Source organism: Taudactylus pleione, unplaced genomic scaffold (assembly GCF_031769625.1).
Source record: "Taudactylus pleione unplaced genomic scaffold, aTauple2 ptg000347l, whole genome shotgun sequence".
In the NCBI taxonomy this organism is placed as follows: Eukaryota; Metazoa; Chordata; class Amphibia; order Anura; family Myobatrachidae; genus Taudactylus; species Taudactylus pleione.
Window position 1 is genome coordinate 2,541,804 of NW_028284748.1, and position 1,153,433 is coordinate 3,695,236.

The 1,153,433-nt window shown below is 44.0% G+C and overlaps 2 protein-coding genes, 1 long non-coding RNA gene and 4 pseudogenes across 10 annotated transcripts in view; 3 read left to right on the plus strand and 4 right to left on the minus strand.

Annotated features, from left to right (window-relative positions):
* Positions 1-30,340: 30,340 nt before the first annotated feature.
* Positions 30,341-588,442, minus strand: ADGRL3 (adhesion G protein-coupled receptor L3). Of its 7 annotated transcripts, none has more exons than XM_088444091.1 (20): positions 587,659-588,442; positions 485,944-486,009; positions 450,367-450,666; positions 427,692-427,795; positions 425,243-425,428; positions 413,315-413,353; positions 375,930-376,113; positions 360,312-360,434; positions 313,824-314,032; positions 266,861-267,034; positions 260,703-260,912; positions 246,141-246,361; positions 217,798-217,864; positions 216,787-216,878; positions 188,042-188,210; positions 180,383-180,508; positions 172,657-172,753; positions 111,229-111,357; positions 85,901-85,918; positions 30,341-32,962 (listed from the first exon to the last, which is right to left on the minus strand). In XM_088444091.1, exons 1-20 carry the CDS (start codon positions 588,440-588,442, stop codon positions 32,163-32,165), a joined length of 4,098 nt encoding a protein of 1,365 aa, XP_088300217.1. In that variant the 3' UTR covers positions 30,341-32,162. The 7 variants fall into 7 exon arrangements, with proteins under 7 accessions (XP_088300217.1, XP_088300219.1, XP_088300218.1 ...); XM_088444098.1 differs by having other exon boundaries at positions 32,811-32,962; positions 85,867-85,918; XM_088444093.1 differs by lacking the exon at positions 111,229-111,357.
* LOC148508757 (5S ribosomal RNA) lies at positions 210,659-210,777 on the minus strand (annotated as a pseudogene).
* LOC148508758 (5S ribosomal RNA) lies at positions 213,343-213,461 on the plus strand (annotated as a pseudogene).
* Positions 498,921-502,139, plus strand: LOC148508759 (uncharacterized). The gene is made up of 3 exons (XR_015869552.1): positions 498,921-499,048; positions 499,126-499,189; positions 502,031-502,139. It is a non-coding gene; the product is annotated as an uncharacterized LOC148508759 (long non-coding RNA).
* A 27,286-nt stretch (positions 588,443-615,728) lies between the features above and the next one.
* On the minus strand, positions 615,729-615,847 carry LOC148508760 (5S ribosomal RNA; annotated as a pseudogene).
* A 4,711-nt stretch (positions 615,848-620,558) lies between these two features.
* Positions 620,559-620,677, plus strand: LOC148508761 (5S ribosomal RNA; annotated as a pseudogene).
* Positions 620,678-684,620: 63,943 nt separating this feature from the next.
* LOC148508762 (adhesion G protein-coupled receptor L3-like) overlaps positions 684,621-1,153,433 on the minus strand; it is a 568,558-nt gene continuing 99,745 nt past the window's right edge. Inside the window, exons 2-5 of one of the 2 annotated variants that reach the window (XM_088444099.1) lie at positions 965,397-965,624; positions 825,538-825,751; positions 802,078-802,187; positions 684,621-684,701 (exon numbers count right to left, since the gene is read on the minus strand). In XM_088444099.1, the coding sequence (XP_088300225.1) occupies positions 684,661-684,701; positions 802,078-802,187; positions 825,538-825,751; positions 965,397-965,451 (420 nt within the window). In that variant the 5' untranslated portion in view covers positions 965,452-965,624 and the 3' untranslated portion in view covers positions 684,621-684,660. Of the gene's footprint in view, positions 684,702-770,063; positions 771,674-802,077; positions 802,188-825,537; positions 825,752-965,396; positions 965,625-1,153,433 lie in introns of those variants that run through there. The other variant, XM_088444100.1, reaches the window with a different exon arrangement.

A 1,153,433-nucleotide genomic window follows, 5' to 3' on the forward strand; every position in this document is an offset into this window, starting at 1 on the left:
AGTGCGGGTGTGTCTGTGTCAGTGTGTGTGTATATGTGTCAGCGTGTGTGCATCTGTGTCAGTGTGGTGGATCTGTGTCACCGTGGATGCATCTGTGTCAGCATGTGTGTATATGTGTCAGCGCGGGAAAGTCTGTGTCAGCGTGTGTATATGTGTCAGTGTGTGTGTATATGTGTCAGTGTGTCTGTATATGTGTCAAATTGTGTATATATGTGTCAGCGCGGGAAAGTCTGTCAGCGTGTGTGTATATGTGTCAGTGTGGGTGCATCTGTGTTAGCCGGTGTTTATCTGATTCAGCGTGTGTGCGTCTGTGTCAGCGTGGGTGCATCTGTGTCAGCATGTGTATGTATATGTCAGAGTGTGTGCATATGTCAGCCTGGGTGCATCTGTGTCAGCATGAGGGCGTATATGTCAGCGTGTGTATCTATGTCTGTGTCCATCAAATACACATGGTATTTATAGATCCCCTTCAGTATTTGTACCTGGGAGTGATGTGCAGTGACGGTGGAAGTACAGTACCATGCCTATACAATCCACAAAAAGAAGAAATTTGTTCGCTCGCCACAGGTTTTTATTCCCCCACTATGGCTACGTGGATATTAGGGAATTACGTTGGACAGTAATTGATGACATCAGAGTACAAATACCGACAGATGATGTGGAGAGGGGGGGGCAGATGATGGCGTGACTGAGAGACGATGCAGGAGGGGGAAGCAATGGTGTGCTAACAGACGACTCAGGGGGAGATGGTATGGCTGAGAGACACAGGGGGCAGGAAGTTACACAAGGGGCACACATCTGGATGAACCGCTGTTGTATGATGATGACCTTATTAATATTCCTACACAAACAGGCATCTTCTGGATGATGTGACCTACATGAATAGTGAATACCGACTGAAGACGCCGTCTTCCCAGGGAAAATACATTTCTGCAGAGGTTCCACATTGTGAGAAACCACCATATAGGTAAGGTGCATATGGAAAGGAATGTTCCCAGAGTGACGAGAAATGGGTGGCATGTCATGTTTGCACGCCCCATTTAAAGTGACCACGCCCCTTCTGTTACTTGACCGTGCCCATTTTTTTGGCGCACAAATATTTTTGCCTTGTCAATGTGTTTGTGTGTGTTTGTGGGGTGGGGGGGGCGCCATTCTTCTTCTTGCCCAGGGCTATGAAGACCCTAGTTACACCACTGCTATGGGGGTATTACTACTGTATATGGGCACTACTACAGGGGCATTACTATGTGCATATATATGTGTGTGTATATATTAGGAGTGAGCGGGTTCGGATTTCTGAAATCCGAACCCCCCCGAGCCCCCCCGATCCGAGTCCGATCCGAATCAGGCTCGACTTTTCCCGCCTGACTCGGATCTGAAATCGAGGCAAAACGTCATCATCCCGCCTTCCGAGTCTCGCGGGTTTTGGATCCTATATAAGGTACCCACGTCGGCGCCATTTTCTCACTCGGCTGTGGACAGTGAAGAGGGAGGGTGGGAGTTAGGGCTGTGTAGTGTAGTGTAGTGTAGTGTAGTGCTGCTGTTGTCCACTACTTCAAAGTCCATAGGGGCTGGCTGTGTTGTGCTGTGCTGCTGTTGTTAATAGGGGCTGTGTCCACTACTTCAAAGTCCATAGGGGCTGGCTGGACTGTGTTGTGCAGTCAGTTCTCCATAGGGGCTGTGTCCACTCCAAAGTCCTGTGCAGTGTCCCAGTCCTAAAGGAGTGCTGCAGTGTTGTCCAGGGGGTGCTCTGTCCATCAGGGGTGCTCCCCCCAAGTGCTAAAAAAATAATATATTTTCTGTGTTTGTGAATTGTGTGCGCAGTAGCCGCACGTGCATCAACAAAGTAGTGCCAAGCGTGCGCCTGTGTCATAAGTAAAGGGCCGGCTGGCTTGACCGTTAAGGGTGCTGTAACCCCCGAAAGTACACTCCAGTCCAAACCAAAAAAAAAATTATTTTCTGTGTTTGTGAATTGTGTGCGCAGTAGCCGCACGTGCATCAACAAAGTAGTGCCAAGCGTGCGCCTGTGTCATAAGTAAAGGGCCGGCTGGCTTGACCGTTAAGGGTGCTGTAACCCCCGAAAGTACACTCCAGTCCAAACCAAAAAAAAAATTATTTTCTGTGTTTGTGAATTGTGTGCGCAGTAGCCGCACGTGCATCAACAAAGTAGTGCCAAGCGTGCGCCTGTGTCATAAGTAAAGGGCCGGCTGGCTTGACCGTTAAGGGTGCTGTAACCCCCGAAAGTACACTCCAGTCCAAACCAAAAAAAAAATTATTTTCTGTGTTTGTGAATTGTGTGCGCAGTAGCCGCACGTGCATCAACAAAGTAGTGCCAAGCGTGCGCCTGTGTCATAAGTAAAGGGCCGGCTGGCTTGACCGTTAAGGGTGCTGTAACCCCCGAAAGTACACTCCAGTCCAAACCAAAAAAAAAATTATTTTCTGTGTTTGTGAATTGTGTGCGCAGTAGCCGCACGTGCATCAACAAAGTAGTGCCAAGCGTGCGCCTGTGTCATAAGTAAAGGGCCGGCTGGCTTGACCGTTAAGGGTGCTGTAACCCCCGAAAGTACACTCCAGTCCAAACCAAAAAAAAAATTATTTTCTGTGTTTGTGAATTGTGTGCGCAGTAGCCACACGTGCATCAACAAAGTAGTGCCAAGCGTGCGCCTGTGTCATAAGTAAAGGGCCGGCTGGCTTGACCGTTAAGGGTGCTGTAACCCCCGAAAGTACACTCCAGTCCAAACCAAAAAAAAAATTATTTTCTGTGTTTGTGAATTGTGTGCGCAGTCGCCGCACGTGCATCAACAAAGTAGTGCCAAGTGTGCGCCTGTGTCATAAGTAAAGGGCCGGCTGGCTTGACCGTTAAGGGTGCTGTAACCCCCGAAAGTACACTCCAGTCCAAACCAAAAAAAAAATTATTTTCTGTGTTTGTGAATTGTGTGCGCAGTAGCCGCACGTGCATCAACAAAGTAGTGCCAAGCGTGCGCCTGTGTCATAAGTAAAGGGCCGGCTGGCTTGACCGTTAAGGGTGCTGTAACCCCCGAAAGTACACTCCAGTCCAAACCAAAAAAAAAATTATTTTCTGTGTTTGTGAATTGTGTGCGCAGTAGCCGCACGTGCATCAACAAAGTAGTGCCAAGCGTGCGCCTGTGTCATAAGTAAAGGGCCGGCTGGCTTGACCGTTAAGGGTGCTGTAACCCCCGAAAGTACACTCCAGTCCAAACCAAAAAAAAAATTATTTTCTGTGTTTGTGAATTGTGTGCGCAGTAGCCGCACGTGCATCAACAAAGTAGTGCCAAGCGTGCGCCTGTGTCATAAGTAAAGGGCCGGCTGGCTTGACCGTTAAGGGTGCTGTAACCCCCGAAAGTACACTCCAGTCCAAACCAAAAAAAAAATTATTTTCTGTGTTTGTGAATTGTGTGCGCAGTAGCCGCACGTGCATCAACAAAGTAGTGCCAAGCGTGCGCCTGTGTCATAAGTAAAGGGCCGGCTGGCTTGACCGTTAAGGGTGCTGTAACCCCCGAAAGTACACTCCAGTCCAAACCAAAAAAAAAATTATTTTCTGTGTTTGTGAATTGTGTGCGCAGTAGCCGCACGTGCATCAACAAAGTAGTGCCAAGCGTGCGCCTGTGTCATAAGTAAAGGGCCGGCTGGCTTGACCGTTAAGGGTTCTGTAACCCCCGAAAGTACACTCCAGTCCAAACCAAAAAAAAAATTATTTTCTGTGTTTGTGAATTGTGTGCGCAGTAGCCGCACGTGCATCAACAAAGTAGTGCCAAGCGTGCGCCTGTGTCATAAGTAAAGGGCCGGCTGGCTTGACCGTTAAGGGTGCTGTAACCCCCGAAAGTACACTCCAGTCCAAACCCAAAAAAAAATTATTTTCTGTGTTTGTGAATTGTGTGCGCAGTAGCCGCACGTGCATCAACAAAGTAGTGCCAAGCGTGCGCCTGTGTCATAAGTAAAGGGCCGGCTGGCTTGACCGTTAAAGGGTGCTGTAACCCCCGAAAGTACACTCCAGTCCAAACCAAAAAAAAATTATTTTCTGTGTTTGTGAATTGTGTGCGCAGTAGCCGCACGTGCATCAACAAAGTAGTGCCAAGCGTGCGCCTGTGTCATAAGTAAAGGGCCGGCTGGCTTGACCGTTAAAGGGTGCTGTAACCCCCGAAAGTACACTCCAGTCCAAACCAAAAAAAAATTATTTTCTGTGTTTGTGAATTGTGTGCGCAGTAGCCGCACGTGCATCAACAAAGTAGTGCCAAGCGTGCGCCTGTGTCATAAGTAAAGGGCCGGCTGGCTTGACCGTTAAAGGGTGCTGTAACCCACAAAGTACACTCCAGTCCAAACCCAAAAAAAATTATTTTCTGTGTTTGTGAATTGTGTGCGCAGTAGCCGCACGTGCATCAACAAAGTAGTGCCAAGCGTGCGCCTGTGTCATAAGTAAAGGGCCGGCTGGCTTGACCGTTAAAGGGTGCTGTAACCCCCGAAAGTACACTCCAGTCCAAACCAAAAAAAAATTATTTTCTGTGTTTGTGAATTGTGTGCGCAGTAGCCGCACGTGCATCAACAAAGTAGTGCCAAGCGTGCGCCTGTGTCATAAGTAAAGGGCCGGCTGGCTTGACCGTTAAAGGGTGCTGTAACCCCCGAAAGTACACTCCAGTCCAAACCAAAAAAAAAATATTTTCTGTGTTTGTGAATTGTGTGCGCAGTAGCCGCACGTGCATCAACAAAGTAGTGCCAAGCGTGCGCCTGTGTCATAAGTAAAGGGCCGGCTGGCTTGACCGTTAAAGGGTGCTGTAACCCACAAAGTACACTCCAGTCCAAACCAAAAAAAAAATTATTTTCTGTGTTTAGCCGCACGTATATATCAAATCGATATAACATAAATGGAGGACCAAACTTTCTCCGATAAAAATAAAATAGAGAAAGATCAAGAACCACTTCCTCCTAGTGCTGAAGCTGCTGCCACTAGTCATGACATAGACGATAACATGCCATCAACGTCGTCTGCCAAGGCCGATGCCCAATGTCATAGTAGAGGGCACATACAATCCCAAATGGCAAAGTTCAGGAAAATGACCTTGAAAAAGACATTTAAATCAGCTGAAGAGAAATGTAAACTTGCCAATATGCCATTTACGACACGGAGTGGCAAGGAACGGCTAAGGTCGATCCCTAGTATGTTCATGACTAGTGGTTCAGCTTCACATGACGATGGAAGCCCTCCTCCCACTAAAAAAATCAAAAGAGTTAAGCTGGCAAAAGCACAGCGAAGAACTGTGCTTTCTAAGAAGATATCACAAATCCCCAAGGAGAGTCCAAGTGTGGTGGTGGTTGCGATGCCTGACCTTCCCAGCACTGGACGGGAAGAGGTGGCTCTTTCCACCATTTGCACGCCCCCTGCAAGTGCTGAAAGGAGCACCCACAGTCCACTTGCTGATATGCAAATTGAAGATGTCACTGTTGAAGTACAACAGGATGAGGATACTGGTGTAGCTGGCGCTGAGGAGGAAGTTGGCGAGGAGGATTCTGATGGTGATGTGGTTTGTTTAAATCAGGCTCCGGGGGAGACAGTTGTTGTCCGTGGGATGAAAAAGCCCATCACGGTCATGCCTGGGCAGAAGACCAAACATTCCACCTCTTTGGTCTGGCAATATTTCTATCCAAATCCGGACAACAACTGTCTTGACATATGTACCATATGTAAAGGTGAAATAAGTAGGGGTAGGGACGTCAACCACCTAGGAACATCCTCCCTTATACGGCACCTGCAGCGCGTTCATAAAAAGTTACTGTCAAGTTCAGAAACTTTGGCTAAGACCGTAAGCAGTCCAGGGACACCTAAATCCCGTTGTCCTGTTGTATCCAAGCGCCTGCAAACCACACCGTCAACTCCCTCCTCGTCAATTTCCTCCTTAGTCAGGATCGGAAGTAGTCCTGCAGGCCATGTCACTGGCATGACTGACTCTCCTATCCGGGATTCCTCTGGAGGATCCTGCATTGCTACGCCTACTGCTGCCGCTGCTGCTGTTGCTGCTGCTGGGAGTCGTTCATCATCCCAGAGAGGAAGTAGGAACACCACTACTTTTACTAAACAATTGACCCTCCAACAGTCCTTAGCGAGGAGGATGAAGTACGACAGCAGTCATCCTGAAGCAAAACGTATAACTGAGGCCTTGACTGCTATGTTGGTGTTAGACGTGCGTCCGGTATCCGCCATTAGTGCAGTGGGATTTAGACAATTGATGGAGGTAGTGTGTCCCCGGTTCCAAATCCCGTCTAGATTCCACTTCACTAGGCAGGCGATACCGAGACTGTACAGAAACGTCAGAAAAAGTGTCCTCAGTGTCCTGAAAAATGCCGTTGTACACAATGTCCACTTAACCACGGACATGTGGACAAGTGGAACAGGGCAGACTAAGGACTATATGACTGTGACAGCCCACTGGGTAGATGTATCACCTTACGCAGCAACAGCAGCAGCGTCACCAGTAGCAGCATCTCAGAAATGCCAGCTCGTTACAAGGCAGGCTACGCTGTGTATCACCGGTTTCAGTAAGAGGCACACCGCCGACAACCTCTTAGAGAAACTGAGGGAAATCATCGCCCAGTGGCTTACCCCACTTAGACTCTCCTGGGGATTTGTGATATCTGACAACGCCACCAATATTGTGCGGGCATTACATATGGGCAAATTCCAGCACGTCCCATGTTTTGCTCACACAATAAACTTGGTGGTGCAGAATTTTCTGAAAAGCGACAGGGGCGTGCAGGAGACGCTTTGGGTGGCCCGAAAAATTTCTGGCCACTTTCGCCATTCAGCGACTGCGTGCTGAAGACTGGAGCGCCAGCAAACACTCTTGAACCTGCCCCGCCATCACCTGAAGCAAGAGGTTGTGACGTGGTGGAACTCAACCCTCTATATGCTTCAGAGGATGGAGGAGCAGCAAAAGGCCATACAAGCCTATACATCCACCTATGACATAGGCAAAGGAGGGGGTATGCACCTGACTCAAGCGCAGTGGAGAATGATTTCCGTGTTGTGCAAGGTTCTCCAGCCCTTCGAACTTGCCACACGTGAAGTCAGTTCAGACACTGCCAGCTTGAGTCAGGTCATTCCCCTCATCAGGCTTTTGCAGAAGCAGCTGGAGAAAGTGAAGGAGGAGCTAAGACGGAGCGATTCCGCTCGGCATGTGGGACTTGTGGATGAAGCCCTTCATTCGCTTTGCCAGGATTCCAGGGTGGTCAATCTGTTGAAATCAGACCACTACGTTTTGGCCACCGTGCTCGATCCTAGGTTTAAAGCCTATGTGGTGTCTCTCTTTCCGGCCGACACAAGCCTGCAGAGGTGCAAAGACCTGCTGGTGAACACACTGTCAGCTGAAGCGGAACGTGACACGTCAACGGCTCCTTCTTCATTTTCTCCTGCAACTGGGGCTGCCAGGAAAAAACTTAGGTATCCTAAGCAACCCGCTGGCGGTGATGCAGGGCAGGCAGGACCAAGTTTGGACATCTGGTCCGGACTGAAGGACCTGGCAACAATTTCTGACATGTCTACTGTCACTACATATGATACTGTCACCATTGACAGAATGGTGGAGGATTACATCGGTGACAGCATCCAAGTAGGCATGTCAGGCAGTCCATACCTGTACTGGCAGGAAAAAGAGGCAATTTGGAGGCCCCTGTACAAACTGGCTCTATTTTACCTGAGTTGCCCCCCCTCCAGTGTGTACTCCGAAAGAGTGTTTAGTGCAGCCGGGAACCTTGTCAGCAAAAGGCGTAGGAGGTTGCTTCCACAGAATGTGGAGAAGATGATGTTCATCAAAATGAATTATCAGCTCTTCCAGGGAGACCAGCCTCCAGAAGGTACAGAGGGACCTGTGGTGGTGGATTCAAGTGGGGACGAGTTAATACTTTGTGAGGATGAGGATGTACACACTGAAGAGGGTGAGGAATCGGTGGATGAGGAGGATGAGGATGACATCTTGCCTCCATAGAGCCAGTTTGTGCAGGGACACATTAATTGCCAGCTTGTTTTGTGGGGGCCCAAACGAACCAATCATTTCAGCCACAGTTGTGTGGCAGACCCTGGCACTGAAATGATTGGTTTGTTAAAGTGTGCATGTCCTGTTTATACAACATAAGGGTGGGTGGGAGGGCCCAAGGACAATTCCATCTTGCACCTCTTTTTTTTCTTTGCATTATGTACAGTTTGGGGCCTAGTTTTTCAAACTGCCATCCTGTCTGCCACTGCAGTTTCACGCCTAGATGGGTCACGTGTTTGTGCCGCCCACTCGTGTCGCTTAGCATAGTCATCCAGCTACCTCGGTGCAACGTTTTGGACATAAAAACACTATTGTGAGGTGTGAGGTGTTCAGAATAGACTGGAAATGAGTGGAAATTAAGGTTATTGAGGTTAATAATAGCATAGGAGCAGAAAAACCTACAAATTCTGTGATTTTAGCTGTTTTTATGCTTTTTTTAAAAAAAATACAGATCCAAAACACAAAACCCAGAACCCAAAACACGGAAGGGTGGTTTTGGCAAAACCAACCCAGATCCAAAACACGAAGAAAGATCCAGATCCAAAACCAAAACACAAAACACGAAAAGTGGCCGGTGCACACCCCTAGTATATATATATATATATATATATATATATATATATATATTTATAGAAGAAGAGAAAAGTGCGGCACTCGTGGCATACGGAAAAAATTACAAAGAGCGGTGGTTGTTTTCAACGTTTCAGTTCACTTAGAACTTTTTTCAAGATAACAATTTTAATAATACAGACATACCTTGAATACAAGAAGCCCAAATCCATTGACATAGTATGGGCACACAAGTGTGTGATTGAGATCACATGATTAATTGATGGTTGCTAGTAGGTGATTTTATATCAATATTGCTGAAAGTTGTTCAATTTTGATCTACATTGATCTTCCTGTTTATTTAAATTGTTTGTGCTTATGTAGATGTTACTACGTGTTTCCGTGGAGATGGTGTCACTGATGGAGTCGTCACTAACCCGCGCAGGAGCGTGATGACGTCATCCATTGGCGCCGCCGGACGGGTGTGCAGTCCCAGTTCCGGGGGAGCGGCGTTACACGAGGTGTGGCTTCTTGTATTTAAGGTATGTCTGTATTATTAAAATTGTTATCTTGAAAAAAGTTCTAAGTGAACTGAAACGTTGAAAACAACCACCGCTCTTTGGCATTTTTTCCGTATGCCACGAGTGCCGCACTTTTCTCTTCTGCAATTGACTTGTCGTGAGGGCACCGGCAGCAGCTAACTCCATGTCTTTTGGAGTGCCAGTCCATACCATATATATATTGTCAAAACCGGATAATTGGCGAAGACAGAATCTGTTTGCAATTGGAATCTGCGCAATGCTATCTTGTAAAGGGCGTCAAGACTCCATCTTAGAAATAAAATCTCACAGCACTATATTGTAAAAAAAAGGTACATAGTCAGCCTTCCTCAAACACAGGCAGACAGTGTTTAACACAAACACTATCTTATTAGCATTTGGAACCCTATACAAAGCCCATCTTCAACCCAAAACAGGCAGAATAAACAGGGAGGCTCCGACAGCACAGCTGGAAGCCTCCTTCCTGTATGAGGATTAAATTCACTGTATAAACACATTTTGCAATTGCAGTTTAAAAACATCAGAAAAATACATGTGTGCTTGTGTGTGTATATGTGTATATATATATATATATATATATATATATATATATATATATGTGTGTACATGTGGCCCATCATGCATGGACTTACGTGTATAATATCACACACAGACTTATATTTGAAAAGTAGCAAAATTCCCTGCAACTCATACACACAATGTTAAACAGAACACAGTCAGCTTTTTAGTGATCCTTCCCAAAATCATACTGGCATGGCCACACACACACATAGATGCCCTTCCAGCTTAGTGCTGCTCGCTGAGTGCCCCACCGACCCTCAGACGCACAACGCAATTCAGTGCTGTTTTCCCCGCATACATACATTTAAAAGCAATGGTCCCATAACGCAAAAAGGATAATTATTACTTGGTTTAAAACTAGGGATGTGCAGGCTCGGTTCTACTCGGTTCCGTTCGGTTCTTTTTACCGGATCTTATTGGGTTTCAGCTGTCACGAGTTTTGGATAGCCAATAAGATTCGGTAAAAAGAACCGAACGGAACCGAGTAGAACCGAGCCTGCACATCCTTTAAACGCAATGTCAGTATATAAAGAAATGAATGTTTTCTGTAACTATGGCTTAGTAAATGACAATTGGACTGTGTTTGGAAAAGTACTGATCTACTCTGTTTCCACAGCGTTCCGGTGACATCAATATGAAGATCAGAACATGCGGCTATGAAATCTGAAATTTAGAGAAAATAACTATTTGAAATGTTGTTTGCCATAGCAGCTTAGATTTGCATGTGGGGGATACAAAAGGAGGTTGGAGACCTTTTGTATCCATTTGGAATTGTTCAATAAATGCCCTGTAACAGATTACTAACCTTTACCAAAAGACAATAACATGGTGTAGGCTTGTTTACATTTTTGTCCTAAGGACTGGTTATTCCAGTCTAATCAATAGAGCTAGCTAACTGGGAACAGTAGTTCAGGTAACCAAAAGGATACTCCCTTTCTGATGACCTCACAGGTAAAAGGGGGCGGGAACATAGCATGCACATCCTGAGAACACACAGCCAGCAGAGGCACTTGCAGATTTTGGAAGGAAGAGAGAGGTTTGCTCCCTCACAAGACAACGGAAAAATGGGTCTCAGTTCCTCTGGGTTATAGCTAAGTATAAATTGTGCAATATTTAGCCTATTTGGGTGTCTGTAACTATGTTTGGTGTTAATCTGTCATTAGCTTAGCATGGTGTGTGGTTTGTAGTTTTCTAAGGATATTCATGAGTCTGTGTACAGTGGATGATATGTTATCTAACCTGTACTCTTCATCTACACTGTAGGGTACAATAGTCTGTTATCAGCATGCAGGAAAGGGATTGATTATGGAGTTTTTGTAATATTTGTAAATGATTGATGCAGGTTGATTGAGATCCCATGTGTTCTGTGTTAGGGCCTTCCCATGTGTTCTGTGTTAGGGCCTTGCCATGTGCTTGAACAATATCTCTGCTTGGGAGATATAGGCTTGGTATGTGTTGTGTACTCATGAATGTAATCATAGGGTGGTATCAGTTATATATTATGGAAATTGAATTAATAACAGCTTTGGATGGTCAAGTAATTGCCGTGTGGGTCAGATAGGTATATTGTCTGTAGTTTATTAGAGATGGCTACTTCCATGTGGGGTGAACAAAGGAAATTATAATTCTACCCAGTTATGGTGTTGTATGGGTCAGATAGGTATATTGTCTTTATTATAATTGTGATCATTTATGGATGTATGATTTACAGAGTTACAACTTAATGTGAGTTTTCAAATTGGAGTTTGCCTAGGGATCATGAGGCTTGCAAACAAAGGAAGAGCATGTGTTTCAGCCCTTCCTCCTCCCCACGGTCTAGTGGGTACTGGATGAGGTCTGTTGTAGGATGGTATTGTTGTATATTGGAATCAGCTTGTGTTGTACATGTTGAAATATTAAATGGTGCAGTGTTTGCCTGATGTGTTGGCATATGATATCCAGCTTGCATATTTAATTAACTATGGCATTATGGGAGATTTCAATGAGGTAGCTTCATAATGGAGTTTGTTTGTAGACCATGCGGTTTGGACAATAGGGCAGGAAGCATTCCTAACCCCCCCCTCACACACAAACACAAACACACACACACACACCATCACCAGCCATCTTGAACATGTGCTCCCAGCAGACATTGATATCTCTCTCATTGTATTTTGATGTGTCTCTTTTTCACTTTCTTTCTCTCTCTCTCTCTCTCTCTCTCTCTCTCTGTCTCTCTGTCTCATATTGCTCATTGTATTTTGATCTTTAATAACCGTTTCATGTATTTTAACTGTACCTTATGACCTAATGTTTGTACAATTTATTTGCGCTCATTATTAGATCATAGCGTTGTAACATCTGTACTTTTACCTGAATAATAATCTTTAGCGCTTTGGACCGCTATTCAACTGTCTCAGTATTCCATTAATGGTATAATCAAACACAGCGCTAATTAGCGACATCTTGTGGTTTCAGAAGGTATAGGCAGGTTTTCTCTTAGAGGTTCTAGGCAGGTCAATCTTAGAGGTTTATAGGCAGGAATGTATTAAAAGGTTTATTGACAAATTCAACAATATATATATATATATATATATATAATGTATGTATGTGTGTAGGGGTAGGGGGCAGCAGTCAAAATTTTGCCTAGTGCACCAAATTGGCAATGGCCGGCTCTGGGCACAGATGTCCTTCCTTGACAGTCTGGGGTCTAAATTACACACTCTGCAACCTTATATAATGTATTACCCTCAGTACTCTGAGGGTCCTGTTAGAAATTACCAACAGCATAGCAGAGGCCTACCATTTCTGCAAAGCAACCCCTCCAATCCACCTCATGCTACTCCACATGGCACAGTGCATAGTTATCCAGATGGCACAGGGAATAGTAATCCACATGTCACTGTACATAGCATTCCACATGCCAGTACCAGTCCAGAGGGAACCCACATGTCAGTGTGCATAATAGTCCAGACAGCACAGGAAAAATTAATCAATATGGCACTGTGCATACTTATGCAAGTGGCATGGGGATTAACACACCAAATGGCACAGTGCATAGTTACTCAGATGGCACTAATCAAAACAGTCCACTTTGCACTATAGTCAGCACTGCCTACAGACAGTTGTAGACTTGTTTGATGTTTTTCATGTTTGCTGTCCAGTTTATATTTCTTTTTTTTGTCAATCTTCTATATCCTGCACTTAATAGGCCTTGCAAGAGCTCTGGGCAATGTGTGGGTGGCCTTTAACTCAGCTACGTGTATATATATATGGTGTGTACATTATTTAAAATGTACACACATTATGCCTTCTATTTGGTGAATTTGTGTACATAGCCAAATAATAATTTATGTTTTGTTTCCTACTTTTGTAGTAGTTCATTTGTATACTGTGGCCGCCATATTACCAAATATATATATGTGTCAGTTCAAAGGGTGGCCCTGAAACACAGTTATAATAGTTGGGGTGCCTCCTCTATTATATTTTAGACTGCCTGACAGCACAACCTATTTTTCTATTCTCTGTATACACATTTACATTGTTGAATGCATAAAGGTTATGTTGTTAAAGGCTAATGCATATTTGTCCAATAATAAAAGAAGCACTTTAAACGTAAACATTTTATACTGAAGGTGTTACATGTGAGGTAACATGTACATAACATGAGCCTAACAAATAAAACAAAACTTTGCTTGCAACAGAACCCTTGTGTCCCCTACTGTGTCATAGTAGGTAAGTTACCAGTGAGGGTGTTACGGATGACCTCAGCACTGGCACTAGTTGTTTCCCCCTCGTAGGCTGCTGCTTCTACCGGAATATCAGACAGGTCACAGTCCACCACATTCCACTCTGGTAAAAAGTGTTCTTTGTTGAGCTCACAGATGTTGTGCAGAATGCAGCAAGCAGCAACCACATCTAGTACCAGGGTGAGGGCAATATCATTGCACTTAAGTAGACAACCCCAACGCCCCTTCAGTCTGCCAAAGGCATTTTCCACCACCATCCTGGCCGAGCTGACAGTGTGGGTGAAATGAACTTGTTCCAGAGACAGTGGGAGATGTTGAGTGAAGCCCTTGATGAGCCATCACCTCAAAGGGTACGCAGCATCTCCAATAATGTAGATCGGGATCTTGACCCCATCTATAAATTTGGATTTCTGTAAAGGTAAACAAAAAACTTTAAATATAGTATAGGTGGCAATCTGTTTATCACACCTGGCCAACATGTGGCTCTCCAGCTGTTGTCAAACTACACACATGAGCATGCCTTGACATAGTTTTAGCTTTTCCAAAATTGAAAACTGTGGTAGTTTCACAAAAGCTGGATAGCCACAGGTTCCCCAGGCCTGCTCTATATGGTGGCAGAGTATAATCTGTGGCAGGGTATGCTGGGAGTTAGGGCAACTCTGTACCAAAATTGCAATATATTGCATTTTGATTGTACTGTAAAAAACACAAGAAAACAAAAGAGAACAGTTTACCTCTCTAGGGAACAGCCTTCCATCTTGCCTCTCCTCCGCAATCTCAAACAAGTTGGAATTGGCAAGTACACATGAGTCATGAGCATGCCCAGGCCAGCCGATATATACATCTGTGAAACTAATTGGTACACATATTAGCTGTGGTTAATAAATGCACATTATGGGCCCAGAATATCTCTCACTTTAGAACATAACATACTACTTACCAATACTTATGGTCCACTACAGCGTGCAGGATGATGGAGTGCAAGCCTTTACGGTTGTGGTAATCTGCTGGGTTCTCTGTGGGGGCAATAATGGGTAGGTGGGTCCCATCTATGGCCCCACCGCACTGGGGATATCCACGTCACAGGAATGCATTTATCGTGTCATCCAACCGATCACCTTGCGGTAAGGGAATGAAGCGGTGGTAAAGGGTCTCCAACAATGCCTGTCACTTCCTGCTCTAGCACACACACCGTTGAAATGCCAACACCATACAAACAAGAGATGATACGATATTCCCCCAGGGTTGCGTACCACCACAACACAATCCCCAGTCTCCTGCATGGCTCGATGGTCTTGTGGTAGTTGGTTCTTTCCCTGGTGAGTGCTGGGGTGAGAACTTCCAGCAGGTAGTTGAAGGTACCATGCAACATACGAAAGTGCACATCCACTGCTCTGGCGCAAAAGCTTCCACAGTCGCCCAGAAAGCTTCTCCATGCCTGCAGTCTCTGGTCCACAATGAGCGATTTGTCGCACTGGTAAGCCTCAGTATGGGCATAATACTGCCCAAAATCAGGGCTCTCCTCCTCCGCAAATACCTGTGTCGAATAGAAGCCCTCTCAACCAGAAATTGCTCCCTTCTCCTCCTGGCATAAAACTGTGCCAGGTAGCACAGTGTAAGCACCTGCATCAGGCTTTCATTTGCTGTGTAAAACAGCAAAAAACAGCAATAACTGTAGAACTCTGGGCTACTGTGTAGTAACTCATCAGCCAAGGTTAATGCAATGCAGTGAGCAGTCACCACCCACTTTTCATGACCTCATCTCTGTGTGCCATAAAAGCAGTCCATTTATTATGACACACAGTATATTGCAGGGCTGATCTGGGTTCTGGGTGAAAGGGTTCGACCCAGGAATTTCCCGTGTCTAATGTGCTGTGTGAAAGGGGGTTAGGAGCAAATTCCTGGGTCCTTCCCGGGTTGAAAGATATGGGAAAAACACAGGTTTTTGGGATTTTTCTGTATGAAAGTGGTATTACTAGTGGTTTTGATTGCAATATATCATTCAGCATCTCATCTTCTAATAATATGTGCCAATGCTTTCTCAAAACCATCTGGAGTTGTGGGGTATCCAGACTATATTCTGTAATGAATCTCACAAGGTTTTTAATACCTGTTTGTTTTGATTTGTTTCCATTCACTTGCAGAAGTGTTGTTCTCTCTAGTTCTTAGGCCTTCTTGAGTGTCTGTTCTATTTTGATTTTGTCATAATCCTTGTTAATGAACTGTTCTTTCATATCCGTTGCTTGTCTTTCAAAATCTGTCAGTCTAGAAAATTTTCTTCTTATTCTTCTAAATTGACTCATGGGAATATTTCCTAACCAATTCAGATGATGCCTACTGTTGGAGGAAATATAGCTGTTGACATCAACTGGTTTCTGATACATCATTGTATTGATTTAATTTCCTTCTATGAAGATGGTGATGTCGACAGAGTTTACTTTAATTTTACTGAAGACAGTAGTGAAGACAAGATTCTGTTTATTACTGTTGAGATATTGGATGAAGTATTGTAGTGTTTCTTCATTACCCATCCATATGAAGAAGACATAATCAATGAAGTGCTTCCAGAGGATCAAATTTGCCCCAAAGTTATGCTGGGTTCAGATGGTATCGATTTCCCACTTACTCATTAGCATAGCTTGGGGAAAATTTAGTCCCCATCGCTGTCCTGGTAGTTTGCCTGTAGAATCTGTTGTTGAACCACACATAGTATTGTTGGAGTATATGTTGTAATCCTTGTTCTATGAACATTGCTTTCTCCTTCTTCATGCTACTATCCTTCTCCAGGAAGTATCTTGTTGCTTCCAGCCCCTGTTCGTGGTTTATCACTTTGTACAGTGATGTTACATTGCTTGTACACAGCCAGTTGTTGTCACAACTCTTGGACGGAATGTGGATGCGGCCCGTATTTAGGGAATTGGCTAGACCTATACCTGAGGCACGGAGTCTAATGTGCCAGCAGTATTCACCAGGGACCCTCGCAAGAAAGTATGGGCTTGGCTGCATCCGACACACAGGTCGCAGCCCTCAGGTTAGGTTCCCCTATACAGGTACTGGTGGACACAGGATGAGGTGCAGAAGAATAAACGTAGTCGACAGGCCGGGTCAGAACCAAACGGATGAGATGGTACCAAGGATCAGATGTAAATGGGTCACAGGAATCAGCCGAGGTCAGAACCAGATATTAGGAGCAGTACAAGATCAGACAAAATCGGAGTCACAACAAGCCAAGGTCAGGATAACAGGTAAGTGCAATGAACACTGGAGTATGGAATGGAGCCTGTACTCTGGCACCTGTCTGGTGCCAGAGGCTTCCTCTTATAGAGAAAGTTCAAATCTCGCGCCAAACGTGACTTCATGTTTGGTCGCCTGTGCCTTTAAATATTTCTCAGGGCGGCGCACGTGCTCCTAGGAGGGCTGCGGCTGCCTGCAATCCAAGCCGGCATGCGGGGGACCCAGGGGAGACATCATGGCAGCGGGCACCAGGAATTTGCCACCCGCTGCCCGCCACAGACTCCAGTGCTGCCGGACCTGGTAAGTGGAAGCCGGGGTATGGTCCACTGTGACATTATCCCCCCTTCTAGGGGTGGGCACTGAACACCCCACAAATTGTTTGTTGGTAAACTGCTGAGGTGCATGAATGTCAGAGGCCTTGACCCAGCAACATTCCTCAGGACCATAGCCCCTCCAATCTACTAGAAACTTAACAGCTCCTCTAGAAACCTTAGAGTCCAGAATTTGTTTCACTTCATATTCTTCTTGATGGTCTACCGGATTCGCAGGAGGGCTGCAATGAGTTGAGAAACGATTGAGCACCAAGGGTTTGAGAGGAGAAACGTGAAACACATTTGGTATTCTTAGAGTGTTTGGAAGTTTTAAACGATATGCCACTGGGTTGATCACCTGTAAGATCTGAAAAGGACCAATGAATCTGGGAGCAAATTTAATTGTCAGAACCCTTAACCTCAGATGTTTGGTTGACAGCCAGACTTTATCACCAGGAGCTAGCACCGGACCCCTCCTCCTTCTCCTTTCTGCAAACAGCTTGTACCTTGAAGATATTCTACACAAATTCCTCTTTACCATCTTCCAGACCCTAAAGAATCGATTCACTGTACCACGTATGGCTGGGAGTAATACTGGCTGAAGGCCTGGTAACTCGGGTAACACTGGAGGAAGATCATACTGAACAAAGAATGGAGAATGTCCCGATGCCTCATGGTATATGTTATTGTGGGCAAATTCAGTCCAAGGTAGAGACCCAGTCATCTTGATTGGCTGATACATACCTCCTAATGAATTTTTCCAATTCTTGGTTTACTCGTTCAGTCTGGCCATTATTCTGGGGATGATAGGCTGAAGAAAATCTCAGATTGATGCCACCTGCATAATGCTTTCCAGAACTTAGAGGTGAACTATACCCCTCAGTCTGAAACAATGTCCTTAGGAAACCCGTGTAACCTAAAGATTCCTTGAACAAAAATCTCTGCCAACTTCGGTGCTGAGGGTAGACCTTTCAAAAGAATAACATGAGCAGCCTTGGAGAATCTATCCACCATACCAGAATTGTGTTGAACCCTTGGCATGAAGGCAGATCAGTCGCAAAGTCCATGGAAATGTGAGTCCAAGGGCAATCATGCACTGGTAGTGGCAACAGGGAACCCGATAGAGAGTGCTGTGGAATCTTATGCTGAGCACAAATATGACAGGCTGCCATGAAGTCCTTTACATCCTGACGGATCGTCAGCCACCAGTACCACCTGAGGATCAGTTCCAAAGTCTTTTTGATGCCTGCATGCCTGCTGAAACATGATGAATGTGCCCACTGAAGTAGTTTAGTCCGAAGTTCTGAGGCTATGAATGTTTTCCCTAGTGGAATCTTCACTCTCTTGGTGGCTGCTAAGAAACAGGCAGGGTTTAGGATGGCCTTATCCTCCTTTACTTCTTCCATTTCAGCAGAACTAAATGCTCGAGACAGGGCATCGGCCTTGATGTTCTTATTACCTGGCCGGTAAATAATCACTAGATTAAATCGATTGAAGAACAACAACCATCTGGACTGATGATGATTTAAAGAGTGAGCTGTCCTGAGGTACGTCAAATTCTTATGATTGGTGTAGACTGTTACAGGGAATTTGGCTCCTTCTAACAAGTATTGCCATTCTTGTAGACCCAGTTTGATGGCAAGTAGTTCCTTGTCACCTACAGCATAATTCCTCTCCGATGTAGAGAACTTTCGGGAGAAGAACTCACAGGAGTACCACTTATTTCCTTTGTCTCTCTGTGACAGGACTGCCCCAACCCCAACCGTGGAAGTGTCCATCTCCAGAAAAAATGGTTGGTCACAATCAGGTTGTCTCAAGATGGGTGCTGAAAGGAAGTGCTGCTTTAAATGGACAAAGGCTTCCTATGCCTCAGTTGACCATTCGCGAGAATCCTGATCCTTCCTGGTAAGAGCAGTGATGGGAGCAGCGATGGAAGAGTAGTTCCTGAAGAATTGGCGGTAGAAGTTGCAAAAGCCCAGGAAGCATTGTATTGCTTTCAATCCAATGAGGCGGGACCAGTTGACAATAGCTGCAAGCTTTTCTGGGTCTATTTGAAGGCAGGAACCCAAAATTATGTATCCCAGAAATGTCAGTTCATTTTGTTCAAAAGAGCATTTCTCAAGTTTGCAGAAAAGCTGATTAGCTCAGAGACGAGACAGCACCTCACAAACATGTTGACAATGACTTGCTATATCTTCAGAGAATATTAGGATATCATCCAAATACACCACTATGAATTTATACAACAGATCCCGGAAAATATGATTCATGTGTTTATGAAATACAGCTGGGGCCTTGCTTAATCCGAAAGGCATAACTAAGTATTCGTAGTGGCCATCTCGAGAGTCAAAGGCCGTTTTCCACTCGTCTCCAGATAGGACTCTGATTATATTGTAGGCCCCGCGAAGATCTAGCTTAATGGAAATCTTTGTCCCCTTAATTCGATCAAAGAGTTCTGAAATCAGGGGTAGCGGGAACCGATCCTTGATGGTAATTGCATTCAGGCCCCGGTAATCAATGTATGGTCTCAAACCCTCAATACCTAACTCTTGGACCTTTTTAGCCATGATGGAATTGCCATCGGCACCTCAATCCAAAAAGGCTTTGACTTCTTCACAGGAATCTCCCACGACCAGGGTTACATTGATGGAAAACCGGGAAGTAACTTGATTTTTTGAGGTGTATTTCAATGAACCTAAACTGACCACTCCTCGATCATTTAGGCCTTCTCATTACCCGGACACTTTGGACAGCCAGAGAGGAGGTGGCCTGATTCACCACAGTACAAACAAAGGGGGTCATTATTATTATTATCCTTTATTTATATGGCGCCACAAAGGTTCCGCAGCGCCTTACACAGTAAATAAATGAGCACACAAGAAAAACAGTTAATAGTAATACAAAACAATGCAGGACAAGGACAAGGTTATAAACTCAGCTGCAAAACACAAGCAGCAGGACATGAGCAACCAGGTGTTAGGTGCCATTGTGGGGAGTTAGGAGTAAATGATACTATAAGTAGGGGGAGGAGAAGCATGTGAGGGATGAGGGCCCTGCTCGTGAGAGCTTACATTCTAAAGGGGAAGGGCATACAGACAGGTGCGACACAGATGGGGTAGATAGTGAGGAATTAGCATGGAGCAGTGGGTTAGGATATGTGCTGCGGAATGTGTGTGTAGAAGATGACCTGATGTTATGTAAAAATTAAGTCCTTCATACATCTATCTCTATGACAGAAAATAGATTGTACATCTCTCATGTAAATAACACAAACAAAGTAAAGTAGTAGCACTTTAATTGTTGTGTGTTACATTTTAGCATCTATATACAGCCTGACAAGAAATGCAGCTATTATGGGACTGTCCCGCCATCCTAATACAGTAGTGACTACTTTAGTCCCAGCTGCAGGATGCTATGCCATGCTCCTGTGAGTGGGTACATCTCACATGCTAGACCCACTCACAAATGGGTGCAGCCATACATGATGTGGCCCCACAGGATGTTGCAGTACCCGGGTCCAGAATTTCTCTTGGCAGCCCTGGAGGTGACAGACAGAACCAGGAGGGAATGGGGCTTAGTAGTGGGGTAGCAGGACCATGGAGGGAGGTGGTTGAGAGTGGAGGGATCTAGAGGTGGGGGAAAGAAGCAGAGGGTTGGAAGCAGACTGATGAGAGAAAAAAAGGGGGAACAGCAAGTGGAGGAGACAAGAGGGGGAGGAAAGAGATGGATAAAGTAGACAATTATGTGGACATAGAATATGGGGGTTGTGTGAAGTAAGGGTGTTCATGCTGTGGACAAGGTAATAATTGAGATGTAAACTGGAGTGGAGGCTGTGAGATATAGAGACAGTGTGGATTAAAGTTGTTAAATGTCCAAAAATACATGTAAAGAACAATGCTGCTAATGTATGAGCGCAGCTCCAAAAGTGATATATAAAGAGGGGTGTGTGAGTAGTGAGTGCAGGAATTAGTTATTAAACAAATGATTAAAGTGGATAGATGTGATGCAATTGGAAAAGGCAATAAAAATTGAATGAGGACAAAATTACAATGTACAGAGCTGATCCAGTCCGAAGTGTTCTGATCAACAAAGATCAATCAACAAGAGCAGTACACAGATAGGGCAGTATTTGCAGTGACAAAGCAGTGAGTGCAATAAGTAGTTGCCTGGATATGCATACAGCAGAAGATGTTGATTTTGTTCATTCACATAAGTATGTTGCTTGTTGTTGTTTAGAAAGTGTTCTGGTTTTGAGTTTCTTTTCCCTCAGTTTTCCTCCAGTGTAACTCTGACTTAGTTATCAAATTGTATTTACACTTATAATCTGAACTCTTTGAATCTTAACACAGACTATGGCAGCCACCGGCTATGCAGCCTGAGTGAGCAGTAATATCTAAAGTTACAAACATGTGTCTCTGTGCTCACTGATTGGGACCCCACCCCAAAAGCTCAACACACACTAAATTGGGATGCAATAAAGTCTAAGATAAACAGTTTGTGAGAAGGGGGAGGCCAACACAGATTCACAATACACTCCTAACTTCCTTTAGATAAATTGCTCTTAGTATAGCACTAGTTGTAATTTACCCAGTATAAATTTTCAAAACTGTGCTGAGGCAATCACTAAAACAGCATCTGATGAGAGCAGTAGTTGTAACTTACCTGTGGAATGCAGAGAAGAAGTCACATCAGTCTTTGCATGGTGCGCATATGACTAATAAGATCTGCGGCGTAACTCTGACTTAGTTATCAAATTGTAATTACACTTATAATCTGAACACTTTGAATCTTAACACAGACTATGGCAGCCACCGGCTATGCAGCCTGAGTGAGCAGACCCACTTGCAAGCGGCAGTACGCTCGCAAGTGGGTCGATGTTCCCCACTGTGCATGCGCACGACAGAGGGAGCTCCGTCGTGCGCATGTGCGAGACCCGGACTGCGACAGCCAAGCTGTCGCTCCGGGTCTCGCACCAAAGGGGGCGTGCTGTCGATTTTGATGGGCGTACCGGGGGCGTGCCGGGGGCATGCCTGCCAGACAGAGGTGTTCCCATGGGAACGCCTACCGTTTGAAGCCGGCCCCAATGACATCACTAGTGATGTCAGTGGGAGTGATTTTGGCTCTGATAGAGCCAAAATCACTCCAGGGCTTGTGGCAGGGAGACCCTACCGCAGGGTCTCCGTCGCAAGTCCGATGGTCGCGATGGTCAAGACCATCGCAACCATCTTTTTGGACGCTCGTATATGCTGTGGGTGGTGACCCACAGTTATACGAGCGTCCAGGAGGACGCTCCATTTTAATGGAGGAGGGCCCTGATTCAGAGCGAGCGCTCTGGTCAGAGCGTCCGGCTCTGAATCAGGCCCAAAGTTTATTCTTTATTCTTGTGCATGGGTTCTTCTGGTGACTCAATAGGTACCGTGAATCGTGGAGCCAGCTTAAAAGTGAAGCGACGAGATTGTTCCTTTTCTCATGCTCTCTCTTTGTGACGAAGGTCTACTCGGATACACAAGGAGATCAAGTCGTCCAAGGACGTTGGCAATTCCCTGGATGCAAGGATATCTTTAATTTGATCTGACAGTCCCTGCATAAATGTGGCAACCAAGGCTTCATTGTTTCACCCTAATTCTGAAGCAAGGGTTTGGAACTGTATGGCATACTGTCCCGCAGATTGATTCCCCTGCTTCAGTTGCAAGATAGCCGACCCTGCGGAGGATACTCATCCAGGTTCATCAAAGACCTTCCGAAAGGCTCTCAGGAACTCTCATTTATTTTCCACAATGGAGAGGCCCAAGCCAATGTTTGACCTGACAATAGCGAGATTATGTAAGCCACTTTAGTTCTGTCTGAAGAGAAATTTGCTGCCTGGACTTCGAGATGGTTCGAGCACTGGTTCAGGAAACCACGACAGCCTGTCAGTTCTCCATCATACTTTGTTGGATTCGGAATCCGTATTGGTGTGGAAGCCCCTGCGTCTGGTGCCATAGTAGATGGACCTGGTTGTACCGAAGCTGCTTGAGCGACACCGACTTGCTGCATCAGTGTCTGCAAACACTGCATAATCTGAGCCTGGTCTTGTTCTTGCTTCTTGACTCTAGCAAGTAGGTTTTCGAGCAGGTCTCGTGGTGATGGATTACCAGTAGCATCCATGTTGTCGGCCAGAGTATACTCTCGGACAGAATGTGGATGCAGCCCGTATTTAGGGAATTGGCTAGACCTATACCTGAGGCGCGGAGTCTAATGTGCCGGCAGTATTCACCAGGTACCCTTGCAAGAAGGTATGGGCTTGGCTGCGTCTGACACACAGGTCACGACCCTCAGGTTAGGTTCCCCTATACAGGTACTGGTGGACACAGGATCAGGTGCAGAAGAATAAAGGTAGTCAACAGGCTGGGTCAGAGCCAAATGGACAAGACGGTACCAGGGAGCAGACGTAAATGGGTGACAGGAATCAGCCGAGGTCAGAACCAGATATCAGGAGCAGTACAAGGTCAGACAAAATCGGATTCACAACAAGCCAAAGTCAGGATCAGGATAACAGGTAAGTGCAATGAACGCTGGAGTATGGAATGGAGCCTATACTCTGGCACCTGTCTGGTGCCAGAGGCTTCCTCCTATAGAGGAAGTTCAAATCTCGCGCCAAATGTGACTTCACGGTGGGCGCGCCTGTGCCTTTAAATATTTTTTCAGGGCGGCGCGCGTGCTCCTAGGAGGGCTGCGGCTGCCTGCAATCCAAGCCGGCATGCGGGGGACCCAGGGGAGACATCATGGCAGCGGGCGCCGGGAACTTCCCACCCGTTGCCCACCGCAGACTCCAGTGCTGCCGGACGTGGTAAGTGGAAGCCTGTGACAGTTGTCCTCTTTCCATTTGATATTTTGTATATTGAGTAGTATATCAGTAGTTTCCCTTAATATGATTGTTGTTCCTTGACGTATGTTTATAGGTATTGATCAATATAGAATGACAAATTGGAGGTTAGGGAGTTAATTACCGAAATAATGGGTCTGCCCGGGGGGATTTGTGCTGTGTTTATGGACCTTAAGTAAATAATAAAATGCTGGTATTACTGTTTTTTTGTTGTCCAAATAATCAAAATCATATTTCGAGAAGATTCCTTTATTTTGTCCCTCCTCCAGGGTCTTAATGTGCCTAATAAAGGGTCCCAGGCACTATAGTCCTTTTATGCCTTAGAAGCGGATGTGGTCTTTGTACAGGAGGCCCATTTTAAATTGGGTGCCACTACAAATGTTTTTAACTACACTTATCCCCATGTATACTCTAGTGATAATCCAGTGGGGAAGACAAAAGGAGTAGTGATCCTTTTTTCTAAGAGACTCTCGGTTTCTGGTGTGGCGGGGCCTTCTTCTAAAGGGGAAACTGTTTAACCAAGATTTTACATTTGTCAACCTCTATGCCTCAATCAGGGTCAGCTGGCATTTTTCAGGAAGACTTTGGACCTAGTTGATTCACTTCAACAAGGGATATTGGTGCTGGGTGAAGACCTTTACCACTTAACTGATGATATATTTTTCTAAAAACTGCTCCAAAATTGTTGGTTTTTTTTAATGAGTGAATTAGGTCAGGAACATTTATTTTAACTTATCCAAAATGATTTCATAGAAAAAAAAAAGATGATTTTTTTTGTTTTTTTTAAAGATTTGTAAAATGAAAATCGGCTTTCAAACATCAGAACATCGGAAACATTGCGACTTTCAATTGGAGACCGATTTCAGGCACCAGGTACACTAGAGTTGGTGGGGGGGATGTTAATTTACTTTTTCTCAGCCGCAGCTAATCTTTGCAGCCTCTTGGTGGGGGGTCCTGCTTTGCTGACTGATCAGCAGTGATTGGCAGCATAGCAGACACTGTAGGAGAGGGTGCAGGCAAGTAGAGGGACTGGAAAGGTCCCTCTGAGAGCAGCAGCTGTGGGAAGATTCTCTTCCTGCAGCCACCCTCAAGACTGGTCGAAAAAGATAAAGAACTGCCTGGTGTGGTCAGAAAATTACAACCATGCTAGGCAAGTGGTTAATTGGATACTGGAAACAGCAGTTGACTCCTCTAATAATGCCCCCAGGGCCTCTGTCAACCGCCGTCTCCAAACACCCTACTGACCACGACTATACCCCTTCTTTCCCCCCACTCCAAACATAGACATTTGCATCTGGTGCATGACTCCTGTACTATTTCTGTCCCTTACACCTCTCCCAGATAGTGGACTTGGCGCTTGAATGAGTCTTTACTCCAAGACCCAATTTGTAAGGCTCAATTAGAAGCTGCATTGCCTGATTATTTTGAACTTAATGATACCACTGTGGGAAGCACATAAATGTCTCATTAGAGGGAAGTGTATCCAACTGGGGACCCTTGCTAAACTGCAAAAGGTAGCACAAACGTCAGCTCTATTAGATAATCTAGCTGTGCTTCAAGCTTGACACAAGCGTTCACTGTCTCTGGCAATGCAAGCAGAATTGGTTGTGACGAGACAGGCACCTAGTAAACTAAACTTAGACAAGTCTAAATTGTCCCTCTGTAAATGCAAAGGTAAATTTTTACTGGGACAACAAACCAGATAAATTATTAGCTCATACGCTTCACCAAAAGCAGACATTAACCTTTATTCCTAACCTGAAAGATGATAATCGCTCACTTCCTCATCTTTCAGCAGATATAGCTAATATTTTCCATATATTTTAATCTCTGATACGTAAGTGCAAGCTAGACTTATACACGACTATTTAGTCCATGGATTATCCCAGTCTACCAGAGGAGATAGCGGCCTCCCTAGAGAGCCTGTTTACCCTGATTGAGCAAGAAGCTGATATTGCATCCTCTCTGTTGTGTAAGAGTCCTGTGCCTGATGGCTTCATCACTGCCTAAAAGTTTACAGACAAACTGGCCCCACTCCTATTACAAACCTTGAAACCAAATATCTGACGCGCACCCCTGGTTCCAATGATATTTTGAGGCACACATCACTTTCATTCTAAAATAAGGTAAGGACCCTACACAATGTTCTGGTTACTGTCTGATATCCCTGTTGAATATTGATGTACAGTTGCTGGCGAAAATTATTGCTACCTGCCTTCAACCACTTCTGCCTGATATTATCCACCAAGACCAGGTGCTATTTGCCAAAGGCCAGGGACAATACCACCAAAGTTCTCAATCTCATTCATCATGTCATCATGCCCACAGTTCTTCTATCCCGCAAACAAAAAGTATGGTGGTCACTCACATCAGTTTAATGACATTGCACAGGTGCTTGTAAAGGGCGGGGTTTATACTGAACTACAGAAAAATAGGGGTTTTGCCCTCCAGCACACTGCAGCAATATCAACAAAAATACTTGAATCCTGCATAATAATAGAAATTTAGAGATACAGTATTAGTTACATACATTTGCTAATATATGAATAAGTGCCGGGCCAATGTCAAGGCTCCTCTATAACGGCATCCCTAACATTATGGGGTTCACGTCTGAGGCGCAGGGAACCCCAAAAGAATCTAGCCAAGGACCATCCCCAGGGCATCACACGAAAAAGGGAAAAAAGGTGATAGTGAAGTGTAAAGTATAGATGTGTAAAGATAAATCAATGTGTTAATGTAATGAAAAAGAATTAACATTACATAAATAATAGACAAACAAATATAAAAGTGATGAAAAAATATCTATGTGAATCAAGTGGTGATGCCCTGAAAAAGGCCCACCCAGAGCAACTCCGGGGGCCCTACGCCCAAACACTCACCCCAAAATAATTGTTGCTACCTAATAGGAGCACCCACTCTGGGTCATATAATTACAAATTAATGTACTGCATGATAGAGAGCTGACTCACCTAGGAGGTACCCCAGAAACCTCCAAATGGCACTATACAGATCAGCACATACTCCCAATGCTGGCTCCCTTCATGCCTCACAGAACTGCAAACAAAAAGTATGGTGGTCGCTCACATCAGCTTAATGACATTGCACAGGTGCTTGTAAAGGGTGGGCTTTATACTGAACTACAGGGAAAAAAAAGGGATTTTCCCTCCAGCACACTGCAGCAATATCAACAAAAATACTTGAATCCTGCATAATAATAGAAATTTAGAGATACAGTATTAGTTACATACATTTGCTAATATATGAATAAGTGCCGGGCCAATGTCAAGGCTCCTCTATAACGGCATCCCTAACATTATGGGGTTCACGTCTGAGGCGCAGGGAACCCCAAAAGATTCTAGCCAAGGACCATCCCCAGGGCATCACACGAAAAAGGGAAAAAAGGTGATAGTGAAGTGTAAAGTATAGATGTGTAAAGATAAATCAATAAGTGTTAATATAATGAGAAAGAGTTAAAATTACATAAATAATAGACAAACAAATATAAAAGTGATGAAGAAATATGTATGTGAATGAAGTCAAAACCAGATATCAGATGCAGTACCAGAGGTCAGGCGAAATCAGGGTCACAAACGGAGCCAAGGTCAGGAACAGGTAACAGAATATCACAGGAACGCTGGAGTATGGTAAATGAGCCTATACTCTGGCACTGGCGTGCTCCCAGAGTCTCCCTTAAATAAGCAGGGCTACCCCAGTCACTTCCTGTGACGTTGCTTAAGGGCATGTGTATGGTCCTTTAAATTTCCAGCAGGTCAGCGCGTGTGCCCGTAGGGAGCCATGCCCGCTTGTATCTGTCAGGGGAAGGAGAGGCAGAGGTCAGCATGGAACGCTGGTGATGCACCACCCGCTGCCCCTCCTCAGACCAGTGCCGCCTGACCCGGTAAGTGAGTGCCGGAGTCCGGCACGCTGTGACACCCGCTCCGTCTCGGTCAGCTGGTGGAGAATGATACAGTTGTTCCCTTCTCCACTCTTCAAGAAAGATGGAGTCTGGCAAGTAGTGAGGTATGGCGATACTTACAAGCGAAACATTTTATACAAACACATCTCAGAGAGACTTCACTCTCTAGAGTCCTTACTCCCTTTTAATCTCTATGCACCTCCTCATTAGTGCCTTGACACAGTTTCGGATGTATAACAACTGCTGGCTGAAGTCCAGTTTAGTTTTCTCCCCAATTTTACCACAGTGTGGCAGAGGGAACTGGGACTCACCATCTCTGACAGTTTCTCCATGATCGAGATGCACTTTAAAATTCTCACTAGATAGTATGGGTGCCCAAGTGTTTTGTGTAAAATGTTCCCGGGTCTCCCCAACTCCTGTTGGCGCTGTGGAGATACACCAGGGTCCCCTTTCCATATTTGCTGGAGTTGTCCTAAGCTTCGGGAACTCTGAAATATGATTATTCAGATCACCAATGTTGTGGTTGGAGAGTGGGCGTCATCTAATCCTGGTTCCTGGTTGCTTAACCTAATAGACTTACCTATCTCTAGATATGAGCAGTCTCTACTAAAACATTTTGTAAACGCAGCAAAAGCCATAATTCCAGTTTATTGGAGGACCTTCTTGTTTTCGCAGAATAGATATGTATATTGATACGGATGATTTATCTCTTTCCAGGCGGGACAGACAGCAAGAGTTTACCACTACATAGTTCGCCTGGCTGGAATACAAGGAATCTTCTGAATATCGGGATCATCTGTCCAAGTAGAATAAGGGTACACTACTTATTTCTTTACTTTAGTGCTACATTTTGTTTATATAGATTTGTTTGTAATTTTTCAATCCAACCTTTCTCTCATTCCTCCCCTTGGCCCTCCCTCCCTTGGAATGCTTTCCTTACAATCCCCTATTTTTCCAGCCTTGTTCTCTCTCTTGATTTTTTTTTCTTTGGATGTTATACCTGAAACACACATTCATATTGTGAGTGTATTTAATTTGTTTTTCATTGTGGTCATTGGGCCTGATTAAGCAGTGGTTGCAATAATTATGCTGATTGTAATTTCCTCACCCAGGAGCAATTGTTTGCGATCACACAGAAACACCATAACAACAGCACAGTGATTGACAGGCAGGCAGCATTTAAGGGACGTAAAACGGTGGAGTTGTAGACTTACACAGGTATGACAGATCATTTGTAGGGTGTGCATAAATTAGCCTTTGTGATCCTTCGCGTTACAGGACAGCTATCAGCGTGACTGGCGTGCTGCTGCATTTGAGACAGGTAAGACTTAAAGCTGGTACCAACCTCATTAGTGGGGTGCCGGCATCGGCAATTGCATACACACTTGCCGATGCCAGGAGTGACAGCGCAAGAGCGTTGGCCATGCTACATTCAGCAGCATGGCCCTCACTTGCAGACCTGACAGGCGATGTCACTGACGATGCACGGGAGCATGCATCGTCAGTGACTTTGAGGGTACACACTAGACAGTGTGCCCTGACATATCATCTAGTGTGTACCGGCATTACCCAGAAGCCTATACAGGGAGCAGTACACATCTGAAGAAGGTTTTGATGAAGATCAAGGGCCATATTCAATTAGTTGCCGTTAATTACCACAGGTTAAATGATCTGCCGGGACTATTCAATTATAACACACAGCAGCCTACGATCTACATTTAACATGGATTTCAGTTTGAGCCTGAGGAGGCTCAAATAGAAATATGCATTAAATGCCCTGATCGCGGCTGCCACGAATGTGAAAACCCATAGATCCGGAAACTTATCCCACATCTATGGGTAAATGCAAATTAGCGGGTAATTTACCACGCTAGGAAAAGGGGCTGTAAATTAATAGCACCGGGTGTTCAACACCAAGGCTACCAACCTTTACTGTATATTATTGACTCCGGTCCCAAATATGAACTTTGGAACAGCTATACACCAACATGCATGAAAGCTATTATGGACATTTTTTCGATGGTCCAATCCCTAATTAAGACTATTTTATCTATAATTTCCCTTATTTTGCTATTTACTTGAATACTATGTTATATTATTATAGTCATAAAATGGTGTTACAACGTATGCAACTATCTTCTTTATTCAAGAATTGTCTATATATATATATCCATAAACGGCTCAAATTGTAGCCAAAGAGGGCACTCACTGCAATGTTCAAATTGTTAATCAATCAGTTTTAATTAAAAAAGTTTAGATATCACCATAGTTGTTGTCGACGTTTCGACCCCAAGGGGTCATTTCAAGATGATTCACCAAGGGGGTCTTGATAATGACCCCTTGGGGTCGAAACGTTGACAACAACTATGGTGATATCTATATATACATCTATCTATCTATCTATCTATCTATCTATCTATCTATCTATCTATCTATATATATATATTTCCCTAGGGAATAGACCAGACTGTATAGCAAAGTACAAGAATTATTATTTTCTACAAAAATAAATGCATTATTCTATGTATACAGTAAAACATGCATGTAACCTAATTGTTATTTCATTGTTTATTGGTTGGCATACAAGTTTCACCCTTACAACAGTTATTAAGAATAGTCATTCAAATATGAGATTATACAAAATGTATAATACATTTTTAAAAAAGGAATAAACTATTGTCTGTGCTGCTATTAACCTCATGGAAGTCAAATTATTTTTAACTAAAAAATGTAGTGAGAATACATTTCTCAAACATAATTTATAAATATTAGTACCACTGGGTCCACCTTGATTTATACACACTATTGTATATAGATTGCTGCATAGCAATATTAACTGTCATTATTTTACTTTCAATTACATATTGATTGTCTGTTCTTGTCCTCAATTTATGTAAATATGTATATATTAAGTACAATAAACATCTCATTTGCAAAATGAAGAAAAAAATAGCAAAGCTTCTAAGCTGCTGTCCAATTTTATAGAATGAGTTATTAGTCATTTGTGTAGCAGTAAAGCCTTTGTCTCATTTCAGTTTCCTTAGTTACACAGGATAATGAATTTAACACACATGAGGAATTTTGATGCAGCTTTAAATTTATCTGATGTCTTTATTCTGTTACGTATATACAAATTTCTGAAAGAAACAAAAATTTTTTTATATGTACCACTATTCTTTTTTTTCCGTTTTTTCCCTCGTTAATCTATAGATAATAACTGCAATGCAGATACACCATTTAAATGCATAAGATTGTCACCATGTTAGAAGAATAAAACTTTTCATCTGTCAACTGTGCATTGGATAATATTGAATTTTTTATGTGTTTTAACGCTAACATACAGAAGAAAGCAATAATCAGAAATGAAACAATGTTTTACTGTAAGTTTTCATTTAAAATCAATGTGTTCCTTTTTTATTAATAAGTGAACATTTTCCTTATAAAATCTAAAGGTAAATGGCAAACATAGGTCATTGCTTCTTGCTTGAGACAAAACTTGAACAGAATAAAATGTATATTATTTTTCACTACATTAACAGGGACGCAAATTTCAGAGAAACAAAAAGCATACATTATGTGCAATGCTAGTATCTGTACAGTACATAAAATATTTAAATTTTCTGCCATTAGTTTTTTTGATTTTGTTTGTATAGTTGGTTAATACAGCAAAACACAAATATATGAAATTAGCATATGATTTTAAAATCCTTTTAATATGTAGATTGCGTTTTTGTTACTTTAGGATTCTTTTTCTTATTTCCACAAAGGATCATTTTGTAACCTACAAACACAATCAAAATATATAATTAAATTTATACTGTAGCAAATAATCATGTTTTTAGCACTCCAATTGTGGATTTTCAATATTCAAATTTTACAGGCGCATGGATCTAATTTCTATGAGCACCATAGTAAGTGCATGCTGAATTTAGCATGCAATAATGTTTTTGACTTCAATGGCACAGTACTGGTATATGTCAGCTTGCAATCCAAGAGTAAAGCATTGTCTGGCACTACAATCTGTTGATTTTAACAGCTGGTATTGCATGCCAAATTGCAGTACCCACCAGTGCTTAATGAAACTGGGCCATAACCCTTTAAATCAGTGCTGTCCAAGCCAGCTGTTGGACAGTCCTTTTTCAATTAACAGCATAATTAAAGAAGGCCACAAAGAGTGCCGTTAACTAACTTTCTATGTTCATTAACATAATGAAGTCTTTTTGGGATAAAAACCGGAAACAAAACTGAGAGCATTACATTGGTATCCCGTACACAGGACTAAAAATGCCAGTTTAAAAAATGTCTTACAGCATAAAGATTTAGGAGCACACACAATATTATTTATTAAAGTAAATCATAAAACAGTTTGTTAACATTACTTTCTCCCTTTTATGTTCTATAGACTTGTGACGAGGTGAGCTGGTTCTTTGCAATTTTCTTCAGTTGGAGTTCCTTCTTTGCTTGGTGGCACTATGAATCCATCACTGCTTCCCCGTCCTAATGGATAGTAAGTGTGAAGCTGATGTATATTGTTTCGGGTGCCCAAGTTTGGCATGCTTTTATAGTATAAATCATCAGTATCCCTAGTTTTGACTGGCGAGGAATCGGTCTGAGTACTAGTGGTAACGCTTCCTGTGACAGCTATGCCGGTTAATGTAGGCATGCTGGTGTAGAAAGAATCTCTGTTAGGTGATTGCATTGCTTCAGTGTGCTCATTAGTTAGCAAGGGAAAAAAACTTTCACTGTTGTCTGGTGGAACCTTTTTCCTGCTAAAGTGGAGAGGCTGGTGGCTCTCTGTAGGATAGACTCGTGAGGGCAGCAATGGAGCATCAGACTCCTCGTGTACAAGTTCTAAACCCATGATCTCATCATTAGCAAAAGATGTGGCATCATCAAGAACAATTACATCATCCTCCTTTATATTGTTAATATTATTTATCAACTTATTCACCAGATTCCTATTTTGTTCACATGAGCGTTCGTGGTTGTTCATGTAAGAAGGAATATAGTTAGAAGTAAGCTCCTTCAAAATCTTTTTTTCTAAGGCAGTCTCCTTGTGGTTAAAACCACGGTCAATTATTTTCACACAGTCACTAAGATATTCCCCTCTTGCAATGCTATAGTTGTTCTCATGGTTACCATTCAGTGGTAGAGTATCCATGACACTTGTATCCCTGGCATTGTTCAGAAGTCCCTCTGGAAAAGATTACAAACAAAACTTACAATTAGAACATATCAAAGAGGTCACAGACATATTACTAATAAGTTCAGTATAGAAGACTGCAATTGTGGCTTTTCTTTTTTTTTCTTTTAAAGCAGACCGGTCACCAATGATCAACATGAAATAAAACACAGTGTTTGGTAAAGAAATGGTTATGATTTCATGCGTTTCATATAAACTATTATAGATAATTTAAATAGCTATCATGTTGGTAATGAATATTCCAAAAACAGAACTACCCACAGTGCACAGAAGCCCTGAATAAAAATAAACCTCAACTCTCATTAAAGACATGGCAGAGAGCAGTTTATACATTATTTATGAGTGTGTGTTCACTAAAAAGTAATGGTGCTGCTCCATTACCATTCCATGCTGTGTATTCAACACTTCCCTTTTTTCTACATGCTGTTGTCTGCCACTAACTTGAGGGCACATAGAGGTCAGCCTGCAAGACACAAGACTGCAGGAGTAAACTAGGAGAGGACTAATACACAAATGTGAATGAAAAAGAGCATAAGATATAGTATGCACAGAAAAGTAATTCTAGGGCAGCTGCAGTGTGAGATAGCATCTTTCTTTAGTAAGTTGAAAGGGTTGGAAGATGAAACCTAGGGGATGTAGTGGAAGTGAATAAGAATCATAGAAGGATAATAATTGAAGCCATATTGGTATAATTGATAGAAATAATGGGGGCAATAGTGACTAAGCAAAGGAGTAATTCAAAAAAGTTTGAATATATTGGTGTTCTTACATGCAATGGGCAGCTGAGAACCTGTTAGCAAGACTCAAATGACGGTATGCATCAAGCATTGCACTTTGTATGCGATGCATCCCGCCAGTAATCGCAAGCATAGCAGCATTTAGTAATGTCATCTGCTTGTAAAATTGCGGCTAAAATCACAAAGGACAGCTCTCCCGATAAGTACTTTGCGATATAAAGACTTCCGGATTTATGACTCGAGAGCCCTTCTGCGCGTCATGCGTGAGCTGCAGGGGACCCTGGGAGGGATCCTATTGGATACCTCTCTGGGAAAGCTCAGAAAAGCCCATAGGCTTCTACTAAGCAATGTCATCTATAGATGGCATTGCCTACCAGGGAATGCGGTCAAACCTCCGAAGATTGCATTTTTGGAGGGTTGACTGCATTTTTGGTATTGATGGATCCCGTCCAAATTTTTTTCATCATGCCTCACTGTTTTGTCAATAGCTTAATCTACAATTCTATTTATACAGTACTTAATTTGTTGTGTAATTAACTATAACTATTTGTTGTTTGTGCACTTATACTGCTGGCTGCCATTGGGGATATGATGGGCTTTCTATAAGTATATTTAGTGTTCACTCTAGTTGCAGGGTGCTGATCAGTGAGGACGGCATATTCACATTTTGAAGGACACAAAATTAGACATGATGTATCAGTAGCTGTATAGCGATACAACATGTATAAAATTTTAGCCTTCAAAATTTAAATATGCCCTCCTCACTGATCAGCACCCAGAACCTAGAGTGAAAACTATAAATTTATGATGGCACCAGAGCAGGTGAGGTTCATGCCATAATTTTATACATGTAACAAATATTATTATTCAAAGAGATTTCTTTCTGTGACTGTTTGCCTCAGACAGTGTTCACTTTCTAAGGTAGGCATATATGCAGGTACTAAGAAAAAATTGCTGCTTCCTATGGTAACTAATGAGATTTTATCATATTACACATGAAAACAAATATATATGCTAATTTATTTTGGGATGTAGTTATAACCCCGACACCTGTCAGAATCCCGGCCTCGGCATCCCGTTCGCTGGCATCCCAACGGTAAGTACTGGGGTTAGGGGGAGGGTTAGGGTTAGGCATTAAGGCAGTGGGGAGGGTTAGGGAAAGGGGGAGGGTTAGGATACTGACCGACAGGTGTTGGTATCCTAACCCTGTCGGGATGCCAGCGTCGGGATTCTGACCGCCAGGATCCCGAGTGCTGGCATCCCTTAACCAACCCTTTTTTTTTGTCACACCGGTGTCCACCATTCTGCACTGAACATAAACAGTATGACCTGTTCTATGCTCATATTGCACAAGATGTCAGAATGTAATAGTGCAGCTATCATACATAGCCAATGGGACTATTCATAGCCATAGCATTAGTCAATTTAAACAGGCAATGTTAATATAGTATTTGATAATAATTGGTGACAGGTCCTCTTTAATGTAATGCTATATTTGTCAGTACATACTGTAGGTCAGAGAATAAAAAAGTGAAGAACAACTAAGGAGTCTTATTATTATAATAATAATAATAATAATAATAATAATAATAATAATAATAATAATAAATAATAATTTATTGTAAAAAACAATTAAAACTAGATGAGATATGAACACATTGTATAAAATTACATTTAAAGAGAAAGTTATTGAATTTTATGTATACATTTTTTTTCTTTCAGACTGAGCAGCCAGGGATGCGCTAAACCATGCCAGTCTAACACAGTCCACTCAATAATAAACCTAAGTGGCATGATTCCATATAAATGGCTAGATCGATCTGTTGTGTGATCTGGGCTAATTGTGTTTTCATCAATTCTTTTTCCACTGAAGATCAGTGCTTAAAAATTTAGTTTTGGGTGGAGTTTTTAATCACTTAAAATAAAATATTTACAGTTTAAAATACTGTATAATATTTTATTTTCCTCGATTGGAAATCCCAAAGCTACCAATGTCCTACAGTACAGCTAAGATCACCTCTCCTATTACGGTATGTGGATAGAAGATTGACAATATAAATGTCGTTAGTCAACAGCACCTGATGGTCGTCATGCAATAGATCGATAGGTACAAAAGTTTGAAAGTGCAAAAGGTTGACAGGTTTAAAAGATCAACAGGTTTAACTGGTTAACACAAAAATGGTTGATACATTTTGTTTATGGTTTTTCAACATTTTTAATAGGAATAGGCACTTGAGGGAGGATTAGGCTGTTGTAGAGGATGGTTAGGGTTAGGCACTAGGAGTAGGGTTAGGATTAGGGTTACATTTAAAAATAATAATAATTTGACCATTTTTGTGTGTTGACCATTTGAACCTTTCAACTTTTTTACCCTGTTGACCTACTGCACTGTCAACCTTTTATGCCTGTCGACCTATTGCAGGTTGACCACCTGGTGTCGACCTATTGACTTTCGACCTTTACATTTTCAATCTTTTATACCACACCCCCTATTGCAGTGTTTTATTTTTCCAACTAAGGTCAGTGAATGGACAAAACTTTATTAGAGAATTATTGGGCCCTCCAAATCTAGGTAATGCCACTGAATTTAAGCATAATTTTGTATGTTTACTTACCTTAACTTAGTGAACATCACCTAAATGTAATTATTTTGTTTATTTGGAATGCTTCTTCAATAAAAGGGAGAAATGGCATTTACCTTGAGCTCATCAGGATACACCAATAGATGTTCTGGTAAAGGAACCTGTGTAAAAGAGGCCCTAAAAATATCTGTGTTTAATTCCCCTAGACAATAATTGTGATGGGGCTGGTAGTGTCTTATCTCAAGTAAATGCTTGTATAATTTGTTACTAGTTTTTCTCCTGGTTGACGAAAAACCCAAAACAAATATTAACCATAATCTTATTGGACAACTCCACCCTTAGTTCACCTTTGTTAATCAAATATGCCACCAAAATATTGCAAACTTTTCAGTTTCCCGAAATTGAGAACTGGCTTGTACTGCAGGACTAAGGACCTCATTCAGAGTCGGTCGAAGCGGCCGCACGGTCGTATAGGAAAAGGGGCCGGATATGCAAATGATGCACACGCATGTTGCGTCCCTAAGGTCGGATCGTTAGCTGGCCGACCAAGGGGTGGATGTGGTCGGATCGCTAAAAATACGCCCACTTCTCGTACGCATAACACATCATCTCTGGCTACATAAGGATTAATCGCGAGCATCGTATGCCATCGGACTGGTCGTATAGCTAAAGGTTGACCTGACCCTCTCCTAAGCTCTATGATCATGTCAGTGTAAAACCTCCCCTGTCACGTGTGCCATGACACTACTTTGTTAATTATGCACTCCCTTAAAACTCCGTTCGCATAATGAGGCACGCCTGCATTCGGATCTCCACACCCCCGTTTTCAAGCACCTTCCCATGTTACCACCCACAAACACCGCAATCTGTCAATCAAACTACCAACCTGGCGGTGTTCAAGGAAAGAGAAATTTCTGATTGTAGCCGCTAGTTTGCGCACGCGCATTGCGAACTGTACGCATGTGCAGATCAGCGAACATCGGCTGCCTACGACCGTGCGATCGCTTCGACCGACTCTGAATGAAGTCCTAAGTCAATTATAGATATAAAATATACTGTAGCTCTATCAAAGCTGTTCAGATTCAGAGTTATACATTGGGGGCAAAATCTATTAATGTAGGCTCCACTAAAGCGGTGTTGTCCGTTATTCTAATAGTTTTAATCATAATTCTTTAAAGTGTTAACCTTGTTCCAAGTCCAAAATCTAACCCAAGACCTACCCCTACAACTAACTTAGGAGGGAGACTTGCATTACTGGGCCCAACAGTAACATATGGGGAAGGACCTGGCAATTCCAGTTCACTACCACCTTTGCAGAGGGGGTGGCTAATATGGGGCCAGGAGGTCAATGGAACCCAAGCAATGCTGGACTACCCTTTCGATGCTTCTCTCTGCTCAAATTCAGTGTATAGAAAAATGTAATAACAATTTTTTTAAACTGACATCACATTGATATTTGTATACATCAGTCCCTGAGGCACCAACTAGGAGTAGGGGGATGATAGTAATATATTTTTTGTAAGTGGTAAAGCAACATTAAGGTTTTAATTCATTTCTATATACTTATTTAGTTTTGTATAACAACAAGGGAGAAAATAAGGTCACAAAAAGGTTTAAATTTAGTTACTTTTAATATGTGTTTAAAGTTACTTGAAAAAGTAAAATAAAATAAAAAAACTACCTACACTTTCCAATTAAATATTTACCAGTAAATATTTATCAGCTAGCTATGGCCATCAACAGATCTCCCATTAATGGTCTCCATTGATGGCGCCATTGGTGGTTTACATCAGTGTCAGGAAACCATAGATGGAAAACTATCAATGGTTTACAACATATTTGGCCATCAGTGGAGGAGGCTGGAGGCAGGACTTAGTGGGTGACATGTCATTTAGAGAAGATGACGAGGAGTCACAATAGAGTTAAGCTCAGTGAGTCTGGCAATGGGGATGATTAATAATACCATTGCCAGGCTCTCTGTCATCAATGATGAAGACCCATCAGATCTCCGCTACTGATGGTAAAACCATCAACCATAGATGGCAAACCAACAATGGATTTTAACCATTCATGGTTGAAGACCATTGCTAATATCAGCATCTTGTCTAAGGTGGCTAAATGAATGGGTTAGTAATGAGCAGAGTAAAACAACTTAGATGACTAAAGTTTATTTTAATTGTTAACTGGACCACTTTCATTGAGTGTCATGACTTCTTTCTTCCCCTATTTCCTTCATTTAGATTTCCCTGGCAGCTGCTCCTCTCTGCAGCTGCCGGGTATACACTGGGGGACTGAAGGCTGCTGGATATAAATATCCCCAGTGGCTGTTCCTCTCTGCAGCCGCCAGGTGTGGAGTCCTGCCATGCAGCCTTATTAGCTGCGATTGGCTGCGTGGCAGACACTGGGGCAGGGTGCAGGGATGCAGAGGGCACAATAGGTCCCCATGCAATTGGCGGCTGCTGGAAGATTATCTTTCGGGAGCTGCCCAGTGGACATTTCGGACTATTCACATTATTTGCAACCATGTCAGTGAACCTACAGCCTGATGTGGTCGCAAATGATGCGTCCATGCCAGGCAAGTCGTTAATGCTAATGTAGAAACTAAATGGTCTCATGGACAAGGCCCTATACCCAAAGCCTGAAGTGGGTGACACTTCATGCAATGTCATAGTTTTATTAAATTACTAAGAGAAGAGAAGAGAAGACACACTGTCAAAGTCCTGATTTATAAAACTAATCAGATATGAGGGCAATGAAACACACACATGTTCAGAGTTATGGGGGTAAATTTACTAAAGTGAGAGTTTTTAGAAGTGAGTTTTAGAAGAGATGTTGCCCATAGCAACCAGATTCTAGCTATTATATTCTAGAAGGTGCTAATTAAATGTTAAGTAGTATCTGATTGGCAGCTATGGGCAACATCTCTTATAAAACTCACTTCTACAAACTCTCACTTTAGTAAATTTACGCCATAGGCTGTAACTTGAGCAAAATGAGCTTAGGTCTATTGAGCTATTGAGGCAAACACACAGGATGTGTATGGCTCTGCATGGGGCACAAAACTGCTATTTTTACACGCCTTGTTTTTACACCCATTTTTCAAACACCAACCTCATTAATGATCTATAGAGAGCATTGGGTGAGACAAAATATATGATACACAAGAAACTAAAACTAATGTTCACCAAATTTGGGATACACAAGGATAACAAAGAATTGTCATTGTAGTAGTTAATGTGCTGAAAAAAATATTGCATTTTGTATATTTCTAGGTCCTAGTAATACCCAACTACATATTTTAATATTGTATCCAAGCTATAGAATGCCATCAATCAACATAATTGTACCTACTGTAATTTAGGAGTTGTATTGCCATTTATATTAATCACAAGATGTGAATATTTCAGAATAACATAACACAACATTCATTCTGGAAACTCTTAATCTCTTAGTTTAATTTATTGTTGGCTTTCTGCTGTGGTTCTAAAAATTAAAAAAAATATATAAAAGATGTTTTTCTCATTCATTTTATTGCAATTACTTTGAATCACAAGCTAGAACTCTCCTATATATCACCATCTCAAATTCTTGCCCCCAATATCCATTTACTTTTTTGCCCGTATGGCTAATCCTTTATGTATGAGGAATTTCCTAGGACACACAACTCCATGTTTCCTGAGATAGAGAAAACGTTTAAGAAAATTTGTTAAAGTTATTTGTGGTCAGATTTTCAGAAAACTGCTATAGAATACATTTAAGTTCTGGACAGACTCCTAACCTCTAATACCTCTACTCACTGAAGGAAGACTTGGAACCACATCTGAAACTATTTCATTAATTATTTGCCAGTTTTAAAAGACTTTACTATTTATCTTCTTCCCACCATGATCCTATTTTCTTCAAAGAGGATTTACAACATCTTCCATTAGATATTGACTTGGATGTACAAAATTGGGCACAATTTTTAGCCAAGTTCTGGAAAGATTTCTGGGTGTTCAGGGTCCCAGTTTGCCCTTCTGCTCCACGGGAGGTTTCTGTCCTCCCAGAGCTCGCCTTAGGACACCTGCGTTACGGATTGAAACTATAATCTTCTATTATCCACAATCGAGCAGCCAATTTAAATGAGTCCATTAAGTTCTTGAGCAATTTCTGAGGTCTTATCTGAACAAATTACTTCTATGAGCTGAGTTTATCATCAATAACCACATTCAATACAGTTTTCATCACTGTATATGAAACTCATGCACGACTTTCAAGTCAAATTCCTTCCACTTCTTGTGAATACCACTAAAACAGTCTAGATTTCTAACAAGAAAATCATATTTAAAGTACATTCTGTTTAATTTGCCCCATTTTTCATTGGCCCTTGTGAAGTAACTGCACTAGTCAATTATGTCTACTAATGCTGTCAATTACCTTCTTTATCTTACTGTATACACTGTATATAAAATTGTTTTTTTGTTTGTTAGTCTGTCTATCCAGTTATGTATTTGGACACCCCTGCACCAATTGGGATGAAACCGACACCAGGTGGTCCAGTTGCATCCTGGCGAGGTTTAAGGGTGTTCAGGGTCCCAGTCGGACCTTGGTGTATGCCGGGCAGAACTTTGATCCAGGGAGCCTGTTCTGAAACTTCCACTGGATAGATTTGAACAAAAACTTCAGAGTGGTAACATTGGATCCCAGAATACATACTAGGGGGTTTAGGTCCCGGTCCGACCTCCTGTTGGTGTATGCTGGTATGACCTGGGGATGCTGGGAAGAACTTTGACTCTAGGAGTCAGTTCTGGGCCTTCCACTGGATGGATTTGGATGAAAATTTCAGAGAGGGGTGGCAATTGGGCTGGGATGCCTAATGGAGTGGTTGGGGTCCTAGTCAGACCTCACTGCTGAGTGCGCCGGGCAGAACTTTGACCCGGGAGCCTGTTCTGGGCCTTCCACTGGATGGGTTTGGACAACATCACATAATAAAACATAATAACTTGAATATTTAAACCCAAACAGCGCCGGGTACTTCAGCTAGTAATAAATATCTAATGTTTTCCATGCAGCCTTGTTAAAATCTCTAAAACTTAATTATTTTTTTTAAACTGCCTCCCAAAGTCTTTCTTGAGGACAATCAGTGATAATTACAACTAGTCACAGATTCTAAAATTTCTTTGGACATGTAATTTATGTAAGAAATTAAAGGGACATGATCATGAAGAGATCTCTTGGGTGAAAGCATCCAATATTTATGTTCCTTTTTCTAAAAACATTAATTTAACCCATCCTCGCAAACACAATAGTGGACCCTGTATAAAAAGCTGCTGCCTATTTATTTAGGATAGTTCTGGCAGCTGTGGCTTGTGGGTTCTGAAGTCCATCACTCTCTTGCAGGTATCCTGTTGAATATTCTGGGCCTAAAGTTTAGCCAGCAACAGTTGCATTGTAGGTCATGTCTGATTGAAAAGTTAACAAAACCATATCTAATGCTATGGCTATAGCTCTTACAGGGTAAAATTTAATCTTCTTGGATGAGTGGGAAACAGATTATCACCAGCTGACTGTTATATAAGCTATACCCCATTAACATAGCTTCTGTAACCAGAAGATTTTGCTATAAGGCAAAATTAATCTGTTAAAGATGATGACATACATACTCCAGAATTATTTACTTACTGTATTGTGGTCATTACCAATCCCTGTTTTAAGACCACAGTTGAATCATTTGGAAAAAGTGGTTAAAGAGTGTTTTAGAGTAAATTTGGGAAAGACTTACAAAACATCTGCCTGGGTCAAGAAGGATCTGTGGATTTGGTTCCCGATTATTAAGATGCAGGTGCATAACTACCGTAGGTGCAGGAAATGCGGTTGCTATGGGCCTGCCTCCCCCTGCACCCAGCTCACCTTAGCAGCATTTCAAGGAGAGAACCCGCTGATGATCCATTCTGCAAATTACTTTTAAGTTACAAGCACACTGCAGCCAATGAATAGGAAACAGTGTGCTGCACGGGCCAGTTCATCAGCACTGCGGGCCCCTCTCCTCTTATACGTCTCTCACTAAGAGAAGCTGGGAGAAGGCGTGGCTATGATGACATTCCTGGATTACGGACATGCCTCCTCCAAGCTTCAGTGAGGAGAGATGGAGCGACACGCCGGGCTTAGGTGATAAGTAATGCGGAGCTGGAGGGTGGTGGGGAGAGGGAGCAGAGGGGGCATAGATAGACCCAGGGGCATAGGGAGTGAAGCTCTGGCAGAGCACGAGCTCCTGGCGCCGAAAAGGTGAAAGGGCGCTGCTGCTCGACTTACTGTTACTAACTTAAATGTGACTCCAGTCCTGCGGAACCACCGACAGGAAATCGTGAAACCATGCCCCCTTGCATTGACGCGTCACTGCCTCTCTACTTAAGTCGCCGGGAGGTGGGGCTTAAGTCCGGGGGAATTGGAGGTGAAGCTTAAGTCCAGGGGCAGACCTTAAGCCCATAGACGCAGCCTAATGGAGCGTACACACGGTCAGATTTGTCAGACTTGTCAGATTTGTCAGATGAACGATTGAACGATTAAACGATTTGAACGATTTGAACGATTTTACCAAAGTTTTGAACGATTGAACGATTTTTGACTGCATTAAAATGAATGGAATCGTCCAAGTCTGACTGCAAACACATCAGATATCAGAAATCGTTATCTGACCATCGGGAACGCGCATCGTTGATCGTCCATCGTTCAGGCATGTCAGATATGAACGATTTTCCTTCAGATATGAACGACTGAACGATTTTTAAATCGTTATCGTTCATATCTGAAGGAAAAATCTGATCGTGTGTATGCACCATAAGTACTGCACATGAACGGAGAGAGGATCTGTGGATGTGCCGGTGCCCACTATCAATATAAAGAAAGAAAAGAGGTGTGTGTTGCTACATGTAATTGTTGTTTGTTGTATATATATATATATATATATACATACATATATATATATATATAAATATGCATATATATATATTATATATATATATGCAATTTCTATCTTTTTAGTAATAAATTGATTAGATATTTTATATTTATCTTAAATTATCTTAAATTTATTTTATTTCTTTATGGCTCATATACTACATTTTGCACTTTGCACTTTCAAATGATATATACTGTATATATCATTTGAAAGTGCAATTGATAAATAGTGACCGGCGTGTTTAAAACATGTATATGTATATGTTTTAAACACGCCGGTCGCTATTTATCGATTTCACTATTTATCAATCTCACTTTTTGCATATATATATATAAATAAACAGTATATACACCCCACTGTCTTTGGGCCTGATTCATTTCGGATCACAACTGAGATTGCACATGCAGGCGGCTGATTGTTGCATACTGCGCATGCTTATGTTAAAACATAAGCATGCGCAGTCGCTATTTATAAGACACGCTGGTCGCTGATAATACATATATACAGTCAGGTGCATAAATATTGGGACATTGACAGAATTTTCATATTTTGGCCTCTAGTCACCACCACAATGGCTTTGAAATGAAACAAACAAGATGTGCTTTAACTACAGACTTTCAGATTTATTTTGAGGGTAATTACATCCAAATCAGGTGAACGGTGTAGGAATTACAACGGTTTCTATATGTGCCTACCATTTTTTAAGGGGCCAAAAGTAATGGGACAAACTAAACAATCCTAAATCTAACTTTCACTTTTTAATATTTTGTTGCAAATCCTTTGCAGGCAATTACAGCCTGAAGTCTGGAACGCATAGACATCACCAGACACTGGGTTTCATCCCTGGTGATGCTCTGCCAGGCCTCTACTGCAAATGTCTTCAGTTCCTGCTTGTTCTTGTGGCATTTTCCCTTCAGTTTTGTCTTCATCAAGTGAAATGCATGCTCAATTGGATTCAGGTCAGGGGATTGACTTGGCCATTGCATAACATTCCACTTTTTAGCCTTAAAAAACTCTTTGGTTGCTTTTGCAGTATGCTTCGGGTCATTATCCATCTGCACTGTGAAGCGCCGTCCAATGAGTTCTGAAGCATTTGACTGAATATGAGCATATAATATTGCCCGAGACACTTCAGAATTCTTTCTGCTGCTGTTGTCAGCAGTCACATCATCAATAAATACAAGGGAACCAGTTCCATTGGCAGCCATACATGCCCACACCATGACACTACCACCACCATGCTTCACTGATGAGGTGGTATGTTTTGGATCATGAGCAGTTCCTTTCCTTCTCCATACTCTTCTCTTCCCATCACTCTAGCACAAGTTGATCTTTGTCTCCTCTGTCCATAGGATGTTGTTCCAGAACTGTAATGGCTTTTTTAGATGTTGTTTGGCAAACGCTAATCTGGTCTTCCTGTTTTTGTGGCTCACCAATGGTTTACATCTTGTGGTGAACCCTCTATATTCACTCTTGTGAAGTCTTCTCTTGATTGTTGACTTTGACACATATACACCTACCTCCTGGAGAGTGTTCTTGATTTGGCCAACTGTTGTGAAGGAGTTTTCTTCACCAGGGAAATAATTCTTCTGTCATCCACCACAGTTGTTTTCCGTGGTCTTCCGGGTCTTTTGGTGTTGCTGAGCTCTCCTGTGCGTTCTTTCTTTTTAAGAATGTTCCAAACAGTTGATTTGGCCACACCTAATGTTTTTGCTATCTCTCTGATGGGTCTGTTTTGATTTTTCAGCCTAATGATGGCTTGCTTCACTGATAGTGACAGCTCTTTGGATCTCATATTGAGAGTCGACAGCAACTGATTCCAAATGCAAATGTCACACCTAGAATCAACTCCAGACCTTTTACCTGCTTAATTGATAATGAAATAACGAGGGAATAGCCCACACCTGTCCATGAAATAGCTTTTGAGTTGATAGTCCCATTACTTTTGGCCCCTTAAAAAGTGGGAGGCACATATAGAAACCGTTGTAATTCCTACACCGTTCACCTGATTTGGATGTAATTAACCTCAAATTAAATCTGAAAGTCTGCAGTTAAAGCACATCTTGTTTGTTTCATTTCAAAGCCATTGTGGTGGTGAATACAGGCCAAAATATGAAAATTCTGTCAATATCCCAATATTTATGCACCTGACTGTATGTATTTTTATATATACCTCACTGTCTTTGGGCCTGATTCATTAGGGATCACAACTGCGATTATGCATGCAGGCGGCCGATTGTTGCATACTGCGCATGCTTATGTAAACGCAGACATCACGCAGACACATCGCAGAGTGATTGACAGGAAGTGACTGCTTGGGGGTGGTCGGCGAAATGCAGGTGTGCCCGTGAGTTTGAACGCCATTACAGGGGTGTGCATAAATTATCTGCTGTGATGGCATACACAGCTTGAGATCTCACTGCGAAGATCAGCAATGTCTGAGTAAGGTCTGACCTTGTGCAAGTGTGCGTGAGGCTCCGATGTTACAGAATGTTATCGATGTTTTTGCAGACTTGAGGAAGTTGGCGTCCTTATGTTGTGCTGTGACAGCATAGTGACTGCAGACATTAGCATATTTTTGCAGTGAGACCATGCGTAATCGCAGCATTTTTTTCCCTTTCTTATGCTCACGTGTGCCCACATGTTGGCCACGCCCCCAATTCAGTACAGGTGAGGGGGGCACTGAAACATACCCTTGCTCCAGGCAACATGGCTCCTAGCTACACCTAGGAGGCGCTGCGGAAATTTTGCTATGGGGTCCCAATACCTCTGGTTATGCCCCTGTTGAGACGTATTACACGTTGCTCAGGTTGGGACAGATGATCTAGTAACTTATATCCGATGGATACAATTAGATAACTAGCAAATAACATGGTGGTGATTGGCTAAATATTGTGACTTATTGCGGCTGTCATTAGCAACATCTGTGTCCTATAGCAGAGGTTCCCAAACTTTTTTGAATCACGGCGCCCTATAGTATCAGCATTGTTTTCACGGCGCCCCTAAGCTAAACGTTTGTTGTTGAGAAATTCAGAATTTTTTTTTGTAAAGATGTAAAGTGAAGTAAATTGTGCTTACCTGTCATCCTTAGGTGCAGTTATGTGGTGGTGGACAGGTTTGCACTTGTGTTTGTCCACGTATTTACGTTACATTGACCATGAATAATTTGATTTGGTGCTGGACCACAAACCTGAGGCACCCCTGCAAGTGTCCCAAGGCACCCCAGGGTGCCATGGCGCACAGTTTGGGAACCACTGTCCTATAGTTTACCCTGATATCAAGTACATTTTAAACTTGTTGGATCACAGTAAAGGTCCACTAAAAACTGATATGTATTTACATGCACTAAGATGCATTCCATTTTCCCAACATATGGAGGAATGTTTCAGAGCATACTGTATCTTGCATTTGTATGCACAGTGCACATGCTCCTAAACTATGGGATATCAAGTTTGCATGATACAGAGTTCACCACATAGGCAAAAGCGTGTCGATAGAACTGCAGGCTATGCAAAGTTGGATGTACTGTAAGTATAAGTACTCCGGTTTCCAGGCGTATGTTTTGGATTTAGGATTGGGAAATACAAGTACAAATGCATACAACACTGCATATGGTTAAATATACAGTATGTATTTTTACATGCATACAATGCTGGAGCAGATATTCCAGGTTTCCAGCCCACTTTTGTAGATGTGTTGCAAATCAGGCAAGACTCATGGACTCTGAAGTGCAGCAGAATACCTTTACTTAGTTTCACATCAGGAACAGAACTAACCAACAAACAGGAAACTCCCTCTCAGCATTCTGTAGCTCCAGAGAAAGTCTCCTCCTGCAGGGTCCAAGCAGGATACATATCTACATCCCTCCTTTCAGGAAGATGGTGGAAAAGGGGTAACACAATAGAAGGAGAATAACAAAGAGGAAGATGGGTGGGGTAGTATATATATATATATATATATATATACACACACACTACTGTTCAAAAGTTTGGGGTCACCCAGACAATTTAGACTTTTACATGAAGACTGGCTTTTATTTATCGCACGAGTTGCAAAATGATTAGAACATATAGTCAAGATATTTGCAAGGTTAGAAATAATTATTTTTATTTATTTTGATTATTATTATTATTATTATTATTGATTATTTTATTATTTGAAATAATAATTTTGTCCTTTAGACTTTGCTTTCGTCAAACAATGCTCCTTTTGCAGTAATTACAGCATTGCAGACCTTTGGCATTCTAGCTGTTAATTTGTTGAGGTAATCTGAAGAAATGTCACCCCACGCTTCCTGAAGCACCTCCCACAAGTTGGATTGGCTTGATGGGCACTTCTTGCGTACTATACGGTCAAGCTGCTCCCACAGCTCAATGTGGTTGAGATCTGGTGACTGCGCTGGCCACTCCATTATAGACAGAATACCAGCTGCCTGTTTCTTCCCTAAATAGTTCTTGCATAATTTGGTGGTGTGCTTTGGGTCATTGTCCTGTTGGAGGTGGAAACTGGCTACAATCAAGCGCTGTCCACAGGGTATGGCATGTCATTGCAAAATGGAGTGATAGCCTTCCTTATTCAAAATCCCTTTTACCTTGTACAAATCTCCCACTTTACCAGCACTAAAGCAGCCCCAGACCATCACATTACCTCCACCATGCTTGACAGATGGTGTCAGGCATTCTTCCAGCATCTTTTCACTTGTTCTGCAGCTCACAAATGTTCTTCTGTGTGATCCAAACATCTCAAATTTCGATTCATCTGTCCATAACACTTTTTTTTCCAATCTTCCTCTGTCCAATGTCTGTGTTCTTTTGCCCATATTAATCTTTTCCTTTTATTGGCCAGTCTCAGATATGGATTTTTCTTTGCCACTCTGCCTAGATGGCCAGCATCCCGGAGTCGCCTCTTCACTATAGACTATAGCTCAAAGGAAGGCCAGTTTTATAGCTTCTCTAATGAGCAAACCCTTTGTCAGCTGTGCTAACATAATTCCACAAGGGTTTTCAAGGGTTTTCTAATCATCCATTAGTCTTCTAACGCGCTTAGCAAACACAATGTACCATTAGAACACTGGAGTGATGGTTGCTGGAAATTGGCCTCTATACACCTAAGTAGATATTCCTTTAAAAACCAGATGTTTACAGGTAGTATAGTCATTTACCACATTAAAAAAATATAGAGTGTATTTCTGATTAATTTAATGTTCATTGAAAAAAACAGTGCTTTTATTTCAAAAATAAGGAAATTTGTAAGTGACCCCAAACTTTTGAATGGTAGTGTATATATATATATACACACCATATGGAACAACAACCCCTTCGGAGCGAACCTAGTGTCCTATATGCGGTATATCGATGACATCTTTTTCATTTGGAGGGGGGTAGGGAACTTTTAGACAAGTTTGTTTTATATCTGAATGATAATGGGCCATTATTAAAAATTATTCTAAAGAGCATAAAACCATTGAAAAAATTGTCAGAAAGCATTGGGGACTATTGAAGAAAGATCCAGTAATTAGTCCACATCTCCCTCCGAATCCAATCCATATATATAGAAGGGCAACAAACCTAAATTAGTATCCAGCACCCTAAAAAAAACAGTGGATCAGATCCCGCATATAAAAACAACAGGGTTTCACAGGTGTGGTAACTGTGTGGCATGCAAAAATATTAAATATATAGGAAAGACTAAATTTGAGAAGATTTTGATTAATGGAATTGAAGTAGAAATTAAAGATTTCATTACATGTCACTCAAAAAATGTGATTTATGCCATTCAATGTTCCTGCAAGAAAACCTACATCGGGAGAACATCCAGGCCACTCAAAATTCGATTGAGTGAACACCTTAGGAATGTGAGGCTAAAGTGAGGCTTGAATTCTTAAGTGAATTGTGAGTTTGAAACAGAAGCAGGTGAGTTAGAATACAGAAAAAGGTTAGTTATTTAACACAAACAGTAACACATATTTCCGATACCATTTACTGTACATCTGAGACAGTGTTTGGCCTAGTGCAGTGCAGGGGATGTAATGTATTTGTGTTGCAGGAAGAATGCTGGAAACTCAGCTGCTGTCCAATCTGTAAGCAAAGAGAAAGCAAAACTGCATGCCAGAGGGACACAGACACCACCCACAAGCTGTGAAACTGCAAAATGCTGGAAGGTACAGCTAATATAGGCAATACAGAACAGGAAGATATGGGGTCTTCCACTGACTATAAAAAAAGGAATAGGAACAGGAAAATTACATCTTCAAAAAGGACTACACTTCTCTTGGGAGATTTCTTTATTAGAGGAGTACATCTGGGAAACACTGCTGAAGTAGAGAGACAAGTAAGGTGTTTACCTGGAGCCACAGCCCCAAGGGATAAAGAGTGTATGCTGAGAATTGTGAAGGCAGCAAGAAAAGATGGAGAGGTGGATGTCATTGTCCACCTAGGGACAAATGACCTGGCCAATGCAGAAGTCATGACAGTAAAAGATGAACTCAGGAAGTTAGGGACTGCTCTAAAGCAGGTGGCAACCACTGTAACTTTTCCAGAAGTATTGCGCATACACAGAGGGGAGATAGAAATCATTGCATCAGAAACTTCAATGTTTGGCTACAGAAATGGTGTTATGAGAAGGGATTTGAATTGACAGTCCATAGCCATGCCATCTGGCAAGATAGAAGCTTATACAAATATGATGGCCTGCACCCATCTTCAAAGGAACTAGAATAGAGTGAACAGTTTGAAAGTTTTACCAATAACTATTTAAACTAGAAGAGGGGGACAGTGAATCAAACAAGAAAAAATGAATTTGCTCCCCCAATAAAGAGGTATTATTTCTGCTGGCAAATGGAACATGAAGGATATCCACAGCCACAGAAGATAATTCAAAACAAAGCCAAATAAACATAGGCAGATAGATGAACATACCTAGGAACAGGAGAAATAAGCAAACAAATAAAACTATAATAGCAATGTGTGCAAATGCTAGGAGCTTAGGAAATACAATTCCTGAACTAACTGCAATAATGACAAGGGATGATCTGGATATTGTGGCTATTACGGAGTCATGGTGCAATGAAAATCATGACTGGGACATAGCTATACCGGGATATACTTTTTTTAGGAGAGACAGAATAGGAAGAATAGGATGAGGAGTAGCAATGTATGTCAAGGAAAGCATAAATACTACGTTAATACATAGTGTTGAAGAGAAAACTGAGGGCCTAATTCAGACCCGCTCACGAGCGCTGAGCGCTCGCAAACGGGTCGATGTTGGCCCAGTGCACATGAGCACGAGGGAGCCGGCTCCGTCATGCGCATGTGTGAGACCCGGATAGCGACGGCCAAGCCGCCGCTCCGGTTCTCGCTACAAAGGGGGCGTGCTGTCGATGGTGAGTGACAGCACACCCCCTTTGGTGGGCGTGCCGGGGGTGTGGCTGCCCAGACGGAGGCGTTCCCATGGGAACACCTACCATCTGGGGCCGGCCCCACTGACATCACAAGGGATGTCAGTGGGAGTGCTCTCGGCTCTGATAGAGCCGAAAGCACTCCAGAGCTTGCGGCAACGAGACCCTACCACAAGGGTCTCGTCGCAAGCCTGACGGTCGCGATGGTCTTGACCATCGCGACCATCTTTTTGGCCGCTCGCTATAGCTGTGGGTCACCCACAGCTATGCAAGCGGCCAGGAGGCCGCTCTAAAAAAGAGAAGGACGGCCCTGATTCAGAGCGAGCGCTGTGTCAGTGCGTCCGGCTCTGAATCAGGGCCTGAGTCCCTTTGGGTGACTATAGAAACAGGGGAAAAAGCTATTATTCGTATTGGGGTGATCTATAGACCACCAGGTCAGGAAGAGGAACTGGACAATAAACTATTGCAGGACATCACTAAAATGGCATTAAAAGGAGAGGTTATAATCATGGGAGATTTTAATCTACCCGATATAAACTGGGAGGTGTCTGTGGCAAGTTCCACTAGAAGTAGGGACATCCTGAATTCATTGCACCAGCAATTGGTGAGGAAGCCAACTCAGAAAGATACAATATTAGACTTGATACTTACAAACAGAGACAGAATATCTGATGTAAAAGTGGATGAAAACCTGGGATCCAGTGATCATCATACAGTATGGTTCAGAATACAGACAGATACTGACTCACCCCATACAAAAATAAAGGTGTTAGATTTTAGGAAGGCTGATTTTGCAAGGATGGGAAGACGTGTAAGCAAATCTTTGGCAGGGTGGAGGAACTTGAAAGGAGTGCAGGAGAGGTGGGAACATTTTAAAAGTGCAATATTAAAGGCAACAGACCTTTGTATTAATAGGGTTAGGAAAATCACAAGGAAAAGGAAGCCAGTGTGGTTTGGGAAAGAGGTAGCAAGTATTGTGAATGCAAAAGAGATGGCCTTTAGGAAATACAAGCAGACGCAAAATAATGAAGACAAAGAGGAGTATCTTGTAAAACAGAAGGAGGCTAAGAAAGTAGTCAGATGTGCAAAGGCAAAAGCTGAGGAGAAAATGGCAAACAGTCAGTGGGTAAAGGGGGCAAAACTTTTTTTTAAGTATACTGTATAAGCAAAAGGAGAAAAACAAAAGGTGGAATAAAAAGACTAAAGACAGAAAGAGGGAGTCTTGTTGAGGGAGACAATGTAATAGCTGATCATCTTAATAATTACTTTTGTTCAGTATTCACTACTTAGAGAGGGAAAGGGGCCACAGTTAATTTGCAGGTGTGATCAGAAAAATGAGGTAGGAACAAGCACATTTACAGAGGAGAAGATCCTAACTGAACTCTCAAAGCTGAAAGTGGATAAATCAATGGGGCCTGATGGGATACATCCAATGACACTAAAAGAGCTTGAATGGTGGTAACACCATTAACAGAATTATTCAACCAGTCACTAGCTATTGGAGTAATTCCAGAGGACTGGGAAAAAGCACACGTTGTCCCACTGCACAAAAGTGGAAGCAAAGAAGAGGCAAGCAACTACCGACCAGTGAGCCTTACATCAGCAGTTGGGAAATTGATGGAAACATTCTTAAAAGAAAGAGTCGTAGATTATCTCAAATCCAGCAATTTGCAGGATCCCAAACAGCATGGATTTACTGGGGGGAGATCATGTCAAGCAAATCTTATTGATTTTTTATCTGGGTGATAGATAAATGGGGGCAATATATATAGCTTATCTAAACTTTAGTAAGGCTTTTGACACTGTTCCACATATCACAGACTGCTAAATAAAATGGAAAGCATGGGATTGGATACAAAGATAGTTGAATGGATAATATCATGGCTGCAGGATAGGAAACAGAGAGTTGTAGTAAACGGAGTGCAGTCTCAAGAGGGATATGTTACCAGTGGAGTACCTCAGGGATCTGTACTTGGCCCAGTGCTTTTCAATGTCTTTATTTGTGACATTGCAAATGGTATTGAAGGGAAACTATGCTTTTTTGCAGATGACACAAAGGTATGCAACAGGGTAGACACACCAGGAAGGGTAAAACAAATGATTGATGATCTAGGTAGACTACAGGAATGGTCAAGAACGTGTTTAATGCCAAAAAAATGCAAGATCATGCACTTGGGTCTCAAAAATCCAAAGGCTAAATATAGTATTAATGGCACTATACTGGAAACTACTGAAGAGGAAAGGGATCTAGGAGTCACTATTTCAGGTGACTTAAAGACAAGCAAACATTGTAACAAAGCAATAAGGAAGGCAAGTCAGATGCTTTTTTGAATAGGGAGAGGAATCAATAGTAGAAAGAAAGAAGTGATAATACCACTGTATAGGTCAGTGGTATGTCCTCATCTTGAATACTGTGTTCAGTTCTGGAGGCCATATCTCCAGAAGGATATTAATATATTAGAGACTGTACAAAGAAGGGCAACTAAAATGGTGCAAGGTCTACATCACAAAACATACCAGGAAACCCTAAAAGATCTTAATATGTATAGTTTGGAGCAGAGAAGGGAAAGGGGGGATATGATAGAAATGTTCAAATATATAAAGGGTTTTAACAAGATAAAGGAAGGAGACATTCTTCAAAGAAAGAGAAGTATTAGAATAAGAGGACATGTTCTGAAACTGGAGGGAGGTAGGCTCAGGGGAAATTTGAGGAAAAACTACTTCACAGAAAGGGTAGTGGACAAGTGGAATAGCCTCCCTTCAGAGGTGGTACAGGCTAAGACAGTAGAGCAATTTAAACATGCATGGGATAGACATAAGGATATCCTTAAGAAGAAGTAAGAATCAATAAGAGTTGAGGTAACAATATGTTTAAAAATGGGGTAGACTAGATGGGCCAAGTGGTTCTTATCTGCCGTCAAATTCTATGTTTCTATGTGAGAAAGGGAGTTGAAACACATGCCCTTTCTTCACACTTTAGGGAATGACATGATTGCTCAAGTGCACATATTGAGGGCTTCTATGGGATTCGACAAATTAAAGATAATAAAAGGTGTAATAGTACATCTAAACTTTTAGCTCAAACAGAGATGAAATGTATTTATCTGTACAAAACCTTGATTCCAACGGGTCTAAATAAGGACTTCAAATTGAAATGGTTTGAGCAATATGTATAAAGGATATTATTTGTGATATGAAGGATGGAACATAACAGCTGTTTGTATTTCAGTTCTTTTAGACCAATAAAAACATGGATTAATATGTTACTCGATAGAATATCTATACATGGACTAAGGTGGGATAGTACCCATGAAGAGACATAGGAGCTCATTCAGAGTCGGTCGTGAGCGCTGAGTGCTCACGACCGACTCGATGTCGCCCCACAGCGCATGCGCGCGACGGAGCCGGCTCCGTCGTGCGCATGCGCGAGACCCGGCTAACGACTGGTGATCCTTCATTAGGGGTCTCGTCGTAGACGGGTCGAGCTGTCGATGTTGAGTGACAGCTCGCCCCATTTTCTGGGTGGGGCTGGGGCGTGCCTGGCCAAACGGAGGCATTCCAGTAGGAAAGCTTGCCGTTTGGGGGCGGCTCCACTGACATCATCAGTGATGTCAGTGGGGAGCTTCCTGCTCGATCAGAGCAGTAAGCTCCCTGGGGCTTAAGGTTGACGAGACCCTAGCTTAGGGTCTCGTCATAAGCCCCGATGGTCGCGATGGTCTTGACCATCGCGACCATCACCCTTGTCGGTCGTTAGAGCTGTGGGTGTTAACCCACAGCCTAACGACCGTCATGGAGGGGGCCGTTTCAGAACGACCGCTTGCATCCTACGACCGCCTCTTAATGAGGCCCATAATCCCATCTCGAATTACCGACCAAGGAAGAGAAATAAGGTCCACAGTGTGGACTTCTGGCCCTGGATGACATTAAGGCCCTCATTCAGAGCCGTACGCTCTGAGCAGAGTGCACGCTCTGAATGAGGGCCGCCCTCCATAAAAATGGAGCGTCCTCCTGAACGCTCGTATAGCTGTGGGTCACCACCCACAGCCTATACGAGTGTGCAGTTTGATGGCCCCGATGGTCGTGACCATCGCGACCATCTAAACTGCAAGCCGGAGCCTGCGGTTGAGGTTTTCAACCGCAAGCCCCGGAGTGATTTTGTCTCTATCAGAGCCAAAATCGCTCCCACTGACATCACTAGTGATGTCAGTGGGCCGGCTTCTGACGGGAGGCGTTCCCGTGGGAACGCCCCCGTCAGGGAGGCACGCCCCCGGCACGCCCACCAAAGGGGGCGTGCTGTCAATCAACATCGACAGCACGCCCCCTTTGATCAGACACAACGAGCGAAGGACTTTCCTTCGCTCGTCGCGTCTGGCGCATGCGCACGACGGAGCTCCCTCCGTCGTGTGCATGCTCAGTGCAGACCATCGACCCACTTGCGAGCGGACAGCCGCTTGCGAGTGGGTCTGAATCAGGGCCTAAGACCTCTATGTGGGTCACGCAAATATGAAAATGAGAGACCTTTCATGTTAGGTCATTTGTGTATGTTGTGTATTGTGTATGTTTTTGTATATGGTATGAATATGTCAGGAATATGTGCCTTTCATTCAGTTGAATGAGGTGATACCCACCTTTTTTATAATATATTTAAGTAGGGCATTTGTACTCATATATTATATAAGATACAATTAATAGCCAGGACAGCATGTTTCATTTCGATTTATTATACAAGTGCCAGTGCAGAGTCACGTGATTGTTCCAGGAAGTACAGATGGAATGCATGTGACCCGTACAGCAGTCTCCACCAAGCTGCAATGTGCTATTATCAGGAGGGGAAACAGAAGTCATGTGACCTTCAATGAGGCCATGTGTTGCTCTTCGGAAATGTATGTGGAATGCTGGTGACCCGCACATTTCCGTATTCAGCCACGATCCCGTTTATACGTGTATTGGGAGTACAACTACGATAAAAAAGTGCCAGAGGAATGAAAGGCACTAGGTCCCAATGATATATGTGATTAAGGTGGAAGAAATTTGTTTTAGAAATATCCTCTCGGCGTGATTGATGTTTGTATAAAAAAACCAAGAGATATGGTAAGAACTTACAGTGCTATCTCTGTTTCTACGAAGTTCATAGGGTCCACAGGGTTGACCTTGGGGTATAGCTGGATCTGAATCCATGGGCACCACGCAGTTAAAGCTTTTGCTGCTCCCAGGATGCACTGGGTCCCTACTCTATACCCAGCCCCCGGGCCACAGGCACCTCAGTTGGTAAGTAGCCAAGGCCAGAGGAGGAAAAAACAGAGAGGAGGAAGACTGGAACACCCAAGAACCATACTCACAGAAAGGGAGACAGAAAACCGGTGACCAGCCACAGAGCCCATACGAAGCAGGCGCCCTGTGGACCCTATGGACTCCGTAGACACAGAGATAACAAAGGTAAGTTCTTAACATATCTCTTCTTTTCTACTTCAGAGTCCATAGGGGGTCAACAGGGTTGACCTTGGGGATGTCCCAAAGCAGTTCAACTAAGGGGATGCTCCTGTGCTGAAAGGAGCATCCGGCGCCTGGAGGATGCATCCTGAGAAAGCATAGAACCTCAGAAAGGTCTGGATGGAAGACCACATGGCCGCTTAACACAGCTGAACAGCTGAGGTACCACAACTAACAACCCAAGAGGGACCCACAGAAAGAGCCTTAACAGGGGTTGGAACAGGCAAACCCTTCTCTGCATAAGCCTCACAAATAACCAAAAATGAAGCCAACAGGCCAAAGTTTGTTTGCCAGCAGCCCAACCCCTCATGTGAAAACCAAAGAGGATGAACAAGGAATCCGACTTCTGAATGGAACTAGTCTGGTCCACATAAACTTTGAGAGCACGGACCACATCTAAGGAAGCCTCACCAGCCAAGATATCAGGTGACTGAAATGCCAGCACAACAATTTCCTGATTAATATGGAACTTAGAAACCACTTTAGGTAGAAAACCCTGGCGAGTGCGAAGCACCGCCCTGTTCTGGTGAAAAATCAGAAAAGGTGGACGACAGGAAAGCGGCCCCAATTCTGACACCCTTCTGGCCGAAGCAATTGCCAGGAGAAAAACAGCCTTAACCGTCAACCACTTGAGGTCCACCGACTCAACAGGTTCAAATGGTGGACCCTGTAAGGCCCAAAGCACCACCGCCAAATCTGAAGGAACCACTGGGGGAACAAAGGGAGGCTGAATCCTGAGAACACCCTGGAAAAAGGTGCGGACATCTGGTAGAGTAGCTATCCTAACGCTGGAACCACACAGATAGTGCACACACATGAACTTTCAAAGAAGCTAGGTGTAAGCCTAGGTCCAAACCAGACTGAAGGAATGCCAAAACTCTAGAAACACGAAACGCCTTAGGATCGCCATCTGAAATGGTATTCAGTCGGGAAGCCAGCGGACCTATTCCAAACAGCCGGCTTCCTGACTGTCACATCCCAGCAAGTGTCTAAAGACAGGCGTCAATATGCCGACGCCTGTCATTAGACATACGCCAGGAGACCAATGCCCAGCATCTCGATCGAAGGGACGCCGGGCGCCAAGTGCGGATAGCCATGCGGTGGGGAGGGTTAGGTTTAGGGTTCCTGGGGGGGACTTAGGGTTAGGCACCCCCACAGGAGGTTAGGTTTAGGCTAGGGGAAGGGGGGTTAGAGTTCTGCACCCCCGGGGGACGTAGTTTTAGGAGCAGGGAAAGGGGGTTAGGGTTAGGCGCTGGGGTGAAGGTTAGGGTTAGGCACCCCTAAGGGAGGGTTAGGAGTGGGAATTAGGCTAGTCAATACTTACCTTAGGGACGATCTGGATTTTCACCCATGTCGGGCAGCCGCTGTCGAGATTCCAACTGACAGACATGCGTCCGGTGGTAAATCATACCGATTCCACTGAAATGTCCATTTCACTGACAGGGATTTGACAAGGCTTACGCCGGCAACTCTTATCCTGGACCCGTACATGGGCAGCTTGTGATTGTGATGGGAGACCATGAGGTCCACCTCCGGCAGTCCCCACCTGTCCACGAATAGTTGAAATGCCTCTGGGTGAAGCGACCATTCCCCGGGATGCACGTTGTGACGGCTGAGGAAGTCTGCCTCCAAATTGAGGACTCCTGGAATAAAGACTGCCGAGATGGCCGGAAGGTGGCACTCCGCCCAAGACAGGATGCGTGACATCTCTGACATCGCTGCTCAACTGCGAGTCCCCCCTTGATGGTTGATGCACACCACTGTGGTGGCGTTGTCGGACTGAACTTGCACAGTCCTTCCTTGAAAAGTGTGACCAGACAACTGGAAGGCCCTGTACACGGCCCAAAGTTCCAGAATGTTGATGGGAAGAACCACTTCTTCTGCCATTCAACAGCCCTGAAGTGAAAGTGGACCCATCACTGCACCCCAGCCCCGGACACTGGCATCTGTTATGAGCAGAACCCGGGATCCAAAAGGGGCAACCCTTGTTAAGATGTGACGTCTGAAGCCACCAAGCAAGCGACAGGCACACCTCCGGAGACAACACCAGCATCTGAGTCCTGATCCGGTGTGGTAACCCATTCCATTTGGATACAATCAGCCCCCGCAGGGGCCTGGAATGAAACTGGGCATACTCCACCATGTCGAATGCAGACACCATGGACCCCAGAACCCTCATTGCCGAGTGAACTGACACCTGGGAACTCTTCAGACAACTGCTCATTCATAGTTGTAGGGAGGAAAGCTTTTCTGGAGTCAGAAAGATCCTTTGCTGACGAGAGTCCAGAAGGGCTCCCAAATGAACCATCCTTTGTGATGGAATCATGGAGGACTTTTGCCAGTTATCAGTCACCTGTGCGCTTGCAGACAAGTGATTGTCAGGTGCAGATGTTGTGGAAGTACCTCTGGAAATCCTGCCAGCAATAGGAGGTCATCCAGATACAGCAGAAGCCGTATTCCTTGGCTGCGCAGATGGGCAGCCAGGACAGCCATAATTTTGGCGAACACCCTTGGAGCCGTGGAAAGGCGTAAGGGCAGAGCCTGAAATTGGAAGTGAAGCTGGCATATAGCAAAGCTCAGATACCGGTGGTGTGAAGGTGCTATAGGAACATGGAGGTAAGCATCCTGGATGTACAAGGAGACCATATAATCTCCCAGTTCCATAGCCAGAATTATGGAATGCAAAGTTTCCATCCTGAATTTGGGCACTCTGAGGAACTTGTTCAGTGACTTCAGGTTGAGGATAGGCCGATGAGACCCATTGGGTTTCGGAACCAGAAACAGGGAAGAGTAGTAACCCGTCCCACGTTGAGAAAGCGGAATGGGAACAATGACCCCTGCTTTCAGCAAGGACTCTATGGCTCCCTGAATCTGCAAGGCCTTGGTCTTGTCCTGAGAAAAACTCATGCAGAAGAACTGTTGGGGGGTCTGTTACGAAAGTAAAGGGCATACCCCTGAGAGACCACTTCTCATACCCAAGCATCTGTTGTGGTATTGCACCAGCACTGGGTGAATTGAAGAAGTTGGCCTCCCACACTGGGGTCTCCCAGAGAGAGGCCGGTCCCATCAGGCTAAAGGCTTATCCTCTGGCTTGGAAGCAGGGCGTCTAGTGCTCCAGGCCTGCTTCTTTGGTTTAGGGGCAGCCTTGTTTGACGACTGCCTTGGGAAGGACTGACCCTTGGACTTCCCCTTAGTATGAAAGGACCGAAAGGCCGATGTCCTAGCCTTAGAAGGCACAGCTGCTGATGGCAGAAACGCAGACTTAGACTTTGCCAGGTATCAACAATTTTGTCCAGGTCTGGGCCGAACAAAATCTCCCCATTAAAGGGCAGAGGTACACAGGGGGACTGGTCCACACGCTGCCTGAGAGATCTGCCAGGGAAGATGGCCGCCGGAGACCTCAGAGGAGGAGTGTCCGCAGGAGGAATGCAGCTCAGCATTGCCAGACCCGAGCGGAAAGGCGCGCTGAGGGGAGGAGCTTCTAGACAGGGACGGCTACCTCCCCTGGCTAGCAATTAACCCCGGGATGCCGGCTCCCGCCGCCGCCGCAATGTATCCCTGGTGGTCTAGTGGACCCACGGGGCATTCCTCCTGAGAGGGGGGCCGCTGCCACTGCTAGCGCCTCCGGTCTGTTCCCAGAGACCGGAGGCAGAAGGCTGCATGCAAACGCGGGTCACCGCAAGCGGTGACTCACGACTTACCTGCTAAGCAGCCCCCCTGCACTAAGGGTGATCCGACTCCGGCTGGGCATCAACTAAAACTGAGGTGCCTGTGGCTCGGGGGGTGGGGTATAGAGGAAAATGGACCCAGGGAGCAGCAAAAGCTTTGACTGCGTGGTGCCCGTGGATCCAGATCCAGCTATACCCCAAGGTCAACCCTGTGGACCCCCTATGGACCCTGAAGTAGAAAAATAAAATGTATGATGTAATTTCCCGTAAAGCTATGATTAGTGGGCCGTTCTGTTAAATACCTGGCCCTTTCCACATAGTCCTCACTTATCTTGATAAAGGCTCCAAATGAGCCGAAACCGGTCGACCCTGAAACACTGTGAGGACTCTTTTTGACTTTCTGCTTATCCATGCAGACATTGAGGTAATTCACCATCCTTTTTTAATTTTAAACGGTCCGGGTTCCTTTTTTTATATAATTAGGTGGTGTACCCAGTCTGCATGGGAATTGTTTTTTTTATCAATCAGGATTTTTTAATTGATAGCTTTGTTTTATGTATTTGTTATTGTGGATTTTTTGCTGAGTATATAAATAAACCTTTTTTGGATTTTTTCAGAGTGTATCAATATGGATTTGCCTGTCTTTAACCACTTGCCGGCTGGTATGGAGTCCAATTGGACATAAAGAAACCCAGACTGGAGGATTTCTACACTTGTTGCTATGAGTGTGGTACGCTTAATACTATATATTCTCCACTCCTGCCTATAAAGAAACCTTTGTATATTTTCACTTACCACGGCTAAAGTGAGTTTGGGTACTCCTGTTTCCGCACATATTTACTGCAGTGAATGGTTTACATGGTTGAAAAGATACCTATATATTTACCAGCAAGTTGTTCCAGTGTGAGTTCAGTATGCCTGAATTACCAGTGGAAAGCAATTAGTGATCAGAATTGAAGAAATTAAGTACTGATTGTATCAAACAATTCCACCCATTGTGTGTATTTTTTACCTTTCTTTATGCACCTGGATACCATCACGGTTAAACCAGGGAGAAAACGAAAATTCACAATTACTTAGAAAGGGATGTATTGCATTTCTTATATTCCTTTTTTTATCTTTGTTTATTGATTCACAGAATTTTGTGTCACACCATTTAGTAGCACTTTGCCTTGTGTATCCTCATCTTCTAATTAGTATTGTTCTCATTTGTTATCTTGGGATTGGTGAATCCCAGTAGATTTGGAATACTTACTAAAGCTGCACATTTTGAAGGTTCATCCTGAGTAACTTTATAGAAAACATTATTCGAATGCACAGATTTCCTGAATCTGAAATTATTTATCCGTTATCCTTTTGGTTTAATACATGGCACAATGTTATTAGATTAAGGGGTCTATTTACTAAACAGTGTTAGGAGACAGAGGGCCTGATTCAGACCAGGACGCTATTTGTGGACGGTCGTTCCAAAAAAAGGGGCCAGTTATTTCAATTGAGCACTCGTTCTTTGCGTTTTGTTGACGCCTCTATGTCTGAGCGAGCAAACGAAAAATGCGCTCGCTATTTTGTAAAGACGCCCCTTTTCCGTTCGCATCACACGTCATCTCCGGTATTTATTAGATTAATCGAGTACATCGAAAGGCATCTGAACTGCTCGCAGTGCTTGTGGTAGGATTTTCTTCCCGCTATCACTGCGAGCAGTTCAGGCTAAAAGACAACCAAGTGACGTGGTCGATGAGTTAACCATCACACAATCCTTATGTGATGGTAAACGTAACTGAGGGTGGAACATACAGATACATAAAGAAAACCATGATTTGGAATGGTAAGAGTACATGACAGTATTTAAAATATATCTATCAGCTCACATTTCACTACCTTGAGTATTGTTTGCAAATAGTGGTCACATCTGTACAACTAATGGTGCATACACACGGGACGATCGACAACAATAACGATATCGTTGTACGATCTCCCGGGTGTGCTGGATGATCGATATTGATCATCCAGCACACCACCTGCTCACCAAAGACTATAGGGATCCGCAATCAAAGCACACTGGTCCCTATAGTAACCTGATCGATATCGACTAGGTTGGCCTGCATGCACGGTCGATGGACGATATCGATATCGGCCATACTTGCCTGTGCATCGCAGTTCATTGAGCACCAAAAAATTAACAATATGAACGATAGCGATATGATCGATATCATTCATATCGTCCATTTAATTGTACCATGTATACGCACCTTTAGTGGTAAATTAATTATCTATTAGCGCTGCATTCTACTTTGTGGATATAACATTACAGATACGCAATAAAAAAGCATATCTTTATGAAGATCCTCAAAAGGTCTCCATATACTGTTTGATGAAAAGTGCATTTCATAACGAAAAGTTAAAAAGCTTATCTACTGTTCAATGCAAGTCTATCAGTAACCTGGGTGTCTGTGACCTGGAGAAAAGCATTTCATAAGGGAACAAATACATAAAACACTACACTTACCTATAAAGACAAATGAATCACACAGGTGAATTAGAATGACAGTAGCCGAAGTGTCCTCACTAATGTTGGCGTCATTCAGACGTCAGGGAGCATGTCTTACGGCCTGGTCACTACCTAAACTAGGAAGTTCAGATACAAAATCTTTTCAATCAAATGTAAGTAATGTCCATGGTAAATAGACCAACCTACACTTTGCAGTTGATGATTTTGACAGTGATAGCTTTCACCAGCAGTGAGGGCTTGGTAAGTAGTGAGCAGTGGTACAGGCCGAAACAGCTTTCCTTTGAGAAATGAGTAGCTGGTATGCCGTACCCCCTACCACCTTACTGCTAGCATCATTAGAGCCGTTGTCAAGTGAGTCAGTGCTCAATGGCGAGACAGATTCCAGGTTGTTAGTGACCCCAGAGTAACGAGAAACAAAAGGTGCGTCACATGGACACGCCCCTCATGGCATGTGACCACGTAAAGCTACTTACACCACTAGCAGTGAGAAACACTATCTCAACCAAACAAACACATGTGTTCCATTGATTATTTCACCCATTGATATATATGTACAGACCTGGCAGTGAGGCATGGTATAAAGTAATCAACAAACACGAATAGACAAATATGATATGAGCCACTCACAGACAGGGCTGGGCAACAGAAATCATGGGGCCCTGTACAGACTTTTTTTAGGGGCCCCCCATCTCCGGTTCCCAGGTACAGGGGGAGGGGTTTAGCAGTAACAAGTTGATTTTAAGGCTTATACCAACCAACTGAGCGAACATCCGGGTCGATAGAGAGAGAGAGAAAAAGAAATAAAAGAAGCAACAACTGACCTTTCAGTTCTTCTGCTGAGACATAGGGAACTTCTCCTGGCCGACGCAGCAGGGCAAAGCCAGAGGCTGCATCCAGGAAATGGCTTTTGTGCCGGGGCCGGTCACTAGAGTGTGACGACAGGCCCCCGGCAACAGCAGTGTGAGAGAGTAGGTAAGAGGAGGGGACGGAGCAGACGGGAGGAGACGCGAGGGGAGGAGGGCGATCAGACCGCCTCCTCATTCTGTGCTACGGCCCACGGCAGTGTACTATAATGAGTCAGTTAGACTCATTTTTAGTACTACTGTCAGTGCCGCTGCGGCCACCCTCATTACCGTGGGCCCCGGGCTGCACCGCCGGACTTTCCATGACTGATGCAGTGTGTGCGCTGCAGGCATGTTCGGGCCCCATCTGTCTGTGATGGACCATGCAGTGGCGGGGCCTGAACATGCCTGCGGTGCACCCTGCATCCCTGCAGCAGTGGAGCAGGTTTGTTTGTGGGCCCCTAGGATCTTGGGGCCCGGTACGGCTGTGCCCCTAGCCCCCCCCTGTTGCCAGGCCTGCTCGTAGGACCAGTAAATCTGGATCCTGCAGGATTACTACTACTACTACTAGAATAAATAGGATTAGGAAATGTGGAATGTCTTTTTGTATGGTAAAAGCCAGAGGAGGGCTGGGCCGGGGGACAGGGTGCCATGTGCCCCTCGGGCCGCAGCGCCATGTGGGCCGCAGGCAGTCTGTGTCTCTGTGACACAGCTGCACCACACGTGTAGCGCTGACCGGAGTTCGGTCAGCGCTACACAGTGACTGACAAACACATAGCCGCCGGCGTCGGCAGCTGTGTGTTTGTTTTAAGTAGCAGCCAATGAGAGTCTGTCAGACTCTCACTAACTGCTGCTGCGCCAAATGCCGGAGCCACTCCATCTTCTGGCTCTGCAGTGGGTAACGGGAGAGACGTCATGATGTCTCTCCCATGATGCAGAGCGGGCCAACCTGGGAGGACAGACGGAGGAGCGGCTGGCGGTGGCGGGAATTCAGGTAAGTGTTATTTTGTTTTTTTTTTATTACGTGTGTGAGGGGCACTACTGGGGGAACTACAAGGGGGAGACCACTAATGGGGACCCTACAAGAGGGGAGACCACTACTGGGGGTACTACAAGGGGGGGACTACTACTTGGGTCAATACAAGGGGGGGAGACTACTACTGGGGTCACTACAAGGGGGGGACCACTACTGGCAGCACTGCAAGGGGGAGACCACTACTGGGGGCACTTCAAGAGGGGCACTACAACTGGGGGGACTACTACTAGGGGCACTACAAGGGGAGGGGAGTACTACTAGGGGCACTGCATAGGGGGGAGTGGACTACCACTGGGGGCACTGCATCGGGGGAGACTACAACTGGGGCCACTATTTAAGGGGCACTGCATAAGGGTTACCACTATTGGGGGTACCACTACTGGGGGCACTATATAGGGGGCTTACTACTGGGGGCACAAGGGGCATTGCACAGGGGGGACCACTACTGGGGGCACTATATAAGGGGCTTACTACTGGGGGCACAAGGGGCACTGCATAGGGGGGACCACTACTGGGGACACTGTATAAGGGGCACTGCATAGGGGGATCACTACCGGGGGCACTACTGGAGGCCTGCATAAGGGGGTCCTCTCCTGGGGCACAGGGGGGAACTGCATATGCCCCATATCTTTATTTTTACTTTACATTAATCCCATATGGACCTGCCTCCTCCCTGGAACACTTGAAGGGGGGGCGCCGTAGCACGAACATGCTCCAGGCACCCTGGCTACACGCTACTCCTCTGCCAGGGCCGCCTGCATGCATTTGCCCCCAGGCTAAAAGTTGCCAGCCAGCCCCTGGTAAAAGTATAGGAAAGAAGTCTATAAAAATATATAAAATAATAAAATGTTGCCAAACCCCATTTTACGTCATACAGTGGTAATAATAATCAATGTAAAAGTTGTTCCATAAAAGGTTCAGGAACAGATGGAAGACCAGGAAGTTATGATGTGTATGAAATTGGCCTACATTAATCAATCTTCTGAAATAATCACTAGGTAGGCTATGGACAAATAGTGCTTGTCCTTTATAAACTGAAGCAGCTGGAAGGGGGATAAAGTATGATGTTATTTTTTTGTTTTTATATATATAGAAATTTTAATTTGAAAAACAGTCCTTGCCTAGTTTTAAAACCAGTGCGATTGAAAACAAAGGTTTGCCGTTACAGTGAGTTTCCTCTGGTCAACTGCAGAAAATTGAAAAGTTTTTAAATTGTAAAGGCCAACGATACATCACATAAAGTAGTGTGACATTTTGGGAAAAATTTAAAAAATACTATTAAGATATGTTGGTGATCACTATAACAACTGTGCTGTTATGTCCGGTGCCTTACTGGTTTATGTTTAGTATGTTTCTTATTTGTTTATCAAGTACTTTGTATGTACTGTTTAAGTGCAATTTTTATTTGGCTGATTTAAGCTGATGCTCAGCTGTTGCTATTAAACAAAGAAACTTACTGAAATGTTCCTACTTTATTACTAAGCTCATTAGAAGCAGTTATTTTAAAACTTTTTTTTTATTGCCTCAATTGATGTTTATAACTAAATTGTCTTGATTGCCAATCTCTTCTTGTTGGTTTCTAACTACCCTCATTCAGACCTGGTTGCAAGCACTGAGCGCTCGCAACCGGGTCGATGTTGAGGCCCTGCGCACGCACAGCGGCTGCACTGCACGTACGCAAGCCCCAGAGCGAGAGAGAAATTCTCTTGCTCCGGAGCTCACTACAAAAGGGGTGGCTGTCGATGTTGATTGATCCTTAAGGAACGCCTGCCATTTTGTGGGCGGCTGCATTGACATCAGCAGTGATGTCAGTGGGAGCTTCCTGCTCGATCAGAACAGGAAGCTCCCTGGGGTTTGCGGTTGCCGAGACCCAACCTTAGAGTCTCGTCGCAAGCCCCGATGGTCGCGATGGTCTTGACCATCACGACCATCAACCTGGTCGGTTGCTAAAGCTGTGGGTGTTAACCCACAGCTTAGCTAGCGACCAGGAGACCGCACTTGAAATGTGAAGCGGCCGCCCTCATCCAGAGAGAGCGCTCGCTTCTTGCGACCACCTCTGAATGAGGGCCATAGTCTTGGCCTCCTTCATGTGTGCACTATTTTGTCACTTATTAAATTTACTGGTTAATTATGCTAAATTGCATGTGTGGTCAACAGAAAAACATATTTATGCCTTTACAGTAAGTACTCGTATCACTAACAGGTGCCTGAGGACTGATGATGATATAAGACTGGGATTGGCACAGCACACGTATACCCCTTTCACATCGGAATGTGGGATTTTGTCCACATGTCTATCCCAGGTGCAACCCAGCTGAGACCCCTTTCAGACTGGCGGCCCAACCCGGCACTAATGCCAGGTCGATGGTGTCACCGCTATCACATGCTGAGCCAACGTTTGGTGATGAGATCATCTCCAAGTGCCGGCTCTTCCTATGCAGTGAACGTGTTACCTGTTCACACTGCAACGCGAGCCAGGTTGAACACATGTTCAACCCTTCTCTTGACCAGGGTTAAAATGCCAGCTTATTTCAACCTGGCCCTTTCACACTGCACAGTAATCTGGGTTGCTGCGCGTTCATGCCAATAACCTGGGTTATTGCTTGTAGTGTGAAAGAGGTATCACAGAGAGGTTTTTATCTATCGACCTGTTGTGATTGTTATTTTTAATGTGCCAATGATAGAAAATAGTAAATTTTGCAGAAAACTGATGCATAACAGAACCTTTTATTCAATAAGAGCTGGCACCTAGTTGAAGCTTGTCAGGGCATAAAGCACAAAAAATGCCCTGGGGCCAAAGGGGTATAATGCAAAAAAACTAACTCCCAAAACAGATGGGGGTGGCAGGTTAAGCCCTTGGGCCATCAACACTATATGATTTTATGAACATAGTGCCCCTAGCTGTTCAAAGTGTAAAGCCAGTTATAGGGCCACGATAACACGATTGAATGTAAATTGCGTCATCAGACCTCCATGCCGAGTGAAGTGGGCAGAGTGGGGGAGACTGCTTCCCCTGAAATTAGTTTTTTCCAAGGTGAAAAGTTACTTTGCTTTACTTCAACTTCTGAAACAGCCTCTTAGAGAACAGAATAGCACTCACATTTATGCTGTAGTCAGGACTCCTCTTAACTTCAGTGCTCAAGTTTCTGGGGTTCAAAAATACTAACTTGTCTAGATGATGGAATTAAGATAGTAAGATTGGAAAATACATCTATGTGAGAACAAAAAAATAGTGAGCAATCTGCTCCATCAAGTCTGGAGGATGCACCTGGCAATCCCAAGAAAAATGTCAGCAGCATAATATGTGAAGAGTAGGGGTTGAACCTGATTAGTAACAGTAATTGCAGTAATATAATATCTTGATTACATAAGTATTTGGTCAGGATGGGAAAACAATACATTTTAAGCTATTTCAGGTTGCATAATTCTCAATTAAATGAAAAGTTAATTTGCCTCTGGATAAGCATACTTTTCTTTTTCATGAGGCACCTAGTCAAAAGAATTACAGTCAAAGATACTGGGCAGGATGTACTAAATTCCAGAGACAGTGCTCCAAGCACTCGCTAAATGGCTAGAGAGGTCTCTGCTGTCTCTCTTGATTAAGTAGTATCAATCATAAATGGTAAATCTGTGCTTCTAAAGTGTAGGAAATGCTAAAGAGTGAATGGGGGTATATAGACCAGGTTATGTGATAGGTCAAACGACCAGGATCAACCAAGAAAAATATTAGGAAACAATCAGAAAAGCAATATGTCCAATAGATTCAAAAAATAAAAAAGTTTATATTGTGGTGTATAACACTATACTTTATTGAGAGACACAATGCTCCATACAGTGCTTTCTAAAAGCATGAAGAAAGGGTATGTATATTATATATATGGGAAAAAGGTCACTGAGTTGTGCCAGACTGGTCTCATGAAAGGTCAAAGTTAGTAGTGTAGTGACCAGGGAAGTAAAAATAATGGGATAGAGGGGTGGGCAAAATAAGAGTCAATGTTCGGGAGGAGGGCATCCTACGCCTCCCATTGCTAGTATGAAAAAAAAAAGGCCCCCAAAAATACAAGTCCTGGTGAGGCCTCACTAGAAGGTGCACGGTGTCTTACTAGATGTCCTCTTCTTCTCGTTCAGCCTGGTATGCAGAAAAAGACCATATTCCGGTGTGTTCGGGCTGTAAACACACCGGCGTGGTCTCCACAGGTACCCAAGAATTCCGGCGCCGCGTTCTTGTGAGAATTTGCAGTTCGGAGACTAGAGACCCTCCCAGGTCTCTAGTCTCCGAACTGCGAATTCTCACAAGATTGCACTCCGTGCACTTGACTCGGCCGGCAGGGTTAGGAGTCCAATGTATGTATAAAAAGCAGGGAGTGTTGGCTGCAAGGAATATCTCCTACAAGTCTCGGCCGTTCTGGGCCTTCCTCAGGGAGTGCTGTATCGGCCATGTTGGTAGTGGCAGGGGTTTATATTATCATAGAAGTGATTACGTCATCAGATTTGTTTAGTCGTCTCCATGGTGATGAGTGTGCATGCAGGAATGAGCAGTCATTAACCCATGCATGTGGTTTGCATTCCTGCTTAGAGCACAGAAGCATAACCAGTCTGTGTCAATAATAGTCCAACAATGGGATAGTTAACGCTCTAAAAAATGCAGATATGAAAATTAACCAGATTTAAATGATTCCCAATTAGCTCCGCTGTGATATATAAAAGAATTTAGAGAAAAAAGAGAGGGGAAGGGGGAACAAGGACGAGTCAGAACCAGATAAGGGGAAAAAATATATACAGTATAATGTTGAAAGGCTGGCCAGAGGGAATGTGTAGGCAGAGAAATGGTAATGACCGATTTGACCTCATTGTCTAAGTTAAGACCCTGTGGTGAAAAAGTATTAAGGGTATAAATCCATTTTAACTCCTCCTTATCAATTTTCTTGTTGAGATCCCCCCCTCTCCAATATTTGCCCACTAATTTTATACCTGTAAATTCGAGACCCTTTGGATCCTGGTCCTTGAAATGACAAGACAGGCTATGTGTCTCCAAACCTCTTTTAATGTTCCTTATGTACTCCTACCTACAGTATGTACTGTCGCCAGCAGGGGCATGTTAAGAGATAAATCACTCCTATGCTGTTACAGGTCATTTGTTCGGATAACCTGTATGTCTTTCCTGTCTGGTTAGATACAAAAGTACAACATTTCTTTGCAGTGCTTGTTTTTGTTTACAATACATACATGTACTGCAATAGTAGAAACCTTTGTTTGGTGTGAATCCTGTTAATGTGGACTGTGTTAAACCTGTGTCCTTAATGTAACTATGTACTAGTTCCTTCTTCAGCTCAGGTGCTTTTTTGAAGATGATATTGGGTTTCTCAGGGAGTATGACATTGAGGGTCTCATCCTCATGTGGGATCAGCAGCGGCTCCAGGCACGGGCAAGCCGGTCCGTCGCCCGGACTTAAGGGTCTCATTCAGACCCGCTCGCAAGCGCTGTACGCTAGGTCTTGCACCAAATGGGGCATGCTGTCGATGGTGAGTGACAGCACGCCCCCTTTGGTGGGCGTGCCAGGGGCGTGGCTGCCCAGATGGAGGCGTTCCCATGGGAACGCCTACCGTCTGGGTCCGGCCCCACTGACATCACTAGTGATGTCAGTGGGAGTGATTTTGTCTCTGATAGAGCCAAAATCACTCCAGGGCTTGCGGCAGCGAGACCCTACCGCAAGGGTCTCGTCGCAAGCCCGACGGTCGAGATGGTCTTGACCATCGCGACCATCATCATGGACGCTCGCATAAGCTGTGGGTGGTAACCCACAGCTATGCGAGCATCCAAAAGGCCGCTTCAAATTTAACTAGGATGGCCCTGATTCAGAGCAAGCGCTCTGGTCAGAGCGTCCGGCTCTGAATCAGGCCCTAATATCAGTGCTCAGCTGCCTAATGCTGATGCACACGCTGCAGGATGGAACACAAGTCCCGGCTCACTGTCAGTGAAGACTGAACTACCGCATTTCATTTCGGCATACGGCCCTTACGGGATATGAGAGATGGACGGAAAGAAGCTACACCGGTAGGTTAAGACAGGGAGAGTGGTCCTCAGATATATATGGGACTCTTACAGTTACTCTGCAAAGAGCTATAAGCATTAACATACACAGTCAACCTTCTATCTTTCTATGATTTTTATTCTGATTCACTTTTATTATAATTTTTTATGGTTATTCTTATTTTTCTTTTCATGTCAATTGGTTTAATTTATTTTGATATTTTTGTTACATACTTGTGCCGGTGGTTTCTTAATCATTTTTTACATTCATTCTTATTGCATTGATACTATATATACAGTCACATATATAACGCTTTCTCTTTCATTCTTGATTACCAGCAGGCTTGTTCTGCATATTAAGAAAGCAGCTTATATAAAAGAAAACGAGCGCGTGTGTTACAACCTGGGTTTTTGCTACAATTCTGCCAAGAAAATATTACTCAACCAACTAGGGTGATGCTCACTGCTGGAAAGGATGTAAATATTCAAATCGACTGCTTTATGGTATGTCTTAGTGCAGATGTGTTCTTCCTCAATATAGATGGTTATGCCAAGGAAATTGACCCTCTCCTTACTGTACTCTGTTGTAAAAATTACATTACTATTGTTGGTGTTGATGTAAGTGAGGAACTTTTGAAGTCTGAAGTTATCCCCTTGCCATATGAAGATGATGCCATCTATATATCTCCGCCATAGGACCAGGTTTTCCCGAAACTCATGCTCAGACCAGATGCTATTGTCTTCCCATCTAGTATTAAAGAGGTTTTTATAGCTTTGGGATGTACTAAGCATCGCATTCACAATGCTGTACTTTCTGCCACTTACCGAGTACATACTTGCGATAATATCGCCGGTATGTACCTCTAAAATTGCAAAGGACAGCTCTTCCATTAAGAGCAGTCCATTGCAATAGAGGGACTTCTGGATTTATGACCCAGAAGTCCCTCTGGCATTCTTTTTCGTATGCACAGAATGACGCGCATGCTGCCTGGCACACTGGGAGGTATACGACTGGATCCCTCTCAGTGCATGACGCGGAATGAAGCCCATAATCTTCTATTGGATAACGCCACTGGGTCGAAGCTCCGCATTGCATTCTGGAGCTTAGTACATATGAGAAATATGGTCAAATCCCCGAAAATTGCATTTTGGGAGGGTTGACCACATTTTTGCCCTTAGCACATCCTGCCCACAGTATGACTATGCAACACAATAGGCCTTAGGGAAAATAAAAATGTCCCATGTAGGAAAGGAGCAAAGCCAAATAAGCATTAAAGCTCATTATATAGGTTTCCTAGTCTAGGATCTCTGGAATTATGTTATTTGCCAGTGGTCCCCCTATAGTAAGGCTGTCAGAGCAGTTATATCTTCTGACTTTTATCCATTCTCTTTCTCAAATTAATATTATTATTTTTGTTTGTTTATATGGCGCCACAAGTGTTCCACAGCTCCTTAGAAAGTACATAAACAAAAAAGTGACTTACAGTACAATACAATACAATGCAGGACAAGGACATGGATAATATACATTGCTACATTGGTGACCATAACACCCAAATAAAGCAACAGAGTATAAGCAACCAAGTGTTAGGTTAAGAAGTAGATGAAAATAAAGTAAGGAGAAGCATAAGAGGGTAAAGGGCCCTGCTCGCAAGAGCTTACATTCTAAAGATATATATTTTACATATATATATATTTATGTGAGAGAGCTCACACTTAACGGAGGTCTTCCTGATCTAAAGGGCTTTCACCATATAGACCTCATGGAGATCCCATCTGAAACATAAGTTTACCCATTCAGCGCTGGATCTCACAATTCTTTTCCTTTCTAATGTATGCCAATATAGGCCTTTGTATAATAATTTTAGATTGTAATTGTTAATTCAACATCGTCTAGTGTGTGAGCTTTTTTCCATATATTTTTTTGATATTAAAGTAGTGCATTCTGCATATGACATATTTTGGGCAATCATAGTGTGCCCTCTTGGGTGGAATGCTGTATCAAAATCTACAATGATATCAGCATTATTTCCAAAGTTTCAGATCTTTGCACAGATGTCAGGTAGGTCTCTAATTCTGCTATTTTTTCACCAACCTCTGCTATTTACTTTTTTAAGACAGCTATAGAGTACATGCCACTTTCATTTTGTTTGACAATGTGGAAGTTATTTATTGCCTGTAGAGAATTAGGGTTAATTAATATATCTGTTAAAGCAATTGGCTGTCTTAGCGTTATCATTTCTTCTCCAGAATTAGCATCCGCAAAATAGTTTTTTATTTCAGGTCACACATGCGTTAAAGATTATCTCAACATATATTACATCCTCAGGTTGAACATGCAGTCACAAACTTCAAATTGCTTCCAATGATGCATATTTAAAAAATGGATAAATGGACACAATAGTGTAATATATGTATGTCTAGATTGTATTGATGATAGTGGATAAGTCCCAGCAGATCTCCGGATAGCAAAGTACCACCATAAGCTTAATAACACCCAGTTGTGATGAAATGATAGCCACACTATGTAAGATTACTTATATGTGTGCATATAAGTAATCTTATATATGAATATAGCAGATGGCAAACTCAAAGGTTTGTTTGGATCTTATGGTGCAATATTTAAATGCAACCCATGATTTTTATTCAAAAGTAAAATACACTAGGAGAAGTATCTGTGCTACTAGGAAGGTATATGTAACATAGTCCACTCAGGTGGGCAGTTGAAACCTGGGAATGGAAATGGACAAATGGATGAAACACTGCACCCCATAATTAATACTCCCCCAATGCGTTTCAATGCTACGTGGCGTCTTTTTCAAGGTGACTGTATACCTAATAACAAGGCTCACTCTCACGTTTTAGACATATAAACACCGGCATCTTCTTCAGAGTGAGCATATGGGGGCGGGGGAGGCGGGGGAATTCAATTAGCCCGATAATTTATCAGGGGTGAAAAAAGGTGGTAGCCCGGGGCTGTAATGCCTGGGGCTATTCAATTGCATCCCTCTTTTCTCGCCCGATAAACTGTTATCTAGCATTAGCATAAAGAATCAGTGAAAAGCTCCCACTTTAGGGCTAATTGGATAGCCAGAAAATTACTGCTGCTAGTTGAATTCCCCCCTATACCTCATTCCACTGTGTCAAACAGCATACATAGATGTCCTGTAGGCTGTTTGACACACTGGAATGAGGTATATATGGGGTATATATGGTGCTTATGGTGGTACTTTGTCATGTGGAGATCTGTTGGGACTTATCCACTATCATTTATACCATCTAGACATACGGGTGGTGTTGCATATTTATGCCAGTATTACACTATTGTATCCATTTATAATTTTTTTACATATGCATCATTGGATGACATCATTGAAAGTGATTTGGAATTTGTGACTGCATGTTCACCCTGGGGACATAATAGTATGTTGGGACATATCTTTATCGCATGTGTGACCTATCCTTTGTTTCATATTGTCTATTTGTGAGTTGGTAACTCGCTTGATTTGGTCCTTGCTGCTTTGGAGTTCAGTGCCATAAGTTTAGTTATTGTTATTTATTGTATTTCAAGATTTTTTGATGCCATCTTGGGATGTTGTACACCTGACTGAATATTGTCTGAATTTCTGAACTATTGGCTAGATTTGAAGCTAGTGTATCTCTGGTCTTTCCTCATAATCTGATGTTTGTTGGTTGTAATGTGCTTGTTTATAGATGCTCCTCTTACATGTTTATAATCCTCATGCCTGCCCAGCCCCTTCACCCTCACATATTATTGTTTTATCATCTGTGTATCTGACGTATGCATAGGGCAGACCTGCAAGCATCTCGCAATAGGTACATCTCAGCATATGGGCATAAATAACTATTTTTCGTGTGACTTTTATAGGTACAAATTTTGTCTAATATTCATTCAAATCAGCATCTGGCTGAAAGTCTTCAAAATGTTGTACTGAAGGACAGATGTGTGGTTCTGACGGGAAGATATCTCATACTTATATAAAGCTATCTATTTTAGGCATTTTTGAGCTGTGCTCGCAGCAAGACAAACACAGCACCTAACACACAGGTTTATTTAAAAAAAATATTGTACAGACGTTATTCTTCATCCAATGATATGTCAAGATCGCAAAAAATTAGAACAAGCATCACTAATTGTATGACATCTGTTTAGATATTACAGTCCCTGTTACAGCGTTCTCCATACAGTGAATGCAGTCCAAAGGTGATCAAAGGTGAGATTTTATCAAAAGTAACAGTTGCAACATATTAAACATATATAAAATTAATTTTATAAAAATAATTTTCTCTACATGAAGCACTCACAGCCCAAAAAGGTACTGATCACTGTATCGCAATAAAACACAAAGTTAAGTGGTTCTTCATTCAGCAGATACAACCTTTGCTGTAAATACCCCTGATAAAGTTGATGACAAACAATAAATGGCAACCTCCAACTCTGTGTTTTGACTAAGCTATTCCCAGATTTGGGTGGAAATTGGTAACTCTCCATTCTTTTGGATTGGAGAGGACACCTGGGTTCACAAGTTAATAGTCAATAAGTCAAACAGTCAATAAGTTGTTTCCCCAGAATAAAACACTTTTTTTTCAAAATGGACATATATTATTCTAAAAAAATTATCAGAGCCTACAAATCTTGAGGTGCATACACCAATAAGTCACCAGAATCTTTTGTGCTTTTGTACCTGACCTGTAGCAGTTACAAAAGATGTGCTCCATAAGAAATCATACATGCGTCTTTCTTCAGGTCTGTATGAGCCACGTTTGCATTAAACCTTTTTTACTGTACTGGATTTTCTTCTACTGTACTATATCTATGTTAGAGCCCTATCTTCCCCTTCTCCACCTCTCCTGACACAATTGGTAGAACTAAATGGACAGAACACTAAATGAGGCAGTTAGAAGCAGTTTACAGGGTGCCATGAGAGGAGGGGGAGGTACTGATTACCCAGGCTCGGGCTTGTTGGAGGTAGTGGCGTCCCTATCTGTCTTTGCACCTGATGTGGGCAGCAGCGGGGAGCTTGTACTGCGCACGGCGGTGCAGCGCACCGGCAAATAAGGGGGCATGATATCGCGGGTGGGGGCATGGCCTCACGGGTTGGGGCGTGGCCTCGCAACTCGAACACCTGGTTTTTGTCACATAATGCAGCACCCGGGGAGGGGGAGCCAGCACTTTGGTGTCACCTCTCGGCTGGTGACACCTGGGTGTGGCCCGCACCCCCCTTGCGACGGCAGTGGTTGGAGGGACCTTACAGGTGCTCGGGTCAGTTGCTGAGGGGGACAAAGTCCCCCTTTGCAGTGCTGATGAGGGAGACGTATGTACCCATTTGCAGTGCTGTTGAGAGGGACAAATGTTCCCTTTGTAGCTGGTGCTGCAACTTTATAGACCTGTGCATAGTATTTTATTTATTTTTTTACCAGATGATCACACCTTTTGGATTTTCCAATGCCCCCTGTACCCAGACCTCGTTCAGCTCCAGCGGCCCTAGTAGTTTACAAGTTACTGGAATCAAACTAGTAACAGACAGATCAGGCATAAGGCTGACAGAAATCCAGTGCAAAATCAAGTTAACAAACTGAGATCTGGTCTTGTATCCGGTAAGATCTTGGGCAAAATTTACTAAGCAGCGGCTTCTAATCCCTGGCGGTTTGGTGGCGGTTTGACGGCGTGTTCTATTCTGTTCTAAACCCTGGGGGTTTGGTGGCGGTTTAGCAGCGGTTTCTAAATGACAGCCCTGTTCTATTCTATTCTAAAATGTGTTTTGACTGCAGTTTTGCCGGGGAATTGGCCTTAGTAAATCTGTATATAACAAAACCGCCGCCAAACCGCAGTCAAAACACATTTTAGAATAGAATAGAACAGGGCTGTCATTTAGAATCAGCTGCAAAACCGCCACCAAACCCCCGGTGTTTAGAACAGAATAGAACCCACCGTCAAACCGCCACCAAACCGCCGGGGTTTAGAACCCACCGCTTAGTAAATTTTGCCCCTTATCTAGTAATAATCAAATTTCAGGAGCAGGCACCAGACAAAAGAAAAATCCAGTTAACAATCTGAGGTCATTGGCAGACATCGATAAAAACAAAAAAAAGTATAAGTGCTAGATGAGGTGTCTTGACTCGAGTATTGGTATTGCCAAATTGACCCCCTCCAGCCAATGATTTCATTGTTGGAATGTCCAATTTATAGCTATAGCCTATGTCATAGTTCATCTCAATGGAAAAAAACTGCAAATAGAAGTCACAAGGGTGAAGTATTTTTTATCACATAGGTTGAATGGCTCCATATCTCACGTTGGAGGCATCAGTCTTAACAAAAGACAGATCTAAATTAGGATTGCACAATAGAACCAGAAAGGCCTTTGTAGACCAAGTTGCCAGATCTGTCTCTTTTCTTGCCATAGCAGTGAGAGACGTGCCGCATAGGCTGATAGCTAGGTGCACATTATTTGAAGTGCATAGTATCAGCGTTATACCGGCATTATTAGTTATATCTTCAGATGACACTGAATGTGATTTGACTCTGCCTTTCTACAGGTAATTTACACTGCTGCAGATTATTGCAAATAAATATTGCTTTGAAAAAATATATAAAAATATATACATAGGTAATCAACACTGTTGTAGATCATTGCAACTAAATTCTGCTTTGCAAAAATATACAGTATGCATAAGTAATCAACACTGCAGACCATTGCAACTAAATACTGCTTTAAAAAAAAAAATGCATATTGTAGGTAATCAACACTGCTGCAGATTATTGCAACTAAGTTCTACTTTGAAAAAATACAGATGTGTCCTGGCTCATCTTACATCTATATAGATTGTAGTGTGAAAAACTAGTCGCATTTCATATGCCTGCGGCTGGTTGCATGGTGGCGTACTCAGTCGCAGTTTGATGTATATGCATAGTTAATCACATTTTCAACATTGCTTTAGGTATCAGACATCCAGTATTGGCCAAAATTGCCTTCTGACATATTAATGTAGATTAATTGGCAAGTCTACTATCTAGAGACTAGATCTGTGTAAAGGCATGCATTTATTTTAATCCTTAGATATATGGGGGTAAATCTAATAAATAAGTTGCAAATTTGTAATAAATGTGAGTTTAGCGCTAAACTTGCATTTTTCGCTCACTCGCAAATGTAATGTAGTAAAATAGTAAAATTTGCAATTATCTTGCTTTACTATAACTCGCAAAAAACATCTTGCATCCAGATGTTTTCCTATTCTCTAGATAGAACTCAGGCAATATAATAGAGTGCGAGTGCACAACTCGCACATATTAGTGCCTGAGAAATCGCAAAAACAATAGACCAGCTTCAGGATAGCAAGTTTACCCTGAGCAGGTCAGAGTAACACAGAAACATGCACATATCCATGAGATACGTGCATGTTTCTGTGTGTACATATAAAAACACTTTAAAACTATAAACAAAGACTTGCACCCCCTCCCCAGAAGTATAACCAGCTCCGGGCTCTGTACAGCCTGTCCTGGTTCTAAAAATACAGGGGCAAAAATGCGTAGGGGGTCCCTGTATATTAATTACCAGCACATCTGAGCCGGTCCTGGTTGTTGAAAAACAGGGGACAAAACGAGTATGGTCCCCTGTAATTTCCATAACCAGCAAAAGACTCTTTCTAGTGGGGGGGTAATGCCACAGCCGGGGAAACATTACCCTTGACTGCTTTCCGCCCAGGCCAGGGATCCCTCGGGAGGTGGGGACCCCCCAATAAAGGGGTCCCCCTCTCCAGGGCACCCTAGGCCTAGACTGATAGCCTGGGGCTATCCCCAGCACTCCTGGCCGGTGGGTGCTGGGTTGATAGTGTAGTGTTGTGTCAAGACCATTGCGACCATCGGGCTTGCGACGAGACCCTGCGGTAGGGTCTCGCTGCCGCAAGCCAAGGAGTGCTTTTGGCTCTATCATGGGAGCGCCTCTATCATGGGAATGCCATGGGAACGCCTCCGTCTGGGCAGCCACGCCCCCGGTACGCCCACCAAAGGGGGCGTGCTGTCAATCACCATTGACAGCACGCCCCCTTTGGTGCGAGACCCATAACGACGGCTTGGCCGTCGTTATTCGGGTCTCGTGCATGTGCACGACAGAGCCGCCTCCATCGTGCGCATGTGCACTTGGGCACCATCGACCCGCTTGCGAGCGCTTAGCGCTCGCGAGCGGGTCAGAATCAGGTCCAGAGTGCGGATCACTTTTGACTCACCCTCATACTTTAATATTTATTTTCTGCACCAATAAAATCTCCACTAAATAATTCCACTAAATAAGAATCTATTGCCATTGTGCATACACATTTACCAACACTGTACTTCCACTTGTGTTTCTGCAAATTTACTGTACTGTCTCTATCTCACACAGCCTCTATTCCTACATACAGTTTTCCTCCCCCTATTTACCTCATCCACACCATGACCATCTTTTCTACAACTTCCCCTCACTCAATGTCTATCTAATCCTTTATTCTACCCCGTTTCCACCTCTATCCTTGCCCCATAGTATACTCCACCTACTACCCCTCTCCCCTCCTGTGTGTCCCTTCAATCCCTCTGCTTCCCTCCCTCACCTCTCCCATTCTTCCATTTTCATTCACTCCTACCCTGTCATGGTCCTACTACCCAAACACTAAGCCCTCTCTCCTCTCCCTGTCACCTTACCTCACCTCCATCCTCATCACACTAAACTCCCACCCCGCCCACCACTTGCAGTTTCCCTTTCTAGCTCAGGAGCCCGCACCATCACTACATTCTCTTCATCTCTGTCCTCCAAATTAATCTCACCTCACAACTACAGCAGCCCTGATAATCTCATTCACATCTCTCCCACTAACTCGGTGCCCTCTGGAATGCCAGATCTGTCTGTAACAAACTGGTCCCTAACCTTTTCATCTCCAACTCCCTGAATCTCCTAGCCATTACTGAAACCTGTATTTTCCCCTGGCACCACTACTCCCACAGCTCTCTCTTCCCCCAGGGATCACCATGGTTTTGGTGTTTGGATCCTTCTATTATGCGGTTCTCCTACCAACTCATAATGTCAGAACAGTCCTTTTCGTTCTATTCATTCAAGGTTCATTCTATACGCCTCTTTCCAAACCTGTTCACCATGGAGTAGCTGTCATTTATTGTCCCCATGGTATGAATTCATTGACAACTTTGCTTCCTGGCTCCCCCACTTCAAGCATACTGTACATGTACTGCACCATGCATATACACCTTCATGGACAATACGAGAGCGGACAGTTTGCTCTGTGCATTGCTGGATGGGTCTGTCCTTGAGATTGGCATTTCTGGGCTGCAACTGGACAGTTACCATGTGCATGCAAAGAACAGATTCATATCAAGGGAGTGTCATGGAAGTGTGAAGCCTGACTTCTGTGCTTGTTTGAGGCATGCAGACAGAGATAGAATGCCTGTTTCAGATTTGAAAATAAATTAGGTGAAAGTGGCAAAACTAATTATGACTGTTGCGTACAGAAAAACAGAGGGCGGAGTGATACATACTCATGAATATGGCTGGATACTCGCATACGATACGGATGTACTGTATACTCGCAGTAGCCTAAGGTAGTGGATCTGGCAACTGTAGACGTAAGCATACTGTATGCCAGATTCAGGCCCTATGAGTGCTCTGGTTTGAAATTCAGATATACTTCTGTCACTGAGTTCTGCCTCATGGACAGAATCTACTTTAGACCTTAACGGAATGTGAGGGAACAGTAAAAAAAAAAAAAGATAAACAGTCCAAGTGCCAACCAGGCCGTCCTAGGCCTCAAGTTTAGAGGGACCCAAGGTTTAAGGGCACAAAATGGGCTACAGTGCTGCCAGCCAGGTAACCCTCCCGGCCCGGATGAAAAGGATGCTGGCCTGAATATGCCCCGGTATCTAACGCCGCTACTGGGAATCTTCTGCTGTCGCCAGGTGATGTGACTCTCCCCTCCTTACAATGCACTGAGCTGCCTGATTCCCACTGTGGATGTGTGAGAGGAGGGAAGCCATGTATGCATGCACACTCCCGTTTGCTGCTGGGATGTAGAACCAGGAGATGGTGAGCAGGCGGCTGGCCCTCTGATCTCAGGCCATGTCCTTTCCCTGCTCCTCCAGGTTGCAGAGGCTCAGAATGCCGGTGCTACATCAGTGTCTTTTCCTCTGACCCGGACTGCTGTCCGCTTTTTTCCTCACACTCGACCTTCCCAGCTGCCGGTACTAACTATGGGGTCTGACAAACACACACTTGTTGCTACATATATTAGCACAGGCAGGGGAGGGATGTGTGGTTGTTTGGGTCGAGGGTGGTGGTGCGTGGAGGTGACCCCCCCAGAGATATCAGTGTGTCGGGCCCCAAGATTTCTGTTGCCAGCCCTGGTGCCACCACTTTCCTGTTTTATGATGTTGTAAGTCCAAAATAGAGGTGTTATATATAGAGAGTAGCAGTCTCTTACCCCATGAACTTTGACTCTTTTTTACTCAGATAAGCTGACATCCACTTTTTATGCATTTATTTATTTACCCATTTCCCTTATTGAATTGTGGATAATTGTATTATCTTATCATGTGATCATCCTCTATGCATTTAATTTTTTATCTCTACAGAATAAATTATATATATGTTATATTTCATTATTGCATTATATCTTTTTATCACTGATTTATCACATATTTATGCTATATGTGACTTATTAGCTTATTTATTATTCGTACTAGAACTTTTTTTCAAACTGGTCGCCTATCTGTCAATCATAGTACTATATATATATATATATATATATATATATTCAGGTATACATCCTTGATGTGTATCAGGCTTTGTATGTACTCTTTAGCAGATATTTTCATTTGAGTGATTTGCATGTCCAGAAGTTATTGGTGTTTGCGCCCTCTCTCTGAGTTTTTACTTTATATCTTCTCACAGAAGGACAAAGTATATTCTCATTTTTAGATCTAAGAAATAAAAATTACCTTCCCTTTCCTTTATATGATGCTCGCAGAAGAAAATGTGTATCTGTAACTTTATGATAGCCTTTTAAATATTAATAAAATCACTTTAATTCACTTTTCCAGATACAGTAAATGGAGATTTTTTTTGGTAAAAACAAATAAAATTGCAACAAAGACGCTATGTTTAAAATCAAGAGAATAGATCCACCGTAATGTGGAAATAAGTGAAAACACTAATATCTAGATTTTTTATGAATCAATAAACCCCAAATGGGGAGAATATATTATTTGTAATTATATTTACAGATTTATTTATTTATTTATTAACAGTTTCTTATATAGCGCAGCATATTCCGTTGCGCTTTACAATTGGAAACATTGATAGAACAAAACAGGGTAATAACAGACAGACATAGAGGTAAGAGGGCCCTGCTTGCAAGCTTACAATCTATAGGGAAATAGGCGTTGATACACAAGGATAGGTGCTATATATATTGCAATTTGGTCTGGCCAGAATGCAGAGTTTCTTGGTGGGCTGCATGATCCAGTCACACAGGAATGTCGGCAAAATGTCAGGAGTATGTGAAAAAAGACAATATGTGAGGTTATGTGTGGACTGTGAGAGGGGATGTGATAAGACATGGAAGCTATGAAGGTTATGTGGTCGGTTCTGGAATCTGATAAGCTTGTCTGAAGAGGTGAGTTTTCAGGGAACGCTTGAAGGATTGAAGAGTAGAGGTAAGTCTTATTGTGTGTGGTAAGGCATTCCATAGAGTGGGTGCAGCCCGAAGAAAGTCCTGTAACCGTAAATGGGAGCAAGTAATGCGTGGGGATGAGAGACGCAGTTCTTGTGCTGAGCGGAGAGGTCGGGTTGGGAGATATTTTGAGATGAGTGAAGAGATGTATGTTGGTGTAATTCGGTTAATGGCCTTATGTGTAAGTAACAGTATTTTGTATTGAATACGGTAGAAAACCGGCAACCAATGGAGGGACTGACAGAGCGGGGCAGCAGACGATGAACATTTGGCAAGGAAGATAAGCCTCGCAGCTGCATTCATAATGGATTGTAATGGCGATAGCCTGTTTTTGGGAAGACCAGTAAGGAGACTATTGCAATAGTCAATGCGGGAAATAATGAGTGCATGGATTAGAGTTTTTGCAGTGTCTTGTGTGAGATATGGTCGAATTTTGTATATGTTTTTTAGATGTATGTAACATGATTTTGAGACAGATTGAATGTGGGGAACAAAGGACAATTCAGAATCAAGGATGACACCAAGGCAGCGAGCTTGTGGGGTGGGGTGGATTGTTGAGTTACCAACAGTGATAAAGAGATCAGATTGGTAACTGTTATTGGCCGGTGGAAATATAATTAATTCTGTTTTAGAAATATTAAGTTTCAGGTAGCGAGATGACATCCAAGATGAAATGGCAGAAATACATTCAGTGACACGGACCAACACAGATGGTGATAAATCTGGAGAGGATAGGTAGATTTGAGTATCATCCGCATACAGATGGTACTGAAATCCAAAAGAGCGGATTAGTTTGCCAAGAGAGGTGGTATAGATTGAGAATAGCAAAGGACCTAAGACAGAGCCTTGCGGTACTCCAACTGATAGAGGTAGCGAAGAGGAGGCAGAATCAGAAAAACGAACAGAAAAAGAGCGATCAGATAGGTAGGAAGAGAACCAAGAAAGGGCTGTGTCCTTAAGACCTAGGGATTGTAATGTTTGTACGAGAAGAGAGTGGTCAACAGTGTCAAAAGCAGCAGAGAGATCTAGAAGAATTAGAAGTGAGTAATGGCCTTTAGCCTTGGCAGTGACCAAATCATTTACTACCTTAGTCAGTGCTGTCTCTGTGGAGTGCTGGGAACGGAAGCCAGAATGAAGTGGGTCCAATAAGTTGTGGGTGTTAAGAAAGTGTGCGAGGCGGGTGTAGACAAGTCTCTCCAGTAGCTTGGAGGGGCATGGGAGCTGGGAGATAGGATGGTAATTAGAGAGAGTGTTAGGGTCAGAATTTTTTTTTTTCAGAATGGGAGCAATCACTGCATGCTTGAACAGTGATGGAAAGATGCCAGTAGAAAGAGAGAGATTACAGATTTTAGTTAGGGTTGGGATGAGCACAGGAGACAGAGCTTTACTCATTTGTGAGGGTATAGGATCTAGAGGAGAGGTAATAGAGTAGGAGGATGAGAAGAGTGTAGATACTTCATCTTCATTTGTAGGGTCAAATGAAGAGAATGTGCCAGAGGGTTCAGGTAGGGAATTGAGTAGGTCACTAGCTGAGGAAGAGAATAACATTTAATTTCGGATATTATCAATCTTGTCCTTGAAATAGGAAGCAAGATCTTGTGCACAGATAGTAGCAGGTGGCTTGTTGATAAGTTGTAATTTGAAATAAAGTGTAAAGCACACTATTTTGATACCTCTTTCACTATCTAGTTATTATTTAGAATAAGATTTTTTCTGCATTTCCATATGGGAAAATAAATTTAAGTGGTCTTATCAACATCTACTGTGCTCCTGCAATACCAAAATGCCCAAATCCATCACCTACACTACAGTATCACTGCACAGGGTATATTTGCTAAAGGTGGATTTTAGTTGATTTGGGGTTTTTGGTGTATTTGTAGGTGATTTTGCAAATTGGGAATTTACTAAAGGCAAAATCAACTATAAAACTGATTCACAACTATGGGGTATATTTACTAAAGGTCAATTTTTTAGTCAATTTTTATGTTGTATTTATTCAACTAAAATAGACTCAAAATCAACTGTCTAAATAACTGTCCAAATCTCTAATTTACCAGCATTCGATTTTGAATTATTATTTTATTTATTACCAGTTATTTATATAGCACACACATATTCTGCAGCGCTTTACAGAGAATATTTGGCTATTCACATCAGTTCCTGCCCCAGTGGAGCTTACAATCTATATTCTCTATCACATGTGCACACATACACACTAGGGTTAATTTGTGTTGGGAGCCAATTAACCTACCAGTATATTTTTGGAGTGTGGGAGGAAACCAGAGTACCCGGAGGAAACCCACGCAAGCACAGGAAAAATATACAAACTCCGCACGCACAGCACAGGGAGAATATACAAAATGACCTCAGTGCTGTGAAGTAGTAATGCTAGCCATTACACCGCCTGGGCTGCCCTGTTTGAATCAAATTGATCCCTCTTCTCCACCTCTCTATCCTCTCTTTCCATACTCCTGGCAGCCTCCATAACAAATAGAAAAATAAACAAAGTACACAAAACTTAAACACACACATTCCCCAGTCACACATACAGAAACACTGACAAAGACTAAATGAAAAAAATTTGACAAAAAATAAGGCAAACTTCAAAATGATAATAACAATTCAATTGACAGGACAAAACTCTCAGAAATCACTATTTAAGCACCTATATGAAATTACCACTTTTTTACTAAACAGTCCTCCAACCTCTCTCCTCCACAAAACACCCTTTCAATTTACTTAGGTGTGTGTCAGACTTTTTATAATGTGTTTCTGTGAGTTACAGTGCATGTAGTATGTTTTGGCCAATAGAGTACATAAGGAAGTGTTTGTTGATTTTGTAGGTGATTTTGAAGTGCACATTTCTTATGCTCTTAAAAATCGACCCACATCGCATTAGATTTTGAAATCGATTTCAAACTTCAATATTAGTACTTTAAAGATTTGGCCAGTGTTTTATACAGTAATTTTCAAGTCGATTAAAATCGACATAAAAATCTATTAAAAAATCACCATTTATCTATTTATTTGACACTGGAATGTCTGACCTCAAGTTGCATCCACTTATTTGTTTAGACTGTTATAAGTGAAAACCACAAGATATTTATCTGGTGTTCACAAATTTATTGTGGAAGCAGTCTTAACATTAATATAAACCAGTTTTAGTTTGATTTCCTTCTCAGTGAAATATATACAGTAATAAATATTATAAGAAAAGTATGAAATCAACACATTTATGTCCACTATTTTGCAGACTTCTAGAATAAATTACTGTATTTAATTTTAGATTTAATGTTTCTTTCTTTTAGCTTTATAAAATGTATTTCTGTAACATAGTTTAATTATAATATATATATATATATATATATAGTGAAAGAATGACGAGTTACTTATTAATTTACACTGCATAAAGTGTCCATCTAACTGTGTTCAAATATCATAATTATTTTCTTATATAAATTAGATAACATAAAAATACCATCTTTCACAAAGCGCAAGAAACATAATTTGAACAACTATAATGTTGGTTTTTTCACTGCCCACACAATAATCATAGAATGATATTATTAAATATTTTATATTAATATTCCATTTTAAAACAATCTACTGTTCATGAAAAGAAACATGAAATTAATTATTATATTAGGACCAGTAACAAAACATAATTTTCTTTAACTTACTTTAATCTGTGCTGTATGTTTTGGCACCCCTTATTTTCTAAAGCCATAAGTTGAGGAAAGTTAATGGATAGCTCACTACTCATACTTCTAAAAAACTAAATCTACTATTATATTAAAAATAATATTTCATCAGGGACCATAACATTAGGATGCCATATAATACAGCAGCGATTCAAGAAAAAGAATATTAATTATAAGTGTTACTAGTCCTTTAATTATTTATTGCTATAAATATATTATAAATTGATCTAAAAAATTACATTTGATATGCAATATTTAGTTTTACTCCCATACTTGTCTCTCTGTAGGGCTCTAAGCGACAGCATGAAGAAAAGGAAAGAAAAAACAAAAAGTAAGCTTACTGCAACAGTTGAAACATGAAAAAAGAACATGAGTAGGTTGATGATATACTGGAAAAGAAATTAAACTAATATTTTCAATTTAAATTTTCAAATAACGACTGCCACACTTTGCATTTGCTAAAGCATATGTAAAAAAAAAATCCAGTTTTCTATTTATGCCTTAAATATGTAGATATTAGTCATAATTACACAAAGTTATTTTATTATTGTTATTATTAGTAAAAGTAGCAGAAGTAGTAGTAGCACTAGTTGTAGTAATAATATTTAAACTAATATACTTACTGGTATAACGTCTTGACAAATTGCCAAGTTAACGGTACATTTACTTTATTTTAATACATGAATATATACAATCTAATCATGCCTTTTGTGCATTTAAACTTCAACATACATATTGAAAAAGAGGTTAAAAAGTAGAAAATATGAAATAGTAAATGCTGTAGAGGCATAAAAAGTGTGAAGATACAGGAAAGATGGAAAAGTAGGGGGACAAAAAAGGAAATATCAAGCAGGAGAAGAAAGAAGAATGACGAGGTAGAAGCCGAGTAGAAAAAGAAAGAGGAAAAAATTTAAATAGAAAAGTAGTAGGAAACAAACTAAAAGAAGGTAGAGAAGCGTAAAAGAAGGAATGAAGGAGGTAAAAGAAAAAAAGAAGAGATGGTGGTGAAGAGAAGGAACAGGATAGGAATGAGGAGACAGATAAAAACAAGCCATTAATGACTAATCTATTTAAATACCAAAAACACAAATACTAGTACATTATTATTGACCTTTTCTTTTCATGTGATATATTGTATTTGCTCTTAATTATAAAAAGAACAAACTTTTAGCAGTTAATGTACTTATATAAATTTGAATTAACTTTTTTGGATTAAAACTTAGTTGTGAAAAAAACTGGAACTTCAATAAGTCTATCTTCCTCAAAGTAAATAGTTCCCAGATATTAACCATACAATTGTATTTCTTATTCAAAGTACACAAATAGGCCTCATTTACAAACTGGAAAAAATGCATTTCTGCTACGCATTTTCATTGCACAAATATGCCTATTAATCCATTTGGAGCAAACATAGTTGCACATCTGAATTCCCCTGGCACTACTTGAGGGATTGCAGGTCAAGATGGAAATGCACATGGTAGAACAAGTAGCAAGTTCAATGTATGAATCTTGTGTGATATACTGTAGATGTGCTTTTGGTACCAGTTTCCCTGCACCAATCTGACAGAAACCTCTCACAACTTTGTGCTGTTGGGGAACTCTCGTGCTTTCACAATCAAACTCTCAGTCAGTGGCTTCCTACTGGCTCCATCTGCATACGCAAAGACCTCCCACAAGATCTGCACACTCATGTGCTGATGTGATGATCTGATTCTGATAATTTGATGATCTGATTGTGATGATTCTTAAACAGGTTGCTCCATTCCTGCTCATTTCAAAATTAATCACATGAGCAGGTGCTGAAGATAGAACACAATTAAGGTGCCCAAACTCTAGTCAAATCACCTTAAAAAGACACTAAAAAGTCCAGCCTATAATCAGGTTCGACCTATTCATTAATTTTAAACTTTTAATTTTCTGTTATAAAATACTGCTTGCTTCATTTATTTCATAAACTGAATATGAGAGTGAGGAGACATGAAGACTTTATGAAATGTAGATATTTTATAACGTACTTAGAAATCTGTTTCTCATATACTGTAGGGCTTGATTATAAATCGCACACTATATTAGATGTCAAACGGAATTGTACACAATTTATTTTACTGCACATGTATCTCAGTCACACTGCGCATGCATCCCAATTGTGTTCATAACGAGGCACAGTTGCGATTTCAGACACATGCTCGGAGAATGTATTCTGTGTGACTGGGAGGTGGCCATTCAGACACATGGAGATGGTCCATCTTATGAGTATTTTATGGGAGTGTAGTGAGCTTGTCGCTGTAGTGTATATATACACAGCCACTTAGTCGCTCACATAGAAGCCCATTTTCAGATGGAAATCTGCACCTGCCATAGGACTGACACAAGTTTAGATGATGCAATTGTTGATGCGTCTAAAGATGCACCAAGCTGTTTTTCAGCATCTACGGATGCTGAAAATGGGTGTCTCATTGCTTGCATATTCGGACGTATGAATGTACACCAGGCTTTGTAGCGGAATTTGCATAAAGTCACAGCCGTGTGACCAGCAAATGATACAGACATGAACCTAGCTGTGTCAGAATCATAATCAGACCCATAGAGTGCCCCTGAAATGGACAAAAGGCACAAATTGAAAGAATAGGCAAAGGGGCGATTTCTGCCACCTTAGTGTAAAAATCAAGTATTTCGTAATCGGATAAAGATTCTGTGACCCCCCACAAGCCATTAATTCTCAGTTTAATATATCATGCTGCAAAAAACTGTATTCAACAAGAAATGATCTGATCTATCCATCTCCATCAGGAGATGCAATATTATGCCCCGCCACACAGACATTGTCATCTCGGCATGTAGCTTTCCATAACCAAGCAGCAAAATAGAACTTAAAATAATGTTAGATTTTAAATACACATTGTAATCTTTCCTTGACAGTTAAAACAGATCTGTTTATGTTGGGAAGTTATATGGTATTAACCGTACAATCTTGTCACTTGGCAAGAGCACCAAGCAACAGGATCATAGACCAATTTGACGACAAACTTAATTTGCAAACTGAATGAAATGCAGACACTTGGTGCCCATGCAGAGCAGCCGGATTTACTTGAGCTAACAAGGGTCTTGTTAGTGTTGTCAGAGGATGAACACAAAGGCTGGTCAATAAAGAAAGAAAATCTATAAACATTTTATATGGAAGTAAAATGGCTACCTGTCAAGACTCTAGTCTTGTACAGATGGGGACGTTCCTCATGTATAAAGTAATCACATACTATATCACAATTTTTTTTACTTTAAATCAAATAATACTGAAGAGGAATTTCAGATAAAGTCATTAATCAACTGTGTATCCAATGATGTCAAATACATGGTGAAAAGTCACTTTCAGTAATCAACTCAGCCAATAAAAATAAGATTTTTAGAATATTGAAAGAACATCATAAACAATATAGCAACTAGATTTTAGGTTATTTAGGTTATATTCTAAAATAAAAGTATCTGGGACTGTATTGAACTTATTCCATCCCATTGAAGGGGTGGGGATAGGTTCAATCATTTATGGAATTTATGTGCTGAATACACCAGCTCTAATGAAATGTTGAATATTGATATATAAAATTTGAGCTAAGGAGAAAGGAAGGGAACATCTAAATATCATTAATTAACAAATACATAATTAAACAATAAATGTATAATTGTTTTTGGCTAGTTGAATTTCAGGTAATTAAAAATGAATAGATGATTTGATATATTACAAAATAAAATAAAAAATAGAAATATGACAATTTTGCAATCTAGAGAAGAAGAAAAATAATCATGATTGGAATGTATGTTTTACCTATTATACTTATATGAAAAATGTTTACATCAATGTTGGGTTGTGAATACTTTGATTCTACAACCACAAGAGCCAGGATTATCCCCAAAGAGAGTAAAGACCCCTCTTTCTCAATTGAGGCTACTGTTCAATCCCTTTATTGAATGTAAACTTCATTTTTTTTAAAGTCCATGCCAACAGATTCCCTGTTTAATTAATCCAAACCAGGTGGACTTTAACCCAAGTATTCTATGCAAGATCACACAAAGCTGTAGAAGGGGTTATTGCTGCTAAGTAGATATACCTCTGTGTGTGCTGTAGGGGAAGTCCCTAGAGCTCTCACATACTGCTGAGTCAATCTCAGATTCAACACAAGGGGTCAGAATAGCATGTGCTGAGCTCTGATTGGAGCCATCACTGTTTTTCACATCGATGTCATGAAACCATCAATGGTTTCACCCATTGATTATATCTCTGCTCATGCTGCAAAGTGTCTGGCAAATAATCAGGGAAGGAGCGGGGCCCCCTTTATGCTGGTTAAAAGAAAAAACACCTCTGACAATGATGGTGGATTTATTTTACACCATTGACGGCAAAACCATCAACTATCTGTGTAAACCATCGATGGTTGCTAACCATTAATGGTCGATGGCCACCTCTCCTATATAAAGTAATGTATACAATATACTGCTGTACTAATGTGATATAATAATGCACTAATAAGGATGACTGATGTTAACATTATTGTGTCAGTAAGGATGCCAGAGAAGAAAAATGTGCTGTATTATTAAAATAAAGATTTTTTTTATTGATAATTTCATTGTTATGTTTTATATCTTTTATGTAAGCCCATATCCAGGAAGCCCAAGTCAAGCAGAAGGAGCTACAATATACACAGCTTTTCAATCCACAATTACAGCCATCATCATTAGTATCAGCCCCATGCTAGGTGCAAGAAATCCATTTGAAGCAGGCATACCTTCCTCATACGCATGACTCAGAATAGCACTGAACTCTAGCTACGCACTTACACTCCCTGAAAGGTGGAACATCTCTGTGCTATCGCACTGTCCCTGTCCAGTTTGCACCCCGATACGCCCATTTCGTATAAAGTGAGATCCGGAAAAGAAATGTCCGACTCAGAATCAGCAGGGGTACACAAAAATGCATACATTTATTTTCTAGATTTCTTGGCTAATAATCGGTATTTAATTACATGTCAAATATTGATTTAAAACATTTTTTTTAGCTAACATTTATAAACTTGAAGTATTTGATCCTGGAGACAATTTGTGAAAGTTGACCATATTTCTGAAGTAGTGATACTGAAGGCTTTTGGCTCAATTTATCAATATTAATTAGTGTAGAGCAATAATTAACATAATGAATTGCATTATATCATTGTCATACATTATGAATTACCACTGTAATTTCTTAGCAAGATATGATATGATGTATCAGACAACTCTAAATAAACATAATCATTTGTTAAAAAAATATATTCTCAAAAGCGTACTATATTTCTGAGTAACAAAGAAACAAAATGTCTTTCTCAGCCATATGTGTATCTCGACTCTCATCTGGACTTCTTCCCTGACAACTGCGGTGCAGAGAGTGACGAGCACGGTGAGCGATTCCATCAAGACATCTAAGCAATGGAAGGAAGATATCAGGGTAGTTGGAACGTTTCTTTGCTTGCTGAGTACTGTTGCCCAGAAGAGGAGTACAAGCGACAAGCAAAGAGAAAGAGCTCTTATGAATAGGCCACTACTTCAGATAGTACTTTCGGTTGCTGTATGTTAATTTGTTTTGTGTTCTTATTTACGATTGACTGAATTAAAACAACTGTTATTTATGTTGACTCAAGAAAATATAAATATAAATATTTTAAAATTGCTTTTCACTATGACTACATAACTGAAGAACATATAGCACAAGTAGTGTAGCTCAAAAGCTAGAACTAATAAAAACCTTCTGACGTCATAATTATTTTTCTTGACCTCAAATTGGTAAAATATGACTATTTTCAGAAAGAAAACAAATTAAAAATATTTCTTTGTAGTACGGTGCGGTGGACACATATGCATAAAAAAAGATCTAAAAAGCAGCAAGTTATGATAACATATAGTCATATCACAACCCAAGCTGCATCCAGCTCTGCACCACTTGTGCTTACAACCAGACTTACACCCAACCGGGTCATAAGCCCAAGAAAACTTTCTGAATATATGTTTTAATGGTGAAAGACGTATTTACTGTTAGGTTTGATATATAAGAAAAATCCTCTATAATACTGCACACAAGCCACAAGCAGAGCACCACAAGGAAGCAGTGGTACCACAGAGAATGGCAAAAGGAAAATGTACTGTGTATTAATTAGGGATGTGCGCCGACCCCCGTGTTTTGGTTTTGGATCTGGATCTACCCTGGTTTTGGATCTGGATTGGTTTTGCCAAAATCTCACCTCCGTGTTTTGTTTTCGGGTTTTGGATTTGGATCTGGATTTAAAAAAAAAAAAAAAAAAAAACAGCTAAAATCACATAAAATTGGCCTTTTTGTGTCCCTACAGTATTAATAACCTCAATAACATTTATTTCCACTCGTTTCCAGTCAATTTTGACCACCTCACAGCTCACAATATTAATTTTTTCATCTAGTTAAAGGTTAAAAGGTAGCATCCAACTTGCTGGCTCAAAACTGATTGATATAATTATTAATAGAGTTGAGGACTGTGCAAAGATGATGGTTGGGATACCATTGAGGATTGAAGAATTGATAGTTGGTGCAGCCCCTGGCTGTAAAATTGATAATAAATTAATTAAAAAGCAATTCATTGGTGCAGCCCAGGGCTGAATAATTAATAATAATTTAATTTAAAAAGTAAAAAACAATTCATTGGGTGCAGCCCCTGGCTGAATAATAAAAAGAAATTCATTGGTGCAGCCCCTGGCTGTAAAATTGATAATTAATTAAAAAACAAATCATTGGTTCCTAAATCAACTATAACAATAATTTAAAATGTCAGGCAGCAATGCCCCAACCAGCATATAATGGAAAGGAAAAAGGTGCAAGATGGAATAGTCCTTGGGCCTTCACACCCACCCTTATGTTGTATACGAAAAAGGACAATCAGTTTAACAAACCAATCATTTCAGCGACAAGGACTGCTAATTTTGGCTGAAATTATTGGTTTGTTTGGACCCCCATAAAACAAGCTGCCAATGTGCACTAGACATGGAAATGAAAATGATCCCATGCACAAACTTGCTTTACATTACAAGTTGTCCTCGTCCTCCCCATCAGTGTGTACATCCTCTTCTTCACACAATATTAATTCATCCTTGCTGGAATCCACCATAGGCACCTCTGTAATTTTTTTATGTAATTGTTGGTAGAGGTCTTCCTCGTGGAATTTGTAATTAATTTGAATGAACATCATCTTTTCCACATTTTGCGGAAGTAACCTCCTACGCCGATCACTGACAAGGTTGCCAGCTGCACTGAAAACTCTTTCGAAGTACACACTGGAGGGAGGGCATCTTAAGTAATGCAAAGCCAGTTTGTGTATGTAACTGCCAGTACTGAAAGGGACTGTCTGACATGCCTATTAGGATGTTATCTCTGAAATACTCCCTCCACCATTCTGTGAATGGAGACCGTATCACACATAGTCACTGTAGAAGACATGTCACTAGTAGGCAGTTCTCTCAGGAACCGACCAGATGTAATTTTTTGGTGAACGATCTGCATGACCAGCAGGCATTCTGTAAGGAAAATTTAGTTTTTTCCTAGCAGCTGCAGAAACTGAAGGAGATGATGGCGTTTCACATGCGGCTGCAGTTGACAATTTTTTTACCAATAGCTCTTTGCATAGTTTTAGATTTCGGTCTGTTGGAAAAAACTCACAGGGTAGGACTTAAACCTAGGATCCAGAATTGTCGCCAAAATATATTTTTCAGATTTCAATAGATTGACGACTCTTGGATCCTGGTGAAGTAAATCAAGGGCTTGATCCACCAGTCAAACATACCTTGTGCAATCGCTCCATTTCAGTTCCTCCTTCAGTTTCTCCAGCTGTGGTTGAGTAAGGTGCATTCTCCCTCCATGGCCTATGTCATAGGCCATTGTATAGCCCTGGATGGCCTTTTGCTGTTCCTCCATCCGCTGAAGCATATAGAGGGTAGAATTCCACCGAGTTACTACCTCTTCTTCAGCTGATGGCAGGGCAAATTTAGCAGTACCTGCTTGTCATGCAATCTTCAACAAGCGGTTGTCTAAAATGTCTGCATATTTTGTGGGCCACCGAGAGCATCTCCTGCGCGCCCCTGTCATTTTAAAAAAAAATTTGCACCACCAAATTAATTGTGTGAGCAAAACATAGGACATGTTGGAATTCACCCACATTTAATGCTCTCACAAAATTGGTGGCATTGTCCAAAATCACAAATCCTGAGGAGAGTCCAAGTGGGGTAAGCCATTTAGCAATGATTTCCCTGTGTTTTTCTAAGAGGTTCTCAGCGGTATGCCTCTTAGTGAAACCAGTTATACAAAGAGTAGCCTGCCTCTGTATCAGCTGTCTTTTGGTAGATGTTGCTGCTGCTGTTGTAGGCAATACATCTACCCACTGGGCTGTCACAGTCATGTAATCCTTAGTTTGCCCTATCCCACTTGTCCACATATCAGTGGTCAAGTGGACAGTGGGTACAATGGCATTTCTGAAGACATTAATAAGGGTTTTATTTAATGTCCTTGTAGAGACTTGGAATTAATGTTCTAGTGAAGTGGAATCTAGAAGGGATCTAGTAGCGAGGACACAGGACCTCAATTAACTGTTGAAAACCCACTGCAGTAATGGCGGATACTGAACGCACATCTAATACCAGCATAGCTGTTATGACGTCAGTAATCCGCTGTGCAACTGGGTGATTGCTGTCATACTTGTTTGCCCTTGCAAACGATTGTTTGACTTTTAATTTTTTTGGGAGGATACACTACAAGTAGTCTTCCTCCTGGTCCCCTTCTGGGATGAAGATCCACTCACAGCAACTGCAGCAGCAACAGGTGTAATCATCAAGGATCCTTCTGAGGAATCACGGATAGGAGAGAAGTCAATCATGCTTCGAATAACATTGGATGCAGCAGGACTACTCCCGATGACGAATGAGGATGTTGATGATGCAGGTGTTAGTGGTGGAGATTGAAGGCGCTTGGATCCCACAGAGAGGGAGCAGGTAGGTGACACTGAACTTGTTACGTTTTGAGTTTTGGAACTTGGCGACATACACTTTGATATTTGATGAATGCGCTCCAAGTGACATAACAAGGAGGAGGTTCCTAGGTGGTTTAGGTCCCTCCCTCTACTCACTCTTGCTTGGCAATGTTTACATATGGCTTGACAACTGTTGTCCGGATTGGGGTGGAAATAATTCCACACGTGAGAAGTGGATTTTTTTGTCTTTTGCCCCGGCATGCCAACAATGGGCTTTTGCTTTTTCAATCCATGGGCAACAACTGTTGCCTTACTTATACAAAGGACATCCTCAGCATCAACATCCTCATCACCAACATCTTCATCATCCTTAGCGCCTTCAGCTACCAAAATATCCTCCTCCTCCAAGTGCAATTCCACAGAAGCATCCTCACTGACTTCCCTTCCCCACATTTACAGAGGGCACACAAATGTTGGACTTGGAGGATCCTCCAGTACACTAGTATTTAGGTCTGGCTCACACATGGCAACCGCGGATACACTTTCACTCTCCACGGGGAAATGTGATTTCGATTTCACAGGGCACACAGTTGGTTCTTCCGGAGCTGTCTTACTGTTCTTAACAACTTTACATTTTTTAATGGTACCACCACTACTACTACAAGCAGAAGGGCTATCAGAATCAGAACCAGCAGTCAACATAAATAAAGGCCAAGGCCTTATCCTTTCCTTGCCACTTCTTCTAGTGAATGGCGTATTGCCAATTTTTTGTTTATCTAAAGTCAACTTGCCGTTTGATTTTTTTTTCTTTACTACAGTAAAAGTAGCTTTACCATATCCATGGCGTGACTTAAGTCCTGGGGCATGGGCCTTCATAGAGGTCAAGGATTATCATGATGACTGCTTGCGGCAGCTATAACATGTGGTTCTTGGCCTTGCTCTCCTGTCATGTGACAGCCCTCCAAAATTTCTGTGGTCTTGAAGCAGTGTCACAAGCACCAATAGTTTAGCCAAGGTTCGGTTACAAAATTCACACATGTGCAGTTGTGTGTACACAGAAAAAAAATACACAAAAGACACAATTTTTTTTTTTTCGGGTCCAGAACTTGGGCCCAGAGCACAGATTGATGATGACTGGAGTTGGGCAGCACTAGGTTACAACTTGCGTTGCTGCTGTATCTTGTGCAGCTAAGCCTAACGCACACACAGAAAATAAATAGACAAAAGACACTATTTTTTTTGTGTTTTTTTTTTCGGGTCCATAACATGGGCCCAGAGCACAGATTGATGACGACTGGAGCCGGTCAGCACTGGGTTGCGTTGTTGTATCTTGTGCGGCTAAGCCTAACACGCACACACACACAGAAAATAAATAGACAAAAGACACAATTTTTTTTGTTTTTTCTTTTCGGGTCCAGAACTTTGGCCCAGAGCACAGATTGATGACAACTGGAGTCGGGCAGCACTAGGTTGCGTTGCTGTATCTTTTGCGGCTAAGCCTAACACACACACACACACAGAAAATAAATAGACAAAAGACACTATTTTTTTTGTTTTTTCTTTTCGGGTCCAGAACTTGGGCCCAGATAGTCACAGCAGACAGCACAGCACCAGCCCAGATGGATCAGCACCAGCCCAGATGGACGCAGCAGACAGCACATTACCAGCCCAGATGGATCAGCAACAGCACCACCCCAGATGGACACAGCAGACAGCACAGCAGTGACAGCACCAGATGGATCAGCAATCACCAGCCCAGGACACAGCAGACAGCACAGCACAGCACCAGCACTACCCACCCTCCCTGTTCAGTCTCCAAAGCCGGAGTGAAATGGCGGAGGCCACGTGGTACCTTATATACATAGAGACGAAAGCTCGCGAGCCGCGAGATTTCGTCTGTATGGTTTTGCCTCGGTTTGAGATTCGGGGCTGGCGGGGGAACCAAACGCACGTTCGGTTCTCGCCCCGGATCTCAAAATTCGGGTGGGTTCGGATCTCTGAGATCCGAACCCAATCATCTCTAGTATTAATGTGTTCCTTTGGATTTAAAGCTACAGACCTGCAAATTATAGAGCACAGCTTATTGTTATATTAGATTCATAAATATATCACTAACAAACTCCTGGAACACAGCTGGGGCATTGTACAACAAACCTCCAAGTAACAATCATAATTTCATAACAATAATGAAGTGGCAATTTAGATTTATTTGTGGAATACATTAGCAAAATCTGCTATTTTTCCAGGGTAGTCTTTAAGCACATCCATTAGAGGGTAATAAACATATAGGCTACAACAATAAGAGATGCAGAGCTTGAAGTTTAGTAAAATCTGCTCCTGGTGTAGATTTTCTACAATCAGATTAAGTTCAAGGTGCACAGAAACTGTATTTACTAATCCCTGGCACAATAATTTGTCTAAATTGCCAACAATAGCAAAGAAGGGGATAAAGGACTCACAGAAAAAAGGCATTACTTTGCAAATTATATGTGCACAAAGGGTCTTGTAGCTCTGGAATCTAGGAATATCGAACTTGTTTGTACTATATTTGAAGACTTCCATACGGTAGATTGGTGCATTCTGCTTTTCATAAAATCGTCTTTTAAATATTGTGACAAAAATCTCTGCTAATTGGCATTTTTGACATGTTGGTAATAATTATATTATGCTCTATGGGGGAGTTTTACTAAAGCTTCTAAAAATGAAAAGTGGTGGTGTTACCTATAGCAACCAATCAGAATCTAGCTATCATCTCTCTATTGCATCCTAGAAAATGATAGACAGAATAGGATTGGTTGCTATAGGCGACACCTCCACTTGTCTGTTTTAGAAATCTACCTCTACATGCCCTTTTTCTTCCCAGTAAAGACAGAGGTCTGAAGAACAGCGTTAAAGTTGCTCTATGGTGCAAAATGTACAAATTTCTTTTTGCTTTGGCTACACACTGGTAGAGGCTTGAAGAGGTCATAAAAAAATAATAAGTGGAGGATGAATAAACGTATGGATGTTGTCTAATTCTGATTCTCTGGCCTAATTTTTTGGCCAATTTAGTCCTCCAAAGTCTCTGGAGCCGACTCACTGACATGTTTTAGAAATCACAGTGTGTAGTTCCTCAAAAGACAAAGGGCCTCATTAAGACCCGGTCGCAAGCGCCGATGCGCTCGCAACCGGGTCGTTGGTTAGCTCTACGCACGCGCACAGTGCGCGCGCAAACCCCGGAGCGAGAGAGAAACTCTCTCGCTCCGGAGCTCTCTACTAAAGGGTTGGCTGTCGATGTTAATTGACAGCTCGCCCCGTTTTGTAGGCAGGCCAGGGGGGTGGTTTCAAAAACTGAGGCGTTCCTTAAGGAATGCCTACCGTTTTGTGGGCGGCCGCACTGACATCATCAGTGATGTCAGTGGGGAGCTTCCTGCTCGATCAGAGCAGGAAGCTCCCTGGGGATTGCGGTTGCTGAGACCCAACCTTAGGGTCTCGTCGCAAGCCCCGATGGTGTTCACCATCGCGACCATCAACCTGGTTGGTCCCTAAGCTGTGGGTTGAAACCCACAGCTTAGCTAGCGACCAGGAGGCCGCACTATAAAAAAGGAAGCGGCCGCCCTCATTCAGAGAGAGCGATCGCTTCTTGCGACAGCCTCTGAATGAGGGCCAAAGATTTGTCAAGGTTATTATAGGTGATTGGCTGGTATCCACACTCCCTCTCTGGATTGTACACCACACTCCCTCTCTGGATTGTAAACCAGAGGCATGACTCATATGTAAGAGCCACACATCTGCAAGTCCAAAGAGATTCATTTTAGGTACTGCAGATGTGACAGGTTGAGGCAGCTTGTGAAACATTCTCCTGTGCAGCTATTAGGATATTGGGGATTTTAACCAGGTCAGATTCCATAATATACCCTGTATATGTCAGGACTGCTAGCATAAACTCCCCAAGACTACCATAGTGCTACCATAGTGGATACCATAGTGGATCCACCTGAAAACCCTTCAGTTAAGCTATCTGTAACTTTCAGGATTTCTATCAACACTGAGGAGGTTTATGGTATACAGAGGATGGTGTCAGATAAAACAGATCAAAGCAGATGTGTGGTACCTAAATGTAAAGCAAAACAATGGTCAAGTAGAGGACAGATGTTAGGGTTGGCCAGCATCCAAGCAGAATGTCAGGAAGGTCTATAGCTCTAATGGAAAGTACACCCAAACTTTACTTCGACAAAGACAACAGAAAAAAAGCATAATTTAAATATACTGTATGAATCCAAGATAGGCAGTGACAGAGAATGGTTGTACCAGCCAAGAATATGACTGCTGCTGACAGGAACAGTCCAGTAAGAAATATATATATGAAATAAAATGAAGTATATATGAAATAAGTGAAACAAAACGGAAATGCTAAAAGTCTACATTTCAATTTCCTTTTCTGCTGTGTAACATGGCCTCGGAACACTATAGATGTTGATGTGTATTTTTCAGATTACACTGGCCATTCACTAGGGGAAAGTTTATGTTCACTATGTGAATCAACCTCAATGATCTGTGGATCCCCATTGGTCCACCTATCATGAAGGGGAGAAGCATTCTTGATAATCTCTTAAAGATAGTAAATGTGTATATACAATACTGTGCAAAAGTTTTAAGCAGGTGTGGAAAAAAATGCTGCAAAGTAAGAATGCTTTCAAAAATAGTAGTGTTAATAGTTTATTTTTTATCACTTAACAAAATGCAAAGTGAATGAACAGAAGAGGATTTTAAATCAAATCAATATTTGGTGTGACCACCCTTTGCCTTCAAAACAGCATCAATTCTTCAAGGTACACTTGCACAAAGTCAGGGATTCTGTAGGATTATAGTCAGGTGTATGATTAACCAATTATACCAAACAGGTGATAATGATCATTATTTTTATATATAGGTTGAAACACAGCCATTAACTGAAATAGAAACAGCTGTGTAGGAGGCTTAAAACTGGATGAGGAGCAGCCAAAATCTGCTACAAAGGTGAGATTGTGGAAGAGAGTTTCATGTCACAGGTCATACACCATGGCAAGACTGAGCACAGCAACAAGACACAAGGTAGTTATACTGCATCAGCAAGGTCTCTCCCAGGCAAAGATTTCAAAGCAGACTGGGGTTTCAAGATGTGCTTTTGAAGAAGCACAAAAAAATGGGTGATGTTGAGGACCATAGACGCAGTGGACGGCCAAAGAAACTTATTGCATCAGATGAAAGACACATCATGCTTAATTGTCTTCAAAATCAGAAGATGTCCAGCAGTGCCATCAGCTCAGAACTGTCAGAAACCAGTGGGACCCAGGTACACCCATCTACTGTTCGGAGAAATCTGTCCAGAAGTGATCTTCATGGAAGAACTTTGTCCAAAAAGCCATACCTTTGACGTGGAAACAAGGCCAAGTGACTCAACTATGCTTGAAAACATAGGAACTGGGGTGCAGAAAAATGTCAGTAGGTGCTCTGGACTGATGAGTCAAAATTTGAAATATTTGGCTGTAACTGAAGGCAGTTTGTTTGGGGAAGGGCTGGAGAGCGGTACAATAATGAGTGTCTGCAGAAAATCAAATCAATATTTAGAGAGCGGTACAATTATGAGAGTCTGCAGGCAACAGTGAAGCATGTTGGATGTTCCTTGCAAGTTTGGGGTTGCATTTCAGCAATGGAGTTGGGGATTTGGTCAGGATTAATGGTGTCATCAATGCTGAGAAATACAGGCAGGTACTTATCCATCATGCAATATCATCAGGGAGGCGTCTGATTGGTCCAAATCTATTCTGCAGTAGGACAACGACCCCAAACATACAGCCAATGTTATTAACAACTATCTTCAGTGTAAAGAAGAACAAGCAGTCCTGGAAGTGATGATATGGCCCCCGCAGAGCCCTAATCTCAATATCATCGAGTCTGTCTGGGATTACTTGAAGAGACAGAACGATTTGAGTAAGCCTACATCCACAGAAGATCTGTGGTTAGTTGAACAACCTCCCTGCAAAGTTCCTTCAAAAACTGTGTGCAACTGTACCTAGAAGAATTGATAATGTTTTGGAGGCAAAGGGTGGTTACACCAAATATTGATTTGATTTAGATTTCTCTTCTATTCATTCACTTTGCATTTTGTTAATTATTAAACATAAACTATTAATAAACACTTTTATTTTTGAAAGCACTCTTACTTTGCAGCATATTTTCCACACCTGCCTAAAACATTTGTACAGTACTGCACCTTTAAGCCTGGTTCTGGCAAATGATCATTGGAGCATATCTTTAGATTTTAAAAAGACTAAATAAGAAGATGCTTTCTTGGAGCTCAACTCCTTTTGTAGTTATGGAGGATTACTGCCCAGGCTTGGCCCTTCCTAGTGCAGTTTTCAGTGTTGGATTTTCTATTGGTGTGGAGCAGGTATGGGGTGAAACTTAGACTTACTATAAAATTTGTTAAGGGGCCCATCAGTTTCTAGTTATGATCCTGTAAGATATATATTAGAGATGTGCACTGACCCTCGTGTTTTGGGTTTGGATCTGGATTCATCTTTGTGTTTTGGTTTTGCAAAACCACCCTCAAGTGTTTTGGATCTGGATTTTAAAAAAATTACAAAAAGTTTTTAAAAACAGCTAAGATCATGTAACTTTTGCAATCCAAAACCCAAAATTTCTATTTAAAATCTGAATTCCAACCACTTGAAGATCAAAACCGCGACTCAGATTTATCCAGATCTCCTCAGGAGATTAGAACCGCGACTCGGATCTGTCCGGATTCACATAATTCAAGTGGCTTTGGATTTCTAGAGAACCAAACCGCACATCTTTAACATACGCCTTCCATGAGGAAGGCGTATGTCACGCCGAAACAGCTGTAGGACCTGAGGCTGAGTGTGTGCACTGAGGATGACAGATTGATTTTTCACATAACCACCCTGGCATATGCTAAGTATTATTTTCTGATTGTCATGCCTCCACATGGTGATATGGTGCAAACATCGCTCACATGCACTGTACAATGTTGCTGCTTTTTTCATATTTGGATTTAGTGTTTATTATTGGATGTGCTGGTTCTCTTTTTTTGTACTACATTATCTTTTATGTACTAGGCACTCCCTAACACTTTTTATACAAGAGTACAACTGGGAACTTGAACTTCTATATATATATATACACTATATATATATTTATATATAAAACAAAAGACATGTGAAGAACCGCACACACTTCATAGATAAAATATTGGGTGCAAGGTCATAATATAAATGGATGTGTATAAATCTTCTCCACTATTCAGAAAGGAATCAACCAGCATTCCAAATATTAAATTACAAAAATAGAAAAACTTAATGAGCCATAAGGTCATCATAAAAAAGCCAAAGTGTTTATGACAATGTATAGCATCAGACATGAGGCCATGCAATCAGAAGCCATGAGTCTGAAACCCATGTGATATGTGCCATGCCATATATATATATATATATATTAGGGGTGTGCACCGGCCACTTTTCATGTTTTGTGTTTTGGATCTGGATCTTTCTTCGTGTTTTGGATCTGGATTGGTTTTGCCAAAACCACCCTTCCGTGTTTTGGGTTCTGGGTTTTGTGTTTTGGATCTGTATTTTTTTGAAAAAAAGCATAAAAACAGCTAAAATCACAGAATTTGTAGGGTTTTCTGCTCCTATGCTATTATTAACCTCAATAACCTTAATTTCCACTCATTTCCAGTCTATTCTGAACACCTCACACCTCACAATAGTGTTTTTATGTCCAAAAGGTTGCACCGAGGTAGCTGGATGACTATGCTAAGCGACACGAGTGGGCGGCACAAACACGTGACCCATCTAGGCGTGATACTGCAGTGGCAGACAGGATGGCAGTTTGAAAAACTAGGCCCCAAACTGTACATAATACAAAGAAAAAAAAGAGGTGCAAGATGGAATTGTCCTTGGGCCCTCCCACCCACCCTTATGTTGTATAAACAGGACATGCACACTTTAACAAACCAATCATTTCAGCGCCAGGGTCTGCCACACACGACTGTGGCTGAAATGATTGGTTCGTTTGGGCCCCCACAAAACAAGCTGGCAATTAATCTGTCCCTGCACAAACTGGCTCTACGGAGGCAAGACGTCATCCTCATCCTCCTCATCCACCAATTCCTCACCCTCTTCAGTGTGTACATCCTCATCTTCACAAAGTATTAACTCGTCCCCACTTGAATCCACCACCACAGGTCCCTCTGTACGTTCTGGAGGCTGGTCTCCCTGGAAGAGCTGATAATTCATTTTGATGAACATCATCTTCTCCACATTCTGTGGAAGCAACCTCCTACACCTCCTGACAAGGTTCCCGGCTGCACTAAACACTCTTTCGGAGTACACACTGGAGGGGAGGCAACTCAGGTAAAATAGAGCCAGTTTGTACAGGGGCCTCCAAATTGCCTCTTTTTCCTGCCAGTACAGGTATGGACTGTCTGACATGCCTACTTGGATGCTGTCACCGATGTAATCCTCCACCATTCTGTCAATGGTGACAGTATCATATGCAGTGACAGTAGACATGTCAGAAATTGTTGCCAGGTCCTTCAGTCCGGACCAGATGTCCAAACTTGGTCCTGCCTGCCCTGCATCACCGCCAGCGGGTTGCTTAGGATACCTAAGTTTTTTCCTGGCAGCCCCAGTTGCGGGAGAAAATGAAGAAGGAGCTTCAGCTGACAGTGTGTTCACCAGCAGGTGTTTGCACCTCTGCAGGCTTGTGTCGGCCGGAAAGAGAGACACCACATAGGCTTTAAACCTAGGATCGAGCACGGTGGCCAAAATGTAGTGGTCTGATTTCAACAGATTGACCACCCTGGAATCCTGGCAAAGCGAATGAAGGGCTTCATCCACAAGTCCCACATGCCGAGCGGAATCGCTCCGTCTTAGCTCCTCCTTCACTTTCTCCAGCTGCTTCTGCAAAAGCCTGATGAGGGGAATGACCTGACTCAAGCTGGCAGTGTCTGAACTGACTTCACGTGTGGCAAGTTCGAAGGGCTGGAGAACCTTGCACAACACGGAAATCATTCTCCACTGCGCTTGAGTCAGGTGCATACCCCCTCCTTTGCCTATGTCATAGGTGGATGTATAGGCTTGAATGGCCTTTTGCTGCTCCTCCATCCTCTGAAGCATATAGAGGGTTGAGTTCCACCGCATCACAACCTCTTGCTTCAGGTGATGGCGGGGCAGGTTCAAGAGTGTTTGCTGGCGCTCCAGTCTTCGGCACGCAGTCGCTGAATGGCGAAAGTGGGCAGAAATTTTTCGGGCTACCCAAAGCGTCTCCTGCACGCCCCTGTCGCTTTTCAGAAAATTCTGCACCACCTAGTTTATTGTGTGAGCAAAACATGGGACGTGCTGGAATTTGCCCAGATGTAATGCCCGCACAATATTGGTGGCGTTGTCAGATATCACAAATCCCCAGGAGAGTCTAAGTGGGGTAAGCCACTGGGCGATGATTTCCCTCAGTTTCTCTAAGAGGTTGTCGGCGGTGTGCCTCTTACTGAAACCGGTGATACACAGCGTAGCCTGCCTTGTAACGAGCTGGCATTTCTTTGGGGGTTACAGCACCCTTTAACGGTCAAGCCAGCCGGCCCTTTACTTATGACACAGGCGCACGCTTGGCACTACTTTGTTGAGGCACGTGCTGCTACTGCGCACACAATTCACAAACACAGAAAATATATATTTTTTTTGGTTTGGACTGGAGTGTACTTTGGGGGTTACAGCACCCTTTAATGGTCAAGCCAGCCGGCCCTTTACTTATGACACTGGCGCACGCTTGGCACTACTTTGTTGATGCACGTGCGACTACTGCGCACACAATTCACAAACACAGAAAATATTTTTTTTTTTGGTTTGGACTGGAGTGTACTTTGGGGGTTACAGCACCCTTTAACGGTCAAGCCAGTCGGCCCTTTACTTATGACACAGGCGCACGCTTGGCACTACTTTGTTGATGCACGTGCGGCTACTGTGCACACAATTCACAAACACAGAAAATATATATTTTTTTGGTTTGGAGTGTACTTTGGGAGTTACAGCACCCTTTAACGGTCAAGCCAGCCGGCCCTTTACTTATGACACAGGCGCACGCTTGGCACTACTTTGTTGATGCACGTGCGGCTACTGCGCACACAATTCACAAACACAGAAAATATTTTTTTTTTGGTTTGGACTGGAGTGTACTTTGGGGGTTACAGCACCCTTTAACGGTCAAGCCAGCCGGCCCTTTACTTATGACACAGGCGCACGCTTGGCACTACTTTGTTGATGCACGTGCGGCTACTGCGCACACAATTCACAAACACAGAAAATAATTTTTTTTTGGGTTTGGACTGGAGTGTACTTTGGGGGTTACAGCACCCTTTAACGGTCAAGCCAGCCGGCCCTTTACTTATGACACAGGCGCACGCTTGGCACTACTTTGTTGCTGCACGTGCGGCTACTGTGCACACAATTCACAAACACAGAAAATTATTTTTTTTTTGGTTTGGGCTGGAGTGTACTTTGGGGGTTACAGCACCCTTTAACGGTCAAGCCAGCCGGCCCTTTACTTATGACACAGGCGCACGCTTGGCACTACTTTGTTGATGCACGTGCGGCTACTGCGCACACAATTCACAAACACAGAAAATATATTTTTTTTTGGTTTGGACTGGAGTGTACTTTGGGGGTTACAGCACCCTTTAACGGTCAAGCCAGCCGGCCCTTTACTTATGACACAGGCGCACGCTTGGCACTACTTTGTTGATGCACGTGCGGCTACTGCGCACACAATTCACAAACAGAAAATAATTTTTTTTTTGGTTTGGACTGGAGTGTACTTTGGGGGTTACAGCACCCTTTAACGGTCAAGCCAGCCGGCCCTTTACTTATGACACAGGCGCACGCTTGGCACTACTTTGTTGATGCACCTGCGGCTACTGCGCACACAATTCACAAACACACAAAAAATATAATATTTTTAGCACTTGGGGGGAGCACCCCTGATGGACAGAGCACCCCCTGGACAACACTACAGCACCCCTTTAGGACTGGGACACTGCACAGGACTTTGGAGTGGACACAGCCCCTATGGAGAACTGACTGCACAACACAGTCCAGCCAGCCCCTATGGACTTTGAAGTAGTGGACACAGCCCCTATTAACAACAGCAGCACAGCACAACACAGCCAGCCCCTATGGACTTTGAAGTAGTGGACAACAGCAGCACAGCGCAGCACAGCACAACACTACTCTGCACTACACTACACTACACAGCCCAGCCAGCCCTAACTCCCACCCTCCCTCTTCACTGTCCACAGCCGAGTGAGAAAATGGCGCCGACGCGGGTACCTTATATAGGTTCCAAAACCTGCGAGACTCGGAAGGCGGGATGATGACGTTTTGCCTCGATTTCAGATCCGAGTCAGGCGGGAAAAGTCGAGACTGACTCGGATCTGCCTCGGATCGGGGGGGCTCGGGGGGGTTCGGATTTCAGAAATCCGAACCCGCTCACCCCTAATATATATATATACACAAGATACTACTTTAATGAGACTATTATTGATTAGTGTAACAGCATGCCTCCACAGCTGCGGTGCTTCATGAAGGCATAGAATAAACAAATTCCAAGGCACACTGGAACCTTTTAACATTTTTCTGTCCGCACCCTCCAGATGTGTGCAGAAATAAGAGTTAACACCTGTCTTAGCCTGTCGCAGGTTGATTGCTGGTCTCTAATTGAATGGCTCAATAAATTGTGTTTGATGACCGTGATGCAATGAGAAGAGGAAATTCCTGTGCCTAAAATTAAGTAAAGAAATTAGAGATGAAATATAGTACATTGGACAAAATGCTGTAAAATATGTTACTCCAAATAATTTACTAATTGAAATCCATAGGAGGTCATTTACGACTTATTACAAAATCCTCTTTGGTGCCATCACATGCATCGATTTGTACTGGTGTGTCTGGATTTCTGCCAACATGCATACATTTGCAGAGGAAGATGGTGGTTTTCAAAGAGAAGCAAAAGTGTTGACCAATCAATTGTAGGTGTTGCGTGGAGCAAGGGGGTTTTTTGCATTGCCTAAATTATGCTTAGTTATGTGGACTAGTAATAAACGGGTTGGGGATGAAATGCCAACGGTCGGGAGGCTGTCTGACTAAATCCCGATGCCGCAAGCCTGAACGCTGAAGATCCCGACTGGGGCTGGTAAGTACCCTAACCATCCCCTCTCCCAACCCTAACCCTCCCTTAGTGGTGCCTAACTCTAACCTCCCCCTGGTGGTGCCTAACCCTAATCTCCCCCTGGAGGTGCCTAAACCTAACCCCTCTCCCTGCACCCTAAACCTAACCCTCCCGGGGTGGTGCCTAACCCTAACCTCCCCCCTGGGGTGCCTAAACCTATCCCTCCCAGGGTGGTGCCTAACCCAAAGTCTAAGCGTTAACTCTGCCTGGCTTACCTTCATTCAGAAAGCCGTCTGTCTAGATTCCGGCGTCGGGATATTGATGATCGTCGAGATTTCGATGCCTGTCTTTAGTCCCGTGTTGGTATTTAGACGCTGGGATTTAGTCAGACGGCTTTCCGGACATCTGCATTTTGACTGTATCCCGTAATAAAGTAAACCCAGATTCAATTTTGGGTAGCAAGATTATTAAAATGTTCTTTACTTTGCAGGATGCTGCACAGCCATTTTTACTAGGCAAAAACAATTATCTGAAAAGATGAGAGCTGGTTTAGAGCAGGTCTCGTTCCTTACTAATTGAATAAAAAACTGTTACATCATCAAGAATTTAGCAGGTTTCTCTGTTTATTATGTTTTGGGGCACTCAATGTTCCTTTATAAAGGAATAAAAAATACCGAAATTGTGATAGTGTGCTTTTTTTACTCAACACCATTGTTTTAAGCATTAGCTGCCATAGTGTAGCATGAAGACACATAATGATACTTAAAGAGCACTGGCTGGAGGGGCATGACCTCGACGGGCATGGAATAGGGTGTTCTCCAGCCTGAATCTCAAGTTTCTCTATCCTGCTGCCCATTGAAGATTCCAGTTCTAGCCGCTGTATCTGTGGAGGTCCTGGGGTGTCCTGCCTTGTCTCTACAATCTGGTGCTGGCTCCTCTGGTCCCGCAAGTATCTCCTGGCCTTGGCATCTCCCCGGAGCAGGTCCGCCAATCCTGGCTTGCATGGATGGCTCTCCTTCTCCTTACCTGGTGTCACCTGCTGCAGGCGTCTCTGCTGCAGCACCTCCTACTTCACGGTGTGCTGACCCTGCTGCTGCTCCTTCGGCGATGATTGTGCTGGATCCTCCTCTCTACTCCCTGCCACCCTCCATATTGGAAGCGCCTCCGTGCCAGCTGCTGAGTGTCGGCGCTGGCCATAGTCACTCCCTTCTCTCCTCTCTGCAAAACAGGTGATGGTGAGTGCTCCATTAGTGGGACAGCAGTATTTGGGGAGGGAAGACCCTGCTCAGCATTTGACCTCCACCTGCGACTGCTTCCATTAACCTGTGAGTGTCCATTCTCTATTCAGTGACTGTGTAACCTCCTGGGCTTGCTATTTTGATATTAGGGAGTGTTAGCCTGCTGCTCAGTGCCTACCTGCACAGCTTCCTTACCTACAATTATACTTACCTCTGAGCTGTGCTGTGGTGGAAGATACAGTGTACACGGGTTCTTTGCAAGCCTAATCCACTTTACCTGAGCCTCCTGTGGTCACGATGGAGCAACTCCTTCAGGCCATCATTGATTCGGAGCAAAGGCTGTAGATTCGGGTGGTGGAGCTACATACTGATTTATTTTTTATCCATCAAGATTTGTACCACGATAATATCCGCCTAGCTGGTTTGTCTGAGACAGCAGAAGGGTCTACTCCTGAGCTGTCCCTGGAATCCTGTTTGACACCTGCTTTTAGTAAAGACTCCTGCACCCCTCAGTTTGCTGTTGCACGAGCTCACTGTCTGTCTACAGTATGTAGCCTTTTCTCCTGGAAATTCTACAGAGAACTTTTATTGCAAAAATTCCATATTACAAGGATCCTGATGCTGTTCCTGCCTTGCCAGAATTAAGTGCCTATTGCAATTTAGTGGTCAGGAGGTGACGGTCTTTCCAGATGCTTCTGTGATGATCCAACAATAGTACAGAGACACCCACGTGATTTCCAACACCCCGCCTTAATCATATTTTCTGTTTGTTCCTGGGTGATCTCGGGGGGCTACTCTATTTTTTCCAACTCTCATCAGGATGAAGCAGCATGGCTAGACCTGTATATCTTGGAGCAAGATGACCCTCCTCTCAATGAACGATTTTACTGTATTTGAGTTACCACCTACAGTATATGCTTTTTATTTTGTTTTTCACTTGTTTTAATCATATTCTGTTACTGTATGTGCATATGTTTTTGAATTCTATTTGACGGTTTTATTACTGTTATATCCTGTCTATGCACTTTGTATCTTCCATCGACATTCATTTGTTTTAAGGGCTTGCTCAAATATTTTATCCTTCATGTTTTTTTGCTTTATTTTTGTCTGTTTCAGATTCTTTAACCGATTAGAAGGATTTTGTTTATTTCTGGAGTATCTTAGTTGGCCCATCTATCTTGGGCTGGATGTTTCATGGCCTTAGGGTTCACAACAGTTTAGATTGGGGAGTGGGGAGTTAGGTAGTTTAGTGTAGTTGGTGGGGGGGGGGTCAGTTTGGGGATTCAGGTATGCTGTAAGTTGGGGGTGTGGTCATATAGGGTGGGGATTGGGCGTTCTTAAAGTTGCTGTCCATACTTTAGAGACGTTGGCTATTGTGTTTTTTAAGTACTCTTGTTTTCTATTGCTCTGGTTCTTGTCTACTCTATTACGTGAGCCATGTTGATGTCTGTGTGGCCTAGTCTAGTCTAGTACAGAGGCCTTATTTAGATTATCTCTATTTTTGATAAAAGCTATAATGATCCTCTTTCCAGGCTGGTGCTTCTCTTTATTCAGTACTTACCTCTACTGTTATTTTGATTTTCTATTATGGGTGCCTTAAAGGCGCCTTCATGCACTCATCTCGTTGATATTATCCTCCAAGGTTTTTCTTTTGTACATGTGGACTACCTGTATGTTCTAAGCTATTACTTGCATGATTTTGATTATCTGTGATATGGTTACCTCAGTCTCTCCTTAATTTTATAAAAATTCCTTTGATATGTTTTCTGCCTGTCTTGCTAGGTCACTGAATATGATACAATTTATATATTACCTTTCTACATGATCTCTGATATTTCATATTTAATGTTCTCTTTTTCATTTTTATTGCTGTGTTTATGCCAGACCATATAGTTTTTTTGAAAATACACACTTGTCCTGTCTTAAGTTTATTCTGTAGTTCTGGGAGTAAATTTTTAAAACTCCAAAAATAAACACAATTTTTTTTTAAAAAATTGAGCAGTGTGAAAAAGCACAAAAGTGCCACATGTACTAAAGATAGCACCTATGTCTTTTCACTTTCATTAGTAATTTAATTAATAAATTATGATAAAACAAGTAGTATTTTAGAAGGAAGATTAAAAATTTATATTATTTGGGGCATCATTCTGGCAGAGAAGTTATCAGTGCCTCACAGCACTGTATGTTTTCCTTGTGTTTGCAAGAGTTTATTCTAGGTACTCCTGCTTCCTCTCTCAAGTTCAAAAGCATACTAGTAGGTTAACTGGCTTATGACAAAAATGCACCCTTGTGTGTACAGTATGTAAAAAATGTAGGCAGTAAGCTGAAAATGTAAATGTCCTAGAATAGCAACTAAGTGCGCACAAGATACAAGATTGTTGCCTCACCTTTTGCAATATATGTAAAGTGTCTTGATGCCTATTTGGATGGTGCTCTACAAAGAATTATTATTAATGAAAGGGGTGGCTCTAAAGTGTCTAAAGTGGACTTTAGTTGAGAATTTACTCTTTTGCATAGTGAACCTCTTCAGATTTTTTTTGACATCCCCACCAAACTGGGTGCACGTCTAGTTTATGAAGTTGTCGCTAAAACATACTTGCCTACTCTCCCGGCAAGAAAATCAGGTGGCGATCCCGGCTCCTCGGAGGAGTGGGCAAGTTTCCTGGCCGGCACCACCCTCCCGCACCCCCTTGCCATTCGCTATCCCCCGCCATTTGCTCTGCCCTGTGTTTGGTTGTCCGTGGGAGCTGATGACATGATTCGCACTGAATTGCATCATTGTGGCCCCGCCCCAGGCTGCCAAATGCCTGTAATCTCTCAGGGGCGAGATTGCAAAAATGCGATCGCGCAGTCCCGCCCCCAAATTCACATCATGCCCCCCTGCTCTTACAATCTGGCTGCCTTCTCCCGGTAGAAGCTCTCAGATTGTCAGCAACCCTGCTCTAAAAGCAGATGTGCACCCTGTAGTGCCTTGGATGGACTATATAGGCACACTGATGCAAAACCAAAGCAACTGCAGTGTGCATCCAGTACATGTTGTAAATGAGGTCCACAGAGTGCATGAGCAGTCATAATATATACATAATGATTACTGCATTTTAGGAAATAATAAAGCGGTGATTTTTTAAAATATTTAAGAGAAACTCCAGCACACCTTGTAATTTGTATATGCTTACAGAAGGGTTGTTATTGACAGCCAATTCCCCGAGCAATGTATTATAAGGATTGTTAGTGCCACGAGGACGAAGCAGAGCATTGGTAATTAGATGGTTAGCCATAGCTCCTGGAATAGCCCAATAAAAAAATAATTAAGTCAAGAATGGTCAATTAAGAATCTATATTTTAAAAACTCAAAACATGTCAACATCAGTGAATGATAACCATATCAATCAATATAAAAGGGCAGTTGATATTTGAAATAAAAAAAAATTAATGTAGCCTGGTAATTAACATAGGATAAAACATCAAATATAATATTTTTGTAGAACAGATACTATAATATGTTCTGATTAGCCATGCAGCCCCAATTTAAATTCCTATGGTCTGTCAGTCCAATCTGTAAACTGTATAGATAATGCATTATGCTAGAGGGGTAAATAAATAAATGATATGGATACATGAAGTAAATAAAAGATTTATAAAAACAATCTCAGTATAGTTTCTCATTTATACAGTATATAGCATTAAAATGGAAATAACATAACCCACAGACCCATAATGTGCTGTCCATAAATTTAAATAAATTTGCCTCATAGGATGAGGGGATAGAAAACAGATACAGTAAATAGCACAGTATTATCTTACTACAATTGTCAAAAGGTGAGATTGTGCGATTTACACTATCAAAGGCAGTGTTTGGAAACATAATACAGTATTGTGCTGTTTACAATAGCTATTTAAGAGATCATTATGTATCAAAAAACAGAATCAGCCTGAACATCGTCATTTATCATACTGTTACAAGAGTGTTATGTGTGAAAACTGAGTATGAGAAGTGCTGAGTGACCCATGATGAGTATGAATTATGTGTAATTTGATGAAAGACTAGTGATGGATGATAGGTGACAAGGTACAAGTGATAAGTTATAAGGAGCCTACATAAGGCATCTTCACTTAGTGACATGTTTTCATCCCATCCATGGTTTCTTCTGCATCTGTATGGGCTCGCATGGTCACAAATTCTCATGAACTTATCAATGCAGCCATTCGTTTCAGAACATGCCTTTGTAACCAGGTGCAAATCCTCTATAAAAGATCAGGCCTGACATTCAAACATTTACTGATAAGTAAATACATACTTCTTATTTTCCATTGTCTGAATATAAGAAACATGTTTTTCAGGTTTTATTTTATTTACTTTAATTGTTAAACTTGAGGGCTGACATTTTTTTTTAGGCAAATGGGATAACATTTTTTGGACAGGTTATCTCTAATAATATAGACTTATGCTGGAATCTATGGGTTTTTCAATGTGTGAAACTCCAGGGGCTGCATGTAACGCAGATTTTCCCTGCAACTCCTGAGACTGCGAGAAAACATCAGCGTTGACTAGGTCCAGGCTGTCAAATAGCTATGCCCCGTGGACTCTCAGTTACAACATTTCCATGTTTTGTAACTGGCTGTTCCTTGTCTGTTTGATTGCTGTCTCACAGGTAAATGCGGGGGAGGGATTCCAGTTGCCCGGAAATGCCTAGTGGTTATAAGCTCAAATCATGATCACAATACAATTTGATTGCAGCTGTGGCCACAACATCCTGTATAGGGAATGTTCCGTAGCTGCTGCGCATGCCCAGCAGCAGCAGCAGTTTCTCCTACCAAGTCTGCTGTGTATGTGGATCTGATCATTCAATTGGTACACTGGACCAGAGAACTGCTGCCAGCAAGATGAAGTCTTAACATGAGGGGGTATATTTAGTAAAGGTCGGTTTTGGTTGATTTTGTGTTTTTGTTCTATTTGTAGTCGAGTTTCATTCATTTCAACAAATTGGAGATTTACTAAAGGGAAAATGACATGTAAAGTCGATTATAAAACCAATCGTCGACCAAAAAAGAAAATCAACCAAACATTGGTACTTTTACGTAGATGACTACAGGATTCCCGGAACACTATCTCGGTTTGAAAAGTGAACAAAAATAGAAAAGAACAACAACAGACAAACCACCCAAACTATAGACCTGCCTAACAAAGGGAAATTTGGGAGAAACACTGCACAGATCACTATGATCTGTGTAGGCTTCTTAGGTTTAAAAACACAGAAAGTGTTAAAAACATTTTTTTTTTTTTAACCCTTCAGTCTGGTACAGGATAAAAAAAATGTCATTTTCCATTAACCAGCACCAGGCCGAACCAGCCGGGTGGTAATGCCATAGCAGGGGGACACATAGTATGGGGTCCCCCTGCCAAATCATTAACTAGCCCCAAACTGATTAGCTGGAAATCCTCAGAAAGTGGGTACCTCAAAAATAAAATGGTGTCCCCACTCTTGAGTATTTACAAGTCCTGGGCTGCTATTCCTTGCAACCCTGATGTACATGCCAGCAGGGTTAATGGTGTAAAATGATAATATTGTTCTTTACAGTGGAACTACATGTCCCAGTAAGCCTGTCCCGGCATGGTGGCACTTGGAGAACCACAAGTGCCAGCATGCCCAGGGACCATCTGCATCTATAGTCCCACTGTAGAGAAAATATAAAAAAATACAGGACTGATTTAATCCTTTATTACACCCACTCGCATTCACACATTATAGTCACCTACTTCTTGGCGGTGAACGGACCCCTTGTCCAGTAGAAATTCGGTCTTGGTAAAATAAAAAACACCTTGTCCCGGGCCCATGGATACACTGTACTGTCTATACAGTACAGCACCTGAATCACAGTCCCCACACTGTGTGTCCCTCTGCTATGGCATTACCACTCAACTGGTTCAGCCTGGTGCTGGTTAATGGAAAATAAACATTAACCACACTGGTTTTTCCTCTGATTTTCCATGGCCAGTCCAGCCTGAAAGGTCCAGGGCTGGTTATGGTTTTAGAGGGGACCCCTTGCCGTTTAAATTTGATTTTAACAGTTTTTGTTCTTTTAACCCTAAGAAGCCTGCACAGATCCCTATGCACTAGTGCTTCTTTTTTATATTTGTTTGTATAGTAGTTGTGTATTAGGTTGTATTTGCTGTACATTTTGAACTTAAAGATCAAAACTAACTGCATTTACTGTACAGCTGCAAACTCTGAGTGACATAGACATCCATTTTTAAATCAAATTCAAAACCGACTGTTAGTAAATATGCAGTTTGAACAACCAAATATGGTGTGGATTACAGTTGGCTTTGAAATCGACAAAATAATCAACCTTCAGTAAATAATGTCTGCTTAGGAAGCACTAAAACTGGTTATATTATGTATGTACTGTATATTTATTAAGGGATATTTAACCTTTTCCTGACCACTTGTGTTTTCTTTCTGAGATAAATGTTTAATTCAGAAAGTTTGTTTTTTAAACTATTTTACTTACATCCTACACTATAGATCACCTGTAGTTAGAGATGTGCACAGACCCTCATATTTTGGTTTTGGTTCTAATTCACTGTTATGTTTTGGTTTTGCAAAAACCACTCTAATGCATTTGCTTTTGATTTTGGAGCAGGATTTTTTAAAACAATGGATAAAACATACAATTATGTCATTTGGGCCAGTTTTGTTCCTACGGTATTATTAACCTCAATAACAGTCATATCCAGTCAATTTTGATCACCTCACAGCTCATAATATTGTTCACCAATATTGGCCAAAGGCTGACTGGCTAAACTAAGCAACAGACCAGTGGCACAAACACACGGTAGTTTAAAAGAATACAGCACATCTATGAAACATTGTATCACAGCAGTGGCAGACAGGATGGCAGTTTAGTAAACTATATGACCCCAGAGAAAGTATGTTTTCTTTAATCAAGAACTAGATCAGAGGCCGAGGGCAGTACAAGGAAATGAAGGTGGAGTATGTAGTGGAAGGCAGGTAAAGCATTGGTTGATTGAATAAGAAAATTTAAATTGAGACCATGGTCTTGCAAGATCTTTTTTTAGCAACTGAGAAGAGAAAAGCCCATAAAAGAATACACTGTTGTTAATATAGCCAAGGATTCCTGACAAGGGTTGCAAGAGAAGCTGGTCATACTACCCCCCTTCCCCATCCCTGCTTCCTAATTGGGTAACAACCCCTGTAGTACATTTGTGAGATGCACCAGAGAGTTTGAGTATAAGGGGAACTATCTCAGAGGCCTGAGTCAGTACAGGGAAATGGATGTGGAGTATATAGTGGAAGGCAGGTAAAAAAGAATGATCGATTGATTTATTTTAAAATATGTAAATTAAGATGTGGCAAATAATTCTAAATATGCTCAATAATTTTGTTAATTTTTTTCATATTTTGTGAGGCACCACATTATTTCTGGTTAAAATTGTGTTTTGTATTAGAGCAATATCCAATAAAAATGTTTGTCTATGCAAAAAAGACTGTCACCAATGCCCCCAAACAGCCCATAATGAAAAGAAAAGTGGTCCATGATGGAATTGCCCTTGCAAATGTTGAATATTAAAATGGTCATGCACAGTTTAACAAACCAAGCAGTTTAGTGACAGGGAGTGCCACTTTTGTGGATGAAGTGCTTGGTTTGTTTGGGCCCCCACAAAACAAGCTACCAATAGGCTTAATCTAGCTAAAAGTTTTGTTAATCATGTCTACATCTCACCCTCATCAGTGTTGTTAATATTATGATCAAACAATATTAGCTCATCCCCACTCGAATCCACTATTACATTAGTCAAAAATAAGCTTCCAATGGGTTTAAAGTGATAACAGCATTGTTAATCATCTCTACACTGGTAAGATGTCATTATCATTCTCATCCTCCTTACCCTCATCAGTGTTAACATCATCATGCAATATTAGCTCATACCAACTAGAAGTCTCTGTCCTCAAATTTGAGTTTTTCCACATTTTGAGGAAGTAGACTCCTGTTGAAAACAGAATTAAACTATTGTTTTTTTACAGTGGAACTACAGGTGCCAGCAGGAAGTCGGCATCCGTACCCCCATTGTAAAACAAAGTTAAAAAACCACAAGACACACACACCGTAGTAAGTAAAAATGTATTACAAACAGTATATACCACACAAACACATACTTTCATACTTACATCATAATGACGTTATATTTTTTAACATACAAGTTTTATATTACACTCACCTGACACACTTTCTTAACTTATTGGACCCACTTCAGTAAAGCTTTCATTCCCAACACTCCACAGAGACGGCACTGACTAAGGAAGTGAATGATCTGGTTGCTGCTAACTCTAAAGGCGATTACTCACTTCTTACTCTTCGCAATCTCTATGCTGCTTTTGACACTGTTGACCACTCTCATACAAACACTACAATCCCTAGGTCTTCAGGAAACAGCCTTTTCTTGGTTCTCAACCTACCTATCTAATTGCTTTTACACTGTTTTGTTTTTCTGATTCTGCCTCCTCTTCGCTACCTCTATCATTTGGAGAACCACACGGCTCAGTTTTAGGTCAGTTTTAGGTCCTCTGCTTTTCTCAATGTATATGACCTCTCTAGACAAACTAATTAGCTCTTTCAGTTTTCAGTATCATAGATGATACTTAAATCTACCTATCCTCCCCAGATTTGTCACCATCTGCACTGGTCCGTTTCACTGAATGTCTTTCTGACATTTTATCTTGGATGGCATCTCGCCACCTCAAACTTAACATATCCAAAACAGAACTAATTATATTTCCACCGGCCAATAATAGTTACCAACAAATCTCTATCACTGTTGATAACTCGACAATCAACCCCACCACACCCCACAAGCCCACTTCCTTGGTGTCATCCTTGACTCTGAACTGTCCTTTGTTCCCCACATTCCATCTGTCTCAAAATCATGTTACATACATCTAAAAAACTATCCAAAATTCAACCATATCTTACACAAGACACTGCAAACACTCACATTGACTATTGCAATAGTGTCCTTACTGGTCTGCCCAAAACCAGACTCTTGCCACTACAATCAATTTTGAATGCAGTTGTGAGGCTGATTTTCCTCGCCAAATGTTCAATGTCTGCTGATCTGCTCTGTCAGTCCTCTTTTGGTTGCCAGTTCATTTAATATAAAATAATTTTGCATAGACCTAAAGCTATTAACCAAACCACACTAACATACATCTTTTTACTTATCACAAAATATCTCCCAGCCCGACATCTCCGCTCAGCACAAGACCTGCATCTCTCATGCACATTCATTATTTGTTCCCTTGCATGGTTACAGGACTTTTTTTCGGGCTGCACCCACTCTGTAGAATACCCTCCCATGTACAATAAGACTTTGTACTAGTCTCCAAACCTTCAAGCATTCCCTGAAAACTCACCTCTTCCGACAAGCTTATAACATTCTAGAGCCACCCACATAGCTTAGCATCATCCCTAAATACATTCCTTTTGAAAGGCCACACATAACCTCACATATTTTCTCTATCTTCATATTCCTGTATAACAGGATCATACAGCCCACCAAGAACCTCTGCAATCTGGCTGGACCAATTTGCAATATGTAGCACCTATCCTTGTGTATCAATTCTTATTTCCCTATAGATTGTAAGCTTGCGAGCAGGGCCCTCTTACCTTTATGTCTGTCTGTTACTACTCAGTTTTGTTCTATTAATGTTGTTTCCAATTGTAAAGGGCAATGGAATATGCTGCGCTATATAAGAAACCGTTAATAAATAAATAAATAAATACATATTATTAAAAAAATTTAACAGTACCTGAACACACACCAAACTATCTCACAGCGCCCTTAGTATAAGTTTTTTTTAATGCCTTGTAGATTGTTGCAGTCAGACCACAGCTCACAGTGCCCCTGCCTTTAACAGTGCTCCTAATCATTTTAAAAAATTTTGTATATACAAAGTGTCCCTATAGCCACTACCTCTCCTTCCGATCTCCAGTGTGAAAAGGCATCCGATCTCGAGGGAGGGACTTTAATATGCAATCCAAAACACATGAGATGCCAGGAAGATGAAGTTTTGCCTTATTTTGAGATCAAACAAGACAGGAAGACACGAGCCCCAGTTTAACTTATAACTCCTAAATTCGGGTGTGTTTGGATTCCATGAATCCAAATATTAATTATTAATACTGTATTGCATACACTATCCAGTGTGTACATATTTGTCCAGGGCCCATGCTAAGTTCTTCTGACGCTCCTCTAGACTTCCAGACTTGCTGGGTAGCTGACTTGGATTGAGGAATGGTGCACACATCCAGGAAAAAGGAAACCCACTTAGCTCAGGTGGGCTGGCCCTACTGCTGTATCTAATGGCTTACTGTGATCGCTGGCCTTGTATTTGTCTGATGTACTACATATACTGAACTTTGTATGAGGCAAATTATTGCTTATTGTGTGCTAATAACAGTATGTCCTCTTTATGCAAGGGCCACACAAGCATTTGCAAACCCCCCATCTAAAAATCCTGTGTTTGCTGCTGTGCCTAACTTGCCTTTAATTTAAACTTCCAAATTGGATTCTGATTTTTAATTCATTGACTGATTCTTGAGAACCTTAGCTGTGTACTTAACTTTTCTCTTGGATTTTAAATCGGTTTCCTGTTCGCCAGTTGTATTTGTAATTATGCGATTTAAAAGGGGGATTGAACTGCGCTCAAATGTAATGGCGGGAGGCGTGTTCCAGTGTGCTGTGGTGGTGGTGAGTGTGTGGGGGTAGATAAATGGGGGGGTTTGGGGTTGGTGTTGGGAGGATGGTACGTGGGATGGTGTTGGCTTCTATAATGTGTATGTGGGTGGGGGTGGGTAATGGTTCGGTGGAGTGCTGCACCTTTGTGCGGGAGTACCGTGTCCTGCACTGGTTAGATTTGTGCTAAGGGGGGGGGGGTTAAGGAGCGCTCTGCCTTGGTGTTATGGTATGGGTGATGGGTGTGGTGAAGTGAAAAGGGAGGAGATGAGAAGAAGGGGGGGAGGAGATGTAAAGTGTATGGATGGATGAAATGAAAAAAGCCAGGCAGAAAGGGTTGGGTGCCAAATCTTTTATTGGAGAAGTCACAGTGCTGCTCCTGATGGGTCCCGGGCAGTGCGGGGGTGTGGGAGGCGTGAGACTCCGGGTGGGGAAGTTGGTGGACCCTTTCAGGGGCTCCTTGACGTGCGGTCAGTGACCAGCACGTATCCCCTGCTGGACCTATGGTCTACAGTCTGTGGAGTCTCACTGAGTGGGTAATGGAGCTGGGTGAATGGGGCACCAGGGCAGCGTCCCGCGTGGTGAGGGTACAGTCTCGGAGTACTTACCTACTGGTAGGATTTTTGGTAGGTGGTGTGGCGACGTTGCGGCCGTCTGGTAAGATGATGCTTGCAATGGTGGTAAGTTGTGGTGGTAATAATGTGCTGCAGGTGTGTGTGGATGAGGAGTGGCTGCTGTAATAATGTGCTGCAGGTGTGTAGGGATGGGGAGTGGCTGCTGTAATAATGTGCTGCAGGTGTGTAGGGATGGGGAGTGGCTGCTGTAATAATGTGCTGCAGGTGTGTAGGGACGGAGAGGCTGCTGTAATAATGTACTGCAGGTGTGTAGGGATGGGGGGTAACTGCGGTGTTGTGTGGGATAAAGTACAGCCAAAGGGAATGGGGGGCTTGGTGGGTGTGTAAGTAGATAGGCATGTTATTGTGTTGGGTCATGTGCTGCACCAGCGGGACGGGGTTCCCTGGTGAGTGACGTAACGTGATTGACGTGGGCGATTTGTGTGCAGGCGTATTTGTAATTATACTGTGCTTTAATTGTCTGTCAGTTCTCTATCACATAATAGAAACCATAGAAGCCTGACTGTATTGCAAGCAAGACAAGTTTTGAGAAGATAATCAGTGTGATCGCATTTTGCAGGAATCCAAAGCCATAGCTTTTCCTACAGACATTGGGCTAAGTCTTTATTGAGGTTCTTTACAGATTACAGTGAAATGAGACCAAGCAATAAAATGCTATCTACTTCTGGTATACTCTATATGTAGTTGGGGATGAAAAAAAAAAACAATCTTGTGTGTCTAACAAAAAAACAGAAAAATTTGGAAAAAAAAAAGGTTAGTTTTAAAACTTGACATGTGATGGGCCTGGGTGATACGGAGGTATAGAGAGGAGTGCCAAAATTGAAGAGACATGGCCACACCCCCTAAAAAAACTTAATGAAAAATACTGCAAAGGGGAGTATTTGTCCCCATCAACAGCTGGACTGGGCCCGTGTCTGGCCCTTGAACAAGCCAGGGCCTGGTAAATTAGTACCCATCCCCCCTTCCCCTGTCAGCACCCCTGAATGTCATCAAACTGGCAGTGTAATTAGGGGAAGAATTATGCGAGAACACAGCATGTGTACTGAAGTCAAAGTTTGAAATGAACCTTTTTTTAATCATAATTATTTTCATTCTCCACCAGCAGTGGCGGGCTGAGCCGGGGGGCAGGGTGCCATGTGCCCCCCGGGCCGCAGCGTCATGCGGGCCGTGGGCAGTCTGTGTCACTGTGACACAGACTGCACCGCTTGTGTAGCGCTGACCGGACGGAGTTCGGTCAGCGCTACACAAGTGACAAACAGACTCTCATCTGTCAGACTCTCATTAGCTGCTGCTGTGCCCACTGCGGGAGCCGCTCCATCTTCCGGCTCCCGCAGTGGGTAATGGGAGAGACGTCATATGACGTCTCTCCCATACTGCAGAGCGGCCCGGCCTGGGAGGACAGACGGAGGAGCAGATGGTGGCAGCGGGAGCGGGGATTCAGGTATTTTTTTTTTTTTTTTTTTTTTAATATTACGTGTGTCTACTGAGCGGGGGGGGTCTGGCACTACTGGGGGTACTATAAAGGTGGAGACTACTACTACTGGGGGCACTACAAGGGGGGGACTACTACTACTGGGGGCACTACAAGGGGGGGACTACTACTACTGTGGGCACTACAAGGGGGAGGGGACTACTACTACTGGGGACTACTACTACTGGGGGCACTACAAGGGGGGTGGGGGGACTACTACTACTGGGGACTACTACTACTGGGGACACTACAAGGGGGGGACTACTACTGGGGGCACTACAAGGGGGAGGACTACTACTACTGGGGGCACTACAAGGTGGGGACTACTACTGGGGGCACTACAAAGGGGGGGACCACTACAACTGGGGGCACTACAAAGGGGGGTGGACTACTACTACTGGGGGCACAACAAAGGGGGGGACTACTACTACTGGGGTCACTACAAGGGGGGGACTACTACTAGGGGCACTACATAGGGGGAGGGGACTACCACTGGGGGCATTGCATTGAGGGACCACTGCTGGGGGCTCTATATAAAGGGCAATACTGGGGGTACTGCATAGGGGGGAGACTACAACTGGGGCCACTATTTAAGGGGCATTGCATAAGGGTTACCACTATTGGGGGCACTGCATGGGGGGTGGACTGCTACTGGGGGCACTATATAAGGGGCACTGCATAGGGGTACCACTATTAGGGGCACTATATAAGGGGCTTACTACTGGGGGGACAAGGGGCACTGCACAGGGGGCACCACTACTGGGGGCACTATATAAGGGGCTTACTACTGGGGGCACAAGGGGCACTGCATAGGGGGATCACTACTGGGGGCACTACTGGAGGCCTGCATAAGGGTGTTCTCTCCTGTGGCACACGGGGGCACTGCATATGGGCACTACGACAGAGGGCTGCCCCTAATCTTTATTTTTACCTTACATTAATCCCATATGGACCCGCCTCCTCCCTGGAACACTTGAGGGGGGGGCGCCATAGCACGCACATTCTTCGGGCACCCTGGCTACACGCTACTCCTCTGCCAGGGCCGCCTGCATGCATTTGCCCCCCAGGCTAAAAGTTGCCAGCCAGCCCCTGTCCACCAGCATGCCATCAACTATTAATTATCTGGTTATGGACTAGCAGCCTGTGGCACTAGTTTCAGAAGGTCTCATATATAAATAAGGGGATGCATATGGAGCAGGTCACTTTTCTTTGATGGCTGGCTTAAGAATATACATTTTACACTGTGAAAATATAATTTTACACCGTAAATATATTCCATTCTATGGCCTTTGTGCTTCTATTTGAAAATCAGGAGTGAAATATGGTACACAGAAGTTTGATCACACATCACTTATTCTGACTTATTAGTGAATTTTTTTCATACTTACTCATCCATAATAACAAGGCAGTCACCACTTGTCCTGCAATATTTGTCCATCATAATGCCTCACATAATGCTCATTCTTCACACATCAATTATCACCAGTTTATCACTCACAAGTTGTGAATGAAATTTGTTTTAACTTGTCAGCTAGTAATGTTTCAATCAGACAAATGATGTCCGGCTTGATCAGGTGGTCAAATCTAACAATGTCAGTATTTCGAGACTATCGTTTAAATAGACAAATTAATTAAAATACACTAATAAATAAGCAAGATGAAAATGTAATCTGCATATTAGATATATCAGAATCAGTCTTGCTCACAGCATCATGTAACATGTAACTGTAGTTACTATGGTGGTCACATAACACTATGAACACTATGGTGGTCACATAACACTGTTTAGAATTATATATTAAAAGTAGTCTGAAGAAACAAACACAGGAAATGATGATTATAAAAATTTTTCTTATAGCTTGTCATAGTAAATCATGTGAAAAATACCCCTAATATTTAGTAGGGTTTCTACTTAAACAAAGACATAGATATAGCATCAGTGTTTATTTTAGGAATGTCAAACTAAATATATGTATAAATTTACCTCTTAAACAAAAATAATCAAGTTTTCATGTGTACCTTTAAAGATGTAGATATGTTATTTAAATTGCAATAACAATGCAATGTATATAAGCCATTGAAATACATCTATTTATACTTTCTAGTATGTTCTGGTATAAATTAAATCTGCTGGTTTAATATGGATCTGCATATGCATAATTTGCCTACCCGCCGGAAAATCGGGTGCCGCTCACGTCCGGCTCCCCCGCGGTTACAATAACATCCCCCGCAGCAGCATTGTGAAGAGGGGGCGGGGCTACAATGATGCAATCGTGCGAGCACGCCTTTGCTCCGCTCTCCCACATAATGTCCCTCGACATGCGCCCTTTATGCCGTGCCACGCCTCCCATCGTAGACGACTGGCTTCCCCCTCTCAGAATGCTAGCCCTGGATGTCGGTAAGTATGTGTATATGTTATCTATAAAATATAAGAATCTTTGATCACATGTCCTGAGATGGACATGTGCAGTGGGAGCAACCCACGCAGCCCTTCCAGCCAATGGCTGCAGCAGGATAAAGTGCAGGTGTCAGGGAGCAAAGGAGAAAGACCAGGTCCAATATACTAGTAAATATTAAAGTAATGTTTATTTATTCTAATGCTATCAGTTTTAAATATTATTATTTCTTAATAAAAATAATGACAATTAACTAACCATATTGATGTCTCATAGGTATTAGCATTATTACTACCATGACATACAAGGTTTTAATAAAAAGAAGGTAATTGAAGAAGGGAGTGCTTTCTTTTTATATATACCCACAATGTATTGTGAATATTATTATCAGTGGAAATGTGATTATTATCATCAGTGGAAATTGAATTCACATAAGCTTTATATATTGTTAAAGATATATGAGTATATGTATATATACAATTTTTTATATGTTACACCATGAGGTGGCTATTTGCTAATTTCAAGTGTCCTTAGTAAGGTGAGGACAGATGGGAGGTTGTTTGCGACAACACTTTGTACAGTATGTGAGAAGAGAAGAACAGGGTAAATTGGCTCCTAGAGCATTAAGAGCATTTGCCAACTGAAACAATGATTTTAGATTAAGGAAAACTAGTGGAAGGCGGAAAAAATCCATACATTTGTTCTTTAAATATTTTAATGTAAGGTAAAATGAGGACATGGCAGAGATAGCAGCAGAAAGACCATTAGTGACATTGAGGTAAAAAATAGGGTAATGTATAAAAATGGGGATGCGGATAAAATACAGACAGAGTGGATTCCAGCGGTCAAAATCCCTGCACCGGCATCCGGACCACCGGAATTCTGAACGTAAGTAGTAGGGTTAGGGGAAGGGTTAGCATTTGGATTTGCGTTAGGCACTAGGGGGGTAAGGGTTAAGTTTAGGGTGTGGAAAGGTTGAGGTTAGGTTTAGGTACTGGGGGGGAGGTTAGGGTTAGGCACCGGGGAGGGAGGGTTAGGGAGAGGCTTAGGCTACCAACCGAGAAAGTGTTGGAATTCTAATCCTGTCGGGATGCTGGCATCGGGATTATGACCGCTGGCATCCTGAACGCCGGCATCCCATATCCATCCCATAAAAATGTTATAATAACGCTAAACAGCTAGTAAATTTGAGAACCATATATTGGAAAGTTGGGGGCGATTAAAGCACCAGTTATTGGGCTCACCCAACTGAAAGAGGAAAAAAAAGTATATCAGTCAAAAGGGATAATAATTAAATGACTAAAGAGGTAAATTATGAGTGACAGTTGGGGATCCGAGTCCCGAAACAGTTATTTGCATTGGGCTTGGATCCCAAAATGAGGCAAAATGTCATCTTCCAGGTGTCAGATCTCACGTCTTTTGGATTGCATATAAAAGTCCCTAACTCGTGTTCAGGTGCCATTTGATGCAGGAGATCCGACAGAGAGGGTGTGGGCAGACAGGGCTCCCTGAAATTTTGTAAAAAAAGATAGTAAAAAAAAAAAAAAGTGTGGCTACTGGTTACTTAGCAGCAGCAGCCACAGTGCACAAAGTGTGCACCTAAAGCCAGTGGCACTGTGTCTGTCATTCATTTATAAAACACTATTAGGGATTCAGGGAGCATTATGGTCAAGCCAGGGGCACTGTGTGTATTTAGAAAATAATGCCATTAGCATTGTGTCTTTTTTTGAAGGGGCACTCTGTTTAATAAAAAAAAAAAAGCCATTTAGGAGCAGTGTATTGTGTGATCTTGTGGTCATTAGTTGAAAAAAACACAAAAATAAACTTTAGTTTTTTTGTAAAACTTGTGTGTGTGCACTGTCCAGGCAGACTAGGATGTGGTACGGTATTAAACAATAATGTTCAGTAGCTGTCAGTCGCAGTGTGAAGTTGTCATTAATATCAGTGCTGTCAGTCGCAGTGTGAAGTTGTCTTTTTTTTTTTTTTTTAAACACCTTATTTTTATAAAACTTGTGTGTGTTCAAGCAGGCCAGGCAGTGGTACTGTGTTAAACAATAATGCTCAGTAGGTGCCAGGCAACTGCATTAACATTAGATCTGTCAGTCGCAGTGTGAAGTTGTCTTTTTTCACTGTTCAGGCAGGCCAGGCAGTGGTACTGTGGGTATACAATCGGGAAGCTGGCTGCCTTAATACCGGCAGCCGGCTTCCCGACTGTCATATCCCGGCGAGGGTGAAATGCCGGGTATCTATATCTAGATGCCTGACATTTCCCCAATGCCAGGAGACAGGCGCCCGGCATCCCGATTGAAGGGATGCCAGGCGCCGCGAGCGGACAGCCACAGGGGGGAGGGTTAGGTTTAGGGCACCCGGGGGGGACTTAGGGTTAGGCACCCCCCCGGGAGGGTTAGGCTAGGGGGAGGGAAGGTTAGGGTTAGGCACCCCCCCAGGGGACTTAGGTTTAGGCAGCGGGGAAGAGGGGGGGTTAGGGTTAGGCACTTAGAGGGGGGAGGCTAGGGTTAGACACCCCTAAGGAGGGTTAGGGGGGTTAGGTTAGTAGATACTTTCCTCAGGACGATCGGGATTTCCAGCGCTGTCGGGCTTCCGCTGCCGGGCTCTGCTGGTTTATCGGGCTGCCGCTGCTGGGATTCGAACTCCCGGCCATGCGGCAGCCTGGATATCATACTGATTCCGTACTGTGTTATACAATAACGCTTAGTAGGTGCCGTGCCACTGTAATAATATCAGCGCTGTCAGTCGCAGTGTGAAGTTGTCATTAATATCAGTGCTGTCAGTTGCAGTGTGAAGTTGTCTTATTAAAAAAAACAAAAACAAAACAACAATTTATTTTTAGAAAACTTGTGTGTGTTCAAGCAGGCCAGGCAGTGGTACTGTGTTAAACAACGCTCAGTAGGTGCCGTGCTACAGAGTCAGCACTGTCAGTTGCAGTATGAAGTTGTCGTTTTTAAAAAAGAAAAAAAAAGAAAAAAACTTATTTGTATTTTTATAAAACTTGTGTGTATTCAAGCAGGCCAGGCAGTGGTACTGTGTTAAGCAATAATGCTCAGTAGGTGCCATGCCACCATGTTAATAATATAAGCGCTGTGAGTCGATATGGATCACAATCGGTTGATAGAAGAGCAGGAGCAGCAATCAAGTACTAGTGCTGCAACTGCTGCAGGTCATGATGATACTAGTCCTTCAACATCTACTAAAACCAGTGCTCAGGGACATAGAAAGTTTAAGAAATTGCACCTGAAATCAAAACAATATTTCACAATATTAAAGAAAAAAAATGAACTCTAATATTAAAGGGAACATTTACTGCTGTAAAACATTAAATTGCCAGCATGCAATATGCCACATACAGTGGCAAAGAAAGGCTCAGGCCTTTATTGCGAGTGGTGGTTCTAGGACTGCTGTCAGTCAGGCATCTTCTTCTGTAACCACACATGATGATGCAACACCTCACTCAGAGTCTAGGGGATAATATTACTAAGAACTGTGTATTGTCTGAGATTGCCTGAGTTTAAACATACACAGCATCACTGAAACACAGGACACTTTTGATAGCTGAAACACTCATATTTACCAAGAAGCGTGTTTTGCTGAATTGTGTTTTTTGATGGTGCATGTCAGACCTGGCCAAAAGGTAGATCGCGATCTACCGGTAGCTCACATTGCATCCACCAGTAGATCGCGACCAACTGAAGTAAAATAAACTTGAAACGGCTTCTGGAGCCTCAGAAGCCCAGCTCCCAGTAGAGTAGCATGCGGGTGATGTCATGACATCGCCCATGCACTGCAAGGAGCCTGCCACTGCTGCTGTCCGCCTGCCTGGCCCCACAGAGCATGCAGTCCCACCAACACATAGGCTTCTCACAGCGCCAAGCATATCCCCAGACTGTTAGCAACAAACTTTCTGCAAGAGTTGGAGCCGCTCCTGGAGATAGTGTGTGGGAAGTAATTGTGTTGTATTTGATGCTGCCAGGGCACAGCCTCCTCCTGCTGTGGTACCATACCATCCCAAGCACAGGCTCCCCTGTCCACACACCAACACTGAGTAACTGACTGATTTATTTATTTTTTAAATAAGACAACCCCTTATATTATTAATCAGTGGAGATAACTACAGTTTATTACAAGTTTGTGGAATGGGGGGAATGTAAGAAATTGCAAATTTGTGTCAACTTTGTACACCTCAAAATGAATGGATATATTTTTTGTTATGTTTTATTTTTTGTGCTTGTCGTTTTTGTTTAACACTACTGTATTTTATGTACTGTAATACGCCTTTCAGACTTGTTGAGAATCCCGGGAATTTGGCCTGCCTCAGCCAAATTCCCGGGTAGCCGCGTCTGTCTGAACGGTACCTACCCGGGAACACCTTCCCGGGTAGCCGCCCCTGCAATCGACCAGGGTTTTTCCCGGGACTTAAGTCCCGGGAAATTACCCAGCTTCTGTCTGAATGGTGCTACCCGGGAATTTACTCCCAGGCTTCACCAAACAGCTCCTGATTGGCCGGACGCTGCTGCCTGTTGATGAGATCATCAGCAACAGCCGGACAGTGGAGGGCAGACGCCATATAAACGCTAAACATAGCGCTAAGAAGCCAGTGCAGTGCTACAAGGCGGATTTAGGTGCCGCAACAGTTGCAGAGAGGCCCGCAACACTGCGAGGTGAACTTGTACCAGGTGTTTGGAGAGTGGTACCAGGCGTGTAAACATATTTAGCATCTAATGTTATTATTTATGTCATAGTGTTATACTATGTAAATTACTGTTTTTTATTACCTTATTAAAAGAGCTTGTTTCTTATTACATATGGCATCTATTTTAAAATACTGAAAACATTATTACCTTACAAGAGAGTTATTTTTTATTCATTTTCTTATTTATTTATTATTTTTTATCTAAATTTTCGGAGTTTTCTTTAGTGCGGTAATCTTTATTTTTTCTGTAACACAAACAAAAATCCGGAGAATACCACTCTGCGCTCACCCAAGATATAGAATTTACTTATCTTCAATATGAAGTCCTGATCTTGGGACCTCAAATCCTTTTTATATTGGACACTTTATATGATAGGTGTGGGATGTATGTTCCAATGTTGATGAATATGTGGGAACATAAAACATAGAAAACAATCTAGTGCAGACGTATAAGAATTCACTTGAGTACACAATAATTCACATATAGGGGTGTATATGATCTACCCCAAATTAATACATATATAGTCCATTCAGGTATATGCTCTCCATATGTCCATATTAAAATGGAAAAAAAGGCACATTTAAAAACCAAAGAGACAAAATTTCCAAAAAAATAAAAGTGTTTTAATTGGATATATCCAAATGAAGGAGTTCCAAATAACTTTAAAAATACAACAATGCTTCACAGCTGAAATATCCACAAAAGGTGAAGATGGCTTCCTACCAGAATACAGTGGTTTTTTGTGCGTATAAGAGTGATCTCACTGCCCGCAGTAATGCACCCAAATATTCGATGGAAATGGCACCGTCCTCCTCTGGTCTGGTCAGGATAGCTGTTCAACACCAATACCGCCAACGCGTTTCGATCAGTACTCTGATCTTCCTCAAGGCTTGGATGTCTGCCACTCTTCCCATGGGTATTTATACCCAGTGGGATAAAATGCACCTAATTACTGGGAGGAGCCATCCTCACTTACAAAATACACATGTTTACAAATATTGCATAAAAAACTCTCTAACATAAAAAATATCTTCCTGAACAAATGACCATGCCATCGTTTCTTTAATAACATAAAAAACATAGATTTTATAGTCTTTATTTGTAAATAAAATTATATACATAAATTTCCGGCTATTACTTCCGGTTCGGCCAATAAATATGTCCCCACAAAACTTAACCATAATGGTTCCTCCTGCCATTAATCTGATCCTATACCTCCGTGTAGCCTGCGTTGCCCCAAGGGCATCACCATCCGGTCCCGCATCTGCATCCGGTTCGGACACAAAATGCGTCCCCGCGATGCTTCTACACCAGAGTTCCCCCCTGGCACTGCCTCAATGGGGGACTTCGGCTACACATCCGTAACGTGACGGACATCATCTTCCGGTCCCGCATCTGGGCGGGCCGAGAAAGATGTCCCCGCGATGTTTCCATACCAGGGTTCCCCTTCCATAGATTTATTAATAGGGGACAAAAAATAGTGTTGTGCATTGAACTCTAACCCGGATGTTATTCCGGTACTATTCCCGTTACATGCACTTCACAGTTACCTACCCAATTATTTTAAGTAGATAATTGGGTAGGTAACTGTGAAGTGCATGTAACGGGAATAGTACCGGAATAACATCCGGGTTAGAGTTCAATGCACAACACTATTTTTTGTCCCCTATTAATAAATCTATGGAAGGGGAACCCTGGTATGGAAACATCGCGGGGACATCTTTCTCGGCCCGCCCAGATGCGGGACCGGAAGATGATGTCCGTCACGTTACGGATGTGTAGCCGAAGTCCCCCATTGAGGCAGTGCCAGGGGGGAACTCTGGTGTAGAAGCATCGCGGGGACGCATTTTGTGTCCGAACCGGATGCAGATGCGGGACCGGATGGTGATGCCCTTGGGGCAACGCAGGCTACACGGAGGTATAGGATCAGATTAATGGCAGGAGGAACCATTATGGTTAAGTTTTGTGGGGACATATTTATTGGCCGAACCGGAAGTAATAGCCGGAAATTTATGTATATAACTTTATTTACAAATAAAGACTATAAAATCTATGTTTTTTATGTTATTAAAGAAACGATGGCATGGTCATTTGTTCAGGAAGATATTTTTTATGTTAGAGAGTTTTTTATGCAATATTTGTAAACATGTGTATTTTGTAAGTGAGGATGGCTCCTCCCAGTAATTAGGTGCATTTTATCCCACTGGGTATAAATACCCATGGGAAGAGTGGCAGACATCCAAGCCTTGAGGAAGATCAGAGTACTGATCGAAACGCGTTGGCGGTATTGGTGTTGAACAGCTATCCTGACCAGACCAGAGGAGGACGGTGCCATTTCCATCGAATATTTGGGTGCATTACTGCGGGCAGTGAGATCACTCTTATACGCACAAAAAACCACTGTATTCTGGTAGGAAGCCATCTTCACCTTTTGTGGATATTTCAGCTGTGAAGCATTGTTGTATTTTTAAAGTTATTTGGAACTCCTTCATTTGGATATATCCAATTAAAACACTTTTATTTTTTTGGAAATTTTGTCTCTTTGGTTTTTAAATGTGCCTTTTTTTCCATTTTAATATGGACATATGGAGAGCATATACCTGAATGGACTATATATGTATTAATTTGGGGTAGATCATATACACCCCTATATGTGAATTATTGTGTACTCAAGTGAATTCTTATACGTCTGCACTAGATTGTTTTCTATGTTTTATGTTCCCACATATTCATCAACATTGGAACATACATCCCACACCTATCATATAAAGTGTCCAATATAAAAAGGATTTGAGGTCCCAAGATCAGGACTTCATATTGAAGATAAGTAAATTCTATATCTTGGGTGAGCGCAGAGTGGTATTCTCCGGATTTTTGTTTGTGTTAATGTAATTTTGGTGAGGATAACACCAAGGAGATTTACCCTTTAGCAGCCTTTGTAGCGCAATTGTTGGCAGATATCACCTTCTACATTCTTTATTTTTTCTGTGTACAGGTGGTTGGTGATCATGGCACATTGGAAGGACGAGGAGGTCCGTGAGCTCTTACATGTGAGGGGAGAGGAGGAAATAAAAGCTCAAATCACAGGCACTGTTAAAGATGCCATGATCTATTGCAATATTGCCAAAATCCTGGCCAGCCGGGATATTGTGAAGACACAGCAGCAAGTCCTTAATAAGCTAAAGAGCCTAAAGAATCAATACACAAAGGTCCAGGACCACAATCGTAATTGCAGTGGTGTGGGAATGATGGAGTGGGGCTTATACGATTTATGCACTTTGGCTTTTGGGCATACAGCACTATGCAATCCCATTGCTCTATCTTCTTCAAGTGATGCTAGCAAACTGTCTGCAACAACGACATGCACGCCTTCAACAACTCCTGAGAGCAGCCAGCAGAGCCCGGCATTATCGCAGGTCCTATTTGATGACCCAGATGAGGACTCATCTAATACCATCATCATTGAACCAAGCACTAGCACAGATGTGATCTCCCCAATGCAAAGGCAAGATTCTGAGTCTGAGCCACAGACCCAGGGAGACAAGCCCACCCTACACGGTAACAGTAAGTTTAAATCAAATAACTTATGTTCTGCTGTATTAATCTATGTAATGTTGTCATTAAATTTCTAGTATATAGTAGAAACCGTATTGTTTCTGCGTTTATCTTGTAGTGGAGGATAGGCAGCGCATGCAAAGAGACGTGCTGCTTTTTGAAGTTGGACCATTTATTGTTTTGTGTTTCAAATATTTTTTACATATGTTGCTCAATGTTTTCTCTCTTTTACTTTCAGTTTTCACAGTACCAACATGTAAAAAGAAGAAGAGCAAAATTGATGCTGCTACCAAAGCCATGACAAATATTCTTTGTGAACAACTACGCGACCACCTAGATTCAGAATGGCAGACACAAGAGGATGCCAGACTGCAGTGGTTCATGGCCAATGAGAGAGAAATGCAGAGTAATTCGCTAAAGGAAATGATGGCTATGCAGGAAAGGCTTAGTCACGATAACCGCAAATTTTTTACTCAAATCTTGAGCACAATCCACTACAAACCAAAACATGTTCCACCACCCACCCATTTTGGGCAACAAGCTAATTATCCAAACTCATTTGGGGAACCATCCCAGTGTGTGCAGCAACCTCAGTCTCCCACCTCATTTGAGCATACATCACAGTATGGCCAGCACGCTAATTTGCCCACACCATTTGGGCAAACTACATACAAGTATGCGCAACAAGTAAAGTCCCTCCCAGCATTTAACCAAACATCCCAGTATGCGCAACAAGTAAAGTCCCCCACAGCATTTTGCCAAACTACATCCCATATATCCAAGCATCCGCAAACACCTCAGTCATGCTCAACATTTACAAATTGTACATTAGATAATGTACTCGAAGGTCAATTTAAAGATACTTTGCCAGCTAATACTCTGTCACAGGAACGTATTCCAGACAAAAACCCAGAGTTTACAGTTTACAGAAAAATTTAACTGTGGTGATCAAAAATATCTAGTGATGTTAACTAGACATATCCCATATGATGATTTTGAAAATGTTATGGTTACTGCTTTTGTCATAGGATATTGAGTTGGTGTAAACAAGGATCTACCAAAAAATTCTGGTCCTATTTGTTTTATTTTAAACGCTTGTTTAATGCCTCACAGCTATATGCGCACTTAATGTTCTGAAGTAAATGTGCACTTTACTTTTATTTATTTTTATACTATTGTTTGGTTTTGAATTGTGTTGAATTTTGTAAGAAATATGGAAGTAAGGCTTTCAAACTTCGTATGCAAAACAAAGGCCTTTATTAAAATAAAAGATTTTTTGAACCTTTCAAATATTAAGTCTTTGTATTTATTACAATAACAATAACTCCCAGTCCCTCTATACCACACCCCCACCTTTGCATGACCTCATTAATGTGTGCCAGCATAACGTCCACTTATAATGACAAAACTCTGTTTTTCTGTGTAAAACTCTGAAAAACCCTGCTCTTGTCTGAAAGGGGTCTACCTGGGAATTTCCCGGGTATAAGCTGTAGTGTGAAAGGGGGGTCAAATACCTGGGATTTTGCACTGGAGAAATTCCCGGGTCTGAGCAGGAAATTTCCCAGGTTGTATATCTGAAAGGGGTATAAGTATTTATGCACGGTTGTGATTTCTTATAGATTTACATCTGCAAAAATATGCAGTCATCATCTCTAATGCCAGCGATCCCATAACCAACTGCGATTGCCTTTGTACAGTTAGGAGATTTCGCAGTAACAAAAATAAATTTCTCAACAGCGCAAGCTTCGGCATAGTGTCCACCTTTGAATAAGGCCCATTGACTCTGAAAGATCACCATTAAGTACAGTAAGTGAACAAAAAGTAGATCACAGGTCACAAAAGTCCGGCCACCCCTGGTGTATGTGATTGTTTTATCCCCATGTTGTCTGTGTTCCCTGTAGACAAACATTCCTGAACATGCAACATGCACATATCTGTGTATTTTGTCTAGCTACAAAAGTTTTTAAAATTAAAAAAACTGCATGGGGTCTCCCCTCCAGAGCATAACCAGCACCTCTTTGAGCTGGCACTGGTTCACAAAATATGGGGGACAAAAAAAGCCCTGATGCTGGTAGTAAAAATACGGGGAAAATATAGTGTGGGGTTTCCCAATATTTTTGATGCCACAGCCAGGGGACCCTTTCACCAAGTCCCCCAGCCAAAACATTAACACTCCAAACTAGTCAGCCCAGGCCAAGGATCCTAGGGGAGGTGGGGACCCCCCCAGTAAAGTGGTCCCCCCTCTCCTGAGCAGCCCATGCCTGGGCTGAAGCCCGGGGCTCTTCCCTGCACCCCTGGGAAGTGGGTGCAGGGATAATAGTAATAATAATAGTGTAATATTGTTTTTTACAGTGGGACTACAGGTCCCAGCCTGCCTGCCCTTTGGCACTTGGAGAACTACAAGTGCCAGCAGGCTAGCAGCACCGACACCCCCACTGTGAAATTTTTTTTAAAATAAAGACAGGACACACACCAAAGGTTGTATTCTTTCATTTAAACATGCACTCACCCACTTATACTCACCCGCACACTAAATACTTACCTTGATCCCGATGCTGATCTGTCCTCATCTGCAGTAGAATCCTACTATATGGCAGAAAAACAAATACAAAAACATACTCACCTAACCCTTGGTGCAGGTTGGTGCTTTTCTCCAGTAGAGTCCCCGGTCATTAAAAATAAAAAACGCAGTTTCCCACCAGTGACTTCAATGTTGAGAACTGTTAAGTTACTAAAGGTCACCTAGCGGATCCCACCATTGAAGTCAATTGTGGGAACTGCTCATTGCCTGAGAGAGGTGGAGGCTCGCCTCTCTCGGCCAATGAATGCTCAGCCCATGAATTTCTATGGGAAATGCCATGGCTGAGCCCTCATTCGCAAGGTACCGACCTTAGAAGATGGTACAAGTCTGTGGCACAGGTAATAGGGTTCTTTTTTTTAAGACGTGGATGCCTACATGGACTGAAGATGACCGGAACCAAGTGGTAGGTGAGTATGGATTTTTTTTACAGTTGCCGTGGATGCTATTGGAAAAAGTGAGAATGCGTGAATGTGAGTGTGCATGTATGTTTTAATAAAATTATACTGTCATTGTATGTGTGTCTTGTGGTTGACTATTTCTTTAACAAAAGGACTACAAGTCACAGCGGGCACTTAATGCTAGGCCTTTGGCCGTGGGACCTGGTGAAAGGGTGTCATGGACGCAGCTTTTACATCCCCCACTAGAAAGAGCCTGGTGCTGGTTGTGGAGAATACGGGGCACCCCTCTCATTTTGTCCCCCATATTTCCACAACCAGGATCAACTCACTGAGCCTAGTGCTGGTTGATGAAAATACAGGTGACCCCCTATGTCATTTCCCCACCCATATTTTCACAACCGTTACCAGGCTCTGGTCGTGCATATTTTCTCCTGCATTTTCACAACCTTATGCATTTTTTCCTCTGTAATTCAAGAGCCAGGACAGGCTCAACAGAGGCCGGGGCTGGTTATGCTTGTGTGGGGGGGGGTTTGTAAGGTGCATGTCTTTCAGTTTAACTATTTACTTGCTTTTGCCAATACAGAAGCCTTCATGGATCACACAGATCTGTGAAAGCTTATGTCTAACACACACCTGCTCAGACTAGACTCACTTGCCTGAGGCAGGTCTATTTTTTGCCGTGTTTTGCTGCACAGATATTGTGCATCTTTTCATTTGTAACCGTGTTTTGCCATTGCGAGCTGTGAGAATGCCAGAAACATACGAATTAGCATTATTATTTACTGCTAAACTCTGACATTTTTAGAACTCTGACCTTATTACATTCCGCCCTAAGTGGAAGATGTAATCAAAAGCGATTTGAGAAAATTTAAGTTTTTGACGCAGGATTTAAGTTTTTAAAGGCAAAGCTGCTGTAAATCATTAAATATCAACCTGGGACAGAGATTAGGAGGAATAGCCCCCCTGCCCACAGCAAATAAATACTTGCCAACTTTAAAACTTCTGTAGCTGGCCACTGTGGTTTGGTGGACATATTGCATAACCCACTCCACAATGCAATGCCATGAATTGCGATATTGTGTAGAGTTGACAGGGTTATGATGACACATTTTGCTGAGCATTAAGCCCAGTGTCCTGGCCATTTTACTAGAAAATGGTGAGGATGCGGGAGTGTTCGTCACACTTCGAAGAGTCCGTGGGACACTGCGAAGAAACTTGAGTCTCCCGGGAAGCATGAGCAGAATGTGAAACACCTGGAAAAGGTGATGCATAAAGATTGTGATGTAAAGGCTTGCCTACACAAAAATTAAGTAAGTTTAATTAAGTTTAAGTAATTATAATATATCTAGCCTTCCGGGAAAACTGTTCTAATACAGAGACTGATGTTTTCAACAGAGGCGTAGGGCTCTGTTCTAAAATGCAGGTGTAAGTAAGAATTATGAAAAATTGCAATTTCCAATGCATATACTCAGTGTAAAATGCAAAGTGACATGTGATGACCCGTATACAATGCAAAGCCATATCTGGTGAACAGTATATTATACAAAGCCCCCTTGTAAAGATCAACATGCAATATAGAGTTAATTCTACAGCAACAGCAACATGGCCATGAGTATCCATAGTAGTAATAGTGGCCAGTATCATAAAAAAAATAATAGTAATAATATTCAGAGTTTTGTACAAAGTTGATATTTACGGAGTTGAGCGATTATCGTAAACTGTGCATGCGTCGAGGTACATTTCAGTCATCACTCATAGCGAATAATTGCTAGAGATGTGTGCGAACTCCTGTGTTTTGGCTTTGCCAAAACTATGCTCAAAGGTTTTGGTTTTGGCAAAACCACCCTCAAGTGTTTTGGTTTTGGATTTCTTTAAAAATAAAAACAGCTAAAATCATGTAATTTGGACATGTTTTTGTTCCTGCAGTATTATTAACCTCAATATCACCAATTTCCAGTTACCACCTCACAGCTCACAATATTGTTTTTAGATTTCACCCATATTGGACAAAGGCTGCAGCGAGCTGACTGGCTAAACTAAGTGACAGATCACCGGTACAAACACAAGGTAGTTTAAAAAAGAATATAACACATCTAGCTAAAATAGTGTGGCATTGCAGTGGCAGACAGGATGGCAGTTTTAGAGTAAATAGAGGTTGTAGTATTAGTGGAAGCCAGGTAAAGGATTGATTGATTAATTGATTACAGAATATAACTATTAAGAAAAAAATATGTGATACATGGAACAAAGTATTAAAAAACAAGAATCCAAATGAGATTGATTAATTGCAGAATATAACTATACATTAATAAAAAATAATAAATGGAATAAACCATTAAAAAACAAGAAAACAAATGAGGGTGATTAATTGAATAATTGATTGATTAGTGTTCATAATTTAACTATAAAAAAATAAATTGGAGAAATGGAAAACACTACCAAAAAACAAGCATCTAAAAGATACTGTACCTACTTTTCAGCTCTCTCCTTTGGTAGAAGCCCAGAGCATAGATGCTGCTGACGTGAGGTGCAGTAGTGCCCAGCACTACGTGTCACTAGGCCCTCACAGGTCGATTTTGAGGGGTGGCGGGACCAAAATTATGTGATTTCCATAGAAACCCATCATGTGGGCCCCGCCACCTTCCCGTTTACCCATCATTCGTGCCATTATCCTCCTCATAGTGACTTTGTTACCGCTTACTCTTCCATGGGTGCGGAGAACTGCCCGCATACTCGGGTGTCTCCCGCAAAATACCAATGAGATTGATTCCACAGTATTTAAGACAGTGTAACAGCCTAGTCAATATGTATAATTCATTATTGATTATATGATTTGATGATACTAGTCTGTATCTGCTGAGATGGTGCAGGAAATGAGGCCTATATGCCTGAATGAGAAGCTGGTGATGGATGGCACTGCAAGATACAAAGAAACATGAATTCCCAAATAAAGTACAATAATATACAGTACACTGCCTATCAAATAACACAATCTTGGCAAAGCCCACAATGAAAAGTGGTGCATGATGGAAATGTCCTTGGGCCCTCCCACTCACCATTATGCTGTTTAATAAAAAGGACATACACAGTTTAACAAACCAAGCACTTTAGAGACAGGTACTGCCATGTTTCTGTTTGATGTGCTTGGTTTGTTTGGGCCCCCACAAAACAAGCAACCAATGGGCTTAAGACAGCTAGTAACATTGTTAATCATGCCTACATCCTTACCCACACTCTCACCCTCATCAGAGTTGTTAATATCATCATCACACAATATTAGCTCATCCTCACTCAAATCCACCTGTACTTTGTTGTAGTTGGTAGCAATGGTCTTCCTTATAGAATTTGTAGTTCAATTTTTGAACATCAGTTTTTCCACATTTTTAGGAAGTAGCCTCCTATGACAATCACAAGGCTGTGCTAAACACTTTTTCCAAGTACACATTGAAGGGTGGGCAGATTAAGTAAAGCAAAGCTAGTTTGTACAAGGGTCTCCAAATTACCCTTTTCCAGTATTCAAAGGTACTGGGTGACATGATAATTTGTCATTAAAATAAACCTCCACCATTCTAATGATGCTTACTGTATCAGATTGAGTCATGGTAGAGGTATCAATAATTTTGGGTAATTCTTTTAAGCCTGACCAGATGTCATAATTGTGTTTCATTCTGGTGTGCTGAGTTGACTCATTCTTATCACCAGTGGGTCTCTTGGGAAAGGTCAGTTTTTTCCTGGCAGCAGCATTTACAGGTTAAACAGATGCTGGAGAAGTGGTCATGTCATGCGCCACTTGATCTGACAACTTGCAAGCAAGGAGCTCTTTGCATCTCTGTGTCAGTTGGAAAGAAAGATTTAAACCTAGGATCAAGCAAGGTTGCCAAATTTTCTGATGCAATTGCAGTATATTCCAAAACTTTGCTCCTGGTGAAGGAAATAAAGAACTTGATCTACAAGTACAACAAACTTAGTGGAATTGTTTTGTTACATCTCATCCTTCAGTTTATCTACCTGATTTTCCAGTAGTTTAACTAATTGAATCACCTGACTCAGGCTGGCAGTGTCTAAACTCACTTCATTGGTTACTATTTCAAATAGTTTCAGTATCTTGCATAATACTGAGAGTATTCTCCACTGTGCTGGGGTAAGGTACATTCCCCCTCCTTATCCTACAGTATGTCAAGGCTTGTAGTGTAGGTTTGGATGGCTTTTTGCTGTTCCTCTAGTTGCTGAAGTATATAAAGGGTGGAATTACACCTGGTTACTACATCTTGATTCAGTTACTAAAATGGCAAATTGAACTGTTCTTGCAGCTGCTGCAGTCTTTTACATATGTTTGCTGAATGCTGAAAATGCCCAGAAATGTTATGGGCCACAGACAGCATGTCCTGCATGCACTTGTCATTTTTTTAAAGAAATTCTGAATCACCAAGTTTATTGCATGTGTAAAACATGGTACGTGTTCAAATTCATCCAGTTGTAATGCTTTTATAATGTTACTTGTGTTATTGGAAATGACAAATCCTGCGGAGAGTCTCAGAGGAGTAAACCATTTTGCGATCAAATCCCTGAGTTTTTCCAACAGGATGACACTGGTATACCTCTTAGTGAAGCTGTTGATACGGAGAGTAGTGTGTCTGTGAATGAGCTTGCATTTTGTGTTACAAACTGCTGCTACTACTGGTGAAGTTGATACATCCACCCATGGGCTGTTACAGTCATGTAAGCTTTTGTTTGACCAGTACCGTTTGTCCACATTTCTGTAGTTAAGTGGATGCTTGGCACAGTGGCATTTTCTAGTCCAAGAACTATTTTTCTTTTAACTTCCTGTTACAGGCAAGGAGTTGCTTTTCTGGTAAAATAGAATGAAGAAGGAACTGGTAGCTGAGACACAGGACCTCAATTAACTATCAAAACCACCAGATGCATTGATGGTGGATATGGAACCCAGATCTAAGGCTAACATAGCCGTCATGGCTTCAGAGATCTGTTTTACAACTGGATGGCTGCTTTCATGCTTGCATCCTCTTGCAAATGATTGTGTCACAGTCAATTCTTCTTGGAAATCCTGGATAGGGGAGGAGTCAGCTAGTCTTCGCAAGTTGGATGCAGGAGGACTACCTCTGATTATTAATGATAATGTAGATGTTGGCTGTGGAGATTGCATGTGCTAGGATCTATCCATGATGATGGCAGCCAATGCTGGAGTGCTTGTTATTATTTGACAGGATTTTGGAGATTTTAACAAATAATTTGCATGAAATAGCTGCAAATGACATAACAGGGAGGATGTTCCTAGATAGTTAATGTACTTTGGCTTCAGAAATGGTACAGCTGGCTTGACAAGTGTTGTCTGGATTTGGGTAAAAATAATTCGGCCCAAAAGAGGTGGCTTTTTGGTCTTATTTTTGGTCTTATTGCCAGGCATGACAATGGCCTTATTCTTACCATGGGCAAGAACTGCTGTCACTGGTGTCTGACTTATTTTGGCACAAAGTCCTCCTCCTGAATTTTATTAACTATTATTTACAGTTGAAGCTCTAGTATTGGGTTGCTGCTCCTGCTCTTCTATCAACTGATCCATGATTGGGTTTTATTTTTGACACAGGCAAAGAAATAATTTATTTACACTTGAGAATTGTTTTGGGGTGCAAGATGGAGGGACACCACTGCACACACCGTCGCTTACACTGGAAGGATAACACACTATGCACATTTCTTTGCACTGTATTTTTTATACACAAACAGTATTGGCAATTGTATTCACTCACTTGGAGGGAAAGGTCTTTGTGAGAATTGTTTTGGTGTGCAGATGATGGGGGGACACCTCCGCACACAGAACAGCATTATATGCCTTGTCAATCGTCTGAACACACACTTCTTGAACTACACAATATAATTTTTACATTCAATTAGAAAAGACTGCAGGGTTTTCTTTGCAATTTGTTTTATATATAACCGGGAAAAACTCAAAACAAAGAGGTCTTCTTAGGGTACAGCAGTCTCAGTCACAGTAGAGGATTTTTTGGATAGATAAACAATATAAATATCCCATATGCAATAAAAAATGGCTCTGGCATCTCAGTACACGTGGCAATTCTGCGCGACCATAGAGTCTTTGTACAGTCACTTGGATTTGTGAAGTCGTCGTTGGGCATCTCAATGCTATTCCTGGCAGCTGCAACATTTTTCACACGGCTGCTTCATACAAATTCGCAGTTGTGGTGGCATTGGCGTATAACTCTGACACAAGCCCACAGTCCAGAAACCTTGTTTAAGTCAGGCGTAATTACTAATTACATCCAACTGGGTCACAAGCACAAGAAACATTTTTTTTTTTTTTTTTTTTATAGATTCTAAAAGCCTCTATAAGTCAGCAGGTATAATCTTCCTTCTTGTGTGCCAATGAAATCAGCAAAACAATAAATGATAAAGTAAATCAACAATATCAAACAATTTAGGAATGAGCAATGAAGACAGCATCTCCAGAGGTGAGTCATCAATCAGTTAACAGATGCTGCTAAATAGTGTTTGTGACCGTTTTAATCATCATCGTCATCATCATCATCATCATCATCAGTGTGTACAGTATTTTCATCAACCCTCATGCACCAGCAAGTGATGCAGCTACTGACATGCATTTATGTATTCCCATGTGAGTCTGACTCAGTCCAACATTATACGACCATGCCCTTACTGTACTCGGACTGCATTTGCACATCCTTCGCTACCAAGATCACCTTTACAAGTGTAAGGATGTGAAAGTATTAAATCTGCATATGGACATAGGAGTACACTTTTGTGTGTTGGCTTACACAGTACACAATTGTGTATTTTATGCTAAGCAAATTCAGCTAGTGTTCTTTTCAGTGCTGAGTTCTCAGTAGTCAGAACTGGATACCTGGTGGTGCCACAGCAGAAGTGACCACTAGGAAGGAATGATCTATGATGCAAAGAAAGCTTTATGCAGAGCTGGCAACCAGCATGAAGGAGGGGAGTGCATAACTTATATCTACCATCGGAAGGGTACTCAGCACTGACAGCCAGGGTTGTCTTAACAGCAGTGTGGGCCCTGGACAAAGCAATGGACTGGGGCCCCTACCCACCCATTCACGGGAAAAAAATTTAAATGGTCAATGAAATAAACCCTCCTGCATGCCCATCAGACCTCCCACACATGCAGAGAGACTGTCTGACTGAGGTGAGGTGAGTACTCGTCAACAGGGTGGAGGTTAGATCAGAATACAGTGCACCGGCGGCCGGCTTATAAAAATATCACAAATTTACCAACTGGCCGCAGCTGCAGGGGCGCGGGTTGGTGGGCCCCTACAAGCTTTGGGCCCTTGGGCAACTGCCCAACAAGCCCAATGGAAGAGATGGCCCTACTGACAGCTACTAATGCTTTCAGGATTTTTGTGAAATGACTGCTAGCAAATTAAGTGGGAAAAAGTGTTGAAGTGACTAAACTACCACAATTATTATTATCATACTTGCCTACTTTGCCGAAATGTCTGGTAGCCAAATTTAAGAAAGCTCGTCCGGACACTGGGAGAGTAAGCCAACTTTATGAAAGAGGAAGTGGGCGGTCCAAATGTTCAATTATACAGTTTGTGCTGAATAGCGTCAAGGTCACCTCCTGGTGCACAGAGCAGTAAATCACATCATTGTACAAATGGGGGCAGGGCTTTAATTCATGGTGCTACATTACCTGCACCTGTCAACAGGATTTCGTTGATCAATTCATTCAAATTCAGCAACTATGTGTCAGGGTTCGGCCTAGAATCGTTACTCACCCCTGCACCAGCTTCCCCTGACTTTTCGTGCGGTCAGACGTCATGTGCGGTGGTGGGTGATGCACTGAGGATTTTGCCTTACATGCTCTTGGACTTTCTTGTGCAGCTCTGAGTCTTGGTTTCTGAGGTTGCCGTCATGGGCGCTGCCATGATAGTCTCTCTCATCTGACTGTTCCTTCAAACAATGGTAGAGTGGTCTCGGTCAGCTGACACTGATCTCCTATGAACTGCTACCTTTGGGTATATTTAACTAGGCTCTCAACACCAGGAAGTTGCATGTGCAACGTTGTCACTACTGGTGTATGCTTGTTGTCATTCCGTTCCAGGTTCCTGTTCCTTGCTCTCAAGTTGTTTCTAAATACCATCTCGGTACCACTCTCCGGTGTGTCTGGATTTGCACGTTGTGTACTGAGGACCTGATTCAGACCAGCTCGCTAGATGCGTTCGCACGCTAGATGCGTATGCAAATTCAGCAAGGCATGCGATGCATGGCAAGGCATTAGCACACCCACTATGTCTTAGCGTGCGATCACATTGTGTATGCAGATGCCCACCAGCCTGTCTTAAGATGCCCACTTGCGCATGTCATGTCCAGGAAGTGTATTCAACCATCTGTAACATCGAGTAACATCAGATGCGATCGTAGCACTTGTGGTTGACCATACCCTGCTGCAAGCACTGCACGTGAATACTACCAATAGACGTGTACAAAGGCGCTGCCTTTTAATTATGTACGCCTCTGAAACAGCGTTAAGATGCTCAGGCACACCTGCGTTCGCACCTCCACTCTGTGTGGTTCACACACGCACATTGCGATGCGTATGCATGTGTAGAATGCAAACAATCGGCTGGCTGTGTACGAACGCATCCTAGCAAGTGGATCTGAATCAGGCCCTCAGTACACACTACCAAGAACAACCACTGACCCACTCTCCAGTGCGTCTGGATTTGCATGATGTGTACTCAGTACAGACTACCGAGTACAATTACTGACTCACCCTCCGGTGCGTCTGGATTCTCACGATGTGTACTCAGTACACACTATCGAGTACAATTACTGACTCACTCTCCAGTGCGTCTGGATTCGCACAATGTACTCAATGCACCTTCATCCTAGTAATATCTCTGAGTCCACCTCCTGTACCAACGGTGCTCCAGTATCCGCACTCCGTGAAGTCAGCGCTCTCCCAGTCAGCTCAATCACCACCTTCCTCCAGTGCCGGCAGAGCGTCCTACTCCTCTGTGGATCTTTCCTCTGGTCTCCCATTGTACCACTTAAGGAAGCAATTCAATTTGTGCCTACTCTGTACCTGTAGGTATAGAAACCGTACTTCCAGTGGGCCATAGCAGTATACCTTTCTCCATTTCCCACTCGCATCGGATACCTGATCAAAGGACCACGACCTGCTTGCTGGGAGCAGCTGAAACCCATTGGTCAATGTCCAATACTTGTGGATGAGGAGAACGTTCATCCAGGCCCCTCGCCTTCGATTTCTCCCTCAAACTGGGACCACAGCTTTCAGCACCTCAGTAGCTGATTCCACGAGATCAGGTGGGACACTATGGTTATTACTGTTGTCTACTTCTGGGAGCAAACTGGACAGGTAGTGAGCAGTTAGCAGAGCTGACTGAAAAAGGGGAACCAGAGTTAATAGCTAGCAAAGCACTATCATTAATGTTGACAGCTGAACATAAGGCCTAATTCAGACCCGCTCGCGAGCGTAGGACGCTCGCAAGCGGGTCGATGGTGCCCTAATGCGCATGTGCACAACGGAGGGAGCTCCGTCGTGCGCATGCACGAGACCCGGAGAGCGACAGCCAAGCTGTCGCTCCGGGTCTCGCACTAAAGGGGGCGTGCTGTCGATGGTGACTGACAGCACGCCCCCTTTGGTGGGCGTTCTGGGGGCGTGATTGCCAGATGGAGGCGTTCCCATGGGAACGCCTACCGTCTGGGTCCGGCCCCACTGATATCAGTAGTAATGTCAGTGGGAGTGATTTTGGCTCTGGGGCTTGCGGCAACGAGACCCTACCACAAGGGTCTCATCACAAGCCCGATGGTCGCGATGGTCTTGACCATCGCGACCATCTTCCTGGCCGCTCGCTATAGCTGTGGGTGCGAGCGGCCAGGAGACCGTTCTAAAAAAAAAAGACCGGCCCTGATTCAGAGCGATAGTAAAACCTAGGGATCTGCACCGGACCATTTTTGCAGGATTTGGATTTGGCTCTGATTTGTCGTCCAGCTTTGGATTTGCTTGTATACACAGTAGGTTATGGCCAGCAGAGTCACAGTACTTTTATATGCAGTGGGCTAAGGCCCAAGGAATCACAGTGCTTGTATACACAGTGGGGTATGGCCAACAGAGTCACAGTAATTGTAAACACAGTGGGCTACGGACCAAGGAGTCACGGTGCTTGTATACACAGTGGGGTACAGCTAAAAAAAATGTTTTTTTTTTTAACTTTTTCAGCTTTTTTAAAAAATATTAATTTACTTTTATTTACACTGGAGCAGATGGGCATGAGTACAGCGCAGCATCCATCAGCATGCATTGTACACACTGCCACTTGTGGGTCTGGACACAGCCACTTTAAACAGCAGAGTATAGTGCAGCACACGTCAGCGTGCAGTGTGCCCCATACAGTCACTTTACCAGCACAACCTCTTGTAAGTCTGGACACAGCCACTTTAATGAGCAGAGCAGTGCGCAGCGTGCGTGTGAAATGGAACAGAGTCCCGGTCGTGGCGCCTTATATAGAAACCAACTCTTGCAAGAATCCGATGTGGGGAGGATGATGTTCGGCCTTGAAGTGGGATGTGAGTCAGACGGGTGGACTCGGATCCGCTGTGCCAGCTCATTTCTAGTTTTACGGATACCCATGCTTCAGCACAGAATGATGGTTATTAATTAAGCCCCCAATGCTGTTTTCAATTCAGATTGTACCAATCTGTTTATTTTCTACTGACTTCTCTCATTAACAAGGCATTCTACCCACAGAGCCGACGCTCACTAGATGTGTTTTTTTAGAATCTATATGAAATACCAACAGCTGAATAGCCGCCAGTTCTCATGCATATGCCGGAAGCCCGAAGGGAGGATATGCCGACAGCGGCAGGTAAGTGCTCTAACCCTCCCCTCTTCCCTCCCTAACTATCCCATAGGGCTGCCTAACCCTAACCTCCCCCCAGTGGTGCCTAACCCTAAATCCCCCGCGGGGATCCCTAAACCTAACCCCTCTTCCTGCTCCCTAAACCTAACCCTCCCCAGGGGTTGCCTAACCCTAACCTCTCCCCGGGGTGCCTAACCCTAACCCCCCTTCCCCTAGCCTAACCCTTAATCCCCCCGGGGGTGTCTAAACCTAACCTCCCCCCCCGCAGCTGCAAGCTATATCTCCCTGACTTGCCTTGTTTGGGATGCTGGGCATCGGGATTTCGGCGTGGGTCTAAAGATAGGTGTCGGTATTTCAACGCCTAACTTTAGTCCCAGGTTGCCGACGTCTATCTTTAGCCCTGGGTTGGCCTTCCGCTGTCGGGAATCCAATAGCCGGCATTCCTTTGACGCTGTAACTAGTCTAGCTAATATTAGAATATCTTAAATTTTTTAGCCTTCTGGCAGGGTATCATAAACTTGATCAATTCAGTTTTAAGACTTGATGTTCCTTTCTCTCCCAGGTTCTTCCTTCTCTTGTCATGGGTACGTGGTGATACATGCCACCAAAACAAATTCAACATATTGTGTTGGGTACCACTTGCTAGATAGTGGCTTTTTGGAAACAGCCTGTCCCTGCTACATTGCCTTGGTCATTGTACTTTATCTGTCCTTCACTCTTTCATGCCCACTTTCAATGTCAGATTACATGCATATAAGGTCATGGGGACTCAATAAATCACTGATGACCTTTCCCTGATTCCCCTACCCCCCTACCTCCAATCCATCAAACCCCTTACTTAAATTTATTTTTCTAATTTCTTCTTTCTCTACACCTACTTTGCATTTAATTAACCCATTGTTTATCCACTGTGTTGAAATATTATTATATCTTACTGTTACAGGAGGAATTTCTCATCCTTTCAGATGAGTTAGGTAACATACACTACACAGGAGCCATCTAGGTCTTTTGGGATTTAATAATCCCAAAAAGTTAGGATCAACAAAAGAAGTGAGGCTATTGAATCTCACATAGAGACACAAACCTGAGTATTTAGAGAAGATTGAAAGGCTGCATTATTACAAGGCTTAGTATATTTAGGGAATATTATATCCCCCCAATCCTTCTCTATCTCTCAATGGTCTCTATATAGGTTCATCTATATTTCTCCACCTTTAGTAGTACTCCTCTAATAAGAATAGGACATTGTGTTATACACGTGACTGTCTATGGAACATGGTCACCATAAAGTAATTACATAATACCACTTTCAGACAGAAGCCGGGACTTTTTCTCAGGTTGTTGAACACAGGTTGGACACAGGTTTGACATGGGTTATAGCACCTAACCCCCTTTCACACTGCAGCTTATACCCGGGTTATTCCAAGGTTGACCTCTTTCACACTGAACCCATGTCAGCCCTGCAAAATGTAAGAGTCACTAGAAGTGGACGTTTTGTTACAGGCTTACAAAGATGAGTCATGAAAAGTGGGTGTCAGCGCTCCTGATCGACAATGAGATACTTTTACGCACCCTTTCAGACAGCAAGAAACTGGGTCGAACCCAAAAATAACCCTGGTGGCGACCAGGGTCTAAGACTAGGCATCTTCAACCCGGGTTAACCCTCTTATACACCTTTCACACCAAAATCCCAGGTCCGACCTGGGATTTTGAACACGGGTCAGTCCCAGATGAGATCCGGGTCAGACCCTGTTTACACTGCATCTTCGATCTGGGTTATTCCTGGGTATGCCCCATTCACACTAAACCTGGCTTTGCCCTGTTAAACTTGTGAGGTCATAAAAAGTGGGTGGTGACAGCTCCACAGCCACCAATCAGCTCATTTTAGGCATGACAAGGGTTGGATAACCTGGGTCGGACTGTTCACACTGCACTGTGAACTGGGTCATTCCTGTGTCCAACCCTACTCTCTACCTTGGATTCCCGGGTCACTCGACACAAGCTATTTTTCAGGGAACCTTTCACACTGAGCAGCGACCCATTTCACCAGTGTGAAAGGGATATAACACAGAAATAGAACCCAGGTTCACCCGTCTTTCCCTGGCAAATTCCTATTTATTTATTTATTACCAGTTATTTATATAGCACACACATATTCCGCAGCGCTTTACAGAGAATATTTGGCCATTCACATCAGTCCCTGCCCCAGTGGAGCTTACACTCTATATTCCCTATCACATGCACATACACACTAGGATTAAGTTTTTCATTAGGAGCCAATTAACCTACCAGTATATTTTTGGAGTGTGGGAGGAAACCGGAGCACCCGGAGGAAACCCACGCAAGCACAGGGAGAATATACAAACTCCACACAGTTAGGGCCGTAGTGGGTATCGAACCCACAACCTCAGTGCTGTGAGGCAGTAATGCTAACCATTACACCACCTGTGCTGCCATTCCTTTATCCTTTTCTTTGTTTGTAAGGGGTATTATTAGTATGGATGTGCGCCGGACCATTTTTGCTGGATTGCGATTTGGCTCTAATTCGTTGTCCAATTTTGGATTTGCCAAACTGCGGTGACTGGCTTTGGATTTGGAATTGGATTTTTTACAAAAATTTACAAAAAAAGGTAAAATCACATTTTTTCTTCCTAGAGTATTATTAACCTCAATAACATTAATTTCCAGTCATTTACAGTCAATTTAGACCACCTCACAGCTTATAATATTGTTTTCACCATTATTGGCCAAAGGTTGCAGTGAGCTGACTGGTTACTAAGCGACAGAGCAGAGGCACAGACACCACAGTTTAAAGCACATCTATGAACATTGCCACACAGCAGTGGCAGAAATGAAAGGTAGTGCAAGATGGAATGGTCCTTGGGCCCTCCCACCCACCCAGTGGGGTATGGCCAGCAGAGTCACAGTATTTGTTTACACAGTGGGCTATGGCCCAAGGCGTCACAGTGCACAATCTTATTCACATTATACCGCACATAGTGCCCCTGATTCACATTATACCATAAAGTAGTGTATGTTATTTATGTTACGACACACAGTAGTGCCCCTTTTAAACAATGCCCACACTAGTGCCCATTTACACAATGTCCACATTAGTGACCCTTATACACAAAGCCTACAGTAGTAATGTCCCTTATACAATGCCCACAGCAATAGTCTCCCTTACACAATGCCCTCAGCAGTGATGTCCCTTACACAATGCCCTCAGTAGTAGTGCCCCCTATGCAGTGCCACCAGTAGTATGCCCCCATTAGTAGTGCCCCTAGTAGTATGCCCCCAGTAGTAGTGTCCCTAGTAGTATTAGTAGTAAGCCCCCAGTAGTAGTGCCCCTAGTAGTATGCCCCCAGTAGTAGTGTCCCTAGTAGTATGCCCCCAGTAGTAGTGTCTATAGTAGTAGTGTCCCTAGTAGTATGCCCCCAGTAGTATGCCCCCAGTAGTAGTGTCCCTAGCAGTATATCCCCAATAGTAGTGCCCCCAGTAGTATGCCTCCAGTAGTAGTGACCCTAGTAGTAGGCCCCCAGTAGTTGTGTCCCTAGTAGTATGCAACCATTAGTAGTGCCCACAGTAGTATGCCCCTAGTAGCATGCCCCAGTAGAAGTGCCCCTAGTAGTTCTGCCCCCATTAGTAGTGCCCCCAGTAGTAGTGCCCCTAGTATGCCCCCACTAGTAGTGCCCCCAATAGTATGCCCCCACTAGTAGTGCCCCTAGTTTGACCCTAGCAGTATGCCCCCATTACAAATGCCCCTAGTAGCATGCCCCCATTAGAAGTGCCCCCAGTAGTTGTGCCCCCATTAGTTGAGCCCCTAGTAACATGCTCCCATTACTAGTGCCCCCAGTAGTATGTCTCCACTAGTAGTGCCCCCAGTAGTATGCCCCCAGTAGTGGTGCCCCCAGTAGTATGCCCCCATTACAAGTGCCCCTAGTAGTATGCCCCATTACAAGTGCCCCCAGTAGTTGTGCCCCTAGTAGTATGCCCCCATTAGTAGTGCCCCCAGTAGCGCCACCTCACACAGAAAAAATAAAAAACCTTACCTGAATCCCCGCTCCTGCTGTGACCACAGCCGTCCGCTCCTCTCTGAACTATGGGATAGACGTCATGATGTCTCTCCCATCACCCGCAGCAGGGGGAGACGGAAGGTGGAGCTCATGAGTGAGCTCCAGTCGGCTCCCTCCGGGGACGCAGCAGCCAATGAGAGTCTGTCTGACTCTCATTGTCTGCTATAACAAACACACCGCTGGCTGCTGTGTTTGTGTTTCTGTGTAGGGCAGACCGCTATCCCTGCATTCTGCCCTACACTAGTGGGGCAATGACTTGTAGGGCCCTGACGTCAGAATCTGAAGTCAGGAGGCCGCAGTTAGGCCTGGAAGTGGGATCCAAGTGAGTCAGGCTCCGAACATCGGGGATCCGAGTCCACAGAATCCGAACCGCTCATCTCTAATTATTAATATTTGTGAATAGATTTGTGGTACTGTTTTTAATGTAGCTTTATTCTGACAGGTGTGCTATGCAATTATTGAGGTACTGTGCTTAATGTATCTTTTTCTTTGATGTTGTGTTCAGGGCCAGATTAAACATGGGTTATATGGGACTACAGCCCCAGGCCTCCACATAAGAATAGACTGGCCACATGGTTGGCCAAAAAATATTAAAATTGTATTTCTACTTTCCTCACAAAATTATGCAACTTTTCTACTTTTACTTATTAAACAATATTTGCAGGATCCCAGGAATCCTTAATACTTGTGAGTACCTCTTGAAAGCAGCTACTTTCAGGGGGTGCCCTGAAAATATTAAGGAACCTGGAATTTAACATGGAGGGATAGCATAACATATTACTCTCCTTCTAGCTCTTTGCCGTGACGGGCTCTTATTGGAGCCCGTGTCCTGGCAAGAGCATATTACTACATTCCTGTGAAAATGTCCATTTCGCATTGCGAATTAGGCAAAAAAATGTATCGCATCCGCATTAAAAATGCAGATTGTGATAAATTGGACCCAGGGCCGGCGCTAGGCTTTGTTGCGCCCAGCGTCGTCCTGTGTTGCCGCCCTTCCCTCCTCCGCTCCCTCCCTTTGAGCTTACTTATTCACTAGAGAATGTAGCCTGAAAGCGCGATTGCATCACCGCCCCCACTTCACAATGCCGATATTAATGGCATTGTGAAGCAGGGGGTGGGACAACGATGACGCATCACCGCCCCCCCCCGCTGCCGGGCTTTATACTGTAACCGCAGGGGGAGGGGACCGGGAGGCTTGCCTGCCTTTCTGGGGGGCAGAGAGCGGCACCCGATTTTCGGGAGGCTCCCGCGGCCGAATAGGAAGGTAGGTAAGTATTGTCTGAGGTTAAATATAGAGATTGATGTTATGCATTCTAATTTAATATAGATTATGGAGTGGAGTGTGTGTCTGAAATATATTACAAGTCTTAGTGTGTGATTATTGTAAAAAACTGTCTGCATTGCGAATATTCAACATGTCAGAAAATATAATATAACATAAGACACTCTCCCACAATGCAATAAACCTAATATGACCATGTGTATTTTGGTGTTTGGCTATGTTTACATGTAGAATCATATGGGATTATAAATTGCTGATATTGGGATATGGGATTATTAATGGCTGATATTGGGATATGGGATTATAAATGGCTGATATTGGGATATGGGATTATAAATGACTGATATTGGGATATGGGATTATAAATGGCTGATATTGGGATATGGGATTATAAATGACTGAATTGCTGATATTAGGAACTATAGTTGTATGCTGAATATTTCAAGCAGAGGAGATCTTGCACTTAGTACAACTTCTTAAAAACTAGTCTAAACTAAAGCAGGACATATAAGTGTTTTGCTTGTCCCTAGGTATTTATTACATATTATATGGGTGATCAATTATTATATGCTTAGGAATGAACTTGGTGTTTCAAAGAACATTAATACTCAAATCATTCATGGTGAAATCAAAGACATATCTTATTTAATGAATAAAAAATAGTAAAAGAAAAAGAAAAAAAGGGCTAAAACTTTTTGCTGTGCAACTGTATTGCCACTGTATGTCTATAATACGCAACTGTATTGCCACTGTATGTCTATAATACGGTTGGGCTTGTCAGCAGTCAAATAATGTTAGAATAGTAAGTGGTGGTAGGGCCTTAAGCAGAGGAGTAGCTAGGGTGGTTCCAGTGGAGCATGAGTTCCAGGCGCCAAAATGGACAGAGGGCGCCATCCAGGGTTTCAGAATTCATGGGGCGCTACTCGGTATGATGGCTGCTTGTTAGTTTTATCTCCTATTTGTTTGCTCTATATCATAAATAAGTTATGGATCTGAGATCTGAGAGCCATTTCTACATTTCATGCTCCCTCAAGATACCCATATTGCCTCCCCTCCGGCCCTCCCTCCTCTGTGATCATCTTCTGTCACCCCCTCCTTTCCTGTCAGATTGATTACATTCACTTCTCACCTCTTTAATTCCCTCCCCTCTCTACCCTGTGATTGGATGTTTGCCCCTCCCCTCTCCTTTCTTATTGGCTTCTGTCACCACTTCTCTCCTTTTTAATGCACAATAATACACAATGGTATGTCTCCGGCGCACTGTTGCTAAGATGTAAATATCTGGAGTGACATACTAAAAAACTGACACAGATGTATAAAATGACACAATAACAATAAATGCAATAGTAAAGTATAATATAATTGTTCAAATAGGTAGATAGTTCCTCCAAAGCAAAAAGTAAAGTCACTAGTGGAACCATTGTAATTGATCACTTTCTTCAGCCACACGCTGCCTCTCTGAGATCCTATATTTGTTATACTACACAATTCATTAAACTAGTGGAGGGGATACCTTGGAAATCTAATTATATATTTGTGACTTGTGATGTGCACGCTCTGTATACCAACATTCCCCATGTTAAGGGAGTAAAAGCAACTGATTGGTATTTGAGCCGTGATAACGGGATCTCGGAGGGACAGTGTAAATTTATTTTGTCATCTATACTGTTTATTTTAAGTCACAATTATTTTTTGTTTGATCACTGTCACTATTTACAGACACGTGGCACGGCGATGGGGACCAGATTCGCGTCGAGCTTCGAGAATCTATACATGAGCCGCCTTGAGGACGAGCTTGTGTGGGGAGTTCGCCGCGAATCTGGTCCTCTTCTGCCGATATATTGATGATTTGTTTATAATTTGGGATGGGGATGTTTCTTCTATCACGGATTTCATTAGCTATTTGAATAACAACACTTTTGGTTTATTATTCACTTGAATAACAACACTTTTGGTTTATTATTCACGCACGTGTGCCACTCTTCACATATCAATTTCTTGGATATTACATTGGAAGTAATAGAGAATAAAACCTTGGTTTCTACATATAGACCATATATAGACCATATAGACCACTAGTAATCATAAAAAGAAATGGCATAATAACATCCCTAAGAGCCAGTTCTATAGAATTCGTAGAAATTGTACGTCAGAAAATAAATTTCATGAGCATGCAGTTGAACTGATGAGAGATTTCTCTATGAAAGAATATCCACAAACAGTTTTGGATGAAGCGTTTGACTTCTCCAAATCTCTAGATAGAGCATCCATTTTGGGTACAAATGATAAGGAAGGAACAAATAAGAAAAATAAGAAAAACATAAAGACAAATTCTAAAACTGTGGGACCAACTTTCATTTCCAAATATAATGCAGCCGCAAACAAAATATGTGGAATCATGAGAAACAATCAAAATCTATTGTTAACAGATCCACTTTTGAAGACAATCCTTGAACACAAACCCTCAATAGTGTTTAATGTTTTAAATGTAATCACAATAAATGTATTACTTGTTCTCACATTCTTAATAAAACTAAATATGTGTTGGTTTCGGTAGCACTGACTAAATTTGAGATTCGGTCGTTTATTAACTGTAACTCACAATTTGTGATATATCTGTTAATATGCCCATGCAATTTATATTATATTGGTCGCACCATCAGGCCACTTAAACAAAGATTTCTTGAGCATAGACGGAACATTATAAAGAAATGTGTCAATCATACCAAGACACTCTTTGGAACATCACTCTAGCAACCCCAGTGGTCTTAAGGTGGTGGGGGTAGAACAGATCCCACAGATGCCGAGGGGCGGCAAACAAGAGGCCGCATGGAAACAAGAGGGGCGGCAAACAAGAGGCCTATGCAAACAAGAGGCCGCATGGATACTTAAAATGCAGACATTAAGTCTACAGGGCCTCAATCAGACAATAGATCTTGAATTCATCTAAATTTATGTTCCACTATCTTTGCTATGTATATTTTTGTGATACTTTTGCAACTGTTGTTGTTTACTTTAGATATACTTGTTTTTTGAACTCTCTAGGGCTAATACACATAAACATATATACTCTCTCTTTTCATTAATGCTTTTTATGTATTATAAAACAGAGTAATAGTTAGGTATCTATTCTCTTGTTGTCTTTTGAAAAAATTTATCTCTATATATATATATATATATATATATATATACATACGGTACTTTTGTCTAATATAATAATTAAATATCTCTCAGCCCAGATTCAACTGTTGGGTATTACATATATATGTACTTTTATACATATATATTCTTAAACTGATTAGATTTATCTGTGTATCTGGATTCTTCTGTTCTATATAAAAGGTTTGTGAGTAAATAATAATAAATGCAAAATGGGAGATCTTTAAAGATATTTTGAGGATCTTTTGAATTTTTTTTTTCTTTTTTATTGTTTGCCTTCTCTCCCTTTAATGGTATGATCTATTTAGTGGGTTCCCCACCTCTACATCTATATACTATCACTATAGCTTTTGCGTAGATACTAACATTCATTTATCTTGTATCAAATGGGTGTAGTTTATTTGGCATTACTTTTTTAGTACTGTAGTATAACACGTCTAAATCATCTAATTTATTATTATCTTGTTATCTAGTTACCATATGGCACAATTGGGAATTGACACATATGTATATATATTATTTAAATTTATGTGTGGCTTTTCTAGCGCATACTCATTTATGTATGCATGTCTAGTTATATATATGAATGTTTTTATATATATTTTATATTTTTTATTTTTATTTTTTCAGTGTATTTCTTATTCACTATTTTTAAGACAATAAGATCAATAATAATATATTATGTGCTTTCTGCCGGAACCTTTGATGTTAATAGCGGATAAGGAATGAGTAACATATTGCACGTTATTCTGAACCTGTGAATTACTTAAGTACCGACAGGTGATTGAGCCTGAGTAGATGCTACTTAAACCCCATTGTGGACATAGAGCATCTATCCTGCCTTTTGATAAAGCCGCTGCTAGCGGTGAAACACGTTAAGGGAACACGCTTGTTCTACTTGTGTACTCCCACATCCCCGGAACTATTGCCCACTGTCCCATGGAGACTGCTCACACACAGCATCCCCAGAGCCATTGCCCGCTGTCCCGTGGAGACTGCTCACACATTACACAATGAGCCCTGCACAGCCGGACAGCTGATCCATCTAACGTGATCTATCACGTTCAGTGTGGTGCAGGGATTCCTCTCCACACTGCACCATTATTTGGCTGTGAGGACATGGCTTAAATCAGTGCAGCACGGGTACACCTACAGCAATGGATGACGGGTCCTAAAACTGACCGCAGGATCACTTTCCAGCTGGTAGGAATAGCGATCCCGCTGTGCTGCCGGAGGATACATCATTCGCAGAAGTTACAGCTCTGTTCACCTCAAGAGGTGTTGTGGGTATGTGCATCATATGTGGACATTGCATTAGTAATTCATAGCCACCATTTTTTGGGCAAATTCACACAGCAGAGCCAATAGTCGTAACAACAACTTCTTGGTCTACAAACATCTATACCTCATTAAGGACAATTACAACGGTTCCACTAGTGACTTTACTTTTTGCTTAGGAGGAACTATCTAGCTATTTTAACAATTATATTATACTTTATTATTGCATTTACTGTTATTGTGTCATTTTATACATTTGTGTCAGTGTTTTAGTATGTCACTCCAGATATTTACATCTTAGCAACAGTGCGCTGGAGACATACCATTTTGTATTATTGTGTATTAAAAAGTGATTTATTAATTACAATTTTTGATTTCATGTGTGTTTGTGCAGCGCTGTCCACCTAATCTCTTCTAATTTTTACTGTTGGATAGATTGGCATTATTCCCAGGTGTCAAGCGGCAGCCTACACCACATATATATATTTCACCGGATTAGTGACTGTTTGGCGCCTGATATATTAATCCAACCACCTCCCTCCTGTCCTTTTCCTATTGGCTTCTATCACCACCCCTCTCTGATCTACTCTTTGCCCCTCCTCCCTCCTTTCTTATTGGCTTCTGTGACCACCCCTCCCTGCTCCTTTTCTTATTGGCTTCTGTCACCTCCCCTCTCTGATCAGCTCTTTGCCCTTCCCCTCTCCTTTCTTATTGGTTTCTGTTACCTCCCCTCTCTGATCGGTTCTTTGCCCTTCCCCTCTCCTTTCTTATTGGCTTCTGTCACCTCCCCTCTCTGATTGGCTCTTTGCCCTTCCCCTCTCCTTTCTTATTTGCTTCTCTCACCACCCCTCTCCACTCCTTTTCTTATTGGCTTCTGTCACCTCCCCTCTCTGATTGGCACTTTCCTCTCTGATCCCCTCCCTCCTTTTCTCCTCATTCATTCATTGTGCTTCAATGGACTTAAAAGTGGCACATCTGAGGTACAATCCTAAACTTAAATTTTAAGGTATGAGTTTAAAAAAAGTCACTGCTTTGCTATTTATAGTAATGAGGGTGATACTGCCACTGTTTGCTCTTTTGATTTTCTCTTCACTTCAGTATTCCCCCGCAGGCTGGCCATACCTCACTGGCACAGTTCAGTACAGGGAAAGGGGGTGGGGCAGGGGGGCGCTATGACATGCACTTTCTCCAGGCGCAATGGTTCCACTCTACTCCTCTGGCCGTAAAGTGTGGCGACAGTCTAGTGGGACAGTCCCATTTTTCCGGCACTTTCCTGCTTGTCCACCCGCAGGCCGAAGTGTCTCGTGAGCGGTCGGGAGGTTGGGGACATGCACCGCCGCAGCTCTGCTTTGCTAAGCTGAGTGCAATGGTCCTAGTGAGGCTGAATGGATGCTGCGTGCATGCATGCAGCATCCATTCAGTGGGGGCAGCCCAGCTACTGATGGCGTGCTGGGCTCGCCACCAGCATGATGTAAAATGGGAGGTGTGCCATACGGGAATGCCCCCAAATAACGTCATATAGAGGGCGTGGTCTATGGATATTAGACCACACACCCTTTTTGGCCACATGTGTAGAGGATAACAGGCACTAACCAATACTGAAATAGGGCACTGCTCCACCTGGAGCTGGCCCTGGCATTATGCCACACAGTATGGGCCCCCCTTACCTATCTGTTACTAAAGGGTGGACTGGGCCTAATGCCCAGACACTCACCAGGAGCTCAGGCTATTGCCTGCATACCTTAGAATACAAAGTGACTGGGGAATAGTCACTTAAAACTTCTGGCATGGGCCCTCTGCCCACCTATCATACCCCACAGGCCTGAGGCCTGATTGAAACCCACAGGCCTAATGCCCAATACCTAGTGGTCTAGGGAGGGGGGGGTAAACCCAACAAATTCTTCTCTTCATGCAGCCGCTGCTCGGCGGCGTCTGACGTCAGATGGTGCAAGCGGGTGGAGTTATGACACGATGAGCCATGATTGGCTCAATGTAGCTGCTTCTGACTGAATGTCGGTTCGCAAACCGTGATTGGGTCATGGCTAGATTTAAACTGGCACTGCACCCGCATCTCAGGTGCTGCCCCAAATACAGATCACGGGGATGGGCTGTTCCACCCACAGAGCATCCTGCGCTCTATGCAGCGGCATTGACCCTGTTGAATACTATTTAGCAACTTAATGAGAACTTACAAATATCTTAAAATTAAGTATGTGCGACCTTTATTTACAATTCTTTTAATTAAATTAATATAAGGAATTTTTAACAAGAGAAATGAATTATATTTCCTGGTTATGCCTTTGCAAATGGTTTATTAATTAGTAATTGATTATAAACAGCTATGAAATCAATATTTATTTCACTATTATATAATAAAGTGCTAGAGAATATATAGAGAAATAACACGACACTTAACATATTATTTGCAATACCACAAAAAAATGTGGTTTACTCCTTATAATAAAGTCTTCTAAAAATACTTTTGTGGCCTTACTGTGCTAAAACAAAATACTATAGATTACCATTTATGTTGTACATAAAATCAGGTTATAAAGCACTGACAAAAAAGATATTGATAATTTTAAGAAAAATCACTCTTTTTTTTCTGCCTCGTTCATGTAGCACAAGTACAGTATTTCCATCTAATGCTGTTATGTATTTTATGTACTGCTTTTCACGAAATGGAAATTTCCTTTATCTTATGGTCCAGGACAGCTTTAAATAAGCAACAAATACCTTTTATAACAGAAATAATTAGAGTTATGGTAAAACTTACCTTCGTTAACTCTCTTTCTTCGAAGTCAATAGGGTCCACAGGGAGACCTTGGGGTGCAGATGATGGTTGAGGACTGGGCACCGAACAGTTAAAACTTTTCTCCCTGGATGCAACGGTCCTTCCCCCTATACCCCACCTCCGAGCCAGAGGCACTTCAGTTCGTGACAAGCCTAGGGTCGGAGGTGGAGAAGAGAGAAGGAAGACTGGTACAAACAAGAATCACATTCTCACAAAGAAGAAGACAGGAAACAGAGCCCATAGAAGCCAGATGAGTCAGAGCAGGTACACTGTGGACCCTATGGACTTCGAAGAAAGAGTTAATGAAGGTAAGTTTTACCATAACTTTTACCATTACTCTGATTTCCTTCTTCGTGGTCCATAGGCCTCCACAGGGAGACTTTGGGGATGTCCCAAAGCAGTTTTTCAAGGGTGGGGGCGCTCCTGAGCTGAGAGGAGAATTCAGCATCCAAATGAAGCATCCTGAGAGGCAAATGAATCGAAGGCATAAAAACTAAGAAATGTGTGAACAGAAGACCACGTGGCCTCTTTACAAAGCTGTTCAGCTGAGGCACCATGGCGAGCTGCCCACGAGGGACCCACAGAGCGGGCGGAATGAGCAGTAACAGTAGACGGTACAGGAAGGCCATCCTGCGTGTAAGCCTGTGAAATCCATAGAGCACAAATAGGGAGTCACTGAGAGCACGGACCACATCGAAGAAGGCCTCACCTAACGAGAGGTCTGGTGATTGGAAGGCTGGGACTATGATTTCCTCATTAATATGGAAACGAGTAGCCACTTTGGGAAGGAAACCAGGGTGAGTCCGAAGAACAGCCCTGTCCTGATGGAAGATTAGAAATGGGGAGCAACAGGAGAGTGCCCCTAAATCTGATACCCTTTGGGCGGACGCCATAGCCAGAAGAAAAAGTGTCTTCGTTGTGAGCCATTTGAGATCTACAGATTCCAAAGGTTCAAACAGAGTGCCCTGTAAGGCCTGAAGAACCACTGACAAATCCCAGGGAGCCACAGTGTCATGCTTGCCACTGGAGTATTGAAAGCATAGGTCCGAGGTTGTAGGGCCTGAATATATGATCTCCTCATCCACAGGAGTTGGACCTTGACGAGACCTGATTAAAGGTACGGAGTCTAACCTGCTGAGAGGTGTTCTCCAGTGACCCCACCAATCGGGATATGGGTTTAAGCTGCACCCAGCAGGCAGGTTGCGGTCCTTTAATCAGGTATCCAAACCCATGGGAATAGAGACTCACACAGACTGTGGCCCGAGGAATATGCCTCAGAAGAGGCACTACCGAAGCAAGAGATGATACTTGATGTACCCACAGGTTGAGATGTTTAGCACTCTGTTGCAATGGAAGATGGTATATTACACACCGTTGTACTGAAAGACGGCACCTGGCATGGTACACTGGCAGAGGTGTTAGGGATGCACAGTTTCTCCGAGAGATGGCACTTGTGGATGCACACAGGCAGAGGTGATATGATGCCCTGTTGCCCTGAGAAGTGGCACGGAGTTGCACACAGGCAGAGGTGGTATGATGCACTGTTGCAGTGGGAAGTGGCACGGAGTTGCACACAGGCAGAGGTGGTATGACGCACTGTTACACTGAGAAGTGGCACAGCAAAGACTCAGAGGTAGTCGCAAGGGAACCTGGAACGAGGACACGAGTAGCATAAACTAGAAATGACAAACGTTGTTCAGGCAACTTCCTGGTGTTCTGGGGCCGGGTTATATACCCAGGGGTAGCAGTTGATAGGAGGACAGCGTCAGCTGACCCAGACCATACTACCATTGGTTGGAGGTACTGTCACGTGAGAAGGACTATCATGGCGGCGTCCATGACGGGAACCACAATACCCAAGCCACAGGGCCACTCATAGAAGTCCACCAGCACCTAAGACAGAATCCTCAGCATGTCACCCGCCGCTGCACCTGACTTCTGACCGCGCGAGAAGTATGGGGAAGCCGGCGCAGAGGTGAGCAACGGACGATCCTAGGCTGAACCCTGACAGTACCCCCCCTTTTCAGGGTGGACTCCGGACACCCACAAGGTTTATCAGGAAACTTCCTATGAAAAGTTCGAAACAAGTTGAGAAGCATGAACATCGGAAGCTTTGATCCATGCTCGTTCTTCGGGTCCATACCCATTCCAGTCAATGAGGTTCTGAAGGCAATTAAATCGATGACGAGAGTCAAGAATTTTTCAATCTCAAATTCGACACCTTCATGAGTCTGTACTTGAGGCGTCTTAGGAGATGAATGTTGAATATTGGTTCAGAATTAAAGGATGCAAGAGAGAAATACGAAAAGTATTCGAAATCTTCAGTTGAGGTGGAAGTTCCAGTTTATACACCACAGGATTAATTATCTTGAGAATGCAGTATGGGCCAATAATCAGCAGGGCAAATTTCATACTGGGTACTTTTAAGCAAATGTTCTTGGATGACAACCATTTTTGCCAGAACCATTGTTGAGTTGAAATATACTGAAATGACTAAGATAATTAATATAGAAACATGTGAGGATTGTGTCATTAAAAGTTGTAAAGAAAAAAAAAGGGTTACTGATAACTTTAACTTGACAAAACCACTAGTAATTGTGTTATTTCCATATGTAAGTGGACACATTCCATTTTGTTTCAATCAGATAGTTTATAAAAAATGAAGCAGACTACACCTCAGATTTGAATGACTGCAGGAATGTTTACTAGTCCAATACAAGTAGAAAATGTTGAGTCAGAATATTGTAATAAAATCTTTACTGTGTACAAACCTTAAGTTCCTTGCTGTACTGAACAATGTAAGGAAGATTTTAAAAGAGCTGAATGTATAATATGTACAATAGATTTTTACAATGAGGGATTTGATTATACACTGCTAGGGATTAGTTCCAATAGTGTTCCAAATAGTGAGACAGATCATATAGTTCAGACATATTAGGAATAATAGTTAATACTATGGTATTAGGATTTTATGTTATTTTCTTGTTATCAAATCTTTAATTTATATGTGGAAAGTATGTCTACAAATGTTTGCCAATTAATTCTGAATATATTTTCTATTTAGGCAAACTGATACTACAATTTTATGTTATAACTCATAATAATTTGTGATAAGTTCTTTTGCAGGATGCCAGTTCTAGAAGAGACATTGGGCCTGATTCAGACCCGGACGCTATTTGCGGACGCTCGTTCTTAAAAAGGGGCCCGGATATTTAAATTGAGCGCTCGCCTCTATGTCTGAGCGAACATCCGAAAAATGCGCTCGCTATTTTGTAAAGACGCCCCTTTGCCGTTCGCATCACACGTCATCTCCGTTATTTATTAGATTAATCGGGAACATCGAAAGGCATCTCAACTGCTCGCAGTGCTTGTGGTAGGATTTACTTCTCGCTATCACTGCGAGCAGTTCAGGCTAAAAGACAACCAAGTGACGTGGTCGATGACACTCCTTTACTAATTATGCACTCCCATTAAACACCGTTTTGACCGTTAGGCACGCCTGCGTTCGGATCTCCACTCCCCCGTTTTCAAGCACCTTCCCCTGTTACCACCCACAAACGGTACATTCTGTCAATCAAATTAGCAGCCCCTCGTTGTTTTACGAGCACACGATTTCCGACCGCAATGACTGGTTTGCGCATGCGCATTGCGAACCATATGCATGCGCAGTTGTGCGAACATCGCTCAGAGCGAACGAGCGGCCGCATATGAGCGGCTCTGAATCAGGCCCATTGTTCAAGTGAATAAAACTAAATTTCCCTGATTGATATTTCAGTGAAACATCGTGCTGGTACAACCTTTGCTAACATCCTTACGTATGATAATTGGGGATATTTGGATAATCAACAAGAGATTATTGATATGGCTGAGTTTTATGGACAAATTTATTGACAATGAGCCTGAACTTTATGATACGATAAGGCATTCAGATATGTTGGACATTTATTAAAAATATTCCGGAATGAACTGTTACTACAGCACCGCCCATAATTGATTGATATATTGTACAGACTGGAGGATATTGTTGAACTTTTTATACAAATCTTGGAATTCACTGTTGAAATGATTTGACCAATATACTACAGATGAAGAAGCCATTATTACTAATTACATAAATGAGGCTTATACTATACAAAAATAATTTCTACGAGAACATTATGATAAAAATTCTGAAAATGATTTATGATTAGAACCTAGTTTTTGATTTTCAGGTTTAGAAAAGTATTTTCAAACATATTTTATGTACAGACAAAGTTTATTCTTGAAATCTTAATCCTGATTCTTCTTATTCTATAAATTTGGCCTATGCTGAATTCAGATGGGTTCTTTAAAAATTAAAACATACAAGAGATGGATATGAGATATAGCACATGTAAAAATGTGCTTATCTAAGGGTGGACTGTGGAAAACTAATTTACATATGCTTTATAATGAATATCATTCAATAATGAATATCATTCAAAATGGCCTTTGCACAGCCATTTTGCTTTGTACACATTTAAATAGAGAAATTAGATGAGATATCTTTAAGGGCAACTCCCTATGAAGTTGTTTATCTGCAGAATGGGCTTGACAATTTATGTATAATTTTGTGCTAGAGAAATTCAGTGGCCAAATATAGTTATGCAGAACAATGATCATCTCATAAAGGAATCTACTTTCTACTTGACTGCCAAGCACAGGAAGGGCTAACAAGAACAAACTTTGTCTATCTGATGATGTCAGTGGGTGTACAGGGGGCGTATTACCTGAAAACTGTAATAGAAGGTATAAATACTCTGTAATGATGTTTATCGTTGTTATTGATGCATCAACCCTGGGGGATATGTGCTCCCAGTTAAGGGCTAGATCTATTTATTTAATTAATTAATAACATGACAAATTCTTAAGTATACTGGATTAGAATCTATATTATTCTTATGCAACAGTGAAACAGGTAAAAGGTAAAACACCTATCTCCCACCCTTAAAAGAGGAACAGCAAGACGTTTTTGATCCGCAAACTTCTTACAACTACTTGAGGCCTTCTTCAACGAGGAATGAATATCTTTCCATAAATCTGCAAATGAGGCTACCAGATTAGTCACAGCTGGTACTTCCACGGATGGTAACTCTTGGAAATCAGGCACTCGAGGATGTCTACCATTGACCATAAAAAATGGTGTGGAGCCAGAAGATGCATGATACCTAAAGTTGTGAGAAAACTCAGCCCAAGGCAACAGATCAACCAAGTCATCTTGTGAGGAGGACACAAATAGGGGTATTCAATATGAAACGTTAACTTCACTGCCGAAGTTAACGTTTCATATCGGAGTTTTTACCTGCATTAAAGTATCGGGCGCGCTCCCGCTTCTCCCCATATGCAATATAAAATTAACGAAAACGGGAACCTCCGAAGTTGGATTTGCGTAAAGTTATGAATTTTTCCTTAAAAAAATTGTAAGACCTCCCTAAAGTTGTAAAAACATGGGGGATCACTATGGGTACCCCTGTTTTAGCCTTTAAATGAAAGTCGGGGATTTAAATAGCCGCAGCAGGTGTTTTTTTCCCGACATTGAAGAAGTGTTGCAGAAGAGCACTTAGGTTATTTTTTCGTTTTTTTAAGTGGTCCCATCAAATTTGGGGTACATGAAAATGGGTACTAGCATATTTTTAAGTCCCTAAAGTAAGTATTTACAAATTCTGCATTTGTGCACCTGCCGCTATAAATCTATTCTTCAAAACACCTGCCGCATACTTGCAGAATAGCCCTGAACCTATTTCCCTATTGTTAAACAATTTTTTCCCATTTTTTTTTTTCACCCCAATTTTTAATTTAATTTTTTTAAACTTTTTTTGACACAGTTCTTTTTTAAATGTCATTCCCAGGGGTGCAGGCTATTTTTTTTAAGCCTGCCCCCCTAAACCCCAATTCTGCACTTTTTTTCAACACCTATTCAATGGTGAAAAGTTATCCTCGTTTTTTATCACAGACTTTTCAAAACTGCGAAAAGTCTCTGAAATTGAATACAGTGTAAAACTAAAACCTGCGATAATTACGTCATACCTCCCATATTAACGCAAAAACGGACTTATCGCTCCCATATTGAATACCCCTGTAAGAGTCTAATAAAGGTCTCCAACTCTTGGTTCACCCTCTCGGCTACGAACTGTACCCCTCGATCGGAGACAATTTCCTTGGGTAAGCCATGTAGTCTAAAGACATCCCGGATAAAAAATGTTGCCAATTGTGGAGCAGAAGGGAGACCGACAAGAGGGACAAAGTGAGTCATCTTCGAGAAGCGATCCACAATCACCCAAATATTACTATGGCCTTGGGACAGAGGCAACTCCCTAATAAAGTCCATCGACAAATGAGTCCAGGGAGCGACTGGAATTGGTAAAGGACGTAATGGACCAACAACTTTATTGCGGGATACCTTGTGCTGGACACATTTAACACACGACAAAATAAAGTCTCGAACGTCTCTTCTCATGGTAGGCCACCAGTAAGTTTGTTGTAAAAACTTGGTGTCTTGAGGATACCAGAGTGTCCAGCAAAGAGTGAGGCATGAGCCCAAGTTAGTAAACTCCTACGCAGTTGTGGAGCAACAAAGATCAGGTGAGGGAGTCAGTGGCTGGGTGGGTGCAAAGACAAGAGGATCAAGGGATGGATTAGCTTGGGATTAATCCTCCTCCTCCTGAGTGGTCAGAAAGGAACAAGAAAAAGCGTCAGTTTTTGGGCGAAACTGAAGTTTAAAATCAAATCTGGCAAAAAGAGTGGCCAACAAGCCTGTCTGGCATTTAAACGATGAGCAGTTTGTAAGTATTCCAGGTTTTTATGGTCTGTGATGATGGCAATAGGGAATCTAGCCCCTTCCAGAAGATATTGCCACTCTTCAAGTGCTAAGTGCATCACCAGTGACTCCTGGTAACCAATAGTATAATTCCTCTCCGCCTGGGAACATTTTCGTGAGAAAAACCCACATGGATGGTTTTTCCCATCCTCAGCTGTTTGAAACAGCACTGCTTCCACTCCTATTGATGACGCATCCACCTCCAGAGTGAAAGGTTGGTGAAGCTGAGGTTGGTGAAGAATTGGAGCGGTACAGAAAGCTGTTTTCAAGTTTTGGAATGATTGAACTGCTGAGGAAGCCAATGGCAAGGATTAGCTCCTTTCCTTGTGAGTTCTGTGATGGGCGCAACCAGCGAAAAGAAATTATAAATAAATCTTCTGTAATAATTGGAAAATCCTAAAAATCATTGGGTATTCTTCAAGGAGTTAGGTTGAGGCCAATTTTGAATAGCACTCAGCTTGTCCGGATCCATCTCCAAGGATTTTCCAGAGATAATATGTCCCAAGAATGGCACAGAAGATTGTTCAAAGAGGCACTTGGAAAGTTTTCCGTATAGATTTACGATGACACTGGTGTGATTGTAAATCTTCCGAAAAAATCAAAATGTTGTCTAGGTAGACCATGACATACTTATAAAGAACAACTCTGAAAATCTTGTTTACATAACTTTGGAAAACTGCAGGAGCATTACTCAACCCAAAGGGCATCATCAAGTATTCAAAGTGACCGTCTTGATTATTATACGCGGTTTTCCACTCATCCCCAGCCTTGATATGGATTAAATTGTAAGCTCCACGGAGATCCAGCTTTGTGAAGATGCGAGCCCCACGAACCTTGTCAAAGAGTTCTGAGATGAGCGGGAGAGGATACCGGTTCTTGACAGTGATTTGATTAAGGTCACGATAATCTATGCAGGGCCTGAGACCTCCATCCTTCTTTTGTGCAAAGAAAGAACCAGCCCCAGAAGGTGAAGAGGATGATCTGATTAATCCTTTGGCCAAATTCTCTTTAATATATTTGGACATTGCCACAGTCTCCAGAACGGAACGAGGGTAGACTCGACCATGGGGTGGCAGTTTCCCAGGAATATTTTCTATGTGACAGTCTCCAGGACGATGAGGAGGTCATTTGTTTGCAGCCTGTTCGCAAAAGACATGAGCGAAGTCCTTGCAAGGCTCGGGCAGGCAGAGAGCTGAGGAAATTTTCAATTGATCTGGAACAGGAAGTTTGGAAGAAACTTGCTGAGTACACACAGGAAGTATGCGGGACAAACATCAGTGAAGGCAATTCGGACCCAGGCAAGAATTTCCATATTAGACCAATTTAATGTGGGATTATGTTGTTTCAACCAAGGTAAACATAAAACGAGACCGTAGGAGGAGCTAGGTAGGACTAAAAACTCCCAACATTTCCTGATGGAGACATCCAACACAGAGGGACACTGGAGCGGTAACAGAGGAAATAGACTCCCCTAGAATGATTTTGCTGTCTATTCCGAATAACTGGAATGCCTAACAATTGTACCAAGGGCTCAGAAATATCATTTCCAACAGCACCGGAATCCACCAAGGCTTTAAGATCTTTGTCCTGGACTTATGGAAAAGGGATACTCATAAAAGACTATCCATAAACTGGGATAGTTTGATCACCACCCCTAACTGAATGCTCCTGACTTCAGTTAAGGTCTTTCCCGCAAGGAGAGGACAATTCTTGAGCATGTGTTTTGGAGCAGCACAATACAGGAAAAGCTTGTTCTGAAAGCGCCAATTCTGTTCAGATGAAGTCAGCCGAGATTTATTGACTTGCATGGGCTCCACGCTGTTGGCAACAGGAGAAGAAGAGCTGGCACTCGGAAATGGCCAGTCCTGGAAGCAATTTCCTCGTCCTCTACTCGTCCATCATTCTCTGTGATGTAGGTCAATCTTAATACAAAGAGATGTTAAATCGGCGAAGGACTCTGGATGATCTCGAGAGGCTAGTTCGACCTCATATTTTCGGAAAGTCCATGGAGGAATGCTGCTTTCAGAGCTTCCTGGTTTCACTTTAATTCTGAGGTAATGGTTTGGAATTGGACTACATATTGTCTGATGGTGTGAGTCCCCTGACGGACACGAAGGAGATCAGAAGAGGCTGAGGCAGAATGACCTGGTTCATAAAAAATCCTTTTAAATGAGGAAATGAAACTTTCATAGTTAGCCACCAGAGGGTAAACTCGCTCCCATAGCAAAGAGACCCAGTTCAATGCTGTTCCTGTCAACAGGGAGATAACATATGCCACTTTAGACCTGGAGGTAGGGAAGTTCTGGGGCAGACAATCAATTTGTATCTCACATTGATTGATGAACCCTTTGCACCGTCTCACTTGTCACATGAGAAGGACTGTCATGGTGGTGCCCATGAAGGGAACCACAATATCCAAGACACAGGGCCGCTCATAGAAGTCCACCAGCACCTAAGGCAGAATCCTCAGCGCGTCACCCTCCGCCGCAACTGGCGCCTGACCATGAGAGAAGTCAGGGGAAGCCAGCGCAGAGGTGAGCAATGGCCAATACTAGGCTGAACCCTGACACACAAGAGGGACAAAGGGAGATTGTATTCGAAGGAAAACTTAAAGGAAGGTGTGGACATCCAGCAGTGAAGCAGTTGGACAGAGCAGAGACGTGTACCTTCAGCGAAGTACAGTAAGGTGGAGTCCAAGATCCACTCCAGCTTGGAGGAAGGCCAGGACTCTAGAGACCCAAAACACATGAGGGTCATAGCTTGGTCATAGACCATTTCCCGGCATGCACTTCATGACAGCTGAGGAAGTCCACTTCCCAGTTTAGAACTCCCAGAATGAACACTGCAGAGATGGCTGAGAGGTGACCTTTGGCCCATGTGAGAATGCGTGACACTTCTATCATTGCTGACCGACTTTGAGTGCCTCCCTGGTGACTGATGTAGGCCACTGCTGTGGCGTTGTCAGACTGTACTTGTACAGGCTTGCCCTGTAGAATGTCTTGAGCCAAAGTGAGGGCTTTGTAGATGGCTTGGAGTTCCAATACTTTGATTGGCAAGGTCAACTCAGCTGATGTCCAATGCTCGCGGCCATTTTCCCGGTGACCAGCGCATACTCTATAGACTCTGGGCACACTCTTGTGCCCAGAGTCTATAACTCTGGCGTGGCCGAGCATAGCTCAGTGCAGTGCCGGCCGCCGGACAGAGAGGAAGGGGCCCATGTCGGAGACTGCACACGGGCCCCCTCCTCTCTAGAAATGCCCCTGCCTGAAGGGGACTCTGTATTAGAGAGATCAGCATCTTCTGCCTCCTCAGATGACACCTCAGAATCTGAGAGCTGTGTAGACTGTGAAGATAACACAGAACGCTTAGTAATTTTACTGGGTAAGGGCTTCTCACCTTGCAACATAATTTGTAGAGGTAGCCGCCAGACTTTGTACTGAGTTAGAGAGTATGTCTACCCATGGAGATAGCATAGGAGATACCTGTATTGCTTGTACCTGTTGTGGAAACCCCATAGGGGGAATTACAGCCGGGACTGCTAGGCGGTCCACAATAGTGGCCAGCACCTGAGAAAAGGAAGCCATGGGGGGCTCCTGAGCCGGGGCGGGGGGTCTGATGGGCCTGTAGGGGTATTACATTTAGCACATAGCCCAGCCTGTATTAAATTCTCCTAATTTAAGCCTGCATCACATAATTTGCATGAGAGCAGTATGGGTGCCGCTGCTTACTTGCTACTACTAGTATAGTACACAATATGGCACTGAGTAATATGCAACCACTAGGTTTGTGATTTCCAAGTGGGAATGCACTATACTGATCGTGTCTTGGGCAAGCTGCAGGAGGGCACAGCACAAAATATGGCAATGTGCGGTAAATAACTGTATGTGACAAGCTTCACACATACAAGAAATGTGAGGTTCAGAAAACCCTGAATACACCTGTATATTAGGGCAAAGATGAGAAAAAAAGGGAAAGATATATACTGACAGTATAGAGAGAATATACAGACAGACAGCGCTAGCATAAGTCGCATACAATGCAGAAATACATATAACTGCAAAATGGCACTACTACTCAGTCCTTAATGGCTGGTAGGTTATAGTGCTACATAACCTGTCTCCAGGGAGAGGTATGTAGGGGGACCGGACCCTGCGTTTCCCTGAGAGAGCTGTGGCTGAGCCTGTAGAAGATGGCCACCGGAGACCTCTGAGGGAGTGTGGTTTGAGGAGGAGAGCAGCTCAGAGAAGCTAGACCTCAGAGGAATGGCGCCCTGAGCTGAGAGGAGGGGCCACTGTAATAGGGAAAGCTGACCTCCCCATGCTGATTGTTAACCACTGGGATGCTGGATTCCCACTCCATATGTACCTTGGTGGTCTAGTGGATCACGTGGTCGGAGCCAGTGTTTACCCTCAGCACCTCCGGTCTGTCCCCTGAGACTGGAGGTAAAGGTGCACATCCACTAGGCAATATTAATGAGCGATTGAACGATAACAACATCGTTATCGTTCAATTGCTCATTAATTGTGCACAAATCATGCACTAAAATGTCAGAAACGATCAGTGAAGCGCACTCCCACTGTTCGTTTCCGACATCAGTCATCACTGGAACATGCCGGTCAATCTGCCAATAACGACAGTTGACCATGTTCAGGGATGAGGGAGGGTGCCTACACTGAACGACAAATCGTTCAGTGTAGGCACTACAGGGGATGGGGAACGACTGTACGATTACAATGTTGTAATCGTACTGTCGTCACCGCATCGCTTAGTGGATGTACACCTTAAGACTGCCCCCATCTGCGGGCCACTGCAAGCGGTTACCAGCCTTACCTATCCCCATATAAACTGAGCTACAGTCTGGGTCTGTCCGTAGGGCCGGCTAGCAAGGTCCCCGGGATGCCCACCGAGAGCACCAGGCGGAGCTGGCCTTGCGACGCCCGGAGGAATGATGGAGCGGCAGCACAGACATCCGGCGGACAGTCTGCTGATGCCCGCTCAGAAGAATAAATGTAAAATAAAGAAAATCATAAATATAAAAACTTTTGGGCTGCTGAAGCAGCCCACTGTTATAATGGTGACTGTTATAATCGACGAAACTGAAGTGCCTCTGGCTCGGGGGCAAGGTATAGGGGGGAAGGACCGTTGCATTCTGGGAGCAAAGCTTTAACTGTTCGGTGCCCGGTCCTCAACCACCACCTACACCCCAAGGTCTCCCTGTGGAGCCCTATGGACCCTGAAGAAGAAACAATACAATTAGATAATATGTAGCTTAAATATTGTATATTGTAATAATATATCATAAATGATTTTTTTGTATTTCATAATGTAAGAGTAGAATTTACAAGAAAATATATGAAAATATCATGCATTTGTATACCTATGGCATGCCAAAAATTCACCTGGAATAAATGTGATGACTATAAAAGAAAACTATAATGCAAGCAGAAAATGACACAGAAAGAAAATAGTGACGGGGTAAGCAACATGTGGTGTTTCTGCACCAACATGTTGTACTTAAAGGATCCTACACTTGCGGATAGCTTGGAATTTCCCATAATCTCCTAGCGCTGAAATAACACATCACACTACTCACTTACAAACTACAGCTACAGTATGAAGGGATGTCCTAGAGAGTTAAGATATACAGGAAGGCATGACAGACCAAACAGATAATAAACATTGTTCTTGTTTATGATTAGTTCATCATAAACATACAGATGATTCTGTTTACAAGGGTACAGTAATCCCTAGTCTTAGTTCTAGTCGTGCTTACCAAGTGATAGATTTATTAACCTTATTAGTTAACCTTTATTAATATAGCACCAACATATTACACAGTACTTTACAGAGAATGTTTATCATTCACATCAGTCAGACCAATAATATACAAACAACATTCATAAATTATGGTCATTTCATCATAACCATACTAAGGATTTATCCCTAGTCTTAAATTCCTTGAGGCTGTTCTTACCATGTGATAGATTTACTGCACCAAAACACATCTGGCAAATATATACCTAAGTCCTAAATATGAGGACTGTTTCTCAAACATGCTATCAGGCCCTAACAACAATTTGCATTTTGTGACTTTCTGCAGTAGGGCACATGTGGATAGAGTAATAATCTGCATGCGCACATGTTGAAATATTTTTTCAAATATGCACAGTGAGGCATGATGACAAGTTTGAGAACTACTTTACTAATCCATAGGTCTACAGAATATTGGGCCTGATTTAGATGCGGATGCTAAGCATTCGCAGCTGCGATTTTGTACGCAGCTGTCATGTGAAAATGTACTAATGCTACAGCTGCCTGGAAATGTAATGAGATGCCTATCGGTGGCCTTGCAGATCTAAGAAATTGTGTATTTGTGGTCGCAAATCCTTTGATAATCGACCATCTGAGTAGCCTTATGGTAATGGCTGCAGGAACAGACGCTGGCTCCATATTTACTGCATATGTGATCAAAGATGTAGCCAAAGACACGCCCTGAAAACAGTCACGCCACGCCCGCGTTTTTGCTGCCACTTCTTGTTACCTCCCACAAAATGGCCCCTATCTGTCAATCACTAGCGAATAAATCTTCAGTACAATCGTAGTCACATTTGATTGCAATTCTTTTGTGGCACATGCGTAGTGCGGCTAAGACACATGCAGTCCACCAATAATCGCTGAACTGCATAAATATCAGCATTGCATCCACATCTGAATCAGGCCCATTGAGACAAAATCATTCTTTATTTGAAAGGTGCAGAAAAATCGATACAGTAACTGCATTTTTGGCCAACTGTATCATATTATAATGAATCATAGTCTTTGCAATAAAATGCCCTCTTACCTTAGGTCAGTAATTCACTTGTTCTTCCCTGATGACAACTGACAGTTGAAGGCTGTAATAGTACCATTATCCTACCATGCAAACCAGATGTGAAGAGCATTGTCTGACTAACAGTTTATAATAGGCATTTGTTTAATCTTGCTCACATCTCTTCTCTTGTTTTATACGTTTCCATTTATTATAGAATCTTCTTGAAAGTGCTGGTTGTGCTCATAATAAGTCTTTTGCATCGGTAGCTATTTAGAAGTTTAGCATTTCTATTTCCATTATGATTATATTGTATAGGCAATATTTTGCATTATCAACAAGCATACTTTATAAGAGGGGGCAATTCAATTAGCCCCAATTATTTATCGGGGGTGACAAAAGGTGGTAGCCTTGGGCTTTAACACCTGTGACTATTTAATTACAGCCTTTTTCTCTCGCCCGATAAATTATCTGCTATCGGGAGTTAACACATAGAATCTAGGAAAAGTTCCCGGACTTACTGTATGTGTTAAGCCGCTGTGTGCGCCCGATATCATGTGTATATATATATATTTAAAAGAAATACACTTCAAGTGCAGTGCTGCGGGCTGACTTCAGGGCTAATTGTATAGCCCTGGGGGATCAATTATCCTGCACCGGCTTATTGAATTACCCCCTTTATTAGCCAAAAAAGTTTGAAAATACACTTTTTACATTATATTTCATTATTTACTTTTAATTTGTACGGTATGTATAGCATTCTTCGTTGTCTTTATTAAGATTGGATGATAGTTGGTAAATAAAATGAGAGAGGAAGAGAAAGAGAGAACGGAAAAGAGAGAAGAGAGAGAGAGAGAGAGAGAGAGAGAGAGAGAGAGAGAGAGAGAGAGATAAAGAAAGAAAGAGAGGCCACACACTATTAAGTCAGTAAGCATTGATACTTATAATTACCTCTGTTGAGAGAAGCTGAACTGTTTATTTCTCCAGTAATAAAGGAAGACTCAGACTGCTTTCTAACTGTGTCATTCCACATTCTACGGATTCGACTCTAAAAGGAAAATGAAAGTCAGTTGTATGTGTGTCCAACGTAAATAGACGCAAAGCTGATAGCACGTTTATGAATTAACATTTGTACTTAAATTATAAATATCTGGCGCATCCATGACATCTTGCGGTCACTACTCTCGCTAGTAACCTGTTCTCAGTTGATAACACAGTGTGGGGGAGAACTATGAAACATTCTAAAAATAAAAATTGAGATTTTGCCCATAGCAACCAACTGAATTCTACTGTAAAGTACCAATCACTTTCTAGACTGTGCTAGATAAATAACTAGATCCTGATTATTTACTATGAGCAACACCTGACTTAGAAAAAAGATGGGTTCTGCAAGAGCGTGGAGAGTCCAGTGATGTCTGCTGCACCTTTCTCACTGCTTCAGGGACCCAGTGATGAGCATTAACACTTAAGGTACGTGCACATACACACTAACAATATTTTGCACATATCTTCAGATCATCTACATGTAGTAAGATCTGGCAATCTTGTACACGACTCGCGACATATCGTTCAGTGTTTAGGCACGAACATAATGTCGTTCCGACCCGCACGGTTCCGACGTCACTTGACAGGCATTTCCCTGTTGACACAGATGCATGCACAGATCAGTGAGATCCGTGCATGCATCTGTGTATTAAAAAATGCATGTCAAGTGTAAAATAAAAAAAACAATGTACCCCCCCCCTCACCCTCCCCAAGCACAACCAGCCCTGGACTTTTCAGAGGCAGTCCTGGTTGCCAAAATACAAGGGAAAAAAGATGTAGGGGTCCCCTGTATGTAGCACAACCAGCACCGGGCTCAGTGAGTTGGTCCTGGTTTTGGAAATACAGGGGACAAAAAAGAGTAGGGGTCCCCTGTACTTTCTATAACCAGCACTGCACTCTTTCTAATGGGGGGGGGGGGGGGTAATGCCACAGCCAGGGGAACCCTTTCACCGGGTCCTGTCTTTTGTCCCCTGTATTTTCACAACCAGGACTGGCTCTCAAAAGTCCGGTGCTGGTTGTGCTTTTAGGAGGAGACACTTTAATATATTTTTAAACAGATGCATGCATGGATCTCACTGATCTGTGCATGCATCTGTGTCTAGATAGTACAGGCCATTATTTAAATTTGGGCACACATCTATATCATGCACGATCTAACGAATGGGAAATCGTTAACAGTGCACTGTATGTCCATTTTGCTCCATATCGTGTCCTGGAGTGCCGGAGAGCTGCCGAGCAGAGTTCAAGAGAAATCACTGACGACATTGCATCGTTTGAGAGTCATCTAGTGTGTAGGCACCTTTAATCCCCACCCACTCCTCTAATGTCTGGTTCCAGACAATGCACTCAATTTATACATTGTTACTCTATTAGAGGGACAGTTACCTGGTACAGCAGGAACATAGATGAACATGGGTGCTTGGATTGTTTCTATAGAACTACATCAAGATTCGCCCTCCTACCAATTAAAACTAGTGGTTGGGTTAACAGATCTAATGATTTCTTGTGTAAAAAAAAAAACATTTAAAAAATAGCATATTGCAAACTAAAAATATGGTAAAAAAATAAAAGAGTAACCAATACTTAAGTCACCCCAGTGGTAATAACTTCATTGAACCTTTCTTTTACAATAGCATGTATTTGGCCTTTACTAGAACTAATACAGCTTTCATTGAGTTTTAGCAGCTGGCTGATGTGTACGGGGATCCCATATCATATATAGAGTGCATTAACATGGTATATGTAGAATCACCATCACGTGCTTCCCTCTGTGGTGGCTGGCCACATCCCTTAAGCATGGGCCTCTACCGCTGCAATTCCTCCAGTGTGCCCGTCCTGTCCTAGTGCAAGGTAAGCAACATTTTAGGACTTGGTTATACTTTGGATATTTCAAAATTGAATTTTTATTAAAGTGAATGAAATAAACATATACTATGATTCTTGTAAAGGTTTTGTTCACTAAGGGCTCTATTTATTAACATTATTTTTACTAAAATAAAGTAAAAAAGGGTGTTTTCAAACCCTTTTCACATTATTTTAGTTTCACCTAAAGTTACTAAAGGGTAATTGGAGTAGAATTCGTAAAATTCTACCCAACCCCTAAGGATCACTTATTTTTAGTAAGCAGATCGCATTTCCCATAATTGTAATGGGAAATGTGATCAGGCCAAAGTTACTAAAAATAAATTGTGAAAAAATACCGGGGAAAGCTCTGATACTAACGCCACCTGGAGGTCTCCCCCAGTTACCGGATTCCTGTTCTGCTCTGACGGGGAGAGCAGAGCCCGGAGCCGGCCCCAGTGATCAGCTGTGTGGTTTAAACAGACCACACGCTGATACACTGCAAAAAAAATAATAACTTACCCGAGTCCAGGGACCGGAGATCGGGGCTCCGGTCAGTCGGTCTCCCATGCTGCACTGCGGCCCGGTCGTCACCTGACAGGGTCCCAGTGCAGTATGGGATGTCAGCTGATCGGAGTACATGGAGGACATTACCTGAGCCCGGATCATGCAGGTAATTGTAATTAAGGGAGAGGGAGGGCGGCGGGGGTCCGTGATCGTGGGGCAGGGCTTGGAGACGGGGCTTAGCGCCAGGGAGGTAGCAACGGCAGCTGGTCGGCGCATGCGAGGGGCACTTGTCACAGTATTTTTTGCGAAAATACTGTGACTAGTGTGCTGAGGGGATTCGCAGGGACAGAGCTTTCTCGCAAGCTCTGTCCCTGCAAGGGATTTGTAGTAAATCCCTGTGATATTACCTAAATTCACAATGCGAATTCACTCGGTAATATCACACTACAATCTGCATTACAAATGCGGATTGTAGTAAATAGAGCCCTAAGTGATAAAAAAAAAAGTTGCAGCACTAGTTGACTCCAATAAAGTTGAATGAACAAGAAGGGAGTGATGAGGTTAAAGCTGGTGACAATGACACATATGGATATGTCGCCAATACCTATCTCTGTAACAATTATGGGGATTTGACATATTTTCTACATTTCCTACAACTGAAAATGTGGCCAAATAAACAGTAATCCTTTTTGACAGGTATTTTGCATCTTTTATTTCTTATCTCTAATTTCTGCCTTAGAAGTGTTATATTCTCTTCATGTAAACCTGGGTTTAGAATTGTATATTTTGAGATTATTTTCAATAATGTCCTTAGTCTGTTTTTTCCTGAAACCACATCAGTGGTGTGACAACCAAATAGCGCATCCTGAAAGCAGAATACATGAAAGCTGAGCAGTTGGTACCTCAACCTATCGCAGTGGCCACATCAATTTTGAAAATACAAACCATTTAATGTTTGGGTTTGAAAAAATGCATAGAAAGTAAAAAAAAATAAACTAAAGGTATAAAGGTAGAGTGACCATATTTTAAATGTGCCAATTTCCAAGTTGTACCCAGCCAGCTCAAAAGAGGCATACTTTATTGACCAGTGATTGTATGTTTCCTGTGGATCTGTACCTAGTATTACAGGCCTGGACAAATCACATTTGCAGTGTTGACTAGAAATGTGCCCTGGTAACAAGAGTATATCCCCCTTCTGTGTTCCCTACTTCTATGCGCTGAACATAGCTGTGAATGAAAATCTGCTCTCCAATTATTTTGCCAAGGACAATTAGACAATTAGAGCTGGTTACTGATCCCAGGCAAACATTCTGAACTCTGTACTGTTATTGTTGTAAGAGACATGCAGAATTTCACAGCAGTGTGACTCTGGTAAGAGTAACAGCAAAGTACAGCATATTATAAAACTGTGGGCCTGATTCAGACCCGCTTGCAGAGCCGCCCTAGCCAAATTAGTGCCCTAGGCAAGATTTTGGGTGGTGCCCCCCCTGGGATCCTGAAAAAGCGTTTAGCCTCACAGAAGGGGCGTGGGCTCACTGTGCTGTCGCCCCTCTTCCCATTGTGCTGCACTCCCAGCACACCACACCCAGCACAGCACCCATCACAGCACTCTTCTCCCAGCACAGGTAACAGCAACCCTCATCCAGCACAGCACCCTTCACCCCTGTCCCAGCACAAGTCACAGCAACCCTCACCCAGCACAGCACCCCTCTCCCAGCACAGCACCCTTCACCCCTGTCCCAGCACAGTAACTGTGCTAACCACTAGCCGTCGTCCAGGTGCCCCATCCCCGCAAACCGCCGCTGGCTATTCTGCCGCTGCCCGCTCACTGTTTGCTGCTGCCAGGGACGATAGGATCTGTCAGCTGAGCTCCGATCATCAGTAGTAGCTTCCATAGTCTCTGCCCAGCAGGAAGCAGGTGCCCGGCCGTGCCTGCCCCAAAGCTCTGCAGCCGTAGGCGGCCTTGGGTGCCCTTAGGCATTCCAAATGCCCTAGGCATTTGCTTAGTTTGTCTATGCCTAGGGCCGGCTCTGCCTGCTCGCAAGTGCACAGCGCTCACAAGCGGGTCGATGTTTGCCCCCTGCGTATGCGCCGCCTCCGGCGTGCGCATGCGCGAGCCCCTGCGAGTGACTGAAGTTCAGTCGCTCCGGGCTCACTACATGATGGGGCGGCTGCCGATGGTGAGTGACAGCTTGCCCCATTTTATAGGCAGGGGGGGGGGAGTTAGGAACGCCTGCCGTTTGTGGGTGGCCCTACTGACATCACCAGTGATGTCAGTAGTGGACTTCCTGCTCTATTAGAGCAGGAAGTCCACTCGGGCTTGCGGGAATCGCGACCCTACCACAGGGTCTCGTCGGCAGCCCGATGGTCGCGATAATCGGGACCATCTCCAGGCCGCCCCCACAAGCTGTGGGTGAGTAGGCTAAAAAAAAAAACACGCCCATCAGACCTGCGAGCGGTAGCGAGCGGGTCTGAATCAGGCCCTGTGCCCGCACAAATGCAGCTAGGGTTGGCTGATGGGACACACACCAGAGGTGACAAAGAGGGAGGATGGTGAGAGCTGGAGACATGATACAGAGCATCAATCCGGAAGCTGAAGGTGGGAATGGTAAAATTAATGAAAATCGTGTAAACTGGGGAGCGGGTGAAAAGGGAAGGAGTCAGCTACGTATAGTTAGTTATCCCTTTCCAGGAGCTGATTACTGTCTCCCCTATGATGGCCATGGCTCCTCAATCAAAGCCACTGTGGGATCTGCCTGGGAGACTGCTGCCTCCTCTCCTCCCCCCCCTATGGATTTGCAGCCGGGCAGAGGGGCTCACAACGCCTTCCTCCCCAGCAAGCAGTTATTTTTTTGTGGGCGTGAAGAGTGATCTGAAGAACCCTTTCTGGAAAAAAAATCTCTATTGTCAACTCAGGACACAAGGTTGCCAACATTCTGGCTGCCCCTTCCGGGAGGGTGCAGCAGATCGGCAAAATAAGGGGGTGTGGCTGGCATTGGGCCACATGATCACGTCATTTTGGCCCCACCCCGCCACACAATGCCGAGATTACAGGCATTGTGAAGCAGGGGGCGATTCACGTATCATGGGCCACACCGACGGCAGGGGGGGCCTCTCATAACCGTGGCAGGGGGGAGGGGGTCAGCGGCTGCTGGGGAAGACTTGCCTGCCTTTCTGGGGGAGCGGTACCCAATATTCGGGAGGCTCCCTGCTGAATCGAGAGGATAGGCAAGTAGGTTCAAGACAGCGTTAGCATCATTGACTTTGCTATGCATAAACTAACATCCTCAAAATCAACATATTTATTGGTTTTACTGTTTGTTAATTCAGGATTAAACTCACTGACAGCCTCCTCTTTACCACATGTAACTGTGGGCCTGATTCAGAGCCGGACGCTCTGACCAGAGCGCTCGCTCTGAATCAGGGCCCTCCTACCTAAATTTGGAGCAGCCTCTTGGACTCTCGCATAGTAGGCGTTCCCATGGGAATGCCTCCGTCTGGCAGGTACGCCCCGGCACGCCCGCCAAAGGGGGCGTGCTGTCACTCACCATCGACAGCACGCCCCCTTTGGTGCGAGACCCCGAGCGACGGCTACCCCGTCGCTCGCCTGGGTCTCGCGCATGCGCACGACGGAGCTCCCTCCGTCATGTGCATGCGCATTTGGGTACCATCGACCCGCTTGCGAGCGTCCTGCGCTCGCGAGCGGGTCTGAATGAGACCCTGTGATCCCTCTGCTGACTTCATGATCCTGCTGCCTATTCTACAGCAAGCTGTCTATAGTCAGGGCCGGCTCCAGGGGTCGGAGCACCCTGTGCCGGCTCTCTACAGTGCGCCCTAACATCGCGCGCGGCGAAGCCACGCGCAACTGAAAATTAGGGTGTGGCCTAATTACCATAGACCATTCCCCCTACGTGACGTTGTTTGGGGACGTGCATGAGGCTTGGGGGAGCCTCACTAGCTGGGCTTCCCCCAGTCCTCTCCCGTCACTGCATGCGCGCAGCATCCATTCATTCTCCGGGGTCCGGCACCCCGGGTCTCCAACCTCCCGATTTGACCACTCGCGGGCCACTTCGGCCCACAGGTGGAACAGCGGGACAGTAGTGTCCCGCTGAAATCGGTATTTTGGAGAGGAATGCGCCTTCTATGGGTGGCGCCCCTGTTCAACCGCACTGGTCGAACACCTCTAGAGCCGTGCCCTCAGTGCTTCCTACTGCTTATTTAAATTCAGAATTTATGATTACACAGATGAACAACCTGGTTACATCATGTACAGCTTGAGTCACACTGCTCCAGATGTGCATGCATGTGTAATTTATTTAAGCTACATTTGATACTTATCTAAACTGAAATCACTATTACTTAAATAAAACTAATTAATGAAGTCTGAGAATAGCAATAGAGTATTAATACTGTTGTATAAAGGATTAATAAACTGCGTGCTACTAATACTAAAAAAGAAATGAGTACAAGCAGAAATCACAAAATTTTTACAACAACTTACTACAAATAAAAATGGAAATCAATACCTTTTTATGCTGTATCCTTGTGATAAACTAAGCCCTTATCAGAACAGTTGCATAGCAATAAAAAATACAAATATTGTTTTCCATAAAATGCATGTTAAAATAAGTCCTCCCTCTGCAGCTAGTGCATCATCTGTTTGTTAGCAGCTTTTCCATATGTATTTTCTGAAGCTGGGTACACACTAAACGACTGTGTACCTAGCGATGCGACCCACGACCCCAGCGCCGCCGGGCCGACAAATCAGGCGGTCCATACACACTGGACGATCCGGTGTCCGATATGCCAGCACTCGCATATCAGGCGATTGTTAGCTGCATCGCCTGATTTTACTGCATGTACAAAAGATCATGTGATTCGGCTGACGACCCCACGGGAGCGAGCACTACACAATGTAGTGCATGCACACTGCACAATATGAACAATTTAAAGTTCCGATGCGAATAAAACGGCCAAATCGCAATATTGTGTAGTGTGTAGGGGCCTTTAGTCTTTTTACACAGTAAATACTCTTCGAGTAAACGTTTTCTGGATGCCTCCAAAATAGCTTTCTTGCTGTTCTAGTCCCTAGAATTTGTAATCATTGAATTTCTTACAAAACTATACTCAATTTATAGGTATTAGTAAAATCAAATGATGTAATTTATTAAGGAGAAACTAGTAAAATATAAAAAACATGCTGAGTACATAAAACGTGATATTTACCCGTGAGCCAGAGGAATATAAAAACATGCTGAGTGCATATCACTAACGTGCTATTTACCTGTGAGCCAGAGGAATACCTCCCAGGAGCTTGGGAACTAGATGTTTTGGTTGTACCGATTGAGTTCTCCATACTTTTCCCACTACAGCAATGAGTTCGTAAACATTTACCATACTCTTTACGCACCTAAAAATAGTATAGAATATTTTTATTAACTATTCACATGCACTTTATAAAGTTTCCAATGACAATTATACATGACTTTAACCATGACCGTATAGTTTGGCGAACTTCTTTGAGAGGACATACAGTAAATATGTATATGTGTGCCTGACTCTCCAAAATGTTAAGTATATAATACACAATCTAACATTTTATATACTGCTAGTGCAAGATAAAACTTTTTTATAGGATGCTTAGGGTCTGATTCTGAGTAAGACAGATTTCTGTGCTCGGGCACAAGCGGTGAGTTTATGCATACATCACATGCACAGATGCAAAGTAACTCATTTTTGCGAATCGCTGTCCTATACTGAGCCAGACAGAACTTGACTGGGGCTGTCTTTCCATGAAATAGGGTACTTTGGGGTATGAAATGGAAAGTGACAATACGATCACATATAATTGTCCTGACTTGTGGGAGTGTTGGAAGTAGTATTAAGAGGTAGTCATGGAGTAAGAGGGAGCTGCTGCCATCTCCGCCTAGGGCAGCGGTCACTACAGGGCACCACTGAGCCACCTGATAAAAAAATGAAGGCTGACTCTCAAACAGAAATCCATCTTTTACTTGATGCTGGTAGCGGCCACGGGCTACAGAACTTAGCAGCAGCATCTAGCCCTGTCACCCCGCACACTACACCACCAGGCAAGTTATTAGTGTTGGTCCCAGGGCTGGCTAGTGGTGGCTACTACAGCAGCACTGACACTCTAGGCACATGACTGATGTGCACTGTGATGTAGACAGCCAGCACTTTCCTAGTCAGTGGCGGTAACTCCATCCCTCCCTTCCAATTTGGTTGCAATTTTTTCTTACAAACGGCTGGCAGACACTTAGGGGTATATTAACTAAAGTGCAGGTTTTAAGAAGTGGAGATGTTGGGACTTGTAGTGCAACTGCAGCTTGAGAGCTCCTGACATGTCCCAGTTAGTGATTATATATATAATCCTGTACAGCACTACTATCTGTGCGCACTAGTATGCTTTCTGTACAGTATGACAAACACTAGGTTGCTGTCTCTGCAGTATGGCGGTCATTGGGATGAAGAATGTGATTGATGGTGCTCACTGCAATGATGTCTGCATTTTCTGGTGGTCACTTATCTAAAGAAGGATCCCCTATCTAAAGAAGGCAGCATTAGGTGTATGCACCAGGACAGCACAGTCAGGTATTATCACAATTGTCTTTCAGCAACATGACGGGCCTGCAGGGAAGCAAGGGCGCTGTTGTTTAGCTTTATCTAGATCAGCTTGAAACCTTGCACTGGCCCTGGGTGAGAGGGAGGGGAGACTACAAGGAAACACATGTTTGTGTGCTCCAGTAAATTTGGCTGTGTGTGTGTCTCTATGTGTGAGCCTCCTTGTTTATGTGTGTCTATATCAGGAACAGGCTGATAGGCTTATTACCCCAATTACTTTGGAAGAAGTTACTGCTGGTATTAAAAATTTAAAGACGTTAAAAGCTCCTGGCTTTTCTGGGGAATTTTTTAAAATACTACAAAATAATATTTGCCCACCTCTAGTTTCCTTCTATAATTCTATTCTTACGAATAATTATATCCCTACACATTTTAATTCTGCTACTATTAAGGTACTTCCTAAGCCGGGTCGTGACCTGCTACTTCCGGCATTTTATAGGCCTATATCATTGCTAGACACAGATTATAAATTGCTCATGAAAATAATCTCTGATAGAGTGAAATTAATTTTGCCTCATACTATTGCCCCAGACCAGACAGGTTTTATCTGGGGACACCATTCTACTATAAATATACGCAAGGTGATTTCTGTGATACAGTCGACTGCCCTGACTTCTGATAGTTTACCCAAGTCTATTATTTCAATGGACGCTGAAAAGGCGTTTGACCTTGTCACGTGGGATCACCTTTACTGCACCTTATCTAAATTTGGTTTCCCTAGTCAATTTATATCTCTTCTGTCAACATTTTATTCTTCCCCAGTCACCCAGGTATCTAGCGACGGTTATTTTTCTTCTTCATTTTGTGTTCAAAGAGGTACTCGGCAGGGGTGTCCCCTATCTCCCCTTCTATTTGCTATGGCGCTGGAACCACTTGCAATCCACTGATTTCAAAGGTATTTCTATGGGATCTTCTGAACTTAAATTGTCCTTATTTGCAGACGACATGCTCCTGTTCATATCTGACCCCGTTTCTTCCATCCCGGCAATAATTACATTGTTATCTAGTTTTGGCTCATTTGCAGGGTACAAAATGAACCTCCATAAATCTGAACTGATGCCTATCGCCAAAATCTCCCCTACTGATTTGCAACATTCGGCTTATAGTCATTTTCGCATTTCTCCTACCCAATTCAAGTACCTTGGTATTAACATCCTAGTATCTTTACCATCATTATATCATTTAAATTACACACCTATTATATCACAATTAACCAAACTGTTAAATGCCTGGAAAATGCTGCCCCTTTCTCTTTTGGGTAGACTAGCTCTCATTAAAAGTGTAGCTTTCCCTAAGTTGTCCTACCCGATTCAAATGCTGCCTATTTGTTTAGGTTTATCAGATGTGAAGATCATTACCAAATTGTTTACTTCATTTTTATGGAAAAGAGGTCATCCTCGTATTGCAGTGGCTAAATTACAGTTGCCCAGAGTGAAAGGGGGTTTAGGACTGCCTGATATTCTTACGTTCATGAGGGCTGTACATTTTAGATACATTAGCGATTGGTTATTGTGTAGAGACACCTATACACACCCAACAACTGAGTTAGCCATGTTTGCACCGTATTCGGCGGCCGAACTACTTCATTCACCTAAGCGTCTTATTCATGCTTATATTCTCAACAATGTTTTATTTCGTGACACTTATGCAACTTGGCGCACTATATGTCTGAAACTTAAAAGGCCATATACAAGTTCTAAATATGTCCCGTTTGTAGGTAACCCGCTATTTCCCCCAGGGTTAGATAATTCTTTGTTCCTCCAGTGAAAGGATAAGGGAATTGCTATGGTGTAGGATGTATTTGATCCTGGCGGAATTGTCCTGCCTTTTAATGTCTTGCACATAATACAAATTGTATACCTCATAGGCAATTTTTTATGTATCTCCAAATAGTTCATTTTGCTAGCTCTATTATGTCACAAATCCTATCTCTAAATTCCAGGATTTACTACATAACCTATTGTCAGTTACAATACTTCATCCATACAAAACTAAATATCTTACGCTGGATCTTGTTGGCAATTCATATGATAGAGTATGGAAACAGACAGTAGCGTCGTGGGGTAGAGACATACCATCTGTAACCACAGCCGATGACTTGCTTACACACTATGACACAACCCTGAGATTTTTGTGTTGCTCCTGGCTCCATATCAAGACTATTAATAGAGTGTATATATCACAAGCTCGCAGGAGATCCATGGTGTTGAGGAGTCAGGTAACTGTCTCAAATGTAGACGTCCAAACGCAACCTTTTTTCACAATCTATGGTTGTGTCCTAAAATTTTCTAAAATTTTGGGGAAAGGTAGTAGTTTTTATTAATAATATTTTTAATCTACAACTTAGAAGTGATCCTTTGGCACTTTTGTGTGCCAATTTTAAGAATTGGGACCTTGGTGTGGATGAAAAATCTATAATCCCTCTCCTAACAGTTATTGTAACCATAGCCAAAAAAGTGATATTATGTAGTTGGACCACCTCTACTCCCCCATTTCTAGGCTCAGTAAAGTCACTATTGCTCACCACCTTATATTATGACAGGCAAGCTGTATTTCCAGCATTAGAGACTGGGGAAGTCTCCTTTTATAACAAATAGGGAGCCTATATTGAGTCGCTCGACTCCTACACACAGTCGAAAGTGTTAAAAGTATTCGAGACCACATCTTGGTATTTGTATAGAAGTGTGACCTGAGGATGATGCCTGTTTGGTTATTTAATGTATTTTGTTGTGTTAATATGATTAGCAGGGGTTGATTCCAACCATGTTCGGATTTGTCTCATTCTTGATCACAGAGACAATTCATTCTCAATTATCATATGATTGAATATCCTCTATTCCCACTTGTTATGTCCCCCCCCTTTTCTTTTTATTTTCCCCCCTTTCTTTATCTCATTAGATTTTATTTGTATTATTATGTTATTACTATTGTATTTGGATTGTAATGCAGGTTACGGTATTGTGTACTTAAATTTCTGAATATGTGGTCAAATATCTGACTTTGAACTTTAGATTCATTTTCTATTCCGGTTACGGTATATGTTTTGTATATGTGCATAATATTTATGGTACTTTTATACCATTGTTTTGAAATTTGTAATTTTGAAAACCTTTTTCTATATACTGCTGTAAAGTATAATGTTTTATTTGAAATAATAAACAGATTTAAAAAAAATAAATAAAAAAATAAGAGCATTGGTGCCACCAGCCACAACTGAAAGGTGCGCGCAAAAAACCCATTTATGTACTCGTTGGGAAGGGGCAAACCACGCAGTCGTACCCCAAATGCAAATTACACCACACATTGGTGCCCCTTCGTCACATTACCCCGTCAACAAAAACAAAACAGGTATGGACTCGTTGGGAAGGGGCAAACCACACAATCGTACCCCATATGCAAATTACACCACATATTGGTGACCCTTCGTCACATTATACCGCACAGTGGTGCACCTTCATCGCATTACCCCGCAAAAAAAAAAAACAGATGTGGACTCGCTGGGAAGGGGCAAACCACACAATCATACCCCAAATGCAAATTACACCACACATTGGGGCCCCTTCATCAAATTATACCGCACAGTGGTGCACTTTTGTCACATTACCCTGCACAGCCCCTTATTCATGTTACGTTGTACAATGGAGCCCCATATTTATGTTACATCACACAGTAGTGCCCCATATTCATGTTACGTCTCACAGAGGAGATCCATATTCCTGTTATTTTACACAGTAGTGCCCCTTATTCACGTTATGCCTTGCAGTATTAGTGTCCCTTCTACATTATATCAAAACAGTAATGCCCCAGAACACATTATGCCCAAACAGTAATTCCCCAGAACACATTATGCCCAAACAGTAATGCCCCAATAACACTTTATGCCCAAACAGTAATGCCCCATAACACATTATACGAAACTGTAATGCCACAGAACACATTATACCCAAACAGTAATGCCCCATAACACATTATGCCAAAACAGTAATGACCTCATAATACATTATGCCCAAACAGTAATGCCCCATAACATTGTGCCAAAAAAGTAATGCCCCATAACATTATGCCCAAATAGTAATGCCCCCATAACATTATGTCCAAATAGTGATGCCCCCATAACACATTATGGCCAAACAGTAATGTCCCCATAACACATTATGGTCAAATAGTAATGTCCCCATAACATTATTCCCAAATAGTAATGCCCCCATAACATTAGGCCCAAATAGTAATGCCCCCATAACATTATGCCCTAATAATAATGCCCCCATAACATTATGCCCTAATAGTAATGACCCCCCCAGCAACTCACCTCTCTCCAGGGAGACTACTTCCGAACCGAGTGCTGCTGGCTGCCCAGCCTCCTATGCGCACCGCTGGTCTCCTTATGACCATGACAATGCCGCCTCGTCCTCAGCTCCTCGCGCCAGTGTGAACCTGTTAATACAGTACTTCCGGACAGCCCTGCACGCCAGGCCACATAAGGTGCCTGGACTCTGGCCATCCCCTGAGATTCCCCCCGCTGCACTATCATGCCCTGCTGCCGGGGAGTGATGTCACTACGCGGCCGCGTCATAACGACATTCCACAATGACGCGGCCGCAATGACTAGCTGACTGAGCAGCTTAGTGCAGTGTCGCCCAGGGGGCAGAGCTGCCGGGCATGCCTACGGACATCGTCCCTTCTGGCATTTGCCAGAATTGCCAGATGGCCAGTCCGCTCTGTATGTGTGTTTGTGTATTTATATTCCCTATATATGGGTGTCTCTGTGTGACCTTTACTAAAGGATGGAAAGTCTTTTGGAGCAATTTTTGTTTTTGCTGGATGGTCCTGAAGGGACATGACTTCTTAAGTATTTAACCCTTTAATGCATGACTTAAGATAACCTAATGCAATATTTATTTATTTTTTTGTCTTCAAGGTTTATAAAAACACAAAAAACTGTGAAACGAAAAAAGGTATACACGTATCCACTTGAGTGGACAACATGCATCCATAACATAAAAAATTTCCCTATTAACATGGAACAGTATTTTAACCGTGAAAGTTCTTTTTTCCAAAAAGGTAAAAAGAAAAAAAAGTGTCTGGTATGTTTCCAATTTGTTCTGATCATGTTGCTACAGTATTTTTTTTCCAGTCCAGGCTTTAAGGATATCCATGCTGGAGCACAGGTGACTTAATTAGTACCACAGTAAATCTGATTTAAGCATGGGTATCCTTAAAACCCGGACTGTAATAGCGGAGTTTGGAAAAATCTGTAGTGTTTCTACTAGTTTGTAAATAAGTGTTCTGCATTATACACAAGAGAGTGCCCAGAGGCAGGGTCCCAGAGGCAGCTGCCAACCCAGCTGTGTCAAAGTTCTAATGTCTGGGCCTTTGATTGGTTGGTTATACTTGTAAGTTGGGGAGTTGGGTCTTGCTGTGTGAGCACCTATCATCTGGGTGTTAATGAAGAAATGTTATTCAACCAGCTCCAGTTGTCAGCCTGAGTGACATATTTAGCAAATTATTTTGCAGGAAATTGCCCAAAAACAGCCATTTTCAGGGGAGATCCGCAAAATGTAAGTATCTCAGTGAGGTATAAAGAGGTGACTGCAGCAGATTTAGGAAATATTGGAAGCTCTCTTTCTAATCACAAGCCGGACATTCAGTCCCAGGGGGAAGTTTGTTCCCTGGGACTGCCAGTCTGGATGGCCATTAGCAGAAGCACTTCCAAAGTGAAGCTGCTTCAGCTGCTAGAACGCTAGCCGATGCAGTCACTAGAAGCCATGTTTTGTGCGCATGGACTTATGTTTTTCCTTCCCCCATAGAGTTTTTTGCGTAAGCACAATAGAAAAAATGTAATCCAGCCAGTTTTGGTTGGCGTGTGCTTCGGCACGGGTCAGCCCCTAAGACTGAAAATGGTAGGAACCGCTGCTGGTCATTAACATCTTCGTGTGCCGGTCCATACACATAAAATCACGAAAAATATAATGTACAGAGATGTGCAAGATTACAACAGTAACTGAACATTGTACATTATAGATTTGTTGCGCTTTGGCTGGAATAAATTCAATAATGCAAGCTAATATATTCATTATATAAAGTATTTGACACTTAAGCCTTTGATTTTTGTTTTTTTGAGGAACATGCCAGACACCTGCATGGATAATGAAAGATGTCCCAATTCTCATGCACCTGGATGCAGTTTTATGGTTAAAATGACTGGTATTTAAAAAAAAAAAAAAATCTATCTGGACCTTAGTGATATATTTTGCATTCTGTACAATAGGAAAATATGACAAAACAACAAATATGATCGATTTACCTTCTTTTGCAGTACACAGTGGAAAATGAATATGAACATTCCCTGAAGACAATTAAAAATAGTGAACAGATATGCCATGATGACTGTACTTTCATTAATATACATAAGTCCAAAAGCCCAGGTCAGTCCCAACAGGCAGAGAAGTGCTATTGCACCTATAACCCAAGATCTGTAAAAACAACAACCAAAAATGCATTGTGGTCAGTATTTGTTTCATCATACTAGACATCTGTATTTTCATATGAGTCTACTAAAATAAAATAAAAAATTGTAATTCAAACAAACAGAATGCATTTGAGATAGGATACATTTCTTAGTTTTAGTTAAATCTAAAAACAACACAATAAACAACATTTTCGCAAATAATAAGAATAACTGTGAATTAACCAACTTGAAAAATGAAGAATACTTCATGTATTATCTGGTTATGTGCACAAATACATCCTAAATGCCACTCGTGTCTGTGCTTTGGTTTTTTGACTGATTGCTAACAGCTATTATGACAAATTGTAATCATCAAGGCACTTTTATGAACTGCAAAAAAAATATGTACCTGCACTGCTTATTAGTTTGTGCAAAAGTCTGTACGTTTGCCCTCCTATTGCATTTTAAGGCACCCACCATTTCTCAGTCCTGCAGCAATGCACCTAGTTTCACCCTGGATTTTTGTATATAGCCGCAGTTACTCACTGGACCGACCTAGTCGCGTCTAATTGAATTTACCTCTAACAGTTATTGAATAGGATTATAGAAAATAAACATGTAAACATGACATGATGGGGATTGTAGAGTGCAAGACAATATTGGATGTGAACAGTGGCATCACTAGGGGGGGTGCAGGGCGCACTGTGTGACACCAATTGAGGGGGTGACACCAAAATAGCAGAGCTTCGGTGTCACCCCCTCGGATGGTGTCACCGAACAGCGCTGAAGCGGTAATGAATGATGCACAAATGCGTGTGTTATCCACACTGTGCTGCGAGAGGCTATGGCCCATCACATCGGAACATTCACCGGGGAAGCCCGTCCCACCATTCGATGAAAGTCTTCTAATGTCCATCCCTAGTAAGGAGTACCATGAGGCTGCTGCATATTTGCTTACTCTCCTGGAAGGTGCGGGAGGCTCCCGATTTCTTGGGTAGCGTCCAAGCAAGTTCCTATAATGGTAATGTCTGCACCACTGAAAGAGTGGCCGGATCTCCAGCACCTTGAACACTCCATAGTGAAGTGGGCAGGATGGGGCAACATTACCGGGAATCACCAGTCCATAGGGAGGGGCGGATCACATCATTATAGCTCCGCACCCTCCCCACAGACCCACGATTCACAGCATTTTGCTGTAAAGTAATGACGTGACAGTCCATCCCCGTCCCCTAGAGTGGCTGACTGCTTCTCCCCTAAGGGCTTCTCCCAGAGAGGAGACTTTCAAAGTTGGCAAGTATGGGCTGCAGCTGATCATCAAAGAATCAGGAGTGGGCTCCTCCAATTACAGCTCAGCACATGCTCCTCTGACCCCTCTGCAGAGGCTCCCTCTGACCCCTCTGCAGAGGCTCATGGGATTTAGTAATGCATTGCAGTGTGCCCCGGACCTCTGCATTTAGCTGCTGGGCCCCATTAACCTTTGAGGCTCCGCCAGCCTGGTCAATGCATGCTGTGGTGGTCAGTATGCTGTAGCGGCATTATCATATTATTACACAGCATTATTGCATGAATAGCAATTCTGAATCAGACCCATTGGTAGGTGTCTAAAAATGTCTGGAACTCTCAAACCACCCATAAGTTTTGAGGATGTTATGAGATAAACATTTTTTTTAAAAACTAGTCAGTGCTGTTGATAATTATTCAAAATTTGAGCCACTGTAGAATAAGTGGAAGGACCTGTATAATATATAAAATAGGCTACAGAATGTTCATTTTTAAGTTACACCTAATTAAGGTTGAAGCATCTTCCTGTATTCAGTCTGTGCTGTATCTCTTGGTCTCCCTGGATGTCTGCAGTTTGAAAGTAAAATGATCATTCACATAAGCACAAATCAGCACAAAGCATTCTCTGACCTTGTAAGAGGAAGCAAATAACCTATCCACTTGTGTAATTGTGTTAGATCACAGTAATGACAAGGACATTGTCATGATGTAAAGAGGTGAATAGAGGCAAGTGTTGGGGGACAGAGGGCCTGATTCAGGTTCGCACACAATGCCAATATTTGTGCAGTTTGTGATTGCAGGCCATTGCGTATGAGAGAAAGCCGCACTGCGCACACGCATCAATTATTCTGCAATCACGAAGGACTCACTCGCAAATTGAATGACAGGTAGTCAGCGTTTGGGGGAGGTAACTGGGGGTGGTTACAAAAATGCATGCGTGTCAGACCATTTAAACACTGTTTTCAGGGCGTGCATCAAAAAGCCACTGCATTCTTGCTTACAGCAAGAGAGTCCTCTGCGTGTCTTGAGATCTGCTGGGCCTGCAGCATCTTAGATTTACTCAGGAGGCTCATGGCTGCCTGATCTGTGTTCGATGTTTATGGTTTTGTGTGTTAGCGGCTTTCAGTGGGCGTCTCTAAGCAATGGTTAATATATTTTTGCAATTGCAATCCGTGAGACATCGCAGCTGCGATGGTATTTGTGTGCTGATCTGAATCAGGCCCAGAGTGAGAACATAGATGCAGAGCATGGGAGTAACTACCATAGGTGCAATGTGTGCAACTGCTGTGGGGCCCATCTTCCTTGTCAAAGTTATATGTGTTCTATACATTTTTCACCACTGAGTTGTACATAGGGGCCCTTGCTAACTTTTGCTATGGGACCTTCAAATACACAGTAACGCCGCTGATGCAGAGTCCTTAACAGTAGTGATGCAAAAAAACCTGTGGTATCGAACACACCTCTGTAAAACAAAGCTCAAACATTGAACATGTTTTCTTTTCTTTTTTTGTCACATAAGACAATTTGTCACTAATGAATAATGCTCTTGATAATTTCCTTATGTTACTTTAACAGATTATTTAAGATACTGTGCTATGTTTTTGTATATTTATTTTATACTAGCTGACGTACCCGGGTTTAAATCTTCAAGTTATTAAGTTTTATTATGTGATGTCATCCAAATCCATCCAGTGGAAGGCCCGGAACAAGCTCTCTGGGTCAAAGTTCTGCCCAGCGCACTCCACCGTGAGGTCCGACCGGGACCTCAACCACTCCATTAGGCATCCCAGACCAATTGCCACAACTCTGTAAGGTTTTAGAACAGGTTCCCCGGGTTAAAGTTCTGGCCAGTGTACACCAACGGGAGGTCCGACATGGATCCTAACCCCTATAAAACCTGTCCAGGATCCAGGACCTTGCATTGGTTTCATCTCAATCGGTGCAGGGTGTCCGAATGCATAACTGGACAAACAAACAAACAGACCAATTAATTTTATATATAAGATTTATTGCTCTGTAGTCTAATACTGTAGCTTACTTTTTTGATACACAGGGCTCTATTTATTAACATTATTTTTACTAACATAGTGAAAACATTATTTCCGTATCAAGTAAATTTACTAAAGGGCAATTGGAGTAGACTTCGTAAAATTTTCTCCAAAGCCCTAATTATCACATATTTTTAGTTAGCAGATCGCATTTCCCATAATTGTAATGGGAAATGTGATCTGGCAAAAATTACAAAAAATATATTGTGAAAAAATACCGGGGAAAGCCCTGTGATAATAACGCCACCTGGAGATGGCATTATCCAGGGTTTCCCCCGGTTCCCCAAACCCTGCTCAGCGCTCGTGAGCGGGTCTGAATCTGGCCCTCAGTTGGAAATATTACACTACAATCTGCATTTTAGATGCAGATTGTAGTAAATAGGGCTCTAAATAGCTACGTAAGATTTGGCAGCTTTACCTTGAGAGATGTGGAAGATATTAGCCAACAAACAAACTTCTTTGATATATTTAGTAGAAGTATTAGAAATGGGATGTAGTCAGCTGCTGAATCTCAACAAGGGAGTTAAGATAGGCATCGAAATATAGGTGCCTATCTTAATCCTGACGCCGGAACACAGATGGACGGCTGCCCAAACGAGGTAAGTCCGGGGCGTCCTTTGTGTTAACCATGGGGGGGGGAGGGGGAGTTAGGTTTAGGTTTAGGTTAGATAGCGGGGCTAAAGTTAGGTTTTTGGGGGAGGTTAGACACCCCTAGGGGGGGTTAGGGTTAGGCACTAAGGGGGAGAGATAGGGTTAAGCACGAGGGGGGGTGGGTTAGGTTTAGGCACAAATGGGGAGGGTTAGGGTGCGGGGTGAGGGGGGTTTGAGTTAGGCTACAAGAAGGGAGGGTTAGGGGGAGAAGAGGGTGGGTAAGTATACTTACCCGACCCCTGTCGGGATGCCAACCATCGGAATTCCGCTGTCGGTATTGTGACAGGAGGCATTCCGACAGCCGGCATCACATGCTGATTCCTTATAATTCGATTCCTTTGTAAATTATGGACATTTTGGGCATTTATCAGGAACAAATCTAGTGCAAATTAGCTCCTGGGCAAACTATGCAAATTTTCTTTTTGCATGCAGGGAAAATATTACCTGCTTATCCATTTAGCGAATAGAGTCTGAGCTTTATTTTTCTATAGAGATTGAATGTGCCAAGTCTAAAGCTGTACATATATTTTACGTTTGCAGCACTGCAGCACAACATGAATATGCTATGTCTTGGCATCCCCCTGCCATTTTTTTTGTGATTTCTCTACTGTGCATACAGTATCAGCAGCCTCAGCAGGGAGGTAAGTATAGTAGTCTATGGCTGTAGGGTGCTGATCTGAAGACATGTTATACAGTATAAGTAGTACTATAGCATTACTTCAGTACAGGGGATGACTTATTAGATTTCTGCAATATTTTACTTGACATTTGCATCTTATTTTATAAATGTCCCCACTGTGTTCAAAGCAGAACCCATCAGTTGAGAAATGGTCTCACAATGGGGTCTATTCATTATCACTTAATTTCTACAAAAGCAGGTGAAAATTAACATTTTCACCTACGTTTGTAAAAATTAAGGATCGCGGCTATTCATTATGACAGTAATGCAGGAGATACCACAGATATCTCCTGCTTACCTTTCAACCGAGATCTGTCCCGCTGTCCCCCACCTAAATATATATCCATTAGATTCCCATCCCTACTTTTTAGAATTCATTATGTGTCTGTAGAGTTTGTTCACCCCATGGAACACATATCTATTTAGCCAAGTGTTTCCTAAGTGTATCCGCTAAGTGACCGCAGGCATCCACAAGCTTCAGTAAGTATCTACACTTATTACAGTGATTTTATCTTAAGAGCTCTCCGTGTATTATCATGCATCATTTTATGTGGCTATATTAATAGTGTTGGAAAGTTCTGGAAATCTCACAACTTTATGTTTAGTTCTTCTTTCCACTCAGCAGTAGCTGCCCGGTCCAGAGACAGTCTTATAAAATATATGCAAATACAAATAACAAAAGGGGATACCACACAAAGATCCTACTGGTAAATCCTATCCTAAAGGGATGTTGTCACCATATCAGTTGGACTGCTGTACCCTTCAATCCTCTACTGCAAGGTTGGGACCAAGGGCCTGATTCAGAGTTGGGAATAGAGAGATATCTCCCTCAACTGATCATCTTGGTGAAACCATGCTGCACTGCAGGTGGGGCAGATTTAAAATGTGCAGAGAGATTTAGGTTTGGGAGGGAGGTGTCCAAACTGACATCTAAATTGTAGAGTAATAATAAAGCTGTGCAGTATTTGTGGGCTACATGTAAAAGCAGCCAGTATTTACCCTACATGCAAAAAAAAAAAAAATTATTTACACCCCTTGCATTGCAACATGGTTTGTCCAGATACACAGTTAAGTGCTATCTCTATTCCCAACTCTGAATCAGGCCCCAAGTCCAATGTCATCCTGCATTTGGTGGATACCAAGGGCGTTTCTAGAGAGGAGGGAGCCCATGTGCAGTCTCCGACACGGGCCCCTGTCCTCTCCACCCGGCAGCGCACTGAGCTGTGTGCGGCCAGCGCCAGAGTTATAGACTCTGGGCACTTGATGAACATGTGTGATTCATTTCTTCCCTTGTTTTGCAAAAGACAGACCTCTTTTTCTTACAGCAACATAATAGCTTCAACACATATATTATTGCATATATTAATGTTTAATGTCAGGGGGGAGACATAAGCACATGGAGCAAGTAATTATCTAAAGATATAGATAACAAGAAAATATTAAAGATATATGGGAATCTGTAGTTTAACAAAGAAATGTATTGGTGGAACATTTCCACAGTTTTTCAGACACAAAAATAGACACACAGGAGGCCTGTTGATGTGAATAAATGAAGTAATCACAGTGATCCATTCCCTCTAAATCGCAGTTTAGGAGAGGTTACCCCAGGTGCTGTTGGCTGTACTGTAGCTAACTCATTAATTTTTTCTGAATAATGCCAAACTGCAGTACTATGTTTAAACTGACATGTTTTCCATTTATGATAAACAAGTTGTGGCAGTTAACTTGAATACATTTAAATCTATAGATCTGATTAAATGTAAGAATAGTAAAACACCACACAACATTTCCAAAGTACATACTGTATATCTCATTACAGCAAGACACAATAATGAATACAGTGCTAGCGTCAGGGGATGACATGTTGTTTTAACATCTATTTCCAACTGTGCCTGGCACCCTGCTTTCACCACAATAACAATGTGCATACTGACAGAAAAATAAATTGTCACTTCAAAGTTCTTGCATTTTGGACCACTTCCTTTATTAATTACCACTTTCCTATTTTCTCTGAAAAAATAGATTGTTGTAGCGTTATGTTAAAAAGGTCATGAAAAGCGTATAAACAGACTGTCTTTATATGATTTATTTAGTAACATTTATTTATATGAATTCAGCATACTCCAAAGTGCTTTACACCTGTGAAAATACACAGTAATAAAACAAGACTTGTGCCAAAAGGTAAGAGGTTACAAGTGAAATCTGTCCGCAAATTACAGAAACTCACCATCCAGTTTGAGCTCAAAGTCTCCAAATTTAATACCCATTGAGTTTGGGATTGACTGACAAATTTCTCAGTCTATTCTAGTGATTTGTGGTGGATGTGAAAGGACAAACCTGCTGGAAACTCGTCAGAAAATTGTTCTGATCAAAGTCATTGCTCACACAACATGTACATATTTTGAGCTATCTGTCTACGCAGAACATGATAAATAGCCACATTAAACATATGTTTTACTTTGTCACTAATTAATATCAATTAAGGGCCCCCAAAAATAATAAATATATTGATGAGCCATAATTATTTAAATAATGTATTATTGGGGCAATAATATTAATAATTTATATTTTAATTTATGCAAACAATACTATTGTAATGCTAATTCTGGCCACATTAATTAAGAAGGCTGCACATGGGTCCCCTCCACCCCTGATGGACTTCTATCATTTATTAAATAATATTGACTCAATTAACAAAACATACTATTGTACACATTTTTAAAAATATAATTTTTCAACATAATTGCCAGCACTAATTAATTAAATAATGTGGCTCCAGGACAGATAGCACAAAATGCATGCATTTTGACCAATCTTGCCGGCCATGGGCACCTTTTTTTTTGCGTTGTAGTTGTCTGGTGCATTTCTGGTGAGATTACAACCTGCAGGCTATTACAGATGTGTCCTCATACATCTAGCCTCCTCGCGCGTTAAACAGCCCTTCTAATCGCACCATGCCGTGGCGTGACTCGGTAGCGCCGAGCGTCTTTTGTGCAGCTTTTTACCTTTAAATGTGTCTAATTTATGCAGTGCTGCGAATAACTAGCACAAGCAGCTTAACATGATATGCAGCATGCCTATGTTCTCTGTGCGTCTGCGGGTGAATCTGCATGCGAAATGCTACGTTACAGTGTTACAGCCACTGACACTACAATGTAGCATTTCACATACAGATACACCCGCAGACACACACAGAACATTTAATCAGCAGAAGCTGCTTGTGCTAGCTAGTCGCATCACTGTGTGAATAAGACGCATTTGAAGGTAAAAAGTTGGACGAAAGACACTCAACGCGACCGAGTCAGACGGTCTCCCGCATTATGTATGGTGCGACTTGTAGCGCATGGAGGATAGATGTATGTGGAGTTGTGGACACATCTGTACTTCTATTGTAAGCTATTAAACTAGTTGCATGCTGTTACAAAATTTGTATAGTTAAGATTTAAAAAAAAAATCGGTACGGTAACTAATATTTAGTTGAGATTGATTCTGACTTGTTTCTGATGACTTTGCAACTAGTAATAATTTATTATATACAGAACCAGAAACATTTTTCAAAATCGATGGGCCATGTTGGCCAGCTTACAATCTATAAGAAAATAGCATTTTAGGGGCGTGGTTTGGGAGGCCATTGAAGCAGTCACATTCTTCAAGGGCTCCTGGAAGTTCCTGGGTCCTTTTATACCCTCACCGATCTCCAGAAATCACCCCCGGAGAGGAGTAATCCCGTGGACAACCTGGGCGGTATCTCTGGACCTTACCCAGGTGACCTGTGGCCTATTTGGATTCGGGGCCTAACCGCAGCACCCGATCCCCGGACTCGAGTAGCAGCCCGGTCCCACGACCCACTCCCTGCTAGGCCTGACTGCTGTGGATGCCGCACTATACTACTGGGGACACTGAGGTTGACTCCCCTCTGGCACCTACATTCGGTGGCGCTGACCCTTCCGGACGGTTCTCCCTCAGGACCTTCTGGCGGCGCCCGATTACTGGCCTGCGGAGTTCGCGCTGTACTCCTGGGGATATGGAGACGGGATTCTCCCTGATACTTGCCTCCTGTGACGCTGCTCAAGACCTTCGGGCGGCTCCCGATCACAGGCAGCGCATTCCAGCTCTCGCGGAGGTCCTCAGGACGCGGTGACGGGATTCCCCAGACGCTTGCCTCCTAGGCTGGGCTCTCCTCTGGCCCTTCTGCTTTAGGTTAGGGACTCCATGTGGACACTGGACCTCCTGGAGCTCTTCCTGCATGTCCCACCATTAGCCACACTCCTCCACTATCAGAATTGATACGTGCCCCCTCCTGGGATTAATCTCCTGTGGATCTCAGGTACTGTAAAAACCCATTCAAATTTGGGGCCCCCTGAACATCCAGATATCTGGCCCTGTCTAATTTTACAACTTAATGGGCAGGCCATATACCCCTGATTGAAGTTTAATATATCACACTCTCCTTCACCCTGAGAAGTACTGCCATCTTTATATAGAGTGTCTGCCTCAAGTTGCGGTCTAGCTACTGACTTTCCAATTTATCTCCCTGGAGTGGAAGCAGGATTGCCGTTTGGAGAGTTTGCACTCATCTCTACTGGGGTTATTATAATTTACTGCAGAGACATTATTTATTTATTTTTTTCTGGACAGTTGATTATCTCCTGCTCCTTATATCCATGATATGATGTGACCTACTTCCTGCCTCCTCACCTGGAGCTTGTTGCATGACCAACTGGGACTTCCTTATCCTCATATTTCCTCATCTTCTTATTAATTAAAATATTATGAGTAGATCAAGCACCAGAGCCAATAAAGGGTAATCACAGGATATTGCACACCATTTTTCCCGACGTGACAAGCAACCTTCTGCCTCCTCGTCTGTTTTTGGTACTCCGCCTACAATGATGGAATCTGGATCAGTTCCTTCCACCAAGGATGATATTCAATCTCTGCAGGCAATGATTTTAGACCTAAAATCTACCTTCACATCGGCCCTCCAATCAGCTATTGATGAACTCAAATCTGATTTAGCAGCCATAGATACACGCACCTCCACCTTGGAATAAACATCAGTAATTGCAAGAAATGGTCGGGCATGATATGGACTATCTGCATAGGGAATTGAATTTCCTTAGAGATAAAGTAGAAGACCTTGAGAATCGGGAAAGGAGGAATAACTTGCGCATTCGCAATGTACCCGAATCTATTAATGCTCGTGACTTGGACTCCTATCTCAAGAAACTATTTATAGTATTGGTACCTTCCCTAACAAAGGACATCATTCACATAGAAAGAGCCCATCTGGCATTGCGTACTAAACCCACCCTCCTCGTGATGTGATTCTTAAATTCCTATCTTTCAAGACTAAAAATCAAATTACAATGGCTACAAGATCGGCTACCTCGACCCTATTCGAAGGCTCTCAGTTACAGATATTCCAGGACCTGGCACCCTCAACTATTGCAAAAAGGAGAGACCTTCGTAAGGTCACTACTGTTCTCCGAGAAAATGGTTACCAGTACCGTTGGGGATTCCCCTTTCGCCTCTCAGTGGACATTGATGGATGTTTTCATACTATACGGTCATTAGAAGAGGGGATGCAGATGCTTCGCAAGCTTCGCCTTACATCACCTTCGAGCTCATCCACTGATAGACCTGACATCGCTCCTCCTACCTGATTTGTCCTTGGCCCTGGTTTGATATATATATTTTTGTGTATGTTTTGATATTATTAGATGTTTCAATAATTTTGCTAATGTTGATTATGTTTAAATAATGTGCCTACAATCTGTGGTTTAGGTATTTTTTCTTCCTTAGGTCTCAATATTCTGTGTTTCAGGGAACACTTTGTTATTTTGGGATATGCTGTGGGTGGGAATCAGCAGGTTCTCCACCAACCACTCCACCCCCCAATTTTAGGGATCATTGTGATTTAATCTCTTAAGGAATTTAAATTTGAGTCCATAGTTAATATATTTTGAATCCCACCAGTAAGCTCTTGTTGCTGTAGAGCTCAATATTATTGATAGTCCACCTGGAATATTAAGTGTTTCTTGTCACTTATTATTCTCACATATTTTTTTCCCCCCTTTTCTCTTCTCTTTTTTTTGTTTTTTCCCTCTTAATTTAATTTAACTTCTTTTACACATAGGAGGCAGTCTGTATTAATTGTTCTGTGTAGATATTTTTTGTATTATTTACTATTATGCCTCTCACATGTCTATCTATTAATGCTAAGGGTTTAAACACCCCCCAGAAATGGTCACACCTTCATAGAAACTGCATGGAGATGTGGTTTTTCTACAAGAAACCCATTTAAAAAAAAACTCACACTCATCATTGTCATCCAGGGTTTTCCCTACTGTATATTATTCTAATCACATATCTAAACGCAATGGGGTAGCAATTCTCCTTCGTGGCTACCTCCCTTTCCAACTAATAGATGTAAAACACGACAGTGATGGTAGATATGTTATGATTCGGGGCAGGATCGGACACGAGGAGGTTACGTTGGCCAACTATATGCTCCTAATACTGGTCAGGCCAAATTTTTTCGCAATTTTTTTCATTAACTTTTTTTATATAGAAGAGGTAAGACTTTAGTTGGCGGTGATTTTAACTCTGTTCTCTACCCACTTTTAGATAAATCAGGTCTCCCCTCGGGTGGAACTACGGCTCAAAATTCTTCTGCTTTACACAAGTGTATGAACAAGGCTGATTTGTTTGATGTTTGGCACTCCCTTAACCCCACCACTCGAGACTATACTTTTTACTCCAATCCTCATGATGCTTACTCTCGTATAGATCTGTTTTTGTGCTGTGCGTCTTTATCACAGACTGCTTATCGTTCCTCTATTGTCCCGAATTCATGGTCTGATCACTCTATTTTAGTGGCAGTTTTTGATCTCCTGGAATTCACAAGGGGTAAACCTTCCTGGAGACTAAATGAAACTTTGCTGAAAATCCCTCAGTTCCAGGAAATGGTTAAATCCAAACTTCTGGATTATTTCGTTTTAAATGTCCCTGGGGAATGTAATATGTCTACCATTTGGGAGGCTCATAAAGCTGTTATACGAGGAGACATAATTCAGTTTGCTTCGCGTAGGAAAAGAGAACAAGACCAACGTCTTAACTCTCTCACCAATACTGTCACGAATTTGGATAGGATTCACAAATGCACCCTTTCTAAGAGAGTTCTGTCTCAATTTTCTAAGGCCCGGGCTGAATTGCAATCTATACAGTCCAAGAAGGTTGAACGTTCTCTGAGATGGGTTAATCAGAAGTTCTTTGACAAGGGTAATAAAGCTCACACTTTACTTGCTAACAAACTTCGTGCCAAAAGGGCCTCCCAAACTATCTCTTTTATTAGATATCCCTCTGATAACATAACCTACGACCCCAAACAAATCAATAATATTCAATTATATTGTCTATTGTATTTGTTTCAAACTCTCCCAGTAGCAGTTCCCAATTCAGTCCTTATCCTCCTAGATACTCTGCAACAGGTTTATATGGGCCAGACACAAACCCCGCCTTCGTAGATCAATACTAGCTAAGGGTGTAGTCTCGGGTGGGCTAGGTCTTCCTGTGTTTCAAGATTACTATGTGGCATGCCAACTCAATCATATTGTTTCATGGCACTGCACCAGGACTTAAAAAATGGGTGGACATAGAAAATAATTTTCTCACAGGAGGAACTCTTGGCTCCATAATATGGCTTCCCAAACAATGCAGACCAGTCTCGGTGCTTTCGGTCCCAACTATTAACTTTATTTTTTGGTTATGGGATAGGCTTTGTGCTACCCAGAATTTAGCCTCTTACTCCTCCCCTTTGACCCCAATTTGGAACCATCCCCTGTTTACAATGGAGTGTGATGTCACGGTTGCGGCTGTGTTGCGTAATCGTGGTATTGATTGTTTCACACATATTAAAGGTCCGTTTGCCCCTTCCTCGTTTTCAGATTTTCAGGATCAGTATGGCCTACCCTCCTTGTGTCGTTTCCAGTACCTCCAAGTCCTTAGTTTTATCCGTTCTCAAATTAAATCTTCCTCAATTCGTACTCCTACCCCGTTTGAACGTCTATGTCTTCATTCAGTTAACCGGAAGGGTAACATCCCATTGATTTATCACTCGGTTTTACTTCCTGACCCCCCTTCTCGCGAACCTCATGAACTAGCTTGGGAAAATGACTTATCTTTGTCTATGGAAGATGAGCAGTGGGAAGAAATCAGAATGCGTACTGCCAAGGCCTCTATTAATGTATCAGTTAGAGAAACTTGTTACAAAGTTTACTCCCGTTGGTACTTGGTACCAACTAAGCTCCATGCTATTTTCCCAGCCACATCTAAGTTGTGCTGGAGGTCATGTGGGAGGGAGGGTACTTTTTTCCACACATGGTGGACTTGTCCCGTGATAACCTCTTTTTGGGACCAGGTTCGTTCATTAATTTGTTATGTTCTTGGAATTGATGTGCTATTAGAGCCTGTAGTAGCTCTGTTAAATGTTCCTACACCTGGGATCTCCAAATCTCAAGATAAATTAATCATGCACATCTGTAACGCAGCCAAGTCTTTAATAGCCAAATTTTGGAAAAATCACAGTCCTCCACTATCTGCCTTGGAGGCAAATATTAATTATATAGCTTCCATGGAGTACATCACCAGTTTGCAAAATAATGGGGTTGTTAAGTTTCAGAAGATATGGTCTCCATGGTTCCAATCTCAATCTCTACCTACACCCGGTCTTTACTGACTCTTCAATTTCCCCCAGTATTTTTTATCTATCTAGGCACTACCACCATTTATTCTTTTTTTTTCTTTTCTCTTTCTATTTTTTAATTTCTATAGTATAATTACTTATATTTGATATTTTGTTAATGTAATATGATATTTGAGATTGTCTTATTTATTTATATTGCAAAAAATTCTGTTGTATTTTTGGGATGATTCCCAATGTTTCTGTCATCAATAATGTTTGTTTACTTTATCTTTCAATAAAAATGTAAAGATTAAAAAAAAAGAAAATAGCATTTTAATACATGATAACCTCATGCATTACATATAGTGGGACTATATCGTATTTGGTCAAATACAACTAGCTAGTTGAACTGGCATAGTTTGGGTTGATAAACAGTTGAACGCAAATTGGCTGTAACTGCTCTGGCATTGTGTACATGGAACCAAATGTGTACATTCACCGGTACGCTGAGTTGTGCACTACTATCCCCACGCTTGGTTTCTTAGTCGTCATTATCATCTTGTGCACACTTGCACCAATCCTATCTTTGGTGCTAAAGATATGTCTGAAAAATACACTTATGAACAACTCTGTATAGCAATTGGAAAATTGTGCAAAGTAATAGCCATGGTAATGATTCTCTCATATTATATGCAATGCAATGGAAGATGGAAAAGGACAGTAAACTGAGTATTAGCACAAACTGCATGGGTGCAGTCACATAGATGTGTACTACTCAGCATATAGACAAATTCCTGCCATAGTTCTGTGCACACTGTGTGAGTGTAATTGCGGCCAACTTTTTTCCAACTCTGAATCTGCCTAAAAATGTTAAATAAAAAAAAACATTTTCCATAACTTTTCATTGTATTAAATTTTTAACCAGGGAGCACTTAGTCCACTAAAATAATTTTTTCAGCCTATTATTATTTTAAGTTGTCTTGCTACAGTAGAAGCACCTATCCATCTGCTTCTCCAAATAGCCACCATCACTATCTGTGTGCACTTATTACAGCACTATTCCTGGTGCAAAAGATCCATTTCAAATCAGACGGATCTCTAGGTACACACCACTGAATATGGCCGCAGTTCTGCCTAAACGCCCTCAACACACCCTCACTTATATTAACTTACATGTAAAGATGCCATTGCTATCCAGTTGCATCCAGTCAGCTGCAAGTGGAGATGTGACTGAGATGTGAATGACTTTGAATTGCCCACAGATGTGTGCACTTGGCTATGGAGCATGCACAGTGCTAAAAAACCCATCCACAAAACCCATCCACTGAATTGGCCCCCTAGCCAGTCTTTACTTTCATGATGCACTTTAAGCACAACCTTTTTTTTTACATTTTACTATGCTACATAAGGATTAATCTATAGGTGCCCCCCCCCCCCAACAAAAATGAGTAATTTACTAAAGTACACAAAGCAGTTTAAAAAAATATATATTCTTGACTAAGCCAACACTAAACAAATTATGAAATGTGTGCTGGTCACTAAAATATTAAATTGTTAAAAAAGTGTAAAGAGAAAAGTGGTGTGAGCATGGAAAATGGCTCCTATGAACGCCTATGTACCGATATATATCTAGTAATATACTAGTGCAACAATACAAATTTGATAGAGTCCTAAAAAGGATACTTTATTAAAATGTAGCTAAAAGTGAAATAATGGATACAAAAATGTATTACCAAAATATAGAAATTCTTATAAATAATTACAGTACACAGTAGAACTCAGTGTGGCCTGTATATAAAGATAGTTAACATATGTATCAACAAGTATGTATAAAAATTACATTAAGATCCAGTAAAATGATACTAAAAGGAAGCCAGCAATGTGAACCTTAATAATGTGAAAGGGCATATCCAGATTTTATAACAACCATCAGTATTTGGCCCTGGTTTAGTTAATCACAGTTCATACCTGCCAGTAATTAGGGCAGTGTAAAAGATTGAGGTACCTTATGATGATCTTCGGCGGCAATTGCCGCTCCTCTTATGTCCGTAGTAAACTTTGCCAGCAAACGTCCAGCTGGTTTTAATTTACTGGTAAGTGGTGGTATAGCTCTCCTTCGCTTAGCAGTGAATATCCCTGGCCTTCCTTGATGTCCCTTCTTCTCCGGAATGATAGTCCCAGTGTAACTGGTCCTGACTTTAGGTGGGTGTAGGGTAATTCCTGTCTGCGGGTCAGCAGCTTGTAAGCGGTTACCATATGAAAGGTGTCTACCAGTGATTCTGGCAGCACGGCCTTTTGCTTCTACAGCATCAAAGCCTCTCATGCGTTTCACCCCACATGGAAGCTTCCTCAGAGATGGTGGGTGTTATCAGAGGAATGGGTATGAAGTCCCAGTGGCTGAATAGCCGCCGATTCATATCCCAACACTGGCAGCCTGAAGGGAGAATATCCCGACAGGGCAGGTAAGTAGGCCATCACTACCCCTCTCCCCCTAACCCTCCCTTAGTGGTGCCTAACCCTAACCTCCTCCCTAGTGCCTAACCCTAACCTCTCCCTGGGGGTGCCTAACCCTAAAATCCCCTTACCACACCCTAAACCTAACCCTCCCGGGGGAATGCCTAACCCAAACCTCCCCCCGGAGTGCCTAACCCTAACCCTCCCCCTAGGGGTGCCTAATGTTAACCTCCCTCCCCAAACCTAACCCCGCTAGGCTAGCTAAATCTAACCCTACACCCCCATTCCCCGTGGCTAACGCTAAGTGCGCTCCGGACTTACCTTGCTTGGGCTGGCGTCCTTCGGCGTTTCGGCATCGAGATTAAGATAGGCGATGGTATTTTGACGCTTATCTTAAGTCCCGTGTCGGGAAATCAGATTCCCGGTTTAAACAACCCAGGTGTACATACTTCTTGCCCTTTTTTTATATAATGTGGGAAGACTAGATAGTCAGAACCTTCATATATATATATATATATATATATATATATATGTGGATGTCCTTCCTACTGGTATATAAACCCTGATCCTGCTGGCTAAATATATAAACTTTAATAAGCATAGTAGGATGAACATGGCAAAAATATTCTGTTGTACAACTTGATACCTTTAGTGAGAGAGATATACATAATGTGGCTAACCTTCTACCCAGTACCTTTATACGGATTATACATATGAAGTATCCATACAATAAGTAGTACAAAAAGAGAACATGAGAATAAAATAATGCAAAATGAAAAATACAAAATGAAATATATGAATATAGAGAGGTGAACTGTTTTGCTAAAAATTTAGTATAAAAATGATACTCATTACATAAGTGTTCATATAAAAAATATTCAATGAAAACATACTCAATAAAAAAACAAATATATAATGAAACACCAATGATCCGGCACTCACTGTATAATAATGAAGCTTCCTTGCTCCGGTGCCCTTCTTACAGGGAACAGCATCCCCACCATATACGATACACAGAGGTGGCACTCGGGAGTCTTCTAGGAAATATAGCAAATAATTTTATTGCTGATACATCGATGTTTCGGGACAATACGTCCCTTCCTCAGGATGCAAAAGACAGAATGACATATACAAACAAACAACAAGATTAAATAGCTTACCGTTCTGGACGCGCGTTGCTCCATTTGCTCGTCGCGCCGGGGGTCAGACCGGAACTAGGTCAGCAAGACTCGCCGGAAACATCCTGCGTGTCACGTACCCACATGGTCACCAGCGGCGCTACGGCTGCCGGAGGTAACAAGCAGCCCAACGGTTGTCATGGTGATGAAATAAACAAGATACAAAAATGAACACTTAATGAAAACAAGCAATAATAAAAAATGTGCAAAACATAATACTGACTTAATTATGCGGAAAACTTTAAACTGTGCTCATGTCCATAACAAACAGTGGGTGTGTTAAAAAAACTGTTACTTAATAAATGGATAATGCACTGATGCATGTGCTTAAATGTGATACAATGTGTCATAAAAATATGTGAAATACAAAAATCAATGGGCATGCTACTGACATCATATTATTAATTCTTAAATCCTAGATATGTGCATCAATGAACCTCACTACTGTCAGGAAAAAAACAAAATGCAGGAAGACCTCTGAAAGGGAGGAAGACCTAATCTTCAATTTATCTTCAGCCAGTCTTACACCTGCAGAAGTAAGCGTTCTTAGTAAAGGTTTCTCTTTTATCCCTACGAAGGGACTCGATGATTTTCAATGGAAGGTGGACAACTACAAATTCCAGAGAACGCTTAAATTAAAGGAATATTTTAGCAAGAATTCAGCAGAAAAAGTAGATGTCGCAGGGCCATTCTCTCTTCAAAAGATAGGGACTAGATCGACATTTGAACCGATCTCCCACAATGCCTCCATTAAGACTTTTCATCGTATGGTTGAATCTTTGCCGTGCAAAATAGATACCCCTTTTTTCCAGTCTAACTTGTCACAAGATGAACAAGCTGCCCTTAAAGCATTGGGTCAACGACAAGACATTATTATAAGGGGTGCTGACAAGGGGGGATCCATCGTCATTATGGACATTGCTTATTATAGAGATGAATGTCTAAGAATATTAAGTGATGTAAATACCTACTGTACCTTGCCTAGAGACCCTACTAACGAATAAAAACAAAGTTTAGATGCTTTGCTACATCTAGCTGAGAAAGAGGGCCACATTTCAGGCTTTTTGTGTAAAAAATTGATTACTGAGTTTCCCATTGTACCGCTGTTTTATGCTATCCCTAAAATTCACAAAGACCCACAAAGGCCTCCTGGTAGACCTATCATCTCAGCCAGGGGGTCCTTGTGTGAATCTATTGCCACTTTTGTTGACATGTATTTACAGCCTTGTATACAGGACACTTTTTCATACTTAAAAGATTCAACGGCACTATTACGACGTTTAGCGTTAATTGATATACTTCCATCTGATGTCATTATGGTCACCTTAGATGTGACTAGTTTGTATACGTGCATCCCGCATGAGGCCGGTATTCGTGCTGTCGAAAGGCTATTGGTTAATAATTCCAAATTTGAGGGTCCCGATTTACAATTTTTCTTGTCTCTCTTGGAATTTACCTTGAATTATAATTATTTTCTATTTGATGGCGTTTTCTATAGACAAAGGATGGGATGCACTATGGGTTCTGCTGCGGCCCCGTCCTTTGCCAACGCGTACATGTGGGAGGTAGAGAAGAATTTGTTTTTTGATGATGCTGCCATTTCTCAATGCATGTATCTTTACTATTGATACATAGACGATTTATTAATCTTCTGGCGTGGAGATGTCAACATTTTATGGGGCATCATAGATCGCCAAAATGCATCATCGAGTCCCATCAAATTTACATCTCATTCCAGCGTTAATGAGATTCATTTTCTTGATGTTAACATTAAAATCGTGAATGGACGGATTCAAACTTCTCTGTACGTCAAACCCACTAATAGGAATAATCTTTTACGGAACGATAGTTTCCATCCTCGTAATACTGTATATGGCTTACCTTATTCCCAATACATTAGAGTATGCAGAATCACCAGTGACAGGGAGGAAACAATTAAACAATTGGAGATCATGACTAACAAATTTCTTGACAGGGGTTACCCGAGGAAAGTTTTGCAGAGGGCACAAACCAAAGCCCTTTCTTTAAACAGAGAAGACCTATTACAATCGAGGGTTAAAAAGGGTCTTAAACATAGGGTGCCCTGGAGTAATAAATTTAATGTCACAAGTAAATGTGTATCAGCTCAAGTTAAGCAGCTATGGCCTTTGGTCACTACTGACCCAGAAATATCTCTGCTGCATAACACGAAGATAATGCCCAGCTACACATGCAGTCGTAATATTAAAGACATTGTTACAAAATCTGACATTACACCATTCAAGACTCAAGTAAAAAATTTTCTTAGCCATAAAACAGGCTGTTTCAAATGTCTTGGATGCACTACCTGCAGTTTTACGCAGGTAGGTAATTTTGTATCACATCCCTATTCAGGGAAGAAATTTAGTATCAACTGGCCATTGTCTTGTAATTTATGTTTTGTGGTGTACATTCTGTCTTGCCCATGTGGCTTGCACTACGTGGGCAAGACAGAACGTCAGTTTAAAGAGAGGATGGCACAGCATCGGGCTGCTATTAGAGCTGCCCTCTCTTTGGGCTCTAGTGAGCAGCCTGTTGCCAGACATTTCGCCCTGATGAGACGGCATTGCGACAGTTCGATATAAAATAATTGATCAGGTGCCAATTTCATTGAGGGAAGGCAACAGAGCCAAAAGGCTTTTGCAACTTGAATCCTCCTGGATCCACAGGTTGGACATATTGGCACCACGTGGGCTCAATGAGCCTAAATTGTTTCTTGTAGTCACAGATGGTTCCATAGTTTCTATTGCAGTTTTTTATTACTATGATATTCATTACTATCTCTTATTTTTAGTTAGATAATATATTGTGACATTAGTTTGTCAACATAATGGGATTTGTTTGAGAGGTGTGGTCTGCAGCTTAAAAAGCATAATATGTTTCTACGAAGGGGACTTTATAGATTACTCTTATTACATATTTCTGAGTCTTATATCTTGTGTGGTATTAGAATGTTCTGTAATTAGATATTTATTTTTCTATATCTAGTTCACACTGATTATATTTTATATATTATATTTTATTAATAGTTGCAGTAATATAGGTCAGGTTTTTTCCTGACAGTAGTGAGGTTCATTGATGCACATATCTAGAATTTAAGAATTAATAATATGATGTCAGTAGCATGCCCATTGATTTTTGTATTTCACATATTTTTATGACACATTGTATCACATTTAAGCACATGCATCAGTGCATTATCCATTTATTAAGTAACAGTTTTTTTTAACACACCCAATGTTTGTTATGGACATGAGCACAGTTTAAAGTTTTCCGCATAATTAAGTCAGTATTATGTTTTGCACATTTTTTATTATTGCTTGCTTTCATTAAGTGTTCATTTTTGTATCATGTATATGTCATCACCATGACAACCGTTGGGCTGCTTGTTACCTCCGGCAGCCGTAGCGCCGCTGGTGACCATGTGGGTACGTGACACGCAGGATGTTTCCGGCGAGTCTTGCTGACCTAGTTCCGGTCTGAACCCCGGCGCGACGAGCAAATGGAGCAAAACGCGTCCAGAACGGTAAGCTATTTAATCTTGTTGTTTGTTTGTATATGTCATTCTGTCTTTTGCATCTAGAGGAAGGGACGTATTGTCCTGAAACGTCGATGTATCAGCAATAAAATTATTTGCTATATTTCCTAGAAGACTCTCGAGTGCCACCTCTGTGTATGGTATATATATATATATATATATAATGGATGATTGCAGTGCCAAGTAGGTTTCTGTATGCCTGTATACTTTCTGTCATAATGTTAATAGTTGTACCAAGGTATAATTACTAAAACGCACTCCCCAATGTGTATGGGTGTCAGCTCTATCAGCGGGATTGTGGTGGTGGCAATCCACCAAATAAATTTCAGGTAAAGTGTGGGGCTGACAATGAGTGCCTCTCGTGTTTAAATAACAATCAAAAGTTCTGAGTAAATAAATACATAAAAAGTATACATATGTATAACCAAATAAATAACCATTTCAAATTTGTGCAACAGTTTCAACAACAATGAGGTGCTTATGTTGAATAAAAGTGCATAATGCCTATGTAAACTTAAATGTACTGCCTATTAAGACAAAAGTGCTAAGTGTGCCTATTATTAGGTTTCAACAAAGTGCAAATGTGCAAAGTGCAAAGAATTGCAATATCTGCATAGAATTAAGAGACTATTTCATTAATAAATAATATATACAGATGTGCACGAATAAAATTATATTTAATTAGATAAATAAATAAAGCGCAATACATAAGAAAAAATCATTGATAAAAAAGCTACAGACTGAATTACAATTCATAGAAAAAAATATATGCAAATGGATAAAAAATGGATAAGGATCAAACGCTTATCTTAAAAGGATGTTCAAAAGATCATGTAGGTAAGTGGATAGAGCCCTCCAACGCATTTCGTCTACTTCAGGACTTTATCAAAGGGATGTAGCTCTAGTGGGGTATTCCAGCTTATAAACCACACTAATAGGGACAAATTGGCGCTCATTAGCCCTCATTGTGACATCACTTCCTCTATGTAGTGATAGTATACTCCTTATAACTGGTGAAAAGTGGTAAACCTTTAAAGCCTAACAAGGGGCTTATATCCTTGGGTTGAATCGTTAGTGTTAACTAATATAATTAGTTCGGCAAATACTAATTAAATAAAGTCTTTTTTTCCCCTGTCGGGTGTCACTTCCGCCCTTTGCCGAAGTGCTTCCCGTCCGTCACTTCTGCCCTCACTGTACATAACGGACGTCATTTTCCGCCCTGCACCGAATGGCCTCTGGATGTATCGCCTCCGCCCTCTTCGTGTATGTGTCAGGTCCGGGTTCCCACAATCTTTAGCAGGTTTACGTCACTTCTGCATGCTTTCTCCAATGTTGCTTGCGCATCATCTTCTCCATCTTCAGGCAGTCCCCGCTGTGCGCATGCTCACTATGCCATTAGAGCAGAGAGGGCCATATTTAAGTTCCTATACAGTATAACATCTATCCAGTACTTCGGGCAACTTTAGTGAGATTTTCAATGCACATGATGTATCCATCTTAATAAAATAACACATAGGAATAAAAATTATTTTTTTTCCCATTAATTTTATTTATTATGTCCTGTTGTTATTATATAATGGAAACCACTGTTAGTACAATATTCTTATTGTATATTAAAAGATACATAGCATGACCAAAAATGGGTCTGACCCTCTAGACCATATTATAGACTTTATTACTTGTTTATGACAAAAGCATTTTTAATAATAAAAAGTGAAATATTATTTTATCAGCTAAAAGATGTTTAGTGAATTCCCATGGAAATTAACGAAGCCAGTAATGAATTCCAATGTTCACAGCAAACAGAAATTATATAGGAAAAATAGAGAAAATATAAAAAAATATAATAGTCAAGAATGGATCTCTTTTATAGTAAAACTTTAAAAGATCCTTATATAACGTGAGGGTCTGGATGGTATATACAGTGCACAGCCATTACCAGTCTAAAATACCTGGTCTTCCCAGGAGGTCTCCCATCCCAGTACTGGCCAGGCCCAACAATGCGTAATTTCCAGGATCAGATGAGATTGGGTATTAAGAGGGTGGTATGACAGTAGACAAATGTTCTGTGCACTATATTCCCCAATATTTCAAACGTCCTAAGAAAGATAATTAAAAATGGAGTCATAGAATTGATTAAGGTTATAAAAACGGAGCTATTTCATAGCTGTCATTAAACCCTAATGTAGCCAATGTTCTCAATTCAAAAATCCAGTACATCTCTCATTGTGATAGTTTATTAGCCAAGTCTCCTCTCTCCCCTAATTTAACTTGTTCAATAGGATTGAAAGTTAGATCCTTGGGGTTGGAATTGTGATATAATGAGAAGTGTTGTGATACAGCATGTCCCTATAATTTATTCTTTATATACCTTACGTGTTCTTGGATACGTAATTTCAGAGGTCTTTTTGTCTTCTCAACATATTTGGTTATGCAAGTACACTCCAGAAGGTATAAAGATAGATGTAGAGTTGCAATATATATGTTGCTTTATTTTGTATTCTTTGAAATTGTTTGAGTTTTTACAAGTTCTCATTTGTGGATGTAAATATCTACATATGTTGCATTTCCCACATTTATAACTCCCTATGCGTTTCTGTATGGGGTGAATCCTTTGGGCATTGGTGTTTCACATAATGCTTGGGGCTAGGGAGTCCTTGAGACATCTGGCCTTTCTGTATGCCCTGAAGGTTTTGGTGGGAGTATCTCTTTAAGAATTGGGTCCATGAGTAGGATGTGCCAATGTTTTGTCAATGTGTTCTTAATCCTTCTCTCCTGGTTGTTATATGTGGTAATGAAAGGGACCGACTTGTCTCTTTGGGTGTCCTTTTCTTTATATCTCAATAGCTCAGATCTTTCCACCTGTTCAGTCTTATTCGTCGCTTCTGATAGAAGTTCCTTTGGATAATCTCTCTCCAGAAATCTGTCAGTATATAGCTGTATTGTTCTTTTGCTGTTTCTGTTTTACTACAGTTATGCTTGATCCATTGAAATTGCAAGTGCGGTATGTTGTCCTTCCATCTTTATAAGTGGCCGCTTCTATAGTGTAAGTTGGTGTCAACCTTTTTTTTTATAAAGTTTTTGGTGATGATTTTATCTCCCTCATGTGTTAGTACTAAATCAAGAAATTCAATGGACCGATCACTGGTACTACATGTGAACTTGAGGTTCATATTATTGTCCATAATATGAGAGAACAATGCAAAGGACTCCTCCGAACCATCCCATATTATTATAATGTCATCTATGTATCTCTTATACAAAATAATGTTCTCTTTTAATTGATTATTCTTATGTACATGTTTTCTCTACCAGCTTCCCATGAAAAGGTTAGCAAAGCTGGGTGCAAAGGTTGTCCTCATTGCAGTACCACATATTTCATGATAAAATTGGTTGATATATTTCTATACAAATATGTGAAAGAACTTGAATCTTATTTGAAGGATACTACAGGTATACTACAAATCGTGGAAACTATAAAATGGAGTAGATCCTACATGTGGGTGACCATAGCTGTACAGTCACTTTATACTTGCATCGAGCAGTACCAGTGATCAGTCCATCAGATTTCTTGATTTAGTACTAATACATGAGGGAGATAAAATCATCACCAAAAACTTTATAAAAAAGGTTGACACCAACAGTTACTTACACTATAGAAGCGGCCACTTGAAAAGATGGAAGGACAACATACTGTACCGCACTCGCAATTTCAATAGATCAAACGTAACTGTAGTAAAACAGAAACAGCGAAAGAACAAATACAGCTATATACTGACAGATTTCTGGAGAAAGATTATCCAAAGGAACTTCTATCAGAAGCGGCGAATAAGATGGAACAGGTGGAAAGATCTGAGCTATTGAGATATAAAGAGAAGGACACCCATAGAGACAAGTCGGTCCCTTTCATTACCACATATAACGACCAGGAGAGAAGGACTAAGAACACATTGACAAAACATTGGCACGTCCTACTCATGGACCCAATTCTTAAAGAGATACTCCCACCAAAACCTTCAGGGCATACAGAAAGGCCAGATGTCTCAAGGACTCCCTAGCCCCAAGCATGATGTGAAACACCAATGCCCAAAGGATTCACCCCATACAGAAATGCATAGGGAATTATAAATGTGGGAAATTCAACGTATGTAGATATTTACATCCATAAAGGAGAACTTTTAAAAACTCGGATATTTCCAAAGAATACAAAATAAAGCAACATATGAAATGCAACTCTACATCTATCATATACCTTCTGGAGTATACTTACGGAATCAAATATTTTGGGAAGACAAAAGGACCTCTGAAATTATGTATCCAAGAACATGTAAGGAATATAAAAAATAAATTATAGGGACATGCTGTATCGCAACACTTCTCATTATATCACAATTCCAACCCCAAGGATCTAACTTTCAAACTTATTGAACAAGTTACATTAGTGGAACTGTCACAACAAGAGATGTACTGGATTTTTGAATTGAGAACATTGGCTACATTAGGGTTTAATGACAGCTATGAAATAGCTCAGTTTTTATGACCTTAATTTTGTCTCTGACTCCATTTTTTTATGATCTTTCTTAGGACGTTTGGAGTATTGGGGAATATAGTGCACAGGAGATTTGTCTACTGTCATACCACCCTCAAAATACCCAATCTCGTCTGACCTTGGAAGTTAAGCATTGTTGGGCCTGGCCAGTACTGGGATGGGAGACCTCCTGGGAAGACCGGGTACTGTAGACTGGAAATGGCTGTGTACTGTATATACCATCCAGACCCTCACATCATATAAGGATCGTGTTTAATAGAGTTTTACTAAAAAGAGATCCATTCATGACTATTACATTTTTTTTTATATTTTCTCTAATTTTTCTCTATTATTTTCAGGTTGCTGTGAACATTGGAATTCATTACTGGCTTCTTTAATTTCCATAGAAATTCACTAAACATCTTTTAGCTGATAAAATTTTATTACCCTTTTTATTATTTAAAATGCTTTTGTCATAAACAAGTAATAAAGTCTATGATATGGTCTAGAGGAGGCAGACCCATTTTTGGTCATGCTATGTATCATTTAATATACAATAAGAATATTATACTAACAGTGGTTTCCATTATATAATAACAACAGGAAATAATAAATTATATTAATGGAAAAAAAAATCATTTTTATTCCTATATGTTTTTTTATTAAGAAGGATACATCATGTGCATTGAAAAAGTCTCACTAAAGTTGCCCGAAGTACTGGATAGATGTTGTACTGTGTGGGAACTTCAATATTGGCCTTTGCTTCTAATGGCACAGTGAGCATGCGCACAGTGGGGACTGCCTGAAGATGGAGAAGATGATGCGGAAGCAGCATTTGATAAGGACGGGCGGAAGTGACGTAAACCCGATAAGGTTTGTGGGAACCCGGACCTGCCACATACACGAAGAGGGCGGAGGCAATACATCTGCAGGCCATTTGGTGCAGGGTGGAAATGACGCCTGTTATGTACAGTGAGGGCGGAAGTGACGGACGGGAAAGCACGTCGGCGAAGGGTGGAAGTGACGCCCGACAGGGAAAAAAAGACTTTAATTAGTATTTGCCGAAGTAATTATATTAGTTAACGCTAGCGATTCAACCCAAGGACATAAGCCTATAGTCAGGCTTTAAGGGTTTACTACTTTTCACCAATTATAAGGAGTATATTATCACTACATACAGAAAGTGCTGTCACAATGAGGGCTAATGAGCACCAATTTGTCCCTATTAGTGTGGTTTATAAGCTGGTACGCCCCACTAGAGCTACATCTCATTGATTAATGTAGGCCATACACGGGGCGACACCTTGGTACGTTTTCAAATTCAGCCTGATGAATTGCATACTGCTGTGAATGGTAAAAAATGCATCTTACAAGATGCTTTGTTTACCTATTTAACAGCATGACGGATCACAGATCTTATGGTTTTTCCATAAGATCTATGATGCCGATGTACAACGGCGGGGACGCGCATCTCCGTCTTACTGCATGCCAAACCACACACGATATGCACGACTGATCGTTGCGATCGATCAAAATTGTGCACATCGTATAAAATATCTCACCGTGTATGGCCGGCATAAGTCCTGAAGTAGACGAAACGCGCAGGGGGGCTCTATCCACTTACCTTCATGAACCTTTGAACATCCTTTAAAGATAAGCATTTGATCATTATGCTGTGTCCTCATTTTTTATCCATTTGCATATATCTTTTTTCTATGAATTGTAATTCAGCCTGTAGCTTTTTTATCAATTGTGACACAGTCAGGATAGGGGTCCCTCTCCTGGGGTAGATGGACTCCCTCTTTACACACACAGCAGGCGTAGAAACAGGATACAAGTCTGGGGTTCTCATACAAACTGGTCGGCGCCAGTCTTTTTTGTGTCAAATGAATATAAACATAAACAAAACATAAACATAAGTCCTAGCCTGGCTGGGCACTAGCTACACAGCAGATTCCCTCTCTATAATAATAGTAGGGCCTATTGCCCTCACCATCAACAAAACACGTGCACAGTACTTACAAGGAAAGTAACCAAGTGTCTCTGAATTGGCTAGTCTGCCTGCTCTCCCAGGTATGAGATACTCAGCCACAAACAAACCCAGCTTATATTAGCCATTTCCAGCTGCAAGCCCTAATGAGCCTGTTACCAGGCTGAAAGGCCCAAAACCTGGAGTGGCCTGTGGATGGAGCCCTCCCTAACCTCACATCCACACCCCCAGGACCCAAACCAGCTTTTCTCTAAAGCCGACATTTCTAGTCTGTTTTTCCCAAACAGACCTCCTGGGGGTTTCAGAACGCATATGACAGGAACCTAGGCCATACACAGATTCCACACTTCTCCAGTGCTTCTATCACACAATGAATTGTTCTTATGTATATTTATATCTTAAATATAATTTTTATTCTGGCACATCTGTATATATTATTTATTAATTTTATTAGTCTCTTGATTCTATGCAGATATTGCAAGTCTTTGCACTTTGTTGAAACCTAATAATAGGCAGTAATTTTAAATTTACATAGGCATTATGCACTTTTATTCATCATAAACTCCTCATTGTTGTTGTGGAAATTGTTGCACAAAGTGTTTTTTTTTATTAAATTTGCAAAAATCGCATAAAAACTTTTTACACGTTGTCATTATGGGGTATTGTGTGTAGAATTTTGAGGACAAAAAAGAATTTTTTCCATTTTGGAATAAGGCTGTAACATAACAAATTGTGGAAAAAGTGAAGTGTTGTGAATACTTTCCGGATGCACTGTGTGTGTGTGTATATATATATATATATATATATATATATATATATATATATATATACACTAAATATTAAATACCATTGATCAGGAATTTGCTACACAATCCACTTTGCGGAAAAGGTGGAGAAGTCCTTTTAAATGTACTATGGGCCTGATTCAGAGCAGGACGCTATTTGCGCTCGCTCGTCCAGAAAAAGGGTCTGGCTATTTAAATTAACCGTTCGCTCTTTGCGGTCTGTTCACGCCTCTATGTCTGAACGAACGAACAAAACATGCGAACGTAATTTTGAAAAAAACGCCCCCTGGCCGCTCGCATCATACGTCATGTCCGCTCTTTATTAGATTAATCTAGTACATCGGACGGCATATGAACTGCTCGCAGTGCTTGTGGTTGGTTTTTCCTACCACAATCATGCCAGCAGTTCTGACTATAAAACAACCAAGTGACGTGGTCGATGACGCTGCTTTAGTAATTATGCACACCCATAAAACGCCCGTTTTGACCGTTTGGCATGCCTGCGTTCGGATCTCCACTCCCCGTTTTCAAGCACCTTCCCCTGTTACCACCCACGCCTCACTCTGTCACTCAAAATAGCAGGCATTCGCTATTTAGCGAGCAGACGATTTTCGGCCGCAATGACTGGTTCGCGCATGCGTATTAACATCCATACGCATGCGCAGTTGGGCGAACATCTGTGGGAACGAACGAGCGGCTGCTTACGAGCGGCTCTGAATCAGGCCCTATGGCCACAATTTGCCATATAAAACATAAACAACTTACTTGATATTGTCGAGGCAGCCGGTGTCTGGCTTCAATATGGCTGTATGATGAAACATTTTAAATAGAGCAATGCCAAGAAAAATTACATTAAGCTGAAAAACAAAAGAGATTTTTACATAGTAGGACTGGGAATACTTAATTCCACTTGTGAAACATACAAAACTTCATTTGTTTCATCTTAAGTACTCCGTTCTGTTGCTTGTGGTCTCTGTGCAATCTATTTTGTGGCTTAAACTAGGCCCATGCTGTGCAATAATCGGGCCTAACAGATGATTATCAGCTGCTTGGTCCAATGATTGCACAGTTTGTACACTTTACCCAGGATTGATTATTGTTTAAAAACCTGTCGGATCTGCTTATCTGATCTGGCCAGCTACAAGACAATTGTTAGTCCCTATGAAAATGTATTGTGCACAGTTTATAGTGTGTACATGATCTGTCAGACATAGTTTATTAAAAAAATCACCTTTGCTGATCTTTAGGATATAAATTGTTCACATAGAAACAGATAATTCAGCAGTTTGTACACTAGAAATATGATGGTATAATGATAGTTTCACCTCTTATGGATTGTGAGTAAAATCTTTCAGGTGTGTACCTAGCTTTTGTCCTTCAGTTTCTGTCTTGTTCCTATGAACATATATGGTAAGATAGTATTGGTCTTTATTGGTAATCCTATTTAATAGATTTTAATACAGTTTGCTGTCATATTTTATTGATGCACCCAATACTCCCATTCCCCATTCTTGATCTTTGTTACTGAAGACACCGCAGCAGGTAATAGCATATATTTGATATCTAGTCTACGATGTATATATTTTCTATTGTATAATAATATATAGGACAACAGAGCTTTATATTAAAGCTATATGCAAATTAGTGCATGCTAAAACTATTTGCAGAAAATAAAATCATGCTGTGAAAATATTTTAGCAGATAACTGTTATACATTAATTCTCTGCCTCTCTATTTAACTGAAGGTAGTAAGAATTAGGAGAGAAAAAAAATTACCATTATTATCAAAGTTGCTGGTCCTATAAAGCTCCAAATAAAATATGTATCATGTCGAAGCCAACACCTGTAAAAATAACACAGCAATTTTATTAAAGAATTACTAATTTATTAATCATTTACCATGTTATTTAAGTATTCAAGTAGTTATTTTGTGGTATGTAAGTGTTGCAAAACAACTGAAGTGGGTGATGCCTTAATCAAATATACTGTAGATATCAGGTATTGAATGTACATACAAGGGTTGTTTATTTCATAACATGCTAAAAGTAGCACATGCCTTTTGCAACAAACCGCAGTCAAACATTATTTTATGCATTGTTTATCTAAGTTGGACTAGACCTATCTAATTTGAAATGGAATTAGCGGTAAAAATCTAAGTAATGGAGTTGCTTATCTCCCAAATTGTTGAAAAGATGCTGATCCACTGCATGCTTAGCTTTTTTAATATTTAGATTGGTAAGCGAATGTGAGAAGAAGAATCAGAGTGAAACTTGAGAATCAATCTATCCATTTGAGCATGTTCAGAACCCAAACAACTATGTTTTGTGTGTATCTATGCTCTAACAACAACCACATCTGCATTACTGTAACTATAGAAAATAATTCTGCTGCATGAATGCTTCCTCAAAAAAAAACACAGAAAATATATTAAAGTAAATTCCCTACAAAATCACAATTTAACAAATGCCAGGCACAGCAGGGGCAAAGGCAGGATTTTTATAGGGGGGTTTCCATATGGTTGATTTCCGGAAAAAAAAAACATACATAAGAAAAAGCAGACAAAAACAAATTCCCCAGCACTCTGCACATAGGCCAATACGATTTGTATCCTATATAATAATAGTAATTGAAGAGGTCTCAGTATAAAGCCATTACATAGCGTCTCTGCATTTTAGTGGTCCTAATGCTAATGGGTCATACATTTATGCTTTGCTACATGATAATAGCTTATACATTTACAGTATATATTTCTAAATTGAGAGCTAACCAGGTGAGTTTGCTCTCATTTAGATAGACTGTATATAAATGTATGTGCTATTATCATGTGGCATAAGAAAATGGTTTGGGTATGAGTCAGAATACCGACAGCAGCATCCCGACAGTGGTAGATAAGTATACTACCACTAACCCTAACCCCTACCCAGTGTCGGGCTGGGGCATGGAGGGCCCACAGGGGAATGCAATAGCATGAGCCCGCTTAAGGGTGTGACCAAAAATTAGGTAGGCATAGCCATCATTGGAGGGGCGTGGTCATCCCAAATTATTATTATTAGTATTATTTTTTCAATAATTGGTGCTGCATTTTATTAAAATAGTGTTACCCTTTCATTAAAATATTAATTTGTGCCCTCTTATTAATATAGTAATAAAATAGCGATAAAATGTGGTTTTTAAATATAAAGGGCTTGATCCAATAAGGTGCAAGTTACTCGCATCCGCAAGTAAGTGCAGCTGTATGCCGCCTTTACGGTGCCTCTGGACTCACACATTTCTGTGCGCAGCCACATAGGGTTGTGTACAAAATTATTAGAAAATATCAGCGCACTGAGTATAGATGATGGCACGTGGGATTGGCGAGCTGCTGTGTATGATAGCTGACTCTATCAACATAAATTCAAAATAAGTAGATATACACTGCGCTCATCTTAAATGATGCATGTCCAGAGTGAAAAAAATTCCAATAAACAAACTTTACTTGAACATGAAAAAGCCTCTGAATATGTACACACACATGCAAATGACATATACATTAGAAACTATTGTATACAGTTGTTTGACCTGCATGCACGTATGCCATATAATAATAATAATAATAATATATGTGAGTCAGGATCAAAACTCTTGATTGATTAACATAACACAAAATAAAACAAAATAAATAGATTAATGCTGATAAACACAGGCTGATTGTCTGGGGGTAAGGAGTACATTTGTGTATTCCTTTAGAGTCAATATTGTCACCAGAAGATGAGATGAGATTGCGGTTTCCCGCTAATCTCGATAGCTATCAAGATGTGATGGTGTAGTTGTAGTCTGGTATACCTTCCCGGAGTAAGGAGTGCGGTGTGCCTGCTGACAGGAGGTGGACTCTCAGGGACTGAGTTCTTCCACCGATTGCAGGTAATGGCCGTATGTCTGATTCACCAGATGATCATCCGCTCCTGCACCAAGGTGGAGATCTGCTGTCTGCGGTGGGGGTGTGCAGTTGTGGCTTGCCGATCCAGACGCCGCGCGCCCCCTCCGGTACGAGGTTCACTTACCACCTTGGATCCGTCAGCTCACCGTTCCTTTCTCCTCGCCGGCGTGCGTCTTCCTGGAGTCTGCTTCTGACCATGACTTCTGGCTACGATCACGTGGTTGCGGCTGTAATGTTTCTGTGCTGTGGATGATGTAAAAGGTGCAGGTCTCCTGGAGCCAATGTCACAATGGTTTGGAATGTTCCCCAATGCGTTTCAGCTTTTGAAAAGCCTTCTTCTGGGACTAGTGTATAGTCCTGTATACTTCTTTTTTGGTTTATAAAGGGGAACTCTCTTTGCTGATAGGTGCTGCATTAATTTATTCAATGTGATTGGTTGTTCTATCCCTATGTTGTCATAGGAAACCAAACCTGTCAGTCAATTCGTAGGCACAAGTCTCATTTAGACTGACTGGCTTTAGTCTTATATCAGAGAGATAAATACTTCATATGAAATGTGATATATAGGACATAAATTGAAATTTAGAAAAAATTAATAAATAAATAAATATATAATAGAACATGCTGACATATGTTCAGGTGAAACCTGAATGTTCTTTGAATAATAAATTATAATTTATACATTGGGGTCAATAATCAGTGATGACCACAATATTGTGAAGAAGGAGGGCATTTTTACTGGACAAATGTGTTCAATGTCTATGTTATTTAATTACATGTGTTTATTTCTTGCAGATTATGGCTTTTACTTCATTGTCCAGATTATGTCCTCGTGGAGCAAATGTTTTCAATTCATACATCCACTTAAGTTCTGCTGTATTTATTTTGTGATTGAAATCTCCCCCCCTCCAATTCGGTGCCACTTCCTCTATACCTACAAATCTAAGTGAACTAGGGTCACTGTTGTGGTGTGTCTTGAAATGTTGAGAGAGGTTGTGTTCTTCTACTCATCTTTTTATGTGTCTAATGTGTTCGCTCATACAAGCTTTCAATGGTCTGATAGTTCTGCCTATATATTGTTTATGGCATTCGCACTCTAGCATGTAGATTACCCCTTTGCTGTTACACGTCAACCTATTTTTTATATTGTATGTTTTCCCAGTATTGCTGGATTTGAACATAATAGTAGGTTTGGTGCTTCTAATATTGGCATTGGTGCCACAATAGAAAAAAACATTATTTGGTGTGTTATTGTCAATAGTGGTTTGTTTCAGTGGTTTGGGAGGGATATGATTGTGAACTATCTTCTGCCTCAAATCTGGTGCTTTTCTATATGCTACTGCAGATCTAGATGGTATACATCCTGCTAGTGATTCATCTTCTAGTAAGACAGGCCATCTTTTCTTCAAAATGTGTTGTAATTCTTTTGCTAGAGTACTGTTTTATGAATTGAAGCTCTTGTCTGTCTCTACCTTTTTCTCTTCCTTTGTAACCTAAAGGTTGTCTCTTGCTCTACACTCTGCCTCTTTAAGTGCTTGCTCCACTGATGCGCCCTGTCATATTTTTTCTCTATAAATTGTGTGGTTAAATCTTTTCCTTGTGTTTTGAAGTCTTCTAATTTTGAGCAGTTTCTCCTCAGTCTGAGGAACTGTCCTTTAGGGATTATTTTAAGCCAGTTTAGGTGATGCCAGCAGGTAGACAGGATATAGCTGTTGACATCTACTATCTTCTTAAATGTGTTTGTGTGTATTACGTTATCTTCTACAAATATGTTCAGATCTAACAATTCAACCTGTTTTTTTACTGAAATTGGCGTTGTACTTTCATCTCCTCACCAAATGAAGAGCACATCATCAATATAACTTTTCCAGAGTACGAGATTTACCCCAAGCTTATGGTTACACCAGATATTATGGTCCTCCCACCAACTCATAAAGAGGTTGGCATAGCTTGGGGCAAATCCCATACCCATAGTGGTGCCCTTGGTTTGGATGTAGAATTGGTCATTAAACCAAACATAATTATGTTTAAGAATAAAATGAATGCTGTTAAGGATGATTTGGCGCTGTGTTTCTGTTGTTGAATTGTCTTTTCCAAGTGGTATTTGATGCTATTGATCACTTGTCCATGATCTATAATGGAATATAGAGATGTAATGTCTGTAGTTACTAACCATAGTTGGTTATCCCACTGAACATCTTGCAGGATGTTGAGAATGTGTGTTGTGTCTCTTAAATATGCAGTTTGCTTAGTGACATAGGGTTGTAGTAATGTGTCCAAGAATTCTGAAAGATTTGAAGTAAGGGATCCTATGCCAGATATTATGGGTCTTCCTGGGGGTTTAAGTGGATTTTTGTGGACTTTAGGTAAATAATAAAAGACTGGAATGATTGGATGTTGATTATCTATAAACTTGTGTTCCTGATTGGTGAGTACCCCTTCACGGATTCCTGTATACTTCTTTGTTGGTTTATAAAGGGGAGCTCTCTTTGCTGATAGGTGCTGCATTAATTGATTCAATGTGATTGGTTGTTCTGTCCCTGTTGTCATAGGAAACCAAATCTGTCAGTCAATTCATAGGCACAAGTCTCAATTAAACTGACATAGGCTTTAGTCTTATATCAGAGAGATAAATACTTAGCGTTCCCGCTAGGCTGTTTTAGCGGGGCGCGGCGCCCTGCCCTCCTTCTGGAGGGCAAAAAGCACCCTGCCCTCCAGGAGGAGGGCAAAAAGCGCCCTGCCCTCACAGCCTGCGGGTGCCGTTCTCACCCGCGGGACGCAGTGTCCCGCGGTTGGACAAACATGCGGTGACCCGGTCACCGCCAGAGAAAAGGCGCATGCGCCCGGCATCTATTCTCCCTTTCTGCAGCGCTTGGGGGCTGCCCGGCATGTCCGTAAGCGCCGGGCACGCCCCCAAGTATGACGAAAAGGGGACGCGTCTTATAGACACGCCCCCTTTTCACGACCACGCCCCCTCTTCGGGTGCGCGCACAAGGTTGCCCTCTATAGCTCCGGCGCACTGCCTGCCGCCGGAGCTAGAGTGAACACTAAATACTTCATATGTACTGTGTACAATAGTTTCTAATTTATGTCATTTGCATGTGTATGTACATATTCAGAGGCTTTTTCATGTTCAAGTAAAGTTTGTTTATTGGAATTTTTTTCACTCTGGACATGCATCATTTAAGCTGAGCGCAGTGTATATCTACTTATTTTGTGTACAAAATTGTGTGAGTCCTGATGGGATCGGGCCATGAGGGGGGTGAATTGCCGGGCCGTTGCCGGTGTTTTTATGCGGTTACAACAGCAATTCACCCCTTCGCACCTAATTGGATTGAGCCCTCAATGTGTTGCCAACAGCATAATAAATGTAAGGTCTTCAATAGTATATGTAGCTATATAATCTGTGCCACCTTTATTATATATTAATAATAATTTTCCCCCATATTTTCAGAATCATTTTGATTTCTCCCTTCAGCTGGGTACTCACTTAATGACGTGTGCACCCAGTGATGCGACCAGCGCCCCCCCTTCCCCGTCGACAGGCCGACATACCGGGCCGCTGGTGCCCGATATGTCGCCCCTTGTCACATCACGCTGCATGGGGTCGTCAGCCGCATCATCAGGTTGACTTGACAATGCGGCTGACAACTCCATGGGAACATGCACCACACGATGTTCACCTACTTAGATACAAAGCAATCGCAGAGTGAGTGGTGTCAGTTCAGCGTTTGGGGGTGGTGACAGGGGGGTGGTCGGAGAAATGCAGGCATGCCTGTTCATTTGAACGCCATTACTTGGGTGTGCAAAAATTAGCCACTGCAAATGGCTTATGTTACTTTATGCTCCTGAGGTATACGCTGGATTGCTAAGTATTATAGATGTGCGAAAGCGGTAGTGGGCATCTCTATGCTGGCTTTGGGTGTCTTTATAATAGACCGGTGTGTGTAATCTCAGCTGCGATTACAATAGCAATGCGTAATGAATCAGGACCTGTGTCCTCCGCTTCTCCTACCAGGCTCCGACTGACAGAACCAAGCATGCGCAGGACAGAATTAGTATCTGTGTTAAGCAATCTCTTTATCATTTTAAATAATTTTTATAATAAAGGGGTAAAGATTTAATTTTCTGTTAAATGTCTGCATTTGCAGTTACACAAAGCCCATTAAGCAGGAAGATACATATTTGTCCACATACACTGCTATCCTCAAATTGCACCAAAAGCTATTTTTAGGGCGCCATGTACTTTGCTATAATTTTTAGCCATGCCAAAACACTAATCCTAAGTGCCTAGTACACTATAAGCAAACTAAGACGCATAATTACGTAAAAACTAGCACAATGAAGGAAAAAGTAGCAAAGTTGATGTAAAAGTACAGAATGCTAGTTAAACAGACAAAAGATAGGTCAGATATGAGTGACATGCACAATGCCTTATTGTGCATGTCTTATTTAACCTGCTGTGACTTTATACTCATTTCTTTGCAACCAAAAAAAAATTCATCCTAACTGCCTAATACTCTAATTCTGAACAAAAACACAAAAGTAAAGGAAAAAGCTGGAAAAAGTTGCCAAATTGCAGTACAGGTATCACACCAAGGGATAAATTTACTAAAGTGAGTTTTTAGAAGTGAGTTTTAAAAGTGATATTGCCCATAGCAACCAATCAGATTCTAGCTATTATCTTCTAGAAGGTGCTAGTTAAATGTTAAGTAAAATCTGATTGGTTGCTATTGGCAACATCACCTTTAAAACTCACTTCTAAAAACTCTCACTTTAGTAAATTTACCCCCAAGTGTCACTTGCCATTTGGATCTGTATAACTGTATTTTGAAAAGAGCAAATATCTGCTCTAATGCTGCATCAACAAATGGTTTTCACAGTACGCTAATTGTGCAAAGAAACAGGCTGGATATATCTACAGGCTCAGCAGGTTCACAAGTTATCAGTCATTACTCATTGATTTTGATTTACATTTTCCTGACTTTTGATTACACACCAGGATGCTACAGGACTGAACACAGCCCAATCATTTATTGCTTATTAATATGCTGCAGATAGCCCTGATGAAGCCCACAAAACGTGGGAAATCGAGTTGGCATAGCAACTGCCAGGAGTGAAGCTCAATGCTCGTATCCCGGAAGTGAGAAACAAACGGCCGCCAAAGACACAGATGGAACCATGCACGGGGCAGAAGGATAGCGTCGATCCACACACCAACCAGTGAATTACTCGCTTGGATCACCCTAATGGAAGGAGCAGTACTCACATACCCGGACCACCGAGAGGTTAGAAGAAGGGACTAACGTCACATGGGCAGGTTTACCGGTAAGCTAAAGGAACTAGACAGTGCTATACTGTTATCTCAAATCTTTTTATTCTGTACAGAGATTCACTACCGATCGCAACTGCGATTACACACGCAATTGGGCGATTATTGCATACTGCGCATGCATCGCAGTGCACATATACGAGCCGGCCACCGCAATCGGGACTGCGATCACAGAGACTACGCAGACCCATCACAGAGTGATTGACAGGAAGTGCCAATTGTGGGTGGTGGCAGGGTGGTGGTCGGCGAAACACAGGAGTGCGAGGGCGTTTGAACACCGTTACAGGGACGTGCATAAATTAGCCACTGCGATGCCCTATGCAGCCTGAGTACTCACAGCGTGTGATGAAGTTAGCAATTCCTGAGTAAGGTCAGAGCTTGTGCAAGTGTGCGTGAGGCTACAATGGTACTCGATGTTACAGATGGTTTCGCAGCCTTACTAAACATTACGGATGTGTGTAATGGAGCATACACACGGTCAGATTTGTCAGATCTGTCAGATGAACGATTTGAGCGATTTTACCAAAGATTTGAACGATTTGAACGATTGAACGATTTTTGACTGCATTAAAATGAATGGAATCGTCCAAGTCTGACTGCAAACACATCAGAAGTCAGATATCGTTATCTGACCATCGGGAACACACATTGTTCATCGTCCATCGTTCAGGCATGTCAGATATGTCAGATTTTCCTTCAGATATGAACAATTGAACGATTTTTTAAATCGTTATCGTTCAGATCTGAAGAAAAATCCGACCGTGTGTATGCACCAAAAGGTAAAGTGGGCGTCCTTAGGTTGTGCTGCAATGGCATAGCGATCGCAATTGATTAGCATACTATCGCAGTGAGACTGCGTGTGTAATCACTACTGCAATCATATTTGCGATCCGTAATGAATCAAGCCCTATATGCATATTATCCTGGGGTACCTAAACTTGGGAAATTTTAAGGTGACAAGCATTGAACAAGTTATCTTGCTTCCTTTTAAAGAGCTGTTAACATTAGTTCTGCTATCGGAACTCATTTTGTATGCTATTCACAGTACATTGAAACAATATAACATTGTAGCATCATAACAAGTGTGTCCTTTTTATATGTGTAGCATTGCGTGTTTTGATTGAATTTATACATATGTATCTCTTTTTAAATAGTCTGAAAAAAAAAATAGATTTTTATTACATTGTTTATACCCTTTTATGATCCACACATAGATTACTGATACCAACGCACTATTTGCACCAAGACTATTTTTTTATCTAATATGCTGCAGCAGCTGATTCCCCTCTACAACATTCACCACATACAACCCAGCTGCCATCATCATTTGTCAAAGACCCCCACATGCACCAAGCAAATAAACAAGGTCTGCTGCCATTATTTATTAACCCACCCCCCAGACACACACCACAGTAAACACAGGCTGCTGCCATAATTTGTTAAACCTCCCCTACACACACACGCACACAAGCACCGCAGCACATAATCAGAGACTGCTGACATCATCTATTGAGCCCCCCTTCCAGCCAAACACACACACACATGCACCACAGCAAATAAACACATGCTGCTGCCATCATTTATTAACCCCCCCAACACATGCACTACAACAAATAAACACATGCTGCTGCCATGATTTATTACTCCTCTCCACACACACATGCACCACAGCACATAAACACAGACTGCTGACATTATTTATTAACCCCCGCCCCACACACACACACATGCACCACAGCACATAAACACAGACTGCTGACATTATTTATTAACCCCCGCCCCACACACACACACATGCACCCCGCCCCACACACACACACATGCACCACAGCACATAAACACAGACTGCTGACATTATTTATTAACCCCCGCCCCACACACACACACATGCACCACAGCACATAAACACAGACTGCTGACATTATTTATTAACCCCCGCCCCACACACACACACATGCACCACAGCACATAAACACAGACTGCTGACATTATTTATTAACCCCCGCCCCACACACACACACATGCACCACAGCAAATAAACCAGGCTCCTGTCATCATTTATTAAAGATTCCCCTAGCACACTGATACAGCTACCATTTCAGAGCTCCCCAGATTAAGCCATCGCTATGGATATAAGGAGCTGCTGATACTCATTCGGAGCACCTTCCGTCTCACATAAAAGAAATATATCAGTCAACTGCGGCAATGGATCGACTGGCGGGCCGGGCGGGGGGCCTGGGGGGAGTACTAGGTACTCAGGAAACCCCCACGGCATGCACCTATGCACAGGATATATCAGAGATATTAGACAAACTAAGGCAAGATACAGGATTAGTCACAATGGAGTCTGCATCTGGAGCAATTTGCAAAGTACTAAGCATAGGTTTTCAAAGCTTGGTCCTGGAAGCTAACATCGTCTTCAGATGGCATTAGCTGCTGTAACCCTATAAATGCATTGTCACTGTAAAATGATCTTCTGATCCCTCTCCGCATCCTCCATACTCCTTCCTGGATGGCGACTGTATTATGACACAGAGTATGTGTGACCTTTTGGCTATGCTTGGGCAGTGTTAGAATAATATTATTAATAGTTACTTATAGAGCGTAGAATGTTTACAATTGGAAACAGACATACTTGCCTGCTCTCTCGGAAGGTGTGGGAGACTCCTGATTTTTCAGGAATTCCCCAGCACCCCAAGAACAGTGGCCAGATCTCCCAGATCCCAACTACTTCCTAGTGAAATGGCAATGATGGGGAGATAATACTGGGAATTGGCGGTCCATATGGAGGCGGGGCTAAAACAATGCAAATATCATTATACCAACAGACCTGCAATTCATGCTATTTTTATTTATTCGGGGACAACTTCACCACCTAAAGTGGTGTGCTGTATCTCCTCTCCGGGCTTCTACTGGAGATGAGAGTTTAAAAGTCGGTAAGTATGCCAGAGAGGGATCCTAAGGATCCTTCTCCAAAAATGAGTGCAAACTTGTAGCTAAGCTAAACTTTTAAACTTGGTACATTCAACAATATATTATTAAATATATAAGTGCCTATCTCTGTTTGTACTAATTAGCATTTTTTTCCATATTTTATTTTTATATTACTGATTGCTAATATGACTCACACTTGTTTTATCCATTTAGAAAAATAATACATACCCACTTTTACTATCAGTTTCCAGTGTTCTCCCCAGTGTTCTCCAGCCGTGTGGGGGCCTTTGCACTAATAAAATGTTTTAAATCCTGTCCTTATAATTATTTAAACTTGAAATAACAATTTATATATTAATTTTCCTCTTCTTCTTAGAGGCCCAGTCGTCTGCAGATTTTTCGTAATCAAAGTCTGTAGGATCTGGTCCCTCTTGTGAAATCAGCATCAGGTTATTTAGTGTGCTCTGCTTCATGCGATTCCTTAAGCAGCTCAACAGATATTGGGCCTGATTCAGACCTGCTCGCGAGCAGATAACGCTCGCAAGCGGGTCGATGGTGGGGTACTGTGCATGCGTGGCGCGCGCCATTCGCATACGCAAGCCCCGAAGCGAGAGAGAATTTCTCTAGCTCCAGGGCTCACTACAAAAGGGGCAGCTGTCGATGTTGATCGACAGCTCGCCCTGTTTTGTAGGCAGGGAGGGGGGGGGGGGTGGCTAAACAAACGGAGGCGTTCCCGAAGGAACGCCTGACGTTTGTGGGAGGCACCACTGACATCACCAGTGATGTCAGTGGAGAGCTTCCTGCTCTGTTAGAGCAGGAAGCTCTCTGGGGCTTGCGACAGACGAGACCCTACCACATCGCAACCATCACCTGACCGCTCGCAAAAGGCCCACTGTCCCCACATGCTGGCACCATAGAATACATTTTTTAAACAGCCCTCAGAAACTGTCCCCACTTGCAGGCTACATAGAATATATTTTTTATACAGCTCCACAGATACTGGACCCACTTTCAGTCTCCAACACAGAGAGTGGACGCAGGTCTACTCTCTTTAATCAGTTCAGGCGACTGTTCCCGGCTTAACAGTGCGCCTGTGCTTTTATACAGGGGGAGGGACCTTTGCCCTCCAGTCTGACACCGCCACTGCACTGTAATGGACAATGTCCCCCCATCCCCTGTGGGAGGTGCCGCATCCCCTGCCCAGCACCTCCCCCTGCCCCAATGCACCTTGTACTGGAACCCTCACGAACGTGTCCTTATTGCCGGTGGACATGGAGCCTCAGATGTGAAGAACATGTGACATCAGTGCTCAGCATCACATCTGGCATCCGTGTCCATGGTAACAAGGACACATTAAGGGTGACCGGGTGACAGGGGATGCGGCGCACTGGGGCGGGGGGGGGGTGCTGGCAGGGCAGGGGAAACGGCACTGGGGCAGGGGGAAGGTCCAGGGCGGTAGTGGTGCATTGGGGCAGTGAGGAGTGCCGGACAGGGGACACAGCACACGGCCCTGGGGCAGGTAGAAGTACCGGGCGGTCCTACTTGACCTCTAGCATCTGTCAGGGAAGCACCGGGAATGCTGGTGCTGCCGGAAGAAGATGCAGAAAGCTGCATCTTCTGCCATGAAACACCTAAAACAATGAGCATGAGACCCCTGACAACAAGCATGAAACGCCTGGCAACGAGCAAGTAACCTCTGACAACGAGCATGGAAATCCATAGCATGAAACCCCTGGAACGAGTATGGAACCCAGAGCATAAAACCCCTGACAATGAGCAAGAGACCCTTGACAACGAGCAGGTCATTTAAAAGTAATTATTGCCCTTATTGTGGGGCATAAAATGGTGTCAGGGGCATAACTGTACAGCATGTGGCATAATATGTAATGGACATTACAGTGTGTGGTATAATGTGTAATGGGAATTATGGTGTGTGGCATAATGTGTAATGGGCATTATGGTATGTAGCATAATGTGTAATGGGCATTACGGTGTGTGGATTAATGTGTAATGGGCATTATGGTGTGTGCCATAATGTGTAATGGGCATTACAGTTTGTGGCATAATGTGTAAGGGGCATTACGGTGTGTGGCATAATATGTAAGGGGCATTATGGTGTGTGGCATAATGTGTAAGGGGCATTAAGGTGTGGCATAATGTGTAAGGGGCATTACAGTGTTTGGCATATTGTGTAGCATAATGTGCTAGGTCATCACTATAAGGTGAGAATTTTTAACTGTTCACACTGTGAGTCAAATTGCCTAAAAACGGCCCTGTATTAGTTTTACCAAACTGCCATGGAGAGATATGTGAGGGGCACCAGAAACTTTTTTGGCAGGGGGAGAAAAATGTATAGTTACGCCACTGAGTCAGTCAGAACTAGGTTGGTGATGTATATTCTTCTTCCCTGCTCCTTAAGAAAACCATATAAGTTTTAACCATACTGTGCAGATTCAGTAAGTCTGCTTCCTTGACTTGGTTTCCATAGCAGTTGCTTAACATTTGTAGCTGCTCCTTGCTGAATGCCAATGGCATAGTTCAGTAGTGGGTTTATTATGCACTCTGATTTTATATATATATATAGAGAGAGAGAGAGAGAGAGTGAGCGAGAGAGAGAGAGAGAGAGAGGATATTTGTTCATACACAAATGTCCATTGCTTTCCAATACTGTAGTCCAGTCCCAAATAAGATTAATCCTAGATTTAGTGCAGCTTCACCCAGCATATCCGTAACCGCGAGCAACAAATTCAGTTTATGTAAAGGAAAAGGAGAGAGCACATACAGTTAGGTGCATAAATATTGGGACATTGACAGAATTTTCATATTTTGGCCTGTATTCACCACCACAATGGCTTTGAAATGAAACAAACAAGATGTGCTTTAACTGCAGACTTTCAGATTTAATTTGAGGGTAATTACATCCAAATCATGTGAACGGTGTAGGAATTACAACGGTTTCTATATGTGCCTCCCACTTTTTAAGGGGCCAAAAGTAATGGGACAAACTAAACAATCCTAAATCTAACTTTCACTTTTTAATACTTTGATGCAAATCCTATGCAGGCAATAACAGCCTGAAGTCTGGAACGCATAGACATCACCAGACATTGGGTTTCATCCCTGGTGATGCTCTGCCAGGCCTCTACTGCAAATGTCTTCAGTTCCTGCTTGTTCTTGAGGCATTTTCCTTCAGTTTTGTCTTCATCAAGTGAAATGCATGCTCAATTGGATTCAGGTCAGGGGACTGACTTGGCCATTGCATAACATTCCACTTTTTAGCCTTAAAAAACTCTTTGGTTGCTATTAGTAGTATGCTTCGGGTCATTGTCCATCTGCACTGTGAAGCGCGTCCAATGAGTTCTGAAGCATTGGACTAAATATGAGCATATAATATTGCCTGAAATATTGCCTAATATTGCCTTACACTTCAGAATTCATTCTGCTGCTTTTGTCAGCAGTCACATCAACAATAAATACAAGGGAACCAGTTCAATTGGCAGCCATACATGCCCATGCCATGTCATGCTTCACTGATGAGGTGGTATGTTTTGGATCATGAGCAGTTCCTTTCCTTCTCCATACTCTTAGCTTCCCATCACTCTGGTACAAGTTGATCTTTGTTTCATCTGTCCATAGGATGCTGTTTCAGAACTGTAATGGCTTTTTTAGATGTTGTTTGGCAAACTCTAATCTGGTCTTCCTGTTTTTGTGGCTCAATAATGGTTTACATCTTGTGGTGAACCCTCTATATTCACTCTTGTGAAGTCTTCTCTTGATTGTTGACTTTGACACATATACACCTACCTCCTGGAGAGTGTTTTTGATTTGGCCAACTGTTGTGAAGGGGTTTTTCTTCACCAGGGAAATAATTCTTCTGTCATCCACCACAGTTGTTTTCTGTGGTCTTCCGGATTTTTTGGTGTTGCTGAGCTCTCCAAACAGTTGATTTGGCCACACCTAATGTTTTTGCTATCTCTCTGATGGGTTTGTTTTGATTTTTCAGCCTAATGATGGCTTGCTTCACTGATAGTGACAGCTCTTTGGATCTCATATTGAGAGTCGACAGCAACTGATTCCAAATGCAAGTGTCACACCTAGAATCACCTTTAGACCTTTTACCTGCTTAATTGATAATGAAATAGCGAGGAAATAGCCCACACCTGTCCATGAAATAGCTTTTGAGTTGATAGTCCCATTACTTTTGGCCCCTTAAAAAGTGGGAGGCACATATAGAAACCATTGTAATTCCTACACCGTTCACCTGATTTGGATGTAATTACCTTCAAATTAAATATGAAGGTCTGCAGTTAAAGCACATCTTGTTTGTTTCATTTCAAAGCCATTGTAGTGGTGAATAGAGGCAAAAATATGAAAATTCTGTCAATGTCCCAATATTTATGCACCTGACTGTATAAGTAATTTTTAAAAGCACTTTACTTAATGAACAAAGCTCACATACATTTCAGAGCAGAATAATCAGCATATAAACTCCACGATTCGCCGGCGTCTCCACGACATACAGCGTCCACCATGGGGCTGACAGTATCACACTGCCGCACGGATGTCCAGCAGGAAACCAGCTTCTGACGTCCTCCGTAAACTAAGCCACGTAGCTTATGTTACGTCCCCGCTTATCCCCGTATACAATTCCAAAGGACACGAAAACGCATCCCGGCGAAACTTAAACAGACGAAAAGTGCTGTCGGATATGGAGAAATCAGCCTGACACACCCAAAAGATGCACGGACATGGGGGATCACTATGGATACCCCCGGTTAGCCCTGCCAGAGGTATTTGGGGTGCTTAAATGCTCTCAATTCGTGCTATTTTGCGTCTTTGCACAAGTGGTGAAGAATAACATTTTGCAGTTTTTTTGGGACAAATGAATAGTCCCAGCAAATTAGTTAAAGTGTTAAAAATTGTTAAAGTGAGGTCTTAAAGAGCATTAAAAACGCACCTTCAACAAGAACCTGCAATCAAAAATACACGTCCCCCATACTTGCAGACCCCCCCCAAGTCTATTTCGCTAGTTTTTAAGTTTGTACCCCAACTTTGAACTTTTTCACCCCCTTTTTCAAAGTCATTTTTTGGGGTGTTCTTTAAATCTTTTTTGGAATTTTTTGATGCTGTCTACCTTTGAGGACCTGTCCTAAGGGTGCAGGGTGGTTTCCCCACCTTTGCACCCAAAAAACGCAATTCTGCACTTTTTTCCGCCAGCTAACCTTTTCTGCTGGGTACATTGCATTGCGTTTTCGCATCGGCAAAAAGTCACAAAAATTGAATACGGGTGAAATGACATCACCGGCGAAACGTTTTTGCAAATAGCGGCTTTTCGCCGCTAATTGAATACGGGCCTATGGCTCCTAACACTTGGCTGCTTTGCTCTGTTGCTTATCTGGGTGTTATGGTACCTAATGTAGCAATGTATATTATCCTTGTCCTCATTCTGTATTGTATTATTATTATTATTATTATCCTTTATTTATATGGCGCCACAAAGGTTCCGCAGCGCCTTACACAGTACATAAATGAGCACACAAGAAAAACAGTTAATAGTAATACAAAACAATGCAGGACAAGGACAAGGTTATAAACTCAGCTGCAAAACACAAGCAGCAGGACATGAGCAACCAGGTGGTAGGTGCCATTGTAGGGAGTTAGGAGTAAATTATACTATAAGTAGGGGGAGGAGAAGCACGTGAGGATGAGGGCCCTGCTCGTGAGAGCTTACATTCTAAAGGGGAAGGGCAGACAGACAGGGGCGACACATTGTACTGTAAGTTACTGGTCAACCTATTTGTTTATGTACTTTGTAAGGCGCTGCGGAACACTTGTGGCACCATATAAATAAATTATGATAATAATAACAAAGAGAGAGAGACTGTCTCACAGATAGGCAGCACTCCCCGGGTTTTAAAATATAGCAGACTTAGGAGCTCATTCAGACCCGCTCGCAAGTTGCGGTCGCTCGCTTGCAAAAAGAGGCCGGATATTTAAATGAAGTGCTTGCACTGCGTCATGTAAGGACGCCCACTATGTTTTAGCGAGCTATGGCAAAGTGTGCCCGCAAGTGTCTAAAGACGCTCCCTTGCCACTCGCAACACACGTCATCTCCGGGAAATGTAGGATTAATCGTGACCATCGAGAGCCATAGGAGCTGCCCGCAGTCCCTGGGGTTGCCTTAACCTGCCACAAGCACAGCGATCAGTGCTGGCTGAATACATGCAGGTGACGTGTACAATGACGCTACTTTGCTAATTATGCACGCCCTTTAAACAGCGTTTTGGCGGCCTGACACGCCTGCATTTGCACATCCACTCCCCCCTTCACAAGCACCTTCCCCTGTTACCACCCACAAACGGCGCTATCTGTCACTCAAAGCAGCGACCTGATAGTGGCTTACAAGCAACCAAAATCAGATCGCAACGAATGGCTTGTGCACGCGCACTGCAAATTATACACATGTGCAGATGGGCGAAAAATCACTCAGAGCAAGCGCTCGCGCCTTAGCGAGCGGGTCTGAATCAGGTTCTTAGTCCAGATTATCATAAACGTTTCAGTTGTTTAATACATCTTTTTTCAAGGATACAAGTAAAACAGCAAGTTGGACCCACCTGACTTCTTAAAAACGGGGCATAATGATGTCATCCGTCATCCCAGCGCTAGGCCATTCATGCTGGTGTGAAAAAACACTCCCGTCACCAAGTCAACAGAAAATAACTTTTTCAGCACATTGGTAAATGCTTCATAAAGGTAAGTTTTCTGTTTTATTTGTATCCTTGAAGAAAGATGTATCAAACATCTGAAATGTTCCTGATAATCTGGTCTAAGGGCTTGATTCAGATATGGACGGAATTGCAGAGCCGCACACAAGCATCTTTGCAATCTGTACATCTTAATGCAAATGCACAAGGAGGTGTCAGAAACCTCTTGCTACATTTGTAAGAGTATATATATGGTCACGATGGTTATTATTTATAATTTATTTATTACCAGTTATTTATATAGTGCACACATATTCCGCAGCGCTTTTTTACAGAGAATATTTGGCCATTCACATCAGTCCCTGCCCCAGTGGAGCTTACAATCTACTGTATATTCCCTATCACATGCACTCACACATACACACTAGGGGTAATTTTGTTGGCAGCCAATTAACCTGAATTATTAGAAAGAGAAAAAGGGGTTGATGCTAATGGGCGCACAAGTCAAGTATATTACGAGATAAAATTTTACTTTTAATGATTATTACCTTAATACGAATATCCCCAATGAGGGAAAATATACAGTGAAATATAAAGTTAAAAAGTTGATATCAATACAAGACACACATGTAAATTAAAAAGAAAGGGGAGCAGATCCACTGATATGTTGTTGTGCGATATCTACTGATAACAGAGCATATATTGTGTTGGGAGGAATCTTTAAACACAATGGAATACTATTATTGATTAATTCCTCTCCACTGTGGATGCTATAATACATATGCGGCAAAGCAATTTATCATTAACCATGGACTATTGTTGTAATAATATCAAACCATGGCTCTGGTATTAATAGACATAACGTAAGTATGATATCCACTATAATAGGTGTGCCACAAAGAGGGTATCTGAGCACCACTTCAGATTTATCGTGGTAATTACCACTTACACCTTTGGCAGATGCCAATATCTCAGGGTGTTGTATCTCACATCATAAAAGTATCTCTTATTATATAATTATCATAATCCTTCAATTGAAGTGATACCTATATTTTGGTATTCAAGTAGTTATTTCCCATACATCAGCAATTCACTGCTGTTAATTATATTAATTAATTATATGATAGAGTGCAGGTATTTATTCCCCCTTTTTTTCCTTTTTTCCATGATAAAGAGCCAATTAACCTACCAGTATATTTTTGGAGTGTGGGAGGAAACCGGAGTACCTGGAGGAAACCCACGCAAGCACAGGGAGAATATACAAACTCCACACAGTTAGGGCCATAGTGGGAGTGGAATCCATGACATCCGTGCTGTTAAGCAGTAATGCTAACCATTACACCATGTGTGCTGGCCATAACGATGATTGTTCCTTTAGTCAGGCTATGAGCTGACTGGGTGCTGGTCACTTCAGAGGACAGGAATCTGCATCCGCCGACGCAGACCCTGGCCTCGTCCCTCTGAGAACGATGACCAGCCATGCCCCTGCTTCACCTCCCAAACACTGCAGTATGTCAATAATGCTGTGGCTTGGGGGGGTCGGCAAGCGTAATCGCAGGACGTATTCTGTACATGTGCAGAAAGGGGTTCTGCACAGACATTCATCATTGGATGAAAGTGCATCTCTGAGTCAGGCCCTAAGTCTGCTATGTTTATAATTTTTCTAAATTCGACTCATAAAGAGGTGAAAAGGGCTCAAGGTTTTCCTCTCCTGTGCAGGGTCCTACCGGACTGTCTCATTGTGGCTGCAGCACAGTTCAGAATTCAAACACCAACTGTCAAGTGCTGCTAAACATCACTGGCAGTTGGTGTGGCTCCCCTATTTGAATAGTGAGGGAGGGGAATGTGTTTCAACAGCAGAGAGAGGGGAATGTGTTACTATAGGTGTGAGGGAGTGGAATGTCTTACTATAGCAGTGATGCATTACTATAGAGGTGAAGGATTAATGTGTTACTGGAGTGATGAGATGGAAATTAAAACAGTAAGTATCTAAGGTCTACCTGGGTGAAACCGGGTACATCAGCTAGTATATACAGTATATATTGTGACAAGAATCACATAGACCGGGTAAAATCCATCAGTAGCTTTTATTGTTCACCACAGGCAGGTACACAGAATATGGCAGTTTCACAGGCGACATGTCACACTAAGTCTTCCGCTACAGCAAGATTTCTTCAGTGGACTCGCAGGTCCAGTAACCCTAACACTAGTCACCCTCGGGCCTATAAGCTGAGTGACTATTTCACCGTCAGGCTCAGTTTCCCCAGTGTCTCTGCCAGGGGCGTAACTAGACCTAGGGGGGCCCCATAGCAAAATTTTCATGGGCCCCCCCTTAGTTCCATCTACTGTAAAATAAAAGTATGAGGGGGGACTGGTAGTAAGAGGGAGAAGTATGGCAGTATGGGGGGGAGTCTGGAAGCATAGAAGGTGCAGTGTGAGTAGCAGCAAGAAAGGGGGTGTCTGGTAATAGGGAGAGGTTAAGACAGATAGCAGGGATAGATGTCTGTGTTACTTAAGACAGGAGGGGAAGGAGGAGTGTTCTGAAATTAGGGAGGGAGGGAGGGAAGGGGATGTCTGGAAGCAGGGTGAGGGGGCTAGTGCAGGGTCTCTGGAAGCAGGGTAGAGGTAGGTGGGTGGAATGATGTATGAAGGTAGTGAGGGTGTGTGTGGGGGGGTTCTGTTTAGGGGCAGGGGGTGAGGAGGTGTCTGGAGGAGGGACACACACATACACTGTTCCTCACAGTAAGGGTTATCACAGACTGTAAGCATTACACTGACCTTGTCTGTATGAATAACGCTGGGGGGGTCTCCTTGCTTTGTTGCCTGGGAAAATGGGAGTGATGCGAGGTACCCCGGGGGCAGGTGAGGGGCACTGCCTCAGTCCCTGCACTTTGCTTAGGGGAGAATCACGTTGTCAGCCGCAGCCCTGGAACAGTAGAGGGCGGAGCGGCGGATCCTTCCTGCTGCTCCGCCTCTGTATCGGCATCATTGTGTGGCTGCAGCAGAAGACGGGCTGGGCGGCTGAGCTCTGGGGCCCGTGCTACGGAATCAGGTAAGTAGAAGGGTGGGCAGAGGGGCCACAGTAGACTGCGTCACTGCACCTCCCAGTCCCAGAGCCTGGAGAAAACTGAGATTTGTGAGATGATGATGTCATCATCTCGCGAGACTAGAAGCTCCGCAGCAGGAAAAAGTAAGGAGGAAGTAAAGTGCCAGTGCTGGAGACCCGGCACCAAAAGAGTAAAAAAAAAAAAAACTTGGGAGGGTGCAGGGGGTTTCTTGCTTTGCTGGCGGGCCCCCTAAGCCACTGGGCCCCATAGCAAGTGCACCCCTTGCACCCTCCATAGTTACGCCACTGGTCTCTGCAGTTCTTAAAGCAGCTTCCCACAGGTGTCTGTAATCAGCTGCCTTTTTAGGCACTGATTGAGGCAACACCTGAACTGGACATAACAAAATCCTAATGCCTTGCCAAACCTGGGAGATCTGGATATTCCAGATTTACTTCATGTGGAATTATGCTGACCCTGTCACAATATATATATATATATATATGAGAAGAACGAGTCCGCACATCCATAATATTCCATAGAAAACATAATTGTATTGTTCATAGAAGAAAGGTGCATATTCAAGCAATGTCAAGGTAAGGGAGGGGCTTGTACATCAAATAGTAGCAGTAAAGCATCCTGAAGCAGTACTCATCGCAAGCAGACCCTCCGGTGTATCCCGCCCGACGACAGCCGTTTCGGTGTAACACCTACATCATGGGCATATCACACAAAAACAAACCAGCAGTCCTATATACACACAACAATCAGCGCAAACGTCCTCACCTGTACAATCACCTGTGGCGGCGAACCGCAAATCCACAGTATCAAACACATGTCGGACATACCGGAAGTGACGATCCGGGACCGGATCTAGTCACTCATAACTATGGCAACACGGCCACTCCTCCAATGGTAGCCGGTAACCACAGCAACCAGCAACCAGTAAATAGAGCATCTATTGTACTCTAAATGCACATAAATCTGAACACCCCGTACCGAATGGGACATCAGACAAGGTACATAATATGACAACAATTAACCAAAGTACCATATTAGGTTACTCCGACATAGCGATATACATATCAGGGAGGTAAGAGATATTTGCACTGAGAGTGGATGTAAATAGACTGAAAAACAATGGATACCAATCAAGAAAAAACAATATAGTGAACTACCTAAAATACAAGAAAAGCAAAAAACACATACAGTGAGACCACCATAGGCCATTCATAGAAAGCAACTTAGTGACAGACCCTCATTAAGTCCATGTGGGGTAATGGTATTGAGCCGATTAATCCAAAAGCACTGTCGTTGTAATAACAACTTGTTCCGGTCTCCCTCCTTAATGGGGCAATATGATCGATAGGAAAAAATATAAAGTCTCTCATAGTATGTCCAAAGGCTGCGAAATGTCTCGCCACTGGTGGCATATTAGTATCGACAACCCGTAAGGCCTTTTTAATCGAAGATCGATGTAATGCTATCCTTTCTTTCAAGAGTCTTATAGTCTTTCCAACATAAAGCAGCGTACATGGGCACTTGATAAGGTAAATTACATAACGGCTATCGCAGTTCAAATAATGTCCAATTTCATATACGATATTGGTCCTTGGATCCATGAACTGTGCTCCAATTTGGAGAAACGGGCAATTCACACAACCATGACATTTATATGCACCTTTCTTGCGTTGCAACCAAGTGTTGGTCTTATTAGCTCCAATGTCAGTTTTAGCCACCACATCTTTGATATTGTTACTTCTCTTGTAACAAAATAAAGGTTTTTCTTTTCAGAGGTGGCCTATATTACCATCTGCTTGAATGATGTGCCAATGCTGTAACACTGTTTTGCGGATGTGATTAGACGCAATGGAATAGGTAGATGTAAAAACCATACGTGAAGCCTGGTCACCCCGATCACTGCTAACTAGTGCTTCATTCTGCGTAAGAGTTGAACAATATGTTATAGCTTCATGAATCTCGTTCTCTGAATAGCCCCTCTCATTAAACCTCTTGCCCATTTGTTGTAATGCTGGAAGAACTACATTAGCATCGGAAGTAATCCGTACGACTCTCAAAAGTTGTGATAGAGGAAGGCCATGTTTAAGCGGTGGAAGATGAAAGCTATCTGCTTGTAGCAATGTGTTCTTATCAGTAGGCTTTCTATACGATCTAGTGGCCAGTAGATCACCAGATTTGTAGACACAAACATCAAGAAAATTAATGGTGGTCTCACTGTAAGAAAGAGTAAATCTAATGCTCGTATTAAGTGCATTCAGGAGATCAATGAACTCTGTCAGGAGACCCACACCACCAGTCCACACTAAAAATAGGTCGTCGATGTATCGCACAAAAAAATGTATATATCGAGAAAATTTATCATTAGCAAATATATGTTGGTTCTCGTACATATGCATGTATAAATTAGCGAATGCTGGGGCCATATTAGACCCCATAGCAGTACCTTTTAACTGCAAAAAGAACAAATTCTCGAATAGAAAATAGTTCTTCCGTAGGACTATTTCCATAAGAAGTAGTAAAAATTCGATATTCGGACCTTCATAGTGTGGACTACACGAAGTTAGGCTCCTCACAGCATCCAGACCATCTCTATGCTCGATGTTGGTATATAAGCTAGTGATATCAAGAGTGACGAGTAAACTGGAACCAGGGAGTGTACCCAACACCCTAAGTTTATCAATAAAATCAGTGGTATCCCTGATATAGTACTTGGTGTGTTTAACCACTGGTTGGAGCCAGAAATCAATATATTGTGACAGCGGTTGGCACAAAGACCCACATGATGAAATTATAGGCCTACCAGGAGGCCTAACAAGCGTCTTGTGCACCTTAGGCAATGCATAAATGAAAGGTATTTTAGGATGTGTCTGCGTGAGAAAATGAGCTGTAGGTTCATCTATCCAATTGTTGGACGGACCAAGTGTAATCACTGCATCAATTTCTTTTTTGTAAGCATATGTAGGATCATAAGTAAGTGCCTTATAACAGTCAGTATCCAATAACTGGCGCATAATCTCTTACACATAATCATCCTTGTTCAACAATACAATGCCACCCCCCTTATCAGAAGGGCGAATCCTGGTGTCAGTATTATCCCTAAGAGCATTAATGGCCAAATCCTCATCTCTAGAGAGATTACAATATAAAACTTTTTGTTTGTCCATAAAAGAAAGAGTGTCACGTTTAACTAAATTAATAAACGTCTCTATCGATGGATTGGTCCCTGGAGGATCAAACGTGCTCCTGGGTTTAAACTTTCCAGTGGTATTAGTAGATTGTGGGTGTTTACAGAAAAAAATCTTTCAATTTAAGCAATGGAAATTATATAGCTCAACACCGAAATTAAAAGAATCCTGTCTAAAGGTCCTCACAAAGGATAGACCCCTAGACAAGACACTCAACTCGGCGAGAGTTGGGTCATAGGAGGATAAATTAAAAATAACTACTTCCTCCTGCCCCTTTGATTTGGGTTTCTGCTGTTTGCGATGTCTGACCCCTCCCCTTCTACAGGGTGTTTGCCTTTTGGGCCTTTGTATTTGGGGCGGATTGCATCTCCCTTTAAAAAAGGCATTTGTGTATGTTGGTGATCATCAGAGAATGACCTATCAGCTCTACTTCTACGAAATCTATTGCCACCCCTAAAGCTGGGTTTAAATTCACCGCCCTGAATCCAGTTATAAACTCGCAACTCCCTATAGTCATCCTTAAACCGTTTATATTTACTTTTTTTGAAAACAAGAAGATCAGCATAAAACTGATCAACACTCGTCTCAAACTTGGTTAACCAATCAGTTGTTCTATGAACAATACTATTATGTTTTCTATGGAATATTATGGATGTGCGGACTCGTTCTTCTCCTGTCAGTAACATATTATGTGCTTGCACTCCTTGACGCTGCTCTTTCAGTGAGTGCTGCTGGTCTCATGTGTATTGCTATATATATATATATATATATATATATATTATTATGGGCACGGTCATGCCCATATATTGAGGCTGAATCGAATTAACAGAATTGTCCCATAGAGACTTCCTGAGATGGGGCATGGTGTTTGAGAGGCTACATCTCAAAAGCTATTGGACGTACTGAGCTGAAATTTGACATGCAGGTAGAACTGTCGCTCGGTGCTGCATGCCAAATTTCAGGCGAGAAAATAAAAAAATAGCAATTGGGAACAATCTAAAGTTTAAACTGTAATTTTTTTTCCACTTCCTCTTTGGTCAAAACTGCCACTTTTCTGTTTTAATCTATGGAGGATTTTTGCGAAGGTATAACTCAGGGAAGAGAACGAATTAAGACTTGGGTTTGTTTTGTTAGGTAGCTCTTGTTCCAGTGTAGGGCCTCTTGGGGTTCAGATTATTGGCAAAGTTACAGTTTTTGTAAAAAATGGCCAAAATATGACCCTTTTTAAAGATAGGGAGCTTCAACTTACTGCGCATGATCAGTAGGTGGCCTCCTGCAGGTGGTGTACAATGGCTTCACTTGGGTGCACTAACATGGCTGCTTCTGAGCGTTAGCGGCGGTGAGACCTGGCAGAGGTGCTGGTGATAGCGGCAGTAGAACCCGGCGGAGGTAGCGGCCATTAGTGGCACCCGGCAGAGGTGCAGCCATTAGCGGCGTCAGGACTCGGTGGAGGTAGCGGGCATTGGCGGAACCCGGCAGATGTAGCGGGCATGGCGGCAGACCTGGATCCGAGAGGGTCCAATCCCTGCCAGCCATTCTGCCGAGTTAGTCAGCGGTGCCATTTTCAGCGGCATTTTTTATTTTAAGATGGCCGCCGCGAGCCGTCATCGCCCCGCCCCCTTGGCTGGCTTATATAAGCCAGCGGGAGGCAGCAGCTGGCAGTCCGTTGGTGGGGAAGGCGCATTGAAAAGCTGCTGAAGATTGAAGATGCTTGGAAGCCCTGTGGAGGCGGCGGCCATGAAACAGAGCTTAAAGGCTGCTGCTCCCCCCAGGTGAAGACGCCGGAAGCTCTGGAGAGGCGCTGGCCTCCCAGGTGAAGACGCCGGCAGCCCTGGGTGGGCGGCGGCCATGAAAAAGAGCTTAAAATCTGCTTAAAGGTGCCGTCCCCCAGGTGAATATGCAGTATAATAAACTTTTCTTAAAATATTAAAGTGTATTGTGTATATTTTAATATTTATTTTGCAGGTGAACTACAGGTATCCGCGGCCCCATAATAATCCACATGCTGGTACTTGTGGTTCTCCAAGTATCAGCATGCGGGGGAGGCTTGCTGGGACCTGTAGTTCTCCTGCAAAAGACAATATTTTTACTTCGATTTTTACACTACACATTCTACACAATCAGGGCCGGCCCTAGGAATAGGCATTATAGGCAAATGCCATACGGGCAACAGGAATGCCTAGGGGCATCCCAAGCCTAGGGCCAGATGTAGATTTTTGGCAACACGAGCCAGTCAGGACTCTGCAGCAGCAGCAGGACACTTCTCACACAGGCAGGAAGTGTTTACTTTCACTTTCGCTGAGGCAGCTGCTACAGAAAGCAGAGGAGGACGGAAGGGGATCTAGCTGTGCAGAGGAAAGGCAGGCAACACCCGCGGAACTACTACTAGACCCTGCCCCACCACACAGCATAAAGGTAAGAGCTGGATGAGGGGAGGCAGACACATATGGGGAGTGGGAGCTGATGACACTGCTATGGGAGGGGGAGACAGAGACATACGGGGTGTAGGGGCTCAGGGAGCTGATAATAGTTACTGCTATGGGGGAATGGGAGACAGATAAATATGGGGAGAGGGGGCTGATGATATTGCTATGTGAGGGTGGGATCAAGACAAATGGGGAGTAGGTGGGGTGTGGGTGTATGCCTGTGCTGTGAGTGATGGGTGCTGACTGTGCCGTGCTGGGTGAGTAGTGCTGTGCTGGCTGAGGGGTGATGGGTGCTTTGCTGTGATCTGTTCTGTGCTGGCTGAGGGGTGCTGGATGATGGGTACTGTACTGGGTGAGGTGTGATATGAGTGCTGTACTGTAATCTGTGCTAGTTGTGCTAAATACAGGGGACCTCTACGTCTTTTGTCCCCCTGTATTTTGACAACCAGGGCTGGCTCTGAAAACACTGATGCTGGTTGTGCAAAATTCAGGGGACCACTATGTCGTTTGTCCCCTGTATTTTCACACACAGGACCAGCTGTGAAAAGTCTGGGTCTGGTTGTGCTTTAGGAGAGGGGGGGGGGGGCACGCCATTTAAAAAAAATAAATTCACTTCTTTTAATTTATTTAACACAGGTGCATGGATGGATCTCACTGATCCGTCCGTGCATCTGTGTCTTAATGATTTTTTTTCTCATAAGCATGCCACACAGATCTCATTGATCTGTGCGTGCATCTCTGAATAATTTTTTTACACAGATGCCTACATCACGGATCTCACTGATCCGTGCATGTAGTCAGCTATCTTTAGATCTTGCATGACAGTTCAAGATCTCCGCTGCTGCCCCTGTGCACTGCCCGACACCCCCGCTGCTGCCCCTGTGCACTGCACCGCTGCTGCCACCGCCCCGCATGCCTGCTGCCTGGCTCCGCAACCGTCTCTCCCTCTGCACCCCCGAAACACCTCCTGTGTGCTGTCCTCTCCACCACCAGCAACCAATTAGATTCTAGCTATTAACTGCTAGATAACTGTGAAGTAGAAGCTGACTGGTTGCTATGGGCAACTTCTCCACTAAAAAATTGCACTTTAGTACATATACCTCTCTGAATGTAACAATTACCTAAATTGTTCTGAAGCATTTTTTTGCTGTTATTTCTCACAGTGGTCTTCCATAGTTTGCTGGTTATCACTATGTGGCCAATTTGCAGAATATCCCCCTGAAAACATAATTTTAAGAGGGTACCCATGAATATTAAGGATCATCTGAATGTAGCTAAAGGACCCCCGTTTTTGTTTGCGAAAGCAGCTCGGATAGGTTTCTATGGGACTTCTTAAATGCCCAATTTACCAAGTTCTGGAATGCTTCATATTCCAGCGCTTGGACCCAGTAGCTAACACCATCTACAGATGAAAGCCATTGTAGCCTGTTAGCTACATTCCACACTTTTTTCAGATGAGAGGCCATCGGGTGCTGTAGAAAATGTTGCAGATTCTCCCTCATACATTGAATAGGTGATTCTTAATATTTGTGGGTATCTCCCGAAAACCCCCACAAATATTGGATAATTAGGTCCCTGTGTCTGAACATGCGTCTTCATACAGTACAGAAAACTTTTTATAGAGAATTACATTTAGTATGTAAACCAGGAGAAGAGATGCTGTGTTCTTTGATAGGGATGTAGTTATGAGGTCTCAATCCCAACAGCGGAATCCCAGCAAGGAATTTAACATAGGTGTCAAAATACCGACGCCTATGTTAAGCCCAACGCAGGAATGCAGAGGGCGCCAACCCGAACGAAGGTAAGTCTGGGGCGCCCTTAACGTTAGCCGCGGGAGGGTTAGAATTAGGGACTCTAAGGGGGTTAGGTTTGGGGGGGGATTAGGGTTAGGCACCCCTAGGGGGGGAGGGTTAGGGTTTGGCACCACCGGGGGAGGTTAGGTTTAGGCAACCCCCACCCGGGAAGGTTACGTTTAGGTGCGGGGAGGGGGGGTTAGGTTTAGGCACCCCTGGGGGGAGGTTAGGCTTAGGCACTAGGGGGGCAGTTTAGGGTTAGGCACCACTAAGGGAGGGTTAGGGTTAGAGGGGGGACAAGGGAGGGTTAGGATACTTACCTGCCCCAGCCGGGATCTCCTCCTGTCGGGCATCCACTATCGGGATTTGGAATGGCAGCTTAACAGCCGCCTGCATTTCAATCCCATTCCCTTTGACAGACATAAAGTAAACTAGTCAGGATTGGTTACATTTTTCTTTTAAATGTGTTTTGCACTACGGCACAGTTACAGTACACACAAACAGATAAACACACACGCAGGCTCTCTTATCTCAGGTTTTCTGTAAAAACATGATATTGTCAGCAATAAAATCTTTGTGTTTTTTCAAATCTACAGAAGGACTGGAATCTGGAAATTAGGAGCTGTTGGGGATTTACATATTTTACTATTTATTTGCATGTAGTGTAAATCAAGTCAAAGGCATTTGCATTTTCTATTCCAGAGTAAAAGTTGGAAGTACTAATAGAAATTAAATATGTATAAAAGGTTTGCTGACACACTTACACTTTTTCTGTTCCATAACTTTTATAATCTACTGCTGCAGATACAGATACAATAAGAGCAGGCATTCCATAGCCCACCAGGTAGAAGTATTTCCGTTTTGAATTTTCACTCTCAAAGACTTCGACCAGCATGATATAAAGCTGAACTCCTTCGAGGAACATCCAGGTAAATGCCGCCAAGAAGAAAAAATGAAGAAGTGCAGCAAAGACAGCACATGCAATCTAGAATTAAAATAAAAATAATAAAAGTTAAAGCAGCAATGTTTGTTTTTATAACAATTACAATTCATATAATGAAATTTTCACATACGGTAAAAGCATATACTGTGTATATATATATAACAATCTGCAGATGGTATATGGCGCTAGTCCTCCTAATCACAATGACAGTTGACAGTTTGTTTATAATCCACATGTAACAGTCTCCAGTCCTGGAAACACACACAGTGTATGGCACTTCCCCTGATTTGGAGGTGGCAGCTATTCTCCAAATAACTGATGTTCCGTCAGTTGATAGTAAATTGTAAATCGCTTATCTGAAGGGGAACTTCAGGCGAACACCCTGAAGGGGAACTTGAATAGATATTGTGGGTTCTTAGACAACTTCCCCTTCAGATAAGCGTGAATTGTTTTTTTCTAATGTACGGGCATTTTATTTCTGTGTATAATAATAAATTGATGTGTAAACTTTATTACACTATTGCTTATCCTCTATTCTTCGCTTGTTTTTCAAATTGAGTATACTGTGGAAACACGTGAAAACGGACCAGTGGATGAAAATATCTCAGCTGTCACTTGCCAGAGAGATTCAGCTCTAAAGGACCACCCCTATATGCGATAACGCCATTGGTTTTTACCACCTTTATAGGTACATACATACCCTACAGGGTGACCGTTAATTGGTGGTGGAGAATCTCATATATATTATTGCACTAGGAGGCGCTTCTTTTCTCATTTTTTTCAGAATATATATATGTATTTATAAAAAGGCACCTTGTATTTTAGGTTTAATGTTCATTAAAAGGGTCAGTAACTATTGAATTGATTGTTCAATCTAATTTTGAACGGATCAGCATGTGTAACATTCTGTTTTTTTCAGTGAATAGTTAAAAGTAAAAACTTTTGTGAGGGGGAAAATCAACATCTATACACTAATGCATACTTGCGTACTTTTGAAAAAGCATTTATGGAAAATTGTGAAAGCACCACCTATGAGCGAGGCTGTAAAGTGTACTGCTACATCTGAGAGGCGTGACATAAAATTTACTTACATCCAAATGTAAATGAGCCTGAAAGCAGTTAGTAAGATCTATGTGTTGATGAAAACACACTGATACTTTTCAGAAAATGCATATAGCCATAGAGATCATTGTGCCTTATAACCAATGCAGTGGAATTATACTAATGATCCCATTTGATCAGTGCCAGATTAAGGTCCACATGGGCTTGGAGCTGAAATTGAGAAAGGGCCTATTGTATTCCACCATGAGGGTGTGACCAGCAGAGTGTGCGTGTGGCTAGTGATGTGGTGGGAGGTATAAACACACACGTATATGGGCCCTCCACTGAAATAGGCCCACAGGATCTACAGGGTTGCTGAAGACAAGAAAAAAATAATTTCTTAATACAGCCTGGCTGCTGCCGGCCGCCCAATACCCGCCTTCTGAAAGCTCAACTCCCTGAGTCATCGCCTGCCCGCCCCACCGGCGGCCCAAGTATCGGCGCTGGGAATATTTCCAGAAGTGCAGTGGGAGGCTTCACAAAGTTCTTAAGAACTCCCTGCGCTGCAAAGATGGTTTCTCGGCTCCTCCTCCCCCTCCGCGCCGCACCATCACACCCCTGACCCGACAGTAGCTGAGCTAAGCTCAGTCAGCTCCGTGAAGGCGACCAGGTGATGGTTACTGAGGTTGCCTAGCATCTGCTACTGATCGGGGAAGAGATGCTGCTGCTGATCGGGGATGGGCTGCAACTGCTGAGCCTTATCGGGAACATGGTGTCCGTAACCTGTAGCTTGAGCTCATAAGGAGTGGAGAATATCTTATTCAGAGGCAGACTGCTACTCACTGCATGTGTGTATTCCAATGAGCACACAATTCTGTGAATAGGGGGTAGCGGCAGCAGCGGTGGTGCAGAGCAGTAGCAGGGGTGCAGTGCAAAGGGGGCATCAGCGGGCGACAGAGGGCTCACTGGTAGTGCGCATGCACCTGAGAAAATAGAATAAATCAGTCACAGATGCACGAACGCAGCAGTGAGATCCACCTACGCATCTATGTTAAAAATTTAATGTGTAAACTAAAGGTGCCCACCTCCCCAAAACACAACCAGCACTGGGCTTTTAACAGCTAGTCCTGGTTGTGTTTAAATACAGAGGAAAAATGACATAGGGGTCCCCTATACTTAAGCACAACCAGCACTGGGCTAGTCAGAACCAGCCCTGGTTGGCAAAATACATGAACAAATGACGTAGGGGTCCCCCGTATTAAGCGCAACCAGAACTGGGCTCTGAGCTCTGGAAATACAGGGGGAAAAATGCGTAGGGTCCCCCTGTATTTACCAGAACCAGTACCAGACTGTTTCTAACGGTGGGGTGATGCCACAGCCAAGGGAGCCCTTTCAACGGGCCCCCCAGCTGAAGCATCACCCCTGACCACTAGTCAGCCCAGGCCGGGGATCCCTGGGGTGCTGGAGACCCCCCCCAATAAAGGGGTCCCCCTCTTCAGGGCACCCCAGGCCCAGGCTGATAGCCCAGGGCTATCCCCGGCACCCCTGGAGCGGTGGGTGCAGGGTTGATTGTGTAAAGTGTGGCCTGCTGGTACCTGTAGTTCCACAGCAAAAGCAATATTAAAAACCACTGAACACACACACCATAGAAAAGTAAAATTTTATTAAAACATACATGCATACACACTATCTCACATACTCATCTATGTATCCCGGTAGCCAATCATTCCTCTTCTCCAGTAGGTAATCCTATTATTTTTATTGTTATTATTATCCTTTATTCATATGGCGCAACAAAGGTTCCGCAGCGCCTTACATAGTACATAAATGAGCACACAAGAAAAACAGTTAAGAGTAATACAAAACAATGCAGGACAAGGACATGGTTTATACACATAGCTGCATAACACAAGCAGCAGGGCCTCAGCAACCAAATGTTGGGTGCCAATTGGGGAGTTAGGAGTAAATTATACTATAAGTAGGGATAGGCGAAGCACGTGAGGGACCAGGGCCCTGCTTGTGAAAGCTTACATTCTAAAGGGGAGGGGCAGCCAGACAGGGGTGACACAGATGGGGTAGATAGTGAGGGAGGAGCATGGAGAATGTCAGAAAAAAGTGACAGTTGGAAATTTAGATTACTCCCAAATACTCATTTTTTATGTTTATGCCCTAAAATTTGGCATGCAGCACCGAGTGACAGTTCTACCCGTCCGTGCCAAATTTCAGCTCAGTACCTCCAATAGCTTTTGAGGTATAGCCCCTTAAACAGCATGCCCCCCTCTCCAGAATTCTCTATGGGATAATAGCAGTTTTTTTAGATGCAGCCTTAATATAAGGGCACGACCGTGCCTTTATAATATACACATATAAGTGTGTGTGTATACCCACCACCACATCACTAGCCACACCCACACTGTGCTGGTGGCACACATTAGGCCCTTTCTCAATTTCAGCTCCAGGCCCATGTGGACCTTAATCTGGCACTGGGAGTGGAGGCTAAACATTGGCAATTTACAGAGGCAAAAGAAGTGAGGATTGCTACATAACAGTAAACACTATATAAAAAAAGCCCTTGATTTATGTGCAAACCAATATCTTTATGTTTTTGCCCCTTTAACCTGCTCCTAAAGCCCCCTGCCAATTTTTGTTATATACAGTACTGCCACTAGAGTTTCAAATCCACTAAAACACAAAACACAACCACTAGCAAACCATAAAAAAGTAATAGTTAATACAGATGTACGCGGACCCCGTATTTTAGTTCTAATTCATTATCGTGTTTTGGTTTTGGCATAATCACCCTCAAGTGTTTTGGTTCATATTTGGTTTTGGTTCGGTTTTGGATTCCTTTAAAACCAATAAAAAAAAGTTAAAATCATGTAATTTGGACCTGTTTACATGCAATCCAAAACTCGAGTTAAGTTTTTAAATCCGTGTTCAGAATTATCAGCAGACCCGAGCTGGGACTCTGGGAGAGAGCCGGACGCTATTTGCGGACGCTCGTTCAGAAAAAGGGGCTGGCTATTTAAATTGAGCGCTCGCTCTTTGCGGTCTGTTGACGCCTCTATGTCTGAGCGAGGATCCGAAACATGCGCTCGCTATTTTGTAAAGACGCCCCTTGGCTGTTTGCATCATACGTCATCTCCGCTATTTATTTGATTAATCGAGTACATCGAAAGGCGTATGAATTGCTCGCTATTCTTTTGGTAGCATTTTCCTACCGCAATCATGCGAGCAGTTCAGGCTAAAAGACAACCAAGTGACGAGGTCCATGACGCTGCTTTGTTAATTATGCACACCCTTAAAACGCCTGTTATGACCGTTTGGCAGGCCGGCGTTCGGATCTCCACTCCCCGTTTTTAAGCACCTTCTCCTGTTACCACCCACAAACGCCTCATTCTGTCACTCAAATTAGCAGGCACTCGCTATTTTGCGAGCACACGATTTCCGACCGCACTGACTGGTTGGCGCATGCGCATTACAATCCATACGCATGCGCAGATGTGCGAACATCGCTCGGAGCGAACGAGCGGCCGCTTACGAGCGGCTCTGAATCAGGCCCTCTGTTCTACATGCAACCACAAAGTCATTCCGAACTGGGACTCCATTCAACTCGTAACTCCTAAATTTGGGTGTGTTAGTTTTCAGGAAAACCGAACCGCACATCTCTAATAGTTAACAGTGGTAATAATAGAACTTAAGCATAAATTTGTAGCACTCATGCCTGCTAAAAACATAGGGCCTGATTCAGACCCACTCGCAAGTGGCTATCCGCTCGCAAGTGGGTCGATGGTGTGCACTGAGCATGCGCACGACGGAGGGAGCTCCGTCGTGCGCATGCGCCAGACGCGCCGAGCGAAGGAAAGTCCTTCGCTCGTTGTGTCTGATCAAAGGGGGCGTGCTGTCGATGTTGAATCAACATCGACAGCACGCCCCCTTTGGTAGGCGTGCCGGGGGCGTGCCTCCCTGACGGGGGCGTTCCCACGGGAACGCCTCCCGTCAGAAGCCGGCCCACTGACATCACTAGTGATGTCAGAGGGAGTGATTTTGGCTCTGATAGAGCCAAAATCACTCCGGAGCTTGCGGTTGAAAACCTCAACCGCAGGCTCCGGCTCGCAGTTTCGATGGTCGCGATGGTCAAGACCATCGCGGCCATCAAACTGCACGCTCGTATAGCCTGTGGGTGGTGACCCACAGCTATACGAGCGTCCAGGAGGACCCTCCATTTACATGGAGGGCGGCCCTCATTCAGAGCGTGCGCTCTGCTCAGAGCGTACGGCTCTGAATGAGGGCCATAGTCTCACATTGATTTCAGTACATTTGTAGTACAGATGTATTATTAAAAACAATCTATGTATTCATATATAGATGGAAACATTTAACTTAAAGCAGAGAGAGGTTGGTTAAATATGTTTAAAGATGGATAGCAAAAATCGGTGTGCCAAGTCTTAGTACATTGTATTCTGTGATAATAAATGCAGTCATAATTATGCCAGGACTCAAAACACATTTTGTGCATCAATAATGATAGTGACTCCTAGCAAATATCTATACTTATAATACTTACAGAGACATTTTTTTGGAGAACTCCTTGGAACTGTGGACCTGATTCAGCAAGGAACGTAGTTGCCAATACGCACGCAATCAGCCCATTGTTGCGTGCTGCGCATGCATATGGATCGCAATGCACCCCCATTGCAGATTGATTGACAGGAAGTGCCCTTTGTGGGTGGTGATGGGGGGTGGCCGGCGAAACGCAGGCGTGCCAGTGCATTTGAACGCCGTTTCATACTTGTGCATAATTTATCCACTGCGATGCCTTACGCAGCCTGAGGACTCATAGCGTGCGTGGAAGTTAGCAATTCCTGAGTAAGGTCAGAGCTTGTGCAAGTGTGTGAGACTGCGATGGTAATTTCTGAAAAAAGTTACTGTGGTACTCTTCATTTCTTAAACATGAACACTATTTTTAGTGTTGTTTTTTATGTATACCTGCAGAATAGAGCTGTATCTGATCGCTACATGCGCTGACCAACGGTACTACTCATGTGCCAGGCACCCATGAGCAATGTGACCACTACAACAGAGGATCCCTCTGTAACCTCTACTGACTTACCAGGATGTCCCAAAAGGATATGCTCTTTCATAGATATCCTTGGAATTTACCAATAGATCACCCTTGTGGAACATCCTAATTATGTATGCATCCACATATTAATAGGTAAAACTTTAGGACAAAAATGATATACTGTACATTATTTAAAACAAATTTACTGAAGTGATATGGCACAGAGGCAGAGAAAATGTTTCACTACAATGCTATTACTGCAAGAAAGAACATAATTTATATATAGTCAAATAACAACCTGACATACATGGTTTGGTGAAAAAATATGGTTATTTTATCATAAATTTAGATACTTAGCTTACATGCTTACATATTATGGCAGAAATGTTATATGACAAAAATATAAATATTTAATCACAATGTATGACAAAAGAAATAACATTTGCATCAGATGTAACTGGCCATCTTAATATCTCCATATATCCTTACATATATCAAAGGTATGCAGTCGGGAAGCCGGCGGACCTAATCCCGACAGCTGGCTTCCCAACTATCATATCCAAGCAAGGGTCTAAAGACAGGCGTTGATATGCCGACGCCTGTCATTAGACATACGCAAGGAGCTTTACGCCCAGCCTCCCGATCGAAGTGATGCCGGGCGCCAAGCGCGGATAACTGCAGGGGGGGGGAGGGTTAAGTTTAGGGTTCCCGGGGGGGACTTAGGGTTAGGCACCGCCCCCCCGAGGTTAGGTTTAGGCGGCGGGGAAGGGTGGTTTAGGCACCCCCTGGGGGACTTAGGTTTAGGTGGCAGGGAAGGGGGACTTAGGTTTAGGCACTTAGAGGGGGGATTAGGGTTAGGCACTGGGGGGGAAGGTTAGGGTTAAGGGGTAGAAATAGGTTAGTATATACTTACCTTGGACAATCGGGATTTCCTCCTCTGCCAGGATGCCGCTGTCTGGATTCCAACCGCCGGGCATGGGTCCGGCGGTAAATCATACCGATTCCATATCAAAATATCCAATGCACCACCATATAACCTCAATTGCCACAGCATAGCTAGAATATAACCAGAAAGCCTACATGCCCATATAACCCAAATATGTTCATAAAGCCTCACATGCTTATATAGCCAAAATGCCCACTTATGGTGGGTACTGTAGATTGTTTTCATGATTTCCTTCAGAACACTTTTATGACCATGGAACAGACCTTCATCTTTTTCTGCGTTACTCCTTTTTAGTAGTATTACTAACAGATTATTTTCAATAGATTCTCAGCTGCTGGCACCATAGCAGATGCATTATCAAAGGTAAGAATTACTAATGTATGTACAATGTGCTATTAGGGTGGCTGAACAAATAACCAGTGATATGAATATATATACAGTATATACACACACACACACACATACATACATATATATGTATATATATATATATATATATATATATTCCATACACAAAAAACCTTACATTTTACATGTCCCATTAAGGCTTCATAGACATTATCTGAAATTTCACAAAACCTACTGAATTTGTTCCACTCAAACTAAAAAAAGCAATGAAATTACAATCATTAAGGCAGACGTCTTAATGGACGTGTTCCTTGCGCAATACAGATATGGTATGCCATCACACCCTGTGGTTTACTGCAGATTCAGCACTCTCACAGAATGAGATTGCTGTCACTCACAAAATGGTGGAGCTGCTAATTCACAGAATTGTGTGCTTATTGGAATACACACATGCAGCCTATGCAACTGAGGTCTGAGCAGTTATGTGGCTCCCACAACCCACTCAGTGCCCACAATCATCCCATTCAGTCACCACAACAATCGTGCTAGTCTGCGTTCCCTCATCCTCATCAATCTGTTTTCCCACAGCTGCACCGCCCTGCATCCGTGCCGTCTCCACAGCCAAGTTGCTGTCTTTCTCTCATCGGTGGCACTCTTTCTTCCTCTATCTGCACTACTCTGGTCCCTCCAACCGTGCAACTCTTGTCTCTCCCCCACCACCCGCACCACTCTGTTTTCCTCCCCATCTACGCCAATCTGTCTTCCCCAATCTCTACTGCTGTGTGGTCTCCGAACTGTGCTAGTCCGTGTTCTCTCATCTGAACCAATCTGTCTTTCTCTACCCACACTGCCCTGCATCGGTGCCACTCTGTTTCCTTCTGCACCACTGCCTTCCCCTAAGCCACGCTGCTCTGTCTTCCTTTCCTCTGTTGCACCCTTCCGCCATCTGCACCACTGTCCCCCCAACTGTGCAACTCTGTCTCCTCCCCCCACCCGCACTACTCTGTCTTCCTGCCCATCCACACTAATCTTCCCCAATCCTTACTTACTCCTATTTCGGTTAGTTTGTATTCCCTTATCTGCACCACTCTGTCTTTACCCATCTGCAGTGCTCTGTCTTCCCATGTTCATGCCACTCTCTACCCCCATCCACGTCGCTGTCCCCCCCTTCCGGACCACTCTTTTCCACCCATCTGCATTACTTTGTTCCTTTACCCTATCCGCACCACGGTTTTTCACCCATCTGCATCACTTTGGCTACCCCCCACTCCTATGTACTGCTTAACCTTCCCTCCTCTACAAGCCTTTTTGTCTCACCTATCCACACTGCTGTCTCCTCTCCCCATCCACACCACTTTTATCCCATCTGCACAGCTGTATTTTCTGCTTAGACCTCAGTTGCATAGACTGCATGTGTGTATTCCAATGATCACACAGTTCTGTGAATTAGCAGCTCCATCATTTATAGGGGGGGTCCTTAACTCCCCAGGGATCCCCGGCCTGGGCTGACTAGCGGTCATGGGTGATGCTTTGGCTGGGGGGCCCGGTGAGAGGGCTCCCCTGGTTGTGACATCACCCCCTCCACTAGAAAGGGTCCGGTGCTGGTTCTTGTAAATACAGGGGGACCCTACGCATTTTTCCCCCTGTATTTCCAGGACCAGCTCAGAGCCCAGTGCTGGTTGCGCTAAATACAGGGGACCCCTACATCATTTGTCCCTCGTATTCTGGCAACGAGGACTGGCTCCGAAAAGCCTGGTGCTGGTTGTGCTTCATACTGGGGACCCCTACATTATTTATCCCCTGTATTTAGAACAACCAGTACTGGCTTTCCAAAGCCCGGTGCTGGTTATTGTTTTTGGGGAGTGGGCCACGTCAATTTATTTTTACACCATTTTTTTTCATTACACACAGAAGCACAGACGGGTCTCACTGACCCGTCCCTGCTTCTGTGTTTGTTTTTTTAAAACATAGATGCAGGTATTATGGATATTCCAGATCCGAGCCTGCATCTGTGTGCTGCTACCTCCGCTGGGTCCTAACGCCTGCCCCACCGCCGCCTGCACTGCCACTGCACTGCAAACGCTAATGCAGCTAACACCCGCTAACCCCTACCCCCTCTCCCCCGCATCCCGGCAGCAGCAAACGCCGGCTTCCTTTCCCCCGTACCCGGCCCCCGCTACCACCCGCAAAATCTTGCTGCACCCAAGTGAAGCCACAGTGACTGCACCTGCTGGAGGCACCTACGAGGCTGTGCAACAAGTTGAAAAGTCCTATCTATTCAATGGCGCATTCTTGAGGTAATAATTTAAAAATGGTAACTTTCTAATTTACCTGAACCCCAAAAGCACATACTCTGGCACAATAGCTACATAATAAAACAAACCCCAAGTCTAAATTCACCTCCCAGCCTGAGTTATGCTTTCCCAAAAATCCCCCATAGACAACAGCAGAAAAGTGGTCCTATTTGAGAATGTCAGAAAAATGTGACAGTTGGAACTTTAGATTACTATCAAGTCATAATTTTTTATGCTTTTGCCCTGAAATTTGGCATGCAGCACCAAGCGACAGTTCTACCTGCCCAGGCCATATTTCAGCTCCGTACCTCCAATAACTTTTGAGGTGTAGCCCCTTAAACACCATACCCCCCAACTCCATAATTGTCTATGGGATAATTACAGTTTATTACATGTAGCCTTAATATAAGGACACGACTGTGCCCTTATAATTAAAAAAACAATAATTAAAAAACCCCTGTGTTAAAAAAAATGGTGTGGTCCCTCCCCAAAAACAACAACCAGCACCGGGCTTTGGAAAGCCAGTACTGGTTGTGCTAAATACAGGAGACAAATGACGTAGGGGTCCCCCATATTTAAGCACAACCAGCACCGGGCTAGTCAGAACCAGCTCTGGTTGCCAAAATACAGGGTAAAAATAACGTAGGGGTCTCCCATAAGTTGCACAACCAGCACTGGGCTCTGATCCAGTCCTGGTTCTGGAAATACAGGGGAAAAAATGAGTAGGGTTCCCCTGTATTATCCAGAACCAGCACCGGACTATTTCTAACCCCCTACAGCCAGGGGACCCCCAGCTGCAGCATCAAACCTGACCGCTAGTCAGTCCAGGCCAGGGATCCCTGGGGAGCTGTCTCCAGGACCCCTCTCCAGGACACCCCAGGCCTAGGCTGATAGCCCGGGGCTATCCCCAGCACCCCTGGGCGGTGGGTGCCAGGTTGATTGTGTGATGTGGTGCATTTTAAAGAATATTTTCTTCTATGTCCCAGAATGCCTCCCAGCATGCTGGTACTTGGAAAACCACAAGAACCAGCAAGTGGGGAATTTTGGGCCCACTGGTGCCTGTAGTGCACTTGTTAAAAAATATTAAAATGAACCTAACACCATTTTTTTTTTTAAATAAAATTTATTTTATCTGCACTATCACCTGGGGAGCAGCGGCCTTTAAGCTCTTTTTCATGGCCGCCGCCACCCCAGCACTTCTGGGTCTTCGCCAGGCGGGTGACAACCTGCCAGGGCTTCAGCGTCTTCACCAGGAGGGCGGCAACCCGTGTCAGCTCTTTTTTGTGGCCGCTGCCCACTAGGACTTCCGTTGTCTTCATCTGGTGGGCGCAAACCCACCAGGGCTTCGGCATCTTCGTCTGAGGGGTGTCTACATGGCTACCACCTCCCCAGGGCTTCTGTTGCCCTCTTCACTTAGTGGGTGGCAGCCTGTGTCAGCTCTTTTTGCATGGCCACTGCCCACTAGGACTTCCGGGTCTTTGTCTGGCAGGCGCCAACCCGCCAGGGTTTTGGTGTTTTCACCTGTGGGTTGGCGACAGCCTGTGTTAGCTCTTTTTCATAGCTGCCACCCTCTAGGATTTCTGGCATCTTTGCTTGGCGAGCGTCAACCTGCCAGGGCTCCGGCGTTTTCGGCTGGTGGGCGCCAACCCACGAGGGCTTTGGCGTTTTCGCCTGGCGGGGTAGTGGCAACACCAGTGGTGCGGAGCAGTGGTGTAGTGCAAAGGGGCCATATAGGAGGCAGGGGCAGAGAAGAGGGGGATGTAGGGGTATAGAGGGGGTAACGGAGGTAGGGGTACAGAGTAGAAATGGCCATAGAGGAGGCAGGAGTACAGATGAGAGGAGGGTGCAGGGATATAGAGTGAGTAGTGGGGGCAGGGGCACATAGCAGAGGGTACAAAGAGACAGGGGAACAGAGAAGAGGGGCATGCAGGGGTATAGAGGAGGTAGTGGGGGAAGGGGGAAAGAGCAGAAGGGTGTGGCAGGGTCTAGAGGAGGTAGTGAGGGCTTGAGCACATAGGAGAGGCAGGGTCACAGAAGAGAGGGTAGTAGGGGCAGGAGCAAAGAAGGGAGGTAACACAGAGGATGCTTGGGCACAGAAGAGGGGGTGCAGGGGTATAGTAGAGGTAGGGGGGCTGGGGCAAAGAGGAGAGTAGGGGCCATAGAAGTGGCAGTAGCACAGATGAGAGGGGGGTGCAGGGGTATAGAGGAGGTAGAGGGGGCAGGGGAACAAAGGAAATGGGGGTGCAGGGATATAGAGGAGAGAGTTGTACAGAACAGGAGGTAGTGGGTGCAGGGACACATATGAGAGGGGGTCAGAGGAGGCAGGAACAGAGGGGTCATCAGGGCAGCGGCACAAAGGAGAGGCGGGTTCAGGGGTATAATGGAGGTAGTGGTGGCAGGGGCAAAGAGGAGAGGCTACAGGGGTATAGAGGAGGTTGTGGTGGCAGGGGCAAAGAGGAGAGGGGGCCATAGAGGAGCAGGAGCACAGGGGAGAGGGGGTGCAGGGGAGTAAGGGCAGGGGCACAGAGGAGAGGGTGGCATAGACACAGTGGCACAGAGGAGAGTGGGGTGCAGAGAAGTAGACAGTAAGGGCAGGGGCAAAGAGGAGAGGGGGCCATGAGGGGGCCATAGAGGAGCAGGGGCACAGAGGAAAGGGGGGGTGCAGAGGAGTAGCCAGTAAGGGCAGGGGCACAGAGGAGGTAGTTGGGGCAGGGACACAGATGAGAAAGGGGCATAGAGGAGGAGGGGTAGTAGGGGTATAGTGGAGGGAGTGGGGGCAGGGACAAAGAGGAGAGGGGCCACAGTGGAGGCTGGGGGACAGAGGAGAGGGGGGTGCCAAGGTTTAGAGGAGGCACAAAGGAGAGGGGGGTGCAGAGGTATAGAGGAGGTAGGGGGGCAGGGGCACAGGATAGGGTACATAGAGGAAGCATGGGCACAGGGGGCACAGGAGAGGGGGCATATAGGAGGCAGAAGCACAGAGGGAGGAGGTTGCAGAGGTATACTGGAGGTAGTGGGGGCATAGTTGCAGGGGTATAGTGGAGGTAGTGGGGGCATAGAGGAGGCTGGCTGACAGAGGAGAGAGGGTGCCAATGTTTAGAGGAGGTAGAGGGGCATGGGCAAAGGATAGGGTACATAGAGGAAGCAGGGGCACAGAGAAGAAGGGGTTGCAGCGGTATAGAATAGGTAGTGGGGGCAGTGGCACAGAGGAGAGGTGGCAATAGAGAAGGCAGGGGCACAGATGAGTTGGGGGTGCAGAGGTATAGAGGAGGTAGTGGGGTCAGTGGCACAGGGGAGGCAGAAGCACAGAGGAGAGGGGGGTACCCAAGGGAGGAGGTGGTGGGTTCATGGGCACAGAGGCGGCAGTGTGGGCAGGGGCACAGAGTAAAGGGGAATGCAGGGGTCAGTGGGGGCAGGCACACAGAGGAAAGAGAGGCATAGAGAAGGCAGAGGCACATCTCTATGTACCTCCTACAGGTACAGACATATAACTATAATGATATATACACCCACCCACCGTTGTTACACAGATACTAGCCAGAGACAGAGCCCTCCCTGGGGCCGGGACACCTAAGCATTCCCCTATCCTGGAGCCCCCTCTCACACCCTCCCCGGTGGCCTCAGAGAGAGCTTGGGATGGCGGCAGTAGCAGGCCAGCCTGTGCTTCGGCTGGTGCTGTTACCGTACTCCGAGGCTTTGCGGGCCCATGTGTGGGCGCTCCAGGAGTCGGGTGGCCGGGACACGCTGCTACTGTGTGAGCATCCGGCTGTGTACATGGTGAGGATCCAGCAGGGCCTATAAGAGGTAGTGGGGGCAGGGGGCAAAGAGGATGCAGGGGTATATAGGGGGTAGTTGGGGCAGGGTTATAGTAGAGATGGGGCTGGTCCGGGGCCATGATCCCAGGACTACAGTATAACCTGGTGACCGCCAGCTGCGGCTTTGGGAAAGATGCCAGGACATCGCTCTCTGACTGGCTGCACATCCTGTTACTCAGCTGCTGCTGCCCTACTTACTGGACAGAGCCAATCCCCTGCTGGAAGGCACTTACTTAGGCTGCGCAACAAGTTGAAAAGTCCTATCTATTCAATGGCGCATTCTTGAGGTAATAGTTTAATAACGGTAACTTTCTAATTTTCCTGAAACCCAAAAGCACGTACCCTGGCACAATATTTACCTAATAAAATAAATTCCAATTCCAAATTCGCCCCCTACCCTGAGTTATGCCTTCCCAAAAATCCCCCATAGACAATAGCAGAAAAGTGGTCCTAATTGAGAATGTCAGAAAAATGTGACAGTTGGAACTTTAGATTACTCCCAAATCCTAATTTTTTATGTTCTTGCCCTGAAATTTGGCATGCAGCACCGAGCGACAGTTCTACCTGCCCAGGCCATATTTCAGCTCTGTACCTCCAATAGCTTTTTAGGTGTAGCCCCTTAAACACCATGCCCCCCACTCCAGAATTCTCTATGGGAGAATTGCAGTTTTCTACATGCAGCCTTAATGACTGTGCCCTTATAATATATATATATATATATATATATATATATATATATATATTTATTTTATTGTTTACATTGTTGCTAGTATGGTTACAAAACTACAGTTGTTCATTTAAAACTTGAGTAAAATCCATAGATATTCTACTATGTATAGTACATTTATGGAAAAAAAATTATAACAGAAAAACTTACTGGTTGATCAGTACGGTTGATTCCAATTAGAAAAAGTAGTTCTGCTACAAACAAACTAATGCAAAGATTCTTATGAATTGTGTTACGGTCACTTTGTAGACCACGGAAAAAACAGAATGTAAATATACATATCAGTAGGCAAACGAGTGATAGAAGGATTCCAACCCAGGTAATCACATCTAGAAGAAGGTCATGGACGACATCAGCGTGCTATAAAATAAAAAGTAAAAAAAGTTATATATATTACTTGCTTTGCATTCTCTAATTAATGGTTCTACATTATGTACATATAAAAATTTTACATTTAGAAATTGAACCTAAAGGAGAAATTACCACAGCTCATAGGTATCACATACAGTCAGGTCCATAAATATTGGGACATTGACAGAATTTTCATATTTTGGCCTCTATTCACCACCACAATGGCTTTGAAATGAAACAAACAAGAAGTAATTTAACTGCAGACTTTCAGATTTAATTTGAGGGTAATTACATCCAAAACAGGTGAACGGTGTAGGAATTACAACGGTTTCTATATGTGCCTCCCACTTTTTAAGGGGCCAAAAGTAATGGGACAAACTAAACAATCCTAAATATAACTTTCACTTTTTAATACTTTGTTGCAAATCCTTTGCAGGCAATTACAGCCTGAAGTCTGGAACGCATAGACATCACCAGACGCTGGGTTTCATCCCTGGTGATGCTCTGCCAGACCTCTAATGCAAATGTCTTCAGTTCCTGCTTGTTTTTGGGGCATTTTCCCTTCAGTTTTGTCTTCATCAAGTGAAATGCATGCTCAATCGGATTCAGGTCAGGGGATTGACTTGGCCATTGAATAACATTCCACTTTTTAGCCTTAAAAAACTCTTTGGTTGCTTTTGCAGTATGCTTCGGGTCATTGTCCATCTGCACTGTGAAGCGCCGTCCAATGAGTTCTGAAGCATTTGACTGAATATGAGCATATAATATTGCCCGAAACACTTCAGAAATCATTCTGCTGCTTTTGTCAGCAGTCACATCATCAATAAATACAAGGGAACCAGTTCCATTGGCAGCCATACATGCCCACGCCATGACACTACCACCACCATGCTTCAATGATGAGGTGGTATGTTTTGGATCATGAGCACTTCCTTTCCTTCTCCATACGCTTCTCTTCCCATCACTCTGGTACAAGTTGATCTTTGTCTCATCTGTCCATAGGATGTTGTTCCAGAACTGTAATGGCTTTTTTAGATGTTGTTTGGCAAACTCTAATCTGGTCTTCCTGGTTTTGTGGCTCACCAATGGTTTGCATCTTAAGGTGAACCCTCTATATTCACTCTTGTGAAGTCTTCTCTTGATTGTTGACTTTGACACATATACACCTACCTCCTGGAGAGTGTTCTTGATTTGGCCAACTGTTGTGAAGGGGTTTTTCTTCACCAGGGAAATAATTCTTTTGTCATCCACCACAGTTGTTTTCCGTGGTCTTCCGGGTCTTTTGGTGTTGCTGAGCTCTCCGGTGCGTTCTTTCTTTTTAAGAATGTTCCAAACAGTTGATTTGGCCACACCTAATGTTTTTGCTATCTCTCTGATGGGTTTGTTTTGATTTTTCAGCCTAATGATGGCTTGCTTCACTGATAGTGACAGCTCTTTGGATCTCATATTGAGAGTCAACAGCAACTGATTCCAAATGCAAATGTCACACCTAGAATCAACTCCAGACCTTTTACCTGCTTAATTGATAATGAAATAACAAGGGAATAGCCCACACCTGTCAATGAAATAGCTTTTGAGTTGATAGTCCCATTACTTTTGGCCCCTTAAAAAGTGGGAGGCACATATTGAAACTGTTGTAATTCCTACACCGTTCACCCGATTTGGATGTAATTACCCTCAAATTAAATCTGAAAGCACATCTTATTTGTTTCATTTCAAAACCATTGTGGTGGTGAATAGAGGCCAAAATCTGAAAATTCTGTCAATGTCCCAATATTTATGGACCTGACTGTATATACAGTAGCCACATAAACTAGTTGTTGTTAAATATGCTTTTGAAATGTTAAGCCTTTGGACCTGATTCAGAGCCGTTCGCTAAGGCGCGATCATTAGCTGGCAGGCGATTGTTGCTCAGTGCGCATGCGTATAAGTCGCAGTGCGCGTGCGCAAGCCAGTCTCAGCGATGGGGAATGGTGCACTCATAGTACACAGACTGCCCGCTAATTTGAGTGACAGATAGTGCCGTTTGTGGGTGGTAACAGGGGAAGGTGCTTGTAAATGGGGGAGTGGTGTTGCGGACGCAGGAGTGTCAGGCCAACAAACGCTGTTTAAAGGGCGTGCATAATTAGCAAAGTAGCATCATTGTACATGTCACCTGCATGTATTTCAGCCAACACTGATCGCAGTGCTTGCGGCGGGGTAAGGCTACCTCAAGGGCTGCGAGCAGCTCCGATGGCTCTCGATGTTACCGATTAATTCAACAATTCCAGGAGATGACTTGTGTTGCGAAGGGAAAGGGGCGTCTTTATACACTAGCGAGTGCTCAGTGCCGTAGCTCACTAAGACATAGTGGGCGTCCTTATGCCACACAGTGCGAGTGTGGAATTTGAATATCCAGACCCTTGTTTTTAGTGAGCGGCCGCATCTTGCGAGCAGGTCTGAATGAGCTACTTTGTTTTTACATTGACTGCCAGGTCTTATGGGTAAATTCATGTAGATGCGAGTTTGCAAAAGTGAACCTGCATCATAAAAGTTACGTTCATTGTTGCAATACATGCATCCACGAAATGTGTTATTCAATTACAAAAGGTGATCCGTGGGACTCGCTCCAAAGTTGTGTGACATTTCTACAAAAAATGACCTGGTAGAAGTACATGATAAAGTGAGGAAATCTTATTAGACCATCAAAAAAGTAGCAACTATATATTGTCACTATAGCAGGCTGATAGTGACAATAAGGAAAGAATTAGAGGTTCTTAAAAGGTTTTAAATGGCTGATTTTTGCATCTTTATATTAATGGTGAAAAAGATTGTAGCAAGCAAGTGTTTTTCGGCAAGTTAAAGTCTATACAGTATTTTGGGGTACAGGAAAAATATGTTTAATGTGATTTTCCAGTGTTTTATACAAGTTTGCAAAATGTTGACATAAAACAATTTTAATTCTCATGTACAAGTTCTAATAACCCTTCTCCCATCAATACCTCCACATACTGTACATGTCCCACATCATTTAACCCACTATTAAGCTTTTTAGAGAAATTCATTGAAAAATTGTCATCTTTGTTGGCCAAATCTTCCTGTTTAAAAAACCTCTTAGTATATTATTATTAATGGACGGGGCGGGCTGAAGTTTTTAACCTTAAAATAAATAATTACCATTTTTATCTGCTTGGGAGCGTGCACACAATTTAATATAAATTTGGTAGGAAAATGCAAATTTGGAATTGAATTGCAAATGCAATCTGAGGTGCAAATTGCAGTACCCAGTACCCTTGCAGTACCCAACCTAATTTAATTGACCCCCTCCCCCCGAGTGTTATGTTATTATTATTTGTTTCTTTCTTTTTTTAATTTTACCAATTTTTGAAAAATAAACTTTGAAGACTTTTTCTTTCATGACACAAATTTCTTTACATCATTGTGCAAGAGTAAGTTTATCTCGAGACTTTAAACAAATTAAATTACTTTTAAAATAAGTTTTGACTTTGGGTGCTACGATTCGTAGGCGTTGTAAGAGAGAATGACATCATGACGTACGGCACTGCCCGGAGCGTCCTCAATATGCTCTGACTACGCTCTGGTAGTACAGACTGCAGGGTGTATGCCTGGAGAGTTCAAAGAATGCTCTAGGCGACAATGCAGCAGTGATACACTGTAGGATGCAGGGCCGGCACCAGGGGACAGAGCACCCTGTGCTGGTTCTCTACAGTGCGCACGGCTAAGACCGAAAATGGGGGGCATAGACTACGCCCCCTACGTGACGTTATTTGGAAGCGTGTCTGCATGGCACGCCTCCAAATAATGTCAGGCTAGGGGGAAACTCACTAACTGGGCTTCCCCCAGGGGCTAGGGGGAGACTCACTAGCTGGGCTGCTTGCGCACAGCATCCATTCAAACTCCGGGGTCCAGCACCGCCGCACAGCTGCGGCGGTGCCCAACCTCTCGTTTTGACCACCCGTGGGCCACTTCGGGCCACGGGTGGAACAGCGGGACAGTACTGTCCCTCAGAAATCGGGATGTTGGAGAGAGCTGCACCCTCTATGGGTGGAGCCCCTGTTAGACCGCACTGGTCGAACACCCCTAGAGCCGGTCTTGGTAGGATGCCATTCCAGGCACCCTTCTAGCCAGATGCAGGAGCCGTGAGGCAGCAATGGTGCCATCCCCAGGTCCCTGTTCCCTGTGCAATGGCACTGCTCGCACACCCCTTGCTATGGCCCTGCTAAGATTCAGTGCTTTCATAAACAGATACGTGCCCAGTAATATGTGGTGAAATAAATGGTAAACTTTGAGGTGACTTTTTCAAGCTTTGATATAGCATAGCAAGGTTCTTGCTAAAATACAGCTGTGTGTGTAAGGTTTTGCGCAGTGCCTTATTGTTTTACAGTGTGTGTTAGATAATCTCATATATATTCTGCTATATTACCACTGTTACTTTATTAACTGCTGTTTACCAATTAACCCAGCATCCTAGTTAAGGTCTCTCTGTGTAGCCTAACAGTCACTTTCACATCCGTTGCAATCCTACTGGGATCATCCCAAGATTCCCCCACCCCAAAAGGCTATATCAATACCAAACTGTCAGTCCCCATATACACTCGCCTCTCTTAGATCCATACAGTTAGTCAGGAACAGGTGAAAGCGCTGTGACATCACAAATGCATATTAAGGGTTGAACTGGGTAGTTTTACTGCAGCTGGATGGCCAACCCGCCTTGTCAACATTATGGGTTGGCATTGTTCCAAGAAGAATCTCAGGAGTTCACCAGACACCAAAATGGCATGGGTCATGGGGGAAAACTACAAGTTCTGTAACTGTATTCCAACTCCTCTGTTTAAACCACCCAATAATAGCATCCTTCAGTTGAACACACACTCCGGGATGTCACCTTTGCCCATGGGAAAATAGCAGCTTTTAAGATGGAAAAAAGGGGACCACACCTCATACACTGCACCTATTTTATTTAATACTTACCTCTCTTGAGTCTCGTGTTGGCAGCGGCAGTGCTGCACAAATCTCCAGGAAAATGACATAGCAGACATTTCCTGGCAATTTGCGCATAGAATAATCGGCAGGAAAATGTCCGCCACGCCATTCTCTCAGGGACCTGCGCAATCACAGTAGACACTGGTATAGTGCCAGAGTTTATTCTGTGGAGGAGGAGGTCCGGGTAGAGACTGCACATGGGCCCCTTCCTCTCAATACGCCCCTGTGTGTGACTGTTAGAAAGGAGAGCTCGGATCCAGTTCTACTATACCATCACCATAGGGCGATGCCAGTGAATTGGTGAGTCTAGTGTAACCCCTACCACATTGCTAGAGGGTTTAATTAGCCAAAGTGGCTGGGAATAGCAAGAACCAGAACATCTCATGAACATCCACAGAGCAATACTGCATTTACATCCTGCTAAATAATTTCCAGAGAATTCAGGAGCCAGGATTCATGCTGTCAGCGTTAAAGTAGTAAACACAATGTAGGGTGGTGAAGAGGGCCCTAGGGGAGTCTGCAGCATATCTGCATTTGTTATATATATTTGTATACCTGTATAATCTGGTTACTGTGTTACATAATCTCCATGTGTACTCTGTAATAAAAATACAATTGTATACTTGCTTTTGTCCCTACCTGCGTGATCTATGAATCAATAAAATATATCTGGTGCCAGCAATATAATGTTCATTTGTCTTTGTCAAGCTGGGCCGAGCTATGACTGCATGCAAAGTGGATAGATAGATAGATAGATAGATAGATAGATAGATAGATAGATAGATATTTCCTATTTGCAACATACAGTTCTGAGTCAGTTATCATTTTGCATATACAGTATATTTTAAAATCCACACATGATGAGTATTTATACCATAGACTATGCCCAAAGTTTTGTTGCTGTATAATCCAGTTTATTAACGTACTGTACTCTGTATTATGTATAAAACTCTCTAGCAGAGTCTATAACTTACCTTAATTGCAACATGAGCCATGAGCACTGCAAAGTTGGTTAAGTGATTACAAGAACATTTTGAATGTGTTTTGTTAGTTGTCAATAGTCTACAGCCTTGCGTTGACCAATGACCCGACAAGTTGGTTTTTGAATAACTCCAGAAAGAACAGTTAGGATTGAAATAGTCTTCAGACTGTTGAAAAAAAAATGTTTTGATTATTATTTAGACTTATAAAAATTATGCATATAATAATAATAATAGTAATAATAATAATAAAGTACACAATTTGTACCACTTACCACATAAAGTACAGCTGTTTGCAATATTATTGAACCTGTTTTAAAAGTTATAGCTGACATTGGGTGGCTCAGGAAGCACCAGGAGTTTTCCCAGTGGTCCGCACTGGGCATCACCAGGAGTTTTCCCAGTGGTCCGCACTGTTTTGGGGCCACTGAAAACAATGCCCAGACATTGATACCCCATTGACCACCCACCTGACAGCTGTGCTGCAGAGATACAAGAGGAGGGCACAGATCAGCCTTCTCCCTACTGCTCTGATCTTGGCGCTTAAGAGACTTAACTGTGTTGTCTCCCCCTATCCCATCTGTCCCTCCTCCCTGTCAGTATTAAAGGGACTGGAGGGCACTGACTCTGAGTGGGTGGAGCTGCATCTTGTGCCATAGGCTGGTTTTCCTGGAAGTTAGGAACTGAAGAAAATTATAGGGTAATTTTTTTGTGTGTTTTACAGTTAATGCAGCAAATGGGGAAGGGAAATTTATGACTTCCATTGTATAATCAGTTAGGTTGCACATAATGGATTATCTTCAACCAGACCAGGTTCATGATGGAAATATGTATGTACAGGCTTGATGATGTAGCAGTGTTTCTGTACACACCAGTGCATGCCCCGAGACTACAAATAGCCCAGTTACTTAACCAATTGAGTGGTTTTATTAAAGGTAAATCAGGTACTGTTTTACACACTGGTAGATGGAGCAGAGCTGGGGTGTCATACAGCTCACCAGTCATTGAGTGTATGCAGGTAGCGGGTAGCAGTGCAGGATCACTGGAAAGCGTTTACGTCGCAGGTCTCTCTGGAGTTAAGTGGAAGACTGCTTTCTCCCAAAGTGGCACTCTAACACAGTGACTAGATGGCACCATGCCTGCACAGTACTTAGGTTGGCACCCATCCTAGAACAGAAAATTAAGCCTCCTCGGTGGAGTAACATGGAGTCTGCGCAGTAGCTCACTCCACCTTCAACAGTTCGCAGGGTTAATATGTATTATCCTGATGTCCTGCTTGTTACTATTACTGAATTGTGCAGTGATATGTAGGGGAAATATGCATTGTCTTGGGTGCAGGGACATACAGTGTCTGGGGCTCAGTGTGATGGGACAGGAGTATGTGCAGAGACAGGGCTGTATGCAGTGACAAGGGTACAATGATAGAGGTGTATGCACTTCATAGTAACACAAATTCTCTGCCATCTGTTTGCTCTTCTAGGGACTGTTAAAAATGTGTCATCCTGCTGGAACCCAGAAATTAAATGTTTGAACAAACTAAATCATGTCTAAGGTTTCCCCATCGGTATCATTTCCACAATCCCTCACTCCGAACAAAAACCAGTTTTGTATCTATAATCATTGCAAGACGTGCAGTGCACACAGGCCCCTGAGTCCAGAGGGGATCACACCGTACACCCTGCACCCATGTAATTTAATACTCTTCTATCCGTAGTCCCACGTCGGCAACTGCAGCGCTGCATAAATCACTAGGAAACTGGCATGGTGATTATTTCCTCAGCAATCTGCTCATGTGCAGTACAAAACTCTCCAAGAAAATTGTCTCTGCACCATTTTCAAGGAGATCTGCGCATGCACAGTAGACTTTGGTACAGCACCAGAATCTACTCGGTTGTGCCACCGGCTAAAAGGAGGGGGTCCAGATGGAGACTTTACACAGGCCACCTCCTTACTTAATACGCCCCTGACAGCAACTATGTTTATTATAGCCTTTGATTTGAACCCTGACTGTCAATTAACAGGATAAGGAGGCTGAAATATATTCATACTGAACACCTTTACACATTGAAACTGTTTAAGAATCCCACAACAATCCTAGGTGGATCAGCCCTTGTTTTTGGTCTTCTCATTTGGCAGTCGATGGAATGGTGTCTGTGCTATATGGCAGAGGATGGTTCAAGGCGCTGCTTTTACTGGAAGTTAAGACTTGGAGAAAATTATAGGGTATATGTTTGTGTGTTTTACAGTTAATGCAACAAATGGGAGAGGGGAATTTATAACATCTGTTGTATAATCGGTTAAGTTGTATATAAATGATTGTCTTCTACCTGGTTCATGTTGGAAGTACTTGGATGGTGTCTATGCTGCATGGCAGTCACTTGATTGTTGCAAGGAAGTCACTGGAATGCTGCATGGTGGTCGGGGTGTTAAGCACTCACTGGGATGTTGTCTGTACAGAATGTGAGTCAATGGTATGGTCCCTGTGCTGTATAGTTGTCACTGGGCATGCTGGGATGTGTAGTTTTACAACATCTGGGGAGGGGGGTACTTATTGCCCACCCCTAGACTAGAGCCAATTGTTTACTATTTCTGTCTACATATGTGTTGGGCAACTACAGTTTCTTTGGTTCAAACTTATGGGAGGCTACTTTTAGAGTTCTTACCAGTGCCACTTTAAATTCCCAATCTGTCCTGAGCCACATATAAAACTAATTACAGTAATAACCATTTTTACATACTATAGTAGTATTCAAACATAAGATCTAAATAAACAGAAGATGAACTGCTTTTCAGTTTCATTGGGGTCTTAGGGGTTTCCAATGTGCAAAAATACTAGATTTTTAGGTCTTATCAGAGGGGTTGTCAGCTTGTACATTCAATAGAAGCTGTGTGTATGTCTTACAGGAAACAAGCCAAGGGATATGCAGCAGTATGCACTGTAAAGCAATGTAATAGAAAGTTGTAAACTGAATAACATGAAACAAATCTATACTAGTCCAATTGTATCGCTTAGGAAGCAGAACCTATAAAAATATGTGTGAGACGTGTAGGATATTGATATACACAGAATATAAATTCGTACTGTTACCTAATATCCCTTTTCCTGAATCCTACCAGAGAGCATATTGGAGTACGTGCAAGGCCAGACTTTTGCTAGAGTTAAATGGAGAATCCTTACATAAAAATTACCTCTCTCTAATGGACCAGACAATCTCTGAATAAGCTTGTATAATGACCGCTAAGGTGCAGCACTCTGGGAACAATTTACCAATAAGGCACTTTTGTCCAGGAATGATGATGTTCGTCCATGTAAGATGACGTTTAGCCTCTTTCTGAGTTCCGTTTTTTTGGAGGGAAAAATCCGAACTCAACGTGCAAACTCGAACCTATCCAAGCCTGCACATCCCTACTTATTACCCATATTAATTTACAGACACTAGTTTTTGACTTCAACAAGGTGACTGAATATAGTGGGATTAAAATTATAATATATCTGTCCTAATGTGGTAAACATAATCCATTGCAAGATGTAGGATATCTGTGATTTCCTAGAGAATCAAATACTGTGCGAAACATAAGGATATTAGAACACACTGTGCAGGTTTTATCAGTGGGTCTATACTGCTACCTACAGTCATTATATACTCTTATACCTGCTAATAGAATCTTGAACTTGATATGTTTCTATCAATAATGTAATATTTTCCATAAATGTGACAAATATAATCTGTCACAAGACATAGGATATCCATGAAATCTTAGAGAATTAAATACTGTGCAGGAATAAAAGAGTATTACTAACACAGAGATTTTGCCACCTAATGACACACTCCACAACCTGCTAACAACATAGTGAACTAGATATATTCTTATATAACTGCATATAACATATGTGTATCAATAAATGGAGATTGAGACTACCTAAAACATACAGGAGAGTACAAAATAGGGAGGAGTGATCTAAGCAGTATATTGAATCTGCTAATTTTAGTAGATTAAAAAAACACTCACAAATATATATATATATATATATATATATATATAGCCAAAAGAAGTTTGAACGGCACTCCGGGGCTGGTAATCAATCACAATACACCTTTTGAATAGTAGTCAACGTTTCAGAGCCTGTGTGCTCTTTTATCAAGACAATATCACACTGAAAAATAGACAAATAACATATATATATATACATACCATAATCAACTTCACCCGAGTGCTCGTGCAACGCCGTCCCGATGACGTCATGGGCGCGCTCTACGCCGGTGGTCGGTGACTCACAGGGAGGCGTTCAATAGTGACGTGTACCATCACCATGGAAACTAAAGAAACAGCATAGTAGAGGAGAACAGGCATAAATGACTGTCATTACGTGGCACTGTAGAGCAACACAAAGCATGTCTGACACAGAATGTACACACTGGGAGACTAGGGGAAATGCATGGTACACAAAATGTAATATAGTAACACCGCTAACGATGAAGGTAAAGCACTAACATCAGGGGAGACATAGCTATGAAGTAGCATAGTGTACAAGCTAACTGAGAGCAGGAATGCACTAAAATGGATCCAAAATGCTAAACTGTGTGTGTAACTGGATTAAACTGCAGCATAAAGAAGGGAAGCCTAATACTGCACAAACAGAGAGAGTATAATGAAACTCATGGGTCAATTATAGGAAACAATTTAAAGATAGCGTTTCGTTCAGGCCCCATGGTTGTACAGTTTGTAGTGTATGGATCCAGTAGGCTTCTTTTTGGAGTAACATCCGTTCCCTGTTGCCACCCCTCAAATTAGGGGGGACACAGTCTATCATCTTGTACTTGATCGTAGCAACGCTGTGGTGAAAGTCCCTGAAATATTTGGCAACCGGTTGGTCAGATCCTCTTCCATCGATGGCAGCCCTGATGTTGGATCGATGTAAAGCCATTCTCTCTTTTAGTTGTCTTGTGGTTTTACCCACATAGAGTAAGTCGCTAGGGCATCTAATGATATAGACTACATACCGACTTGAACATGTCAGCGGGTATTTGACAAAAAACCTTTTCCCCGATCTGGGATGAGAAAATGTATTACCCGTTTCAATGAAGCTGCAAGTGATGCAGCCAATGCATTTGTAGTTACCTGCGGGACGGGTCAAAAAGTGAGCTGCAGATGCCTTAGTATGTGAACTCACATCATTGTGTACAACAATGTCCTTAATATTTTTGCCTCTTTTATAAGAGGATAGATAGTGGAACCATGTAAAGTCGGTAATTTCAGATCATTCGCAATGATAGGCCATACTTCTTTGGCTGAACGTATAAAGTGTCTGCTGGCAGAAGTGAATTCCTGGGTCCAGACGACTTTGTTAGCGATGGTTTTGGGTCCAGTGTTAGTTAACGCTTGTTCTCTAGAAATAGCAAGGACTTTGTTTTTGGCTCCGTTCAAGGTCTTATAGTGATATCCACGCTTCAAAAGCTTGACCGCCATATTGTCAATTTGTTTAATGGCATCCGTTCGGTCACTACAGATTCTGAAGATTCTACAAAATTGTGAGTATGGGAGTCCATATTTTAAAGGTGCCGGATGATGACTGGCTGCTTGTAATGTGGTATTGCGGTCCGTAGGTTTAAAGAACATCGTTGTTTCAAGTTCATGACGTTCATTTTGATTAATAGTGATGTCTAGATAATGCACTGAACTATAACTGCATTCGAAGGTAAATTTTATTGGATGCTGTTTATTGTATAAATCCATCATCAACTGAAGGAATCTTTCTGTAGGTCCAGACCATAGCAGAAAAATGTCATCTATGTATCTGGAGAAGCCACTGATATATTGGGAAATGTCTGGATCCAACAGGAAGAATTCTTCTTCCACCCCAAACATGAAGATATTGGCGAAACTACCACACAAGAGCCCATGGCGCACCCTGTTCGCTGGGTATAGATCTTGTTATCAAATAAGAAATAGTTCCTGGTGAGGGTATATTCCAATAATTTCATGAAAAAGGTGGGGTCCGGACCCTTATAGAGGGGATGTTGAGAGATAAAATTATACATCGCTTGGATACCTTCTTTATGGGGGATGCTTCTGTACAAGCTGCAGACGTCGATGGTACACATCAGAAGACGAGTGGGTAAGGGAGACAAATCCTGTAGTCTGTGAATAAATGTAGTGGTGTCCTTAAGATATGACTGTTTCGAATTAAGAAGTGGTTGAAGATAGATATCTAAGAATTGTGAAATCCCATAATATAAGGAATCTCTAGCGGCTATAATTGGCCTTCCTGGCGGGGAGATAGCGTTCTTGTGTAATTTAGGGATCGTATAGAATACTGGTATTTTTGGCGTGTCTTGTTTAAGAGTATCCCGAATTTGGGCTGTGATGATTTTATCCTCTAATGCTTGTTCAAGAAATCCACTTATCTCAATTTGGAATTTTTTGGTGGGGTCCTCTTGCATCAGTTCATAAACAATATTGTCCGATAATTGTCTATAACATTCCGCTGTGTATGATGTTAGATCTTGTATCACTATGCCACCACCTTTGTCCACCGGGTGGATTATAATATCCTTGTATTTACCTAGTTGCTGTAGGGCTTGTGATTCACTTTGGGTTAGATTACTTTGTCTCGCTGAAGTAGGTGAACTGTATTTAGATATCACATTGTCCATGTGATTCGTGAAGCATTTTATACTCAAATTGGACGATGGAGGAATGAACGTGGATTTCTTGCGGACTGGCATCAGAGGAGCACCGGGATTATCAGATCCAAAGAATTCTTTGAGTTTTAATCTCCGATCCAGTTTGCACAAATCATTTTGTTTTGAAACAGATTTGGTGAACATGTGGGGACGAATGACAAGCCTTTATTGAGAACCTTGTTCTCATCTTTAGTCAAGATCCGTTTGGACAACCTTGGGGCCTGAACGAAACGCTATCTTTAAATTGTTTCCTATAATTGACCCATGAGTTTCATTATACTCTCTCTGTTTGTGCATTATTAGGCTTCCCTTCTTTATGCTGCAGTTTAATCCAGTTACACACACAGTTTAGCATTTTGGATCCATTTTAGTGCATTACTGCTCTCAGTTAGCTTGTACACTATGCTACTTCATAGCTATGTCTCCCCTAATGTTAGTGCTTTACCTTCATCGTTAGCGGTGTTACTATATTACATTTTGTGTACCATGCATTTCCACTAGTCTCCCAGTGTGTACATTCTGTGTCAGACATGCTTTGTGTTGCTCTACAGTGCCACGTAATGACAGTCATTTATGCCTGTTCTCCTCTACTATGCTGTTTCTTCAGTTTCCATGGTGATGGTGCACGTCACTATTGAACGCCTCCCTGTGAGTCACCGACCGCCGGCATAGAGCGCGCCCATGACGTCACCGGGACTCCATCGGGACGGCGTTGCACGAGCACTCGGGTGAAGTTGATTATGGTATGTATATATATATGTTATTTGTCTATTTTTCAGTGTGATATTGTCTTGATAAAAGAGCACACAGGCTCTGAAACGTTGACTACTACTCAAAAGGTGTATTGTGATTGATTACCAGCCCCCTATGAGAGTACCTCAGGACAGGCACCCGGGCTAGTTTTTTTACCAGATTATTTGGAGTGCCGGACTACTAATATCTTATATATATATATATATATATATATATATATATATATATTGTAACACGACTGGATTAGGGGTACTTCTCCTGGGGTATATGGACTCCCTCTTCACACACACAGTAGCCGGAAAAATAGTACACCAGTCTGGGGTCTCGTACTAGCTGGTCAGTACCAGTCTTTATTGTGCAACATAAAAGGAAAAACAAAACATAAAAGTAAACGCTAGCCCGCCTGGGCGCTAACTAGACAAGAGGTTCTCTCTCTAAAGAAACAGTGGGGCCTACTGCCTCCACCATCAACACAAGCATATGCACAAGACTTACTGGTAGTTTTCAGCAAGTGTCTGCTTGCTCTCCCAGGTATGACACACTAGCTTACAGTCACACACAGCCTATATCAGCCAGTTCCAGGTGCAGACCCTGAGCCTGCTAACAGGCCAAAAAGGCCAAAACCTGGAGTGGCCTGTGGATGGAGCCCTCCCTCTCCTCACATCCACACCCCCAAGACCCAAACCGGCTTTTCAAAATTCAATTCTGCTTCACTGCAGACTTTTTCCTGGGGGTTTTTAGAACACATAGGTCAAAAACCTAGGACAAATGTATCTACCACTGACCACTTTACCAGTGTCCCTATCACAATATATATATATATATATTCCATAGACAAAAAACCTTACGGTTTCACATGTCCCATTAAGGCTGCTTAGACAAGATCTTAAATTTCACAAAACCTATTGAATTTCTGCCACTCAAACTCCAAAAAGCAATTAAATTACGATCATTAAGGCTGACACCTTAATGGACATGTTCCTTGCGTAATACAGATATGGTATGCCATGACACCATGTGGTCAATTGCAGATTCAGCACTCTCACAGAGTGAGATTGCTGTCACTCACAAAATGGTGGAGCTGCTAATTCACAGAATTGTGTGCTCATTGGAATACACACATGCAGTCTATGCAACTGAGGTCTGAGCAGTTCATACAGCTACGCAGATGGGATAAGAGTATGGTGGATGGGGGAACAGGGGCAGAACTATGGGAGCAATGGAGGCGCCTGCCGTCAGATGCCAGCATTGAAGAGGCACCTCCTCCATTGCATACAATCTATTCACCCCGCTTAATGCTATTTTATATTAGTGTTTTTGTGCATATAAGCTAGATAGAAAGATAGATATGCACAATTAATATTTTCCCTTTTTTTTAGGGTGGGCACCAAATTAATACTTGCCTCCGGGCATCAGGGATGAACTTACGCCACTGTAGGGGAAGAAGACAGAACGGTGTGGATGGGGCAGACAGAATGGCGTGTAAAGGGGAAGATTAGGCAGTACAGATGGGGCAGGCCAAAGTGATGCAGATTGGTGGAAAACTGTGCACATGGGGGGGAGACAGAGTGGCACGGTTTGTGGGAACAGAGCAACATAAATGGGGGTACACAGTGACATGGATGCGGGAAGACAGAGCAGCGCAGATGGGTAAAGCCAGATTGGTGTGGATGAGGAATACAGACTAGTATAATGGGAGAACACACAACAGAAGGGATCGGGGAAGAACAATTGGTGCAAATGGGTGGGAAGACAGAGTGGTATTGGTGGGAGGGGAAAGACAGTGTGGAATGGTTGGGGGGACAGAGTGGTGCAGATGGAGGAATAAAGTGTGGCAGAGATAAGGGAAGACAGAGTGACGTGGCTGGGGGCAAAGCAGTGGTGCAGATGGAAGGAAACAGTGGCACGCTTGCAAGAAGACAGTAAGGTGCACATGGGGAAAGACATATTGGTGTGGATGAGAGCATGCAAACTAGCAGAGTTGGGAGAACACACAGCTGTAGAGATTGGGGAAGTTATAGTGGCATGGAGGTCAAAGATAGTGTACATGCATAGACAAGAGTACGTTAGTTTTAGCAATTAGGGAGCTGAATGTCTATAATGAATGAGATGGATGTATGAAATGAAATGGATGTTGGAGCCCAGTGGGATTGTTGTGGTGAATGAAAGGAAAGATTGTGGGCACTGAGTGGGATGTGTTTGCCACATAATTATTCAGACCTCAGTTGCATAGACTGCATGTGTGTATTCCAATGAGCACACAATTCTGTGAATTAGCAGCTCCACCATTTTGTGAGTGACAGCAATCTCACTCTGTGAGAGTGCTGAATCTGTAGTTAACCACATGGTGTCATGGCATACCATATCTGTATTACGCAAGGAACATGTCCATTAAGGCGTCAGCCTTAATGTTCGTAATTTCATTGCTTTTTGGAGTTTGAGTGGCTGAAATTTAATAGGTTTTGTGAAATAAAAGATCTTGTCTAAGCAGCCTTAATGGGACATGTGAAACCGTGAGGTTTTTTGTCTATGGAATTTCATAGCTTCGGGACCCGGCGCCTGAGCGGGTGTCGGCGGCGGGCCTGGATCCGAGAGGATCCAGTCCCTGCCTGCCATTCTGCCGAGTACGGCAGTGGAGCCGTGATTGGCTCACGGCGGCCATCTTTGAATTTCAAAAATGGCGCTGGGCGCCATTTTTGAAGCGGGTGCCACTGCCGTACTCAGCAGAATGTCGGGCAGGGACTGGATCTTCTCGGATCCAGGCCCACAGCCAATGCCCACACTGCCACTGGGTCCCGCCAACACCCGCGCTGCCGCAGCCATCAGCACGCGCGACCCACCGCCGACACCCGCGCCGCTGAAACACCCGCTGCTGGCACCCGTGTCCCCTCCGCTGCTACCATTGCTATGTTCCAGCGCCGCTATCACCTGCAAACGACGGCCATCTTTGTGCACCCAAGTGAAGCCACATTGATTACACCTGCTGGAGGCTCCTACTGAGGCTGCGCAACAAGTTGAAAAGTCCTATCTGTATAATGGCGCATTCATGAGGTAAAAGTTTAAAAACTCTAACTTTCTAATTTACCTGAACCCCAAAAGCATGTACCCTGGCACAATATCTACCTTATAAAACAAACCCCAAGTCTAAATTCGCCCCCTACCCTGAGTTATGCTTTCCCCCCAAAAAAACATAGACAACAGCAGAAAGTGGACTTAATTGAGAATGTCAGAAAAATGTGACAGTTGGAGCTTTAGATTATTCCCAAATCCCGGCCATGCCAAATTTCAGCTCAGTACCTTCTATAGCTTTTGAGGTGTAGCCCCTTAAACACCATGCCTCCCCCTCCGGAATTGTCTATGGGAGAATTGCAGCTTTTTACACGCAGCCTTAATATAAAGGCACGACTGTGCCCTTATAATAATTGTGGGAGTGTACACTACTTCTCAGACAGAGAAGATCTATATATTATATAAATATACATATTCCACAGACATCTATTGATTATTTGTCCCTTTTTCATGACCGATAGATATTTTCAGATTGGTCGCCTGCATTCAAGATCCGGTCTGTATTCAAGATACAGTAAAAAGGTCGACAATGTCTAGATATTGTAGACACCAGATGTTAGACAGTCAATAGGTCGCTAGGGACAAAAGATCAACACACTAAATGTTGATATGTAAGAAAGTCTACAGGTGCAAATGGTTGAGTGTCAAAAGGTTGACGCAAAAATGGTTGACACATCGTTGTTTTTTGTTTTCTAACCCTTGGTGCCTAACCCTAACCCTCCCTCCTGGTGCCTAACCCTAACTGTCGGGGTAGATGCCTGACCCTAACTGTTCCTTCTAGTGCCTAACCCTAACCCTCCAGGAGGTGCCTAACACTAACCCTCCCTCCTGGTGCCTAACCCTAGCCATCGGGGTAAGTGCCTATAGTGTATCGAACGTTTGTCCCTATCGACCTATTGAATGTGTAACATCTGGGCTCTATCTAGACATTGTTGACCTTTTTACTGTAGATTTATAGACCAGATCCCGTATGCGACGACCAATCTGAAAATATCGATTGGGCGGGCATGCTGGATCGTCCAGCATGCCCATTCCAGCCAATATTCTCAAAGTGAAAGTCAGCCACATAGGGCAGTGTTTGCCCAGCTGCGGACGACCGACAGACATTATCCCTGTTTCTTCACAGGGAAGGAACAGGGAATGTCTCCTCCCTTGGGGATGAGCACAGATATTGAGGCCAATACACTGTGAGATATCTCACAGTGTTTGCCCGTTATATCTGCTGGGTGTCAGGATACCAGATAAAATGTCTGTTGGTCTGACAGGCATTTATTGGGCAGTGTATGTCAGCATTAGATATGGAGAAGAGAGGAAGCATATTTCATTTATCATTCTAGACAAAGAAATTAATGTCTAAGGTACTGTACATCATACCTCTCATCCTTTTTAACTTTACCAATTTTGTCGGGACAGTTCCAATTTGAGGGCTCTGTTCTGTCACATTATTTTATGAGGTATAACCCATTCACAGCAGTGAAATTGTGACTTTGGGGTAAGGTGGTGAAGGGACAAGCCTAGCAGTAGGGGATTTAACCTTGAGGCTGCAAGGCTGCAACCCCCCAATAAAATCCACCACCCTAAGTGAGTGCAGTGGCTTCACAATCGAAGCACTCTCTGCTAGTCACGGACTGGACAGGCAGCCACAGAGAGAGGTGCTTTCTCCCCTGGGACTGCCAGTCCAGATTGTGATTAGCAGAGCACTTCTACTGGGAAGCCACTCCCCTGATAACTCGCCTGGCCTGTCTGGCTTTTAGGTGCTGGATAGGAAACCTTGCAGTCCCTAGAAAGTGGTTTATTTTTTTCTGTGCATGCGTTAATCATGCACGCATACTTCAGTTCCACCTTCTCTGACAATATAGGTCCTGCCACTATAGCCTAGTCTTTTTCATAGTTATGAGTCAATGCCATGCCACATTGAGTCCTTAATATTGAATCCACAAGAATAATGAGCTCAGAAAGAATAATAATAGGCCCCTTAAACTCTTGCTAAGAAACTGCACATGCTTATGATTATTGGAACCGTTCTTTTGCTATGTGTTTGATCACCTCTAACGGGGTGCATAGATCAATCAGATTATCTATTCTCATTGGTTCCCCAAAGGATGTAGAAAACTGGGAAATAGTTCCCTCTGTTTTTCTACTGGAAGATAGAATATAGTTTTTGGTCAGTGCTTTTAAGATACTGGGCTACAATTACCATTAGCTGCTACTTTAGGAGGTATCCCTAACTCCTTAATGATAATGAAGTATGTAGTTAGGTATGAGGGTAAAAAGAAGGAAGGTATGGGGAGAAGTGGGAAGGGAAGACTAGGGGGAGGGAATCAGAGCGCTCTATGGTAATTAATGTAATGTATTTAAGGTGGATGTGGATGAATAATCAGTGTCATGGATTATTAGATATCTCATTGGATGTTGTTTAAATATGTATATGTAGAGAATTGGATCTTCTGAAAAAGATCTGGTAGGCCAAAACTATAGGGAGGTTGTTGCTTAATAGTGTCTTAATGGATAGTTCATATATTCCAAAATACAAACTGGTGGGCAAAAACTTTAGACTGAAACTTGATCAGATGCTGTTTCCTGTGACCAGTTATGGTCAGATGGTACGTAATTGTTCCTTATACTGATGGGGAAAAACTTTCGGCCAGGTGTTGGATGTAGTTTCCATAAGACTTAGCATAAGCTCCTCGGCATCTCTAAATATACTTGGTTAGGATTCTTGTAATAGTGATTAGTGTGATGTCCCCATATGTGCAAACCTCAAGGATAACAAAACTCAGTATCAAAGTGATACTTTAGTGCAGCTGGTAAATAGAGATTTTGTTTACTTACCCTATGTTGCTGTTGATCGTTCTCCTTCCTGTCAGTCTGTCTCCATGGTTCTAGATGTGTGCAAGTGAGGGGGCTGGATATTGCTAATAATAGTATACACTGGGCTCTGGTACTAAGCTCCTCCGCTATCCCGCTACTGCAACCTATATCCAGGCTCTTTTCTAGCCTCACACTTAGGGCATCGCATTACCTACCTCCAGCAGACAGTTTATGAGGAAATATCTATCCTCCGCTGTCACTCTGAAGCCGCAGCAGCAGAGTCAGGAAAATTGCTGGGCGGAATCCAATATGGCGCCGGACGCTGAAGCTGTAACAGGGACGCCTGCTGCCAAGAAATCCACAGCAGCACAAGATCCCTCTGCCCTGCAGCAGACACGCAGCTCCTCTGAGGTACCCATTACATATAATGTGGTTGAGACCATAAAAACCACTATGGCTTTTCTGTTGTTTGTGGATAAAATAGACTACTTAGAAAACCGGTCGAGCCAGAATAATGTTCGTCTAGTGGGACTTCCTGAAACTATTAAGGGCCCTGCATTAGGCAATATTGTACGCAATACACTGCCTGCACTTCTAGGGATTTAATCAGAGTGTACTGATCTAGTGATTGAGAGAGTACATAGAGTGGGACAACCGCCTGCCTCTCCTACGGAATGTCCAAGAGTTACCCTCTTTCGATGCCTCAATTACCTCCATAATCAAGCTTTTTTAACAGCTTCTAGAAGACATCAATCTGTCTTGTGGGAGGGGAAAAAGCTTCACATCTTTCAAGATTACTCAGCAGAATTATCTTGGGCCTGCAAAGCCTTCTCTCCTCTGTGTACTCAGCTAATTGAAGATAAATGCAAGTTTGCGCTCATTTACCCGGCTAGACCGCATATTTAATGGCTCCTCTTACAAAGATTTCACCAATCCCGATGATGCAGCTGCCTTTATTCGTGAAGAGAATGATGCTAACATGCTGGATATTTCAGATGCCCGAGTGCATCAGAATACTTTTCATACTACTTGCTTACACTCTTCAGAAGTATTATTCTAATATTGATGATTCTCATCGTTTTTGATTCTAGAATCCATTGTTTTTACAGATGTTAAATGTTTTATATGTTTATTTTTTCTCTGTTACTAATGAATCGGTCACGGTTATACTAATATTATGTCATAAGACCATATATTCAGTGTTTCCTTCTACATGCTTTTATATATGTGAGCTTTCTGTTTCTCTAAACAAGAATGATATTATGGAGATTTCTCTCCTATGGAATTTATCTTCCCTGCTCTCATTGTCCCCGGAATGAAGTTGATGCCCTAGCACTCTTTATTTAATATGCGGTGGCGAGCTCGGCTCGGCCTTTCTGATACTATTGTATTATACATTCTAAATGCTTATGTTCCTGAAGTCTATAATCTACATGTTTCTGACTGATGTCAGCTATATGTATAGTTGTTCTAAATTTTATAATTTTTCTTACTACCCCAGTTTGTCTGTCATGCTTCCCTTGTGTTTCCTCCCACGTGGAGTTATTATTTTAGTAAAATGTTCCCTGCCATTCACCCTTATATCCACTGATGCAGATCCAGAAGGAAGATATGTCATCATTGAATAACACTGAATTTGTTATATGTAATGTTTATGCCCCTAATCTGTATAAGAAATCTGTTTTCCGTCTCATACTCACCAAGATATTAATATTTCCTTTAGATTCACTGTTGGTATGTGGAGATCTACAGTAAATCTAGTTTCCAATATTTCCCTAGATCGCTCTCAGCCTACAGCTTCAAGACTTAACCTCCCTTAACTAGGGGTACCCATGTTTGCCTCCAAATTGCAGCTTATAGATGCCTGGAGAGCGATTAATCCCACAGAAAAAGAATACACGTGCCTCTCAGCAGAAATCACACCTTATCAAGGATAGATTATATTTTGCTATCTCAATCCTTATTCCTGAGAGTATCCGTTACTAATATTGAACCTATTGCCCTTTCCGACCATGCCCTAGTCTGGGTAGTATGCCAGACGACTGTTGATAGGGGCCCTAAAATCCAATGGAGATTTCCCTTTCACCTGTCCCAATCAATCCCTTTTCATAATAAATTAGAGTCAGCCTGGATGGACTACAAACACACCAACCTTTCCCATGCGGAGTCTGATCCCTCTTTGTTTTGGCAAATTGCGAAATCAGTTATTCGTGGAAACATAATTTCATATGTCTCAGCAGAGAACAAAAAAAATGCCACTTCCTATATAGATGTACAGAATAAGCTTACTGAAGCTTATCATAACTATAAATGCAATCCAAACTCCCCCTCCAAATTGGTTTATAAAACTGCAAAAAACATTTTGATTAATTTATTCGTAGTAAAAGAGACCGATATCTCTTTTCAATTAATTACAAGTTCCATAAATTTGGAATTAAACCTGGTAAATGACTATCCAACTTCTTTCAGAGTACTAGACAACCGATGGTGGTACAACCACTACGAACCAGTACTGGAACCCTCACCACTTCCAGCAGCTAGATCACTGATATAATGAAGAACTTTTATGCAAACTTATACTCTAGTGATTCTACTACCACCGAACTCCACCTCATCTCTGGCTTCAGAGAATCTTCAGGATCAATGGAATGATCTTCAGATTCCACAGGTGTCAGAAGAATTAACTAATACACTTATTGCTCCTATCACCCTTGAAGAAGTTACTAGAGTTGTGAAACATCTAAAACCATCCAAAACTTTTGGCCCGGATGGATTAAATAGTGATTTCTATAAGATATTACTACCTAGAATAGGAGATACCTTAGTCTCTTTCTATAACCACATCATTACATCTAAAACTATTCCATTATACCTTTAATTCTGCGATCATAAAAGTTATCCCTAAACCAGGCAAAGACCTGTGTCTCTTCCCGGCTCCTACAGGCCTATCTCGTTACTCAATCTAGATTATAAGATTTTAACTAAAATCTATGCGGATTGTTTAAAATGTATCTTGCTTCAGATCATACACACCAACCAGACCGGTTTCATTCTAGGTAAACACTCGGTGGTCAACATTCGGAGTGTCTTATCAGCTATACAACACATACATTCTACTAAATCCTCATCACCATGGATGATAATTTATTTCATTGTAGAAAAGACTTTTGACCTTGTTAAATGGAATCACCTTTTCTTAACCCTGATCAAATTTCCCCATTGCCTTCATAGGAATTTTACAAACCTTATATACCCACTTTCACAAGTGTCGTGTAATAATTTCTTATCTTTTATCTTTTGAAATAAAAATGGGTATGAGACAGGGTTATCCTCTTTCCCCCCTTCTCTTTGCAATCGCCATAGAACCCCTTGCCATTGCACTTCGTAGCTCCCCGTTGGTGGAGGGAATCTCAGTTAGAAATATTTCACTAAAACTTGCATTGTTTGCAGATGATATGATATTGTTTCTTTCAAACCCTAGTGAATCACTTCCAGCTGTCATGGATTTTATTTTGACTTTTGGTTTATTCTCAGGGTATAAGGTCAATCTAGATAAGTCTGAGATTCTCCCCATTATTGGTGCTGCTGAATATTTTAATTCCCCACCAGTAGCACAGTTTCTGACAAAAATCTCTTCCAGACTTACATATTTAGGTATCAATATTATGTCGGATTTAACCCAGCTATATGAGGTAAATTTCACACCCATTATTTCTAAAATTACCTACTTACTGGACACTTGGAAGACTCTCACACTTTCTTTGTTAGGCAGACTGGCAGTACTTAAAAGTATAGTATTCCCCCAAATTTTTTATTGTATGCAAATGTTACCTATTAGTATCTGTAAAACAGATATAAAACAATTAAAGTGCTCTTTTTTTACGCTTTGTATGGCAGGGCAAAAGACCTTGCGTAGCTCTGGATAAAATCAAAACAACACAATGTAAAGGAGGCCTTGGTCTCCCGGATTTAGGTGTATACTCTATATCGATATTTTTCAGATAGATTAGTGACTGGCTGTTGGAAAGTAATTGTTACACGGATAAATCTCTAGACTTAGCGGTGCTCTCCCCTTATTCTCCTAGTTCTCTATTACACACCAAACAGAATGGGATTCCTCCCTATATCCTAGAGAACATTATCTTTCATGATACCGACATAGCTTGGTTATCTGTTAATAAAAGTCTGAAAAGTAACCATCTTCATTCTCCTTATGTGCCTCTTTGGGGTAACCCAGCCTTTCCCCCCTCTCTCTCTAATAATAATTACATTCGTTGGAAAGAAAAAGGACTATCGCCGATAGCAAAAGTCTTTTACCCGGTGGTCATATATTGTCCTTTACAGAGCTACAACAAAAGGTATCAACAAATTTCTATATGTATCTACAAACAAGGCATTACATCTCTTCTCTTCCTTCAATATCGTATGAAGCCACAGAACTCAACCCCCTTTATACACACTTAAAAAACTATTAATACACTTCCACACAAAGTAAATATGTTGTACCCTTATCTTTCTGATAACCTTGCTGCACCTCAATGGTCCTCTCTTTTTATTGCTTGGAAAGTAGATATTCATACTTTAACCTCTTTATGAGATCTGACTACACATTATGATACCCCTCTCAGATATTTGTAAACAGCATATCTACAAGAAGTTCATATACACACAATACACAGAGCCTATATCTCCCCTGCCCAACGTAAACACAAGGTATTATTAGAAAAAGTTATTTGTCCTAAATTCCATACAACTAATGACACATTTATACACGATGTGGGAATGCGGTAAAATTAGAAAATTCTGGAACAAAATAATTAATTTTATTAATATGATATTTTCTCTTCATCTACAACCTGATATACTTGCTTGTCTATGTGTTAATTTTAAATTCTGGGATTTGGGCCTAGGCAAAAGTATAAAAATTCCAAGAAAATAATCTTGATCCACTGGATCACTAGATCCTCCCCCACCCTAAATGAGGTCAAGCAAAAAATGCTCCAATTATTGTACTTTGATAGACGCTCATCCAAACCAGATCTGGATAAAGGGGTAGAAAAGTTTTATAAAAAGTGGGATCCCTATTTTAACATCTTAGATGAATCAACTCAGTCTCATATTATTAAATTATTCAAAAATACTGAATGGTACCGGCTAAAGAGTATTGCTTCTTCCTCCTGATCCAGGATACAGTGTGGAGTATAGAATGTCTGATTCCCCTAGTTTGGACATGGGTGACCATGCATAATTTCACTTTCATTTCTTATGTTTATGTCAAGAAATAAAGGTATATTTCACAATCTTCATAGAAGTCTTTATTCGACCATCATGCTATGTACTGAACTCCCGCATCCTCTCCCTTCCCAGTGTCTTACCCTTGTACTTTTACTTATATGTTTACTTAAATTTTATTTTGCCTTATTCTAGGTACTTATTACATACTCTGTCTATATCACTAAATACAAAGAGTAATGTCTATTCACATGTTTTTTCCATTTTTTGATCATCCTTTTTGTGCCTGCTTTGGAAGCCATTGCATTATGTTTCATTGGTGAATAGTATTATTATTTTTATTATTATTGTATATTCTTTTCCCACTTTATATTTACACTATTATGGGTGTACTAATCTATGCAAACATAATGCAATGTAATGTGATACTATTTTTGTTTTATATATTCAAAATCCAATAAAATTTTGATAAAAAAAAAATAATAGTATACACTGCTTATAAAACAAATATACTTTATTTTGCAATATAAAGCAAACAACAGTTTGAAAACTTATAAGGTAAAAAGTCAATGTCCTGTGTGGGCAATCCCAATGCGTTTCGTCCCATGTAGGGACTTTTTCAAGGGCAAAATCTATCTACTGGAAGAGCTAAAGCTGAGTATCCACTAGATGATATAATGACTGATTGAACGATAATGATATAGTTCAATCGTTCATAATATCGTCCAGTGGATATGCCGTCAACGACCAGCAACGCGCACTCCCGCTGGTCGTTGACGACGACGCTCATCGCCCGAACTTACTGTCCAACCTGACGATATTGTCAGGTTATGCGGGTTCGGGGATGAGGGAGGGTGCCGGCACTGAATGATATCGTGAATGATATCAATCAATGTGTGTGCTCAATGTCGTTAAGGACATTGAGCACACCACTGCCGGGGACACACTACACAATATCGCTCATGGAGCGATATCGTGTAGTGGATATGCGGCATTAGACTAATTTTCCATTTTTTTGGGATTCCTATGCTATTTGTTTAATTAAATTCTTTAACTTTAATATACTTGGAGCTATACTATATTCTACTCATTTAACTTCTCTTATACTCCCTTTCACTTGCTGCATTTGTTTATTGCTACCATCTTTATCCATCCTTCTGACTGTTGCTGAATCAGTTTCTACTTCCCTCTATTTTAACTTTGTGAGAGAGGTGTTCTGCTTAACTGCAAATAATGGCTACCTGAATGGTACACAGGCTCTCTGAGTGTTGCTCGAACCCGGCAGTGCCTCCACCCAAACCTGTATTAACCTTCCACCAGGGACTGGCTTTGGAAAATCCTGTTCTCTGGTGAAAGTTCTTTAGAGAAAGACAATGGGTAAAATTTACTAAGCAGCGGTTTGACGGCGATGTCTATTCTATTCTAAACCCCGACGGTTTGGTGGCGGGTTCTATTCTGTTCTAAACCCCGGGGGTTTGGTGGCAGTTTTGCAGCAGTTTCTAAATGACAGCCTTGTTCTATTCTATTCTAAAATGTGTTTTGATGGCAGTTTTGCAGCGGTTTTGGCCTTAGTAAATATGCAGATAGCAATACCGCCGCCAAACCACAGTCAAAACACATTTTAGAATAGAATAGAACAGGGCTGTAATTTAGAAACCGCTGTTTAACTGCCACCAAACCCCCAGGTTTTAGAACAGAGAAGAACCCGCCACCAAACCGCCGGGCTTTAGAATAGAATAGAACCCGCCGTCAAACCGCCGCTTAGTAAATTTTGCCCAAAGCATAATACACACTTACAATGTGTTGGAGAAAGCAGTAATATACACTGAAGTGCCAAACGTCATGGGAAAACAGTATGTAAATGGTAGTTAGTGTCATCGTACTGTGACGTGTTGGAAATGCTCAGACCTGCACCAGTTGTAATCTGACATCTCATGAGTAAGTTTGAACACCAACTAGGCTGCTCATGGCAATGCTACGTAAATTCTCAGAGTTTGAACGGGACATGATAGTGGGTGCCCGACGGACGGGATATTCCATTTCCAAAATTGTGTGGACATTCAACATTCCTTGATCTATGATGACACGTGTGTACCAAGAATACCTCATGGAAGGCATTACCACAAACTGTGGACAGCGCAATGGCTGACCATGGATGCTTAATGATCGTGACTAGCAGCATCTAGCCAGAATTGTCCATGGTAACAGACAAGTGGCACTGGCTCAAATCACATCCACATTCAATGAGGTGGTACCAGATGTATATCCAGCAGGTCAGTGCAGCGTTCTTTAGCTTCCATGGGATATGGGAGCAGAAGACCCATCATGGTGCCCCTGTTAACACAATGACACCAGACATCCGGGCTTGTGACATCACTAACAGGACCCTGGAGGATTGGCAACATGTGGTGTTGTCTGATGAGTCATGGTTACAGTTGTTTTGGGCTGATGATAGAGTTCGGGTGTGGTGCAGACTCCATGGAGCCATTGAGCTTAGTTATCAACAAAGCATGTGCAGGCTGGTGATGGTTCCATAATGGTGTGGGGTGTGTTCTCATGGCATGGGTTGGGTCCGCCTGAATAAATCATTGACTGGTAACTGCTACATTCATGGCCTTCATGTACCCCCGAAATTATGGAATATTCCAGAAGGATAATGCACCATGTCATTAGTCCAAAGTTATCCAGACTTGGTTCGAGAAGCATTCTGGAGAGTTCTGACGAATGGTGTGGCCACTATGTTCGCCCGACATGAATCCAAATGAGCATTTATGGGATGTGGTGGAGAGGTCCATTCTCACTAAAGATCTTGCACTTGCAAATGTCAGGGAACTGCGGGAAGCTATCCAGATGGCATGGGCATCTCTGCAGAGGTCTTTCGTCCACTTTTAAAATCAATGCCACATCAAGTTGCTGCGCTTTGCCAGGCTAGAGGGAGTCCAACAGGATACAAGGCATCTATCCAATTACTTTTGGCACTTCAGTGTATATTTTATTACACTGGAACACTTCTTGATAACTCTTGAAGGGAAGAATTATTGTTATTGAAGTTCAAGCAGGAAACACGAGTTCTCTAAACAATAATAATAACATTTACATTATCATACCCAAGTTAATGATATAGATACCTATGTTTTTTTACAATAGTTAAGTAACAACACTAACAATATGCTACTTCACTTATGACTGCTGTGATAGAAGCACTGGAGAAGTGTGGAATGGCTTCTATGTATGGCCTAGGTTCCTGTCATATGTGTTCTGAAACCCCCAGGAGAAGTCTGTTTGGGAAAAACAGACTAGAAATGTCGGCTTTAGAGAAAAGCTGGTTTGGGTCCTTGGGGTGTGGATGTGAGGAGAGGGAGGGCTCCATCCACAGGCCACTCCAGGTTTTGGGCCTTTCAACCTGGTAACAGGCTCATTAGGGCTTGCAGCTGGAAATGGCTAATATAAGCTGGGTTTGTTTGTGGCTGAGTGTCTCACACCAGGGAGAGCAGGCAGACTAGCCTGTTCAGAGACACTTGGTTACTTTCCTTGTCAGTACTGTGCACATGTTTTGTTGATGGTGAGGGCAATAGGCCCTACCATTATTATAGAGAGGGAATCTGTTGTGTAGCTAGTGCCCCGCCAGGCTAGGACTTATGTTTATGTTTTGTTTATATTCATTTGGCACAATAAAGGCTGGCGCCGACCAGTTTGTTCGAGAACCCCAGACTTGTATCCTGTTTCTACGGCTGCTGTGTGTGTAAAGAGGGAGTCCATCTACCCCAGGAGAGGGACCCACTACCCTGACTGTGTCACATTTGGTGGAGAATGCCGGCAATCACACACTGAAATTGCAGCAAGGAAATATTTTTGTTTAAAATTTAAAGGGACAGACACCAATTCGTCAGTGTGGATATAAAGTTGTGTCCTTTGAAGTCCATAGAGGTGGCGTCCGCAGATGCTTAGGGAAGCTAGATTCTGCTTCCAACCTACACCCCAGGACAAAATGGAGGACATTGTTAAAGCCTTGTTCCAAGCTACGGCAGCTCAGCAGGAAACAAACAAAATTCAGCAAGAAGCTACCAGGGCTCAGCAGGAAGCTACCAGAGCTCAGCAGGAATCCACCCAGGTGCAACTATTGGCCTTGGAGGCAGCCCAGAGGCAACAACAAGTCACCTTCGAGGAAACCCGCCAGGCCACAGCGGAAAACAGCCGGGCCATAAAAGAGGTGGTACAACAGCTTGTAGTCCGGTCTGGAGATGCTTCCCCTGCTCTTCTAACTAACACTCACACCATACAGGCCAGTCACTTTCTGCAAAAGATGACCCAGAGTGATGATGTGGAGGCATACCTTATGGCCTTTGAAAGAACTGCCGAAAGAGAGACATGGCCTAAAGAGCAGTGGGCAAGTCTTGTGGCACCTTTTCTGTCTGGAGAACCACAAAAGGCATACTATGATTTATGCCTGGATGATGCCAAGGACTATGCAAAGTTAAAATAAATGGGAGATCCTAACCCGCTTGGGAGTCATCTAATTTGTTAGGGCCCAACGAGTCCACCGCTGGGAGTTCCAAATGGAAAAACCTCCACGCTCACAGATGCATGACCTCATCCATCTAACCACAAAATGGCTGCAGCCCGAGACGCTGACAGGACCACAGATTGTGGAAAGAGTCATGATGGACCGGTATCTGCGATCGCTACCTGCGTCTCTGCGCTGGGCGGTGGAGTTTACTCAAGCCTGGGGGTGTGGAACCTGGAGACGGGCCAGCCAGGCCAGGAAGGTTCCTACCCCATAAAAGACGAGATAACAGTGTGATTCAGTGTTTTCGATGTGGTGGTTTCGGCCATATTGCGGCTAATTGTTCACTTACCTCTGAACCTATGCAATGTGATACTGCTCATGTCAACCGCAGGATGTCTTTCTTTGCACAACCAGCCTGTACTGCTGACCGGCAGGTTGAGCACATGTGTATACTCAGTGTAGAAGGCAACCGAGTAGAGCAGGGGCTCCCAACCACGGTCCTGAAGGCACACTAACAGTCCAGGTTTTAGGGATAGCCATACTAGAGCACAAGTGACTTAATTAGTACCTCAGTTATTTTGATTTAACCATCTGTGCACAATCATGGATATCACTAAAACCAGGACTGTTAGTGTGCCTTGAGGACCGAGGTTGGGAAACACTGGAGTAGAGGCTCTGTTAGATTCTGGTAGCCTGGTTACACTTATGAAAGCTGATAGATAATGGATAATACGCTCAAAGTATGGTGCAATAGAAACAGTGTATAACCCAAATGTTGAAAACTATTTATTGGGATAGGTGTAAATACCAGATAAAAATGGGATCTGTAGGTAGTCACAGTGCTACCCTAATCCCACTGAATCTACAAAAGGGCATATGAAAATGAATGGGGGAAAAGGGATTGGGTGAAACAATAGAAAAATGGGGGGGAAAGTTATTTAGAATTAGTCCAAGTTCACCTTCCTAACCGGAAGGTTATAAAGTGTCCAGGGGTATGAGAGCAATTGCAAAATACAATAACAGGAAAATATTATTGATAATAAAGGTAAAAAATAATAATGTCTGCAGTAATGCTGTAAACGAGTCTGGGGGTGTTGAGCTCTGGAGGGGCGGCGTCCCTTGCCCTTTGGTCCGACAACTTACCCTAATCTTCTGCTCCCTTCTCCGTTGCTCCTGCGAGATGGATGGTAAGCCGCTGAGGATCTTTTATTGGATTACACCAGTAGCGGTAGGGAGGCCTGAGTCTCACGATCCCGTGGGGTCACGGGATCCTCCGCCGTCCACTGCCTCTCACAGGTCACTCAACTCCCTTCAGGAGGAGTCTGGTCCGTGGTGATGTAGTCCGGGTGTGTGCCTCGTTACGCCCTATGCGGTCGGATGTACAGTGCCTCGTGCAGGAGACCGGATACGGAAGTGGAGGCGTGGGGTATGCTGGGAAACATAGTCCAATGTGTCCAACGCGTAGTGCCGGTAATGGCCTTCAGGGACGTATGCAGGTATCTAATGGAAGGTACTTTAAATAACGTCACCCATGATATCGTAATGGCACCTGAGCGTGTATCTGCATTGGGTTTAATTATATCGAGTATGTAATGTATCCCATAGAAATTGTCTATATTCTGGGATATTAATAGATGAAGTCTGCCACTACATATGCATTATGCATAATCAAGTCCTGACCAAAGTTATATAACATATGCAGTCTCCTATTGAATCTATTGCATAGCTCATTACTAGCATTGTCACACATAAATAATGTGCATAAAAACCAGGTGTGTAATTGAGCACTAAAACTACTTATGTAGTGGTTCTAAGATAATCAACCAATTAATGTTGGATGCTCTGTTAATTAACATAACCACTACTACTGCGTCTGGTCTTATGATGTTATAATGGATTTTACCTCATTATTGACGTTGAAGCCTAATGGGCTCTGTGTTTTAAGTGTAAAGAACCATTTTAGCTCTTCTTTTTTTAATCTTACTTCTAGATCACCCCCACTCCAATTTGGTGTAAGGGTTTTTATGCCTATTAGTCTTAGACCCACAGGGTTACTGTTGTGTGCCACCTTGAAATGGTTTGACAAATTATGTGTGATCAAACCATTTGGATATTCCTTACATGTTCAGCACTTCTTATGTGTAGTTTCCTAGTGGTTCTCCCTACGTACTGGAGACCACATGGACATTCCACTAAGTAAATGACCATGCTTGTGTCACATGTGATGTGCTCCCCAATATTGAATTGTTTATTGGTTATTGCTGATGTAAAAGAAGTTATACGTTTGTTGGTTATGGGGCTCATTCTGCAGATTTTGCAATCTCCGCAGTGGAAAAAAACCCCTTGAGGTCTCTGATTAGTTAATGTTTTTTGTATCTGTACTTTCGGTGGAATGTAATTCTTGTTGAGGGTATGGTTAAGGTCAGGTGCCTTATGGAACACCAGGTTCGGTTTGCTTGGAAGGAAATTTTTAAGTTGTACATCTTGTTGAAGGACATGCCAGTGTTTCTGCAGTATTTTCCTCAGTGGATTAGCCCCTCTGCTAAATTGGGTGACCATACAGGTTTTATACTTGTTATATAAATTTGCCTTATGTTTAGTCTCTTTTGGAGCCAATAATGGTTCTCTATTTAATGTAAGTGCTTGCTGGAAAGCGTTTTCTACCAGTGTGGGATCATAGGGCCTGATTCAGAGCCGGACGCTATTTGCGGACGCTCGTTCAGAAAAAGGGGCTGGCTATATAAATTGAGTGCTCGCTCTTTGCGGTCTGTTGACGCCTCTATGTCTGAGCGAGCGAACGAAACATGCGCTCGCTATTTTGTAAAGACGCCCCCTGGCCGCTCGCATCATACGTCATCTCCGCTATTTATTAGATTAATCGAGTACATCAAACAGAGTATGAACTGCTCGCAATTCTTGTGGTAGCATTTTCCTACCGCAATCATGCGAGCAGTTCAGGCTAAAAGACAACCAAGTGACGTGGTCGATGACGCTGCTTTGTTAATTATGCACACCCTTAAAACGCCCGTTTTGACCGTTTGGCACGCCTGCGTTCGGATCTCCACTCCCCGTTTTCAAGCACCTTCCCCTGTTACCACCCACATCCGCCTCCTCCTGTCACTCAAAATAGCAGGCATTCGCTATTTAGCGAGCACCTGATTTTCGGCCGCACTGACTGGTTGGCGCATGCGCATTACGACCCATACGCATGCGCAGATGTGCGAACATCGCTCGGAGTGAATGAGCAGCCGCTTACAAGTGGCTCTGAATCAGGCCCATAGTCTTTAGCTAGAAGTTGGTCCCTCATTTTGCTCCCCTGTTCTTTATAGTCGGACTCTTGGGTACAATTGCATCTGACCCGAGTGAATTGAACTAATGGAATGTTGACTATCCAATTGGGGTGGTGTCTGCTAGATGATAGATTATAGCTATTAACATCGACTATTTTTTGATAACTTTTTGTTTGTAAGACATTATTTTGGATAAAGATGGTAATATCCAAAAAATTTACTTGGCTGCGGCTGTATTCTGCCATGAAGATCAGATTGAGGTTATTCAAATTTATGTAGGCTATAAGATCCTGTAGGGACAATTCGTCCCCTTTCCAGATAAAAATTACATCATCAATGTAACCCCGCCAGAGGACCAAATTCGCGTCAAGCCCGTGTTGAGACCAGATGGTATTGTCTTCCCATGTACTCATGAAGAGATTTGCATAGCTTGGCGCGCATTTGGTCCCCATAGTGGTGCCACTCGTCTGTCTGTAAAATTGATTGTCAAATCAGAGATAGTTGTGTTGAAGTATAAACTGAATAGTTGTGATGAGGAAATCTCTTTGGTCTTTGTGTAGTTTTGTGTCCATTGTTAGGACGTGTTCTATGGCCTGTAAACCCTGATTATGGTCTATGACCGTATAGAGTGATGTTACATCACATGTGCACAACCAGTAGTCTGGTTGCCAATCTATCTGTGTTAGAGTTCTTAGTATATCTGATGTGTCTTGTATGTGGAATTTTTGATGTTTAACATAGGGTTGGAGATAGCTATCTATATATTGTGAGAGATTTGATGTCAGAGAATTGATGCCAGATACAATAGGCCTACCCGGTGGTTTTGATGCATTTTTATGTAATTTGGGCAAGTAATAGAAGAGCGGTATTACTGGGTGATTGATGTTCAGAAATTGGTATTCAGATTTGGTTAGTATGCCCCTATCATAGCCTGCTCCCAAGAGTGATGTAAGTTAAGTGTGGTAATCTTCGGTTAGGTCTTTACTGAGTCTCTCATAGGTGTTTCTGTCACCCAATATTCTGTAGCATTCTGTAATGTAATCGGCTTTGTCCAATAGGGATCACGTGATCCTCCGCCGTCCACTGCCTCTCACAGGCCGCTCAACTCCCTTCAGGAGGAGACTGGTCCATGGTGATGTAGTCCTAGTGCATTCCTCGTTACGCCCCGTGTGCCCAGATGTACAGCGCCTTGTGCAGGAGACCGGATATGGAAATGGAGACGTGGGGTATGCTGGGAAACATAGTCCAATGTGTCCAACGCATAACGGACGTAATGGCCTTCTTCAGGGACGTATGCAGGTATCTAATGGGAGGTGCTTTAAATAGTGTCACCCATGATGACGTAATGGCACCTGAGCGTGTATCTGCATTTGGTTTAATTATATCGAGTATGTCCTGTATCGCATAAAAATTGTCTATATTCTGGGATATTAATAGATGAAGTCTGCCACTACATATGCATTATGCATAATCAAGTCCTGACCAAAGTTATATAACATATGCAGTCTCCTATTGCATGGCTCAATTACTAGCATTGTCAAATAATGTGCATAAAAACCAGGTGTGTAATTGAGCACTAAAACTACTTATGTAGTGGTTCTAAGATACAGGGCTTAATGTATGATGCAGTATTGGGGAGAGGCTTCGCTCACTTTTGGAAGTTGTGGAAAAGCAGATTTTGCACAGTGGTAAATCACCTTTACTCGTTTGAGAGGGTTACTGATGTAGTAGCAGGGTCAGAGATATTCCCTTTTTCTAGTATGATTGAACTAGAGAATGCAGAGCATGATGGTGGCTCGCCAAGTGGTGTGCCTCCCACTGAGGTGGGGAGTGTTATTGACCGCCTGCCTGATCTTGAGGTCAGGAGAGAGGTCTTTGCTGTGGAGCAGTTGAATGACCCTACTCTGGTAAAAGCCAGGGAGAATGTCAAGATGATTAATGGTAAACCCATAGACCCCGATAGTCCTTTGTCATATCCTCACATGGCAGTATGTCAGGATTTGTTGTATCAGGTGACTAAGAAGGGGGAAGATATTGTGGAATAATTAATAGTTCCCAAAGCATACAAAAGAACAGTAATAGATCTGGCCCATGGTCATATAATGGCAGGCCTCCAAGGGGTAGAGAAAAGTACTGAGTGAATTGTGCAGAGGTTTTTTTGGCCCGGGGTCCATAAAGAGGTATCTGACTATTGTGCATCCTGCTCTGAATGTCAGTATCATGCTCCAAGGCCACATTTCAAAAGTCCCCTCGTTCCGTTACCCATTATTGAGGTTCCTTTTGAAAGAATAGCTATGGATTTGGTTGGCCATTAATGAAATGAATTAGTCCATGTATTTAGCAAGTTGGGAATACCTAAGGAGATTCCGACTGAGCAAGGTATCCCATTTATGTCAAAAATCATGAAGGAGTTATACCGCCTGTTTAAAATTGACCAATTAAGAACCTCTGTGTACCATCCCCAGGCCGATGGGTTAGTGGAGAGGTTTAATAAAACTTTAAAACACATGCTAAGGAAAGTCTTGGACAAAGATGGTAGAGATTGGGATTACTTGTTACCTTATTTGCTGTTGGCCATAAGAGAGGTTCCCCTTTTGATTTGTTGTACGGGAGACATCCAAGGGGGTTACTTGACATTGCCAAGGAGACATGGGAGGGGCAGTCCAGTCCATATAAAACAGTTATTGAGCATGTTTCTCAAATGCAAGAAAGAATTTCTGCTGTGGTGCTGATAGTAACAGGCCCAACAGGCACAGCAGCGGGTATACAACCGCAATGCTCGCTTACGCAACTTTGCTCCTGGGGACAAAGTGTTGGTGTTGGTTCCCACAGTAGAAAGTAAACTTCTGGCTAAATGGCAAGGACCCTTTGAAATCTTAGAAAAAGTGGGGCAGGTCAATTATAAAGTTTACCAGCCGGGGAAAAGAAAGCCAGAACAGATATACCATGTAAACCTTATAAAACCCTGCAAGGATAGAGCAGCACTGTCAGCCATCCGAGCCCCTCCAGTAAACCCAGGGTACCCGAAGTGACAGTGGCAAAAAACCCTGTCAGCCAGTCAGCAGCAGGAAGTTAAGGAATTTCTGATCAGAAATAGGGTGCTGTTTTCTGACCTACCAGGGAAAACCACGGTCATCAAACATGACATAATCACTGACCCAGGGGTTAAGGTGAACCTAAAACCCCATAGGTTACCAGAAGCCCAAAGAGAATCAGTGTCAAAGGAAATTAAAAAAATGTTAGAGTTGGGTGTAATTGAAGAATCGAATAGTGAGAGTCAAGTCCCATTTTGCTCATTCCAAAACCTGACGGGAGTGTGCGGTTCTGCAATGACTTCCAGAAATTGAACAGTGTGTCAAAGTTAGATGCCTACCCTATGCCTAGGGTGGACGAACTAATTGAAAGGCTGGGGACAGCCAGATATTTAACTACTCTTGACTTAACCAAAGGGTATTGGCAAGTGCCAATAACTGTGAATGCCAAAGAAAAGACCGCTTTTTCTGCAGCAGAAGGGTTGTTTCAATACAAAATGTTGCCCTTTGGGCTACATGGGGCACCTGCTACCTTTCAGAGAATGATGGATAGGATTCTAAGGCCCCATAGACAGTATGCTGGTGCTTATCTGGATGATGTGGTCATTCATAGTCCTGATTGGCAGTCTCACTTGCCCAGAGTACAAGCAGTGTTGGACTCCATCTATAAGGCAGGTTTGACAGCCAACCCAAGAATGAGGCCAAAAAAGTGTTGTCTGGGGATGGAAGAAGTAAAACATCTTGGGTACACCATTGACAGAGGTTTGATAAAGCCACAGCTCAATAAGATTGAGAAAATCCAAAATTGGCCACGACCCCTGAATAAAAAGCAGGTGAAGCCTTCTTGGCGATCACTGGGTATTATAGGAGGTTTATACCCAATTTGCCACCACTGCAGTCCCACTGACTGACCTTACCAAAGGCAAACAGAAAGTCATGGTGGAATGGGGTCCTGAAGCAGAGAAGGCTTTCCAGGAGTTAAAAAAAGCGTCATGTACCCAACCAGTTCTGATGACCCCTGATTTTGACAGAGAGTTTGTCGTATAAACTGATGCATCAGATGTAGGCATCAGAGTGGTCGTGTCCCAGCAAAGAGGGTGTAGAACACCCGATTTTCTTCTCAAACCGGAAATTAAATGTACATGAAAGAAACTATGCTACGGTCGAGAAAGAAGCATTGGCCATAAAGGCACTACTTGGTGGGAAGAAAGTTCAGATTCATCACTGACCATGCCCCTCTGAAGTGGATGTCAGAAAACAAGGACAGTAATGCGAGAATATCGAGATGGTTCTTGGCATTACAAACCGTTAAATTTACGGTAGAACATAGGCCAGGAAGCCAGCTGACCAATGCAGTTGTTCCGTCCCACAGGTCGAAACAAAGGGGGGGATATGTGATAGAAGCACTGGAGAAGTGTGGAATGGCTTCTATGTATGTCCTAGGTTCCTGTCATATGTGTTCTGAAACCTCAGGAAAGTCTTTGTGTTAGGAGCTTTTTGGGTTATTAGCTTCACAGGAGGCTGCTTTTAGTGCTGTGAAGCTGATCATTACAGGGAGACACTGGGGAGAGGACAGCCTTTCGTGTCTCTGGAAGAGAATCAGGTTGATAAAAAGCAGGTAAACTAAACCTGGAAAAACCTTCTTATACTTTGTTTATTAGCGAGCTAGGATCACTTCTGCATAGCTAATGCAAGACAGCAAGGTGTTTATTTCTGTTTATTTTTGTTTATATTGCCTAATAAAACTGGTGGAGACCAGTTGCACCAGACCAGTGGACTTTGTGTGATTTCTCAGCTGCTGCGCAATGCCATCTACCCCAGGAGATGGTATCAGTTCCCCAACCTTGCTACAAAATATATATATAGTCCACCACACAGCACTGCAGTATTATCAAATTAAAAAGAAAGTGTTTACTTCAACGTTTCTGGGCTATCAAGCCCCATCTTCAGGAAAACATAGATAAAGAACAGCTTACCTTATATCCCCACCATCAGTATAATCATGACTGTCACAACAGAACCGGGTGCACAAGACCGGGGGGAGAGGGCGGGGTGACACGCCATGACCACGCGTCAGCTTCGACCCAGGGCGGTTGCCATGGTAACCTAAGACGCTTCCCTGTCTACTAACTGCCTAAAAAATATGTGTAGAAAAGAAAGAATGACTATAATAATAAAAATCACAATTGTTAACATATAAAGATAATAGAGCACATCGCACATGCAGTATGAAAATGGCAACAGTCGGTACATACTGATACAAAATGCATTAGGAAACTCACCACAAAATGGACAACTACTAAATTTCATTGAGACTATAACAATAATCAGGTTTGTAGAGTTAACCAGTGAAAAGCTACATTCAATTAACCCTCGAGGTGCTACAGTGTTAAGTCTAAATATCCAAGAGGCTTCCAGTCTGATGAGAGTCTTTATGTGGTCACCACCTCTGATATGCACCAGAACATGATCGATAATTTTATACCTGAGGGAGGCTAGCTGGTGTTTACTCTCCCAAAAGTGTGCTGCCACAAGTTGGTCCATAGATTTTCCACTAAGTGACGGTTTTATAGCTGCCCTATGAAGGGCCATCCACTCCTTAAACTTACATGATGTCATACCTACGTAGTAGAGGCCACAGGGGCAGGTGATAATGTATACCACATGTGTGGTATTGCAGGAAAGAACATGATTGATGTTGTAGATTTTGCATGTGTGTGGATGCTGAAAGGTTGTTCTCATTTGTAAATAGCGATAGGTGACACATACTGGGCACCTATAGCATGCAGGTTTCTTACTGGTACCAAAGAAATCGTTAAGCAAATAATTTGTGATGTCAGTTCTCACTAGGAAGTCCCTAAGGTTCCTACCTCTTCTATAGCAAGCTATCGTTCTGGACTTAAGGAAAGTTGGCAGATCTTTGTCGTTTGCTACAATGGGCCACAATGCCTTTGATGCTTGAGGGATGACTAAACTGTTTGTATCATATGTAGTAATCCAGGGAAATACATTGTTTTCAATTGTCTCACAGGGTTTAAGTAGACGCGATCTATCCATCATGAGTACTTTATTTTTGGTTGTAATAAGCTCCTTCTTAGTATATCCCCTTCTCAAATTTTTTTATACAATTTTTATCAAATTCTTCTGGTAAGCGCTCCAGGTTACTCGTAATTCGGGTAATTCTTAGCATTTAAACCGAAAAATGGTGATGCGCTAATCAAAAGGGTAATGTTCCCAATATGGCAGAAACAGAATTTCAGGACACCATCTGTTTAAATTAATACATTTTGCATTATAAATATTGATGTATACAAATTTATAATATAAAATGTATTAATTTAAATAGATGGTGTCCTGAAATTCTGTTTCTGCCATATTGGGAACATTACCCTTTTGATTAGCGCATCAGCATTTTTCGGTTTAATTTATTGTTGTTGATGTGAGCCCTCACAAGCTCTCTGGGTGTACTGCTGCTTTACTAATTTAACTATTATTAGCGCCAGGTATAGGGGGATAGTGGTTAATTCTTAGAATTTGTGAGAAGGGTAACCCATGTTTCAGAGGAGGTGGATGATGACTGTTGGACTGTAACAAAGTGGTTCGATCGGTTGGTTTACAGAACACAGATGTGCATAATACATTATTCTGTAGCTCAATTGCCACATCCAAATATTTGATGTTATGTTTACTCCATCTGAATGTAAATTTAATGGTGGAGTCTGATTCATTAATTTTTGTGATGATCTGTTCAAAGTAGGTTTCCCCTCCATTCCATAAACTGAATAAATCATCTATATACCTGGTATATAGAATGATGTGTTGACTAATTTCACTCGAATCAAAAAATAATTATTTTTCTTGTGAGAACATGAAGATGTTAGCATAGGTTGGAGAAACTGCCGATCCCATTGCACACCCGGATTTCTGGATAAAATACTCACAATCGAATAGAAAAAAATTTCTTGTGAGGATCATCTATAATAACTGAATAAAAAATTATGATCAAACGAAAAACTATCACCCAATTGTTCAAGGAATTTGCGTGTAGCTGTCAATCCCAAATTATGCGGGATACACGTATATAAGTCCTTGACGTCTTGGGCGCACATGATGGTGCTGTCCGTGACGTTAGTAATGTTATTTAGTAATTTCAAGAACGTAGTGGAGTCCCTCAATTAAGTTGGTTGCTTGGCTACATGCGGCTGTATCGGGAAGTCCAAGAACTGTGAAATAGGCTGATACAATGAGCCCCTGGTGGATATGATCGCTCGACCAGGGGGGGGGGTTGTTGATGTATTTATGTACTTTTGGTACCGTGTACATAACTGGGGTGATAGGACATGGTTGTTGTATCGCTTCAAATATCTTCTGATCCAGTATATTGTTATTATGGGCTTCCTGTAGCAATTGTGCAAGTTTGGCTTGCAATGTTAAAGTCGGGTTTGATGATAGTTTGTCATACATTTTCTTATCACTCAGTTGCTGCAAGACTTCATTCCTGTAATACTCAATGTAAGCCGGGCGCAGACAGCCGTGGGGGGGAGGGTTACGTTAGGGGTTCCCGGGGGGGACTTAGGGTTAGGCACCTCTCGGGAAGGGTTAGGGTCAGGCTAGGGGAAGGGGGGATTAGGGATTGGCACTCCCGGGGGGAGGTTAGCATTAGGCACCCCCCCCCCCCCTGGAGACTTAGAGTTAGGCTGCGGGGAGGGGGGGGTTAGGTTTAGGCACTTAGAGGGGAATTATGGTTAGGCACTTGGGGGGGAGGTTAGGATTAGGCACCCCTAAAGGAGGCTTAGGGTTAGAGGGGTTAGAAAGGTTAGCGATACAGGTACTTACCTTAATTTACGATCAGGATTTTCACCCTTGCCGGGCTGCCGCTGTCGGAATTTGAACCGCCAGCCGGAATCATATGGATTCCCTCACCGTACCACCTGTCTCTGCTCAGCCTATCTCAGGTAACCAAGGGGTATTTATCCCAGCTGCTGACTCTACCTAATTGCCTGTAAAATGTCTAACCTCAGTTCCTACTGAGTGAGCTATACTGAGCTCCTGTTGCTTACTTGTATCCAGTTTGTGCAGTTTTGCTTCCTTCTGCTTTAAGGGTTCCCTGCAAGTGATCTACACCTGGGCAGCTAATCCCACTAGTTGCACAGAGAATACCTACCTGTTCCAGTTATCCGAACCTACTACTCACCTGTGTATACCATTCCCACTACATGGTGAATGTTCCTGCTACATTTGATGCTGTTCCTGGTATCATCACCTACTACCCATTCCGTGTTTTGATTGTATCCGGTTCTGCTACCATCTGAGTGCTCCTGGATCCTGGACTACAGCGACAACCCAGTTTCAGCCTGGTGAATATGTTGTCAAGATCTACCACTCCAGCATTACGGTTACAGTAAGAAGAGTGTTTTATTATATATCTACAGTATTTATCCAGTATCAGCCTGGTCAATCTACTGCCACACTCTCCTCTAATTGCACATAACAACTTGTCTTCAACACCGACGTCCCTGGTGGTCTAGTGGGTACGATCCAACATCTCTCCGCCGAGACCCGGGTTCGACTCCCGGTCAGGGAAGTGTTCTTCACTACATGCCAGGAGGGCTCCTTAGGCCTTCCAGCTTTCTGTACATGCCTCCAGACACCAACACAGATGAATATCAGACACCGGGTTTACAAACAAATACTAGTCAACAATACCCATCAAAATCTTTCAAGGGCTGAATATCAAGCCTTGACTAATCTGAGCAAGGATAAAAGCATAATAATACGCCCTGCCGATATGTGTGGGGGTATTGTTCTACAGAACATTGAGGATTAACAACATAATAACAACAGAAGACAGAAGACATTTGAAGCGTTACAACCATGTCCTATCACCCCAGTTACGTACAAGGTACCAAAAGTACATAAAGACATCAACAATCCCCCTGGTCGGCTGATCATATCCACCAGGGGCTCATTGTATCAGCCTATTTCACAGTTCTTGGACTTCCTGATACAGCCGCATGTAGCCAAGCAACTCCACTACATTCTTGGAATTACTAAATAACATTATAAACATTACGGACAGAAACCATCATGGGCGCCCTAGACGTCAAGGACTTATATACGTGTATACGGCATAATTTGGGATTGACAGCTAAATGCCAATTCCTTGAACAATTGAGTGATAGTTTTTCATTTGATCATAATTTGTTTATTCAGTTATTAGAGATGATCCTCCCAATAATTTTTTTTCTATTCGATGGTGAGTATTTTATCCAGAAATCTGGTGTGCAATGGGATCGTCAGTTTCTCCATCCTATGCTAACATCTTCATGTTCTCACAAGAAAAATTATTATTTTTTGTTTTGACTGAAATTAGTCAACACATCATTCTATACACCAGGTATATAGATGATTTATTCAGTTTATGGAATGGAGGGGAAACCTACTTTGAACAGATCATGACAAAAATTAATGAATCAGACTCCCCCATTAAATTTATATTCAGATGGAGTAAACATAACATCAAATATTTGGATGTGGCAATTGAGCTACAGAATTAGATATTATCCACATCTGTGTTCTGTAAACCAATCGATCAAACCACTTTGTTACAGTCCACCAGTCATCATCCACCTCCTCTGAAACATGGGTTACCCTTCTCACAAATGCTAAGAAATGCCCGAATTACGAGTAAACCCGGAGCACTTACCAGAAGAATTTGATAAAAATGTACAAAAATTTCGAGAAGGGGATATACTAAGAAGGAGCTTATTACTACCAAAAATAAAGTACTCACGATGGATAGATCGAGTCTACTTAAAACCCGTGAGACAATTGAAAACAATGTATTTCCCTGGATTACTACATATGATACAAACAGTTTAGTCATCCCTCAAGCATCAAAGGCATTGTGGCCCACTGTAGCAAACAACAAAGATCTGCCAACTTTCCTTAAGTCCAGAACGATAGCTTGCTATAGAAGAGGTAGGAACCTTAGGGACTTCCTAGTGAGAACTGACATCACAAATTATTTTCTTAACGATTCCTTTGGTACCAGTAAGAAACCTGCATGCTATAGGTGCCCAGTATGTGTCACCTATCGCTATTTACAAATGAGAACAACCTTTCAGCATCCACACACGGGCAAAATCTACAACATGTGGCCTATACTATGTAGGTATGACATCATGTAAGTTTAAGGAGTGGATGGCCCTTAATAGATCAGCTATAAAACCGTCACTTAGTGGAAAATCTATGGACCAACTTGTGGCAGCACACTTTCAGGAGAGTAAACACCAGCTAGCCTCCCTCAGGTATAAAATTATCGACCATATTCTGGCACATATCAGAGGTGGTGACCGCATAAAGACTCTCATCAGACTGGAAGCCTCTTGGATATTTAGACTTAACATTGTAGCACCTTGATGGTTAAATGAACGTATTTCATGGAATACGTTAATGTAATATCTTTTGATGGGTTACTAACTCTCCAAACCTGATTCTTGTTATATTCTCAATTAAATGTAGTAGTTGTCCATTTTTTGGTAAGTTTCCTGATGCATTTTGTTTAAACACGTAGGGTACCAGTATGTACCGACTGTTGCCATTTTCACACTGCATGTGCGATGTGCTCTCTATTGTATTATCTTTATATGTTAACAATGGTGCTTTTTATTATTATAGGCATTCGTCTTCTTTCTTTTCTACATACATTTTTTAGGCAGTTAGTAGCCGTGGAAGCGACTTAGGTTACCTGTCACGGCTGGACGTGGGCTTGAACCCAGGGTGGAGTCAGAATGTGGTTGAGGGGACGCTGACTGGTACTGGAACGCAGCCGGTCTCAGTGGGGTGTGACTCATGAAGGAGACGTGAAGGCGGGATGACACGTAAGGCGAGATACAGCTTGTGGAGACGCTCACTGAACGCAATCTGGATCTGACGGGTCGAGCAGGAGGTGCGAATCAGGAGATGGACTGTGATTAGAAGCTGACCGGTACCAGGCAGAGTGGTGACGGGCAAGGATACTCTGGAACTGCGGCACGTAAGGTAAAGGAGCACAGGTAACTAGCTCACAGCATACGCTGTGAAAACATTGCACTGGCAACCAAAGGGTTTCTAGACAGCCCTTTAGTACTCACCGGTAGTGCAGGATTGGCTGCTAGCACACAGAACCAGGCTCCAAGATGGCCACGCTCAGAGAAAACTCACCCCCTCTCTCCTGCCTCCAGAAGGATGGATTCCACCTCCGGCATCCTACAGCAGCCAGCGCCGTTCTTCAGGGACCCGCACCGCCGCCGGACGACCCACGCCAGAGCGTCCGGAGAGGTAAGGAGCGCGATCCAGGCTGCCTTTCAGAGCCGGGCGTGACATTACCATGGCATTGGCCGGGGGTTGAGGTTGACGTGTCATCATATCGCTCCACCCCCCCTCCACCCCTGGTCTCGTGCACCCGGTTCTGCTCTCACAGTCACGATTATACTGATGGTGGGGATATAAGGTAAACTGCTGATTTCTGTTCTTTATCTATGTTTTCCTGAAGACGGGGCTTGAAACATTGAAGTAAACACTTTCTTGAATTTGATAATACTGCAGTGCCGTGTGGTGTTTTGCCTTGCTAGGCATTTCATGGACTACATGTACCTAATATTCCAAGGGCACGCAGGTCTATTTGCTTCATTATAGGGGAGTGCGAAACATATTGCATTTATTTATATATATATATATATATATATATATATGAGGGATGTGCAGGCTCGGATTTACTCGGATTTACTCGGTTCTTATCGTCACTTTACCGCAAATTCGGATTTATTATATTGGCTATCCAAAACACATGATAGGCGATAGCCAATAAAATGCCGTTTTGAGATCAGAGTAAATCCGAGCCTGCACATCCCTAATATATATATGTGTTTGTGTGTGTGTATATATATATATATATATATATATCTATATATATATATATATATATATAAAAAAAAGATTTCTGCGATTGCACATATTCAAAAACTGCACTGTACAATGATCAATAAGCTCACTTGAGCCCAGCAAAGAGGAACAAAAACCAAAATTGGTTATAAAGTACTTGTTAATTTAAAATTACACCAGGTCCTGGATATTCAAAGACCGTAGCTCACCACAAAGAAATTACTGGATACCAGGTCCATAGACCTGTTAGTATAAGAAGAAAGGAGAGCGCTCCATAGTGCAGATAAACATGGTTTTATTTGGACACAAAATTGCTGAGTACATACGTCGGCGCTATAGTGCCGCCCGTACCTTAGAACAAACTGTGTGGGCTGGTTACCACGTGATGTGTAAAAATATATATACTCCACCGGATTTATTAAGGCGCTGTCCTGGAAGACCGCCGGGCTCACACACACCACTGCTGTACACTGCTAGGCAGGCCGCTGCCAGTCGGACTATGTTCGGCTTGGATGCGCCTGGAGATAACCGGGGATTACTACAATGCACATCACAGGAGCCCCGCCTTAACGCGTTTCGTCATGGACTTCGTCAGAGGGCTGGGCTCTGTGACGTGGAAAGCTCATCATAAAGGCTTCAATGGCCAATCAATATGGGGGTGTGTGCGCTCAAACCTGGACCTTGCCAATCGCTTTTTATTTAAAAATACTAAGTAAAAAATTCTAGAAATACATGCATTCTTAAATCATTTATGCGACAAGTAAATTATACTTGTCCCTTAATAAAAACAAGTTACTTTTGGATATCATCATTTGGAACGAGCTACATGATATCAGCAAGCTCCGATTCCTAATCCAATATACTATGGCGCTGCAGAATTCACTATATACAGCACTATTCATGTACTTATTATGCATACAATTTAAATCATTATATTCATATTTCATATATGTGAAAAACTTATTCAAAATCAATACATTGTAACAGTCCAATATCCTAATGTTGGATTATATATATCTAGTAAAATTCAGTATGATTAAAAATCAATGTGATTAAAACCTCATTACTCCTGTCATGATTTCTACATATGGAAACTTCATAGATTTAACAGCTGTAGCTTCATTACCCATGTCAAGATTTTAAAGGAAGGGACCTTCGAATAGGCAGGTGATATCTAACAGTCTCTTATAAAGGGGGTAATTTCTATCCCCTCATTTAGACCGTTCGGTGTTAGAGTGTCTAAGGCCAAAATCCAATGGGTTTCCCTTTTCATTAGATAGCTATTTGGATCACCATTATAATCCTTGCTGTTTATTCTTTCAATGCCCTTGAATTTCAACAGTTCAGGATTACTTTTGTGGCACTCCTGAAAATGTCTCGGAAGACTATGATTTGTTACCTTATTTTTTATATTACAGGTATGTCCAAGAATTCGTATTTTTAAAACTCTTTTAGTTTTACCAATGTATCTGAGATCACAAGGGCAAGTGATCATATATACAACATATATGGAATTACAATTGATAAAGCTTTTTATAGGGTGCATATGAATCGAATCTTTACCACAAAAAGTGCTTGTTCCCCGTTCTGCTAACTTGCAGGCCTTACAGTTGCCACATGTGAAAAAACCTTTAATATCTCCAAGAAAGTTCTTACTAAATCCATCTGGTTTAATGAGCGGATATAATTTACTTTTAGATACATATGATTTTATGTTCTTGGCTCTTTTATAAACCATACTAGGACCATTTGGTAAATGTTTAGCAAGTATTGGATCTACTTTTAAAATACGCCATTGGAAGGAGAACCAACAAGTATGTATCTAGATGAGCTGAAAACTCTATTGAAGAATGGTTTAAACGATAAATGTATTACCCTGCAAGAATACAATTACCTGTTGAATGAAACTCCAAGAATTGCGACGTTCTACCAAATCCCTTAGATTCATAAAAATAACACCAAACCCAAACACCAAAATTATATCCACTCATTAAACCAGATGGATCTAGTAAGAACTTTCTTGGAGATATTAAAGGTTTTTTCACATGTGGCAACTGTAAGGTCTGCAAGTTAGCAGAACAGGGTACAAGCACTTTTTGTGGTAAAGATTCGATTCATATGCACCCTATTAAAAGCTTTATCAATTGTAATTCCATGTATGTTACCGTATATACTCGAGTATAAGCCGACCCGAATATAAGCCGAGGTACCTACTTTTACCACAAAAAACTGGGAAAACTTATTGACTCGAGTATAAGCCTAGTGTGGGAAATAGCAGCAGCTGGTAGTGCCCCCAGTAGTAATTTCCCCTGGTTGTGCCCCCAGTAGTAATCCCTCCTGGTAGTGCCCCCAGTGGTAATCCCCCCTTTCAGTGCCACCAGTAGTAATCCCCCCCTAGTAGTACCCCCAGTGGTAATCCCCCATTTTAGTGCCCCCTGTAGTAATCCCCCACTGGTAGTGCCCCCAGTGGTAATCCCCCCTGGTAGTGCCCCCTGTAGTAATCCCCCCCTGGTAGTTCCCCCAGTGGTAATCCCCCCTTTTAGTGCCCCCTGTAGTAATCCCCCCCCTTAGTAATCCCCCCCTGGTAGTGCCCCCTGTAGTAATCCCCCCCTGGTAGTTCCCCCAGTGGTAATCCCCCCTTTTAGTGCCCCCTGGTAGTGCTCCCTGTAGTAATCGCCCCCTGGTAGTGCCCCCTGTAGTTCCCCCCCCAGTAGAGAGAGACGTGACAAGAATAAAAAAAAAAAAACACTTACCTGAAACTCCCGCTCCTGGTCCCACCGCTGTCCGCTCCTCCGGCCGCTTTGCATGGGAGAGACGTCGTCATGACGACGTGTCTCCCATCACCCACTGCGGGAGCCGGAAGATGGCTCCCGCAGTGGGAGCAGCAGCAGCCGCTGAGAGTCTGACACTCTCAGCGGCTGCTGATTACACCAAACACGCAACTGCCGGCTCCGGCGGCTGTGTGTTTGGCAGTGTGTAGCGCTGACCGAACTCCGTCCGGTCAGCGCTACACTTGACTCGAGTATAAGCCGAGGGGGTACTTTTTCAGCACATTTTTTGTGCTGAAAAACTCGGCTTATACTCGAGTATATACGGTATATATATGATCACTTGCCCTTGTGGTCTCAGATACATCGGTAAAACTAAAAGAGTTTTAAAAATATGAATTCTTGAACATACCCGTAATATATAAAAAATAAAGTAACAAATCATAGTGTTCCGAGACATTTTCAGGAGTGCCACAAAAGTAATCCTGAACTGTTGAAATTCAAATTATAAACAGCAAGGATTATAATGGTGATCCAAATAGCTATCTAATGAAAAGGGAAACCCATTGGATTTTGGCCTTAGACACTCTAACACCGAACGGTCTACATGAGGGGTTAGAAATTACCCCCTTTATAAGAGACTGTTAGATATCACCTGCCTATTCGAAGGTCCCTTCCTTTAAAATCTTGACAGGAGTAATGAAGCTACAGCCGTTAAGTCTATGAAGTTTCCATATGTAGAAATCATGACAGGAGTAATGAGGTTTTAATCACATTGATTTTTAATCATACTGAATTTTACTAGATATATATAATCCAACATTAGGATATTGGACTGTTACAATGTATTGATTTTGAATAAGTTTTTTACATATATGAATATAATGATTTAAATTGCATGCATAATAAGTACATGAATAGTGCTGTATATAGTGAATTCTGCAGCGCCATAGTATATTGGATTAGGAATCGGAGCTTGCTGATATCATGTAGCTCGTTCCAAATGATGATATCCAAAAGTAACTTGTTTTTATTAAGGGACAAGTATAATTTACTTGTCGCATAAATGATTTAAGAATGCATGTATTTCTAGAATTTTTAACTTAGTGTTTTTAAGTAAAAAGTGATTGGCAAGGTCCAGGTTTGAGCGCACACACCCCCATATTGATTGGCCTTTGAAGCCTTTATGATGAGCTTTCCACGTCACAGAGCCCAGCCCTCTGATGAAGTCCATGACGAAATGCGTTAGAGCGGGGCTCCTGTGACGTCCATTGTAGTAATCCCCGGCTATCCTCAGGCGCATCCAAGCCGAACGTAGTCCGACTGGCAGCGGCCTGCCTAGCAGTGTCCAGCAGCGGGGTGTGTGAGTCCGGCGGTCTTCCAGGACAGCGCCTGAATAAATCCGGTGGAGTATATATATTTTTACACATCATGTGGTAACCAGCCCACACAGTTTGTTCTAAGGTACGGGCGGCACTATAGCACCGACGTGTGCACTCAGCAATTTTGTGTCCAAATAAAACCATGTTCTAACTAATTACCGAAGGAATTCATCATTCCTCCTCTCCATAACTATCTATTCCGAAAGCTGTCATTTTTGCGATGACAGCTTTTCAGGAAATAGACAGTTATCCCTATCTACACTAACTTACCGCAGTTGGAATCCGTGCTGCGCATGCGCTGTTACATTCGTAAAACCAGCGCATGCGCAGCACTACCTACAGCTGCCGTCATTTTCTATCCCCCCCCAACCCCCCATCCCCGCACTTACCTGTTAGCTGCAGCACCTCCAGCTTCGGTGGCTGGTCTGACACGTGTTCTCCCAGCTGATCACAGTAGTTTAGAAAAAAAAAAAAGTGTTTTTTTTTTCTAAACTTTATTGTGTTCTGCTGGGAGAACACTTGTCAGACCAGCCTCCGGAGCCAGAGGACGGACCAGAGCGCTGGAGGGAGACGCCAGGGGACCTGACCACGCTGACACTGGTAAGTGTTACCTGCTATTCGCCACCTCACAGTGGCGGATAGTAACTCAATCAAATTCCGAAAATACATAATTTTTGGAATTTAATGAATAGCATAATTTCCATATCCCCATAAGAATGTATGGGGAGTGTGGAAATTAACGCAGGGGTACTTAACCAGGAGATATCAGTGATATCTTCTATGCTATGTGTGTTCATGAATACTAAAATAATGTTAATTAAGGAAAATGGCGTTAAAAACGTAATTTTAGTGTTGATGAATAGGCCCCCTATGTATGCTATGTAGAATGGATTGCTAGATTTACATAATATCATGGTGAGAGGTGGAAGCGCATCACATGAGACCGGCATTAGAAGAACACTATTGATAGGCTAGACAATGGAATAGGACTCCTATAAAATGGCGCCAAGTGATCTAACTAACCACAACTACTGACAAAAGTCGTTCTGATAAAACGCGCTTGGGCACGTGGTCCGGTGACATTATCACATTAAGGAGAAATCAGGAAGCGGGACCAACAACTTGCCGGGAAGACGAAGGGAGCCTAACACCACTCTCTACGAGACGGAGCGAGGTTCAGACACCCATGGCCCGACAGGCAATCTAGACATGCTGATGTTTTAATACCGTTACGAACTATTACTAAATGTTTTAATACTACATAGTGCCTCCCTCAACTATCTTTGCATATATACAGTATATATATATATATACACATATACATATATATATATATATATATATATATTTCTTTTGACCTTGATGATGGAGCAATAAATAGAGCCGAAATATTGGTGGTATCCCTGTGTCAAGCCGTTTTTCTTGATCAGAGAGCCGCCTAGCTGGAGTTTGTATTTATATATTATATATATATATATATATATACAGTCAGGTCCATAAATATTGGGACATTGACAGAATTTTCTGATTTTGGCCTCTATTCACCACCACAATGGTTTTGAAATGAAACAAACAAGATGTTCTTTAACTGCAGACTTTTAGATTTAATTTGAGGGTAATTACATCCAAATTAGGTGAACGGTGTAGGAATTACAACGGTTTCTATATGTGCCTCCCACTTTTTAAGGGGCTAAAAGTAATGGGACTATCAACTCAAAAGCTATTTCATGGACAGGTGTGGGCTATTCCCTCGTTATTTCATTATCAATTAAGCAGGTAAAAGGTCTGGAGTTGATTCTAGGTGTGACATTTGCATTTGGAATCAGTTGCTGTCGACTCTCAATATGAGATCCAAAGAGCTGTCACTATCAGTGAAGCAAGCCATCATTAGGCTGAAAAATCAAAACAAACCCATCAGAGAGATAGCAAAAAGATTAGGTGTGGCCAAATCAACTGTTTGGAACATTCTTAAAAAGAAAGAACGCACCGGAGAGCTCAGCAACACCAAAAGACCCGGAAGACCATGGAAAACAACTGTGGTGGATGACAGAAAAATTATTTCCCTGGTGAAGAAAAACCCCTTCACAACAGTTGGCTAAATCAAGAACACTCTCCAGGAGGTAGATGTATATGTGTCAAAGTCAACAATCAAGAGAAGACTTCACAAGAGTGAATATAGAGGGTTCACCACAAGATGCAAACCATTGGTGAGCCACAAAAACAGGAAGACCAGATTAGAGTTTGCCAAACAACATCTAATAAAGCCATTACAGTTCTGGAACAACATCCTATTGACAGGTGAGACAAAGATCAACTTGTACCAGAGTGATGGGAAGAGAAGAGAAGGAAAGGAACTGCTCATGATCCAAAACATACCACCTCATCAGTGAAGCATGGTGGTGGTAGTGTCATGGTGTGGGCATGTATGGCTGCCAATGAAACTGGTTCCCTTGTATTTATTGATGATGTGACTGCTGACAAAAGCAGCAGAATGAATTCTGAAGTGTTTCGGGCAATATTATATGCTCATATTCAGTCAAATGCTTCAGAACTCATTGGACAGCGCTTCACAGTGCAGATGGACAATGACCCGAAGCATACTGCAAAAGCAACCAAAGAGTTTTTTAAGGCTAAAAAGTGGAAAGTTATGCAATTGCCAAGTCAATCCCCTGACCTGAATCAGATTGAGCATGCATTTCACTTGATGAAGACAAAACTGAAGGGAAAATGCCCCAAGAACAAGCAGGAACTGAAGACATTTGCAGTAGAGGCCTGGCAGAGCATCACCAGTGATGAAACCCAGCGTCTGGTTATGTCTACGCGTTCCAGACTTCAGGCTGTAATTGCCTGCAAAGGATTTGCAACAAAGTATTAAAAAGTGAAAGTTAGATTTAGGATTGTTTAGCTTGTCCCATTACTTTTGGCCCCTTAAAAAGTGGGAGGCACATATAGAAACCGTTGTAATTCCTACACCGTTCACCTGATTTGGATGTAATTACACTCAAATTAAATCTGAAAGTCTGCAGTTAAATCACATCTTTTTGTTTCATTTCAAAGCCATTGTGGTGGTGAATAGAGGACAAAATATGAAAATTCTGTCAATGTCCCAATATTTATGGACCTGACTGTATATACATACACACAGGTGTTACAATCATCAGTAACATTTTGCACCTAATAGTTGAAAGTTTAAATCAGGCCTTGCACAACTCTTCTTGCTTCATGGCAAAGCATTCTATACACTTTTTTTCCTACACATTGGAGAAAGTTTGTGTTCTGTTTGCTCATCTTACTACAGAAAGTTAAAAACTACACAGGGGGATTTTCACAGTTCCCCACTTTTGCAGTCTACTTAATCCGGTAGTGCATTGGCATATTTATAAGTGGTGCAGAGTGTTTGATGCACATGATCCTGGGTGCACACAATGCAAAGCCCTTGCGGCTGGTGCTGAAGAAATCTCTGGGAAAATGGTGTCAACCCAATAGAGAAATCCCCAAGAAAATGGAAAATTTCCCTAGAAATATGCTGTGGCACAGGGTCATATTGGGCATATGCGAGGGGGTTACTTGTAGACTGCACACAGGAACCCTCCTCTAATAAAATGTGTTTAGTGTCAGGGCCGAATTAAGGTTTGTTTGGGACCCGGGACAACTAAGTTGTGGGGACCCAACCCAATAAAATTGACACCCCACAGTGCCCTATCATCTGTATACCCTGCAGTGCCCCCCCCAAATAAGCCCCCATTTGCTACACAGTATTACCAGTTGACCCCTATGGCATGTCAGGCTCCGCTTGACACCTTTGGACTTTTCTGTGTCACAGTGCATACAGCGAAAGCATCTCCCAAGTGAGTCCACTCATCTGCTGTGCATGCAGAACACAGAGCCGTCCAGGAACGCGTGCACCTGGTCTCGGCTATTGTAGGGTCATACTGACCCTGTGTGGGGTCCCCTATGTGTGAGGGGACCCCAAGGTCACTGCCCATGTTGCCCCTCCTCACCATGGTTACTGCCATAGAGGGGGAGGTGAGGTGGCAGGCCTCCAATATCCAGGTCCAAAAGTTGCCTTTTAGTACATAAATATCTAATACTTTTGTAAGTAGAACTCTCAGTAAATGTTCTTGTATTCAGTTATTTATTAACTGCAGGACTGCATTGTTCTATTGTCTTTGCGAGGATAAAATTAACCAATCTCTTTCATTTTTAGAGTTTGAAAAAGTAACGTCCCTGAAATCATCCTCTCCTTCATCCCACCTCAATCACAAACATACGCATATAAACTTCTCTTTATAAAAAAAACAACAATATGTCAATATTAATGAATAGGGGATGGGGTGGAAGGAGAATGCAGCAACTTAAGCATGTTTTTATATTGTAATTAAAGAGAAGCTTATTTTTTCTTTTCTTTTTTAGCAATGTTAGGAATGCAGACATTATCAAAGATACATCAAATAAAATTACATGAACTTTTTTCTCTTATACAATGTAAAAGTGCAACTCACCTCAATATGTTTAACAGTGAACATCACTGGTTCAGTTAAATACACCTTGCTACTTGATTCTTTATAGACTGCTGCAGTGATAACAGGTGAATTTACAACAACTGTATGATTTGTTGTCAGCGCCTCCATTCCTAGTTTTATGCTGGCATTCTCCGTGGACAAGTAGCGACCCAGGTTATTGTACAAGACAAAGGCAACTCTGATCTCACCTATAAGATAAAAATCAGAGAACATACCATAAAACAATGTAATATGTTTGTAATATATTTGTTACATGCCTGTATGTGAAAATAAGCCAAATCCTCTAATGTTCTATTTGTCTGTAATTAATTTTGTAACATCTATTTCCATTGTCATTGTATTCAACAGAAGTCCTGAATTACTATAACTTTTCCAATAAAGCCTTTAACTTATTGAGTCATAATAAAAACGATTGTCACTTGGGTTCATTGAGGTGCTCAGGCTACTGAGACTGTTTATATGAAATGCCAGAAGTCTGGGCAGGGCCGACCTAATTTTCTTTGGTAAGTGAATATAGATTTTGGTGCCCCTTAGTGGCGTTAACATTATTATACACAGATAAAGTTAAAGTACTATGGGGCCTAATTATTAAGGTGTTTTTTCATAAGATTATGCAGAAACTACAGTTTCTGAATAGTTTTTTGCATCACCGCTATGTACTAACAGCCTAATGCAGATTTCACAGAAATCTTCTGAAAAAGGGTAACTCTACCACTGCAGATCGCAGTCCTCTTTAATATCAATTGGGACTGCAGTATGACACCTCTCCAAAAAGTGTAGCATAGAATTTAACTTTTCTCAAGAAATTAAAGCCTTCTCACTCACATCTCCTTCAGTGCATTCAACACACAATAATATTTTTTAAGTGTAGTACAGTAGGGTTGGAGTAGGACCCCTCGTTGAATTCAGTCTCCTTATCAACGCATACCATGTTCAAAAGCAGATCTGAATGTATACAGCATAGCAGTAGAAATCACTCACTCATGTGATTGTGCAGATGAGAATGGGGCAATGTCTAGATGTGAAGTGGGGAATCAGGGGTGTAGCTATATTGGGTGCATTTGTTTCAGCTCACCGCACTGGCCGTACAATTAGAACTTACAGCAGGTGATCTGATGATCAAAGGCAGTTCTCCTGCAGTGCTCTGTCCTCTGGTGACTTTATGTCATCATGGTGGGCAGAGCTACATGGGATGGGCAGGGCTGCCAAGAGAAATCTTGGGCGCCGGTACAGCAACTTCCCGGGCCCCCCTGGAGGTTGTGTGGCCACAGAATATTGGGAGCGTGACTGCGCTCAGTTACATCTCATGATCTGTGCTCTGCTGGAGGATCCCAAGACCCCTTTTATTGTGTGTGCTGGGAGACCTGGGCTGGCCAGCTGTAGTCATCCATGTCTGGCCATACAGACACATCTACACAGAGGGCAGCAGCAGCCCACTACACATAGAAGCAGCCACTGATCCAGACCCAGGGAGACAAAGAGCTATTTCACACCTGCCAGTTTTCGCCGACCAGCAAAAAAACAGGTGTTATTTGTTTCGCCGTGTAGTATTTTTAATAATGCATGAAAACAGATGGGTTCTTAGAGATGGCACGGTCACTGTGTAACAGCCGGGAATATCTACTGACAGGGACTGCTGTCGTGCAGTGTCCGTGCCGTCACTGCAAGTCAGTGAAGCACAATTCCAATGTTTACTTCAACACACACCGGCTTTTTTTTAACATGTACCCGCCCACAACTCCACCTGCTGCTACTGCGCATGCCTACTACATTAAAAAAAACAATGGCGCTGATTGTCAGAAAAAAAACGTCCGTCTTTGGTCAAAACTGGCAGGTGTGAAATAGCCCATAGGAAGATGCTGGGAGCATGCAGTTGGAATTGGGGGGCTTGCTCTTTGTTTCCTCTCTTTCTCGAGTCCACAGTCTTTGGCTGCTGCTTTACAGTGGTTGCTCCTCCACGTGAGCTGGATCTCCGGCAGGGCCGGATTTCCCATTAGGCAATCTAGGCGCTTGCCTAGGGCCCGGCAGGACCCAAGGAGCCCGTGGATGGGCTCCTTCATCCCAAGAAATCCCAGAGGAGCACTGTGCGAGTTCCCAGTCAATACACTGTTTTTCCTATATAGTAATCTGCTACACAAACCTCCCTCTGGGGGTGCCTAATGCTAACCCCCCCTCCCCATAGCCTAACCGTAATCCCCCCGGGGGGTGCCAAACCTTAACCTCCCCCCGGGGGTTACTAAACCTAATCCCCCCATTCAGGGGCGGATAGGTCGTTGAAGTCAGTGGGAAAATTCCCGATGGGCCGATGAGCTTGTGGGGCCGCCTGTCAGCTGCTGATTTCTTTTTTTGTTGTTGCATGCATTGCCATTATGCTGCCGGCCTGGACTGCGTTAAATGACAGGCGGCCGGCTAAAGTATTGAGACCAGGCTGACAACTCAGTCAGCCGGCGGGGCTGAGGGGCCGGGCTGATCGTCGAGGTGGGTGGAGCTAAGGGGACCAGCAGACAGTGAGTATAAAGTCTCAGTCAGTCAGCTGGCTGGGATGAGAGAGGCCCCCGGGCTGACTGATGAGTGCCAGATGGGAGCTGAGGGTGGGAGGGAGCAGTAAAGGAAGGTACAGCATGTACCAGTGCACAGATCTGACATAGGGGCTGCTGGTGCTTAAGATCGCAGCTGAATCCTGCTTCTCACTCACAGACACGTCTCTGCCTGTGAGTCAGAAGCAGTTTGGGGCTGGGATCATCAGCACCAGCAGCCCCTTTGTCAGTTTTGCTCATTAAATCCAGCCAGGTTTTAGATGAGGGCATTGAGGGTGTGTGCTCCCCTACCCCACTCTTGCAGGACACGTCAGGTTGTCCAGAGTCTGGACTAGATTAATTACACTTTCTCCCTCTCATGAAGCCTGATGTTGCTCCAACCCCCTAGGTCCCCTACATCTCATTCCTTCTCCTCCTCCCCTTGCTTCCCCTGACTAGTCTTGACAGTAGCACCTCAGGTGTACCTTTACTGCTACCCTCTCCATGGGTGCCTCTAAACCCCAATCAAAGTGTGCCTCTGCCCCCTTTATCTGCTGTGCCTCTGCCCCTCCCCCTTCTATGCCTCATTCCATTTTCCCATCAATGCCTTTGCCACATTCTCCATCTGTCCACCTCTATCTGTGCCCCTGCTGTGCCTCTGCCCCCTTTGTCATCTGTACCTCTGCCATCACCTCCATTTGTCCCTCTGCTTCTTTCCCCATCAGTACCTCTGCTACCTCATCATGTGTGCATAGTCCACCCCCAAGGCCGTGTACAGCGCCACATAATTCATCTAAAGGATGAAAGGTAAGCACAATTTCCTGTTAATAATAATTTTCTATTTCTAATAGTCAGATCACCATATACAGAAAAGATCTATTAAAGTTCAAAAAAGAGAAACTCGTCAAAGTTGAAGCAGATTACGAACAACATCGTGTTTATCAATGGCTATCAGGTTGTGGACGACAGGAAATTAAATGACCCTTCTTTAGGAGACGGTACACTAAGCAATTTGGTGATATAGAATCCTCGCAAGATTCCAACAGTAGGTTGAGCGATGTGGAACCTTCTACCAGTAAGCAAAGGGTCCCTTTAGGATCATCGACCCGTTCAAAAACCATCGTAAACACAGTAAATTCAACAGAAGAGGGTGCCAAAACCGGCGGACGTGCACATGGAAGAAGACCTCCTCTTTCCAAAAAGAAATAATTTTCAATCTATCTTCTCACCAGGGGTTTATCTAGGGATCCAAGCGCCCATGGCAATATAATGTACTGGCGCCCCCCTATCCCCTTATGCAGTGCCCACAGTAGTAATCCCCCTGTAGTAATATCCCCTGCTGCATTGCCCCCAGTAGTAGCCCCCCTTATACAGTGCCCCCAGTAGTAATCACCCCCTATGCTGCATTGCCCCCAGTAGTAGTCCCCCCTATACAGTGCCAACAGTAGTAGACCCCAGTAGTAGTCCCCTATACAGTGCCCCCAGTAATAGTACCCAGTAGTAGTCCCCTATACAGTGCCCCCAGTAATAGTACCCAGTAGTAGTGCCCACAGTAATAGTACCCAGTTGTAGTTCCCACTATACAGTGCCCCCAGTAGTAGTCCCCCCTACACAGTGCCCCCAGTAGTAGTCCCCCCTATACATTGCCCCCAGTAGTAGCCCCCCTAAACAGTGTCCCCGGTAGTAGTCCCCTATACAGTGCCCCCAGTAGTGGCTACCCCTATACAGTGCTCCCAGTAGTGGCCAACCCTCATAAATTGCCCCAGTAGTGGCCACCCCCATAAATTGCCCCCAGTAGTGACCACCCCAATACAGTAGCGGGCACTCCCCCATAAAGTGCCCCAGTAGCGGACACGCCCTATTTCAGTGCCCCCCCCTGTAGTGCCAGGATTACACACACACACAAAAGCATAAAAAAAAAAATCCACTTTCCTGGTCCCCGCTCCTGACGCGACCGCCAGTGTCCGAGTCCCAGCCCGCTCTTCTCCTGCATGGGAGAGACGTCATGACGTATGACGTCTCTCCCGTCACATGCTGCAGGGGGAGCCGGAACACGGAGCTCATGAGTGAGCTCCAGCCAGCTCCCTCCGCGGATGACGCAGCAGCTAATGAGTCTGACTCTCATTAGCTGGCTGCTATTACAAACACACAGCCGCCGCTGGCGGCTGTCTGTTTGTAAACTGTGTAGGGCAGACCCCTCTCACTGCGGTCTGTCCTACACTTGTGGGGCCGAGGGACTTGTCCACCCCTTGGCTACTGGTGGCAATGCCGGGCGGTGCCCCCCCTTTGGTCAGCGCCCCTGGCGAGTGCCATCCTGGCCAATGGGTAGATACGCCCCTGCTTCTCACAGGTTATCATTTAGCGAGAGGAGCCTGCTTATGAAAGGACTTTCATTTATTCCTAGTATGTCCTTTAATGACTTTCAGTAGCAGATTGAAAAATATCAGTTTCAGAGACAATTGAAAATTAAAGAATTTTTTGGCAAGTCTGAAAATTTGTCAGTGTCCAAATCTTGCTCTATCCCACCACAGTTATGCAAGATTCAACCGCGTTCAACGTTTGAACCAATATCAACTAACGCTAGTATCAAAACTTTTGTCCATCTATTACAAGATGACATTTCCAATATTGTTAAAACATCAAAGCCTCATCACCTTAATCTTAATACAGAAGAACGGAGAGCGCTTAAAGATCTGTCCAATAATTCTGATTTGATCATATGACCTGCAGAAAAGGGAGGCGCTATTGTGTTACAGGATCGAGATGATTACAGACGTGAAGCTATGCGCCAATTAAATGGCACGTCTGTTTATTAGAAGTTGCAAGGTGATCCTTCGGGTATCTTTAAACATGAACTGAAATCTATTTTGGATACAGCGCTTGACCATCAGATCATTGATAGATATCTACATAAGGCTTTGTTGGCAGAATTTCCCCTAGTGCCCTTGTTTTATACCTTGCCTAAGGTGCACAAAGGGGTGCACCCTCCTCCTGGTCGCCCCATTATTGCGGCCCGAGGTGCATTGGCTCAGCCAATATCTATCTTCTTGGACACAATTTAAAGCCTTTAGTACAAGGACATCAGAATTGTCTGCTTGACACTACGTCCTTTCTTAATAAGTTTCAAAGGCTTGTACATATCCCTGTGGACTCGTGGTTATTCTGTGCGGATGTGACCAGTTTATATACTGTAATTCCACATGGGGCGGGCATGAGAGCTACTAGGACATTGCTAACTGCTAGTGGTCTATATGATGCTGCATTTATTCATTGTCTTCTACTACTTCAATTTATTTTAACTAAGGCCCTCATTCAGAGCCGTACGCTCTGAGCAGAGCGCACGCTCTGAATGAGGGCCGGGCTCCATGAAAATAGAGCGTCCTCCTGGACGCTCGTATAGCTGTGGGTCACCACCCACAGGCTATACGAGCGTGCATTTTGATGGCCGCGATGGTCGTGACCATCGCGACCATCGAAATTGCGAGCCGGAGCCTGCGGTTGAGGTTTTCAACCGCAAGCTCCGGAGTGATTTTGGCTCTATCAGAGCCAAAATCACTCCCACTGACATCACTAGTGATGTCAGTGGGCCGGCTTTTGACGGGAGGCGTTCCCGTGGGAACGCCCCCGTCAGGGAGGCACACCCCCGACACGCCTACCAAAGGGGGCGTGCTGTCAATCAACATTGACAGCACGCCCCCTTTGATCGGACACAACGAGCGAAGGACTTTCCTTCACTCGTCGCGTCTGGCGCATGCGCACGACGGAGCTCCCTCCGTCGTGCGCATGCTCAGTCCATAACATCGACCCACTTGCGAGCGGACAGCCGCTCGCGAGTGGGTCTGAATCAGGCCCTAAGAATTTCTTTTTCTTTGATGGTACATTTTATAGACAGATCAATTGATGTGCCATGGGTTCTGCCATGGCCCTTAGCTATGCCAATGCATATATGTTAATGTGGAACAAATGTTGTTTTTTGACGATCCCTTGATATCATCCAAGATTGCATTATATATTCTAGGTATATAGACAATATTTTTATTGTCTGGAACGATATATAGACACTGGGCCTGATTCAGACCCACTCGCGAGCGGCTGTCCGCTTGCAAGTGGGTCGATGTTATGCACTGAGCATGCGCACGACGGAGGGAGCTCCGTCGTGCGCATGCGCCAGACGCGACGAGCGAAGGAAAGTCCTTCGCTCGTTGTGTCCGATCGAAGGGGGCGTGCTGTCAATGTTGATTGACAGCACGCCCCCTTTGGTGGGCGTGCCGGGGGCGTGCCTCCCTGACGGGGGCGTTCCCACGGGAACGCCTCCCGTCAGAAGCCGGCCCACTGACATCACTAGTGATGTCAGTGGGAGTGATTTTGGCTCTGATAGAGCCAAAATCACTCCGGAGCTTGCGGTTGAAAACCTTAACCGCAGGCTCCGGCTCGCAATTTCGATTCGACCATCGCGGCCATCAAAAAGCACGCTCGTATAGCCTGTGGGTGGTGACCCACAGCTATACGAGCGTCCAGGAGGACGCTCCATGAAAATGGACCCCGGCCCTCATTCAGAGCGTGCGCTCTGCTCAGAGTGTACGGCTCTGAATGAGGGCCACTATGTTTTCTGATTTTAACGATGTACATAATGCCAGTGACTGCCCGGTCAAGCTGACTGTTCGGCTTAGCCAAACCCAAATTGATTTTCCCGATATTCTGATCAAGAGGGATGGCACTAGATTACTGACATCTGTATATTATAAGGATACTGACCGTAACACTTTATTACTGGGTCAGAGTTGCCATCCATTTAATTGAAGAAGGGTTTGCCATATTCCCAAATGATCAGAATTAGAAGGATCAATTCGGATCTTGATATGGCTAATTGCCAAATTGATCTATTTATCGATACATTTATTGATAGGGGTTATCTCAGGGATTTGTTGGTTCAGACCAAAGATAAAGTTATGAGTCTTGAGAGGGAGTCATTGCTTAATAAGAAGGTGACTAATAATTCTGACACTATGTTTCCTTGGGTCAATCAGTATAATGTGATGTCACCGGTTATTAAGAATGTGGTAAAACAACATTGGCCCATTATTTCATCTGATCCTTCATTGGGTTTATCAACTACTCGCTTGATGCCATGTTTTTCACATGGCAGTAATCTTTGTGACCTCCTGGTTAAATCCGATATTACTTGTAAACAGAAACATGATAGTTTCTCTGCATTTTTCCAGGTGAACAAAAAATTGGGCTGTTTTCGTTGTAGTTGTGTCACCTGTCAATATTTGATTAAGGGAGACACGTTCTGCAAAAAATATTCTATTCGGCTCCAACTCACGTGTAACAGCACTTACATCATTTACCAGATTATTTGACCTTGTGGATTTTCATATATTGAGAAGACACAATGGAAGTTTAAAGAATGGATGGCTACCCACCATTATTCCATTAGGGCAGCTCTCCTTAGTGGCTGCAGCAACCAACCTGTCGCTCGCCACTTTGTGGAAGCCAAACACAATTTGGCTAGTTTAAAATATAGGATGATAGATCACGTTCCCTCGCCAATGAGGGGTAGTAATCGTGATCTATTGATTTTACACTGTGAAACTCATTGGATCCATCGCCTAGATGTGATGGCACCTAGGGGTCTAAATGAGTCTATTTGTTTCTCTGTGTTTGATTCTTAAAGTAATATGTTGTCATCTAGATGTTCTGTGATTTGCTCTCTTATGTTATGTTCCTGTTTTGTTGTTGTGTATAGTTCCTATGGTAATGGCTCACTTGTTGTCAGCACAGTGCGCAGCTGAGTCTGTGCGGGATGACGTCATCAGTCGTGGCCGGAGGGGTGTGCGGTCCCGTCTCCGGCGCAAGGTGTGCACTCGGGTGATGCTGGTATTTAAGGTAGGATATTTTTGTACTTCTGTATCCTTATATACTTGTGTATTTGTCTTATTCATGGAGCTGAGTGCCGCACCTTCCAATTCCTATATATATATCAATAAATGTATTTACATCCTTTAGAATGTAAGCTCCTATGAGCAGGGCCCTCTACCCTCTTGTGCTTCTCCTTACTCTACCTTCATCTACTTCTTACTCTCTACCAGGGCACCTGACACTTGGTTGCTTTGCATTGTTGCTTATCTGGATGTTATGGTCGCGAATGTAGCATATTATCCATGTCCTGTATTGTATTGTATTGTATTGTACTATACTGTACTGTAAGTCACTGTTAATCAACCTATTTGTTTATGTACTTTGTAAGGCGCTGCGGAACACTTGTGGTGCCATATAAATAAACGATAATAATAAATTATATATAGATATATAGATATACATATATATATTATTTATGTGTCTATATGGTAAGGGGGAGGGTGAGGGATGCTGGTGTCAGGATTGTTTGATAAAGGAAACTCACATTTTTATCCTGCCCCACAATTTCTGTTACCTTTTATTAATGATCGCTTTTGCAATGCGATCAGGGCATGTCAGTACTGCCCATGATTGCATTGCAAAATGCAATAATAACGGCCGGATTTATTAACCGGCACATGCAGGGACACAGGCTCCGGCTTGCTCCCTGGGCTGCTGCATTGCCGGGGGTGGGTTCCCAGGGATCCCTCTGCCGGCTGATTATGCGTTATGTAGCCATAGGCTACAGCGGCTAACATCATCTCTAGATGGCGTTAGCTGCGGGGGCCAATATCGGGAATACATTGCATTCTGGATATTATTACATCTGGCAGCATAATATCCCCCATAGAAACCTATGGGGGATGCGTCTGCCTGCGGGACTGGAGGGATCACAGCAGGGATCGCAGCTGCAGTCCCTCCTTGATACATTCAGGGGATACTTAACATTTGAGGTAAACCTCCGAAAACTAGTGTTACCACATATTCAATGACAAATGGCCTGATGTATGATCTGGTTGAACCTCTGTTGCATGTTCATGACATTGGCTTTATTCTTACACAAACAGGCGGCTTCCAGACCATGTGATCTTCTGCATGAACAGTGAATACCAACTCAAGACACTACCTGTAGAGAAAGGATCAATTTCTTCTGAGGTTCTCCATTGCAGAGAAATTGTATAGGTAAGAAAATACTCATTCACATGCTTGTTGTGCCTATTCACTGCAAAGAGGGTCTGTGGGCATGACCCAGCATGACGAAAATGGGGGGGGCCTGCGGGCATGACACACTCCTTTCAACAAGGCCCCACTGTCATGGCTGCCGACACTTGAGACTCCTGGAGGGAGGCAGGCCTACTAGGCACAATAAACTGGGGTGGTCTTAGGAATGACCTTTCCATGAAACTCAGTAGCACAGGATAAAAGTAAAACAAAATTTGTTCACATAAGAATTCTAAACAGCAAGGTCCCAAATAAAGTCTCAAACGGCACAGAGGTTCACATATGCAATAATATGTATAGGAGAAAATCCCCTAATATATATAAGTAGTCTTAGTATATAAGAACTAACGTGGTAGGGAACCCCGAGTCCAGAAAGAGGCTGACACCTCAGGATGACATTAAGGACCTTTGCCAGGGTAGAACCCTGTAGTAATGGAAATCCGGAGCAGAGCGTACCCTGCAGAATAGTATAGTTCCGGGACAGGGCTGTGCCCTGCGGTGCAGTGAGAGCCTTGTGGAGTAGTGAAGTCGGAGCAGGGTTAAGCCTTGTAAGATGATGAGATTCCAGGACAGGAATCTCATCGTGGCTAGAGTTCGGAGCGGGGTTGAGCCCCGTGATGCAGAGAGGATTGTAGCAGGGTTGAGCCCTGTGATGCAGAGAAGATTGTAGTGGGGTTGAGCCCCGGGATGCGGAGAAGATTGCAGCAGGGTTGAGCCCTGTGGTGTGGCTAGAGTATGGAGCGTGGTTGAGCCCTGTGATGCGGAGAAGATTGTAGCAGGGTTGAGCCCTGTGGTGTGGCTAGAGTACGGAGCGGGGTTGAGCCCCATGATGCGGAGATGACACTGTAACGGTGCAGTTGACAACTGTAACAAGGATGAGTTCAATATCCACAGGAACGAAAAGACAACAGGTAAAGTGCAGCAAAATGATGAAAACACAATGATGGAGCAAGAAGCAATACTTAGACAATAGGAATGCTGGACACTGCAGTGCACAAGATAACTGGCATCAGAAGTTCATCTGGAATATAACAAAGTCCACAGCAATCCACAGGCAGAGCAGGGATCTGGCAGGAGTCCAAGAAAAGCAACGTTGCACAGACACTGAGGCCCTCATTCAGAGCCGTACGCTGTGAGCAGAGTGCACGCTCTGAATGAGGGCCGTCCTCCATAACTATGGAGCGTCCTCCTGGACGCTCGTATAGCTGTGGGTCACCACCCACAGCCTATACGAGCGTGCAGTTTGATGGCCGCGATGGTCTTGACCATCGCGACCATCGAAACTGCGAGCCAGAGCCTGCGGTTGAGGTTTTCAACCGCAAGGCCCGGAGTGATTTTGGCTCTATCAGAGCCAAAATCACTCCCACTGACATCACTAGTGATGTCAGTGGGCCGGCTTCTGACGTGAGGCGTTCCCTTGGGAACGCCCCCGTCAGGGAGGCACGCCCCCGGCACGCCCATCAAAGGGGGCGTGCTGTCAATCAACATCGACAGCACGCCCCCTTTGATCAGACACAACGAGCGAAGGAAAGTCCTTCGCTCGTCGCATCTGGCGCATGCGCACGACGGAGCTCCCTCCATCGTGCGCATGCTCAGTGCAGAACATCGACCCACTTGCGAGCGGACAGCCGCTTGCAAGTGGGTCTGAATCAGGCCCTGAGACACAGTTAGTAGCAGGCTTTATACTAGAGGTCTGTGATCCATAGGAAGATTCAGAATATGTGACCCAAATTGAATCAGGTTTGACTCTGAAATAATGAGCAATCTAGGAATCCCACAACCTGACGACACCTGGGAAACAGATGATCACTTTAACACTCTATCCCCTGAATGAGAAGCATGCCAGCAATCAGGATAGCTCCTCCAATGACCACAATGGAACTTTGGCAAAAGTAGTCTATCTTTATGTACTGAAATTTTCGCAGTCCTGACACCCACCCACTTTTTTGTGTGCGCTCTCAGTGTTTTTTCCAGGGACACTTTACATTCCCAATCCATCCCTGCTCCCATCCCTGGGGACAGAGCTGTACTTACCAGTGTCTGGACGTTCGGCATTCCTTCAGGATATCGACGTCTGCATTTCTTCCAGCAGCAAGATGCTGTCGGTAGTATTTCAGCGACCGGCATTTTAACTGCATCCCTCCCATATCTGACTGTCTGTCTATCCGATAACTCTAGCTAAATTATACCAGCAGGCATTTTGAATAAAAGGTATAGCAAACAAACCTAACTTAAGCACAAAAGAGATCTGAGGTCTTCCTATTGGTCATCACAAATTATTTAATTTTATCGTCAGAATGGCATAGTAATTACAAAATACAAGTCACAAAAATTAGATTTGTTTTCACTATTATTTACTTTGTAACATAGGGGCCTATGTATCAATCTGTTACATAAAATTATGCAGAAAAATTTTATTTATAGTTTCTATGTAATAAAAGCACAACGCAGGACGTTTCACAGAAAGCTCCGGCAAAGTGCTAATTAGCGCTGCAGATCACAGTCCCCATTATTATCAATCTTCAGATGGTGTAAACTGCTGTAAGCCTATGGAGGCTCCAGGGGCAGGAGGGATATCCCCCAGCTGGCACCAAAACCTGACACTGTGAGCTTTCACTTCTGCAAGTTGCCGGGGATATAACGCGCAGGGACATCGGTTAATGCAACGGGATGTAGTCATGTGATGGCCGCCGGTCTCAATCCCGACAGCAGAATGCTGTCTAAGGATATATGATAGGCATTGAAATACCGAGGCACCCTCCTGGAAGGGTTAGGCTTAGGGAGCGGTAAGGGGGGTTATGGTTAGGCACCCCCGGGGCGTAGGTTAGGGTTAGGCTCTATGGGGGGAGGTTAGGGTAAGGCACCACTAAGGGAGAGTTAGGGTTTGGGGGGGGGGGGACAGGGGAGGTTAGGGTACTTACCTGCCTCTGTCGGGATCTTGAACCTGTCGGGGATCCTCTGTCAGGATTTGGCTAAACAGCTGCCGCCATTTCAATCCCATTCCACCGCAACTACTGTCCCTGCATGTTCCCCTTTGTACATAGTGAGAATATTTTCATTAAAAAGCTTTAAAAAGTTGAATATAAGGAGGAAAACCAAAAAAGAATATGTAAGGGGCATGAATCAGGAACTAATATATAGTGCTATGGATGAGGGAGAAGGGCCCCAAACTGGTATCTTGCCTAGGGCCCCATGAGGTCTAAATCCGGCCCTGGTCTCTGCCATTCACAGCGGATGACATTTCCACCAGCTATTGGAGGGGGAGACAGGACAGGATCCTATGGTCTGCAGTGCATCTCACCTGTCATTGGTTGCAGAGCGCATCACCTAGGACCCTATCATTTTGAGAAAGTAATGTATGATGGTCGGTTTTTCCTACAGCTGATGGGCTGTGCGATGTTGTCCAATGTGGCCCCATCGTACGCAAATATATTTATGTTTTCTGTTGAGATTTTTTTCTCCAATATAGATATAGCGAGATGGGTGGAATTCTATACACATTATATTGACGATCTCCTGATCTTCCGGAGAGGGCCCAAGGAGGATCTTGTTGATTATTATTAATAAGCATAATGCTAGTATCAGTCCTGTGAAATTAACATACAGTATGAGTAATGTTTTAATAAATTACCTTGATGTTGCTATTTCTATCAATGAAAGGATAGTAAGTACTAGCCTTTTTTCTAAGGAATCAGACAGAAACAATTTGTTACATTGTGGTGTCCACGCACTTTGAAACGAGGTCTTCCGTATTCTCAATTACTTCGTATCGGACGGATTACATCGGATAATGAAGTAGCAGAGAGCCAAACGGATTCGATGATAGCTAAATTTATAGAGAGAGGCTATTCCCCAGATGATCTTGCACATTCCAACAAAAAGTAATGGGAATTAATAGAGACGACCTGCTAAGGAGACTCCGGCTATTTTACCTTGGGTCAACCATTACAATCAAGCTAGTGCCAAAACTAACTCTGTATCGAAACAATTGTGGCATCTTATTCAGTCTGACAATGAGCTAAATTTGACTAATACTAAGTTAATGCCATGTTATACACGTGGACGGAATTTGAGGGATATTCTGGTAAAGACTTGACATTACCCTAATTGAGAAAGGGAGAATAGATAGGGGTAGTGTTAAAAGGGGTTGTGTCAGGTGCACCTGTGTGACCTGCCGCTATTTAATACCTGGAGATGCCTTTTGTCATCCTCTCTCTGGTAAGATATATAACATCAGATATACGCTTACTTTTAATACCCCTTATGTGGTATATCAGATTATATGCCCATGCGGTCTATCCTACATTGGGAAGACCGAAAGACCTTTTAAAGAGAGGATGGTTGCACAGGGCAGTAGCGATCAACCAGTCGCTAGGCATTTCGCTACTATACCACATATCCTAGCATCATTCTGCTATCATATGATTGACCACATCCCAGTGTCATTGAGGGGAGGAAATTGTGCATTAAAATTGATCCAATGTGAGGCCAGGTGGATACGTCGATTGGGGACCCTTGCACCCAAGGGGCTCAATGAGCACCAAGGCCTACAATGCCTCATGTGAACATATATATGTTTTTATGCTTTGAGCATTAGATAATCTGTGCATAGTTTTCTGACTGACAAATAGTTCTGTACCTTTGGACTATATAGGAACAGTGCTGTAGTACCGTTATATGTTAGGTGTTAATATGCTATATCAATTAGAGATACTTGTTTATAATTAGTCTAGATAGTTTTTATTGGTTTGCTATACTGTAACTTGTCTATATTTTATCCCAGGGCTAGCACGTTGGTGTTATATGGTTACTATGGTGATGGGGACTGTCGTCACCTCTGTCGGATCTTGATGATGGATGGATGACATAACTGGCATGTGCCGACGGCCGGGTGTGCAGTCCCGCTCCGTGGTAGTACGCGCCTTCACTGGGTGATAAAGGTAAGCTATGATCTGATTGTTTTTATATCCTGATGAAAATGTGAATAAAACATTGAAACATCGACCTTATAGCGCAACTTAGAGCTGGAGTTTGACTGTAGTGCCACACCGATGACTCACAAAATCGAATTTCTGGCAGAGTTATATATATATATATATATATATATATATATATATATATATACTGTATATAGGCAGAGGATGGCGGCACTCACAAGAAATGTCATATAAAAAAACGGGTCAGGAGACATAATTTATAACTCTACGTTTCAGCGTATTTCAACTTTCGTCAGGAGTTCTTTTTATATGATATTTCTTGTGAGTTCCGCCATACTCTACACCAAAACATACAACTACTGTATAGTAAAATTGAATTATATACTGTTATTGTTGTCATGGTGCGGGCTGCTGAGGGGGTTTCCAGGCAACCAGAACCCCCTTGCGTTTGTCTATGCCACATGCCACTGCTGCGTCTTGTGAGTGTCGACCATCCCCTGCCTATTTATATAAACAGAAGGGACAGGACGGCACTCAGGGCTTAAACATCCATAAACAGAAAGCAGATACTGTACTTCAACTGCACAGTGAGTTGTCAACGTATCAGAGCGTTGCTCTTTTATCAAGACGTATCTTGATAAAAGAGCAACGCTCTGAAACGTTGACAACTCACTGTGAAGTATCTGGTTTCATTTTATGGATGTTTAAGCCCTGAGTGCCGTCCTGTCCCTTCCGTTTTTGCATTACCATTGGGGAAAGGCACCTGGCACCTGGCAACGCTGCTGATTGTACTATGTAGTGCCGAGTACAGAGAACTTCTACATTATAATATATATATATATATATATATATATATATATATACACACACACACACACTCAACAAACCAGGGTCCGGTACTTCTTTTTGATATAAACTCTGCTGTGTGCCCTCACAAAATCGAATTTCTAGCAGTCATCGGTGCGGCACTACAGTCAAACTTCAGCTCTAAGTCACGTTATAAAGGTCTCCGATGGTGGGAGGACTGCCCATGTGCAGGATGTGTACTGCGCATGTGCAGCCCTCCATCTGCAAGTTCACTTTCAGAGCCTCCCAGCCGCAGCCTGATTGACAGACAGTGGGTTTGTGAAGCGGAGCAGGGGCATTCCTGGGCAGCATTCCTGGAAATGGGGGCATGTCGCCCCTATTTTCCAGGAGGGATGAGGCCAGGGTCTGCAAGCCACCAGAATCCAGTCAGGCTGCGGTAAGCTTCAGCTACAGCAGCCTGGCCAAGGGGACAACAATCGCGACGGTGGTGATCACAGGCTGCGAACTCGGTAGCAGCGATGGGATCACGCAGATGCAGCAAGGAGGTAATGTGACACCTCCTTCGGTATTTGCATTTTAAATGGATGGAATTACACAACCACTTGTTTGCGGCTCTGCAATTCCGTCGATATCTGAATCAGGCCCTGAATGCTGTAAGACTCTGCCTGTGTCAAAATAAACTGTTAAATGTTGTGTACCCTTGCATATAATGTCCTGTATTCCACTATATACAGATCTATATCATTAATGAACCATGTTACAAAGTTAGCCATGAGATACATTCACATTGATCTATCTGTCTCTGGTTAGTATGGGGTCAGTTTGTGGAGTGATGAAAAAGTCCATATAATACAAAAATTTAGCTAAGACTCTCCAGGACATATACTGCTATATGCCACAGGGTATACAAGTCCAATCTAATGACTGGACACTTTCAGCTATGAATATATAGCAACTACAGTTCGTTCAGCAGCATCTACTGTACTAAATGTACTGTATACTATATGCTGGACAGCGCTATTCCTGTAGAACCTGCTGCTGTTTTCTTACTCACTGCTCTCTTTCAGCTTGAGAAATTATTTCAGCAGTACAGTATTACCAGTTGTTGGGAAGTACCTGGCAGAGGGGGAAATGGCAGAGCAGTTGTGGAGTGCTTACCCAGTCACAGTATGCAGCATATGTGAAAGCCGCATGCTGCCGCACTGCAGCCGGTGCCAGGGTCTCGTTAGCGCTACACAAGAACCCAGAAGTACAGCTCCTCTGGATGACGTGCCTTTCACCTTGGCTCCTAAACAGGGGCGTAACTAGAACTTTTTGGGCCCCATAGCAACATTTTTAAGGGCCCCCCGTAACTTAGGTCTTACACAATAACCACAGTAGTTCCCCTAAAACATTAAATGCCCACTGTAATGGTGCCCCTTATGCAATGCCCACTGTAATGGTGCCCCTTACGCAGTGCCCCCAGTAGTGAGCCCCCTGTAGTTGCCCCCAGTAGTGAGCCCCCTGTAATGCCCCCAGTAGAGAGCCCCTTGTAATTGCCCCCAGTAGTGAGCCACCTGTAATGCCCCCAATAGTGAGTCCCTTGTAGCTGCCCCCAGTAGTGAGCCCTGTGTAGCTGCCCCCAGTAGTGAGCCCCCTGTAGTGATCCCCTGTAGCTGCCCCCAGTAGTGACCTCCTGTAGCTGCCCCCAGTAGTGACCTCCTGTAGCTGCCCCCAGTAGTGAGCCCCTGTAGCTGCCCCCAGTAGTGAGACCCCAGTAACTGCCCCAGTAGTGAGCCCCCTGTAGTGACCCCCTGTAGCTTCCCCCAGTAGTGAGCCCTCTGTAGTTGCCCCCAGTAGTGAGCCCCCTGTAATGCCCCCAGTAGTGAGCCCCTGTAGCTGCCCCCAGTAGTGAGCCCCTGTAGCTGCCCCCAGTAGTGAGCCCCCAGTAGCGACCCCCTGTAGCTGCCCCCAGTAGTGAGACCCCAGTAGTGACCCCCTGTAGCTTCCCCCAATAGTGAGCCCCCTGTAGTAAGCCCCCTGTAATGCCCCCAGTAGCTGCCCCCTGTAGTGAGCCCTCTGTAATGCTCCCAGTAGTGAGATCCCAGTAACTTCCCCCCACGCGCGCGGGCGCGTGCGCGTGCGCAAACACAAAACAAAAAAAAAAACTTACCTTATCCCTGCTCCTGTGAAGCCGCCGACCGCCCCGTCGCTCGCTCCTCGGCACTATGAGAGTGACGTCATGACGTCACTCCCATAGTGCACTGCGGGACCCGGAAGACAGAGCTCATTCCTGAGCTCCGTCCCCGGCGTCTGCTCCTCGGCACTATGGGAGTGACATCATGACGTCACTCCCATAGTGCATTGCGGGACCCGGAAGACGGAGTGAGCTCCGTCCTCCGGCTGCCGCCGGGGGTTTGAGTGGGAGTCGGGCGTCCGCTGGTAATACAATCTCAGCGGGCGCCCGGCATATGGAAAGTGCAGGGGGTGCGATCGCTGGGCCGGCGGGCCCCTTAAGCCGCCGGGCCCCATAGCAACCGCACCCCCTGCACCCTCCATAGTTACGCCACTGTTCCTAAAGCAGCTCTGCCTCCCAGTCAGTACAAGTGATGGGAATCTAGTTAATTTTGGTGATTAGTTCACTCAAAAGATTAGTTCATGTAGTTCATTTAGGTCATTACATCACTAGCTCTGAAACACTGCTGAGAGAAGTGATTGGAAACAGAACTAGTCTATTACCAATACAGTAGGCATTTCTACTACTACTAGCTCATTGGATGAGATAAGTCTTGTTCAAATGATCACATATGTTTATGTCTAATCTTGTAATATTTTAAAACAGAAATCACTCATACAACAAACTACTGTAGTAGTGACATGACTATCTCTGCAATGTTAATTAGTTTTGAGAAAGACCCAAATTTACAATATTGTGACGTGTCACTTTTATTGCTTTTTAAACACAGTGATTGGAAAAAAAAAAACCTTTACCCCAATTTTTTAATTTAACTGCACACATTTACGTCACTGAATGCACACCATGGCTAGATGGAAAATGGGGTGGATGGGACTACAGCTCCAGGCCTCCACATATAAATAGGCCCATCATCATTACTGCATTATGACACACAGGCCCTGATTCAGAGCTGGACGCTCTGACAGTGCGCTCGCTCTGAATCAGGGCGGGGGTATTTTTTTTTTTAGAACGGCCTCCTGGCCGCTCGCATAGCTGTGGGTGACCACCCACAGCTATAGCGAGCACCCAGGAAGATGGTCGCGATGGTCAAGACCATCGCGACCATCGGGCTTGCGATGAGACCCTTGTGGTAGGGTCTCGTTGCCGCAATCCCCAGAGAGATTTTGGCTCTAACAGAGCCGAACTCTCTCCCACTGACATCACTCATGATGTCAGTGGGGCCACCCCCAAACGGAGGCGTTCCCATGTATATGCCAGCTTCTGTCATTTATCTAGCACACTCTATAAAATGACAGCAGCTGAATGGTTGCTATGGGCAACTTTTCTACATATCACCCTATGTATTGTGGAATAAACAGTTCTACAGTATATAGCATGCAGAACTCAGCACTGTGGGTCTGATTCAGCAAGGATCACTATTCTGCTAATACGCACGCAACGCAGTTGCTAATATCTGTGGTGATATGCAATACTTTGCATTTGCATTGCGATCGCAGCCTAACGTATGGATGCTCACTTCCCCTTACTCACATCAGTATACTTCAGCAACATAGCAAAATAATTGGTAACATCAACTAACATTGGACACTTGCTCAGTACTTACTCAGACATTGCTAACTTCCATGCACGCTATGAGACCTCACACTGTGTATGGCATCGCAATGGATAATTTATGCACGACCCTGCACTGGCACGTCCCAAACGGTGCTTCCTGTCAATCACTCTGCGAGGGGTCTGCATAGCCTCTGCGATCGCAGTCCCGATCACAATAGCTAGTTTGCGCACACATGCAAAGAACGCAACAATCAGCCGATTGCATGCATATTAGCAACTGATATCCTTGCTGAATCAGGCCCTGTCTCTTGAGCTGATGGGGAATGTATCATGTGACTTGTGAACTACTGGCCTAAATGAACTACTGAACTATATGCAAGGAGTCATCATGACAATTTAGTTCAATCAGAGGACCTGATTCAGACCCACTCGCTAAGATGCGTTTGCTCGTAGTTGCCGATGGTTCGCATTCTGGCCGTGCAAACGCATCACAGTGCGCGTGTGCGAACAACCGCAAGAGATCGAGAAGCGTTCGCTCACAACGTATCGACTGCCCACGAGAGTGAGTGACAGGAGAAGCCGTTTGTGGGTGGTGACAGGGGCTGGCTGCTAGAAACGGGGGAGTGGAGAAGCGAAAGCAGGCGTGTCTGAGCATCTCAACACCGTTTCAGAGGCGTGCATAATTAAGAGGCAGCATCATAGTACACGTCACTTGGTTGAATATTACACTGAAGCGCTCGCAGTGCTTGTGGCAGGGTATGGTCAACCACAAGTGCTGCGATTGCATCCGATGGTACTCGATGACGTGTGCAAGTGGGCATCTTAAAACATGCTGGTGGGCATCAGCATACACAACGCGATAACACGCCAGGACATAGTAGGCATGCTAATGCCTTGCCGTGCGATCGCCTGCTTTGCTGAATTTGCATACGCATCGAGCGAGCGAATGCATCTAGAGAGCAGGGTCTGAATCAGGTCCTAAGTCCTCACAATGTCAGAGCACATCAGTCCTGTGGTAATTTAGAAATACTGACTCTTGCCTAATGGAGCTGCTGTGCTCTCTCTCACTGTGTCTAACTCCTCCCACTTGTTTTAGTTTCTGATAAACTAATCTTTGCCAGTGTTGTGAACTATATGTACTAGTTCACTTTGAAGATTAGTTTATTTTGAACTACTTATTCGTGAACTACCCATCACTACAGTACATTCTTCTGGGAGACGGAGCAGCAGTGACAAGCCTCCTCTAAACAGCGGCACAGCTGTGTGCCTGTCAGAGGTGTCTGTTCAGTGCGGGCAGGCAGGGGACCAAAGAGAGAGACGGTGACTCACTGCATCCACTTAAGTCGGCGGCATCCACTTAAGTTGTGCGCTTGATGCAGCCGCGTACCCAGCATAACTGTAGGGCCAGCGCTGAGTCTAGGGAAATGATTTGCTCAAAAACACTGGAAGGAGATGTGACTCTAAATACCCAGATACAGGGGCATTAATGCTTTATAGAGTGGATATTTTACCTCATTGGTTAAAATCTCAACCAAGCATACTTCCTGGAGTTAAGCAGGGGGCTTGCTAACTATGGATGAGGGGAGCTGGTGACAGTCCTACTACTGAGCAAAAGAATACAAATAATAGAATACAGATAACGTGTACTGGCGTTAGTTCCTATGGGGTCTATTCATGAAGATGTGCATTATAGAATTGTTACTTATCACTATAGATCGCATCACTTCGATGGGATGTATAGTTTTGATAAGTAGCAATTCATGTACACTTACCTGTGTACATGAATGGCTACTTATTTCCATGATCCAGTTTTCTGCTCTTCTTCTCCGTCTTCATAGGGGTTTTTTTCTTCATTTTTCTGCGCATGTGCCAGTGTCTGCGTGGATGCTGGACTGCGCCGGGTTGGTGGTGGCAGGGGAAGGGACAGAGGAACACAAGAGGGAAGCAAGCAGTCAGGATGGAGGTGGTCCAGCATATGCTGGGTCACCTTACTTAGCGGCAGCGGCAGAGAAGAAACGGGGTGGCAGCGGGGCAGCACTCAGACCCGGATGGAGGTGAACCGGCATATGCATATGCCTGGTCACCATACTTAGCGGCAGCAAAGGAAGGAACAGGAGCAGCAGGCAGTTAGCATGGAGGTGATACGGCATATGCCGGGACACCTTACAATAGTGGGGCAGGAGTAGGAAGGGTGCACTTGGTCAGCGGGGGCAGTCAGCAGGAGATGAGCTGTGATATGCATAAGCATAAACCCTGGGCTCCTCTGATTGGCTGCTGGCAGCAAAGGGGGTGCAGACAACAGGCAGAAGGCAGAAAGACAGCTGTCTTCGCTGCTCTTCTCCCCTAACAGCACTGCTTATGCTATCCTGAGATTGCAGCTGTCACAATAAGAGAGGTGTGCACTCCTCCCAAAACGAATGTAAAAAGAAAGTTAAGATTGCGCACTCAAAACATTCATAGCAGAAAAGTTCATACAGATGAAGATATTTTAAATACACTTTATTAAAAACAGTATTAGTTTCAAAAGTGCTGACAGAAAAATAGCATCAAACTATATATAATTATAACATTCAACAGTGTCAGGGATACACCAGCATTCCAACTCTACAATATATCGGCAGACAGTCTGAGATTGTATAGAAACAATAAATAAATAAATTACTACTAAACTGTCATTCAGGAAGTACCGTTTATGTATGTCATCCGGACTTTGCTTTTTTTTGTTTTAGGAAGATGTGGATGACTACATGGAGATGAGGACATGAACAGGGATTGTAGGTGAGTATTGGTGCGTGTAATAAAGTTCTAGTGTGTGTCTTGTGTTTATTTTAATATTTATTTTGCAGGCGAACTAGAGGCACCAGTGGGCATTTAATGCGGTTGTTACTTGTGGTTCTCCAAGTATCAGCATGCAGGGGAGGTTTGCTGGGACCTCTAGTTCTCCTGTAAAAGACAATGTTACCAGCCCAGGCCTGGGGTGCCCTGGTGAGGGGGAACCCCTTTATTGGGGGGTCCCCACCTCCCCAGGGATCCCCGGATGGGCTGACTAGCGATCAGGTATAATGCTTTGGCCCGGGCGACCCGGTGAAAGCGTACCCCGGCTGTGGCATTACACCCCCGCTAAAAAAAAAAGAGTCCAGTGCTGGTTTTGGAAAATACAGGGGACCCCTACATCTTTTGTTCTCTGTATTTACAACCTTTGTACATACAGAAGCATCTGTGTAATTCAGGCTGGTCTATTATTTTGGGGATTTGAAGTTTGATTTTGTGTTCCTTTTGCAAATTGAATATTAGTACAGTAAATCAGAGATTTGTATTTGGTCTATCTAAAAGTACCGATGTTTTGCAGATGTTCAATTTGAGTGGGATTCGGTTTTATGTTCGATTTGACATTTGATTTTGTCCTTAGTAAATCTCCAAAGGCAAAATCGAATAAAAAGCAAATGCAAATCGAATGCCAAATCATACAAAACTCAAAATCGAACATTAGTAATTATACCCCATAGACTATGTAACTGAAATCTAGGTCCATAGTTCATCTTTATACCTTTTAATTTAATTCAAAATAGTTTGCGTTGTATTACTTCATGTCTATTTTATCTTCTTGTCTGAAGCATTTTGACTACTTTATGTCATGTTAAATAACCTTTGAAAAACTTTGTTGTGTTTTTAAATGTATTCATGTGCTAGGGATCTATAGAGGTCCAGGTCCTCCCTATGTACTGCCCCCAGTAGTGGTCCCCCCAGTGCAGTGCCCCTTGTAGTAAGCCCCTTATATAGTGCCCCCAGTAGTAGTCCCCACTAGAGGTCCCCCCTCCCGATGCAGTGCGCCAGTAGTAGTTCCCCCCCAGTAGAGATCCCCCTTCCAGATGCAGTGGCCCCAGTAGTCCCCCCCTATGCAGTGCCGCCAGTAGAGGTACCTCCTATGCAGTGCCCATTATATAGTGCCCCCAGTAGTACCCCCCTATGCAGTGCCCACAGTAGTGCTCCCCTGTATGCAGGCCCCCAGGCCCTATCCAGTGCTCCTTATACAGTGCTCCCTGTAGTGGTCCAGGTCCTCCCTATGTAGTGCCCCCTGTAGTGGTTCCCTCAGTGCAGTGCCCCTAGTAGTAAGCCCCTGATATAGTGCCACCAGTAGTAGTCCCCAGTAGAGGTCCCCCCTCCCGATGCAGTGCCCCCAGTAGTAGTCCCCCCCAGTAGTAGTCCCCAGTAGTGGTCCCCCCTCCCGATGCAGTGCCCCCAGTAGTAGTCCCCCCCAGTAGTGGCCCCAGTAGAGGTACCCCCTCCAGATGCAGTGCCCCCAGTAGTAGCCCCCCCTCCGATGCAATGCAGAACAATACAAGTAAAAAAAAAAAAAACTCACCGGAATCCCCGCTCCGGCTACTGCCCCTGCTGCCGTCCACACGTCAGTCCGCCCGGGCTGGCGCGCTCTGCATTATGGGAGAGACATCATGACGTCTCTCCCATTACCCACTGCAGGAGCCGGAAGGCGGAGCTCATAAGTGAGCTCCAGCCCGGCTCTTGCAGAGGGCACAGCAGCCAGTGAGAGTCTGTCTGACTCTCAGTAGCTCCCGGTTAACACACACATCGCCGCTGCGCTGGCGGCGATGTGTGTGTAAAAATGCCTCCCACCCTCCGCTTGGCGCTACTGGGTAAGCACTCAGGGGGAGGGAAGGAGCTTGACTGTGCAGAAGAGGATGGTGCTGGGCGCAGGAAAGCCTAGCACCGATCCTATGTAAATGTGTAATGCTGACCGCACTCACTGCGGTCGGGACTACACTGGCTAACTAGGACAGGCCGGTCCTACGGCGCCCACGGCACACGCCCTGCTCGACCCCAATTAGTTACGCCACTGTTCATCATGGCTCCTCTACATAAGTATCTCTTCCAAAAAACTGTATTTCTGCGGGGGCCCGCTCCTACCCCCTTCTGCTGCACTGTAAAAGTGTGTGCCCTCCTGCTCTGCCTACTTACTCCGCGGCCGGCACACACATCCCTTTGAAATAAAAAGTGTTACAGGTGCGGCCGGTGCCCGCTCTGACAACACGCTGCGGCCGCCCACCTCTACCCCCAGAGGCTGCCTGGCTGGGCCAGAGGACAAGGTGCCGCTAACAGTCTGCAGCCGGATGCTGCACACACGTGCAGGACCCGGCATTTGCAGAGAAGCTGAGTCAAGAGAGGAGGCTGATGCTGAGCACTGTGAGCAGCACTGGGGTGGGGGCGGGGCTCGGCTGCCTGTGATGACTCCACGTACATGTAAGCCAGTGATCTGAGGAGTCTGAAGTAAGCTGAGCTGTCTGCTTCAGACTCCTCTGTTCACTGGCTAAGAGAGCAGATGAGTCATCCTTAAGCTCCGCCCCCTACCCCAGTATGTGCCGTGTTCAGCTACTCCAGGGACCCGGCTGCCAGCAGGCATGATGACAGCACAGCAGGCTCTGCATGCAGAGGAGCCAACTGCCAGGGAGCAGGACAGAGGGGTACCCTCAGCTTGTCAAGCGCTGTATCCTCACTTGCTTTTGGGTGGTAGCTTGACTTCACCGTTTACTTGACTCCCAGCAGACTTAACTTGACCACCAAAGAAGCCGCTATAAAATATATGCCATCATAAAATATATTGTCTTGTCCTTTCATATATCTGTACGCATGTGCTTCCCCCTATATGTTCTGCATTGTGCCCCCTATATGTTCTGCCTCGCCTTCTCTGTATCCCAATTCCCTACCACAGTCCGGTCCTGCCAGGTCAGTCTATTTCCAGCGGATTCAAACCTGCAGTGTTTTCAATCTTGCTGCCTCCAGCCTGCATACTTGCTGTGCCTGTGTTCACCTGTTTGCTGTGTTGTTACAGTCATGCTACGGCCCTCAAGGCCGCTCGGTCCTGTTGCAGAAGCACACGGCCCTCAAGGCCACTCCGTTTTGTTCCTATCACGTTTCAGCCCTCAAGGCAGCATCTTGTTCTTCCAGTTGCCCTCGAGGCCGTTCTGTCCTGTTCCATTCTCACATCGGCCCTCAAGGCCACTCCATCTACTGTAGTTCCAGTCTCAACTCGGCTTGTTTAAGTCACGCCACGGCCCTCAAGGCTGCACCGTCCTGTTCTAATTGCACATCGGCTCTCAAGGCCGCTTCATCTAGTTCTAAAAAACTGCCCATTGCAAAGTTGGCTTTCTGTGGCATCTCAAGTCTTCAGTTTTTTTAAAAAAGGATTTCTCATTGGCGCCTATTCTGTGACAGCTGGATACTTTCTCTCCCTTTTTCCTTTAAGTAGATGCATGTCACAAGCCGTGGCTTCCTCTCACTGGCAATGCACTGGATTCTGCTCTGTTGTGTCACGACCCTGTCTAGTTTTCACCCTTTTGCCTGTGGACTTACCCCTGCCAGCTGTCTCATGGATCTGTGTTTGTAATTTGCCTGGGAGATCATTCTGGGAATGCATTCCTTTCCACAGTGATTATTCACCTGGGCCTCCTCTGTCTCTGAGCACTGCTGGCCTTGATTGGAGTCGCAGACATGGTTCTGACTCTCAGTAATGCAGAGAAGATATCTCCCTCTGCATGTTGTGCTCTCCACCACTCAGAGTGCTACTACCAGACCACCTGTCCGTATCCACCAATTGCTGCCAGACCCAGGGTATAAACATCCTCCTCTGATAGCATTCTTGGCCTGAATATCTCGTTACTTCCCATGGTGTACAGAGGGGGTCATTCAGACCCGCTCGCGAGCAGCAGTACGCTTGCAAGCGGGTCGATGTTCCCCACTGTGCATGCGCACGATGAAGGGAGCTCCGTCGTGCGCATGCGCGAGACCCGGGGAGCGACGGGCTTTCCATCGCTCCGGGTCTCGCACCAAAGGGGGCATGCTGTCGATGTTGATTGACAGCACACCCCCTTTGGTGGGCATGCCTGCCAGACGGAGGCGTTCCCATGGGAACGCCTACCGTCTGAAGCCGGCCCCACTGACATCACTAGTGATGTCAGTGGGAGTGATTTTGGCTCTGATAAAGCCAAAATCACTCTAGGGCTTGTGGCAGGGAGACCCTACCGCAGGGTCTCCGTCACAAGTCCGATGGTCGCGATGGTCAAGACCATCGCCACCATCTTTTTGGCCGCTCGCATATGCTGTGGGTGGTCACCCACAGCTATACGAGCGGCCAGGAGGCCGCTCCATTTTCATGGAGTAGGGCCCTGATTCAGAGCGAGCGCTCTGGTCAGAGCGTTCAGCTCTGAATCAGGCCCAGAGTGTGCTATTTCTGTCTCTCCATGTGCAAATGTATCCCAGGCTCCTGCTGGCAGTAACCCCTGCTGCATCTGGAAAACCTGCTGGTTCCTAGACCAGTTCAGTCTGAAATCCTGCTAACAGCAATACCTGGCAATCCAGAAATCCTGCTTACAGCAATACCTGGCAATCCAGAAATCCTGCTTACAGCATTACCTGGCAAATCCAGAAGTCCTGCTTACAGCAATACCTGGAGCATCCCGAAATCCTGCTAGTTCCCAGGCCAGTGCAACTCGTGTATTTCAGCATCAGCTATAAGTGAGTTCCTGCGCTCCTGACCTTGTGTTCTGCTGCTTGCCCTACTCCTGGTTTGTCCCTGGCTCCCTGCAAACCTGCACCATGTTACCCTGCATTGCTTCCTGCTGTGGATCAACTCCTGCTCCTTCTACCTACCCACTCCCTCCCTGAACCTAAAATTCCCAAACCTACCCATTTCTTCCTGTACCTGTTATTCCCAATTACTCAATCCAGCCTGCACCCGAGTTCCAGCCTTTGTCACAGCATTTCCGGATTACCCTGTTTAGCCCTCGTCTCAGCATTACCTGATTTCCCTTCAGCCATTGTCACGTTATTCCAGTCCAGAGTCAAGTTCCAAGTTCTTCAGTTCAATCCACGTTATTCCAGTCCAGAGTCAAGTTTCAAGTTCATTAGTTCAACTCAGCAAGTCTTCCTGCCGGTCCCAGTCCGGTTCCTCCAAGATGTTGATCGACAGCTTGCCCCGTTTTGTAGGCGTGGCGGGGGGAGGGGGGGTGGCTTCACAAACGGAGATGTTCCCATGCGAATGCCTGCCGTTTGTGGGCGGCCCCACTGACATCACCAGTGATGTCAGTGGGAGAGCTTCCGGCTCTATTAGAGCCAGAAGCTCTCTGGGGCTTGCGGCCACGAGACCCTACCACAAGGGTCTCGTCGCAAGCCTGATGGTCGCGATGGTCTTGACCATCGCGACCATCACCCTGGTTGCTCGCAATAACTGTGGGTGGTCACCCACAGCTATGTGAGCAGCCAGGAGGCCGCACCAAAAAAAAAAAAACACAATCCTTGCAGATATGGTAATGCAGCAGGAGGCATCATGCGTAATCTGCGTAACATCGGCTGGTTGTGGTGACCCATGGGGTCCAGCAGCCGGCCGACGCAGTTTAGAGGAAGAGGCCAGGAAATCTCCATCAGCCGCTGGAGATCCTGGCTTCTTCCCTCCCCCGCAATGGCGGCGACATGCCTCCATTTCGGGAAACTGAGGGCATCGCCATCCCCTCCCCGCCCACAAACGGCACAGACTGTCAATCACTGCTAGTCTGCTGCCAGTCTGCGCCTGTGCAGAATGGGGCCTGCGCAGATTCCCGAACATCTGCTGAATCACGCCCTCAGTACCTACAGTTTCTCAGATCTTGGCGTCAAATTTAGCTTAATACTAGTTTATCAAGGGACAAGTCAGAGGGCAGACATTCCGCACTGAAGCTCAAATCTCCTTGCAGAGTTAACATTAGTCTTGGCACCTCTGAATGGCCAGCTCTATACTAGGGGTGTGCACCGGCCACTTTTCGTGTTTTGGTTTTGGATCTGGATCTTTCTTCGTGTTTTGGATCTGGATTGGTTTTGCCAAAACCACCCTTCCGTGTTTTGGGTTCTGGGTTTTGTGTTTTGGATCTGGATTTTTTCTTAAAAAATAAAAAAAACGCTAAAATCACATAAAATGGGCCTTTTTTTGTTCCTACGCTATTAATAACCCCAATAACATTAATTTCCACTCATTTCCATTCTATTCTGAACACCTCACACCTCACAATATTGTTTTTAGGCCAAAAGGTTGCACTGAGGTAGCTGGATGACTATGCTAAGCGACACAAGTGGGCGGCACAAACACATGGCCCATCTAGGAGTGGCACTGCAGTGGCAGACAGGAAGCCAATCAGCGTTATGGTGCCCATTTGCATGTAGCACGAACCAGGGAGATCTGTGCTACCTGCATCTGTGTGATTGGCACAGAGCAATGACAGGTCCGTGAGACCCGTCTGTGCTGCTGTGGTAAAAAAAAAAAAAAAAAACCTGTGTAAAAAAAGAAAAAAATGGCGTGCACCCCCCCAAAAAAGAGCAACCAGCCCTGGGCATTAGTAACCCAGTGCTGGGTGTGCTTAAATACAGGGGACAAACGACGTAGGGGTCCCCTGTACTTAAGCACAACAAGCACCGGGCTAGTCAGAACCAGCGCTGGTTGCCAAAATACGGGGGACAAACGATGTAGGGGTCCCCCGTATTCTGCGCAACCAGCTCTGGGCTCTGATCCGGTCCTGGTTCTGGAAATACAGGGGACAAAAAATTAGTAGGGTTCCCCTGTATGTTCCAGAACCAGCACTGGACTTTTTCTAGCGGGGGGCTGATGCCACAGCCAGGGGAGCCCTTTCACCGGGCCCCCCAGCCGCAGCATCAGCCCTGACCGCTAGTCAGCCCAGGCCGGGGATCCCTGGAGAGCTGGGGACCCCCCCAATAAAGGGGTCACCCTCTCCAGGGTACCCCAGGCCCAGGCTGATAGCCCGGGGCTATCCCCGCCACCCCTGGTGGCGGTGGGTGGCGGGTTGATTGTGTGGTGTGGTGTAAATAAAGAATATCAAACATTGTCTTTACAAGTAGAACTGCAAGTCCCAGCTAGCCTGCCCCGCAAGGTTATTAAAGTTTACCCTGCGATTCCCACCATTGACTACAATGGAGGGAGCCGTTCATTGGCTGAGAGACGGGAGATGACCTCTCTCAGCCAATGAACGCTTAGCAGCGGGGTTTCCATGGTGATACCCCGCCGCTAAGCTCTCATTCGGGAAGTACCGTTCTATAGAACGGTACTAAGTTCGTGGATCAGGTTTTCATTTTTTTTTCATCAGCCCCCCGCTAGAAAAAGTCCAGTGCTGGTTCTGGAACATACAGGGGAACCCTACTCATTTTTTTCCCCTACGTCGTTTGTCCCCCGTATTTTGGCAACCAGCTCTGGTTCTGACTAGCCCGGTGCTAGTTGTGCTTAAGTACAGGGGACCCCTACGTCGTTTGTCCCCTGTATTTAAGCACACCCAGCACTGGGTCACTAATGCCCGGGGCTGGTTGCTCTTTTTTGGGGGGGGGGGGCACGCTATTTTTTTCTTTTTTTACACAGGTTTTTTTTGTACCACAGCAGCACAGACGGGTCTCACGGACCCGTCAGTGCTCTGTGTCAATGACACAGATGCAAGTAGCACGGATCTCCTGGTCCGTGCGTGCATCTGTGTCATTGAAATACACAGCAGCACAGACGGGTCTCATTGACCCATCTGTGCTCTGTGTCACTGTCAATCACACAGATGCATGTAGCACGGATCTCACGAGTCCGTGCTACATGCAAATGAGCACCATAATGCTGATTGGCTGAGAGCCATGACAGACGGCTCTGTCAGCCAATCAGCACTTTGCCCATTAAAGGCAAAGGCATTTTTTTTTAAATGGCCACTCGAGGCAAAACCTCGAGATCCGACAGCAGATCTCGAGGTTTTGCCTCGGGAGAGGGATCCGGGGCAGACAGGGAGATCCGAGCTTTGGCTCGGATCGCCCCGGATCCCCGAAGTTCGGGTGGGTTCGGTTCTCAGGGAACCGAACATGGTCATCCCTACTCTATACATTATAAAATACTTTATGATAGGGTAATACATGAGATAGCTAGTGCAGTGATCCCTTGATAATTGTTTTATTAATAGCTAAAATACCTGTGTGTTGTGATTTCATGGGTAACCAACTGTTTGCCTAAAGGCCCCCACACATGGAGCGATATAGCAGCCAATCCGACTGATTGGAATGATATCGGAGCTATATTGGAGCTATATCGTTCCGTGTGTGGGCATGATATTGTCCAATGCACACTCCCGTGTGCATGCACAAGACATCTGGAGAAGCGATGAACAATCCCATGCAGGTCTATGAGGGGGAGCAACGGCGGCATATCGGGCGGGCAGCACCAGATCGCTCCTTGTGTGGGGAACGTCCGATTTGTCGGACATCGGATCGTGGATTGCATGGCTGGGTACACATCGTACCGTGTGTACCCAGCTTAAGTGATTTCATACACGCTAGGGGTGCTACACTGATACATAAGAAATAGTCTGTGATGATCTGTTGCTACCTGAAACACAATAAACAAGTAAGAAACTATATAAATAAATCTTTGCATATCAACAAAAGTTGTGTTTAGGTGTTTGGTTCTTGTTCACTATGTTGGTTCCCTTCTGGAGCACAAGTGTAGGACATTATTCATTGATACATAAGGCTGCCTCTAAGCAACCTAACCAGCAGGCAGGGGCGTACTTACCAATTGGCCAGGATGGCACTCGCCAGGGGCCAGCCAAAGGGGGGCGCCATCCGGCAGTGCCACCAGCAGCCAAGGGGTAAAATCAGGCCGGGACTAGCGGCAGCGCAGCCGGTGCCTTGCACCGCACCCACCGCTAGTGCCCCGGGCCCCACAAGTGTAGGGCAGACTGCAGTGACAGCGGTCTGCCCTACACAGTTACAAACACAGCCACCAGCAGATTACTACTGGGGGCAATGCAGCATAGGGGGGGTTACTACTGGGGGCAATGCATAGGGGGAACTACTACTGGGGGCACTGGGTGCACTGTATAGGGGGGGCGACTACTACTGGGGGTACTGCATAGGGGGGTGGCCGCTACTGGGGGCACTGTATAGGGGGGACTACTACTGGGGGCACTGCATAGGGGGGACTACTACTGGGGGCACTGCCTGAAATTATGAGGGGAGGGAGGCGCCAGTCCATTACACTGCCAGGAGCGCTCGGATCCCTAGATACACCCCTGCCAGCAGGTGCAGTAAAATAGATTTACAGTACTGCCGTCCCGTTAGCATTTACGTCCCAAGTTGCGGGAACTGGGAGGGAATGTCTGCTGTGAGCCGGTGCTACATGCAGCAGAGGAAGGGTTGTGGGTGTGGCAAGGGTGTGTTAGGAGGAGGGGAAGAAGACATGAGGAAACTTTGCATTACAGAAATGCTAAGCTACCCAGTATAGATGCACTTACTCCCACTGAGAAAGTATGGCCACAACCACTATAATGCAACCATGCCTAGGTGTGCAAATTTAAAATTTCATAATGTTGCGCAGTACTGTATGATCGACCTGTGTTATTGACTAGGTTCAGTTTTCATGGACAATAATATAAATATAATCAACATCCCTCTTAGCTTTCCTGTTCCATTTTTTTGTGTTGTTGAATGTTACCATTTGTTTAGAATTGTGCTTTCTATAACAATAGTGAGAATAACATCAGGAGCTCTAAACTTAGACTGATTTATAGGCCCATGATTGTACTCTAGTTTTAGACTGTGTAGATGGTTCCATAGGGATTCATTGGTTACAGGTCACACAATGAGCCAAATGTACTAGGGTGCGAGTTCTTTTAAAGTGCAAGTATAGCGCTATACTTTTTTAGACTCACCCAATGTAATAGGATGCGAGAACATGCAAACTCACGTGTTACTCCCATTTCCACAAAACTCGCAATGCCAAAACTCGCATCCAGATGTTTTCCCATGGAAAACATACAACTTAGCCAATGTAATAGAGTGGGATTTTTTAACTTGCACAAAATTACTTACCTAAAACTCGCAAAATAATAGACCTGCTTCAGGTTAGCGAGTACAGCCTGAGCAGGTGCAAGTTAGACAGAAGCATGCTTCTGTCAAACTTGCACCTGCTCAGGCTATACAGTACTCGCTAACTTCAATTGTGGGAATGCACTTTAGTAACCTAGCGGTTCAATCATTGAAGTCAATGGTGGGAACCGCTCATTAGCTGAGAGGCAGAGGCTCGCCTCTCTCAGCAAATGAACATTAAGCCAACGGGAAATAAAGCACATGCAGAGTCATTCTCGAAGTACCATCCTTAGAGGACGGTATTATGGGCCTGATTCAGCAACGATCACAATTGCATCTACGTACACAGATCGAGCGATTGTTAGTCATTGCGCATTCACCTCACTGCGCGTGCGCAGCGATTGCACTGCGATTACGCACACAGGAAGGGAATCCACTGCAGAGTGAGTGACAGGCCGTGAGCATTTGGGGGTGGTGACGGGGGAGTGGTTGGAGAAATGCAGACGTGTCTGTCCTTTTGAACGCCGTTGTATGGGCGTGCAAAACTGTAAATTAGCCACTGTGTTTGCATACAGAGCTTGAGAGGCCACTGCGAGCGACGAGACTTGCAATATCTGTGACCGGTTGCCCTGCTGTAATTGTGCATGATGGGCTGATGTGCTTTGATGTTACCAATATAGGCAGGACTGTAATGTATTACGGATGTGAGAAAGCAATAGTGGGCGTCTCTATGCTGGCCGAGCTGTGGCATATATTAGCATATTTTCGCAGCTGCATTGCGTGCGATTACACAGCTGCGATCGCAGTTGCGATCCGTGCTGTATCAGGCCCTATGTCCGGTGGCCTGTGTTTTTCATGTTTTTATTTTAAGAAGATTGTGGATGCCTACATGGAACGAAGAGGACCAGAACCAAGAGGTAGGTGAGGATAATTTTTTTTTTACAGGTTGTCAAAGCCGGATGGTTGGCTGAGACTTAAATTGTAAAATCAAAATCTGCACAACGCCATTTTGCGAATGGCTACACGACACCAATTTGCGAATGGCTACACAGCGCTATTTTGCGTTCCCCACACAGTATCAGTAATATACGGCGCTATGTTGTTATTTAGTGTATAGCGTTTCCCACGCAATAGAACACTGTTAAAAGTCCTGACAAAAAACAATACGTACATTTATTACTACATATAATATGAACAACCCAGCAAAGCACGTACCATGGTGTACTTCACAAACACGTAGACGCACAACGCATACTAGCGTCTTTTCCTAATATCCCCACACCGACACATTACATACACAAAAAGGTTCCCTAGCATTAAGGTTAATATTAAAGGTTTTATACGTTATCAAGTCTATTGTGAAATACATATATTTGGTATATAAGGTTTAGTACATGATAAGCAGACCATGTTTGGTGCCATTCTAAACCACTGTTTATTTGCAGATTTCCGGTTTCATCGGCAAGGAAATCGCAACATGCGTCAGCGAATTATGGATCATAGAGAGATAGGCATTGAAATGTACTCTGTAATGTAATGTTTATTAGCCAGTTTAGACTTGTTCTTCGGCGGGAAAACTCACACAAAGAGCTGTTGGAAGGCTGAACTATTACAATACAAACTGACCTATGAACTGTAACGTAACAGAAGAACCAGGAAGAAGAACCAATGGGATTATGCCAACTCGTTCTATTGTATTGCTTTTCTCTGCAAGGGTCCATATGCAAGCACTCTAGGGCCCTCTTTCAGAGGCGCTCGCAAAATGAGAGCGGTCGCTCTGAATGTGGGCGGCCGCTTCTCTTTTGAAGTGCGGTCTCCTGGCCGCTAGCTAAGGTGTGGGTTACCACCCACAGCTTTAGCGACCGACCAGGTTGATGGTCGTGATGGTTAAGACCATTGCGACCATCGGGGCTTGTGACGAGACCCTAAGGTTGGGTCTTGACAACCGCAAGCCCCAGGGAGCTTCCTGCTCTGATCGAGCAGGAAGCTCCCCACTGACATCACTGCTGATGTCAGTGCGGCCACCCACAAAACGGCAAGCGTTAAGGAACGCCCCCGTTTGTGAAACCACTCCCCTGCCACGCCTACAAAACGGGCCGAGCTGTCGATCACCATCGACAGCCGCCCCTTTTGTAGTGAGCTCCGGAGCTAGAGAATTTCTCTCTTGCTCCGGGGCTTGCGCATGCGCAGTGCAGCCGCTGCGCGTGCGCAGGGCCTAAACATCGACCCGCTTGCGAGGGGGTCTGAATGAGGTCCTAGATCTGGTAGTTAGTCATCTTTCTTTTTCTAGTGCCCCCAGCAGTGGTCTCCCCTGTGCAGTGCCCCCAGTAGTGATCCCCCCCTATGCAGTGCCTCTTATACAGTGCCCCCAGTAGAAGCCCCTGCCTATGCAGTGCCGCCAGTAGTGGTCCCTATTTGGTGCCCCCAGTAGTAGTCCACCAATGCAGTGCCCCCAGTAGTGCCCCTTATATAGTGTCCTCAGAAGTGGTCCCTCTATGCAGTGTCCGCTATAGTGGTCCCCCCCTGTGCAGTGCCACAGTAGTGCCCCTTTTATAGTGCCCGCAGTAGTAGTCCCCCTATGCAGTGCCCCTTATATAGTGCCCCCAGTAGTGCCCCTTATATAGTGCCCACAGTAGTAGTCCCCCTATTCAGTGCCCCCTATGCAGTGCCCCTGACATTTATAGGTCAGAAACACACAAAAAAAAACCACACACAATACTTACCTGATTCCCTGCACCTGCCACGCCCGCTGCTGTCCGCTCCTCCCGGCCCGCTCTGCACTATGGTATAGAGATGTCACGACGTCTCTCCCATCACCCACTGCGGGAGCTGGAAGGCGGAGCTCATGAATGAGCTTCAGCCTGGCTCCGGCAGTGGGAGCAGAAGCCAATGAGCGAGTCTGACTCTCATTGGCTGCGTGTTATACTGTGTAGTGTGGACCGCAATCCATGTGGTCCACACTACACTGACTTCAGACCAGTATCCTGCCCGACCCCCCCCCCCCTAGATATGCCACTGGAGTGCAGGTGAGTGTGAGTGAGTGCGTGAGTGTATGTGTAATAAAAGATTAAAACCATCAGTGTGTGTGTCCTGTCTCTTTTTTATATTTCTTTTGCAGGTAAACTACCAGCGATCCCCGCATGCTGATACTTGTGGTTCTCCTAAAGGACAATGTTGCTTTATCTCTTTTTTTACACAGTGAAAACAGCACCCACCACCCGGGGGTGCTGAGGATAGCCCCGAGCTATCAGCCCAGGCCTAGGGTGCTCAGGAGACAGGGTCCCCTTTATTGGGGGTGCCCCCACCTCCCCAGGGATCCCAGTCCTGGGCTGATTAGTTTGGGGTGATGAATGCTGTGGCCGGGGGACTCCATGAATTGGGTCCCACGGCTGCGGCATTACACCCCCACTAGAAAAAGTCCGGTGATAGTTGTGGCTAATACAGGGCACCCCTACTCATTTTGTCCCCCGTATTTCCACAACCAGGACCAGCTCACAGAGCCTGGCGCTAGTTGTTGAAAATACAGGAGACCCCCTACGTCTTTTCTCCCCGTATTTTCACAACCAGAACTGGCTCAAAAAATCACACACAGTCATACAATAACAAAATGGTAGAGTAGCCTTAGTTTGAAAATAAAATGTTTTCAAATTATACTTTGTTTTCTCTTTATTTTATTTATATTATAAAAAAGTCTAGGAATATTAGATATATTGGCCAAGTTCATAGTCAATGCAGGACAAACAGATCTTTTTCAACCATATTATAATCTAAAACAAAGTATTATACATTCAGCCTTAGTATACAGTATGATAAAAAGTAAATATTCATTGAAAAAAAGAGAGGTAGATAAAGAAGATGAATATCCAGGTCTGAAATTAATTATACAGTATTTTTCTCTTTTACTGCCGACTTCCTAGTAGTCAAATCAGACATAAAACATTGGTTGAAACTCCAAATCACTTATGCTGATATGAAGCTGAAGAAACTGAGAACTTTACTTATGTTATGTTTGATAGTTTTATTTAATCTAGTCCCTAGCCTTCCATTATTCATTGGAGATAGGCTATCATACCCAATCAAATGTATAAAAATTATTACTGTTCTTGTCTCTACCATTCCTATAACTTACTAAGAGTTACTGCAGCATTACCGTTTGGGCAAGAAAACTGATACACAATAGTAATCTAGCGCTAGAATGATGTCAGGAGAATACAGTTCTTTACAACAGAGATTAAAAGAAATAAGCACAAAGCTAGGCTATGAATACCAGACAGAAACAAAATAACGTGATTATGGAGTAGCGCTTGAGCTTTAGTACAGTATATCTCCGTGCATGGCTGTAACTAAGGTGGTGCGACATGTGCCACAGCACAGGGCAGGGATCGCAGTTCAGTGGCACTTGTCAATTTTCTGTTTATAAATATTTTCACTTGTACTGTAGCTTCCTCTTCTTTTATCCCCATCAGCTGCAGGTGTACATATTCTCATACATTTACAGGAGCTTCCTGCCTGTCTATCTCAGAGATGCTGGGTTCATGTCCTAGGAATGACTACTAAAAAATGTGTGACTTAAAATAAAAGTGCATGAATGTGGTATAAGAGTATTGGTGTTTTCTTTTTCTTAAAGTATAGGAGGTAAATTTACTAAGAATCGAATCTGGGAGAGTTTGCTCTCAACTTTTCAACTTAATTAGCTTCACCTAAACTCGGGTGATATGAAGCTCCTGAGACTCGCAAATTTACAAAGAAGTGAGCTTAGCTGAGAGTGAGATGGCCAATGGTGAAGCAGAACGATATTTCTCTCCCGAGTAGCAGGTTTTGCAGGAGATTTCTTCCCCGAGTAGCAGGTTTTGCAGGAGATGACTCAACCAAGATTGCAGTGTCTTCTCTCTGCAAAACTCTCCTAAGCAAGCAGCCTGCACATATCAGTGAGATATGTGTAAGCTGCTTGTGTTGTACCTGTAAAAAAACGGGTTAAAAGTTTTAAAAAAAAATTACATAGGGCCCCCCCTAAAGCTTAACCAGCCCTGGACTTGCCAGCCTGTCCTGATTTCTAAAATGATGAGAAACAAAGGCCCTGATTCAGAGCCGGATGCTCTGACCAGAGCGCTCGCTCTGAATCAGGGCCCACCTCCATTAATATGGAGCGTCCTCCTGGACGCTCGTATAGCTGTGGGTCACCACCCACAGCATATACGAGCGTGCAGGATGATGGTCGTGATGGTCTTGACCATCGCGACCATCTAAACTGCGAGCAAAAGCCTGCGGTTGAGTTTTTCAACCGCAAGGCCAGGAGTGATCAGAGCCAAAATCACTCCCACTGACATCACTAGTGATGTCAGTGGGGCCGGCTTCAGATGGTAGGCGTTCCCTTGGGAACGCCTCCGTCTGGCAGGCATGCCCCCGGCACGCCCACCAAAGGGGGCGTGCTGTCAGTCAACATCGACAGCACGCCCCCTTTGATGAGACACTCCGAGCGAAGGAAAGTCCTTCGCTCATCGCGTCTCGCGCATGCGCACGACGGAGCTCCCTCCGTCGTGCGCATGCGCAGTGCAGACCATCGACTCACTTGCGAGCGGACAGCCGCTCGCGAGTGGGTCTGAATGAGGGCCAAAATGTGTAGGGTTCCACCGTAATTTAGAAACCAACACCAGGCTGCAGGGCCAGTCCTGGTTTTAAATATAGGGGGGAAAAAATTGCGTAGGGTCCTCCCTATATTTAAAACCAGCACCAGACCCAAAATGGCCACACAAAAGGCAATTCCAAAATAAAGTCCATAGAGAGATAGGTCCATGGAGCAACTGTAACTGGTGAGGGCCGTAATGGACCAACCGTCATCCTGCGAGACACTTTGTGCTGAGCACATTTCACACAAGACAAAATAAACTCTCAGATGTTTTCCTTCATAGTTTGCCACCAGTATGATCGTTGAAGGAATTTGTAGGTCTTAAAGATTCTGGAATGGCCAGCGAAAAGGGAAGTGTGAGCCCACGTTAATAATTTCTTCCACATATGAGGGGCTACAAAAATCCTTCCAGGTGGTGGAGACAGAATTTGAGTAGGAGCAAAAACAATGGGGTCCAGTAATCGGCCAAAGTTGACGTCGATCCTCCTCCAGTGTAGTCATAAAAGAGGGAGACAGGGGGCGTCTGCCTTTTTGTTTAAGATCCCGGGAAAAAATTGGAATTTTAGCTCAAATCTTGAAAAAAAAAAAGAGACCAGCGAGCCTGCCTGGCATTTAAACAGCGAGCCATCTGGAGGAATATTAGATTTTTATGGTCCGTGATAACAGTGACTAGAAAGTTAGCTCCCTCCAAAAGATGTTGCCATTCCTCTAGTGCCAAGCACATTGCCAGTAACTCTTGGTCTCCAATCACATAATTTTTTCTGCAGGAGAGAATTTACGCATAAAGAACCCACATGGATGGGTCTTTCCATCATCATCATCGGCAGTCTGAGACAGTACTGCCCCTACTCCAACTGAAGAGGCATCAACCTCCACTGTAAACGGTCTAGCCAGCTGTGGTTTGTGGAGGATTGGTAATGTAGAGAACGCAATCTTTAATTTTTGGAATGCCTGTACAGCTGGATCCGACCAAATGGAATGATAAGCTCCTTTCTTCGTGAGGGCCGTGATGGTTGAAACTAGCTTGAAGAAATTTGGTATAAACCTCCTGTAGTAGTTTGAGAACCCAAGAAATCACTGGGTGGCTTTTAGTGAACAGGGCTGAGGCCATTCAGAGATGGCTTTTAATTTGTCAGGATCCATCTGAAGAGATTTCCCAAAATGATATGACCCAAGAATGGCACCGAGGTTTGCTCAAAGAGGCATTTAGATAGTTTCTCGAAAAGACAGTGGTCCTGGAAACGTGACAACACTTCTCGTACATGGAGGCGATGGGTTTGTAGGTTTTCAGAAAAAAATTGAATATCGTCTAAGTAGACAACTGAATTTGTAGAGAATATCCGGGAAAATCTCATTCACATAGCCTTGGAACACAGCTGGTGCGTTGCAGAGCCCAAAAGGCATAACAAGATATTCAAAATGACCATCTCTTGTATTAAAGGCGGTTTTTCATTCGTCCCCGGCCTTGATACGAATTACATTGTAGGCCCCGCGAAGTTCCAGTTTAGTGAAGAAATGAGCACCTCGGACCTTATCAAAAAGTTCAGAGATTAGTGGCAGGGGATACCAGTTTTTGATGGTAATTAGGTTGAGTCCATGGTAATCAATGCAGGGTCTGAGTCCTCCACCCTTTTTAGCCACAAAGAAAAAACCCGCACCAGCAGGTGATGTAGATGGCTGGATGAACCCCTTGGCCAAATTTACTTTAATGTATTCAGCCATGGCGGCTGTTTCTGGAACCGAGAGAGGGTAAATACGGCCTCTAGGAGGCATTTTTTCTGGGAGAAGTTCGATACTGCATTCCCAAGCGCGATGCAGGGGTAGTTTGTCCGCAGTTTGCTCAAAGAACACATCTGCAAAATCCTGGTAGGTCCCGGGTAGACGAGGATCAGAAGAATTCTCCAGATCTCTTGGGGTAGAAGAGGCTAGAGTGGACTGGATGGTAACAACTGTTCAGAGAGCTCCTGTAGGTACTGAGCCACTTGGTGCTGTTCTGCCTCCTGGTTGTCCACACGTGATGCGAGGTCTTGAAGGGCCCCCTGTAGCCTGGCATCCTGCAGCTTCCATTTGGCCTGAACAAACGGTCACACTTGTTACCGGAGTATTGAAGGCTGAGGTCTGGGGTTGTGGGAGAAATCATAGGTGAGGGGCCTGGATATATGATCTCCTCATCCACGGGTCTTGGACGTTGGCGAGACCTGGTCAATGGTGCGGGAGGTGCTCTCAAATGACCCCTCCAAGCGAGATATGGGTTTCGCTGCGCCCCATAGGCAGGTCATGATCCTTTGACCAGGTATCCAAGATCCATGAGAATAGAGACTCACAGTATCAGTGGTCCAGGGAAAATGTCTAACCAGAGGCACAGTAGCAGTGATGGGCAGACGCACCTATGTGCTGGGAGATGGCACTTGAAACAGTATACAGACAGTAGTATACTGATGCACTTCTGCACTGGAGGATGGCACTTGAACAGTAAACAGGCAGTGGTGTACTGATGCACTTTTGCGCTGGAGGATGGTACTCGAAACAGTACACAGGCAGTGGTGTACTGATGCACTTTTGCGCTGGAGGATGGCACTTGAAACAGTACACAGGCAGTGGTGTACTGATGCACTATTGTGCTGAAAGATGGTACTTGAAGTTGCACTCAGGCAGAGGTGTTGATCGCACTGTAGCTCCAGAGGATACTGGTAAGGATACACAGGCGGAGATGTTAAATGCACTGTTTGCTCAAGATGACACTGGTAAGTTGCACACAGGCAGAGTTGGAAAGACGCACTGTTGCACTAAGAAAACACTGGGGGCTCAAATGAAGAAAATGAAGGAACCTGGAACGAGGACTCAACTAGTAACACTAAAGGCGACAAATGTTGTTCAGGCAATTTCCTGGAGTTCCGCAGCCGGATATATACCCATAGATAGCAGCTAATAGGAAGACTGCGTTACCTGACCAAGGCTATGCTACCATTGGTAGAGATACTGGGCCTCATTCAGAGGCGGTCGGAGGATGCAAGCGGTCGCTCAGAAACTGGGCGGCCACTGGCATCCTGACCGCCCGCCTCTGTTGCGGTCGTTAGGCTGTGGGTTAACACCCACAGCTCTAACGACCGCTCGGGTGATGGTCGCGACCATCGGGGCTTACGACGAGACCCTAGGGTAGGGTCTCACTTGTCGTAAGCCCCGGAGAGCTTCTGGCTCTGTCAGAGCCGGAAGCTCTCCACTGACATCACTAGTGATGTCAGTGGGGCCTCCCCCAAACGGCAGGTGTTCCCATGGGAACGCCTCCGTTTGGCCTGCCACCCCCCGGCCCACCTTCCAAACGGGGCGAGCTGTCAATCAACATCGACAGCTCGCCCCCTTTTTAAAGAGACCTGCTACGACCAGCACTGTCGGTCGTAGCGGGTCTCACGCATGCGCACGAGGGAGCCGGCTCCCTCGTGCGCATGTGCACTGGCAAAACATCGAGGCGGCCGTGCGGTCATAGACCGCACGGCCGCCTCTGAATAAGGTCCATTGTCACATGAGAGAGGACTGTCATGGTGGTGCCCAAATCTCCAAACCACAGGGCCTCCAATGAAATCCCATAGCACCTAAGGCGGATACTCAGCGCGTCCCCCGCCGCCACACCAGACATCTGACCACACGAGAAGTCAGGGGAAGCCGGCACGGAGGTAAGAGAAGGCCGATCCTAGGCTGAACCCTGACATCCTGGCTCAAACAATCTAAGTTAATTTATGCCTCTCAAATCCCCTCTTCAGCCTCCCACACTTGTTCCAACCCAAACCAACCCTCAGGTGTGAGAGTAGTGTAGACTAAAGTTCTAGTGAAATTTCAGGGCACAGTACAGTATATAAGCAGCACTGCACACCGAAGAAGTCAGCTTGTTCACTTTCTTAAAGAAACTTGTTATGGAGCGCAACAGAAGCAACTGGAAAGCCATGATCTTCTCCGACTACAAGAGTGGTCTTCGACAGCAGGAGAGTTTTAACCAACTGCGAGCTGCTTTTAGGAAGGAAGCTCTGTCCCAAACCATTGTATTTGAATGGTTTGCAGAAATTCGGAGCGGGATATGGTCCCAGGAAGATGTGGAGCGCTATGAGCCGACCTGTGTCCACCATCACTGATGACAACATTGCTACTGTGCAATCAATAGTTGAGGTGGATGCCAGAGGTACCATGGCTCAGTTAGGGGAGAAGATAGGCATCTCATCAGGACACAGAAGAAGGGTTCAAGGATGCAGGCATAATAATAGCAGGATACCAGGACACAGGAACAGACGGTGAGCAGGGAACTGTACATGGTACAGTGACCACATGACAAGCTCAATAAAATCAGGAACTAGGGAATATCACTGGCCAGCAGGAACTGACCAGAATCCCTAATGACATACCAATCACAGGAGTCATCCGGCTGGAGTCAGGTAACGAGGTATTCCAAACAGGTGAGATGCTGCACATAGCAGCTAGTATCCTAGTAGCTAGGTAACAGTCATAATACAGGCAGGAATGAGCCGCAGTGATCACACATAACATCACTGCAACCATTGGATTTACACTGTAACTGGCAGTGACACCTGGAAAACAGTAGTACAAAGGGACCGGTACCCCATAATCATCATACGGGACAAATCAGATTTGTCACGCCCCTTCCCCATGTAGCCATGTCCTTTTTTTGGGGGTGCACGTCTTATGTCCCTATTTGAAAATTAGGGGTATGGGGGGCACCAATGCTTTTTCTTGCCCAGGGCACCAAAAAGTCGAGTTACACCTCTGTCTGTGTGCACTGTCTATATCTATAATGGGTGCAGGGTGTGCTGTGCAAACGGGCATCTGAGTCAAGGAGGGTCCCCACCCCACAGCCAGCACCCATTGAAACAACTTACCTTGCAGCTGTAGTTGAAGAAATCACTACAGTAGGTGAATGGAGCAGATGCCATTTTCCTGGAGATATGCACATGTGCCATGAGGGGATCAAAACGATATTGCACACAGGCCCTCTCCTTCAATAAAACTCCTTTGTCTACCTCATAGAGTCAGAGTACATACATTTTTTTATATATATATGTTGGAGTACAAAACAGTAGTGGGCAATAGAAGTTTTAATACAGGTATATATATTTGGCTGTATATACACATGACATTTAATGCAGATGATACAATAATATAAAAATGCATGAGGGTTCATGTACAGTAGATATAGTTTGCTGTTTGACACAATCTTCTCTCTAAATCCATGTGTGTTTGTGCAAACATCACTAAACTATGAACCTGAACTTCTAGATGACCCTTGGGGGTAAATTTACTAAAATTCGAGTTTGGTCGAGATTGTAATTACGGTGAGTTTAGGCATTTTTTTCAACTCGCAAATTTACTAAAGATAAACTCGGGTGAGATGTCTCTCTCTTCACTATAAAACTCGGGTGAGATGGCAAACCCGAATAAACTCACCATGGGCCAAACTCTGAAGTACTTTTCATGAAAAATATACAAATCGTGAATTTACTAAGAAACGACATACCATAACAATCTCGCAACTAAATAGAACTTTCAAATAGACCACCTCCTGAGCTGCGAGTTTGTCAGACACATACACAGATCAGTGTGATTTGTGTATGCTTCTGCATGTAAACTTTATCTAAAGGGTTAAATGTGAAAAACAAATGATGTAGGGTTCCCCCCAAAAATCCTAACCAGCTCCGGACTGCTCAGCCAGTTCTGGTTCCTAAATATCCTGGGGGGGAAATGTGAGGGATTGCCCAGTATTTTAGGTACCAGCACCTGGCTGCTGTATATAATAAAGTTGTACTTTCTACGGTGTGTGTGTCTGTTGTGGTTTGTCAACTATTTTTTTTTACAGTGTGAGTACGGGTGCCAGCCGCCAGCTGGCAATTGCCTGCCCTTTGGCACTTGTGGAACTGCAAGTGCCAGCTGGTGGCCGGCACCCGCACTCTCACTGTAAAAAAAATATACACCTACCTCACTCACACATACTTACCTGCTGCCTGACGATTGGTCCACTTCTCCACGTTGAAATCCAATTGGAGTATCTGTGAAAAAAGATCCTATACTCACCTCCGTCCTGGCGCCAGTCTCCGTAGCATCCCTGGGTCTTGGCAAAAAATAACAATTTTTGTGGGGGTATGGGTGCCGGCTGCCTGCTGTCACTTGTAGTTCCACAAGTGCCAAAGGGCAGGCATGCTGGCACCTGTAGTTCCAAGGTAAAAATCAATAGTTTCTTACTATCTACACTACTTTTACCCACGAACCCAATATTCCAGAGGTGCGGGGAAGAGCCCCGGGATTCAGACTAAGCCTGGGGTGCTCGAAACAAGGGGGGCCCACCTCCCCTGAGATCCCTGGCTTGGGCTGACCGGCTTGGGGTGTTATTGCTTTGGTCGGGGAGACCCGGTGATAGGGTCTACTGGCTATGGCATTACACCCCGGTCGGATTTGAGTTTGGTGCTGGTTTTAAAAATAGGGGGACCCATACACTATTTTTTTAACCCTCTTTTTAAAACCAGGACTGGTCAGCAGCCAAGTGTTGGTTCCTAAAATATGGGGGAACCCTACTCGTGTTTTTCCCCATATTTTTAGGAACCAGGACTGTCTGAGCAGTCTGGGGTTGGTTATCCTTTTTTGGGGGGGGACCCTACGTTTTTTTTTTATATTAACCCTTTTAAACAGGTAGAACACACAAGCTGCCTTCACATATCTCACTGATACAGTATATGCAGACTGCTTGTTCGAGAGGGTTATGGAGCGTACACACGGTCAGATTTGTCAGACTTGTCAGATTTGTCAGATGAACGATTGAACGATTAAACGATCTGAACGATTTGAACGATTTGACCAAAGTTTTGAACGATTTGAACGATTTGAACGATTGAACGATTTTTGACTGCATTAAAATGAATGGAATCGTCCAAGTCTGACTGCAAACCCATCAGATGTCAGATATCGTTATCTGACAAACGGGAACGCGCATCGTTGATCGTCCATCGTTCAGGCATGTCAGATATGAACGATTTTCCTTCAGATATGAACGACTGAACGATTTTTAAATCGTTATCGTTCATATCTGAAGGAAAAATCTGATCGTGTGTATGCACCATTATAGGCAGAAAAAAGATACTTGCAACTCGGGTGAGAAGTATCATTATAAACTTGCTACTCGGGTGAGAAATCTTGATCTGCTTCATCATCGGCCAACTCAATCACAGCTAAACTCACTTCTTAGTAAATTTGTGAGATTCAGAAGCATCAAATCACCTGAGTTTCGGCAATGCAAATCGAGTAGAAATAAAAACAAACTCGATCAGACTCGATTCTTAGTAAATTTACCCCTTAGAGTATATACAGTAGCTGTTTTTAGTCAATAGAGGGCAGATATTTTTTGCATACTGTAAAAGAATAACATAAGATGCATATTTGGTTTATGGTGTTTTGGGGTGATCAGCCACATAAAAAGTAATTTAGCAATTCATATAAATTTCTGTTTAGACAAAGTACAAATAACAAGCTTGCCCTGTCACCATAGCTTCAACTGAAAGCTGAAAGTACTAAAACAAACCGCTGTGACTTATTCAAGTACAGTATGTCATGAAAAATGACATGAAACATTCTAGAAAATGTATTTTGTTAAATAAAAATGTTATTAATACCATTTTTTGTGACATCACATTTGACTAATTTTCTAAACATGAGTAAATAGAAATAAAATATATGTATATTTTTATTCTTCAAAACTAAAACAATAATTTTACCACTAGTCCTCTAGCAGTGCAAAGCTTCAGTCAGAAATCCTGATGGACTAACTATGTGTGCCTTTTTCATCTGTACAAACTTATACTGGCAAAAGTTCACAGTTTTCTCTGTCTATATCGCTGTCTATCAAAGAGAATAGGAGCTTGAGGCAGGGGCATTTCTAGAGAGGATGGGGCCGTGTGCAGTCTCCAACACGGGCTCCCTCCTCTCTGTCCGGCAGTGAACTGAGCTGTGCGCGGCCAGCGCCGGAGTTATAGACTCTGGGCACTAGAGTGCGACCAGAGTCTATACAGTATGCGCAGGTCACCAGGAAAATGGCCACGGTGGCCATTTTCCCTGTACTGCACATGCGCAAACGATGGGAAAATGGCCATTTTCCGGTCGGTTTTACAGCGCCAGACCCCCGCTCCGACATGGGACTCTGGAGAGGTAAGTAATACTATGGGTGCAGGGTGTGCGGTGCGGGGCTCCCCTAGACCCAGGGGCCAGTGTGCCCCACACACCCTGCACCCATTATAGATACGCCCCTGGCTTGAGGAGAGGCATCAGAAGTACCGGAATTTACTTATGGAGGAAACAGTAAAGTTTGTTACAACATAGTAAGAACATACTATTCACATATAAATGTGTACATATTGCATTAGTTGGGAACAAATGTACACAATGGGGGGAATTCAATTCAGTGAGATGTAGAATAGGAGGGAGGGAGGGAGGGAGCTCCCGCAGCTATTCCATACAACGCGCTGTTTGGGTGGGCAAAGGATTTCTTCTCGCACCCCCCTGGGGATGCGAGGAGAAATCTTACAAAAGTGCTGGGCACGCAGCTGTTTGCTGGTTTAGCGCAGCGCTAACAGCCGCGTGTCTGGCACTTTAGTCAGAGAATGCCAGTTACCGCACCTAAAAATCCAGGTTAAGTCAAGAGAACCGGCATTCTCTGACTTTCCTGCTTCCCGACAAGGCACACAGCGCATTGAATTGAATAGCTGTGGAAGCGCCCTCCCGCGGCTATTCATCATCGTGCTGAATTGAATTCCCCCCCATAATGTATTATTGTAGAACAAATTTTGTATACAGTTTATTTACCATTGCGTCCATTTTGTCTAAGTGTATTCGAAGAGAGTTGAATAGAGCTACCATGTCCTATATTCTGTGGGAATTTTAGGTCTTCCAAACTCACATCCGTGCTTAGTCTGGCAACTTCAAGTTCTATTGATGAAACAGAAACCATTTTTAAAATACAAATACAATTCAAAGAACTAAAATGTACATTTAATGAGACAACATTGCAATGATATATATAATAATACTTGTTGATTTCGATTGCGATGAAAGTGACCAATGCCAGGGATAGCAGCAACACTAATCATGTTCCATGGCTCTGCAAGAGTATGGTACCACCATGTCGCAATTCACAGAGAACTATATCATCAGGTGGTCAAAAAACTATTTGGAAGCTGCTAAATACAAAAAGCAGAGAACTGCAGTTCCTCTCTAAACATTATGGGCCAAATAAAAAAAGGAGTAATAATGGAGCAATTTACACCTACACTAGAGCAAATAATGTTGCCAAGCAAGAGGTGCATATTTATTTATATATTGCATGCTAAGAAAATACTGGTTGTTTATGCATGTAGCGCTGGCCAGCTTTGCTTTTATCCTCCTGCAGTCCATCATAAATTTGCCAAGGTGCAAATGGCCTCCTCTTTTTGTCCCTTTTTGTTCTATGCATGTCTCTTATGCTTGTCTATTTAAATTAGCTCTGCACTGCTGTAGACAGGACCAATTTCAGTGTTGGCAAAATCTTCAAAAATATCTGTTGCAGACTAGAAGCATAACATTATACATACAGGATATTAATGATTTATTGCTGCCCTCTTGTGACAAAAATGAGCAGCTTTACTATAACAATAGGAAGATGGCTTCAGCATGTACTGTAGCCAACAATAAAAAACAACAATGAATTAAAATTACAAAATTCATTACATTCACTATCATAATTACAAATCTAGTATAAGACAGTTTTGAAAATGTGCTGATATCCATTCTTCAAAGTACCAATCATATTTCTTTTATTTTTTATTTTTAATAAATCAATGCATTTAGAATTAAAAAAAATAATAATAATAATAATCTGCCAAAGTTCAGAAAAGTCAATCACTTCCAGTATTGGTAACTGCTCATTTGGTAAAAGTATGTCTCCTCTATCTACATTTTTGATGTCAGCACTACAGAGCGCTTATGTATATTGGATCAAAGCCGCCCAGTATAAGATTAGCATACTAGATGGGCGTAATAGCTGCTCTACTGGTTTGACTTGTTCTCGGACAGTAGCTGAATCTTTTTCACCATTAATTTTCCTAGAAAAAATATTTTAAAAAGTCCTCTATAATTGCAACCTGCCAACTGACCTTGGTAGAAATAGATATTAATTATATATGTCTGATTTTATAAACTTGTAAAACTGTATGACATTTAATTTGCAATGTAAGAATTTTGGTTTCTTTACTTATACTGTAATTTTAGGCTTTTGTCAGAATGGGCTTCAAAATACTAGTGCAGTGGTTCTCAAACTCTTTCCTCGGGACCTGTGTCACCCTCGTGACACAGGTCACGTTTTCCAGGTCACCCAGCAGGTGCATAGGTGTATTCATTACTCATTGACATATTTTAAAAGATCCACATGTGGAGCTAATAATTTTACTTGTGATTCTGTGAGGACACCATGCCCTGTTTGGGGTCCTGAGGACCGAGTTTGAGAACCTGTGCACTAGTGTATTGCAACTAGTTAAACAGTAATTAATACATGCCTTTCTGCTCCAAAAATATTCATTATGGAGTTGAAAAACTTTCATTTGCATTTGTAAAATCTATTGGGACAGGAACCCATAATTTACAATAAAAAGATTATGATTTAGTGTTAACTGTTCTGCATCAGCAGCAGTTGCCAGAGAAACTGAAGGAGGAGCCGTCATTTTGTTATGTGCCACTTGATCTGACAACTTGCTCACCAGATGCTCTTTGCATCTATTAAGATCTGTGAAACTGATACAGCAAGGAATATAGTTGCTAATACGCACACAATCGGTCAAATAATTTGCACTGCACATGCATCACAGTGCGTGTGCGCAAACTATAAAACTTGCGATCCGAACTGCGCAGACCCAGAGCAAAGTGATTGACAGGAAGTGCCATTTGTGGGTGGTGACGGGGGTGGTCGGGCGAATGCAGGCATGCAAGTGCGTTGCAACGCCGTTGCAGGGGTGTGCATAAATTATCCACTTTGTGGCCATACGCAGCCTGAGGCCTTATAGCGTACACTGAAGTTAGCAATTCCTGAGTAAGGTCTGACCTGCCTTAACTGTGCGTATGGTTCCAATGTTACCAATTATTTTGCTACGTTGCACAAGTATACGGATGTGAGTAAGGGGAAGTGGGCGTCCTTATGTTAGGCTGTGATCGCAATGTGGTTGCAAACATTTGCATTTCACCACTGATATTAGCAATTGCGTAGTGTGCATATTAGCAAAATAGCGATCCTTGTTGAATCTGGCCCTGTTTCAGTTGGAAAGAAAGACATGACGTACGACTTAAACCTAGGATCAAGCACTATCGACAAAATGTAGTGATCCAATTTCAAAATGTTGACAACCCTTGGATCTTGAAAAAAGAGGGGAAAGGAAAAGAGGGACAAGAATTTTCACTGCACTGACCCTGAGTAGATCTTGATCAATAGAGTATAGTTGGAATGCTAAAGCCACCTCTAATAAAATAATATAGTATAATTATACCATTAGTAATGTAGGGTGGTGGTGCTACCCAGAGTAACATGTGGGTATGAGAAAAACAGGGGGGCAAAAACCTATAACCAAAAAACTCTATAGGGGTGCACTCTATTTAGCCAAATAGAGTGTTACGATCCTAATTGGACATTACCATACAAGGCTATAATTTTTTACATATCCATTGAATACAAATTTCTAACATCTTTGACCTGGTGTTTTTTATATCATTGTCATACATGTTTCATGTTGTTTTGTCTACTACATGTTTTTTCTATATTTCGCCAAACATATCTGGGTTACCATAACCTAGACTATTCTACTCACCCTTATCACGTCTTTTGTCAGGTATCTTTAGATCTGTGTAAGTCCTTTGTAAACGTTATTTAATATTAATAAAAGCTAAGTTTTATCTTTATTATTTGGCTAAATAGAGTGCACCCCTATAGTTTTTTGGTTATAGGTTTTTGCAAACCATTAACCCTTGGATCTTGGTGAAGTGAATAAAGGACTTGAGGCCTGATTCAGCAATGCACGCAAGTGCACTGCTGAATTGCACTGCTGAATGCAGCTTCCTGATTATCGGGAATCTGCCAGTGCGCAGGACCCATTCTGCAAGTGTGCAATCGCACGCAAGCCATTGAATGCCTCTGCCTGATTGACAGGCAGAGATATTTAAGGGACGGTGTGGGGGCGGCCGGCGTTCCCGGAAACAGGGGTGTGTACGCCCTATTTTCTGGGAGTGGCCAGCCCAGAGACTGCGTGGATGTATGCAGTCTTCCGGGTTCGCGAGCAGGCCAGCCTGAGTAAGCTGAGGTTTACTAAGCTGTCCGGCCGTCCACCATCGTAATCGACCATCGATGGTCGTGATGTTGATCCCAGCCTGCGACCTGTCGCAGTGCTGTGACTGCAATTAGTGTCATACACTATTGAAAGGATCGCAATTGCAAAACTGCCTGCCTGCAGCTTTACAATTCCATTCCTTTATGAATCAGGCTCTTGATCAGAATCGCTTTATTTCATCTCTTCCTTTAGTTTCTCAAAATGCTTTCCAAATTTCTAATTAGTGGATTCACCTGACTCAAGCTGGCTGTGTCTGAACTCACTTTGCAGGTGACTACTTTTCGAACCTTGCACAACACGTAAAGTATTCTTCACTGCACTGGACTAAAGTACATCCCTCCTCCGCTCCTTATGTCATGTCTTGTTGTGTAGGTTTGGATTGCTTGTTGCTGTTCCTCCATTTGCTGAAGCATATAAAGGGTGCAATTCCACCTTATTTCTACCTCTTGCTTCAGTTGGTGGCATAGCAAATTGAACTTTTCTTGCAGGTTCTGCAATCTTCTACATGCAGTTGCTGAATGGCGAAAAGATCCCAAAATTTTTGAGGCCTAAGATAGCATCTCCTGCACGCACCTGTCATTTTTAAAAAATTCTCCACCATCAAGATGATTGTGTGAGCAAAACATAGGACGTGTTCAAATTCACCCAGCTGTAATACTCTCCCAATATTTGTAGCATTATCAGAAAAGGCAAATCCTGAGGAGAGTCCAAGTGGGGTAAGCCATTTTGTTAATTTTTCTAACAGGTTTACATCGGTATGCTTCTTAGTGGAGCCAGAGATACAGAGAGTCAGTGGCGTAACTTCATCTCAGTTGCCCGGAGGCAAGATAAATGTTGATGCCCCCCCCCCTCCCCTCCACAAGTTTAAAACAAATTTAAGCTTGACATGGCTTTGTAAACACACCTAGCATGCAAAATGATACATAGTTGAAAGTCAAGGAAGAGTGAAACAAATTACGATTTATTATCAGATAAATTAACACCTCACCAACTATATTTAAACTAACGGGTATTCAATATGGGTGCGATAACATCGTTTTTGCGTTAATATCGGAGCTATGATGTCATTATCGCAGGTTTTCGTTTTACACTGTATTCAATATCAAAGACTTAACGCAGTTTTGAAAAGTCTTTGATAAAAAACGAGGATAACTTTTCACCACTGAATAGGTGTCGAAAAAAAGTGCAGAATTGGGGTTTAGGGGTGCAGGCTTAAAAAAAATAGCCTGCACCCCTGGGACTGACATTTAAAAAAGAACTGTGTCAAAAAAAGTTTTAAAAAAAAAATAGGACACCCCAAAAAATGAATTTAAAAATTGGGGTGAAAAAAAAAAAAAATGGAAAAAAATTGTTTAACAGTAGGGAAATAGGTTCAGGGCTATTCTGCAAGTATGCGGCAGGTGTTTTGAAGAATAGAATTATAGCGGCAGGTGCACAAATGCAGAATTTTTAAAAACTTACTTTAGGGACATCAAAATATGCTAGTACCCATTTTCATGTACCCCAAATTTGATAGGACCACTTAAAAAAACGAAAAAAATAACCTAAGTGCTCTTCTGCATCACTTCTTTAATGTCGGGAAAAAAACACCTGCTGCGGCTATTTAAATCCCCGACTTTCAATTAAAGGCTAAAACGGGGGTACCCATAGTGATCCCCCATGTTTTTACAACTTTAGGGGAGTCTTACAATTATTTTAAGGAAAAATTCGTAACTTTACGCAAATCCAACTTCGGAGTTTCCCGTTTTCGTTAATTTTATATTGAATACGGGGATAAGCGGGAGCGCGCACCATACTTTAACGCAGGAAAACACTCTGATATGAAACGTTAACTTCGACAGTGAAGTTAACGTTTCATATTGAATACCCCTCTAAGTGCATTGAACATAGTGATTATATGATCACTTTTTTTTATGAACGAATTGAGTCAGTTTAAAGTCCTCACAACACAAACAAAATATAAATAAACCAGCAGTTTAGAGTTGCTCAGAAAGGTTTTTGACGGGCCTTTGATTCTGCAAAACTGTCAATTAGCTCTTCAGTGTCCACACTGTTCAACCGTTAGTTTTCTATTGATAAAATTGCAAGGGAGCTCAATCGAGTTTCGGACATCGTGCTGCGCAGGTATGTTTTAATGAGTTTCAACTTGGAGAAGCTTCTTTCTGCTGATGCAACTGTGACAGGAAGCGTTAAATACAACAGGCTTGCGGTGATCACTTCTGATAAACTGCTGGCCAATTCCGGATGATTGATCAACAGGAACTCTGCTAATTCTTTGACAGAATTAATGTTACCAAGTTTTACACTGAGTGTCAATTTAAATAGCACTAACTGGTCGGCAAGTTCATCAGAAATATCATCAGAATACTGATTGGTGAGAAACTTCGAGAGCCTGATCAGTTCCTCAACGCTCATCTCAAGAATGATCTTTGGCTGTATGCACATAAACAGTTTGTAAATCTTCTGCATTGCCTGAAAACGGGTTTCCATTTGATTAATGGTGATGTCGATAAGTGCATTAAAAACTTACACTTGAAAGCGTTTCTCAGCAGACTGTAGTCTAGAATCCCTTGAGAGATCATCATGGAAACTTTTGACTTGGCGAATCCGTTTTGATGGAAAGAACATGCATTCTATCCCCCAACTACTTGCTAACTCCTTTACCAAGGACACCGTAGTTTCCCAGTTGTTGCGTAATTCCAACATATCCTGCACAAATGACTGCAGTAGCACAACAGGAGTGTTAAGATCACTTGACTGTGACTGCATTGATTTGGATATAATATCCAGTGGTCCAAGAACCTTTGACAGGACAATCACTGTTACAATTGAAGAAAAACTCTCAAAATATTTCTTAAGTGATGTTGCTTCGCATTTTTCCTCACCATTCTTCCCGGTGAATGACAAGATGGTAAGCAGCTTCATGACATCCACAAATCGAGTCCGAAGAGCTAGTAAGGCTTGATTCCTGGATGACCAGCGAGTAGGGCAAAGTCGCTTGAGAGTAACTGAGCCTTCCATTTGTACACGATTCCACCTACTGATAGCACTGAAGATGTATAGTCTTTCAAGCAGATCAAAAAATTGCCTTAAATCCTGTACATGCTTCACTGCATCATTGATGACAAGATTTAAAGCATGAGCACAACAATGAATATACTGAGCTTTTGGTGCCTTCTGTTTCATCAGAGTCTGGACTCCACCATATGCCCCGCTCATGTTGGCTGCCCCATCATATCCTTGCCCTCTTAACTTCCGCAGTTCTGTGATGTTTTCAATTTCTTCCAGTATGACTGCTGCCAGATCATCTGCTTTTTTACTTTTAACTTCACTGTATCCCACAAAAGATTCATTAATTCTTAGAGTGACAGGTATGCCGTCATCATTCTTCTCAATTGTGACATAACGAAATATCTTGCTCAATTGGTCTGTCTTTGAAATGTCCATTGTTGTGTCCATAATCACAGAGACAAATTGAGCAGGTGCTATTTCATCTATGATTTGCTGCTTCACACGATTGGCAAGAATGTCAACGATCTCATTTTGGATAGACCCACTTAAATATTTTGTGGACTTACTCAGTAGATTTTCAAGTACTGGATCATATCTAGCTATCAGATGAATAAATTCAAGAAAGTTTCCACGTGAGCCAAGCACAGGCTTATCCTCATCATAATCCTGCTCTCGATGACCATGAAATGCTAGATTGCATCTGGAAAGCGTAATGATGACATTTACAATACAATCCAGTACAAGACGCCAGTATTTCCGATTTTCATATATTTGCTTGTCGGCCAAGAGATCCACAGTGGCATCAGTTTTCCACATGTTGTATACCTGACAAGCTTCTGAATGTGCTGAAGAATTCTCATGTCTCTCTATGCTGCGTGGCAGATTTTTCCAATCATTTGTTCCCTCAGTCCACGCTTTATTCTGTGTTGTACTAAAGAGCCAACATGGGGTGCAGTAGCATTTGTCAGCAATTGGACTATATGAGAGCCATATTCTTTGTAAACTTAAGCCAGACTTTGTGCGGCGTGTGTAAAAGTGTTCGCTGAAACTGCGACCTTTGCAAGAGCCCTCTTTCTGTTTTGGGTAAGGGCCCTTTGGCTGATACAAGCCACTTTGAACAAATTTCTTTTCAAAAGAATTCAGAGTTTTTGCTCCAAAATGAGCTGTGTCAGCAGTCGGTGGTAAACTCTCTACTGTTGTAGTATATTCACAGTCTCTTTCTGTTTCAGGAAATGTTTCAGCATCATTCTGTTCTTCAGGTGCTACTGCAAACCCTTCAAGTAGTTGTTCTGAAGTAGACTCATCAGTATCTTTCTGAATCTCTCCCGCATTCTGCTCTTTCTGACACTCTTCAGTTTCTTCTGAAGATGCACCAGTGTCCAAAGTTTTTTGAGATGGGTTACTGAAATAAGTACTAAGTTTTGGAATCTTTTGCAATAGTTCACTTTCTGAAGCTTGCTTACGTTTCTTAATTGTCATTCGTGCAGCACCACTGCGTTTTCCTTTACCAGGATTTGCAGACATGGTCCAAGTTTTGGAATATCCAACTGCTTTACTCAAATACAAATGTAGTGCTAATTGTAATAAGTGGAGAACAATCAGGTGACAGAAATTACTATAATGTACAAGTATCCCATAACACTGCGCAAAAGTGAAAATGTTTCCAATATGAAAATAGTTACTTCTAATTGGTTTCAGGATGGGAAGAACGAATATGACATTTAAAACTCTGTTAGCCCATTTATGATGATGTAGGGGTATATTGTTAAATACTAGGGAATTACATTAAGTGAAGGTTATGAATGATGTTCATTTAATTTTTTTAAGTTTTGTGGTTTTAATTTAGGTTAAAAGCAGTGTGCGAAAATCGGCCAGCTACGAGCGCACGCAGCCTAGCGAACGGGTCTGAATCAGGCCCCTAGAGTTTCAAGGGCCAACAGCCTCCCCTAAATTAACACATCCCTACTCTTAGGATTGTATTCAAGCAGCTCATGGCGCTCCAGAAAAAGGCATAGAGCATTTCTTAAGGGGAGCGAATACTAAAGTATGTGGTGTACTGTTGGCTGTGGTATGGTAGAGTAATAGTACACACTAGCCCTCCCAAATCAAAAGGCCCAATACTTAACCAGTGGTGACGTTTATTTAGTTGTAATGTGGATGTGTAGCCATACTCCATATTAAGACTGTAACAGACTCTCAGCATGGAGCTGGAGTGGAGCATACAGTCACCAGACGTGATTGTATGGGGGTAGTGGTGCAGGATACAAGCAGGTATGATAGCTGTGGACTGCAGTATATTGCGGGGTCTCACTGAGCTAAGTGGTCACGCCCGTGTCCCACCGTGGCGCTCTGACACAGAATACAAGATGGCACCACACATGTGCAGAATACAAAATGACAGCCATCTTTGTCATAGATTGAAGCCTCCCCGTAGGAGCAAACATGGAGAGTGCGCTGTAGCACTCCCCAAGCTTCAACAGATAATTGGATCCAGATAATGAGAATAAATATTATAACACTAGGAGTAATGGCTACGAATGAGTTCATAGTATGTGTGTTTGTTCATGGGGTGTTTGCTAAATAATTGATAGGGTAGATCAGGGGTTCCCAACCACGGTCCTCAAGGCACACTAACAGTCCAAGTTATAAGGATAGCCATAGTTGTATTAATTAGTACCTTAGGTATTTTGATTTAACCATCTCTGCTTAAGCATGGATGTCACTAAAATCAGGACTGTTAGTGTGCCTTGAGGATCGAGGTTGGGAATCACTGGGGTAGATGGACTGTTAATTCAAAGATATAGTGTAATTATTTTACATTTTTCAGCTAAATACAGTAACAGTTATTGGCTGCATTTACTCCACCCATACCATTGTTTCGTATCCCCTAACCCACAAAGTACACAAATCCTTTTAACCCATTTATATTTGCCACATTTCACTGCCACAGGAATACAAATTTTTTTTCCTCAACCATCAACCTCCACATACTTTTTGTCACCTGCCCGATGGTAAGGGCTATGCACAAACGATATTGTGCATACACACTTACCAATATGCCTGCTGACATGTCTGGCCACAGGAACTGGTAGCAACGTGATTGTCCACGGTTCCTGGGCCTGCATATATATGGGTTGGTCGGCAGTACAGACAGCCATACATAGACAGATGCATTTTGTGAAATATCATTTGTCAGCTGACGACATATCACATAGTGTGTACCTATAACCACAGTAGTGTGACCGTAACCATGGCAAAAAGACTCCTGCTTACCGTCACCTACGGCTATGCAGGATCTTAATCCCCAGTGAAGCTGATTTTGCTTTTGCACGGCTCCTCTGTCGGGCTATAATTCTTACTTGACTGGTGTCAATTCCAAAGCTCTGTCTGTACATGGATGATGATTTAAGTTAAATACAGTAAGTTATTGGTTATATTTTTATCACTGCATTTACTGTCTACTCCACCCTTACCATATTTTCGTTTCCCCCATCCCAACAGAAATACACATCTTTTTATCTTTGAATATTTGAGGTAAATTCCCCGAATGTATTACGGTCCCTCCAGTCCCGCTGGCAGACACACCCCCTGCGATGCTGCCAAATGGTCCAATATCCGGAATGCGATGCATTCCCAATATTGGCCCCTGCAGCTAACGCCATCTGAAGAAGACGTTAGCCTCTGTAGCCTATGGGCTACATTGCGCACTATTAGTCGGCGGAGAGATACGCCGGAACCCTCCCCGGCTACAGTGGATATCCATGTGCAGTCCACAGAACTGCGCATGCGCACCACCCCCTGCACTGGCCCGCCACTCTCTGGAGACATTGCAGTGACGGGATCCTTTCGGAGTCAGTGTCCCTGCATGTCCCGGATGATACATTCGGCTGATAGGATCGCTTTTTGCAATATAGTCAAGGGCGTTACTGGCATGCCCTGATCGCATTGCAAAAGCGATTATTAATAAATGGGCCCCTATGACACGATGCAAGATTTTCCCAATTACAAATGTAGCACTGAAAGATTATAAATGTCTCACTTTACTTTCTTCAAAATCACTGCTCCCACCTTTTATTTGACAAATAATATCTTTATGATATATATATATATATATATATATATATATATGTGTGTGTAGTACAGGTGGAGGTGTATCTGATTTATTTTAAAGACAGTATAACCTTGCTCTAAATTTAAATGCATCATGAATTTGGGGGGCTACGGGGGTGGGGTAGGTGCTGGGGGGGTGATATATTTAAAGAGTATATATCTTATCACTATGTCATGTAAGGGGGAGGGTGTTATATTTATAGAGCATATGTTTTATTATCATTGTAATGTTAGGGGGGGGAGTATATTTAAAGAGTATATGTTTTATCACTCTGGCATGTACAATGATTCAACATGGCAGAGTGATAAAATATATGCTTTATAAATATACCATCCCCACCCTCCCTCAGCACACCCCTCCCCCCCTAACATGGCAGAGTGATAAAATATATGATCCTTAAATATACGCCCCCACCCCCCCTAACATGGCAGTGATAAAATATATGCTTTATAAATATATCATCCCCCGCTCCCTCAACACACCCCTCCCCCCCCTAACATGGCAGTGACAAAATATATGCATATATGCATAGTAAATATATCATCCCCCCCTCCCTCAGCACACCCCTCCCCCCCTAACATGGCAGAGTGACAAAATATATGCATAGTAAATATATCATACCCCCCCTCCCTCAAGTGGAACGGCCGGGACCCTGGAGACAATGGAGCCAGATGCCCCCTTCAGGGCTGGGCACCCGGCGGCAACTGACTCCATTGTCTCCGGGAGTTCCGCCACTGCAGAGAGTAGACTACCTGTGAATGAGCTGGCGTTTTGTGTTACCTACTGCTGCTGCTGAAGGCGATACACCCACTCAGTGGGTTGTCACAGTCATGTAATTTGTAATTTGCCCTGTACCGCTTGTCCACATATCTGTGGTTAAGTGGACAGTGGGTACTAAGGCATTTTTGCAAGCTAAGAATTAGGGGTTTTTTTACGTCCTGATACAAGCGAGGAATTGCTTTTCTGTTAAGATGGAACCGAGCTGGAATGTAGTAGCGGGGACACAGGACCTCACTTACAGTATCTGTCTAAAACCAGATGCATTAATGGCATATATTGGACGCAGATCTAATACTAGCATAGCCATCATGGGTTCAGTGATACGCTGGGCAACTGGTTGGAAACTGTCATACTTGCTGCCTCTTGGTCCTCTTCTGGGATGAAGATCCACCCCCAGCAAAAGCAGCAGCAACAGGCCTAGTGCTCAAGGATTCTTCTGAGGAATTCTTTATAGGGGAGGACTCAGTTAGCCTTAGCAAATTGGATGCAGTAATACCTCCGATCATTAATGAGATTGATGATGAAGGTGTTGGCGGTGGAGATTGCTATTGCTGAGATCTAGCTGACACTGGAGTGCTTGCTGTAATTACTTTAGCATAATTTTCAGATTTTGCAAAAACATTTTTGTAATGAACTTGCTGTAAATGACGTAACAGGGGTGAGGTTACCAGATGGTTAACATCCCTACCTCTACTTACTTTGGCTTTACAAATGTTACAGATGGCTTGACAACTGTTGTCAGGATTTTGGTAAAAATAATTCCACACACTTAAGAGATGGAATTTTGGGTTTATGCCCAGGCATGACAATGGCCTTCTTATCATGGGCAAGAACTGCTTTCAGTTGTGCCTCGCTTACACAAACAACATCCTCATCCTCAATAATGGGGTCAGCTACACAAATATTCTGTTATCCTGTTGCACTTCCTCAGTAGCAAACGTAATTTCTGTGTAAGCATCTTTACTTGTGCTGCTCATCCTCATATTTGCAGAGGGTACAGAAATGGAGTACAGTATCAGAGAGGTCAGGCTCACACACAGCCCTCTTGGACACCTTTAGATTCTCCTCAGAGATTTTTGACATTTCTGAACACACAGTTTATTCTTCTGCTTTTCTTCAGCACTGATTTTCCGGTTTTCATTTTTTGACACCTCTTCTAGACTCTGAGTGAGAAGGTCTTGCTTTACACACATCTGACGGATAATCAATCAACCACTTCCTGGACTTCTCTACTTAATACATGGAAAACAGATATTCCTTCCTTAACCATATTACCTGACCTTCTTACCCATTTCGATTCTGCTCTTAAGTATTTACAATCAACCTATCTACAGGAAGTTCATAGGGCTTACATATCCCCAGCACAACGAAGGCACGTGATACTCAGAATCTTTCATTGTATATGGGGATGTAGAAAAGTGAAAAAGTTTGGTGTAAAGAAGTTCAGTTTCTAAATAATATGTTCTCCCTTCAGCTAACACCCAACCCGTTAGCATGTATTTGTGGTGACTTTAAATTATGGAATTTTGGCCCGGATAAAGCAAGTATAATCCGTCTTTTGACTGCTTTTATAACTGTTGTTAAGAAAGTTATTCTTTTGCACTGGACCAGTAAAACTTCTCCATCACTTTCTGAGATTAAGTACAAAATGTTACAACTCCTCTACTATGATCGGCGCTCAACCATACCTGATATTAACAAAGGAGTGGAGAAATGTTATCAGAAATGGGAACCCTTTATTAACACCTTAAAAATATTATCTCAAGACCACATTATTAAGATTTTCAAAAATACTGATTGGTATCTCTTTAGACATATTTAATCTTCTGTTTAAGCAGCTGAGATCAAACCCTCTTCCTACTCCTGTACACATGCCTTTTATACTTCCCTACTTACGGTCGCTATGTATTATATTCTTATTCTAGTTTGAGACAAGCTAAATATTTATTAATTTTTCTCCAATGTCCCTTCTCTTTTCTTCCCTCTTCCCGGTTTCTGCAGTTTGTCATTTTAGATACAGTATGGTGGATTTATTTTTCTGTATTTGTGAAATACTGTGATACCATAACAAGAATTTACATATTGTTATCTTTCTTTCAAATGGTAAATTTGCCATTCATTTCTCTGTGGACTAATGTATGGGATTTTTTCTCTTGTGGTATTTATCCTTCCATTATCACTGTAATTCATTTTATAAAAAACAATACATTTTGTTTAAAAAAATATATATTGCAATAAAATTGTTCTTCACAGAGGGCTACAGGTCCCTGCAATCCTACCTTGCAGCAATTGTAGAACCACAAGTGCCAGCAAGCCGCCGACACCCGTACCCCCACTGTGAAGAAAATAATTTAAAAAAGACATGACACACACCGACTGTTTTAACACTTTATTACACATTGGGTTGAGCCAGGTGCTAGGTACTGGAAATGTGGTGGAAGTCAGTCCAAATACGACTGAACTCACACACTTGCAAACACGATTCCATGCACCATCGAAAAACACGATTCAGTCAAACACAATTCTTAGTAAATTTGTGTATTTGATTGGATAAAACTCACTCGTGTCCCTGCGATGCACAGTGTTTTTCAAAATCGGACAGACACGATTCTTAGTAAATATACCTCTTAGGGGAAAATTCTATTTTTTGGGGGCATCTTAAGTAATGTGCATCTATCACAGCAATTCAATTGTTGCTCTAATCAGATGCCCATTAGCCGCAGCAGTCACATTTTTTCTCGCAGCCTCCGGAGGTGTGAAAAAAATGTGTGAAAAGTCCTTAGTTTATACACCCACATGGTAGTTTGGACGCCCAAACCAGGATTTTAGCTGAGGTTAGCCACTTTTCTCATCTAAACCCCATCCTTTTTGGCTTGTAAGACACTAATGGGCATCTTAACGGATCGATAATTGAATTGCTCCAATGGACACCCATTAGTTAGATGCCCAGTGTTAACAATTGAATTTCCCCTTTAGAGTGTAATTACTGCATATCCTACTTATTGTAATTTTTAAAGTATTACTGTCAACGAATCTACTATAGTTTCACATGAGCATTTTCAGCTCTATATCTATATAATAAGCGAGAAAGTGCGTGTCTATCTGTTTGTCCTTTATGCATGGCCAGAGTTTTGGACCTAGCTCCAAAGTGTAGTTTAACCAGGATTAGGGTTTTTCCTGGGGTTGAACTTCATCAGGGCCACACACTGTCACACAATCATATGAAACTGAGACACTCTTAAATTACACTCAGTCTGGGGCTGGCTTCATACACACACTGTCATACTCTGACAGACTCATGAGCAGCTCAGCACTCGATACATTCAGACTGTGGCAGACTGTCAGTGATTGAAAGTCTGCTGCCGTTTCTTGGCTGGGCAGCGAAGACCTCTGTTTCCCTAAACAGAGGCATGTCACCATCGTTAGAGGGCAGTGTACAGGCCAGGATCTCCGTCAGCTGCAGTGGCCGGCTTGCATGACTCCATGGGCAGTCGAAAGGATCGCAGATGATCCCTTGTTGTGTCCTTGGATGCAGCTCGGATCAGAAATGCATGAAGGAGGCATGACACCACCGGCTGCATTACCATATTACAGCTATTGAAGCTGATAACATGTTAGCAGCTGTGATAGCATTTCCGTCCGCAGCTGTATCACCCCCTCTGTTCTGCAGTGATTTCTGAAACTCAAGTGATTTTGGAAGCTATACTGAGTTCTGTTCTGCAAGACATTCTGCTCCTCATATACCCCATTCCAAACGTTATGAGAATACGCCTGCCTGCACTGTCATTTACTCCTAATTTGCATAGTTATCCAGGTTATAGACGAGGACAATGTAAAAAAACGAAGGCTGCCAGTGTACTTCAGAGTCCAGTCTTCAACCCGGGCAACGCCGGGTATCCCAACTAGTAAACAATAAATGGAAAGAGTAAAATTACCTACTGAATGCCACCATTTTGTACAGCTATGTGATCTATTATCATGTTCCTGTTAAAACACTTACACAAATATGTTTTTATTAAAATGTAACCAATCAAAACATTTTGTTTTTGTTCATGTACAAGAAAATGTTCCACATGCCAAAATGTTAGACAAGTTTGTGGTGAAAAGGTGCATACTTTGTTAAACTACTTGTGATTATCTGTAGCATTACTAAATTAAACCTTTTCAGTTACTTACGAATATTGTCTGTGTTCTCTCTCACAATGTCTGTTTTCAGGAGATTATCAGCCAACACAAAAGCTCCTTCTTCCACTGTGTCAAGAAGCATGGTGGCTGCTCGCAGCTGGTCCCTTTCAGTCAGGTCTTGCCATGCATTCTGAGCTTGTGGCTGAAGAAGGTTGTTAACGGTTTCAACCATTGCCTGCAAAACAGAAAATAGAATGAATAGGGGTATCTAAGCAGTCTGGATGAACACCTAGGAATCAACAGTTACATGCCAACATTGCATACTGCTTTATAGGAGCTTAAAAGTTTCCTGATTGATACTTAGCTTAGTATAATATTTCAAATCTTTTGTTAGTATAAATGGAATTATGCTGCACAACCTTTATTGCTGATGGATTCAAATTGACAATTTTTTTTTCAATTCTACATATAATGTATATTAGTGCATTTTTCCCATATTTTATTTTATTCATTTGTTGGATGCAGATTTTGAAACAATCAGAATATTGAAACGTTAACTACACACAATGGGTCACTTTACCTGGTAAAATATCATTAGGAAAGCACAATGGTTCTGGGTTAGCTTCATTAAAACTTTTTCAATGGATAACTCAACTGTAAACTGAAACTTCCATTTTTAAATACTACCACTTTGTGCTTTTTTTGGTTGGATTTTTCAAAACTTCAAAATGAAACCTAATGTTACTAAACTTGAGTCTGACCAGGGCTTTTATTGTATAGGTAGCATATTGGCCACCAAAGTTGTATGCTCTGTATGTAACATACTGCATTTGACTTTAATTCAGGATAATATATGCAATTCTGAATATTTTTTTTTTTATTTGTGGGGGGGGACTTACAGTTATGAATAGTTTTTAATTACCCCTAAAAGTATCCATTACAAATCTTGGTTAGAAAACAAACATGAATCAATTTTACATGTTTCAATTATTTATCTTATAAAAAAAATGTAGGGATGTGCATGAACCCTCAAGTGTTTTGGATTTGGATTTATACATTTTTTTTGTCAAAAACAGCTAAAATCATGTAATTTGGGCCTGTTTTTGTTCCTCAATAACAGTCAATTTTGACCACTCCACAGCTCACATTTTTTTCACCCATATTGGCCAAAGGCTGCGGAGAGCATACTGGCTAAACTAATACCCCTTTTCCACCAAAATTCTGGGTCTGACCCGGGGTTGGAACAGGGTTCCTATCCGGATCAGACCCGGAATTTAGACGGCGCCGACTCGGGATATTCCCGAGTCGGCGCCGCTCACACCGCAGTGCATAGACCCGGCGTGAAAGTGGACGCTTGGAGATGACATCATCTCCAAGCGCCACTGAAGCTGGACCAATCGGTCGGCATGCGGCTCACTCCAGGTCATCAAGACCCAGAGTGCGCCGCACACACAGCAGGGTTTCACGGGCTACGCCCGGGTTAAACCCTGCTATTTACCTGGGCTGGATTGCCGGGTCACTCGACCCGGCGATCCAACCCTCACCCCTTTTACACCAAGGAGCTGCCCGGGTTAACCCTGCAATAACCCGGGTTTTAGCTCTGGTGTAAAAGGGGTATTAGCGACAGAACAAACACATGGCAATATAAAAAAAGACAGGCAGGATGGCAGTTTAATATATACTATACAATGCTTTAGAGAGTTTTCACTTATACCCCTTTTACACCAGAGCTAAAACCCGGGTTTTTGAAGGTTTAACCCGGGCAGCTCTCTGGTATAAAAGGGGAGAGAGTTGGATCGCCGGGTCGAGTGACCCGGCAATCCAACCCAGGTAACTAGCAGGGTTTAACACAGGCGTAGCCCGTGAAACCCTGCTGTGAGAACAGCGCAATCCGGGTCACGATGACCTGGAGTGCACTGCTAGCCGGCCGATTGGTCCGGCTTCAGTGGCACTTGGAGAGGACGTCATCTCCAAGCGACCACTTTCACTCCACAAAAGCCGGGTCTATGCAGACCCAACTGCGGTGTGAGCAGTGCTGACTCGGGAATATCCCGAGTCGGCACGTGCAAAATTCCAGGTCTGATCCAGATAGGAACTTTGTTCCAACTCCGGGTCAGACCCAGAATTTAGGTGGAAAAGGGGTATAAATAATACTAGAACTGGATCAGAGGCAAGGCCAGCACAGGTAAATAGAGGTGGAGCACCATTTAGTGGAAATAATGAATTGATTAAGTGACTGATTGATTGATCAATTGATTGATTAATAGATTAGTGTTAATAATTTAACTATAAAAAAAGTAAATCAGAGAAATGGAAAGTACTGTTATAAAAAACAAGCATCCAAAATCCCAATGAGGTTGATTGACAGATTGATTAATTGTATGATTCATTTATTACAGAATATAACTATAACTAAAAAAAAAATTATAAAAGGAAAAAAATCCTGAAAATACAAGACTCCAAATGAAATTGATTTATGTTAATTATTTAACTATAAAAAAGAGTAAATCAGAGAATTGGAAAGCACTGTTACAAAACAAGCATCCAAAATACCCATGAGGTTGGTTGATTAATTGATTTATTGTATGATTAATTGATTACAGAATATAACTATAAATAATAAAATGATAAATGGACAAACCATTAAAAAACAAGACTCCAAATGAGATTAATTGATTAAGTAGAGCTAATAATTTAACTATAAAAAAAGTAAATCGGAGAAATGAAAAAGAAAATATTAAAACAAATATCCAAAATTCCAATGAGATTGATTCCTCAGGATTTAAGGCAGAGTAACAGTCTATTAAAATGTTATACTTCATTATTAATTATATAATTTGATGTTAATAGTCAGAAGCTACAGGAAACGAGGCCTATATATGCCTGGATGAGAAGTTGGTGACGGATGGCATTGCAAGTTACAAAAGAACATGAACGCCCCAGTAAAGTACAGTAAAACACACTGCCTGTTAAACACACACAATTTAGGCAAAGCCCATAATGAAGAGTGGTGTACGTTGGAATTGTCCTTTTGCCCTCCCACCCATCCTTATGTTGTATATTAAAAAGGACATGTACAGTTTAACAAACCGAGCACTTCAGCGACAAGCACTGACATGTTTGTGGCTGAAGTGCTTGGTTTGTTTGGGCCCTCACAAAACAAGCTACCAATAGGCTTAAAGCAGCAAACAGTGTTGTTCGTCATATCTACAGTTGTAAGATGTCATTATCATCCTCATCTTCTACCTAATCAGTATTGTTAATATCATCATCATACAATATTAGCTCATCCCCACTGGAATCCATCATTACATAAGTCTCTGTACTTTGATGTCATTGGCGGCAAAGGTCTTCCTCACAAAATTTGAAGTTAATTTTTGGAACATCAGTTTTTCCATATTTTTAGGAAGTAGCCTCCTACGCCGTTGCTCACAAGGTTCCTGGCTGTGCTAAACACTCTTTCCAAGTACACACTGGAGGGTGGGCAGCTTAAGTAAAGCAAAGCTAGTTTTTACAAGGGGCTCCAAATTACCTTTTTTTCCTCCCAGTTTTCAAAGGGACTGTTTGACATGCTAAATTATACATTATCATCAAAATAATCCTCCACCATTTTATTGATGTTTACTGTATCAGACTAAGTCATGGTAGAGGTGTCAATGATTTTAGGCAATTATTCTGACCAGATGTTATAATGGTGAGCAGAGTTGACTCATCCTCATCACGTATCTTGGGAAAGGTCAGTTTTTTTCCTGGCAGCAGTAATTGCAATAGAAATTAATGCAGGAGACGTCATTGTGTCGTCTTTGTTCGAATTGTTTTGGAATGCAGATGATGGGGGACACCTCCGCACACACTCTGTCATTTACACTGGAAGGATAACACACTATCATACACGCCTACACTCCCGAAAGTCGCGGGAGGATCCTGTTTTTTCGGGTAAACCCCCGCACTCCCAGCAGTGTAGGCACTTCTCTCGCATCCTGCCCACTTCCTAGTGAAGTGGGCAGAATGGTGATAAACTTACCTAAGATCCATGGTCTGTCGTTAGGGGCGGGACTTAAAGAGGCATAATCGTGACACAATTGGTCCGCCCCTGCCCCCATCACTGCCTGACTGCTGCCTCTCCCCAGGCTTCTCACGGGGAGGGCAGAGTAAAAGTCGGCATGTATGCACACTGACATTTTTTGGCATGAATGGCTATGTTTTTTAGACACAGACAACACTGAGAATTGTTTTTATGCACTTGGAAATGTCATGCTCTGGACTATTAAAACCACTTTCTTACTTCTAATAGCGATTACGCACACAGTCTAACTGCGAAGATATGCTAATGTCTGCGATCGCTATGTCATCGCAGAACAATATAAGGAGGCCCACCTTATCTTGCACACATCTGTAATACTTTGCAAATCTGCGACAACATCGGTAACATTGAGTACAATAGCAGCCTCACGCACACACTTGCACAAGCTCTGACCTTACTCAGAAATTTCTAACCTCATTATACGCAGTAAAAGCCCAAGCTGCGTATGGCAACGCAATGGCAAATTTATGCAGTAAAGGCGCACCGATCGCGTTTCACCGATCACCGCCCCCATCACTACACCCAAACAATACTTCCAGTCAATCACTCTGTGATGGGTCTGCGTAGCACTGCGATCACAGTCCCGATCACAATTGACACTTCGATCAAATGCACTGCGATGCATACGCATGAGCAGACCACAACAATCGCCCGATTGCATGCGGAATCACAGTTGCGATCGCTGCTGAATAAGGCCCCTAGTCCGTTATATCCAGTTCCTATATCTGGTAAACAAGTCTCCTATGCCATCTTGCACACCAGTCTGATTTTACCACTGAGACTTGTTCTTACATCCACCATCGGTTCCAGCCAATACCTCCAACCATCGGTCTCACCCAATGCTTCCAATATTGTACTCTAGGCCTGATTCAGACCCATTCAATAAGATGCGTTCGCTCTTAGTGAGCCGATATTTGGAATCTGCGCATGCGCATAAGTCGCAGTGCACGTGCGCGAACCTGTCCATGCAATTGCGAAGCATGGACACAGACACCTCGCCAGAATGAGTGACAGGATGAGCCGTTTGTGGTGGTGACAGGGGTTGGTGAGGGAAACAGGGGTGTGGTGGTGCGAACGCAGGCGTGTCTGTGTGTCTTAACACCATTTCAGAGGCATGCATAATTAAGATGCAGCATCATAATACACGTAACATGGCTGAATTACACACTGAAGCACTCGTAGTGCTTGCGGTAGGGTATGGTCAGCCACGAGTGCCGAAGGTACTCGATGTTACCGACTGTTACATACACTTCCTGGAGATGACGTGCATCACTAAGGCACCAAGTGGGCATCTTAAGACAGGCTGGTGGGCATCTATATACACACCTCGATCGCACACCAAGACATAGTGGGCGTGCTAATGCCTTGTGTGATCGCAGGATTTGCATACTTTGGCATCTGACGTCTGCGAGCGAACGCATCTAGCGAGCTGGTCTGAATCAGGCCCTCTTATCAATTAAGTTCCTCAATTCATCAACATCAGTTCCAACCGATCAAGTTCATCAATTCTTTAACATCAGACTCATATAAATTAAGTTCTTCAATTCATCAACATCGGTCCCAACCGATCAAGTTCATCAATTCAGGACTCATATCCATTAAATTCTTCAATTCTTCAACATCGGTCTCAAACCAATCAAGTTCATAAATTCTTCACCATCAGAATGAAATCCATCAAGTTCTTCAAATCGTCAACATCGGTCTCAAACCATCATCATCTGTCCCAATGCTGTTTAATAAAGACATTCTATTTCTGTCTTCGCAGTATCCACTGCCATATCTCTGTCTTCCCTTCAGCATCCCACGCTTGTTCCTACCCAAACCAAACCTCAGTCGTGATAGGAAAAATAGGTCTTTGTGAGAATTGTCGTGGTGTGCAGATGATTAAGGGAAACCACTGTACACATCGTCACTTACACAGGAAGGGTTGTGTATGATATCCCGATGGCTGAAAAGCTGCCAGCTCAAATACCAACGCCGGAGGCCCGACTGTTGAAAATCCAGACTACGGCTGGTAAGTACCCTAACCCTCCCCCTCTCCCCCCCTAACCCTCCCTTGGTGGTGCCTAACCCTAACCTCTCCCGTTGGTGACTAAACCTAACCCCCCCTTCCCACACCGTAAACCAAACCCTCCTGGGACGGTGCCTAACCCTAAAGGGGGTGCCTAACCCTAACCTCCTTTCCCCGCAGCATAACCCTCCCTGGGGGATGCCTAAGCCTAATCTCCCCCGGGGGTACCTAAACATAACCCCCCCATTCCCGAGCTAACACTAAAGGTAAGCTGGATATTTACCTGTGGGATGCCGGAGTCGGGATCTACGTCCTATTTGGGATATTGACGGCCGGCATCCTGTCTACATCCCCACAGGAAGGTTAACACATTATGCAAATGATTTTGCACTAATAGCTTTGTTTTTCAGACACAGACAACACTGGCAATTGTTTTCACGCACTTGGAAGAACAAGTCTTTGTAAGAATTGTTTTAGGCTGCAGATGATGGGGGACACTACCATACACATCGTCGCTTACACTGGAAGGATAACACACTCTGCTATTTTTTTTTTGCACTAATGGCTTTGTTTTTTAGACACAGACAACACTGGCAATTGTTTTCACTTACACAACATGGGATGCAGTGAGGATCCCAACAAGCGGATTTGAAATCACGATCGGTGAGACAACACCAGCACCGAAATTCAGACATGATTCGGGATGCCGACGCCGGGATCCCGGCAGACGGCGTCCCAATCGTAAAGACATCGGGGAACGGTATGTATCAGCCGTGGGTGGAGGGGGAAAGCTTTGGTTTAGGCGCCCCGGGGGAGTTAGCATTAGGCACTGTAGATGTGTTGTATATCAGATAAGACTCATGTACTCAGGAGTGCAGTATAACACATTTAATTCAAATAACATCAGTAACTGAACTGAGCACAAACAGGAACTCCCTCCCAACATGCATAGCGCCATGGAATCTCATCCTGCTGGGTCCTAGCAGGATATATATCTGCATCCCTCCCTTCATAAAGATGATAGAGAAGAGGTAACACAATAAAAAGAGAATAACAAACGGAGAGAGAAGGGGTGTGGAAGTTTATGTGACATAATCCCGGAATCGGGAATTGGGCCTGCATACGCGTCCTGACCTGGTGGTATACATGTTCGGAATGGGAGCCTGGTCATTGCAAGGGATATCTGTTGGTGCCGTTGAGTCAGATGGCATTTCATTATCATTTGAGGAAGCCACAGGTTCTGACAACCCCGGGCTTGGTGTGATGTGAGAGGGGTTTGTGCCGTCCACTGTTACATTGGGCGCAGTAATAGTCTCTACATGTACACTCAGGAGGTGGCGACGATTACGCTCATACATGTCTCCACCTGCATAGCTGTTGGGCCGGTCGGCTTCCTTTAGAACAGTAGCAAGTTTGGCATATCCTCGAGTGGCCTGTAGTCGAACAGCTTGTCCTGGGACTAACTGAGGGAGAGCGTGTGCTGTAGGGTCATAATTCCTTTTATTAGACATATGCTTAACAGCCAGTGCTGCCTGCACTTGTGTCTGTAATTGAGGCTGTAATTGTTGATTGGTAATTGGGATTTGGGTTCTGGTGCGACATGATAACAACCGTTGGGCAGGGGATGGAAATCCATCTCGCAGTATGTTACGTAAGTTAAGGAGTGCCAGACAAATGTCGGTCTGGTCTCGCGTGCATTTCTCTAGCAGATGCTTGGCGGAACGAACAGCTCTTTCTGCGAGTCCATTGGATTGGGGATATAGTGGACTGCTGGTGATGTGTGTGAAATCCCAAGTACAAACAAACAACTTGAACTCATTGCTCGTTAACTGTGTGGCATTGTCTGTAATGAGTTTCTGAGGTATTCCATGTGTGGCAAAGTGCTGTTTGAGCTTGGTAATTATGGTGGTGCTAGCAACAGTGGTTAAGTGATCGATTTCAAACCATCCTGAGCAAGAGTCTACAAGAACCAGGTACTCCTTACCCCTCCATACAAAAACATCAGCAGCAGTGACAGACCAGGGAAGGTCTGGTATGTCATGCGGATGCAGTGGCTCTTTTGGCTGGTGTACATGAAGGGCCGCACAACGGCTGCAAACAGAGACCTCCTTCTCTAGATCATGAAACATGGTAGACCAATAGAGCAGTTCCCTGGCCCTGGGCTACATGGACTCCAGACCAGGGTGGCCTTGGTGCAATTGCTTGTGAAGTACTTTTGCAATGTGTAGGGTATAACAAATCTCTGACCTCGCAAAACAATCCCATCTGATAGTGATAACTCATCTCGCATGGCAAAGAATGGGTGTAAGACTTGGGGTAGCTCCCTGGAAGACTGTGGCCAGCCTCGCAGGATAACCTGAGAGAGGTGTTGACATAACTCATCCACCAAAGATTCTGTACGCAGCTCCTCCATTTGGGCAGAGGACAGGAATTGCACAGTCATTATGTCATAGTCATCATCAACCTGCAGTGGAGTAGGATGGGGTAGGAATGCTCTGGAGAGGGCATCAGCTACGAACATTTCTTTGCCACGCTTGTAGACGACATCTACGTGGTACCTCTGTAGTTTGAGCATCATCCTTTGAATACGGGCAGATGCATTGTGCAGGGGATTTCGCAGGATGGTTACGAGCGTTTGGTGGTCAGTTTCGACGGTGACCGGCCGCCCGTAGATGAAATCATGGAATTTGTGGCAAGCAAACACCAACAGATCTTTTTCGATCTGCGCGTAACGTGATTCTGTGTCCTTCAGAGCCCTGGATTCAAAAGCAATTGGTCCATTGTTCTGGAGGCAAACTGCACCCAGCCCGTGCTGTGAGGCATCAGCTGAGATCACCACCGGTAAGTGTACATTGAAGTATTGCAGAATAGGAGGGCTGGCGAGTATACATTTAAGTTTTGACACCGCGGCCTGGTGCTTTTCCAACCAACACCACTCCGTATCTTGGTGCAGAAGATGCCGCAGGGGTGTAGTGCTCTCACTGTAAGTGGGGATGAATTTTGACAGGTAGTTAGTCATCCCTAGGAAGCGTTGGAGGCTAAGTTTGTCCACAGGCAAAGGCATGTGCTGGATGGCTGCCGTTTTGTCAGGGTCTGGTTTAACACCATTAGTGAGGAGGTGACCCACGTATGGGACTTCAGCCACTCTGAATCTGCACTTATCTGGGTTGAGCTTTAAGTTGATAGCACGTATTCTGTCCAATACCGGCATAGATGCTCATCATGCTCTTGCATAGTACGGCCCCAGACGAGGATGTCGACGGCTATAATCTCACAGGGGTATCCAGCAAACAGTTGTTCCATACACCGTTGAAACACTTCACTGCCAGTAGTCAATCCATATGGCATGCGTAGAAAGACATATCTCCCAGCTGGTGTCATAAAAGCAGTGAGGAGTGACGATTCTTTGTCTAATGGGATTTGCCAAAACCCACATTTGGCGTCTAATGTGCTAAAGATCTTAGCTTCTGGCATGTCAGCAATGACTTGTTCTACTGTTCTCACGGGTGGCGGGGTCTTAGCAGCAGGGTCTATGCAAATCCTGACAGTCCCATCTTTTTTTATAGCAGCAACCATTGCAGATACCCACTGGGTCGCTTCTTCAATAGGGGCTATGACACCAAGCGCAGTCATGCGCTCTAACTCAGCTAGGACCTCATCCTTCATGGCGATTGGAACCCTCCGGGGTGCACACACTGTAGGGATGACAGATTAATCTAAACGCATGTGGTATATGTGGTATAAATCCTTGAAGTCGCAGAACTCTGGGGTGTCTTGCTGTATCATGTGTACTTCGGGCCCCAAATGTATCAACCCAAGGCACACGCTGTCAGGCAGTCCAAGCAATGGCCTAACGTCACTATCTACTATGTGGAATAGCAACAGTGCCCACAGTCTTGATAATATGACCCCCATATGCAACTAAGTTTACAGTGTCTGTGTGATCTATTGTTGCTTGCGGGCTGGTTTTGTGTAGCAGAGTTTTGGACATCACGTTGCATTTGGCACCAGTGTCAATTTTGATCTTCGATGTATTGCCACTCTTTTTATCACATAGGTTAGTTAAAATCTCTCCTTGGTTTGCAATTAAATAGACACTTTTACAATATACTGTCTCATCGGTATGCGCTATTGACTTCGTGTCCACATGGTTGACTTTATGCATCTGTCTGTCTACCTGTGTTACCTGTGGTTCACTGTGTGTCACGGTTTGTCTGGATCTGCAACACTTTGCAAAGTGGTTAAGCTTATTGCAGTGGTTGCAGGGTTTGTTAAAAGCAGGAAACATCTCCCGTGCAAATGCATGGCGTCCCCCACAGTTGTAGCATGGCCTGTATTACGTTTGTGTGCGCTGTACACTGTATATTTCAGCCTCCCTCCGTAACTCTTTTGTGCCCTGTTCTGATTGCTCATGCAGCATGCAGATGTGAATTGCGGAGTTTAAGGTTAGATCCTTTTCTCATAGTAAGTGTGCACGTATTGCATCACTACCGGTACCACATACGATATGGTCTCTGATGAGCTCATCTGTTATTGCTCCAAAGTTACATTTGTTTGCCAATAGTTTTAGGGTGGACACGTATGACTGTATATTTTCCCCAGTGTTTCGGTTTGTGGAGTTGAATATGTGTCTGTCCATTATGACATTTATTACAGGCATACAAATCTCATCAAACTTTGCAATTAATACATCTGGGTATTCTTTGTTTTCCCCTTCTGCATATGTGAATGTGTCTGCCTTTAGTGACTGTCTCTGCACCAGCCAGATTAAGCAATGTGTATGCTTGTACCTGCTTTGATTTTTCGGACAGTCCAGCCATGCGGTACACAGCCCATTCTCTCCTGAACTGCACCCATCTGTCAGCGATAGTTTCATCAAACACGAGGGGGTCGATGCGGCGGAGTCCTTGAGCCATGGTATCCTGCTTCTGTCACCATGTAGATGTGTTGTATATCATATAAGACTCATGGACTCAGGAGTGCAGCTTAACACATTTACTTCAAATAACATCAGTAACTGAACTGAGCACAAACAGGAACTCCCTCCCAGCATGCATAGCGCCATGGAAAGTCTCATCCTGCTGGGTCCTAGCAGGATACCTATCTACTGGCACTAAGGGGGGAGGGTTAGGTACTAAGAAGGGATGGTTAAGTTTAGGCACTTACCGGGAGGGCTAGGGATAGGATGCGGGGTAGGGAGGGTTTGTATAAGGGTACAGGAATGGCGGGTTAGGGTTAAGTGGTAAATATATCCTGTCGGGATTTGAACCATCGGGATGCCGCTGTCAGTGTATTGACAGCCAGCATTCCGTCCATTGGGATTCCCACGAAACAGTAAGAATAAAATACAATCAACAGCATCACGCAGACAGTAGCCTGTTTGCACTGCAGTGTGTGAGTGTGCAGTGTGTGTGACAAACACACGTACTCTACACTGACAAATGACAATGATATCTGCAGTCACACTTCCCAGGTACCTACTCCTGTCTCCAGCTCTACCTACTATTAAACTCTAAAATCTAAACCTAAACTTAACTAACTCCTAATGGCTTCCTGATGGCTTGCTAATGGAGTTTTTTTAAGTGTCTAACAGTGCTACAGCCCACAGACCCACACCCTCTCTCTACACTCTCCTGTCCTTCATGAGGAACAAACTTTTATATGCAATCCAAAACACGCGAGATCCGACGCTGGAGAGATGCGTTTTTCCTCATTTTGGGATCTTGAGACAGGACTCAGAATAACTTGGAAACCCAAAGTTTAGGTGTGTTTGGTTTCCAAGGAGACCAAACTGCTCAACTCTAATAAATATGGAAAAATTCAAGTAATCACCATTAATTGTCCTACTTATAGTCCACTGCATACATAAGGCAATCAAAAGATAAGACAGTGCCCCTGCGTATGTCGGGGAAGATGTCGATGCCCTGTCAGGCCCAATCCACCATAAAGGCCGGTGGCTGGAACCTTTGTACACACTGCCCCACCCCCTTCCATGCAAAAATACTGGAAAATGAATATTAGCTTTAGTTAAATTAATATTTTTCATATTCTAGCACTCTTAGCACTCAATTTTTGTAACTTTCTTAATAGCAGGGAATTGCGGTGAGGTCAATGGATGGGGAGGCACTGGCTAGTACCAGAGCCAGATTTACACACACATATATATAACATGCCCAACTTGCACAGATCCCCCCACAAAAATCGATTCCCCATAGCACAGATCACCCTCACACATATCTCCCATTAGCACAGAAGATCCCCCTTGCACAAAAGATTTTCCTCATGCACACATAGATATACCCCTAGCAGCGTACCCTCCTCACCTTTTTCTCATTTGTGCATTTCCTCTGTCTGCATATGCCAATTTCCTTCCCTCCTCAGTGCCGCTTCTGAGCTCCGATGCCTAAATACTTCCTGGACTGGTCACCTAATCGTCAGAGGTGTCCATCAGAGCTCAAGGTAGGCCCCCTCACTGTGAGGCATGCCTCCTTTAGCTCTTTTTCTCTGTGTTTTATTGGCTGCTTCATGGCCCACACCCCAGCTCCAGGCAGCATTGAACTATCAGAGGTGAAGATGAGCTCTTACTGCCTCATCTCTCGTCTCTCCCTGTATTTCCAAAGAGTCATAGGCAAACGCAGGGGGTGGGGTTCCGGTTGCTTGGAAACCCCCCCTCCCCAGCCCACACCATGACAATAGAAAATATACTATAATAGAATTTTACTAGTGCTGCATGTTCTTCTCAGTATACAAATAAAATAATTAGCACCTCCTCTGGATCTTTTAACACGTGTCAGTCAGTAATACATACACCTGTGCTCAAATTAGGAGATCTGGAAAACATGCACAGTTAGGAGTGCACTGATATAGACCATCAATAGGGCTAATTATTAATACCAAATAATAATACACTATCCAGTGCATAACAGACTCCCCCAGACTCCCGGACTTGCTCCAATGCTCTGGAATGGTGCCCACATCTGAAATAAAAACATTCAGCTCAGGCAGGATGGCCCTACTTCCGCATATAATGACTTACTGTGATCGCTGGTCTTGTATACACTTGAATTATGACACACAATACACTTTGTATGACGCATATTAAAGCTGCTTAAGTGCTAGTTACGCCCTCTTCATGAACTGGCCACACTTGCTCTAAAATCAAGCATTTGGAAACCCCCCCTCTAGAAATCCTGCGTTTGCCACTGAGAGTGCTGCAATTTTGGTGAGTTTTGCCTATAAAAACGATCAGAATAATACAAAGAAGATATGTATAAGTTTATAAATGTTATGAGTATTATTCTAATAATTTTTATAGTCGAAACTGTGCAGTCTGACAGGGAGTATGACAGGCTCTGCCTCCCCTGACTGCACATCTCTGCTTAATAGTGTAGTATATTTAGTAAAATAATTTTAATTACAATTATCACAAAGCTATGAATTGAAACTCTGTTGACACATCTACCCTATTCATACAATAATACTGCTCTAATACATTTTTTATGAGTTGCAGGCTTTTACTGCATACCATAAAAAATCTAATTTGACGCGCTGGCACAATGTAGCTAGTATAAGGGGCAGACAATCCCTTCAATAATCAAAGGGTAGAATAAGAAAAAGAATACCAGCGCTAAAAATATGCAAAAATTAATCAACCAAAATACATTTATTCAGTATAAAAATGATGCACAATGTGCAAGGTAAATATTTAAAGTGCTAGTAGCATTAATGACATGAAATAAAAGTCAGAGTAAAAATCCAAAAAGTGGAAAAACACACTCTGTTTCTGAGTATTCAAACCGGACCTAGGAGTCTCTACACTGTATCCAAAGATTACAAATTAATTTTGAGCAGCAAGGAATTACCATGTTGTGGACAAAGAAGAGTTCAACACAGTCCTTAGCATCCAAAGAGCAATTAAAAAGGCTGTGTATAGTCCACCTGGAGCTTTCTCAATGCCATAGTCAGTCCCAGGGAGTTTTAGTAAAAGTTCAAATGGAAGTCCAGTTAGTCACAGGGGTCCAGAAGTATCGCATCAACGCGTTTTGCTGCACCCAGCTCCATCAGGAGTGTGTTTGTATTGAGTGACTGGCTGGTCACTTAAATACCAATAGTTAATTAGTCAAGTAGTTGCACTTGTGGTTGAGTGAATCAAACAAAAACAAAAAAACAAATCAATTAAAACTCATATCTAGACAATCTTACCTATTCCCAGAGTTAGGAATATACACAAAAAAGGAAATAAAGTAAGATATTGATAGAGATATTTACTCACAGTGGCTAAACATCAGGCCTCGGTGGTCAGCGTTCCGATCATGTGACACAGCTAGGTCACATGACGAAGTGCCAGCCAATCATGGGCCGGAAAAGGTAAACAATGATGTACTGTAACTCAAGGTATCGCGTCTCCCTGTCTGATATTCCAGTTACGTGGCTCAGTCAGGTGATGTGATACAAGACCACCCAGTAGGCCCTGGACAACCGATTTAGTATGTAAAGCTGGCCACACATCTAAAGATTATCTGTCCAACCAACCAACTAGTTGGCTAGTTGGAATGAAAATCTGGTAACATATAGGAGTAAATTTGCCCATCCACTAGCAGACATGAAAACGACTGCACGATTACGACATTGCAATCGTGCAGTCGTTTGTCAGTCTGTGATGACCCTGTTCAGTGCAGGCTCATCAATCATCTGCAAACATGCTCAACCTGACTTTATCGTTATCGTTCAATCGCTCAACTTAATCTAGTGGATAGGCACCTTAACTGATGATCAGCAATTTGCTCCTAAATGCCAGAAAACAGATGAAAATGGTCGTTCAGACAAGTTTGTTAAATGTTTGATCTAAACAATTTGTTCAAACAACAGTTTTTGTCCATTTTCCAGCATTTGGGAGCAAATTGTTGATTGTCATTTGCTTTCATACCTTACCAGATTTTCATTCCAACCAATCAACTAGTTGGCTGGTTGGAGAGATAATCTTTAGGTGTATGGCCATTTTAAGAGGTATGGGAAAGCTTTTCCTTACAGCCAAATAACTACCCATAATCTATGATATTAAAATCTATATTATGGAAAGGACAATTGACCATAGCTAACAAGTGTAATAAAACACTGATCAGGATCATAAAGAGACCACAATGACAATATGAGATTATATGATTTATGTTGTTGTTGGATTGGTCAGACCAGCAGGCCAGACAACACAGTGATCTTTACAGTATTCGTTTTATCACAGAATTCTAATATTCACTGGTCATATCTGGCTGACCAGAAATCTACAGCAAAAATTAATGAAGATGTTCAGCCACCGTGAGTAAATATCTCTATAAATATCTTACTTAATATCCTTTTTGTATATATTCCTCACTCTGGGAATAGGTAAGATTGCCTATATATAATTTTTAATTGATTTGATGGATGGTTTTTTGTTTTTGTTTGATTCAATCAACCACAAGTGCAACTACTTGACCAATTAAAAATTGGTATTTAAGTGACCACTAGTTACTCATACAAACGCACTCCTGATGAAGCTGGATGCCACCTTACTCAGCAAAACGTATAACTCTGGACCCCTGTGACTAACTGGACTTCCATATGGACTTTAACTAAAACTCCCTGAGACTGACTGAAAGCTCCAGGTGGACTATATACAGCCTATTTAATTGCTCTTCGGATTCTAAGGACTGTGTTGAAATCTTCTTTGTCCACCACATGGTAATTCATTGCTGCTAAAAATTAATTTGTCATCTTTGGATACAGTGGAGAGAATCCTAGATCCGGTTAGAATACACACAAATAGAGTTGTGTGTTTATTTCCATTTTTGGATTTTTACTCTGACTTTTAGTTCATTACATTAATGCTACTAGCACTTTAAATATTTACCTTTGAAACCGTCCATCTTTTAGCATAGTTTTAGCGCTGGTATTCTTGTTCTTATTTTACTGTATACCATTTGTTAATAATGCTTGTTCTGAACACAAGGTGGTATATTTACTAAAATTAGTGTTTTTAGAAATGGAGATGTTGCCCACAGCAACCAATCAGATTCTACTTAACATTTAACTAGCACCTTCTAGAAGATAATAGCTAGAATCAGATTAGTTGCTTTGGGCAACACCTACACTCATAGCCACGGCTGGCCATCTGGCAGTTGTGGCAAATGCCAGGAGGACCTGACGGTCTGATGGGCAGGACAGCTGTGTGAAGGCCCGGAGAAGCAATTCCTCCTCCTGGTGCTCTGATCAGCCGGAATGCTTAAACAGGGTATGCAACTGGGCTATGCCCCATGACTCAAGGCACACCCCTGTGATGCTTGGCCACACACCCTTTTCCACATCTGTCTTTTAAATAAACTAAGCAACATCAATTAAATAAAAAAATTGTAAATAACTGCCCTGTACATTTTGCAGTGTTGAAAATCAGTCCTACCAAATGTATTGGTTTAAGTATGTCAGAGACATAATGGTGGCATATATTTAAGGAAGATGGGAGACCTGCACTACAATTTTATGGGTTATGTAAGGGGTTCGGTGCTTGCTGCAGATCTCTATATGGGAACCCAGCCCAATCTTAAGCAAAATTATATTGGTGTAGGTCAGCGCTACACCTAAATGATATGCAGATACTTATGTATAGAGATAGGTATTTTATTGGTTAAGATGGAGGCACAAGGCCTCTTTTACCAGTATAAGTATGGTGCACAATTACAAATACAGTATTGACGGAGTATTGGTTGCAATGATGCAAATAGCTTGTGCAGCAATCAAGAAATGTTTGCACTAGCCCTGGTGGGGTTGGAATACATGTTACAAATGTCTTGCACACAATGTAGGTCCGGTATACAGCACCAGTGTAGTGGATCCGACCGGTCTGTATATGTGTCCTTTTTACGCCGGGTGTGTCAGTATGTGTCTGGTGGGGCGGTGTCCTGTACTCCCCAGGTGCACATACTTACCCTCGGCGTCCTTTAGTGTTCACCTCCAGGTGAGCTGTGTCCTTTTATCCGTCCTCGTCATGGTCTCCGGTCTTCTGCTCTGCTATGGGTGGGATGCAGCGTCTTCACCGGCGTCCTGCGAGGACTTCCAGGTTACTGTGCTCTCGCGAGAGCGTGCAGTACCCCAGGCTCAGCAGATGCTCGCGGTGGCTCGACCCGGCACCACGAGGGACCCGGTTAGTGTGGGTGATGAATTGGTGTTTTTCCAACGCATATCGGCTAATAAGCCTTCCTCAGGGAATGGTGTGCACCATCTTGTGTGTGGATTTTTTTATAGGCTGATCTGCAGCATATATACTGGCATATTTTGAAAGAAGACGAGACTCTAGCAGACCTTATACCAGAAAGACCACAAGTAATATATAAGAAAGCCCCTGACTTGAAACAGAAATTTGTTAAAAACCACATAAAAGACAAACCTTTGAGACAAACGACCCTAGACAACACAAACATTAGGAAAGGTTTCTATTTTTGTGGTACATGTAAGAACTGCAAAGAGGGACAAATGACAACAAAAAGAGTAGAACAATTTATGTCCAACACTACCAAGTTGACATATAAAATAAAACAGCATATTAGTTATAACAGTGCAGGGGCCATATACCTGATTGAATGCCCCAGTGGTCTCTAAAACAGTGGACGGGCAAAACGCAACCTGAAAACACGTATATCTGAACATCACTGCAACATCAAAAAAGGGCTTGAAACACATAGCCTATCCTTACGCTTTAAGGAAACACATAATCATGACCCCAAAGGGATGAGAAAAATTGGTATAACCTGCATTGAGAGGAACTGGAGAGGAGGGGATTTTGATGGAATACTGAACAGGGAAGAATTAAAGTGGATTTACACTTTAACCAATAATATACCTATCTCTATACATAAGTATCTGCATATCATTCAGTTGTAGCGCTGATCTCCACCAATATAATTTATAATGGTGGCATATATGCAGGGCTGCCATCAGAAATTACAGGGCCCGTGACTGTCACCCCCCCCAGCCCCCACACTTATCTTTATTACCTTCCTCCTTTTTCTGTTCAGCCCTCCTGGCTGCCGCTGCTCCATCTTCAGTCCACCCATGGCACGGCTCCTCTCTCATTTAGTGACGTAGGAGGGCGGCTAGTGAGAAGTGACTTACGTGTCACTTCACTTCTATTGTGTGGCGGGGGGGCTAGTAGCGGGCAGCAGGTGGGCTAGTAGTGGGCAACGGAGGGGCTAGTAGCAAGTGACAAAGGGACATGGGTAGGAGTAAGCAGGTCTCCAGAGCTTCCGGGCCCAGAACTCCAGTCCCAGCAGTCCCCATCTCATGGCGACCCTACATACAGATGTAGCCAGCCTCATCGTTGCCGTGATGCGCCTGCACGTGTGCCCGCATTGCTGCATAGCACATCAATCACCAGGCTGCGAGCACTCGCAACCAGCAATTACCTGAAGTCTATGGTGTGCGTGTACTTATGCATGCACATGCCATAGTCGTGGGCACGCTAGCCGCGCCATCCATGCCTAGTCGCACCATATTTCATCATCTGGGACTACCTTTTTCACAATATGTATCAAGATTTCTCAAAAAAGCAGTACATGACAATCAACATCTAAGCTGGACACAGACCTTAAGATTATGCTTAAAACCATCCAACTAGGATGGATTTAACGAATTTGTCTGACGACTGTTTTCATCTGTTTCCCAGTGTTTAGGAGCAAATGGTCAATTGTCATTTGCTCCCATACATTAACAGATTTTCATTCTAGCCAGCCAACTAGTTTTATGGTCAGAAATGATTGCCTGATTCAGAAGTGCACGCAAAGCTGATGTTTGCGGATCTGAACATTTTTTTTCATACAGTCGCACTGCGCATGCACTAAGTTAGATTACAGATGGCAGTCGCAGTGGTGAAGACTAGGACACAGTATGACTGACAGTCAGGGAGCGTTTCTGGGAGGTTAAGGGTGGAGGTTGGCGAGACAAACGCAGGCATGTTGAGACCGTTTTGGGCGTGTTATTACGAATTTGTATGCAGTGGTAAAGGCTCCAGTGACTTACTTGCAATGGACATTCTGAGCGACCATTGTCTTGCTCAACGGCATTTACATATTATGGAACATCATCTGTATATGGAATCACAGCCACAACAGGATTTGTGTGCACCTCAAATCTTATCACTTGGGTCATACATCCAACTTATTAGTATTTGGTCACACAGGATCAGATCTCATTTAGAACCAGTAGCAGATTTTACCTAGAGGCTGCAGCACCCCCCAGTAAAATCTGCCACTTCAGTGAGCCAGTTGCAGTCCGTGACTGCAGAGGCTACTGTAGGACTAGCAGTGGCTTCCCAAAGGAAGATGTTTTCTCCCCCTCGGACTGTCTGGCTGGGCTGCAATTAACAAAGAGCGTGCTGCCAGTGGGAAGCTGCTCCTCTGCTTATCGGGCAGTCCTACCTGGCTTCTATGGGTTGCGGCCAATGCAGTCCCTAGAAGCCGATGTTATATGCATGCACGGCATCACCACCGCTTGTGTGCATGCACCGGTCTCGGCACCAGCCAGATCCATGGCGCAGGCACCGGGACTCAGACACCCAGTGAGGGAATACAGTGTCCACTCCTGAGAGGCTAGGAGCCGCTGCTGGTTAGAATTGAAGGTAGAATTAGAGTTTGAACTAGGATTAGGGATAGACAAGGGTTTGGGCTTATACTAAGTATAAGACGGGATACAGTCAATATACCGACAGGCGGGAAGCCGTCCGTCGGAATCCCGCTGTCTTAGTACCAACACAGAACTAAAGACAGGCATCTTAATCCAGACACCTATCTCTAGCCCAATGACGGAATTGTGACAGGACGGCTTCCCGAACGAAGTTAAGCGGGGAAACTTAGTTGTTAGCCGCTGGAAATGGGGGGGGGGGTGGTTTATGCACCCCCATGGAGACTTAGGGTTAGGCACCCCTAGGGAGAGTTAGGGTTAGGCTAGGGGAAGTGGGGGTTAGGCACCACTGGGGTGAGGTTAGGGTTATACAGCCACCGGGATTTCATACCCAACCGTATAAGACAATGTCCATCTTAGTATAGCGTTCCCACTAGGCTGTTTTAGCGGGGCGCGGCGCCCTGCCCTCCTTCTGGAGGGCAAAAAGCACCCTGCCCTCCAGAAGGAGGGCAAAAAGCGCCCTGCCCTCACAGCCTGCGGGTGCCGTCTTCACCCGCGGGTCGCAGTGCCCCGTGGGTGGAGAAATTTGCGGTGACCCGGTCACCGCCGGAGAATAGACGCCGGGCGCATGCGCCCGGCATCTATTCTCACTGTCTGCAGCGTTTGGGAGCTGCCCGGCGTGTCTGTATGACTCGTAGACACGCCACCCTTTTCATGGCCACGCCCCCTTTTCGGGTGCGCGCGCACCTAAGGCGCGCGCACAAAGTTGCCCTCTCTAGCTCCGGCGCCCTGCCTGCTATTAGTATAAATGAAACTTACACCCAAGAGGGAAATTGTGCAAATAGAGAATGTTGTATAACTTGTTTAGTTTGCAAGAAAACAGATCTGATAAAAAAAAAATCTGTTTTCAGGGAGGGTCAGTAGAAGACTTCTCACCATCACATTATCTGATGTCAGCAGTTTGAAATACACAGCATAAAATAAATATTTACTCTTAGGATTTCTAATGCTATTTTGTGTATCGAGTATGAATGAGGCATCAAGAACCACAATTAGTTGAATTTTTACTTTACTTCAAAAAAATATCCCAGAAGGATAAAGGCAAGGACTAATGCACAAAAGAAAAACAGTGTGTAAACTCTTATCCTTGCTGGTTCATTAGCTTATAGCAAATCAATGGCAAAGAGCTGTTTTATGTCCATTCACCTCAACTAAGCAACAATTAAAGTCCTTGAAATTTAAGTAATTGTATTCTTTCACCAATTCCATTTTCTCACCTAAACACTAGTTCTGACAGAGTATTTTCAGAAATACAATTGAACAATTCAATAACCACTTGCCTCAGCCATGTACTCCAGCACTTCTGAGGTCTCCAGCGTAAGTGCGGCTTGCCTGTCCTACTCTGCCCACCAATGAACAGCAGTGATGTGCGGTCAGGTGAGGCAGATCCTTTCCTATCATACTTAGGTATACTCCAGAGTTTTGACTCTAAAAATGATAAGAAAAAATGTAAGAAAATATTATAAATATCTTCTTTGTTTTATTCTAATAATTTTATAGTCAAAACTCTGGGGAAAAAAAAAGTGTATTGCAGGTGAGGTAGTGGCTCCCCTGTCTACTTTTTCCGCACATCCCTGATCAAAACACACCAAATTTCCAGCACTGTATACTGCTGTACCTTTGTATAATGCCCTCGGGTTCATATATGCATTTGGAAAAAGGCTGGGTCAGGTGTGCTTTCTGGATGTGTGGGGTCGGGATGTGCGTAAGGAAATTTGGTGTTTGTGTGGAAATAAGAGACATACAAGGTGGTATGGGGCCAAAGCGTTTATTGCAGAGGCACAATGCTGCTACGGATCGGTCCCAGGGGGAGTTATAGGGGTGTGGAGTGGGGCGATTGGTGGCTGGCTCGGGGGAAGTTTGGTGGACCCTTTCAGGGAGCTCCTTACCGTGCGGTTCAAGACCGAAATGTCTTCCCTGCTGGACCTTTGGTCTACAGTCTTGGTAGCTGTTGGATGGATGGTGTGATTGCTCAGGCGTGTGATTCACTGTGGCAGCGTCCAGCACAGTGTGGCATGCGTGCAGATCTAAACCGCGGCCATCTGAATGCACCGCCCTCCGGAAGTCATCGGACCAGGTGATGCATTGTACCACTATGTAATAATGCCACTATGAAATAATGCCAAATGCTTAATAACTGTGTCAACTACATTTCCCATAATTCTTAGATCTAACTGTCAAGCCATTGGCTAAGAGTAAGATCACATGGAGGATTCCACATAAACGGACCTCCAAGGAGTGTCTCCTAGGTAACCGGAGTACACAAAACGGATGGCGCTGGACGCGGTCATGTGATCTAGTGCACGTGATTATGTGGGCCAATGATGACAGACGTGGTCACGTGTTTTGGAACACGTGAAAATGGGAGCCAATGAGAAAACAAAAACACAATCTCCTTAACAGGGAGACACACAGACTGAACTTGACCCTATTCCGGAGTCATGTGACACAATGTGTACATCACGTGACCGGGAATAGCAGTAAACAAAAGGAGAAGGTAAAAACTTTCTATATGATTTGATTTAATATTTATTTAAATTGTTCTTCTTATGAATAGATACAATTAATCCTGTATATAGGTCTGCATCCTAAATATTTTTAGAATGTTTATATTAATACATAAATAGATTAGATGGATGATTGTTTTCAGGTGCAAACGAGAAGTACTAATTAGAAAGGTATTTAAAGACCGGCTAGGACAATTTATCACCACCTTTGAAAAAGCTGCCATATCTAGACAGCGAAACGTGTTATTTGACCCAGCCTCTGCCCAAAAGTGACTTTGTTAATTGCAAAATACAACAGCCTGCACCAGCTTAGCGGATTCACCACAAGGACTCCGCTTTTGGGACTTTTCTATTGTTCATACTTTGGACATACCCATCGTACATCTTGAGGACTCCAAATGCCGCACATGGACTTTATGCTAATAGGAACATTCATCTATCGGTGAAAGGACATGGTAATTATATATCCATTGGCCAGTCCCCCTTTCTCTCAATATGAGAGTGGTGTTTATTGCAACTTGATCAGTGTTCATTTTGCATCCCGAATTATCTATAGGAACAGGCATAATTGTATAGACAATCACAAGGGTGAGGCATATGCTCGTTTATATATTATTGTTTTTATGCAATTACTTTTTGTTTAAAATTGTCTTTATATATTTATTTTTCAATATATTTGTGCATTTTCATCCATCATAGTGCTACTTTATTTAATTTCTGCTTTTATGTGTATGTTATGGTGCATACCCATGGTCAGATTTAGCTGGTTGATATAGACAATAACGATATCGATATATCGTTATCGCCCAGGTTGGCCTGCATGCACGGGCAAAGTTCGTAATTGACTATCCATGCCTGCGCATCGACAATCGTTTTTGGGCCCTTCCTACCCCGAAACGATGGTGGATGCGCGGGCACGGATAGTCAATATCGACTATCGCCTATGCATGCAGGCCAACCTGGTCGATATTGAAAAGGTTAGCCTGGTTACTATACGTTATAATTTGACTACCCCTTTTTTTATGTAGCTGCTTGGAACAACTGAACATCTCAGCGCCTGTAAAAAAACATTCTTGATGTGCTCAATAACAGCTACAGGTGTTTCTGCACCGGTATCTCTATTGCTCCTTGTGATAATGGTGCCAGTAGTAGCAAAGAGCTTTGAAGAGGTCAAAGTCAAATGAGGGTGAAGGCAGTTTGCTGCATGTAATGCTCTCAGCACTGCAGGATTTTATATGCAATCTTTAAAGCTCCAAACACCACAAAGGCAGCAGGATTGTCCTGAAACTCTGGGCCTGATTCAGACCCAGTCGCTTAGCTGCGCTTGCTCGCTAGGGGGCGATTATCACACATCTGCGCATGCGTGAAAGTATGCATGCGCAAACCAGTCACTGCGGCCGGGAATCGTAGTACACAAACTGGACGCTACTTTGAGTGACAGCGCCGTTTCTGGGTGGTGACAGGGGAAGGTGCTTGTAAATGGGGGAGTGGATGTGCGAACGCAGGCTTGTCTGGGTATCAAAACGGAGTTTAATGGGTGTGCATAATTAGCAAAGTAGCATCATTGAACACATCATTTGGTTGTATTTTAGCCTGAACTGATCGCAGGGTTTGCAGTGGGGTAGGGGCTACCAGAAGTGCTGCGAGCAGCTCCGATGGGTCTCGATGTTACTGATTAATCATACACTTCCTGGAGATGACGTGGACTAAGAGAGAAAGGTGGGCAGCTTTATACTTCTGCGTACGCTCACTGCCGTCGCTCTCTAAGATATAGAGGGCATCCTAAAGCCAGACATTGTGATCGCAGGATTTGCATACCTGGACCCTTTTGGCAGCGAGCGAGCACAGCTTAGCGACCATGTCTGAATCAGGCCATCTGTACGCAGTGTCCGAAGTGTGCTTAACATTCCCAGTTGTTCTGTGTGCAGCCCCCTCGTGCTCCACGCTGATGGCCTCTGTTTCTTTCATTAGGGACAGAAACAGCTCTTCATGAGCTTTATTCATTCGTGAACTGGAGATGAGCTTGAAACCGAACCCACCCAAGTTTCAGCTATCCGACGGGACCAAGTACCAACTCGGTTATCTTCGTAGGGTTCGGATCCAAAAGCGAGGCAAAACGCCATCTTCCCGGCATCAGATCTCGCAGCTTTTGGATTGCATATAAAAGTTCCTCCCTCGTGTTCGGGCACCATTTCATGCTGGAGAGCCGACGGATATGTTGTAACTAGGCAGGCAAGGCTCTCTGAGTTGTGAATTGTATAAAAAGATAAAATTTAAAATGTGATAAGATGTTTAGCAGTAGCTAATAAGCCTGCAAAGGCAGGGGCACTGTGCCACTCTGTGGACTTAGGAAGGGAGCATTGTGTTCAAAGGCAGTGGGCACTGTGTCTGTGTGTAATAAAAAAAATGCCATTAGGAGCACAGTGTGTGTACTTTTTGTCATTTAGTAATTTGTTAAAAAAAGGAAAAAAAACTTTTTTGGTAAAACTTTTGTGTTTGTGATTTTTTTTTCTGAGTCAGGCATTGCCATGGTGTTAAACTTTTTTTTTAATTTTTTTTATTTGTGTTTCTTTAGACAGGCCAGGCAGTGGTCCTGTGTTTAACAACAATAATGTTCACTAAGTGCTGTGACTCCGCGTTAAATATCTGAGCAGTGAGTTGCAGTTTTGTGGTCATTTGTAGTAAAATAGAGAAAAAACAAACACTGGCAGAAGGACTGTGCTTAACAACCAATCAGATTCTAGCTTATTTTCTAGAAGGTGCTAGATAAATGATAAGTAGAATCTGATTGGTTGCTATGGGCAACATCTCTTCTAAAACTCACTTCTAAAAACTCTCACTTCAGTAAATTTACCCCTTTAGTGTCTTTAGCTGTGGTACTACACGTCCCAACAAGCCTCCCCTGCATGCTGGTACTTGGAGAACCACAAGTACCAGCATGCGGGGCAATACAGGCCCGCAGGTACCTGTAGTTCCACAGCCAAAGAAATGAAGATAAGACATACCGTGAAAGTACAATTTTAATTAAACACACATGCACACTCACACTAACTTGACACACATACTCACCTAGTATCCCTGAAGCCATCATGTCCCTGGAATCCACAGGGGTACCTGTAATAAAAAATCCATACTCACCTCTCCTATGCGATGTTCATGTCCTCTTCGGTCCCTGTAGGCTTCCAGGGGGCTATAAAAAAAAAAAAACGCAAAAACCCGAAACCATGCCGAACAGGAGGAAATACCTTTCCTCCGCGCAAATGACTGGGGCACACGTATACATAGTAATTGCAGGTGCCGGCAGCCAATCAGTGTGCGGCTCCGTCGGAGCTGCTCGCTGATTGGCTGTGTGCGGTCAGCCTGTCTCCTCCATAGACTTCAATGGTGTGAAATCTCCATTGAAATCTATGGTGGGAACCGCTACATTGTTTCCAATGATGTAACTACAAGGTTCACCTCAAGTAATGTAGCGGTTCCCACCATAGACTTCAATGGAGATTTCACACCATTGACCGTGTGTTCCCAAGTGATTTGTGTGCCCCAGTCATTCGCGCGGAGGAAAGGTATGTGTAAAACACATACCTTTCCTCCTGTACGGCATGGTTTCGTTTTTTTTTAAAAAAAACGACCTGGATGCATAGGAGAGGTGAGTATGGATTTTTTATTACAGGTACCCCTATGGACTTTTACTGGAGAAGGGGACACGATGGCTCTTCAGGGATACTAGTTGAGTATATGTGTCAGTTAGTGTACTACAGGTACCAGCGGGCCCGTAATGCCCCACGTTGTTACTTGTGGTTCTCCATGTACCAGCATGCAGGGGAGGCTTGCTGTGACGTGTAGTACCACAGCAAAAGACAATATTTATAGTTCTATTTTTCACAACACATTTACACTATAAACCCAACACCCACCGGCCAGGGGTGCCAGGGATAGCCCCAGGCTATCAGCCCAGGCCTGGGGTGCCCCGGAGAGTAGGACCCCTTTATTGGGGGGGGGTCCCCACCTTGCCAGGCCACCTCGCCAGGGATCCCCGGCCTTTACTGACTAGCAATCATGGGTAATGCTTAGGCTGGGGAACCCAGGAAAAGGGTTTCCCTGGCTGTGGCATAACTCCCTGTTAGAAAGAGTCCAGTGCTGGTTATGGAAATTACAGGGGACCCCTTACTCATTTTGTCCCCTGTTTTTCCACAACCAGGACCGGATCAGAAAAGCCCTGTGCTGGTACTTAAAATACAGGGGCTCCCTATGCATTTTGGCCACTGTATCTTAAAAACCAACACAGGCTGTATAGAGCCTGAATCTGGTTGTGTTTCTGGGGAGGGGGTGCACGTTCTTTTCTTTAAAATAAAAAAGTATTTTCATATGTACACACAGATACATGCATGTATCTCATGGATATGTGCATGTTTCTGTGTTACTCTGACCTGCTCAGGATAAACTCGCTATCCTGAAGCTGGTCTATTGTTTTGCGATTTCTCAGGCAGTAATATGTGCGAATAAAGTACTCACATTCTATTACACTGCCCGAGTTCTATCTAGAGAATGGGAAAACATCTGGATGCGAGATGTTTTTTGCGAGTTATAGTAAAGCCCGGAAAATGCGAGTTTTACTATAGTCGCACCCTATTACATTTGCGAGTGAGTAAAAAATGCGAGTTTAGAACTAAACTCGCATTTTTTACAAATTTGCAACCTATTACATTTGGCCCTATACTCTACTGGTATGGATTTACATTACTGCTGCGGGACATAGGACCTCATTCAGAGTCGGTCGTTGCGGCCGCTCGGTCGTACGCAATCGATGTTCGCTAAACTGTGCATGCCTAAAATTCGCAATGCGCGTGCGCAAACTAGCTATTACGATCAGAAATTGCTCTCTCCTTGAACAGCCAGGTCGTTAGTTTGAGTGACAGAATGAGCCGTTTGTGGGTGGTAACAGGGGAAGGTGCTTGTGAACGGGGGTGTGGAGATCCGAACGCTGGCGTGCCTGACTATGCGAGGGGAGTTTAATGGGAGTGCATAATTAACAAAGTAGTGTCTTGGCACATGTGACATGGGTGGTAATTACACTGAAGAGATCGTAGTGCTTAAGTGATGGTATGGTCAACCTTTACCTCTGCGAACAGCTCCGATGGATCCCGATTAATCCTTATATCCCCGGAGATGACGTGTGCTGCGATCGAGAACGGGGCGTGTATTTAGTCTTACGACCGCTTCTTACCCTCGGTCATTCAGCTAACGTACCCATCTTAGCGACGCAACTTACAATCGCATCATTTGCATATCCGGCCCCTTTCCCCTACGATGGAGCAGCCGCAACGACCGACTCTGAATGAGGTCCATAGTTCATATTGGTTATTTGACCCAATATCTGTCTATTCTGGAGATGCACTATTCTTGTTTTCAAGTCTTTTACCGGTTATGTCCTGTACTACCCTTCTTTTCTGAGCTATGTCTGGGGTGATTGAGGGACTCCGTCTGCTCGGCTGGAATCTCTGTGGTTTGAATAATAAAATTAAATGCTCTTTGTATTGACTCAGATCAAGAAATATCAAGTGGATATTCTATGCAAAACTCATTTGGTTGGTGGTAGGGTGATGGCCCTTAAAAAAACCTAGATTTGGTTGGATGAATCACTTCAATTTCACAAAGCTAGAAGTGTCTCAATTTTAATTAAGAAGTCTCTTAACTTTCATCGTGAACAAAGTCAGGTTTATTCCCATGGTAGAAGTATTATCTTAAGAGCAACTCCTCTTGTTCAAACCCAGGTATTGTATGCGATGAATTTAAAGCTTGTCAGGGGGACTCATCAGGGGGAATTGGTATGATTTACCGCTGGACCCATGCCCAGCGGTTGGAATCCCGACAGCGGCATCCCGGCAGAGGAGGAAATCCCGATCGTCCTAAGTATTTACTAACCTATTTCTACCCCCTAACCCTAACCATCCCTTAGGGGTGCCTAACCCTAACCTTCCTCCCCCAGTTCCTAAACTTAACTGTTGCTATATGCGCCCGGTGTCCCTTCGATTGGGGAGGCCGGGCGCCGGTCTCCTGGCATCAGTAAAATGACAGGCGTCTAGATTTAGACGCCTGTGTTTTAACCCTCTCCGGGATTAAGCAGTCGGGAACCCGGCTGTCGGGATTAGGTCCGCCGGCTTCCCGACTGCATACCCATCAGGGTTGTCCTCTCTCCACAGCCCTATTTACTATTGCTATAGAGTCCCTTGCATATCTTTTGTGATCTGCTCCTAATATACGTGGCCTTAGGGCTGGGGTTGTGGAGGATGTTATAGCCTTGTATGCAGATGACATGCTATTATTTCTAGAAGATGAAAATGCCTCATTGGATACAGGGCCTGATTCAGACTCGGTCGCAAGCGCTGTGCGCTTGCAACCGGGTCGATGGTGGCCCAGAGCGCATGCGCACGACGGAGCCGGCTCTGTCATGCGCAAGACCCGGATAGCGACGGGCAATCCATCGCTCTGGGTCTCGTACCAAAGGGGGCGTGCTGTCGATGTTGAGTGACAGCATGCCCCCTTTGGTGGGCGGGCCAGGGGGGGTGGCTGGCCAGACGGAGGCGTTCGCCTACCGTCTGGGGCCGGCCCCACTGACATCACAAGTGATGTCAGTGGGAGAGCTTTCAGCTCTGTTAGAGCCGAAAGCTCTCAGGGGCTTGCGTCAACGAGACCCTACCACAAGGGTCTCGTCGCAAGCCCGATGGTCACCCACAGCTATGCGAGCAGCCAGGAGGCCGTTCAGAAAAAATAAATGCCCGGCCCTGATTCAGAGCGAGTGCTCTGTCAGAGCGTCCGGCTCTGAATCAGGGCCACAGTCTTACACATAGTAAATACTTTTGGGGGGGTTTTGGGCTTATTAATTGGGACAATTCCAATATATTTGCCATTTTTGGTAATCTCCCAGCAACTACTCAATCCTCCAGCCCACTACAATGGACTTTAAAGTTTAAGTACCTGGGAGGGTGGATTAAGCCTCAAGCAGCAGTTTATGTGTCTCAAAATATAGACTCCAATATTTCTAACTTTAAGGCGAGGGCTCACACATGGAAGAAACTGTCCCATACCATTGTGTGACGTATTTATCTATTTAAAGTGTCAGTTCAACCCAAATATTTGTACCTTCTGCAACACTCCCCAGTATACAGTATATTCCAAAAAAAGGTATTGAAAGTATTTTGCCCTTTAAATGGGGAGATAGGCCAGCCCGTGTATCTATGAAAACTTTGTATAGGTCCAAGGTTTCGGACGGCTTGGGTCTTCCAAATCTCTGTTTGTATTATATGTCCTCCCAATTGGTTCATTTATCTAGTTGCGTTTCTGGTGCTGGGAATCACACTCTGATTGGTTTACTAACCGAGCGGGTGTGGTCCTCTCTTTCCCCCTTGCAAATTTCTACTTTCTGGTCTGTCTGTATCTGGTCCTCCTTTATTATGACAAGCCCTTTTGGTGTGGCGCTATGCTCATACCTTGTTTGATTGGTCTGACCATGATGAAGATTATCCCTTGGTTTAATAATTTGCCTGAACTACTAAAAATGTAATCTGCCAATGTCTGGATAGTGAAAGAGATTTCTTCCCTGGGTCAATTATATAGTGAGGGTTTTTTTAATCCTTTTTACAACTGCAGAGTGGATTTGGTTTTCCAAATACAGCTTCCTTCAGATACTTACAGATACTTACAGCTGAGACATGCAATACAAGCTTAATTTAGTAACTCCTGTCTCTCATTATCACCCTCTCCGGTTAAATCATTGCTTTAGTGCCATTTTAAGTTGATGGCACAGTCCTTTTATGAACAGAGTGTCCAAGATCCAAAAGAACAACAATTTTGGTCCTAGTCTCAATGCCAGTTTTATGTCAGGCTTGTTAGACTCTCTTAAACTTAAGTGGGAAGTTGACTTAGGTTCCATATCTGACGAGCAGTGGTTGCAGATTTTGGGCTCTGTTAAGTTTACTACTCCGTGTGTTCATTGTCAGCAAATTTTTCTTTATGTCCAGCATAGGATATATCGTACTCCTCTCTCCTTACAACGGGCCAGTCTGGTAGTATTTTCCTTTTTCGTGTAAAGTATGGGATGATATTAGGGTAACTGCTCCATCTCTCCCTCTACTGGACCCTAGGATATGTTTGTTTGGTCTAGACCTAGAAGAAACACTTGCTAATACTTTATCAATACACTCTATTCCTTACTACGATGACAAAAGTCATAGTGGCTAGTATCTGGTTTGCATCAGACCCTCCTGATATTTTTAAATGGAGAGCTTTGGTTAATGATGTTGCTAACCGCAAACGATATCTATCCAAAAGTCGTAATTGTATGCTTAAGTATTATAAGAAATGGGATAGATGGTGCTGATACAGATTGGGCAAAGAAACTGAAGCCATATTGGTCCTGTAGGGCAGTGGGATAATACGGATTACTCTGATATTACCACTTTTGTTCTTTATATTTGTTTAAATGTATTCTAGTATATTACAGTACTGTAATGCTTACATATTTAATTTTAGTGTACTGTATATGCTAACCCTGTTATACGTGTTAATGCTCAATTTAATATTACTTTTTTGTCATGATTTATGTGTGAATTTGCTATGATGACGTATTTGTTTGTATAAAAATTATATGTATGTGTGTGTTTTCAAAAAAACGAGAGAGAGAGAGAGAGAGAGACAGACAGACCTACCTTTAGCTCCAAATTCCTAGTATTGTGCATGCGCAGAAGCCAGGCTCGGGGAAGAAATAAAGGGAAAATATATGCATGTGCAGCTGGAGTATAACTAGAAGCATATTACAGCCAGTGATCAGCACAGAGCAGGCTTCCTGCTGGAACTCCACTCCGGACTTAAAATCCCACACGGAGAGGAGTTTTCTCCCCTGAGACAGCCAACAGCATATGGGATTGTGAGATTAGAAGGTAGGGCTTCCAAAAGGACACCACTACACTGCCAACAATTGCAGGGCAGATCTACACAGGGAGACTGTCTCCTGCTCCATGATGTGCTAACGCCGGTGAGTGGGGGAGTGGTTCCGGAGCTAGGACCAGAGCTCACTGGAGACTCGCAGTGGCCGATTTTTACGGAGGAGCTGCAGTCCCGCAGCCTAATCCACCACTGCTTACCACACACTTTTTATCTGTCATTGATGATGCAGGCTGCTTCCTCTTCCAGTTTTTATTGTTGACAGTGCTACGGCTGTCTCAAGAGTGGTGTGGAAGAATGTCTCCAGTCTGTCAGTGGTGCTGCATTGCAGGCAACAGCTGTACAGCGGAGCGGACTGTGGTACTGCGTGCTGCAGCAGCTGTGCTTGCAGCCAGACTGTGCCGCAAGTTTGTTCCTGAACGGTTTGAATCCTCCAAGCTCCTGAGTCTTCCTAGGTGGCCGTGGCCACAGGGAGGCATGGATAGAAGGACCGGCGTGATTACACTGGCGCACATAATGACGCGGTGTCATTCACTAATATAGTATACGCAGCAGCACGGACCAGGTGATAGGGTTAACCGGGAAGGGGAGATCCTGACTGGCTTGATTGGTTTGTTTTGCCTAGTGGTGCCGGACAGACGGCGCAGTCAAATTCATCTGCTGCAGCCTATTTTGTGCTCCTCTGAACCTCGGGACCCCCCTGAACTTCGGACCCGGTACGGGTGTATACATAGTACCCCCCTGTCGCCAAGCCTGTGAGGATGATTCTAACGTATCAGTACTACTGGCTCATCATGCCCTTCATCAAACTACTGCACATACTGCTCATGTAGCAGTTATATTTTCAGATGTATTTTGTTTGCACCACTTCTAAGACCTGATATATTGACTTCATAATGTCCATAAATGTATGCCTAAAAATTATAGCTCTGTGAAAGACCTTGATATTCATGAGTTTCATTTGTCAATTGAACTGCCCCCAAGGGTAGTCAGTCCATATTTTCATGTATTTGGCTCATATCTACAGGGCCGCCATCAGGGGGGGACTGTGGGGACTACAGTCCCGGGCCCGGGCACTCCAACAGAGAAGGGGGGCCCGGCCAACTCCAACCACCCGCCCGCCGCTACTGCCGATGCAATCTAAAGGGGCCTCCTGTCCTACGCCCCCAACCTGCCGCTGCTGCTGCTTCAGCAGCCGATGCTTGGATCTGTGAACTGGGAATGCTGGCCTCTGAAGCACGAATGCTTCAGAGGCCAGCGTTCCCAGTGATGCCCTGCGCGGGTGACGTCATGACGTCACCCACGATGTGAGGAGCGAGCCTGCCCTGCGCACCATCAGATCGACTCAGAGGCAGCGGCGGTGCGGCAGCAGGAGCGTGGTGAGGTAAGTACTGGGCTGGGGGCCTGCTTATGGGGCGAAACCACAGGGGGCACTACATAAGGGGCACTACTTTAGTCAGCACTGCATAATGTGCACTATTTTAGGGGGTACTGCATAAGGGGCACTACTTTAGGTTGCACTGCATAAGGGGCATTACTTTAGTGGGCACTGCATAAGGGGTACTGCATAAGGGGCACTACTTTAGGTGGCCCTGCATAAGGGGCATTACTTTAGTGGGCACTGCTTAAGGGGTACTACTTTAGGGGGCCCTGCATAAGGGGCACTGCATAAGGGGCACTACTTTAGTGGGCACTGCATAAGGGGCACTACTTTAGTGGGCGCTGTATAAGGGACACTACTTTAGGGGGCACTGCATACAACCGGCAGCAGCAAACCAGGCACATATGATGCATGTGCAGTTGCATATTGATATACAGGGCCATAAGGAGTGGTTTGCGGCCGCACAGGGCGGGATCAGCTGGGGTGGTACTAGCCGTACCCGCCATTCACTGCAGTCCGCGCCCTCTTCCGGCTTACAGTTTCTGTACTGTATGGGGGGGGCCCTGCCTATTTTGTCAGTCCCGGGCCCCACAATTTCTGATGGCAGCCCTGCATATCTATAAAACACTTCTTTGGCTCATTTTCTCTTTATTACCATAACATACTGTAGCAAGCAATATTTTGCCTGGGCATGGTATTAGTATGGTATCACGCAATTGAAAAACAAATTTTCCAAAGTTTACTGAACTCCAGCTGATTGTGAAGGACTTTTAGATTAACCAAGTAGAATGTAACATTAAAAAGTAGGTAGAAGGGTCATATTGCAATGTACCAAATGTGCCCAGAACATATGAGATATAGAATATATACTGTAATATTTAGGCCACTGATAAAGAACCAACAGTCAGTGGACAGGCCACTTACAAGTCATAATCACAAAAAAATATAATCCACACAGTTTCCTCTAGAACAATCTCGAAAGAATCATTGACTTACAGTAATACCCCTTTCAGACATACAGCAAAAACCTAGGTTTTTGGTCGTGAACGTGCATCAACCCGGGTTTTTGCTATGTGTGAACAGAAACGACCCGGATCGAAGTCCCAGGCCAATGACCATGCTTTATACCAGGCTTTTTCTGGGGTGCAACCCAGGAAGCCTCTAGTGTGAATGCATCCAACCCAGGTTTATAGACCTGGGTTTTTAGAAAACCTTCTCAGTGCCTGCTCCATGCACCTGCTGATATCAACTGCAGTCATCCAGACCACATGAGTGGGGAGCAAACAAATTTAAGTGTGTATTATTTTTTGCTTAACTTTTTTATGTGAAAATGTTGTCTTTGTATAGACCGCAACTTTCTAGAGGCTATATTCATCATTTCTTATATTTTAATGTAAACATTTATTGGTTTTCAATAAAAAAAAATATTAGAAATAAACAATCTTTGTGGTACTTACTCTAAAAATGCAAATTTTTATATTATGTCATTACAGTGAACAAAAAAAAAAAATATGTATCCCCTTTAAATCCACACCAAATTCCAGGGCAGACCCAGGTTTAGTTTGAACATATCCGACCCTGGAATTTCCCGAGTCTCAGGTGTAGTGTGAAACCTGGGTTTTTGCTGAGGTGAAAAACCCGAGTCTGAGCAGGGAAAATTCCTGGGTCATATGTCCGAAAGTGGTATAAGTGGTATTTCGCAATAAACAAAATTATCTACTTTGTTTTTCTCCCCTCCAGGAGAGTTCCTGGAGAGGAGATGCTGCTGGTCATTTTAGGTAGCAGGGCGGACTGAACGCATCATTCTGATACCATGGCACAATGCTACGAATTACAGTATCAGAGGAGGGAGGGACATGGTGACGCTATTTGTCCCATCCATATGTACACTGTAAGCTGAATACAAACTAAGGTGTAAAAATATGAAGCAGCGAAAATCAGGTTTTTTATCAATTCTTTGGGTGATTTGGATTACGCAAATTAATGAAAGGGAGAACTTTTTGCAAACCACTGGAAGAGAACAGTTTTCAAAACTGCAAATCGCCATCCCGATTTTTACACATTGTGGGGCTGAATCTGAGTTGGGAACAAAGCCAAAAACGCAAGTAATAATAATAATAATAATAAAGTTGTTTTATGTAGCACTTTTTCCTAAAGGACTCAAAGTGCTTTACATTTGCCTTTACAGCACAAAATACAAAACAAGCTTAACAAGGGACATAGGGCCTGATTCAGAGCCGGACGCTCTGACCAGAGCGCTCGCTCTGAATCAGGGCCCTCCTTCATGAAAATGGAGCGTCCTCCTGTACGCTCGTATAGCTGTGGGTAACCACCCACAGCATATACGAGCGTCTAAAAAGATGGTCGCGATGGTCTTGACCATCGCGACCATCGGACTTGCGACGGAGACTCTGCGGTAGGGTCTCCCTGCCACAAGCCCTGGAGTGATTTTGGCTCTATCAGAGCCAAAATCACTCCCACTGACATCACTAGTGATGTCAGTGGGGCCGGCTTCAGTGCCTGCCGCCTCCGTCTGGCAGGCACGCTCCAGGCACGCCCACCAAAGGGGGCGTGCTGTCAATCAACATCGACAGCACTCCCCCTTTGGTGCGAGACCCAGAGCGATGGGAAGCCCGTCGCTCCCCCGGTCTCGCGCACGATGGAGCTCCCTCCGTTGTGCACATGCGCAGTGGGGAACATCGACCCACTTGCGAGCGTACTGCCGCTCACGAGTGGGTCTGAATGACCCCCATAGTGAAATGATTGGGTGAATAGCTGAGTCTTGAGTCTATTTTTGAAGGCTTTTAGACTGGAGGCCTCTCGAACTGTGCGGGTAAGTGAGATCCATAGTAACTGCACCTTGGAACAGGTGGAGCAGATTTAAAGTGTGCAGAGAGATTTAGATTTGAAAAGACTGGGTCTGATTCAGAGATGGACGGAACTGCACAGCCGCACACAAGCGGCTGTGTAACTCCATCCATTAAAATGGAAATGCAGATAGTGGCGTCACACACCTCCTTGCTGCATCTGCGTGATCCCAGCGGTGCGACCGAGGTCGCAGCCTGGGATCACCATCGGAACAATCATGACCATCGGTCGTGATTGTTCTCCCTGTGGTCAAGCTAGGCTGGCTTCGTCCCTCCCGGAAAGCGTGTTACCCGTTTACGGAAATGCTGCCCAGTAATGCCACCGCTCTGCCTCCCAACTGCTGCAGCCTGTCAATCTGGCTGCGGCTGGGAGGCTCTGTGAGCGAACTTGCAGACAAAGGGCTGCACATGAGCAGTACACAGTAGCATGTGTAGTCCTCACACCATTAGAGATGTGCGCTAACCATCGGGTTAGCTTAAATCTCTGAACCAGGCCCTCAGTACGGATTCGCAATTGCGATCGCAGCTGCGAATTTGCACGGAACGCAGCTGCTGAAATATGCTAATACTTGCCAAAGCTTAGCAGGCATCAAGATGCCCACTACTGCTTTCTCATATCCATCCACTGTCACTCTTCTGTGTAAACATCGATACCATCAACGCACATCGACCACTCATGCAGCATTTACAACAGGTCTGACCTTCCGCAGACACTGCAAGTCTCTTCACACGCAGAGAGCTCTCATGCTGCATATGCAATCGCAGTGGCTAATTTATGCACACTCAAGCAACGGCGTTCAAATGGATAGGCACGCCTGCATTTTTCCGACCACTCCCCTGTCACCAGACCCAAACGCTAACAGCCTGTCACTCACTCTGCGATGGATTCTTCTGTGCGTCCATAATTGCAGTGCAGTCACAGTGCACACACAAGGCCTGATTCAGACCCAGACGCTATTTGCGGACGCTCGTTCTTAAAAAGGGGCCAGATATTTAAATTGAGCGCTCGCTCTTTGCGATCGGTACTGAATCAGGCCCAGTGTGTCCAAGCTCAAACCTAAATAGCAGTGTAAAAAGTTTTATGTATTTGCACCCCTTGCATTGCAGCATGGGTTGTTCCGGATGCAAAGTTACTTGCTTTTTTTGCTTTGTTCACCACGGGGGATACCTGTCACGACAGCTGCTTCAAAAACCAGCTGTCTCACGATTAGCAGTCCTGTCGCCGACTTCTGTACATGAGTGACCTCAGGTCACGCATGCACAAAGCCGCCGAGAAGGCTGTGAGGAGGCGGTGGAGGGATCCTCACGTATCCGTCTACGCATCCCCGGAACTCCTTCCCATAGGAAGGAGCTGGGCTATGAGAACAAGCATCATCTGAACTTTACATTTTCTGAGTTTGTGGGCCATTTTAGTGTTGATGATTAGGCCTCTCAGCTCCTATAGTTATACACAGCATGAAATATTATTTTGTAAACTGCAGGAAAACCTAATGGGAAAAAAACACCAGAAAAAAAAGGTCATAGTGAGACAGGTAATTTGAGATACTTTGCTGGTCCTGATGTGTAATATATATATATATATATATATATATATATATATATATATATATAAAATCACAGAAGCTCTACACTTATCATATATATTATAGACACTCCAAGCTGTGTTTTCTATTCTTTATAAACAGAGAATGTTAGTTTCAATTGTTGCTACATTTGTTAAGCTGACCAACTGCGCCAAGTTAGTCAATCCTACTTTATCACTCAGAATTATGGCATGAATACATTTCAGTGGGTGATGCGTCCCCTGACTCACTTCCCCAAGGAAACTTCAATGCATCCCTAATGTTTGCTCTCATTGAGATTCCACAACTCATGTGAGAGAAGTAACCTTACTAAGTATACATATATGAACACATATAGATGTCAAATTATTAAAATTTACCTGTACATATGCTCTGCATGAACGTTCTCTTTTCTGGAGCTGGAAAGAAATTGATAAAGTTTAAGTTAGAGTTAAAAGAAAAAAATGACATAGCTCATATGCACAGTTATATGGAAAGTTGTTTTAAGCTATTATTAAATATAATGCAAAAACAGAATCAAGGACACAACAAATTTAACAGCTATTTATACTAGAGATGAGCTGGTTCGGATTCCAGAGATCCGAACCCACCCGAATTTAGCAGAACCGAGTCGGATCCAAGCAGGCTCGGAGTTTCCCGCCTGACTCAGCTCTGGAAACCGAGGCAAAACCATAGTCATAAATCTTGTGGTTTGCAAGCTTTCGTCTCTATGATCAATGTAGTATATAAGGGACCAAGCGACGGACGCCATTTCACTCCGGCTGCGGAGACTGAACAGGGAGGGTGGGTAGTGTAGGGCTGGGAGAGATGCTGGTGCTGTCTGCTGTGTCCTGGGCTGGTGCTCATCCATTCTGGCTGGGCTGGTGCTGTCACTGTGCTGTCTGCTGTGTCCATCTGGGCTGTTGCTGATCCATCTGGGCTGTCTGTGCTGTCAGCTGTGTCCTAGGCTGGTGCTGTTGATCCATTCTGGGCTGGTGCTTTGCTACCTGCTGTGTCCATCTGGGCTGGTGCAGAAGTGCAGATACATCTGGGCTGGTGCTGTGTCCATCTGGGCCCAAGTTCTGGACTCAAAAAGAAAAAAATAAATCAATGTGTCTTTTATATTGTGTGTGTGTGTGTGTGCGTGTGTTAGGCTTAACCGCAGTACCGCACAAGATCCAGCCAGCAACACAAGTTGCAACCTAGTGCTGCCCGACTCCGGTCGTGCTAAAAAAGAAAAAAATCAATAAAAGTGTTATTTATAATTTTCTGTGTGTGTGCGTGTTAGGCTTAACCGCAGTACCGCACAAGATCTAGCCAGCAACGCAAGTTGCAAGCTAGTGCTGCCTGTCTCCAGTCGTGCTAAAAAAAAAAAAAAAAGTAATTTGTCTTTTTTTCTAATAATTGTCTGTGTCTGTGCGTTTTAGGCTTAGCCGCACAAGATCTAGCAAATCGGCAACGCAACCTAGTGCTGCCCGACTCCAGTCGTGATCAATCTGTGCTCTGGGCCCAAGTTCTGGAGCTGAAACAATATAAAAATCAATTGTCTTTTTTTTTCATCTTTTACTGTCTGTGTGTGGGTGTGCGTATTAGGCTTAACCGCACTAGAGCCAGCTGTCATGACCAGGGTTTCTCGGCATGGTGGTCAATGGGTAATACCTGGTGATTCAGTTGTCCAATCCTGGTGGGTCACGTGCTCTCTCCGGTCAGTCATGGTACGGCACTTGGTATTTAGGAAGATCCAGAGCCTCCTTTCATTGAAAGTGCAGCGTGTTTCTCAGCGACAGCTGAGAGAGAGTTCCTGAGCTCATTACCTGCCTCATTGGAAACGCTACCTATCCTGTTTACCTTACCTGCTCCAACCGCTGGACTTCCCTGCACCCTCCATTTGCCTTCCTCCTGCCTGAGTACCTGAGTGTGCTGTCATCCAGCACCTTGCCTCCACTTACACTCTGCTGGATCACATCTCCTCTGCCTGCATATCATTTCAGCTCACCATACCTGCATACTGGACTGTTTCCTGCCTGTCACTATCTGGACATTCTCCCATTTGCTTCACTACAGTTCCCAAGTGCACTTCAGTGCTTAGCCTGGATTTTTACTTTTGCCATATTCATGTCTACTAAACCACTCATTAAAAGTTCCACATTTTCATTTAAATCTGCTTCTGTGTCTGCTCCTATCACCACCCCGGGTCCACAACAAAACCAGGACCTCACACCAGCCAGCCACGCAAGTTGCAACCTAGTGCTGCCCCACTCCAGTCGTGATCAATCACTGCTCTGGGCCCAAGTTCTTGAGCATAAAATTTTTTAAATCAATTGTCTTTTTTTGTCTAATATTTTTGTGTGTTCACGACTGCACGTGTGTGAATTTTGTAACAGCACCTTGGCTACACTATTGGTGCTTGTGACACTGCTTCAAAACCGCAGAAAATATGGAGGGCTGTCACATGACAGGAGAGCAAGGCCAAGAACCACATGTTGTAGCTGCTACCAGCAGTGCAAGGCCGTCAACTTCCTCGTCCTCTATAAAGGCCCATGCCCTAGGGTTTAAGTCACACCATCGATATGGTAAAGCTACTTGTACTGAAGTTAAGAAAAATAAATTGAAAGGAAATTTGCCTTTAGATAAACAAAAAATTGGCAATATGCCCTTCACTACATGAAGTAACAAGGAAAGGATAAGGCCTTGGCCTTTCTTTAGGAAGACTGCTGGTTCTGATTCTGATAGCCCTTCGGAAAAAACAACTGTGTGCCCTGAGAAATTGAAATCAAAAATCCCTGAGGAGAGTGCAAGTGTGTCCGCGGTTGCCATGTGTGAGCCAGACCTACATACTAGTGTACTGGAGGATCCTCCAAGTTCCAACATTTGTGTGCCCTCTGTGTGGGGAAGGGCAGTCAACATCTTGCAGACGTAGTCAGTGAGGATGTTTCTGTGGCGTTGCACATAGCGGAGGAGGATATTTTGGTAGTTGAAGGTGCTAAGGATGATGAGGATGTTGATGCCGAGGATGTCCTTTGTGTAAGTAAGGCAACAGCTGTTGCCCATGGATTGAAAAAGCCAAAGCCCATTGTTGTCATGCCGGGGCAAAAGACAAAAAAATCCACTTCTGACGTGTGGAATTATTTCCACCCAAATCCGGACAACAGTTATCATGCCATATGTAACCATTGCAAAGCAAGAGTAAGTAGAGGGAGTGACCTAAACCACATAGGAACCTCCTCCTTGTTACGTCACTTGGAGCGCATTCATCAAATATCAAAGTGCATGTCGCCAAGTTCCAAAACTCAAAACATAGCAAGTCCAGTGTCACCTACCTGTTCCCTCTCTGTGGGATCCAAGCGCCTTCGATCACCAACACCTGCATCATCATCAACATCCTCATTCGTGATCAGAAGTGATTTAAAAAACAATTGACTATTAAACAGTCCTTTGATAGAGGAATTAAGTATAACAGCTGTCACCCAGTTTCACAGCGGATCACTGACGCCATGACGGCTGTGCTAGGATTAGATGGTGAAATAATAAAAAATTAGTATGATAGTGTGGAGGAAGTGCAAAAGGAGGATGAGGGGGAAATTTGTGTCCTATCTCACGCTAATGTGGATGTTTGATGATAAGGATGTGGTTTGCGTAAATCAGCCACCAGTGGCAGCAGTTCTTGCTAATGATAAAAGCCAGAAAAGCAACGTCTTGGGTGTGGAATTATTTTAATCTAAATTCTGACAACAGTTGTGAAGGCATCTGTTCCATTTGTAAAGCTAAAAAGTTAGCAGAGGAAGGGACGTTAACCATCTAGGCACCTCCTCCCTGTTACGTCATTTGCAGCGAGTTCATGCAATTTGTTTAACAAAATTATAATTTGTAAATTAATAACAAGCCTGTCCAGTACCAGCAGTTTGGACCAGCACATGCAATCTCCACCACTAACACCCCCATCATCAACCTCCTCCTTGATAATTGAAGGTAGTCCTTCCAAAAAATGTTTTGTGGGGGCCCAAACAAACCAAGGAGTTCAGCCAGGAAAGTGTCAGTCCTAGTGTCTAAAGTGCTTGGTTTGTTAAACTCCTAATGTCCTTTTTAATATCCCACATAAGAGTGGGTGGGAGGGACAATTCCATCTTGCACCTCTTTCCTTTACATTTGGCACAATTTGGGGCATTGCCGACTGACATTATTATAGTTTATTAAACTGCCATCCTGTCTGCAACTGCTGTGTGGCAATGTTTCATAGATGTCCTATATTTTTTTAAATTGCCGTGTGTTTGTGCCGCTGCTCTGTTGCTTACTCTAGCCAGCCAGCTCGCTGCAACCTTTCGCCTGTATTGGTGAAAAATAGTGAAATCAATATTGTGGGGTGGTTAAAAATGCATGGAAATGCCTGAAAATGATTGCTATTAAGGTTAATAATACTGTAGGAACAAAAACAGGCCAAAATTATGTGGTTTTAGCTGTTTATATAATTTTTTGGAAAAATACAGAACCAAAACCAAAACCTAAAAACAAAACACCAAGGAAAAAAAATCCAAAACCAGATTCAGATCCAAAACCAGGGGAGATTCAGATCCAAAACCGAAACACAGGGGTCGGCGCACATCTCTAATTTATACATATTCTCAAAATGCCATCTTCAGCTGAGTGGAGTTCAATAACCTGAGATAGAATCTTTAATTTTACGATGAAATAAAAATGTAAAGTTCTACAAATACTGTAGACCAGTGGTTCCCAAACTGTGTGCCGTGGCATCCTGGGGTGCCTTGGGACACTTGCAGGGATGCCTCAGGTTTGTGGTCCAGCACCAAATCAAATTATTCATGGTCAATGTAATGTAAATATGTGGACAAACAGAAGTGCAAACCTGTCCACCACCACATAACTGCACCTAAGGATGACAGTCAAGCACAATTTACTTCACTTTACATCTGTACTACATATTTTTCTGAATTTCTCAACAACAAACATTTAGCTTAGGGGCGCCGTGAAAACATTGCTGATACTATAGGGCACCGTGATTCAAAAAAGTTTGGGAACCTCTGCTGTAGACAGTAAATTGCTCATAAAAACTTGTGGGAAATTTACTAAAGTGCAATTTTACAAAACAGTACAGTACATTGTTTTGAGATAGGAAACCTTACTAAAGGCCAAACCCCACCGACAGTGGTGTTACTACAGAGGGTGCAAGGGGTGCACTTCCTATGGGGCCCGGTGGCTTAGGGGGCCTGCTGGCCCAGCAAGCAACCCAACGCGGGCGGGGATGGGGGGAAGCCACTCACAGACACTGGGGGAGATGTATTAAGTTCTGGAAAGTGATAAATTGAAAAGTGGTAAACTACCAACCATCAGCTCCTAACTGTCACTTTACAGACAGTGGGTGAGATGCATGAAGCTCAGAAGCGGTATCAGCGCACATTATGTGCGCTGATACCGCTTCTCCCCGATGTATGATCGGGGTTTGGGCGGTAAGTTATAGGGGCGCTATGCGCCCCTGTCATTATCGGTGCTGCTATAGACAAGATAGTAGCGCCAATAGCCTGGGCCATGTATGAACTGGCAGATCGCTTGACCATTCGGTCCGCTGCAGCTGTCGCTATCGACAGCTACAGCCTGGCGCTGCGCTATCCAAAGGCTGCGTGCGGTGATCTCGCGATACTTGCGAGGGCCTGCACATGCTCAGTGGAGCCGGCCGGAACTGACACACAGTGCATCAGCACTAGGCTGATGTGCTGTGGTCTCTAGCAGGTAGCGCCAGAGGGGGGAGTTAACAGTCCCCCTCTCTGGCTGGGGGCGGGGCTTAATTATTCTCCATGAATTGCATCATTTAACCCCCTATTTAAATTTAGTCCAATCGCGGCAATTTTCCGCGTAGGGGGCAGGGCTTAATGAGGTGACCCATCAGGCCCCGCCCCCGTCACAGCCCATCTGCTTGTTCTCCCAAGGGCTTTTCCCGGGGAGGACAATCATAAGGTAGGCAACTACGCTATAATACATCTACCCCTGTGTTTGAAAAATTACAGATAGGAGCTGATTGGCTGGTAGTTTATCACTCACCAATTTATCACTTTCCAGAGCTTAATGTCACGTACATCTGCCTGACTGTTCACCCGTCCCCCGATGCGCCGCGTAAGAGATTCTTGTGGTCTTGCGAGATGATATCATCATCTAGTGATTCTCTCCCCTCCGGGCTGCAGCCAGAGCCCGGGTGAGGATCGTGTGGTGCAGCAGCAGTAAGCAAGAAGCAACATCTAAACAGTGAGTGACTGTAAGAAAAACTGTGGTGCTGCAGCCTGCTCAGTCTTTCTAAATATAATATGCCCATTAGTGTTATATATATATTTAACACAGTAAAATATAACTGTGTGTATATATATAGATATAGATATATATATCTATATGTAAAAAAATATGTATTAGTATTAAATATATTATGCACAGTAACATATCTGTGTGTGTGTGTGTGTATATGTGTGTATATATATATATATATATATATACATACACATATATATATACACACACCGTATATACTCGAGTATAAGTCGACCCGAATAAAAGCCGAGGTACCTAATTTTACCACAAAAAAATGGGAAAACTTATTGACTCGAGTATAAGCCTAGGATGGGAAATGCAGCAGCTACTGGTAGTAATCCCTCCCCTGGTACTGCCCCCAGTAGTAATACCCCTCTAGTAGTGCCCCCAGTAGCAATATCCCCCCTGGTACTGTCCCAGTAGTAATCCCCCCCTGGTACTGCCCCCAGTAGCAATATCCCCCCTGGTAGTGCCCCAGTATTAATCCCCCCCTGGTACTGCCCCCAGTAGTAATATTCCCCCTGGTAGTGCCCCCAGTAGTAATACCCCCCCTGGTAGTGCCCCAGTAGTAATACCCCCCCCTGGTAGTGCCCCCAGTAGCAATATCCCCCCCTGGTAGTGCCCCCAGTATTAATCCCCCCTGGTAGTGCCCCCAGTAGTAAATTTCCCCCCCTGGTACTGCCCCCAGTAGTAGCCCCCCCAGTAGAGAGAGATGTAATAGAAAAACAAAAAAACACTTACCTGAAACCCCGCCCCTGGTCCCGCCGCTGCTACTGGCTCCTCCGGCCGCTTTGCATTATGTCATGACGACGTCTCTCCCATTACCCACTGCGGGAGCAGGAAGATGGCTCCTGCAGTGGGAGCAGCAGTAGCCGATGAGAGTCTGACAGACTCTCATCAGCTGCTGATTACAACTAACAAACACAGCTGCCGTTGCCGGCGGCTGTGTGTTTGGGAGTGTGTAGTGCTGACCGAACTATATATATATATATATATATATATATATATATATATAATGTGCGTGTGTGTTATGTATTGTGGTGAGAGAGGATTCTGGAGGAATCAGCGCGTTCTGCATTAGCAGTGGAGGGGGGGAATTCCAGGTTTTCACATTTACACAGACCCAGCTGGAATAATCACTGGAGCACAAGAAGGGTTTAAAGCTCTCACACACCTGATGCTGAGTAGCAACCAGGAAATAGGGACACTGGTCCTCATTCAGAGTCTCTCGTTAGAGCACGCTCGCAGGGAGCGATAATCGCACATCTGTGCATGTGTATAAATCGCAGTGCACGTGTGCAAGTAATTCGTTGCGATCTGATTTTGCAAGCTCGCAAGCCACTTTCAGGTCACTGCTTTGAGTGACAGATTGCGCCGTTTGTGGGTGGTAACAGGGGAATGTGCTTGTGAACGGGGGAGTGGTTGTGCGAACGCAGGCGTGTCTGACTGTCAGAACGGCGTTTAATGGGTGTGCATAATTAGCAAAGTAGCGTCATTGCACACATGACTGTTTTTTAGCCTGAATTGCTCACAGTGCTTGGGGTAGGTTAGGTCAACCCCAAGCGCTGCGAGCAGCTCCGTTGGCCCTTGATGTTCACGATTAATCAGACTCTTCCCAGAGATGTGTGCGCTGCGAGTGACAGGTGGGAGGTTTTAAAGTCCAGCATACGCTAACTGCCGTTGCTCACTAAGACATAGAGGGCGTCCTTACAGTGCAAAGAGCGATCGCTTGATTTGCATACACGACCGATCGCATCTTGCGAGAGACTCTGAATGAGGGCCACAGTGTTGTAGTGCCAGGGTCCAAGGACTATGCTGGGAGAGCATGCCCAAATTGCAGCTACAAGTCACTGCTGACTGATTAGCACAAGGAGTGCTGGGACTTTTGTTTGTTTGTTTATTTTATGTTATGTTCCTGTATGTGTGCAGGCCTAAACTCACGTATGCTAAAGTGCAGTGTCTGGTGCCAATAAAAGACACTGCTTTACCGAGTACCTGCCTGTCTGGATTCCTCATTTCTATACCCCGTGTTACAATATGTATATACCTATATACCTTATGTACAGTATATACATCTGATATATATGTATTAGTATTATATAAATTATATTATACACAGTGACATATATATTATTGGTATTAAAACCAAAAATGTCGGCCGCACCTACCTTCGACTGTGTGCTGTTTTAAACGTATATAAGCCCTCTGAGTGTCGCCCGTTTCTCCATTGTTGTGTATGTGTGTGTGTGTGTATATGTATATGTGTATATATATATATATATATATATACACATATACATACACACACACATAATTTTGAATTTACGGCGATAGTCTTTTTTAACCGAGGTCTTATAAGATTGCCTTGTAGATGATATTAGTCATTTTCCCTCCACACGAAAATATTTAGTTTTGACGTGACACGCAAAAAGGGCCACGTAAAGTTGTCCATGAAAAAACTGTCTCCGCTTAGGCCAACTCCAGCCCCGCTAAGTGTCTGTTTCTCTTTGTAATTTATTGTCATGTCAAAGCAGACACTTACTGGGAATTGGACTTGTTTGGACTGTTTTGTATCAGTAAACAGGAGTTAAATCAATTTTTCTGGAGAAACCGGATAATACGTATCAATCTCTACATGGTATAAAATAGTATCAATCTCTACTGTATATGGTATAAAATAAAGTCCATCATTGTGCTATATCTTTAATGGTTTAGGCAGTGTAAGCCAAGAAAGCATGAGTTGGGGGGCCCCCTTAACAATTTGCCCACAAAGTTCTAGTTACGCCCCTGCCCACATAAAGCATGTTTACCAACCGTATGATTTTCTACAGTCATCCCAATGTTTTCAAATACTGTTATTTATGAAGCCACAAGGTTTTTTACTGATGTGCACTGACCCCGTGTTTTGGTTTTGGTTTGGATCTGGATTCATCTTCATGTTTTGGTTTTAGTTATTAGTTTTGCAAAAACACCATCAAAATCATGTAATTTTGCAATCCAAAACCCGAAACTTTGATTTAAAATCTGAATTCCGAACCGCAGGAAGATCAGAACCACAACTTGGATCTATACGGATTTATGAAAATCGGGTGGATTCTGATTTCTGGAGAACCGAACCGCACATCTCTAGTTTTTAGATACGGGTGTGGTTAGGGGCAGTATAAGAGAGGAGACAGCAATGGCATATAAATAATGGGTGCAGGGTGTGTGGTGTACAAGGGCCCCTGGGTCCAGGGGGGCCCACACCACACACCCTGCACCCATATATAGTTATACTTACCTCTCCAGGCCGGCGCTGCAAAATTGCCATTTTCCTGGTGATTTCTGCGGCTCTGGCCAATGCGGACACTGGAGAGATAAGTAGAATTATACGAGTGCAGGTTGTGTGGTGTGGGGCCCCCTGTGCACTGCATACCCTACTGCAGAAAGGAAAGGATCTAGGAAAGGCGGAAGACCGGGGGTAAAATCCCAGGTTGAACACCAAGAAATATAAGTATGCCACACCCTGTGAGAAGTAAGTGCTGAAGAAGACTACCGAGCCTGCAGCATGGTCCGAATGACCCTCCTTTAGAATCTTTTTGCTCTTAGGATGGAGGTCTCAAGAGCCACCCCAGCAAAGTGAGACGGGCCAGATCCGAATGGAAGCAGGGGCCCTGAGACAGAAGATCTGGCCGCAGTAGAAGACGCAGAGGGGCATCTATGGAGAGGCCCAGGAGATCTGCATACCATGTTCTTAGAGGCCAATCTGGAGCCACCAGGATCAGAGTGCCTCCCTCCAACTTGAACCTGCAGAGGACTTGAGGAAGCATCAAGATCGGAGGGAAGACGTAAACCAGAGGGAAGGTCCAAAAAACCGCTAGTGCATTCACCAGGAGAGCTTCTGGATCCATGGTGCGGTAGCAATATATCGGAAGTTGATGGTGGTGGCTAGACACCTTCATGTCGATGTCCGACAGACCTCCGCGACGGACTAACTGCTGGAAGACTTCCGGACGTAGCATCCACTCACCTGCATAGACGTCCTGATGACTTAAGAAGTCTGCTTCCCAATCCTGAACGCCCGGGATGAAGACTGCGGACAGTCCTGGAAGTTGACGTTCCGCCCAACAAAGAATTCTGCTGACTTCTTGCATGGCTCCAGGACGGCAAGTGTCGCCCAGATGATTTATGTAGGCCACCGTGGTTGCGTTGTCCAACTGTATCTTCACCAGATGTCCCTGAAGGAGGTGGTGTGCTGGCACAGAGCCCTGTACTCGGTATGAAGTTCTACGATGTAGATGGAAAGCTGGCTCTCCTGACGTGTTCAACGCCCCTGGAAGGTTAGCTGACAAGTTACTGCCCCCGAAGTCTTGCATCGGTGGTGAAAAGGACCTAGTCTTGGATCCAAAAGGAGCATCCCCTGTCCAGATGTGATCCAGGGCCATAGCTAGGGTAGTGCAGTCCGCGCCATCGCACAGGTCACCACAGGTCAGGGGGTGCTGTTTGGGCCTGTTAAATTTCTGTTTATTATTCTCACTTGTAGCTTCCTCTTATTTCATCCCCAGCATCTCCCGGCCTCTCCTATCTCTTCCCTGGCCTTGCCCCATGAGGCCATTCTCCTTTTTTGGGTGCATTATGTCCCTTTGAAAAATGAGGGGGGCGCCAATGCTCTTTCTGGCACAGGGCACCAAAAAGTCTAGCTACGGCTCTAACTGGAACCACCATAGTAGGGACAGACGTACCTCCGGGGAACAATTCGAGTCTGAGTCTTGAGGTTCTGGCATGTCTCGATCCAACGCTTCCGAATGATTCCAGGGAGGCCAGGGGTGAAACTGACCGTACTCCACCATTTCGGAAGTTGAAACCAATGACTCCAGAATCTGCATGCACGAGTGTATGGACACTCAAAGCTGACAGAAACAGGTGCGAATTCTGGCTTGTAAGTTTGTTCAGAGGGAGGAGACTCTCTGCTAGAGGTTGTGCGAAGAGCAAGTCGTCCAGGCACAGTAAAATTCTGATGCCCTTGCGGCGCAGCTGCTGCCCTGACTGCCATGACCTTTGTGAACACACGAGGAGTCATAGACAATTAGTGGTTGTGGTTGGTTTGGATAGCAAACCTGAGAAAATGCTGGTAACTGGCTCATATAGGGATATGCAAATAAGCATCCTGCATATCTAAGGATGCCATAAAGTCCCCCCAGTTCCAATGCTAGAATGAAGAACCGAAGGGACTACATACGGAAGAAAATTGTTTAGGTGTTTAATATTATGAATGGTCAAAAGGTAAACTACTGTTTAAACTGGGGCTCTAATCCACGACCCGTCCTGCGCATGTGCAAAAACGTCCTTTGTGATCACACGCAGTGCCCCCAAGCCGCAGCATGATTGACATGCTGCGCCCAATTGGGGGTTGTGTATCGCCCCAATGTTCCGGGAGTGCCTAGACCAGGGTCTGCGTCATTCCATTTGCCTTCAAATCTAAATCTTTGGTACAAATTAAAAAATTTATTTATGATAACTCCTTTCTGTAGCTTTTGAGCCCAGACAAAGGGGTTATCACCGCATTTTCCTATTTAAAATAGGGATACCACTGATTTCTGATTTACACCAGTCAATCAGGCTAAAGAGGCTTCACAGGATTCCCTCCAAGTCATGTCTCCCTGCACACTGTGTGGACTCCTTGCCGGCATCCCAAGGAGGGGAAAAGCACCACCTAGTACCAGAGTTTTAACCAGACTTCCAAGAGGATACATTTAATTTAAAAAAATCACCTAATCACCTAATTACAGCAATATTTATGTTGCTTTTTGTGGTGCCATTGCAATTATTAATAAATAGACCCCTAATTCATACAGGCTCTGATTCAGAAGACATACAGTACATATTGCTGCTTGGAGTGAACAAGCCTACATTGTCTGAATGTCCCCTGTAAAAACCACAAAGTCAAGGTATGGGCTCATGTTCTAAACCCAGAAATTATAATTTTCAATTTCACATACATTTTTATATCTAGAAATTACCTTATTTAAGCTTCGTGCTGCACTATCTTTTCCACCTGGAGTCAAATTTCTCAGCTGAACATCCAGCAAATCCACCAGTTGATCCATAGCACGAACAGAATATGTAATGTCTCCAGCATTTAAGTGACCTCTTGTATGCTCTGAAAGCTCTCTTGCAATATTTGCAGCTGTTTCTAGTGATTTCAACTAAGAAGAAAGGAAAATTCTGTCAATGAAAATGTGTGAGTTAAAATAATATTTTGAATCCTCCGTTCAGCATGAAAAATAGTTCCCATACAGCATGTAGAAATGCACCCCTTTTCAAACAGCATAATATTGAATAAGGCAAATATGTATATCATTCATATAGTACTCTGGATGCCAGCCACATAGTAGTACAACATTATAGGGGAGATGTACTAAGCTCTATCACTTTCCAGGCAGTGTTTGAAAAATGACAGTTAGGAGCTCATTGGTTGGTAGTTTATCACTTTCCAATTTATCTCTTTCCAGAGCTTAGTACATCTGTTCCATAACTCACAAATGTGATGATTTTGCCTGGACAGTTGCAAATTGCACATGTGGAAAGGGACAGAGGGCCTGATTCAGACCCGCTCGCAAGCGGGTCGATGGAGGGCTCTGCACATGCGCAGCGGCCGCACTGCGCGTGCGCAAGCCCCACAGTGAGAAATTCTCTCGCTCCGTGGCTCACTACAAAAGGGGCGGCTGTCGATGTTGAACGACAGCTCGCCCCATTTTGTAGGCGTGGCGGGGGGGTGGCTTCACAAACGGAGGCGTTCCCAAGCAAACGCCTGCTGTTTGTGGGCAGCCCCGCTGACATCGCCAGTGATGTCAGTGGGAGAGCTTCCGGCTCTATTAGAGCCGGAAGCTCTCTGGGGCTTGCGGCCACGAGACCCTACCACAAGGGTCTCATCGCAAGCTCCGATGATCGTGATGGTCTTCACCATCGCGACCATCATCCTGGCCGCTCGCAATAGCTGTGGGTGGTCACCAAAAAAAAAAAAACCCTGATTCAGAGCGAGCGCCAATTAAAAGTGGGCACTGTGCTGATAATCTTGGTGCGCTTATTTTGTCCTTATTCTACATATCTCATTGATAAGAGGTATCCAATATGTTAAATTTATTAGAAGTATACATTGCCTTTATTATGATAAATTAGCTCCACATCTAATATATAATACAGCCTCACCTATTATACAGTAGTAGTAAAAAATGCAGCTCAGAAACCAGAGTACTTTGCAGCCACAAATGCCTACCTCTTATGTTCCGTCTCATTCAATAGCACCAAAGAGGGACACAATTTTCTATTTTAGGGTCTGGAGGGAACTGCAGCAAGGAATGTGGATTGTATGCAATGCCGATATTTACGGATTTGAGCAATTATTAGTAAACCGCTCATGCATCTAATTCGCACTGTGCATGCCTCAAGGTCCATTCTGCAGGAAAATAGACTCACTCAGGGATGTGATAAACAAAGAATCTGCAACTGACAGGGGCATAGCGAGGATGAAGCAATTGTAGCTTATGCTCCAGACATCTACTCTTGCCAGGGGAGCCGGCCGGGTCGCATTCTTTATCTTCTTCTGGGCACCACTGATCACAGGTGATTGTTTCCCAATTCCCGGCAGTACATAGAAGGGACGTCCCCATTGGTGTCCGGTATTCACTGACCACTAGCCTCCACTGCTCCATCTCAACTCCTCATGCTCAGTCACTCCTCCTTCTGCTCTGTTCTTCCTGGCTCGATCTCCCTAGCCTAGGAGTCGGCAAAATAAGGCAAGCAGGACAGATACAATCCACGAGGCAGTCCTGCCCAGCCAGCTGCCTCCTACCACTGCACAATGACAAGTGACCCGACCAGCCGATTGTCATCATGCTACCTCTGAACCTCAGCTGCCGCCCAGAACCTCAGCTGCCGCCCAGAACAGCTGCACGCAGCCAGGTGCACCTGTATGCTTTCGGCTACACACTCACAGACAGTTCCGTGGTGACTATCCCCACTAACAAACTGCCGGCAGTTGCGCACAGCCACATGCATATGCACGCTAAGGATGGGCCAACACACAACTGGTTTCAGAAGAAAGGCCCTCAAAACATCAAATGTAAATTCAGTAAACTACACTCTCTGGGTGCCACAAGCCTAGGAGTCACAAGTGCATTTGTGTCAATTTGAAAAACACCAAAACATGAAATTGGTCTAAAGCAAATTTCATCCATCATTGCATATATGTACTGCACTGTCAATAAGTATAACTGGTTCACAATATTTGTGATGGTTGCCCTGTTACCAAGTGTCATGCAAAGACATCTTATCGACCAGCCAATTAGGCCTCTAATAAGGTAGTATATATTTTTGGTTATTCATTTGGCATTATTTTATATACAATTGTAGCTTTGCACTCAGATTCCTGTTGTTGTTTCATAAATGTTCTACTGTATAAATTTTCACCTTCTGCCCGATATGACTGATCCATGGAGAAGAGCAATTGCTTAAATCAGGTCCTTGTGGATTCCATATTCCATCAGGAGTGATGCAAGTGTAGGTTGCCACACCTGCAAGAAAACAGCAAACTGTGAGTAACAATGTTAACACTGGATCAGTAGCAGACATACTAAATGCAACTAATGCAACAAAGAACCAAGTATAGTTAGTCACAAATAACATGTATATCAATTAATAGCTTAACCATTTATAATCCACAGTCAATCGCATTTTATTTATTTGCACCTTTTTAGTAACAGTTTCAAAAACTCACATAAAAACTTGTCAAATATTATAAATGTATTATTATGGCATTGGTAAACACATTAGTATAGAGGTATCAAACTAAGAGGTCTGCCATTTGGAAGACTCTATTAGCATGTATGGCATGACGCATTGGCATGGTCAATAAATGGGCATAATTTGCCTGATGTGGCCACGGCTTTATCCACACATTGAAATGTATGGAAAATTGGCAATTCACCATGACAATTATTCAATGCATTACCCATTCTCATTGCCAATATACTAATCTGGTGCTGTATCTATCTTACTGTTGCTGTACTGCACATGGCTTGACAATCTGTTTGAATTCATATTTCCTATTTCGGAATCCTATATTCCACCATTATAAACATCTCTGACTGTTGCATAAATCCTGGGAACAACTGAGAACCGGTATGCACTAAATAGCTTTCAGGAAGGGGAACGGGGCTAAAGGTAAAGAATACGTAAGCCTGGTCACGTGTTCACTGACAGGTATTGGGCCCAGACATATTTCATGGGCCTAGAATGTAATAACATGGGCATTGGGCCTGATTCAGAGCCTGACGCTCTGACCAGAGCGCTCGCTCTGAATCAGGGCCCTCCTCCATGAAAATGGAGCGTCCTCCTGGACGCTCGTATAGCTGTGGGTGACCACCCACAGCTATAGCGAGCGTCCATGATGATGGTCGCGATGGTCAAGACCATCGCGACCATCGGGCTTGCGACGGAGACTCTGCGGTAGGGTCTCGCTGCCGCAAGCCCTGGAGTGATTTTGGCTCTATCAGAGCCAAAATCACTCCCACTGACATCACTAGTAATGTCAGTGGGGCCGGCTTCAGACGGTAGGCGTTCAATGGGAACACCTCCGCCTGGCCGCCACGCCCCCGGCACGCCCACCAAAGGGGGCGTGCTGTCAATCAACATCGACAGCACGCCCCCTTTGGTGCGAGACCCGGAGCGACAGCTTGGCTGTCGCAGTCCGGGTCTCGCGCATGTGCACGACGGAGCTCCCTCCGTCGTGCGCATGCGCAGTGGGGCAACATCGACCCGTTTGCGAGCATCCTTTGCTCACGAACGGGTCTGAATGACCCCCATTGTCCAGTGCAAACTCTGGTACACCAACTTTGGAGTCTTTTTTGAATCAATGAGACCCTACATGCCTGTATAAATTTAGCTTAGTATACTTTTAGTTGAAAAAGGAGGGGGATTTATCCCCTTATTGTTCCTCAGCACACTGAATAGTACTTGCAACAATATATGAAGACTATATGGTAATAGAAATTCAGAGTTATTAGTTGCATGCATTTGCAAATACATGGAAAGCTGCTAGGCCTCGTTACGGCTTCTCTGTCACTAGCAGTCCCTAACTTTAGGAGATTCACGTCCGGGGCGCAGTGCACCCCGAAAAACGTCCAGCCCAGGACCCCCCAGGGCATCACACGAAAAATGGAAAAAGAGTGACAGTGCAGTGTAAAGTATAGATGTGTAAGACTAATTAATGAGTGTTGAAATAAGGGGTTAAAATATATGTGAAATATTACATAAAAAAATACAAAAATAATATGCATGAAGGAGCCAGCATTGGTAGGGCATGCTGGTTCTAGTAGTGCTAGTTGGAGTTCCCAGGGGTGACTCCCAGGTAAGCTGGCTCTCAATGTGGATGCATTTATGTATGTGCCTTTATCAGGAGGCCTTACATTTGACAAAATATATATGTGCCTTTATCATGAGGCCTTATAATTGGTATATTTTACATTTGGGGTGAGCGTTTGGGCGTAAGGCCCCCGGGGCTGGTCTGGCTGGGCACCCTCATGGCATCACCACTTAATACACATAGTTGCTTTTTACATCACATATTATGTTTGTATTTTTACAAAGCAGCCTAGCAGCTTTCCATGTATTTGCAAATGCATGCAACTAATATCTCTGAATTTCTATTACCATATAGTCTTCATATATTGTTGCAAGTACTATTCAGTGTGCTGGGGAACAATAGGGGGTTAAATCCCCCTCCTTTTTCTACTTAGTATGACCCCTCCCTTTCATGCACCGGATTAGTGCTGCTAGATTGATTGAGCAGCTGCCATTTTTGTTTATACTTTTAGTTGCTAAGGGAAGAGATATCAAGTAACAGTAGCAGCCTAGAGAGCTCTTCAGCCACGCAGGGCTGCGTATGCACTTGCAGTGGCTAATTTATGCACGCTCATGAAACGGCATTCAAACGCCCAGGCACGTCTGCGTTTCCAAAACAACGCCCCCGTCAACACCCCAAATGGTCACTTCCTGTCAATCGATCTGCAATGGGCCTCCATGGTCGCTGCGGCATCGCACAGCTTGCATACGCAATGGCAAACAATAGCTCAGTCTGCGTGCGAATTGCAATACCGTCGACCTCTGAATGACCAGCTACAGATAGAAGCACGGGACTGGACACAGAAGATCCAGCCACAAGGAAGATACAGAAGATCATTGATAGAAGATCTGCATATCAAGCTCACCAAGGCCCATATGAGGGAACTGGGATTACAATTCCTCCGTCCCACTGCAGCCTGCAAAGGACCCGTGGAGTCCACGAAAGCGGAGGGAAGACATACGACAGAATGAATTCCTGCTGGACCAGCAAGTTGTCTACATGAAGGGCTCCCGGAACTCTGGTACTGGAGCAGTACCTCAGTAGTCTGTGTTCGTGCCGAGATGCCACCAAGGCAATGTCTGGCTACCATCAGTGAAGAACTAGGATCTGAAAGGCGTCTGGACAAAGCCTTGATTTGCCTGGGCAGATGCCCAGGTGGCCGAAGAAGCTCTCTTCCCGGACTCTGCGAAGGAAGACTACCGACAGAGAAGGGGAATGAAACACTGCCCAGATGAGAACGCGACTCTCCTGATGGTTTATGTAGACGATGGCAGTCGTGTTATCAGATTGAACTTGGACCGGACTAGGCTGTAGGAGCAGAAGCGCCAGGCAGAGAGCTCTGACAATTGTTCAGAGATCCAGAAAGTTGAACGGCACCCGGCTCACGGAAGTTGTTGACTGAAGGTTGTTCCCCGTGTGGAATCCCAAAGAGGGCAACCCCTGTCTACAGTGTGCAAGAAAAGGGGAAGTGCAATGAATGTGACCTCACTCCACAATAAGTGGGGCTTTACAGGCAAGGGATTTACTAAACTGTCAGAAGAAACTTAGAAATAAACTGTACGGGGGCGTGTCCTGATCGGCAGGCTGAGAAGACGTGCCTCGCCTCAGCTCCTGCAAAATACCCACATTGGGGGCTTTTTTGGGGGGATTCCCCACCCTCAACCCCAATATGGGGGTTCATCACTAATTAACCCACTCTGCTGGCATCTACTTGCGAGCGCCGGAGGGCTCCAATGACTTGCTACAAGGCGCGGCCTACCTGTGGCAAGAAGCCGGGGCCTCAATTAGTGGCTCTGACCGGTCTCACATCCAGCGACTATCGCTGGACCGCCGCAACCCTGCAGCCTACCCCTCACCAGGTGACACTGGCGCCGCTGCCTCCCACCTCCTGATGCCCTTGAGGAGCCGGGATTGGGACTGCCGACGGAGGTTCAATCGGGTGATTACACCCGGCCGCCATCTTTGATTGGGCTCCTGACACGGCGCCCCCCGCTCTCACTCCTCCTCCTATATAGGGTAAACTCACCTGCACCTCCGGAGCCTTGCCCGGTCTTTCTGCCGACTGTGGCTGTGTCCTGGGCGGCCGACGGAGACCCGACCTCTCTTCCTGCGGTGCGCTGGGGATGCTCACTCTACATCCTGCAGAGCTGTGGAAAGTCAGCTGACCAGCTCTTGAGCCCCCTGGACTTGCACCGTTGCAACCCTCCTGGGACAGTGTGGTGGGGATCCCACTCCACCTCTCTCTTGTCGTTCTATTTGGAGGAGGTGGGGTGCTGCCATAGCTCCCTTGTCACTTGCCTCAGTTTATTACTATGTGTATGGCTCTGGCTCCCCCCTGTGGCAACCTGCTGTAATTACACGCATGCAAAAGTGACACCAAGCTCCTCTCCCAGGTCTGTGCTGAAATGACATCTTCGGCAATACCCAAGTCTATATCTTTCAACTCAAATTTCCTCATGTAGACCCTCTTCGGATATGTCCATGTGTGTGGCCTTAATAACCTCTGCGTAACACAAATACACTTCTGATCCTGAGCTTACATCCTTTATGAAAAAATTTCTAATTTCCTCTTCGATGACCCCTACTGGCCCTACTCAAGCCCCCCGAGATGATACCCCCGGTGGAAATTCCCCTGACTCAGACTGCTCTATCACTCGTTCCACCAGCTACCGCAAACGCAAATCATCAATCAACTCTAAAACATCTAAGATGAAACCTGCTGATATTGCTGCTATTTTGGGTCCTCTGAAAAACTTGCAGGAATCAAAGAAGCTATTGAGTCTACTTTATCTCAACTAACCCAACATTCTACTCGTCTAGACGAAATGGAGCAGAGGGTATCAACATTAAAAGACGACCGGAGCACTGTCCAACAAACCATTGAATCTCAACATAAGGACATTGCTATCCTCACCGACAAACTGGATGACCTACAGAACCGTAGCAGGCGCAACAACCTACGGGTCATAGGCATCCCAGAATCAATAAAGGGTCACGAATCATTAGATCTCCTTTCTAATTGGATTCCGGAACTAGCTATGGACTTAAAGGGGGTACCACTGGCCATTGAGAGGGCACATAGAATTGGGCCAGATCGCAAAAACACCTCTGATCGCCCGCGTCCTGTTATAATGAAAATTTTAAATTACGCAGATAAAACTAAACTCCTGGATCATTACCGTAAAACAGCCAGTCTATCATACAAGGGGAAACGTCTCCTCATGTTCCAAGACTTTTCTGTTCACGTCACTAACAAACGCAGAGACTTTGCCCCGATATGCAAGCATCTATTCGATAATAACGTCAAGTTCTCTCTGCTATACCTGGCCAGGTTGCGGGTGTTTGAGGGAGGAAAACCACTCTTCTTCGAAGATCCAGCTGCAGCAAAAGCTCATTTTTTGTGTCCTGACACTTGACTGACCTGCATTTAAATCTTCTTGCATTTCACTTTGCCTGTCTTACTTTTGAATATAGGCCACACTGTGGATATATAGATTAACCACATATGTACACGAAATACCACTTTTTTTTTTCTTTACACAATTTTTTTATGTTTATTGTTTTGTTACATGTTGAGATATTTTGTGCTTGTCTGTGCCTGGAGGTCAGATCTTCCAGGGGCTTGCCTTTCCTCTCGTGCTGGGATAGGAAGGGACCCCTTTATGTTCTTGAATCTATTTTTTTGCCGTTTCCAGCTGTGGGAGTAGGTTAACATGAGCAAACCTTCCCCATCTCAACCATCTGTAGAGAGAGATGTTAAACTTCTACCATTTAATATAATATCATGGAACGTTGAAGGACTTAATAGTCCTATCAAGCGTAAGAAGGTGATTACACATCTTGGTCGTATGTCTCCACATATAATTTTTCTCCAGGAAACCCACTGGATCGATGATCCCAGAAATTCACTGAGGGCCAGGTGGATCGGGGATTGTATCTCCGCTCCGTATGGTAACAAAACCAGGGGTGTGGCCATTTTACTCAGTAAAAATCTACAATACTCCATTTGCAGGAAATACTTAGATCCCGATGGGAGATATATTTTATTAGATATCAAGATTGATGACGTAGTCTATACTCTACTTAATGTATATGCTCCGAATACCTCTAATCAAATTTTTTTTGCAGCGCTTTTGCAGAAGGTTCTTTCCTGGGGCAGCCAAAATCTTATATTGGGGGGTGACTTGAATACAGTTGTCGATCCATCCTTGGACAGATCTGGGGTGAGTACACAAGTCCCTGATCACTCCTATTCTCTTCTTTCTTCCTTTTGCACACAATTAGATTTACTAGACCCGTGGCGTGTGCTTCACCCACTCCAAAGAGACTACTCTTTTTATTCTCACCCACACTCCACCCACTCTCGTATTGACTATTTATTTATATCCAAACATTTGTTCCATAAAGTCACTAATACATCCATTAAGAACATTATTATATCGGATCATGCCCTGATAGTTATGACTATCCAACTAGCTCTGCCCCGACACTTCTCCAAGTGCTGGCGTTTTCCTGCATACCTTAATAAATCCCAAGATTTTTTTCTATTTCTTAAACACACATGGCTGACCTATGTTAATGACAATTCACCACATATAGCGGACACGCCGCTATTTTGGGGGCTTCCAAAGCCGTCCTTAGGGGACATATCATCTCATATCTCCATTCCAAACGTAAACACTTCACCACCCGTCTGCAAGAGCTAAGCTCTGCACTCACAGCAGCTTATCGGACCTACAAACGGTCTGATAATCCTATACACAGGGAAGCATACCTCTCTGCTAGACAGATATATGACACGTTTCTCACTGAACAAGCCCAAACCAAACATGACTATCAGAGAAATAAATTCCATAGATGGGGAAACAAATCAGGGAAGTTATTGGCCAATCTTATTGAAGGCCCACATACTAAGACCTAGGTGAACGCCATAAAAAAATCTAATGCTATCCTTACCACTCCGACTGATATCTGCGCTGAGTTTGCAAACTTTTACAAATCACTATACACCAGGGGCCCAGATGACATCAGCCAGGGACACTCCTTCTTGAAAGAATTGTCTTCCTGAATTGTCTCGGGAAGCGAGGGAATCCCTTGATGATCCCATCACAGAAAAAGAGGTAATTGACACCATTAAATCCCTCCCAAATAACAAAAGCCCTGTCCCTGATGGCTTTGGAGCAGAGTTTTATAAGACACTCCGGGAGGAACTAACCCCAACGTTGACTAAACTCTATAACCACATCCTCACTACTAAAGAGACCCCTCTCAGATTCAATGAAGCTACAATTATTGTATTAGCGAAACCTGGCAAAGACCCAGCCCTGGTGGGCTCGTACCGCCCCATCTCCTTGTTGAACGAGGATTTTAAAATTCTAACTAAATTGATGGCTAATCGTCTACAGACGTACCTGCCCCAACTAATTTCCCCTGCACAACTTGGTTTTGTTAAGAATAGGCAATCGGTACAAGGAATACGAACTGCTATAGCCGCAATAACATGTGCACAAAGCTATGGATAACATACTCGTTAATTTAGATGCAGAAAAAGCATTCGATAAAATAGTATGGTCCCATCTTGAAAGAGTATTGCACCATCAACGCTTTGGTATAGCTTTCTGTAATTTAATAAAAACCCTCTACGATACACCCACTGCCCACATAGTGGTAAATAATGTGACCTCTCCTCCATTTCACCTTGAAAGGGGCACTAGACAGGGGTGCCCTCTCTCGCCCCTCCTCTTTAACCTGGCCTTAGAGCCCTTTATTCGATATATTATACAACTGCCTGGATTTGCTGGCATTAGAATTGGCAACCAAGAGATACGTGTCACAGCATTTGCAGACGACCTCCTCATATTTACGTCCAACCCCAGACAATCCATCCCTCTTTTAATTAGGGCCATAAATAGGTTCTCCTCCTTTGCAGGCTTTTCCATTAATTTTGAGAAATCAGAAGCTTTGGCCATATTTGGACAGGTGGAGAGGGGATGGGGTGATACATTTCCTTTTCAGTGGGCAAACAATCACCTTGTTTATTTAGGGGTGGCAATTCCATCTCATTTGACCCATTTATATATCCTAAACATTGATCCAATTATTCGCAAAATAAAAACCGAACTTAGTTTGTGGCAAAATCTACCTATTAACCTGTTAGGACGCTGTAATTTATTTAAAATGGCTTGTTTCCCAAAACTGCTATATATCCTACAGATGACTCCTCTTATACTTACAAAATCAGATCTATCTTTACTCAATGCCACCGTGTCTAAATTTATCTGGAATAATAAAAGACCTAGAATTAGCCAAAAAAACCTGTCTCAAACCATACTAAGGGGGGTGTGAACCTACCGAATATTAGACAGTATAATTTAGCTTGTCTTCTACACTTCGCTATAGATTGGATCACTGGAAACAATATATACACAGATGTTGGATTAGAGTCCCAGTTATGTGCTCCTCTATCCCTTAGCTATTTACTACATATACGGGTGTCAAGATTGCAATCACTTAATCTCAATAACCCTCTTATCACATCAACCATTCAGGCATGGCAATCCTATAGAAAATAACTTAAACTCCAACAATTCCACTCTCTAGTACTCCCTTTTATTGGCAATCTGGACTTTCAGAAGGGAGAGGCATCATTGCCCTTTTCCGCCTGGCTCTCTTCTGGAATCTTAAATTTACGTACGCTCTTAAACGACTCACACCTCCCCCTCACCTTTAATGAAGCCATGGAAAAATATGGACTTAGACCCCAACACAAATTCTATTATTACCAAGCTATCCATTATCTACGTTCTATCCTTTCCCAATTAAATGAGCAGGACTATGCGAACCCTTTAGACTCTCTCACACACACAACTACATATTCCAGCTCAACAATATATACACGTATACGCACAGAAATAGATCCGGAGACTGAACTTTTAGAGTTGGATAAGTGGTCCTCCCAGATTCCCTCTATGTCTCCGGGTTTAATTTTGGAGACATTTCAAATTAACTTAAAACTCATTCCTGCTAGCTCCTACCAAGCGATGGCATATAAATTACTACATAGGGCATATTTGTCACCCAAAAAACGCCACTTGATGGGTATATCGGACGAGTCAACATGCACCAAATGCTCAATTGAAGACGCAGATATCATGCATTGCCTTTGGGAATGCCGACACATAAGGAAGTTTTGGAACGAGTTACATCATTATGGATCTGGGGTGCTGGGCATACCTTTTCGGTGTACTGCGTCATGGGCTATATTTGGCCATCTAGCTGACCAACCCGAAATTCCCAAATTTGATAAAAAACTTAATAGTAATTCTATCCGCAGTGGGTCGGAAGGCCATATTACAGCAATGGATCCATGACTCACCACCAACTGTTTGTATGGCCACTTCTAGACTACTCTTTTTATTCAATATGGATTGGCTGGAAGCATCTTTACATAAGGAAACTTTAACCCCTGCGCTTTTCCAGTGCTGGGGTAAATATATTCAAACACTAGCCCCTTCAACTAAACTAGCAATACAATGGTGCTTTCAATTCACTTCGTGGTACTCCTATCAATTATTAGATAACCAAACTCCTATCACCACCTAAATTGTCCGTCTTCCTATATCACGGCCAAACATCTGTATTTTCCTCTCTCTCTCTCTCTCTATTTGTAATTTTATCTTTTATCCCATGGATGGATCGACGACCTAGGGTGTAGATGAGCACAGGTTAAGGTTGAAGTTGTTATATTTCTATTTCAACATTATCTAATAGAGATGATTATAAATGTCTAAATCTCTATATTATAGTAACGATTAGTTAAATATATAAAATTCTGGAAAATATTGGTATGTTTATATACACTGATTGTGAAAGGCCTCCAGTTGATTTACTTTATATTGACAAAGCTGTATTTGTTAAGAGGTCTGCAATGCCTTGCCTTTTTTTGTGTATTTTCATTTTAATATACCTCAATAAAAATATGTTGGAAAAAAAATAAAAAAAATAAACTGTACTTCTGAACACAAATTGCACACAGAAACATTCAATGCTGTATAAATGGGCAGTTAATGCTCAACAATCCAAACCCCAGTCGGTAGGAAGGAGTGTAGTGTATAACCTGACCACAGAGGAATAGGTATACAGGGCGACAGGAGCCCTTTACTGCTCTCCAGAGACTGACTGAAGCTGGCACCATTTAAAATGGCTGCTCAGTGTCTCAGTTGGGAGAGAAGAGAGGAGGGAGAATCCCTGTGGCATGGCTGTTGCAGTGAGGGAGCGTGCCATGGGAGTGGGGGAGGGGCTGAATGGGGAGAGACTACCTCATCCTAGCTGAACCATATCCCCCAGGGCAATGGCTGCTTCTAATGAAGCGCCCCATTGCCTGTGTCTTGGTAGTCTAGTGTAGGTGCCAGGCGGCCTGGGCAACCCCTATCAGCACCACCGTTGGTCTCTCACACGGGTGGTAACAGCCACTGCAGCATGGCACCCTGTAATCAGGGAGCTGCCCTTACCTTAGAGCACCGTCTGTGCTCCCTTCAATAGCATCTGGGTCCCCCCAGTGTGCTGGGAGACCGATCAAGGTCACTGACCCGCTCGCCAGTGCCACGGCCGCCGAGGGTCGGTGGAGCGGCAGTGTGGGTGTCCGATAGGTTTTTCTGTCGCTGCCCGCTCATAGATTTAAATTTTTGTTTACTTTATCTATTTTTTTCTAACATGTGCCCTGCAGGGCACCAAACTGAATTGGCCTGCCTGAGGATCTGGGCGGGGTATAGGGAGGGAGGAGCCGAGGCTGTGGGTGAAGAAGTTGAACTAGTTGGTGCCCAGACTTCTCCTTATCCACCCTATACCCATGGCCTAAGCCTGTGTCCCCTGTGGAAGTGTGAAAAGAAAATGAGGTTTTCAGCTCAGCACCAGTTCTTCTGACTCATTTTGTTCCCCAATGCCCCTTCATTGTAGAGGTGGATATCCTAGAGGCTAGAGTGAGAACAGATCCAACGTATAGTTGGTACCATAGACGTAACATCTCCCTTGTATTACCTTTCTACATTCCTTTAGACTTGTAAATGATTTGCGGAGTAGTACACCTGATGTGAATGGTCAAATATTCTCTGTAAAGCGCTGCAGAATATTGTGCGCTATATAAATGACTGGTAATATACATTTTTCTGTAGGTGCATAGTGTAACACCATCTGACCAGCAATTTCTAATTGGCTTCAAATTGTTGTTATTTTGTTTTACTTTATTATTTTTATACCAGCAATAGCATGCAAAACATTTGTTCTATATGCTATATTGGGATTCGGGACACTGAGCACAACGTCCAAACCTGTTATTACAATATATGGTATCTCAGGTAATGAAGCATTGCACTCTGTTGTACAATTATTCATTCACCAAGTACTACAATTGAATAAAAATTGTTATGCAAAGCAGGAGTAATTAGCAACCAATGTATCTAATTTAGGCACAAAAGATACATGTTTTCAGTGACATTTAATTATAGAATATGTGTAGTATGTGGTCAATACATTTGATTTAAGAAGCTACAAAATATAGGCAGCCCCCTCTCTGTATTCAGGACATCTGTTTCTGTGGATGATTCTTTGGCAAAGGTATCTTGGATAGTTTATAACAGATGTGTCCACATATGGTACACCTATACTGAAATCACTTTATATAGTCCAAAACACCACTAGTGGATTGTAATTGCTATAGGGACCCAGTTATCAATAATCGCGATATTAGTGCCCAAAATCGACCAAGCAGTATTTCGGGAGAAAAAAATAAAACTACGTAGTGTGTATACATAGCAGATTCTCCTTTAAGCAAATTTCCCAGCATCCTCCACTCACCTGAAGATTGTTGCCATGGAGACAAGATTGAGAGGTCTATTTGTATGCAGGGGGAAGCTTAGTTGCCAATTCTGCAGAATATGGCTTTACAATTTTTAAATTCATTTTTCTTTGCCTGTGCTTTATAGTTCACAGTCCTCTATATGGTGAATCTCCACCATATCAGAGTTGGTGCATAATTCAAATCCCCAAAGTAAAATGTGTGCTTTTCCATAGAGCAAGAAATCTCCCTAACAATATGACATCTTTCGCTGGGTAAATTGAGCATGTTTGAATTCAGCAAACCTAAATTGCAGTGTAAAAATAAAGCTGTCCAGCATTTGTGGGCTACGGGCCTGATTCAGAGCCGCTCGCTAGATGCGATCACTCGCACGATGTGTATGCAAATTGCGTAAGCAGTGCTGCTGCACAGAAATGCATTAGCACGCCTCGTATTTCTTAGAGAACAAACCAAGTGTATGCAGACACCCACCAGGTTGTTTTAAGACTCCCACTTGTGCACGTAAATGTCCAGGAACTGTATGCAACCATCGGTACATCGGATGCTATCGCAGCGCTTGAGGTTGACCATACCCTGCCACAAGCACTTCAGTGTAAAAACAAGCCAGGTGACGTGTACTATGATGCTGTCTTATAATTATGCACACCTCTAAAACGCCATTGAGATGCTCAGGCATGCCTGCGTTTGCACCTCCACTCCCCCGTTTTTAATGGCCAGCCCCTGTTACTACCTACAATCGGCTTCCCCTGTCACTCACTCTGCTGGGCTGTCTATGTGCAGCGAGCAAATGCATTGTGAACTTTCGCTAAGGTATGCACATGAGCACTGCAATGCATATGCATGCAGACAATGCATACCATCGAGAGTATGCATCTTAGCGAGCAGGTCTGAATCAGGCCCTACATGCAAAAGCAGCCAGTATTTACCCCACAAATGAAAAAAAAAAGTATGTATGTATTTGCACCCCTTGCATTGCAGCATGGTTTGTCCAGGTACAGAGTTACTTGCTATTTCTTAAGGCGCACATCCACATGCCGACTAGGGAAAGACAGTACGATTACGGCATCGTAATCGTACCGTCGTTCCCCATCCCTGCAAATCGTTCAGTGTAGGCATCCTCCATCATCCCCGAACATGGCCAATCTGTCGTTATCGGCATGTTCAGGCGATGATTGATGTCGGAAACGACTAGCGGGAGCGCGCATCGCTGGTCGTTTCTGACATTATAGCATACCTCCCAACATCTGAAGAGCAAGGGGCGTGACCTATATGAAAGGAACGTGGCCTAGCGCATACGCACAGCATCTATTCTCGCTCTGCGTACATGCTGCTCTGCTATGCAGAGCAGCGGTGTATGCTTCCCTCAACTTCCCCCCCATTGCGGGACACTGCGGCCCGCGTGTGGGACAGTCCCAAAAAAACGGGATTGTCCCGCTGGATGTTGGGACAGTTGGGAGGTATGATTATAGTGCACGATTAATGAGCGACTGCACAATTACGATGTCGTAATTGTGCAATCATTACTATCGCCTAGTGGATGCTCCCCTTTACTCTATTCCCAACTCTGAATCAGACCCAGGGCCGTAGAGAGCAGGGCCCTGGTAAAGGAGGGGGCATGGCCTAATCACGGAAGGCATGGCCACACCCCACGCCATGCCCCCCCCCCCACAGCCATAGGAGAATGCTCCGGCGGCTACAGCAGCCGCGAGCAGTCTCACACTGCAGCCCAGCACAAGCTGTGTGCTGAGCTGCTGTGAGGGAGGGGGGGGGCGACGCCAGACTCTAGCAAGCCTGGGCCCCTGGTAAACTGTACCCGCTAACCCCCCTCTCGGCGCCCATGATCAGACCCACCTGGCAGTGTCAGTTACCACAGCTGGTCAGAGGCTGCAGTACAGGGATCGATCCAATGGGGACAAACTCAGAAAAAAGACTGTAGTTCCGAAGGTCTACAGTTCTGTGAAATCTCCTGCAATAGGCTATTATTACATAGCTGAGATACATAAATAATGTAGAAACTGGAGTTTCTGCATAAGTTTATGAATAATGGGTTTGATAAATATGCCCCACAGTCTGATTACATAATAGCTGCTACATGTATATTGGCAAGATATTGGTATTTTGTATTCCCGCTAATTTAGAGATCATTGGATTTGTGTACACCTCCGATGGTTATTGATAGGTACATGTGCAGGATCTGTATTGCGCATGTGCCAATCAGTGTCTACAAGATTGCTTGCAACGCCCCCTAGTCGCAGCATGATTGACAAGCTGCAGCCATTTGGAGGCAGAGACAGCTACGTGGTCCATTTTACAAAACACTGGTGTGTTGTCCCCGTTTTGTAGGCGTGCAGAGGTCAGATTTCCTGTGTTGGCCTTCCTACACAGATTTCCTGGCCCCGGGAAAAGAGATCCGGCAGCCAGTCTGAGTAAGCTTAAGCGTATTAGCTGTATTGCACAGCTGCTGTGTACAATGACACAATATTGTACAACTTTGAATCAGGCTTTACATTGATTATTGCGCGCTAAAGGTTCTTATGATTTTGACAACATTACAATATTAATCTGAAAAACAGAACAATGGTATTTAATAATGATAATCAATTATGAAAATACATAGCAGTGTCATGCAGTATAAGATGCAACCATAGCACTGTGGTTTCAAAAAGTGCTCTTTTGGGCATGCATTTTAGAGAGGGAATTAAATCTAAACCCGTAACTAGTGTTTCATACAAGCGAAATTGACAACATTTTAATTTATAGTAGGAGTATATAACTCTGTGTGTAAATATGCATATGCCTACAATATGTAATATTTGGTAAAGATAATAATGAGGCTGTCACCCCTTAAACAATAATAATAATATGCAGGGCTATTTTAGAAAAAAAAGGTTCAGGAACTGTGGGTGGAGCTACTGGAGGTGGTGCTACAGAAAAACAATGCTATATATACAGGTTGAGTCTCCCATATCCAAAATGCTTGGGACCAACGGTATTTTGGATATCGGAATATTCCGTATTTTGGAATATTTGTATACCATATTGAAATGTCTTAGGAACAGAATGCATTTATGAATTATATACACCTTCTACACACAGCCTGAAGGTAATTTTATACAATATTTTCAATAATTTTGTGGCTCAAACAGTTTGTGAACATACATGAAATTCATTTATGTTTCATATACACCTTATACACACAGCCTATAGGTCATGTTATACTTTATTTTTAATAATTTGTGCCTTAATAAAGTTTGTGTACATTGAACCATCAAAAATTTCACTATCTCAGTCATGCTAAAAATATTCTGTATTTCGGAATATTTGGATATGGGAGACTCAACCTATATATACCGTGTATACTAGAGTATAAGCCGACCCGAATATAAGCCGAGGTACCTACTTTTACCCCGAGTATAAGCCTAGTGTGGGAAATGGCAGCAGCTGGTAGTGCCCCCAGTAGTAATTCCCCCTGGTTGTGCCCCCAGTAGTAATCCCTCCTGGTAGTGCACCCAGTGGTAATCCCCCCTTTCAGTGCCTCCAGCAGTAATCCCCCCCTGGTAGTACCCCCAGTGGTGATCCACCCTTTTAGTGCCCCCTGTAGTAATCCCCCCCTGGTAGTGCCCCCTGTAGTAATCCTCCCCTGGTAGTTCCCCCAGTGGTAATCCCCCCTTTTAGTGCCCCTGGTAGTGCCCCCTGTAGTAATCCTCCCCTGGTAGTTCCCCCAGTGGTAATCCCCCCTTTTAGTGCCCCTGGTAGTGCCCCCTGTAGTAATTGTCCCCTGGTAGTGCCCCCAGTGGTGATCCCCCCTTTTAGTGCCCCCTGTAGTAATCCCCCCCTGGTAGTGCCCCCTGTAGTAATCCTCCCTGGTAGTTCCCCCAGTGGTAATCCCCCCTTTTAGTGCCCCTGGTAGTGCCCCCTGTAGTAATAGCCCCCTGGTAGTGCCCCCTGTAGTCCCCCCCCCCCCAGTAGAGAGAGATGTGATCAGAATAAAAAAAAAGAAATCACTTACCTGAAACTCCCGCTCCTGGTCCCGCCGCTATCCGCTCCTCCGGCCGCTTTGCATGGCATGACGACGTGTCTCCCATTACCCACTGCGGGAGCCAGAAGATGGCTCCCGCAGTGGGAGCAGCAGCAGCTGGAGACTCTCAGTGGCTGCTGATTACAGCAAACACGCAGCTGCCGGCTCCGGCGGCTGTGTGTTTGTGCTGTGTAGCGCTGACCGAACTCCGTCCGGTCAGCGCTACACTTCACTCGAGTATAAGCCGAGGGGGTACTTTTTCAGCACAAAAAATGTGCTGAAAAAGTCGGCTTATACTCGAGTATATATATATATATATATATATCTATATCTATATATATCTATATATATATATATATAGTATTTAGAAAAGAAGGCACTCAAAAGAGGGCCTTTAAAATAAAACTTAACTTATGGAAAATAAATTTTTTACGTCATAGTTAATGAGAGGTTCAGGAACTGAGTTCCTGTTAAAAAATAGCACTGAGAATATGTATGTACAAATGATAATAGCCCCTGGACCCTATCTTGACCAGTGCCATAACATAGCTCTGAAGCGCCCTGTGCCATCCCAGTCTCCTAAGCGCATGTCGTCATGATGTTTTGCAGATTGTCCGGGCCGCCAGCATCGGGAAATGTATCACTTCCCGGCGCGTCCTGATGATAGTTCCACTCTCATGCCCCAGACCAGGGTGTTTTTTGCATAAAAGATGGCACAGTCAAAGATGGCACAGTCACATGCCAGTTCTGAGCTGCTTACTTTTGTCTTGGGGTCTGGCACACTAGCAAGCTTCTTTCCTTACAGGACTGGGTGGTACTTACACTGCTGCCTGCTCTTATATAGCTGCAGATGCTCAATATGGTTGATCACTTAACCACTTCCATGGCATGTTTACATTGTTTGCGACCATGCCAGGCTGTGCGTTACCTAACATGGTCACAAACAGTACAATCAGTCAGAAATGCCCACTGGGCAGCTGATGGAAGATAATCTTCCAGTAGTCGTCAATGGCAGAGGGACCTCCCGGCCCCTCTGCATCCTCACTCAGTGTCTGCCGTGCTACCAATCACTGCTGATCAGGCTCCATGGCAAGAGCCCCACCCGGTTGCTGGAGAGAGGAGCAGCCACTGGGGAAATGTAAATGAAGCAGCCCTCAGACCCCCAGTGTATACCTGGCAGCTGCCTAAGGTCGTCGGCACCTTAAGGGTGGCACTCACTGCGTCTCCCTAACAAGAAAATTAAGCCTGTTTTTTTTTTTCAGCGCCCCTTCTACGGCTCGGGGGTGAGGGATCAGCAACTTCTGTGCACATCGCACCCAGCCGCTCACCGCTGCTACAGTTGTGGAACAGCAGCCAGACAAGTTTGCTCCACAGCAAGGGTGGGCTGGGCCGGGGGTAGGGTTTTTGAGCGACGCTGGAAGATAGCACACAATGAACCAATAAGTTCCAACTTCCCACAGTAAATTGCACGCACGTGGCCCCGCCCCTGTGTATACCTCTTTGCTCCCTATAAGTGAAACTGAGAGAGTTTCACCTTAGCAAAGCTGCGGACCCCTCCTGGCTCTGCTGTGCTGAGTTCAGATTCAATTCTGCAGCCTTTCCTCTTCAGATGCCAGTATCGCCCCTGCTGTGACTCAGCAAGGCCTTCCTTCCTTTAACCGACCGCCGATGATTGTGTCTGAGTAGCTGTGATGGAGCGGAGAGGAGAGAGTGCAGAACTGTAAGGAAACTAAAGGGGTGGCATATAGGGAAAGGGGGATATGATTAATGAAGGGGAGAACATGCAACCTGTGGGAGAGGTGAGGGGGGGTTGGCAAAATATGGTTGTTACTAAATGTTACTAAGAGGGAGGGGGTGTCTGATAATTACTGATGGGGGCTGAGCAGCATGATATTGAACAGATGGGAAGGGGGCTACTACACAAAAAAAATCAAGAGGAGGGGGATGATATGTCTGTCTGTGCCCCCTCCATGTCTGTCTGTGCCCCCTCCATATCTCTATGTGCCTCTTCCATGCCTGTCTGTGCTCCCTCCATGCCTGTATATGCCCCCTCCATGCCCATCTGTGCCCCTTCCATGCCTGTCTGTGCCCGCTCCATGTCTCTATGTGCCTCCTCCATGTCTTTATGTGCCTCCACCATGCCTGTCTGTGCTCCCCATGGCTGTCTGTACCTCCATGTCTTTATGTGCCCACTCCATGTCTACCTGTGCCCCCTCCATATATTTTTTTAATGATTTGGAAGTGCTCTTCACCTACCCCATCAGTGAATATTATTAATATGCTCCAGACAATCATCTCCCCTCCTACTGATTTTCTTGTTTATTAAGTTATTTAGCTGCTACAGACTCTCCATGGATTCATTCTGTAGCTAGCAGCTTTACTGAAGGGGGGCACGCTAGCCTGAAGCTATGCCTAGGGTGCCAAGAAACTTTGAACCAGCCCTGGCCCCCGAGGAAATGCAGTCGTGATGTAGCGATGATCCACTCATGATCCACTCATCAATGTTCTGATATATCGTGGCCTATATGTTGAAAACCGATATTAATGTTATGCGTTTCAAACACTTTTTTTTTTTATTATTTATAAAATTGTGTTGGATAAGTTAGAAATAGATGTCCTTGACCTAATTCAATCATAAAAACCTGACAATTTCTGAGCGACTTTTGGAAAAAATAATAGCCAGTTAAGTGGTTAAAGGTGAGGTCACTTTACCACACATGTCGGTAGCACCACTTCCTTTGCTCCTGGTTGGCTATGTAATCATGTTCTGTTCAGTGTAAAAGTGCTAGAGCATTAATCTAGCTATCCATTGGGGATGTAGTTAGGAAGCCAGCGGACGAAATGCCGGACTTAGGTTTAGGCTAGGGAAGGGGGGGTTAGAGTCAGGCGCCACCGGGGGAGGTTAGGTTTAGGCGCCCCCCCGGGATGGTTAGGTTTAGGATGCAGAGGGGGGGGGTTAGGTTTAGGCACCACTGGGGGGAGGTTAGGGTTAGGTACTAGGGGGGGAGGTTAGGGTTAGGCACCCCTAAGAGAGAGTTAGGGTTAGGGGGGGGGTAGAGGGTTAGCAGTAGCCTTACATTCCCCAACGGGATCTTCAGCTGCCCTCCTTCCGGCGTCGGTATTTCATCCGCCGGTCTTAGGTCCAGCGGTGTTTCATACAGATTCCATCCATTGTGCCTTTACATCTCTTTCACTCCCATTTATTACAGCCCTGGGAATACAACTAGGGAAACCTGAAATGCAGTTGTACTTAGGAATACTAGACTAGTTAACAGAGAGAGCTGGACAACAGCATACAAAGCCAGACAATGGCTGAAAACACAAATATAGTCCTTGGATGCAAATATCAAAACATAATATTACCACTGAATAAGTCAGGGCCAAAACTAAGATGAGCAAGTAGTTCCACTGTCCAGGGCATAGACTAGAGTCTAGGGGGTGTCTCCCTCGCTTCCTAGAGGCACCTACATTTGGCTTGCAGGTTGCCTGGTCAGCTTACTTGCTTTCAAAATCACTCAGAGTGTCGTGAAGACAAATAATCAGCTACTTAATTGTTCCGGTAGTCCTGTCCACTTGGCGTGACATCATGATGTGCATCTCCCAGCTATGGCCCTGGTATAAATCATTATTTGAACCACATCTTGAATTTGCCCCATCACTGTAGGAGGCACAAATACAGTAGTAGGAGAATGCAAAGGTGCTCAGAGGTGGGCGACATTATTACAAATATAATGGAGGGGCGAGGGCTGACTGGCAATCAGAATAGACGTGCTTCCTTACAGCTCCCTAAAATACCCCGCAAAACAGCCTGTTCCCGCTGACCCCTGCTGATACAAAGGGTCCTCTCCTCACATTTACCCGCACGGGGCCCCACTGACCTCCTGGCTGGAACCCAGGAGTGACTTACACCTCCGGGACCTTCACGGCCTCCAGAAGCCCCGGCCTCGATATTGGCGCCCGGGCCGACATTTCCGTGATCACCGCCGATATTGGCGCCCACAACCACCGTACCCTATCAGGACCCTCACTGCCAGGCTGGAGACGTGGGATAGGCAGTCTATACCACTAGGGGACCCCTGGAAAGACCCGTGACCGAAGCCACGAATCGCGGGAGGACGCCATTTTGGTTCCTCTCTCGTCCCCTGCATCACTGCATCAGCTTCTCCACTACTGCATAGGAGGTAACAGCAGACACTCTGCCATTTCCTGGTCTCTCCAGCCCTGTGTATGACACAAGATAAAGGTAGTAAACCATTGGCTGTTTTAAACACTCTGGGCCGAAACTAGGATTTTTGTCACCAGGGGCAAGACAGTAATTTGCCCCCCCCACCCATCATAAGATGGCCTTTTCTGACATAAATTTAATATTCATCCATCTATAAATATATATATATATAAATATGGATATAGATTTATATTTATATGTAGATAGATATACATACATATCTATATATATATATATACATAGATAGATCTCATGTATATATATTATATATATATATATATATATATATACACACACACACACACACACACATATATATATATACACACACACACATATATATACACACACATATACATATATATATATAAATAGAACGCTAGGTCCCCTGTCCAAACAAGTTTGTATGTAAATATAGATCTATTGATATCTCTAGGATAGAGGTGACAGGGACTAAACAAAGTGGACACGAACAGGATAGAGATGACAGAACAATTTTAGCCTGCCTCTTGATGCAGAGAGTGTAGCTTCCACTCTCCAGCCACCTGCTACAAGTGCTGGCATCAGTCACAGGGACACAGCCACTGAGCTACGGTAATTTGTCCTAACATGCGGCTCCACTGATTCTCTCCCTCACCACTCTCAACTGCGGGGACTCTGGTTAGTGCCGCTGCACAAGGTCCCATTCCTCTAACAGCTCCTTCAGGACTCCCAACGGTCGGGTGCTGTGCTCAGCCCCAACACGTGCAGGATCTCCTTCCCGCCGAACCCTAGTGCCAGGTAGTGATGGGTAGTTCACGAATGATCAGTTCAAAATGAACTGATCTTCAAAATGAACTAGTTCACTCAGCTCACAGCTCTGGCAAAGAACAGTTCATCAGGATCTAAAACAAGTGGGAGGAGTTAGACAGAGTGAGTGACAGAGAGAGCACAGCAGCTCCATTAGGCATGAGTCAGTACTGCTAAACGACCACAGGTGGCACTGCTATGTGTGTGACTGTGCAGCTAATTGAACTAGATTCAGGCATTCTAGTTCACTAGTTCGAATAGGTCAGTGACTCAGTGACTCATGTGGAGCTGATTGAAATATATTGTCATGATGACTCATTGAGTAGTTCAAAAGTCACATGATACATTCCCCATTAGCTCTCTCACATACAGTTATGAGTCAGTACTGCTAAACGACCACAGGTGGCACTGCTGTGATCAGACATATGCATTGTATAGATCTGATGTCAGGATTGTCAGGATTCATTCTCCTAGTATATAAATTCACAAGATACACTCCTAATCAGCTTAAGACACAGTGCTGAGTGCTGCATGCTACTGTATATACTGTACTTCCGTTTACTCTACAAGACATAGGGGGAGATGTAGCAAACTTTCAAGAGAGATAGACTATGCATAACTTCTTTACTTTATCTCTCTCTCTAAGGTTTGATACATCTTCCTCCTTTCTTTACTGTACTGAGCTCAATTTTATAGATGTGATGTATAAAACATTCTAAAGAGGACAGGTAAAGAACTTGTCCATATTGAGACCATCCCCTATTTTTATGTGGAGGCTGTAATCCCACCCGCCCTATTGTTAATCTACAGTAGCTCTGGTGTGCATTAAGTGACATTAATGGGTGCAATTAAAATATGAGGCAAAGTTTTTTTCCTTGTAATTACTGTATTTTAAAAGAAAAAAAAAGTGACACGTTACAATACTCTGAATTTGGGTCTCTCTCACTTGTATATTATGGAAATAAAAAATATAACAACAATTAAATTAACATTGCAGAGCTAAACATGTCACTACTACTAGTAGTTTGTTATATATTGCTTTTTTTAAATATTAAAAGATCAGACATATTAAACATAGCTGACCATTTGAACAAGACTATAACTCACCTAATGAGCTAGTAGTTGAAATCCCTACTGTTTGTGTAATAGACTAGTTCTAGGTTTCCAATCACTTCTCTCAGCAGTGTTTCAGAGTCAGTGATGTAAAGACCTAAATGAACTACATGAACTGATCCTTTGAACTATTCTTTTCAGTGAACTAGATCATAATGAACTGTTCACCAAAATGATCTACATTTCCCATCACTAGTGCCAGGCTCCCGTTAGTACCAACAGGGAGAGAAGGCTCCCCTATACTAGTCACTTGAGTGAGTCCCTGCCACAAGACGCTCTGCTGGCTTAACTGAGCTGCTGGAAGGGACAAACACCTTCTGGCTGGGGTGAACTTGCAGAAGTCCATAAACGGCACTAAAACTGAGTGCCATGGGGACAAAATGTATATACTGTAATAAGGATAGCGACCTTGCCCTCTTGTACATAAATAATGGCATGCAAGGGTAATTCAATACATATATATTTATACTAGGTGACTCTTAATGTGATAATATATTTACATATATAAAAGTACTTAGCATGAGGTACTCCCAGCTTCTCGGGTACCACACACTGTGCACATGACTTCTACAAAATGCCAGAAATATAAATAGCAGGGACAGTGGTTACTGCGACAGCTGTCCCTGCAAGTTTCAGTTAGTACATAGCAGGCTATTTTCATTAACAATATAATTATCTGCCTCGAAACAAATACTTAATAATCGCAGCATTTCCGTGATTATAAATACATAGGTAAAGACTTACCGACTGTACCTAAAGGACATGGCTGTTTTGCTGTTTGTCCCTGTCGAGTCTTGAACCACATTATGTCACGGGCTTCTACAGCCTCACAACTCTCAGTGCCAACCACTGGCAATTGTGATGAAACCGCTGTAGTAACATCGGCAGGAATTTCAATTGTTGGAGGTAATGTAGATGTGTTCCTGTGGGTTAATATGGTTGCAGAAGTTGTTTTCCCTGTGGTCGTGGTAGTAATCCAATGTATTGTAGTTGTAGTAGTAGCTGTTGTACTAGCTACATTATATTGTCTGGATGGATAAAACTCTAAAACAAAGGAAAACAGCAAATAAGAATTATTGATAGCAAGATACAGAAGCCCAATAAATGTTCTGAAATGAATAGAAGGCTGTAATACTCTTAACAGCAAACCAGGACATGTGAATTATAGCTGATCCTCAGCTCAATGGACACTTTAAATGGTGAAGGGCCAGAGAGTTTTTGCAATGCATTTACAACAGGAATAACATATTTTATTTCTTAGTCTACCAAACAGTGTTCTCCCCACGCTTTATTTGTTGGGCACTCCAGCCTGCAAAAATCCCCCCCCCCCCCCCGCTTGGCACTGAGAACTAGCGGTGGTGCAGCCGGAGCATTGCACAGGGACAGGGGCGGGTTGGGTAAAAAAAACAGCCCGGGAAATTTCTGTAAGCAGCCCTAATGGGGGTGGAGTCTATTGAGGGGTGGGGACTGTTGAGGGGTGGAGTCTGGTAACGGGGCAGGATCAAGAGCTTTGCCAGAAAAGTAACTGCCATTGTTATATATATATATATATATACACACACACACACATACATATACACTGTATATACACACACACAGCTGGACGGGGAGTGGAGGCCCGGGGGAGGGTGAGTCACTGAACGGTTGGCTGGGCACCACTAAAGGGACTGGCCCATACTATATATACAGGCTAACTCACGCAAGCTGGTCTTGGTAGAATGGCAGCAATCAGGTCAGCGCCGGGTCCTGTGTGTGCAGGGCAGGAGCCGGAGAGGGGGCGGGCCGCTGAAGGAGCGGAGCAGTCTGTGGTAACTGACGGGCTCAGCAAAGGCTTATGGGCAGGGCCGACAACAGAAGTCTTGGGGCCCATTACACGGATATCTATGGGGCAAAAACGGAACCCACACATCTCTCCCAATACATATATCACCTGATATAAGACACTGTAATTGTGCGATCTATCTCGATCTAAGAAATGGACACATATATACAGATATAAGCTACATGCATATATATACACACACTGTATATATTTATTTTTTTATTATTTTTATCTATCTCTATACAGCAGTAGAGAAGGTCTGGTGCCCTTGGAGAGTCTTCCCCTACGTGTGTGTGTGTGTGTGTGTGTATGTATATATATATATATATATATATATATATATATATATATATATATATATATATACACACACACACACATATACATACACACACACACACAGATGTATAGATGGATGTAGGCTGCATGCATCTAAATCTATCGATATGCACATCTATATCCATACATATTATATATATATAGATATATGTATAGATGTGTGTATCGATAGATTTAGATGCATGCAGCCTACATCCATCTATGTGTGTGTATATATATATATATATATATATATATATACACACACACAAATAAATGTATTGTCAGATGGTCAAAGGCAGCACACAACAAGCTTAAATGCCAAATATGAGTTGCAAGATCAATAAAAAAATCTAAATAAAAACTCACCAGTCAAATACTTATAGGTAGGATCAGCATTTAAAATATCATAGATGAAAAATCTATGATATTTTCAGTGCTGAGCCTTCTTGTCAGTATTTCATGGGTGAGTGTAATATATATATATATATATATATATATATAAAACAAAAGACTGCAGCGCCAATTGGGTACAAGTCCCTCTATGTAATATTTCATCAATTGTGTGTCTTTTATCTCACACTAAAAGTTATAATAATGTAAAACAGTTATCATGCACCCCCAAAAACATATGAGTGTCAGCTCAACCAGCAAAATAATGTACCAGTGGTGATCTGTTACATATACAAACGAATAAAAAATAAAAGGAGCTGGCATAGAGCGCCTACCGTGCTTATATAACTTATTATAAAGTACTAACAAACTTAGGGCCTGATTCAGACCCACTCGCGAGCGGCTGTCCGCTCGCAAGTGGGTCGATGTTATGGACTGAGCATGCGCACGACGGAGGGAGCTCCGTCGTGCGCATGCGCCAGACGCGACGAGCGAAGTAAAGTCCTTCGCTCGTTGTGTCCGATCAAAGGGGGCGTGCTGTCAATGTTGATTGACAGCACGCCCCCTTTGGTAGGCGTTCCGGGGGCGTGCCTCCCTGACGGGGGCGTTCCCACGGGAATGCCTCCCATCAAAAGCCGGCCCACTGACATCACTAGTGATGTCAGTGGGAGTGATTTTGGCTCTGATAGAGCCAAAATCACTCCGGAGCTTGCGGTTGAAAACCTCAACCGCAGGCTCCGGCTCGCAATTTCGATGGTCGCGATGGTCACGACCATCGCGGCCATCAACCTGCACGCTCGTATAGCCTGTGGGTGGTGACCCACAGCTATACGAGCGTCCAGGAGGACGCTCCATTTTCATGGAGCCCGGCCCTCATTCAGAGCGTGCGCTCTGCTCAGATCGTACGGCTCTGAATGAGGGCCTTAGTATTCATAAAATATAAAGTGGTTTTGTGCAATTAAAGTGCTAATGCAAGGATGGCAATATTAAATTACCATTATCCTCAAATACATATGAAATTATTGGTATATATTGTGTGACTTATAAAATGAAAACGGTCTGTATGACTAAAGTGCTACTGCAAAGATCCTTCAAGAATCAGTGACTGAATTAATAACCATAATATTCCACAGAGATGTGCAACAATGCATAAATAATTTAAAGTGCAAATTAATGAAAGTGCAAAAAATTCATTTAAAATTACATAACTTATTTTAATCAGACACAACATTATTATATTTTATGAATACTAAGTTTGTTAGTACTTTATAATAAGTTATATAAGCACGGTAGGCGCTCTATGCCAGCTCCTTTTAAAATATATATCTATATATATATCTCTATCTATCTATCTATCTATCTTGCTCCATAGAACAAAAATAGGCGGCACTCCTCCGGACTTGGTGAAACAAGAAAGTGGTTTTAATCCAACATAAACCTTATTATTAGGTTTATGTTGGATTAAAACCACTTTCTTGTTTCACCAAGTCCGAAGGAGTGCCGCCTATTTTTGTTCTATTGAGCAAGAGACATGCTATATACAAACCTTTAGGCAGGCACCCCGGCGTTTTACCCATACATCGAGTGCCCGTCTACATGCTTCTATATATATATATATATATGTGTGCCCGGCATCGTTCCTCACCACTTACTGTCCTCCCTGCTCCTCAGTGTATAGACGTTGGCTGCAGCTGCAGGCCAGGAATACAGGGAGTGCCGACAGGCGCAGAGACATCGTGACGCTCAACTCGCTGCATTGCGGGCTTGCGGCCACACTCAGAACGGTTGACGTGGCCGCAGGGGGTCCCGATGGGGGCCGGATCGGATGGGTAATAAGTTTTTTTTTCTTCCTTAATTACATGCACCATGGCCAGATAGGCGGCCTGCAGGGTGGGGATAAATTGACTTACTATTAGCCGCTGTCCTCCGTCATACGCTATTTATGCCCCTGAGCCCTCGGGGACCATCAGATGCTCGGCGCCCGGCACATGTGTATCCCTTGTACACCTCTGTCGCCGGGCCTGCTTATGGGAGGAGCTGCTGCTGGGCATGCACAACAGCTCCCCTGTCCCCAGTCTGGGGGCACTGCATAAGGGACACTATTTAAGCCTGGGGGTACTGCATAAGGGGCCAGTCTAGGGGCACTATATAAGTGTTATGTTCTGGGTTGTTTGTGGACCCGGGGTGGTTGCAGGAGCGATCACAAAAGCGGGTTTGAATAAAAAACTAGTTTTTTTTAATAAGTGCTTGAGTAGACATAAAATATGGCAGTAAATAAAAGTCCAGGAATATATAAATGTGCACAAGAGTTCTGTGGTGGGAGTAATGGGTTAATGTCCAAGTAGAAACAATTAGAGCTGTCCAGGTGTGCAGGTAGTGAGACTGAAAATAATCAAGCAGGTATGCAGGTAGTGATGCAGGAAATAATAAGCCAGGTATGCAGGTAGTGAACTAAGGCAAATGAGCAGGATGTCAGCAGGCTCAGGCACTCAGGTATGGGCAAGGGTGATGGAGGAAGCGGGGTAGTCCAGCGGAAGCTAGGAGCTGACAGGCAGACTTGCAGACAACGAATTCACAGGAACACGATAAGCACAGAGAACTCCCTCTCAGCTAGGCTGAGATACACGTTGCACTGGCAAAGAAGGAAGGCACTGACCCTTCCTAAATACCCCATGTCGTGCTGTTACTGGCCGGAGGGAACATGTGACTCATCAGGATTGGCCAGCCGCATCACATGGCCAGAAGGCAAGATGGCGGCGCCCATGCCAAATGGAACGGAGACGCTGCCAGGCCTTACCAGCGCAGAGTGACAACAGGCCTGCACAACAACGTGCGCAGCCAAAGCCCCCCGCCAGACACCATCTCCGCCACCAGACAGCCCGCGCCACAACGACCTCACAGGTAACACTCGCCTAGCGCCATGCTGAAATACCCTGGCTGTGACAGTAAGCCTGGGGGCACTACATAAGGGACCACTCTGGGGGCACTACATTGGGGTACTACTTCAGCCTGGGGGCACTGCATAAGGGCAAAGCTAAACTACAGGGGGCACTGTATAAAGGGGAAAACTACAGGGGGCAGTGTATAAAGGGCACAAATATAGGGGGCACTGCATAAAGGGCACTTTTGACTGACAGCCAGTGGGGGAGCAGCCTGAGACCTGTCGGGCTGGATTGGTAAGGGAGATACCCCTTTTCCCAGCGCGCATAATTGCGAAGGCCCCCACTCAGCTACTTTTTGATGCCACCCGGCTGGAAAAAATTTCTGGGAAGAACACTGCCCAAGCACATTTATATCCACAGACAGGGCTTCCTCTGGGTAACACGGAACAAATCAATTTAATTTCATAGGCTTTGCAATAGGAAATATTATTACTTTGCCAATATCTTCCCAGAAAAGAAAAATACAAAAAAGGAGAGTTATGGTAAATCTTACTTTGGTTAACTCTCTTTCTCCAAAGTCCACAGGGAGACATTGGGGTGTAAGTGGGACCTGGAGGACCGGACACCAACAGGATGATCCGATCCTTTCCCCTATATCGCGCCCACAGCCTGAGGGCACTTCAGTTTTGTTTAAAAGCCCAAGGCAGGAGCAGGATAGGAGAGAAGGTAGACTGGTACACTGAGGAATCACATTCTCACACAGTGAAGGAAACAAGTGACCAGGGGTAAATTTACTAAAGTTCGATTTGTGATTCATTTTTATGAATCGCTGAAATCTCCTGACATCGAATTGAACTCGAACAGCAAAATCCCTCAGTAAATCGCAAATTGGAATGGAGTTTGCTTTCGATTTTGTTCGATTCTTGGTTCATGTTAAGAAGGGATTTGCTATTCGATTTGGCATATTCATGTCCAAATCGAACAGCAAATCCCACATCAAAACGAAGTGAAAATCCCCAAAACCTCAAGAACCAGCATGTGGGGCATTATTTAGGGGGGACCCCACGTCTTTTTTTAAAAAACATTAACTCTTTACAAGCTAGTTACACTAAGATGCATGCATGCATCTCACTGATGAATGCATGTACAGTATCTGTGTCATATCGAACTGCTCATGCTGAAAACAAATGCATGAAGGTCTTCAATTCATTGGGGATTTCCTGTTCGAGTTTGAGTTCATTTTTCACTCGAATAGAAATATCGAATGTTAGTAAATGAAGGGATCCAATTGTTCTCTATGTGAAAACATCAATGTTTTTCAGAAATTCGATTTCATTTAAAATTCATCTTTTTGTTCGATTTGACATTCGATTTGGGCTTTAGTAAATATTTTCATAAAAAAATCGAACCAACATCGAACTGAAATCGAACACAAAATCAAACACATAACAAAAAAAGAACTTTAGGAAATTTACCCCCAGGAGAAGAAAACCCATAGGAGTGGACCCTATGGACTTCAAAAAAAGAGAGTTAACCAAGATAAGTTTTACCATAACTCTCCTTTTCTTCTTCAGGGTTCATAGGGCCCCACAGGGAGACATTGGGGATGTCACAAAGCAGTTGTCAAGGGCAAAACGCTCCTGAGCTGATAGAATGCTTCCTTCAGGTGTAGGGTTCTCCTAAGAGGCTTATGTATCAAAGACATAAAACCTAAGAAAGGTGTGGACAGAAGTCCAAGTGGCCGCCTTGCATAGCTGTTCAGCTGAGGGGTCACGCCGGGCTGCCCACGAGGGACCCACACAGCGAGTAGAATATGCAGATACTGAAGCTGGCCCAGGAATGCCAGTCTGCGTGCAAGCCTGTTAGATAGTCATGTGAATCCATCTGGCCAGAGTCCATTTGTTAGCAGGTCATCCCTTCTTAAGGAATCCGTATAGGACGAAGAGGGAGTCCGATTCCCTGATGGAAGTAGTGCGGGTCCATGTAGATCCTCAGAGTATGGACCACATGCAAAGAGGCCTCACCAGCCGAGAGGTCTGGTGAATTAAATGCTGGAACCACAATTTCCTCATTCAGGTGAAAGCGAAAAACCACCTTGGGAAGGAAACCTGGGCGTGTTCGAAGAACAGCCCTGTCTTGATGAAAAATTAAAAAGGAGGAGCGACATGAAAGCGCCCATAAATACGATACCCTACGGGCAGATGCTATAGCCAGAAGAAACAGACTCTTCGCAGTGAGCCACTTGACATCCACTGATTCCAGGGGTTCAAATGGAGGTTCCTGAAGTGCTTGGAGCACCACTGACAAATCCCACGGAGCCACAGGAGGGACAAAAGGAGGTTGTATACATAGAACACCTTGCATGAAGGTGTGGACATCCGGTATAATAGCAATTCTGCACTGAAATCGGATAGACAAAGCAGAGACCAGCACTTTCAGGGATGCTAGGCGGAGGCCTAGATCCAGTCCAGCCTGAAGAAAGACAAGAATTTGCAAAATCTTAAAAGACTTGAGGGTCATAGTTTCTTGGAGCACACCATTGGAAATATGCATGCCATATTCTGTGGTAAATCATGGCTGAGGCCAGATTACAAGTTCTGAGCATGGTCTGGACCACAGAGCTGGAGAAACCCTTAGCCGTTAGGAGGGATGTCTCAAGAGCCAAGCCGTTAAAGACAGACGGGTAGAGGAAGTTGAAGACAACGTCTATGAAAAGCCTTTGAAGATCGGAGTACCAATGATGTCTGGGCCAAGCTGGAGCTAGTACCTGGACTGTGCCCCCCTCCTGTCTGAACTTTCAAAGTACTCGAGGAAGTAGGGATATTGTAGGGAAGAGATATGCCAAATGGAAGTTCCATTTCAACGACAATGCGTCTATGAAGGCTGCGTCGGGGTTTTTTGTTCTGACTCCATATATTGGAAGTTTGTTGTTGTGTCTGGAGGCCATAAGATCCACCTCCAGAAGACCCCATTTGTCCACCAGAAGTTGAAAGAGACCACTACCCTGCATGCACGTCGTGACAGGTGAAGAAATCTGCTTCCCAATTGAGAATCAATGGGATAAACACTGCGGAGATGGCTGGAAGATTGCATTTGGCCCATGTGAGAATGCGGGACAGTTCTGTCATTGCTGACTGACTTCGAGTGCCCCCTTGGTGACTGAGGTAGGCCACAGCCATGGCGTTGTCAGACTGTACTTGTAGTGGCCTGTTTTTCAGATTGTTATGAGCTAGGAGGGGGTACATTTAGTAAGCTTCAATTTGGTCCCGATTTGTCCTGTTTTTCAACTCGGATAGGATTGATCCAAAAAAGCAGTTGTTTTCACTTAAAAAATTGGGAATTTACCAAAACTCCCGGTTTTGACAGGATCGTTTTGATTGATGGTGTATTTGGCTGATCCTGTCTGTTTTGAAGTCCCGATTTAACTGCCCGAATTTCTATCCCGAACAAGCAGGCTGCACATATAAGTGAAATATGTGCAGACTGCTTGTTTATTTTTTTTAATATTGTAAGGGTTAAATTCTTTTAAAAAAATGATGTGGAGTCCTCCCCTAAAAAGCCTAACCAGCCCCGGACTTGTCAGCCTGTCCTGTACCTAAAATTACGGGGAACAAAATGAGTAGGGTTCCACCGTAATTTAGGTACCAGCACCAGGCTGCAGGACCAGTCTTGGTTTTAAATATAGGGGGAAAAAAATGCATATGGTTCCCCCTATATTTTAAATCGGCTCCAGACCCAAACCGGCCGGGCTGTAATGCCCTTTCACCGGGGCTCCATGGCTAAAGCATTCTCAGCCCAAGCCGGGGATCTCAGGGGAGGTGGGGACCCTCGAGAAAAAGGGTCCCCCCTCTCCCTTAAACCCAGGCTTGCCTGCTGCCCGATGTTCACGTCCCCTTGTCAACATAAAGTATCCATGGATGTACCTACAAAAAATTTCAAATACTCACCATTTGTCCCACGATATTCTCCGCAGAAATCCATTATGGACTGTGACGATTAATCGCAAGAATAATCGCCAGAAATAATATTTTGTGAACTATGAAGTCCTTTAATTGAAGTGTGTGTGTCTAGAAGGGCTGTGGTATTACCCCACCTATTTTGAAGATAGGTATTCAAGCAAGAGGGGTTGATAATGATCTATGGGCCTGATTCAGACCCACTCGCAAGCGGCTGTCCGCTCGCAAGTGGGTCGATGGTGTGCACTGCGCATGCGCACGATGGCGGGAGCTCCGTCATGCGCATGCGCCAGACGCGACGAGCGAAGGACTTTCCTTCGCTCGTTGTGTCTGATCAAAGGGGGCGTGCTGTCGATGTTGATTGACAGCACGCCCCCTTTGGTGGGCGTGCCGGGGGCGTGCCTCCCAGACGGGGGCATTCCCAAGGGAACGCCTACCATCAGAAGCCGGCCCACTGACATCACTAGTGATGTCAGTGGGAGTGATTTTGGCTCTGATAGAGCCAAAATCACTCCGGGCCTTGCAGTTGAGAAACTCAACCGCAGGCTCCGGCTCGTAGTGGCGATGGTCGCGATGGTCAAGACCATCGCGGCCATCAACCTGCACGCTCGTATAGGCTGTGGGTGGTGACCCACAGCTATACGAGCATCCAGGAGGACGCTCCATAATTATGGAGGACGGCCCTCATTCAGAGCGTGCGTTCTGCTCAGAGCGTCCGGCTCTGAATGAGGGCCTATGTCCTGTGATTTGAGGAGTGTTATATAACTGTGTGTCCTTTAGTTCTACAGACTGTATAAACATGGTATGTCCATTGCTATTTGGTGTGCAGGTCAGAAAGGGCTGGAATTAGCAAGTGAATGGCTTTCAGGTAACAAAATGATGTATATCCCTCACAGTGTGAGGTCATGTGTGAACAAGTAGCTCTGTCCCTTTTTATGACCCCTGAAGTCAGTGTCCTAGATCATAATCCCAGAACCAGACCTCCTGTTACTTCAGTGGCCTACTTCTAAAGACTCTTGTTATGCTATAGAGGCAAAGATAAGGATTCTGGTATTTACTATAGATCTAGAAGGGGGAAGTTGAAGAGTGAGTTATATCACTTATCTTTAAAGCAGGGACCCTGCTAGTTTGGCCAGGTAACCCTGTATTGGAAATCTATTAATCTCAAACCCTGCTGACCTGATTGGGAGACCCTGTTAAGTATGAACAAAGAAGTAGGGATGTATAAAAAGAGAATACCATCCAACATTCAATGTTCACTCCTTGGGGTTCAGACAGTCAGGTCTGGGAGTGCATCAGGATATTCCTGTGGGTGAGATCCCCCACCCCATCAGCAGTGCTAAGAACATTAGTGTAAGTGTCTTAGGGACTCTGAATTATTTGTCTCTTTTATTGTGTAAGAGAATATTTGCATTATAATCTGTTTTTCATTTTATTAATATTTTTGTAACTAAGCCTTGAAAATATTTTTTGGATTAAACACATTTAATCTAGCATATTCTCCGTGATTCTTATTGAACTTGCGTGCCTGGATAGGCCCATGCTACATATTTGTGTGTCACTTGAATGTGATTTATTATTACTCTGTTGGGAGATCGCAGACCTCCGGAGAACAGTCTGCGTGGTGGCAGAAGAACCGTGTATTTTGGTAAGTGACCGCGGTGCGCCGGCATCCTAACCAGCTGATCCAGATTGTTGTATCTGCGAGTCAGCCCGGGTTCATGACAAATTCACTGTAAGTACATGCTGAAGCATGTAGTTACAGTACGCGAATGATAGCTCATGGGAATGAGCTGTCATTACTCCCGGGCTGCGAGCCAATGAGCGGCGGCTTTACATTAGCGCCCGCCCATTGGCTGGGACCCATTCACAGTGCATGAAAGACTTTCTTTAACCGATAATATGCAGATGGATAAGAGCTTATACAGACAGATATATGCCAACTAAAGGAGAGATATCTCCCTCTTTTCCATCAGGACATTTGCTGATGCACTAAGCTATATCTGGAATGATTATTTGCATGTCACAAGTGATTTAAATTTAATTGCTACCAGTGCTATTTTATACAATTACTGTGTGTTTTAGATACGTGTTTTTTGTTTTATTATGTCTATTTTTTACTTCTATCTAGGTTGTAGGTTGTGAATAAATTTGTTTTCTAGAATTAGAGGAGCCTTGATCGTTGATTCATTTCAAACAAGCGATATATATGAGATATTATATTTTATAGCGCAGTCCTAATCTGTAGTTTTTTGTGATTGGCAACACTGCCTAAACTGAGGACCATCGGCCCTAGAAGGAGTGCTGGCCGGTTACTGCGCCCCACCCGCAGAGGCTTGCCTCCGTGGTGAGGAGAGCCCAGTCCAGGATCCAAAAGGGACGACCCTTTTTCAAATGGTAAGTCTGTAGCCACCAGGCTAGGGACAGGCGAACCTCTGGGGGGAGGCTCATCGTCTGGGATTTGAGCAAATGGTGGAGCCCGTTCCACCTGAAGAGGATCAGGTGTTGTAGGGGCTGGAGTGAAACTGGGTGAACTCCACCATTTCGAAAGTGGACACCATTGATCCCAAGGCCTGCATTGCAGAGTAACTTGACTCTGCGATTGTGAAGCAGTCTGCATAGACTGTGCTGTAGTGCTGAAATCTTGTCTGCTGTTAGGAAGATTGTCTGAACTCGAGAGTCCAGGAAGGCTACCAAATGTACCATCCTTTGAGAGGGTGTCAGGGAAGACTTTTTCCAGTTGATCAGCCAACCATGCATCTGTAGATAGGCAATGGTTACCTGCAGATGATGGTGAAGAGTCTCTGGGGAGCTGGCCAACAGCAAGAGATCGTCCATTTATGGGAGCAGTCTGATCCCTTGATAATGAAGAGAGGCCGCCATAACTGCCATGATCTTGGTAAAGACCTGAGGGGCTGTTGAGAGGCCAAAAATTGCTGCAGTGTAGCAAACCAGAGATATTGTTGATGAGAAGGCGCTATAGGTACATGTAGGTAAGCGTCCTGAATGTCTAGGGATACCATAAAATCTCCAGGCTCCATAGCTAGGATTATAGAATGGAGGGTTTCCATACGAAACCTGGACACCCTGATAAACTTGTTCAGAGATTTGAGGTTGAGGAGAGGCCGATGAGACCCATTGGGCTTCTGAATTAAGAAAAGGGTAGAATAATAGCCCTTGCCCCTTTGTGAGGAGGGGACCCGTTTTATTACCCCTGAATTCAGTAAGGACTGAATGGCTTTTTGGAGCAGCAGGGCCTCAGGAAGGAGAGGGTGTATCTGTGGGAAACCACTTCTCTTACCCAGGCATCTGACATGGTTTGATGCCAAACCTTGGCAAATTGAAGAAGTCGGCCTCCCACCCTGGGAGCTCCCAGGGAGAGGCCCGCCTCATCAGGCTGCAGGCTTGTCCTCAGACGTCTAGTAGCACAGGCTTGTTTGGTCCTAAGCTTAGAGGCCTTGCCTGATGTCTGCTGCCGTGGAAAGGACTGACGCTTGGCTTTGCCTTGAGGGCGAAAGGATCAAAAGGATGACGTCCTAGGTTTTGTATTATATGCAGAAGCTGGAACGCCAAAGCAGTACAATTTATCTAATTCTGGACCAAAGAGGATGTCCCCCGAATAAGGCAGAGACTCCAGAGCTCGTTTTGAGTCTGAATCTGGTTTCCATAAATGGAGCCAAACAATACGGCGGGCCACTACTGAAGAGGCAGATATCCTGGAGGCCAGAAGTGCCATATCCATAGCTGCTTCACCTAAGTAGGAGACTGCATCCCTAATGTGAGATACGTAGAATAGTTGTTCCCTTGAAGCATGAGGGGGAAATGTCTCTTCTAGGGCCTCTGCCCAACTCAATGGCTTTCGCCACAAAGGTAGTAGCCCTAGCAGGACGAGTAATCGCTACTGTAAGAGAGTAAATGGATTTATGACAAGCTTCTATACGTCTATCTGTAGTCTCCTTCAAGGAGGTTGCAGTATGAATGGGTAATGTAGCATTTTTAACCAGATGTGTTACATGAGAATCCACTGCTGGGGGAACTTCCCATTTAGTACAATCAGTAGCTGGAATAAAGTAAAAAGGAACTGAACCATTTTGGAATTTGAAACCTTTTGCCAGGCATATTCCATGCTTCACTCGTGATCAGATAGCTAGGCTGATTGAGGGAACTTTGGTAAAACTACCTATCGTCATTTTAAAACGTGCATTCTTTTTCTTAGGAGCGGGTTCATGCTCTTCTATTTGTAAAATAGCTTTTACAGCTCTCACAAGAGCAGGTATATTTAGTTTAGAGGGTGGCTCCTCTTCTCCTGAGATGGAGTCAGAGAGAGAGAGGTCTGTATCTTCTGCCTCCCCAGATGATATATCAGAATCAGATAACTGAGTGGACTGGGAAGATAACAGCACATTTAGTAGGTAAAGACTTTTCCTTTTGCAGTATTTGCTGAAAAACTGTAGAGGTATAAGCCAAACTCTGTACTGAGGTAGACTGTACGTCTACCCATGGGGGAGGCAAAGGATTTTGCAGGGAGTACCTGCTGTGGCCATCCCACAGGGGGAGCCACCATGGGGACTGCTATGTGGTCCGCAAGTTTTGCCAGCATCTGTGAAAAGGCAGCCCAGGGTGGGTCCTGAGAGAGAGACACAGGGCTGAGGGGCCTGGGGCTGTGTAACAATTAGTTCAAAGACCATCCTGAATGAGGTCCTCTGGGGCTAAGCCCGCTGAGTAGGACTTACAGGACAACAGAGTAGGGGCAGCAGCCTTAGGCTGCTTGTTATTCTTTCCTCTGCCAGACATAGTCACAACAATAATAGAAAACACAGTATGATACAGTGCAGTGAACACCTTGCAGTATGTGTAATATGGCACAAAGCAGTGTGCAACCGCACTATATAGTATGTGATAGCCCTCACAATTACATAGAAAATGTGAGATACAATGAACCCTCTATACTTTAGTATGTCAGAGTATAGTTGAAAAAAGGGACAGGTATAAACTGACAGTGTAGAAAATAGAGATTAGCGCTAGCACAAGTCACATACAAATGCAGAAAAAAACCCATCACATGTCTGCAATGGGCACTAAAACCAACTACACAGACCGCAGTGGCTGGTAAGGATATAGCTGCTTGCATAAAATGGCTGCCACACATCTCTGAGGGGGCAAAGGGTGAGGGAGGAGCAGCTCAGGGCACACGAAGACCGCAGTGGCTGGTAAGGATATAGCTGCTTGCATAAAATGGCTGCCACACATCTCTGAGGGGGCAAAGGGTGAGGGAGGAGCAGCTCAGGGCACACGAAGACCGCAGTGGAATGGGGCCCTGAGCTGGGGGAGGTGCTGCAGGGAGAGCGCCTTATCCCCTGGCTGACGTTAACCACCGGGTCCCCTGTCCTTTATAATATGCCTGCCAGAGTTCAGCCTAGGATCGGCCATTACTCACCGCTGTGCCAGCTTTCCCTGACTGCTCGTGCGGTTAGACATCGGGTGCGGCAGCGGGTAACGCACTGAGGATTCTGCCTTAGGTGCTAGGGGATTTCCATGGACGGTCCTGTGTCTTGGAGATTGTGGTTTCCGTCACGAGCGTCACCATGACAGTCCTTCTCGTGACAGTATCTCTACCAATGGTAGCATGGTCTTGGTCAGCTGACGCTGTCCTCCTATCAACTGCTACCTATGAGTATATATTCGGCCTCAGAACTACAGGAAGTTGCCTGAACGTTTGTCATTTCTAGTGAATTCTAGTCGTATCCTCATTCCAGGTTCCCTTGTGACTACCCTTGAGTCCTTGCAAGTGCTACTTCTCAGTGCAACAGTTCATCATACCATTTCTGCCTGTGTGCAACTCCATTCCACTTCTCAGTGCAACAGTGCGTCATACCATCTCTGCCTGTGTGCAACTCTGCCACCACTGCCTGTGGGCAACTCCAAGTCCATTCATCAGCACAACAGAGCATCTGAACACCCCTGCCAGTGGGTATAATACCATCTCCTGGTGAAACAGTGTGGTTACCATCTCAACCTGTGGGTACCTTAAGTACCATCTCCTGGCGCAGTAGTGTCTCTTTAGAAACACATTCCTCGGGCCTGATCAAAGGACCGCGACCTGCTTGCTGTGTGCAGCTAAAACCCATATCCTGATTGGTGGGGTCACTGGTGAACACCTCTCAGCAGGTTAGACTCCGCACCTTTGATCAGGTCTCGTCAACATCCAATTTCTGTGGATGAAGAGATCATATATTCAGGCCCCTCGTCCCCGATTTCTTCCACAACCTCGGACCTCTGCTTTCAATACTCCAGTGGCAAGCATGACAATGCCTCTGCACCAGTATATTTATGCCCCTGTGGTCTAGTGGAGTCGTGGGCGAACCAGTGTCCACATCAGCACCTCCGGTCTGTCTCCTGAGACCGGAGGCAAGACTGCACCAAGATGCGGGTCCCCGCGAAAGGGGTTCCGCTTAACCTGTGCCTTGGATTCCAGGCTGCAGTCTGGGGTCCGTGGAGCCTGCTAGCTAGTCCCCTTCGGAGCCCTGCCGAGAGTACGTAGCACAAACTCAGTGTCACGGTGCCGCAGAGGGGTGATGGAAGGTAAAAAGTAAATTAAATCATAAAAGTAAAGCTTGGGCTGCTTAATGCAGCCCACTGTTATAATGGTGGTCCAGCTCCTGCCGGACACCAATGAAACTGAAGTGCCCTCAGGCTGTGGGCGGGGTATAGGGGGAAGGACTGGAGTATCCTGGGATTGAAAAGCTTTGCTGTTGGTGTCCGGCCCTCCAGGTCCCACCTACACCTCAATGTCTCCCTGTGGAGCCCTATGGATCCTGAAGAAGAAAATACACATTTCTCTATTTTTTCCCATCACATTCATGCAATCCAAGAAACCCAACACAATTTTTCCGGAAGAGAAAATAAAAACATTAAAAAGTTTTATTTTACTTTGCATAGTAATTCATGTCTTCTCTATGCTAATGAAATATTTCAAGATACAATTTCATCTAGTTAGTAGATTACATGTCAGAATACTAGCGTTCCCGCTAGGCTGTTTTAGCGGGGCGCGGCGCCCTGCCCTCCTTCTGGAGGGCAAAAAGCACCCTGCCCTCCAGGAGGAGGGCAAAAAGCGCCCTACCCTCACAGCCTACGGGAGCCGTTCTCACCCGCGGGACGCAGTGTCCCGCGGGTGGAGAAACATGCGGTGACCCGGTCACTGCCGGAGAATAGACGCCGGGCGCATGCGCCTGGGTCTATTATCCCTTTCTGCAGCGCTTGGGGGCTGCCCGGCATGTCCGTAAGCGCCGCGCACGCCCCCAAGTATGACGAAAAGGGGATGCGTCGTATAGACACGCCCCCTTTTCATGACCACGCCCCCTTTTCGGGCATGCGCGCACTAGATTGCCTTCTCTGGCTCCGGCGCCCTGCCTGCCGCCGGAGCTAGAGGGGACACTAGAATACTGTATATGGTAAAGTATTTTGACTTTTGAAATGGGGCCAATGCATATTCTGGAGAAATTGCTTGCTTGCACCTAAATGCGTACATAGGGCTGATTCAAAGTTGGGAGTAGAGGGCCTGATTCAGCTTGGATCGCATTTGTTAATACACACGCAATCGGCCGATTGCTGCGTACTGCGCATGCATTACAGTGTGCGAACCGGCCACTGCAATCGGACTGCGATCGTAGTGACTTACTCAGACCCATCGCAGAGTGATTGACAGGATGTGCCATTTGTGGGAGGTGAAGGGGGGGTCGGCTAAACGCAGGCATGCCAGTGCGTTTGAACGCCGTTGCAGGTGCGTGCATAAATTATCCACTGCGATGCCCTACGCAGCCCGAAGCCTGATAGCGTGCGATGAAGTTAGCAATTTCTGAGTAAGTTTGTGCAAGAGTGCGTGAGGTTGCGATGGTACTCAATTGTACCAATGTTTTTGCAGTTTTGCTAAACATTACGGATGTGTGTAAGGTAAGGTGGGCTTCCTTATGTAGTGCTGCGGCGGCATAGCGATCACAATAAATTAGCATGCTATCGCAGTTGAACTGTGTTCGTAATCGCTGTGTTCGTAATTCACAGTTGCGTTCTGTAGTGAATCAGACCCAGAGTAAAGAAGACCGAGTATCTGTGGATCTTTGTCAAAACTATATTGCACTGCAGGCAGGGCCGGTGCATGGCTGCTAGACACCCTAGGCAAAACTTCAGCCTGCCCCCCCAGTACTCATTTAGCCCCTCAGGTTTTATATACAGCGTGTGTATATATGTGTATATATATATATACACATATACATACATACATACATACATACAATCAGGTGCATAAATATTGGGACATTGACAGAATTTTCATATTTTGCCCTCTATTCACCACCACAATGGCTTTGAAATGAAACAAACAAGATGTGCTTTAACTGCAGACTTTCAGAATTAATTTGAGGGTAATTACATCCAAATCAGGTGAATGGTGTAGGAATTACAACGGTTTCTATATGTGCCTCCCACTTTTTAAGGGGCCAAAAGTAATGGGACAAACTAAACAATCCTAAATCTAACTTTCACTTTTTAATACTTTGTTGCAATTCCTTTGCAGGCAATTACAGCCTGAAGTCTGGAACGCATAGACATCACCAGACGCTGGGTTTCATCCCTGGTGATGCTCTGCCAGGCCTCTACTGTAAATGTCTTCAGTTCCTGCTTTTTCTTGGGGCATTTTCCCTTCAGTTTTGTCTTTATCAAGTGAAATGCATGCTCAATCGGATTCAGGTCAGGGGATTGACTTGGCCATTGAATAACATTCCACCTTTTAGCCTTAAAAATACTCTTTGGTTGCTTTTGCAGTATGCTTCGGGTCATTGTCCATCTGCACTGTGAAGCGCCGTCCAATGAATTCTGAAGCATTTGACTGAATATGAGCATATAATATTGCCCGAAACACTTCAGAATTCATTATGCTGCCTTTGTCAGCAGTCACATCATCAATAAATAAAAGGGAATCAGTTCCATTGGCAGCCATACATGCCCACGCCATGACACTACCACCACCATGCTTCACTGATGAGGTGGTGTGTTTTGGATCATGAGCAGTTCCTTTCCTTCTCCATACTCTTCTCTTCCCATCACTCTGGTACAAGTTGATCTTTGTCTCATCTGTCAATAGGATGTTGTTCCAGAACTGTAATGGCTTTTTTAGATGTTGTTTGGCAAACTCTAATCTGGTCTTCCTGTTTTTGTGGCTCACCATCTTGTGGTGAACCCTCTATATTCACTCTTGTGAAGTCTTCTCTTGATTGTTGACTTTGACACATATACATCTACCTCCTAGAGAGTGTTCTTGATTTGGCTAACTGTTGTGAAGGGGTTTTTCTTCACCAGGGAAATAATTCTTCTGTCATCCACCACAGTTGTTTTCCGAGGTCTTCCGGGTCTTTTGGTGTTGCTGAGCTCTCCGGTGCGTTCTTTCTTTTTAAGACTGTTCCAAACAGTTGATTTGGCCACACCTAATGTTTTTGCTATCTCTCTGATGGGTTTGTTTTGATTTTTCAGCCTAATGATGGCTTGCTTCACTGATAGTGACAGCTCTTTGGATCTCATATTGAGAGTCGACAGCAACTGATTCCAAATGCAAATGTCACACCTAGAATCAACTCCAGACCTTGTACCTGCTTAATTGATAATGAAACAACGAGGGAATAGCCCACACCTGTCCATGAAATAGCTTTTGAGTTGATAGTCCCATTACTTTTGGCCCCTTAAAAAGTAGGAGGCACATATAGAAACCTTTGTAATTCCTACACCGTTCACCTGATTTGGATGTAATTACCCTCAAATTAAATCTAAAAGTCTGCAATTAAAGCACATCTTGTTTGCTTCATTTCAAAGCCATTGTGGTGGTGAATAGAGGCCAAAATATGAAAATTCTGTCAATGTCCCAATATTTATGCACCTTACTGTGTGTGTTTGTGTGTGTGTATATATATATATATATATATATATATATATATATATATATATATATATATACATACACACACACACGCACACACATCTATCTATACATACATATAGTACACAGAGACAAACAGGAGACACTCAGACTGCGGATTCGTGAAGCAATATCACACAGGGCATTGAATCACAGTTCGATGCCCAGATACACTACAATACCGCAGCTACATGGAAGAAAATAACATTTTAAAAATTACTGCAAGAGTCAGGATGCTGGGGTAGCCTGAGGTGCTGAGACTTTTGTGGTTCTCCTGCAATAGGAGGTCTGGGGCCCCAGTTTGTATGCTGCACTCTGTACCCCCATCCCCTCCCCACACACAACCTCCCCCTGCAACGTCCCTGCCATGACTTCCAGTGGCCACTGACCAGCGGTATAAATAATACATACCCCCCCCATTTAATGCATAACACAGTTCTAGTTAGGGCTGCTGGGTCGCACTCACCGTCTCCCTTCATCCTCGCAGGTGAGGTAAATGGGCGAGCAGAGGTGAGGTGCCGCTGTCTGGTGCAGGGGCTCAGGTTTCAATGTGGGCCGGGCAGTAGTAGTGGCTGGCTGGGCTCCCATGCCTTCAGCAAGCTGATGGGTCCTAGTGCTTGGCGGCGGCAACATTCTTTCTTTAATACAGGCCAGGCTGCGTGGATCACTTTGGTGATCCCATCTGCAACATGTGCAGCCCCCACCTGGGGACTGGGGCACATCCAAGCTAGCCCGCCGAGTGGGAACTTTTCCCGTGGAGGGGCGCATAAGAAAAATCAACAGGAACTCTTGAAGCCGCTACACTCGGATAGACTGGAGGCGGAGCAGCAGCTGGTCCGGCGCCAGTGACACAGTGATGTCACCGGACCCAGCTGCCGCCGTTTATCGGCTCTCGCTGTATGTGTGTGGGGGAAAGGGGATTGAAGCAGGTGTAGTGGGGCGCCCACCGCTGAGGTTTAACTGGGTATCTCAGCCGGCAGGATTGGCTTCCGAGAGATGGAGGCCATCTCCAAGGCATCCTCAGCAGGCCACCCCTCAGGTCCCGGCGCCCCTAATGGAAGCGCCGGCCCTGACTGCAGGTTGGGTAGATTTAAAATGTGCAGATTTAGATTTGGGAGGGGTGTGTCCAAACAGAAATCTAAATTGCAGTGTAAAATAAAGCTGTCGAGCATTTGTGGGCTACATGCAAAAGCAGCCGGTCGCATCCCAGCAGCACTGAAAATCCTGATCGTCGAAAGGTAAGTACTCACTAACCTATTTTACTCCCTAACACTCCCCTAGGGTTCCTGGGGGGACTTAGGGCTAGGCCCCCCCCCCCGGGAGGTTAGGTTTAAGCTAGGGGAAGGGGGGTTTAGGGTCAGGCACCCCCAGGGGGAGGTTAGGGTTAGGCACCCCCCCCTGGGGAACTTAGGTTTAGGCAGCAGGAAAGGAGGGGTTAGGTTTAGGCACTTAGAGGGAGGATTAGGGCTAGGCACTTAGAAGGGAGGTTAGGGTTAGGCACCCCTAAGGGAGGGTTAGGTTTAAGGTGCGGGGGGGGTTAAGTTTAGGCACTTACGAGGGAGGGTTATGGTTAGGCAACCCTAAAGGAGGATTAGGAGGGGGGGGAGTTAGGAATACTTAACTTACCTCCACTGTCGGGATCTTGTGCATCGGGCTGCCGGCGTTGGGAATTGAACCGCCGGGCTGACATCCGGCGGTCAAACATACCTATTCCATTCACAGCTGCGTTCTGTAGGTATTCACAGCTGCATGTGCAATAGCAATCCTTGCTGAATCAGGCCTAGCATTCCCAATAGGCTGTTTTAGCGGGCGCCGCACCCTGCCCTATTTCTAAAGAGCAAAAAGCAGCCTGCCCTCCGGCGCGGTGCTCCACTGAAACAGCCTGTAGGTGCCATCCCCAACCGCAGGTTGCAGTGTCCCGTGGGTGAGGAAAACTGCGGTGTAGTTGCGCCCAGCATCCATTCACATTGACAGCAACACTTGGGGGCAGCCCGGCATGTCCGTATGTGACGGGCACGCCCCCAAGACTGACTAAAAGGGGACGCTTCTTGAAGACACGCTTCCTTTTCCTTAACCTCGTTCTTTTTGGCACTCGCAGATGTGCCCTCTCTCTAGGTCTGGCGCTGGACTTAGAGTGAACACTAAGGGCCTGATTCAGCACGGATAACGTGGCTGTGTTCGCACGCAGCTGGCCGATGTTCGCATTCTGGGCATGCTTCACAGTGAGCGTGCGCGAACCGGACGATGCGATCAAGAGCGATTGCAGTGAGCAAGCAGAGTCTTCACAGAGTAATTGACATGAAGTGACCGTTTTGGGGTGGAGAGGGGGGGTGGTCGAAGGAACGTAGGCGTGCCTGTGCATTTGGACGCCATTACAGGGGCGTGCATAATTAAGCCCCTGCAATTGTATTTGCTGGCAGAGGTCTAGATGGTGTCAGGAAGTTTAGCAGTTTGTGAGGTAGGGTCAGGTCAACCACAACTGTGCGAATGGTTCTGATGTTACTCAATGTTACCGATGTCTTCGCTGACTTGCGGATTCATGTCATGGGAAGTGGACAGGCTTTATACAGTGATGGGCGTCTTGGTATAGTGCTGTGGTTGCCATGCGATTGCATGCATTAGCATATTTTTGCAGCCGTGCGATCCATGCTGTATCAGGCCCTAAGGCCCTCTATTCCCAACTCTGAATCAGGCCTATAGAACGTAAATCCTGCATGAGGAGTTGTAAACATCTCTACAGCCCATAGCCATCATCATTATCAGTCTGCCATATCACTATCCTTGGTGCAAAAGATCCACCTGTAAGCAGGCATATTTTTATGAACATGCAACTCTGCATACAGTAGCTCACAATTACATTGCATAGTGCATGACCATGCAATAAGTCACTGTCTGATATGTGACCATTTTCTGTAAAAGTTAGCGAAATATTAAAAAAATTTTATTTACAAATGTAATACCCGGCAGCGCCGGGGTTAAGCTCCGCCCCCTCAATTAAGCCCAGTCTCCCAGCACTGCCGCAATTAAGCCCCGGCTCCCATCATCATCCATCAAACATTCGGGAGGGCAGGGGAAAGCAGACTGCACAGGGGGCGTGGCATCGTGGGTGTTAAAGGGGGTAAAAGCGAACGCGTCCTGGCTGTGGCTGCAGCCTGTGACGTCGGGGTCTGAGACTATAAAGACTCTGGTTCCTGGCGTCCTCATGGAGAACGAGGTCGGCCATCTTTAGCTTGGAATGCAGGACAGAAGGAGGGAGGTCCCGCGGTGCTGTGGCATGCAAGGGGGGGTGCATGGTGGCTGCCATAAGACAAGTATGCTCAAGGGGAATACCCCTATAAGACAGTAAGGGGCCCCCTGCAAGAAGCCCCTGGGTACAGGCAAAAGGGGGAGTTGCCCCGAGCACAGAGCTGCAAATGAAGGAAAGCCCATGTAAAGTAAAGGTTATAGTAGCCCCACTTGAGAAGGGGAAGCCTCTACACAAGAAGGGACCCCTGGCAGAAATATAAGAGTTGTGCTTTGATACTAAAGAGAGACCCTATGCGGAAGACAACAGGGGGAGTGCTGTGTGGCATGACTGCAGTGAGGCAGGAGTGTGCAGTGGAAAGAGCTCCTGTACAGTGTGACCCCTGCAGCAGACCAGTGAAGAAGCTCCTGTGAAGAGACACCAGTGTGTGAGTGTCTGCATGATGCTGGATCTCTGGTTGATAGCCCATGGAGAAATGCCCCATAGTGAGGGAGGGGTCAGTGCAAGATGGCAGTGTGGCTGGAGGGGAGTCCTATGGAAGAATCCTTTGTAACCATGTGATGACGTAGAGAAGCCCAGCAGTGAAAGGGTTAATGGTCTGCAAGTTGCCAGCACGTCAGATGAAAAAGTCCCTGGATAATGGGATGTGTACTAGAGGCATACTTGCCGACAATCTGGCTGCTCCTTCCGGGAGGGAGCAGCCAGATCGGCAGAACAGGGGGCGTGGCCGGCAAAAGGGGCCGGTCCAAAGGAGCTGAGGTCTGTTTGCGGGCGTGACAGGGGGTGGGGCCACGCGATCGCGTTATTTTAGCCCCGCCCCCGCTACACAATGCAGAAAAAAGGCATTGCGAAGCAGGGGGCGGGGCCAAAATGACACGAATCGCGTCAGCGGCCCCCCGCTGCGCGGGTTAATCAGGTAATAGGGAGGGGGGATCGGCGGCAGGCGGGAGGCTTGCCTGCCTTTCCAGGGGGGGCGGGAGCTGCACCCGTTTATCGGGAGGCTCCCGCCCGAATCGGGAGAGTAGGCAACCCTGACTAGAGGCAGAGTCCTGGGATGAACAGGACATTAGTATGCCTGAAGAAGGTGTATGCGGGGTGATGGAAGGAGAGAGGGTCCCTGTGTAATGGGGATGTGCCACACGTTAGGAGTCTCCCGTGAGGATTGAGACGAGTGCGATTAACTTCGAATCTGAAGTCCCCTGTATGCTTTGTGATGTATTTGTTGGACTGACTTATGGTAGAACTACTGAGCCCAGCAACACCGGGTATGTGCTACCATTTCATTGTGGTGTCACTTGTGTAAGACTGTGCTGGACGTGTCCGTTTGGAGTGGAAAGTAATTAACCAAGCTCAAAATACAGCATTTACCATCTGATGCAAGTATTGGGCTGGAGGAAGTTGGCGAAGTAGATCTTGTAACCGTTACTCTTACTGTGTTGGAGGATATGGAGGAGTGTAAATAAAGTTTTTCTGTTGTTGCATCATGAGATGGTCTGGCGCCCAACATTTCTTTATTGCACTGCACCTGTTGTCCACACGTGTTCCCTCCATCAGGTACTTTGTGCTAAGCATCCGTGTATTCGGGGGCCCTGCTGGTCATGGACGCCACACCCAGGCCATAGCCGGAACAAAGGAGAGTCACCAAGAAGGGGGGAGAGACAGTACATTCAGGTACTCCGAGTAAGTCTACCATTGTACCAGTTGTATTTCACACAAACAACAATTGCAAAATTTAGTAGCATTTATAAGACAGATCATTCTGGCATACAGATATGTCCTCAATTAACTATCTATTCGGACATAACTTAAGCTAAATACACATTAAAGATGTGTACTCAGCGATGCGATGGGCGACCCCCTCGCTGATGGGCCGACCTATTGGGCAGCAGGTACACATTAGACGATCCAGTGCCCGACCACCTGTTATGTCGGCCCCTGCCGCATCCCGCAGCATGGGGCCATCAGTCGCATCGTCAGATTGAACTGCACGTAGAGACGACCTGACGATGCGGCTGACGACCAAACGGAAGAGCAGACCAGTGTTTCCCAAACTGTGTGCCACGGCACCCTGGGGTGCCGCAGCACCCTTACAGGGGTGCCGCCCGAGTCCATCTATCATGGGCGTTTCATATTTTTTTTCAGGCTATAGGGAGAACAATGAATTCTCCCTAGCCAGTCTCTGTAGCAATGCGGTTCTCCTGATTTTGAGAGAACAGCATATGGAAAGGGCTGGGTGGGGCCGGGATACAGAGCAGCAGGCAGCACAGGTCTTCCTTATTGCTGCTCTATGCTAGTGACACTCAGGGTCAGTGGAGCATGAGCTGAGCCCTAATTGGTGGAGCTCAGGAAATGCTCCTCTGACACCAACAGAGAGGTACAGCATGTAGGAAGTAGCTGCTGGCTCCACATCAAGCAAGGTGATAGAGGCACCACAGTCTGCCTGTAAGTATATGGGACCCTGATATATGTATGTTTGTGTATATGTTTGACTCTGCTTGTGTGTATGTATGCATGTCATGTGGCCCTGCCTATGTGTATGCATGTGTCTGTGTGACCCTGCCTGTATGTGTGCATATATGTCTGTGTGCCCCAGCCTGTGTGTATGACCATGCCTGTGTGTTTGATTGTTTGTATGTATGTGTGACCCTGCCTGTGTGTATGTATGTGTGTGACCCTGCCTGTATGTGTGTATGTATATTTGACCCGGTCTGTATATGTATGTATGAGTCTATGTGTGACCCTTGGCTTAGGGGTGCCACAAAAAAAATAAGGGTGCCACGCACAGAGAAAGTTTGGGAACCACTGCATTAGACAATTTTGGCGATATGTCCGTCCGATCCGACATATATGGCCGCAATATCATCAAAATCGTCTAATGTGTACCCAGCTTAAGAACGGCATAGAGTAAAACATATGCGGCTGGTGGAATAGATGAATGAAGGCACATCCGGACATAACATATAGGGATGAAAAAGTAGTAACAACAAATTTTTTTTCTGCAATATTCCTTATAGCTGCAATTTATGAAAAAAATCTCACCAAGGCAGCTGAGTGTCCGAGCATTGACCTAGATTGGCAAGGGTGTAGCCAGAACTTTGTGGGCCACACAGCAAAAGTTTAAAATGGCCCCAACCCTAATGCTTCTAAAGAGACACTTTTCTCTACAGCAGTTGTTCATTTTATGCCCCATAGTAATGCTCTAATTAATTGTATTATGTATAGTAGTATCCTAATTGTTATGCCCCATAGTAGTGCAGTAGTTCATTTTATGTCCATAGTTGTGGAATAGATCATTGGATGCATCATAGTAGTGCCCTAGTTCACAATATGCCACATAGTAGTGCTGCCAGTACACATTATGCCATGCAGTGCCCCCAAATCACATTATGCCACTGTCCCCAGTAAATGTTATGCCTGTGTAGTGTCCTCAGTTCATAAAGCCACAGTGTAGTGCTTGCAGTTCACATTATGCCACATTGTAAGCCCAGTTAAATTTATGTCGCATTGCAGTGTACCCATTTCACATTATTCCTGCTACTAGTTTTTGCTATTGTTCCTATGAACCTGTTCCTGACTGTTCCTTATTGTACATTTACAGCTTTGCTCCTGCACATCTCCAGTCTCATTCAAACTCCTACCACTGCCTACTAGCTCCGTACGGGGAACCCAAACAGAATACTGTGACCTGCGTGTCAGGCGCCGTGAAGTCCAAACTTCCTTGCGGGGGTTGCGGGTTAAAACCCCCAAAACGTTAGACTCTGCGCCTCTGTTTTGGGTATTAGTCAATCCCCTAGTATGGATCAGCATCCACACTTACTACCCCTGAGATTGCGACACGCCCCATTTAGGCCAGGCAATGGGTCGGCACTAGGGGTGTGCACCGGCCACTTTTCGTGTTTTGTGTTTTGTTTTTGGATCTGGATCTTTCTTCGTGTTTTGGATCTGGATTGGTTTTGCCAAAACCACCCTTCCGTGTTTTGGGTTCTGGGTTTTGTGTTTTGGATCTGTATTTTTTTTTAAAAAAGCATAAAAACAGCTAAAATCACAGAATTTGTAGGTTTTTCTGCTCCTATGCTATTATTAACCTCAATAACCTTAATTTCCACTCATTTCCAGTCTATTCTGAACACCTCACACCTCACAATAGTGTTTTTATGTCCAAAACGTTGCACCGAGGTAGCTGGATGACTATGCTAAGCGACACGAGTGGGCGGCACAAACATGTGACCCATCTAGGCGTGAAACTGCAGTGGCAGACAGGATGGCAGTTTGAAAAACTAGGTCCCAAACTGTACATAATGCAAAGAAAAAAAAGAGGTGCAAGATGGAATTGTCCTTGGGCCCTCCCACCCACCCTTATGTTGTATAAACAGGACATGCACACTTTAACAAACCAATCATTTCAGCGCCAGGGTCTGCCACACAACTGTGGCTGAAATGATTGGTTCGTTTGGGCCCCCACAAAACAAGCTGGCAATTAATGTGTCCCTGCACAAACTGGCTCTATGGAGGCAAGATGTCATCCTCATCCTCCTCATCCACCGATTCCTCACCCTCTTCAGTGTGTACATCCTCATCCTCACAAAGTATTAACTCATCCCCACTTGAATCCACCACCACAGGTCCCTCTGTACCTTCTGGAGGCTGGTCTCCCTGGAAGAGCTGATAATTCATTTTGATGAACATCATCTTCTCCACATTCTGTGGAAGCAACCTCCTACGCCTTTCGCTGACAAGGTTCCCGGCTGCACTAAACACTCTTTCGGAGTACACACTGGAGGGGGGGCAACTCAGGTAAAATAGAGCCAGTTTGTACAGGGGCCTCCAAATTGCCTCTTTTTCCTGCCAGTACAGGTATGGACTGTCTGCCATGCCTACTTGGATGCTGTCACCGATGTAATCCTCCACCATTCTGTCAATGGTGACAGTATCATATGCAGTGACAGTAGACATGTCAGAAATTGTTGCCAGGTCCTTCAGTCCGGACCAGATGTCCAAACTTGGTCCTGCCTGCCCTGCATCACCGCCAGCGGGTTGCTTAGGATACCTAAGTTTTTTCCTGGCAGCCCCAGTTGCAGGAGAAAATGAACAAGGAGCCGTTGACGTGTCACGTTCCGCTTCAGCTGACAGTGTGTTCACCAGCAGGTCTTTGCACCTCTGCAGGCTTGTGTCGGCCGGAAAGAGAGACACCACATAGGCTTTAAACCTAGGATCGAGCACGGTGGCCAAAACGTAGTGGTCTGATTTCAACAGATTGACCACCCTGGAATCCTGGCAAAGCGAATGAAGGGCTTCATCCACAAGTCCCACATGCCGAGCGGAATCGCTCCGTCTTAGCTCCTCCTTCACTTTCTCCAGCTGCTTCTGCAAAAGCCTGATGAGGGGAATGACCTGACTCAAGCTGGCAGTGTCTGAACTGACTTCACGTGTGGCAAGTTCGAAGGGCTGGAGAACCTTGCACAACACGGAAATCATTCTCCACTGCGCTTGAGTCAGGTGCATACCCCCTCCTTTGCCTATGTCATAGGTGGATGTATAGGCTTGTATGGCCTTTTGCTGCTCCTCCATCCTCTGAAGCATATAGAGGGTTGAGTTCCACCGCGTCACAACCTCTTGCTTCAGGTGATGGCGGGGCAGGTTCAAGAGTGTTTGCTGGCGCTCCAGTCTTCGGCACGCAGTCGCTGAATGGCGAAAGTGGCCAGAAATTTTTCGGGCCACCCAAAGCGTCTCCTGCACGCCCCTGTCGCTTTTCAGAAAATTCTGCACCACCAAGTTTATTGTGTGAGCAAAACATGGGACGTGCTGGAATTTGCCCAGATGTAATGCCCGCACAATATTGGTGGCGTTGTCAGATATCACAAATCCCCAGGAGAGTCTAAGTGGGGTAAGCCACTGGGCGATGATTTCCCTCAGTTTCTCTAAGAGGTTGTCGGCGGTGTGCCTCTTACTGAAACCGGTGATACACAGCGTAGCCTGCCTTGGAACGAGCTGGCATTTCTGAGATGCTGCTACTGGTGACGCTGCTGCTGTTGCTGCGTAAGGTGATACATCTACCCAGTGGGCTGTCACAGTCATATAGTCCTTAGTCTGCCCTGTTCCACTTGTCCACATGTCCGTGGTTAAGTGGACATTGTGTACAACGGCATTTTTCAGGACACTGAGGACACTTTTTCTGACGTTTCTGTACAGTCTCGGTATCGCCTGCCTAGTGAAGTGGAATCTAGACGGGATTTGGAACCGGGGACACACTACCTCCATCAATTGTCTAAATCCCACTGCACTAATGGCGGATACCGGACGCACGTCTAACACCAACATAGCAGTCAAGGCCTCAGTTATACGTTTTGCTTCAGGATGACTGCTGTCGTACTTCATCCTCCTCGCTAAGGACTGTTGGAGGGTCAATTGTTTAGTAAAAGTAGTGGTGTTCCTACTTCCTCTCTGGGATGATGAACGACTCCCAGCAGCAGCAACAGCAGCAGCGGCAGCAGTAGGCGTAGCAATGCAGGATCCTCCAGAGGAATCCCGGATAGGAGAGTCAGTCATGCCAGTGACATGGCCTGCAGGACTACTTCCGATCCTGACTAAGGAGGAAATTGACGAGGAGGGAGTTGACGGTGTGGTTTGCAGGCGCTTGGATACAACAGGACAACGGGATTTAGGTGTCCCTGGACTGCTTACGGTCTTAGCCAAAGTTTCTGAACTTGACAGTAACTTTTTATGAACGCGCTGCAGGTGCCGTATAAGGGAGGATGTTCCTAGGTGGTTGACGTCCCTACCCCTACTTATTTCACCTTTACATATGGTACATATGGCAAGACAGTTGTTGTCCGGATTTGGATAGAAATATTGCCAGACCAAAGAGGTGGAATGTTTGGTCTTCTGCCCAGGCATGACCGTGATGGGCTTTTTCATCCCACGGACAACAACTGTCTCCCCCGGAGCCTGATTTAAACAAACCACATCACCATCAGAATCCTCCTCGCCAACTTCCTCCTCAGCGCCAGCTACACCAGTATCCTCATCCTGTTGTACTTCAACAGTGACATCTTCAATTTGCATATCAGCAAGTGGACTGTGGGTGCTCCTTTCAGCACTTGCAGGGGGCGTGCAAATGGTGGAAAGAGCCACCTCTTCCCGTCCAGTGCTGGGAAGGTCAGGCATCGCAACCACCACCACACTTGGACTCTCCTTGGGGATTTGTGATATCTTCTTAGAAAGCACAGTTCTTCGCTGTGCTTTTGCCAGCTTAACTCTTTTGATTTTTTTAGTGGGAGGAGGGCTTCCATCGTCATGTGAAGCTGAACCACTAGTCATGAACATACTAGGGATCGACCTTAGCCGTTCCTTGCCACTCCGTGTCGTAAATGGCATATTGGCAAGTTTACGTTTCTCTTCAGCTGATTTAAATGTCTTTTTCAAGGTCATTTTCCTGAACTTTGCCATTTGGGATTGTATGTGCCCTCTACTATGACATTGGGCATCGGCCTTGGCAGATGACGTTGATGGCATGTTATCGTCTATGTCATGACTAGTGGCAGCAGCTTCAGCACTAGGAGGAAGTGGTTCTTGATCTTTCTCTATTTTATTTTTATCGGAGAAAGTTTGGTCCTCCATTTATGTTATATCGATTTGATATATACGTGCGGCTAAACACAGAAAATAATTTTTTTTTTGGTTTGGACTGGAGTGTACTTTGTGGGTTACAGCACCCTTTAACAGTCAAGCCAGCCGGCCCTTTACTTATGACACAGGCGCACGCTTGGCACTACTTTGTTGATGCACGTGCGGCTACTGCGCACACAATTCACAAACACAGAAAATAATTTTTTTTTGGTTTGGACTGGAGTGTACTTTCGAGGGTTACAGCACCCTTTAACGGTCAAGCCAGCCGGCCCTTTACTTATGACACAGGCGCACGCTTGGCACTACTTTGTTGATGCACGTGCGGCTACTGCGCACACAATTCACAAACACAGAAAATAATTTTTTTTTGGTTTGGACTGGAGTGTACTTTCGGGGGTTACAGCACCCTTAACGGTCAAGCCAGCCGGCCCTTTACTTATGACACAGGCGCACGCTTGGCACTACTTTGTTGATGCACGTGCGGCTACTGCGCACACAATTCACAAACACAGAAAATAATTTTTTTTTTGGTTTGGACTGGAGTGTACTTTCGGGGGTTACAGCACCCTTAACGGTCAAGCCAGCCAGCCCTTTACTTATGACACAGGCGCACGCTTGGCACTACTTTGTTGATGCACGTGCGGCTACTGCGCACACAATTCACAAACACAGAAAATAATTTTTTTGGGGTTTGGACTGGAGTGTACTTTCGGGGGTTACAGCACCCTTAACGGTCAAGCCAGCCGGCCCTTTACTTATGACACAGGTGCACGCTTGGCACTACTTTGTTGATGCACGTGCGGCTACTGCGCACACAATTCACAAACACAGAAAATAATTTTTTTTTGGTTTGGACTGGAGTGTACTTTCGGGGGTTACAGCACCCTTTAACGGTCAAGCCAGCCGGCCCTTTACTTATGACACAGGCGCACGCTTGGCACTACTTTGTTGATGCACGTGCGGCTACTGCGCACACAATTCACAAACACAGAAAATAATTTTTTTTTTGGTTTGGACTGGAGTGTACTTTCGGGGGTTACAGCACCCTTAACGGTCAAGCCAGCCGGCCCTTTACTTATGACACAGGCGCACGCTTGGCACTACTTTGTTGATGCACGTGCGGCTACTGCGCACACAATTCACAAACACAGAAAATAATTATTTTTTTGGTTTGGACTGGAGTGTACTTTCGGGGGTTACAGCACCCTTAACGGTCAAGCCAGCCGGCCCTTTACTTATGACACAGGCGCACGCTTGGCACTACTTTGTTGATGCACGTGCGGCTACTGCGCACACAATTCACAAACACAGAAAATAATTTTTTTTTTGGTTTGGACTGGAGTGTACTTTCGGGGGTTACAGCACCCTTAACGGTCAAGCCAGCCGGCCCTTTACTTATGACACAGGCGCACGCTTGGCACTACTTTGTTGATGCACGTGCGGCTACTGCGCACACAATTCACAAACACAGAAAATAATTTTTTTTTTGGTTTGGACTGGAGTGTACTTTCGGGGGTTACAGCACCCTTAACGGTCAAGCCAGCCGGCCCTTTACTTATGACACAGGCGCACGCTTGGCACTACTTTGTTGATGCACGTGCGGCTACTGCGCACACAATTCACAAACACAGAAAATAATTTTTTTTTTGGTTTGGACTGGAGTGTACTTTCGGGGGTTACAGCACCCTTAACGGTCAAGCCAGCCGGCCCTTTACTTATGACACAGGCGCACGCTTGGCACTACTTTGTTGATGCACGTGCGGCTACTGCGCACACAATTCACAAACACAGAAAATAATTTTTTTTTTGGTTTGGACTGGAGTGTACTTTCGGGGGTTACAGCACCTTTAACGGTCAAGCCAGCCGGCCCTTTACTTATGACACAGGCGCACGCTTGGCACTACTTTGTTGATGCACGTGCGGCTACTGCGCACACAATTCACAAACACAGAAAATATATTATTTTTTTAGCACTTGGGGGGAGCACCCCTGATGGACAGAGCACCCCCTGGACAACACTGCAGCACTCCTTTAGGACTGGGACACTGCACAGGACTTTGGAGTGGACACAGCCCCTATGGAGAACTGACTGCACAACACAGTCCAGCCAGCCCCTATGGACTTTGAAGTAGTGGACACAGCCCCTATTAACAACAGCAGCACAGCACAACACAGCCAGCCCCTATGGACTTTGAAGTAGTGGACAACAGCAGCACTACACTACACTACACAGCCCTAACTCCCACCCTCCCTCTTCACTGTCCACAGCCGAGTGAGAAAATGGCGCCGACGTGGGTACCTTATATAGGATCCAAAACCCGCGAGACTCGGAAGGCGGGATGATGACGTTTTGCCTCGATTTCAGATCCGAGTCAGGCGGGAAAAGTCGAGCCTGATTCGGATCGGACTCGGATCGGGGGGGCTCGGGGGGGTTCGGATTTCAGAAATCCGAACCCGCTCACCCCTAGTCGGCACCCAATTGCTTAGCAGGCACTTCTGGTAACTTAATAAACAACTATATGATCTATGTCTGGGGGCCCTTACCCTCTGCGCCCCATTGCAATGGAACCACCCTGCACCCACAACAGCTACTCGCCGATATGCGCGTGTGAGCTAGCTAGCTGATTCGTGCATGCAAATTGAAACAGTTTCTGGACAAATATCTTTAAACATTGAAAAAGCATTTTCTCTATGATTTTCATCTGCTGGTCCTGTGGGTAAATCAGTACTCAGACTGGGAAGAAGGACAGTTATGTAATTTCACCAGAGTTGTTGACATTTTTTACCTGTATGATAAATTAGTGAATTAAATGTTTTGTGGGGAAATGTAATAAAAATGCAGAGTTATCAAAACCGCCAACAAAATCAGATGGACGGAGATTTGGTGGGTGCAAATTGCAGCAGCTGGTGATATTCGGGGATAACTGTCGATTTTCTAAACCCTTGAATTGCATGTGGTTTAGGGGACACTGACATTTGTACCGAAGCAAACTTCACTTCTCTTCATTAAGCAGTGCTCTATTATATATTGTAAATTATATACTATATGTGGGTACTGTTCTTTATTATTAAAATTAAAATATAATTTATTTTCTCTGGTACACACCCTTGCCAGAGGTACGAGAAAGGTTCCAAAGCTACTTTGTATTGGCCCAGCATCCTTAGGTGTACAGGTCCCAGTGTTCAGAAACCCAGGGAGAAGTAGTACTGATTCTAAAGGTGGGTACACACGGTATGATGTAGGTAATGATCCAATCTCGTAAACGATTTCCCTTGAACTCTCCCCGGCAGCTCCAGGACACGATGTGCAGCAAAAGCTGCACGAGCTAATGATTTGCAAATCTTCATATCGTGCATGATAGTAAACAGATTCTTGCACGGAGCAGGGAGATCAAGCATCTGTCAAAAATGCACGCATGGATCAGTGCCTGCCCCCCCCCCCCCCCCCCCCCCCACAATGCACAACCAGCTCTGGGCTTTTCACACCCGGTCCTGGTTGTGCTAAATACAGAGGACAAACAATGTAGGGGTCCTCTGTATTTAAATTTTAGCACAACCAGCATTGGGCTCTGTGCTGTTCCTGGTTATGAAAATACAGGGGACAAAAAGCATAGGGGTACTCTGTATTTTCCATAACCAGCACTGAACTTTTTCTAGCGGGGGAGTAATGCCACAGCCAGGGGAACCCTTTTACCGGGTCCCCCGGGCCAAAGCATTACCCCAGACCATTAGTCAGCCAAGGCCGGTGATCCCTGGGGAGTTGGGGACCCCCTCAATAAAGAGGTCCCCCTCTTCAGGGCACCCCAAGCCTTGACTGAAAGGTCAAAATGAAGGGTCAATTTTTTTTATTGGCATAGCTTGTTTGTTGGTTAGTTATTTTATATTACTTACAGTATGCCTTTTGAACAAAAAAAAAAGCAGCAGAGCCAATAAAAAATATGAATTATGTCTGTATTAATTAAGGTCTTTGCAGGGGAATTACCAAGACAGCCTGCTTTTTGTTTTTTTGGGTGTTTGTACTGAATGATTTGTATGCATATGGAAGTGTTTTTCTTTAATAAACATAGTAACAGACAAATTATCTTTATATTACTACATAGCCACATAATTTTTTCAAGTGGTTTACATTTGAACTTGCATCATGCTCTTTGTCTAGCGCAGGTTTATAGCCTAAATACTAATCTGTGCATGTACAGGGACTAACTCAAAATTGTATGCAAGTCAATTTTGAGGACGAATCTTGTTCCTTAATGGAATGTATGCATTTACAGGCGATTCTGAGTCATGCCCATTTAAGTTGCAACTCCACTTGCGGCTGCAATAGGTGGTAACAGGGCATTTGCGCGTAGATTGCGTGAGAGCTTGCAGAGTTGTGCATACGCAGTGATCTTCCAGCTGATAATGATGATGGCTATATGAACTAGCACATTCACAGGGTCGGTGTGATAGCATGCAACTCTGCTTGTATATCCTTGTTTAGTTCCGTTAACGCAGTGCGATCAAAACTGCGCAGTGCGAGTAACACTGAACCGGACCCACACAGTGTACCTGATACTTCTACTTTCTCATGGAAATATTGGCTGCAGAGATGTAAATATAAATACTGCGATGCAAAATTAAATACTGCAGTTGTAATAAAATAGAATAAGTCTATGTAGTAACAGATAGTGTGATGTGGTCACAGATGTTGAGGTATATATCACAAGTACTTCAGAATGAGCCTGTAATGCGTTAGTTTGTTTAGTGCTGACTTATGAAGCAAGAATATACAAAGCTTAACATTTCAAAATCTTAATAATGAACCTGTATTAACATAAGGCAAAATATAAATATACAGTAACTCCGCATAGTTTTAATTAGAAATTTGATTTTCAGGTTTAGATTCACTTTATGTTTCATTTAACAGCATATACAGTAACACCTTTGTATTCCTGTTTTGGTTAATGCCAATTTTAAAAAGATAATCCCAAAATTAATCATTCTTGTTCTATAAAGCAAATTAAATGAAAAAGGCCTATTGGTAACTAATGTATGGGAAATAACCATGTTTAGGAACATGGTCAAATCAATGGTTATCAGAAGCCTTTTGAGTTAAGGTGGGTATCCACTAGCCGATTAAAATAAGCAACTGAATGATAACAATATCGTTAAATCGTTCATTAATCGTTCACAATTTGGGCATGAAACTGTCAAAAACGACAAGCAGAGCGCACTCCCGCTGGTCATCATCGCCTGAAAATGCTGGTCAATCTGCCGATAACTACAGATTGACCATGTTCAGGGATGAGGGAGGGTGCCTGCACTGAACGAACATATCGTTCAGTGTAGGCACTGCAGGGGAAGAGGAACGACTGTACGATTACAAAGTTGTAATCGTACTGTCGTTCCACTATCTGCTAGTGGATACGCACCCTACAAATTTCCAGATTTGTCAAAGACCAAACTGACAGAAGATCACAGCAAAATAACCACGTATTCTGTTTATTTTTGCATTTTCTTAATACAAATTGTTGGATACATTAAGCTGATTTTAGAAATGGCTGGAAAACCTGCCATAAATCCTGGCAAAATATAAGAGTTCATTCTGGCAGGCAAAATTGCTCAAATCAAATTCAATGGCCTATTCGGACACAGGAAGCCTACAAAAATTTTTAATAAAACTTATCCCGTATTTAAACGCATATGAGTTAATTTATATTGACAGATTATTTATAATAGAAACCAAGGGCTTTATTTTGGGTAGCATCTGTACTCTATTATTATTCTAATATACGAGTATATAAGACATAACTTCCGTACAGGGGAGGGAGCATAAGACATGGGAAAGAAGGGGGTTTGGGTGTAGAGACAGAGGGCAGAATTTATGAAGCTTCCCGGCAGGTTGCAGGTACATATTTAAAACGGCACCTGGAGTCAGTGTAAAGCCCAGCGTGCTTTACACTGGCTCCGAGTGCCGTTTACAATATTCGCCTGCAACCCGCCAGGAAGCAGCAGCTTCCAGAAGCTGCTGCTTCGTAAATTCTGCCCAGATACTGCCAGCACAGTAGACAAGTGAGGTATGTGAGGTAAAATCCAGAAACCTTTAGTTCTGTATAGAGAGAAAGGAATATAAAACTTACCTCTAGATGAGGATCTTTCTATATTAGAATCAATATGATTGGAAGGAACATTATAAGAAATGTGACCTGAAAATAAAAAAGGCACAATATTAGTTAATTCTTATATTTTTGTTTCTAATAAGGCTACTTTAACAGCCGTTTTACAACTTTATAGATAGAAAATATTAGGGGTGTGCACCGGCCACTTTTCGTGTTTTGGTTTTGGATCTGGATCTTTCTTCGTGTTTTGGATCTGGATTGGTTTTGCCAAAACCACCCTTCCGTGTTTTGGGTTCTGGGTTTTGTGTTTTGGATCTGTATTTTTTTGAAAAAAAGCATAAAAACAGCTAAAATCACAGAATTTGTAGGTTTTTCTGCTCCTATGCTATTATTAACCTCAATAACCTTAATTTCCACTCATTTCCAGTCTATTCTGAACACCTCACACCTCACAATAGTGTTTTTATGTCCAAAAGGTTGCACCGAGGTAGCTGGATGACTATGCTAAGCGACACGAGTGGGCGGCACAAACACGTGACCCATCTAGGAGTGACACTGCAGTGGCAGGCAGGATGGCAGTTAGAAAAACTAGGCCCCAAACTGTACATAATGCAAAGAAAAAAAGAGGTGCAAGATGGAATTGTCCTTGGGCCCTCCCACCCACCCTTATGTTGTATAAACAGGACATGCACACTTTAACAAATCAATCATTTCAGCGCCAGGGTCTGCCACACAACTGTGGCTGAAATGATTGGTTCGTTTGGGCCCCCACAAAACAAGCTGGCAATTAATGTGTCCCTGCACAAACTGGCTCTACGGAGGCAAGATGTCATCCTCATCCTCCTCATCCACCGATTCCTCACCCTCTTCAGTGTGTACATCCTCATCCTCACAAAGTATTAACTCGTCCCCACTTGAATCCACCACCACAGGTCCCTCTGTACCTTCTGGAGGCTGGTCTCCCTGGAAGAGCTGATAATTCATTTTGATGAACATCATCTTCTCCACATTCTGTGGAAGCAACCTCCTACGCCTTTCGCTGACAAGGTTCCCGGCTGCACTAAACACTCTTTCGGAGTACACACTGGAGGGGGGGCAACTCAGGTAAAATAGAGCCAGTTTGTACAGGGGCCTCCAAATTGCCTCTTTTTCCTGCCAGTACAGGTATGGACTGTCTGACATGCCTACTTGGATGCTGTCACCGATGTAATCCTCCACCATTCTGTCAATGGTGACAGTATCATATGCAGTGACAGTAGACATGTCAGAAATTGTTGCCAGGTCCTTCAGTCCGGACCAGATGTCCAAACTTGGTCCTGCCTGCCCTGCATCACCGCCAGCGGGTTGCTTAGGATACCTAAGTTTTTTCCTGGCAGCCCCAGTTGCGGGAGAAAATGAAGAAGGAGCCGTTGACGTGTCACGTTCCGCTTCAGCTGACAGTGTGTTCACCAGCAGGTCTTTGCACCTCTGCAGGCTTGTGTCGGCCGGAAAGAGAGACACCACATAGGCTTTAAACCTAGGATCGAGCACGGTGGCCAAAATGTAGTGGTCTGATTTCAACAGATTGACCACCCTGGAATCCTGGCAAAGCGAATGAAGGGCTTCATCCACAAGTCCCACATGCCGAGCGGAATCGCTCCGTCTTAGCTCCTCCTTCACTTTCTCCAGCTGCTTCTGCAAAAGCCTGATGAGGGGAATGACCTGACTCAAGCTGGCAGTGTCTGAACTGACTTCACGTGTGGCAAGTTCGAAGGGCTGAAGAACCTTGCACAACACGGAAATCATTCTCCACTGCGCTTGAGTCAGGTGCATACCCCCTCCTTTGCCTATGTCATAGGTGGATGTATAGGCTTGTATGGCCTTTTGCTGCTCCTCCATCCTCTGAAGCATATAGAGGGTTGAGTTCCACCGCGTCACAACCTCTTGCTTCAGGTGATGGCGGGGCAGGTTCAAGAGTGTTTGCTGGCGCTCCAGTCTTCGGCACGCAGTCGCTGAATGGCGAAAGTGGCCAGAAATTTTTCGGGCCACCCAAAGCGTCTCCTGCACACCCCTGTCGCTTTTCAGAAAATTCTGCACCACCAAGTTTATTGTGTGAGCAAAACATGGGACGTGCTGGAATTTGCCCAGATGTAATGCCCGCACAATATTGGTGGCGTTGTCAGATATCACAAATCCCCAGGAGAGTCTAAGTGGGGTAAGCCACTGGGCGATGATTTCCCTCAGTTTCTCTAAGAGGTTGTCGGCGGTGTGCCTCTTACTGAAACCGGTGATACACAGCGTAGCCTGCCTTGTAACGAGCTGGCGTTTCTGAGATGCTGCTACTGGTGACGCTGCTGCTGTTGCTGCGTAAGGTGATACATCTACCCAGTGGGCTGTCACAGTCATATAGTCCTTAGTCTGCCCTGTTCCACTTGTCCACATGTCCGTGGTTAAGTGGACATTGTGTACAACGGCATTTTTCAGGACACTGAGGACACTTTCTGACGTTTCTGTACAGTCTCGGTATCGCCTGCCTAGTGAAGTGGAATCTAGACGGGATTTGGAACCGGGGACACACTACCTCCATCAATTGTCTAAATCCCACTGCACTAATGGCGGATACCGGACGCACGTCTAACACCAACATAGCAGTCAAGGCCTCAGTTATACGTTTTGCTTCAGGATGACTGCTGTCGTACTTCATCCTCCTCGCTAAGGACTGTTGGAGGGTCAATTGTTTAGTAAAAGTAGTGGTGTTCCTACTTCCTCTCTGGGATGATGAACGACTCCCAGCAGCAGCAGCAACAGCAGCAGCGGCAGCAGTAGGCGTAGCAATGCAGGATCCTCCGGAGGAATCCCGGATAGGAGAGTCAGTCATGCCAGTGATATGGCCTGCAGGACTACTTCCGATCCTGACTAAGGAGGAAATTGACGAGGAGGGAGTTGACGGTGTGGTTTGCAGGCGCTTGGATACAACAGGACAACGGGATTTAGGTGTCCCTGGACTGCTTACGGTCTGAGCCAAAGTTTCTGAACTTGACAGTAACTTTTTATGAACGCGCTGCAGGTGCCGTATAAGGGAGGATGTTCCTAGGTGGTTGACGTCCCTACCCCTACTTATTTCACCTTTACATATGGTACATATGGCAAGACAGTTGTTGTCCGGATTTGGATAGAAATATTGCCAGACCAAAGAGGTGGAATGTTTGGTCTTCTGCCCAGGCATGACCGTGATGGGCTTTTTCATCCCACGGACAACAACTGTCTCCCCCGGAGCCTGATTTAAACAAACCACATCACCATCAGAATCCTCCTCGCCAACTTCCTCCTCAGCGCCAGCTACACCAGTATCCTCATCCTGTTGTACTTCAACAGTGACATCTTCAATTTGCATATCAGCAAGTGGACTGTGGGTGCTCCTTTCAGCACTTGCAGGGGGCGTGCAAATGGTGGAAAGAGCCACCTCTTCCCGTCCAGTGCTGGGAAGGTCAGGCATCGCAACCACCACCACACTTGGACTCTCTTTGGGGATTTGTGATATCTTCTTAGAAAGCACAGTTCTTCGCTGTGCTTTTGCCAGCTTAACTCTTTTGATTTTTTTAGTGGGAGGAGTGCTTCCATCGTCATGTGAAGCTGAACCACTAGTCATGAACATACTAGGGATCGACCTTAGCCGTTCCTTGCCACTCCGTGTCGTAAATGGCATATTGGCAAGTTTACGTTTCTCTTCAGCTGATTTAAATGTCTTTTTCAAGGTCATTTTCCTGAACTTTGCCATTTGGGATTGTATGTGCCCTCTACTATGACATTGGGCATCGGCCTTGGCAGACGACGTTGATGGCATGTTATCGTCTATGTCATGACTAGTGGCAGCAGCTTCAGCACTAGGAGGAAGTGGTTCTTGATCTTTCTCTATTTTATTTTTATCGGAGAAAGTTTGGTCCTCCATTTATGTTATATCGATTTGATATATACGTGCGGCTAAACACAGAAAATAAATTTTTTTTTGGTTCGGACTGGAGTGTACTTTGTGGGTTACAGCACCCTTTAACGGTCAAGCCAGCCGGCCCTTTACTTATGACACAGGCGCACTCTTGGCACTACTTTGTTGATGCACGTGCGGCTACTGCGCACACAATTCACAAACACAGAAAATAATTTTTTTTTGGTTTGGACTGGAGTGTACTTTGGGGGTTACAGCACCCTTTAACGGTCAAGCCAGCCGGCCCTTTACTTATGACACAGGCGCACGCTTGGCACTACTTTGTTGATGCACGTGCGGCTACTGCGCACACAATTCACAAACACAGAAAATAATTTTTTTTTGGTTTGGACTGGAGTGTACTTTCGGGGGTTACAGCACCCTTTAACGGTCAAGCCAGCCGGCCCTTTACTTATGACACAGGCGCACGCTTGGCACTACTTTGTTGATGCACGTGCGGCTACTGCGCACACAATTCACAAACACAGAAAATAATTTTTTTTTAGGTTTGGACTGGAGTGTACTTTCGGGGGTTACAGCACCCTTAACGGTCAAGCCAGCCGGCCCTTTACTTATGACACAGGCGCACGCTTGGCACTACTTTGTTGATGCACGTGCGGCTACTGCGCACACAATTCACAAACACAGAAAATAATTTTTTTTTTGGTTTGGACTGGAGTGTACTTTCGGGGGTTACAGCACCCTTAACGGTCAAGCCAGCCGGCCCTTTACTTATGACACAGGCGCACGCTTGGCACTACTTTGTTGATGCACGTGCGGCTACTGCGCACACAATTCACAAACACAGAAAATAATTTTTTTTTTGGTTTGGACTGGAGTGTACTTTCGGGGGTTACAGCACCCTTAACGGTCAAGCCAGCCGGCCCTTTACTTATGACACAGGCGAACGCTTGACACTACTTTGTTGATGCACGTGCGGCTACTGCGCACACAATTCACAAACACAGAAAATAATTTTTTTTTGGTTTGGACTGGAGTGTACTTTCAGGGGTTACAGCACCCTTTAACGGTCAAGCCAGCCGGCCCTTTACTTATGACACAGGCGCACGCTTGGCACTACTTTGTTGATGCACGTGCGGCTACTGCGCACACAATTCACAAACACAGAAAATAATTTTTTTTTGGTTTGGACTGGAGTGTACTTTCGGGGGTTACAGCACCCTTTAACGGTCAAGCCAGCCGGCCCTTTACTTATGACACAGGGGCACTCTTGGCACTACTTTGTTGATGCACGTGCGGCTACTGCGCACACAATTCACAAACACAGAAAATAATTTTTTTTTAGGTTTGGACTGGAGTGTACTTTCGGGGGTTACAGCACCCTTAACGGTCAAGCCAGCCGGCCCTTTACTTATGACACAGGCGCACGCTTGGCACTACTTTGTTGATGCACGTGCGGCTACTGCGCACACAATTCACAAACACAGAAAATAATTTTTTTTTGGTTTGGACTGGAGTGTACTTTCGGGGGTTACAGCACCCTTTAACGGTCAAGCCAGCCGGCCCTTTACTTATGACACAGGCGCACGCTTGGCACTACTTTGTTGATGCACGTGCGGCTACTGCGCACACAATTCACAAACACAGAAAATAATTTTTTTTTAGGTTTGGACTGGAGTGTACTTTCGGGGGTTACAGCACCCTTAACGGTCAAGCCAGCCGGCCCTTTACTTATGACACAGGCGCACGCTTGGCACTACTTTGTTGATGCACGTGCGGCTACTGCGCACACAATTCACAAACACAGAAAATAATTTTTTTTTTGGTTTGGACTGGAGTGTACTTTCGGGGGTTACAGCACCCTTAACGGTCAAGCCAGCCGGCCCTTTACTTATGACACAGGCGCACGCTTGGCACTACTTTGTTGATGCACGTGCGGCTACTGCGCACACAATTCACAAACACAGAAAATATATTATTTTTTTAGCACTTGGGGGGAGCACCCCTGATGGACAGAGCACCCCCTGGACAACACTACAGCACCCCTTTAGGACTGGGACACTGCACAGGACTTTGGAACTGACTGCACAACACAGTCCAGCCAGCCCCTATGGACTTTGAAGTAGTGGACACAGCCCCTATTAACAACAGCAGCACAGCACAACACAGCCAGCCCCTATGGACTTTGAAGTAGTGGACAACAGCAGCACTACACTACACTACACTACACAGCACTAACTCCCACCCTCCCTCTTCACTGTCCACAGCCGAGTGAGAAAATGGCGCCGACGCGGGTACCTTATATAGGATCCAAAACCCGCGAGACTCGGAAGGCGGGATGATGACGTTTTGCCTCGATGTCAGATCCGAGTCAGGCGGGAAAAGTCGAGCCTGACTCGGATCGGACTCGGATCGGGGGGGCTCGGGGGGGTTCGGATTTCAGAAATCCGAACCCGCTCACCCCTAGAAAATATACATATGTATAAACATTTTAGAAGTTTATGATCTGCACTCTAAAATTTATTAAGGGCTTGATTTAGCATGGGCATTGCAGGGGCGTGTTCGCCCCGTTTTCCGGGAGTGGCCAGTCCAGAGACTGCGTGGACGTACGCAGCGCCAGCATTCTGGGCTCGCAAGCCGGCCAGCCCGAGTAAGCTGAGGTTTACTCAGCTGTCCAGCCACACGGCGCCGTCCACCATCGCGACCATCAACCACCGATGGTCACAATGGTGATCGTACGCGTCCGAAAAAGTGGCGTGGCTTCCGAGAAGGGGGCGGAGCCAACTGAAAACGGGGCGGGGCCTCTCGGCTTCCCCCCGTTTTCGTCACTATAGGGGGCGTGCCCAGCACTCTCAGAGATGCTGGGCAGCCCCCCAGGCTCTCCCTACGCTAGTGAACAGATGCCGTGCGATGCGCACGGCATCTGTTCACCTTCTGCACACCCGCTGCTCTGCTAGGCAGAGCAGCGGGTGTGCTCTCCTCAACTTCCCCCCCACCGCGGGACACTGAGGCCCGCGGGCGGGACAGTCCCAGAAAAACGGGACTGTCCCGCTGTAAGCGGGACAGTTGGGAGGTATGTGTTTCCAAATATTTTGCTATGTTGCTAAAGTATACGGATGTGAGTAAGGGGAAGTGGGCATCCTTATGTTAGGCTGCGACTGCAATGCGAATTTGCATTTCACCGCTGATATTAGCAACTGTGTTGCATGCGTATAAGCTGAATAGCGATCTTTGCTGAATCAGGCCCTATGTCAATAGTGACTATGAAGATACCATAATGCTGGTGCTATTTTAACAATGCAGGCATTATAATTTATAACTTTTATTTTATTTTTGTTTATAACTTTAGCAGCATGTTTATAGTAATAATGCCAAGGTAAAAATGTTCTAAGTATCATTACAACCGTATCAGTATGCTTGTGCCAGCATTCTGATGTCGATCTAGTCACTGTTGACATAGGGCCTGATTCAGCATGGAACGCAAAGGAGAGAACGCACGCAATTGGTCGGTTAATTCGCACTGCGCATGCGTATGCATCGCACTGATCGTGCGCGAACTAGCCAGTGCGATCGGGTTATGGTACGCAGACTACACGCAGTCCCTTCCGATATTGATTCACAGGAAGTGACGATTGTGGGTGGTGATGGGGGGAGGTCAGGCGAACTCAGGCGTTATAATGCCATTTAGGGGCATGGATAATTAAGCAGTGCGGCGGCATACACAGCCATATAGTAAGCTGTACACAGGAAGCAACCAAAATCCTGCAGCAGGTCAGGTAAACCACTATTGTTCTGTATGAGTCCGATGGTTCTTGATGTTACCGATGTTTACGCTATCTTGCGTACTGATCAGGCTGTGCGTAAAGGGAGATGGGCGGCTTAATATGGGGCTGGGTGTCTGGATCTTGTGTTGTGGTCTCCGTGCGTATGCATTGATTGGCATATACTCGCAGGGGAAGGGTGCGTGCGTCTCCTAGCGTGTGTTCCTTGCTGAATCAGGCCCATAGTAACTAATGTACTGTTCATCCATTATACAGTATTTTACCTTTTATCCCATTCTCCTTCCTAGACTTCTAGTCATTGTAACAATTTTATATTTTCTAAATTTATGTTCACTTAAACTTCAATATATCCATACTCTTAGTTACATAATCACATATTTATAAATACAGGATATTCAAATTTGGCAACCACTCTGCATGCACATGGTGCAGAATAGCAAGTAACTAGCTTTACGCCCGCAACACACCCATAAAATGGTTTGCTTGCGTGTGTACATGTTGTCATCCAGTGACGCCCATTCAGCAGTCACACATAAATGGCGGAGATGCGTCCAACTCTGAATCTCCTGTATGTTCACAAAGATGCATATGCAGCCTGGAAAGCATGCACAGTTCTCTAATAGATGCTAGCTGCAGCACTTTCGGATTTCTGGGCCTGATTCAGACCCGCTCGCAATCGCTATACGCTCGCAAGCAGGTCGATGGTGGCCCAGTGCGCATTCGCACGAAGGAGCCGGCTCCGTCGTGCGCATGCGCGAGACCAGGATAGCAACGGGCAAACCGTCGCTCCGGGTCTCGTACCAAAGGTGGCCTGCTGTCGATGTTGAGTGACAGCATGTCCCCTTTGGTGGGCGGGCCGGGGCGTGGCTGCCCAGATGGAGGCGTTCCCATGGGAACGCCTACCTTCTGGGGCCGGCCCCACTGACATCACAAGTGATGTCAGTGGGAGTGCTCTCGGCTCTGTTAGAGCCGAAAGCACTCTGGGGCTTGCGGCAATGAGACCCTACCACAAGGGTCTCGTCGCAAGCCCGATGGTCACAATGGTCTTGACCATCGCGACCATCTTCCTGGCCGCTCGCTATAGCTGTGGGTGGTCACCCACAGCTATGCGAGCGGCCAGGAGGCCGCTCTAAAAAACAAGAAGGCCGGCCCTGATTCAGAGTGAGCGCTCTGTCAGAGCGTCCGGCTCCGAATCAGGGCCACTGCCCACAGTTGACAAATGTGTCAGACTATGGGCCTGATTCAGACCTGCTCGCAAGCGGGTCGTTGGTGGTCCAGTGTGCACGCGCGAGCCCCGGAGCGAGCGTAAAAAGCACTCGCTCTGGCACTCGCATCCAAAAGGGGCAGCTGTCGATGTTGATTGACAGCTGCCCCGTTCGGAAGGCGGGGCGGGGGGGTGGCTGAGCAAACGGAGGCGCCTCCGTTTGTGGGCGGCCCTACTGACATCACTAGTGATGTCAGTAGGTGGACTTCCTACTCTAATAGTGCAGGAAGTCCACTGGGGCTTGTGGCAACGAGACCCTACCGCAAGGGTCTCGTCGCAAGCCCGATGGTCGCGATGGTCTTGACCATCTCGACTATCATCATGGCCGCTTGCATAAGCTGTGGGTTGTAACCCACAGCTATGCGAGTGGCCAAGAGGCCGCAACAAAAAAAAAAAAACACACGCCCTGATTCAGAGCGAGCGCTCGCTTTTTGCGAGCGGCTCTGAATCAGGCCCTGTATTTTATATGAGAGGAAATTCAGTTTATTTTTGTAAGAATTAACTAAACCTCTCTCAAGTAGCAGAACGAGTGAGGAGTATTGTATTGGGGTATCAGATGCATACAGAAGTGGGAGCCTGGCTCTTCCTGTAAAAGTAGAGACTTCAGGCCAGAATGTATAGATTTGCAGGTAAATAAAAATGCAGATAATAATTTTATTTAAATAGCACTTTTCTCCCAATAGTTCTTAATGTGCCTTAGATTTGCAGTTTAAAATACACATAATACAAAATAAACATAGAAAGGATTAACAGACTACAGAAAAGTGAGGCAAGCAGAGCCGGATTTAGACCTCATGGGGCCCTAGGCAAGATACCGGTTTAGGGGCCCCCTCTTTCAAACAATCCATAGCACTATACTTTCATTCCTAATTCATGCTGCTGTACAGCACCCTGGTGCGCCATGGCCTTGAAACGTTGGCTATGTATGTATAAAATAAATACACTTGATTTTTGCTAAGCTTTTCAGAGTTTGGCCCCACTGATTGCCCCCTCTATAGCTCTTACTGCCAGTCCATATCACACTGACTCACTGCTCTCTCACAGCAATCACTCATTCACACTGACCTCCATCCCAGCTCACTTGTTTCCCCCCATAGCACATTGACCCCCCCATAGCACACACTGACCCAGTTACTGCCCACCTCACAACACCACATACTGCCCCCTCACAGCACCACATACTCCCCCCTTCACTTCCTGTCTCAGCACAGAACCCCTCTCCCCTCTCAGCAACCCTTTCCCCTCACAACACCCCTCTCTACTCACAGCATAGACCCCTTTCACCTCTAAGCACCCCTCTCTACTCACAGCACAAACCCCCTCCCCCTCACAGCAGAACCCTCTCCCCTCACAGCACAGAAGCCCTGTCTCCTCACAGCAGACCCCACTCAGCACAGTCCCTCTCCCCTCAGCATCCCTCCCTCCTCACGTGATGACATCACGTCGCATAACTGAGCAGGGCCAAGCCTCCTGAAAGCGCAGGGAGTGGGGGTCCAAGTGAGTGACTCACTGGAGCTCTACACATACCCTGTCTAATGATAGAGCTGGGCCAGGCCTGCAACTCTGCTTCCTCCCGTGCTGTTACTATCAGACTCAGAACTGGATTAAGGGGGCACTTAATGCGGCTGGCGGTTACATACTGATTCCTATTCAAGCACTAGAGAGAGAATTATAGTACAATTAGTTGGTGAATATTGATATTATTTATATATATATATATATATATATCATCATATATATATATATATATATCATATAGGTATTCTGTAGAAAGGAAGAGGCTGCACTCCACAGACTTTTAAAATAGTATAAATCTGTATTAATAGTTACCAATATTTCAATACCTCTATGGGTCTTTTCCTCAGGGTATAGATTTACACTAATTTAATTTAAAAGTATGTGGAGTGATGTTCTTTCTATCTACAGGATACCTATATGCTTCTACTAAAGTAGGAGGGCACTCCGGCATACTGTTTATTTTCCAGAGTGCCAAACTTCACACATTGGCAGGGATGTACTAAATGGAACAATGCGGTAAAACCCCAGAAACGGGGGTTTTACCTCATTTTCCATATGTACTAAGCACATCGTCCTAGTGGGTAACGGCAATAAAATGACAATAAAACATGATCATATCACCATAAACCGATAGTATATGCTCCCTCTCATATTTAGCCATAAATAAATTGGGTATGACGTTTTATTGACGACATCTTCCTAATCTGGCGTGGTTCCATCGAAGCTTTTGAATCGATGGTGGCTAATCTAAATTCAATGAATTCTTCGATCCGATTTACCTATGACATCAATGCCAGAACAATCAACTTTTTGGATGTATCCATCAGTTATATCGATGGGAAATTATTCACTACCCTTTTTAGGAAATTACAGATAGAAACTTGGCTTTGTTGCCATCTAGTCACCATCCTACAGCTCTAAAAGAAAATCTACCATTGTCGCAGTATTTACGCGTCATACGAATTAACTCTACAGAGGCATGTAGAGAAGTTCAACTAGAAGAGATGATGAGAAGATTTCTGGAGCGGGGTTACCAACAGTCTTCCCTAATCAGATGTCTGAAGAAAGCAAAACTTATGTCCTTGACTGAACCTAGTGATGTCAGTACTATCACCGAGAAGGAGTCTCGTCTTATATACACTACTACCTATGATGGCAACGCTCAGACAACGCAAAAATCGCTTAAAAAGTTTTGGCCTATTATTAAAAGTGACCAAACGCTACTTTTTCATAAGATGGCACCACCCATGATGGCATATAGAAGGGGGCCAAATCTACATCACATATATTAATGAGACCTACGACATATCCGGACAAGGAGAGTGATGTATCAGACATTATGTTGAAAAGGCCTGGTAGCTACTCTTGTGGCAGTTGTGTCGCCTGTGCCTCTACGATCCCTCACCCACACTCGGGTCGGAAGATAAAAATTAAATACAAATTACACTGTGCACTTGACTATTTAATATACATTTTAATATGCCCTTGTGGTCTATATTATGTAGGCCTCACGGCCAGAAGATTCAGAGACCGCATTGCCAATCACAGAGCGTCTATATGAGCAGCTCTGTCGACTGGCGCAAGTGACAAGCCAGTGGCTAGACACTTTCTGCAACAAGCACATCCGGCAGCATCGTTAAGATGCAAATTAATTGATTGGATCCCGCCAAAGCAGGGCACGGATAGACTTGTGGCATTAAAAAGGCGTGAAAGCTTTTGGATACATGAGTTAAACACGGTTATGCCAAGGGGACTGAATGATTGTAACCCACTGAATGTATTCTTATAGTCATTGAGGTAGAGAGACATATGTTGGTTATTCCGCATTATGTTTACTCATTGTCTAATTCTTTAAAACCAGTTTCTTTGATTCTGAATTTGTATGTTGCAACAGACGTAGTATTTGAGCCGTGTGTATTAATAGATACACTAGATAATATAGGTCTATATACGCTATTCCTATAAAAAAAAAATATATTTTTTTTAATATTTTTCTACGTATATTGTGTAGTGTTGTCTTTGCATGTATGTAAGTTTTGTGCTAATTAGGGTGTTCAATTTACTATCCACGTAGATATTTACATTATCTATTATATTTGTGTATAGCATCTATTGCGATTTTGCCATTGTTCTGTCTTCAATATACTATGCGGGGTTGTACCTACATATGTATATGGTGTTTTGCTAAATTTAAGCACACTGAATTGATGTTATGCTCTGCTGCAGCAATATAGCACCGGCAGATGGCTTTTATTGTTGTTATTATTTTTTGTATTTTTATTTATTTTCTACTATGGTGGTGTATTAGTATGTAGATATGGCCCTACCAGGCTCCCATAATATGATACCCAGGTAACCAAGTGTGGCTGACTGTAATGTGGAGGCATTAGGCAACTCCTCCGTCCACTTCCGGTTTCACATGCATATACATTCTCAGTTTGGCACCTGCAGGTTCCCATAATTGGTAACCTAGGCAACCCTAACCAGCGTGTGTCTCAAGCATGTACGTGGAAGTGCTTTGCTTCTTTAGCCGGAAACAGGATACCAGTGAGCATACAGCATGCACCTGAAGGTGGACTGACATGCGGCACACTGAATGGATGAACCACTTATGACTGTGGACCAGCCCTGAGCCATGAGGTGAGCTAGATTCCACACACATCGTGGTGTGAACGGTGCCCTCATGTTTGACTATAACTTAGTTATGTTTTCTTCAGGTTTAGGACCTTGAGGGGTTGTGTTGAACCAGGTGCTTTGCACACAGCGCTATTGACAATTGAGGTATTTTTATATAGTGATTTATGAATTCCAGGTGGTCATCACTAAGGTGTGTGTGCGTCATTAATGGTCATCCTATATTCCTTAGTCTGATTCTATGGTCACACAGTTTCCCTGGTGAAGGTGTCCCGTTAGTACCGTGTACATTAAGCAGCACTCTATATAACACTACTTGGGGTATTCAATATGAAACGTTAACCTCGCCGTCGAATATTTCGCCGCACATCGGAGCTTTTGCCGGCGAAAAAGTATCGTGCGCGCTCCCACTTAGCCCCATATTCAATATGAAATCGTCGAAAACGGCACCGTGCGATACTTGGATCGGCAAAAACAAATGGGAATTTTTTTGGAAATAATTGTAGGACCCCCCCTAAAGATGTCCAGACCTCGGGGTTCACTATGGGTTTTTGCCTGCAGAAGAAAGTCGGGGTTTTTAAATAGCCGTGGCAGGTGTTTTTTTCCCGACTTTAAAAAAGTGATACAGAAGAGCATTTAGCTTTTTTTTTTTCGTTTTTAAAAGTGGTCCCATCAAATTTGGGGTACATGAAAATGGGTACTAGCATATTTTTAAGTCCCTAAAGTTATTTTTTAAAAATTCTGCAAAAATGCACCTGCTGCTACTTTGCGCAATGAAAAAAACACCTGCCACATACTTGGGGACCCCACCAGAATTAATTTAGTTAGTTTGGCATTTTTTTTTCCTTTTTGTATATTTTCATAACAATTTTTTTTTTTTTAGGGTGTCCCGATTTTTTTTTTTTTTTTATAACAATTTTTTTTGAACATTTCCTTTTAAAGGGACATTCCCAAAAGTACAGGCTATTTTTTATAAGCCTGCACCCCCATACCCCAATTCTGCACTTTTTTTCACTTGCTGTAGTGAATTGAAAAATTATCCCTGTTTTTTAAAAAATGACCCCATTAAGGAATAAAAACGGGAATTTTCGGGAAATATGCCTGGGACCCCTCTAAAGATGTCCAGACATGGGGGATCACTATGGGTACCCCTGTTTTTGCCTGCAAAATAAAGTCGGGTTTTTAAATAGCTTTGCCAGGTCTTTTTCCCTGCCGCGGCTATTAGAAACCCCGACTTCCTTCAGGAGATAAAAATGGGGGTACCCATAGTGATCCCCCATGTCTACACATCTTTAGGGGGGTCCCTAGAATATTCCCCGAAAATTCCCATTTTTGTTGAAACTATAAAAAAAAGTAGCAGAAATTTACAAGAAAAATGACATAAGTTCCCACCCCAAAAGCCAAACCAGCCCCAGGATTGCCAGCCAGTGGTGGTTTCTAAAAATACGGGAAACAAAATGTGAAGGGTTCCACCGTATTTTAGAAACCAAAACCAGGCTGCAGGGACTAGTGCTGGTTTTAAATATAGGGGACAAAAAAAGACGTGGGGTACCCCCTATATTTAAGACCAGCACCAGACCCAACCGACCGTGGTGTAATGCCACAGCCCGGAGACCCAATCACCGGAGCTCCAGGTCCAAAGCATTACACCCCAAGTTGGTCAGCGCAAGCCGGTGATCTCGGGGGAGTCGGGGACCCCCCAAAAAAGGGTCCCCCCTCTCCCGAGCACCACAGGCTTACGCTGAAGCCTGGGGCTCATCCCCATACCCCTGGAGCGGTGGGTATGGGGGTAATAGGGGGGCCAAATAATGTCACACTATTGTACTTTACAGTGGAACTACAAGTGCCAGCATGCCTGCCATTTTGCTCTTGTGGAACTACAAGTGCCAGAAGACATGTGGCACCTGTAATTTCACTGTAAAATAAATAGTTAAAAAAAGACAAAACACACACACCGTGTCCAGTATAAGTTTATTACACACACCTACCCATTCACACATACTTACCTATACCCAGATGTTCGGTCCCCTTGTCCACGTAGAATATCCAAAAAACATGGCCCTGCAAGAAAGATTTCATACTCACCTACATCCAGCGCTGGTCTCCGCAGTAATCCATGGGTGTTTAAAAACAAAAAACGAGTTACCCGATCCACGGAACACAGCTATCTGTATGTGTGTTGCCACACATACAGATAGCTCCCGAATGCCAGCTATCGGCACTTCACGAGGCATTGCAGTCCAGAGAGCCAATCAGCGGCCGCGCTGACTGTAGAGCGGCTGCTGATTGACAGTTCCCATGTGGTGGGAGCCAATCAGCAGGCGCTCTACAGTCAGCACTGCCACTGATTGGCTCACGGGACTGCAATGCCCCGTGCAAATTTGGGGTACTTGAAAATGGGGGTCAGCATATTTTAAAGTTGCTAAAGTGACTTGAAAAAATTGTGAAAAACCCACCTGCCGCAAGCAGCTGCAATGAAAAAAAACACCTGGGGCATACTTGGGGAACCCAGAGTCAAGTTTGCTATTTTTTAACTTTGTCCCCCAACATTTTTTTTTTTTGGTCCCCAAATTCAAAGTGCTTTTTTTGGGGTGTCCCGATTTTTTTTTTTTTTTTGACACAGATCGTTTCAAGGGTCATTCTGAAGGGTGCAGGCTATTTTTTTTAAGCCTGCACCCCTAAACCCCAATTCTGCACTTTTTTTCGCCACCTATTCAGTGGTGAAAAGTTATCCCCGTTTTTTTCAAAGACTTTTCGAACATGCGAAAAGTCTTTGAAATTAAATACGGTGTAAAACCAAAACCTCCGAAAATGACGTCATTGGTGCGAAAACATCGTAAAAACTGAGTTTTCGCTCCATATTGAATACCCCTATATATGTGTTATATATAGGTGATTTATTGTTAGTCATCACATATAAGTAGTGACTTATATTTCTTTGTAGGGAAGCCTGATAGACATGTCAATGTGTTTTCCTTTTTTTCACAGATTATGTCTCTGTATTATGTGTATTTATAAATTATTGGATGAGGTCTTGAAAAAGGTTCAAATTGGAACCGAAACGTCGACCAGAATTTGATGCACCCAAGCAAGTGTAAAGCCCATGTATGAATAAAACTGTTTAAAGTATTCAAGTGGCGAGTGCCTCCTTCCTTTGGTGGAAATTCAGGAATATATTATATATATATATATATATATACACACACATATACACACACGTATATTTATAAACACGTATATATTATATAGATATATGTATGTAAAGACATATATATATATATATATATCTGTGTATATATGAATACACACACGTACGTATATATATATATATATATATATATATATACACACACATATATATATATATATATATATATATATATATATATATATATATATATGAAATTTGGCATGCAGCACCGAGTAACAGTTCTACCTGTCCATGCCAAATTTCAGCTTGGTACCTCCTATAACTTTTGAGGTGTAGCCCCTCCAGAATTCTCTATGGAGAATTCAGTTTTTTTTATATAGACACAGGTATATTACTTGTCTTCTTACATCTCCTTTGTCAGCTGCCTTTTTGGTAGTATGATGGAAGCTATGTTTGGTGACTGTCTTGCCTTTAAAAGCCATAAGTTAGTTGGCAGGTGAGCTTTAAACCAGTTAACATTTTTTTCAGTTTAAACTCTGTGATAGCAGCTACCAGGTTTCCATAAGTATGACAATGTAGGACCTGCAGAGAAATGGGGTCCTGTGATGTAGGCTGCAGGCTTAAATGCATTGATCAATCCATGAACCAAAACCCCATTATTTATGTATTATGGTGAGTGATTTAACAATGGTGAGTGCTGAGTTTTCGGTTTTTATTTATTTAAGCAATGTGGTCACAAGTAGAGATGAGCGGGTTCGGATCTCTGAGATCCGAACCCACCCGAACTTAGCGATTCGAGCCGAGATCCGACTCGGCTGGGGTTTTCCCGCCTGACTCGGATCTCAAAATGAGGCAATACGTCATCATCCAGCTGTCGGATTCTCGCAGGTTTTGGATTGTATAAAAGGTCCGGCGATTGCCGCCATTTTCATTCCTGCTGTGGAGAGTGAAGAGGAAGGAGGGGGCTGTGGTTGCTGTGTATAGGGGCTGGCTACTGTTGTCACTTGTCAGGGACTGGCTGCTTAATGTCCGTAGGGGCTGGCTGTTGTCCTATCCATAGAGGCTGGTTGTTGTCCACAGGGGCTGGATAGCTGTAGTCCTGTCCATAGGGGCTGGCTGTTGTCCATAGGGGCTGGCTGGCGGTGCTGCTGTGTTGTCCAGGGGGTGCTCTGTCCATCAGAGGTGCTCTTCACCCCCAGTGTGAAAAAATAAGGGTTTTTTTGTGTGTATGTGTGCGCACGTAGGCCACACTTATCAGCAATGTAACTGCGCAGGGGTGCTGCCTGTGTCATTTATCAAGGGTCTGCTGCCGTGCTCTGCCCAAGTTAAAAAAAATAAAAAATATATATTTTTTCTGTGTGTTTGTGTGTGTGTGCGTTAGCCACACTTATCAGCAACATAGTTGAGCAGGATTGCTGCATCTGTCGTTTATCAAGGGGCTGCTGCTTCATTCAGGGGTGCTCTCCCCCAAGTGCAAAAAAATAAAAAATACTTTTTTTTCTGTGTGTGTGTTAGCCATACTTATTATCAGCAACGTAGCTGTGCAGGGGTGCGACCTGTGTCATTTATCAAGGGGCTGCTGCCTCGTTCAGGGGTGCTCTCCCCCAGTATTAAAAATATTATTTTTTTGTGTGGTTATGTGCGTTACCCGCAACTTAGCTGCGCTATAATCGCTTGGTGACACTGCTGCAAGATCGCAGTGAGTATGGAGGATAGTCACATGACAGGAGAGCAGGATCCACAAACCAGTCTTGTTGCTGCCGGCAGCAGTCATGATGACGATGCAAGGCCGTCAACGTCATCTATGAAGGCCGATGCACCAGGGCTTAAGTCAGGCCATGTAAAATCAACTTTTACCCTGTTAAAGAAAAAAAAATCTAAAGCTAAGTTAGCTTTAGAGAAACAAGAAATTGGCAATATGCCATTCACTACACAAAGTGGCAAGGAAAGGATAAGGCCTTGGCCTTTATTTATGATTGGTGGTTCTAGTTGTGATGATTTAAGCCCTACTGCTTGTAGGAAAGGTACAAAAAAATTAAAAATTGTTAAGATGAGTAAGACACCGGAACCAACTGTCACAGATCGCCGATGAGAGTCCAAGTGTGTCCACAGTTGCCATGTGTGAGCCTGACCTTTCTAATACTGTACTCGAAGAGGATCCTCCTTCCGCCATTTGTGTGCCCACTGAAAATGTGGGGATGAGCAGCACAAGTCAACATGCTGACGTAGAAATCGAGGATGCTTCTGTGGAATTGCACCAGGAGGATGAGGAGGATATGTACGTAGTTGGCGATAACAAGGATGATGAGGATGATGATGAGGATGTTGATGCCGAGGAGGTTTGTGTAAAATCTGTAAATCAGGCAACAGTTGTTGTCCATAGTGGGAAAAATCCCATTGTTGCCATGCCTGGGCAAAAGACCAAAAAATCCACTTCTCATGTGTGGAATTATTTCCACCCAAATCCAGACAACCTTTGCCAAGCTATTTATAACCGTTGCCATGTAACAGTGAGTAGAGGTAAGGACTTTAACCATCTATGAACCTCCTCCCTGTTATGTCACTTGCAGCGCATTCATTAAATTGGAAAGAGTATTTCAAATTCTGAAACTTTGGGGACTAAAAAACAAACAACAATCAGTCCAGTATCACCTAGCTGCTCCCTTCTATCTGGATCCAAGCGCCTGCAATATCCACCACCAACACCTGCATCATCATCATCAACAGCCTCATTTGTGATCGGAAGTAATCCTGCATCCAATTTCATAAGCATGACTGACTCCTCTCCTATCCATGATTCCTCAGAAGGATCCTTGAGTAATTTAAAAAAGAAAGTGACTATTAAACAGTCATTTGATAGAGGAAGTAAGTATAACAGCTGTCACCCAGTTTCACAGTGGATCACTGACGCCATGACGGCTGTGCTAGTATTAGATGGTGAAATAATAGAAAATTAGGATGATAGTGTGGAAGAAGTGCAAAGGGAGGATGAGGCGGAAATGTGTGTCCTATCTGATGCTAATGAGGATGTTGATGATGAGGATTTTGTTTGCGTAAATCAGCCACCAGTGGCAGCAGTTCTTGCTAATGATAAAAGCCAGAAAGGCAACGTCTTGGGTGTGGAATTATTTTAATCTAAATTCTGACAACAGTTGTGAAGGCATCTGTTCCATTTGTAAAGCCAAAGTTAGCAGAGGAAGGGACATTAACCATCTAGGCACCTCCTCCCTGTTACGTCATTTGCAGCGAGTTCATGCAATTTGTTTAACAAAATTATAATAATTTGTAAATTAATAACAAGCCTGTCCAGTATCAGCTACCAGCAGTCTGGACCAACACATGCAATCTCCACCACTAACACCCTCAACAACCTCCTCCTTAATAATTGAAGGTAGTCCTTCCAAGAAATGTTTTGTGGGGGCCCATACAAACCAAGGAGTTCAGCCACGAAAGTGACAGTCCTAGTCGCTAAAGTGCTTGGTTTGTTAAACTCCAAATGTCCGTTTTAATATCCCACATAAGAGTGGGTAGGAGGGACAATTCCATCTTGCACCTGTTTCCTTTACATTTTGCACAATTTGAGGCGTTCCTGACTGACATTTTTATAGTTTATTAAACTGCCATCCTGTCTGCAACTGCTGTGTGGCAATGTTTCATAGATGTCCTATATTTTTTTAAACTGCCGTGTGTTTGTGCCGCTGCTCTGTTGCTTACTCTAGCCAGCCAGCTCGCTGCAACCTTTGGCCTATATTGGTGAAAAATAGTGAAATCAATATTGTGAGCTGTGAGGTGGTTAAAAATGCATGGAAATGTCTGAAAATTATTGTTATTAAGGTTAATAATACTGTAGGAACAAAAACAGGCCCAAATTATGTGGTTTTAGCTGTTTATATAATTTTTTGGAAAAAATACAGGTCCAAAACCTAAAAACAAAACTCCAAGGAAAAAGATCCAAATCCAAAACACAAGGAGGCACAGATACAAAACCAAAACACGGGGGTCAGCGCACATCTCTAGTCACAAGCCACTTGCAACCCAGGCCTGGAAATGGCGAGTGCAGGTTTGCACCCCAAATCTGGAAGTGGCGAGTGCAGTCGATTTCCGAATATATATATATATATATATATATATATAGACAGGTACATTACTTGTCTTCTTACATCTCCTGGTGTCAGAGACAGCAGCAACAACAGCAGAAGTACAGGGTCAGGTCACTGTTGCGATTCGTGGGACTTTGAAGAGTTGTAGAACCAAATGCTTGGAGAGGCGGGGCTTAACTGTGGATCGCGGGGGGTGGCTTCGTTAAAAGAAAAATACATTTTGTTAATCGGGGGGGGTGTTTCTGGGTACTCAGAAACCCCCCTGCGTGCGCTACTGCTGTTTGGTATATCAGCCACGGAAATGGTCCCTGTACTCTATATTAGTCATAAGAACGGTCAATGTATTGTATATAGGTCATGAGAATGGTCTCTGTGTATTGTATGCAGTGGCGGGCTGTGCCAGGTGGCAGGGTGCCATCTGCCACCTGGGCCGGTATAATTTCAGTATTATGGGGCCGGCCAATACGTCAATTGTGATCTACCAGTAGCTCCCGACCGACTTGCTGCAGTAACTGGAATGCTGGTCTCTGAAGTGATCAGAGACTAAAGAAGCCTCTGATCATTTTAGAGTCCAGCGTTCCCAGTAATGCAGTGTGCGATTGACATCATGACGTCTCCTGCCATGTGAAGAGCCTGTCCTGCTGGATCTAATTAGATCCAGTCAGCGGATGTCTACACGGGAGCGCTGACCAACGTGAAGAGAGGTAAGTACAGCAGAGGGAGGGGGCACAGCATAAAGGGCATTACTGGGGGAACAGCATAACGGGCACTACAAGGGGCATACCTGGTGGAACAGCATAAAGGGCACTACTTGGGTACTGTATAAGGGGCACTACATAAAGAGCACTACTGAGGGCACTGTATAAGGGTGTATTACATAAAGGACACTACTGGGGGTATTGCATAAAGGGCACTACTGGGGAGACTGTATAAGGGGCACTGCTTAAAGGGCACTACTATGGGCACTACATAAAGGACACTATTGGGGGAACTCCATAAAGGGCACTACTGAGGATACTGTATAAGGGGCTCTACTGGGGGCACTGCATAAAGGGCACTTCTGGGGGCACTGCATAAGGGGCACTACTGGGGCACTGCATGAGAAGTACTACTGAGGGCACTGCATAAGGGTCTCTAATACAGGGGGCATTGCATAATGGCCACAACAACAGGGGCATTGCATAAGGGGCTCTAAAACAGAAGGCATTGCAAAATGGGCTCAAATACAGGGGGCATTGTATAATGGGCACAACTACAAGGGGCATTGCATAATGAGCACTACTACTGGGGGAATTGCATAAGGGGCATTGATTACTGGGGGAATAGCATAAGGAGCACTACTGGGGTACTGTATAAGGAGCACTACTGGGGGCACTGCATAAGGGGCACTGCATGAGGGGCACTTCTGGGGGCATTGTGTATAAGAGAAACTACTGTGTGTCGTAACGTGATGAGGGGAAAAAGACCAAGATGGGATTGGAGAAAAAGAAATAGCGGAGGGAGAAGAAATGGAGAAGAAATATCGGGAAGTGAAAGATGAGAAAGGAAAAGTGGAGAGGAGAAACATGGGTGAAAGAGAGAGAGAGAAGAAAGAGATATTTTAAAAATTAAAAAGCCAGGCAACGCCGGACATTGAATCTAGTGTGTGTGTGTGTATATATATATATATATATATATATATATATATACACACACAAATTTTATAGTTTGGCACTCACAGTTACCACGTGATCAACTTCTGCCGGTGCCCTCACAAGCGAGTAGGTATAGGAAGGAGAAGGTGCGGCACACGAGGCATATTTAGACAAAAACTCCAAATACAGGCTCCATGTGTCAACGTTTCAGTTTTTATAAACTGTCATCAGAATACAGACAATAACAAGAGATATGGTAAGAACTTACCTTTGGTTATCTCTGTTCTACGAAGTCCATAGGGTCCACAGGGTTGACCTTGGGGTATAGCTTGGATCTGGATCCACGGGCACCATACAGTTAAAGCTTTAGCTCCCAGGATGCACTTGGGTCCTCCTCTATACCCCGCCCCCGAGCCACAGGCACCTCAGTTGGTAAGTAGCCTAGGCCGAAGGAGGAGACTAAACAGAGAGAAGGAAGACTGGAACACACAAGAACCCATACTCACAGAAATGGGAGACGGAAACACCGGTGACCAGTACCACAGCCCATTTGAAGCCAGGTGCATCAGGGCAGGCGCCCTGTGGACCCTATGGACTTCGTAGAAACAGAGATAGCCAAAGGTAAGTTCTTACCATATCTCTTGTTTTCTACTTCAGGGTCCATAGGGGGTCCACAGGGTTGACCTTGGGGATGTCCCAAAGCAGTTCAACTAAGGGCGGGGACGCTCCTGAGCAGAAAGGAGAATCCTGCGCCCGAAGGATGCATCCTGAGAGGCAAAGGTGTCAAACGCATAAAACCTCAAAAATGTCTGAATTGAAGACCAAGTGGCTGCTTTGCACAGCTGAACAGCGGAGGCACCACGTCTAGCAGCCCAAGAATGGCCTACAGACCGAGTGGAATGAGCCTTAACCGAGGCTGGAACAGGCAAACGTTCCTGTATATAAGCCTCCCTAGTAACAGAACAAAGCCAACAGGCTAAAGTTTGTTTGTTGGCAGGCCAACCCCTCTTATGGAAACCCAAGAGGATGAACAACGAATCGGACTTCCTAACAGAGGCCGTCTGTTCAACATAAATTCTGAGAGCCCGGACCACGTCCGGCGAAGCCTCGCCAGCCGGAAGACCCGGAGCCTGAAAAGCTGGTACCACAAGTTCCTGATTTATGTGGAACTTAGAAACCACTTTAGGCAAAAACTCAGGACGGGTGCGAAGCACAGCCCTGTCCTGATGAAAAATCAGGAAGGGGGGGCTACAGGAAAGTGCCCCCAACTCGGATACCCTCCTGGCCGAAGCAAGAGCCAGGAGAAACACAGTCTTAAGTGTTAACCACTTGAGGTCAACCGACTCAAGAGGCTCAAAAGGAGGTCCCTGCAGGACCCGAAGAATCACCGCCAAGTCCCACGGAGCCACTGGAGGCACAAAGGGAGGCTGGATCCTCAGCACACCTTGGAACAAGGTGTGAACGTCAGGCAGTGAGGCAATCCTTCGTTGGAACCACACTGACAGGGCCGATACATGAACTTTTAGGGAAGCAAGCCGTAAGCCCAGGTCAAGACCTGACTGCAGAAATTCGAAGATCCTAGAAACTCTGAACACCAGAAGGTCATAGCTTCTAGACTCGCACCATTGAAAGTAAGTGTGCCACACTCTGTGGTAAATCCGTGCAGAGGCAGGTTTACATGCCCTAAGCATGGTACTGTTGACAGAGCCTGAAAAGCCCCGGGACCTTAAGACGGCTGTCTCAAGAGCCATGACGTCAAAGACAGTCGACCCAGATCCGGGTAAAGGCAGGGACCCTGAGACAGCAGATCCCGACGTTGAAGCAGAAGGTACGGAGCGTCTACAGACAGGCCCCTGTTCTGAGTACCCGAGGGAGCAGGGAGATTGGAGGAAACAGATACGCTAGGTGAAACGACCATTTCACTGACAACGCATCCACTAGGCTTGCGCCCGCGTCCCTTGTCCTTGAGCCATATATGGGCAACTTGTAATTGTGACGAGAGGCCATCAGGTCCAATTCCGGCAGTCCCCACTTGTCCACGAGAAGTTGAAACACCTCTGGTTGAAGCAACCATTCCCCGGGATGCACGTCGTGACGGCTGAGGAAGTCTGCCTCCCAATTGAGGACTCCCGGGATGAAGACTGCCGATATTGCTGGGCACTCCGCCCAAGTCAGGATTTGGGACACTTCCGACATCGCAGCTCAACTGCAAGTTCCTCCCTGGTGATTTATGTATGCCACCGTGGTGGCGTTTTCTGATCGCACCTGAATTGCTCTTCCGAGAACGGTGCCTGACGCCAGAAGAGCACGGTACACTGCCCGTAGCTCTAGAATGTTTATGGGAAGTACGGCCTCCTCCGCCGACCAACGGCCCTGAAGAGACAACGAGCCGGTCACCGCTCCTCAACCCCGGAGACTGGCATCTGTCGTGAGGTGATCTGACTGCAGCCACCACGCCAAGGACCGGCGCACTTCCGGGGACAATACCAGCATCTGGGATCGGATCCGGCAGGACAACCCGTTCCATTCCACAAGAATCTGCCCCTGCAGGGGTCTGGAATGGAACTGGGTGAACTCCACCATGTCGAATGCCGACACCATGGACCCCAGGACTCATTGCCGAATGTATTGACACCCTGTCACTGCTTAGGCAACCGTGTATCCTCAGTTGTAGGGAGGATACCTTTTCCAGAGTCAAGAAAATCCTTTGTTGACTGGAGTCCAGAAGTGCTCCCAGATGGACCATCCATTGAGATGGGATCAGAGACGACTTCTTCCAATTTATTAACCACCCATGTGCTTGAAGACAAGCAATTGTCAGGTGTAGATGATGAAGAAGCACCTCCGGGGAACTCGCCAGCAGCAGCAGATCGTCCAGGTACGGCAGCAGCCGTATACCCTGACCCCGAAGGTGGGCAGCCATGACTGCCCTCACCTTGGTGAAAACCCTCGGAGCCGTGGAAAGAACGAAAGGCAACGCCCGAAATTGGTAGTGATGGTTTAGGATAGCAAACCTCAGGTACCGCTAATGTGCCGGTGACATGGGCACATGGAGATAGGCGTCCTGGATAACGAGGGAGACCATGAAGTCCCCTGGTTCCATCGCCAGGATGATGGCCCGCCATGTTTCCATCCTGAACCTGGGAACTCTGAGGTACTTGTTCAGAGACCTTAAATTCAGAATAGGGCCATGAGACCCATTGGGTCTCTGCACCAGAAACAGAGATGCGAAGCTTTGGACTCGTCCAGCGAAGGACTCGTGCAAAAAAAATTGGTGGGGCGGCCTGCACCGAAATGACAGGGCGTACCCCTGAGAGACTACTTCTCGAACACGAGCATCTGTGGTGGTACTGAACCAACACTGGGCGAATCTGAGAAGTCGGCCTCCCACTCTGGGGTCCCCCAGGGAGAGGCCCGTCTCGTCAGGCAGCAGGTTTATCCTCCTGTTTGGAAGAGGGGCGCCAAGCATTCCATATGCTTCTTGGGTTTGGATGAGGCAGATGCAGCCACAGCCGAAACTCTAGAGGTTAACATGCTTGCGTCCAATGACGCTTCCACAATATAGGAAGCGGCATCCCTCATTTGTGCCACTAATGCTCTCTGAACATCCGGAACATCGTCTGTAAGAGAATCCTCCAAGGCATTGGCCCAGTTCTCAATGGCTTTAGCCACCCAGGAAATGGCCATGGACGGGTGCGCCACCGCTCCGGAGAGCGAGTAAATGGACTTCAAACAAATCTCCACTTTCCTGTCCGTTGGATCCTTTAAAGAGGAAATAGACGGCAATGGTAGCGTAGCGGTTTTAACCAAGCGAGTGACATGTGAATCCACCACCGGTGGAGTCTCCCATTTCCTGCATTGATCCTCAGGAAAGGGATAATGAGAAGCCAACCTTTTCTGCGGTTGGAATCTCTTGCTGGGTAATTGCCAGGCCGCCGCCATATGATCCGCCAACTGATCGGACAGAGGGAACACATTAGAAGTAACCTTTGCTTTCTTGAAGTCAGGAAACCGACTTAGGGACCGGTGCCTCCTCTTCTATATTGAGAATAGCCCGCACTGCCCTAACTAATGCTGGAACATTAATGGAGGACCTAGGCTCAACCTCCTGTCCCACAGCACCCAAATCAGAATCCTCATGGACCTCTCCATCATCTGAAGAGGGATCCGATTCTGATACCTGCGCAGTGAGTAAACCCACAACAGGCCGCTAGGTCGCCTTCTGTGGCACATCACCCTGCAAAAATGACGAGGATATAGGCCACCAAACTCTGTACCGAGTTGGAGAGAACATCCACCCAAGGCGGAGGAGCCGACTGAGGGAAGCTCTGAAAAGGCACTACAGACTGTTGTGATACAGGGGGAGGCTGGACATACACAGGCAGCCCCGAATACCGTCTCACAGTCTGGGCCCCGGAGGGAGACCGCAATACCTGCAGAATATCCGGGGAATGGGAGATAGAGTGCTGGGACAATGCCCCAGAAGGGGTCACTGTAGGGATCGACATCTGCAATAGATGTCAGCACTTGTGAAAACATCGCCCAAGGGGGGTCATGCTGCATAGGGGGTATAGAGGGACCTGGTGCCAGCTGGCACTGCCCGCAAAGACCATCCTGAGATAAATCCCCCCCATTAACACCAGCAGAACAGCGTCTGAAGGAAAGCAACACAGGAGCCCCGGAGTGCTCAGTCTCCTCATCAGACATGATACAGTAAGTATGCAATAAATACTTATCAGCAGAGGACATACGGTGTTAACACCCCCGCACTCACCAGCATGCAACGCAAACAGGCCCAAAAATATGGTACTGTGTAGCACACCACAGTATGTGACTGACCTCACAAATACATGATTTATAAAAGTAAGGTTAATAGAAAACGCCCCTCCCCCACACACCTTCGGGCTGTAGGAGAAGCAAAGGGATAGACATAAGCTGACAGCAAGTAGAGAATAAGTACAGACAGCAGCACTAGCAAAGTCACATACAATGCAGGAAGATTGTACTTACTGCACCAATCGCTACCCTCAACCACCCAGATTCAGTGTCTGGGGGGAGTTAAAGCGCCGTGTACACTGTCCTTTTGGTGGTGAGAGGTACACAGGGGGACCTGACCATGCACCTGCCTGGGAGCCTGCGTTAGTCGGAGAGCTCTGAGGAGGAGTGGCCAGCAGAGGAGCAGCTCAGCGACGCCAGTACACATGAGAAAAGGCGCGCTGAGCTGAGGGGAGGAGCCGCTAAACCAGGGAAGGCTGCCTCCCCTGGCTAGTATTTAACCCCAGGGATGCCGGTTCCCCTCCGGAACTTATACCCTGGTGGTCCAGCGGAGCGCGGGGTATGCCTGCATGAGGGGGAGCCCGCCGCCGCTACTAGCGCCGCCGATCTGTCCCCAGAGACCGGCGGCAACTGACTGCATTTATCCCCACGAGCGGCACTAAGAGCGCTGCTCGCGGCTTACCTGTTCCCCGTAGAGTCCGGCAGCAGTCAGAGGGAGGACCCGGAGTCATGCTAGAACTAACTCCGGGGTCCCGCTGCGATCGCCAGATCAGTACTGGCGTCGCAGCGCCAGCGGGGTGTTGAAGCGGCAGCATGGACGTCCAGAAGGACAGTCCTATGCTGCCGCATTAAGTGTAAAGCAATAGAGAAAAAAATAAAAAACTTTTCTTCTATAAAAATAAAGCCTAGGGGCTGCTCCTGCAGCCCCACTGCACAGTGCAACCGACTTCGGCCGGCACCAAACTGAAATTGAGGTGCCTGTGGCTCGGGGGCGGGGTATAGAGGAGGACCCAAGTGCATCCTGGGAGCTAAAGCTTTAACTGTATGGTGCCCGTGGATCCAGATCCAAGCTATACCCCAAGGTCAACCCTGTGGACCCCCTATGGACCCTGAAGTAGAAATACATGTGACATAACTTATATACATCTCACCGTAAGTGACCCATCCCCCGGAGCTCGGGACTTCCCTCCCGGCCGCTGGCCAGTGTTGATGACGTCATCGGGCTATTTGAGTGCCTCCCTTGTGAGGGCAGTCCCGAGCTCCGGGGGATGGGTCATTTACGGTGAGATGTATCTAAGGTATGTCACATGTATACTGTCTGTATCCTGATGACAGCTCACACCTTGATAAAGGGGCCGAAGAGCTCCGAAACATTGGATAGCTTTTTGTGACATCTTTCAGTATATTTGACATCAGTCTCCGAGTGCCGCAGTTTCTTTTGTGCTGTTATATATATATATATATATATATATATATATATATATATATATATAATACAATCTGGAAAGCAGCACTCCTCTAATGTGCAGATATAGCAGAAAAACTTTTTTATAGTTACGGTCCGGTGCCCTCCGTGCTGTGCACAATAAGTGCGGCTGTATGCAGAAATCTAATGTGGCGGCACTCATGGAATGAGACACAACAAGGAAAGGGTTTCCAACGTTTCAATGCTCCCTGACGAAAATGCAGCAATAGAGCATTGAAACGTTGGAAACCTTTTCCTTGTCGTGTCTCATTCGATGAGTGCTGACGCATTAGATTTCTATATATATCCATTCCGCACTGTGCGGACTTAAAGTCCATGAAACAATTTCTGGAAGATCAGGGTATGGATTTACCATTGTTTATGTCATTACTGGAATTAACCTTGAAAAACAATTACTTCATCTTTAATGGTCAATTCTTCAGACAAGTGTCGGGGTGTGCAATGGGGAGTAATGTATCCCCGTTTTACGCAAATGTATTTATGTTTGCTGTGGAAAGAAACATGTTTTGGAATAACCCGAGTGTGGCCAATTCGATATTAATGTATGTACGATACATAGATGATTTGTTCATCTTATGGACAGGAGAAAAACTGCTTTTGAAAATCACATATTAATTCATCTAATTCTCCAATTAAACTGACATACCAGACCAGCACTAATTCCATCAATTATTTAGATGTTGTTTCAATTACCGTACACAAGAAAAGATCTACACCAAGGTGTATACGAAATCCAGCGATAGAAGCACACTGCTTTTGGCAACTAGCCATCATCCAAAACCTCTCATTAAAGGATTACCCCGTTCAAAGATATTACGAGTGGCCCTTATTACAAGTGATGTGGCGATACTTTCTTCTAAACTTGATAAGATTGTGAATAAATTTGTGACACGAGGATATAATCTATGTTTATTACAGCAACAAAAACTAGAGGTGCTAAATATTCCTAGAAGCACACTTTTGGATTCTATTAATAAAAATAAACAGGACATTATTCCTTGGAAATTACAATTTAACACCTCTAGCCCTGTGGTCCAGAGAGCGTCCAGGGCATTATGGCCATTGGTAGCTACAGATAAAAGTCTACCTTGCTTCAATAAGAAAAAAACAATGGCGTGCTTCATGAGAGGAAAAAGCATTAGAGACACCATGGTCCATACTGATATCACTGGATTTGAGTATTCGACCAATCCAGTAAAGTCTAATTTTTTAAAGAAAGGACCAGGTTGCTACAAGTGCCTCAATTGCACAACATGCAGACGTATGATAACAGGACCTACGTTTACCCATCCTCAATCAGGGGCTAACATCCACATTAAACATGTACTCACGTGTACAAATACCCATGTAGTGTACATTATAATCTGTCCGTGTGGCCAATATTATGTGGGTAAAACCTCTAGAACATTTCGGGAATGTATGGCACTACATTGATCTGCTATAAGTTCAGCTTTAATGGGCAAACCATCTGACCAACCGGTGGCAAGTCATTTCTTTGAAGCTAGTCATAGTTTAGCAGCATTTAAACACATGATTATTGATTGTATTCCCAAATCCATTAGAGGTGGGGACCGAGATGGACATTTATTGAAACGCGAGGCACAGTGGATCCATCGGTTAAATACCATCAATCCAAATGGACTAAATGAAAAAAATACCATGGAATGTACTGTTCTAAGCCCCTCTTCTTTAAATACTTGTTCAACTTCAGTAATAGTTCTATAGGATTAAGATAATATCAGATGTTGTAACATTAATATATGTATTTTTGTTTCTCTGATGTGAGTGATCCACATATCCTCGATTCAGTGTTGCAGATCTATCTAATACGATAGGTGGAATATGAGGTTCTGTGATTCATGTTTTATTATTACTTTTTAGTATGAGTGGGGCCGGTGAGACAACACATGTACCCGGCATCGCGTTACTATGGTGACGGTGGGCGCGGAGTCAGTGACATCATTGGCAAGAGATGGCTTTGGGTGGCACCTTGTGCGGATGACCGGACGCGTTCCTGCCCCTGGTCCCACTCTACTGTGGATCATTTAGTATATAAGGTAAGATTCACTGTGTTTATGTTTTTCTGCCTGTATTTCCTTGAAAAAAGAGCCTGGTGGCTCTGAAACGTCGGAAACGACTTAATACAGATTTGTCAATATTTAAATCTTCGAGTGCCACTGCATTATTATATTCTACTATATATATGTATAGGATAACAACACTGGCGGCACTCAGGGATTTGAAAAAAGGGACAACACACCAGTTGAAGACAGTCAAGTCAAGTTGATATTTCAATACAAAAGTATTTTCATCACGACTTGACTTGACTGTCTTCAATGGGTGTGTTGTCCCTTTTTTCAAATCCCTGAATGAATATGCGTTCTATTTTATTTTTTCTGTGAGGGCCATTGCATTTGATTTGTTTTTCCTGTAGGGGACAATGTGTTTTATTTTTTTCCTGTTTCGAAGCCGGATGGTTGGCTGAGACCTAAATTGTAAACTTAAAATCTGAACAATGCCATTATGTGTTGCCTGTGACGACGTCATCTTGCGTCGTCAGCATGAAACCATTGCGATGCGATGCTAATATGCTATTATTAGCATTGTGCGACTACATTGCTACCGCATATTGTAAAAAGTCCTACCATACCCCAAACGCACATTAAATCATACATATAATATACAAGACTCACAGCACACAGTTGCGCTGTTTAGCAAAGCACTCTACACATAAAACACACCACGCATATTAGCGACTATACGCAATATCCCCACACTGACACATTGCATACTTACACAGAAAAGCATTAAGGATAATATTAAAGGTTTTATACATTATCAGATCTATTGTGAAATGCAGGTATTTGATATCTAGGGTTTAGTACACGATAAGCAGATCGTGTTTGGTGCTATTCTAAACCACTGTTTATTTGCAGATTTCCGGTTCCATCGGCAAGGAGATCGCAACATGCGTCTGCGAATTATGGATCACAGATCATAGAGAGACAGGCGTTGAAATGTACTCTGTAATTTAATGTTTATTAGCCAGTTTAGACTTGTTCTTCAGCGGGAAAATGCACACAAAGAGCTGTTGGAGGGCTGAACTATTACAATACAAACTGACCTATGAACTGTATCGTAACAGAAGAACCAGGAAGAAGAACCAATGAGATTATGCCAACTCGTTCTATTGTATTGCCTATCTCTGCAAGGGTACATATGCAAGCACTCCAGATCTGGTAGTTAGTCATTTTTCTTTTTCTGTTGACGGAGGTTTCATAGTTGATGCAGAGAAATCTGGATCCAGAGCGTATGGGTATGTATCGACTGTACCTTGTATTCTGTATAACTTTTGCGCTAATTGTATTATAGATCAAGGCGTGTAACTATATGCTTTTTATGTGAATAATAACTTTTGTGCTTTGGAACCACACTAACGCAATGTTAAACAGCGACTTTATGGTATAAAGGTTAGATAGGAATTCATACCTGGGAGGGCTATTGTGCTTTACATGCAACCTCTAGTCGGGGTTAACAACACCAGGGCCACTTGCTTGTTTAGCCCCCAGGCTGAAAGTTGCCAGCCAGCCCCTGGTTGTATGTTGGTCACTATAATCGTTCATGCATTATATATCCATCACTAGAGTGCAGTGTTCATTTTGTAGGGGTTACTAAAATGGTCTCTTTTTTTGTTAGATGGGGCTTGTAGGTGTATTTGTTTATAACTCTTAGACATAACAATTTTTTATATATTATATATTTAAAGCACACCCACATTAGACAAACTACAGAGGTTATTATCACGTGTGTGGTAGAAAAGACACTTACTTGTGTCTGTCCCCCCAGACTAACAGTTGCCTGCATGCCCCTGGATATGTGGCAGGAATGGGGATCCTTAGTTAACAGCCTTGGTACATTTTCAACCTCTTTTAAGTCACAAAGTATCTCAGGATATTTTCTGATGACAGGAGAGTAGATGCTTTCATAAACCCCCATGACTGTACATGACGCAGGACCATGATAACAGAAGAATTAACACTTTTAACTTGTGAAGAAAATATAGTTCTGAACTCTTTTGGACAACCTTAAATAGATTTTATTTTTATTGTGTGTGCTCCAAAATATGTTTTCAGGACTGTTGAACCATACAGTACATTGTTTCTTACTAGAAGCAAAATAAGAAGTTCAACATACAGTATGTGCAGAAAACAAATAAAGCGATTAAAATGCACGAATGCAAAGACTTGGCTTATGAGCTGTTCATAGCCTCACTCATTAAATATTTCTTTCAGTTACTGTCAATTACTGATCACTATAATTTTAATACACAGATACTAATCCCACATTATTGCCCAATAAGCAATAAATATCACTGTGTGAAGCACTATATACTAATCCCCTTTCCTAGGTTTTACCACTTTTCTCCCTATGATAAATAGACTCCTCGGGAGTGCGGGAAATCCTTCTATACTATACTCTATACTATGAGAAAATCAATAGGTCAGAAATATTGTACAGAGTTAGGGGTTGTGGCTAGAATTAAAATATTAATGAACTCTTTTCAGTGAATATCCAAAAATAAAAAGGCGGAGATATAGCAGGGTATAAACTATAATTGTACAAACAATCTAATATTTCATGCTTAATAATGAGAAACTCTGGATTTGTTTATTTCTTATTTTGTACATATGCATGGTTTTGTGATAACACCACACAGGAATGCCCGGGAGAGCCCTTAATACCTAATATGCCAACATAGGCTATAATGTATTTCCTCATCAGATCAGTATAGAGTATAAGTAAGTATAAATATCACCATTATTAATACTCACATGCACAGTTACATTCTAGTAATGGACTTAATTAATCTATTAATACTACCCCGAAGCATCATTATATGGAAAGCAGACAGAATGGTACCAAACCCCAGCTATCACACAATTAACAAGTGCTTATTTATTCACACCCACAAATTAAACATTAAAATTGTCAAGTTGTTACAATCAGCATTCACTGCTTTCAGTTTAGTATGCTTTCATCTAATTTGCGTTATTTTACATTTATTTTTATATTAACTTTTTATTTTGAATTTAGTAATTATTTTCATACTAAATTAAATTGCCATATGTTTGATGCAATTTATCCACCATCACTGCTGAGCATATTTTGGCATTACAGATTGCCATTTCATTAATCAAGTGTGTATAAACTGTTTAACAACCAAACCGTCAGGGAGACGGCAATATTTCAACAATATACCACACAGTAGGTACTAGCCCTACGGCAAACACTGGTGGCGGTACAACTGCACAAAAGGCGCAGCCGCTGGTCGCGAGATGCCAGCATTTGGCTAGCCACCCCCATTACATCCCAGGACGTCCACTGCAATAGCATCTCACAGGGACCAAATTAGTTCTGTAGTAACCATCTGGACGCATGCGCAGACTTAAAACATTGGTCACTTGCTTCCGAAATTGACACTGCTTTAGGACCACAGTTGTCTATTTATGAAAACACAGCAAAATAAATTGTTTTCTATTGCCGATTATCGCAGCAATACAAAATGTATTACCACAATTTACCAATAAAAACTCACCAGGACAGCAAAGTGGCAATACTGGCTAGCAGCGATAAGAGCACTCTTAATCATACTTGCCGATATCCTGGCTGCCCCTTCAGGGAGGGAGCAGCCAGGTCGGCTTAGCATGGGGGACGGGGATGGCAAAAGGGGGCATGGCCGGGACAATATGTGCCGTTTAGGGGGCTAGGGGCGGGGCCACACATTTGCATCATTTTGGCCCCGCCCGCTACACAATGCCAATATTTATGGCATTGTGGAGCTGGGGGCAGGGTCATGATGACGCGATTCAGCTAGAATCGTGTCATCAGCCTCCAAGCTGCGATTGTTTGGGTAGGTATTGCAGGGGGGGGGGGGACTGGAGGGGCCAGGAGACATGCCTACTTTTCTGGGGGGCCGGGAGCCGCACCAGATTTTCGGGAGGCTCCCGAACAAATCGGGAGAGTAGGCATGTATGCTCTTAATATATTACCAGTCACAGTCCCCTCTGCATATGCACAATCTGGTTTTGCCAGTCAACACATGCACACAACATTGGGCTTACATTAGCAGAAAAAAAAGTAAGATTATTAGAAATTAGAGAAGTACTACAAATGGAATTTATATATACAGTACTGTGCAACAGCCATTTCAACTGAGCCTAGTCGGCTTTCATCAGGGGCTTAAGCTTTGGGTAAGAGGTGAGTGTGTTTATAGATAGATAGATAGATAGATAGATAGATAGATAGATAGATAGATAGATACTGTAGATAGATAGATACATTTTTAAAAAAGTAGCACTCACCACGTTTACCATTTAGTAAAATATCAAAAGGACAGATTTAATAGCCATAGAAAAAAGCATATTTCAATTTCCATGTCCAGAAGATATTATTACTGTGGCATCTTTGTACAGGCATTGCGGCATAATGATTGTTTTCACACAACAGTACTTATCAACTTCATCTACAGTATGTTTCGTTCCAGTATCGGACCGTGTCCAACATACAGCATATCCACATGCCAGCCAGAGTAAAAAAGGACAAATAACCACTCAACTGTTGTCTGCCTATATCGCCTATAACGCGTACAGCTGCTCACCCATCCAGTATCAGTGTGTGATCCAGCCGGAGCGCAGACCTGAGCAATCCAGTCCCTCACTGATGACTTCATTAACCCGGGAATAAGTACTGCCTCTCCTTTGCTTAGAAACAGTGTGTGTGCGTGCCACCCGGAGCGCACACATGATCAAGTTCCGCTGTGATGACATCCATTGCTAGGCAACCTCACAGTGCATCCCTTTCAATGTTCTGCATATACTTGGCCACTATTAATATCTTAATCAGCCAGAGTTTACAATTACAAATCGTGATCATAGGACATACTGTAGGCAAAACAATCCAGTGAACAATACATTTAAAAACATGATTCCTTCCAAATACCCTTATTCAAATTTCACCTAATAACCAATAGACAAACCAAGATTGCAAGAGAATACAAATATGTAAACACATACAAAAAAAGTGAAAAAAACCCCATTTGAAATAACTATTCATTCAATCCTGTGGGGAAATTGTTGCCAGTGAAAAAATCTATTGTGATTCTTTATGTACCAGAATTTTTTTACGGTCACCACCCCTTTCTATTTTTGACACATGGTCAGTCACCATACTTAAGCATGGATGCTTGATGTTTCTCCGGGTGGAAAAGACATGCCACCAGTTTGTCACTCTGGCCACTGCATATAGCTTGCCTTATTGTTGATTGGTGGTTGGCCATTCTGTCCCTAAATGGTCTGGAAGTTTTTCCCACATACATCAACCCACTGGGCACACGAGAATATATAGATGACAAAACTCGATGTAAATGTAAGCCAATGTTTAATTGGTATTCTTCTGTCTGTATGTGGGTGTGCAAAATATTTTCTAGATAGCATGCTGTTACATGTTGTGCATCCTGTGCAACTAAAGCATCCAGCATTGACACTGAAGTTCAACTGTTGTGTTTGAGCCTAATGAGGACATATTTTGTTCCTTAACCCAGGATTTAAAGTTTTTTTATTCCTTCACATATATTGTATTGAAATTTTATATTTGGGAAGGTCTAGTATAATTGGATCTGTTCAGCTATTTTTTCCTTTGTGTTGTTGATTATTGTATGTTTTGTGTGACTTACTTGATTTGAAGACGTCACAAAGTGCTTCAAGGTTCTTAGGTGAAATCAAGTGGCCCTCACTGATGAGGATGCGGATAGAGGGCCTGATTCAGAGCCGAACACTCTAACCAGAGCGCTCGCTCTGAATCAGGGCCCTCCTCCCTAAAAATGGAGCGGCCTCTTGGACGCTCGCATAGCTGTGGGTTACCACCCACAGCTTATGCGAGTGTCCATGATGATGGTCAAGACCATCGCGACCATCAGGCTTGCGACGAGACCCTGCGGTAGGGTCTCGCTGCCGCAATTCCAGGAGTGATTTTGGCTCTATCAGAGCCAAAATCACTCCCACTGACATCACTACTGATGTCAGTGGGGCAGGACTCAGACGGTAGGCGTTCCCATGGGAACGCCTCCGTCTGGCAGCCACACCCCCAGCACGCCCACCAAAGGGGGCGTGCTGTCAGTCACCATCGACAGCACGCCCCTTTGGTGCGAGACCCCGAGCGACGTATTCCTCGTCGCTCGCCAGGTCTCGCGCATGCGCACGACGGAGCTCCCTCCGTCGTGCGCATTCGGCCAACATCGACCCGCTTGCGAGCGTCCTTTGCTCGCGAGCGGGTCTGAATCTGGCCCAGAGTGCTGTATGAACAAGAGGAGTTTGGACAACTCCCAACTGAATCAGCTCTTGACCTGTATCATAAATTGTTGCGTTTAATTAAAAAAAGAGGTTGATTTAGTCCTTCACGGACAATTTCTGTAAAACTATTACTGACAGAGGAAAATCCTGAGGGTTTTCGTGTGCACAATGTGCCTAAAATAGGAAGCACTAACCTGGAATTTTGTAGCAAATGATGCGGAATCTTAAATAAGTGCTCCATGGATTTGCTTCTGTTGGTAGTCGAAGAAGTAGGGGTAGAATAAAAAAAAAACAGGCAGATTTGGATGACTTCCGTTCATCCTCACTTAGGGCTGTATTGAGAGGCGGCCGTTCGGTCTACGACCGCACGGCCGCCTCGATGTTTGTCTAGTGCGCATGCGCACGAGGGAGCAGGCTCCCTCGTGCGCATGCGTGAGACCCGCTACGACCGACAGCGCTGGTCGTAGCGGGTCTCTTTCCAAAGGGGGCGAGCTGTCGATGTTTATTGACAGCTTGCCCCATTTGGAAGGCGGGCCGGGGGGTGGCAGCCCAAACGGAGATGTTCCCATGTGAACGCCTACCGTTTGGGGGAGGCCCCACTGACATCACTAGTGATGTCAGTGGAGAGCTTCCGGCTCTGACAGAGCCAGAAGCTCTCCGGGGCTTACGACAAGTGAGACCCTAACCTAGGGTCTCGTCGTAAGCCCCGATGGTCGCGATGGTCTCTGACCATCGCGACCATCACCCGAGCGGTCATTAGAGTTGTGGGTGTTAACCCAAAGCCTAACGACCGCAACAGAGGCGGGCGGTCAGGATGCAAGTGGCCGCCCAGTTTCTGAGCGACCGCTTGCATCCTCCGACAGCCTCTGAATGAGGCCCTTAATACCTAACTGATGATAAATCAGAAAAATGGATAGAGAAATTGGGAATAGGTATTGACTGCTACAAAAAGGATCTTGGTGCATTTAATAGAAATAAGTTAGAAATTGTACATCAGGACTATTAAAACCATACGGTTTGTAGATGGTTAACAGGAGAGAAATCCCAATTTCCCAGACAGCCATTAAATTAAACAGAAGACGACCAGTGTATACTGTGGGTTCTTTCTATTCTTCTTCTGACATTGAGACAAGTGAGATATTATCCCCTAGTCATACATGCCAGTGAAGTGGGCAGAATTAGGAGAATTTCCGCGGCGTTCGCAGGTGTCCGTGCAGGGGGCGGGGCTTAATGATGCAATTCACCATTTGGCTCCGCCCCTATTTAAATTTACGCCGATCGCGGGCATTTTACCGTGATGGGGCCTGGCTTAATGACACGATTTGTCAGGCCCCACCCCTGTCGCCACCCACCTGCCTCTCCTCCCAGGGCTTCTCCCGGAAAAGAGACAGCAAAGGTAGGCAACTATGCCCCTACATTGATTAATAATGTGTTTAATCTTTCAATTTATAAATTAACAGAAAATTAGGTTTCGGTTTTGGCACTTGGCATGACATTTGTTCCTACATTTACCAGAACTGAGTTTCAGATTGATCACTATCAGGTAGGGCGGAAATTGAGGCTTAAATAATTTTTTCATGGTAAATCTGATCCCAACAGTAAAGAGCTGGGGTTGGTATTAGAAATTCGAAGTACGTTTGAGTCGTAGTCAGTAAATCCTAGTGTCAAGACTTTTTAAGAATGTTTGATAATGATTATGGCACTTTGACACATGATCATCAGGTACACTACAATTTGAATAAACATCAAGGCCTAGCATTTAAATCCCTTCGCACTAATGACAACATAGTGATAAGGGTAGCAGACGGTGCAGTTGTGGTTTTAGATTATGCTGATTATAATGCTGACATCTAACAACAATTAAGTTGTACTGATACTTATATGAGATTGGATCACAGGAGCTGATTCAGAGCCGCTCGCTAGATGCGATCGCTCGCACGATGTGTATGCAAATTGTGTAGGCAGTGGTATCGCACAGCAGCACGCCCAGAATTTCTTAGAGAGCGATCACATAGTGTATTCAGACACCCACTAGCCTGTCTTAAGACGCCCACTTGTGCATGTCATGTTCAGGAATTGTAAGCAACCGTCGGTACATTGGGTAACATCGGATGTGATCGCAGCGCTTGAGGTTGACCATACCCTGCCGCAAGCACTGTGAGCACTTCAGTGTGAAAACAAGTCAGGTGACGTGTACTATGATGCTGTCTTTTAATTATGCACACCTCTAAAACACCGTTTAGATGCTCAGGCACGCCTGCGTTTGCACCTCCACTCCCCCTTTTATAATGGCCAGCCCCTGTTACCACCTACTAACGGCTTCCCCTGTCACTCACTCTGCTGGGCTGTCTATGCGCAGTGAGCAAACGCATTGAGAACTTTCGCTAAGATATGCACACGTGCACTGCCCGGCAGCAGCGAGCATTTGCATCTTAGCGGGTGGGTCTGAATGAGCTCCACAATCCGATAAAATCAAGAGCAAGGTAGATGTTTTACTGGATATGGGAGTAGCACAGAGGTGGCTTGTTGAGTCTTTTGGAAGATTGTCTAAGGTGGAACATCCGGGTTGCCCCATCCTTTATATTATCCCAAAGATTCATAAGACACTTGAACATCCACCTGGCAGACCGATAGTATCTGCTAAAATTTTGGTTCTGCAACCCATAGCCCAGTACATTGTGTTTATTTTACAGCCATTGGTAATCAAGTCTGGGATTTACATAAGGGATACCCCAGATTTTCTAACAAAGTTGAAAAACATAGGGACTATTCCACCTGGTGTCCTTTTAGTTACAATAGATGTCTCTTCGCTCTACACAGTTATACTGCACAAGGAAGGCATTGAGGCAGTTAGAGAAGCTCATTTGCTGGATGAATTTGTTGGTCCACCAATAAATTATGTATGTGAACTAACTGATACAGTGTTGAATAACAATCATTTTCTATATGGCAGCTCCCACTATGTGCAGAATGCTGGTACTGCTATGGGCTCAAATTTGGCTCTGGCGTATGCCAGTTTGTATATGACGAAGTATGAGGCCACCCATATATATCCCAAATATGGTCCCAGCATTATTATAGATTCATAGATGATGTGTTTCTGTTGTGGACTAGCATGGAAGAAGCCTTTATAATGATGTTGAGTGAGCTGAATCAATTAGATAGCCCTATCAGATTTATAGGGAATATACAGGCTGAATACTGTAGATCCAATTTCTAGATGTGACAGTGTTCTGTAAAGAAGTTACTTTGGGGTTACAACTTTGTACCGAAAAAACACAGATAGGAACACACTTTTATATGCCACAAGTAACCACCCCAATGCACTAAAGCAGGGGGGGCCAACCCGCAGCACTCGAGCCGCATGAGGCTCTTTTCAGTTTCCGATGTGGCTCCAGGCTCGGCAGACCCCCACTAGTGCTGAGAATGCTGGTCTCTGAAGCTATCAGAGACTAAAGAAGCTTCTGATCGCTTCAGAGGCCAGCGTTCCCAGTAATGCAGTGCGCGGGTGACCGCATGCCTGCTGGATCCAGTTAGATCCAGCGGGCAGCGGAAGCGACAGCAGCAACGGCGGGACTCGGGAGGCCTGATGGCATGGAGTGGTGCCAGCATGAAGACAGGTAAGTTTCTTCATAGGGGTGTGGGTGGGGAGGGGGAGCTTGTACTCGGGGCACTACCTTAGGGGGCACGAATACAGGGAGCATTGCAGAAGGGGCATAACTACTGGGGACATTGCTTAATGGGCACAACGACAGGGGGCATTGCAAAAGTAGCACAACTACTGGCAGACATTGCATAATGGGCACAGCGATGAGGCATTGCATAAAGGCCACAACTACTGGGGGCATTGCTTTATGGGCACAACTATGGGGGCACTGCATATGGGGCACAACTACAGGGGGCACAGCATAATGGGCACTGGCTTTCTCAATGTATTTTATGTGGTTCTGGATTTCAATATGCATTTTATTTGGATGTGTATTTTAAATGTATTTTATGTGAATCTGGTTTGTTTCTGTGTATTTTATGTGAACGTGGCTATTTCAATGTTTTCTATATATCTCTGGCTTTTTCTTTCACTTCAACAGTGAAAAATTATGTTGGGAACTTTATGTAAATTGTGTATTTTCAATGTGCTGGGCCAGCGTGACTAAAAACGGGGTTGTGACACAAGATCATGCTCCTGCGAATGTCATACCAAAGGCGTGTGCACAAAAATGGGGCGTGACCTTGTGACAGCTAGGCTGCCCATGCGATCGGCTCTTCAACTTGACTACAGATATTTTTTAGCTCTTTGCCTCTAATTGGTTAGCCATCCCTGCACTAAAGCATGGTTTGCCTATATCCCAATTTCTCCGGGTAATATGTAATAATACAGATAGCACCATAACCGAGACACAATTGCAAGAGATGTCCATGAGATTTAAAGAAAGAGGATATTCCTCAGGTGTGATTAAAAAATGTTTGATGAGGGCGAGCTATATCTTTCCACACCCACGAGATCCATGGACAATAGGCTGATGATTAGCACAAAATAGGACACCAAAGGCCAAATATTTTTCAAGAGCCCTACGGAAAAACTGCCAAATTATTACTTCTGATACCAGCTTGAAAACAATAAGGAAGCAACCGCTTATCTCTTGCAGGAGGGGCCCTAATCGGAAACAGCTGCTGATGAGACAGAGCTGTAACTAGACTTTTTGGTGCCCTGTGCCAGAGAGAGCATTGGCGCCCCCCCCTCCCCCTATTTTTCAAATAGGGACATAAGATGTACAACCAAAAAAGGGCCATGGCCTCATAGAGAAGGGCCTGGGAAGAGATAGGGGTGGCCAGGAGATGCTTGGGATAAAAGAGGAGTAAGCTACAAGTGAGAATGATAATAAACAAAAAATTTACAGGCCTGTACAGCACCCCTTGCCCTGCGGTGCCCTGTGCCATGGCACAGATCGTACCACCCTAGTTACGGTCCTGGATGAGACCCACATTGAATTTCCAAAAATATGGTACATTACTGCGGCATAAAAATGCTGGATGCTTTCGTTGCACAGTATGCACAACATGTAACAGCATAAGGCAAGCTATATGCAGTGGCCAGAGTGACAAACCGATGGCATGTCATTTCCACCAGAAGAAACGTCAAGTGAACATGCTTAAGTGTATGGTGATTGACCATGTGCCAAAAATAGAAAGGGGTGGTGACTGGTGACCATGAAAAATGACAGAAAGAATCACAATGGATTTTTTCATTGGACACAATTTCCCCTACGGCGATTGAATGAATACAATAATTTCACTTTTTTTTTTCTTTTTCTCTTTTTTTGTATGTGTTTATTTGTATTTTTTTCTTGATTTGTCTATTGGTTATTAGGTGAAATTTGAATAAGGGTATTTGGAAGGAATCATGTTTTTAAATGTATTGTTCACTTGATCGTTTTGCCTACAGTATGTCCTATGATCACGATTTGTAATTGTAAACTCTGGCTGATTAAGATATGATTAGTGGCCAAGTATATACAGTACATTGAAAGGCATGCACTGTGAGGTTGCCTAGCAATGGATGTCATCACAGCGGAACTTGATCATGTGTGCGCTCCGGGTGACACGCACACATGATCAACATCCATTGCTAGGCAACCTTACAGTGCATACCTTTCAATGTACTGTATATACTTGGCCACTTATCATATCTTAATCAGCCAGAGTTTCTAAGCAAAGGAGAGGCACTACTTGTTGCTGGGTTAATGAAGTCATCAGTGAGGGACTGGATTGCATCTCCCAGCACGCAGCGCTGCTAAAATAATTTTCGTTCTGTGTTTTCTTTTCCTATGGGGGCGTGTCTATGCCTCCAATGATTAGGCCACGCCCCCTGTCACCCGGGCCCTGTGGGTGACCAGCTGCATGCGCTATAGACGAAATAGGCAGACAACAGTTGAGTGGTTATTTGTCCTTTTTTGCTCTGGATGGCATGTGCATATGGTTTATGTTGGACACATCTTCAGGGGGGGGCTGGAGGTGCGCGTCCACCGGGTACCAGATTATTGAGGTGCCGATTTCCGGTGCCAAAATTATGGGCGGGTGGCATGAGCGGTCACCCCCGTGGCCACCAAATCTGCTATACACATCCACGGAAGGGCCAGCGCAAACCTGCACTAAAGGGAGACACCAGACTGGAGAGGCGATCTCCCTGTAGCTGCTGCCGAGTCCATTGATGCTGCAGACTGCCGCTGCGCCTGTTAAGCTGTATTACATGCAGCGGCAGCCTGCTGCAGAGAAGTGCGGCTGAGCCTGTCTGAGAGGCTCTTCGCACAGTCCTACCCCATGCTGTTTTAACTTCCCCCTCCCTTCCTTCCTCACCTATCCTTTGCTTCCCGCTCCTCCGCTGCGCTGCACTTGAACAGTGACACTCCTTCCCCGTTGGAAGCCTAGCTGTAAGGGCCTTGACATTAAGCGCATATCAGCGGGAGTCAGAGTGCCAGTGACTGCAGAGGTGCTGAGTGGATAGCGGGTGGCAGCCAGGCAACGGGACTCCAGAGAAGATGCAGCAAGCTGCACCCAGTGGCTCTCAGGGCCTAATACAGACCCGCTCGCGAGCGCATGACGCTCGCAAGCGGGTCGATGGTGCCCTAATGCGCATGCGCACGACGGAGGGAGCTCCGTCGTGCACATGCGCGAGACCCGCATAGCGACAGCCAAGAGGAGAACGCCTACCGTCTGAGTCCTGCCCCACTGACATCAGTAGTGATGTCAGTGGAAGTGCTTTTGGCTCTGATAGAGCCAAAAGCACTCCTGGGCTTGCGGCAGCGAGACCCTACCGCAGGGTCTCGTCACAAGCCCGATGGTCACGATGGTCTTATATATATATATGAGATCTATCTATGTATATATATATATATATAGATATGTATATCTATATACAGTCAGGTCCATAAATATTGGGACATTGACAGAATTTTCATATTTTGTCCTCTATTCATCACCACAATGGCTTTGAAATGAAACAAACAAGATGTGATTTAACTGCAGACTTTCAGATTTAATTTGAGGGTAATTACATCCAAATCAGGTGAACGGTGTAGGAATTACAACGGTTTCTATATGTGCCTCCCACTTTTTAAGGGGCCAAAAGTAATGGGACAAACTAAACAATCCTAAATCTAACTTTCACTTTTTAATACTTTGTTGCAAATCCTTTGCAGGCAATTACAGCCTGAAGTCTGGAACGCATAGACATCACCAGACGCTGGGTTTCATCCCTGGTGATGCTCTGCCAGGCCTCTACTGCAAATGTCTTCAGTTCCTGCTTGTTCTTGGGGCATTTTCCCTTCAGTTTTGTCTTCATCAAGTGAAATGCATGCTCAATCGGATTCAGGTCAGGGGATTGACTAGGCCATTGTATAACATTCCACTTTTTAGCTTTTTAAAAAAGTCTTTGGTTGCTTTTGCAGTATGCTTCGGGTCATTGTCCATCTGCACTGTGAAGCGCCGTCCAATGAGTTCTGAAGCATTTGACTGAATATGAGCATATAATATTGCCTGAAACACTTCAGAATTCATTCTGCTGCTTTTGTCAGCAGTCACATCATCAATAAATACAAGGGAACCAGTTCAATTGGCAGCCATACATGCCCACGCCATGACACTACCATCACCATGCTTCACTGATGAGGGTATGTTTTGGATCATGAGCAGTTACTTTCCTTCTCCGTACTCTTCTCTTCCCATCACTCTGGTACATGTTGATCTTTGTCTCATCTGTCCATAGGATGTTGTTCCAGAACTGTAATGGCTTTTTTAGATTTTGTTTGGCAAACTCTAATCTGGTCTTCCTGTTTTTGTGGCTCACCAATGGTTTGCATCTTGTGGTGAACCCTCTATATTCGCTCTTGTGAAGTCTTCTCTTGATTGTTGACTTTGACACATATACATCTACCTCCTGGAGAGTGTTCTTGATTTGGCCAACTGTTGTGAAGGGGTTTTTCTTCACCAGGGAAATAATTCTTCTGTCATCCACCACAGTTGTTTTCCGTGGTCTTCCGGGTCTTTTGGTGTTGCTGAGCTCTCCGGTGCATTCTTTCTTTTTGAGAATGTTCCAAACAGTTGATTTGGCCACACCTAATATTTTTGCTATCTCTCTGATGGGTTTGTTTTGATTTTTCAGCCTAATGACGGCTTGCTTCACTGATAGTGACAGCTCTTTGGATCTCATATTGAGAGTCGACATCAACTGATTCCAAATGCAAATGTCACACCTAGAATCAACTCCAGACCTTTTACCTGCTTAATTGATAATGAAATAACGAGGGAATAGCCCACACCTGTCCATGAAATAGCTTTTGAGTTGATAGTCCCATTACTTTTGGCCCCTTAAAAAGTGGGAGGCACATATTGAAACCGTTGTAATTCCTACACCGTTCACCAAATTTGGATGTAATTACCCTCAAATTAAATCTGAAAGTCTGCAGTTAAAGCACATCTTGTTTGTTTCATTTCAAAACCATTGTGGTGGTGAATAGAGGCCAAAATCTGAAAATTCTGTCAATGTCCCAATATTTATGGACCTGACTGTATATATAGATATGTATATCTATATATATATATATATAGATATGTATGTATATCTATCTATATATAAATATATATCTATATCCATATATATATATATATATATTTTTTTTTTTTTATATATATATATATTTATAGATGGATGAATATTAAATTTATGTCAGAAAAGGCCATCTTATGATGGGCGGGGGGGGAGCACCAAATTACTGTCTTGCCCCTGGTGACAAAAATCCTAGTTTCGGCCCTGACATCTTGATAACGATCCGATACTAGACCGAAACATACTGTAGATGAAATTGATAAGTACTGTTGTGTGAAAACAATAATTATGCCGCAATGCCTATACAAAGATACCACAGTCCTACTGGAAACATATAGAACACATTCAGGAGCGGCTCTAGGCATGGGCAAGCCGGGCCGTCGCCCAGAGCGCCACTGTATCCGGCGGGCGCAAGAAATGCATACCCTCCCTCCTGGCGCTATTGAGAAGCTCAGGGGGAGGGAGCGGAGGAGGGAAGGGGCGGCAACACAGCCTGGCGCAGGGCGCAGTAAAGCCTAGCGCCGGCCCTGAACACATTCCCAGGTATAGATATATGCTCTAAAAAAGTGATCATCCCACTTAAATAAAAAAGATACAGCCATCTTCCCACTGGAAATATATAGAACACTTTCCCAGGTATTGAAATATGCACTTAAAACGTGATCATCCCACGTAATTTAAAATTGATCATTATACACTTTACAGAGCAGAATATATTAGTAAAGTGTACTATATCACACTATGCAATGTTATATGTACATATTTTATAATATATAATAAATTATGGATAATGCACTTTTTAATGCAAATAATACGCATATTAAAAATCATTTAGGTGGTCTGACATATATAATTTGATATAATATGTGTATTTTAGTGTGTAACACTTGAAATGAAGGTAAAAAACTGCCATCTAGTGTCTTGGAGGTGAACTGCATGCAATCATCCTGATCATCCCTTTTTGTGATCATCCATTTGGTAAAACCCGTAATAATATCTTCTGGACATGGAAATTTAAATATGCTTTATTCTATGGCTATTAAAACTGTCCTTTTGATATTTTACTAAATGGTAAACGTGGTGAGTGCTACTTTTTTAAAAATGTATCTATCTATCTACAGTATCTATCTATCTATCTATCTATCTATCTATCTATCTATCTATCTATAAACACACTCACCTCTTACCCAAAGCTTAAGTCCCTGATGAAAGCCGACTAGGCTCAGTTGAAATGGCTGTTGCACAGTACTGTATATATAAATTCCATTTGTAGTACTTCTCTAATTTCTAATAATCTTACTTTTTTTTCTGCTAATGTAAGTCCAATGCTGTGTGCATGTGTTGACTGGCAAAATCAGATTGCGCATATGCAGAGGGGACTGTAACTGGTAATATATTAAGAGTGCTCTTGTTGCTAGTAGCCAGTATTGCCACTTTGCTGTCCTGGTAAATTTTTATTGGTAAATTGTAGTAATACATTTTCTATTGCTGCAATAATCGGCAATAGAAAATAATTTATTTTGCTATTTTTTCATAAATTTCGTGTTCCTGTGTGTATTCAGGCGTATGCAATCTGTTAGAGTCTGTGTATGTTGTGGACTCAGGAGCAGTATAATGAATAATAAGATAAACTAAAGTCCAGTCATAAACAAACTGATATATGTACAGATGTGTCCACATACACCTTTCCTAAAATCGAGCTGTCACCAAATTTGCCATGCCTTTGAATCTGTGTATTATCCAGACCTTGTGATTTTTCTAACATCTTGCTACTTTAATCTGATACTGTATATGAATACTTTTGCAGGAAAAGAAAAATTGGGATCTATGATGGCCCAATGCTGACAGACCTCTGCGTACAGCCAATGCCAGTCTCCACACACCAGCTCCCCCGACAGGAGCCCTCACCAGAATGGACTGCAAACCTCCACGCTGCAAAACCCTGGTCGTGACAAGTACCCCCCTCCTTACGGGTGGCCTCAGGACTCCTTCCAGGCTTTTCGGGATGAGCCAAGTGGAATTTGCTGATGAGTTTAGGAGCGTGGATGTCCTCAGATCTGGTCCAACAATGCTCTTCCGGGCCATAGCCTCTCCAAACAAGCAGGTATTGCAAATGACCATGACGGATACGAGAATCCAGAATCTGAGACACCTCAAATTCAACCCCTTTTTCAGTTTGGATCCTGGGGGCACCAAGGAGAACACTGAGAAATGTATTAAGAATTAATGGCTTGAGGAGAGATATATGAAATTAATTAGGAATCTTCAAATAAGACGGAAGCTGAAGATGATAGGGGACTGGATTGATTATCTCTGTAATCTGTATGTATAATGAGTATAATCCCATAAAACGGGGGCGAACTTCATAGATGGTTCCCTGAGGTGAAGATTGCAGGTAGAAAGCCATACTTGATCCCTGACCCACATCTGAGGAACTTTTCTTCATTTCCTATTAGCCTGGTCCTTGTACCGCAGGGAGGTTTTCACAAGAGCAGCTCGCACCTGAGCCCAAACTGAAGCAAAGTTCTGTACATTCAGAACTCAGGGACCCTAGGATGAAGACCATACACAATGAAGAAAGGAGTTTGATTAGTAGAAGAATGGTATGATGCGTTGTGCGCAAATTCGGCCCAGGGAAGGGATTCAGACCAGTTGTCCTGGGATGAGGACATAAAGATTCTCAAGAAAGTCTTGAGGTCCTGGTTCACCCTCTCGGTGGATCCATTACTTTGAGGTTGATAGGCTGTGCAAAAGTTACGTTTCACTTGCAGGACAGAGCAGAAGGCCCTCCAGAATATTGCCACAAATTGGACACCCCGGTCTGAGATTTCTGAAGGGAAACCATGAAGGCGAAATATATGGTGGACAAAAAAGTGAGCCAAATCAGGTGCTAAGGGTAACTTCTGTAGTGGAATGTAATGGACCATCTTGGATAAACGATCCACTACAACCCAGATGGTGGTATATCCATTAGAATTTGGCAGGTCTGTCACAAAATCCATGGACACCAATTCACCGGCTGAAGACTGTCAAGAAGACTTATGCTGGGCATACTGGGTACAAGATGAGATAAACTTGGTTACCTCGGTTTTCATCGATGGCCACCAGTAGGATCTCTTTAGGAACTCCAAGGTCTTATGAATGCCTGTATGACCAGCAAAACGAGATGAGTGGGCCCACTTCAGCAACTGTTTCCTCAACTCTGGGGCCACAAAGGTCTTGCAGTTGTATAGTGGCGAACACCTTTGACTCAAGCATGGGTGTATTCCGCAGTGTTTCTATCAGTGGACAGTGACCGTGGCAAGGCGTCGGCCTTCTGATTGAGAGTCCCAGAGCGATACAACAAGGTAAAATGAAAATGGGCAAAAAATATTGTTCATCGGGCCAGACGAGGACTTACACATTGAATTTTTTTCAGAAAAAGAAGATTCCTGTGGTCTGTAAAAACGGTAAAAGGGAATTTAGTGCCCCTCTAGGAGGTACCGCCATTCCTCTAAGGCCAGTTTGACAGCTAATAGCTCCTGTTCGCCTATGGCATAATTTCTTTCGGCAGGGGAGAATTTCTTTGAGTAGAAACCACACGGGTGAATCCGGTTATCCTCAAAGCGCTGGGACAAGACAGCTCCCACTGCCTCAGACGAAGTATCCACTTAGAGTAAAAAGGGCCTATTGGTACCCGGTTGTCTTAAAACTGGAGCTGTTATAAAGGCTTGTTTGAGAAATTGAAAAGCTGTCTCTGCCTCAGAATGCCACAGAGCAGGGTTGGTACCTTTACAAGTTAGGGCTGTGATGGGAGCCATAAAAGAGCAGAATCCCTTGATAAAATGCCGATAGTAATTGGAGAAACCAAGAAGTCTCTGGATGGCTTTCAAAGACATGGGACGGGGCCAATCCAGTATTGCTTTTTTTGGGGTCCATTTCTAAACCCGATCCTGAAATTATATATCCAAGAAATGGAATACTTGGTACACCAAACACAAATTTCTCCAATATACAAAACAGTTGGTTCTTCCTCAGACGAGACAAGACTTCTTTGACATGATTATGGTGTTCCTCAGGAGAAGATGAAAAACTCAACTGAGACATATAAGAGATCCCTAAAGATCTTGTTGACAAATCCTTGAAAACAGGTGCGTTACACAGCCCGAATGGCATGACCAAGTATTCAGAATGACCGTCCCTTGTGTTGAATGTTGTTTTCCACTTGTCACCTGCTCGGGGACGGATGAGGTTGTATGCACCTTTGAGATCTAATTTAGAAAATATAGTGGATCCCTTGACTCTGTCAAATAATTTGATGATCAATGGTAGAGGCTATCTGTTTTTGTACTGTAATATCATTCAGGCCTCTATAATCTATACACGGCTTCAGGCCTCCATCTTTTTTAGAAACAAAGAAGAATCCCGCTCCAGCAGGTGATGTGGATGGTCGGATAAATCCCTTTTTAAAGTTCTCTTGGATGTATTCCGACATGGCGTCAGTTTCTGGTAGGGACAGCAGATAGGTCCGACCATGGGGAGGCATCTTCCCAGGCAACAAGTCGATAGGACAATCCCATTCTCTATGAGGAGGTAGATGTTAGCTTGTTTTTTTCGGAGAAAACATCAGTAAATGATTAATATTCTTTAGGTATAGATAGGGCCTCTGATGTCTGAATTTTTCTCACAGGTCAAATCTTCGGAAGGCAAGACCCCCATTCCTCACTCCATGACAGAACCTGCATAGTGTTCCAATCAATTCTGGGATTGTGTTTACGCAGCCATGGGTATCTGAGTATAATCTCATGGGAAGCCTTGGGTATGATTAAGAATGTTCAACATGGAGGACTCCAATATGAACTAGAATAGATTGGGTTCTTTTAGTCACAGTTCCATTAGAAATAGGTGTACAATCGATAGAGGTCAAGGAGATAGCAGGATCCAAGGTGATGCATGGAATTTGTAATTTATCTGCCAAACAAGAGGACATGAAATTTTCTGCTGCCCCATAATCCAGGAGGGCAGATACGAATGCAGGACTAGACTTAGGGGTAAATTTATCAAAGCTCGATTTGCAGGTCGATTTGAAGAGTGATTTAGCTCTTCTCAAACCGACTCAAATCGAATGTGGCAACTAAAGTTTATCTTGCGGTTCCCACCATTGAGTTCAATGGAAGGAGCTGTTCATTGGCTGAGAGGCGGTGTCTGACCTCTCTCAGCCAATGAACGCTCAAACCCGGACCTTCAAAGGAGGAAGCCGCGTCTGTGCGCTTCATTTGGGAAGGAATATTCATCCTGGTTAGGATGAATATTGCTTAGTACAATGGTCGGGTTGTTATTTTAACAACACCTTGGATGCCTACTGGACAAGGGGACCACTGGAGGTAATATAGGTGAGTATGTGTGAGTGTGTATGTATGTATGTAGGGCAGCACAGACGGTGTAATGGTTAGCGTTACTGCCTCACAGCACTGAGGTCATGGGTTCGATTCCCACTACAGCCCTAACTGTGCGGAGTTTGTATATTCTCCCTGTGCTTGCGTGGGTTTCCTCCGGGTACTCCGGTTTCCTCCCACACTCCAAAAATATACTGGTAGGTTAATTGGCTCTCCTCAAAAATTGACCATAGTGTGTATGTTTGTGAGCATGTGGTAGAAAATATAGATTGTAAGCTCCACTGGGGCAGGGACAGATGTGAATGGTAAGATATTCTCTGTAAAGCGCTGCGGAATATGTGTGCGCTATATAAATAACTGGTAATAAATAAATGTCTTAAACTTATACTGTGTAAAGTGTGTGTGTGTTTCTTTCAACATTTCTTTACAGGTGAACAACAGGTCCCAGTGGGTCCTTAATTCCCCACATTCTGGTACTTGTGGTTCTCCAAGTACCAGCATGCGGGGGAAGCTTGCTGGGACCTGCAGTTCTACTGTAAAGACAATATTTATATTCTTCTATTTTTACACTACACTAACACAATCAACCCGCTACCCACCGCCCAGGGGTGGGGGGGATAGCCCCGGGCTTTCAGCCGGGGCTAGGGGTGCCTTGGAGGGGTCTCCAACTCCCCAGGGATCCCTTTCCTGGGCTGACTAGCGGTCAGGGTTGATGCTGCGGCTGGGGGGCCCAGTGATAGGGCTCCCCTGGCTGTGGCATCAGTCCCCCTTTAGAAAGGGTCCAGGGCTGGTCCTGTGAATTACAGTGAGACCCTACGCAAATTTTTCCCTGTAATTCCAGAACCAGCCATGCTTCCCTTAACCCAGTGCTGGTTGTACTGAGTACAGGGAGACCCTACGTAATTTTTTCCCTGTATTTAGTCAACCAGACCTGGGTTTGAACAGTCCAGGGCTGGTTCTGTTTTGGGGGCCTCACGTCAATTTTTTTTTAACTTTTAACTGTTTAATTACTTTTTACAGTCAGATACATGAAGGAATTTCACTGATGTCTGCATGGTTCTGTGACAATCCGACCTGCTCATGCTCAAATCGAAAGCTATTCATTTGGTGATTTGAAGTTCGATTTGAAGTCCGATTTTAAGGTCGATTTCAAATCGAATGATAGTAAATAAGGGTTTTGTGTGTTGGGCTATGTAAAAGTACCAATGTTTTTCCTATGGTGGATTTGAGGCCTATTTGACTAAAAATTTTATTTTACATTCGATTTGGCCTTTAGTAAATACCCTTAAGCAAAATCGAATACAAATCGAATGAAAGTCGCACCTCAAATCACTCAAAATGCAAAATCGACCTTTGATAAATTTACCCCTTAATGTCTAGCGCTATGGACAATTTTGTTTTGGGGACAGAAGTATTACTCCTAACTGAGTGTCCCCAGGACTAGTTATGAATGGGCATTTCCTGACTTGCTGGTACAGAAAGCCACCAGGTGATCCGTGTCTCCACAAGATATAGACAAAGATTCTTTTGAATGTGTCTCTGTCGTTCTTCTTTAGAAAGATGGGTATAATTAACCTGCATGGGTTCTTCATCTGTAAGAGAGGGAGGAGAACAGGTAGGAGAAGGTTGAGGATGAGGCCTAAAACAATCAGTTCTGTGCTTCTCAGCTTGGCACTCTCTAAAGCGTATATCAACCTTGTTGCAGAGGGAAATTAGATCATTAAGACTAGAGGGTAAATCACGAGTGGCTATGTCATCCTTTATACGATCCGATATTCCGTGCCAGAAGGCCGATGTTAGGGCTTCTTCGTTCCATCTGAGCTCTGATGCCAACGTCTGGAACTGAATGACGTACTGACTGACAGGACAGATACCTTGTTTCAGATTCATAATACTGAATGAAGCAGAAGTGGTTCTTCCAGGCTCATCAAAAATCCTCCTGAATGATGTTAAAAATTCGGAATAATTATCCAGTAGTGGATCTGATCGCTCCCAGAGCGGAGAAACTCAATCTAAGGCTGAGCCGGACAACAGTGACACAATATAGGCCACTTAGGTTTTAGGAGTAGGGAAATTGGAGGGTTGTAAAGTAAAATGTACATCACACTGGTTGAGAAATCCACGAAACAGTTTAGGATTGCCATCAAACTTGCCAGGTGTAGGTAAATACAAATGAGCAGGAGCTCCAGAGGCAGATACCACAGAAGTGAAGGCGGGAGTAACTGCAGGCACACTTGGAGAAGTTAGTGTAGCTTGTAAAGTATCCTGACGGAGTGCCATTTCTTGCACATACTGTGCTAATTGCTGTTGCATGGTTCTCAGTCCTTCCAGGCGAGAAGCCATGCCGTGAATTAAATCTGTTCTGGACTTCTGTCCAGTAGCCGAATCCATTGGGGCAGTGCAAACTGTCAGAGTCTGTGTTTGTTGTGCACCTGGGGTGGAACAGGAGCAGACACCAGAACAGGTTTAAACTGAAAGGTGGGTTATTTAATGTTAATGTTCGTAGACATGAATAATAAGATAAACTAAAGTCCAGTCATAAACAAACTGATATATGTAGCTGAAGGAAACTGTAGTGAATGGTAGTAAACGAATGTCCAGATCAGTGACAGAGATGAATCCAGATAGACTGTGAGAGTGAAGTGGATATCCTGGTTTGCTGAATAGTGGCTCAAGGGGATATCCGGTAATGCTGTGAAATGTTGTGAGGATGGCTGCGCAGGAATGGGTTAACTGAGGAGAATGGTTCAGGCAGGAGTGGGTCTGGTGGAAGGTGCAGGGCTGATCTCCAGCAGAGAACAAGGCAAGGCAGAGTGGTGCAGGCAATGCAGGGAGCCAGAGGCCAACAAGGAGCTAGGGCTAGCACTGGAGCACAAGTCTAGGGTACAGGAGTGCAGAGAACTCACTCTCACAGCTACTCTATGAGCACGTTGCACTAGCAACTACAGGGAACTCCAAACACCCTTAAGTACCCAGTAGCGGAACGTGATAGGCCATAGAGAGCAGGTGACCTACAGACGATTGGCCTGCTATGTCACATGACCAAAGACAACATGGTGGCGCCCAGACACCTGTGACACAGAGACGCCGCTAGACTTACCCTTGCCAGGATGGCCCAATGCTGGCAGACCTCTGAGTACAGCCAATGCCAGTCTCCATGTGGCAGCTCCCCCGACAGAAGGACCGCGCCACAGCGCTCTTACCGGTAAGGACCACAAACCTCCATGCCGCGAAACCCTGGTCATGACACTCACGCATGCTAAGGTGCAGTGTTTGCTGCCATTAAAAAGACACTGCTTTACCAAGAACCTCATTTCAATACCCCGTGTTACAATATATATTAGGGGTGTGCACAGGCCACTTTTCGTGTTTTGGTTTTGGATCTGGATTGGTTTTGCCAAAACCACCCTTCCGGGTTTTGTGCTTTTGTGCGCCGACCCTCATGTTTTGGTTTTGGATCTGGATCTCCCCTGGTTTTGGATCTGAATCTGGTTTTGAATTTTTTTCCTTGGTGTTTTTTTTTTCGTGTTTTGGCTTTGGATCTGGATTTTTTTCTTAAAAAATAAAAAAAACAGCTAAAATCACATAAAATGTGCCTTTTTTTGTTCCTACAGTATTAATAACCTCAATAACATTTATTTCCACTCATTTCCAGTCAATTTTGGTTACCTCACAGCTCACAATATTGATTTTTTTCATCTAGTTAAAGGGCCAAAAGGTTGCATCCAGCTTGCTCGCTCAAAACTGATTGATATAATTATTAATAGAGTTGAGGATTGAAGGCATGGGCCTTCAAAGAGGACAAGGAAGTTGACGGCCTTACATTATCATGATGACTGCTGGCGACAGCTACAACATGTGGTTCTTGGCCTTGCTCTCCTGTCATGTGACAGCCCTCCATATTTTCTGCAGTCTTGAAGCAGTGTCACAAGCACCAATAGTGTAGCCAAGGTGCAGTTACAAACTTCACACACGTGCAGTCGTGCGCACACAGAAAAAAATATATACAAAAGACACTTCTTTTTTTTTTCGGGTCCAGAACTTGGGCCCAGAGCACAGACTGGTGATGACTGGAATCGTGCAGTAATAGGTTGTGTTGCTGTATCTTGTGTGGCTAAGCCTAACACGCACACACACACACACAGAAAATAAATAGACAAAAGACACTATTTTGGGGAGATTCTGGTCCAGAACTTGGGCCCAGAGCACAGATTGATGACGACTGGAGTCGGGCAGCATTAGGTTGCGTTGCCAACTTGCTAGATCTTGTGCAGCTAAGACTAACACGCACAGACACAAAGACAATTATTAGAAAAAAAAACAATTGATTTTTATTTTTTTTCAGCTCCAGAACTTGGGCCCAGAGCACAGATTGACCATGACTGGAGTCGGGCAGCACTAGGTTGCAACTTGTGCTGCTGGCTAGATCTTGTGCGGTACTGTGGTTAAGCCTAACACGCACGCACACACACACACAGAAAAATATAAAAGACACTTTGATTGATTTTTTTTTTTACTCTATATTTTTTTTTTATTTTGAGTCCAGAACTTGGGCCCAGATGGACACAACACCAGCCCAGATGTATCTGCAGTTCTGCACCAGCCCAGATGGACCCAACAGACAGCAAAGCACCAGCCCAGAATGGATCAACAGCACCAGCCCGGGACATAGCAGACAGCACCAGCACCTCTCCCAGCCCTACACTACCCACCCTCCATGTTCAGTCTCCACAGCCGGAGTGAAATGGCATCCTTTGCGTGGTCCCTTATATACTACATTGATCATAAAGACGAAAGTGGGCGGCACAAACACGTGGCCCTTCTAAAAGTGGCACTGCAGTGGCAGACAGGATGGCAGCTTAAAAAAACTATGCCTCAAAGAGTACATTACTGCAAAGAAAAAAAAGAGGTGCAAGATGTAATTGTCCTTGGGCCCTCCTACCCACCCTTATGTTGTATAAACAAGGCATGCACACTTTAACAAACTAATTATTTCAGCTCCAGGGTCTGCCACACGACTGTGGCTGAAATTATTTGTTTGTTTGGGCCTCCACAAAACAAGCTGGCAATGAATCTGTCCCTGCACAAACTGGCTCTACAGAGGCAATATGTCGTCCTCATCCACCGATTCCTCACCCTCTTCAGTGTTGTGTACATCCTCATCCTCACAGAGGGCTCTATTTATTATCATTATTTTTACTAAAATAAAGTGAAAAGGGGTGTTTTCACACCCTTTTCACATTATTTTAGTTTCACCTAAAATTACTACAGGGCAATTGGAGTAGAATTCGTAAAATTCTACTCCAACCCCTAAGTATCACTTATTTTTAGTAATCAGATAGCATTTCCCATAATTGTAATGGGAAATGCAATCTGTGTGCAAGTTACTAAAAATAAATTGTGAAAAAAATACCTGGGGAGGCCCTGTGATAATAACGCCACCTGGATGTGGCGTTATCCAGGGTCTCCCCCGGTTACAAGACACCTGCTCCGCAGGCCCCAGTGATCAGCTGTGTGGTCTAAACATACCACACACTGATACACTGCAAAACAAAACAAAAAAAATAGTAAAAAAAAAAATTAACTTACTTGAGTCCAGGGACCAGAGTTCGGGGCTCCGGTGATGTCCTCCCTCCGGTCAGCTGGTCTCCCATACTGCACTGTGGCCCGGTCATCAGGTGACTGGGTCCCAGTGCAGTATGGGATGTCAGCTGACTGGAGCCATGGAGGACATCATCGGAGCCCGGATCATGCAGATAAGTGCAATTAAGGCAGGGGGGGTCGCGGGGGGCTTCCGCGATTGCGGGGGCAGGGCTTAGTGCCGGGTGGTAGCAGCGGCAGCCGGTCGGCGCATGCATGGGCACTTGTCACTGTATTTTTGGCGAAAATACCATGATAAGGCTGCGGAGGAGATTTGCAGGGACAGAGCTTTATCGCAAGCTCTGGGACTGATTCAGACCTGCTCGCGAGTGTTGAGCGCTCGCAAGCGGGCCGATGCTGCCCAAGTGCGCATGCGCATGACGGAGGACGCTCCGTCGTGCGCATGCGCGAGACCCAAATAACGACGGCCATGACGTTATGGGTCTCGCACCAAAGGGGGCGTGCTGTCGATGTTGATTGATGGCACGCCCCCTTTGGTGGACGTGCCGGGGGCGGGGCTGCCCAGACGGAGGCGTACCCATGGGAACGCCTACCGTCTGGGGCCAGCCCCACTGACATCACTAGTGATGTCAGTGGGAGTGCTTTTGGCTCTGATAGAGCCAAAAGCACTCCAGGGCTTGTGGCAGCGAGACCCTACCGCAGGGTCTCGTCGCAAGCCCGATGGTCGCGATGGTCAAGAGACCATCATTTTGGCCGCTCGCTATAGCTGTGGGTGGTCACAGAGTATTAATTTGTCCCCGTTGGAATCCACCACCACAGGTCCCTCTATACTTTCTGGAGGCTGGAAGAATTGATAATTAATTTTGATGAACATCATCTTCTCCACATTTTGTGGAAGTAACCTCCTACGCCTTTCGCTGAAAAGGTTCCCGGCTGCACTAAAAACTCTTTCAGAGTACACACTGGAGGGAGGGGGCAACTTAGGTAAAATAGAGCCAGTTTGTACAGGGGCCTCCAAATTGCCTCTTTCCTGCCAGTACAGGTACAGACTGTCTGACATGCCTACTTGGATACTGTCACCGATGTAATCCTCCACCATTCTGTCTGGTGACAGCATCATATGCAGTGACAGTAGACATGTCAGGAATTGTTGGCAGGTCCTTCAGTCCAGACCAGATGTCCAAACTTGGTCCTGCCTGCCCTGCATCACCGCCAGCGGGTTGGTTAGGATATATAAATTGTTTCCTGGCAGCCCCAGTTGCGGGAGAAAATACAGAAGGAGGTGTTGCCATGTCACGTTCCACTTCAGCTGACAGTGTTTTCACCAGCAGGTCTTTGCACCCCTGCAGGCTTGTGTCCTTTGGAAAGAGAGACAACACATAGGTTTTAATCCTAGGGTCGAGCACGGAGGCCAAAATGTAGTAGTCTGATTGCAACAGACTGACCACCCTCGAATCCCGGGAAGTGAATGAAGGGCTTCATCCACAAGTCCCACAACCCGAGCAGAATCGCTCCGTCTTAGCTCCTCCTTCACTGCCTCTGCAAAAGCCTGATGAGGGGAATAACCTGACTCAAGTTGGCAGTGTCTGAACTGACTTCACGTGTGGCAAGTTTGAAGGGCTGCACAACACAGAAATCATTCTCCACTGCGCTTGAGTCAGATGCATGCCCCCTCCTTTGCCTACAGTATGTCTTATGTGGATGTATAGGCAGGCCTGCTGAGAGCTGCGGCGGGCCCGGGTAATAGGGGGCGTGGCCTAATCGTGGGAGGCGTGGCCACGCCCCCTTCCCGAAAAAAAAAAGATTTGCAGCGCCGCTTAGTGGCGCTGCGTGCTGGGGAGGGGGGCGCTCTGGGCCCCCAGCCCTGCTCAAAGCCAGGGGGGGCGCGATCAGTGTGATCGCTCCCCCCACAGGCATAGGAGACTGCTGTGGCTGCTGCTCAGCAGCCATGAGCAGACTCCACTGCAGCTCAGCACACGCTGTGTGCTGGGCTGCTGTGAGGGAGGGGGAGCGGCGCCGGACCCGGGCCCCGGTATTCTGTACCCGCCCCCCCCCTCTCGGCGCCCCTGTGTATAGGCTTGACGCATGTCTAACATATACACAACATAGCTGTCAAGGCCTCAGTTATCCGCTTTTCAACAGGATGACTGCTGTCGTACTTCATCCTCCTCGCTAAGGACTGTTGGAGGGTCAGTTGTTAGTAAAAGTAGTGGTGTTCCTACTTCCTCTCTGAGATGATGAACAACTTCAGTAGCAACAGCAGCAGCAGTAGGCATAGCAATGCAGGATCCTCCGGAGGAATCCCGGATAGGAGAGGAGTCAGTCATGCCAGTGACATAGCCTGCAGGACTACTCCAATCCTGACTGAGGAGGAAATTGACTAGGAGAGAGTTGACAGTGGGCCTGATTCAGAGCCGGACGCTATTTGCGGACGCTCGTTCAGAAAAAGGGTCTGGCTATTTAAATTAAGCGCTCGCTCTTTGCGGTCTGTTGACGCCTCTATGTCTGAACGAGCGAACGAAACATGCGCTCGCTATTTTTAAAAAAACGCCCCCGGGTCGCTCGCATCATACATCATCTCTGCTATTAATTTGATTAATCGAGTACATCTAAAGGCGTATGAACTGCTCGCAGTGCTTGTGGTTGGATTTTCCTATCGCAATCATGGGAGCAGTTCAGGCTAAAAGACAACCAAGTGACGTGGTCGATGACGCTGCTTTGTTAATTATGCACACCCTTAAAACGCCCGTTTTGACCGTTTGGCACGCCTGCGTTCGGATCTCCACTCCCTGTTTTCAAGCACCTTCCCCTGTTACCACCCACAAATGCCTCATCCTGTCACTCAAATTAGCAGGCATTCGCTATTTTGCGAGCACACGATTTCCAACCGCACTGACTGGTTGGCGCATGCGCCTTACAACCCATACGCATGCGCAGATGTGCGAACATCTTTTGGAGCGAACGAGCGGCCGCTTACGAGCGGCTCTGAATCAGGCCCAGTGTGGTTTGCAGGCGCTTGGATACAACAGAACAAAGGGATTTAGGTGTCCCTGGACTGCTAACAGTCTTAGCCACAGTTTCTGAACTTGACGGTAACTTTTTATGAACGCACTGCAGGTGACGTATAAGGGAGGATGTTCCTAGGTGGTTAATGTCCTTACTCCTACTTATTACACCTTTACATATGCTACATATGGCAAGACAGTTGTCCGGATTTGGATAGTAATATTTCCAGACCAAAGAGGTGGAATGTTTGGTCTTCTGCCCAGGCATGACAATGATGGGCTTTTTCATCCCACGGACAACAACTGTCTCCCCCGGTGCCAGATTTAAACAAACCACATCACCATCAGAATCCTTCTCGTCAACTTCCTCCTCAGCGCCAGCTTCACTAATATCCTCATCCTGTTGTACTTCAACAGTGACATCTTCAGTTTGAATATCAGCAACTGCATTGTGGGTGCTCCTTCCAGCACTTGCAGAGGGCGTGCAAATTGTGGAAGGAGCCACCTCTTCCTGTCCAGTGTTGGGAAGGTCAGGCATCGCAACCGCCGGCGCCGACACACTTGGACTCTCCTTGGGGATTTGTGATATCTTCTTAGAACGCAGAGTTCTTTGCTGTGCTTTTGCCAGCTTAACTCTTCATTTTTCTGGGAGGAGGAGGGCTTCCATTGTCATGTGAAGCTGAACCACTAGTCATGAACATAGGCCTTAGCCGTTCCTTGCCACTCCGTGACGTAAATGGCATATTGGCAAGTTTATGTTTCTCCTCAGATGATTTCAAATTATTTTTTAAGGCCATTTTAATGAACTTTGGCTTTTTGGATTTTACATGGCCTCTACTATGACATTGGGAATCGGCCTTGGCAGACGACGTTGATGGCATTTCATTGTCTATGTCATGTCTAGTGGGAGCAGCTTCAGCATTAGGAGGAAGTGGTTCTTGATATTTCCCTATTTTATTTCAAATTTTTGTCCTCCATTATTTTTATGGAGTGAATGACCCCTGTAAAAATTATTTGTATGAGCGTACCCCTACAGCAGACAGGGCAGCCCCTGTAAAAATTATTTGTATGAGCGTACCCCTACAGCAGACAGGACAGCCCCTGTAAAAATTATTTGTATGAGCTTACCCCTACAGCAGACAGGGCACCCCCTGTAAAAATTATTTGTATGTACGTACCCCTACAGCAGACAGGGCAGCCCCTGAAAAAATTATTTGTATGAGCGTACCCCTACAGCAGCCCCTGGACAACACAGCACTAGTGCCAGCCCCTATGGATAGGACAACAGCCAGCCAATATATGGACAAGGACAACAGTAGCCAGCCAGCCACTATGTATATTTATATGGACAACAGTAGCCAGCCAGCCCAGCTTTCACACTGGGGGTGGGTGAAGAGAGTACTCCTGAAGGAGAGAGCACCCCCTGGACAACATAGCACTACAGCAAGCCAGCCACCCCTATGGCCAGGACAACAGCCAGCCCCTATATGGATAAGAACAACAGTAGCCAACCAGCCCATATGTATTGTATATGGACAACAGTAGCCAGCCAGCCAGCCATACAGCCCCTGTGATCAGCGTCAGCAACAGCTCCCTTCCTCTTCACAGTAGCCAGCCAGCAGTACTTTATTATTTTTTTATTATAACTGTCTACTGTCTAACACACTGAGGCCCTGATTCAGAGCCAGACGCTCTGACAGAGCGCTTGCTCTGAATCAGAGCCGGCCTTCTTGTTTTTTAGAGCGCCCTCCTGGCAGCTTGCATAGCTGTGGGTGACCACCCACAGCTATAGCGAGTGACCAGGAAGATGGGCGCGATGGTCAAGACCATCGCGACCATCGGGCTTGCGACGAGACCCTTGTGGTAGGGTCTCGTTGCCGCAAGCCCCAGAGAGCTTTCGGCTCTAACAGAGCCGAAAGCTCTCCCACTGACCTCACTTGTGACGTCAGTGGGGTCGGCCCCAGACGGTAGGCGTTCCCATTGGAATGCCTCCGTCTGGGCAGCCACTCCCCCGGCCCACCCACCAAAGTGGGCGTGCTGTCACTCAACATCGACAGCCAGGGTGGGAAGACACAGAATGTGTGTTGATTGCTATGTAGGGAGAAGAAACTTCAGCTGGAGGAATGAGGGCAGTGTTAAGCACAGACCCTATGGGGGAACAGGGGAACACGCAGTGTGGGAACTGGAGGGGGGAGCAGAAAAATCTAATTTATTAAAACCCATTGCCTCCCATGTCATCCACTGTCTCTCCCTTGAAACGCATTGCACCCTCTGTCTTTCTCATCTACTACCTCCCCGTCACCCACTGGTTCTTCCTGTTACCCACTGTGTCCTATGTCACCCTTAGCCCCCCACTACCTCTCCAGTCACTCACTGTCTTCCCTGCCCCCCTTTGCTGCTAATTACCACCTCCTGTCACTCACTGCCATCCTCTGCTTCTCCCTACCACCAACACCCTCTGCCTCCCTGTCACCCACTGCTTCTCCCTATTACTCACTGCCTCCTATGTCACCTATTGCCTCCCCAGTCACTCTCTGCCTTTCCATGCCATGATCTGCCTCCCCCTATCACCCTCTGTCTCTCCCTGTCATCCAGTCACTCCCTGCCACCCTCTGTCTCTCCCTGTCACCCTCTCCCTCCCCATGTGAACCACTCATTCTCCCTGTTACCCACTGTCTCCTATGTCACCCTTTGCCTCCCCAGTCACCCACTGTCTTTCCTGACACCCTATGCTGCTCCTTGCCACCCACTGCTTCACTCTTTCACCCATTTCCTCCCCCTGTCACCCACTGCTTCTTGCTGATACCCACTGCCTCCCCCTCACCCACTGCCATCCTTTGCTTCTCCCTGCCACCCACTGCCTCTGCGTCACCTGACACCCTCCGCCTACCCCCTGTCACCCACTGCTTCTCCCTATTACCTACTGCCTCCTATGTCACCTATTGCCTCCCCAGTCACCCTTTGCCTTTTCATGGTATCCTCTGCCACCATCACCCACTGTTTCTCCGTGTTATCCGCTGCCTCCTACGTCATCCTTTGCCTTCCCAGTCACCCACTGTCTCCCCAATCACTCTCTGCCTCACCTTGCAGGGACAGGGGCTTCGAAAGGAGCTCGTCCCTGCAATGTCTAAATGAAATGATCGCATTACGCAGTGGCATAAGTTCATACCAGATGCCCGGAGGCAAGTTATTTTTGTGCCCCCCTAAAACAAAAGGGAAAATAAATGTGGTGCATATCTATCTATCTATCTATCTATCTATCTATCTATCTATCTATCTATCTATCTATCTATCTATCACTTATGCACAAAAACACTAATATAGAATAGCCTTAAGTGGGATCACTATATTGTGGGCAATAGAGGCGCCTCCATTGTCTCCCATAGTTCTGCCCCTGCATTAGCAGATACCTCACTTCAGTTTCCATAGTCTACTGCGTCTCCATAGTGCTACTGTGCATGAGAGGTCTGCTGACCACGCATGTGTGGCAGTCATTCTGCAGTAACTTGCTGGGGTCCTGTAATAATTTTTATTGTTAGACGGGGTCCCAGAGCAAAAAAGTTTGAGAACCCCTGCTCTATTACACTGGCAGAGTTGTATCCACACAAAGGCAAAACATCTGGATGCGAGTTTTGCATTGCAAGTTCCGGTGGTGTGAGAGACTTGAGAGTTTGCATGTTCTCGCACCCTATTGCATAGGGTGAGTTCTAAAAAGCACTATACTTGCATATTTGCCAAACTTGGACCCTATTACATTTGGCCCTATAACCGCAGCGGCAGATAACTTATCGCTTTTTGACATAAATCCCACATCTATTTCTATGGACCCTATTCATTTTATTGATTTGGACCCTATTGTATTGATGTACAACAACACCTGGGAGATACTCTCAGTTTTACTGAGGAACAAGCCACAGTGATCTTATTTAAAGAGGCAATCGGCACAACTGAAACACAACCATCAGCTGAAGAAGTTGTTCACCTTATGTTGAAATTAAGAGAAAAGGAAACAGATTATTTACTACATAGGACTTCGTTATCCAATTATTACCAAGCCAAAATGTTACCCAAGGGGTTTAAAGTAAAGAACAATCCTAACATCGGCCGCAACAATCCCGATTTTTGCTGTAAATGGATAGCGGTTTTAAATAAATGTAGTTCAGACCTCATGCTATTGGAAATAGATGAAACAGGTAACATCTTGCAACAAACATCTCTGTAAATTCAAACAAACATTAAACCATCCTAGAGGATAGAAAACATCAGGCACTATGGGATAAACTGGAACACCAATGCGAAAACTAAAAAAAGGATCTGCAAAAATTAATAAAAAACATACATCTATCCTTCATGCGCTACAAGTCACGCTACACATAACACAGGAGCTCTGTATGTCTCGGTAATGCTGAGCGTCTTTCGTGCAAGTTTTCACCTTCAAATGTGTCTTATTCACAGTTATGTGAAAAGCTAGCACAAGCAGCTACTGCTGATTACAATGATTTGCAGCATGCCTATATTCTGTGTGTGTCTGCTGGCAGGGGCATCTCTTCCATTGGGCTTGTTGGGCAGTTGCCCAAGGGCCCAAAGCTTGTAAGGGCCCACCAACCCGCCACCTTGCAGCTGCGGCCAGTTGGTAAATTTGTGATATTTTTATAAGCCAGCTCCGGTGCACTGTATTCTGATATAACATCCCCCACCCCATCCCCCCCCTCCCCTCAATCCCAGTTTCACTTCATCCGCCGGCTTCAGACCAGTCAGACAGAGTCTCTCTGCATGTGTGTGAGGTCTGATGGGCATGCAGGAGGGTTTAATTTTATTGGCCATTTAATTTTTTTTCCCATGAATGGGTGGGTAAGGGCCCCAGTGCATTGTTTTGCCCAGGGCCCACACTGCTGTTAAGACAACCCTGTCTGCTGGTGTATCTGCATGTGACATGCAATGTTACAGTGTCAGTGACTGTAACACTGTAACGTAGCATTTCGCATGCAGATACACCCGCAGTAGCACAGAGAACATAGACATGCTGCTTATCATTTTAATCAGCAGAAGCTGCTTGAGCTAGATATTCGCATCACTGTGTGAATAAGATGCATTGAAGGTAAAAAGCCGCACAAAAAGATGCTCTGCGCTACAGAGCCACGGCGTGGCGCGATTAGAAGGGCTGTTTAACGCGCATGGAGGCTACATGTATGAGGACACATCTGTATACTGTTAGCTTAATGTACTGGAAATAATATCATAAAGATATAACACCAGAAGCCGTAAATTCTGGCGTGACAGGAGAAATAAACAACAAAAAAACAACACCTTTTTTGGATAGTGATTTCAAGGTTAAAGTTTCAGATGATTCCCAGACTCCCAAAGCCATCCCTTTAGGCATGATAACCCGGGCAAAATCAGACTTGCCCGGACCAAGACATGGGGGCCAAACAGAAACAATTTTCAAAGCCTCCAGTCAACAAAAAGAGGAGTTAATTTTCAATCTCTCTTCTAAAATACTAACAGGAATAGACAAGTGTTAAACAAAGGGTTATCTTCAGTACCCACCAATTATCATGATGATTTCAGTCACTGGAAAGTAGACGTGCACGAGTTGGGCAGATCACTCAGACTAAAAGAATATTTTTAATATGGTTCTGATAATAAATTCCATGCTTGCCTACTTTTGAAAAAGCTTTTCAGGGAGATTGTAAAAGCAACACTTATGAGCGCGGCGGTAAAGTGTAGTGCTACATCTGAGAGATGTGCCATAAAATTGGCTTACATCCAAATGTAAATGAGCCCCAAAGCAGTTAGTAAGGTCTACTTGTTGTTGAAAACACACTGATACTTTTCAGTAAATAAAATACATGTAGCCATAGGGATCATAGGGCCTGATTCAGACCCGCTCGAGAGCGCATAGCGCTCGCAAGCGGGTCGATGGTGGGGTACTGCACATGCGCGGTGCGCAAGCTCTGGAGCGAGAGGGAAATTCTCTTGCTCCGGGACTCACTACAAAAGGGGCGGATGTCGCCCCGTTTTGTAGACGGGGCGGGGGGGTGGCTACTCAAATGGAGGCCTGCCATTTGTGGGAGGCACCACTGACATCACCAGTGATGTCAGTGGAGAGTTCCTGCTCTGTTAGAGCAGGAAGCTCTCTGGGGCTTGCGACGGACGAGACCCTACCCCAAGGATCTCGTCGCAAGCCCCGATGGTCATGACCATCGCGACCATCACCTGGCCGCCCGCAAAGGAGACCGCAACAAAAAAACCCCCAAAACGTCCTGTTTCAGAGCGAGTGCTCTTAAAGAGCGTCCGGCTCTGAATCAGGCCCACAGGGCCTGATTCAGAGCCGGACGCTCTGACCAGAGCGCTCGCTCTGAATCAGGGCCCTCCTACCTAACATTGGAGCGGCCTCTTGGATGCTCGCATAGCTGTGGGTTACCACCCACAGCTTATGCGAGCGTCCATGATGATGGATGATGATGGTCCATGATGATGGTCGCGATGGTCAAGACCATTGCGACCATCGGGCTTGCGACGAGACCCTGCGGTAGGGTCTCGCTGCCGCAAGCCCTGGAGTGATTTTGGCTCTATCAGAGCCAAAATCACTCCCACTGACATCACTAGATGACAGTTCCAGAGGTGGGGAGCAGTGTGGGCAAAATCTTGGAGGCGGGAGTGGGAGGAAGTAATCAGCTGGCATGAAAGGCGGCGTGCATTAGTTGAACGAAGAGAGCGGAGAGGAGAGAGAAGGGAGATGAGATCAGAGATGTATATGGGGGAAGATTGGGTGAGGGCTTTGTAAGTGAGGGTGAGAACCTTAAATTGGGTTCTAAAAGGGAAGGGGAGCCAGTGGAGGGCTTGTAGGAGAGGGGAGGCAGATGTAGAGCGTTTAGAGAGGAAGATAAGCTGTGCAGCAGCATTAAGGATAGACTGGAGAAGAGAGAGATGGGATTTGGGGAGGCCAGATAGGAGGAGGTTACAGTAGTCCAATCTGGAGATGACTAGTGAGTGTATGAGGGTTTTTGTAGCATCCTGGGTGAGATCGGGTCTGATCTTAGAAATATTTTTGAGATGGAAACGACAGGACTGTGAAAGGTTCTGGATATGTGGTTTGAAGGAGAGGGATGAGTCCAGGATAACTCCAAGATAGCGCACTTTGTGGCTAGATGAGATAGTTATACCATCAATTGATAAAGAAATAGTGGGAAGTGAGGTTATGTGGGAGGGTGGGAAGACGATCAGCTCTGTCTTAGACATATTAAGTTTAAGAAATCGCTGGGACATCCAGGAAGAGATGGCAGAGAGACAGTTGGAGATACGAGTCAGAAGAGAGGGGGAGAGATCAGGGGAGGAAATGTAGATTTGAGTATCATCAGCATAGAGATGATAATGGAGGTCAAAAGAGCTGATGAGTTCACCTAGAGAGGAAGTATAGAGGGAGAATAGAAGAGGTCCAAGAACAGAACCTTGAGGAACACCTACTGTAAGAGGCTGTGGGGGGGAAGAGGAGTCATGAGAGGAAACTGAGAAAGATCGGTCAGAGAGGTAGGATGACAGCCAGGAGAGGGCAGTGTCACTTAGACCAAGCGAGTGAAGGATATGCAGCAGGAGAGGGTGGTCCACAGTGTCAAAAGCAGCAGAGAGATCAAGGAGAATGAGAAGAGAGTAGTGGCCCTTGGATTTGGCAGCAAGGAGGTCATTGCTGACTTTTGTGAGGGCAGTTTCAGTGGAGTGGAGAGAACGTAAGCCGGACTGAAAAGGATCAAGCAGGGAGTGGGAGGAAAGAAAAGTGGTAAGGCATTTGTAGACAATCCGCTCAAGGAGTTTGGAGGCAAAAGGGAGGAGAGAGACGGGTCGGTAGTTAGAAAGAAGGTTAGGATCAAGGGTAGGTTTTTTAAGAATGGGGGAGACAAGGGCATACTTGAATGCAGAAGGAACAGTGCCTGATGAGAGGGAGAGGTTAATGAGGTGGGCAAGATGGCAGCAGGCAGAAAGAGAGAGGAAGCGGAGGAGGTGGGAAAGGATAGGATCAAGGGGGAGGTGGAAGGGGGGGAGGACCGGATGAGGGCCATGACTTCCTCTCCAGATACAGGGGAGAAGGATGTTAGAGTAGGTAAAGTTGATTGGGAGGGGTGGTCTGGGAAAGGAGGAGTTGGAGAGCTGGGGGACTGGTTGGATATGATATCCTGACGTATGGAATCAATTTTAGATGTAAAGTAGGTAGCAAAGTCAAGGGCAGAGAGCAAGGAGGGGAGACGAGGAGGGGGTGGGCGAAGGAGGGAGTTGAAAGTGGTGAAGAGACGCTGGGGATTAGAGGACTGAGAGGAGATGAGGATCTTGAAATATGACTGTTTAGAGAGGGAGAGAGCAGCACTATAGGATGAGAGCATAAATTTGAAATGAAGAAAATCTGCCTTAGAGCGTGATCTTCTCCACTGTCGCTCGGCGGTTCGTGAACACTTTTACAGGTATCTGGTGCATTTGGAATGCCAGGGTTGAGGAGTAGATCTGCGAGTGTGAGTAGTGATCGCCGAAGCGTTATTAGTGTCCTGCCCCGTTACCACACACAAACGGCCTCTCCTGTCACTCATTACCCTGGGCTGCCTTTGCTGGGCGAGCGAGAGGGTTGCGATCGCAGTGTGTAGTTCGCTCACGCGCAGAACAAAGCGTGTACATGCGCGTACGCAGAACATTGGGTCGCTTGCAAACGCACAGCGCGAGCGAGCGGCTCTGAATCAGACCCTTAAAACAGACACACCCCATTGTACCAGTGTTATACACTGTACCAAAAATACACAAGTACTCACAAAATCCCCCCCCCCGGCACACCCATCATATCTGCCCAGGGGTCTATGTTACAGCCAATATCTCAGTTTCTGGATTCTTTAATTCAGCCATATATTATGTCACAACCTACATTTTTGAAGGATACAACTATTATTGATATAAAATTGTTGATTAAACTTAATTCATTCAGACAGCTACCTTCAAACACTAAATTGAATTACGTACCTTGTGATATAAAGTTCTAGATTAAATCTCGAGACTCTGGTGTGATACCTATTTATTTTAATATATGTTTTTTTTTAATATATGGTTATTTAACTGTTGATTTAACTTATTTGTTTGTATGCCAAATAATGGAGTGTATTGCGTATTAATTTAATGTCAAATATATGCATAGATCTAAGGAATAATAAGATAACACATATGTTTTTTAATTAATGAACCAAACTGTAATTTGAGCCGCAATCTGATTGGTTATCAGAAGTATATTAGAAGATTTAAGTGTTAGCTCTTTTATCCACCCTCTGAGAAAACTGTCATACCACTTGGACGGAGAAACACATCAGGGCAAACATATCTGAAATGTCACCACACTGGATATTGTGATATCCACTGGGACTACCGCATCCTTACTAAGTTCATGGGACACTCTGAAGACCTGTGCCAAGAGATTACAGCATGCCTATGATAAGGAGTTGGAGGTAGAGTATTTTCTTCTTCCGGGTCCATAGGGATCCACAGGGATACCATGGGGTGTAGGTGGTGGATAAGGACTGGACACTAAACAGTTAAGCTTTCAACTGTCAGGATGCAACGGTTCCTCTCCCCTAAACCCCACCCCTGAGCCTGAGGCAAATCAGTTTGTTTGGTGTCCAGCAGGAGCTCGTATCACCTTTATAACAGTGGGCTGGCTTATGCAGTCCAAAGCTTTATTTTTATGATTTCTACATTTATTTATCTTTATTACTGAATGCGCAGCATCAGACTGTCCTTAGGACATCTGTGCTGCCACTCCATCACCCCTCCGGGCGCCGCAACTCCAAAGCATCGCTTGGTACTTTCGGCGGGGCTCCCGGGGACCTTGCTAGTCAGCCCCGAGGAGGACCCTAGACTGCAACTTGTATGCAGGGGACAGGTAAGGTGAGTTACCGCTTGCAGCAGCCCGCAGCTGGGCAGTCTTACCTGCGGTCTCGGGACAAACCGGAGATGCTGAGAGTGAACACTGGCCTCGACTGCGTGATCCACTAGACCACCAGGGTACATATGGTGTGGGAATCCAGCGCCTGGTGGTCAAAAATCAGCCAGGGGATGGTCAGCTTTCCTTATTACAGCGGCCCCTGCCCCAGCTCAAGGTGCAATTCCACCGCAGTGCGGACGCTCTGAGCTGCTCTACTCGGACCCCGCCACCCTCAGAGGTCTCCAGCTGTCATTTTCTGCAGGCTCAGCCACAGCTCTCTCTGGATAACGCTGGGTCCGGTCACCCTACATACCTCCCCCAGGAGTCAGATTATGTAGCGTTATAGCCTACCAAATATTGTGTCTGAGTAGTTGAATGTAGCGCCCTTTTGTAGTTAGAGTTTTTCTGCATAGTAGGTGACTTTTGGTAGCGGTGTCTGTCTGTATGATTTTTCTAATCTGTCAGCCTATGCCTTTCTCTTTCCTCTCACTATAACCAGGGCCGACTCTTGGGGTGTTCGACCAGTGCGTTTGAACAGGGGCACCACCCATAGAGGGAGCACCCCTCCCCAACATCCCGATTTCAGCGGGACAGCAATGTCCTGCTGTTCCACCCGCGGGCCGAAGTGGCCTGTGGGTGGTCTAGTTGGGAGGATGTGTACCCCCACCGCCGCAGCTGTGCAGCGGTGCCAGACCTCGGAGTCTGAATGGATGTTGCGCACATTCAGTGCCGGGAGAGGGCTGGGGGAAGCCCAGCTAGTGATGAAGTGCTGGGCTCCCCCCAGCCTGACGTTACACGGGAGGCGTGCCATGCGGGCATGCCCCCAAATAACGTAATTTAGGGGGCGCGACCTATGATAATTAGGTCACGCCCCCATTTCCAGACACGCGCGCAACTAGAGGGGGCGACCATTACCCGGGCGGCACAGGGCGCCGCTACCCCTGGACCTGGCCCTGACTATAACCCTATCATACTGGTGTATTCAGGGTCTACTATACTTCACTTTTACTGAATGTGAAGGCTGTCACATACTGTTTAGTTGCACTCTACACAGTACCATATTCTGTGCTGTGCTCTCCTGCAGCTTATGTAAACATCGCACGTGGCTGCCGCAGGTGGCTTTTTAAAACCGCTACAAAAACGCCTGCGCCAGCCATGTGCGATGTTTAAAACACTTGGCGCATCTTTACGTCCCTCCGAAATACCAGCCCCAATACATTAAATGCATTTTTCCCAGAAAAAAAAAAATATGACCGAAATTTCAGCAGTCGTTTATCGCCAATGTACGCAATTTACAATTATTTTTTTAGCTAAAGTATCATTAGCGGGGCTGTCCAAAGAGTTCTGTAAGAAATCCACACATTTTTACACAAAATTAGGGATTTTGCACATTTCCCCCCTTTTTTAAAATGGAGAAAAATTTTCTCAATTTTTACATGAAAAATCAGCGATAAATTATCACCGATGCGATAATATCGCCTAAAAATCTGCGATATTATCGCTGGTGTGATAATAACGCTGCTACTTGAATACGGCCCTATGTCTAACAAAGGCAAAAGCAGCAAGCAAGCGACTGCACTTACATTGCTCTCATGCAAATTCTGTGCAGCAAGCTTGAATGAGGATGTTGTCCAGGACAGACTATGCCCCTGATTCAGACCCGCTCGCAGCCGCTGGCCGCTCGTTGGGTCTGTGGGCATTTTTTTTTGTCTCCAGGCCGCTCGCAAAGCTGTGGGTGAGCACCCACAGCTTGTGCGAGCGGGCTGGAGACCGTCATGATTTTCGCGCTTGCGATGAGACCCTGGGGTAGGGTCTAGCTGCCGCAAGACCTAGTGGACTTCCTGCTCTAATAGAGCAGGAAGTCCACTACTGACATCACTAGTGATATCAGTAAGCCCTCCTACAAACGCCAGGTGTTCCTAAGGGAACGTCTGCGTTTGTCTGGCCACCCCCACTACCCTCCCACAAAATGGGGCGAGCTGTCAATCAACATCGACAGCCGCCCGGCCTGGTTGCGAGCCCCGGCGCATGCGCAGGGCTATAACATCGAGCCACTTGCGTGCGCTCTGCGAATCAGGCCCTATGTACAATGTGTTATATTACACCAGGTACGTCTTCTGCCCTTGCCCAGGAGCCTCCTTGGGTGTCACTAAACGACAAACAGTGGCTTCAGCAGAGTTTCCTCTCTCTGATCAGCTAGCCAAACACATGGTAGCAGCTTGGCAGATGCCTGATTAGAGGTTTCAGCTCCAAAAATGCCTGACCTATTGTTACCTTTTTCCTGCAGCTCATTGCGCAAAATGGGAGGTCCCCCCAGCAGCAGATTCCCATGTTACGTGATTGATTAAAAGCTCCACATTACCTATCCCTACAGCTTCCTCATTAAAGCACCCTACGAATAGAATAATTGAAACTGGCCTTAGAATCATTACCTTACACTGGTGAGATCCTGTTTGGCCCAAATCTAGGCAAGATTATAACCACTTTGGAAGCATCAGAAACTGCTTTTCTGCCCTCAGCAACTACTGCAAAGCCCCGGACAACGTCCTTCAGGTCCTTTCATCCCTAGGGAATGCCTAAGGGCCAGTACTTTCCTTGGCAATTTGGCTTCCACAAGGGGTGCCAAGCCCAGGACCAAGCAGACCTGGGCCACTCGATGTCCTGCTTCCAAATCTGAGGAAAAACCTTCAGCCTGATGGGGCAGGCCTCACCCATGGGGGACCCTAGAGAAGGAGGCTGACTTCTTCAATGTGCCCAGTGCTGGCATCAAACCACCACAGACACTTGGGTACAAGAAGTGGACTCTCACAAGTGCGCACTCTCATTCCTAAGACAGCCACCCCACCAGTTTTTTGACACAGGCCCTCCATCAGACCTGAGCAGGGTCCTGCTTATCCAGAAAGCTATTCAGTCCTTGCTGCAGGTGGGTGTAATAGTTCCAGTTCCGCTATCACAGAGAGGGAACAGTTATTATTCTACCCTGTTTCTTGTGCAAAAATCAACCGGCCTATCCTCAACCTCAAATCCCTGAACAAATTCATCAGGGTGCCAAGATTTCAGATGAAAACCCTCCACTCTATTGTACTAGCTATGGAGCCAGGGGTCTTTATTGTATCTCTGAATACTCAGGACACTAACCTACATGTACCTATAACGCCTTCTCATCAGCAATATTTGTGGTTTGCTGTACTACAGCAACATTTCCAATGTTAGGCTCTGCCCTTTGGACTTTCTACAACTCAACGGGTTTTTATCAAAATGATGGCGGTCATGGCAGCCCACCTGCATTGTCAGGGAGTCAGGCTGCTACCATACCTGGATGACCTCTTGCTCTTAGCAAGCTCCCCAGAGGTTCTTCAATGCCATCTTCAGATAACCATTGCATTCCTACAGAGACACGGCTGGCTAGTCAACTGGAAAAAGTTCTCCCTGACCCTTCTCAAAGGATGGTCCATCTGGGGGTTCTTTGGAATTCTTAAGCTCACAGAATCTTCCTGACAATAGACAAGATCTCAACACTTCAACAACGAGTGCACAGATTACTGTCGCCGAGTCTCATTTCACTCAGCAATGCAGATTCTGGGATCCATGGTATTAACCTTCGACATACAACACCTAATCCCTTCCAGATGGAACGTGTTGCCCCATCGGATCAGATCCCAGACAATGATTCTCTCTCCAGAGGTTCATCTGTCCCTCTCCTAGTGGATACAGACGTCCAACCTAACCAAGGGTCACCCCTTTTGGATCCCGGAGTGGGTACTCCTTACAACGGACGCAAGCCTCCGGGGCTGTGGTGCAGAGACCGGTCGACACTCCTTTCAGGGCCGTTGGACTTTGGTCGAGTTGACCCTGCCAATCAATGTATTGGAACTCCAAGCCACTACAGAGCCCTCACTTTGGCTCAGGACATTCTTCAGGACAAGCCTGTACAAGGGCAGTCCAACAAAACCACAGCAGTGGCCTACTGTACATCAATCACCAAGGAAACACTGAAAGTCAGTAAGCAATGGTAGAAGTGTCATGCATTCTCGCAGGGACTGAAGGTCACCTCCCAGCCACCTCCGCGGTGTTCATTCCGGGAGTTCTCAACTGGGAAGCGGACTTCCTCAGCCGTTGCGACATGAATGCCGGGAAATGGTCTCTCCACCCAGAGGTCTTTCAACTCCTAGTGAACAAGTGGGGCCTGCCAGAGGTGAACCACATGGCCTCCCGACACAATCGCAAGCTGTCCAGAACAAGGGACACCGAAGCAGCCTTCATAGACGCCTTGTCGGTGAAGTGGACCTTCCATCTGGCATACCTATTCCCTCCAGTCTCCCTTCTTCCTTGAGTCCTTCGGAAGTTCAAGACGGAGGCACTATCCTGCTGGTGGCTCCGGCCTGGCCCAGACGATATTGGTACGCTGATCTTCACAACCTCTCCATAGAATCTTCTCTCCTACTTCCTCAACGTCCAGACCTGTTGTCTCAAGGTCCATGTCTACATCCGGACCTGGCCCTTCTGTTATGATCCTCGGACAGGAGTAGCTTCAGACCAAAAGCTGTGGGGAACACTGAATTAAATAGTCCTTGAAGGAAGAAGATAGAATGTCCCAGTTGCGGCCCTGAGGACCTAGTTGCAGCCTTGCGGGCTGGTGTATACTTGGCAGTGGTGCGGTCTAGGGACCGAGTAGCAGACTTTTGGGCTGGTATTTACTTGGCTATGGTGCGGTCTTGGGACCGAGAAGCAGCCTTGCAGGCTGGTATGTACTTGGCTATGGTGTGGTCCAGAGACTGAGTAGCAGCCTTGCGGGCTGGTATACACTTGGCTATGGAGCGGTCTAGGAACCGAGTAGCAGCCTTGTGGGCTGGTATATACTTGGCAATGGTGCGGTCTAGGGACCGAGTAGCAGTTTTGCAGGCTGGTATACACTTGGCGATGGTGCGGCCTAGGGACTGAGTAGCAGCCTTGTGGGCTGGTTTAAAAGTCCACACAGGCGCCTCTTTGCTGCTGAGACTGCTGGGATGAAATTTGCAGATGGTGAACACAAACGCAAAAACGTGGCTGAGAACATTGGGATGATATCTGATGCTTGCTGAAATCCTCAGAGCAGGAGCATGACAGGCAGTGCTGTGATGTAACAGCCAGCAGGACCACAGCACTGGAGTACAGCTGAGAATGCTGAGTCAAAACCACGAGGAGACTTGAGACCAGACACAGGCATACAATGGAGTCAGAATCCCCACACAGGAACCGGAGGCACCTACTGGACGCTATTACCGGCATCAGTGCTGAGGACCAGCAGGAGGGAAAAAAGAAGAGGAACCAATCTGGGCAGAGCTGACGGAGAAGCAGGATGGCAAGTACACAGCAGGCTGTCCTCTCAGCAACAACCCCACGAGAGCCACCCAGAGCGTGCCATCCGATTAGGTGTAGCAGGAGCAGAAACAAGGTAAGCGGGGGGCGTGGCTTAGCTGTTAGTCAGGGCAGACGTGCCTTTTTGGAGCTGTGGCACTATACCACCGAAAGTGCCCTTCTACTATGCCCCTTTTCAACCCCACTGACCCAAAGTGCTGGGTGGTGACCCTGGACTGTCGTGGGTACCTGGGGCTGTGATATCCTGCTCCTCTTATTCCGGGATTGTGCCTGCTCAGCATGGCGGCCTCTCAGACAGCGCCCGGCCGCGGACTATTGTACGGCCCCACAGCGGAGTCCCTCCTCCCATACGATCGCGAGAGCGCAGCGTGACCTCACCGCTGCTACAGGCGAGCTCCGGCATCCATCTGCAGGACGGCGGCAGCCCTGCTTATCTGACCCATGGCTCCTGCTCAGTGCAGCTTCCTTCTCCTCAGCCGCTGGGTGGTCGCGCCGTCATCAGCTGGACCTGGGACGTGCTTGCTGCGGCTCCTGTCCTACTGCCTTCTGTGTGGTGGACCTGCGGCAGTGATACATGCCCGTTGGGAGACCCCCATGACCAGCAAGGCCAGTCATCTAGGACCTTGCTAGGTGCCTCTTGAGCCCAGGATTACAGCTGCATACACTGCATACTGATAAGCAGCCTGCCACACTCTCCCTGTGCAGTACCTTCTCCAACCCATACATTTTTTCATTTCCTGGAGCACAGCTGTAGCTTCTGGACAGTACAACCTGGACAGTACCTACCAATTTGTCCCATTTTTAGGGTTCACTCTTTTTGCTGGACACTGTATCCCTGCCTCGGCACTCTTATTGATACTTACATTATTTTTTTTATTTTTCTCTATATATTTCCCTGTAATAATGCCTTGCTAACTCCCAAGTGTCGCTTCCTGAGCTTCTTTCTCCTAGCAAGTCTACCCTTTATCAGTTGTATTATTGGAACACACCATTGTTCTTTTTACGCTATGAATAAAACCCAGCCCAGAGGTAAAAAAGGGGCCCAGGCCGAAATCACACATCATTTCAGCAAACAGGATAAATTGGGACTCACCAATTCTCAATCTGTCTCTCCCCGCCACTCCACTGATCCCAACATGGACCAAGAAGAAGCACCGGCTACTAAGAAAGATATCTCTGATCTCCGGACTCTACTTGTGTCCCTTAACAACACCCTTACTACTGAACTACACAAGATGGTAGGCGAATTGAAGCAGGATATCTCTGCTCTTGATAAACGTACTACAGCATTAGAAGCGACCTCATCCCAGCATTCTAACTTCCAATCTGAAACATGCAGGGACTTGGAATACCTTAGTCGTGAACTGGATATCCTGAAGGAAAAGAATGAGGACCTTGAGAATAGAGAAAGGCGCAATAATCTCCGCATCCGGAATATATCAGAATCAATCGAACCTACAAATCTCTAATCTTATCTCACTCGTCTTTTTGTGTCATTGGTGCCTTCTCTGTCCCCTTCAGATATAGGCATTGAGCGTGCACATCGTGCCCTACGCCTTAAACCTAAAGAATCCGAGCCTCCCAGAGATGTGGTCCTACGTTTCCTATCCTTTTGTACTAAGGAACAAATTCTATCTGTGAGTCGTAATGCTGCTTCCATATCCTTTGAAGGATCAAAGCTTCAAATTTTTCAAGATCTCGCCCCTATTACTATAGCCAAACGGAGGGATCTCAGGGAAGTTACTCTCGCCCTCCGAGAACATGGCTACAAATATCGCTGGGGATTACCTTTTCGTCTTTTTGTAGAGATTAGAGGCCGCCAACATGTTATCCGATCCCCAGACGAGGGTAAAGAACTGCTCCATCAGTTGAACCTGCGCTCTGCTCCTCCAGGTCCTTTGATTGTTGGAGATGACGACCCAATTACCTGAACAGTTTTGATACATACATATCTTATTAAGTTATATTGATGCTTATGAGGCTTGGTGGCCCCGCCACTGTATGCGCCTCCCCCTTTAGCTGTTTGGTGTTTGCTATATGCCCCTGTACATCTGGGACTCCCTCGTTTGGGTACCAGTTGTTCAACCTTTACATTTACATGTGTTATATTATTATATGACTGTTCGATGTTGTTTAATATGGTTGTACTTGCTATATTCTGATTTATCTGAGGGCTCTGGAAGCGTCTCACTATATCTTGGTTTCTTTTCTTTATCTGTCCACACCTCCACTTAATTTTTAGGGTGTTTCTATACTGTTTCTGATAAACATTTTCTACTGTTACCCATGTGGGTTTAATTTTCTCACTCCCTACCCTGAGCCCCACTTCCTTACGGGTGCTCTAACAGTGTGGCCGGTCTCCCTCCTTGGGGGGTCCTCGCACACATTCCCTGTTCCCTTTTTTTTTTCCTCTTTTCTTTTTATTTTTCTTTTCCCTATTATTTTTCTCATTATTTCTCTTCAGTCTGTACCTCCTTCCCTCTTTGTATTTAACATGACGATTTCTGTTTTGACGCTGAACGCTAAGGGCCTCAATACTCCACAGAAGCGCTCTATGTTGTTTTCTTATGTCCACTCCCATTCTGCTGACATTGTTTTTTTGCAGGAGACACATTTTAAGCAAGCGGGCCATCCCTCGTTGTCCTCACGGCGGTTCCCAACCGCTTACTATTCGAACCATAGGTCCAAACGTTGCGGGGTGGCAATCCTTATTCGCAATTCTGTTCCTTTTACGCTGCTTGACTCGCGCCACGATGAGAATGGTCGTTTCCTCATGCTAAAAGGTCAGCTCAGTGGAAGGGACATCACCCTTGCAACAGTGTATGCTCCAAACTCAGGTCAGTCTGCTTTTTTCCGTAGTTTTTTCTTAGAACTCCATAATTTCCGCTAAGGGGAGGTTATATTAGGAGGTGACTTCAACACAATTCTTTCACATACCCTAGAATGCTCAGGTAGCTCCCCTTACACTTCCTGCTCTGCTAGCTCCAAGACCTTGGGGAAACAAATGGTCGAGGCCGGTCTGTTTGACTCCTGGAGGGCTCTCTATCCCACAGCCAGGGATTATACCTTTTACTCCCGCCCCCATAACTCCTACTCTAGGATCGATATGCTCCTTTGCTGTGTCTCTTTGACTAACTCTCTTGTAGATTCGACCATTTATGCTAACCCTTGGTCTGACCACTCTGCGTTAGTAATTCGATTAGACCTGACATCATCATGCTTGGGAGGGCGCTTCTGGAGGCTTAATGAGACACTCCTGAAACTACCAGATTTCCAGGCAATGTTAACCACAAAATTGAAAGACTATTTTGAGACTAATTCTACCCCTGATGTGTCGGTGGGGACGGTGTGGGAGGCGCATAAAGCAGTAATTAGGGGGGAAATTATTAAATATGCTTCTCAGCGTAAAAAGCTCAACTTGCTGCGGTGTCGGTTTTGAACGGTCGGATTCAACACTTGGAAGCGGAACATAAACGCACTCATTCTGCTTCGATACTGCGACAACTTGATAAGGCCAATTGCGAGCTGCACAATCTCCTAGCTGAAAAAACAGCAAAAAGTCTTCACTGGCTTGGGCAAAAATGTTATGATAAAGGCAACAAAGCGGACACCCTATTAGCTAACAAACTGAGAGCTAAACGTGCCGCTCAAGTGATAGTTTCTTTAAAAGATAATTCAGGTAGATTGTCTTTTGATCCTAAAGTTATCAATCAGACATTCAAAGCTTACTATGAGGCATTATATAATCTGCCCACATCCTCTGATCCTTCTGTATCTGCATGGCATTGTAAGGAATACCTTGCTTCATGTAATCTTCCATCCATTAGCTCCCACACGGCGCTTCATCTTGGTCGGGATATTTTTCGATAGATGAAGTCACTAAGGCTCTTAAATCCCAAAAGCCTTCGAAGGCCCCGGGCCCAGATGGCTTCCCAATGATTTATTACAAATCTTTTGGTGCCACCTTAATCTCTCACCTAACAAATCTATTTAACTCTATTTTAGAGGGATCTTTTTTCCACCCTGAATCTACTAAATCCAAACTTATTGTTATTCCTAAGCCCAACAAGGACCATAACTTGTGCTCTAATTTTAGACCCATTTCCCTTTTGAATATGGACATCAAATTATTCGCTAAAGTCTTGGCGAATAGACTCAATGAGATTTTGCCTGTATTAATTGATTCGGATCAAGTAGGTTTTATACCCCACCGCCAGGGACTGGACAATACTCGTAGAACTATTGATCTCTTATATACAGTAGCAATCGCTCTCAGTTACACTCGGTGATTCTGGCAATTGACGCTGAGAAAGCATTTGACCGGGTTTCCTGGTCGTTTTTGTTCTATACCTTAGAAGCGTTTGGCTTCGGTGATCGTTTTCTACATGTTGTCCGGTCTCTATATCAAAATCCACTCTCTATGATTTCATCTAATGGTATTTGTTCAGAAGTATTCAGGTTGGGGAATGGGACTAGGCAGGGATGCCCTCTCTCGCCTCTGCTGTTTGCACTTTGTATAGAACCATTCGCTGCACGCATTAGATCTAACTCTAATATTACTGGAGTGTCCTTGGGGTGTCACCAATATAAGATATCATTATTTGCTGACGATGTGCTTCTCACGCTGTCCAACCCGACTGTCTCCCTCCCATCCTTGTTTCAGGAAGTGCACCAATTTGGATAAAAGTGACATATTTTCCTGCAATGTGATCAATAGCAACTTAGAACCCTATTCAAGTCACTGCAGATTTGCTTATTTATGTGAACTGCATGTGACCATGTGGGTACATTTTCCTCATCAGTACTCCTAGAGGGTATATTTACTAAAGTGCAGGTTTTTAGAAGTGGAAATGTTGCCCATAGCAACCAATCAGATTCTACTTATCATTTATCTAGCACCTTCTAGAAGATAATAGCTAGAATCTGATTGGTTTCTATGCTTCTAAAAACCCGCAGTTAAATAAATATACCCCCTAACCAGGCTTGCCTACCCTCCTGGTATTAGCGGAAGGCTCACGATTTTTAATGTAGCCTCCTGCTGCCCCGCAAACTATAACTTAAGTCCTGGGTTTCTGATCATGGAAACGCCGGGGGCGCGGCCATGTACAGGGATGTCATGACGCTTGACGTCTTGTTGTTACTTAAAGGCCAGCCATCGTGGGGTTGTGGGTAGTGGTGGCTGGCCTATCTTACAGTTCTCTTCACAGTGCTGTGCACACATACTGGTCACTATGGGTAAGGGAGTCAGGAGTGCACTCAGCACAGTAATTAGGGAGGACAGATGGAGGAGGAGCCGACGCCTGACACTGTTAGTATTTCACTTACTGTAGCTCTTGCAAAATGTATTGATGTTAATGCCGTGGGGGAGATCTGTTCATGTGAATGTGTGTGGAAGAGATCTATTACTGTGAATGTGGGGTGGAGGATCTATTAATGTGAATGTGGGGTGGGGGATCTCTTAATGGGAATTTTGCATGGGGGATCTATTAATGTGAATGTGGAGTGGGGATCTATTAATGTGAATGTGGAGTGGGGATCTATTAATGTGAATGTGCGGTGGAGGATCTATTAATGTGAATGTGGGGTGGGGGATCTCTTAATGGGAATTTTGGGTGGGGGATCTATTAATGTGAATGTGGAGTGGGGCTCTATTAATGTGAATGTGGGGTGGGGGATCTATTAATGTGAATGTGGGGTGGGGGATCTATTAATGTGAATTTTGGGTGGGGGGGTCTATTAATGTGAGGTGAGGGGATCTGTTAATGTGAATGTGGTGTTAGGGGATCTGTCCCATTCTTCAGGGTCCATGCAGAATGTTCACAGCCACACTGGGTCTTAAATAAATGATTTACTTCATAAATGGAAGATATATACCAAAACAGAAAAGAAATGGCCAGAAGTGTATATGTTATAGTGGGAATACAAAAATTATTATAAAAACATTTACTTTGACCACATTTCCTTTTGCAAGGCCCCCTTATGCCCCTGTGTCTATATGGAAATTTATTGACAACAATTTGCCTCCATTGTGAACAATGTTACGTGCCAAGTGTTTCTTTAATTATGGCGCCCTAGAGTATCAGCATTTTTTTCGTGCCTATATATCATTCTCAGGCTCAGGTATGTGGTGGTGGACAGGGCTGCGCTTCTGTTTGTCTATAACATTGGCCATAAATAATTTCATTTGGTCCGGGACACACCCACAGTGGCAATATATATGCCCATAGGTGGAGCTAGACACGCCCTTTGGGCAGAGCTGACCATGCCCCCTCGACGGCGTGCAACGCATTCTAGTGCCATCTATAATCTCCCTGAAACTAGTTTTCAAAAGAAGGCAAGTATGCCCCTAACATCTTCTGATTATAAGCCCCCAAAGGCCATGCTAATATAGGACATTGAACGCATTGTAAGTCATAGAGATCTCCAAAATACAGATTAGATCACAGATCAGTGTGTAAAAGGAGAGGACTACCAAACCACAATACAAATTATGACTCAGGACGTGCATGGCAGATATTAAGTATCCCCCAGATGTACGATGGAGGGCTTGTAGCAGATATCTCCAATATCTGTTGCAATCCATCCATTGCTGACAGTAGCCGCAACACCCATTTCTATGGAGGTTGCAAAGCTGTAAGATTTATCAAGCTTTTGGAGTTTGGCCACCACAGGTAAAGACATCTGAAGCCGCTGTAGCTTATAGGCTACACTTATCAAAGTTTACTGGTAGCGCAGTAGTTCTCAAACTCGGTCCTCAGGATCCCACACAGTTCACGTTTTCCAGGTCACCCAGCAGATGCACAGGTGTATTCATTACTCACTGACACATTTTAAAGGATCCACATTTAGAGCTAATTATTTCACTTCTGTGAGGAGACATGGAAAACATGGCTGTTTGGAGTCCTGAGGACCAAGTTTGAGAACCTGTGTGGTAGAGGGTTCCTCCGGAACCCTCACCGGCAATGGCCGCCGCACATGCATGGTCAGTAGACTGCACATGCGCAGGGGTCCTGACAGAGAAGCAGTCACTTTACTCCAAACACATCACAGGAATGGGATCCTTTCAGAGCCCCTGTCCTTGTTTGTGCTATTTAATACATTTGTACATTAGTAAATTTTTTGGGGTACTAATATCGTGCTCAGATCTTATTGCATATGTGATTATTGATAACTGGGCCTTGTAAACATACATTTTAGCACTGGATATAGACTCCATCATGCAGAAACTTGGGGGCACCAATGCTTTTTTTTTGCACAGGGTACCAAACTGTCTAGTTATGGATCTGGCAGCATTATACACAGCTCTGCTATAGATGTCTGCACTACATTTCTTTGTGGGGCCACACAAAAGTTTTGTAGCTCTGCATTGATCTGAGGTGCAATTCTCACCTCTGGGCTGTAGATCCTCTTGTAGATTTATGGTTGCAGTGTTGGTGTCACAAACCATGCTAGAGACCTCCGGCTGAGACCCCTGCATCTCCCCATGCGCTTACCTAAGTGTTCTCGCTTTGCTTGACTCAGGAGCTGCCGGGAATTTCCTCACTTTGAACTTCGTTCACAGACATCGCATATCCACCGAGTGGCTACCACAACCAGTGTCTTTAACTGCTATAGATGATAGTCGAATCATCGGTGGGAGAATTACTCATTGCACCCAACCTTTGAAGCTCAAACTTGGGGCGCTTAACCTGGAAACCATGTCCTTCCTTGTCATTCCTAAAGCCTCTCATGAAATGATTCTGGGCCTCCCATGGATTCAAAGACATAATCCTCGTATCGATTGGACAGCCTTGCAAATTGTCTCCTGGAGTCCATTTTGTTTTCAGAACTGTCTTCCTCAAATTTTTCCTATACAAAACTCCTGTGTGAAATCTCTAGAAGGTATTCCTGTGACCAATCAAGACTTCTGTGATGTCTTCAGTAAACAAGGAGCTGACACTCTCCCTCCACATCGTGAATGGGACTGTCCTATTGACTTGGTGCCAGGGAAAACTCTGCCACGTGGACGAGTCTATCCCCTCTCGTTGCCAGAGACCCAAGCTATGTCCGAGTATATAGCAGAGAACTTGGAGAAAGGGTTTATTCATTCCTCCAGCTCACCCGCCGGAGCAGGTTTCTTTTTCATAAAAAAGAAAGACGGTGGCCTTTGTCCCTGCATTGACTATAATGGACTCAACGACATTACTATCAAGAATCGTTATCCACTTCCACTCATTACAGAACTGTTCAATAGAGTGAAAGGTGCTTCTGTGTTTACCAAACTTGACTTAAGGAGTGTGTATAATCTAATCCGTATATGTGAAGCAGATGAATGGAAGACTGCATTCAATACCAGGGACGGGCACTATGAATATCTAGTGATGCCCTTCGGCCTTAGCAATGCCCCGGCAGTCTTCCAACATTTCGTTAATGATATCTTCCAAGACCTTTTATACAAGTTATTCGTAGTTTACTTGGATGATATTTTAATCTTCTCCCCAGACCTTCAGACGCATCGATCCCAAGTCAAGGAAGTTTTGCTTCACTTAAGGAAAAACCTGCTTTTCTGTAAGTTTGAGAAATACACCTTCAAGACCTCAACCATTCCCTTCCGGTTCTCCAGAACCGGTCTACAAATGGATCCACAGAAGTTGCAAGCTGTTCTCGACTGGTCTTTGCCTGCCACCTTGAAATCCATTCAGTGGTTCTTAGGATTTGCCAACTACTACCGCAAGTTCATCAAGGTGTTCTCCTCATTGGTTGCTCCTATTACAGTTCTCACTTGAAAAGGTGCTTACCCCGGTGTATGGTCTCCTGAGGCTATTTCGGCTTTCCACCAGCTTTCATCTCTGCACCAGTTTTGAAACAGCCTGAGGTGACCTGTCCCTTCATCCTTGAAGCAGATGCCACTATGGAAGGGGTGGGAGCTGTTCTCTTGCAACGATCCAATGATGGCAAGTTACACCCATACTGCTTCTTCTCTTGAAGATTCCTACCTGCCGGGAGGAATTATCCCATTGGAGACCAAGAACTCCTGGCGATTAAGCTGGCGCTAGAGGAATGGCGTTATTTGCTTGAAGGGGCCTCGTATCCTATTTCAGTCTTCACTGACCATAAAAATCTGTTTTACCTACAGACAGCCCGATGTTTAAATTCCAGACAGGCCAGATGCGCGCTGTTTTTCTTACGATTCGATTTTAAACTTTCCTACCGTCCTGGTCCTCAGAATACTAAGGCTCATGCCTTATCTTGCTCCCTGGATTCTGAACAGGGAAATATACAAGAACCTCCTCCTTCAATTCTACATCCGTTGACTGTTCCTCGACAGCCCTGGTCCCATTTATCCATGGACTTTATTACAGACTTGCCCCCATCACAAGGCCAGAATACCATATGGGTAATTGTCGACAGATTCTCTAAGATGTCTAATTTCATGCCTTTAACAGGTTTGCCTTCAGCGTCCCAGCTTGCACAGCTCTTCATTAAGGAAATTTTCTGTTTGCACTGTGTGCCTCAAGATATTACCTCCGACAGAGGAGTCCAGTTCGTGGCTCAGTTTTGGAGGTCCCTGTGTTCAGCCCTGCAAGTGAAACTTAAATACTCTACGGCCTATCACCCTCAGACCAACGGGCAGACAGAGAGGGTGAACCAAGACCTTGAACAGTTCCTGCATCTCTTCATTTCATCTTCACAAGACGATTGGTTGGAACTACTTCCTTGGGCCGAGTTTGCTCATAATGATCGCTATCACTCCTCCACTGAGAACACACCCTTTTATATTGCGTATGGTCAACATCCTCGCCTACCTGAGTTCCCACTGGTTCCGACTATTGATGTACCAGCTGTTAAAGATACCCTCCAGCATCTGACGGCTATCTGGGACAAGGTCCATTCTTCATTGTTGAAGGCCTCCATATGCTACAAAAAGTTTGCTGACCGTAAGAGATGAGCCGCCCGAAGTTCCAACCTAGGGGCAGAGTATGGTTGTCTACCCGAAATCTTAGACTTCGCATCCCGTCTATGAAGTTCGCTCCTCGATTCATCGGTCCATTTTCAGCGGAAAAGGTTATCAACCCAGTGGCGGTTAAGTATAAAGTTACCTCCTGTCTTAAAAATCCCTAATTCGTTCCACGTGTCTCTCCTGAAACCTTTAGTTTTCAATAAATTTCAAAGAGCTCTCCCTAAGACACCTAGTATCCACACTCAGCGTGGACAGGAATTCGAGATCCAAAAGATTCTGGATTCCCGCTACCGCTATGGACGACTCCAATACCTCATTGACTGGAAGGGCTATGGCCCAGAAGAAAGAACTTGGATTTTCACTACTGACGTCCATGCCCCTGCTCTTCTGAAAGCCTTCCACATCAAGTTTCCTCACAAGCCTAGGAAGTGTCCGGAGTCCACTTTTAAAAGGGGGGGTACTGTCACAAACCGTGATAGAAACCTCCGGCTGAGATCCCTGCATCTCCCCATGCGCTTATGTCATTGCGCCTTGCTGAGTCGCCGGCCGCTCCTGTCAGTGGAATCCAGAGTGGGGCCTATGCCTGAAGGTGGTTTCCTGCATCCCCGCTGTTGCCTAGGTGTCCCCGTCACACTTCCATGCACTTCCTGCACTTCAGTGTGTCAGACCTCCGGATCATGGGCGTGGCCATCTTGGATCAAGTCAGGTGGTCCAGATCCATCCAGTCAGCAGCACTCTCCAGTTGCTCCAGCCAATCAGCATCCGACCAGGGGTATAAAAACCCTTCCCTGACTCTGTCTCATTGCCAGTACAATAGTGCTCTTTGCTACAGCAAGACCTATGTTCCTGAGCTCTGCTGGTTTCCTTTCCAGTTTGCCTGCCCCAAGTTTCTGTATACTCCAGTCGGGAGTATTCCTGCTTCCAGCCCAGCACACTCCATCCCGAAGTGCTATTCAAAGTGCTCACCCAATCCAGCATACTCCATCCCGGAGTCAGACTAAAGTTCTCACTCCATTCCAGCGTACTCCACCCAAGAGTCACATTCAAGTATCCAATTATTATTCAGTAAACCTCAGCCCGGACTCTGGGCCTGATTCAGACCCAGTCGCAAGCACTGAGCGCTCGCAACCGGGTCGATGGTGGCCCAGAGCGCATGCGCACGACTGAGCCGGCTCCGTCATGCGCATACGCGAGACCCGGATAGCGACAGGCAATCCGTCGCTCCGGGTCTCGCACCAAAGGGGGCGTGCTGTCGATGTTGAGTGACAGCACGCCCCCTTTGGTGGGTGGATCGGGGGGTGGCTGTCCAGATGGAGGCGTTCCCATGGGAACGCCTACCATTTGGGGGCAGCCCCACTGACATCACAAGTGATGTCAGTGGGAGAGCTTTCAGGTCTGTTTGAGCCGAAAGCTCTCTGGGGCTTGCGGCCACAAAACCCTACCACAAGGGTCTCGTCGCAAGCCCGATGGTCGCGATGGTCTTGACACGTTACTTCGTGTACTCCAGAGACTTTTGTGTTATAGTTTTATTCAGTATCTTGTTTGCGCATCTCTGCATAGAGGACATTATTCTACATCTCATATTAAAGTCCTCATTCAGCTGTATGACCAAGAATTACATTAAACCATCTAAATTTCAACTACCCACTGGTCTAGGTGTCTCTGTTCATCAACCCAGTTCGGGTTCACCAATCCCAATTACCTGAGCCATGACCTTTGGGTCTGACTGCAGATGTAGAGCCTACAGGATATGTGGACAGTATCCCCAGGTACTGGATAACTGGCCTCCTCCTTCTTAGTTACGGCCAAGTACTAGAATGAGGCATTCTTACTCATAACAGTACTGTCAGGTTGCGGCCTAGGATCGGTCATTGCTCACCTCAGCGCCGGCTTCCCATGACCTCTCGGGCAGTCAGACACCAGCTGCGGTGGCGAGTGACCCACTGAGGATTATTCCTGGGGTCTGCTTGGATATCCATGTGTTGCTCCGTGATTTGGTTTCTGCGGTTACCATCATGGAAGCAGCAATGACAGTCTACATCTTCTGATTGGCCCTTTATCCAATGGTAGCATTGGTTGCTGTCAGCTGACATCATCCTCCAATGGATCGCTACCTTAGAGTATTTAGCCGGGCTCTGGACAACAGGAGGTTGTCTGTACAACTTTGCTACTTCCAGTGATTACTTGCTGTTGCAGCGTTCCAGGTTCCACTCCTTTCTTCTAGTGTTAGTCCACTGTGTGTGTACTCAGTACGTCATCCGATTACTATCTCCTAAGTGCCATTCTCCTGTGCCAGTCCTGTGTCTGGATCCACAGTGTGTGTACTCAGTACGTCACCTGAGTACTGACTCTTAGTGCCATTCTCCTGTACCAGTCCAGTGTCTGGATCAACAGTGTGTTGACTCAATACATCACACGAGTACTGACTCCTAATGCCATTCTCCTGTGCTTTCCCTGCGATTGTGTTCTTCCGTTTCCCACTTGTATCGGATACCTGACTAAAGGGCCGCGACCTGCTTGCTGGGTGCAACTTAAACCCAAATCCCTCTTGGAGGGGTCACTGGTGAACACCTCTCAGTAGGTTAGACTCCGCGCCTTTGGTCAGGTCTAGCCAACATCTGGAACATGTGGATGAGGAAGACATATATCCAGGACCCTCGTCTCTGGTTCTTTCCCCTACCTGGGACCCCAACTTCCAATCCTTCAGCGAAAGATCTCCTTAGCCCAAACGTGACAAGTACTGCTGATAATGCTGCCGGCTGTGGGCCTCTACATTTCAGAGGGCCCTGGTGCAATGCATCAGCTGCACAGTCACTAGTTCCAACACTGAGCCTGCATATTCAAAGACTTTGGGCCCAATTCAGAGTCATGCGTAAAGTGATTGCATCTGCAATTTTTTCCACTGTACATCCGAGGGCATTGGAGGCATACATAATGTACTCACCTCTGCAAATTTTGCAGGCTGTTTGGAGTCACGTTCACACATAGAATAATTGTGCCTTGGTCGTGGAGATGACATTTCAAGCTATTCAGATTTGACATCTGGCTAATTTCAGACAAGAACCAAGCAGTGTCGGGCTGGGGCATGAAGGGCCCACGAGGGGAATGCAGTGGTATGGGCCCATGCTTAAGGGGTGTCATCAGTCAGAGAGGGTGTGGCCAGTGGTGTAACTGGGGTATTTGGAGCATAGGGCAAGTAAAAAAATGAAGGCCCCCAAATAGGTGGGTGTGGTCACATACCACAAGAGGTGTGACTACAGAAAAATGGGGGCATGGAAACATGACATACCATCGTTTCTCATCACTCTGGGAACATTCCTTTTCATTCCATATGCACCTTAATGCCCCGAGTAGTAGTGCCCCTCTTGCAATGCCCACTGTAGTAGTGCCTCTTATGCAATGTCCCCAGTAGTAGTGCCCTTTATGCAGTGCCCCCTGTAGTAGTGTCCCTATACAGTGCCCCCAGTAGTACCACTTATACAGTGCACCCAGTAATGCCCCTTATATAGTGCCCCCAGTAGTAGTCCCCCTCCCAGCAGTGCCAGAAAAGACACACACATTAAAAAAACCCACTTCCCTGAATTCCCGCTCCTGCTCCCACTCCTGCTGCCATCAGCTCCTCCGTCCTCCCGGGCCGGCCCGCTCTTCATTATGTGGGAGCCTGAGGATGGAGCTCATGGGTGAGCTCCAGCCCGGCTCTGGCAATGGGCGCAGCAGTCAATGAGAGTCTGTCTGACTCTCATTGGCTGCCAAAACAAACACACTGCCGCCGGGTAATATGAGTGTACTAGCCGATGGCGGTGTTTGTAACTGTGTAGTGCAGACCGCACTGCGTACGGTCCACACTACACTGACCACAAGTGTCCTAGACTGCGGCCGGTGGTACCCCCCTGCTCCGCCGGTCCAATGGTACCCAGGGCACGAGCCCTCTCGACCCCCCCTAGTTACACCACTGGGTGTGGCCAGTTACCACAGAGGCATTAGGAAGGACATGGTCTGGACCCCTTATAAATATGTATAGTAAATACGGATAGTGCATGCATGATAATGTACCAGACAATAGTAATGCACTGTAGTGAATACACCATAGTCCTGGTAATGCAGTATAATGTAACATATTTATGATAATTAAGCATATGATGGAGGTCCTGTCTACATATACCAAAGTAATGCACTATATATGTGATAGGGAACCTTAGTACTGACCATCTAAAGTCCAAAACGCAATGAGAACTGCATTATGTCTAGTAAAAGGCGAATTATATGCCATTTTAAAAACAATTCAACGATCTAAGCTATTGGACATAGTTGTAGGTTAGTAAATAAATGCGGAGTTACAATGCCATTCCAATCACTGGCAGGAACTGTAATCATTATGCTAAAGCTTACAGCCAACAAAAGAAGGGGACAGGTGTGTATCATGACCACCCACTTTGATTGGCAATCTTGGTGTAGTTTCTAAGAAAGTGAACCAAGCACCATGTTCATCAGTGGTCCTGCTCCACCAGGTAACTGACCTTCTAATGTATTATTTGAGTGCACAGTCTGGAACCTGAGCACTCAGAAAAAGGGTCACACAGGCGATTTCCACTATACTCACGTGGGCCAGTTAAACTCTGGATCCAAGGATAGGGCAGGTACAAAAGTGTGCTAATAATGATGATGGCTGCTCTCACAAGTGGGCATAGGAGTGGAAAGGCTTTATAGATTTGGTCAACTCTGAATATCAGAGTACATGCATCCGCATTTATTTTTAAGCACGCATACGCTTTTCATGCATCTCTGAATCAGACTATGGGGAATATACAATTGGGCATAAGGTTTAGCGAGGAAAAAAACTCGTGATCCTCGCGCCCAAGTTAGGAATACTGCGGGTATGCACGCTCCCGATACCCGCGGCATCCAAATAAAAAAATGTGGTCGCGGGGTTTTCAGCTCTGACCCCACGGCGCGTAAAAAAAAAAAATCCTCACTTACCTGCCTGAGGGTCTCCTGTGGTCTCCGCAACTCCCGGTGGCCTTCCCTCTATCTTTTTACTGGACTGCAGGGAGTCCCGGGCTCTCCTGGGAGGCTCCAGGGGCTGGTGGGAGCTGGCAAGGGCTGCTGGTAGATGTAGTTCTCCCAGCGCCCATTCCACACGGACACTAGGTGGGCACACTGGCAGTGGAGTTCACACACACTCATACTAGGGGTGTGCACCGGCCACTTTTCGTGTTTTGTGTTTTGGTTTTGGATCTGGATCTTTCTTCGTGTTTTGGATCTGGATTGGTTTTGCCAAAACCACCCTTCCGTGTTTTGGGTTCTGGGTTTTGTGTTTTGGATTTGTATTTTTTTTTAAAAAAGCATAAAAACAGCTAAAATCACAGAATTTGTAGGTTTTTCTGCTCCTATGCTATTATTAACCTCAATAACCTTAATTTCCACTCATTTCCAGTCTATTCTGAACACCTCACACCTCACAATAGTGTTTTTATGTCCAAAAGGTTGCACCGAGGTAGCTGGATGACTATGCTAAGCGACACGAGTGAGCGGCACAAACACGTGACCCATCTAGGCGTGATACTGCAGTGGCAGACAGGATGGCAGTTTGAAAAACTAGGCCCCAAACTGTACATAATGCAAAGAAAAAAAAGAGGTGCAAGATGGAATTGTCCTTGGGCCCTCCCACCCACCCTTATGTTGTATAAACAGGACATGCACACTTTAACAAACCAATCATTTCAGCGCCAGGGTCTGCCACACAACTGTGGCTGAAATGATTGGTTCGGTTGGGCCCCCACTAAACAAGCTGGCAATTAATGTGTCCCTGCACAAACTGGCTCTACGGAGGCAAGATGTCATCCTCATCCTCCTCATCCACCGATTCCTCACCCTCTTCAGTGTGTACATCCTCATCCTCACAAAGTATTAACTCGTCCCCACTTGAATCCACCACCACAGGTCCCTCTGTACGTTCTGGAGGCTGGTCTCCCTGGAAGAGCTGATAATTCATTTTGATGAACATCATCTTCTCCACATTCTGTGGAAGCAACCTCCTACGCCTTTCGCTGACAAGGTTCCCGGCTGCACTAAACACTCTTTCGGAGTACACACTGGAGGGGGGGCAACTCAGGTAAAATATAGCCAGTTTGTACAGGGGCCTCCAAATTGCCTCTTTTTCCTGCCAGTACAGGTATGGACTGTCTGACATGCCTACTTGGATGCTGTCACCGATGTAATCCTCCACCATTCTGTCAATGGTGACAGTATCATATGCAGTGACAGTAGACATGTCAGAAATTGTTGCCAGGTCCTTCAGTCTGGACCAGATGTCCAAACTTGGTCCTGCCTGCCCTGCATCACCGCCAGCGGGTTGCTTAGGATACCTAAGTTTTTTCCTGGCAGCCCCAGTTGCGGGAGAAAATGAAGAAGGAGCTGTTGACGTGTCACGTTCCGCTTCAGCTGACAGTGTGTTCACCAGCAGGTCTTTGCACCTCTGCAGGCTTGTGTCGGCCGGAAAGAGAGACACCACATAGGCTTTAAACCTAGGATCGAGCACGGTGGCCAAAATGTAGTGGTCTGATTTCAACAGATTGACCACCCTGGAATCCTGGCAAAGCGAATGAAGGGCTTCATCCACAAGTCCCACATGCCGAGCGGAATCGCTCCGTCTTAGCTCCTCCTTCACTTTCTCCAGCTGCTTCTGCAAAAGCCTGATGAGGGGAATGACCTGACTCAAGCTGGCAGTGTCTGAACTGACTTCACGTGTGGCAAGTTCGAAGGGCTGGAGAACCTTGCACAACACGGAAATCATTCTCCACTGCGCTTGAGTCAGGTGCATACCCCCTCCTTTGCCTATGTCATAGGTGGATGTATAGGCTTGAATGGCCTGTTGCTGCTCCTCCATCCTCTGAAGCATATAGAGGGTTGAGTTCCACTGCGTCACAACCTCTTGCTTCAGGTGATGGCAGGGCAGGTTCAAGAGTGTTTGCTGGCGCTCCAGTCTTCGGCACGCAGTCGCTGAATGGCGAAAGTGGCCAGAAATTTTTCGGGCCACCCAAAGCATCTCCTGCACGCCCCTGTCGCTTTTCAGAAAATTCTGCACCACCAAGTTTATTGTGTGAGCAAAACATGGGACGTGCTGGAATTTGCCCAGATGTAATGCCCGCACAATATTGGTGGCGTTGTCAGATATCACAAATCCCCAGGAGAGTCTAAGTGGGGTAAGCCACTGGGCGATGATTTCCCTCAGTTTCTCTAAGAGGTTGTCGGCGGTGTGCCTCTTACTGAAACCGGTGATACACAGCGTAGCCTGCCTTGGAACGAGCTGGCGTTTCTGAGATGCTGCGACTGGTGACACTGCTGCTGTTGCTGCGTAAGGTGATACATCTACCCAGTGGGCTGTCACAGTCATATAGTCCTTAGTCTGCCCTGTTCCACTTGTCCACATGTCCGTGGTTAAGTGGACATTGGGTACAACGGCATTTTTCAGGACACTGAGGACACTTTTTCTGACGTTTCTGTACAGTCTCAGTATCGCCTGCCTAGTGAAGTGGAATCTAGACAGGATTTGGAACCGGGGACACACTACCTCCATCAATTGTCTAAATCCCACTGCACTAATGGCGGATACCGGACGCATGTCTAACACCAACATAGCAGTCAAGGCCTCAGTTATACGTTTTGCTTCAGGATGACTGCTGTCGTACTTCATCCTCCTCGCTAAGAACTGTTGGAGGGTCAATTGTTTAGTAAAAGTAGTGGTGTTCCTACTTCCTCTCTGGGATGATGAACGACTCCCAGCAGCAGCAGCGGCAGCAGGAGGCGTAGCACTGCAGGATCCTCGGAGGAATCCCGGATAGGAGAGTCAGTCATGCCAGTGACATGGCCTGCAGGACTACTTCCGATCCTGACTAAGGAGGAAATTGACGAGGAGGGAGTTGACGGTGTGGTTTGCAGGCGCTTGGATACAACAGGACAATGGGATTTAGGTGTCCCTGGACTGCTTACGGTCTTAGCCAAAGTTTCTGAACTTGACAGTAACTTATTACGAACGCACTGCAGGTGCCGTATAAGGGAGGATGTTCCTAGGTGGTTAACGTCCCTACCCCTACTTATTCCACCTTTACATAAGGTACATATGGCAAGACAGTTGTCTGGATTTGGATAGAAATATTGCCAGACCAAAGAGGTGGAATGTTTGGTCTTCTGCCCAGACATGACCGTGATGGGCTTTTTCATCCCACGGACAACAACTGTCTCCCCCGGAGCCTGATTTAAACAAACCACATCACCATCAGAATCCTCCTCGCCAACTTCCTCCTCAGCGCCAGCTACACCAGTATCCTCATCCTGTTGTACTTCAACAGTGACATCTTCAATTTGCATATCAGCAAGTGGACTGTGGGTGCTCCTTTCAGCACTTGCAGGGGGCGTGCAAATGGTGGAAAGAGCCACCTCTTCCCGTCCAGTGCTGGGAAGGTCAGGCATCGCAACCACCACCACACTTGGACTCTCCTTGGGGATTTGTGATATCTTCTTAGAAAGCACAGTTCTTCGCTGTGCTTTTGCCAGCTTAACTCTTTTGATTTTTTTAGTGGGAGGAGGGCTTCCATCGTCATGTGAAGCTGAACCACTAGTCATGAACATACTATGGATCGACCTTAGCCGTTCCTTGCCACTCCGTGTCGTAAATGGCATATTGGCAAGTTTACGTTTCTCTTCAGCTGATTTAAATGTTTTTTTCAAGGTCATTTTCCTGAACTTTGTCATTTGGGATTGTATGTGCCCTCTATTATGACATTGGGCATCGGCCTTGGCAGACGACGTTGATGGCATGTTATCGTCTATGTCATGACTAGTGGCAGCAGCTTCAGCACTAGGAGGAAGTGTTTCTTGATCTTTCTCTATTTTATTTTTATCGGAGAAAGTTTGGTCCTCCATTTATGTTATATCGATTTGATATATACGTGCGGCTAAACACAGAAAATATTTTTTTATTTTTGCTGGAGAGTAGTGCACTTTGTGGGTTACACCAGCCTTTAAGAAATGAGCCAGCCGGCTCTTTACTTATGGGACACAGGCGCACGCTTGGCGCTGCTCCTTTGTTGATGCACGTGCGGCTACTGCGCACACAATTCACAAACACAGAAAATAATTTTTTTTTTGGTTTGGACTGGAGTGTACTTTGGGGGTTACAGCACCCTTTAATGGTCAAGCCAGCCGGCCCTTTACTTATGACACAGGCGCACGCTTGGCACTACTTTGTTGATGCACGTGCGGCTACTGCGCACACAATTCACAAACACAGAAAATTATAATTTTTTTGGTTTGGACTGGAGTGTACTTTGGGGGTTACAGCACCCTTTAACGGTCAAGCCAGCCGGCCCTTTACTTATGACACAGGCACACGCTTGGCACTACTTTGTTGATGCACGTGCGGCTACTGCGCACAAAATTCACAAACACAGAAAATATATATTTTTTTGGTTTGGACTGGAGTGTACTTTGGGGGTTACAGCACCCTTTAACGGTCAAGCCAGCCGGCCCTTTACTTTTGACACAGGCGCACGCTTGGCACTACTTTGTTGATGCACGTGCGGCTACTGCGTACACAATTCACAAACACAGAAAATAATTTTTTTTTTGGTTTGGACTGGAGTGTACTTTGGGGGTTACAGCACCCTTTAACGGTCAAGCCAGCCGGCCCTTTACTTATGACATAGGCGCACGCTTGGCACTACTTTGTTGATGCACGTGCGGCTACTGCGCACACAATTCACAAACACACAAAATAATTTTTTTTTTGGTTTGGACTGGAGTGTACTTTGGGGGTTACAGCACCCTTTAACGGTCAAGCCAGCCGGCCCTTTACTTATGACACAGGCGCACGCTTGGCACTACTTTGTTGATGCACGTGCGGCTACTGCGCACACAATTCACAAACACACAAAAAATATTATTTTTTTAGCACTTGGGGGGAGCACCCCTGATGGACAGAGCACCCCCTGGACAACACTACAGCACCCCTTTAGGACTGGGACACTGCACAGGACTTTGGAGTGGACACAGCCCCTATGGAGAACTGACTGCACAACACAGTCCAGCCAGCCCCTATGGACTTTGAAGTAGTGGACACAGCCCCTATTAACAACAGCAGCACAGCACAACACAGCCAGCCCCTATGGACTTTGAAGTAGTGGACAACAGCAGCACAGCGCAGCACAGCACAACACTACTCTGCACTACACTACACTACACTACACAGCCCAGCCAGCCCTAACTCCCACCCTCCCTCTTCACTGTCCACAGCCAAGTGAGAAAATGGCGCCGACGCGGGTACCTTATATAGGATCCAAAACCCGCGAGACTCGGAAGGCGGGATGATGAAGTTTTGCCTCGATTTCAGAATCCGAGTCAGGCGGGAAAAGTCGAGCCTGACTCGGATCGGACTCGGATCGGGGGGGCTCGGGGGGGTTCGGATTTCAGAAATCCGAACCCGCTCACCCCTAGTACACACTAGATGATATGTCACCCGATCCTGCTGACCAGGCTGACATATCGTTCACATCGGCCAGTGTGTACCCACTATGCAAGACCCTGCGCACTCCCACGGGTCGTCCGTCGGGGTCGTTCTGTCGGCCTGCATGTAGGGCCGATGGAATGATCCAGATGCCAAAGCTGGCATAGTGGATGGAGCCGGTGCCTGACATATCGGGCGTTCGGTCACTGCATCGTGCAGTATGTATCGACCGCCTGATATATATTGCGTGGTCAGGCGTCGCATCGTTGGGTACACACATCGGCAAGTGTGTACCCAGCTGTAGTCTGGCAAGGGAATGAGGTATGAAAAGAGGGAGGAGGTAAAAATGTGGAGGCTGGTGGAGAGGGACAAAAGCAATATAGGCAGATAATAAGGCTGTGCACAAACTAAAATATTTAGGTTAATGAAGGGGGGAATAAAGGAAGTTAGGCAGGTAGAGAGTGAGGACAAAGAAACACCCCCATAAATTTGGCTTTTTTATTGGGATTTTTATGATTGGTTTGGGCTTGTTCTTTACTTATTGGTTGCTTATTTTTCATTTCAGAGTTGGCAACACTAGCCGTGACAGGTGGGTAGTATGAGGAGCCGGTGTCCGGAGCATAGAGGCTGAGACAGAAGAAGGAGTGAGATAGGTAAGTTAAGTGTATGTGTGTGTCTGTGTCCTTTCTCCCAGACCCGGGCCAGGCCATTTTGATGGATGTGTAGTCCATTTCATACAATGGATACAGTTGATGGGACTGAGGGAGAAGGGGTGGGGGCCCTGCCTTTTTTGTCAGTCCCGGCCCCATCATTTCTGATGGCAGCACTGCCAGTCCATGTATAGATGTGTCCATCTGTATCTAGGAGGTGAGTACATTTTAACTGCAATGTAATGGTGTGCTGGGCATATATGCTCAGGGCCGCCATCAGGGGGGGGACTGCCGGACCTCCTGTCCCGGGCCCGGAGAGAGAGGGGGCCTGGGTGGCAACGGCTAGGAAGAGTACTTCGGCATTTGAACTACTATGGAGCCTCGCGGAATGGCAGCCATTCAGGAGAAATCACTCCTGATTGGCTTGCTTTTCCGCGAGCGGTGATTGGCTCGCGGCCAGCTCAATAGTATTCAGCTGGCCACGAGCCAATAACAGCTTGCGGAACAGCAGCCAATCAGAAGCGGCTGTTCCTGATTGGCTGCCGTTATGCAAGCTGTGATTGGCTCCCGACCGGCTCCATAGTTCTAATGCAGCAACGCAGAAGCTCTTTTCCTCCGCCTGCTGCCCGGTGCATTACTAGCCGCTGTCACCCTGGCCCCTTCCTCAGGTACTTTTATAATCGTGTTAACCCTGTCTTGTGCCCCCACTCGAGTACAGCTAGCCTTCCCTAAGCCCTCTCCTTCCAAGCTATCCTTTCTTCCCTGCCCACCCCCCAGTCCAGCCATCCTTCCTTCCCTGCCCACTCAACCTCCCAGTGCAGCCAGCCTTCCTTCCCTGCCCACCATCCCAGTGCAGCCAGCCTTCCTTCCCTGCCCACCCCTCAGTGCAGCCAGCCTACCTTCCCTGCCCACCCCCCCAGTGCAGCCAGCCTTCCTTCCGCAGCCAGCCTTCCTTCCCTGCCCACCCCCTCCAGTGCAGCCAGCCTTCCTTCCTTGCCCACAGCCCTAGTGCAGCCAGCCTTTCTCCCTGCCTACCCCCCAGTGCAGCCAGCCTTCCTTCCCTGCCTACCCCCCCAGTGCAGCCAGCCTTCCTTCCCTGCCCACCCCCTCCAGTGCAGCCAGCCTTCCTTCCTTGCCCACCCCCCCAGTCCAGCCAGCCTTCCTTCCCTGCCAACCCCCCCAGTCCAGCCAGCCTTCCTTCCCTGCTCATCGCCCAGTGCAGCCAGCCTTCCTTACCTGCCCACCCCCTCCATTGCATCCGGCCTTCCTTCCCTGCCCACCCCCCAGTGCAGCCAGCCTTCCTTCCCTGCCCACCCCCCCAGTCCAGCCAGCCTTCCTTCCCTGCCAACCCCCCCAGTCCAGCCAGCCTTCGTTCCCTGCTCATCCCCCCAGTGCAGCCAGCCTTCCTTCCCTGCCCACCCACCCCCAGTGCAGCCAGCCTTCCTTCCCTGCCTACCCCCAGTCCAGCCAGCATTCATTCCCTACCTCCACCCCCAGCAAGCCATCCTTCCCTGCCTACACCCCAAGTCCAGCAAGCCATCCTTCCCTGCCTACCCCCCAGTCCAGCAAGCAATCAATCCTTCCCTGCCCACCCCCCCAGTCCAGCAAGCCAGCCTTCCCTGCCTACCCTCCCCAGTTCTGCCAGCCTTACTTGCTCTCCCTCCCCCTTCTAGTCCAGCCAACCAGCCAGTCTTCCCTATCCTAGTCCAGCCAGTCTTCCCTGCGGCACCTCTATGTCTAGCCAGCCTTCTCCGCCCTGCCTCTCCCCTAGTCCGACCGGCCTTCCCTGCCCTTTGCCCCCCCCAGACCAAATCAGCCTTCCCTGCCCTTTGCCACCCCAATCCACTCTTCCCAGCCAAGTGCCCCCGCTTTTTTAGCCTTCCCCGCCCTGTGCCCCCATTAATATCCAGTGTTCTCTACCATGTGCCCCCGCTCCACCATGTCTAGCCATCCCTGATTTACACACCAATTGATGCACCACCCCCCGAAGTAGCTCCACCCACATTATACACAACTCCACCCAAGTCTACCCTATACCCCGGGGGGCCCTGCCTATTTTGTCAGTACCGGGCCCCAAAATTTCTGATGGCAGCCCTGTATATGCTAGTGTAGGGACCTGCAGAAAAACAAGGGGTCCCTTGACGCTGGGCTGCAGGCTTAAATGCTTTGATCAAATCATGACAAAATCCCCTTGGTTTTATTTGCTACACATATAGATTTGCAGTATATTATTGTTAGCGCCGATAGCAAAAAAGTTTTACTGTTTTGTATACAGTTTAGGAGGCATTCATCATGCCTCCTCACCTAAACTACCACTTCCGAAAAACTGCTGTTTCTATGAAGCCAATTTTTCAAAAGTGATAGACTTTTCTCGGCTCCTGTTCAGTATCACTGACTGTCTTCAAGCTGCGCATGCGCAGCTTAAGACAGGCTGCAAAGAGAGCCCCCGCCTATCTGCCCTCCCTCCAATTAACCCTGCCAGGTTCTGTCATCCCCACCCCCGTCCTTGTAAAAGATGCCCTGCTGGAGACTGTGCCCCTCCAGACCTGCTGAACCGAGTAGGTCCCCCGCCGCCCCTGCTGTGTGGAGGACATACTCAGCAGAGATGCCCGCCCTCGCCCTTCCCCCGTCACACCAGCAGTCTGAACTACGCTGACCGCCACTGCTGTGCCCTCTTTGCCTGGGCTCACAAGAAGACTGTCCTGGGAGCTTGGAGAGAGCTGCTGCAAGTAAGAGGACACAGCAGGGAGGGATCTTTTCAGATCCCTCTGCTGTATCGGATGCTGTACGCCACCTCAGAGTGGCATATAGTATCACTGTCAAGTTCTGAAAAAAAAGCTTTTCGGAACTTGATGAATTTCATAATTTCCACATCCCCATACTAAAGTATGGGGACTGTGGATATTATCGATGCACAATTGTAACCAGGAGATATCAGTGATAACTCCTGCGTTACATGTTTGATGAATGGGGCTGATACTTAATTTCCACAAAAATAGGTGAAAATCTTAATTTTCACCTACTTTTGTAGAAATTAAGTGTTGATGAATAGACCCCATAATCTTTGTATGTTCTGCTATCCAAATACTTATCCTTCAACATCTTTGTAATGGAAGCAAGAGTGTGTCTGACTAAATAGATGGTGTGCTCACTGCTGACTGCTGAGTCTCCCACAACTCCTGCTCCTCACATCTGCTGTGCTACAGTGCTGTTGCCCCATCTTCCTCCCGGGAACATGCTGACTGCCTGAGAGGAGGTGTAGCTTATTTGTAATTGGTCGACTCTGCTGCTTGTGAATGAGTGAGTGCGAGTCTAAACAAACGTCACGTTAAGGGTTTTAGCAATTAGAGAGGAGTGCAGTGCTAATTTGTAGATACGGAAGAAGCAAGGACTGCATTGAGTGGCCTGAGGCTAGCAGGATTTTCATTTTGTCTGCCCTGCACATTGCAGTAGTGAGGTGCGGTGAGGTCAATGGTTGGGGAGGCACACATGGAGATGGGTCTGAGTGCTGGGAGCTTGTCTCACCCCCTACACACTGTAACTCAGCCCTGATTACACTTCAGTGTCCATTGATTCCCCCACAGTACCTGCATCAATGTGTCTTCTCTTGCTGCTGCTGACATCTCTGATCTCTAAACATTGCAGTGCACTTCCTGCTCACATGACACATCCAAGGTGCCCCATACTCAGAGGCATGCCTCTATTAGCTCTCTTTCTGGGCAGCTTACTGCCCGCGGTGTGGCACCACCCCCGGCTCTGAAAGCAGTGTCTGACTATACAGAAGCGAGGCTGAGCTGTTGCTGCCTCATCTCCTGTGTGCCTGCAGTCCCAGGGAGCTCCACAAAGCGGGTGAGTGTTAATTATAAAAATTATTACAAATAAACAAAGATGTGTATAAGTTGTAAATATCTTTTTTGTATTACTCTAATCATTTTTATATAAAATCTCAGGAGTATGACTCCCCTGACTGCATGTCCCTTCATTGCAGTAATAAACTAGTGCTCCATTGAGTAAACTAACCAGCACAGGATGGGGGGTTGTGACAGAATGGAGTCTGCAGTCCGACCTTACTAGTCACTGCTAGTCCTGACTGGCCACATAAAGTATCAAACAGGCAGCCCATAGAATTAATGATCTGGCCCTTGTCATTGGGTGGTCCTGTGCACACCCGGACCATCCCTTACTTTCACCTATGATGTCACCCCAACCAGAAGATGGCCCCCAGTGATCTAATGTAGCAGCCATGGGGTTGCTGACTTTCATGCTGTTGGCAATGCCTCATGGGATTTGTAGTTTATCTGTTACTGGGGCTTTGCCCTTATAGCCCCCTCCTAGATCTGCCACTAAATCTCCCTGGGGCTGGGCTGGGTTGGTGCAACACAGAGATTACATAATCATTCTCCGCCCACCATGGAGGTGACACTGGGGAGAATAATAATAATAATAATAATAATAATAATAATAATATGTGGTACAAGAAAATAGCCACAACTCTCCTGCATACTGATGAATATATGAGTGGCTCTGTGCCCATGGAGGTGTATTGAATTACAGTCTGATAATTTACTGGAAATGTGTGCTCCACTAAAATGCATGTGTGTTGTATTACAGGAGGTGTGTACTGCAGGGGATCTGTGCCCAATGATGTGTGCTGCATTACGGGGGGTGCATGAAAAATTGCATGAACCTGGTGGAAGGGAGAGAGTTAGAGGTCATTTAAGAGTCTAGAAAATAGTACAGTAAAGTGCAGCTCATTTTAATGCATAGTCATGCTTATGGTAAAACATAAAACGTTAGTGAGTTTATGAGTTAAAGAGCATTAATATAAAGTGAATTTCTAACTAATGACCTAATTCAGACGCAAAACAGGCACAAGTGCAGATGGCAACGGCAGCCAGATTTACTACTTTCTGGTAAAACAGGCTTTATGTCGCAATGCTCTGCATCTGTAGTCATCATCAATAGTATATCAGTACTTACACTGGTCCAAGCTTTGTCATAAGCATATCTCTTATAGCTGCACACCGATGACACTCTCAGGAGACAGATGTATTCTGTAAGTTTGCAAGCTGGCATCCCAGTTGAAACCCATGAATGCATATTTCATGGACAGAGCAAATCGACAGCACACGGAGCCTCTATCAACTTGCATATGCATGCGCAATTTGCCAAAAATCCCAAGATGTGTTTGCATTTGGAATTGCATCCGGCTCAAACTCTAAGCAAATGGGTCTAGTCATAAAGTAACAAACCACATCAACCAGGTTAAAGTAAGAACAACAACAACCAGGTTAAAGTAAGAACAACAACAACCAGGTTAAAGTAAGAACAACAACAACCAGGTTAAAGTTCTTGAGAAAACCTCATCCAGGCCTCACTCTAAAATGTAAGCATGAAAAGCCTGCACAGATGCATTCATCATTAGCTATCATGCTATTGAACTGACAGTCACTTGCAGTGAGATATATATATATATAATATATATATATATATATATATATATATATATAATTTTTTTTTATTACAACCAAAGAAGTGCAAAAGATAGGGTCTAATCCAAAGTTGATGAACATGGGTACACTCACCAGACAAGATGACAAGGGTCCATGTTAGGACCAATACATTGATGCCTATACCTTGCTAGATGGAATTTACTGAATAAAATATTGCCTTCTTTAAGTCTGTTGATGCACCCATTTTGTTCAACTTTCAATATATAACACATTTTTTTGTACATTCATATACTCACACTGACAACCACAATAGTGAAATTTGCTATTTGACTTGAAAGCTGTGATACCAAGTCATATATATGGGCTATTGAACTCTCTGCGATGTTGCGCAGCAATGTTTGGTTGCGCACATCATCAACACATATGGTAGCCCAACATTGCTAAATTTGCTATGTAACACTATATGGTGTGTGCGAATATTGGTGATTTTGCCACTTTTCTGACTTTGCATACATCGTCGAGAATTGAAATCTCCCAATGATGTTAAGAAGACTAATCTGGCAAACTGTTTGCATATTTGAATTTATAATTTATATGTTTTTATGAATTTTTTTACACATCAGAATCAAATTAATATGATTATGAGATCTAATACAATGTACAAAAGGTTAATTATAACAAACATACCTGATTTGCTGTCCAGGATTCCAAAATCCAAAGAGTATTTTACCACATGATAATTGTTCCAAACATAGAGTAAATTATCCCGAGGATTATAATCCACAGCGGCAATATACTGGTATGAGTTTGGGAATGGTATGTCTACATAAGCATCACTATTTTGATCAGTATTATATATATAGTCAATTTTATTTCCAGTTGCTTCATTGTCATCATCTTCATAAACAGATTTGATCACATACAATATTCCACAAATCATGAAGGCATTTGACGCAGATCGTTTATCGTATGCTGTATCCCAGGTTCCTTCAATCCTCAAAGTGTAAGGGTTCAGTTGGCTAATAACTATTTTTCCATTATTTTGTTCTGTTGCATAGATGACCCACAGTCCATTTTCATCAACTGCAAGATCAATATCTGATTTACCACCCCACCGATAAGGAGAGGTGTCATGATAATTGGCACTTGCAATAATGGCCTCTCCACTTTTAATTCGTGTCCTAAGATCAAATTTGACAATATTTCTGGTACGCTCTTTATTAAAAAACAATGCACCATCATACACAACGAATCCTGTACCATCTACCCTATGAGGAAGCTTATATGTTGTAGTTGGACGCCCAGCAATGAAGTCATCTTTGGAAGAGTACTCTGTTAAGGTATCAGTTCTATAAGGAGTCCACGGCATATAGTAGATTTTATCAGATGCTTGTAAAGGATCTTTGCACCAGGCTCCAGACTGGTGGTCAGACTCAAATAAATGTTCACTCTGGTAAACTCCCATTAGCATTCCAGGACAAAGAAACACTGTAATGCAAACATAAAATAATTTCATTTATATAATGCTATAAATGCACATGTCTGCATAATGGTAGCTTTAAAAATTAACATAACTGCATGGTACAGTACTTGACATTCATAAAGTAGAATTGACTCAAACATTTTCAAAGTTACAGGTTGAAAGAGAGAAGAGGAAGATTAGTATGCTCAGGGAGGAGCAACACCACAAACAAATAGGTTAGCTAATAGAAATAAAATACAATCATTAACTGATACACCATCACTTTTAATAAAAACAAAATAGTTCGGGGTAAATTTACTAAGAATCGTGTCAGGTCTGAGATGAAATACGATTGTCATTGCATGGACATGGGAGTTTTTTTCCACTCAAACACTGAAATTTACTAAGAATCATTTTCCATTGAATCGTGTTTGCCGAAGGTGTACTGTATGCAATCGTGTTTGATCGTGTGCGAGTTCAGTCATATTGGACTGAACTGAATAGACCTGGCTGTCTGCAGTGTGTTTAGCAGAAACAGTGGCGTAACTAGGGCAGGGCCGCCAGGGCTTGTGCTCTGGGTGCCGTGGGAGCTTGTGCCCCGGGTGCTGTGGGACTGGTGGCAGGGTGGGGGGGGTTGCGCGTCTCTACCATAGTACCGAGTGGGAGGATAGAGGAGCAGACAGCGGCGGGCGCGGCAGGAGCAGAGATTTAGGTAAGTCAAGTCAGTGTTATGTGTGTGTGTGTTATGCACTACTGGCTGGGGGCACTACAGAAGGCACTGTATAAGGGGCACTACGGAAGGCACTGTATAAGGGGCACAGCATAGGGGGGATCACTATGAGGGGCACTGTATCAGGGGCACGATTGGGGGCCTTCATAAGGGGGACCACAACTGGGGGCACTGTATAAGGGGCACAGCATAGGGGGATCACTACTGGGGGCATTGCATAGGGTAGATCACTACTGGGGGCCTGCATAAAGAGGACCATTACTGGGGGTACTGTATAAGGGGCACTACTGGGAGCTTGCATAAGAGGGACCATTACTGGGGGCACTGCATGGGACTGTATAAGGGTCACTGTATAAGGGTTCACTACTGGAGGCACTGTATAAAGGGCACTACTGGGGGCACTGTAAAAGGGTGCACTACTGGGGCACTGTATAAAGGGTGCTACTACATTTGGGCACTGCTACTGGAGACATTGCATAAGGGGCACTCCTACAGTGGGCACTGCAAAAGGGGCACTACTACTTGGGGAATAAAAGTGCATATGGAATGGAAAGGAATGTTCACAGACATGTTGGCACGCCCCATTTTTCAGTGGCCAAGCCCCTTCTGGTAGGTGACCATGCCCATTTCCAGCGCACGCACATAGGGGGGGGGGCTCCATTTATCACCTTACCCAGGGCTCCAAATACCCTAGTTATGCCACTGAGCAGAAGTCTGCATACAGTAAATCAATGAGATATGTGCAGACTTCTGTGTGTAACTGTAATGAAATGGTTAAACCTTAAGAAAAAAAAATTACATGAGGTCTCCTCTCCCTAAGTATAACCAGCACCGGGATCTTTGAGCTGGTGGTGGTTTAGGAAATACGGGGAAAAGAAAATGAGTGGGAGTCTCCCATATTTCCATGAACCAGCACCAGGCTCTTTGAGCCAGTCCGGGTTCAGAAATTACAGGAAAAATATGTGTAGGGGTCCCCTGTATTTCCATGAACCAGTATCGGGCTCAACTAGCCGGGGGTAATGCCACAGCCAGGGGACACACTTGATGGGGTCCCCCAGCCAAAGCATTAACCAGCCCCAGGGGCGGATTGGGATGGAAAACCAGCCCGGGAAATTTCTGGAAGCAGCCCTAATGGGGTGTGGTCTGTTGAATGGGGTGTGGTCTGTTGAGGGGGCGGGGCCTGTTAAGGGGCGTGGGATACTCCCTCTCCCCAGAAGCAAGCGTCTTTTTCAAAATTGAAACTGCAAATGTTTGTTTTCCTGAAATATGGTATATTTATGGGTTTCCCCATGTATGGTGCGTCAGTGGAGTAAACTGTACTCAAACTTTACCTGTAGCTGTTTTGATCTACATATATATATATATGTATATATATATATATATATATATATCATAAAAGCTGGGTCTGGCACTCCCTGTAACACAGTAACTTGACCGGGTGCCCTCACAGAAAATATGGTGCAGTCATACATGAGTGCGGCACTCCTGGTACAGACAGAGGCTTCAAAGCAGCATGACAGTCAACGTTTTTTAGCATTTATTACAGTTTTTTCATTAGGGCTACTGAACATCCGGTTGAAAAAGCTGTAATAAATGCTTTGATATTGTCCTGATAAAAGAGCCTTTGAGCTCTGAAACGTTGACCATTAGACACCGTTTTCTCTGCAGCTCTTTATGAGTCGTGGAGTGCCATCTCCTGCCTTGCATTGTATATATATATATATATATATATATATAATCCAAAGAGAGGTCCGGCACTCTTAATAGCAGAAAACAACACATCCCATATATATATATATGTACACAGAAGCAGAGAAACACACACATGCATATACACATACATATATATATATATATATATATATATATATACATACACACGCACACATATATTCATTGATATATATATATATATATATATATATACACACACACACACACACATACTCATTCACACATTATATATATATATATATATATATATAAACATAAGCACACACACACAAATATGTGTGTATATTATATGTAGCAAACTGACGGCACTGAGAGACTTGTATAAAGATTAAAATACTGCCTTTATTGTCCTACGTTTTGGGGGTCAGCCCGTCGTCAGGGAACGGCGACAGGCTGACCCCTGAAACGTAGGACAATAAAGGCAGTATTTTAATCTTTATACAAGTCTCTCAGTGCCGCCAGTTTGCAAAATGTTATTGGGTTACCGACCCATGGAAGGCGTGTGTGTGTATGTGTATGTTATATAGCTACCTGCCGAAGTGGGGCCTGAGTGACTCCAATCATTTTATGATATATATATAGATATATATTTTATATGTATCATCATGTCATGGCTGTCACTGTCATGCACATTTTAGCTTACAATATAGGATAATCTTATATTGTAAGCTAAAATGTGCATGACAGTGGCAGCCATGACATGATGATGATACATATAAAATATATAGCACATAGAAATATAATTTACATATTACTTCCCCCCGACCCTGCAATATTTAACTGTAAGGTGGTCCAATTCATTAAGAGCAATCAGCAATACATACTTTGTAGTGCCGCAGTTTCTGAGCCAGCCGCGGTCACTCGAGTCTTGCAGGCTGCAGCTGCCCTTATCGGCTCCTACATTTGTGACCACTGGAGGCGGAGCCGTGAGCTGCCTGTCACTCACGAGCTCCGCAATGGCCAATGGGAGGAGCTCCCGTGGCCATTTTACATTCTTCTGACGCTTCTCCTGGATGAGCTTCTGCGCATGCGCACAGAAGCTCATTACCGCTGCCCGCTCCGATCGCTGCAGCGGCCCTCACAGAGCCGCCTGTCAGTGTTAAGCGGCCCAGCGGAGGGGAGAGGGGACCGGCCAAGCGGGAAATCTCCTGCTTTCCCGACGGCCCAATCCGCCCCTGACCAGCCCCCAACTAGTCAGTCTAGCCTGGAGATATCTCAGGATGTGGGGACCACCCCAATAAAGGGGTGCCCCTTCCCAAGTATACCCCAGGCCTAGACTGAAGCTCAGGGCTATTCAATGCACCCCTGGGCAGTGAGTGCGGGGTTGATGGGCATAAAAATTAGATTTGAACTAATATTGTCCTTTACAGTAGCACTACAGGTCCCAGTAACCCTGCTCCGCTTGGAGGACCACAAGTATCAGCAGGCCTGCTGGTACTTATAGTCCCCCAGTAAAGGAAATAGTAAAATAAGTACAGTACACCCGCACCAAATGTTTTTTTTTTTTATTACAGATTCACTCACTCACTCTTTCACCTGCACTCAAATCCAGTGTTAGCCAATATACACAAATTATATATCCAAAATGTCTCTCTCATCATAGTTTTTCAAAGAGTCTCCATCTTTACCTGTAATACTAGTGTGTTTGATACAGATTAAACTAAGATTTTGCTCAGGACTAGGATCTACTAAGGAGCGGATGGTACTACAGCCCCAAACCTTTACATACAAAAAGGTCCATGAACATGACAGCATGATGATGATACAGGGCCTGATTCAGAGCCGGACGCTATTTTGCGCTCGCTCGTTCAGAAAAAGGGGCTGGCTATTTAAATTGAGCGTTCGCTCTTTGCGGTCTGTTGACGCCTCTATGTCTGAGCGAGCATCCGAAACATGCGCCGCTATTTTGTAAAAACGCCCCTTGGCCGTTCGCATCATACGTCATCTCCGCTATTTATTAGATTAATCGAGTACATCGAAAGGCGTATGAACTGCTCGCTATTCTTGTGGTAGCATTTTCCTACCGCAATCATGCGAGCAGTTCAGGCTAAAAGACAACCAAGTGACGTGGTCGATGACGCTGCTTTGTTAATTATGCACACCCTTAAAACGCCCGTTTTTGACCGTTCGGATCTCCACTCCCTATTTTCAAGCACCTTCCCCTGTTTCCACCCACAAACGCGTCATTCTGTCACTCAAATTAGCAGGCCCTCGCTGTTTTGTGAGCGCACAATTTCCGACCGCAATGACTGGTTGGCACATGCGCATTATGACCAATACGCATGCGCAGATGTGCGAACATCGCTCGGAGCGAACGAGCGGCCGCTTACGAGCGGCTCTGAATCAGGCCCACAGTACGTTCAGGTTCCACATTAACAAAGGTGCGGGTGGAGCTACAGCTCCAGGCCTCCCCATCAAAATAGGCCCACAGGATCTGCGGTAGATAGGAAAAATATTTCCTGTTACAGCAGCCTGCCCTGCCGTCCTACTAAGGCCCATCCACCCCCGCCCCATCTCCAGACCGTCCACAGTTCAATTACTGGTCATACAGCCAGCCCGCAGCACAGTGAGTGGAAGGCTTCACTAGCCCGCCCCTCCCTGCTCTGCGCCGCGGTTACTATGGAGCAGCGGAGAAGCACACTATCACGCTGCGCCGAAGGCAGACTTCATCCTCCAACAGGTGCCGCCTCACACTGCCCAAGCAGAGCTTTAATAAGCCTGCACTCAGAGGCGGATTTCCCACAAGGCAATACAGGTGGCCGCCTAGGGCCCGGGAGCTCCTAGGGGGCCCGCATGAAACTGCCACCAGCATTACAGCATTACAATCAGTGTTTTATTTTATATAAAAGGGCCCACAGGAAGAAGTAAAGCATGACCAGCGGTGGCGGCACCGAGGGACAGTGGTGAGCTGAGCCTGGGAGTTATGTCATGTGTGGAATCTGCCAGCGCCCGGCCGCGGCGTGTTTGTGACAGCCGGATGCAGACATGACTCTCCCCGATCGTCCCGCCCCCTCCCTTCTCTCACACTACTAGCTGCCCGGCCACACAAAGCCACTGCCTCACTTCACTGCTCCCACCTGACCTGCTGCCTTTCGTTCTGTAACTCATTGCTGATAACTCTGACAGGGGCCCGCAGCGCTGATGGTCCCTGCTGCGAACGGCTCCTTAGTCACATCACAGGCACACTTCAGTCTGTGACTTGGAAGTCGTTTTCTGCACGGGAGCATCAGCACTGCGACTTCCTGTCAGACTTTATCAGCCCTATCCCTCCTCTCCCGCTTGGCTTAGACAGAGAAGGAATGGAGCGTGCGCGCCTGACAGACAGGCAGTGTTCAAAGTCAGGGAACCGAGGGTTCACAGTAGGGTATCTTTCTGGGGCTGGAGTGGGGAGAATGTGTGTTTTGTGAGGCAATCTGCTACTATTATACCAGTGCCGAAGAAAGGGATAAGGGTGTGTACGGTGAGGGGAACAGGATGCACAGGATTGGTAAAGTTGGTGGGGACAGAGGAAGGGGGTAAATGGATGATAGAGGTGATAGGAATGTGGGAGGATTGAAGGAAATGAAGCAAGCACATGGTAAAGGGAATGAGTGTTGTAAAGAATAGTGAATAAGGCCCTCATTAATTAATGATCGCATTTGCAATGCATCATGGCATGTCAGTACCTCCCATGACTGCATTGCAAAATGTGATCATAGCGCCCCGATGCAGGGACATGGGCTCCGAAAAGGAGCATGTCCCTTCAATATCCCCGGAGAGCAGCCGGCCAGCGCCAGGGCTACTGCGCATGAGCAGTCACGCTGACTGCACATGTGCGGCGGCAATAAACTCTCCGCCAACTTTTTATGCGCAGTGTAGCCCATAAGCTGCAACAGCTAATGACGCCATCTTCAGATGGCAGCTGCGGGGGCCAAAATCCAGAATGCATTGCCTATGGGGGATGCGGCTGCCGCATGAGTGGAGGGATCACAGCAGGTATGGGAGGAATACATCCAGGGGAAACTTAATATTTGAGGTAAACCCCCCAAAACAATGATAAATGGGCCCCTAAGAGTGAAAGGAATGAGGTGGGAAGACTTCAGGTAAAGAGGAGCTGGATAGGGAATGTAGGTAAAGAGGAGCTGGATAGGTAATGTAGGTAAAGAGGAGCTGGATAGGTAATGTAGGTAAAGAGGAGCTGGATAGGGAATGTAGGTAAAGAGGGAGGAGGTAATATAAAGAGGCAGGTGTAAAGGGAGGATAAAGCACTATAGGCAGAAATAGAGTGCTGAAGGAAATGAGGCAGTTATAGAGACATAGGGTAACAAGTAGGAGGTGTGGATTTAGGGAGTTCAAAATATTGAGGTAAGGAAAGGAAGAGTAAAGGAAATCAGGCAGGTAAAGAACATAAAACAAAGACCCCCACAATGGCTCCCACTACCTGCGACTGACACGGGACAGTCAAATGGGGTGAGATGCTGTAGGCTGAACTGACTGTTACTAGAATATACGATCAGATATACAGTTTATAAAATATATGATTATATACAGACAGAGAGAGAGAGGGCCCAAACGACTATCTTGCCTAGGGCCCCATGAGACCTAAATCCGCCTCTGCCTGCACTGCTGAGACAGCACTGCAGACATCAGTGCACACGCAGCACCTGAACTGCCGAACAGCAGTGACTCTTACAGTACCAACAACAACCCCTAGGACCCTCATCTCCACAGTATCAAACCCTGATCTCCCGTTACTGCCAGCACCCCCCCTTCCCATTCCCCACACTTACCTGTTCCTGTCTGCTTACCTTTTCTCACCACATCCTACGTTATTGGTGCCTATTCATTATATTCACAAATTTGACACCCTGGTTGGAATCCCCCTGACATAAGCTAGATATCAGGGCTATCAACCCCAATTTGTTGAGGAATCAGCTGAAAAAAATATTTCCACCTCCAGTCATACCTACTATAGTATACTATTCCTGCTATTATTCAGCTGTGCTTAAATTAATACTTGAATAAAATCTGTTTGTATACATTTCATTTGCCACTGTACATGTATATTCTATTATTAGCTATTGTGTCTTCCACAACACACATCCATTTGCCAGCCACCACCAGCATCAGTTGTCTAGCCATCACAATTTGGCCTTTGTCAAAGTCGCTCAGAGCCTTACGCTTACCCATTTTTCCTGCTTCCAACATCAGTTGCTGCCTAATATATATAATATTTTATTATATATATATATATATATATATATATATACTGTATACCCAACCCCTCTACTGCCTCTCAGCCCCCCATGCACTCTAATACTTACCCTGTTCCCACGGCTGGGTGCTCCTAGGCTAGGTCTGTCCTGTCTCCCGATGCACATGCATGTCGATTCAGTACAAATGGCGTCATTGACCGTCTGGACTTCCCGCTTCACTTTTGGAAGTGGGAGACTGAGGGCGTCTCTGGCAGGCCCCTTAGGAAAGGGCCATAGGTATTTATATATTAATTGTGGCACTCACTAACTTTTTTTTTAGTTCTCATTATGGTGTCTAGATCTGGTTTCTTCTCAGTATAGTTATTAATAGGGTAAGGTCTCATTTTTATATAGAGAGATTAAACATTTTAAGTGACCCCTATACTCTTTAGTAACAAGGTTTCACATTTACATAATCACTGAGGGGGAGATGTACTAAGCTCTGGAAAGTAATACATTGGAAAGTGACAAAGTCACTCAGCACCTAACTCACTTTACAGCCTGTGTTTGAAAAATGACAGTTAGGAGCTGATTGGTTGGTAGTTTATCACTTTCCAATTGATCACTTTCCAGAGCTTAGTACATCTGTCCCTAAGTGTAATTTTTTCTTGTCAGATTATTGTCACATTAACATGTGGTGTTTCCCTTTTGTTCATAGTTGAACACATTACACTATTAATAATATACCCCCTGTGCAGACCACAACCCCACAGCACTAGTCACGCTTCACTACTGACATCTCTATGGCGCCAATCACCCCCCTCTCCTGCACACAATAGGCCCTTCATAAATTTCAGCTGCAGGCCCATGTGGACCTTTATCTGGCCCTGAGTACATTTATAGATTTTGCACAAATCCATAAATTGTTATGGAAATAATGAACAAAGAAGTAGGACCCTATATTTTTTTAAATAATGGTTTCCTGTGACAGGGCACTCCCCTCCAAATTAGTGACTCAGAATCATCATATATCCCACAGAGTCTCATCACTTGAGGCTGGCACCTCCGAATGCCTTTATTTGAAGAGAGAAGAGTGACGGTCTCCAACTCACAGGACCACAGTATTCATGTTGATATTCATAAATCATAAGTGTTAAGATTGTATTTCTACTTTCTTCATAAAAGTATGCAATTTTTCTACTTATACATATCATAGAGACATTGAGGCTGATAGTGCAGGGGTGTAAACACACACATGGCACTGGCCACAACCATAAATCACTAGTTACACAGTACACCTCCATTTATTACTGGCTTTCACACTTTAAAAGATCCACAGGTGGTACTAATTACTTCAATTGTGATGAGGAGATTGGTAAAACGTGCAATATTAAGGTTCCCTAAAGGGGCATACACACTAGACGATTAACGATATTGAGCACACACACTGAACGATATCATGCATGATATCATTCAGTGCAGGGCACCCTCCCTCATCCCCGAGCATGCAACAGCCTGACTATATCGTCAGGTTGGCCTGCATGTTCGGGTGATGAATGACAAAGGCCAACAACCAACGATCTGCGGGATCGCGCATCATTGGTCGTTATCGTTCATCGTTTTTGCATACAATTTGGCCAATATAGTGAACGATAACGGTATCGTTATAGTTCAGTCGTCCAGAATATCGGCAAGTGTGTACTTGTGTAAGACCAAATTTAAGAAACACTCGTGTATAGGATAGGCTGTAGTCCAAAAACTGAACTTTCTGTATCAAACATATTTATCTCAAATGTAAATAACATAAGTGGTCAAGAAAAGGTTTAACATTAGTATAGTAAGTAGTATACATAAATAATATAACCAGTAAAAGGCAGAACTGAACTTTCTAAGCATGCATTTTCCCACCTCACGCCTCTTTTGCTAGCAGGTGCTCTAATGTCTCTCCAGTCGCTGATTGAGCGCTCAGATAGATCCCAACACACAGCAGTTTTAGGGCCGGATTCAATTAGCGCCGAGAACGGCGATATGCGAAGGTTTTCGCTTCATTTGCCTGTATTCAGGCGAAGTTTTCCCCTACTTACACAATGCACGCTCCTGCTTATCGCTCTATTCAATTGCAAATCAGGCTAAAATGCATATGTGCGAATGCAGCGAATAGGACAGTTTTTTTTAGGGGGGAAATCAGTCTGTACCCCCTAAAAAGCCTAACTTACCCGGGGAATCAATGTAGAAGTGTATTAATAGACCTAATAAATGTATAATAGCTTCTTAAATTGAGTCATAGGGCTGTTATTTGCATATTTGTGGAAAAATTATAAAAAGCTATTTCTTTTGGGAAAAATAATTATTGTAGTTAAATTTGTGGTTCATTTAAATGGGTACTAGCATATTTTTGTGTCTATAAAGTGCATTATAAAAAAGTTTTAAAAGTACACTTGCAGCAGCGTCCTGCAATCCTAAAAACACCTGTCTTTACAGCCCCCCAAAATACCCAAACCAATACTTTATGCCCGTTTTCCAACAGTTTTTACATTTTCGCAACAAAATTGACATGTGGTTTTTAGATAAGAAAATGTTTTTGCCTAATTAGTCATTAGGGGGGTGTCCAAAGGGTTCTGAACCAAGGGCCTGATTCAGAGCCGGACGCTATTTGCGCTCGCTCGTCCAGAAAAAGGGGCTGGCTATGTAAATTAACCGTTCACTCTTTGCGGTCTGTTCACGCCTCTATGTCTGAACGAGCGAACAAAACATGCGAACGTAATTTTGAAAAAAACGCCCCCTGGCCGCTCGCATCATACGTCATGTCCGCTATTTATTAGATTAATCGAGTACATCGGACGGCGTATGAACTGCTCGCTATTCTTGTGGTTGGTTTTTCCTACCACAATCATTCGAGCAGTTCTGACTATAAAACAACCAAGTGACGTGGTCGATGACGCTGCTTTAGTAATTATGCACACCCTTAAAACGCCCGTTTTGACCGTTTGGCATGCCTGCGTTCGTATCTCCACTCCCCGTTTTCAAGCACCTTCCCCTGTTACCACCCACAAACGCCTCACCCTGTCACTCAAAATAGCAGGCATTCGCTATTTAGCGAGCACACGTTTTTCGGCCGCACTGACTGGTTCGCGTATGCGTATTAAAATCCGTACGCATGCGCAGTTGTGCGAACATCGGTCGGAACGAACGAGCGGCCGCTTACGAGCGGCTCTGAATCAGGCCCCAAGTCCCCACATTTTTAGGCAAAATAGGGATTTTTCACATCTCTTCTACTGCCTTTGGGTGGAGAAACTTTTTTGCCTGTATTGGCCAATGGACCTTTCGCATATGCGAAAACGTTCCGGAATTAAATAGGGTGATAAACTGGAATGTGGTCAAAACATCGCATCAGCAAGTGCTTTTCGCCAATCACAGCTTTTCTCCTCAAATTGAATACGGGCCTTAGTAGGAGAAGCTACTGCCACTGGGCATATCCAGCAGCTCCGTTCTGTTCCTTATACTGCATGTTGTGGGCGAGGTTCTAGTAAAATCATATTACAGTATATATTACTGCTATTTTGATTATTATACGAACCACTGGCCAGACCAGCGGGTTTCCAGGCAACTGAAACCTCCCCCCGCATTTTCCAATGCGCCCCCCTTCTTGCACTCTATTTCTATTTCTCCAGCACAGACTGTTTGTGACGAAACTAGTTGGGCGCGACCATTGGGACTCCAGACATTGTAATGTTACTTGCCATTTACAGTGGCAGGAGACTTGGTTGAGTGATTGCAAGCTGCTATTAAGGCCGAAGGTATCTGAGTAGGATGCAGAGTCAGTAGTCTGTAATTTACCCGCTGAACCTTACTGTAATGTACGTGAGCATTGAAATATAGTAATATATATACGCACACACACACATATTCCATAGATAAAAAAACGGTTTCACATGTCCCATTAAGGCTTCTTAGACATGATCTGAAATTTCACAAAACCTATTGATTTTCTGCCACTCAAACTTCAAAAAGCAATTAAATTACGATCATTAAGACTGACGCCTTAATGGACGTATTCCTTGCGTAATTTAGTTATGGTATGCCATGACACCATGTGGTTAACTGCAGATTCAGCACTCTGTGTATTCCAATGAGCACACAATTCTGTGAATTAGCAGCTCCACCAGTTTGTCTGGTGCAACTGGTCTCCACCAGTTTTATTAGGTAAACAAACTAAATAAACAGAAATAAACACCTTGCCGTCTGGCACTAACTATACAGAAGTGATCCTAGCTCACTAATAAACAAAGTTCTAGAAGGGGTTATCAGGTTTAATTTACCTGCTTTCATCAACCTGTTTCTCATACAGAGACACAAAAGTCTGTCCTATCCCCAGGCAGTGTCTATCCCTAATGATCAGCCTCACAGCACTAACAAAAAGCCACACAGCTGAAAACCTTAATTAACCTCCTGTGAAGCTAATAACACAAAAAGCTCCTAACAAACAGCTTCCTGAGGTTTCAAAAGACATAGGTCAGGAATCTAGGGCAAATATACCTGCCTTTCACTATGATGCCAGTGACCTTGTCACATATCCCCCTCCCCTGTTTCGACCCAGGGGGCGGAACACTTGCAGCCCCCCAACAAAAGATGCAGGACAACGCATCTGCATTCGCCAGCTGGGACCCAAGCCAATGTTCCACAGTAAATGTAAATTCCTGCAAAGCTAAAAACCATCTTGTTACCCTGGCATTTTGGCCTCGCTTTACTGACATCCACTTTAATGTGGCATGATCCGTTACGAGCTTAAACCATCTGTCCAATAGGTAATACCTCAAAGTGTGCAATGCCCACTTAATGGCCAATGCCTCTTTTTCAACAACAGCGTCCCTTTTTTCATGGTCATTGAGTTTTCTGCTCAAATAAACAATGGGGTGCTCCTCCCCATCTCTACTTTGGGACAACACTGCTCCTACGTCTACCTCTGAGGCATCCGTCTGAACCACAAACTCTTGAGAAAAGTCTGGTGTTATCAACACCGATTGTGAACACAAAGCCACTTTCAATGCCTGAAATGCTTCTTCAGCCTCAGGGCCCCATTTCACCAAGTTAGACTGTTTCCCTTTTGTAAGGTCTGTTAGTGGCACCACTGTAAAATTTTGGATAAACCGTCTGTAGTACCCAGTGATCCCTAAAAAAGCTCTAACTTGTTTCTTGTTTACGGGACGGGGCAAGTTTTGTATGGCTTCAATTTTGTTTGACTGGGGCTTAGTCAAGCCTCTCCCTATGGTGCACCCCAAGTATTGAACCTCTTCCATAGCAAGGCAACATTTCTTAGGGTTGGCTGTTAGGCCAGCCTTCCTAATTGAGTCCAGTGCCGCCTGTACTCTGACTAAGTGAGATTCCCAGTCTGGACTATGGATTACCACATCGCTGCATACTCTCTGTGGGGTTTCAAAATTCTATCCATTGTACATTGGAAGGTTGCTGGGGCCCCTTGCAACCCAAAAGGCAACATCCTATACTAGAATAGCCCTTCTGGAACAGAAAAGGCTGTTTTTTCTTTCGCACTATCAGTTAATGGTAATTGCCAATAACCGTTTGTCAGGTCCAGTGTGGTGAGATATCTGGCTGTCCCTAGCCTCTCTATCAACTCATCCACACATGACATGGGATACGCATCAAATTTGGAAACTGCATTTAACTTACGAAAATCGTTACAGAAGCGTAGGCTGCCATCAGGCTTCGGAATCAGAACTATGGGACTGGACCACTCACTATTAGACTCCTCGATGACACCAAGTTCTAGCATATTCTTAACCTCTTTAGAGAAAGCCTCATGCTGTGCTTCAGGAACTCTATATGACTTTAGATTGACTTTAACCCCTGGCTCTGTAATGATATCATGCTTTATTATGGCCGTGCGGCCGGGTAGTGCTGAAAACAAATCTCTATTCCTAATAAGCAACTCCTTAGCCTCATTCTTTTGAGTGGATGATAGGGTTTCAGACATTTTTACTTCTGGAACCAAAGGGACTGACATTGCTGGTGGGATTGGTTCAGCTAACAGCGCTAACCTATCTTTCCAGGGTTTGATAAGGTTAACATGGTAAATTTGTTCAGGCTTCCTCTAGCCTGGTTGGTATACTTTATAGTTAACCTATTTTTACCATTTTACCAAGTATAAGTTCAATGGGACAATCCCAGGGACGATGCGGTGGTAGTTCGTCTGCCGCCTGCTCAGAAAAGACATCAGCAAATTCATGATAAGGCTGCGGGAGAGAAGGTAGAACATCTATTTTCACTTCAGCCAATCGTACCACAGGAATCAAACAATTTAATTTGCATTTGGGACTCCAAGAAAGAATTTGAGAACAAGTCCAATCAATATGAGGGTTATGAAGAGTTAACCATGGTAAACCAAGAACTATATCATACATAGAAATAGGTAATACCAAAAACTCTAAACTTTCTTCATACAAAGCTCCTACCCTCAACTTCACAGACTTTGTTTGATGTGTAACATATCCATTAGAAATTCTAGTCCCATTTACTGCAGAAAGGGAAAAAGAACGGGTTCATTTGACAACAGGAATGTTCAACTTTTGAACCAAAGACAATGAAATAAAATTGCCAGTTGCTCCAGAATCTAGCAATGCAGAAAACTCCTGACATGAAGAACCAAAGTCAGGAATGCTCACAGAAATTAAAAAATCTTTTTTGGGGGAAACTTTAGAGAATACCCCTAGTTTGACTTCCCCTCCATCAACTAGGGATGACCGTTTCCCGGCCTTATTGGACATTTAGCCAAAAAATGTTCTGAGGATGCACAATACAAACACAGATTAGAACGCTTTCTACGTTGCTTCTCCACTTCAGACAATTTGACTTTATTAATTTGCATAGGCTCATCAGATGTACCATGGACAGAGCAAGACTGGGGAAGAGAATTTTTAGAACAATCAGTGCGATTCCTCCGAACCCCTCGTTCTCGCATACGCAGATCAATTTTAATAGTCAATGAAATTAACTCATCCAAACTCTTAGAAAGATCCCGAGTCACCAACTCATCTTTAAGTCTCTCAGAGAGACCATTCCAATATGCTGCTCTTAATGCCTCATTGTTCCACTTAAGTTCTGCGGCTATAGTTTGAAAAACGAACCACATACTGACCAACTGGAGCTGCTCCCTGCTTTACTCGTAAAATGTCCACAGATGCAGCCACTGATCTTCCAGGTTCGTCAAATATCCTTTTAAAAGTAGAAACAAAAGCTTGGTAATTAGACATTAAGCCATAAATTCTCTCCCATAAAGGAGAGGCCCACTCAAGAGCAGCACCAGACAATAATGACATAATATAAGCCACTTTGACATGAGGGGTGGTAAAACTCTGAGGTAACAATTCAAAATTAATCTCACATTGGTTGAGAAATCCTCTACATGTTTTTGGACTACCATCATAAGAGGTGGGAGTCAGTAGGCGTAAATGAGAAGCAGAAACCCCTGATGTACTTGTAACAGGAATTTTAAGTTTATCAAGACGTGTAGAAAGATCCTGTAGATATTGCAAAACTTCAACTTGAGTATTTTCCTGTACTTTCAAACGGGCGGTCAAACCCTGAAGCACCTGTACCCCAGTAGCCTGTTCCAGATCCGGATTAATTTTTAGGTCTGTGCAAACTGTCATGGCTGCCGACACTTGAGACTCCTGGAGGGAGGCAGGCCTACTAGGCACAATAAACTGGGGTGGTCTTAGGAATGACCTTTCCATAAAACTCAGTAGCACAGGATAAAAGTAAAATAGAATTTATTCACAAAAGAACAATAATCCGCAAGGTCTCATATAAAGTCTCAAACAGCACAGAGATTCATATATGCAATCATAAGTATACGAGAGAATCCCCAAATATATATGCAGTCTTTAACATATAAGAACTAACATGGTAGGGGACCCCGAGTCCAGAATGAGGCTAACACCTCAGGATGACATTGAGGACCTTTGCCAGGGTAGAACTCTGTAGTAATGGAAATCCGGATGCAGAGAGGATTGTAGTGGGGTTGAGCCCCGTGATGCGGAGAAGACTGTAGCGGGGTTGAGCCCCGTGATGCACAGGAGATTGTAGCGGGGTTGAGCCCCGTGATGCGCAGGAGATTGTAGCGGGGTTGAGCCCCGTGATGCGGAGAAGATTGTAGCGGGGTTGAGCCCTGTGTTATGGAGAAGATTGTAGCAGGGTTGGGCCCTGTGGTGTGGCTAGGGTTCGGAGCAGGGTTGAGCCCTGTGATGCAGAGATGACACTGTAACGGTGCAGTTGACAACTATAACAAGGATGAGTTCAATATCCACAGGAATGGAAAGACAACAGGTAAAGTAAATAGTGCAGCAAAATGGTGAAACTGCAGTAATGGAGCAATAAGCAATACTTAGGCAATAGGAATGCTGGGCCCTGTAGTGCAGCGGGTGACTGACATCAGAAGTTCATCTGGAATATAACAAAGTCCACAGCAATCCACAGGCACAGCGGGATCTGGCAGGAGTCCAAGAAAAGACCTGAAAGCAATGTTGCACAGACACTGAGACACAGTTAGTAATAGGCTTTATACTAGAGGTCTGTGATCCATAGGAAGTTTCAGAACATGTGACCCAAATTCAATCAGGCTTGAAATAATGAGCAATCTAGGAATCCCACACCTGGGAAACAGATGATCACTTTAACACTCTATCCCCTGAATGAGAAGCATGCCAGCAAGCAGGATAGCTCCTCTAACGACCATAATGGAACTTTGGCAAAAGTACTCTATCTTTATGTACTGAAATAGTCGCAGTCCTGACAATCACTGAATTCATACAAAAACTGATAAAGTACCTGTCAAACATAGGACACAAAGCTCACAGGGTGTTGCTACTTCCACAAATGCCACCTGGTAAATAGCAAGGCTAGTAGATCCGTGGATATGGCAGCGCATGCATAGCCTACAATATACAAATATATCAGACACTCATAATGATAAAAAGCTTAAACAGCAGTGCGTGGCACAGCAAATGAAAGGCTGCCAAAACAACAGAGGGTAAGCCAACAAAGTAAACTTACCACCAAAGGATCATCGGACAGCCTGCATGTGTAGAGTGTGTGTACCATACACACACTAGAAAGGTCAATGAGCACAAACAGCTGCGGTCATCTGGACTTAAAACCCAGCAAGTCGGATCATCCCTCATAGCACCCGGCAACTAAAGGCGCAACAGGAAGAGGAAGTGCGTCATCTAATGGGAGGCTGGCGTTCCACCATGTCCAGGCTAGCCAATGCTTGCGTGTCAGCTGACTAATGAAATGTACAAACAAGCACAGCTGAATAACTGGCATACTTCAATATATCAGACATATTGTGAACTGAACTTATAAAGTATTTTCAGCTATATGAAGCCGTAATAAAAACATTTTTGTTTGATACACCTTTGGAGTGCCCTTGTCCTGATATTCTGGACTGTGCATTTAATATATATATATATATATATATATATATATATATATACATACATACATATACAGTGCATCCGGAAAGTATTCACAACGCTTCACTTTTTCCACATTTTGTTATGCTACAGCATTATTCCAAAATGGAATAAGTTCATTTTTGTCCTCAAAATTTTACACACAATACCCCATAATGACACATGTAAAAAGAAATCACACATACATAATTATTCACAACTTTTGCTAAATACTTTGTTGATGCACCTTTGGCAGCAATTACAGCCTCAAGTCTTTTTGAATATGATGCCACAAGCTTGGCACACCTATCTTTGGGCAGTTTCACCCATTCCTCTTTGCAGCACCTCTCAAGCTCCATAAGGTTGGATGGGAAGCGTCGGTGCACAGCCATTTTCAGATCTCTCCAGAGATGTTCAATTGAATCCAAGTCTGGGCTCTGATTGGGCCACTCAAGGACATTCACAGAGTTGTCATGAAGCCACTCCTTTGATATCTTGGCTGTGTGCTTTGGGTCGTTGTCCTGCTGAAAGATGAACCATTGCCCCAGTCTGAGGTCAAGAGCGCTCTGGAGCAGGTTTTCATCCAGGATGCCTCGGTACATTGCTGCATTCATCTTTCTCTCTATCCTGACTAGTCTCCCAGTTCCTGCCACTGAAAAACATCCCCACAGCATGATGCTGCCACCACAATGCTTCACTATAGGGATGGTATTGGCCTGGTGATGAGCAGTGCCTTGTTTGCTCCAAACATAATGCCTGGCATTCATGCCAAAGAGTTCAATCTTTGTCTCATCAGACCAGAGAGTCCTTCAGGTGTATTTTGGCAAACTCCAGGTGGGCTGTCATGTGCTTTTTACTAAGGAGTAGCTTCCGCCTGGCCACTCAAATATACAGGTCTGATTGGTGGATTGCTGCAGGTTGTCAAGGTTCTCCTCTCTCCACAGAGGAATGCTGTAGCTCTGACAGAGTGACCATCGGGTTCTTGGTCACCTTCCTGACTAAGGCCTTTCTCCCCAGATCACTCAGTTTAGACGGCCGGCCAACTCTAGGAAAAGGTCCTGGTGGTTCCGAACTTCTTCCATTTATGGATGATGGAGGCCACTGTGCTCATTGGGACCTTCAAAAGTTTCAGATATTGTTCTGTACCCTTCCCCAGATTGGTGCCTCGAGACAATCCTATCTCGGAGGTCTACAGACAATTCCTTGGACTTCAGACTTGGTTTGCGCTCTGACATGCACTGTCAAGTGTGGGACCTTATATAGACAGGTGTATGGCTTTCAAAATCATGTCCAATCAACTGATTTTACCACAGGTGGACTCCAATTAAGCTGTAGGAACATCTCAAGGATGATCATTGGAAACAGGATGCACCTGAGCTCAATTTTGAGCTTCATGGCAAAGGCTGTTAATACTTATGTATATGGGATTTTTCTATTAAATTTACAAAAATCTCAAAAAAACTTTTTACACGTTGTCATTATGGAGTATTGTGTGTAGAATTTTGAGGATAAAAAAGAATCTATTCCATTTTGGAATAAGGCTGTAACATGACAAAATGTGGAAAAAGTGAAGCGTTGTGAATACTTTCCGGATGCACTGTATGTTTGTGTATGTATATATATATATATATATATATAAAAACAAAAAGTAAATGCTAGCGCACAAATTTAGAATTCCTTATGTGAATAATGTCAAGCAATATAAATAGTGATGAGACGTTGTGAAGAACACTTCCTGGTAGTAACAGGTGGCTGCAATTTCTCAATAATCCATGTGGCAAACGGGAAACAAAGTGCTGAAAAATAATAATGAGAGGTGCGCCTAATAGTGTAGTATTTAAAATAATTGAACTTGTGATCAAATTAAGTAATGTGCGTACCAAATATTAAAGGCTTATCTAATGTCCAGATGGTACATGCAATGGTCAGATTAACCCAAACCGCCAACACTTCCAAGGTTTTCCAGGGGGACTCTTTCTGTAATTCATTAAAGTTTGGGCTGAATCACACTGGAGAAGGCTCTGTGCAGGGAGAACGAGTGAGGTAATGTGTGCTTTAGGAAGCAGGGTAATGAGGCGTGGTCTCTTGTAAGCAGGAGGCCTTGCGCAGCTGTTCTAGGAGAAGCAGCCAGAGCAACTGTGTGCAGTGCACTGTTAGGATCACTTAGCAAGGACCACGGACATGCTGATTCCAGAACTGCTCTTTGTATACGGATGGACCGCACACATTGTTAGTGGAAAAAAGAGAACAGAACCCGTGTGTAATTCAGCCCAAACTTTAAGATATTACAGAAAGAGTTCCCCTGGAAAACCTTGGAAGTGTTGTTGGTTCGGGTTAATCTGACCATTGCAAGTACCATCTGGACATCAGATAAGCCTTTAATTGTTTTATATTTGGTACGCACATTACTTTGAGCACAAGTGCAATTATTTTAAATACTACACTATTAGGCGCACCTCTCATTATTATTTTTAATATACATATATATATATATATATAGATAGATAGATAGATAGATAGATATCCAAGAAGGCGGCACCCAGAGACTTCCAATCAAGATGAAAAAAACTTCAGTTTATTGGGTCGACGTTCCGGATCTCGAACCTCTTTTTTCAAGACACTGACATACAATGAAACATTATACACATACACACTTAAATACCTAATACCACAACACGATATCCCCTCCCCACAAATCCAGGACGCGAGCCATGCTTCCGGTAACCCACGTGGATGCGCTGCAAGATGACGTATCCCCATGGACGTAACTAGAAAGCGCCGCCTGGCGTCCGCACCAATGCAGGAGTCCGTGAAGAATGTTGGCATGGCAACCCCAAACAAAGCGAGAGCCAATGTCAATAAACCACGGGCCCACAATAAGTGATGTGACAATATAAAATATCAAGTGACACAGTAGCCTAATGTTGTGATCTATGTTCGTAATATACTGTACATCAAAGATAAAAATACAACATAATTATAATGACCAAAACAGACAGAAGAAAACACTAATAATGAATAGAATATAGAATTAGACAAAGCAATATCATATACATATAAGAATAACTGATAAATCTGAAAATTAAAAGTGTAAACATGCCAGGAGCTGCCCCATATAATGTAAAGACAGATATTGGAAAACGCACTCAATATATGAACAAACAAACTGTAATGACAAAAGCAACACATGTTGCTTTTGTTGGGTGATGTTGGGCCATGCGCTCTTTGAACTGCCTCTCTGTCTTGCCCACGTAGTGTAACCCACATGGGCGAGACAGAATGTACACAACAAATCTGGAGCTGCAAGTCAAAGCATGATAGATCTTGAATTTCTTGCCAGAATATGAATGCAGAAAGGTGTCACCCGTAAACATGAAGCGACAAGTAAGGCACCCAATGCACTTAAAACAACCGAATTTTCACTGCAAGAAATGGGTGGGAGCAACACGTGAAAAACCTGTGATATCAGTCTTTACTAAATTATCACTCAAGTTGATCCACCTAAATTCCTTTATGCTTTTGGAGTTATCTGGATTTTTTATTGCTATTACATAGCACTACAAAGTGCGTTTTTTCTGTGCTTTTTTGGACCAGGCCTTGGTTGATACTGTGGATTTATTACATCCAATGTTGTTCATTTTAGTGGATTTTTTTGTGTGCCAGGATGTACACGACAGATACAGAAGCTACTGAGCATGCGTTGCAGTTACTGCAATTTGGTACAGGAGAGACATTTAGTTTCTCTGATATTGAGGCTGAAACAATTTTACTTAAAGAGAAACTTTCTGATTATAGCAGTTCCTCATCGGTATCAGAATTGTACAGAGACTTATTTAAACTTAAGAAAAGAGAACTGGACTTTCTCTATCACGCCATCACTCTTTCTGATTATTACAAGGAAAAACACATTCCACGTGGTTTGTGCATTCATAATATGCCAACTATTAGTAGACACAGCATTCCATTTTACAAAAAATGGATATGTATATTAAACAAGTGCTCAATGGACCTAGGGTCTCATTCAGAGGCGGTCGGAGGATGCAAGCGGTCGCTCAGAAACTGGGTGGCCACTTGCATCCTGACCGCCCGCCTCTGTTGCGGTCGTTAGGCTGTGGGTTAACACCCACAGCTCTAACGACCGCTCAGGTGATGGTCGCGATGGTCAGAGACCATCGCGACCTTCGGGACTTACGATGAGACCCTAGGGTAGGGTCTCACTTGTCGAAAGCCCCGGAGAGCTTCTGGCTCTGTCAGAGCCGGAAGCTCTCCACTGACATCACTAGTGATGTCAGTGGGGCCTCCTCCAAATGGCAGGCATTCCCATGGGAACGCCTCCGTTTGGGCTGCCACCCCCCCGGCCCGCCTTCCAAACGGGGCGAGCAGTCAATCAACATCGACAGCTCGCCCCCTTTGGAAAGAGACCCGCTACGACCGGCGCTGTCGGTCGTAGCGGGTCTCACGCATGCGCACGAGGGAGCCGGCTCCCTCATGCGCATGCGCACTGGCAAAACATCGAGGTGGCCGTGCGGTCGTAGACCGTATGGCCGCCTCTGAATAAGGTCCCTAATCTTGTTAGTTATAGAGGAAGCCACCCATGAACTAAATCTTACACGGGATATGATCAAGGATTTTGAGGCTACTCATTTAGAATCCTTTGTTGAAGATAGTAGCAACAACTGGCTTGACAAAATTAAACAACAGGTTGAGCAATACCACCGTGATTTGATTCAATATAAAAAACAAAAACGAGACAGGGTTCAACAAGATTGTGATCAGCACAAAGTATACGGCTGGCTGAATAGTGGTAACAGGTTTAATTCAGCATCTTTTCCAAAGAGACGGAGACCAATCTCCACACAAATAGATAATTCTAGCACTTCTGCAAGTGAAAATGAGAGTTGGAGTGCTCCGTCTACCTCTAGAGGAAATAAACCAATCCCTTTAGGGGTCGACACCAGAGCCTGGCCAGCAGGTACCAGACCCAACCCATGAGAAGGGGTGGGCAGACCAAGAGGCAGAACCAAACCTCAGAGGGGAAGAAAGATGTGATTTTCAACTTATCATCTACTCCACTAAGTGATCCTGAAATTTCATTTCTCAGCAAGGGACTTTCATTCGTCCCCACGAATCAGCACGATGAGTTTCAGTGAAAAATGTACTCATTTAAGCTACAATGCACTTAAGCAAAAGAAGGCATATAATAATACGTGGAGCTGATAAGGGGGGCTCCATTGTTGTTATAGACTTACTTAATTACCAGGAGGAATGTACTAGGTTATTATCTGATACTCTAACCTATGGTTTGTTATCTTCAGATCCCACTTGGGCTTTTAAAAAAGAATTAGATGAAATATTAACAGAAGCTGTGTCTATGGTAGTATTGTCTGATGAAGTGGCGCAGTCATTAAGTGTGGAATTTCCGGTGGTACCGGTGTTTTACACTATTCCTAAAATTTGCAAAAATGCACAGAGTCCCCCGAGCAGACCCATAATCTCTGCCCGTGGGTCTCTGTGCCAACCTACTGCATTTGACACTGTAGATCACCCTCTCCTCCAGCAAATCCTTCACTCTCTTGGTTTATGTGGCACTGCCCTCTCCTGGCTGTCCTTCTACCTCTGATCGTTCCTTCTCTGTCTCCTCTAATGACTCCTCTTTCCACTAACAGTAGGAATTCCCCAAGGCTCTGTTCTTGGACCTCTTCTTTTCTCCCTATATGCGTCCTCATTAGGTGAACTCATAAACTCTTTGAACGCCAATATCATCTCTATGCTGATGATACTCAAATTTACCTTTCCACCCCTGAGCTCTCCCCCTCACTCCTCACCCATATCTCTAGCTGTCTCTCTGCTGTCTCTTCAAGGATGTCCCAGCGCTTTCTTAAACTTAACATGTCTAAGACTGAGCTGATCATCTTCCCATCCTCTTCCACTACCTCACTTCCCATAATTTAATTATCTATTGATGATGGCACAACTAACTCCTCTAGCCCCAAAGTGCGGTCTTGGAGTTATCCTAGACTCCTCCCTCTCCTTTAAACCACACATTCAGCACCTCTCGCAGTCCTGCCGTTTCCACCTAAAAATTATCTCCAGGATTAGACCCTTCCTCACCCAGGACGCCACTAAAACCCTCATCCACTCGATGGTCATCTCCTGATTGGACTACTGTAACCTTCTCCTAGCTGGCCTCCCAGTTTCTCACCTTTCTCCACTACAGTCGGTTCTCAGTGCTGCTGCTTGGCTCATCTTCCTCTCCAGACGTTCTACATCTGCTTCCCCTCTCCTTCAAGCCCTACACTGGCTCCCCTTCCCCTTCAGATGCCAATTCAAGGTTCTTACACTTGCCTACAAAGCTCTCACCAAATCCTCTCCCACATACATTTCTGACCTTCTCTCCCTTCACACTCCCGCCCGCCCACTTCGCTCAACAAATGCATGCCGCCTCTCTTACCAACTGATTACTTCCTCCCACTCCTGCATCGAAGATTTTGCCCATGCTGCTCCCTACCTTTGGAATTCTCTCCCTCTTCCTATCAGACTCTCCACCTCTCTACAAATATTCAAATGCGCTCTCAAGACCCACTACTTCATCAAGGCCTTCCAGCTCTCCTCCTAACCCACTTCATTCTCTTTCCTCCCTATCTTCCCCTTCTGTGTCACGCCTGTCTGTCTGCCCCTCCCCTTTAGAATGTAAAACTCTTTCGAACAGGGACCTCTTCCCTCATTTTTTTTACTCCTTACTCCCCATAAGGGCACCTAACACTTGACTGCCAACTCCCTGCTGCTTATTGTGAGTGCTTTAATCGCTATTGCAGCGATGTATGTAAGTCGTGTCCTTGTCCTGCAATGTAATATACTGTAAGTTACTTGTTTCTTGTTCACTTACTAGTTTTAAGTACTATGTAAGGTGCTGCGGAACACTTGTGGCACCATTTAAATAAAGGGTAATAATAATAATAATAATGCCATTTACTTTGATGTTTTGCTCCAGCCATGCATCCAGAATCTTCATACATATTTAAAGGATACGTCATCATTGTTGCAGAAGTTATCAGCCATCACACAATTACCCAATAATTGTTCCTTTGCAATGTAGATGTCACAAGTCTATACACCTGTATCCCACATGTGGAGGGACTTGCGGCAGTGAGAAATTTGATCACTGACAATGTGTTATACATGGGACCTAATGTCAGTGTGTTTATGAGATTGTTGGAGTATACTCTCACACACAACTTTTCTATATGATGGGCGGTTCTTCTTACAATTGGCTGGATGTACGATGGGGTCCTGTGTGGCCCCATCGTATGCGAATGCTTACATGTATGGAGTTTAAAAATGTTTGTTCTTCACTAATCCTGACATCTATCAACACATCTATTTATATCTACGTTACATAGATGATATTCTTCTTTTTTGGACTGGTTCAGAGCAATTGTTGCATGATTTCATGTTGGCACAATTCCTCTGATGTACCGGCCAAACTAACTTATACCATCAATACGAATGAGGTTACAGTTTTAGATGTCCGCATCACATGCAGGTTGGGCCTATTGCAGACATCATTATATGCTAAGCCGACTGATTGTAACACTTTACTCAGACACAACAGTTTCCATCCTGTTTCTACATTAAAGAGCTTACCATACTCATAGATGCTCAGGGTATGTAGAATATCTAGCGATCCTAAAGATAGATTGGAGCAACTCGATTTGATGATAAAAAAATTTGTTGACAGAGGATATGCTCTGAATGGATGAAAAAGGCTCTATCTGCTGAAAGGAGTGATTTGTTGAAATCAGTTAGTAAATCTGCTGATCCAAATACAATCAACTTGAGTGATTATTTAGTAAAGACCAATATTACAGGTTTTTCACATATTGCTCCCACCCATTTTTTGCAGCAAAAATTTGGTTGTTTTAAGTGCAATGGGTGCCTTACTTGTTGCTACATGGTTAGGGACGACACCTTTCTGCATCCATATTCCGGCAAGAAATTCAACATCTATCATGCTTTGACTAACATCTCCAGATTTGTTGTGTACCTTCTGGCTTGCCCATGTGGGTTACACTATGTGGGCAAGACGGAGGGGCAGTTCAAGGAGCGCATGGCCCAACATCGCTCGGTGATTAGAGTGGCGATCTCCTCAGGTGGTAGTGAGCAACTGGTGGCTCACCACTTTGCTCTGGCTCATCACTGTTGGTAAAATCTAACAGTGGGCCATTGTGCCATTTTTTGGGTGTTCTTTCTGATGAGAGGGTCTTTTGGATGTTATTGCCCAACTTTCAAAAATACATTATTTAATTTTCAAAGAACGTTCAATTATTTGAGACTGGTGTCTATAATCTAAAGACATTTGGGTTTTATGCGCCCTCTAAGTATTAATTGTGTATTGTAATTTGTGTTCCCAATAACACGGGATCTTTTGAGGTGCAGCAACTCTTATTTCCATTTTAGCGCAAGATAAGGGCATTTTTTGTATATATATATATATATATATATATATATTATTACACAAAAGAAGTGTCGGCGCCAACTTGGAATTAGTACAGAGGATAAATAGTGTATAAAATATATATATATATATGTACTCCCTTAGTATAATAGGGTGTCAGCTATGCCCAATGTAAAAGGACTTGTGGGGTAGCCCTTACAAGTGAAATGTTATAAGTGTATAGGTGATGAGCGACTGACGTATATCTGTGCAATAATTAATAAAATGTGCAATTCAACCAACAAAACATGATACACAGAGTATATATGTATGAAAAAAATATATCACAATTTAATAATAATAAAATATACACACAAAATAGACATATATAGAGATATTGCTTAGATAGGCACAAAGTGTACTATTAACGTGTCCACAGTGTGCAAAAAGTGCTAATAAATATTCTAAAAGTACAATTCAATATAAAAAGCGAGCAGAATATATATACTTGAATATTTAAAACATTTTAAACCAGTATCACAGAGGAATTAATAAAGAGTAAAAACAATTATAAAAAACAAGTTAAAAAGTTTCAGACTCGTTTCTTAAAAAAGGAAGTTTAGAGTAAAAGTGCAAAGCTTATCTGTAAAGGTTCATTTCAGGCAATGGTGGCTTATCCCAAAGCGTTTCATCCATTTGGGGACTTCATCAAGGGGTGCTAGTGAACAGGGTTTGCCACTTTTTATACTCTTTGATACAGGATTCTAATTGTCTCATTAGGGCCAACTTTTTGCATCACTTCCGGTTGGTTACTTCCGGAAGTGCGCTCTTAGCATGAGGCAATTAAAACATATTTAATAACACATGGATATATCGTGAAACAACCTTGGTGGACTGTCCATAAATCTAATATATGATCCTGTATATTGTTAGGTGACTCAATGCCCCCGATTGTGCAAAGAAGTCTGCCAGTCTCCGTTCCTACTTCCGCCCAGTTGCTGATGTCACATCCTTTCTACCATTCAATAAGTATGTCTTCATTCATGATATAGCATCCGCCATTTTGTAGAAGTCTATACGCGGCTGTAGTCTTAGTACAATTCGGCTCATCTCGGCAGGTACTTCAGGCTATCTCCAGCTCCCATCCTCTTCCGGCCGTAACACCTGATCTGTTCCCCGCCTGGCACTTTGATTGGCGCTCGCAGGTCTCCTTCCTGTTGTTCATATTCCAGTTGTCATAGTAACCGGGATGCCATCGTCACGTAAACAGATGATAATTCAAAGGGGGACAGATTAGTGAATCTATTCATAAAAGATATGCATAGGGAGCGGGCCCTGGCTAATAGCACAAATCAAGAACATGCTGAAGTATAATTGGATTCTGTATATTATTGTAATAAGAGGATAATATGAGAAATAGCAACATTTATATTTTGGAGCATCATGATTTTGTTAAAAAATGTATATATAAAAATATATTCATATAGTTGATAATAGTTGTTCAAGGACCAGGATGAAAGACTTTTTCTTTTTTATGTGGAATAGATGAAGTAAAAAATAAAAAATAAATAAATGAAATAGGGTCAATATGGTGAAATAAAGTCAATATTCCATAATGCAGATTAGTCAGCAGAGGGATCTTCATTCTTATTTATTTTTTTTTTTTCTAATATTCCATAGATCTTCAGCTTGTATGTGGCCCATAGTCCTTAAGATGGACTGAGTGGCTAATGTACGCCCTGCTGTGGATATTAAACTACAACACTGAGTATTCCCAGGTGGTCTCCCATCCAAGTACTGACCCAGCCCAATTGTGCTTAGCTGCCAAGATCAGACAAGATTGGGCGTTAGTACAATGGTAAGGTTGTAGGTACTAGAACCAATATCCACAGCTACCAACTCATCCAACATAGGAAAGGGGCAATTTCATAACTTTCGTTAAACCCATTTGGAGCCATTGTGTTAAGTTGGAAGATCCAAAACAATTCCCTCCGCGAAAGTTTGTTGCTAAGATCTCCACCTCGTTCTCCCAAAGTCACATGTTCAATTGCTTTAAAGGTGAGTTCTTCAGGGTTAGAAGCATGATGCGTAGTAAAGTGTCTAGAGACCGCATGTCCTTCTACTTTATTCTTTATGTTGCGAATATGCTCTTGAATCCTTATTTTTAGGGGTCTTTTTGTTTTCCCTATGTATTTTAGACCGCATTTACATTCTAATAAGTATATGATTGATGTAGAATTGCAGTTCATAATATTCTTAATTTTAAATTCTTTTGAATCATTGTAGTTACAAAAGACTTTTCTACGTGGATGAAGATATCTGCATATGTTACAATGGCCACATTTATAGCATCCTTGACAGGGGGGCAGAATATCATTCCTTGTGTGGTTAATGTCTCTGATCATACTTGGCGCCAGGGTATCTTTAATGCTTTTACCTTTTTTGAAAAGGACAGTGGGTTTAGGGGGTAGGATGTCCTTGAGTACTGAATCCATAAGTAGGATGTTCCAATGTTTTTGTAAACATCTCTTGATCTTGTTCTCGTGTCCGTTATATGTAGTGACAAAAGGTAAAAAGTTTTCTTTATTGGTACTCTTCTTGTAATTCAGTAACTCAGCTCTCTTGAGTCCTTCTGTTTTTTCAGCTGCCTTAGTCAAAATTTCTACTGGATATTCTTTCTTCTTGAATCTTTCAGTATAGAGATTAATCTGTTCCTTGCAATCACTTTCTCTAGTGCAATTCCGCTTTATTCTGTGGAATTGGGAATATGGATTATTGTTCTTCCATTTCTTTAGATGTCCACTCTTGTAGTGTAGATAACTATTGGTATCTACCTCCTTGATGTATGTTTTGGTGATAACTCTCCCGTCCTCTTGATTCAAAACTAAGTCCAGAAATTCAATCGAAGTGTCGCTAAAATGGGATGTAAATTTAAAATTAATTTCATTCCTCTCAATATAAATTAAAAACTGTTTAAAATCCTCCTCCGATCCATTCCAGATTATAAGAATATCATCAATATACCTCTTGTACATAATAATTCTATTCTTGTAAGGACTGTGTGTATCATGTTTTGTTGGTTGAATTGCACATTTTATTAATTATTGCACAGATATACGTCAGTCGCTCATCACCTATACACTTATAACATTTCACTTGTAAGGGCTACCCCACAAGTCCTTTTACATTGGGCATAGCTGACACCCTATTATACTAAGGGAGTACGTATATATATATATATATATATATATATATATATATATTTTATACACTATTTATCCTCTGTACTAATTCCAAGTTGGCGCCGACACTTCTTTTGTGTAATAATAAATCTGCTTTTGGGTTATTGTGCTTCGGCAGCCTCCCTGGATAAGAGCCTTATAATATACAGAAATGTTCAGAATTAATGAACGAGCAAATAGGAGGCATGATTTATGTCAGAGGATTTTTAATGAAAGTAGTAATGTCCCCCTCCCAGAATTCCAAACACAGAATTTGGATAATACATTTTGGGATATGGAAAAACTTTTAACTAAAGAAATCAAAGCCTGGTGGGACATCAAAGGTTTGGAACATTATATATCAGTTGATAGGATACCAAGAGGTCTTAGAATCCAAAAAAATCCAACTTTTGGACTAGATAAGACAAGTTTTATTGAGAAATGGGACAAAATATTACATAAATGTTCTATTGAACTAATGCAGCTGATTATTTGTGAGAAAAAAGATATTATGATCCAACTTGAACAAGAAATCAAAATTAAAGAAGCAACCATGGAGGAATATAAAATGGAGGAGAACTATAAAGAGAATGAGAAAGTTCTCATTAAGAAGTTAGAGAAAATAGAAGAGCAGGTCATTAAAGGCAAGGAGAAAAAATTCCTAAGAGACAAACAGGATTATGCCACGAACAAAATCAAACAATGGAGTAGATTTACTACTACCAATCAGACACGACGAAAAGACTGGAATAAAGAGGAACAACCTTGGAAACAAATGCCACGAAGAAACCAGCCTGATCCCAGGGATGAAGACACAAGACCAGTAGCTAGATTTAAGACGGATACAAGGAATAGATTTTCAACACTTCAAAGATTCAACTCCACTAGTGATACTGAGTATTCTTTTTTATCACCTGGCCTGACCACAACTTACGACCCAGGGAACCACAATCTAAGAGAAACAACTACAACAGCATCACCGCTAAAAAGACGAACAAGAAACGGAGAGGAAAATGGGGCAATGGGAGGAAGAACATTCAAAAGGAGGACCCTCCAATAGATCTCAAAAGCATTGGTATCTTTAACCTTTCCACACATACACTTACTAAGCCAGAAATGTAATTACTAAGCAAAGGACTTAATTACGCACCTACCTCAAGTATGAACAAATTTGAAATATTCATAGATTTAAATAAGTATCTGAGAAAACTCACTTTAAAAAGACATTGGATTAGGAAAGAGACGGCACCCATAAAAAACTTTGAATCTATGTCGAAGTCTGGACTAAAAGGAAAGTCAACCTACTATCCTTTGGAATCTAAGAGTAGCCACATAGAAATTTTCTATGAAAAGGTCAAAAGAGAGCTATGTGATTCAGATATTACGAAGGTATCTAAACAGAACCTTAGTAACAAAGAAAAACATGCTCTTAAAGAATTACAGGCAAATAAGGAAATAATTATTAAACAAGCTGACAAAGGGGGGGATTAGTTATCATGGAAAGACAAGCTTATCTAAAAGAGGCCAGCAGACTGCTGGGGGACAAGATCTCATATGCCATCTTGCAACAAGATCCCTTGGAACAATACACAGAGGAACTTAGAGTACTCCTTTTGCGGGGTCTCCGTGAGGGAACCCTATGCAAAGAGGAATATCAGTACTTGATGACAACTAGTCCCACCACCCCCATTTTTTATTTTCTACCCAAAATCCATAAATCCCTGATAGATCCACCAGGAAGACCCATCATAGCAGGTATAGATTCACTAACGTCCCATCTCTCAGAGTACGTGGATGTATTCCTGCAGAAATACGTGGTACAACTAGAGTCTTACTTAAAGGACACCACAAATCTTCTACAACATCTAGAAAAGATTGAATGGAAAGACACATATAAATGGATCACCATTGATGTACAAGTCTTATATACTTGCATTGAGCACACTAAAGGTGTCAATGCATGTAGACTAATCATGGAAGAAGATGTACTAATGGATGCTATACACCGCAAGTTTTTATGTGATCTTATGACTTTTATACTCAATCATAATTATTTTAAATTTTTAGATGTGTTTTACCGTCAAATTTGTGGCACTGCAATGGGTACTGTTTTTGCACCAAGCTTCGCCAATATTTTTATGGGGCAGTGGGAACAAGAATACATCTATACCAATAATCCTTACAAGAATAGAATTATTATGTACAAGAGGTATATTGATGATATTCTTATAATCTGGAATGGATCGGAGGAGGATTTTAAACAGTTTTTAATTTATATTGAGAGGAATGAAATGAATTTGAAATTTACATCCCATTTTAGCGACACTTTGATTGAATTTCTGGACTTAGTTTTGAATCAAGAGGACGGGAGAGTTATCACCAAAACATACATCAAGGAGGTAGATACAAATAGTTATCTACACTACAAGAGTGGACATCTAAAGAAATGGAAGAACAATATTCCATATTCCCAATTCCACAGAATAAAGCGGAACTGCACTAGAGAAAGTGATTGCAAGGAACAGATTAATCTCTATACTGAAAGATTCAAGAAGAAAGAATATCCAGTAGAAATTTTGACTAAGGCAGCTGAAAAAAACAGAAGGACTCAAGAGAGCTGAGTTACTGAATTACAAGAAGAGTACCAATAAAGAAAACTTTTTACCTTTTGTCACTACATATAACGGACACGAGAACAAGATCAAGAGATGTTTACAAAAACATTGGAACATCCTACTTATGGATTCAGTACTCAAGGACATCCTACCCCCTAAACCCACTGTCCTTTTCAAAAAAGGTAAAAGCCTTAAAGATACCCTGGCGCCAAGTATGATCAGAGACATTAACCACACAAGGAATGATCTTCTGCCCCCCTGTCAAGGATGCTATAAATGTGGCCGTTGTAACATATGCAGATATCTTCATCCACGTAGAAAAGTCTTTTGTAACTACAATGATTCAAAAGAATTTAAAATTAAGAATTTTATGAACTGCAATTCTACATCAATCATATACTTATTAGAATGTAAATGCGGTCTAAAATACATAGGGAAAACAAAAAGACCCCTAAAAATAAGGATTCAAGAGCATATTCGCAACATAAAGAATAAAGTAGAAGGACATGCGGTCTCTAGACACTTTACTACGCATCATGCTTCTAACCCTGAAGAACTCACCTTTAAAGCAATTGAACATGTGACTTTGGGAGAACGAGGTGGAGATCTTAGCAACAAACTTTCGCGGAGTGAAATGTTTTGGATCTTCCAACTTAACACAATGGCTCCAAATGGGTTTAACGAAAGTTATGAAATTGCCCCTTTCCTATGATGGATGAGTTGGTAGCTGTGGATATTGATTCTAGTACCTACAACTTTACCATTGTACTAATGCTCAATCTTGTCTGATCTTGGCAGCTAAGCACAATTGGGCTGGGTCAGTACTTGGATGGGAGACCACCTGGGAATACTCAGTGTTGTAGTTTAATATCCATAGTAGGGCGTACATTAGCCACTCAGTCCATCTTAAGGACTATGGGCCACATACGAGCTGAAGATCTATGGAATATTAGAAAATAAATAAATAAATAAGAATGAAGATCCCTCTGCTGACTAATCTGCATTATGGAATATTGACTTTATTTCACCATATTGACCCTATTTCATTTATTTATTTTTTATTTTTTACTTCATCTATTCCACATAAAAAAGAAAAAGTCTTTCATCCTGGTCCTTGAACAACTATTATCAACTATATGAATATATTTTTATATATACATTTTTTAACAAAATCATGATGCTCCAAAATATAAATGTTGCTATTTCTCATATTATCCTCTTATTACAATAATATACAAAATCCAATTATACTTCAGCATGTTCTTGATTTGTGCTATTAGCCAGGGCCCGCTCCCTATGCATATCTTTTATGAATAGATTCACTAATCTGTCCCCCTTTGAATTATCATCTGTTTACGTGAAGATGGCATCCCGGTTACTATGACAACCGGAAAAAAGTGCCAGGCGGGGAACAGATCCGGTGTTACGGCCGGAAGAGGATGGGAGCTGGAGATAGCCTGAAGTACCTGCCGAGATGAGCCGAATTGTACTAAGACTACAGCCGCGTATAGACTTCTACAAAATGGCGGATGCTACATCACGAATGAAGACATACTTATTGAATGGTAGAAAGGATGTGACATCAGCAACTGGGCGGAAGTAGGAACGGAGACTGGCAGACTTCTTTGCACGATCCGGGGCATTGAGTCACCTAACAATATACAGGATCATATATTAGATTTATGGACAGTCCACCAAGGTTGTTTCACGATATATCCATGTGTTATTAAATATGTTTTAATTGCCTCATGCTAAGAGCGCACTTCCGGAAGTAACCAACCGGAAGTGATGCAAAAAGTTGGCCCTAATGAGACAATTAGAATCCTGTCTCAAAGAGTATAAAAAGTGGCAAACCCTGTTCACTAGCACCCCTTGATGAAGTCCCCAAATGGATGAAACGCGTTGGGTTAAGCCACCATTGCCTGAAATGAACCATTACAGATATGCTTTGCACTTTTACTCTAAACTTCCTTTTTTAAGAAACGAGTCTGAAACTTTTTAACTTGTTTTTTATAATTGTTTTTACTCTTTATTAATTCCTCTGTGATACTGGTTTAAAATGTTTTAAATATTCAAGTATATATATTCTGCTCGCTTTTTATATTGAATTGTACTTTTAGAATATTTATTAGCACTTTTTGCACACTGTGGACACGTTAATAGTACACTTTGTGCCTATCTAAGCAGTATCTCTATATATGTCTATTTTGTGTGTATATTTTATTATTATTAAATTGTGATATATTTTTTTCATACATATATACTGTGTGTATCATGTTTTGTTGGTTGAATTGCACATTTTATTAATTATTGCACAGATATACGTCAGTCGCTCATCACCTATACACTTATAACATATATATATATATAGTGACAAGGTCACTGGCATCATAGTGGAAGGCAGGAATATTTGCACTAGATTCCTGACCTATGTCCTTTGAAACCTCAGGAAGGTGTTTGTGTTATGAGCTTTTTGGTTATTAGCTTCACAGGAGGCTAATTAAGGTTTTCAGCTGTGTGGCTGTTTTTAATGCTGTGATGCTGATCATTACAGAGACAATGCCTGGGGAGAGGACAGTATTTTGTGTCTCTGTGGGAGACACAACCTGGATAAAGCCTTCTTATACTTTGTTTATTAGTGAGCTAGGATCACTCCTGTATAGTTAGCGCCAGACGGCAAGGTGTTTATTTCTGTTTATTTTTGTTTGTTTGCCTAATAAAACTGGCAAAGACCAGTTGCACCAGACCAGTTGACTTCGTGTGATTTCTCAGTTGCTGCCCAGTGCCATCTACCCCAGGAGATGGTAACAGTTCCCTGACCTTGCTACAATATATATATATATATATATATATACATATACAGATGTCCACATACGCCTTTCCCAAAATCGAGCCGTATGGCCAAAACTGCCATGCCTTTGAACCTGCGAATTAGCCACACCTTGTGATAGTAAGCGCCAGACGACAAGGTGTTTATTTCTGTTTATTTTTGATTGTTTGCCTAATAAAACTGGCAGAGACCAGTTGCACCAGACCAGTGGACTTTTTGTGATTACTCAGCTGCTGCTCAGTGCCATTTTCTCCAGGAGATGGTAACAGTTTCCCGACCTTGCTACATGTGGTGGAGAATGTGGGCAATTGTGGTCTGCACATAGGTGAAGACAGCAGCGGCTTTGAGAGTTCTGCAGAAAGGGAGCTGTGGTGCCTCACACATAGAAGCAAGTCCAGATGGTGCTCTGCCTGCAGAGTTGTGGAATCTGGTTCAGTTAAAGGGCCAGACATTCCTTTTTGCTGGAAACCAGTACTGAACACTACAAAGGCTACAAAGTTGCTGGAAAAACCCAACAATATGGAGGCTATTGTCAAGGCCTTGCTACAAGCAACAGCAGTACAACAAGAAGCCTCTAGGGTACAGCAACTGGAGATTGAGGAGATACGGTGGCAACATCAACTGGATTTTGAGGAGGTGCGGCAGCAACAGCATGATGACCGAGAGGTCCTAAAAGAGGTGGTGCAGTATCTTGCAGCACGGCCTGGAAATGCTTCCCCAATCATTCAAAATGGCTCCATAAGGGCAAGCCATTTCCTTCAAAAATTGACAGACTGATGGTGTGGAGGCGTACTTGACTGCCTTTGAGAGGACGGCTGAGTGGGAGAGTTGGCCCAAGGATCAGTGGGCTGGATTGCTGGCCCCCTTTCTCTTGCTGGGTGTACTACATGGACAAACCTCCCCACTCACAAATGCACAACCTAATTCACCTGACCAAAAAATGGTTACAACCAAAGACACTAACTGGACCACAAATGGTTGAAAGAGTTGTCATGGACCATTACTTGAGGTCCCTGCCCATGGCTTTACGCAAGTGGGTGAGCCACGGGGATCCTAAGACAGCTGACCAGATAGTGGAGATGGTGGAAAGGTATCTGGTGACTGAGGAACTGCTGGCTACACCTCAGCGGCCCCTAGATCCACGATAGTGCACTTCAGTGAAATCCGGTAAGACTGATCCATGGAAAAAGGGTCCTGGGCGGTTAAGAGAACTTAAAACTGAGAGACCATGAGTGCTCGGTTTAAAGATGGATCAGTGGGGCCAGAAAGGTCTCACATGCCTAAAAGACTTGACAGATATGTGATTAAATGTTTTGGGTGTGGTATGCAAGGACATGTTTTTTGCTAATTGTCCAGTTGTTCAAGAACCTATGCAATGTGATGCTGTCTTTGAACGTCGCAGAATGTCTTTCTTTGCCAGGTTAGCCTGTACTGTTATGCCTTCAACTGAGTCAAAAAACCAAATGTGTGAGGTTGTTATGGGAGGTAACCGGGAAAAAGCATTGTTGGACTCAGGAAGTGTAATCACCCTTGTGAAAGATGGTTTGGTAAATGCTTTAAAGGGCCCATGAACAACTGTTGGTGTAACTTGCATACACGGTGACACCTGTTATTATAATAATGCTGAAGTGAATATTGAGACCCCTTGTGGTTCAGCTGTGGTTAATGTGGGAATGATCCCTTCCTTGGTACATGATGTTATAATAGGGAGAGACTTTTCCCATTTTTGGAAATTGTGGAAGTCCCGTGTGGTTGCAGAGGCGAACAGTATAGAACCAGTAGATCATCCTGGTGATACGCTGGCCACGGGTGTGACCCCGGAACCGTCAGATGCTCTCCCTGTTGCTTGTATTGCTGGGGAAGTGGTAGATGATGAGGAACAAAGTGAGGTACCTCCTCCAGAGGTGATAGACAGGGCGGAAAGAATACCTCCCCTTGAAGTGAGAAAGGATTTGTTTGCATCTGAACAGTTAAAGTACTCCACCTTGATAAGAGCCAGAGAAAATGTGAAAGTTGTTAATGGGAACCTGTTAGACCCAGATAGCAAGCTTACATTTTCACACATGGCCCTTAAAAATGTGCTCTTGTATCAAGTGACAAAAAGGGGGCAGGATGTGGTAGAACAGCTTGTTGTTCCCCAGACGTATAGAAGAATTGTATTGGACCTTGCTCATGGTCATATCACCGCAGGACACCTAGGGACTTTTGGCCTGGGGTGTATAAAGATGTGTCTGATTTCTGTTCTTCCTGCCCTGAGTTTCAGTATCATGCACCTAGACCCCATTTCAAGAGTCCTCTAGTGTCCATGCCTGTTATAGAGGTCCCGTTGAACGGATAGCCATGGATTTAGTTGGGCCCTTGTTAAAGTCTACTCGGGGACATCAGTATATTCTCGTAATAGTGGATTATGCTACTCGATATCCTGAGGCAATCCCTTTGCGTAATATGTTAACCAAGGGTACAGCTAGAGAGCTGGTGCATGTTTTCAGCAAGGTGGGAATACCAAAAGAAATTTTAACTGACCAAGCTTTATGTCTAGAATTATGAAGGATTTGTGCAAATTGTTTAAAGTTATTCACTTGAGAACCTCCGTTTACCATCCTCAAACGGATGGTTTGGTCGAGAGGTTCAATAAAACTTTAAAAAGTATGCTAAAAAAGGTTGTTGACAAGGATTTTCCCATCCATTCCCAGGCTGGTCAGATTTATCTTGGAAATGAACAGGAGATTATTATTAATATTTGTCAAAATGCTGTAGAGTTAACTGGGATTATTTGTTGCCATATTTGATGATGTCTGTTAGAGAAGTACCACAGTCTTCCACAGGATTCTCTCCTTTTGATCTGTTGTATGGAAGACATCCCAGAGGGTTGCTAGATGTTGCTATAAAAGTGTAATTGAACATGTCTCTCAGATGCAAGATAGGATTGTGGCTGTGGTGCCCATTGTCAAAGAACATATGGAGCAGGCCCTACAAGCCCAACAGAGAGTGTATAACCAGAATGCCTGGGTATGTACATTTTCCCCTGGGGACAGAGTGCTTGTTTTGATACCCACAATGGAAAGCAAGTTTTTGGCTAAATGGCTAGGTCCATATGAAATTAGGGAGAAAATGGGTGAGGTTAACTATAAAGTATAACAACCAGGCTAGAGGAAGCCTGAACAAATTTATCATGTTAACCTTATCAAACCCTGGAAAGATAGGTTAGCGCTGTTAGCTGAACCAAGCCCACCAGTAGCGTCAGTCCCTTTGGTTCCGGAAGTGAAAGCATCCGAAACCCTGTCAGCCGGTCAAAAGAATGAGGATAAGGAGTTGCTTATTAGGAACAGAGATTTGTTTTCAGCACTGCCCGGCCGCACGGCCATAATAAAGCATGATATCATTACAGAGCCAGGAGTTAAGGTCAATCAAAAGTCATATAGAATTCCTGAAGCACAGCGTGCGGCTGTCTCAAAAGAGGTTAAGAATATGCTAGAACTTGGTGTCATCGAGGAGTCTAATAGTGAGTGGTCCAGTCCCATAGTTCTTGGGCAGATGGTTTAAGCTCGTAACGGATCATGCCCCATTAAAATGGATGTCCATAATGTGAGGCCAAAATGCCAGGGTAACGAGATGGTTTTTAGCTTTGCAGGTATTTACATTTACTGTGGAACATAGGCCTGGGTCCCAACTGGCTAATGTATTGTCCTGCATCTTTTGTTTGGGGGCTGCAAGTGTTCCGCCCCCTGGGTCAAAACAGGGGAGGGGGATATGTGACAAGGTCACTGGCATCATAGTGGAAGGCAGGTATTATGCCCTAGATTCCTGACCTATGTCCTTTGAAACCTCAGGAAGGTGTTTGTGTTAGGAGCTTTTTGGTTATTAGCTTCGCAGGAGGCTAATTAAGGTTTTCAGCTGTGTGGCTGTTTTTAATGCTGTGACGCTGATCATTACAGAGACAATGCCTGGGGAGAGGACAGTCTTTTGTGTCTCTGTGGGAGACACAACCTGGATAATTGTGCCATCTACCCCAGGAGATGGTAACAGTTCCCTGACCTTGCTACAATATATATATATATATATATATATATATATATATATATATATACATATACAGATGTGTCCACATACACCTTTCCCAAAATCGAGCCGTATGGCCAAAACTGCCATGCCTTTGAATTTGCGAATTAGCCACACCTTGTGATTTTTCTTAAAATTTGCTACTTTAATCTGATACTTTATACGAATACTTTTGCAGGAAAAAAAAATTGGGGATCTATATCATTGCTACTCGTCATGGTGCATCTTAGCCATATGAAGCAAAAAAGGAAAGGTGTATGAGGACACATCTGTATATACAGTACCAGTCAAAAGTTTGGACACACCTTCTCATTAAATGGTTTTTGTTTATTTAAATTATTTTCAACATAGTAGTTTAATACTGAAGACTTATGCGCAATCATTCCTATAAAAAGACATAGAAAGTGTAATGAATATTTAATTTTATTAACTTTATCGTCTAAGATATATTTTAAATTATGGTATCAATCCCCCTCATTTACTTAGAAAATATCTCTTCCAAATCTCTAATTGATAATAATAGTTGGTAGATATTCATTATTCCACCAATTAAGAATAGAGTTATCCCACATACAGTCAGGTGCATAAATATTGGGACATTGACAGAATTTTCATATTTTGGCCTCTATTCACCACCACAATGGCTTTTAAAAGAAACAAACAAGATGTGCTTTAACTGGAGACTTTCAGATTTAATTTGAGGGTAATTACATCCAAATCAGGTGAACGGTGTAGGAATTACAACAGTTTCTATATGTGCCTCCCACTTTTTAAGGGGCCAAAAGTAATGGGATTGTCAACTCAAAAGCTATTTCATGGACAGGTGTGGGCTATTCCCTCGTTATTTCATTATCAATTAAGCAGGTAAAAGGTCTGGACTTGATTCTAGGTGTGACATTTGCATTTGGAATCAGTTGTTGTCGACTCTCAATATGAGATCCAAAGAGCTGTCACTATCAGTGAAGCAAGCCATCCTTAGACTGAAAAATCAAAACAAACCCATCAGAGAGATAGCAAAAACATTAGGTGTGGCCAAATCAACTGTTTGGAACATTCTTAAAAAGAAAGAACGCACCAGAGAGATCAGCAACACCAAAATAACCCGGAAGACCATGGAAAACAACTGTGGTGGATGACAGAAGAATTATTTCTCTGGTGAAGAAAAACCCCTTCACAACAGTTAGCCAAATCAAGAACACTCTCCAGGAGGTAGGTGTATATGTGTCAAAGTCAACAATCAAGAGAATACTTCACAAGAGTGAATATAGAGGGTTCACCACAAGATGTAAACCATTATTGAGCCACAAAAACAGGAAGACCAGATTAGAGTTTGCCAAACAACATCTAAAAAAGCCATTACAGTTCTGGAACAACATCCTATGGACAGATGAGACAAAGATCAACTTGTACCAGAGTGATGGGAAGAGTAGAGTATGGAGAAGGAAAGGAACTGCTCATGATCCAAAACACACCACCTCATCAGTGAAGCATGGTGGTGGTAGTGTCATGGCGTGGGCATGTCTGGCTGCCAATGGAACTGGTTCCCTTGTATTTATTGATGATGTGACTACTGACAAAAGCAGCAGAATGAATTCTGAAGTGTTTCGGGCAATATTATATGTTCATATTCAGTCAAATGCTTCAGAACTCATTGGACGGCGCTTCACAGTGCAGATGGACAATGACCCGAAGCATGCTGCAAAAGCAACCAAAGAGTTTTTTAAGGCTAAAAAGTGGAAAGTTATGCAATGGCCAAGTCAATCCCCTGACCTGAATCCGATTGAGCATGCATTTCACTTGATGAAGACAAAACTGAAGGGAAAATGCCCCAAGAACAAGCAGGAACTGAAGACATTTGCAGTAGAGGCCTGGCAGAGCATCACCAGGGATGAAACCCAGCGTCTGGTGATGTCTATGCGTTCCAGACTTCAGGCTGTAATTGCCTGCAAAGGATTTGCAACAAAGTATTAAAAAGTGAAAGTTAGATTTAGGATTGTTTAGTTTGTCCCATTACTTTTGGCCCCTTAAAAAGTGGGAGGCACACATAGAAACCGTTGTAATTCCTACACCGTTCACCTGATTTGGATGTAATTACCCTCAAATTAAATCTGAAAGTCTGCAGTTAAATCACATCTTGCTTGTTTCATTTCAAAGCCATTGTGGTGGTGAATAGGGGCCAAAATATGAAAATTCTGTCAATGTCCCAATATTTATGTACCTGACTGTATATTAACTCTGAAAGGGTGTAAAAGTGTCAATATGAGCATATAAATATCATAACATCATAACACCTATTCAATCCATAAAATAATGTCTCAACAATAGCTCTATTTGGACATAGTAGTAATAAAAGTAGAGATTCATATAAAAATGGCATAGCATTAATACCAATTAGTATAACAGAGTAGGAATGCACAGACTATTATTGCCTTACAAATCCAACTGACAATAGTTACAAGCCTCTAATTAGCACATGGGTTAACCCACAACAGAATCAAAACGTTGTAAATTTTACCCAAAGTACACAATTAAATGAACATTCATATTGTGACTAACTGTATCCTATATAGGGAGACTCAGAGCAAAAAACACATATAAGCTATAAATGTCCTAAAGCAAAATTACTTACATCCACTCCTTCAGATAACAGCTACTGTTTGACTGGCTTGAAGCACTGCACATGAACCAACTGAACAGTTAATGACTTTTTATATCCCTTCCCAGGAAGTGATGTCATAGCATCATTAAAGGCAACCAGTCTATATGGGCTTCAGAATGAATTTACAGATGTCAACCCATTAGCTTCTAATTGTATTTAAATATAAGACCAGTGGAAAAAAAAGGTAAAGCCTAGCAGTGAAGCTACAAAACGGGGTTAATTATTTTATTACCCAGTGGGCTCCGGGGTGTCATATCACCTGATGGTCATAACAATGTGCGCGCTCCACCAATCGATGTTCAGCGCTAACCTGCATCTGCGTTCCAATATGTGGAATGCATCTGGAAATGAGTAGCCTCACCTGTCTAATGTAAAATTATGCATGCTCCACCTAACGGCATTGAGCGCTAGCTCGGGTAACTTTCTCCCTGGCTTCCACCTTCCGCTGTATGGAAAGCACCCGTAAGTCAACAAGGGGTCGGCCATCATGTTTAACAGGGCTTGTTTTCCACCTAGTGGAACGCAAACCGCGTGACACGCTGATGTGTATAAATCTATTTAATGTAAGGGGACTACATGCTCCTTCTAGTGATGTGGACATGGGTGGCTCATCCCTAGCCTCAATATTCCAGAATAGGGAGCACAATCCGGAAGTTAACAAAATTTCAGTTGTTAAGGTTACCAGGGCTTGCGTTCCACCTATTGGAACGCAAACCATGGACAACGATATATAGCGATAGTGGTGTTCAATAAATATTCTCTGGGGTATAAATGAGTGATGAAATAAAAAATAAATAAATGAAGTCCTTTAAAAAGTGCATTAATGTACACATCCTATTAAATTATAAATAATAAATTGGTGAATCCCAGCCTTTTATTAAAGTAGTGAAGCCTACTAGTGCATAGTGAATAAATATATGATGCTGGTCATAAAATTAAAATAAATTAATACCCATTGCTTAAAAAATACTAAATGATAAACAATAAATACATATAAATATATTAACAAATATTACAAAATGGTGTTCATGAATGGTAATGTGTAGTGTAAACTTCTTAATATACCCCCTATAATGGTGTATACCACTTAAATGTATGAGACTCATTATCTAAGATCACAGTTTTACAAAGAGACATGAGTTAAACATAGCAAATAAGGCAGAATAACCAATCCTATACCTATTTAATGGCATCACTTTATGTGATGTTCAAAAGGTCATGTCTCCCCCGGACTGTCGCTAATACTCAAAGAGATAACATATTGGGGTCTTTAATAATGCTGGCACTAAATGAACTACATCTGCAAATACCTAATATGGGAATAGAATAAAAGCATCATGTATCACTCATTCAAAAAAGATGCAATGTCTATATTTTCATTAAGACCCTTTTGGAAAAGGGTGTTTAATGAGTAGATCCAAAAGGATTCCCTCTTAGACAATTCTAATTCCCTATTACTTCCCATAGGATCAAATTTAATATGCTCTATTGCTGTGAACATAAGACTTCTAATGTCTGACCCGTGTTCTTCTTGGAAATGTCTTGGTAGACTGTGGGTGCAGATTTTGTTTCTAATGTTTCTAAGATGTTCTTGGATGCGGATCTTAAGGCATCTTTTTGTTTTTCCTACATATACTTTTCCACACCCACACATGATGTTATAAACAACAAAGTCTGTATCACAGGTTATTCTATCTTTAATCATATATTTTTTACCCTTATCATCTACCCAATGAAAGAGTAATCTGTCCATGTGTTTACAGCAAATGCACTTTCTGCATGGGAAACATCCCATTTTTGATGACAAAAAACCATGATTATTAGGATTAGTTTGTTGACTGTTCTTAGATCTAAGTTTACTAGGTGCCAGAATATTCTTTATATTTATAGCCTGTTTAAAAACAAGTTTAGGCTTTTGTGGATGTGTCGGGCCCAGAATAGGATCATTCAATAGGATATTCCAGTGCCTACCCAGTATATTTCTAATTGACTTTTTCTCTCTATTGAACTGTGTTATAAATGGTCAAGAATTAGAAAACCTATAATCTGCGGTCTTGATTTTCTCTTCTAGGAACTCATCTCTATTTAGATTCAGGTCTTTAGCAGCTGCTCTTTCAACTTAATCTTCCTTATAGCTGCTCTCAGTAAATCTATCAGTTATCATTTTTGATTGTTGCTGAGACTGGACCATGTTGTTACAATTTTTTCGAAGTCTTAAGAATTGCGCATATGGCACATTTTTAATCCAGGCTGGGAAATGGCAACTAGAACCTGGGATGTATCTGTTCGCATCGACATCCTTAAAATGGGTTATTGTACTTATTATTTGATCAGACTCACTTTCCAAAACTATGTCCAAATAGTCTATACATTTATCACTATGTTTATAAGTGAAAAGGAGATTGTATTCATTGTCGTTAATATAAGCTATACATTCTTTAACACTATCTGGATCACCCTCCCAAATGAGGATAAGATTGTCGATATATCAGCAAAACAGTTTGATGTTATTTTTTTCAAACTTTGTAATTGAAGATATACTGATCCTCCCACTGTCCCATTAACAAATTGGCATATGAAGGTGCAAATTTTGTACCCATAGCGGTACCTTGTTTTTGTATGAAAAATTCATTTTCAAAGACAAAGAAATTATGTTCTAAAACAAATCTTATGCCATCCAGAATGAACTCTTTTTCAGCAACAGTCATACTCAAGGAACTAGACAAAATTTTATTACCTGCCTCTAACCCTTTGCTGTAAACACATGGACAGATTACCCTTTCATTGGGTAGATGATACCAGTAAAAAATATAGAATTAAAGATAGAATAACCTGTGATACAGACTTTGTTGTTTATAAGATCATGTGTGGGTGTGGAAAAGTATATGTAGGAAAAACAAAAAGATGCCTTAAGATCCGCATCCAAGAACATCTTAGAAACATTAGAAACAAAATCTGCACCCACAGTCTACCAAGACATTTCCAAGAAGAACACAGGTCAGACACTAGAAGTCTTACGTTCACAGCAATAGAGCATATTAAATTTGATCCTATGGGAAGTAATAGGGAATTAGAATTGTCTAAGAGGGAATCCTTTTGGATCTACTCATTAGACACCCTTTTCCCAAAGGGTCTTAATGAAAATATAGACATTGTATCTTTTTTGAATGAGTGATACAATATTCCCATATTAGGTATTTGCAGACTTAGTTCATTTAGTGCCCGCATTATTAAAGACCCCAATATGTTATCTTTTTGAGTTTTAGCGACAGTGCGGGGGAGACACGACCTTTTGAACATCCCGTATAGTGATGCCATTAAATAGGTATAGGATTGGTTATTCTGCCTTATTGGCTATGTTTAACTCATGTCTCTTTGTAAAACTGTGATCTTAGATAATGAGTCTCATTAGAGTGGTATACACCATTATAGGGGGTATATTAAGAAGTTTACACTACACATTACCATTCATGAACACCATTTTGTAATATTAGTTAATATATTTATATGTATTTATTGTTTATCATTTAGTATTTTTTAAGCAATGGGTATTAATTTTTTATTTTATGACCAGCATCATATATTTATTCACTATGCACTAGTAGGCTTCACTACTTTTATAAAAGGCTGGTATTCACCAGTTTATTATTTATAATTTAGTAGTATGTGTACACTAATGATGCACTTTTTAAAGTACTTCATTTATTTATTTTTTATTTCATCACTCATTTATACCCCAGAGAATATTTATTGAACACCACTATCGCTATATATCGTTGTCCATGGTTTGCATTCCAATAGGTGGAACGGAAGCCCTGGTAACCTTAACAACTGAATTTTTGTTAACTTCCAGATTGTGCTCCCTATTCTGGAATATTGAGGCTAGGGATGAGCCACCCATGTCCACATCACTAGAAGGAGCATGTAGTCCCCTTACATTAAATAGATTTATACACATCAGCGTGTCCTGCGGTTTGCGTTCCACTAGGTGGAAAACAAGCCCTGTTAAACATGATGGCCGACCCCTTGTTGACTTCCGGGTGCTTTCCATACAGCGGAAGCCAGGGAGAAAGTTACCTGAGCTAGTGCTCAATGCCGTTAGGTGGAGCATGCATAATTTTACATTAGACAGGTGAGACTACTAATTTCCAGATGCGTTCCACATATTGGAACGCGGATGCAGGTTAGCGTTGAACAGCGATTGGTGGAGCGCACACATTGTTATGACCATCAGGTGATATGACACCCCGGAGCCCACTGGGTAATAAAATAATTAACCCCGTTTTGTAGCTTCACTGCTAGGCTTTACCTTTTTTTTCCACTGGTCTTATATTTAAATACAATTAGAAGCTAATGAGTTGACATCTGTTAATTCATTCTGAAGCCCATATAGACTGATCAGTTGCTTTTAATGATGCTATGACATCACTTCCTGGAAAGGGATATCAAAAGTCATTAGCTGTTCAGTTGGTTCATGTGCAGTGCTTCTAGCCAGTCAAACAGTAGCTGTTATCTGAAGGAGTGGATGTAAGTAATTTTGCTTTAGGACATTTATAGCTTATATGTGTTTTTTGCTGTGAGACTCCCTATATAGGATACAGTTAGTCACAATATGAATGTTCATTTAATTATGTACTTTGGGTAAAATTTACAACATTTTGATTCTGTTGTGGGCTAACTCATGTGCTAATTAGAGGCTTGTAACTATTGTCAGTTGGATTTGTAAGGCAATAATAGTCTGTGCATTCCTACTCTGTTATACTAAGTGGTATTAATACTATGCCATTTTTATATGAATCTCTACTTGTTATCACTACTATGTCCAAATAGAGCTATTGTTGAGACATTATTTTATGGATTGAATAAGTGTTATGATGTTATGATATTTATATGCTCATATTGCCACTTTTACGCCCTTTCAGAGTTAATATATGTGGGATAACTAACAGTTATTCTTAACTGGTGGAATAATGAATATCTACCAACTATTATTATCAATTAGAGATTTGGAAGAGATATTTTATAAATAAATGAGGGGGATTGATACCATAATTTAAAATATATCTTAGACGATAAAGTTAATAAATTTAAATATTCATTACACAATCTATATATTTTTATAGGCATGATTGCGCATAAATGCATACCATCTATGGAGTAATAATCTTTTTATTGAACTGAGGGTGCTCATTTATCTTGTCTCCCATAAGCTGATATGAAATAATCTGACCATTGTGCTGTAATTCTCTCTGGTTATATAACTAGTGCTGTTGGTTCAGTGCTATGATGGTATGTATAGAAGTTGTCCTTATATATACTCCCCTGAAATTGGCTATTGGTAATTTCTTAGCCAATAATGATAAAATTATTGGATATTTTTATTTTTAAAACAGTTTTTGTTTGTACCCTTTACCCATATACACCCATTTGTTCTGTTTTAAAGATGTGCCCCGATGAAGTTCTGTTTAGGGACGAAACTCGTTGGGTTTCCATCTATGTTATGAATTAGCAATTGATGTAAGCAACTTTATACAAATATTACTGTTTTTATTAAATAAAACATTATTTTATTGTATTCCTGAGGAAATTTTATTTATTACTGATAGTGGCCATTTGGCCCTCTTTGTTTGGCTTGGACGCTGCTAAATATGTTTATATTACTACAAGGTTTAGTTGGAAGACAGGTTTTGATGTGTATGTCTGTGAGTGTTTTGAGAGACTCCGCATGCTAACACAATATGCCTGTGACAAATAATTAAAAATGTAGCACAGTCTGAATGCAAGGTTGGGAATCATTGTCAGAGGCCTGCAGATCATTAACAATTGAATACCTTTTTGTTCGGTGCTGTTTTGGTTCATAGGAACTGACACCTATACTCTAATTAAGTGGAGAAAAGCCTGTTGCAAGCTACCAGACAGGGTGGCAATGGCAAACAGCTGGGGGTCTCCCCCTGCTTAGAAATAAACCTTTATTTACAACTTAGAATTTGGTTCAGGCAATGTCTAAATATTAAAATATGTCACAAATTGATAATATATATATTAATCCATCACAAATACACTGAAGTACATAACACACACACACACAGATTTACATGCATACACATACGCACGCACCTTTGAAGTGCGCATGAACCCACACATACGCGAAACGCAAACTAGCAAAACTACACAATATTCTCAAACTTACATATACAAAAACTTATAAAAAGGTTCCTTCACATTAAACGTGATATTAGAGGTTTTATTAGTGAATAATTATATTGTGAAATGTATGTATATGATATTTAAGGTATAGAAGCTAGTAGACATATCATGTTTGGTACCATTCTAACCCCTTTTTATTTGCAGATCTTTGGTTCTATCGGCAAGGAGATCGCAGCAGGCATTCGCAAGATATGAATTATAGGTTAGAATGTATCTCTGTATGTAGTGTTTTTTATTAGTTCTTCGGAGGGAAACCTACACAAAGAAGCAGTTGGAAAGCTGATCCATAACTCTGATGACACCATATGAACTAACCAATGAACGGAGTGACCTGAAGCAAGAACCTATGAGCATCTGTTATTCCGTTCCTTTGTTGCCTCTGAAACCTGTACCAAATATATGCTTGTGAGCTGGGGCAGTAGTCAGTAATTTCCTCCATATCTTTGGGTGATGGTGACTGCAGATTCAGGATTGAAATACTGCATACTGGGCCAGTGCGCAAGCGTATGAATCAGTTTGTACCTTTGTATTCACTTGCTTTTTACGCTGATTGTGTTAGATCTAAGCGTGTAACTTTCTTTTTATTGCAATATAACTTTTTGTGCGTTGGAACCACAATTGGATTCGAAGAAATTATTTCTTACTTGTAGCGTTAAATAGCGACATTTTGGGTATATAGATATAGGGGTATTCATAGGGTGTATTCTGGTGTGAGGTTTTCTTTCAGTGAAACTACAAAGAACAGTCGTATACCTTGAGAACGGAGTATACATTTCCTCTAATGTCATTTTGAACCATAAAGACCAAAAAGGACTCAATAATATATTCCTGAGAGGAAAAGAATCTACCATCTGTTTTCTTCATCTTGGACTGTTCATTCGAGTATTCAGATTGCTACCTATATGAACTATACCACATCTGGTTTTATATATTTTTACATTTTATAAGTGTTTGTGAGTGCCCTTTTCCTTCTTTTTTTATATATATATATATATATATATATATATATAGATACATTCCGTCTGGCACTCTCCCACAAACAGAGCAAAGTGCCTGCATTCCCATGGTAGTAATAATACAAAATGTCCATGAACAGGCAAGTCACCACACGGCACTGCAGAACTTCAAATGCTGCAGATGTTTATTCAACGTTTCTGGGCTATCAAACCCCGTCGTCAGGAATACATAGATAAAAAAAATGAAGCGACAGCTTACCTTATATCCCCACCGCAAATGTGATCCTAATTTGGGCAGTCCAGACAGGTGCACGAGACCGGAGGGAGTGTGTGGCGTGCCGGGATGACGCAACAGCCTCAATCCCCAGTGGTTACCATGGAAACCTAAGACGCTTGCCCGGCTCTAAACTGCCTGAAATAGATGTGTGAAACAAAAGTGAAAATGTAACTAATGAACCAGATAAAAATTGAGAACAATAGCCTAAAAATACCAATAATAATGACAATAAAGAAAAAAACAAAGGATGAGATAGATAAACAGCATCGCATTCTGTAATCCAATGAAAATGGATAAACAGCATAGCTTAATATAAGATAGTGAAAATAACAATAGAAAAAAGTTAATCATAAATGAAATGGATCAATATGCAGCAGAGGAAAAAAGAATAACGATCGTAATACAATAAAAAATGTTTATTTTGCCACGGTGTCAAGTCTAAAGATCCAGGAAGCCTCCAATCTAGTTAAAGCCTTAATGTGATCTCCCCCCCTAAAGCGTACTGGGACATGATCGATTATTTTATATCTTTGAGAGGCTAATTGATGTTTATTGTCACGAAAGTGTACTGCCACAGGTTGCTCCATAGGTTTTCCACTGAGTGCAGCTTTTATAGCTGACCTGTGTAGGGCCATTCTCTCTTTAAATTACATTGATGTCATGCCGACATAATATAAACCACAAGGACAAGTAATGATGTAGATAACGTGTAGTGTTGCAAGAAAGAACATGTTGGATCTTATATGTCTTGCCCGTGTGGGGATGTTGAAAAGTTAATCCAGTTTGTAGATAACTACAAGTGACACAAGCTGGACACTTATAGCATCCAAATGGTTTGTTGGTACTTGGGGGGTGGGGGTCATTCAGCCTATAGTTTGTAATATCCGTTTTCACTAAGAAATCTCTAAGATTTTTGCCTCTTTTATAGCAAGTCATAGTTCTGGAATTGTGAAAAGTTGGTAAATCCTTGCCATTTGATATAATCGGCCACAGCAGCTGGGGGGATGACTGCACTATTTGTATCGTATGTAGTGATCCAAGGGAAGACATTTTGTTTAATTTTATCAAAAGGATGGAATAGACTGTCTATTCATCCCAAGGACCCTATTTTTATTGCTGATTATTTCTTTTTTCGTATATCCCCATTCCATAAATTTATATACAACTTTGTCTAATTCCTTGGGTAGACACTCTGGATTGCTTGTGATTCTTACTATCCTTAACATTTGTGAATAGGGTAATCCACGTTTTAATGGGGGCGGATGATGACTATTAGATTGTAATAATGTGTTCCTGTCAGTTGGTTTGCAGAAAACCGATGTGGATAATGTTCGTTCCTTCAGCTCAATTGCTACATCCAAAAGTCGATATTTTCCTTACTCCATCTATGTGTAAACTTAAAAGGTGAGTCAGATTCACTGATTGATGTCATCATCTGTTCAAAATTGGTAATACCTCCAATCCATAAAATGAACAGATAGGCCCTCATTCAGAGCCGTACGCTCTGAGCAGAGCGCACGCTCTGAATGAGGGCCGGGCTCCATTTTCATGGAGCGTCCTCCTGGACGCTCGTATAGCTGTGGGTCACCACCCACAGGCTATATGAGCATGCTTTGTGATGGCCGCGATGGTCGAGACCATCGCGACCATCGAAATTGCGAGCCGGAGCCTGCGGTTGAGGTTTTCAACCGCAAGCTCCGAAGTGATTTTGGCTCTATCAGAGCCAAAATCACTCCCACTGACATCACTAGTGATGTCAGTGGGCCGGCTTCTGACGGGAGGCGTTCCCGTGGGAATGCCCCCGTCAGGGAGGCACGCCCCCGGCACGCCCACCAAAGGGGGCGTGCTATCAATCAACATTGACAGCACGCCCCCTTTGATCGGACACAACGAGCGAAGGACTTTCCTTCGCTCGTCGCGTCTGGCGCATGCGCACGACGGAGCTCCCTCCGTCGTGCGCATGCTCAGTCCATAACATCGACCCACTTGCGAGCGGACAGCCGCTCGCGAGTGGGTCTGAATCAGGCCCATAATCTATATATCTTGTATATAAGATGATATGTTGACTAGTATTGCTAAAGAACAGTGCTTTTTCTTGTGCAAACATAAAAATGTTAGCGTAGGAGGGAGAGACCGCGGATCCCATTGCACATCCTGATTTTTTAATAAAGTGTTCACCATCGAATAGAAAAAATATCCTCGTAAGGATCATCTCCAATAATTGGCTATGGTTGAACAAAAAATCATCTCCCACTTGTTCAAGGAATAGACGTACTGCTGCTAGACCCAGATTATGCGGAATACAAGTGTATAAATCCTTGACATTCAAGGCACACATGATGGTGTCATCAGTGATATTAGTAATATTGTTAATTAATTCCAAGAACATAGATGTGTCTCTCAGGTAGGTAGGTTGTCTGGCAACATGTGGCTGTATCAAGGATTTATACATTTGTATTCCACATAATCTGGTTCTAGCAGCAGTACGTCTATTCCTTGAACAACTGGGAGATGATTTTTTGTTTAACCACAGCCTGTTCATCCAATTATTGGAGATGATCCTTACGAGGAATTTTTTTCTATTCGATGGTGAGAACTTTATTCAAAAATCAGGATGTGCAATGGGATCCGAGGTTTCTCCCTCCTATGCTAACATCTTTATGTTTGCACAAGAAAAAGTACTATTCTTTGACTCTAGCAATTCTAGTCAACATATCTTATATACAAGACATATAGATGATCTGTTCATCTTATGGAATGGAGGTATTACCAATTTTGAACAGATGATAACATCAATCAATTAATCTGACTTGCCTATTAAGTTTACATACAGATGGAGTAAGGAAAACATCAAATTTTGGATGTAGCAATTGAGCTGAAGAAACGGACATGGGCCCTGATTCAGAGGTGCTCGCTATTTGCGAGCACTCGCTCTGAATCAGGGCTGGCCGTTTTTTTTTTGGCCTGGCCTCCAGGCCGCTCACTATGCTGTGGGTGACCACCCACAGCTTTAGCGGGCGGCCTGGTGATGGTCGTGATTATCACGACCATTGGGCTTGCGACGAGACCCTTGTGATAGGGTCTGATCCACCGCAAGCCCCAGTGAACTTCCTGCTCTAATAGAGCAGGAAGTTCACTACTGACATCACTGGTGATGTTAGTCGAGCTGCCCACAAATGGCAGGCGTTCCTTCAGGAACGCCTCCATTTGTCCATGCACCCCCCTTGCACGCCTACCGTCTTGTAGTGAGTCCCGCAGCAAGTGAAAATTCACTCGCTATGGGGCTCGCGCACGCGCAGTGTGCACTGCCTGGCCATCGACCTGCTTGCGAGCATTATGCGCTCGCGAGCAGGTCTGAATCAGGCCCATTATCCACATCGGTTTTCTGCAAACCAACTGATAGGAACACATTATTACGATCTAATAGTCATCATCCGCCCCCATTAAAACGTGGATTACCCTATTCACAAATGTTAAGGATAGCAAGAATCACAAGCAATCCAGAGTGTCTACCCAAGGAATTAGACAAAGTTGTATATAAATTTAGGGAACAGGGATATATGAAAAAAGAATTAATCAGCAATAAAAATAGGGTCCTTGGGATGAATAGACATAGTCTATTCTAACCTTGTGATAAAATTAAACAAAATGTCTTCCCTTGGATCACTATATACAATACAAATAGTGCAGTCATCCCCCAAGCTGCTAAAGCACTGCAGCCGATTATATCAAATGACAAGGATTTACCAACTTTTCACAACTCCAGAACCATGACTTGCTATAAAAGAGGCAAAAATCTTAGAGATTCCTTAGTGAAAACGGATATTACAAACTATAGGCTGAATGACCCCCTCAGTACCAACAAACGATTTGGATGCTATAAGTGTCCAGTGTGTGTCACTTGTGGTTATCTACAAACTGGATCAACTTTTCAACATCCCCACACGGGCAAGAAGTATAAGATCCAACATGTTCTTTCTTGCAACACTACACATGTTATATACATCATTACTTGTCCGTGTGGTTTATATATATGTCGGCATGACATCAAGGAAATTTAAAGAGAGAATGGCCCTACACAGTTCTGCTATAAAAGCTGCACTCAGTGGAAAACCTATGGAGCAACCTGTGGCAGTACACTTTCGGGACAATAAACATCAATTAGCCTCTCTTGGATGTAAAATAATCGACCATGTCCCAGTACGCTTTAGGGGGGGAGATCGCATTAAAGCATTGACTAGATTGGATGCTTCCTGGATCTTTAGACTTGACACCGTGGCACCCAGGGGGTTAAATAACGCATTTTATGGAGTACGTTATTGTAACATTTTTTATTGTATTACGATCGTTATTCTTTTTTCCCTGCTGCATATTGATTCATTTAATTTATGATTAACTTTTTTCTATTGTTATTTTCATTATCTTATATTAAGCTATGCTGTTTATCCATTTCCATTTTCATTTTTTTACAGAATGCGATGCTGATTATCTATGTCATCCTTTGTTTTTTTCTTTATTGACACTATTATTGGTATTTTTGGGCCATTGATCTCAATTTTTATTTGGTTCATTAGTTACATTTTCACTTTTGTTTCACACATCTATTTCAGGCAGTTTAGAGCCGGGCAAGCGTCTTAGGTTCCCATGGTAACCACCGGGGATTGAGGTTGTTGCTTCATCCCGGCGCACCACACACGCCCTCCGGTCTCGTGCACCCGGCTGGACTGCCCGAATTAGGATCACATCTGTGGTGGGGATATAAGGTAAGCTGTCGCTTCATTTTTTTATCTATGTATTCCTGACGACGGGGCTTGATAGCCCAGAAATATTGAATAAACATCTGCATCATTTGAAGTCCTGCAGTGCCGTGTGGTGACTTGCCTGTTAGGCAGTTCATGGACATTTTATATATATACATATATATATATATATATATATATATATATATCATACCAGGGTCCGGCACTCCTCCTTAGTGAATACTTTGCTGTGTGCCTTCACAGAATGGGGTTACAAGTAATCAGAAGGTGCGGCACTACAGTCAGAATCCAGTTCAAAAGTCGCATTTATAAGGTCAATGTTTTAATTACATTTTCATCAGGACATGGAGTAAAACAAAGCACAGCTTACCTTTATCCCCAAGTGAAGACGAGTACTAACACAGGGTGGGACTGCACACCCGGCTGCCGGCACACGCTACTGATGTCATCCAACCATCAACCAGGTCCGACAATGGTGACATCAGTCCCCATCACTATGGTAACATAAAAACACCAATGTGCAAACCCTGAGATAAAATACAATATCATTACAACATCACCACCAATGAACAAAAAAACAAATTCCTATGTAAATGCAGCATATAGTTAACAAACAGCGCTGTACAAAACCTAATCTGACATAATACTAAGCAAATAATATAATATAATAAAAAAACTACACTCAGTTTGTCTAAATGCTCTGCATACACAAAAAGAGTACAATTATATAAGATATTGCAGGCCATGGTGCTTACTGTGGGCCTGACAGAGCGCTTGCTCTGAATCAGGGCCGGCCTTCTGTTTTTTTAGAGCGGCCAGGAAGATGGTTGCGATGGTCAAGACCATCGCGACCATCGGGCTTGCGACGTACCCTTGTGGTAGGGTCTTGTTGCTGCAAGCCCTAGAGTGCTTTCGGCTCAAACAGAGCCGAAAGCACTCCCACTGACATCACTTGTGATGTCAGTGGGGCCGGCCCCAGACGGTAGGCGTTCCCATGGGAACGCCTCCGTCTGGGCAGCCATACCCCCAGCCCGCCCACGAAAGGGGGCGTGCTGTCACTCAACATCGACAGCATGCCCCCTTTGGTACGAGACCCGGAACGACGGTTTGCCCGTCGCTATCCGGGTCTCGCGCATGCGCACTGGGCCACCATCGACCTGCTTGCGAGTGCTCAGCGCTCGCGAGCGGGTCTGAATAAGGCCCTGAGCCCTGAGCCCCTTGGGTGCAAGGGTCCCCAACCTGAGCCAGGTGAGTACACCATTTGGGGACCCTTGCACTCAAGGGCCTCAATGAGCACCATGGCCTGCAATGTTTTATGTAATTGTACTCTTTTTGTGTATGCAGAGCATTGAGACTAACTGAGTATAGCTTTTTTATTATATTTTTTATTATATTATATTATTAGCTTAGTATTATGTCAGATTAGATTTTGTACAGCGCTGTCTGTTAACTATATGCTGCATTTACATAGGAAATTTGTTTTTTTGTTCATTGGTGGTGATGTTGTAATGATATTGTATTTTATCTCAGGGTTTGCACATTGGTGTTATTATGTTACCATGGTGATGGGGACTGACATCACCTCTGTCGGACCTGGTTGATGTTTGGATGACGTCAGTAGCGTGTGCCGGCGGCCAGGTGTGCAGTCCCACCCCATGTTAGTACGCGTTTTCACTTGGGGATAAAGGTAAGCTGTGTTTTGTATTACTCCATGTCCTGATGAAAATGTAATTAAAATATTGAAATTTTGACCTTATAAATGCAACTTTTGAATTGGATTCTGACTGTAGTGCTGCACCTTCCGATTACTTTATTATAGCTTCCTTGCTATAATGGACCTGATGTGGACTTGATCCTTGAACTCTTCTCCCTCATACTTACTAATAATTTCTTCATGTTTGATGGAAAGTTTTATTTGTAACTAGTTGGCTGTGCGATTAGGTCCAGTGTGGCCCCATCGTATGCCAAAATGTTTATGTTTGAGGTTGAGAGGGATATATTTTTTCAGATCCCTCTATCAGTAATAATATTGTATATTATGGATGCTATATAGATGATCTGATCATCTTCTGGCGACGAAGTGAGGCAGAATTTATTCATCTAATTGATAAACACAATGTGACCGACCATCCGGTCAAAATCACCTACAATGTTAGTGTAACATCAGCAAATGTTTTGGATGTTAACATCACACTAGAAAATGGCTCTATAAAGACATCATTATATACGAAGCCTACAGATTGTAACAACATCTTGCACATGCAAAGTTTTCATCCCTATCCATTAAAGAAGGGACTTACCTTCTCGCAGTTGCTACGTATTACATGAGATCCAGCTATGGCTATAGCCCAGATGGATGCAATGATAGCTAAATTTCATGATAGGGATTATGACATGAATCTATTAAATAAAGCTAAAGCTAATGTTGTAAAACTGGATAGAAACACTCTTCTTTCCAAACAGAATAAAAGTATTAAACCTAGATCGCTACCGTGTGGGTTACACAGTTTAATACTGCGAGTACACATATTAACTACACTTCTAAAAAGCTATGGCCAATTATCCAATCGGATCCCATACTTAAACTACAGGAGATTAAACTAATGGCTAGCTATAAGAGAGGCCGTAATTTACATGATTATTTGGTTAAACCGAATGTTACGAGACCAAAGAGCCCCAATGTCAGCCATTTCCCTATGGTAAAGAAAGGCTGCATTAAATGCACTTGTACAAACATGCAGTTTTATGATTCCTGGTGATTAATTTTTCCATCCTTTATCGGGGAAGAAATACATTATTAACCACAAACTGACGTGTAACACCAAATAACGGTTTACCAAATTATATGCCCATGTGGCCTATTTTATATAGGTAAAACTGAGCGTACTTTCAAGGAGCGTATGGCAGCACATAGATCCGCCATATGGGCTGCACTACTCAGTGGTGATAGTGATCAGCCCGTAGCTCGACACTTTTGCCTAGCTCCTCATCCCTTGTCAGCTTTACACTATCGTATCATAGATCACGTCCCTATTTTTATTAGAGGTGGTGATCGAGCCCTCAAACTACTCCAATTAGAGAGCCAGTGGATCTATAGATTGGTTATCCTTGTACCCAAGGGACTCAACAAACACCTGGGCCTCCACTACTTCCTGTGAAGGGTAGTTCATCTATTCAATCGGCCACCACAACTTTACCACTAGATTTGTGGGTTTATTCATACATTGTGATTGATACGTTATGCGACTTGCATTTTGTAGACTTTGAGGTAGTTAGTCTGGTAATTTTAATGTTGCACCTGCCATTACATGTATACCAGTATTACCTTACACTTAATATATTATATATAGTAATCTAGTTTATACAGTACTAATGTGTATTTTCTAGCTGTCACTTTAGCTCTGTACTATAGTATATAGCAATTTAGTCATGATGTAGGAGACTCATAGAGGAGTCCTGTTTGCAACTGATGTTAGTAACTTGTATGATGGTGGATTTTCGAGTTTTCATCTAAGTTACTATTATATATGTATTTCATTCAATATGCTATTTAGTTAGGAGGTCCTGTCTAACAGATCTTGTAATACTATGCTTGCTCAGCTTATAGTACATCTATTTGTTTATGATTGTTGCATCTAGACTCCATGGTGACGGGCACTGAACTGTCAGAGTGATGATGTCACTCAGTATGTGCCGCCGGCTCGAGTGAGCGGTCCCACTTCCGGTCATGATGTCCTCATTGAAGTATGGGGGATGTTATTTAAGGTAGGATTGTCATTGTTTAATTTTAGCCTGATGACAGTGCCGGTGTAACAGAAGCACTAAAACGTTGCTGTACATATTGCACCAGTAAAGTCGGATATAAGTACCACTAGTGCCGCGTCCTGTGGATAAGTGTATGTGTGCATATATACTGTATCATCCTAAACAGTAGGTGTAATACGAACCACACAGTGGTCCAGAGGTCTATTAAGAAGAAATGGCCGATTTTGACAACTGATCAGTCATTTAAGAAACTTAGGAGAGCACCACCACTTCTAAGTATAAGTAGAGGTCCTAAGTTGAAGGACCTTCTATTACGTCCGAATATGCAAGAAAAGGATAAGCCTGAGGATAACTGGCTGACCCAGAAAAACAGGTGCTACAAATACCTTGGATGTACCACGTGTAGCTCTATGTTGACTGGTAGATATTTTTGTCATCCACATAGTGGAAAGAAGATTTTCCTCCAGAAACGGTTGACTTGCCAATTAGACGATGTTATATACTACCTCACCTGCCCTTGCGGTTTAATGTATGTGGGCAAAACGGTGAGGACTTTCCACGAATGGATGAACAACATCAGTCGTCAATCCGTTTGGTTTATTCCACTGGAACATCTGACAAACCCGTGGCAGTACATTTTCTAAAGAATGGACACCAAATTTCCACACTAAGGTGTATGGTAATCGATTGGATCCCTCCCCTGGCTAGGGGTGGTGATCGAGAGTTGACTTTACTGAGATGTGATACACCGCTTGGAGACAATCTCACCTAAGGGCTTAAATTAATGTAATTCGCTATCTATGTTTATTTAAGGAGTTGTGTTAGACAGATGGCTCCCATGGTGTATAGATTCGGCACTTGAATAGCGAGTTAATTTTTAAAAAAAATGTCCTTGTACTAATTAAGAATGTTAGTGGTAACCTGAATCCATTATATATTCTGTTTTGCCATGTGTATATTGTAATTTAGTGTATCGATGGTAGTATGTTGTGATGGATGTGTATAGAGAGGTCTTTTATACCTAACGGATAGATTAATGTTGTCATAGTGACCAGTACTAGAGATGCAGTTTGCGCTTTAGTATTAGTTTGTTCATTGTGCGTTCCACTGGCCTGTGCATGTCATGATGCGGGCGGGACCTATGACATAATTACGGGGACTTTCTCTCCGGCGGCATGAATACCTCCAATGAACGATTACCGTTATGATAAGCGGCCCCGTATTGTCTGTTAGTAGATGGTTAAGTTTCTCCCCCTACACATATACAGTCAGCCCTATAGTTAAATTAAGCCTGTATGAGGTCATGTCCTGTAGCGTCCCACGTGTATTGGTTTGGGACATAAGTGTAAGGTATAAATAGCCTCTTTGATACACATTCTCAGTTTGTTGTTGGTGGTGGATTGTTATAATCCAGTCTTGACAAAGGCTTATCTTGAAGCCAAAACGTCGACATAGTTATGGAATAAATGAAAACTTTTAAATTTTTTTTCTCTACTTACAATATTGAGAAGTCTGGTAAGTGCTCTCTTTACACCTACTAGTATATATATATATATATATTATAGTATAAATACATATACACACACATATATGATAAAAAATTATAATAGCAGTTACTTACCTGACCTGAAAGAGACTTTCCACATTTTTCAGGTGGACCACTTAAAGAGGAGGACTTGGAGTGTGGGGGTGGGGTAGATCGGGGGTACCACAAGGGGGGGCAGGTGTACCGCAGGGGGGTGGGCGGGGTTGCCGCGAGAGAAGGGGGGTCGGAAGTGCCACAAGGGGGTGTCTCCGCGTGTCACAGTATGACTGGTGTTTTAACTTGGGGGAAGGAAGGGTGACGGTGGGACGGGCTACTGCTGGACTGCTGCTGTATGATCCTGTCAACACCAGCACAGCAGTTTAAAAAGTAGGTGTTACAGACTCATTTTCCTCGGGGCCCCCCTAAACCTCTGGGCCCAGTACTGGTATCCCCTCTGTCCCCCCCTGTCGCCGGACCTGCCAATCAGCAGATACAGTGTGATCTGTGAATGCTTCTATGTGTTATAGTGTAAAGAAAGTTTTAAAAAAGCCTAATATTAATTGTGACAAATGTGTTGCAACATCTCAAAATAATCAGCCTGTATGCCAAAATACCTTGGTAAGCAAAAATGGTGTTAATTTAGCACACATACAGTATGTAAGTACCAACTGTGTGTTATGCAAACAATCATATACAGTATGTACTGTAAGTACAGTATTAGGTATATCTTTACTACTTGTCTAAACACAGCCCCATCAATATAGTCTGCCTGCATCCAATTTAAAGGTGTAACTTTTTTCTTTTTCATTATTTTGGGTTCAAAAGTATGACTACAATAGTGTAACAAATACCTTTACTAAACAAAGTTTACAGCCATTAATCAGACAAAAATGTTGTTCAATGTTTTAATGTAAGCTCTTTGTTTTTTTCGATTCAACATTACACACAAACATTTTTGATAAAGCTAAATATTAAAGAATGAAACATTTATGATATCAGTACTGAACTAAACAGAAACATTTGAGTATTTTCCAAACAGCACACATTACTGTATATAAAGTGTGAAAATTTAGAAACACATTTAGACGTGCGCCTGTGAGCAGATACGCTCACTGCGTACGCGACCATGGTGCGATTGCATGGTGCGATTGCAGTGCACGCCATAGCATACTGTAGCGTATGCAGGCTCAGCGAATCGCATGACGCGATGTGTGCGCACGTTTGTGGCACGATTAGCCACAATGTAACTGGATGCATCTGTAGGTCCATGAACTTATCACGGATCTTATGTGTTTTCACCCAAAGTATCCTATTTTTTAGGATTAAATAATTGGATGAGAAAAAAAACATCAGCGAAAAACGGAGACAATCACCGCTAATTGGATACCCCCCCATAGGATCCGTGATAAGTTCACGGACCTGTGTGTTTTCACATTTTCGGGGGACGCCGGTGTTGGGAGGACTTCGGGGCTAATTGGATACCGCCCTTAGAAGGGCCATCTGCTGTGTCTGAAACTTGCTTGACAACATTGTTTGCCAGTCTGACATGTCTGGATGTGGAGGAGCAGTAGGGGCTAGTAGTGATGGCATTGAGAGTGGGGGTGACTGGCATTGTAGGCATTATAGAAAGCATGTTAAGTGCTACCATCTCCTCTTCTGTCACCAGACCTTCCAAATCCGATATGTATTCCATTGCTTCCACGGGATTGACATCAGAAACTATGATAGAGAAGTTGGTAAGTATTGTTTGCTTAATCTCCACACCAAGATCCACAATTTGCTAACTTCTGCCTTAAGGTGCCTACACACTAGGCGACTCGCAAAAGATGCAATGTTGTCAACAATTTCTCTTGAACTCCCCCAGCAACTCCCCTGCACTCCCAGACACACAATATCTTGCATAAACTGTCCAATCTGACCAATGACCTTAATCTCGTTAACGAGATTGGCAGATTTTGCCTGCTGCAGTCAAAATCTGAAGATGCAATGTACGACCCGCGGGGACTCGCATCGGCATCGTTATCGTGAGTAGACACTCACGATTTGGACATATTTTACACGTTGTCCAAAATCTGATGCGTTGAAATCAGGCGAATCGTGCAAAATATCGTCTAGTGTGTACGCACCTTTACAATCAGTGACTTCAATCAGCCTTTTGTAGATAAAGAACAGCACTGTTGGCAAAGTTACCCTACAATTTAACTACCACTATATACAGTTTATAGGCGATGGGTACAGGATGCCGGCGCTCGGGATCCCAGCGGTCAAAATCCAGACACCGACATCCAGATAAGGTTAGAATACCAACACTTGTCAGTCAGTGTTTAACCCTCCTCCTCTCCCTACCCTAACCCTTCCTCCCTGGTGCCTGACCATAATCTCTCCCCTAGGGCTTAAATCTAACCTCCCCGCACCCTAAACCTAACCCTCCCCCCTATTGAACCTAACCCTCCCCCCTATTGCCTAACCCTAACGATAACCCTCCCCCCAACCCCACCGCTTACCTTCAGGATTCCAGCGGCTGGGATGCCAGCCTCAGGATTCTGACAAGTGTCGTGATTCCGGGGCCGGCATTCTGAGCACCTGAATCCCCATGGTCGGGATATTGATCGCATCCCATTTATAGAGCAGGGGAGATCAATAGACAGTCCTCCAGCTGCTGTGGGACTGCACATCCTGGCATAAGCTGCCGTACTGTAGTGTTGCTATCAGGCCATGCGTAATCTGTTGCAGGGCATGCTGGGATGTGCTATTCAAGCACAACTGGCATGACAATTTTTGAAAACCTCTGGTCTACACTCATGAATTTAAACCATGTAAGTGTTGCTACTTTGATTTTAAAGTTTGCCGCTATTCACTTCTGAACTGGACAAACATGCTAATGTATCTTGTTTTAAACTTAATAGTGTGCTATTATATATACCTTAATTTTGCAATGTGCATTGTTAATGTGAATGTTGTAATTTCACAGCAGGGCCGTAACTAGCTACTCAAAGTTGCGGCGCTGTTTCACAGACTCATGTTCCAGATGTGGTGACATTGGACCACCACTCTCAACATATCTGGACAATTCAAGATCCCTTCTAGTGAAAACATCAGCTTGCGTTTGCCGCCGTCTAGCAGGAGGCACAGAGGATGGACCTAGAATCCAAGAATGTGTTTAATCTCCTAAAAACATTTCTTGGATGCAGGGCAAAGACTTGCATTTATTTACCAGCCTGAACAGAGGCCCTGATTCAGAGCCGGACGCTCTGACAAGAGCGCTCGCTCTGAATCAGGGCCATCCTACCTATTATTGCAGCGGCCTCCTGGCCGCTCGCATAGCTGTGGGTGACCACCCACAGCTTATGCGAGTGGCCAAAAAGATGGTCGTGATGGTCAAGACCATCGGGCTTGCGACGAGACCCTGAGGTAGGGTCTCGCTGCCGCAAGCCCAGGAGTGCTTTTGGCTCTATCAGAGCCAAAAGCACTCCCACTGACATCACTGTGGAGGCTCGGTTTTACTCGGATTTACTCGGTTCTTATCGCCACTTTACCGCAAATTCGGATTTATTCTATTGGCTATCCAAAACACATGATAGGCGATAGCCAATAAAAAGATCCGAGTAAATCCAAGTAAAACCGAACCCGCTCACCCCTCACTAGTGATGTCAGTGGGGCCGGCCCCAGACGGTAGGCTTTCCCATGGGAACGCCTCCGTCTGGGCAGCTACGCCCACCAAAGGGGGCGTGCTGTCAATCACCATCGACAGCACGCCCTCTTTGGTACGAGACCCATAACGACGGCTTGGCCATCGTTATTCGTGTCTCGCGCATGCGCACGACGGAGCCGCCTCCGTCATGCGCACTTGGGCACCATCGACCCGCTTGCGAGCGCTCAGCACTCGCGAGTGGATCAGAATCAGGCCCAGAATCCTCAGTGTCTTCTTGGGGTCTAATGCATTTTGGAGATGCTGCGGCTTGTGCTGTGAACAAGCTTGATAAATGTCATCAGGAATAAATCTGCATTGCCATAATACAAAACGTGTTTTCTTTATAAATAAACGGAACAATTTTTGAATGTAAACATTTTTTTGTGTACTGTATTTAGTGAAGTTTAAAAAAAAATTAAATACGTAACATGGCGCAGGGTTTTGGTTTTTAACAAAACAAATTGGTCCCGGCAATACTACACTTCAAAATAATTGAACAAACAAATATTGTACAACTGTATACCACAATTAAATAAGTGCAAGTACACTTTAAAGCAGTGCTGGCCAATAGGTGGTCCTCCAGCTGCTAAGGGACTACACATGGCCTGCCACAGTTTTCACATGCTCTGATAGCAGGACTGTGGTGGTGTATGCTGGGATGTGTAGTCCCACAGCAGCTACAGTTTTGATTGATGAAATGGTTTGATTGATGAAATGGTTTGATTTAATGGTTGAAACACAATACTTTGCAGTAGATTGTGATTGCTTATTGTACACAGTAGTTTATATACAAAAAACCAAGTTACAACAGTAATTTGCTTAACATGGACACTTACCAGGCCACTTGGGAGCATCCGTGTCCCGGATGTTTAACTGCTGTTTACCTGTATACCTTGAGCAGCTCTTCACACTGAAGGTAGTCAGCCTCTGCCTGTCTGCCGTGATGACTTGGCCTCCCTTGCTATAATGGCCTTGACTCGGCTCTTTATGTCTGAAAATATTTTTCTTACATACATCCTCACACCACCTAATATGCCCCACTGAGTTGACGGTAGCGACACCAGATGCTCAAATTTGTTTTTTTGTTTGCGTCATGTCAAGATGCGCGCAGCTTGAGGACCATACAGCTGGGTGTGGTGACCTCTTGCACCAATGCAACATTCACACCAAATGTAAACTTTACATTACAGCCATTTTTCTCCTCTGGCTGGTCATGTCATCGCTATCCCCAAGAATGGGATCCTGACCTCCCATTTCCTCTGCCTCACTCTCCACCTGCCCTGACACTGCCCTGGACATTCTCTCCACCTCAGAAACCATACACAAAATACAGATGAAAAACAAACAAACAAACACAAAACTCCTTCTCCACCACACCACTTCACAAACAACACACCCCCACAGACACATAAATAAACAGCGACTGGGCCAAAAAAAATTGACAGACAGAAAACTTAGACAGACTAATAATAAACAATACAACAAAGCAGATAAGACTACTTCATACTTACCGACTTTTAGACTGCCCCCTCCTAAGTCGGCTCTCTCATCACAGCAGGTGGGCAGTGCGGGGGATGTGGTGGCTCAGTTGCACCATTGTGACCCCCCCGCTGTACAGAGCCGATAATACAGACAATGTAAAGTGGGGGGGGCAGGGTATGATGACGCAATTCAGCGCAAATCGTGTGGGCAGGCAAAGGGGGAGTGCGGGCGGCAAAGGGGGGGGGGGTGCGGCCGATTTCAGGTGAATTGCCTAGTCAATGGGGTGGTCGGAAACGCAACCTATTTTTCGGGAGGCTCCCTACCATTTCGGGGGAGTAGGTAAGTATGGACTGTTTAGCAGCAATATTGATGCAAGCTTGTTCTTAAATCTCACACTGTAATTGCTTGCGAATTGTAGTGTGCGAGTGTCTTAGAAATGTGAGTAAAGCTGGCCACACACTAGACTATTTTCTGCACGATTTCGATGCATAGGAATGATAATTTGTTCAAATTCGTGCAAATCATGCAGTTTCCACGAGCAATAACAATCTGATGCGTGGTCCCGTGGGTCGTATCGTATCTTCAGATTTTCCCTACTGCAGAGGTGATCTGTCATCTCGTTAGCGACAGATTGTGGAAATCGTACGATATATATATCGTTAGGTGGTTGAACACTTTTTGCACAATATCATTTATCCAGGACTGCCGCGGAGCTGCCGGGGAGTTCAAGGGAAATCGTTAACTTGCATCGTTTGCAAGTCGTTTAGTGTGTGGCCAGCTTAAATGTGAGTTAGAAGGTGCATATGTAATTTGCATGTGACACCATGAGAGATTCCCGCAATCACAGCCCACGAAAATCATGCAAATAACAGATCACATTACATTACATAGTGGGAGTTTGCTTTAAAATCAATCTACCCATTGGTCATTAAAGTCACACAAATCATTGCCACTAAATAAATACCACTTCAACATTTTTAAGACTGATACTGTAGGTTTTGAGAAGGAGACAGGAATAGGAAAGAGTACTGTAGTTAAGCAGAATAGTATTTGAAGTGCGGTAAGTGGTATTTTTCTGATGACTGATTGAATTGTCATTGTGTCTTTGTCTTTGTTTTTCTGATTATTTTACAAATTTTTTGGTCCTTGTGTCATATTTGTCTGTTGTGTTGTCCTGTGTTATTTGTGATTGTAAGGTGTGTGCTAGTAATGTTAGTATTGTCTTTTTTTTCTAAGTGTTCTGTGTTTGTAAGTCCTTTCTGTGTTTACACAATGGCTTGTAGGAAGAGGTTTGGGGAGGAAGTGAGCAGGAGGAGGTAGTGGGTGAAGATGAGAAGGAGGTAGGGGTGCAGCCTGCAGTGTGTGCCCCTGATAAAACCAAAACAGGGCACATTGTGCACTGGTGCATGCAATTGTGCCAGTGCATGACAGGCTGCTAGGTAGTTATGCACACCGCACTTCTATTGCCCACAAGAAGGCTTTATGGCAGGGTGTTGGTGAGGTAATAAATGCTGTGAGCTCCTGCAGCGGGTGTGTGTAAAATTGTAAAAATAAATAAAAAAAGTTTTAATGATGTCAAGCACGTGAGTGGCACAACAGGGGGTTGGCAACCTGTCTGCATTAAGCACACAGCATTTTAGGAGGCGCTAAAGCAAATTATACTTCTAGAAATTCTTCCAGGAACCCATAGTGAGGACACTGACCATCCTGCCAGTCAAGCCACACCTGGTGAGTTAAAACATTTTTTTTTATGTTATAAGATTGTAAACCCTGAATTAATGATGCACTTACTGTTCATTTTGTTACTTATTGCTCCAAAATGTCCACAAAACAATACATATTTTTTTTTAACCAAACCACCATGAGTGAGATCAACCATAGCAATGAACTGTCATTCAGCATGTGGACAATGTTGTTTTTCAATAAAAAATTAATAATTTTAATACATTTATTGTAAACAAAAGGAAGGTCTTTGTAACATGTGTTTTTCTTTTTCCTTCCTCAAAAGGCGACGTACCCAATATCATGATGATGGTTAAGAAGCTGGTGAATCTAAAAGAAAAATAAAAAAATAAAATAAGCTAGTGCAATTAGTCCATGGTTTGTTTGTTCCAAAAAAAACACCCAGATTGTAACGGTAAATTAAATTAGACACATTAACAATGTTTTTGCTAAATACATTTAGCTAAGTGTGCTAAGTAAACTTTGTTTAAAAAAAAAAAACTGATTTGTTAACTTTGAACTGCAGCCACCTCTACCCTCCTTCATTGTTCCAAAAACCATGCTAAAATGGTGTCAAATATATTGCCTTTATGTAGTTAGTACTCTGACCACAAGCATGGTTATCTTGAAAACATGTTTTCTAAAGGGAACCAGATTAATAGGTACAATGTTGTTTTCTTAAAATTTGTAACAAATATACTTACATGTACTTTCCTTGTTTTAGGTCCTTGTCATCAAATACAACCAAGACCAACACCAAATTGTCATGATGACTTGGGCGGACAGGAGCACATTACTCTCACAGTAGTTGATACAATTGAATCTACAGAGGAGGGATTACAAGAGAATATTTTGGAGGCAGAGCAGCCCCAGGCCACACCCACACCTACACCCAGGGGCGTCAGAATGATTTTATGTTGAGGGGGCAATATAAAATCGTTCTACCGCCTGCCCCCTCCCCTCCCCTTCCATCTCCCCTCCCTCCCTCCCTCCCTCACTCTTACCTGCACGCACGATGCGTAGCCAACCCAGGGACTCCGATTCACTGCACTGGCGGCCACAGACGGTCAGGGGCTGTGCTTTATAATAGGCTGCACAGCCACTGCACCGCAGGGTGAAGGAGGAGGTGTAATGTGCTGTGTTTTAAAGACCGCACATGACAACTCTTCCTCCGTGTGGTGCAGGGGCCGTGCAGCCTATTGCAAAACCCCTGACCACCCGCAGCTGCTGCTCCTATGAAATCTTTTGGGGGGGACCCTCCCGCCCTGTTTCGGCGCCCATGCCTACACCCATACCAACAGTGGAGCAGATAGCTGACTCCCTGCAAACATTCCGAGACACGCAGGTGATATTAATGGAAGTGCAAACTTACCAAATTGAACATTATTACTACACAGAATTGCAAATGTAATCACACTAATAGAGTAGCCCAAGATACTCGCACCAGAATGGCTACAAATCTGGATCATCGTCTTATGGACATAAAAAACACTATTTATTGTTATCTCATGGACATAAATAATGCTATTAATTCACATCTGTTGGTCTTTTCACAATAAAGCCCAACAGAGGCACTGGCCAACCAACAAAGAAAGCATGTGGGCCAAACCAAAACCATTTGTGCTTGTGGTTCCTCCACAGCTATAGCAGCCAAACTGCCACACCACCAACCTCCGCAACCAACACTCCCCCAAGGCGCAATGGTAGAACATGTGATGGTGCACATAACTGGCTAGGAAGGGACACATATACAGTAGCACCCAAAAAAACAAGAAAGTGATTGTTCTACAATGCTGTGCTAAACATTTTGATGTAATTTGGTGTGTAAAGTAAAAATGTTACAAAACATTTGTGTCTGTTATCTTTCACACAGTCAGATGAGGACATGTGTGTATATATAGTAAACTAAGCTAACATGTGTACATTTTAAAGTTGCTACAAAATACATTACAAATGTGTTTTTTTAGCCAAAATTTTCAAAAATAAAACAAATTTGTTATCTGCCACTATTTTAAGTACTTACCAGAAACATTTCCAAAGTTACATGCCAGCACCTCACATGGATAGATGTTAATTCCCTCTATAATGTTAAAAGTTAAACAAATTACTTTACAACTCTGTGTAAATATCAACAATTTCAGGCTAACATTAACACAAACTTACATGTGAAGTACTGGCGTATGATCCTCTCACGAACCTCATTACCGCCTTCTGTATTGACCACGTCCACAGATGTTGATGGGTCACTTGGCTCCTCAACATATATGACTGTATGACCCCCAGATCAGATGTATCCTGGTGATGTCATGTAGCATACAGCACGCTGAAATGATGTCACCCTCCTTCTTAGGCTAATAGAGCAGGACCCCCGAAAACAATCATAACAGCAGAACCTACAGATGTGTCTACATACATCTTTCCTCCATGCACTACAAGTCACGTTACATATAATGCGCGAGTGCCATGTGACTTGATAGCGTTGAGTGTCCTTTCATGTGACTTTTCCTTTAAAATGCAGCTAATTCACAAAGCAATGTGAATAGGAAGCACACGCAGCTAATGCTGATTAAAATGATATGCGGCATGCCTATATTTTGTATGAGACTGCAGGTGTATCTGCATGCGAAATGCTACGTTATAGTTTCAAGAGCCCAAATGTATGCCAAATAACTTTCCTTGTGGTGATGTGAGCATCATTATATTTGTGCTGGGCCAAGCCACGTGGTCTCGACAGAAGCTTGTTTTAGGCCCTGGAGGCACAAAATAACACACACCCGCTACAGAAGTAATTGTTATTGTGAACCCCAACTACTACATACCTAGGAGCCAGCCTTCCAGCATCAGTCCAGTTTCAAACCTCTGACTGGCAAAGGATATACAGTAGGCTTCATTACAAGATCCTGGAAAACCTGTAAGCACACTGAAAATTCTGGGGTGACTATAACAGACCAGCTGCACATAGAGGGAGTGATAGTGATGCCTATTGACATAGACTTGACCTCTCTAGTGCCGTGATCTGAGCCCAATGTGAGTATAATCTATGGCTCCCAGGACATTTGGGAAACCTAAAGCTGGGTACACACTAAATGATTGTGTACCCAGGAATGCGACCCCCACGATCCCAGCGCCGATGGGTGGTCCATACACACTGGGTGATCCAGTGCCCGACATGCCGGCCCCCGCCGTATAGCACTGCATGGGATCGTCAGCCACATCGCCTGATCTTCCTGCATGTACAAAAGATCAGGCAATGCGGCTGAGGTCCCCACGGGAGCGTGCACTATATGATGTAGTGCATACACACTGCACGATATTGTCGATTTGTCATTCCGATGTGTCGGAATCAGCCAAACCGTTAGCAAAATTGTGTAGTGTGTAGGGGCTTTAAGAGCCTATAGAAGGCTAACTTCAGATCCTGCCAGTCAACCTCACGACTGGGGAATGAGATGTATGTACACTAGGGGTGTGCACCGGCCACTTTTCGTGTTTTGTGTTTTGGTTTTGGATCTGGATCTTTCTTCGTGTTTTGGATCTGGATTGGTTTTGCCAAAACCACCCTTCCGTGTTTTGGGTTCTGGGTTTTGTGTTTTGGATCTGTATTTTTTTGAAAAAAAGCATAATAACAGCTAAAATCACAGAATTTGTAGGTTTTTCTGCTCCTATGCTATTATTAACCTCAATAACCTTAATTTCCACTCATTTCCAGTCTATTCTGAACACCTCACACCTCACAATAGTGTTTTTATGTCCAAAAGGTTGCACCGAGGTAGCTGGATGACTATGCTAAGCGACACGAGTGGGCGGCACAAACACGTGACCCATCTAGGCGTGAAACTGCAGTGGCAGACAGGATGGCAGTTTGAAAAACTAGGCCCCAAACTGTACATAATGCAAAGAAAAAAAAGAGGTGCAAGATGGAATTGTCCTTGGGCCCTCCCACCCACCCTTATGTTGTATAAACAGGACATGCACACTTTAACAAACCAATCATTTCAGCGCCAGGGTCTGCCACACAACTGTGGGTGAAATGATTGGTTCGTTTGGGCCCCCACAAAACAAGCTGGCAATTAATGTGTCCCTGCACAAACTGGCTCTACGGAGGCAAGATGTCATCCTCATCCTCCTCATCCACCGATTCCTCACCCTCTTCAGTGTTGTGTACATCCTCATCCTCACAAAGTATTAACTCGTCCCCACTTGAATCCACCACCACAGGTCCCTCTGTACCTTCTGGAGGCTGGTCTCCCTGGAAGAGCTGATAATTCATTTTGATGAACATCATCTTCTCCACATTCTGTGGAAGCAACCTCCTACGCCTTTCGCTGACAAGGTTCCCGGCTGCACTAAACACTCTTTCGGAGTACACACTGGAGGGGGGGCAACTCAGGTAAAATAGAGCCAGTTTGTACAGGGGCCTCCAAATTGCCTCTTTTTCCAGCCAGTACAGGTATGGACTGTCTGACATGCCTACTTGGATGCTGTCACCGATGTAATCCTCCACCATTCTGTCAATGGTGACAGTATCATATGCAGTGACAGTAGACATGTCAGAAATTGTTGCCAGGTCCTTCAGTCCGGACCAGATGTCCAAACTTGGTCCTGCCTGCCCTGCATCACCGCCAGTGGGTTGCTTAGGATACCTAAGTTTTTTCCTGGCAGCCCCAGTTGCGGGAGAAAATGAAGAAGGAGCCGTTGACGTGTCACGTTCCGCTTCAGCTGACAGTGTGTTCACCAGCAGGTCTTTGCACCTCTGCAGGCTTGTGTCGGCCGGAAAGAGAGACACCACATAGGCTTTAAACCTAGGATCGAGCACGGTGGCCAAAATGTAGTGGTCTGATTTCAACAGATTGACCACCCTGGAATCCTGGCAAAGCGAATGAAGGGCTTCATCCACAAGTCCCACATGCCGAGCGGAATCGCTCCGTCTTAGCTCCTCCTTCACTTTCTCCAGCTGCTTCTGCAAAAGCCTGATGAGGGGAATGACCTGACTCAAGCTGGCAGTGTCTGAACTGACTTCACGTGTGGCAAGTTCGAAGGGCTGGAGAACCTTGCACAACACGGAAATCATTCTCCACTGCGCTTGAGTCCGGTGCATACCCCCTCCTTTGCCTATGTCATAGGTGGATGTATAGGCTTGTATGGCCTTTTGCTGCTCCTCCATCCTCTGAAGCATATAGAGGGTTGAGTTCCACCGCGTCACAACCTCTTGCTTCAGGTGATGGCGGGGCAGGTTCAAGAGTGTTTGTTGGCGCTCCAGTCTTCGGCACGCAGTCGCTGAATGGCGAAAGTGGCCAGAAATTTTTCGGGCCACCCAAAGCGTCTCCTGCACGCCCCTGTCGCTTTTCAGAAAATTCTGCACCACCAAGTTTATTGTGTGAGCAAAACATGGGACGTGCTGGAATTTTGCCCAGATGTAATGCCCGCACAATATTGGTGGCATTGTCAGATATCACAAATCCCCAGGAGAGTCTAAGTGGGGTAAGCCACTGGGCGATGATTTCCCTCAGTTTCTCTAAGAGGTTGTCGGCGGTGTGCCTCTTACTGAAACCGGTGATACACAGCGTAGCCTGCCTTGTAACGAGCTGGCGTTTCTGAGATGCTGCTACTGGTGACGCTGCTGCTGTTGCTGCGTAAGGTGATACATCTACCCAGTGGGCTGTCACAGTCATATAGTCCTTAGTCTGCCCTGTTCCACTTGTCCACATGTCCGTGGTTAAGTGGACATTGTGTACAACGGCATTTTTCAGGACACTGAGGACACTTTTTCTGACGTTTCTGTACAGTCTCGGTATCGCCTGCCTAGTGAAGTGGAATCTAGACGGGATTTGGAACCGGGGACACACTACCTCCATCAATTGTCTAAATCCCACTGCACTAATGGCGGATACCGGACGCACGTCTAACACCAACATAGCAGTCAAGGCCTCAGTTATACGTTTTGCTTCAGGATGACTGCTGTCGTACTTCATCCTCCTCGCTAAGGACTGTTGGAGGGTCAATTGTTTAGTAAAAGTAGTGGTGTTCCTACTTCCTCTCTGGGATGATGAACGACTCCCAGCAGCAGCAACAGCAGCAGCGGCAGCAGTAGGCGTAGCAATGCAGGATCCTCCGGAGGAATCCCGGATAGGAGAGTCAGTCATGCCAGTGACATGGCCTGCAGGACTACTTCCGATCCTGACTAAGGAGGAAATTGACGAGGAGGGAGTTGACGGTGTGGTTTGCAGGCGCTTGGATACAACAGGACAACGGCATTTAGGTGTCCCTGGACTGCTTACGGTCTTAGCCAAAGTTTCTGAACTTGACAGTAACTTTTTATGAACGCGCTGCAGGTGCCGTATAAGGGAGGATGTTCCTAGGTGGTTGACGTCCCTACCCCTACTTATTTCACCTTTACATATGGTACATATGGCAAGACAGTTGTTGTCCGGATTTGGATAGAAATATTGCCAGACCAAAGCTGTGGAATGTTTGGTCTTCTGCCCAGGCATGACAATGATGGGCTTTTTCATCCCACGGACAACTGTCTCCCCCGGAGCCTGATTTAAACAAACCACATCACCATCAGAATCCTCCTCGCCAACTTCCTCCTCAGCGCCAGCTACACCAGTATCCTCATCCTGTTGTACTTCAACAGTGACATCTTCAATTTGCATATCAGCAAGTGGACTGTGGGTGCTCCTTTCAGCACTTGCAGGGGGCGTGCAAATGGTGGAAAGAGCCACCTCTTCCCGTCCAGTGCTGGGAAGGTCAGGCACCGCAACCACCACCACACTTGGACTCTCCTTGGGAATTTGTGATATCTTCTTAGAAAGCACAGTTCTTCGCTGTGCTTTTGCCAGCTTAACTCTTTTGATTTTTTTAGTGGGAGGAGGGCTTGCATCGTCATGTGAAGCTGAACCACTAGTCATGAACATACTAGGGATCGACCTTAGCCGTTCCTTGCCACTCCGTGTCGTAAATGGCATATTGGCAAGTTTACGTTTCTCTTCAGATGATTTAAATGTTTTTTTCAAGGTCATTTTCCTGAACTTTGTCATTTGGGATTGTATGTGCCCTCTACTATGACATTGGGCATCGGCCTTGGCAGACGACGTTGATGGCATGTTATCGTCTATATCGTGACTAGTGGCAGCAGCTTCAGCACTAGGAGGAAGTGGTTCTTGATCTTTCTCTATTTTATTTTTATCGGAGAAAGTTTGGTCCTCCAATTATGTTATATCGATTTGATATATACGTGCGGCTAAACACAGAAAATATTTTTTTATTTTTGCTGGAGAGTAGTGCACTTTGTGGGTTACACCACCCTTTAAGAAATGAGCCAGCCGGCTCTTTACTTATGGGACACAGGCGCACGCTTGGCGCTGCTCCTTTGTTGATGCACGTGCAGCTACTGCGCACACAATTCACAAACACAGAAAAATTTATTTTTTTGGTTTGGAGTGTACTTTGGGGGTTACAGTACCCTTTAACGGTCAAGCCAGCCGGCCCTTTACTTATGACACAGGCGCACGCTTGGCACTACTTTGTTGATGCACACAATTCACAAACACAGAAAATAATTTTTTTTTTGGTTTGGACTGGAGTGTTCTTTCGGGGATTACAGCACCCTTTAACGGTCAAGCCAGCCGGCCCTTAACTTATGACACAGGCGCACGCTTGGCACTACTTTGTTGATGCACGTGCGGCTACTGCGCACACAATTCACAAACACAGAAAATAATTTTTTTTTTGGTTTGGACTGGAGTGTACTTTGGGGGTTACAGCACCCTTAACGGTCAAGCCAGCCGGCCCTTTACTTATGACACAGGCGCACGCTTGGCACTACTTTGTTGATGCACGTGCTGCTACTGCGCACACAATTCACAAACACAGAAAATAATTTTTTTTTTGGTTTGGACTGGAGTGTACTTTCGGGGGTTACAGCACCCTTTAACGGTCAAGCCAGCTGGCCCTTTACTTATGACACAGGCGCACGCTTGGCACTACTTTGTTGATGCACGTGCGGCTACTGCGCACACAATTCACAAACACAGAAAATAATTTTTTTTTTGGTTTGGACTGGAGTGTACTTTCGGGGGTTACAGCACCCTTTAACGGTCAAGCCAGCCGGCCCTTTACTTATGACACAGGCGCACGCTTGGCACTACTTTGTTGATGCACGTGCGGCTACTCGCACACAATTCACAAACACAGAAAATAATTTTTTTTTTTGTTTGGACTGGAGTGTACTTTCGGGGGTTACAGCACCCTTTAACGGTCAAGCCAGCTGGCCCTTTACTTATGACACAGGCGCACGCTTGGCACTACTTTGTTGATGCACGTGCGGCTACTGCGCACACAATTCACAAACACAGAAAATAATTTTTTTTTTGGTTTGGACTGGAGTGTACTTTCGGGGGTTACAGCACCCTTAACGGTAAAGCCAGCCGGCCCTTTACTTATGACACAGGCGCACGCTTGGCACTACTTTGTTGATGCACGTGCGGCTACTGCGCACACAATTCACAAACACAGAAAATAATTTTTTTTTTGGTTTGGACTGGAGTGTACTTTCAGGGGTTACAGCACCCTTTAACGGTCAAGCCAGCCAGCCCTTTACTTATGACACAGGCGCACGCTTGGCACTACTTTGTTGATGCACGTGCGGCTACTGCGCACACAATTCACAAACACAGAAAATAATTTTTTTTTTGGTTTGGACTGGAGTGTACTTTCGGGGGTTACAGCACCCTTTAAAGGTCAAGCCAGCCGGCCCTTTACTTATGACACAGGTGCATGCTTGGCACTACTTTGTTGATGCACGTGCGGCTACTGCGCACACAATTCACAAACACAGAAAATATATTATTTTTTTAGCACTTGGGGGGAGCACCCCTGATGGACAGAGCACCCCCTGGACAACACTACAGCACCCCTTTAGGACTGGGACACTGCACAGGACTTTGGAGTGGACACAGCCCCTATGGAGAACTGACTGCACAACACAGACAAGCCAGCCCCTATGGACTTTGAAGTAGGGGTGTGCACCGGCCACTTTTCGTGTTTTGTGTTTTGGTTTTGGATCTGGATCTTTCTTCGTGTTTTGGATCTGGATTGGTTTTGCCAAAACCACCCTTCCGTGTTTTGGGTTCTGGGTTTTGTGTTTTGGATCTGTATTTTTTTGAAAAAAAGCATAAAAACAGCTAAAATCACAGAATTTGTAGGTTTTTCTGCTCCTATGCTATTATTAACCTCAATAACCTTAATTTCCACTCATTCCCAGTCTATTCTGAACACCTCACACCTCACAATAGTGTTTTTATGTCCAAAAGGTTGCACCGAGGTAGCTGTATGACTATGCTAAGCGACACGAGTGGGCGGCACAAACACGTGACCCATCTAGGAGTGACACTGCAGTGGCAGACAGGATGGCAGTTAGAAAAACTAGGCCCCAAACTGTACATAATGCAAAGAAAAAAAGAGGTGCAAGATGGAATTGTCCTTGGGCCCTCCCACCCACCCTTATGTTGTATAAACAGGACATGCACACTTTAACAAATCAATCATTTCAGCGCCAGGGTCTGCCACACAACTGTGGCTGAAATGATTGGTTCGTTTGGGCCCCCACAAAACAAGCTGGCAATTAATGTGTCCCTGCACAAACTGGCTCTACGGAGGCAAGATGTCATCCTCATCCTCCTCATCCACCGATTCCTCACCCTCTTCAGTGTGTACATCCTCATCCTCACAAAGTATTAACTCGTCCCCACTTGAATCCACCACCACAGGTCCCTCTGTACGTTCTGGAGGCTGGTCTCCCTGGAAGAGCTGATAATTCATTTTGATGAACATCATCTTCTCCACATTCTGTGGAAGCAACCTCCTACGCCTTTCGCTGACAAGGTTCCCGGCTGCACTAAACACTCTTTCGGAGTACACACTGGAGGGGGGGCAACTCAGGTAAAATAGAGCCAGTTTGTACAGGGGCCTCCAAATTGCCTCTTTTTCCTGCCAGTACAGGTATGGACTGTCTGACATGCCTACTTGGATGCTGTCACCGATGTAATCCTCCACCATTCTGTCAATGGTGACAGTATCATATGCAGTGACAGTAGACATGTCAGAAATTGTTGCCAGGTCCTTCAGTCCGGACCAGATGTCCAAACTTGGTCCTGCCTGCCCTGCATCACCGCCAGCGGGTTGCTTAGGATACCTAAGTTTTTTCCTGGCAGCCCCAGTTGCGGGAGAAAATGAAGAAGGAGCCGTTGACGTGTCACGTTCCGCTTCAGCTGACAGTGTGTTCACCAGCAGGTCTTTGCACCTCTGCAGGCTTGTGTCGGCCGGAAAGAGAGACACCACATAGGCTTTAAACCTAGGATCGAGCACGGTGGCCAAAATGTAGTGGTCTGATTTCAACAGATTGACCACCCTGGAATCCTGGCAAAGCGAATGAAGGGCTTCATCCACAAGTCCCACATGCCGAGCGGAATCGCTCCGTCTTAGCTCCTCCTTCACTTTCTCCAGCTGCTTCTGCAAAAGCCTGATGAGGGGAATGACCTGACTCAAGCTGGCAGTGTCTGAACTGACTTCACGTGTGGCAAGTTCGAAGGGCTGAAGAACCTTGCACAACACGGAAATCATTCTCCACTGCGCTTGAGTCAGGTGCATACCCCCTCCTTTGCCTATGTCATAGGTGGATGTATAGGCTTGTATGGCCTTTTGCTGCTCCTCCATCCTCTGAAGCATATAGAGGGTTGAGTTCCACCGCGTCACAACCTCTTGCTTCAGGTGATGGCGGGGCAGGTTCAAGAGTGTTTGCTGGCGCTCCAGTCTTCGGCACGCAGTCGCTGAATGGCGAAAGTGGCCAGAAATTTTTCGGGCCACCCAAAGCGTCTCCTGCACGCCCCTGTCGCTTTTCAGAAAATTCTGCACCACCAAGTTTATTGTGTGAGCAAAACATGGGACGTGCTGGAATTTGCCCAGATGTAATGCCCGCACAATATTGGTGGCGTTGTCAGATATCACAAATCCCCAGGAGAGTCTAAGTGGGGTAAGCCACTGGGCGATGATTTCCCTCAGTTTCTCTAAGAGGTTGTCGGCGGTGTGCCTCTTACTGAAACCGGTGATACACAGCGTAGCCTGCCTTGTAACGAGCTGGCGTTTCTGAGATGCTGCTACTGGTGACGCTGCTGCTGTTGCTGCGTAAGGTGATACATCTACCCAGTGGGCTGTCACAGTCATATAGTCCTTAGTCTGCCCTGTTCCACTTGTCCACATGTCCGTGGTTAAGTGGACATTGTGTACAACGGCATTTTTCAGGACACTGAGGACACTTTTTCTGACGTTTCTGTACAGTCTCGGTATCGCCTGCCTAGTGAAGTGGAATCTAGACGGGATTTGGAACCGGGGACACACTACCTCCATCAATTGTCTAAATCCCACTGCACTAATGGCGGATACCGGACGCACGTCTAACACCAACATAGCAGTCAAGGCCTCAGTTATACGTTTTGCTTCAGGATGACTGCTGTCGTACTTCATCCTCCTCGCTAAGGACTGTTGGAGGGTCAATTGTTTAGTAAAAGTAGTGGTGTTCCTACTTCCTCTCTGGGATGATGAACGACTCCCAGCAGCAGCAGCAACAGCAGCAGCGGCAGCAGTAGGCGTAGCAATGCAGGATCCTCCGGAGGAATCCCGGATAGGAGAGTCAGTCATGCCAGTGATATGGCCTGCAGGACTACTTCCGATCCTGACTAAGGAGGAAATTGACGAGGAGGGAGTTGACGGTGTGGTTTGCAGGCGCTTGGATACAACAGGACAACGGGATTTAGGTGTCCCTGGACTGCTTACGGTCTGAGCCAAAGTTTCTGAACTTGACAGTAACTTTTTATGAACGCGCTGCAGGTGCCGTATAAGGGAGGATGTTCCTAGGTGGTTGACGTCCCTACCCCTACTTATTTCACCTTTACATATGGTACATATGGCAAGACAGTTGTTGTCCGGATTTGGATAGAAATATTGCCAGACCAAAGAGGTGGAATGTTTGGTCTTCTGCCCAGGCATGACCGTGATGGGCTTTTTCATCCCACGGACAACAACTGTCTCCCCCGGAGCCTGATTTAAACAAACCACATCACCATCAGAATCCTCCTCGCCAACTTCCTCCTCAGCGCCAGCTACACCAGTATCCTCATCCTGTTGTACTTCAACAGTGACATCTTCAATTTGCATATCAGCAAGTGGACTGTGGGTGCTCCTTTCAGCACTTGCAGGGGGCGTGCAAATGGTGGAAAGAGCCACCTCTTCCCGTCCAGTGCTGGGAAGGTCAGGCATCGCAACCACCACCACACTTGGACTCTCTTTGGGGATTTGTGATATCTTCTTAGAAAGCACAGTTCTTCGCTGTGCTTTTGCCAGCTTAACTCTTTTGATTTTTTTAGTGGGAGGAGGGCTTCCATCGTCATGTGAAGCTGAACCACTAGTCATGAACATACTAGGGATCGACCTTAGCCGTTCCTTGCCACTCCGTGTCGTAAATGGCATATTGGCAAGTTTACGTTTCTCTTCAGCTGATTTAAATGTCTTTTTCAAGGTCATTTTCCTGAACTTTGCCATTTGGGATTGTATGTGCCCTCTACTATGACATTGGGCATCGGCCTTGGCAGACGACGTTGATGGCATGTTATCGTCTATGTCATGACTAGTGGCAGCAGCTTCAGCACTAGGAGGAAGTGGTTCTTGATCTTTCTCTATTTTATTTTTATCGGAGAAAGTTTGGTCCTCCATTTATGTTATATCGATTTGATATATACGTGCGGCTAAACACAGAAAATAAATTTTTTTTTGGTTCGGACTGGAGTGTACTTTGTGGGTTACAGCACCCTTTAACGGTCAAGCCAGCCGGCCCTTTACTTATGACACAGGCGCACTCTTGGCACTACTTTGTTGATGCACGTGCGGCTACTGCGCACACAATTCACAAACACAGAAAATAATTTTTTTTTGGTTTGGCTTTGGACTGGAGTGTACTTTCGGGGGTTACAGCACCCTTTAACGGTCAAGCCAGCCGGCCCTTTACTTATGACACAGGCGCACTCTTGGCACTACTTTGTTGATGCACGTGCGGCTACTGCGCACACAATTCACAAACACAGAAAATAATTTTTTTTTAGGTTTGGACTGGAGTGTACTTTCGGGGGTTACAGCACCCTTAACGGTCAAGCCAGCCGGCCCTTTACTTATGACACAGGCGCACGCTTGGCACTACTTTGTTGATGCACGTGCGGCTACTGCGCACACAATTCACAAACACAGAAAATAATTTTTTTTTGGTTTGGACTGGAGTGTACTTTCGGGGGTTACAGCACCCTTTAACGGTCAAGCCAGCCGGCCCTTTACTTATGACACAGGCGCACGCTTGGCACTACTTTGTTGATGCACGTGCGGCTACTGCGCACACAATTCACAAACACAGAAAATAATTTTTTTTTAGGTTTGGACTGGAGTGTACTTTCGGGGGTTACAGCACCCTTAACGGTCAAGCCAGCCGGCCCTTTACTTATGACACAGGCGCACGCTTGGCACTACTTTGTTGATGCACGTGCGGCTACTGCGCACACAATTCACAAACACAGAAAATAATTTTTTTTTTGGTTTGGACTGGAGTGTACTTTCGGGGGTTACAGCACCCTTAACGGTCAAGCCAGCCGGCCCTTTACTTATGACACAGGCGCACGCTTGGCACTACTTTGTTGATGCACGTGCGGCTACTGCGCACACAATTCACAAACACAGAAAATAATTTTTTTTTTGGTTTGGACTGGAGTGTACTTTCGGGGGTTACAGCACCCTTAACGGTCAAGCCAGCCGGCCCTTTACTTATGACACAGGCGAACGCTTGACACTACTTTGTTGATGCACGTGCGGCTACTGCGCACACAATTCACAAACACAGAAAATAATTTTTTTTTGGTTTGGACTGGAGTGTACTTTCAGGGGTTACAGCACCCTTTAACGGTCAAGCCAGCCGGCCCTTTACTTATGACACAGGCGCACGCTTGGCACTACTTTGTTGATGCACGTGCGGCTACTGCGCACACAATTCACAAACACAGAAAATAATTTTTTTTTTGGTTTGGACTGGAGTGTACTTTGGGGGTTACAGCACCCTTTAACGGTCAAGCCAGCCGGCCCTTTACTTATGACACAGGCGCACGCTTGGCACTACTTTGTTGATGCACGTGCGACTACTGCGCACACAATTCACAAACACAGAAAATAATATTTTTTTTGGTTTGGACTGGAGTGTACTTTCGGGGGTTACAGCACCCTTAACGGTCAAGCCAGCCGGCCCTTTACTTATGACACAGGCGCACGCTTGGCACTACTTTGTTGATGCACGTGCGGCTACTGCGCACACAATTCACAAACACAGAAAATAATTTTTTTTTTGGTTTGGACTGGAGTGTACTTTCGGGGGTTACAGCACCCTTAACGGTCAAGCCAGCCGGCCCTTTACTTATGACACAGGCGCACGCTTGGCACTACTTTGTTGATGCACGTGCGGCTACTGCGCACACAATTCACAAACACAGAAAATAATTTTTTTTTTGGTTTGGACTGGAGTGTACTTTGGGGGTTACAGCACCCTTTAACGGTCAAGCCAGCCGGCCCTTTACTTATGACACAGGCGCACGCTTGGCACTACTTTGTTGATGCACGTGCGACTACTGCGCACACAATTCACAAACACAGAAAATAATATTTTTTTTGGTTTGGACTGGAGTGTACTTTCGGGGGTTACAGCACCCTTAACGGTCAAGCCAGCCGGCCCTTTACTTATGACACAGGCGCACGCTTGGCACTACTTTGTTGATGCACGTGCGGCTACTGCGCACACAATTCACAAACACAGAAAATAATTTTTTTTTTGGTTTGGACTGGAGTGTACTTTCGGGGGTTACAGCACCCTTAACGGTCAAGCCAGCCGGCCCTTTACTTATGACACAGGCGCACGCTTGGCACTACTTTGTTGATGCACGTGCGGCTACTGCGCACACAATTCACAAACACAGAAAATAATTTTTTTTTTGGTTTGGACTGGAGTGTACTTTGGGGGTTACAGCACCCTTTAACGGTCAAGCCAGCCGGCCCTTTACTTATGACACAGGCGCACGCTTGGCACTACTTTGTTGATGCACGTGCGACTACTGCGCACACAATTCACAAACACAGAAAATAATATTTTTTTTGGTTTGGACTGGAGTGTACTTTCGGGGGTTACAGCACCCTTAACGGTCAAGCCAGCCGGCCCTTTACTTATGACACAGGCGCACGCTTGGCACTACTTTGTTGATGCACGTGCGGCTACTGCGCACACAATTCACAAACACAGAAAATAATTTTTTTTTTGGTTTGGACTGGAGTGTACTTTCGGGGGTTACAGCACCCTTAACGGTCAAGCCAGCCGGCCCTTTACTTATGACACAGGCGCACGCTTGGCACTACTTTGTTGATGCACGTGCGGCTACTGCGCACACAATTCACAAACACAGAAAATAATTTTTTTTTGGTTTGGACTGGAGTGTACTTTCGGGGGTTACAGCACCCTTAACGGTCAAGCCAGCCGGCCCTTTACTTATGACACAGGCGCACGCTTGGCACTACTTTGTTGATGCACGTGCGGCTACTGCGCACACAATTCACAAACACAGAAAATATATTATTTTTTTAGCACTTGGGGGGAGCACCCCTGATGGACAGAGCACCCCCTGGACAACACTACAGCACTCCTTTAGGACTGGGACACTGCACAGGACTTTGGAGTGGACACAGCCCCTATGGAGAACTGACTGCACAACACAGTCCAGCCAGCCCCTATGGACTTTGAAGTAGTGGACACAGCCCCTATTAACAACAGCAGCACAGCACAACACAGCCAGCCCCTATGGACTTTGAAGTAGTGGACAACAGCAGCACTACACTACACTACACTACACAGCCCTAACTCCCACCCTCCCTCTTCACTGTCCACAGCCGAGTGAGAAAATGGCGCCGACGTGTGTACCTTATATAGGATCCAAAACCCGCGAGACTCGGAAGGCGGGAAGATGACGTTTTGCCTCGATTTCAGATCCGAGTCAGGCGGGAAAAGTCGAGCCTGACTCGGATCGGACTCGGATCGGGGGGGCTCGGGGGGGTTCGGATTTCAGAAATCCGAACCCGCTCACCCCTACTTTGAAGTAGTGGACACAGCCCCTATTAACAACAGCAGCACAGCACAACACAGCCAGCCCCTATGGACTTTGAAGTAGTGGACAACAGCAGCACTACACTACACTACACTACACAGCCCTAACTCCCACCCTCCCTCTTCACTGTCCACATCCGAGTGAGAAAATGGCGCCGACGCGGGTACCTTATATAGGATCCAAAACCCGCGAGACTCGGAAGGCGGGATGATGACGTTTTGCCTCGATTTCAGATCCGAGTCAGGCGGGAAATGTCGAGCCTGACTCGGATCAGACTCGGATCGGGGGGGCTCGGGGGGGTTCGGATTTCAGAAATCCGAACCCGCTCACCCCTAATGTACACCAAATTTTCTTAAAGGCCCATACCTCTTGTGTTAAATGCTGGGAGAAAGTGGCCTGCATAATTCCCACCACCCTAGAGCTCACAGACTGAAAGGAGCCTTTAGCAAAAAGTGCAGGGCACACATTCATTTATACAGCCCAGGCACTGCATAGTTACTGCCAGCCAAAGGTTCCAAATCATCTCGCCTGCTCATATAAGTTCAGGAGGTGTCTGCAGTTAAGCTTAAGAAACTGAACGACCTCCTGATCTGAGAGGCAGTCCAGGGACAACAACAATCTGTAGGTGCGTGTGGAACATACCCTAACGATTGATGTGAGTTTCGTGCGACTGCACCGTCCCGCACTGTATTACATTCAGCAAGCGAAAAGTCGCAGTTTTTGTGCCGCAAACTCACACATTTTTAAAAGTCACACTCTATTAAATTTTCCCCACGTTCTCTGTATGGGATGGGTACGGGATGCCGACGCTCGGGAACCCGGCAGCCAAAATAACAATGCTGGCATCATGACAGGGTTAGGATACCGACACCTAACCTCCCCCTCCCCGCACCCTAAACCTAACCCTCACTCCCTAGTGCCTAACCCTAACCATCCCTCCAACCCTCTATTATCCTTTGGGATGCCGGAAGTCAGGATGCCAGCGCCGGAATTCTGACGAATGTCGGGATTCCGGTGCCGGTATTCTAAGTGCCGGCATCCCTTGTGCTGGGATATTGAACGCATCCCCTCTGTATATAGAATAAATAAAATGTTTAAACATGTAAAATATTAGTTGCCACTAATACATGTTGAGTATTCCAATCTGAGGATAATAAATGACAGGGGCAATTTGTTTACAATCAACAATACTAGTGGTCTTAGAGCCTGATGAATAATATGTGCTGTGGTATATGACAAAAGTGGTTATGGCTAATGGAAAGAATCAGGTGGAGGAACATTAAGTCGATTACATATGTATGACCAACGGAGTGAAATAAAGAATAATTTTATTTGATGGGACTTTACCCTCACGTTGTTGAAACCAGAGCAGCACTGCACAATTGCATCAATATATATGCAATAGGTGTGTTATGATCCTGTATGGACGAGCACGCTGGCACATATGATGTTGTTAGCTATCAGGGTAAGGGAGGGATCAATTCAGGTGCATATCCATATTAAATCAGATATTAAAATCAGAACTTGGCTGGAAATAACTGAATGAGATATAATATCTGGTTTAATAACAGTGACTATTTTTAAATGCTGGTAACTGGGCACCCATATTCAAATAAATATGTAATAAATGTGAGGAGTGACAACAGGTTAAACCAATGTAATATGCAAACTGTATGTAACTAAAATATTGTGGTATAACACATATCTGTGATTTATATCTGACAGGATATATATCTCTCACTTTGGTTAAATCTAAGCAGCACCACAAAATCTTATCAACCACTGTGTATAAAGTGTGCTGCAATCTTTTGTAGGTGAGCATTTAGATAACCATGCAGCTAACGGGAATATACATTTACAATACTACTATTGTACAGTAGGCCCCCTTTCAGGGGGGCTGAACCTGGCAGCTGCTGGAAAATCAACATCCAGCTGCCGTCGGCAGGCTTCTCTAACATGGTCGCATCGGATGTGACCACACCAGGCAAGTGGTTAAACCAGAAAAGCTTATTTTAAAGATGCAGTCTATGTACTGTATCTATAAAATAAGAATTCCAAATATGTGATGATAGAGATGCAGAATGTTTCCATTTCAGGCTTGGCCTACCATCTTAGCCTGCAGCTTAAGCATGTCATCTGAAGCATGGAGTTAGAACTGGACCACAGGTTTAATACCATCTCTCATCTCTTTACAGGTACATTAATTCCACCTTCCATACCTGCTTTTCATTGCAAGAATAGTCTGTATTGAAAGTTTGTCTTGCAAATGTGAGGCTGCAACTTCCCACACCATTAACTGGCTTGTTGAAAAAACTACTCAAACTCTTCCTCCTCCTGTACAAGCAGACCCAGAATCTCCTACAAAAGTGAATTATTCAAAATCCTGCATAGTGCATACACAGGCGTGGCCTGCATTTCAAGCATGGAGTTAGAACCAGCGTTTTACCTTGATTTGGACTATGGACTACTTTCTAACCCCAAATTAAAACATTTCTCATACACTGTAGCTCAGGAATGCTACTACTCCACCCTCTATTCAACTCCCCTGAGACTGGGTTCAGGGGCAGTCTCATCACACTCAACAAACTACTGGATGCAACAAGACTGTCGAGTGAGGGAGACACTAGGCACAGGCCGAGTCACACAGCTTGTTGCAGTTTAATCTATTATTTTTAATTTCTGATTAATTTTACCATAGTTTTTATAACTCTGTTACCATTCTTTTAATACTGCTGTTTTATACCTTTGTATTCAGCTTCTCTTTATATTTATCATCTCCCCCTGGATGTTATACTTCCGCTAATTTTACACCCTGCCAGATGTAATTTACGCAGTGCAACCCAGATGAAAAACACGTGTATCTATTCATTCAGGGCTTATTATATTACAGGCATTTCAGTCACCCATACATGCAGGGCTGGCGCAATATAGTTTGTGGTGTAAGCATTGCAGGGTTATGAGAGGCGCCTTCCCTGTTGCTTGCTTTCTGAGTGCCTTGACAACTGCACTTGCTGTGCATGTGACAGCCAGACTGAGGCAGCCAGTGCAGAAGTGTCATGGGCGGACTGGCAGGGCGAAACTAAGGAGTGGCCCGGAGGTGGACTGGGCGACCATGGCATAAAGATTTAGATTCAGGAGGTTCGGCGATCTGACTAATGGGACCACCCATTAGTCAAATCACTGAACCACCTGAATTTAAATGTAATTTATGTCTGTGGCCGCCCGGTCAGGAACTTTCATTGCCCGGCATTGCCCGCCCCTGAGCTGGAGGAGCTAGTTCATCCCCCTGCCTTGTTAAGTTGTTATAAGCAGCGCCACTGCCAGCAATAGCACGTACTGTAGATCGGCAGTTTACACTCACAATGTACGCTATGCATGTGCACACCCACTCTCTGTGTATGCTGTGTCCAAGAAGAGGAGCCCAATGCAATGCCAGGAGAACCCACCAAACAGTGAGTGAGAGAGAGAGACAGCTGTCAACTGTCTGTCCCTAATGGAGGTGTGGAGGGCGCAAATGTACAGTATAGTTTGCAGGGAAAGGGGGCTCGCCGAACACCCTAGCACCGGCCCTGAATATATGTCATAGTTTCTTGTATGGTTTATCCCAAACATTGAAACCTTTGTAGTGATCCCAAGATGGTATGCCTGTGGGCGAGATGAAAAATACTTGGAACTGAGGGCCTGATTCAGAACCGGACGCTCTGACAGAGCGCTCGCTCTGAATCAGGGCCGGCCTTCTTGTTTTTTAGAGCGGCCTCCCGGCCGCTCGCATAGTTGTGGGTGGCCACCCACAGCTATAGCGAGCGACCAGGAAGATGGTCGCGATGGTCAAGACCATCGTGCTTGCGACGAGACCCTTGTGGTAGGGTCTCGTTGCCGCAAGCCCCAGAGAGATTTCGGCTCTCACAGAGCCGAAATCTCTCCCACTGACATCACTTGTGAAGTCAGTGGGGCCGCCCCCAAACGGAGGCGTTCACATGGGAATCGACAGCACGCCCCCTTTGGTACGAGACCCGGACCGACGGTTTGTCCGTCGCTATCCGGGTCTCGTGTATGCGCACGACGGAGCCGGCTCCGTCGTGCACATGCGCACTGGGCCACCATCGACCCGCTTGCGAGCCCATAGCGCTCGCGAGCGGGTCTGAATCAGGCCCTGATTGTTATGTAAGGGCTCTGCTTCTACTTTTAGTATGCTGCAACATCCCTGTTTTGTGCCATCTCTTCTTGGCATTGCTTATTTCTCTCAGGGTAACCTACAGTAGGGTTGCCTCACCTAGCACCTTTTGTGGGTGGAGGTGGAATTTATTACTCAAAATGGCTACACTAATGTTGAGTTCATTGTTTCCGTTTACTATGTTTATTGTTTTTCAGTGTGTTTTCTTCTTGCTGTAATACTAAACTCAATAAAATTATTATTATTCCATTTGAAAGGACAGATATTTTGATGTGCCTCACTGTAGATAACTTGCCCAACCATTGGCAGAAGGATTTCAAGCTGTGCATGTTGGATAAGTTTAAAAAAAGTGGACTACTATGACTTTTTGAACATTACATTTTTGTCCTAAAATGCTAAATTCTTAAATTACTGTCTTCAATTCATGTGTCTCATTTGGCAATATCCATGTCTTATTACATTTGTACATTATCATCAAATACAAGCCCCTCTTTAAAAATATTAGGGCTGATTGTTATTGGTTTCGAGACAGTCAGGAATGACAAATAAGAATATGGGCAGGTTCCTATATTTTTCTGATTCAATAACAAGAATACAAATACACAGGGACCAGATTACTATTGACTAGATATCCTGGCTCTCTTCCACATGAAGAGTATAGCATCACAAAAGGGCCGGATTCAATTAGAGGCAAAAAGTGCCGTTTGGAGATAAGTTTCTGCCTGTTTTCAAAGTATCTCCATATTCAATTCCAGGACAATGCATTGTAATAGACGGAAAAGTATCTCCAATGAATTTGTTATTTTGGGGTGCAAACCTGGGGAAACGACTCAGGACCCTTGGGACAGCCTCCCAAAGGACGAATCAGCAAAAAAAAAAAAATTTACCTCAGAACACCCCAAAAAAGACGTAATTTTTGGGGCGAAAAAGTAAAAAGTTGAGGGACAACTATAAGAACTAGTGAAATAGACTTCTTGGGGTGCTGTAAGGAGGGACCAAGTGTTTTTGGGATTGCAGGTGCATGTACGAGGGTGGTTTTTCACATTTTTTAAAAGTTCACTTTAGAGACACAAAAATATGCTAGCACCCATTTTCAAGTACCCCAAATTTGACAGGACTATTTATTTTCACCCCAAAATACGGTTTTCTACCATTTTTCAGCACTTTTACAAATAAGCAGATACTGTATAAAGCTTTTAACACAAATTAATGACACAAAGTACAAATAAGAATATGGGCACATCTGTACTGATTTCCAGTGCAGTGCATCTTATTTTGGGGTACAGACTGATTGCCCCAATCTATTCAGTACTTTCCGGCTGTTCCGCATTCGCTGCATTCTGTTTTCGCCTGTTTTGGAATTGAATTAGGCGAAAAGCGGGGACGCGCATGGAAAGATGCTCCTTTGCCTATAAAATAGGCAAAGGAGGCGGATAGTCGGACAGGCAAAACTTTTCCGACTTTTCGCCTCTAATTGAATACAGGCCTATGCCAGAACCTCCTGCAGTTTTCAAATAGCATTTGGATGTGGTTAGGTTGGGGGAACAAATATCAGTGGAGCAGGTTGCAGGTACATGTTGCTACAAGGGGTGAGCGGGTTCGGATTTCTGAAATCCGAACCCCCCCGAGCCCCCCCGATCCGAGTCCGATCCGAATCAGGCTCGACTTTTCCCGCCTGACTCGGATCTGAAATCGAGGCAAAACGTCATCATCCCGCCTTCCAAGTCTCACGGGTTTTGGATCCTATATAAGGTACCCGCGTCGGCGCCATTTTCTCACTCGGCTGTGGACAGTGAAGAGGGAGGGTGGGAGTTAGGGCTGTGTAGTGTAGTGTAGTGTAGTGCTGCTGTTGTCCACTACTTCAAAGTCCATAGGGGCTGGCTGTGTTGTGCTGTGCTGCTGTTGTTAATAGGGGCTGTGTCCACTACTTCAAAGTCCATAGGGGCTGGCTGGACTGTGTTGTGCAGTCAGTTCTCCATAGGGGCTGTGTCCACTCCAAAGTCCTGTGCAGTGTCCCAGTCCTAAAGGGGTGCTGTAGTGTTGTCCAGGGGGTGCTCTGTCCATCAGGGGTGCTCCCCCCAAGTGCTAAAAAAAGAATATATTTTCTGTGTTTGTGAATTGTGTGCGCAGTAGCCGCACGTGCATCAACAAAGTAGTGCCAAGCGTGCGCCTGTGTCATAAGTAAAGGGCCAGCTGGCTTGACCGTTAAGGGTGCTGTAACCCCCGAAAGTACACTCCAGTCCAAACCAAAAAAAAAAATATTTTCTGTGTTTGTGAATTGTGTGCGCAGTAGCCGCACGTGCATCAACAAAGTAGTGCCAAGCGTGCGCCTGTGTCATAAGTAAAGGGCCGGCTGGCTTGACCTTTAAGGGTGCTGTAACCCCCGAAAGTACACTCCAGTCCAAACCAAAAAAAAAATTATTTTCTGTGTTTGTGAATTGTGTGCGCAGTAGCCGCATGTGCATCAACAAAGTAGTGCCAAGCGTGCGCCTGTGTCATAAGTAAAGGGCCGGCTGGCTTGACCGTTAAAGGGTGCTGTAACCCCCAAAGTACACTCCAGTCCAAACCAAAAAAAAAATAATTTTCTGTGTTTGTGAATTGTGTGCGCAGTAGCCGCACGTGCATCAACAAAGTAGTGCCAAGCGTGCGCCTGTGTCATAAGTAAAGGGCCGACTGGCTTGACCGTTAAGGGTGCTGTAACCCCCGAAAGTACACTCCAGTCCAAACCAAAAAAAAAATTATTTTCTGTGTTTGTGAATTGTGTGCGCAGTAGCCGCACGTGCATCAACAAAGTAGTGCCAAGCGTGCGCCTGTGTCATAAGTAAAGGGCCGGCTGGCTTGACTGTTAAGGGTGCTGTAACCCCCGAAAGTACACTCCAGTCCAAACCAAAAAAAAAATTATTTTCTGTGTTTGTGAATTGTGTGCGCAGTAGCCGCACGTGCATCAACAAAGTAGTGCCAAGCGTGCGCCTGTGTCATAAGTAAAGGGCCGGCTGGCTTGACCGTTAAAGGGTGCTGTAACCCCCAAAGTACACTCCAGTCCAAACCAAAAAAAAAATTATTTTCTGTGTTTGTGAATTGTGTGCGCAGTAGCCGCACGTGCATCAACAAAGTAGTGCCAAGCGTGCGCCTGTGTCATAAGTAAAGGGCTGACTGGCTTGACCGTTAAGGGTGCTGTAACCCCCGAAAGTACACTCCAGTCCAAACCCCCAAAAAAATTATTTTCTGTGTTTGTGAATTGTGTGCGCAGTAGCCGCACGTGCATCAACAAAGTAGTGCCAAGCGTGCGCCTGTGTCATAAGTAAAGGGCCGGCAGGCTTGACCGTTAAAGGGTTCTGTAACCCCCAAAGTACACTCCAAACCAAAAAAATATATATTTTCTGTGTTTGTGACTTGTGTGCACTGTGGCTGCACGTGCATCAACAAAGGAGCAGCGCCAAGCGTGCGCCTGTGTCCCATAAGTAAAGAGCCGGCTGGCTCATTTCTTAAAGGGTGGTGTAACCCACAAAGTGCACTACTCTCCAGCAAAAATAAAAAAATATTTTCTGTGTTTGTGTGCGCTTTAGCCGCACGTATATATATCAATATAACATAAATGGAGGACCAAACTTTCTCCGATAAAAATAAAATAGGGAAAGATCAAGAACCACTTCCTCCTAGTGCTGTTGCTGCTGCTGGGAGTTGTTCATCATCCCAGAGAGGAAGTAGGAACATCACTACTTTTACTAAACAATTGACCCTCCAACAGTCCCTAGCGATGAGGATGAAGTACGACAGCAGTCATCCTGAAGCAAAACGTATAACTGAGGCCTTGACTGCTATGTTGGTGTTAGACGTGCGTCCGGTATCCGACATTAGTGCAGTGGGATTTAGACAATTGATGGAGGTAGTGTGTCCTCGGTTCCAAATCCCGTCTAGATTCCACCTGCATCCTCAAAGCAGCAGCGACAAGCGTGCGTCTGTCTGTTAAAGGGTGGTGACACCCTCAAAGTGTGCTACACAAACAATTAAAATATTGTTCTTTTTTTTTCGGTCTTTGTGAATTGTGTGGGCTGTAGCCGCACCTGCATCCTTAAAGCAGCAGCGAGAAGCGTGCGTCTGTCTGTTAAAGGGTGGTGCAACTCTCAAAGTGCTCCAAAAAATAAAAAACTATTTTTTTAATGTGTTTGTGACTTGTGTGCGATGTAGCTGCACCTGCATCCTCAAAGCAGCAGCGACAAGCGTGCGTCTGTCTGTTAAAGGGTGGTGACACCCTCAAAGTGTGCTACACAAACAATAAAAATATTCTTCTTCTTTTTTCTGTCTTTGTGAATTGTGTGGGCTGTAGCCGCACCTGCATCCTTAAAGCAGCAGCGACAAGCGTGCGTCTGTCTGTTAAAGGGTGGTGACACCCTCAAAGTGTGCTACACAAACAATTAAAATATTGTTCTTTTTTCTGTCTTTGTGAATTGTGTGGGCTGTAGCCGCACCTGCATCCTTAAAGCAGCAGCGACAAGCGTGCGTCTGTCTGTTAAAGGGTGGTGACACCCTCAAAGTGTGCTACACAAACAATTAAAATATTCTTCTTCTTTTTTCTGTCTATGTGAATTGTGTGGGCTGTAGCCGCACCTGCATCCTTAAAGCAGCAGCGACAAGCGTGCGTCTGTCTGTTAAAGGGTGGTGACACCCTCAAAGTGTGCTACACAAACAATAAAAATATTCTTCTTCTTTTTTCTGTCTATGTGAATTGTGTGGGCTGTAGCCGCACCTGCATCCTTAAAGCAGCAGCGACAAGCGTGCGTCTGTCTGTTAAAGGGTGGTGACACCCTCAAAGTGTGCTACACAAACAATTAAAATATTCTTCTTCTTTTTTCTGTTTATGTGAATTGTGTGGGCTGTAGCCGCACCTGCATCCTTAAAGCAGCAGCGACAAGCGTGCGTCTGTCTGTTAAAGGGTGGTGACACCTCAAAGTGTTCTACACAAACAATTAAAATATTGTTCTTTTTTTTTCGGTCTTTGTGAAATGTGTGGGCTGTAGCCGCACCTGCATCCTTAAAGCAGCAGCGACAAGCGTGCGTCTGTCTGTTAAAGGGTGGTGTAACTCTCAAAGTGCTCCAAAAAATAAAAAACTATTTTTTTAATGTGTTTGTGACTTGTGTGCGATGTAGCCGCACTTGCATCCTCAAAGCAGCTGCGACAAGCGTGCGTCTGTCTGTTAAAGGGTGGTGACACCCTCAAAGTGTGCTACACAAACAATAAAAATATTCTTCTTTTTTGTCTTTGTGAATTGTGTGGGCTGTAGCCGCACCTGCATCCTTAAAGCAGCAGCGACAAGCGTGCGTCTGTCTGTTAAAGGGTGGTGACACCCTCAAAGTGTGCTACACAAACAATTAAAATATTGTTCTTTTTTTTCGGTCTTTGTGAAATGTGTGGGCTGTAGCCGCACCTGCATCCTTAAAGCAGCAGCGACAAGCGTGCATCTGTCTGTTAAAGGGTGGTGACACCCTCAAAGTGTGCTACACAAACAATAAAAATATTCTTCTTCTTTTTTCTGTCTTTGTGAATTGTGTGGGCTGTAGCCGCACTTGCATCCTCAAAGCAGCGCGACAAGCGTGCGTCTGTCTGTTAAAGGGTGGTGTAACCCTCAAAGTGTGCTCCACAAACAATAAAAATATTCTTTATTTTTTTCTGTCTTTGTGAATTGTGTGGGCTGTAGCCACACTTGAATCCTCAAAGCAGCAGCGACAAGCGTGCGTCTGTCTGTTAAAGGATTACATCGGTGACAGCATCCAAGTAGGCATGTCAGACAGTCCGTACCTGCACTGGCAGGAAAAAGAAGCAATTTGGAGGTCCCTGTACAAACTGGCTCTATTTTACCTGAGTTGCCCCCCCTCCAGTGTGTACTCCGAAAGAGTGTTTAGTGCAGCCGGGAACCTTGTCAGCGAAAGGCGTAGGAGGTTGCTTCCACAAAATGTGGAGAAGATGATGTTCATAAAATGAATTATCAACTCTTCCAGGGAGACCAGCCTCCAGAACGTACAGAGGGACCTGTGGTTCCAGCAGGGACGAATTAATACTCTGTGAGGATGAGGATGTACACACTGAAGAGGGTGAGGAATCGGTGGATGAGGAGGATGAGGATGACATCTTGCCTCCGTAGAGCCAGTTTGTGCAGGGACAGATAAATTGCCAGCTTGTTTTGTGGGGGCCCAAACGAACCAATCATTTCAGCCACAGTTGTGTGGCAGACCCTGGCGCTGAAATGATTGGTTTGTTAAAGTGTGCATGTCCTGTTTATACAACATAAGGGTGGGTGGGAGGGCCCAAGGACAATTCCATCTTGCACCTCTTTTTTTTCTTTGCATTATGTACAGTTTGGGGCCTAGTTTTTCAATGCCATCCTGTCTGCCACTGCAGTTTCACGCCTAGATGGGTCACGTGTTTGTGCCGCCCACTCGTGTCGCTTAGCATAGTCATCCAGCTACCTCGGTGCAACTTTTTTTACATAAAAACACTATTGTGAGGTTTGAGGTATTCAGAATAGACTGGAAATGAGTGGAAATTAAGGTTATTGAGGTTAATAATAGCATAGGAGCAGAAAAACCTACAAATTCTGTGATTTTAGCTGTTTTTATGCTTTTTTAAAAAAAAATACAGATCCAAAACACAAAACCCAGAACCCAAAACACGGAAGGGTGGTTTTGGCAAAACCAATCCAGATCCAAAACACAAAGAAAGATCCAGATCCAAAATCAAAACACAAAACACGAAAAGTGGCCGGTGCACACCCCTAGTTGCTACTAGGAAAAATTGTAAGCAATCAATAAAATAAGGTGCGAGTGGGATACTGCGAGCCTTTCTCATGGTGAACTCGCACCCTGAATTTCAGTTGAACTCCAATTACAAACTCACATTGATTTTTCAGAAGAATTTTGCGTTTTTTTGTGTGTACCCCCTAAGCAGGTGAAAAGTTAGGGAAAATCTATATTTTAAGTTTACTGGTATACACTCCAAATGAATAATCATACCACTGGAGGGGTTTAAATAGCATAATTTGCCCAATCAAGACAGGTCAGTATTTTGGTGAATTTCTCTAAAAAGCTCAATAAAAGGGTAAATGGGCAGGTATGTGCCCTAACTGCTGTGACGGTGGCGGCGACTACCATTTACCCATCTACCTACCTGCCGCCTCCACTCATTACCATGATTGGAGCTCAGCTCTGATCAGGCAGCGGTGCAGTGGTCAGAATGAGCTTCTATAATTAGTAAGATGGCCACAGGAGGGCATGCTGCTCATGCCCAGCCATGGCCACTCCTCCTATGGGCCTTTGCGGAACTGATGGCTCCGTCTCCATTTCCTCTGCCACCCAGTACCTACTGTCAGGCCAATAGAGACAGGAGCAGCAGCTGCAGCAGGAACAGTCACTGTCGGTCCCACTCCCAGGACAAGAGTGTGAGACAGTGTATTTCTGTCTCGTTACAAAATCATCTGATAATCTGATGTTGGAGCCTGGATCTGACTAGACTGACAGAGAGGCTGCCTGTGACTGTGCTGGCAAAGGGTCGGGGAGCTGGATGACTGAGGGGTGCTGTATTGGGAAAGGGGTGGGTGCATAATTAATGAGGCAGGGGTGCTGTGCTGTGCTAACTGTGCTGGGAGAGGCATGCATAATTAATGAGGCCAGGGGTGCCATGCTGGATGAGGGCTGCTGACCTGACTGTGCTGGGAAAGGGGTTCATAATCAATGAGGTCAGGAGTGCTTTGTTGGACCACATTAATGAGGTCAGGGGTGCTGGGCTGTATGAGGCGTGCTTACTGTGCTGGGCAAGGTATGCTGTGCTGTGATCCATTCTGTGCTGGGAGAGGGGTGCTGTGATGTGTGCAGTAAAGTGGTTTGTGCTGGGTGAGGGGTGCTGTGCTGGGAGAGGGGTGCTGTGATGGGTGCTGTGCTAGGAGAGGGGTGCTGTGCTGTGATCTGTGCTGTGTGATGGGTGCTGTGCTGTGTGAGGGATGCTGTGCTGGGTGATGGATGCTGTGATATGTGCTGTGCAGTGAGGAGTGCTGTGATGGGTGAGGAGTGCTGTGACGGGAGAGCCTGGGGTGCTGTGCTGTGAGGGGAGAATGTGCCTTATAGAATGTCAGATGCACTACACCAATGAGAAGATAGCTGAAGACTTTTTAATGGCAGATGCCTGAAGAGGAACCTGACAGAGAGGAACATCAAGAACATGAAAAGGAGTGCCCTGGAGAAGATAGAAGTAGCATACAGTTGAAGAAAAAATGGCCCCCATTTATTAATGAGTTTTATCACCAAAACGAGTGATACATTTCACTGTGTATGATAAATGGTGCTCCAGCCAATCAGCTCCCAACTGTCATTTTTCTAACAGTTGACAGTTGGGAGCCGATTGGCTGGAGCACCATTTACCATAAACAGTGAAATTTATCACTCGTTTTGGTGATACTTGTTAATAAATGAGGCCCAAGGTGTTTTATTAAAAATACACATTACACAAAAATGAAGAAGCTGGGCTGGGGCTGGAGAGTTACAAGGGGAGAATGAGGCTGCATGGGATGGGAGCACAGTACAATGGTGGAAGGGGAGCTCGGCACAACAAGACCCCACCCCCTTCCATTAGGCCACACCCCTTTTCAGGATCCCACATGGGGTGGGGGAGCACCAGCAAAAATCTTGCATAGGGCACTAATTTGGCTAGGGCCGGCACTGCATACAATAATTTATGTTGATAAAAATGAGTCCCTGTTGCAAAATGGCTAGCTACAGTACCTCCTACCTACACGAAGAGTATTAAATATTATTTAAAACATTTAAAGTTTACATACTCAGACAGAATTTAAAATACAGTATTCCATAGAATACAGATGCATACAAAATGGGTCAATCATAACACATGCAATGGTATCTTCACTATTTGCATGCCCAAATTAGTAGATGCATTGTGTACATATGCACCCATGCAGATTTGCATAATTCTGCCACTTGCACCTGCTTAGATGGGACAGGGGCATTCTAGTGTAGGATGAGTGCATATGAAGACTGGAGAAGAGGTACATTTACAGTAAGGGGTATATTACTAAAGTGCAGGTTTTTAGAAGTGTAGTTGTTGCCTATAGCAACCAGATTCTAGCTATTGTCTTCTAGAAGGTGCTAGATAAATGATAAGTAGAATCTGATAGGTTGCTAAGGGCAACAACTCCACTTCTAAAAACCTGCACTTTAGTAAATATACCCCTAAGTCTCAAAAATCTGTATTATTGTGGGTTTTCAGGGGTAAGTACATATAGTAGAGTATGATGATGATGATAACAGTAACAGAACTAGTGAACCACTTGTGAATTCTACACTGATGCTAATTAGTGATTTATTTGTAGCTTGGGTATAAATCATGTTTTTTTGTGGATAATTAAGAAATTTTTAATTTTCATACATAAGACGGAAACACTGCTGCATTACAGGTTATTTTTTAATGCATGCATAATAGCAAATTCTTTGCTGCACAGAAAACAAATACTGTAAAACATGGGCACAAGTGGGACATAAGTGTCTGTGATGCATGGATAGCATAAACTAGACAATATTGGCTGACCTGTTACTCAAGTTAGTTTCCACTTTGCATGTGGGTGCAATTGCAACATTCTCACTCATTTAATTAGGATCTGCAATTTGGGGCACAATTGGGGAATCAGATCTAAATAACAAATAGATACACACATACATGCATATACATAATCAAATAATATGTTGCTTGTGCCCATTACTCATCTGTGGAAGACTCTTTACTTTTCCGTTTGCTGGACTGTCTCTTCCAATCTTCCATTTTTTTACACATTTCCAATGGTTTGTATTCTTTTTGCCACACCACACACAAACATTTTGTAAAGTGAATTAAACCAAAAATCTACTAAGCTTAAGGTGCGTATCCACTACGTGCCCCAGGGAAGACAGTACGATTATGACATCGTAATCGTACCGTCGTTCCCCATCCCCTGCAGTGCCTACACTGAACGATTAGTCAATCAGTGTAGGCACCCTCCGTCATCCCCGAACATGGTCAATCTGTCGTTATCGGCAGATTGACCAGCATGTTCGGGTGATGATTAATGTCGGAAACGACCAGCGGGAGCGCGCATCGCTGGTCGTTTCCAACATTGTCATGCCCGATTTGTGCCCGATTAACGAGCGATTGAACGATAACAATGTCGTTATCGTTCAATCGCTCTGTTAAATCGGCTAGTGGATACCCGCCTTTAGATAGATAGATAGATAGATAGATAGATAGATAGATAGATAGACAGATAGATGCTTGTGTGTGTGAATGTTAGTAGATTTTATACAATGCAAGCTGATATAAAAAATGTTGTTTAGTCCTTTAAATATTGTTAAAAGAAGTTACTGATTCAATGGTTATTACCTTGAAATGAACATAGGTGGGCATTGGTGAGTACAACAATTATTACTGAATTCCGATAATGTTATGAAATGTCATGATCAAATTAAGTATTAAACGTATTTATACATCTATATAATTTAAATTACCTCTTTGTTCCACTTCTACAGATGGAGATGCAAAAAAGAAAAAAAAAAGAAGAAAATAGTTATTGTTTATGTTACTATCAACCTTTTTCAAATAACAAAAATGTATGCATTAAAAACAGGCAACATATATAAGTTAATACAATACTAATTGCTTGTGTGCACATACTAAGGGTTATGTGAAACAGGCTCTTTTAAAGCTTTTCTAGCACTCTTTAGAAGCACTCAAATCTAATTTGTATAGGATGTTTTTACACAGCTGGAAAACTTCTGTGCTTTTAAACCTCTCATCTTATTTTGAATATTTAAAAATCGCTCTGTATGACAGGGTCTGCCGAAATACAAAATTGGAGACATTTTATTTACTTCTTCAGAAATTTGTCCACACGCTGCTGTTAGCATTCTAAAACCTACTCTTTAGTAGAGATGTACGCCGGGCCGTTTTTGCTGGTTTTAATTTTGGATCTGTATCTCCTTCGTGTTTTGGATCTGGATTTGGTTTTGCAAAATCGTTCTTGTGTGTTTTGGTTTGGGATCTGGATTTTGTTTTTTAAAATGTATAAAAACAGCTGAAATCATATAATTTGGGCCTGTTTTTGTTCATACAGTATTATTAAACCCAATAACATTTATTTCCAGTCAATTTTGACCACCTCACAATATTGATTTCACCCAGTTTAGGCCAAAAGGTTGCACCGAGCTAGCTGGCTGACTAAGCTAGGTGACAGCAGGAGGCGTCACAAACGTGGAAGATCAGCTTCCAACATGACACATCTAGGAAACAGAGTGGAACTGCAGTGGCAGACAGTACGGCAGTTTAATAAACTATACGACTCCATAGAGCAGTGGTTCTCAAACTCGGTCCTCAGGACCCCACACAGGTCATGTTTTCCAGGTCACCCAGCAGGTGCTCAGGCAAAGTCATTACTCAATGGCACAGTTTAAAAGATCCACAGGTGGAGCTAATTATTTCACGTATGATACTGTGAGGAGACCTGCAAAACATGCACTGTTTGCGGTCCTGAGGACCGAGTTTGAGAACCACTGCCATAGAGAAACCAAGAATGTTTTCATGAATCAAGAACTAGACCAGAGACCCAAAGGAGATGGAATATGTGTATGGAGTAGTTGAAGGCAGGGAAAGGAAGGATTGATTAGTTTGTAAATTAATTTTAATTCACAGTACTTATATGGATACACTGGGGTACGGTCTGCAGTGTCACAGTGCTTATATGGATACACTGGGGGGTACGGCCTGCAGTGTCACAGTGCTTATATGGATGCACTGAGGTACGGCCAGCAGTATCACAGTGCTTATACAGATACACTGGTAAAGGGGGCGGGCCTACTGTCTGCAGCATCACAGTGCTTATATGGATACACTGGGGTACAGCACAAAAAAATATCTACTTTTAACTTTTTTAACTTTTCTAAATTATTTTTTTAAAACTTTCCTTGGCTTTTTTTTATACAGCCTCTGGGCAGACAGCAAAGCGCCTGGATGGACAGCACACTCCTGGATGGACAGTACACTGGATTTGTATTGGTTATTGGTAGCTAACGTAAATAGCCTTTTGGTGACATAGATTGCACAGCACACCTTTGGCTGGACAGCACACCCCTGGATGGACAACCCACCCCTGAATGGACAGCATACTGGATGGACAGCACATCCCTGAATCGACAGTGCAGCACACCCCTGGATGGACAGTACGCCTCTGGATGGACAGTACAACACACAAAGCCCGCCAGCCTGCTCTCCCTGCATGAAGACTAAGCAGCAAATGGCACTGATCACAGCGGGGAGGGATTTATATGCAATCCAAAACTTGCGAGAATCCAATGCGGAATTGATTAAGTTTTGCCACGTTTTGGATTCAAAGTCAGTCGGGAAAACCTGAGCCTGAATCAGATCCTGCTCAGATTCACTATTTTCGGGCACTCTTTGCTACTCTTTAGTGACATCCACTCAGTTTATACGGTAGTTCTAAAAATTATTTTAAGTTGGAGAGATTAGATGCTGAGCATTAAACATGGAATGTACAGCACAAATAATGGCACCACCCTAATTAGCATTTAACAATTGTGCATACAAGACTATCTGATAGTTACACAATAGATAGAGCTAAAAAAAATGTAACACCCAAAAGCACCATTGTTAGCACGAATAGCACATACAGCAAATGCTGACCATAAAATCTACAATCCTATAAACATATAAAGTGATAAGAAACTAATCAGATGGCGCAATCAATAAGCTGCTGGTTCAAAGAAAATGTCACTCTCCTGGTATACACAATCGAATAGAATAAATGGATGAACCTGCGCCAAGTCCTTAACGAATCAGTCGAATTGAACTCACTTATTTAACCAGGGTGATTTAGATAGGGAGACAAGGTCCCCGTCACCTACCTTTTCCACACATGGTCATTATTTATCTATATATAACTTCTGGGTCATTCCACTCTATTTATTTATCTACATCCAATATAAGAGGGTATTGATTGAATATCATCTGTAATATGCTGATTCATACAGTATAATTCTATACTATGATACCTTTTTCTATGTATACATTTTGTGTATTCTCCTATGCAGATATTTTACTATATTACTATATCGACTATTGAAAAATGTGTATTTATTTCATGTGAGATTACATTTTATGAACAAGATTTAGACTGTTTTAAAGAGAATACTATTGTCATATAAGGAGATTATAAACATCAATATATCCATACTTTACTCTCTCTAGATTTCTAAATTGACCATTTTTGGGCAATTTGATTGGTCTTGTCTAATATGATTCATCATTAGTGTCATCATGAACCGATTTGAATTCTATCATAAAGTTATTTGAAAAGGATTATATATATCTCCATTGTTTTATTTAGTTCTATGTTAAGAACTATGGGGGTCATTCAGACCCACTCGCGAGTGGCTGTCCGCTCGCAAGTGGGTCGATGGTCCCCACTGCGCAAGACCCGACGAGCGAAGGACTTTCCTTCGCTCGGAGTGTCTCATCAAAGGGGGCGTGCTGTCGATGGTGACTGACAGCACGCCCAATTTGGTGGGCGTGCCGGGGGGGTGGCTGCCAGACGGAGGCGTTCCCAAGGGAACGCCTACCGTCTGAAGCCGGCCCCACTGACCCACAGCTATACGAGCGTCCAGGAGGACGCTCCATATTAATGGAGGTGGGCCCTGATTCAGAGCGAGCGCTCTGGTCAGAGCGTCCGGCTCTGAATCAGGGCCTATATTATTAGAAGGATTTATGCGGTGACATAATCGGGTTTACACCATGTGAGCTATACGAAGAGTATATTGCAAAAGGTTTTGCGATCACATGATTCTATTCATCACGTGATTAACGATAGTCACAGTAGATCATAGAAATTAATATATCTAGATTATGGCCTCTAGATCCCTTAAATTGAACTCTATTTGTAAAAACTGATTGATTTTGTCTCATATGATTCATTATTGATGCCACTCTGATTTCTTTGTGTCCACTACTTCAAAGTCCATAGGGGCTGGCTGGACTGTGTTGTGCAGTCAGTTATCCATAGGGGCTGTGTCCACTCCAAAGTCCTGTGCAGTGTCCCAGTCCTAAAGGGGTGCTGTAGTGTTGTCCAGGGGGTGCTCTGTCCGTCAGGGGTGCTCCCCCCAAGTGCAAAAAAAATAATAATATTTTTTCTGTGTTTGTGAAGTGTGTGCGCAGTAGCCGCACGTGCATCAACAAAGTAGTGCCAAGCGTGCGCCTGTGTCATAAGTAAAGGGCTGGCTGGCTTGACCGTTAAAGGGTGCTGTAACCCCCAAAGTACACTCCAAACAAAATAAAAAAATATTTTCTGTGTTTGTGAATTGTGTGCGCAGTAGCCGCACGTGCATCAACAAAGTAGTGCCAAGCGTGCGCCTGTGTCATAAGTAAAGGGCCGGCTGGCTTGACTGTTAAAGGGTGCTGTAACCCCCAAAGTACACTCCAAACCAAATAAAAAAATATTTTCTGTGTTTGTGAATTGTGTGCACAGTAGCCGCACGTGCATCAACAAAGTAGTGCCAAGCGTGCGCCTGTGTCCCATAAGTAAAGAGCCGGCTGGCTCATTTCTTAAAGGGTGGTGTAACCCACAAAGTGCACTACTCTCCAGCAAAAATAAAAAAATATTTTCTGTGTTTGTGTGCGCCTTAGCCGCACGTATATATCAATATAACATAAATGGAGGACCAAACTTTCTCCGATAAAAATAAAATAGGGAAAGATCAAGAACCACTTCCTCCTAGTGCTGTTGCTGCTGCTGGGAGTTGTTCATCATCCCAGAAAGGAAGTAGGAACACCACTACTTTTACTAAACAATTGACCCTCCAACAGTCCCTAGCGATGAGGATGAAGTAGGACAGCAGTCATCCTGAAGCAAAATGTATAACTGAGGCCCTGACTGCTATGTTGGTGTTAGACGTGCATCCTGTATCCGCCATTAGTGCAGTGGGATTTAGACAATTGATGGAGGTAGTGTGTCCCCGGTTCCAAATCCCATCTAGATTCCACCTGCATCCTCAAAGCAGCAGCGACAAGCATGCGTCTGTCTGTTAAAGGGTGGTGTAACCCTCAAAGGGCGCTCCACAAACAATAAAAAAATTCTTCTTTTTTTTTCTCTTTGTGAAATGTGTGGGCTGTAGCCGCACCTGCATCCTTAAAGCAGCAGCGACAAGCGTGCGTCTGTCTGTTAAAGGGTGGTGTAACCCTCAAAGTGCGCTCCACAAACAATAAAAATATTCTTCTTTTTTTTCTGTCTTTGTGAAATGTGTGGGCTGTAGCCGCACCTGCATCCTTAAAGCAGCAGCGACAAGCGTGCGTCTGTCTGTTAAAGGGTGGTGACACCCTCAAAGTGTGCTCCACAAACAATAAAAAAAATTATTTTTCTTTCTGTCTTTGTGAATTGTGTGGGCTGTAGCCGCACTTGCATCCTCGAAGCAGCAGCGACAAGCGTGTGTCTGTCTGTTAAAGGGTGGTGTAACCCTCAAAGTGCGCTCCACAAACAATAAAAAAATTATTCTTTTTTTTTCTGTCTTTGTGAAATGTGTGGGCCGTAGCCGCACCTGCATCCTTAAAGCAGCAGCAACAAGCGTGCATCTGTCTGTTAAAGGATTACATCGGTGACAGCATCCAAGTAGGCATGTCAGACAGTCCGTACCTGTACTGGCAGGAAAAAGAAGCAATTTGGAGGTCCCTGTACAAACTGGCTCTATTTTACCTGAGTTGCCCCCCCTCCAGTGTGTACTCCGAAAGTGTTTAGTGCAGCCGGGAACCTTGTCAGCGAAAGGCGTAGGAGGTTGCTTCCACAAAATGTGGAGAAGATGATGTTCATAAAATGAATTATCAACTCTTCCAGGGAGACCAGCCTCCAGAACGTACAGAGGGACCTGTGGTTGTGGATTCCAGCGGGGACGAATTAATACTCTGTGAGGATGAGGATGTACACAACACTGAAGAGGGTGAGGAATCGGTGGATGAGGACGACATCTTGCCTCCGTAGAGCCAGTTTGTGCAGGGACAGATTAATTGCCAGCTTGTTTTGTGGGGGCCCAAACGAACCAATCATTTCAGCCACAGTCGTGTGGCAGACCCTGGCGCTGAAATGTTTGGCTTGTTAAAGTGTGCATGTCCTGTTTATATAACATAAGGGTGGGTGGGAGGGCCCAAGGACAATTCCATCTTGCACCTCTTTTTTTTCTTTGAATTATGTACTGTTTGGGGCCTAGTTTTTCAAACTGCCACCTGTCTGCCACTGCAGTGCCTCTCCTAGATGGGCCACGTGTTTGTGCCGCACACTCGTATCTCTTAGCATAGTCATCCAGCTACCTCGGTGCAACCTTTTGGATATAAAAACACTATTGTGAGGTGTGAGGTGTTTAGAATAGACTGGAAATGAGTGGAAATTAAGGTTATTGAGGTTAATAATAGCATAGGAGCAGAAAAACACAAATTCTGTGATTTTATCTGTTTTTAAGCTTTTTTAAAAAAAAATACAGATCCAAAACACAAAACCCAGAACCCAAAACACGGAAGGGTGGTTTTGGCAAAACCAATCCAGATCCAAAACACGAAGAAAGATCCAGATCCAAAACCAAAACACAAAACACGAAAAGTGGCCGGTGCACACCCCTACTCATAATACATTTTTGCAAGTCTGGCAACTCATGAGTCATATAAAAGAGTCACCTTATTGTTTTGTTTGCATATGGACACTGATGCATGGGTTTCAACTGCTATGCTCTTTATTCAGCCATTTGCAAAACTATAGACATACTGTACACCAGACTACACCCACTTCCCAGCATTCCCCATGGTCCTAGAGACCGACACTGAAGATTCAGTCTTTCACACATAAGTTAGGGAGTGTCTACAAACATTAGACATGTCTAATGCAATAACATCACACTTATCACATAAACCAACATATCATGCACTCTGAACACCATACTGTTAAAATCATGCAGAAAATAAAATGGAAGTTATTAATTACAATATCAACAGAAAAAAACATAATTCACGGAATAGACTGGATATCTTAAAAACAGAATCTGGGTTGGATAAAAAAATGCAGTTTGGCACATATAATATGTCAACAGAAAAAACAAAACTAAAATATCAAATCACAGTTTTAAAATCTGTCAACAAAACTGAAACAATTTGCAAATATAACCATAGCCATAATCAAAGAGGCAAAACCAATTGATATAAACCAGAGAAGAATCCCAGAGTCTGTGTTTGTGCTCCCATGGTTGTCAGATATGCAGAACACAATGTAATTGTGAACTGCATCTGAGAACAACAGCACACTGAGAGGGGTCCTAGAATGATTTGAAGCAAAATACACTCACTTTTACACCAGAACAATGCAATAAACAAAGCTATTAGTCATTCAACATTGGGAGTGAAAACATTCATTAAAAGAAGTGATAACAACACAAACCAACTTCATATTTGCAAGGCAATAAAAAACAGTCAATAAACCACACTAAATAATTAAATAATGTCCTTCTCCTTTGTTAAGCTGGGTACACACTGACAGATATATCCTCTGTTCAATGGAACAGATTATATATCTATAGAGCATCGCCGTGTGTGTACAGCGATTATGTCTGTGAACGATGTCATTCACAGACATATCCAAACTGCTGTGCAGCACAGCAGATGGCCAATATAGTTGAAAGATATCTGCTTTGCCATGTTTGTTTCTGTATTTTATGATCTAAAACCCTGTTGAGATGCTGTACATAAAAAGTGCATAATTTTATAAAAAGTCATAACTTTCCGTCTATGGCCATTGTAAATGTTAATAGGGATATGTAAAATCACATCCTAGTTCATTGCATTCATTTGGGATCAATGGGTGGGGGCAGGCTTTTGGTTAGAGCACCGCTATGACCAAATATTATCCGGTGGGGTATTGTGTTTAAAATTATTTTTATGTAAATCTTGTGCATATCATAGGTATATATAGGAATATATCTTCTGGTGAATTGTCCTTTTATTAGGTGCAGCATCCTGCAGCTGAAATTGCTTGTACCGTTGGCACCCTGAGAGAATTGTGTCCAAAAATATACTCCAAACTGTGGTGATTTGTGGGATGTAAAGCCGACCTCCCTATGGTCCTTAATGGTAGGGTAGTGTCTAGATGCCCTTCACAGAGAGGACCCTGACGTCATCACTTACTGTCCAACGTCATTCCCTACCATCCACATAGACGGGAAATACAATCCTGTAACGAGCGAAGCGAGCCACCATGCCCAAAGCGCGGTGAGCGAAGCGAGCCCGAAAGGGGACAATTTTGTTCTTTAGGTGGACTTTATGGACACGGAACCACACTTCCGCTCTCACTGCACATCACTTCCAGGTCCTTACCATGAAGGGGAAATAAGCTCTACCTTAATGGTAGTGGCGGTGGCTATTCAGGTACTGGATGTTGTAGCTTAAGCCAGGGTCCCTCTCATTTAGTTTTCATGCCCGGCTCCGATGTCTGTCTCTCCCCTCTTACTGCTCCACCGCTAGTCCGGTAGTGCTGGCACTCGCTGCCTGGACTATCTCTGTGGTGCTGGGCTACTGTTGCTCCATCCATGCTTGTGGAGGGTCCGATATATTCAAAGCAACACAGTGTCTAACACAACACAGTGTCTAACCGGGGATGTACGTCAAGGCCGATTGGACCAGATGAGTGCTCCCTGAAGGAGTGACCCACACTCCATTTTCTCTGCTTGTGACATTCACATATTATGTTTATATCTTAGAGCAGTGGTTCCCAAACTGTGCGCCGCGGCACCCAGGGGTGCCTCGGGACACTTGCAGGGGTGCCTCAGGTTGGTGGTTCAGCACCAAATCAAATTATTTATGGTCAATGTAATGTAAATAGGTGGACAAACAGAAGCGCAAACCTGTCACCTACTACATAAATGAACCTAAGTATGACAGGTAAGTACAGTTTACTTTATTTTACTACTTCACTACATTTTTTTCTGATTTCTCCAAAACAAACTTTTGGCTTGGAGGTGCCGTGAAAACAATTTTGATGCACTAGGGCGCCGCGATTCAAAAAAGTTTGGGAACCACTGTCTTAAGAGTATTGTGCCTCAATTATAGAATAAATATTTAAAGTCATGTAAGACTCTGTGATCAATAACACACATTGGGCCTTCTTCAGCAAGGATTGCATATAATCGGCTGATTGTTGCATACTGTGCATGCGTATGCATCGCAGTGCAGGTCCCGAACCAGGACCACGCAGACCCATCACAGAGTGACTGACCGGACGTGTTGTTTGTGGGTGGTGATGGGGGGGGGTTGTTTTAACCTCATTTTAACCTTAAAGATACTGTAAAAAGATTTTAACCTGATAGATAGATTATAAATCAATATATAGGAATGGCAAATGCATGCAGGAGGTGATTTTTCACCTCAATATACTCTCCATGTGATTTATTACATCATGAACAGCCTATTACATCATAAATAGGTCATTTGTAACTTGGGGCTACAAATGTTTAAGGGACTATACTAAGAGGGAGAGGAGCTGTAAACAGTGCTGTGTGGGCCAAGTGCGTGTATATAGTTATACAACAGACCAAACCCTTTCAGCCCCACTCTCTCCCTAAATACATAAACATACAAAAATGCATGATTTTGTGAGAAAACTAGAAAAATTATTTTAACACCTATAATTTATGTCTGACTGGGCAGCTGGTCATCATCATGCTGACGATGGGCCTATTTTTATGTGTGAGGCCTGGACCTGTAGCTCCATCCGCCCCATGGTTAATCTGGCCCTGTTGTCAGGACATGCTGGCATTTGGAGAAACACAAGTGCCAGAATGCCCTGGCAGACAATATTAAAATAAAACCCTCTCCTTTGCTCCCTAATATTTAAAATATTGAATGGAGTAGGACACTGTAGAAAAAGTATGTTTAATAAAACCCTACCCTGCACCCCCAATCCCGACCCAATCTCTATCAGGGACAGGGCTGTAGCTAGGGTAGTGCGGCCGGTGCCATCGCACAGGGCACCACAGGTCAGGGGGCGCTGGTTGGGCCTACCAAATTTCTATTTATTATTATTCTTGTTTGTAGCTTCCTCTTATTTCATCCCCAGCATCTCCCGGCCTCTCCTATCTCTTCCCTGGCCCTTCCCCATGAAGCCATGGCCCTTTTTTGAATGCATTATGTCCCTTGGAAAAATGAGGGGGCCGCCAATGCTCTTTCTGGCACAGGGCACCAAAAAGTCTAGTTACGGCTCTGTATAGGGAAGGGCTCCATCGGTTTGTAAACCCCTTCCACTGATGAATAAAATTAGCCTCAGGTCTCTTTCACATTCTTTTTATTATTATTACTATTATCCTTTAATTATATTGCGCCACAAGTACATAAAGAAATAAGCAAATAAGAAAACAGCGACTTACTGTGCAAAACAATGCAGAACAAGGACATGTTTTATAAACATTGCTGCAATAGCATTCATAACACTCAAAGGCAGTAGGGTGTCAGCAACCAAGTGTTAGGTGCCCTTGTGGGGAGTTTGGAGTAGATGATCATATGAGTAAGGGAAGGAGAAGCATATGTAAGGGCTTACATTCATTACAACTTTGCGATACATTACATTGAAATTAAGCTTTAAATTGTGGGAGATCAGAAATAGCTTACAGTACTTCAAATAGTATAGGAGTTCTCCCCAAATTTTGTTCTGGTGGGATATGAAATGTTTCATTTTTATTTATTCAATGGGCAAAGTGTCATATTCATTTTTTGCTGGATATCAGGAAGGGATATCAAATATCTAAATCCTTTGAAAATCCAATGAGTAAAGCAGGTCTTAAGCCGTATACACAATTAACGATATACTCCATGAGTGATATCGTTAAGTGTTTCTCCTGCACTGCCGGGTTCAATGTCGTCAGCAACATTGAGCATACACACTGAACGATATCATTAACGATATCGTTCAGTGACAGCACCCACCCTCATCCCCATACTTGCAGAACCAGAAGATATTGTCAGGTTGCCCCTCAAGAACGGGCGATGAAAGACATTGTTAATGATCCGCGGGAGCTCGCATCATTAACGTTGTTTTGCATCCACACTGGACAATATTCAACACGATGAACTATTACAATATCATTATCGTTCATATCATACAACAAGTGTGTATACGGCATTAGACATACTTAGAGGAAAATTTGTTCCAGAGAGAAGTGATGGTGATAAGACATTGGAGAGACCATATTTAAGAGCAGAAAAGCCACACATTCATAAATAAAACTGTGTTGTTGGTAGTAAATTAGACAAAGGAGGTCTGAATAGTTTCTGAAGGAACACACAAATATTATTAATGCTTTTTTTTTATGTTTTCAAACATTGAGTACTGAATTCCAACTGAGAGGATCTGGGATAAATAAACCTATTTTAAAATCAAATTTATTTTTACTGCTATGATCCTGCCCAGCCACAAGATTTAAGAAAGAGTCAAGGAGCAAGGTCAGACTGCAATTTAGAAACAAGAGGGAAGCCGTTTCCTGGTACAGTTGGTCATTGGTACACGTTATGAATACTCTTAATTGCTTGATTTTTATTTAAACTTCAAGTCAAAATTGGAGGTTAAATATATTTGCTCCTGGGGTGAATCATGATGGAGAATGGCCTTTGATATGGAGTAGTCAATTTTGAATCCAGAATTCTCAGTATACAGATATGTCCTTCCTTGTCTATCCTTCGTGCATTATGAGTCGCGTTACTCAGGGTGCATGAGAGCCACCGGCTCCCATGCGACTCAGCCGAGTTTGGGCATCTTTTTTTTGCCGCAAATGCATCTTAATGAAAAAGACGCACAAAAAGATACACAGCATGAGTAAATGCGCACGGGACTAGAAGGGCTATTTAACGCGACTGCAGCAATAATGTCGGAGAACACATCTGTATCTTTACATAACATTAGAGAGTTTAGAAGGGGAGATTCTAGGTTATGTCAGAGTTAGCAAAATATCGGGGCCTATGTATGTATTGCCCTGCCGCAATTATTAAGTATCCATATCGCAGGGAATATTTTCACTCTTAATGAAACTATCACTGCTAATTACAAAGGGGAATTCGCAGGGACAGTGGTTGTGGTAACCACTGTCCCTGCGAGTTATATACCCGGCTTATAGTAGAAGTCTTTCATAGAAGTGAAAGATTTTTCCGGGGGAAGCTAACACTGCGCATGCGCACAGTGTCAACTTCCGCCACTGGCCGGATGCTGCGGGCAAGACATCGAAACATCTCTCCACTGCTCCTAAGTCTTATTATGCTTAAAGCAGTTTACACCATCTGAATATAGTTTAAACTCCAGAGCCAAACTCTGAAAAGCTTTACTTTTCAAACTTTAGTACATAGTGGTTAAATCGTAGTCCCCATTCATAATAATGGGGACTGTGATCTGCAGAGCTAATTAGTAATTTACCTGAGATTTCTGTGAAATCTCCTGCATTGAGCCACTGGAACATAGCTACAATTCATAAAATTATGCAGAAACTGCAGTTTTAAATAATTTTCTGAAAAAAAAGATAGATACATAGGCCCCATTGTCTGTGAATAGTGAGATTTTTGGAGCAATCATCTCCCACTTGCAGTGCATGCTTATCCTATCGCTCTATTGCACCATCTGGCCATGCATGTGTAGTGTGAAAAAAGTTGCAAATTGCAATAGGTATTTCAATAATTTCTAGCTAGATCCCACATCAGCAGGGCTGCACAAATGACGTTAGTGGATTAAAGTCATCACATCAATAAGAAATACTATTTGGGGTTAATAATCATGTTTCAGTCCAGAGCACCAATGCCAATGAGAGCTTGATCTGGCGATGAGTAAGAAGTAAAGTGATCGCAAGAACCCTCGCCAGCAGGACTGCTTCGTTGAGTTAAGCGTGTTAATGCCATCTAAGTAGTGCTGGGGCATCTGAGTTTAAAGTCTCCTGTTATTTTAACAGCTTCTAATGTTAAGGGCATGAATATCCATAAATCTTAATCAAGTGTTTTTTGAATGTCAAGAAACCAGATCATGGTAGGAATTAATAATGTGGAGCAAGTATATAGTTCATTGTGTGGATATATTAGAGATTGTTTTATAATTAGTACATAATTGTATATATTTTCCTTGCAGGAACGATGCATCTCAATGGGAGAGGAGGAACCCATTACACTGAACACTGAGTGCAGGTGGGGGATAGTATGAATGGAAGATTTTTATACTATGTCACTGAGGCTTTAAGAAGTTTGGGGAGAAAGTTATAGAATCTTGTAGTGGTACTGGTAAGGGGGGTTAGCAGTGTAGTAAGTTTTAGAAGTTGGTATAATATTTTTAAAACTCACTTCAAATTATCTGAGGAATTGTCTGTTAAATTACCATTAGTTGATTAAATACCCATAATATTGTTTAGGGATTTTGTTGCACTGTCTAGAACCTAATATTTTATCAGCTTTATTACAAGTTCAAAGAAAATTAGCATTATCCATGTAGGATTTGTGGAAGTTTGCTCAGATATAATGGAATTAAGTTGGTAAGCTTTCTAAATTCAGTCAAAATACACAGATAAAGATTGCCTTCATATTTAAATAAAAGTTATTGTAATTTCTCGAATATTAAAATTATTTTAGTTAACTTTTCTTTCTATTTACAGGAGGCCAAGCTTATCAAATGTCCAATCAGCATTGCAGTACATAAGGGTTTAAGAGATGTCTGGGAAATTGATTATTACAACATACTCAGTAAGAAGATTAGATTTAAACTTTTGTCATGTAGAAGTGTTTCATTAATCTGACAGGTTAGGGAATACTGGGTGAATATTGAGCTATGATAAAGCCCTCTATTACGCGTCAGCAGAGATGAATGTGCACCTGCAATTGGCTGTCACAATATTTCAATTCCATTCCCGGGAACTGTCAGAAATAGAGCGAGGCGGATTTTGTTCTACCGGCGCCTCAACTGGTATTTATATCGGCAGGTGGATGCTTAAGTCCCGGTGATGTACAACCAGCTGTTTTGAACTAAGCAGCTACACCTGAAATCTGGACAGTTTACTATTCCATCTGTCCTGGGAACTGTAAAACTTATACCTAGAACCTTGCTGGAGATTATTTACCTTATTTATTGGAACATCACTGATAAAGTGTTAATTCTGGGTGATATATTGCCACTTTCCCACAAATGGATATTTGCCATCAGTTCACAGGCGGTCTATTATATGTCTGTTTAAAGTGAGAGCCATTATGCAATTTAAATACACTTTGTATATATCTCTGGACTCAGAGTTAAGTTTTTGACATCTGTATTTTACCTATCAATTTAGTCTTTTATTATGCCTTATTTTTAAAATGATCTACAGATGTTTTTATGACATGAAATATAGCAGTAATGTTTATATATATGTTGAATATTAAAACACTGACTTTCTTTTACTTTATATTTAAAGAGCAACAGTATTTAGCAGGAATAAATTCACCTTATGTATTAACATGGTGTCTTGAGTGTTCATATTTCTGCCATGCCAAGTGCTAATTAGAGATTATTAGTGAAGTACCTTTATTAATTTTTTAGTTTCTGATTTTTTTAAAGAGTTTACACAGACTCAGTGGCAGCTGTGAACTAATTAATTATTATTTGTTTATTTATTAAGTGATTTTTCATTTAAATAAGCGCCTGTTTTTTTTTAGGGGGATTGCTTCTCCTAATTTCTTATGGTTTTAGGTTGCTTACTTTTAGTTTTAAAAACAAAGGCGGTGAACCTCTGCACTAGTTAATAGAAGGATATCAGCCTGAACCCTGTATAGATTTTGACTTAATTTTAATATATAGATTTGGGGTGCTATTAATAAACAGATAAAGTAAAAACAGTTGTCTCAAAGTGGCATACTTTTTAAACATTTTTAATGTATATAATTAAATAATAAAAGTGTAACATTGGTGAAATATTGTTAAAACCAATAACCACAAATAATTGTGTAGATAGTGTGCAATTAGAGAAAAAATGTGAAAATAAAAAGATGAAAAGAAACTGACTATGTCATTGTCAATGCTTTCTTTTCTATATATTTTGAATATGTGTGTGTTACTTAATAAATATGTATTAGTTGTTCTTGTCTGTTTTAGTAGAGATAAGTCTTAAAGAATAAATCTGCATGAAAATAACCGGATTGCTGTTTATTTTACTAACCCCATCCAAATATAATGCAGACCATTATTACCCTTGTATAAATGTGTATACAGGTTGAGTCTCCCATATCCAAATATTTCAAAATAAGGAATATTCCGAAATACGGAATATTTTTAGCATGACTGAGAAAGTGAAACCTTTGCTTTCTGATGGTTCAATTTACACAAACTTTGTTTAAAGCACAATATTATTAAAATACAGTATAAAATAACCTTCAGGCTGCGTGTATAGGGTGCATATGTAACAGAAATGAATTTCATGTTTGTACACAAACTTTTTTTGATGCACAAAATGATTACAAATATTGTATAAAATGACCTGCAGGCTGTGTGTATAAGGTGTATATACTGTAGAACATAAATGCATTCTGTGTTTAGATTTGGGTCCCAACCCTAAGACAATTCATTATGGTATGCAAATATTCCAAAATACAGAATAGTCCGATATCCAAAATACCCCTGGTCCCAAGCATTTTGGATATGGGAAGCTCAACCTGTACTAGGTTTGTTTGTTTACCAGATTTTACTGGTTGAATTTAAAGCTGAATATCCATTTTGTATTATAAACCTAATTAAATAGACAATAAACCTACACACACTAATACCTTTTCCATCCCCTCCCTGTGTTTGTGTAACCCCCCCCTTTGTATCTGTTTAATCAATATCTGGTCATCCCCCCCCCTATGTGTCTCCCCTTAACGCTGTTATCAGTCTATCCCCATACTAACCTACTTTTGAAAAAGCTTTTCATGGAGATAGTGAAAGCAACACCTATGAGCACTGCGGTAAAGTGGGCGTGTACTGCTACATCTGTGAGGCGTGTCATAAAATGTATTTACATCCACATGTAAACGAGCCCCAAAGCAGTTACTTGTTGATGAAAACACACTGATACTCTTCAGAAAATGCATGTAGACAATAGGGATCATTGTGCCTTATAACCAATGCAGGGAAATTATACTAAATGATCCCATTTGAATGTATATAATCTCTGTTTTTTATGTATATAATAGCTTTACAATGGGGGTAAGGTGCAACCAGGGAGATTACTAGACTCTTCAGGGAGTTTGTTACTATTTCAGGGAGTCTCCCTGACAATGAGGGAGAGTTGGCTAGTGTGACTATCGAAAGAACAAGGAGAAAAACTGAAATTTCCAAAGAGTGGTGCACTAGAAATCCATTTTATTAAAGCGTAACTTTTATTATAGTTCAAATAATGTAAAAAAATAGCGAAAATTGGGTTAAAAAATATAGAAAGTGAAAGAGTATGTAATACGTGTTTTAAAATAATGCAGCAACCTCGCTGTACTCACCAAATATTATATCATCAACAATTATTATTATGGCGTTTTAGGATGTCTCTATCTTGTGTCAATATTTTACAGAATTCAGTGAACTAAACTAATTGTAGTATTCTAAATTGACATCTATACTAGAGAACTAACGCCTTTTGATGAATGAACCAGTGTCCAATGAGTTTAATAATAATAGCTAAACAAAGACAGTGTTTTAATTTAATTGAACTCAAATTGTCCTGTACATTTTCCAGCAATGGGTAACAGAAATCTGTTAGTCTAATGTATAAGACATGCCACTTATTGGATCTCAAACATGTTTATTAATTCATTAATGAATGATTCTCCCAAAGGATTATTACCTTTAGTAGTAATAAATGGTTCTATTCAATGAATCAATAACCCACTATTTATCATATTAGGAGAATTAGGTGAAAAATAGAGATTCTCCTTTTATGATAAATAGTGGGTTCTTGTTTGAGATCCAATAAGTGGCATGTCTTATACATTAGACTAACAGATTTCTGTTACCCATTGCTGGAAAATGTACAGGACAATTTGAGTTCAATTAAATTAGAACACTGTCTTTGTTTAGCTATTAATATTAAACTGTTTTGGACACTGGTTCATTCATCAAAAGGCATTAGTTCTCTAGTATAGATGTCAATTTAGAATACTACAATTAGTTTAATTCACTGAATTCTGTATAATATTGACACAAGATAGAGACATCCTAAAACGCCATAATAATAATTGTTGATGATATAATATTTGGTGAGTACAGCGAGGTTGCTGCATTATTTTAAAACATGTATTCCATACTCTTTCACTTTCTATATTTTTTAACCCAATTTTCTCAATTTTTTTACATTATTTGAACTATAATAAAAGTTACGCTTTAATAAAATGGATTTCTAGTGCACCACTCTTTGGACATTTCAGTTTTTCTCCTTGTTCTTTCGATTTTCCTATTAATATGTCCGTGGTAGCACCCCCCTCTCTTGGATTATGCAAATAGATATTGTGGGGTATCTCAAGAACATATATAATATCCTATAATTCTCGTGCGACTAGGTCACACCCATTTCTAGTGTGACTATCGCCTGTGCCCATCATGACACATTTTCCCATTTACTCTGCATCTTTATCCATTACTCTCTTCTGTCATGTTTGCCATCTTCATACCTTACCTCCCTCCTCCTCATCAGCTGACGTCGCTGGAGTACTAATGAGTAGGAACTTCAAGGTTTTGAATCTGGATTTTGGTTTTACAAAACCACCCTTCCATCTTTTGGTTTTGGATCTATATTTCTTTTTAAAAATTATAAAAACAGCTAAAACCACATAATTTGGGGGTATTTTTGTTCCTACAGTATTACTAACCTTAATAATAATTATTTTGAGGCATTTCCAGGCATTTTTAACCACCTCACAGCTCACAATATTGTTTTCACTACTTTTCACCAATATAGGCAAAAAGTTGCTGCAAACTGGTTGGCTAAAGTAAGCGACAGAGCATCGGCACAAACGCACAGCAGTTTAAAGAAATATAGAACATCTATGAAACATTACCACACAGCAGTGGCATACAGGATGGCAGTTTAATAAGCTATAAAAATGTCAGTCAGGAATGCCCCAAATTGTGCAAAATTTAAAGAAAAGAGGTGCAAGATGAAATTGTCATTGGGCCCTCACACCCACTCTTACGCAGGATATTAAAAAGAACATACACAGTTTAACAAACCAAGCACTTTAGCTACAAGGATTGACACTTTTGTGGCTGAAGTCCTTGGTTTGTTTGGGCCCTCACAAAACATTTCTTGGAAGGACTATCTCCAATTATTAAGGAGGAGGTTGATGATGAGGGTGTTGGTAGTGGAGATTGCATGTGCTGGTCCAAACTGCTGGTAGCTGATACTGGACTTACAAATTATTATAATTTTGTTAAATAAATTGCATGAACTCACCTCAAATGACGTAACAGTGAGGAGGTGCCGAGATAGTTAACATCCCTACCTCTACTAACTTTGGCTTTACAAATGTTACAGATGCCTTCACAACTTTTGTCAGGGTTTGGGTTAAAATAGTTCCATACAAAAGACGTGGCTTTTCTGATCTTATGCCCAGGCATGACAATGGCTTTCTTTATATCACAAGTAAGAACTGCAGCCACTGGTGGCTGATTTACACAAACATCCTCATAATCAACATCCTCATTAGCGACAAATAGGACACAAATTTCCCCCTCATCCTCCTTTTGCACTTCCTCCACACTATCATCCTCATCTAGTACTAGCACAGCTGTCAAGGGAACCAGTGATCCGATGTGCTACTGGGTGACAGCTGTTATATTTGCTTCAAAGGATTGTTTAATAGTCAATTGTTTTCTTAAATTACTACTAGTTGTAGTCTTCTCGGCCCCTTTCTGGGATGAAGATCCACCCCCAGCAGCATCAGCAGGCCTAGCACTCAAGGATTCTTCTAAGGAATACTGGATAAGGGAGGAGTCACCTAGCCTTATCCTGGATGCAGAACTAAATCTGATCATTAGTGAGGATATTGATGATGGTATTGGCAGTGGAGATTTCAGGTGCTGGGATCTAGCTAAGGGAAGGGAGCTAACTGATGCTGGACTGTCTGTTGTAATTTTTTTAGCATCAGTTTTTGATTTTCCCAAAAATGTTCCATGAACTTGATGCAAATGATGTAACAGGGAGGAGGTTCCTAGATGGTTAAGGTCCCTACCTCTACTTACTATGGCTTTACAATGGGTACAGATAGCTTGACAATTGTTTTCTGGATTTGGGTAAAAATAATTTCACACATAAGAAGTAGATTTTTTTGCCTTCTGCAGAGACATGACAATGGGCCTTTCCTTATCATGGGCAATAACTGTTTCTTCCACTGGTGCCTGATTTACACAAACAACATCATCATCATCATCATCATCAACATCCTCATCAACATCCTTATTAGCGTCAGCTACACAAATATCCTCCTCATCCTGGTGCACTTCCACAGAAGCATCCTCAATTTCTATGTCAGCAGGTTCACTTATGCTTACATCATCATACAGTAAGAGACAGAACCACCAGTCATAAATAAAGGCCAAGGCCTTAGCCTTTCCTTGCCACTTCATGTGGTGAAAGGCATATTGCCAATTTTATGTATTTCTGCAGCTAACTTTCCCTTTGATTTTTTTTTCTTTACCAATGTAAAAGATTGCTTTTTTTATTTTAGATACCTTGACTTAGGTCCTGTATGCCCTTGGGCATCGGCTTTAATAGATGATGAAGACACATTAGTATCATCATGACTGGTGGCACTGGCAGCAGCTCCAGCACTAGTATGTGGTTCTTGCTCTTCTCTCATCAAAACAAAAACGAACAATGTTAGATACAGCACACACGTCAATTTGTACTAATTTTAAATATTACACTACGGTATCAATGACCAACAGTGTCACAATATTTTTTATGAATAAGAAAAGGATAATATACTATGCTACCACTTAGTGTCAAAAGATTTTTTATGAGTAAAACACTGTGCTACCACTTACAGTGTCACAAGATTTTTTATGGAGTAAAACACTGCGCTACCACTTACAGTGCCACAATATTTTTTCATGAATGAGACAAAAATAACACACTGCATTACAACTTAGTGTCACAAGATTTTTTTATGAATAAGAATAACATACTGCGCTATGACTTATAGTGTCACAATACGTGGATAATAAACTGCGGTCTGGTCGGCAGTGTGACCGAACAATAATAGCGTAACTAGCACACACAAAAAAATAACTGAAAAAAAATATTTACATTTTTTTATTTTTTGAGGAATGCAAATTTTAATTAACTTTTTTTTTTACACTGGGGAAGAGCACCCCTGGATGAGGCAGCAGCCCCTGGATGGACAACAAAGCACCCCTGTGGAGTACGGCCAGACCAACTGCAGATTCACAAATACGTGGAAGATAAACTACAGTCTGTTCGACAGTGTCACCGAACAATAATATCGTATGTAACACACACACAGAAAATAAAAAATAAATAAATATTTTTTTTATAATTTTTTTGTGGAATGATAATTATTAATTCTTACTTTGGTTTTTTTTTACACTGGGGAAGAGCATACCTGGATTGACAGAGCACCCCCCCTGGACAACACAGCACCCCTTTATGAACTGCAGCCCTAGCCCCTTGATGGACAGAACAACACAGCAGCACCCCTTTATGGACAAGACAGCAGCAGACCTCCATGTACTGCAGCCCCAGCCCCTTTATTGACAGGACAACAGTGACACAGCAGCACCACTTTATGTACTGAATACTGAAACCCCCGTTTATGTACTGCAGTCCCAGCCCCTTTATGGACAACACAGCGACACAGCAGCACATGCATATATAGAGCAGCACGTCTGTTCTGTACACTCTCCAAAGCCAGAGTGAAAATGGAGCCCATCCTTGGGACCTTTATACAATCCAAATCCATGAGAATCCGACAGCGGGAGTACAGGGATAATTTTCCCTGGACTGCACATGCGCAAACGATGGGAAAATGGCCATGGCGGCCATTTTCCAGTCATTTTTACAGCGCTGGACCCCCGCACCTACGTGGGACTCTGGAGAGGTAAGTAATACTATGGGTGCAGAGTGTGCGGTGTGGGGCCCCCCTGGATCCTAGTCAGGTGGGAAACCCCAAGCTGGACTCGGATCTCGGCTCGGATACACAAAGTTCAGGTGGGTCCAGATCCTTGACAACCGGACCTGCTCATTTCTACCAATATGGAGTCATCAGCTGAGAGGAGCAGTTTTCCCAATAGAGATGAAGAATCATACCGCCATCGATAAAACTGATGGCAGTAAGATTCACTTCTCAGCAACGGTTTTCCTATTCAATTCGTGGATCCTTTTGATCCGTCTCTGGGCCACTTTGTGGTAAGAAGCCTGTAGGCTCCTATAGGAGATGCCATCTATAGGCATTACCATCTAGAGATGGCATTGCCTATCAGGCATTAGCTTCGGAGCTTGGTGCATATGGGCACATCACATCCCCATAAAATTATATGTGGCCTGCTGTGCTGTGGACCTTTTTAATACATATGATCCATATTTGTAGAGTTAAACCTGCAAAAATGGCAGTTTTCAGAGGTTTGACAACATTTCTTACAGTACATTGATATATTCCACCCTATGACACTTTTGTGAATGAAGTATGGTGAAGGAGGTGGGACACTGTAGCATGCACATGCTTCAAGTGCCATGGCTCCATGCTACACCTATTCCTGGGAAAGAGGGCATTTGCCTCGGAAGATACTACAAGATACAAAAACATAGAAATAGCTAACGAATTACCCCACTCTGAAATTAGGGGCATAATTATGCACATTATTTAAAGATTGTCTAGCCAACGGAGTACTTAAAAAATCACAAATTCCATAATAAATCTGACAAACCCCCCCTCCCAGGTCCATAATTCTAGGTTCATTATCCTCAGACCTTTCACAGTAGAATTGTACAGTATGGGACATTTATCTTCAGAATACACCAATTTCTGTTTAAAATTTTGCACTTCTTTGGTAGTTTTCCTCCTCAGAGAGGGTGGTTCTGTTTGTACTCTCTAATGCACATTTTTGTCACCTTGTAACCCTGGTTAAGGTTTAAAAGTAATAATAAACATATTCTGAGGTAATATGTGAACTTGGGTTGACAAATATTATATATGACATATGTATAGTTGTGTATTGAGGTAAAACATGCCTGGTTTATTAATTGGCAAATGGCCTTTGGAAAAGGATATGTGTGTACAATTTGCGAAAAAAGAAAGGTATATATGTTTCATGTACTTATATGACAGTTTGTGGGGCACTTTCTCTGATGGTGATGTACCTCAGTGTTTGGGATGCACATGCACTGTAGAAGACGGGGTGGAGTAATATAGGTGGGAGTGATTTGGTTTCTGTCTGGGAAAGAGGGTCTGGTTTTGAGAAAGGGATAAGAGCTATCAGCAGCAGCTGACAAGGAGTCTGATGTTACCCTCCTTGTGTGCCCACCTCCCTGTGACCCAGGCAGCGTGGCCTTCCTGGCTGCTGTGCACAGGGGGGTGGAGCCGGTGAGAAGGCAGCAGCATTGGCTGTCAGTAGTGCGGTGTAAGCTCACCACTGACAGGCGGCGGAGCAGCACAGAGGGACTGGTGGCGACTGGCGGAGGCTGTGAGCAGGGCAGAGTTGAGGCCCACCCCCGCTATTGAGAGGCTGTGGTCCCGAAGAGGGGCATGCCTGCAGGTGTGGATGTGGAGCAGCAGCGGCTGCATCAAGAGGTCAGCTGCCAATCAAAGCCAGGTTGCCAGGAGCCATCCTATGCTATGAGAGGCAAGTCTGGATGCTGTCAGTGGAGGCAGGATTTCCCCTTTGTTAGGGAAATCAGTGAAAAGCTCAAAGGGCGGAATTCAATTGATTTCGCGGCCCGCATCTCCCATCTAAAGTGACAGGAGGTCGCGGGCCGCTATTCAATTGTGCCAGAATTTCACGCTAATCGCGCCCATAGAGGTCAGGTTTAGCCGCATAAAGCAGCTAAACCCGACCAAAGTGCTGGACGCGATCACGAAAAGTGATGGTTGGGCGCCCAAACATGTCACTTTTCGCACATTTCAGCTCTCATCCCCCAGGGGCTGCGAGCTGAAATGTAGCGCTTGGCAGCTGATCGCGCCCGACAGGGGCAAGAATAGAATAGCTCCGTCGGGCGCAATGGGGGATGAAAAGAATTGAATTCCGCCAAAATAGTGACAAGTGGATGACTGGTAGTGGCAGTCGCGCCCAGTAACCGCAGTACATTGCATCTCATACAAAGCCTCACAGAGCATCAGGAGACTTGAGGATAGTGTAGAGGGATGGGATTGGAAGCCTGCGCAGGGGTGCCAGTTACATTCATATATATATCCACAGCATCCCCAGCAGCATAGGGACAATGAGACCTTGGGGGAATATACGCTCGGATAAGGAGAGATTTGAATATTTAACAGTGTATAACTGAACTACAGCAAACAAGCAGTGATAGGATTTGGAAAGCTCATAGAATAATTATATATAGTTTTATAAGTCCAAGGCTTGCATCTCTGGCTCTTACCACTACAGGATCTATGAGCTGATTGTATCTTTAATGAAATAAACACTGTGCTAGGGACAGGTCAGCTGTCACAGATGGGAACGGGAGCACAGTCATCTAAAGCCAAAACTAAGAGCCAGTTAAGTTTGGACTCTCATGTTCAGCAATTTCAGTATATGAATATTTAGCTTTTAGAAACTACCTACAGAGAAAACACATCTATCTTTCAGCCAGCACCATAACTGATAAAATATATCCATTATTTGTCAGGAACACTAAAGTGCAGTTGGACATCATTAAGGACCTCACTACAATATGCTTCTCCAAAGGGATACTTCTAGGAAAGGATTTGGCTTCATTGTTCTTAGAAAGAGATGAGACCTACAATACTAATTTGTGAACATTCTCAGCAATATTAAAGGGAATTCATTTATCTATATAATATATATTGTTCAGTTAAGGAGTAGTATGTTCTTATAAATGTAACAGATTGTGACATAGTGGTAATTTATTGTTATTAATATGTATTTACTAGGGGTGAGCGGTTTCGGATGTCTGAAATCCGAACCCCCCCGAGCCCCCCCGATCCGAGGCCGATCCGAGTCAGGCTCGACTTTTCCCGCTTGACTCGGATCTGAAATCGAGGCAAAACGTCATCATCCTGCCTTCCGGGTCTCGCGGGTTTTGGATCCTATATAAAGTACCCGCGTCTGCACCATTTTCTCACTCGGCTGTGGACAGTGAAGAGGGAGGGTGGGAGTTAGGGCTGGCTGGGCTGTGTAGTGTAGTGTAGTGCAGTGTAGTGTTGTGCTGTGCTGCGCTGTGCTGCTGTTGTCCATAGGGGCTGTGTCCACTACTTCAAAGTCCATAGGGGCTGGCAGGACTGTGTTGTGCAGTCAGTTGTTCATAGGGGCTGTGTCCACTCCAAAGTCCTGTGCAGTGTCCCAGTCCTAAAGGGGTGCTGTAGTGTTATCCAGGGGGTGCTCTGTCCGTCAGGGGTGCTCCCCCCAAGTGCAAAAAAATAATAATATTTTTTCTGTGTTTGTGAATTGTGTGCACTGTGGCTGCACGTGCATCAACAAAGGAGCAGCGCCAGGCGTGCGCCTGTGTCCCATAAGTAAACGGCCGGCTGGCTTGTCCATTAAAGGGTGCTGTAACCCCCAAAGGGCACTCCAAACAAAATTAAAAAATATATTTTTTTGTGTTTGTGAATTGTGTGCGCAGTAGCCGCACGTGCATCAACAAAGTAGTGCCAAGCGTGCGCCTGTGTCCCATAAATAAAGGGCCGGCTGGATTGACCGCTAAAGGGTGCTGTAACTCCAAAAGGGCACTCCAAACAAAATAAAAAAAAATATTTTTTTGTGTTTGTGAATTGTGTTCGCAGTAGCCGCACGGGCATCAACAAAGTAGTGCCAAGCGTACGCCTGTGTCCCATAAATAAAGGGCCGGCTGGATAGACCGCTAAAGGGTGCTGTAACCCCCAAAGGGCACTCCAAACAAAATAAAAATATATATTTTTTTGTGTTTGTGAATTGTGTGCGCAGTAGCCGCACGTGCATCAACAAAGTAGTGCCAAGCGTGCGTCTGTGACCCATAAATAAAGGGCCAGCTGGATTGACCGCTAAAGGGTGCTGTAACCCCCAAAGGGCACTCCAAACAAAATAATTTTTTTTTCTGTGTTTGTGAATTGTGTGCACTGTGGCTGCACATGCATCAACAAAGGAGCAGCGCCAAGCGTGCGCCTGTGTCCCATAAGTAAAAGGCCAGCTGGCTTGTCCGTCAAAGGGTGCTGTAACCCCCAAACGGCACTCCAAACAAAATAAAAAAATATTTTCTGTGTTTGTGAATTGTGTGGGCTGTAGCTGCACGTGCATCAACAAAGGAGCAGCGCCAAGCGTGCGCCTGTGTCCCATAAGTAAAGGGCCAGCTGGCTAATTTCTTAAAGGGTGGTGTAACCCACAAAGTGCACTAGTCTCCAACAAAAATAAAAAAATATTTTCTGTGTTTGTGTGCGCCTTAGCCGCACGTATATATCAATATAACATAAATGGAGGACCAAACTTTTTCCGATAAAAATAAAATAGGGAAAGATCAAGAACCACTTCCTCCTGAAACTGAAGCTGCTGCCACTAGTCATGACATAGACAATAACATGCCATCAACGTCGTCTGCCAAGGCCGATGCCCAATGTCATAGTAGAGGGCACATACAATCCCAAATGACAAAGTTCAGGAAAATGACCTTGAAAAAAACATTTAAATCATCTGAAGAGAAACGTAAACTTGCCAATATGCCATTTACGACACGGAGTGGCAAGGAATGGCTAAGGTCTTTCCCTAAGTTCATGACTAGTGGTTCAGCTTCACATGACGATGGAAGCCCTCCTCCCACTAAAAAAACAAACGAGTTAAGCTGGCAAAAGCACAGTGAAGAACTGTGCATTCTAAGAAGATATCACAAATCCCCAAGGAGAGTCCAAGTGTGGTGGCGGTTGCGATGCCTGACCTTCCCAGCACTGGACGGGAAGAGGTGGCTCTTTCCACGATTTGCACGCCCCCTGCAAGTGCTGAAAGGAGCACCCACAGTCCACTTGCTGATATGCAAATTGAAGATGTCACTGTTGAAGTACAACAGGATGAGGATACTGGTGTAGCTGGCGCTGAAGAGGAAGTTGGCAAGGAGGATTCTGATGGTGATGTGGTTTGTTTAAATCAGGCTCCGGGGGAGACAGTTGTTGTCCGTGGGATGAAAAAGCCCATCACGGTCATGCCTGGGCAGAAGACCAAACATTCCACCTCTTTGGTCTGGCAATATTTCTATCCAAATCCGGACAACAACTGTCTTGCCATATGTACCATATGTAAAGGTGAAATAAGTAGGGGTAGGGACGTTAACCACCTAGGAACATCCTCCCTTATACGGCACCTGCAGCGCGTTCATAAAAAGTTACTGTCAAGTTCAGAAACTTTGGCTAAGACCGTAAGCAGTCCAGGGACACCTAAATCCCGTTGTCCTGTTGTATCTAAGCGCCTGCAAACCACACCGTCAACTCCCTCCTCGTCAATTTCCTCCTTAGTCAGGATCGGAAGTAGTCCTGCAGGCCATGTCACTGGCATGACTGACTCTCCTATCCGGGATTCCTCTGGAGGTTCCTGCATTGCTGTGCCTCCTGCTGCCGCTGCTGCTGTTGCTGCTGCTGGGAGTCGTTCATCATCCCAGAGAGGAAGTAGGAACACCACTACTTTTACTAAACAATTGACCCTCCAACAGTCCTTAGCGAGGAGGATGAAGTACGACAGCAGTCATCCTGAAGCAAAACGTATAACTGAGGCCTTGACTGCTATGTTGGTGTTAGACGTGCGTCCGGTATCCGCCATTAGTGCAGTGGGATTTAGACAATTGATGGAGGTAGTGTGTCCCCGGTTCCAAATCTCGTCTAGATTCCACTTCACTAGGCAGGCGATACCGAGACTGTACAGAAACGTCAGAAAAAGTGTCCTCAGTGTCCTGAAAAATGCCGTTGTACCCAATGTCCACTTAACCACGGACATGTGGACAAGTGGAACAGGGCAGACTAAGGACTATATGACTGTGACAGCCCACTGGGTAGATGTATCACCTTACGCAGCAACAGCAGCAGCGTGGAAGCAGCATCTCAGAAACGCCAGCTCATTCCAAGGCAGGCTACACTGTGTATCACCGGTTTCAGTAAGAGGCACACCGCCGACAACCTCTTAGAGAAACTGAGGGAAATCATCGCCCAGTGGCTTTCCCCACTTAGACTCTCCTGGGGATTTGTGATATCTGACAACGCCACCAATATTGTGCGGGAATTACATCTGGGCAAATTCCAGCACGTCCCATGTTTTGCTCACACAATAAACTTGGTGGTGCAGAATTTTCTGAAAAGCGACATGGGCGTGCAGGAGACGCTTTGGGTGGCCCGAAAAATTTCTGCCCACTTTCGACATTCAGCGACTGTGTGCCGAAGACTGGAGCACCAGTAAACACTCTTGAACCTTCCCCACCATCACCTGATGCAAGAGGTTGTGACACGGTGGAACTCAACCCTCTATATGCTTCAGAGGATGGAGGAGCAGCAAAAGGCCATTCAAGCCTATACATCCACCTATGACATAGGCAAAGGAGGGGGTATGCACCTGACTCAAGCGCAGTGGAGAATGATTTCCGTGTTGTGCAAGGTTCTCCAGCCCTTCGAACTTGCCACACGTGAAGTCAGTTCAGACACTGCCAGCTTGAGTCAGGTCATTCCCCTCATCAGGCTTTTGCAGAAGCAGCTGGAGAAAGTGAAGGAGGAGCTAAGATGGAGCGATTCCGCTCGGCATGTGGGACTTGTGGATGAAGCCCTTCATTCGCTTTGCCAGGATTCCAGGGTGGTCAATCTGTTGAAATCAGACCACTACATTTTGGCCACCGTGCTCGATCCTAGGTTTAAAGCCTATGTGGTGTCTCTCTTTCCGGCTGACACAAGCCTGCAGAGGTGCAAAGACCTGCTGGTGAAAACACTGTCAGCTGAAGCGAAATGTGACACGTCAACAGCTCCTTCTTCATTTTCTTCCGCAACTGGGGCTGCCAGGAAAAAACTTAGGTATCCTAAGCAACCCGCTGGTGGTGATGCAGGGCAGGCAGGACCAAGTTTGGACATCTGGTCCGGACTGAAGGACCTGGCAACAATTTCTGACATGTCTACTGTCACTGCTTATGATACTGTCACCATTGACAGAATGGTGGAGGATTACATTGGTGACAGCATCCAAGTAGGCATGTCAGACAGTCCGTACCTGTACTGGCAGGAAAAAGAGGCAATTTGGAGGCCCCTGTACAAACTGGCTCTATTTTACCTGAGTTGCCCCCCCTCCAGTGTGTACTCCGAAAGAGTGTTTAGTGCAGCCAGGAACCTTGTCAGCGAAAGGCGTAGGAGGTTGCTTCCACAAAATGTGGAGAAAATGATGTTCATAAAAATGAATTATCAACTCTTCCAGGTAGACCAGCCTCCAGAATGTACAGAGAGACCTGTGGTGGTGGATTCCAGCGGGGACGAGTTAATACTCTGTGAGGATGAGGATGTACACAACACTGAAGAGGGTGAGGAATCGGTGGATGAGGAGGATGAGGATGACATCTTGCCTCCGTAGAGCCAGTTTGTGCAGGGACAGATTAATTGCCAGCTTGTTTTGTGGGGGCCCAAACGAACCAATCATTTCAGCCACAGTCGTGTGGCAGACCCTGGCGCTGAAATGATTGGTTTGTTAAAGTGTGCATGTCCTGTTTATACAACATAAGTGTGGGTGGGAGGGCCCAAGGACAATTGCATCTTGCACCTCTTTTTTTTCTTTGCATTTGCATTATGTACAGTTTGTGGCCTAGTTTTTCAAACTGCCATACTGTCTGCCACTGCAGTGCCACTCCTAGATGGGCCACGTGTTTGTGCCACCCACTCGTATCGCTTAGCATAGTCATCCAGCTACCTTGGTGCAATCTTTTGGACATAAAAACACTCTTGTGAGGTGTGAGGTGTTCAGAATAGACTGGAAATGAGTGGAAATTAAGGTTATTGAGGTTAATAATAGCATAGGAGCAGAAAAAATTCTGTGATTTTAGCTGTTTTTATGCTTTTTAAAAAAAAAAAATACAGATCCAAAACACAAAACCCAGAACCCAAAACACGGAAGGGTGGTTTTGGCAAACCAATCCAGATCCAAAACACGAAAAGTGGCCGGTGCACACCCCTAGTATTTACCTATATCTATAAAGAGAAAAGGTGTTAAGATATATCTACTATGGTCTTACTTACCTGGAGGAGTGATGAGGGGAATCTGAAGTCATCGAAATCCATAAACTCATAACTGTACAATTGTATGTTGGTAACAGTATGCAATACATGCAGTATCCTACATGATAGGAAAGAAAGGGTATAGTACTAGGCACTTAGCTTACCCAAGCGAGCCCAGTGAATAGAATACCAGTTAATACAACTTGGGTGGAAGCACTGATAGAGAAGAGGTACACCACTTAGAGAGAGGGTAAGGGTGGGTACAGTACACTATATAGGAGTTAGTAACCCAGTATCCCTTTTAGAGAGTAAAGGGGGGTTACAACCTGATGTTTTGTACCTTTACAGGGCCATTTCTAGAGAGGAGGGGGCCCGTGTGCTGGGCTGCTGTGATGTAAGGGCGGGGAGCGGTGCCGGACCCGGGCCCCCGCCGGGCCCCTCCAGCAATTTCCGGCTTGGGTAATTAGTACGCGCTCCCCCCCCTCTCTGCGCCCCTGTTTGCGGTCTGCTGGTTGGACAAGAAACATGCTGCTGCTGGAGCTTTTTCTAATAGTGGTGGCTGTAGAGTTGTGGGCAGATAGGTTAAAGAACAAATGAATAGTATTTTGGTGCAATCACATTAGAGTTGTTCAGGCAGTCAGTAATCAGAGAACAGAGGCCCTGATTCAGAGCCGGACGCTCTGACCAGAGCGCTCGCTCTGAATCAGGGCCCACCTCCATTAATATGGAGCGTCCTCCTGGACGCTCGTATAGCTGTGGGTCACCACCCACAGCATATACGGGCGTGCAGGATGATGGTCGCGATGGTCTTGACCATCGCCACCATCGAAACTGCGAGCATAAGCCATGCGGTTGAGTTTCTCAGCCGCAAGGCCAGGAGTGATTTTGGCTCTATCAGAGCCAAAATCACTCCCACTGACATCACTAGTGATGTCAGTGGGGCCGGCTTCGGACGGTAGGCGTTCCCTTGGGAACGCCTCCGTCTGGCAGGCACGCCCCCGGCACGCCCACCAAAGGGGGTGTGCTGTCAGTCAACATCGACAGCACACCCCCTTTGATGAGACACTACGAGCGAAGGAAAGTCCTTCGCTCGTCGCGTCTCGCGCATGCGCACGACGGAGCTCCCTCCGTCGTGCCCATGCGCAGTGCAGACCATCGACCCACTTGTGAGCGGACAGCCGCTCGCGAGTGGGTCAGAATGAGGGCCAGAATCCCCTCCAGTTCTGAAACTGTTAAGGCATCTGGTAATGCGGTGCATGCAAGGCAATATCAATTTCATACGGATTGTTGATGCATTATCTAAGTTTCAATGGGTTAGGTTTTGAGTGCTCGCACCGGGGGCCAACACATGTGATTTACCATGTCCTGCTTGTATCTGGCGGATTATAACACCAGCATAACAGGACTCGCGCATTAAGTACATATGAAGCAGTTTGTAATGATTGGCAGACATTCCAAGCAGGAAAGGACATAGTAGGAAAGACATTGCACGATGTGCTGTAAGAATATGTGTGGCGGTGGCATGGGTGAGGCCGCACTAATGCAGCCATGTCCACGGAATTATCCGGCATATCATACATTACAAAACTAGAAGACCGCAGCCATCCCACAAAATCTCTCTTGCTATCAAAAGCACTAAATGGTTGGACAAGGGAACAGGCCAATCCTGGGGACTCATGCAAGCCCATTGACCTGGGTCTATTAAAATACCTAAACATGGTGGTGTCACAGATTAAATCAGATGCATACAAAGAGGCGATATTCTGCTTCGCATTCTCATTGGCATTTTTTTTGCACCTTCAGGATTGGGAAACTAGTGGTAGCCAATAAGAATTCAGAAGAATCAGGGCCTCCTGGTATGTAAAGTGGTAAAGGGTGATAGGCTGCTTTGTAAAATCCATAGATGAAAGATGGATCTGCTGGATCTGCTGTGCAGAGCGATAAAATAATTTCCCCCATTGCACTAGTAGGTAAATTTACTCAGAGGGAATCACATGGCCACAAATACCAATGGTTAATACATAGTAACGGGTCCCCACTGACTAAATTCCAGTTTTATAGTGCTTTAAAAAAATATGAATAGGGCCATTAAAATTGGCAGAAACAGACTACGGCATGCATTAGTTTAGACTAGGATCAGCGACCTGCACCGCAGCTGTGACATTATCCATCAGTGCTATTAAAAGGCTGCGGCACAGGTAGCATGTTTAGAAGTCTGGGGGATGAGATGGGATCATCTTCAAGGGCTGCTACTTAAGGATATGCAGTCATGGGGCAAGCCAGACCGGGTGGTATTATACCGAGGAGGTAACGATTTAAAAAAAAATGAAAATTCATCAACTTATTAGGGCAATAAAAGCGAATTTATTACCCCTGTACCCACAGCCCAGGGGTGCGGGGAAGAGCCCCGGAGTTTAGACCAAGCCTGGGGTTTTGGGAGAGGGGGGACCCCTTTTTTGGGGGGCCCCCACCTCCCCTGAGAACCCCACCTTGGCCTGCCCGGCTTGGGGTGCGAATGCTTTGGCCATGGAGACCCGGTAATAGGGTCTCTTGGCTGTGGCATTACACCCCGGTCGGTTTGGGTCCAGTGCTGGTTTTAAATATAGGGGGACCCGTACGCAATTTTTTCCCCCTATATTTAAAACCAGCACTGGCCTTGCAGCCAGGTGCTGGTTCCTAAATTACTGGGGAACCTTACTCGTTTTGTTCCCCGTAATTTTTGGAAGCAGGACTGGCTGACCAGTCCGAGGCTGGTTATGTCTTTGGGGGGGGGGGGACCCTACGCAATTTTTAAAAAATATTTAACCCTTCTTTAACAGGTAGAACACATAAGCAGCCTTCACATATCTCACCGATATGTGCAGGCCACTTGCTCGGGAGAGTTTGGAGAGAGAAAACACTGCAATCTCGAGTGTCTAATCTCATCTAAATTTGCTACTCGGGGGAGAAATCTTGATCTGCCTCACCATCGCAAAACTCACTTTCAGTTAAACTCACCCGTATTCAATTAGAGGCAAAAAGTCAGAAAAGTTTTGCCTGTCTGACTTTCCGCCTCCTTCGCCTGTTTCCGAGGCGGAAACTTTACATGCGTGTCCCCGCTTTTCTCCATATTAAATTCCTAAACAGGCGAAAACGGAAAGCGACGAATGAGGAACAGGCGGAAAGTACTGTAAGAATTGGGGAAACCAGTCTGTACCCCAAAAAAGATGCACTAACATAGGGAATCAATGTAGATGTGTATTAATAGATCTAATAAAAGTGTTTGGGGAACTTAAGTAGTTTAAATTGCTTCTTATTAGCGTCTTTGCAAAGTGGTGAAGAATGGCATAAAGCGTTTTTTTTTTTGTGACAATAAGTAGTCTAGTCAAATTTGGGGTACTTGATAATGGATGCTAGCATATTTTAATGACTGTAAAGTGAACTTTTATAAAATGTGAAAAGCCACCCTCATACATGCACCTGCAATCCCAAAAACACTTGGCCCCTCCTTACAGCACGCCTAGAAGTCTATATCACTAGTTTTTATTGTTGTCTCCCCACTTTTTACTTTTTCGCCCCCAAAACAAAAGTACTTTTTTGGGGTGTTTTGAGGTAATTTTTCCAAGTTTTTTTGCTGATTTGTCCTTTGCGTGCTGTCCCAAGGATTCTCATGCGTTTCCCCACGGTTGCACCCCAAAATAACGATTTTGCACTTTTTTTTCACCTGCTATAATACATTGACTTTCCGCTTAGGCGAAATCGTCCTGGAATTGAATATGGAATACTTTTGAAACAGGCGGAAAGTCCGAATCCGCGGAAACTTATGTCCAAATGGCAATTTTCGCCTCTAATTGAATCCGGCCCTAAGTCTTTCTTTCATAGAGAGTGTGGGTAATGAGGTGATGAAAAGAATAAAACTAATAGACAGCTTATAGATCCTTGACCAATACTTGCATTTTACTGTATAACAAATACTAAACTGGAATTTTGGACTTGCTAATATGTTTATGTTACAAAAACATCTTAATAAATGCAAACATAAGGGCCTGATTCAGAGTTGGGAATAGCGTAAGAAAGAGCAAGTAACATTAAACTGTGCATCTTGGTAAAAGTAAAACCATGTTGCAATGCAGGTGGGTCAGATTTAAAATATGCAGAGACATTAGATTTGGGAGGGGTGAGTACAAACTGACATCTAAATTGCAGTGTTAAAATAAAGCTGTCCAGCATTTGTGGTCCACATGTAAAAGCAGCCAGTATTTACCCAACATGCAAAAACAATGTATGCAATTGCACCCCTTGCAGTGCAACATGGTTTGTCCAGGTACAGAGTTACTTGCTATTTCTTAAGGCCCCCATACATCAGCAATTGAATGCAGCAATCGTGCAATTTGCAATCGATTGTGTATACATTTTTTTCCCTTTTTCAAGCGATTGCAGATTGCAGAGATGCCACAATCGATTGAAAAAGGGAAAGATTTTTATACACAATCGATTGCAAATTGCACGATTGCTGCAATCAATTACTGATGTATGGGGGCCTTAACTCTACTCCTAACTCTGAATCAGGTCCTAAATACGCTGTATACAGGGCCGGCTCCAGATGTCCGAGCACCCTGTGAGAGGAATGTTGGAGCCCCCCCTCCCTGCAGATATTTTGGCCAGGTCCCATATCGTGCACGCAGGACTGCTTCAAAAGTATGCCGTTTGCAATCGCAAAGCCAGTGCACGGACAACATGCAGGCGTCCACTTCCTTTACCTTACATCCGTAATAGCTTGCAATCCATCCAAAACATCGATAACATTGGAGCCACTCGGACATTTACAGCAGGTCTGACCTACTTATAAATTGCTAAACTTTCTGCATGCAGTGAACACTCAAGCTGCATATCCCATCGTAGTGGCTAATTTATGCACACTCCTGTAATGGCGTCCAAACGCACTGACACGTCTGCGTTTCTCCAACCACCCCCCGTCATCACCCCCAATGCTCAATGTCTGTTACTCACTCTGCTTTTGCTCTGCGTGGCCTCAGCGAACGCAGTGAAGCTTTTGCGCACGCGCACTGCAATGCATATGCATGCGCTGAATGTAACAATCACCCATGTGTGTACGCTTTAGCAATAGCAATCTGTGCTGAATCAGGCCCTTCATTCATATGTGAACTTTACTTTTTACTGTACGCCAGTACTTTTACAGTATTCCGCCCACATTGGCATGCGCCTCATACACAGGAAGAGGAGCATTCCGCATTATGCCAGTCACTAACCAATCAATGTGAGCTTCTACATTAGCCTAGTTTACATTGGCACACCATGGCAGAAAGTAAAGATTATGGACCTTATTCAGAGGCGGCCGTACGGTCAACGACTGCACGGTCTCCTCGATGTTTTGCCAGTGCGCATGCGCACGAGGGAGCCGGCTCCTTCGTGCGCATGCGTGAGACCCGCTACGACCGACAGCGCCGGTCGTAGCAGGTCTCTTTCCAAAGGGGGCGAGCTGTCGATGTTGATTGACAGAGATGCCACAAGGCGGGCCGGGGGGGTGGCAGCCCAAACGGAGGCGTTCCCATGGGAACGCCTACCGTTTGGGGGAGGCCCCACTGACATCACAACTGATGTCAGTGGAGAGTTTCCGGCTCTGACAGAGCCAGAAGCTCTCCGGGGCTTACGACAAGTGAAACCCTACCCTAGGGTCTCGTCGTAAGCCCCGATGGTCGCTATGGTCTCTGACCATCGCGACCATCACCCGAGCGGTCGTTAGAGCTGTGGGTGTTAACCCACAGCCTAACGACCGCAACAGAGGCGAGCGGTCAGGATGCAAGTGGCCGCCCAGTTTCTGAGCGACCGCTTGCATCCTCCGACCGCCTCTGAATGAGGCCCCATATTTTTATATATATATATATATATATATTAATATATTATGTGACCTTCAGTCGGTTTGGGGGTCCCTCTCCTGGGTAGAAGGCTTTCTTACACACACAGCAGCCGGGAAGCAGCACACCCGTCTGGATGCGAGTACAAGCTGGTCGGCGCCAGTTATTATTGTACAATGTCAGAAATTACATAAAGAAAACATAAACATAAATCCTAGCCCTGTCTGGGCTCTAACATTACAAGTGATTTCCCTCACTACATGATCCTGGCAGGGCCTAATGCCCACACCAGCAACAAAAGCACAGCACAGTCCTCATAGCTAGGTTTCCCAGGGTCTCTGAGCAGACTCCCTGTCTGCTCACCCAGGTGAGACACTCAGCCCTAAACAAACTAAGCATATGTTTGCCATCTTCAGCTGGAAGCCCTAATGAGCCTGTTACCAAGCTGAAAGGCCAAAAACCTGGAATGGCCTTCCTCTCACCCACAACTCCAAGGACCCAAACCTGGGACAAATGTCCTTGCCACAGACCTCTTTACCAGTGATCCTATCACAATATATATATATAAAATGGTGCAGGGAGAGTGAGGTGACCCAGAAATGTATCTGAAGTGATTGCAGTTATATTCAGTAAATATACTGATTCCAATGCATTTTAATAATTAGCTTTAAAACTTGAGTTCCTATACTATGGGCAGTAAAGGCAGCATCAGGTCACTGTTTATCCAAGAGCTGCTGACTGATTACCTCTTGCCTTAACGCAACCTCCCACTGCACAATCTTTCATTGGTTTGTGCAGATTGTCTGGCTGGAGAAGGGTTAAAGAGGGCAGTTGTATAATACACTACCGGTGACCAATGCTGAAAATACAAGTTGTATCGTCTGCATTGGTCATTGCCAGAAATGGGAGACCTGGGGCAGAATACTAACACAAGGCTCCTTGTTTTTTTAGTATCCACAGGGCTAGTTGATGGGCGCACTCGGCGGTCAATGCTGACTAGTAGCGGCACCTGCACCATGTTCTGTGGCTCCTCTTCACAGTGTGTGCGACGTAACGTCATGTTCGCATATTACAAGCAGCTGGGCAGCTTGACCTCAAGGAGGTGGAGCTGGTGAGCCTCAGCCTCCGAGCATGGTGCTGGCCTACTGCAGCTGATGTTATGTATCAGGGCCGGCTGCCAGTAACAGCAATGAAACAGCCGCCCCAGCAGCCCAACTAAGTTTTAGAATAAAAAACCCCCCGAAAACGTGCCTTGGTGCCCCCCCCTGAATCCGCCACTGCCAGCGCACCCCAGTCTGCCTGCCAGTGCCTGCTGCCAGTAAAAAAACAGTGAAGTGTGTGGACCACACACTTCACCGTTTTTTTTACTCATGGGCTGGCTGCTGGCAGCAGGCAGGTTGTGCATGTGGTGTGTGTGTGACGCTGCGGCGCCTCGCAGTCACTTACCGAGCGAGTCTCTTCGAATCTCTCAGCATGGCTGTCCTCACCTCATCAGTCGATGTCTCCTCTCTGGGCCCAGTGTCCACCCAGTGCTCACTGGCTGCAGAGAGCAGACAGACACACTAGTCCTGTGGCAGGCCGGCGCTAGCACTGCAGCAGCAGCCAATAACTGCGCTGCGCTGCCAGTGCCCATCCACTTCGTCGAAAATGCCTAGAGCCGGCCCTGGCTGTATAAATATTGAATCCTGATTTTTAGAAGACACAATCCTGAGGTTGTGGAAACTCACTGTAAAAAACAATTGCCAAACAAATACTAACAAAAGAAAATTTGGCCCGTTTGTGTACTACACCCCACAGTTAAGGGATCATGAATCAATTTGTGAATTCTAATTTACATGTGTGAAAATGTGACTAAAGAACATTTCAAAGAAGTTAGAAATAAAAATATACAAATAGTAAAAAGGGGACTAAACAGTACCCAAAAATTATGATTGAGTTTCTTTATACGCTGAAATACCCCTTGGTGTGTCTTTGATGCCACCATCTCTTGCACCATCGAAACTTGCAGCAGCCCTATGGTAGATAAAGATTGGCCATCTGAGTATGGGCTCCAGTGAGAGTGATCCATCTGGGATTCGACTAGAAATAAACTGTAAATGTAAAGTACGTTTTTTACAAAGATTTTATATTTAATACATATCATTTGTCTCCTATATGTAGTGTAATTGAATGTGAAGTATTCTATGTTCTATTGAATGTAACTATGAAATGATGTGAGTCAGCTGTGATTACTTGCTACTTAATGAAGAACCATATATAAAAGACTCCTTAGACCATGACAGACACCTTTGAAAAAGGTGACAGCAGCGAAACGTGTCAATTGATTGGACCCAGACACCCCAACTTTGCTCAGGAGAAGCTTCTATATGTGAGCAACGAAGCATCCATATTCGGGTCTACCATCTTATGACCTTTTGGACTGTGAACTAAGGGCCTGATTCAGAGGTGCTCGCTATTTGCGTGCGCTTGCTCTGGATCAGGGCAGACTTTAAAAAAAAATCCTCCTCCAGGCCGCTTGACCATCGGGTTTGCGACAAGACCCTTGTGGTAGGGTCTCGGCTCCCGCAAGCCCGAGAGAACTTCCTGCTCTAAAAGAGCAGGAAGTTCACTACTGACATCACGAATGATGTCAGTTGGACCGCCCACAAACTGCAGTTCGGGAAAGCCTCCGTTTCTCCCCACCTACAAAACGGGGCGAGCTGTCGATCAATATCGACAGCTGCCCCGTTTTGTTGCGAGCCTTGTAACGAGTGAAGTTCTCACTCGCTCCGGGGCTCGCGTACGCGCAATACGCATGCCGCACGTGCGCACTGGCCGACCATCGATCCACTTGCGAGTGCTATGCGCTCGCGAGTGGGTCTGAATCAGGCCCTAAGATTCTATATACTTGCGCCGGACTTTGCTGTGGACCACCGCTAATTTAAGGGTCTCTATTCCAACTGTTCTACAGAGCCGGTAAAAAGCATTTGTAGCTGGACTTTCTGTTCCCTACAGAACATATTTATTTGTTTATGAAGGTTTTGGAGCCTATATTCAATATACATGGAGTGATGTAGTGGGTCCAATAGACTTCTATGGATTATTATTTTATATGTCAATTTTATTTATATTAAATTAGATTTTTACTATTAGAGCATATTTTCTGTCTTATGAGTGCTGTTTTTTATTGTTGTTTATGCAGGCTATCCTAACCCCGCTGAGATTGCTTCACATAACTCTCACTGAGCCATAGTTACAATTAGGGGTGAGCGGGTTAGGATTTCTGAAATCTGAACCCCCCCGAGCCCCCTCGATCCGAGGCCGATCCGAGTCAGGCTCGACTTTTCCCGCCTGACTCGGATCTGAAATCGAGGCAAAACGTCATCATCCCGCCTTCCGGGTCTCGCGGGTTTTGGATCCTATATAAGGTACCCGCGTATGCGCCATTTTCTCACTCGGCTGTGGACAGTGAAGAGGGAGGGTGGGAGTTACGGCTGGCTGGGCTGTGTAGTGTAGTGTAGTGCAGTGTAGTGTTGTGCTGTGCTATGCTGCGCTGTGCTGCTGTTGTCCATAGGGGCTGTGTCCACTCCTTCAAAGTCCATAGGGCTGGCTGGACTGTGTTGTGCAGTCAGTTGTCCATAGGGGCTGTGTCCACTCCAAAGTCCTGAGCAGTGTCCCAGTCCTAAAGGGGTGCTGTAGTGTTGTCCAGGGGGTGCTCTGTCCATCAGGGGTGCTCCCCCCAAGTGCAAAAAAATATATATTTTTTCTGTGTTTGTGAATTGTGTGCACTGTGGCTGCATGTGCATCAACAAAGGAGCAGCGCCAAGCGTGCGCCTGTGTCCCATAAGTAAAAGGCCGGCTGGCTTGTCCGTTAAAGGGTGCTGTAACCTCCAAAGGGCACTCCAAACAAAATAAAAAAAAAATTTTTTTTGTGTTTGTGAATTGTGTGCGCAGTAGCCGCACATGCATCAACAAAGTAGTGCCAAGCGTGCGCCTGTGTCCCATAAATAAAGGGCCAGCTGGATTGACCGCTAAAGGGTGCTGTAACCCCCAAAGGGCACTCCAAACAAAATAAAAAAATATATTTTTTTGTGTTTGTGAATTGTGTGCGCAGTAGCCGCACGTGCATCAACAAAGTAGTGCCAAGCGTGCGCCTGTGTCCCATAAATAAAGGGCCGGCTGGATTGACTGCTAAAGGGTGCTGTAACCCCCAAAGTGCACTCCAAACAAAACAAAAAAAAAATTTCTGTGTTTGGAAATTGTGTACACTGTGGCTGCACGTGCATCAACAAAGCAGCAGCTCCAAGCATGCACCTGTGTCCCATAAGTAAAGGGTCGGCTGGCTTGTCCGATAAAGGGTGCTGTAACCCCCAAAGGGCACTCCAAACAAAATAAAAAAATATATTTTTTTGTGTTTGTGAATTGTGTGCGCAGTAACCGCATGTGCATCAACAAAGTAGTGCCAAGCGTGCACCTGTGTCCCATAAATAAAGGGCCGGCTGGATTGACCGCTAAAGGGTGCTGTAACCCCCAAAGGGCACTCCAAAGAAAAGAATTTTTTTTTCTGTGTTTGCGAATTGTGTGCACTGTGGCTGCAGGTGCATCAACAAAGGAGCAGCTCCAAGCGTACACCTGTGTCCCATAAGTAAAAGGCCGGCTGGCTTGTCCGTTAAAGGGTGCTGTAACCCCCAAAGGGCACTCCAAACAAAATAAAAAATTTTTTTTTTTTGTGTTTGTGAATTGTGTGTGCAGTAGCCGCACGTGCATCAACAAAGTAGTGCCAAGCGTGCGCCTGTGTCCCATAAATAAAGGGCCAGCTGGATTGACCGCTAAAGGGTGCTGTAACTCCCAAAGGGCACTCCAAACAAAATAAAATATTATTTTCTGTGTTTGTGAATTGTGTGCACTGTGGCTGCATGTGCATCAACAAAGGAGCAGCGCCAAGCGTGCGCCTGTGTCCCATAAGTAAAGGGCCAGCTGGCTAATTTCTTAAAGGGTGGTGTAACCCACAAAGTGCACTAGTCTCCAACAAAAATAAAAAATAATTTTCTGTGTTTGTGTGCGCCTTAGCCGCACGTATATATCAATATAACATAAATGGAGGACCAAACTTTCTCCGATAAAAATAAAATAGGGAAAGATCAAGAACCACTTCCTCCTGAAACTGAAGCTGCTGCCACTAGTCATGACATAGACAATAACATGCCATCAACGTCGTCTGCCAAGGCCGATGCCCAATGTCATAGTAGAGGGCACATACAATCCCAAATGACAAAGTTCAGGAAAATGACCTTGAAAAAAACATTTAAATCATCTGAAGAGAAACGTAAACTTGCCAATATGCCATTTACGACACGGAGTGGCAAGGAATGGCTAAGGTCTTTCCCTATGTTCATGACTAGTGGTTCAGCTTCACATGATGATGGAAGCCCTCCTCCCACTAAAAAATCAAATGAGTTAAGCTGGCAAAAGCACAGTGAAGAACTGTGCATTCTAAGAAGATATCACAAATCCCCAAGGAGAGTCCAAGTGTGGTGGTGGTTGCAATGCTTGACCTTCCCAGCACTGGACGGGAAGAGGTGGCTCTTTCCACCATTTGCACGCCCCCTGCAAGTGCTGAAAGGAGCACTCACAGTCCACTTGCTGATATGCAAATTGAAGATGTCACTGTTGAAGTACAACAGGATGAGGATACTGGTGTAGCTGGCGCTGAGGAGGAAGTTGGCAAGGAGGATTCTGATGGTGATGTGGTTTGTTTAAATCAGGCTCCGGGGGAGACAGTTGTTGTCCGTGGGATGAAAAAGCCCATCACGGTCATGCCTGGGCAGAAGACCAAACATTCCACCTCTTTGGTCTGGCAATATTTCTATCCAAATCCAGACAACAACTGTCTTGCCATATGTACCATATGTAAAGGTGAAATAAGTAGGGGTAGGGACGTTAACCACCTAGTAACATCCTCCCTTATACGGCACCTGCAGCGCTATCATAAAAAGTTACTGTCAAGTTCAGAAACTTTGGCTAAGACCGTAAGCAGTCCAGTGACACCTAAATCCCATTGTCCTGTTGTATCTAAGCGCCTGCAAATCACACCGTCAACCCCCTCCTCGTCAATTTCCTCCTTAGTCAGGATCGGAAGTAGTCCAGCAGGCCATGTCACTGGCATGACTGACTCTCCTATCCGGGATTCCTCCAGAGGTTCCTGCATTGCTACGCCTCCTGCTGCCGCTGCTGCTGTTGCTGCTGCTGGGAGTCATTCATCATCCCAGAGAGGAAGTAGGAACACCACTACTTTTACTAAACAATTGACCCTCCAACAGTCCTTAGTGATGAGGATGAAGTACGACAGCAGTCATCCTGAAGCAAAACGTATAACTGAGGCCTTGACTGCTATGTTGGTGTTAGACGTGCGTCCGGTATCCGCCATTAGTGCAGTGGGATTTAGACAATTGATGGAGGTAGTGTGTCCCCGGTTCCAAATCCCGTCTAGATTCCACTTCACTAGGCAGGCGATACCGAGACTGTACAGAAACGTCAGAAAAAGTGTCCTCAGTGTCCTGAAAAATGCCGTTGTACCCAATGTCCACTTAACCACGGACATGTGGACAAGTGGAACAGGGCAGACTAAGGACTATATGACTGTGACAGCCCACTGGGTAGATGTATCAACTTACGCAGCAACAACAGCAGCGTCACCAGTAGCAGCATCTCAGAAACGCCAGCTCATTCCAAGGCAGGCTACGCTGTGTATCACCGGTTTCAGTAAGAGGCACACCGCCAACAACCTCTTAGAGAAACTGAGGGAAATCATCACTCAGTGGCTTACCCCACTTAGACTCTCCTGGGGATTTGTGATATCTGACAACACCACCAATATTGTGCGGGCATTACATCTGGGCAAATGCCAGCACGTCCCATGTTTTGCTCACACAATAAACTTGGTGGTGCAGAATTTTCTGAAAAGCGACATGGGCGTGCGGGAGACGCTTTGGGTGGGCCGAAAAATTTGTGCCCACTATCGCCATTCAGCGACTGCGTGCCGAAGACTGGAGCGCCAGCAAACACTCTTGAACCTGCCCCACCATCACCTGAAGCAAAAGGTTGTGACGCGATGGAACTCAACCCTCTATATGCTTCAGAGGATGGAGGAGCAGCAAAAGGCCATTCAAGCCTATACATCCACCTATGACATAGGCAAAGGAGGGGGTATGCACCTGACTCAAGCGCAGTGGAGAATGATTTCCGTGTTGTTCAAGGTTCTCCAGCCCTTCGAACTTGCCACACGTGAAGTCAGTTCAGACACTGCTAGCTTGAGTCAGGTCATTCCCCTCATCAGGCTTTTGCAGAACCAGCTGGAGAAAGTGAAGGAGGAGCTAAGACGGAGCGATGCCGCTCGGCATGTGGGACTTGTGGATGAAGCCCTTCATTTGCTTTGCCAGGATTCCAGGGTGGTCAATCTGTTGAAATCAGACCTCTACATTTTGGCCACCGTGCTCGATCCTAGGTTTAAAGCCTATGTGGTGTCTCTCTTTCCGGCCGACACAAGCCTGCAGAGGTGCAAAGACCTGCTGGTGAAAACACTGTCAGCTGAAGTGGAATGTGACACGTCAACAGCTCCTTCTTCATTTTCTCCTGCAACTGGGGCTGCCAGGAAAAAACTTAGGTATCCTAAGCAACCCGCTGGCGGTGATGCAGGGCAGGCAGGACCAAGTTTGGACATCTGGTCCGGACTGAAGGACCTGGCAACAATTTCTGACATGTCTACTGTCACTGCATATGATACTGTCACCATTGACAGAATGGTGGAGGATTACATCGGTGACAGCATCCAAGTAGGCATGTCAGACAGTCCGTACCTGTACTGGCAGGAAAAAAAGGCAATTTGGAGGCCCCTGTACAAACTGGCTATATTTTACCTGAGTTGCCCCCCCTCCGGTGTGTAATCTGAAAGAGAGTTTAGTGCAGCCGGGAACCTTGTCAGCGAAAGGCGTAGGAGGTTGCTTCCACAAAATGTGGAGAAGATGATGTTCATTAAAATGAATTATCAACTCTTCCAGGGAGACCAGCCTCCAGAACGTACAGAGAGACCTGTGGTGGTGGATTCCAGCGGGGACGAGTTAATACTCTGTGAGGATGAGGATGTACACAACACTGAAGAGGGTGAGGAATCGGTGGATGAGGAGGATGAGGACGACATCTTGCCTCCGTAGAGCCAGTTTGTGCAGGGACAGATTAATTGCCAGCTTGTTTTGTGGGGGCCCAAACGAACCAATCATTTCAGCCACAGTCATGTGGCAGACCCTGGCGCAGAAATGATTGGTTTGTTAAAGTGTGCATGTCCTGTTTATACAACATAAGGGTGGCTGGGAGGGCCCAAGGACAATTCCATCTTGCAGCTCTTTTTTTTCTTTGCATTTGCATTATGTACAGTTTGGGGCCTAGTTTTTCAAACTGCCACCTGTCTGCCACTGCAGTGCCTCTCCTAGATGGGCCACGTGTTTGTGCCGCCCACTCGTATCGCTTAGCATAGTCATCCAGCTACCTCAGTGCAACCTTTTGGACATAAAAACACTATTGTGAGGTGTGAGGTGTTCAGAATAGACTGGAAATGAGTGGAAATTAAGGTTATTGAGGTTAACAATAGCATAGGAGCAGAAAAACCCACAAATTCTGTGATTTTAGCTGTTTTTGTGATTCTATGCTTTTTAAAAAAAAAAATACAGATCCAAAACACAAAACCCAGAACCGAAAACACGGAAGGGTGGTTTTGGCAAAACCAATCCAGATCCAAAACACGAAGAAAGATCCAGATCCAAAACCAAAATACGAAAAGTGGCCGGTGCACACCCCTAGTTACAATGGTAAATATATCTGTGCTCAGAACAACTTTAAGTGTTAATCCATTCAATAATGGAGCCTAATTGTTTCCAAATACTATCTGGTGGACTCAGGAGCGGCTCTAGACCCAGGCAAGCCAGGCCGTCGCCCGGGCGGCACTTCATCCGGCAGGCGCAAGAAATGCCCACCCTCCCTCCCGGCGCTATAGCGAATTTGTAAGCTCAAGGGGAGGGAGCGGAGGAGGGAAGGGGCGGTAACACAGGATGGCGCTGCAAAGCCTAGCGCCGGTCCTGGGTGGGCTATACTACTCCATATACCTTCGCTCTATATATTTCTTTTATTCATTCCATAGACAAAAAACCTTACACTTTCACATGTCCCATGTCACGACCAGGGTTTCGCGGCGTGGAGGTTTGCGGTCCTTACCGGTGAGGGCGCTGTGGCGCGGTCCTTCTGTCGGGGGAGCTGGCATGTGGAGACTGGCATTGGCTGTACGCAGAGGTCTGCCAGCATTGGACCATCCTGGCAAGGGTAAGTCTAGCAGCATCTCTGTGTCACAGTTGTCTGGGTGCCGCCATGTTGCCTGCTATAGGCCAATCGTCTGTAGGTCACCTGCTCTCTCTGGCCTATCACGTTCTGCTACTGGATACTTAAGGATGTTTGGAGCTCCCTGTAGTTGCCAGTGCAACGTGTTCACAGCATAGCTGTGAGAGAGTGTTCTCTGCGCTCCTGTACCCAGACTAGTGTTCTGGTGCTAGCCCTAGCTCCTTGTCGGTCTCTGGCTCCCTGCATAGCCTGCACCGCTCTACCTAGCCTTGCTCACTGCTGAGATCAGTCCTGTGCCTTCCACCAGACTCACTCCTGCCTGAAACCTGTCTCCTCAGTTAACCCACTCCTGCCTGCATCAGTCTCCTCAGTTCACGCATCACAGCATTTCCGGATCTCCATTTCAGCCAACATCACTGCATTACTGGATATCCCCTTCAGTCACTATTCAGCAAACCAGGATTTTCACTTCACTCCCACAGTTCATCTGGATTCATCTCTGCCACTGATCTGGACATTTGTTACTCCCATTCACTGCAGCTCCCTTCAGCCACATATATCAGTTTGTTTATTACTGGACTTTAGTTTATCTTTATTCATGTCTACAAACAGTCACATTAAACAACCCACCTTTCAGTTTAAACATGTGTCTGCTCCTGTTCCCACCCCGGGTCCACAACAAATACAGACTCTGACATCCCATTAAGGCTTCATACATATGATCTGAAATTTCATAAAATTACTGAATCTCTAGCATCCAAACTCGTCAACTGCAGATTCAGCAAAATGATGGAGCTGCTAATTCATAGATTTGTGTGCTCACTGGAATATACACATGCAGTCTATGCAACTGAACATCTGCTCACTCACTTGGTAATTACTGTACACTGACAGCAGTGCAACTGTTTATTACAAGGCTTTCTACAAATGTATAAATCCTACCTTTGTACAGCACTATCTGGGTGCAAAATCGGGGATGGGAGTTGACACCGGCTGGTTGCAGCATATCTAGTCTAGACAAGGGAGCTGAGAGGGGTAGGAGCAGGTACTAATTACCTAGGCTTGTTGGATGTGCCCAGGTCCGCCACCCCCTCCTTATTACCTGTCAGCAACCTCCCTTTCCAGCCCAGCGCAAGATGCTGTGTGCTGGGCTACACTGGGGCCAGGGAGGTATCACACTGACTGGATTTTCCCCTAGCTGAGGGGCTCACCCTCCTGTTTAGTGCACATTCAGCACTACAAATACTTTGTTTACTATTTTTTTTTTAAAGGGAGTGGTGGCAACACCTCCCACAATTAGGCCACACCGCGAATATGTACCAGGGCCCAGGCCAGCTTTTTTGTCCCTAGGACCAAGACCCGGGGGTGCCATGGGGAAGGACAGTCAGGTATGGGGGATATTGCTGTACTGCTGCAGTCATTCCTACCTTTGTGCCAGTCCTGGCATGTTCCAGGCGTATCCTTTGTGCCAGCCATTTCCATGTCTCTCTCTCTCTCTGTATATACACACAGACACACAAGGTTTGTAGGATTCCAATCAAATCTGAGATACAGCAGCAGTGGATGTGAGCACTTGGCTGGGCAGTCCTTGCAGGGCACCTGTTACACTGTGCCCATGCATCCTGCAGATATGGCAGCGGGGCAGCTGCAGTCTTGGCAGTTGCCAAGTATTCTCCTCTACCACACTTATAGGGTGAAGTACATAATTTGGGGTAGCACTGACTAACTTGACCTGTCATCAGATAATAGGCTCCTCACCACAAGGCATGAGTCTGCAGCAGCAGAATCTACAGGGCACCAGGCTCGCTCCTTTTGAGTTTTTCCTGTCAGCTGAAATTAGAAGGGAGACAGAGGAGCAAGTCGGGGAGACTACAAGCACGGGAAGGGCTACATATAGTGTACATATAAATATATACCCTATATTAGGGGTGTGCACCGGCCACTTTTCGTGTTTTGTGTTTTGGTTTTGGATCTGGATCTTTCTTCGTGTTTTGGATCTGGATTGGTTTTGCCAAAACCACCCTTCCGTGTTTTGGGTTCTGGGTTTTGTGTTTTGGATCTGTATTTTTTTTTTAAAAAGCATAAAAACAGCTAAAATCACAGAATTTGTGGGTTTTTCTGCTCCTATGCTATTACTAACCTCAATAACCTTAATTTCCACTCATTTCCAGTCTATTCTGAACACCTCACACCTCACAATAGTGTTTTTATGTTCAAAAGGTTGCACCGAGGTAGCTGGATGACTATGCTAAGAGATACGAGTGGGCGGCACAAACAGGTGGCCCATCTAGGAGTGACACTGCAGTGGCAGACAGGATGGCAGTTTGAAAAACTAGGCCCCAAACAGTACCTAATGCAAAAAAAAAAAAAGAGGTGCCAGATGGAATTGTCCTTGGGCCCTCCCACCCACCCTTATGTTGTATAAACAGGACATGCACACTTTAACAAACCAATAATTTCAGTGCCAGAGTCTGCCACACGACTGTGGCTGAAATGATTGGTTCGTTTGAGCCACCACAAAACAAGCTGGCAATTAATCTGTCCCTGCACAAACTGGCTCTACGGAGGCAAGATGTCGTCCTCATCCTCCTCATCCACCGATTCCTCACCCTCTTCAGTGTTGTGTACATCCTCATCCTCACAGAGTATTAACTTGTCCCCGCTGGAATCCACCACCACAGGTCCCTCTGTACGTTCTGGAGGCTGGTCTCCCTGGAAGAGTTGATAATTCATTTTAATGAACATCATCTTCTCCAAACTTTGTGGAAGCAACCTCCTACGCCTTTCGCTGACAAGGTTCCCGGCTGCACTAAACACTCTTTCGGAGTACACACCGGAGTACAGAAATTGTTGCAAGGTCCTTCAGTCCAGACCAGATGTCCAAACTTGGTCCTGCCTGCCCTGCATCACCGCCAGCGGGTTGCTTAGGATACCTAAGTTTTTTCCTGGCAGCCCCAGTTGCGGGAGAAAATTAAGAAGGAGCTGTTGACGTGTCACGTTCCGCTTCAGCTTACAGTGTTTTCACCAGCAGGTCTTTGCACCTCTGCAGGCTTGTGTCAGCCGGAAAGAGAGACACCACATAGGCGTTAAACCTAGCATCGAGCACGGTGGCCAAAATGTAGTGGTCTGATTTCAACAGATTGACCACCCTGGAATCCTGGCAAAGCGAATGAAGGGCTTCATCCACAAGTCCCACATGCCGAGCGGAATCACTCCATCTTAGCTCCTCTTTCACTTTCTCCAGCTGCTTCTGCAAAAGCCTGATGAGGGGAATGACCTGACTCAAGCTGGCAGTGTCTGAACTGACTTCACATGTGGCAAGTTCGAAGGGCTGGAGAACCTTGCACAACACGGAAATCATTCTCCATTGCGCTTGAGTCAGGTGCATACCCCCTCCTTTGCCTATGTCATAGGTGGATGTATAGGCTTGAATGACCTTTTGCCGCTCCTCCATCCTCTGAAGCATATAGAGGGTTGAGTTCCACCACGTCACAACCTCTTGCTTCAGGTGATGGTGGGGCAGGTTCAAGAGTGTTTGCTCATGCTCCAGTCTTCGGCACGCAGTCGCTGAATGGCGAAAGTGGCCAGAAATTTTTCGGGCAGCCCAAAGCGTCTCCTGCATGCCCCTGCCGCTTTTCAGAAAATTCTGCACCACCAAGTTTATTGTGTGAGCAAAACATGGGACGTGCTGGAATTTGCCCAGATGTAATGCCTGCACAATATTGGAGGTGTTGTCAGATATCACAAATCCCCAGGAGAGTCTAAGTGGGGTAAGCTACTGGGCGATGATTTTCTTCAGTTTCTCTAAGAGGTTGTCGGCGGTGTGCCTCTTACTGAAACCGGTGATACACAGCGTAGCCTGCCTTGGAACGAGCTGGCGTTTCTGAGATGCTGCTACTGGTGACGCTGCTGCTGTTGCTGCGTAAGGTGATACATCTACCCAGTGGGCTGTCACAGTCATATTGTCCTTAGTCTGCCCTGTTCCACTTGTCCACATGTCCGTGGTTAAGTGGACATTGGGTATAACGGCATTTTTCAGGACACTGAGGACACTTTTTCTGACGTTTCTGTACAGTCTGGGTATCGCCTGCCTAGTGAAGTGGAATCTAGATGGGATTTGGAACCGGGGACACACTACCTCCATCAATTGTCTAAATCCCACTGCACTAATGGCGGATACCGGACACACGTCTAACTCCAACATAGCAGTCAAGGCCTCAGTTATACGTTTTGCTTCAGGATGACTGCTGTCGTACTTCATCCTCTTCGCTAAGGACTGTAGGAGGGTCAATTGTTTAGTAAAAGTAGTGGTGTTCCTACTTCCTCTCTGGGATGATGAACAACTCCCAGCAGCAGCAACAGCAGCAGCGGCAGCAGGAGGCGTAGCAATGCAGGATCCTCCGGAGGAATCCCGGATAGGAGAGTCAGTCATGCCAGTGACATGGCCTGCAGGACTACTTCCGATCCTGACTAAGGAGGAAATTGACGAGGAGGGAGTTGATGGTGTGGTTTGCAGGCACTTGGATACAACAGGACAATGGGATTTAGGTGTCCCTGGACTGCTTACGGTCTTAGCTAAAGTTTCTGAACTTGACAGTAACTTTTTATGAATGCTCTGCAGGTGCCGTATAAGGGAGGATGTTCCTAGGTGGTTAACGTCCCTACCCCAACTTATTTCACCTTTACATATGGTACATATGGCAAGACAGTTGTTGTCTGGATCTGGATAGAAATATTGCCAGACCAAAGAGGTGGCATGTTTGGTCTTCTGCCCAGGCATGACCGTGATGGGCTTTTTCATCCCACGGACAACTGTTTCCCCCGGAGCCTGATTTAAACAAACCACATCACCATCAGAATCCTCCTCGTCAACTTCCTCCTCAGCGCCAGCTACACCAGTATCCTCATCCTGTTGTACTTCAACAGTGACATCTTCAATTTTCATATCAGCAAGTGGACTGTGGGTGCTCCTTTCAGCACATGCAGGGGGCGTGCAAATGGTGGAAAGAGCCACCTCTTCCCGTCCAGTGCTGGTAAGGTCAGGCATCGCAACCGCCACCACACTTGGACTCTCCTTGGGGATTTGTGATATCTTCTTAGAATGCACAGTTCTTCACTGTGCTTTTGCCAGCTTAACTCATTTTATTTTTTTAGCGGGAGGAGGGCTTCCATTGTCATGTGAAGCTGAACCACTAGTCATGAACATAGGGAAAGACCTTAGCCGTTCCTTGCCACTCCGTGTCGTAAATGGCATATTGGCAAGTTTACGTTTCTCTTCAGATGATTTACATTTTTTTTTCAAGGTCATTTTCCTGAACTTTGTCATTTGGGATTATATGTGCCCTCTACTATGAAATTGGGCATCTGCTTTGGCAGACGACGTTGATGGCATGTTGTCGTCTATGTCATGACTAGTGGCAGCAGCTTCAGCACTAGGAGGAAGTGGTTCTTGATCTTTCTCTATTTTATTTTTATCAGAGAAAGTTTGGTCCTCCATTTATGTTATATTGATATATACGTGCGGCTAAGGCGCACACAAACACAGAAAATTATCTTTTATTTTTGTTGGAGACTAGTGCACTTTGTGGGTTACACCACCCTTTAAGAAATGAGCCAGCCGGCTCTTTACTTATGGGACACAGGCGCATGCTTGGCACTGCTCCTTTGATGATGCACGTGCAGCTACAGCCCACACAATTCACAAAGACAGAAAAAAAAGAAGAATTTTTTATTCTTTGTGGAGCGCACTTTGGGGTTTACACCACCCTTTAACAGACAGATGCACGCTTGGCGCTGCTCCTTTGTTGATGCACGTGCAGCCACAGAGCACACAATTCACAAACACAGAAAATATTTTTTTATTTTGTTTGGCGTGCACTTTGGGGGTTACAGCACCCTTTAACAGACAAGCCAGCCGGCCCTTTACTTATGACACAGGCGCACGCTTGGCACTACTTTGATGATGCACGTGCGGCTACTGCGCACACAATTCACAAACACAAAAAAATATTTTTTTTATTTTGTTTGGAGTGCACTTTGGGGGTTACAGCACCCTTTAACGGTCAAGCCTGCCGGCCCTTTACTTATGACACAGGCGCACGCTTGGCATTACTTTGTTGATGCACGTGCGGCTACTCCGCACGCAATTCACAAACACAAAAAAATATTTTTTTTTATTTTGTTTGGAGTGCACTTTGGGGGTTACAGCACCCTTTAACGGTCAAGCCAGCCGGCCCTTTACTTATGACACAGGCGCACGCTTGGCACTACTTTGTTGATGCATGTGCGGCTACTGCGCACACAATTCACAAACACAAAAAAAATATATTTTTTTATTTTGTTTTGAGTGCCCTTTAGGGGTTACAGCACCCTTTAACGGACAAGCCAGCCGGCCCTTTACTTATGGGACACAGGCGCACGCTTGGCGCTGCTCCTTTGTTGATGCACGTGCAGCCACAGTGCACACAATGCACAAACACAGAAAATATTTTTTTATTTTGTTTGGAGTGCACTTTGGGGGTTACAGCACCCTTTAACGGTCAAGCCAGCCGGCCCTTTACTTATGACACAGGTGTACGCTTGGCACTACTTTGTTGATGCACATGCGGCTACTGCGCACACAGTTCACAAACACAAAAAAATTATATTTTTTTATTTTGTTTGGAGTGCACTTTGGGGGTTACAGCACCCTTTAACGGTCAAGCCAGCTGGCCCTTTACTTATGACACAGGCGCACGCTTGGCACTACTTTGTTGATGCACATGCGGCTACTGCGCACACAATTCACAAACACAGAAAAAATATTTATTTTTTTGCACTTGGGGGGAGCACCCCTGATGGACAGAGCACCCCCTGGACAACACTACAGCACCCCTTTAGGACTGGGACACTGCTCAGGACTTTGGAGTGGACACAGCCCCTATGGACAACTGACTGCACAACACAGTCCAGCCAGCCCCTATGGACTTTGGAGGAGTGGACACAGCCCCTATGGACAACAGCAGCACAGCACAACACAGCCAGCCCCTATGGACTTCGGAGGAGTGGACACAGCCCCTATGGACAACAGCAGCACAGCACAGCCAGCCCCTATGGACTTTGGAGGAGTGGACACAGCCCCTATGGACAACAGCAGCACAGCGCAGCACAGCACAACACTATGCTACACTACACAGCCCAGCCAGCCCTAACTCCCACCCTCCGAAAATGCCGTTGACGCGGGTACCTTATATAGAATCCAAAACCCACGAGACCCGGAAGGCGGGATGATGACGTTTTGCCTCGATTTCAGATCCGAGTCAGGCGGGAAAAGTCAAGCCGGACTCGGATCGGCCTCGGATCGGGGGAGCTCGGATTTCAGAAATCCGAACCCACTCACCCCTACCCTATATACATATATGCTGTGAAGAGATCAGGCATCAGGATGTGCATCCATGACCTAAAGCCAGAGCATGCACATTACTAGACAGAGCAGAACAGGTTTTACATGTAACAGAAAAGAATCATCCAAACAATTAAAATCAAGCGCTCCCAGGGTGTTGTGCAGCAGCTATCTATTTTGGAAGGTCAGAATACTGACCAATCAGCAATAGAGAATTAGTATGATAGAAGCGCTTGCGTGTAGAGCAAATGTAGAATTAAGTCAGAATGTATGGAGATATGAACGACATATAAATTTAAATATTTAAAATATTTAAAACAGTGGCCGACGCTAAGAGTAAGATATATGTGTGATGCGTAAAAATACTAATAACAGGACCAGCAATGTTGAGACTAAGATGAACAAACAAACATATAACACATTGAATGTTTAAAAGCACTTTCCGTGATATGGTATGTGGTGTTTAAAAATGCAGTTTCCCTGTGACAGCCGTAGGGGGAAGGATGCGGGTGGACAGGGCTTGGGTCTGACCCTTCCTTTCCCTATGCACGATCCCGTGTCCTGTGCGGTGACCTCTTGATGTTCTGCCGCTATCGGAAGCGCTAGTAGTTGCTGTCGGCTGCTTGAAGGGATAATGTTCCACTGGATGACTCGTGTTCCTGTGCAGCTTGGTTCAGGACGCAGCTTGATTACAGCTCCCGCTCCAAGTGCTCGTCAGTGCTTGTCAGGTGGTAACGTGAGATTGGGGTAGTTAGTAACACCAACGTGAATCCACACAGTAGCCAGAGGGACTGTACAGACAGTCAGCGAGGGGTAAATTTACCCAGAATCGTGTCTGGTCTGAGTTGAAACACTCACAGCATCGCTGAAACACGGGAGACTTTTGACAGCAGAAACACTCAAATCTATCAAGAATCGTGTTTTGCTGAATCGTATCTTTCGATGGTGTATGTGTTTGTGTTTTTCCCCAAGTTCCCTGTGTATGACCGCAGCCAAAACACACCCGAACATGCAGCCTGCACATATCAGTAAGATGCGTGCAAGCTGCATGTGTGTTTTGTTTGAAAAAATAGAAACAAAATGCGGAAACTGTGAGCCAGTCCTGGTTCTAAAAATACAGGGGACAAAATGTGTAGGGGTGATGTAAACCAGAATCAAATCCCGACAGCGGAAGCCCGAAGCAACAAAAGGTAAGTATTAACTAACCTTTTTTTACCCCCTAACCCTAGTCCTCCCTTAGGGGTGCCTAACCCTAACCTTCCCCCCAAGTACCTAACCCCCATCTAAGTGACTAAACCTAACCCCCCTTCCCCGCAGCCTAAACCTAAGTCTCCCGGGGGGGTGCCTAACCCTAACCTCCCCCCAGGGGTGCCTAACCCTAACCCCTCCTTCCCCTAGCCTAACCCTAATCTCCCGGGGGAGGCCTGACCCTAATCCCCCCCAGTAGCCCCTAACCTAACCCCACCGCGCGGCTGTCCTCGCCCGGCACCCGGCTTACCTTTGATTGGTAAGCCGGGTGTCGGGCTCCCGGCATAGGTCTAATGACAGGCGTTGGGATGTCGTCGCCTGTCATTTGTACCTTGCCGGGATTAGACAGTCGGGAAGCCGGCGGCGAACGTCGGCTTCCTGACTGCATCCCATGTAAACCTCATGGGTTCTGTCACTTGCTGGGCCCCCAGCCAATCAAAAGCTTCTCTAGAGTAAGTGTCTGCTGATTGGCTGTGAGCGGCGTGGCTGTTGATTGACAGCCAGGCTGATCACAGCCAATCAGCGGGCACTTACTCTAGAGCAGCCTCTGATTAGCTGGCAGCCTGGCAAGTGACAGAACCCATGAGGTTTCTGACACTTGCCGGGGAAGAGATGTATGTGGAAACACATACATCTCTTCAATGTCCAAAATGGTCCAGGTGACTATTTTTTTTTATGGTCGGGACTGTACTGGAGAAGAGGACCGACCTGTGACAGGAGGCAGGATTTTTTTTTTAGGGAAATTAGAGACTTTTACTGGACAAGGGGACTGAACATCGGGGATAAGGTGTGTAATAAGCTTTAACTTTTTATGGTGTTTGTCCTGTGGTTTCTTTACTATTGTTTTACAGTGGCTGTACCGGTGCCGGCTGCCTGCTGGCACGTGTAGTTCCACAAGTACCAAAGGGCAGTCACAATTGCACCTGCAGTCAGTGGTGTCCCTCCACTGGGAGACACCTGTTGCGGTGAGTAGAGTAGTGCACGTGGCAATGCCGCGCCCTGTTATAAAGGGGGAATGGTTTCACAATAAGGGGGCATGGCCTCATGGGTCAGGGGCGTGGCCACGTGGCCCAAACCCCCTGTTTAGTCTCTCTGGGGGGACCCAAAGGTGCGGACTGCCCCCGGAGACCAGTTTATTTACAGTGCCAGCTCCATCACTGTGTCAGGAGCCGAGTGTTGCATGTAATGCTGCAGTGCAACATTCGGCTCCTGTCACTTAGGGGGAGTCAGCACTTTGGTGTCACCCCTCAGCGGGTGACATCCGGGTGCAGCCTGCACCCCCCTTGTGACGCTGCTGCCTGTAGTCCCACTGTCCCATGGGGTCAGTGTGTGAGTCCCGGATGGGATAGGCAGGCTCTGCCGATCGTGCGTGAGGGGTCTGCTTCCGGGCTTGGATGCAGTGGTATTTGGTGCAGGTGAGGCTTGGGTGCAAGTTATTTGAAGAGCTGTGGTGGTCTCCAATGCATTTTGGCTATCAGGCCTTTATCAAGGAGACCCCGCACGCATGATCGGCAGACCCTGTCTGTCCCATCCGGGACTCACACACTAACCCCATGGGACCATGGGGTTGAACCACAACGCGGACCTCCACATCGATATATCAATGTCCAGTGACTCTCACAGTTGAACATCACGGGCGCCCGTCTGCCAGGCACCCTGCGGGACCGCGGAGGCAGCATACACCCCCTGGCCAGCTATTGGGATCACATCAGCTACCAGTTCACCTACCGGTAGGTAACGTATCCCATCCGCAGTGAACTTCTGGACAATACACCATCAGTACACACGCCAAAGGAGCCCCCTGAAAGGGTCAACCTACCTCCCAACCGTGGGCTATATAGAGACAATACCCTTACCCACAGAAACTGTACTCACATACGGTGCCGCCTAGGGAGGCACTGTGCCAACCCAATAAATAGGTTGGATCCTACACCCATTGTCAGTGTCTCTTTTTTTATTTTTCTCACCATTTCTCACACATAACCATAGCCTCACTCTCCCGCCCCCTCTCTTCTCCCCCCCTACACATCCTCTGCCCCCCGGCCCATACCCCACCACATTCTGCAGGCTACACACGAGCGCACGTGCAACCCCCCCCTTTTGTTAACTCTATAAATTTATCCACTATTATACTGATAAATTAAGAGAGTCCCTCACATTATCTTAGTTTTATCTGCTATCCATACACTGTTAGGGTCTGCTTTCTGCTGGGCTAACATTGATACAATGTAATTAATAGTTGGTAACACTGTTTCCTGTACTGACTGTGGGCCTGATGCAGACCTGCTCATGAGCGCAAAGCGCTCGCAAGCGGGTCGATGGTCCCCCACTGCGCATGCGCGAGACCCGGCCAGGAGACCATCTTTTAAAAAAAAAGGGACGCCTTGATTCAGAGCGAGCACTCTCAAAGACTGTCCGGCTCTGAATTAGGCCCAATGTTTCTGTTCAAAACATTACATTGTATATTGCTTAGTTAGTGATGTATCTTGTGTGTTAATAATACATATGTTTTTCAAAAGACACAGGCGTTTTTAAATATATGTTAACAGTACATATGTTTCTCAACATGTGCATTCAGCCATTTCTTAATTAGCAAGTGGAGAATTTAGATTCCCTGTGTTTCAGTTTCCTTAACTGTTTTTAAAAAGTTAGCTTATACTGGATTTGCACTCCCCATGCTTCTGGCAAAGAGATTGCTCCCGATAATATACACATAGGGAATTTAGGGCCTGATTCATAGATGGACGCAGTTGACACTGCAGTGATATGAAAATATGCTAATACAGTAGGAAGCGTCTGAGGAGAAGACGCCTCCTGACAGCATCGCATAATCGATTGCTGCTTCCAAAGATGCAGCATCTGATCACCATCCATATCCATCGGTACTAATGGTTGCAGCATTGTCCATCTAGGAAAGCCAGAAATGAAATGAGCAAGAAAAGAAAACAAACAGCAGAAATGATCAACACCAATAGGGCCAAATCTCCAGAAAGTGAACATAAACTACAAAAAATTAAATTTCACTAAACAGCAATTTATTTATATTTATTAAATGAACATATTCCAAAGTGTAAGAAACTACTTTCTAAGCTACATTTTAGATTTTTCATTACACCAATGTAGAAGTTACAAATCATAAAAAACAATTGTCAATTATAACAAAGTTTTCACATCACACTGTTCTGTAAATTGTAATTGTTTGGAAGTACCTTATCTTTGTTCACTCTACCCAATATGTGGTATTTTCAAATTAAATATGAAAAGGAAGGACCAAGCAGGTATATACATTGCAACTTACCACCCAAATCAAGTTTTTATCCACAACACATAAAGGTGAATTCTTCACTATGTTCGACAAAATGGTTATAAATGATATACAACAACTTAAAATACAGAAGAACCAGACAAAATCCAATATTAACAGACAAGAAACAAGAGCTTTGAGAGAATTGCAACATAACAAGGACATTATCAGAAAACCTGCAGATAAAGGGGGGGGGGGTTGTCATAATGGAAAAATTGTAAGTCTTTTAACACCCACCAAAGATGCATAAAAGCAAAATAAATCAACCAGGCCGCCCAATAATTTCAGGTATAGACTCCATCACTGCTAATACGTTTCCCAACAACCATCCAATCTAAAAGATACGACACAAACAATACAAGCACTCAGTACAATCACTTGGAATGAGAATAGATGGTTAGCAACATGTGACGTAATGTATCTGTATACCTTGATCAATCAGGAACAGGGTCTAACGCAGTATAAAGTACTTCTTAAACAGGATAAAAACATGGAATCTGGACAAAGAATTTCTCCTACAAACCATAAAATGCATTCTCCAACACAACTATGTATGGTTTGAGGGCACCTTCTACCTACAACAAGGTGGTACATCAATGGGGACAATGTTTGCCCCAAGTTACGCCAATCTCTTTATGAGCAACTGGGAGAACGAATAGATTTAGAACAACAATGACTTTGGGGCAAACTTGGTCCTCTGTTATATGGTATATAGATGACATTCTATTTATCTGAAAAGGGATGGAACAATCTCTGAAAGATTTAATTACTCAAATAAACAACAACAAGGGAAATCTAAGCTTCATCACTCAATACAGACAATGGTACAGTTCTTGGATCTTTATGTTCACATACAAGAAGGGAAGATACAAACAAAGACACACTATAAACAAGTGGAAGTGAACAGTTTCATTTTGACAAATAGTGGGCACCATCCGCAATGGCTAAACAACATACCAATGGTTTCAGTTCACATACACATAAGAAGAAATTGTACTACTGTAGATCATTTTTAGAAACAATTAGAAGATCTCTGAAATCAACTACTGGAAAAGAAATACAAGTAAGAAATAATAGAGACAGCGTATTACGAAGTTCTAAATAAGGAAAGAGAAACACTTCTACACTACAACAACAAAAAACAATAAACGTTAAAAATAAATCAGTATATTTCATAATGGAATACAACACAGAATCTCACAACATCAAGAAAATACTAAAAAAAAACTTGAATATACTACCGAAGGGTGATACATTTGAAACAATCCCAGCATCCAAACCTTCAGTAGCATTTAAGAAAGCCCCTGACATTAAGAAACAATTGGTACACAATCATATAAAACCAGAAAACGCCCAACAAACGACAATCATTACTCAACGTAAAACGAACAAAAAAACACTATGTACCTGTAACATCGGCCAAGACAGATTTGACACCCACCCTGATACCCATACCTATATATAGGACCTACACTTTAACAAGATACAGTCATAACTAGTAGGGGTAGTGTAGTGAGTGATCACTACAATAAACACTAGTCAGATAGGCGCATAGATTTAAGGTAGGTATATTCAGTAAATCCAAAGTTCATAAGGATATGAAAGCAACATTACAATACCAAATAGATTGTTCTATTTAATATTCCATTCATATATGGCAGTATTCCTTTTTTAGTACAGAAGAATGCAAAAATTAACCAATACACTCACAGGATGGACAAATACATTCCCCCCAGATGAACAAATTAACTTTTAGTCGCATCACAAGGTTTATGTTGTTCTATTGTTTTACCCTAATTGCTCTACTTCACTGATCAACACCCTATGATTCAAACATGTCTATCATTAACAAACCACCTGAAGGGGAGAGAACCAATGAAAAAATTAATTCACCCAATCCAGGAAGTATAAGTAAGAGACTGTTAAACAAAAGAACATAACCCTTGAAAAAGGCTGAATCGGGCCGAAATGCATTGGGCATACACCCCATGCATCTCAACAATTGCTGCATTGCTTTGAAGTAGACTTTGGAAAGAACAAGGAAACCCTACACAAGCTGGAACATGGAGGCGTTGGAAGGACCGGCAGCCACGAGCAAGCCACGAGCCAGAGGACTCCGCACACTCCAGTACATGAATACTACAGCCCACCCAGCAAGGACGTGATAAGTCCTGACCTCCAGGAACACTTGTTTAAGAGGGCTAACACCCAGGGACTTCACATATACAAAGCTCCTGTATATGCCAAGCTCCTTTATCACTAAGCCGGCAGCCTTACATCACTCGCAATAACAGGAGATAAGACCAACACTGATATCTAGGATCAATACAGACATTGAAACTATGTAACATCAACCACTAACTATTCCCACAGGGGTACAATACTCATAATGTACCTCGACCATTAACCCCCCAGCTCCCCTCTGACCTATCCTGTTCCCTCACCGTACACAGCAGTCTGCATAAACCACACATACCCAGCACACATACCCTCTGTATAGCCATTTGTCCTCCTGTTTGTCCTGTGTTTGTGGTGATATAGGCTCAGAAAGTACATTGCTGGCTCTGCATGCATATATGAGTATTTATACCAATTAATTAAAAACAACTACATTTGAGATTGATTATCATTATACCATTGGTGTAATCTAATTAATTTTGAAAACACAACCGTACCCAACAGGTTTTTTCGTAACATTAAACAAAATCACAATTTTTTACATACCAGGTGTAGTGCCTTCTGTTTTCATAAATATACTAATACCAATATACTGACAGCAGCAATTTGGAAGCCAACAAGCACATCAATGAATATTGGGCAGTAAACACATAGGGTCTGTATTAAGATACGCATTCTTAGTCTCACACATATGTAACGATTAGCGCTGAGTATACTATAAATTAGATACATACTATCACTGAGGTTGGTCACCTCCTGTACCCAAAGCCACTCCCGCCACAGGGGTGAATGAGCTTGAGCACGAAAGCACATAAAAAAGCACAACTCAGGGACAGCAGGCAGCCTGCTTTAGGGAGAGTCAGTTGGATTGCAGTAACCTATAGAAGTCATGCTGGCCTCAGTGAGTGAGTGAGTGCTTTATAGTTTATGTGGCTTTGTGATAGCTTTGTACAGACAAACCACCCTCTGGTGGCTGCAAACACAGCACTTACTCTGCCTGAATGGGTCACTGGCAGGATCGGACTGGCCCACATGTGTACAGAGGAAATCCCCACTACCTGAGGACCCCTACCCCTCCTCTAGGGGTCAGTAACTTGGAGTAGCAGGATCATGGATGAACTTGTTTCTATGGAAACTACACCAAGATTAGCCCACCTGCAAATCAAAGTGTTTGGTCTTGGCACACCCTCCCCCATCTTTATAAAGGGCCCTGCAGTCTGTGTTGGCTGACCACACCCCTCAAGATTGGGCCCCTACCACTGCATTCTCTGGTGGGCCCGTTATGTCCCAGTCCGACACTGGTCACTGGAGCTCGGAAGCAGTGGCGGGCTGGGCCGGGGGGCAGGGTGCCATCTGCCCCCCGGGCCGATACAATTCTCATGTTCCAGGGCTGCCAGGCTGTGGCAGGATGCGATGCTCCTGCTCCCGTGGCCGTGCTGCTGTCCAGAGGAGAGATCCGATCCGATTAAAATAACATGGGCTAAAAGAAAATGGCTGCCCCCATATCAGGCTACAAAAAAATGGCCGCTGTCGACCAATGGAGAGCCAGGTTTCCCTAGCCAGAATTCCAAGAGGCTGGAGAATGTGAGAAGGGGCGTGGCTTATCGGGGGAGTTGGGAAGAGCCTAAAAGGAGTTGAATGGCACCCGTGGAGGAGAGAGGGCAGAGTATGGGAGTGCCTGCCTCCTGTCTTCACCCATACCAGGTAAGTGGAAGTGGGGCATATATATATATATAAACTAGATATATCTATATATATCTCTCTCCCTCATATATATATATATATATATATATATACACATATATATATATAATTTATATTAGTGTGTCACAGTGGCATAAAGTTTGCGTTGCTTTGTTATTTAAAATGTGTGTGCTGACTAAGTGTGCCTGTATGTGTGTGTCTGTGTGTGTGAGAGCGTGTATGTACATCGTACTTGCCTACCCTCCCGATTTGGTCGGGAGCCTCCCGAAAATTGGGTGCCGCTCCTGACCTGCCGGGAAGGCAGGCAAGTCTCCCGGCAGCTGCCGACCCCTCCTGCCCCCCACCGCAATTACAAGAAGCTCCCCGGCAGCAGGGGGCCTGTGACGCGATTCACGCCTAATCGCGTCATTTTGGCCCCGCCCCCTGCTTCACACTGCCTGTAATATCGGCAGTGTAGCGGGGCCAAAACGACGCGATCGCGTGGCTCCGCCCGCAAACTCTTGTAGTCTGGCCGGCCCCGCCCCCATTTGCTGGCTACGCCCCCCCAGTCAAACCGATCTGGCTGCTCCCTCCCGGAAGGGGCAGCCAGATAGTCGGCAAGCATGATGTACATACATATATATAGTTGAAGTGGAATCTTGAAGTGGGGGTATGGAAATATCAGGGGGGCTTTACTTAGGAAGGCCCAAATCCTGAGCCCCCGGATACTTCCATACCCCCACTTCCTCCTACCCACAGCACACCTTCCCTCACAGTCACAGCACAGCACAGCACACACCATAGCTCATAGCATACTTCACACCGCCCACGTCACCCTGCTCTGCTCTAGTGTCAGCGCTCTCTTCCCTGGACCCTTCACCAATCTTTGTCCTAGGTGGCACTGGCATTTTGAATTCAGTTCCGGCTGTGAGCAAATGACGGCTCGCGGACCAGCAGCCAATCAACGGGCGGCCACGTGACCGCTCCTGATTGGCTGCTGGTCTGCTAAACGTGATTGGCTGGCGGCCGGAGCCAAATTTAGACTTGCAGCTGCTTGGTGACCGGTGCAGAGACAATGATAGTCCCAGCGCCGGCCTCCCTTGATTGGCTGCTGCTCCACGAGCCATGATTGATTCGCGGCCGAAATCAAATTTAAACGAGCAGAGAGCAGCCGCTTGTTGACTGGCGCTGGGACAGTGACAGTCCCAGTGCCGGGCGGGTGCCGAAGTGAAGTGATGGCGTGACATACCATTTCATACCGGCACACTTCAAGCACTGTAATAAAAAAAAATAATAAAAATTATATATATATATATATATATATATATATAGACAAGAGGTCGAAAACAAGCGCCTTAAGCTGGCCACACACTAGACTAACTTTCATCCAACCAGCCAACTAGTTGATTGGTTGGAATGAAAATCTGGTAAGGAATGGGAGTAAATGATGATCAGCAATGTGCTCCTAAATGCCAGAAAACAGATGAAAATGGTCGTTAGAGAAGTTTGTTAAATGTTTGATCTAAACAATTTGTTCAAACAACAGTTTCTGTCCATTTTCCGGCGTTTGGGAGCAAATTGCTGATTGTCATTTGCTTTCATTCCTTACCAGATTTTCATTCCAACCAATCAACTAGTTGGCTGGTTGGATGTAAGTTGGTCTAGTGTGTGGCCAGCTTTATAGTGTAATGGTGGGTACACACTATACGATATGCTCCCTGAGCGATATCGTGTAGTGTGTCCCCGGCAGGCTGTGCTCAATGTCGTTCATGACATGGAGCACAGCCGCTGAACGATATCATTAACGATATCGTTCAGCGCCGGGCTCTCTCCCCCATTCCCCGACATGCAGCAACCTGACGAGGTCGTCAGGTTGGCCTGCATGTCAGCCCGATGAACGATGATGACGAACGACCCGCAGGAACGCACGTCATCATCATCTTTCATCTTTTTGGGGTTAAAAATGGACGATAAAGTGGACGACTGAACGATAACGATATCGTTATCGTTCAGTCGACCAATTTATCGCCCAGTGTGTACGCACCTTTATATATTCAATGTCATTGAAAAAAAAAGGAATTATTATGTGTACCACATAGGATCAAAAATCAGGCATGTAGTAGTTTAATTTGTCATCAGGCCGTGGTGCACACTCCCAACATTATTGTCACGCCCATTTTTTAAATTGCATTTGCCAGTAGAAAAGCCGGGCCACTTGCTTTGGTTTGCCCCCCAGGCTGAAAGTTGCCAGCCAGCCCCTGCTCGTAAGAGATGCGGACGGGTCATGTCCTGGCTGTAGCTTCCTCCAGCCAATAGTCTCCACTGTATGCCTTCACCTGTGAGGTCGCCTGCTGGGGTCTCACCGATGGCTCATGGGGAGTCTGAATCTCAGAGGGAACCTGACAGTTGATTCCTGGATTACCAGCAACATATGAGATGGATGTAAACTCTTCTAGTCTGGACGACTTAGGGCCTCATTGAGAGATGTAAGCTAACCCAATGGTTTACATACATCTATGATATTTGTTGTACTATGCATGCGCAGAGCCTGTACTGCGCATGTGCATATCGGTTCCTGCTTCGTTGGACATTAGGGGGCAGTCTGCAGCCATTTGGGGCCAGGAGCGAATGATGACGGGAAGCATTGTACAAATATGGGGGCAATTTAGCCCTTTTTTAGGCATGCTGAGAACAGGTTCACTGGTCTGGCAGTGTGAAAACACTGGTCATCCCCAAGTAACCTGAGGGTTACTGAGATGACCAATGTTCATGTAAATGAACAGATTCTGGATCTTCGGATGCAGACATCTTCTGCTGCTTTTACACATTTTATCACAGTTTGGATGAAGCGGCTGTGCTATAGCACCCGTATCAGAATCAGGGCCTTAGATCACTAAGAAGAGCTTGGTTCTTGTGTGCAATATGCTGTCTGCAGCTCACCTATCAGTGGTCCTGAATGCTGACACTGACACATCCCTTGTAAAGTGCTCTGCCTATCTCACCACATGCATGAGTAGTGCCTTGTTATCGCCATCTTACACTAATAGTCCTGCAATTTATCTCTGGGAGTCCTTGTGGATGGTGTTTGCTTTTAGATCACCTGGAAGGAAAGAATTGAATAACACAATACTCAACAACTTAGGGTAAAATCATTACAAAATTACTATGCAATTGCAACTGCTTTTCTTGTATTCGATCATGGTGAATATCTTTTAATATATTGAGAGTCAACATATCCCAAGAGGTAGGTGACATCGGAGAACTAAGTGTCCCTGCTGGTTCATGCAGTCATCCACCTGTGCTGTGTCCCCTGTCTGGCCAGGTACCATGGAGGCGTCAGCAGCACCACATGGCAGGGCCATAGAGGTATCAATAGCAGCACATGGCAGAGCTATAGTGGCATCATTATCATCACAGAGCAGAGCCATAGAGGCATAATTAACAGCAGCACTGGGTAGAGCCATAGAGGCATCATTAACAGCTGCAGTACAGGGCAGTTCATTGGCTCTCAGCACCCTCCTAAAGCTAGGTACACACTTTACAATTATTGGGCAGATTTGCCAATAATCAAGTGATCGGCCTGATTTATTGAATAACGTGTTGGCATTTTGCCCATAAAACTGTTGAACAATTTCCACAAACGCATTCCTTGCTTACCTGATCAGTCGGCCAAGACAGAAAATCTCTGCGTCTCCCAAAATCGAGCAGTGTGTGCATTATTGATAATCTGCCCATATTTCCTGCGTCTTCCCATGACTACATCATACTCCTTATGGGCAATACTTGACTACTTTTTAATTTTTCCTCCTGGGGAGAAGCAGGTGGGCTGCAATGAGGACAGGGCCTGACGGTTTGCGTCATTTCCTTCAAGGGAAATTATCGTGAATAGCACATATTTAAATAGGAGTGGGGCCAAATGACATGATTCTTATAGAATTGTGTCATTAAGCCACGCCCCCTACTCGAGGACCCCCGATCGCCGTGAAAATTCTGCCCACTTTACTAGGAAGAGGGCAGGAATGCGGGAGAAGTCAGAAAAAGAAAGGGGTGATAGCGCAACTAATGGATTAATAATGTGTGCATATGGGTAAGTGGACAATGCAAACTGACTTTGGGTCTCATTCAGAGCCGCTCGTAAGCGGCCGCTCGTTCGTTCCGAGCGATGTTCGCACATCTGCGCATGCGTATGGGTATTAGTACGCATGCGCGAACCAGTCAGTGCGGTCAGAAATCGTGTGCTCGCAATATAGCGAATGCCTGCTAATTTGAGTGACAGGATGAGGCGTTTGTGGGTGGTAACAGGGGAAGGTGCTTGAAAACGGGGAGTGGAGATCCGAACGCAGGCGTGCCTAAAGGTCAAAACGGGCGTTTTAAGGGTGTGCATAATTAACAAAGCAGCATCATCGACCACGTCACTTGGGTGTCTTTTAGCCAGAACTGCTCGCAAGATTGTGGTAGGAAAAACCAACCACAAGAATAGCGAGCAGTTCAGACGCTGTTCGATGTACTCGATTAATCTAATAAATAGCGGACATGACGTATGATGCGAGCGGCCAGGGGGCGTCTTGTACAAAAAAACGTCCGCATGTTTTGTTCGCTCGTTCAGACCTAGAGGCGTCAACAGACCGCAAAGAGCGAACAGTTAATTTAAATAGCCAGCCCCTTTTTCTGAACGAGCGAGCGCAAATAGCGTCCGGCTCTGAATCAGACCCTTTATGTACTGGATAGGGACCTGTCACAAGGCAGATTAATATTAACTAAAATAATTTATTGCATAAAGAATTTTTCAAAAAAGCAGTTACATCTGGTGCAACAATAATGAATACAAATAAATACTGTCTATAAGGTACATGAATAATCAATAGTGTATAGAATTCACATTTGATAAATATAGTAAATAAAAAGATGAGATAAAAATCGATGTGAGGATAAACAAGAAAATTTATGGTAAAAAAAAATATATATATATATGGATACCTGATAAGAAAAAAAATTTGTAAAAAACTTCAAACACGTGTCTGGATATTGGGCCGATTCAGAGCCGCTCGCAAAAAGCGAGCGCTCGCTCTGAATCAGGGCATGTTTTTTTTTTTTGGATGCGGCCTCTTGGCCGCTCACATAGCTGTGGGCGGCCATGATGATGGTCGCGATGGTCAAGACCATCGCGACCATCGGGCTTGCGACGAGACCCTTGTGGTAGGGTCTCGTTGCCGCAAGCCCCAGTGGACTTCCTGCACTATTAGATGTCAGTAGGGCCGCCCACAAACGGAGGTGTTCCTGCAGGAACGCCGTTTGTTCAGCCACCCCCCTTCTCCGCCTTCCAAACGGGGCAGCTGTCAATCAACATCTACAGCTGCCCCTTTTGGATGCTCTCGCCGGAGCGAGTGCTTTTTGCGCTTGCTCCGGGGCTCGCGCGTGCGCACTGGGCCACCATCGACCCACTTGTGAGTGCATAGAGCTTGCGAGCGGGTCTGAATCAGGCCCATTGTTCCAAGAACCTAACCTGCAGGTTGGTGTTGTTTTAATAGTCCATGTCCAGAGGATTCTTAAAGGTGCTTAAACAGGTGGTTTCTCCTGATGGTATTAACAGCTTGGCAGCTGAGCAGCTTAGTGCAGTGTTCTGAGGGAAATCCTATAATCCAGAATGGTGTTTGGCAGAATCCAACTCAAAGGACAGGAGGCATATGTTCAACAATGATCCCAGTAGAAACGTGTAATGAATCAATCAGGATCAGCATATGGAGTCCGTCTAACTCATTTCTCTGTATCAAACAGCTTCGTCAGAGGCTTAATGACCCTATCCTCACTGGGTCCATTCTTATATACCTTATTCATTGGTCTTAATCAATTCCAGCTGTTTAGTGTAGACTTACAGTAATTGGTGGTCACATTGCGTTTACAAAATGATTTGTGTAAATAAAAATATATCTACCTGGTGTTTTGTTTAAACAGTGGATCGACCATTGTATGCAATTAAAAATAAGAGAAAATGATAAGTTTACTCACAGCCCCGTGGACGCTACACACCGGAAATAATGCCATATACCTGGTGTGTCTCTTATTGCTTAGGTTGCTAGTATCTAATAGTGTGGAGGAGGTCCACCTATCGGAGGACAGTTCCTCGGGTGACGTATTATGTCACATGTGGTGTAACGTATGTGTAGGGGAGATCTATGTGTCTCCCGGTGGTTGCTAGGCAACTTGTCTGTGACGTATCGGGTCAAGTGGATGTAGCATGAATGAAGCTCTGTTTGTTGCTAAGTGACCACTATCCGTAATTGTAAGACATAGTGTCTAAGCTGGTTGTTTGTATCAACTTTGAGAGGTAACATAATATTCATAAGTTGCCATCATTCAATGTACCACGCACAGTGGCTGTGAGAAACCTATAAACATTTGTAAATATAAAATATATAATAATAATTTAATCTAATTGTATCACATTTTGTTCTTGTGTATATCATGAAGAGTATGGTGGAGAGAATGGGGAACATTATCATCTGGGATGAAAGAGAGGGGACAATTTAATTAGAATACCTTTTAAGTCACACATTACTAGCTTCTAACATGTATGTTTTTTAAAATTTGTATCAATACAATATGATTAAAACATTTCTCATTCATACAGAGTGATGATGAACGTGTAATACATAAAGAGTTACAAGAAATATCTAATAGTTGGTTCCTTTACTTCTATATCACTATTTCTCAAAAAACAGTCACTCATTTGAATACATGTTTTTATATGTCAAATATAAATTTGTATAAAAAGAATATATACACAGGTTTGACTGGGATAATCAGAGTCTGTATCTAGAATAGGATTTAACCAATTGGTATTTAGTTCTTTACAGTTATAAACAAAATTCTCAAAACAAAGGAATGTAAAATTTTAAATAAATATAAATATAGAATAAAAATGAATAAAAAGGGTAGGGAGTGGGAAAAAGGAGGAAATTCTGTACATAAACGCAATGGGAGTATTGAACAGTCAGTATTCTGGTAGATGGTAAGAGACTCCTCTTTATGTATTTTTGTTGTCCCAAAAAAATTGATGCAAAGGAGGAATGGAGAGGGAAGGGAAAGGAGGAAGGGAGGAAAAGGGGATAACTGAAAGTAGATGATGGGGCCGGTCAGCCCCTAAAATCCACTAAGGTGTATCACCCCATATATTCTACCTAATGGAATTGAGCTCAACTGCCTCATTTAGACCATCTGGATAGATGGTATTTAATTTATACATCTAGTGTAGTTCTTGTGGGCAGAGATGTTGTTATCAGTCTATTTATATCTATTTTAATTTTTACATTTATTTTTATTGAGAATTTTGTTTATAACTATAAAGAACTAAATACCAATTGGTTAAATCCTATTCTAGATACAGACTTTGATTATCCCAGTCAAACCTATGTATACATTCTTTTTATACAAATTTATATTTCACATATAAAAACATGAATTCAAATGAGTGACTGTTTTTTGAGAAATAGTGATATAGAAGTAAAGGAACCAGCTATTAGATATTTCTTGTAACTCTTTGTATTACACGATCATCATCACTCTGTATGAATGAGAAATGTTTTAATCATATTGTATTGATACAAATTTTAAAAAACATACGTGTTAGAATCTAGGAATGTGTGACTTAAAAGGTATTCTAATGAAATTGCCCCCTCTCTTCCGTCCCAGATGATAATGTTCCCCATTCTCTCCACCATACTCTTCATGATATACACATGAACAAAACGTGATAGACTAAGATTATATTATTATATATTTACAAATGTTTATAGGTTTCTCACAGCCACCGTAGTACATTGAATGATGGTAACTTATGAATATTATATTACCTCTCAAAGTTGATACAAACAACCAGCTTAGACACTATGTCTAACAATTACGGAGAGTGGTCACCTAGCAACAAACAGAGCTTCATTCATGCTGCGTCCAAGTGACCCAATACATCACAGGCAAGTTGCTTAGCAACCACTGGGAGACACATAGATCTCCCCAACATACGTTACACCACATGTGACATAATACGTTACCCAAGGTACTGTCCTCCAATAGGTGGACCACCTCCACACTATTAGATACTAGCAACCTAAGCAGTAAGAGACACACCAGGTATATGGCATTATTTCCGGTGTGTAGCGTCCACGGAGCTGTGAGTAAACTTATAATTTTCTCTTATTTTCATTTGTATACAATTGTCGATCCACTGTTTAAACAAAACACCAGGCAGATATATTTTTATTTACACAAATAATTTTGTAAACACAATGTGATCACCAATTAAGTCCAGACTAAACAGCTGGAATTGATTAAGACCAATGAATAAGGTATATAAGAACGGACCCAGTGACGATAGGATCACAAAGCCTCTGACGAAGCTGTTTGATACAAAGAAAAGCAGTAGGCGGACTCCATATGCTGATCCTGATTGTTTCATTGCACGTTTCTACTGGGTTCATTGTGGAACATATGTCTCCTGTCCTTTGAGTTGGATTCTGCCAAACACCATTCTGGATTATAGGATTTCCCTCAGAACACTGCACTAAGCTTTTCAGCTGCCAAGCTGGTAATACCATCGGGAGAAACCACCTGTTTAAGCACCTTTAAGAATCCTCTGGACAATGACTATTAAAACAACACCAACCTGCAGGTTAGGTTCTTGGAACAATGGCCCTGATTCAGAGCCGGACGCTCTGACCAGAGCGCTCGCTCTGAATCAGGGCCCACCTCCATTAAAATGGAGCGTCCTCCTGGACGCTCGTATAGCTGTGGGTCACCACCCACAGCATATACGAGCGTCCAACAAGATGGTCGCGATGGTCTTGACCATCGCGACCATCGGACTTGCGAGTGAAACCCTGTGGTCGGGTTTCTCAACCGCAAGGCCAGGAGTGATTTTGGCAAAATCACTCCCACTGATATCACTAGTGATGTCAGTGGAGCCGGCTTCAGACGGTAGGCGTTCCCATAGGCAGGCACGCCCCCGGAACGCCCACCAAAGGGGGCGTGCTGTCAATCAACATCGACAGCACGCCCCCTTTGGTGCGAGACCCGAAACGATGGAAAGTCCTTCGCTCGCCGGGTCTCGCGCATGCGCACGACGGAGCTCCCTCCGTCGTGCCATGCGCAGTGGGGACCATCGACCCACTTGCGAGCATACTGCCGCTCGCGAGTGGGTCTGAATGACCCCCAATATCCAGACACATGTTTTTTTTTTTTAATTGAGTAATTTTTCTTACATTTTTTTAATACACACCCAACTAAAAAAAAAGCAATGACATTAAATGTGGCAAACAGGGAAAGAAATGTGGCATACATAGACATTTAAGGCAGAGTACAATTTCTAGACATAATATCCAGAACAGGATACCGCAAATAATAGAAGATGGAGAGCATTCCAAATACCCGAAGGTGCCATTCGGGTCCTCGGAGCTGGAGGATAGTAAAAAATATAAAAGACATAAAAAAAAAAAAACACAGGAAATCTTACACAAATACCCTGTCAGTATAAAATCTGGGTACACTAACCACTAGCCGGCAGGTGAACACCAAGATGGCACCCGGAAGTCACAGGAGACAGAGGCCCGGCTACAGAGCAGGGCGGCAGGGAGCAACAGACTGTCACAGGAACCCGTCGGATTCACACCCAGGGCAGCAGGAGGTGATCAGACATCAGGTACTGCAAATGTAGTCCTTGGGAGGCCACAGGATAGGGTATACAGGATGTATGGGCCAGAGAGCACCAGGATTAGCGCCCTACTCTATGCCCGTCCAGGCCACGCCCCCCAACCAGACACGTGTTTGAAGTCTTTTACACATTTTTTTTCTTATCAGGGATCCATATATATATAGAGAGATCCGCCCACACAGAATACAAAAGCATTCTGTGAGATTGTGTAAGGGCTGCCCAGTGGATTCAGTCCAGGGAGGACTGAGCCAGAACAGTCAGACAGAGCTCATTGTGCCAGGAAGCCATTGGGGGCCAGGAGGCCTAAGCCTAGACCTGTGAGATACAGGGACGGCCATCAAACTCTGTTGCTGAGCCTCTTAACTGTAAGGAAGCAGGCCCGACTGTGAGGCTGTGGCAGCTAAAGACCAGGCCGGAGCCTGTGTCAGCACAGCGGACAATTGAAAGCCAGAGGCCAAGCTAATTATCCCAGTGTTACTCTGCAGGAGGCAGAGAGAGACTTTGAACTATGTTTGCAGACTAGCTGCCCAAGGTTAGTTAGGGGCGAAGAAGTGAGTCAGTGCCCTAAGAAATAGCTAGGCGTTCATTATTTTCTTTTTGTTTCCTGGTTATGCTAGAAGTAAAGCACCACATTCATTAATTTTACTGAAATGCCACGTGTGGAGTCTGATTCTGCACCTAATCACTGCACCACTGACAACTGTTTACCAAGCTAACTACCCCAAGTTGTCACATTTGGCGGAGAATGCGGGCATAAAGATTCTACACACACTGGGCCTGATTCAGACCCGCTCGTGAGCGCTGAGCGCTTGCAAGTGGGTCAATGTTGCCCAAGTGCGCATGTGCATGACGGAGGCGTCTCTGTTGTGCGCATGCGCGAGACCCGAATAACGACGGCCAAGCTGTCGTTATGGGTCTCGCACCAAAGGGGGCATGCTGTCGATGGTGATTGACAGCACGCCCCCTTTGGTGGGCATGCTGGGGGCGTGGCTGCCCAGATGGAGGCGTTCCCATGGGAACGCCTACCGTCTGGGGCCGGCCCCACTGACATCACGAGTGATGTCAGTGGGAGTGCTTTTGGCTCTGATAGAGCCAAAAGCACTCCAGGGCTTGCGGCAGATGAGACTCTACCTTAGGGTCTCGTCGCAAGCCCGATGGTCATGATGGTCTTGACCATCGCGACCATCATTTTGGCCGCTCGCTATAGCTGTGGGTGGTAACCCACAGCTATGCGAGCGGCTAGGAGGCCGCTCCAAAAAGTAAGAGGGCTGGCCCTGATTCAGAGCGAGCCCTCTGTCAGAGCGTCCGGCTCTGAATCAGGGCCACAGATCTATGCAACAAGATCTGCACTGAAAGTGGATTACAGAAGCTAATGGAAATATGGATGTTTACTGCACCTGCATAGTGGACTCAACAGTGAGGCTGGTGAGTGAAGATAAAAGTCTGTTGTGTTGTTTAAACAAAAATAAAAAAAAATGTGTCTGCAAATGTGCACTATTGCTGCAAGTATATTGTCTGTGAAGAGAAATGTGCACTTCCTCGGCATTGGAAGGGATAATAGATATTGTGTGGTTTATCCTGGTGAATTGCTCACGCTCATTAAGTCAAGGTGTGGTACTGAGGGAGCAGAGGTTCCTACTGAAAGACTATTGAGACAGTTTGATACATGCTGGTAATTGTAGTGCCACATGATGAAAAATGTTTTGCTGTGTTAAAAATACTTTTCAAGACAAAGGGCCTGATTCAGAGCCACTCGTAAGCGGCCGCTCATTCGCTCCGAGCGATGTTTGCCCAACTGCGCATGCGTACGGATCGTTATACGCATGCGCGAACTAGTCAGTGTGGCCGAAAATCGTTTGTTCGCTAAATAGCGAATGCCTGCTAATATGAGTGACAGGAGGAGGCGTATGTGGGTGGTAACAGGGGAAGGTGCTTGAAAACGGGGAGTGGAAATCAGAACGCAGGCGTGCTTAAAGGTCAAAACGGGCGTCTTAAGGGTGTGCATAATTAATACTGGAGCGTCATTGACCACGTCACTGGGTTATTTTGTAGCCAGAACTGCTTGCAAATTTGTTTTAGCAAACACCAGCCCCAAGAATAGCGAGCAGTTCATACGCTGTTCGATGTACTCGATTAATCTAATAAATAGCGGACATGACGTATGGTGCGAGCGGCCAGGGGGCGTCTTTTTCAAAATTACAACCGCAAGTTTTGTTCGCTCGTTCAGACATAGAGGCGTCAACAGATCGCAAAGAGCGAACGGTTCATTTGAATAGCCACCCCTTTTTGTTGAACGAACGACCGCAAATAGAGACCGGCTCTGAATCAGGCCCAAAGTGTGATACAGTGAAAATAAAACCCAGTTATTCCTGTGTATTTTGTGCCAAGAATCATGGGAAATAAAAGGAAAAATTCTAAAGGCAGAAAAATTCCTGCAAAGGTTCATTCTCAGTCTAGAGAGATGGAAAACCTGGGCTGGAGTTTACAAACTGAATGTGAAGAAAGTCGATTACATGGAAGGGATTTAAAGCTGTTTGAAATCCTCTGTGGTGAATCCTTTCAAATTGATGGGGTAAACAGTGGTATTCTGTCGAAAGAGACATTTTCAAAACAGAATAAAGATGTCGGTGTGTATGGTCAGTGTATGGTGCAAGGTCCATCCAATGAGGGCTATATCTGCCTGGAAAAATTTGACAGAATGCGTAAAGCTTTGAATGAAAGTAATATGTATTATGCTGGGAAAATTGATGACTTAATGGACCGATGGAATCGGTATGAAATACCGCCGGCCGCATGGCCGACAGATGCCCGGCAGTGCATGGCCGACAGATGCAGAGTTCCCGGCAGCAGAAGCCCGACAGTGCTGGAACTCCTGATCGTGGATAGGTAAGTATTCTCTAACCTAACCCCCTAACCCTAACCCTCCTTAGGGGTGCCTAACTCTAACCTCCCCCCCAAGTGCCTAACCCTAATCCCCCCTCTAAATGCCTAACCCTAACCCCCCTTCCCCGCTGCCTAAACCTAAATCCCCCGGGGGGTGCCTAACCCTAAGTCCCCCCTGGGGGTGCCTAACCCTAACCCTCCCCCTAGTCTAACCCTAACCCTCCCAGGGGGGTGCCTAACCCTAAAACCCCCCGGTGGCCTAAAATTAACCCTCTCCCCCGCGGCTGTCCGCCCACGGCGCCTGGCGTCCCTTCGATCGGGATGCCGGGCACCGGTCTCCCGGCGTCAGGGAAATGCCGGGCATCTACATATAGACGCCCGGCATTTCATCCCTCGCCGGGATATGACAGTCGGGAAGCCAGCTGCCGGTATTAAGGCAGCCGGCTTCCCGATTGTATACCGGACCAATTCACTGATGAGAGAAATTTTCATGGACAAGCTGAAAAGAAATTACGGAGTGAATTGTCCTCTTTGAAAATGGCATTTGAGCAGGAAGAAATAAAAAAAACGTGAAGTTCTTAAAGAGACACATCTCAAATTGGCAGCTATGTCTGAACACCTTGAGGAAGCTAAACTTTTCCAATGTGTTACAAAGTATCAGAAAGATGTGCTCCTAGCAAAGAATGACATATTCCAGCGAGATATTGTTGAATTGCAGCAAATTTGTGTGGTACTTCAGCAGGAAGTGGAAGAGTTGGGAGAGTGTGTCCAGGGACATCAGAGTGATGCAGAGCGCGCACAGGTGAAAGTGGCGAATCTGACTCTGGTGTTAAAAGGAAAAGACTCTTTAATTGTGTCCACTCAAGTAAAGCTTAAAGATTGTGAACTGAAGAAAAGTTCTCTGGCTAAAAAGTTTTGTGAAGTAAAAGAGAAGTATCACCAGATGCTTCAGACTCGTGCTCAGTGGGAAACTGACCGTGAAGGAAAAGAGATGGATATGGTCCATCTTAAAGTCAGCTGTAAGGAGCAAGTACAAACTCTCCAATCCAATTTAGCTGCAGCTAGAGCAGTTTCAGAATGTCTGACGGAAAAATTTTTATTCCTGGAGGAAAGTCTGCATAAAGCCGCCAAGCAAAGTGAATCTTTGGAGAGAGAGCTTAATCTTACCCATGGCAGGACTTGGAAGTTGCAAGAACAGAGTGAGAACCTTGAGAAGTGTTTGCTAAGTGCACAGAACCAGTTGGAAAGATTCCAAGTGGAAAGCAATACCAAAGAACTGGAGTTGCAGAGTGAATTAAACGTGGAAGAATCTGAAATAATTGTACAAAAGTTGAGACTTGCTGAACATGAAGTTGTGACACGCAATCTACTGCAAGCTGAGAGCAAGTTGGAAAGCGCCATGGTGAAAATTGCCCAGCTGGAAGAGCAGCTGTCTATGGCTCAGGAAAAGTTCCACATGGTAGTGGGAAAATCAGAAGAGAAAAAGAAGTTAAATAACATTCTGAAGTTGTATTCTGGAACCAAAATGGCATCCAATGTCTTTGCTGAACCCAGTGTAGCAGAAGTACATAACCACAAGCAGCAATTGGTTCAAGTTGATCCTGAAAAGGCTGGCACACAGAGTGATATGCTACCAGTGCCGAGTGTCTTGTGTGATGAGCAATGGACAGGCAATGAATTGAAGGAACTAAGTAAGATGTTCCAGAATTATGTCTTTCAGCAGCAATGGGACCATAGAGATGTCCTCATTAACGATACCAGTGTACAAAAAGGGACAGAAGTATCGTATCCCTAAAGTATCCCTAAAGGTCCGTCTTGAAAAAGTGGATGAAATTCCTTGCAGTGACTTTCAGCTTGCAGTGATAGCTGAGGGCATGGAGTCCTCCAAAAGGGGCACAGGTCCAGATTGCAAAACCGTGTCTGAAATTGGCGATAAAGAAATAACGTACACAGGTGGTGATCGCATAACCCATGAGGCAAAGGTACAAGATGTACAAAAGTCTACAGATATGTTGATGGCTTCCAAAGATGAGATTCTGATGTCACTATATGATCACAGTGATGTGAATGTGCTGTCATGCAACCAGGATAAAACTTACAATACAGCTGAATTTATCTGTAAGGAAGTGAAGTGGTCTCAAATTACAAAGCTTGAAGCAAAATTTCCATTGAATTGAAAAATAAAGACCTCTGTGGAAAGTGAACTTCAACCTGTGCTGGTGGAACATATGGAAGTTCATTATATTTTCAAGGCTCAAAAATCGGGAAAACAAGAAAATCCAAGAGATCTATGCCTTAATGAAGTGGCAGATAGCCATCAAAGCCGTGAGGTAAATTATGTGGATCAATGGAGTAAATATTCAAGTATCCTATGTGGACACGGGAGTCCAGAATCTGAGGGTGACAGTGCCAGTATCTTATCTGTTGACATAAAGCCAAGGTCCAGAATTTGTGATGCAGATGACTCTCGAGATACTGATAGCTCCTCTTCGTTCAAAGGACCATCAGTGAAGTATGCCAGTAGCCAATACAGAGCTTTAAGGCTGAAGATTAAATATGTGACAAGTAGAAGTGGGCCAAAAGATGTGCCTTTAATAGGTTTAAGTGGCAAGAGTAAAGATGAAGTATGTCACTTTGGGAATTGTTACTTAAAGTTCTTAATGCCTGTTGCAGTACCCAAGGGTGAGCCTCAAGTACTACATAAAGAAAGCAAGTACCACCATTGGTACCATAAAGTTAAGAAAAAAGTAAGGAGAAAAATTACCTCCATAACTCGGAGGATGAGACCCCCAGAGATTACCAGTTTGGATGACCGTGGATGTGGTGGATTTCCCTCATGAGGAGAGTGAAGATGGACATCGTCATGAGAATGCCTCGTCCCATGTAGCTGAACCCAGGGGTTTCAAGCTGGGGAGGGGGATATGTGGCATTATCACCATAGATGGTGCTGGTGAGCAGCAGATTCTGTGTGTGGCAGGAGAGATCCGCCCACACAGAATACAAATGCATTCTGGGAGATTGTGTAAGGGCTTCCTAGTGGATTCAGTCCAGGGAGGACTGAGCCAGAACAGTCAGACAGAGCTCATTGTGCCAGGAAGCCATTGGGGGCCAGGAGGCCTAAGCCTAGACCTGTGAGATACAGGGACAGCCATCAAACTCTGTTGCTGAGCCTCTTAACTGTAAGAAAGCAGGCCCGACTGTGAGGCTGTGGCAGCTAAAGACCAGGCCGGAGCCTGTGTCAGCACAGCGGACAATTGAAAGCCAGAGGCCAAGCTAATTATCCCAGTGTTACTCTGCAGGAGGCAGAGAGAGACTTTGAACTATGTTTGCAGACTAGCTGCCCAAGGTTAGTTAGGGGCGAAGAAGTGAGTCAGTGCCCTAAGAAATAGCTAGGCGTTCATTATTTTCTTTTTGTTTCCTGGTTATGCTAGAAGTAAAGCACCACATTCATTAATTTTACTGAAATGCCACGTGTGGAGTCTGATTCTGCACCTAATCACTGCACCACTGACAACTGTCTACCAAGCTAACTACCCCAAGTTGTCACATTTGGTGGAGAATGCGGGCATAAAGATTCTACACACACTGGGCCTGATTCAGACCCGCTCGTGAGCGCTGAGCGCTTGCAAGTGGGTCAATGTTGCCCAAGTGCGCATGCGCATGACGGAGGCGGCTCCTAGACTTGTGAGATACAGGGAAGGCCATCAAACTGTTGCTGAGCCTATGTTAACTGCAAGGAAGCATGCCCGACTGTGAGCCTGTGGCAGCTAAAGACCAGGCCGGAGCCTGTGTCAGGACAGTGGACAATTGAAAGCCAGAGACCAAGCAAGTCCAGGCTAATTATCCCAGTGTTACTCTGCAGGAGGCAGAGAGAGAGACTTTGAACTGTTTGCAGACTAGTTGCCCAAGGTTAGTTAGGGGCGAAGAAGTGAGCCAGTGCCCTAAGAAAGGGCTAGGCGTTTATTATTTTCTGTTTGTTTCCTGGTTATGCTGGAAGTAAAGCACCACGTTAATTTTACTGAAATGCCACGTGTGGAGTCTGATTCTGCACCTAATCACTGCACCACTGACACCTGTCTACCAAGCTAACTACCCCAAGTTGTCACTATATATATATATATTTTTTTTTATACATAAATTTTCTTGTTTATCCTCACATCGATTTTTATCTAATCTTTTTATTTATTATATTTATCAAGTGTGAATTCTATATACTATTGATTATTCATGTACCTTATAGACAGGATGTATTTTTATTCATTATTGTTGCACCAGATGTAACAGTGCTTTTTTGAAAAATTCTTTATGCAATAAATTATTTTAGTTAACATTAATCTGCTTTGTGACAGGTCCATATCCAGTACACAGAGTCAGTTTGCATTATCCAGTTACAGATATATACATACATTATTAATCCATTAGTTGCGCTATCAATCCTTTCTTTTTCTGATTTATTTGTACCAGGTGACCACTGTTGTTTGATAGCAGCATCTTATTTATTTATTTCACACCAAATTCACTACACATAACTAGGGGTGAGCGGGTTCGGATTTCTGAAATCCGAACCCCCCCGATCCGAGTCAGGCTCGACTTTTCCCGCCTGACTCGAATCAGAAATCGAGGCAAAACGTCATCATCCCGCCTTCCGGGTCTCGTGGGTTTTGGATCCTATATAAGGTACCCGCGTCGGCGCCATTTTCTCACTCGGCTGTGGACAGTGAAGAGGGAGGGTGGGAGTTAGGGCTGGCTGGGCTTTGTAGTGTAGTGTAGTGTAGTGCAGTGTAGTGTTGTGCTGTGCTGCTGTTGTCCATAGGGGCTGTGTCCACTACTTCAAAGTCCATAGGGGCTGGCTGGACTGTGTTGTGCAGTCAGTTGTCCATAGGGGCTGTGTCCACTCCAAAGTCCTGTGCAGTGTCCCAGTTCTAAAGGGGTGCTGTAGTGTTGTCCAGGGGTGCTCCCCCCAAGTGCAAAAAAAAATAATATTTTTTCTGCGTTTGTGAATTGTGTGCACTGTGGCTGCACGTGCATCAACAAAGGAGCAGCGCCAAGTGTGCGCCTGTGTCCCATAAGTAAAAGGCCAGCTGGCTTGTACGTTAAAGGGTGCTGTAACCCCCAAAGGGCACTCCAAACAAAATAAAAAAATTTTTTTTTTTGTGTTTGTGAATTGTGTGCGCACTAGCCGCACGTGCATCAACAAAGTAGGCAAGCGTGCGCCTGTGTCCGATAAATAAAGGGCCAGCTGGATTGACCGCTAAAGGGTGCTGTAACCCCCAAAGGGCACTCCAAACAAAATAAATATTTTTTTCTGTGTTTGTGAATTGTGTGCACTGTAGCTGCACGTGCATCAACAAAGGAGCAGCGCCAAGTGTGCGCCTGTGTCCCATAAGTAAAAGGCCGGCTGGCTTGTACGTTAAAGGGTGCTGTAACCCCCAAAGGGCACTCCAAACAAAATAAATAAATATATTTTTTTGTGTTTGAGAATTGTGTGCGCAGTAGCCGCACGTGCATCAACAAAGTAGTGCCAAGCATGCGCCTGTGTCCCATAAATAAAGGGCCGGCTAGATTGACCGCTAAAGGGTGCTGTAACCCCCAAAGGGCGCTCCAAACAAAATAAAAAAAAATATTTTTTTGTGTTGGTGCATTGTGTGCGCAGTATCCACACGTGCATCAACAAAGTAGAGCCAAGCGTGCGCCTGTGTCCCATAAATAAAGGGACGGCTGGATTGACCGCTAAAGGGAGCTGTAACCCCCAAAGGGCACTCCAAACAAAATAAAAAAATATATTTTTTTGTGTTTGTGAATTGTGTGCGCAGTAGCCGCACGTGCATCAACAAAGTAGTGCCAAGCGTGCGCCTGTGTCCCATAAATAAAGGGCCGGCTGGATTGACCGCTAAAGGGTGCTGTAACCCCCAAAGGGCACTCCAAACAAAATAAAAAATGTTTTTCTGTGATTGTGAATTGTGTGCACTGTGGCTGCAAGTGCATCAACAAAGGAGCAGCGCTAAGCGTGCGCCTGTGCCCCATAAGTAAAGGGCCGGCTGGCTCATTTCTTAAAGGGTTGTGTAACCCACAAAGTGCACTAGTCTCCAACAAAAATAAAAAATTATTTTCTGTGTTTGTGTGCGCCTTAGCCGCACGTATATATCAATAAAACATAAATGGAGGACCAAACTTTCTTCGATAAAAATAAAATAGGGAAAGATCAAGAACCACTTCCTCCTAGTGCTGAAGCTGCTGCCACTAGTCATGACATAGACGATAACATGCCATCAACATCGTCTGCCAAGGCCGATGCCCAATGTAATAGTAGAGGGCACATACAATCCCAAATGACAAAGTTCAGGAAAATGACCTTGAAAAAACATTTAAATCATCTGAAGAGAAACGTAAACTTGCCAATATGCCATTTACGAAACGGAGTAGCAAGGAATGGCTAAGGTCTTTCCCTATGTTCATGACTAGTGGTTCAGCTTCACATGACGATGGAAGCCCTCCTCCCACTAAAAAAATCAAACGAGTTAAGCTGGCAAAAGCACAGCGAAGAACTGTGCGTTCTAAGAAGATATCACAAATCCCCAAGGAGAGTCCAAGTGTGGTGGTGGTTGCGATGCCTGACCTTCCCAGCACTGGACTGGAAGAGGTGGCTCTTTCCATGATTTGCACGCCCCCTGCAAGTGCTGAACGGAGCACCCACAGTCCACTTGCTGATATGCAAATTGAAGATGTCACTGTTGATGTACAACAGGATGAGGTTACTGGTGTAGCTGGCGCTGAGGAGGAAGTTGGCGAGGAGGATTCTGATGGTGATGTGGTTTGTTTAAATCAGGCTCCGGGGGAGACAGTTGTTGTCCGTGGGATGAAAAAACCCATCACGGTCATGCCTGGGCAGAAGACCAAACACTCCACCTCTTTGGTCTGGCAATATTTCTATCCAAATCCGGACAACAACTGTCTTGCCATATGTACCATATGTAAAGGTGAAATAAGTAGGGGTAGGGACGTTAACCACCTAGGAACATCTTCCCTTATACGGCACCTGCAGCGCGTTCATAAAAAGTTACTGTCAAGTTCACAAACTTTGGCTAAGACCGTAAGCAGTCCAGGGACACCTAAATCCCATTGTCCTGTTGTATCTAAGCGCCTGCAAACCACACCGTCAACTCCCTCCTCGTCAATTTCCTCCTTAGTCAGGATCGGAAGAAGTCCTGCAGGCCATGTCACTGGCATGACTGACTCTCCTATCCGGGATTCCTCCGGAGGATCCTGCATTGCTACGCCTCCTGCTGCCGCTGCTGCTGTTTCTGCTGCTGGGAGTCGTTCATCATCCCAGAGAGGATGTTGGTGTAAGACGTGCATCCGGTATCCGCCATTAGTGCAGTGGGATTTAGACAATTGATGGAGGTAGTGTGTCCCCGGTTCCAAATCCCGTCTAGATTCCACTTCACTAGGCAGGCGATACCGAGACTGTACAGAAACGTCAGAAAAAGTGTCCTCAGTGTCCTGAAAAATGCGGTTGTACCCAATGTCCACTTAACCACGGACATGTGGACAAGTGGAACAGGGCAGACTAAGGACTATATGACTGTGACAGCCCACTGGGTAGATGTATCACCTTACGCAGCAACAGCAGCAGCGTCACCAGTAGCAGCATCTCAGAAACGCCAGCTCGTTCCAAGGCAGGCTACGCTGTGTATCACCGGTTTCAGTAAGAGGCACACCGCCGACAACCTCTTAGAGAAACTGAGGGAAATCATCGCCCAGTGGCTTACCCCACTTAGACTCTCCTGGGGATTTGTGATATCTGACAACGCCACCAATATTGTGCGGGCATTACATCTGGGCAAATTCCAGCACGTCCCATGTTTTGCTCACACAATAAACTTGGTGGTGCAGAATTTTCTAAAAAGTGACAGGGGTGTGCAGGAGATGCTTTGGGTGGCCCGAAAAATTTCGGGCCACTTTCGCCATTCAGCGTCTGCGTGCCGAAGACTGGAGCGCCAGCAAACACTCTTGAACCTGCCCCGCCATCACCTGAAGCAAGAGGTTGTGACGCGGTGGAACTCAACCCTCTATATGCTTCAGAGGATGGAGGAGCAGCAAAAGGCCATTCAAGCCTATACATTCACCTATGACATAGGCAAAGGAGGGGGTATGCACCTGACTCAAGCGCAGTGGAGAATGATTTCCGTGTTGTGCAAGGTTCTCCAGCCCTTCGAACTTGCCACACGTGAAGTCAGTTCAGACACTGCCAGCTTGAGTCAGGTCATTCCCCTCATCAGGCTTTTGCAGAAGCAGCTGGAGAAAGTGAAGGAGGAGCTAAGATGGAGCGATTCTGCTCGGCATGTGGGACTTGTGGATGAAGCCCTTCATTCACTTTGCCAGGATTCCAGGGTGGTCAATCTGTTGAAATCAGACCACTACATTTTGGCCACCATGCTCGATCCTAGGTTTAAAGCCTATGTGCTGTTTCTCTTTCCGGCCGACACGAGCCTGCAGAGGTGCAAAGACCTGCTGGTGAAAACACTGTCAGCTGAAGCAGAACGTGACACGTCAACAGCTCCTTCTTCATTTTCTCCCGCAACTGGGGCTGCCAGGAAAAAACTTAGGTATCCTAAGCAACCCGCTGGCGGTGATGCAGGGCAGGCAGGACCAAGTTTGGACATCTGGTCCGGACTGAAGGACCTGGCAACAATTTCTGACATGTCTACTGTCACTACATATGATACTGTCACCATTGACAGAATGGTGGAGGATTACATCGGTGACAGCATCCAAGTAGGCATGTCAGACAGTCCATACCTGTACTGGCAGGAAAAAGAGGCAATTTGGAGGCCCCTGTACAAACTGGCTCTATTTTACCTGAGTTGCCCCCCCTCCAGTGTGTACTCCGAAAGAGTGTTTAGTGCAGCCGGGAACCTTGTCAGCGAAAGGCGTAGGAGGTTGCTTCCACAAAATGTGGAGAAGATGATGTTCATAAAAATGAATTATCAACTCTTCCAGGGAGACCAGCCTCCAGAACATACAGAGAGACTTGTGGTGGTGGATTCCAGTGGGGACGAGTTAATACTCTGTGAGGATGAGGATGTACACAACACTGAAGAGGGTGAGGAATCGGTGGATGAGGAGGATGAGGACGACATCTTGCCTCCGTAGAGCCAGTTTGTGCAGGGACAGATTAATTGCCAACTTGTTTTGTGGGGGCCCAAACGAACCAATCATTTCAGCCACAGTTGTGTGGCAGACCCTGGCGCTGAAATGATTGCTTTGCTAAAGTGTGCATGTCCTATTTATACAGCATAAGGGTGGGTGGGAGGGCCCAAGGACAATTCCATCTTGCACCTCTTTTTTTTCTTTGCATTATGTACAGTTTGGGGCCTAGTTTTTCAAACTGCCATCCTGTCTGCCACTGCAGTGTCACTCCTAGATGGGTCACGTGTTTTGGACATAAAAATACTATTGTGAGGTGTGAGGTGTTCAGAATAGACTGGAAATTAGTGGAAATTAAGGCTATTGAGGTTAATAATAGCATAGGAGCAGAAAAACCAGCACATTCTGTGATTTTAGCTGTTTTTATGCTTTTTTTAAAAAAAATACAGATCCAAAACACAAAACCCAGAACCCAAAACACGGAAGGGTGGTTTTGGCAAAACCAATCCAGATCCGAAACACGAAGAAAGATACAGATCCAAAACCAAAACACAAAAAGTGGCCGGTGCACACCCCTACACATAACCCAAAGGCATTTACATGTACATCACAATATAAGTGGCCCTTATAGAGCAGTCTATTTGTTGTTTTTATGCGGGAGAAGTGCCTACTCTACCGGGGGTGCAGGGAGTTACCTGAAAAATCGGGAGCCTCCTGCGACTTCTGGGAGAGGCATGTATGTTATGGGTGGACATGTGCAAAATCAGTGTTGTGTGGGCCAGAGAATTGGTAACTTCTCATAAAAAATGGCATAAATGTGTTGACAAGAAATTGAGGCTTTTGATTTGCCAAAAAATCACCCCTTGTTAGTCTGATCAAATAAATCGAACAGTGTGAACCTAGCTTTAGTCCTAGAACAGGTAAAGTGCACCTGCCCTATTAATGAGATTATCCCCAGTAGTAAGGAAGTGTGTGGGTGCAGGGCAACACCAACAGTATTGAGGTAGTCTTGACTAATGATGTGTGTACTGTGTAAGCATAGGAAAAGATTGTTGAGCCTATTCATCAACACTAAAAAAAATCGATGGAGGTAAGTAGGTTTAGAACCCGCATGGAGTTCTACCTAATTACCAGAGGAATTCATGATTCCTCCTCTCCATCGGTATCTATTCCGAAAAGCTGTCATTTTTGCGATGACAGCTTTTCAGGAAATAGATACTTTTACCTATCTACTCTACCATACCGCAGCTGTAATCAGTGCTGCGCATGCGCCATTACATTCACAAAAGCGGCGCATGCACAGCACTGCCTACATCTGCAGTAATTCTGTGCCCCCCAATCCCTCCGTCCCCATCCGCCCTCCGCTCACTTCCTGTCACCCACCTACCTGGCCACAGCTGCGGACCCCAACCTCGCGTCTGAAGAGGAGAAAACAGTAAAGTTTAAAAAATAAATAAATAAAAAAAATATATAATTTTTTTACACTTTACTGTGTTCTGCCACTGTTTTGTAAAACAGTCGGAGCAGCAGCTGGAGCCAGAGGAGGGACGAGGGAGTGACGGAGCGAGCTAAGGAGGACCTGCCCAGCTGAAAGCAGGTGAGTGTAACACGCTATACGCCAACTGAGAGTGGCTTATAGGAACACAATCAAATTCCGAAAATACATAATTTTCGAAATTTGATGAATAGCCTAATTTCTACATCCCCATACTAATGTATGGGGAATGTGGAAATTAAAGCAGGCAGACTTAACCAGGAGATATCAGTGATATCTCCTGTGTTAATGAATCCTAAAATAACGGTAATTAAGGAAAAAGTCCTTAAAACCGTTATTTTAGTTTTGATGAATAGGCCCCTGTGTGTGGTGATATGTCTATTTGTTTTTCTTGTGTGATGTGCTGTGTGTTGGTCCAGGTCAGTAATTGTGCCTTATCCAGTGATGTTATTAATGAAAGAGGCAATGGATGGTAATGTATTGAAGCAGAAAGAAATCAAATACATTCAATATAATCAGAGTCCAGAGATTGGGGTATGCCTGATGGGTATGGGGACTTGCTTGTGGGGGGAGGGGGGGTGACAGGTCCCTTAGTGGTATAACTCAGTCAATAAAAACAAAGAATTCATTGGGTTCTTTAGCAACAATTCTTGGTATGTGACATACTTTTGGGGGTTGTATGTGAGTGGTGTTTAGCTGAATCTCGAGAAAAAGTGTGATCATAAAAATAAAATTTAATTTACCAGTAAGTTGTGAGCTGGTCTCGGTAATGTCTGTTTTTGAAATCCAGCAGCGAGATATGATTGACAGCCATCTCGCTGATCTGTGGTGTACCTTGGAGCTCTGGTATGCAGCAAGAATCTTTGCAGTGTATGCCCAGGGTTAATTAGGGCAACATCTTAGGATAAGTGATCAGGACAGCTACAAGGGGTACTAGCGGGGGAGTGGGGTGGTAGAGGGTACGGGTGCCGAAAGGGGCAGATTGGGCTAGCCAAGGCTGCGGAAGGGAGGAAGGGTGTTGATTGGGGGTGCTGTATGCAGGGCAGCTATGGGGGGGAGATGATGGGTAAACAGTGAATGGGGAGCTAATCATGGCACTTCAGGAGGGGGAGGCTGACTGGGGCACTAGCGTGGGGTGGTGGTGTCTAGCTGACAGGAATACCAGGGTGAGGGGGAGTCTTTGGGGCACCAGCAGGGTGATTGGTAGCAGATAGGGGCAGCTGTGGGGGTGAGGGGGAGTGCAGACTGGTGCTGTTGCAGGGAGGGCGTTTGAGGCTGCTGTAAGCCAGGCAACTACAGGTAAGGAGTTGAAACACTAATAGGGAGCTAAAGGTGGCACTTTAGGGGTTGGGTGGCATTCCAGGGCACTAGCTGGGGGGTGTGCCTATGTGCAGTTACACCAGTGAGTAAACATTTCTGTGTTCCCCCCAACTGTGTGGTTCCCCTGGCAGCACTGTGCTGAGTGCCAGCCTCTGTCTGCAGCCCAGCCGCCACAGCCTCCAAACTCCAATAATATCAATTAGGAGTCAGGGGTCCAGAACTCAGAATGAGCAGCACCTGGGAGGCAGTCAGCCCCATGCATCTCCTGTTTAAACTGACCAGCCAGCCCTGGAGACAAAGATGTGCCTGTCACCTTCTTCTCCAAGCGGGATGTGACAATGCACTCTGCCTGTACCATGAACTAGGGACACCTGCTGATAGGAGTACACAGGGTACACCAAGGATCCCGCCATTGATGGTATGAAAGGTGTGTGTGACAGCCAGTGATAGGGGCAACAGGACAGCTGCTGATATAGTGCAGAGACTGCACCATGCATACCCCTATTTAACCACTGCCAGCACTGAGATCTGGGTGATACAGAGAGCTGCTGTTGCAAAAGCATCCAATAATGATAAACACTGCATGCAAGTTCCAAATCACCATGTTGTGCAAACACAGGTAAAATAAACCACACCCCCATCACAGGAAGCTACACCTTATAAACACTTACATGGCACCACTAAGTGGCACCAAAACATAAAACTAATACACTAACATCTCCCTTTCTTAATATTATACAGATGCTTCTCAATTAACATCCTACTCATTTAACAAGCGCCCGGACTTACGACCAGCGCTCCAACCAGCTGGAACCCATAGTACAATGACTAAACTGTTACTCTGAATGTCTTTTTTTTAACTTTAATTGTACTGTACTGTATGTAAGAGTTATGCAAAGTAAAACACAGTTATAGTATCAAGTTTGACTTTTCTTTAGACGTTTTCTTTATTCAGAATGAATCAAAATGATTACCTGTGTTAAGTATATATGGCTCCTCATTTAGTGACCAATTTGCTTAACAACCTTTGCAGGAACGGAAATCGGTCATTAAGTTAGGAGCATCTGTACAACATAACTAACAATGTCCTCTATTTTTTTTTAAACTATGAATTAAGTCTGTCTGGTGGCTGTGAATGAGGTCCACTCTGAGTACAGACAGGATTTTGTTGGGCCAGAGTTACATTTTGTTGTGCAGGAGTCTGTATAACTTTAGCTGGTCATAACAATGCACTGACATCTTGTATGCTTGCATGTTACATATTCTCATTTTCTCTGTATTCTTCTGGTATAACAACCTGGGGCCTTTCAAATTCCTGACCCGCCATTGGTGCAACTGGTTCCATATTCAGGCCAGGAACAGAATAGCCTATATTTTCATGTAGACTTGGCCACTCTGCTATTCACAAATCCACAAGATTGCATCTGTACAAAGTCTCCAATGGCCTGTGCAATCTGCAGGAAGGGGCTTCATATGAATTGGCTCACCAATAATAAGTTCAGGCAACTTCTTAGTGAATTTATTATATAGCAATGTAAAATGATGGCTGCTCAGATCAACTTAATGGTCTTTCACAGGTGCATCAAAGCGATTACTCTTTCGGGATGGCCATAAGGTGCAAATTTTGCCTTGCAATGCTTTACTGGAATCTCTGAGGATAAGTCTTGGAGAAGCTCAATTTCCCAAAAATCAGAATAATGGTCCACTATTTACAGAAATTCTTTGCCTGCATAAGTAAATAAATCCATGCAATTTGTCATTGAACTATTGGTATATCATGTGCCATCATAATTTCTTTCTGTTGTACATGTGCATATTTGTTGCATGCTGAGCAGTTATCAACATAGTTTTTAATCCCACTTTGCATGTTAGGCAAGTACAGTTTATCTCTTGCTTGCCTGTAACATGCATCACCTCTAAGATGGCTTGAATGTATGCGTGGTAGAATCCTGGGTCTCAAAGATTTGGTATTATGACTCTTGGGGGTATATTTACTTTGGGCTTCAATAGAAACCGCTGGAAAATACAACATTTACTAAGCAGCTGTTTTGCCTGTCATTGTCAAAACGCCGGCGATCTCCATCGGATTTTGGTGTCAAAATAGTGGCAGTTTAGTGCTTTCCAATGGACCTTGCAGTCATATGCACTGGTCAAACAGATAGAAACTGCCCAAACTTCCTGATACTTTACGATTGGTTTAAAGCTCCCAACTGCAATAGTGACATCACGCCGACCCCCATGTTTTGGTTTTGGATCTGGATTAAATTTTTTGGTTTTGATTTTAATGTAGCAAAACCACACTCACGTGTTTTGGTTTTGGATCTGTATTTTTTTTAGTCCTTGTCCCAGTAGAGCTCTTTGGTGGTTCTGCATTCTTTTTAAAAATGAAAGGGGCATGCAGGAGATGCTGTCTGTGGCCATAAAAATTTCTGGGCATTTTTGGCATTCAGCAACCACGTCAAATACTTCAGCGGCTGTTGGCAGTTCAATTACCAACATGGCACATCTAGGAAAGAAAATGGCACTGTAGTGGCAGACAGTATTACAGTTTAATAAACTATAACAATAATGTTTGTCATCCAAACCGCAATGCCTCAAACAGCGCATAATGCAAAGAAAAGAGGTGCAAGATGGAATTGTCCTTGGGCCCTCCCACCGACAGGAGTAAAGCCGGTGCCGCACCTGCTCATTTCAATTCTTGAACAGGTGGATGAACTATTAATGTGGCAGCACAAATGGAAGCTCTGAACAGGAAGGGGGCTGAGGGATTTAAAGTCTGGTACTAAACATCTCTTATCATTGTGCTTCTGAGATTATGTATGGGAAGGCTGGGAGGGGAGGAGGGAGAACATCTCCAGATACCATCACAAAATAGCCTCTCCATTTGGTGCTTGAGGTGCATCTGACCAAACATGGCTGTTATGAACAAGAAAAGCCAAGCCCACCAGGTTTGCATCTTCAAATCAAAGTTGAAAAATGGCATAAGAGTATTTTGCAAGTATAACAATTTGTGATTTTAGCTGAAATTAATACAGTATGATAAAAAAAAAGTAAGCGTCAGAGCAGTGGTACAAATGCACGGCACAAATGCACAGTGCTTATATGGATACACTGGGGTACGGCCTGCAGTGTCACAGTGCTTATATGGATACACTAGGGTACGGAAACATACACTGGGGTATGGCTTGCAGCATCACAGTGCTTATATGGATACACTGGGGTATGGCCTGTCACAGGGCTTATATGGATACACTAGGGAAGGGAACATACACAGGGGTACGGCCTGCACCGTCACAGTGCTTAGAGTGCTTATTTGTATACACTGGGGTATGGAAGAATACACTGGGGTACGGCCTGCAGTGTCACAGTGCTTATATGGATGCACTGGCGGTGTACGGACTGCAGCATCACAGTGCTTATATGGATACACTGGGGTACAGCACAAAAAAAATATGTCCTTTAACTTTTTTTAACTTATTATTTTTAAACTTTTATTGACTTTTTTTTACAGCCCCTGGATAGACAGCACAGCCCCTGGATGAACTGCACACCCCTGGATGGACAGCACAGTACACCCCTGGATTGACAGCACAGTGGATGGACAGCACACCCCTGGATGGACAGCACACTCCTGCATGGACAGCACAGCAAACACAGCCCGCCAGCCCACCCTCCCTGCACAGAGAGTCTGCAGAAAATTTTGTCGATCACTACAGGGAGGGACTTAAGCAATAAGACCCGTGAGAATCTGACAAGGGATTGATGACGTTTTGCCTCATTTTGGATTCCAAGTCAGGCGGGAGAACCCGAGCCTTACTTGGATCCTGCTCGGATTCACTATGTTCGGGCAGGTCAGGGCCTCTGAGAACCGGACCCACTCATCTCTACTTAAAAATGCTGGAAACTGGCTCAAACTGATGTGAGACTGTCCTGAGCTGTTTGCAGAATGTTAGGGGGAGCTTACTGGAGTTCTGTGGTGTTCGGAGGATTTTTGCTGTAATTTCTGAGTGGAAGTGGAATTGGGGCTGGTGCTAATCACTAATTTTTAGTATTGTCTGTTTTGTTTTTTAAGGTCTCGTTAGTGTTATTTGTGTGTGTTTGGATGTGCTTGGCTACTGTGCTACGTATAGTTTTTCCTTTTAAGTGTTTGTCCGTCCTGTCTGTTATTTTGTTCAGTCTTTTGTGTCAGTATGGAGGGGCAGAGGAGAAATAGGGGTGAGAAGAAGAAAGACCCAGCAGTGGGCCATGGAAAAGGCTGGTGGTAAAGCAACATGTGGCAGAAACATTAATTTTTCATACAGTATGAGGAAAATATGGCATTAGTGTCAGCAATTGTGATCTGTTATGACATGATATTGGGCTGCAAGGCATCAAAAACTCCACATAGGCGTAAGTGCCAACTGTGGAATAATGTGCTGATATCTGTAGTATCGATACCTAATTTAAACCTCTATGCGATCCTGCCTATACCTTCTAAATCCTGCCTATACCTTCTAGATCCTGCCTATACCTTCTAGAATTGTCGCAATTTAGCGTAATAAGTCGCACAGTAAATAAATGCCTTCCGACTTTGAATGTTTCCAAAGCACAAAAAGTTATTATTCAACATAAAATCAGATGGGTACACGCTGTGATCTAAAGACAATTTAGCGCAAATAAATCATACATACAGTGGTTACATACGCACGTGCTCTTGGCCCAGATACCAGCATCAGCAAGAAACCTCTGTCAGCAGCACAGCAAGAAGACTCCAGACTGGGGTCAGAGAGCGCACATATATACTCTTTCAGGGATTGGAAATACAATAGATAAATTTGGCATGATTCCATTGGTTCTTCTTAAAGGTGTCTTGGTTACAGGATCGTTTGTTGGACAATTTCAAATGGACACAACGGCCTCCAACCGCCCTTTGTATCCTTTTCCCCGCTGCATGCAAATCTAAGCTGCTAACATTACAGAGTACATTTTAATGTTTTAACTCTCTATAGTCCATAGTTTGCAGACGTCTGTTCTGATCTTCTCACCGATTTTACCAGAAATCTGTGGAGACACAGTGGATCAGTACAACACCAGACACGGTCTGCTTACCATGTACTAAACATTAGATATTAAATAACCTTTATTACACAACATTAATAACCACTGGGTAAACCTTGAATGTTACACTTTAATACTAGGGAACCTTTCATGTAAGTGTGCAGTTTGTAAGTATTAGGGAATTGGGAAAAGACGCTAGTTAGCGTTGTGCGATTATGTGTTTTGTGGAGCATATTATGGAGCGTGTCTTGCAGGGATACTTAGTTTATATGTTTTAGCGACTGTCTGTATTTATGTGATGAGAACTTCTAACTTCTTTCTATTGCGTGGGAATCACACGATGCTAAATAATAGCATCGCCGTATGTACTTATAGTGGCGAGTTTCACTAAAATGGCGCTGGGCGGCTTGTCGCAAAATGGCGTCTCATTGCCATTCGTAAAATGGCGTCGCGCAGATCTGATTTTAAACCGATCCTGTCTCAGCCAATTATACGGCTTCGACAGTCCACCCTTTGATAGCAAACAACATGCTATCATATTCTGACTTTTAAAAATTAATTTTAGGCTTACATTATGACATATCATTTAATGTTATATTATGGGATGGTTCTTAATCCATCAATAATGTGCCTCTAAGAGGGGACATAAGACTACCATTATATGCACACCGCGGATCTTGGGAGATCATGAGTAAGATTTGGGGATGCACTAGTCCTATAAAGGAAGTCGTGAGGGGGAATAGGGACTTACATTATTTGAGATGTTTTAAAATAACATTTTAATAATACATTTATGCAAGTCTAAATACATTATACAATGGTATTACCTAGTTCAGGGTTGTAATGCAGTTCTACATTTACCTCAGTATTCATATTGTCACTACTGACCACCATCATTTCGTTTAATTTCATTCTTCCAGTTTACCTTATCTTTACATTTTCCACACTTCAACACAGTAGGAACACACCTGACACATATGCCAATTACTATGATGACAACCAGTATAAAGATCAGGAGTTTACCTATGCTTACAATCATTTCTTGGACCCATTCTCCTAGACTTGAGAACCATTTCACTGGGTTCAACCATGAAACCCATTCCTCTACCTTCTCCTCTACTTCAGCCACTGAAGCATTATGGTTCTTCCGAAATTCCCATTTTAGCTGCAGAATTTCATCCATCTTCCGGTCTATCACCTCCTTGGGTCGCTGGTATCATTTGTGACGTAAGTGCAACACTTTACTCCAAATTGGGTGGCCAAAGTTATGCAATACCCTCCAGTGACAGCTGTTAAATAATTTAACACTAGTCTGTGTTGCACCAGTTCTTTCTTGTACGCTTGCAACTCCCTACCTGTACACCTGAATGTGTCATCATACATCTTGGTGATATTATCTATAAATTTAGCAAGATCTTGGATATATCTAAAATTTAGTGTACCCCGAGCGATCCTGGTGGGATCCAGTGCTACCAAAACTTGAAAGCCAGTTGTCTCACTAATTAACTGTATGGCTTTATGCACATCACCAGGTATCATATTTCTTTTGCCTCTGTGTTCATACTGTGTGTGAAGATACGGAGATGGTGTATTTTTATGAATACCAAGCATTTCAACATGTGTGAAGGTCATAACCTCTGGGACTACTCTTCCCAGATAACACAAACCTTCGGAACTCGGAGAGAGCCACTTATACGCTTTCCTTCCACATATAAAATATACATCATCGGGGAGAACATAAGGAATAGTATGCATCGTGATCATCAAACACATTTCCCTCACAAATTATCCTATCTCAGGTTCTCCCATCTGGCAAATACATGTTTCTGGTTGTATAATCTTAGCACAGTACCCTTCTGGTATTCTACCAACCATTTCTTTGGTGTTACTCAGTGTATATTTATACCGGAAGTGTCTCCCACCTGACCTAATTTTGCATAACAGTTCATAATTCATGGGCTCACGGTCAGGTCTTTGTGAGATATTTAATGGGAAGGGCACTAATCCTACATTATGCTGTCCTTGTGGCACGTGAGAGCATACCCAACAGTCGGGTTGGTTCAAAATTCTGCCCAACATGGTGTGATAATCCTCTAGAGGATACCCACCCCAATACTGATTATACTTGGGTTGACACTGTTGGATGCATCTCTCATCAATTAAGGACACACAGAACTCACACATACAATAATCCTCAGACAATAAACCTTCACACTGTCTCCGAGTATCCAAAATAGCAGATCTCTTAACAATTACAGTACTAAGATTGGTCAAACACTCCCCTGATTGGCATAGCACTCCTCCTTTCGACTCGACTCCATCAATTCTGCCATCAGCTCCCATCTCCTCTATCGGTCCCCCGTCACAGAAACCAGAAATCCCTGAACAAACCAGGATGATGGAAACTCTGGAAGAGAATATAAAAATTAACACAGCAGACCAGTCCATCGCCACAGCAAGGACCTGCAAATTTCTTTAGCTCAGGTATCTCACTGCCACCTTTTAATCCTCCCGGAACAAGCTCACGATCGACAGGTCCACGTTATCAGCCTTGTCTCCGCCTTGTATCTCCACCGGTTGGTTGACCTTTTTGCAGTGAGTGGAATGGACCCAGGTATCTCTCTCGGACACCTTCAAACATGTGGTACTCGTCAGCAACACCTGATACGGACCTTCCCAACGATCAGTCAAACAACCTGAACGCAAGAAATTTCTGATCATAACATATTCTCCAGGTTCAACATCATGACAGTTTGTTTCTGGGATATCATGGGACAACAATTTCAGTTTCTGCTGTTGCTGTTTTAACTGTTTACTCATTGATATAAGATACCTTACAGTTATCTCGTTGTTACCTTTCAAATCTTCCTGCGAACTTATAATCAAATGAGGTTGTCTACCAAACAGTATTTCAAAGGGGGACAGATTTAGAGGGGGTCTAAGAGTGGTCCCTATGATAAGTATGACCAACGGTAATGCTTCTGGCCATCCTAGTCCAGTCTCTGCCATGATTTTACTTAGTTTGTTATTAATAGTTCTGTTCATCCTCTCCACCTTGGCACAGGCTTGCGGTCGGTAGGGGGTGTGAAGTCGACTATTAATACCCATCAGCTTACACATATTTTGAAAAACATCACCTGTGAAATGGGTACCCCTATCACTCTCGATAATTTTAGGGATACCGTATCTGCACACAAACTCCTGAACAATTTTCTTGGCAGTAAACGCAGCAGTAGTAGTGGCAGCTGGGTATGCCTCAACCCAATTGGAAAACACATCAGTGCACACTAACACATACTTGAGATTCCTGCAGGGTGGTAATTGGATGAAATCAATTTGTATTACCTGGAAAGGTCCATCAGTCGGAGGAATGTGAGATGGTTTGGTAGGGATCGTTTTCCCAATGTTTTTGCACAAGCAGGTCAGACAGGACATTGCTCTCTTTTCCACATGAGAAGAAAAACGCGGTGTGCACCAGTATGCTCTCACCAATTTGCACATACTTTGCTTTCCCAAATGAGTCAGACCATGTGCTGCCTCAGCCCGGCTGGGGTAGTATGCCTTGGGAGCCACTGACTTACGTTGTCCGTCCCTCCAGAGTCCAGAGGACTCTTGCCCACATCCCTTGGATCTCCAGACTGACTTTTCCTGGGTAGAACACAAATTTTGCATCTTAATTAATTTTAGCATATCAATTGTTTGGAAAGTCATGATTTGTTCAGTTGGTACATTCATTTTTAACCCTGCTGCCCATTTTGCAGCTTTGTCTGCCCTGTTGTTGCCCAGTGACACCGGATCCTCTTCACATGTATGGGCTTTACACTTAATTACTGCCACTGCCTTTGGCAATTGAATTGCTGTTAGTAGTCCTTTTATATGTTTGGAATGTGCAATTGGTGTGCCTGCTGCTGTCATAAATTTTCTCAGACGCCATAAGGCACCGAAATCGTGTACTACTCCGAAGGCGTACCTAGAGTCAGTATAGATATTAGCAGATTTACCTTTTGCTAATTCACATGCTCTCTTTAGTGCCACCAGTTCCAGCACTTGGGCCAAGTGTGGTGGTCCTAAAGGTTCGTCTTCTAAGATGTCTTTGTCATTTACAACAGCATAACCTGTACATAACTCTCCAGTGTCAGTCTGTCTATGACATCTCCCATCCGTGTAAAATGTCACATCCACATTTTCTAAAGGCGTATCCCATATGTCAGGTCTTGCAGTAAAGGTTTGATTCAGATATTCTATGCAATCATGTGCATCAATATACCTGCAGAACTCACCTGTTGCCAGCGGCTCACCTCTGTCACCCTTTGTGCATCATGTTGCACAAATGGTAAATACATAGTTGGATTTAACGTACTGCACCTTTTGGTGGTGATGTTTGCAGGTGCTATTAAGGCTAGTTCCCATTTTGTGAACCTAGCTGAGGAGACATGTCTGGTTTGGGCAGAATTTAGCAAAACAGATACAGCAGGGGAGTATAGACAATCATATCATGGCCTAGTACTACATCCTCACTCTTACTGACTAATAGAGCAGTTGCTGCTACACTTCTTAAACACGTTGGGAGTGATCTTGCCACAGTGTCCAATTGTGCACTGTAGTATGGTACGGGCCTACTGGCATCACCATGTTTTTGTGTGAGGACACCTGCTGCAGACCCATCAGCTTCCGTACAATACAAATCAAAAGGTTTTTCATACTCAGGTATTCCCAATGCAGGTTCTCTCGTCAGACTATCCTTAAGTTTAAGGAAAGCCTGCTCTGATTCCTCTGTGTGTATGACACGGTCAGGCTTTGAGGAAGAGACTAAGTCCTTTAATGGCAAGGCCAAAATAGAAAAACCTGGGATCCACATTCTGCAATATTCACACATTCCCAAGAAGGTACAAATTTGCTGTTGGTTTTGCGGCAGTGTCATGTTCTTTATGGCCTGGATTCTGTCGTTTGTGAGATGTCGTAACCCCTGAGTTAGGCAGTGTCCCAAATATTTAACCCTGGACTGGCATGGCTGTAGTTTCTCCTTAGCAACCTTGTGTCCTGTTTGCGAGAGATGAAGCAACAAAAGTTTAGTATCATTTAGACATGTCATAAACGAATCAGAACATAACAATAAATCATCCACATATTGTATTAGAAGAGATCCATTGGCAGGTTGAAAAGATTGTAAACAGTCGTGTAAGGCCTGGGAAAAGATACTGGGGCTATCTATGAAACCTTGGGGCATTCGTGTCCATGTGTATTGTACACCCCTGTATGTAAAGGCGAATAGATACTGAAAGTCAGGATGAAGAGGCACAGAGAAGAAAGCAGAACAGAGGTCAATAACAGTGAATTGGGTTGCATTTGGTGGGATCTGAATGAGAATGACTGCTGGACTTGGCACTACAGGAAATTGGCTCTCTACCACCTTATTAACCCCTCTAAGGTCTTGTACCAGCCTATAACCCCTCCCACCACTCTTCTTTACAGGAAAGATGGGACTGTTGGCTACACTAGCTGTATGAACTAAAATTCCCTGCTGTAACAAATGCTCAATTATGGGAAAAACCCCTAATTCTACCTCCTGTTTTAATGGGTACTGGGGAATTTTTGGAGCTTGCCTACCGCTTTTTAAATTTACCATTAAGGGACTTACATTTGCCATTAATCCAGTGTCCTGTCCATCCTTGGTCCAAAGTGAATCTGGAATTTGGGATAACATTTGATCTACCTGAGATGGATTTTCACTTAAACTGGTAGAGTGATAAATTATCCTTTGGGGAGTGTCCAACATATCCCTCACCTCGTGCGCAACTCTCTCTGGGATATCTAAAAATACACCATCAGGGGTACAATATATGACACATCCCATCTTACATAACAAATCCCTTCCCAGTAGGTTAGTAGGAGCCACTGCTGCCAGGAGAAAAGAATGCCTGGTATGCAATGGCCCGATAGTGACCTCTGTGGATTTTGTTAAAGGACAATGTTGCACTTTACCCGTTACGCCCATTGCTGGTACTGTCTTGTTGGTTACCTGTAAATTAACGGGAGATTTTATCACTTACCTGGTCACCCCTGTGTCTACAAGAAAAGGATATTTAGTACCAGCTACATCAACCATCATTACCGGTTCTTCCCTAGTACTTCCCGTTAACCTGACTATCTGTAGACTACAGGTATGACCTGACCCCTAGCGTTGACTCCCACTCTCCAATAAAGCATTAATGGCCACAATTGGAGCTGGTGTCTGTTGGACATATACTGGGATATCCAGGTACTCCCTGGTTAGGGGGTCCTACCCTCTTCGCCGTACAGTTCCTACTTACATGTCCTGGTTGGTTGCAATTAAAGCACTTTCGTGAGTGTGGTGGATGAAAGGATTGCTGTGTGGGTTGAGCAGGAGGGAAAGGTGGTGGGTATGGGTAAGGATATTGAGGGATATATGGTGGTTGTGGATAGTATGGGAGTTGTGGTTGTGTGTGATAAGTGGGGTAGGGCTGTGGTTGTGGTGGTGCAGGTTTAATGAGGACATGTAGCTATTCAGGTGCAGGTGTAGGTGTGTCTGTTGGCTGTGAAGTTACAGTCATTCCTTCTAGAGCTTGGATACTAACAGTCATTAGTTTCTCGCTCTGGGTCTCTCTCTTTTTAGAGATGTTCTTATAATGTTCAATAGCGTATTCTATGAGGGTGTCTACAGTGACTCCCCTCCAGCCAGGCTGTGAGGTCTGAACTCGGGTCTTTAGGTTCTCTTTTAGACCACCCATAAGTACAGTGACAATCATTCACCTGTGATGAGTGCTATCGATAGCCTGCAGAGCTCGGTTACAATAATCCTCTGCAGATTCACTCTCTTTTTGTTTTATGATGACAATTTTGCTCCATTTAACTACTACTGAAAAATATACACCCAATTGAGTTACAATGCGGGAAATGTTACCTTGGTTAACTTCGTCTGTTAAGGGAACATCTCCATCCAATACACAATCCGTGATAAATTTTGTCATGTCGGTATTGCGTGGAAGACAAGCCCTTAACACCACTCGCCAATCTTTGTTGGTTGGCTCGTGAGAACTACCCAAAGTTTTCAAAAATCTTTGACATTTGGCTAATTCCTTTTTGGGATCGGGGAAATCATTCATTATGGAATTTAGCTCCGCTCTTATCCAAGGATAATGCATTGCTACTTCCCTTGTGGGCACTACACCATTCGCATCCGCATTCCCATTCGGAACAGTTATTGTCCGGATGAGATGCAGACCGGCCATACTGCTACTTTTGACCTTATTACCTGGCTGGGGGTTTAGTCTATTACTGTTACGTATAGTGTTAACAACTTCCTCTATGGGTGCAGTGGATGTTAACACTTCCTGTACTATTACTGATGGAGATGGAGGCACCACTTGTGCTTGTCGTGGTGGAGCATCTAACATGTGTACAGCATGGAAAATGGCAGACATAACAATAGGCTCATCATCCACATCATAAACATTTTCCTTATGATTACTTAAGAGAGGGTACACATTTTTATGGATTTTTTCAACAACTGTACCTGTACCCCCATCTGCATAGGGTGGCGGTGGTGCGCGTGAACCACTGGCAATACCTTCCACAACGCTATCTTGCTGCACGTGCACACTATCACGTGGCGCACCACAGTTTAGCGCTGCGGGTGTACTTTCCAGTATCGTGCACCCAACGCTAGTTTGCATCGCACACCTTTAAGCCATGCATCTCCCTCATGCAGCCAAAATTTTAAACATTCGTTATATTTTACCTTTTTCACTCGAGAACGCACCAGACTGATGTGATCTCGGACATTGTTCAATACATCCTTATCAAAACTACCAATTCTGGGTAACGGTCTAACACTCTTCATCGTCATCTTAAACCATACATCACAGTACCTAATTGCATAAGAACCATACTTAGTATGCATAATACGGCGTGCCGACCCAAGCGGCGCTTCCATTAGCAGCACATAATTGTCTAACATCTCTACTGTTTGCGTGGCTCCCATCCTGGGACAACCCCTACATTTTTCAATAAAGATTTAAACTGGTGAAAGACACTCAAGACACTTTCACTTACCTGTGGATGTCTTTGAAACAGGGCACATCCACAAACCCTATGGAAGAACTCTAGATGCCTCCACGCACCTATGGAAGAAGCTGCTTCCACGCAGAAATCCTTTTTTGACTACCTTTCAACTGCTAGGGGGTCATATTTACCCTTTGTTTTCCAGTTGATTTCGTCCACCCTCTCATCAGTTCACAATCATAGTTTAGCCAAAACTATGTGGTTCAATTACAGTGCTCAAATAAGCCTAACCAATTACTGAATACTGTAATCACACTGAGAGCCGAACCCTAACAAAAATAACAACCCATACACCTGCTTTGTTTATAGTAAACGGTAAGCTGCTACCGAGTCACTAGGCCGCTCCTTATGCCTAGCACTTAAGGGTCCTACGATACCCTTAACATTTAGGAACAGTGTTACACCCTAAACCAACAAATGCTCACTGTTACACACTTTTTTCCTGCGCAGAAAAATACACGTTAACCCAGCTTTTGGCAACACCTGATAATGTAATCTCAACGGCTTTGTTTAAAACACGTGGCAGCAATACCGGAAATACGTATACGCTATTGTGCGACTAGTCGCATACACAATAATGCGACTACTACACAACACGTATTATGACTTTTATGCTATACTGCAACTTAGCCGCATACACAATAATGCGAATTCCCCTATTTAACACACAAAACAAAATACAAAAAAAAACCTATCGATGAAGGAAAACAAACTTTTTCCTCCCTCGTCCCTAGATTCTCAGCGCCCCTAAAATCACAATAACAGGTAGCACACTTTCAACAACAACAGTGGTAACAGATTCCAAAACCACAATGCGTTCTCCTGCTAGGCGCCTCCACCCTTTTGCCGAGTGTTACCAAGTGTTACCGAGTGACCGGTGGCGTGATTAACACTGCAAGCCCCCAACTATCGATACTTAATTTAAACCTCTATGCGATCCTGCCTATACCTTCTAAATCCTGCCTATACCTTCTAGATCCTGCCTATACCTTCTAGAATTGTCGCAATTTAGCGTAATAAGTCGCACAGTAAATAAATGCCTTCCGACTTTGAATGTTTCCAAAGCACAAAAAGTTATTATTCAACATAAAAACAGATGGGTACACGCTGTGATCTAAAGACAATTTAGCGCAAATAAATCATACAGACCCAAGGTACAGTTGTTACATATGCACACGCTCTGGGCCCAGATACCAGCATCAGCAAGAAACCTCCGTCAGCAGCACAGCAAGAAGACTCCAGACTGGAGTCAGAGAGCGCACATATATACTCTTTCAGGGATTGGAAATACAATAGATAAGTTTGGTATGATTCCATTGGTTCTTCTTAAAGGTGTCATGGTTACAGGATCGTTTATTGGAATTTCAAATGGCACAACGGCCTCCAACCGCCCTTTGTATCCTTTTTCCCGCTGCATGCAATCTAAGCTGCTAACATTACAGAGTACATTTTAATGTTTTAACTCTCTATAGTCCATAGTTTGCAGACGTCTGTTCCGATCTTCTCACCGATGGTACCGGAAATCTGTGGAGACACAGTGGATCAGTACAACACCAGACATGGTCTGCTTACCATGTACTAAACCTTAGATATTAAATTACCTTTACTACACAACATTAATAACCACTGGATAACCTTGAATGTTACACTTTAATACTAGGGAACCTTTCATGTAAGTGTGCAGTGTGTAAGAATTGGGGAATTGGGAAAAGACGCTAGTTAGCATTGTGCGACTATGTGTTTTGTGGAGTATATTATGGAGCGTGTCTTGCAGGGATACTTAGTTTATATGTTTTAGCAACTGTCTATATTTATGTGGTGAGGACTTTTAACTTCTTTCTATTGCGTGGGAATCGCATGACGCTAAATAATAGCTTCGCCGTATGTACTTATAGTGGCAAGCTTCACTAAAATGGCGCTGGGCGGCCAGTCGTAAAATGGCGTCTCATTGCCATTCGCAAAATGGCATCGCGCAGATCTGATTTTAAACCGATCCTGTCTCAGCCAATTATCCGGCTTCGACAGTAGATGCAGCAGGGCCATATTAGTGCATTGAGATGCATTGCCAAAAAAAGGTTTCTAAAATAAAAAGGAGGGTGAAAGCAAAATGTCAAAGGCACGGAAGGTGGCACTTAGGACAGGTGGTGGCTACCCTACCATTATTGATTACACCGAATATGAGGAGGAGGTGAGATGGATCATTAATGGTGTGAATGTCCGTGACACAGATGCGCCCTGTCAGCAGCAGCATCATGGTAAACTGCTTCCATCTCTGACTCACCCCCCATGGGGTGTCATGGGTACATAATTATTTTTAGATAGTTACATTCAGATAATCTGCCTGATACAGTAGCAGTGATAATACAGACCCATGTAAGTGACACAGAGAATATTATGCTGTAAGTTTTTTAGGTGCACAAAGAAGAGGCTTCTTAAAAATAGCAATTAGCAGCTTATGATCCGTCTGTTATTATGCCACGGCCAAATTTATAAGTAATGGAAACGTAAACAAGCAAACAATGCTCAAGCACTTCTTTTCAATCTGTGCATAATTCTGTTCAGTTGAAGTCAATGCCCTTGAAGCAAATGCAACTGGTTATCCTTCTTGCATCAGGCAACATCCCAGTTACAATAACTTGCTTTGTAACATAATAATACTTCAGCACCGGAGTAACTGTGACCAAATGCTTTATTTCATACACGGCCTTATGCTTTGAAAGCCAGTGCCATATCACATCTCTTTCCAGAAGTCTGTGCAGAGATTCACACACCTCTGAAAGGAGAGGCATGAATTTGACCAAGTATTTCACAAACCCAATAAAACATTGCATGGCTTTGGCATTTCTAGGACAGCTCTAGTTTTTTCAGGGTCAGCTTTCAAACCCTCAGGACAGGATATAACCATGTAAATTAACCTCTTTCAACTTAAATTGCAGTTTCTTTACACTGAAGGCATCATTTATCAACGTGTGATATTCTTGTTATGATTTGTTACTAATCTAAAATGGTGCTCCAACCAATCAGCTCCTGTCATTTTTTAAAGACATGACAGTTAGGAGCAGATACGTTGGAGCACCATTTAAGATTAATAACGAGTGATAGGAAGAATATCACTTGTTGATAAATTAGGTCTTAAGGGGCCTATTCTTCAAACGATAAATTATAGCTGGTAACCATGCAGATATGCTAGATTCTGCATATTTAGGTTACCGGGCTATTCATCATTTGGGGTCCGATAGGACCCTCACGGTATTTAGCAAACTCCAAAAACTGAAAGTTTTCTGAGTTTGCTGCCGAGAACAAGCGCCATCCACGCTCCTTCCTATGGGTAGAAGTTCCGGGTATGCGAAGAGGGGTCCGAGCGAATCCCTCCGCCGCCTCCTCACTCCCTCTCGGAGGCTTTGCGCATGCGTGACCGGAGGGGCAATGATGAATTGCTCCGGTGTCACGCTTCCCCCACTGCGAGTTGGATACTTAAGTATACCTCGCAGCGAGTTCAATCCTTCATCATTGAAGGCCATACGGCCTTCGATGATGAATAGGCCCCCCAGTCTTAATTTCACTTGTATTACATGATCCAACAGTGCTAGCAACTTGTGGTAATTATCAAAAGTAGAAAAATGACTGAGGTGGGTCATCTAGACACCCTCAGTTATCCTGGCGCTCAATAGAACACTAATGTGTTGTTGAATAATACAATACTCCTAATTCGGTTGATCAAAAACTGATGTACACAGCGCTGCAAAACCTATATGTCAGTTGCTAGTCTGACAAAAAACTTCACCAAGTGAATAAAGAAGAAAAGAAGGAGGTACTGCGCTGCTGTGGACTATCTAATTAAATATACTTGATTGATTTAAAGAAGTGCTTGAGCCTCTCTGATTAATAATTAAATATTTAATAACATACAATAAAAATACAACATCTATATGCAGCTTCTATTATAATAAGATGACATTAATGTCTTGGTTGCAACAACTAGTGTGACCATTCAAATAATTTGCGAAATACAATGTCTCCACTAAAATTCTTGGATCCTTTAGTAGTGAATTGATAATATTGATACTTGTATGCTCACCACCGCTCTCACAATAAGCATCTTATTTATTCATGGACTCATTTGAGCTCCATGAAAATCATGAGGACTGGGTAAACTAAAGGGGAATTTCAATTGGATTCCTGTTTTCTATGTAGGGGGAATGTTATATGTTTTGGGAAGTGGCATACTGTGAGTGGACAATGTCGCCACAGGTCCCACATCCCAAGAGGTTCCTTCCAGTCTTCTCCATCAGGACTTACATTCCCATTTCCCCTTCTCCCCCTCTCCCTTCTCCCTTCCCCCCCCTTTAGTTTACCCAGTCCTCATGATTTTCATGGAGCTCAAATGAGTCCATGAATAAATAAGATGCTTATTGTGAATTGGAAAATAATAAAACAACAAGGAACAAATAGGTTAACTGGGATAGATATGAAGAGACATATGTTTGGATCTGATATGTGTTTTTATTTTATGTGATTTTTTATATAATATTTTTAATGTGTAGGGTTTTAGGAGAATATATCGTTACTGAGATGGATAGACATAAAATGAAAGGAATGATTATATAGTTTATTATAGGATCTAGGAATTTTTTGAAACTATATGGCTATTGTTGGTTGGTAGAAATTAAAATCATAAGAATTTACTAATCTAATAACGATAAAATGTATAATGTATTTACATAAGAATACTTAAAATATATAAAATTGTTAAATATACACTATAATAATATATGTGGAATACTAAAGGAGGGTAGATTTAATGAGGAGATTTCTGTCTGTACAAAAAAGTTTTTAATAATAAAAAAATAAGTACTGAATATATATAAAGAATGATAGAGATATGTTCACTTATATATGTGTATATGTTTCTGTATGTTTATGCTTGTATCATAGATTAATTGCATACTACTGCTATTATTATTAAAGAAAGTAGATATGAGTACCTATATAATTAAAGAAGAAAGTGTTAGACTGTATGGTTAATATATGAATTGGGTCTTAAGGGTTAATACCAATAGAACAAGTAAGTTTTTTGAGCCTCCCTGAACTATTGCAAAAGCTAATTAATTAATGCAGTTGAATCTATTTGACTAAATTGTCAATCCTATTTAAAGGAGGGATGAGAGCTGAATACCCCTATCTTGAAAAAGCTCCAAGAGGGGAGCGAAACGCATTGAAGGGGTTAACTTTCCATTGTAAGCTGTGACCTACAACTCTCCCATTGTTGCCTTACTTCACCGCTGGTCACACTGTTTTGCGCTCTGGCATACGAGCTCCGGATCAGATTGAACTTTGCAGCAGCTGTTAGCTCAGACAGGACATCTGCCGTTAATCCATTGCGGCAGAGAAAGAAGGAGACCGCTCTATACCATCAGGTGTCGGACGGACGCCGATCACCTGTGGTCTCCGTCCGCCTCAGTGTACCAAGAGTCACTCACGGCCACACTGTTTGCTGCCACGCCGGGCTGAGGGACTTCAACACAGCCGCACGACACTTGTCGGCGAGCTCCGGCACACCACTAAGGACGGGTGAATTGTACCAGACTACCACCAAAGATCCAGGTGTATTTGGGAGCGGTGCTGCACACTGATCCCAACGAGCTACGGCGCACTACAAGTAACATCCAGGCACTATTTACAAGAGTGTTACCAGATACTTTCAGCGTATATGTGAGAGCGGTGGTGAGCACACAAGTATGCCACTAAGCCCGATCAACAATTCATGTTGTTTTCGCTGGTAGACTTTAGGTGCTACTGAAAATCCAAATGGAAGTTTAAGCCATCTTTTCCTACCCCAGGGGGTCCAAAAGGTTGTCATATAGCTGATTTCTTCATCCAGTTACATAGCAGGAATGCATCAACCAGCATAAAGACTTTGGACAGCTTAAAAACATCTTACAATTCTGGTATAATATTATGAGATCTCTGCAATGCTTGCTTTATACATTTTGGATCAATACAGATCCTTAACTTGTCAGGCTTAGCCATAGTGACCATAGTGCTAATCAAGTCAGTTGGTTCAGTCATAGGTGCAATCTGCCAATCTGTTTTATACTGGTCAAGTAAAGCCTTCACTCTTGGCTTGAGGGCTATGGGCACATTGCTTAGAGCACACTGGAATGGTGGACACTTGGATCAAGTTTTAAGTGTACTTCCCCAGGGAATGACTTCACTGGTCCCTTAAACACATCATTATAGGCATCTATTGCTCTTTCTTCATTGGATAGATAGATCATATTCTACCTTATATAGCTTGGCACAAATAGTAAATTGCATCAACCCAAATGCTTACATGTGGAACCTGACAATAATGGTTTTGGATGAGCCTCTAAAATTTCTAAAGTAAGCATGTGGGTACATCCACTAATAACACATTCTGTTCTGAACTGTCCCTATGATTTTATCAGCTTTCCAGAATACAGCTTCAGTTTAGTGTCACTTGGCTGTAACAAAACTCTAGGAGCCAATTTCATCTTGTATCTCAGACTCATCACATCACATGTTGCACCTGAGTCTAATTGGCATGGTTGACTCTTATTCAAATTCAGATGTGCAAACCACTCTTGGCATTCTAATCTTACAGTCCAAATGCATTCTGTTCACCACAGCACTATGGGTATCTGGTCCAGTTGTTTCTTCAACTAATTGCACCTTCCCTGCTGAATCACATCTCTTGCTTGATTGGTAATGCCACATGATCTACAGATTTTCACAAATACTAGGCACTGCTCTTTTCCTCGCCTGTGCATTTTACCACAGTAGTTGGCGGCTGGTGAGCTCTCCTGTTGATTTTGATCAAATCACCCCTGCTGTGCTGTTGTCTTTCTGCAGCATTAACAGTCAATCGGTCTGTCTATTGCTCTTATTCTCTGGTCAGTGAGCTCTGCTGTGCAACACATTTCAATAGCTGATGACAAATCTAAATTCCACACTCTTAAGAGATGTGTGCTTTCACAATTTATGCCCATTACTAATTTATCTCATATACAGTAAGCTCATCTTTTAATGTGCCATGCGCACATATTGCTGCCTTTTCTCTGAGTCGGGTAACAAACTTATCAATGGATTCACCATCCTCTTGCTTGCTGCAGCCAAAAATATAATTTTCATTAGAGATGAGCGTATCCGGTTTTCAGGGAACAGGACCCACCCAAACTTGCAGATCCAAGGCGAGATCCGAGTCCAGCTCAGGTTTTCCCGCCTAACTTGGATCTCAAAGCGAGGCAAAATGTCATCATCCTGCGGGTTTTGGATTGTATAAAAGTCCCTCCCCATGGTGATCTGCGCCATTTGCTTGCTGAGTCCCAGGCTGTCAGGGCTGTGCTTCATCCAAGAGGGGCTGCTGTGTCCATCAAGGGTAGGAGCTTCTGTGTCTATCCAGGGTCTGCTGTGTCCATCTCTGCTGTGTCCATCCAGGGGCATTGGATGCTGTGTCAATTCAGGGGTTGCTGTTGCTGTGTCCATCCAGGGGCAGTGGCTGCTGTGTCCATCCAGGGGTTGCTGTGTCCATTCAAGGTCAGTGGCTGCTGTGTACATCATGGGGCTGCTGTGTCCATCCAGGGGTTGTTGTGTCCATCTAGGGTAGGGGCTGCTGTGTCCATCCAGGGGTTGTTGTGTCCATCTAGGGTAGGGGCTGTTGCAGGGCCATCTCTTCCATTGGGCTTGTTGGGCAGTTGCCCAAGGGCCCTAAGCTTGTAGGGGCCCGCCAATCCACCCCCCTGCAGCTGTGGCCAGTTGGTAAATTTGTGATATTTTTATAAGCTGGCCGCCAGTGCACTGTATTCTGATCTAACCTCCCCCCCATCCCCCCCGGGGATGAGTACTCACCTCAGTCCCAGTTTCACTTCATTCGACGGCTTCAGGCCAGTCAGACAGAGTCTCTCTGCATGTGTGGGGAGTCCTATGGGCATGCAGGAGGGTTTAATTTTATTGACCATTTACATTTTTTTCCCATGAATGGGTGGATAGGGGCCCCAGTGCATTGCTTTGCCCAGGGCCCACACTGCTGTTAAGGCAACCCTGGGCTGCTGCGTCCATCTAGGGGTTTCTGACTGTGTCCATCCAGGGGAGTATTCGTAAAAAATAGGCATGAGCCGGTTCGGATTTCTGAAATCCAAACCCCCCCGATCCGAGGCGGGAACCGAGTCAGGCCCAGGTTTTCCTGCCTGACTCGGACCTGAAATTGAGGCAAAATGTCTTCATCCTGCTGTCGGATCTCGTGGGTTTTGGACTCTATAAAAGGTCCCCGCGTCGGCGCCATTTTTCACTCCGGCTGTGGACAGTGAAGAGGGAGGGTGGGAGTTGTGCTGCTGTTGTCCATAGGGGCTGGCTGGGCTGTGTTGTGCTGCTGTCATAGGGGCTGTGTCCACTCCAAAGTCCATAGGGGCTGGCTGGGCTGTGTTGTGCAGTGTCCCATAAAGGCTGTAGTCCTAAAGGGGTGCTGTAGTGTTGTCCAGGGGGTGCTCTGTCCATCAGGGGTGCTCCCCCAAGTGCAAAAAAAACAATTCTTTTTTTTCTGTTTTTGGGTGCTGTAGCCACACGTGCATCAACAAAGTAGCAGCGCCAAGCGTGCACCTGTGTCATAAGTCAAGGGCCGGCTGGATCGTCTGTTGAAGGGTGGTGTAACCCCAAAGTGCTCCAAAAACTAAAAAAATATTTTTTTTCAGTGTTTGTGACTTGAGTGCGCATTAGCTGCACGTGCATCAACAACCAATTCAGATCCAAAACAGGAAGAAAGATCCAGATCCAAAACCAAAACACAAAACACGAAAAGTGGCCGGTGCACACCCCTAGTAAAAAAATATTGACACTGTTAGTGGAAATGCAGTGTATTCATAAAAAATATTGTCACACTGTAAGTGGAAAACGCAGTGTATTCGTATAAAGTATTGTCACACTGTAGGTCATTGATACCGCAGTGTAATATTTAAAATTAGTACAAATTGATGTGTGTGCTGTACCCCACTTCATTCGTGTTTGTTATGGAGAACGATCAGTTAAGACTGCAGGAACTACATACTAGTGGTGGAGCTGCTGCCAGTGTCACCAGTCATGATGATACTAGTCCATCTACATAATCTACTAAAGCCGATGCCCAAGGGCATACAGGGCTTAAGTCAAGGCATCTAAAATCAAGCAAGCAATGTTTTACAGTGTTAAAGAAAAAAAAAGCTAAGTTAGCTGCACAGAAAGAAAAAATTGGCAAAATGCCCTTTACTACACAAAGTGGCAAGGAAAGGATAAGGCCCTGGCCTTTACTTATGACTGGTGGTTCAGCATCTTATGATGATGTAAGCCCTTCTCCCTGTAGGAGCATTAAAAAATTAAAATCGCTAAGGCACCTGAACCAACTGTGTGATCAGGAAAGTCACAGATCCGTGAGGAGAGTTCAAGTATATCTGCGGTTGCCATGTGTGAGCCTGACCTTTCTAATACTGTACTTGAAGAGGATCCTCCTTCCACCATTTGTGTGCCCTCTGCAAACGTGGGGATGAGCAGCACAAGTCAACATGCTGACATAGAAATCGAGGATGCTTCTGTGGAATTGCACAAGGAGGATGAGGAGGATATTTCTGTAGTTGACACTTACAAGGATGATGATGATATTGATGCCGAAGATGTTTGTGTAAAAACTGTAAATCAGGCAACAGTTGTTGCCCATGGTAGGAAAAAGCCCACTGTTGTCATGCCTGGGCAAAGGTAAAAAAAAATCCACATATTATGTGTGGAATTATTTCCACTCAAATCCGGACAACAGTTGTCAAGCCATCTGTAAACATTGCCAAGTAACAGTGAGTAGAGGAATCTCCTCCCTGTTACGTCACTTGCAGCACATTCATAAAATTGAAAAGTATTTTTCAAATTCAGACACTTTGGCTAAAAGAAACGTAACAACAATAAGTCTAGTGTCACCTAGCTGCTCTCTTCTCTCTGGATCCAAGCGCCTGCAATCTCCACCACTAACACCTGCATCTTCATATAGCGATCTCACTAATCTGTTTTGGTGGGGCACTGTGCCCTTCCCTCCTTCTGGAGGGCTAAAAGCACCCTGCCCTCACAGTGCAGCACCCCGCTAAGGCAGCCTGCCATCTTCACCCACGGGTCACAGTGTCCCACAGGTTGGGAAATGTATGGTGACCCAGTCACCGCCGGTGAATAGATGCTGGGCCAACCAAGGCTACACTGTGGCCTATGACATAGGGAAAGGATCAGGAATCCACCTTAGTCAAGCACAGTGGAGAATAATTTCCATGTTGTGCAAGGTTCTCAAACCCTTTGAACTTGCCACATGTAAAGTTAGTTCAGACACTGACAGCTTGAGTCAGGTCATTCCTAATCACTTTTGTAAAAGCAGCTGGAGAAACTATAGGAGGAGCTGAAACGGAGTGATTCCGTTAAGTATCTCGGATTTGTAGATCAAGCCCTTCATTCGCTTCATCAGGATCCAAAGGTCGTCAATCTCTTGAAATCAGTTCACTATATTTTGGCGACCATACTTGATCCTTGGTTTAAGTCATACCTTGTGTTTTTCTTTCCGATGGACATAAATCTGAAAAGATGCAAAGAGCTGTTGGTGAAAAATAGTCAGTTCAAGCGGCACGTGACACGGCAGCATCTCCTCCTTCAATTTCTGCGGCTGCCAGGAAAAAACTACATTTTCCTAAGAGACCCACTGCTGGTGGTGATGCAGACCAGTCAGCAGTACCTAATGATATCTGGTTGGGTCTGAAAGAATGGCCTACAATGAGTGACATGTCTACCGTGACTTTGTCTGATACAGTCACCATTCAGAGAATGGTGGATGATTATTTTAGGGATAGCATCCAAATAGGCATGTCAGTCTGTTTCAATACTGGCAGGAAAAAGAGGCAATTTTCTTGTCCCTTACATAAACTGGTTTTGCTATACTTAAGTTGCCCATCCTCCAGTGTGTACTCTGAAAGAGTTTTCAGCACAGCCGGGAACCTTGTCCGTGATCGACGTAGGAGGTTACTTCCCCAAAATGTGGAAAAGATGATGTTCATCAAAATGAATTACAAATTCCATGAGGAAGACCTTTACCAGCAATTAAGTAAAAAAAAATACAGAAGCACCTATAATGGTGGATTTCAGCAGGGATGAATTAATATTGTGTGACGAAGAGGATGTACACACTGATGGGGATGACGATGATGACATCTGATCTTACCTATATTGTAAATCCAGTTTGTGTATGGGATCATTGTCACCAATGTCTACTGCACATTGGCAGCTTGTTTTGTGGGGGGTCCAAACAAACCAATAATTTCAGCCACAAGTGGCAGTCCCTGTGATTGGTTTCTTAAACTGTGAGTGTCCTGTTTCATATATACAACATAAGGGTGGGTTCTAATTCAGCTGGAGGACTACAGACTGTTTTCCTCTGATGTAAACAGCTAGTCTTGGTCCCATTATCCCTAACAGCCTCCCTGAATACAAACTAGTAAACGTCTGTTTACAGTATGTTCTAGCAGCAGCGCCATAAGCAAGGACACCTAACTGTTTTTATTAGATGATGTATAAAAAATGAAAAAACCCTCCTCCGGATCAAATATGTCTTTTAAGAACTGAAGAACTTGATCCTAGATTGATCTTCCTTAATATTTTTTTAAGAATCAAAATATAAAATTAAATAAATTAAAAACAAATCAAGCCTTCCGTCCTTTCCCTGTCTTCAGTCCATAAACATTCCAACTCCGTCAGGCCTCTGACCTAGTTAAGGAAAACATTCTTGGTTTTTAAAATTCCTGCCATCCTGTCTACCACTGCAATGCCACTCTGAAGCTGAACTGTCACATGTTAGTGCCGCCTACTGCTGTCGCTTAGCTTAGTCAGCAAGCTAGCTGGATGCAACCTTTTGGTCCTTAACTAGATGAAAATATCAATATTGTGAGCCGTGAGGTGGTCAAAATTGACTGGAAACAAGTGGAAATAAATGTTATTGAAGTAATTATACCGTAGAAAAAAAACCAGGCTCAAATTATGTGATTTTAGCTGTTTTTATGATTTTTTTTAGATAAAATACAGAAACAAAACCAATAAAACAAAACACGCAAGGACGGCTTTGGCAAATCCAATCCATATCCAAAACAAGAGGAGATACAGGCCCTGATTCAGAGCCGGACGCTCTGACAGAGCACTCGCTCTGAATCAGGGCCGGCCTTCTTGTTTTTTAGAGCGGCCTCCTGGCCACTCGCATATCTGTGGGTGACCACCCACAGCTATAGCAAGCGGCCAGGAAGATGGTCGCGATGGTCAAGACCATCGGGCTTGCGACGAGACCCTTGTGGTAGGGTCTCGTTGCCGCAAGCCCCAGAGAGCTTTCGGCTCTAACAGAGCCGAAAGCTCTCCCACTGACATGATGTCATTGGGGCAGGCCCCAGATGGTAGGTGTTCCCATGGGAACACCTCCGTCTGGGCAGCCACGCCCCCGGCCCGCCCACCAAAGGGGGCGTGCTGTCATTCAACATCGACAGCACGCCCCCTTTGGTACGAGACCTGGAGCGACGGTTTGCCCGTCGCTATTCGGGTCTCGCGTCGTGCACATGCGCACTGGCCTACCATCAACCCGGTTGCGAGCGCACAGTGCTTGCGACCGGCTCTGAATCAGGCCCACAGATCCAAAACCAAAACACGGGGGTCAGCGCACATATCTAATTTTCATATATCACATTTTTTGCAGGTTTAAAATACGTGGCTGCTTGCACCTCATCTGATTTTTCATTAAGGCCTAAAGAAAAATCTTCAAACTCAGATTTAAAGTTCTCCCAGTTAATACACAAATTATTACTCATCTGCATCCCATCAGGTGGAGGAAAATTGTTAATAGTTGCCATGTTGGTGTGCTTCAACTCCAGAAAAGCATTAAAGTTTATCACAATGGTGTTTCAATCCACTTGATACATAGTTGCCCCTTGCGGGAGGAAGCATGGCAGATCAGCAGGGGGGCTTAGCCGGCACAAGGGGGTGTGGCCAGATAGATGACGGTCATTTGTGGGCAGGGCAGGGTCACGTGATCGCATCATTTTGGCCCCGCCCCACTACACAATGTCGATATTACAGGCATTGTGAAGCAGGGGGTGGACCAAAATGAAGCGATTCAGTCGGGAGGCTTGCCTGCCTTTCCGGGAGGCTCCTGACTAAATCAGGAGGGTAGGCAAGTATGACTTGATATATCCTCATTCTTTATCCTTATCTTGTCACCGCAGGTCTTTTTATAATCCTGAAATGTTGCGCCACCACTAACCAGCATCATTTGTGGGTTCAGGAACTTCTGACCCCATGTTTCAAAGGCATCCAATAATGACAAACACTGCAAGCTGTTCCAAATAGCCAGCTGCTAGGGGCTTCTCATACATAAACATAGTGCTGATAATACTAGGCACGCATGGAGCAGTCCCTGTGTGTGACAGCCGACTCCTGAGAGCCGGGGACAGCCATTCACATTTGGTTTATCCGTTGACATTCTTCCAAAGAATAAATAAGTGACATCATGAGTTCATGCTTTAACATGCCAGCCCTGGCACTGCTCAAACTGGATGACTAAACTTGTTAATGAGAGCTGTGACAAGGCTAATTACAGTGACAATGTGCCCCTACCAGCCCCAAAATACTTCCCAGACCCACTGTATCACCCAAGTAAATGCAATTCCCCTTCAGTTTACTGAATAAAACTGGAAGCAGGGAAAAGTCGGCCATATATTTCAAGTGAAGCCATTCTCCATCTGTAATATTTGCATATTTTACCAAATTATAAAGAAACTGTAAAGGTGCCTACACACTTGGCGATGTGCTCATGATCCGACATCGTGTACGATTTCTCTTAAACTCTCCCCGGGAGCTGCCGGCAGTCGTGGGCACGATTTGGTCTAAAAAAATTGCCAATTTGACACACGATCTCCCAATCTATCGTGAGTTGTGTCGGAAGTCCAAATAGTGAGATCGTGCACTATAGTACGTGAGTTTACCAAACAACACACGAGGATCTTCATGATTGGTTGTAAATTTAAATAATGGTTGGGGCTAGCTAGGAGGTATAAAAAGCAGGCACCATTTTTACCCTGTGCACATTCTGCTCTGCTACTAGTGAGGTTAGGTGTATACCTGCTGGACTCTGTACATTGCTACTGTGCCCCTTGTATTTGGCTTGCCTTTTACAAAGTGTTCTACCTGCAAGTGTGTGCTACCTGCATTCTATCTTGTTCCTGAATTCTGTGCTGATGGATCGCTATCGGTATAGAGTGTTGGTCATCCATGATGGGGTCAAGGTGATTCAGGAGGGCCCAGCGAAGGAGGAGGAGAGCATGCTGGACCAAGGAGTGGCTGCTGCAAAGGGGTATTCGCTCTTACATGTTCCTGCTGATGGAGATCAAGGAGAACAACCCGGACGACTACCGCAACTACCTGCGCATGGAGGACGACACCTTCCAGGAATTGCTGAGTATGGTGACCCCCCACATCCAGAGGCAGGACACAAGGCTGTGAAGGGCAATCCCTGCTGAAGAGAGGCTGGTGGCTACCCTAAGGTACCTGGCTACAGGAACGTCACTGGAAGACCTGAAGTTTGGGATCTCCCCTCAGTTCTTGGGCATCATCATCCCGGAAACCTGCAAGGCTATTGTTAAAGTGCTGCAGTACCAGTATTGCAAGGTAAGAAAAAAAAACGCTACACATTTGTTTATTGTGAAAGAAAAAGTTTTTATATATATATTTTTTTATATAACAGTATTGTCAGCCAATAAGGCTGCATTAACAACACTGTGCCAACAACACTGCACAGTAGTAACTCAATTTTTTTTTAATTTAAATATACATTTTTAAGTATGCATATACAATGTAGAAAACAGCATTATCACCAAATGTTATCACTCCCAATAGCTAGACTGCTGTATGCTATACAGAGGGCAGATGCCAGATTGAACAGGCATATACACAATGGCACAAGTACAAATTGTGGCCCCGGCTTCCATCAAACTGTACTTGCTCCACTTGTAGTGACTTTGTCCAATCGGTGTCATCACCACCGTATACCATACAGTACCTATTGGGAGTGATACAATTTGGTGATAGTACAGGCAACAATAATACAAAAAAAATACATTACATTTTCGAATAATGGGGCAAATCATCCTCTGCTTCCAGCAGAGCAGTGTACAGTAAATGGCATGGCTTGTGGATGGGGTACTGGGTGGGGGAGTAGCCTCCAACTGGGCTGAGGGGGGGCTCACAGAGGTGGTTGGGGCAGGTGGGTACATAAGAGGGCCTGCTATATATTTTGAACCATGCAGATTACAATTAAGAGACCTAATCAGGAGCTCATAGACCAGCATCTGGAACTCCTTCTGTGTTCATTTTACGCATAGTAATATTTATATGTGACGTGAAGTCATCTATGTCGTCAGGTTGTTTTTGGAGGATTTGCTCTGCCTGCTACAGGAATATGTCCTCCGGCTCAGTGTATTGCTGCTGCTTTTTCCCCTGCCTTTTTCTGTGGGGAGGTTCGGAAGATGTTGGGGGGGGTTAAATGGTCGGTGGGCATGGGGATAAGGTATCCACCTTGCTGTCCCTGATCAGACTGATGTCCGGAGTAGAGGACAAATCTGGCTCTTGTGTGGGAGTCTATATAGGAAAAAAAATGGAGAAAAAATGTTATATGTCATGTTTTAACTAATTTTTTACTATTTTTGTAGATTTCAAACACCGCGGATAAGTGGAAGAGCATCGCTGAAAAGTTTGAACGTTGGAATTTCCCTAACTGCGGAGGAGCCATTGATGGAAAACATATACGCATCAACCCACCTGCCAACAACGGATCATATTACTACGACTATAAGGCTTCTTCAGCATCGTTCTCATGGCAGTGGTGAATGCCAACTATGAATTTTTGTTTGTGGATGTTTACATGAATGGCCATGCTTCAGATGTTGGGTCCTTCAAACTTACGGCATTCTACCAGAGACTCACCAACAAAACCCTCAACTGGCCGTCACTGGATGAGACAAAGCATGGCCTAAATTCCGTTTTCGTTGCAGACGAGGCTTTTGCTTTACATGAACATGTAATGAAGCCTTTTGCACAGAGGGGCCTGACTAGAGAGAAGAGGATCTACAACTATCGTCCATCCCGGCACGGCGCATTGTGGAAAATGCATTTGAAATACTGAGTAACCGGTTCTGCATTTTCCACACCACCATACCCCTACATGTGGACAAAATAGACTGGGTCGTAATGGCGTGCTGTGTGCTGCATAACTTTTTGCGAAGAAAAACAACACAACGGGGACCAGTCACAGCTAGACCTGAAGATACAGGGCATCTGAAGGAGAATGCCCAGTTTACACCAGTGTTTGCACCACCAATTCAAACAACATCGATTGCACGTGCCAAAGAAGTGAGGGAGGAGTATATGGCCTATTTCAACGGACCAGGTGCGGTGCCATGGCAGGAGGACTGTCTGAGATAACTGACTATAGTGGACATTTGGGATTATTCTAAAATGTTTTGTTTAAAAAAGGTTTTGGTGTATGAACTGTGTCTCTACTTACCAAAATCTCCTCTTCTGCCTCCTGCCGCCTCTTCTCCCTCTCGCTCGGCCACAAGGTTACAGACTGGCGTTGTGGCTCCTGATCACTGATGAAGGACTGTTTTGAAGGTAGCATCCAAAACAAACTTTTTGGTGTACTTTTAGCAACTCCTCCAATGCTGCCAATTTTTGGGACTTAGGGCCTGATTCAGACCCACTCGCGAGCGGCTGTCCGCTCGCAAGTGGGTCGATGTTATGGACTGAGCATGCGCACGACGGAGGGAGCTCCGTCGTGCGCATGCGCCAGACGCGACGAGCGAAGGAAAGTCCTTCGCTCGTTGTGTCCGATCAAAGGGGGCGTGCTGTCAATGTTGATTGACAGCACGTCCCCTTTGGTAGGCGTGCCGGGGGCGTGCCTCCCTGACGGGGGCGTTCCCACGGGAACGCCTCCCGTCAGAAGCTGGCCCACTGACATCACTAGTGATGTCAGTGGGAGTGATTTTGGCTCTGATAGAGCCAAAATCACTCCGGAGCTTGCAGTTGAAAACCTCAACCGCAGGCTCCGGCTCGCAATTTCGATGATCGCGATGGTCACGACCATCGCGGCCATCAAAATGCACGCTCGTATAGCCTGTGGGTGGTGACCCACAGCTATACGAGCGTCCAGGAGGACGCTCCATTTTCATGGAGCCCGGCCCTCATTCAGAGCGTGCGCTCTGCTCAAAGCGTACGGCTCTGAATGAGGGCCTTATTGTGGTATTGTCTACAACTTATCCGCCACAGACATTCTTTGGACTTTAGGATCTCCTGGAATCCAGTGACAAATTCTCGCTCGCTATCCATAGACATTCCTAGGAAGGAGAAAAATATGGACATATACTGTTTTAGCAATAATTGTAAATAGTTTAGTGAGTTTTAATGTTTATTTTAAAATTTTTTGGTAAAGTTTAAGTGTTTGTTCATGTTATGGTGTTTCAATATATTTTATTTTACATGTGTATTATTATGTTTGTTATTTGTTTTAATTTGTTTTTTACAGGGTTTTATTATGTTTGTTATGTTGATTTAATATGTTTTTTTACAGGATTTTAATATGTTTGTTATGGTATTTTAATATGTTTTTTTACAGGATTGTAATATGTTTGCTATGGTATTTTAATTAGCTTTTTTTTTTACATAATTGCAATATGTTTGCTATGGTATTTTATTTTTTTATAGGATGTTATTATATTTGTTTATGGTGTTGTAATATATTTGTTTATGGTGTTGTAATATATTTGTTTACCATTTTTTTATATGTTTGTGGTGTTTTCATATTTTCTAGGTATTTAATAGGTGGGCCGTGACATTTGGTGGGTAGGTGGGTGGCTCACATTGGGGGACAGGGTGTATAAGGCATGACCCAGCCACCACATGCCTTATATAAGCGTGCGGTGGCTGGGTCATGCATTTATAGGGGGACAATGGGTGGCTCACATTGGTGGGCAGTGGGTAGATCACAATGGGGGACAGGGTGTATAAGGCATGACCCAGCCACCACATGCCTCATATAAGCGTGCGGTGGCTGGGTCATGCATTTCTAGGGGGACAGTGGGTGGCTTACAGTGGTGGGCAGTGGGTAGGTGGATGGCTCAAATTGGGGGACAGGGTGCATAATGCATGACCCAGCCACCGCACACCTCATATAAGCATGCGGTGGCTGGGTCATGCATTTATAGTGGAAAAGTGGGTGGCTCACATTGGTGGGCAGCAGTAGTGCATCAATGCAGCAGCAATATACTTACCAAAAAAATTAAGTCCAGACTTAGGTGTGCAGGCTCTCAAATCGTGTCCTTCCTTCTTCAAATCACAATGCTGCACAAAAATGGCGATTGGGCATGTACAGGGATCTGCCAGTCATCTTATGCGATGTACGATGAATTGTGCGATGCATCGTAAGTTAAAAAATACTCACGATCAGCACCACATCGTGTCCCAGATTGGCAAATCTGCCCTACAGCATGGCAGATCTGAGAATGCGATGTACGACCAGCGGGGACGTGCACCGGCATCGTGATAGTGAGTGAAAACTCACGATTTGCCCATATTTTACACTATTTGTCGTCACGATTCGTCGGAATCAGGCAAATCATCAAGTGTGTAGGCACCTTTACATTCTCAAAAACCTTAACCTAAAAGGGCCCTAAACTAAAACAAAATCTGTCTAACCAATAGTCTTAAATCATCCTCTAGTTATGTCTTCCCTAAAATACCTAAAAAATATGCTGAAAACTGACAAATAGGAAGTGGAGGAAAAACACTGCCATTTTCAACTTTAGAATATTCCAAATTTGACGGTTTTATGTTTCCAAACCAAAGTTCAGCTCAGTACAGTACATTAAATAAATTTTGATTGCCATGTTGGTGCGCTCCGACTCCAAAAAAGCATTAAACACTATGCCCCCCTTTCAGTAAATTATAATGGCGGAATACTGTTTATTCAATTCAGCCTTAATATAAGGGCGCTGGATATTGTTTCAGAAATAAAAAGACTCGAAAATGTCAGAAACCTATTTAAATGACAATTTGAAACAATTCGCAACTGTACAAATTATACAACAATCCCACAGTAATAATGCATTCATATGTTCATTAATAGCCTGGAAATAATAGGTATAAAACTTCAACAACAATATAAATATGCTATATGTTAAAATGGGATACAGTCAAAATGCCGACGTCTGGGAGGCCGTCTGTCTAAATCCCGGTGTCGAAATACTGACGCGACACTAAACGCAGGAGTTGAAATCCCGATGCCCGTCTAAATCCCGATGCCAAAATCTAGATGGATGGCTTCCCGAATGAAGGTAAGCTGAGCAGTGTTAGCGCTTAGCCGCAGGGAGGGGTTAGGTTTAGGGCCCCCAGGTGGACTCAGGGTTGGGCACCACCCTGGAAGGGTAAGGTTTAGGGTGCAGGAAGGGGGGGTTAGATTTAGGCACCCTCGGGGGGGAGGTTAGGGTTAGGCACCACCGTGGGGAGGTTAGGGTTAGGCACCACTTAAGAATGGTTAGGGTTAGAGGGGGAAGAGGGGAGGGTTAGGGTACTTACCAGCCCAGTCGGGATTTCGAGTGTTTGGACTTGCAGCATCGGGATTTAGTCAGACAGCTTCCCGTCCGTCTGCATTTCATACCCAAACCGTTAAAATATATTTGGAAGAATGGCTATACATACTGTAAGGGACACACTCATACTGGACTTCTAGATATTTGTAGGTTCCTGGGCATGGGTCAGGAAACACATCCGGTCCAGCTACAACAGCACACTGTGTCCGGTTATTGCATCTGAAATAGAAAATATTGTTTGAAAACCTCATTATGTACCATAATAAAGCAATATATGAGCACTATGTTTTAAGTGGTACTGCTGCCATGAATACACTTTTTTGGTCTTAGAACTCTATTTATAACTTTTCCAGTGACACTAAGCTCTTCACCTATAGAGTTAATTTGATGCCCCAACACAGACTGTCTGGCCCTAATGGAAGGTATCATTTATGTGAAAGAACACTGGCATTGAGGGGGTTAATCATTCCCCTCACATTGTGACATCAGTGGGTAGCAGGAGGGCTTTAGGACCCAGGGGACTCCAACAGATTGAGTGAGTAGCTAGAAGAGCCCTGAGAGGAAAAAGCAGCCTGACCTGTGAACTGAGGAGGCGGAGCCTGTTAGGAGGGAAAACAGAGCTGTGAGGAGAGCTGGGCTGACAGGAGCAGGCACGGAGCTTTTCAGGCTCCAGTGTGAGCTGCAAGAATCAGCGAAGAGCAGAGGCTGCAGGGGATGCTGAGTGCTCATCCCCAATTGTCAGCCCACTAGTTTGTTCCTCACTGAGGAGTGATCCAGTCAACCCTGCACACAAGGGAAAGGACTTTCAGTAACTAGGCAGCCAGTATAAGCTAGCTGCAGTATTCAGCCTACCCACTGTAAGGAAGTGAAAACTGAACTCATACTCACTACCCTAATCTACAGGGAGATCTGCATAACCTGCTGCACTAATTCTATAGGGAGATTGGCATAACTGACTATCCTAATGCTACAAGGAGATTTGCATAACTTGCTATCCTAATGCTACAGGGAAAACAGCAATAATTGCCATCACATACTTTGAGAACTGTGTTGTCTGCTACCAATACTAGCAGGGAGGACTGCTATATATGTTTCACAGTTAGCTAAAAGTACTGTCTTCAAGAGCTATCTGAATATGTAATGCATGTAATGTGATCCAGAGATTGTAGTTGCATTTGTGAATTCTGTTTTACTCTGAAATGCAGTTATAGCCAACAGTAATTCCAATACTGTATGCTGATTTGCATAACTGACCTTTTATTCACCAAAGTATCGTGAAACAGTGTTCCAGTTAAATAAAATTCATAGTCACTGTCCAAACGAGTAGTGACTTTGCTGGGGGGTTCTCTGGGGGGTCCTTGTCTCTCTGCACACCGACTAAGGTATTCCAGGAGTGGAACATGGTCCAAAAGCTGACGGAAGGTCGGGACCAATTACAAGTACAGAAGGAAGTAGGTACAACATACACACCGCTCACCAATGCTCACCCCTTAGGCTGCTATTACATTAACGCTGAAGAAACAAGAGATTTACACATTTACCGGCCCATAAACTTTTATGGGGATGATGAAATCAAGCTATTTAAATGTCTGGGATAAAAAACTGCATGTGGGCAAATGCACAGTGGCTCCAGGCACCAGCAACTCTGTTGGGTGCTCCAAACGCTCCTGCCGAGCTATAAGTCTGAATCACAGCTGAGCGGTGCTCCGTGCTCTTCTTTCTGCATTGAGCATTCCTCCACGCTGCTTTGTACCTGCATCCACTGGGCATGCTGCGCACTCTGACAGGGGCGTAACTAGCAGCGGGCTGCTCCTCTTTGCTGGAATTATCCTCTCACCCTGGCACTGATGTCAGTCGACCCTGGTCACACAGATTGAGCGTCAGGTCAGACAAATAGAAGAAGAGAACATGGCGACTCTTTCCCTGCTGCTGAGGGGAAGCCTGAGCCTGGTGCTGCATCTGAGAGCCTGGGTCACATTGCCTGTGAAGAGCCTGAGCGGTTAGTCTTGTGTGGTCACATCTGAGCTCTGACGCCACATTTCAAAAAGGGGCACTACTGTGGCATAATGTGTATAAGGGTCACTACTATGGAATAATGTGTATAAGGGGCACTACTGTGTGGCATAACGTGAATTGTGGACACTACTGTGTAGTGTAATATGAATAGGTGGCACTATTGAGTGGGGGGGGCGCAGTAGTGGATTTACCACTATGCTACCAAAGTGGCCCCTTAGGGCCGAGCGGGTCCCAGGGGGCAACGCAGTGCAGCCGTTGCAGAGCACCAGGACCCATGACAATGAAGGGACCAGCAGCTGGGCAGTACTAATAATGAGTCAAACTGACTCATTATTACAGTATGCAAAAACAGAGGGTGAAGAGAAAGACTCCTTTGCGGGGCACACCCCAAATGTCATAATCACAGAAATGGAATATTTATAAATTAAAACATACCTTTTACTAAATAATAAATAAAAAGGTGGTTACTAAATATGGGCTTGTAACCTTAGATATGAAGAAAAAAATGTATATACAAAAACATATATGATACAACATTACCGAAAAAAGTACAAGACAGGAAATGTATGATCTCAGATAGTATTATCATATGCTCCTGTATATAAGCATATAAGTTTGCCTATGCCCACCATTCTGTATATATGAAAAATCTAAGCAGGTGTTCTCAGGAAGAGAACAAACACTGTATTCCTATACTCAACACAAATATATATGAAATATTATAATTCTATGTGCAGAAGAAAACAGTTACAAGGTTGAGTATTTGAACGCATCTTCTTCCTATCAGTGTTATTTACCCAATAGGTGGAACCCCTTTTTTTCTTGAAGTGCTGCTATATATCAATCTACTTAGTCCATCAGAGCGCAGTAGATCCCACTTAGAATATATGTTTTTGTATATACATTTTTTTCTTCAAACCTAAGGTTATAAGCCCATATTTAGTGAATACCTTTTTTATTTATTATTTAATAAAAGGTATGTTTTACTTTATTAATATTCTATTTCTGTGATTATGACATTTGGGGTGTGCCCCGCAAAGGAGACTTTCTCTTTACCCTCTGCTTTTGCATACTACTATACACTCTAGGGAGCACCCCCATTTTTCCTTCAACTACAAATTATCCCTATTACATTACCTTTTGGACTGATACTTACTCCTATGCAATTGTTCCCCCTCTCCCCCTTTCCATTTTCCATTCATAATTACAGTACTCTGTGGTCGTACTCGAGGAGGTGATCTGGCTGGAGGAGAGGAGGGGTCCCCTTCCCTTCCTATCCTCTCTTATCTGTCACTAGACTGCCTGAGACCCAGGACCTCATTCAGAGTCGGTTGTTGCGGCCGCTCAGTTGTACGCCACCGATGTTCGCTAAACTGCGCATGAGTAAAATGCACGTGCGCAAACTAGCTATTATGACCAGAAATTGCTCTCTCCTTGAACACAGCCAGGTCATTAGTTTGAGTGACAGGATGAGGCATTTGTGGGTGGTAACAGGGGAAGGTGTTTGTGAACGGGGGAGTGGAGATCCGAATGCAGGCATGCCTGACTATGCAAACGGCATTTTATGGGAGTGCATAATTAACTAAGTAGTGTCACGGCACATGTGACATGGGAGGTTTTTACACTGACTTGATCGTAGTGCTTAAGAGAGGGTATGGTCAACCTTAAGCTCTACGACCAGCTCCGATGGTCTCGATGAATCCTTATATGCCCGGAGATGACATGTATTGCGAATGAGAAGGGGGCGTGTTTTTAGTCTTACAGCCGCATCCTCCCCTCACTTGTTCAGCTAACGATCCCATCTTAACGACGCAACTTGCGAGCGCTTCATTTGCATATCCGGCCCCTTTTACCTTTACGACCGAGCGGCCGCAGCGACTAACTCTGAATGAGGTCCCCAGTCCCCGCCCCCTCCTCTATGTCAATTCTACAGTCGCCCTCCTATCTCTGCCCGATGCCCGAGACTGCACTCCTTTCCCCGAGTACCCACCCCTTCCTTTCCAGTCTAGCATCTTCTTAAGTTCTTCCCTCTGCCTTGGAGCCCATCCGCGATCACACAGATCCTTGGATAAGTAAGTGTCAGTGTCATCAAGGGGGATGTATGCAATGGGGAGGGGTGTATTTGTTTTTGGTGTTTTCTTGTGGGGAGGGAAGTTTGGAGTGTGTTTTATTACTGTCTCTGGCAGTGGGTGTATTAATTTTTTTGTGTGTAAGGGGTGTAGTCTCCGTCACGGGCCCCCTCCTCTCAGGCCGGCGGCTGGCAGCGCACTTATAGACTCTGGGCACTAGAGTGTGCCCAGAGTCTATAGTGCATGAGAAGGTCACCGGGAAAATGGCCATGGCTGCCATTTTCCCTGTACTGTGCATGCGCAAAACGACGGGAAAATGGCCGTGGCGGACATTTTCCAGCAGTTTTTACAGCGCTGACAGCGGCGCCGATGTGGAACTCTGGAGAGGTAAGTATAATATGGGTGCTGAGTGTGCAGTGTGGGCCCCGTGTGCACCGCACATCCTGCACCCATTATAAATACGCCCCTGTTCATACTGTGTTATCTGTTTTGTAACTTACAGTATATGTGCACCAATGATATTCTTTGCATTATATGGTGACACTCTGAATTATATGGAGCTCACTGCAATGCTCTCTGCATTATATGGCGCTCTCTGTATTACTAAGCTGTCGCTGTGATGATCTACACATTATATGGCGCTCACTGCTACACTCTCTGCATTATATGGTGCTTACTGCGATGCTCTCTACATTATATGGTGCTCATCTCAACACTCTCTGCAATATATGGTGCTCACCTCAACAGTCTCTGCATTATTTGGAACTACTGATACCCTATGTGTTGCGATTGTCGCAATGGTTGCTTCTTTGGCCAGGTTGCAGTAGCTGAAGCTTACCGCAGCTTGGCCGGGTCCTGGCAGCTGCGAGGTCAGGAAATCTGCATCCACTGACGCACACCCTGGCCTCATACCTCCTGAAGAATTTGGGAGAGGCCATAGGGTTAGCATGCATCTCTGAATCAGGCCCATGGTCCACTGCCTGAGGAAGCATATAGTGCTCTCCACTCTTAATTAAACATTTTTAGTCTGAGCCAAGATAGCGGTTAGGCATCACCTTGACAACCTTGACTGAATTTCCATGTCACTCTAATAATGGTGAGAGACTACCTGATAGTGCTCATAGGTTAGACTCTAATGGCCAGAGAAGACATAAAGGTGACTGGACAGTACACAGTTCAGTCAACCAGCCCATCATTCCACCTATTTCTGGATGCAAGTCCAGGGAAAAGTGCAATTCCTATAAAAACAGTTGGGGGCCCATTTATCAATGATCGCTTTTGCAATGCAATCAGGGCATGCCAGTAACGCCCATGATCGCATTGCAAAAAGTGATCCTATCGGCTGGATGTGTCATCCGAGACATGCAGGGACACGTGCACCGAAAGTAGTCCATCCCTGCTATATCTCCAGAGAACTGCCGGCCAATGCAGCAGGTGCTGAGCATGCCGTGGGCTGCACATGTACATCCGCCATAGCCAGGGAGGATTCCGGCAAATCCCTCCGCAGGCTAATAGTGCGCTGTGTAGGCCAAAGGCTACAGCGGCTAACACCATGTTCGGATGGCATTAGCTGCGGGGGCCACTATCTGTAATGCATCGCATTCTGAATATTGGTAAATTTGGCAGCATCGCATCCCCCATAGAACCATATAGACAGAGCCAGCGGTCCACTAGGCAAGCTCGGACAGCTTCCTAGGGGCGCCGGCCACCAGAGGGTGCCCGGCTCTCCGATCACCCCCCCCATTTGCCGGGTGCCCGCTGAGATTGTGTTACCTACCCTCCACCCCGCCTCCCGGTGTCAGCCGGAGGATGGAGCTCACTCCTGAGCTCTGTCTTTCGGGTCCCACAGTGCACTATGGGAGTGACGTCATGCTGTCACTCCCATAGTGCCAAGGAGTGGGCGCCAGGGACGGACGGCTGCAGGCACTGGAGCGGGGTTTAAGATGTTTTTTTTTTCTTATGTGTGTGTGTGTGGGCACACACTGCAGGAGGGCCTTACTACTGGGGGCACGCACTGTAGGGGCCTTACTACGGGGGATCTTACTAATGGGGACATGCAGTGCAGGGGGCCTTACTACAGGAGGCATGCACTGCAGGGGGCTTTACTACTGGGGGCATGCACAGCAGGGGGGCTTACTACTGGGGGCACGCACTGCAGGGGGCCTTACTACCGGGGGCATGCACTGCAGGGGGCTTTACTACTGGGGGCACGCACTGCAGGGGGTCTTACTACTGGGGGAATTACCTTTAGGGGCATTACTACAGGGGGCATTATTACTACTGGGGGCATTACTACAGGGGGTATTATTACTTCTGGGGGCACTGTGTAAGGGGCACCCCCTCTTCGTACTCATTTAAGGGGCATCACTACTGGGGGCACTACAAGGGCATTACAATTTGGGGCACTACAGGGGGCAATACTACTGGGGGCACTGCAGGGGGCACTACTACAGGGGGAATTACCTTTAGGGTCATTACTACAGGGGGCATTATTACTACTGGGGGCATTACTACAGGGGGTATTATTACTTCTGGGGGCACTGTGTAAGGGGCACCCCCTCTTCGTACTCATTTAACCCCTCAGGTGAAAATGACTTTGCACAGGTAGAATGGCGGATCAGTTTTGTGTTTTATTTATTTATATATGTACATTATTTTTTTTTTAACACAGAACTTATCCGCCACTCCACCTGTGCAAAGTAGTTTTCATGTGAGTGGCTAAATAATTACGGGGGGGGGGGCATGCAGAAGTTTTGCCTAGGGTGCCTAGATGTCTAGTACCTCAAATACACTTTGATAAATGGGCCCCTTGGTGTGTTAAGAGTTCCTAATGTCTTTTACCGCCTGTGTGGCTGCACTGCATATGTGGTCATACAATGAAGGACTTATTAAGGTGGAATCGCCTATAAATTTGGGGTCCATGTCTAAGTGGTTGGATTTGCACCTCAATGGGAGTAGATGTGGATATATTAAAAGAAGAATTTTCTCTGGAATTCCTGGTATCCTTTACGGGTATGGTTTATTTGGAGTTACCATGTGATTTGAGTGTCACTAGGGACATGCCTGAGGTGGTTTGGGAAGGTTTGGAAGGATATGTGGAACTTTTGCTGAGCCTCCCATTGGGGGGCCAGGTTTTGTACCCATGGGTGTGGTTCCTGAGAAGGAAGCAAGCCAATTTTGCCTTATCCAATACTTGACATACCGGGACGTGACTTTGAGGAATGCGGCCTCTGTAAAGTGCATTACCTGCATTTTGATGATACCTTGCATGAATGCACAGGGGGAGGGCATCCTTTTGGAAAATATTGATATTTATTCAGCATTCTACCATTTCCTGTTGCACCCTGACTCTTATGGGGTTTCAGATTCCTGATTGGTTTTACACAGGTGCTTTCCTATGTGGTGTTCCATCCCCAGTGCTTTACACTTTCCTGCATTGGTGCATCATAGCTGTATAGGGGAGCATGGAGTCGCCCATTATAAGAATGATTTCATTTTAATGGGCTCTTAACTTCTGTTGTTTCTGGGACCTCATATTTTCGGGATTGTCCTATTCCAGCATTTTGGTGTGCCAGTCAAGGCTGAGGGGCCCATTACTAAACTAACCTACCTTGGTATTGAGATTGAAACCATGGACTATTGTTGTTGCCTTCCAATTAAAAAGGTGCTAAAGTTACGGTCACAGGTTGAGTACTTCTATGTGTCACAGGGAGTAATATTGCAGCAGTTTTAGTCTCTTTGAGTGCGTCTCGACTTTGCTTACAGGGGTATTGTCATGGAAAGCATATATTGCAGGAAGCTGCAGTATGTCGGCCATCATTTACAGGGTCTGGCATTGCTGGGGACCTGGCTGACAGTGGGCAGCGAGTGTGCAGTCTCCAGCATCCGCTGCTGACAGCCATGGCACCGGCTTTTCACTTCCTTCTCCTGTGGAGTTCAGGCTTGGTGACAGGGGTGTACAAAGGGGACACTTGAACTGGGCCCTGAGATTCTGAGGGGCCCCACCCTTCAGGAATTTTGGGAGCACAGTTCATGTGTACCCCTTGCCTTACACAGCAGATGGCAGAGCAGGGCACCCGGCTAGATCCACCGAGGTCGGCGCAGGCAGAGTCAGGGGTAAATCCATCCACTACTGCAGCACAGAGTCAAGAGGATAGCAGCTGGCGCAGCGTGTGTGACCTCATGACGTCACGCCGCTGAATCAGAGAGCCACCAGGGGAGAGCAGTAAAACAGGCAGGTAAGTGTTATTCAGGGCCGAGCTGGGCTAGAGAATCATGGAGCAGGTAATGAGGATCTGCAGATGAAGGAAGGGGGGGTGACAGACACAGGGGGTGTTTGTGTCAGACACCGGGGAGAGGGGGGGTTGTGACAGACACATGGGCTGTGGAAGAGGGGGGTGACAGAGGGGCTGGCAAAGAGGGGGGTGACAGACAGGGGCTGGGGAAGAGGGGGGATGTGACTGACACAGGGCAGGGGAAGAGGGGGGAATGTAAAAAAACAGGGGCAGGGGAAGAGGGGGAGGTGTGACAGACAAAAGGGCTGGGGAAGAGGGGTATGTGTGACAGACACAAGGGTTGAGGAAGAGGGGGGACACGGGACTGGGGGAAATGAAGCTGAGGGACATAGGGGCTAGGGGAAAGATGAAAGACACAGCTGCAGAAAATTAAGCTGTTGAGATTGAAACCATGGACTGTTGTTGTTGCCTTCCAATTAATAAGGTGCTACTGCAGGGGGCCTTACTGAGGCTGGAGAATGGGATGGAACTGGAGTGACACAGGTGAGCAAGAGGCTGGAGAGCTGTGGGTTGAGGCTGGTGCAACACAGGCAAGGATAAAGCTGAGAAACACAGTTGGGGATGAGGCTTGAGAGACACAGAGGGTGATCCAAATGCCGACCTACATGTACCTACTAGGATGGGATGGGGGGACCCAAAAACATGAATGTACCGGGCCCCAAGATTTCTGTTGCCGGCCTTGGTGGCGGGATCTGGAAAACAGGCGGTCATGGCTCCCACAGGGACCGTCCTGTGCAAAATTTAATGGGGCAGATGCACCAAATGTGACGTCATGTTTGGCACAGATTTTGAACTTCTAGCCTATATAGGGTTTCTCTAAGCAGAATCCAGTGCCAGAGTATAGGCTCATACCTTGCTCCTGCCTACTTGATCTTGTCTATTCACTGTTTCTCATGCAGTAGGTTGATATTGCACAGGCACTGCCAGCACAACCTACACCGCCTCCCGTCGTCGATGCAAACTACAGGAGGTTCAGCCCCAATGAGGATTCCAAATCCCTCAAAATTTGAAGGGGCCCTAATAGTTGTTCTAAATCAATGCTCAATCTAGTTTGAGATCCAAGAAGCAAATTTTCCAACAAACAGGACAAAAGTGGCATACATTATTTCCCTGTTAAGTGGCCAAACCTTGGCATGAGTTTCTCCACTGTGGGAGAGGAAAGATCCTTTGGTCAACAAATGCACCAGACACATAACTTTGTCAGCATCAGCAATCTTCCAGATAAAGCATGGCACCCAATCCATAGTTTCAGTACACTGTGCAGTTCAGAACTCTTGGTTTAGGAGCTCGGGAAAGTGGCAACAAAGCTTTGGTTGCCACTTTCATTGCAAAGGCTTTCGGAATTAATTTAAAATGAATTAGCATCCAGAGATTTGCCACCATCCTTGGATGATTTGATATCCTTATGCTTATGGGTGAACCTCCACATAGGTAAAGTACTCAGGAATGGGAACATTCCCGTTGCTACAGCTTTTAGCTTGCACCTCGTTTCACAGCTCTGGTAGTCCCACTGGGAAATCTCACCTTCCTGGGAGGGGGGAACCAGATCATCTCTCTGTTTGCTCCAAGCATCTGGGAAACGTGAAGCCCTAACTGATCGTGGGGTGGTCAGGTTAGGTGCATTTAACAAACCCCCCCAAAAAATGGTCCGTCACAATTTTTGATCAATGTGACCCTAATATCAAAGTTGTCAGGGCTCAGCTGGGGATTGGCACTTTCTTACCGTCCCGCCGGCTTCCCCTGACATACCGGGCAGTCGGGCGGCTGGCGCGGTGGCGATGGAGGAGCTGAGCATTCTCCCCGCATGCAGGAGACTGTGGGTAGTCCGTTGCCAGGGATCGGAGTTCCTGACATGGGAGTCTCCACACCTCCAGCGACCTACCGTGCAACCGTGAGTTTACACCTCTGCTTGTGTGCCAAACGTTTCTAGTGATCTCTGTGCCTGAGTACACGACTACCAACATGCTTCCTATACCACTAGTGTCCTAACTTTAATATTGGGAAGTATTATGTAAGTGCCTTGTTCAAGGCATTTCCTCCCTGGGCCACTGTTATCTGTGTCTCCATTCCCACGGGGGTTGGGTACATGGTCAAAGGAACGCAACCTACTTACAGGGTGCAGCTAAGCCCAAATCCCACTTGGAGGGGTCACTGGCGAACACCACCCTGTGGTTTAGACTCCGCACCTTTGCCCGGGTCTTGCCAACACCAAAGATCTGTGGATGAGGAGAACATATATCCAGGCCCCTCGTCTCTGCTTCCTCCCGCAACTAAGACCCACAGTTTCCCATACTTCTGCTACAGACGTGACAGTTTGTTCAGGCCCAATGGAGGCTGCGGGGTCCCAAGAAGAATGCCTTCCTCAGAACTTCCCCACCTCTCGGGCTAAGGTGGCATATGAGATCTCTCTGTTAACCGGAGCTGCATTAGATTGGGTCTCCTCTCTATGGCAATGGGCTGACCCCATCGTGTCTACCTACGAAGAATTCGTTTTGGCATTCAAAAGAAATTTTGACAAACTAGGTCGCTCTGTTTCAGCCTCAGGGGACTCGATCCATAGGACAGTATGTAGTCCAGTTTCATTTCCTGGTGTCAGAATTAAAGTGGAACGAGGAAGCCCTTAAAGCATCCTTCCTTCATGGACTCTCAGAGAGGATGAAGGACGAGCTGGCCTCCAGAGATCAGCCAGAATCCTTTGCAGATGTCATTTCTCTCTGCATCAAAATTGACCTGCGTCACCGGGAGCGATGGGCTAGTAGAGGTAGAGGTGAACATTTTCAAACCTGGTCTCCTTCCACAAGCCAGCCCTTGCCCTCTTCGGTTAGTGAGGAGGAACCGATGCAGGTCAATAGATCCAAGCTCACTCCACGGGAATGCAATCGACGCTTTCAAAACAAGTTGTGCATTTACTGCGCTGCACCTGACCACATACTCAAGAATTGTCCTCTGCTTGAGGGAAATGTGAGGCCCTGACTGAAGTAGGGAGTATTCAGTTGGGGATTATTCTTAAATCATCCCAAATATCAGATAGTCTTTTACAAGTATCGCTTTCCCAAAAGTCCAGGACAAGAAGGATCAAGGCCTTAGTAGATTCCGGAGCTGCAGGTGACTTCATTTCAGAGACGTTAATCCGGACTCTGGATATTCCAGTCGTTTTACTACCTGATAAATTATTACTCTCCAGTTTAGATGGTAAGACCATTCAGGGGGAATCTATTTCTTTCCTCTCTCATCCCGTATCAATGAAGGAGGGATGTCTGCACCAGGAAATGCTGGAGTTTTTGTGCTGCCCAAGTCCTCCTATGAGCTAGTGTTGGGATTCCCCTGGTTAAAAAAACACAATTCTGTATTTGATTGGGATAAGATGCAAATCCTGTCCTGGGGTCCAGATTGTTTCCAGGGATATTTGACCAAGGTAATTCCCATACGTAGCCAAGCAATGATTACCAGCCCAACTGTGAAGTCCTCCTGTTCTGAGATTTCTAAAACTCCCTCTCAGTCCTATCTACCTGAGATCTATCAAGACTTTGCTGATGTGTTCTGTGAACAGGCGGCAGATAAACTTCCTCCACACCGACCGTGGGATTGCACCATTGATTTGCTTCCTGGGAAGATCCCTCCACGTGGCCATGTTTACCCCTTGTCCATTCCAGAGACCGCCGCAATGGCAGAATACATTAAAGAAAATCTGGCTAAAGGGTTCATCCGGCCGTCCTCCTCTGAGCTGAGTTCTTCTTTGTAGGGAAGAAGGATGGAGGGCTCCGTCCCTGCATAGACTATCAAGGCTTAAATCAAATTACCATAAAAAAACGGTACCCCTTACCTCTAATTTCCAAACTTTTTGACAAGGTCTGAGGGGCGCAGTTCTTCACCAAACTAGATTTACGCGGTGCTTACAATTTAATTCGGATAAAGGCTGGTGACGAGTGGAAGCCCGCCTATAATACCAGAGATGGGCACTTCGAGTACCTTGTAATGCCTTTTGGTCTTTGCAACGCACCGGCTATATTTCAAAGCTATGTCTATGAGATTTTCTGGGACATTTTCTATAAATTTGTTGTGATTTATCTTGATGATATTTTGATTTTTGATATTTTGACAAAAGTCCAGGAATGATGATGTTCGTCCGTGCAAGATGACGTTTTGCCTCTTTCTGAGTTCCGTTTTTATGGAGGGAAAAATCCGAACTCCACGTGCAAACTCGAACCTATCCGAGCCTGCACATCCCTAATCCAATTGGCCTGGTCCAGCGGTACAAGCCTTCCAAAAATTAAAAGCTGCATTCTCTACAGCCCCAATCCTCTGCCAGCCCCAACTGGATAAGCCATTCTCAGTGGAGGTTGATGCATCCTGTGTTGGAGTAGGGGCGGTATTGTCTCAAATCGCCGAGGATGGGAAAACTCATCCCTGCGGATTCTTCTCCCGTAAGTTCTCTCCCGCTGAGAAGAATTATGTTATCGGCGACCAGGAACTTCTAGCCATGCGGTTGGCACTGGAGGAATGGCGTTATCTCCTTGAAGGGGCTAAATTTTCAGTTACGATCATCACAGATCATAAGAATTTGATCTGCAAACAGCACATTGGCTGAACGCCAGGCAGGCCCGATGGTCACTTTTTTTTTTCTAGGTTTAATTTGAAACTTCAGTTTCGTACAGGTGTTTTAAACAAGAAAGCCGATGCTCTCTCACACTCTTTTATAACCAAGTTGGAGGAGGAGGATTATTCGCAAGTTCGCCCCATTTTGGACCCGATTGTCTTCGCCCCTACTCAGGTGTTATCTCCGCCACCTGGGAACATTTTTGTGACCTCCAGTTTACATAAAAAACTATTGACTTGGGCTCATGCTTCCTTATTTGCTAGCCACACCGGAATCACCAAAACCTACCAATTTCTACTTCGGTCCTACTGGTGGCCCACTATGAAGAAAGACGTCAGGGAATTTGTTCTATCTTGCATAAAATGCGCTCAACATAAGGCACCTCGTAGGATAGTGATTGGTCCTCTACGCCCCTTACCAGTTCCAGTTGCTCCATGGACCCATATTTCTATGGATTTCATTTCCGAGCTACCTCGGTGCAAAGGACATAATACTATATTGTGGTTGGGGATCGTTTTTCGAAAATGGCACACTTTGTCCCGCTGATTGGTCTCCCTTCTGCCCCTCAATTGGCCAAAATTTTCATTTGAGACATTTTCAGATTACACGGTCTTCCAAAAGAAATAGTCTCTGATCGGGATTTCCAATTTGTGGCCAAATTTTGGAGAGACCTGTGCAACACATGTGGAATCAAATTGAAGTTTTCCTCGGCCTGCCACCCACAGACGAATGGTCAAACAGAAAGAGTTAATCAGGAGTTGGAGACCATTATTAGGCTCTTTTTATCATCTTCCCAGGATGATTGGGTGGATCTCCTACCTTGGGCAGAATTCTCTCATAATTATAAATACCACTCCTCTTCAAAGTCCACACCTTTCTTTACGGTCTTTGGAAGACACCCCCGAATCCCGGATTTCCAGGATCTCCCGTCTATAGATGTTCCAGCGGTAAACAAGGAAATTTAGTCTTTTTCAGCCCAATGGGGTAAAATTCATCATTCCTTCAAACAATCTTCAAGAAATTATAAAAGATTTGCTGACAGGAGACGTTTGGCTGTTCCACTGCTGAGAGTTGGGGATAGAGTTTGGTTATCCTCTAGAAACATTCGACTGAGAGTGCCATCTATGAAACTCACTCCACACTTCATTGGCCCTTATCGTATCCTCAAGATTATCAACCCAGTAGTTTATAAATTGGAACTTCCTAGTCAGATGAGAATCTCCAATAGATTCCACATTTCTCTTCTACGTCCTCTGGTGCTTAACCATTTTCAAGTCTCTTCCCCCAATTTGCCTCAATTAAAAACATTTCAAGGTATTGAGTTCGAGGTGGAGAAGATTCTGGACTCCCGTTACAGATTTAACACTCTTCAATATCTTATTGATTGGAAGGGCTATGGGCCCGAAGAAAGGGCTTGGATCAAAGCTTCCGATGTGCACGCTCCATTATTAATTTGGAACTTCCATAGGAGATTTCCAGATAAGCCTGATGGGTGTTCGGTGTCCACCCTGAAAGGGGGTGTACTGTCAGGGCTCAGCTGGGGATCGGCACTTCCTAACCATCCCGTCGGCTTCCTCTGACTTCCCGGGAGGTCGGGCGGCTGGCGCGGCGGCGAGGGAGAAGCTGAGCATTCTCCCCACATGCAAAAGACTGCGGGTGGTCCGGTGCAGGGGATCGGAGTTCCTGACATGGGCGCCACCATGACAGTCTGCCCATGTGACAGTACTTCCGGTCCGGGTTAGGTGAGTAGTCAGCTGATGCTGTGCACCTATCAAAGGGTTCCTATGGGTACATATTTGGCTCACAGTCTGCAGGAAGTTGCCTGAACAATGGTTTTCTCCTAGTGCCCATTAGTTGAGTTCCCGGTCCAGGTTCCATCGCTCCAGTGTGTCAGCAGCAGTGTGTTTACCATCTCTACCTGTGTGCCTAAATGTCTCTGGTGATTCTCCGTGCAGCAGTGTGTTTACCATCTCTACCTGTGTGCCTAACGATTCTGGTGATTATCCGTGCAGCAGTGTGTTTACCATCTCTACCTGTGTTGCCTAATGTCTCTGGTGATTCTGAGTGCAGCAGTGTGTTATCATCTCCACCTGTGTGCCCAAACGTCTCTGTACCCAATTCTCCGTGCAGCAGGGTGATACCATCTCCACAATCTCCACCTGTGTGGCCGAACGTCTCTGGTGATTCACTGTACAGCAGTACTTGCCAACCCAGCCTGTGTCTCCACACCTCCAGCGACCTCACGTGCAACCATGAGTTTACACCTCTGCCTGTGTGCCAAACATTTCTAGTGATCTCCGTGCCTCAGTACACGACTACCAACGTGCTTCCTATACCACTAGTGTCCTAACTTTAATATTGGGAAGTATTATTTAAGTGCCTTGTTCTAGGTATGTGTCTCCATTCCCACGGGGCTTGGGTACCTGGTCAAAGGATCGTGACCTGCTTACAGGGTGCAGCTAAGCCCAAATCTCACTTGGAGGGGTCACTGGTGAACACCACCCTTTGGGTTAGACTCCGCACCTTTGCCCGGGTCGCGCCAACACCCAAGATCTGTGGATGAGGAGAACATATATCCAGGCCCCGCGTCTCTGCTTCCTCCCGCAACTAAGACCCACAGTTTCCCATACTTCTGCTACAGACGTGACAAAAGTGATCTGCGTATACTTTTAAGGCCTTCCTTGATTTGGGTGCATCTCATTTCACTAGCCACATGGGGATCAAGAAAACCTTGAACTTGATTCTTATACAGTACTGGTGGCCATCTGTTAGGAAGGATGTCAAGATTTTGTAATGGCTTGTTTCATCTGTGCTTAACATAAAATCCAGCCTCAAGTTCTGTTTGGACCTTTACACCCCTTACCCATGCCAAGTTGACCATGAACCAAGCACAAATTCTTTGTTGACAGGAAGAGGAGGAGGGTTCCTTTACTGAGACCTGGTGACAAAGTGTGATAGTCAACAAAACAGTTGCGATTCAAGGTTCCCACTATGAAGCTTGCCCCCAGATTCATTGGTCCCTTTCAGATCCTCCAGGCAATCAATGCAGTTACATTTCATCTGAAGCTTCCAGGCACAAACCTCTAGTAATTAATTAGTAATTAAAATCCTGCAGTCCTTCCTCTGCGATTCAAGTGGATCATCAGGAGGAATACAAGGTGAACAAAGATTGAAAGTGAAAATAAAATACAAAGACACTGACTCACTAACTGCTGTATATCAAGACAATAATAAACTGTATTGAATTATTGAGTATCCATGTCTCTTGTTCTTAGTGATTCGATCGAATGTACCATTCATACATAAGGAATAAATATTAATTTGAATGTAAATTTTCTGAAAATTCCTCAGTAAGAAACTATTAGTCCCATAAACCCAAAATTTCCTTCTTACACAATATTGGAGACAAAGGCAACTGTGTCTCTAACTATGTTACAGTTTATATTTTAACTGGAGACAATTGTTGCTGTCCTAATCCAGTGTGTTCTGCACCTTTATATGTACTATAGGGCATACCATATTATATATATTTGTTGGAGTATGGCTAGTATATACACATTAAACCGTTATACCAACACAGTTTGCTCCCATGTGTCGGGATAGCTGTCATATATCATATAATAGGTGAATTCCCTATCTCAATATAGGGAACAAGTCTCTATTATGTTGTGATATTAGTTATAACTGGAGACAATTGTAACTAATATCACAACATAATAGAGACACCGTTATGTTATGTATGAATGGTATATTCTATCAAATCACTAAGAACAAGAGACATGGATACTCAATAATTCAATACAGTTTATTATTGTCTTGATATACAGCAGTTAGTGAGTGAGTGTCTTTGCATTTTATTTTCACTTTCAAACTTTGTTCACTATCTTTCAAATCTATATCATTTTAACAATATTTCACTGGAGTAAGTTTTAATATATATAAATAAAGGTTATATTTTATTGTATCTATATTGCTATTGTGCACCCACAGAGGACATTCTTCTTCTTTCCAACTCTTTTGGAATATTGATTTGGGATCCTTCATATTTTGTCCCCCAGACCTTAAAGCATCCCCAGAGCATCCCCTGACCTTAAAGTGAGCATTATCGGTCAAGATTGGGGTCTCATCAGTATTAGTTAGTGCAGTGGTCCCCCTCCCTTTTCCCCTTAATTTGGATTACAAGGTGAGTCAGATCTTGGACTCCAGGATTTCTAGAGGATCTGTTCAATTTCTGGTAGACTGGAGGAGCGCTGTGGGGTTAAGGCTTTGGATGTTCATTCTGCCCGGTTTCTTCAGAAGTTACACTGAAAATTTCCTGACAAGCCACTTGTGGGGAGTTCAGTGCCCACCCCTAGAGGGGGGACTGATGTCGCAGTGCGCTGGACACCGGCCACCACTTACCGGGACCGGTGTCACTGGGAACCTGGCTGACAGCAGGCAGATACCGTGCAGTCTCGGCATCTGCTGCTGACAGCCTTGGCGCTGGCTCTTTACTTTCATCTCCTGCAATAGGTACGGAACACAGGCGGCCGTGGATTTTGAACTTCTAGCCTATATAAGGAGGTCTCTGAGAACAATCGAGTGCCAGAGTATAGGCTCATACCTTGCTCCTGTGTACTTGATCTGTGTCCCTTGTCTGTTCACTGTTTCTGACCTCAGCTATTCTCCCTGACCTGATTTTGTCTCATGCCTACTACTGTGCAGCTCGGCTTGTTCTGACCTGGACTGTCAACCGCTCTTGTACATCTTCCCTCCCGACACACTAATTCCACATACCAATTTATACCATTACCTGTATGAGGGAACCCGGACCGAGGGCTGCGACCTGCGTGTTGGGCGTCCATACCTCCTCGTGGGGGTCACTGGAGAGAATCATTGGCACGTTATACTCCGCGCTTCTTTACTGGACAATCCAAAGTATGGGCAAGCACCATTGTTGAAGCAGAATTTGCAGGTCTGGGTCTCCTTTTTGCAATAATTTAATGGGTTAAATTGTTTGGCTGCTCTACTGCTGTTAAGTGAAAGTTGCAGCTGATTATGGGTGCAGCAGGTTCTACTGGGTTTGAAGTGTACTTGCCGGGTCATTATACCATTATTCTAGGGATCTATAGTGGAATAATGAGGAAAGGGGGAGCTTGACCTATAGGTACATGTGTTATTAGCACAGGGGAAATAATTATAACCCCATTTTTTGATTTGTTTGACTAGTAGTAGTAGTAACTTTGGACCTGTGATGCTTACTACTGTACATCTAACACCAGTTTCATAATTAATAAAGCACCGTATTGTCGCTATACTTATGTCTCTGTGTCTTTATTATATTTGTAATTATTATATGGTTATAGATGGGAAGAAGATAATCTGCTAGGGTCTTACTATTGTCTGATACTTAAAATGTAATGTTATATTAAATACTTTTCTGCATACAAAAGGGGTAAATAAACTGAAAAAGTCCCTGTCCATTGGTCCAGTCAAAACTAGTCCTGATTAAATGGGTCTGTGCATTCTACCCCGTTCTCCTAGACAAACCTGCTCACATTTATCCATTAGGATTTCAAATGCCTACATGAATTCATGGTAAGGATGGAAACTTATTTTGACATTTATGCAGAGAGTATATGCAAAGAGTATTTTGTGTATTCCATCTGTGTGTGCATCATCACTACCTATAACTGAGATGTAATTGTTCTTTTAAGAGCAACCATTGTGCAATAAACACTACTTCTTTTAACCACTTGCCTGGTGTGGTTGCATCAGATGGGACCATGCCAGGCTGGGCTTTCCCATCCGATGCAACCAGTCAGAAATGCCCAGTGGATGGCTGCTGGAATGTAATCTTCCAGAAACTGCCAATCTCAGAGGGACCTGCCAGCCCCTTTGCATCTTGCACCCTCCCTCAGTGTCCACTGTGCAGCCGATCACTGCTAAGTGGGCACCTGGCATCACCCACCCATTGCTGGTCTGGCTTCCTGCAACACCCCCCAGCTGCAAAGAGGAGCAGCCACCAGGGAAATGTAAGTCGAGCGGCCCCCAGCCCCTTAGTGTATACCCGGCAGCTTCAAAGTTGCAAAGTCACGATGTTTGGATGATCAATGTTCCAATAAATAGTTGGTCGATATTTAAAAGATCAATATTAATCACTTGCCTGGCATGGTCGCATTAGATAACTGCTGGCCACAGTGATTGGGCACCAGGCAGCACCCCTCTCCTGGCACGGCTGCAGGCAGGGGTGACTTCAACAAAAGCGGCAGCCATGGCTCCTGGTAGCCGCGGCTGCTGCTATGTCCCTGGGCAGCCAGCGACAGCCCCTCCCAGTGCTGCTGCAGGGCAGCTGTGATTTCAATAGAAGCAGCAGCTGAGGCTCCTGTTAGCCACAGTTGCTGCTGTGTCCCTGGCGCAGCTTCAGGCAGCTGTGACTCCAATTGTCAGGTTTTTTTTTATCACATTACAGTTAAGTGGTTAATGTTAATGTTTAAAAAAAATATATATATATTATTTTTAAATGCAATTGTGTTGGTTAAGTTTTAAATAGATGTTATTGACCTAGGGCCTAATTCAGAGATTGACGCAATGGCGAAAACACACAAATCAAGCGATTGTTTGACATCGCGTATGTGTATGTCACACTGTGCATGCGCAGTGACCGCACTGTGATTTTGGACGTACAGTGAAATCGATTGCAAAGTAAGTGACAGGCTGTCAGTGTTTGGTGGTGGTAGCGGGTAGTGGTCAGAAAAATGCAGACGTGTCTGTCTGTTTGAATGCCTTTACAATGGTGTGCATAAATTAGCCACCGTGAGTGCATACGCAGCATGAGAGCCCTCTGCAAGAGAGGAAAGCACTCAAGTCTGTGGCTGCTCAAACCTGTTGCAAAGGCAAGATGGCCGCCGATGCATCGATGGTACCGATATTTACACAGGTATGAGTCGGCACACGTAAGTAAGAAGGCAGCAGTGGGTGTCTTTCAGCTCAGGTGATCTTTGCAAACATTAGCATATTTTCACAGCTGTGCTGCTTATGAAAACGCAGCTGCAATCGCATTAACGTCCATCTCTGAATCAGGCCCCTAATTCAATCATTAAAAAAACCCCATACATTTCTGAGATGGTTATTGAAAAATATATTTAGCCAGTTAATGGGTTAATAACTCTGCTCTTTTCCTGCAAGATGCAAAGAGCAACAGAATATGCTGGCACTGTATGAGTAAATGTGAATAAATAAATAATAAGTTGCCTTTGTCTCCTGAAATCCTGTGATCCATACAGTATTTAATAATGGAATCCTAATAAGTGTTAAAACCGGAGCCCTGTCTCAAAGTTCCTGCTACCCTACATTCCTGAACTGACCCAAAGCAAGTGGTGAGATGGAATCAACCACAGTCAAAAGCAAACAGTTGCCCCAGCAGCTACATACAACATCCGAAAGTAAGTGATTCTGTGGTACCCCAGAACCTGGGTGCACCCCATGTTGAGGAGGAATCGGTATGATTTACCACTGGACCCATGCCCGGCGGTTGGAATCCAGACAGCGGCAGAGGAGGAAACCCGAATCATCCAAGATAAGTATATACTAACCTTTTTCTACCCCCTAACCCTCCCTTAGGGGTGCCTAACCATAACCTCCCCCCCAGTGCCTAAACCTAACCCCCCCTTCCCTGCCGCCTAAGCCTAAATCCCCCGGGGGGGTGCCTAACCCTAAATCCCCCTCGGGGGTGCCTATTCCTAAGCCCCCCCGGGGGCACCTAACGCTAACCCCCCCTTCCCCTAGCCTAAACCTGACCTCCCAGGGGGGAACCCTAAACCTAACCCTCCCCCCCCGCGCAGCTATCCGCTCCCGGCGTATGTCTAATGAGAGGCGTCAGGATTTCGCCGCCTGTCATTAGACACTTGCCGGGATATGACAGTCGGGAAGCCAGCTGTTGGGATTAGGTCCGCCGGCTTCCCGATTACAGAGCAGAGAACCAAAACCGGCCCCCCTCTGTGACTTGTTCCAGTTAGGAAGGCAGACCTGGAGGTACAGCTGTCAAAGAGGAGAGGCAGCCCCAAGCTCTCCCTCTCAGCATCTGATAGCCCATCAAGGAGGGGAGAATGGTAGCTGCGTGAGGTGGCAGTAGCTCCGATAAGCAGACAGTAGTTTTGTGCAGTTAAATTAAAACCAGAACTAAATGCAATTAACAACTAACAATCTAGTCAGAAGTAATCGACAGAGAAAGGATTGTGCACCACCATGGTTATAACCTAGGTTAGGACTGTGAGACTTCAAAGACTGTAATAGTGATTCCTTATTCTGCAGTATAAAACTAGCTAGAAGGGTTTATTATTGTCAAAACAATATAGGGTGGCAGTGTTAGCTTATACTATCACACTAACTTTATAGACCTTTTTAGTTGTTGTACTGTATATATGACTATACCTTAATTATATGATATATGATATGGATACTATAGGCCTTATGTAATAGCCTGCAAGAAGCAGACATGGGCATGATTCTTTTAAATGGTGTTTAATTTAAAGCGGTAATATTTTATAAGGCAGAACCAACCTGGTTTTACCTTTGAAATCATTGCCACTTAAAAATTATGGGCTAAATTGTTAGAATCATGTCTGTGTCTGCATCTCACAGGCTATTACATAAGGCCCCATAAAACAGACAGATTTATTGCAAGTTGCTGATTATCACCATAATTATATTTTAGAATATTTGATATATTCCCTGTTAATCTCTACTGCACCAACACAGGCCTGTCACATCACCAAAATTCTTCTGGACTCTCACACATTTGTACCCCTGTCTTCCAGTGTCAAGAAAATCACTACCAATCTATTGGATTTCTTGAAGTCAATAGACAGGTTAAAATTTCTCCCAAAGAACCCATCATTACTTTAGTGGCCTATAGAGACAAGTAGGGTTACCACCCATCTAGGAATACTCCGGACTTTCCAGAAATCTGGACATCTGTCCGGAGTCTGGTCTGTCAGTAATCCTGGAAATATAGTGTCTGGAGATGTAATTTTCTTTCTTACATTGACTGGGGCTGTAGAGAGGTTGGTGATCTCGCTAGTGCCACGTGCCTCATTTTCTGCTCATGATCCGCCTCTTTTTTTCTCTCTAAGATGCCATTGGCTGTCCCTCCTGCCTCCAAATCTGTTGCTTCTGATCTGCACTGCAGTATTATTCTGACCCTCATTACACGTAAGCAGTGTGTTACTATTCAGATAGCTAAACCAAGATCATCTCTTAATCCACAGACAATGAGTTTTCTGGGACTTTGTACATTTATTAACATAGACCAAAATGATTGTCCATATAATATAATTGTGTTTCTGCAGAGTAGGTCACTGTACTTGTGATAACAAAATAAGAGAATAAACTGCACATGTGTATGTGCAAGCGGTAAGAAGATATTAGCCTTGTGGGTTCAGAAGATTACACAGCCTGTTAGCATGTAAAACACAGATACGGTTACTGCTATATCCTAGTTGGAGAAAGGACCTCTGTGATGTATCCACCACGTGATCGCTGCAGGAGAAAGGACGTTACCAACCACTAGGGCATAGAGGGGGAATAAATATTTGTGGCGAGCGCAGCGAGCCCGCGAGGGGACACTTTTGGTCCCCCGTTAGCATCCTCGCCCCTCCCCCTTTCAGGCCGGGTCACGTGGGTGTGACATCACAGGTCCATCAGCCTTGTATAGTCTAGTCCTAACCACACAGATACTGCAGTGCTAAAATGGAGGATTCAACCTTTTGACCTGTCACATGGTAAAAGGTAGCCAGACATAGGCAAACTAATGCAGATCTACACAGTGCAGAGTAGACTTAACTAGTAGAGTGTAAAACATAAGCTTATCACATAAAATAATTGGCAAGACTACAGTATATGAAACAATATTAGAAATGCTGTAGTTACAGTACAAGTATTCTACTTACTGACTTCAGTGCACTTTGAGTCAGAAACCAATCAGCTTTGAAGTAACATTTATTAAGTACAGTCTATAAAATAATAATTAGGAGCTGATTGGTTGCCATGGGCAACTTCTCCACTTGTCCGCTTCACTAAGTTTTTCACTGCTTGATAAATAAACCCCTGAGAGCCCTCTGCAGTGACAGTTCCTGCATCTCCAACTAGGGAATGAAAGTAGGATCCCATAGTTGTATTATTTAGGAGGAAGGAAATGGAACTTATAAAGAAGGATGTCTCCCCTGGCTCCCCCTACCTCTGCTGATATACTGTAGGGACCTTCTGCACGTGAGGTGGCTGTACTTACTATGCCATGTTTCTTTATGTTTAAGTAACAGTAGTGCTTTAAAAGCTCCAAGTAGGAGGACATTTTCATGTTAAGAGTAGACTCCTCTCTTTCCTACTAATTGTAACAGTGAAGATTAGGTGCAGTTTGGATTGACAATGTATATGCCAGACTGACAATGCATATTAGATAGAGTGGGGACTGGTAGCGTATATTATAGAAAATGGGGGCTGGCTGTGTACATTAGAGGGAGTGGGAACTTGACATTTACAGTAAAATAATTCAAAAGGAAAGACAACTGTGATACACTAAAAAACATAAGTGTAAGACAACAGCAGAAATTTACCTCTGGGACATAATCTTATAGGCATCTGGAAGATAACACCGAATATTCTCCATCTGAGCTGGGTCAGAGTCACAAATTTTATCATCTGTTCTTCCATAGTTGGCACTTTCAATCATGATAACATCAGTCCCTGGACAACGCAACTCTATTGGGTAGCTCTCGCACGACAGTTCCCTCCTAACAACTGCCATAGGAATTGGAGCACGACTGAAAGCTGTAGGGTAACACAAATACTTTTCACTTAGAAACAAGTTAATATACCAGTTAAATAACATTGCTACAATATTAGCATATTCTACCCTACTTTCTGTGAAAGTTTATTTTCTTTTATGTTTTATTGTACAGAAATGGTTACACAATTTGATGGTATATTTTCTAAAACTATTTCTTAACTTATAACATAATTACAGTACTTTGATATAATTGACAAAATGTTTCCATCTTCTTCATTTACCATACACAGTTAAGCAGAGGTGTGGGCAATTTATGGAACTCCAGGTGATGAGGAACTACACAAGCATGTCCTGGATCAGCTTTTTCCAGGCGATATTTACAGCGCTGATACCGCCAACATGGGACTTGGGAAAGTTAAGTATTAAAAATATGGGCAGGGTTATAACTAGGGTAGTGCGACCTGTGCCATGGCACAGGGCACCGCAGGTCAGGGGGAGATGTTTGGGACTCTCAATTTTCCTGTTTATTATCATTCTCACTTGTAGCTTCCTCTTCTTTTATCTCCAGCATCCCAGCATCTCCTGGCTGCCCCAAGAGTACCCCTATATCTTCCATGGCCCTTCCCCATGAAGCCATGGCCCTTCTTCAGGTGCACTTAAGTTCCTATTTAAAAAATGGGGGGAGGGCAATGATCTCTTTGGCACAGGGCACCAAAACTTCTAGTTACGGCTCTGAATATGGGTGCAGGGTGTGCGGTGTGGGCCCCCCTGGGTCTGTATGCTCCGCACACTCTGCACCCATTGTAGATACGCCCCTGCGGGGGAGGTGGTGCAGCATAGGTGTGCAGTGCAGAGGGCATGATGAGGTGATTGTGTCATTGTGGCCTTGCCTCCCATTATACAATGCAGAGATTGCCAGCACTGTAGAGCAGGGGTGTGGCTATGATGACACAATTCAGTGCAAATCGCTCATCGACCGCCTGGTCTGCCCAGTTTGGTAGGAGCGGTGCAGCACCAGGAGACTAATGCTTTTCCGGGTGGCTGGGAGAACCACTCGAGATTTGAGAGCCGCCCAACCATTCTGAGTAGGCAAGTATGCTGGTGGTATCCAAATATGTACTGCGAGAGAACAAAGGATACCATAGGTCATACACAAGAATATATACGTACACATGTACATTTTCGATCAGCAATCAGTGAACCTACCGGTACATTTGGGATGTGGGAGAAAACTGGAATACCGGAGGAAAACCACATATAATCTCCACACAGAAGGGGCCCTTGTCAGGAATTAAATTAATGACCCCAGCACTGTGAGACAGCAATGCTAACCACTGTGTCATAGCACTTAGCTCAGGTACTTCTTAAAATATGGTTGCAAGTGCAAATGAGGTAGAACAAATTCTTACAGCTACTATAAAACAACTTACTGCTTCTTCCAGGAAGCAGCAAGAACCCATTAAGGCTCAAAGCTGAAGTTTGCATAACACCATTGATTCAGGACTTGCTATAGCAAGGAACTATTAATCTAAACAATGGTACATTTAATACACCCTTTAGAAACAGGTATACGCACACTTTGAGCTGATAATAATGTATTTTTGACTATCTTTCCTCTAATACTTAGGGGGAGATTTAATAAAGCTTGGAGAGAGATAAAATTGGAGATAAATAGCACCAACCAATCAGCTCTTAACTGTTATTTTACAAACTCAGCCTGTGAAGTGAAAGTTAAAAGCTGATTGGTTGGTGCTATTTATCTCCAATTTTAACTCTCTCCAAGCTTTATTAAATCTCCCCCTTAATCACATAACAATAGTTTCTAACAAGGCCCCAGATCTTCTGTTTGCATTGAGGACCTGATTGAGACCCACTCGCTAGGATGCGTTCGCTCGTAGCCAGATGATTTTCGCATTGTGCACATGCGTACGCATCACAATGCGCGCGCGCGAACCACTGTGATAGATCGGGAAGTGTTCGCTCGCTGCGCATAACCTGCCCAGCAGAGTGACTGACAGGAGAAGCCGTTTATGGGTGGTGACAGGGGCTGGCCGCTAGAAACGGGGGAGTGGAGGTGCGAATGCAGGCATGCCTGAGCGTCTCAACACCGTTTCAGAGGTGTGTATAATTGAGACAGCGTCATAGTACACGTCACCTGGCTGGATTTTACACTGTAGCGCTTGCAGTGCTTATGGTAGGGTATGGCCAGCCACAAGCGCTGCGATCGCATCCGATGGTACTCGATGGTACCATACACTTCCTGGAGATGACATGCGCAAGTGGGCATCTTAAGACAAGCTGGTGGGCATCTGCATACACAATGCGATCGCATGCCAAGACATAGTGGGCGTTCTAATGCTTTGCTGTGCGATCGTCTGCCTTCCCAAATTTGCATACGCATCGAGCGAGTGAACACCTCTAGTGAACGGGTCTGAATGAGATCCTTACTTCATACTTGCCAACTCCCCCTGATTGTCAGGGAGACTCCCTGACATAGTAGCAATTTCCCTGTCTTCCTGAAGAGTCTAGTAATCTCCCTGATTGCTCCTTACTCCCATTATGTAGCTGATATATATATATATATATATATATATATATATATATATAGTCAATGGATCCGGCACTCCTCTATAGCAAAACTTTAGCTCGGTGCCTCCACAATGCAAGAAAGCATAAACAGTAGGACAGAGGTGCGGCACTCATGGCGCTTCAAAGAAAACACAGCCCACACAGGAAGGAGCTTCAAAGTTTCAATTAAAAGATTTTCGTCAGGAAGTAATACAAACATGCACAGCAACTCTTACCTTATACCCTCATCACCCACGTGGATCAGCGTGTACTGCCGACGACACAGGCAGTCACGCTAAGATGATGTCAGCACGTACCAATGCAATGCATGTCAGTGCATCATATCACCAAGGCAACATATGGTACAAAATAGCAACACAGAGCAACAGAGGGTACAAGACAGTAACATTACAATTAAACATAAGTATCAATGCACTTTAAAACGGGTGCATAGAAAGCGCTGTAGCAAAAAATACATAATGATGGTTTAAACAACCCCATATAACACATATATAAAACAAAGATACAACCCATACTAATTAGGCTGATAGCACAGTAAGTGGGAGTACCTCATTAAGACCCCTCTGTGCAATAACGTCCAAAAAGTGTACCCAGAATGCTTCCCTTCTAAGAAGGAGCTTGTTCCTATCACCCCCTCTACATAAAGGGGGGACCCAATCAATCATTCTGTACCGCAGGCTAGCTAAATTGTGTCCTGCCTCAATGAAGTGGCGTGCCACAGGCTGATCACTTATTTTGTTCAATATAGTAGAACGTATAGTGGAACGATGTGCCCCCATCCGCTCTTTGAATTTCCTCGTGGTCTTACCAATATATGTAAGGCCACAAGGGCATAAGATTTGATATACCACAAAGGTTACACATGTGAGGTGGTAACGTATATTTAGTTGTTTCCCGGAATGTTGCTGATAAAAAGTATTGCCCGTTAAAAGGAATCTACAGGTCACACACATTTATAGCAACCTGTTTTTTTTCTAAGAAATGTTTAGCCCGAGGTACTTTACCACAGTCTGAAATATCTGCTTTGACCAAAAGGTCATGCAGATTCCTGGATCTGGAATAACAAGGCATCAGATCACAGTCTGACAAGCCAAGATCCTTGTCTGTCTGGATCAGATTCCAATGTTTTTTGGCAATCTTATTATAATTAGGAGATGTTACATTAAATTGCATAACCCAAGGGAATTTACGTGTAGCTACAATCTGTTGTCCTTTACTCAACAGCTCCTCCTGAGCTAGCAATAAAACCATATGTTTCAAAATGTTCAGATATTTACGGGCATAGCCTCTATCAATAAAACGGTCAATTAGAATATTGATCTGTAAGACTCCGCCTTCTTTATAGAACTGTTAATGCGCCGTATCCGTATCATTTGTGAAAAGGGAATACCAAGCTTCATAATATGGGGATGGCAACTATTAGCATGCAAAATGGTATTGCGATCTGTTACTTTATTAAATACTGTAGTATTAACGCTGGTTTGATCAAGATTGATATTAACATCCAAAAACTCTATATTGCTTTGATGCATTTTATATGTAAATTTAACTGGACACTCAGTAGCATCATGTTTCTCAAAAATATACTCCAGTTCTTCCTTAGACCCACACCACAACAACAGCAGGTTGTCTATATATCTCTTATAGAAAATAACCTTGCATAAATATTGGCATAAGTAGTGCCACAGATGAACCCATGGCACAGCCTTTGGTTTTAAGATAGTATAGAATTTGTTGTTGGACACAATGTTATTAAATGATCTTAAGGGTCTGAATAACCTTCCAGATGATGTTTGGCTTGTGACAGCAGATGTCACGAGCCTCTATACTGTTATTCCCCATAGTGAGGATATGCTATTGTTTAAAAAATTATTGGAAAATAAGGGGTCGTTTAACCATATACATACAGAGTTACTATTGTCATTATTAGAATTACTTCTTACAAAAAAAAATGTCTACTTTGATAATGAATACTATCTTCAAACCAAAGGCTATGCCATGGGTTCATCTGTGGCACCTACTTATCCAATATTTATATGTTTGGTATTGAGGAGGTATTATGTTTTTAAAATTCTGATATTGCCAGCAAGGTTATTTTCATAGGCAACTTTCTCAAAGTTAGGATAACCTGATTATTCTAAACCCTTTGCACTTTCCTACCATGACAGGGATAATATCACATTAGTCGTATTGACACAGAGCATGTGAATAAACAACACCAAGAGGATTTTAAAAGCACATTACTACAGTACACATGGCAGCTCAGGTTTTTCTTGCATACATAAAAGCAGTTTCACCTCATATCTTCTCATTGCTAAATGTTAAGTACTTATCTGTTGCCATCTTCAGATGAATAAGTGCAACATGATTGTAGCCAAGTCACTATTCAACTAAAGCCGCGTATCCACTAGACGAGAAAAATTAGTGATTGAACGATTACGATATCGTTATCATTTGATCGTTCATTAATTGTGCAGTAAAATGGTGGCAACGACAAGCGACGCATGCTCCCGCTGGTCGTTGTCGGCATTTGTCATCACCTGAACATGCAGGCCAACCTGACGAGATAGTTAGGTTGCGCATGTTCGGGGATGAGGGAGGGTGCCTGCACTGTCCAACATATCGTTCAGTGTGGGCACATTTTCCACTGCACAGGATGATGAACGATTGAACAATTACAATGTTTGTACTCTTGTGTAGTGGATATGCACCTTAAGTTTTCTAGAACTGACTTTAACTAACTACTTATGTGAAACCGAGACATTGCTTTATATGTTGAAGATATTTTTTTAAGAGGCCTATTTATCATACTGCAGTCCCCATTATTATCTATACAGACTATGGTGTGACCCCTATGTACCAAACTCTGACAGACTTAATAATTGCGGCACCTAAGTAACTAAACTGAAACTCTTGTTTATAGCTATGCTGTCTTTTCGCAGCATAAAATAGTTGGAATCACCACAAGTGACAGAGCTACAGTAATTGCCCAAACGTGATGAATGCTTGTAAAGGGCAAGTCTGTACATATCTTTATAGAATCAATTATGCCTTTGGTGTTGATCATGTTTATGGACAGCTGAAAGTAAACAAATATTGTACAGGACTGCAGTTTAATAATAATTACTGTTTTATAGATAGATCTGGAAACAAAAGTGTTATAGGGCTGCAGAGTAAGTATGGGCCTTATGTAGATCAACCATAAAGAACTATCATGTTACCCATTACAGTTGTTAATTTCTTATTTCACTCACTGATAATGTCTTGAAAAGAAATGTATTGGCAGAATAAGGATAAGAACAGTGGCAAATCTAGTGAGGTCAAGTGGGGAACATGCCCTGGGCACCATGGCAGGACCAACAGAGAAGGGTGCCATCAGGCATCACTGCTGTACACATTACCAGAGCCTCCTGCTCTGACTCAATCGTCAATGGCAATTGATTACCAGTCTCCCTCTGTCTTCTCTGCTTTTACCAGTCTGTCCCATTAACTTGCTAGTCAGCCTTCTTATATGTCCCTTGATATCATAAACGTTTAAAACTAGAGAGATTAAATATATATATATATTTTTTTCTAATATAAGTCTTCCCATACAATACCTACCAAATACCAATCACCACCCACTGATTCCCATATGTCAACCAAACACCGCATCCATAACAATGCACTATTCACAAAGTAATTAAATCATTTTACCCAGAAATAATTTTTAATAATAATTCTTGTTTGTTATTGGTGCAATGTTTGTGAACTTTTACTGTGTTGTTTGCATAAAGAAATTAATAAACAGTGGTTTGCAATATAGTAAGGGGTCAATCCAATTAGGTGCAAATTGCAAGTAGCGAGTTTGTTTCTTGAAACTCACAGACTTCGCATCAAAGAGCGCTCCTGAGATTTCTATAATCCAATTAAAAATACCTAGTCGCACTACTCGCAGCGGAGGGGTGCGAACTGACTGCCAAATGAGTGCATGAAAATGTGGGGACACCATCCTGGACCCTCCCAAAATGGATAATTTCATAAGCAGGACCGTATAGAAGGCTGTTTGTGGGCATTAGGAAGGTACTGTATGTTTTTAAAAGGTGTCAAATAACTGATGGGGTTTTTTTGTTTTGTTTTTAGAAAAGTTTAATCTCAAACGAATTAAAAGAAAAATGCAAAAAAAAAGTAGGTAAAAGGGTGATTTTGGGGTACTCTGGGGACACCTTTATTTTTCAATGAAAAAAATAAAAAAAAATATTGTAATTAAATTTGGGGTGCCTAAACTAACAAAAAAGTTAATTGTGGCGTAATTTGAGGACAAATTTTTTTTTACCCCAAAAATGGCATGTACTGGACTAATTAAGACGATGTTTGGGGGATTGAGAATCCTTCTGGATGGGATTATACTGATTTTTCCCCTGTACACAATTCGTATTCCCACATAGACCTTTTATTGACAGATAAATGGACATTACAACACTCTCGTTCCATAGATATTTTACCCATTACGTGATCTGACCACGCTCCATTATTGTGGAAATGGAACCTAGTTAGTTAATTTTTACCCCCTCGCCCTTGGAGACTCTCTCCCCATCTTCCTTTAGACCCTGTCGTTAAACAACATATGGCAGATAGCATAAAGTCTTATTTGGAGTCTAATATTCCATCTGATACATAGGCAAATACAGGGGGGGTTTCTGTCTGCCTGGAAACCCCCCTCTCCAACCCACACCATGACCACAATAGAAATAGTAATATAATAGATTGTTACTAGTGCTGCATGTTCTTCTCAGTATCACAAATGAAATAATTAGCACCACCTGTGGATCTTTTAAAATGTATCAGCTAGTAATAAATAACCTGTGCATCAACTAGAAGATCTGGAAAACATGCACTGTTAGGGATGCACTGCTATAGAGCCCAATATGTACATATATGTCCAGGGCGTGCTAGGTTCTTCTACTGCTCTTCCAGGCTCCCATACTTGCTCCAATAGTCTGGAATGGTGTCTACATCTAAAATAATTACATTCATTTCAGGCAGGATGGCCTCCTGGCGCATCTAATGGCTTATTGTGATCACTGGTCCTGTATATGCTGGAATTATTACACACAATACACTTTGTATGACACTTATTAAAGCTGGTTAAGTACTAATTCTGCCCTCTTCATTCACAGGCCACACTCTCTCTAAAATTAAGCATTTGGAAACCCCCCTATGGAAATTCTGCGTTTGCCAGATACTTCTGTTTTTACATTTTGGTGTGCCCTCAAAGCTGTTGTACAAGGTTCTGCTATTCAGGCAGGTGCTAGACTTAAATGCCAGAAAATTCAACTACAGGCAGATTTGGAAGCTAAACCTAGTGATCTGGAGAACCGCAATAAGTTGCTGCTTTCCAGAGAATTATCTGCTACTAGGAGTCCACTTCAAAAACTTCTTATGGCCCATACCAAGTGGCATTAAATAATTATGTCAGAAATTCTATTTTATGGGTAATCGTGCTAGGTAGCTTTTAGCACATAAACTCCGTACACAGCAAGCCAGACACAGAATTAAACATATTTTTTCCTCCACAGGTACTAATACAGCATAATTCCTTTCTATCTGATGTGGGTCTCCCTTCCTTGACGGATGATCAATTAGTGGAATTAAATGCCCCATGGTTCCAAACAGAGGTAGCAGTGGCAATTAGTTCACTCCCACATGGGAAAGCTCCCATCCCTGATGGTTGTATTAATGATGTGGGTTTGTTTCCTGTGGAGATGCTAGAAGTTGAAGTTGTGACTTTACCCAAGACATGAAAAGACCCTGCCTTTTGACAGAATTATCGCCCTATTGCTCTCCTTAATGGAGATGTGAAACTATACGCTAAGTTAATTGTAATCGTCTTTCTCCTTTCCTCCCCTTCTTGATTCACTCCGATCATGTAGGGTTTGTGTCCGGCAGACAAGCTCTGACAACACTCGTGGAGTATTTAACCTTATTGACCATATCAACTCTTCCAACTCTGGAATGCTCTTGCTATCTCTCTATGCTGAAAAAGCATTTGACCATTTACAATGGTCATACATGCAGGCTGTTTTTTCCATGTTTTGATTTGTAGACCGTATTCTAACATCGATTTTAGCTTTATATAGTAATGGCTTTCTGTTGGACGCTTTCCCCTTTAATTATAGTACCCTTCAAGGGTGCCCCCTTTCTCCTTTGATATTTGTTTTAGCCATTGAACCTCTTGCCGCTAAATTACGGGTTGATGCCGACTTTCCTGGAGTGAAGGTTGGGGATGCGATACATAAGCTCTGCCTTTTGCATATGACGTCCTCCTTTTTTTTACAGACCCCTTGCGCTCCCTCTCTCCATTCGGTATTAGATGCTTACAGTTCCATTTCCTACTATGGGCCATATTCAATTAGAGGCGAAAAGTCTGCCTATTTCAATTATACCCATATTCAATTTCAAAGATTTTTTGCCGGTGTGAAAAGCTTTTGGCGAAAAAAAGTGCAGAATTGGGGTTTAGGGGTGCAGGCTTTAAAAATCCTCAGGACACCCCCAAAAAATGTACTTTAATATTGGGGGTGAAAAAAAAAATATTTGGGAACAAAGTTTTAAACTAGCAAAATTGATTCAGGGGGGGGGGTTTCCATGTATGCGGCAGGTGTTTTCTAGAATGCGGGTGGTAGCGGCATGTGCATTTTTGAAGAATTGAAAAAAATGGCTTTAGGGACTTAAAAATATGCTTGCACCCATTTTCATGTACCCCAAATTTGAAGGGACAAGTTATTTAAAAGAAAACAAAAACATAATTGCTATTCTTCACCCCTTCTTCTAAAGCTGCATTTATGCACCTGCCTCTGCTATTAAAAACCCTGACTACCTTCAGCAGCCCAAAATCGGGGGTACCCATAGTGATCCCCCATGACAGGACATCTTTAGGGGGGTGAGGAAGATTTCCTGAAAACTGAATGGACTTTCGATACTTATCTTTCCGCCGGGTCCCGTTTTCGCCAGATCCTAATTGAACACTGGGATAAAGCGGCCACGCGCCCGATACTTTATCCCAGAAAAAGCAGCGATGATGGCGAAAAGTCCGACCTCAGATTTTTCGCCCTGTAATTGAATACCCCCCTAAAAGTTAAATATGACTAAAACTGATGCTTTACATACTGTATTAACCGTGGGACCTCTGTTGTTACCTCTCTCTGTTCTACTTTTCAATATAACTGGTGTACATCATCTATTCATTATCTTGGCATATATATTCCTCTATCCTCTAAATCAGTTTTCAATTTTAATGTACCTGCCCCATTTGAATGCATGTCCATCTTTACTAGATCATGGCTTTCTTATGAGATATCTTGGTTAGGTCGTTTGGCTGCTTTTAAGATGTCTTTATTACCAAAATGAATGCATTTATTTTACATGATCCCTTTTATGTTTCCTGTCAATTATTTAGATAAGTGTTTTTCTTTACTATCTCGATACCTTTGGAAGAACCATCCAACAAAATTAGTGCAATCTTGAATGATCCTCTCAAAAGAACGTGGGGGTTTGGCCATGCCAGATTCAGTCCTGCACCAGGAAGAATGGTTTAATCATTCTTCTGTTGCTAGTTGGGTATCTCTAGAACAAAATAGTTCTCCAGGATTTCCTTTAACAGATTTTCTCTAGATTCCCAAATCTGTGCATCCAACCACTTCCTTTTTATTGCCTTCTATAAATGCTTCATTGCAAGTTTGGGATAAGTTAGTTTCTCGATTCCCTGATTTTTTGCTCCCGTCTCCTGAATTATCTATTAAAGCGATAGCTAATTTGATTTCTAACCTTAATGTTTATGTTTGCTGTTGCAAGGGTATACGTACATTAGGGGACCTCATGAAAGGTAGTAAAATTCTCCTGTTCTCTCTTTTACAGTCCCATTATTTTTTGCCTGCAACAGAGTTACTACATTATATGCAAATCCATCATTGGTTTCACAAACTGACAGGCTTAAATAGGGTAATCCATCCACCCCCTAAAGTACTCCTATCCCACCTATTTTTTTTAGAGGTGGCATTCCATTTTGGTATAATTCTACTTGGGCTATGTTCTTCGGATAGATCCACAGCTTGGGTATAGGGAGGGGCTCTAGACTGCACACCCTTAATACACCTTGCATCACCACTTAATATACATAGTCAACTTGTATATCACCTTCATGTTTGTTTATTTTTCATGTATTTTTTCACACATATTTTACCTTTATTATTATTTTAACACTTATTAGCTACTTTTACACACCTGATACTTTAACACTTCACTGTCACCCTTTTTTTCGTGTGACGCCCTGGGGAGGCCTTTGGCTGGGCTGTCTTTTGGGATGCCCTGCATCCCAGATCTGAACCCCAGAGTGTTAGGGCCTTGCTCAATGAGGTGACCTTGATGGTGGTGGGCAGGCCCATATCATTGGCCATTGATATGCTAACTACCTCTGAAATTATATGTAATAAATTTAAATGTGAACATTAATGTAGCGTGTCTCGATCTAAAGGGGGCGAACTGTCGATGTTGATTGACAGCTCGCCCCGTTTGGAAGGCAGGCCGGGGGGGTGGCAGCCCAAACGGAGGCGTTCCCATGGGAACGCCTACCGTTTGGGGGAGGCCCCACTGACATCACTAGTGATGTCAGTGGAGAGCTTCCGGCTCAGACAGAGCCAGAAGCTCTCCGGGGCTTACGACAAGGGAGACCCTACCCTAGGGTCTCGTCGTAAGCCCCGATGGTCGCGATGGTCTCCGACCATCGCGACCATCACCGGAGCGGTTGTTAGAGCTGTGGGTGTTAACCCACAGCCTAACGACTGCAACAGAGGCGGGCGGTCAGGATGCAAGCGGCCGCCCAGTTTCTGAGCGACCGCTTGCATCCTCCGACCGCCTCTGAATGAGGCCCTTAGTTTGGATAGCTCCATAATAATAAAAGAAGCCAATAAAGGGGGAGGTATAGACGTCCTTAATAGAAATGACTATATCTCCGAAGCCCGACACCAATTAAATGACAAAAAGTTTTATCGAATACTAGATCAGGATCCTTCATTTCAATTACTGGAGGATTTTAAATTAATGTTGAATAAAGCTATGGATCAAAGTGTTATCTCCAAGGAGACCTATCGGTTTCTACTAGTTCCTTTTCCGGTCACTCCCATCTTTTATTATTTACCCAAAATTCACAAATCCCTCACCGCACCACCTGGGCGTCCTATTATTTCTGGAGATAATTCCCTCACTTCCAATTTGTGATAATATGTTGATTCTTTCCTTCAACCTCATGTTGCACATCTAAGGTCCCACCTTAAAGACACAACACATTTCCTGAATCTAATAGAAGGAATTAATTGGAATGAAAAGTATGCCTTTCTCACACTTGATGTGAAAGTGTTATACACACATATCCCCCATGAGTTGGGGATAGATGCAGTATCTAAATGTCTTTTAAAGGATGGGACCTTACATGTTCAACATCAGAAGTTTATTCTGAATGCTATTTGGTTTATTCTTACAATTATTTTATTTTTATTGACACTTTTTACTTACAGGTGCTTGGGACGGCCATGGGAACCAGGTTCACCCCGAGTTTTGCCAACCTTTACATGGGGGACTTTGAGTCCCAACACATGTGGGGGGGTGGATTCGGGGGGAACCTGTTTTTTTATGGCCGTTACATAGATGATCTTTTTATTATTTGGGATGGGGATCTTTCTTCCCCATCCTAGTTTTTGTTTATTCCCTCAACTCCAATCACTTTAATCTTTCATTCACATACAATTATAGCAGAGACCGTGTTAATTTCCTAGATTTGACCCTGCAAATAGTTGATAATCAAATCACTACAATTAATTATTGTAAGGAAGTGAATTCTAACAATTACCTACACTTCCAGAGCTGCCATTATCTTCCCTGGAAGACCAATATACCCAAGGGACAACTAATGCAGATTAGACGTAACTGTTCACAATTTATAGACTATTTGGAACAGGCACGAATTCTGTGTGAGAGTTTTAAGGAAAGGGGTTACCCTCCAACACTGTTAGAAAAGGCATGTACAGAAGTAGCCAGTATGGACAGGACACAACTACTGCAATCCAAGAATAGAGATATTTCCTTCCCAGAGAGGAAGAGGAATCTGGCCTTTGTTTCTGTCTACAATGAATCCTTGGGTAGGATTGACCAAATTATAAAGAAAAATAATCATATGCTTAAATATGATTCAGTCCTTAAACAGATTCTTCCATAAAAACCTACTGTAATTTACAGAAGGAATATATCGCTAAAAACCATACTGACACGGAGTATGCTTAGGTCTGAAATGACAAAACCTGCAGAATCAGGATCAGATTGGCTACCGATAAAACCGGCAGGTTTTCATAAATGTGGGGCATATAGATGTAGAACATGTCAACATACAAATAAAAAAACAACTAACATTGAAGGACCAGAAAAAAACTTCACAATCAGTTTATCAACTGTAACAGTAAGTATGTGCTGTATTTACTTACATGTAGCTGTGCAAACATCAGATATGTTGGTAGAACAATAAGAAGCCTCCATGAAAGATTTCTAGAACACAGGAGAAATATCCTGAAGAAGAATCTCCTACATAGTGTCTCTAGGCATTTTGTAGATAAACATAGGGGTCAAGTTAATTCCCTGAAAGTAACAGAGTTATAAGCTATTCCGTCCACACTAAGAAAAGGGGATCGTTACAGGATTTTGTGTAAGCAGGAGATTTTTTGGATCTTTAATATCAATAGTCTGTTCCCAGATGGTTTAAACAAACACATAGAACTGAATACTATCTTCTGAATCCTCTCTACACCAATATCCTTTCCTCTTCCCCCCTCCCCTTTGTTATGATCTCTTGTTCACCCCCTTTCCACTGCCAGTTTTATCCCTTCTGATTTAAAAACTCAATGGGGTAGATGTATTATAGCGGCACTTAACGTGCCGCTATAACGCTTCCCGCTTCGCCTCTTTACCGAGGCGAAGCAGGAAGCACTACCGATGAGATGTATAAACATCTCATCGGCCGGAGAGGGGGAGCGTTAACTCCCCCCTCCAGTGCTACCCGCTAGAGACAGCAGCGCATCAGCCTAGTGCTGATGCTCTGTGTCTCCGTCCTGGCCGGCTCCACTGAGCATGCGCGGGATCTCGCAAGTATCGCGAGATCCCCGCATGCAGCCTGGAGCCGGCAGCAGCCCCAGCAGGGACAGCGCTGTCCCTGCTGTGGGTATAGGCTAGTGCCAGGCTGTAGCTGTCGATAACGACAGCTACAGCCGGCCGAACGGTCAGACGATCTGACCGTTCGTACATAGCCCAGGCTATCAGCGCTGCTATCTTGTGACAGCATAGCACCACTGTCATTTACCGCCCAGACCCCCGATCATACATAACGTGCGCTGATAGCGCTTCTGGGCTTCGTACATCTCCCCCAATATTTGTTAAAGGTATACTTATTGGCTCTAGTTCTGTATTTGGTAATTGGTATAGTCTGATCTCTGAGATATTATCCCAGGCTTTTTGTTTATAATTCTTATTCCTCATTTATGTATTCATTTATATACAATCTAATTTTTTATTTCATAATTTTTATTATTATATATATTTTTTTCTTAAAAATTATATTTTTATTTATACATATACATGCTAACAAATAGTCGTTATAAAACTACCTCTTTATGGGTCTCTCTTTTTTTATATTTTTTATGTAGATATACATACACATTGCATCCCATATATTTGAGATAATAATAATTGCATCACATAGGAAGAAGGGAATTTTGGAATGAAATCACCATAGATAGTATATATATGTGAGAAGAGGGATGCATGTGTATATGTATATATTTATATGTATGTGCAATTCTCTGTATGTGCATTTATATATGCATGTATGGAAGGCTTATTTCCTAATGGTTTTATGTGAGTTCACTGAATACAAATATTAAAACACTAGGAAACATTGATAACAATAATAATTGAGAAACTCTTTAGAAAATTTCCATATACCAGTAAGGATATAAATTAATTAGATTGTAAAGGATTATGTAATTAGACTTGGTTTGAACGAGATGTTAGTTATAGGTCTGATTCGTATAATGGGTGCTTTCTCCTTTTATAATTCTCCCAGTAGTTATAAATGATAACACTCAACTCAAATTATCTTAATTGAATTTAAGCTGTTCATCAGGCTAATTGAGACCGCTATTTAAGTATCGGATATGACTACAGAGTATCCACCTTGAAAAAGATGCCCATGTGACGTTGAAAATGTGTAGGTGATTTACACTTACCTGATTCCATAGACACGGCTCATTCAGCTTCCACCTGTCATTGAGAGATTTGGTGGCTGCCTGCTAACAGCGCTCAGCCACTGTCACCTTTAAGTGCCCATCGCTCCCGTCTCCTCATGCAAAAAGAGCTCAGCAGTGGGCGAGCTGTGGATCGGACATGACTACCGCTTATTATATGGAGGCACACAAAGTGAGAAATGGGACATCCGCATACGCGGCCATCATTCAAAAGCCTGCCCCACTCGTTCAACAGCTGGAGCTGGTAACAGTAGTAAGAGGGGCATAATATTGGCCACAGGACTTTCCTCACCCACTACAGACAGAAGTTGCTCCCCGCTGGTCGGGTTGAGTGCAGAACCAATCAGGTACTAGGGTTCACTAACCCCCCGGCCAATATTCTCTCAACTCTACAGGATTGGAGTTTGAAGGTAAAATACCTTTACAAAGGCCAATTTACCTATGCACAAATCCATCAATTTTTAATTATTTGTGACATTGATAAATTACTATTTGATTGCCCTATAAGGTCATAAAGGGATATTTATATTTTGAGCCCATCCAGGGATCATCATTGAATGATATAGATTAATATTTTTTATCTGTAAGGTCATTCTTAATATTAGCCTCTTACTAATTTCAATGTGTTGTTAGATATTGATCTTATATGGCTACCAGATTTTGCTGCCTGGCTACTAGATTTTGCAGTAAGGGAGGAAGCAGATCCTCATCAGCTCCAGCGGAGATTCGTGCCTATAGTATTGTGGTGTTCATATCATGCACAGGAGTGCATGTGCTGAGCGTCGCCTGCGGTGACTGCTGTGCCTATGTCCGTCCCGGCCTGCACTGACTATTTCTCTCCATCCTGGCCTGCTCTGATCCCTGCTGTCTGTCCCAGTCTACACTGATCCTCCTGTATGTCCCGGCTGTCTACTGTCTCCTATCTCCGGCTGCACAGAGCCCTCTGGTAGTAGGGTCTATGCGTGGCCAGGGATTGAAGAGCAGCTTCAGAGGGATAGTGGTGTGACCACGAGGGGAGGGGGTTTTGTTGTACTTTCTAGCACCATTATTTTATGTGAAATTAAAAGTTGTGAAATGTGGTCCAGGGGAGCTGTGCAGAGCAGTGAGGGGCCCCATGTCACTATATCCATTCAACTGTGACCATTTTTTGGACTAGTATAGCATGTATAACACACAGCGCTGTGCTCCTCACTCACTCCTTTAATTTTTTTGGGCGGGCGGTGGTCTGACTCCTACACTTTCATCCTGGCTCCTAGATTTTAGAAAAATTTGTCAAGCCCTGATTTAATACATTTAAATATGAACAGTAATGATCGCATAGTGCATCTGCAATCTGTTTTTTGTGTAGATCCACAGCTTGGTTAAGATGGGAGTCAGATTTGGGTCACCACATTTCTGATTCTTATTGGCAATTAATTTATTCGACCTTCTTTCCATATGTTGCAAGGTTTAAATAACACAGAGATGCAGGTAAAATTATTAAATAGACTTTATCTCACCCCTGATAAACTACACTCTTATTGGCATTAGTGCTCTAAGATTTGTTGGTGCAATTGTGGTGTTTATCATATCTTTTGGACTTGCCCCCTTTTGCATAATTACTGGTTAGAATTTTTTTCTTTAGTACATAAGGTCGTAGGATTATCCCTATCTTCCTCTCCATCTTTGGACTTGCTACATGTATATCCTGCCTCAGTACCAGTACATCAGTGTTATATACTTGTGCATATTTGTATCGCAGCATGTGCTGCGTTAGCTCAATTTTGGAAACAGCCTCATCCTCCTCCAATTATTAAAGTGATTCATAAAGTCCATTTTCACTTTCTGATGGAGACAGAATCTATGCCATACTCTATTTCTGATTCCTCCCCGATAGTGAAAATGGATGGCTTGGCCTGAATATGTTATGGACGGAGAGGGTGCTGCTTTCCTGGCCAAATCATCCTCATCAGATCTTCTTCAATATAGCTTAAATTAAACTCCCCCCTAGTTAACGTTTTACTTAGATATATTTTATTGTTTATTTATTTATTAACAGTTTCATATATAGCGCAGCATATTCCGCTGCGCTTTACAATTGGAAACATCTATAGAACAAAACAGGGTAATAACAGACAGAAATAGAGGTCAGAGGACCCTGCTTGCAAGCTTACAATCTATAGGGAAATAGGCATTGATACACAAGGATAGGTGCTATATATTGCAAATTGGTCTGGCCAGAATGCAGAGTTTCTTGGTGGGCTGCATGATCCAGTCACACAGAAATGTAGGCCAAATGTCAGGAGTATGTGAAAGAAAGACAATGTGTGTGGACTGTGAGACTGTAAGTAATTAGATATGGAAGCTATGAAGGTTATGTGGGTGGTTCTGGAATCTGATAAGCTTGTCTGAAGAGGTGAGTTTTCAGGGAAGGCTTGAAGGATTGAAGACTAGAGGTAAGTCTTATTGTGCGTGGTAAGGCATTCCATAGAGTGGGTGCAGCCCGCAGAAAGTCCTGTAACCGTAACTGGGAGCAAGTAATGCGCGGGGATGAGAGATGCAGTTCTTGTGCTGAGCGGAGAGGTCAGGTTGGGAGATATTTTGAGATGAGTGAAGAGATGTATGAGTGAAGAGATGTATGTTGGTGTAATTCAGTTATTATGCCTCTGTGGTTCTCTAATCTCTATTGATTGATTGTATTATTATATTGTTTTTCGGTTTCACATTATGTATATTGCTAACAGTAACTATGTGTTTTGTTTCACCCCCCCTCAAAAAAAAAATCTAACTGGTATAGCAATAAATCATACATGGCAGATATATCTATGACTAAACATAGTGTACTGTACCTTGCCATAGACGAGAAGACTTCACAATCCTGGATTTTTGCATTTATCCTTTAGCAACAAGACATGCTCTGTAACAGACAACAGTTCCATCTCCATTTAACTTTTTACAGAAGACCCACTTGTTCTTGATTGTCTTGCAGTGACTTGGCTTGTCTACAAGAGATACCATTTCTTTGTGTATTGCTGACTTCTATTTTTCACAGTTGCTGCCTGATTTTACCTCTTTAATATTGTAAACCCCTTATAATATCTCTTGGGGGTTTTCCTTTGTTTTTATCTTACAAAACTCGCTGACACCATTTTGTTCTGGCATGTACTCAATGTTTTTTTTTAGGATCTCAAGATATTACATTTTTTAACCATTTGAGTTTCCATCAGACTTTTGTAGTCTGCTATTTTGTTCACTACTTCAATCTTGGCTTTGATTAAGTAAAAGTGTGTCATTCTCGTGAATTCATTGATGAACGATAGGAAATATCTGTATCCACTTATACATTTTGCTTCCACCGGGCCACAAACGTCAATATGCACCAATGCTTGATGTGCCTCAGCTCTTGTTGCTGAATTTGGGAAGGAATAGCGGATCTGCTTACACATTATACAGGTCTCACAGTATCACTTACAGCTATTCTCGTCACCATTCCAGCAAGAAGCTTTTGGGCATTATCGTACCCTAAATGGCCAAGCCATCTGTGCCACAGTTCCATAGCCTGACTTGTCTTTGCATAACACTCTTCTGTGTCTAGGACAAGGGTAGCCAACCTCAGTCCTCGAGAGCTACTAACAGTTCACATTTTCCAGGTCACCTAGCAGGTGCACAGGTGTATTCATTAATCACTAACACATTTGAAAAGATCCACAGGTAGAGCTAATTATTTGACTTGTGATGCTGTGAGGAGAATTGGAAAACATGCACTGTTGGTAGCTCTCGAGGACCAGGGTTGGCTAACCCTGGTCTAGACATATAGTTGCTGGCACCAGGTTTATTTTGCTATCACAGTCCCTCTTTTATTTTGCACAACACATTTGCCCTTTGTGTACTTGACCTTTATTTTCTAGGAGGCTTATGGCAATGAGGTTTGTCCCTAAATTTGTTATAAATAATATATCTTGGATGTCTGTGACTAAGGTTTCACCTTTTATTTTAAGGCAGACCATGACTGTCCCAACTTTGGTGGTTGTAAGGAGTTTGGCTCCAATCTCTCTGACAGTTATAGGATCATACATGCTCAGTGATGTAAACCATTCTTGTTTGCAACAGAAAAGCCTCATGTCTCCTGAGTCCATATACTAACAATCCTTCCTGCGACTGTCTGTTACATTTAAAGTTGATTCATTTCTTTAGTCATGTTTCTTTTGCTGCGCACCACTTGCATCTCTGAGTATGCATTCAGATGCTTTATGTCCCATCTTGAAACATATGAAACACATGTACTTAGGAGTTTTGGACTTAGTGTCCCTTGTGAATAAAGCAGAACTCGGCATTGGTCTCAGTGGTATGTGTTCTGGGAATTGCAGCAGTTTAGCCCTCACAATCTTCATTGCAGTGGATTCTAAAACCACCACTAAAAAGTCGAATTCAGGTTTTAGATTCTGCAGCATTGCCATCGCAACTTCCTTGTCATCCACTTCAACTCCTACAGATGTCAATGGCTGAGATATACATAACATCTGGTCAATGTACTCATTCATGTCTCTGCATGCACTCAGTTTGGTACCATACAGTGTATGCCTCAGGTTTATTCTCCTCCTGAGACCCTTATCTTCATACGCTGCCTGCAGGGCTATCACCATGTCATGTGCTGATACTTTACCATGAATTATGGAATAAATGTGCTGCTCCACAGCTAGGCTTATTGTCCCGATATCCCTATCCACTTAATCAGGATTTAGATTGTGATTTTCCACAGCTTCTCCTGCTTTAGCTGCATCTCCACAGAAAACTTCCACGTGGAGTAGTTCTCAGAACCTCTCAGTTTGGTGAAGGTCATGCTTGCAGCTGCACTGTTCATCATTCTGTATATGCTGAATCAAATACAGGAACTTTCTGTTTATTTCACACTTAGGGTGCATGGGCCTATAACTTATTGATATAGCCTACTGGGTGGTGGTCAAAATAAGTGTCAGTAAGAATCGGACAGTGACTGTTAGATCACACAGAGGGCCAAATTCAATTAGCCGTGAAAAGCCGCGGTTTGGCGAAAAGCGTTCGCAGGTTATAAATACACTTCTATATTGACTTACAGTGTCAGTTAGGCTTTTTATGGAGTACAGACTGATTTCCCCAAAATTTGCACAACCAAATGGTTTTGCCATGCGCAGTTTAACACGTATGTGTTTTTGTGTCTTTTGTTATAGGATAGGGCAAAAAAAGCGCACATTGCTAAATTGCGCAAAAATATTGCACCAAAACTGGCAAATAGTGCGAAAATGTATCCGGCATTAAGGTTTCGTTTTATCACGGCTAATAGAATCCCGCCCAGAGAGTCCTTAACCAGAATGCTGGGTTTATTGATATCAACAGGTAACATCGGTAACCCAGCAGTATCAGTGGTAAGCAGAATAGCGGTAATACAGGGGTTAACAGTGGTATTTTGTGTCTCACCTCACAAGCTAAGTTGTGTGTATCCACAAAGTACTGTGACACTCTACACAGTAAAGATGGTGCCAGCTGTACATGAGCAGTAGTCCAGCAGTGATGTCATCAGGTCAGAGGTCACACCTCCCTCGGACTCTGGGTCCTAGTACCCAGCATGTATAGTAGAGAGAGAAAACTTTGCCAGAGCGCACTACTCTCTAATACTAAATATGCAATATTAATTATATTTAAAGTAAAAGTGTCTAATGTGCTATGTAGCATATATGTTATCTCACATTGCCATCTGTGCCATGCACATTATACCTGGCAAATGGAAGCAGGTGGAAGAGAGGAAGAAAGCTGGGGGTGAGGCAACTGCAGAGGCAGTTGATATGGAAAGTTTATACTACCTTCATCAAAATCAAACCCAGCTGCTTGTGTTGATAACTGTGGTGAACTGTTACTGATTCACAAAATTTGAAGCAAGTCATGGTCATTGGTGCCACTAGACCCAAGCATGTCTCACCATTTTTCTAGTGTTCTGCGCATGCGCAGTAGACTCCGGGCACACTCTAGAGCCTGGAGTCTACTAATGCTCCAGTGGCTGGCCAGCCGCGTCAGTCGGCTGGCCCTCTCTTAAGAGGCTGGCCAGCCGCGTCAGTCCCCTCCTCTCTTAAGAGGCCCCTGGTTGGGTTTAGGCTGTGGGGAGGGAAGGTTAGGTTGAGGAGTAGGGGTAGGGTTAGGATACTAACCGACGGGTGTCGGTATCCTAACTCTGTTGCAATGGCGGCGTTGGGATTCTGTCCGCCGGCTTCTCGAGCGCCGGCATCCTGTACCCAACCCTCCCACATATTCTCATTCCCCCTCTGTCCCCATCATATCCAGCTGTGACCTCACTTACACAATCACACAAGGGGACAGGTTGCTGTCTCCCACAATATCAGCAATGCATTGTCATTTCCTGAAATGCTTCTTTGAGCATTTTGATTGGCTACCAGTTTTTATATCCTCCACCCTATTCAAAACTGAGGACATTCCTTAAATGCAGGAGTTAGAGATTGTGTACAATAAGTTGCTGAAATATTAGTCAGATACGCCCTATAAGCAGCACCCAATTTGTTAAACACACAGTTTATATTTGCAAAATAGCCTGAACAGTACAGGATTTTCTTTATGACAGGATTGAATTTCATTATTTACCCAGACAGTGTATGTGAGATGGGCAACAGTCCCACTCTTTAAAACAGCAAATGAATGCACACTGCTGCATTCTGATAATTAGGCTGTTACCTGAACTGTTCAATAGAAAACTCAGGGCCTGATTCACTAAAGATTGCTATTGTGATTGCAGCTCCGTAATTGCATGCAAGTCTGCTGCGAAAATATGCTAATGAATGCTATCACAAGGCCATTGCAATGCCAGCATAGAGACGCCCGCTGCCTCCCACTACTGTTATTTCACATCCGTAATATCTTGCAAACCTCCATAAACTTCTGTAACATTGAGTACCATCGGCCTCTCATGCAGAATTACAGCAGCCCTGACCCTACTTAGAATAAGTACTCAAGCTGTGTATGCAATCGCACTGACTAATTTATGCATGCCCGTGCAATGGCGTTCAAACCGACAGACACGCCTGCGTTTCGCCAACCACCCCTTCCATCACCACCCCCAAATGCTCACTGCCTGTTGATCACTCTGCAATGGCTCTCCGTGATTGCAGTTCTGCCTTTGCGCACTGCGATGCATATGAATGCACAGTATGCAACAATTGCCCTTTTGCGTACGCTTTAGCAAAAGTGATCCTTAATGAATCAGGTCCTCAGTCTGTTACCTAGGTCCTTTGAAAAAAAATACCGGTTATTCAAATGTGGCCTCTTCTACTACACTCTGGGCCTGATTCAGAACCGGTCGCAAGCGCTGAGCGCTCGCAACCGGGTCAATGGTGGCCAACAGCGCATGCGCAGGACGGAGCCGACTCCGTCTTGCGCATGCGCGAGACCCCGCTAGCGAGGGCCACTCTGACGCTCCGGGTCTCGCAACAAAGGGGGCGAGCTGTCAATGTTGAGTGACAGCTCGCCCCCTTTGGTGGGCAGGCCGGGGGGTGGCTGCCCAAACGGAAACGTTCCCATGAGAACGCCTGTCATTTTGGGGCGGCCCCACTGACATCACAAGTGATGTCAGTGGAGAGCTTCCGGCTCTGTTAGAGCCGAAAGCTCTCTGGGGCTTGCGGCCACGAGACCCTACCACAAAGGTTTCGTCGCAAGCCCGATGGTCACGATGGTCTTGACCATCATCATGGCCGCTCACTGTAGCTGTGGGTGGTCACCCACAGCTATGCGAGCGGCCAGGAGGCCGTTCTAAAAAAAAAGCCCGGCCCTGATTCAGAGCGAGCGCTCTGTCAGAGCGACCGTGTCTGAATCAGGCCCTCTATTCATTTCAGATACTCTGAAAATAAGGTTTTCATTAACAAGAATAAAAAGACAAAGACATATTTTTTGTACCAAGCTAAAATTTCCCACATTAATATTTTAGGTATATAATTTTTTTTTTAAATAGCAGAATTACTTATTCTCCTTCATCCACTAGCGGACATTGGAGTCTCAGAACAGTGGGGTATAGAAGTGGGTTAACCAGGAGCTGGCACTTTAATACATTTGAATGGTAGCTACTGTAGCTTCTCCCCCTCTATACCCCCCAACAGGTCAGTCTTAATTTTGTGCCCAGGGAGCTGGTACACTCCTTCAGGGCTCTCTGTAATAAAGAAAAGATCCTCAATCAATGTCACTGAGGATCAGACAGGCAGCTCACTGCCCATACCTGTCTGCTTCGTTGGAGCTGCCAAGGAAACCACACTGCAGCTGCTTGCGGTGTGCGCTGGGGTCTTCTGCTATAGAGACCTCAGTCTCTGGGGAGTACCTAGATGCGCTGCGTGCGGCGCACATCGCGGTCTCCCCCCTAGCAATGCCCGCTGCCGGCAGCACTTGGCAGCAAAAGGTTAGTGTTTCCTGGCACCCTGAGTAGCAGGAGAGTCAGGACGATAGGCGGGCTTTGAAAATGCAGTGGCCCGCTCAGTGCTGAAAATGGGAGCCATAGCAGCGGGCGGAGCCTAACTACCAGTTCTGCCTCCCAGCAGCCCCAGCGCTCCCAGTAAGAGGCTGGCGGCCATTTTAGAGATACAAGGCTGCTGCTGAACTGTTCTGCCTACCGGATCTGTGAGTGCACAGTGGGGTCAGGCTAGTGAAGAATTATATTAGCCTGTGTTGCACAGCTATTATTTACACTTTGATAGTGTGTTTAACAGCACTGGTCATTCTATCAGCGCTAGTGAGGGCATAAGCAATATCTCCCTCTATACCCTTTTCTCATCTATCTATACAGTCTGTGTGTGTCTCACTGTCCTTTCACTTTGTGTGAGTGTGGTGACCAGTGGATTACTAACATGACTTCTAAGGGGTCAAAAGCAGCACAAAAGTCTTTCTCCTGCAAGAATTGTGCAGAGAAATTTACACAGGGACAGTCAAATACTTCCCTGTTGTGTGATAAGTGTGTTTCAGAGTCACAGACTACTGTCTCACCTCTACAGCCTACTTGGACTGATCAATTTACATCAGTCATGTCTCATCTGTCTGCAGAGCTGGAAGCTTCTCGCAGAGACAGAGAGGTGGCCAGAACTCTGACGTCTGCTATCTCCAAACCAGATTGGGCTTGTTCCTTAGTCAGATCTGTAGAGGGGCTCACAAGGGTTATGTCGAGCCAGGTCCCTCCTGCAGCCTCGTCTTCTAATGTCCCTACTAAGAGACTGATTCCTAATCCCCTCAGGTGGGATGAATCTGAGGAAAACAACATGCAGGAGCCAGAGGAAGGTGAGGTTCAAGAACCAGAGAAGGAGCAGACTCCACAGGAGTCGGAACATGTATCGCAGGGCATAGAGGCACTGTTTGTGGCAGTACGCCAAGTGTTACATGTTGAAGACCTAGACCCAGTGACTGCTAGACCGTCTATCTTTAATAAAAGACGAAAACAGGCAGACTTTTCCAGCATCTGAGGAACTAAAAAGTTTCAAATCTAAGCTTTTATCTTATAATCCATTTCCCTCAGAAAACTGAAAATTATGCGAGACTCCTCCTGCAGTGGACCCTTCAGTATCCCGTCTGTCTAAGAAGACGGTGCTCCCTGTTCCAGGAGCAGTCTCCCTAAAAGAATCTTCCAGGAAGTTCGAAAACACCTTAAAGTCTATATATACTGTTGCAGGGGTGTCCCTTCGTCCCGCGCTAATCAGTTGCTGGGTCAACAAGGCTGTAGAAGCATGGGCTACACAGCTCTTAGAGGGCCTTAAGACTGGAGTCCAGGCGGACGAGCTGATTCAGTTGGCAGAACAAATTGCAGAATCAGCCACTTTCCTCGGGGAAGCTGCAAAGGACATATGTAACATTTCCTCTAGATCCTCGGCTTTGGCTATCTCAGCCAGAAGAGCTCTTTGGCTGTGACAATGGCAGGCTGATGCCGAATCTAAGATAGCAGTGGAGGCTCTTCATTACACAGGGGATGTTCTGTTTGGATCCAAATTAGATAGGCGGATTTCACAGATCACAGGTGGTAAGTCCACTTATCTTCCATCAGCTGCTCCTCCTCCTAGAAAACCCATTGCAGGACCGTCCTTTCAGTCCTTTGGTATTCCAGGGAGATTTAGAGGTCATTCCAGAGGAGCTCCTGCTATCTCCTGTGGTTTCAGAGGCCGAGGTAGAGTCACTGCATCCTCGGCCCAACAGGACAAGCCTGCGGTTAAACCCTCTGCATGACACACTACCTTCTCACTTGGGGGATCCCAAGGCAGGAGTTCACCTTCAGAACTTCAAAGAACTATGGATCTGGTCCTGCCAGGGTGCCTGGGTTCGGGACATCATTACTCAGGGGTTGAAGTTGGATTTCAAAATCCAACCACCTCCTCGCTTTTTCACAACCAGTTTACCACTGTCAGCAGAAAAACGGGTTGAGATTCAGGGAGCAATTGACAAACTTCTGTTGTCTCGAGTGGTAGTGAATGTTCCAACCCAGCAGCGGGCTCAGGGTTTTTATTCCAGCTTGTTTGTAGTTCCCAAGCCAGACGGGTCGGTGGACCCATTGTGAACCTGAAGGATCTCAATCCTTATCTGCGTGCTTTCAAGTTCAAAATGGAGTCCCTATAGTCTGTCATTGCAGGGCTCGAGAAGAAAGAGTTTCTCGTGTCCCTGGACATAAAGGAAGCCTACCTCCACATTTCTATCTGGTCTTCTCTCCAGGCATTCCTTCGGTTTGCAGTGAAAGACTCTCATTTTCAATTTCAGGCCTTACCTTTCGGTCTTTCCTCAGCAGCAAGAGTTTTCACGAAGGTCATGGCCATGATGATGGCCCTTCTTTGGATTCAGGGTGTTGCTATCGTTCCGAATTTGAACGATCTACTTATCAAAGCTCCGTCAGTAACTCAACTCTTGCAAGATATACAGTTAAATCAGAGTCTGCTCTTACAACATGGTTGGATCCTCAATTTCCAAAAGTCATATCTACAACCTACACAACGCCACGGTGGATCAGATGGTGTTCCTTCCCCAAGGCAAGATCTCCTCCATTCAGCACATGGTGCGTCATCGAAGAGTGTCAGTACATCTGTGTATTCGCTTACTGGGGAAGATGGTGGCGACTTTCGAGTCCATCCAGCACGGGGGATTTCATGCCCATCCTTTTCAATTGGACCTTCTTTCCCAGTGGTCGGCGTCCCATCTTTTTCTTCATAAGCGAGTTCTATTGTCCTCCAGGACTCGAACATCTCTCCTTTGGTGGCTAAATCCCTCTCACCTGTTAGCAGGAAAGCGGTTTGCAGCATGGGAATGGATTCTCCTCACCAAGGACGCAAGTCTGAGAGGATGGGGGCAGTGACTCTGGGAAGCCACTTCCAGGGAGCGGGAGGCAGTACTGCCCATAAACATTCTAGAATTAAGGGCAGTGTTCTATGCTCTTCAGCTAGCACATCCCCTGTTGCAAGGTCACGCAATCAGAGTGCAGTCGGACAATGCCATGGCTGTGGCATATATAAACAGACAGGGCAGCACCAAAAGTCGGCCCACCATGAGGGAGGTAAGCCGCATTCTGCTTTGGGCAGAGGAATTTGCAGCGGCGATTTCAGCAACTTTCATCCCAGGAGTAGAAAATTGGGAGGCCGACTACCTCAGTCGACAGGACATTCATCCGGGAGAATGGGTGCTCAATCCGCAGGTGTTTCAACAGCTGACTCAGCGTTGGGGTTGACCTTAGGCGGATTTCATGGCGTCGAGGTTGAACCATCAATTACCGCTGTACTGCTCATGAACAAGGGATCCACAAGCAGTGGCAGTGGATGCACTAACAACGCCTTGGCAGTTTCAGTACGAGTACCTGTTCCCTCCAATTCCGCTTCTTCCTCGTCTACTTCAAAGAATCAACAGAGAAAGGACCAAGGTGTTACTGGTGGCCAGACGAGCATGGTACTCAAACCTACGGCATCTGTTGATAGACGATCCGTGGCTTCTACCTCTGCAAGACAACCTCCTTCTACAGGGTCCGTTTATCTAACAGGACTTAAAGCGGCTTCATTTGATGGTGTGGCTGTTGAAAGGACCAACCTAAGAAAGAAGGGTATTCCTTCCAGTGTGATTCCTACTATGATTCGGGCTCGGAAGGAAGTCACATCAAAACATTATTATCGTACCTGGAAGACATACGTATCTTGGTGTGAACGCCGCTTTTCATCTACGTCTGATTTCAAGGTATCCCGTCTTCTTCTTTTTCTGCAGGCCGGTTTATCAGCAGGCCTTCGTCTAGGATCTTTGAAGGTTCAGGTGTCGGCGCTGTCCATTTTCTTTCAGAAAAAAATAGCATTATTGCCGGATGTCCAAACCTTTTTACAGGGAGTAATCAGACTACAACCTCCATTTGTGCCTCCAGCGGCCCCATGGGACTTGGACTTGGTCCTTTCTTTTCTCCAGTCTTCTCTGTTTGAGCCTCTACAGATGGTGGAGATTAAGTTTTTAACTTGGAAGGTGGTTCTACTTTTGGCGCTCGCCTCAGCTAGGCATGTGTCGGAGCTTGGGGCTCTATCCTGTTGTCCGCCTTACCTCATTTTCCACGAGAATAGGGCTGAGCTTCCTTCCAAAGGTGGTGTCTGTGTTTTACATAAACCAGCCAAATTGTGGTTCCAGTGTTTAAAGAAGATTCTCCGGCCTCCAAATCATTAGATGTTGCTACAGCTCTTCGGATCTATGTTGACAGGACAGCATCTATCCAGATCTCGGATGTGCTGTTTGTTCATTTTGATATGGCGCGGCCAGGTTGGCTGGCTTCAAAGCAAGCTATTTCTCGTTGGATTCGTCTGACAATCAGACAGGCTTATCTGGCCGCTTCTAAATAGCCGCCTGTTTCTATTACGGTGCATTCATCGCGCTTGGTAGGTCCTTCGTGGGCGGTTGTCCATGGTGTTTCTTTGACTCATCATTGTCGAGCGGCCACTTGGTCAGGCAGTTTTGACATGTTTGCGGCCTCTGCTTTGCAGTATGGCTGTGCTGTTTTGCAGGGTTCTCAGCGTTCTCCCGCCCGTGATGGGAGCTCTGGGACGTCCCCACTGTTCTGAAACTCCAGTGTCCCCTAGTGGATGAAGGAGAAATCAGGATTTTGGTACTTACCGATTAATCCCTTTCTCCAATTCCACAGGGGACACAGGACGCTCACCCTGCGCTGTTCTGCCTGCATAAGTTGTTGTTTTCCAGGTTCAGACGGTTGTTTTTCTCCATGGTCTGCTTGGTAGTTTGTGTTTTCTTTCATAAAACCTTTTTTTATTTGTTCATGTCTGTTGTAGCTTTTCTTCTCCTTTCTCCTTATATTCCAGCTCTCCTCGGGCACAGTTTTTTAAAACTAGCCTGTTGGGGGGTAAAGAGGGGGAGGAGCTAGCTACCAGCTCCTGGATAACCCACTTCTATACCCCACTGTTCTGAGACTCCAGTGTCACCTGTGGAATAGGAGAAAGGGATTTATCGGTAAGTACCAAAATCCTGAATTCTGTTAGCACTGTTAGTTGTATATGTTGTGGTTATCATATAAAGTTTTTTATATTGGTCAACTATCTCTGAATGTCAGGGAGAGTCCTTGAAATAGTGGTGATCTCTCTAGGAGACTCTAGAAGATAAATTTACTAACAATCAAGTTTGGATGAAGTTGCAAAATCATGCGAGTTTAGCCTGTTTTTCAAACTCGCAAATTTACTAAGACCAAACAGGTGTGTTGTCTTCAATTGCCTTAGAACCCTCACAGCTGGTTCTTTTGGACCTGCAGCGAATGGGAATTCTCTGTATTATATTTATTTTTACATATTGGTGCCTCCTATAGTCATTTGCAAAGCGCCCTGTTAATTTTCTGAGTTTTTTGTCATATTTGAAAGCTAGAAATGAACTTGCAGCATCTCTTAGACACCCTGGTTAGGGTAGGTTAATTAATTAATTATAAATAAAAAGCTGTGACCTTTTAGCCAAGCTGTGGTTGTCCGTGATGTCATTTATTAGTTTAAGTTAAGTTAAGCTAGTCAAGGTTGCTTAGGCGTTAATGAGCAATAAACCAATGTATATCTTATGGGAAATGCAATCTGCATACTAAAAATATGCGAATTTAAAGGCTTGGAGTAGTTTTCTTATGTAAACTTCTCAAAGAGCCCTTTCAGTGGTAAACACAGGATTTCTAGAGGAAGGTTTCCAATTGCATGATTTTACAAGTGTGGCCAGCCCATGAAGAGGGCATAACCACAGAGCCGGATTAAGGGGGGGGCAAAGGGGGCAAGTAACCCCGGGCCCCCCTCTCACAAGGGGCCCCCCTGGACCTGTAGAAAACTTTGTGGTCGGCTCCAACATAATAGTTATTTAGACACTGAATGGTCCATCTGCCCATCCAAATAGGCAAAAATAAAAAAAATATTAAGCCGCCCAACACCCCCCTTACCGCTGTCACTTGGTCTGGTCCGGCAGTCTTGTACTGGCCTGGGCTTATGACTGGCGTGTGACGCGCGACGTCATCACGCTGCTCCCTCCAGGCACCGGCTCTTCCCTGCTGTCGCGGCCTGAGAAGAGCAACACTGGGACTGCAGTCCGACTCCCCAGCCAGGGCAGGGAGCACAAAGTAACTGGCTCCCGCGTGTACTGTCAGTTACAGCACAGCAACTGCAGGCCTGCAGCACCACCACCTCTCCCACTACAAACACCCTCCCTTGCAGTTCCACTGGCAACGCAGCAACCAACAGACAGTTTGGTAAGTAAGTCAGCTTATTTTTCCTTTTGCTGCTACTTCCAATTATATACAATATAAAAATGAGTATAAGCAGAGTGGATGTTGTGTGTGTGTGTGTATGTATGTATGTATGTATGTATATGTGTGTGTACATATATATGTGTGTATGTATATGTGTGTGTATATATATATATATATATATATATATAGTGTGTATGTATATATGAGTGTGTGTGTATGTATGCATGCATGTATATATATAATGTATGTGTGTGTCTGTATGTATATATATATATATATATATGAGTGTGTATATGTATGTGTGTTTATATATATATCTATGTGTGTGTGTGTATATGTATGTGTGTTTATATATATATATATATATATCTATGTATGTGTGTGTGTGTGTATATATATCTATGTATGTGTATATATATATAATGTGTGTGTGTGTGTGTATATATATATATATATCTATCTATACACACACACATACATATATGCACACACACATATATATATACACATACACACATATATATATACAGTTCCACAATACCGGCACTCAATTCCGTTCAAAGACAGCTGGCCCTGGTGCCATCCCTCCCGGGCAGTGACGCAAGTACACAACTCAGGTGTATATAGGAATATCGTGGGCGGCACTCAAAGGACTTCAATATTTGAATAGTAAAACAGGAGACACTACTCCAAGCGTAGCTTAACGTTTCAGTTGCTTTATCAACTTTCGTCAGATGAAAGTTGATAAAGCAACTGAAACGTTAAGCTACGCTTGGAGTAGTGTCTCCTGTTTTACTATTCAAATATTGAAGTCCTTTGAGTGCCGCCCACGATATTCCTGTGTGTGTGTGTATATATATATATATATATATATATATATATAAAATCTATATCTTTTTTTTTTTTTTAAGCCATCCACAGGGGTCGGGTTGAGGGGAGAGAGGAGGTAAGAGATGATTGGGAGGGAGGGTCCCCCAGAGATATCAGTGTACCGGGATTTGTATTGCCAGTCCTGGCCCTGTATGCAGTAAACTATGCAGGGCTGTGAGTGCGCTGCAGTAAGGAAGCCTCTTTCTTCCCTGAGGCCTCCCGGCTGAGACTCCGCCCCTTTGCCTCCGTTAAGCCCCGTCCCTTTCCCCCACTCTAACCTGTGTTTAGCCTTCACCCACCACCCAGTCCTCTTCTCTCCCTCGTGTCCCCTGTCTGTGTAGGGCAGCCTGTCTCTCTCCTCCTCCGAGCTCTGCAGTGACAGTCTGCTGAGACCAGGACACCATGATCTTCCTGCTGAGGTAAGTACAGTGTATGAGAAGGTGTATGGTGTATATTAATACAGTCTGGGGGTGGGGTGCATTAATGTTATCTGTGGGGGTACTGTTAATGGGATGGGGGGTGTATTAATATTATGGGGAGTATATTACTACCATCTGGGTGGTGGGGTGGGAGTGCAGATATATTATGGGGGGTACATTACTGGCATCTGGGTGGTGGTGCAGTAATATTATGGGGGGATATTACTGCCTTCTGGGTGGTGGGGTGCAGTAATATTATGGGTGGTATATTATTGCCATCTGGGTGATGAGGTGGGGGTGTAGTAATACTGGGCCTGATTCAGAGGTGGATGGATTTGCAGTAGCAGCTTGATGCTAATGCCGCGGTCGGTAGGCACCTTATTGAGACACCCACCGGCCGCAAAACAAATCCGCCAATGCCCACATGAAGACGCACCATCAATTGAACATCAACTGCACCATCAGACATTAGAGCAACCTTATGGTTGCTCAGAATGTCTGCAGCGGTGCCAGTGAAACTGCGCCCGACACCAACACGCCCATCGCCATTTACGTCCCCGCCCAGGAACACCTATTGAAATTGCATGGATCTCCGTGCAATTCCAATATGCGTCCCCCGTTGGTAACCATAGCTGCACCCACCTCGGAATCAGGCTCACTATGTGGGGTGAGGGGTATAGTAATACCATTTGGGAGCATATACGGCAGAACATACACCCACACACACACATTATATGGTAACAAAATACATATTAGGGAGAGAGTGAGAGAGAGATAATTAATCTGCCTACCTCTGTAATAGGGCCCTCTGTTTGATGTGCCCCGGGCCCCCTATAGCCTTAATCCGGCCCTGCATAACCATCACTTATACAGCTTTAATATGCATCATACAAAGTATTTCGAATTTTTGAGTGTCATAAGTCCACCATATACAGGATCAGTGATCACACTAAGCCATTAGATGCAGCAGTAACACCATCCTGCCTGAGCTGAATGTTTTTGTTTCAGATGTGGGCACCATTCCAGAGTATGGGAGCAAGTCCGAAAGTCTGGGTGAGCAGCAGAAGAACCTAGCACTGCCCTGGACATATATGTATATGTTGGTCTCATTATGCACTGGATAGTGTATTATTACATGGCAATAATAATTAACCATATTGATGGTCTAGAGCAGTGCACCCCTAACCCATGCTTGCCTACTTTTGAAAAAGCATTTCAGGGAGATTGTGAAAGCAGCACCTATGAGCGCGTGTTACAGTAGGCGTGTACTGATAAATCTGAGAGGCGTGTCCTAAACCTGACTTACATCCACATGTAAACCAGCCCAAAAGCAGTTAGTAAGATGTTTGTTGATGAAAACACACTAATACTTTTCAGTAATTCATAGGGATCATTGTGCCTTATAATAACCAATGCAAGGAAATGACACTAATGATCCCATTGGAATGTATATATCTCTGTTTTTTAATGTAACAGCTTCATAATGAGGGTAAGGATGAAATGAGGGAGATTGCTAGACTCTTCAGGGAGACAGGGAGATTGCTACTATTTCAGGTAGTCTCCCTGACAATGAGGGAGAGTTGGCAAGTATGCCCTAACCATGCATATTTTCCAGATCTTCTAGTTGATGCACATGTGTATTTATTACTGGCTGATACATGTTAAAAGAGCCACAGATGGTGCTATTTATTTCATTTGTGATACTGAGAAGAACATGCAGCACTAGTAACAATCTATTATATTACTATTTCAAATGTGGTCATGGTGTGGGCTGGGAAGGAGGGTTTCCAGGCAACCGGAACTCCCCCCCCCCTGCATTTTCCTATGCCTTTAATACATTTAAGTGAAACAAAAATAATGTGGAAAGGGTGTGAAAACATCCATTTTCAAATTTTTTTGTATGATAAATAGTGCCCTTAGTGTCCAAGGATGAGTGATGAATTGCATGACCTGGTGGATGGGATAGAGGCCTGATTTAGAGATGTACCCAAATCTGATATTTATGCAGTTGAGCGGTTATCGGTCGACTGCGCATGTGACACGGTCACAGTGTGCACAATGCCAAGGTACCTTTGTGAGGATGCTCCCAGTGAGGATTACTATGCAAAGTGATTGGCAGTCTGGGACTGTTTGGGGGAAGTAACGGTGAGTGGCAGCAAAAAATGCAGGCATGTCTCGTCCATTTTCTTTGAGTGTTGTAGCCTCCATCTGCGATCCCGTACGCAGATAAAGTGGTTCTGTCGGTTCAGTTCAGGTGGCCATTCTGCGTAATTAGGGTTACTCAGATGGCTGATTATCGAAAGATCCATGATGGGGGCTGCATATTTGTATGCACTTGCTGGGATCTGTGAAGCCATCGGTGGGCATCTCAATACATTTCCTGCCGGCTACAGCATTAGTATATTTTCGTACTGCATGCGTGATTTCAGCTACGAGTGCATTAACATACAGGCCGAGTTAGAGAAGACCACGGGGTTATGAGTAGCGGTGGCCGGCAACTTAGCCCGGCACACAGTCACTGGCTTCTCCGGAGCCCAATTACAGCGTGGACGGCTGTGTGTGAAATCACAAGAGGTAGAAGGGCGGGTGCTCGGCAGCACAGCCTGTACGGCCACAGTGCCCTTACCTCCTCTTCACATTGCAGCGGTACCTGCTCCTTCCTTCGCTCCACGGCAGCCACGCTACCATTGCAGGAACAGTGAGAACTGTGCAGCAGCAGCAGAGTCATGAATACCTGGTAAGTGAAAAACTGTGGAGACTGGACACTGACCCGGGAAGGAATAGTTGAGGGAGGCAGTTAACTCCCAGTACACACTGACATGGGATATTATATTTATTTTTTACAATAGAGGGGGCTGTGTAGTGATATATGAGGGGAGGGGACACAGCTCCCAGAACACACTGACATGGAGTATTATTTACAATAGAGGGGGCTGTGTAGTGATATATGAAGTGAGGGGACACAGCTCCCAGAACACTGACATACAGTATTATTTTTATTATTTACAATAAAGGGGGCTGTGTAGTGGTATATGAGGGGAGGAGGACACATAGAGAAGAGAAGACTGTACATATGACACATCCTGCACCTCTGCAACAGCACTGAGACAGCAGCCCACGCAGAGCAACTGGACAGGCTTGACTCTTACCCACAACCGCATTTTTCAGTATCTAAACCTGATCTCCTGTTATTGCCAGTGTCTCACCCCTGAGTAGAAATAGATATGGGTGATGTCAGGATACATCTACTGAATGGGATCTATTCACTTCCAAATAGATACGCCTATAGGTAAAGCTAGACATGCCCTTAGGGTGGAGCATGGCACACCCCCTCAATGGCATATACTACAACTGACTATAATCTCCCTGAAACTCATTTTCAAAAGTAGGCAAGCATGATCTGTATCTCCTTCATGTTTTGGATATGGATTTGGTTTTCCAAAGCCACCCTAGCGTGTTTAGATTTTGGATCTGTATTTTTTTAAAAAAATTATAAAAACAACTAAAATCACATAATTTGGGCATGTTTTTGTTCCTACAGTACTATTAACCTTAATAACAATTGTGCACTTGTATTTCTTCTCTGTGTATATATCAATGGTCTCCACAGGTAGCACCTCCAAATATATATATATATATATATATATATATATATATGTCCAGAGTGTGCAGTCTGAGATTCTTTGTAAACTAATTAGTGCATTGATTTGCACACCTGGGAAGCCTGAGCCACTTCCCACTCAGACTAGCACCTCTACTACATTGGTTAGAGCATGGAGTCTGGCAATGTAATATGCACACCAGTCAAGGCACAATGGGGTAGATGTATGAAGCCCAGAAACGGTCGTGCGCTGATACCGTTTCTCCCCGATGTATGATCGGGGGTCTGGGCGGTAAATGACAGGGGCGCTATGCGCCCGTCATTATCGGCGCTGCTATCTACACGATAGCAGGGCCGACAGCCTGGGCTATGTACGAACGGTCAGATCGTCTGACCGTTCGGCCGGCTGTAGCTGTCGTTATCGACAGCTACAGCCTGGCGTTAGCCTATACCCACAGCAGGGACAGCGCTGTCCCTGCTGTGGCGGCTACCGGCTCCAGGGCTGCACGCGGGGATCTCGCGATACTTGCGAGATCCCGCGCATGCTCATTGGAGCCGGCCGGGCCAGACACACATCGCATCAGCACTAGGCTGATGCGATGTGGTCTGCAGCGGTTAGCGCCGGAGGGGGGAGTTAACGCTCCTCCTCTCCGGCCGGTGAGATGTTCACACATCTCACCGGTAGTGCTTCCTGCTTCGCCTCGGTAAAGAGGCGAAGCAGGAAGCGTTATAGCGGCACTTAACGTGCCACTATAATACATCTACCCCAATATAGGTAAGTCCTACTAATATTTAGACTGTGTAGTGCAGCTTTGGTTCATTTTTGGGGTGTGGGTACCTCTAGATTGCTTTGCTGGTCTGCTTCAGGGCACCACAGTATAACACATTTTCCTTTAACACATTTTAATACCTCACTGTCTGTTTCTTATATATATATATATATATATATTTCACTTTTTTATTCTTATTCTTTATATGCGGCCAGCGGCTGCTCTTAACACTTCACTTTTCTTATTATAGCGGCGCCTTGGGGTGGTTTAGCTGGGCTAGTTTGGGGGTATCCTGCACTCTGGATTTGAGCCCTAGTATGTTAGGGACCTGCCCGACAAGAGGTTACCCGGATATGGTGGGCAGGCCCATAACCTTGGCCAAGATTATGCTAAAAACCTCTATTGTATTTACTGCAAAATGTATTTATTTATATATAATCAGTTAATTTGGAGTTGTGCACTTGTATTTCTTCTTTGTGTACACCTCACAATATTGTTTTCTCTGCTTTTCACCAATATACTGTAGGTCAAAGGCTGCAGCGAGCTGGCTGGCTAAAGTAAGCGGCAGAGAAAGTTGCACAACCACACAGCAGTATAAAAATATATATGACATCTATGAAGCATTACCACACAGCAGTGGCAGACAGGATGGCAGTTTAATAAACTATGAAAATGTCAGTCAGCAATGCCCAAAACAGTGCATAATGCAAAGAAAACAGGTGCAAGATGGAATTGTCCTTGGGGCCTCCCACTCACTCTTATGTTGGATATTAAAAAGGACATGCACAGTTTAACAAACCAAGCACTTTAGCAACAAGGACTGACACTTAGGGCTCTATTTACTACAATCCGCATAAAAATGCAGACTGTAGTGTGATAGTACCGACTAAATTCGCTTTGTGAATTCAGGCAATATCACAGGGATTTATTAAAAATCCCTTGCAGGGACAGAGCTTGCGATAAAGCTCTGTCCCTGCGAATTCCCTCTGCGGTCTTATCACTGTATTCCGCGAAAAAATACAGTGACAAGCTGCCGCGCATGCGCCGACCAGCTGCCGCTACCCCCCATGACTGCCCCACCCTCCCTAGTGGCCCCTCCGCAACCCCCACCCCCAGGTGGCATTATTATCACATTTTTCACATTTAATTTTTAGTAAATCCCAGGCACATCGCATTTCCCATTACAATTATGGGAAATGCGATCTGATTAGTAAAAATTTGATAATTAGGGCTTGGAGTACAATTTTATGAATTCTACTCCAACTGCCCTTTAGTAAATTTAGGTGAAACTAAAATAATGTGAAAAGGGTGAGAAAACACCCTTTTTCACTTTATTTTAGTAAAAATAATGTTAATAAATAGAGCCCTTTGTGTTTAGTCTTATGCCCAGGCATGACAATGGCTTTCTTTTTATTATTAGAAATAACTGCTGCCACTGGTGGCTGATTTACTCAAACATCCTCATCAGCATCAGATGGGAAACAAATATCCCCCTCATCCTCTTTTTGTACTTCCTCCACACTATAATCCTCAATTTCTATTATTTTATCATCTAATACTAGCACAGCCGTCATGGCATCAGTGACCCGCTGTGCAACTGGGTGACAGCTGTCATACTTGCTTCCTCTCTCAAAGGCTTGTTTAACAGCCAATTGTTTTTTTTAAACTACTACTAGTAGCAGTCTTCTTGGTCCCTTTCTGGGATGAAGATCCACCTCCAGCAGCAGCAGCAGGCTCAATGATTCCTCTGAGCAATACAGGATAAGGGAGGAGTCACCTAGCCTTATCCTGTATGCAGAACTACCTCCGATCATTATTGAGAATATTGATGATGAAGGTGTTGGCGGTAGAGATTGCAGGTGCTGGGATCTAGCTGATGGAAAGGAGCTAACTGATGCTGGACTGTCTGTTGTTATTTTATTAGCACCAGTTTCTGATTTTCCCCAAAACGTTCCATGAGCTGGCTGAAGATTACGAAACAGGGAGGAGGTTCCTATTTGGTTAAGGTCACATCCTCTACTTACTGTGGCTTTGCAAACACTACAGATGGCTTGACAATTATTGTCCAGATTGGGGTAAAAATAATTCCACACATAAGAAGTGAATTTTCTTGTCTTATGCCCAGGCATGACAATGGGCATTTCCTTATCATGGGCAACAACTGTTTCCACTGGTGCCTGATTTACACAAACAACATCCTCATCAATAACATCCTCATCATCAACATCCTTATTAGCGTCAGCTACACAAATATCCTCCTCATCCTGGTACACTTCCGCAGCAGCATCCTCGATTTCTATGTCAGCATGTTGACTTGTGCTGCTCATCCCCACATTTGCAAAGGGCGCACAAATGGAGAAAGGAGGCTCCTCTTAGAGTACAGTATTGGAAAGGTCAGGCTCACACATGGCACCCGCGGACACACTTAGACTCTCCTGAGGAATTTGTGACATTTCTAAGCACACAGTTGGTTCCTGTGCCTTAACAGTTTTATTTTTTTTAAAACTTCTACAGGGAAAAGGGCTTACATCATCATAAGAGGCAGAACTATCAGTCATAAATAAAGCCCAAGGCCTCAGCCTCTCCTTGCCACTTCCTGCGGTGAAAGGAATATTGCCAATTTTATGTCTTTCTGCAGCTAAATTTCCCTTTGATGCTTTTTATTTACCACTGTAAAAGATTGGTTCTTTCAGTTTAGATGCCCTGATTTATGCCTTCTATGCCCTTGGGCATTGGCTTTAGTAGATGATGTTGATGGACTAGTCATGACTGGTGGCAGTAGCTCCAGCACTGGTATGTGGTTCCTGCTCTTCTCTCAACTGATCATTTTCCATATCAACAAACATGAGCGAAGTGGGGTACAGCACACACCACAATCTGTACCAAAAATGTTTGGTATGAATGACCTACAGCATTACGATATATTTTTATGAATATTACACTGCAGTATGAATGACCTACAGCGTGACAATACTTTTATGATTACAGTGTGCCATGACCAGCAGTGTCACAGTGCTTATATGGATACATTGCATGGTACGGCATAAGCATCACAGTGCTTATATGGATACACTGGGGTACAGCACAAAAAAATATTTGTTCTTTTTTTTTACAGCCCATAGATGGACAGCACACCACTGGATTGGACACACGGCCCCCTACGTGGATGGAGCACAGCACACCCCTGGATGGCAACAAAGCCCCCCTGGACAGAGCACAGCACACCCCTGTTTTGGACAACAAAGCCCCCCCTGGACAGAGCACAGCACACCCCTGTTTTGGACAACAGCCCCCTGGACAGAGCAGTGACAGCACAACCCTGGATTGGACACACAGCCCCTCTGGACAGAACACAGCACACCCCTTTTTGGACAACAGCCAGAGCACAGTGACAGCACACCCCTGGATTGGAAACACAACCCCCTTGGCAGAGCACAACATACCCCTGTTTTAGAACACAGCCCCCTGAATCAAGTGTATTTTATTGGTTTTTCAATAAAGAAAAATACATATAAACAACATATACAAGAACATGACATATGTACGGTTATGCAGCAGTATACACATACATAAAGATATACATACATGCATACACAGACATATATATATATATATGCAAAACATATCATTAGCAAAATAATAGTAAAACTGTGGCAGCAAATAAAATACAAGAACAAATGCTGGCAACCCCTCCCAAATCAGCCAGTGTCAGATGGTAAGAAGGCGCCACCCCTTCGACCACAGATAGATGTGTACCATGGTGACCATATTTTGTGAAATTTGTGGAGAGATCCTCTAGCTGTATACAGAAATCTCTCGTGATTAACAGTATCATTGACCAGGGTGATCCAGCTATGAAAAGAAGGAGGATCCACCTCCAGCCGTGCCCGCGCTATAATAACCTTGGCCAGAGATAACAGTTTAAAAACATACTGATAGATTAATAATATTAAACGCTTCATCAAGGAAGAAAACAAAAATACAAATAAGTGGGTAAAGGGGGGGGGGGGCAAAGCAGGTAAAGTAATACGGACACAATCCCACACCTGGTTCCAAAAAAGGTGCACAGACTAGCATTTCCAAAGGAGATGCCAGAAAGTCATCTCATTCACGCCACATCTACAGCATGAGGAATCTTCTCGAAGCCCCATATTAAAGAGTCTACTCGGAGTATAATGTATTCTATGAAAAATAAAAAAAAATATGTGTTGGTAGCGAATACAGGCAGTAGCATCCCGGGTGCCACCAAGCATAAGTGTCCACTGGATGTTGCTCTTTTCTAATCGGCACCAGACACACCCTCAGACCACAAAAAACTAATCCCTACACGCTGCTCTTCTTTCGTGCAAATCATAAAATCATAAGTGGGGCAGCCATTTTTTCTTGCACTGCAATCACAAATGAACTGGCGTAACACGTTCAAGCCTGCCCTGCAGTGACTGGAGAGACAGTGACCTAGTATGGAAAGCATTGGTAAGACAGTGCAGCCAACAGAGGTTTTAATATAACTGGAGTGCGGATCATTTTTGACTCACCCTCGTGTGTGTGTGTGTGTATATATATATATATATATATATATATGTGAATTTGTGTGTAGGGACAGCGCACAAATATAGTGATTCCCGTAAAAAGGGCAATGCAAATGTGTTATAGTCAATATATTATTTAAAAGTCACTGGTCCTTCATTAAAAGGCGGCAGCAGTCTTCTTAGTGTTCCGTTTTGGCCAGCGGATAAGGTGATTTCTGAAAAGGGGGTTAAAGAGACATGCGCCTGATAGTGTAGTAAATTAAATAAGGTGATAATTAGTACTCAAAATTAGTGTGCGTACCAAAGAAAAGAACTTTAAAGCTTATCTGGTTTCCAATGGTATAGTTCATATAAGGACGAGTAAATGGGATGTCATCTACTGGAACACCTTTGAAGAAGGCTCGTTCAAGCCAGGGAAAGAGAAGGTGATATAGTGTAGTTTGTTTTTACAGAAGTAATGAGACAGGACTACAATTAACTGCGTACCATATATCGTAGTAAATCAAGCATGTAGTAAGTATAACCAAGGTATCTCCCAGTATTCCTTTTTCTCCTCAATATTCCTTGGAGGAGTAGAAAGTGCGCACACGCAGGAATGCAGGCACAGAATACATTATCAGGTGTAGTGGGAGCACCTTAATATTAACACGGTCACTGTGTTTATGGGATCACTGCTGTTATTTTTGTACGAGAGAGACCCTGAATGCCCTAAGCCTGTGTCTTGTGTGTTAATATAATGTTCCAGTAGATGACATCCCATTTACCCATCCCTATATGAACTATACCATTGGAAACCAGATAAGCTTTAAAGTTCTTTTCTTTGGTACGCACACTAATTTTGAGCACCAATTATCACCTTATTTAATTTACTACACTATCAGGAGCATGTCTCTTTAACCCACATTTTTCATTGTCTTATAGTATCCTGACGAAAAAACATATTAAAAGTTCTGAAACGTTGATAATTATATGAGCGGGTCGTGAAAGTGTTTGATACAAGTCGTCTTGAGTGCCGCCGGGTTGGCAGAATATATATATATATTATATATATAAATAATAAAGCAAAAAGGCTGCGGCACTCAGAGACTAGTTGTAAAGCAAATATATTAAATGGTGCCACATTATCAAAAAACCAACGTTTCGGAGCACTGAGCTCCTTTGTCAAGGTATAAAAACAGAAAACTCAGCACTCACCATTGTTAAATCTCTCACAATAATACACAAATAACGGGTTTTTGGTTCATGGATTGATCAATGCATTTTTTCAGTTTAAACTCTGTGATAGTAGCTACCAGGTTTCCATAAGTATGACAGATAGTGTAGGACCTGCAGAGAAGTGGGGTCCCGTGATGTGGGCTGCATGCTTAAATGCATTGATCAATCCATGACCCAAATCCCCATTATTTATGTAATATTGTGAGTGATTTAACAATGGTGAGTGCTGAGTTTTCTGTTTTTATTTATTTAAGCAATGTGCTCACAAGCCACAATGGAATGGCGAGTGCAGGTTTGCACCTAAAAATCTGGGAGTGGCGAGTGCAGTGAATTTCTGACTATTTATATATATTTATAGCCAGATCCACATAAAATACATATAAGAAGCCAGATACACATTAAAAAAAAAACATTCAAAAAGCCAGATCCACCATAACACTTGTGAAGCCTTCACTGGCAAATTGGCAAATGTTACTGCCGTCAGGGTTTTAGCTAGCATTAGAGGGAAAACATTTTTTTAAGTCAGAAGATTGTTCTTACATGCCAAGTCTAAGGTTCTCCACGTCATTTGTAATTGTCAGCCAGTAGGACTCCATCACCTTCAGCAGAAGAGGAGGAGGATGGTAAGGGATGAAGAAGGGAGAAATAGAAGATGAAAGGAGGATGAGGTGCAAGCCAAGAGGAAAAGTGGTTTTTGAGACCAGTGATGTCGGGATATGGGAGGGCAGGGAGGGCTGTAACTGAAGGGTCACAAGACATCAAAGACTGGACCTGAGGGATGCACAGGGAGGGATGGACCTGAAGGGCACAGGGCAGGACTAGACTAGGCGGATGTGCAGGACTAGATCTATTGTGAGCACAGCAATGACTAGATATGGTGGTGGGGTGGCACAGGGCAAGGAAGGCTGGACCTTAATACGGGGGCACAGGTCAGGGAGGGCTGGACTTGAGGTGAGCACAGAGCTGAGAAGGCTGGAGGGGGGCACATGGATGGTAGAGCTTGACTAAGGGGTAGTGCAGGACAGGGAGGGCTGGACCTATTGAGGGCACAGCACATGAATGGATAAACATGTGGAGGAGTGACAAAGGGCAGGGAAGGCTGGTCTGGGGGCACAGGGCAGGGTCGGCTGGACCGGGGGAGCACAAGACAGAAAAGGCTGGACCTTGTCGGGGGCCACAGGGGCTGGGTAATAATATATGTACCTGGTGCACTGACAGCAAACCAAGCATGGGGAAACAGTACTGAAGGGAAACTATCCACATTGGCACATGCAGGGGGACCACTTGCATCCAGCGGCTTATTTGAGTTCCCGCTGGGCCGGTCCCCTTGGTGGTCGGCGGCCACCCATTCCAATCTACAATAACTGGACCCCGCCCCTCCCTGTCCCACTGCCACGATCGTAGCTCTTCGATAGGGCAGCTGCACAGCGCAGCAACTTAGTGACGATGGCCGCCCAGCCCTCACTTTAATAGTGTAACTCCCCCTCCCCAGGCCTCCGCTCCCACGTCTCGATGCCATGATCGGAGCTTAGCTTGACATTAAAACAAAATAAATAGAAAAAAGGGCCAACGGGAGAGCTGCTGCGCATGCCCAGCCGCAGCAACTCCTCCCATAAGCCTCTGCGGAGCCTGGGGTTGTCAGTCAACACTCCTCCAGACCCTCCCCGGCCCACCTCCTACACAGGCAGCAGATGAAGCACAGTGTTGCTAGCTGTGAGCTGCCAAACAAGAGGAGGTGGTGGTGGCTGGCAAATATAACTCTGCTGCATCACCAGGCTGGCACCAACAGTAAACGTAAAGTAAGTAGTTTATTCTAATCTGTATTATTTTAATATGAGATCTAGAAATATATTTCATATATATATATATATATATATATACACATACACACACACACACACATTATATATATATATATATATATATATATATATATATATATATATATATTGTATGTTATTATAAATATACACACACACACAATCCTCTATCACATATCTGGAAACCCCCCTTTACAAACTCTGCGTTTGCCCCTGATCTGCAACCATGAAAAGGTAGCGGCAGCATTTCAAATATGGCGCCGGCTGCAGGGCCAATCAGGAGCGGCCAGCTCCATGTGTGATATACCACCAGCGCTGTTTCATCATGCCCGGCTGCAACAGGTAGCCCGGCCAAATAGGCACTGCTGCCCAGGGGTGGATCTAGCCTTTTATTTTAGGGGGGGTGGTTTAAGAATTAATCTTAACTCCTCCCTTATCTACTTATTACACTTGCCACTTCCAGTTCTAGCCCCTCCCTTAAAAAACCCGAGATCACTGGTACTCTGTGTACGTCGGCATGCACAAATCAGGATAGTTCATAAATCCTAGATGATAGAACATCATCTTGTCACTGACCTGAAATAGTGTATTAATAACTATGTATTGAGTTTTACTATTGCTTATATGGGGTTGGGTACGGGATGCCGGTGCTCGGGATCCCGGAAATCAAAATCCCCATGCCGGCATCCCGACAGGATTAGGATACTGACACTTGTTGGTCAGTATCCTAACCCTCCCCCCTAGTACCTAAGCCTAACCTCTCCCCCCCACAGCATAAACCTAACCCTCCTCCCCTAGTGCCTAACCCTCCACCCAGTGCATAACACTAACCCTCCACCTGGTGCCTAACACTAACCTTCCCCCAACCCTAGTATTTACCGTCGGGATGCCGGTGCCAGGATTCTGACTGGTGTGGGGATTCTGGTTCCAGAATTCTGAGAGCCAGCATCCCGACATACGGAATTATGACTACATTACATATATGAAGAGATGTTGAAAACCGAATTTATAATAAAGTAGAAACTTGTGGTAAATCATTAAGTAAAATACTAAAATCACAGCATGTTTAAAATAAATGATTATTTAATAGTTAATTTAACACTTATTACATGGTTTTTGCATCTATTACACAGTAATTAATCTGTGCTTTGAAATAACTGCAATTGGCTGCTCTATAAAAGCTTATGTGATGGGTGGCTTGTCACCTGTAGTGCAACAACAAATTCCAGCATGCCATGTGAACCACAGTTTGGGACATGTAACTGAGCTGCAAACAGTGTGAATCATCCTGCTCTGCTCACACTGTCTTCCCTATGCATACATTAGTAGTATCAAGTGACCATATGCTAGTCAGCCCTCTTTTTGCATGCTTCACATTGTCATTAAATGGTCTGCAGTGCATTACCACAGTACTCACTGTCTGATCATATTACAGCAGCCCTTCCTGAAGGCAGTGATGGTTACAGGAGCTGCTGGCTGCCACAGGGTGGGTGTCTTAGCAGGGTGTCATAGCAGAGTGACGGTAGGGTAATGAGCAGCTCAGCACTCCATTGATTCAGACTGTGGCAGACAGTTCAATCAATCTACGATCTGTGATCCCAGTAATGGCGCGTACACACTGGGCGATAAAATGGACGACTGAACGATAACGATATCGTTATCGTTCAGTCGTCCACTTTATCGTCCATTTTTAACCCCAAAAAGATGAACGATAACGACGACGCGCGTTCCCACGGGTCATTCGTCATTATCGTTCATCGTGCTGACATGCAGGCCAACCTGACGATCTCATCAGGTTGCTGCATGTCAGGAAATGGGGGAGAGAGCCCGGCGCTGAACGATATCGTTAATGATATCATTCAGCGGCTGTGCTCAATGTCATGAACGACATTGAGCACAGCCTGCCGGGGACAACACTACACGATATCGCTCAGGGAGCATATCGTGTAGTGTGTACCCACCATAAGGCATACAGACACCAGGGAACTGATAGCAGCCACACAGTGCCTCTGGGGGAAATCGCCGCTGCCTTCATTCAATATGGAGAAACTGGGCTAATGGGTGGTCCGGTGCACCCCCGGACCACCCACCCAGTTTCGCTTATGATCATTCATAAATGCATATATTTTTTACTGATATTGTTTTGTACTCCTATCTGACCTCCTCAAATCTAGTATTGGCTCATAGCATCAATAGCTTTAAATTCTATAGGTACACTTTTGCTAGGACAGTCATTGGAAACTCAGTCTGCAGCAATTGGTGCCCATTATCAAATAGTTCAGAAAATGGATATTAATAGTTTAAAAAGAATTTCAAGAAAATTTGGTGAAGGAGAACCCAACCTCTCTGTTATGGATAAGTCTACAGTATATCTTTGTCTGAGTTCTCTCTAGACCTTAAAGTACACAATTTTAGTTGATCTCTATGAACCACACTTGGATGATTTCCATATTCTCTCGAGATGCAGTAGACAGTAAATTCCAGTCTTAGAATACCAGGCAAAACATAGGGGGCCAAGGGGTAAATTAACTAAGATGGGAGTTCTATTAAAGAAGTGATGTTGCCCATAACAACCTTTCAGATTCTACTTCTCATTAATCTAGCACCTTCTAGAAGATAATACCTTGGTTGCTATGGGCAACATCACTTCTTAATAGAACTCCAATCTTAGTAAATTTACCCCCAAATGTAATAGGGTGAGAGTTTAGAAAATGTGAGAGTAAACTCTGACACTTTTTAAACTCGGTCAGAGAACAGGTAAACTCATGTTTTTCAGACTCAAAAGATTCTCACGATTTAAATTCTCATCCAGATGTTTTCCCATTTTGAAAATGCAACTCGATCAATATAATAATGTAAGCGTTTACTGCTAAACTCTCACATTTTCTAAGCTCTCACCCTATTACATTTGGCCCCAAGGGTCTCACCTTTAGCACTAATATTATTATAACCCTCTTCTTGGCATAAAACTTCCATTCGTTGTTCAGCAACTTCTTGAGCTACATTTCTTCTGTGCTGGTGCTCAATGATCCAATCTTTCTGAGGTATGGAAGCAATCTTCTGTATTATTTTACAAGAGTATCAATTTAGACAATAGGTTTAGCCATTCTAGTCATTGTGGCAGAGAAATGGCTTGCAACATAACAATCATGGTCTGATTAATTCTATCACACGTTCAAATAGGATGATAAGTTGTTGTCCTTATTTTCATGCAACTATAAACAGAACAGAGTGAAACCATACATAGAAGTATTAAAGTTGTGATTCAAATGTAGGTCAGTAAGGATTTTTTAATGATAACCACATGTACATACTAAATCTTCCCCGAACACTTTGGTGTGGCCTTGTCTGTTAACTATATTAATGACCATGCCACTGCAAACTTGGTGTAGTGCTCAGTTATACTGACGTTCAATTTGGCTGTTCTCAGCTTGTCATGATCTAAGGGCCTGATTCAGCAAGGAACTCAAAGGAGAGAACGCATGCACTTGGCCGATGTTTTTGCACTGCGCATGCATATTCATCGCACTGCGCTTGTGTTAACTAGCCAGTGCGTTAGAGTACACAGAATACACACAGTGTGTATGCAGATTCTTCCAATTATGATTGACAGGAAGTGCCATTTGTGGGTGGTGACAGGGGAAGGTCAAGCGAACACAGGCATTATAACACCATTATAGGGGCGTGCATAATTAAGGTAGTGCAGCGGCATACACAGCCATACCATAAGCAGTACACGGGAAGCGGGAAAAATCCTGCGGCAGGTCAGGTCAACCACTATTATGCTAATGGATTCGATGGTTCGCAATGTTTGTGCTATCTTGCATACTGATCAGGCATTGAGTAAAGAGAGATGGGCGGCTTAATGTGGGGTTGGGCATCTGCATCTTGTGTTGCAGTCTCTGGGCCTGATTCAGACCCGCTCACTAAGATGCATACTCTCGCTGCTGCCGATTGCATGCATTGTGCGCATGTACATACCTTAGCGAAAGTTCCCAATGCATCCGCTCGCTGCACATAGACAGCCCAGCAGTGTGAGTGACAAAGGAAGCCGTTTGTAAGTGGTAACAGGGTCCAGCCATTAAAAACGGGGGAGTGGAGGTGCAAACGCAAGCCTGCCTGAGCATCTCAACAGCGTTTTAGAGGTGTGCATAATTAAAAGACAGCATCATAGTACACGTTACCTGGCTTGTTTTTACACTGAAGTGCTCGCAGTGCTTTGGTGGGTATCTGCATACACTATGTGATCGCTCTCTAAGAAATACTGGGCGTGCTAATGCATTGCTGTGCGATTGCACCGCCTACGCAATTTGCATACACATCGTGCAAAAGTATGCATCTTAGCGAGTGGGTCTGAATCACGCCCTCTGTGAGTATGTATTGATTAGTCTATCCATGCAGCGGCCAAGTGCGTGCGTTCTCTCCTTTTGCGTTCCTTGCTGAATCAGGCCCGAAGTCCACAATTTCCAGTGGGTGAGTGCTCTGAATTGGAGATTTTTGATCTGGCTGTACATTGTTTTAGACAGTACAAGTACTTTCATTTCTGCAGCAAATTTTCGTATCTTCACGTAACCCTACTGAAAAAAATATTTTTCTTAGGGATGTTTCGGGCCTTTTGATTTAAAGAAGTGCTAGGATAGATTATGGTCGGCCTTAAACCGCAACACTGCATGCTGGGGTCCACATTGCTTTGGACTATTAGCCTTTGCTTGAAAATCAATATTTTAATTGTCTCAATAAGGTCAGGGTAATCTACTTGTCTCTGTGTCTTGTTCAACATATTTTTTTGTAGTCAACAACACTTTCAGGTTCCTTAGAAGCAAACTCTCCTGCACTTGACTCCATTCAATTTCCCGATCACTTCTTTCAGGGCTACTGGGTGCTTAATCCATGGAAGGCATGACCTCTAATGTTATGGCATGCAGGCTTACCGGTGGTCAGTGAAAAGCAGGAGTATGCACTGCTTCCCAGAGGTTACCATCTTCCTCCTTTTGCTTTTTGGGCAGTTTAATGTAACTCCTGCAAGGTGGATAGCACCAGCGATGATCATGATCTGCTGTATATTTTCTACATTGAACTGGGACACCAGTATTACCAGTCATATTAGTCGCCTCTATGCCCTTTCTTTCCTCTACATTGAACTCAACAGTTTTCTTCTGTCAAATTGTGAAGATGTGTCCTTGAGTGGTTCATTTTAATGGCTGTCTGGTATAAAAATACATCCTCTTTGATGTCATTCTGGTTTATAAATCCATATCTGTCGTGCATATTAAACAATTTGACAGTGCACAGGGTCTCTTTTATGATAACATTCTTCTCCTGCAATGTACAGTAGTTATCTCAAGTTCTCTCAAGTGCCGTACTGTCATGGTCTGAGTATTCTGTAGATTCGGTTTGGTACCCGTGGATGGAACGGAGGTGCAAATGAAACGAGGAGGCTTAATGTAACTCTTGCTCATGAGTATAACCAGGAGTACAGGTACAATAGTGACAGTGTAGGAACCACAAACTTGTGATATGCAAGGACACTGGACTGGAACTGGAGTGAACAGACAAAGTCCACTGGGCGACCCCTTGTCTAGTGACCTGTATAGGTCAGCAAGACTATGGATGCACGTCAGTTACAAGGGTGAACTCCATGGGCCAAATGTAATAGGGTGAGAGTTTAGAAATGTGAGAGTTTCTGACACTTTTTAAACTTTGCCAATGTAATAGAGTCCAAAAACAAAGTAACAGAGTGTACTTGCATGTTTTTTCAGACTTAAAAAACTCTCACGATTTAAAATCTCATTCAGATGTTTTCCCATTTTGAAGATAAAACTCAACCAATGTGAGAGTTTACTGCTAAACTCTCACATTTTCTAAACTCTCACCTTATTACATTTGGCCCCAAGACTCAGAACAGTACAGTACTGGTAGATAGGAACTCAGAACTCTAGCCAGGAATCAGAGTCTTATGCTGTCAGAGTGCAACTTGAGGAAGCTGTAACTCTGGAACTGCGCTGACGCAAGACCTGGAACTGGAACCAGTGAGGAACACAGAGACTGAGAGTCAGGATAAGTAATACAGCTAGTGGACACCTCAGTGTACAGACTGTATACTGCACACTGAACTATAGCCCTGGAACTAACACCCTTCTCTGAACCAGCCCCAAAAAATTGCACTGTCAGGTTGCAGCCTAGGATCTACCATTACTCACCTCAGCACCAGCTTTCACTGACCTCTTGAGCGGTCATATGCTAGGTACGGCGGCGAGTGACGCGCTGAGGATTATGCCTGAGGTCTGCTAGGACATCCATGTATTGCTCTGTTATTTGATTCTTGCGGTTACCATCATGGATGCAGCCATAATAGTCTGCATCACCTGATTAGCCCTTCACCCAATGGTAGCATTGGTTGTTGTCAGCTGACCCTATCCTCCAATGGATTGCTACCTTAGGGTATTTAGCTGGGCTCTGGCCAACAAGAAGTTGCCTGTACAACATTGCTACTGCCTGTGAATACTTGCTGTTGCAGCGTTCCAGCTTCCATGCTCCTTTCTTCTAGTGATATATTCCTAGTGTTAATCAACAGTGTGTCAGCTTCTGTGCCAGGTCTGTGTCTGGATCCACAGAGTGTGTACTCAGTACATCATCCGAGTACTATCTCCTAAGTGTCATTCTCCTGTGCCAGTGCTGCATCTGGATCCACAGTCATACTGTACTCAACCTATGGCATTCCTCTGTACCTTATATGTTGCAGTTTTGCATTTTAAGTGTTTTGTTATACATACATTGTTTACTATGACAACGGTGAGCTTAACGTCACTTCCCCTGCATCTGCCTTCGGGCACCGGAAGGGAGCAGTGGCGCCCAGCGCGAATGCGAGTCTCTTGCTATATATGTAGGGTAAGAATTGTTTTACAGTATGTTGTACTTGGCTTGAAAAAAGTGCTATTAAAAGCACTGAAACATTGCATTTACAAACAGTGTGTTGACCTTTATTTCACCCTTCCGGAGTGCCGCCTATTGGACTCTATATGACAGCGGACCCTCACCTTTGGGCCATCTGTGGAAGGCACTGGTTCACTGTACAGTTTTATCCAGCGAGTGCCGGATCATGGACATATATATATATATATATATATATATATATATATAACAGGGCCAGAGAATCAATACCATCTCTTGGGGTAGATGGCAATGCGCAGCAGCTCACACAAAGTCCTTTGGTCTGGTGCAACTGACCTCGGGCAGTTTTACTATAAGGAAAATAGAGAAAAATAAAAAATAAGGTGGGCACTCATAAATAATCTAATCACCATAAAGTGGTTCAGATTTATAAGAAAAAAAGCCACTAAAAGCTGCCCCCACACAGGTGGTTCTGGAAATTCACCAAATGATATATCACAATACTAAAAATAATGGGAGCGCTAGTGAATGGCTGCTGGTTTAGAAAATAAATTTATTAATACATATAAAACAATCTAAAATTAGCTATATCAATCAAATGAAATACAGGTGGAATGATTAATAAGGTTAATTGCCACAATATATAGCACGGATCCGACTCAACCTATATAAAAAATATATAAAAAAATATATGCAACAGTATATATAGTAACACCATCAAGTGAATGTAAAAATCACTCTTGCATAGATATATAAGCACCAATTCAGTCAGATTGAGGTAGCAGAGTATAGGGTAAATGTTTAGTAATAGCCAGCAAGTATATATTAATAGTTGTTAGTAAAGGTATCCAATCACTGCCAGTTCATATGCAGGTTAGTAATAAAGTTCAGTCACAGTTAGTTAGCAGATGGAAAAAGCAGCTTATATTGTGCCAGTTGAAAGTACTTTTGCTGCAATTTATTTATATGTATTTCATACATTACCATCCATCAACTTCCATAGAAATACAGTGAGGTAATGCTGACCAAAACCAGGGGGAGGAAAAGCTGCAGTGCTGGCTAGATGTACAGATTGGTGTTGGACACTTAGTGTCAGTTGTAATAGCGCTGTGTAACTTAGCGGTCCAGAGGTACTTGTATCCTCAGGCAGAGTGACCTCTACTTCTGAATCATGGTACTTCTCACCACTCGCTGTGCATCAGTCGCTGGGACATGCTGGCTTACTCGTGCTCCGCTACTTCTGATATCGGGCTTCCCACTTCCCGTTTGCGTTCCACCTGCGTTCCACAAGTCACTTGACGCGTTTCTTCTCCATATGACATGGCGGTTTCGTCAGAAGATAATTCACTGCCTATTGGTGCTGTCTTATATCCCTCCTGGTGTGCACTCATTGGTTAATTTTCAATCCTCATTAGAAAAGGTTCAGTTTTTAACTGCTCATACGCTGCATTGGTGCCATTCAAGGGAATAAATAATCAGAACTCACATATTATGGTGGGGCATATACAATACAGTTTACACATTTCATTAATATTCATCTAATCATACTTTGAGTTGCCTACATATATAATCAATATTAAAATAACATTCACTTAAAATGTCAGGGATAAATTCAAAATGTACTTATGTCGATTGGTGATTTAATAAATAGTCACAGATATAGAACCATATCCCTATATTAATCTACGAATACTACATATCACAATAAGTTCCCTAAGAGAAAGAAGAGCAACCAATAACCCTAACAAATATATATTTATCAATATAATTTTTTTTTATATAACAATACAGATGCAGAAAATGAAAAAGACCCATAGAGATATATATATATATAGAACCAAATCAAGGTTCTCATATCAACAAATGAAATGATCCACAAATATGAGGACCACTAGGCCCCATATATTATAGTGTTTAAACCTGATTTTATGTAAAAAGGACATATGATCTACTGATGCAATTGATTCCATTTATAATAATGTAAATTTACATTGCAGCTGGTCCATTGAAAACATGAACCAACATGCATTCAAATGACAATAGAAAAAGGAAAGAAGGCTCACCTCCCAAAAATAAATATAATTATAGAAAAAAATATATATATATAAAAATAAAGAGACCATATAATAACTAATTAGGGTTGTGACAACCTGTTGGAATATATTCATGTATAAATGCACATATATATATATATAGGGAGGGGAAAAGGGAAGAGAGAGGAACAGAGAAAGAGAGAAGGTCAATAGTGACCAGGACATTATATATTGTTCAATTCAATTGTTTCATTGAGGCCAGATGGTTCCAAGGTTTGTAACCTAAAGATCCAATATGCCTCCCTTTTGCGCAATATATTAAACCTATTACCTCCTCTATCTGTACTCTTTATCTGTTCAATAGCTTTAACCTTAATGTTACTAATGTCGCCCCTTATGCAAACTGAAGCATGTTTAGACAAACTGTGTGTAGGGTTGTTCTTTAGGATATTTCTCCATTGTTCTAAAAATCTGACAATGAGCGTACGTGTAGTGCGCCCCACGTATTGGAGGCCACAACCACACTCAATAATATAGATGACATAGTTAGAATTACAATTAAGAAAAGATTCTATGTAGAATGATTCTAATGAGACTTTAGTTTGAAAAATTGTCTCTCTATGTCCTGCATTCTTGCATGTCATACATTTCTCCCTTCCACATCTAAAAAAGCCTTTTGGTTTTTCTGGTGGCCAATTTAGATGATCATCCATATTTTGTCTAATATTTTCACCATTATTTTTTCTATCATAGGTGTTACGAGTTTTCCTATACAATCAATGTCAGATTTTTAGAACATCTGAGAAATATCCTAAAGAACAACCCTACACACAGTTTGTCTAAACATGCTTCAGTTTGCATAAGGGGCGACATTAGTAACATTAAGGTTAAAGCTATTGAACATATAAAGAGTACAGATAGAGGAGGTAATAGGTTTAATATATTGTGCAAAAGGGAGGCATATTGGATCTTTAGGTTACAAACCTTGGAACCATCTGGCCTCAATGAAACAATTGAATTGAATAATATATAACCTCCTGGTCACTAATGACCTTCTCTCTTTCTCGGTTCATCTCTCTTCTCTTTTCCCCTCCCTATATATATGTATGTGCATTTATACATGAATATATTCCAACAGGTTGTCACAACCCTAATTAGTCATTATATGGTCTCTTTATTTTTATATATATATTTTTTTTTTTCCAGAATTATATTTATTTTTGGGAGGTGTAGTCTTCTTTCCTTTTTCTATTGTCATTTGAATGCATGTTGGTTCATGTTTTCAATGGACCAGCTGCAATGTAAATTTACATTATTATAAATGGAATCAATTGCATCAGTAGATCATATGTCCTTTTTACATAAAATCAGGTTTAAACACTATAATATATGGGGCCTAGTGGTCCTCATATTTGTGGATCATTTCATTTGTTGATATGAGAACCTTGATTTGGTTCTATATATATATATATCTCTATGGGTCTTTTTCATTTTCTGCATCTGTATTGTTAAATCAATTTTTTTATATTGATAAATATTATATATTTATTAGGGTTATTGGTTGCTCTTCTTTCTCTTAGGGAACTTATTGTGATATGTAGTTTTCATAGATTAAAATAGGGATATGGTTCTATATTGGTGACTATTTATTAAATCACCAATCGACATAAGTACATTTTGAATTTATCCCTGACATTTTAAGTGAATGTTATTTTAATATTGATTATATATGTAGGCACCTCAAAGTATGACTAGATGAATATTAATGAAATGTGTAAACTGTATTGTATATGCCCCACCATAATATGTGAGTTCTGATTATTTATTCCCTTGAATGGCACCAATGCAGCGTATGAGCAGTTAAAAACTGAACCTTTTCTAATGAGGATTGAAAATTAACCAATGAGTGCACACCAGGAGGGATATAAGACAGCACCAATAGGCAGTGAATTATCTTCTGACGAAACCGCCATGTCATAGGGAGAAGAAACGCGTCAAGTGACTTGTGGAACGCAGGTGGAACGCAAACGGGAAGTGGGAAGCCCGATATCAGAAGTAGCGGAGCACGAGTAAGCCAGCATGTCCCAGCGACTGATGCACAGCGAGTGGTGAGAAGTACCATGATTCAGAAGTAGAGGTCACTCTGCCTGAGGATACAAGTACCTCTGGACCGCTAAGTTACACAGCGCTATTACAACTGACACTAAGTGTCCAACACCAATCTGTACATCTAGCCAGCACTGCAGCTTTTCCTCCCCCTGGTTTTGGTCAGCATTACCTCACTGTATTTCTATGGAAGTTGATGGATGGTAATGTATGAAATACATATAAATAAATTGCAGCAAAAGTACTTTCAACTGGCACAATATAAGCTGCTTTTTCCATCTGCTAACTAACTGTGACTGAACTTTATTACTAACCTGCATATGAACTGGCAGTGATTGGATACCTTTACTAACAACTATTAATATATACTTGCTGGCTATTACTAAACATTTACCCTATACTCTGCTACCTCAATCTGACTGAATTGGTGCTTATATATCTATGCAAGAGTGATTTTTACATTCACTTGATGGTTTTACTATATATACTGTTGCATATATTTTTTAATATATTTTATTTATGTAGGTTGAGCCGGATCCGTGCTATATATTGTGGCAATTAACCTTATTAACCATTCCACCTGTATTTCATTTGATTGATATAACTAATTTTAGATTGTTTTAGATGTATTAATAAATTTCTTTTCTAAACCAGCAGCCATTCACTAGCGCTCCCATTATTTTTAGTATCGTTTTATTATAAAGCAAAAACAAAAATAACAAAAAATAAACACCTTGCCGTCCAGCACTAACTAAACACAGAATGCTCCTAGATCACTAATAAAAATACAATAAGTTTTACCAGGCATAGTTCACTTGGTTTTGGCAGCATGCTTTTCACACAGAGACACTGTAGACCATACTTGCCAACTTTTAAAAAACAGTTTCAGGGAGATTGTAGGTGATAGCAGAATGTGCTGCCACTGAGGGGGCGTGTCAAGCTCTGCCCAAAGGGCATGTCTAGCTCTGCCTATGGGCGTATTTATTGCCATTCGGGGGTGTTTCCTACGGTGGCAGATGAAAACTGTAGTGTGCACTAAGAGCAACATGCCGTCAGAACGGGCTTCTTCAGGAAATGTACCTGCATTGGGCATACCCTCAGCCTGGCCGTAATATATGTATGTGTAATATCTGTATGCGAGAGTGAGATGTGCCACTTTTGTACACAATAGATGTGTGTGGGGGGATGAGTATAGTCTATGTCTGGCAGGAGCGTAGGACCACACAAATAGAAGAAACAGAACAGAGTAAAGTGAAATATAGCAACTACTAGTGCAAAAACTATTGGCACAGAATGGGAACAGATCCCTTGGTTTTTTAATAATCAAATTATATGTATCAGTTTCACACACACATTAAGTATATCAGATACATGGATACAGAATCATTCCCACCTATGTGCTGATCTGTGTGATTTGTCTAACACATGATAAATAGCACATGGGAATTACAGAGGTGCAAGCATAGCCTCCAGAGGTGACCCCTGGCATGGGCAGGAAATAGGGGTATGGAGAACAAGGAGGATGTAATAGTTGTAAAATGGGCACCAGCAGTATAATAATCAGAGCTTTCAGCATTGCCTCCTGCTGGGCAAGGTGACACCTGACATTGTTAGGGGAAAATGGGAGGGGAGGTAACACAGGAAGGAGCTGAAAGCTGATAACATTATCAGAGTAACCTCACCCAGAAGGGAACTGTGCAAACAAAACAGTTATTGCTGCAAGGTTCCATCTTTATAACTTCACACTTGGAGTAATCAAAAAATTATTGGGACCCTGACCCTCTGCTCTCTGTTTGTAAGGTCCAGATCCAAAAACTCTGCTCTCCTGCCTTCCTCCCTATCCCTCTCCCTCCCGATTATCTTGCTGCATGTAGCGCACCTTCAACCACAAGTTACACAGCCAGCCACACACCTTGAGCACTGATATTAACTACTTACATGTGTTTGGGCTGCATGACAGGGGGGTAAGGGAGAAGTACCAGCCGCTGATGCGGGTGTAGAGAATGAGAAGCAGTCACTCAGCTCTTTCTGCACTAATGACTCGCAGGCTCTGCTGGGTGAGGCAGCTGACACTACCCACAACCCTGCGATGCAGGGATGGCCTATTTTGCATCATGACATGCGCAGTCCGGAATTAAAACAGGGAAGTGGGAATCCGGGGGATTTAATAAACTTTGCGGGGCAGCGGGAGACTGGTCAATAAAACGTGTGCCTCCCGCGGGAATCGGGAGTGTTGGCAAGTATGCTGTAGACTCTCCTATTCCCCAGGTATTGTGTCTCTACAATGATCAGTCTAACAGCCTTAAACACACATATAGAGCTAAAAGCCTTAATTAGCCTCCTGAGGCAAAAAGCCCAAAAACCTGAACTGGGCCTAATGATTGGAGCCCGTCCTCTCTCTCTCTCCTTTCATAAACCCCAGGAACCCTTTTCCAGCTTTGTCAAAAAGCCCACAAAGCTGTTAACAACAAACATTTTCCTGCGGATTTTAAAACACACAGGTTAGGAATGTAGGGGAATAAAGCAACCTTCCAGCACTATACCAGTGACCTTGTTACAATGTATATATAAAATGTAACACGGGGTGTAGAAATGAGGACTCCAGACAGGCAGGTAATCAGTAAAGCAGTGTCTTTTAATAGAAGCAGACACTGCACTTTAGCATACCCAGGCTTAGGCCTGGAAACACAGTCATATAACACAAATAAACAAATTAACATAAGGTCCCAGCACACCTCGTGCTTACACTCAGCAGTGACTTGCAGCCACAATTGGCCATGCTCTCCCAGCATATCTCTTGGTCCCTGGCAATATAACACTCTGGCCTACTAAATAGACTATAACAGGTATAAGTGCAAAGAGAATCAGGCAGATGACAGTTTTAAACTCTTCCTATTATTCCAGCTGGCTTTGTGCAACTGTGAACATCTGGAATTCTACACTACCACTGCTACTGCAAAATGAACAGGCTTCACTCCAACCTCCCTTGGAGGGTGCTGACCCCACAGGAATGTGGGCAATTCAGGTGAGAGATAACCCCTCTCACCACACATCTTTTGCTTTTCCATGCCTGGGGAAGCGCACATGTTCCTTGGTGACAGCCAACACATTACAGTCTATTTGCAGATGCTGGGTTGTACTTTTCCTCACCACTTCGTGGACAACGTATCCCTCAAAGAGCCAGTGCAACATCCGAGCGGTCTAGCGAGAAGTTTTGAAGGGTTTGAGCAAGTTGACATGGTATATATGCTCTACATGTCTCCTTCCTGGCTGTTTCACTCAATAATTTACCGGTGCTATAGGTTCCACCACTTCATAGGGCCCGTGCCAATGGGCAAACAACTTACTTTTTTGTGTTGGTACCAACACTAACACTTTGTCCCCCAGATTAAACTTCGGTACCCGACCTGTGGCATCATATGCTCGTTTCTGTCAAACCTCTATAAGATTTTCTCTAACAATTTGACACATTCACCATTCAGATAATGTTGGATGATTATTTTTTTTATTTACATACAATTTTCTCACACACTCCACAACTTTTGGTTGCCGCGGGGGAGGGGTGGCCGGACTGCCGCGGAAGGGGTGGCCGGACTGCCGCATCTGTAGTTTTTCTAAAAAAAATCATAAAAACAGCTAAAATCACAATTTGGGCCTGTTTTTGTTCCTACAGTATTTTTAACCTCAATAACATTTATTTCCAGTCAATTGTAACTACCTCACAGCTCACAATATTTATTTATTTCATCTAGTTTAGGGCCAAAAGGTTGCATTCAGCTAGCTGGCTGGCTAATCTAAGCGACAGCAGTGGGCGGCACTAACATGTGGCAGTTCATCTTCCAATATGGCAAAGAGAAGCATTGCAGTGGTGGACAGGATGGCAGTTTAATAAACTATACGACACCTAGGAATTTTAAAAACCAAGAACATTTTCCTTAACTAGGTCATAGGCCCGACAGAGTTGGATATGTTTATGGACTGAAAACAGGGAAAGGACGGAAGGATTGATTAGTCTTTTATTTATTTATTTGAATGTTTTGATTCTTAAAAAAAATTATGAGGGAAGATCAATCAAGTTCTTCAGCTCCTAAAACAGATCTTTGATCTGGAGGAGGTTTTTCAAATTTTTTATACATCATGATCTAATAAAAAAAAAATTAGGTGGCCTTGCTTGTGGAGGTGCTGTTAGAACATACTGTAAACAGACATTTACTTGTTTGTACTGGTTGTTAGGGATAATGGAACCAACACATGCTGTTTACATCAGAGGAAAGCAGCCTGTAGTTTTCCGACTGAATTAGAACTCCCAGCATCTGTGATGTTTGCTGGGCCTACTGGAAGTTAGTTGTCAACAACAGGTGGCATGCTTCAGGTTACTTCAGCCTGCTTTATGCACTGTATGTACCATGTAAATATGTATGTATGTATGTGACCAATATACACAACTAATTTGTATTAAACAAGGGGTGTGCACCGGCCACTTTTTGTGTTTTGTGTTTTGGATCTGGATCTTTCTTCATGTTTTGGATCTGGATTGGTTTTGCCAAAACCACCCTTCCGTGTTTTGTGTTCTGGGTTTTGTGTTTTGGATCTGTATTTTTTTTTTTTTTAAAAGGATAAAAACAGCTAAAATCACAGAATTTGAGGGGTTTTCTGCTCCTATGCTATTATTAACCTCAATAACATTAATTTACACTCATTTCCAGTCTATTCTGAACACTGAACACCTCACAATAGTGTTTTTATGTCCAAAAGGTTGCACCGAGGTAGCTGGATAACTATGCTAAGCGATACGAGTGGGCGGCACAAACACGTGGTCCATCTAGGAGTGACACTGCAGTGGCAGACAGGATGGCAGTTTGAAAAACTAGGCCCCAAACAGTACATAATGCAAAGAAAAAAAAGAGGTGCAAGATGGAATTGTCCTTGGGCCCTCCCAACCACCCTTATGTTGTATAAACAGGATATGCACACTTTAACAAACAATCATTTCAGCACCAGGGTCTGCCACACGACTGTGGCTGAAATGATTGGTTCGTTTGGGCCCCCACAAAACAAGCTGGCAATTAATCTGTCCTTGCACAAACTGGCTCTACGGAGGCAAGATGTTGTCCTCATCATCCTAATCCACCGATTCTTCACCCTCTGCAGTGTTGTGTACATCCTCATCCTCACATTAGTATTAATTCGACCACACTGGAATCCACCACCGCAGGTCCCTCTGTACGCTCTGGAGGCTGGTCTCCCTGGAAGAGTTGATAATTCATTTTAATGAACATCATCTTCTCCACATTTTGTGGAAGCAACCTCCTACGCCTTTAGCTGACAAGGTTCCCGGCTGCACTAAACACTCTTTCGGAGTACACACTGGAGGGGGAGCAACTCAGGTAAAAAAGAGCCAGTTTGTACAGGGGCCTCCAAATTGCCTCTTTTTCCTGCCAGTACAGGTATCATATGCAGTGACAGTAGACATGTCAGAAATTGTTGGCACGTCCTTCAGTCCGGACCAGATGTCCAAACCGGCCCATGACTTATGACACAGGCGCACGCTTGGCGCTGCTGCTGTGTTGATGCATGTGCGGCTACTGCGCATACATTTCGCACACAAACACAGAAAAAAAAGAATTGTTTACTTTTTGTGAAGCGCACTTTGGGGGTTACACCACCCTTTAACAGACTTATGGGACACAGGCGCACGCTTGGCGCTGCTCCTTTGTTGATGCACGTACAGTGCACACAATTCACAAACACAGAAGAAAATGTTTTATTTTTGTTGGAGTGCACTTTGGGGGTTACACCACCCTTTAACAGACAGACGCACGCTTGGCGCTGCTGCTTTGAGGATGCAGGTGTGGGTACAGCCCATACAATTCACAAAGACAGAAAAAAAAGAAGAATTTTTTATTAGTGAGAAATGGCGCCGACGCGAGGACCTTTTATAGGATCCAAAACCCACGAGATCCGGAAGGAGGGATGATGAAGTTTTGCCTCGATTTCAGATCCGAGTCAGGCGGGAAAAGTCGAGCCTGACTCGGATACGACTCGGATCGGGGGGGCTCGGGTGGGTTCGATTTTCAGAAATCCAAACTCGCTCATCCCTATATTAAATGTATTTGCACTTTACTGCACACATCCCGGCAGGAAGATGCTCTGTGCTGCACTCATATTTGCCCACCCCATAAACTTGGTGGTTCAGAATTTTCTTTAAAAAATGAAAGGGGTATGCAGGAGATACTGTCTGTGGCTATTACAATTACTGGACATAAAATTAAATATGTCAGGCAGCAATGCCCCAAACAGCACATAATGCAAAGAAAAGAGGTGCAAGATGGAATTGTCCTTGGGCCCTATAACCCACCCTTATGTTGTATATATGAAACAGGACATTCACAGTTTAACAAACCAATCACTTCAGCGACAAGGACTTCAACTTGTGGCTGAAATTATTGGTTTGTTTGGACCCCCACAAAACAAGCGGCCAATGAGCAGTGGACATTGGTAGCAATACACAAATTGGCTTTACATTTACAACATAGGTAAGATCAGATGTCATCATCGTCATTTTCATCCCCATCAGTGTGTACATCCTCTTCTTCACACAATATTAATTAGTCTTCGCTAGAATCCACCATTACAGACGCCTCTGTATTTTTTTTTACTTAATTGCTGGTAAAGGTCTTCCTCGTGGAATTTGTAATTCATTTTGATGAACATCACCTTTTCCACATTTTGGGAAAGTAACCTTTTACACCAATTACTGACAAGGTTCTCAGCTCCTCTGAAAACTCTTTCAGAGTACACACTGGAGGGTGGGCAACTAAAGTAAAGCAAAGCCAGTTTGTGCAAGGGACTCCAAATTGCCTCTTTTTCCTGCCAGTAGTGAAAGGGACTGCCTGACATGCCTATTTAGATGCTACCCCTAAAATGATCATCCACCATTCTCTGCATGGTGACCGTATCAGACAAAGTCACGGTAGACATGTCACTAATTATAGACAGTTCTTTCAGACCCAACCAGATGTCATTAGGGTTTGTTGACTGATCTGCATCAGTGGGCCTCTTTGGAAAATTTAGTTTTTTCGTGGCAGCCGCAGAAACTGAAGGAGGAGCCGTGTCACGTGCCGTTTGAGCTGACAATTTTTTCACCAACAGCTCTTTGCATCTTTTCAGATTTATGTCCGTCGGAAAGAAAGACACAAGGTATGACTTAAACCTATGATCAAGTATGGTCGCCAAAATATAGTGATCTGATTTCAAGAGATTGATGACCTTTGGATCCTGGCAAAGTGAATGAAGGGCTTGATCTACAAGTCCGACATACTTAGCGGAACCACTCCATTTCAGCTCCTCCTTCAATTTCTCGAGCTGCTTTTGCCAAAGTCTGATGAGGGGAATAACCTGACTCAAGCTGGCAGTGCCTAAACTAACTTCCCATGTGGCAAGTTCAAAGAGTTTGAGAACCTTGCACAGCACAGAATTTATTCTTCACTAAGGTGCATTCCCGCTCCTTTCCCTATGTCATAGGCCGTACTGTAGCCTTGGATGGCATTTTGCTGCTCCTCCATCTGCTGAAGCATACAGAGGGTAGAATTCCACCTAGTCACTACCTCTTGCTTCAGCTGATGGCAGGACAAATTCAACAGTATTTTCTGGTGTTGCAATCTTTGACAAGCAGTTTGAATGTCGAAAATGTCCCGAAATCTTTCAAGCCACTAAGAGCATCTCCTGGACGCCCCTGTCATTTTTTTAAAAAATGTTGCACCACCAAATTAATTTTGTGAGCAACACACGGAACATGTGCGAGCTTTACCTGTGGGTGAAATCGAACAATATTGGTGGCATTGCCAGAAATTACAAATCCCGAGGAGAGTCCAAGTGGGGTAAGTAATTTTGCAATGATTTCAAGGAGTTTTTCTAAGATGTTCTCAGCGTTATGCCTCTTAGTGAAACCGATGATACACAGAGTAGCCTGCCTCTGAATGAGCTGGCATTTGTTAGCTGTTGCTGTTTGCACAGTTGGAGGCAATACACCTACCCAGTGGGCTGTCACAGTCATGTAATCTTTAGTTAGCCCTGACCCACTTGTCCACATATCTGTGGTTAAGTGGACAGTGAGCACAACGGCATTTCGGAGGACATTAATAAGGTTTTTTTTAATTTTCTTGTTCAAATTGGGAATTGCTATTCTAGTGAAGCGGAATCTAGAATGGACACGGGACCTCAATTAACTGTCTAAAACCCACTGCTTTAATGGTTAATACTGGACACACATCTAATACCAGCATAGTTGTTATGGCATCAGTAATCCACTGTGCAACTGGGTGTCTGCTGTCATACTTGTTCCCCATTGCAAAGGATTGTTTTACATTCAATTGTTTTGTTAAACTACTAAAAGTAGTCTTCTTCCTGGTCCCCTTCTGGAATGAAGATCTTCTCACAGCAGGCGTAGCACTCAAGGATCCTTCTGAGGAATCACGGATAGGAGAGGAGTCAGTCCTTCTTATGAAATTGGATGCAGGACTACTTCCGATCACGTTGAGGATGTTGATGATGATGCAGGTGTTGAAGGCGGATATTGCAGGTGCTTGGATCTAACAGAGAGAAGGGAGCAGCTAGGTGACACTGGACTGATTGTTAGGTTTTGTTTCCTTGATTTCTACGTTCGCATGTTGACTTGTGCTGCTCATCTCCACATTTGCAGAGGGCACACAAATGGTGGAAGGAGGATCCTCTTCAAGTACAGTATAAGAAAGGTCAGGCTTACACATGGCAACCGCGGACACACTTGGACCTTCCTCGGGGATCTGTGACTTTTCTGAGCATACAGTTGGTTCATGTGCCTTAGCGATTTTCATTTTTTTGACACTTCTACAGGGAGTAGGGCTTACATCATCATAAGATGCAGAACCACCAGTCATAAATAAAGGCCAAGGCCTTATCCTTTCCTTGCCACTTTGTGTAGTAAATGGCATATTGCCAATTTTTGTTTCTCTGCAGCTATCTTAGCTTTTTTTTTTTGGACACTGTAAAAGATTGCTTGTTTTATTTTACAGTAGATGCCCTGAATTAAGCCCTGTATGCCCTTGGGCATTGGCTTTAGTGTATGATGTAGATGGAATAGTATTATCATGACTGGTAGCACTGGCAGCAGCTCCACCACTAGTATGTGGTACCTGCTCTCCTCTCAACTGATCGTTCTCCATATTAACAAACAAAAATGAAGTGGGGTACAGCACACACATTTGTACCAATTTTAAATATTACTCTGCGGTATTAATGACCTACAGTGTCACAAGATTTTTTATGAATAAGAAAAGAATAACACACTGCGCTACCACATACAGTGTCACAATATTTTTTACGAATACACTGCATTCCCATTAGTAGTATGACAATTTTTTTTACAAATACACTGTGGGCCTGATTCAGAGCGAGTGCTCTGTCAGAGCGACCGGCTCTGAATCAGGCCCACAGTGTATTTGTAAAAAAACAATACACGGTCTTTTTTTTTTTTAGAACGGCCTCCTGGCCGCTCGCATAGCTGTGGGTGACCACCCACAACTATAGCGAGCGGCCAGGAAGATGGTCGCAATGGTCAAGACCATCACGACCAACGGGCTTGCGACATGACCCTTGTGATAGGGACTCGTTGCCGCAAGTCCCAGAGAGATTTCGGCTCTAACAGAGCCGAAATCTCTCCCACTGACATCACTCGTGATGTCAGTGGGGCCGCCCCCAAATGGAGGCGTTCACATGGGAATGCCTCCGTTTGGGCAGCCACTCCCCCGGCCCGCCCACCAAAGGGGGTGAGCTGTCACTCAACATCGACAGCTTGCCCCCTTTGTAGCGAGACCCGGAGCGACGGAGTGCCCGTCGGTATCCGGGTCTCACGCATGCGCACGACAGAGCCGGCTCCGTCGTGCGCATGTGCACTGGCCCACCGTCGACCCGGTTGCGAGCGCACAGCGCTTGCGACAGGGTCTGAATCAGGTCCTGTGTTTCCACTAACAGTGTGACAATATTTTTTAAGAATACACTGCGTTTCCACTAATAGTGTCAATACTGTATTTAGAATGTAAGCTCTCACGAGCAGGGCCCTCTACCCTCATGTGCTTCTCTTTACATTTTCTTCGACTCCTTACTCCCCATAAGGGCACCTAACATGTGACTGCCAACTCCCTGCTGCTTATTGTGAGTGTTTAATCGCTATTGAAGCAATGTATATAAATCGTGTCCTTGTCCTGCACTGTAATGTACTGTAAGTTACTTGTTTCTTGTTCACTTATTAGTTCTATGTACTATGTAAGGCGCTGCGGAACACTTGCGGCGCCATATAAATAAAGGATAATAATACAATTTTTTACAAATACACTGCATTTCCACTAACAGTGTCACAATATATTTTATGAATACATTGCGTTTCCACTAACAGTGTCAATGATTTGTACGAATACACTGCATTTTCCACTTACAGTGTCACAAAAATGTTTACGAATACACTGCATTTTCCACTTACAGTGTCACAAAAATGTTTACGAATACACTGCATTTCCACTTACAGTGTCACAAAAATGTTTACGAATACACTGCATTTTCCACTTACAGTGTCACAAAAATGTTTACGAATACACTGCATTTTCCACTTACAGTGTCACAAAAATGTTTATGAATACACTGCATTTTCCACTTACAGTGTCACAAAAATGTTTACGAATACACTGCATTTCCCTTAACAGTGTCAATATTTTTTATGAATACACTGCATTTTCCACTTACAGTGTCACAATATTTATTATACACTGTGCTACCATTTACAGTGCTGAAACAATACGTGTATGACTGCGTTATTACAGGCAGCGTCACAGTAAAAAAAGTAATAATAATATATTACACTGGGGTACAGCACAAAAAAAATATATTTTTTTACTAATTATATTATTAGCTTTTATTTTTTTTATACACTGGGCACCCTTGGATGGACAGAGCACCCCTGGTTGGACACAGCAGCTCCTGCCCTGCATGGACACAGCAGTCCCTGCCCTGGATGGACACAGCAGCCCCTGCCCTGGATGGACACAGCAGCCCCTGCATAGACATAGCAGCCCCTGCCCTAGATGGACACAACAACCCTTGGATGAACACAGCAGCCCCTGCCCTTAATGGACACAGCAGCCACTGGATGGACACAGCAGCCACTGCCCCTGGATGGACACAGCAACCCTTGGATGGACACAGCAGACCCTGGATGGACACAGAAGCCCTTGCCCTTGATGCACACAGCAGCCCCTGGATGGACACAGTAACCCCTAGATGGACACAGCAGCCCGTGCCCTGGATGAACACAGAAGCCCCTGGATAGACACAGGACAGCAGCCACTGCCCCTGAATGGAGAAAACAACCCCTGGATGGACACAGCAGTCCCTGCCCTGGACAGTTACAGCAGCTCTTGGATGGACACAGCACATCTGTTCACTCTCCACAGCCAGAGTGACATGGCACCTATGACCGGATACCTATTATAGTAATCCAAAGCCAGCAAGAATCCAACAGTGGGAGGATGACATTTTGCCTCGCTTTGAGATACGAGTCAGGTGGGAAAACCCGAGCCAGTTCCCGGCTCGGATCTGCAAGTTCGTGTGGGTGTAAATTTAAATAGAATGGTTGGGGTTGCATCAGTCCTCCCAGTATCTTTTGGGATTTTGATACTATGAGATTTATTTTAGTACTATGTAGTATAGCATAAAACATATTATATGATGTAAAGCTATTCATCCTGTGTTCACATTTCCTTAATGTCTCACAATTTCCTATAGTATATTTCTCATACTAGGTAACCCTCTCTCACTCCCCACATGCTCTCTGTGTATGATCACCTGCTTCTCTCTCCTTTACTTACACCTCCAATTCCCACTCCCTGCTACCCTTTTAGCCCTTGCGCCATTTGCCCCAAGTCCCTCTGTCACTCCCTGTACTTCCTTCTCTCACATCTGCACCCTGACCGCACCTCAGCTAGCTGTCTCACTGAACCCTACTTAGCTGTCTCACTGACCCTCTTCAGCAATCTCACTGAACCCTCCTTAGCTGTTTCACTGAACCCTCTAATTGCCTCCAGCATCTCCCTGACATTCCCTATCACCAGCAGCCTGCTTCCCCACATGCATGCCTGTGTGCCCCCAGCATCTCCCTTTCTTCATCACAGCAGCCTGCTTCCCCACATATTCCCCTGTGTGCCCCAGTATCTCACATTCCCCGTTACCAGCAGCCTGTTTCCCTACATGCCCCCCTGTGTTCCTGAAGCATCTCCCATTCCCGATCCCCAGCAGACTGCTTCCCCACATGTCCCTCTGTGTTCCTGTGATCAGGCAATCTGTACTGTGTGTACAGGACTGGTTATGCCTACATCCCAACTTTCCAGTTTTCTGTAGTGAGTCCAAAATTGTTTTTCTGCTAAGCTTCTGGGTTGGGCCGGGTTAAGGTGGTGCATGGCCGCTGGAATAAGGCCATGCCAAATATGAGACAGCCAATCCAACTGCCCCAATTCTGAATCTACCAATGTTGTTAGCTGTGGCAATGTTTAACATAAGCATTGTAGTAGTTCATTATACTGGGAGCTGACATCATGGCATCTTGCATATTTAATTCTATTCTTATCAGAGCATGAAAATGCATGTAAAATGGGTGTGCTTTGAATTTTTTTATGCTTTGTTTTCATTGAGTTTCCTGAGTAGGAACAGATGATGGAAATTGCGACATGCCATATTGCTACATTGGAAAGTGGGCAACACCCATACAAGACAACATAGAGATAAAACGTGTGCCATAATAGTAAATGTTTTCATTTTATAGCATTTTGCATCTAGTTTTCATGCTCCTAAATTTCTGGAAATAAGATATAAGAGCATAGAAATGAATGCAGGCTAGCCTAGGACACTTATCATTAGACCACTAAATTGTTCATGTCCCCCATGCAAAATGTTGGCAGCAATCCGCTGCCTATATAACACTATGGTTGAAACTGGATTCCCATTCTCGATCACCAGCAGCCTACTTCCCCACATGTCCCCCTGTGTTCCCATGCATCTCTCATTCCCGATAACCAGCAGCTTGCTTCCCCACATCTCCCCCTGTGCTCCCCAAGCATCTCTTATTCTCTATAACCAGCAGTCTGCTTTCCTACATGCTTCCCCCAGTGTGTCTCCCATCTTCTTTTATTCCCCATCACCAGCAGCCTGCTTCCCCACATGTCCCCATGTTCCCCCAACATCTCCCATTCCCCAACACCAGTAGCCTGGTTCTCCCCTGCTTCCCAAGCATCTTTCATTCCACATGACCAGCAGCATGCTGACCCACATGTTCCCCCGTGTTCCCCAAGCATCTCTCATTCCCTATCACCATCAGCCTGCTTCCCCACATGTCCCCATGTTCCCCCAACATCTCCCATTCCCCATCACAAGCAGCCTTCTTAACCACATGGCCCCCATAAGCGTCTTACCTAACTCTACTCCATTGTGAGCTGACGCAACTTGCAAGCAGCCTAAGCCTATGATGATTATAACAAGCTGCTGCTGCAGGACCCGGGGACACCTTCAATGCAATGTGAGAGCGGTCACATCCTCTGATGACTCATGATGATGTCAGGGAGTACATTTACTGAAGGGAATCTATCAGCAATCTGCACTGACTATTTCTACCTAGTACCCGTGGATTGCGGTTCTAGGTCTTCAGTGCAGGTTGCTGTGCAGTCCATCTATAAATTTACACAGTGTTGGTATGCCATACTGTTACATACTGGCATTCTTCGATCACTGTATATGTATATATATATATATATATATATATAAATATTCCATATTTATATTCCATAGACAAAAAAACTTACGGCTTCACATGTCCCATTGTGGCTTCTCAGACATCATCTGACATTTCACAAAACCTATTGAATTTCTGCCACTCAAGCTTCAAAAAGCAATGAAATTACGATAATTACGGCTAATGCCTTAATGGACGTGTTCCTTGCGTAATACAGATATGGTATGCCATGACATCATGTGGTTAACTGCAGATTGAGCACTCTCACAGAGTGAGATTGCTGTCACTGACAAAATAGTGAAGCTGCTAATTCACAGAATTGTGTGCTCACTGGAATACATACATGCCGTCTATGCAACTGTGGTCTGAGCAGAACATAGAGCTGCACAGATGGGATAAGAGTATGGTGGATGGAGGGAGAAGACAGAGCGGTGTGGATGGGGCAGACAGGTTGTATTGCACAAGGAACACATCCATTAAGGTGTTAGCCTTAATGATCAGAATTTCATTGCTTTTTGAAGTTTGAGTGGCAGAAATTCAATAGGTTTTGTGAAATTTCAGATCATGTCTAAGAAGCCTTAATGGGACATGTGAAACCATAAGGTTTTTTTGTCTATGGAATTTCATTGCTTTTTTAAAATTTATTAACCAACAGGGTTTGGAGGAGCAAACTGGGCCACCTGCAGGGGAGAAGGGCAACAAAATGGTACATTAGTGCAGGTGGAGGAAGGCCGGCACACAGGAGGTGTTTTGGGCATGCACAGGGATAGACGGCTATGAGGGCGGGCTGCAGGAGTGCCGGGCAGCGACAGCAGTGGGATGCAGACCAGTGGCAGCAGTGGAGCAGTGTACAGGGGCATCTGCGAGCAACAGAGGTGCTCACTGGCTCTGGGCATGCATCTGAGAAAATAAGAAACAGATGCATGGATGAATCATGACATCCATCTATGCATCTGTGTTAAAATTTCAATTTGTATAAAATAAAAATTAAAAAAAGGGAAATGCCCCCACCTCCCCCAAACACAACCAGAGCCGGGCTTTTCACCACCGGTCCTGGTTGTGAAAATACGGAGGACAAATGACATAGGGGTCCCTCATATTAACCACAACCAGCACCAGGCAAATCAGAACCAGTCCTGGTTGCCAAAATACAGGGGCCAAATGACTTAGAGGTCCCCCGTATTTAGTGCAACCAGCACTGGGCTCTGAGCCAGTCCTGGTTCTAGAAATACATGGGACAAAATTAGTAGGGTTCCCCTGTATTTTCCAGGACCAGCGTCTGACTTTTTCTAGCAGGGGCTGATGCCACAGCTAGAGGAGCCCTTTCACCGGTCCCCCCAGCTGAAGCATCAACCCTGACCTCTAGTCAGCCTAGGCCGGGGATCCCTGAGGAGCTGGGGACTCCCCGAATAAAGGGGTTCCCCAGGCCTAGGCTGATAGCCCAGGGCTGTCCCTGGCACCCCTGGGTTCCCCTGTATTTTTGTTTGTCCTCCATAATTTGCACAATCAACCGGTCTTTTTTTTTTTTTTACATGTTACATTTTTTTATTACACACAGATGCAGGCTTCATGAGACTGCATCTGCCGCTGATGCAGGTTACCTTCGCTGGGTCTTACTTCCCACCACTCACCCCACCTAGGCCGCTAGCGGCCGCACCGCCGCCTACCTTCTCCCCTGGGTTTTAGCCGGAGCTAACGTCTGCTACCTCCCCCCGGGACCCGGCCACAGCAAACGCTGGCTTCCTTCCCCTCGGTCCTGGCCCCTGCTACCACCCGCAGAAGACAGCCATCTTGTTGCACCCAAGTGAAGCCACAGTGAGTATACCTGCTGGAGGTTCCTAATGAGGCTGCTCAATTGAATCTTCCTATCTCTATAATGGCACAATTGTGAGGAAATAGTTTAAAAACTGTAACTTTCTCATGTATCTGAAACACAAAAGGCCCTGTCCTGGAACAATAGCTACCTAATAAAACAAACCCCAAGCCTAAATTTGCCCCCTACCCTGAGTTATGCCTTCCCAAATATCCCCTATATATATATATATATATATATATATATATATATATTCTTTTTTTTGTGACACAGTCAGGATAGGGGTCCCTCTCCTGAGTAGATGGACTCTCTCTTTACACAGACAGCAGCTGTAGAAACAGGATACAAGTCAGGGGTTCTCGTACAAACTGGTCGGCGCCAGTCTTTATTGTGCCAAATGAATATAAACATAAACAAAACATAAACGCAAGTCCTAGCCAGGCTGGGCACTAGCTACACAGCAGATTCCCTCTCTATAAAAATGGTAGGGCCTATTGCCCTCACCATCAACAAAACACGTGCACAGTACTTACAAGGATTATCACCAAGTGTCTCTGAACAGGCTAGTCTGCCTGCTCTCCAAGGTGTGAGACACTCAGCCACAAACAAACTATATTTATATTAGCCATTTCCAGCTACAATCCCTAATGAGCCTGTTACCAGGCTGAAAGGCCCAAAACCTGGAGGGCCTGTGGATGGAGCCCTCCCTCTCCTGACATCCACACCCCCAGGACCCAAACCGGCTTTTCCAAAAGCTGATACTCTGGTCTGCTTACAAAACAGACTTCTCCTGGGGATTTTTAGGACACATAGCCCAAAAACCTAGGACAAATGTACCTGCCATTGACCACTTTACCAGTGCTTCTATCACAATATATACATACATACATACTATATGTATATAACTCTTTATTTAACATAAGCCAAGAATTTTCTGCTTTACCAACAAGTACTAGTTCATGGATAGTAAACCAGGGTGCAACTCAGATCATGTGAAATAGAGTGTACATCCAGTTACACACTCAAAATAACATAGTATTCGTCTTGTGAATCTGCAAATATAAACATCTTCCCTCCCTTGTATAAACTCAGTTAGGGAAGACACAAGAAAATAGAAATTTAGTGCAATAATTCTTTTTAAAAGACAAGGTTTTAATACATCTATGCACTTACAATAAACAAAGAAAAACAGGCATATATAAATAGCTCCATAAAGGCAAATCAGCTCCTTAAGGTACATTTACCGCAAATTAGGGTAGGGTAGGTCAGATCTCCAGATAAGACAAACAGAGTGATTGAATGAGAGCGGAGTGGGTTAAACTTGAAGTCTGTGGGCTGACTTGGGTAACACCATGTGATTGAATTTTCCCTATTAGGAAAGGTGTGTATGTTTTAGCTTGGTATGTGTGGGCTGAGACAAAGCCTCTTTTGTTAAAGAGGCTTTCTAATTACTCCAGTTACAGCCCATTTCCTGCTACCCTATTACAGGTCACTTCAACCATTCATGCAGATCCATGCGATTTTGGACTGCTAATCTGAAGCATGCGCAGAGCAATATCTCAGAAAATTACACATGTGCAGTAGTGTAAAAATCTCTCATTCCTTTTGCAATGTTTGTGAATGCCAGACAATACATAGAGCATTTTAGTGATGCTAGACTATACTACATTTTTATGGAATACCATACAATACTGATAGCAATTTAGTGACTGCCATAGACCACTGAAAGCATTTTTGTGACCACCAGACAATATGGAGAGCATTTTTAATTAAAACCATATAATACTGATAGCAATTTAGTGACTGCCATAGACCACTGAAAGCATTTTTGTGACCGGCAGATGCATTATAGTGACCACCATGCAATGCAGAGAACATCACAGCAACCACCATATAATGCAGAGGACATCACAGTGACTGCTCTATATTGCAGAAAGCATCTGTGACCACCATATACTGCATAGAGCATCAGTGCTCACCATATGCGGAGAGCATTGTAGTGCCCACCATATAATACAGAGACCATCAGTGCCCACCATAAAGCAGAGAGCATTGCAGTGCCCACCATATAAGCTAGAAAGTGTTTGCAGTGCTCACCAAATAATGCAGAGTGTTGCAGCGCCCGCTGGATAATGCAGAGTGTTGCAGTGCTCGCCATATAATGCAGAGTGTTGCAATGCCCGCCACATAATGCAGAGTGTTGCAGTGCCTGCCATATACTACAGAGTGTTGCAGTGCCTTCCATATAATGGAGTATCACAGTGATCCCAATATAATGCAGAGTGTTGCAGTGCTCGCCATGTAATGTAGAGAGCATTACAGTGCCACCATATAATCAGTGTCACAGTGCCCTCCATGTAATGTAGAGAGCGTTACAGTGCCTGCCATATAATGCAGAGTGTCGCAGGGCCCGCCATGTAATGTAGAAAGTGTCACAATACCCGCCATGTATTGCAGAGTATCACAGTGCCCGCCATGTGATGCAGAGGGTTGCAGTGCTCACCATATAATGCAGAGTGTCACAGTGCCCGCCATAAACTGCAGAGTGTTGCAATGCCCACCAGATAATGCAGTGTTTTGGTATCTTCCATGTAAAGTAGAGTGTCGCAGTGCCCGAGATGTGTTGAAAAGTGTCAGTTCCCAGCAGTGACCCACATTTAACACAAATAATATGAATACACCACACAGTGACACATTATTAATATACTTCCTCCACACACACAACATTAACACATCACTCCACCATCACAGACACATCACCCAGTTAGAAAAGAAATAATGAAACACACACTCATTTTATAAGACACACATACATACATACATATACACACATACATACATACATACATTACATACCAAATACCACAATGAGGTTGCTGACAGGTCATGTGTAGAATGATCCTGTGATTCGCGGGGGAAACAGGAAAGAGGCAGAGCTAATCATATTGGCTCTGCCCCTGTATGTGAGGAGCGTAGTAGGGGGTGTGCCTGTCTGTGGCTGTTGGAGCTTGTCTTTTTCCCCATGAATCCTTGGCAAGCAGCTGCACTGTGGTTTGAGGGCTAGTCTGACCCTGGCGCTGAGGGCATTTACTAATGGGAGGGGACAGAGAAAGCTGGCTGGGACAATGGAGGAGAGGTGATCCCTGCAGGGCTGTCGCCCAGCGGCGACTGCCTCTCTTGTCTCTGGCTGTTCTGCCACTGTATAGAGATTGTTTCTGAGTTGGAAGTAAAGTTAAATAAGCAAGTAACTATGATACAGCATCCAGAAGGAGATCACTTATCAAAGTTATCCAATGTCCTACATATCCTCATGTCTTAGGATAATTCTGCCTGTCCTGGGGTCAGCAAGCACTTTGTATTCTGAGCATTGTACTCACTTCATTTTGTTACACATTCACATGTTGTAAAAAAATTAAAACTTGCACAAAGACAAAATTAAAGATTTTATTAAGTTAAAATGAAGACACATCACATGCTTCCCCTTAAAAGATTGCATTAAAAATATGTTTTCACATGAAAATATGTTTTAATTAGTGATATGCGGGTTCAGATTCCTGGAAACTGAACACACTGTGACTAAGAGGTTACGAGTCAATCTGAGCTGGGGCTCGGGTCTTCCCACCATGTTCGGATGTCAAAACAAGGCAAGACTACATCTTCCCAGCATCGGATGTTGCATGTTTTGGATTGCATATTATTAAAGTCGCTACCTCGTGATCGTGTGCCATTTCACACTGGGGACTGGAAGAAGAGGGTGTGGCTAGTATAGTGGCACTTTGTACTAAATAAAAACCCTCTGGCTGCAGCATTCTGTGAGGCACCAAACAAATGCCAAAGGAGTGGACTGCAGCACTGTTTTCTATTAAAACAAAAAAAAACATATTATAACATCATTGGAGTGCCACCCTTATACTAGGGGTGCTGTGATGCAGTATGTTGTGTGTTTAGGCACTGTTAAAATATTTGAATAATATAAAACTTATGTGTTAAAAAATATAATGTCATTATTAGGGTGCCACCTGGCTTATATTAGAGGCACTATGAGGCAGTGTTTTGTTTGTTCAGGGCCTTCAGACACTATTATACATTTTTAATAATATAAAACTTGTATGCTAAAAAAATATAACATCAGTATTAGGGTGCCATCCAACTTATACTAGGGGTGCTGTAAGGTAGTTTGTTGTTTTTTCAGTGCCCCCAGGCACTGTTCAAAAATGTGATTAGAAAACTTGTGTGTTAAAAAATATAATGTCATTAGGGTGCCACTCTTATACTAGAAGCACTGTGAGTCGATACAGATCAGTCGATAGAAGTCCAGGAGCAGCAACCCAGTACTAGTGCTGCAACTGCTGCCAGCAGTCATGGTAGTACTTCAACATCTACTAAAGGTGATCCAGGGGAAAAAAAGTTTAAGAAATTTGCACCTGAAATCTATCAATATTTCACAAAGTTAAAGAAAACATCACCTCTAATAAGAAAGTGAAAAATGTTTGCTGAAAACCGTAAAATTGCCAACATCCCATAAACCACATGCTGTGGCAAAGAAAGGCTCAGGCCATGGCATTCCTTTACGAGTGGTGGTCCTCCTACTGTTGTGCTATGCACTAGAAGACATCTTCTGAAATCTCACATGACCTCTCACTCTAAGGGGTGAATTTACTAAGATCCGTGTTGGTCCCGATTTGCATTTTCGGGTGATAATATCACTTTTTGAAAATCGGGAATATACTATCATTAAAGTTGGGTGATTTCTTTATTTTTTCAGCTTGAAATCAGGTGGTTTAATGCTGCAAATTTGGCCATTTTGAACAATAGAAATTATATCACCATCGGCTCAATTCGGAAGTACTTTTCACTTTTTTAATACAAATCGGGAATTTACCTTTATTTGTTTTGTTAAAGTCGCCCGTTTTACACTCAAATCGGGGACTCAATAGAAGTTTTCAATACACCACCTCCTGAGCTGCGAGTTGCCATCAAACATACAAAAAATCAGTGTGATTTGTGTATGTTTCTGAATGGCAAGGGTATTTTTTTAAATTATGTTTTTAAGAAATTCGTCCGTTTAAATCGGGACTTCAAAATGGACATGATCAACCAAATACACCATCAATCAAAACTAACCCGTCAAAACTGGGAGCTTGGTAAATTCCCAATTTTTTTGATCGATCCTATGAGAGTTGAAAAACGGGAAAAATCATGACCAAATCGAATATTAGTAAATTTACCACCAAGTCTACTCCTTCTCACTCTAAGGGGTATATTTACTAAAGAGAGAGTTTTTAGAAGTGGAGATGTTGCCCATAGCAACCAATCAAATTCTACTTAACATTTAACTACTACCTTCTAGAAGATAATAGTTAGAATCTGATTGGTTGCTATGGGCAACATCTCCACTTTATAACTCTCACTTTAGTAAATATGCCCCTAAGTCTACATGTGTCACCTTTAAAACAGGCAAATCAGTTTACCAAAACAAAACTAAGGCTGAAGAACAAACTGTGTGTTCACACACTTCACAACTGAGAAGGGCTCGATCCAATTATGTGCGATGTACTCACGTGTGCCAGTCATCGCAACAGTGGCCGTGCTTGATGGCCACCTGGATTAGCATGAAAGTGCTTGCTGCCCCATAAGGCAGAGGGCAAATTCAGGTGAATTCAGTGGCAAGTCAGGCTGCGAAGGGTGCGATGTGCTGGGCTGTTGCAATGGCACATTGCACCCATCGCACCTAATTGGATCAAGCCCCTAAGTGTGTCCATGAGTGATATGTGTGAGTCTGAAATTTCTGACACTGAGGCTGATTCAGACCCACTCACAAGTGCAAAGCGCTCACTAGCGGGTTGATATTTTCCCCTGTGCATGTGCTGCCTCCGGTGTGCGCATGCGCAAGCCCCAGCGAGCAACTGAAGTTCAGTCACTCAGGGCTCGCTACAAGACGGGGCGGCTGTCGATGTTGATTGACAGCTCGCCCTGTTTTGTTGGCGGGGAGGGGGCGTGGTTGCACAAATGCAGGCATTCCCTTAGGAACACCTGCCATTTGTGGGCGGCCCTCACTCGTGATGTCAGTAGTGGATAGAGCAGGAAGTCCAATCGGGCTTGTGAGTGCTGAGACGCTACCACAGGGTCTCCTCGCAAGCCCGATGGTCACGATAATCATGACCATCTCCAGCCCGCTCGCACAAGCTGAGGGTGGGTATCCACTGCTTAGCGAGCAGGAGAAAAAAAATCCCTGCCCTGATTCAGAGCGAGCACTCGCAAACAGCGAGTGGCTCTGAATCAGGCCCACTGTTCTCTTAGAGAAGCCTCCTTCTGCCATTTATGCACTCTCTACAAATGTGAGGATGTAAATATGGTGATATAGAAATCGAGGATGCTACTGTGGAAGTGCAACAGAGGGGGATATGTGTGTACCTGATGCTGATGAGGATTTTGTTTGTATCAAAGTAAGTTAGCCACTGGTGGCACTAGTTTTTGCCTGTGATAAAAAGAAGGCCATTGTTGTGCCTGGGCAAAATATAAAAAAAGACACCTTTTTTGTGTGGAATTTTTTTTACCCAAATCCTGACATTTGTCAAGCCACCTCTGTATCACCGGCTTCACTTAGAGGCATACCAGTGTCAACCTGTTAGAAAAACTCAGAGATGTCATAGCAAAATGGCTTATTCCACTAGGACTCTCCAGGGTTTGCCATTTCCTATAACATTGTGAGAGGATTACAACTGGGTGAATGTGAACACATCCCATGTTTTGCACACACAATAAACTTTGTAATTTACATTTTTTTATAAAAATTAAAGAGGCATGCAGAAGATGCTATGGCCATAAAAATTTCTTTACATTTTCGACATTCAGCAATTGCATGTATAAGATTGCTGTGGCTGCAAGAATAGTTCAATTTACCATGCCACCAACTGAAGCAAGAGGTAGTGACCAGGTGGAATTCTACTTTTTATATGCTTCAGCAAATGGAGGAACAGCAACAAGCCATCCAAACCTACACAACAAGGCATGAATGAACCTTAGTCCAGCACACTGGAGAATACTCTCTGTTTTATGGAAGCTACTGAAACCATTTCAAGTAGTAACTAATGAAGTTCAGACACTGCCAGCTTGAGTCAGATGATTCCCTTAAAAAAACTAGAGGAAAAGCAACCAGATAAATTGAAGAAGGATATTAAACAATGTGATTCCGCTAAGTATGCTGGAGTTTTAGATCATGTCCTTTATTTGCTTCACCAGGACCAAGGGGTTGTCAAGATATTGCAATTTGGCAACCATGCTTGATCTTAGGTTTAGTCACACATAATATCATTCTTTCCAACTGACACAGAGGTGCAAAGAGCTCCTTGCCAGCAAGTTGTCAGCTCAAGTGGCACATGACATGACCAAGTTTCCTGCTTCAGTTTCTACTGCAAATTCTGCTGCCTGGGAAAAACTGACATTTTTCAACAGACCCACTGGGGGTTGTGGATGATGAGTCAACTTAGTGCACCAAAATGAAACACCAATTTGACATCTTGTCAGGCTTAAAAGAATTGCCTACAATTACTGACACTTGTACCATGATTAAATCTGATACACTAAGTATGAATAGGATGGTTGAGGATTAGTTTAATGACAATTAGCAGTCTTTTTCATTACTGGGAAATAAAAAAGGCAATTTGGAGCTCCTTGTACAAACTAGTTTTGGTGTACTTAAACTGCACACCCTCCAGTGTAAATCTATGAAGAAGGCCAATTGCAACAAAGTAAAGAGTCTTCTGTAATGGTGGATTCCAGTAGGGATGAGCTAATATTGAGTGATGATGATGTTAAGGATGATAATTCAATTTTCTCAGTGTAGAGATGATTAAAAATGCAATTAGCCACCTTAAGCCCATTAGTAGCATGTTTTATGGGGGCCCAAACAAATCAAGCATTTCAGCCACAAAAGTGGCAGTCCCTGATGCTGAAGTGCTTGATTTGTTAAACTGTGCATATCCTTTATAATATACAACATGTGTGGATGCCAGGGCCCAAGAACAATTTCATCATTGACTGCTTTTCTTTTCATTATGGGCTGTTTGGGGGCACTGGTGATGGTCTTTTTTGCATAAACAAACATTATTATAAGTTATTGCTCTGACACATAATTAATTTGCCACACATTTTTTAACCAGAAATAATGTGGTGCCTCACAAAATATAAAAAAAATGAACAGGATTGTGGTCCACATTTAGTATTATTTAGTAATATGAACAAGGCAATGTCTCAATTTTATTTTCTAATTAATCAATCGATCATTGTTTTTTTTTTAACTGCTTTCCACTACATGCTCCAGCTCCATTTCCCTGCACTGCTCTCAGGCCTCTAAGATAGTTCCTTTCATACTCAGACTCTCTGGTGTACCTCATAAATGTATTACAGTGGTTTTTACCTAATTAGGAAGGAGGAAGAGGGGTATAGTATGGCCAGCTTCTCTTGTAACCCTTGTCAGGAATCCTTGGCTATATTAAAATTGCATTCTTTTATGGCCTTTTCTCTTCTCAGTTGCTGAAAAACAACTCTCACAAGACCACATCTCAAATACAATTTCTAAATCAATTAACCAATGCTTTACCTGCCTTCTACTACATACTCCACCTTCATTCCCCTGTACTGCCTCTCATCTAGTTATTGATTAATGAAAACATTGTCTTTCTATGGGGTCATATAGTTTATTAAACTGCCATTCTGCCATTACTGTGCCGCAATGTTTCATAGATGTGCTATATTCCGTTAAACTGCTGTATTTTTGTGCCACAGCTCTGTTACTTAGTTTAGCCAGCCAGCCTTTGGCCAATATTGGTGACCAATTTTGTGAGCTGTAAGGTGGTCAAATTAATGTTATTGAGGTTAATAATACTGTAGGAACAAAAACAGGTCAAAATTACATGATTTTAGCAGTTTTTATCAATTAAAATAAAAAATCCAAAACATGTGAGGGTGATTTTGGCAAAACCAAAAAAATTATGATGACTTAGTAATAAAACTAGAGATGTGCATGGATCCCTGGGTTTTGGTTTTGGTTCTGAGGACCGAATGCACTACAAGGGGCTAAAAAAGGCTTCCTCAGTATCACTTATTTATTTCAATAAAATAATATTAAAGTACAACATACAAACAGCATAATATATTCAAAATGTATGATCACATCAGGAACAGATAAATATCTCTCATATTAGTATACACAATTGAATAATAAACTCAACAATTACTAAAAATAGAAACAAGTTCACTTTAAGAGAGATACAATCCTATAATTATCCACTCAATGACTGCAAGCTTGTAAAGATTGTATAATTTAGTGTTTAGTTGTTCACCCATATAATGGGAATAATCCACAAATGCAGGTTGATGCTCCCTCGTGTCCAGCAATAATAAAATGGCAAATACACAGTCACTAATCGCTCAAAGCCATTATTGTTAGATGATTTGAGTGAAATGGATGTAACACCTGGATGTGCCTTGGTTATAATGCCTGTGGATATGGGCTATTGTTTAAACTTATTGATCAGTGTAACAGAGTCACGTCACATAATTCCCCATTCACTTCCGGAGTCTGGTACTGTATATGTTACCGCTCACAGGACCAAATACAGTCATGGTGTAAGACAAGTCCCAGTTACCTCCGTATAGTGAGGAACGAAGCGTGCACCACCGTCTTCCATGACAAACTCCACTGCAGTGTGCGGCTTGCAGTCTCACCGCAAATGGCTTGTCTCTGACGACAGGTAGTTAGGGGCGTGGTGAACCAGCCTTGATATTGCTATAGTCTTTGTATAGGAATGTAACCACATATGCACTGGGTGCTCAATAGCTGATAAGCACAATATCCAATAACTCCAACATTTTCTGTGCTGTGATGATCCAAAAATTTAATCGAAATGGTCTCTCCCTCATCGACTAGTTTTGCTCCACAACTGGGTGCATTTTCAAGATCTTGAAAAAGCCCCCAATTGTGGAGCGAAACTAGTCGATGGATATTGTGCTTTATCAGCTATTGAGCACCCAGTGCACATGTGGTTACAGCCCTATACAAAGTCTATAGAAATTTCAAGGCTGTTTCACCACGCCCTCAGCCACCTGTTGACAGAGACAAGCCATTTGCGATGAGACTGCAAGCCGCGCACTGCAGCAGGGTTTGTGGTAGAAGCCAGTGGTGCACGCTTCGTTCCTCGCTATACGGAGGTAACTGGGACTTGTCTTACACCATGACAGCATTTGGTCATGTGAGCGGTAACATATACACTACTAGACTCCGTAAGTGAATGGGAAATTATGTGATGTGACTCTGGGGGTCATTCAGACCCGCTCGCGAGCAAAGGACGCTCGCAAGCAGGTCCATGTTGTGCGAATGCGCATGTGCACGACGGAGGGAGCTCCGTCGTGCGCATGCGCGAGACCCAGCGAGCGACGAGGAATAAGTCACTTGGGGTCTCGCACCAAAGGGGGCGTGCTGTCGATGGTGAGTGACAGCATGCCCCCTTTGGTGGGCGTGCCGGGGGCGTGGCTGCCAGACGGAGGCGTTCCCATGCCTCAGTAATGTTGTCAGTGGGAGTGATTTTGGCTCTGACAGAGCCAAAATCACTCCTGGGCTTGCGGCAGCGAGACCCTACCGCAGGGTCTCGTCGCAAGACCAATGGTCGCGATGGTCTTGACCATCGCGACCATCTTTTTGGCCGCTCGCATATGCTGTGGGTGGTCACCCACAGCTATGCGAGTGGCCAGGAGGCCACTCCATTTTCAGGTAGGAGAGCACTGATTCAGAGTGAGCGCACTGGTCAGAGTGTTCGGCTCTGAAGCAGGCCCTCTGTTACACTGATCAATAAGTTTAAACAATAGCCCATAACATGGGCATTATAATCAAGGCACATCCAGGTGTTACATCCATTTCACTCAAATCATCTAACAATAATGGCTTTGAATGATTAGTGACTGTGTATATGCCATTTTATTATTGCTGGACACGAGGGAGCATCAACCTGCATTTGTGGATTATTTCCATTATATGGATAAACCACTAAATACTAGGGGTGTGCACCGGCCACTTTTCGTGTTTTGTGTTTTGGTTTTGGATCTGGATCTTTCTTCGTGTTTTGGATCTGGATTGGTTTTGCCAAAACCACCCTTCCGTGTTTTGGGTTCTGGGTTTTGTGTTTTGGATCTGTATTTTTTTTTGAAAAAGCATAAAAACAGCTAAAATCACAGAATTTGTTGGTTTCTCTGCTCCTATGCTATTATTAACCTCAATAACCTTAATTTCCACTCATTTCCAGTCTATTCTGAACACCTCACACCTCACAATAGTGTTTTCATGTCCAAAAGGTTGCACCGAGGTAGCTGGATGACTATGCTAAGCGACACGAGTGGGCGGCACAAACACGTGACCCATCTAGGAGTGACACTGCAGTGGCAGACAGGATGGCAGTTAGAAAAACTAGGCCCCAAACTGTACATAATGCAAAGAAAAAAAAGAAGTGCAAGATGGAATTGTCCTTGGGCCCTCCCACCCACCCTTATGTTGTATAAACAGGACATGCACACTTTAACAAATCAATCATTTCAGCGCCAGGGTCTGCCACACAACTGTGGCTGAAATGATTGGTTCGTTTGGGCCCCCACAAAACAAGCTGGCAATTAATGTGTCCCTGCACAAACTGGCTCTACGGAGGCAAGATGTCATCCTCATCCTCCTCATCCACCGATTCCTCACCCTCTTCAGTGTGTACATCCTCATCCTCACAAAGTATTAACTCGTCCCCACTTGAATCCACCACCACAGGTCCCTCTGTACCTTCTGGAGGCTGGTCTCCCTGGAAGAGCTGATAATTCATTTTGATGAACATCATCTTCTCCACATTCTGTGGAAGCAACCTCCTACGCCTTTCGCTGACAAGGTTCCCGGCTGCACTAAACACTCTTTCGGAGTACACACTGGAGGGGGGGCAACTCAGGTAAAATAGAGCCAGCTTGTACAGGGGCCTCCAAATTGCCTCTTTTTCCTGCCAGTACAGGTATGGACTGTCTGACATGCCTACTTGGATGCTGTCACCGATGTAATCCTCCACCATTCTGTCAATGGTGACAGTATCATATGCAGTGACAGTAGACATGTCAGAAATTGTTGCCAGGTCCTTCAGTCCGGACCAGATGTCCAAACTTGGTCCTGCCTGCCCTGCATCACCGCCAGCGGGTTGCTTAGGATACCTAAGTTTTTTCCTGGCAGCCCCAGTTGCGGGAGAAAATGAAGAAGGAGCCGTTGACGTGTCACGTTCCGCTTCAGCTGACAGTGTGTTCACCAGCAGGTCTTTGCACCTCTGCAGGCTTGTGTCGGCCGGAAAGAGAGACACCACATAGGCTTTAAACCTAGGATCAAGCACGGTGGCCAAAATGTAGTGGTCTGATTTCAACAGATTGACCACCCTGGAATCCTGGCAAAGCGAATGAAGGGCTTCATCCACAAGTCCCACATGCCGAGCGGAATCGCTCCGTCTTAGCTCCTCCTTCACTTTCTCCAGCTGCTTCTGCAAAAGCCTGATGAGGGGAATGACCTGACTCAAGCTGGCTGTGTCTGAACTGACTTCACGTGTGGCAAGTTCGAAGGGCTGGAGAACCTTGCACAACACGGAAATCATTCTCCACTGCACTTGAGTCAGGTGCATACCCCCTCCTTTGCCTATGTCATAGGTGGATGTATAGGCTTGTATGGCCTTTTGCTGCTCCTCCATCCTCTGAAGCATATAGAGGGTTGAGTTCCACCGCGTCACAACCTCTTGCTTCAGGTGATGGCGGGGCAGGTTCAAGAGTGTTTGCTGGCGCTCCAGTCTTCGGCACGCAGTCGCTGAATGGCGAAAGTGGCCAGAAATTTTTCGGGCCACCCAAAGCGTCTCCTGCACGCCCCTGTCGCTTTTCAGAAAATTCTGCACCACCAAGTTTATTGTGTGAGCAAAACATGGGACGTGCTGGAATTTGCCCAGATGTAATGCCCGCACAATATTGGTGGCGTTGTCAGATATCACAAATCCCCAGGAGAGTCTAAGTGGGGTAAGCCACTGGGCGATGATTTCCCTCAGTTTCTCTAAGAGGTTGTCGGCGGTGTGCCTCTTACTGAAACCGGTGATACACAGCGTAGCCTGCCTTGTAACGAGCTGGCGTTTCTGAGATGCTGCTACTGGTGACGCTGCTGCTGTTGCTGCGTAAGGTGATACATCTACCCAGTGGGCTGTCACAGTCATATAGTCCTTAGTCTGCCCTGTTCCACTTGTCCACATGTCCGTGGTTAAGTGGACATTGTGTACAACGGCATTTTTCAGGACACTGAGGACACTTTTTCTGACGTTTCTGTACAGTCTCGGTATCGCCTGCCTAGTGAAGTGGAATCTAGACGGGATTTGGAACCGGGGACACACTACCTCCATCAATTGTCTAAATCCCACTGCACTAATGGCGGATACCGGACGCACGTCTAACACCAACATAGCAGTCAAGGCCTCAGTTATACGTTTTGCTTCAGGATGACTGCTGTCGTACTTCATCCTCCTCGCTAAGGACTGTTGGAGGGTCAATTGTTTAGTAAAAGTAGTGGTGTTCCTACTTCCTCTCTGGGATGATGAACGACTCCCAGCAGCAGCAACAGCAGCAGCGGCAGCAGTAGGCGTAGCAATGCAGGATCCTCCAGAGGAATCCCGGATAGGAGAGTCAGTCATGCCAGTGACATGGCCTGCAGGACTACTTCCGATCCTGACTAAGGAGGAAATTGACGAGGAGGGAGTTGACGGTGTGGTTTGCAGGCGCTTGGATACAACAGGACAACGGGATTTAGGTGTCCCTGGACTGCTTACGGTCTTAGCCAAAGTTTCTGAACTTGACAGTAACTTTTTATGAACGCGCTGCAGGTGCCGTATAAGGGAGGATGTTCCTAGGTGGTTGACGTCCCTACCCCTACTTATTTCACCTTTACATATGGTACATATGGCAAGACAGTTGTTGTCCGGATTTGGATAGAAATATTGCCAGACCAAAGAGGTGGAATGTTTGGTCTTCTGCCCAGGCATGACCGTGATGGGCTTTTTCATCCCACGGACAACAACTGTCTCCCCCGGAGCCTGATTTAAACAAACCACATCACCATCAGAATCCTCCTCGCCAACTTCCTCCTCAGCGCCAGCTACACCAGTATCCTCATCCTGTTGTACTTCAACAGTGACATCTTCAATTTGCATATCAGCAAGTGGACTGTGGGTGCTCCTTTCAGCACTTGCAGGGGGCGTGCAAATGGTGGAAAGAGCCACCTCTTCCCGTCCAGTGCTGGGAAGGTCAGGCATCGCAACCACCACCACACTTGGACTCTCCTTGGGGATTTGTGATATCTTCTTAGAAAGCACAGTTCTTCGCTGTGCTTTTGCCAGCTTAACTCTTTTGATTTTTTTAGTGGGAGGAGGGCTTCCATCGTCATGTGAAGCTGAACCACTAGTCATGAACATACTAGGGATCGACCTTAGCCGTTCCTTGCCACTCCGTGTCGTAAATGGCATATTGGCAAGTTTACGTTTCTCTTCAGCTGATTTAAATGTCTTTTTCAAGGTCATTTTCCTGAACTTTGCCATTTGGGATTGTATGTGCCCTCTACTATGACATTGGGCATCGGCCTTGGCAGACGACGTTGATGGCATGTTATTGTCTATGTCATGACTAGTGGCAGCAGCTTCAGCACTAGGAGGAAGTGGTTCTTGATCTTTCTCTATTTTATTTTTATCGGAGAAAGTTTGGTCCTCCATTTATGTTATATCGATTTGATATATACGTGCGGCTAAACACAGAAAATAATTTTTTTTTTGGTTTGGACTGGAGTGTACTTTGGGGGTTACAGCACCCTTTAACGGTCAAGCCAGCCGGCCCTTATGACACAGGCGCACTCTTGGCACTACTTTGTTGATGCACGTGCGGCTACTGCGCACACAATTCACAAACACAGAAAATAATTTTTTTTTGGTTTGGACTGGAGTGTACTTTCGGGGGTTACAGCACCCTTTAACGGTCAAGCCAGCCGGCCCTTTACTTATGACACAGGCGCACGCTTGGCACTACTTTGTTGATGCACGTGCGGCTACTGCGCACACAATTCACAAACACAGAAAATAATTTTTTTTTTGGTTTGGACTGGAGTGTACTTTCGGGGGTTACAGCACCCTTAACGGTCAAGCCAGCCGGCCCTTTACTTATGACACAGGCGCACGCTTGGCACTACTTTGTTGATGCACGTGCGGCTACTGCGCACACAATTCACAAACACAGAAAATAATTTTTTTTTTGGTTTGGACTGGAGTGTACTCTCGGGGGTTACAGCACCCTTAACGGTCAAGCCAGCCGGCCCTTTACTTATGACACAGGCGCACGCTTGGCACTACTTTGTTGATGCACGTGCGGCTACTGCGCACACAATTCACAAACACAGAAAATAATTTTTTTTTTGGTTTGGACTGGAGTGTACTCTCGGGGGTTACAGCACCCTTAACGGTCAAGCCAGCCGGCCCTTTACTTATGACACAGGCGCACGCTTGGCACTACTTTGTTGATGCACGTGCGGCTACTGCGCACACAATTCACAAACACAGAAAATAATTTTTTTTTGGTTTGGACTGGAGTGTACTTTCGGGGGTTACAGCACCCTTTAACGGTCAAGCCAGCCGGCCCTTTACTTATGACACAGGCGCACGCTTGGCACTACTTTGTTGATGCACGTGCGGCTACTGCGCACACAATTCACAAACACAGAAAATAATTTTTTTTTTGGTTTGGACTGGAGTGTACTTTGGGGGTTACAGCACCCTTTAACGGTCAAGCCAGCCGGCCCTTTACTTATGACACAGGCGCACGCTTGGCACTACTTTGTTGATGCACGTGCGGCTACTGCGCACACAATTCACAAACACAGAAAATAATTTTTTTTTGGTTTGGACTGGAGTGTACTTTCGGGGGTTACAGCACCCTTTAACGGTCAAGCCAGCCGGCCCTTTACTTATGACACAGGCGCACGCTTGGCACTACTTTGTTGATGCACGTGCGGCTACTGCGCACACAATTCACAAACACAGAAAATAATTTTTTTTTGGTTTGGACTGGAGTGTACTTTCGGGGGTTACAGCACCCTTTAACGGTCAAGCCAGCCGGCCCTTTACTTATGACACAGGCGCACGCTTGGCACTACTTTGTTGATGCACGTGCGGCTACTGCGCACACAATTCACAAACACAGAAAATAATTTTTTTTTGGTTTGGACTGGAGTGTACTTTCGGGGGTTACAGCACCCTTTAACGGTCAAGCCAGCCGGCCCTTTACTTATGACACAGGCGCACGCTTGGCACTACTTTGTTGATGCACGTGCGGCTACTGCGCACACAATTCACAAACACAGAAAATAATTTTTTTTTTGGTTTGGACTGGAGTGTACTCTCGGGGGTTACAGCACCCTTAACGGTCAAGCCAGCCGGCCCTTTACTTATGACACAGGCGCACGCTTGGCACTACTTTGTTGATGCACGTGCGGCTACTGCGCACACAATTCACAAACACAGAAAATAATTTTTTTTTGGTTTGGACTGGAGTGTACTTTCGGGGGTTACAGCACCCTTTAACGGTCAAGCCAGCTGGCCCTTTACTTATGACACAGGCGCACGCTTGGCACTACTTTGTTGATGCACGTGCGGCTACTGCGCACACAATTCACAAACACAGAAAATAATTTTTTTTTTGGTTTGGACTGGAGTGTACTTTGGGGGTTACAGCACCCTTTAACGGTCAAGCCAGCCGGCCCTTTACTTATGACACAGGCGCACGCTTGGCACTACTTTGTTGATGCACGTGCGGCTACTGCGCACACAATTCACAAACACAGAAAATATTTTTTTTTTTGGTTTGGACTGGAGTGTACTTTCGGGGGTTACAGCACCCTTAACGGTCAAGCCAGCCGGCCCTTTACTTATGACACAGGCGCACGCTTGGCACTACTTTGTTGATGCACGTGCGGCTACTGCGCACACAATTCACAAACACAGAAAATAATTTTTTTTTTGGTTTGGACTGGAGTGTACTTTCGGGGGTTACAGCACCCTTTAACGGTCAAGCCAGCCGGCCCTTTACTTATGACACAGGCGCACGCTTGGCACTACTTTGTTGATGCACGTGCGGCTACTGCGCACACAATTCACAAACACAGAAAATAATTTTTTTTTGGTTTGGACTGGAGTGTACTTTCGGGGGTTACAGCACCCTTTAATGGTCAAGCCAGCCGGCCCTTTACTTATGACACAGGCGCACGCTTGGCACTACTTTGTTGATGCACGTGCGGCTACTGCGCACACAATTCACAAACACAGAAAATAATTTTTTTTTGGTTTGGACTGGAGTGTACTTTCGGGGGTTACAGCACCCTTTAACGGTCAAGCCAGCCGGCCCTTTACTTATGACACAGGTGCACGCTTGGCACTACTTTGTTGATGCACGTGCGGCTACTGCGCACACAATTCACAAACACAGAAAATAATTTTTTTTTGGTTTGGACTGGAGTGTACTTTCGGGGGTTACAGCACCCTTTAACGGTCAAGCCAGCCGGCCCTTTACTTATGACACAGGCGCACGCTTGGCACTACTTTGTTGATGCACGTGCGGCTACTGCGCACACAATTCACAAACACAGAAAATAATTTTTTTTTTGGTTTGGACTGGAGTGTACTCTCGGGGGTTACAGCACCCTTAACGGTCAAGCCAGCTGGCCCTTTACTTATGACACAGGCGCACGCTTGGCACTACTTTGTTGATGCACGTGCGGCTACTGCGCACACAATTCACAAACACAGAAAATAATTTTTTTTTGGTTTGGACTGGAGTGTACTTTCGGGGGTTACAGCACCCTTTAACGGTCAAGCCAGCCGGCCCTTTACTTATGACACAGGCGCACGCTTGGCACTACTTTGTTGATGCACGTGCGGCTACTGCGCACACAATTCACAAACACAGAAAATAATTTTTTTTTTGGTTTGGACTGGAGTGTACTTTGGGGGTTACAGCACCCTTTAACGGTCAAGCCAGCCGGCCCTTTACTTATGACACAGGCGCACGCTTGGCACTACTTTGTTGATGCACGTGCGGCTACTGCGCACACAATTCACAAACACAGAAAATATTTTTTTTTTTGGTTTGGACTGGAGTGTACTTTCGGGGGTTACAGCACCCTTAACGGTCAAGCCAGCCGGCCCTTTACTTATGACACAGGCGCACGCTTGGCACTACTTTGTTGATGCACGTGCGGCTACTGCGCACACAATTCACAAACACAGAAAATAATTTTTTTTTTGGTTTGGACTGGAGTGTACTTTCGGGGGTTACAGCACCCTTTAACGGACAAGCCAGCCGGCCTTTTTCTTATGGGACACAGGCGCACGCTTGGCACTACTTTGTTGATGCACGTGCGGCTACTGCGCACACAATTCACAAACACAGAAAAAATTTTTTTTTTTGGTTTGGACTGGAGTGTACTTTCGGGGGTTACAGCACCCTTAACGGTCAAGCCAGCCGGCCCTTTACTTATGACACAGGCGCACGCTTGGCACTACTTTGTTGATGCACGTGCGGCTACTGCGCACACAATTCACAAACACAGAAAATATTTTTTTTTTGGTTTGGACTGGAGTGTACTTTCGGGGGTTACAGCACCCTTTAACGGTCAAGCCAGCCGGCCCTTTACTTATGACACAGGTGCACGCTTGGCACTACTTTGTTGATGCACGTGCGGCTACTGCGCACACAATTCACAAACACAGAAAATATTTTTTTTTTTGGTTTGGACTGGAGTGTACTTTCGGGGGTTACAGCACCCTTAACGGTCAAGCCAGCCGGCCCTTTACTTATGACACAGGCGCACGCTTGGCACTACTTTGTTGATGCACGTGCGGCTACTGCGCACACAATTCACAAACACAGAAAATAATTTTTTTTTTGGTTTGGACTGGAGTGTACTTTCGGGGGTTACAGCACCCTTTAACGGACAAGCCAGCCGGCCTTTTTCTTATGGGACACAGGCGCACGCTTGGCACTACTTTGTTGATGCACGTGCGGCTACTGCGCACACAATTCACAAACACAGAAAAAATTTTTTTTTTTGGTTTGGACTGGAGTGTACTTTCGGGGGTTACAGCACCCTTAACGGTCAAGCCAGCCGGCCCTTTACTTATGACACAGGCGCACGCTTGGCACTACTTTGTTGATGCACGTGCGGCTACTGCGCACACAATTCACAAACACAGAAAATAATTTTTTTTTGGTTTGGACTGGAGTGTACTTTCGGGGGTTACAGCACCCTTTAACGGTCAAGCCAGCCGGCCCTTTACTTATGACACAGGTGCACGCTTGGCACTACTTTGTTGATGCACGTGCGGCTACTGCGCACACAATTCACAAACACAGAAAATAATTTTTTTTTGGTTTGGACTGGAGTGTACTTTCGGGGGTTACAGCACCCTTTAACGGTCAAGCCAGCCGGCCCTTTACTTATGACACAGGCGCACGCTTGGCACTACTTTGTTGATGCACGTGCGGCTACTGCGCACACAATTCACAAACACAGAAAATAATTTTTTTTTTGGTTTGGACTGGAGTGTATTCTCGGGGGTTACAGCACCCTTAACGGTCAAGCCAGCCGGCCCTTTACTTATGACACAGGCGCACGCTTGGCACTACTTTGTTGATGCACGTGCGGCTACTGCGCACACAATTCACAAACACAGAAAATAATTTTTTTTTGGTTTGGACTGGAGTGTACTTTCGGGGGTTACAGCACCCTTTAACGGTCAAGCCAGCCGGCCCTTTACTTATGACACAGGCGCACGCTTGGCACTACTTTGTTGATGCACGTGCGGCTACTGCGCACACAATTCACAAACACAGAAAATAATTTTTTTTTTGGTTTGGACTGGAGTGTACTTTGGGGGTTACAGCACCCTTTAACGGTCAAGCCAGCCGGCCCTTTACTTATGACACAGGCGCACGCTTGGCACTACTTTGTTGATGCACGTGCGGCTACTGCGCACACAATTCACAAACACAGAAAATATTTTTTTTTTTGGTTTGGACTGGAGTGTACTTTTGGGGGTTACAGCACCCTTAACGGTCAAGCCAGCCGGCCCTTTACTTATGACACAGGCGCACGCTTGGCACTACTTTGTTGATGCACGTGCGGCTACTGCGCACACAATTCACAAACACAGAAAATAATTTTTTTTTTGGTTTGGACTGGAGTGTACTTTCGGGGGTTACAGCACCCTTTAACGGACAAGCCAGCCGGCCTTTTTCTTATGGGACACAGGCGCACGCTTGGCACTACTTTGTTGATGCACGTGCGGCTACTGCGCACACAATTCACAAACACAGAAAATATTTTTTTTTTTGGTTTGGACTGGAGTGTACTTTCGGGGGTTACAGCACCCTTAACGGTCAAGCCAGCCGGCCCTTTACTTATGACACAGGCGCACGCTTGGCACTACTTTGTTGATGCACGTGCGGCTACTGCGCACACAATTCACAAACACAGAAAATAATTTTTTTTTTGGTTTGGACTGGAGTGTACTTTCGGGGGTTACAGCACCCTTTAACGGTCAAGCCAGCCGGCCCTTTACTTATGACACAGGCGCACGCTTGGCACTACTTTGTTGATGCACGTGCGGCTACTGCGCACACAATTCACAAACACAGAAAATAATTTTTTTTTGGTTTGGACTGGAGTGTACTTTCGGGGGTTACAGCACCCTTTAATGGTCAAGCCAGCCGGCCCTTTACTTATGACACAGGCGCACGCTTGGCACTACTTTGTTGATGCACGTGCGGCTACTGCGCACACAATTCACAAACACAGAAAATAATTTTTTTTTGGTTTGGACTGGAGTGTACTTTCGGGGGTTACAGCACCCTTTAACGGTCAAGCCAGCCGGCCCTTTACTTATGACACAGGTGCACGCTTGGCACTACTTTGTTGATGCACGTGCGGCTACTGCGCACACAATTCACAAACACAGAAAATAATTTTTTTTTGGTTTGGACTGGAGTGTACTTTCGGGGGTTACAGCACCCTTTAACGGTCAAGCCAGCCGGCCCTTTACTTATGACACAGGCGCACGCTTGGCACTACTTTGTTGATGCACGTGCGGCTACTGCGCACACAATTCACAAACACAGAAAATAATTTTTTTTTTGGTTTGGACTGGAGTGTACTCTCGGGGGTTACAGCACCCTTAACGGTCAAGCCAGCTGGCCCTTTACTTATGACACAGGCGCACGCTTGGCACTACTTTGTTGATGCACGTGCGGCTACTGCGCACACAATTCACAAACACAGAAAATAATTTTTTTTTGGTTTGGACTGGAGTGTACTTTCGGGGGTTACAGCACCCTTTAACGGTCAAGCCAGCCGGCCCTTTACTTATGACACAGGCGCACGCTTGGCACTACTTTGTTGATGCACGTGCGGCTACTGCGCACACAATTCACAAACACAGAAAATAATTTTTTTTTTGGTTTGGACTGGAGTGTACTTTGGGGGTTACAGCACCCTTTAACGGTCAAGCCAGCCGGCCCTTTACTTATGACACAGGCGCACGCTTGGCACTACTTTGTTGATGCACGTGCGGCTACTGCGCACACAATTCACAAACACAGAAAATATTTTTTTTTTTGGTTTGGACTGGAGTGTACTTTCGGGGGTTACAGCACCCTTAACGGTCAAGCCAGCCGGCCCTTTACTTATGACACAGGCGCACGCTTGGCACTACTTTGTTGATGCACGTGCGGCTACTGCGCACACAATTCACAAACACAGAAAATAATTTTTTTTTTGGTTTGGACTGGAGTGTACTTTCGGGGGTTACAGCACCCTTTAACGGACAAGCCAGCCGGCCTTTTTCTTATGGGACACAGGCGCACGCTTGGCACTACTTTGTTGATGCACGTGCGGCTACTGCGCACACAATTCACAAACACAGAAAAAAATTTTTTTTTTGGTTTGGACTGGAGTGTACTTTCGGGGGTTACAGCACCCTTAACGGTCAAGCCAGCCGGCCCTTTACTTATGACACAGGCGCACGCTTGGCACTACTTTGTTGATGCACGTGCGGCTACTGCGCACACAATTCACAAACACAGAAAATATTTTTTTTTTGGTTTGGACTGGAGTGTACTTTCGGGGGTTACAGCACCCTTTAACGGTCAAGCCAGCCGGCCCTTTACTTATGACACAGGTGCACGCTTGGCACTACTTTGTTGATGCACGTGCGGCTACTGCGCACACAATTCACAAACACAGAAAATATTTTTTTTTTTGGTTTGGACTGGAGTGTACTTTCGGGGGTTACAGCACCCTTAACGGTCAAGCCAGCCGGCCCTTTACTTATGACACAGGCGCACGCTTGGCACTACTTTGTTGATGCACGTGCGGCTACTGCGCACACAATTCACAAACACAGAAAATAATTTTTTTTTTGGTTTGGACTGGAGTGTACTTTCGGGGGTTACAGCACCCTTTAACGGACAAGCCAGCCGGCCTTTTTCTTATGGGACACAGGCGCACGCTTGGCACTACTTTGTTGATGCACGTGCGGCTACTGCGCACACAATTCACAAACACAGAAAAAATTTTTTTTTTTGGTTTGGACTGGAGTGTACTTTCGGGGGTTACAGCACCCTTAACGGTCAAGCCAGCCGGCCCTTTACTTATGACACAGGCGCACGCTTGGCACTACTTTGTTGATGCACGTGCGGCTACTGCGCACACAATTCACAAACACAGAAAATAATTTTTTTTTGGTTTGGACTGGAGTGTACTTTCGGGGGTTACAGCACCCTTTAACGGTCAAGCCAGCCGGCCCTTTACTTATGACACAGGTGCACGCTTGGCACTACTTTGTTGATGCACGTGCGGCTACTGCGCACACAATTCACAAACACAGAAAATAATTTTTTTTTGGTTTGGACTGGAGTGTACTTTCGGGGGTTACAGCACCCTTTAACGGTCAAGCCAGCCGGCCCTTTACTTATGACACAGGCGCACGCTTGGCACTACTTTGTTGATGCACGTGCGGCTACTGCGCACACAATTCACAAACACAGAAAATAATTTTTTTTTGGTTTGGACTGGAGTGTATTCTCGGGGGTTACAGCACCCTTAACGGTCAAGCCAGCCGGCCCTTTACTTATGACACAGGCGCACGCTTGGCACTACTTTGTTGATGCACGTGCGGCTACTGCGCACACAATTCACAAACACAGAAAATAATTTTTTTTTGGTTTGGACTGGAGTGTACTTTCGGGGGTTACAGCACCCTTTAACGGTCAAGCCAGCCGGCCCTTTACTTATGACACAGGCGCACGCTTGGCACTACTTTGTTGATGCACGTGCGGCTACTGCGCACACAATTCACAAACACAGAAAATAATTTTTTTTTTGGTTTGGACTGGAGTGTACTTTGGGGGTTACAGCACCCTTTAACGGTCAAGCCAGCCGGCCCTTTACTTATGACACAGGCGCACGCTTGGCACTACTTTGTTGATGCACGTGCGGCTACTGCGCACACAATTCACAAACACAGAAAATATTTTTTTTTTTGGTTTGGACTGGAGTGTACTTTCGGGGGTTACAGCACCCTTAACGGTCAAGCCAGCCGGCCCTTTACTTATGACACAGGCGCACGCTTGGCACTACTTTGTTGATGCACGTGCGGCTACTGCGCACACAATTCACAAACACAGAAAATAATTTTTTTTTTGGTTTGGACTGGAGTGTACTTTCGGGGGTTACAGCACCCTTTAACGGACAAGCCAGCCGGCCTTTTTCTTATGGGACACAGGCGCACGCTTGGCACTACTTTGTTGATGCACGTGCGGCTACTGCGCACACAATTCACAAACACAGAAAAAAATTTTTTTTTTGGTTTGGACTGGAGTGTACTTTCGGGGGTTACAGCACCCTTAACGGTCAAGCCAGCCGGCCCTTTACTTATGACACAGGCGCACGCTTGGCACTACTTTGTTGATGCACGTGCGGCTACTGCGCACACAATTCACAAACACAGAAAATATATTATTTTTTTAGCACTTGGGGGGAGCACCCCTGATGGACAGAGCACCCCCTGGACAACACTACAGCACCCCTTTAGGACTGGGACACTGCACAGGACTTTGGAGTGGACACAGCCCCTATGGAGACCTGACTGCACAACACAGTCCAGCCAGCCCCTATGGACTTTGAAGTAGTGGACACAGCCCCTATTAACAACAGCAGCACAGCACAACACAGCCAGCCCCTATGGACTTTGAAGTAGTGGACAACAGCAGCACTACACTACACTACACTACACAGCACTAACTCCCACCCTCCCTCTTCACTGTCCACAGCCGAGTGAGAAAATGGCGCCGACGCGGGTACCTTATATAGGATCCAAAACCCGCGAGACTCGGAAGGCGGGATGATGACGTTTTGCCTCGATGTCAGATCCGAGTCAGGCGGGAAAAGTCGAGCCTGACTCGGATCGGACTCGGATCGGGGGGGCTCGGGGGGGTTCGGATTTCAGAAATCCGAACCCGCTCACCCCTACTAAATACTAAGTTATACAATCTTTACAAGCTTGCAGTCAGTGGGGGAACTAGAGAGTGGTGGGCCTAGGTGCAAGAATATGCTTTGTGCCCCCCCCATTCCTGGCACCCTGCACCTCACCCCCCAGTCATTAAATCCTGTGCCTGGCCCTGTCCTGCTGCCCAGCCTTTTTCTTCATCACCAACCACACCTCACCACACCCCCCAACCCCCCGCTGCCCAGCCTTTTTTTTCATCACCAACCACACCTCACCACACCCCCCAACCCCCCGCTGCCCAGCCTTTTTTTTCATCAACAACCACACCTCACCAAACCCCCCAACCCCCCGCTGTCCAGCCTTTTATTTTTCACCACCTCCTCAACTCACCAACCCACCGCTGCCCAGCCTTTTTTTCCCACACTTGGTCCATCCGCAACCCGCTCCCGCTGCCCAGCTTTTTTTGCCACTTATACTGACTAACCTTGTTTCCAATTCTTCCGGCTTCTTCTCGTCAGTTTGCTTCTTCCCCGACGCTGCTCCTCTTGATCCATGGCTCACACAGGCTCTCCAGCAGCGCGCATGATGTTGTGACGTCACATGCGCGTGCGACGTCATGACATCACATGTGCCGTGTCAAACAAGGGCCGGGCTGCGGCAGGTGTCACTATGTCATGTTGGTGGGGCCAGAGCGTCCGAAGCAGACTCTCTTTGGCTCCATCCAATTACTTAATGCGGACCTGGTCAGCGGGCAGCGGTGGCAGCGCTGTCTGGTGCAGGTGACTATGGAGTCCTGCACCACAGCGGGCCCCAGTGCAAGGCATCGGCTGCACCGCCGCTAGTTCCGCCCCTGCTTGCAGTAACCAAGTGGATACTTATAGGATTGTGTCTCTCTTAAAGTGACCTTGTTTCTATTTTTAGTAATTGTTGAGTTTATTATTCAATTGTGTATACTAATATGAGAGATATGTATCTGTTCCTGATGTGATGATACATTTTGAATATATTATGCTGTTTGTATGCTGTACTTTAATATTATTTTATTGAAATAAATAAGTGATACTGAGGAAGCCTTTTGTAGCCTATTGCTAATTCTATCAATCAAACATAAGTATACATTTATTATTGGTTGCCGATCCTCAGCGCAGTCCATTTGTGGTATAGATATTTTTAGACCAGATGAGCTACTGGTCGATGGACTAGCAGCAGTGGATAAGATATTTTATTTATATTTATTTAGAGCGCCAGGACTTTTGGACTCACAGCCTTTCTGACTGATTGAGCCCAAGCCTCTAATTTTTTTCTAAAATTTCACTAGAGTAACACACTGCTTAGGATGGTGACTGCAGTGAGTGAGCTGTAAGTAGATTGGTGTAGTCACGGTAGAGGCAGAGTCTCAAACAGGCAATGACACTGACAGGTAGGAGACCGACTGGCAGGAACCAGGAACACATGCTTGGAAACGCTATAACCGGCAAGATTGCATTGGGCCAGCAGAAATACAAAAGATATTACATCAATGGCGTGTAAAGCAGAAAATGAGAAAATGGCCAACAGCTGTGAAGAAGCATGTCAGCCAGTAGTCCCAGGAGTGACTGCGTCAGCGTGGCATCTAGATCTCCTAGTAACCGAAGGTGCTGTCCCAGTTCCACGTCTACGTTGCTCGGCAACAGAGGGGAAGTCTGAAGCTGTGGCCGGAAGATCTGACAACCCAGAAGAGGAGCATCAGCTGGGGCGCGAGAGAGTAACAAGTCGCTGTTGTGGCTTGTTATAATACTTGAGGAAACATTACTACAGTATTGGCATAAATGTATAGTATTCAGTAGCAATGAGCCAATCAGAAGTACCCGCTGTCATCATCATCAGTTCATATTTTACACCAGGGTTCAAGCATCAGCAACTGATCTTGCGTGTACCTACTAAACTTTGGCTGCACTGACTCAACTCCCATCCTGGCCCCCATAGTGCAAGGAATTGTCAGTGCAAAATGCAACTCAGTCGACATGGCTAAGGATTTTTATTGCACATGCCCAGTTGAAAACAATTTAAGTTACATGGGAAAAAAAGACGAAACAATTATTTTATCCATGACAGTGGCTAATTTTATCTAAGGGCTGCAAGACTGCCAACCCCCCTCCCGCCCAGTAAAGTCTGACACCCACAGGGACTGTCTAGCTGTAGCAGTCAGGGTCGGATTAAGGTTTGAGGGGGCCCTGGGGCAACAACTTTGTGGGGGCCCCTATCAATATAATTGTATATATTTATATATAAACATACACCACACCCATATATTTATATACTTACACACACATACAGTCACACAGAACAACACATATATACACCACACATGCTTGTGTCATACATACTGTGTATTACACACAAATATACATACATACATGCATACACACACACACACACACACACACACACACACACACACACACACACACACCTTGCACCATCTGCACTGCATGTTGTGGATGGGGAGGGAACCTGGCAGGAAGGCACCATGTTATTAAGCTCCCACACCCCTCGCGGCTTTGGCCACGAGTCACGGATCAATTTGAAAGGGGCAGAGCCAAATGACACAATTGTAATGGAAATGCATCATACTGGCTCCGCCTCCAGCCGATTGACCCGTGAATTGTGACATTTTGCTGTGAGGTGGGTTGGGCTTAATAACGGTGCCTGCTCTTGTGCAGCTGCAGCTGCTGTGTGGGGGCCCTTTAGATGTAGGGGCGCCAGGATTACCGCCCCTGTCGCCACCCTATAATACGGCCCTTGTAGCAGTGTCTTCCCATTTGAAGCACTACCTGCAAATAACAGCAGGATAGGCAGTCCCAGGAGGTGTTTTTGCCCCCTTGGACTGCAATTAGCAGAGAATGGTTTAAATGTGAAATCACTCACCTGCTATAACAGCAGCCTTACCTGACTACTAAGGACTTCAGCTGATGCATTGCTTAGAAGCCTGGGCTGCTTGTCTATTTGTGCGCATGAGCGGAATTGTGATCCCGTGCAATGCTCACAAGCCAGCTGTACAGGGTTTAAGGTAGGAGCCGCTGTTTGACCATGATGTCATCTGATTCCAATCCCTACTGGACTTTTTTCAGGCTGCACCCACTCTGTGGAATGCCCTACCTTGCACAACTTTTTTCTGGCCTACAAACCTTCAAGCATTCCCTTAAAACACACCTCTTTAGAAAAGAACCACCCACATAACCTTCACCTCCCCTCTATACAGTACACATAAAACTTTATATACAGTATGTTCTTTCTTTGCTCATACAACATACTGACCCCAGGCCAACATTGCTGTGAGACTGGAACATATAATCAGGACCGGCAACAGAAATGTTGGGGCCCGGTACGCTGTTGTCTCTGGGGGCCCCCCTCAACTGCCCCCACACCACAATCCTACAACCCCACAAACCACCCCTGTGTGTGCTTAGAAATGTAGCAACAAATATATGACACTAATATACATATATATATATATATACATATACATACACACTATGGCAGTATGGCAGTATCACCAGAGATGGAGCTGGTGAGCAGCAGATTCTGTGTGGGGCAGGAGAGATCCACCCGCACAGAGGAGAAAAAGGATTCTGGGAAAATGTGTTATTGCTGCCTTGTGGAGAGAGCTCAGGTGTGGGTGATGAGAAGGCAGACCAGTCAGGCTGCTGTTGGAGACAGTGTAAGTGGGACTGTGGCAGCCAGAGAGCCCAAGAAAGCTAAGCAAAGCCATTGGGGGCCAGGAGGCCAGAGTCCGGACCTGCAGGAGGCAGGGGGGACCACAAACCTCTCAGACTGTGTGACATTGAAGCAGTTGGGCTGCAGGCTGAGGAAGCCAGGGACTATACCTGTAGGATACAGGGAAGGCCACCAAGATTGACTATGTTTTGGATAACTGTGGCAGCCAAGCCAGGCTGAAGCCAGCAATAGACCTGCAGAGAAGCAGGCAGCACCATGATAGTCAGGGGTCAAGAAGTGAGTTAGATGCCCTAAACAGAGGCTAGGTTGTTTATTATTTTCTGTTTCCTGATTTCCATGCTGAAAAGTAAAGCATTATTGGATTTATTTACTTGAAAGCTGTATGTGGATCCTCATTAAGCACCTAAACATTGCATCAATCCACCCTCTACTGAGCTAATTACCACAAGTTATTACATATGGTGGAGAATGTGGGCATAAAGATTCTATGCATAAAGATTCTATGCAACAGGTCTATACAAGAAAGATCTGCGAAAAATTGGATTACAGCAAGTAAATGGACATAAGGAGGCTCACTGCACCTGCATAGTGGAATGCTCGTCAAGGTGGTGAGTGAAGATAAGTCTGTTATGAAGTGTTTAAACAAAAAAAAATTGTCTGCAAGTGTGCACTTTTCCTTGGAATGGAAGAGAAATAAGTGTAACACAAGTTGCTGGAGAATTGTTTTGCTTATGTGAGATGCAAAGTTTGCCAGAAACAGAAGTATTGAAGTGTTTTACACAAGTGAAATTGCAAGTGTATTTTCTGCAGAAGAGAAAAATTTTAAATCTGTTTTGAAGTATTTCATAGAAAAGTTGTATTCGTCGGAAAAACCGTGCTACAAAGTTTGCTAAAAGTTATGCAACATGCAAATTTATGGAAAAATTGGCAATTGTGAGATATACGGTATATGTCTGTGAAGAGAAATGTGCACTTTCCACAGCATTGGAAGGGTTAAAAGAAGTTGTGTGGTTTATTCTGTTGAAATCAAGCTCATTAAGTCAAGGTGTGGTACTGAGGGAGCAGAGGGCCTGATTCAGAGCCGCTCGTAAGCGGGCGCTCATTCGCTCCGAGCGATGTTCGCACATCTGCGCATGTGTATGGGTTGTAATGCGCATGCGCCAACCAGTCAGTGCGGTCGGAAATCGTGTGCTCGCAAAATAGCAAATGCATGCTAATTTGAGTGACAGGATGAGGCATTTGTGGGTGCTAACAGGGGAAGGTGCTTGAAAAGGGGGAGTGGAGATCCGAACACAGGCGTGCCAAACGGTCAAAACGGGCGTTTTAAGGGTGTGCATAATTAACAAAGCAGCGTCATCGACCACGTCAGTTGGTTGTCTTTTAGCCAGAACTGCTCGCATGATTGCGGTAGGAAAATGCTACCACAAGAATAGCGAGCAGTTCATACGCCTTTCGATGTACTCTATTAATCTAATAAATAGCAGAGATGACGTATGATGCGAGCGGCCAAGGGGCGTCTTTACAAAATAGCGAGCGCATGTTTAGTTCGCTCGCTTAGACATAGAGGCGTCAACAGACCGCAAAGAGCGAGCGCTCAATTTAAATAGCCAGCCCGCAAATAGCGTCCGGCTCTGAATCAGGCCCAGAGAACGATTGAAAGGCTGTTGAGACAGCTTGATACATGAAATATGTTTTGCTGTGTTGAAAATACTGTGATATAGTGAAAACAAAACTAAGTTGTTCCTGTGTAGTTTGGAGCTCATTCAGACCCGGATGCTAAGCTGCGCTCTCATGCAGCTAAAAGGGTCCGGGTATGCAAATGCCATGATCACACTGTCTGGTGAAAGGATGCCCTTAGAGAGTGACAGCAGTGAGCACATGCCGGAGTATAAAGATGCCCAGCTTTCTTTCATAGCACACGTCATCACCAGGAAGTGTGATTAATCGTTGACATCGAGAGCCATCGGAGCAGCACGCAGCGCTTGAGGTAGACCCTACACCACCACAAGCACTACGATCACTGCAGACTGAAATACAACCAAGTGACATGTATAATGACGCTTATTTGCTGATTATGCACACCCATAAAACTCTGTTTTGACAGCCAGACACGCCTGTTTTCGCAGCACCACTCCCCCATTCACAAGCACCACAAACAGCGCTATCTGTCACTCAAAGTAGTGGCCAGTCTGTGTACTACGAGTTCACGATTCCTGGCTGCAGTGACTGGTTCAGCAAATGTGCGATAATCGTCCATAGCGTGCGTTCGCAGCTTAGCGAACAGGTAGAATCAGGCCTTTTGTGCCAAGAATTATGGGAACTAAAAATAAATATTCTAAAGCTAGAAGACCTTCTACAAAGGTTCATTCTCAATCTAGAGAGACGGAAAACCCGGGTTGGACTTTACAGTCTGAGGGGCCTATTCATCAACACTAAAATAACGTTTTTAAGGACATTTTCCTTAAATAATGTTATTTTGGTATTCATGTAGCCACTTAGCACAGGAGATATCACAGATATCTCCTTGCTAAGTTCCCCTGCATTAATTTCCACACTCCCCATACATTAGTATGAGGATGTGGAAATTATGGTATTCATCAAATTCCGAAAATTATCAATCTATCAATACAGATGTAACAGCGCATGCGCAGCACTGTTTCCAGATGCGATAAGGTAGTGTAGGCAGGGAAAAGTATCTATTTCCCGAAAAGCTGTCATCGCAAAAATGACAGCTTTTCGGAATAGATACTTATGGAGAGGTGGAATGATGAATTCCACCTATAATTAGCTAGAACTCCATGAGAGTTCTAAAGCTAATTATCTCCATTGAATTTTTACGTTTAATGAATAGGCCCCTGAATGTGAAGAAAGTCTGTTACAAGGAAGTGATTTAAAGCTGTTTGAAATCCTCTGTGGTGAATCCTTTCAAAATGATGTGGTAAAAAGTGCAAAGAGACATTTAAACAGCAGAATAAAAAATGTCAGTGTGTGTGGTCAGTGTTTGGTGCAAGGTCCACTAGGAGAGGACTATGGCCCTCATTCAGAGCCGTACGCTCTGAGCAGAGCGCACACTCTGAATGAGGGCCGCCCTCCATAATTATGGAGCGTCCTCCTGGACGCTCGTATAGCTGTGGGTCACCACCCACAGCCTATACGAGCGTGCAGTTTGATGGCCGCGATGGTCTTGACCATCGCGACCATCGCCACTGCGAGCCGGAGCCTGCGGTTGAGGTTTTCAACCGCAAGGCCCGGAGTGATTTTGGCTCTATCAGAGCCAAAATCACTCCCACTGACATCACTAGTGATGTCAGTGGGCCGGCTTCTGTCGGCTTCGGTGATGTCAGGGAGGCACGCCCCCGGCACACCCACCAAAGGGGGCGTGCTGTCAATCAACATCGACAGCACGCCCCCTTTGATCAGACACAACGAGCGAAGGAAAGTCCTTCGGTCGTCGCGTCTGGCGCATGCGCACGACGGAGCTCCCGCCGTCGTGCGCATGCGCAGTGCACAACATCGACCCACTTGCGAGCGGACAGCCGCTCGCGAGTGGGTCTGAATCAGGCCCTATGTTAGCATAGAAAAAGTTGACTCTCTGTGTGAAGTTTGGCATGAAACACTTATGCACTATTGTGACCAGATAAGTGACTTGGAGGACAAGTCTACTAAAGAGAAGCTTTTGTATGCGCAAATTGAAAAGACATTACAGAGTGAATTGTCTTCTTTGAAAATGGCATTTGTGCAGGAAGAAATAAAAAATTGTGAAGTTATTAAAGAGACAGACCTCAAATTGGCAGCTGTGTATGAAATTAAGGAGGCTAAAGCATTCAAATGTGTTACAAAGTGTGAGAAAGACGTGCTCCTAGCAAATAATGATGTATTAGAGCAAGATGCTGTTGAATTGCAGCAAAAGTGTGTGGTACTTCATCAGAAAGTGGAAGAATTGAAAGAATGTGTCCAGAGTAGGGGTGTGCATCGGCCACTTTTCGTGTTTTGTGTTTTGGTTTTGGATCTGGATCTTTCTTCGTGTTTTGGATCTGGATTGGTTTTGCCAAAACCACCCTTCCGTGTTTTGGGTTCTGGGTTTTGTGTTTTGGATCTGTATTTTTTTGAAAAAAAGCATAAAAAGAGCTAAAATCACAGAATTTGTGGGTTTTTCTGCTCCTATGCTATTATTAACCTCAATAACCTTAATTTCCACTCATTTCCAGTCTATTCTGAACACCTCATACCTCACAATAGTGTTTTTATGTCCAAAAGGTTGCACCGAGGTAGCTGGATGACTATGCTAAAAGATACGAGTGGGAGGCACAAACACGTGGCCCATCTAGGAGTGACACTGAACTGGCAGAAAGGATGGCAGTTTGAAAAACTAGGCCCCAAACAGTACATAATGCAAAGAAAAAAAAGAGGTGCAAGATGGAATTGTCCTTGGGCCCTCCCACCAACCCTTACATTGTATAAACAGGACATGCACACTTTAACAAACCAATCATTTCAGCGCCAGGGTCTGCCACACGACTGTGGCTGAAATGATTGGTTCGTTTGGGCCCCCACAAAACAAGCTTGCAATTAATCTGTCCCTGCACAAACTGGCTCTACGGAGGCAAGATGTCATCCTCATCCTCCTCATCCACCGATTCCTCACCCTCTTCAGTGTTGTGTACATCCTCATCCTCACAGAGTATTAACTCGTCCCCGCTGGAATCCACCACCACAGGTCCCTCTGTACGTTCTGGAGGCTGGTCTCCCTGGAAGAGTTGATAATTCATTTTTATGAACATCATCTTCTCCACATTTTGTGGAAGCAACCTCCTACACCTTTCGCTGACAAGGTTCCCGGCTGCACTAAACACTCTTTCGGAGTACACACTGGAGGGGGGGCAACTCAGGTAAAATAGAGCCAGTTTGTACAGGGGCCTCCAAATTGCCTCTTTTTCTTACCAGTATAGGTACAGACTGTCTGACATGCCTACTTGGATGCTGTCACCGATGTAATCCTCCACCATTCTGTCAATGGTGACAGTATCATATGCAGTGACAGTAGACATGTCAGAAATTGTTGCCAGGTCCTTCAGTCCGGACCAGATGTCCAAACTTGGTCCTGCCTGCCCTGCATCACCGCAGGCAGGTTGTTTAGGATACCTAAGTTTTTTCCTGGCAGCCCCAGTTGCGGGAGAAAATGAAGGAGCTGTTGCTGTGTCACGTTCCGCTTCAGTTGACAGTGTTTTCACCAGCAGGTCTTTGCACATCTGCAGGCTTGTGTCGGCCAGAAAGAGAGACACCACATAGGCTTTAAACCTAGGATCGAGCACGGTGGCCAAAATTTAGTTGTCTGATTTCAACAGATTGACCACCCTGGAATCCTGACAAAGTGAATGAAGGGCTTCATCCACAAGTCCCACATGCCGAGCGGAATCGCTCCGTCTTAGCTCCTCCTTCACTTTCTCCAGCTGCTTCTGCAAAAGCCTGATGAGGGGAATGACCTGACTCAAGCTGGCTGTGTCTGAACTGACTTCATGTGTGGCAAGTTCGAAGGGCTGGAGAACCTTGCACAACATGGAAATCATTCTCCACTGCACTTGAGTCAGGTGCATACCCCCTCCTTTGCCTATGTCATAGGTGGATGTATAGGCTTGAATGACCTTTTGCTGCTCCTCCGTCCTCTGAAGCATATAGAGGGTTGAGTTCCACAGCGTCACAACCTCTTGCTTCAGGTGATGGCGGGGCAGGTTCAAGAGTGTTTGCTGGTGCTCCAGTCTTCGGCACCCAGTCGCTGAATGGCGAAAGTGGGACGAAATTTTTCGGGCCACCCAAGGCGTCTCCTGCACGCCCCTGTGACTTTTCAGAAAATTCTGCACCACCAAGTTTGTGTGAGCAAAACATGGGACATGCTGGAATTTGCCCAGATGTAATGTCCGCACAATATTGGTGGTGTTGTCAGATATCACAAATCCCCAGGAGAGTATAAGTGGGGTAAGCCACTGGGTGATGATTTCCCTCAGTTTCTCTAAGAGGTTGTCGGCAGTGTGCCTCTTACTGAAACTGGTGATACACAGTGTAGCCTGCCTTGGAACGAGCTGGTGTTTCTGAGATGCTGCTACTGGTGACACTGCTGTTGTTGCTGCGTAAGGTGATACATCTACCCAGTGGGCTGTCACAGTAATATAGTCCTTAGTCTGCACTGTTCCACTTGTCCACATGTCCGTGGTTAAGTGGACATTGGGTACAACCGCATTTTTCAGGACACTGAGGACACTTTTTCTGACGTTTCTGTACAGTCTCGGTATTGCCTGCCTAGTGAAGTGGAATCTAGATGGGATTTGGAACCGGGGACACACTACCTCCATCAATTGTCTAAATCCCACTGCACTAATGGCGGATAACGGACGCACGTCTAACACCAACATAGCAGTCAAGGCCTCAGTTATACGTTTTGCTTCAGGATGACTGCTGTCGTACTCCATCCTCCTCGCTAAGGACTGTTGGAGGGTCAATTGTTTAGTAAAAGTAGTGGATAGATAGGAGAGTCAGTCATGCCAGTGACATGGCCTGCAGGACTACTTCTGATCCAGACTAAGGAGGAAATTGACGAGGAGGGAGTTGACGGTGTGGTTTGCAGGCGCTTGGATACAACAGGACGAAGGGATTTAGGTGTCCCTGGACTGCTTACGGTCTTAGCCAAAGTTTCTGAAATTGACAGTAACTTTTTATGAACACGCTGCAGGTGACGTATAAGGGAGGATCTTCCTAAGTGGTTAACGTCCCTACCCCTACTTATTTCACCTTTACATATGGTACAGTTGTTGTCCGGATTTGGATAGAAATATTGCCAGACCAAAGATTTGGAATGTTTGGTTTTCTGCCCAGGCATTTTTCATCCCACAGACAACAACTGTCTCCCCCGTAGCCTGATTTAAACAAACCACATCACCATCAGAATCTTCCTCGCCAACTTCCTCCTCAGCGCCAGCTACACCAGTATCCTCATCCTGTTGTACTTCAACAGTGACATCATCAATTTGCATATCAGCAAGTGGACTGTGGGTGCTCCTTTCAGCACTTGCAGAGGGCATGCAAATGGTGGAAAGAGCCACCTCTTCCCATCCAGTGCTGGGAAGGTCAGGCATCGCAACCGCCACCACACTTGGACTCTCCTTGGGGATTTGTGATATCTTCTTAGAATGCGCAGTTCTTCGCTGTGCTTTTGCCAGCTTAACTCGTTTGATTTTAGTAGCGGGAGGAGGGCTTCCATCGTCATGTGAAGCTGAACCACTAGTCATGAACATAGGGAAAGACCTTAGCCGTTCCTTGCCACTCCGTGTCATAAATGGCATATTGGCAAGTTTACGTTTCTCCTCAGATGATTTAAATGTTTTTTTAAGGTCATTTTCCTGAACTTTGTCATTTGGGATTGTATATGCCCTCTACTATGACACTGGGCATCGGCCTTGGAAGACGACGTTGATGGCATGTTATCGTCTACATCATGACTAGTGGCAGCAGCTTCAGCACTAGGAGGAAGTGGTTCTTGATCTTTCCCTATTTTATTTTTATCGGAGAAAGTTTGGTCCTCCATTTATGTTATATTGATATATACGTGCAGCTAAGGCGCATACAAACACAGAAAATAATTTTTTATTTTTGTTGGAGACTAGTGCACTTTGTGTGTTACACCACTCTTTAAGAAATGAGCCAGCCGGCTCTTTACTTATGGGACACAAGGGGCGCTGCTCCTTTGTTGATGCACGTGCAGCTACAGTGCACACAATTCACAAAGACAGAAAAAAAATAAGAATTTTTTATTTTTGTGGAGCACACTTTGAGGGTTACACCACCCGGACAGACGCACTCTTGGTGCTGCTGCTTTGAGGATGAACGTACAGTGCACACAATTCACAACACAGAAAAGAAGAATTTTTTTATTGTTGTTGGAGTGCACTTTGGGGGTTACACCACCCTTTAACAGACGAGCCAGTCGGCCCTTTACTTATGACACAGGTGCACGCTTGACGCTACTTTGTTGATGCACGTGCGGCTACTGCGCACACGGGGCCTGATTCAGACCTGCTCGCGAGTGCTGAGCGCTTGCAAGTGGGTCGATGTTGCCCAAGTGCGTATGCGCGAGACCCGAATAACGATGGCCAAGCCGTCATTATGGGTCTCGCACCAAAGGGGGCAAGCTGTCGTTGGTGATTGACAGCACACCCCCTTTGGTGGGTGTGCCGGGGGCATGGCTGCCCAGACGGAGGCGTTCCCATGGGAACGCCTACCGTCTGGGGCCGACCCCACTGACATCACTAGTGATGTCAGTGGGAGTGCTTTTGGCTCTGATAGAGCCAAAAGTACTCCAGGGCTTGCGGCAGCGAGACCCTAATGCAAGGGTCTCGTCGCAAGCCCGATGGTCATGATGGTCTTGACCATCGTGACCATCATTTTGGCTGCTCGCTATAGCTGTGGGTGGTCACCCACAGCTATGCGAGCGGCCAGGAGGCCGCTCCAAAAGGTAGGAGGGACGGCCCTGATTCAGAGCGAGCGCTCTGTCAGAGCGTCCGGCTCTGAATAATGGCCACAATTCACAAACACAGAAAAAAAAAATATATATTTTTTGAAGTGCACTTTGGGGGAGCACCCCTGATGCACAGATCACCGCCTGTACAACACTGCAGCACCCCTCTAGGACTACAGCCTTTATGGGACACTGCACAACAGTCCAGCCAGCCCCTATAGACTTTGGAGTGGACACAGCCCCTATGGACAACTGACTGCACAACACAGCCCAGCCAGCCCCTATGACAGCAGCACAACACAGCCCAGCCAGCCCCTATGGACAACAGCAGCACAACACAGCCCAGCTAGCCCTAGCTCCCACCTTCCCTCTTCACTGTCCACAGCTGGAGTGAGAAATGGCGCCGATGCGGGGACCTTTTATAGAATCCAAAACCCGCGAGATCCGGAAGGTGGGATGATGACGTTTTGCCTCTATTTCAGATTCGAGTAAGGCGGGAAAAGTCGAGCCTGACTCTGATACGACTCGGATCGGGGGGGCTCGGGGAGGTTTGGATTTCAGAGCCATAAGATTTGTGTACAAACCTGAATTAGGCCATATGCTATTCATTCTGAACATTTGCTTTTACCAGCAACCAAATAGCTTGGAAATAAACTTGAGTATATGTATTTACATAAAAATCCCAGCTCTAATTGTAAGGAATAATATATATTACCTCAGATTTCTGTCTCCTGAATAAGGGAAATCGGCCTATGGCCTCATGCATTTATATGGTCATGGAATTACTTGGTGGTTTCTAATATCTGTAATAATTTACAGTAGTGGTTACAATATCCACTAAAACTTAAGTATATGGTTATGATTAATAAAATATTCTTCGTTATTTGTATTTTATGAAAGTTTTATAATAAAATTTTTCTTTCTATTATAATTGCATCACATAAAGTTGTATTATGTTACAGGTTGAGTCTCCCATATCCAAAATGCTTGGGACCAGGGATATTTTGGATAACGGAATATTCCGTATTTTGGAATATTTGCATTTCATAATCAAATATCTTGGGAATAGGACCCCAATATACACACAGAATGCATTTATGTATTATATACACCTTATACACACAGGCTGCAGGTCATTTTATACAATATTTTCAATAATTTTGTGGTTCAAGCAAAGTTTGTGTACATACATGAAATTCATTTAAGTTTCATATACACTTTATACACACAGCCTGAAGATAATGTTATACAATATTTTTAATAATTTGTGCCTTAGACAAAGTTTGCGTACATTGAACCATCAAAAATCAAAGGTTTCATTATCTCAGTCATACCAAAATTATTCCGTATTTCGGAATATTCCGTATTTCGGAATATTTAGATATGGGAGACACAACCTGTAATTAATTTTAAGAAAATTGATTCATTATTTATTGGGCAGCACAGATGGTGTAATGGTTAGCATTACTGCCTCACAGCACTGAGGTCATGGGTTCTATTCCTCCTATGGCCCTACCTGTGCGGAGTTTGTATATTCTCCGTGTGCTTGCGCGGTTTTCCTCCAGATGCTCCGGTTTCCCTCCCACACTCCAAATATATACAGGTACGCTAATTGGCTCCCAACACAAATTAACCCTATACAATAACAGTAGTGCGATATTGCGCTGAAAAAGGAGCAGCCCTGGGCTTTGTCCAGTGTTAGTAAGCCTGGACCAAAGTATTGCACAAAAGAAATAAATGATAGAAACCTAGCGCTCCACTGTAGGGTACAGCTTAAAATAACATTATTATATACAGGAAAATAAATAATATAAAAATGGGGTACTTATATATTCCAATTCTTTGGATAGTCCTGTAGTCCAAAAATTCTCTCCAGTCAATGATGCATATAAAAGAAAAAGAGAATATACAAAATAGTGTTCCCTGTTTTCCAAAGACAAAATGTGTTTCACTTTTACAAAAAGGATAGGGCTAAAACGTTCCGAACACAATTTCTTGAACTAATTTCACAGCCATGTGTCACAATATAGAAATGAGAAGAACACCCGAAGTGCGGTATCCCACTGGGTATTGCTTACATCCAAAGCTTACATCAACAAGGTATATGGCAATCCTATAAAGGTATCTTTCATCCCCTTCACGTTGTGAATATCACACTCATCAAGTATCCACTGTGAGATATGCAATAGAGGCTTACATGTATGCTTACATATGGAAAGTGTTGTATGTTCCTGTAGAGGTTTCTTTACAGCAATTTTTCACTGAGGACAGCCTTACTCCACGTTTGTGTGTAAAAATCTTTTATTATAACGTAAAGAACTCGCCAAATATACAAAAAATGTATTAACACAATGTTCTTGTACTAGAATGCTGTTTAAGCAAAAACTTGCTCCAAATAGGTATGTACCAATAAAAGGGCCCCAATATGGTACATACCGTAGGAGGAAGTATACCAGTAACAAGTTGATCCATTCCTATAACACCATACCACAAACGCGTTTCGACGTAGTCCGTCTTTTTCAAGCTGATGATGTTACTGTGTTCTACTATGATATTTATACCTGATAAGGTCCCGCCCCACTTCAAAGCTGAGTGTTAATAGGGCAATATTGAATATACTTAAAACTCAATGATGGATAGTTATAAATAATAGGTATTCAATAAATAATTAAAATGCATACTGCATATATAATAAATAAATCAGCATGAATAAAATTAAATCTTTTAAATAAAAAGCATAACCATGGCTACCCGATGCGGCAGCCAATCATATTGGTCTATTTTCTTAATAATAGGGGATCTTCTATTTGGTCTCTAGTGGCCAAGGCGACGCACTCCCGGTGATATACACATATCCACCGGAAGTGTGTATCAACCAAAGGTTTCCCCTCCTATGATAGAAGCAGTGGTGATGCATATCCGGCCCAGGCAACATGGAAACCGGAAGCGTCACACCGCCGAACATTCCCCCATCCACTGACCACGTGGACACAATGTGTATGGGCGCACGCCGTTCCGGACCGCCAAATTAACCCATGCGTCCTGGAAAACAGACTTCTGCTCATGTTAATACTTCGCCTGGTTGAAAAAAATCGGCCTCTATGTTTCAAACAGGCGCCATTTTGAGGAAGAGAAATCATCATCACTACTATCGCCATTTTGGGTGGGACTAATAGCGCATATGAAAATGACAAAATACTGACTCATAATCATATTAGTAAAAACATCATAAAAATGCATGCATATAAAAAACATAATACGAGAAATAGGTGATAAATATTAAAAAATGAAAAAATCACAAGAACCATTTGATTTCAAATTCTGCGTTGAGGCCTAAAGGTACTAGCGTGTTTACATCATAAATATATTTCATTTCATTTTGTGCTAGTAAATTGCCCAAATCTTTTTTCCGCCAATTTGGCTTTACTTTCTTAATGCCTATCACTAATGAAATGGAATTTACAGAACATTGATGCTGCTATTGCACGTGATGAATTCCTCAATTTTAAAACGACGTTTATTTGAAGTGGAAATGAATTCCAAGACCTTACTAGAAGTTTCTTTATGTATTCTGCACATAATACAATCACCACATCTGTGAAAGCCCACTGTTTTAATACATCCAGTGCGTTTTTCTGGAATCGCACTTTTAACTAGACGATTTTTTAGATTCCTAGCTCTTCTAGAAACAAAGGAAGGTCGATTTGGAAGGATATCTTTCAAGATAGGGTCCTTAATTAAAATGTGCCAATATTTTTTAATAGTTTTCTCAACTTCTTTATATTGACTACTCAAAAGTTGAAATAAATGGTATCTTTTTTTTGGCCTCATTCTTTTTTACCTTATATATCAAAAGACTATTTCTGTCCGTATTTCTTATTTGTTCCACTGTTTCATCTATTTCTTTTTTATTATAGCCTTTCTCTAGAAAACGTTGTTTCATATTCCCCACTTGTTCATCAAAAATCTGAACTTCAGAGCAATTTCTCCTAATCCTCTTAATTTGACTGCGTGGAACACTTTTCAGCCAAGTTGGATGATGATTGCTGGTTATGGGGATATAAGTATTGTTATCTGTTGGTTTAATAAAATTTTTTGTCTCAATATGTCCTTCTTTAATATAAATACCTAAATCTAAAAATTGAACTTCCACCTTACTGATGTTGAAAGTCAGGGTAATGTTAAAAGTATTCTCATTTAAAACCTCACAAAAAGAGTTCAATTCATCCTCATCACCATGCCAAATGAAAATAATATTGTCTATGTATCTTTTCCATAGTTTAATGTTAGATACATAGGTATTATTTTTCCAAATACGGTTATATTCCCAAAATCCCATAAAAATGTTTGCGTATTCTGGTGCAAATTTGGTACCCATCGCAGTACCTAAAATTTGTTGATAAAATTGATCTTTATACCAGAAAAAATTATTCTTTAAAATGAAGTCTATAGCTTCTTATAAAAAATTTATTTTATTAATATCCATATCGCTCTTTTCAAGGGTTTTTTGTACTGCGTTAACACCAATTTGGTGGTCTATAATAGAATACAAAGAGCTGACATCTGCCGTGACCAGAAAATCATCTTCAGTCCAAGTAATATTCCTTAATTCATTGATGATATTTATAGTATCTTTTAAATATGATTTTATTTTCAGGACTTCCGGTTGGAGATGATGATCAACATATTGAGAAAGGTTTGCTGTCACCGAGTCTGTTCCTGCCACTATAGGTCTACCCGGGAGGTTGGATAGATCTTTATGGATCTTAGGCAATATGTAGAATACAAGCAAAGTGGGGTTCTCATTAATAATAAATTTAATTTCCTTCTAAGTAACCATGCCTTTATCAAAGAATTTTTTTACCAAAATTTTTATTTCTTTATCTGTTTTGGCACTTGGATCTCCCCGTAGAAGTTTATAAGTAGTCCTATCCTTCAATTGCCTCATACTTCTTTCTCGTAATCTAATTTATTCTGAATAACAATCCCCCCCCCTTGTCGGCTGTTTTAATTATGATATCTTCATTTGTTTCCAGAGTTTCCAATGCTTTTCTTTCTGCTTTTGTGATATTTGGAAATTTATTAAATCTAGGTGTAATCTGTTCTAAATCTTCATTCACCAATTTGTTAAAGGTCTCCAAAAAACATCCACGCATGTATATAGGGTTGAACATGGATTTCGGTCTAAAGATGTCTCGTACCTCCGAACTGGCTTCTTTTTGTGTAATAAAATATCTCTTCAATGACAAATTCCGAGTACATTTCTGTAAATCTATATAAGTATTACATTTGTTAATCTTATTATCCGGTGCATATTTACAAAAAGACGGGAAACTTTTGGTTGATACGCACATATCCACCGGAAGTGTGTATCACCTTGGAGTGCGTCTCCTTGGCCACTAGAGACCAAATAGAAGATCCCCTAGTATTAAGAAAATAGACCAATATGATTGGCTGCCGCATCAGGTAGCCATGGTTACGCTTTTTATTTAAAAGATTTAATTTTATTCATGCTGATTTATTTATTATATATGCAGTATGCATTTTAATTATTTATTGAATACCTATTATTTATAACTATCCATCATTGAGTTTTAAGTATATTCAATATCGCCCTATTAACACTCAGCTTTGAAGTGGGGAGGGACCTTATCAGGTATAAATATCATAGTAGAACACAGTAGCATCATCACCTTGAAAAAGACGGACTACGTCGAAATGCGTTGGTGGTATGGTGTTATAGGAACGGATCAACTTGTTACTGGCATTCTTCCTCCTACGGTAGGTACCATATTGGGGCCCCTTTATTGGTACATACCTATTTGGAGCAAGTTTTTGCTTAAACAGCATTCTGGTACAAGAACATTGTTTTAAGAATTTTTTTGTATATTTGGCGAGTTCTTTACGTTATAATAAAAGATTTTTACACACAAACGTGGAGTAAGGCTGTCATCAGTGAAAAATTGCTGTAAAGAAACCTCTACAGGAACATACAATGCTTTCCATATGTAAGCATACATGTAAGCCTCTATTGCATATCTCACAGTGGATACTTGATGAGTGTGATATTCACATCATGAAGGGGATGAAAGATACCCTTATAGGATTGCCATATACCTTGTTGATGTAAGCTTTGGATGTAAGCAATACCCAGTGGGATACCGCACTTCGGGTGTTCTTCTCATTTCTATATTGTGACACGTGGCTGTGAAATTAGTTCAAGAAATTGTGTTCGGGACGTTTTAGCCCTATCCTTTTTGTAAAAGTGAAACACATTTTGTCTTTGGAAAACAGGGAACACTATTTTGTATATTCTCTTTTTCTTTTATATGCATCATTGACTGGAGAGAATTTTTGGACTACAGGACTATCCAAAGAATTGGAATATATAAGTACCCCATTTTTATATTATTTATTTTCCTGTATATAATAATGTTATTTTAAGCTGTACCCTACAGTGGAGCGCTAGGTTTCTATCATTTATTTCTTTTTGCACAAATTAACCCTAGTGTGTATGTGTGTGCACATGTGATAGGGAATATAGATTGTAAGCTCCACTGGGGCATCAACTGATGTGAAAGGCCAAATATTCTCTGTAAAGCGCTGCGGAATATGTGTGCGCTATATAAATAACTGGTAATAAATAAATATTGGTTAAATCTCTGGAGCATAGTATTCCTTAGAAACAATAGCAAAGGATTCCAGGCAACACATTCTGTGATGTGACCCGGTGACTGAACCAGATCTTTCGCTATGATACCAGCACAGAAATTACATTGACTTGAGTTGTTATTTACAACAGTCTGGCTTCCAGCATAAAGAATGAACATTGACCATGGCAGGCTAGATGTGATAGTTTTGTATATTTGTGCACATGCTATTTACTGTACTTTTATTCTCGTATTTTACTGAGGCCAGGAAAGTCAGGAGTGGGTCTTTTTTCGAAGTTCTATTTGACTCATTTACAGTTTTAATTGATTGTGAGTATAGTGTATCATGGTTTGTTTATTTCCATTTGAAATAATTAAATTGAATTATACTTAGAGATGTGCGCAGACCCCCCCTGTTTTGGTTTTGTTTCTAAATCAACATCGTGTTTTGGCTTTGGTAAACCACCCCAAATGGTTTGGATTTCTTTAAAAATGGATAAAACAGCTAAAATCATGGAATTTGGAACTTGTTTTTGTTCCTACAGTATCATTAATTTCCAGTCAATTTTGATCACAATATTGTTTTCACCTCTATTGACCAAAGGCTGCAGTGAGCTGGCTGGCTAAACTAAGCAACACAGCAGTGGCACACATACATGTCAGTTTAAAAGAATATAGCAAATATCTATGACATAGTGGCACGGCAATTGCAGACAGGATGGTAGTTTAATAAACTATACATACCTATAGAATGTTTTCATTATTCAAGAACTATTAGCCTAAGTAAAGGCCTAGTAGAAAATATAATAATTACTAACAAACATCTCCAAACATTAAATCATGGTCTGAGGTCAATACAGGTGATTGGAGGTGGAGGGAATAATCAATTAGTGGAAATATAAAAGATGTAGATGTAAATGTAGAAGCCTCTTACATCTTCTCCTTTCATGAACGTATCGTTGTGATCAGATAAGCTACTCCTATATATTTTAAATTTTTTACTCCTTTTTGTACATGTTTTTTACTGTCCTGATGGGTTTGAGGACAGTGTTGTTCTAAATAAATATATCTATTTTATTTCAATTTTTATATTTCATCATTGCACTGATTATTACACAGTATTATATGAATTTTGTTTTAAATATTTTATGAAATATGTTATAAAAACATTTTTATCAACTATTTATTAAGTTTGATACATATATATCAATATTATACGTATTAAGTGAGGTATATTGAGCACGATTGCACTTTCTACTTATCACTAAGCACTTTGTCATATTTATATATATATATATATATATATATATTTTAAGGTATACTGGCACGCTAGGTGCTCTGTTCCAGTATCTTTATATTTATCTATGTGTAGCAGATTGCCACTGCTACAGGTTTTCTGGTTGAGCTGACACCCATATTATTGGGGGTTGCTTTAGATATACCTCAGTTTGATTTGCACATATATGTTTGATTATAAGTAAATATCACTATATATAAAAGTTATTAGGAACTCTAATTAGTGAGGGTCTATAGTAAAAGTGGCGCTGTAATCTTCATTTCTTATATATATATATATATATATATATATATATATATATGTCAGGTGCATAAATATTGGGACATTGACGTAATTTTCATATTTTGGCCTCTATTTACCACCACAATGGCTTTGAAATGAAACAAACAAGATGTGCTTTAACTGCAGACTTTCAGATTTAATTTGAGGGTAATTACATCCAAATCAGGTGAACGGTATAGGAATTACAACGGTTTCTATATGTGCCTTCCACTTTTTAAGGGGCCAAAAGTAATGGGACAAACTAAACAATCCTGAATCTAACTTTCACTTTTTAACACTTTGTTGCAAATCCTTTGCAGGCAATTACAGCCTGAAGTCTGGAACGCATAGACATCACCAGATGCTGGGTTTCATCCCTGGTGATGCTCTGCCAGGCCTCTACTGCAAATGTCTTCAGTTCCTGCTTGTTCTTGGGGCATTTTCCCTTCAGTTTTGTCTTCATCAAGTGAAATGCATGCTCAATCGGATTCAGGTCACGGGATTGACTTGGCCATTGCATAACATTCCACTTTTTAGCCTTAAAAAACTCTTTGGTTGCTTTTGCAGTATGCTTCGGGTCATTGTCCATCTGCACTATGAAGCACCGTCCAATGAATTCAGAAGCATTTGTCTGAATATGAGCATATAATATTGCCCGAAACACTTCAGAATCCATTCTGCTGCTTTTGTCAGCAGTCACATCATCAATAAATACAAGGGAACCAGTTCCACTGGCAGCCATACATGCCCATGCCATGACACTACCACCACCATGCTTCACTGATGAGGTGGTATGTTTTGGATCACGAGCAGTTCCTTTCCTTCTCCATACTCTTCTCTTCCCATCACTCTGGTACAAGTTGATCTTTGTCTCATCTGTCCATAGGATGTTGTTCCAGAACTGTAATGGCTTTTTTAGATGTTGTTTGGCAAACTCTAATCTGGTCTTCCTGTTCCAATGGTTTATATCTTGTGGTGAACCCTCTATATTCACTCTTGTGAAGTCTTCTCTTGATTGTTGACTTTGACACATATACACCTACTTCCTGGAGAGTGTTCTTGATTTGGCCAACTGTTGTGAAGGGGTTTTTCTTCACCAGGGAAATAATTCTTCTGTCATCCACCACAGTTGTTTTCCGTGGTTTTCCGGGTCTTTTGGTGTTGCTGAGCTCTCCGGTGCGTTCTTTCTTTTTTAGAATGTTCCAAACAGTTGATTTGGCCACACCTAATGTTTTTGCTATCTTTCTGATGGGTTTGTTTTGATTTTTCAGCCTAATGATGGCTTGCTTCACTGATAGTGACAGCTCTTTGGATCTCATATTGAGAGTCGACAGCAACTGATTCCAAATGCAAATGTCACACCTAGAATCAACTCCAGACCTTTTACCTGCTTAATTGATAATGAAATAATGAGGGAATAGCCCACACCTGTCCATGAAATAGCTTTTGAGTTGATAGTCCCATTACTTTTGGCCCCTTAAAAAGTGGGAGGCACATATAGAAACCGTTGTAATTCCTACACCGTTCACCCGATTTGGATGTAATTACCCTCAAATTAAATCTGAAAGTCTGCAGTTCAAGCACATCTTGTTTGTTTCATTTCAAAGCCATTGTGGTGGTGAATAGAGGCCAAAATATGAAAATTCTGTCAATGTCCCAATATTTATGCACCTGACTGTATATGCAGGGTTATATATATTGACACACATACAGTATGTCCATTTGCTGGATGCCCACTAGTATGCTGTTACTAGCGGCACAACCGGTGGCTCCTTCACACTGGCCGGCCAGACTGTGGGGCCCGCTCCCAGTCGCAAGTGATTCAGCGACCATTGTTGTATGACAGGCACCGGCAGCACTCCAGCGCCTGTCAGCAGTCTTCAGCACCTGTCAGCAGCCTGCAGGCTGGAGTAGCTCTGAGCTTCTGAACTCACGAGAGGAGACAGAAGAGACTGTCCTCTTGCGAGAGAAAACTCCTCACCATGTGGTGCATCATGTTTACTGTAGCTCCGCTCCCAGATGGCCATCTCTACTCTGTTCTCCTCCTGAACTGTGCAACTGCTAGCTCCCTCCCTGCTGCAGCAGAGTCTGGCAGCAGTAAGTAACCCCTCTCCGCAGGTCTTTAAGTGAAGCAGCAAGTAGAGAAGGAGAAGAGAAGGGAGGGGGTTAGTGCAGGGCTGGGGGGTGATGCTGAGAGTTAGGAATGAATGGTTGCAAACAGATGCCCCCCACTGTTACTTCCACCTCTGCAACATGCATCATCCACCTCTGCACCCTGTAAGTACCACCCATGGACTCGGTAACTGCCACACCTGGACCTCCCATCCGTGTACAGTGTAACTGTCCCCCCCTGCAACTGAAACCGCAGCACCCTGCAACTGCACCATGCAACTGTCCCCACTGCACACTGTAACTGCACCCATGCAACTGCCACTTCTGCACCCTGTAATTGCCCTTATGCAAGTGACACCTCTGCACCCTGTAAGTTCACTCCTGCACCGTGACCTTCCACTCCTGCACCCTGTAACTCCCACCCCTGCATCATGTAACTGTCAACCATGCAAGTGACACCCCTGAAGCCCCATTCAACTGTACCCCTGCAAGCTATAAGTGCACCCACATGCAACTGCACACCCACATCCTGTAACTGCCCCTTGCACCCTGTAACTGCCCCCAATGCAAGTGTGATAACCCTGCAACTTTCCACCCTGCTCCCTGTAACTGCGGGGGGCATTGCTGCGTGGTATAATGTATAAGGGGTATTACTGCGTGGCATAGTGTGTAAGGGGCATTAATGTGTGGAATAATGTGCAAGTATTATTACTGTGTGAAATAATGTGTGGAATAATGTGTAAGGGGTATTACTGTGAGGAATAATTTGTAAGGGGCATTACTGTGTGAAATAATGTATAAGGGGCATTAGTCTGTGTAATAACATGTATAAAGGGTACTACTGTGTGGCGTAATGTGAATAAGGGGCACTACTGTGTGGTGTAAATGGGCGTACTATTATGTGGTCATGCCACTTTCCTGTAAGACCACGCCCCTTTTATGGATATGCCCCATTGTCCCTATTTAAAGTAGGGGGCACCAATGCGCTTTCTGGCATAGGGCACCAAAATGTGTATGGCTTTGATGAGGACAGTGTTGGTGGTGGAGATTACATGTGCTGGTATCTATCCATGCTGTTGGTAGCTGATGCTGGACTGCTTGCGTATAATGTTACCAATTTTGATAAACAACTTGAATTAACTTGCTGCAAATGCCATAACTGGGATGAGGTATCTAGAGGGTTGACGTTCTTACCTCTACTTACTTTGGCACTAAAAATGCCTACACAAATGTTTTCAGGATATCAGTAAAAAATTTTCCACATGGAAGAGGTGGCTTTTTTGGTTGTTTGCCCAGGCATGACAATGGGCTTCTTATCACAAGCATGAAGTGCTGCCACTGGTGGCTGACTTACTTTGACACAAACAACATCATCCTCCCGAATATTATTAACTCGCTTTTGTCCAACACATTCAACATCATCCACATTAGTGTCAGATCCACAATTATCTGATGAGGGGCCTCATCTTGCACTTCCAAAGTAACATCCTCAATTTCTATGTGTGAACCATCATCATCAATACTTTTACTGCTACTCATTCTCACATTACAGTGTCAGAATCAGAAATGTCAGACACACACATAGCACCCCATGGAGACCCTTAGATCCAGGGGTGGGCAATAAGTGGCCCTCAAACTGCCCTTGAACTACACATCTCAGCATGCCCTGCAACAGTTTTTGCATGGGCAAATAGCAAAACTGTGGCAGGGTGTTCTGGGATGTGTATTTCTACAGAAGCGGGAGGGACGCTTATTGCCAGGATCTGTGAAGTTTGTGAACACATAATTTGTTCAGCCTTAGGGGCCTATTCATTTTCACTTGCAATTGTAGAAATTAAATTCATCAAGAAGGTAAAACAGGAGATATCACAAATATCTCCTACCTACCTTCCTCTTGCAAAATGGCCCACTGTCCCCATACACTAGTTTTCGGACAGAATTCATGTAATTTTGGATTATGTTACAAAGATTGTATATTATCTGCAGTTCTATAATAAAATATTATGAAAAAAAAAAAAGCAGATGTTGAAGAAGTACTGTGACTGCCAGCACTTGTACTGGGATGCCCCTGTTCTGCTATAGACTGATTCAAGATTGATTTACACCAGGACAGGAATTAAGCTACTGTACTTGAACTTATAACTAGAGATGAGCAGTTCCGGTTCTCAGAGAACCAGACCCGCCTGAACATAGTGAATCCGAGCAGGATCCTAGTCAGGCTTAGGTTTACCCTCCTCACTCAGAATCCAAAATGACGCAAAAAGTCATCAATCCCATGTCGGATTCTTGTGTTTTGGACTGCCCCTCTGTGATTGGTGCCATTTGCTGCTGAGTCTCCGTGCAGGGAGGACGGACTGGTGGGCTGTGTTTGCTGTTCTGTCCATACAGGAGTGTGCTGTCCATCCAGGGGTGTGCTGTCCATCCATAGCTGTGCCATGTTGTCCATCCAGGGGTGTGCTGTGCTGTCCATCCAGGGGTGTGCTGTGCTGTCCATCCAGGGGAGTGTTGTCCATCCAGGGATGTGCTGTGCTGTCCATCCTGGGGTGTGCTGTGTATCCAGGGGTGTGCTGTGCTGTCCATCCAGGGATGTGTTAACCATCCAGTGTGCTGTCCATCCAGGGGTATGCTGTTCATCCAAGGGAGTGCTGTCCATCCAGTGGTGTACAGTCCATCCAGGAGCTGTGCTGTCCATCCAGGGGCTGTGCTGTCTATCCAGAGGCTGTAAAAAAAAGTCAAGAAATGTAAAAAAAATAATAAGAAAAAAAGAGTTAAAAAGTATATATTTTTTTGTGCTCTACCCTAGTGTATCCATATAAGCACTGTGATGCTGCAGGCCGTACCCCAGTGTATCCATATAAGCACTGTGATGCTGCAGGCCGTACCCCAGTGTATCCATATAAACACTGTGATGCTGCAGGCCGTGCCCCAGTGTATCCATATAAGCGCTGTGATGCTGCAGGCCATACCCCACTGTATGCTTCTGTACCCCAGTGTATCCATATTAGCACTGTGATGCTGCAGGCCGCACCCCAGTTAATCTGTATAAGCACTGTGAACCTGCAGGCCGTACCCCAGCAGTTTATCCATATAAGCACTTTGACGCTGCAGGCCATACCCCAGTGTATGCTTCTTTACCCCAGTGTATGCATATAAGCACTGTGACGCTGCAGGCAGTACCCCAGTGTATCCATATAAGCACTGTGCATTTTTGGCGTGCATTTGTGCCGCTGATCTGATGCTTACTTTTTTTTGTTTCATACTGTATTTATTTCAACTAAAATCACAAATAGCTTTACTTGCAGTATACTCATTTTTCAACCTTGATTTTTAGATACCAAACTGGTGGACTTGGCTTTCCTTGATAATAACAGCCATGTTTTGTTAGCTGACACTCAAGCACCAAATGGAGAGGCTATTTGGTGATGGTATGTGGAGATGTTCTCCCTCCTATTCTCCCAGCCATCCCATACATAGGGCCTCATTCAGAGGCGGTCGGAGGATGCAAGCGGTCGCTCAGAAACTGGGCGGCCACTTGCATCCTGACCGCCCGCCTCTGTTACGGTCGATAGAGCTGCGGGTGTTAGGCTGTGGGTTAACGACCGCTCGGGTGATGGTCGCGATGGTCAGAGACCATAGCGACCATCGGGGCTTACGACGAGACCCTTGGGTAGGGTCTCACTTGTCGTAAGCCCCAGAGAGCTTCTGGCTCTGTCAGAGCTGGAAGCTCTCCACTGACATCACTAGTGATGTCAGTGGGGCCTCCCCCAAATGGCAGGCGTTCCCATGGGAACGCCTCCGTTTGGGCTGCCACCCCCCTGGCCCGCCTTCCAAACGGGGCAAGCTGTCAATCAACATCGACAGCTCACCCCCTTTGGAAAGAGACCCGCTATGACCAGCGCTGTCGGTCATAGCGGGTCTCACGCATGCGCACGAGGGAGCCGGCTCCCTCGTGCGTATGTGCACTAGACAAACATCGAGGCGGCCGTGCGGACCTAGACCATACGGCCGCCTCTGAATACAGCCCATAATCCCAGAAGCACAATGATAAGACATGTTTAGAACCAGACTTTAAATCCATCAGCCCCCTTCAGGTTCAGAGCTTCCGTTTGTGCTGTCACATTAATAGATCATCCACCTGTTCAAGAATGGAAATGGGCAGGTATGACACCAGCATTACACCCGTTGATGGGAGGACCAAAGGACAATTCCATCTTGCACCTCTTTTCTTTGCATTATGCGCTGTTTGTTTGGGGCATTGCTGACTGTCTTTTTGTGTAGATGACAAACATTATTGTTATAGTTTATTAAACTGCCATCCTGTCTGCCACTGCAGTACCATTCTGTTTCCTAGATGTGCCATGTTGGTAATTGAACTGCTAACAGAAGCTGAAGTATTCGACATGCAGTTGCTGAATGCCAAAAATGTTCAGAAATTTTTATGGCCACAGACAGCATCTCCTGCATGCCCCTTTCATATTTAAAAAAGAATGCGGAACCACCAAAGCGCTCAACTGGGGCAAGTACTGATGTGAATGATTAAAAAAATTTTTGTAATGCCTCCCCTCCTCCCTCATAAATTTGCTTTGGAATCCAAAACTTAAATTTACTACTAATCAACCCTTCCTTTCCCTGCCTTTAACTATATACATACTCCAACTACCTCAGGCCTCTTGATTAATAAAAACATTTGTTTCCTGATGTGCTATGTTGGAAGTTGGACTGCCACAGCCACTTAAATCGTTGACATGCATTTGCTGAATGCCAAAAATGTCCTGAAATGTTTATGGCCACAGACTGCATCTACTGCATGTCCCCTTTTTATTTAAAAAAATATTTTGAACCACCAATTTGATTTTGTGTGCAAAACATGGGGCATATTGTTCACCCATGCTCTTCCCGCCTACCTCATAAATTTGCTCTGGAATAAAAAAATGAAATTAAATTTACTATGAATCAACCCTTCTTTCCCTGCCTTCAACTACATACATACTCCATCTCCCTCAGGCCTCTTGATTAATGTAAATGTTTATTTCCTGATGTGCCATGTTGGAAGTTGACCTGCCACGTGTTTCTGCTGCTCACTGCTGCCACTTAGCTTAGTCAGCCATGTAGCTTGGTGCAACTTTTTGGCCTAAACTGGATGAAAATAATATTGTGAGCTGTGAATTGGTCAAAATTCACTGTAAACGAGTGGAAATTTAATGTTATTGAGGTTAATAATACTGTAGAAACAAAAAAAAGCCCACATTATGTGATTATAGCAGTTTTGAAATCACAATACTGTTTCTGCAGGATGTGGTTAAGTTCCTGACAACTGGGATGCCGTCTGCACGGAATCCTGTCTGACACAGAATCCCGATCACCGACAGAACACCGAAAATGGAATACCAACATGGCTTGGGATGCCGATGCCAAGATCCCGGCAGACAGCATACCGATCGTAAAGGAGACCGGGGTAAGGTAAGTATCGGCTGCAGGGGGGCGAGAGTTAGGTTTAGGCACCCCAGGGGGCTTTAGGGTTAGGCTGTGGTAGGGGGGAGGTTAGGGATAGGCTCTAAACCAGGGGGGTTATGTTCAGGCACCACCGGGGGTAGTTTATGTGAAAGGAAAAAGGGGAAATGGGAGACCAATTGCACAGGAGTAAAATATGTATCAGATTAATTACACAATAGGGATATAGGGAAACATGGGGGTGCTCTCTAGAGTAGCAATGATATGTAAACAGGAAGGTAGAGAAGAAGACTGCTTTGCGAAGCACACCCCACATTTGGAAAACAGGGAAACAATTAAGTATATTTAAAACATACCTTTTATTAAATACTATATAAAAATCACCTAATATGGGCTGGCAACCATAAAGAAAAAATATTAAATTTATAATCATAAAAAGGAGAATAACATGACAGCACTAACACTTACAAAAATAGATGTGCTTATAGGAATAGTCTATGCCCACTGTAAATATCTAATTAATAGCAATAAGGATCTGGACTAAAAACGAATGTTCTCAAAAATGTTTAACGTATGTAGCATATATATTTACTATATACAGTATATAGCAATCAATGCTCATAATAAACGATTAGCTCAACATTGCATATAACAATCAGCGTAAGAAGCAGGGTATTATCATCAAATCACCGCAAACATATGAACCAACCCATATTTTTGTCATACAACAAACAATCGCAAGATCCTATGCATTCACCATCTTGTTGATATAAAAGTTTAGTCTATGTAGATTGAATAACAACATATCTAAAAGGAAGGGTCAACAATAATAAATGGTGTGGTATAAGCAGCATAAAGTGACAACAAAAAAGTGTGATCATAAAGGGTTACCCCTCATGTGTGAAAAAAGGTGAAAATAAGACACAACATATATTACATAAATATAACATAATACATATAAATATTAAAAAAGCTGTTCACCAGAAACCTGTCCAATTTTATAATCACAGTGGTAATTAGAGGCATCCCTACATTTTACCTGAGTGAATACATATTAAATGATATCTAGATAGATGTGGAAATCAGAGCGTGTGCACTTACAAGCTAAATTCTGCTTTTCAACATCTTACACAGTAGAGGACGAGGAATGAGTTTCACTGTCTCTTGGCACACTGGAAATAGTGCAGTCTGCTTTTGCTGTTATTGCCAAGGATATCCTCAAATCCCTGTTGCACTTGGCAGTACAGGGAATCAAGGTATCCGGCAGCTAATGAGAGAGCAGAGTAAAATAAGAAGTAATAGTACCTGTCCCTGATTCTTCCAAAGCAGGTTAGTGGTGTGGTGGTCCGCAGTGTGCACTGAGGTCCCCCCAGCTTATGGACTAATACGCGTTTCGCCGGGGGTAGGTTAGGTTTAGCCACTAAGAGGGCAGGGTTTGGCACTAAGGGGGAAGGGTTAGGATTAGGCACTTACCAGGAGGGTTAGGGTGTGGGGTAGGGAAGGTTAGTATGAGGGTGCAGGAAAGGAGGGTTAGCGTTAGGGGGTAAATAGGACAGGGGAACATTACTCACCTGTACTGACAGCTGGCATCCAGTCCATTGGTATTTCATACCGATTCCGTTTCTGCCCTCATGCACAATATATACTGCAGTATACAGTAGATAGATACTCTTGTGTAAAACAGCGGTAAGTGCAGCTGACATCAAACAAACATACAGTACACAGGATTAGCCTGTATTGCAGATTGATTGCTAGATGTCAAGGTGGGTACACATTAGACGATATGTCACCAGATCCAGCGGATCCAACCGACATATCGTCCACATCGGCAAATGTGTACCCACTATGAGCGACCATCCGCGCTCCCATGGGGTCGTTCATCGCATTGACAGATCAAGCCTACATGCTGCTCAATCTATCAATTTGATGAATGACCCCATACTTGTGGAAGCAGCTTGTGAACGACATATTGTTTGGTCGTTCTATGTATTGCAGATTGTTTGCTAGTGTCTGACCCTCACAGACACACAGAATAAAGATGCCTTATTTTCTACCCACTCCAACCACCTCCAACTCTCTCCAATGGAGACTATTTCAGCACAGCTACAGGCAACAACCTTCTCCATGCACTCTCCTATCTAAAATGGCACCTAAAATCATGAGGGAGGGACCATTCAATCCAAAACATGCAAGATCCAACATTTCTTGGAAAAAAACGTTTTGACTCATTTTGAGAAAAGAATTTGGTGGGAGGAAGTGAGCCAATGCTTCATTCAACTTGGTACCCTAAAATTCAGTTTTATTGGATTCCCTCGAATCTGGACCGCTCATCTCTAAAAAGGCATGGAAAAATTATACCCGATAGGGATTTATGCTACGAAAAAAAACACTCCTAATATTCTTTATATGATTACTATTTATAATTGCAAAAGGATTGCTTATGTAAAAGGACACCAGAAGGGGCTGATGGCGCGATTGCACTGAATTGTGTCATCGTAGCCCCCTGCTTTGCAAAGACGGTAATGTTAGCATATTATAGTTGGGGTTGGGGCCGTGATGACATGCTTATGCAGCCACACCCATGCACCTCCCATCTATGAAGCCGCCTCGTCCCTGCTGTGCCAACCTGGCTGCCCCATCCCAGTGGCAGGAAGTCGGCAAGTATGACTTGGACCTGAAACAAAATGACTGTATGCCTCCACCCAGGCACTCACCTACAGTTGTGGGATTCGGTATGATTCACCGCCGTCCGCATGGCCGGCAGTTCAAATCCAGACAGCGGCAGCCTGACAGGAGAGGAAATCCCGATTGTCCTAAAGGAAAGTATGCTAACCTAATTTTACACCCTAACCCTCCATTAGATTGCCTAACCCTAACCTCTCACCCCTGTGCCTAAATCTAACCCCCCCTTCCCAACCGCCTAAACCTAAGTCCCCCGGGGGGGTGCCTAACCCTAACCCCCCCTTCCCCTAGCCTGACCCTAATCTCCCAGGGGAGTGCCTAACCCTAAGTCCCCCCGGGAGCCCTAAACCTAACCCTCAACCCCCCGAGGCTGTCCGCGCCTGGCGCCCGGCATCCCTTTGATCAGGATGCTGGGCGCCGGTCTCCCAGGATCGGTAAAATGACAGGTGTCTAGATTTAGATGCCTGAAATTTAACCCTCGCCGAAATTAAGCAAGCTGGAAGCCGGCGGTCGGCATTGCGTCCGCCGGCTTCCTAAAGGTATACCAGATGGGGATTATGTTATAATATCTTTAAATTATATGTGAATATATTTAATATTTTATAAGGTAATGTTCATTGGAAAGACTTTTATACATGGGTAATGTCCTACAAATAACGTAAATGTCAAGATATCTGCAAAACAAAAAATATTTAAATACCAAAACATACAATAAACCAGTGGTTGCCAACAGGCTGCCATGGCACCCTGGAGTGCCACTGAACACTTGCAGAGGTGCTACAGGTTGGTGGTCCAGGACCAAATTAAATTATTTATGGACAATGTGATAGGCAAAACCAGAGCTGGTGGCTGCCACTCATAAAAATACAATAAAAGAAAATGTTGCTACCCACAAATGTGTATCTGGGACTCCACCAAACAATGTTTTAAAACTTTTTTAGACATTCTTCTACAGCTCTGATTTCATGAGGAAAACGCTGTACTATAATGTACCGAATCACAGCTTCTGTCAGTCAATCATCGGGTGGTGATACAGAAAATGCATTGGAAATTTGACATATGCGCTGTGTAGTTTAGGAAAAGTGACACCTGGTGGACAAGAAGTTGTATTACACTTTATGACTTTTTTCCAGTGCTACGCTACATTCCGTTATGAAACATTCTGTGTGGCGCGACCCAAGGCGTAGTGTGTGGCGCGAGATGCATGGAGCGCTACATGACGTATGGAGCAACAAACTAGCTGGGCACATCTGTATGTGACAACAAATGGAAGATACAATTATAACATACTGAAAGTGAGATGGCGCTGATTATAAATATAGCAAGAGAATGGTACAATAATGCACTATGATACCCAGTCCTTTTATACTGCTTCAAGATGTATGTTGAATCATAGAGTTTGTTGAGGCAATTGAAGTCCTCTGTATACAGTTCAAATCATCCTGACATCCTCCATAATATATATAAAACAAATACTTAAAGATATTAAACAGGTTACACTTTAAAATTTATAATAATTCCCAATTGATATAAGGGTAGTGTACCCAACACACAATATAGTGAGTAAAAATAATTTCGTAAAGGTATCTTTTTCCTCCTCCAATCATTAAAGGGATGTCTGTCTGACAAAGTGGGAGATCAAAAAATGAGCAATGCGTACCCTCCTTACACACGGAGTAACTTCGTCAATCTCATCAAGGTTTCTTTATAGTGTTATTGGATTCCACCAGTACACCTCAAGGATCATTCCTCCCAATATATGGTTCAATTCATGAAAAAAAAGAATGAAACTTGTGTAAATGTGGCTACAGCATAAGAAAAAAAATGATGGAACAAACAACCTGTTAGTGTAATAATGGAGTCTGGAATTCCACCATCCACCAAAGGTATTGACAGGTGTCAGCTTTAGAAATGTCCTGTAGATCTTTTTTCACAGAGGATGTCAGGATGATTTGAATTGTATACAAAGGACTTCAATTACTTCAACAAACTCTACGATTCAACATACATCTTGAAGCAGTATTAAACGACTGGGTATCATAGTGCATTATTGTACCATTCTCTTGCTATATTTATATCCAGTGCCATCTCACGTTCAGTATTTTATTATTGTACAGATGTGCCCAGCTAGTTTGTTGCTCCATACACTATGAAGCGCGCCACACAAGGTGCACCACACACCACGCCATGAGTCGCTCCACACAGAAAGATTCGTAATGTAGCGTAGCGTATCGTTGGAAAAAAGTCATAACGTGTAATACAACTTTTTGCCCACCAGGAGTCACTTTTCCTAAACTACGTAGCACATGCGTCTGATTTCCAATGCATGTTCCGTATCACCGCCCGATGATTGGCTGACAGAAGCGGTGATTCGGTACACTATACAGTAGTACAGCGTTTTCCACATGGAATCAGGAATGTATAATAAAGCTGTAGAAGAATGTCTAATAAAGTTTGAAATCATTAAGCTCTGTATTGCACTGACTGAGCGATTGAAATTGCACACTTGGGCCAATGTAAGTACTGTCGGCACTGTCCAAGACTTAAGCTGGCCACACACTAGACCAACTTACATCCAACCAGCCAACTTGTTGATTGGTTGGAATGAAAATCTGGTAACGTATGGGAGTAATTGATGATCAGCAAATGCTAGTAAATGCCAGAAAACAGATGAAAATGGTCGTTCAGACAAGTTTGTTAAATGTTTGATCAAAACAATTTGTTCAAACAACAGTTTTTAGTCCATTTTCCGGCGTTTGGGAGCAAATTGCTGATTGTCATTTGCTTTCATCCCTTACCAGATTTTGATTCCAACCAATCAACTAGTTGGATGGTTGGATGTAAGTTGGTCTAGTGTGTGGCCAGCTTTAGACATTGTAGTGATTTCATTACTTTAGGAACTACAGTACTGTAGTAATGGGTGAGGCATGTGGCCTACCGGCTAATGCCTAGTCTCACTGCTTCTCCCATACTCTTGTCCCATGGTTTTGAGACCTTGAAAATATAGTTTTTTATTTTATTTTTTAAATCTTCACTTATTCAGTATTCAATACATGTGGAGCGCATGCCCAGTGGGTCGGGAGTCAAATGCAGCAAAAGTGGGATGTCTGTATTACAGTACATACTTTAGGTGTGCAAACTTGCGTCAATGTTGTTGCTGTCCCAGACTCTTACATTATTGTGATTTCATGAGTTCAGTAACTGGTAGTGGGCTCTGGGCCTGATTCAGAGCCCCTTGCAAAAAGCGAGCGCTCGCTCTGAATCAAGGCGTGTGCTTTTTTTTTTTGCTGCGGCATCTTGGCCACTTGCATAGCTGTGGGTTACCAACCACAGCTTATGCGAGCGGCCATGATGATGGTCGCGATGGTCAAGACCATCACGACCATCGGGCTTGTGACGGTAGGGTTTCGTTGCCGAACGGGCCCCAGTGGACTTCCTGCACTATTAGAGCAGGAAGTCCACCTACTGACATCACTAGTGATGTCAGTAGGGCCGCCCACAAACGGCAGGCGTTCCTGCACAAACGCCTTCGTTTGCTCAGCCACCCCCCTTCCCTGCCTTCCAAATAGGGCAGCTGTCAATCAACATCGACAGCTGCCCCTTTTGGATGCGAGTGCTTTTTGCGCTCTCTCCAGGGCTCGCGCGTGTGCACTTGGCCACCATCGACCCGCTTGCGAGCGGGTCTGAATCAGGCCCTCTGTTTGAGAGAGAGAGATCTCTCTATTACAAACTGACTGTGCGTTTAAAGTGCAAACTTGCGTCAATGTCTGCATGGTTGGCGCTGTGGTGGCCAGGTGGTCAGCCAGCTCTGAGGGTTTACAAATGGGATCTCTGGTGCATGCCCAGTGGAGGGGTTGCAATGGGATTTCTGGTGCATGCCCAGTGGAGGGGTTACAATGACAACGGAATCTGTGGCACATGCCCAGTGGAGCCAAGCCATATGCCATGTATCATTATGCCATGGCATATGGAAGATCATCACTGCGCATGTCCAGTTGTCTGTATTACTGTACTATGTAGTTGAATCTTCACACTTGCACCACTCTCTGCGCTGTCCCAGACTTGTACACAATAGTGATTTCATGACTTTAGAAATTGCTAGTGGTCTCTGTTTGAGAGAGAGGTATCTGTATTACAAACTGACTGCGCTTAAAGCAAAAACGTGCGTCAATGTCGATGCTGTCCCAGACTTGTACATTATAGTGATTTCATGAGTTCAGTAACTGCTAGTGGGCTCTGTTTGAGAGAGGTCTCTCCATTACAAATTGACTGTGCATTTAAAGCACAACTTGCATCAATGTCAGCATGGTTGGCAAAGTGGTGGCTGTCAGCCAGCTCCGAGGGTTTACAAATGGGATCTCTGGCGCATGCCCAGTGGAGGGGTTGCAATGGGATTTCTGGCGCATGCCCAGTAGAGCCAAGGCATACAGTACGCCATGTAGCACTACAGTATGCCAGCCATGGCATATGGAAGATCACAGCACTGTGCATGCCCAGTGCTTTGGGAGTCAAACGCAGCAAAAGTGGGATATCTTGTACTACAGGCTTGTGGACAAGCGGTTAGGTGTTCCGTCTCTCTACCTGCCTGTCCCACCTGTTCTAGACCTTAACAATTTTTTTTTAATTCTTCACTACAGTAGTTCAGTATTGTTATCCAACCCTTACTAAACTCATACATTATATATACTAGATGTGCTCAGCTGTAGTTTGTTGCTCCATACGCAATGTACAGTAGCGCCTTGCTAGTCACACTATGCTGTTGAGTCTCATAGTACTGCACATGCCTAGTGGAGCTGATCTGGATTGAGAGTGCAATCAGCACTACTGTACACTTACTGTATGCACTGCTACAGTAGTTGTATACAACAGGTTTGTCTGTGGGTTAGAGGTTTAGTAAATCAGCCATGGCTTGCAAGAGTTGCCCCCCATCAACTTTCTCAGCCAGGCCCCCCCCATCATCTTTCTCAGCCAGGCACCCCCATCACCTTCCACAGCCAGGCTCCCCCATCACAGACAGATCCCAACTGTCATTTTTCAAACACAGCCTGTGAGATGGCAGTTGGGTGCTGATTGGCTGTCACCTTATCACTTTCTTATCACTTTTCACTCTGTCTCCTAACACTGCTTAATAAATAGACCCCTTAATCTGACCTTGATGTAATAATGTCAGAAGTAAAGGGGGCAGGGCTAGCACAGATAAACAGTGTATACAGTAGGTCAACATAGATTTGGTCGACAGGCATTAGGTCAACCAAGAAAATGGTTGACCCTGACTCATGATCACACACAGTATTTACCAACATAGCAATAGATAATAATGGATGAAATGTTGTCAAAATATTTTTGACAACCAAATATAGTATGGTGGATCAACTTGCCTTTTGTTACTGTAGGTTTACTATACAAACAAGCCATGTCGACCAATAGTGTGTCGCCCTTTAGTCCATGTAGATTTAAAGACCCTGTCAATCATATCTCTTCCAGTCATGTGAGTGTGTGGTAACAACTGTCAGTCATCGTCAGATATCCAACACCCTACCATGCAGTGTACTGTATGTCAGAGTAGTGCATTGTATTTGTTATTGTAGTGTATACTGTAATTCATGTAATTGTACAGCAATTCTGTACTTACTGCGTCGGAGACACCTCCTTATTCAGCATAGCCGAGGACTATCCCTGTTCAGCAGGTCAGACCAGCGCCGTTGGAGGGCCGTGATGGTCCGGCAGCGCCCATATTTATGAAAGATAGCTCTACCCGCTCTCCTGTAAGCGAGCTCTTTCTCTTGGTTTGTAGAGAAAGCTTGGTCTCTACACTTGACAAAGAGAAAGAGCTCGTCTGGAGAAAACCTCCTCGCTCTCGTCGCCATGTTCAAATCACACGTACATAACGATGCACAATGCTCATTCATTACACACAGGTACATCACTCGGCAGGCATCTGTGGTGTAGTGGTTAGAATGCAAAGCAATGTGGGCATCACGGATCGAAGCCTGGAAGGCTACAATTTGTCATTTTTTTATTATTTTTATTTTTGTTTAAATCTTCACAACATGATTACACAGAAATCACTTGGTGGTGTGTAAATTGTGTCATTTATACCAACACACACAGGTATCGACTAACAACATTGAATAAATATAGAGCAATTGAAGTTCAATATTATTAAGTAAGTTTACTCCAATACAGTAGACTCTCCTCAACTTCCAACCATCTGCCATTTCTACTTTATGCTACTCTATGCCACTCAGCTGTATTTTAAATGAAACCACAATGCACTAGACATTGTATTGTTTGTATTGTGCAAAATGCAGCGACGTACAGGTAAGGGCAGACCTTGAGCTGACTGCTTACAGTAAATGGATTAAAGGGGCTTATTCATTAGCAGATAAATTTGAACGATGAACGATATATCGTTCAGTCATTCAATTTATCTGTCATGGATAGGCCCTGAACGATGACAGATGCGCACTCCCGTGGCCGACAAATTGTTTCTTTCGTCTCTCCAACATGTTGGTCAATTATCGCTTATCGCTGACAGATATTAGAAATATCTGTCAGTTTATAAGCGGTAAACGACGAACGATATTTTTAAAGAAAATTAATAGAAACATAAAAAAAATCCACTCCCTGAATAATGTCATGCAATATCATTCATCGTTCGCAAAAATCTGTCATGTACATGACAGATATCTGTCACCGCAGCCCCAGGAATTTTCAAGGGATAAATCTTTTGTCTTTCATCGTACAAAAAGATCTGCTAATGGATAGGACCCTTAACAGAGTATCCTTTATTATGGTAATGAGAGGCTATTGCTTTGGGGAAGGGACCTGATGCACTGTGTGTGACTCCCGATCCACTGGACATGCGCAATACTACTGTATGAGCAGCCTTGTGCCACAGCTACTGAGAGCCGACATTGATGCAAGTTTGTGCTTTAAACGCACAATCAGTTTGTAATGCAGAGACCTCTCTCTCATACAGAGCCCGCTACCAGTTACTGAACTCATGAAATCACTATAGTGTCCAAGTCTGGGACAGCATCGACATTGATGCAAGTTTGCACTTTAAATGCACTATCAGTTTGTAATACAGAGACCTCTCTCTCATACAGAGCCCACTCACTACCAGTTTCTGAAGTCATGAAATGACTGTAGTGTCCAAGTCTGGGACAGCGCTGATATAGATGCAATTTTGTGCTTTAAACGCACAGTCAGTATGTACTATAATTCACAAATCCACATCCCAAGTTTGCACTTTAAATGCACAATCAGTTTGTAATATAGAGACCCCAGTTTTAAACAGCCTAATACACTACTAATTTCTAATACTATACTATACTATACTATACTATACAGTAGTTTGGGATACAGTGTTTGACTCACGACACACTGGGCATGCGCAGTAGAAATAGACTTGAAACGCCATACTGTAGCGCGACTAGCTTTGTGCTGTACGTGGGTACTGTATTGTAGTGCCATACACCCCTTTCTTGAGCACACAGTGGCATAAAGTAGAATAGAAATGCCAGAATTTGTGGATAATATATTAGTGAAGATTTAAAAAAAATATTTATATATATTATAAAGGTTTCGAAGCTGTGGGACAAGAAGACGGTAGAAGCAGTGAGGCTAGCATTAGCCCCCTAGCCCACATGCCTCAACCCTATACTACAGTAGTTACTAAAGTCATGGAATCACTACAATGTCTAAGTCTGGGACAGTGCCAACAGTACTGTACTTATATTACCGCAAGTGTGCACAGTCAGTACAGTATGTACAGTAATACAGACAACTGGGCATGTGCTAAGAGACTCAATACACCACAGCATAGCGCGTGACTAGCAATGCGCTACATGGCGTATGGAGCAACAAACTACAGTAGCTGGGCACATCTACATATAAAGTATAATGTATTGAGTTTACTAAGGGTTGGATAATAATACTGAACTACTGTAGTGAACATTTAAAAAAAAAAAAAAAAAATTAACAAGGTCTCGAACAGGCGTACAGGAAGTGTAAGCAAGGCGGTTCACCTAACCCCTTGCCCACAAATCTTTCCTAGCAAGAATTGCATCTGTCGTGTATGTGATGTGACGGCTGCGTTACAGTACTGTACGTGTAGTGAGCCTCTTTGTAGCCGACTGGTGTATGGAGTGGCTCCATTGTTTGTGACTCCCGACACACTGGGCATGCGCATTACTACTATATGAGCTTCCTTATGCCACAGCGGCTCTACTGGGCATACACCAGAAATCCCATTGCAACCCCTCCACTGGGCATGCGCCAGAGATCCCATTTGTAACCCCTCAGAGCTGGCTGACAGCCACCACAGTGCCAACTGTGCAGACTTTGAAAGTTTGCGCTTTAAAAGCACAGTCAGTTTGTAATACAGAGACCTCTCTCTCAAACAGAGCCCACTAGCAGTTTCTGAAGTCATGAAATCACTGGGCATGAGCCAGAAATCCCATTGCAACCCTCCCACTGGTCATGAGAAATCACTATAGTGTCCAAGTCTGGGACAGCGCTGACATTGACGCAAGTTTGCGCTCTAAAGTATGTACTGTACTGTAATACAGACTTCCCATTCTTGCTGATTTTGACTCCTGACCCACTAGGCATGTGCAGTGCTGTGATCTTCCATACACCACGGCTGGCTGTAGCGCTACATGGTGTATTGTATGGCTTTTCTCCACAAGCCTGTCATACAAGACATCCCACTTTTGCTGCATTTGACTCCCAAAGCACTGGGCATGCACAGTGCTGTGATCTTCCATACGCCATGGCTGGCATACTGTAGCGTTACATGGTGTACTGTATGGCTTGGCTCCACTGGGCATGTGCCAGAAATCCCATTGCAACCCCTCCACTGGGCATGCGCCAGAGATCCCATTTATAACCCCTCGGAGCTGGCTGACAGTCACCACAGCGCTAACCGTGCTGACATTGACGCAAGTTTGCACTTTAAATGCACAGTCAGTTTGTAATACAAAGACCTCTCTCTCAAACAGCCCACTACCAGTTACTGAACTCATGAAATCACAATTGTGTACAAGTCTGGGACAGCATCAACATTGACACAAGTTTGCGCTTTAATTGCACAGTCAATTTGTAATACAGAGACTCTCTCAAACAGAACTCACTAGCAGTTTCTGAAGTCATGAAATGACTACACAGTAGTGTCCGAGTCTGGGACAGCGCAGAGAGTGGCGCAAGTGTGAAAATTCAACTGCATATAGTAGTTGTGCAGTGCAATGATCTTCCATACGCCATGGCATAGCGCTGGCTCCACTGGGCATGCACAATAGACCCCATTGTAACCCCTCCACTAGGCATGTGCCAGAAATCCCATTGTAACCCCTCGGAGCTGACAGCCACCACAGCGCAGACATTGACGCAAGTTTTCACTTTTTAAACACACAACCAGTTTGTAATGCCTTACTTTTAAACAGCCTTTTAAACAACAACAGTACTACAGTAGTTTCACTATAGTGTCCAGAGCCGACAGTGTCAAAAAAAAATTATTCTTTTCCAGGGCTCGAAACCAGGACCAGCACTGTTGCAAATCGATCACCTAACCACTAGCCCACAAGCCAGCAATATTAAGAACCACACATAGCGGTCTCATCCTTGTGCACTCCACCCACCCGCTGCTGTTTTTAATAATTTAAAAAAATTGTCTTCCTTCCAAATATTATACAGTACTAGTACATATATACACAGTACCCCACCATTAGAGAATAATTCATCCCATCTCAGTGAAAGCTGTGCATGCATCTCATTAATCTACAGTAACGGTTATACCATGATAACAACTCGGGCAACTTCACTACTGTACAGTTATGTACAGTATGTGTACTGATTTGTGTCCTGTTCTAAGAGCTTGTAGCTATGTAGATGTAGAGCTATGTAGATGTACCCAGCTACTATAGTTTGTTGCTTCATACTGTATGTATGTGATATTAAAAATATTGGTTGTGCGAACATGCAAATACGGTACAGTGCGTGAATGTGATATCCAATTTAACAGTATGGTATTTAGTACAAATTACAACAGTGGAGCACTAGCCACCCAGTGGTTAAGCGCTATATTACATGCCGTAGCGTATCCTTAGTTGAAGAATACCACAGTACGCCACAAGTCCAGCCATCACATAATGAATGGCGTGCCTTGAACAACAAACTAGCTGGGCACATCTGTATATTCTGGTGAGAGAGTGGTGAAACTCTATCTCTGTAGGGTGGGTAGGCTGCAGGTTTGTGGACCCTAAATCTAGCCACCTTTTGTATTTAGAAAATATGGAAGATGACTAATTTATCGTTATCTTAAAAGTCTATGAAACCTATTGCAACAGACACATCAAACCTTTGCGATAGATTATGGCAAACTTAGCTGATTTTATTAAACTTGACACTTCAATAAGAAAGCTTATGCAGGAAAAGAGCAATTGTGTTGTAGTCAGGAACTTTCTCAACCACTGAAATCATGGCCTTAGCAATACAATAGGCTAATTTTTATTTATAGGGTCAAATTCAACAGCCAATAAACTGTATATCCAGCTATTTAATTGTTATAATCCATTATTAGGGTGGTTGATCCATGGATTTAGACTGACTGGAATTTTGGGTATACTGTAGTAAGGATATTTTTCCTTCATAGCGAGGATAAATTAACAGCTGCCTCATTGTTTTTTGCTTTGACAACTTTGAATCAATACTATGCGGTATATTTACTAAAGTGAGAGTTTTTAGAAGTGGAGATGTTGCCTGTAGCAACCAATCAGATTCTAACTAGTATCTTCTAGAAGGTGCTAGATAAATGTTAGGTAGAATCTGATTGGTTGCCATAGGCAACATCTCCACTTCTAAAAACTCTCACTTTAGTAAATAAACGCTGATTAGTCTATATAAGAATAGGTTGAACTTAATAAACTTCTGTCTCTTTTCAACCTTGCTATTTAACCTGCATGGTTTGGGAAGTTGCTCTTTGGCTGATTAAAATCACTGTTAGCGGTATGCTCAATAGTACATAAAGTCAGGGAATGTGCATCTAATAAATGAGACAACTGCTTCTTTACACCTACAGGTTGATGTTTTTGAAATATTTCGTTCTACATACTGTATATTAAACAAATTAGACATGTACAGTATGCACAATAACCAGATGTGTACTACATACCTCTCAATATTCAGACATGCAAAATCAGGACAAAATTCACTTAATTCTTCCCCAAAACACCCTCCACCTTTTATAAAAGTGTCATCGGCCACCTGGACTGTGAACTTTTGCTCGGTAAGTGAGCAGCTGCAGGTAGGTGGCAGCCAACTCCAGTAGACTTGCTCACTCTTCCAAGTGGCCAGGAGCACCACCCGATGTCCAGCCACTCCGGGAGAGTAGACAAGTATCCACTAAGTGCTACAGAACCCCATCCACTGCATAGTTAAGCTTGTCCAACAAACTACATCCTTGTTTTTTCCTTGCCTATATACTGTACTAAATCACAGCAGAGCAGCTTCTCTGAAAGCAGCAGAGCAAACAAAAAGAGACAGTTTTAGAGCCAGATTATGGATAGGGGAATGCAGAGGAAAGGGAAGGAGGGCATGGGGCCTCCTAGACCTAGAGACAGACCCCAGTTAGATCACCTTGCTGACAATGACTCACCGCTGAGCACTGCATCTGCAGTGCACCTCCTCCTAGACGTACAGAATTAATTTGAAGAAAGGAAGCAGCACAGTAGTGCTATTCAACTCTCTCAAGATGTGTATACACTGTACAATTGTCTATCAGACCATCGCAGCAATTGAGGATACAATTGATGATATTATAATGTGTTCACACATACATTCACCTTTTTCCTCCAATAAATTGGTCCTAACTTATGATTGCATCTTCAGGGAAGTTTATAAGATGTAATATATCTGGTCATGGTATCGAAAACATTTTGCAGTGTACGCGCTGCCGACTAATCTGCAGATAGATTATATTTTGATTAGGCCGCCACTTTACTTAGAATCTCTGCAGTGCATTCAGAGGCACAATATTTATTTATAATTTATATATAATATAAATATTTATATTTATATTATAGCGCACACATATTCCACAATTCTTTACAGAGAATATTTGGCCATTAACATCAGTCCATGCCACAGTGGAGCTTACAATCTATATTCCCTAACACACACACACGTTATTTATTCTTTTTTTTGTCAGGAGCAAATTAACCTACCAATAAATTTTTAGAATGTGGGAGGAAACCGGAGTACTTGGAGGAACCCACACAAGCACAGGGAGAATATGCAATTAAAGTCATGACCTCAGTGCTGTGAGGCAGTAATGCTAACCATTACACCATCCGTACTGCCCACTATTTCAGAGCGTAAATAGAGATAAATCTGAGGATCACAAGAAACAAATGAGTTTTTCCAATCGGAAGAAACAATTGTACAGTGTGTAGCCAGCTTTACTCTGGGCCGTTTATCTTACTCTCTCACTCTCTACTGGGCTGCCTCATTTTCTCAATTTCCTCTGGGTCACCTCCCTCTCTCTTTCTTGTTGCATCAACCCTCTATCTCTCTTTCCTGTTGGACCACCTCTCCCTCCTCTCTCTCTACAAATCAGGATAAATGTCGTAATTGCAGGACAGTCCCCTAAAATCTGAACTTTCCCAAGGAGATTGGAACAGTTAGGAGCAGCCCCAAGCCAGTGCAAGCTTTGGGCCACGTGAAGTTTTAATCCAGCTTTGGTTCTGTGGGACTGCTTAATCCAAGAAAAATAAAAATAAAAGAGCAAAATCACAGAGCTGCGTCCTCTGCAACAAAAAATATATGACTGAATAAAAATATGTAAATTATGAATATTATAATACAGGATAATTATAATATGAACCGCTATTCATCACAATATTTAAACATAAACATGAAGATGAACACACTATCATCAATGGATGTCATTAGCAAGGGGTGTGGCATGATTTGTCAACAGTTACCATGTCGACAGTAATCACGTAGACATGAGAATGCCATGTGACTGTCACTTCCGTGGACCCGTGATGCTCTGGTGTTCTGGTAAGTATTTATCCCCTTATACCTAATTCTTAACACTCCTTCCAGTGCCTAACCGCCCCCCCACAGCCTAACCCTATCCTCCCCCTCTGCAGCATAACCCTACCAGTGGAGCATAACCCTAGGATCCTCAGCATGTCGACATTTCACGTGGCGACAGTTCCGATGTTCACATTGTGAACTTGTCGACATTCTGAGGATGTTGATATGTTGCCTGTCGACAGTTTGAACCATGCCAACATTCTAATCTTGACTTTGAAATATTTGAAAATATGAATGTCAACATGGTTACTGTCGACCTTCTGACCGGATACCTTAGCCAGGAATGCACAATGGTAAAAGTTGTATTTTTTATTTTGTGGAATCTGTAACTTGAATCCCAATTCTAGGCTTCCAGTTTGAGTGTGCATGCTAGTCAGGAGCTGGGTAGAATGTGCTAATTGACAATGAACTGGCCTGGCAAGTGGTAAGATTACTCTTACCACTGCCAGCCAGTGTTGTCGGGAGCAGAGCATTTTTTTATTACCATGGTGACCTTATTTTGATTACTAGTATGAATCGATAAATAGACCCCCAAGTGTTTAATTTATTGGGGCATATTTATTAATGAATTATTCACAGTCAATGAACCAAAAACATACTAGAGGGCTAATTGAATTTAGACAGTATACTCCAATGGGGCAGGTACTGATGTGAATTACAAATATTTACTGACAGTACAGTGCTGCATAATTGTTGGTGATAGTCCAACAATGACAAAGGGTTAAATGCATCCTGTGATAGCCGTGCCCTCTTAGTGCCCAACGTTATGACTGATAAGTGTAAAGCTGACTTAGAGCACCCTGAGGATGCTCCAGATCAGGTGCACACACTAAAGTGGCACCGCAGCAGTGATCTTGGCTGCAGGGTGTCGTTCCAGGCAACCTGCTAGCCAGAAGCAAAGGTGGTGAGGCAGCGACAGTGCCACCCACAGAGCCCTAAACTCTTTGTGGCAGCACCGGTTGCACACCCCTAGTTATGGCCCTGGGTGGTGATATATAATAAATAACAACAATCATTTAGTATCAGGCATTTAACATAATCTATTTTTAGATATATCTGTAGCTGGCCAATTTACCAAATTCTGGAAAGCTCAGCTTTTAGTGCTGCCACCCAATACCTAACACAATTTTTTTTAAGCCATTGCAGTCTATAAGCTATTTGTTTGCGCATACTTGCCCAATGGCAGCTCATGCACATTAGGTAAGCAAGGTAAAGTTATGTTGGGATGTAGTCGTGATGCTGGAGGTCTAGATGCTGGCGGTCACAATCCCAGTACCGGAATCCCAACCGCCAGCATCTCAACGGTAAGTATTAGGTTTGGGGTTAGGGTTAGGATAGGGGTTGGTTTAGGCACTAGGGGGAGGGTTAGGGTTAGGCTGCGGGGAGGGTTAGGGCTAGGCTTTGGTAAGGTGGATTAGTGGGAGGGTTAGGGTAGGGGTACTTTCTTATAGACATCCGGATTCTGACTGTCAGGATCCCACTGTTGGTATTTTGACCACCGGCTTCCCGACCATCGGGATCCCGTACCCAACCCATTATAGCATTAGCTATCACTTTACTTATTACTTTTTGCTGAGACAGACTCTTATCGGCGCCACTATCCCAACAAGAGGAGCCACTATCCCAGCAAGAAGATTTTAAGAAATATTTTCAAAAATATATTGGACATTATATAAAAGCCTGCGAGACACAAGCATGTTTTCTGCAAGTTGGCAATCATTTAAAAGACACATTGCATCTAAGCTATATTTAAAATAAGTTCTGATAAATCTTACCATGAATCAATGTTATCAACAGCGTCAAGCAGAGTAGCAGTTGTAGTGACCACATAGCTGTGAGGTATAATTAGAAGAGAGATATGTTTCGGAATTTCCCTTGCAATCCTTTTTCTTTAAAAAGAAAATAATGTCCAGTCATCCAAGAGGGATCATAGATAAGATGTTGTACATCCAAAATGTAATGGCAAAGCCACCAACAAACTGAAGGCAGGATAGGTCCAAGACCTGCAAAAAGAAAGAAAAGCATATATCAGCATCCTATTATAAGGAACCAGGGCAATAAATACACCTTATCACAGCACTTTGTGACATGTAAATAATAGACATATCCATGGGCGGATTGGGGACAAAAAATGGCCCTGGAAAAATTTCTAGTATTTGCCCCATGTTGCCAGCACCAAATCAACTGTAAGCAGAACCAACACCAAAGTACAGTAGGTGGGATTACTATATTACTATACCTGGTAGGCAGAGTTACACCAACAAATGGTGGAGTACGTTTTTAAGTTTGAAGAAATTAAAACTGGGGTTAAGTTTGTTCCTCTGCACTCATCAAAAATAGTTTATAACAATTTTAGCTACTTCAAGCTATACTCTATTAAAAAAAAGGAATAGTTCCATATGTTGCAATACATGTTAAGTGCTGGGAGGGAAAAAGAGAGAAATGGAGGGGACAGTGAGGGGGGTGTAGATAGAGAAAGGTGGGAAGTAAGTGGCAGGAGGAAAGAACCAGAAGGTGGTGTGGAGACAGAAAAAAAATTAATAAATGCCAGGCAATACTGGGCATTACAGCTAGTGTGATACAACAACAGCTAATCAAAATTCTGCCATATTTATACTGTCATTTATTCACTGTATAGATTGAAATCAAATTTTTGAATTCTGCTTTGTGTTTCATAACATCTGCACACAGAGCACCACATTATAAAATAAGCCCCTTGTGGTGTGTGGCAACAATCAGCTCTGCATCCTATGGCGCTCTGCAATACTAAACTTGTATTCTGTGACACCCAACAGCAATATGCTCTGCAGTCACAACAATAAGCTCTGCAGACAGTCTAAGGCACCCAGCAGCTATAAGCTCTGCAGTCTGTGACATCCAGTAGTAATAAGCTACTGGTCCATGAGACCAAGAAAGAACAAGTTCTGCTGTCTGTGGCACCAAGAAATATACACCTCCGAACAATGAGCTCTGCTGTCCTGACACAGACCCGCCGTGCCTCTGAGGCACGTGTGGTGAAGTTCTGCCTGGAGAATGGTGGAGATCTGTCTCACAAGAGGACTGCATTGTTTTTTCCCATAATGTCAGCTCCTCCGCGGTTGTGTTGGTCTGCTTGTTATGACAGGCGCCCGGCCATACAATACAGAGAGAATATCAGTGAATGCCATTCAATGCATAGATATCCTAGTAACACATTTCATTACTACAAAATTAAGGGGTTGTTGAAGTAAGTTGTATTAACCAGCATAAGGATCTTTACTTTCCAATAATGCTGAGTGAAGAAAAAAAAAGGGACTATAAATCATACTTGGAAGATTCATAATAATATATATAAAAAAATAAATATAAAATAAAAAATCGATCCAAATTCTCTCTTGTGTCAAACCATTAAAATATATTATATCTTAACCTGATTGAAAATGTTAAAATTAAAATAAATATAGAAATAATACTTAGTAGAGATATTGAAGCCCTGCGCTGTTGCTACAGTAAAATAATTTGTTACATTTAGTAACAATATTGATACTACGAGTTAGGTGTCCATCTTCAAAGGAACAAACTATGGAAATTTGTACCACACTTAAGATATTGTACGTGAACAAAAAGTTGAAGCCAGTCGAACTAAACACATTTTAGCCAGTTTTATTTACATTTACATATAAGGATCATAATTGGTTTTTAATCAATGTTAAAGTGATAAACTCCGTGAGGCTTGAAAGCTGATAAACGAGAGCCATTTGTGAAAACAATTATCTAAAGGAATTATTGAAGGATTGTTATCCAATTAAGTTCTGGATAAATAGAGCTCCTAGTAATGAGAACTACAGCCCTGACAAAGGCCCTCATTCAGAGCCGTACGCACTGAGCAGAGCGCACGCTCTGAATGAGGGCCGTCCTCCATAATTATGGAGCATCCTCCTGGATGCTCATATAGCTGTGGGTCACCACCCACAGCCTATACGAGCGTGCATTTTGATGGCCTTGACCATCGCGACCATCGCCACTGCGAGCCGGAGCCTGCGGTTGAGTTTTTCAACCGCAAGGCCCGGAGTGATTTTGGCTCTATCAGAGCCAAAATCACTCCCACTGACATCACTAGTGATGTCAGTGGGCCGGCTTCTGACGGTAGGCGTTCCCTTGGGAACGCCCCCGTCTGGGAGGCACGCCCCCGGCACGCCCACCAAAGGGGGCGTGCTGTCAATCAACATCGACAGCACGCCCCCTTTGATCAGACACAACGAGCGAAGGAAAGTCCTTCGCTTGTCGCGTCTGGCGCATGCGCACGACGGAGCTCCCGCCGTCGTGCGCATGCGCAGTGCACAACATCGACCCACTTGCGAGCGGACAGCCGCTTGCGAGTGGGTCTGAATCAGGCCCAAAGTTCGCAATATGGGAGAAACGCGTTGGAGTAGCAACTGCCAGGAGAGAAGCTAGAGCGTCCATTTCCCGGAAGTAAGTTGCTGCCGTCACCTAGACGGGACCGCTTAAGGAGCAGAAGAATTGTGCCGAGTTGTGAAGCTGAAAGGAGAACCCGGCCATCTGCGAGGATGTAATTGCCCAGAGGACTCTTAATGGAGGGCATGACAGATACACATCCGGACCGCCGACAGGTGGGAAAGGGAACGATCTTCACCCGGCCAGGCTTACCGGCAAGCTGCAAACAACTACACAGGGCTGTTAATTTGTGAAACACTACACTCTGTACAGAGACCGGACTATTTAATTAATTTTCATTTATTCTGAATAGACTGGACCGTATAAATTGACTTTTATTTACCCCAGAGGAACCTTTTTAACCACTGTTATTATTTATTTGTGGTTAGCACTGCACACTGGGACATTGAAGCATTATAACATTTTAAACAATACTACGTATATCCAGCATTGTATGAGTATAATTATGGGAGTATACATTTATTTCTTTACTTGCATCAGGTATTTTAAATAAAAATATTTTTTTTATGAAAATTTCTACCTTTTATGATACACACATAAATAACTGATGATAATGTTCATTATTTGCGTCAGTTCTAATATTGTTCGTTATAAATCATACTTGCCAACCCTGATTGTCAGAGAGACTCCCTTAAATAGCAGCAATCTCCCGGAGTCCCTGAAGAGTCTAGCAATCTCCCGGATTTCACCTTACCCCCATTATGTAGCTGGAAAAAAAAACTGCTTTAGGGTTCATTTACATTTGGATGTAAATCAATTTTATGGAAAACCTCTCAGATGTAGTTGTACACGTCCACTTTACATAGGTGGTGCATTTACAATCTCCCAGAAATGCTTTTTCAAAAGTGTGCTATAAATACTCCAAAAATTATATTAAAACAACAAACAATGATTCATACATCAAAATGATGGTGAGGAAGGAGACAATCATACTCAAACAGAACAATATTAGCTGCAGATACTGTACATGATTAAAAGTATCACAATAATAACAAGAAGGAAACAGTGCAGTTTATAGATTACATTGCATGCTTGCCGACATTCTGGCAGCCAGGTCGGACAAGCAGGGGGGTGTGGCGTGGTAAAGGAGGGCACGGCCGGGGATACTACCCGGCAATGGGGGAGGAACGGGGCCGTGGCCACGGAATTGCTGCAGGGTTTGTCTGGGATTCGTGGGGTCGGCGGCTGGCCAGGAGGTTTACTTTACTTTTCTAGGGGACTGGGAGCGCCACCCGATTTTAGGGAGGCTCCCGGCCAAAATGGGAGTGTAGGTAAGTATGTTACATTGTCTGGTACACTCTGCAAGCATTCACTTATATATGGAAGAGCAGAGGCTGGTATATGGTGGGAGCACGGTTTGTTATGTAGTCACTAGTGTTGGTACACTCCAGGGTCAGATTGTCATGTGAGGGCACCAGTACATAGGAACTGGTTGCTACTATAGGTACTGGTTCTGCTAGTTACTGAAGTCACAGGGTGGAATATATGATCCCTGATTCTGTTATTCTTTAGGGGCATAGGATGGCATACAGTATGTGACATGGCAGGGATAATAAGGATGGACAATGTTACTGTACTGCATAGGTCCTGGCTAGACTATAGATGCACATGGCACCTAGGGACCATTTTATTGTAGTGTAATTTTTATGCAAGAAGAGTTTGAAAAGTAAAGCAAGTGTAAATCACTACAGAATATGTGCCCCTTCCCAGATACATAAGTCAGATCCATTCCACCTCTGCACACAGTCACAGAAAAATAATAATATTGAGGCACCTCTCATCTGTGCTATTAGTAGAGAGGAGCTGTTATTATTTTTAATGCCACCCTCTACTCCACCCTCCACCTCATGCCCCCTTTAACACTAATGGCTACAGGATTGAGACCTGACTGATGTGGCACCAAGCAAAGCAACCACTAGCCCTCACCACCACCAGGGAAAGCAGCCCATGGTCCAACACAGAGAAAGCAGTCTCCATTGTGCCCACTCTCCCCCCCTCTTCGTGAATTCAGCATCTGTTCTGTCACCTCCAGAGAAGGCAGCCTCCATTCTTCCTCCACCCACGAGAAAGTAGTCTATGTTCTGCCCCCCTCTCCCCACAAGCTAGAACGCTTTACTATATTAACTACTTATTACCAGCCAGGCAGCTGGACGTTGACCCTGAAATGGAGGAGTTCTGTCTGCTTGTGAGACTTGCCTACTGCATTGACTCTTCTCGCGATGTCAGCTCCTCCTCCACGGACGGACAGCTCTGCTTGCTATGACCGGCGTCGGTGGGAGGCTTGTCATGCAAGATGGCCAGGTGATGTGTAACTGAGGGCTGGGCCACCAGTGGCAGGTGGACCCACAGTTGCGTCGGTCCACCGAGAATCTACCGATGAAATTAACGGCAATCCACCCCTGGATATAACTGTCAGTGTGGTAACATCCCTCAGCTGGACCAAAGATTCCTCTAGTGGATGTTAATCTTGTTGGTCTGCTGTATCTTTACCAGTGGGCCTAATTCAGCAGAGGATGGAATTGCAAAGCTGCTCACAAGCAGCTTTGCAATTCTGTCCTTGCTAATATGGTAATGCAGCAGGAGACATCATGCATTTAGGGCCCACCGGAGGAATGTAGTGATAAGGGCCATTACTTAAGAGATGTGGTCATCTACCAGAGGGGAAGTGGCCAGCCATCACAGATGTTTGGCTAACAATTAGGCAAATATTGGTGAAGCTTCTATAGAAGTGAACCAAGCACCATGTTGATCAATGATCCTGCTACACCAGGTAACTCACTGCCTAATAAAGTAACAATGTATAATTAAGAGGAGGGGGGTGGGGCCCACAGACAGTGGAGCCCATCTGGGATTTCCCCTGTACCCCTGTGGGTCAGTCCAACCATGACTTTGTATAAGTTACTGATGTAATAATATTTCATGTTATACATGAGGGTACAATGTATGAAGTGGTGTTGCTGCCAGAGCATCTGTTTATTCAGAAAATCATTCACAAATTACTCACTGAATGCTGCCATATTTTTGTAAGCTTCCACCCCATGCTTTTAGTATATTCAGCACTCCCCCACTCCACTAGACTCTGATAATTATCATCATCACAGCCCTCAGATAGCAGATGCTGAGGGTAATATTTCAGTACAGATTGAGGTTTTATTTACACATTTAGGAATTGACATCCCTTTAATGAATTTGGGGAATAAGTGCTCTGATCTACAGTATTTATACTCTGAGAATTATGTTTACAAAGTGGCCAAAGAGGCTATTGACCCGACAACAAATAAACCTTGACAATGTATAATACATTACCCCAGCAATGAGATCAGGGATGTAATAGCCATTCTTTCATTATATGTTAATGGTTAATAGTATACTAAATATTACCAACACTGAGTTACATGGTGGGTGTTTATAAAAAATGTCTATCTATCTACCTACCGATAGCCATCTACCTTCCTATCTATCAGGCTTGGAATGGGCCACCAGGGATTCAATGAAATCCCCTGTGGGCCCCAGTGATTTGTAGCTATGCCCTCAATTGCAGGAGGGCAGGGCCTATGGTGCCGTTCGGTATGGCAGGCTGCAGTGCATCAAGGCCCAGCCGGCAGCTACACGCAGAGAACAGGGCCACAGTAGGGATGACCATTGACTATTGATGATTCAAAATCATCAATAGTTTATGGCCGATGTTGAATACTTTTACCATTGTTGGCAGAGAGCCAATGGGTCTTTGCCTTTGATTAACGAGTGGGAGACAATTTTCTTTTCTGGACAGGACAGATCGTAGCCCTGACCCCTGCTAATCCCCTCCCATGTTTTCCATTGGCCCGCGGCAGCAGTGGACATCGAGCAAACCATCGCTGGTTAACTAAAGATGTTATTTTTCCATCGATGGTAACCATCGATGGACACCCCTCTGATGGCTAGCCCTAGACCACAGTGCAATCAGCAGTGCACTACTGGGTAATAAATCCCAGTAGTATCTGCAGAGGAGCATGTGCTGAGCTCTGATTGGAGGAGCCCATCACATGCTCCTCTGATCCGTGAAGATCAGCAGCAGCAGCAACCTCATGGGAGTGAATAATTGAGGATGCCTGTGACTGCTGCTCTGCCAGCTGCTGATGTTGCTGGTGAGTACACTGTGGGTATAATTTGTGGGCACTGGGCACTACCGTGTGGCATAATGTGTGGGAACTACAATGTTGTATGAAATGTGTGGGCTCTACAGTGTGGCATAATGTGTGTGGGCACTATAGTGTGGTGTAATGTTAGTACATGTGTAGTGCTCTCATTGACCCACTTCTGACCAGCATTGCAAAGGTAAATAGGCAGCTCACCACTACTTCTCTGACTCCTCCATGCTTGTCACTACCTCCCTGACACCTCCATACTCACCATTACCTATCTGCAATACCTCCCTGACCCCTCCTTACCAAACACTATCTCTCTGCTCTTCCTCTGACCCCTCCATACTCACCACTACCTATCTGCACTATCCCCTGACCTCTCCTTATCAAACACTATATCTCTACCTCCTTGACTTGCATACTTAACAGTACTTATCTGCACTACCTCCCTGATCCCTGCAGTCACCACTACCACTCTGCACTATTCCCTTGACCCTTCCATACCAGACACTACCTCTCTGCAGTCTTTACCATCCCTCTGGCCCCTGTGCCTCCATGACTCCTCCATGCCCACCACAACCTCCTTTGCCCACATAGCTGACTGTCATGCACAGGATATATATTTGTTGGTTATGGGAGATCGGCAGTCATGATGATGGCTGTCAAAAGACCGACAGCGCCATCCCGATGCTCTGATTCCCAACAGGGGCTAAGTAAGTATCATAACCCTCCCTCCTTCACCCTCTACCCCTAACTTGCCCTTCCTGCATCCTAACTCTAACCCTCCCCACCCCGCATCCTAACCCTCCCAGTTAGTGACTAAACCTAACTCTCCCCTGCTAGTGCCTAATCCTAACCCCCCCTTGGTGGTGCCTAACCCTAACCTCCCCTGGTAGTGCCTAAAAAAACCCTGGTGGTACCCAACACTAACCCACCTCTGGGGTGTATAACCCTAACCTCCCATCCCTGAAGCCTAAACCTAACCATCCACCCTGGCTATACTTAATATGGCGATGCTGGCTGTCGAGATTCCAGTGCCGGTACACCAATACTTTTTCCAGTATAGGTGGCCACATCCCCTCCAGTGATTGGTCACACCCCTTTGTGGGCCTCCATTATTGCATTCCCCTGTGGGTCCTTGATGCTCCAGTCTGCCATTGCTATCTATATCTAACTTCTGGAAAACTGATGCACCATGGATTATAAAAAACATTCCAGGCAATCTATATTTGTGAAACATATACATTGATATGAATTCCCTGTTCCGTCAATCAATAAGAAATCAAAATCTGTGAACACATGCATTGTCCTCTACCTGGCTGTCTCAGTATTGACATTAAATAGCTTCTTTTAATCTATTGTTATGTCCAAAATGTATCAATAAGTTTATGAGTTTAATGGAAAAGGGGCCTGTCTGACCTAGAAGATGTTTCCCTCAACTTCTATTACAGTTATAGGTGTAGTGTAATTAATTTGTTTTACATGCAGCTGGCTCTCATCTTTAGACAATCAGATGTTCCAGGTGGAGGGGTGGTGTTTAAATGGGTTATGTTTTTGAGAAAGGTTTGCCCATCAATTTTAAATCAAAACACAACCTAAAGCTGTGGGCAGTACGTGGCCAGTTGGAGGCACATGGCGGGAGGCAGACAGAGTAAGTGGGTACAGCATCTACAGCAGCCACGTACCTCAGAGGCAAACCAGAGGAGCCTACAAGAGGTCAATCATTGGTAGTCTACTGGTTGGAGCACAAGGATCTGACTGCAAGAAGGACCATGTTTTCCTTAGATGAAGAAGGTGGCTCTGCAGACCCCCACTGATGGCGCATTACATCACCAGCACCGCTGATTCCAGTGGATGGAATCAGTAGTGCGGGTGCAGACAGACTGCTGCCCGCCAGACACCCTCACCTGCCGGCCGTCGCATGCATCCACAAAGTAAAAAACTAGCCGTTAGTGACTATAGCTATGCCACACCATTCCGTGATAGAGAGCATGGCAATGAAGCAGCGGGGCCCACCGGGGAATCGCCCGAATGTCCAGCGCCCCAATCCTAGCCTGGATGCTTATTTGCATAGGGAGAGGAATCCGTATCAGGAAGAAAGAAGTAATAATACCCCTGTGAAGGTCACTGGTACGGCCTCATTTTGAATAATGTATTCAGTTCTGGTGGCCATATCTCCAGAAGGATATAAATACATTAGAAACTGTACAAAGAAGGACAACTAAAATGATAAATGGCCTACAACACAAAACTTACCAGGAAAGACTAAAATATCTTAATATGTACAGTTTGGAGCAGAGAAGGGAAAGAGGGGACATGATAGAAACTTTCAAATATATAAAGGGTTTTAATAAAGTACAAGAGGGAGACATTCTTCAAAAGAAGAGAAGTACTAGAACACGAGGAGATGCACTGAAACTAGAGGTAGGTTCAAAGGAAATTTCAGGAAAAATTACTTCATGGAAAGGGTAGTGGATAAATGGAATAGCCTCTACCACCTCTGATTGGAGGCTAAGACAGTAGAGCAATTTAAACATGCTTTGGATAGACAGAAGGATATCCTTACAAAGGACTAAAGATCAAATAGGATTGAAGTTACCTCAAATTCTATGTTTCTATCCTCAGCCGGCTGATTGACCATGGGGTCACGCAAGCCGGATGGCGCAGATGCTGAAAAGAGGTCAGGAAATCTCTGTCAGCCGACGGAGATCCTGGCCTCTTCCTTCCCCACCAACGACGGTGACACACCTTCATTTTGGGAAATGGAGGCCATCGCTGATCCCTCCCCACCCAGAAACAGCAGCAGACTATGGGGTCAATCTGATTAGGTGCGAATTGCGAGGAGCGAGTTGCTGTTTTCTCTTCAAATTTGCATAGCGAATTCATTTTACAATCTAATTAGCAACTCACACTGAACTAGTCAGAATGAATTCGCATTTTTTTCATTTGTACCACTCAGAGGGTGAGAGATGGAAAAAAAAATCTTTATTTTAAGGTTAAAATGTCGGGACACCATGGTGAACCCCTTGAACACCCCCTAATGATTAATTATATAATTACAGTAATTTTTTTAATTGAAAAATTGTTTTTTTTGAAAAAAATTTTTTTTCAAAGTGCCCTCAAAGGGGATGTAGTTAATAGACTGTTGGACGCGGTATAAATTCTGACTATAGATGCCCGACAGGGGACTTACGATAGGCGTTGAAATACCGTCTTAATCCCGACGCCCGAAGCCCGACCCCTGCCATTGTCAAGAGCCGTGTAAGTATATTACTTAGCCCGGGGATGGGAGGGGGTTTAGGGACCACCGGGGGGACCTAGGGTTAGGCTAGGGTAAGTGGGGTTAGGGTTAGGTGCCAGTAGGAAGAGGTTAGGGTTAGACACCCCCACCCCGGGAGGGTTAAGTTTAGGGTGCAGGAAGGGGGGTTAGGTTTAGGCACCCCTACCCCGAAGTTTTAGGGTTAGGCACCACTAAGGGAGGGTTAGGGGGGAGGAGAAGGGAGGGTTAGGGTACTTACCATCCGGCATCAGGAAATCCTCCTGTCGGGCTGCCGTAATCGGGATTTGTACCGGCGGCAAACAGCTATCTGTATTTCAATTTCATTTCCCCTCAAAGTACCCCAAAATCACCTTTTTTTCCTACTTTTTTTGCATTTTATTTGTTCGATATTAATCAAAAAAAGTTAGCTTATATAATTTTTTTGTATTTTTTTTAAAAAAAAGCACAAATCAGCCAATTGACACCATTTAAATACCTTCAGTACTTTCCTAATGCCCACAAGCAGCCTTCTATATGGTCCTGCTAACAAAATTATCAATTTTGGAGGGTCCAGGAGAGTCTCCTCACTTTTACATGCACATCTCTCACATTGCATTTGGCAGTCATTACGCAAAACTCCTCTGCGAGTACTGTGAATAGGTATTTTTAATTGGATTGGAGAATTCTCGGGTGCGCACATTCATGCAAAGTCGTCGAGTTTCATGAAACAAACTCGCTACTCGCAATTTGCAGGTAACTGGATTGACACCTATCAATCACTGATAGTCTGTTGCCGAACTTCATCCGTGTACGCAGATTCGTTTTGCACATGCACAGAACGGGTCCTGCGCATGCGCAGATTCCCGATAATTGGGAATTTACGTAAAACAGTGCACCTTTGTGCACTGCTGAATTAGGCCATGCATCATGCTTATGATAACATTTAGCTGCAAGTATGATACCTGCGCTGCAGGACCAGAATAATACATATTGTTACTGTGCATAGTGCTAGCAGTTTGTATAACTGCAGAAGAAGCACATCATGTCCAGGCTGGGATGTAGTGATGAGACCGGCGGGACCCACGTGTAACCAGCCAGTGAGTGGCCTCTGATTGTCTGGCGGCCCGTGGGAATTCCCAAGGAGGCCCGTCAGCTGTCATTCACAAAGTATTGCTGTATGGCTTCGGGTTTTTCGGGTTGTTATTTTGCCAAGACTCCTGGATGCTACAGAGAACAGCGCGAGGATGGAGGTGTGTATTGGAACATATATTTTTTCAGGTACATCCAAACGGATTCTACATGGGAGAAGTGGACGTGAACATCTGACAGTAGGTAAGTACAGTATGTGTGAGTGAGGTAGGTGTGTATTAAATTTTATACTATCTACGGTGTGTGTGTGTTGTGTCTTTTTTTTAACTACCGTATATACTCGAGTATAAGCCGAGTTTTTCAGCACATTTTTTGTGCTGAAAAGGCCCCCCCCCTCGGCTTATACTCGAGTCATGCCCGCATGGTACGCAGCTGAATAGCGTACTATGCGGGCCGCAGTGCAGACTGTGTCTCTGTGACACAGATGCACCACGTGTGTAGCGCTGACCGGACGGAGTTCGGTCAGCACTACACACTGCCAAACACAAGCCGCCGGAGCCGACAGCTGTGTGTTTGTTGTAATCAGCAGCCGATGAGAGTCTGTCAGACTCTCATCGGCTGCTACTGCTCCCACTTACTACTGGGGGCAGTACCAGGGGGGGAATTACTACTGAGGACAGTACCAGGGGGGGATTACTACCAGTAGCTGCTGCATTTCCCACCCTAGGCTTATTCTCGAGTCAATAAGTTTTCCCAGTTTTTTGTGGTAAAATTAGGTACCTCGGCTTATTTTCGGGTCAACTTATACTCGAGTATATACGGTATTTATTTTACAGTGGGGGTACGGGGGCCAGCCATCTGCTGGCACTTGTAGTTCCACAAGAGCCAAAGGGCAGGCATGCTGTAAATCACAATAGTTTAATACTATTTAACACTTTAATACCCCTGTACTCACCGCTCCAGGGGTGTGGGGAAGAGCCCCAGGCTTCAGACCAAGCTTGGGGTTTCAGTAGAGGGGAGACCCTTTCTTGGGGGGTCCACACTTCCCCTTTGGGGTGAGAATTCTTTGGCCATGGAGCCCCAGTGAAAGGGTCTCCTGGCTGTGGCATTACACCCCGGTCGGTTTGGGTCTGGTGTTGGTTTTAAATATAGGGGGACATTTCCCCCCCTAAATTACAGTGGAACCCTACTCATTATGTTCCCCATAATTTTAGTAACTAGGACTGGCTGACCAGTCCGGGGATGGTTAGGCTTTTGGGGGAGGACCCCATGTCAATTTTTACAAATAAATGAACCCCATAAATATAAAAAAAAAAAACAAGCAGCTTGCACATATTTCACTGATATGTGCAGGCTGCTTGTTCGGGAGTGAAAGTTGGACAGGGAACTTGGGACTTCAACACGGACACGATCAAGCAAATACACCATCAATGAAAACGATCCTGTCAAAACCGGGAGCTTGGTAAATTCACGATTTTTTAAGTGAAAAAAACTGCAGTTTTTGATCGATCCTATCCAAATTGAAAAACGGGACAAATCGGGACCAACACGAATCTTAGTAAATTTACCCCCTAGACTCTTCAAGTAGAGAGGCAGATTGCTGCTATTTCAGGGAGTCTCCCTGACAATGAGGGAGAGTTGGTACAGTGTCAGACTGGGGCATGAAGGGCCCACAGGGGGAATACAATGGTAAGGGCCCACTGAAGGGAGGTGGCACAAAGCTGAAGTGGTATGGCGAACCAATTGAGGGGGGTTACTCAGATGTCCAATGTTCACGCAGTTGATCCAATGCTGTGTCTTTGGATGCAGCAATCGGATCACAGAAGCCTGCAGTCAACAATTTTTCCTTAAGACCCGCATGTCCATACATCTTTGAATCTGGCACACAGACAGCATTCGAGAGATCAATATAAAATACAAAAAGCATCCTAGCAAGACTAAAAAAAACATCTGGGGTGCTGATAAAAGTCTTTAAAAGTAATAAACTAAAATAAAAATTACTTTAATATAATCAAATTTGAATAGTTAAGAAACTGCAACCATCTCAGGAGGTAAGGGGTTCCTGAAAGAGCAATACTACCAAAAATAAGGCACGTCATTCTGAAACAAAGTGCTATGGTGGATCCCTCTTTAAAGAAGCACTGCAGATTATCTGATTATGTCCGTGTGCAGGACATGATATGGGCATCGGCAATGACACATAATGCCATAACTAAGGGTACGAATGCATATCCTCATGCCATATCCATTTCAACCCTGATTCCTGTTTGGCTGCACCTGCATGTATCCCCTTATTGACAAGCAAGGGACACAACTCCAAATAGGAAAATAGGAATCTTGGGGGCACATAGAGAAAGGAAAATTGAAGATCGAAGGAAGATAACATCAATAAGAAGCAGTATATGTAGTCAACATTTCAGTGTTACTTTATTCGACACTGTCTTCAGGATAGCATTGACTACATATAGTGCTTTTGACTACTGTTATTTAAACTGAGTGCCGCACCTATATGCTGGACATTGCTTACTTGTGAGGTCACTGGAGTGCCGAACCCTGACCTGTATACACTGTATATAGAGAGATATAGGGGGTCATTCAGACCCGGTCGTTAGCGCCGATGCGCTCGGACCGGGTCGATGGCCCCCCACAGAGCATGCGCATGACGGCGCAGGCGCCGTCGTGCGCATGTGTGAGACCTGCTACGACCGACAGCGCCGGTCATAGTGGGTCTCGATCCAAAGGGGGCGAGCTGTCGATGTTGATTGACAGCTCGCCCCGTTTGGAAGGCAGGCCGGGGGGGTGGCAGCCCAAACGGGAACGCCTACCGTTTGGGGGCGGCCCCACTGACATCACTAGTGATGTCAGTGGAGAGCTTCCGGCTCAGACTGAGCCAGAAGCTCTCCGGGGCATACGACAAAGGAGACCCTACCCTAGGGTCTCGTCGTAAGCCCCGATGGTCGCGATGGTCTCTGTGGGTGTTAGAGCTGTGGGTGTTAACCCACAGCCTAACGACCGCAACAGAGGCGGCCCGTCAGGATGCAAGTGGCCGCCCAGTTTCTGAGCGACCGCTTGCATCCTCCGACCGCCTCTGAATGAGGCCCATATATCTCTCTCTTTCTTTAACGATTGATAGATATCAGCAGATGAGAGCCGGAAGAGTTATAGAACTTAGGGCCTGATTCAGACCCGGTCGCGAGCACTGAGCGCTCGCAACCGGGTCGATGGTGGCCTACAACGCATGCGCACAACGGAGCTGGCTCCGTTGTTCGCATGCGCGAGACCCGGCTAGCGATGGGCAATCCGTCACTCCGGGTCTCGCACCAAAGGGGGTGAGCTGTTGATGTTGAGTGACAGCTCACCCCCTTTGGTGGGCAGGCAGGGGGGTGGCTGTCCAATTGGAGGCGTTCCTGACGGAACGCTTGCCGTTTGGAAGCGGCCCCACTGACATCACGAGTGATGTCAGTGGAGAGCTTTCGGCTCTGTTAGAGCCGAAAGCTCTCTGGGGCTTGCGGCCACGAGACCCTACCACAAGGGCCTCATCGCAAGCCCGATGGTCACGATGGACTTGACCATCGCGACCATCATCATGGCAGCTCGCTATAGCTGTGGGTGGCCGGGAGGCCGCTCCCCCCCCAAAAATAGCCCGGCCCTGATTCAGAGCTAGCGGCTCTGAATCAGGCCCTTAGAAAGGTAGGAGGAAGGACACAAGGATGAGAGAGCTGGCGGAGGGGACAGAAGAATAATAGTAATCTCAGATTATCTGCCCAGGCAGGGGCGTTGGAATGATTTTATGTTGGGGGGGGCAACAAAAAATAGTTCTGGCGCCTCCCCTGCCCCTCCTGCTTACCTACGCAGCTGTCGCGGACTGTCATTGGGCTGTGCAGCTTTATAGTAATAAGCTGCACAACCCCTGCACCGCTCAGAGGAGGAAGAGTAATGTTCTGTATTTCAACACCGTACATTACACCTCATTACTATAAAGCTGCACAGCCCCTGAGAGTCCGTGGCTGACGCTCATTTTAAATGTTTGGGGGGGCAAGCCACCCCCTTGCCCCCCCCACCCCCGTTCCAATGCCCATATGTCCAGGTAGTATGCGGTGCATGTCACCTGGACAGTTAAGAATAACAGACAGCGCATTCTCTGTATAATGAAGTGATCTGTGGAGCAGTAGCAATAGGCAGAGCTCAATTAAGGCATTAAGGCATTTAAGACTGGGTGGTCACAGAGGGCATGATTTGGGACACGGGGATAAAGTCCTTGTGTGCAAGCCTTGAGCATGCTAAATATAATGGGGCATGGCAGCTGTACTTTCTGGAGCCTCCTGCTAAAATTGGGAGGGTAGGCAAGCCTGATATTAACCATAAAATGTCCTCAAACAATAGTATGGTACTATGATACCCATAGAAAAACTATCTCTGGTGGCACTGCAGGACACACCCCTAAATGACAATAGACACACCCATAGGTGGAGCTAGACATGCCCCCTGGGCGGAACATGACACATGCGGCACATTCTGCTACCATTTACAATCTCCCTGAAACTAGTTTTCAAAAGTAGGCAAATATGCCCCACAGTGCTGAATAATATCAAGGACTGAGGTAAGGAGCCGTGTGCCATTGGGAGCTTTCACTTTAGTTTGCAGTTGCACAAACAGTGACCAAGTCTGTGTGAGTTTAGAAGGCCAGGCAGAGGCTGAGCTTACAGACTGTGGCAGGGTGAGTGTTGTCACTGACAGGCCTGCTGAGAGCCGCGGCAGGCCCGGGTAATAGGGGGCATGGCCTAATCGCTGGAGGCTTGGCCATGCCCCCTTCCCTGCAAAAAAAAAAGTTTTGCAGTGTGATCGCTCCCCCCCATAGGCATAGGAGACTGCTGTGGCTGCTGCTCAGCAGCCACAGCAGTCTCCACTGCAGCTCAGCACACACTGTGTACTGGGCTGCTGTGATGGAGGAGGGGGTGGCGATAGACCCGGGCCCCCGCCGGGCCCTTCAGGTAATCTGTACCCGCCATCCCCCCTCTCGGTGACCCTGGTCCCTGACAACAAACTGCCTGTTTTGCCATGTACATACAAACAGCCAAAGACAGACAGAGCAGGCAGAACCTGCCAGGGAGTGGGGGACATTACAGTTAACTATGAATGTAAAGACCCCCCCCCCAAAAAAAAGACTAGTCTTACAGTGCTGCTAAATCAGGATTAGGCAGGAGGTGTATTAGAATTCAACTAACAATTATTTACTGTTCTAATTAGGGGTGAGCGGGTTCGGATTTCTGAAATCCGAACCCCCCCGAGCCCCCCCGATCCGAGTCCGATCCGAGTCAGGCTCGACTTTTCCCGCCTGACTCGGATCTGACATCGAGGCAAAACGTCATCATCCCGCCTTCCGAGTCTCGCGGGTTTTGGATCCTATATAAGGTACCCGCGTCGGCGCCATTTTCTCACTCGGCTGTGGACAGTGAAGAGGGAGGGTGGGAATTAGTGCTGTGTAGTGTAGTGTAGTGTAGTGCTGCTGTTGTCCACTACTTCAAAGTCCATAGGGGCTGGCTGTGTTGTGCTGTGCTGCTGTTGTTAATAGGGGCTGTGTCCACTACTTCAAAGTCCATAGGGGCTGGCTGGACTGTGTTGTGCAGTCAGTTCTCCATAGGGGCTGTGTCCACTCCAAAGTCCTGTGCAGTGTCCCAGTCCTAAAGGGGTGCTGTAGTGTTGTCCAGGGGGTGCTCTGTCCATCAGGGGTGCTCCCCCCAAGTGCTAAAAAAATAATATATTTTCTGTGTTTGTGAATTGTGTGCGCAGTAGCCGCACGTGCATCAACAAAGTAGTGCCAAGCGTGCGCCTGTGTCATAAGTAAAGGGCCGGCTGGCTTGACCGTTAAGGGTGCTGTAACCCCCGAAAGTACACTCCAGTCCAAACCAAAAAAAAAATTATTTTCTGTGTTTGTGAATTGTGTGCGCAGTAGCCGCACGTGCATCAACAAAGTAGTGCCAAGCGTGCGCCTGTGTCATAAGTAAAGGGCCGGCTGGCTTGACCGTTAAGGGTGCTGTAACCCCCGAAAGTACACTCCAGTCCAAACCTAAAAAAAAATTATTTTCTGTGTTTGTGAATTGTGTGCGCAGTAGCCGCACGTGCATCAACAAAGTAGTGCCAAGCGTGCGCCTGTGTCATAAGTAAAGGGCCGGCTGGCTTGACCGTTAAAGGGTGCTGTAACCCCCGAAAGTACACTCCAGTCCAAACCAAAAAAAAATTATTTTCTGTGTTTGTGAATTGTGTGCGCAGTAGCCGCACGTGCATCAACAAAGTAGTGCCAAGCGTGCGCCTGTGTCATAAGTAAAGGGCCGGCTGGCTTGACCGTTAAGGGTGCTGTAACCCCCGAAAGTACACTCCAGTCCAAACCTAAAAAAAAATTATTTTCTGTGTTTGTGAATTGTGTGCGCAGTAGCCGCACGTGCATCAACAAAGTAGTGCCAAGAGTGCGCCTGTGTCATAAGTAAAGGGCCGGCTGGCTTGACCGTTAAAGGGTGCTGTAACCCCCGAAAGTACACTCCAGTCCAAACCAAAAAAAAATTATTTTCTGTGTTTGTGAATTGTGTGCGCAGTAGCCGCACGTGCATCAACAAAGTAGTGCCAAGCGTGCGCCTGTGTCATAAGTAAAGGGCCGGCTGGCTTGACCGTTAAAGGGTGCTGTAACCCCTGAAAGTACACTCCAGTCCAAACCAAAAAAAAATTATTTTCTGTGTTTGTGAATTGTGTGCGCAGTAGCCGCACGTGCATCAACAAAGTAGTGTCAAGCGTGCGCCTGTGTCATAAGTAAAGGGCCGGCTGGCTTGACCGTTAAGGGTGCTGTAACCCCCGAAAGTACACTCCAGTCCAAACCAAAAAAAAAATTATTTTCTGTGTTTGTGAATTGTGTGCGCAGTAGCCGCACGTGCATCAACAAAGTAGTGCCAAGAGTGCGCCTGTGTCATAAGTAAAGGGCCGGCTGGCTTGACCGTTAAAGGGTGCTGTAACCCACAAAGTACACTCCAGTCCGAACCAAAAAAAAATTTATTTTCTGTGTTTAGCCGCACGTATATATCAAATCGATATAACATAAATGGAGGACCAAACTTTCTCCGATAAAAATAAAATAGAGAAAGATCAAGAACCACTTCCTCCTAGTGCTGAAGCTGCTGCCACTAGTCATGACATAGACGATAACATGCCATCAACGTCGTCTGCCAAGGCCGATGCCCAATGTCATAGTAGAGGGCACATACAATCCCAAATGGCAAAGTTCAGGAAAATGACCTTGAAAAAGACATTTAAATCAGCTGAAGAGAAACGTAAACTTGCCAATATGCCATTTACGACACGGAGTGGCAAGGAACGGCTAAGGTCGATCCCTAGTATGTTCATGACTAGTGGTTCAGCTTCACATGACGATGGAAGCACTCCTCCCACTAAAAAAATCAAAAGAGTTAAGCTGGCAAAAGCACAGCGAAGAACTGTGCTTTCTAAGAAGATATCACAAATCCCCAAAGAGAGTCCAAGTGTGGTGGTGGTTGCGATGCCTGACCTTCCCAGCACTGGACGGGAAGAGGTGGCTCTTTCCACCATTTGCACGCCCCCTGCAAGTGCTGAAAGGAGCACCCACAGTCCACTTGCTGATATGCAAATTGAAGATGTCACTGTTGAAGTACAACAGGATGAGGATACTGGTGTAGCTGGCGCTGAGGAGGAAGTTGGCGAGGAGGATTCTGATGGTGATGTGGTTTGTTTAAATCAGGCTCCGGGGGAGACAGTTGTTGTCCGTGGGATGAAAAAGCCCATCACGGTCATGCCTGGGCAGAAGACCAAACATTCCACCTCTTTGGTCTGGCAATATTTCTATCCAAATCCGGACAACAACTGTCTTGCCATATGTACCATATGTAAAGGTGAAATAAGTAGGGGTAGGGACGTCAACCACCTAGGAACATCCTCCCTTATACGGCACCTGCAGCGCGTTCATAAAAAGTTACTGTCAAGTTCAGAAACTTTGGCTCAGACCGTAAGCAGTCCAGGGACACCTAAATCCCGTTGTCCTGTTGTATCCAAGCGCCTGCAAACCACACCGTCAACTCCCTCCTCGTCAATTTCCTCCTTAGTCAGGATCGGAAGTAGTCCTGCAGGCCATATCACTGGCATGACTGACTCTCCTATCCGGGATTCCTCCGGAGGATCCTGCATTGCTACGCCTACTGCTGCCGCTGCTGCTGTTGCTGCTGCTGCTGGGAGTCGTTCATCATCCCAGAGAGGAAGTAGGAACACCACTACTTTTACTAAACAATTGACCCTCCAACAGTCCTTAGCGAGGAGGATGAAGTACGACAGCAGTCATCCTGAAGCAAAACGTATAACTGAGGCCTTGACTGCTATGTTGGTGTTAGACGTGCGTCCGGTATCCGCCATTAGTGCAGTGGGATTTAGACAATTGATGGAGGTAGTGTGTCCCCGGTTCCAAATCCCGTCTAGATTCCACTTCACTAGGCAGGCGATACCGAGACTGTACAGAAACGTCAGAAAAAGTGTCCTCAGTGTCCTGAAAAATGCCGTTGTACACAATGTCCACTTAACCACGGACATGTGGACAAGTGGAACAGGGCAGACTAAGGACTATATGACTGTGACAGCCCACTGGGTAGATGTATCACCTTACGCAGCAACAGCAGCAGCGTCACCAGTAGCAGCATCTCAGAAACGCCAGCTCGTTACAAGGCAGGCTACGCTGTGTATCACCGGTTTCAGTAAGAGGCACACCGCCGACAACCTCTTAGAGAAACTGAGGGAAATCATCGCCCAGTGGCTTACCCCACTTAGACTCTCCTGGGGATTTGTGATATCTGACAACGCCACCAATATTGTGCGGGCATTACATCTGGGCAAATTCCAGCACGTCCCATGTTTTGCTCACACAATAAACTTGGTGGTGCAGAATTTTCTGAAAAGCGACAGGGGCGTGCAGGAGACGCTTTGGGTGGCCCGAAAAATTTCTGGCCACTTTCGCCATTCAGCGACTGCGTGCCGAAGACTGGAGCGCCAGCAAACACTCTTGAACCTGCCCCGCCATCACCTGAAGCAAGAGGTTGTGACGCGGTGGAACTCAACCCTCTATATGCTTCAGAGGATGGAGGAGCAGCAAAAGGCCATACAAGCCTATACATCCACCTATGACATAGGCAAAGGAGGGGGTATGCACCTGACTCAAGCGCAGTGGAGAATGATTTCCGTGTTGTGCAAGGTTCTTCAGCCCTTCGAACTTGCCACACGTGAAGTCAGTTCAGACACTGCCAGCTTGAGTCAGGTCATTCCCCTCATCAGGCTTTTGCAGAAGCAGCTGGAGAAAGTGAAGGAGGAGCTAAGACGGAGCGATTCCGCTCGGCATGTGGGACTTGTGGATGAAGCCCTTCATTCGCTTTGCCAGGATTCCAGGGTGGTCAATCTGTTGAAATCAGACCACTACATTTTGGCCACCGTGCTCGATCCTAGGTTTAAAGCCTATGTGGTGTCTCTCTTTCCGGCCGACACAAGCCTGCAGAGGTGCAAAGACCTGCTGGTGAACACACTGTCAGCTGAAGCGGAACGTGACACGTCAACGGCTCCTTCTTCATTTTCTCCCGCAACTGGGGCTGCCAGGAAAAAACTTAGGTATCCTAAGCAACCCGCTGGCGGTGATGCAGGGCAGGCAGGACCAAGTTTGGACATCTGGTCCGGACTGAAGGACCTGGCAACAATTTCTGACATGTCTACTGTCACTGCATATGATACTGTCACCATTGACAGAATGGTGGAGGATTACATCGGTGACAGCATCCAAGTAGGCATGTCAGACAGTCCATACCTGTACTGGCAGGAAAAAGAGGCAATTTGGAGGCCCCTGTACAAACTGGCTCTATTTTACCTGAGTTGCCCCCCCTCCAGTGTGTACTCCGAAAGAGTGTTTAGTGCAGCCGGGAACCTTGTCAGCGAAAGGCGTAGGAGGTTGCTTCCACAGAATGTGGAGAAGATGATGTTCATCAAAATGAATTATCAGCTCTTCCAGGGAGACCAGCCTCCAGAAGGTACAGAGGGACCTGTGGTGGTGGATTCAAGTGGGGACGAGTTAATACTTTGTGAGGATGAGGATGTACACACTGAAGAGGGTGAGGAATCGGTGGATGAGGAGGATGAGGATGACATCTTGCCTCCGTAGAGCCAGTTTGTGCAGGGACACATTAATTGCCAGCTTGTTTTGTGGGGGCCCAAACGAACCAATCATTTCAGCCACAGTTGTGTGGCAGACCCTGGCGCTGAAATGATTGATTTGTTAAAGTGTGCATGTCCTGTTTATACAACATAAGGGTGGGTGGGAGGGCCCAAGGACAATTCCATCTTGCACCTCTTTTTTTCTTTGCATTATGTACAGTTTGGGGCCTAGTTTTTCTAACTGCCATCCTGCCTGCCACTGCAGTGTCACTCCTAGATGGGTCACGTGTTTGTGCCGCCCACTCGTGTCGCTTAGCATAGTCATCCAGCTACCTCGGTGCAACCTTTTGGACATAAAAACACTATTGTGAGGTGTGAGGTGTTCAGAATAGACTGGAAATGAGTGGAAATTAAGGTTATTGAGGTTAATAATAGCATAGGAGCAGAAAAACCTACAAATTCTGTGATTTTAGCTGTTTTTATGCTTTTTTTCAAAAAAATACAGATCCAAAACACAAAACCCAGAACCCAAAACACGGAAGGGTGGTTTTGGCAAAACCAATCCAGATCCAAAACACGAAGAAAGATCCAGATCCAAAACCAAAACACAAAACACGAAAAGTGGCCGGTGCACACCCCTAGTTCTAATATATAAATCAAATATTGATTATTGTTAACTATAAAATGTCCTCAGACAACAGTTTGGCCTACCTCAGTCCCCAAGTGGGCACTCGAAGTCAGTCAGCAATGACAGAACTGTCCCGCATTCTCACATGGGCCAAACGCAATCTCCCAGCCATCTCCGCAGTGTTTATCCCGTTGATTCTCAATTGGGAAGCGGATTTCCTCACCTGTCACAACGTGCATGCAGGGTAGTGGTCTCTTTCAACTTCTGAATGAGGTCACCGTGGGGGGAGAAAAGGCCACCACACCTGTCCTGCACTGATGTCCCTGTACAGTGCAGCGCTGCTGGCTCTTCTCCGATCTGCCCGCCGCCACTCCTCCACATACCCAGGAACCACTCGCCACTAGAGGCAGGTTCCTCCACATACCCAGGTACCACTTGCCACTAAAGGCAGGTTCCTCCAGATACCCAGGTACCACTCGCCACTAGAGACAGGCTCCTCCACATACCCTGGTACCACTTGCCACTAGAGGCAGGTTCCTCCACATACCCAGGTACCACTTGCCACTAAAGGCAGGTTCCTCCAGATACCCAGGTACCACTCGCCACTAGAGACAGGCTCCTCCACATACCCAGGTACCACTCGCCACTAGAGGCAGGTTCCTCCACATACGCAGGTACCACTCAGTCATGCCCCCTTTCCGGAAGTGCGAGCAGAGGAACGCAGTCTGTAAGAACTTTTTTTTGGGGGGGGAGGGGAGGGCGCAAATGGAATCTTTTGCCCTGAGCTCCACAATGTCTAGAAACGGCCCTGGCCACACCCAAGTACACTCCATGTGCGCACTGTCTGCTGACTAGCCAACCACAGCTAGCCACAATCCCATGATGGCCGGCCATTAAGTATCATGGCACCACGCGTTGTGACGTCATGATGTTCCCTCTTGCAGACTCTGCCCCCTGGCAGTCTGGTTTTGCGCATGCGCAATCCAAAGGGTTGAAAAAAATGGGAGTTCAAGTAATGTTTGCGGGAGAGTGGGAGGGTGTATTAAAAATCGGGAGACTCCCGCTAAAATCGTGAGGGTAGGCAACCCTGCTGTGGGGGAGACGTCATGACGTCTCTCCCTGCAATGCAGTGCACTCTGTGAGGTAGCCAGAAGGCGGAGCTCCAGGCTGAGCTCCTCTTCAGAGAGGACTGAGAGAAGAAACCTGGGGCCGGGTGCACCACTTATTTAAACATTAGCCGGGGCCAGACAAAAATTAAAGTTGTGGTGGCACTGGCCGCACCACCGTACTTACAGCCCTGGTTAGGCACCCCTGGGGGGGTGTTTAGGCTTAGTCACCGCTGGGGGGAGGGTTATGTTTAGGCATGAAGGGGGGAGACTTAGGTTTAGGCACTAATGGGGAGTGTTATGGTTAGGGTGCAGAGGGTTAGTGCTAGGCTACAAGAAGAGAGGGTTAGTATACTTACCCAATCCCTGACAGTACACCAACCATGTGGATGCCTCGGTCAGTATTTTGACAGGAGGCATTCCGACTGCCAGTATTACATACCCATTCATGCAGGGGGATTTAACTAAGTAACAATGTGCACATAAATAACACACAATTACTTAAAGTTGAATGTATGCTTATGGTATAGGAGGTTTTGTGTTCAAATCCTTTGGAGTGTGTTAAGTAGCTAGCTTGCTTCAACATGTAGAACATTTGATTAACATCAGAATATATTGTGACACAGTTAGGTTAGGGGGTCCCTCTCCTGGGTAGAGGACTCCTTCCTTTCTTGAACAGCAGCTGGGAAACAGTACGCCAGACTGGATGCAAGTACAAGCTGGTCGGCGCCAGTCTTTATTGTGCAATGTCAGAAATAACACAAAGAAAACATAAACGTAAATCCTAGCCCTGTCGGGGCACTAACTTCACAGGTAGTTCCCTCACTACCAGAACCTGGCAGGGCCTAATGCCCTCACCAGCAACAAAAGCACAGCACAACACTTACAGTTAGGTTTTCAAGTGTCTCTGAGCAAACTCCCTGTCTGCTCTCCCAGGTGAAACAATCAGCCCTCAACACACTAGGCTTATATTGGCCACTCTTAGGTGGAAACCTTAACAAGCCTGTTACCAGGCTGCGAGAACCAAAACCTGGAGTGGCCGTGGGTGGAGCCCTCCCTCTCCTCTCACCCACAACCCCCAGGTCCCAAACCGGCTTTTCAAAAAGCCGAGACTCAAGCCTGCTACACTGCAGACTTTCTCCTGGGGATTTTAAACACATAGGACAGGAATCTGGGATAAATGTCCCTGCCACAGACCACTTTACCAGTGATCCTATCACATATCCCCCCCCTTTGTTTCGACCTATGGGGCGGAACAACTGAAGCCCCCAAACAATGAACGCGGGACAACGCGTCTGCTTTAAACAACAGGCCCCCTGACCTGTGCTCCACCGAAAATTTAAAAGTTTGTAACGCCCACTTTATGGCCAACGCCTCCTTCTCCACTGTGGCACCGGGTAGGCATTGAATTTTGAAACACTGTTCAACTTTCGGAAGTCATTGCAGAAACGCATACTCCCGTCGGGCTTTGGAATCAACACAATGGGACTTGACCATTCACTATGTGATACTTCAATAACCCCTAACTCTAGCATATTTTTTATTTCTTTCGACACCGATGCTCTTGGTGCTTCTGGTAACCTATAGGGCTTTAGATTAACTTTAACCCCTGGGTCAGTGATGATGTCATGTTTAACGACTGAGGTTTTCCCAGGTACGTCAGAGAACAGCACCCTATTTCTAACCAGAAACTCCTTGACCTCTCGTTGTTGAATTGCCGACAGGTTTTTTGCCACTGTCACTTCGGGAACTAAGGGCCCTGGACTAACTGGAGGGGCTCGGACGGCCGACAGTACCATTCTATCTTTCCTGGGCTTTAACAGATTTATATGGTATATCTGTTCCGGCTTTCTTTTCCCCGGCTGGTAAACTTTGTAATTGACCTGTCCCACTCTTTCTAAGATTTCAAAGGGCCCTTGCCATTTAGCCAAAAGTTTATTTTCCACAGTGGGAACCAACACTAACACTCTGTCCCCAGGAGCAAAGCTGTGTAACCGAGCATTGCGGTTGTATACCCTCTGCTGTGCCTGTTGAGCCTGTTTCAGGTGCTCTCTCACTATCGGCACCTCTATAATAGGCAATGGAACTAGTGGTCCCTTAAAACGTGGTCTGGTAGCCTGATACTGACACTCAGGGCAGGATGCGCAAAAGTCAGATACCTCTTTATGAAGCCCGGGCCAGAAAAACCTCTGCATTATTCGCTCAGTGGTTTTCTCTACCCCTAGATGACCTGCCGTTATACGACCATGGGCCAGATCCAACACTGTTCTTCTGTAGGCTTTGGGAACTATTAGTTGTTCCACAACATCTTCCCCCTTCTTAGTCACCTGATATAACCAATCCTGACACATTGCCATGTGGGGATAGGACAAAGGACTATCAGGGTCTATGGGTTTACCATCAACTACTTTTACATTCTCCCTGGCTTTTACCAAAGTAGGGTCATTCAACTGCTCCACGGCAAAGACCTCTCTTCTGACCTCTAAATCAGGCAGATGATCCACTGGCCCAACAACACTTCCCACCTCAATGGGAGGCACATCAGTTGGCGGGCCACCATCACGCTCCGCATTCTCTAGTTCGCCAACCATAGTAGGAAAAGGGAATAACTCTGACTCAGAAGAAACTCCCTCCTCCACTATATCGACAACCTTCTCAAGTGGACCGGGGTTGTTCACTTCTGGAACAAAACGGCTTTCCCACAATTTCCAGAAGTGAGCAAAGTCTCTCCCCAATATTGCATCGTACATCAGACCAGGCACCAAACCCACAGAAACTATAGCAGAGCCACATGGTGTCTCGATGTTCACCTCGGCAGTAACATAATATTGATTATCCCCATGTATGCAGGTCACACCAACAGTTTTCCCCTTACGCCTCAAGGGGTTCACCAGCTCAGCTTTTATAAGTGTCACCAAGCTACCAGAGTCTAACAGTGCCTCTACTCGGTTGCCATCTACAGTGAGTACACACATGTGCTTATCAGTCTCAGCCTGCCGGTCAGCCGTACAGGTTGTCTGTGCAAAGAAAGACCCCCTGCGGTAGACATGAGCAGTATCACATTGCATAGGTTCTGTTGTAAGTGAACAATTAGCGGAAATATGGCCGAAGTCACCACACCGGAAACACTGAATCATATTAATGTCTAGTTGTTTACGGGGCAAGAACCTTCCTGGCCTGGCAGGCCTGTCTCCAGGTTCTACACCCTCAGTCTTAGGTACATCCCACCGCCCAGCACCCTTCTCCCCTGGAACAGTCTTACCAGTATCGGTGGGAGTTCGCCGGGGCGCCATCGGGGCTTGGTGGGGCATACTCCTCAGCTCCTCAGCCGCCATGTACCTCTCCACTAGCTCGACCAACTGGTCCGCGGTCTTATTGTCTGCATGGCTCACCCACTTGCGCAGAGTTGCGGGTAATGATCGCAGGTACCGGTCCATCATGACCCTTTCCACGATCTGTGGTCCCGTCAGCATCTCGGGCTGTAGCCATTTTGAGGACAGATGGACGAGGTCATGCATCTGTGAACGTGGAGGCTTGTCCATATGGAACTCCCAGCGGTGGACCCGTTGGGCACGAACAAAGGTGGTGACTCCCAAGCGAGTTAGGATCTCCTGTTTTAGTTTTTTATAGTCCTTGGCATCAGCCAGGCATAAGTCGAAATATGCTTTTTGTGGCTCCCCAGACAAAAAAGGTGCCACCAGACTTGCCCACTGCTCCTGGGGCCAACTCTCCCTTTCGGCCGTTCTTTCAAATGCGGCGAGATAGGCCTCCACATCATCGCCCGAAGTCATCTTTTGGAGGAAGTGACTGGCTCGTACGGAGTGAGTGGTGGTGGGAGGACCAGTATTAACATCTCTGGGCCGGGCGACCAGGTGCTGTACCACCTCTCTTATGGCCTGGCTGTTTTCCGCTAAGGCCTGGCGGGTTTCCTCAATGGCGACCTGTTGAAGTCTGTTAGTCTCCTGCTGAGCTCTGGTAGATTCCTGCTGAGCTCTGGTAGATTCCTGCTGAAGTTGGTTCGTCTCCTGCTGAAGTTTGTTCGTCTCCTGCTGAGCTCCTGTAGCTTGGAGCAAGGCCTTAATAACTTCCTCCATTTTGTTCTGGGGTGTAGGTTGGAAGCTGAACCTTGCCTCTCTGAGCATTGGCTGACGCCTCCTCTATGGGACTTCAAGGACACAGTGTTATTTCCACACTCACAAATTGGGTGTCTGTCCCTTTAATTTTTAAACGGAAAGTTTTCCTCTCGCTGCAACTTCAGTGTGTGTGGGTGCCCACATTCTCCACCATATTGTGACACAGTTAGGTTAGGGGGTCCCTCTCCTGGGTAGAGGACTCCTTCCTTTCTCACACAGCAGCTGGGAAACAGTACGCCAGACTGGATGCAAGTACAAGCTGGTCGGCGCCAGTCTTTATTGTGCAATGTCAGAAATAACACAAAGAAAACATAAACGTAAATCCTAGCCCTGTCGGGGCACTAACTTCACAGGTAGTTCCCTCACTACCAGAACCTGGCAGGGCCTAATGCCCTCACCAGCAACAAAAGCACAGCACAACACTTACAGTTAGGTTTTCAAGTGTCTCTGAGCAAACTCCCTGTCTGCTCTCCCAGGTGAGACAATCAGCCCTCAACACACTAGGCTTATATTGGCCACTCTCAGGTGGAAACCTTAACAAGCCTGTTACCAGGCTGCGAGAACCAAAACCTGGAGTGGCCGTGGGTGGAGCCCTCCCTCTCTTCTCACCCACAACCCCCAGGTCCCAAACCGGCTTTTCAAAAAGCCGAGACTCAAGCCTGCTACACTGCAGACTTTCTCCTGGGGATTTTAAACACATAGGACAGGAATCTGGGATAAATGTCCCTGCCACAGACCACTTTACCAGTGATCCTATCACAACATGTTTAGAAGTAAACAATATTTTTTGACAGATGTTTTCTTTCGATGTCTTATCCATACTCCAAGAACCCAATTCTGTGACATCATGACCATGTGGCATAACTAGGGTTTTGGAGCCCAGGGCAAGATGAAAAATGAACCCCCCCCTCCAAGTATGTGCAAGCATTGAAAATGTGGGCGTGGCCACATGCCACAAGGGGCATGGCCACTGAGAAAAATGGGGGCTTATCAACATGACACACCACCATTTCTTGTCACTCTGGGAACTTTTTTTTCCATTCCATATGCACCTTACTGCCCCCAGTAGTAGTGCTCCTTATGCAATGCCCCTAGTAGTAGTGCCCCTCATGCAAAGCCACTGTAGTAGTGCCTATAATGCCTATAATGCAATGTCCCCAGTATCAGTGCCCCTTATGCAATGCATCCTGTAGTAGCGCCCCTTATAAAGTGCCCCCTGTAGTGCCCCTTATACAGTGCCCCCAGTAGTGCCCCTAACACACAGATAAACACAACACAAAACACAATACTTACCCGAATCCCCGCTCCTGCACCCGCCGCCGCCGTCCACTCCTCTTGCTCAGCACTATGGGAAAGACGTCATGACATCTCTCCCTTCACCCACTGCGGGAGCCGGAAAGGTGGAGCTCATGAGTGAGCTCCAGCCCCACCCTGTGTGCAGCAGCCAATAAGAGTCTGTTTGACTCACATTGGCTGCTAAAACAAACACACCACCGCTGTCAGTGAGTGTACTACCAGGCGCCAGCGGCTGTGTGTTTGCTTTACTACATAGTGTGGACTGCACTACACACTGAAACCACTGACCTGGATGGCGGCCAGCGGCACACTGCCGTTCTGACAGTGCCCAGGGTACGTGCCCCACCCCACCCCCCTAGTTACACAACTGCTTACATGTACTTCTGAGGAAACCTCTAAATGAGTGTGATAAGCAGAGAAACATGTTAAGTGACCCCTCTGGCCTGTTGGTAAATGCTCTGCGGACCCGTTTTAAACCCATCATTCCAGACAGCAACAGCCCTCCCATTGACTGCAATAAAGGAACTACCAGAAGCCGAGAGATGGATTTTCTAGTCTATATACGGATATACTAGAAATTACAGAGCACATGTGGGGACTGCTTTAAAGAATCAATTTTCTCCTTGTTGGGGATAAGGTAATACTAACCACTAACACAGTACTTGTGGGCACTGCCTAAACGAAGCTATCTTCTCTGTAGTGGAGATAAGGCAATTTTAATCACTAGCAGTGTTTTTTAATTATTGTTCTGTATGCAGCTTTACTAAATTTTTCACATTGTCCAGGACATGGACATACAGTATGTTGAGCTTTCAGGGATTCTCTGTTTGGTCATGTCGATCCACAATTTGGCCATTCCTAATGTCTCTCCCACTAAACATTGTGTGACAGTCTCCACGTCACAACCAAGTGTGCAGTGTGTACTACTGTAGAGAGAAGGGACAGTATATGCATTTGTCATCATACTTTAATGTTTATTGTTGTACATTATACTGCATACGGGTGGTGCTCCATGCCACCCGGAAGAGTCGGCCACCACCCCACTGCAGCTGCCCACTTACTGAGAAAAAGTGCGCGGTCCGGGGGACAATGACAATGCTGAATTGCGTCATCATAGCCCCACCCCCCACTTTAAAATGCCTGTGATCTCTGAACTGTAAAGTGTGGGATGGGGCCTTGACGCGTTTGTGTAGGTGTTACACAATTGCCCAACTACTGTATGGTGCTACCACGCCGCCTGCTGACCTGACCGGAAAGTCACCCCCTCTATCTTCCTTTTCTCTGCAGCCTCTCTCGGTATCTCCCTTTTTCTGCAGTCTCTTCCGCTATCTCATTTCCCTTGCAGTCTCTCTCACTATCTCCCTTTCACTTTGCAGTCTCCCTCACTATCTTCCTATTCCCTCCAGTCACCCCCACTATCTTTTCCCTGCAGTCTCTTCTACTATCTCCTTTCCCTTGCAGTTTCTCTCACTATCTCCCTTTCTACTGCAGTCTCCCCCACTATATCTTTTCCATCTGCAGTCTCGTCCACTATCTTTCTTTTCCTTGCAATCTCCCCCATTATGTCCCTATCCCCTGCAGTGGCAAACGCAGGATTTCCAGAGGGGGGTTTCCAAATGCTTAATTTTAGAGTGAGTGTGGCCTGTCCTTGAAGAGGGCAGAATTAGTACTTAACCAGCTTTAATAAGCGTCATACAAAGTGTATTGTGTGTATTAATTCCAGCATATACAGGACCAGTGATCACAGTAAGCCATTAGATGTGTCAGTAGGGCCATCCTGCCTGAGCTGAATGTATTTATTTTAGATGTGGGCACCATTCCAGAGCATGGGAGTAAGTCCAGGAGTCTGGAGGAGCAGTAGAAGAACCTAGCACGCCCTGGACATATATGTACATATTGGGCTCTATAGCAATGCATCCCTAACAGTGCATGTTTTCCAGATCTTCTGGTTGGTGCACAGGTTATTTTTTACTGGCTGATACATGTTAACAGATCCACAGGTGGTGCTAATTTTTTCAATTGTGATACTGAGAACAACATGCAGCACTAGTAACAATCTATTATATTACTATTTCTATTGTGGTCATGGTGTGGGCTGGGGAGGAGGGTTTCCAGGCAGATGGAAACCCCCCTGCATTTGCCTATGCCCTGCAGTCACCCACACTATGGCCGGGATACGTTTAGGAGAGATAAGTACTGCACAGCATAAGGGGCACTACTAGGGGCATTACTGAGGGCACAGCATAAGGCGCACTACTAGGTGCATTACTGGGAGCACTGCTTTAGGGACATTACTGGGGGAACAACATAAAGGACACTACTAGGGGCATTACTGGGGGCACTGCATAAGGGGTACTACAGGGGGGCACTGCATAATGGGCACTACTGGGGGCACTGCATAAGGGGCTTTAATACAGGGGGAATTGTGTAATGGGCACTGCATAAGGGTGACAACTACAGGGGGTATTGCATAATGAGCACAACTATAGGGGCACTGTATAGGTAGACCTATGGGAGCCCCAGGAAACTTTGATATGGGGCCCACATACTTCTGGTTACGGCCCTGGTGAAAACACAAAAGAGGGCATCTCATCAACTCTACAAAGTCAGCATTCCTAAAATCTATCATCTTTGTCTTTGTGTGGCATGAGTTGTTCTTTGTCTTTTTACTAAACCATAGTGCTTAATCCTAGGGGTCCTAGGCAGTGGTGGCTCCAGAGGTGGGGCTGCAGCACAGTCTAAAATTCAAATAGGGAAGCCACAACAGACACTGCATGGCCTTTGGTAAAAACAAGTAAACAAGTCCAACTGGTGGAGACGTCTGTCAGACACGATAGCTGATTTACTTGCTGACAACTGCAAAAGCAGGTATGACTATTCCTATAGAACAGGGGTGGCCAGACTTTTGGACTTGTGATTTCCTTTTAAAGCTAAAAACCTTCAGTGAACTACTGAGCCCCCAAAAAAGGGACATGGCATGCAAAAGGGGCGTGACCTCACAGTAAGGGGCGTAGTGTCTGTCCTGTCGAAATCGCAGATAGTATCCCCAATTCAAATTACGTCATACAGTAGGGCCCCTTATACACAATGCCCACAGTAGTGCCCCTTATACACTTAATGACCACAGTAGTAGTTCCCCTTATACAATGTCCACTGTAGTAGTGCCCCTTATGCAATGCCCACTGTAGTAGTCTCCCTTATGCAATGCCTCCTGTAGTAGAGCCCCTTATGCAGTGCTCTGTAGTAGTGCCCCCTTATGCAGTGCCCCATAGTAGTGCCCCTTATGCAGTGCTCTGTAGTAGTGCCCCCTTATGCAGTGCCCCTTAGTAGTGCCCCTTATGCAATGCCCCCTGTATTGCCCATTATGCAGTGCCCCCTGTAGTAAAGCCCCTTATGCAGTGCCATGTAATTGTGCCCCTTATGCCGTGCTTCCTGTGGTAGTGCTCCTTATGCAGTGCCCCCTAAAATAGTGCCGCTTATGCATCAACTCCAGTCCCAGTGCAGAACAGCCTCCACACCCCCCTGAGCAGTACTTACCTGACCACGTTGGGCACTGCTGGCTCCACGCCGTCAGGGCTCCCACTGTCACTGCCACTGAACGGATCTAAATGGATCCAGGAGAAGCACAGGTTCCTCACATCATGATGTCCCCCACGCACTTTTTGCTAAAATCCTCTTTCCAGGACACAGGCTCCAATAAGAGCCTGTCCTGGTTCGGGTCACTGGTGACATACGTGCCATCAGCCGACACATATGCCATCAGGGGCCAACTGAGAGGGATCCAGAGCACCTTTCTCTGGAAGAATTTGCAAAATAGCAGCCCATCTGGAGGCCAAGCTCTGGCATGCTTCACAATCTGCTGGTAGAAAGCTGGGGCCACCTGCTTGTGTTTGCCCTCCAGGCTGAAAGTTGACAGCCAACCCCATATACGACAAAAATCCCCCAAATGCTAAGATTGGCAGCATATTTTTTTTAAATACAGTATCTAAAAAAAGGTTAATATTATTTTTTACTTTTTAAACTTTTCTTTTTTTTCACACAGAACTACTTACATTGCACTACTATGAACAGGCAAGGCTGGTCCATGCACGTGCATACAGTATGCAAAAGTTAAAAGTTTAAAGTGTCAGCAACTGATTTTTTTATTGTCAATATTACTGCCACATATTCATTTATTTTCCAGTTAGTTTACCTGATCTATTCCTAGTTTCATAGTAGAACATTTTCATAATTAAATCATTATAGTTTAGTTACTCTATTATTGCTGCTATACCATAGGGTGTGAACCAATGCATTTTTTTTTTAATTGCTGTTTATTTACCTTCTGCTGCGTGCTAAATGCATTGTGAAGTTGTGTGGCAATATGCAGTGAAATGTGAATGCACAACATACTATTCTTTAGTAGGAATACAACTAAATGAAGAGAAAATATACCCCATGCACACAACATATGGTTGTCATAGTGACAGCTCTCAGAATGTTGAGCAAAGTCAGCTGAGGAATGAAGAGGCTCAGGAGAGAACATCATGTAGCTGTTAAAAGAGTTGTTGTGAGCAGCTATAAAACAGACAAGACTGCTTGAAAGCAATAGAAAATAGGCGTTTGCAGAAATCTGTCATCTGCAAACTCTGTAAGGGATTGCCACCTAGCAACAGCTAGTGGGTGGTGATAGCCTCTTCAAGATGATTCGTTAAAATAATATAAACATTATTTTTATTCAGAGTGGTCTGGGCACAAGGAGGTCATGTGATCAGCTGATGTAACAGCTGGGATCTCTATACACAGAGCCCGCCAGATTTTCTGGAAGACTGAAGATGGCAATAAAGCCTACAGAACTGTGTTCTTTAAACAAGGCTGAAGTTAGCCTCTAATTCAGCCAGCTTCTTATTTAATTCCTATTCATGCTTAGCTTCTTATTCAGAACATGTTATATTAAAACAATTAAATCAAGTAGGATCACAAATGTAACATCGAAAAAGTGTATCCCTTATACAAATTTCAATTGTATTTTGCCTGGCCCAACAAGGTTTTGGGCATGAAATAGGCTGGCAAAGTGGGCACAGGTAATCATTTTATTGATTTGAATAAATAGATGTTGTTTTGCAAGGGTCAAAAATATGACTTACATATGATCCACATGTATTTTGCCTTGTCGAACAAGTTTTTGATCAAGAAATCGGCTTGCAAAGTGGGCACAGGCACCATATTTTACCATTTTGAATAAGTAGCTGTAGTTTTGCAAGGGTTAACCCTGCGTCAGGCACACCTCTGGGACTCCCAGGTTAGGGCGCAGTGCCCTGTTATAAAATTGTCATTAGCACCTAATTAACTCAATTCTAACACTCTTAAAGTGATCAGTGACCTTCATTAGGATGTACAAAGAGAGAATATATGGAAATCAGATTCACAAAACCACATTTATTAACCTTAAAGCAAGTAAAACAAAAAATATAAAATTTTAGGAGGCGCAGCCGCCTAAGAGGTCTCCCTGGACAAATCTACATATTTCCACAAAATACCCACAACCTTTGTAATTTTCATTCATAAAATGAGCAAAACACACAAAATTGTGAGAAAATAAAAAGAAATACGTACCTTCAAAAGTTGGACGAGTTTGGGCGCAATGAGCCTGAGAGGCCAGGAAAGTCACTACTGCACTCCATGCAGGTGGCGGGAAAACTGGCTAGGGGGTTTTCAAACAACACCTAGAGATAGGAAGGTACTAGGAGGGGCAGACCCCTGCACCCCCTTGCGGCGGAGAGGTGAGCGAGATCAGCTTTGTGGTGCCTGTCAGGCCAGCTGCACCTGACGTAGGGTTAAATATATTTGGCCCACAAATTTGATACTTACAACAAACAGAGAGTGGTCACCTACATTTTGCCTGGCCCAACAAGGTTTTGAGCATCAAATAAGCTGGCAAAGGAGGCACAGGCACCATAGTTTACCATTTTGAATGAGTAGCTGTAGTTTTACAACCAACAGAGGTGAATCACTTACATATTACCCATTTGAATAAGACACTGGAGCAGAGCCGTAACTAGACTTTTTGGTGCCCTGTGCCAGAAAGAGCATTGGCGCCCCCCTCATTTTTCAAAGGGACATAATGCACCCAAAAAAGGGCCATGGCTTCATGGGGAAGGGCCAGGGAAGAGATAGGAGAGGCCGGGAGATGCTGGGGATGAAATAAGAGGATGCTACAAGCAAGAATGATAATAAACAGAAATTTGACAGGCCCAAACAGTGCCCCCTGACCTGTGGTGCCCTGTGCGATGGCACCGACCGCACTACTCTAGCTACGACCCTGCGCTGGAGTATGAATAAGAAGTGAATAAGAAGCTGGCCAAATGAGAAGCTACTGTAACTTCTGCCTCATGTTCTTTAAAGTAATATGCTTTGCAACCAACAGGAATCAGTGGTAACATAACAAAAAACAATAATGTACTGACCTGTCCTCAACTAACTATTGAAGAATAAAGGCATGTTACTCAGTGATCTTTTTTTTATTTGACAAGAAAAATCTATCTAACAAGGGAATTATTTAATTTAACTAACTCTACTATATAGTTCGAGTCAACTGGCAACATACAGATGATGGGAGCTCCGTGTGTATAGGTAGCGGCAAGCGTCTTTGTGTGACTCTTTACCTTTAAATGCATCTTATTCACACAGTGATGCGAATAGCTAGCACAAGCAGCTTCTGCTGATTAAAATGATATGCAGCAAGCCTATGTTCTCTGTGCATCCGCAGGTGAATCTGCATGTGACATGCTACGTTACAGTGTCAGTGGCTGTAACACTGCAACGTAGCATTTAAAAGGTAGAAAGTCACATAAAAAAGATGCTTGATGCTACCTAGTTACGCATGTTAGGATCCGTAGTTTCACAGCAGCTGGAGTGCCACAGGTTGCCTATCCCTGACCCACTAGTTACATCGGTACCCATGTTAACATGATTATTATATCTTATATTTTAGTATTTAATATCTTATTTATTATTTGTCATATCCGGATGCATCAATAATATTAAAGAAAAATTATTATCCCTTATCAAAATTAAGTTTGTAAGTCAGTACATTTTCATTTCTTATTGTTCACAGTTGGGGCTGTAAAATAATTCTGTATCATGCCCATAATTTATTTTATAATAGCTTTGAAATAGTTTAAAGATACTTACCGTATGTTTGTTACATTTTAATCACCTGTGCTATAGACGTTTTATGCTGAAGCCATTTTACTTTTCATATTTGAATTCACTTTGATACTGTACATTTTGGTGAAAAGTCCTTTTTTATTGCCACAATAGTAGGCACAGTAGGACTGACTCTGCATAATTTAATAGTAAACAAAGTACTGTAACAGAATATTGGCTCTGTTTATATGTGTGGTTCACTGTGGAATGCAATTCTAACAGCCCCCAACATGTGACACTATATGCAGTGCAGATATAGATAATATATAATAATACACGAGTCAAAAATAAATAGGAAATATAACAACTCAATGGGTCAAAAAGAATGTGGTACTGTAAATCTGCAAGCATCTACTTCCCATAATAAGATGGACAGTCAATACTTTTGAGACAGATGAAGAAATTCAGCTACAGTACTGTACATCCAAGAAGTAAATAAATTCCTTACTTGAAAAACACTGCATTTGGAACATCTATATTATTAAACTAATTATTCTAGGATTTGGAACTGAATGAAGATACATGTATTTTATATTTTTGTGATGTCAGTATGTTGTGTTTATCGGTGCTGTTATGGAATCAATGAAACTTGCGATGATAATGTCTGTGTTGGCATTATGAAAAAGACTCCCCTTTTCCTTTTAAGAACTGATTAGTTAGTATTACAGAATGTATCCATACTGTAGATTTCCTTTATGATGTGGCCAATAGAAAACAAAAGCCTTCTACAGTGTATATGTGTCACTATATTCTGGCTGGGGCAGAGTCTATGCTATTACTGCATGCACATATTGAAAGAATAAACAATCTCTCTTGCTTCAATTCTTTTAAAATTGAAAAAAGTCAAGTAATAATTATTGCTGCTTTTACTCATGATAAGTTTAGGTGAAAATGGGAAAATCTGCCAGTACCCCCCAAAAGCCAAAGTGATGGTAAACAGTCGGGAAGCCGCCAGACGCAATGGCCACCGCCGGCTTCCCGACTGCTAAATCCCGACAAGGGTTAAATGACAGGCAACAAAATCTCGACACCTGTCATTTTACCTACACCGGGAGACCGGCGCCAGGTGCCCGGCATCTCGATCGAAGGAATGCCAGGTGCTGGGCGCGGACAGCCGCGCGGGGGGGAGGGTTAGGTTTAGGGCTCCCGGGGGGGGGCTTAGGGTTAGGCATCCTCCCGGGAGGTTAGGGTCAGGCTAGGGGAAGGGGGGGTTAGGGTTAGGCACCCCCGGGGGGAGGTTAGGGTTAGTCACTCCCCCGGGGGACTTAGGTTTAGGCGGCGGGGAAGGGGGGGTTAGGTTTAGGCACTTAGAGGGGGGATTAGGGTAAGGCACTTGGGGGGAGGTTAGGGTTAGGCACCCCTAAGGGAGGGTTAGGGGGTAGAATAGGTTAGTTTATACTTACCTTCCGACGTTCGGGATTTCCACCTGTGTCAGGCTGCCGTTGCCGGGATTTGAACTGTGCGGCCAGCGGTAAATCATACCGAATCCAAAGTGATATAGGATACAGTATACTGTAGAAGTGGCATTTATTTTGGGTTCTTAAATGGCTGTTATATGTATTTTTATAAATCTGTCAAATAATAGTGTTTTTTAACAAAATAAATGTTTTATTTAAATTGGGGGTGCATAAAAATGCCTATAGGTATATATTTGTATAATTTATAGACACTTTTAATACACTTCGAAATACGCCTCTAAGACCCAGCTACAATCTAAAAAACACCTGTCCCATTCATACAGCACCCCCATATACCTATCCCACATCAATTTTTCTACACTTTACACTTTATCACCCCAAAATTATATGTCATTATTGGCCAAATTAAGCTAATTAAAACATTCTGTTTGCCTAATTAGTCATTAAGGAGGGTGCCCTAGTGGTTAAGATCCAAGTCCCGACATTTCTACCTTAAAATAGGGATTTTCCCCAACCTTTCACCTCAGGAGGTGCTGAAAAGAAATTTGTGCAAAATCTTAGGCAGAATTTGCACCTGCAAAAACCTGGGCTAATAGGATTGCGCGATAAGTATTTAATTAGCATGTTTATTGTGAAAAAGTGGCTTCTTGCGGCTAATTCAATTCCCATGCATGTAACAGCACTGTGTTGTTCATTGCATCGTCCCAACTGATAGGATGATGCGATGGACAACCGTTGTTAATGGAGGATAAGGCGTACACACTATACGATGTGTATGATATATCACTTCAATCCGCGTTGGAACAATATATATCATACAATATATCATATAGTGTGTACCCAATGTGACACAGTCAGGATAGGGGTCCCTCTCCTGGGGTAGATGGACTCCCTCTTTACACACACAGCAGCTGTAGAAAGAGGATACAAGTCAGGGGTTCTCGTACAAACTGGTCGGCGCCAGTCTTTATTGTGCCAAATGAATATAAACATAAACAAAACATAAACATAAGTCCTAGCCCGGCTGGGCAATAGCTACACAGCAGATTCCCTCTATATAATAATGGTAGGGCCTATTGCCCTCACCATCAACAAAACACGTGCACAGTATATCAAGGATTATCACAAAGTGTCTCTGAACAGGCTAGTCTGCCTGCTCTCCCAGGTGTGAGACACTCAGCCACAAACAAACCATGCTTATAATAGCCCTCTCCAGCTGCAGGCCCTAATGAGCCTGTTACCAGGCTGAAAGGCCCAAAACCTGGAGTGGCCTATGGATGAAGCCCTCCCTCTCCTCATATCCACACCCCCAGGATCCAAACCGGCTTTTCCAAAACCTGACCCTCTGGTCTGCTTACAAAACAGACTTCTCCTGGGGTTTTTTAGAACTTATAGACCAAAAACCTAGGACAAATGTACCTGCCATTGACTACTTTACTAGTGCTTCTATCACACCAGCCTTAGGTGTGGTCTTGTGGCTGTAGTCTCTGTTATTTCACATCATATATATATGGGATGTAGTTAAAATGCCGACCATCAGCATGCCGGGTGATGAAATCCAGGCGCTGGAGTCCCAAACCGGGAATGGCGTCAGAATCCTGACAAGAGGGGAGATGCAGACACCAGGATCCCGACAGCTGGCATGCCGATGGTAAGTACAGCAGGAGCCCTTAGGTCTTAGCTATGGGGGGGAGGGTTAGGTTTAGGCACCCCGAGGGGGGGGAGGTAGAATTTAATAGATACAATAGGCTACTACTTTTGTAAGGATCATTTACAAACTGTGTAAAACTGCAGAGTAAAAATCCTTTGAAAATGTTATAACCAGAGGCGTAACTATAATGGGTGCAAACCCCACACCCTGCACATATATAGTGTTATACTTACCTGCCTGTAGTCTCTAAAGTGTTGGGTTATAAAACTGGGTTATTATAAAGAGGTTGCGGATTGGATTTCGATTTGCAGGTTTTTCTCTTTCTTCCTCATGCCTTCAGTATTTCAGAGTATCAGCAAACCCATAAAAATTTTTGCACATACTGTAGTTTTTACTGGGTTATTTTCAGCAGGTGCCAAAAGTTGGTAAGTATGATACAACTTAGCTTTTGCGACTCAGCCCTGTTTGTGGTTTGTTAATGACCCTTTCTGTATAGGAAATAAAGAGTTTAATAATAAAAACAAATGAGTTGAAAAAACATTTTTCCTAATTCATTAACCATTCATTTATTTATTTATTTATTTTACAAAACAGACTAGCAGTGTCTAATGTGCCCTTCTTTGATGTGGTTATAACTAGCAGATGATGTAACATCATCCCTAGAGATATAAAAACAATAGGGCAAATTAAGCTTATAATGGTTATGGGATTTACAGCTCTAACAATGTCAAATGCAATCCAAGAGTTAAATACTTGAAAGAGCAATTAGCAGTTGAAGTACATAAAAATCCCGAGAATTAATAATTAAAAAAAAGATTCATAAAACCAAGAACAGACTTAACATATTTTATAATAGAGATGTGCACAGACCCCCGTGTTTTGGTTTTGGATCTGGATTAATTTTGTGTTTTAGTTTTGGTTCTGGTTTTGCAAAACCACCCTCACATGTTTTGGTTTTGGAACTGTATTTTTTTTTAAAATGAGTAAAATAGCTAAAATAATGTAATTTGGGTATGCTTTCATTCCTACAGTATTAGTAACCTCAATAACATTCATTTCCAGTTGTTTCCAGTCAATTTCACACATCACAGCTCACAATATTGTTTTCATCTAGTTTAGGCCAGAAGGTTGCACCGTGCTAGCTGGTTAACTGAACTAAGCGACAGCAGTGGGTGGCACAAACACATGGCACATCCAGGAAACAGAGTGGCACTGCAGTGGCAGACAGGATGGAAGTTTAATATAAACTATACAATGCTATAGAATGTTTTTATTAATCAATAACTAGATCAGAGGCCCGAGAGCACTACAGGGAAATGGAGGTGGAGTATGTAGTGGAAGAGTGATTGATTGATTAATTGATTATTTATTATTTTTACTACTATAAAAAAAACAAATCAGAGAAGTGGAAAATGCTATTAAAAAACAAGCACCCAAAATGGTTGAAAGTGGTGCATTAATTAATTAATATTAATTATTATTTTATTACCACTATAAAAAAAACAAATCAAAGAAGTGGAAAATGCTATTAAAAGACAAGCACCCAAAATGGATGAAAGTGATCCATTAAATATTTGATTGACTAATTGATTGATTAATCATTATTTTATTACTACTATAAAAACAAATCAGAGAAGTGGAAAATACTATTAATAAACAAGCCCGCAAAATGGATAAAAGTGGTGCATTAATTAATTGAATGATTAATTAATTATAATCGATTAATTAAGAAAATTAAATTCCAGGCCATAAATGGTATGCAAATATTCCAAAATACAGAATATTCCAATATCTAAAATACCCCTTGTCCCAATCATTTTGGATATGGGAGACTCAACCTGTAATAAGTGAGAAAGCATTTCTGTTTGTCTGATTGTCTGTATGTCCATTTTTTTGTCCTTTATGCACACCCAGAGTTTTGGACCTAACAACACCAAATTTGGTATGGTGGTGTATTTTGACCAGGATTAGGTTTTTGCCTATGTTTGAACTTCGTCAGGGCCACAAACTGTGACACAATTGCTAAAAATGGGGACATTCTTAAATGACACATGTTCCAGGGCTGGCTCCAATGGAAATTGGCAGTCTGCCAAAAACCTGTGAAAAGCTACAAAAGTATCCTTTTAACCTCAGTCTGAGCAAACTTGATGACTCTTCCAAGATCATATTAAATCCAGAGCCTCTGTGTTTGCATGCAAGGGCATAACTGCAAATTTGTGGTCCACATAGCAAGATATTAAAAGGCCCCCCAGAGGTAAAAATAAAATAAATTTGTCCCACATAGAGCCCATTTATGTTATGTCACAGACTCCATTCAGAATATGCCACACAGAGCTCATTCAGGTTACGCCACACAGTAGTACCCCTTATACACATTATGCCACACAGTGATAGTGTCCCATATACATTATGCCACGCAGTAATGTCCTTTACACATTATACCACACAGTAATGCCCCTTTAAAGATAATACACACAATAGTAGTTCCCCTTACACATTATGTCCCTCCTAGCAACTCACATCCCCATGTCCCTCTAGCAGCCTCTTGCCTCCCCCTGTGTGCCATCAGCAGACAGCAAGTATGAATTGGGCCCTGGCCACCAGCTAATTAAGGCAGCAACAGACATGGATTGACAGCGCCAGTGCAATTTGAATCTGGCTCCGGTCACGAGCCAATCGGAGCTCATGGACCAGCTGCCAATACAGAGTTGCCACTGCTGATTGGCTGCCAGTCTGCAAGCTCTGATTGCTTTGCGACTGGTCTCTCCATGACTGCCTGCCAGTGCACCAGCTGTAATCAGCTGGTGGGCTGGCACCAAGTCAACATTGCTGACACCTGGGCCCCCCTGACTGGACTGGCCCACCTCATGTGCGTGTCATGGTGCAGAGGGAGCAGCGGGCCACAGAGGCAGCTCGTGCACCATAGCAGTATCACACACCTTGCACCCACGGTATTTATGTCACAGTTTGCAAGCATGTTAGCAAACAGTGGGGTCCTTTTCAGGATCAATGGAATGTGGTTATAGGCAAGGACAGTAAAATAAATTCTGTAGGTGTACTTCAGGGTCCAGTCTTCAATCCAGGCAATGCTGAGTATCCCAGCTAGTACTAAGCATGCTCCATAATTCTGTTAAGTTATTTGTTTGTTAACAAATGACAACCACTTTGCACTGTGAATCACATAGCATTTACTGTATATTATTACAAGGCAGTCACCACTGTCCAAAATAGCGAATAATGCAAAGAATAGATGTGCAAGATAGAATTGTCCTTGGGCCCTCCCACCCAGCCTTATGTTGTATATTAAAAAAGACATGCACAATCACATTGACAGCCACTGAAGAGGTTGGTTTGTGTGGGCCTCTACATAACAAGATGCCAATGGGCTCAAGACAGTTAATGATCAGTTTAAGGCAGCTAATGGTTCTCTTAATGATCTCTTCTTTACAGTGGCAAAATGTTATCATTGTCATCCTCAGCCTCACTCTAATCAGTGTTAACATCATCTTCACACAATATTAACTCATGCCCGTTGGAATCCACCATTACAGAATTCTCTGTACTTTCATGTAATTGGAGGTAAAGGTCTTTCACAGAGAATTTATAGTTCATTTTGATGAGCATCATCTTTTCCACATTTTGAGGATGTAGCCTCCAATGGAGGATTGGCAGCTTAAGTAAAGCAAAGTCACTTTGTACAAGGGCCTCCAAATTGCCTTTTTTTTTCTTCCCAGTAGTCAAAGGGACTGTCTGACATGTCTATATGTACACTGTCACAATTGGTGCTTGAGAGTTACCTGACTCAGGTGTTGAACTGGATTCAACGGAGACCGGCTTGACTGGAACCATGGATGATGTAAATAGCTCTATTTGCATATGAATTGTATGGCAGTGAGAACTGCCTTTGATGATAAATAACAGGAACAGGAAACTTGAAAAGTTGGAGTGAAACCGGTAGAAAACTTGGAGGAACCGGACTGGGACCGGCAGGAAGGCTTGCTGAGCTGGACAGGGTACCAGTAGGTAGTCTTGCAGAATTGGACTGAGAACCAGTAGATGGACTTGCTGAATTGGACTGTAAACCAGTAGGATTTCCAGATGCACCAGGTATAGCTATTAGCAGGATTGCTGAATGAACTGGTCTGGGAACTAGCAGGATTTCTGGATGCACCAGGTATAGCTATTAGCAGGATTGCTGAATGAACTGGTCTGGGAACCAGCACGATTTCTGGATACACCAGGTATAGCTGTTAGCAGGATTACTAGATGAAGTGGTCTGGGAACCAGCAGGATTTCCAGATGCACCAGGGGTTACTGCAAGCAGGAGCCTGGGATATACTTGTATACAGAGAGACAGAAATAGCACAATCTTTACACCATGGGAAGTAACGAGATGTTCAGACCCTGAATGCTATCAGAGGAGAATGTTTATACCTTGGTCTTGTAGGAATTGGTGGATACAGTCAGGTGGTCTGGCAGTAGCACTCTGAGTGGTGGAGGGCACAACATGCAGAGGGAGAAAATATATTTGCAGTACTGACAGACAGAACTACACCTGCGATTCCAATCAAGACTAGCAGTGTTCACAGACAGGAAAGGACCCAGGTGAATAATCAATGTGGAAAGGAGAGCACAGTCCAAATGCATGCACAGAAGTGTTGCAGCCAGCATGATCAGAACAGATCTCCCAGGCGAATTACACATACAGATCCACGGGACAGTTGGCAGGGGTAAGTCTCACGGCAAAAGGTGAAAAACTAGCCAGGGTTGTGACACACTGCCATTAAGATAATCCTCCAACGTTCTATGGATGGTGACCGTATAAGATTATGCATTATGTCACTAATTTTGGGCAATTCTTTTAGACTGACCAGATATCAAAGTGTTGTGTTGACTCATCTGCATCACCAGTGGGTCTCTTTTGGATAAGCTAATTTTTTCCTGGAGTTGCCGGAGAAACTGAAGGAGCAGATGTCGTCATGTCATGTGCCATTTGAGCTGACACTTGAACTTGCCCATTGAACTTGCTCACGAGATCTTTGCATCTCTTCAGATGGAAAGAAAGATATGATGTATGGTCGACAAAATGTTGTGATCCAATTTTCAAAATGTTGACAACCCTTGGATCCTGGCGAAGTGAATAAAGGACTTGATTTACAAGTCCGACATACTTTGCAGCATTGCTTCATTTCATCTCCTCTTTCAGTTTCTCTAGCTGCTTTTCCAAAAATCTAATTAGGGGAATCACCTGACTCAAGCTGGCATAGTCTGAACTCAGGCCCTGATTCAGAGCCGGATGCTCTGACCAGAGCGCTCGCTCTGAATCAGGACCATCCTATTTAAATGTGGAGCGGCCTTTTGGACGCTCGCATAGCTGTGGGTTACCACCCACAGCTTATGCGAGCGTCCATGATGATGGTCGCGATGGTCAAGACCATCGCGACCATCGGGCTTGCGATGAGACCCTGCAGTAGGGTCTCGCTGCCGCAACCCCAGGAGTGATTTTGGCTCTATCAGAGCAAAAATCACTCCCACTGACATCACTAGTGATGTCAGTGGGGCCGGACTCAGAGGGTAGGCGTTCCCATGGGAACGCCTCCATCTGGCAGCCACGCCCCCAGCATGCCCACCAAAGGGGGCGTGCTGTCACTCACCAACGACAGCACACCCCCTTTGGTGCGAGACCCCAAGTGACGGATTCCTCGTCGCTCGCCGGGTCTCGCGCATGTGCACGATGGAGCTCCCTCCGTCGTGCGCATGTGCATTCGGCCACCATCGACCCGCTTGTGAGCGTCCTTCGCTCGCGAGCGGGTCTGAATCAGGCCCTCACTTCACAGGTGACTACTTCGAATGGTTTCAGCACCTTGCACAACACGGAAAGTATTCTCCACTGTGCTGGACTAAGGCACATACCCCCGCCTCTCCCTATGTCATGGCTTGTTGTGTAGGTTTGAGTTGGCATTTTGTGTTACCTACTGCATCTGTTGCTGAAGGCGATACACCAACCCAGTGGGCTGTCACAGTCATGTAATCTTTTATTTGTCTAACACTCCTTATCCACATATCTTTGGTTAAGTGGACAGTGCATACAATGGCATTTTGTAGGCCAAGAATTAGCTTTTTGTTCTCATCCTGGTATAGAAGAGGAATTGCTTTTCTACAGAATGGAACTGAGGGCCTGATTCACTGTCAATTGCTACTGCAATCACGCAAGCAATCAGCTGATTGTTGCGATCAGCGCATACGTATTCATCGCAGTGTGCGTATGCAAACTAGTCACTGTGATGGGGACTGCAATCGCAGAGACTACGCAGACCTATCGCAGAGCGATTAACAGGAAGTGCCATTGGTGGGTGAAATGCAGGCATACCAGTGCGTCTGTATGCCATTACAAGGGCATGTATAAATAAACTGTGATGCACTGCACAGATTATATTAAGGTGGTGGCCCATGACCTACTGACCATTAGTGTTCTTAAACACAGTATCACATCCTGGAATTTTTTGAACACATACAAAAAATTGTTTAATTTTTATTTTTAAAAAACAAACAACTGCCCGCCAACTGTTACACATTGCACAAATAATATTAAGGCATGGCCCGTGGCCTACTGACCATTAGTGTTCTTAAACACAGTATCACGACCTGAAGTTTTTTGAACACACCCAAAAAATTTTTAATTTTAAATAAAAAAAAACTGCCTACCAACTGCGATGCACTTCACAGATAATATTAAGCCGGTAGCCTTTGACCTACTGACCATTAGTGTTCTTAAACACAGTATCACGGCTTGAAATTTTTTAACAGACAAAATATGATGTTTATTAATGCGATAGAACAAACAACTGCCTACTAACAGCGATGCACTATGAGATAATATTAAGGCGATGGCCATTGACCTACTGACCAATAGTATTCTTAAATACAGCATCACGGCCTGATGTTTTTTGAACACATACAATTGTTTCATTTTTATTTGACTGTTAAGTGTTGTTAAACACATTATCACAGCCTGAAGTTTTTTAAACACACACAAAAATTGTCTAATTTTTATTTTGATAAAACAAATAACTGTCCACCAACTGCGATGCACTGTGAAGACAATATAGTAAGACAGTGGCACTTGACCTACTGACAAATAGTGTTCTTAAACACAGTATCACGGCCCGAGGTTTTTTGAATACAAACAAAAAATGGTTTTTATTTTGATAACTGCCCACCAACTGCGACACACTGCGCAGATAATATTAAGGCTTTGGTCCTGGGTGTACTGACAATTAGTGTGTTTAAATACAATATGCCAGCCTACAGGTTTTTTGAACACACATACAAAAATGTTTTAATTTTTATTTTAATAAAACTTTCCACCAACCATGGCCTGAGGTGTTCTGAATACACACAAGAAATGTTTAATTTTTGTTTTGATAAAACAAACAACTGCCCACCTTCTGTGATGCACTACAGAGATAATATTAATGCAGTGGCTTTTGACCTACTAACCATTAGTGTTCTTAAACACAGTATCACGGCCTGAAGATTTTTGAACACACACAAAAAAATGTAACATTTTTATTTTTAGACATTAAACTGCCCACCAACTGCAACGCACTGCGGTGTATAAAGGGTTAATGCTGCACTGCGGGGCAGTGACCAGTGTACAGTTGTGCACCAAGTGTTGATGCTGCTCAGTTGCAGTTACTTTAAGCATCAGTGTGACAATGACAACAGGTAGTAGTAAGTAATATTAATACTATAGATGTTCCTGAACTATTAAAATAAAAACAATGTTATGCTAATTGCCTACATTAACTAGCTCGGTCAGTATTACACTAAGGGAGATGTGGGTGCCTCTGTCCATCAAACAGAATGCCTGAAAGCCAAGGGGACTCCTCACTCCTCCTATCAGTGGCAAACGCAGGATTTTTAGCCGGGGATTTCCATATATATATATATATATATATATATATATATATATATATATATATATATATATATATATATAGAAAAGACACAATCTGCCGGCACTCAAAGGAATAAAGAGACAACTTGCTCCGGTGCATCCAGTAGCAAAAACAATATCCGGAGGAGAAAGAACTGGCACTCGGAGACAGCAACAAGGAAAAATGATGTATATTCACTTCTAACGTTTTCGAGATTACCACCCCGTCGTCAGGACACAATACATACAGCAACAAACAACACTTACCCCACCATTAAATACCCCACCTGTGGCCAGCTTCCATCACCGTGCACCGCGGTCGTCGGCTCCTCCCACCGGATACAGCCATCACTGAACTTCCGGGACGCCTTGCAGCCGTTACCATGGGAACAGCAGACTTGCGTTCCACCAGCCGGCCATATGCGCTCCAGCTCAATCCAAGCTCAGGACTGTCACCAGCCGTAAGATGCCGAACTACCCGTGTGTGCACCAGCTAGGGAAACAAATTAGATAGCCATAAAAACAACATCCCCATAGACAATAGATACAAACATTATAAACAACTAGGACACACATCATATATTGATACATATGGGAGATGATCTAACAGTATTATACCATGAATATCAAATATACTGTCAGTACTTATAGCAAAACACCCCACTTTATTCAAAACAAGACATTCATAATAACCAAGGCAAATGTGCACAGTACACAAGCCTCATCACTTATAACAGACTATTCCAGTTAATTTTATCATTGAGTCCCCCTGGTTTAGTCGTGCCCAACTTAATAATCCAACGGGATTCTTTAAATAGCAGTGATCGAGCCCGATCACCACCGCGCACTGAAGCAGGGACATGATCAATGATGAAATATCGCAATGATTCTAACGTATGCCCAGCTTCCAGGAAGTGGCGTGCCACCGGTTGGTCAATATCCCTACCATTGAGTATCATCCTGATCGCTGAACGATGAGCCGTCATCCTTTCCCTAAATTTCCTGGTAGTTTGACCTACATAATGTAGTCCACACGGGCACACAACAATGTATACAACATACGTTGAAAGACAAGTCAGCACATATCTAATATCAAAACTAGTATCCTTATGTGGATGCTTAAATGTTTTGCACGGTATCAAAAATTTACAAGTAGTGCAACCACTACATTTATAGCATCCCGAAGGTTTGAAATACATTTTGGGGCAAGGGGATTTACCAAATTCAGAGACATCAGACCGCACAAGTCTGTCTCTAAGATTCCGACCCCTCTTGAAAGCTGCTAAAGGTCTTTTATTACAAAGCATCGGTAGATCTCTATCTGTACTTACAATTGGCCATAATGCTTGAGTAGCTCTCCTAATGATCGGACTGGCCACCGTGTAGTCACTGACCCACGGGATAACATTAGTCTCCTCCCTTCTCATGGGATTTAACAAAAGTGATCTCTCCATCCCCAAGACCTCCATTTTTTGGTCCTGCAGCATCTTAATATCATAGCCTCTAGAGGCAAATTTAGCAATCAGTATGTCTAACTCCAATTCAATCCTAGCGGGATCACTGGTAATACGCGCCACCCTCATCATTTGTGAACGTGGCAACCCTTTCTTTAGCGATGGTGGGTGATGGCTGTTTGCCATCAACAACGTGTTCCGATCCGTAGGTTTACGGAACACCTCTGTCTGTATCTTGCCCTCATGAATCTTTACAATCACATCCAAAAAATTGACCTGGCTGGTGCTGTAACTGTATGTAAATTTTATAGGTGAGTTAAGTGCATTGATCTCACGCATCACCATTTCAAACCTAGGGAAATTGATCACTGCTATTTAAAGAATCCCGTTGGATTATTAAGTTGGGCACGACTAAACCAGGGGGACTCAATGATAAAATTAACTGGAATAGTCTGTTATAAGTGATGAGGCTTGTGTACTGTGCACATTTGCCTTGGTTATTATGAATGTCTTGTTTTGAATAAAGTGGGGTGTTTTGCTATAAGTACTGACAGTATATTTGATATTCATGGTATAATACTGTTAGATCATCTCCCATATGTATCAATATATGATGTGTGTCCTAGTTGTTTATAATGTTTGTATCTATTGTCTATGGGGATGTTGTTTTTATGGCTATCTAATTTGTTTCCCTAGCTGGTGCACACACGGGTAGTTCGGCATCTTACGGCTGGTGACAGTCCTGAGCTTGGACTGAGCTGGAGCGCATATGGCTGGCTGGTGGAACGCAAGTCTGCTGTTCCCATGGTAACGGCTGCAAGGCGTCCCGGAAGTTCAGTGATGACTGTATCCGGTGGGAGGAGCCGACGACCGCGGTGCACGGTGATGGAAGCTGGCCACAGGTGGGGTATTTAATGGTGGGGTAAGTGTTGTTTGTTGCTGTATGTATTGTGTCCTGACGACGGGGTGGTAACCTCGAAAACGTTAGAAGTGAATATACATCATTTTTCCTTGTTGCTGTCTCCGAGTGCCAGTTCTTTCTCCTCCGGATATATATATATATATATATATATATATATACACAGATGCAGAAACACAAGAGAAATATATAAATATATATATATATATACACACATATACCTTGTTTGTGCGTAGATAATATATATATATATATATATACACACACACCGTGTGTATATACCGTGTAAGTATATGTGTGAGACATACTCAGCAAACATACAGTATACACACACAGCAATCAGCACATACACACATAGCATTCAAACAGCATACATACATATATTGAAGCATACACACGCAGCATACTTACTAAGTACAAACACACACACACATAACATACTAATAGCAGCTTTTCCTACTGCTAGCTGCAGACGTCCTCCTCGGTGCCGGGCTGCTGGGCTGCAGCTATTCTCCCTCAGGCTCTCCCGCGCTCACTCTGGGAGGACTGTGTAGAGATTACGGTGCCCTGCCCAGACCCTGCCGGTTTAGCTGTCAGCTCTTCCGTGTCAGGTGATGTGAAAGCCACCTGACGCATAAGCGCTGACAGCGCTAATGGTAGCTGAAGGGGACAGTGGGTGGTCCGCGGCTGGTGCAGAGACGGAGACAAGGTTGTCCCATCTCTGGAAAAAAAAGTGACACATCAGGGGTGGTTTCTGGGGGCTTAGAAACCCCCCCTGCGTGCGCTACTGCCTATCTATAACATGCATCCAACACGCCAGATTGTCCCAGGTCAATTGGCGCCCAAATCACTGTGGGAGGGACTTATATCAGATGCAAACCTTTTGAGATCCAACGCCGGGAAGATGATGTTTTGCCTAGTTTTGGAATCCGAAAATGGCGGGGACATCAGAGTCCTAGTTCGGATCCACTCGGATCAGGTAAGTTCGGGTGGGTTTGGTTTCCTGGAAACTGAACCCGCTCATCTCTATTTGTAATGAAAATCCTAATCTCTATTTTTATGAGTTTGCAGAAAATAGTTGCAATGTGCAATTGAAGTATTTCTTACATCCACAATATGTAAAATACTGTCAATAGTACAGTAGGTACTATGACACTCTTCCTGACTGCAATCCTTATATAGCCTAGATTCTAGAAAGGAGCTTACTTTTTTCAGTAAACAAAACCTAATGTGTATAATATTTTTACATGTAATTTTTCTGTAATCTGATACTTTCCTAATATGCCTCTATAGAGTGCTGGATTAAGGTTTGTGGGGCCCCAAGACAACTAACATATGAGGCACGCTGATGTATGGTGCGCTTAACTCTGCTTAGTCAATGTGTATTGGGGGTGCATGCTGCTGTATGCGGTGCTGTACTCTGCTGTATTGGCAGACCTGTGTCCATCAGTAACACATTCACGTGCATATATAAGCCCTGTGACTCCACTCCATGCTGTTTGCACAGAGCTGCGCATGCAACATAAAAAAAAAAATAAAAAAAAATAGTTGTATTGTTTGTACTGTTTGGTGTGCTTTGTTTACCTGTGGCTCCAGTCTAAGCTCCAGTCTAAGCAGGAATAGAGCTGCGCCATAAAAAAAATAAATTAAATAATTGTACTGTTTGGTGCACTTTGTTCACATGCATATATAAGGCAAGCCCTGTGGATCCAGTCCACGCAGAAATAGAGCTATGACATCAAAAAAGAAACTGTATTGTTTGTACTGTCTGGTGCATTTTGTTCACGTGCATATATAAGCCCTGTGGCTCCAGTCCATGCAGGAATAGAGCTACGACATAAAAAAAAAAAAATTGTATTGTTTGTACTGTTTGGTGTTCTTTGTTTGCGTGCATCTGTATCATACTTGCCAACTATCTGGCTGCTCCTTCCGGGAGGGAGCAGCCAGATTGGCATAACAGGGGGCGTGGCCGGCAAAAGGGGGCATGGCCGGACGGGATGAGGTCGTTTTGTGAGTGTGACAGGGGACAGGGCCACGTGATTGTGTCATTTTGGCCCTGCCCCTGCTACACAATTCAGCATGAATCGCGTCAGCTGCCCCCCCCACTGCGGGGGTTTCACTGGTATTGGCGGGGGCAACGGGGGATTGGCGGCAGGCGGGAGGCTTGCCTGCCTTTCCAGGGGGGCGGGAGCTGCACCCGTTTATCGGGAGGGTAGGCAACCTGTACTGTATATAAGCCCTGTGGCTCCAGTCCACGCAGTAATAGAGATGTGACATTAAAAAAATAAATTGTATTGTTTATACTGTTTGATGCGCTTTGTTTACATGCATATACAAGCCCTGTAGCTCCAATCCACGTAAAGAATAGAGCTGTGACATGAAGAAAAAAAAAATAATTGTATTGATTGTACTATTTTGGTGCGCTTTCTTCACATGCATATATAAGCCACGCAGTGATCTGCATATTGAAAAATGGATAACGTTCATTTTAGAGAAGAGCAACCAAATACTGTCGTTGCAGCTCTGCCACCAGTGACAGCACTAGTCATCTACTAAATCAAATGCTCAAGGGCATAGAGGGTCTAAGTCAAGGCATCTAAAATAAAATTAAAATAAAAACAATATATAGTGCTAAAGAAAAAAATGCATCTAATAAAGAGAAAGTGTGGTGCAGAAAAACATAAAATTGACAACATGTCATTCACCAAACTCTGTGGCAAGGAAAGACTAAGGCCTTGAGGAGGATATTTGTATAGCTGATGCCGGCGCTAATGAGGATGTTAAGGATGCTGCTTGTGTAAGTCAGGCACCAGTGAAAACCTGGGCATAGGACCAACAAATGCACCTCTTATGTGTGGAATTATTTTTATCCAAATCCTGACAACAATTGTCAAGCCATCTATAGCATATGTAAAACCACAGTAAGTAGAGGTAGGAACATTATTCATCTAGGAACCTCCTCCTTGATACGTCATTTGCAGCGAACTCATTCATTTTTTTTTACACCATCAGAAACTGGTGCTAATAATAACAACAAGCAATCCAGCATCAGCTAGCTCCCTTCTCTTAAGTTCAACTAGATCCTAGTACCTGCAATCTCTACTGCCAACACCTTCATCCCCAATATCCACAGTAATGATCAGAGGTAGTCCTGCCTGAAATTGTTAAGGCTAGGTGACTCCTACCCTATCCAGCATTCCTCCGAAGAATCCTTCAGCGCTTTGACTGCTGCTGCTGAGAAGACTACTATTCTAAAAGACTGACTGTGAAACAATCCTTTGCAAGGGGAAGCAAGTATGACAAGTATAACCCAGCCGCAAAATTGAATATTGAAAACAAAATTGTGAGCTGTGAGGTGGTCAATATTGTCTATTCCAGCAAAACAAATGTGTTATACAACTGTAGTGGCCCCAGTTCACATATGTCACAGTGTCCCCACGCTTGTGATGTAGCTATGTGGTCACACACATACACCACTAATATAAGTGCCTGGTCCGGATGGTGGTTTGTTTTTTTGCCAAGACATAGGGATGCTATTTAAAATACTATTAAGCTCGTACCCACAGCCCAAGGGTGAGGGGAAGAGCCCCGGCCTTCAAACGAAGGCTGGAGTGTCGGGAGAGGGGGACTCCTTTATTGGGGGATCCCCACCTTCCCTGAGATCCCCAGTTTGGGTTAACCAGCTTGGGGTGTGAATGCTATGGCTGGGATTACCCGGTGATGGGTTCCCTCACAGTGGCATTACACTCCAGTTGGATTTGAGCCTGGTGCTGGTTTTAAATTTAGGCAGAACCCCACACAATTTTTTTCCCCCTATATTTAAAACCAGGACTGGCTCTGCAGCCAGGTGCTAGTTCCTAAAATAGAGAGCCCCTTTTAATTTTTTTCACCGTATTTTTAGTAACCAGGACTGGCTGAGCAGCCCGGGCTGGTTATGCTTTTTGGAGGGGGATCCTATGCAATTTTTTTTTTAATTAACAGTTTAGAGAATGTTACCAAGCAAAAACATACACAAATCACACTGATCTGTGTATGTTTCTGGCAAACTCGCAGCTCAGGAGGTGGTCTATTTGAAACTTCTAATTAGCTGCAAGTTTGCTACAATTACACCCGAGATTGTAATCTCGTTTCTTGGTAAATTCCCGAGTTGTATCTTTTTCATGAAAAGTACTGGCCAATGGAGTTTATTCGAGTTTGCAATCTCATCCAAGTTTTTCAGTGAAAAGAGAGAAATCTCTTCTAAACTCACCAGAGTTGATCTTTAGTAACTTTGCGAGTTGAAAAAAATGCCTAAAATCACCCGAGATTGCAATCTCGACCAAACTTGAATCTTAGTAAATTTACCCCTAAATGTGTTTATGTCAGTACGATGTGTCTGTGTAGGTAAGTGTGGCTGTAGGCCTGATTCATGGTTGGGAATAGAGTAAGAGCAAGGAGCTGTTCATCTTGGTAAAACCATGCTGCAAGTGGGGCAGATTTAAAATGTTCAGAGAGATTTAGATTTAAACTAGGGGTGTGCACCAGCCACTTTTCATGTTTTGGTTTTGGATCTGGATCTTTCTTTGTGCTTTGGATCTGGATTAGTTTTGCCAAAACCACCCTTCCGTGTATTGGGTTCTGGGTTTTGTGTTTTGGATCTGTATTTTTCTTTAAAAAAGCATTAAAAAACAGCTAAAATCACAGAATTTGGGTGTTTTTCTGCTCCTATGCTATTATTAACCTCAATAACATTAATTTCCACTCATTTCCAGTCTATTTTGAACACCTCACACCTCACAATATTGTTTTTAGTCCAAAAGCTTGCACCAGAGGTAGCTGGATGACTATGCTAAGCGACACGAGTGGGCGGCACAAACACGTGGCCCATCTAGGAGTGACACTGCAGTGGCAGACAGGATGGCAGTTTGAAAAACTAGGCCCCAAACAATACATAATGCAAAGAAAATAAAGAGGTGCAAGATGGAATTGTCCTTGGGCCCTCCCAACTACTCTTATGTTGTATAAACAGGATATGCACACTTTAACAAACCAATAATTTCAGCGCCAGGGTCTGCCACACGACTGTGGCTGAAATGATTGGTTAGTTTGGGACCCAACAAAACAAGCTGGCAATTAATCTGTCCCTGCACAAACTGGCTCTACGAAGGCAAGATGTCATCCTCATCCTCCTCATCCACCAATTCCTCACCCTCTTCAGTGTAGTGTACATCCTCATCCTCACAGAGTATTAATTCATCCCCACTGGAATCCACCACCACAGGTCCCACTGTACGTTCTGGAGGCTGGTCACCCTGGAAGAGTTGATAATTAATTTTTATGAACATCATCTTCTCCACATTTTGTAGAAGCAACCTCCTATGCCTTTCGCTGTCAAGGTTCCCAGCTGCACTAAACACTCTTTCGGAGTACACACTGGTGGGGGGCAACTCAGGTAAAATAGAGCCAGTTTGTACAGGGGCCTCCAAATTGGCTCTTTTTCCTGCCAGTACAGGTACGGACTGTCTGACATGCCTACTTGGATGCTGTCACCGATGTAATCCTCCACCATTCTGTCAATGGTGACAGTATCATATGCAGTGACAGTAGACATGTCAGAAATTGTTGCCAGGTCCTTCAGTCCGGCCATATGTCCAAACTTGGTCCTGCCTGCCCTGCATCACTGCCAGCGGGTTGCTTAGGATAACTAAGTTGTTTCCTGGCAGTCCCAGTCGCTGTTGAAAATGAACAAGGAGCTGTTGACGTGTCACATTCTGCTTCAGTTGACAGTGTTTTCACCAGCAGGTCTTTGCACCTCTGCAGGCTTGTGTCAGCCGGAAAGAGAGACACCACATAGGCTTTAAACCTAGGATCAAGCACGGTGGCGAAAAAAATGTAGTGGTCTGATTTCAACAGATTGACCACCCTGGAATGCTGGCCAAGCGAATGAAGGGCTTCATCCACAAGTCCCACATGCCGAGCAGAATCGCTCCATCTTAGCTCCTCCTTCACTTTCTCCATCTGCTTCTGCAAAAGCCTGATGAGGGGAATGACCTGACTCAAGTTGGCAGTGTCTGAACTGACTTCACATGTGGCAAGTTCGAAGGCCTGGACAACCTTGCACAACACAGAAATCATTCTCCACTGTGATTCAGTCAGGTGCATACCCCCTCCTTTGCCTATGTCATAGGTGGATGTATAGGCTTGAATGGCCTTTTGCTGCTCCTCCATCCTCTGAAGCATATAGAGGGTTGAGTTCCACCACGTCACAACCTCTTGCTTAAGGTGATGGCGGGGCAGGTTCAAGAGTGTTTGCTGGCGCTCCAGTCTTCGGCACGCAGACGCTGAATTGCGAAAGTGGCCAGAAATTTTTTGGGCCACCCAAAGCAACTCCTGCACGCCCCTGTCGTTTTTCAGAAAATTCTGCACCACCAAATTTATTGTGTGAGCAAAACCTGGGACATGCTGGAATTTGCCCAGATGTAATGCCCACACAATATTGGTGGTGTTGTCAGATATCACAAATCCCCAGGAGAGTCTAAGTGGGGTAAGCCACTGGGCGATGATTTCCCTCAGTTTCTCTAAGAGGTTGTCGGCAGTGTGCCTCTTACTGAAACCGGTGATACACAGTGTAGCCTGCCTTGGAACCAGCTGGCATTTCAGAGATGCTGCTACTGGTGATGCTGCTGTTGTTGCTGCGTAAGGTGATACATCTACCCAGTGAGCTGTCACAGTCATATAGTCCTTAGTCTGCCCTGTTCCACTTGTCCACATGTCCGTGGTTAAGTGTACAGTCTTGGTATCGCCTGCCTAGTAAAGTGGAATCTAGACGGGATTTGGAACCGAGGACACACTACCTCCATCAATTGTCTAAATCCCACTGCACTAATGGCGGATACCGGATGCACGTCTAACACAAACGTAGCAGTCAAGGCCTCAGTTGTCCGTTTTGCTTCAGGATGACTGCTGTCATACTTCATCCTCCTCGCTAAGGACTGTTGGAGGGTCAATTGTTTAGTAAAAGTAGTGGTGTTCCTACTTCCTCTCTGGGATGATGAACGACTCCCAGCATCAACAGCACCAGCGGCAGCAGTAGGCGTAGCAATGCAGGATCCTCCGGAGGAATCCCGGATAGGAGAGTCAGTCATGCCAGTGACATGGCCTGCAGGACTACTTCCGAACCTGACTAAGGAGGAAATTGACCATGAGGGAGTTGATGGTGTGGTTTGCAGGCGCTTGAATACAACAGGACAAAGGGATTTAGGTGTCCCTGGACTGCTTACGGTCATTAGCCAAAGTTTCTGAACTTGACAGTAACTTTTTATGAACGCGCTGCAGGTGACGTATAAGGGAGAATGTTCCTAGGTGGTTAACGTCCATACCCCTACTTATTTCACCTTTACATATGGCAAGACAGTTGTTGTCCGGATTTGGATAGAAATACCATAAAAACCATTTTAGCTCAAAATCTTGATTGAGACCTATGGGACATAAAGTGTTAAAACAATAAATGAATTTCATTTTTGTTCTCGCTAATTTTTGAGGTATATCTTGTCCTCTGTCCTGTTTTTTTATTGCACGTATCCCATAAAATTCTTTATTTCAGAAACCGAACATTTTATAGTGTTTTTACTAGTATTTATTGTGATTTTTGCACGTTTCATCCTACCTCTGCATTCATATAATAAAACCTGCCCAAAATTGCCTATTAGAAGGTCTATACGGATTGTGGTTGTACATATGTCGTTTGCCCTTATTAGAAATTGCCTATTCTAATTATTCCCTCTCTAAATATTTCCTGGTTAAATTATCTTCTGGAACACTATTTATCCTAGAATGTTTTTAAACTGATTATCATACTATTTTATGATGCCGAAAGATGATGGCTTTGAACTAGTAATAATCAATACCGTGTTTTTAATCTGCTAATTGGATTACACTTCCGGCTCCACGGGGCAAATAAGGCAAGGGAACTACAGTTCCCAGCAACCAACGGGATATTTTGTAAGCAGTGAGGACACGGGGATGGTAATGAAAGTTACACCCCGGATGCCCATACAGATGGACTAGGCTATGTATCCAAGTGGGTGTCTCTTAATTTCTGTCTAAATCAGATTGACAGCTCTAACAGCCTTTGACTGATTAAACAGATCTAGCATCTGATTACTGATTTACAGCCAGATTATTTGAGGATCATTTCAAATGGTATTTTTTATTCAATTGTGTAAGGAAAGTGCATTCCACTTGTTTTTATTGATATATAAATACTGTCAGATGTTTTTATATTATAATGTATCTTTATAATGTGTTTTGTATATTGTATTGTTAATGAACACCATGTGATAACTATGTGACTGATTAACACTGGTATAAATACCAGTTAATTCAGCATTCCCCTATACCTTGATAAAGACCACAGGATGGTCGAAACATGTTGGTGAAGGGGAACTTTGCAACTGTTCTGTGACGTATAAGGAGGACCAAACATTCCAGCTGGTGGCATACCCGGGTTTATTTAAAAACCACTGCTTGAATTGAGACCCTGCTTGTCTCACACCGAATCTGGTAGGAGTGCATTGTTAGGCACCTATGATATTTTTCTTACATTAATAAAAGGTTTTATGCTATGTTGCTTTTTTCTCTATTTTTCTATACATGCATTGGGAGTGGTACTTCCTACATTGGAAATCTTGAGAGACAACATTAACGGGTATTCAATATGGGTGCGATAACATCGTTTTTGCGTTAATATCGGAGCTATGACGTCATTATCGCAGGTTTTAGTTTTACACCGTATTCAATATCAAAGACTTATCGCAGTTTTGAAAAGTCTTTGATAAAAAACGGGGATAACTTTTCACCATTGAATAGGTGTCGAAAAAAAGTGCAGAATTGGGGTTTAGGGGTGCAGGCTTAAAAAAAAATAGCCTGCACCCCTGGGACTGACATTTAAAAAAGAACTGTGTAAAAAAAATTGAAAAACAAAAATAGGGACACCCCAAAAAATTAATAAAAAAATTGGGGTGAAAAAAAAAAATTGGTAAAAAATTGTTTAACAATAGGGAAATAGGTTCAGAGCTATTCTGCAAGGATGCGGCAGGTGTTTTGAGTAGAATTATAGCGGCAGGTGCACAAATGCAGAATTTTTAAAAACTTACTTTAGGGACATCAAAATATGCTAGTACCCATTTTCATGTACCCCAAATTTGATGGGACCACTTAAAAAAACGAAAAAAAATAACCTAAGTGCTCTTCTGCAACACTTCTTCAATGTCGGGAAAAAAACACCTGCTGCGGCTATTTAAATCCCCGACTTTCAATTAAAGGCTAAAACGGGGGTACCCATAGTGTTCCCCCATGTTTTTACAACTTTAGGGGGGTCTTACAATTATTTTAAGGAAAAATTCGTAACTTTACGCAAATCCAACTTCGGAGTTTCCCGTTTTCGTTAATTTTATATTGAATACGGGGATAAGCGGGAGTGCGCACCATACTTTAACGCAGGTAAAAACTCCGATATGAAACGTTAACTTCGACAGTGAAGTTAACGTTTCATATTGAATACCCCTCTTAGCCCGAGAACACCAGAAAGGTTCCTGTGGACCAAAGGATATATGAATGACTATGAATTTTTAAACTTTAATCTTATTTTATTACTTGACGTTTCCTATCAATCCAAATCGTTCAAATTGTTGAGATCGTTCATCTAACAAATCTGACCGTGTGTATGCACAAATAGTCTTTTTTTTAACCGACAGTCATTTCACTGATATAAAATATAGGAAGCAATATACATACAATAACCACCTGACAGCCCCTCCAATGTCCACCTCACAGCACCACATCCTGCCCCATCACATATTATCTATGGTCTCACAGAGCCCAGCTGCCCGCACCAACCTTATACATAATTATCATTCTGTGCACATTTTCTGCTGCTAGTTATTAAAATGAACATTACTCTTAGTGCACAAAGGCAGAACCACAGTAATGCTGGGTACACGATATGCAATATACTGATAGTACAGCTGACAAACTATATATTGTTAAGTGTTTTTGCTTGAGTGTGCACACAAGATATATCGTGTCTTCTGTGCAGCATGACAGATGCAATATATCTTGCAGCTATATTGTGCATATCTGCCGGTATGTACGGACGACCCACCAACCGACCCATACACTGGCCGGCAGGAAACGCATATACTGACATAACAACTGGGCGGGCAAATTTAAATGCCCACCCAGTTGTGATGTCTGCCAGACATATTGAGCATCCCATTGGTATGTGTGGCCACTCTGTCGTGGGTCTGTCACTTGATTTGGTCGTTGGCGTAGTGTGTACCCAGCATAAGTTACTGTGATTGTGGTATTTGAGAAAGTAGCCTAGATAATGGTCCAAATGGCAGTGGCAGATATATCTAACTTAGTACACTACTGCTAGGAGTCACAGCCAAACAGTCACTGGTCACCAAAGTGGTATATGGTGGTGTGCCCAATCCTGCCCAGTACTATGGTATGACCAGTGCTGCACAGTACTATGGTGTGCCCAGGGCAGCACAGTACTTATGGTGTGCACAGAGCAGCACAGTACTATTGTGTGCCCAGTTCTGCAGTGCCTGACCCTGCCCAATTTCAAAAGGGCAGAATGCTCCCTGCCCTTTTGTCGGTGCCCCACTAAAACAACACAGTGTCCTGTGGGTGGGCAAAATTGTGGTGCAGCGATCACCACCGGTACTTTGGTGTGCCCAGTGCTGCACAGTACTTTGGTGTGCCCAGTGCTGCATAGTACTATTGTGCACCTGGACTATGGTGTGCCTACTGCTACAGAGTAGTATGGTGTGCCTAGTGCTGCACAGTACTATGGTGTGCCTGAACTATGGTGTGCCTAGTTGTACACATTACTATGGTGTGCCCAGTACTGCACAGTGATCGCACTGAGTAATAAAATATGTGGGTCCCAGGGACCCACCACTTTAAAAAATGGGGTCCTACCTGACCATTTCTGGGTTACATCATAATTTATGCTTTAGAGCTCCCCATATGCCCCTCAGACCTCCCCACATGCCACCACACATCCCCCATTGCCACCACACATCCCCACAAACCCCCTAGAATGCCCATCTGATATCCTCAACAGCATCAGACCTCCCCACATGACATTTAATGTCTCCTTTATCCTTGTTATCATGTGTTATGACTTGTCTGTACACAAAATCCATAGTGAACAAGGCATAAGTAATAAGAAGCATATTTATCAACGAATATGTATGGTATATCCCAGAAAACAGCAGTTATCGGAGGTGGTATGTAAATATTAAGAAATACGAAGATGTATGTACAGGGGACCACAGCAGATATTCCAGATATCTGCTGCAATCTTCACGCTAGGGAAGGCAGGAAGCCTTTCAGAAATGGACACTTGAGCACAGAAAAAGATGTGCAGTGTGAATAGATTACGTGACATGCCATGCTGGACTCTGTGGTCCGTGGGTGGGGATGGCTGTTTTAGCATTTCACTTTACAGAGTCCCTTATTCACATTATGTTACACAGCAGTGCCCTTTACTCATGTTACACCCAGTAGTGCACCTTATAAGACATTATGCCATTCAGTAGTAGTGCCCCTTATTCAGTATGCCACAGTAATGCCCCTTACACATTATACCAGTAATGCCCCTTACACATTATGCCACACAGTAGTGCCCCTTATAACACATTATGCCACACAGTAGTGCCCATTACACATTATGCCACAGTAATGCCCTTTAAAAGTTATGCCACACAGTAATGCACTTTTCACATTTTGACACACAATAATGCCCTTTAAAAATTATGCCACACAGGAATGCCCATTATACCATATGCCATGCAGTATATGAATGGTCCTCAGAGGTAATTGGGATGGTTCTAGGAGAATATGCCAGCGGGCAGCTTTATGTAAACAGCAAGATAACAAATATGTTTGGATTCATGGAGCTTCTTTGTCCTAATGAAAAGCTAGATAGCGTCTATGGCAGGGACACCCCATATACAGGATATAAGGCAGGGTCACCCCTGTATACAGTGTAAACATCTCACAGCAGTGAGGGAGTTTAGTTACCAGCATGATGACCCCCCACATGCTGCAGACAATCCTGCACACCGCCATCTTGGGCCTGCAGCACAGGAACGACACAGAGGACTCACCAAGCTAATTGGAACTCGTGACCAGCACCTATTTGAATGACAGTGCTGTCTCTCAATGGCTGCAGTAAGTGCAGCTGTCAGAAATTGGCCGTGCAGCCGCAGCACAGAGCGTCGCGTCCTCGGGGACCCGGCTATTATTTAAAAGTTGGTCCCTGGTTGTCAATATCTGGTAAAATATGTGCTATAGTACCTATTTGCGATCGCTGGCATTACTATCATTACTATGGTGTGCCCAGTGTTGCACAGTACTATAGTGTGCCCTGTACTCTGGTGTGGCCATTGCTGCATATTACTATGGTGTGCCCAGTGCTGAATCCTACCTGCTGTCAGTGTGGACACAGCAGAATTAAATATCCCTCTCCCTTTACAGGCAGCAGCAGTTAATCTTAGGAAGGCATGGGCAGCAGGAGTCCAGACAAACACCATCAACAAGCCCTGCCCCCTATATCAACTCTCCATCCCCTTGGGTTCCTGTTAAAGGAAACATAAAAAGTAGCAAAGTAGACTTCTGGGGGGTCTCCAAGTATGGTGTTTTTGGGATTGCAGGACCTTGTAGCAGGTGCGTTTTTCACGTTGTTTAAAACTTCACCTTAGGGACTCATGCTTGCACCCATTTTCAAGTACCCCAAATTTGAGAGGACTACTTATTTTTAACAAACAATACTGCTTAATGCTATTCTTCACCACTTGTGCAAAGACGCTAGTACGAACCTATTGACACAACTTACGAACCCAAATATCTCCAGTAGGGCTATTCGGGGGTATCTATATTGATCCCCAATGTTAGTGCTTCTTCTGGGGGGTGGTGGCAGGCTGGTTTCCCCATTTTTGACAGCACTTTCTGCCCGTTAAGAGTTTTGCCGGGTTCCGTTTTCGCGTCTTTTGGAATTGAATACAGTGAATAGCGGGGGCGCGCCCGATAAGTTTCCACTTCCAAAACACACAATGTAAGTGAAAAGTAGATTCCGCAGATGGCACCAAAATTATCGCAGCTAATTGAATACGGCCCACAGTGACTGAGGGGCCAGGTCAGAGGCTGTCTGTGTGTGTACTGTATGACTGCACTACAGGGAAATAAATCCCATGAGACTCTGCAGGTGGGTCAGAGGAGTATGTGCTGAACTCTGCTTGGAGAAGGCTATCACATACTCCACTGACCCGTGGTGATCATCAGCAGCACAGCCTCATGGGAGTTCTTCATTCATTGTGGAGCTGTGTCTGCTGCTCTTCCAGCTGACTGTTTTAGTGGTGCTGGCTGACTACAGTGAGTACTGATTCTTCTGTAACCCATCATTGGCCTCAGACTCCCCTCTATAAATATAATGGTCTCAGTGTCCCCTATACTCCTCAGTGTCTCTCTGTGCCCACTATACTGTATCCCATATACCTCTATGGATCCCCTATACATATCTCAGTGTACCCTTTGCCTCTCTGTATCCTCTATACCTGTGTGTCACATACATATTTTAGTGTCCCTATATCTCTCTGTGTTCTCTATACCTGCGTGTCCCCTATACCTATCTCAGTGTTTCCTATACCTCTTTGTGTCCCCTATACCTTTTTCAGTGTCCTCTATGTTCCCTATCACTCTTTCAATGTCACTGTTTTTTTTTGTCTCTTAAATTCTTTATCACCCCCTCTCTATCTTTTGTGTCCCATATATGTCTTTCAGTGCCCTCTATATCTACCACTGTCCTCTATACCTCTCTCAGTGCCCCCTATATCTATCACTCTCCTCTATACCCCTCTCAGTGTCCCTTAGATCTGTCACTATCCCCTATACCAGTGGTTCCCAAACTGGGTGCGTGGCACCCTGGGGTGCCTCAAGGCACTTGCAGGGGTGCCTTGGTAGGGTGGTCAAGTACCAAATAAAATGATTTTTAGTTAATGTGATTGGCAGCCATTAGCACTGGTTTTGCCTATCAAAACCTATGTGGACAAAAGGAAGTGCAGCCCTAACTACCATATAACTGAACCTAAGGGTGACATATAAGCACAATTTACTTCATATAGTTTTGCTGAATTTCTCAATAAGAAACTTTTGGGCCAGGGGTGCTTTGGAAAAAATGCTGATACTCTAGGGCGCCATGATTCAAAAAAAGTTTGGGAACCACTGCCCTATACCCCTCTCAGGGGCCTATTCATTATGTTAAATATCGCTGCTGGTCCGAAAATCAGCTGTCCCCTTTAGTAGAGGTGCTACTTGGCACTGCTACTGCGCATGTGTGATCTTGGGTTCACGTATGCGCAACTTCAGGTGGTAGGAGCCGAGCAGTGGCGGAGGGATGCAAATGGATCCCTCTTCACATCTGGGAGTCCTTCCCATAGTGAAGCAGCTGCAGTGTGGGAACAAACACCATCTGATGATGGTGAATGCTCCCGTAGTCAAGCTCTGAAAATGTTGTATTTGTATTTTTGGAGCTTGATGAATTTAGGTCCCCATACTAGTGTATGGGTACAGCAGGACAAATTGGGAATGAAAGGTAGACAGGAGATATCAATTATATAATTTCCTGCTTTACCTTATAATGAAAAGCACTGACAAGTTATACAAAAGTAGGTAAAAATAATTTTCATCTGCTTTTGTAAAAATGATGTTATGATGAATAGAGCCCTCAGTGTCATCTATAGCATTCTAAATGTCAAGTTCACGCATTTTGATTTATAAATTATGAAATTTACAGTAGCACCTTTGGGCGTATACTCAGGGTTACACATGCACCATATGTTTTTTTTTTAATTTTCATGCACGCGCAGTAGCAAATAATCTCTCATCTATGTGAACAGCGGCATCGTGTGTGACTCAGAATCAGGCCCCTACTGCCTTTTATTTGTCCATGTTTTGCTTATATAGTATACTATGACACTACTATAATGACTGGCCACTCTTCTCTGGTGATTAGCCACACCGCTTTTGGAGAGTGGCAAATTTCATAGTGGGCCCCTATGACTGCGTTCTCCTGGTGGGCCCTTCATGCACCAGTCTGACACTGCACACAGCTGCCGCATAGCTGTTCATAGGTCACGGCCTGGCCAGCTTGTCAAGTTCCGTCTGCTCATTGACTTATGAATGGCAATGCAGGGACTTCAGTGACAGCGCAGCTGCAGAGGATGCAATACCATAATCCCAGACATTTTGGGGCAAAATCCCGGGATCCTGCCAATCCACTTCCATAGTGCAGAGAACCACAGCTGGCCAAGCCAGATAAAATGATCAGAGGTTCCCCATCCCTGATCTAAATAATTATTTTTGCTCAGCATTCACTGCAGAAGGAGAAAGGAAAGGGACAAGAATAATCATAAAAATGAGGTAGATACAAGTACATTTACGGAGGAGAAAGTCCTAATAGAACTCTCAAAACTTAAAGTGGAGAAATCAATGGGCCAGATGAGATATATCCAAGTATATTACTGTAGCTTAAAGGGGTGCTGGTAAAACCATTACCAGAATTAAGGTGCATACACATGGTATGATCTGTACCACCAATGACTTGAAAGATATTGTTGAAAGATCGTTGAAAGATCTTTCAAAATGTATCTTTCAGTGAGCCGTCCTGCCACATCTCTGAACAGGGAAAATTGACAATATCGTCCAAGTTGGCTTGCATACATGGACAATGAAAGATATCTATATCGTCCATGTGGGAATGTGCATCGTTGGACGTTAGTCGATCGTTCACTGCATAAAGATGAACGATATATCTTTCAACGATATCGTTATCATTCATATGGTTCAGGAAAGTCATCCCGTGTGTATGCATTATTCAATAAGCAACTAGCTATTGCTGAAATTCCAGAGGACTGGAAAAGTGCGAATGTAGTCCCACTGCACAAAAGTGGAAGCAAGGAAGAGTCAAGCAACTACCAACCAGTGAGCCTTACATCAGTAGTAGGGCAATTGATGGAAACACTCTTAAGAGAAAGAGTTGTAGAATATCTGAGATCCAGCAACTTAAAGGATTCCAAACAGCATGGATTGACTTTTATGACCGGGTGACTAAAGTAATAGATCAAGGGGGGGCCATAGATGTAACATATCTAGACTGAAGAATGACTTTTGACAAGGTCCCACATTGCACACTGCCTTTAAGCCAGTAATTGACTGCGGTCCTGTGCGTGCAGACTAAAGGTGCCTACACACTTGGCGATGTGCTCACGATCCGACATCGTGTATGATTTCCCTTGAGCTCACCCCAGCAGCGGAAATGGGTGGGGCTAGCTAGGGGGTATAAAATGCAGGTGCCATATTTAACTCTGTGCACATTCTGCTCTGCTACTAGTGAGGTTGGGTGTATACCTGCTGAACCCTGCACATTGCTACTGTGCTCTGCTTTGTATTTGGCTTGCCTTTTACAAAGTGTGTTTTACCTGCAAGTGAGTGCTACCTGCATTCTATCCTGTTCTTGAATTCTGTGCAGAGTGTTGGTCGCCTATGCTGGGGTCAAGGTGATGAAGGAAAGGGTCCAGCAAAGGAGGAGAGCATGCTGGACCAACGAGTGGCTGCTGCAAAGGGATACTCACTCTCACATATTTTCAAGGTAATTAATAGGTGGCCGTGGACATTGGTGGACAGTGGGTAGGTGGTGTACAATGCATGACCCAGCCACCGACCGCCTCATATAGGCAGGCGGTGGCTGGGTCATGCTTTATACTTCTTGGAGGACAGAGGGTGGGTGACATTGGTGGACAGTGGGTAGGTGGTGTACAATGCATGACCCAGCCACTGACCACCTCATATATAGGTGGGCGGTGGATGAGTCATACTTTATACTTTTAGGAGGACAGGGTGGGTAGGTGGGTGGCTTACCTTAGTGGATAGGGTGTATAATGCAACACCCAGCCACTGACTACCTCATACAGGTGAGCGGTGAAAGCGTCATACATTATAGGTGGACAGTGGGTGGCTCACATTGGTGGACAGTGGTTAGGTGCATCTATGCAGCAGCAATACTCACCAAAATACACAAGTCCAGACTTCAGGTGTGCAAGCTGAAAATCGTGTCCTTCTTCAACTCACGATGCTTCACAAGATGGCGATTGGGCGTGTACAGGATCTGTCAGTCAAATTATGGGATGTGCGATAGATTGTGAGTAAACAGTACTCACGATCTGCACCACATCATGTACAAGATCGGCAAATCTGCCCTACAGCACGGCAGATCTGAAGATGCGATGTACGACCTGCAGGGACGCACATTGGCATCATAATCGTGAGTGGACACTCAAGATGTGGGCATATTTTACATGATTTGTTATCACGATGCGTTGATATCGGGCAAATCGTGTAAAATATCGATAAGTGTGTAGGCACCTTAAGGAGAGACTAGATTTTAACAGTAATATTATTAGATTTCTGGACAACTATGAAATTAAACGAGGGGCCAGTTTTAGATAGTTTAATTGTGTGTGTATGTATGTGTGTGTGTGTGTATATATATATATATATATATATATATATATATATATATTAATATATATATATATATACACATACATATATATATATATACATACACACAATTATATGGTTTAGCGGCACTCCTGATTGACAGTTCAATACAACATCATGTTATGTCAGTGTATCAGGACTTTTTTTAAGCATTGTGTCATTTAATCCAGACGTGCCACTGTACCAGACCTATCCTTGAGCAGATGCTGAAATTTTGGAATGCACCCGGTAAGATCAGTAGGACTGTTACTTTGAATGCCAGCTTTGCACATAGCACCCCCCACTCTGCATCATCTGACCCCCACTTTGACTGCAGCTTTGCCCCTCTCTGCCCCCTCTATGCTGCTTTTTTGCTCCCCACTGCTCCATCCCATCCTGTACTCCAGCTTCGTCATGTCCCCCCGCTCTGTCCCGTCTGATGCTTACCCCATTTCTGATGCACGATGAGTTGGAGCCATTGGAGGGGTGGCGCACTCCCAGGCTCTTTTATTGTGCATGTATGTTTAAGACAGGATAGACATTTCAGGATTTTATATATATGTGCATCTTCTCAGTATTATAGCTATTAGTAACATAAAGTCTTTCTTCTTTTAGATAGAGAGATTTCACATTTATAACATTACTACTGTATGTGGGGTTCATTAATAAGGTGATTTTACATCTTTATTAGGTGACATTTTTCTTTTTGCCATACTAGGCTAACATTAACAAGGGCTGTTTCTCTTTTTTTCATTTGAAGACTCTCACATTACACTACAGACAAAAACAAAGAGGAGAGGGAGATTGAGGTTTTTCGAAAGTAGGTGCTAGTCACACCTCATGTCACTGGCCACACACCCTGTGCCGACAATCCCCCCAAATTCTGGTCACACACTCACATCATTAGTCACATCCCCGCAATGCTAGTCACACTCCATGCTGCGACATACTATAGGGTCTTCATAAATTCCTGCTCCAGGTGTATGAAGTGTTGAAGTTACGTAGTTAATACTACTAATATTATATTGGTTTCGGGAGATGGTGTTTTGCGGTAGACAGGAGCAGGGGGTATGTGGGCTATAGATTTCTCTGTATTGTTATATCAGTATCATGCTAGCTATGTATAGCAGGAGACAATATAACAGAAAAGTGTACTTATCTTTGTTAGCAATTGATATTATATAGAGGGCAAAGGGGCCAGAGTAACATTTAGTGTATGCTTCTGTCTGGGAGGAGGCAGCCAGTTTGGCATAGCAGGGGAGTGTGATGCTAATTTGGGGGCAGATCGGGGGTGTGACTGCACAATTGCATCATCGCGACCATGCCACCGCCACACAATGGCGAGATTATCAGCATTGTGCAGCCAGGGGCAAGGCCACAATGACTCGATTCAGTGCAAATCATATCATCGACTCCCCCTGAACACCCACATACAAAGGGGAAGCGAACACCAGCAGGGGGGAGCGGACGCCGGCGAGGGTAGTGCAGGGCTTGCCGGGAGACTTGCCCAATTTTCCAGGGGCCGGGAGAACCACCAGATTTTTGGGAAGCTACCACATCACGACAGAGTAGGCAAGTATGCATTTAGGGCTGCTTCAGACATTTCCCAGTCTGGTATTCCATCTGCTTATTGACTTTTGCGGCTGTTTCCTGTTGAAAGAGGAGTGTGCTACTGCGCAGACTCCAGTCTTCCTGCTCTCCAGGGAAGCATAATTCCCTATCCCAAGAATGCCACAGTAATCACTACTAAGCATGTGCAAGGGGCCTTCTTGTCTCTTTACTATGTAAAGTGACATGGTGGAAAACAGAAGTCTCCTACTTAACTCCCAATGAGAAATCTGGTTAATACCTGCAGATCTCTGCACCGCTACCCATTTGCAGCATATTCTAAATGGCTGGTGAGCTGTAAAGAACCCAGCTCTGCTCAGGCTTCACTCCATTACCAGTTTGTATGTAACAGTTAGTATGGCTGTACCGACTGTGGTGATGGTCTACTGTAAGAGAATTATTGATTAACACGTATAAGCATTAATGTATATTTTTCAAATGTTTGTTTTCCTTTAAATGAAAATTAACTTCAGATATTAAGTAAGCTTCAGACAAGTTATTGAAACCGCTGGCAGGAATTTAAGATTATATCAGCATCTTAGCAAGAAAAACAGGAACCAATATTCAAATTTGCAGACTAATGGCTAAACAGAAGAAATTTCCCCTAACCGCAAGCATTGCAAAAGTTGAAAACAAAACCTTATAAAGAACATATAATGTGCACTTAATATAAACCATATTATGCTTTAGAAATGCTATCTGATTGGATGTTACCATGCTTTAGAAATGCTATTTGATTGGTTGTTAAGAAATGTATACCTCTAATTTCTTTGGTAATAAAAAAGGCAATCTGGGGAGTGGTTCCTCAGATCTGACTGAGCAGACTTGAATGGGAAGCAGTCGGGAAACCGATCGACATAATCCCGCCCGCCGGCTACACGACTGTCTAATCTCGGCAAGTGTCTAATGACAGGCATCGAAATTCCGACGCCTGTTTATTAGACCTTCTGCAGAAGCCCGACACCTGGCATAACGATCAAAGGGTGCGGACAGCTGCGGGGGAGGGGGGGGGGATTTAGGTTAGGGGCTCCCTGGTGGGACTTAGGGTTAGGCACCCCCCCGGGAGGTTAGGCACCCCCGGGAGGTTAGGGTTAGGCACCCCCCGAGAGACTCAGGGTTAGGCACCCCTAAGGGAGGGTTAGGGGGTAGAATTAGGTTAGTTTATAGTTACCTTTGGACGTTCGATATCTTCACCCCTGCCGGGCTTCTGCTGTCAGGATTTGAACCGCCGGCCATGCGTTCGGCGGTAAATCATACTGATTCTGACTTGAACCACGTGTTGTGTCCATCTCTCTCTCTCTCTCTCTCCAGCCGGCTGTAAGAACAAGAGGCAGACTTTCCTAGACCTTGATATTGAATCATGGGGAAATCATCTGGAATCCCTAAACTCCTGTCCAGAACTGACCAGATACCACTGAACTTTGGGAACAGCAGAATAAATCCATATGGTGAGTACAATACAATACACATTTTATTATCATCAACAAAACAATATTGGATTGTCAATGAAATGTCAATTACAAACACTTCAGCATATAAAACAAACTAGTAAAACATTTTCAAATTACTCAGGTCACTGCATTTTGACAGTTCAATAAACGAACAGCTACTGGAAAGAAACTATTATATAGCCGCTTTATACGTGCGTGCACACTACTAAATCGTACATTTGATGGTAGTCTTTCGAAAACCATATAGTTGGGATGACTAGGGACAGCTAAAATACTTCTAGCCCACTTTAATACTCTACCGTCATAGAGAACTTGAATTTGGGGCAATTTCACACCCACCATCTTACTCGCAGTCTTGACCATGCATTCAAGAACACCCCGATCAGCAGCAGAACAATTTCCGAACCATGTAATAATCCCATACGTCAGGACACTCTATATTATACACCGATAAAAGCTTAGGAGCGTCTCTGAACACAAACAAGCTGCCTTTAGTCTCCACAGAAAAAAAAAGGCGTTGCTGTGCCCTTATAACTACAAGTGTAGAATTTAGAGACCAGGTCAGATCCTTTGAGATATGAACTCCCAAAAATTTAAAGGAGTCCACCTCCTCAATAACCATATCATCCAAAACCACTGGTAATTTAGGTCCACAATCCACCCTCCTAAAATCGATTACCGTCTCTTTAGTTTTTGTGGTATTTAGGACTAAATGATTATCCTTGCCCCATCCAAGCAATCTTTGCACCTCGTATCGATAGGCTTCCTCCCCCCCTTTTCCTATCAAACCCACAATGGCAATATCATCTACAAACTTCACAATTTTAACAGACTGTGAAGTTGAAACACAATCATGAGTAAATAAAGAATATAGTAACGGACTCAAAACGCACCCCTGTGGGGCACCAGTTTTCAGCAAGACTTCCCCAGGAACACATCCCCCTAACTTAACCACTTGGGGCCTATCCGTCAAAAAGTTCAGAACCCAATTGCACATATAGCCATTTAAGCCTAACTGAAAAAGCTTTGAAACCAAAGACACCGGTAGTAGTCAGTCAGAGAGTCAAAGTTGCCTATTGAGCAAGCTGTCTACTCTTTTCTGCCGTTCCTAAAGTAGTATGTGGGGTTCAGTAGGGGTGGGTGATAGGGATTCCTGAACTCCTAGCAAATTCTGCCTTTTTCTTCTGTAAAGTATAAGTTGTTGTCAATAGTGTGTATATGTTGAAAGAAGTGTCAATGTAAATGTACAGTAATTGAGATATATATATATATATATATAAATATAGGAACAAGGTCTTTTAAAGTTTCAGTCAAAGACTCCACTTTCTACTTGCAATTAAAGGCTTGTCCTTGGGCTGTCAATTCATTGACCTCCTAGCTTTCCATTTCTGATTGTTTGAAGTTACCTCCCAGCTTTCCATTTCTGATTGTTTGAGTGTCTTATTCATGGTAAAAGTGAGTGGATATGGAAGAACCGTGCCCATTGCATCAGGATAGGGGCACTTGCAATTCTCAGTTGTGACCCCTAGGGTCACCCTGAGTCAGGTGATTGTTTGTCCAAGTATTTGTAAATGTTATGGCAGGCACAAATGAGACATATTTAATCATTTTTATAGCATTGGTCATCTTAGTAGTTACAGTCAGGTCCAGTCAGTCTGGAACGCATAGACATCACCAGACGCTGGGTTTCATCCCTGGTGATGCTCTGCCAGGCCTCTACTGCAAATGTCTTCAGTTCCTGCTTGTTCTTGGGGCATTTTCCCTTCAGTTTTGTCTTCATCAAGTGAAATGCATGCTCAATCGGATTCAGGTAAGGGGATTGACTTGGCCATTGCATAACATTCCACTTTTTAGCCTTAAAAAACTCTTTGGTTGCTTTTGCAGTATGCTTTGGGTCATTGTCCATCTGCACTGTGAAGCGCTGTCCAATGAGTTCTGAAGCATTTCACTGAATATGAGCATATAATATTGCCAGAAACACTTCAGAATTCATTCTGCTGCTTTTGTCAGCAGTCACATCATCAATAAATACAAGGGAACCAGTTCCATTGGCAGCCATACATGCCCACGCCATGACACTACCACCACCATGCTTCACTGATGAGGTGGTATGTTTTGGATCATGAGCAGTTCCTTTCCTTCTCTTCTCTTCCCCTCACTCTGGTACAAGTTGATCTTTGTCTCATCTGTCAATAGGATGTTGTTCCAGAACTGTAATGGCTTTTTTAGATGTTGTTTGGCAAACTCTAATCTGGTCTTCCTGTTTTTGTGGCTCACCAATGGTTTGCATCTTGTGGTGAACCCTCTATATTCACTCTTATCTTGACTGTTGACTTTGACACATATACATCTACCTCCTGGAGAGTGTTCTTGATTTGGCCAACTGTTGTGAAGGGGTTTTTCTTCACCGGGGAAATAAATCTTTTGTCATCCACCACAGTTGTTTTCCGTGGTCTTCCGGGTCTTTTGGTGTTGCTGAGCTCTCCGGTGTGTTCTTTCTTTTTAAGAATGTTCCAAACAGTTGATTTGGCCACACCTAATGATTTTGCTATCTCCCTGATGGGTTTGTTTTGATTTTTCAGCCTAATGATGGCTTGCTTCACTTCTAGTGACAGCTCTTTGGATCTCATATTGAGAGTTGACAGCAACTGATTCCAAATGCAAATGTCACACCTAGAATCAACTCCAGACCTTTTACCTGCTTAATTGATAATGAAATAATGAGGGAATAGCCTACACCTGTCCATGAAATAGCTTTTGAGTTGATAGTCCCATTACTGTTGGCCCCTTAAAAAGTGGGAGGCACATATTGAAACTGTTGTAATTCCTACACCGTTCACCCGATTTGGATGTAATTACCCTCAAATTAAAGCTGAAAGTCTGCAGTTAAAGCACATCTTGTTTGTTTCATTTCAAAGCCATTGTGGTGGTGAATAGAGGCCAAAATATGAAAATTCTGTCAATGTCCCAATATTTATGGACCTGACTGTATATACTGGCTAGTGGGACTATGGGACATTGTTAGAATTGCACTGGAGTATGAATCACACACACACACACACACACACACACACACACACACACACACACACACACACACACGTGTAAAGTGTGACAGGTGTACTTGTAAACACAAGGGGATATGATAGGTATCTCTGAAGCTACAGTAATAGTGTGTGTAGTAGTGTTGGCAGTAATAGCAGTTCTATACTGTCTCTGGGAACTGAGAACAGGGATTTCAGGTATAAAAGAAGTTTTACATGAACCAAATACCCAAGTTTCATTTGAATGATGGGACATTCTTGTACCTAAAACTGACTGGGGTGTTGGCTAAAGAAATCCCAGTTTGACTGTACTGTGAAAACAGTCATAGGAGAACAGGGGTAGGCATCTGTATAGTTATAGGTATGCACATAAGTGACACAGTGTATTTACAAGGGAGGGTGGGTGAAGACTGGAGGCAGTTAATATCCACATCCAATATCCGTAAAGGGTCCCCAGAGACCATATGCCGCCAGAGTTTGACAACTGTTGTGCCAATTGCCAAGAGTAAGAATGATATTACATGACACAGACACCCTTTACATTACATTTAGCTTTACAGGAACTCTAGTATTAAAGAGCACTAGGCGGTGTCCATTTCCAGATTTGACAGGGGTACTCCCTAAGAATACCCCTACAGGGGTCTTAATTGAAAACACATATTCTGGGCCTCAGCTAGCCTTTGTCATAATAGTAGAAACACATACTAAGAAGCCATCTTCTTATAGACACTTCTGGGCCAAGATTGGACAGTAATTTGTGGGAAGATTCCTAGAAATGTTTACTTAGAATCTGCACCATTAGTTTGTCCCAAGGTAAAGATACCAGATCCAGGTAGAGGTTTTAACCACATACAGCAACTGACACTTTTTTTTCAAAAAACTACTCCGAAATTGTCGGGTTTTTTTATGATTGAATTAGGTCAAGAACAACTTTTTAAGTCTTATTCAACATGATTTTGTAAAAAAAATGTTTTTTTTTTAAATGCTGTATACCATAAAAATGGCAATTTTTAAAGGTATATAATAGTGATGGCCATTTGTTGTATGTGTGTATATATATATATATATACACATATACTCACACATACACACACAAATCAAAATATGTTTTATATTTTAGATTCCTCAAAGTAGCCCCCTTTTGCTTGCATGATAGCTTTGCACACTCTTGGCATTCTCTCAATCAGCTTCATGAGGTAGTTTCCTGGAATGGTTTTCCAACAGTCTTGAAGGAGTTCCCAGAGGTGCTGAGCACTTGTTGGCTGCTTTTCCTTCACTCTGCGGTCCAACTCATCGCAAACCAGCTCAATTGGGTTTAGGTTGGGTGATTGTGGAGGCCAAGCCATCTGACGCAACACTCCATCACTTTCCTTCTTGGTCAAGTAGTCCTTACATAGCCTGGAGGTGTATTTGGGGTCATTGTCTTGTTGAAAAACAAATGATGGTCCCAGTAAGCGCAAACCAGATGGGATGGCATGGTGCTGCAGAATGCTGTGGTAGCCATGCTGGTTAAGTGTGCCTTGAATTTTGAATAAATCACCAATAGTGTCACCAGCAAAGCACCCCCACAGCATCACACCTCCTCCTCCATGCTTCATAATGGGAACCACACATGCAGAAACCATCCGCTCACCTTCTCTGCATCTCACAGGGAACCAAAAATCTTAAACTTGGACTTATCAGACCAAAGTACAGATTTCCACTGGTCTAATGTGCATTCCTTGTGTTTCTTGGCCCAAACAATTCTCTTCTTCTTCTTGTTCATCCTCAGAAATGGCTTATTCGCAGCAATACGACCATGAAGGCCTGATTCACGCAGTCTCCTCTGAACAGTTGATGTTGAGATTTGTCTGCTACTTGAACTCTGTGAAGACTTTATGTGGTCTCTAATCTGATGTGCTGTTATGTAGCAGTTTCTGAGGCTGGTAACTTTAATGAACTTATCCTTTGCAGCAGAGGTAACTCTTGGTCTTCCTTTCCTGGGGCAGTCGTCATGAGAGCCAGTTTCATCATAGCATTTGATGGTTTTTGCAACTGCACTTGAGGATACATTCAAAGTTCTTGAAATTTTCTGTATCGACTTACCTTCGTATCTAGCAGTGTTGGGGGAGGGAGAGGAGGATGGCAGTGTTTCCTTGGAGAGAGTGACAGCACCCACCTGTCAGCTGCTCTGACCTCTGTAGTGGGTGCCACTGGGCTGCCGCTTATTGGGCATGGGGGAGGAAGAGGATGACAGCGCCTCAGTGCTGTGCCATATAAATTTTCCTGGTGGCTGCTCTGATCTGTGCAGCTGCCGGGGTTGGGACCCAACGGGCTGCCGTTTGTTGGTGCAGGGGAGAGGGAGTGGATGACAGTGCCTTAGCGCTGTGCTATATTCATTTTCCCAGTGGCTGCTCTGACCTGTGCAGCTGCTGAGGGTGAGTCCCAACAGGCTGCCGCTTGTTGGTGCATGGGGGAGGGAGAAGATGACAGCACCATAGCACTGTGTTATATTCATTTTCCCGGTGGCTGCTCTGACCTGTGCAGCTGCTAGGGGTGGTTCCAACGGGCTGCTGCTTGTTGGTGCAGGGGGGAGGGAGAAGATGACAGCACCTTAGCACTGTATTATATTCATTTTCCCGGCGGCTGCTCTGACCTGTGCAGCAGCTAGGGGTGGTCCCAACGGGCTGCTGCTTGCAGGGCAGGGATAGGATGACAGCGCCTTAGCACTGTGCTGTATTACATTTTCCTGACGGCTGCTTTGACCTGTGCAGCTGCTGGGGGTGGGTCCTAACTGACTGTCGCTTGCAGGGCAGGGGGAGGGAAAGGACAACAGTGCAGAGAGTGCACTGTTGGTTTCTATATTCCTGGCAGCTGCTATTTCCTTTCTGCTGCCGCCGGGTGTGGGTGCTGTGGGCGTCGGGCTGCCTGGGGCACATGGGGATGCCTGAAGAGGTTGGAGGGACCGGAAGGTCCCTCTGAGATAGGCGGCTGCTAGAAGATCATCTTCCAGCAGCTGCCCACTGAGCTTTTCTGACTGGTCATATCAGATATGACCATGTCAGGGAAAGCCCAGTCTGGTATGGTCGTATCTGATACCTGGCACGGTTGTAAGTGGTTAATGCAAGGATTTCCCAAATATTACAGAGGGACCCAAGTGGAATAAATTAAGGAACCTTCAAGAATCTTTAGTATTGACTATGAGCTGGTAACCCAAGTATGGGGGCTCAGGGCAGTAAAGGTATGACAGAATTAGAACCACGTAGTCCTGTGGAGCTAGTCAAAAGATAAGAAAGGTTAAAGTGCACTTAAAGATATACAAAAGATACTCCAGAAAGCTGTGTGTTGCCTGAGTATGAATCTTTGGATCCAATAAGGTGGGAAACCTTTGCAAGAGAGCAAAAAACTTGGATCAAACAAAAGGGACATGAACATCAGGTAAACACATGGACAAAGGTAGCTAAACAGAAAGGTGAGGAAGCATTAAGTGAAGGAAGAAGTAGAATTCTTAGAGGATTGTGGACCTAATCTACCTACTGCACCACCACCTCTAGCAGAACCACACATTCCTCCCACACCTACAGTACCACCCATTAGGCTCAACAGAAGAAGAGGGGAACAATGGCAGGTAGAGTCAACTCCACATAGACCTTTATATCCCACAATTTCAGAAGTAATGAAAGCTCTCAGGCCAGGTAGGAAATTCTCAGTTTGTGAATTCTGTGTACCACCTGCTTATAATATCTGCCCAAATTGTCACAATCAAGTTCCAGAAGGAGGGGAACCATGTGATTCAGATCCCCCTCGAATTATATCTAGGGTTCCATACAACACACCCACCACACCCCAAGGTCAGTCCCTTCTTAAAAGAGCAATTGGGTCAATCATTTGGAACAGTTTGGCAAGTCCTTTATTGCCCTTTGTGGGAAATAGGGTATCCCAAGTGCATAAGGTATGTAAAAAAGGTATGTAAAAAAGTTGCAAGCAGGAGGGTCACTGAACCATGTGACTGCTCATATTGTAGAGAGCCTGGACGATATTGTCACTAAGGCTCCAGACCCTAGAAAGAATCCCATGGGTTACCACAGATTTATGGAGAGGTTAGTAAGTGTATGTAGTGTGTGTGCAGACTTTGTGGAAGTCTACAGAATGACTTGATGATATTAAAAAGAACCTCTATATACCCCTGCCTGTACCTTCTAAAATCCTTCCTATAAACCTCCTAAGGAAGATGCTAATTTGCGTACGCAGTCATACAGTAAATAAAGATTTAGACCAGGAATCTGTGGTTCCAAAGCACAAGTGTTATTCAAGTAAAAGTTCAGAAAGTTACACGCAATTGTTCCAGACACAATTTAGGCGCAAAAGGAATTATACAGACCAAAGTACAGAATACATACGCAGCACTTCCGGTACCAGATGTTAGGCATCAGCAAGAAACCCCTCAGTCAGCATTCAGCAAGAAGACTAAAGACCCAGTGTTGGAGCACACATATTTATACCCCCCCAGAATAGACAGGACAATAGAGAAGTTTGCTGCTGATGTCATTGGTTCCCAGGGGAGAAGCATCTGTTACAAAGCATTTAACAGGCTGGTTCAAATAAACTCTCCCTGCCTCTAACAGCTGGGTGTCTTTCCCTTCCCGCCCCCTGCAACATCCTCATGAAATATACATTTTGTTGCTTGTAGGCTCTGCGATCCATAACTCGAGAATGCATGATGCGATCTCCCCACCGATAACACCGGAATACTGTAAAAAGAGTACGCATCAGTACAAATCCAAACACGACTTGTTTAGCATGTATAATACCTTAGTTATCAAATATCTTTATTTCTCAGCATTTAAACTAACTGAACCAACTTAAATCATACACTTTAAAGCTTAGTAAACCTTATGTGTGAATATGTAATGTGTGAGTATTCGGGGTTTGATATAAGGACGCTAGTTAACTTGGGGCAGATGCGTGCGCATAAAGCTAATAAACGGTATTTTCATTTGGGGTCTTAAGCATAATGTGTGTATGTGAAATGGTGAAAGATGCAATCGCATGATGCTAATAATTGTGCATTCGCTACTGGGCATCATGTTAGCAGCTCAATTGTGCGTAATGTGCGGTGTTTATGCATGAGATTCCATCTATGATGGACTTAACACATTATATATATATATATATATATATACACACACATACATATACATACATACATACATACATACATACATATCATTCCTCACTCACAGTTTCAGACTGCAGTGCAAATGTGACTTCCAGCTGTGAGACTAGACCATCCTGTCTAGGTATGAAACTAAAACCTGTTTGGATTCAGACAAATCCAATTGTGTAGATCAATGCCTGGATTATATTACAATTGCCAACAGGGATTCCCAATTTGTATGTAAATCACTCACAATTTCTGGTGCATTGTCTATTCTTTTTAGATTATCAAAAACATTGCCATCTGTTCTTAGCTCGTGAGTTGTAACTTAAAGTGACGCTGGTCGCAAAATGGCGTCTTGCAGATTCTTTTTTCTAAAATGGAGTCTAGCTGCCATTCGCAAGATGGCGTCACGCACGCTTCAATTTTAAACTGATCTTGTTTCAGCCAATTATCCAGCTTTGACAGTCCACCCTTTGATAGCGAACAACATGCTATCACAATCTGTTATTAGAATTTAATTTAGGCTTACATTTACATATTATTTAGTGTTATTATGGGATGGCACAAGGTGGTTCTTAATCCATCAATAATGTGTCTCTGGGTGGGGACATAAAACTACTATTATACGCACACCGCGGATCTTGGAAGATCATGTGAAAGGTGTGGGAATGCACCAGTCTTATAAAAGCAGTCTTGAAGGGGAATTGAGACTTTACATTATCTGAGGTGTTCTTATAAATAACATTTCAATAATACATTCTATGCATGGCTAAATATAATACATTAAATGATGGTATTTCCTAGCTCAGGGTTGTAATGCAGTTCTGAATCTACCTCGGTATTCATACTGGCCACCATCATGATTTCATTCTTTCGTTTTACTCTATTTTTACATTTTCCACACTTCAACACAATAGGAACACACCGGATGCATATTCCAATTATTATGATAATCAGTATAAGGACCAAGAATTTGCCTCTGCTGGTGATCACTTCCTGGACCCATTCCCCTAGACCTGAGAACCATTTCACTGGGTTCAGCCATGACACCCATCCTTCTATCTTTTCCCCTACTTCAGCCACTGAAGCATTATGGTTCTTACGAAACTACCATTTTAGCTGCAGAATTTCATCCATCTTTCGGTCTATCACCTCCTTAGGGTCGCTGGTATCATTGGTGACATAAGTGCAACATTTTACTCCAAATTGGGTGGCTTTATGCACGTCACCAGGTATCATATTTCTTTTGCCTCTATGTTCATATTGTGTGTGAAGATATGGTGATGGTGTGTTTTTATGTATACCAAGCATTTCAACATGTGTGAGGGTCATAACTTCTGGAAGTATTCTTCCCAAATAACATAACAATTACAATACTAAAATTGGTCAGACACTCCCCTGATTGGCATTGCACTCCTCCTGACTCCACTCCATTAGCACTGCCATCAGCTCCCATTTCCTCAATCGGTCCTCCATCACAGACACTGAGTATCCCCAAACAGATCATCATGACAAAACTCTGGAAAGAAAAAGAACTAGGATGACCATAGCAGACCACTCCATCGCTGGAAGCATTGATCTACACATTTCTTTAGCTCAGATATCTCACCGTCACCTTTTTAATCCTTCCGGCACAAGCTCACAATCGACAGGTCCACGTTATCGGCCTTGTCTCCACCTTGTATGTCCACCGATTGGTTAACCTCCCTATAGTGAGTGGAATGGACCCACATATCTTCCTCGGCCACCCTTTGAGGATATTGTATCATCAGATACGGACCTTTCCACCGATCAGTCAAATAACCTGAGCTAAAAAAATTTGGATCATAACAAATTCTCCAGATTTGACATCATGACAGTTTGCATTAAATATGTTAGTTAATAACACTTTCAATTTCGGTTATTCTCATTCATCTTCGTGAGACCCTGCACAGTAACCTCATTATCATATTTTCACATGAGGCTACCTGTTTGAACAGTATCTCAAGGGGGGGGCAAATAAAGGAAAAGACAGTCTGGGATAATCTTAGTGTTGTTACCCATCACCTTGCACATGTTCTTGGAAACGTCACCTGTAAAATAAGTCCCCCCATCATTTTTAATAATTCTAGGGATATAGTATCTGCATACAGGTTCCTGCAATTAAATCATGCTATTAATAGCTACTGCTCTAAATAATGCCTGGGCCACTGGGTTGGATAATATTCTGAGTAGTCGACCTTAGCCTGGCATGGCTGCCGTTTATCCTTATCAACCTTGTGACCTATCAGTGGGAGATAAATCACAACAGTTTAATATCATTTAAACATGACCTAAAATACAACAATAAATCATCCACATTTTACATTAGAACAGATCCATTGATAGGTTGAAAAGATTATAAACAGTCATATAAGGCCTGGGAGAAGATACTGGGGTTACCTATGAACCCATGGGAAACTCGTGTTCTTCACTTTGCAGTTCTTACTTAGGTGTCCCACTTGGTGACAGTTAAAACATAATTTTGAGCGGGGTGGATGGAAAGATTGTTGTGGGATTTGAGCAAGAGGGAAAGGTGGTGGGTATGGGTAAGGATATTGTGGGGGATATGAGTATGGGACCTATGGTTGTGTATGATATGTGGGGTAAGGATGTGATTGCTGTGGTGTGGGATTTGTGAGGATGTGTAATTGTTCAGGTGCAGGTGTGTGTGTGCGTGCAGGTGTGTCGGTTGGCTGTGATGTTATTGTCATTCCTTCCAGAGCTTGGATACTGACAGCCATTAGTTTTTTGCTCTGGGTTTCTCTTTTCTTTGTGATATTTTTATCATGTTCTATGGCAGACTCTATGAGGTTATCTATTGTGAGTCCCCTCCAGCCAGGTTGTGAGGTCTGAACCCGAGTCTTTAAGTCGTCTTTCAGACCGTCCATGAGTACCGTGACTATCATTCCCCTGTGGTGAGTGCTATCTTTAATATCTTCTAACCCAGTGTGCTGGGTGATAGCCTTCAGAGCCCGGCCGCAATAGTCTTCTGCAGTTTCACTCTCCTTTTGCTTGGTTGTGAAAATTTTGTTCCAGTTAACTACTACTGGAAAATATATACCCAATTGAGTCACAATGCGGGAAATGTTACCTTGGTTTACTTGGTCTGATAAGGGAATGTCACCATCCAATACACAATCCGTGATAAATTTTGTCACATCGGTATTGCGTGGCAGACAGGCCCTTAACACCACACGCCAATCTTTATTAGTGGGTTCATGTGAACTACCCAAATTTCTCAAAAATCTTTGACATTTGGCTAGTTCCTTTTTGGGATCAGGGAAATCATTTATGATGGAATTTAGTTCTGCTCTTGTCCAAGGACAATGCATTACCACTTCCCTCATGGGCACTACACTGTTCGTATCTGCATTTCCATTCGGAACAGTTATCATCCGAATGGGATGCAGACCGGTAGCATTGCTACCTCTGGCCTGGTTACCTAGCTGGGGGTTTAATCTGCTGCTGCTAAGTATGGTATGAACAACTTCCTCTACGGGTGCTGAGGGTGTTAACACTTCCCATGCTGTTACCGATGGAGATGGTGGCACCACTCGTGATTGTGGTGATGCAGCATCTATCATTTGCGCAGCATGGGAAATGGCAGACATTACAATAGGCTCATCATCCATATCATAAACATTTTCTTTATGGTTGCTTAAGAGAGGGTACAAATCGCTTATTACATTTTTATGGGTATTTTTGGTAACTGTACTTGCACCTCCATCCACATAAGGTGGGGGAGGTGAGCGTGAACTGCTGACAATACTCTCCACAACGCTACCTTGCCGCACGTGCAAGCCAATTTGCGGCTCGCCCGTATTGCAATTTAGCGTCGCGGATGTATTTTCTGGCAATGCGCTCACAATGCTAGTTTGCGTCGCTTGCACATTTTTAAGCCATGCATCCCCTTCATGCTGCCACAATTTTAAACATTCACAATACTTAACCTTTTTCTCTCGGGAGCGCATCAAACTGATGTGATCCCGGACATTATTTAATACATCCTTATCAAAACTACCAATTCTGGGAAACTGTCTAACACTCTTCCTCGTCATATTAAACCATAAATCACAATACCTTATTGCATAAGTACCATACTTAGTATGCATGATACAACGGGCCGATCGGCGCCTCCATTAGCAGCACATCATTGTCTAACATCTCTACTGTTTGCGCGGCTCCCATTCTGAGACAACTCCTACGCTTTTCAATAAAGATTTAAACTGGTGAAAGACAATCAAGATACTTTCACTTACCTGTGGACGATTTAAGTCGGCGGCGCCCACACACCTGGATAAGATTTAGTAAGGCAACTTCCACACCTGGATAAGATTTGAAAAAGGCATCTTCCACACCCGAATAAGATTTAGTAAGGCAACTTCCACACCTATGAGAGTTTATATGTCGGTTACTCTCATGCACCTCTCTACAACAAAGACAACATGTACACCTGCTACTGTGTATAGAATGGTAAAGCTGCTTACCGAGCAGCTAGGCTAACCCTTGCACCTAGCCCTTAAGCATCATATGATACCCTTAACTGTCCAGCACATACTCACTGTTACACACTTTTTCCTGCGCAGAAAAATAAACATTAACCCAGATATTGGTAACAATTGAAAAAGGTAAACCTCGACGGCTTTGTTTAAACACATGGCAGTAGAACCGGAAGTACGTATACACTATTGTGCGACCAGCCGCATACACAATAATGCGACTACCACACAACTGTATAATGACTTTTTAACTGCGTATGCAAAAGTGCGTCTTTTCTGTGCGCAAAACTGCGACTCAGCCGCATACTCAATACTGCGGCACCCCTTTAAACGCTAGGTTCTATCAACAAAGGAAAACAAACTTTTTCCTTTCTTGTTCCTGGATTCTAGTCAGCTTCCTTTGCTCACACGAAAATGGATAGCGATTTTTTTCAGCACAAAGCGGTTGCAGGAAAACCCTGCATGTGGCCACTCCACCCTTTGCTGAGATATCGCTAGCCGTATGTGCCGTGTGAGTAGGTAAGTGACTTCACTCGATGAGCCCCATCTGATGATATTAAAAAGAACCTCTATATACCCCTGCCTGTACCTTCTAAAATCCTTCCTATAAACCTCTAAGGAAGATGCTAATTTGCGTACGCAGTCATACAGTAAATAAAGACTTAGACCTGGAATCTGTGGTTCCAAAGCACAAGTGTTATTCAAGTAAAAGTTCAGACAGTTACACGCAATTGATCCAGACACAATTTAGGCGCAAAAGGAATTATACAGACCCAAGTACAGTATACATATGCAGCGCTTCCGGTACCAGATGTTAGGCATCAGCAAGAAACCCTTCAGTCAGCATTCAGCAAGAAGACTAAAGACCCAGTGTTGGAGCACACATTTATACCCCCCAGAATAGACAGGACAATAGAGAAGTTTGCTGCTGATGTCATTGGTTCCCAGGGGAGAAGCATCTGTCACAAAGCATTTAACAGGCTGGTTCAAATAAACTCTCCCTGCCTCTAACAGCTGGGTGTATTTCCCTTCCCGCCCCCTGCAACATCCTCATGAAATATACATTTTGTTGCTTGTAGGCTGTGCGATCCATAACTCGAGAATGCATGATGCGATCTCCCCACCGATAACACTGGAATACTGTAAAAAGAGTACGCATCAGTACAAATCCAAACACGACTTGTTTAGCATGTATAATACCTTTAGTTATCAAATATCTTTATTTCTCAGCATTTAAACTAACTGAACCAACTTAAATCATACACTTTAAAGCTTATTAAACCTTATGTGTGAATATGTAATATGTGAGTATTCGGGGTTTGATATAAGGACGCTAGTTAACTTGGGGCAGATGCGTGCGCATAAAGCTAATAAACGGTATTTTCATTTGGGGTCTTAAGCATAATGTGTGTATGTGAAATGGTGAAAGATGCAATCGCATGATGCTAATAATTGTGCATTCGCTACTGGGTGTCATGTTAGCAGCTCAATTGTGCGTAATGTGCGGTATTTATGCATGAGATTCCATCTATGATGGACTTAACACACACACACACACACACATATATATATATATATATATATATATATATATACATACATACACACACACACATCATTCCTCACTCACAGTTTCAGACTGCAATACAAATGTGAGTTCCAGCTGTGAGACTAGACCATCCTGTCTAGGTATGAAACTAAAACCTGTTTGGATTCAGACAAATCCAATTGTGTAGATCAATGCCTGGATTATATTACAATTGCCAACAGGGATTCCCAATTTGTATGTAAATCACTCACAATTTCTGGTGCATTGTCTATTCTTTTTAGATTATCAAAAACATTGCCATCTGTTCTTAGCTCGTGAGTTGTAACGTAAAGTGACGCTGGTCGCAAAATGGCGTCTTGCAGATTCTTGTTTCTAAAATGGAGTCTAGCTGCCATTCGCAAGATGGCGTCGCGCACGCTTCAATTTTAAACTGATCTTGTTTCAGCCAATTATCCAGCTTTGACAGACTATACTGTAGGTACAGGTAGTTTGGCTGAAATACTGGCTTTACCAGTTAACAAACCAGCAGTAGTAGCCTTTCCTCAGGAGAAAGATAAAAAGAACCCAGAATCAGTACCTCTTTTTGTAAAGTAAGAGTATGGTGCCAGATGCAGCAACAATGTATGCCTGCAGTACCAGAAGCAAGACAAAATAATTGGACAATCAGTTAAGGAGTATTGTGATCAAACCCACCAATCACACCTAGATAGGGGTTTTGAGGATGACAATGACATGCACCAATGGATGTTGAGGACCTCCTTTTTATTTATGATCACAAGCACTTGTTTGTTCACAAAGATGTTTTAATTAGCCTTGCGCTGTAATAAATTATATATACACACATATTGGTCCATCAGTGTTTCTCCCATGTTTAAGTTCAAATCACTGTGAGAGATTGAGCACAGTCTCTGGGCAGAAATATCTAGACAGCAACAACTCAGCCAGGCAAATAACTATTACAGCCACAAGCAGATCTTGTCACCTAATAGCTGGACCGTGTTCTCACAATGTGAACTGCATGTACTCACGGACTGTTATGTGGGTGCCCCCTCTCTGTGGTGCAGAGTCCTGTGTATTCAGCTGGGATATTTATAAGGCCAAACCGGGTGCTGCTGGTATATTAGCCGTTCGACGGGATCCTGAGCATGGATTTCAGTGGAACATCAATCCAGTGCAGCAAGGCAACAGTGTAGCAAGGTAAATTTGAAAAAAGCTATACAAGAAGTACTTGAACCTATAGATTGTAAGCTTGTGGGCAGGGCCTTTCCTACCTATATATCTGTCTGTTATTACCCAGTTTTGTTCTATAAATGTTTGCAATTGTAAAGTGCAACAGAATATGCTGTGCTATTTAAGAAACTGTTAATAAATAAACAATAAAAAATATAAAACCCACCACTACCTGACAGCTAAGGGCATTTTTGGTATTAGTGGGGTACTGCAGAGAATGGATACCTAATGCATCTTGGCTAATGCAACCATTATATTATGCTCTGACAGACTCAAAAGACAAAAAGGTTAGCCTCACTGTACAACAGAAAACAGGGTTTCCATAATATCAAGACTGTGGTATCGTCAGCACCGGCTTTGGGCTTACCGAGGTATGAAAGACCTTTTGTGCTGTTCTGCGATGAAATTGAGGGGCATGCACCAGGAGTACTAGTGCGGGAACATGGAGGTAAACACAGACCCCTTGCATATTATTCCTTGCAGCTAGATAGCATAATCAAATGGGCCCCCTCTTATATAAGAGCTGTGGCAGAGGCTGCTCTTCTTAAAGATAAAGCTGCAGCTTTAGTTCTGGATCACCATTTAATAGTACATGTCTCACATTCTGTTACAGAAATTTTTAATCAGGCTGGAACTAAATATTTATCAGCAGCAAGACATACCAAATATGTAGTGGCTCTTCTGAGTCCTACAAATATTAGCATAAAAAGATGTACAGTTGAATCCTGCTATGTTGCTCCCAATGCAGGATTCAAAAGAGGGGAAGGAAGGGAGTACAAACATATCTGATGATACTTTTGAGACAGATTCAGATGAGTGTAATATAGAGAAAGATCAAGATACACTCACACAAAAAAATTTTCTCAACACAACTGTTTGGAATTAATGAAATCTGAAATGCAGGAGCTTGAATATGTTACTGATGTGCCCCTGCAAAACCCAGATTGGGAGCTATTTGTTGATGGCTCCAGGTATTACCACAATGGGTCCCCAAGGACAGGGTATACTGTTACCACTCTGGAAGAGGTACTGATTCAGAAACCACTCCACCTTCTTTTTCTGCACAGGAAGCAGAGTTGAGGGCACTCACTGAGGCATGTATAATGGCTGAACATCAAACAGCAAACATATACACTGACTCCAGGTATGCCTGGGGCATAAGCCACGATTTCGCACCTATTTGGAAGAGTAGGGTTTTCATGGGGTCGGCTAGCAAGCCCATTAAAAATGTTGACCTCATTAGATTATTCTTTGTAGCCTTGCAGCTTCCCTCTAGGAGTAGCGATTATCAAGGTGCAAGCACATACAAAGGAGAAAACAGCTGAAGCCAATGGAAATGCCAAAGCTGATGTTGCGGCTAAGCAAGCAGCCCTTATGGAAGTACTAGCCCTATATGGTATAGAAACTGTCCCAGCAGATAGTACAAAAAGAGAACAAACACATATATAGACCCTGATACAGTTTCAGGAACAGGTGAAAGAAAGGGCTGGTAAAAAGAGGGAGCCATCTGTGAGGAAAAGATATGGAGGATAGGAGACAGGTGGTGCCTCCCCAGGGCCCTATATCCCCTTATGAGTCAGTTGGCACATGGTTCAATCAATAACTCGAAGGAGGCTATGGCAAACACAGTCTCCCAGCATTCGATAGCACCAGGATTTAATGCAGCAGCTACTGCCTATGTGGCTGCGTGATTGGTGTGTGGAAAACACAATCCAGGACAGATGGTTAAGACACCACAGAAACATACACCCAGGCCATTGTACCCATTTCAGAGACTGCAGATTGACTACATACAGTTACCCAGGGTGGGGATATATGAATATGCCCTCGTTTGTACTGACCTCTTTAGTAATTGGGTGGAGGCATGGCCTGTTGCCAAGGCTACCGCCAAAACAACAGCAAAGAAATTAATCAATGAAGTGATCTGTAGGTATGGGATACCAGAAACCATTGAATCAGACAGAGGATCACACTTCACTGGAGAGGTAATGCAACACATAATGAAAGATATAGGAATAGAGCAAGCTTCCACACCACTTACAGACCACAAGTGAGTGGGCATGTCGAGAGACTTAACGGCACCCTAAAACTAAAGATTCAGAAAATGATTGTTGAAACAGGCAACACATGTATTGATTGTCTACCAGTGGCATTATACTCAGTAAGGACAACACCCAGTAACAAACAAACTGTCACCATATGAAATATTGTTGCTCAGTGCACCCAGGACAGGGTGTTACTTTCCACAGCAGCTTCACCATAACCATACAGACCTAACTGACTACGTAGCCGCTTTATGTAAACAAGTTGACTGAAAATAAATATTTTTGTCACCCATTTGGGACATAAATTCCTCAAAATGTATTTTGGTTAAGAGATACAACAGTTTAGTTTGAGGGGAGGGGTATGTTTTGAATTGCTGAAAGGCCGTGGTCAACGAAGTCTGGGCATTCAGATACTGAGTAGCATATTTTTTATTAACCGAGGACACATATGAGATAATATTTCCTCTAAGTACAGACTTTGCTGTCATCCAAAACAAAATAGGATCTGATTCCAGATGAGAGGCATTATTGAGTCTGTATTCTTCCCAGGCTGATTCTAATCTCTCTCTAAATGTAATGGATTTAGCTAAATACAATGGGAATTTCCAGAGTTTAGGTATAGGGGTTTGATCTGAAATAGATAGAAGGATTGAGATTAAAGCATGGTCAGAGATGGAAATTGTTTCTATTTTGGACTCCTGCAGATTAGGGAAAAAGAGAGTGGGAAATTAGAATATAGTCAATTCTTGAAAGAGTCTGGTGTGCAGCCGACAGGCAGGTGTATTCTCTTTCAGTAGGGTTCAGGGCTCTCCATGCATCTATAGCTTGTAATCTTTTGGCCAGCAAAGGAATTCCTAATTTCGGGAGTGTGGGGGTGTTTTTAGACAGTTGAGATTTGTCTAGCAAGCTAGAAGAAATGAGATTAAAATCTCCACCTAATATGAAAGGATTTGAAAGCAAGGGGGTAAGGAGTGCCAGAACTCTCTGAAAAAATTTAATAGAATAAGTATATGGGGCATAAATATTGCAGAACACATATGTACGGCCCCTGATCTTAATTGTAAGTACTAGATAGGGCCCTTCAGGGTCAGATAAAGTGGATATTACTTCTAGTGTTATGTGGTCTTTGCTCAATATAACCACTCCTCTAGCCTTAGAATTACATGTGCTGAATCCGAGAAATTGCCAGTTTAACATGTTAAGTTTGACAATCTCATCTGGGAGCAAATGTCTCTTGGAGCATTATAATATAAATTTTCATTTTGTTAAGGTATATGAAAACCTTTCTCCTTTTAGCAGGGGAGTGGATACCTCCAACATTCCAAGATCCAATGCTAAGAGAAGGCATAATGTGACATTAGACATAAATATAACATAGGCCTCATCAAAAATACAGACTGAAAACACCATGAAAAGGGAAGAAGGGGAATAGGGGGGGGAGGAGGGAAGACAAACATTCCAAGAATGGAGAATACTATACGACACAGTAAATATTGCTTGAGAATGGTAAAACATAACAAAAGGGAAAATCAGAACAAAATACTGTGCTTCCAGTGAGAAACAATTGTCATCATAATATCACATATCAAATGTATAAGAATATATAAACTTCCAGCCAGTGAGATTAGAGGGGGGTCTTACGTTTAGCTCACCAGTCAGGAACTAAGAACACTATAAAGAGAATAATCATACCCCCTTGGGAATTAAGTTGCAAAACATATAAGAAAACACGGACAGTGTAATACATTGAAGTAACAACCCCTAAAAAGAGGGGAGAACCTAATCTTAAAATATAAACATATATTATAGAATGCGTAGACATGAGAATCTCAATACAAAATAAACAGGTAGACATGAGGAACAACCATGTGGTACAACAGTAGAAAGTGAATGGTCTTGCAGAGAAAAAAAAAAAAACATGTTGAGGAGGAAATAGATCCACAGTATCCATTTCTTTTTTTTTCATTTTCTTTATCTCTTTTTAGATTCTTTCTTTATTTCGAAAGGAGACGCATTTCTCAGCCTGTGGGGTGATCAGTAATATCAGTTGCGGTTGCCGGAGAGAATTCCTGCAAATATGCAGTGGCATCCGCAGGTGTAGTGAAGTCTTTATGGGATGAACCATCATATATGCGTATTCGGGCCGGGTATAACAAGTCAAATTTGCAGCTCTCTGCAACGAGTTGGGAGCATATAGGGGAAAATGCTTTCTGAGCCCTTGTCAGTGCCACTGAATAGTCTTGAAAAATAAAAAGCTTGTGGTCCTCCCATACAATATTTTTCGCTCTGCGAGAAGCGAACCAGAAAGTCATTTTGAGTAAGTAATTAAGACATTTGAATAGGGTAACTCTTGGGCGTGGCCTATTGGGAGTCGGAGGGGGGCCAATCCTGTGGACCCTTTCGATCACCGAATCACGGCATTCCTGCTCAATTCCTAAAATGGTTGGCAGAGTGTTGCACACAAAGTGTGCTAGTGCTGGACCTTTGACTGACTCAGGGAGACCCACTAATCTGATGTTGTTCCTCCTAGATCGATTTTCTATATCATCTAATTTGTTCTAAATCTGGTAACCGTCCTGTTTAAGATCCTTGACAGAACATTTTAATCTATCTATTTCATGCAGGGCAGCACCCACTTGATTCTCTGTCACTGTGACTCTATGAGAGAGCTACTGGATTTGTTGAGATATGTCAGCCACAGCTTGTGTGAGAAGGGGGGGTCATAGTGGATCTAATGGCTTCCACTATTTGGAGTCAGGGGAGTCAGGGGGCGGCATACCTGAGGGGTAGCAGTGTCCTTCTCTGTAATCGGCTTTTTAGGTGCCGGAGACACACTGTCCGCTCCGGCATCTGGTGCCAAATTGCCGCACTTCTTCTCCTGCCTCACAGACAGGGCTCCCTGCTGAGCAGCTGGGAGGGGTGTGGCGGTCGACCCAGCAGTCCATGCTTTGCTGTGGGTCCATGTGAGGTTAGCAGGGGGAGTTTTGGAGGCTGAAGGAGCCGTGAAAAGGTTCGCCCTGACGGATGGTAAACGTAGCTGAGGGAGCTGCGTCCTCACTCCATACAGCCGGAACCGGAAGTCAATAGTTTTTTATTTTTAAGGAAAAATCATCAGGGCTTGCTCTGGCACCCCAGTGGTACCCCCCTGAGGACTAATTAAGCAATTGGAAGTTTCCAATTAGCTTAATTAGTCCATAATTACTTACAATCTGCAGCACTGTCTTCTTCATCCAGCCGGGTCTTCTGCAGCAGGCTGAGTATGTCAGTGTGTGTGTGTTTGTTACTGTTTCTAAGTGTGTTTGAGTGAATGCATCTGTGCATGAGCATGTGTGTGTGACCCCCGGTTTGTGTGGCCCTCTCAGTGTCTGTGTGCCCCCCCTGTAATGGGCACTGGGAGAACTACATCTCCCAGCAGCCCTTGCCCCTCCCACCAGCCCCTGGAGCCTCCAAGCAGCCCCCTCTCCAGTGTGAAGATAGAGGGGAGGTCACCGGGAGCTGTGGAGACCACCTGAGAACCCCGGGCAGGTAAGTGCAGTATTCTTTTCTTTTTTTTTTTACACAGCGCAGGGTTTTCAGAGCTGAAAACCCATGACCACTTATTTTAAATTGGATACTGCGGGTATCGGGAGCGCGCAAACCCGTGATAATCCAAAATTGGGTATGACGGGCGCAAGGTTTTTTCCTCCCTAAACCTTGTGCCCAATTGAATATGCCCCAAGGAATTCATTTTGGCAGCTACTACAGCCATAAAAAAACATAAGAAACAACCATAACACATATAAAGCAGCAATCATGCAATTATAATATTAAAATTAATCACAGTCGCCAAGGACCTACTATTCCTCTAATCCAACACTAATTACTCAGCAAAAAGAAAACTGCCTGTGGGAAAAAACTATTTAAGTGCCTAGCAGTTTTAACCTGGCTCAATCTATAACGCCTGCCTGATGGGAGGCATTGAAATAGGAGGGAGATTGACACCAATAATTCTTTTGGCGGCCCTGAATAGTCTGTTCTTCTAATGTTTTGTTGTCGATCGAAACCACACAGTGTTTAATGTGTAAAGTACAGACTGAATTTTTCCCAAATAGAAGAGAATTAACAATTCCTTTGGAAGATTATTCTGTTTGAGCGGTCTCAAATAATACAGCCTTTGCTGTGCCTTCTTCACAATGGCGTCTGTGTGTTGGATGTCAACTTCAAGTCCCTGGACATCACAGAACCCAGAAACCTAAAGGTTTCCATCACAGACACCCCACTGTCCACAATAGTATTCAGGAACACCCCTGAGAGTGCCTCCTAAAATCCACTACCATTTCCACCATTTTTAGGGGATTTAACTCCAGGTTATTTCGACTACACCAATGAACCACCTGCTCAAGCTCTTGTCTATAAGTGGACTTCTCACCATTCTTGTTGAGACTAATATGCGCTCTCTATATGCTTGGTTGCACTGTAGCAGTCGTATCAGTCAGTGTCTCTCCAGAGCCTCCTAAGTATCCACAATGTCCCCCCCATGCCCACCCCTCAGATAAATTAACTAAATAGAGTATTTGGAAGCTCATAGTTAATAGGAGGTTTCCATATTAATTAATATGCAAATATTCCATTTAGAGATGTGCGGTTCGGTTCTCTAGTAATCAAAATCCGAGTCGCAGTTCTAATCTCCTGAGGAGATCCGGCTAAATCTGTGTTGCGGTTCGGATTTTAAATCTGAATTTTTATGTTTTGGGTTGCATAAATGACATGTTAGCTGTTTTTAAAACTTATCATTTTAAAAAAAATCAAAAACCAAAACCAAACCACTTGAAGGAGGTTTTTGCAGCCCGGACCTGCCTCATTGTTCACAAATGAGCATAAACATTCTTTAATAGTCAGTTGTGCACACTTTGTCTATTATTTTTGTTTTACTTTATATTTTTGTTTTGTTCATGTGTTTTATAGTATTTTCGTTTTGATTATTATATATTTCCATTATTACTTATTTATTTTATTTTTAGTGGTACTTTTAATTTTACTTTTTCACTACTTATTATACACAAGTGCTTGTTTTTTGCATTATTTATAGTACTATCCTTAACTGAGCATCTGATTAATTCTACACATACATAGCGTATTTCATTCTATGAATATAACATAGATGAGTCCAGATCTAAATCTAAAACACGGGGGTGAGCGCACATCTCTTATTCCATTGAATAAGACCATACCCCAGATGGGAATCATCTGTCAGTAGGACACTTCCATATAGGCATGACCAGTGAACGTTGACCACTGCAATCAGAAAAAGAAAAAGCAAAAGCAAGGAAAACAGGATAATAGGCCAACCTATTTAAAATAAAAAACTGAATAAAGGCAATAAAGAGAAGAAAAAAATGGTGCTTAGTATTGTAATAAAGTATAGGATTTTTTTATCAATGATAAAAAAAAAGGAAAAAAAAAGCGATAGTCCATCCATAGAGGAACCTAACTTATATAGGGTCTGATGGCTTGTGGAGGGGTCTGATGCTGTATAAGGGGTATGTGGGGGTTTGATGGGCATTTAAAAGGGCACATGGATAACACTTGGGCTTGGGGAGCCTATTTTTCCATGTTCACTCCTCCGTATGTCTAAAGCTGTCTACGCAACTGCATAATTCCAATGTTTAGCATTACCATGAATTTTCACAAAAAAATTGAAAGTTAAGCCTAAATAAGAATTAATCCCAGTCTCAAACAATAGATCTAACCCATATGTTTAACAAAGTTTATGAATGCTATCCAACGGTAGCTCCTACCCTATTGGATGAGGGGGGATGCCACTGGCAAGAAGGATAGTGGACTGGGAAGACACTCACCTCTCTGCCGTCTTGGCACCTGCACAATGGAACTGACAGCTGCCGGGACCAGCACATGCACTCTAGCGGCAAGGCGCAACTCATGCGCATATCACTGGTGTCTAGGGACTGCGTTGGCTGCAACCCCTAGAAGCCATGTTTGGCTGGCCGAAAGGCAGAGGAATAGCTACTGGAAGCACGCTCTCTGCTAATTGCAGGCTGGACTGGCAGTCCCAGGAGGGAAAACACCTCCACCTGAGACTGCCTGTCACGGACTGCAATGGGAAGTCACTGCCAGTCACAGCAAAGCCAGTGCAGTCACGGACTGCAACTGGCTCACTGAGGAGGCGAATTTTACTTGGGGAAGCAGCCCTGCAGCCCCTAGGTAAAATCCGCCACTGATGGTATCTACAATTGGGCAAAACAGCTCCAAATGATTAAGAATAGTACAGTATATTAATTATGCTTCTTGAGATCACTTACATGAAGGTTATTTATTAATATAATTCAAAGGCGCACATTTGCAGTAAACCATAACATCAGATATTTACTGCATTGTGTAAACTGCACTAGACATACAGTAGTATAAATAAGAATGATTAATTCATCAGCATGATTTTTGTGCAGATTTGCACTTTTGAGCAATGTTAGTAAATCACCATTAATAGTTTGTATTATGAATCTAACAATCTGCAATCTGTACAATAGATTTTTGTTGATCTACAGTATGAGGTTTGCTTTTGTGACCAAAAACAGAGGTGACTCTACAGATATCTCTAATATTTTCTACGGCACACTCATAGAAAATAGACTCAAATGATGTGACAAGACTCCAAAAACAGATATTTTCTGAGGGTTAAATTAAACAAAAAGAGGCTAGGGGCTGTTAGAGATGGGCGCAGATGCACAAAATCAATACATTAAAGCTTGACTTATTAGTTATTATACTAAAATTTTCATTCACTGGGAATGGTACAGTGAAAAACAGAGGTAAAGAATTAATTGAATTGATAAACATACATGTAGATTAGTGTATAAAAAGATAGAAAAATGTGAGCAAATAATGTATAAAAAAAGCAGGGTCCACCATTTCAATTTCCCAGTATTATGAAAGCAATGTACTATGTTGAACCGGAGCAAAATTATATGTAATATGAATATTCAATATGTCTAATAACCTACATATAAATGTTCCTTATTGGTCATAGAGCTAAATTAATTAAGGATTTCACTAATATTGCTGGTAATAATATGACATCTACTTGAGTGGCTTGCGAAAACTTTAGCAATAATGTCCTCTAAAGCAGGGCCGGATTAGCAATGGGGCGGGTGAAGCTACAGCTCCAGGCCTCCCATGAAAATAGGCCCACAGTAACTGTGTTGACAGGAAAAAAATTCCCGTCACCACCAACAGCCCAGCACATTATCATCGGGACCGGCTACGGCATCGTCTGGTCCACCCCTTGATCACCGAGGCCACCCGAAGCTCTGCCCCCTACTCGAGCTAAGCTCCGCCCCCGTATATACGAACCTGTTTGAGTCACCAGTGTGGAAGCCCCCTTGTCTCAGTAAACCCTGCCTCCTGGCTGCCCACGGCCTTACAAAGCTGTGTTCCCAGAGTGGATGTCCCTTTCTAACTCTAAGCTCCGCCCCTTGGTCAAGCTAAGCTCCGCCCCCTCGGCAAATGAATCTGTGTCACCAGTGTGCTTATGGGTTAGCCCCTGGTCTCGATAAGCTCTGTCCCTGGTCACCTGAAATGCGCCACTAGTGTGGGAGCCTCCTGGTCATGTTAAGCTCCATCCCCTTGGTGAGACTCAGCCATACTGTGTGCGCAGGCAGCCCTTTTTTTTCTACCAAAACCCTCCTAACAGCTATCTGACATCAGCAAACATCTCAGCACATGGCAACCCTGGAATCTAGACCAAGTACTTGATTGTAAACCTGCAACCTTGGAGTGGTGAGTAGTATATTCGAATTTTCCCTTCTTGGTTGTATTCCAGCATATGGGGGGGGAGATGTAAGAAGCCCTGAAGCAGTATCAGCGCACGTTATGTGCGCTGATACCGCTTCTCCCCGATGTATGATCGGGGGTCTGGGCGGTAAATGACAGGGGCACTATGCGCCCCTGTCATTATCGGCGCTACTATCTACAAGATAGCAGCGCCAATAGCCTGGGCTATGTACGAACGGTCATAACGCATGACCGTTCGGCCGGCTGTAGCTGTCGTTAACGACAGCTACAGGCTGGCGCTAGCCTATCCCCACAGCAGGGACAGTGCTTACCCTGCTGCAGCGGCTGCAGGCTCCAGGGCTCCTCGCGGGGATCTCGCGATATTTGCGAGATCCCGCGCATGCTCAGTGGAGCCGGCCGGGACAGAGACACAGTGCATCAGCACTAGGCTGATGCGCTGCTGTCTCTAGTGGGTAGCGCCAGGAGGGGGGAGTTAACGCTCCGCCTCTCCGGCCGATGAGATGTTCTTACATCTCATCGGTAGTGCTTCCTGCTTCGCCTCGGTAAAGAGGCGAAGCGGGAAGCGTTATAGCGGCACGTTAAGTGCCGCTATAATACATCTACCCCATGGTGATTTAATAACATCAGATCACTCGCAGTCCAGTAGCCTCTCAGCATGATTGACATGTTGTGGCAGCACCCCGTAACCATTCTACAAAACAGTGGGCATGTCGCCCCATTTTGTAGGTGTGCCGATACCAGGCTCTACGTCCTTGGACGCAGATGTCCTGGCGTCAGCAGAGGAGTTCCGGCACCCAGTATAAGGGGCATAGTCAATTAGGCGGCGAAAAGCCAATGACGTCATTTCGCCATTCTGCACTTATCCCCGAATTAAATTTAATTGACTTTTTGCAGGTGCAAAAACCTGTGAAAAGTTTTCACCTATGAATAGGTGTCAAAAACAAGTGCAAAATTGGGGTTTTGGGGTGCAACATTGCAGGAACCCTCCAGCACCCCTTGGACAGTCCCCCTAAGGTTAACTGTGTCAAAAAACCTTTAAAAAGTACCACAGAACACCCCAAAAAAAGTGCTTTCATTTTGGGGGCAAAAAAAATAATAATTGGGGGATAAACTTTAAAACTATCGAAATAGACTCAGGGGGAGTCCCCAAGTATGCCCCAGGTGTTTTTTAGTTTGCAGGTGGTTGCGGCAGGTGAATTTTCACATTAGCAACTTTAAAATATGCTAGCACCCATTTTCATGTACCCCAAATTTGCTGGGACTAGTTATTTTGCCCCCAAAAAGTTGCTAAATGCTATTCTTCACCACTTTCTCAAAGCCACAAAAAAACAGCTATTGAGACCATTTAAAGACCCCCAAATACCTTTAGTAGGGCTGTTCGGGGGTACCCATAGTGATCCCCCATATCAGAGCATCTTTGGGGGGTGTCAGGCTGATTTCCCCCAAAATTACAGCACTTTTCACAGATTTTGTTTTTGCCGGGTCCCGTTTTCGATGATTTGGAATTTGAATACGGGGATGGGGATACGCAGGGACGAGCGCGATAGTTTTTCGACCTCAAAACCTCCGATGACGGTGATGTTTGCTGCTGCTCCTCTTTCATACATTCAAGGGATCCTTAATATTTGTGGGTAGCTCCCAAAAACTGGTGTTTTCAGGAAATATCCTATATTTGACCCTATATCCTTTAATAAACTATTCAGAATTTACCCATTTAGTGTTGTATTAGTTTATTTTTAGAGCATAGTCCTATAAAATTCTACATTATTAGCAGAAGTAGTTCCGGTTATGTGCTAGGAACTTTCGATTACTCTACAATGCTGACAGTGCCAAGCTGAGTCTTTGCCTCTGGATATAGCATTTTCCAGAAGCCATGAGTGCCGCCTGAGGTGTTTGCACAGGTATTACCTGTTGCATCCTAATTCATTTTATATATCGTGACCCAGAGTGCGCTGTTCTCATAGAAGGGTTTCACGGGCTACGCCCATGTTAAACCCTGCTATTTACCTGGGTTGGATTGCCGGGTCACTCGACCCCGCTATCCAACCCTCTCTCTTTTTACTCCAGGGAGCTGCCCGGGTAGTGAAAAGTGATAAGGTGCCGGCCAATCAGCTCCCAACTGTTATTTTTCAAACACAGCCTGTGGGATGGCAGTTAGGAGCTGATTGGCTGGTACCTTATCTCATTTCACTCTGTCTCCTAACACTGCTTAGTAAATAGACCCCAAAAATTGTTTTTATGAAAAGACTTGAGATTTTTTTAATCATTTTAAATATTTTTTAATTTTAAACCTTATTAGATTTTTTTTTATTAACATGTAAAACTAAATCCCAAATCAGCTCACGCATGCACATCTGCAAAGCAATAAGTTAACCCTTACCACCCTGGTCTAGTATTGCCAAGTAAAGGCAACAGCTAATTTATTGATTTACTGCAGTGGCTAGGGATTAGGGAACATTTATAGAAATATGCCGATAATCAGTGAACAATTTTTTTTTTTTAGCACTTTAAACTATTTTAGCAGTCAAGGAAAGGCAGAAAATACAGTTCTCACCCTTTCACAACCCCCCCCCCCAAAAAAAACAACTTTTTTTTTGTTATAGCTCCATTATAGAGTGGTTGAAGGTAGGAGCTAGCAATGCCCTTCATGGAGATAGCCACACCCGTGGCACAGGCCACACCCACATAAGACTGGTCACGCCCCCACATAACGTCACACCGCCGCAGTGCTAGTCACACTCCCTGCAGCAACCACAATAGGCCCTTCATAAATTTCAGCTCCAGGCCCATGTGGGCCTTAATCTGGCACTGCTCTAAAGGCATAACTGCCTATATACATATTACATATAATTTTGCTCTGGCTCAACATAGTACATTGCTTTAATAATACTGGGAAATTGAAATGATGGACCCTGCTTTTTTATACATTATTTGCTTACATTTTTCTCTCTTTATACACTAATCTATATGTATGTTTACCAATTCAATTAATTAATTTTTTACCTTTATTTTTCACTGTACCATTCCCAGTGAATGAAATTTTTAGTATAATAACTGATAAAAGTCAAGCTTTAATGTATTGATTTTGTGCATGTGCGCCCATCTCTAACAACCCCTAGCCTCTTTTTGTTTAATATAGTCTAACTTGGTTGGATTAGGGTTGCACCCCCATAAATTGAAAACTACTGGTTGCTAATTGGGGGCCTTATACATGACCGTAACTCAAACAGGAAAAAAAAGAGAAAGACGACTCATGTTTGGGGGCGCACTTATGTAATAATGATGTGGTTAAAACTTAGCTTTTAATAAGCAACACTAAAATAAGTAGAAAAAGATTATTCGTTTCAAAACTAGAAAAAATGCAAAGGAGGAAGAAAAATATATGAAAAAGTATTTATTTGTTTTCTATATTTTTTTATAAAAAATTATGATAGTTGCTTATATGGGTAAATGTCCCATCAAGCAGTGTCGTATTGGCAAGGCAAAATATTTTGCGTATATACACACTGTGAAAAAACTGATAACTATATCCTTGTGCTGCACAGTCAGCACCAAAAAATAATGATGAAGAAAATATTAATAACAATTGTGTCAATTTCACATAGAACAATGAACTCAGAATATACAGTATGCTGTGAATATTTAAACCTTTGTTTTAAGACATATTAGGAAAGGATGTGTCAATCTTAAGCAATTATATATAATCATATAATCTTCTTATGACTATATGTCCAGACAAATTGCTGCAGTATGACTCCTGCACGAAAAAAAGGGTAGCTCCCTGCTGCCAGGTTAAGTGAATAGATTAAATGTTTAAAGGTCTAAGAGACTGTCTGTAAGGTCTCCTTATTCAGGTGTTGAGATAATGTTAACCGGAACTCAACCTATTTAAGCTTTTACTATAGCAAAGATAGAAAACAGCTCAATCGCTGGATACATTTGTATCAAATAGTAACATTAAATATTGTGTTGCTCAGTGTTAGTATCCTGTAATTCTCAGTTGATGCAATTTACCTGATGACACCGAGATATGGCAGACGGTGCTTAATTAACAGCCAGCTGACTGAGCTAAGGTATATCACAGAATTTTCTTAGTTCTATGAATTTTGTGGCTCACTGCAGAGCAGCAATAGTCAAAGCTAAGGTTAATCACAGACAAAATAGACATTCATAGTTCAAATTTCATCTATTAATGCATTTCAAACAAAAAATGTTTTTCTAAACAATGTTATTAATCCAGGAGCATTGCAGTTGAATAACATGTTCACTTAGGCTGCAGCTGGGCATTAGTGTGTTGGTTTCAAATTCGCAAAGTAGTAGTGATACACATAATGCTATATCTTTAAATCAATGGATTTGTTATTTGAACCATTTACAAATATTCATAGCTCCCATTAGACCAAAAAATTCAAGCCCAATAGGCTCATATCAAACGAAGGTGGACATTTTGTGAAACTCTAATTCCATAGATTCAAAAGCAAAACAAAACATTGCTAAGAACAAGGTCCGAACAAGTTAGCCCCCCTGCTTCTGCATTCTTACCACCTTGCTTTGACAGCAGAGGGTGATAGATGAGAGAGCATAGCTGGGTCCCGAACGGGGGTGAAAGATAGTAGCAGTGGCACTTTTGCCGTCGGGACAAGAACCAAGCTGTCCATGCTGATACCAATTGGCAGTGCAGAACAGGCAGCAGGGGGGGCCGGATGAGAGAGCGCGAAGTGATATGTGAGGTAAGTAAGATTATATTCCTACCAAACAGTGTGGTGCTAACTGTGGTAAGCAGGAGACACAAATAATAAGGTAATGAATAAGGGTAAATACATCCTATATCACCACCCTCTCGACATACACTACCGTTCAAAAGCTTGGGGTCACTTCGAAATTTCCTTATTTTTGAAAGAAAAGCACTGTTTTTTTTCAATGAAGATAACATTAAATTAAATAGAAATACACTCTCTGTTAATGTGGTAAATGACTATACTATCTGCAAAAGTCTGGTTTTTAAAGGAATATCTAGGTGTATAGAGGCCCATTCCAGCAACCATCACTCCAGTGTTCTAATGGTAAATTGTGTTTGCTAACCGCATTAGAAGACTAATGGATGATTAGAACACCCTTGAAAACCCTTGTGCAATTATGTTAGCACAGCTGAAAATGGGTTTGCTTGTTAGAGAAGCTATAAAACTGGCCTTCCTTTGAGCTAGGTTGAGAATCTGGAGCATCACATTTGTGGGTTCGATTATACTCTCCAAATGGCCAGAAAAAGAGAACTTTCATGTGAAACTCGACAATCTATTCTTGTTCTTAGAAATGAAGGCTATTCCATGTGTGAAATTGGCAAGAAACTCAACATTTCCTACAACGGTGTGTACTACTCCCTTCAGAGAACAGCACAAACAGGCTCTAACCAGAGTAGAAAGAGAAGTGGAAGGCCCTGGTGCACAACTGTGCAAGAAGACAAGTACATTAGAGTGGATAGAAATTGAATACTACCTGCTCTTACTCTTGGGGTAGTAGTATGAGCAGCGGGCACTAGGAGTAATCCCCACTCCTAATTAGCATAAGTAAAAACAATAGTTGTGCCTGCGCTTGAAAGATGGTGAGGTGGTAATGAGATAAATGAATAGAGATAACTAAGTAAAAATGGTGAGTATTTTATTTATTTATAATTTGCAGAATTATTATGGAGTCACAGTGCTCCTTGTCTGCTAAACACTTCTGATGCAGGGTGGGAAGGGGAGAAGGTATAAAGAAGGGGGATAAGGAATTATGCTGAATGGAACATGGAGGTGTCTAGTGCCAAAATGGTTGGGACTAGTAATTGTTGTTAGAGGGGGTGTGTGCGTATAGCACACTGGATATGATCATTGATGGTGGGTAATTGTCACATGGAGCATCCAAATAGATAGTGGAAAAAAGTAAAAATTAGAAAAAAAATTAGGATGAAAGATAGATAAAAATGATAGAATAAAATTCTAGATAATGGCGCTCTGGAAGGGCGTAGTCCTGTGCCCTCCGGTCTGTCAGCTTACCCTATGTCCTGTGAAACACCATGATCCTTCACTGTCCTTGGTGGTAATCGACCCACTGCCTGCTGCTTTAGTGTGAGCTGCATTACAGACTCGTTGTGGTTCCTTCCTATTCGCCAGCCACAGTCTTACACACAACATCATCTTTATTGATTTTTTGCCAGCGAATCCACCGACGAACCCACTGAATTCGTCCGGCACACAGCATATGTGCACACCCGGAGCTACATAATAGAACTACATTTCCTAAGTCTCCCCACCGACTGGTGGGTTAAGCGTCCGGCCACGTCATCAGTCAGCTGGGACCACATGACCGCAAGGAAGCGTGGGCTCCGTCAGGCGTCCCCATGGCCGGTGAACAGGAAGGAACCACAGTGAGTGTGTAACGCGGCACACACTCAAGCAGCGGGTCGATTACCAGTAAGTACATTAGAGTCTCTAGTTTGAGAAATAGACGCCTCACATGTCCTCAACTGGCAGTTAATTAAATGGTACACGCAAAATGCCAGTGTCAACGTCTACAGTGAAGAGGTGACTCCGGGATGCTGGCCTTCTAGGCAGATTGGCAAAAAAAGCCATATCTGAGACTGGCCATTAAAAGGAAAATATTAAATATGGGCAAAAGAACACAGACATTGGAGAGAGGAAGATTGGAAAAAGTTATGGACAGACGAATCGAAGTTTGAGGTTTTGGATCACACATGAGAACATTTGTGAGACACAGAACAAGTGAAAATATGCTGGAAGAGTGCCTAACGCCATCTGCCAAGCATGGTGGAGGTAATGTGATGGTCTAGGGCTGCTTCGGTGATTGTAAAGTGGGAGATTTATACAAGGTAAAAGGGATTTTGAATAAGGAAGGCTATCACTCCATTTGGCAATGTCATGCCATACCCTGTGGACAGCGCTTGATTTTAGCCAATTTCCTCCTCCAATAGGACAATGACCCAAAGCACACCTCTAAATTATGCAAGAACTATTTAGGCATCTCAAGAACATCATATGTGCATAACTTGCTGCAACATGCTCCTTCCTCTCTGTTTACCCCATCTGTGTCACACATGTTTGTCTGCCCCTCCCCTTTAGAATGTAAGCTCTTACGAGCAGGGCCTCTACCCTCTTGTGCTTCTCCTTACTTTACTTTCACCTACTTCTACCTCCCACCAGGGCACCTAACACTTGGTTGCTTATGCTCTGTTGCATATCTAGGTGTTATGGTCACTAATGTAGCAATGCATATTATCCATGTCCATGTCCTGTTTTGTACTGTAAGTCAGTTGTCAAATAATTTCTTTATGTACTTTGTAAAGGCACTGCAGAACACTTGTGGCACCATATAAATAAAGGATAATAATAATAATAATAAGGGTACATTATCAGACTTAAATAATAGCTTATATTGTTAATATCATCGTCCTTTAAGCATATGTAGTATTCAGCAGTTTGAATCTCAGAGGTAACGGTGGTGTTATAAATCAGTGTAGTGGCAGATGACGATTGTATCGCCTCTTAGGCTTGGTCACGTCCTGGCCAAGTGATGTACCTCTGACTGAGCTATGTTTAAATAGGCTAGTCAGTGGGAGGGGACTAGCACTGATTGTGATAGTCATAGAAGGTATCCAATTACCTTGCTAAAACTACAATTATCAATTACCTATGTCAACTCATTATCTGCTACATGTTGTTTTAAATAGGATTTTTTTAAATATAGTCTGTCCTCAGTTCTTACAATAGAGAATCTATCTCCGATGTTTGGTAATCAGTTGACTAAGTACGTCCTAGAGACTAAGGCCCTCATTCAGAGCCGCACGTTAACAACAGTACGCTCGTTCCGAGCGATGTTTGCACATCTGCGCATGCGTACGCTTTTTAGTGCGCATGCGCGAACCAGTCAGTGCGGCCGAAAATCCTTTGTACGCTATATAGCGAGTGCCGGCTATTTTGAGTGACAGAATGAGGCGTCTGTGGGTGGTAACAGGGGAAGGTGCTTGAAAATGGGGAGTGGAGATCCGAACGCAGGCGTGCTTAAAGGTCAAAACGGGCGTTTTATGGGTGTGTATATTTAAAACTGCAGCGTCATTGACCACGTCACTGGGTTATTTTATAGCCCGAACTGCACGCAAATTTGTGGTAGCAAACACCAACCACAAGAATAGCGAGCAGTTCATACGCTGGTCGATGTACTCGATTAATCTAATAAATAGCGGACATGACGTAGGATGCGTGCGGCCAGGGGGCGTTTTTAACAAATAAACGAGCGTATGTTTTGCTCGCTCGTTCAGACTTAGAGGCGTGAACAGACTGCAATGTGCGTACGGATCATTTGAATAGCCACCCCTTGTTTTTAAACGAACGACCGCAAATAGCGTACGGCTCTGAATGAGGGCCTAAATTTCATAATTAGGGAGAATGGAAGTGATGGACATTGTTATGGGAGATAATTAACAGGTGATATCACAAGTATGTGTATCAGTAAGACAAATATGTCTCTAAGTAATTAGTAAGTCTGATAGAAGAAAGCAATTGTGGTCAGATTGCTTTGTCCTGGTCAATGTCATAGATAACCTGAGCTGTAATTTCATCCTCAAAAATAGGGACATATCCAGTACACAAAATAATTGGATGTTTACAGAGATATATTTATTTATATTTTTGCCAAGGAAAGGGGATAGGGAATGCATGAGCACAGGATTATAAGGATAGCACAATTAATGTGTTTAGGAATATTTTTGTAGTATAAGCTCAAAAAGAACTAGAAGAATATCAAAAAGCTTAAAAAAAATTATTATTATTATATAGATCCTTTCATAACAAGTCAACCTGATTGCGCCTATTTATATGGTCTGGATCATTCTAGTTCTAATTTCTAATTATTGCATTTTTATGTGCAATAGATCTACCTAATAAAAGAGAAAACGGGGATCAAGAAAATCAGATGAAGATACTATAGTTGATATATTCATTAAGCCCCCCTGCGGCTAAGGCTACAAGTCTAAACGTCCAAAAGCTTTCTCGTTTAAGAAGCTCCTTTGCAAGATCACCGCCTCTAATACCAAGGCATACTTCCTCCAGGCTAAAAGCTTTCATCATTCAAAAGAACGCCCTGATGTTTGTGGTGGAAAGGTCTCGCCATTGTTGTAAGTTGTTACATCCAGGACAAATCTGCTGCTGCATTCCTTACTGTTCCTGCGTGTTCTAGAATGTGCTGCTTTAGCAGCAATGTGGTCATCCTGATGTATCTAGCTCCGCAATCATATACAATGCAGTAAATGACTCCTTTGGTTCTGTAATTGAAGTAATTTTTTATCTGCATAGTGTTGCCAAATTTGTCTATGACTTCTTTTTTCTTCGTCATATATTGGCATGATTTACATGACCCACAAGGGAATGACCCCTTAATCTGAGGGGGTTTAGGTTTTGTTTTCATAGAATGACTGTGGGTGAGGTGATCGCATAGGTTTGGGTTTCACCTCCAGCTCATAGAGACCCATTTATCCAGGCAGTTGGACAAATCAGCATCTAAGTGCAATATATGCCAATGTTTTTGGATAATGGCCGGGATGGTCATACATTCTTTGCAAAAGTTGACAACGAAGCAGAGGGGTTCCTTTCCTTGTTCTCTCTTGTTCTTCTTTTGTTAAAATATAAGAGTATCCCTCTGTACCTTCATTATGCATGTCTTAGCTCTTGATAGAATTTTGGGTGTATCCTCTTTACTAGTCTAATAGTGAGTTTATCACATTGCTGTTTAAAACAGTATCATCTGAGCAATTACGTAGTAACCTGAGAAATTCTCCTTTAGGTATATTTTCAATGGTAGGGGGAAAGTGTGAGCTGGTTTGATGTAATAGGCTATTTGTAGCTGTGCTAATCCTAAATAATTTAGTCTCTAGGTAGCCCCTGTCATTTTCGTAGATCTTAAGATCCAGGAAAGAGATACTTTCCTCACTTATCTCATGGGTCAGAGATAGGTTGAGGGAATTGTTGTTGAGCTTCCTAATAAATTCCAGTAAGATATCTTTCTTCCCATCCCAGATGACAAAGATATAGTCAATATATCTGTGCCAAGCAAGAATATGGCAAGTGTAGGGATCGTTGTCTTCATGGAAAACATATTCTTGCTCCCACCAGGCAAGATATAAATTAGTGTAGGTGGGAGCACAGGCTGCACCCATTTCGGTACCTCTGACAGAGGAAAAAATTTTCATCAAAAGTAAATAAATTGTATTTGAGAATGAATTGTAGAAGTTCAAAAATAAAGTTCTGAAAATCATCCTTCTCCTCCATTCTGAGAAAGTATTCAATGGTTTGGAGTCCTTTGCCATGGTTAATGCTGGTGTATAATGCGTCTACATCTAGGCTTACCAGAAGGTGTTCTTGTTCAAGTTTAACATTATGAATACAAAATGTCGTAGGAGTAAGTCGACGAAGGAACTAGCCTTGTCTGAGAGGCTTTCAATACTAGTGATAATTGGTCTTCCTGATGGTACTACGGGATTCTTTTGTACCTTGGGTAGGAGGTAATAGGCAGGTATTCTGGGATGTTCTGTCCATAAATATTCCAGTTCTTGTCTGGTAATGGTGCCTTCAGATATCACCTTATCCAATATCTGCTTATATATTTTTTAAAAAATGTCAAGGGGATTGAGTAGAATTTGTTGATAGCATGTATCTTCATTCAGTTGCTGGTATGCTTCGGTAATATACATTTCCTTTGGTCAGATGAAAATGTTGCCTCCCTTGTCTGATTGCTTTATTATGACATCATCCCAATTTTGAATAGTTCCAATAGCCTCCCTCTGTTCTTTAGGAAGGTTGTCTTGTGTTGTGTGAAATCGCCTCTTACAGTGTAGTTGGTCTACTTACTTTGAGACCAAGTTGGTAAATATTTTGTCCTACGGACAGATGGTATCAGGTGGAAAGACGGTTGATTTTTTTCTTGCAGATTGGTCTTCTTAAGGAGCTGGTAGACTCTTCTTGTAATTCTTCTAGTGTAATTAGTGCCATTTGTTCTTCCTCCATGAGATCATCCATAGTATTAGGGATCTCTTTCATGTGTTTAGATACAAATAATTTTTTTTAAATAATTTACAACTGAAAAGTTTAAAATACTTTTCTCAATGAAACCTATTAAATTTATTGGAGGGTGAAAATGAAAGTCCTTTCCTTAAAACATCCATTTCTGTTTCTGTTAGAATATGGTTAGATAGGTTTTGTAAACGGTCTACTGTTGCCCCTTCCAGTTGTGTATTGGGTATCTGTTTGGTGAGAATGAGTCCCATCTTTTTCTTTGTCTTCTTTGCCCTCCTTGTCTTATGGCTCGACAATAACCCCGTGAGGGATGGGGGTTGCCTAAAAATGATGATGTAACTGGTCATCTATTGTGTGTGATATACTCTCTTTCTCTAGAACTGTTTTCTGAGGATTAACAGCATAAGTAACTTAATAATTAGGAAGCTTAATGAACTAATACCATAAATGCCTACATTTCTCCCACATTTTGCCCACTTCCTAGTGAAGTGGGCAGAAAGGGGTGAATTTCCATGGCGATTGTGGGTCTCCGTGTAGGGGCGGGGCTTAATGATGCAATTCTTCAAGCTTAATGACGTGACCCATCAGGCCCCAGCCCTGTCGCAACCCCAACCAGCTTCTCCTCCCTGGGCTTCTTCTGGGGAGGAGAAAAAAAAAAAAGTAGACATTGGCAAGTATGATTACTGCTATAGAAAATCTAGGTGGAAAAATAAGTTGCAAAGGAATAAAATGACCTTGAAAAAAGTGACACTTGAAGAAAAGACTGCCTTTGTGTTCCTTATTGCCATGACCTATTTAAGACATGAATACAGTTGGAATGAGGTGTCCTGTAATTGTGAATGAATTAAAAAGATAGTCAGCAAATCATATTTGCCAACTCTCCCTCATTGTCAGAGAGGCTCTCTGAAATAGTATCAATCTCCCTGACTCCCTGAAGAGTCTAGTCATCTCATTGGTTGCACCTTACCCCCATTATAAAGCTGTTATATACATAAAAAACAGAGATTATATACTTTCAAATGGGATCATTAGTATCATTTCCCTGCATTGGTTACAAGGCACAATGATCCCTATGGCTACATGTGTTTTCCTCAACAAGTAACTACTTTGGGGCTCATTTACATGTGGATTCAAATACATTTTATGACATGCCTCTCAGGTGTAGCAGTACATGCCCACTTTACCATAGCACTCATAGGTGTTGCTTTCACAATCTTTTTCAAAAGTCGGAAAGTATGCTCCAAATGTGATAGGTCATACTTACCAATTATCCCCCATTGTCAGGGAGACTCCCTAAAATAGTAGCAATCTCCCAGTCTCCCTGTAGAGTCTAGTAATCTCACTGATTGTACCTTACCCCCTTATGTAGCGGTTATAGTAAAAAAAAAAAAAGATATATACATTCAAATGGGATAATTAGTATAATTTCCCTGCATTGGTTATAAGGCACAATGATCCCTATGGCTAAATACATTTTCTGAAAAGTATCAGTCAACGAGTAGATCTTTCTAACTGCTTTGGGGGTCATTTATATTTGGATGTAAGTCAATTTTATGGCAGATTTTAGATGTATAAGTACACATCCACTTTACTGCCATGCTCATAGGTGTTGCTTTCACAATCTCCCTGAAATGCTTTTTCAAAAGTAGGCAAGTATGTAGTAGGAGTGACTTCAAAGTTAAGTTTTTTGTTCTTGCTTATGGGCTTTTCCATCTTAGCAAATGATTGTGCAGAGCTTTTGCATGATTAGCACATTCTAAATCAAAGCCGGCAAAATCGGTGCATTTGTGTTGCATGGTCACCTATTGTACAGTTATTAAAATAAATATATGGGGCCCTATGTAATAGTGTGCGACTTCCAGCCGCAGTGGGAACTCCTGCGAGTCTTCCCTTATTTTTAAAGTGGCAATCATGTTAAAGGCAACACCAGCATGGTTTACATAAGCCCGATTGGCTGCTTAGGGCTGAGGACATGTAAGTTATTAGTTTTTTTCTTCTCTGTTATACTTTTTTCAAAAATTTGATAGTTGGTACATTAATTGCATTATATATTTTACTCTCATACAGTACCTACTGTACATCTGCAAACTGTAATTCTAAAATATGTATTGGACTGTCAATATTTGCTACTTACAGGAATAAAAAATATATATTCGTAACAATAGTGATAATAAAGATGAATGTATGCATTGTTCAAGAAAGGAGCAAGGTCTAAGCTAGAAGTTATTGTTAGAGATTAATGAAAAAGCATGGAATTTAGTGCAAACTGAGTTTTACAACAGAGCAGCAGAATAGCTTGGATACTGTAGGTACAATGGTTTTTAAGGGGGCACTGGATCATAGAGTAGGTCTTGAAGATACTTTGTTGAAAACACCAATTTCTCCCACATCTGAGTTAAATGTGTGAATAAGATCAATGCTAATTCATGATTCAACTTGGACTGGTGAAAAGGGACAGGGATTACTTTTTTAGGGTTACGTTTGTGTACTATACTAACTGGACTGCAGAGGCAAAACAAGGAAGTGAAGGGCCTTCTCACATGGGTCAAATTTAAAAAATGTGTGAACCCGCAAATGCATCTTTTCAGACTACTGTTAGGAGGCATATCTTTTGCATCTAGTATCAACCATGTGAAAGTACTCACTGATGATGATGGTGACTAGTAACAAACCAGGTGCATACAGTATGCTATTCACATAGAGGAAGGTGCAAATTGAGATGTGTGCAGCTCTGCTAAAATGCTGAATTATGCAATCTTTTGAGCAATGTGCATCCGATTTTGCTAATTTTTGTGTGGGGAGTAATAAAGAAGCAGGCGATTTAAGTTTTTTTTGTGCAGTCCCTATAATGAGGATGAATAGGTGGAATGGCGCTAGTATCACATATAAAACATGGTGCAAAAGCATAAAACGTTTATTGTAAATATAGCAGCACTGCGTATCAGCGAAAGTATCAACATATAAAAATACAATGAACTAATATAAACACACTCTGCACCAGATAGTACGTGTTGCCAATCGATGTAAGATATTATAGCAACTATGTATCACATGAAAAATGATGCAACAATAGCCAGGAGGAATGAATTATTGAAATGTATGTTCCCAAAGAGCCGGTAATTATGAAGCTCCAAAATTGCCTGATTAAGATAGACCAAAAAATATGTATAGATATAATATGAGTCCGTATATGGTAGATGATAAAAAATTATAATAAAAATGAGAAAGTCAGTCAATGAGACAAATAAATCCGGATAGCATATGGATAATCCTGATATATAACTCACATGTCTGAAGTCACCCCAAGGCAATGATGGTATACAGTTCCAGTAATGGATGCAGTGCCAGCCTGTTGGTAGGAGGCCGGTACGCAGCTGGAGAGTGCCGAGGAGTGTGCAGAGTGAGTGCACACGGGTATGCCAGGAGGTAATGACTGCTCCGGCGGTCGTGGGACACGGCCCGGAGCCCTGCTGTGAGGACTGCAGTCAGTGAGATGGTAAGCAGTCCGGCAGTAGAGTCGCTCTCTCCAGAGAGATGAGATAATGCAGCCGCGTGTGAGTACTCCGCTCTGCTGGGCTGCGGCTGACGGACAAGATGAGCGTAGCAAGTGCTGAATCCTGGATATGAAATCAATTCACTGGTGCGCAAAGTGGTGGTAGATTTGTCTGTAATCCTTGTAAAAAAATGGGCGTGGTCACTTAAAAATGGGGCGTGTCAACATGACACACCCCTTTATTTTCATGCTGAACATTCCTATCCATATGCACCTTACCCCCAGCAGTACCCCTTATACAGTACCCCCAGTATGCAGTTGTGGTCCTTCTTATGCAGGCCCATAGTAGTGCCCCTTATACAGTATCCCCAGTAGTGGTCCCCCTTATACAGCCCCCAATTAGTTCCCCTTACTCAGTACCCCCAGTAGTGGCCCCCCAAATGCAGTGCCCCACGTAGTGTTCCCCCTTATGCAGTGCCCCCAGTAGTACCCCTTATACAGTACCCCCAGAATGCAGTTGTGGTCCTTCTTATGCAGGCCCATAGTAGTGACCCTTATACAGTATCCCCAGTAGTGGTCCCCCTTATACAGCCCCCAATTAGTTCCCCTTACTCAGTGCCCCCAGTAGTGGTCCCCCCAAATGCAGTGTCCTATGCAGTGTTCCCCCTTATGCAGTGCCCCCAGTAGCAGTCCCCACAATGCAGTGCACCCAGTAGTGGTATCCCCTTATGCAGTGCCCTTTATATGGTGCCCCCAGTAGTAGTCCCCCCCTATGCAGTGCCCTTTATATAGTGCCCCCAGTAGTAGTCCCCCCCATGCAGTTTTCCCAGTAGTGGTCCCCCTTATGCAGGCACCCAGTAGTGATCACCCCCTATCTAGTGCCCCCTGTAGTGGTCCCCGCAGTGCCCCCAGCAGTAAGCCCCTTATATAGTGCCCCCAGCAGTAGTTCCCCCCCTCCCATGCAGTGCCCCCAGTAGTGGTCCCCCTGATGCAGGCCCCCAGTAGTGACCCCCCATCCAGTGGTCCCTGTAGCGGTCCTTCCTGTTATTGCCCCCAGTTGTGGTCCCCCCAGTGCAGTGCCCCTAGTAGTAGGCCCCTTTTATAATGCCCCAGTAGTAGTCCCCCCCCCAACTAGTGGTCCTAAGTTGAGGTTCCCCTTCCCGATTTAAGTGCCCCCTGTAATAGCCCCCCCAGTAGAGGTCCTTCCAATAATGGTGCCCCCAGTAATAGCCCCCCCCAGTAGAGGTCCTCCCAATAATGGTGCCCCCAGTAGTAGCCACCAGCCCCCGTTATATAAATATATATATAAAAACTAGGGGTGAGCGGGTTCGGATTTCTGAAATCCGACCCCCCCCCGAACCCCCCTGATCCGAGGCCGATCCGAGTCAGGCTCGACTTTTCCCGCTTGACTCGGATCTGAAATCGAGGCAAAACGTCATCATCCTGCCTTCCGGGTCTCGCAGGTTTTGGATCCTATATAAGGTACCCGCGTCGGCGCCATTTTCTCACTCGGCTGTGGACAGTGAAGAGGGAGGGTGGGAGTTAGGGCTGGCTGAGCTGTGTAGTGTAGTGTAGTGTAGTGCAGAGTAGTGTTGTGCTGTGCTGTGCTGCTGTTGTCCCTAGGGGCTGTGTCCACTACTTCAAAGTCCATAGGGCTGGCTGTGTTGTGCTGTGCTGCTGTTGTCAATAGGGGCTGTGTCCACTACTTCAAAGTCCATAGGGGCTGGCTGGACTGTGTTGTGCAGTCAGTTGTCCATAGGGGCTGTGTCCACTCCAAAGTCCTGTGCAGTGTCCCAGTCCTAAAGGGGTGCTGTAGTGTTGTCCAGGGGGTGCTCTGTCCATCAGGGGTGCTCCCCCCAAGTGCTAAAAAAAAATAATTTTTTCTGTGTTCGTGAATTGTGTGCACTGTGGCTGCACGTGCATCAACAAAGGAGCAGTGCCAAGCGTGCGCCAGTGTCCCATAAGTAAAGAGCCGGCTGGCTCATTTCTTAAAGGGTGGTGTAACCCACAAAGTGCACTACTCTCCAGCAAAAATAAAAAAATATTTTCTGTGTTTGTGTGCGCCTTAGCCGCACGTATATATCAATATAACATAAATGGAGGACCAAACTTTCTCCGATAAAAATAAAATAGGGAAAGATCAAGAACCACTTCCTCCTAGTGCTGTTGCTGCTGCTGGGAGTTGTTCATCATCCCAGAGAGGAAGTAGGAACACCACTACTTTCACTAAACAATTGACCCTCCAACAGTCCCTAGCGATGAGGATGAAGTACGACAGCAGTCATCCTGAAGCAAAACGTATAACTGAGGCCTTGACTGCTATGTTGGTGTTAGACGTGCGTCCGGTATCCGCCATTAGTGCAGTGGGATTTAGACAATTGATGGAGGTAGTGTGTCCCCGGTTCCAAATCCCATCAAGATTCCACCTGCATCCTGAAAGCAGCAGCGACAAGCGTGCGTCTGTCTGTTAAAGGGTGGTGTAACCCTCAAAGTGCGCTCCACAAACAATAAAAAAATTCTTCTTTTTTTTTCTCTTTGTGAATTGTGTGGGCTGTAGCCACACTTGCATCCTCAAAGCAGCAACGACAAGCGTGCGTCTGTCTGATAAAGGGTGGTGTAACCCTCAAAGTGCTCCAAAAAATAAAAAACTATTTTTTTTATGTGTTTGTGACTTGTGTGCGATGTAGCCACACGTGCATCAACACAGTAGCAGCGCCAAGCGTGCACCTGTGTCATAAGTCAAGGGCCGGTTTGGACATCTGGTCCGGACTGAAGGACGTGCCAACAATTTCTGACAAGTCTGCTGTCACTGCATATGATACTGTCCTCAAAGCAGCAGCGACAAGCGTGCGTCTGTCTGTTAAAGGGTGGTGTAACCCTCAAAGTGCGCTCCACAAACAATAAAAATATTCTTCTTTTTTTTTCTGTCTTTGTGAAATGTGTGGGCTGTAGCCGCACCTGCATCCTTAAAGCATTAAAGCTGCAGTGACAAGCATGCGTCTGTCTGTTAAAAGGTGGTGTAACCCTCAAAGTGCACTCCACAAACAATAAAAAAATTCTTCTTTTTTTTTCTGTCTTTGTGAAATGTGTGGGCTGTAGCCGCACCTGCATCCTTAAAGCAGCGACAAGCGTGTGTCTGTCTGTTAAAGGATTACATCAGTGACAGCAACCAAGTAGGCATGTCAGACAGTCCGTACCTGTACTGGCAGGAAAAAGAAGTAGTTTGGAGGTCCCTGTACAAACTGGCTCTATTTTACCTGAGTTGCCCCCCCTCCAGTGTGTACTCCGAAAGAGTGTTTAGTGCAGCCGGGAACCTTGTCAGCGAAAGGCGTAGGAGGTTGCTTCCACAAAATGTGGAGAAGATGATGTTCATAAAATGAATTATCAACTCTTCCAGGGAGACCAGCCTCCAGAACGTACAGAGGGACCTGTGGTTCCAGCAGGGACGAATTAATACTCTGTGAGGATGAGGATGTACACACTGAAGAGGGTGAGGAATCGGTGGATGAGGAGGATGAGGATGACATCTTGCCTCCGTAGAGCCAGTTTGTGCAGGGACAGATTAATTGCCAGCTTGTTTTGTGGGGGCCCAAACGAACCAATCATTTCAGCCACAGTCGTGTGGAAGACCCTGGCGCTGAAATGTTTGGTTTGTTAAAGTGTGCATGTCCTGTTTATACAACATAAGGGTGGGTGGGAGGGCCCAAGGACAATTCCATCTTGCACCTCTTTTTTTTCTTTGAATTATGTACTGTTTGGGGCCTAGTTTTTCAAACTGCCATCCTGTCTGCCACTGCAGTGTCACTCCTAGATGGACCACGTGTTTGTGCCGCCCACTCGTATCTCTTAGCATAGTCATCCAGCTACCTCGGTGCAACCTTTTGGATATAAAAACACTATTGTGAGGTGTGAGGTGTTCAGAATAGACTGGAACTGAGTGGAAATTAAGGTTATTGAGGTTAATAATAGCATAGGAGCAGAAAAACACACAAATTCTGTGATTTTAGCTGTTTTTATGCTTTTTAAAAAAAAATACAGATCCAAAACACAAAGCCCAGAACCCAAAACACGGAAGGGTGGTTTTGGCAAAACCAATCCAGATCCAAAACACGAAGAAAGATCCAGATCCAAAACCAAAACACAAAACACGAAAAGTGGCCGGTGCACACCCCTAATAAAAACATACTTACCTGAATCCACGCTGCTGCTCCGGACTGCGACACCGCTCCCGCCGCCAGTCCTCCCGGGCTTGCACGCTCAGCATAATGGGAGAGACGTCATGATGTCACATGACGTCTGTTCCATTACCCACTGCAGGAGCCGGACAGAAGTCCGGCTCTTGCAGTGGGTGCTGCAGCAGTCAATGAGAGTCTATCTGACTCTCATTGGCTGCTGTTTAACACACGCATTGCCGCCAGCGCTGGCGGCGATGCGTGTGTTATGCACAACCTGATCCCGCCTCTTGGCGCTATTAGGCAAGCGCTCAGGGGGAGGGAACAGGCTCAGGTGTGCAGCACAGGACCGTCGCTGGAAGCCTAACGCCGGTCCTGTGTAAATGTGTAGTGCTGACCGCACTCATTGTGGTCGGCGCTACACTGGCTAACTAGGGCGGGCGGGCCGGTACCATGGCCGGCGGCGCCCACCCGCGCCACCGGTCCAACAGCGCCCAGGGCATGCACCCCGCTCGCCCTGCCCTAGTTACGCCACTGTGCCCAGTATTTGTTTACTACATGTAAAAGCAATTAGTATTTTCCCTGCATGCAAAAAATAAATGCAACTGCACCCCTTGCAGTGCAACATGCATGGGCATAACTATTTTAGATGCAAGGGGTGCAGCTGCTATGGGGCCCAGTGCTGAGGGGGGCCCATCTGCTTTGTTAAAGTTACATGTTTTATATACATTTTTCACCATTGGGTGGTACATACAGGCCCTTAAAAACTTTTGCTATTGCAATTGCTCCTTTTTTCTCTCTTACTTGCCAACTCTCCCTCATTGTCAGGGAGCCTCTCTGATATAGTAGCATTATCCCTGTCTCCATGAAGAGTCTAGCAATCTCCCTGATTGCATCTTACTCCCATTATGTAGCTGTTATATTAAAAAAACAAAAACAGGTGTATACTGTACATTCAAATGAGATCATTAGTATTATTTCCCTGCATTGGGAATAAGGCACAATGATCCCTATAGCTACATGCATGTTCTGGAAAGTATCAGTGTATTTTCATCAACAAATATATCTTACTGACTGCTTTTGGGCTCATATTCATTTTTAGATGTAAGTCAATTTTATGACACGCCTCGGAGATGCAGCAGTACACGCCCACTTTACCGCTGCGCTCATAGATTTTTTCACAGTCTCCTTAAAATGCTTTTATAAAAGTAGGTAAGTATGCTCTAGGTCAGGTTATAAATGACTTACAAGGAGTTTGTTCTGTTATATGATTTTATGCTAAGGAGTCCCCTTCCACCTCTGGGTAAAAGTTTATTCACTATGTTGGAAGACAGTATGGGGGTTTACTATTCAAAATTAATCAATTAGGCTACATTATTTCTAAAGATGATGTTAAAGTTAAAATCCAACCAAGTATATACTAAAATCTATACAGAGGTTCTAAGCATTTGTTAACTGGTTATGGTATAGAAAATAGACAGTAGAGAGGTTGACAATGTCTACATAGACACCAGATGTTAGACAGGCAATAGATCGACAGGGACAAAAGGTCGACACACTAAAGATCAACATGGAGGGAGGTCGACAAGTACAAATGGTCGATGTGATGAAAAGGTTGACACGTAAATGGTCAAAATACAAATGGTTGAATTTTTTTTGTTTACTACCTCTAATCTTCACCCTAACCCTCTCTTCTTGTGCCTAACCCTAATCATCAGGGTAGGTGCCTGACCCTAACCGTCCCTTCTAGTGCTTAACCCTAACCCTTCAGTAAGTACCTAACCCTCCCTCATGGTGCCTAACCCTAAAAAAAGAAAAAAATGTATCAACCATATGTGTGTTGACCATTTTTTTGTTGCTCTTTTGACCCATTTGTACCTGTCGACATTCTTCCATGTTGTCATTTAATGTGTCGACCTTTTATCCCTGACGACCCATTGATGGTCTAACATGTGGTGTCTATCTAGACCTTTTTACTATCTATCTATAGTCCGGATACCTTGTTAACTAATATAGTCAATTTCCAGCTTCACGGCAGTACTGGATTGCAATGTTTAGAGAAATCTTACCACTTTGCCAACCAGTATTGGGGACCCTTGGGTATGTGCATATATTTTTTTTATTCTTAAAGCAAATTTTTAGACTACTGATCACCCACTGCTGGCATCCTGAAATGGTGATAGTGATAAGAAGATACAGCTGGTACAATTATGGGGAATAGGCCCCAATCAATAGTTACATTCAGCTTTAGCCCATACTTGCCTACCATCCCAGAATGGCCAGGAGGCTCCCAAAAATTGGGTGCTGCTTCACGCCAGCCGGAAAGACATACAAGTATCCCCCATGCTGCCCTCTTCCCCGAGTAAAGTGGGTGAGCTGGACAGTCGATGACATGATTTGTGCTGAATCGCTTCATCGTAGCCATGCCCCTGCTATACAATGCTGTTATTATCGGCAGGGGCATATCTATAATGAGTGCTGGGTGTGTGGTGAACATGGGTCCCTGGGTCCAGGGGGTCCCGCATCGCACACCCTGCACCCATAATATTACAAATCTCTCAGAAGTCCCACACCAGCGCGGGGGTCTGGCGCTGTAAAACGACTGGAAAATGGCCATGGCAGACATTGTCCTGTCATTTGGACGTGCTCAGTACAGGGAAAATGGCTGCCATGACCATTTTCCGGGTGACCTGTGCATACACTATAGACTCTGGGCACACTCTAGTGAATGAAGGCACTGGTTACAAGGAGTATCCTACAGTATTACCACAGTATTATCATCACAGTTTATACTGACCAGAAAAATTTGAAAGTAATGAACCCAGCAACCAGAGCTGGATTAAGACCCTATGGGGCCCAAGGCAAAATATTGGTCAGGACCCCCCTCCTGAGCCATGAGCCCATTTGCAGGTATCTGGTGCTTACTAGTGCCAGAGGTGTGGACCTGCAAGGGTAAGTAGTGGTGGAGGGGGCAACAGAGTCAACAGTAGAAGTAAAAGAGACATTGTAACAAAAAATGGCTTGTTCAGGGCAGGAGAGAGGTAATGAGGAGAGAAGGGAGGATAAGAATACTGTGTCAATAACCTCAAGGTTACGCTTAGTGAAGGTAACCTTAGACGGCAGAGGTGGAGAAGGGATAAGTTAAAAGAGAGGAGGTGATGGTTATTGAGGGGGAATGCAATCATAGAATCAAAGTTGTGAAGGAATTTGCGGGTAGGGCCAGGGGTACAATAAATGACAGTTACTTGGAGATGAACAAGTTGGAAAGGTGAATACCATTTACCTCGAATGAAGGGAAAGAAAGGGGGTATGAGTTGATTGGGGTTCTATACTCCAGTTACTCCTATGTCACCACCATGGCAAACCCTGGGCTGGGGGGTGTAAGAGAATGTGAGGCCCCCAGAGGAGACAGCCACGGTAGAAGTTTAGTGGGGTAAATTCAGGTTTTGGTGATGACTAGGAGATTCAGGAAGTTGGAGATGACAAGATCATGGATGGTGACCAGTTTCTTAGGAGTTTATTGTGATTTGGTGTAGAGTAGGGGTGACAGGGAGAGGAGGGAGGGAGCAGAGCTTAGTGGTGGGGTAGTAAAGCCATGGTGGGGGAGTAGAGAATGAAAAAAGGGGTAACAGGAGAGGTGGGGGAGGGAAGCAGAGGGTTGAAAGAGAGGAGAGGAGAAAGTTGGAGGAGGAGGTTTATGAGACTATTGGTTGAGGATAGGGGTGGGAACTGGGGGTGGAGAAAAGAATTATGTGGACACTGAGTGAAGAAGGGGGAGTTAAAGAAAAGTGGCCATGGTGTGGATGAGGGAAATAGGTGGAGGAAAATTGGAAGTACAGTAGAAATGGAGACTGTATGAGACAGTGCAGTAAATTTGCCTCAATTTAGGTGAAAGTACAGTGTTGGCAAATATGTATGTACAAAAAACAGTAAATTATTGAGCAGAATAGATATGGTGAATTTGTGGGTGCAGAAATTAAATTCTAAAATAAACAATGTTAGAAGTGAGAGAATGTGAGGCTAGGTTAAATGACAATGGTAACAAACAGGACTTTCAAGGGTATAAAGGCAATTTGACATTAGTACAGAATACAGGTAAGCAGTCAGATGTTTTTGAAAAACAAAAAGTCAGCACATGAGGATGCAAGCCAAGTGGTAAGTGTCTACAGTGTTCAAGCAAGGAGTTCTATATAGAGAGGTAAATTTACTAAGGGTCGGGTTTGTGTGAGTTTGCAAACTCACGTGAGTTTAGCCATTTCTCGCAAATTTACGAAAGACAAACGAGTGAGTTTGAAGTGAGTTCTCTTTTTTCACTGTTAAAACTCATGTGAGATTGCAAACTCGAAAAAACTCACCATCGGCCAAATTAGGAAGTACTTTAGATGAAAAAGATGCAACTCGCAAATTTACTAAGATTCGAGTTTCCAATCTCGTGTGAGATTGTAGCAAACTCACTATGAAATAGAAGTTTTAAACACTCACATCCTGAGCTCCGAGTTTGGTTGAAACATACACAAATCATTGTGATTTGTGTATGTTTTTTTTTATCTTGTTTAAGTAGGGTTAATTATTTTTTTAAAAAAATGACGTGAGGTCCCCACCCAAAAGACTAACCAGCCCCGGACTTGCCAGCCTGTCCTGGTACCTAAAATCAAGGGGAACAAAATGAGTAGGTTCTGCTGATTGGCTCCTGCAACTGACAGTACCCACGTGGGCTGGTCAGTGAGTCAGGAGCTGCCCGCCAAGCAGCGGCAGCTCTACAGTTAGCGGCCGCTGATTGGCTGGTGGCTCCAGTCTAACTGTCAGTCAGGAGCAGGTTAGCGCTGTAGGTGGTCACACACATGCAGCGCTAACCTTAGTATTGGTTGGTTTTTTTTTTGCAAAGACCCCCCTGGATGCTACGGAGACCGAGAAGGCGAGTATAGGAACTTTATCACAGGTACTCCAAATGGGATTCTTCTTGGTCAAGTGGACAGATCACCTGGCAGCAGGTAAGTATGTGCAAGTGTGTAGGTGTATGTAATAAACTTTTATTTGTCACGGTGTGTGTGTCCTGTCAGTATTTAACTATTTATTTTACAGTAGTGGTACGGTTGCCGCCCATTTGCTGGCACTTGTAGTTCCACAAGTGCCAAAGGGCAGGCATGCTGGCACCTGTAGTGTCAATGTAAAATACAATAGTTTACTACTATTTAACCATTTATTACCCCCATACCCAATGCTCCAGGGGTATGGGGAAGAGCCCATGGCTTCAGAACAAGCCTGGAGTTTCAGGAGAGGGGGGCCCTTCTTGGGGGGGCCCCTACCTCCCCTGAGATTCCCAACTTGGTTTGACCGGCTTGGGGTTGTAATGCTTTGTCCTCGGAGCCTCAGTGAAAGGGTCTCTGGGCTGTGGCATTACACCCTTGTCGGTTTGGTCTGGTGCTGGTTTTAAATAAAGGGGGTACCGTACGCAATTGTTTACACCCTATATTTAAAACCAGGACTGGCCCTGCAGCCTGGTGCTGGTTCCTAAATTACGGTGGAACCCTACTCATTTTGTTCCCCATAATTTTAGGAACCAGGACAGGCTGGCAAGTCCGGGGTTGGTTAGCCTTTTGGGGGGGGGACCCTATGTCATTTTTTTCTAACATTTAAAAAATGTTTTACAGGTTCAATACACAGGCAGCCTTCACATATTTCACTGATATGTGCAGGCTGCTTGCTCGGGTGAGTTTTGCTGAGAGAAAACACTGCAATCTCGAGTAAGTAATCTCGTCTAAACTCTCTAAACTCTCCTCTAAACTCACAATTTGGGGGAAAAAACTTGATCTGCTTCACCATCGAAAACCTCACTTTCAGCTAAACTCACTTCTTAGTAAATTTGTGAGTTTGATAATGGAAAACTCACCCGAGTTTTGGTGAAGCAAAGTGAGTTTAAAAACTAAAAAACTCGAATCTTAGTAAATTTATCCCAGAGTGTCCAGATTATTTAGGCAGTACTGAATGTGTTTGTATTGTAGATTTTGTTAACTCATACTGTATTTGTTTTTTCAAAGCAGTAATTTTGAAGTAGAGATTGATGAATGGTAAAAAGCAAAGGCAATGCAGGTAGGATTTACAGTTGTGTAAAGTAAAATGGTACAGGAGTGTTCAACATTGATTTGTTGTGTGGAGAAAATAAACTAAAATCTTAATTAGTCCAGCAAGCAATGTGGTAAATCTTAGCAATATCTATGAAGGTATTTTAGTGTGGATGGTGCAGATTATGGAGAATGCAGTTGTATGTTTTGATGGAGTTCAAAGGCTCAGTAGTTTGAATACTGCACTGTAGTTCCATAGTTGGAGATTTAGGTAGAATATTCTTCTGATTTACTCTTGTTTAAGTTATGTGCAACTCTTAATTGAACTTAAAAAAACAACACTTAATAAAATTCACCATACAGCCTAAAACGGCTTCACAGCCTATGAAGCTCTCCTTAAAATTGATCCACATAAAATATAGGGAATGATTCAGACCCGTTCAGCAAGCCGCTATGGGCCATTATCGCACATTTGCGCATGCATATGCGCCATAGTACGCATGCGTGAACCAGTCACTGCGGCCAGGAATCGTGCGCTCGTAGTACAAAGACTGGCTGCTACTTTGAATGACGGTTTGTGGGTGGTAACAGGGGAAGGTGCTTGTGAATGGGGGAGTAGTGCTGTGAAAACAGGCGTGTCAGGCCGTCAAAATGGAGTTTTATGGGTGTGCATAAGTAGCAAAGAAGCGTCATTATACATGTCACTTGATTGTATTTCAGTCTGCAGTGATCGTAGTGCTTGCGGTGGGGTAGGGTCTACCTCAAGCGCTGCATGCAGCTCCGATGGCTCTCAATGTCACTGATTAATCCCACACTTCCTGGAGATGACGTGGGCTACGAAAGAAAGGTGAGCTATGAAAGAAAGGTGGGCATCTTTATACTCCGGCATGCGCTCACTGACATCGCTCTCTAAAGCATACAGGGCGTCCTTTCAACAGACAGTGCGATCGCGGCATTTGCATACAATTCCCCTTTTAGCTGCGTGAGAGCGCAGCTTAGCATCCGGGTCTGTATGAGCTCCACTGTACATTGAAAAAACCAGAGCCACATAAAATATATTGAAATTGCCAGTTCCACATAAAATATACTGAAAATATCAGTTCCATATAAAATACAATGAAATAACCACTTCTGCATAAAATACATTAAAAAAGCCAATTCCACATAAAAAAAAATATTGAAAAAGCAAGATCTGTAGAAAATTCACTGAAAAAGCCAAACCCACAAAATATGAGGGTTGTTCAAAAAGTAATGCCTAAATGCTCATAACTCTGAAATAATATGCAAAATTTATTTGAAACTTTGTCAGTTTGTAGTTTAATATGTCTGCTAACGATATATTTAGTTTTGTTTAGGTAGTCCAAGAAATACCATGGATTCCAAGATGAAACAAAGAGCCGTCATTGAATTTCTGGAAAAAGAAGGCTGCAGTTCTACAGAAATCCACAGAAGACTGAAAAAAGTGTACGGTGAGCGTACAATTGACTATAGCAATGTCAGAAGGTGGATGAAGCATTTTCAATTGGGAGAATCATCTGTGTGCGACAAACCTCATGGTGGCAGACCATCAACTGCAGTGACAGCAGAGATCCGACACAGTGATGAACTGGAATGTAGCCATGGCACTTTAGAAACACTAATCAATGATTTGGGATATCGTAAAGTGTATGCTAAATGGGATTCCAAAGCAATTAACCAGGGATCATAAGGCCCAGAGGGTGGAAGTGTGCAATTACCTCTTGACCAACTTTGAAGCCAACCCTGAGACGTTTTTGGAAAATGTCATTACAGGAGATGAGACCTGGGTATTCCTTTATGACCCAGAAACAAAGGCCCAATCAAAGCAATGGAAACACCGAAGTTCACCTAGGCCAAAAAAGTTTAAATCACAAAGATCCGTAAACAAAGTCATGGCCACATTCTTCTGGGATTGCCAAGGTGTTATTCTCATCGATTACTTGGAACAAAGCCAATCAATCAACAGTGATCGATACATTATTACACATAAGAAGCTGAAAGAAGCTATCCGCAAAAAAAAGGCCAACAATTCCACTGTCAAATGTTATCTTACCCCACGACAATGCCAGACCTCACACTTCGATGGCAACATCTGCGGCCATTGCCAAAATGGGGTGGGCAATAATGCCACATCCACCATACAGTCCTGAATTGGCCCCTTCTGACTTTCATCTGTTTGGCCCTCTCAAATACTGTCTCCGTGGTCAACATTTTGGAGACATAGAGGTTGTTAAAAACGCCATAAGTTCCTGGGTCAAACACCAACCACTGGAATTTTTCCAAAGTGGATTCACAGCTTGGGTTGAGAGGTGGAGAAAATGTTTGAGGGCAGATGGTGAATTTTTTGAGTACAGTCATTCTGTTACTAAGACTTCAAAGTATTTTACTGCAAATTTTCAAATCTGTATCTATAATAAAATTTGAGTTGTGAGCATTTAGGCATACTTTTTGAACAATCCTCGTACACTCCTTCCTTAATGTGTCACTACAGCCCCCCTCCTCACGCAGTGTGCCACAATATAGCAAAAAAAAAAACCTTTATTGCACCACTATAATGCTGTGATGATGGCTGATAGGAGAATCAGGTAATGCTGTGATGATGGCTGTACAGGAATGGGTTAACTGTGGAGACAGGTTCAGGCAGGAGTGAGCAGAGGAGTAGCGTGGAACCATGGCACCTGGAGAAAGTGCACATCATAGTGCCCCCCTCCATCCCATCCTTCCCTGTACTGAACTGTGCCAGTGGGGTATGGCCAGCCTGCGGGGGAATACTGAAGTGAAGAGAAAAACAGCACACAGTGGCAGTATCATGCTGGGCATTGAGGTCCCATTGGCGGAGTAGAATGCTTTGGTGATCTGACATTAAGGGGTAGCTCCTTTGACACTTTTTTATTTATGTATAGCACCTAGGATCTGCCTTTTATCTCGATCATTTAGCTTAAATTGACAGAGTACATGTGCTAGAGTGAAATTTCACAGGGTGCACAGCTTATTATTGCAATTACTGCCCCGAGCAGCTTTCACTGGAGTGGGAACACTTATGGGAAGCTCCCTTCTCAGCTATGCTCCTACTTGGCAAATATACATTGCACCTATATTAATGTGAGTGCTACTAACCATGTCATGTTCTGTCTACCACCATTATTATTATTCCAGGTCTCCTAATATTTTTTAGAAGACCTTTAAAATAACTGTGTGGTCATGCCTGGGAATACCTCATTACTTTAAATAGCAAAGCAGTGACTTTTTTTAAACTCATACCTTGTAATTGAAGTTTAGGATTTTATCTCAGATGTGTAATTTTTAAGTCCATTGAAGCACAGAATGAGGAGAGAAGGAGGGAGGGGATCAAAGAGGAGAGGGGAGAGGAAAATGCCGATCAGAGAGGGAAGGTGACAGAGGCCACTAAGAAAAGGAGCGGTGATGGGTAGTGACAGAAGCCAATAAGAAAGGGGAGGGGCAAAGACGATCAGAGAGGGGTTGTGACAGAAGCCATTAAGAAAGGAGTGGACAGGGGCAAAGAGCCGATCACAGGGTAGAAGGGGAGGGAATTAAAGAGGTGAGAAGTGAATGTAATAAATCTGGCAGGAAAGGGGAGGAGACAGAAGATGATCACATAGGAGGGAGGGCCGGAGGGGTGACAATCTGGGCAGCTTGAGAGAGCATGAAATGTAGAAACAGATCTCAGATCTGTAACTTATTTAGAACATAGAGCAAACAAACTGAGATAAAACTACCAGGCGGCCGTCATACTATGTAGCGCTCCATGAATTCTGGATCCCTTGATGGCACCCTCTGTCCATTTTGGTGCCCGGAGCTCGTGCTTCACTGTAACCACCCTCGCTAGTGGGTCTGGTGGAAGGTGCAGGGCGATCTCCAGCAGAGTGCAAGGCAAGGCAGGGAGCCGAAGGCAGACAAGGAGCTAGGGCAAGCACCGGAGCACAGGTCTCAGATTCAGGAGTGCAGGATCTCTCTCTCACAGCTGACGCTGTGAAACACGTTGCACTGGCAACTACAGGGCGCTCCAAACACCCTTAATTACCCAGCAATAGGCCAGAGAAAGTAGGTGACCCACAGACAATTGGCATGCTATGTCACATGCCTAAAGACAACATGGTGGCACCCAGACGGCCGTGATGGAGACGCCACTAGTCTTACCCATGTCAGGACGGCCCAACACTGGCAGACCTCTGCATATATGCAATGCCAATCTCCACACGCCAGCTCCCCTGCCAGAAGGACACGCCACAGTGCCCTCACCAGTAAGGACCGCAAACCTCCCTGCCGCGAAACCTGAGTCATGATAGAGACATTGCTAAAAGTGTCCGTTTGTTAGTTTAACAAGTGGTTATCCTGTTATTTACACAGCTGGTTCAGAGAAACATCTGTGAATACAGTTTTTATGTAATAGTGACATTCAAGTTCATTAAATTATACTATATATTTAGAAGGTGATTGTTTTTACATATTATTTGATATTATATATTTGTAGTACTAATAACATACATTTTTTTATATATAGATTTCTGTGGGACATTGTGTGTATTAGAGTGCGCAGCCAATTTCTTCTTTGTATTAATAATTAAGACGTTTAGCGAATTAATAAAATAAAAAAATGATGTGGAAAAATAAGATGCAATGGAATGAAATTACTAGGAATATAAATGCGACACATGAAGAAAATACTGCCTTTGTGATCCTTATTGCTGTGACCTATTTAAAACATAAAAGATAGGGCCTGATACAGCACGGATCGCAATTGCAATCACCGTTGCATAATCGCACGCAATGAAGCAGCAAAAATATGCTAATGTCTGCCACCGCTCGGCCAGCATAGAGACGCCCACTACTGCTTTCTCACATCTGTAATACCTCACAGTCCTGCGTATACATCGGTACCATCAGAGAACATCGGCCTGTCATGCACAATTGCAGCAAGTCTGACCTGTCTCAGAAATTGCAAGTTTTGTCACACGCAGTGAGTACTCAAGCTGCGTAGGCAATCTCAGTGGTTAATTTATGCACGGCCATGTAACAGCATTCAAATGGGCAGGCATTCCTGTGTTTCTACAACCACTCCCTGTCACCACCCCCAAACGGTCACAGCCTGTTACTCACTCTGAAACCGCATTCCTTTCCTGAGATGGTGAGAGCAGTGAAGGAGGTGGCTACCTATGGCAATTTCAGGACAAGGAATATATACACCTGTGCAACACCCTGCCGACAGTTTTTGCCAACCCGGGACATTTGCCGTTCATGTGGACACTATCATCCATACTCCACCTGGATGAACGTACATTACTGACTTTTGAGCACGTATTGATGAACTTTCCTTTACTATTGGAACTCTCCTAAACACATGGGCCACCAGTCCTGAAATCCCAGCCTCAAGTTTTTGCCTACCAGTCAATTTACATATATTGACATTTTCATCTGTGATCATATTTAGACCCACACGGGCCACAATCCCTAGATTTCGGGTCACAGTCATATGCTTCAGTTATTAGCTATAGATACTGATCCTCCATTAATCTATAGATTTATATCAGAGCATTTGGGTCATTATACATTGTCATCTTAAAGCAACATCTTAAGCATTGACCAAACTTAATTATTTCAAACCGCAGAGCACTTTATCTATTTATTTCTATACCGTTTAAGGAAGCAGGGATACTTGATGAGAGAGCAGCTAGTGGTTGGACACCATACCCCTTCTATGAGTGCCCACTGCCCCTCTTTGCCTTCATTTCTTGTTACTCACTCTGCAATGGATTCTTGTCTGCGTGCGTAGTTGCGGTGCGATCGTCACACATGTTCAGTGTGGTGCATACGCATGCACAGTACGCAACAATCAGCCAATCTGCATACGCAGTTGCAATTGCGATCCATGCTGAATCAGGCCCATAGTCTCCAAATGTGATAGTAGTAGTGACTTCAAAGTAGGGGTGAGCGGGTTCGGATTTCTGAAATCCGAACCCCCCCGAGCCCCCCCGATCCGAGTCCGATCCGAGTCAGGCTCGACTTTTCCCGCCTGACTCGGATCTGACATCGAGGCAAAACGTCATCATCCCGCCTTCCGAGTCTCGCGGGTTTTGGATCCTATATAAGGTACCCGCGTCGGCGCCATTTTCTCACTCGGCTGTGGACAGTGAAGAGGGAGGGTGGGAGTTAGTGCTGTGTAGTGTAGTGTAGTGTAGTGCTGCTGTTGTCCACTACTTCAAAGTCCATAGGGGCTGGCTGTGTTGTGCTGTGCTGCTGTTGTTAATAGGGGCTGTGTCCACTACTTCAAAGTCCATAGGGGCTGGCTGGACTGTGTTGTGCAGTCAGTTCCAAAGTCCTGTGCAGTGTCCCAGTCCTAAAGGGGTGCTGTAGTGTTGTCCAGGGGGTGCTCTGTCCATCAGGGGTGCTCCCCCCAAGTGCTAAAAAAATAATATATTTTCTGTGTTTGTGAATTGTGTGCGCAGTAGCCGCACGTGCATCAACAAAGTAGTGCCAAGCGTGCGCCTGTGTCATAAGTAAAGGGCCGGCTGGCTTGACCGTTAAGGGTGCTGTAACCCCCGAAAGTACACTCCAGTCCAAACCAAAAAAAAAATTATTTTCTGTGTTTGTGAATTGTGTGCGCAGTAGCCGCACGTGCATCAACAAAGTAGTGCCAAGCGTGCGCCTGTGTCATAAGTAAAGGGCCGGCTGGCTTGACCGTTAAGGGTGCTGTAACCCCCGAAAGTACACTCCAGTCCAAACCTAAAAAAAAATTATTTTCTGTGTTTGTGAATTGTGTGCGCAGTAGCCGCACGTGCATCAACAAAGTAGTGCCAAGCGTGCGCCTGTGTCATAAGTAAAGGGCCGGCTGGCTTGACCGTTAAAGGGTGCTGTAACCCCCGAAAGTACACTCCAGTCCAAACCAAAAAAAAATTATTTTCTGTGTTTGTGAATTGTGTGCGCAGTAGCCGCACGTGCATCAACAAAGTAGTGCCAAGCGTGCGCCTGTGTCATAAGTAAAGGGCCGGCTGGCTTGACCGTTAAGGGTGCTGTAACCCCCGAAAGTACACTCCAGTCCAAACCTAAAAAAAAATTATTTTCTGTGTTTGTGAATTGTGTGCGCAGTAGCCGCACGTGCATCAACAAAGTAGTGCCAAGAGTGCCCCTGTGTCATAAGTAAAGGGCCGGCTGGCTTGACCGTTAAAGGGTGCTGTAACCCCCGAAAGTACACTCCAGTCCAAACCAAAAAAAAATTATTTTCTGTGTTTGTGAATTGTGTGCGCAGTAGCCGCACGTGCATCAACAAAGTAGTGCCAAGCGTGCGCCTGTGTCATAAGTAAAGGGCCGGCTGGCTTGACCGTTAAAGGGTGCTGTAACCCCTGAAAGTACACTCCAGTCCAAACCAAAAAAAAATTATTTTCTGTGTTTGTGAATTGTGTGCGCAGTAGCCGCACGTGCATCAACAAAGTAGTGTCAAGCGTTCGCCTGTGTCATAAGTAAAGGGCCGGCTGGCTTGACCGTTAAGGGTGCTGTAACCCCCGAAAGTACACTCCAGTCCAAACCAAAAAAAAAATTATTTTCTGTGTTTGTGAATTGTGTGCGCAGTAGCCGCACGTGCATCAACAAAGTAGTGCCAAGCGTGCGCCTGTGTCATAAGTAAAGGGCCGGCTGGCTTGACTGTTAAGGGTGCTGTAACCCCCGAAAGTACACTCCAGTCCAAACCAAAAAAAAAATTATTTTCTGTGTTTGTGAATTGTGTGCGCAGTAGCCGCACGTGCATCAACAAAGTAGTGCCAAGCGTGCGCCTGTGTCATAAGTAAAGGGCCGGCTGGCTTGATCGTTAAGGGTGCTGTAACCCCCGAAAGTACACTCCAGTCCAAACCTAAAAAAAAATTATTTTCTGTGTTTGTGAATTGTGTGCGCAGTAGCCGCACGTGCATCAACAAAGTAGTGCCAAGCGTGCGCCTGTGTCATAAGTAAAGGGCCGGCTGGCTTGACCGTTAAAGGGTGCTGTAACCCCCGAAAGTACACTCCAGTCCAAACCAAAAAAAAATTATTTTCTGTGGTTGTGAATTGTGTGCGCAGTAGCCGCACGTGCATCAACAAAGTAGTGCCAAGCGTGCGCCTGTGTCATAAGTAAAGGGCCGGCTGGCTTGACCGTTAAGGGTGCTGTAACCCCCGAAAGTACACTCCAGTCCAAACCTAAAAAAAAATTATTTTCTGTGTTTGTGAATTGTGTGCGCAGTAGCCGCACGTGCATCAACAAAGTAGTGCCAAGAGTGCGCCTGTGTCATAAGTAAAGGGCCGGCTGGCTTGACCGTTAAAGGGTGCTGTAACCCAAGAAAGTACACTCCAGTCCAAACCAAAAAAAAATTATTTTCTGTGTTTGTGAATTGTGTGCGCAGTAGCCGCACGTGCATCAACAAAGTAGTGCCAAGCGTGCGCCTGTGTCATAAGTAAAGGGCCGGCTGGCTTGACCGTTAAAGGGTGCTGTAACCCCTGAAAGTACACTCCAGTCCAAACCAAAAAAAAATTATTTTCTGTGTTTGTGAATTGTGTGCGCAGTAGCCGCACGTGCATCAACAAAGTAGTGCCAAGCGTGCGCCTGTGTCATAAGTAAAGGGCCGGCTGGCTTGACCGTTAAGGGTGCTGTAACTCCCGAAAGTACACTCCAGTCCAAACCTAAAAAAAAATTATTTTCTGTGTTTGTGAATTGTGTGCGCAGTAGCCGCACGTGCATCAACAAAGTAGTGCCAAGCGTGCGCCTGTGTCATAAGTAAAGGGCCGGCTGGCTTGACCGTTAAAGGGTGCTGTAACCCCCGAAAGTACACTCCAGTCCAAACCAAAAAAAAATTATTTTCTGTGTTTGTGAATTGTGTGCGCAGTAGCCGCACGTGCATCAACAAAGTAGTGCCAAGCGTGCGCCTGTGTCATAAGTAAAGGGCCGGCTGGCTTGACCGTTAAAGGGTGCTGTAACCCCCAAAGTACACTCCAGTCCAAACCAAAAAAAAATTATTTTCTGTGTTTGTGAATTGTGTGCGCAGTAGCCGCACGTGCATCAACAAAGTAGTGCCAAGAGTGCGCCTGTGTCATAAGTAAAGGGCCGGCTGGCTTGACCGTTAAAGGGTGCTGTAACCCACAAAGTACACTCCAGTCCGAACCAAAAAAAAATTTATTTTCTGTGTTTAGCCGCACGTATATATCAAATCGATATAACATAAATGGAGGACCAAACTTTCTCCGATAAAAATAAAATAGAGAAAGATCAAGAACCACTTCCTCCTAGTGCTGAAGCTGCTGCCACTAGTCATGACATAGACGATAACATGCCATCAACGTCGTCTGCCAAGGCCGATGCCCAATGTCATAGTAGAGGGCACATACAATCCCAAATGGCAAAGTTCAGGAAAATGACCTTGAAAAAGACATTTAAATCAGCTGAAGAGAAACGTAAACTTGCCAATATGCCATTTACGACACGGAGTGGCAAGGAACGGCTAAGGTCGATCCCTAGTATGTTCATGACTAGTGGTTCAGCTTCACATGACGATGGAAGCACTCCTCCCACTAAAAAAATCAAAAGAGTTAAGCTGGCAAAAGCACAGCGAAGAACTGTGCTTTCTAAGAAGATATCACAAATCCCCAAAGAGAGTCCAAGTGTGGTGGTGGTTGCGATGCCTGACCTTCCCAGCACTGGACGGGAAGAGGTGGCTCTTTCCACCATTTGCACGCCCCCTGCAAGTGCTGAAAGGAGCACCCACAGTCCACTTGCTGATATGCAAATTGAAGATGTCACTGTTGAAGTACAACAGGATGAGGATACTGGTGTAGCTGGCGCTGAGGAGGAAGTTGGCGAGGAGGATTCTGATGGTGATGTGGTTTGTTTAAATCAGGCTCCGTGGGAGACAGTTGTTGTCCGTGGGATGAAAAAGCCCATCACGGTCATGCCTGGGCAGAAGACCAAACATTCCACCTCTTTGGTCTGGCAATATTTCTATCCAAATCCGGACAACAACTGTCTTGCCATATGTACCATATGTAAAGGTGAAATAAGTAGGGGTAGGGACGTCAACCACCTAGGAACATCCTCCCTTATACGGCACCTGCAGCGCGTTCATAAAAAGTTACTGTCAAGTTCAGAAACTTTGGCTCAGACCGTAAGCAGTCCAGGGACACCTAAATCCCGTTGTCCTGTTGTATCCAAGCGCCTGCAAACCACACCGTCAACTCCCTCCTCGTCAATTTCCTCCTTAGTCAGGATCGGAAGTAGTCCTGCAGGCCATATCACTGGCATGACTGACTCTCCTATCCGGGATTCCTCCGGAGGATCCTGCATTGCTACGCCTACTGCTGCCGCTGCTGCTGTTGCTGCTGCTGCTGGGAGTCATTCATCATCCCAGAGAGGAAGTAGGAACACCACTACTTTTACTAAACAATTGACCCTCCAACAGTCCTTAGCGAGGAGGATGAAGTACGACAGCAGTCATCCTGAAGCAAAACGTATAACTGAGGCCTTGACTGCTATGTTGGTGTTAGACGTGCGTCCGGTATCCGCCATTAGTGCAGTGGGATTTAGACAATTGATGGAGGTAGTGTGTCCCCGGTTCCAAATCCCGTCTAGATTCCACTTCACTAGGCAGGCGATACCGAGACTGTACAGAAACGTCAGAAAAAGTGTCCTCAGTGTCCTGAAAAATGCCGTTGTACACAATGTCCACTTAACCACGGACATGTGGACAAGTGGAACAGGGCAGACTAAGGACTATATGACTGTGACAGCCCACTGGGTAGATGTATCACCTTACGCAGCAACAGCAGCAGCGTCACCAGTAGCAGCATCTCAGAAACGCCAGCTCGTTACAAGGCAGGCTACGCTGTGTATCACCGGTTTCAGTAAGAGGCACACCGCCGACAACCTCTTAGAGAAACTGAGGGAAATCATCGCCCAGTGGCTTACCCCACTTAGACTCTCCTGGGGATTTGTGATATCTGACAACGCCACCAATATTGTGCGGGCATTACATCTGGGCAAATTCCAGCACGTCCCATGTTTTGCTCACACAATAAACTTGGTGGTGCAGAATTTTCTGAAAAGCGACAGGGGCGTGCAGGAGACGCTTTGGGTGGCCCGAAAAATTTCTGGCCACTTTCGCCATTCAGCGACTGCGTGCCGAAGACTGGAGCGCCAGCAAACACTCTTGAACCTGCCCCGCCATCACCTGAAGCAAGAGGTTGTGACGCGGTGGAACTCAACCCTCTATATGCTTCAGAGGATGGAGGAGCAGCAAAAGGCCATACAAGCCTATACATCCACCTATGACATAGGCAAAGGAGGGGGTATGCACCTGACTCAAGCGCAGTGGAGAATGATTTCCGTGTTGTGCAAGGTTCTTCAGCCCTTCGAACTTGCCACACGTGAAGTCAGTTCAGACACTGCCAGCTTGAGTCAGGTCATTCCCCTCATCAGGCTTTTGCAGAAGCAGCTGGAGAAAGTGAAGGAGGAGCTAAGACGGAGCGATTCCGCTCGGCATGTGGGACTTGTGGATGAAGCCCTTCATTCGCTTTGCCAGGATTCCAGGGTGGTCAATCTGTTGAAATCAGACCACTACATTTTGGCCACCGTGCTCGATCCTAGGTTTAAAGCCTATGTGGTGTCTCTCTTTCCGGCCGACACAAGCCTGCAGAGGTGCAAAGACCTGCTGGTGAACACACTGTCAGCTGAAGCGGAACGTGACACGTCAACGGCTCCTTCTTCATTTTCTCCCGCAACTGGGGCTGCCAGGAAAAAACTTAGGTATCCTAAGCAACCCGCTGGCGGTGATGCAGGGCAGGCAGGACCAAGTTTGGACATCTGGTCCGGACTGAAGGACCTGGCAACAATTTCTGACATGTCTACTGTCACTGCATATGATACTGTCACCATTGACAGAATGGTGGAGGATTACATCGGTGACAGCATCCAAGTAGGCATGTCAGACAGTCCATACCTGTACTGGCAGGAAAAAGAGGCAATTTGGAGGCCCCTGTACAAACTGGCTCTATTTTACCTGAGTTGCCCCCCCTCCAGTGTGTACTCCGAAAGAGTGTTTAGTGCAGCCGGGAACCTTGTCAGCGAAAGGCGTAGGAGGTTGCTTCCACAGAATGTGGAGAAGATGATGTTCATCAAAATGAATTATCAGCTCTTCCAGGGAGACCAGCCTCCAGAAGGTACAGAGGGACCTGTGGTGGTGGATTCAAGTGGGGACGAGTTAATACTTTGTGAGGATGAGGATGTACACACTGAAGAGGGTGAGGAATCGGTGGATGAGGAGGATGAGGATGACATCTTGCCTCCGTAGAGCCAGTTTGTGCAGGGACACATTAATTGCCAGCTTGTTTTGTGGGGGCCCAAACGAACCAATCATTTCAGCCACAGTTGTGTGGCAGACCCTGGCGCTGAAATGATTGATTTGTTAAAGTGTGCATGTCCTGTTTATACAACATAAGGGTGGGTGGGAGGGCCCAAGGACAATTCCATCTTGCACCTCTTTTTTTCTTTGCATTATGTACAGTTTGGGGCCTAGTTTTTCTAACTGCCATCCTGCCTGCCACTGCAGTGTCACTCCTAGATGGGTCACGTGTTTGTGCCGCCCACTCGTGTCGCTTAGCATAGTCATCCAGCTACCTCGGTGCAACCTTTTGGACATAAAAACACTATTGTGAGGTGTGAGGTGTTCAGAATAGACTGGAAATGAGTGGAAATTAAGGTTATTGAGGTTAATAATAGCATAGGAGCAGAAAAACCTACAAATTCTGTGATTTTAGCTGTTTTTATGCTTTTTTTCAAAAAAATACAGATCCAAAACACAAAACCCAGAACCCAAAACACGGAAGGGTGGTTTTGGCAAAACCAATCCAGATCCAAAACACGAAGAAAGATCCAGATCCAAAACCAAAACACAAAACACGAAAAGTGGCCGATGCACACCCCTACTTCAAAGTGATGTTTTTTGTTTTTGCTTATGGGCTTTTCCATCTTAGCAAATGATTGTGCAGAGCGTTTGCATGATAAACACATTCCAAACCAAAGCTGGCAAAGAGGTGAATTTGTGTTGCAGGTTAACAGAATTTATTAAAATAACTGTAATGCTTAGAGCTGAAAACATGGAACAATTTTTCTTCTCTGCTATACTTTTTTTTTTTCAATAATGTGATAGCTGGTACACCAATTGCATCATATATTATTATTTCATATGGTACCTGGTACCTGTGTATGGTACCAGTACAGTTGGTGATAAATCTGGGGAAGATAGGTAGATCTGAGTATCATCTGCGTACAGATGGTACTGAAATCCAAAAGAGCTGATTAGTTTGCCAAGAGAGGAGGTATAGATTGAGAATAACACACTTATATACCACGCACACATCACAGTGCGCGCACTAGCCACTGCGATCGGGAATGCGATTGCAGTGACTATGCAGACCCATCGCAGAGTGATTGGGGTGCTGACAGGGGGTGCCAGTGCGTTCGAAGGCCGTTGCAGACATGTGCATAAATTATTCATTGTGATGCCATACGCAGCTTGGGCTTTCACTGCATGCGATGAGGTTAGCAATTTCTGAGTAAGGCCTGACCTTGTGCAAGTGTGCGTGAGGCTCCAATTGTACTCGATATTACTGATGGTTTTGTAGTTTTGCTAAGTATTACAAATGTGTGTAAGGTAAGATGGGCATCCTTGTGTGTGCTGCAATGGCATAGCGATCGCAATGGATTAGCATATCATCTCAGTCAGACTGAGTGCATAATCGCAGCTGCGATCACAGGTGCGATCCATAGTGAATCAGGCCCAATATATGGAGGTTGCTATTCAAAATTAAGCAATTATTTTACATTATTTCTAAAGATGTTTAGCCCAAGCACGTATATACTAAAATCTGTACTGAGGGACTAAGCATTTGTTAACTAATATTGTCAATTTTCAGATTCATGGCACTCTTACCAATTTCCCAACCAGGATTGGGGACCGTGGCGCATGCACAAATTGTTTTTTATTCTTAAAGCAATTTTTCAGAATACAGATCATCCACTACTGGCATACAGAGAGTGTGACAGTGATAAGAGGATACAGCTGGTACAAACATGGGAAGGCTATAGACTGAGACTTCAATCGATAGTTACATCCAGCTAAGGCCGGACTGCCCACCTGGCAAATGCCAGAAGGGCCAATGGCCAGATGGGCCAGTATGGCGTCAAACCCCGGCCGAGCACTTACGCCTTTTGAAACTCTGCTCAGCCGGGATTACTAAAAGACAGGGGGCCGGGCCCCCGTGACTCGCGGCATTTCCCTGTGAGGTGAGGCCACACCCCTCTTGAGGCATGACCACACCTCTATGACTCTGCTCAGCAGCCCCAGTCTGTCCCTGCATCCAACATTAGCCACCGCCAACTGTAGCCTTTCATAAGTAGGAAAAAATGGATATAAATAGCACCTGATAAAGGCAGATAAATAAAAATCTGCCTTTGTCACAACTGTTCAAGACCCCAGTGCAACATTTCAGGTTTTAGAAATATCCATGGTTGAGCACAGGTGACTTAATTAGTACCTCAGTCAATTTTATTTAACCACTTGTGCTCAACAACCTGAACTGCTGGGGAGCCTTGAGGACCGTGTTTGGGAACCTCTGCCCTAATGTATATATTCTTTTCATGTTGGAATTTCTGACAGTGGAACTGGGACTACTCTGGTCATTTTAAATATTACAACTAGATGTTCAGCATCCATGGAGTCGATCCGAGCTGGGGCGTGGGTCTTCCTGCCATGTTCACATCTCAAAACAAGGCAAAATGTCTTCCCAGCTCCTGATCTCGTGTGTTTTGGATTGCATTTTAAAGTCTCTTCCTCGTCATCGGGTGCAATTTCACACCGGAGACCCAAAGGAGATAGTGTGAGTATAGAGGCACTTTGTAGAATAAAAAAAAGGGATTAGGAGGACTGTAAATGCAGGGGCACTGTGTACTGTGGGCTGTCTGCAGCACTCTGTGAGGTATAAATAAAATGCCATAGGACTGGATTGCAGCACCGTGTTGTTTGTTACTAAATAAAGTCTACTGGGGCACTTTAAAAAAAAAAAAAAAAAAAAAAAAACAGATTAGGAGCACTGTGTTAAAGGGGCACTGTAACAGAAACATAGAATTTGACGACACTGTGTGCTGCCACAGCATTGTAAGGCACAAAAATATGTCAGGAGTGGACTGCAGCACTGTGTTACTTAAAAAGCCTACTGGGGCACTTTTTTATATAAAAAAAAACTATTAAAATGTCCTCATTACTATTAGGGTGCCACCCTTATATTAGGAATGCTGTGAGGCAGTTTATTGTGTGTTGAAGCATAGTTAAAAAAAATTCATATAAAACTTGTGTGTTATAAAATATATAATCATTATTCGGGTGCCACCAGCTTATACTGTGTGCTGTGCCGCAGTTTGTTGTGTGTTCAGGGCCTTCAGGCCCAGTTTAAAAAATGTTAATATATAACTTGTGTGTTAAAAACTGTAATGTCATTATTAGGGTGCAAACCTTCTACTAGAAGCACTGAGTCGATATGGATCATTTGATAGAATGAGAAGCAACCCAGTACTAGTACTGCGGCTGCTGCCAGCAGTAATGGTAGTAATACAACATCTACTAAAGGTGGTCCAGGGGAAATAAACTTTAAGAAAGGGCACCTGTTATCTAAACAATATTTCAAAATGTAAAAAAAAAAACATTACCTCTAATTGGAAAGTGGAAAATTACTGCTGAAAAATTTTAAATTGACAACATTCCACATGCCACACAGTGGCAAGGAAAGGCTCAGGCCATGGCCTTCCTTTGCAAATGGTGGATCTGCTACTGATGTTTCATGCACAAGAATGCCTATTGTGGAAGCTGGGGCCAAACATAGACAGGCATCTTCTGAAACCTCACATGCAACACCTTCTCACACAAGTCTTCATGTGTCACCTATAAATACAGGCAAATCAGTTCACCAAAGCAAAACTAAGGGTGACAAAAAAATTGTGTGTTCACAAATCCTTTAGGAGAGTCTAAGGGTGTCCACAAGTGCTATGTGTGAGTCTGACATTTCTGACACTGTACTCTTAGAGAAGCCTCCTTCCACCACAGCAAGTATAGGTAGGGATGTTAACCATCTAGGTACCTCTTCCCTTTTATGTCATTTGAGTTCATGCAAAGTTTTTGGAAAAATCTGCTAAAATAACAACAAATAGTCCAGCATCAGCTAGCCTCCAGCTCTTAGCTGGATCCCAGTTCATGCAATCTCCACTGTCTTCATCATCAAACTCCTCATTAATGATCAGAGGTAATGCTTCTGCAACCAATTTGTGATAACTAATTGACTCCTCCCCAATCCAGGATTCCCCAGAAGAATTATTGCATGCTTGGGTTGCTGCTGCTGCTGGTAGTCAAGTAATCCTAATTAGTCAAGCAATCCTTTGTAAGTATGAAAGCAGCCATCCAGTTTCATAGTGGAATCACTGAAGCCATGATGGCTATGCTAGTATTAGATCTGCATCTAATATCCACCATCAATGCATGTGGTTTTAGACAATTAACTGAGGTCCTGTTACCAAATTCCATCTTGATTCAATTTTACAAGAACAGCAATTCCTCGGCTGTACCAGGACATTAAAAATATATAATAATTCTTTGCCTACAAAATGCCATTGTACCCACTATCAACTTAACCTCAGATATGTGGACAAGCAGTACTGGACAAATGAAAGAAGACATGACTATGAAAGCCCACTGAGTGGGTGTATCACCATCAGCAGCAGCCCCTAACACACAATGCCAGCTCATTTACATGCAGGTTACTCTCTGTATCACCGGCTCCACTATAAGAGGCATACTGGTTTCAACTTGTTAGAAAACTCAGAGATGTTATAGTAAAAGAGCTTTTCCCACTAGGACTCCTCAGGATTTGTTATTTTTGATAACACATGTAACATTACAACTTGGTGAATTTGAACACATCCCATGTTTTGCCCATATAATCAACTTAATGGTTCAAAATGGTTTTAAAAATGAAAGGGGCATGCAGAAGATGCTGTCTGTGGTCAGCAACCACTTGTAGAAGATTTCAGTGGCTGCAAGAACAGTTCAATTTGCCATGCCACAAACTGAAGCAAGATGTAGTGACAGGTGGAATTCCACCCTTTATATGCTTCAGTGAATGGAGGAACAGCAACAAGCCATCCTAAATAAATCTTTCTGCACATCTTACATCTGCCCCACCTGCCGTGCAACATGGTTTTCCCAAGATGCACAGTTACCTGCTCTTTCTTACTCTATTCCCAACTCTGAATCAGGTCCCATGTCTGAACTCACTCCATAGGTTACCTCTTCAAATGATTTCAGTGCCTTGCTTAAAATGGAAAGAATTCTTCGCTGTGCTGGACTACGGTACATTCCTTCCCCCCCTCCTCTGTCTCTATGTTATAGCTTGTTGTATAGGTTTGGATGGCTTGTTGCTTTTCCTCCTTTCACTGAAGCAAATAAAGGGTGGAATTCCACCTTGTTAGTACTTCTTGCTTCAGTTGGTGGCATGGCAAACTGAACTGTTCTTGCAGCCGCTGCAATTTTGCAGGTGCTGAATGCCAAAAATGTCCAGTAATTTTTTGGGCCACAAACAGTATCTCCTGCACACATATGTCATTTAAAAAAAAAATCTGTACCACCAAGTTGATTGTGTGTGCGAAACATGGGGCATGTTCAAATTCACCATGTTGTAATGGTCTCACAATATCTGAAATAACAAATCCCAAGGAGAGTCCCAGCCAGGTATGTCATTTTGCTAGGACAACCCTTAGCTTTTCTAACAAGTTGACACTGGTACAGTAAAGTGAAGTCAGTGGTACAGAGAGTAGCCTGCCTGTGAATGAGCTGGCATTTTGTGTTACATACTTCTGCTGCTGAAGGTGATGTATCCACCCAGTGAGCTGTCGCAGTCTTGTAATCTTTAGTTTGACCAGTACCACTTGTACACATATCTGTGGGTAAGTGGAAAATGAATACACTGGCATTTTGTAGGTCAAGAATTCGAGGAATTGATTTTCTGGCAAAATGGAACTGTTATGAAATTTGGTAGCGGGGACACAGGACCTCTAACTGTCTAAAACCAGATGCATTAATGGCAGATATTGGGTGCAGATCATATACTATCATAGCCATCATGGCTTCAGTGACCTGCTGTGCAACTGGGTGGCAGCTGTCATACTTGCTTCTTCTTGCAAAGGATTGTTTCATAGTCAATTGTTTTTTCAAACTACTAGTAGTCTTCTTGGTTCCCTTCTGTGATGAAGATCTACCCTCAGCACACCAGCATCAGCAGGCTTAGCACTCAAAGATTCTTTTGAGGAATCCTTCATAGGAGAGGAAATGGTTAGCCTTAGCAAATTGTATGCAGGACAACCTCTGATCATTAAAGAGGAGATTGATGATAAAGGTGTTGGTGATGGGGATTGCAGGTGTTAGAAACTAGGAGAAGGTAGCTAGCTGATGTAGGACTGCATGTTGTTATTTTTTTAGCATCATTTTCAGATTTTTCCAGAAAGTTGACATGGACTCGCTGCAAATGATGTAATAGGGAAGATGTTCCTAGATGTAATAATTCCATAATTAAAAGGTGGATTATATGGTCTTATGTTTAGGCATGAAAATTACCTTCTTATCACGGACAAGAAGTGCTTCCACTGGTGTCTGACTTACACAAACAACATTCTCATTAGTGCCAGCATCAGCTACACCAGTATTCCCCTCATTTTGTTGCACTTCCTCAATTTTTATGTTACCATCTGTACTTGTGCTGCTCATCCCTACATTTGCTGACGGTGCAGAAAAGGAGGCTTCTCTACGAGTACTGTCTCAGAAATGTCAGACTCACACGTTGACATCCTTAGCCTCTCCTCAGGATTTTTGATGCTTCTAAACACACAGGCCCTGATTCAGAGATGGATGCAATGGTGATTACATATGCACATGAAGCGATTGTTTGCCATTTTGCAAGCATATAGGTCACACTGCGCGTGCCCTGCAACTGCATTGTGGTTACAGATGCACAGAGGAATCCATAGCACAGTGAGTGACATGTAGTCAGCGTTTGGGAGTGGTAATGGGGGGTGGTCAGAAAAACGCAGGCATGTCTGACCATTTAAATGCCATTACATGGGCATGTGTAAATTAGCCCGTACAATCTGCTATGCAGCATGAGAGCCCTGTGTGTGTCAAGACAGCTGCCGAGTCTGTAGATGGTCAGAACTCCCACAAGGGCAAGATGGCCGGTCAATGTGCATTGATGTTACCAATATTTGCGCAGCTAAGCAACATCATACATATATGAGAAAGCAGCAGTGGGCTGCACTGATTTGCCTGTTTTGACACCTCTCATTCTAGACCCTGAATGAGAAGGTGTTACATTGTGAGATTACAGAAGACAATGCCTGACTGACAGCAGTTGCAAAACCACCACTCACAAATAAAGGCCAAGGCCTGAGCCTTTCCTTGCCATTGCATGTGGTGTATGGCATGTTGGCAATTTTATATTTTTTGTCAGGAAACTTTCCCTTTATTATTAGAGGTGATGTTTTATTCTTTAAAATTATAAAATATTGTTTTGATTTCAGGTGCCCTCTGTTAAACACTATGCCCTTGAATAGATGTTAAAGGACTAGTATCATCATGACTGGCAGCAGCGCTAGTACAGTACTTGGTTGCTGCTCCTGCTCTATCGACTGATCGTGATCCATATGGACTTACAGTGCTTATATTATTAATGCAGTGGCACGACACCTACTGAGCATTATTGTTTAATACAGTACCACTGCCTGGCCTGCCTGAACACACACAAGTTTTATAAAAAAATAAAAATGTTTTCTTTTTTAAAAAACAACTTCACACTGTGACTGACAGCACTGATATTAATGACTTCACACAGTGACTAACAGTGTTGATATTAATGACTTCACACTGCGAATGACAGCGCTGATACTAAACAAATTCACACTGCGACTGACAGTGCTGATATTAATGACAACTTCACTCTGTGACTGACAGCGCTGATATTAACGTGGTGGCACGGCACCAACTGAGCTCTATTGTTTAAAACAGTACCACTGCCTGAACACACAAGTTTTTTTCTTTATTTAATAAATGACCACAAGATCACACAATACATTGCTTCTAAATGGCTTTTTTAATGAAAAACACACTGTCCCTTAAAAGAAGACACAATGCTTTTAATTTCACACAGTGCCCCTGGCTTGAAAACATTGCTCCCTGAGTCCCTGATGAAGTTTTATATGAATAAATGACAGAGGGCCTGATTCAGAGATGGACGCAATGGTGATTACGGATGCACTGAACGATTGTTTGCCATTGCACATACATGTAAGTCGCACTTCGTGTGAGTAGTGATTGCATTGCAATTACAAACACACAGAGGAATCCGTTGCAAAGTGAGTGACAGGTAGTCAGTGTTTGGGTGTGGTAACGAGGTGGGCAGAAAAATGGAGGCGTGTCTAACATGGACATGCATAAATTAGCCTTTGTGATCTCCTATGCATGTCAGGAGAGCTACCGAGCCTGCGGATGGTCAGACCTACCACAAGGACAAGATGGCCACTTGATGCATGACAATGTTACAGATATTTACACAGCTAAGCAACGTCATATGCATATGAAAAAGCAGCAGTGGGTGTCTTTATGCCGGCTGTGCTTTGGCAGGCATCAGCATATATTTGTGGCTGCATTCCATGCGGAATCACATCTCTGAATGAGGCCCAAAGAGAGACACACTGCACCTGCCTTTACTGGCTTACGATACACTGGGCCTGATTCAGCAAGGAATGCATGCTAGCAGATGCACGCACCCGTCCGCTGTGAAAATATGCTAATCAATGAATACGCACGGAGACCGCAACACAAGATGCAAACGCCCAGCCCCATTAAGCCACCCATCTCACAGCCTGATCAGTATGCAAGATAGCGTAAACATCGATAACCATTGGACTCATACGCACAATAGTGGTTGACCTGACCTGCCGCAGGATTTTGGCCACTTCCTGTGTACAGCTTACGGTATGGCTGCTTATGCCGCCGACCTGCTTAATTATGCACACCCCTATAATGGCGTTATAATGCCTGCATTCACCTGTCCACCCCCTGTTACCACCCACAAAAGGCACTTCCTGTCACTCAAAATCGGAAGGGTCTGCGTGTAGTCTGCATACCATAACCTGATCGCACTGGCAAGTTCATGCACATGCAGTGCGATGTATACACATGCACAGATCAAAAACATTGGCCAAGTGCATGCGTTCTCTCCTTTGTGTTACTTGGTGAATCAGGCCCACTTTGTGCACTTTGGCTGCTGCTGCAAAGTAACCACACTTTTTTCACTGCACACCCTCTCTGTCAGATCTCCTGCATGAAATGGTGACTGAATACGAGGGAGGGACTTTTACAGTATGTGCAATCCAAAACATGTGGAACCCGACACTAGGAAGATGGGGTTTTGCTTCATTTTGGGATCAAAACCCAATGGAGAAAACCGATTTGGGGCTCGGATCCAGTCAGAAAGTTGAAATTTGAATGGGTTAGTTTCAAGGAAACCAAACCCACCCATCTCTAATTTGGAGCCCCTTGCACAAACTAGCTTTGGTGTACTTAAACTGCCCACCTTCTAGTGTGTACTCGGAAAAAGTGTTTAGCACATCCAAGAACCTTTTGAGTGGTAGGAGGCTACATTATGGGCTGTTTATCCTCAAAATGTGGAAAAACTAATTTCATTAAAATGAACTACAAATTCTATGAGGAAGACCTTTGCCGCCAATTGCAACAAAGTACAGAAACTTCTGTAACATTGGATTCCAATGGCAATGAGATAATATTGTGTGATGATGTTATTAACCTGCTAAGGGAGAGGAGGATGAGGATGATAATTACATTTTCCGGGTGCAGAGATGATTAACAACACTTTCAGCTGCCTTAAGTCTATTGGTAGCTTGTTTTCTGAGGGTCCAATCAAACTAAGCACTTCAGCCACAAAAGTGGCAGTCCCTGTCGCTGAAGTGCTTGGTTTTTTAAACTTTATATGTCCATTTTAATATACATAAGGGTGGGTGGGAAGGCTCAAGAACAATTCCATTGTGGACCGCTTTTCTTTTCATTATGGGCTGTTTGGGCGCATTGGTGATGGTCTATTTTGCATAGATAAACATTTTTATTAATTTGTTAAACTGCCATCCTGTCTGCCACTGCTGTGCGGCAAAGTTTCATATATGTGCTGTATTCTTTTAAAATATCATGTGTTTGTGCCACTGTTCTGTTGCTTAGTTTAGCAAGCCAGCCTTTGGCCAATATTGGTATTGTTTGGATAACACTGGGAATTAATGTTATTGAGGTTAATAAAAACTGTAGGAATAAAAACAGACTCAAATTACATGATTATAGCTGTTAGATTTTTTTTAAAATCCAGATCCAAAACCAAAACACATTTGAATGTTGGAATATGGTAATCTTGGCATTGTGTAGCAGGGGTGGGGCCACGATCGTACGATAATGCCCCCTGATCTTTCCTCAATGCAGCATCAAGTCCATACCACACCCCCTGATGCCACACCACACCTCTCCCACTGTGGAGAGGGCAATCAGAATGCCAGCAAGTTTGTCCATGGGGCCCTAGGCAAGATACTGGTCTGAGTCGCCCTCCTCCATTTCATCCAGATTACAATTAACTTACCCTACATTACCCGACAATACATTGAAAAAGCCAGATCCACATAAAATACAATGAAAAAAACAGTTCCACATAAAATCCACTGAAAAAGCCGTGTATCAGCCGAGTCTGTTCACACTTATCTGAGCTCCTCTACGCAGCTGACTTTGGTTCTGCCTAGCTCCCTGCCAGTTTCAGGTACACTCAGGATTCCCAGCACCAGTCAGCAACTCCTATGATAGGGGAGGGAGTATGACAGAGAAGCTCTGCCTCCCCTGCCTACCCCGACTGCACATCCATGCACCCGAACTTCAAATTTGGCACTCCAGAATGCTGAATGCAAGGACATCACACCACCTATGTGAGCACTATCTAGGGAGGTGGATTCAGTTCTGCACACATCTATGAATACCACTTAAAAACTATTCTGCATACCATGTCTGGTATGTGTGTCTGGAGTTGTTGACCTTTATTGCAGTGAAAATAAAGGTTTCTCCAGAAATTCCTGCAAAAACTGTGACCACTACATTCTGGTATTATATTTTAAGGATATCCCAGATGATATATGCCTTTGAAATAGTAGAGTCACAAAAGTTTAGATAACACATTACCATCAAATGCCTTTCATGCATTCAGTTTTATGTATGTATTTTGCATTTCACACACTACCCATACTTGCCCACCCTCCCAATTTGGCTGGGAGCCTCCCAAAAATCCTGACCCCCAGAAAGGCAGGCAAGCCTCCCAGTGGCCGCCGCCCCCCGCAGTTACAATAGAAACCCCCATGCTTCACAATGCCGTTAATTTTGGCATTGTGAAGAGGGGGCGGGGCCACGATGATGCGATCACACTTTCAATCCCATGCTCTGCCCCCAATGGAGCATCATCACTGTGTCACATCCCCTTTCAGACGTGACACGTCCCCCTGGAAGGAGGGAGCTGAGAGTAGGCAAGTATGCATACTACTTGGCCATGTGTGATTCAGATCCGTACCCATCACAGCTGGATGTCCACTTGCATGCCGAAAGGGAATTTTTGGGTGGTTACGGGGCATTCACATGTAGGTAAAGTTTAATGAGGGAATCTCTAGAGCATGTTGATAGAATTGCGGGCTATTCAGTTTTGTGTAGACATAAATAGGTTTGTTTTCAGTTGAATCTTTTGCAACCAGGCGCGCCGAGAGCCGAGCCCAGGTGAAGGGGGCATGGTCTAATCGCAGGCTGTGTGGCCACGTTGCCTTAGGAGGGTTAATTTACAAATGGCAATTCAAGAGCAGTGACTTAGGAGATAAAGTGAACGGTGATAAGGTACCAGCCAATCAGCTCCTAACTGCCATGTATTTGAAAAATAGTAGTTAGGAGCTGATTGGCTGGCACCTTCTCATTGCACCTTGTCTCCTAACACTGATTAGTAAATAGACCCCATAATCATTAACTTCTGACCTGATAGGGACAGAAGGACAGATCTCTCTTAATGTAGAATAACTGTCCCAAAGTTGGGAACAATGCAGAATGTAATAAGTTGTGAGTTTGAGACTGACTTGGCAACCATCTGGCGATGTGTGACAGGATAAGAAGCCAAACTCACTGGCATTCCAGTGTGTTTCCAGCATGTTTGCTGGTACAACATTCAATAAAAATGCAAGGACCACTTTCTAACATAAACAGCATTAGTACTTTTGCTTAGAGTGGTATTGGAACATTGGGGGAACAAAGTGATTTTTCCATTACCAGCACCATGCTTGACCAGCCAGGGCTAGTGGAAACATTGTAGGGAGAACTGTGGTATGGGGATTTCCCCACAATGATTCCACCAACCCTAGGTCACACTTGCCGACTTCTAGCTCCCTCCTTCCGGGAGGGAGCTGTCGGGCGTCCTCAGCAGGGGGGCGTGCCACATCAAAAGGGGGCGTGGCCCAGAAAATGACTCGACCGGGGATTATACTGTAGTCGCGGGGGGGGGGGGGCAGATAGATCGCCGGGGACCGGGAGGCTTGCCTACCTTTCCGGGAGGCCGAGAGTGGCACCCGATTTTCGTGAGGCTCCCGACCAAATCGGGAGGGTAGGCAAGTATGCCCTAGGCCAGTTGGCACCAGGGATAGTTTTTCCCTGTGGAGTGGGACTCGCAGCAGATTTTTTATGGTGGATTGGAAATTTGTAAATCACTGAGCAGAATAGTAAGAAACAAGAAACCCTGAACCATGGGTAAAGTAGCAACAGCAGATGCACACTACACAAGTGCACATGCACCCAGCACATGCCTATTCTCAGTGCCCAATCCAGTGGTGTAACTATACACTTTGCTCCCCCCTGCATAAAAGTTACTGGCGAACCCCCGCCCAAGAAAAAAAACAACCCCAAAGAAGATGTTTAAAGATTACATATTTATTATAGTTAAGAACTAAATACAGTGCTGGCGGTGTACTCAGTGAGATGGGGGCTGCTATCTTGTGTGCGTCTGTACCATTGCGGTCTATGTGGAAGTGCTGATTGAGAGTTGTGACAGACGGCTCTCTCAGCCAATCAACGGTCAGCCCACTGATTTCGATGGGACTTTTTAAACTGGTGCCAGAGCCCGACAGCGGAATCTCGAGGTTTTGACTCAGATAGTGATGTGAGGCAGACAGGGAGATCTGAGCTGCATCTCGGATAGCCTCGAATCCCATAAGACCGGAGCAGTTTGGATTCCAAACCGCTCATCTGTACTATTGACCATTACTGAGTCTTATATTTCACCTGACAGGCTGAATTAAAAAAAATAAATAAATAAAAAAAAAAAAGGGAATATATTTATTATTTATTTATTTTAAAAAAAGTGTGTGCCCACCAACTGCGACACACTGCGCGGTGACCCTTGACATACTGACCATTACATCTCACAGACAGTTTCACGGATTACATTTTTTTTAATCACGAACAAAAGCAATAAAAAAATAAATAAACGTGCCCACCGACTGCAACACACTGCGCGGTGACCCTTGACATACTGACCATTACATCTCACAGACAGTTTCACGGATTAAATTTTTTTTAATCACGAACAAAAGCAATAAAAAAAATAAATAAACGTGCCCACCGACTGCAACACACTGCGAGGTGGTCCTTGACCTACTGACCTTTACTGACTGATATATCAGAGTATCATGGCCAAATATCATATTTTTTTTTTTTAACCCACACAGAGCAATATTAATTAATAATTTAATGATATTCCTGCACTATAAAAAAAAAACGGACATTGATTTGCTGATTGCCTATCCACAAAACTAGCTTGGCCAGTATTATCTAGGGGACTGTCACTGTAGATTGCACTGCCCATCAAGGACAGTGTCACTAAACCTAACTTTCACTGTCATTGTCACTTTCACTACTAGGCTAGCTTAGCTAAGCTAACTAACTAAGCCTAACCTAGTCTACACTCCTTCTCCCATAGTCCTGTGACAAATAACTCTGAATAACCACAGGAGGGACTTATATCGGATCCAAAACACGCGAGATCCGACACAGGGAAGATGCCTCAATTTTAGATCTGAAAATGGTACGGAGATCTGAGCAGTGGCTGGGATCTCCTCGGATTAGATAGGTTTGGGCAGGGTTCGGTTTCCAGGAAACCAAACCCGCTCATCTCTACTAAATACTCACTTTAATGATGCATCTATGTGAATTTGTTTTAGTCTGAACTTATATTTCTTGTTGTTATTATTATAGTACCATATAAAGGGAATAACCATAAGAAAGACATCTCTTGCTATGTGCCCTATCCCCACGCGGGTTTTGGATTGTATAAAAGGTCCCAGCGTTAGCGTTATATCTCACTCCGGCTGTGGACAGAGAAGAGGGAGGGTGGGAGTTAGGGATGGCTGGGTTGTGCTGTGCTGCTGTTGTCCATAGGGGCTGTGTCCACTCCAAAAGTATATAGGGGCTGGCTGGGCTGTGTTCCATAAAGGCTGTAGTTCTAAAGGGTTGCTGTAATGTTGTCCAGGGGGTGATCTGTCCATCAGGGGTGCTCCCCCCCCCCCCAAGTGAAAAAATAAGAATAAAAATCTTCTTTTGTGTGTTGTGAATTGTGTGCACAGTAGCCGCACATGCATCAACAAAGTAGCAGCTATAAGCATGTGCCTGTGTCATAAGCAAAGGGCTGGCTGGCTGGTCTCTTAAAGAGTGGTGTAAACCCCAAAGTGCACTCCAAAAAAAATTAAAAATTCTTCTTTTCTGTGTTTGTGTGCGACTTAGCCGCATGTATATATCAATATAACATAAATGGAGGACAAAACTTTGTCATATAAAAATAAAATAGGGAAAGATCAAGAACCACTTACTCCTAGTGCTGAAGCTGCTGCCACTAGTCATGACATAGACGATAAAATGCCATCAACGTTGTCTGCCAAGGCCGATGCCCAATGTCATAGTAGAGGGCATATAAAATCCCAAATGACAAAGTTCAGGAAAATTACCTTAAAAAAAAACATTTAAATCATCTGAGGAGAAACTTAAACTTGCCAATATGCCATTAATGACACGGAGTGGCAAGGAAAGGCTAAGGTCTTTCCCTATGTTCATGACTAGTGGTTCAGCTTCACATGACGATGGAAGCACTCCTCCCGCTACAAAAATCAAACAAGTTAAGCTGGCAAAAGCACAGTGAAGAACTGTGCATTCTAAGAAGATATCACAAATCCCCAAAGGGAGTACAAGTGTGGCGGCGGTTGCAATACCTGACCTTCCCAACATTGGACAGGAAGAGGTGGCTCTTTTTGCATGCCCTCTGCAAGTGCTGGAAGGAGCACCCACAGTCCGCTTGCTGATATTCAAATTGAAGATGTCGCTGTTGAAGTACAAGAGGATGAGGATATTGGTGTAGCTGGCGCTGAGGAGGAAGTTGACGAGGAGGATTATGATGGTAATGTGGTTTGTTTAAATCAGGCTCCGGGGGAGACAGTTGTTGTCCGTGGGATGAAAAAGCCCATCACGGTCATGCCTGGGCAGAAGACCAAACATTCCACCTCTTTGGTCTGGCAATATTTCTATCCAAATCCAGACAACTGTCTTGCCATATGTAAAGGTGAAATAAGTAGGGGTAGGGACGTTAACCACCTAGGAACATCCTCCCTTATACGTCACCTGCAGCGCTATCATAAAAAGTTAATACCAAGTTCAGAAACTTTGGCTAAGACCGTATGCAGTCCAGGGACACCTAAATCCCTTTGTCCTGTTGTATCCAAGCACCTGCAAACCACTCCGTCAACTCCCTCCTCATCAATTTCCTCCTTAGTCAGGATCGGAAGTAGTCCTGCAGGCCATGTCACTGACATGACTGACTCTCCTAACTGGGATTCCTCCGAAGGATCCTGCATTGCTACGCCTACTGCTGCCACTGCTGCTGGGAGTCAGTCATCATCCCAGAGAGGAAGTAGGAACACCACTACTTTTACTAAACAATTGACCCTCCAACAGTCCTTAGCAAGGAGGATGAAGTACGACAGCAGTCATCCTGAAGCAAAACGGATAACTGAGGCCTTGACTGCCATGTTGGTGTTAGATGTGCATCCAGTATCCACCATTAGTGGAGTGGGATTTAGACAATTGATGGAGGTAGTGTGTCCCCAGTACCAAATCCCATCTAGATTCCACTTCACTAGGCAGGCGATACCGAGAATGTACAGAGATGTCAGAAAAAGTGTCCTCAGTGTCCTAAAAAATGCGGTTGCACCCAATGTCCACTTAACCACGGACATGTGGACAAGTAGAACAGGGAAGACTAAGGACAATATGACTGTGACAGCCCACTGGGTAGATGTATCGCCTTACACAGCAACAACAGCAGCGTCACCAGTAGCAGCAGCTCAGAAGTGCCAGCTCGTTCCAAGGTAGGCTATGCTGTGTATCACCGGTTTCAGTAAGAGGCACACCGCCGACAACCTCTTAGAGAAACTGAGGGACAACACTGCCCAGTGGCTTACCCCACTTAGACTCTCCTGGGGATTTGTGATATCTGAGAACGCCACCAATATTGTGCGGACATTACATCTGGGCAAATTCCAGCACGTCCCATGTTTTGCTCACACAATAAACTTGGTGGTGCAGAATTTTCTGAAACAAGTATGTGCCGGAGACGCTTTGGGTGGCCTGAAAAATTTCTGGCCACTTTTGCCATTCAGCGACTGCGTGCCGAAGACTGGAGCACAAGCAAACACACTTGAACCTGCCCTGCCTTCACCTGAAGCAAGAGGTTGTGACACGTTGGAACTCAACCCTCTATATGCTTCAGAGGATGGAGGAGCAGTAAAAACCATTCAAGCCTATACATCCACCTATGACATAGGAAAAGGAGGGGGTATGCACCTGACTCAAGCACAGTGGAGAATGATTTCAGTGTTGTGCAAGGTTCTCCAGCCCTTCGAACTTGCCACACGTGAAGTCAGTTCAGACACTGCCAGCTTGAGTCAGGTCATTCCCCTCATCAGGCTTTTGCAGAAGCAGCTGAAGAAAGTGAAGGAGGAGCTAAGACGGAGCAATTCCGCTCAGCATGTGGGACTTGTGGATTAAACCCTTCATTCGCTTTGACAGGATTTGAGGGTGGTCAATCTGTTGAAATCAGACCACTACATTTTGGCCACCGTGCTCGATCCTAAGCCTTAAGATTTAAAGCCTATGTGGTGTCTCTCTTTCAGGCCGACACAAGCCTGCAGAGGTGCAAAGACCTGCTGGTGAAAACACTGTCAGCTGAAGCAGAACGTGACACGTCAACAGCTCCTTCTTCATTTTCTCCCATAACTGGGGCTGCCAGGAAACATCTTAGGTATCCTAAGCAACCCGCTGGCGGTGATGCAGGGCAGGCAGGACCAAGTTTGGACATCTGGTCCGGACTGAAGGACCTGGCAACAATTTCTGACATGTGTACTGTAACTGCTTATGATACTGTCACCATTGACAGAATGGTGGAGGATTACATCGGTGACAGCAACCAAGTAGGCATGTCAGACAGTCCGTACCTGTACTGGTAAGAAAAAGAGGCAATTTGGAGGCCCCTGTACAAACTGGCTCTATTTTACCTAAGTTGCCCCCCCTCCAGTGTGTACTTCGAAAGAGTGTTTAGTGCAGCTGGGAACCTTGCCAGCAAAAGGCGAGGAGGTTGCTTCCACAAAATGTGGAGAAGATGATGTTCATCAAAATGAATGATCAACTCTTCCAGGGAGACCAGCCACCAGAACGTACAGAGGGACCTGTGGTGGTGGATTCCAGCGGGGACGAATTAATACTCTGTGAGGATGAGGATGTACATAACACTGAAGAGGGTGAGGAATCGGTCGATGAGGACGACATCTTGCCTCCATAGAGCCAGTTTGTGCAGGGCCAGATTAATTGCCAGCTTGTTTTGTGGGGGCCCAAACGAACCAAACATTTCAGCCACAGTCATGTGGCAGACCCTGGCGCTGAAATTATTAGTTTGTTAAAGTGTGCATGTCCTGTTTATACAACAAAAGGGTGGGTTGGAGGGCTCAAGGAAATTCCATCTTGCACCTCTTTTTTTTCTTTGCATTATGTACTGTTTGGGGCCTAGTTTTTCAAACTGCCATCCTGTCTGCCACTGCAGTGTCACTCCTAGATGGGCCACGTGTTTGTGCCACCCACTTGTGTCGCTTAGCATAGTCATCCAGCTACCTCGGTGCAACCATTTGGACTAAAAACAATATTGTGAGGTGTTCAGAACAGACTGGAAATGAGTGGAAATTAATGCTATAGAGGTTAGTAATAGCATAGGAGCAGAAAAACCCACAAATTCTGTGATTTTAGCTGATTTTAAAAAATAATACAGATCCAAAACACGGAAGGGTGGTTTTGGCAAAACCAATCCAGATCCAGAACACGAAGAAAGATCCAGATCCAAAACCAAAATACAAAACACGAAAAGTGGCCAGTGCACACCCCTAATAATAATAATAATAATGATAATAATAAAAAAGATGAACAGCAAAGCAAACAAATTTAGATGAAATAATGAACTTGAAAAATCACATTTTACCAATTGTGAATGCTAAGCAGAAGTTTTAGTTTTTAGTTTTATTCACACTTGCCTATACTCCTGGAACAGCCTGGAGGCTCCTGAATCTCAAGTGGCTGCCGTGGATGCCCGGAAGAGTAGTCAAGTCTAGTGGAGGCTTCTTGCGGCTACCCAGCGCCGCCCACTTCCAGAATTAATGTGGCAAGGGGCAGCGGATAAAGCAATTCACACTGAATCGGGTCATTGTGGCCCCACCCCTTGCTTTGAAATTATGGTAATCATGGTATTGTACAGTGGGGATGGGCCCATAATGATTCAATTGCACATCTACTCCCTTTGCAATACCCACTTCTGCCTCACCAGGGACCAGCCAAGAAGTCACCAAGTATGGTTTTATTTCTCCTTCCCTAAAAAGATGTCAGATTTTCTTCCTGTGAATTAGAATGGTCAGTGAAGAGACTGAAGTTTTAAGGTTTAAACCATTATTTTGGCTATACACATAGGCCCTCATTCAGAGCCATACGCTCTGAGCAGAGCGCACGCTCTGAATGAGGGCCGGGCTCCATTTTCATGGAGCGTCCTCCTGGACGCTCGTATAGCTGTGGGTCACCACCCACAGGCTATACGAGCGTGCTTTGTGATGGCCGCGATGGTCGAGACCATCGAAATTGCGAGCCGGAGCCTGCGGTTGAGGTTTTCAACCGCAAGCTCCGGAGTGATTTTGGCTCTATCAGAGCCAAAATCACTCCCACTGACATCACTAGTGATGTCAGTGGGCCGGCTTCTGACGGGAGGCGTTCCCGTGGGAACGCCCCCATCAGGGAGGCACGCCCCCGGCACGCCCACCAAAGGGGGCGTGCTGTCAATCAACATTGACAGCACGCCCCCTTTGATCGGACACAACGAGCGAAGGACTTTCCTTCGCTCATCGCGTCTGGCGCATGCGCACGACGGAGCTCCCTCCGTCGTGCGCATGCTCAGTCCATAATATCGACCCACTTGCGAGCGGACAGCCGCTCGCTAGTGGGTCTGAATCAGGCCCATAGTTCACATGGTTAGATCTACCTCTGAATTTTGTATACATGACTGTAGCGGGTAAGTTCAGATGACTAATAGGAGACTGAGATGATGCAAATAAGTAAGCTTTTTATTTCATGCTTGAAAAGGCAGAACCAGTGTAATGACTTCTTCCATAAGGCAAACTCAGTTCTGGAACAATAATACAGCTTACATGCAACAGCAGTTCAAACAGAATGTAGTTATGTGACACAATCCCGACTGTAGACTGCCGGCAAATGATTTATGATAGGCATGGAAATACAGATGCTTATCATAATCTCGATGCCGGAATCCATGACGACGCATGCCTGAACGAGGTAAGTCCGGGGCGCCTGCCCTGTTAGCCGCAGGGGTCAGGGTTAGGTTTAGGGCAGTTAGCGGGGTTAGCATTAAGTTTTGGTTTGGGAGGTTAGGGTTAGGCACCCCTAGGGGGGAAGGTTAGGGTTAGGCACCCCCCCAGGGGGGTTAGGGTTAGGCGGGGGAAGAGGGGAGGGTTAGAACACTTACCTGCCGCTGTCGGGATTTTCTGCTGTTGGGCTCACGCTGCAAGCATTTCAATCCCATTCCGTTCAGACAAGCAGACTATTCCCAGCACAGATCATGGTTCAGATTGTCCAGCATAGGGAGAGCTGTTAAAGGTGCAATCTCTCCCTCATATTTCTACTGACTAACTAAACTTACCAGGTTTTTATACCTTAGCTGGTCTTAATTGAGGTAAGGGTGTGGTTCCTCCCTAGCTACAGGGAGGTTAATCCTTTTCTCAGATTGTGGGAGAGACCCACTCTGTCACAATGACTCTCATCTTTCAATGTGAAAAATTTCTGTTATACAGAATATTTTTGTGTTTTTTACTTTACAATCAATTTAATATCCTAGTCAAAGGAACACTGCAAATTCAAAAAAGTTAGCATGCTTTGCAAACCATGAGAAAAAAAAGTAATCCAGGGAGCCTGGAGAAAAGAGGCTATTATTTTTTTATGGCACACTATTATAAGATATTCAAATTTTGGGCAGAACTGAAAGTATGGTATTTTCTACCCTACAGTCATCTCAAAAGCACTGTTGTAATATATACTGTATATCTGTATGTATTATTGCATTTTCAGAAGGTATCTGATCTTTATTGACCTTTACTTTTTACTACGGATTGATGAAAATGTAATTTCTCTTTTAACATTTTGTCACTAAATGCACTGATGACATTCAGTAAAGACAAACTAACAATGTAGGTCCTGTAAAAAATAATTCCTTAAGTATGCAGGTTACACAGCAGCTAGTTCACATGCAAACTAAATTCAGTACCTATAGTTCTTTTATTAAATCATAACAACAGCACTGTTCTAATCATTGTTGCAAGTAAGAACTTCAGCCTAGCTCTATTTCTTTGCAAACTTCTTCTATACTGTACCTTGCCCTGGCAGCAGTGGCATAAGTTCATAATTTTGTGCCACCCCCAGGCCCGCTGTGGCGGGCCTGGGTAAAGGGGGTGTAGTCTAATTGCAGGAGGCGTGGCCATGACCCCTTAGAGGGGAAAAAAACAGTTTTGCTGTGTGCTGGCGAGGTGGGCGCTCTGAGCCCTCTCAGCCTGGTGCATAACCACACACACAAACAAAAGTAGGCGCTAGACTATTCCACCTCAGTGGACTGAGAGATAGGTCTGGAATGGATGGAGGACCAGGGGATTAATTAATTTAGAGCAGCCGTCATAGGATGGAGGGATCTGGAACCTCCCAACAGTTACCAAGAAATCGAAAATAGAAAATGACAGGCGCTATAAATATTAATAAATTAATATAAGATTAAAATTAAACACAGAACCAAAAATTTAATAAATGAAACAAAAAGTACAAGACAATAAATAATCGAATAATTAATAATATGAATTAATATACCTAAGACAATAATTGATGAATGTAAAAAATGGACAATGCTTGTTATAGATATAAATGTATAAAATCTGCCCTGAGCAGAAAAACGGATCTGTAGGATAACATATGAGTAATGTAGCAATACACACAAGGTACATATGCTAATATATACACAGTAACAGTATCCTTAAATTATATCATTAGTGAGTGACTCTTGAATGGTCCATACAGCGTAAATGTAAATCAATCACTCTCACACACCTATGGAAGAGTGTTAATTAGAACACCAATAGTGAGCATAGTTCAACCTATAAGGCACAGTGTGAATATGGAAAAGAACTCGCAATGTCCAGTAGTATTCTAAAAAAAAGTTAAAATCTATAATGTAGATTTAGCCTTTAACGTTGGGCTTAATTAATAGTTCAGCTTGGAGCATGTGGCTGTTCCTTATTTATATATACAGAGCTGCTCCTATTCCGTGTAGACCACACAGCCCCAAATACTCTATTGAGGTATCGGGGAGTGAAGATGAAAAAATTTTTTTTTTTTCAAAATGTGCACATTTAAGCATAAATGCTTTAGGGGATTTTTCACTCACAGTCCCATTGTGGTCATAAATCCTGCCGTAATCCTCACTTAGCTCTCTTAAGCAGTGGCTCCACAGTCGTCCACGGAGGAAACAAATTAGCTCCGGTGCATACACCCGTCGGTGAGCAGCGTGCAGCGTTACTGTTTGTCCTCCGTATAAGATGTTTAGTGACCCACTTTAGCCGGCTTGTGGTCTCACGTCCTTCTCTCTACACGTTTCTCCGCCTTGGGAATATCAGCGGCTTCTTCAGGAGACAAAGTTCTGGAATACTGGTGCAATTCCATTTAAATCAGCAAGGCTCTTATTTGTTCAGCTGATTGTTAATTAAATACATTACTCATACGTCTGGTGTGCAAACTGCTACTGCATTACCAGCCAAACTTTTCTGACATAGATTTCAAACTTTTTTGTCCGTCCAACATTTCCAACAGAGATATGATCAAGACAAATAACCATCAATCATTTATACACAATGTACAACTATAGCAGTCTAGCATTTTTTTAAGAAAATGTTATTGTATCTTTGAGGTATATGGTATCAGGTGGTTTGGAGCACAGAGGAACATAAAGGAACATAATCCTCACCCTAATTAGGGTGAGGATTATGTTCCTCTGTTTGCTTTTGATCTATGCACTATGTTATGGGTATTATTATTATTATTATTTCTCTATCATCGACCAATATTACATATAATATACATTCACTTGCATACTATATTTATATTCTCTATAATTTTTATCTAATGTTGTTAGCGGAAGTTTCATCAACAGTATATATATGTTGTAATAGAATAGATACATATTGTGGCTGTCCGGTGAGGCGGATTTTTTCTAATATGTGGTGGTAGACTATGGAGGATTCGAACTGAGCAGATCAGATAGATGGGAACCAATGTATTATTATTTTTTTAATACTTCAATCTATCTGTACTAGTCATAGGTATTCATGTCCAAATCAGGTTGTCAATCGGTCCATAAATAGAAATAGACAAAGAAGTTGGATACGATGAATTAAGCATGCTGTTAATCATTGTTATGAATATTCACTACATCTGTGCTCCAAACCACCTGATATCATATACCTCAAAGATACAATAAAATTTTCTTAAAAAAATGCTAGACTGCTATAGTTGTACATTGTGTATAAATGATTGATGGTTATTTGTCTTGATCATATCTCTGTTGGAAATGGTGGACGGACAAAAAATGTAGAAATCTATGTCAGAAAAGTTTGGCTGGTAATGCAGTAGCAGTTTGCACACCAGACGTATGAGTAATGTATTTAATTAACAATCAGCTGAACAAATAAGAGCCTGGCTGATTTAAATGGAATTGCACCAGTATTCCAGAACTTTCTCTCCTGAAGAAGCCGCTGATATTTACAAGGCGGAGAAACGCGTAGAGAGAAGGACGTGAGACCACAAGCCGGCTAAAGTGGGTCACTAAACATCTTATACGGAGGACAAACAGTAACGCTGCACACTGCTCACCGACGGGTGTATGCACCAGAACTAATTTGTTTCCTCCATGGACGACTGTGGAGCTACTGCTTAAGAGAGCTAAGTGAGGATTATGGCAGGATTTATGACCACAATGGGACTGTGAGTGAAAAATCCTTTAAAGCATTTATGCTTAAATGTGCACATTTAAAAAAAAAAAAAATTTTTTCATCTTCACTCCCCGATACCTCAATAGAGTATTTGCGGCTGTGTGGTCTACATGGAATAGGAGCAGCTCTGTATATATAAATAAGGAACAGCCACATGCTCCAAGCTGAACTATTAATTAAGCCCAACTTTAAAGGCTAAATCTACATTATAGATTTTAACTTTTTTAGAATACTACTGGACATTGCGAGTTCTTTTCCATATTCACACTGTGCCTTATAGGTTGAACTATGCTTACTATTGGTGTTCTAATTAACACTCTTCCATAGGTGTGTAAGAGTGATTGATTTACATTTACGCTGTATGGACCATTCAAGAGCCACTCACTAATGATATAATTTAAGGATACTGTTACTGTGTATATGTTAGCATATGTACCTTGTGTGTATTGCTACATTACTCATATGTTATCCTACAGATCCGTTTTTCTGCTCAGGGCAGATTTTATACATTTATATCTATAACAAGCATTGTCCATTTTTTACATTCATCAATTATTGTCTTAGGTATATTAATTCATATTATTAATTATTCGATTATTTATTGTCTTGTACTTTTTGGTTCATTTATTACATGTTTGGTTCTGTGTTTAATTTTAATCTTATATTGTGGTCTTCTTACATTAATTTATTAATATTTATAGCGCCTGTCATTTTCTATTTTCGATTTCTTGGTGCATAACCAGTGGGGGGCACGATCAGCTTGATCGCTCCCCCCACAGGCATAGAAGACTGCTGTGACACCAATGAGCAGGGACAGACTATAGATATACAGAGGCGGCAGCTGATGGTCTGACACGGAGCTCTCCACTAGTGTATGGTGGCTTCTCAGGTGCCATGTATTGGGCGTCCGTGATGGTACACTCCAGGAAAATAGTTAGAGCCCTAAGTGGAATTAATATATTGTGGGCATTGGATGAGTTGCCCCTTCAGTGCTGGAGCCCGGCAGCAGGTGACTCAATTGCCTCCCATAGTTCTTCCCCTGCCTGGCAGCCTTATTCACAGTTGTTTGCGGGTTACAAAACAAGAACATTGCTGAGAGCTTGTCAATATTGGTGATCACAACAATTAAGTATACATCACCATGATTCTGTTAGCTATGTGCACTGAATGTGCAAAATAGCTCCAGACAGCAACCAACTCTGAAACAATTTCTCCAACTCTGGGGTAAATTTACTAAAGTGAGAGTTTTTAGAAGTGAGTTTTAGAAGAGATGTTGCCCATAGCAACCAATCAGATTCTAGCTATTGTATTCTAGAAGGTGCTAGTTAAATGTTAACTATAATCTAGGGGTGAGCGGGTTCGGATTTCTGAAATCCGAACCCCCCCGAGCCCCCCCGATCTGAGTCCGATCCGAGTCAGGCTCGACTTTTCCCGCCTGACTCGGACCTGAAATCGAGGCAAAACGTCATCATCCCGCCTTCCGAGTCTCGCGGGTTTTGGATCCTATATAAGGTACCCGCGTCGGCGCCATTTTCTCACTCGGCTGTGGACAGTGAAGAGGGAGGGTGGGAGTTAGGGCTGTGTAGTGTACTGTAGTGTAGTGCTGCTGTTGTCCACTATTTCAAAGTCCATAGGGGCTGGCTGTGTTGTGCTGTGCTGCTGTTGTTAATAGGGGCTGTGTCCACTACTTTAAAGTCCATAGGGGCTGGCTGGACTGTGTTGTGCAGTCAGTTCTCCATAGGGGCTGTGTCCACTCCAAAGTCCTGTGCAGTGTCCCAGTCCTAAAGGGGTGCTGTAGTGTTGTCCAGGGGGTGCTCTGTCCATCAGGGGTGCTCCCCCCAAGTGCTAAAAAAATAATATATTTTCTGTGTTTGTGAATTGTGTGCGCAGTAGCCGCACGTGCATCAACAAAGTAGTGCCAAGCGTGCGCCTGTGTCATAAGTAAAGGGCCGGCTGGCTTGACCGTTAAAGGGTGCTGTAACCCCCGAAAGTACACTCCAATCCAAACCAAAAAAAAATTATTTTCTGTGTTTGTGAATTGTGTGCGCAGTAGCCGCACGTGCATCAACAAAGTAGTGCCAAGCGTGCGCCTGTGTCATAAGTAAAGGGCCGGCTGGCTTGACCGTTAAGGGTGCTGTAACCCCCGAAAGTACACTCCAGTCCAAACCAAAAAAAAAATTATTTTCTGTGTTTGTGAATTGTGTGCGCAGTAGCCGCACGTGCATCAACAAAGTAGTGCCAAGCGTGCGCCTGTGTCATAAGTAAAGGGCCGGCTGGCTTGACCGTTAAGGGTGCTGTAACCCCTGAAAGTACACTCCAGTCCAAACCAAAAAAAAATTATTTTCTGTGTTTGTGAATTGTGTGCGCAGTAGCCGCACGTGCATCAACAAAGTAGTGCCAAGCGTGCGCCTGTGTCATAAGTAAAGGGCCGGCTGGCTTGACCGTTAAGGGTGCTGTAACCCCCGAAAGTACACTCCAGTCCAAACCAAAAAAAAAATTATTTTCTGTGTTTGTGAATTGTGTGCGCAGTAGCCGCACGTGCATCAACAAAGTAGTGCCAAGCGTGCGCCTGTGTCATAAGTAAAGGGCCGGCTGGCTTGACCGTTAAGGGTGCTGTAACCCCCGAAAGTACACTCCAGTCCAAACCAAAAAAAATATTATTTTCTGTGTTTGTGAATTGTGTGCGCAGTAGCCGCACATGCATCAACAAAGTAGTGCCAAGCGTGCGCCTGTGTCATAAGTAAAGGGCCGGCTGGCTTGACCGTTAAAGGGTGCTGTAACCCCCAAAGTACACTCCAGTTCAAACCAAAAAAAAAATAATTTTCTGTGTTTGTGAATTGTGTGCGCAGTAGCCGCACGTGCATCAACAAAGTAGTGCCAAGCGTGCGCCTGTGTCATAAGTAAAGGGCCGGCTGGCTTGACCGTTAAAGGGTGCTGTAACCCCCAAAGTACACTCCAGTCCAAACCAAAAAAAAAATTATTTTCTGTGTTTGTGAATTGTGTGCACAGTAGCCGCACGTGCATCAACAAAGTAGTGCCAAGCGTGCGCCTGTGTCATAAGTAAAGGGCCGGCTGGCTTGACCGTTAAAGGGTGCTGTAACTCCCGCAAGTACACTCCAGTCCAAACCAAAAAAAAATTATTTTCTGTGTTTGTGAATTGTGTGCGCAGTAGCCGCACGTGCATCAACAAAGTAGTGCCAAGCGTGCGCCTGTGTCATAAGTAAAGGGCCGGCTGGCTTGACCGTTAAGGGTGCTGTAACCCCCAAAAGTACACTCCAGTCCAAACCAAAAAAAAAATTATTTTCTGTGTTTGTGAATTGTGTGCGCAGTAGCCGCACGTGCATCAACAAAGTAGTGCCAAGCGTGCGCCTGTGTCATAAGTAAAGGGCCGGCTGGCTTGACCGTTAAAGGGTGCTGTAACCCCCAAAGTACACTCCAGTCCAAACCAAAAAAAAAATTATTTTCTGTGTTTGTGAATTGTGTGCGCAGTAGCCGCACGTGCATCAACAAAGTAGAGCCAAGCATGCGCCTGTGTCATAAGTAAAGGGCCGGCTGGCTTGACCGTTAAGGGTGCTGTAACCCCCGAAAGTACACTCCAGTCCAAACCAAAAAAAAATTATTTTCTGTGTTTGTGAATTGTGTGCGCAGTAGCCGCATGTGCATCAACAAAGTAGTGCCAAGCGTGCGCCTGTGTCATAAGTAAAGGGCCGGCTGGCTTGACCGTTAAGGGTGCTGTAACCCCCGAAAGTACACTCCAGTCCAAACCAAAAAAAAAATTATTTTCTGTGTTTGTGAATTGTGTGCGCAGTAGCCGCACGTGCATCAACAAAGTAGTGCCAAGCGTGCGCCTGTGTCATAAGTAAAGGGCCGGCTGGCTTGACCGTTAAGGGTGCTGTAACCCCCGAAAGTACACTCCAGTCCAAACCAAAAAAAATATTATTTTCTGTGTTTGTGAATTGTGTGCGCAGTAGCCGCACGTGCATCAACAAAGTAGTGCCAAGCGTGCGCCTGTGTCATAAGTAAAGGGCCGGCTGGCTTGACCGTTAAAGGGTGCTGTAACCCCCAAAGTACACTCCAGTTCAAACCAAAAAAAAAATAATTTTCTGTGTTTGTGAATTGTGTGCGCAGTAGCCGCACGTGCATCAACAAAGTAGTGCCAAGCGTGCGCCTGTGTCATAAGTAAAGGGCCGGCTGGCTTGACCGTTAAAGGGTGCTGTAACCCCCAAAGTACACTCCAGTCCAAACCAAAAAAAAAATTATTTTCTGTGTTTGTGAATTGTGTGCGCAGTAGCCGCACGTGCATCAACAATGTAGTGCCAAGCGTGCGCCTGTGTCATAAGTAAAGGGCCGGCTGGCTTGACCGTTAAAGGGTGCTGTAACCCCCAAAGTACACTCCAGTCCAAACCAAAAAAAAATTATTTTCTGTGTTTGTGAATTGTGTGCGCAGTAGCCGCACGTGCATCAACAAAGTAGTGCCAAGCGTGCGCCTGTGTCATAAGTAAAGGGCCGGCTGGCTTGACCGTTAAAGGGTTCTGTAACCCCCAAAGTACACTCCAAAACAAAAAAATATATATTTTCTGTGTTTGTGACTTGTGTGCACTGTGGCTGCACGTGCATCAACAAAGGAGCAGCGCCAAGCATGCGCCTGTGTCCCATAAGTAAAGAGCCGGCTGGCTCATTTCTTAAAGGGTGGTGTAACCCACAAAGTGCACTACTCTCCAGCAAAAATAAAAAAATATTTTCTGTGTTTGTGTGCGCTTTAGCCGCACGTATATATCAATATAACATAAATGGAGGACCAAACTTTCTCCGATAAAAATAAAATAGGGAAAGATCAAGAACCACTTCCTCCTAGTGCTGTTGCTGCTGCTGGGAGTTGTTCATCATCCCAGAGAGGAAGTAGGAACATCACTACTTTTACTAAACAATTGACCCTCCAACAGTCCCTAGCGATGAGGATGAAGTACGACAGCAGTCATCCTGAAGCAAAACTTATAACTGAGGCCTTGACTGCTATGTTGGTGTTAGACGTGCGTCCGGTATCTGCCATTAGTGCAGTGGGATTTAGACAATTGATGGAGGTAGTGTGTCCTCGGTTCCAAATCCCATCTAGATTCCACCAGCATCCTCAAAGCAGCAGCGACAAGCGTGCGTCTGTCTGTTAAAGGGTGGTGACACCCTCTAAGTGTGCTACACAAACAATTAAAATATTGTTCTTTTTTTTCTGTCTTTGTGAAATGTGTGGGCTGTAGCCGCACCTGCATCCTTAAAGCAGCAGCGACAAGCATGCGTCTGTCTGTTAAAGGGTGGTGACACCCTCAAAGTGTGCTACACAAACAATTAAAATATTGTTCATTTTTTTTCTGTCTTTGTGAATTGTGTGGGCTGTAGCCACACTTGCATCCTCAAAGCAGCAGCGACAAGCGTGCGTCTGTCTGTTAAAGGGTGTTGTAACTCTCAAAGTGCTCCAAAAAATAATTTTTTTTTTAATGTGTTTGTGACTTGTGTGCGATGTAGCCGCACTTGCATCCTCAAAGCAGCAGCGACAAGTGTGCGTCTGTCTGTTAAAGGGTGTTGTAACTCTCAAAGTGCTCCAAAAAATATATATATTTTTTTTATGTGTTTGTGACTTGTGTGCGATGTAGCCGCATTTGCATCCTCAAAGCAGCAGCGACAAGCGTGCGTCTGTCTGTTAAAGGGTGTTGTAACTCTCAAAGTGCTCCAAAAAATAAAAAATTTTTTTTAATGTGTTTGTGACTTGTGTGCGATGTAGCCACACTTGCATCCTCAAAGCAGCAGCGACAAGCGTGCGTCTGTCTGTTAAAGGGTGGTGACACCCTCAAAGTGTGCTACACAAACAATAAAAATATTCTTCTTTTTTCTGTCTTTGTGAATTGTGTGGGCTGTAGCCGCACCTGCATCCATAAAGCAGCAGCGAAAAGCGTGCATCTGTCTGTTAAAGGGTGGTGTAACTCTCAAAGTGCTCCAAAAAATAAAAAACTATTTTTTTAATGTGTTTGTGAGTTGTGTGCGATGTAGCCGCACTTGCATCCTCAAAGCAGCAGCGACAAGCGTGCGTCTGTCTGTTAAAGGGTGGTGACACCCTCAAAGTGTGCTACACAAACAATAAAAATATTCTTCTTTTTTCTGTCTTTGTGAATTGTGTGGGCTGTAGCCGCACCTGCATCCTTAAAGCAGCGACAAGCGTGCGTCTGTCTGTTAAAGGATTACATCGGTGACAGCATCCAAGTAGGCATGTCAGACAGTCCGTACCTGTACTGGCAGGAAAAAGAAGCAATTTGGAGGTCCCTGTACAAACTGGCTCTATTTTACCTGAGTTGCCCCCCCTCCAGTGTGTACTCCGAAAGAGTGTTTAGTGCAGCCGGGAACCTTGTCAGCGAAAGGCGTAGGAGGTTGCTCCCACAAAATGTGGAGAAGATGATGTTCATAAAATGAATTATCAACTCTTCCAGGGAGACCAGCCTCCAGAACGTACAGAGGGACCTGTGGTTCCAGCAGGGACGAATTAATACTCTGTGAGGATGAGGATGTACACACTGAAGAGGGTGAGGAATCGGTGGATGAGGAGGATGAGGATGACATCTTGCCTCCGTAGAGCCAGTTTGTGCAGGGACAGATTAATTGCCAGCTTGTTTTGTGGGGGCCCAAACGAACCAATCATTTCAGCCACAGTTGTGTGGCAGACCCTGGCGCTGAAATGATTGGTTTGTTAAAGTGTGCATGTCCTGTTTATACAACATAAGGGTGGGTAGGAGGGCCCAAGGACAATTCCATCTTGCACCTCTTTTTTTTCTTTGCATTATGTACAGTTTGGGGCCTAGTTTTTCAAACTGCCATCCTGTCTGCCACTGCAGTATCACGCCTAGATGGGTCACGTGTTTGTGCCGCCCACTCGTGTCGCTTAGCATAGTCATCCAGCTACCTCGGTGCAACCTTTTGGACATAAAAACACTATTGTGAGGTGTGAGGTGTTCAGAATAGACTGGAAATGAGTGGAAATTAAGGTTATTGAGGTTAATAATAGCATAGGAGCAGAAAAACCTACAAATTCTGTGATTTTAGCTGTTTTTATGCTTTTTTAAAAAAAAAATACAGATCCAAAACACAAAACCTAGAACCCAAAACACGGAAGGGTGGTTTTGGCAAAACCAATCCAGATCCAAAACACGAAGAAAGATCCAGATCCAAAACCAAAACACGAAAAGTGGCCGGTGCACATCCCTACTATAATCTGATTGTGTACTGTGTATATATAATATATTCTTAAATTCGACTGGTTATATTTATATGTAGGTGCTGCTTAAGAGTCTCAGCCTGGCTCTCCTATGTATGTTGCACTAAACATACTGTCTTCATTGGAAGAAAGCTTGCAAGACTATAGGGAAAAGGGAAAAGGGATATCGTCGCACTGACTATACATAATGAGATAATTATTACCACTAATCCTATCAATCAATATCTGAAACCAGAAACACTAAAGTTAGATAACAAGGACAAAAAAGACACATTGGAAGAAAGCAGACTGATTTAGGGTAACTTAAAATGAGACATTAAACATGGAAGAAACTGAATTATTCACAGGAAGAGACTAATTGAAAGCTCGTTGTTAGGGGAATTCTGTCATCTCTGTAAACTTACGGTGCATACATACACAACGATTTTTTACATGATTATCGTTAAACGTTATCGTTTAACGATAATCATTTGAAAAAATCGTTCACTTTCTGAGTCAAACGATGAACGATTATTGTTCATGCGCGTACACGTTTGTAGTTTGTAGTTCAGTCAGACTTGTCAACTCAACGATTTTCATTAAGTTAATATGCAAAAATCGTTTGTAGTTCATAAAAATCATTCATTACATTTAAATGAACATAGTAAATGAACAACTTTAGTAAGCGATTTTAGTTCATTTTTTCAAGGGAGAAAATCGTTTACTAAAATCGTTTATTAACTAAATCGTTGTGTGAGTATGCAGCTTGAGAGCTTCCACAGCACAGGACTTGAATACTTATGCAAGCACAATATTCCAGTTTTATTTATGTTTTTAGTCTGCAAACATACAGTGAGTTATGAGTTTTAAAAGTTACTTCAATGACCTACTGGGTCTCAATAAAAATACTGTCTAGAATGATCTGTGTCAATATCATTTATAACAAAGACAAATCTAATGACTTCAATTGAACAGCCGATATATTGTGTGCATGTCGGGCAGTGTGCATAGACGATATATTTGTGAACATACAGTATCTGCAGATATATTGGGGCATCGCGCTGCGTGAACAGGCATTCAGCTGACCACTTATACACTTGCTGCACAGGCCAGAGGGGAGGGGGAATGCATGGACCCCTGGCAAGCAGGACCCACGACTAACAACACCTACCAGTGAGGCTCATGAATGCTGATGAGTCCCAGAGTTATTTCCTCGATTAACAGAGGCAATTGAACAACACTGTATCCATGCCATCTGTCTAAACATAAAGAGAGCAGTTATAAACACAAGGCTGTTAGAGCATATCATCATACTGAGAGCATCCATGAACATTAGACTGCAGCAGCTTAAAGATGGGTACACACTTAACCGATATATTTGCAGATCATGATTTGAGACTTCTTTCATTTAAACCAGGAATAAGCATTACTAGCAAAGCATATTTATGTGCTCCTGACCAATACGGAATAGGAGGTAATTTGGGAAATATAATTTGCCTTATAACACAAAGGCTAATCACAGATAATAAGACCCCTACAACATTGCACATACATAAGTGGTCTGTCTGATAACGGCCTTGGCCTATGTATATTAAGGCTTATTACAGAAAATAAGACCCTAAGAAGAATCCTTATATGTATTGTTATTCCTCATTACCTAACAATAGTGAATTTCTATAAAGGATACTAGGGGCCATATTCAATTTGAGGCGAAAAGTTGGAGGTCTGACTTTTCGCCATCATCGCCGATTTTCTCAGGGATAAAGTATCGGGTGCATGCCCGCTTATCCCCGATTCAATTAGGATCCGGTGAAAACAGGACCCGGCGGAAAGGTAAGTATCAAAAAGTCCTGTCAGTTTTTGGGGAAATCATGCTGTCACCCCCAAAAGATGTTCTGACATGGGGGATCACTATGGGTACCCCCGATTTGGCCTGTTGAAGGTAGTCAGGGTTTTTAATAGCCACAGCAGGTGCATAAATGTGGCTTTTGAAGAAGTGGTGAAGAATAAGCAGGGTTTTTTGGGGGGAAAAAATAGCTAGTCATATCAAATTTGGGGTACATGAAAATGGGTGCAAGCATATTTTTAAGTCCCTAAAGTCATTTTTAAAAATTCTTCAAAAATCCACCTACCGCTACCACCCGCATTCTAGAAAACACCTGGGTCAATTTAGCTAGTTTTAAAATTTGTCCCCCAACATTTTTTTTCACCCCCAAACTGAAAGTATCTTTTTTGGGGTGTCCTAAGGATTTTTTACATTTTATCTGACACAGATTACATTAAGGGGACATTCCAAAGGCCGTGTGCAATTTTTTTTAAATTCTGCACTCCTAAACCCCAATTCTGCACTTTTTTTCACCACCTAAACAGTGGTGAAAATTTATCCCCGCTTTTTAACAGACTTTTCACACCTGCGAAAAGTCTTTGAAATTGAATATGGGGATAAGTGAAACTGGCAAATGATGTCATCGGCGATAAATTATCGCCGACAATGGACTTTTCGCCCCATATGGAATATGGCCCTAGGACGGAATAATCCCAGCCATTCTTTCCTCCTTTTTACGCCGAATACACACGGTCAGATTTTCTTAAAGATATGAACGATAACGATTGTAAAGATCGTTAAATCGTTCATATTGTTCCCGCATTTCAGATAACGATATCTGACATCGACTGTGTTTGCAGACCGATCTGGATGATTTAATTCATTTTAATACTGTCAGAAATCGTTCAATTGTTCATCGTTGAAATCGTTGAAATCGTTGATGAAATCGTTCATCGTTGTCATTCAACGAAATCGATGATCTGACAAATATGACCGTGTGTATGCACCATTATATTGTAAGAACTATATAGTCGAAGTAACATATTTTTCCCACTCTCTTTTCACTAATGACCTTTTGAGGTCATAAGAAGGATACCTACATAAATATATAACACATAAAATCTAATTAAAATTAAAAGATTTGATAAAAAATAATTAATAAGTAAGAGGTCACACAGCAGGACAATCATTTGATATTATTTACACTTTTTTTTATATTACTGCACACTTTGGATGAAATTCTTTATCTATACCTTTTTAACTAATAATTTGCTGATTTCTGTCCAATATTTGGCCATTTTTAACAAAAATTTAATAAAAGTTACATTTTATTATTATGTAACTGTCTGTGAGCCACATAAAGACAAAAACTTTTCCTTTTCTGCCATTCACGTACTCATTATCTTTTGTCAGTAGACAGCATCCCCCAAACTTAATATAATTTGTAATACCAATAATACGGGGACTCCATCGAAGTTTGAATATGCTTATGTTTGAAGTAGAGATGAGCAGGTCCAGTTCCCTGAGAATTGAACCCACCCAAACTTGCAGATCCAGCTTGGGTTGTCTTGCCTGACTCGGATCCCAAAGCGTGGCAAAATGTCATCATCCCGCTTTGATGGATTCTTGCGGGTTTTGGATTGCATAAAAGTCCCTCCCCCACAGTGATTGGTGCCATTTGCTTGCTGAGTCCCGGGCTGTCAGGGCTGTGCTTCATCCAAGAGGGCCTGCTGTGTCCATCCAAGCCAGAGCTGCTGTGTCCATCCAATGGCTGCTGTGAGTCTGCTGTGTCCATCCAGGGGTTGCTGTGTCCATCAAGGGCAGGAGCTTCTGAATTTATCCAGGGTCTGCTGTGCCCATCCAGGCTGCAGTGTCCATCCAGGGGTTTGTTGTGTCCATCTAGGGCAGGGGCTGCTGTGTCCATCCTGGGGTTTCTGTGTCCATCCAGGGGCAGGGGCTGCTCTGTCCATCCAAGGGTGCCCGGTGTATAAAGAAATAAAAGCTAATAAATAACATAATTAATAAAAAATTAATATATTCTATATTTGTAAGTGGAAAACACAGTGTATTCGTAAAAAATATTGAAACATTGTAAGTGGAAAACGAAGTGTATTTGTAAAAAATATTGTCACTGTCAGAGTCGTGGGATTCTGGGACTGTGTTCTCGGGCTGGGCCTTGGACCTGTATTACTTAGCTTGGATGCTCGCTGGAGGAGACTAGGTTTGATGAAGTTCCTCCACATGAGAGGATGCAGAAGACTGGTAAAGGATTGATATAGCATGGGAGTTGCTTGATGCGGCTGGAAAGCCATGTAGTGGATGGTGGAAGCACGGACTGCTAGGTGCGGCTAAGGAGCCATATGGTAAAGATGGCAGCATTGGCTGCTGGGTGCAGCTAAGGAACCGTGACGGTGGTAGCTCGGGTGCTGCTTGGAGCAGCTGAGTAGCCGAATGGAGATGGTGGTAGCGTGGAAGCTACCTGGAGCGGCTAGGTAGCCGTATGGAGATGGTGGTAGCATGGAAACTAATTGGAGTGGCTGGGTAGCCGTGTGGAGATGGTGGTAGCATGGAAGCTACTTGGAGTGGCTGGGTAGCCATATGGAAATGGTGGTAGCGTGGAAGCTACTTGGAGCGGCTGGGTAGCCGTATGGAGATGTTGGTAGCGTGGAAGCTACTTGGAGTGACTGGGTAGCTGTATGGAGATGGTGGTAGCTCGGATGCTACTTGGAGCGCTGGGTAGCCATATGGAGATGGTGGTAGCTCAGACACTACTTGGAGTAGCTGGGTAGCCATATGGAGATGGTGGTAGCATGGAAGCTACTTGGAGTGGCTGGGTAGCCGTATGGAGACAGTGGTAGCTCGGACGCTACTTGGAGCGGCAACAACACCTATGGAGCGCAGTGGTGAGGCTCACCAGTTAAACTAGGGGACTTGTTGCACTGGTAACTTGCTGGGAGAAGTGGAGATCCTTTTAAAGGGATTGCTCGATGTTCATTAGAGGAGATCGCATCACATGGGCAATCCAAGATGACTGCGCCCATGGACCGGAGGACAGCATGTTTCAGCATGTAAGTATTGGAGCCGGAGCAGCCATCTATAGCTGGTGTGGAGGAGAGAAGACAGCGGGACTCATCAGAGAGAACAGCAGGCAGTGCTGCATGTCGTGGGAGCCGGAAAGTGCAGTGGGATAGGACCCGCAAAGGTAAGTGTCGGGGTCTGAGTCTGAGGTCTCTGTTGCGGGCTGTGACAGTACCCCCCTCATGAGTGGCCAGTGGACACTTTTTTGGTTTAAGAGGGAACTTCGAATGGAAGGTCTTGATTAAGCGAGGAGCATGAACATTGGAAGCATTTATCCAAATCCTTTCTTCTGGACCATATCCCTTCCAATCGATGAGGTATTGAAGATGATTGTATCGACAATGGGAGTCTAGGATTCTGTCAACCTCAAATTCCTCTCCTTATTGAGTCTGGACACTAGAAGCTTTTGGTAGACCCTTCTGGAATCTGTTTAGGACCAGAGGCATCAGGAGAGAAATATGAAAGGAATTGGGTATCCCAAGGAAAGGCGGTAGTCTCAGTTTGTAAGCTACTGGATTCAGGACCTTGATAATTGGAAAAGGACCAATATAATGTGGTGCAAATTTCATTGAGGGTACTCGGAGTCTGAGGTTTCGAGTGGAAAGCCAGACCATTTCTCCAGTTTAAAGACTTGGAATAGCTCATCTTTTGCGGTTAGCAAATTTTTTATACCAGGCTGAAGCTTTAGTGAGAGCAGAGTGAACCCTTCTCCAAATGTCAGAGAATTGTTGAAGGGATACTTTGGCAGCAGACAAATCCAGAGCTGGGAGTAAAGGGAAGTCTGGAATCCGAGGATAAAGGCCGAAGACTATAAGAAATGGAGTTGAATCTGTGGATGTATGATACTGATTGTTGTGAGCGAATTCAGCCCAAGGGAGAAGCTCAATCCAATCGTCTTGGGAGGAGGAGATGAAGGTGCGAAGGAACTGTTCCAAATCCTGGTTTGACCCTGTCCATTAGTTTGAGGATGATAAGCAGTGGAGAACTTGAGTTTCACCCGATGGGCTGAATAGAGTGACCTCCAAAACTTCGCCACAAACTGTACTCTTCTGTCAGAGATGATTTCTTGCGGTAGACCATGAAGTCGAAAGATCTCCTTTATGAAATTCTGGGCCAGTAGTGATGCAGACGGAAGCCCAGTAAGGGGTACAAACTGGGCCATTTTAGAAAACCTGTCCACGATAACCCTATTGTGTTGTGACCCCGAGATGGAGGAAGGTCAGTGATGAAATCCATCGACAAGTGTGTCCATGGCTGGGAAGGAACGGGTGATGGTTGAAGTTGTCCGTAAGGAGCCTGCCGAGGTACTTTGTGCTGGGCACACTTCACACATGAAGAAATATAGGAGACAACGTCCACTTTCATTGAAGGCCACCAATAAGATTGGCAAACGAATTCAAGAGTTTTCTCAATACCATATTGTCCAGAGAAATGAGACGCATGTGCCCACTGTAACAACTTTTTGCGGAGGTGAGATGCAATGAACGTTTTTCCGACAGGAGGCATCAAGGAGACGCTGGCAGTAGCAAAGGACCTTGGATCCAGGATGGGATGACACTGCTCAGGAAGCTGCTTAGAATCACTTTCCATGGAATGAGAAAGAGCGTCAGCTTTACAATTTTGTGATCCGGGACAATAGGAGAGCTTGTAGTTGAACCTAGAAAAGAACATCGCCCATTTGGCCTGCCGAGGATTCAAACAGTTAGCAGATTTTTAATAATGTAAATTCTTGTGGTCTGTGTAAATAGTGATTGGGTACAGAGCCCCTTCCAGAAGATATTTCCATTCCTCGAGAGCCAATTTCATGGCGAGTAACTCTTGGTCACCGATGGAATAATTCCTCTCCGCTGGTAGAAATTTCTGGGAATAAAATCCACAAGGATGGAGTTTTTCATCTTCAAAACGTTGAGAGATGACCGCTCCAACTCCCTCAGAAGAGGCATCGACCTCCAAAATGAAGGGTCGTGTTAAATTCGGCTGTTTCAATACGGGGGCAGAGATGAACGCCTGTTTCAGAAGTTGAAAGGCCGAGGCAGCTTCCACAGACCAAATGGTTGGATCCGCTCCTTTGCGGGTGAGAGCGGTGATGGGAGCCACCAACGTGGAGAACCCTTTTACAAACTTGCGGTAGTAGTTGGCAAACCCTAAAAACCGCTGTATCAATTTCAGAGATGTTGAAGTTTTTTTCGGGGTCCATCTGAAGATTAGTTCCGGAGATGATGTAACCCAGAAATGGCACACTGGTTACTTCGAATACACATTTTTCCAATTTGCAGAAGAGTTGATTTGAGTGTAACCTCAGGAGGACTTCTTTCACTTGGATCCGATGGGTCGTCAAATCCTGAGAGAAGATGAGGATGTCATCCTCCAAGTAGACGACCACAATCTTGTTTCGGAGATCCCAGAAGATATCGTTGATGAAGAATTGAAAAACAGCTGGGGCTTTACAAAGGCCGAAGGGCATGACGAGATACTCGTAGTGCCCATCTCTGGTGTTGAAAGCTTTTTTCCACTCATCTCCGGGATGAATACGGATCAAATTGTAGGCCCCTCTTAAATCAAGCTTCATGAAGATTGTGGCCCCTTTGATTCTGTCAAATAATTCAGTTATGAGAGGAAGAGGGTAACGATTTTTGATGGTTATATCGTTGAGCCCACGATAGTCAATGAATGGACATAGGGCCTGATTCAGAGCCACTCGTAAGTGGCAGCTTGTTCACTCCGAGCGATGTTTGCCCAACTGCGCATGCGTACGGATCGTTATACGCATGCTCGAACCAGTCAGTGCGGCCGAAATTCATGTGCTCGCAAAATAGCGAATGCCTGCTAATTTGAGTGACAAAATGAGGCGTATGTGGGTGGTAACAGGGGAAGGTGCTTGAAAACGGGGAGTGGAAATCCGATCGCAGGCATGCTTAAAGGTCAAAACGGGCGTTTTAAGGGAGTGCATAATTAATACAGCAGCGTCATTGACCACGTCACTTGGTTTTTTTTAACTCAGAACTGCTCGCAAAATTGTGGTAGCAAAAACCAATCACAAGAATAGCGAGCAGCTCATACCCTGTTCGATGTACTCGATTAATCTAATAAATAGCGGACATGACATAGGATGCGAGCGGACAGGGGGCGTAGTTTCCCAAAAAACGACCGCAAGTTTTGTTTGCTCGTTCAGACCTAGAGGCGTGAACAGACCGCAAACAGCGAACGGTTCATTTGAATAGCCACCCCTATTTTCTGGACGAGCGAGCGCAAATAGCGACAGGCTCTGAATCAGGCCCATAATCCCCCGTCATTTTTTTTGATGAAGAAGAATCCGGCCCCTGCTGGGGATGAAGAGGTCTGAATAAATGCTTTTTCCGTGATGTACTCAGACATGGCTTGAGTTTCAGGGAGTGAAAGCGGACAGGTGCGTGCGCGTGGAGGATTCTTTCACGGAAATAAATCAATGGACAGTCCCAATTGCGATGGGGAGGTAATAAGTCCACCTTTTGCTTACTGAAAACATCCAAAAAGTCCGAGTAGGGTACAGGCAAGGCTGAAGGTAACTGAACATCAGAGACTCGAACCGGGACTACTCGGTGAAGACAATTCTTGAAACAGTTGGTGCTCCAAGAAGTTATTTGCATTGCAGACCAGTCAATATGTGGAGAATGTCTCTGTAGCCAGGGTAACCCAAGGACTAGAGGATGAGAGGCTTTAGGAATCACTAGGAAAGACAAATTCTCAGAGTGGAGAACCCCGATGGTAAGTTCAAGTGGCTTGGTGCGATGGGTGATGGTTCCACTATTAATTTGACTACCATCAATGGCAGTCAAAGTGATGACTCATGATAGTGCTTCGACAGGAATCCGATATTTATGGACGAAGTCCATAGTCATAACATTTTCTGCCACTCCAGAATCCAGAAGAGCTGGAACAACTTTAGGACCCTGTGGAAGTCTCAATTGAGCCTGGATAGTGGAATCTGACTTCCTGAGTGATTCGATGGCTACTCCTAACTTAACCTCTCTGTGATAAGTTAGGAGGAGGCGTTTCCCAGGACGAATGGGACAGGATTTAACTAAATGTTGGGAAGATCCGCAGTACATGCAGAGATTCTGTCTCTTCCTTTTCTGCCATTCCTCAGGGGTCAGGCGGGAGTGGTTGACCTGCATGGGTTCTTCGCCCACGGGAGGAGAAGGTAGTCGAGAAGCTGGACGTGGTCTTCCACGATCAAATCTGCCTCTCTCCAAGGCACGCTCTCTGTGTCGAAGGTCCACCTTATTGCAGAGAGTGATTAAATCATCCAGACTGGTTGGAAGCCAGATCGTCTTTGAGTATTTCTGAAAGACCACTCCAGAAGGCAGCAATGAGGGTATCCTCATTCCAATTGAGCTCCGAAGCCAGGGTCCGGAATTGGACGACATATTGGCCGACGGTCCTGCTGCCCTGATGGAGGCGTAGAATATCCACTGATGCAGAAGTGGTTCTTCCAGGCTCATCAAAAATCCTGCGAAAAGTGGCAACGAATTCAGAATAGTTGGAGAGCAAAGCATTCGACTTCTCCCAAAGGGGCGAGACCCAATCAAGTGCTTGACCAGAGAGTAGAGAGATAATGTATGCCACTCAGGTTCTGGCTGTCACAAAATTAGCAGGTTGAAGCTCGAAATGGATTTCACATTGATTCAAGAAACCCCTGCATAAATTGAGGTTGCCCTCGAATTTGCTCGGAGGTGAGAGCTGAAAACGAGCAGAAGGTGGAACCGGAGGATGTCGAAGCTGAATAATTGGCTGAGACAAGTTCTGTTTAAAATTGAATTGCAGTGACACCATCTAGCGACTGGCCGCAAGACGCCATTTTGCGAAATGGCTGCCTAAGCGCCATTTTAGATAAACTCACATTTTAGTACATGTGGCGATAATACCATTAGCATCATATGAATGCATCTGTGACCATTATCATATGTTACGGTGATTCACTAAAAGCCTATTTCGTTACTTTACGTATTATAAAGGATATATTCCAGAAATGGCTTTATAGTATTGATAAGCAAGTGGCCAGGTGACAACTGGCTTGTGTAGATAAGTTTCCTGCATAGTGTTTGCTCACTACGGGTGGTCTGGCTAGAATGTCTCTTGTAGTTTGCATTTTCACACAAGAGACCGACAGAGGTATTTTCCCTTTGAACACAGGAAAGGTGTGGGGGGGGGGGGCTGCTGACAGGACATGTAGAACTATCTAACCCAGCATGCCACACTGCTAAAATGTTCACTCAGTTAGAGACAAATGCATTTTCATACACACATTAAATATGTCTTTATACCAAACCCTGAATACCCACACATTTCATATTCATACATAAGGTTCAATAAGCTTTAAAGTGTATGATTCAAGAAGGTTCAGTTAGTTTAAATGCTGAAAAATAAAGATATTTGTTAACTAAGGAATTATACAAGATAAACACATCATTCTTGGAGTTGTTCTGATGCGTACTCTTTCCACAGTTTCCCGGTGCTATCGGTGAGGAGATCGCATTATGCATTCTCGAGTTATGGACCGCAGAACCTACAAGCAACCAAAATTTATATTTTAGATTCAACTGTTAGGATGCTGTAGAAGGCGTGAGGAGGAAGACCCCTAGCTGTTAGAGGCAGGGAAAGTCTGTATAAACCAGCCTGTTAGATGCACTGTAACAGATGCTTCACCTCTGAGAACCAATGACATCAGCAACAGACATACCTTTTGTCTTGTTTATACTGGGGGAGTATAAGTATGGGTGCACGGACACTATTTGGGAGTCTTTGTGCTGAATGCTGAATGACGAGGGGTCTCTTGCTGAAGCCTATCTCTGGGTCCAGAAGCGTCTGCCTACGTCTACTGTACTTGTGGTCTGTATGATTTACTTTTGCACCTAAATTGTGTCTTGATCAATTGCGTGTAACTGTCTGAACTTTTACCTGAATATCACTTGTGCTTTGGAACCACAGGTTCTATGTCTAAGTCTTTATTTATGGTGTGACTGTGTACGCAAATTAGCGTCATCCTTAGAGGTTTATAGGAAGGATTTTAGAAGGTACAGGCAGGGGTACATAGAGGTTCTGATCCGATATTGTTAGGAGGAGCAGGTGACACCTCAGGAGGAGGGGCAGCTTGAGCGCCAACTGGAACAGGGTGGGCTAACAAGGCCTGAATATTGTTCAGACGCGCTGACATATCCTGGATGAATTGGATCAACTGGGCCTGAGAGGCCTCTTGTCTTTCCAGACGAGATAACAAATCCTGAGAGGAATCTACTCCAGATCCTTGACCACTTGCCGAGTCCATCTGGCCAGTGCAAACTGTCAGAGTCGTGGGATTCTGGGACTGTGTTCCCGAGCTGGGCCTTGGACCTGTATTACTTAGCTCGGATGCTCGCTGGAGGAGACTAGGTTTGATGAAGTTCCTCCCCATTAGAGGATGCAGAAGACTAGTAGAGGACTGATATAGCAAGGGAGTTGCTTGATGCAGCTGGAAAGCCGTGTAGTGGATGGTGGAAGCACGGACTGCTAGATGCGACTAAGGAGCCATATGGTAAAGATGGCAGCATGGGCTGGTGGGTGTGGCTAAGGAACCGTAGAGTGATGGTGGTAGCTCGGTTGCTACTTGGAGCGGCTGAGTAGCCAAATGGAGATGGTGGTAGTGTGGAAGCTACTTGGAGTGGCTGGGTATCCATATGGAGACGGTGGTAGCGTGGAAGCTACTAGGAGTGGCTGGATAGCCGTATGGAGATGGTGGTAGCTTGGACACTACTTGGAGCAGCTGAGTAGCAATATGGAGATGATGGTAGCTCAGACGCTACTTGGAGCGGCGACAATGCCTATGAAGCGCAGTGGTGAGGCTCACTAGTTAAACTAGGGGACTTGTTGCACTGGCAACTTGCTGGGAGAAGTGGAGATCCTTTTATAGGGAGTGCTGGATGTTCATTGGAGGAGATCGCGTCACATGGGCAATCCAAGATGGCCGTGCCCATGGACCGGAGGACAGTATGTTTCAGCGTGTAAGTATTGGAGTTGGAGCGGCCATCCGTAGACGGCGTGAAGGAGAGAAGACAGCGGGACCCATCAGAGAGAACAGCGGGCAGCGCTGCACGTCGTGGGAAAGCGCAGCAGGATAGGACCCGCAAAGGTAAGTGTCGGGGTCTGACTCTGAGGTCTCTTTTGCGGGCTGTGACAGTCACACTGTTAGTGGAAAGAAACACAGTGTATACGTAAAAAATATTGTCACACTGTTAGTGGAAACACAGTGTATTCGTAAAAAATATTGTCACACTGTAAGTGGAACACACAGTGTATCCATTCAAAATATTGTCACACTGTGTGGAAAATACAGTGTATTTGTAAAAAATATTGTGACACCATAAGTGGATATGCAGTGTATTTGTAAAAAATATTGTCACACTGTAGATGGAAAACACAGTGTATTTGTAAAAAATATTGTCACCCTGTAAGTGAAAAATGCAGTGTATTTGTAAAAAATATTGTCACACTGTAAGTGAAAAACGCAGTGTTTTTGGAAAAAAATATTGTCACACTGTAGGTCATTGATAATGCAGTGTAATATTTAAAATTGGTCCAAATTGACGTGTGTGCTGTTCCCCACTTCATTTGTGTTTGTTATTGAGAATGATCAGTTGAGACTGCAGGAACCACATACTAGTGGTCGAGTTGCTGCCAGTGCCACCAGTGTTGACGATACTAGTCCATACTAGTATCTCCTTGGGCTACTAAAGCCATTGCCCAAGGGCATATAGGGTTAAGTCAAGGCATCTAAAATCAAGCAAGCAATGTTTTACAATGATAAAGAAAAAAAATTAAAAGCCAAGTTAGCTGCAGAGAAAGACAAAATTGACAATATGACATTTACTACACGAAATGGCAAGGAAAGGTCTTGGCCTTTATATATGACTGGTAGTTCTGTATCTTATGATAATGTAAGCCCTTCTCCCTGTAGAAGTGTCAAAAAAATAAAATTCGCTAGGGCACATGAACCAACTGTGTGCTCAGAAAAGTCATAGATCCCCGAGGAAACTCCAAGTATATCTGTGGTTGCCATGTCTGAGCCTGACCTTTCTAATACTATACTTGAAGAGGATCATCCTCCCTTCTAACAAGTATGATGAATATGTTGATGATGATGAGGATGTTCCGAGAATGTTTGTGTAAAAACTGTAAATCAGGCAACAGTTGTTGCCCATGGTGGGAAAAAGCCCATTGTTGTCATGCAAAGGACCAAAAAATCCACTTCTCATGTGTGGAATTATTTCCACCCAAATCCTGACAGTTGTCAAGCCATCTGTAACCATTGCCAAGTAACAGTGAGTAGTGGTAAGGACCTTAACCATCTGGGAACATCCTCCATGTTACGTCACTTGCAGCGCATTCATCAAATTGAAAAGAGTTTTTCAAATTCAGAAACTTTGGCTAAAAAAATGTAACAACAATCATCTCAGGGTCACCTAGCTGCTCCCTTCTCTCTGGATCCAAGTGCCTGCAATCTCCACAACCTGCATCATCATCATCAACATCCTCAATCGTGATTGGAAGTAGTCCTGCATCCAATTTCATAAGAATGACTCACTCTCCTATCTATGGTTCCTCAGAAGGATCCTTGAGTGCTATGCCTGTTGCTGCTGCTGCTGTGAGGGGATCTTCATCCCAGAAGGGAACCAGGAAGAAGACTACTTTTAGTTTAACCAAACAATTGCCTGTCAAACAATCCTTTGCAATAGGGAACAATTATGACAGCAGACACCCAGTTGCACAGCGGATTACTGACGCCTTAACAGCTATGCTAGTATTAGATGTGCATCCAGTATCCACCATTAATGCAGTGGATTTTAGACAGTTTATTGAGGTCCTGTGTCCCTGCTACCATGTCCCTTCTAGATTCCACTTCTATAGAATATCAATTCCCATTCTGTACAAGGACATTAAAAAAATCTTATTAATGTCCTCCAAAATGCCGTTGTGCCCATTGTCCACTTAACCACAGATATGTGGACAAGTGGGACAGGGCAAACTAAAGATTACATGATTGTGACAGCCCACTGGGTAGGTGTATTGTCTCCAACAGTGCAAACATCATCAGCAGCATCTAACAAATGCCAGCTCATTCAGAGGCAGGCTACTCTGTGTATCTCCGGTTTCAGTAAGAGGCATGCCACAGAGAACCTCTTAGAAAAACTCAGGGAAATCATTGCAAAATGGATTACCCCACTTGGACTCTCCTCTGGATTTGTGATTTCTGACAATGCCACCAATATTGTGCAAGCATTACAAGTTGGCGAATTCGAACACATCCCATGTTTTGCTCACACAATTAATTTGGTGGAGCAACATTTTTTTTAATGACAGTGGCATACAGGAGATGCTCTTGGTGGCTTGAAAGATTTCGGGACATTTTTGACATTCAGCAACTGTGTGTCGAAGATTGCAGCACCAGCAAGTACTGCTGAATTTCCCCTACCATCAGCTGAAGCAAGAGGTAGTAACTAGGTGGAATTCTACTCTCTGCATGCTTCAGCGGATGGAGGAGCAGCAATAGGCTATTCAAGGCTACACTACGGCCTATGACATAAGGAAAGGATCGGGAATGCACCTTAGTCAAGCACAGTGGAGAATAATTTGTATGTTGTGCAATGTTCTCAAACCCTTTGAACTTTCCACATGTGAAGTTAGTTCAGACACTGCCAGCTTGAGTCAGGTCATTCCCCTAATCAGACTTTTGCAAAAGCAGCTGGAGAAGCTGAAGGAAGAGCTGAAATGGAGTGATTCCCTTAAGTATGTCGGACTTGTAGATCAAGCCTATCATTCGGTATGCCAGAACCTTGTGTCTTTCTTTCCGACTTACATAAATCTGAAAGGATTCAAAGAGTTGGTGGTTGGTGTCAGCTCAAGCGACACGTGACACGGCAGCATCACCTTCATCAGTTTCTGTGGCTGCCAGGAAAAAACAAAATTTTCCTAAGAGACCCACTGCTGGTGGTGATGCAGATCAGTCAGCAAAACCTAATGACATCTGGTTGGGTCTGAAAGATCTGCCTACAATGAGTGACATGTCTACCGTGACTTTGTCTGATACGGTAACCATTCAGAGAATGGTGGATGATTATTTTAGGGAAAGCATCCAAATAGGCATGCCAGACAGTCAATTTCACTACTGGCAGGAAAAAGAGGCAAATTGGAGTCCCTTACATAAACTGGCTTTGCTTTACTTAAGTTGCCCAACCTCCAGTGTGTACTCTGAAAGAGTTTTCAGTGCAGCCGGGAAACTTGTCAGTGATCGGCGTAGGAGGTTACTTCCCCAAAATGTGGAAAAGATGATGTTCATCAAAATGAATTACAACTTTCACGAGGAAGACTTTTACAAGCAATTAAGTAAAAAAAATACAGAAGCATCTGTAATGGTGGATTCCAGTGGGGACGAACTAATATTGTGTGAAGAAGAGGATGTACACACTGATGGGGATGACTATGATGACATCTGATCTTACCTATGTTGTAAAGCCAGTTTGTGTATAGGATTATTGCCACCAATGTTCACTGCGCATTGCCAGCTTGTTCTGTGGGGGGTCCAAACAAACCAATCATTTCAGGCACAAGTGGCAGTCCCTGTTGCTGAAGTGATTGGTTTGTTAAACTGTCAATGTCCTATTTCATATATAGAACATAAGGTTGGGTTGGAGGGCCCAATGACAATTCCATCTTGCACCTCTTTTCTTAGCATTATGTGCTGTTTGGGGCATTGCTGCCTGACATTTTTAATTTTATGGTTTATGAATGTCCAGAAATTGTAATGGCCACAGACAGAATCTCCTGAATGCCCTTTTCATTTTTTATAAAGAAAATTCTGAACCAACAAATTGATGGGCTTGGCAAATATGAGCAGCAGCAGCTCAGAGCATCTTCCTGCCAGGATGTGTGCAATAAAGTGCAAATACGTTTAATACAAAAATTAGTTGTGTATATTGGTCACATACAAATATATTTACATGGTACATACAGTGCGTAAAGCAGGCTGAGGTAACCTGAAGCACGCCATCTGTTGTTGACAAATAACTTCCAGTAGGCCCAGCAAACATCACAATCACAGATGCTGGGAGTTCTAATTCAGCCAGAGAACTACAGGCTGCTTTCCTCTGATGTAAACAGCAAGTCTTGCTTCCATTATCCCTAACAACCTCCCTGATTACAAACTAGTAAATGTCTGTTTACAGTATGTTCTAGCAGCACCTCCACAAGCAAGGCCACCTCATTATTTTTATTAGATCATTATGTATAAAAAATTTAAAAACCTCCTCCAGATAAAAGATGTCTTTTAGGAACTGAAGAACTTGATCCTAGATTGATCTTCCCTCACAATTTTTTTTAAGAATAAAAATATTAAATTAAATAAATGAAAAACGAATTAATCCTTCCGTCCTTTCCCTTTCTTCAGTCCATAAACATTCCAACTCCATCGGGCCTCTGACCTAGTTAAGGAAAACATTCTTGGTTTTTAAAATTCCTAGGGGTCGTACAGTTTATTAAACTGCCATCCTGTCTACCACTGCAATGCCACTCTGTATCATGTTTGAAGCTGAACTGCCACATGTTAGTGCTGCCCACTGCTGTCACTTAGCTTAGTCAGCCAGCTAGCTGGATGCAACCTTTTGGCCCCTAACTAGATGAAAAAAAAAAATCAATATTGTGAATTGTGAGGTGGTCAAAATTTACTGGAAACGAGTGGAAATAAATGTTATTGAGGTTAATAATACTGTAGGAACAAAAACAGGCCCAAATTCTGTGATTTTAGCTGTTTTTATGATTTTTTTTTAGAAAAAATACAGATCTTAAACCAAAATCAAAAAACAAAACACGCAAGGGTGGTTTTGGCAAAACCAATCCAGATCCAAAACAAGAGGAGATACAGATCCAAAGCCAAAACCAAAACCAAATCATGGGGGTCGGCACACATCTCTAGTTTGCCGGTATATTAATTCCTTTGTTTTGACATGAAGACAGGAGAAAAAGGCAGAAAACAATTGAAAAATGGCAGACCAGTGATTTTTTTCAACATTACACGTTTAAAAACCCTGCATTTACTAAGCATTAGTATTGACAACTGATGGCAAACCTGCCCAAATAAATCACTTGCTTCAGACAGGTGGGTTTGGGTCAGTAATCATTCTACTGGTGTGTGTGCTTCATTATGATGCCTATAAAAAGTGGCCAAACCATGTGATACACTCTGGCAGTAGGGAAAATGACATTGTATGGCAATTCAATGTATACAATTTTTGATAAATCTGCAATATACTGAAGGAGCCAGGAGGCAGAGGAGGAACAGCAGCAGCAGCTGGATCAGATTCTGTGTCAGCTACACAGGTCACACTTTTTCTGAGGAACAGTAGGCTAAACCTGAATGCTCTATCTCATGGTGAAGTCATACAGATGTTTTGATTAAACCGTAACAACTTAATGAATCTGTATGACCTCATAAAACATCAGATAAAGCCCAACACTCCACACTCTTATTCAGTGTCTGGCCTGCACAAGCTGCTGTTTTAATTTTTTCACCACTGACTCCATACCCCAGTCCACTTTTTCCAGACATCTTACCCAGGTCTTGCTTGATCTAATGGCTGTTATGAGTTGTCATGACAGCTTATATCTTCTGCAGGTTAAGGCCAGAGCTGAGATGGTCAACAGGCAAAGACAGCCAAAGTGAGGTTTAGTCTAGGCTCATTGCTCCCAGCTGAGAAGCCTCTGTAAATATGCAGCACACAGCTGCTCACAGTGGTAATCACGAGAGGCTAGTCTAATTTGCTCACACGGTATTGGCTCTGACTTTTATTATAGGGCAGCCATCCCATTCCTGCTGTGCCAGAGATAGTTTCTTGTGGAAGTCGTGCCATCTGGTCCCTGTATCTGCTGTTTGGTATTCCTTGTTCTTGTCCGGCTCTGCCTTGCATTACCTGCACCTGTTGCAACTATACCTTAAACAGTCGTGCTGCAAATCCACTCTGCAAGTCAAAGGTGTTGTGTACTTTTGTATTCCATCCTACAATATGTACATCTCTCTTGCTGCTATTACACTCTGCAAAATACATGCAGGTTAATATATTGCTTTTCCATTCTGCATTATAATTTAAATTATGTTATGCTGCATTTCCATACTGCCAGCTGCATGTGTATCTGAGTTATTACTATACCATGTTGCAATAATTCTGTTGTTTGTGATTGCATATAAAAACAACTACATAAAAAAGTGGCAATCATATTATGTTATTATCCGCAGTGCACGCTGCTCTGTGGTATTACCCTGCTATAAATTACCTTTGCACTTCTACTCCAGTTTTACCTTGCAAACTCCTGCTGTTTGTATAAACCCCTACAAGGTTAAGGCCTGGTGGCATTCTAAATACCGGTAAGTGCGTCGTGCTCTATGAGAACAACAGATGGTTGTTATAGGCAGAAGCCCTCCATAGAGTGACTCTAGGGGACTTATGAAAATACAGGGTAGATTCATTACAAAGGCCTTGTTGTATTTCTCAATCTGATTCCCCAGTCAGAACACCTAGTGGCATGAGTTTAGGGTAGCTTTCTATAGTCTCACAGCCATGCCTAATGTACTGTGCGCTATAGACTGCACAAATATTGGGCTGACATCCCCTAGGCAGGTGGCAGACATTTACATCAATCTGCATCATGCCCATTCCCTCTGTGATGCAAAAATGCGCAAAAAGGGTATTGTAGTGGGCTATTCTGGCTCATGTCATTATGCCTAGAACTTCAGACAGTCATCTCTCTACCAGAAATGTCAAGATAATTTAATGCTGGAGGGATGAAGGGATGCAAACTGAACTAAACTGCATGTCTGTGTGTGATTTAACCTTTGTTTTAGTTTGTTATTAATTTGTTTTAATGCCTCCACTTACAGGTGATTCTGGCTATTGTTGTTTGTTGCTGTCTACGCCACAATCTGGCTTTACAACAACCTGCCACCTTAGAGGTGGTAGTAGACAGTAAGCTTGCAGAGGTCTTAAGGCACACATCCATTAGACGATATTAATGAGCAATTGAATGATTACGACATCATAATCATTGAATCCCTCATTAATCGTGCATAAATAGAGCACTATAATGTCGGAAACGACCAGCAATGCATGCTCCCACTGGTTGTTTCCGACATCAATCATCGCCTGAACATGCCAGTCAATCTACCGATAATGACAGATTGGCCATGTTCAGGGATGAGGGAGGGTGCCTGCACTGAACGACAAATCGTTCATTGCAAGCACTACAGGGGATGAACGACTGTACGATTACGATGTTGTTTGGGGAGTTTGACTGGGGCGGTACACCTGTTGACTGGGGCGGTACACCTGTCAAACCATAACGCAGGTGTCCTAAGGCAAGCTCAGGGAGCACAGAAACCTCCCGTGGAGCAGAAGGGCAATCGTACTGTCATTACCCCATCGCCTAGTGGATGTGCACCTTTAGTGTCATCTGGCGAGTTGCACAGCACAAAGGATGAAAGACAGGTCAACAACTATTTTGCCTCTAAGTCAGTGATTCCCAAACTGGGTGCCGTGGCACCCTGAGGTGTTTTGGGACACTTGCAGGGGTGCCTCAGGTTGGTGGTCCAGCACCAAATCAAATTATTTTTAGTGAATGTACGAGGCAAAAACATAAAATATGTGGTCAAACAGAAGCACAACCCTGTCCACCATCACAGACTGAAGCTTAGAATGACAGGTAAGCACAAGTTGCTTAAGCAATAATTTTTTTCTGAATTTCTCAATAACAAAAATTGGCTAAGGGGTGGCGAAAAAAAATGCTGATGAATCAAGAAAGTTTGAGAACCACTGCTCTAAGTATAATGCTTACTGTATATAAATGTGAATCACATCCATTAAGTTTTTCTCGTAATCGAGTTCTTAAATACAACCACTTTTTGTGGTTTAGTGGAGGTATTTAAAAATACTAATGGTAATTATTTTACTGCCTCAATAATAATATCACTTTTTTCCTGAAGCCAAAAAGCTTAATAATGTCCTGTTGTACACACTTTATGGTTATATTTTTACAAATTAATATTCCAGTGTGTTCTGTTAATTACTGTTCATAATGCAAACCGCATGTGTTCAAAACGATTTTAGGTTTTACACATACCCTACTGTGCAAACATTGTAATTTTATTTTTTTAAAGAAATCAGTCAACAGATGACTGACTTCTCTGGCCTGTTGGCCCTTCAACATGCTTCAGGGCAGCAGTGGCAGCAGATGGCTGACTTCTCTAGCCTGTTGGCCCTGCAACATCTTCCTGGTGGCAGTTGTAGCAGATGGTTATCTTCTCTGACCTCATAGCCCTGCAACATCCTCTTGGATAGCAGTGGCAGCAGATGGCTGCTTTTTACAGCATGATTGCTCTGCAACATCCTCCTGGGGGGCAATGGCAGCAGATGGCTGCCCTCTCCAGCCTAATAGCCCTGCAACATCCTCCTGGGTGGCAGTGGCAGCAGATGGCTGCCCTCTGCAGCCTAATAGCCCTGTAACATTCTTCAGGGTGGCAGCAAATGGATGCTTTCACTGGCCTAATGGCCCCCTCACTTCATCAAGGACAGCACTGCTTGTTGAAGAACATGTCAGTAATCTTGAAGGACTTGTTATCAACCCTGACAGATGCTTAGGATGTTTACTTTTTATTTCAGACTAGCGGCTGTATATTACTGAAACAGCTTTACTTACACTCACCATCAACAACCTCCACAGCACTGGTTCTTGTGGTGCTTTTTATATTCTATGGGGCTTGGTCTGTAAAAATCAACATAAATGCAATCTTGTACATCTATACATAACTCTGTTTTCTGTTTCATAGATAAAATATTTTTTTCTGAAATGAGCAACCCATTGCTTGAACAATCTTAAAATTATGGGGATTCCTGACTCGGTTAAACCATCTGAATTCACTGAATTTGTGACTGGAATATTTCAAAGGTTCTTCCAGACCTGCCTACCTCACAATTCCTTTTGGACTGAATATATCACATTGTCTATCTAAGGCTAGGAATGCTCCAGAGGGCTCTCCATGGGATATGATAATGAAAATTCATTACTATCAAGTGAAAGATTAACTCATTCAAGCAGCATGTGATGCTAACCTTGCGACAGCAGCTTTGAGTACTATGCAGATGTTTAGTGATATCTCTCCTGCAACATTAGCTAAGCACAGATAATTTTCTCAAGTTACTACAGCTCTTCGCCATGCAAACATTTCTTATTGGTGGGGCTTCCCGGCAAAACTTGTTACTCATGTAGGAACTACTAAACTGTTGGTCACCAAAGAAGATGGCATCAAAGCTTTGGATCATGTAATCAGTGGATTAAATAGTTAATTTCTACATAGGCATATAAATTACAAACACATATACCCCTTGCTAGGCCTCTTTGAGGTTTGAAAATGAGATTGTACTATAATTGCAGTCTTTGCATAGAATTGTTAGATATAACCTTTTGAGGTCAAATAAGACATAAATATTGAGGCCTAGCTCCTACCTGCCACTGCTTTTAGTAGAAGTATAATGAGCCATTCATAGCTTCTATGTTCTTATCAGATAGCTACATTCCATTGTAAGATATGTAGAGATGCTAAGCATTATGGGTAATTAGCAGTGATGTCCAGACTCTACACACAAAGGAGCTTTGAAAGAGTTCATCTCCAGCCATACTAGGATACGTCACTACTGTATGTCTTTGTCTGGTAGTATATATCTTACTGCTTACAGAGCATGTGCAAGAGAGATAAGTTTGGTCAATGCTATGCTGGACCAATGAGTGCTTGATACCTAGCACTGTATGTATTTAATATGGGCTTAATATCCAGCAAGCCAACACCCCAGACTAGGGTATATAAACCAGAGGTACACAAAGGACCCTTTATCTCGTGTATGGACCTAAGACTCTGCAGTAGAGGTGCCTGCAATGTATATTGAACTACCTGGGCGTTGTGAAACGAGGGCTCCCCAGAGAAGATAAGATGAAGTACATCTTATGCTGAAGATGATGATTTACCGGTATCATCTGAATACATAGACAAAAGTTGAGTATACAGTATACTTTGTATGTTGTTTGTCGTTTGTTTGTTTGTTACTTGTAAATAAAGTGTGTTCATTTGTACTCACTCATATTGGTCACATGTGTGTGCTATTTAATTTCGATTAGAACGAAACCCACCGTTATGCAGATCAGTAGAAGATCCCTCATACACCCCTACCTTCCTGAGACAGGATCAGAAAAGGATCTAGAACAGTGGTTCTTAACCTTGTTGGAGGCACTGAACCCTGCAAGTTTCATACGTGCATTCACCGAACCCTTCATAGTTGGAAAAATAAAATGTTTTTTTTTTCAAATTCAAAACATAGAGATATACAGTATATTTTATTAGTGCACAAAATTAACCATGCATCAATTGCACATAAAATCACTGTGTTCAAAGAACAAAACCAACATAACAAAAATGCCATAAAAGTATTGTGTAAATGCCAAAAGTATATTAATGCACCTGGCAACCCTGGCGAACGGAATGGACACACACCTCTGCCAAACTCCTGAGACTGACTCACCGAACCCCTAGGGTTCGATCGAACCCAGGTTAGGAACCACTGATCTAGAATAATAATATTGCTTCGCCATAAATAGGATTACTTGATTGAAGATCAGAGAAGTTTGACTTTAATTATGGAAAATATAAATGGCAAAGGTGCACATCCAGAGACCCGAGCTGGCCCCTTTACACAAACGCAGAAGTACAGCACTTCATGGACTTCAAGGAAATGACCACAACACAAGGCTTAATTTTCCCAACATTAAGCCTTGTGCTGTGGTCATTTCCATGAAGTCCACAGAGTGCTGCCATTCTTCTGCATTTGATATACTGTATATCTACCTATTATATAGGTCCTATAAGTGAAATGCAGCCCCTTTCTGCCACAGTGCCTACCTGCCTGAGCAAGTTGCAGTTACTCATCAATGCAGCTAATGCTGCTCTTGACGTATGGTCCGATTGCTGGGGGCTGAGCACTGGGCAGTGGCAGGTGGCGGGCAGTGGCTAATCTGGAAACATAGCCGTGACTGACCTCACGGCTCTGCTCCGCAAAGGTCTACGGGAGGAGTGGCCGTGGCTGGGCATGCGTAGCATGCCCTCCCGCAGCCATCTTGACTCCTACTGTAGCCAGAATGAGCTTCTGTGCAGAAGCTCATTCTGACCTAGCTAACAGTCAGACAGTGAGTCACCTGACTATCTGACTGCTGTGCTGCCCGATTGGAGCTAAGCTCCGATCGTGGAAGCAATGGGAGAGGGAGAAGGTAGCATCACGGAGGGGGGGCAATGTCGGGGAGAGGGGGGGCAGCATCACAGAGAAGGGGGGGCAGCTTCAGAGCCCTGGAATGCCAATATGCATTCCAGTCGCCCTCGACATTTGCTTAAAATGCCTATGCCTAGGGCAAGCTCTGTGTGTGGCCCTGTGTGCATTATATCCAACCCCTGCAATACCTTTATTATTGTACTGTATACACCAGGTGGGGGCACTGCAGGGGGACCTGTGCCCACCTCAGCTGGCAGTGCCACTGCATATAGAACTTCAAGGTCACCCCATTTCCAGCACTATGGCTCTCTCTTCCCTCTCTCTGTATATTTCTTCTGACTGACTGTCCCTTTCCTCTGTCTTCTCTCTTTCTGTTTCTTCCCTCTGTGTCTCTCTTCCTACTGTCACATCCTCTGTCTGTCTGTCTGTTCCCTCTGTCTGTTTCTCCTATCTGTGTCTCTGCCAGTATTGTATTTCTGTGTACTCTGTGGGGGTACATGCATTTATAGAGGAGACTTTAGTGCATACAGCCGCTTACGTTGGACGACCCATACTTATTTTCAGAATAGGTAAACTGTCATCTTTCAGTGTCATACCCATTTAATGCCAGTCGCTGAGGTGTGAGAATGTATTCCTCAAGAGTATAGATGCGAGTACAGATGGTTCTTCTTACATCTATCCTCCTTGTGCGTTAAACAGCCCTAGTTGTGCCATGCCATAGCGTGACTCGGTAGCGCTGAATGTCTTTTGTGCAACTTTTTACCTTCAAAGTCATCTCTTTATCACAGTTATGCAGATAGATAGCACAAGCAGCTTCTGCTGATTAAAATGATATGCGGCATGCCTATATTCTCTGAGCGAGTTCGGGTGTATGCATGTAAAACGCTATGTTACAGTGTCAGCAGCTGTAACACTGTAATGTAGCATTTCACATGCAGGTACACCCGCAGATGCACAGAGAATAGACACTTAAAATGGGCATCTCAGTCCTGGCACTTTTGGATGCACGGATGTACACCAGGGAAGGGCTTTGTATCAGCACTAGAATAAAGTCACTACACAACTGCAACAAAAGACACAAAGAAGGTCGCAACTGCATCCAACTCAGAATCAGGCCATGTGAAAGAGCTTCCACCCCCAACAGACCCCGCCCCTTATCAGATCCCGCCTCAATTGGGGCTGCATTCAGAAGTTTCCCGGGCTGGTTTTCCATCCCAATCCACCCCTGAGTATTAGTATATGCTTTATAAAATGTTCTCATTTAGGTTTGATATTTTTAAATATTTATTATGTACGACAAATGTTGTAATTGTCACTGAGTGTTTTTATCTAAATTTAGGCAGGAAATAATACTAAATTAAGCTACTGTAAATTATGCACGTGTTTCACATATACTGTATCATTAATTTATAATGTTTACTGTTATAACATATGGTGGTGGGAGGAAGGTCTCTACCACATATAGCACCTTAATTATTGCCTAAAGATTTAGGGGCACTTCTGGCTCTCTATGTTGAGTAATGTATGTGTACAGGTACTTTCTGTCCCTTCTTTCCCTCCATTTATTTACTTTAGGACCTATTATATGTGTACTAGGGATGTGTGCCGACCCCTGTGTTTTGGATCTGTATCTCCTTCAAGGTTTTGGATTTGGAGTTGGTTTTATAAAACCACTCTTGCATGTTTTGGTTTTGGATCTGTATTTTCTCTAAAAAAACATAAAAACAACTGGAATCACATAATTTGGGCCTGTTTTTGTTCCTACAGTATTATTAACCTCAATAACATTTATTTCCAGTCATTTCCAGTCATAATTCACCTCACA

Coding starts and splice junctions, on each gene's coding strand:
- ADGRL3 (XM_088444091.1), bottom strand. CDS start 588,442: ATGCTAATGGGAGTTTACCAGAGTGAACATTTATTTGAGTCTGACCAC. Junction 427,796..450,366: donor ATGTCCTTTAGGTACAGTCG/GTAAGTCTTTAC, acceptor GTTTTCTTGCAG/GTGTGGCAACCTACACTTGC. Junction 188,211..216,786: donor GGCTGCCTCGACAATATCAA/GTAAGTTGTTTA, acceptor TTGTTTTTACAG/ATCTTGGGTTATAGGTGCAA.